Source organism: Dasypus novemcinctus, chromosome 5 (genome assembly GCF_030445035.2).
Source record: "Dasypus novemcinctus isolate mDasNov1 chromosome 5, mDasNov1.1.hap2, whole genome shotgun sequence".
Taxonomy (NCBI): Eukaryota; Metazoa; Chordata; class Mammalia; order Cingulata; family Dasypodidae; genus Dasypus; species Dasypus novemcinctus.
In genome coordinates, this window is record NC_080677.1 from 71,491,409 (window position 1) to 72,644,841 (window position 1,153,433).

Below are 1,153,433 nucleotides of genomic sequence, written 5' to 3' on the forward strand. Positions count from 1 at the left end.
GATTTGTTTGTCTCCTTATGAGTAATGAAACTGCATCTAAATTTAGCTGTGTCTTGAAATTGAATCCCACATAATAAATAAGAACTGATGCCTATTGGCAAGTTTAGCAAAAAGTATGTTAATATACTCCATCTCTGTTTATCTGCAAAATGAAAATTTATTCTGTGTATTTTAAAAAGATCAGCTGTTTATACAAATCAGAATGAATCTACGCATATATTGGTTTCAACAAGAAAATTTTTCTGTTTGCTGATGGTTCTTAACTACATGAATTCAAGTACATTTAAAAGTATAATAACCTTAGGAAACACTGTAGTTGTTTCAATCAGCTATAGGACATAACACTAATGATAATGCTAATTTTAAAAAAAAAGGTCTCTGTCATAATAGCTGTTTACTGCCTTGCTCAGATTCTCCATGCTATTGAGTTTCATTTAAACATAGAAATGACTGATGTCAGTAAAAATAATTCTCACTGTTAGGATGGCAGTGTATAAACTTGCCAGTTAGGCAACAAATATTAAAACCTGCTAGAGAATATTATTTCTGTGGCTGATTAGGCAGTATCACTTAAAGTCTTAAGTAAGAGTAAAGTCAGACTCTCACTAGAGTTGATTTTTTTAAAATCTCAAGGTTGGTTGGAGATAGGAATTACTCATTCTTTAAGTGAAGCTGACTCAAGAAACATGGGGTCCTAAACAATTACTCATACAAGGAAAGAATTATATTGAGGTTTCTTTGCACACTTTTTATTGGACTTAAGGAAGGAAACATAATCAACTTTAGAGCAAAAGATTGTGATTGTGTTTAAAAGAGAAATATAAATTTCCAATTTGTAACTTCTCTGCAGGGATCATGACATGTAGACAAATTAGAACCAATTTAAAATGATTTATAAACTGTTAGAAAGTCTTGTTGTATCTCCAGTTGCAGAAGGATTCTTATTCTTATATAATGCCTAAAAACCAGTTGTAAAGAAAATATATATAAATATAATCAAGTACATGAATTTTATCCTACATAACACAAATGAGTGAGTCATTTGATTATTTCTTCTCTCAATTGACCAGACCATGAAACTAAGGGAATAAAGGAATGCTATGATAGTGGCAAAGGTGCTCAACGCTCCTTACCTATTGATGACTTGCTCATAATGATTTCTGTGAATTCAAAGTCAATAGGATAAGTAAACAGAATTATGAAATTCCCTTTTTTTTTTTTTTAATAGACTTGGCTGGCAACAGCAGGCCAGAGGAGACTGGGGAGCCTTTACTACACATTTGATCCTAATTCTCTCACTTGTCTGCTATGTTATTCCCCTGTCCACTACGTGTTGTGGGTCACAACAACCCCTCTTCTTGGCAATAACAGTTTAACGGAGAGATGAAAGAAGAAGTACTGGGAAACTGGGGATAAGTATATAAGCACTGTGGAAGGAAAAATTACTTGATAATCAGAAGTCTAAATTCAGTTTTGGTGTTATACCTAACAAAAACAAGTTCTTTAGCATGCCTGGGTTTTAGTTTCTGCATATGTAAAAGCAGGAATTAGAAATAAAGTTCTGAGGTTCTCCTAGCTCTATAATATAGTATTCTGAGTGTGTGAAAGAGAAAAAGGTCATTACATATTATTGAAGCAATATTTATTTACAACAGAATGGCAGCACTTTTTTTTCCACAGACACCAATGTGTCAATTTCAAAAGATCATAATTTACTTATCATCCTATATTCCAAGACGAAAGTAGAATATAGAATCCAAAGTTTGGTAGAATCTGTGGAGTTCTTTATAAATACTATATTATATATACTCTATGTGTGTGCAAGAAACTTCATTCTATCAAATGTTTGCAAGTAACAGCTCATTTTCTAGTTACTATAGCAAAGTATTTTAGTAAGGCCTGAAAGAGTACAGTTTTGTAAGTTGTCACAGAGCAAAAATGTAATGATCTGGCGGAGTTATGAGGGGTTGTCTCAGCTTGCCAGGGCTGCTATAATAAAGTAGAACAAACAATTGGCTTAAATAGCAGGAAGTGACTGTCTGACAGTTTGGGAGGTAGGGTTCAGCAGGGCCATGGTTCCTCTGAAGGCTATAGGGTTCTATGGTGGCTTGCCAGCAATCAATCTGTGTCTCTGTCACATGATCTCCTCTCTTTCTTTCTTTGCATCAGAAATCAGTCTCTCTTTCTAAGTTTCCCCTTCTCGTCAGGACACTAGTTCTACTGGTTTATGGTCCAACCTGATCCAGTTTGCCCTTATCTTGATTATTAACATTTTCAAAGATCCTCTTTATAAATGAGTTCACATTGAAAGGACCAGAAGTTAGGACTTGAACATATCTTTTTGGGGAACACAACTCAATGCATTAAAGGGGTTAAATATGAAAAGCTGCAAAGAAATCATTATTTCAGTTACCTTCAGCTTAGCTCACTGAGGTAGATAAATGTTTCAAGAACTGTGAAGAGTTTGAAATTTTACCCTACTTGCAAGCTAACAAGTTCTCCTGCCACAGTTTCATGATTGCTGGCAGAAGACATGAGACTCTTGGGGCTGACACAACAGGCATTTTACTCATGGTAATAGAAGCAATTGAAACATAAGATTTTGGGCTGGCTCCCTGAGTCCCACAGGGAGTCTTAAAGGGGGACAGGTAGGGAAGTGGATGTGGCTCTGGCAATTGAGCTCCTGTCTATGACATGAGAGGTCTCTGATTCAGTTTCTGGTGCCTCCTAAAGAAGACAGCAAGCTGGCATGACAAGAGTCCTGGCAAGCTGATGCAAAAAGATGATGCAACAAAAGACACAAGAAGAAAACCATAATGAGAGAGAAAAGAAAGCAGGCAATGTAGGTGACTCAAGGGGTTAGGTGCCTCCTTTCCACATCGGAGGTCCTGGGTTCGGTTTTTTGGTGCCTCCTAAAGAAACAAGGAAGACAAACAGTCACAGCAAGTGCAAAAAAATAAGGGGTGAGGAGAAATAAATACATCTTAAAAAAATATAAAAAGAGGGATAGTTATCATTCATACATGCAATGGGTTACATTACAGGAAAGGAACTCTTGAGTTTAGGGAACCAAATCTTTAATAATGGGCAGTAAGCCTGACTGATGTTTACCCCAGAAGGAGATATTATTTTTATTTATATACAAGTAAACAGACCTACCCTTTGCTCCAGAGGCTGTTCCCTATATGAACATTCTTGGTGAGATAGTTTAGAACAAAGTCTGTCAGTTACTCTATTTAAAGCATACATAGAAATCAAAGAGACTTTGGAGAATTCCAAATGTTAACAATAATTTTACTCAAGCTGTTTAAGATTGGCCAATCCTTAAAGCCATATATTAGAGCAGAAATATATATTAGCCCATATTAAAACTGTTTACATGATGCATTACATAATTGGGATTTGGGAGACAGAAAATAATGCAGAACATAAAATCATTTTGATTCAACAGCTATTTCTATTGAGTATGTTAAAGGCTCTTATCACTCATCAACAACCTCCATTTTTCCAAGCCCATAGTCAAGCTTATTTTCTCTACTTCTTTTACTTCAGCAGCATCAACAAAGTGAAAAGTGACCATGCCTCAATCCTGATACCCTTTCTTCTCTTGATTTCTCAGATGCCACAGTATCTTGGTTTTTCTCTTACCTTATTGGCAGTAAACCTGACTGGCTTTTGCCCCAGGAGACATTATCTTTATGTATACAAAATATTGGCAGCTCCTCTCTAGGCTACTTTGCTAAACTTTACTCATACATCACAACACTTTGTTGTGTCCTGGGATAAAGTTTTTAGTCCTTTTCTCCATCCAGTACTATGAACATAAATCTAATCCATATTATAACTGCCCAAGATAAATCTCTAGCCAAAAAGACTTTCCAGATCTCTGGGCTCATTTATACAATTTTCTATTCATATTTCTACTATGATGTCTACCAGGACATCAACATGTCAAACTTAACATGTCCAAAAGAGAACACAATATCCCCAATCATCAAAATCAGTTTCTGCCCAAGAAATCCATATCTTAGTTAATGTCACAAGCAGCAATTCATTTGCTCAGGCCCTATGATAGAGTTATATATCCTAGAAAAAATATATTCTTAATCTTAATCTTATTCCTGTGCCTGCAAACCCATTGTAAATAGGACCTTCTGAAGTTGCTATTTTAGTTAAGGTGTGGCCAACTGAGTCAGGTTGGGTTTTAATTCTATTACTGGAGGGCTCATAAAAAGAAATCCATTGGAGAAGCTGGCAGTCAGTGGAAACTGGAAGAGAAAGAAAAGGAGATTACCATGTGACTTGAGGCAGGGATTTAAACCAGGAAACCTCAAGGACTGTAGCAAGCCAGCACTTGAAGACTGTTGACCCCAGGATGACACAAGCCATCTGGCCGCAAACCTGTGAGCCAATAAATTCCCATTGTTTAAATCAACTAATTGTTTGGTATTTATCATAGCAGCTGGGAAAGTAAGACAGGCCTACAATGTAGAAGCCATGTTTGATTTATCTCTTTTCACATCCTTAAAAAATAATTCATTAGTAGGTTCTGTCATCTTAACCCCAACATATATCTGGCATCTGATCCCTTCTTACTATCTTTAATACATTACCATTATCCTAGGTATTGCCATTACCTATTCTACTACATTAACTTTCTAAATGTGTCTACTCTTCACTGTAGTTCATTCTTATATGGCCACCAGAGAGATCATTTTAAAATGGCTTAAAAACTTCCAAGCCTCAGAAATCTTCCCATACTTTTAATTTTCAAGAGAATAAAATATAATTCCTAGATTTAGATTTAGCTAGTATTTCTTTCTGGGCCCTCTTCTTGTATCACTCTTCCAGATTATTTTAGTCTGCTTGGCTGCAGAAGGCAATATATCAGAAATGGATTGGCTTTTTATGGAGATTTATTGTCTTGAAAACTTACCTTTCTGAGCCTGAGAAAAATGTCCAAATCAAGGCATCATAAGACAATGCTTTCTTCCTGAAGAACAGCTGTCAGTGATCCTAGATTTCTCTGTCACATGGCAAGACACATTGTGACATCTGCTGGACTGTCCTTCCTCCTTCAGGCTTCTTTGCATTCAGCTTGCTGCTTTCATGGTTCTCTCTGGCTTTTTCTCTCAGCTTCTTTGGTGTTCCCTCCCTGTCTTTCTCTCTCTGTATTCATCTCATTTATATAGAACTCCAGTAGAAAGATTAAGATCCACCCTGGGCCACACCTCCACTGACATAACCTGATCAAATGGTCACACCCACAATAGATTCACACTCACAGAAATGGATTAACTTTAAGAACATAAACTTCTGGGGTGCATCTAGCTTCAAATTGTCATACTCCACTCTCTGGATCCCAGAAAGATACATTCTTTCCATGTGTAAATACTTTCATTCCATCATAATCTCCCACAAAACCTGAAATCATTTCGTTAACAATATTAAGTACAAATTCTCATCAAAATCAGTCATAGGTATGATCTGTCCTGGGGCTTCTTTGGCTGTGGAACTTGCAACACATAATCTGCTTCTAATATACAAAAGAGGGGCCATCATAGGGCAACGATTTCTATTGCCATAGTGAGAAATTGGAAGGAAAAGAGAGTCACAGGTCCCAGTGAATTCCAAAAACCTGCAGGTCATACTCCATTAGATGTCAAGTTCTGAGAGAATTATCAATGGAACAATGATTCAGACTTGATTGAGTGGCAGCCCCACCCTTTCCAAGTGCTTTCACAGTGACCATTCTCTTGGTTCCACCCTCCCAGAACACTGGAATGAAAGCCAGACTTTCCTCAATCCACAGGGAATAGGTTCCACCCTCTGAGAAAACTGGGGTGGAGGCCAGACTCTCCACAATACCCAGGGCACAGGCTTAAGCCCCTCAGAACAACATGGTAGAAGCCAGTCTCTCCCCAATCTCTGGGAAATGTGCTCCATGGTCTCTGAAGACTGGAGCAGCAGCACTCTTCCTAAACAACAGTGGGGAAGGCCTGCCTTCTTCAAGTGCCAGGGCATACTCATTTTTTCCACATACTTGTGTGGGTCCACTCTCACATCCTGAGATGATGTCTTCAGTTCAGATCTCCATTTCCATTGTTCTGTCTCTGAAGTCATTTTTCTTTCAATCTGTCCCTTTTCTATGCCTGTAGTCCAGGTTGGCAGTGGTTCCATTCATACAGATCTTGTAAAAAAAAAACTTGTTAGTTTTGCAGTTTTGCATGTAGCACAAAAGACTCCCAAACATTAGAGTGTAGAGCTTCCACAGATACTTCCCAGCTAACTGCATTTCTAATCCTGACTTGTACTGAAATAGCTGACTAGTTTCATGTTTGGTTGAATCCTTACACAGGGTACTATTATTTGGGAACTTGCTTTCCAGAAGCTCAGAATTTTCCAAATTATCAATTTCAGGTATCTTTGTGCCCTGGAGTTCCGTCCTCAGCTTATCCCTTCCCTCTCGAATTTTGCTATAAGCTGTAAGGAGAAGCTAGGCCACATTTTTCACATTTAGTTTGGAAATCTCCTCAGCTAAATATCCAAGCTCATCACTCTCAAATTCTGCCTTCCAGATGACATCAGAACATGACTTTGCCAAGTTCTCTGCCACTTTAAAACAAAGATTGCTTTTCTTCCAGTTTGCAATGACACATTCATCATTTCTGTCTAAGTCCTCATTGAAAGTACCTTTAGTGTCTAAATTTCTACCAACAGTCTCTTCATAGCAATCTAGGCCTTTTCTATCTCACAATTCTTCCATATATCCACTCAATAAGTCAATTTTTTATCTGAAGGAAATATTTATTGCATATTAATAATGATAATATTTTATAGCAAAATTACATGCATTTTCTTCTCACAAATAAACAATGGAAATCAAGGCATATATCAAATTTACATACTGATCAGAGTCCTGTTTTTCAGAATTCAGTAGTCAGTCATGATTCTGGACCAGGGCCACAAGTCCATGACTTCAAATAGTCGAGGATCTTGACAGTGATTAGAACAAAATCTTCTCTACAGGTAACAATTGTTTCCACATAAAACTGTTTCAGTGGCTCATGCATTTCAACTCTTGAGATATCCTTCTGCTCTACTTCATCACCTTCAAATAGCAGCATGCTCTTTTTCCCGCCATTGAAAAACATGATGTCAGCAGAGTCCAGGCACTGATCACATAGAGCACAGATATCTACCAGTACCAGGTATTTGCGATAATAGCAGCACCCACCTTTACTGGTACTAAAATTTGCTTTAATCTGCTAGGCTGCCAAAAAATATATACCAGAAATGGGTTGGTGTTTATAATGGGAATTTACTAGTTTCAAGCTTTCAGTTCCAAGGCTGAGAAATATATCCATATCAAGACATAGGCTTGAGCCAATAAATGTCATTATTAAAGTATTTTTTTACTGTAACTTGAGACAGAAGGCATTTTCACTGCTGTATTATACATTTTGTTGCCCTGTTTTTCCTTCTTAGGATTTTCCTCAGTAATGCCAGGGATCTTATTTGTTTGTTCACCACTCTAAACATCACCCAAGATTGTGTCCTGGGCATACCAGGTACTCTGTAAATATTTTTAAATTCATGAATAAATTAGAAAATGAGCAAAAACAAAATTAATGTGCAAAAGAGCTTATTGTAAATTAAAAGGAATTTTAAAAAGCACATACACTCATATATGCAATAATCATAATAATCCTTTACAATGTATTAATGTGTTTTTCTTTTCCACCTTTCTATGCAGTGTAATCTTTCTCCAATCAACTATTTTTCTTGTGGAGAATTAGATCTGTTAAAGAAAGAGAAAGAATTAACTATTCAGCCTTTAAGAACAAAAGGAGAATTTATAGAGTCTTGCCAAACATTTGCCTAAAAGTAAGGTGGTTTTGAAAAAGAAAAGGATTTACTAAATTCTTTAAACTATCATTATCATACCAAGATCATATCATCCCAAGTGGTGTGCTTAGGTCTTCAGAAGTCATAGCCAAAGAAGCATCAAGCAAGTGAGTTGTCTCATCTGCTGAAGAAGATGGAACAGAGAGGTTTCTAGAAGCAAGGACAGATTTGGAGGTAGAAAAAGACAAATTTTTTCACTTTTTAAATGAGATTGTGTGATCTTAAAAATCATTGTAGAAATATCCAGATAAGTAAGGAGAAACTAAAAATATTTAGAGTGAGCAGCTCACTTTTCTGGGCAGAGCCTGAAATAGGCTGAAAGATTCTTGGAGAAGCCCTGCATGTGGCCTCCCTAGCACTGAAGGACGGAGGGGTCTAGATGGAGGACACCCTGGGATGGAGTAATGGAAGACTGGTACAAAGATAGGGAGTTAGAAATCTGTCCCAATGGGAGACAATGCCTGGAATTACAAGCTTTAGAGGGTGTCAGCAGAATATCACAATGGTCAGAGCCTATTTCAGTGTGGTGATGAGACAAGCCACAGCGCAGTGGGAGCCAGCAAGGATCCAGTGGAGAGCATATAAATCCTACCTCTTGGACACAAATTTGTGTGGTCCTCTCGAATATCAATTGGCCATATACAGCATCAGTCTTGGTTCTTCTTGTATGCTAATAATCAGTTTCAAATCTACTAACAAGTTCTACAGATTCTGCATTCGAAATACATTCAGCCGGAACAACCAGGTAGATGGCAGCTGAGTAAGGAACTCCTATGGTCAGCTCATACTACAGGGCAGTAAGTAATCATACAGAGCTATCTAAAGCACGTGTTTTGGGACTCCAGGAGACTAGACAAGCCATCCTCCAACATCATTGAAAGAATTAAAGGAGGAGACTGCCCATCTGCAGAGAAGATTCGTAAATAGAGCACTCCATGCCCTGGAGGCCAGTGTACATCCTCCACTGGCAGCACAAGCTGCCTCCAGAGCTATTCCGTGGCTGGAATTGGAAGCTCCACTTCCTAAAAATGGGAGAGGAAGAGACAGTAGGGTACCGACTTCAGCTACTGATTAGTAAATTTGATGGGCTAAAGTATAATCCTAAGAAGAGCTAAAGTTTGAACCTGTCCAAATCAGAAAAAGGCTGGTCGCTGTCATTTTTACTTCAGTCCCAGCATGAGAGGACGACGGGCTGACTGAAAATTACAGCAATGGTAGGGAGCCACTTCTGTCACCCAGATCAGCCTGAAGCCCTAAGCTAGGCTTCAGCCCCACCTCTAGCAGGAAGGAAGCTGGAGGGCCCAGCACCAGCCTCTCTGGGTAACAGTAGGTACATTTAGCAGGCAAAGACTGAATAGTTGGTCACTGAATAGTTGGGCAACTGCAGTCATTTTGGACCTGTGTGGCACAGACTGCAACACACGCCTGCAGCTCCATCCCCATCCTAGGCAGGGGAGAAAGGGGCTTGAAGCTTCATCAGTCTCTTTGGGCAACTACAGTCTAGGCATGCATGACTTGGATTATTGCACATGGCTATGACTCTGTTCCTACCCAAGCAAAGGAAAAAGTTGGGAGAAGCTTCATTGGTCCCTGGGGAAATGAGGGCAGCATGAGCCTCCACAGCTTACAGCACAAACTACATCCTTGGCTCTTACTACATAACTAGCAAGAGAGAAAGGGCAAGAAAGACCTAAATTAAAGAAAGAAACTACACCCAGAATAAAGACATCTAGTAAGCTGATGCCAAGACAACAACAAAAAATTACAATCCACACCAAGAAACAAGAAGATATGACCCAGTTAAAGGAAAAAGATAAGCCTCCAGATGACATAAAGGAGTTGAGACAACTGATCATAGATGTTCAAACAAATCTCCTTAATAAATTTAATAAGATGGCTAAAGAGATTAAGGCTATTAAGAAGACACTGGATGAGCACAAAGAAGAATTTGAAAGCATACATAGAAAAATAATAAATCTTATGGGAATGAAAGTGCAATAAATGAAATTAAAAATACACTTGAATCATGTAATAGCCGATTTAAGGAGGGAGATGAAAGGATTGGTGAGCTTGAAGAAATGACCTCTGAAAGCAAACCTATAAAAGAACAGATGGAGGGAAGAACGAAAATACTGAACAAGGTTTTAGGGAACTAATAGACAGCAAGGGATGTGCAAACATATGTGCACGGATGACCTAGAAGGAGAAGAGAATGGAAAAGGGGCAGAAGGAATATTTGAAGAAATAGTGGTAGAAAATTTCCCAACGCTTTTGAAGGACATGGATATCCATGTCCAAGAAGCACAATGTACTCACATTCACATAAATCCAAATAGACCAACTCCAAGACACATACTAATCAAAATGTCAAATGCCAAAGATAAGAGAGAATTCTGAGAGCAGAAAGAGAGAAGCAATACATAACATATAAGGAACACCCAATAAGATTAATTGCCAATTTCTCATCAGAAGCCATAGAGACAAGATGACAATGGTATGGTATATTTAAGATACTGCAAGAGAAAAACTTCCAGCAAAGAAACTTATATCTGGCAAGATTGTCTTTCAAAAATGGGGGAGATTTTAGAATATTCACAGATAAACAGAAACTGAAAGAGTTTGTAACAAAGAGACTGACTTTGCAGGAAATACTAAAGGGTGTGCTACAGCCTGAAAAGAAAACACGGGAGAGAGTGACTTGGAAGAGAGTCTAGAAATGAAGATTATATCAGTAAAAGTAAATAAAAATGACAGAAGAGTGGTGAAATATAAATATGACAAATAAAACCCAAATATTTAGGAATAAACTTAACCAATGACATAAAGCACTTGTATTCAGAAAACTACAACTCATTGTTAAAAGAAATTTTAAAAAGACCTAAATAATTGGAAGAACATTCCATGCTCACAGGATAGAAGACTAAATATCATTAAGATGTTAAGTCTACTCAAATTGATATACAGATTCAAAGCAATCCTGATAAAAATTCCACCAGCATTTTTTAACAAGTGGAAAGTATGATTATCAAATTTATTTGGAAGGATAAGGGGTCCTGAATAACCAGAAACACCTTAAAAAGGAAATGCGAAATTGAAGGACTCATAATTCCGGAGTTTAAATCATATTACCTAGCCACAGTGGTAAAAAACAGCATGGTAATGACATAAAAACAGACATACAGACCAATAGAACTGAATTGATGGTTCAGAAACAGACCCTCACATCTAAGATCAAATGATTTTGGACAAGCCTGTCAAACCCACCCAGCTCAGGCAGAACAGTCCATTCAACAAATGGTGCTGGGAAAACTGGATATCCATAGCCAAAAGAAGGAAAGAGTGCCCCTATCTCACACCTTAAACAAAAATTAACTCAAAATGGATCAAAAACCTAAATACAACAGCAAGAACAATAAATCTTCTAGAAGAAAATATATTAATATGAAAATATCTTCAAGACCTGGTGTAGGTGGTAGATTCTTAAAGGAGATAAGAGGAGGACTGAGATGGACTACTGATGTTTAACATATGTAGAAGTTTTAATTAACTTTACTGTAAAAGTGTGGAAATGTATAAAGTTGATGATAACACATTATAGTGAGTAACAGCTGGTTTATAAATGGGAATGTTGCCTGAAAGGGTAGTCTAGGGATATGAATGCCAATTGACAGAAAGCTAGAGAATAATCTAGGGACTGAATAACACAGTAAACCCATGGATGGATGAGAACTATGGTTGATGGTAGAGGCACAAGAGTGTCCTTTGTGAGCTAGAGCAAATGTATGTCACTTATTGCAGGGTGAATGGGAATGTGGAGAAGAGTGGAAAATACAACTGGAGTGACCTATGGACTGTGGTTAACAGTAATAATGTAATATTCATGCATCTATGCCAAAGATGTACTGTGTTGATAGTGGAGGAGTATGGAAAAAATGTGCCAAATGTAGGCTATGGACCTGGTAATAATCTGATTATATTATCTCACAATCTGTAACAAATGTTCCACACAGTGTGGTGTGTTGATAGAGGGGTTTTATATGGGAGTTCTGCATATGTGCATGATTGTTTTGTAAGTTTACAACTTCTGTCAAAAAATATATTTTAAAAATAATAATAAGGTAGGTTGGGGGGAAAATACACCAGATGTAAGATAAGGAATATGGTTAGTGGTAAGATTTTGACAATATTCTTTCATAATTTGTAACAAATGTCTCACAACAATGCAAGGTGTTGGTGGTGGGTTGATGTATGGGACCCCTGAATGAAGTTATGCATGGTAGCTTTGTAAGTTGACAGTTTTTACTATACATTTATTATTTATGTATGATCATATATAAATGAAATAATAATAAGATTGGGGGAAAATACACCAAATGTAAGATACTTTGGTTAGTAGTAATATTTTGAGAATGCTCTTTAATCATTAGTTAAAAATGTTTCACAACAATGCAATGTGTTGGTGGTAGGGTGAGATATGAGAGCCCTATATGATGTTATGTATGTTTGTTTTGTAAGTTCACAACATTACTATATACTAATTGTTTATGTATGAGTGATATATTCAATAAATGAAAAAACTGAAAAAAATAATTCAACATCTGGTTGCCTTACCCAACTTCACTACTATTAAAATCTAAGTCATTATTACCTCTCGTTTGTGGAATTGTAACCTCTTAACTCTCTCCCTAGTTCCAGCATTTCCCCCTTTAAGTCTATTCTAAACAAATACATGCACGCACGCACATACCTTTTGGTATGATACTTTTGATATAATATCTGAACTTCTCATTATCATCTAGAAGGTTCTGCTTCATCTGGTTCCCTAGGTAGCCCACTGATACACTTTCCAACTCCTCTCTGCCTTGCTCACACTTCTGTAGCCACACTGGCCCCCTGATTCCTCCTCTGCCATGGCAAGCAGTGCCTGCATCATGGCCTTACCACCCTTTCCCTGAACCCTCTTCCCTTTCCCTTCATTCTGGTCTTTGCTCAAATGTTACTTCATCAGCAATCTCCTTTATGACCACTATAAAAGGAAGATCAACACATACCCTTACTATCTGTTTTAGTTTACCAAAGGCTGCCAACTCATATGCCAGAAATGAGTTGGCTTTTACAATGGGAATTTATTAACTTGTAAGTTACAGTTCTAGGGCTGTGAAAAAAGTCCAAATCAAGGTATCAGGCAAAGTTCTCTCCCTGAAAATCAGCTGCCAGCGATCCTGTCACATGGCAGGGGTAAATGATGGCATCTGCTGGTCTCTGCCTTATCCTCTGGGCTCCACTGCTTTGAGCTTCTGGCTGCTCCATTAGTGGCTGTCTTGCTCAGTTTCTGTGGGTTCCTCTCTCAGTGCCTCTGCGCTCCACACATTCCAGCCCCAGGCCTTCCAGAACCTCTTACAGTCTCTGGAAGTTTCTCCATGCACCTGAGGCTTTTTTCTCTGACATTTCCCTCTTTCCTCAATTCAGTTTTGTGGAGCCCTTCTCCAGTCTCTACCGTCTGCCATTTATAAAGGATGCCAGGCCAGTAAGATGATTAAGACCCAGCCTGGATCATGCCCTCCTGAAGTGATCTAATCAAAAGGAAGTTTCCTTAACTGAACCTAATCAAAAGGTCCAATCTTCAATACGTTTACATGCACAGGAAAGGATTAGCTCTAAGAACAGGGTTTTCTGGAGTCCATGAAAGCTTCAAACTACCTCACAATCCTAATGCCAAATCTTATTTTTCTTTATGTTCACTATCATTGCCAAAATCAGACTGTAGCATGTTCATTGCAAATTTCAAATACCGTTTCAGAAAATATAAGACAAAATCTGGAAAATAGAAACATATTATGTTAAAAATGCCAATACATCATACTGTAGTTCAGAGAAATAGGAGATCAATTCCAATACAGAAAATCAGAGAAAGCTTTATTAAGAAGGTGACATGTAAGATAGTTCTTGAAGAATACAAAAAAGTTTAACAGAACCTAGTAAGAAACCAATGAAATTCAAGCTGTGGGTCTCAAATGTGAAGGGAATGTATCACCCCTGTACAGTTTCCAGAATTCTCTTAATAGTAATCAGGTGTCCATAGGAAATGAAAGGTGAGACAAATAAGGTAACTGTCCTAGAAGTACCAGGATACCAAGGCAGGAATATGGGGATCAAGGAAAAAGGCAAGATACTAAGAGCTGGGTAAGTAAGAAAAATGTAAGAACCCAGCTCAGACATTTATGCAGGAAAAAACATATATTTATGCAAGAAAAACAACAATGTTAATTTGAGGCTGACATGCTCACCTTTGGACTCTTCCAACACTACTCCTGCCGAGGGACAGGTTGGTTTCTAGGGTCTAATGTGATTAGAAACCTAGAGACAGAGACTACAAAGTAACCCAAAGTTAAAAGTATACAGTAAGGAAAATGAGCAGAACTCTGCAATTTCCAGATTATCCATATACCAAAATAATAGACAAAAGTCAAGTATAATCCTATTATTACATAAAATTCCCCCAGATAACAGATTAAGTCAGTTTCTGAGAGATTGCTGGCCTGCTAAATGGTATCTCTGCCTGCAGTCTCCCTCCCCTTTGATAGTGACTCCTCACTGAAGAGGGTTGGCTCTATCATGCCAATCCTGTCTTGGCCTTGGCTTGTTATTCGACGTCAGCATATCAGTTATGGCACATCATCACAATGTTCATAGCAAATATTTTACTTTGCTAAAGCTGCTGGGAGCAAAGTACCAGAAACAGGGTGGCTTTTATAATAAGAATGTATTTATTAGGATTTTGAACGTAACATTTTTCATGTTCTGTGTATCTTCAAAAAAATACAATTAAAAAAATTGATGGGGGTAGGAGGGTGGGGAGTAGGGTATATGGGAACCTCTTATGTTTTTTAATGTAACATTTTGTGTGATAATTAACTTTTTAAAAAGACAATTAAAAAATAAAATAAAAAATAACAGAAGTAAAAAATAAATAAATAATAAAAAACAGAAAACAATAAGTGCTGGAAAGGATGTGGAGAGACAAGAACACTCTCTCACTGTTGGTGGGAATGTAAAATGGTGCAGCCTCTGTGGAAGACAGTTGGTGGTTCCTGAGTAAGCTAAATATATAACTGCCATATGATCCAGTAATTCCTCTAGCAGGAATATATCCAGAAGAACTGAAATGTGTGATGTAGACATTTGCACACCGATGTTCACAGTGGTGTTATTCACAACTGCCAAAGGATGGAAGCAACCCATGTGAAGCATCCAATGAATGGATAAACAAAATGTATTGTGCATACAAATGATGGGATACTATGCTGCTGTAAGAAGTAGTTAAATTAGGACACATATGATAACAGTGGTGAATCATGAAGACATATTGAGTATAATACATCAGTCACTAAAGGACAAATATTGCATGGTGTCACTAATATGAACAAATACAATGAATAAACACATGGAGTTAAAACCTAGAGTATAATTTATTTGGAGATAAGAGGAGGGTTGATAAGTGATACTGATGTTTAATGTATATAGAAGTTTTAATTAACTTGACTAAAATTAACTTGATTAAAAGTGTGGAAATGAACAGAGTTGATGGTAACAGATTAAAATGAGTAGAACTAATGCAGGTGATTTATAAATGGGATTGTGACTGAAAAGGGTAGTCTAGGGATGTAAATGTCAATTGAAAGAAAGTTTGATAATAACCTAGGGACTGAATAACAGTGCATGCAGAGGTGGATGAGAATTGTGGTTAATAGTACAAATACAAGAATGTCTTTCTATGAACTAGAACAAATGTACATTGCTATTTGCAAATTGGCATGGGAAAAATACAATTAATGTAAGCCATGTACTATAGTTAACAGCAATACTGTTATTTTCTTGCATCAATGCCAAAGATACTCTGTGTTAATAATAGGGGCTATGGAAAAAATATACCAAATGTACACTGACACTATACACCATAGTTAGTGGTAATAGTTTGAAGATATTATCTCATAATCAGTGGCAAATTTTCCATAACAATGTAGTGTGTTGGTGTAGGGGTGTTGTATGGGAATTCCACACATGTACATGATTGTTTTGTAAGTTCACAACTTCTCTAATAAAAAATCTATTTTTTTTTTTTTAAAGTATGTATTAGGGTAAAAGCTTACAGTTCTGAGGCTGTTGAAAATGTCCACGTCAAAGCCTCATCAGAGATGCCATTTCACAAAGGTCAGCTGCTGGCAGATCCTGAGCTCCTGCCACATGGCGAGGCAAAATGGTGACTGTCTGTGTCTCTACCTTCTCCAGGACACTTTCTCCCTGAGCTCAGCTCTGGTGCTCCACTGATTCCAGCCTCTAGCCTCCAGGACCTCTCTCTTAGCCTCTCTTGGTTTCTTTGTCTTTCTATGACTGCAGGTGACGCTGGATTCCTTTCTCACATGGCAGGGTAAAATGGTGGCTTTCTTTCTCTGTGTGGTTCTGCTTTCAGTTCTCAATTTACATAAGACTTTGGCAAGAAGGCGGAGACTTAACCTAGGTCAAGCCTCACTGACTCACTGGAGTCCAATCAAAGGCCCTAAAGTGATTTAATCAAAAGTGATCTAATCAAAGCATTCCTTAACTGACTGTTAAATAATCAAAGGGTTCCACACCCTCAGGAATGGATTAAAGAACATGATCTTCTCTGGGATTCACTAAACTTCAAACTGTTATAGCTAACAAGGTTCTTCATGGTCTGGTCCATGTATTATTCACTTGCTTCATTTTCTGCCACTCAAACCAATATCTTAATCTTCAACCAAACAGAACTATCTCAAGTTTCTCATGTTGCCATGCTCTTTCACAATTTTAAGCTTTATACTCTGCCTGGGGAATTGTATATCCTTCCCCATCCTCCTCATCCATTTCGCAAACTCTTACTTGTGTTAATAATTCAAGTACAGACTAAAATCTTATCTTCTCTCCTAACCCCAGAAATATTTTCTTCATACTCTTATTGCATCTTGAATATAATCCATTATATATAATCAATTGTCATATTATTGGATATGCATCCTTATACCAAACCTACTTAAGTGTCTCAAAGTGTCATGTTACTCATTTGGCCTGGAAAACTGTCTTCCCCTCTCCTGTGCTTCTCTCTTTTGCAAGTATAATTCCTATTCATTAGTCTGTGGTCTAAAAGTCTTCTGGAAAACTTGCCCAGTCTCCTAAGCTTGGCTGGTCTTCCTGCAATCCCTGCCCCCCAATCACTCTAAAAATAATTTGATTGCACTGTTTGTAGATATGTATGTATGCATTTTCTGTTTTCCTCATTGGGGAATAATGAATAAATATCTTCTTTCCGACTAGACCTGTAGAAGAAGCCACTAGCCACTTAGGTTTTTTGAGCCCTTGAAATGTGGCTAGTCTAAATTAAGATGTTCTATAACTATAAAATATACACCAGATATTGAAAGCTTAGTACAAAAAAAGAGTGTAAGTTACCCAGTAATAACTTTTTATTGATAACATGTTGAAATGATAATTTTGGATATATTAGAATAAACTATATTATTAAAATAAAAAATTTTTAATGTAAAAATCAATTTTGCTTGTTTCTTTTTACTTTTTAAAACATGTCATTAGAAAATCTAGAATTCTGTATGTGCCATGCATTGTTTTTGTATTAGCTCTGCACCGGACGTTGGTCTTCATGAGCAAAAAGACCGTATTTAATTGATTCTATACCTATCACTATATGGATTCAAAAACATTGATCGAATGAACAAATTACTAAAAAATCAAGTAATCAGTGGAAAAATCTCTCAATCACTTAATTAACAATAAGTAAAGGAATTTGCCAGTTTCCATGTTACTTAACTAAACCATTGAAATGATTTAGATCCATCATGAAAATAAATGTCCTCTGTTTTGTGTTGCTAATAAAGTGGAAGAAATCAGAGATAAAGAAACCAGCTTGAAAACCTTATGATGGTAAAATTGGACTCTAAAAGAATATATACCCTGACTCTTCTTTAATAGTTTTCCTTGATTTTTATTTGAATCTGTGTTTGTGGGGCAATTCTGAATGTGCCTGTTATAGGCAGATGCTTCTGTTCTCAAAGACTAGTGACATAGGAATCAGTAGGTGGTGGTGCAGATGGCAAAGAGAGGGTGGGGTGACATTTCAAACTGTGGGTGGGACTAATGCAAATTTGGCAGCCCAAGTGGAATTTTCGTGGGCCTGATAATTTTTGCAAGACTTCTTTCTTCCCAAGCAATCATCACCCTCCACCCTCCACCTTTATATATATATATAAACTTTAATTCTCAGCTATTGGAAATCTTTCATATTGCAATTATCAAAAACCAATGAAATACTTCACAAAATTTTGCTTATGGGATGAAATTTTATACTTCTAACATTGGAAAGAGCAAGATTTTCTGTAAAAAGTTATCTTAAATATAGAGAAATGTATTTGTTTTTCATTATGCATTTCAGTATTAGAAATTCCTATTCTATGCATATGCATATGGTTTTAATGGAAAGAGGTGTAATTTATTTAAACTGATTTTTTCCCAGCCATTTTCATTGGGATTGCTTGACCATAAACTGTTGGAAACATGTTATTCTCCACATAAGCTCTTCCAGCACGGCTCAGTATCATTTCCAAGAGATCGAGGTGGGGAATTTAATTTCTATATTCTTTTTTTTAAGCAGATTTATTTTTTATTTCTCTCCCCTTTCCCCCACCCACCCTTTTGTCTGCTCTCTGTGTCCATTTTCTGTGTGTTCTTCTGTGTCCGCTTACATTATCCGGCAGCACTGGGGAAACTATGTCTCCTTTTTGTCGTGTCATCTTGCTGTGTCAGCTCTCTGTGTGTGCGGTGCCATTCCTGGGCAGGCTGCACTTTTTTCTCACAGGCAGCTCTCCTTGCAGGGTGCATTCCTTGTGCATGGGGTACCCCTATGTGGAGACGCCCCTGTATGGCATGGCAATCTTTGCGCGTGGCAGCACGGAGTGTGGACCAGCTTACCACATGCGTCAGGAAGCCCTGGGGATTGAACCCTGGAACCTCCGTATGGTAGATGGTTGCTCTATCAGTTGAGTCATGTCTGCTTCCCTAATTTGTGTATTCTTGATCCCTAACCTTTCTGTAGAAAATGACCCTCCTCTTGTCAATGTCTCCAAGAGTAATCAGGTCAACAGCAATGATATTTCCAACCTTCTGCTATAATAGCCAACTGCGTTATTTCTATTTCTTTTCCTTATTGTGTTCTTGACCATAGGAGGGTCATTAGGTTACTGAAAAATTTAATTTTTTCCAAAATGTTACTTGTAATGTTCTGATCTACCAAAGTTATGAAAGGATTAGAAGTTTCGAGGATGAAACTGTTAACTGATGTTAATTAATGATGATGAAACAGATCATGTCTTTAGGCCAAGCAAAATGCTACAAACCCTCATGTCCTGAATTCCGGTAAATTTAATGTTAACTTTTGCTGTGGCAGAAAAAAATATAAGATACTATGAAGAGTAAGTGAGGCTCTGTAGTAACTTAAGTTCTTGTATACTACTTATTTGGTTACATGGTAGCTACTGTGGAAAACAATTTGACAGTGCTAATAAAATTGTGCCTACCCAACTAACCAAACATCCATCTGTAGGACTGTACATTAGGAAATTCTCAAACCTGTTAACTATGAGATAGGTGAAAGAATGTTCACACAAACACTGTTGGTGAAAGCAAAGAATTAGGAATTACCCAAAACTTTATCAACAATACAACGGATAAAAGACTCGTGGTGTATCTATACAATGGAGTAGTAGACAGCAATAAAACAAATAATCTACAGCTAAATCACCATGAATCGATGTTAGAGTTGTAAGGTTGAGGGGAAAGATAAGTCATGGAAAGCTGACTAGTAAAATTCCATTTATATCAAGTTTTAAAAATGCAACATTAAACAATACATTGATTAATAATATAGACATAGGAGATAAAATATTTATAAATTAAATAAAAGGAATGATAAACAGAAAATTCAGGAATGTAGTTAATTCATGGTAAATGAGAGCAGAAGGTGATAGCATCAGGACAGGGCCTTCCAAGGTGTTCTGGTCATATTCTACTTCCCTTCCTAGGGATGGGCATAGGGTCTTTATGATTAATCATGATGTTTTAAAAAATGTAATAGATATTGTTTTGTCTGTATTAAATTTAAAAGAATTAAAAACATAGAGTTGAAAGGAAGAAAAGAAGGAAAGAAAGAAAGGGCAGGAAGAAGGAAGGAAGGGAGGGAGAGAGGGAGGGGAAAGAGAAGGAGGAAGGAAAGAAGGAGAAGAAGAGAGGGAGGGTGAGAGAGAGTGAAAGAGATAGAGAGAAAGGGGGAAAAAAGGAAAAATACAGGGGAAAAATAAAGGTTAAAGGAAAATAATATAGCCAAGCAATCTGAGCAGGATGGAATCCTAAAATAAAAGTTGCAGAGAGCAAAGAAATGTTGGTTAATATGACATATTAATAGCATCAGAATAATGATGTTGTTGATATAGTATCTAATGTTTATAGAATGCTTGCTCTTTCCCAGTGTTCTCTGTGCCTTATGGCTGTTAACTCATTTGACCATCACAATAATTCTGTGGGATAAATTCCAGTACTATTTCCATTTTCACATTACTAAACCAAAGCAAATAAAGTTTCAGTACACTTGTTGAAGTTCATGCATTTGATTGTGGTAGAGTGGGGCTATTAATTCCATTCCAGATGGACTGATTTTAGAGCCTACAATCTTAACTCCAGGCTATCTAAAATTCCAAGTAGCATGGCCCCCAGTAATGAATAATTTGTACTAGCTTACCAGGTAAAGCTTTCATAAACCCTCTCAGTCTTTCCTAGAGTACAGTTACAGTGTCATGGAAATCAATTAAACTGCTTCATGGGCTATAAGATTAGAAGTCTCTCCTTGTCTCTACTTTCACATTTTAAGATATTCTACATTTTCTTGCCTCTTTGCAAACCTAGTCAACCATTAAGAGGTTCTGAGTTTGGAATCTGTAGCAGAGGTATACTTTAGGTTACTTTAATTAAATACATTCCTATGTATCACTGTATCTTCTCTACTGTATTTTCTACATTTGCATCCCAAAGAAACATTTCCTCTTATATAGTTCATAGGATTTTCCATGTATCACACACTCTTTCACTAAAGAATAAAATTTGGATAATTCTGTCCTCCATATTTCCAGTTCAGTCTTAAATGAAAACCCAGTGAGGTCGGTGACAAGTTTAGAAATTAGTACACAGAAACCCTCAAGATTTGTTATAAGCAAGTAAGGAAAAATGATAAGATTCTATATATTTCTCAAAAATGTCACTATATATATAACCATCTATTATTTTATGACATATCATTGTGATTACCTCATTCTACAGAACTGTAAATGCTTATGAATATTTTATTATTCTAGTTAGTAGAAGTCATCAAAAACAAAATTATGTATGAGTCACCAGATTGGAAGTGATCATAATAATCATTGATTCTGAGTCACCATCCCTTTATTTTCCTGCCCCTTGTTTCCACAAAGTAGGATAATAGTCATTATGTCCTTCCCAGCCTAACTTTTCTGTTGAACCTAAATCCTCCCTCTTCCCGAGTCCTTAATTCACTACTGAAAATGTAAAAAGTTTTAAAAAGTCTTCCAGAGCAGAATACAGTAGAAATACCACAGTCTTCCAAATCTGTGACCTCAGTTCATTTCCATTGCTGTCATTTGGTAGCTGAGTTTTCTTAAACAAATTTCTTAATCTCTGTTTTACTTTCAAAAATTACTTAATATTAGCTTCTGTTTTCTCAAGGGGTATAAGATTCCCTTCACATGCTTGTTAATTAAATGAGATGATGCATAGAAAACATACAATAAACTGCTTAAGAATTCTTAGTTTCTCTAACTTCTAAATCAATTAGATGTTTTCAATCCCATTATGCCTATATACATCCTCAATAGTTCTAAAATTAATAGATTAAAAAAATAAGATATTGGACAAAATATCTTTTTAGTGCCTGTTTTAGTTTGCTTTAGCATCCTTGGGCTGGCTTAAACAATGGGCATTTACCAGCCTTCCGTTTTCAGGCTGGAAAACAGTCCAAATCAAAGTGTCATCAAGGCAAAGCTTTCTCCCCAAATACTGTGAATTTCTGTGACTGGCTGCTGGTGATCATTGGTCCTTAGTTTGTTACATGACAAGGCACACAGTGGAGTCTCCTGGTCTCTCCCTTCTCTTCTGGGTTCTGTTGATGTTCAGTTTCTGGCTTCCCTCTGTGGCTTTCTCTCTTTCTGTCTGAGTTTCATTCTGCTTACAAAGGATTCCACTAATAGAATTAAGATTCATCTTGACTGAGGTGGGCCACACCTTAACTGAAGTAACCTTATCATAAGGTCCTATGAGAACCCAATGGGTTCACACACACAGGAATGGATTTGGTTTAAGAGCATGTTTTTTTCTGGGGTATATACAGTTCTAAACCACCACACTCCATCCTCTGGACCCCAAAAAGATGTGCTCTTTCTATATGCAATATGCATTCACTCCATCACAGCATCCCCAAAATTGCAGAAACAATGCTAAGTATACAATCTCAACAAAATTGGTTATGGGTGTGGTCTAATCTGGAGCATAATCCCCCTCTGTCTGTGGATCTGTGAAAACTTGAGAACGAATGATCTCCTTCCAATAAACAAGGGAGAGATGGGCATAGGGTAGACATTCCTATTCCAATAGGGAGATATTGAAAGGAAAATAGGGGACATAGGTCTCAAACAATTTTGAAACACAGCAAGGCAAACTCCAATAGATTTCAAGGTCTGAGAGTCATCTATAGATGAAGGTTTTGTCCTCCAGTTCTGATGGAGTAGCAGCCCCACCTCTTCCAATGGCTTGTGCATGTTTTCCCCTAACACTGGGGTGAAGGCTCCACACTGTCTAAGCATCAAGATGGTGGTGAAGCTCTAGACAAACCACGGGGCATTGACTTTACCCTCTCCAAGCACTGAGGTGGTGGCCAGACTTTGAATGAAGGCCAGAGTATAGGCTCTGCCATCTCTGAGCATTGAAGTGGCAACACTTTTCCTGAACAATGAGGCAGAATGCCTTCCCCCTCCAAGTGCTGGGGTAGACCCATCCTTTCCACACTCATGGGTGGGCCGAATTTCTTGACTTAAGGAGATGTCTTTGGCCCAGACCTCAGCTTCCATGGTTCTACTTTTGAAGCCATTCTTCCTTCATTGTCCCTTCTCTGTCCCATTAGTCCAGGCTGGCAGTGGTTCCACTCATACCAATTGTGCAAAAGCTTGTCAACTTTGCATGTAGCTCACAGGGGTCCAAACCACCAGATAGAAGGACTTTCCATAACATCCTTCTTGCCTTACTGCATTTCCAATCCTGACTTCCTCTGAAATGGCTGACCAGTTTCTTGTTCAATTAAACTCTCATATGGAGCCCTATTCTCCAGGGACTCACTTTCGGGAAGCTCAGGGAGGTCTCTGATAGAGTCACTTCTGTCTCTGGTCTCAGAGCACACTATCTGGATAGTCTCAGAATTTTCTAAATCAATTTCTGGTTTCTTTATGCCCAGGAAGTCAATTCTCAACTTATCTCTTTTCTCTCTCATTTTATTGTGAGCTGCAAGGAGAAACCACTTTGCCCTTTTCATATTTTGTTTGGAAATCTCTTCAGCTAAATATTCAAATTCATCACTTTCAAATTCTGCCTTCCATCTGACAAGAGAACTCAATTTCACCAAGGTCTCTGCCACTTTAAAACAAGGACCACTGTTCCTCCAGTTTCCAATAATACATTCATCATTTCTGTCTGAGGTCTCAACTGAAGTACCTTAACATCCATATTTCTACCAACTGTCTCTTTAAAGCAATCCAGGCTTTTTCTATCAAGTATCTCACAATTTTTGCAGCTTCTATCCATTCCCAATTCCAAAACCATTTCCACATCTTGGATATTTGCAATAGAAGCACCACACTCTCCTGGTACCAAAATCTGTTTTAGTTTTCTTGACTGCTCAAGCAAATGCCAAATAATGGTCTGGCTCAAGCAATGGGAATTCATTAGCACATAGTTTTGAGGCTGGAAAACAGTCCAAAGTAAGACATCATCAAGGCAATGTTTTCTCCCCAAAGACTATGGTTTTCTGGGGCTGGCTCCTGGTGCTCCTTGGTCCTTAGCTTATCACATGGCAAGGCACATGGTGGCACTGCTGGTATCTCTCTTCTCTTCTAGGTTCCACTGAAGTCAGCTTCTGGCTGTTCTCTCTGTGGCTTTCTCTTTTTCTGTATGAGTTTCATTCTGCGTATAAAAGACTCCAAGGAGTAGAATTAAGACTCATCCTGACTGAGATGGCTACACCTTAATTGAATTACCTCAACAAAAGTTCCCACTTTCAATGGATTCACACTCACAGGAATGGCTTAGGTTTAAAAACATGTTTTTCTAGGGTATATACAGCTCCAAACCACCACAGTACCTAGGAGTAGCTTCAAATTCTCTACATCCTCACCTTGGCAGCCTTCCATTCACAGCGATTTGATCATTGAACCCTGACCAGTAATTTTAGTCTTGGCGTTTTCCCCACAACTGCTGGCCTGTCAGACGTCTCTTTACAAGATCTCACTTATCACATAAGTCCTAGGATCAGGTCATCCCTACTGGTAGTTGTTCTCTGACCTTGGGCCTCAGTTATGTCAAATGTGGCTCAGTTTCCTTCCCTTATATGTTGTACTCATTTCTGGTAACCAGATTTATCTCTTCTTGCCCATACCCACCCCATCCATTCTTCTGCAAGCTGCAAAAGTAAACTTAGTTGTTCATAATCATGTTATTCTATTAAATCCTCCAATGACTTTTCATTACCCTGAAATAAAATCTAAATCCTTAACAAGCTCCCCAAACGCTGCATATCCTGGATTATTTGTTCCTTTTGAAGCTTCATATTCAACCATTCTTCCTCTTTTACGGAAGTCCAACAGTTTTTTCTTGAATGCTGTAAACTCTTTCCTACCTCCAGTCTTTTTGTTTCATCATGCATTAAAATTTTCTCATTGTCTTTGGTTTTCAACAGTTTAATTATCAAAATTGGTTTTATTTTTATTTATGCTGTTTACGTTTCTCAATTCTTGCTCTGCTTCTGCTCCTCTTTCCTGTCTTCATGGAATTTCAATTACATTTATGCTAGACCTATTACAAACTTTTCTGTATTTTTCTACTTTTTTCTCTAGGAATATTTTCTGTAAATCTGTATTCTAATTCTCTAATCTTGTCTGTGTGTGTGTGACCAAAACTTTTGTAAATACAGCTGTTTTTCAGTTCTAGAGTTTCCATTCAATCCTCTGGCAAAATTTCTATCTTTACATGTACAGTATTTCTCCATCGTTTTCTCTCTTTTCTTGAACACCTTAATCATAATCATTTTAACATTCTTGTCTGCCCTCTTAACTATTTGGATAATTGTAAGCCTGGAATATCTGAGTGAATGCTGGACCTTTGACATACATAAACCCAAATGATATTATCCTCCGCATTCTTCTGCAAGGCAGATATACTGAGTTTAATCTCTTTAAAACAACCAGAATCTGATAAGCATCTGTCTACCCTTTGATCTTTCTTGTCCCTGGGCCATAGCCTTCTTTTTTTTTTTTTTTTTTAAGGTTTTACTTTTTATTTTTTTTTCCCTTTTTTTATTAAAGTTATTAGATCACAATGAACATTACATTAAAAAACATAAAAAACATGAGGTTCCCATATACCCCACTCCCCATCCCCCCAACCCATCATTTTTGTAAATTGTAATTTTTTGAAGATATATACATCACAAAAAAATTTACATTAAAAAATATAAGAAGTTCCTGTATAACTCCCACCCCACTACTCCCACACCAACAACCTCCCTCATCATTGTGGCACACTCATCACACTTGGTGAACACATTTTGGAGCACTGCTGTACCACATAGATGATAGTTAACCCTGTAGAGCTTCCAAATTTATGTCTGAGCCTTTTTCCAAGAAAGTCCAGAACTTTAATCCGCAATTTTTCAGCACCATGAAATTACTGAAATCCCTGCTATGCTTTTTAGAAATTTTATTCTTAGTTTATTAAACTAATCATATATCAAGCATAATTCTCCAAACCTCCTTTTCATCAGAATCTTGGCCCCACATTTCCTTTTCTCCTTTTTCTTTTGTCTTGCAAGACCACCAAAATCTCTCCTGCTTTCTCTGCCTTTCAATAGTGACCTTTTGTCCAGGTAAAGGCCATATTTTCAGGCATTTGTTGAGGAATGTGAGCTCACCTCTCTGCAGTTCCCTTTTCTGCAGATTTCTCGTCCTCTTTATCCAGGTTGATTCAGCAAATTTTCAATGCTTTTTAATGTATGTGGTTCTTCTAGTTGTTCTTCAAAGAAACATTGGTTTCTGAAAGCTGTCTAAAGAAAACTGCCTCAGCTTCTTCATGTGTTTTCATCTCTTTGGAAAGTTTTTTACTCCACTTTTTTCTATCATTTTCTTCTAAGTATGTTCTTCCAGGAAACTATTTACAATTCTTCAATTTAAATTAATTGTTCCTGTTGAATTCTCTTATAGCACCTAATACTTTTTATCCATAACACTTGTGAGATTTGTGTTTAAAAGTGCTATTTGCTTGATGTTTTTTCCTTATCAGATGTTAAGGTTCAAGAAAGTATGAGCCATGTGTGCTTTCTTTTGTTTTTAACTGTACTTTCCCGGGGCTTAGTACAGTCATTGCACAGTAGTTGTGTGTCCTTGACCTTTATCTGGTCTTCCACCAAGCATTCAGTTCTCTAATTAACCAACATTTTTGTGCTCGATACTTTGCCTCCCAGGATGTAGTATCGTATATGAAAGCAATGGTATACCATTTCCCTATCTGGGTCAGGCAAGCCTTTATAAATAACATAAATTAAAATAGATTCTTTTCCATGCCTGATAAATCTGTATTAGTGGCTGTGTCAGGGGTCCCCAGGTCCACCATCAGGCCCGGTGGTTTGCTACCAGGACTCAGAGGACTCAGAAATCTGTTATACTCATAGTTAGAGTTCATGACAGTGAAAGTTAACAGCTTAGAATCAGTAATGGCAAAAGACGCATAGGGCAAAATCCAGGAGATACCAGGTGCAAATTCTGGGTGTCCTCCACCTGCGGAGTTGATAAGGATGTGGTTAATTCATCCAACATGACATGTATGACAGCACATGTGAAGTATTGTCAGCCAGGGAAGCTCACCCGAGACTTGGCGTCCAGTGCTTATATTTAGGTTCAGTCAGGCAGGCTTGCAGCACCTGAATGACTGACTTCAGATACTCAGACCCCAGCAATGCTCCTACCACCTCTGTGGCTGCCCAGAGCAAACAAAGGAGTTCACCATAAATCCTATTGTTATGATAAACTGTTAGGATCACACTGGTGCAGCTGGGCCGAGGACCTCACACATACAAAAACACTCCTGTAAGGGCTCAGAGGGTGTCTCTTAAGAGTAGGGCTAGGGCCAATCTTGAAGGCAGGTCTTTCTTTTGAACATGCAGGATTTGAGTAATCTAGACCTGCTGTGTTAAACCTACCCTGCACAGTGGTAGAAATTGCTAACTGTCCAACAAAATGTGTACTGTTCCTCCCACATTATAGAGGTGACTTTGAGAATCCCCTGACCAGTAAAAGACTACATTTCCCAGCCCCATTGCATTTGGACAGGGACCATGGGATTAGTTCACCTCTTTGAAATGAGAGCAGAAATTTTGTGAGTCACTGTATTGATTTCCCAGGAATACTGTAGCAAAGTACCACAATCAGGGGGGCTTAAAACAACAAAAATATATTGTCTCACAAATCTGGAAGTCAGAAGTCTGGTATCAGGTTGTCACCAGGGTCATGTGCCTTCTGGCACCTGTAGGGGAGAATCCTTACTTGCTTCTCCCTAATTTCTCATGGTTTCCCAACAGTCTCTGACTCCACCGTCACATGGCATTGTCTTGTGCCTGTCCTCTCCTCATCTTATAAGACACCAGTCACATTGCTTTAATGACTTCATCTAAACTTGATTGCATCTGCAAGGACCCTATTTCCACATATGATCACATTCTGAGGTACTGAGATTTAGGACTTCAAAAAATCATTTTGGAAAACACAATTCTGGAGGTAACAGTTCAGGAGATTGAACCCAGGAACTTGTATGTGGGAAGATGGCCCTTAACCACTTAGCTACACTGGCTCCCCCATAATAGTCACTTTTGTGCCAAGTTACTTAAAAAGTAGATGTGCATTTTCTCCTCTCTCCTGTTCTGCCTATATGCAAATCACTCTGATGTTTAGGGAAGTAGGTACTACAAGACTGATGGAGTCTGTTTTTCTGTTACCATCAGGGTGAGCCCACACATTGTCCTGTTACTAGAGTCGGAAATAAATGTCCATTTTTGGAGCCTCTGAAATATACAAGTTTATTTGTAAGAACAGTGAATATTCTTAGAAATTGGTTCCTTGAACTGACTGCTGCCTGAACAAAAACCTAAAGTATATAGCATTGACTTAATGGGTATGAGGCATTGAACAAGGAAATCAATATAACAGGCTGAAAAGATAGAGATACATGTATGCCAATTGTCACTGGTAGAACTTAATAAGCAAATTGTTACACATGCCTACCACACCGAAAGGTCTGTCTGAGAAAGAGATAGGAAAAATCCAGACAAGAATAGTGTGTACTGGATGTTTCTTTCTTGATCCAATGACATTTTACATGAAAAAGTAAGACTCAGATATGAAAAGGACGAAAAGTTCAGTACTACGGCAAAGATTAGTTCAAGAGTGTTTGACCCCAAATAAATCTATAAATTCAGATGGTCCTAAGGTAACTGATATTAAGAAATAAGAGAAAGGGAGAAAGGGAGAGGAAAAAGCATGGCAATAAAAAATAAAAGAACTAAAGCAGACTTGAAATTTATGTTTAGGAAAGAAAAAACTTTTAGGGAAGTTATTGTCACTTGCTACTCACAGAAGTAATTACATCGGAAGTCTCTAAATTTTGAGAAAAGTTATACTGGTTAAAAAAAAACAAACCCACAAAAATCCAAAACACAAATCATATCCCTCCTTAAAAAAAACGTGTTTTTGTAAAAATAAGCCTCTGTCCCCAAAACTTTCAACAACAAGAATTGTGGTCCACAATCTATATAGCTCCCAAGAAGAGTATACTATCCAATGCTCACTTCAGAAACAGTCATGGAGGATAATACACAAGGACAAATCTCCTAACCACTGGAATCAGTAGCCATAAAAAAGAATAGTCAAGGAAATACCTTTCAGTGACAGAAATCAGGGCATTATCATGGAAATTACTCAAGAATAACCGTTCTTCACCAAGTTTGCCTAGCAGGATTTTGTCATTTTTGAGGAACAGTAACTATTCTGTTTGTTCCATCTTCCTTTTCTAAATGCGAATTTTTGTTGCAGTAATCCTTATACTGCCCCACTTCTGTATTGTAGGTGTTTTGAGAAGGACAAGAAACTTCTTCTTTAGAGGTCCCTGGATAAGGAAGAGAGAACTGTGCATTACCCAATTATCCTAGAAGTGAATCTGGAGAAAGGGATGGGACAGGAACTTAGGTTAAAGTGTAATATATATATAAAAAAGGAAGCACAGACATTTGATGGTCAGAGGAGAGTCTGTTGTAGAGATAGCTAACTCACCACCAAAATTTGTGGGGCCAGCTTCCATAATATTTAAGGTTCATTACTGGGACTTTGGTTCTCAAATTGACTTGCATCTCGGTGGGAGTTTATGACTAGTTTATCCTGAAAGAATGCGAGTAGAAGTGGTATGTTTATAGTTGTGAAGAAGTGGGTATTCCTTGTCCAATCTCCCTTTCCTCTTCTCTCTGGGTACAAAGGACTAGTCAAGGGAAGAGAAGACCTACAGGAAGGAAAGAGCCTGGTTCTTTGAAGTACCACTAGGAAAAATCTGCTTAATGACAAGATAACCTGTGTTGGACTACTAAGTGAGAAAAAAATAATTTTCTTCTGTATTAAGCCACTAAAATTTAAGTGTTTATTTTGTCACATGAACTACAGTTAACTTAGAAATACAAAAAAAATCAGAAAAAGTATATAATCAGAAAAAAACCTAAACGTTATAAAAGTTAACTTTAGAGTGGGTTTATCTTTCTGCTATTAAAATACCAAAAATTATACAACCTATAGCTTGAATATATAAATAATTAGTTCTGAGAATATCGTAATCAGTGCCAAAATTGGTAATAATTTAGGTACAGAAATGCTTATTTTGTTGACTATTCCTTTAAAAGAAGGAATACAGTACAAACACATATGATAACATGGATAAATCTTGAGGACCTTATGTTGAGTGAAGCAAGCCAGGCACTGAAGGACAAATACTTACATGACCTCTCTGATATGAAACAAGCAAACTGAACTGTCTCAGGGAGCTAAAGACTGGAAAATAGGCTTAAAGGAATTTGCGGGGTAGAGGAAGGTTGCGAGTTGATGCCTACATTGGTGAAGTCTATGACAAGCTGGAGGTAAGTATTTGTACAGGGAAGGGCTAAGATGGGTGCATAGGGACCTTTGGGTGGGGCTTTGTGGGCTTGAGGGGGGCTAGGATTTGGAGGATGGTTCAGATGACCCAAGGAATTTGGGGGAGCGCTGGGGGAAACCGTTGAATATGGGAGAATGTCAGGTATATGGCTGAAACTATACTGTTGAGAAAACTCTTTAGAAAATATAATAAGGAAGGATCTCATGTTTAAAGTGCTTGGGAGGGGGGGCATCTGGTATAGGGGCAAGCTTCTAGGGAGTATATGAGTGCTTATTTTGTCATAGTGTGTTATATTATTTGGTAGAGACCCATACAATGAGTGTGAAGGTGTACCCACATCCTGGGGAGACCTGATGTTCCCAAAGAGAGGGAATTGTGTCTCTTAAGAGGATCGCTGGCTCCAATTAGTTAGGGCAGTCTAGTATGTCAAGCCCTCAGCATTGTTGCAGTATCTGTAAATCTGGTTCCTTAAGCAGCGAAGATTGAGTGTCATGGTGTGCCCTGAGGGTAGGTGGAGAGAGGTATAGCATGGATGGAGGCAGGGGGGCAATGGAAGTGCTCCACAAGATCATGCAATGATGGACATGTCAACTTACATCTAAAGTGTATAAAAGTCTATAAACTAAAATGTAAACTATAATATAAAACATAAGAAAACTATAAATTTAGAAGTTTGTACAGTCTAAAATATAAACAATAATGTAAACCAAAATGGAACCATGTTTGATAGCTTTGTTTCAAAATTTGTACATCAGCTGCAGCAAATATAACAGGAACATGAAAGATATCATTGTTGGGGAAAGGGAAAAGGGCTTGATGTTGGACATCTGGGAACCCCCTATATTGTATATATCAATTACTCTGATCTAAAACTTTTTAAAAGACAAAATTAAAAATTAGGAAAAAAAAAAAAGGATGTAGACACTGAGGAAGAAGTGAAAGTGCCTTGCCACTGTACATACAGGGCAACACCTATTACAGTGATGAAAGGCAAAATGTTAGAAACAAAGCTTTATAATATTTTTCATTTTATTAATACACCAATTTATTTTCACTTTATTTTACTATTTCTAAATTATTATGTATTTTGTTTCTAAACTTTAAACCCATCACTGTATTTCTATTTTCTAGTAATTGAATTTGGCAATATATTAGGATTCATTGTTGAAGAAGTTTTGAACCACAGAGAGGTTCAACTATGGCAGGGGAGGAACTCTGGTGTGGGGTGCTATTGATGGGGGGCACATAGGTGGGAGGGAGTTCTCCAGGACATGTATTTAGGGAACATAAATATGTTAGGATATATGTTGGGTATTTTTATAGTAGTTACAGTTACAAACATCAACTGAAGGAGTGCTGAGTTCCCACTCAGGGGAGCTCTGTCGCATTCCCCAATGGAACAACAGTAATCCCCAAGTGCAAAGGCAAAGATTAACAGGGAAGGATGGCCCAGTAATGAGCCCTTGATACTGATAACTATGCTTAGGAGCCTGTGTGCCTGAAATATGAACTAGGCATAGAGCTGCAGGGTGCCTAAGAGTTAACTCCTGAGAGCCTCTGTGTTGCTCAAAGGTGGCTGCTCTCTAAGCAAACTCAGTATGTAAATGCATTACCTTCCCCCTAAAGACTCCAGAGGATGAGCCTCCCTGGTGCCAAGGGATTACTACCAATCACTAGCTGGAGAAGCAACTAGAAAGAGACCTCAAATAAAAGGGTCAACTCAGACCAGCAGAATATCTCAGTCTACATGTTGGATCATGTGTTAAAAACTGCTTTTTGACCTTGACCTTGAATAAAAGGGGGAAATGACAAATGGCAAAGACAAATGAGCTGATATGGCTAAGAGTCTTCCAAAAAGTTCAGGACATTATCAGAGGGGTTGCACTTACTCACACCTCAGCAGGACCGAAGAAAAAGCCAAAGTAGATACAACTCTAGGTACTGGTTCTCCTGAAGGCTACAGAGATCCACAGGGTATGTAGTCATGGCAGATGAATTTGGAGCTACACATCAGAGGGCCCTACTTTGAAATTTGTACTCCTGAGTGTGATAGAGCTGGACTCAGACGTGACTTTTCTACACATGCCTCTTCTGTCACTTTTACTGAACATGTGGTTGGTGCTAGGGATGGTCCATACTCAGGAGACTTGAATCTCTGGACTGCCCATGTGCCAGCTGGGCCCTGAGCCTCAGCAGAGTGGTGACTCCTACTCTCTGGTTCATTCATCAGCCACCACACCAGGGAATCAAGAGTGCCTACAACTGTAAGCAGAGGAATTGCATCAATCATCCATGTGGAATCTAAGCTCCCTCTTGATCTAGAGATGGAGAGGACATCACCATCCCAGGATCCACAGAATGGAGGAATAAAATATGGACTAGAGTGGACTTACTGATATTTGACTATAAAACTATTGTGATGAGTAATAGAAGAAATTTTAGCATTGAGGTGGAGAAAGTGGCCACAGTAGTTGCTGAGGGCAGGGAGAGGGTAGAAGAAATGTGATGTGGGGCATTTTTGGGATTTTGAGTTGTACTTAATGATATTGCAGGGTCAGATGCTAGACTTTATATATCCTGCCATAACCCACTGAATATACTGGTGGAGAGTGCGAACTACAGGGTAAACTATTATCTGTGTAGTGCAGCAGTGGCCCAAAATGTGTTCACCAAGTGTGATGAGTGTGCCACAATGATGAGGGAGGTTGTTGGTGTGGGAGAAGTGGGGTGGGGGTATGGGGGATATACAGGAACCTCTTGTATTTTTAATGTAACATTTTTTGTGTGATGTATATATCTTAAAAAAAAACAATTTACAAAGATGATGTGGTAGGGGGTGGGGAGTGGGTTATATGGGAACCTCTTGTGTTTTTTGTTTTTTTTAAATGTTTTTTAATATAACATTCCTTGTGATCTATTAACTTTAATTTTAAAAATGTCAAAAAAATAAAAAATAAAAGTTAAAATCATATAAAATATATTGTTTGACATATTTTGGCATGATCCTCAATCAATTTTTATTTTTAAAGATCTTGGATAGTAAGCTATGAATGAATATAAACGGGTTTTATAATTTGTCAAGCCAACTACAAGGACTGGAATTTTTTTTGTTAAATAGAAAAATAAAAAGCATCTGTCTATCTGTCTAGATATGTAAAATCACTACTTAAAAAAGCATTATTAAGTTTTATAAAAAAGTGATATAAATATTACCAAATTGTTTGGGTGATAAGGCTGGGTATCAGGACAAGAAGTAACCCAGTCAGTATTATAAATTATTGCTAAAATAGTCATAACATTTCTGGTGCTTGGTTTCCTTGATAGTATCAAGATAGTTTATTAACATTACTTGTGCTTTAATTTAAATCCAAGAACTAGTTTGTCCAATCACAAAATATGATCCTGAATGTAACATTGACTTGCTATTTACAACTGCAACACAATATTCTTTATAAAGTAAAATATTTTATTTATGATAAGCTTAACAAATTCTAATTTAAGATTAACAAACTTTATATTAACCCAATCCTTTGCCAGTCTCTGTGTGCTTTTTTGTATTAATTGACATACTTGGGGTAAAATGCACAAGGATCTTTTTTCCAGATGACGAAGATTTCCTTTGAAAACTCATAGACTTTAAAGAAGAGAAAGGCTGAATTACAATTCTATATATTATCTATTGAATTATTTTTACTTTCATAAACACATTTTCTTTGTTGATCACTTTTTTTTGACCAGATTACTTTTCTACCCAAAAAACTAGCTCTCACTAATTTAATCGAAATAAAGAATTTTGATTAATTTTTGCTTTTGCTCTCTAAAAGTAGTCTGTGAACCATACAAGGCTAAGGTCTATTAGAAATAGTGAAAAAGGAATGAAATTGTCCTTCAATGATACATAAAATGGATTTGAGAAACACCGCAGAAACTATAAAATATTCTTTTTAATTATACTTTTTCTTATTGATTATTGTTCTTGCTAATTTTATTTTCATGGTAAATTTCCATCCTGACCATTTAATTTCAGAGTGAAATATTTGCACTGAATGAATTTCATTTTGCCTTTTCTTACCAAAATGAAAATAAGCTTTCATAGAACACAGAAATCTCCCTTCAAGGTAATAACTCATCTAATGCACTGATTCTTGATAATGACGTAAAGATATTTATGTGTTAATGGGAGAGTTGCTTCTGCCAGGGATGGCTTGTGCATTTGAATGCACTGTTTACGGCTTAATGTAATGACTTTGATAGGAAAGTTCTAAAGTCAAGTACACACCTCAGCTCCCACTGAAGATTCAACTTCCAGCTTGACCTCTTATGCTGCTGAAGCTTTTTAGTGCATGTTAGTATCAGTGACCTGGAGACATGAAATGGAGCAGCAGATCTGACAGGCAATTTAACTCAGGAATTGGTGTTAACTGTAACATCTGATACTAAAACTTAGCTTACTGAATCACCATTCTCACCATGTACCAAGATGATCCTCCAGTGTTAAGACTTCACTTCAAATTAGTTGATTGACTTACAAAAGTAGTATTTAGTGTGTCATTTCTGTACATGTCTTCCTTATTTTCCTAACTAACCTTACATTGTCTTCTTCCACTAATAAAATTTTTCTTTATAAATAATGCATATATATACACACAGTTCTTAAAGTGTGGTCTTCTGACCAGTAGAATCAGCATCAGTTGCAACATTTTTAGACATGCAAATTCTCAGACACTACCCAGACACACTGAATAAGAAAAATGGGGCCCAGTAATTTGTATTTTTACAGGTCTTCTAGGTACTTCTGACGCCCAGGTACTTCTGACGCATGCTCAAGTTTGAATGGCATTGTAGCTTGTAGCCTCTCCGGTCATTCTGATTGCCTGCCAGAAGCACCTCAGTTCAGGCTCTATCCCATCTTCCTAGTGCTGCACATGTCTACACTTTCATCTCTCCCAATCTTGGCCTATAGGGAGATAATAAGGTGCAATTTCAGTTTAACCAGGTTAACTTTGTGCAGATACAATACCAAATTTTGATGAATTGTTTGTGTTTTGGCTTGTTTGCATACTTGCCTTCTTTCTTTCCTATTTATTGAGGACTACTGTGGCCCAGGTACTTGAATAAAGACAGAATTGTCTATAATATTTGCAGTCTAGTAGCTGCCATTTTCACATCTTCGTACCTAAATGTTTTCCTTATTTGATGAGATTTTCTAAACTAATTACTAGGGCTCTTTCTTTTTCTTTTATACACACACACAGACATAAATCAATACATATATTAGCTTTTCTGAGAATTCAATGGTTTTTAGTATATTCACAAAGTTGGGCAAACATCAGCACAGTCAATTTTATGTTATCACCTCAATAAGAAACCCCATCCCAAGAGAGTACTCACCTTTCCCCACAACACCCCAATCTAGCCCTAGCTACTGCTAATCTACTTCCTGTCTCTATGAACTTGCTTGTCCTGGATTTCATATAAATTGAATCACACAATATGTGGTCTTTTGTGATTGTATTAGCAAGTTTTCAAGGTTCATCCATGTTGTAGCATGTATCAGTACTCCATTTCTTTTTATAGCCAAATAATATTCCATTGTATTTTAGTCTGTTAGGCTGCCAAAATTCAATATACCAGAAATGGGTTGGCTTTTACAATGGGGATTTATTAGGTTACAAGCTTAGAGTTTCAAGGCTGAGAAAAATGTCCAAATCAAGGCATCATCAAGCTGTGTTTCCTCCCTGAAGACCAGATGCTGGAGGTGCCAGACTCCTCTGTTACATGAAAGGGCACATGGTAGTATCTGCTGGTCTCTCCCTTCTCCTCTAGGTCTCATTGCTTTTAGCTTCCTGGTTTCCATGGTTTCCTCTCTGTTCCTGTGGGTTTCTCTCTGTGTCTCTTTCCATATTCATTCCATTTATAAAGGATTTTAGTAAGAGGATCAAGCTCCACCTTGGGTCATGCCCTACTGAAGTAATCAAATCAAAAGGTCCCACCTAGGATAGGTTCATACCTACACAAATGGATTAGCCCTAAGGACATGATTTTTTGGGGTCCATAAATGCCTCAACCTACCACACATTGTAAGGAGAGACCACATTTTATTTATCCATTCGTTGAGAGACTTTAGGTTTCCAGTATACACGTGCACATATGTTCCATTATATATGTGCACACATTATACATGCACATATCAATTATTTAGGTTTCCATTATATATGTGCACATATATGCTACATATGTAAAACTAAGAATTTGGCATTTGTTTTCTTAATGAAATGTAATAAATCACTCTTGATATTAATGAAATTAAATGATGCTCATCAACCTACATTAATAAAATGATATTTTCAAAGTTATTAATTAAAACACAGTTTGAAGTCTGTTAGCCTTTATTAGAGGTAGTGGTTTTAGACCCCGCAATTGATATTAAGTAGGAGTGTGAATATGTGCTCAGGTTCTTCATTATAATCCACATGTTCTTTCTATGAGAAAATGTAGCCTGTAGTTCAAAATATTGATATAAAAATAATAGTTTAGAGCACATGTTTTTAATTGGGGATAACCTGTAATTTTGGATTAATACCATAGTGTTTAGAAAGTATTTTTACTTAAATTAAAACACACACACTCCTTCCTAAAAGAAAGCACTAATGTCAGTTAATTGTCTTAATATTCCATTGAGAAACAAAATGACAAACCCTTCGTATACTGTATACTTGAGGATTTAACAGAAGATACTAAAATGATATGCATTTAGTTATAGACTTTATTGATCTTTTTCTTTCATTATATTCATTTTTAAAAATTTCTTATTTACTCGGTCAAGGAGAGACTGTTTCATTTGTATAAAATATTTCTTTTTCTTCTCTGTATAAAGGGGGAAAATCAGTAGTATGAAGATGTCCTACTGAGGTATTGCTGCTTATGGAAGAACAGTACATGAAGCAATAAATAGTTCTAGCCAGTGATTAAGTGTACAGGCAGAGTTGATGTATCTGATGAATGCAAATGCCATTTACAGCCTCACATATTTCAACAGCATAAATACTGTTCTCACTAAACAAGTAAAAAGATGACAACACACAATAAACTCTGTAACATATACATAAATGATACAAATAAAGAAATAGCTGCATGTGCCATCTATATGAATCTATCCTACTGGGTCAAAATGATATATCCTTTTCATATAAATTTAAAAATAAGTTTTGGGAAGCGGACTTGGCCCAGTGGTTAGGGCGTCCGTCTACCACATGGGAGGGCCGCGGTTCAAACCCCGGGCCTCCTTGACCCGTGTGGAGCTGGCCCACGCGCAGTGCTGATGCACGCAAGGAGTGTCCTGCCACGCAGGGTTGTCCCCCGCGTAGGGGAGCCCCACTCACAAGGAGTGTGCCCCGTAAGGAGAACGAACCATCCAGTGTGAAAGAAAGAGCAGCCTGCCCAGGAATGGTGCTGCACACACGGAGAGCTAACACAGCAAGATGACGCAACAAAAAGAAACACAGATTCTTGTGCCGCTGACAATGGAAGCGGACAAAGAACATGCAGTGAATAGACACAGAGAACAGACAACTGGGGTGGGGAAGGGGGGAAAGGGGAGAGAAATAAATATTTGCAGGTCTCATCAAATGTCATCCACGTTTAATTGCATAATGGTGGCTCTTTTTAAATAAAATAGTAAAAAATTTCTATAAAACCTTACCAAAATTAAAATCCACTGAAATGTACAGTATAAATGTATGAATTGTAGAGTATTTGAATTATATCTCAATAAAGCTGTTTCAAGAAGACAAAAACAAAAGTCTAGCTATTTCCAATAACTTTTTTGCACTTAAACTAATCTACATAAACTGAGGCTCAAAAAATGATTTCTTCATTCTCAGACAATATTTTCTTCATCACAAGTTTTTTGTTCTAAATCAATAGTCTTCACTTTTGTTGATCATTGGTGTAATAGTATATTATGTATTCTTTAAAGCATATGCACACATATAACTTCAAAAGGGATGAAAAAGAATGTTACTTCCTTAAAGAATGTGAATGATGGAAGTCATTAAATGTATATTATATTCCAACTGCTTACTATTACAAGTGCTTAGTCTTGTTTCCAATGACTTTTTTTATGTTTTTAAAGATTTATTTCTCCCCCCTCGCCCCTGTTGTCTGTTCTCTATGTCTATTTGCTGTGTGTTTTTCTGTGTCTGCTTGTATTTTCATTAGGCAGCTCTGGGAACTGATACGTGGGACCTTCTGGAGTGGGAGATAGGCAATTACTCTTTTGTGCCACCTCAACTCCCTGTTCTGCTATGTCTTCTTATTTTCTCTCCTCTGTGTTTCTTATTGTGTCACCCTGCTGTGCCAGCTTTCATGGTCGGCACTCCTGCGTGGGGCGGCTTCCCATGCAGGGTGGCTCTCTTGTGAGGGCTGCATTCCCACATGGGCCAGTGCTCGCATGGGCCAGCTCGTCGTGTGGGCCAGCTCGCCCTCACCAGGAAGCCCTGGGCATCAAACCCTGGACCTCCTATATGGTAGATGGGAGACCAATTGGTTGAGCTATATCTGTTTCCCTCCAATGACTTTTAACAAATACATTTCTTTCAAATTCTTAAATCCATTGAGATGAAGCAATCGTAACATTTATAACCTACTGAATATTGAAATAAATGAACATGTCCCCACTCTTTAGCCTCATTTATGCTATTAGTAACATTCCCAAATTAGGCCTTCACATTTTTTGCTCTTTCTGTTTCATCTTTTTTCTTTGTATTGTTTTTTTATCTTTGTTATATGAACAAACTCATGCTTTCCTTCATATCGTTCCTCCTTCACAAATTCCATTTTTCTCTTATCTGGATAATTTTTCTTTGACTTCTTTAATTTTCTACTTGATTTTCTCCTTATTAAAAAAATCTCTTTTAGTAATGTATTAAAGGCACTCAGCATGTTTCTGTTGGGGTAGGAAAAGATCAAAAGGAGGGGTGGAGAAGGAGCAGAGTGGGGCTGGCTGGTTAACTCGGGGAAGAAAAAGATAAACAGTAGAACTGGGTTCTGTTCCTAAACACTGATGAACCATGGGTATTTGTTAAGACTTGAAGTGCAGTCAAAAGGGATGTAATTGTTTATGATGATAGCCCATCTTTGATAATTATCTTTGATAAGTATTTTTTGAAAGGGAATGGCTTTACATATTTTAAGAAATAAAAAATGAAATTTAAAGGATATGTACAGCGTAATACATAGGAAATCCAAAAGGACTCTGATAATCTTGGAAAAACATCAGATCTTAAACATAAGGAATTTTCAGGTATTCACAGAAAGAAACAGAGATGATTGATTTTGGGAATATACATAGCCTCCCCAACAAAAAACAATATTGATCTTGTTACAAATAATTATTACTAACCTATGTAAAATATAACATAATTAAATTAAGATCATTACTATTGGCAGCTATATTACTAAATATTGTTAGTATATAACAAAAACAGATTAATCTCTATGTAACAGAAAGATTTGCAGCTATATCCAAGGATTAAATACATTCTCCTTAAAGATGAAGATTGAGTTTACTGTTTTACTTGGGACAATCTTCACCAGGTTGGTAAATTTATTAAATTATTCCTTTTTTTCTAGGTAGCTATGGGCACCCTGAGATAAACATATTCTAAAGGAATGGATCACCTAGAATAAAATTTAAAGACTTGTGAATAAGAGCAATAACAAAAAAACTAGTGTATACCAATTCTAATTTTAGACAACAAAAGCTATTCTTAGGACAGAATTGTTTAAATTCTTACTCTAAGCTCTAAAAGTATGAAATTTTGAAAAATTGATTCAATTATAAAAACACAATAGAACATTACATGATATTCAACAATATTTGTCATTTGAAATATTGGCAGCAGAATATATTTTTTTTCTCTAGATTATCAGGGACTCTTTAGAATAATCCCTTACTACATGGTTATGGTTTGAAGAAAATAGTAGTGCTGTATGATATTTACTCTATATTGATTTTCAAAGATTTCTAAATGCCAGCCTTATTTACACCTCTAATGAGTGATAGCTGACAATACATGATCTCTACTTTAATTCAACTATCAACTGAATATGAGATTTTAAATGTAAGTTCACTGGTATGTCCAGATAGTCATGTTTTCTTTGTCACAGTGGCAGGAATTTTAATCATATAAATCTAAAGTATTTGGCTACAAAGGTAAATTGATAGCTGTCTAATTTTCCCTTACATGCTCATCCCTAGCAACACTATTTTGTGGTGCTTCTACTGACACCCATCTCTAGCTTACTATGAGGATTGTATTATTCAGGACCTATAACATTTCCAAAATCTTATAGAAATATGCTAGGTTAAAAGGCATTTTACTGTGTGTAAGGAAAAGTAAAAACGTAATATTAGAAGAAATAATAGTAATACATGATCTCTTTCTCATAGAAGGCGACATTCAGAAAATTAAAAACACTGGCAAAAGTAACAGCAGTTAGTTTTGACCATTTTATTTCATTTTTAAATTATCTACCTCTTATTAACTTCTTCTTTTTCTTTTTTGGAGGTACCATGGGCCAAGGATTGAACTTGGAACCTGGTATGTGGTGGGAAGCTGGTGCTCAATAATTGAGACACATCTCCTTCCCTGAGTTGGTTTTATTGTTTTGCTTGTTGTTTTTGTTTTTTCAGAAGGCAGGGGAAACAACCAGGACCTCCCATGTGGGAGGCAGGTGCTCAACTGCTTGACACACATCCCTCCCCTAATTAACTACTTTTCACTGAAGTTTTGTTGCTAGTGAATATTTGGAGAAACACCTATTTCCCTTTGTCTATGAAGGCCTAAATAAATGAATTCCATATACTTTTGTGATATATTTACAGTCCAAAAAAATCCTGAAGTTCTACTTATAGAGTGAAGAGGATCTTTCTTTGAAATCTAGTTTTCATCAGAAATCATGCTGTTGGTCCTAATTTTTTCTGAGATGTGCTTGCATTTAACATGGGGGCAGGGGGAGAAGGAGAACAAAAACAGAACCAGAGAAAGGAATTGAATGGAAAGTTCTTTGATTAGCAGTGATTGAAAAAAACAGAAGAGCATATAAGCTATTCCTTGGTTGAAGATATGGTGGTATTTTTAAATATAACAGCTAATTTTCCTAAATACTTAAATTAGCAAAAATTTACAAAAAGAGGACTCTGGCAAATAGGCAAATAATAAAACTTCCAATAATTTTTTTAAAAGCCACTTTGTGTTCCTTTAGAAAAGGTATTTCTTTCCTCGAAAGTTTAACATGGTGTCTGTCAATAGCCGTATTACTCTTGCCAAAGAAAAATTCTTCAAAATATTTTTGCTTGTAGGAAATACTTGACCATATTTCTTAACCTAGGGTAGTTTCATTATCACGTTGCTTTCTATGAAGGTCTTTATGTGCCATTTTACTTTTAAAATACTGAAGGTGATTTCTGACTTAAAAATCACTACATACTCCTTTAGCCACTCTCCTGAGAACTGATACGTTTGAGTTACTTCCTTGTATTTCCATCTCCTGAAAGTACTCCCCAAGGAGATAGAGAGATAGTCGAAGCTTTCTATTTGTCTTTAACTTTGACTCTCTCTGGCACACATCTGTGTGTTCCTAAAAGCATGATATTGTCTCAAATCACAAATATTTCTGATTATGGCTATTACAGTATATCTTCATCTCAGAGACACATCATATACTCCTCTTTGCATATAAAGCAAATAAGGCCTATTGTCAAGGTTTTCACCTTTGTTTCCTTAAGATAATCACACAAACCTAGAAAATTAATGACTTTTTTATTTGCCATAAGGAATTATTTTGCTTTGCAATGTCTGTTCACAAGAATGAGAGATTAAAACCATTTTGATTAGGTTATTTTATCTGATTATTTAATCAAAAGTTTTGAAGAAATTAGATCCAATTAACTAAGAAGGAAAACCATAGAAAAATTTCCTCATAGATATATAACAAAATAGAATTTGATGCTGCAGTTATTCATACTATGACGTAATGCAAAAAGGGAGTAAGAGTGAATGCTTCATGACTATCAGGTTTGTGTTGTTCTTTGTTCCATTTTTAAAGAATAAAAATGAAAAATGTTAAGAATTAAACATTTACATATAATTAACAGTTGAGTGTAAGTGAAGTTATGAACCAAAATTTTGTCTCAAGTAAATGTCAGTGCTTTGCATTAAAGAATTTTTTTTAAACTTAGTTCTATAAATTATAATTGCAAAAATCTTCAGTAACACCTAACCTTTACTTTCTTAGTAAAATATTTCCTCTTAAAAGAATAATGGATATTGATTTATGCCTTTTTGCTCACTTACAGTCCATAATATAAGACTTTTAACAATCATCATTATGATTTGTAAATGTTTTATCTAGAATGGCAACTTTTTTTTTTTTCTCTAGATGGCAACTTTTCACATAGCAGAACATTATTAGAACTGATGGATATGATCTGACTTGTATACTACTTTCCAAAATAGCAGAAGTGAGCTGACACAAAGCATTGTTGAAGGTTATGGTTTAGCCAATAGAAACACAGTGCTATATTGTGAAAATGACTTTGTTTTAGCTATCGTATGCAAGAGATAAAAAACACATTTTTGAATAGCCTTGTTAAAAAGGTTTAGGTTGCTAAAAAGCAATTCCTTCAAACCTCGCAACAGAATATTACACTATGATTTAAGTTCAGAGTTGAGAACCAATCCTTTCACTAAGAATTGTACAGGCAATATCTTTCTTCAATTGCTTCAGGTATTGGCGAACAGAATGCTTCACCAGTGATCTAAAGATATTGAGATTTGGTTCAAAGGCCAGCAAAGTTAAAATTAAATGTGACTTACCTTGTCTAGAAGTTTATTTCCTTCTTTTATTCTTCAAGTCCTTATTCCTAAAGATATAAAATTGGAAATGGTCTACCATCATAGGAAATCTGAATTCATTATTGAAATAACTGACAGAATATATAATATTTTTATGTAGTGAGGCTATTATGATACCAACATATCAGGCAGACAGTAATGGACATCTAATTCTCCTATTTTTTAATTCCCATGCGAGGAAGGAAAAATTGCTTTTGAATCATTAAAAAAAGATAGACGTCTATTTGAGTACCTAATTTTGGAGTGGAAAACTATCTTCAGTTTACATAAACTATCCTTCCAAGCTCCAGTTTTCAATCCCTTCATACCCCACTTCATCCCTCATTTGCATTGCTCTTGCTGCATCACTCTCTAGGCCTAGCAAAAAACAAACAAAGTTAAGTCACCACCGCAGGGTGCCTTTTGTGAGATCTCTCAGGGTAGGAAGAAAGAAACAAAGAGCCAGATAGAGACGCAGAAACCTGAAGAAAACAAATTAGGCATACAAAATGAGAAAAGAGGGAAGGAAAACTACTGGGCCAAGAATCATGAAATCAGATAGAGTTAAACATTGGGCTACTTAGTATTATTGTTATTATTATTATCAGTTTTCTCTCTTTTGGGAGGTTACCGTCAGAGAGCAAGACAATCAGTACATAATTCATAAGGTATTCTTTCCTAAACTCTTCTTAGAACAAAGGAAGTGCTAAATCAAAATCTGATAGCTGTCCCAATATTTACAACTTTTTTTTTTTTTCTTCACATGCAAGTGGTCATTTGTCTGGTGTTTTCTACGCACACTACGAGAGGGAGCTTAAGAATTTTAGACGTTCAGGGAAGTCTTTCTACTCTGGTTCACCAGTGCCCTCCTGGAGAACTGTACTGCCCAGGGTATGCCTAAGAGAAGACCCCTGTGTTTTTTCTACAAGAGGCCTGCGCCCACCCTGTCACGCCTACAGCTGGAGGTGAAGTCCTTCCGGCATTGCTGCTTCTTACCTCTCCCCACTCTCTCAATTATTTTTTCACATTTCTGGCGCATTTCGCAGTGCCACCTGTTTCTGCTCTTTACCCCTGTCATGCCTTCACACTGAGTAAATGAACTCAACCTGAGGCAACCTCGTTAGGGTAGCCCAGTGGCCAAATCTGGGCGTTTGGAACATTTTTGAGGCAATCTCACTAGAATTTTATAAAACCCTTGACGCCGCACTGTCCTCCCTGGTTGGAGAATTGGTTCCTCCACCCTTCTTGCCCTACTGAAAGGCCAGAATCTGGAGATTTTACAGCATCGGGTCCTTCCCTGTCCGTCCCTGGTACCGTCCCCGAGTCTCTGTCCTCTCCAGGTGAGCCGTACCCGGCGTGGGGCCGCTGGCCCACGTGGTACCCCGCGACCCCAGGGGAGCTAACCTCTGGCACCCCGGGCAAATAGTGCCACCCGGTCGAGAGTCAAGAGTGGTGCTTTAAAATGTAATACAAACCCCTCCTACTTGTTGTCAAATCACTTCTCTACGATTCCCAGGCAGGCGGCGGATTCTGCGCCTAGAAGGCTAGAGGAACGCCGCTTCCCTGTACAAAAATAACCCCGAGGATCACAAGCCAAGTGCTCGGGGAACCTCGGGAGCCTGGATGCGGGCTGGGCCGCCGCCCGTCCCCGGGGGCTCGGCGGGCCGGGCTCGCTCCCCTGCGCGCGCCGGGCGGCCGGAGCGAGCCGACGCCGACTTCGGGAGTTGCTTTCTGCCTTGTATGGAGGGCTGCTCCCGGCCGGCCTCCGCCCGACTGCCCTGAAGCCCGGCCCCCCGGCTGCGCACCCCCAGCCACCTCCCTCCGACTCGCCCCGAGAAGCCAGACGGAGCCTCTTCGCGCCACAAGTCTCTGCGTGCCAACCCCCATCCCCGCATCCACCCCGCCCCGTCCCCAGCGCCGTCCCCCCTCCTCCGCCCCCGCCCCCTTCTCCTCGGCGATCAGGGGAATAAATCAGGGAGGAAACCGAGAGGGGGAGAGAGTGCCGGAGCGCGGGCGCCGGCGGGCGGGCTGCGCTGTTTCCAAAGTCGCCCTTGATGGCGGCCGAGGCGAGGCGGCCGCGACGCGGAGCCGCCGCGCGCTAGAGGGGCCGCCCGCGCCGCCCCGGCCCCCGCCCCGGCCCCCGCCGCGGCCCCCGCCGCCGTTCCGCGCTCGTCGCCCTCAGCCCCAGCCCGCGCCCCGGCCCCGGACGCGCCGGCGCCCCCGACGTCCGCGGGGCGGGCGGCGTGAGCCCCTTTCCTGCGCCCGCGGCCGCTGCGCCGCGGCTTCCCCGAGTTGGGGCGGGAGGGGGCTGATCTTCGATCGCGAAGATGGCTGCTGGCTGCCTGCTGGCCTTGGCGCTGACACTTTTCCAGTCGTGGCTGATCTGCCCCTCGTCGGAGGAGCCGTTCCCTTCGGCCGTCACGTAAGTCCCGGGGCCCGGCGGGGCACGGCGGGGGGCGCGGGGGCCGTCCCGAGTGGCGGGGCTGTTCTGCCCGTGGGGGCGGGGAGCCGCGGCGGGCGAGCGGGGTTCGGGGCCCGGGAGGCCGAGCGGGGCTGCGCGCGGCTCGTCGCCGGCGTGCGCTCCCGGCCGGCGCGTCGGGCGCCTCGGCGGGCCCGGGCACCCGCGACCCCGCTGTCCCGGGAAATGCCCGCCGAGGACTCGCGGGCCAGCACCTCTCGGAAAGGGTCCTTTAGACTTGAGAGTTTGGCCATACCTGGGGGAAAGTTTCCTGCCAGATACACACTCATCAAACCCAGTCCGGTAAAAAGTTGTGTTTTGGGTGGGTATTTTACAAATAGGCAATTGCAGGTTTGCCTGGGTAGCGTGGACTTCTCCCGCCCTTGGCCTCGGGGATGCTCTGTGGTTGCTATGGTGTCCAGATCGTTTGGATTCCAAATTGCTGGGCTCCCTTAACAGCTTCTCTGATCGCAGGCGAGCTGTCAGCTGTGCCGGAGGCTCGCAGGTAGAGACCACGCCATCCTACCCCGCCTAACCCTTGATTCGAAACGTTCTAGTGCCAGCAGACGCACGGTTCCTGTTCTTAGAATAAATAGAACCTATTTTTTGAGGGAGGGATTGAGCGTTTTAAGAGTCTCCTGCAATTTTCTCTTATTTTTAGTATTTCTAAAATAACTTTTAAATAAAAAAAGCTGTGCTATTCTGGAAATAGGGAGTTTAAAGGTAGCTGTAGTCACACGGCAGGAAGGGGCTGAAAAATAGTAATTCTCTCCTCTTAGGTTGAGAAATAGAATCAAAGCCAGCGGCACATATAAATATATACGTACTTTAAAATGCACTGAACAGCCTATCTGGCATTCTGGGAAAGCATTTATTTCGGTTCTTGAAGCTACTTTAAAGCTTCTAAGAGTAGGTAATCTTAAGTGGATGAGTCATTTTAATGCATTTTACATAACAAAAACAAAGCCCAAGGTATTCTTCCCGGTATTTAGGCTGCTGGGAATTATTTGCTCTCCTTTGTGGGCTGAGGCTGAACACTGGAGATTTTGGTGGATTCTAACAGTGAATCTTTACCAGTTGAACCTTGCAGCTATTCCTTAAGATCCAACCTAATGTATTTATGATGTTAGGTGTCAGTTCACGAATCTGCGGGACGCACATCATCATAACCCGGAGAAAGGGAGTGCCCAGTATATTTTTGTCATTGATTTACAGTAATGTTCCTCTTTAGATACTCTTACATAAAAATGATTGCAGATCCTTTTTGTTATGAAGCAAAAGGGTAAATGCCATCTGTACATTTTTGTATAATTGGCAGAATGTTCCAAGTGGATATTTTGAAACTTGAAAAGATAGTAAGGATTACCTTAAAAATGCTTTAAAATTATTCATTTTTATTTTAAAATGTCACACTTTTATTTAATGTTTTACAGTCTTTTTGTAGCTTGGCCTATGAAGTGAGAAGTCAAGTGACTCCCTTGAATTTTATATCACATAAAGAAGTGGTTCTTTTAAAAGGAGTCAGGTTTTAAATGCCGTTTATCAATATTTCTATCATTTTGGAGGATTGCTATCCATTGGGGATAATTATAGCCTTTCAAAATACAAGAGAATTCAGCCTTATATTCCTGAACATACTATCGGAAAATATTAATGTAAAAATTTATATTGTGAGGTGGGTACCTGCAATAAATTCTTCCACAAAATTCAAATAACTCTATTTTCATGATCAGAAATCTTCTAGAGACAAGACAATAAAAGAAATAGTGAGCTAAAATTGAAATTTGAAAGGATTTAAGTTTCATTCTAAAACAATAAAAATTTAAGATATTTTAAAATTATCTAAACATTAGTCATGTCACTAAGGAAGATTTTGTAGAGATAACTTAGTCTCCTGTAGGTGGTATCAATAATATTTTTGGAAGGCTTCTGCATCTTCAGTTATTAATCTGAAAAGTTAGTAATACTGGCCTTTGGGGAGAGGAGAAATGTGAGTTGTTATTTGTATTTCATGTAATATTTCTGAATAAACTTATTGAAATAAAAAGTGCAGCATTAATTTCATTGAGATTTGGTGCCATTTACTTTTTTTTTTTCAAGAAAAGAATTTATAGGGAGTGTTTATGAGAATAAATCTCAGACCTCTAAGCAAAAATTTAAGTTTGTAAAAACAGGACAACAGTTGTATTCACTAAAGGCAAATCATGTTTCAATTTCTCTAGAAATCATTAGTAAATTTTTAACAATTTTAGTTTTCAGGGAAAAAGTAATATAAGAAGTTTTTTTTAACTTTATAAGAGGAACAACATGTCATCAACACAGTATAAAATTAATTATAGTAATTAATTGTAGTGGGACTAATTGTAGGATTTGAATTAGAATGAGTTAATTTAACGTTTAAAAAATTATAAATAGGGTGTTTACAATAATATGAAAGGTTTAAATTCCATTTTAATTAAACAAAATCATATCTCATTCTGAATACCTTCTTTAATTTTCTGCTCTCTGGCTCTAATATCCTTCTGGATTAAAATAGTAGTGAATTGGTTCTGAGAATTAACAGTAAAATTGCTGTTTTTTAAATTCAGACAAAAGGAATTTTGATACAGTTCTTTCAGAGGATTGGTGTTTCTTTTGGAGATGTTTGCCTCAGTAAGATGTGAAACATAAATATACCTTATAGTAGCATCTACAGAATGTGTATTGCTTTATACATAAATGGGAGATGTATCATTTGCATGTTACAGTATGCATACGCTATACTGGTTACTTTTGCAATGTAATTTTCAAAAAGGGACCCTCTCCCTTACTTGAGAAAAAATTTGAGCACATATATTAAAACACTTTGATTTTAAAATTCAGGATAACACATATGGTAACTAGTATTATGACTTTAATTTAAATCCGTCCTCCTTCATTTTAGAGTCTGTTTAAAATTCCAATTTTTTTAAAGCATTGTAATTATAATGACAATTCACATTACACCTTTATCTCTGTCATAAAAATGCCAGTCAGTCAAGAATTGGCTGAAAGCCTACTGGTATATAGGGATTTTCATATAAAATACGTATTGGTATAAATATGTAACTAACAATGATAGGTAGCTACAGAAAATAACAATGCTAAAATCTCATAGAAGGTTACTTTTGGAGCTTTAAATACTTATGATATAAAATTTTTTTCTCTTGATATACAAATTTATATTTAAAGACTATAGAAAAGAAAATATCTGTATGTCACAACATTGGAAAGGGTAACTGACATAATAACTATCATGTGGACTAAGCAATTTCTATTTATGTATCACATGTTCAGAAAATGTACCTTTTGTTAAATGTAAAATGTAAATGTAAAAATATGAAACGTAAAATAAAACCTAAAAACAATTAACATTAATATATCCCTTTTTCATGTCTTTTCTTTGTTCTAATCAGTTTTACAACAGGACATTTATTATTCCACAGGTGTATATTAAAGTATGCAACAGTAGATATATTTTCCTTATAAATGGTAACATAATGTTAAAATCATTAATGTTTCTATAAAGCTATATGTGTAGGTATTTGAATTTGCATTTGTATGAGCGTTAGGCAGATAAAATGGATATAATCCAAAAAAAAGAAAAAAAAGAAAGACAGAAGAAGCTAACCTTATTATGGCTTATTAGAAATAAATAAAAATGTGCCTTATCATGAGCTTTTCTTTCTTAGTTTTCACTCATTGTATTTTATTTTAATAAAACAATATTAAATTTTAATAAATAAACATAACACCAGAAACTAAAGCAAGTAGTTCATTTTGAAAATAGGGAAATTTTTCCTATTTTTCTTCAAAGAAATGTGGCTGCTTAGATACTTTTCTACTATTTCTTTCCAATACTGGTAAAAAGAACATGATTAATAATCTCCCATCTATTTTAAGATTTTGCAACACCATAAACGATGTATACAAATTATGTATTTTCATATTTAATTATTACTTTTAGAAGTGTATATTTATGAGAAACAACAATACTTTTAGAAAGTTTTAAAATAACCTTTAAAACTGTGCCCAGCACAAACCCTATTATTTATGTATTTTTTGAAGTATCATTATATGAAACATATAGAGAAGTTTCTTTTTTTTTCCTGGTTTTTCAGTACAGATAAAAATTTCCAAGAGTAAATAGTTATTCTGAATTCACATCTTATTACCTAGTATTAGTCCTTAAACCATTTGGGACCTTAAGCTGGAGTTTTAAATGGGTAAAATGAAATCTCTTTTAGGCAAAGGGTCCAATTTATTGGTCTCCTTTAATATTTTTCATACACGGACATAAACAGTTGTAGTGTAAACCTAGACAGAATTTTGAAAAAAAACAACAAAAACGCGTTTTTTGGTATTTTTGAAAAGTAACATTTGTTGTTATTAAAGTGATGACCTTCCACCATTTGTAATAAAAGAGCTACCTGTGGTCATATTTCTAAAAACGTATAAGCTGCTTACCATAGGGTACTAATTCTGTTCTGTTATATTTACTCCATATTTACTTGGGGCTTGCAATGTACATTACGCACTGTGTCACTAAGTGTGTTATGTGGGTCCCCTTTTGTGGGCTAACTCTGGGCCGTACTGCTACTTCTCCCAAGTCTTTCATATGGTACCTTTCTAGTAAATTCAGAACTACGGCATGATGGCCAAACATGATAGCTTACACATGATTCATATTTTCTTTTTGTGCACTCTGACATGAAAATGGCTGTGTCATATTGTTCATGGAGCTGAAGGAAAAAGGCTATTGACTTAAATGTCAATTGAGATAAAACACCAAAACAAAACTAGGAGCATTTTGTGAAGAATATTGTATTTGCCAGCTTTTCCCCGAGGGTCCAAAATACTAACAATGGTTTTTACTACTACAGTATTCTATTTAATAGATAGTATTTTGTGTGTGTGCAAATAAACGTGTGTATGTGTCAAGCACTCATATACACGTATTTTTTTAACTTCTTTCAAGTGGTTTACTAGTGTAGAAAAACTTCAGTTAATAAGATGGGCTTATTAACGTATTTATACTGCATGAACGCAACAGTTTTTAGGTATTATATCACATTCAAAATATTTTTATAAAGCAATCATTTAAGAACAGTTTGTCAAGAGGTTCAAATGAGATATTGTATACAAAAGCAGCTTGAAAATGCTCAGATTCCTATAGTCATATTATTAGCATACTTGCCGAGTAACAAAAGAAGTGTGATTCTAAAGAGAGTTTTGTTTTCTTTTAAATAAAATGAGTTTGAGAAAGAAACTATTGAGTTTTGAATGTTAAATATCTCTTACAAGGTCTTTGCATACCAAATGATTTATTTTCATAATATAGATCTGGAATTTTTACTTTGGTAGGAGTTATTTATTTTTGCCAGTGTCTCATATTTTCAGAATAAGGACAAATATGCACATGTTCTAAAATTTTTTTTTGTGAAATATATAGTTTTGGGTATCTCTTCTTTGTATGCTTTAGATATTTTATAGTAATCCACTACATAGGAATATATTACTATTAGCAGTTTTTTTCCATAAAAATGGAGTCAGATAAGTGGCTTTTGCCTTTTTACTTACTGTTGTTTATTTAGACAGATTCTAATAAGGCCATGGACAAGGAAAATATTCACATCATGGTTCTAACAAACCTTCATACTTGTTAATTTCAATAATTCAGAACCAGGCTGTTATATATGAAACAGTATTTGAAGTTTTCTTGAGTATGAATGAAATATTTCTGGCTAAATTTTATTTTAACATTGTTTCTGCTGATTTTTTTAAATCATACGGTTCTGCTAGATTAAAAAGAGATAGGAAACATTTTAATGTCTATATCATAAATGTAAGAACCCCTTAAACTAGAAATGATGAGAATGGAAAATAATGTTGTTGGCCATTTTAAATGCTTCAGATTTGGGGAGAATCTTACTATTTGAAGTTCTTTTTGCAATTAATTAAACATTTTTCTCTGATGGTTTCTTGGCAAACTATGAAAAATTACTCCTGTTTTCTTTTATTCAAATAATTCACTCAGTTTCTGTCTCTTTTTCTCTCTCATACTCCCCACACCCCAGAATTACTACTAATCATAATTTCTTAGTATTTGCATATAACATCAAAGAAATTGGTGACCTGTAGCCACTCAATTTCAGGCCACTCACAAATGAATCTTCACTCATGGTGTCTGGGGACTGTAGGGAAATTGTTGAGGGGATATTGGTACGCAGATAAATCTGTAATACATAATCAACACTTCGCCAGTAATGTCTAACAGTTAAGACGATTGTTTCTTTTGCGATTCGTCCACATACTGTGGGCATAGATTGGAAAAAGAAGGAAAAGAAGTAGTGATTTTTTTTCTCTGTCTAAAGTATATACTGTCTGGCTATATAAAGGGATTGATAAACATTAATGATGTCTTATTTTGAGGGTTAAAGGAGGAATGGTTCAATAAAATAAATAGGTTGAGGCACACAGGGAAAACCTCCCATTTTAAATTGAGAGGCATTGTGGTGAAAAAGTTATGAGGAATTATGTGTGTGTAAGTGAGACAGAAAAAGGAGACCTTAGATTATAGAGGTGGGAAATTGCATTAAGGTGCTAAAGGTTGCAGTTGGCTATATTTCTTTTCTTTTTTTTTTTTTTCCCCATGAGCTTGGTTATCCTGGAAATTCTGTTTACGGAACATAATACTCATTTTTATTATCCAGTGTATGCAGATGTGAAATTCACTTTAGAGAACAAAGACAATAGAAGTGTCCAGATCTCAGAAAATGGAAACACTTAAATATTCTTGTTTTCTGTGAAGCCCTGGGGAAATGGTTCATTGGGTAAGAAATTTTAGAATAATATTTTGTTAAAACTGATAATCAAGAAAAAAATTCTGTTAGCAAAACTCCTAAGTTAAAAGCACCTTTTTTTTTAAGCTTTAATATACATTGTCCCTTTTAAGTTTTCCTATTTCAAATATTCTAAACATGAAATGTAATTTAACTCAGCAATGACTACAATTACTATGTGTTCTGAACTGCATGCTGTGAATACAGATTGAGAAAGGGAGTCCCCAAGGAAGACATTCATAACTCCAAATTCACTATGAAGCAGTGGATATGCCATAGCATAACCAAGGAAAAGCACACAGCATTTTAAAGAAACATGGACTGCTCCATGTTAGGTTTGTGAGTGTGCAGAAATATTGGTGGGTCTGGACCATTGAGTCCAGATTGTAAATTTTTACATCAATGCAAGGCGGGGGTGGAGGGGTTGGGCAGGGTGGACATTTGCAGTTGTCCTGCTCTGCATACCAAAACAAATTTGGCTTTCCTCCTATGTTGCTGCTGAGATTTTGAAGTAAAAAAAAAAGTAATAGGTTTTGAATTATAGAAGATGGATAATAGAGGACCAAGATTCGAGGCAGAGACAAAGAGCATGTGACATTTTGCTGTGAGAGATGCCTAAGATCTAAAAAAGATAGTGGCAGTGGGGAATCAAAGCAGGTACTAAATATACTGTAGAAGTAAAATTGACAGGACTTAGTGGTTATGGGATTTAGAGGATCAGGAAAAGAGGAGAGTTGGAGGTGACTCTGAGATTTCTAACAGGTAGATTGTCATATTACATTAAAACGCATAGACTAGAGAACTCAGGAAGGATACCAGGCCAGTGGTGGTGGTGGAAGTGGTAAAAAGTATACTGTTGGACATTTTGAGTTTGCAATGTCTCTGTAGATGTCTGTTAGGACATTAGAAATATGTATCTATATGAGGTTTGGAGGCAAATTCATATAGAAGTATCTTTGAAGCCAAGGATTTATTCATTTATTTAACAGATATTTATGAAGTACCTATAATGACAGGCAATGTGTCAGAAGAAGAGTCTCAATCTGTGGTTTAATTTTGTAAGAGGATCCGTTTAAGGACTCCTTAAGGAATCATTAGGCCACTAAGGTGATATAAGAGAGCAGTTCTAGTACGAGATGGGGACAGACACTCAGTTTCAGTGGCTAAAGAAGTTAGTGGAAGGTGAGAATCTGGAGACAAGTGCTAATTATTCTTTCAGTGCATTTGGCAATAGAAGGAAAGGGAAAGATAGAGAGTTAATTCAGAGGAAGATAATTTGAGGGGTTTGGGATTTATCTTGTTTTGTTTTAAGAATAGGTGTTGAATCAGGCCATTTGAGACACAAATAGTAGAAAACCCTAGGGCTATCTGAAATCAAACAGGGAAATATTTAATGGTAGGGGAGCTGAACTCAATCACTGAAGGGAAGTCAAGGTTGCCAGAAAGCGGTGGCACAAGTATCGTGACCATCTCTCACTCCAGGCTCTGCTTTTCTTTGTGCGACCTCATTCTTCTCTTTCCCTGCTGACTGGCTTTATCTGCTTTCCAGGGCTCTTGGTGCTGAATGGCTGCCAGGGGTTTCTCCACTGAAGCTATGAACCAGTTTGAGACTAGAATCCTGGTCCAAAACCACAGCCTCTCAAAGAAGATATGTTAATAGTCTGAACATGGGCAAGGTGCCATCTACATAGAGCCCATTCGATCCATTCATTTGTGATCAAGAGATGGGATCTGGAGAAGGGACTCTGGTTACCTGAGCTTGGGTCTTTTCTCCACACCTGGTCCAATCTCATTTGCAGGTGTTACACTGCAAGCAGCCAGGTGTTATTACTATAAATAGGTGAAGAGCCCATTCTCAGTAAAAGACTTGTTGGGTTTGGGAAGGTTGCACAGATAACCAAGTATGCTTTTACCAGAGGGGAGATTTGAGCATATCAGAGGGTGAAAACCAAATGGAGAAGAGATGAAAGAGATGAGAGAGGCCATGATTGACAGATGAGTGTTCTGACAGAGGCAGGTGAGAAAGGGATCAAGACTAAAAACAGTGTCTTACAAAATAACTTTTGAAATATGAAACAGCCTTGAGAATTAAAGCAGGTGGTTGGAATATAGGATATATACACTTTCAGTTTACTGGAGATGTTTTTAGAGCAATGTTATAAATTACATATTTCATTCTCAAGAAGGAATGACACGATTCAGAACTGTAATACATAGGCATTAGTAATATTCAAATTTTGAGATCTACAAACTAGAGCTTTTCTTTACTTGCTAATGACAAAAACCCAGTTCACCACTATATTGCCTTTGGACACAACAACATTTGGTTCTGTCTTTTTTTAAATTTTACTTCTTTCCTAGAAAAGATTATAATCTTAAAGATACATGTAGTTTCTGGAAAATTATTAGACTTCATCGGTGTATGTGCTTTTGGATGTTATAATTAAATTGTTAATTTAGTTACTTATCAACTTACAGTTAATTATTAATTAAATTAATATAGGTAGTTATTAATGGAAAGGAAACAACAAAAGAATAGTTCGTGCCTTCGACAATTTAGTGTTAGTTATTAATTTTTTGACATTGGTGGTTTACTACTCCACTATATCAGTGCTTTCTCTTTCCCACTCCCATACCCAGTCTTCAGTAGAGGGCAGAAGATTGAATTAAAGCAGACCCTTTTAAAGACAATAGAATAATATACTTGATAAGATAAATCACTGACAATATCTCTGAAACATGTTCCTGGGCAACTCTTACTGAAGCATCTCAGGTCTCCTGAAAGTCTGGAAATGACTGGCAGCTGCCGTTGCACAGCAGTTCCCTGAGGTACTAAGATGACTGAATGAATGGTTAAGATCACAAATGCCAGCGGATCTAAAAATCATTCTTGACCTCATTGGTACCAGTGCAGCATGGAAGAACAAACCTTGTAGTTTGTAGCAGGAGATGAGAAGAACCAGGGTGGGGGATTTATCTCCCTTTTCTGGTTTTGCTCTTTTTTTCTCTTCTACAGCTATTCACAATTTACTTCAGCTAATTTTCATCTCTGTTTTTGCATAGTATCTGAACACTAATAATCGCTGATAACTGCCATTCAATTGTTGTATAATATTTCTTTCTGTTATTTTTCTCCTTTTCCATGCAAGGCACTGTCAATTAATGCACCTTTTATGAGTTAATCCATCTAACCTTCAGATCAGTCCTCTAAGATAAGTATTACCATACCTGTTTTATAGATGGGGAAACTTAAGGTTAGACTATAAAATAGATTTTCTGAATTTCCTTAGAAGCTAAAATACGGTCCATTGCAGCTTAATCTTAAAGTCCTATACTTGCTGTATTTTGCTGCCTTATTCTGGCAGGAGCTTTGAGGCATTAGTGGTCATTATCTCATCTGTTCTAGTTGTGACTGTCAGTATGGGTGGGTAAAAAGAAGTCAATCTAAAGTAGAGCAGAACTACCTCTAAGTCTTAATTTGTCCGTCTTAGAACAAGGATATTAGTAAGTTAATCCTACATCACAGTGTTATTTGTGAGGATCAAATGAAATAATGTCTGGAGAACTTTGAAGGACTGTTTAATGGTCAGGCTTTATTATTTGTACCGTATGTGATTTTTTCCAAATGGCGAACTGAAGACCAAGATTTAGTGAGCTAGATATTATGTAATTATATTATTTGGACCATGACAAAAACTTGAAATGAGTAGTAAATTGAATGTTTAGCAGACCTTAATAGTGTGTCTTCCTAAAACTAGTGTAAACTTTAATAATGAAAAGGAAGTGAAATTAGATGCAGTAGTAGAGTACAGGTAGACTAGAGTGAATGAAGGTTTCCATCTCTAGGTTAAGGACAAACCTACAGCCTAAAAGAGACCCTGAAGAAAGCAGAACTACCAAGGACTTGCCATTTCAGCCAGGTATCTGTTGTATTAGAACTGTGCCACAGGATGTTGAATTGACTTTTAAAAGTCGTAACATTACTACTGATAACCTTTATTGACAAAGATGTAAGTCTTCAGTTTCAGACAGAATATGTGAAAATTAATAAAGCAATCCATCTCTGATGTTTATAGAAATGATTCCAGACAACCGTACAAATTGGGTGAGCAAGGAATAGTAAATCAAGACAAGTTGCATTTTTAGCAACCAAGACAGAAGTCCGCAAAAGTCTGCCAGTAGCATACTGGAAAAGGCCAATTTTCATTTCAGTCATGCCAGCAGATGATTAGTTACATTTATTTATCCCTACCCCTTCACTTTGCAATATAAATGATGTTCAGCCTTTCACAAACACTATTCTGTGGTTGGGAGAAATAAAATAAATAAAATGTCTGCCTCACATTTTGAATTCATTGGGTGGGGGATGGGGCTACTTTTTAGACTAAACTGTACATTATTACCTTGACTAAAGAGTACAACATGATGATAACGTTTAAAGCAGCAAACTTTTCAAGTACCAGAAATCCACTTCTTTATGACAGTCATGTTGACATTTGCCACAGAAAGGAATGTGTAAAATTCTTATGATATCTGTCACTCTAAAAATACCAGTGCTTCTTTTCCATGACATTATATTAGAATTGACTTAAATTTGCATCTGCAGAAATGTTAGGCAACTCAAACAAAGGGGCCACATTAAACTTTGGGAGAATGAGCAAAATGGAGGATGTGCAGATTGCTCTAAATTAAACATATTGAATGCTTGATTGTCCTTGAAACACTTGATTTTCCTGTTGATATGAATGTAGAAATCAGAATCCGTTTTCATGAGGCAAATTTTTATTGTGCGTGTGAAGCTTAGTTCCCAGGGGCTTGGTCCATGGGTGTCAAGGTCTCCCTGGTGAGTAATTGTTTAAAATTTATATTACTACTCGATGGTAATCAATAAATAGAAGGGAATGGTAACTCATCACAGAGCAAACCATGCATGATAATTAGATGAGGTTATTCATCTCTTTAAATTATCAGATGTGACACAACCTGTCTGTGTGGTGTCTAAAAGCCAGCTGAGTCCCTGGGTGTAAGTGACCGTGACAAAGTGGCAATCTGAGGGTTGCAAGCCCTGGATTTGGTCCTCCCCCTTCTGGGCTTTTCCACAAGTGAAGCAGATTGGCACCTGGACAATATGCACAGGGATTTAAAATTTGTGGTCAACAAACTGCTCAGAATCCATTTTTTCCCCTCTTCTTCCTGATTCCACCACACTTCTACTTGCAGGGAAACGTAAGCACAGACATATAATCATAATGAAATAGTAATAAAATATGCTCATAGATTGAAAATGCATTATTTGTATGGAAATTCTACATTTAGAAGATATTATAACACCTGAAAATGTTCTCTAGTATCCAGAAGTGCTGTCATATAAAGGTTTGCAAATTTACTTAGGAGTGACTGAAACATCAAAGTGGATGCAATGGATTCTTTTTGATTATAGATTTTAACTTTGTCCACTCTGAGTCCTGTTGTCCTTCTATTTCACATCTTTCAAACCTCACAGTGATTCCATAATGTTCCACTTGCCTCCAAAAGTTGCTAGGAAGCATATTGATAGATATTTGAATAAAGCCAAAACCACCCAGATCTATCTTTTGGAAGTTCAGAGAACTCAAGGTAGGTTTTGAGTCAGAGAATCCCAATATTAAGTCCTGCCTCTGATACTATATGTATGATCTTGGATGGTTCATTTTTCTGAGCTTCAGTTTCATTCTTTGCAAAAGAAAGATCACGGCAGCGGTTCTATGTCAGCAGATGAGCTCCTGCTTTGCATGTAGGAGGCCCCAGGTTCAATCAGTGATACCTCCTAAAAAAAAAGCAAACCGAAGAACTAAAAACAAACAAAAAACCGCTATTCCTTTGGGGAGAGGGTGTAACTCAGTGGTTTGAGTGCCTGCTTCCCATGTACAAGTCCTGGGTTCAATCCTGGTACCTCCTAAAAATAAATAAATTAAAAAAATGAAAATAAAAAAAAGAATCACACTCCCTATGTTTCAGGGGAAATTGTGAGGCTTAAATGAGATGTATATTAAAGATGTATATGTTTGTCTTCCTCTGTGTTTATTGAGCAAAGTTGGATGATTCTGCTAATTTCTTTCATCTTTTCTTATTCTTCTATTGGAGCCATTCAAACTAGAGGTTTATCTTGAGCATCTAATTAATTACTGGAGGGGTTTATAGAGAGGATAAGGATTACTTTATTTTCTTCAAATAATCTTTTGTGCTCTTCATATTAAGCAGATTACAGCAAAGAGAAAAAGTCTTCCTTGGAATGGACATGGGAAGGGAAAGCTGAAATCATAAATAAAATGCACCAAACCGTTTTTTGTTCAAAGTTTGAAGTTGTGCTTATGGATCTTCATGCTGTGTGTCATTACTTTTGTTCAAAGTTGGGTTGTATATTGCTGGAAGAAGTGGCATGTTGTATCAGGTGCTGGTCAGATCTGTGACCTCTGCATGCCGAGTTGGGACAGATTCCAGGCCAAGGGGCATAGGTGTCCTGTATTTTAAGTGAACCTAGATGTTGGAGCCATGCTGAGCATCATCAAAGCCTCATTGCAGTTCTAAAAAAGTGGTTAGCTGTCCTATGGTTGTAGCCTTTCATGACCAGGTTTCCTGATCTGAACCACAGATGACTATTTTGTTCTTAGTTCTTTTTAACTAACACCATTCTGGAGGCTTAAAAGAGAAACTAATTAAAACAACAACAACAACAGATTAGAGCATTAGTGTGGAATTTGCCTCTTCTTTCAAGCTTAGTGGCTTTTCAAAATTCCTTGTGGTTGAAGGACTGAGTATCCTGGTTTCTTGTTACCTGGGACTATGCTTAGCTACTTGAGGCTTCTAACATTTCCTTGCCATGTGGTTGTCTCACAGGTCCTCTCACAACATGACAGCTTACCTTTTCAAGAACAGCAAGAGGCTCAGTCCCTCTTTTAAAAGTTTTCAACTGATTAAGACAGGCCCACCAGCAATAATTTCACTTTGATTAACTCAAAGTCAAGTGATTTTTAGATTTTAATTATATCTAGGGAAACTTTTCTCCTTTGTCATGTAACCTAACCTAGCCATGGATCCTCTTGTAGTCACAGATCTCTCCCACACTCAAGGGGTGGGATTATGCAAAGGGTGGAAATCATGGCACCATCTTAGAATTTTGCCTACCACAAGTTTTATTATTAGACAACCATCATGCATATATTAAGACAGCAAAAACTACAGAATGGGCACACTCATTACTTTTCCGTCCTTTAGTGCTCCCAAATTCTGGAAATGCTTTGAAGCAGCCAGATGACCTATCATCCTTTTGCCTCCAGGCGAAACTGCTTTTCCACAATGGTTCTGATGCGTCCTATAAGGCAACTAAATTATAGTAACCCATTAACTACTCATAAGGATGTTGTCATAATTAGTTAGAAAGCTGGATTTTCACATTCTCCATAGAAAATAATTCTCTGTGCTGTGGTTTAAGCCAATTTACGTAAGTTTTTTCAATAAATGTGTAGAACATTTTAAAAATAATTATTCAGAAATTAAAGGACTAAGAAACTTGTAAATTAAGGTTAATACTTCATAAAATCTTGAGTGTCTCCCAAAATTATCTTCATTTCTCTGCCTATATAAATTAGGTAATTTTCTAAAATCCTAATCTTCATCTATATTTTATATATTAATATATTCATACAAGATGAATATGTTCTCTAACTGGTGCCTTAGTTTTAAAGTATCAGGGCCAAAATGTTCATGTGTTACTAAAAGCATAGATGATTTCTCTTCTTCAGGGAATAGATTAAGTTGATAGTTATGCCTTCTGCTTTTCAAACAAAAAAAAATCTTATGAAATGCTTCTTCATAGTACCTAAGTACTGGTTGCTCAGCAGTTCACCTTAAAAAGAGGGCCCCTAATAAACTGTGTAGAGGTACTTACCTGCTCTATGCTGAGCATACCTAGTCATTGGGCTTTCAAAATACTGCTGGGGATTTTACTTGTTCAGGATTTGGCTTGTTATATCTCTAGCACTAATTAATTTGATAACACTAGGGGATTCTGGCAAGAGTAATTGTCTAATTCAGTGCTTTTCACACTAACTGGTAAAGGAGCAGGGTTTTTTTCCCTTTAAATTTCAAATCCATTGCTAACTTATGCTTTTGTGAAATAGAATGAAAATTAATTAATAGAAAAATGAAATTTAAACAATTACAAAATATAAACCTCATTTTTAAACAATTAAATTCAACAGCCATAGAATTACCTTTTTGATTGCTATCAAAAATGTCTCAACACTGAATTTCTGTACTGTTCTTTATGTGACCTGGTAGAAGTAGTTCACAGACTGGAAAAATCTGCAGACCACTCTCTGAGGAGCTGTAGTCTAATTATTGATTTGGTCACTGAAATACTGTTTTTCATTTGGAAAGATAATGTTTATCTTCTATTTGGCTATTGGATAGCTGTGGTCTTTTTTTCTCAAAGTAATCATAATATTTTGGTTTGAAGGGAACTATTTCAGATTGTCCATGCTGAAATTCCTTATCACATTTTATGTTATTTATGAGCAAATTTGGCTTTCAGTATATTCTCTTCAGAATTTTATTCATCATGGGTTTACACACTTGGTATTTTCAGAGCAATTATTTTGGTACTGCAGTGAAGCAAAGACTGCACACTCTTTGTATGACAGCTTCAGTGAATCTGAGCTTATATGAATGCAGCGATTCCCTTTTGATGAATCCTGAGATTACTTGGATATAATCAAGAAACAGATGAATACGAATTTGTTACTCCACAAAGATCTTATATCCAAGAATGAAGATTAAAACCATCTTAACACATAACCTTAGCACAGACTGAGTTCCCTTGACACTTTTTTTTTTTATGTTAACCTATATAAGATACACTTGGTATATGGGATGAGGTTATATTAAAATCTCCATCTATATCTCAGATCTCACAGTGTCTGCCAAGGTATAAAAGTATAAAGATACTTTCTGTAATCAAACACATCCAAAATCAAATCAAATGATTCTTACAAAAGCAATGAAATATTTTCAAAGAATGGAATGTGCCTTTTATCTGTGGTTCAAATGCCCACTTAATAAATAGCGAGAATTGTGGCTCTTCTTCATTTGTATATTTCAGTTTTCCCCAGGCTTCTGTGCATAATGAAATTGAAATGAAGTTTTTATATATCTCTTATTTTCTACTAGTTAATTGTGGAATTTCTGGACTGCCCTCTATTCTGTGCTGTCAAATATGATACTATTATGTTGCATGCAAGATTTTACCCAATGAAGCTGAGGAATATTAAATTGTATCAGTAGACTGGTACAGCAAGATCATCTGCTCTTTATTTTATGCCTTCCCGTGCAGTCCCTTGTAAGTTATATCTGTGATGGTATACTTATTCCTGAACAGTTGTTTCAAGGACATTTATAGAGTTTTTCCAGATTGTTGAGATAAACTAGTTTCCAAGAAAATCAGAATTATGTGTTTTAAGACTCTTGTGAAGGATTCTTGTTCTGTTCTTTAGTGGGTCACTTAAAACTAATTGAATTAAACTAGATTTTTTTGGAGACAGATTGTCTAATAAGAGTTAGGATGTCAGATCAAGAACAATACCAATATTAAAAGTACTAGACTTCCTCTTGCTCAACTTCCCACTTCTAAGTGATTTTCAGAGTAAGCCTACAGTCACAAAAAATCTTATTGATAAATTCTCTTATAAGTTCATGAATCCCACATAGTAAAAATAACAGCTTTTTCTATGTAGTTTTAAAATCCCTGGGAAGCAGACTTGGCCCAGTGGTTAGGGCCAAACTGCGGTTCAAACCCCGGGCCTCCTTGACCCGTGTGGAGATGGCCCATGCGCAGCGCTGATACGCCCAGAGAGAGCCCTGCCACGCAGGGGTGTCCCCTGCTGCGTGGGGGAGCCCCACGCGCAAGGAGTGCGCCCCACAGGGAGAGTGGCCCAGGGCGAAAGAAAGTGTAGCTTGCCTGCCTAAGAATGGCGCCGCCCACACCGAGAACTGATACAAGATGACGCAACAAAAAGAAACACAGATTCCCATGCTGCTGACAACGACAGAAGCAGACAAAGAAGACGGCACAGCAAATAGACACAGAGAACAGACTACCGGGGCGGGGGGTTGGGGGTAAGAGGGGAGAAATAAATAAATAAATAAATCTTAAAAAAAAATCCCCTTCAAGAAAGGAATTGTACAACTTAGAATATTACCAAGGCCATGATTCTAAGAGAAATTCTGCTTAAACCTTACCAATGGAAGTGGCCAATACCTTAGTAGCCATTATAGGTAATTATGGCAATAAAATATTAATTTCTCTGACATTTTATATACATCATTTAAAGTATCTTGGCAAGATGACCATTATATGTGAATATTTTAATTTAATGTAACATATTTGCAATTTGGCTGAAAAATATGAGGTAAGAAATTAGTGCCAGATGTCATTGATTTATCAAACATCAGATTTAAAAATTAAGTATTATCTTCTTTGTGAACAGCCTTGATTAGGAATTGGGTAGGCCTTTTCCTTATGGCCGTATAAAGCAACAGGAAGGGAGAGTATATTGAAAGAATACGTATGAATGAAGCAACCTAAACGTTTGTTGCCTCATGGAAATTTTATGGATTCAGGAGTTTGGTCCCCACATTATGTAAAAGATTATTCTAATAAATTGAGTTTGTTTTGAAATGAAATTCTCTTCCCACACCATCCTCACTTATCAGATTGTGAATTAAGGCCCATCTATGTCTATATAACCTGGTTAGTTCTAAGCAAGCACTACATCAGGGTAAATGTCCTTTGGTAGCATGGGCATTATTTTCAATAGTGTAGGAGACAATCACTAACCATGCTGAAATTTGACTTTGTGTGCATCTGCCTCTCTTTCCATAGCCTTCCACCACCGTATTTGCTCCTTTCCTGAGGTATCAAGGGCCCATGAGTTCTTGGTTGATTGCATCTTACTTTGATGCTTCAGCTATGATTTGAGTCCCCCAGTTTGAAGAAATCCCTCTTTTCCAAACCACTGGATAAGCAGAATCTTCTAGAGGAGGCATTTTAAAGAGAGTTTTTTAGCACAGACAAATCTCTTATGTATAGACCACATGTGAGTAGACCATATATTAAAGAGGGGTTTTTCTCTGCAGTTCTGTTCCTAGTTGTGGTTCCAACTGCCAAACACTGCATTACAAGAAAAACATCTGGGCTTTCTGCTTCTGAAAATTTGCTCACCAATGTCTTGGCATAGAGTCATGGAACAAGTTCTGAAACAATGATTTATAACACAGAATCTGATAATATATTAAAAAAAGGCAATGTTTTAGATAGCTAATCAGTGGATATAATTAAGGTGTTGTAAGAAATTGAGCATGGCCAGTAAAGGGCCACTCTGGACACAGGTAGTATTTTATCGTAATAAAAAAGTACTATTTTATAAGATTATAGAAAGAATAACCAGTGTGGTAGATTAAGAGAGATAGACTTTTAAGAGGACAAAGGTGTTTTGAAGCACATGCTCTTGAAGTGTGAATGGCTACTTGAGTGATATACTTAAAGTACTAAATGATACAATCTGCATTAGAGGAAAATATAGCCTGAATGTTTTTCTGCTCTCTATGATTTTTTTCTATTTTATGTCATTCTGAATTGAAGGTCAACATTTTGCTCCACATAATATATAAGACTAATTTATCAAAGTCAAGTACAATTTAAGACTATTGTTGTTTATAAATAATGAGACAATGATCTTAAAACATGTAAAGCAATCATTCCTTAAAGTGTATCACGGAGAAGTTATTTCAGCACTTTTTAGGAGACAGAACTGGATTTCCTATTCATATCTAATTAAATACATTTCTAAATACTTTTCACCTGACAAAGAGTGGTACTGATTCTGGTCTTGATGTAGTAAGCTAAAAGCAGTGCAAAGTTTATTTTATAAAGAAAACAAAATCATGACTTGCTAATGGGGTAAAAACTGTTAAGTTAAGATGTTTTTGGAATCTTCAATTAATATTACATTCAATTCCATTATCACTCATTCATATTTCATACTAATCTTTAGTCTCTCCTCAATTTAAGGACTGCATGATGAATGCTAGACTATTATATTTTAATATTATTTATTTGCATTTCATAATAATTTTAACATATTTGTGAAATTCATAACTGTAATTTTGAAAAATCATTTCAGAGAAAGTTTACTGAAAGCTATAAAGGTCTATTAAAATGCACCTTTGAGAGAGAGCGCTATTACTACATGTATGTATAATCATTAATTTTCTCATACAATCTGAGGCAGGGTTTCTCAGGTTTGGCACTGTTGACATTTTGGACTAGATAATTTTTTGTACAGAGGGACTGTTGGATGTTTAACAGCATCCATGGACTTTACTCACCAGAGGCCAATGGCAACCACCTCCACCCCCAATAGCAACCACCTCCCACCCCACCCTTGTCCCCAAGTCATGAGAGTCAAGAATGTCCTTGGACATTGCCAAATTTACCCTTGGAGTGAAAATCACTCCTGGTTGAGAACCACTGATTTAAGATATTACCTGGACATTGCTAAATGTCCCCTCAGGGTCAAAATCACCTCTGGCAGAGAACCACTGATTTTAGATATTACTTTAACTCATATCTCCTTTGAAATTGGAATGAGAAATTGACCCATGATATATGTTCCTGTTGCTAGTGGTGTCTATTTCTGGCTCATCCCCATAATACTGAGGTGATGTTTGCATTTTGCTAACGTTTTCTCATCAGTGAGTTTTATTCATCAGTCCCTAATAATAAGTGTGCTACTAAAACAAGTAAATTGGTTCGTTCAACATATTGCCTAAATTAAGCTGTTAAATTGAGTGCTTGGTGAAGCAGAAAGTATAATTATTTAACATATAGTCAAATGTACAAAGGTAAAATTCCCCTGTTCTTGGAGATCTCTGAATTTCCTGAAGGAAAATTTTGCAATCAAACTTGTCTTTAACAGAAGGGTACTGATGTCTGTCCCTTCCCGCTGGGTCTGGAGCGGAAATGAGACACTCTATCCTGTCTTTGTGCACACTGCATAAAATGCTTTGTAGATACCAGAGAGCTGGCCAGTTGCCAGCATGGCCTGTGGGCAAACTGTAATTAACATGGACACACACTCTTGCTGGGGACATTTGTTTCACCTGGGAAAGCTGCGCAGAAAACTAATGAAGATTTTCTTGGCTGAAAGTGCTTCATTTTTTCAGAGGGGAACAATGAACAGAGACCACAAAACAATAAGAGCACTATTGGGTACATTGAGTGTAGTGTTCAGTCTTATATGTGGCTTTGAAATTTTATAGGGTTGGACTTAACTTATACACATGCCAAAAATGTCTTGATGATATGAAGAGAATACCTGGTGTTTCTGCCCATCCACTTCTTTTTTTTTTATAAGTGGAGAGCAGCTACATGCTGATTTGTTCTCTTTTAGGACAGTATGCTTACAAGAATGACAACACAAAGTGCTGTAGTATAGAAACAGAATGATCTCATTGAGAACTGTCTACATTGGTTAGGAGGGAATGCTGTTATTACATGAGGGAAAATGGAAACCCAGAATCTCTGTTCCAGGATAGTCTTTTTCTGTCTCTGCTTCTTCTGTCTGCAAAGAAATAATATACTACTTTATCTCTTACATTGATTGGACTTAAGTGGACATGAAGTATTTAAAATCCATTCTATTCTGAACACCTTAGAAGAGGCTAGAAAGATCCATATTTACCTGTTTAGTATCTCCTTTTAATATTGTCCTCTCCTTGATACTTTGTCCATATATATCATTTTATTTACAAAATGTAAATATATTGCATTCTCACTGTGTTAGTTTCCTAGCTTAAGACAACAGAAATTTAGTCTCTCACAGTTCTGGAGACTTGGGGAGAATCCTTAAACTCTTCCTAGTTTCCGTGGTTGCTGGCAATCCTTGATGTTCCTTGGCTTGTAGTTGAATAACCCCATTCTCTGCCCCTGTTTCACATGACCTTCTCCCTTGTGTGTCATTATGTCTCTTTTCAAATTTCAAATTCTCTCCTCTTCCTCCTCCTTGAGGATCCCTCTTGTAAGGACACCAACCATATTGGATTTAGGGTACACCCTAATCCAGTAGACTTCATCTTAACTTGATTACATCTGCAACAACCCTATTTCCAAATAAGGTCACATTCACAGAGTCCATGTGAACATGAATTTTCTGGGTACACTGTTCAGCCTAATCCACTATATGCAAAGTCTAGTGAATTTCCACATATTTTACCCCTTTATTTTAGTTACTTGTTCTTTATACATGAGCAAAATAATCATTGCCTTTCTCTTTTTCCATTACAAAGAAATATTGTAAAATCTATCCTATATCTACCAGCATTTTATTTAAGCCCCAACCTTCCCTTTGCTTACCCTCATGTTGGGTTTAACTAGGACAGTCTTGGCTTCTGCCTGTTGTCCCAGACTAATTGATCATAATGCCCTATTACTCTCAGACATATTCCAGGTTCAGATGATGCATTATATGTTCATCCTATGCTGAGGCCATCTCATGGGTATGTGATACTGTGCAGTCTACCTTATAGTGTCGTCTGTAGGAAATTTAGATTATATATTATTAAAGTATACATGCAATATATAGTATAAATATATGTGCATTCAGAAACTTCTATACATATGTCTGGCTTGAGGATATATTAACTCTTAGAAGAATACAGTGATTGAGAAACACTTGTTCTAGCTTCTTCATATCCTGGATGATATTTTTGGGGTTTTCTTTCCTATAATATGCCTTAAGAAATGGCTAAATTACTATATATTGAATGATAGCCATTTAAAATATTTAAACAGTTGCAAAATGCCAAGTTCTGTTAAGTCCCTCTGTGGAAAATACCATCATCTTGTCTGAACTGCTCTGCTGGGATGGTTCTGACATCATCATTCAGTCATGGAAGGTCTGGAGGATCCTGCCATCATCATATGTCACAGTTATTACAATGGTTTCATTTAAAACCAGATGCCATTTAAAATAATTCTTTTAGAATGTTTAATTATGAATGTTGCTTGTGTTTTGACTCCTACATAAATGATCTTTTATTGAGTATATGTGTACTCTTCAGACTCTACACACACTGAACCATCTACCTTGCTTTTCTCCTGGGCATTTTTTTTCAGTCACAATATAGATTCACTTTGTAAGCTGGATTGTTCCAAAGGTAAAGTGTAGTGAATGAACTATGACAAAATACAAAGTCTTATGTGGCATAGTATAATTTACCTGTTAGAGTGAAGATTCAGGCAATGTAACTTGTCTTGGAGATCCTATGGGGCCACATTCCAGGTAATTTCATGCAACTCCCAGCTTCATGGCTAGGGTGTTTTTTAGCATTCTGTGAGACTTATGTCCAATTTGTCTTCCTATATGCCTCTCTGGCATAGTACCGATGAATCTTCTCCAGGTTTGGAAAATCTGTGATGGATGTATAGGCTAATTCTTGCCAGAGAGACTTCCCAAGAAATAAAGATAAAACCCTTAGGCATTTAAAGATTTGTTTAATGGAAAAAGGGAGGCTAATTTGAAAAGTAATTTTTTCCCCAGCTAAAAGAAAAAAATCTGATAATAAAACTTTCTATTTGGGACATTTTAGGTTAGAATAGTATGAATTTATTGACGTGTAAGTTTTTAGAATACTAATGATGCGATTATAAATACAAACTGGTAGCTCTAACCAGTGCATGAAACAGTTCCACTGTGGCATACATAGCTAGTGTGTACCATAATGTAGAGGTCAGGCTTATGTTAATCTATTGGTGCTAGTACTTATATTCATCTTCTTGAAGAAAACATTTTAAAGTAGACATTCTAGGCACAAACACTGCCCTAGAACAGATCAAATTACTTGTAGGCTGAATCAATATGTTGTGTCTTCCAGAACTTGCCAGTTTTCCCCTGGTCTCCCTGGATGGAATGCTTGATACATACTTTTAACGTTCATTGTTGTTCTCACTTCCCATTTCATTGTCCATAGTTCTGTTTAGTAGGTCTTCTCACTATTTATTTTGCCTGTTTAGTTTGAAGTTTCCTTTAACTAGCTCTATAGTATGTGTGTAGGGTCAGAGGTAAGTTTGGCTTTCTGTACTAACCCTGTGTCCTTCGGTACTGCACCTAATGTCTTTAAGTCCCCATTTCCTAATCAGTAAAATGCATTCAAATGTTCTATCTTACTTAGCTTATGGGATCATTGTACATTCAAATGAGGCAATTATACAAGAATATTTTGAATACGTTGAGCACAATATTTCTATGCAATATTAGGCTCTTCATCATTCTCACTAAGCCAGTTTGTTAGTTCTTATATCTTTAAACTTGCCTTTGAAGCTAGTGGCTTCACTTATTTCAAAACTTTGCTTTTTCTGAGCTCATCTCAGTATTTGAAATTTGTAGCATCTAGTTTAGATACTGTATTTATATGCTATTATTTTGCTCTGTAAGTTACGGCTAGGTTTCTTGGTTGGTCAACCAAATAAAATTTTGACTGTATGGTTATTACATCTTGGTTTATTATTCTGGTATTTCATTGGTTAAAATTATGGTGGATAACAGAAAGAAAAAAAAATTATGGTGGACAGGTTAGAGTGAAATAGGTAATAAGTTAATCAAGATAATATATACTCATTAATAAAATAATTCAGTAAACATTGTCAACCATGGGCCAGTCAGGATATTAGGCCCTGAAGAAACAAATTCAATAGAGCAAGATCCTACTTTAAGTGTTATGCAGGATAGTTATAATAATAACAATTATTAAACATTTACAGCTACATCTGAAAAGCTTTATTTTTTCTAAATTATTTTGGTTTTACTTTTTACTAAATTATTTTGGTTTTGCAAATGTTTTGGCTTTAATGAAGACTTTTTTAAAAAATGGAGCCATTTGAGAAAGAATGGTAATATCTCAAAAAATGTTTTTTCATAAGTTGTGAATAATAGAACAAATGGTATTTATTTTTCTAAGGAATAACAGAGCTTGAGAGCCAAACCCAATGTCAGCCATTGTCCTGGTGCTCCTTAGGGAAATGTTGGTCATAGGGGAGGCACATGCAACCAGGCAGAAATGGGAAGACACTGAAAAGGCAGTGTTCAGCCCAGGCCTGGAAATGCAGACACATTGCTTCTTTGACTGAGAAATCAGGCCATGAGTAGAAATAAACTTGCTGATGACCCATTTTCCTTTGGGTAAATGTTATATATTAGAGAGGAAAAACTGATAAGTTAATACAACGTACCTTTTGCACATATTTGAAAATGATTCTTGTCTCAAAATATAAAAGCTAAAAAGTGATTAAGAAATGTCAAATTAAGAACTGCTTAGCTATCCAAGGAATAATATTGTAATCTATGAAAATCAGTTTCTTTGTACAACTGGTGAAAATGACAGGTAGGCATGGAGGCTAATTCAAGTAATAATATTTAAAAATTTTTAAGATTAATGGTTTATTACAGTTAAAAGTAAGAATTTACCAAAATAAATACCTCACTTTTAACAAACTATTAATGCTTATTTAAATGGTTCATCAATATTTTAGAGCTTAAAAATTTTGAAACAACTCATGAAAGTTTTAGTTAATTCTGAATTTAACAAATTATTTTTGATAATCTCATAAGAGATATATAAGGTCAATTCTCGATAGGCCTTTGGAATTCCAAGTATTATTTTTGAACATATATCCTGAAAATTTTCCTTATTTATACTAAGTACTGATGATTTCTCGCTAAAGAATAAGAAGAGAAGCAATTTAGTATATATTTCCAAAATAAAATGAGGACTTACAAGGAGATTAACAACTGATTTCTATACTCTTTGAGAACCAAATCTTAGGAAACAGTTTAAACAGAAGAACCAACAACTTCAAACATAAATACAAACATGTAAAGGAAATCCTGAATAGTTTCTGGGGAAGACTGATCAAGAGCTGAGAGGCATTGCCTATGAGATGAGGCACAGATTTTTTAAATCAAAGTTTATTTTAAATTTTACCTCTCATGCATTCAGTGACAGCTAAATGGGTGGCAACTCAACTGTGTTTGAAATTTAGGCGAGGTGGTAGCGACTATCCATGAAGAAAGGGAGAGAGAGAGAATGTGTGTAAATTTTAGTTTTGGTTTTGGCTTGAGGTAAAGGTTTTAACATCTTGAGGGTCTTTCAATTTCTGTGAAATAATTTTCAACTTTTTATCAAGTTTAGACATCTCCTTTGCATGGACATTGTGAGAGATGTACCAAAATGCAAAAGTTCCTCCAGTGAAATCTACTACACAGAAAGATGTCTCCAGATATTTCCTACCCACCTAGCTCCTTTGCTCCATATGCCAGAAAAACAGAAGAAACAAGGTATCTACAGGCCTGTATAGAAAAAAGACTGAGGTTTTGGATTCTTGGATGTAAATCTTTGTGCTTATTTTAAACCATTAATTGCATATTTAAAATAATATTGGTTCTTGATCTTTTGAGTCATCATCTGTTTGGATAATAATTTGTTGTTATCAATGGTAATAATAATAATTGGTAGCATTTATTGAGTCCCCGGTGCTGGGCAGAACATTAGGGTTTTCCTTCTATTAATTAATTCTGAACTCAACCATATAAAAGTGGGTTAGACATTGTTCTGCTCCTCCTTTTAGTGGTTAAATGACCTGTTCTGCAATGCATAGATAATCATAGTGGGATAGGGATACAACCCAGGTCTGTCTGATTCAAACTTGCTCTTAATGATATATGAGCATCATATGCTCATCATATAGTAAGATCATGTAAGCATCTCTTATTATACTGACTTCTAAGGCAGAACTGTTCAGGTGCCAAAAAGTCTAACATTAAAATATGTTATTAGGAAGTCTATAGTTTCTCTTTTTCTAAGCCAGTGCTTTTTTTTTTTTTTAAGGAGGTACTAGGTATTGAACCCGGGACCTCGTACATGCAATGCAGGCATTCAAGCACTGATCTACACCTACTCCCTTACACCAGTGCTTTTTAAGTGAAGAATATTAGACTGATGTCTTTCAAGCTAAATGAGTGAACTGAAAGTAGAATGATTCTCAAGGCCTATTCCAAACAATGTTTCATATACATAGTTTAACTAAAAGGTGCCCTGTTAACTGTTGCTTCTTACAAGTGAGTCCCAGAATAAATAAAGTGCCCTGTAAGAATAAATAAAGTGTTACTGGGATAAACATTTCTTTTTCACAATAATAGATGTGAAAGAGATCTTCAAAGTAAATCTTCATTGGCAAATGAGAATCTAAGAAGCTTGTTTTAGAATATAATCCTATGAGAGAGCAGTCTTGAAAGATTAAAAAGATTCTCTTTTTTCGCATTTGAAACAGCCAGAATGAATTCAGTTATGGTCAGCATAACTGAGGATCATTTTTGAAAGAGAGGGATATGGAAAGTTAAAAGACTGATTGCGTGGTACTGAGGTCACCTGCCTGGTAACAGACTAAAATAGAAGAGAGCAAGTGTTAAGAATCCATTCTGCCTTCCCAGGGCTTTTGGAATTTTATTTTTAGAGCTTTGCTAACAGCAGTTGGGAGCATTTGGGAGCATTGTTTGCCCTTTTATGCCTGCTCCGTCAGACTTGCCCTGTGTCGCTGTCCCTGCCTCGCTCAACAGGTGCGAGGGGCTTCCTAAGTGTAGCAAGCCAGTCACCTGGCATCAGGGAGGTCTGATGTAGCTTGCTCCTTTAGCCCACTGAACTCATAAGAGAGGTGATTTTTCTACTGCCTATTACGTGCATCAGTTTTCCCTTACGGCTAAGCCAAACGGAATGAAAGGGTGTTGGATAGATGGTGGTACAAAAATGATAAAAATTGTAATAAAAATGGATTACCTAAACTACTATGATGGATTGATTCACAAAGAAAAGGTAAAAAAGGTGTACTTCAAGGGTTCCCTTGCAAAATCTAAGCTAACACTATAAAAATTACATACCACATCATTGCCATTTTTTTGGTAATAAAAACAGCATATTTATTTTTATTAAACTATGGGTGTGTACTTATGTTTCTGAAGAATTAAAGGAACTATTGCTTTGAGATTTATCCACAGTATGCTATTTACTCAGGCAACAAATAAGTATAGTAATTTAAAAGGTAGTATTAAGAGTCACAACTTCCAATACTTAAAAAAAACAAAACAACTTAAAACCAAGGAAACAATAGTGAACAGAAGATACCTTAGACAATGACGCTCTCAGTAACTGTCAGCACTTCACACTGTTCACTGTAATTGTGAGCGTTACAGTGGTTTAACACCACAATTGCACATTTGACTCAGTTGGGGAGTTTTCAAAAATATACAGGGACTACGCCCTACCCCAGAGATTACGATAATTGGCCTGTTTTTTTTTTTTTTTTTTTAATCTCCCCAGATGATTTTATTTTGTAGTCAGGGTGAGAACCACTGAATTGAAGAACCTAACAGTACTTAGTTCTGTTTCTGGGTGCCACATTTACTTTCTTCATATTTCAGTTTCCTGAATTAAGAGGCTATTAGAGAAAATAGCATCTTTTAAAAACCAGGGAACTCTGTAAAGTACATTCAGAATTATCTAAATCCAATTATATTGGCTTGGATGCTTATAGAAAATGAAATATCTTAATAGGTACTAGCATTAATTTTGCAAAAATAAGTCATGAGACTTGGATTATCAGATAATATGCACATGCTGAATGATAAATATTTTTTCATTACCTACTATGTAGAAGGCACTGGTGGAGAAACTAAGGGACCTGACATTTTATGTGTTCTCAAGGAATTATGATCTGGGCAAATAATAGATAAAACTACAGAAATAATTAGCAGTCCAACGTTGTACATGCTTCACAGCAGTGTACAGTAATGAATGCAGCAAGGTGAACAGCTCTGGGCTCATGTGGTCATGAGGACTTCATGGAGAATATGCCGTTTGTAACATTCTCTAGATTGTTGGTTTGCAGTCCTCCTCATCTCACAGCTTTGCTATTAATATTAAAGCTTTAGTTTCTTTGAAGCTATGTTGGCGGCTTATAATTGTTGAGATCAGGTCACTAACTCAGACCTATTTTTCTTCTCTCTGAAGATCCATTTTCCTCATTGAATCATGGTATTTTGGAATGACCTTTACTTAACTTGTAAGTTTTGATTTAGGTGATGTTTTCTATTTCCCATCTACTGTCATAAAGCTGCTTATGTGGGTAAGGAATGTTTCTCTATTGTCTACTTTGCATCTGTGTTTATGTTTTATTTCACACAAATTTCTTAAAAATAGTTCTGTTGTCATTAGAAGTTAAGATGTAGCATGCTGTGACATTCTAGTATTCCAAATACTAATTTTTACTTTACGTGTGGAGATAAACCCATCTAATAGCACAGAGTCATTCTCTTTATGGAATTTTTTTTATTTTGGCCGTGAAAAATAGCACTTTTGCCATGTCTCTTTATAGCTTTAAAGAGAATACACATTATATGAGGGTATTATGAAGGATCATAGAAAGTAAGAAAATAAATTATGTGCTAAACTATATAATACCCTTCTTTGTGTCAAAGAGTATACTAATTGATCCATTAGATTTGACTGACATGTGTTTTGAACTATCTCTTGATTGCTGACACTCCTTGAGGAAAAACTGTAATTAACTGTCAGTATTATGGACACAACACAGAATAAAACTGACCTTGTCGACCATTAAACTTCCTTCCTGGGCTTTATTAGAACCATTCTCTGTCCCAATCTGTGTGCCCTGGAACAGCTGAACAGAAGAGACGACTATGGAGTTGTTTCCAAGAAATCCTCAAAACTGTATGGGCAGCAAATGCCAAACATTATCCATAGAATGGAGATATATAATCCATCTTATTCACAATAACCATTACTATTTTTCAACTGCATGTACATTTTTTTTATTAATAAAATATATTTTGAACTCTTATTGCAATTATAGCTGTATGTTAATATAAACTTCAAAAATTTTTAAAAAAGTAAAATATCACATGCATTTTGTTTTTTTAGAACAAAAGAGGGTTCCTCATTCAAAAACTTCAGAGGCATTGCTCTTATTAGTCATTTTTGTGGCTATAATATGTATTAAAACTGTAGTAATCATCAAATATTTTGGAGATACAAGAAATAAGCAATTTTTTGAGGCATAGCAATATTATGAGACAATTTGTGCACTTTGATGTGGCAAAACCCTAATTTGAGTAAAGGTATTCAAACATGGATGTCAAAAAAATTCCATTTCCCCTTGCCTCTTTGAATTTTAAATATATTTTCATAGATCTAGCAAAGTGAGCTCATACACCCAGCATGTGTACTCTCTGTAGTAATACAGCTCAGGGTGCTGAGCAAATCTCTCAGAAACCATTTGAGCAAAATGTTGAAGACAGCTGTCAGGCAGCTGTTAGGTTAAGCTGTGCTGGAATTTGCTGTCTATGCCAATCATTCTTCAGTTGGACAGAAGAATATTATCACTGACAAATCTACCTTATTGGCCCCTTTATAATATTTGCAAAGGGCGGTAGTAAATAGAACATTGATTCTTGTGATTTTTAAAAATATGTTGTCCTCTCATTGGAAATTACTAAAAACATAGGGTAAGTCGATTAATTCTTTATAGATTTTGTTTTTTGTTTTTTTTTTTTCGTAGGAATTACCTGCACTGGAAAGAAAGTGTAAAGTCCAAACTAAGTAATGAGTTCCTCTTGTCCCTCCCCCACCAAATATTACAGGAAAAATAAAAAATTACCAACAAGAGCATTTAACTGAACACCAAATCTATGATGTCAGAACCAGGGATTCTTCAAAATGAGAAATGCTTTTCTTTTTATATATAGCACAAGCATCCAAACCGTAGATCCAAAGGTGGAAAGTGTGAAGAATGTGATGCTCTTTGATGATGGGATTGGAGAATGTCTTCCAACACAACCCTATTCAAACTATAAGCCCAAATTAGAAAAGTATTTCCAATTGTATAGACATGATAACTTGCAGGATATCATATGAGTGTACATTAAACCAGTTCCTTGGAATATCCCTCTGAATTCCACAGACAACATTGTTATTTACTGCATAGCCAGAGTATGAATTCCTGGACTTTGTCTTTCATTTTCCTAGCATATGACTCCTATGGTTTTATCTGATGACAAACATAATTTTTTAAAACCAGGGCTGCTGAAGTGCTTTTACATATAGTTAAGTAACTTTTCCCCAGTTCCAGAAATACTTCTTTCATATAAATTTAACATTTTCGTATATTGAAATTTAGATGTCGACTGTTTTTATTTAAACTTTTATTTTTAAATACTTCCAAACTTAAAGGGTACATTTTGGGTGTTTGCTGAATATCTTAGATGTCTTCTGTTAAATTTGGGACGTTTTCAGCCATTTCTTTGAATATGCTCTCAGGACCTTTCTCTCTTTCTCTTGCTTCTGGGACTCCCACAATGCATATATTGGTGTTCTTGATGGTTTCGCACAATTCTCTCAAGCTCTGCTCACTTGTCTTCATTCTTCTCCCCAGACTAGATGGTATCAGTTGTCTTATCTCCAAGTTCACTGATTTTTTTCTTATGCCAGCTCCAATCTGTTGTTGAATCCCTCTAGGTAATTTTATCTTTCTGTTTCTATGGTCTTCGGCTGTGTTTGTTTGTTTTTTTCATAATTTCTTCTCACAATTTATAGTCTCTGTGTTTATCATTTTCCTGATTTCATTTAGGTCTGTGTCCATGTTTTCCTTTAGATCAATGAGTATATTTAGAACTATTTTTAAAAAGTCTTTGTGTGATATGTTCCAGGTTTTGTCCTCCTTGTTTATGGTTTCTAATGCTGCACTTTTTTCTTTGCCTGGGCTTTCACTTCCTGTTTGTATGTTTTGTATTCTTTTGTCAAAACCTGGACTTTTTAATGTTTTAATGTGTTATTGCTGGCATTTAGATTCTGAGGAGTTGTCTGTTCCTTAAGATTATATACAGCTAGTGTTATGATATAGCTTTCCTTGAATGCTAGGGGCTACAATAAAAATAAAAATTAAAAAAAGAAGGAGCAAAATAAAACACCTTTCTCAGGCTTTGAAGACTGACCTGTCCAAGTACTCTCCTTGAGGACTTATCCATACAAAGAGTTTAGAGACTCTCCAGGATAATGCAGAGGGCCGCCCTGGTCTTTCCTGTGCATATATCTTGTCTTGGGCATGTGCATGTGACCCTGGGAATTCCCTCTTTAAATGGTTATAAATATCCCCTCTTCCCTAGGAAACAGTTTCTTCATGGCCTGGGTACTTCACTGTATTTCACACAGCCAGCAATTCTATGCTGCAGGCAGCCAATTAACTGTTGTGTAGGAGAACTGATGAACTGTCTTCCACAGGCAGGGCTAGTTCTGGGAAGGTGAGTCCCTCAGCCACCATTTCAGAGATTGGATCGGACATAAATTCTTCCAGTATGTGGACGATGGTTACTCTGCTCCCTCTGAAACTGGGACCAGGGACCTGCACTGGGAGTGGGCACCAGTTCTGGCTGAGGTGGTGAGGGGTGGGGGAAGGGCCAGTCAGGGATGAGAAAGTCACTTTTATTCATTGCTCACCCAGTTACTCTAGTGCTTTAATTTTTTTCTGGAGCTTTGAGAAAGATGTTTCTGTTATTTTTTTGCTTGTTGTTCAAAGCCATGAAGCATCTCGTTCTGGCATCTTAACCTGAGATGTTGATTTAAAAGCCTACGTTACATTGTCCTTTTTAGATCATTCTGCTAAACTTTAAAAATAAAATGTATTAATCGTTTAGTATTTTCGTATTTCTACCATTATCTTAATTAGGCAGGGTATCTTTAATTTTCAACTGGGATCACTTGTCTTTGAACATCAACCACATTTTATGTTCAAAACCTCCACGATAGCTGACTTTTAATGGCCAATTGGCTAATGGAAGAATGGTAAAGTGAATATTAATGCTATTTGCAAACTCTCCCATTTTACCCCAACAAAATTTATCATAATACAAATGGAATTTATCTAACCAGTTTTGGTGAAACATTGTGTTTCCATGAGATTAACTTGCAAAATCAGCAAAGTCAGCAAAGGAAAACAACTTGGAGACTTTGGATTCTTCTATTTAAATCTCTACTCACTGCCTCCAAGTAAATATAGTACATGAGTGACAGCAACAAATGTTGAAACTTAATCTTCAATTCTCAGTGCTCTGATGGGCCATATTTGGCAAATCACTGTTCTCTCTGGACTTCACTGGCTCAGTAAATATCTTTTATGATGACTACGGACTGACACTATGAAATGAAGGGCACAGTCTCTCAGTTTTCTGCTGTGTAAAATTGGTAGTATTGACTGAGGGTGTGAGATAAGGAGTTAGTTTTAAAAGTTGTTAAATGGCTCTAGGTGTAGAATTAGAGTTAGACTTTAGGTAAATATTTTGAAGTGCATACAAAATTAAGTATTTAAAATGTAACTAAATTTAGTCCGCTAATATTGAACTTTATTTCCATCTTGAGCCCTCACTAACAGTGCTAGTAGAAAACTTAAGCTCATTACTTATAATTAATCTTAACTAATTTAAGGATTCTTTCCTAACCTCTTTGAAGATCTGGGGAGGGCCTAAGGGTTTGGAAGGAAGTTCTGCTAGTATCCTTTGAAAGGAAGCTCTTCTGCTCTGACTTTTGTCCCTACTGCAGATCCTTAGATATCCACATTCCTGCCATGATATCTTGGCTACACAAGTCACTCTGTGTCCTCCTTATTGCAACTATGAGGTTCCTTCAGGTCACTGGCATCTCTCAGCTACTTCCATGTTCCTCTTTTGGGCAGAGTTTCAAAAACTTATTTAGAAGTCCAATCCAAGAATTTGGCTAGTTGGTCTGTGTTCTTTGGTGTCCTCCTTTGGCTGCTGACTTAATATAAGGAATGGACTGGAGGTGTCAGGGAAAGGTAGGAGAGTGAATCCTCAGTAAACAGCACCAGATTTTATCCCTTCACGCTTAATAAAACTTTGCAGCACTTACGTTATTATTATTAATATGTTTTCTCACATAGCTAAAATATTTGCATTGTCACTATATAAGGCAAGGGAAGTATGTTGGATTTGGGGGACATTGGAAGGTTAAACAATATTAAAAAAACATTTTTATTTTGTTTTTAAACAAAATACCTTTGAAAAAAAGTTACGATTTTTAAAAAAATCCTGCAAGGTAATGCTGTAATACAACACTTTCAGGTGTGGAAGGGGATTGAGGAAGAAGGGATTGCTTCCCTAGCATTCATTCTAATCTTCCTCCACTATATATGTAGTCTGAGTGTGTCCTGATTCCAGGCTAATCAATACAGTGTCATCCCTACTTGACAGTGGTGGGAATGACTACTAAGTAAATCTAGAATGATGTCTAGGATGCTTGTTCAAAGAGTAGGGAAGAGACTGTTTCCCTTTTGAGTATTGTAGGATACAGATGTAAAGTTAGGATTGCTTCAAGATTTTTCTACCATAAGTAAATCATGATGACAAAGTTGATAGATGGAAGAAGGCTGTGTGAAAAAATTGCAGAGAAAGAGCTGGAGTCCTAATTAAACCACACTTGCAATCCACATTGCTTTTAGAGATTTTTAGCAAGTGACCCAAAAACGACCATTCATCATTTGAGCCAACTTGGGTTGGATTTTCTGTATGTTTCTATCAAAAGCATTATAACTAATACAAGGATACATTTTGTTGATGGTTCTCAAATATATTAACTACAGGATCTTTAACCAAAATCTGGACATCGTTTAAAGTGTGCTGACTTTATCTTGACCTCAATATTACCAGGATAGCTTATACTTAACAAGTTGAGAACTATAACCTTTTCTATCCCAATTCTTCTATATCACAAACAAATCTTCCTTCTCTTGGCTAATGGTGGTACCCTTTAAGTGTTCTAAGTTAGAAAATTTAGTATCACCTCAATGCCTCTTTTTTTTTTTTTAATTTTGCCATTCTTCCTCTCCCCAGATTTAATCTTCTCCTTTTCTGCTTTCTGTCTCCACTGTTATTGCCTCAGTTCTAGCCTTTGTCACTTATTATTTGAATGATCACATTTTATCATAAGTTATAATCTATTAGTATTCTGCCCTCAAGCATCAGTAGTCTGTCCAATAGTCCAGCATCTTAAAACAAAACAAAACAAGTGAAACAATAACTTTGTGATCATGTTCCTTCTCTACTTAAAAATTTAAAATGCATTCCATTGCTTACAGGATAATTTTCATGCTCTGTAGCTTCAATCTGTTTTTTTAAATTTTCCTATCCTATTACTTCTTTCCTTTCATTGGTAGAGTAGTTTTGTGATTTGGGTTCCGAATCTGGCCTTTGTGATCCTTGGGCAAGTCATTTACTTTTTCTGAATGTGTGCCTTCACTTTAAACATAGGGATAGTATTAATAATACATTTGTTGTGAGGATTAATCAGTTTATTGTGAGGGTGATTAAAAATACGTGTAAGTATGTAGAACATACTGTACTGTGGATTAAGTAATAATTGCCGTTTTATTGATTGCACTGAGCAATTTCAGTCATTGCCCCAATATATAGTGTTCTTTCCTACTTCGATGACTTTATATATGCTGTTCCCTCTGCCTTTCCTGCCCCTGCCTATGTAAATATCACCTTATCTTTAATGATCCAACTTTCTCTGTGATTCCTTCCTGCAATCATACCTCCCTCTGTTATGTATTCTTTGCATTTTGTTGATACTTTTGTTAATAGCATTTATCTCATTGTAATGCCATGAAAAAAAAATTAACCTGTCTTTCTCTACTGAGTTATTTTGAAACCTGTCTGCCTATCTAAAATTAAAACTACACCTTGATACTTGCTGTTGCACTTCCCAACAAAATTTTCTCTAGCATTTATACATATCTGTTACCGTATATAGTTTACATATTTCTCACATTATCCATCTCTTCCATTATAATGTATGTTCTGTGAAGATGGAAATTTTTGCTTTTGGATTTACTCTGTATCCCCAGTCCTCAGAGAGGTCAGCATATTGAGGGAATGAGTGAGTGAATGAATGTTGTAGTTGTCTTTTTATTTCTAACATTTTGACAATAGCTGATATATAGTGTGCGCTAAAAAAAAAAGTTGCACAAATTAATGAATGGTGATACAAACCTGGAAATATGGAAGAATTGGGGAGGAGTTAAGACAACCCTGTTAAGGTTTAGTGGTGTTTATTTTAGAGAGGGCCACGGTCAATTGTAGTGATATCTCTCAAGTGCTGAATTTTGGATTTTTGTTTTTTTAGGGATGGAAGGTATGCAGTTTGAGATTGTTTTTGTGAATCCCCCAAAAAGAGAAAGATCATGTTTGTAAACTGGTCTGTTCCTCTGGGTGTGATACCCTTTGACTGTATTAAATTCACAGGTTTTACAGTTTACTTGATAAAATCAATTTAGGGCTTTTGATTCAACAAGGACAATAAGGCATGACTCGGGTTAAATACCCTCCCCCTTAGTGGACCAGTATAAACAGACATTCACTCAAGAACACAACAGGAAGAGAGAGAGCTCCATAGACTGCAGAGGAGAGAACTTTGTCATGTGACAGAAAGGAGAAAGCTCAACTCGCTAAAGCCCAGAGAGAAATGAGCCATTTGTGTGATGGTTTGCAACGGAAGAGAACAGAACAGCCGAGAAGGCCTGGAAAGAAACAAGCCCTATGCCAGAGACTGATATAGGAAGCCCTGAGAGACCAGACAGAGTTTGCCCGCCATCTTGCTTCAACATGTGGCAACTGACTTTGGTGAGAAAGCTACCTTGAGCTGGACTCTTTAGAGCCTTGTGACTGTAAGCTTTTACCACACATAAATACCCTTTGTAAAAGCCAATAGATTTCTGGTACTTCGCATCAGCACCCTTTGACTGACTAATACAGAAAATATAAATTTGAAAGAGAGAAAGTGGGAGGGGAAAAGGAGCCCCTTAAAAAGTTTTTGCCCATTTACAAATAGGAGGTGATTAAAGCTGTGAAATTCAAGTTTTGCCTCCCTCCCTGTTATGTCAGTTTAAAAAGGGGAAATATAAACCTAAAGGTGTTTTTTCATTGTTAGGATTATTTTTTTCTGAATTCTTTTACTATCTTTAACTGAGAATAGTTCAGTGCCTACATAGCTATTAAAACACAAAGTTTTTGTTAAATCACAACAGAGATAAATAGAATTGAGTGAAAACAAGAGTACCTATCAGTGTTACTTGGACTTTCATGAGACTCAAAACTTTGATTACGAACTAGTCAGATATTGGAAACTGGGGTGGTCAAATCTGAAATGGTGACTTAAATGTAGAAATTTCTCTATCCCATTGTCAAAACAAAGCTTATAATTAAAAGAAAGACAGAACAAAAGGAAGATAAAAGGAAGGGAAAAAGAAGGATAGAAGAATAAAAGGATGGGAAAAAGGAAGGAAAGAAAGAAGGGAAGGAGGAAAAAAGAGAAACTGCAGGTATTTTGTAGTAAGACCTTACTCAGAAATGAGTACAGTGTCTTTATAATGGCATTTATTTTATTTATTTTATTTTATAATGGCATTTATTTATTTATTTGTTGGGGTAACAGCAGCATTTGGCTTCTCTTGATGTATTAACGTAATACACACAAATACACGCATACATATATACACACATATATATATATACTCAACTCTTAAACAGTAAAAAAATAAAAACTCATCTTTTCTCTGACTTGGAAGCTATATTGTTGTAATAAACTTCTCTAAATGGAATGTTATTTGTCTTTACTGTGGCAAAGACAGTTAAATGATAGGAGTAGTAAATTGGCCACTTTGCTGCAATAAAAATCATGAAGAGATAGTGATCCTTCTTTCTCAGCTATGTGTTCCTTCTTACTCTATAAATCTGTTAGGACTGGTACTCTAAGGAAATCAAGTCCTTCCTTGTACTTCAGTAGTTGTTTACTTCAGTCTCCTGCAGACATGACATTTAAGGAGCTACTTCATCCCTAGGTATTTAGGTAAAGAAATAGTTGGGCACAGCATCCCTATAACGCTTCATGCTTGCCCACTCTTTCCAACCGTTTAAGCCTATCCCACTGGTATCTTTTACTAGTCCTTTAATAAACTCATGACTGTTTGCTGTTGGTCATTTTATTTTCCCCACCTGGCTTGTCCTCTTCTGTTTTCATCATCTAGTAAAAGCCATTTCATCTTTCAAGACCCAGTTGGAAGTCTTATCTAGTAAGAAGTGTGATCTTATCTCCATTACTGTGTTATTTTGGTAAGTTGTTTAACTTTGCTGTGCCTCGTCTATATAACCTATCTATCTGAAAACATGGCCATGCTGATTAAGTAAGGTCATATGTGCTTAGCGTAATGTCTGATAGATGGTAATATGTGTTCAATAAAGATGGTTGTCAGGAAAATTATTTGCCACCTTCTATACTACTACTGCTCTTTGTACAAATACCTCATTGAAAACTTTATTGTATTATATTGCTATCATTGATTTGCCTTTCTGTTTCCCTACTAGTTTGCGAGCTAAATAAGCACAGAATTTTGCATTTCCAAATGCTTAATTCTGGACAAAAATATTATAGTTAAGAACAATTGGGAAGCAGATTTGGCTCAATGGATAGCGCATCCGCTTACCACATGGGAGGACCTGTGTGGTGAAGCTGGCCCATGCACAGTGCTGATGCACGCAAGGAGTGCCGTGCCATACAGGGGTGTCCCCCGCATAGGGGAGCCCCATGCGTAAGGAGTGTGCCCCATAGGGAGAGCCACCCTGGGCGAAAAAAGTGCAGCCTGCCCAAGAGTGAGACTGCACACATGGAGAGCTAGTGCAGCAAGATGACGCTAACAAAAAGAGACACAGATTCCCGGTGCTGCTGACAAGAATACAAGGGACACAGAAGAATGTGCAGGGAATGGACACACAGAGCAGACAACTGGGAATGGGGAAGGGGAGAGAAAAAAAAAAAAAGGACAATCACTTGAAATCAAAATATTTTCAAAGACACAAACGAACAATCACTTGAAATCAAAATATTTTCAAAGACACAAACATACATTATCAAAAGAATTCCAAAGAAATAGTTACAAGAAGACTAAAATTAAAATGCAAATGTTTTCAATAAAAGAAGAAAATTCAAAGAATAAGATAATATTCTTTTATTGTAAATCCTTTTTTTGTTGTTATTTCAAAATATAATTTTAATGAGAAAGTAAATCCATTTAGGGGCATGGATTTTGTTAGTTGGAGGGGACAAGTACTGATGCTTAATAGAAACAAACAAACAAAACTTTGGGAGAAAACAGTGCTTTAGTTTCCTAGGCTGCTCAAGCAAATACTGTGAAATAGGTTGGGTTAAACAATGGGAATTTATTTGCTCATGGTTTGAAAAAGTCCAGATCAAGGTGTAATCAAAGTGATACTTTCTTCCTGAAGACTGCTGTGTCTTGGGCCAGGCTGCTGGCAATTCTTGGTTCTTAGCTTATCACATGGCAAGGCACATGACAGTCTTTCCTGGTCTTTCTGTTTCCAGGTTCCATTGATATTCAACTTCTTGTTTCTTGTGGCTTTCTCTTTGTCTGTCTAAATTTTCATTTAGCTTGTAAAAGAGTCCAGTAATTGGAATAAGACCCATCCTGATTGGGCTGGGCCATACCTTAACTGAAATAACCTCATCAAAAGGTTCTGCTTACAGTGGATTCACACCCACAGGAATGGATTAGATTTTAAAACATGTTTTTCTGGGGTATATACTGCTTGAAACCACCACAAAAGAGTTAGTGAATGAAAACCTCTTCTATCTGGATTCTGGTTCTGAGACCAAATGACTTTGCTGGTCACTGGCATGGAAAAGGGGGGCAGAGGGAGTTGGGTACAAAGGGAGCATTCAACTTTTATGAAAGCTCTGGAAATAGATGAAAGACATAAAGAACTCAGTGCAACCTTTTAAAAAGAATAACATTTAGGTTCATAAGGTCAAAAATAGAAAGATGCCAGTAAAATTTAAATCTCTGATTTGGAATTTTGTTAGATTTGTTTTCAGTTAAGTAATATAAATTAAAAGGTGTCATATTTTGCAATATAAGTTAGAGAGTATCAAACATCTATTTCCTAGGTGTATTTTTCTTTTCTACTCTATGTGGTTGGTAGTTTAATATTTTGAGTACTAGTTTAGACCTTGTTTTCACCATACTTAGATTTCCTTTATTATTTGGATACAGAAAGTAGCAGTACCACCACCTGCAGAACCAGAAATAGCACCACATAAAAGGGTTTAGATAGTGAATAGAAACGAAGGGCAATATTGCAAATTGAGGAATAATTATTTGAAAGTATAAAAAAAATAGCGAGCGCAAGGAGTACTCAGAACAGACATATGTTGTATAACCACTAATTGAACTCAATGAATTCAAAACAATGAAAAAATAGTAATATTAGGAAGTATTTCCTGTTTATCTTTAAAGACTCAGATTACAGAACCTATATGATTATACCTGGAACTCCTAAAAAAGATACAAAACTTAAAAGACGTTAAAAAAAAAAAGCTTGGAGAAGAAAGGACCAATATAGTAGTTAAGAAGGTAATTTAAGCTCAGAAAAATGGTTATTAAACCTTGATGTTGGGTACTTATGATTAGGAGTTAGAGTATTTTTATCTTGAGTTATATACTTAGAAAAAATTAACTAATAATTATCAGAAGAAATAAAATATATTAGAAAGTCCAAACAATTTTGTAACACTGAAAAGAGGAAATGATAAAGCTTTCAGTAGTTTGCATTGCATTTTTACATATATTATCTTAGTTAACCCTATGAAGCAAATTCAGGAATGTGTCTTATATCCATTTTTTTGCATAAACCAACTGAGGCTCAGAGTAGTTAAATGAGTTGTCTGCTTGACTCAAATTACCAAGTTATTTCTGCTACAAAATATATCTGTAGGCTGAGAAAATATGCATTTTCTATTACATATTGACCAAAATCTGAAATATTGACAGTACAGATAGACATGCAATATTCTAACTTTCTTTAGACTATAATTGTACCCAAATAGATAATTGTACCCAAATATGTACCCATATGAAGAAACAACATAATATTCAGCTTAGTTCCTCAAATATTTTAGAATTTACATTTTATCAATAAGTTCAAATGCAACAGTCACAGTAATTGAGATGCCTTTCACGTTCAGATGCTTAGAGGTTTTATTAAGAAGTTATATTTAAAAGCTCCTTATTAAAAGATATTTAAAGAAACAATGTTTACATTGAATCACTACTAATAATATATTAAGGGACAAAGTCTAAATTTGAAAAGCCGAATGCCATAGATAATTTCTGGTAAGTATGCTTTCAATTCCACAGAAGCAAAGCACATAGTGGAATGGATTCTGGAATCAGACAGCTTGACACTGGCTTCGTCACTTCCTTGGTATGTGATGCCAGGCAAGTCTCTTTTAACTTCTCTCTAACCCAGTTTAATCCACCAGATCATACAGTTCGTCAAAGTTGGAGTTTTTGTCTTTTTTGCTCAGGGCTGTATTTCTAATATCTAGAACAATGCCCAACATGTAATAGGCATTCAATAAATATTTTTTAATAAATCTGCAAAGTGGAATGACTTATTCATCCCATAGGGTGCTTTGAAAGCAGACCACTTACCATAATTCTTGGCGTATAGAAAATGCTGGTTGTTGTTATCACTTGTTATTATCATTATCATTATTAGTTTTCCTGATTATGGCTAAGGGTGAAAGAGGCATAAAAAGATATAATGAGGGCAAATGGATGTGGCACAAACAACTGAGCTCCTGCCTACTACATGGGAGGTCCTGGTTTCAGTTCCTGGTATCTTCTAAAAAGGAAGACAAGCAGAACAGACACAGCAGGAAGTGGATTTAGCTCAATTGATAGAGCGTCTGTCTGCCTACCATATGTGAGGTCCAGAGTTCAAACCCAGGGCCTCCTTACTCGTGTGGTGAGCTGGCCGACGCACAGTGCTGATGCGAACAAGGAGTACCATGCCACGCAGGGTGTTCCCTGTGTAGGGGAGCCCCTTGTGCAAGGAGTGCACCCCACATGGAAAACTGTCCCACATGAAAAAAGCGCAGACTGCCCAGGAATGGCTCCTGCCCACACACAGAGCTGACGCAGCAAGACGACGCAACAAAAAAGAGAGACAGATTTCCGGTGCTGCTCACAAGAATGCAAGCAGGCACAGAAGAACACACAGCGAATGGACACAGAGAGCAGACAGTGGGGGGAGGGGGAGAAGGGGAGAGAAATAAATAAAAAAATAAGTCTTTAAAAAAGAAAAAAAAAGAACAGACACAGCAAGCTCAAACAATGGGGGTGGGGGTGGGGGTAAATAAATAAAATAAATCTTAAAAAAAAAAACGATTTAGGGGAATGTTGGTTGTTACAAATGAGAAACTTGATCCAAGTTTCAAGCAGGGATTGCCATTCTGGAATAGTATGTTAGTATCAAAGTTTTCGTTCAGTTTAGTCAGACACGGAGAGGAGAGCTATGACTTTAAATACTTACTAATAAAGGTGTGACGTAGCCTTGAGCCTCTTACTTCTCCTGTTCTTCTTATTCTCTCATTGTTTTCTTTAACAGGGTATCTACCTTTAATTCTTTACTTTGCATGGTTTGGTTCATCCTGAATTTGAGGCTAACAACTTAATTCTTTGGTGTTATGGCTCAGTTTTTCTCTATTATTTTCCTTCCTCTTCATATTTTTATATGTGTTAACTCTAGCTAATTAAGTGTAGTTTTTCTACCCCATATGTAAAACTAATTATTGGAATGTTATAGGTCTAATACATTATAATTTTATAAAGATTTAAGTTCTTTTGTAATATACTCAATATTAACATTAACCTGAAATGTTTCTTTGTGTGTATGTGAGAAATCTTGCAGAAACAGAAGGGATTCTAGGAAAACAAATTAGCAAACAATAAAAACAAAAGCTCTTAAAACCCCTCCTCTCCAAAGAAATCTTTTACATACTGCTGCTTTGTGAATGGTGCCGGATTCTGTGTTCTGTATGTATGCAAAGTATATTACTCTCAAAAAGTATCTGGCAAGTAAAATTGGCTCTTGATAAGCTGGCTATCCATCCATCCATCCAACCATCCACCCATCCATCTATCTCTCTATGCATCTATCCATCATCCCTATTCTCTCTATAATCTATTCTCTGTCAGATAGATTTCATTTAATATTAAATTTTTGTTTGTGGTACCAGGGCTGGGGATTGAACCCAGAACCTTGTTTGTGGGAAGCCGGCACTTAATTGCTGAGCCACATCGGCTCCCCTGAGGTTTTTTTTTCACTTTTTGTCTGTTTTTCACTCTTTAGAAGGCACAGGGCACTGAACCCAGGACCTCCTATGAGGGAAGCAGGCATTCAACTGCTTGAGCCACATCTCCGTTCAAGATAATTTGGTTTTATTTTTCCTTCCTTCTTCCTTTTTATCTTTATTTTCTTCCCATTTTCTTCTTTATTTTCTTCTTTCTTTCTGTCATTTTTTTGTATGCCATTTAAGATTTATAGGAAGGAGTGAAAGCATGAAGATGAAATATTTGAATTCTGATTTAAAATTCAGATAGACGTATCCAGAAATGTGTTCTCCTGGAGCCCTCTTGAGCATGTCTCCTTCCCCACTTTTACCCCAGAATTAACTAGGCTCTTTCTGGCTTCCATTCTATCTTGTACTTGACCTATTGTGGTACTTAATATACTTTATTTTAATTTATTTGATTAAATTTGCCTACTTTATTTGATCTATCTGAGAATAGGAACTGAATCTCACTTGTCTTGATTCATTGTATTGTATTCTTCCTGGTACAAAGGAAAGGCTTCATTAAAAAAGTGTTGTTTAATGAATGGCAAATTTTGCTTCTAACTCCACCTTGCTGTTTTTTTCTAATTCTTATTTCTATACAATTGATGTTATATGAGGTATCTATAAGGCATCTATTTATAAATAAAGAAGAAACTATATAAATTATATATATATAAAACTTAAATGTTTGGATATTTAACAAGTTTATTTGGTAGTTTGATCAATAATACGTTTTTCTTACTCTTCTCCTTTGTAAGATTAAGATGCAAATGAAAACTTTAGTTTAAATACAGTGCATCATTTAGTAGCTAAGCCCAAGAGAGCTCAATCACTGGTTCCTACAAAATGGATTCTACTTATTAGATATTTTTTTCCAGGTCTTATTTTCTTTCATTAGAATTATTGGAAGAACATAGGTAAAGCATGTCTTTCATGTTTGCTATCACATTGAAGTAAAATAGTCAAGGGCTTAAATTTTATCTTTAATTCCGTTTTCTAGTTTAAATGTATATTTTATTAGCTCCCTTAAAAAATTTGTGTGTTTATTAACATGGATTCAGTGCTATTATTTGGGCCATTGCATTACTTGCATACAACTGTGTGCAGCATTCAGCATGGAATATTCATTCTTAATATTCAAGAACACACTTGGCATTGTACTTTGAGTAAGCATTCAGCATTTCTCTTATTGAAGATAACCTTCATTTTTATCACTTCATTCAAATATTGCACACAGGTGCTGTTTCAAGGTCATTCAAGTGTATATTGTCCTATTCTTTTTTGTTTGTTTGTTTCCATAATCTGTCATCTAATTGTGTTTGCTTCTTTCAGAACTCAGCTGGAAGACTGGTTACTTGAAACCTCATGTTTGGAAATTCATGAAAATTATTGGTGATAATACAATCAAATTGACATTGCTCCTAGAATGTTTCTAGAAACGGGAGAACTTTAGTTTTGAAGGTGAAGGCTAATATACTTATTTATCTTTGATGTTTCCTAATGACTTATAGGGGCACCTGAATGTTCAAAACCAAGGGGAAACATTTTTAATCAGAATTGTTGCATTTCACTTGGAAGAGAACCCGAAAATTTTCTTCTTTTTTTCTTCAAGGCACCTAGTGCTCACATACTATTTTTATTTTATTTATTTATTTATTTATTTATTTATCAATTTATTTATATTTATTTCTCTCCCCATCCCCCCCCACCCCGCCCCAGTTGTCTGCTCTCTGTGTCCATTCTCTGTGTGGTGTTCTGTGTCTGCTTGTTTCCTTGTCAGTGGCACCAGGAATCTGTGTCTCTTTTTTTTGTTGTTGTTGTTGCATCATCTTGCTGCATCAGCTCTCGTGTGTGCAGCGCCACTCCTGTGCAGGCTGAACTTTCTTTCGCTCTGGGCGGCTCTCCTTACAGGGCGCACTCCTTGCGCGTGGGGCTCCCCTACGTGGGGCACACCCCTGTGTGGCACAGCACTCCTAATGTGCATGAGCACTGAGTGTGGGCCAGCTCCACTCGGGTCAGGAGGCCGTTGGTTTGAACTGTGGATCTCCCACGTGGTAGGCGGATGCTCTATCCGTTGAGCCAAGTCCACTTCCCACATGCTATTTTATCTGTTCTTTAAAGCATACCAATAAATTCATGCAGTCTGTGCTGTATATTGATTTAACATGTAATTCTTCACAGGGAATAAAAGAATATTTCAGGAAATAAAGTTTGTTTATATAAAACAAAGAGTGACTATAAGTGGGAAGGAAGTTAGTCTTTCCAGCCTTCACAGTTTGGGGACACCAACTGTACTCTTCAGATAACTCCTGCTTTCTATTTGAATCTGTGCAAAGAAACAAAACAAACTGGAAAAAAAATTGATTGTGGGAAAAAGTTTTAGGCATTTGTAGGCCCTATATCCTATTTTTGTACTCAGTCTTGCCTTGGTTTGCTGCAATATTTGCAATATTGTGTTTTGGATTTAAGCAGATTAATCTGGATAATCCAAGTCTTCCGAGTTAGATAAGTGGGCAGAAAGTCAGAGTGAGTCAGAGGGAGAAGTGGAGACTGTCCTACCTAATTTGCCAGTCTTATTCCATCTACCAATAGAAATTATAAGGGGATTCCTCTGACATATAAAGCATAAAGAGTACATAACTGGTTTCAATCCAATTATATACTTGCGTGGTGAATGTGTTTTCATATTCTAAAACCATATTTGAATTAGCTTTTTTTTCCCCACCTTGGTACTCTGTTTTCTGAGATTTTGTATGGTCGTATGAACTGTAAGTGATGCTCAATATTGACAAGTACAATGCAAACAGCAGATGGTAAGATATTGATGAAGACATTTGTTAATGGGCCAGTTGTCTCGCTTAGAAGTACAGCTTTTTGGCAGTGTTTTGGGACTTTTCTTCTGCCTTTCCACTGTATATACCTTGGAAGGAGGAAAGAACCCAAAGATTTTCTTATGTTTTTTTCATGAGAAAAAAAAAGATGAATGTCAGGATGACAGCAACCTTAAATGAAACTAGTCTTTGTTAATGTAGTTACTACATCATGAAAAATAACTCTTCTTCTAAAACAATATAATTTGTATGATAAAGATATTAAAAAACATTTCACTTTGATAATTCTCTTAATGTCTTCAGTAATTAATGTTTTATACATTGGGTATATAGCATTGCATATGTTTTTGTGTGTGGATAGTTCTCTCCCATAATCACCTGTAAACACCTCAGCATAAAAAGATTTGATCTCTGAATGGTTTATATAGAGGAGATTGAGGCTGGGCTTCCCTAGGATCTCTGGGGCTTTACACATTCACAGTAATTGCTCAATAAACTCCTTTTCCTGGTATATTATTTTGTGTATATATGCTTATATATGTTTATGTTCTAGCTTGTTTGCTAGTTGGTCATTTCTTGTTGATGATATAATCCTTAAGAGCTGTTTTAAGAAATCCCCAAAGTGTCTCTGAAGCCTCAGTCCTATTTCAGTGCCAGTTCTGCACAATTACCTGAGAGCAGGGAAAATACTCAGCTTTCCCAAGAGGCTTTTATTTTACTCCAAGAGAATGCAAAGCTTCATACACAAGGAAGGCTTTCTGTTAGAGGAAGGTTAAGACCTAAGAGAGGAATTGCTCCAGTGCCTTCTTTACTCTACATTTTCCATGGATTCATGATCCTTTCCCATTCTCTCCCATCTTATTCCTACAGATGCTTTCACTGACTTTGAATAAATCATCCTGCCTTACTGACTGCACTCAGATATTCCATGCCCACATTGCCCTTTCTCTAAATCCCTGAAGATTTCTGGAATGGCCATTTTTTTTTCTTTTCTTTTTTTTTTTGAGTTAAGTGGGAAGCTGGCGCTCAAACCCCTGAGCCACAGGAGTTAGTCTTTTCATTTGTTTGCTTGTTTTTTGTCTTCGTTTTTAGGGAACACTGGGAACTGAACCTGGGACCTCCCATTTGGAAAGCAGGTGCTCAAACACTTGATCCACATCCGCTCCCTGGAATGCTCTTTTATCTTAATTTTGCTTGTTCTTTCTTTGTCCCAGAGAAAGTCCTGCCAACTCTTGACTGTTTCTCCCCCAAACTCCTGTTGAATGCATATTTTAAAACTTAAATAATAAAATAATTTGTGTAATGTATTTTACATATTAAGTTATAAAATTGGAAACTTTAAACCAACACTCGGAAGTTTTATCTTCAGTAAATTAGCTATTTCTACCTGTATTTTAAAGATGGGGAAACTAAATGAGGCCGAGAGTGTCCATGGTCATACATCAAGTAAGAATGAGGCATCTAATTCATTTAGCAGCTAAGTGGACCACCTTCATGATGAGAAAGCTACTGGGGCAGGGAGACTAGGAGATTAGAAATAACATCTGATATTATTTTGCATCCTGTGCATCTATCTAAATGCTATTTTATTAATGGAATACATATTCAGGAATGGAGATGAAGAACCCAGGAAACATTTAAAAAGTCACAGCATATTTAATATATAAATGGAAATTTAAAGTAGTGTTTGTGAAGTGCCACCAACGTGAACATTCAGGGTCTTTTAATCAGTGTGCATTAAAATGTTTGTGCATTAAAATGATTGGGAGTAGAAATGACAGCCAAAATGTAAGCATTTGTAATAAAAAATGGTCTCTTGAGAAACATATATGAGTAATGAAAAGGGTTTAAAAAATAATAATCTCCCATCCTTATCATCTAGTTTACTTAAAAGAGCTCTTTCAATTGTAGTTAGTTTTCTTTTTGTTCTGGAAAACAAAGTTTAGAGGATTAAATCTTGAGAAGAGATCCTGAACTTTCTGCCTTTAGAATAACTTTACCTCCTTCCTTGTCTGCAAAAGGTAAACATTTCAAACAAGATTTGTTTTTCTGTGAGCAAAATACCACTGCAGGGAGCAAGGAGAGTTTTTAGTGTGGTGCTCTTTGATGCATGTGCCTTTTGCTTGACTGTTTTCTGCTATCTTGACTTCATCCTGCTGCTGCTTTCTCATGTACTCTAGAGGTGCTAAAACAGTAGAGATGCTGTGACCTTTGGGGATTTATATAAAGTAAAAAATACTGTGAAAAATAAAAAAATCCATCCTGAATTTGTTTGCAAAATTTTGCGTGTAATACTCTCAGATTAGAGTACTAGTGGTCAGAACTCTATATTTTATTTTCAAATCTGTCTTTTCTCTAGTCACACCTCCATTTAGTCACTAGAAAAGAAGCCAAACATCACCAAACCGTGGGTTCCTTCTTTGTGAAGTATAAGGAAATATCTAGAATATTTATTAATTTTTAGCGTAAAAGTGTGTTTATAAGTAGTGTAAAAGTGTGTTTATAAGTAGAAATTTAGTATTTTTTCCCTGTTTTCGTATAAAAAGAACAGCCTTGCCAGTAGTAAGTCAGATCTTGATGAAGAGATTAGCTCTGATTTCAATGTGAACTGAGGAAGCCTTATTATGAACCAGAACTATTTATACTTTTCTAATTTTTTTAAAATTTAATTTTCATTTGCATCTAGCTAAGAAAACAGAAAAACTGTCACTATTGTGTGGTAAGGTATTTTAGAATATAAAATGTGTGAATTCCCAAAAGAGAACCAGTTTTTTTAAATCAGAATTATGCCTCCTGATTCTTCAGAGCCCCTCAGGGAATTAAAGACTCCTTTAGGATTGTGAAGCCTGATATTTTCACAATACTTTTCATTGTTGGTTAGCCATATCTATATATTATGATTCAGAAGCAAAATTTACCACATGTGGAACTTCCCACTATGATATACAATTGTGAATCAGAAGAAACATGGTTAAGTTTGGCAGTGCAAAACAAACTGTAACAATATTACAAAAAAGTTATGTTTAGAATGACTCAGATCTGATCTTCCTTATTCCAATATTGACCTTAAATTTCACATATGGAATAATATTCTTTCAAGAAAATGCCAGTTTTCTGTTTTGTTTTCCTTTAAAGGGTATTGAAATCACAGCAGTGTGCCTAAATTTTTAAAGAGTAAGAAAGCTATACTTATTTCCATTAGATACATCTGGAAAGACAAATATTTCTGTCCTTCATTAGTATTATTTCTTATGGTTGTTAATTTAAAAAACAAACCTGGGAAAGGGCTAACTATGTATCACATAATTTGCATTATAGTAAGTATATTTAATGATTTATAAAAACCAGATGGTCATTGGAAAGAATAAATTTTTTTCAAAGAAACATCTTAAGTGCTATAGTTAAAAATTAACTGTCCTGACTAATCTTAACTAAATGATATATACTATGTTTAATTTGCCTCTACTTTGTACTATGTACATTAAATGTGTGTGTGTGTAGAGGATACTAGTCTAATTGCCTTAGGTAGATTTTTACTTCATTGTTAAAAGCCAAAATACCACCATATGTTTTTACAATGAAAGCTATTTACAATATATCTGATTCTTCTACATATAAAGCCTTTAAATGAGTATGGTACTATAGTTTATGTCACTCTTCAAACCTGCACACTGCACATTTTTGTTACATGCTGGTTCAAAATGGCACTCCTTTGGTTTCAGAAGATTATGATTAGTAATTTGATGTAATTTGTCAAGATGTAATTTGACAACTCAAAGTCCCGAAGATGCCCCATAACGCACCTCGTCCTCCCTCTCCCTGTCCTCAGCAACTCCCATTGGAGTTGTCCTGAATGATATTGCAGGGACAGATGCAGGACATTTGTATATCCTACCATAACCCACTGGATGGATTGGTGGAGAGTGTGAACTGCCATGTAAACTATGGTCCATGCAGTGTGGCAGTGCTTCAGGATGTATTCACCAAATGCAGTGAATGTGCCTTACTGATGGAAGGGGATGTTGATGTGGGGGTGTGTGGAGTGGGGTATATGGGAAACTTTTATGTTGTTTTTTTTTTTAAAGATTTATTTTATTCAGTTCTCTCCCCTGACTCCCCGTTGTCTGCTCTCTGTGTCCATTGTCTGTGTATTCTTCTGTGTCTGCTTGCATTGTCAGGCAGCACCAGGAAACTGTATCTCTTTTTTGTTGCATCATCTTGCTGCATCAGCTTTCTGTGTGTGCAGTGCCACTCCTGGGCAGGCTGCACTTTTTTCATGTGGGGCAGCTCTCCTTGTGGGGCGCATTCCTTGCGCATGCGGCACCCCTACGCGGGGGCACCCTGCGTGGCATGGCACTCCTTGTGCGCATCAACACTGCACGTGGGCCAGCTCACCACACGGGTCAGGAGGCCCTGGGTATCGAACCTTGGACCCTCTATATGATAGGCGGACTCTCTATTACCTGAAATTACCTGGAAAAATTCTAGTTCCGGCTAAAACTCTATAACTCAAATATTAATGCTAGGATTAGTTAATGAGCCACATCTGCTTCCCCTCTTGTTTTTTAATGTAATATTTTATGTGATCTATTTAACTTTAAAAAATAAAAATAAATTAAAAAAAGATGTAATTTAAAACAAGAGCTAATTTTCTGCCTCAGTCTCATGCAAATCTGTCTCTAATGTGTTGCGTAGTTTGCACTTCCTAATGATGTACAATTGCACCTAATATAAAAGTTTCTACAGGAGAATGCAGCACAGAATAGGAACTGGGAATCTGGTTGATTAAATGGGAGGTGTATGCAATTCTACAGTGGACTTTTTTCTTGCTGTATGTACTTACTGCAGGGGTTAATGCCTAATTGAACAGGCAAAAACTGATTTGTTGCTTTCTTAATGGTTGCTGGTGTTCTTCAGAGAACTTTGCCAGAATCCAAGAATGCATGGTAATCCCATGAACCAAAAATATTTAGAAATTACCTGAAAAAATTCTAGTTCCAGCTTAAACTCTATAACTCAAATATTAATGCCAGGATGTAGTTAATGTTATGTAATTAAAAAGCAAAACAACCTAAATGCAATCAATGCTGGACAGTGTATCCAGTATAAGTGGTATTTTGCTGTAGTATTCCAAAGGTAGGTGAATTCTTTGGCAAATAAAAAATATATTTTAGCATAAAAACAATAGGCTCCCAGACTAGTTTGCAAAGCCCTTTTTATCCATACTGTACCATATTTAACCATGTTTCTTATTTACTCAACAAACACGTACTAAGCATTAGTGGCAGGTATTTATTTTAGGGGTGAAGAATGGAGGTGTAGGATCAGAGGTATGAAAAAGTTCCTTTCCTAATATGGTCAAAATTCCAGTTTGAGAGTTTTACAATAACTTTCTTATTACAGCAATGGAAGTGAAGTCTCTCCAGCCTTTCTTGGTTTCCAGTAGCAGGGGTGGGAAGAAAAGGAAGAGCAAAACACAAAGCTGGGAAGTGGATTTGGCCCAATGGATAGTGCATCTGCCTACCACATGGGAGATCCAGGTTTCAAACCCAGGGCCTCCTGATACGTGTGATGAGCTGGCCCATGGGCAGTGCTGATGCATACAAGGAGTGCCATGCCACGCAGTGGTGTCCCCTGCGTAGTGGAGCCCCATGTGCAAGGAGTGCACCCCCTAAAGAGAGCTGCCCAGTGGAAAGAAAAAAAGCTCAGGCTGGCCAGGAATGGCACCATGCACACAGAGAGCTGATGCAGCAAGATGACGCATCAAAAAGAGACGCAGATTCCCCGTGCTGCTGACAAAAAACAAGCAGACACAGAACACACAGCGAATGGACACAGAGAGCAGACAACTGGGGGCAGGGTGCGGAGAAGAGGAGAGAAAAAAACAAAAAGCAAAGCCCACAAAGCTGAACAAGATGTGATTATGCTCCTCAGGGAGCTTGCAATCCAGAGGGAAGGCAGAGTGCTTAGATACATTTTCTTGTGATATAGAGACTTTTTTTTAAGACATTGGAATGAGGAAAAAGGAACGATTAATATAGACTGAGAAGAAAGACTTAACTATGGGCCCAGTATTTCAGTAGTGGATAAAGGGTGCAGGAGCATTTTGATACATTAATATGATTTATGTTCTACCTACATGCAGTAATTGATTCTTAAATCATTCCCCCAAAGTTATCCTCACATCTTGCATCAACATTCAGTTAAAAAGAACTCCATCGCTGCTATTTTCAGCAGTGAAATATACTTTCTATTGATTTCTGCCCTAACTTCTACCAATTTCAAATATGTGAAAAGTATTTGTTCCTCAACTAGCCAGTTATGTTTTTATCATTATATACAAGGTACACAAATACATTTTCATTTCCTATCTTTAGTATTTTAATGCAATGTTTATCTCATATTGTAAAACTAATTCTTTCTTGGGCAGAGTATGTTTTTCTTTTTTTTCTCTTTGTCATTTAACTATTTCAGTGATTTATTCTTATTTCAAAATATTTTATATCTCTTTCAAAAGCAGAATATCCCTGGAAACTTTTTCAGTTGTGGCATTAACTGATCATTGTTTCAGTCAAATGAAACTTTAAAAATGAGACATTTAAGTATATTCTTTAACCTAGAAGGGCCTAGTTTTCCTGTAGATTTAACCATGTCATATTTTCAACCCTCACTTGGTAAAATATACATTTCATATCAACTTGCATGATTTCCTAGCAGCTGTTTTTTAGCTTGCTTAGTTAAAAAAAAGTAGGTGGTGTTTCAAATTGTAAAATTTTGGTCACCTACATGCCTTAGTGTAAACAGGTGCTTAATAAATAATTACTAATGGCAGTGTTGGAAATTATAATTTGTATGAAAAAACTTTGAATAAATAAGAACCTAGCATATGTATATTAGTAAAAATCATTAAATATTGAATGTGCTTAATTCAAAATAGGGGAATTTAGGCAAAGTGGTAAAAGTTCTTGTAGAGATGAATGCAAGGGAGAGTAGATATACTAAGAGCTATAAAAATACTGTTCTTTCTTCTCTGAAACCCTCAGCTTGCTCAGCCTTTCTTTGAACTGTGTATCTTTTCATACATAAATTTGCTACTAATTTATTTCATATGTATGAAGATCAAAGATGCTATCCATCTTTATCAGAACTCCTCAGTACGTTTTTTTCTATCCCTTGTTTCAAATATACTTCAGTAGTGGCCCTTTCTCTTCTAACCATTAGAATCCTCTTCTTTCCATTTCCATCCACTTCTTTGCTACTCTCTTTTTCCTTAGTGCTTTCTCCTCCAAACATGGTCTGACTATGAATAATTGAATGGCAAGGAGTTTTTAGTTTAGAGTGGCAATAGTATAGCCTGGCAGTCTTACCCACAAGCATCCTTGGGATGGGGATGCTTGCCAGTTTTTCTCTTTTGGAATAGATCAGAAGCACACACACCAAATTCTTAATACAAGAAGCTGAAGCACAAGTTCTGTAGACTCCTTTAATGGAGAAAAATAACCAAAATGAATTATGATCTATTTTCTGATCAAGACTGTATTTCAAATGGCAAGTGTGTAATTCTAAGTGGCTCATTTTATAACTTTTACTGCATTTAGGTTAATAGATAAAAACACCACTGTGAGTCTTTCTTTTACTACTCGGAAGAATGACTTTTTCTCTTGAGGCAGTGGGGCCCAGGGATTGAACCTGGGACCTCATGTGTGGGAAGCCAGCACTCAACCACTGAGCCACATTGGGTTCCCTGAGTTGGTTTTTTCATTTGTTTTGCTTGTTGTTTGCTTTTGTTTTTTCAGGAGGCACCAGGAACCAAACCCAGGACCTCCCATGTGGGTGGTGGGAGATCAACTGTTTGAATCACACTCATTTCCCTGAATAATGACATTTTGATAGATGCACTTGAGTGGTTGAATCCCAGACTTCAGAAAGTGAGAGCTTTAAGTTGTTTGCAGATCCCTGTTACCATTATTTGTTTTCATGCAAAATTATCTCTGAATATATTTATTGTCTTGTTTTTAGACAAACATAGTATATGTTTATGGATATCAGCCATGTAATAGATTTTATACTCATTCTGGATATCTAAACATGTCACTTAATTAGTCTTAAATAGTAATAATTCATCTGATCTTTTCAGAAGCACCATTTTAGGCCATGTAACATTTACGGTACACAAAGCATATTATGGAGGAGGTGGTCCCCTTACACTTACTTAGACAACCAGCGACAAACGGAAGGTCATTTTCTGATTTAAGGGGTCACTTTCCTTTCTTCTCTGGAGGGCCACCATCCCGCCCACTGCCCCTCCCCTCACAGTTCTTTGAATAGTGTCTGTGAATGGGCCAGCACGCCTCTGTTTAGGCCTCTGCCACTCTTGGTGTGACACTTGAAAAGAGCAGGTGCAGGTCAGAAGTGAATGGGACAGCCCAGGATCACTGCTGGGAAGCATGTTTAAGCAAGTCACAAACTAATCTGGAAACGACTTCAGACAAAGAAAACAAAAGAACACTTTAGGGTCTAAATCATCCACTTGACAGTGGAAGGCGCCATGATGAGAAGGGATGGGAAGGAGTAGTTGCTTCCCTTTTCCTTCAATTCTAGTGAATTTTAGAAGTAAAGGACAAAACTCCTGCCTTTGGGAAATTTCCTTAAATTTAAAAGAATTCCTATATGCAGCTATTCATCATGTATATATCACACTAATACTCTGTATATTTTATATTCTGCAATTAAACCAAGCTTCAATTCAAACTTTGTTTCTATTACTTTAAAGTGCAATATCACTTTGAAGATGCATTCTTCAAATTAGGAAGCTCTTTCTTTTTTGCGATGTATGGTTTACTAGAATGGTTTCATATGTGATGTAGGTAAAATGAGTCCACTGCAAAAAAATGGTTTCTATCAATATTTCTGTATTCATTTATATCTGTATACAAATACAAAACAATGCAATAGGAATTAAAAATTAAGAATGTTACAATGTAAAGAGAGGAATAAACCAAATGCAAATAAGATGCCATGGTAAAGTTTGACTTTTTAAGTATATAAACATAGGATATTACATAGTTACTAAAACTTGATCTGAAAAATCCATTCTTGAGTTTCCTAGATGCCAAAGTAAGAAAGGAAACAAATCTATTTTTTAATTTATGCATGGAAGTAGTGTTCTAATTCCATAAGGAAGCTAAAATATATTTCCCAGTACTTAGATCTGAAATGAAGAATTTCCATGGGTTTCCAATACATGAAATGTTGACGGATTATAACTGTAGCACTTGTTTTGTAAACTTCTTTCCAGAACAGCTGATGGTATATATAAAAGCAAAGACCAACTTAGTAAGAGAAATTTTATGTGGTTTTTAAGATAATATGGTCCAAGAACATAGTTTTGATGTACAAATAAAATTTAGACTCCAGAGGAATGTCTTTCAAACTGTCTACCATAAATATTTCTTTTTCACTAGGCTTAAGGTATAAGTAGTCACAAATAATTTTTTTTAAAAGATTTTATTTTTATTTATTTCTCTTCCCCTCCCCCACCCTCCCCCTGTTGTCTGTTCTCTTGTGTCCATTCACTGTGTGTTCTTCTATGTCTGCTTGCATTCTCAACGGAACTAATAATCTGTGTCTCTTTTTGTTGCACATCTTGCTGCATTAGCTCCCCGTGTGTGTGGTGCCACTACTGGGCAGAATGTGTTTTTTCGCATGGAGTGGCTCTCTTTGTGGGGAGCACTCCTTGTGCGTGGGGCTCCCCTACCAGGGGACACCCCTCCATGGCAGGGCACTCCTTGCACGTTTCAGCATTGTGCGTGGGCCAGCTCTCCTTGCGGGCCAGGAGGCCCTCAGTTGGAACCCTGGACCTCCTATATGGTAGGCGTACACTCTTATCAGTTGAGCCACACCTGCTTCCCCACAAATAATTTGAGAGTATATTCTCTACAGGCATCTGGAGTTCAGATAGTTTTTATTGACAATTTAAGGGCATCCTTATTTACATTGAGTAAATGAATATGTGAGAGGTTATGAGATTTTGTGAAAATTGAATGATCTGATCAATACTTATCAATTGATGACCTTCCCTCCCACCTGACAGTCCCTTCGCAAAAATCGTATTCTACGAGTGGCTAAAGTTAGAGCCAGACTTACTTTATATATTAGTTCTGGATCACTCCAACACATGAAAAATTGAATGACCAATTCTCCAAACATACAAAACAACCAGTAATCATGGGCTATTTTAATAAAAGCGTGGACTCTGGCCTAAAGGACAGTATTAACTCAAAGTCAATAGTATGAATTATATAAAAATGCAAGTTGGGATTATTAAAGAATTCATTTTTTAAAAAAAGATTTATTTATTTATTTAATTTTTCTCCCTTCCGCCCCCCCACCCCAGTTGTCTGTTCTATGTGTCTATCTGCTACATATTCTTTATCCGCTTCTGTTGTTGTCAGCAGCACAGGAATCTGTGTTTCTTCTTGTTGTGTCATCTTGTGTCAGCTCTCCTTATGTGCGGTGCCATTTCTGGGCAGGCTGCACTTTCATGCTGGGCGGCTCTCCTTACTGGGCACACTCCTTGCGTGTGGGGCTCCCCTACGCGGGGGGCGCGTGGCACGGCACTCCTTGCGCGCACGCATTAGCGCTGTGCATGGGCCTGTTGCGTATGGGTCAAGGAGGCCTGGCGTTTGAACCGCGGTCCTCCCATGTGGTAGATGGGCGCCCTAACCACTGGGCCAAGTTTGCTTCCCAAGAATTCATTTTTGTAAACCTTTTCAATTGGTTAAAAACTAATTTTCCTATTTTAATTTTATCATCTTCTTCGGAAGTGAGAAATTTTGATATTTGAAATGAACTAAGCTTCATTGCAAAATACTGACTTTCCCCTTTATGGATAAAGTGTTAGAAGACAATGATAAAGAACACAATGTAAATATAATAAAATGTTGACAATTGGAAGGAAGCTGTGCTTTGGGGGTGGGGAGGGTGAAAGAATGTGGCAAGGTGTTGATTCTGTTTTATTCTTTCATAGTCAGGAAATACTGTCTTGAGTCTATGATAGTTCAACAGATGCTTAGGAAATTAATCATTAAAAAGGGAAATAATGGAAAATTAAACATAAAATAATAAAAATTTGAAGAAGTAAGAGAGAAAATGGAAGGAAGAAAGGAAAATCAGACGTATGAGGTATTTTCCATATATTTCAACTGATGAATTAAGAAATGGATGTATAAACAGATGATTTCAAATTCTGAACATAGTTAAAACAAGAACTATAATTACAAATGGGGAAAAATAGTTATACCTCCATGGAATAGAACTGGGTATGGGATGAGAGAAAACTTTTCATTTTGTAACTTTCTATACTATGTATTACTTTTATGTTTTTAAAGAAGTAATAAGTGATTCAGTGAATATATTAAGTTTGAAAATTTAGGCAATTTTCTGAGCAGTCAATAATATTTGAATGTGTCTGAGGAGCTGCTTTGTACTCATTGTTTGGATAAGCCCTGAAGGAGAACACTTGCACAACCTTCAAAGGCTAGGAAAGGTGTTTTCTTCTTTATCCTTCTTTTTCTTTTGCTCCTCCTCCTCTTCCTCCTTTTTCTTCTTTTTTTTAGCTTCTGGCATTCAATGAAAGCTTTGTCAAAATACTAGCTAGGTACAAACTTACAGAATAGTTGCCTGAAAGTCAAAATTCTAGCAGCAGCCTATTAAAATATCAAAATGTCCAGATTTCAACTAAAGATTTCAAAACGTACATAGAAACAGAAAGTGATAGCCCAGGCAAAGGAGAAGATAAAAGCATTAGAAACCATCAGTGATGAAGATCAGATCTGGGACATTCCAGACAAAGACTTTAAAAAAATGATCTGAAATATGTGAAAAGATCTAAAGAAAACATGGACAAAGGACTAATGGAAATCAGGAAAATGATAGATCAACACAAAGGGAATAGTAATAAAGAGATGAATGTTATAAAAAGAAACAGAAGTGAAAACCACTGTAATAGAAATTTAAAAATTCCCCAGAAGGATTCAGTAGCAGACTGGAGCTAGCAGAAGAAAGGATCAGTGAACTTTAAGATAAAATAATTGAAATCATCCAGTCTGAGGAGCAGAAAGAGGAAAGAATGAAGAAAAATGAACAGAACCTGAGGAACCTTGGAAAAGCATCAAGCATACCAGTATGCATATTGTGGGTGTCACAGAAGGAGAAGAAGAAAAATGGGCAGAGAGAATATTCAAAGAAATCATGGCTGAAAACTTCCCAAATTGAACCGAAGACATGAATATACACATCCAAGGTGCTCAATGAATTCCAGTCTGGATAAACATAAATAAACCCTCACCATCACCATGCCATGTTATAATCAACCTGTCAGATGTCAAAGATTAAGAGAGGATTCTGAAAACTGCACAGGAGAAGCGATGTGTCACATACAAAGAAGCCTTAATAAGATTAAGTGCCATTTTCTCCTCGGAAACCATGATGGCAATAAAGAAGTAGAAAGAGGTTTGAAATGCTGAAAGCAAAAAATTGCCAACCAAGAATTCTGTATCTGGCAAAACTGTCTTTAGGAAATGAGGACAGGATTAAGACATTCCCTGATAAGCACAAGGATTTAGTCACCCCCAGACCTGCCCTAAAAGAAATGTTAAGGGAGTTTTGCAGGTTGAAAAGAAAGGATATGAGACGATTGACAGAAGCCATATGAATTAGTAAGGATCTCTAGTGAAAACAACACCAGTAAATATAAACATGAGTACTATTGTATTTTTGATTTGTAACTCCATGTTTTACTTTCCATAGGATGCAATAGGCAGATGCATAAATTGTAATGATAAATCCATGGTTTTGGACTCATAGTATAAATATGTAATTTGTGACAAGGACTACATAAAGGTGGTGCGATGGAGGAGTATAAGAACATAATTATGAATGTTATTGAAACTGTTAAGTTGGTATGAAAGATTATTATAGATTTAGCATGTTAAATTTAATCGCCATGGTAAGCATACACACATACAAAATTAGAGAATATGTAAACTCATAGAGACAGAAGTAGAGTACAGGTTCCCAGGGGTGGGGGAAGTGGGAATGGGAAGTCAAATGAGTATTGGGTTTCTTTTAGGGTGAAGGGAAATGATATTAATGAATGGTGGGGAGGGTACTGTCCTATCAGTAAGTGGTTAATCCCACTGAATGGTATGCTTGGGAGGGGTTGGGATGGGAAGATTTATGTTGTGTAAAAAAGAAAGAGAAACTAAAGAGATAATGACAGTTAAATATATTTCGTGATATTGGATGAGATCCAAGAATGGAGGATAAAAGGCACAAAAGGACATTCCTGGGGCATAAGGAAAAATTGAAGTGTAGAATGTAATATTTATGTATGTTAAATTTCTTGAACTTGATAACGGCACTTTGGGTGATTACATATTGAATATCCTTGCTTATAGGAGATACACATGGAAGTATTATGTGTTCAAGTAGTATGATATGTGCAACCTACCCGCAAATGCTCAGAAATTGGATGAATGGATGCATAAATAGATGATAGAATATATGCAAATGTGGCAGATTGTTAAAATAGGTAGAACTGGGTGTCTGGGGTGTGGTAGGGGTGTGTTGGCTTTTTCTTCATATGGTTTATATTATTTTTGACCATCCTGAAAGCTTGAAATTATTTGAAAATAAAAAGTTAAAAAAATACATGGGCATATTTTCCTAAATACTGCATTCAGAGAAGTTCTGATAAATGTTAACTAATTAGATAAATATGATAATTTTTAATAAAAGTGCATAAAAGTATTATAAAGTTAATAATGAAAGAATATGTAATTGTGAAAATGCTTTTCATATTTTAAATGGTAAAACATGTTAGCTGCTTCTATTATTTATTAGAGTTTTTTTATTCAAATGTATTTTCTAGGGAGAAGTAAATATGTAATAACTTTATGAGACAAAAATCTCATAATTATATTTGCATGGATTCTCATGACCCATGCCTTGAAATTCATTATTTGGCAAACCTGGACAGGAATAGGGAATACGTAATTTAAAAAAGCATCCAAGTTAATTATGTTGCAAATGGTTGGGGAAAGATATTTTAAAAATTGGCACAGATCACTAAAAAAGGTACCACCTGCTTTCGCAGGCCCCTCACTCACTTCCATTTAAAAAACACTAGTTTAGCATGGGCAGTCTTAACTTTAAGTTTAAAATTTGTAGTACTAAGTTGAAAGCTGGCTTAGATACAGTTCTTGAGTTTACTACACATATACACACACTCACAAGCAACAGCAGCAGGTGCACCAGCAGAGAAGACAACACAAAATAACCCTATACCTAGGAAGTTAAGTTGAAGATGAACAAAACATGCCATCCCACCTGAGACTCAAAACTGCACAGTGATCAGATGACATCTTGAATGTTGGCTTTAGTTTTCAAAGACAGATTTTATTTAATGTCTATTGAAAAATTAGTTCATTTTCAAGGATGCTAACTAGGATGCTAAAATATTAAGGAATCATGTTCTAGGAAAAATAATAATTGGTGATTTGATATTTTTAGGGAGCCTGGAAAAATCATGGTAGAATTAGACCATTTCTGAAAATTCTAGAAATCTAGGTTTAATGGGTTAAAATCATAGGGAGGCAAAGTTTAGTTTAACATAAAGAAGTACTTTCTAACAATAAAAAATATATCTTAAAATAGAATGAATTTTCAAGAAACTTTTATTTCATCACTCAATGTTTAATACAATGTTTATTTGCAATAACTGCTATTATTGAACACTTATATACTAAATATTGTTGCTCTTTTTTGTTTTGTTTAATTCACATAGCATCCCTAGGAGAAAGATACTACTAAATAGCTCCATTTTTTACAAGTGAGAAAATAAAGACTCAGGAAGAAACTACAGTCTTTATGTGATAAAGAATACCAATTCTTCTGGCTCTGAATCCTGAACTCTTAAGTAAAAAGATCAAACTAAAGTTTAATATGTTTGGACTACCAGCATTGGATAAAGATTTGCATTACATGGCATTTAAGTGTCTGTTTAGTTTTGTTTTTAATGTCAACTATATATCTTAATGATGTTCTTTAATCTTACCTGGGAACATATAGTCACGACCTCTTAAAGGTTAGGTACAATATTTAATGGTTCAGTATATGAAGGCTGATCCTATTTCCCATCAAATGAACTGCAGTTTTTATCTTGTTAGGGATTAGAAGGAAGCATTTTGGCAATATTAGATGGTATTACAAAGGAGGATCTGGATATGCCCCACTAGTGCTCTGCCAAACACTTCTTCTGTTTTTGGAGTTTTTAAAGAATTTTTGTGTGCAGTGATACAGATCATGAATAAAATACTACTTTCATAGATGTTCCGTAAGTGCCCAATATCCCAGTTTAGCATTTGGAGCTAATGGCTTAACTGCAAGCAGTCTCTTGTCAATCTGAAATTTGGGCCCACCATGCTCAGGTATTTGTGGGAAAAGTGATAGCTAAAGCAAACTAGAGAAAGGAAAAGCAAGGACTTAAGAGAGGTCTTGTATTTTCTTCTTTGTCTGAATTCTTAGAACCAGAAATAGAAAGAGAACATGATTGATGTAGTTTGAGTTCCAGTGATGAAGTATTAGGAAGGAGAAAGTGCCAAGTTCAAAACAATAGATCTCATAAGGTATTCTCATTAAGTCACAGTTGACTCCTGATTATTAGTATTCATGGACCAATCTGTATTTCAAATATGAGCCAATTAGATGATCAAATCCTTCCTTTAGGTGGGGGAAGGTGAGTGGTAACCTTTGACCCAGAAGGAAGGAGACAAATATTTCAAGTTATGGGAGAATGCAAAAATATTTTCTCTTTTAAAATTTTTTTATTGGGTTTTTCTGTTCCCATCCTTGCCAATTTCTCCGATATTACTAACAGCCCTACTGCTGGCCATACTGTTTCTGTAGATCACATAGGGACCAAGACAAGCCAACATGGAGAACTGAATCTGACAGGTGGCCATGATTGTGTTGATCCAATATAGCAATACTGATCTAAATAGAAAAGCAACTCTGAAGCTTTAATCAATAACTGGAACATTGGTTTTGGCGAAAGAAGAAGTGTTAGATTTTTAAAGCTGACTATATAACCCCACTAAAAAGAATTGATTTTTATTAGGCATGAATCCTGGCAGTTTAGCACAATCTATCCAGAATTTCAATGACAAAATTCAAGTAATGGATTAGCTCCAGTGGAAATTAGGTAATTTTTGTATGACTTTAACATGATGCACAAGAAGCTAAAATCAATAATGCTTGCATTAGAAAACAGTTTTGAAGTAGGCAAACAGCATGTATAATACAGTGTCATGTGTATATAATTATCTCAGCATGTCAAAGGGTAGAAAACAATCTTCAAGTGGCAGGGAATTAATAACCCTCCTCTTTTCATTGTTCAGCATTTTATTCTAAATTTGTGTTAGTTTTGTTACTGTTTTCATCATCTCCTAAGAGACTTTCTTAAAAGTAAAAAAAAAATCTGACGTTGTTCAATATTACTTTCATTTATGGTGAGCTGCAGTGCTATTGAATGCCAAATATTTTACTTGGCAGTATCTGAGAAAGCTATTAGCAGGGAAAACTTGAATGGAGCAAGGTACTGTATGGAAATTCCATGTATATATAGATTTAAGGGCCTAACCCACATGAATTCTTACATTAGATACAGAGGTATATTTGGAAAAGAGGTGTGGAGCTCTTCTTTTCATATGAGAAGAATTTAACGATTGCCGACTCTAGTGAATTGATAAGATACCTGCTGTTTCAGAATATCTATTGTTTACTTACTAGGAAAAGAATATACAGTTCAAAATCAAAGGTTATATCTCACCCCTTGTTTGTTCTTCTGTGACAAGTTCATTAGCCTCTACTAGGGATAGCAAAGTAGGGACAATATCTACTGAACATCATGAATGTTGTGCTGGCATTGCCAGGTTTCCAGCTGTTTTGTATTTGTGATAATAGAGTGAACTATAAGAGTGGTGCTGTGTGCACTAAACCTTGTCTCCTTTTTCTGTTGTACTGGTAACAAGTACTTATCGCACTGCTTAAGGCATATAGCAAGATGGAAAAATATCTATGGAAATCTCCTAGTTATTAAAACATATTTTAAAGAATTTAAAACTGCATTTGGTAATGTTGGGATCCAATTGCATTTCTTGCCAGCTTCCCAAGGTACTGAATCAGACAAAACGAAGCACACTTTTTTTTTTTTTTTTGAGAAAGGAAGCACAGATATCTCATATTTCATATAGAGGTAGGATACCCCATACCCCGAAGATTTCCCTTGTGACACCATTGTTTCTGTATGCCCAGCTCTGTGGTTACAGGGGAATTAATGACACGTGGTCTTGTTCCACTGACAGGCAGCCAATGTGTTTTCATTTTTAAGCTTCCTCTGGGAAACTAGAGAGCTTGAGGTAATCACCAGTCACTGGTTTCAACCCTAGTGACCTCACAGACAAGCTGTTTGGGGCTTTAGGCAATTAAGACAGTCTACAATGAAATCAATAATATTTAGGGGGCATAGAGTTTATTTATTAAGCATTGTGTTAAATACAAAAATACAGCTCATGTCCTGCCTACCAAAATCTGTACCTTTGTTGGGGAGAAAACACACATGGAAAGCTTGTTAACTCTACATTAAAAAATAATAAACACAGAATTGTAGGAACTGTTGAAAAGAGTGCCAGATTTAGTGGTGTAATGAGTGGTGCAGATAATATATGCTCTAAATAGAAAGAGGGGTGGAGATGCCATGGAGTTGGGGCAAAGGGGAACATTGTCTAATTAGACAGACAATTCCCACACCCCCTTTCCCATGATAGGGATGGCTGGAAATTTGATTTGGGCACTTCCTGTTCCAATAGAGGAAATTTTATGATGTGGCTGGGAAATCTGTATGAAACTGCAAATGCCCAGAAACCAGTCCCTGACAATGCCATCTCTAGAGACCTGAATCACAACCTGCCACTACTGTCTTCCTATTCTCTAGTGGTCTGAAATATGCTTTAGAGTGATTGGTACCAGGCAGAGGCTTTTCTGTATCACTGCAGCTCTCTGTGGGGGATGGCGTGGGGCAGATAGAATAGTGGTAAACCTAAATGTTCCGAATGTGTGTGTTTGTTGTACATGTGAACATCCAGTGTGAAGATTGTGTTCCCGTGTTTTCTGCTCCTCTTTACTTCTATATTACTGACCCGATTAGAGAAATGCCAGTTTCTCGAGTTATCCTCAGTAATTCAGATCCAATATAATATTCTTGGGAGTAAATCTCTTATATCCGTGCACTTAATGCCTTTAATTTTTGAGGGTTAGAAAATTGGAATATGTTTCTAAACCTTAAAATCCAGCCATGTCCTTAATTCTTTACAGAAATCCCTTATTTTCTGCTTTCCAAATGATTTTGTTGAGATAGGTTTTCCTAAGGGTAAAATGAGCATTCCCTTACCACATCAGCCAGCAGATGCTATATACATATCCAAGAGGATTTTTAATCAAAGGGACAAGAAGACATTACATCGTGTTAATTTTATGGATTCTTTGCCTTGCATAATGATGTGAGGAGAATTGGTTGGCACAGTTCAGAATTTCTGAGCTCCTACTAATGACAGTTATAGGCTGATTTAATCAACAAACCATGCAGCTGCGGTAATTGTGAATCAGATCCTTGTGACAAAACAAATGTTTCACAGTAAATTGCCAGAAGATACCAATTCTTCTATACTGTGTTTTTTCTGTTTTGTTTGTTTATTGTGCTCTATTTTTTCCTAAAAAAAAATTAAACAGGTACCTTATGGAAATAACTGCTATTTAGTAAACTGAAGGCATTGCTAAATCTGAATTCTGGTACCTTTTATTTAGCTTTATTCACTTTTCCATCTATTTATTTGATCTTCTAGTGCTGATTTCGGCCACCATAAATTCTCATTTACAAAGATGGATGTAACAATGACAAAAGCATGGATCAAAGCTTAGAAGGAGTGCCTGTGTTTGTTGTGTGTGTGTATGCGCGCACGCTTGAGATGTCTTGATCCATTTGTACATTTCCCCTGGGAATTCTCAGGCAATTAAGTCGACCTATTACAAATAGAGCCCTCTCTGTGCACTCTCATTTGATAGGAGAATGGGTAATTCCTGTTAATGACTACTACATCTGTTCAATTATATTGCTTTGTATTGATGCTTAATTAGGTGTCAAGTTGCAGGAGGGGAGACCAGGAAAGCATGATTCTCTTTTAAATGTCAGAGACTTTTCGTAAATTACCTGTCTTTTTAACACATACGGGACACTTTGACAGGCACTGTGTTCTTCTGACCTTAAAAGATTTGCCCTGTCTTGGAGAGGAAGTGTAATATTCCCTGGAAGAGAGCTTTATTGGAACTGGTTTGCCTTGAATGTCATTCATGCCCAGTTTGATTGTGGAGTGACCCTTGTCAACCTTTGCTGGCAACAGAAGGGGGGTTTCCCATGGGTAATACAATTTTTGTTAAATGATCTTCTTTACTCTGGGGGGATTTTCTTTAGAAAATATTGCTCAGATTAAAATTGAGCCTGTATTGTTTAAAACTGCAACTTGTTATTATTGTAGGGTGTCCAGATACCAGCAAATGAAACACTAATTTCATTTTTTAATTTTTAAGTGTATACTCAGACTGAACATACTTGTAGATTACAGATCAACTAATGAGTAGATACATTCAGTGAAAACCAATGAATTTTATAAATACAATTGACGACAGAATAGGAAAAATATATAATAGAATGGAGTGTGTTAAAAGAGGTGAGTATTCTTTATGTTAGCTAGGGAAGCCAGTGGTGCCACAGCATAAAAGCCCTTTTAGCCAGTTTGTAGGGGGTAATTTTCATTTTTTATTGCTGTCAATATTTGGGTTGAGGCCAAAGATGGTTACACGTTACTTGACAACTCATGCTATGGCAACAAGGCAATAGTGTGTGTTCTAATAAAATCATGCATTGTGTATGAGATCTTGTAGCAATTGAAAAAGGGGAATTCACAGCACAGGAAATTCTTAAAAATGACTCATAATTGTCAAGGCTTACTTGGATAACTGTTAAAAGAATAAAAGACTGATCTTGCTTAATCACCTGGTCTACAAGCATGTGTAGTGTTTTTGTGGACTGTGGTTTTCCTAGACAAAAGGTAAGTGTGTTGATATGCTATTCACAAAATAAAAAGTAGTTGATTGTAGTAACCTCTTTCCAATATAAAAGAAGCTATATGGGTTAAGGCCACTTAGTAAGAATCTGACATTTCTGAAATCTCTGCAATTCTAAATTCTTGATTTGGTGTTTTTAGTTTCTAGTACTGTCTTTACTTTTTTTCCAGGTATATCTTATTTTTTTAAAGATTTATTTTATTTATTTCTCGCCCCTTCCCCCCATTGTCTGCTCTCTGTGTCCATTCGCTGTATTCTTCTGCATCTGCTTGCATTGTCAGGCGACACTGGGAAACTGCATCTCTTTTTTGTTGCATCATCTTGCTGCGTCAGCTCTGTGTGTGTGTAGCACCTCTCCTGGGTGGGCTGTGCTTTTCTCACGTGGGTGGCTCTCCTTGTGGGGCACACTCCGTGCACATAGGGCACCCCTACGTGGAGGCGCCTCTGTGTGGCACGGCACTCCTTGTGTGTGACAACACTGCGTGTGGGTCAGCTCACCACACAGGTCAGGAGGCCCTGGGTATCAAACCCTGCACCCTCCATATGGTAGGCGGACACTCTATCAGTTGAGCCACGTCTACTTCCTGTCCAGGTATATCTTAATATAGTAGAATTTAAGAACATTTAAAGGAAACTATAAGCCAGTCTCTTCATTCTCTAGGGTAATGCTTAATCATTCATTGTTGTAGGTCCTTTGCAAAATTTCCAGAAGAAAAAAAGGAATTTTATCAAATACTTAAAATATTTGTGAACAGTTCTCAAGAGTCTTCTCTGCAAGTCAGATTCTAAATTTGAATAAATATTTTTAAGTGTTTTAGGTAAGATTAGAAAATAAAAATTTGCTTCCTTACATAGAGTATCTTGTCATAAATTGATACAGAATGGCATTTTGCCTCATTGAATTTATTTCTGTTTTTCTACTAATCAAATTTATAAGGTATTTATTAGGGAACTGATTCATGCATATCTTAAATACAGGGAGGTAATTGCACTAATTTCCAAAGACTGGACAGATTTTTGGAGGAATATTTGTGTTAAAATTGCTCTAATTTTGTAAATACTGTGGTGAAGTTCGCAGTATCTTGTATCTTGAGGATGATAGTTTATTTTGTATTTATTTATTCACTATGGTTTTTAAATTTTTGAATATTACTTTAGAAGTTATGTATTAATATGAGTTAATGCTGTATTTAAGCATGCATTTTGTATTATGCAAAAATATATTAAAGATAATATATAAATCGAATAATGTAGTTTTTAAATTTCTTATTTTTTCAAGTATGAAAATGAAGATCTGTTAACTTTCTTTTTCTTTTTCTAATAATAGAATGCTTATTAAATATAGAAAAAATACTAAGGGGAATTTTAATAAAAGCCTGAAAGTGACAAACAGTTCTACAGTATTCAAGGCCCATAGTCTTTAATGAAATTGCACATTAAATATTTCATAGGATTTCATTATAGTGGATGTTATTTTTTTAAATCTCATTTAGAACAAGTGATTTTTTAGTGGAGTTCGATATCAAGGATACAGTTATTCAAATCTAAGTAATTGTTCCTTCTTTAAAAAATAAAGACTATAGATTAACCATACATTTATTTATCAACTTCAAGCTTTACCTATTAACACTTTAGACTTTGTAGAGTGAACCTTCGTGTATTGGTTTCCTGCGGCTGCTATAACCAAATTAACAATACTTGGTTACTTGAACAACAGAAAGTTACTCTTTCATGATTCTGGAACTCATGAGTCTCAAATCAGTGTTGGCAGGGCTATGTACCCTGTGGAGTCTGCTGTAGGGGAGAGTTCTTTCTTGCCTCTTCTAGCTTCTCCTGGCTACAGGTCTTCCTTGGCTTGTGGCTGCATCTCCTCTGATCTCTGCCCCTGTATTCACATCATCTTCTCTTCAGTCTGTCTCATTTCCTTCTGCCTTTCTTTTTTAAAGAAACTTGTGATGGCTCATCTGGATAATCCACGATTAGTGCCTCACCTCAAAATCCTTAACTTAATCATATTGGCAGGTACTCTTTTCCCAAGTAAGTTAACATTCACTGGTTCCAGGAATTTGGCATGGATATCTTTTGTGGGGAGCATTTTTTTAATAAAGAGTTATTATGTACCTGGCAGTGTTCTGAGCACTTCATATGTAAAATTTATTTAATCCTCAAAGGAACCCTATGAATTATGTAACATTACTAGCCTAGTTTTTAAATAACATAATCTAATCAATAGCTAAATCAGGATTAAAGCCCAGGCCGTCTAGCCCAGAACCCAAAAACTTAACCAACCCTACTGCTTACTGCTACCTAGAAGGGAGATTCTCCAAATCATGCTAATTGGTAGACCATTTATGTCTCTGCACTGGTGTGAATTATCCTTTTAAATCCTTACTTTTAGGGAAGTGGATTTGGTTCAACAGATAGAGCGGCTGCCTACCATATGGATGTCCAGGGTTCAAACCCAGGGCTTCCTGACCTGTGTGATGAGCTGGCCCACACGCAGTGTTGATGGGTGCAAGGAGTGCTGTGCCACGCAGGGGTGTCCCTGAATAGGGGAGACCCCACGGGCAAGGAGTACACCCCCTGCAAGGAGAGCCGCACCGTGCCAAAAGAGCGCAGCCTGCCCAGAAATGGCACCGCACATATGGAGAGCTGACACAGCAAGAAGACCCAACCAAAAGAGACACAGATTCCTGGTGCTGCTTGATCAGAACACACAGCGAATGGACAAAGAGAGCAGACAACAGGGTGGGCGGACACAGAAGAACACACAGCAAATGGACAAAGAGCAGACAACGGGGGCGAGGGGAAGGGGAAAGAAATAAATATAAAATAAATCTTAAAAAAAAAGATCCTTACTTTTAGTACATTATATCTTATGTTGCAAAAAATCCAAGCAGCTCATAAATTATAAACAAAGTAACATATACTATCTCCCTCTTATGACCCTTCCTCCCATGCCCACTACCTGCTACATTGTTAGTTAACCGTTTGTTGTGTATCTTTCCAATAATGCTCACTACTTATATACTTGGTGTGAATGCAAATAGAGTGCATTATTTACTTGAGTCTATCTCAGTAGAATAGTACCATAAGTTTTTTGTTTTGTTTTATTTTCTTCTTTTTAATTTAGAGACTTTGTAATTTACTGTGCTGTGCCTGGAAATTTCTGAACAGGGAGTAAATTGGTAGACTCTAGCTATAGGCTAACAAATATTGGGGTCTTCAATTTTTTTTTAATGTTTAAAAATAGAGAGAATGCCAGTCTCATGGCAACTATCTAAAAATTTGAGGTTAGATTGAAGCATATGTAATATGTAAAATAACACATTCCTTGGAATTAATAGTCTAAAAATTTAATATAAAATAAAATAGTAAATTGACTTGCCTGAAGTCTAAAAATGCAGAAAGAGAGAAATCTATTTCCAGTTTAATTTGAAATTCTGCTTATCTTGTAAGAGAAGTCAGCTATGGTGTCATTACTTTCTTGCTTTACAGAACTTAATGATCTTCTAAAAGTAAGTTTAGCAATTAGCGAAGCCATACAATATTAAATAGTAAGCTCTGTAATATTGCCACACAATTTGTTTTGCTGCTGTTCTGTGAAGACTCTAAACATTTATCCTAATTCATCAATACTTCAGTTTCATAGGGAAATACCTATATATCCCCTTGGGTTGAAGTTTCTGCAAATGACAAGGAGCATTCCCATAATCAGAGCAGGTGCTGTCGAAGCCATAGATAGCTGAGTAAATTAACAGTGGTGTGCAACACCTCCTTGAAGTAGGCCACTTGATCAAAGCTTGTGGAAGTTGAGAGTACCCCAAAGTCATTACTCTATGATTATATTGAAGTTGCTGATGTAATGGATTTATCCCTGTTGGGTTTTCTCAGTTTTGCTATAGAGGAACAATGATTCTTTTTATTTTTCTCACTCCATAATGATCTGAAATAATTTTAAGGACACATGAAAATTCAGACATTTGAAATATTAATTTTTGCATATGAATTTTAGTGGAAAATTTACTATCACTGATAGTCAAGGTTATATTTACCCATTTTTCACTATTCCATTAATTGAAAGAGAAAAAAAAAGAAGTTACTGGATTTAAGACCATGCTTTTCCAACTGAAGCCTTGTCTGTCTTGCCTTGCATGTGAATGCTTTTATCTCCCAATTTGACTACTCTCTCTTCTTACCTCCAAAGAATCATTATTTAGTTATTCAATTACTATTTTATTGAACAACTATTTTTCCCAGTGCAAAGCTAAGTGTGTTTGATTTCAGGTTAAAAAGACCTTTTGGGGGGGGGGCAGTTTACACATTGGGGAAGACAGACTGAAATAAGATAATAGACAAGTACAGTAATAACAAGGTGTGTGAATGTTCTGAAGAAATAGTAAAAGTCTGATGTGGAAGACAGAAGTAAGGACAAAGTGATTATTTTAGCTAATATGGTCAGAATGCTTCTCTGGACAGTGACATTGAACCCAGTAATTAAAGGAATGAGAAGGAATGAAAAAACGAGAGTGTAAGCATGGAAGGCAGGAGGATCAGCAAGGCACTTATAGGAACATGCTATTTAATATGGTGTCAAATTCTACAAAAGAGCGACTAGTTTTTTTTACGTAAATTGCCTCTCTGTCCCCAAAACACTTGTAGTATGTAAAGGTCTGTCTATTTGTCCAGTGGTCTAGGAGTAGGGTTGGCTAAGTATTTATTTGCCATTTGGATTTATTTTGCCTTTTGAGGGTCTGGGTGCTAAAGTTTCCTTAATTCACTGGTTAAGATATTAGGAAATGAAAAGCTCCAATTCAGAGTATAAAGAGCAACTAGGGCCTCTTCTCCATAGTAGCTTTACTATCCAACTCTCTTGTCTTTCATCAATTTTGTTCAAGAAAAATAACTTGTAGGTCATGCAAATCAAGCCATGTAACCTTAGCCATCCTTTAAACCTCTCCATAGCAGCCATATAGAACTCCTCAGCAGAGTATGAAAGTGTCTCCTGATGATTTAGAAGTAGCAAATGCTATGGTACTATAATATTTAGAGCAATGAAATCATTAAAATTTTGTCTTTCATGAAAATTTTCATAAGTGTATCTAAAATGTAGAGATGCACAAATATGAACTCCATTGTTCTACAGAAAGCCAACTTCATGAGTGTTATAAAAAAATCACCACTCATTTATTGATCTGTCATTGAGCTACATTGCAACAAATCAATACTGTTCAGATCCCTTGTCCACACTGAAAAGATTATAAGTAAAAATAATCTTACAGGAGAATTGCTTTCACAATTCCTTTCAAAATAGATAAAAGCAACTATATTTTCCAGCATAATTGGATTAAAGGCTATGTCATTTTAGTCTGTAGGGCAGTTAATCTCATACCATAGAGATAGACATGATTGTTGGAGCAATATTAAATAGTTCATTGTTTAAAATTTTGGTGTAAAGCACAATTTTTCAAATGTGCAAAGTAAATTCTCACCTTTTTAATTATTTCCAATTCTCTTTCTAGTCTTCTCTACTTCCACATGGCACTTTTCTTCATTCTCTCCTTCTCATGATTTCTTTTCTTTTCTTTGGGTCCTTTGAATCTCTTTGAATTCTTTCAGTTTTCTTTTTTACAGGGTTGGCTATATTATAAGTTCAGGGAGAACTGGTTAATCAGGAATTCTGTTATTTCCTCTGAGCCTTCTCTCTCTGTGCTCCCCCTTGGATGTCTCTAATGAAGAGGAAAGACACTGTGATGGGCACAATGGAGTATGCTTCCATTTGTCCTATTATCTACCCATCCATTCCACAGACTTCTCATTCTATCAAACCGGAAGGTTGACCGTAGAGAACAACATCTGCTGGGTTAGAGGGGAAGGGGCTAGGACTACTTTACCACATCCTGGCAGAGATGATTACTTGAAAGTCTATACACTGCTCTTGAATTATCCAAACTGATTTCCTTGTGCTTTCTGAAAAATCTAGCAGGAAGATCTTGATTGTGAAAGTCAGGAATAAGATTCTTTTTTTTTTTTTTTTAAGAGATTTCTGTCTCCTTCCCCTCCCACCCCCTTGTGTGGTCTCTTGTGTCCATTCGCTGTTGTGTTCTTCTGTGTCTACTTGCATTCTTGGTAGTTCCAGGGATTTGTCTCTTTTTTTGTTGCATCATCTTGCTGCATCACCATGTGTGCAGTGCCACTCCTGGGCAGGCTGTGCTTTTTTCACACAGGGTGGCTCTCCTTGCAGGGCACACTCCTTGTATGTGGGGCTCCCCTACATGGAGGACACCCTTGTATGGCAAGACACTCCTTGCATGTGGCAGCACTGTGCATGGGCCAGCTTACCCCATGGGCCTGGAGGCCCTAGGTTCGAACTCTGAAACTCCTATCAGTTGAGTTCTAACAGTTGAGTCACATCTGCTTCCCAGGAATAAGATTCTGATTTGAGGCCTGGCTGAACATAAATGAAGTGCATTATTTGTTTCTTAAGTTGTTTTAAAGAAATAAAAAAACAAATTAACTTCCTATTTTAGTGTCTATAGCTTGATGCACCTTGGGATCTCAGCACAAGGCATTCTATACAGAGATGGAGTTCTTCAGATAAAATATTTTGACCATTTCTCTTCAGCAATCACGACTTTGGACAGCTTCTTTTGTGTCCATGGATGGACAAGAACACAGGGACTCTATAAATAGGTCTTTATGAATAAATTCCAGCACTTTAGGAAATTCTTTGGGGGTACTTCTTTAATCCACAGTCCTACAATTGCTCCGTTTTGACATTTTCTATATTCTTGCCTATAGTTGTTGTTATCTTGCCTGAACCCTACATTCTTCTTTCTGCCCAGCCTCTTTGGATGATTATTCCTGTGGGCTTTGTTTGGTTCTTGTTTCCAGCTTTGCTTTTGGACACTGGCTTTTGGGTCCTCCTTAGAGCTGTAGGCTGAAGAAACTGGCTGGAAAGCCAGACTCAAGTCTACCTCTAAACCTCAACCCTAGGTCCAAGAACTTAGTAGTATCTGACTGCCTCACTCCCTCTTGGTTAGATAATATTTTTATTAAACTTGCATAGGACTTTTATTATCCATTATCTCCTATTCTGCCCTTGCTTGTTGAATTTTGCTTTTAATAGTTGGGTGAAGATATAAATTCTCACCTAGCCCTTTACATAGATAGATATGTTTTTATTCACTCCTTTCATCCTGTGGCCATCTGACTCTCTCTTTTCATTGGTCTTATTCTTAAATTCAACCAATGTATTCTTGTCCTGGCTATTAGGAATTGGACTTGTGCAGACACTTGATTTTTTATGAAGTTTTTATGACTTTATTTGTAAAATTTAAAGTGATAATATTTTTTATAAAAATTAAATAAGATAAAATATACATAAAATATAGGCAAATGATTGCTTAGCAACTTATAATATAAATATACCATAATTTCTTTCACACCCATAAAAATTTTCTAAAAACTTTGCCAACAAGTAAAAAGATTGATAAAAAGGTAATAAATGACTTTCATAGGAAATATTGGGGAGAATTGGCATGATAATTTTTTATGGGTATTTTAGAAAGGAAATGTCCATTTAAATAGGAAACTGGAATAGAAGACCAAAATTTTTTCTTCTCCTGAAGTTTTATCTGAAAATAGTGTTTATTACTTGCATTAACTGGAGAAATAAACTCAGTTATGGATTTCAGTTGCAAGATGTTTAAAAGAGATGTAAATGCCTATGAGGCTACTTTTTCCCTCATAAGATCAACGTATCTCAGAGGATGGCCCAAAGCTTTAAAAAAATACACCATAGGTATAGCTGAAAGGACATTTCTGCAGACAGCAAGTATGCAGCAATGGCTTTTTTTCTATTATTACTAAAATAGGTAGCATGAATTCTAATGGATTAAACACACTCAAGTTCTTTTGTATTTTCTTGAGAGCGATAAGGGAGTCCATTAAGCCTCTCTTCTACAGTAGGAACATTTTAAGAGAGAATATATGGATGTCAGACCTGTGGGAGGCTGCTGAGTCACATATGATTCATAGACCTAGCCTTAGAAACCTTTCGACTTTAATGTTACAATACAAGGTGGTCAATTTTGAAACTGCTTATTGCAATCCTCACTGTCTAAGTGGACATGAGTATTAGTATGACTAATAATGGAAAAAAAATTCCTGCAACAATTCATTTGGAATGTTGGTATTTAATGCATGTTACTGGCTGCCTCATGATTCTTCCATACTTCATACTAATGATGATTTACATTGGCGTGCCATCTTATAGCAGGGACCTTCAGCTATATCATCATCTTTTCTCTAGGACTTGTTAAGTGCTTTCTACAAGGATCTAAAATGGCTGAATGTGAGAAGCAGACTTGGCCCAATGGATAGGCACCTGCCTACCATATGGGAGATCTGCGGTTCAGGCCCTGAGCCTCCTTGACCCGTGTGGAGCTGGCCCATGCACAGTGCTAATGCACGCAGGGGTGTCCCCCACATGGGGAGAGCTGCCCGGCGCGTAAGAAGTTGCAGCCTGCCCGGGAGTGGTGCCACACACGGGGGGCTGACACAGCAAGGTGGCGCAGCAGGAGGAGACACGGATTCCCAGTGCCGCTGATAGGGATGGGAGTGGTCACAGAGGAACAAAGTGAATGGACACAGAGAGGGGACAACCGGGTGGCGGGAAATAAATAAATAAATCTTAAAAAAATAAATAAAAATGACTGAATGTGATCCAGTTTCTAAGCCTTTCCTTCCATGCAATTGCAGAATAATTATTTCAAATGTGGGGGATAGAAACATCAACACAAATGAGACTTTCTAAGAGAAGACCAACAATTTTGTTTTAAAGTGCTTATTTCATATTTTGTATAAAGAATTTAATCTCCAAGTAATCATTTTTTCATTTACTTCCTCATAAGGCAAAATTTATCTGAGATTTTATTGTAATTGTAAAGTTAATTTTGCTTATATTTGTTATTGGTAATAGTGAATCATCTGATATTAAAGACTTATTTTAACTAGAAAAATGATGTTTTTTTGTTCAGATTAAGAAATGCCTTCTTTGCCACTGTACATACATGAATTTTGCCTTATGGTATTTAAAGAAAATTTACGAGTACGTAACACAGAAGCTCCAATTGAAATTAGCTACATAAAGTGCTAACATTTTTTCCCTAGTATGTTTTCCTATTAAATTGCCTTTTGACCTACTTTTGCACATATAATGCATAAAAAGTCATAATTTGGGAGTCGATGTGACTGAAGCAGTTGAGGATCTGCCTCCCACGTAGGAGGTCCTGGATTCAGTTTCCGGTACCTCCTAAAGAAAAAAACCAAGCTAACATGCATTATATATATGGCCATAACCTACGGAATTGAGTGGGAGAGAGTGTAAACTACAATGTAAGCCATAATCCATGATTTATGGCAATGTTCCAAAATAAGTTCATCAATTGCAATGAATGTACCACCCGAATGAAAGAAGTTGTTCAAATAGGGATGGGTGGGAGGTGTGGGAAGTGGGCGTATGGTAATCCCTTATATTTTTTTATATAACATTTTATGTAATCTAAGTATCTTTTAAAAATAAAAATATATTTTAAAAAAACAACTAACAGACAATGGGCAGACAAGGGAGCCATCTGGGGGGCAGGGGAAGGTTATAGTTTTAAAATACTGTTTTCTAGACATTAGTAAATGTTTTATAATTGGAAAAAATAAAGATTGTAAATATTTTTCCTTTGAAATTATAAAACCAAGAAATTTTAAGTAATTTCTTTTTCCTGTGTAACTTTGTCATTTATATAAAACATCCCCCAGTGGGTCACATTCATTGAAAAGGGTTATTTAATATTTGCTAATTAGTTTTGCTGTTTGATAAATGCAAACTCATTTTAAACAGTTTTCATTGTTAGTTTCACTGGGTTAAAAGCAATTTTTTAAAAAATTAGTTTTTTTTTTTAATTGAGCAGGTCAGGGAATGGAGCTGTCTGTAATTCCTACCCAAGAAGAAATCTTCTGTGTAGGATATTTGGCCTGCTCAGTCCATCAGAGGGGAACACAATGACAATGAATGCACTGCTCAGGCAACAAGGGTCAAAGAGAACCGTGTATCCATGGGGCAGAAAGATTGAAGACAATTAAATTATAGTGTGTTTTCTGAACTAGAAAGATATTTACCATTTCAAATTCGTAGGCTTCCTTCTTATTTCTCTGGAATCCTGTACTTAATGATAAAGAGAGATAAATGATGTTGGTAGGCTACAACATTTCAGTGCTTCTCTTCTGATGGCCTTTAGTGAGAGTGATTGGCTTTCTAACTTGGGTTAACAGTTTTTCATTGACAGCTTTTTGATTATTAAACTCTGTCCTGGAACAACTGATAGACGTATACAATGACTTTATTTAAAAGAAGTACCACAGGAATCAATTTAGGCCCTGGCTTTTATATTCAGACATTTTTTTGCCTGTATAGCCGAACTTGCATTATGAAAACAATGAAGGTTGGCTAAACAGAAACCTTTAAGTCTTATTTTCTATTCATATTTGAAGGATTTAGTGTTTCTTTTAGAATATTTTATATTTAGAAACATATCAGGGCTGAGTCTACATCTAACCTGCTATGTTATGTCAAATCTGTGCACACGTTGTGAATAAAATACAACTCAATTGCTGTGTACCTAGATGAATAATACTGAGTTTGTCATGTTATGTTAATGAAAGCAGTGAAATTTACGGTTGTGAGTAAAATTAATAGTGTTTGTTTAATTTGATAATCTTGATGAACATTTAAAAATTGCAATTGAGGACAAATTTGTAAGCAGTTAAGTAATCATGTACACATTTTCACTAAGATTAATTTTTTAAGGAAGAAAGATACCTGGGTTTTAAAAAAATATTTAAATCCTTATTTTCTAATTATAAATAACTTACTAATTTTCATGTAAAATTAAGATGTCTGTAAATGTCATTTTTATGTCAGTGAAGCAGACTTAGAACACAAGTCTGTGGCATTCTATAAAATCGAAAACAGGAAACATTTGTAAATTAAGATGAGAGGAGAATTGACAGCTATAGCAAGGCATGTTTCAGGTCACTGCATCAATTGGCATTTATTAAGGCAATATATTCTATTGGATTGTGAGGCCTAACAGCTCAGCTCTGCCACTTACTCTGTGACCTTGGGCAAGTGACTTAACCCCTCTATGCCTCAGTTTCCTTATCTGTAAAATTGGACTAATAATATCTAAGTAGATTTCTGTGAAAATTACAAAATTTGTTCACTAACTTTAGAATGCCTTCCAGCATATAGGTGCTTAATAGTTGTTACTATTGTTTATTGAGCATCTACTATATGTTCAGAACTTTGTTAGATACACTCAGAATTCTCAGAACTACTAACTATGATCCATCCACCCAAGGAAATTAAATATTGCTGAGGAAATAAAATTAACATAATACAGTATATAAATATGTCCAGTGTTTTGTAGGACAGACTATATATATCTTAAAAACTTAGAGAAAAGAAAGACTTATGAGAATTTGAGGACTAAGATTCCCAGAAGAAGAGGGGCCTGGATGATTTTTAAGAGCTGAAGAGACTTGCAGAGGTAATTTCAGCCAAGTAGAAAATATGATTAAAGAATGTGACAAAACTGGCATGTTTGTGAAACATTTTAAACTGGCTTGATTGGAGATACTGATTTGTGTGGGTAAGTGGCTGGGTCATTTAGGTCAGAATACAAATATAATAAGTATTTGAGTATTTTGCAGTATGGAAATATGATGAATGCTCAGCTAATAATTTATAGAAGAAAAGAAATGAGGAAATTTTTATCATGACATTAAATCGTGTTTATGCGCTTGAATTAGGCTAAAATAAATTTTGTGAACAATCTGCAATGGCTGAGGAAAAATAGATAAACAATGAAAGAGAAGATTTTCAATAAAATAAATGGGGATTTTGTAATGAGCAATTCAAAATTCAGCTCATTTGGTTCATAGAAACACCAGCAGCAGATTGTGCGGCCATGTGGGACACCTCAGTTGGCACCAGGCTACATAAAGACTTGCTGGAGGTTGTAACTAGCTGTGATGTGGAAGGATAAAAAACAAAGCTCTCAAGGCCACAGGGGAGCAAATCTCATATATAAGAACTCTCCTCTTTCTAGCTAAGCCATGGAACTGCATTAATATCAACCCTAAAATGTATTGCTCATTTGTTGTCTTGGAAGCTGGAAGTAAATTGCTGCAGCTAAGGCTGGAAATATTAACTAAAGAAACAATGAAAGAATGCTTAGATCAAACAGAAATCAATCCAAGATAGTGTAAAAAGTAGATCTCATGAAGAATCATTGGCTTTTAGAGCAATAAGGATATTTATGAATATGTGTAAAATGGACTAACTGCAACAGACACACAATTACAAGTGAGCAAAAGGCCAATAGAAAATGAAGGCAGTGATAAATGAATAGCTTAAGAATCAGATTTTAGTGATGAAACCTTTTGTCTGCTCTCTTCAAATACTTTACCTTTTCACTCTGATTAGCATGACTGCAACACTTGCATTTCTTACAGTACTCCTCTAGAAAAAAGGAATCATAAAACATTTCACAAGTTGAAACAGCTTTCTAAAAACAGAGCAGCAGTGTTATCGAAATGGTTTAAATTGAGAATAATTTCAGGAACTAACATTCCTGGCATGCCACCCATCTCACAAACCATCATAAGATCTAATGTGGATACCAAGCACTCCCTTTACACTTAAAAAATTGCATTTCTTTATATAATTATCCATGTTATAAGAAATGCATGTTTAGCAAAATAGCATGTCTTGATATCTAAATCTTTGGCTTACTTATTTTATTTTTACCCAGCTACAGGAACCCTGTAGGTGGTTTATTATGTAACAAAAATAGGAGCAGCTTAACGTTGGTAGGATATTTAAAGCAAATAGAGCACTTGACTTTTGAAATCTGTGATCTTATTACTTCAAATTTATGAATAAGCTTTTTATATATAGTTGAAATGATCAGTTTGCTAGATCTTTTGATATTTTAATTTTTTCCTAGGTCCACAGGGCATAACTATATCTTTTATTCACTGGTTAAAAATAAGAATATCTCTTAAAAATAGTCGCATAGGCAGAGAATTGCCTTAGATTAAGGACTCCAAAGATTAGCGATTTACCTTCTTGCTCTCCCTCTCTCTGTCCTTTAATTCCCTTCCTGTAATAAACACTCTTCCCTTCCCTTTACTCTTAGGTGTAACTCCCATTCCTTTTCTGCTCTCTTCTCCCTGATAAATTGCAAGTAATTCAAGAAGGGCAAGGAAGAAAAGTGACGTATTAATTCACTCCTTAACAACAGCAGTAGGTCCACACAAATTATTCTTTTTTCTGAAAGATTTACCCACATCAAATATAGGAAGGAACGACAGTTAGTCCTGGGTAGGACCTCTTGCAGGTATGACAATTTTTAGCTACCCTTTGCCTCCATTATTCCAGTCAATAAAGAGGCAAATTCTCTCCTTAGCATTTCAAATAAGCAGGTAGCTATGCAGATTTGACACTGTGTCAACAGTGACACTTCATAATAGATTTCAGATGTGTCATTTGTGCTGATCTCAATTTGATTGTTCCTCAGATGCAGGCAAAAGGAAATGGATTACAATCTTTTTTTTTTTTTTCTGGAATATAAGATTTAATTCTGAACTATGCAGTACTCTTTTGAAGCCATATTACAGGCAAATCCATCCTCAAAAGGAGCAAAATTTATTGAGTGGCATGTTCTTTTTTCCTGAAGTTACTGACAATTTGAACATTTTTTTTTTACCTTTTCACTTTTTAAAAAAAATTTTTTAATTCATTTTTTTAATATTATATTCAAAAAATATGAGGTTCCAATATACCCCACACCCCCCTCACCCCACTCCTCCCCCATAACAACAACCTCCTCCATCATCATGACACATTCACTGCATTTGGTGAATACATCTCTGAGCACCGCTGCACCTCATGGTCAGTGGTCCACATCATAGCCCACACTCTCCCACATTCCATCCAGTGGGCCATGGGAGGACCTACAATGTCTGGTAATTGTCCCTGCAGCACCACCCAGGACAACTCCAAGTCCCGAAAACGCCTCCAAATTTGAACATTTTATACTAGTTTGCTTTTAGAGTGTGGTCTATTTCTGTGTAATAAAAAATAAATAGAGAATATAAAACATTATATCAATTATTCAATAAAATATTTGCTTTGGTTTTTAGAGTTTTCTTAGGGAATGCTCCAAATTACACTGAATCTGCAGAAATCATTGAACAGTTGGAAACATGCACTGCTTGTTGATTCTGTGAGGAGTTTTTTATAGGGATAAGGATCAATTACAAGACTTACTCTTTCCCTATGATATTCGGTATCCACTTAAAAGATTTGGAATTGCAAGGCATGCACTCTAGGGATTTAATAATTCCTTCAAAATACTAATTCCATATTTTTAACATCTGCTACTTGTTGAAAGTTGAGTGTGCTTTAAAGATGGATTGGTCCAGTAGTTAAGTTTTTTCCTGATGTGGAGTATGTGAAGAAGAGGGGATTAGTAAATAAATATTCTATATGTGTTAATTAAATAAAGATGCTATTTGTGCTTTTAAAAAACAATGCAATTGCTTATTTACTTAATTTTTCTATTCATTCAGTACTTATGTGCCAACTATTATAAGGTGCAGTAATAGACATGAGAATTGAGTGTTAAATGAGAATAAAAGTATATTAATCTGATCATGAAAATGTACAGAAAAATAAGCACAAAGCACCCAATTTCTCTTTTTCCCCTCATAGGTGAGGTGAATAAATTTCTTTCTTCTTATTTGATGACTCTGCAGTTAACTTTCTCACTCTGGACAGTTTTCTTTTCTTTGGCCTTTGTGATACCATTTGCTCTTGGATTCTTTTTTCTTTCACCACTACTCAGACTCCTCTGCCAGTCTTTAATTGTTGTTTTCTGGAGTTTTCACCACTGTTCATTTCTTTCCTCCTCTATACACTTTCCTTTGGGGATAGTATCTTGATTTATCTATATCTTTTATATACATGGAACTACCAAATCTTTAAATTCGATTGAGAATTTCCTTCTGAGCACTCCAAACCCAAGTGTATCTACGTTTGAATCTCCCAGAAGTATCTCTTATCAACTTATCAATGAACTTATCAACATCCCTCTAAACTTATTCCTGGACTTTCAATATCAAAGTGCTGTTTCTAACTGAGAAACTTCTGGAATCATCTGCAAATCCTTTCTCCCATTCACTTCTCTATATCCAATGAGACATGAGATACTGTCACATACTTAAGACTTTCTCTTGAGACAGCTGCTTCTGCTTGAGTCTCCTTTTCCCTCCTCCTTGAGGACCCATGACAGTTTGAGTCCTCCTCATTTCTTACCTGGATCAATATAGTCAAGTCTTAACTGATACCTCCATTCACACTTTCTGTCTTCCCTCGAAGACACCAGCCTTTCACCTGTCACAGCAAATATTTCAGGATGTTTATATACCTAACTTCATCTTGGACTGTGTCCAGCTATTCCAATATCCACCCATAATTTTGAGACAATAATCTTAATGCTGTAAAGTGTTATTTAAGACCCTTCATGATCTGGCCCATCTACCTGCCTAAACATTTTTCTTACTATTTCTGCCTTACCACATACCTTTCCTCTGCCTTCATTGTTACTTCCCTTCTTGTCACTTTTGTCAAATTCTACTTGTGTTTCAAATCTCACCTCAGGTAACTACTCTTCGGGAAAGCCTTCTCCATATACCTTCCTTACCACTCAATAAACATTAAGTGACTGTTTCCTCTTGTTAAAATGTATCCTACCATATCTTGTTTTCCTCTACCTCTCTCCCTGCTGACCCACTTCTAATCCCCACAAGATTTAAGTTCTTTATCTTTTACTTCTGCATTTCCAGCACTTAGCATCTTCTCAAGCCAATACTGGTACTTGTTGAATGGATTAAAATATAGGAAAATAAATGAATAAATAAATAAATAAAAACCACAAATTTTTCTTTGTTTACTGCTGTAGTAGATTTTTTTTTGTTATATAAAAGTTTGTATGTCGTATACCTTTCCCCCAAATCCTATAGTACCTTCTGGACACAATTAAAATAGTGCTTAGTGATTATGTATATATGTGCTTGACAATTTACCAAGAAAGATGTTTGAAATATTTATATTTACATTATAAGTATTTTTCCTTGTGTAATTTTTCACTTTTGTGATGTATGGGATCTTTGCTTATTTTCTCCACTGTCACCTAATTCCAGGTTTTAAAGGCAGAATACCTATGTGTTTTAGGAAAACTAGATAGCACTATGTATCTGCTTCTATAAAGTGTTCTTGACAGCTTGTCAGTAGGGCAGAGAAGACTAGACAGGTTCTGAATTGCTTTTCAGTCAAAATAGGTTCACCAAAATAGGTTCATTGGTAGTGGCAGTGAACCAAAATGTCAAGGTAGAATACACCCTTTGGATCATTTAGGCCCAAATCAGAATTCAGGCAGGAGTTAAGTTCATTTCTTTACATATCTATTATATATCTCTTCGTTCCCCAGCTAAAAGGACATATAACACTTTTATTTCTTTTCACTGTTGGGAATTATATTTGAGAAGAGCTGATTCATTTTCTCTGGTTCGAGGACTTGTTCAGTAACTGCTTGGAGAAATGAGATAGTTTGATGCACATTAGAATGTGGGGTCAATGGTCATTTTTCCTACCCGTACCCTACTGTAATTTGTTGTTTTTAGTGTAAAACATGGAGCAAAATTATACTTATCTAATAGTGGTACTAAAGCTATTATTTATTTTTTAAATGTATGCACCAACTCAAAAACAGTGCAACTATATAATATTGGAATGACATTGCATGCATAGTTCATTTTAATGGTTTTATAAAATTTTCTCTTCTAAGACTTTCTGATTAGTCATAAAGTCTCCATATATACTCTTTGTTTCATTTCTTGATATTCATTTATCTTTTTCTTTCATATTTTCATACGTCATGTTTCAATAAATATTCTTCCTTATTATTTATTTGTATAAAAGTATGCCAAACTTGTATACATTTTATTAAATATCTAGTTTTTTTCACATGTAAATCAAGTCTCTATATTGTTTTTAATGTATTTTGTTTTTTCCTTTTTCAGTTTTTTCTTCTTTAGTTTATCAGTTCATTATTTTTATATGATCCCCTGTGCCTCATTTAAATCTTTCCCATGTTATAATTTTTCACATTTAATTTTTTTATTGTTACATTAAAATTTGTGTGCATCATGTATCTTGATATTCTCCCATAATTCTTATTTGTCTAAGACAAGAAAGATTTTATGATCTAAGTACATATGAATCAAAAGTTCATTTTCCTTTGTTAGCTGTCACTTTACTATACCACTCTTGGTGGTGCTCAATTTAATGAGGGAAAACATTTAGTACTAATAAATTCTAAGGAAATAGGGTAAATAAGCAACAGATAGATACATATTATGGTAGATTGAATTATATACACCAGTTTAGACATGCCCTTAATCTACATTCCTCTAGATGTGAACCCAATGTAAATAGGATCTCTTGAATATATTATCTTTAAAAAAAATTTATCGAAGTATATCACTCATACATAAACATACATAAACAATAAGCGTATAATAATAGCTGTGAACTTACAAAACAAACATATATAACATCATACAGGACTCTCATAAGTCACCCTAACACCAATAACTTGCTTTGTTTTTAAACCTTTTTAACTAATGATTAAAGAACATTGTCAAAATATTACTACTAAACAAAGTATTTTTCCCCAACCCAATCCTATTATTATTATCTTTATATCATTTATATATGAACATATATAAACAGTTAAGTGTATAGTAAAAGTTGTGACCTTATAAAGCAAACATGCATAACATCATACAGGGGTGGCATATATCAACCTTCCACCAACACCTTGCATTGTCATGAGATGTTTGTTACAAATTATGAAAGAATACTGTAAAAATCTTACTAATCTTAGTCCTTTTCTTACATTTGGTGTGTTTTTCCCCCAACCCACCCTATTAACTATTTTTTAAATATATTTTTTATGGCAGAAATTGTAAACTTATGAAACAATCAAGCACGTGTGTAGAATTCCCAAACAACACCCCTCCATCAACACTCCACAATGTGGTGTGTCATTTGCTACAGATAAAATAATATCATCTGATGATTAACATGTCCATAGTGTACATTTGGCTCACATTTTCCGTACTGTCTCAGTATCAATACAGTACATCTTTTGCATAGATGCAAAAATACTATATTATTATTACTAACCACAGTCCCTAGGTCACTCCAGCTGTATTTTTCCCATGCTTCTCCACATTCCCAACACCCTGAAGTAGGGATATACATTTGCTCTAGCTAACAAAGGACACTCTTGCATCTGTACCATCAATCACAATTCTCATCCACCTCTTGGTTTACTGTGCTATCCTGTTCCTACATTATTCTCTAGCATTCTGTCATTTGGCATTTACATAACTAGACTACCATTTTCAGTCACATCCCCATTTATAAACTAGCTGTTACTCACTGTGTGTTTCCATCCACTCTATACATTTCCACACTTTTACAGTAAAGCTAATTAAAACTTCTATATACATTAAACATCAGTAGTCCACTCAGTCCTTCTTTTATCTCCTTTAGGAATCCACCACCTACCACCAGGTCTTGAAGATATTTTCCAATAATTTCTTCTAGAAGTTTTATGGTTCTCACTTTTATTTTTAGTTTTTTGATCCATTTTGAGTTAAATTTTGGATAAGGTGTGAGATAGGGGTCCTCTTTCCTTCTTTCACCTATGCATATCCAATTCTTTCAGCATCATTTGTTGAATGGATTGTTCTGCCCGAGCTCTGTGAATTTGACAGGCTAGTCAAAAATCACTTGACCATACCTGTGAGGGTCTGTTTCCGAACCATAAATTTGGTTCCATTGGTCTATTGTGTCTGTCTTTAGCCTAGTACCCTGTTGTTTTTACCATCATAGGTAGGTATTATGATTTAAGTCTGGAGATGAGGGTTTACTTTTCCTTTTTATGATGTTTCTGGCTATTTAGGACTCCTTCCGCTTCCAAATAAATTTCATGATCATATTTTCAATTTTTTCTTTAATGCTGGTGGAATTTTTATCAGGATTGCATTAAATCTGTGTGTCAATTTGAGTAGAATTGATATCTTAATGATACTTAGTCTTCCAACCCATGAGCATGGAATGTCCTTCTAGTTATTTAGGGCTTTTTTGATTTGTTTTAACATTGAGTTGCAGTTTTCTGAATAGAAGTGCTTCACATCATTGGTTAAATTTATTCCTGACTATTTGAGTTTTATCTGTCATATTTTATTTTCACCACTCTTTTGACACTTTTAGTTACTTTTATTGACATAATCTTCCTTTCTAGACTCTCTTCCAGGCCTCTCTCCTGTCTTTTCTTTTCAGGCTCTAGCACATCCTTTATTATTTCCTGAAAATCTGGTCTCTTGCTTAGAAACTCTCTCAGTTTCTGTTTATCTGTGAATATTCTAATCTCACCCTCATTTCTGAAAGACAGTCTTCTGGATATAAGATTCTTGGCTGGAAGTTTTTCTCTTGTAGTATCTTAAATATATCAGACCACTGTCTTCTTGCCTCCATGGTTTCTGGTGAGAAATCAGCATTTAATCTTATTGCATATTCCTTATATGTTTTGCATTGCTTTTTTCTTGCTCTCAAAATTCTCTTTTTGTCTTCGGCATTTGACATTCTGATGAATATGTGTCTTGGAGTTGGTTATTCGGATTTTTTCTGAGGGGAGTATATTGTCCTTCTTGGACATGAATATCTATGCACTTCAGTATGGTTGGGAAATTTTCTACTATTATTTCTTCAAATATTCCTTCTGTCACTTTTCCCTTCTCTTCTCCTTCTGGGACACCCATGACATGTATGTTTGCACGCCTTTTGTTGTCATTTATTTCCCTGAGACCTTGTTCATTATTTTCCATTCTTCATCTGTTCTTTTGTATGTTCACTTTCAGAGGCCATTTCTTCAAGCTCACTAGTCCTTTCTTCTGTCTCCTCAAATCTGCTATTATATGATTCCAATGTTTTTTAAATTTCATTTATTGCACCTTTCATTCCTGTAAGACCTGCTGTTTTTCTATGTATGCTTTCAGATTCTTCTTTGTGCTCATCCAATGTCTTCTTAATATCCTTAACCTCTAGCCATCTCATTGAATTTATTAAGGAGATTTGTTCGAGCATCTATGATTAGTTGTCTTAACTCCTTTATGTCACCTGAAGGCTTATTTTGTTCCTTTAACTGGGCTATAGCTTCCTGTTTTTTGGTGTGGATTGTAATTTTTTTTTGGTGTCTTCACATCTGGCTTCCTAGAGTATTTTTTCTGGGTACAGTTTTTCTTTTTAGTTTATGGCTTCCTGTCCTTTCTTCCTTGCTGGTTGTGCAGTAAGAGCCAAGCATGTAGTTCATGCTGTAAGCTAAGCTGTGGGGGCTCAAGCTGCCCTCCTTTTGCCAGGGGCCAATGAGGCTTCTTGCAACTTTCTCCTTTGCCAGGGGTAGGGACAGAGTCACAGCTGTGTGGAATAATCCAAGTGCAGGCCTGGCATGTAGTTACCTAGAGAGACTGATGAAGCTTCACATCCCTTTCTCCCCTGCCTGAGGCAGGGATGTAGCTGCAGGTGTGGGCAGCAATCTATGAAGTGTGTTTCTAATGTGGACTGCAGTTGCCCTGGTAGACTTATGATTTTCAGACTATGCCAGCCAAAGTTCCCTGCAGTTACCTGTATAGGCTGATATAGGGCTTCTCAACTTCCTCCCTGCCAGAGGCGGGGCTGAAGCCTAGGCTAGGTCTGCAGGCTGATCTGTGTGCGACACTGAGAATTTCGTCAGCCTGGCTTCCCCTCAGACTGGGGGCAGAGTAAAAGTGGCAGCTACTGGCCTCTTTCTGACTTGGGCTGGTTCACACCCCAGCTGTTCCCAGGGTTATATCTCAGCCAGCCAAGTCTACCAAATCAGTAGCCGAAATTGGCAGCCAACTGTCTCTTCTTCCCCTGTTTCTGGGAAATGGAGTTTCCAGTTCCAGCCACAGAATAGCTCCTTGGGCGGCTCATGCCACCAGAGTAGGACAATCACCGGCCTCGGTGGCATGGCTGGTAATTTCCTGGAGAGGCTGGCGCAGGTCTCCGTTGCTTCCTCCCTGCTGGAGGTGGAACTGGGGCCTAGGCTAGAGCTGCAATATGATGTGGGTTGAAAAAAGCTGGTCTTCACCAGCACTGGGATTCTCAGTCTGCCCTGCTTCCCCTTGTTCCAGATGCGGAGTTAAGATGGTGGCTCCCAGCCTCTTTCAGACTTGAACAGGCTCAAACTTTAGCTGTTCTTAGGATTATACTTTAGCCCGCTGAATTTATTCATCAGTAGCTGAAATTGGTGCACAACTGTCTCTTCCTCCCCTGTTTTTAGGAAGTGGAGCTTTCAATTCCAGCCGTGGAACAGCTCCCAAGGCGGCTTGTGCCTCCAGTGGAGAATGGGCACTGACTTCCAGAGCATGGAGTGCTCTACTTATGAGTCTTCTCTGCAGATGGAGAGTCTCTTCCTTCCACTCCTTCAAGGATGTTGCAGGATGCTCTTCTGGTCTCCTGGAGCCCCCAGTCAGGTGCTTCAGCTAGCTCCAGAGAGCTGTGGGTGTTTGCTAACTGTCCTGTAGCAGGAGCTGATTCTAGGAGCTCCTTACTCTGCCTTCATCTTGCTAGTTCTTCTAGTTTTCAACCATAGTTTTAATGTCCCAAACCTTTGCTTTAAAATTGAGTTTGAAAAAAAAATAAGTAAATAAAATTGAGTTTGATCTAGTATTCCAAATCTCAAAGTCTTGCTAAGGAAATAAAACACTGTTAAGCTTTATATTGCAAGATATTTGTTGCAGAATAATTTGTCGTGGTTAAAAACTTCACATCCTAAATATTTATTAAAACAGGAGGATGGTCAAGTATATTATAGGATATGGGGATGATGGAATACTACAGGATTATTAAAAATAAAATGCTTATAAAATATTTCTAATGGTATAGAAAATTATATTGTGATAAAAGAAAAAATGATATTTGAATTTTATAAAATATAGTGTCAACTATGTTAAAGAAAATTAAAATAATAGAAGGAAATGCACCAGATGTTAAGAATAGTTATCCATGGGTAGTGGAATTATGGCTGTCTAGTGTCCTAGGGCTGCTGAAACAAAGTACTGCAAAGTGGGTGGCTTAAAGCAAAAGAAATTTATTGTCTTACTCTTCTGGAGCCCAGAAAGTCTGAAATCAAGGTGTCTGCAGGGCTGTGCTCCCTCTTATACTGATAGGGGAGATTCTGTCCCATGCATCTCTCCTGGCTTCTGGCATTACATTCTCTGCCTCAGTTGTCACATGGCATTATCCAGGTTATCTCCCTGTGTGCAAATTTCCTTTTCTTGTAAGGACGCTAGTTATACTGGACCAAGGACCTACCCTATTCCAGTATGACCTCATTTTAACTTGCCTCATTCTATCTTTAGCAAAACTATATCCAAATAAAATTAAGCCTCTGAGGTACTGGAAAATAGGACTTCACATATCTTTTTTTGGGAATACATTTCAAACCATAACAATGAGTACTTTAAAAAAATACTCATTGTTTCTTGCATTTTGTATATGTTCTATTTTTGGTATACTCTTGCTATTATATCCAGAGGGCCTGTGATCTAAAGGTTAAAATTTGTGGTTTAGAATGTTCTACAGAGTAAATATTTGTGGAATTTTAATAAAAAGTAAGCAAACTTTTATCCTCATATATGACAAGATATCAATGGCAATTTTCTGTTTTTGATTTGGAGATATTTCAACATCCTAAGAAGTTGTACACTATAGATTCAATGATGCTTTTATTTGGAAGTGGGTTGGGAAGGTGGACATGGTGGGATTTGGGAGGAAGGAGGATTAAAAAGACAATTTAATGATTTAACCACAGCATGAACTATAAAATGTCAATGTGTATTAGTACCTGTGGCCTTTATTTTCCAAAACTCTGGGAGAACATTTTTCTTTTCTGATTCCTTCAGTATCAAGTCATGGGTGGATAAGATGCAAGAAGACCTCGTTACGCTGGCAAAAACAGCAAGTGGAGTCAATCAACTCGTTGATGTGAGTAAAAACTAAAAATAAGACTTGTTAACCCTTTCTTTTTTTATTAAAAAAATTTATTGAACCAAACCATGAACATACATAAACAATATAAATATAGTAAAATATGTGAATTTACTAAACAAAGATGCATATTAGCATAAAAGTCTCCCACACATCTCCTCACCAATACCTTACATTGTTGTGAAGCTGTTGTTACAAACTGTGGATGAATATCATCAAAATATTTATACTTACAGTAATATTTAACCAATATTTTACATTTACTATATTCCCCCCCAACTGACCCAATTATTATCAACCTATTTTAGTATTATATATTTGCTACCATTCAGGAGAAAACATTCTCATATTCTGTTAACCACAGTACATCACCCACCTCTGGATTTCCTGTGTTGTACAGTACCATGCTTTGTACAATCCATCCAGAGTATACACTCAGTGGCTTTCATATTTATCACAGAGTTGTGCTGTCATCGCTTCAGTCAATTTTAGAATCCTTTTATAACTCCGAATGAAAAATCCCATTACCGATTATAAACCTCTATTTTTCCTTAATATTGGAAAAAAAATTTCTTCTTGCCATTGTTGCAAGATATTACAATATTACTCTTAACTGCTCTGCCCTCTTGGATCTCCTCAGTATGTAATTTTTTTAACATGCTTTTGGATTTGGTTTGAAAGTATTTTGTTAAGGATTTTTCCATCATATTCATTAAAATATCGGTCTCTAATTTTCTTCCTTTGTAGTTTCTTTATCTGGTTTGCTATTAGGGAGATGTTGGCTTCATGGAATGAGTTTGGTGGTGGTCTTCCTGTTCAATTTTTCAGAAGAGCTTAAGAGAGAGTGGTAGTAGATAAGTTGTGAACTTAGGAAACAATCATGCAAATGTGCAGAACTCCCATGCAACACCCTCCACCAGCACTTTACATTATTGTGGGACATGTTATAGATAATGAGATAACATCATCAGACTATTACCACTGATTATGGTCTAGAGCATACATGTGGTATATTTTCTCCATACCCTCCTATTTTTAACACAGTACTTGTTTGACATTGATGCAGGAATATTACAATATTGCTGTTAATTATAGTCCATAGTTTCATTAATTGTATTTTTCCATGCAGCTCCTTAGTACCGCCTTTTAATAGTGATGTACATTTGTTCTAGTTCATAGAAGAACATTCTTGCATTTGTACTATTAACCACAATACTCATCCAACTCTGTTTTTACTATGTTATCCAGTCCCAAGATTATTCTCTAGTTGTCTTTCAATTGACATTTACATCTCTAGACTACCGTTTGAGACACAATCCCATTTATAAACAAGCTGTGTTAGTTATACTCAGTATAAGTGTTACCATCAACTTTATCCATTTCCATACTTTTACATTCAAGCTATTTAAAACTTCTACAGACATTAAATACTGGTGCCCCTTCTCAGCCCTCATCCTATCTCCTATTATCTAAAGATTATTTTTTTTCAATTTCATTGATACATATTAATAAAGCATAAGTCCATCCAAAGAGTATTATCAGTGGTATTCTGTATAATTACATTTGTGCATTTATCATCCCAGTCACTCCCAGAGCACTTTCATTATTACAATAAAAGTAACAAACAAAACTCATCATCTCTCAATCTCTATGCCTTGCCTGCCATACATAGCTTCTATTCTTTTCCCTTCTCTCTAGTGTATTTGTATTTACATTTTGTAAAAAGTCATATATGCATTATCAACCATATTTGTGTTTTAGATGAGGTTTTACTGTCTTATAGAGTCCCATCTTACAGTTTTTAGCTTTCTTTCTAGTAATATACATTGCCTTAGACTTTTCTTTTCAACCAATCGTACATATATTATAGGACTCCTAGTTACAAACACCATGATATGCTTTACTCATTACTATTCATTTCCAAAGATATACAAACAACATTTTTAACAATCTGCACTTATTAACCCTCTACTTTCCATTCACCCTCCTTCTATTTTCTGGTGACCTATATTCTAATTATTAACTCCATAAGTTTACACAGTATATTTAGTTCAAAGAGCATAATCATACAGTATTTGTCCTTTTGTGTCTGGCTTGCTTCACTCAACATAATGTCCTCTAGGTTCATCCATGTTGTCATATGCTTCATGACTTCATTTCTTCTTATTGCTGCATAATATTCTGTCATGTGTATACATCACAATTTGTTTATCCTTTCGGCAGCTGATGGACACCTGAGTTGTTTCCAACTTTTGGCAAAGGTGAATAATGCCACTGTGAACATCGGCGTGCAGATGTCTGTTTGTGTCTCAGTTCTTCTGGGTATATGCCTAGTAATGGTATTGCTAGGTCACTTGGCAAGCCTATATTCAACTTCCTTAGGAACTTCTGAACAATTCTCTACAGTGGCTGTACCATTCTACATTCCCACTAACAGTGACTAAACGTTGCTATCTTTCTACCTCCTCTCCAACATTTACAGTTTTCTGACTTTTTAATAGCAGCCAGCCTAATAGGTGTGAAATGATATCTCATTGCAGTTTTTTTCTCTACTTTTTTATTTTTTAAAAGATAATTTGATTACATACATGTTACAGAATATATAGGGGATTCCCATATGCCCCACTCCCTATACCTCCCACATTTTCCCACATTAGCAACATCTTTCATCAGTGTGATACATTCATTGCAATTGCTAAACACATTTTGGAGTACTGTCACTAGGCATGGATTATAGTTTACATTGTAGTTTACACTCTCTTCCATTTGACTCTGTAGTTTATGGCCAGATATATAATGGCCTGTATCTGTCATTGTAATGTCTTTCAGATGATTTCCAAGTCTTGAAAATGCCCCCTTTCCCATTACAACTGTTTTTCCCTCTTCCAAACCCCAAAACATCCATGGGTCATTGCCTCCACAATAATGGTATTTCTTCTATTGCTAGATTCATAAGTGATCTATAGTAAAATGCTAGTAAGTTTATTTTAGTCTGTAGTTTGTTTCCCAATCCTGAGGACTCTAGGATGTTGATGCCCACTCCACCATTAATTGAGGGTGGCTTTGATCCCATATATCTGATAGATGGAACTCTCTTGTTTGCACTCTTAGTTCCTTGGTATGTTATTTTTCCATCATCTCCTCCCATTGTCCTGGGTGAGTCCATTGAACTGGAGAGTAGGTGTTGCAGGGATTCAGGGCCTAGCTGGCACCTAGACAACCCAAAGATTTAAGTCTCTTGGATGTACACCTACCAATTCTAGTACTAATTATAGGTTTCGAGTAGAAGGACAGAAGAGTTATCCATAGGAAAACCACTGCTGAGTCTAACTCAGACACACTGGGGAGCATGCATACCAGGTTAGGGCTCACTGGCAAGGGGCCAAATTCCTCAACTGTCTGCCCTGACTATAGTGTCTGGATGACTCCATATCCCTGAGGAGCTTGGCTATTTGGGGTTGAATCTACTTTGGCTGTCAATGAAATCCTGTTGCTATGTGCGTAAGTGCTACCTCTGGAATGTCCTCCTGACTCACTTTGAATTCTCTTAGCCATACAAACTCATTTGTCTTTAGCTTTTCCCCCTTTTCAAGGTGGCTTTTTTGTTTGTTTGTTTTCCCCCATATGTATTGCTTGTTGGTACTTGTTAGCAATCTCTTGGTGCCAGGGAGGCTCATCCCTAAGAGTCATGTCCCATGCTGGGGGAAGTTACTGCTTTTATATACTGAGTTTGGCTTAGAGAGGGGCCACATTTGTGCAACAAGAAGGCCCCCTTTCTGTAACTCTTAGGCACCCTGTGTCACTAGGTTAAGTTTAAATTTTAAGAGCAAAGGCTCATAAGCATAGTCATCAAGTTTCCTTCAATGGGCCATCCTCCTTCACAAGTCATTGTTCATTGTAGTTTTGATTAGCCTTTCCCTATTTGCTAGTGATGTTGAACATTTTTTCATGTGTCTCTTCACCATTTGTATTTCTTCTTTGGACAAACGTCTTTTCAAATCTTTTGCCTGTTTTTTAATTGGGTAGTTTGTCTTTTTATTGTTGCATGATCTCTTTATATATCACAGATATTAAATCCTTATTAGATATGTGATTGCCAAATATTTTCTTGCATTGAGTTGCCTGCCTTTTCACCCTTTTGACAATGCTCACTGAGATGCAAAAATGTTTAATTTTAAGAAGGTCCCATTTATCTGTTTTTTTCTTTTGTTGCTTCTGTTTTTGGTGTAGGTTTAAGAAACTACCACCTACCGAAGATATTGAAGATGTTTTCCTACGTTTTCTTCTAGGAATTATATGGTTGTCGCTTTTATATTTAAGTCGTTGATCCATTGTGAGTTAATTTTTGTTAAGGTGTGAGATAGGAGTCTTCTTTCTTTCTTTTGCATATGGTTTTACAGTTCTCATAGCACCAACTGTTGAATAGTCTCTCCCAGCCCAACTGGGAATTCTTGACTACCTTGTCAAAAATCAGTTGACTGTAGATATAAGGGTATATTTCTGAGTTCTCAATTCAGTTCCATTGGTCTATGTGTCTGTCTTTATGCCAGTACCAAGCTGTTTTGGTAGTGGAAGTTACAGTCTTCCAATTTCATCTTCTTAAGGTATTTTTGGCTATTGGGGGTTCCTTAGCCTTCTAAATAAATTTGATAATTGGTTTTTCCACTTCTTCACAAAAGACTGTTGGGATTTTTGTTGGGATTACATTGAATCTGTAAATCAATTTTAGTAGAATTGACATCTTAACAGTATCTAGTTATACAATACATGAACATGGAATGTTCTTCCATTTACTTAAGTCCTTTTGTTTCTTTTAGCAATGTTTTTTAGTTTTCTGAATACAGGTCCTGCATGTCCTTGGTTAAGTTTATTCCTAAATATTTGCTATTGTAATGGATTTTTTTTTCTGATTTCCTCCTCAGATTGCGCATCAGTAGTGCATAGAAATGCTATTGATTCTTGCATATTTTTCTTGTATCCATCACTTTGCTGATTATTTAATTCTATTAATTCTAATAGCTTTGTCGTGGATTTTTCAGGAAATTCTGTAGAATCATATCATCAGTGAATAGTGAAAGTTTACTTCTTTCTTTCCTTTTTGGGTATCTTTTATTTCTTTAGCCTAATTCTCAAGCTAGAACCTGTATAGCACGATATTGAATAACAGTGGTGACAGTGGGCATCCTTGTCTTGTTCCTGATCTCACCTGGAAAGCTTTCAGTCTTTCACTATTAAGTATTATGCTAGCTGTAGGTTTTTCATATGTGCACTTTACCATATTGAGAAAACTTTCTTCTATTCCTCTTATTTGGAGTGTATTTATCAAGAAAGGTGTTATATTTTCTCAAATGCCTTTTCTGCATCAATTGAAAAGATCATTTGATTTTTTTGTTTCAATGTGGTTTATTAAACTACTTGGTTTTCTTGTGTTGAACCATCCTGCATATCTGGGATAAAATTCACTTGATCTTGGTGCATAATTCTTTTAATGTGCATTTACATTTTCTTTGCAAGTATTTTGTTGAATATTTTTGCATAAAGATACATTAGATACATTAGATACATTGGTCTGTAATTTTCTTTTTTTGTAGTATCTCTATCTGCTTTTAGTATTAGGGTGATGTTGACTCAATAGATTGAGTTTGTTAGCATTCTTTCCTGTTTTTTGGAAGAGCTCGACAGAGATTGGTATTAGAATATCTTTGAATGATTGGTGAAATTCAGCTGTGAAGGCATCTGGTCCCTGGCTTTTCATCTTTGGGAGGTTTTTGATGACTGTTTCAGTCTCTTCACTTGTGTTTGGTTTGTTGAGGTATTCTATTTCTACTTGGGTCAGTGTAGGTGGTTTGTGTATTTCTAGGAATTTGTCCATCTCCTCTACATTTTCTAGTTTTTTGCATGTAGTTCTTCAGAGTATCCTCTTACGATTTCTCTTATTTGTGCAGCATCAGTGGTAACGTCTCCCTCTCATTTCTGAGTTTGTTTATTTGTATCTTCTCTCTTTTCGTCTTTGTCTGTCTAGCTAGGGGTTTGTTGGTTTTGTTGATCTCAGAGAACCAACATTTGGTTTTGTTGATTCTCTCTATTGCTTTTTTTGTTCTTGATTTCATTTATTTCTGCTCTGATCTCTACTATTTCTTTCCTTTGGCTTGGTTTGGAATTAGTTAGCTGTTCTTTTCCTATTTCTTTCAGATGTGCATTTCGATCTTTAACTTTAGCTCTTTTTTCTTTTTTAATGTAAGCATTAAGGACTGTAAATTTCCCTCTTAGCACTGCCTTTGCAGTGTCCCATAGGTTTTGAATATATTGTGTTCTCATTTTCATTCATCTCAAGGTATTTGCTAATTCTCTTGCAATTTCTTCTTTGACCTACTGACTATTTAAGAGTGTGTTGTTTAATCTCCATATTATTTATGAATTTTCCCTTTTTCTCCATTATTGATTTGGAGCTTCATTCTATTATGATCAGAGAAAGTGTTTTGTATCATTTCAGTCTTTTAAAATTTATTGAGGGAAGTGGACTTGGCCCAATGAATAGGGCATCCGCCTACCAAAGGGGAGGTCTGTGGTTCAAACCCCAGGCCTCCTTGACCCGTGTGGAGCTGGCCCATGTGCATTGCTGATGCACACAAGGAGTGCTGTGCCACGCAGGGGTGTCCCCTGTGTAGGGGAACCCCATGCGCAAGGAGTGAGCCCCTTAAGGAGAGCTGCCCAGCATGAAAGAAAGTGCAGCCTGCCCAAGAATGGCGCCACACACACAGAGAGCTCACACAGCATGATTACGCAACAAAAAGAAACGCAGATTCCCGATGCCGCCGATAAGGGTAGAAGCGGTCACAGAAGAACACACAGCAAATGGACATAGAGAGCAGACAATGGGGGGAGGGGAGGAAGGGGAGAGAAATAAATAAAAATAATAAATCTTTAAAAAAAATAAATTTATTGAGACTTGTCTGTGACCCTACATATGTTCTATCTTGGAGAAGGTTCAAGAGCACTTGGAAAGAAAGTATATCCTGCAGTTTTGGGGTACAGTGCTCTGTAGATGTCTTGTTAGGTCTAGTTCATTTATCTTATTATTCAGGCTCTCTGTTTCTTTATTACTCCTCTGTCCAGATGTTCTCTCCAATACCATGATTGGTATATTGAAGTCTCCAACTATCATTGTAGAGACATCTGTTTCTCCATTAAGTGTTGCCAGTATGTGCCTCATGTATCTTGGGGCACTCAGGTTAGATGCATAAATATTTAGTATAGTTATTTCTTCTTGGTAAATTTCCCCTTTTGTTAATATATAATGACCTTCTTTATCCCTTATAACAGTTTTGAATTTGAAATCTATTTTGTCTGATACTATTATCACTACTTCAGCTTTTTTTTGGTTACTATTTGGATGGATACCTTTTTCTAACCTTTCACTTTTAACCTGATTGGATCCTTATGTCTGATGGGGGGGTCTCTTGTAGACAGCATATAGATGGCTTATATTTTCTCATCCGTTCTATCAGCCTTTGTCTTTTGATTGGGGAGTTCGAGCCATTAACATTCAGTGTTAGTACTCTAAAGGCATTACTTACTTTATCCAATTTGTTCTTTGGCTCTCTGTTGTCGTATCTATTATCTGTCTTCTTATCCTTTAGTTTACCCTTCCTAATAATCTTCATTTCTAAACTCTTCTCCAAATCTCTTGCCATTGTTTTTTCCTTTCATGCTGCAGCACTCCCTTTAGTATCTCTTATAATTTTGGTCTTTTTGTTACGTCTTCTATCAGTTTTTGTTTGTCTGTGAAGACTTTGAACTCACCCTCATTTTTGAAGGACAGTTTTGCCAGGTACAGAATTCTTGGCTGGTGGTTTTTCTTCTTCAGTACCTTAAATACATCATACCACTTTCTTCTCTCTTCCATTGTTTCTGATGAGAAGTCAGCACTTAATCTTATCGAGTTTCCCTTGTATGTGATGCTTTGCTTTTCTATTACTCCTTTCAGAATCATGTCTTGATCTCTGATATTTGTCATTCTGAATAGTAGGTGTCTTGTGATAAGTCTATTTGGATTTATTCTTTTTGGGGTGCTTGTCCTTCTTTGATATTGATGTCTTTCTTAAGGGTTGGAAAGTTTTCAGTCATTATTTTCTCAGATATTCTTTCTTCTCCTTTTCCATTCTCTTCTTCTTGGACACCAATACGAATGTTTCATTTTGCGTTGTCATTCAATTCTCAGAGACTCCCTGTTCCATTTTTTCTATTCTCTTCTCTTTCTATTCTCTAATCTTTTCCAGTTCAGATATTCCGTCTTCAAAATCACTAATTTTGTCTTCAGGCAATTCAGATCTGCTCTTAAGTGCCTCTAATGTGTTTTTAATCTCATCCATTTTGTCTTTCATCCCCATAAGGTCTGTTACTTTTCTTTGCAGGCTTCTAAATTGCCCTTTATGCTTTCCCAGTGTCTTCTTAATATCCTTTATTTCTTTGGTTAGAAATTCTTTAAATTCTTTGAAGTGATTTAGGAGAATTGTGTGATTATCACTGATTGTCTTAATTCTGTATCTCTTCAGGATTTTTGGTTAGTTCTTTTGGGTGCACCATCTCTTCCTATTTCCTAGTATGACTTGTCATTTCTTGCTGATGTCTAGGCATCTGAATATGTTAGTGAATTTACTCTGATGGCCAATCTCTCCCTCTTACCTATTGTTTTTTTTTGTCTTTTTTTCCCCCACAGCACTTCTTTGATATTTGGTTCAACTTGTTCTAAGTCTTTGTAATTGCTGGGCTTAAGTTAACAAAATTGGGCCAGGGAGTCACTAGTGGGGTGCAGATTTTCTTCCAGGGGTATGATACAGAGAGCACTGAGAATAGTTTTTGTCCATGCAATCTCCAGACCGGTCAGCAGATGATGCTCTTAGGCCCATCTTTCCAAGGAGGTGTTTCAGTCTTGGCTTTCCTGTTTTCCTGTATTGAATCCCCTATCCGAGATCCAAGGCATACTCTGATTGCCAAATTCATTGAATAAATGTCCTCCGACCTTCCCTGGCTTTTGTCTTGAAACATCTGAAAGGCAGGAAAATATCTGTTCCCCTCTCAGTTGGCTGCAGTCGTCCAGGGATTTATTCCCAGCTTAATGTCTTGCAGGTGGGGAAACGGGGCCCTTCCTGGCTGCCGCAGGGACTTGATAACTCATGCTTGTTGTTTCACATTCTTTGTCTCTCTGTCTCTCACCCTCATTGGTGTTGTGTAGCACCGTCCTAGTCTTCTGACCCTCCAAAGCAGGTCCCTCGGACAGCTTTTGGCTTTCTTCATTGCTTTTGTGAGAGTATTCAGCTCTGCTGTTGGTCTGTCTCCATCTTCCCATCAGATCCAATCTTTTCTTTAATTGGAATGCAAGTCTATCTTAAAGGAAACTGTTTTTATATTACAAAAATGATAAAATTTATTGGTAGCTCTGATAGTGAAGTTCTGAAAGAGACTCTAGGCATGATTAGTTATTGTGAAGAGGAAATGCCATCCCTAACAATCAGTGAAATTTCTCACATTTTATATTTCACCTACAGGTCTCACGTAGGTAATTCCATTTGCCTTGCAACCTCCCCAGAAATTCAAATTGGGATGTCATGTACTTGTTATCACAATATTTATAATATTCAGAATAAATTTTAAAATCTCTCATATAGTGGTGGCTTCAAATTATGAGAAAAATTCTGAGACAAATTCTTTGAATATCCTCAGTGGGGACAGATATTCATTCTTTGAGGGTAGATTTTATTTTAAAAAAATATTTGAAAACTGTTTACAGCCATGTCTGGAGACCAGAGTAAGTGAATGAAATGGATAAAATTTTGGTGGAAGAAATGGTGTCATTATAAGAGATGGGTTCTTGTTATTTATAAATTGTCCATGAAAGTAACTCTAAAATGAAATCTGAAATTGACAGCAGTATATAAATATTTGTGTAGTATCTTAAAGAGATAATTTAACTTGGTTTAGAGCAAATACATGTATAGCTTGTACACTTTATTACAAATTAAATGTCATTTCTTTATAGTCTAGAGTCTCAATAGTCTCATTTCAATGTAAATGATGCAACAATTTGAAAACTCGTTTTATGTTCTTAGTGATACAATGAGGTTTTTATTTGCCAAAAATGTGATGAGCCAATGAGGTAAATGGCATAAAAGTGGTTTTATGTATGATGTATTAATCTTTGTGATATGAATATGTATGATTATTTCTCTCTGGGAGAAACTGAAATATATGTATCTAAATAAATAAATAAACTTTATTAAGGAACTACTTCAAAAATTTTTCCAGGATCACTTTATAAAACAATTGTAGGTTTCAAACCAAGGGTTTATTCATTTGTCAACATTAACCATCTTTTTTGCAATCAATACTTCAATTATATATTGAACATTGAACCAAAAAACCTAAATATCCATGAAATAAGGGATATATATGGAAATTAGTGTTCCTAGTGAACAAAAATGATCGAATTTAATTCTACTCAACATTTATAGAATGTCTTATGTCCCAGGCACTGTATAGATTGTGAAGGTTAGTCAAAGAGATTATGTTCCTTTCCTCAGAAAACTCACATTTGGATGATCAAAAGCCTACACCACTGGGAGTGCAAACATGCCTGAAAGCTATTATAAACAGTGGTTGGGATCTGCAGTCATTTATTATGGAAAAATATATTAGAATATGAAAGGAGGTAACATAAGTGAACTTTTATAAAAGTGAGGGAGATTGTGGAAGTTCCAGAAAAAAACATCATTTCCCCATTTTCATTTAAATATTCTCTAAATTGACTGAAGAAGCAGCTTTTACTTAATCATAACAAGAACAAAGAATTGGGAAATTCCAGTTTCTGATTGAATCTATATGACTATTTTACTCATGGATTGTGATTAAAAATGAGATGCTCTTGGGAGCTTCTTCCTTCATGCCTGTACTTTTTCAGCCTCAAAAAGTACTTGCACTGAGGACTTCTTTGTTAGTTTTGGTGCTAAATATGTGAATCTTTTCTCACTGAATCTGCATTTTATAATGAATTGTAAGCAAAAAAGGTCTCATCTAGCTTCCACTATTCTTTATAAACTATGAAATATAGATTACTAAAAAGAGCACAAATATTGATGAATGAATAAATGACCTTTGCTGAATTAGGGTAACAAAATAGAATACAAAGGATTGAAGAAAATTCCCACACTTTTCTGTTTATGAGACACATACCTTATTACAGTGATAGAAAAAAATACAAATACAGATTTATGAGTTATATAAGAGAGAAAGAGGATGAGCAAATAAAATTCATTATTTAAAAAAGAATTCAAGTGTTAGGCTACATGCAAATGCCATTTTATATAGATAATTATTCCATATGCCTCATTCTTTTTAACTAGGGAGAACGTCTATAATGGGGCAAAAAAGGTGCATTTTATTTGCCCATGGGAAATCACAGCAAAGATTGGCTGAAGGATGCCTGAGTTGAGAGTGAACTTTGATCTGAGACCAGCTGGGGTTTTTGGATGCATAGCGAGGCTAAGAAGGTGAATAAATGGAGGAATTTAGGAGGTTCCTGGATTAAAATTCAATATTGTGGAAATAATGATTCTTCCAAAATTAATTAATCTCATCGTTTCTACTGATTTTACAGGGTACAACTGGTCTTTTACCTGAAAGTCCAGAAACTACTACAATGAGGCAACATAGCTAAAATAACACATATATGCCATTTTATGGAAATTGCTTTTATGTAAAATAGTATCCCAGGGAACGTTGATAAATATTAACTGTGTTGGTTAATTTTTATGTTCAAATAGGCTAGGCAATGGTGTCTAGTTGTTTGATCAAACACTAGGCTAGATGTTACTGTGATGTTATTTTATAGATGGGTTTAACATATAAAATCAGTTGACTTTAAGGAAATTACCCTCCATAATGTGGGTGGACCTCATCCAATCGGTTGAAGGTCTTAAAGCCAACACTGAGGTTCCCCAAGAAGAAGAAACTCTGTTTCAAGTCTTCATTATCAAATCTTGCTGAGTTTCCAACCTGTTGGCCTAACCTACAGATTTCAGAATTGCCTTACCAGTCCCTTGTATTGCATGAGGCAAATCCTTAAAATAAATATGTATAAATACATCTACATATTTCCTATTGGCTCTGTTTCTCTGGAGAACCCTGACTGATACATTATCTAAAAAATTCAATATTTCAGTTGAGAAATTTAGCCAAAGCTACATGCCTGTCTTCTTTTAAAGGTCAAAAGCAAATAGGTATAAGTAGTACAGTTATCCCTGATACATAGACGTTTTAAGATGTCTTTTATTAAATTATACCATTATCTAATCATAGACTCAGAAACTGTAGAGACTATATATAGCTATCAATTGTATATATTCATCAACAATGTAGATAAATTAATTGAAAGAATAAATAACGTTATTGGAAAGAAATAATTTTTCTAATTGTATTTAATAAACCTTTTAAATAAAACGACTTCATTTTTAAATTTTTTCCTTTTATTAGCATAAGCATGTACTGAGTTCTTTACATGCATTTTGTCACTGGTCCTCAGGACAGCCTTGTGAAGTAAGCATCATCATCTCTGATATGTATAAAGAAATTGTTTGCAAGGCTAACGTTTTGGTCTAGGTTACACAAATACTAAATATTTCTATTTTACAAGAATAAAATTTTTTACAAAATTCTCTATGCTTTAGAATATATGTTAATATTTTATATTTTTATATTCCTACTTGTATTTTTAGAAGGTAAGCAGATCCCCATTAGGTACAAAGTTAATATTGGTTTTGCTGCTCTTCTTTCTATAAAAGATATAAAATAGAAGAGGCCAAAGCTCTGTCACCAACATTCATGAATATTTTCATTTGATTTTTTTGATAAAAGAAAACTGGAAGGAAATTTTAAGACGACTTAAATGCGTAATTTAAACCTTTCTTTCTTGTTGGTATGCACATAACTGGTTTTGTGGTCTTCCAACAGAAGAAAATATATTATTTTTTAATGTATTATTATAAGATATCCTTTTAAAAGGTCTTTAGGACTGTTATAATTTAGTTTTGCCAGTTTGCTAGCATTGTGAACTGGTGAAAATATTTAGCCTCACAGGGTTGTTGGGATTAATGATATAACCCATGTAAAATATTTCTTGACATGATCAGTCCTCAAGAAATGTCATCCATTGTATTAATCTGAGTACAGGCTGAGTCACTGTAGCAAAGAGAGGAGGTGAATGTGTATTTCTCTTTCACGTAATAGTCTAGAGGTGAGCAGTCTAGGGGCTGGCTGGGTGGCCTGCCATTCTTAGCAAGAGATTCCTGGGCCCAGGATAATTTTTCCTTGTCATTATTTCTTAGCCAGCTGGTAAGGGGAAAGATGAGGGGAACAAGCACCCAGTCATTTTAAGAATAAGATGTTTTGCTCACATTGTTTTGGTCAGAACTTAATCACATGGTCGAATCTAACTAGAGAGGGGTTGGAAAACTGGGGTGTTTCCTTGAGCGGTCATGTACCCAGCTAAAACTATCACAGTGGAAGTTGGCAGAACACGTAGTGGAAGACAACAGTAGTTTTCCACTTATATACATTATTATTTAAATATTATGCTTATGATTATATCCAACTCTGTGTATTTACATATCTTTATATATCAAAGAAATCTTAATCTTATATGGAAACTACTTTTAAATATTATTGATCAAGAAAAAATTTGGAAAAATAGAAAAAATGCCCCAGATTTTGAAAACCTTAAGTATAACAAGATCTGTATGATTTTTTTTCTTTTTTTCTTTTTTCAAAATTTTTTCCCTCTGAGATGGCTCCCTCGTCTTTCTGCTCATTGTTTTGCTCACTGTGACTGCTTGTGTCTGTGAATTGTCTCTGCTTATTGTCTGCTCATCTTCTTTAGGGGGGCACTGGTAATTGAACCTGTGGGAGGTGGGTGCCCAACTGTTTGAGCCATATCCGCTTGCTGAATTTTTTTATCAGTCTGACTTATAGAATATTTTAAAGACATAATATTGCTTTTATATATGTATGTGCAAATAAATTTATATGTATGTGTGTGTCTATGTCTATGTTTATATCTGTGTCTCTATCTAATCATCTATATCTATATATTTCTTTAGCCACCATGTTGGCAAATAGAGGTTGATCATCATCCATTAATAAATAGATGTCATTTTAAAAATTAAAGTGGTGTTATCATCCTTGAAAACAGCATTTTCAGTGTTTTTAAGTTCATGAAACTTTCTGCTAGCAATTATTATTTTCATTTAATTTGTTTATTAAATATTTCATCATAAAAATGTATTTGTAAATTTTGAGTAATATTCAAATTACCAAATATTCTGAATTAATGCATTGTATAGTAATGACTATTTCATGAAAAATTTTTCTAAACAAAGTAAATTGATGCATAAAAACTGTTTGTCTTTTCTATTAAATGCATTTCTGAATCTTCAAGAAGTTATATTAAAAGAAAACCTCCCAAATAGGTCAGAAATCCTCAGCCACTGCGTTTGATTGACTCTGACTTAAAGATAACAGCAAAAATATAGAAAAATTACAATCATTTGGGAGTTTTATTTTCTACTTTGAACACTATTTTCTTCAAGTCTTTCCCCTTTTAGAAATTCAAAACTTCTTCATGACCTCTTTATTACAAAAAGAAGGCTGTGAAAATGAAATATGAAAATAGTAATAGATGCTATGAAAAAGTGAAATGCTACAAATACAGCTATTATTATTTCACTTGTTTGATTTTATTCAGATTTGTCTTCCCTCACAATGAAATGTTTTCCTAAACCAGTTACCATAATTATGTAGGAGAATTGGAATTATCTCACCTCTTCCATCTCCTTTTCTTTCTAACTAGAAAGAAATTTCTGTCCACAGTAGAATTCAGTGACAATAGGGATTGTGTACTTCTCCCAACCAAACCTAGAGATTTTAAAGTAGGAATCACTTTTATAACAAAACAAAACAGAACATAATAAACAAACCAGTGGTCAGTTACATTCACTTTCAAAGAGACAAAGTAAACTCAAAGGGAATTTCTAATCGTAAGATGACATTCAGTATTTCATTAACAGCTTTTTAACTGAAGTATTATTGTTTCACAAACATTAATATTGGAAAGCTGTTAAACTCTTTTTCTTTTTGCCTTACCGTTCTGTTCCAGTGCTCTTCAGTAATGACCGTTTTCTTAAATTATGATAGTAGTTTGGGTAAATTATTATTTATGCTTTATCCAAATAGCAATCTAGTGGTTTGGTAATACTAATTATAGGCATCCTTGGAGATATTATTGTAGGTTTAGTTCCAGACCACCACAATAAAGCAAATAGTGCACATGGATATTTTGGTTTCCCAGTGCATGTAAAAGTTATGTTTACACTCTGTGTGCAGTAGCATTATGTCAAAAAAATGTACATACCTCAATTACAAATACTTTATTGCTAAAAAATGCTATCCATCCTCCGAGCCTTCAGTGAGTTGTAATCCTTTTCTGGTGGAGGGTCTTGATCCGATGTCGATTGCTGCTGACTGGTCAGGGTTGTGGTTGCTGAAGTTTGGGGTAGCTGTAGCAATTTCCTAAAATGAGACAACATTGAAGTTTCCACATTGATTGACTCTTCCAGTCATGAAAGTTTTCACTGCAACAAGTGATGCTGTTTGATAGTATTTAACCCACCGTAGAACTTCTTTTAAAATTGGAGTTAATCTTCTCAAACCTTGCTTCTGCTTTATCAACTAAGTTGAGGGGATATTCTAAATCCTTTGTTGACATTTTAACAAAGTTGACAGCATCTTTAGGGGGAGTAAATAACATCTTAAGGAACCACTTTCTTTGCTCCTTCCATAAGGATGCAACTCCTGATTTATTGAAGTTTTGTTACGAGATTGTAATAATTCAGTCACATCTTCAGGCTCCTCTTCTAATTCTAGTTCTCTTGCTATATCCATCCCATATGTAATTATTTCCTCCAGTGAAGCCTTGAATCCCTCAAAGTCATCAATGAGGGTTGGAATGAACTTCTAAGCTCATGTTAATGTTGATAGTTTGATCTCCTCCCATCAATGATGAATGTTCTTAATGGCATGTAGAATGGTCAATCCTTTCCAGAAGGTTTTGACTTAGCCCAGATCCATCAGAAGAATCTATGGTGGCTATAGCCTTATAGCCTCACAAAATTTATTTCTTCAGTGGTAAGACTTGAAAGTTGAGATGCCTCCTTGACTGATGGGCTGCAGAATGGTTGTTGTGTTAGGAGGCATGAAAAGGACATTAAGCTCATTGTATATCTCTATCAGAGCTCTTTGGTGACCAGGTGAATTGCCAGTGGGCAATGATATCTTGAAAGGAGTCTTTTTTTCTGAGCAATAGGTCTCAACAGTGACCTTAAAATATTCGCTAAAGCATGAATAGCTGTCATCTAAACTTCATTGTTCTATTTCTAGAGCACTGGCAGAGTAAATTTAGCATAATTGTTATGACCCCTAGGACTCTTGGAATGATAAATGTGCATTGGCTTCAACTTAAAGTCAACAGCTGTATTAGCCCCTTCCAAAATAGCCTTTTTTGGTAAGCTTTGAAGGCTGTTTGGCCCATATTGACAATCTGTTGTTTAGTAAAGCCACTTTAACCAATTATCTTAGCTAGATGTTCTGGATAACTTGCTGCAGCTTCTATATAAATACTTGCTACTTCACCTTGTACTTTTATGTTATATAGACAATTTCATTCCTTCAGCCTCAGGACAAACCTATGCTAGCTTCAAATTTTTCTTCTGTAGTTCCTCACCCCTCTCAGCCTTCATAGAATTGAAAAGAGTTAGGGACTTGCTCTGGATTAGGCTTTGGTTAAGGGAATATTGTGGTTTCTTTGATCTTCATCCAGACCATATCCGTATCAGCAATTAGGCTGTTTCATTTATCATGCATGTATTCACTGGAGTAACACTTTCAATTTCCTTCAAGAACTTTTTCTTTGCATTCACTACTTGGCTAACTCTGGTGCATGAGATTTAGCTTTCTGCTCTTCTTGGCTTCTGGCATGCCTTCTTTCCTAAGCTAATCATTTTTTGCTTTTGATTAAAAGTGAGAGACTTGAAACTCTTCCTTTAACTTAAACACTTAGAGGCATTTTAGGGTAATTAATTGCTCTAATTTCAATATTGTTGCATATAAGGGAATAGGGAGGTCCAAAGAGAGGGAGAGAGACGGGAGAACAGCTGGTTGGTGGTGCAGTGAGAAACACACATTTATCAATTATATTCACCATCTTGTATGGGTGCAGTTCATGGTGCCTCCAAATTTGCAATAGTAACATTAATGATCATTGATCACAAATCACCATAACAGATATAATAATAATGAAAAAGCTTGAAGAAGTGTTGAAATTACTAAAATGTGGCATCAAGATATGTGGTGAGCACATGGTGTTCGAAAAATGGTGCCAATAAAGTTGCTCAATGCAGGTTGCTACAAACTTTCAATCTTTACAAAACACAGTATCTGCAAAGTGCAATAAAGTGAAACACGATTAAACGAGGTATTCCTATAGTGTTAAAGTGTAATATAGTGCCTCTGTCTTGTGTTCAAGCTGCATGAAGTAGAGGAAAGCTGAAAACCCATTAGTGATGTTGCCAATGTTAGATTCTTCTCTAGGAGAAAGATCAATATCATATAAGAACACTCTTTGCTACAGCACCTTCTCAATATGCAACATACACCTTTTTTCCTCCTGTTTTTCTAGACAGAATATTTAATGTCTGTATATCTAGGTATATCTAGAGCAGTGATTTTCAATCAGGGATGATTCCTTCCCCCATCCTCCCCACCTGGAAAATGTTTGGAAACATTTTTGATTGCCACGTTGGGGGAAGGGGTGTTATGACGTTTAGTGCATTTAGTGTGTAGAGGCAAAGGATGTTTTGCTCAGCATCTTACAATGCACAGAATAGCCCCCCAATAACAAAGAATTATCTGGCGTAAAGTGTATATAGCTCTGAGGCAAGAATAAATATATGAAATTCTTCAAATGTATATAAATTGGTAAGAGTTATCAGAATTGGTACTTAACAATTTTGCTTTAGAAAAGCCATTTCTTGATTAGGTGTGGCAGTTGGGCATAAATTAAATGGTGTGGCTTTTAAAAAGTCATTTGTTGGCAGTGAAATTAATTTAGTGATTTTGGGTTAAGGACATTAAATAGGCTGCTCACTCAGCTTATGGATAACTATTTTTTAATTTAGTTTTAATAGAACCTAGTATTTTTCTTCCACTTTTAATTGCATGTGCATTATCTGGTCAAAATAATATACTTAATTCACAATATATATCACACTAGATATGGAAAAGGAGAGAGTCTAGCTTAATTTTAAATTATCTTTAGAATTAAGAAACAACCTAAATTGTTTTTTATTTTACATATTACCATACATATAAAATGTTTTCAGTCTAAAAATGGAATAATTCTTCCTGTGAATGTTTTCATAATGAGTTTAGTCTTTGTTATAATTAATTTTTCTAGTCTAATAGCAAACCCAGTATTTCAGTTGTATTTTTACTTAAATAGAAGCTCCTGTTGCTCTGTGTACTATGGATCTAATTAGAGTGTGTATTTACAGTTTTCACTTGTTCTGCTCTTTATTATATCTTTTATATGTGTCCTTGTCTCACATTCTTGCTAATAGAAATTTAACCAGAGCACATAGCAGTATGTGCTGTGGATGGTTTACCAGTTCTGACTTCATTCTTAAATATTCTGCCTAAATATACACCTTGAATACATATTTGAATACACTCAAACATATGCATTTATAGTAGGTGTTTATACACGCATGCATATATAATTGCGCAAGTGTGTGTGTATTCAGGGTGTGTTTATAGTAAAAAAAAAATAACCTATAGTATATATTGAATTCTTCCTATTTGTTAAATGCTGTGCTAGGTACTATTGATTGAAGTTATAAGTTAAGCTTGAATAGCTTCGGTTTAACTACAGAATAAGTTACAGATAGATATCCTGACTTTTTTAACCCTTCAAAATTGAATACCAACTTTCCTTAAGAGCTTTATTTTCCAATAATTCCTTATACCATACATTCTGATCTCTTTCCTCCCTCCTTGAAACACGTTTCCCCAAGAGTGTGTCTAAAAACCCCATCTTTTGTACTACTATATCCCATGTGATTTTACTTTCCTCTGTATTCTGACAGCATACATTTCTGTATATCTTCATTGGAACACTGATATTCTTCCTCATATTGCTCATTACTTTATTATGTGTATTTACTCTTTTTATTAGAGCTTAATCTAATTACAGATAGGTGTTGTATTTGTATTCCATCACATAGCTGTATAGCAACTTATATAAAGTCATCTTATTTTGGTAGAATCAAAATTAATATTGATTTTAAAATATAAGGAAGAGGGAAGTGGATGTGGCTCAAGTGATTGGGCTCCTGTCTACCATACTGGAAGTCCTGGGTTCAGTTCCTGGGGCTTCCTGGTAAAGGCAAGCTGGCCCATGTGGAGAGCTGGCCCACATGGAGAGCTGATGCCACAAGATGACAAAACAAAACAAAACAAAAGACACAGAGGAAAAGACAGTAAGAAACACAGCAAACCAGGGAGCTGAGGTGGCTCAAGTGACTGAGTGTTACCGGAAGGTCCTGGGATCAGTTCCTGATGCCTCCTAAAGAGAAGACAAGAAGATAAGCAGATATAGAATGTGCAGTGAATGGACACAGAGAGCAGACAGTGAGCGCAAGCAGCAAAGGGGGTGGGGAATAAATAAAAAATAAAAATCTTAAAAAAAAATGTGTGTGTGTGTGTATATATATGTATGTAAGGAAGAACTTGTTAATGGGTCAGCATTCACATTCCCAGCAAAACCTGGAAAAATTAACCAGTTAAAATGTCCATTAGTTAATTCATGCAACCACTATTTATTGCATGACAAGCAGTGTACTATGTGCTCGGCATGTACCAGTGAACAAAGCAAATAAACATCTCTGTCCTCTTAGAGCTTAATTTCTGGCAAATAGAAATAGAAAATATATAATGAACATAATATTTAAGTAATATATATGTTACATGATGTTTACATATGCTTTAAAATAGCAAAATAGAAGTTTCAAACCATAAAAATTTCAAAGGTAGTGCTTTAGTTTCTAAAGGCTGTCAATGCAAAATACCAGAAATGGGATTGGTGTTTATAATGGGGATGTACTAAGTTAAAAGCTTACAGTTCTGAGACTGTGAAAATATCCAAATCAAGGCATTATCAGAGATGCTGTCTCACTGAAAGTTGGCTGGTGGTCCTAGAGTCCTGCCATGTGGTAAGTCACAATCGCAGTTCTGCTCTGGGTCTCTGCCTCCTCCTCCAGGCTTACTTATTCTCTGAGCTCAGCTGTGGGCCATCAGGCATATGGCTTATCTCTCCCCTCTCCTCCAGGCCTCATCTCTTCTAGCTTTTGGGGTTTCTCTGTCTTGCTGCTTTTTCTCTGTATGTCTCTGCTTTCAGTCCTCTGTTTATAAAGGACTCCAGCAAGAGGACCAAGACCTATTCTGACTCACACCTCACTGAAGTAATCCAATCAAAAGCCCCCCAGCTGAATCCAGTAAAATCAAAGTGTTCTATACCCACAGGAATGGTTTAGCTTCAAGAACATGATCTTTTCTAGAATCCACAAAAATCTTCAAATTGTCACATGTAGTATCCTATCTCTAAAGTTAGGTTACAGGAGAAGGAAAATAAATTTAAGGATTATCGTTTACTTAAAATGGAAATGCAAAGAATCAAATGTAATTCTTTATTAGCATTAATACAATGGCATGCATCATGCAAAATGAGTGCTTGTATATTCATGAATTGTGCAAACTGCATTGGGTTAATAGGATTCAACAGTTGGTATTTGCATTAGTTTTTACGTAACTTTTGTTAAGTATAGCTGGCAATATATTAAAGAGTATCTACTAAGACATTTTGAAAGCTTGACTTTTGTTTAAGAGATGGTATCATTTACTATTTTAATCAAAGGACAAAAGGGGAGAATTTATTTTGAAGAGATTGGAAGTTAATTAGAAAAATATTGCATACTGTTTTTGTAAGATTCATTTTTTAAAAACTCTAAGTTTTCAAAGGAAAGAAGGGTTTTAAAAATTTCTCTTTATTTTTGGTAAAATGCATTCAAACATCAATTCAGATCTAGAGTCACTATTCTTAGATGAAAGCATTTTCACATTTCTCAATATCTCTCTATATTTGCTAGCTTAGATGATGATTAGACTTATGATAAATAAAAAGAAAGGTTTTACTAAACTTATAAATTGCTAAAATTTCTTTAGTTAAGGCAACTTCGGTCCTTGTAAATGACCACGAAAGAATATCATTCTTTTGTGTTAATACACCTTTATAGAAACAAGACAGTCTTAGTTGCTAGGGAACAGTAGTTGAAAAGTCCGAGGAACACTTAATGGAGAGAAAAAAAAATCCACAGACAAACCATCCCACATTACTAACTTCATCTAAAATTAAGTGGAATTGATTTTGTGGATTTGTAATATATAGTTGAGATAACAAAGAATATCTTTTCCTGCTAACATTAATATTGAACATATGTGAATTAACTTGTGTTAACCGATAAAGACAATGAAATCTGAATGATGGTGGAGAGATCTAACCTTACATTTTCTTTTAATTCCATCTGTCTTTATTATGAGATAAAATGAGATTCGTTCATCTAATTTCATCTATGTTGGTATATAATATATGCACATCTGTTTTTATATTTTTAGCTTTTCTGTCTAGATGTTCTTCCAGAACCCCACAAACTGTAAATGTAATAAAATGTGATAATGAGTTAATTTCATTGTTTCCTAAGGCCTAGTAGAAATGATCTACTTTTCATAATACAGCTCACCTTTCCTATTCATCAGAATCTAGTGACTAATGAAATGAAAGGGCAAAACAGTGATAAATACTGTTTATTTTATCACAACTTTCAAAGCTTAGAGTCTTTGTTAGTATTTTTATTTTTAGGAATAGTGAATTACTCAAGTGATGGGAGTTTATTGTAGAACTGCTTATTCAAGGTAACTCTGAAAAACCTGGATTCCAGCAACAGCTCAAGGTATTTAGTACATAGTGGGGTAGAGAAGGGCTGCTCAGGGCCAAGGCAGTCCAGGGACTGATAAATGTTGTTGGCCCTCAGTAGCTGGGGGCCCTCAGTACCCATTTTATTGTTCACCACTGACGTGACTTAAGTCATCTCAATTTCTGCCTTTCTTTCATGCAACCATCGATAAACTCTCCATTCTTCTGTCTTATAATTTCTCCCTACCTTTGACTGTTACTTCTAAATTATACAAAATCATTGTATTAGTTTTCTTTGCTCTTGTGATAAATTACCATAACCTTAACCTTATTGCCTTCAAACAGCACAGATTTAGTATCTTATATTCTGAAGATCTATCTTTAAAGCCAACAAGTTGAGGCAATTCTTTTTCATGCTGCCATTTCTCTACATCTCTCTTTAATAGTCATATCTTCTACTTTGACTTTTAAAGGACTTTTGTGATTACATTGGACCTTTCTGGACAATCCAGGATAATCTTTATTTTAAGGTTAGCTGATTAGTAACCTTAATTCCATCTACAAACCAATTCCACTTTGCCCTGTAACATAACATATTCATAGGTTCCTTGAATTCAGATGTGGATATCCTTGGGAGAGAGGGAGGATATTCTGCTTAACACCATCAGTTGTATCTGAAAACAGTTGCCATCTAATGGTGAGAATTTGATTGGCTCATCTTATTGTCATTGTCTATACAGATCTTTTGCTATCTGGCTACCTCATACCACATTGAGTCAAGAGTTAGCTGCTTTATGTCTGATTTAAGTTCTAATAGAATTAACTAGGACCAAAGGCAAATCATACACTGTCACCCATGTGTAAGAAACCTCTAGCGCTCTTCTTCCATTAGTCACTGTAAAAGGAGGAAATTTCCTTGAGAAAGATAGCTATGAGCATGGCAGGGATGCTGATTACTTGCTCAGAACTCATTCCATGGTAGGAGAGTAAATGTGTAAATGATTGGAGGGGGAAGCTTGTCAGAATTGATATACTTACAATTTAATATGCAGAAATTTAACTGTATTTCTCTTTAGGGAACTTAATTTGCTTATGATTTGCAATTCTTTCCCCAGGAGGGGAAAAAAATCTCAACTTCAAGGTTAGTCTCTTTCTGTTCTGAACACCCTTTTGGGGTCATTTATGGAATTTGTCAGTTCCAGGTTTGAAATCTTTCACAATATTCTCTATTGTTCATGGCTTTGCTCTTTGGTACCTGGGTGCAAGGGGAGACTTAGGTGAGAAGGTGTCTGGTGTGCTTTTTTCCACCTTTTTGGGCAATGATTTGCTCCTTTATGATGTAAAATGGGACTCAAATTACCTCTACACTGAAACTCCAAAATCTGAATCCCAGTGTTCTCATTAGGGTAATGGTTAATTAACTTTTTAATTAATGGTTAATTAAATCTAAAATTTAAGAAATTCTAGATTTCTTAAAGTGAGTAAATGATATATGTATGTGGAACAACGAGCAGAGTATTATAGAGTATCTAAAACTGATTGGTAATAATAATCTTCTAGTCATCCAAAACTTGGAAGTGTATGTAGTTTTCAAAAGTACCTTTGGGGTATCTGTGCTGTCCATGACATGTTGTAAGCATTATAATTTCCAAAAATCTTTTTAAGAATGATTTTTAAGAAATTATATCAATGAATGATGTCACTTTTTAGCTGTTACATTTGAGGTTACTTTAAAATGTATTTTGAAAATTATCTTGAAATCACAGATTTTAATTAAAGCAAAACAGTTTAGAAAGAAGTTTACAATGAGAAAGTAAAATCATAGCCTATGCTGTCATCACAGCACAATTTGTTCTGTGACTGTAACAGGGAAAGAACATTAAAGCCAGTTAGTTGTTAAGATTGTAAGAAATAAAGAATGTATAGTCTAAGGCTATTCTTTTTGTTAAGACCTGTGTCAAGGAGGGAGGCTTGAACTACAGAATAAAGTATAGCAGTATACTCAAGAGGAAAAACATTCTGTCTTGAATTTTATATATATGCTACATTTTTTTTTTTTAAAGATACTTAGATTATATAAATGTTACAGAGAATGTATAGGGGATTCCCATATGTCCCATTCCCCACATCTCTCACATTTTCCCACATTACCAACATCTTTTATTAGTGTGGTACATTTGTAGCAATTGATAAACACAATTTGGAGCATTGCCACTAAGCATGGATTATAGTTTACATTTGTAGTTTACTCTCTCTTTCACTCAATTCTGTAGGTTACGGCAGGATAAAAATGGCCTGTATCTGTTGTAGTGTCATTCAGGATGATTCCCAAGTCCCGAAAATGCCCCCGTATTACACCTGTTTTTCCCTCTTTCTACCCTCAGAACCTCCAGTGCCCACTGCCTCCACATCAATAGTATAAGTTCTTCCATTGCTAGAATCACAATAAGTCTATAGTAGAATACCAGTAAGTCTACTTTAGTTCATACTTCATTCCCCAATCCTGAGCCTTCTGGGATGGTGGTGCCCACTTATGCTACATTTTATAGTAGAAGAAATGAAAGTCAATGTCACACAATATAAGGGAACTTGATATGTGATTGGAATGGAGCTCTGGCTGGGGCCTAAATCTCATATTATTCCTCAGGGAAGGAAAGAAACTGAATAAAATGGTAAAGAAGATAATTATTTTTTAAAAAGGAAAGAAGAAAATGCTAGGAAATGGAAAAGTAACTTGTTTGTATTTAAAATATATTCATCATTAATTATTGCAGAAAAATGGTTTATTTTAGTGGTAGAATTATAAATATGTACATTATGAAAATATATTGTGTAATTTAAAAATTTCAAGTGCAAACTTCTATTCTGGAAATTATTTACTAAACATATATTAGGAGACTTTTCTGGGAGACTTCAAAATACCTCTTCCAACAATAAAGAATGTTCTACTCTTTGAAACCAGAAGCAAAAGCTAATTCTTTTGTGGGTTAGTTATATACCAAAGAAAACATTTCAGATGTTATTTTTTATATTAAAAAGTGTAACAGGATATTTATATTGGAAATCCAGATTTATGCTTCCTTGACTTCATTTACTTAAAGCTTATTTGTGAGTTAGGTTTATTTCTTATTTTTTGAGTATTTAAAATTACTGTAGAAACAGAATTTGAGAGAATATTCTGTTTATATTTGAGAAGATATGCATATCTTTGAATTAAATTGTTTGTTTTAATTTACAATTCATTCATTTATTTTGAATGTCTAGTAAATTATCTGGGGCATGTAGATAGATACACAATAAATAACATTACCTGTATACACAATGCAAAGTACAGATTGCACATCCTGAACTAGTCTCCACTAACTGTGAAGTATATTATCTTCCCTGTACAACAGAGAGGAGGTTAGACTTCATAAAGAAATGAACACAATATTAATAGTACAAAGCACAACTGCTTTTCCCACCCATATTGATTTTACTGCAATGAACTAAATATCCTGCATCAATTAAAGTGATATTTAGGTATATGTATCTGTACCCCAAATGAATCTGTTTGGGATTTCATGTTCCTAGATCCCATTTAAGGCTGAAATAAAACAGATCTTTGGTTTGGATCTAGTTTTTCATGGATAACCTGGGTCTTTAAAATAGGATTTGGTAATCTGCTCTCAGCAGGAAGCAAAAGCAATTGATAATATCTGGGAATTTTATATGACTAAATTAATGTGCCTTGAATCAAATAGTTGCAATGAAAGTCTACATGGGTAAAGTTCAAATGAGTATGAGGACCTTCATAGTTTGAATGTCAGTCTTTTACATCTTTTTACAATATTGATTTTTTTCTACTTTTTTTAAAATTAGATAATTCGTGGGTTTACAGAACAATCATGCGTAAAACACAGCATTCCCATTATCCACCCTATTATTAATACCTTGCATTTTGATAACACAGTTTTATAATGATACTATTAACTATAGTCCTTCGTTTACCTTAAGGTTCACAGTTTGCTTTGTGCTGTTCCATGAATTAAAAAAAAAAAAAATTTATTTTAGTACCAGATATACAACCTAAATTTCCTGTTTTGTATTGATTTTTAATAAATTAAATAAAAAATTATAGTTCATTTAGGTAACAAGCTCTTTTTTAAGTAAATGTTAGCATATATATATCTGTGTCCATTTAAAGCGCAGCATTCACCAGTAACATCCACGTTCAGCCAGGACCAGACTTTAAAACCTGTTGGTTAGTAAAGCAGAAGGCTAGCGTTCTGCCAGAAAAAAAGCAGGGTTGAACTGGTTCCTGTCTGTGTCTGGATTCACTTCTCAGAAGACAGTAGAACCCTGCCAGGCCCTGGCTTTCAAAAATGGTTTAGTCATGCATGTGTAACCCATCTGGTGCATGCAGAAGGGATTTCCTTCTCAGCTCAGCACTTCAGCCACAAACAGGACCACTGTTCCCCTCCTCCTCCCTTCCTTTAATTCTTCCTCTCCTGCGGGGTGTTTAGTACAGGCTCTGTAAACTCAGGTGCAACTTATGTCACTCTAGGGCGATCCTTCCACAGACTATAAGGTGAGCCAAAATATAATGAGTTTTGCCTTAGCTACCTAGCTTATGTTCAATATAGTTTGATACATTCGTTTTTTTAAATTCAATTTATGTTTGGAAAAAAAACAGTATTACAATTTTAACCAAAGCTTTAGTGAAGATCTCAATCCTGTGTTTGTGAACTAACTCTGAAGCACCCTGTGTTACCTAGGTGAGCTTTAGCAGTGATTTAATTCTCTCTCTCTCTTTCTCACATACCTGCACATATAATACACATCCTTGCTTCATAAGTTTAAGTAGCACATATTTAAGAATCTGTTTTTACATGGACGTTAGGGCAGTAGGAGTCTCCCTGAATATATTCTTTATTGCATTTCCTTTCCTTCTGTCTTTGTTTGCCCTATAGAGACCCTCCTGGTTTGACCTCCCATATTCCAACTATCTTTTTTGAAACTCTGATATTGGGAGTAGAGCTTCAGCCCATAAAACTGTATGCACAAATTTTACAATCTGTTTACATGATCTACTCTTATTTTGGTGAGCTGGTGGTTTTATAATGAATTTATATTTATTTTTTCTTGACACGCCTAAACTCCAACAAGTTCAAAATGAGAAAAAAGGTGTGGTAGTGGTGATTGTAGTTTTAAATACATTCTAGTGTGACCTTGTGAACTAAATAAGCAGTTACTGTTCTCATTAATTTTATTTTCCCTTCACACAGATTTATGAGAAATACCAAGATTTGTATACTGTGGAACCAAATAATGCACGCCAGCTGGTGGAAATTGCAGCCAGGGATATCGAGAAACTTCTAAGCAACAGGTCTAAAGCCCTGGTGGTGAGTATGGATTGGATCTACTCATTTTATAATTTTCCACTACTTATCATTATTTTTTCCCCAGGCTTCAACTAGCACTATATAAAACTCCCTGTTGTGTCATATCCTGGTCAATGTCAGACATCTTAATCTTAATAATAGATAATCAAATGTATCTAAAATGGTACCTCTACTAACTACTAAGGCATCTTGTTATATTTATTCACTATTGTTGTTTCCTCTTCAGTGAATATGTTTTTATTTTTGTGCACTTTTACTTTTTAAATTGATTTGTAGTTTATAGATTCTTGATGATAATTCCTTTTAGTTATGTTTGATGGAAATATCTTTTTTTCAATTTGTGGCTTATCTTTTTACTAATTTTATGATGAATTTTGATGAAATGACATCCTAGTTTTAATGTAGTAAAAGTCATCCTTTCTTTTAATTATTAGTAATTTGCGTATCTACTTGTTTAAAAAAATCTTTCTCTACCCTGAACCTAAAACAAATTTTTAAATAATTTATTCTTAAAGAATCCAAGTTTTGCCTTTCACATTTAGGAATTTAACCCATCTAGAACTAATATTAATATGTAGTTTCAGACTGCCATCCCTAGGGAGCTCTTATTAGTAAACTAGATATCTGATAGGCAAGTCCCCTACAATATCCTTCTTCAGGGGGATCTTGAGTATTCTTGAACCTTCACCTTTTATTTAAATTTTTGATTCATCATGCAATTACCCAGGAAAATCCTTATGGGAGTTTTGATTGATATTGTATTAAATCAGATCAAACTGAGAAGAACTGATTTATTTCTGATATTTTGTTTATTTATAAACATGATATTCTCTCCATTTAGCAATTTTTATGCCATTATATATAGTTTTAAAAAATTTCTTCATAAAGTTCTTATATACCTTTTGTTAGCCATAATTCTGTCATTTACATTTAACTTCCCTTATTCTATGGATCTCTACACATTTATGGGCATTTGTCCCAGGGTGACTCTGAATTTCCCATTTACTTAACACTCACAGTTCTTATTTTTAGTTTATCATATTTTATATATATATTGGCTTTAAGGCTTTCTTGGCCTCAAAATCTTTATGAAACTTCACTTCTTATTGTAATATAGTACAAGAATCCTGTGGTGGTTTGAAGCTGTATGTACTCCAGAAAAGGATTTTATAATTCATATAAATATAATTCATTTCTGTACATGTAAACCCATTGAAGGTAGGATCTTTTGATGAGGCTACTTCATTTAAGGTGAGATCCCCCATCTCATTCAGGTTGGGACTTCCTGTTACTGGAGTTCTTTATAAGTGGAATGAATACAGAAAGAAAGCGAGAGGAAGAAAGCCACATAAGCAAAGAGCTGAAATCAGCTAAATGTGTGAGAGAGGGGAGAGAACAGCCAATGCCTCCATGTGCTTTGCCATATGGCAGAAGAGCTGGGGATCTCCAATAGCCAGTCTTTGGGAAGGAAGCTTTGCCTTGATAACGTTTTAATTTCGACGTTTTCTTGGCCTTGAAACTGTAAGCAAGTAAGATTCCATTGTTTAAGCCAAGCCATTTCATTGTATTTGCTTTAAGGTTCTAGGAAACTAAAACAGGTTCTTTGGAATATTTGATATGTCATATTGCTAGAAGAAAAACTTTACAATCTTAAGGAATCCAAGGTAAGACAAACTTTTATGACTGGAATATGCAAAGTATTATCACTTCAATTTTGGGGATGTGAATACAATTTTAAGTGTTATTTAGAGTTGTAAAGTGTATTTACAGTGGAAATTTATCTAACAAAAATAAGGTACTTTCTACTCAAGTACACTAAGTGATTAGTATTCTGTGACAGTTGACAATGTTTCCATTTATATTGATTTTATCAGCTTATATTTTTCCTCCAGATGTAGGAGGCAGGTAATCTGGGCATCAAAGTCTTATAGAAAAGGTTGTAATAGTAAGATATGATGTATCATAATTTAATTGGAAATCTATTGATTTAAAATGGGAATCTATTGAGATTCCTTTCTTTTTTGTCATTTCAAATTGAAACCTAGATTGTATGTCAGGGAGAAAGATTCATGTTTGTTTTCAAACTAAGTTCTTTACTTCTCTGATTCTACAAAAGTAGAAAACACATTGTTTGGAAGAGAATGTTTTGAGGCTAATGGAAAAAAGAGGTGCTGCATAGAACTCTAAAGGAATGTAAGATGTCATCATTAATTTACTGCTATTTTTGTTGTAAATTTATACTCAGGTTAACACCTGGATTAAGTTTAAAAGTAGGACCTTCTAAGATTTTATTCTTTTGCTTATATCATAGTTTATCTGGCATGTGCTTTTTAAGAAACAGCATTTGTAAAACCAGTCTTTGAAGTAAGAGCTGTGAGTGGTAACAAAGGCATATTGAACAAAGGGGTGCTATAGTAGAAAAGGGAGAAAATAGTATTACTGTCATGAAAATAGGAGTGAAGGTAATAACCCAGCCTTCATAGTGACACTATTAACTGCTTCATGATTTTTTGTTAAAGGCCAGGATTTTGATTTACTAGTTTATAATCTTATTCTATAATAATCTATAAATTAAAGGAACTTTAATTTAACTGAGTGTTGCAGTAATGTATTCTATAAGTAAACATAATGGATGAAACCATAAGTATATATATATATATCCGAAGTAGATGATAAAATTGAATGCCAGTTAGACTTTATTGAGTGCTGAACAAGTAGCAGTATATAATTGAACTCTCACAATAATACTATGCTTTATATGCCATTATTTCTTTCATTTTTCAATGAGGAAACTTGGTGTTCAAGAGTCCCTATAATTTGCTCACAGTTATGAATGTAATAAGCAATTATGCCTGTGCTTCTCGAACTTTATTGTGAATATAAATCACCTGTGGCTCTTGTTAAAATGCTGATTTTTTTTTCATTAGATCTGTTTTGAGATGCTTTATTTCTAAAAAACTCCCAGGTAATGTTGATGCTCTTGGTACTAGGACCACACTTTGTGTAGTCAGGATGTGATAAAACTCAACTTCATATGTGTCTCATCTCAAGATTTACATCATAACAAGGAAGAAATGATGGGAAATCCTATTATGGTTCATACAGACTAATGAAGAATTGGATGTTACAGTTAATAGACTATTCTGGAAGGCTACGGAATTTTCAATTAACCATTGAAATTAACCAAAAATTCAATAAAATCTGATATTAAAGAAAATTTTATTTTTATTTGAGTTAAAAATTTTTTAAAAACTTTATTTTTTAGTATTATTTTAAGTATATTGGCTGCTCAAACAAATATCATGAAATGGGTTGGCTAAACTGTGACAATTCATTTGCTCACACTTTTGAGCAAATCAGGTCTTTGTCAAAGTAATGCTTTCTCCCTGAGGACTGGGATCCTGTGGCTAGCTGCTGGCTATCCTTGGTCTGAGCTTGTTACATGGCAAGGCACATGGTAGACTCTTCTTCTCTTTCTCTTCTCTTCCAGGTTCTTGCTTCCATTGGCTTTCTCTCTCTATATCTGAATTTCATGCCACTTAAAAAGGACTCTAGTAATAGGATTAACATCCATCCTGATTATGGTGGGTGACACCTTAATTGAAGTAACCACATCAAAAGGTCCTACTTAAAATAGGTTCATTGTAATTCAAGCCAGTTCAAATAGATTAAGTTTAAGAACATGTCTTTCTGGAGTACATACAGCTCCAAACTATCACAAGTATCAAGATTGTTAACATAAATTACCTTTGAAAATATATTACAGGTATAAAATACATGAACGGGATGTAAATTGAACTAGTTGTTTTCTTACATGTCTGTTAAAGAAATTATCTAGCAGTTTATATTTGATAACTCAGATTTTTAAAAATAAATGAACAATTGGAGTCATTTTTTAAACAGAATGATTACTTTTCAATTATGCAATAAATTTTATATTGTATACATGTGCAAAGATTTAAAGTATTTGAACATTAAATTTTTAATTCTTTTATAGCCTGTTCATAAAAATTCAAACCTAACTTATTTTACTGATTTTTCATTCTTTTTTTTCGATTTCAGCATTTAATTTTGACTATTTTAAGACTCATTTTGAGGTGTAGTGTTTTGATCTGTTCCATCAAGAAGCTTTTTTAAAATTTCTTGTGACTATAAAATCATGTTATGGGGGAGCAGATGTAGCTCAAGTTTTTGAGCACTTGCTTCCCATGTATGAGATCCTGGGTTCAGTCCCCGGTACCTCCTTAAAAAAAAAGTTTAGAAGAAAAATGAAATCATGTTATGATTTTAATGATTCATATACATTAGACCTTTATAGAAAATCCTAAGAAGTTGATACATTTATTATTGTTTTATAAATGAGGAAACTCAGATAGCACCAAGGTTCTTGTCTGAGGCCAAATAGACTGCATGAGTTAGTGGTAGAATTTTAGACTTACATCTACAAATCCAGTTGTTTTTTTTTCCTCTAAGCCTACACTGATAAAATTTCAGCCATTTTATTTCCAGACATTTCTGCTAAAATGAGTATTTTTTCTGGTCACTTGTTCTCTGTCTGAAAAATTGGCTTCATATGATAATTGTCTTATTACTACTGTTGGATCCCTCTTTATTGATAGCAATCTTAAACAATATTTAGATGCAAAAAAAATCACTCATTTCACATCATTAGTAACATTCATATCAACTTGAACTAGGTAAAAATATCTGCAAGTGTTAATGAGCAATTGATGGGAGAAAGCTTTTCAAAAATACCATCCAGTTTTCTTTGGTGCCTCCTTAGAGATGGAGGTGAATACCATCAGTCATCTCATTGTTTGCCAATCAGCCCAGTCCAGGGTATCTGCTAAATAAATGTATGTCTCTGGGCATTTTGCTCAAAGAATATAAGCTCAAAGTTATAATAAACAAAATTTTCTAGTGGCACTTTTCTAATTATTGCATATCCCATTTCCCTCTGGTTGTCCTAGTAACTTTAGTTAAAACTGCTCCAATTTATTATGAAGCTTTAAATACCTTAATATTCTAATATTCCCTGGATTTGTCAGGGTTTTCCAGCGAAAAAGAACTGATAGAAGATATATATATATACACACACACAGGATATATATATATCATTGGGGAGTGGATATAGCTCAGTGGTTGAGCTCCTGCTTCCCATGTATGAGATCCTGGGTTCAATTTCTGGTACCTCCTTAAAAAAATCCTCAGTTCTCTCTTTAAGGCCTTCAACTGACTGGATAAAACTTCTCTCATTGTTGAAGGCAGTCTCCTCAGTTAATTGTAGAATGTAATCGCCATAGATGTGGCCATACTGCTGATTGAAATCTATGGAATATTTTCACAGTAACAATCAGACGAGTGTTTGCTTGACCAAACAACAGAATACCATAACCTAGCCAAGTTGACACATAAACCTAACTAACACAGTCCAACCTTGCCAACTTGATATGCACATACATCTCCTTAAACCATACTTAATCTCTAAATAAAAGCAATAATAGTCCTATTTTCTCCTCACATATTTCAGCTGTCCTGTTTATATCTGGAAACACTATTTCCCCAGGAGAAATAGTGCTAATAATTATTCTTTAATGGTAATTAGTGATTAGTGGTAATAATCATTCCTAAATGTGTTATCCTGTAACCTAAATACTATGACATAAACTTAACACAACTTAGGGTACATGACAAGGGGATAAGAAGAAAACAGAAGAAAACAAAGATAAATAAATATAAACATTTATACAAAACAAGGAAGAAATAATCATAACCATTGCAGTCCTTGTTTCTGTAACTGGTCACATGGCTGTAGCTTGTATTAAAACTGCCTTCTTCCACTGCCTGGATTGGGTTCTTGCAGTTTTCCATTGAATTTAATCACAAGGCTTGGTAGTATTGTGAGATGCCCTAAGGAATCTCCTGTATTCCAGGTAAATTATTCTTTACCCTCATTGGGTAGTAGCAGTCTGCTTTCCCCTTGATAATCAGGATCAGTCACCCCAGCCAGTACAGCTATTCCCTTTTTTGCCTATTGATTCAAACATGAGGATGCCAGATAGCCAGGTGATAGTTTTAACTTCCAGGTCAATGGCATCATTGTTGTGTCTCCTGTGGAAGCAACCCTCCTTTTAGAACTAAGACCTTTAGAACAGCAGAGCTTCAGATTGCAGGGACAGGAAGCAAATGTTTTCCTAGTGGATCACTAGGGGTAATAGTAAGTGATGCCACTCCCATTTCTACCCCTTGATACCTGTACCTATGAATCCTGGCTATGGGAGAAATAGCACATAGTGTGGATACTGATTTAGAGCACATAGAGCCTCCTGGAAAACAGTGCTCCAGCCCTGCAAGGTATTGCCATCCACTTGGCACTGTAATTGATTACACTTCACCATTTTGTGCCTTTGGAGAACATAGTAAGACCAATAAATTCCATGAATATGTGTCTATTCCTGCATTTCACTTGTGTAGTGCATTCCTTGGTCAGAAGCAATGCTGTGTGGAATACCATGATAGAGAAGATTAGGCTTTGGTAAGTCCATAGATGGAAAGTTCAGCAGAAGCATTGTGTGCAGGAAAGGCAAACCTGAATCTGGACCACGTACATTCCAGTTAAAACAAATCACTGCCCCTTCCATGATAGAAGTGGTCCAATATAATCAACTTGCTACCAGGTAATTGGCTGATCACCTTGGGGAGTGGTGCTATAGTGGTCTTTGTTGCTGGCAGATTGGGTACTCACCAGTGGCTGTAACCAGGTTGGCCCAAGTAAATGGTGGTTCATGTTACTAAGCTCATGCATAGCCTTCATCCGTACCACCATGGCCACTTAGTTCATGAGCTCATTGGGCAATGATGTGAGTGTCTGGGGAAAGAGGCCAATTGGTATCCATAGAATGGTCATCCAATCCTCTTGATTATTAAAGTCCTTTTCTTTTGATGAGCAGTCACATGAGATGTAAATATCTTCATGTTTTTTTGCCCATTCAGAAAGGTCTGTCCACATATTTCTTCCACATACCTCTTTGTCACCAATTTTCCAATCATGTTCCTTCCAAATCCCTGACCATTCAGCCTAATCGTTGGCGGTAGCCTATGAATCAGTGTACAAATGCACCACTTAACCATTTCTTTTTTCAAGCAAAATGAACAACCAGATGAACGCTCTAAGGTCTCCCGACTGGGAGTGTTTCCTCTCACCTCTGTACATTGGGGGTGTACTAGAAAGGAGCTGTGACTGTCCACTTTCTGGAGGTACCTGTACATAATGTTGAACCATCTGTAAACCAGACTGGATTTTCTCTTCCTCAGTCATCTTATCATAGGGAACTCCCCTTGAGGTCATAACTGTAGGCTGGGAAGGAGAAAATAATGTAGCAAGATTGGAGGTTATGAGCATTCAGGTCACTTCTTAGTATAACTGACTTGTGTCTTCAGGGCCTTCTTGAGCCCTATCTTGAATATACCACTTGGGGTTGATTATGGAGAGCTGCTGTGCATGCTCACCTTTATGGTTTGGTGGGTCAGACAACATGTAGTTCATGATAGACAGCTCAAGTCTCATGGAAACTTTGTGGCCCATGGTTAAGTGTTTTATTTCTACCAAGGCCCAGTGGCAGGCCAAAACTTGTTTCTCAAAAGGAGAGTTGTACTCTGCAGATTATAGCAGGGTTTTGCTCCAAAGCCTAAGAGTCTGCTCTGTGATTCTCCTAAAGAGGACTGCCAAAGGCTCCAGACAGCATCTGTATTTTCTATTGACACTTCTGGCATTACTGGATCTGCTGGATCATAGGTCCAAAGTGGCAGAACACCTGGTATACAAGCCTGAACCTTTTACGGAGCTTCCTTTTGCACTGGTCCCCACTAAAAACTAGCAGCTTTTTTAGTCACTTGGTAAGTTTGCCAGGGTAGGACACACAAATGTGTAATATGTTATTTCCAAATTCCAAAGAATCCAACTAGGCATTGTGTTTCTTTTTATAGTGTAGGAGGGGCCAGATACAACACCTTAGCCTTGAATTTAGAAGGGATATCTTGACATGTTCCACACCTTGGTACACTTAGAAATTTCACTGAGCTCAAAGTCCTTAAATTTTTGCTCGATTTTTCTCCCACCTCCTAACATGCAGATGTTTTACCAGTAAGTCTGGAGTAATTGCTACTTCTTGCTCACTTGGTCCAGTCAACATGATGCCTTCAGTATAATGGATAAGTGTGATGTGTTTTGGAAGGAAAAGGTGATTAAGGTCCTTGCAGACTAGATCTTGACATAGGTCTGGAGAGCTGATATACCCCTGAGGCAGGATAATGAAGGTGATTTCTGGCCTTGCCTGCTTAAAGAAAACCGTTTCTGGTGGTCTTTATTAACAACTATCAAAAACACAGTGTTTTCTAAATCAATAGCTGCATATTGGGTACCAGGGGGATGTATTGATATGTTTAAGCAATGATACGACATCTGAAAGAGTCTGCAATTAAGATTACCACCTGTTTAAGTATATGATAATTCACTGTCATTCTCTAAGAACCATGTTTTCTGCAGAGGCTAACAGGAGAATTGAACTAAGATGTGATAGAAATCATCATTTATGCATCTTTGAAGTCCTTGATGGTAGCAGTAACCTCTGTGACCCCTCCAGAAATGTGATATTACTTTTGATTTACTATTAGCTAGGTTGAGGCAACCAGCTCCAGTGGCTTCTGCTTGACCTTTATTACCATAATAGCCCTCACTCCCAAAGTCAGGGAACCAATGTGGACATTCTGCCTGTTGCTGAGTATATCTATTTCAATTATGCATTCTGAAACGGAGGAAATAAGCACAGAATGTGTCTAGGGCCCCAATGGACTCACTTTGAGATGGACCTGAAATAAAACTCTGTTAGTCACCTGACCTCCATAAGTCCCTACTCTGATTGATGAACCACAGTGATGTTTTGGGTCTCTTGAAATTAATTTCACTTCCAAACCAGTAACTAAAAATTCCTGAAATATATGATCATTTCCTTTTTCCCAGTACAAAGTCACACTGGTAAAAGGCTGTAGGACCCTTTTGGGAACGCTGGGAGAAAGATTAACAGTAAAAATTTTTGTCAGTGTAGCAGTGTCTTTCCCCAAGGGACCCGGCCTTCCCTTCATTGAAGTGTCTCTGGGTCTGTAAACTGTCTCTAATCTGGGAATTGTATAGGGGGTCATGACTTGCTGTTTTTGAATTCAAATTAGACTTTTGTTCATTTGAACTAGAACTGTTAGTTTATACAGATAAAGTAAGAATGTAGTAGACTGCCCATCTATTTACTTCTAGGTACCCCATGATCTGCTAGCCAATACCATAAGTCTCTGTAAATCAAATTATTTTTATTTCTTTTTTTAGGCTGCTGTCCCTTATGGTAACCATGACCACTTTTTCTTTGGTGATTAAGAGCTCCCACTTGGCTTCTACCAACCTGGGGCCAGTCATTCCCGTTGTGTTTAAGAATCTGAGTTCATTGACAGCAGTTCCCACCATAGTATTTGACTTTCAGAGAAGAGCAACCACACAGCTCTTCTGAGATTATGGAGTTAGTCTCACAAATTTATTCCTCACAGTCCTGGTGAAAGGTCTATCCTCTGGACTTTCTTGTGTTGGATGAGCAAATCTAACATGATAAATCCACTCTAACATTCCAATCTCTCTAAGCTTTTGGCTCCCTTTATCTACGTTATTTTAGGGCAGTTCTAGCATTTCAACCTCAGGCAAGGTGGGCAACCTTTTTGTTCCATGCTTCAATTAACCACCCTAACAAACTATTAGAGCCCTTCCTAATCCTTTGAGCTATAACTCAATCCAGAATCTCTGCTTGGTTTGCCCATATCAATAAATTCAGCCCAATTTAACTTTATGTTCCTTCTACCATTATCTCACACTCTTAATATCCATTCCCACACATATTCCCTTGATTTCTGTCCATATAAATTGGAAAAATCACTTAGTTCTTTTGAAATGTAGTGTACCTCCTCATGGGTAAAATTTTGTACCTCAACTTTGGGGCCTTTGGGAACTTCAGTATAATTATAGGTCTGGAAGAAAAGATGGGCGGTAGGCAGGTCATGAGTAGAACTATTATCTAACAAGACAACTACCTCAGCACATTCAATTGGAGTTTCATTTGGTGAAATAAGATTGATCTCTTCAGACAGGTGTGTGGGCTGTTTCCTCAGGGGAAGAAGTTACTGGTTTATCAGGGTAAATCTCTTCAGGGTAGAGACTTGATGGCAGATACCTCAATAATGGCTGGAGGTCTGAGTCTCCTTCCGCTGGGCAAACTGGATGTGGGGTGGGTGTTTCCTCAGGGCAGACCATTACCCTTTTATTTGGCAAAGAAACTCAGCAGAATGTGGGGTCTTTGTCCTTACCTTCATATGTCCCCATTCCAATTTTCAGGATCCTTTTCCTTTCTAATGCACATTGTCACTTTCATAGCAGACACCCTACTCAGCAATATAGGAAGAAACCCAAGAAAAATTTGGTCTATGAAAGTGAGAAAAAGTTAAAAGGAAGAATTCAGATCCTCAAAGACAAATTTAAAGACCACTGTATTGGCTATTAGGAGTTACTGGTTTATTTTTGTGAACAGCTTTGGTAGAGTGTATTGGAATAGAATAAAAACTGTCATGTTAAATAGTGATTGGGGAGTGAGAAATTGGCAAGGCATTTGATTAAGTTTGATGAAGTTTAGACAGTGAAGGAGAAATGTGTTGTACTACTAAAGATTTCTCGTTTTTGTTTGTTTTAAAAAATGGAGGACATATGAACAGGCTTTTAGACAGCAGGGTAGGGATCTACAGAATTTCAAAATAGGAAAAAAGTATAAATGTTGAAAGATAATTCGAGAAAAGTAGAAAGAGAGAAGATCATGGTGTATATATTTTACCTTTGCAAGAATGGTGGGATAATTTGCATGAGAAAAAAGGGTAAATAGTTACCTAAAAGTGTATCTCATATTTTATGTGTTAGGGGAATGCTAGAGTTGGTGTGAGCCATCATCAGCTCATCATTTCTTATTGTTCTTGGGAAATAATGATGACCATTAGTTGTTGAGCAATCATATTGCCAGATATTGTGTTAAGTGCTTTGTATGCATTATCAAATTTAATCTTCAGAACAGCCTTATGAGATAGGTGTGTCATTGTGTGTGAAGATTAGAAGTATTTCTTACCAAGCCCAAAGCCACCCAGTTCTAAGTAGGTAGGAGGGTTTAAGCCCAGAAATGCCTGACCTCTAAAGCCTAAAATTGGTATGTATTACAGCAAGTTAATCCTTTTTCAAAGGCATATCATCCAGTTACTGCCAGAACTTCTTTATTTTCTTGTGGGTTTTGTCTTAGATGATACTGAATATATGTTAAATGATTATGATATACTTTATAAAGCTACAGATGTCGTTTTGTTGTAAATAATTTAAATATTACAAAAATGTAGTATTAAGACAAAAATAAAGTTATCTAAAATTCTACCATCCAGAATAAAACTTCCTTTTGATGTTTGGTGACTACCCTCTAGGACCACCCTGTGTGTATGTGTGTAATTTACCAGTATTTTCTGAAGGATTTTCTGTGAATGGATATTAATCTATACCATCCTTTTCAATGGCTGTGTTTTATTCCATCAAATGAATATATTATTTATTTAGGCACTCTCCTATTGATAGGCATTTAGTTTGTCTTTATATTTTGATATTACAAACAATACTAGTGTTGTTTATGAGAGACTTTTACTTGCTTGTGGGAAACTTTGGATTATTTTATTAGAATTATGTAATTGAAGTGGCTGGGTCAAAAAGCATATGGAACATTTTTTGTACTTTTCTTTTTAGGAAATAGAAAGGATCTTTAATCCTGCCATTAATTCCTTCTCTCCCTATTCTTCACTTGTTTTTAAATTACAGGGTTTCTAAGAGACTTAGGTAGGAGCAACCAGGTTATATTTGGTCCTGTGTAGTAAGCTAAATAAAGTTCTGTTAGTAGGATTTAATTTTAAAAGATAGATTTTAATTATCATAATGTCAAAAATTCATATTATTCTCTAGGGAATAGTGCCTTTGTTCTTGGCACCATAATCAGCTCAAAATTAACAGACTGGCTGGGGCAAACATCTGTCTTCCAGATTTATTAAAAAAAAAAAGGATTCATTCTGAGAGTTGTAGTTGTTGATTACAGATACTCCCTCATATGCTTCACCTTGCATGTATTATCCCAGGGATGGACAGCATGCTGACATGCTGCATGTAGATGAGTGATCCTGTGCCGGCAGACCACTGTGTATTCCAGGGCAACTGCCACAGTCAAGGCCCAGTTAAGAACAAAAACCAAGTTGTGTCTTGACAGCCGAGGTGTTAGTTACAAAAGGCTCTCCACTCCTTAGGGTAAATTATTCATTTAGCCCCATACTCCTTGATTAAAACAGCTATGGAAGTTGGTTGATTGTTGCCTCTTGAACCTGTCACCTCTGGTTGTTGACACTGTCTTTTCTCAGAAATTCTAGGTCTACTGACTTAAATGGCTAATAATAAATAATAATGACTCATTTTCTGCAGGAGGGTTTATAGAGAATTTATTGCCCTATATATTACTGCCTATGTCCGTTTTTCCCCAGCAGAACCACATAATGTGAGCTGTTAAATAGGAAAAGAATTAAATAAATCACCCCATATGTTATTTATGTGCTCAGAACATTTCTTTTAATGTGAATGTTGCAGCTCAAAGTGACACGTTTGGTTCTTGCAGAAATGTTCATTTTCATGTACTGACTTTGCATACATGGACCTTTCCCCTCCCAAATGGACATTTTTAGACTTAAGAGGTCAAAATAGATTAATACAATATATAATTTCTGACACCTTTATTAGTAACTGTATTTTGACTAATTTTGTCCCTTGAAATGAAATTATTTTTTACAGCTTTTCAGTAAAGAGTGATTTAAGTTTTTTCCGATTGTTTTATTTTTAGACTTTTTATTGTTATAATACGTACAGCTCAAGATTTCCCACTTTAACCACTTTCAAGTGTACAATTCAGTGGTATTAATTACACTGCCAATATTATGTTACATACCATCACTAACAACCATTAATCCAACTTTTTTTGTCACCTCAAACAAACTCTGTACATGTTAGGAAATAACTTTCTCTTCCCCTCACTATCCGACCCCTGGTACCCAGTAATCTGCTATCCATCTTGATGAATTTGCTTACTGTAGGTATTTCATGTAATCAAGATCATAAAGTATCTGTCTTTTTGTGTCTTGTTTATTTCACTCAATGTGATATCTTTAGGGTTCATCCATGTTGTACATGTATCTGAACTTCATTCTTTTTCTATGTCTGAATACTATTCCATGGAATGAACACATTTTGTTTATTCATTGAATAAACACATTCTGTTTATTCATTTGTTGATGAACACTTTAGTTGCTTCTTTTTTTTTTTAAAGATTTATTTTTTATTTATTTCTCTCCCCTTTCCCCCGTTGTCTGCTCTCTGTGTCCATTCACTGTGTTTTCTTCTGTGTCCGCTTGCATTCTTGTCACATGGCACTGGGAAACTGTGTGGCTCTTTTGTTGTTGTCGCATCATCTGCTGTGTCAGCTCTCCGTGTGTGCAGTGCCACTCCTGGGTGGGCTGTGCTTTTTTTTGCACGGGGCGGCTCTTCTTGCGGGGTGCAATCCTTGTGCGTGGGGCGCCCATAACGCGGGGGACACCCCTGCATGGCACGGCACTTCTTGAGCACAGGCAGCACTGCACATGGGCCAGCTCACCACACGGGTCAGGAGGCCCTGGGTTTCGAACCCTGGACCCTCCATGTGGTAGGCAGATGCTCAATCAGTTGAGCCACAACTGCTTCCCAATCATTTGGTTGTTGTGAATAGAGCTGCTGTGAACATTTATGTACAATTGCTAGAGTTGCTATTTTCATTTCTTCTGGGTATATACCAAGAAGTGGTTTTGCTGGATCATTTGGTAATTCTCTGTTCGACTTTCTAAGGAACCACTAAATTGATTTGCACAGTCGCTGCACCATTTTGCAATTCCACCAAGAATGTATTATAAAGGTTCCAATTTTTCCACATTTGGCAACACTTGTTATTTTTTGTTGTTACTATTTTTTTAAATAATAGTCATCCTAATGGATGTGAAGTAGTACCTCACTGTGGTTTTGATTTGCATTTCTGAGAGTAATGAGGTTTTAAAATGTGTTTTTAAAAATAAAATATAAACAAAAATAAAATATAAGACCTTATAATAGGATGACAATAGCAATAACAATAATTTATTAAATGTTTTCAATATACTAGGACTTAATTTTAGTTGCAGTGTTTCCAAATGGAGAGAAGGACTGAAAGAAACGAAAGGAGAGGAAGGAGGATATAACCTTTCTATCCTTTAGGCTTATAATTACTGGAAATGCATTTTGTATTATGTTTTAATAAGGGCTTTATTTGTAGAGCAGTTTTAGGTTTACAGAAACTACATGGTTTCCTCTATTATTAACTATTATGTATTTATATAAAACCGTGTGCTGGATTTGACTGGATATGGAGACAGATCATATAATCCAAAAGATTTCGTTAGGTTCTGTGTAATTCAGCTTATCTATGAAAACCAACAATTACTGAATATCTGTAAGTCGCACACAAAGATGCAGAGCAAACTGGATCCTTTGCAGTTCTAAGCCTAAAATAAGCTTAATTTATCCAACATTTAATTACAAATGATGAGAAATGCAGGACCTGGATGTAGTGAAAAGACTTTCTTACTACATGAAAAGAAAAACGAGAGAGGGAATCATTATGGGATTGGAAGAAGTAAAGTGCAAAGAATATGGCCAAACTCTTTTAGAATTTTAATTCTTGATAAAGTTTATAGATGTATGATGCATTCACTATCATTCTTTTGCCCCAAATAATTGTTCGCTGAAGCTTTATAGTTTTGAAAATGAAGTTATCCTTTGGGAATTTGGAAAGGGATTGTTTTCTTTAATTTCGGTGATGTGGAGTGTCTGCCAGCAATCTAGTTAGGAAAATCAGGGCTATTTAACGTTGCTGTGCTTCTATGATCAAATTTCTCTTCACCAAATGGTAGTCTCTAGTCCTTAGCTGAAATTTCACACCAATTGCCCCATCACTGTTGGAAACTAAATCAGCATATTTAGAAGCAGCAAGTGGCACTTACTGCCTCTCTGTAAAAAGTTACTAAGTTTTAGTTATCACAAAGATTCTCAGCTGCACTCCCCTAAGTATTTTAGACATGCTCACTGATTTGAAACAACATTTCTCAGCTGCATAGAATGCAACTGAATAAATACTGGAAGGAGGACAGTTTAAAGACTTAAAAGCAGTTCCTGTCAAGGCAGACCATACTTTTCCTCTCAGCCGCTCACACACAGGGGAATTATCCCTATGATCTGCCAGTGTTTTATTGCCACATAAGTAGGAGTCCGGTTCAGAGGGAGCTGGCAGTGTACATTTTTGTTGTGTTTGTGTGACAATAGTAATTTCCCACTTCTCCATTTAGTGACAGGGTTTAAAAAAGAAAATAATGTACACATTTTAAGAAGATGTGAGTCCCGAAAGACTTCTAGGTATTCTTAGTGGCTTATTTAAACAAAGAATCCTGTGGAATAGCTTGTGTTTCAAAATTGGATAATATTCAACAAAAATTAATCAGTGGAGAGACTGGGTTCTGTGTAATGTGCTCTCAATTATATTGGTACCGCCCTTACTGATTCACTTTGTAGTAAGTGCTCAAGTATTACTGGGTCAGATATTTTCATTTATATATTAAAGACTGATTCAACTGCTTTAGTTTTCTGTTCAAATAGAAAACAATTATATCATAGAAGGAATAAACTTCTGGGCTTGTCTCCTTTTAAGGAACTGTATTATTCACTTTTATGAAAAGTAGAGTGTGGTAAGAGAAAGGAGAATAGGAGTTACAACAGCAAGAGTAAGAATATTTGATATTTTTTGTTTTATTCAGAGAAGAAATAGTTCCATTAATGTTTATAAAATTAATTGGTAATGAAAGAAATAACTGAGATGTCAAGGACCTATACCCAAATACAAATAAGCAGTTTTCAGTAAAGGATATAATTGAAAAAACATTTCTGCCCAATCAGTGATTGAAACAGTCTGTTAAATATGCTTAAAGCAGTTATTTTAATTTGCTAGATTAAGTAGTTATTGTATCAAATAATTAAAACTACCTTATTCATTATCTACTTTCTTTAGCCATTCTTAGTAATTCTATTTAAAAGTTATATAGATCTTATAAATGTAAAAAAATTTATCAGTAAAAATATATTTTTTATTTTTGAGAGTTTTTTTGGTTCAATATAACTACACCTGAAATTCCCATACCAGAAAGAAAAGAATATCCAAAAAATGCCTCCCAGTTAATCTAAGGAATTAATTAAAATTATTCCCAATAGTTGCAAAGTGTAACCAGTCATTAATTACAACTTAAAAGAAGTGAGAGGATCAAGTTTCATTTTGATTGATTCTAATATTTGTGGAAAGTAGTTGGTTTATATATGGGATTAGCTACGTGGTGAAATAAAATGTATTATCTTTTATTCAAGATTTAATTATCCAGAATCTTAATATTGTTATTTACTTCATGTTATCAATAGGTGATCATATTTTATTGTGAATAAAGCAGGTGAATTTTTAAAAATTTGCTGTCAATATTGGTATTGTCTCATCTCATTTTTTTGTTCTTGTTCATGTGTGATAGCTTTATCTTTTCTTTTATTCTGACCATTTTTTTTTTTTAAAGATTTATTTTTATTTATTTAATTCCCCTCCCCTCCCCCGGTTGTCTGTTCTCTGTGTCTTTTTGCTGCGTCTTGTTTCTTTGTCCGCTTCTGTTGTCGTCAGTGGCACGGGAAGTGTGGGCGGCGCCATTCCTTGGCAGGCTGCTCCCTCCTTCTCGCTGGGCGGCTCTCCTAATGGGTGCACTCCTTGTGCGTGGGGCTCCCCTACGCGGGGGACACCCCTGTGTAGCACGGCACTCCTTGCGCGCATCAGCACTGCGCATGGGCCAGCTCCACACGGGTCAAGGAGGCCCAGGGCTTGAACCGCGGACCTCCCATGTGGTAGACAGATGCCCTAACCACTGGGCCAAAGTCCGTTTCCCTATTCTGACCATTTTTAACCTTACTTTTAGTGGTGCTTATTCTAAACAATGTAGAATTCACTTTTAATTTTTGATACAATTAAAAGATGGAGAATTTAAGCCATTCACATTTTGCTTGATGTCTGAAATACTCAATTTTATTCCTTCCATCTTATCGTTGATTGTTTTATAAAGCTGCTTAATCTCTCTCTCTCTCTCTCTCTCTCTTTCTTTCTTTCATTCATCAAATTGTTTTTCTTTCTATTTTCTCCTTTGACAATTAGGAAGTTCATTTGTACTTTTCCAGCCCATTAATTTGTTCCTTTCCCTTCCCCTTCTGTTTTCCCAAATAAGATATGCAGTTTTTCTAGACTGATGCTCTATTTGTTCCTGATTCCCCTACACTTGTCAATCTATTGATTAAACTTTAAGAGAGAGAGTCTCTATTATGAGAATTTCTTTCATAGTATGTCTCTTTTGTATGTGTTTCAAGAGTACTTTTAAAGCATTTATGTTTTACATTCCCCCACAGTTTTTCTTTTCCCTTGGTCTGCAGTCTGGCCTCTCAGTATAGTCTCTCCTTTTTCAGTATTTTACTCTTTTTCATAGTAGATTGTTTGCCGAGACCTCCTCTCCATAGTTATCCCTTTCCTTTATTATTTCCATCCGTTTAAGTTTTGGTAAGTTTGAATTTCTTGCCTTTGAACTTTCTGGCCACTGGTGCAAGCCTCCACAATGATTACTCTCTCTTTTAATTCCTCTGCTTCACTTTTTATTTTTATTTTATTTTCCCCAACTATTTGTTTATATGTTTGTTTGTTTCATGGGTTTATCTGTCTCCCTCATATGTTCTGTTTCACCAAGAGTATATTATCTCTGGACTTAGAATTTTTATCTGTACCACCTGGAGCTATAGTCTGGTTCTGGAAGTATGCCTAATGTGGGAATCCTACAAAGGGCAAAGGGCAAACTCAAACTCCTAGCCTCAAGAGCAAGGAAGACTCAATCGCTTTAGTTCCTTTGTGTTTGCTTTTTTTCTCTCTCTCCCTATTTTGGCCATATTTAAAATATAAATAACTTCTAAATAAATGCAAATGTATGGAAAAGTTGCAAGATAAGTAAAAAATACTGCCATATCGAATTTACCAGATTCTCCCAAAGTTAGCACTTGACCACATTTGACTACCACCCCGCTATTATTCTTTATATGAGTCCTTTAAGAGAAGCTCCAGAAATCATCCTTCTTTGCTTTTTGAAATCACGCAAAACTTCACAGGGACACTCACAGGGTAAGCATCCATCTTGGGGTGAAAATGAGGCAACATGGAAACTAGATGTTAACTCTAGTTGGTAAACACTAGATGATAACTCTTCTTTTATCTTCTGCTTTTCAGTCCTCACACTGGGTTTTTGTATAAGTTCCAGCATATGTTATGCACCACTGGAGAAAGAAGCCCTAAACCAATTCTCTCCCCTTATATCTCAATAGACCCATTGCTCAGAGGTTTTATCTGGGGACTGATTCAGGGAGACAAATAGTTTTGATTCATTGATTCAGGAGAAGCAAGGAGATGAGAGCAGATGGAAAGGAACCATAATCAGGTCAGAGAATTTCCTCTCACCAAATCAAATTCTATTCACTAAATGTCAAAATATAACACTTTTATGTCTGACCATGTGAAAAATACTAAGATATAAAAAGTTGGATCCTTTTAAACAAAGCATAAATCTATCTTGCTTTCCAATTATAAATATGTATTTTAGGTTATATGATCTAGTAAATTATATAAGGTTCCAACCATGCCATTAATCATTAGAAATACATTGTGTAAAGGTTCATATGGAGGAAATCCAAATCTAACAGTTTCTGATACTTTTGTTATCTTGACAAAATTTCTTATAGGAAGATATTAGTTTCTATTCAGATTTATTTTTGGACTCCTTTTAACTATCTTTTCTTCCCCATTGACTTTCCAGCCTTGGCTACATTACTTAGGGAGGTAATATGCTTAAAAATATAGAGTAGGAGAGGCAAAGCTATTTGCCCTTTATTCCAGATTGAGAACTATCAGAGGGGGTGGTGAAACACTGGGTGCTAAAGTCATATTTGCTTTGAATCATCACATTATCATTGGTGCAGTATGATAGATTAGGTGATGCACTTACTGCTATGGTAAAATGTCATTATTTCTGCTGGGAAAGTGATTGAACATTTTTTAAGTAAGGAGAGAAAGGGTTATGTTTAAAAATCACAAATTAAAATTTTTGAATCTTTATTTCTTTCCCAAATATGAACCAAGTACGTTAACTAAGGTTCTAATTTTTTTTTTAAGGAACAGATAACATGCCAAGGTTTGATCTGTCAGGTTGCCAATAGTTCACAAACCTTACTACTATATTTTCTTATAATTCTTCAAATACACTGAAGAATTTGGTATGCTGAGTGTATGAATAAGTGAAAATATGGTTTTATTTGTGTGTTTGTGTGTGTGTGTGTGTGTTTTGAACTGAATGAAAAAATATTCTCTTGCTTACTAATGTTCTTTATTTATTTTGTTAAAGATTTATTATTTATTTCTCTCCCTTTCCCCCCAGCCCCAGTTGTCTGTTCTCTGTGTCTGTTTGCTGCGTGTACTTCTTTGTCCGCTTCTGTTGTTGTCAGAGGCACAGGAATCTGTTTCTTTTTGTTGCGTCATCTTGCTGTGTCAGCTCTCTGTGTGTGCGGTGCCATTCCTGGGCAGGCTGCACTTTCTTTCGCGCTGGGCAGCTCTCCTTATGGGGTGCACTCCTTGCACGTGGGGCTCCCCTATGCGGAGACTTCCCTGCATGTCAGGGCACTCCTTGCGCGCATCAGCACTGTGAGTGGGCCAGCTACACAAGGGTCAAGGAGGTCTGGGGTTTGAACCACGGACCTCCCATGTGGTAGACGGATGCCCTAACCACTGGGCCAAGTTCGCTTCCCTAATATTCTTTAATAACCAATATATACAGCTGCCTGGAAGAGTAAATGCTTTCTGCATTCTTCACACAAGCACAGTTCCTTTAGTGTCTGTGAAAAATTAATGAAGACTAATATAACCTTTATTTTTTTCTTCTATTTTCAACTGAGCTAAGAAGGAAAATACCACAAATACAGGAAAAAATAAAACAAAGCAAAGTAAAGTATTTACCTGTCTGCCCTGGCAACCTTTATTCTTTGAGTCGCAGAGATCGAAGAAACCTAATCATTAAGATCAAAGCAGTAAGTGAATTAAACATTATTTATTCATTTGATTCTCTTAGAAAAATGTATTCTTCCATAGAAGCATTTGTTGTAAATAAAAATAGGCAAACAAAATGTATACTAGTTTACTTAAGAGTATAATGATTAAACAATTTTTGAAATCATTGACATAACACAATATAGTTTTATATTTTATTCAGAACTTACTATTTTAAAGTAATACATTTTCTAATTGTGGAAGTTACACGTGTTTAATATAAGAAATAGAAGAATGAGAATTACTTTTAATTCAACTATCAGAGATAACCAGGATTTATATTTTTGGTGTATCTTATTCTATTAATTATGCCAGTGCATTTTATGTGGATGAACATACTAGTCTCTTGAAAAGTACTTTAAATGCATTATCTCAGTTAATCTTCAGAATTAACATATTATAATACTCATTTTAGAGAGGAGCTATGTGAAATTCACATAAATAAAGTTTGCTAAGATCATAAGATTAATTAGTAGCAAAGTCAGGATCATTTGAAAATGATAATAAGGCCTCTGGTCATAAAAATTATGTTGTATCATTTCAGTAGCATACCACCATGCCTCTTAAATTTTCCCGTAGTATTAACTCCTTTACAACATGACTTTTAATAACTGTCCAAACTATCTTTGGATAAAACAGCAGTCACTTAAAAATCCTCCTGTGATGGACAATTAAAGTTCTCTTATATCTGTCTACTTATAAGTAATGGTAGGATGCATATCCTTGTAGGTAGTTTTTTAGTTTGCTGAAGGTGCCAAAGCAATATACCAGAAATGGATTGGCTTTTACAGTGCAGATTTAACTTAACTTAAAAAAACCTTAGAAAGTTGTCCAAATCAAGGCTTTCTGTCTGAGCTTCAGCTGTGGGCAATCAGGCATATGGCCGGCATCTACTCATCTCTCCCTTCTCAGGGTCTCTTTGCTTATGTCTTCTGGCTAAATTGACCTCCTCTCAGCTTCTGTTTTCTGTGATTTCAGCTTCTGCTCTCTAGGACTTCTCTCTCAGCTTCTGGGCATCCTCTCTTCCTATTACTTCAGTTTATAAAGGACTCCAATAAGAGTATTAAAACCTACCCTGAGTCATGCCCTACTGACGTGATCTAATCAAAACTAAGGCCCCTTAACTGAATCTATTAAAAAAGTCCCAAGTACAATAGGTTTTAGATCCTTAGAAATGGAATAGCTTAAGAACATAATTTTCTGGGGTCCACAAAAGCTTTAAATAGCTACAGTAGTCATTTCACAGATTCTGGGTTATGGAGCTGAAGATGTGTACATTTCAGGTCTTTTTATTATATGTCCTCAAATTGTTCTCTGAAGATTTTTGCTGTGTTTGAGTGTACCCATTCTCCCACACTTTGCACACATTGGGAATTACCATTTAAAAATATGTGTCAAGTAGATAAGCGAAAATTGTATCATTACAAAAAATATTCTTTATAATGTAACAGAATAAACCTAGAACTCTAAAAATGAGCACAGTTATATTTAGATTTTGTTTTTCTACAGTGGATACATTCATAAAACATTCTTTGTTCAAGAAAGTATTTTTACATTTATTTTTCTTATGACATAAAAAGCCTATTATTTACAAAATACAGTACATAATTTAGTGCAGACATTCCTAATTTTAATTAAATACTTTATTAAAATAGATTTAGGACATAGGAAAATGGAGCCTCCATATTAATCCTGCCATGTGAGAGAAATGAATCCAGTTTCACCCACGCTGCAAGAAGAGAAGCCCCCAAAAGGCTCAAAGAACTGAGGGCCAGAGATGAGCCATATGCCTGATGGTTTGCACCTGAACTCAGGAAGAAAGAGGAGCCCCTGAGACTGATAGAGGAGGCCCAGAAAGAGACACACTCTATGCCTGGTTGCTCACAGCTGAGCTTCGGGAGCTGTGCTCTGACGGGGTGATCTGGAGGGGATGGCGGAGACCTTGGCAGAGATTGGCAGCCATCTTGATTTGCCCTGTGCCTAGATGACAGGATCCACAGTAGATGACTTTAGTGAGAAAGCACCTCAGATGTTGCATTGATATGAATATTTCGTGGCCTAGGAACTGTAAGCTTCTACCCTAAATAAGTCTCCTTTGTAACCTCCCCTCTCCCCTCAAAAAGAAATAGAATTAGCATTTAAAATATTTGAGAATTATATCAAATTTTTACTGTATAATAATTTGAAGGAACTAGAAATGAACATTATCAGGCAATAGCCTGATATTTTCTATTGTTTCATTATGTACAACTAAAGCAACAAGTAGCCATTTGTACTAAATATAAAATACTTCCATATTTGGATTCATCAAATTTGTAAGAGAAAAATATTCAACAGAATAATCGTCTGAGATATTGGGTCATTATTAGATTGGCAAACCTTCCTTTAGCCAATCATCTTTCTTTCATCTTGACTTTTATGCAATTGTAATAAAATTGTAATATATAAATGAATTTCCAATGTTTGTTGGATGTTATCAATTCATTCATCTTTTGTAAAATGTAAATTTTGAAGTTACCATCAAATGCTTCGCTATAATCATCACTACCAGTAATTAAGATACTAGTTTTCTTAACACTGTATTGGAATATTTTGGATGTGCACTGAAAGACTAGATTATATGAATATAATGTAAACCTTATTTTTAGGAAGTATATTATTGTGTTGGTTTGAGTCTTTGCAGAACCCAGAAAATTATGTTCTTAAATTGAACCTATTTTGAACCTAGATTAGATGGGTTAAGGGCCATTTGATTAGATTGCTTCAGGGGTGGGTCTTAATCCTCTTAATGAAGTGTTTTATAAATGGAGGGATAAAGCTACAGACATAGGAAAAAATCTGTAGTGACAGCAAGAAGCCTCCAGAAGTTGAAGTTAAGGAACCCAGGAGAGAGAAAAGCCACATAGCGGCCCAAAGCAGAACTAGCACCAAGGCCTGGAGGAAAGGAGAGAGATGAGCCAACTTTGCCATGTGTCCTGCTATGTGCCTGATTGCCCACAGCTGAATTCAGGGACAAAGTGAGCCTGGAGGAGAAGGCAGAGATCAGCAGGACCATCATTGTGCCTTGCCACTGGAGGAGTCCAGAATCGCCAGCATCTGACCTTAAGGGAGAAAGTTTTGCCTGATACCATGATTTGTACATTTTTCCCAGGCTCCAAACTGTAAATTTTTTTTTTTCCAACTAATAAATTCCTATTGTGGGAAATGGATGTGTCTCAACCAATTGGGCACCCGTCTACCATATAGGAGGTCCTGGGTTTGATGCCCAGGCCATCCTGGTGAGGGAAAGCTGGCCCACACAGGAATGCAGCCCTGCACAGGAGCGCTGACTGATGCAGAGAGCTGGCGCAGCAAGATGACGCAGCAAGAGACACAGAGGAGAGAAAATAAGAAGACAGCAGAACAGGTAGATGAGGTGGCACAAGAGAGTAATCACCTGTCCCCCACTCTGGAAGGTCTCAGGATTGGTTCCCAGAGCTGCCTAATGAAAATACAAGCAGACACAGAAGAAAACACAGTGAATGGACACAGCAGACAATGGGGGGAAGGGGGTGAGAAATAAATAAAAATAAATCTTTAAAAATACTTTAATTGTAAAAGCGAACCCATTTCCATTATATTGCTCCCAGCAGCATTTAGCAAACTAAAACAATTATATATATTATTTTATATTTATATTTTATAGAATATATATTCATATTATATATTTAGAAAATTTAGTACAAATTTAGATTTATGTTTATTAGATGAAGAAAGGACACAGATTATATATGAAATTTACCAAACACAAAATTAAAATAATTTTTCATAAAGATGTCTTTTTTTTTTTTTTCTAAAAGATTTATTTATTTATTTAATTTCCCCCCCTCCCCTGGTTGTCTGTTCTTGGTGTTTATTTGCTGTGTCTTGTTTCTTTGTCCGCTTCTGTTGTCGTCAGCGGCTTGGGAAGTGTGGGCGGTGCCATTCCTGGGCAGGCTGCTCTCTCTTTTCACGCTGGGCGGCTTTCCTCACGGGCGCCCTCCTTGCGCGTGGGGCTCCCCCACGCGGGGGACACCCTTGCGTGGCACGGCACTCCTTGCGCGCATCAGCACTGCACATGGCCAGCTCCACACGGGTCAAGGAGGCCCGGGATTTGAACCGCGGACCTCCCATATGGTAGACGGACGCCCTAACCACTGGGCCAAAGTCCGTTTCCCAAGATGTCTTGACTTAATAGTTTCTTATTTTGAAAAATTTATTTAATTTTACTTTACTACTTGCCGAGTAATAAGAACAGTTTGTAAGTGTATTAGTAATCAAAGTTTCTTAAATGATATATGCAAATGTAGAACTTGGGAAATGCAAGCAATTTTTTCTCTATCTGTTCTTTCCCTTTCCTTCCTCCCTTATCTCTCTTTCTCTGTGTCTTTCTAAAACCTACTTTGTCTGTATGCAGCACTGTCTGAAAACATGAATTTAAAGTATGTGGGTAATAACAGAATGATTCCTTATTTAGAAACAACCAGGTTGAAAGAAATTGCAACTGTCTTGTTATAAAGTCTATGATTTCATCCTATAATTTTTCTTTCATTTATTTGTTTTTACTTATTCTTACTACTGTCATTTAAGAAGGTTTCCTTTGGTTGATAATCTTATGATAAATGGCTCTCACTTGACAACCATAGTTTTTAGTGTTCAAACTTGAGATAGAAATAACTACTACTAGAAATAGTCTTTTCTGCATACCTGTGATATCAAAATATAGACAGAACATTGAACTGTTTTTTGTATATATTTTGGATTCAACTTTAGTTGCATATGAATTGCTCATATGGTGTTATTTTATGTGGATATCGTAATCTGTATGTGAAATCATTGAGGAGCTTCTCAAATTCCCACTCACTTCTATATAAAATATTATGGAATAATATTCACTTAGAAGAAAATCTGTATTCCCATCAATACCTCCAAAGACCCCTATTTGATCTGGCTTGCCCTTTACTCTCTGACCTTGTCTCATTGCACTTGATCCCTCCCTGTCTGCAGTCCTGACCTTCTTCTAGTATGCCAAGATCATTCCCACCTAGAGTGTTGGCTCCAAACTGTTCCTTTAAAATAAACTTCCCCGATTCTGTGCTTTATCTGCTTTATCTTCATCTGTTAGGTCCTAGCCTAAAAATCACTTGAATAAAACAGCATTTCCTGATTATTTTGTCTAAATCAGACACCCATGTCTGTTATCATGAATTGCAGATACTTATACTACTTTCATAGCAATTATCAGAAATTGGTAATTATTAAAATTTTTGTTCATTTTTTTCTTGCTCTACTGCAAGTGTACAGGGGCTCACTTTAGTTTTCTTATTCATCTTTAAACGTGCAGTGCCTTGCGTAGTGCCTGGTAGTAAGTGTTCAGTAAGTATTACTGAATAAGTTGGTTTATGATTAGAATATAGTCTTATTCCTTAATGGTCTTTCAAATATTTTGTTTTCCTAGAATCTTTATTCATTTAGTGCTACAGAAATGAATTTAAATCATGTTTAACTGGTTCCTACTCAAGTAATAGTAAGACTGAAAGGTTGAATGAAATAATAATGAGGATACTTTGAAATTATAGAGGCATATTCTCTCTTTTTTACATGCAGCACCATTTACTCTTGTTTCGGAGAACACTACAAGTGGTGAAAAGAACAAGAAAAAAGGAAAAGTTCTCACTTAAACCCATCTGCTTAAAAACAAAACAAAGGAAACTCCTGATAATGGTTTAGTGTAAGCTCATCTCTTTAATTTTAACATGTTCATGTGATAATCAGAGAAATTAGTTTTTCTAATTCACCAGGTCAGACAAAAATGATTTGACATTTACCATTGTTTTTACATATTTACTTAATTGTGTACATTTTAACCTGCATATTTAAAATAACTTATTAGTCCCTTCATTTAAAATAAATTCCATAATGCAAATGACTGAATATGAAATTTAAAATCAAGATAGAACACTAATTCATGAATTCAAGCCTCCAATTTTAGGTAAAGACAGAACATGCTATCATTCAGATGTCAGTAGTATTGTAGAAAAGAATGGGAATTTTGTATTACTAATAAACCTGAAATTAATAAGCATAGAAGTGAGAAAGACAATGGAATCTCAGTGGTATTCATAATGCGATTGTGTAATATTATCTGTTCTTTAGTGCCAATTATATTTCTTTTTCTCTAAAATATATATTAGTAAATATAGAAGTCCAAAGATAGGTAGTCTATAGGAATGCTAACATTTGTCTTTGGACTCCTAGTTTATAGAAAATATTTATATAGCACTGGACTTTAGAGCTAATAGCTACTACCTGAGTACTGTAAAAATTAAAACTAAATATTATTTAGTCATTATAATATTTATGGGTCTTTAATGACTGCAGATATTTTGAATTGAAGGGCATTTTTGAATAACATTTTCAAATTATTCATTCATTTCATAATTTGCTTTTAATGTATTTTAAGTGAAAAGTTTCTTATTAAAACCTCAACTGTACTCTGCATGATTCTAATTAAAAGTACCCCTTGGCAGTAAATTCTCTTTCTGATATATCTATACCACAAAAGTAATTGTGAAAAATTATCTTTGGTTCTTATTTGGTGATAAGATTATTTATGAGGGTGAAGGAATACATAATTATTTCTTAAGATTGTTTATTACTCCTTTGATATATAGTACAGCTCTTTATTGCTGGCCTCCAGCACTTTAAACATAATACATTCCTGATAGGGTATGCTACATTGAATGAACTGAACAATGTGATCTTGAGAATAAATGTAGTTGCAGTGTCCTAAAAACCTTTGTTATTTTTTATAGGAAATCTCCTTATTTTTGTAATTACAGTGGAATTTCTCTTTATTTTAATTCCTTTTTAAAATTAGTGTTAATCCTGCTTGAGGTTTGGTAGCTTAACAAGTTTGTACATTCTTACCATTACATAATACATCTCTACTTTTTATAATAAGGTTAGAAAAATACACTTCTAGTTTACCAGATAAAGTTTACTGTGGAAAACAAGTGAAAGATTGTCTTTCAACCTCTTCCCGAACAAAAAAAATATTAAGGAGGCAAACATCTTTATTCATCTTTAGCTCTCAGGAGGCATTTATATCATATATCAATGATCAAGATTATTGTGATAATGAGTTCAAATAATATATTTTAATATACTGTTTTGTTTTGTTTTTTAAGTAAAAAAGCATAGCTTCCTAGACTGTGAAATTTAGGAGGATCTTTGCATATTTGCTGGCAGTTTTCAACTACATGCATAAATCCTTTTGATGCAAGTGACCTATATTAGGATCTTATATACTGAATACAAACTATAAGCCTGATACTTAAATGGTGGAGATGAAAGAATTCATATTCTGACACATAAATGAAAAATTAGAATACTATAGAATAACTGAACCCATAAGGAACTTACAAGGTACATTGGTAATATATAAGGGGGGTAATTAACTCTCCCTTAGTTTGGGTTGGGTGGAGGCAGGATTCTATAGCTATACTGTGAATCTATAAATACTGAAGGTAAGTTTGTTCAATGCCTGAAAGAAAAACAGTATACTTATAAAAATAAATTGACAAATAGGTCACTTAGGTCTAAGTTTCTCTAAATTATAAAACTCCTCACTGCCCCTCCAATAGGGCTTCTACTTATATGTCTCTACTAATGGTGGTAGCAGAAAGCTCAGTTACTCTCAAAGCTGCATGATTTTTAGCTTGACACATTAAGGGGACTGTTTTAGATATCAGAAATCCCCTGTGATGATAACCTCATTTAAAAAGGATCACTTACAAAAACAGCTTTCTACTCAATATCCAATTATTGATACTCTCACATTTTTCTGACTTTTTTTGTCCTTTCTGTGGTCACAAATTTGTCCTTTTATAGCAGTAGTGACTCATTTATGGTCATACACTGTAAAACACTAAGCCATCTGCACTACTCATTTATGACACTATCCCTCAAGCACAATGTCAAAGTAAGAGCACAGTTGATGGATGCTTAGGAGTAGATGGCCCAAGTGCTTTTGTTAATAAAATTTTATTGAATCTTTTTCCCCTGATATTTGTAGCATGGAACATTTACACTAGCTTTTTTTTTTTTTTTTTTAAGATTTTATTTATTTATTTATTTATTTCTCCCCACTCTCTCATTGTTTGCTGCTCTTCTTTTGTTTGTTGTGTGCTGGTCTTCTTTCCAAGAGGCACCGAGAACCAAACCTGGTGTGAGAGTGAGGCAACTAATAGCCTGAGCCACCTCCACTTCCTGCTTTGTTGTGTCTCTCATTATATTTTCCTTGTGTCTCTTGTTGTATCATTTTGTTGCATCAGCTCACTGTACCTGCCCAATGCGTCAGCTCTCTGTCTTGCTTATCTTCTTTAGGAGGCACTGGGAACTGAACCTGAGACCTCCCATGTGTCTCCTTTTCAATTTAGCATATAAAATATTGGTATATTAGAGTGTGATGATTAAGCTCATGTCACCCTGGCCAGGTTCTGGTGTCCAATTGTTTGGTCAAGCAAGCACTAGACTGATTGTCACTGTGAGAATATTTCATGGAATTAAATCATCAGTAAGTCGATTTCTTCTATGACTGATTATATCTACAATAAACCAAGGAGATTGCCTTCAACTATGAGAGAAGTTTCATCTGATCAGTTGATGACCTTAAAAGGAAAAGTGATGATTTCAGCAGTCAGAAGGGAGAATTTCTGTCTCTGCTTCAGCCAGCCAACTTCTCGTGGGGAACTCATAGATAACAGTCATTGGAGTTCCCAATTTATAGCTTCCCCTATGGAATTTGGTCTTGCCCATCCCCACAGTCACTTGAACCAATTCCTGTAAAATATCTCATAATATTTACAAGCCACACAGACACAGACACATACGCACACACACACACATCCTTTTGGTTCTGTTTCCCTAGAAAACCCTGGTATAGAGCTATAGTTCTTTGTTTTCTAGAAATCAGCCCTCAAATTTATTAGTCTAATCTTCTTATGAAGTTATAGAAATAGGATTGATATTTACCTTCTGGGTAGCTTAACTTTTGTTTTTCATGGTTGGGCTTCAGTGATACAACTAATCGAAATCTGAACAATCATCTGTTTTTTTAAATAAGGATTCCTTGGTAATTATTTTAAGCGTATTACATTCCATGACTTCTGAAATATGTTTTAAAATTAGGAGCTAATTAATAATATGATTTATTATTAACTGTTAGTCATTCTACTTTTTAAATATATTTCTCTCCTGAGAATTAAATTGCACCATCTTACAGTCCACTAGTCATATTTCTGTGCAATGGGAAACCCAAATATAGTGAAAATAAATGGTGAGTCATGCCACCATATGGAAATTTCTTAGATTCAAAAGAAGAAGGCCTGTGATAAAGGGACTTGATATCAAGTTAAATCCTTGAACATGTTTCTGTGATATATCTGAGTTTCTTAACAAATAAAGAGAAAATAAAATTTTAAATTTTGTTTATAATAAAAGCATTTTTTCTATTTTCATTTTAAATATTTTTTAAAAGTATTAAGCAGTCAATTTTCTAGCATGTTTAATCATATCAAAGTATAGCTGATCAAATTCATGTCATTGCTAAATAGTTTAAAATTTTACTAGAGTTGTGTTTAAACATGGTGAATTGAACAGGTTTATTTATCTCTGTTTCCAGTACCCCATTAAACCAAAATGAAAGAATAAAAAGATATAAATCTATAAGAATAAGGATTATAAAAGAGATGTTGGATAAGAGATTCTAACAATTTTAGAGCTGGAAGACTGATCATTTTCTTAGAAAATCATTAAGAGCAAAAAACTTAGCAACTGCATTGAGATAATGAAATGAGAAATAAATCAATTTGGTCCTTGAAACTTTGGTAGAATTTAGAAATTGGAGCCACAAGTTGCTTTTGATATGTGGAGTGCAAGGTAGGGCTTCATACCTGAAGATTGGTTGAGAGTGTTTAATAATTTACTTTCCTAGAGTCCTTCTATGATGAATTCAGCCTTGCAGAAGATTGGAGGTATATCCTCTTCAAGGGTTAAACTGAAGGTGCTCTGGATTTGCACATACAAGGAACTGATGCATCATACCAAAAGAGGCAATTATTGAATGAATTCTGTACCTTGAGATATGAGCTCCTCAGGCTCCTGCCTTGAATACCAGAATTTAAAGGCATTTGGAGACTGACTTTCTTGAGATATTGGCCCAAACTGTAGACTGTGACTGACATTTTAGGATTCACCAAAAACAAAACAAAACAAAACAAAAAACCAGACCAGGTCTCCACTTCATCACCTACAGCGAAACCGACAACTTAGCAAGGCCCATCCATGAATAAAAAACTTTCAATCCCCTTTTTAATGACTTCCTGTTAAATATGGATATCCAAAGATTACATATATTTGAGGAAAACCTCAAACATAATGAACTACACAAAAAGCAAATATAAGTAAAAAGAAGAAAAGGTAAAGCCAACATAGAGGCAACAGAGACAATGCAGGCAACAGATGAAAATTTATTTAAAAAACTATAATAAATATCCCTAGATACGAAGAGATCTTTTGGTTATGAAATAAGAATAGAGTGCTATTTAAAAAGGAGCATATAAAATTGATAGCAGGACCAACATCATTGAGTAGCAGGGAAGGAAGATAGAGTTGAGGACACCACTAGAAAGTAGGAAAATAAAGAAATAAAAAATAGAAGACAAATCTTAGAAAATTAGATCAGTCTGTTATATCCAAAATAAAACTATAAGAGTTCTAAAAAGAAAGAAAAGGAAATGGAAGGAGGAAATAATTTATGTTGACATTTTATATATATATATGTGTATAATTTCCATTATATAATAATATAAATATTTTTATTTTTGTAAGTAGGGATATATTCATATATTTCAATTATACTCATGCATATGCATACACATATATGTAGTTTCCTATAACTGAAGGCCATGAAATTTAGATTGAGAGGAATCAGTGAATTATGATGTACAATGAAAGGAAAGGACACTGGTAAGAAGTTTAAGATCATTAAAATAAAGAGATAATATTAAAGTGTCTAGAGAGAAAAAAAATAAGAATTTTACATTGGATTAATAGTCAAACGGCAATAAACTTTTCAAGAATAAAACTGGAAGCTAAAGACTATGGGAGATATCTTCAAAATTCTGATGGATAATAATATAGAAACCAGAATTAGATATTCCTCCAAACTTTCAGTCAAGTGTAAGGTTGGCAAGCAAATTCTCAGAAAAGCATCCTCCCATGCACTCTTTCTTAGGTAGATATTGGAGGAAGTACTTTGCCAAAAGGAGAAAGCAAACACTAAAAGAAAGGCATGGGTTTTATGAAATAGGGAATGCAAAGCATGAAGAGGCAAGGAAAAATTACCTGGAAATTAGCAGGACAGCAGGCCAGGAAGGTAATCAGTCCAAATGGAGCAGGATGATGGAAGTTTCAGGAGTGATACCTCCAAGAAAGCCATGAACCTGATAGATTACCTGATGTGTTTGAGCATATTGAAGGAATTGACCCCACCTTTAGTGAACCTGGGGATCTACTTCTGTGGTAGTTATATATAAATAAAGAAATTTTTTTAGAGTTCAGAAAATATTTACTAGAGGTTAAAATAAGGGTTGTAACAGAAGGAAAATGTTACCAGAGTACACTACTTGGCTTCATTGTAAGTAGTAGTTACATTATCATAGATATGGTATTGTCTGTTCCTCCTGGTGTGAATAAATTATGAGTAGGGCTTTGATTCGGCCACGTCAGTAAGACGTTGAGTCCCTGCCCACTTACAGAGAAAACCACAGGTCAGAAAAGAGAGTTCACATTTTGAATAGAGCCCGGAAAGTAAGCACAATGCAGAGAGCAGGGCAGCTGAACCCAGAGAGAAAGGAGCCCCGGGAGGAGAGGAACCCAGGAAGCCTGAACCCTTGTAGACGTTGGCAGCCATCTTGCTCCACCATGTGGCAACAGACTTTGGTGAGAGAAGTAACTTATGTGTTATGGCCTGGTAACTGTAAGCATCTACCCCAAATAAATACCTTTTATAAAAGCCGATTGATTTCTGGTATTTTGCATCAGCATCCCTTTGGCTGACTAATACAGAATTATGACTCTTTTTTTTTCCCTCCCAATTTCTCCTTATTGTAATGAACATGTTTGTCCTTTGTCCGACCATTTGTGTATTGGAAGCAGATAAATTGTTTTGTAAGTATCAGAGATCTATAGCCAGACAGGACTTTGCCCCAAGACAAACTGTATTTCTTTAAATTGATTGTGATGCAATTTTGTATTTGCATTTTTACTGATTTAAGGTTTTTGAATATTGTAATTTTTTTTGGAATTCAGAGGGTAGAGTGTAGCAGTTTGACATTATTTATGGATTCCAAAAAATATTGCATTGTTTATAAACTGGTCTGCTCCTCTGGGCATATTAAATTATATTGGATTCAGTGGTTTCATTGTTACTTGATTAAATAATGATTGGGGCTTTGATTGGTCCACATCAGTAGGACATTGAGTCCCTGCCCGCTTGGCGTATGTGCAGGGACTCACAGAGAGACTGCACCACAGAGATGGGAAGTTGGAGTTTTGATATTAGAACACCAGGAAATAAACACACAGAGAAGCAGATGAGGAAGGAGAGAAGGCTCCATTAGAGGCAGACATCAGCAACCATCTTGCTCCAAAACATGGCAACAGACTTTGGTGAGGGAAGTAATTTATACTTTATGACTGGGTGACTGTAAGCTTCTACCCTAAAAAAATACTCTTTATGAAAGCCAACAGATTTTTGGTATTTTGCATCAGCACCCCTTTTGGCTGATTTATACATACAACCATATGTTTTATCTTTTAATTTTTATTCTAGTAACATAGATTACCTAAGATTTCCCCTTTTAACTACTTTTACCTATATAATTCAGTGCTGTTAATTACACTTAAAAGAATGTGCAATCACCCATTTCCAAAACTTCACTATCAAACAAAATAGAAATCCTCTACAAATTAAGCATCAAACCTCAATTTTCAAACTGCATTCTATCCCTAATAACCTAGATAGTGACCTAAATTCTGGATTCTAACTACACTAGGTTATAAAGGGCATGTCTTAGTTTGCATAGGGCTGCCAATGCAAAGTATCAGAAATGGGTTGGCTTTTATAATGGGAAATTTATTAGGGGTAAAAGTTTACAATTCTGAGGCTGTGAAATGTTCAAATAAAGAAATCAGCAGAGATGCTTTTGTTCCAAAGTCAGCTACTGGTGATTCTGGGTCCTGCCATGTCATGAAGATGGCAGCCCATCTCTGCTGGGGTTTCCTGGAGCTCAGCTGTGGGTAATAAAATCAAAAAATGGTAACTTCCTTTCTCTTGTGTCCCTCGCTCTTTTGTCTCCATTTATATAAGACCAAGCAAGAGGGCAGAGACTCAACCTGAGTCATGCTTCACTGATAATAGTTCAGTCAAAAGGTTCTCATGCCCATAGAAATGTATTAGTTCAAAAACATAATGTTTTTGTTTTGAGAATTCACCAACTTCAAACTGTCACATATCTCATTGTGCTTTGATTTGCATTTCCCTGATAGCTAGTGTTTTTGAGCAGCTTTTTATGTACTGTTTAGGTATTGTATATCCTCTTTGGGGAAATATCTTTCAAATTCTCTTCCTTACTCTGTGCTCCTTTTTCCTTATACTTTTCAGTTCTTGGACTCTCCTATCTTACAGCAGTTCAGTTTACCCTCCCACTTTTTTTTTCTCTTTCCCATTATTGTATCCCACCCTAGGGAGCTAGATAGGGGTCAAACCAAAAAAATGGGTCACCCAAAAATGTCCGTTTTGTGTTTAAGTAGTCCAGTCAACAGATACTGGATTGAATGAGCACAGTACTTTCCAGCTGCAGTTTTATCACAGTCTTTCTCTTTAATTTTTTTTCCTTTCTCCTAAAGGGCCCTTTTGTATGCTGCATTTCTGAGAGCCTTGAGTTCCTCTTTGGGTTTCTGTTGACTTGGGTCCCTGTACCTGGATATGTGTGGGGTTCTATTACTGCTGTCTCTGGTGGAAGGTGGAAGGGATCCAAGACACTGCCTCTTGTCTCTGATCAGCTCTCCAAACCGCACAGGACGGCGTTAAGGGAAAGGGAGTGGACTGGCGGTTTCGGGGGGGTGGAAGTTTACTACATGTGTTTTTCTCTTTCTTCAATTCAGTGGTTGTGGAATCCTTGTCCAGTTTATACCATCCTCCAGCATTCTAAGTCTTTTTTTTTTTTTTTAAGATTTATTTATTTATTTCTCTCCCCTTCTCCTCCCTCCTCCCCCTCCCCCCACCCCAGTTGTCTGTTCTCTGTGTCTATTTGCTGCATCTTCTTCTTTGTCCGCTTCTGTTGTTGTCAGCGGCACGGGAATCTGTGTTTCTTTTTGTTGCATCATCTTGTGTCAGCTCACCCTGTGGGTGGCATCATTCCTGGGCAGGCTGCACTTTCTTTCGCGTTGGGCGGCTCTCCTTACGTGGCACACTCTTTGCGCGGGGGGCTCCCCTACGCAGGGGACACCCCTGCGTGTCAGGGCACTCCTTGCATGCATCAGCACTGCGCATGGGCCAGCTGCACATGGGTCAAGGAGGCCCGGGGTTTGAACGGCAGACCTCCCATGTGGTAGACGGATGCCCTAACCACTGGGCCAAGTCCACTTCCAGTGATTGTCTTTTATTTGCTGATTCTTGGGGAGATTCTTTGAGGGGATGTCTTAAGTCACCATTTTTATGATGACACTTGATTGACACTTAATTTAAGGACCTCTATTATTTGGGAAAATACAGTTTAAAAAAGAAATGAAATATATAGTAGGCAGTGACTAATTGGAAATAAATATGTCACATTTGTATTGTTTTTATAGAATGATGGATTATCCTCAAAATTTAGCTTTGGGCTTGTATATCTTTAGATCTGTGCCCATATTACCTAGTACAATATTGCTGAAAGGTGTGTCTGTTTTCTTCCTTGAATTCTGTCTTTCTGCAGTTAGCTAAGATAGAAATAACATGATTTATTATTCTTTCTTCTGTGCTTTGGCATGTCAACATTTGAGGCATACTTTAGATTTGTCCTGTGTCACGCTTGCCTCTGTCTTTCATCTTCCTTTCCACAACACTACCTTAGCCTAGAACTTCATTAACTCTCACCTGGAATATGACAGCAACTTCTGAAATGGATATTCCAACATCTAGTCTCTTTCTGTTCTAATCTATTCTAAAGTGCTTTCATATTAAATTTCAGAAATCAAAACACTCATGTAAGTGAAAAAAATAGATAATGGGTAGGTAAGCAAAATCTTTTCATCAGAAAATAATTGTCTTGGGGAAGGCAGAACAATATTCATGTCCCTATTGCTGGAACCATTTATAAGGTTATTTACTCCATAAATACTTACTGATCACTGATGTACCAGACACTCCTCTTGCAACTAGGAATATAAAGATTGGGAAAATAAGACCCTCCCTTTTATGTCCCATTACTAGAAAATATGTAAATGTTAAGGTTTTCTGAGAGGTGGCTGAGGTTTCATAGTTACCAGCAGTTACAAGTTTTTATAGAGGGAAATTCAGGATAAATGAAATCTATTTCATTTATGTTGGGTTAAATAGTGAGTGTTTTTCTTCTGTCCTTTCTCAGTGAAAATAATATTTAGTTCTTTAACTGAAACCCTTTTATTTATCATACTTCAAAGTTGTGAATTAATTATGTAGCTGGCTGGTTGCATTCTTTGAAATTGTGAGTCCTACATAGACCAATGGAATCGAATTGAAAGCTCTGATATAGAACCTCACATATACAGCCACATAATATTCGATAAAGCCACCAAACCCTCTCAACTGGGAGAGAGTGGCCTATTCAACAAATGGTGTCTGGAGAACTGGATAGCCATATGTAGAAGAATGAAAGAGGATTACCATCTCACACCTTATACAAAGATCAACTCAAGATGGATCAAAGACCTAAATATAAGAGCCAAGACCATAAAAACCTTAGAAAGCAGTGTAGGGAAACATCTACAGGACCTTGTAATAGGAAATGGATTTATGAATATCTCACCAAAAGCACGAGCAGCAAAAGAACTAATAGATAAATGGGACTTCCTCAAAATTAAAGCCTTCTGCACCTCAAAGGAGTTTGTCAAGAAAGTAAAAAGGGAGCCCACACAGTGGGAGAAAATATTTGGCAATCATATATCTGATAAGAAACTTATAACTTGCATATATAAAGAACTCCTATATCTTGAAAATAAAAAGATAAACAACCCATTTAAAAAATGGGAAAAAGACTTAAACAGACACTTCTCCGAAGAAGAAATACAAATGGCAAGAAAGCACATGAAAAAATGTTCCAAATCTCTAGCTATCAGGGAAATGCAAATCAAAACTACAATGAGATACCATCTTACACCCATAAGATTGGCAGCTATGAAAAAAACAGAAGAATACAAGTGCTGGAGAGGATGTGAAGGAAGGGGAACACTCATCCACTGCTGGTGGGAATGCAGAAGGATCCAACCATTCTGGAGGACAGTATGGCGGTTTCTCAAAAAACTAGCCATAGATTTGCCATATGACCCAGCAATACCACTGCTGGGTATATACCCAGCAGAACTGAAAACAAGGACACAAACCGATATATGTACACCAATGTTCATAGCAGCATTGTTCACTATTGCCAAAAGTTGGAATCAACCCAAATGCCCATCAACAGATGAGTGGATCAATAAAATGTGGTATATACACACAATGGAATACTACTCGGCTGTAAGAACAAACACACTACAAACACATGTGATAACATGGATGAATCTTGAGAACCTTATGTTGAGTGAAGCAACCCAGACATTGAAGGACAAATACTACATGACCTCAATGATATGAAATAACCAAGCTGCCCTAGATAGCAAGAGACTGAACGATAGGCTTACAGGAAATCGGAGGGTGGAGGAAGGATATGAGCTGATGTCTGCAGGGGTGGAATTTAAGACGAGATGGTGGTAAGTATGAACACAAAGAAGAGATAAAAGGGGGGCAAGGGGTTGCCTTTAGTTGGGGCTTTGCGGGTTTGAGGGTGGCTGGGGAGGGACGGATGGGTAACGTTGCCCAAAAGAGGGGGGAGGGAGGGGTAGCATACGAACACAGGAGAGGGTCAGGTGTTGGTGGAGAGTAAAATGCCGAGAAAATCATATCAAAATATAATAAAGAGGGTTACCTGTTTAGAATGCTCGGAGGGGAGGGTCTGATGCAGGACGGGCTCCTGGGGAATGTCTAAATGCTCATTCTGCCAGAGTGGGTGACACCATGGGGTAGAAACCCAAGTAGTGAGAGTGGGGGTGGACCCACATCCTGGGGAGGACTAATGCCATCAAATAGAGGGAACTGTATCCCTCGAGAGAAAGGGTGGCTCCCAGGGCTTTGGGGCAGTTGAGCAAGTTAGGCCCTGAACACTATTCCATCTATCTCTGGAAGTGGCTCCTCAGGAAACGGAGGTTGGCTGCCACTGTGGGCACCAAGGTGGAAGGGAAAATGGACGTTAAATGTGTGGAACCAAAGTAAATGGGGGGTAAGAGAGGAGTTTCTTGAGAGTACACAAGGATGGATATAAAATATGTAATATTACACCATAACATATAGGAGATGACAGACTGATAATGTAAACCATAATGTAAAACATAGGATAACTAAAAATGTAAAGAACTGTGTATCCTAAAGTATGCACCATAATGTAAGCACAGATGTCACCTTGTTAGAAAGCTAATGTCTCAGACTCTGTACATCACTTTAAGTAAATATGATATGAATAGGGCGTAAGAGTATCACTGTGGAAGGGAAAAGGTTTTCTGGTGGATGTGTGGGAGTGCTGTATATTATATATATGCATTGCTGTGGTCTAGGACTCCTGTGAAGAAAAGCTGAATAATTAGGGGGGGAAAAAAAAAAAAAAAAGAAAAAGATAGGATGTGGAATTTTTTCAAGTCAACATTCTTTATCTAAGTTCTTTATCTAACTTTATCCAAGTTCTTTATCTATCCTTTAAACCCATCGCTATATGCCATTCCCTAGTAAGGGTCCATGACATTATATTGGGCTTCAAATTTCGGGGAGTTCTGGATCACAGAGTGTTTCAACAATGGCAATGGAGGGATACTGGTATGGGATACCAATGACAGGTGATATGTGGCTGACAGGGAGCTGTACAGAATATATGTCCAGGGTGCATGGTAATGTTTGGATATACTCATAGTGGCAACAATTAAAAACCACAGCAGGGGGGTACTGGGTTCCTGGCCAGTGGTGCTCTGTCGTGGTCCCTAGGGGAGCAGGGACAGTCTCCCAGGTACAGCGGCGGGGACCGGGAGGGAGTGAGGGTTCAACAGTGAGCCCCTGATGCTAATGACTATGCTTGTGAGCTGATAAACCTAAAATAAGAACAAGGCCTAGAGCAACATTGTGCCTGGGAATTTCCTCCCGTCAGCCTTCATGTTACTCAAATGTGGCCAGTCTCGAAGCCAAACTCAGCATGTAAATGCAATGGCTTCCCCCCAGCGTGGGACATGACACCCGGGGATGAGCCTCCCTGGCACCGAGGGACCACTATCAACTACCAGCTGATGATGCAACTGGAAAATGACCTTATACGGAAGGTTCAATGCGGATCAGCAGAATATCCATGTCTACATAAAATAACATGACTTTAAAATGCTGTTTGACCTAAAGTAAGGGGGAAATGGAAAGGAGAAATTAGTTTATATGGCTACGAGTTTCTAAAAAAGAGTCTGGAGGCTGGCAGAAGGATTGCCCTCATGCACAACTGAGCAGAGTCAGAGAGACAGATAAAGCAGATACAACCCCCAGATATTGGTTCCTTTGAGGGCTAAAGAGACCCATGGGAGTTATGGTCATGGCCGATGGGGTTAACTACCAGGTCAGATGGCCCCTCTTTGGAAATGGTGTTTATGTGTGATGAATCTGGACTCAGATGGGATCTTCCTTCATAAGACTTTCATGCTAATGTGCTGGAGGTGCAGTTAATGTTGGGGTTTAAGATATATTTAGGGGATTTGAATCTCTGGACTGACAATGTGATAGCCAGGTCCTGAGCCTCAGCAGACTCCAGCACCTACAATCTGATCTATTGGACTTACCACACTCAGCTAAGATGGAGTTGAAGAAGGACAACCACCACACCATGGAGCCTAGAGTGATTACAACTGAAAATGGGAGGATTGCATCCAGCATCCATGTGGAATCTGAGCCTCCTCTTGACATAGAGGTGCAATGGACACAACCAATCCAATGTCCACATAGAAGAGGTGGCATTGGATTGGGAAAAGTGGACATGGTGGACGATGGGTATGGGGAAAGGCAGGAAGAGATGAGAGGTGGAGGCGTCTTTGGGACATGGAGCTGCCCTGGATGGTGCTTCAGAGGTAATCACCGGACATTGTAAATCCTCACAGGGCCCACTGGATGGAATGGAGGAGAGTATGGGCCATGATGTGGACCATTGTCTATGAGGTGCAGAGGTGCCCAAAGATGTACTTACCAAATCCAATGGATGTGTCATGATGATGGGAACGAGTGTTGTTGGGGGGGGGAGAGGGGGAGTGGGGGGGTGGGGTTGAATGGGACCTCACATATATATTTTTAATGTAATATTATTACAAAGTCAATAAAAAAAAAGATATTAAAAAAAAAAAAAAAAAGAAATTGTGAGTCCTGTGTTATGCATCCGGCTTTTAGTCCTGTATTTACCTACTGTCTTATTCTGTCTCTCTACAAACTTCTATCCACAAACAATTGCAACTTCTAAATGAATAATTCATTAGATTCATTTTGTTAACAGGCATTTCTGAGAGCAAATATAATACTGTGTGTTCATATAGGAAGCCTTTTGTTCTTTTGTGAAAGAAAAAAATATGTAAGGTGTCAAAAGATGTTTGTGCTAAATTATGTATGTTAGACACTTGATTCTTATAGTCATGCTAGGAGGTATGTGTAAATGAGGGGATCCTGTATAAATGGGGAGAGGATGTTTCATTGTACTTATTGCAATTGTTAAGTTCAAACGGTATCACTTCAACTCTCAATTTATCCAATATAAATAATATCCATCTCCCTTAGAAAGGACAAATAGCTAACTACTTCATTTGGATCCCATCAAGATATACTAACTGTGTTGGAACTAAATATTTGCACTCTGTGGGTATGGTGACTTTCTGATAGGCAGTGACTATTGCAAGCTGGCTACATGACTGTGATTTATTATTTAACTATGGGCTATGTTCATTACAGCAGGAAGCCTCTCTTCCTGCAGCTCCTTTGAGATCTGTGACTGTTGTAATACTTAGCACACTGGCTTGGACATCATTCTCAGTTGCAGATTCTCTCTGAACTCCTCCAAGAGGGTTCATTTTCATAACCTCGATGGAACACACAGAGAATTCATGCTTAAGCTTATTGACTCTCTGATTTCCAGTATGTTCATGGGAGCATAAAATCATAGGCAGCTGTTCTTCTGGGTCTCATTTGTCAGGTGGGAAATTATGAAGAGGTTCTTGCTGCTCTAAATAATTAAAATTAATACTGGGAGAAAACCTCCTCAATTAGCATTAGATTCCTCACAGAATGGAATATTAACTAATGTCTATAAGAGACATTTTTGAGGAACAAATATTTAAGTAGGAATAAGTTTTAATCTGCCTGGACTATGCAACAAAATGTATCAATTCAGGGAGTCTAAATAAAGAAACTAAGCACTCTTTTTTTTTTTTTTAAGTTTTAAATTTATTCTTAGCTAGAGAAGCAAGGCTTTTACTGTGAAGGCTAGTTCCATCTTTCCAGACCCCTTCCCTTGTATCCCATCCCCTCCTCTAGCCCCCAAAGCAATCTTCTCTGCATTCAATTTCTTTAAAATTATTCTTAGACTAACTTTGTTGGACATGGGTGGAACTAAAAAGGAACCAGAAAAAATATCCATTTAGGAATATTAGAATCTAATACAGGAATGAACGTCAAGTGGCATTTGAAGAACTATATGTAAAATACTTGGGACTATTGTACCTCAAGCATTCATAACATTTCACACAGCAGACAAGTAGCATTAGCGGGCACCCAACATCCAATGCTCTGCTTCAAAATGATGCTGAGAAAAGCATAACAGTGTGAAAGGCTGTAACCAAGAAAAGTAAGAATATAAACACATCCTATTCTTAGTCCTTTGGACTCTCAGAGCATTACATTTATGTCGTTAGGTAGTTGGTTTTGTTTTCTTATCACTGTAATTTTCTTCATCATTTTTAAAAAGTCTGTCAAAGATAGTTTGCCAAAATATATGACATTTGAATCATTAAAGAGTTGTATTATGATATCTCAGATCTGAAAGTAGAAAGTGCATTTTAATAGTATCATTTGAGAATTTGGGTCAGCTCTCCTAGGAGCTCTGAATTTGATATTCATTTCCTTTCTCACCTGCATTTCTTCACTGAAAAGACAGTGCAGTGAAGCACGAAAGTCAGATGCTATATATGAGAAAAGAAAACTGAAAACAAATACAACTGTGCAATGTGGTGCAAGTGGGAGAAGATAAGATGGAATCAGCATGGGTATATCTCCAGTACATGCCATCAAATGTAGCATCCATCCTTGAGGCCAGTGATCTTACTGCTAAACCTGCCTGCCTAAGTGTAATTTAAATTATTTTTAGAAACAAGCATGGGACTGTAGTGTGCAGAAGGGAAAGTAAAAAGACCAGACTAGATTTATCACTTGCTAATTGGTTTGTATGTCAGCAGCTGGGCAATTGGTCTTGAAGTAACTTTATGGAAATCTACAAAAAAGGAAAAAGTATATTGGTGCTAATTATCATAGCCCTGGCTTTAAGACATATGTTATTCAAAAGGAGTATTCAAAGGACAGTGATAATAAATAGTAAATGAACTGTAAATTAGATAAGCTGATGATTAGAAAAAAAAGAAGAAATTACTCCTTTATTGTGTAAGTACTTGTTAAATGGTTCAGGATGCATACCGCACCTGCCTTCCTTTTCCATGCCCTGGACCTGCTGTGCTTTTGTAACCTATAGATAATTGAAATGTGTTCCAAGCAGCCCATGGAGTCCATTTCATCTTTATAAATGGGGGAAATACCCACATGTAAGTAGGCAAGGGGACAAAGTAGCTTGGCTAAGGAAGGAAAAACTGATTGGGGAAAATTTGTTTTAAAAAGATTTGTTTTACTAAGAAAATTTTCTTTTCATTTCTTTCTTCCTTTTTATCAAAACAAACCAAAGTTTTTAAAGCCTAGATGAGATTTCTAGACATGATCTAATCTGCCTTCCCCCACCAGGCTTTGCTACATCAATAATCGGAGTCAGTGATGCAGAATATGAAAGCAGGGAACCTTAGGGGAAAAGAGCAAAACTAGAAAATTAAAGACCTTGAGAAAATCACTTTGGTATGTTTTCTAAGTTTGTATTTTGTTATCTTAGATGATAACAGACTGTAAAATAGTTGCATATCTTTTTACCCAGGTATTACCTTGTATATATAGTGTGTGTGTTAGTGAAAAATTGAGAATCAAGTTTTCTGTGAGTGGCTATAAATTCATTTCTTCTTCAGAGATTTAAGAAGACAAGGAATACAAGGAGTGGCACAGGGTAAGAGAGGGAGAAGAACAGCACAAATAGGGGTCGGGATAAGACAGGAAGAACAGCCACTTTCGGAAGATGCCATCTGACCTGCTCCACAAAAGGGTGTTTCTCAATAGCTTGGGACCCTTCCTCCATAAACGCTTTCACGTTGCTGTCTGGTGGATAATTAGGGCTGCTGGATAGCAAGTAATACTTGTGGATGCTATCAGCAGACATATGAATGACATATAGGTAAACACAGGGAAGAAAGAAGAAAAGGAGAAAAAGGGAGTCATGGTGTGGTATAAGGGATATGGGAGAGAAAGGAGAGAGAGAGTGAGAGAGAAGAGGGGAAAGTAGAGATACAAACATTGCTATTCAGTAGCCTGGAAAATGCTCTCATTTCTTAAAAGAATAATTCAGTGGAATCCACATGTGACTTTTTCATCTTTGTTCTTTAAATAATAGAACTAATTAGTCAAATATATACTCCTAACATTCAAATGAATACTCCTATTCATTCAAATGGATGCTCCTATTTTATTAACTGTGCCTAAATTCTGTACCTAATAACCCAATCGGTCCCCAAGTGGGGGAGATTCTTCATTGTCCATATTCTTCATAGATTGTCCTCTGGTCTCCAGATCCCAACTCTTTAATATGTTATTGCCAAAATAATTAGGGTAACCTATGTTGTTGTTTACCCCAGAGAGTTCTGGTTTTTGCCTGTCATCCCATTTACTTACCTATATGTAAGTATATATGCATGGTTATATATTATATATTCACACACATGTATATATAATATGTATTTCAAATACTTATCTATCATATGTGATCATATATTTCACACATATATCACATGGATTTATATATATGTGAAAAGTGTTTATTATATATAATATATAAGTATATATAATCACTCAGTTTTACTCTCCAAAGGGTTCCATTTGGACAATGATTGTTGTTTATTAATCATAATGAATCCAGTCATTGTACTGCACATCAAAGCTCTCATTTATTTATCTGTCATGCTATCTCTGAAACCTTCTTATCACACCCTATCCAGTCAGTTATTTGTCTCATCAAGGAGGTGAGGAGCTAATAAATATTCAAAGCCCCTTAGATTTTAAAAGTAAATACAGAAATAACTATTTCAAGAATACCTGCTATATAGCATGGCATTGTGCAATCTGTGAAAGGTACCCTGGACTGCAAGATTACCCAGGGTTGGGCTGATGCATATTAGCTTCCCAGATTCACTTGAAGGCTAGACCACTCTGGGTATTGGTATGTATTCCAACAGCAACCCAAGCAACTTGTATAATAATCCCCCCATGGAGAGGGAAGATAGTGAATATAAACAGCTTTTCCAAATATGTAGAACTTATGTCAGCACTGCTCCCTTTAAGACTCATTACCATCATCATAATCAATTTTGTACTTTTTCCCCACTGAGCTGAACTCTGCCTCAAGGCAGACACCACCAGTGCATCAACATGGTAACCAAGATGAAATCTACTGGCATTAAATTAATTTGAAGTCATGCGTGATACTGATGTTGTTACTATTATGTCTACCCTATGCTTGGACACTGAGCTAGCTCAATAGGTTCATAAAATACTAGAGCTGTCTCCAAGGACTCTCACCAAGATAAATGCTCTGGTATAAATAAGTTGGCAGATACCAACTTTTCTCCATTAAATGGGTGATATCTTCTTTTTACTATTTCTAAGGATATAGATTAGAAATTAATCTGAAATTGTAAACTCTGCACCATCAATGATGAGGCAGAATCCACAAGACTGGGAAAATTTTGGCTTCGTTCAGTAAATTTAGGTTCTCTCAGAGTTTACCTAAGTGTCTATTTTAGTAAAATACCCTGAGCTTTTTCCAAAATGAGCAAGTTCCCCGGAGAGCTTACGGTCTCAGAGTGATTGTAGCTGGCCAAGACTACTGGTAACTTTAGCAGTAAAAGCCCTTTATGTATGTTTAATGTTTTACACTTACAATTACATTTACAATTTATCATTACATTTATAATGACAAAATAATCTGTAACAGTAATTTCCTTCCCTGGGCCCTTTCCCTATCTCCCTTTGCCCTCTTGAGCTAACTCATTCCCATAGTCTTATAATATGCTCAAATCTAGACATTTTGCCTTAACTCTTGCGTGATTCAAGCTACTGTCTCAATTTCTCTATTCTTTAGTATCAGACATCATCATTTTTACTTAACTCACTTAAAACAATGCAAATCTTAAACCTACAACTCCTCTAATTAAAAAAAGTAAATCTTTGTTTTTGTAAAAGTGTGGAAAATACAAAAGCAGTACAAAGAAGAGAATAAAATCTCTAATTTCCCACTTTAAATATAATAACCATTATTAGTGTTTTGGTAGAGTCCTTCTAAGTAATTCATTATGAATATTATCTGAAGAAGTGGAGAAAGAATATAATTGTGGGAAAGAGAGAGAGACTGAGAGATAATATACTCATATATTTGTTTGAATTTTATTTCATACAATTTATACTGCTTTGCAATTTGCTTTATTCGGTTATTGATAATTATGAGAATTTAATATTCTGCTAGAATATTTTAAATGGCTATAATGCCAAATTGATGTAATGTGATTTATTACATCTCAACACATTTTATATTTTATTATTATAAATAACTAGTGAATATGTTTGAAGGTAAATCTTTATCTGTATCAATAAATATTTCCTTAGGATTTTGTTTTCCTAGGCTTACCATAGTTATAGTGTGGAAATTTCGTACTCTTCTAGAGTATTTTAAAATGCTACATACTATAAATGAATTTACTTGTCCAAGGTGAGTATTTTAATGCTTTATGCATATTTGTAAATTAGATTAGATTCCTTATTTTACTCCTACTTTCCTGAAATTTAGCTTATATTGTATTTGTTTAATTTGATAAATTTTTTTTTAGTAAAAATATCATTTTAGTATGCATTTCTTGGTTATTAGTGTGGTTGAATAATTATGTTTTTTCATTTGCCACTTTTCATTTTGTTGTATTTTATTAAATTTCCTAAATTATATCTTTTGTCAATTTTTATTTTGTGGATTTTATTTATTGTTTCTGAGTTATATGAGCCATGTATATTGTGATTTTGTCCCTGCCTTGGAGAAATATGGACTATCATACATGATCTACCATATGCCTGTTAGTTTGAAATACCTTTTTTCCTAAGCTTTCACTTCTATTGCATTGCTCTTTTTGTCAGTTGTTGTACTATTAATATATCTTGAAATTATTTTTACTTTATTGTGCAATTTAATATCTGAAAGTCATGTATAACCTTGTTTTTAATTAAAAATGGATTTTCTTCAAGATGGTTGCTAATTTAGTTTGATCAAAACATTCCCATTATCTGACTCCCCCAAAAACATATCATTTTAATTCTTAATTCATTATAATCTTGCTTTCCATATTCAGTGATATTATTCTTATGAAATTCTCCATTAAAGTTTTAATCACCAGATCCAATTGCTTGTTAGCAACACTATCAACTTTTATGACATAGTATCCTGTATTATAATACTTGAATAAACATCTCTCCAAGTAAATTTTAAACTTCTATAAAACTTGAAGTTATTTAGATGCCTGACCCTTCCTGGTTTATCTTTTCATTCACCCTGCCCTAGCCTTTCATATAGTAAAGCATTAAATTCTCCTCTCCTGCTATCGGGAGGAACCTTTTGGGAAGTTACCATTGAAAATGTATCATAAAATATAATTTAAAGGTCAGGTTGAATTCTGGAACACAGACTGGAAAGAATGATACTAGGCCTTCATTTTCTAAAATGAAAATTATTTTTCTCCATTTTTTTATAGCAGCAGGTAACTTGGTACTCTTCAGGGAAGGTGTACTATGGTCTAAACACAATTTTAGGATCAAACTCCCCATAATACTTTGTACTGTGGGAGAGACAATCTGCCTTTTGATTCAGATGTTTAAATCGTGGTGCTGATTTTGAAGTTAAAGATATTGAAAAATTCTGAAAGCATAGTCACCATTGCCATGATATTGACAATTTCCCTCAAGTTGATTGTTATATTGGGTAAATTGCAACATTTATATTTATAATGTACTGCAGAAATGTGGGTGGTATACCTGAAATGCTGACTCCCACCACACACATACAAAGGCTTTGAACTAAAGGGGAAAAATTGGAAATAACTTAAAATTTATGCTCTTATTGTGAAGTCCATTTTATTGTATTGGATATTTTTATACCCTTATAAATAGCCCTCTATACATTTTCCCCTGTTTTGCAATTTTATTTACAGTGAATTTTCTTTAAGAAAATGAAAATACAAAAATATTTATTTTATTTGTTGGCTATATAGGAATTTGTTATAAATGTAAGAAAACAGGATTATTACTTGGGCTAAATATTTTGAGAGACTCAGACTCGCCCTTCGCCTGCTAAGAATTTACACGAAGCTCTAAAGATGCCTATGAAGGCTATCTGTGATATATGTAGAATGAATTATGAAAGACTGCCAGTACAGTATTTATATTTGATATAAGGATTGAGGTTCTACAGCCTTTCTCATAAGGGATAGTTGTTTTTCTCTGTCCAGCTTGCAGCTTCTACCCTGTCTCTTCTTCTAGCAACAGATTCTATACTTCTGTCTTCCTCACATATTCTGCTACGTGCTTACTTCCCCGCTTCTCACCTCCCTCATAAAGGTGATCCCCTGTGTTGTAATGTGTAAGTCTGAACTCTTTCACAGCTATTTCAGTTTAGAACTTGGGGGAACACTCTCTTTCTTTTTGGTTCAGCTATTTCCCAATTTCAGGAGACGCTGAAATTTTCACTAATGCTTAAAGTGCGGTAGAGATAAGGGAAGAATTAGATAAGAGGCATTGTTGAATTCCCTTGTGTCCTGAGGGCTGTTTTGTGTTCTGTTATTATAAAATTTGGTATGATTCCAGAGTATCCATTTAATAAAACTTTTCTCCTTTAGTGTTCAAATCAGTTTCCATTGCTTGCAATCAATGAATCTTTTTTTTTTAAGGTTTTAAAATGTTTATTGCACCAAATGCCACAAAGAAATGGATCAAAATAATGTGAACAAGTTTTTAAGAAAAAATTCCCACAAACTGACATTGGTATCTATTCAACTGATCAAAACTATAGTGCCCTATCTATTTATATTAATGAAGCCTCAATAATAACAAATTCAGAATTTACACCTTTTTTCACACCACTTAAGTTTAAGCATATTGCACTCTTACTTCCAAGGTAAATGTTCACCAAATTTTGATATTTTAAAAATGACATTCAGAGGGGCTGTGTGATTTAGGCAAAACATTATATTAAAGTATCCCCTTTCCTCAAAGCACAACAAAAACCAAGGGGTTCATGTTGACCAAAAGAATAGACTTTTAAAATTAATGGTGGTATTATGCATGAACAAAATGCTCTCAAACATACATATTAGGGGAAAAATCCAGGCATTTAAAAGAATTTCAGGATCTCTTTGTGTTCTTTATTTTTCTGTACAATCAACTCTAGTGAAGAACCTGAAAATTATAGACTAAATTTTTATAAATCTCAGGATCTGGTTATAAGGGCCCAAACAAGAGTTTAGCATCATTTATCAAGTGGAGATTTTCCTCCCTCCAAAAAGTTAATTTTGAAAAATATGGTAAGTTTAAAAACTTGTAGTGTGTAAACGGCAGTTCCATGGGATGTGAAAAGTTTATAATTACTTTAAGTAAAAACAGCATACTTTAGAAAAATGGATTGAAGCCTGTACAAAAGCTGTTTAACACTGATAAAAATAGCATACTTTGGAATTAGGCACAGATATGGAAGCTACATTTAAGTTTTCATTGTCATTTTAAATGTACTCAATTACCCTTACATTCATATCACTAGTTAGTTTATTCACAAAAAAAACTGCAACGTTCTAGGAAGAGGTCCATTGCAATAACATTTACACATGTCTTCTGCTCTCATGCTTCATGATCTTGCTTAAAAAAGCAAAATGATACAGAAGTTACACTCAGCAGGTAAGACTTAAGAGTTGCAGAAACCCTAAAGGTGGAATCCTGTCAACTGAGGTAATTTTATTTATTTTTATTTTTTTTCTTGAGGTGGGCATGAGAGAGGGTGGGATCCCTTTCTTGCAACTTCAGCTAAAACAGAATGAGGCCAATCACTTTTGGGAAGAGGTTGGCTTTAAGACAAAGGATTATGAAAGAGCAGCAACGTTCTCAGTAAGTTTTGTAGGCAAAAGATATCAGATTATGTCCTGACTGGAATCCTGAATGTGACTGAGACAATCCCCACATGTGACCCACCTGTAGTTTTCCAACAGACAGTTTTTCCAAGAGAGAGTTTCGGAATATTAAATTATAAGGGGAATTAAAATTTCTCTGATTTTGGGGGGTGAGGAACCTGGGCTACATCTAGTATGTATGGAGTCTAGAATCAGTCATTTAAAGCTCAATTTCTGCTGTATGGGTTGAATTTTCAACATGCCATTATGTACACATTAGAACTGATTTTATATCTAGTTATTTTCAGTGAAAACCTTTAAGATGGTGAATGAGGGAAAGTGCCCAAAATGTGTAAACAAGGGCAAGAGATCTAGAGATAGATGAGGGCAAAGCTTTAAACCAGTACTGATGGAAAAGATGTGGCATTGGCTATTACAAAGTTACATCATGAATAGCAAATGATGAGTCAGGTGAGCCACAGTTGAGGTTCATTCTTTTTCTGCAGTGTAACAGCAAACAATGATGTCATGGGAATGGAGAATTTAAAAGAGCAAACAAACTCAAATTTTAGGCTAATGGAAATAAAAAAATATAAAAAGGATGGAAAGCTTCAATTTTATGAAAGAAAGATACAAAATGGAAGTTAAAGACACAAAATGGAAGTTAAGAGTCTTCATGCACCCATCTTCCTTTCACAGTGTGAAAAAATAAGAGTGTAAGATGCAACCAATGAATCTTTTTTTAAATTTATTTTTTTAAATTCATTTTTAAAAAATATTTCATTAAAAAACTATGAGGTCCCCATGTACCCCCTATCCCCCTCACCCCACTACTCCCCCTATAGCAACATTCTCCTCCATCATCATGACACATTCATTGCATTTGGTGAATACATCTCTGAACATTGCTGCACCTCATGGTCAATGGTCCACATCATAGCCTACACTCTCCCATGTTCCATCCAGTGGGCCATGGGAGGACCTACAGTGTCCAGTAATTGTCCCTGCAGCACCACCCAGGACAACTCCAAGTCCTGAAAATGCCTCCACATCTCATCTCTTCCTCCCATTCCCCGCACCCAGCAGCCACCATGGCCACTTTTTCCACACCAATGCCACATTTTCTTCAATTTCTAACCACAATAGTTCATGAATAGAATATCAGTAAGTCCACTCTAATCCATATTCTATTCCTCCATCCTGTGGACCTTGGATTGGTTGTGTCCATTCCACATCTATTTCAAGAGGGGGCTTAGATTCCACATGAATGCTGTATGCAATCCTCCTGCTTTCAGTTGTAGGCACTCTTGGCTCCATGGTGTGGTGGTTGACATTCTTCACCTCCATGTTAGCTGAGTGGGATAAGTCCAATAAACCAGAGTGTAGGAGCTGAAGTCTGTTGAGGCTCAGGGCCTGGCTATCATATGGTCAATCCAGAGATTCAGATCCCCTGGGTATATCTTAAACCCCAGCACCAACTACAATTCTGGTAAAGTAACAGGAAAGGCTTGTGAAAAGAGATCACATCTGAGTTCAGCTCCATCACACAGAAACACCAACTCCAAAGAAGGGCCAAGTGACATGGCAGTGAACTCCATCTGCTATGACCATAAAACCTGTGGGTCTCTGTAGCCTTCAGAAGAACCAGTACCTGGGGTTGTATCAACTTTATCTTTCTCTGGGACTCTGCTCAGGTGTGCATAAGGGCAACCCCTATGATAACCTCCCGGCTCTTTTTTAGAGACTCATAGCCATATAAACTCATTTGTCCTTTCCATTTCCCCTTTGATTTAGGTCAAATAGCATTTTTAACTCTTGTTATTATATGTAGACAGAGATATTCTGCTGGTCCGAGTTGAACCTTTTATTCAAGGTCATTTTCTAATTACGTCATCAGCTGGTACTTGGTAGTGATCCCTTGGCGCCAGGGAGGCTTATCCCCGGGAGTCATGTCCCATGCTGGGGGGAAGGCAACGAATTTACAACCAATGAATCTTAAGTGAAATAACTTTTGAACCTAATGGATATATGGAATACAGAAAATTTCTACTATTTGAGTCAATGTGGATAATTGCTTGAACTGAGAAAAAATTTAAAAATCTACAAATTATCATTCAATGTATCTGAGCATGTTTGTGACAGTAGATTGGAATTAGCATTCATATATGCAGTTTATGTGTTTGATTTTCTTGATAATTATTTACATTGTGAAAGGCTACAAAGGTCTGACTCCACATTTAAAGGGGAAATTGCCATTTTAAAATGAAATTATGGTGTTTAAAAGTTATAAATTATTTTAGCCATCTAATTCATAATGATATAAATTTATATGTGTTTAATATTTATATTCATATTGATTTTTACTATATTGATATAAAAAAGATATAATAATAGCACATCTCTTTATAATATATCCATTATATATTTGGAGTCTTTTAAAATGCTTCTTCCTTTTGAGGAATATTTGTGGAAATAAAATGAAAGGCAGAACACATTTCAAATTTTGTATATGGCATATATATATTAGATTAGAGAAGGCTTTTGGGGATACTATTAGTTTGTACTCTATTTAAACTGGACTTTATAGAATTGAGAGAATTCGATGTCTGTGGGAAGATAATTAGTATGCAAGTATTTTTGTGAAAAATTCAATCCCCACAGTGTTTTCTGTAGTGGGCACTGTGGCTATCTTTTCAATACCCAGCCCACCTCTCTCCTTTGTGCAGCAAATTCAGACTGTCCTGTTTCTGTAATGCGCACAATCTCTCTTGACCCAGTGACTGATTGAAGACTGGTTCTTGTAACAACCAAGAACTCTGGCAATTAAAACATGGCCTTTTTATTGGTCAGAAGTACTGGTCAGGGGCAATGCCATTAGTACAGAACTCAAATTCTTCTTCAGCAGTTGAGGGTGGAAGAGAAAACTCTCTCTCCCACTGACCTTGAATAAGGATCTCCTGAGAACAAGAGCCTTTGGATCAGACAGCAACTTGGTTCTTTTTTTTTTTCCCCTTTTATTTCTAAAGCAGTCTTAGATTACATAAAAGTTACATTGAAAATATAGGGGATCCCTTTATACCATCTTCATTAGTGAGGTACACTTTTTACAATTGATGAACAAAATTGAAGCATTACTACTAACCAATGGTCTATATTTTACATTATGTAACACACAATTTTGTAGGTTTTGACAAAATGTTTAATAGCTTGTATCCATCATTGCAATATCATGCAGAACAAGTCCAGTGTTCACAAAATGCCCCATGTTACATCTGTTCTTCTCTGTCTCTCTTCTCAGAACCTTTGGTGACCAATGTCTTTATATCACTATTACAAGTTCTTCCATTACTAGAATAATAAGTCTTCTTTGGTCCATACTGCATTCCCTGTTACGTTTCTTCATTCCTCAGTCTTGAGGATTTGGGGATGGTGATGCCCACTTTGTTTCTGATTGAGAAGGGGCTTAGATCCCATGGGGCAGATGGACAGGACTGTCTTGCTTGCAGTTATATATACTGTCTGATTTTTGGGCTGGGCATTGTGCATCATCATTCTTTTGTTAGTTGTCTTGGGTGAGTCTGATGAACTGGAAAGTAGATGTTGGCTGCAACTCTACTGAGATTCAAGGCTCATCCAGCATATGAACAAACCAAAGATTTAAGTCTCTGGGACCTATATTTAATTGGTATTGAACTTATAAGTTCAAATAAAAGGCGCAGAAGAACCATGTGTAGGAAAATTTATAAATGAGTCTAATTTTGATACCTTAGAGAACTAAGTTATGTATTTCAAGGTAAGGCCCACTGAGGGAGCAGAAATAAATGCCACAACATGGATGAATTGCAACAACATGGATGAATCTTGAAGACCTTATGTTGAGTGAAGAAAGCCAGTCACTAAAGAGTAAATATTGCATGATCTCAGTGATATGACCTGAGCATGTTGAGCAGAATCACAGAGATAGAGTCTGGAAGATAGGTTAACAGGAGACAGAAAGGGAGAAGAACCAGTGTTCGACACTTGATTCTTTTTTTTTTTTTAAGGTACTGGGGGCAGGGAATTGAACCTGGTACCTCACATGCGGGAAGCTGGCAGCCAGCACTCAACCACTGAGCCATATTGGCTTACCTTAGTATTTTTTTTGCCCCTGTTTGCTTTGCTTGTTGTTTATTTTTTTGTTTTTTCAGGAGGCACCAGGAACTGAACCTGGGACTCCAGTGCTCAACCGCTTGAGCCACATCCACTTCCCAACACTTGGCTCTGGATGCTGCTTCTGAGATGCTCAGTCAGCCAAAACTTAATTATACCCTATATGGACTTGGACTTCCCTGTTCTGCAACCCAATAAATTATTTATTGATTAAATATTTTATTATTTATCTTAAATAATATCATATTTAGATGATATATAAATATCATAAATATTTATTATTATTAAGTCAATTTGAGTTTTCAGTTACTTTCAGCTGGAAGAAAGCCAGATGATGTACCTGGTACCATCAAAATAACACTGAATATTCCAAATTGGACCTTCGTTCTAGTTTCTGGGAGAGACCAAATTACAGTTTAATCTGAGACAAATAAGTTGTTTTCTTTCTCTTTTTTTTTTCTTTTTAAAAGATTTTTTAAAAATTTACTTTATTTCTCTCCCCCCTTTCCCCAGATGGTTCTGTCATCTCATTGTTTGCTCTCCTTCTCCAGGAGGCACTGGGAAATGAACCTGGGACCTCCCACATGAGAAGGGAGTGCCCACTGAACTGAGCCACATCTGTTCCCCTTGGCCTCTGCATCTGCTGGCTTGTGACCTCTGCTTGTTGCGGCAGGGGCAGCATCTAGCTCTGTTTTGGCAGAGACAGCATCTGTTCGTCTTCTTTTAGGAGGCACATCTTTTAGGAGGCATCAAGGCCGAATCTGGGACCTCCCATGTGGTAGGCGGGCTCCCAAATGATTGAACCACATCTGATTCCCTAAGCTGTTTCTAAAAGGGGTAGAACTAGATGATTAACGATAAACCAAGGCTCCTTTCAACCCTAAATTACTAGAATCCTGTGATCCTAAATTCTAAATTGATTTCTAAATTAAAAAAAAAGAAACAGTTTCTGAATTTCACTTAATATTGAAGACTATAAACTTCTTCCAGAGCTGTACTAGTTCCTTTAGCACTTGTGAGAAAAATTAAAACCTTGAGAATAGGATAATAGGCTAGTACATTCTTTTGGATAAGTTAATAATGCACATATCAAAAGTTTTATTTGGAAAGATATTGAAATGAGCAAAAAAAGTGCCACAGAATTCCCTTATTGAATATTGAGTTCTGTCTCTCTCAGATCTTTTGTCACTACGAGTATGGAAGTTATGATTTCTCCTTACTTTTCTTACTTAAACTCTTCTTTCCTATTTGTGTTATATGGGTACATGTACACTTACACACATACACAATTTTTACATTTTGAATAATGGCATGAAATATATTTAAAAATATATTTAAAACTGATTTACTGTTAATAACTGCATTTCTCTGGCTCTTAGGATTTATTTTTGCTATAATAGGTGAATACCAGGCTTTGTTATATTTTATTTTTTAAATCACTACAACTTTTTTCTCATATTGGTTAAAAGTGAAGACATGGAAAATGACATGGCTATTACAAGTTTTGTTTTAAAGATATACTATTCCAATTTACTTTTGATCATTTAAGTTGTGAAAAGACGACCAGGTTGCATGACAATTGCGTGGACCAAATTTAGTCTTGTCATAAAATTCCATCTAATAACATTTTAGTTTTTATATCACTGTAAACCTACAAGGTATGAATAGTAAACATTTTATATAGTAATTAGTGTTTTATATAAGGAAACCTAATTTTTGCAGGTCTTACCACAGATTAATTTTGAACAGGAACCTATTAAATTAATTATCAGCAATGGATACCTTGAGCTGCTATTGCTGCCCTTAAAACTGGATGTTGCTGCTATGACCAGGATAGATATGCTACTGACTCTGATTTTGACTTAACGTCAATGGCAAGTCCATCTGGAGTCAAGGTGGTAGACTGGGTCCCAACTTCAAAGACAGTAGGCAAAGCAAGACTTTATATTTGGATGTAGGCACTGTCTCCCAAAATAATCCAGATCTTAAGAAATTTTTCAAATTTGAAAGATGGTTCAATGGTGAAAAAAAAAAGTACCATTACTGAGGTCTACTTTAAAGTTTGGCTAACTACAACTAAATACTTTTTGTTGTAGTATTCTCAAAATACTTCTGTTGAAATAACTTGATATTTTAAGTTTACTTGAGTCTAATTAGGCAAAGTTAAATAAACTGAACTGAGTTAAAGAATATGATAGAGTAAAACCACTTGCTTGATTGGTTTTACCTGTCAAGAAAAGTAGGAAGGTTAAACAATTACTTAATATGTATAGATGTAAATGAGATGATGTGGGTGGAGTCCCTGGGGTGACAAATTCCTTGTCGTAGAATATTTTAATAAATGACAGTTGAAAAGTCCACTGTGTTTTGCTGAATTTTCTCTTTGAAAATCTATGCTCTTTCACCAGAAAAATCCTTAACCATACTCCCTATCAAAGGGCAAATATAACATTATGTAAAAGTAATTATTTAGTGCTTACTGTGTGCTTACCTCTCTGCTATTGCTTCCAAGACACTCCTTTTGATTTCTGAGCACTGTTGCTCTTTGCCTTCCAGTGTATATTGCCTTTAATCAGTTTGACAGGATGAAGTGTTGCTTGTGGGAAGTAATTACAGGTTCAGAATGGAAATGACAGTGTAAAGCCAGCTAGATGGTATTTGTCACACTGGAGAGTGTACAGAAAGCAAACACAAACCATGGGCTCTCTGCAGAAAGACCCCTTCTGGAGATAATGATAGAGCTGCTTTGGGGACTGATGGAATCAGAGAGCAACCTGATAGGGGCTGCTCTATTCACCTTGGGTGAACAGCTGTTATCTATTCAAGAGGATCAGAAAGATTAAAAAGGGAGTGCTAAATAATGGTGAAACACTGTTGAGTACATGCTCTGAGAGATTTGGATTTAAGGATGAAGTTCTAAAAGGAAGAGTAGTGTTGAAATTTTAATTACTTGGGGAAACAGTTCAATACTTATTGTGTCCAGTTCTTTTTAGGGAACTTCATGGCAAAGCTAAGGATCTTGCTGTAGGTTCTAAGATTTTAATGTTTAGCTGAAGTAGTAAGATTTATACTGCATTTTAACTAGTAGTACCAGAGAATTAGCTGCTTGATGACAAAACTGAATTGTGCATCTGTGTATATTTCATATCAAACTTACTTAATGCTTGCTTTTAAGATTGGCTTATTAGCAAGTGATTTTCATTCAATATACTTTTATTTTTACATGCTTTAGATGACACTGTGTGTCGTTGCATAAAATTATACTTGGGTTTTTTTCCCTACTCCCTTAAGTTATGTCATTTTTATGGATGCATGTAACAAAACATATTAAGTACTCTTCAATCATTCATGCATACATGCATTCAACAATTATTTATTAAGTGCTTAATATACGCCAGGCACTGATCTAGGGGCTAGAAATAAGAAACAAAAAGTAATTGCTTCCTGCATGGAGCTTGTGTTCTCTCTTTGAGTGTGAAGATATATTGCATTCATATGAACTTCCACATGTTGTTGAGGCCATAGATATGGTGTTCCCTACTTTGTTTGACACTTTGCGAGGCTTAATAAGGATAACCTATCAGTGACAGACTTAAGTGAACAAGGGAACTGCCCTCAGTAAACCCTAAGGCTAAAGGAGCTTTTTTTGTGTTCCAGGGTCAGAAGCAACAGTACAGCTAGAGCTTAATGAGCCAGTGTGAGCATGACTAAGGAGATTTCAGAGGGACAGCTCTGGGTCAGATCACACATGGTTTTCTAGAAGATATTCATGATGCTCTACACTAGCAGGGATTACTTTCTTCACTAGAAAAATAGCCCTCTCAGTGTTAAAAAAAAATTAATAGAATAGCTAAGTATAAAGAGGAAAATAAAAATGCTAGTTCTATACCCAGGTATGAATATTCTTAACATTGTGGTGCTTTTATTTTCATTCCTTTTTCTATCCTAAACACACCTGCACGTGTATGCAGGCACCAATACATGAGTACACACTTGCACGCATGTGCACAATATTTATTAAACTGGAATTATACTTTTCACATTTTTATAACCATTTCTTTAAATATATTGAGAATGCTTTTCTATGTCATCAAATATAATGGATATTAAAAAATAAAATTATATATTAAATAATGCAATATATCATTTGTAACAAAAGTACTAATACTAACATGATTTTAACGGCAACATCATATAGATATGGTTAATTTAGGAGAGTTCCAATTTTCTAGTACCACAAATATTAATGCCATAAACATTTTAATGTATAAATATATGTACAATCTCTTACTTTTCTTAGCATAAATTCCTAAGGCAGAACCATATCAAAAGATGTATTATTATTTAAAATGTGGATGCAGCTTGACAAATTCCCTATCTTAAATTATAAGCAATATATGAGAATGTCTGTATCTGTACCTCCTCCTTTACACTGGCTGTTATTATCTTTTTGAACAGATAACTAATGGTGACTCACTTTTTTTTTAATCCCCCCCTTGCTGTCTGCTTTCTGTGTCGATTCGCTATGCATTCTTCTGTGTCTGTATTTATTTATCCTCCCCCCCCCATGGCTTACTTGTTCTTTGAGACCATTCCCTGCGCATTCTTCTATGGTTTTGCTTTGCCTCCTTTTTTGTTGCATCACCTTGCTGAGTCGGCTCCCTGCAGTGCTTGCGGGCCAGCGGTGCTTGTGGGCCAGCGGCTCTCCGCAGTGTGTGGGTGAGCCTGCCTTCACAAGGAGGCTCTGGGATGCGAATCCAGGGCCTCCCATATGGTAGACGGGAGCCCAACTGATTGAGCCACAGCCGCTTTCCAGTAACTCACTTTTATCTATTTCTTATGTGGTTTTATTTAGGACATAATGTCAAATTTGTTTATTATGTAGTTGTATTACATATCTATTGTGGTATAAAAAAAAATACCTCCTTAGGACAGTGGCATAAGCAGCAAGCAATTATTATTATCTCACAATTTCCATGGATCAGGAATTCAGGAGTGGCTTAGCTAGGTGATTCAGACTCAGGGTATCTTATGTAGTCAGAAGGTTTGACTAGGCCTTGCAGATCCAATTTGAGGGTGACTTGCTCCCATGATTATTTGCATCACACCTCAGTTCCTTACCACATGGGTCTCTGTACATGCTGCTTGACTATAGCGGCTAACTTTCCCAGAGTGAGCAATCCAAGCGAACAGAAGGAGGAATTCACAGTACCTTTTATAGCCTAGTCTCCTAAGTTGCACACTGTCACTTCTACTTTATTATTTGTTAGAAGCAAGCTGCTAAGTCCGGCCCACCTATTGAAGCGAGGTGTATCAAACAATTGGCAGACATATTTTAAAACTACAACAATAATAGTTGTTGACAGTTTGTCATTGGCATGTTAAAAGGACACTTTGACTAGATTAATACAGCTAAGATTGCCAATTGCTGCTAGACAATGACCAGTACAGTTCCTCCACCAGCACCTATTCTACAAAAGTTCTCCCCTAGAGGCTGTTTTACATGCTTGTTATATGTTCCGATTCCTTTGCTGTCATTTTTTTTAAAATTTGGAATGCTATAAATAAGATACTGTTCATATTTTATAGAATATCTTTTAGAGATTATTTTGAGAGAAATAAAGCCATATATTGTCTCATAACTTAATCATTTTGTCTTTCTGCTTAAATGAGTTTTTACTTCTGTAAATAAATTTGTAAATTTTTTGAGTACTATTTGCTAGTAGTCATCTAACATCTAAGATTATAAATATTATTTAGTTTGTATAAGTTAAGAATAAATTCAGGAAAGAGAAAAATGAGCATTGAAGTTTTACATTGATATTATTAGCTGCTTTCGTAGCTCTGGCCATGTTCCAGATTCTTGAAGTCTTTTTATTTCCTTGGCCTAATTAATAACTGTGTATGGAAAGCTCAGTTTTCTTAGCTTTCAGATAGGGCTACTAAGATAACATATTCATAGAGTAGTTGTAAGGCTTCAAAAAGAGAATGATCAATTCAAAGCTATGAAATGTTAGTTATTGCTTTGTTAGTAGTGGTGGCAGCACTAAATCAGTGAATTGGAAATTAACAAAGTGTGTGTGGAATTTGGCCAACTGGAATATATTCATTTACATATAATAGAAGATGTATGGTTATAATCACAGTTTTCCATTTTGGTAGAATAAGAGTATTTTATGGGATAAAAGAATGGAAATGAAATTTGAGTAAGAATGAATAGGATTAGTTGATTTACTTCATATAAGGGAGAAACAAGAGTGAAAAATGACTCAAGATTTTAAGATTGAACATTGGGCAAGTAATGGTATTTTGACTAGTAAGAGAAAGACTAGAGTGGAACTGGGTTCTACAGAAAGCAGTGGCCTTAATTTTCTGCCTGAAGAATTTGAAGTGACAGTCAGCTCTGCTGTAGCTGTCTCACAGTCAGTGGAGATAGATGATTGACATTGCTGAGAGAGAGTGTGGTAGTGGATATGTAGCTTCATTGGAGTAACAGTTGGAATAAAGAAGCATGAGTAGAGTGCTGAATCTGGTTAAGGCACCATATTTATAGGGTGGAAAGAGGGAAGTTGGCCCAGAAGCTTAAGGGAATTATGGCATTAACATGTCATTCCAGTGCAGCAAGAGGAGTTTGGATAAGGAAGTAATCTATACTTAAATAATGAATACTGTTCAAGAAAGATGATTATGAGAAAAATTCATTTGGGTTTGAAGTGGTGGGTACTAGAATTCTCAGGACAGAGGCCATAATTGAATGGGTGAAATAATAATGAGAGGGACCAAAAGAAGTAGAGAAAAGGAGTTTAGTAATGAAGAAAGAAAGTTTGTGTTCACATTCACCAAAATTGCTACTATGTTAAAAGACTGATAATGCTGAGTTTTGGCAAAGCTATAGAGAAACTGGAACTTAAATTCATTTTTATAACAACCACTTTGTTACATTTTTTGGCAGTATCTACCTCATGACCCAGTAACTCCTAGAACATACCTAAAAGGAATGGTTGCGTATGTCTACCAAAGACATGATAGCCCTAAGCTGGAAACAACCCAGGTGTCCTTCAATAAAGGTTTGCATCAATAAACTGTGGTAGATTCATACACTGACATACTACTACTACTACTACACAACAACAAAGAACAAACTGCTGCTACACCCAAAAACGATTATAAATTTCACAGCTATAGTGATAAGCTCAAGAAAGAAAAGACTATACTACTGTATGATTTGATATTTATGAAGCACAAGAACATGTGAACTAGTCAGTGGTAGTAGAAGTTAGAATAGTAGTTACCTATGGGAGACGGGGTAGCTATTGACTCAAAAGAGGCATGAAGATATGTGGATAAATATTCAATAAGTGAAAAATAATAAGGAGAGTCAAAAATAGCTGAGGAGAGGAGTTTTGGTAATGGATGTTAGTGTTAGTAGCACAACATTGTGAACATAACAGCGCTGAGTTACATATTTTAATGTGGGTAAAGAGAAAGTCTAGGTTGTATGTATGTTATTAGAATAAAAATGAAAACAACAACAGCATAGGGCTATACAACACAAACTATGAGCCCTATTGTAAATGATGAAGTATAGTTAATAGTATAATTATAAAAATGTTCTTTCAGGAATTTTAACAAATGTACCATGCTATTGCAAGGTATTATTAATAGGGTCATATATGGGAATTCTATTGTATGCATTTTTCTGTAAACCTGAAGCTTCTCTAATAATAATAAAAAAAGAAATTAATTAGATGGGAAGATAAATCATGGACCTATAAAACTAGAATCCATGATATGAAAACCAGAAAGATAGAGGAACGATATAGAAGTAGATAGCTCCACTTTTGACTGCTGTTTGTGTCCTAGAAGTCTCAGTTTAGTGCTATGACTTAGAAGAGGAGAATATAAAGAAGGGATTAAATCCTTTCTGCTACTTTCTTTATAGTATCTGTTATACTTCAGTCATTCATGCAGAAAGTGTTTACTGAGTACTTTCTTGTTCCACACACTGAGCTAGAAACGAAGGATATAGAGTTGAAAGATGTGTCCTTGTGTTAAGGGACTTACAGTTCAGTAGGGAAGATAGTCAAGTAAGAAAACAATTATAATGAATGCGTAAGTACCATATACAAAGTTCCTCAAACTCCCTAAGGTAAAGGAAGTACCTAAGAGAATTTCAGATTTTGCAATATGCAACCTTAGAGGTAGGAAGGAAATGTTAAGACATGAAGCTAGAGATGTAGGTAGAGGCCAGATAATGAAGGGTCTTGTATATCTTGTGTACTGAGAAATCTCCTTGAAAGTGGAGACAGCTGTGTTTGAATTCTACAACTTGCCAGTGAAATGGGGAAAATAGTGTCTATTTTGCAGGATTGTGAGAAATAAAAGCATGGGGGCCTGATTGTTATTACTGTGAAAGTGACTCTATCAAGGGCTTAAAGAAGGAAGGTAAGAATTGGTATTTTTGTAACTTCACATGGGCAGCTCTAGGAGGCTGTGCCTTTGAGGAGTTCAAAATTCTAGACAAGATGACCAGCTAGGAGGCTATGGCAGAAATCCAATGAAGTGATGACAGTTTGAAGGGAAACTGTACAAATGGAAGAGGAGAGAGAGATAAAAGAGATAATACATAGGTCATGCTGAGTTGCTGAATGTGAACATTGAGGGAAATGAGGCTTTGTGGGTTTCTGGTTGAGATAACCAAGTTGACTGTACTCCTCTTCACCAAGATAGAGTGTACAGGAGGGGCATCTACTTTGTTTTTCAAACTGCTTGGACTTACTGGTAATTTCCACACCATTTCATTTTGTGCTACGACTCTGGCCGGAGGAATCACTGTCTTCAATCCTCTTGTCAGCCTTTTTTATAGATCAGGGTCTCTGGATCAGAGCTTCCCTTTTTGCTTGTTTTCTTGTCTTAAACTATTTTGCAGGGTCCTCAGATTTACTGTCTGGGAAAGGCTTGTCATCATGTTCTATTCACCATCTTAATTTGATCCTCTTATTTTTTTTTGTCACAGATGTCTTTCCAGTTCTTTTTCCATTCCCATTTTAGCTTTTTATGCCTTTAACAATTATACAAGACACCTTGCACTACTTGGTGCAATTAAAGTTTCTCAACTTTTTGTTCTTTACTTTTTGGGTATTTCTGGGTATGGTTGAATGATAGGAGGGGAAGAGGAAAAAGAGTAGACTGTGTGGTTGGAGAGAGAGTCAATAACTTTTTTCCAATAAATTTTGAAATTAAGTAACCACCAAATACTATGTCTCAGGTTCTCTATATTTAGATTCACTAGCTGTTTCATCTATTTTTATAAAAGAATGTCTAGAAGTTACTTTCATATTTGTGATATTTTATGTTTCAGTTAAATTACTTACTGAATATTTATAGGAGCTCATAATCTGAAACATCAAATCTTTGCCATTTTTCATGGTACTTTCTTTAAAAAAGACAAAATTTAACTTCAGTAGAATTTTAACACCATATTTACTTTGATCAATTCTAATCTTCCCAAAATCCATTTATATTTCACTAAAACTTTTTGTAAAAAATATATAAGAACAAAACTTTATGCTAAAAATTTGCCTACCTAAAATATTTAAGTGACTTAGTTCATCAAAACTATAAAAGTAATTCTTATTAATTTGAAGATTTAAAAAAAATAGGTAGTTTGTGGGGTTTTTAGACTTGAGATAAACTTTAAAAGCTTGAGTTTCTTCAATTCAGTAAGATAATCCTGTATTGACATTATATATGTGGAAAAGTGCATGGTGGTCATTTATGCAAAGAAGATTATTATTTAGTACTAATGAGAAAAACAGATAGGTACTCAATAAACATTACACAGTAAAGCCATTGTATACATTTAGGTATTACAATTAAATGTCATAAGATGAATTGTTAGCAAGCAAATTATTCTAAGCTAATTTTTCTGATTTGAATTTAATATCAGTTGCTACTGGGCCTAAATAATTGTGATACTTAACTGTGTCAGGAGTGTCTGTATTAAAAATCTGACCTTCTACACATGAATAAAAAAAGATTAACCAACAAGAAAAATGGACAAAGCATAAGAGGAGACATTTCACACACACCAAACACAAATGCCAATAAACATACAAAAAGCGCTTATCCTCTTTTCTAGAAATTTGCAAATCAAAACATTGGCATAGCCTTTTTCACAGATATATTTTTTCATTGAAATCATTGAAAAATAAATGCTTGTTAAAATAAGTGATATTTTTGGGCTTTTGATATTTGTCTTGAATCAACTTGAATCTAATCTGTCACTTTTAGACAGGCTAAATTCTATATACATTGCTTGGGAATTTCTAGCTAATGACTCTGGTGGATGAAAGTAATTTTGAAAGTTCTGTCACGGAAATGTAGCTATAGAACAAATCAAATACTTTCTGGATTCAGTCTTCTTTAGGGTAATATAGTTCTGCATACAATTTATCTGGCACAAAAGAAGGTCAATGCATTCTTGTTAAGAATTAATTGAAGACCTTTTCCATCTGTACACTTTGGATGGGAAGCTTCCAGGCCTGATCTGCTGGACTTGGGTTTCATGAAATATTTCTTTTAAGTTGCTCTACAACTACTATGATTTATTTTGCATGTAATTGAGAGTAAAAGCCATAGTAATTTTTGCAAAATATTCTTTCACCTTATTAAGAGTATTTGGAGAGAGGCATATATTTATTTAATCTGTTAGAGCACACGCCTGTTATATCTGTAGTGACCTATGAAGACGCCTGTCACTGATAACTAGCAGCACCCTGCACTTGTAAATCTGAAATGAAAACCTCCGTTTCAAACAGAGAAAAGAGATGTGCCTCATTATTAGCTAAAGGCCAGCCAGTTTCTCTTTCATTTTCTAAATTGGTTTATTGAATAGAAGTGCTTTTGTGGCTTTTTTCAAGGTAATTGAATGACTCCTCTAAGACTGGCTCTATGTAATTTTATCAGAAATGGTACATTAGGTGCTTATACACAAATAAACATGCCATCTTGTAGGTCAAAGAGGTGATTTAATGAGCTACAATATAGTTCCATCTAACTTTTATCGTCATATAGAGTTAGAGTCATTAAAATAGGCTATTAAAAATAAAAGAGTCTGTATTGCTTCTCACTTCTTGAACCAAATCTTGGATAAGCGAGGAGTATAAAGAGGACAATGATTGAGAAATCAAAGCTCTAATATCTAAGAAAATGGAAAATGGGCTGCAAATAATAGAAGATGGTTGGAGAATAAGATATAGTTTTAAGATACATTTACCTCTGAGACACATATATAATACCTTTGTGTAGAGATCAGTAGATTCTCCAAATATGTCATAAGAGTTTGTTGAAACAAGCTGATATTCAGAAAATAAAAAAGGAATCTAGAGCAGATTAAATCGACTTCTGGATATATATCTGTGAGTCCTCAAAAATAAGCCTAGAAGACCTATCACAAATGGAATTTGAGGATTTCTTGAATGAAATCCAAATGTGTTCTTTGTTAAAAGTAGGGACAAATAGCCCACAGACACCAGCAAATGAAGGAATAAACCATTAATATGCATGAGTTAGTTTTGGCCCCAGAGATCTTAGATCAAATATGACTGAGTTTGCATTGCTTTAGGAAAATTGTAAGGCAATATTTAGAAAAAAAATTATACAGTGAGATTTAGCATTTCAATTTGAGAAATAGTGCTTTGGTGCTAATGAGCAGATGCTCAACTGTGTATTGAGAGACCTGATGCAATTAAAAGATGTTTTTAGGTGGGAGGAGATCATTCAGCCATGTATCGCCTGTCAGATCTACCTTGGCCAGCTTTCTGTGTGACAGATGCAGTTAGATTTTCCTAAGTCTATTCAGCCATCCATTAATTTGGCAGCAGTCCCTCCAACAATAACTTATAAGACCTGGGTTTGGAAGAAAACTTATGTGTCCCTTTTTAAATATAACAAATCACTTGTGTCAGTGCAGTGATATGAATTTGCCTCCACTAAATTTTCAGGAGAGAAGATAGAGACTCAAACTGGAAACCAGAGGGAAATATCCATTTGGGGGAGTCTGCTGTGGTTGAGGTATATATTTTTATCTGAGAATCGGTATATATATATATATATATATATATAGATGGATGGATAGATAGAGGTAAAGTCTTTTAAAATAAGAACAAGAATGTCTCTTTTTAGAGTAAATGGCTCCATCATCAATGGTACATCTTGGGTGATACTAATTTTATTTTTTTGAAAATCATAGATGATGAAGCAGGTGCATCTTGAATAGGAAAGCAGAGCTTTGAGCCACCAATTCATTTACTGGGGGCAAAATTTGATTCAATTCATGTGCTTTCCCTGACCCATTCTTTTCCTTTTCTTTCATTTCTCTTCAGGTCAGAGGCTGGCAGTATAATTAAAATTTGAATTATTTATGAAGAGCCATTAAAGCGGGTGGCTTGCAGATTAGTCAAAGACAGCAGAGCTGACACTAAGCTGCATTTATTTTGAATCTCTCACAATAAATATCTCAAATATATGCACTAAAAGTAAGCAAATGAAGTCAAAACTTTAAAAAAATATTAAAACATATAAAACATTGTGACCCTTTACATAAGAGTAAACATAAGTGTGTATCAGTAATGATTATAATGCACGAAAACCAGTCTTTTCTGTGCACATATATATATCAGAAGCTTCTCTGTCAATGATTCATTAATATTTAATGGAATATAATTACCATGGGGAACAACTTTTTGGAGATATATGAAGATATGACTAGAGCTATGAATATACACACATGGGTATCATTAGGTGTGCATTTTCTATTTGGGCAGGGACATTGAAATAGTTCAGAAACATCTGTCACCATCATGATGTTTTGAGAAGCAAAGCAAATGGAAATGGGCGTCTGTTTTCTCAAAAGCGTTAGGGTCTGTAAACATAAACATTTTTTAGTCTGCCAATTAGAAAGAGTTTATGGGCCTAATGCAATTTTTTAAGACAGTGAGAGCAAAGCTAACATAATAAAGTTAAACTAGAATATTTTCCAGATTATTGAAGGAGAAAAAATAATATATAATATAGTTATATATAGCCTTATCCTAGTCTTAGTGGGAAAAAAGATATACTGTGATTCCTTACATTTTTCACAGAGATTCTAGTTAGCCTTTTTATATTTTGCTTTCCATACTCATGTAGATTTTGTTTATATAATCTGGAAGAAAATAAACCATGCTCATGCTTTCTCCTGCCTTTTTTCTTCTTCACTATGAGAAATGGCCAATAAGAATGGATACTTGCCTTAATGGCACGAAATATAAAAAAAAAAAATCCATACCTTTATTCTCATTTTTAGTATGTAACTTTAAGATATCTCTAAGAATATATTATTGTTACATTGGAATAATAACTTTTTTACTAATAATTTTTCAATCGTATTCATATTCGTTTCTAATTTCAGAACAGATCTGTAGATAGGGTCACATATAGTTTTATTTTTCAAGGAAAAGTAACTGGGTAATTTTTTTTTTTTTTTTTTTTAGTTGGTGGCAATTTTTAAAATAGCATCTTTCTTGTATAAACACTTAAGCTTAGGCTAAGGTTCTCTCTGTTCATCTGGAGCCCAATGACCAAAGCATTTTTTTCCAGCATGGATATATATATATATATAACCATTTATGTATTTCTCCCCTTTCTTGGGTTTGCATTCTACTTTTATATGAAACTTTGAAGCATGGAACCACCATGTATTTTGTTGGTTTCAGAATAAAGGACAGGTTGGTTAGCTTCCAATTAACATTTGAAATAAAGATTACCTCCAAATAAGTCATTCAAAAGGGAAAGATCAACCTCTCTTAATACTTGCGATATTAAAGTCACTGGAAGAAAAGTACAGTAAGTCATACCATGCTTCACCAACATTAAAAAAAGCATTGAGGGAGCTGATGTGGCTCAAACATTTGAGCACCCACCTCGCACATGGGCGGTCCTGGGTTTGGTTCCCAGTGTCTCCTGAAAAAAACAAACAAGTACAAAAAGTGAAAAAAAACAAATCAGGGAAGCCAGTGTGGCTCAGTGGTTGAGTACCTTCTTCCCACATATAAGGTCCCAGGTTCAATCCCCGAACCCTGGTACCTAAAAAAAGAAAAGGGAAAAAAAGCTTCAACATTTACCCGAACTCCACTTTGAATGAAGATTTTGTTATCTATTTTGACATCCCCATATCTCTGTACTGCTTATGATCTGTGTCATATGTCCTCTTGTATTTAATTGGAAATGATTGATTAAAATGCCATACTTAGTAGGTGGTAAGTGCCATCCTTAGTAGGTGGAGTGACCGACCACCTTATGATATGATTTCAGAAGTGCTAAGAAAACACTATTCCTCCTCACCAAAATTTATGCCCTCATTGTTTAAAGCCTCAAAGGAGACTTCATCAGCTTAAGGAAGACTTACCAAAATGGCAATGTCATGGCAAAAGGCTGCAGTTTAGGTTGGCCTTAGTCATGCTGCCATTTGAGAGAAAAAAAGGAAAAGAGAGTAGGATGAAAAGTTTGGACATGAGTAGATTCTTAGGGGTGCATTTATATGCTGCTGAGGATAGAAAAGGTACAATGCAATGAAAGGTCTACCACAGTGTTTTACACAGGGTGTAGGTCCTGCAAGATGCTCCATAGAAAGTGTGCCATGGTCATATATTTTGATATACTTTATAGTATGTTTCTTTCCTCATAGACTTGGTTATGTAAACCCTCGAATATGTAAAAGGTGTAGTGAAGTCCTACCTTTAAGAAACATATTGTTTGTTTCATCCAGTGCTTCCTTTCATTTCATCTATTTATCTGTCTATCTGTCTATCTGTCTGTCTCTCTCTCTCTCTCTCTCTCTCTCTCTCTCTCTCTCTATCTATCTAATCATTTGGAACTATGTTCCTTGAACACACTTTGAGGAAACCTATGTAGGTGGTTAATCCAAGCTTGGCGATTGAAGAGCCCAGGACAAAATTTGATTCTGTCCAGCTGAGCATTGCTGGACAAATTACTTAACTTTTTTGAAGTTTTGTTCTTCAACTGTAAAGTGCAAATAATTTCTACTAACATTGTTATATTGATGATAGAATGTCATAACATACGTAAAACAGTGAAATTCTATCACATAGTGATTCCATAAAAATAAACCTGAGATTCTGATGCCTTTAAAGTTTTATTTTACCTATTTAAAAAGTCCCCCTAGGATCAATGTTACATAATTAGATCTTGCATAAATTCTTTGATTATTATTCTGTGGAGTTGACATTAATCCTCAGGAAAATTTTTAATTCTCTATAGTAAATAGCTATTTTTTTTGACTACTCAGTGTCTCCTTTCACTTCTTAGTGGAAAAAGTACCCATATTACATATGATCATGCTGTTGATGGTGATTTTGATGATGATATTAATAATGATCATACATGGAACTTGCTTAGGGCCAGGCACTGTTTAAGTGCTTTACATATAGTTACTCATTTAATCCATATATCAACCCTATGTAAACGTACTAGATTATCTCTATTCTACAGATGAGCAAGATGAAATGACTTGCTCACAGTCACACAGTAGTAAGTTGTAGAGTCAATCATAAAACCCATGCAATAGGGCTCCAGAATCTGAGTTCTTAAGCACTCAAGTGTATGGTCATGTGAAGAGTCCTGTTCTTTTCTTCTTACCTGAATGAGCGTGACACCAGCCAGGCCTAATTTTTCAGTTCTTTAACGTTGCAATATCCATGATCCTAACTGGCTGTGATGATTGCTTTCTATCTATTTTAATGTCTGTAGCATTTAGGACTGGAAAAGTAGTATATACTTCATAAATATTTGATTGAAGAATTCTAATAGATATTTCGCCCTTAAAATGACAATCAAACCAAACACTGTGTCTCTAGAAATTATGCTGTGTTGAACCGAAGTTATTGGCCAAATGGTTCTCAGAGCTGTTCTGCTACTGTCTGTCTTCCAATAGGTCTTTATGGGAAAGGGATAATTTCATTTCTTAAGCTGTGCAAAGTCCCCAAAATGATCTAAATATGTATTAATATTTATTAGCCTCTTGACAGTCAAAATGTGTATGTATCCAGAGATCCTAGGAATCCCTACATTTGTAAATGATGCTCTGCCATATCAGTCCCTGATTGTCTCCACTCATGAAGGAGCGACAATGTTACCTAACTTAAAACATCAGGAGACAATAGTAGCAAGTTGCAAAAGAGGTCTTCACATTCACATTCAGGCTCAAAGCCTTAGAAATTTAAGTGTGTTCCTCAGAAATATTCAAATACTTTACATTAAAGCTCCAGATTACTCACTAATAGTCCACGCAACATATGTAACATGGAACAAAAGGGTGAAACTGAGATATCTATAATTGAAAATAAAACTTAAAAATGAAATACTAATTTTATGGTTTAACCTTATTCCCACCTAAACTATTTGGGTTGGGATCATATATCTGGAAGAGAAGATGATACTTGTTCCCAAGGAGGCCTATCATGCTCCTAGGATCAGTATCTATCGATCTTGCTGATCTTTCTTTAATTATCTATCCATCTATCTACGTATCATCCATCTCCATCTCCTTATAACCAAGCTTCTACATGGACTGGGCTTTTCCACAGCTTCCTAGATTTTCAGATTTCATGGATCAGTATATATATTTTTTAAATGTGGAGGCCAGGTAGATTATTAACAATTACTGTATCTCAACAAATTAATTCCGTAAAAGAGAAGATAATGTAACACCATAAAAGGAGGAAGAACATACTTATGCTTATTATTTTCTGACATCCTATTTTGGGTTTATATAGAGCTGGACCTTAGAATTTTTACCCTTATTAACTCTGTCAGTTCTGTATTTTGATCTCATTATTTGCAACCCTGTACCTGTTCATGTTTTAGGCATTCCCACATTGCCTTTAATCCAAAACAGGGAGTGTGATTCAATTCAAAGTATTGAGCTTGCCAGTTGTAAATGGAAATGATCCTAAGATGCATATGCATTTTCCCTGAAAATTGATGACTAGCACTGACTGTATGTTTGCAGTGTCAAGACGGGGTAATATATATGATTGGTGGTAAAATATAGACTGCTGTGGGCTTTGGGCCAGAATCCTGCCTAACATTCTGTACCAGTCCCTTCTAGGAGCAGAGTAGACTAGAGCAGATTTGCTCTGCTGAAATACCTTATGTAAACTTCCATAGTGAGTAGCACAAAAGGAGGGAAAAAATGAACTATTTCCTTGACTCAAACTCATGGAAATATTTTTCTTTTTAATTAAAAAAGTATTATTGCTTGATACAGATACAAATAGTAAAGACTGCACATATAATCTGAGTAAATATGTGCAGAACAAAATGCTTTCAAATGATAATAATTCAGGTTGAATTTATTGCTACCACTTTCATTATTGATACCATTCCTAATGAATTCTCAGCACAGATTGCAAGTAAGGTATTTAATTTTTGAAACTTGTGACAAGATTATGATTTTTCCAGTGCCGGTAGTGTAGTCAGAGCAAGTACTAAGTAAATTCAACATTTGTTTATGTGATATGTCTTGTTTAATTTTTTTTCTTCAAATTTTAAATGCCTTAGTGTTGAAACATCCCATAGTAACTTAAAAAAGAAGTTCAAACTGTAACAGTCAAACTGTAATTTTTGACATCCACGTGCTTAACTGGAAATCTGGAGTATGATTCGAAGCAATCCCGATGACTGCTTCTATAACTTGACTGAATGTATTAACTTACTTAAAAGTGCCATACTGAAGGGCAGTTGGTCTATAGATAAAGAAAAGAAAAAAGGGAGATCATAGAGAAACCTTTGGCAGTGACTAATCACGCATTACACACTCTACCTTTGGACTTTCACATTAGGTACCATGGGAGAGAATGTCCCTAGATGAAACAGTCTATTCTAATCTGTTCTCTTTAACCATTTGATTGATCTAAGGCCTCTTTTTCTGATTACATGCTCAAAACCAATTTTCTATTTATCATTTGTCTTTTCAAGAAGTCCTGTCTGCAAGTTGATAATGTATAGGCCACTCCAACTATGGTATTCCAGGAAATGATATTTCTTGTAACAAATGAACAGTTTTGTAGCATTACAAAGTCTTGTGAGTTGGATTAACTTTTTCTCTTGTGAAATATTTATTAAGAGCTCACTATTAGGCCAAATGAGTTTATTCTGTACTCTGGAGATATGTCAATGAACAAACAGGCAAGGTGCTTGTCCTCAAAACTTATATCCTATTGAGACAGACAAGATATATTCACACTGAGAAAAGCACAGGGAAGGACAGGAATATGGAGTAACTAGGGGAGGAAGAGGGAATAGTTTCAAATAGGGGAGTTAGGGATTGAGCTAGAAACTAAAGACTGGGAACTAAAGCTAATCATGTATTTAGCAAGTGATAGAGGAGAAGAAATTTTCAAGCAGAGAAAACTAAAAATGCAAGAGTTCTGATTAGGCTAGCGAAAAGAGGCTACTAGAGTTAGGGAAATATCAGACTGTTGTAGAATTTGAGAGAGGTTCAATTATTTGCGTATAGAAAGGCCAGGACTCAGGAATGATTTTGAGAAGGAAAAATGGTTTATTGATGGCCGGCTGGATTCGGGAGCTTTCTGTTTCAATCCTGAGCCCTGAACAAGATTTTTGAGTCCCTTTTATACAGAGAGGAAAGGCCAAATGGTCCTTTTGTTTCAGTTCTCAGTAGGCTTGAATTAGCATATATCTTCCACATCCTAGGTAAGCTTTTAGCATGGACTTCATACATTCTAGATAAGCTTTTAGCACATTTGGTTTACATTTTCCCTGAATATTTAAAGTTTATAGAGTTTGCATTGATAAACTGTTTCCTGGGACTGGAGTCGTTGCCATGGTTACCAAGGGCAGGGCTGCAGCCTCTCACCATCCCACACCCACAGGTCAGGACAGACAGCTTAGGTTAAGGTTATCTCTGAAGAGACAAAGAGCCTCCCACCCATAGCCCACATCAAGACTATGTGGGACCTTGTATATCAGGAGTTAGGAAGTTTTCAAATGCAATAGATTGGTAAATTTTACGTCCACACTAAGAGATAGATTCACTGCAAGGATATTTGTTGAAACCAGCATTCTGAATCTACAAAGCAGAAAGACTGTCCCTGAAAGGTGGTAAATTAAACACGGTAATGAACTCTATCCTATGAGGTCTTGTGAGGCCATTTTTCTTTTCTCACATCCTGTGCCTGCATACTTTTCCTATATATGCTAGCAGAGATGAATAATGATATTACATTATATATATGTTAAGGATGTTATGTAAAATGATATAATTCAGATAATTTTTGTTTCAAAATATAACTCAAGAAATTGTATGCTTATGTGAACAAGAGAGACCGTACAACCTAAAGGGATATAAACGTTGTTTTAAAGATAGGTCTTAAACATATTTCTTACTTCTATACCAGGAATCTCCACCTAAAAGTCACTTGAAGAATTAAGAAGAGGAATAGTAGGGAAAAACAAATGAAAATTTAAAGAAAAGTGTATCAGTAAATGATATATGAAAACAAGATTACCTTTTATTACTCTGTTTCCAAACTTTAATACAGAGGTTACCACGTTTTTTAATGATAAGCACATCTCTGGAAAACACTGGATATCCAAGGGATGTATCCTGAATGTGAAGTTTTTTGTTTGTTAGGTTTATATTCACTTCTGAAAGGAAAGAATACAAAGAAACCAGATTAAATTGCTGAGGTCAGATGACATGGGGTGAGAGGAGGGACTATGTAACCTTTTAAGCCCTTAATGAGGTGTAATTCACTTCTTAATGGCCCCCTATTCAGTATACAGCAAAGCAAAAATATGATTTATTTCCTTCCTGGTAAATAAGAATAAAGATTAGCTGAATAATCTGCTGGTGTTATCATTTTTTTATGTTGTTTTGTTTTCAGGTCAGACTAAAAACTCTCCCCAAGCATGGAGTCAGGGGGAGCGTGAATCTACTCATCTGATTGAGTTGTCAAGGAAGAAAAGCAAGCGTTCCTTTGCAAAAAATCTGCCACTAAAAAACATACTTGACCTCATGTTTCTCAGCCATATGGGACTATACTAAATTCATGGTTCAGTAGCTTCAGGGAATCTGCTCTAAAACCTTACAAGTTCCTGGAGAAAAAATGTTGAGAATATTTTATTTGTTATAAGAATCATGTGATTAGATTATATTATATGGTGCCATGAAATTTATTTTAAAAATATCAAATTAGAATTTAGCACGAAACCCTGAGTGTACTTAAACTTTATAAGCTGATATTTTGTCTTGCCAGATTCTTTTTGGTTGTCTTAGTTTTGCATATTAATATTTATTAATATCTTAGATTTCCTTGTAAAGTGAAACTGTTTTTCAGATTATCAGTTTTTATCATTATACTTTTGACTAAATTTCTTGATCATTTTACTAAATACAGAAAATTTGGATTTCCCTTAAAGGCAAATTTTAGAAGTCTCACCATTGCCATCATCTCATCCCCAGTTCCTGCCCTTATCATTTCTGACCTCTGTTTCTCTTCTTTTAGACTCTCACTGCCCATTGATTTGATTCATTTTCCACACTACCATCCACCATCTTTTTCAAATTCAAAACTTATTTTATTTCTCTGACAAAGATTCCTTGACCGACCATTTCTCATTCCCTTTATGATGAAATCCAAATTATTACAGAACCTACTTTCCAACCTGAACCATTCTACTCCAGCCATTCTTTCCCTTCCACTCTTATTCCACACACACTTCCATTTCCCTAAATGCCCACATCCTATGTGTGCTCTTAATTTTTTTGAATTAATTAATTCATAGTTATCAGTTGTAGGGACATGCAAAATTTTTTTCTTTGAATACCGTTAATTTTTTTCTTCAACTGGTTAACTTCTAACCCTTTAAAATTGGGCTTTCTCCACAAAACCATCTAGATTTTAGTCTCTCTTATCTGTCTTCGAATGCACTCTGTCTAGCCGGTTTCTTCTTTTGCTTAAAGAGCTTTCTTATGATACTGTAATAACATTTTCTGTTGCCATAATAACTAATATTTTATAACTCATGAGATCAGGAGCTCTGTGTCTCCATCTGTGAGTACAGTAGACATCAAAAGATTATGCTTAAAGATGTGGGTTTATGGATGAAGGAATAAGAACAGTATAGTTTTGATGAGGCTGGGTAGCTTTGTCAAGTGTTCAAATCCAGGCTCCATTACTTACTACCTATTGCTAACAGACAAGTGACTTAACCACTCTGTGTATTGCTTTCCTTATTGGAAAAATAAGTAATAAAACATTTCCTACTTCAGAGTATTATATTTGCTAACTGCTAATAACAATGTAAGCAGTTAGCAAAATGTTTGGCCTATTATCAATACTCAAATGCATGTTAGTTATTATTATTATTATTACTACTATTACAGCTACTAAAAGGGAAGAAGCTTATCAAAATTCAGAATACCTTTATTTAATTTGCCTCCTCTATAATATACTAACAAACTTTCTCATTTTATAGTAAAATAAGTAGTGTAGGCGTGAACGTATTTGGAAAACAGTAATGATTGCCCTGCCTAGTAAGTAAAATGTGGTAACTGACCAATCAAGAGTTTGATATTCCTGTATTTTGAAGAGCACAGAAATTCAGGAAATGGAAGTAATAAATCATATAGGAATAAAGCGATAATTTGCTAGATTTTTATTTTGCGTGTCCCTACAACTGATAACTGTCAATTGGCAGAAAATGTTAGAGGTGGTCCTTGGGAAGCTGGGATCTGGCATCAGGTGTGTCTACATTTGAATTCCATTTCCCACCCTTCCAAGCTGTATACTGCTGAGAGACTACTTGACATTTCATAATTAATTTGAAAATAATTTTAATGAATCTAATATATGACACACAATAATCTGGAAAAATGTTTTCTGTGTATTGTTCTGAAAAATAAAAACACACATGCAGAGGTCATAGCAGCACCAAATCTCTTCCTACATTCATAGAAAGGCTATGAAAAGATATTTACTACAGCTCAGTCCCTTCATACCTATCCTGTCCTTGATGGGAATGAATGATGGAGTAATTGCTTTGAAAGAATCTAATTGTATATCACCATGAATATGCATTGGACTTTTTTTGGATTACTTTATATATGTGTGTGTATTTTTTATTTATTTTGAAGTAAAGTTTATATAAAATGAAATGCAGTAATCTTAAGTGTGAAATTCAATATTTTGACAGATATATACAGTGACTTAATCCAGACTCCTATCAAGAAAACTTCCAATTCTTCCAAAGGTTCTTTTGTGCTCTTTTTTATAATTCCTCTTAAAATCTCTGTTTTCTGATATCTCTGGAGAAACCTTTGATGTTTAGCTACTAGTTATACAATCACTTAAAAATGTAGAAATAATGCAGGTGGTAGAAGCAGGTGGTGTTTCTGGCTTTATTTAATATTGCTCAGTAACTTCTCATTATATCATGGCATTGAGAGATGGTAGATAAAGGAGAGTACAAGAGGCTAACATTCATTATTATGTCCCCTACTTTAATGAAGAAATTTGAAATCAGATACAGATATCTGGTTTGTTGTGCTTCTTATGATGGCTTCTTATTGTTCCTGGTTTCATTTTTTTAGATAGATAGATAAATGTGTACAACTTCCTTAACATTTGAAAATATCTGGAAAAAGATTATTAAAATATTATACAAATTAATTCCTGTAAAGTATAAGTGATTTTTGATTGCTGATAGTCTTTGGAAAAAATAATGTGATGGAAAGCAATATTTGAAATGATGAGTATTTGAAATTGCCAGTAACCAGAGCAGTGATAAATTATTTTCAAGATAGAGAACACACAAAAGAGCCAATATTTAATTTCTTTGAAGAATACTGTGTACTGAAAACAAAATGCTAAAAATGTTAAATTAAAATAAAATATCCTACTATATTATGGTGAGTTAGAAATTGATTTTTGCTCAAATTTGAGATCTGTAACAAAAGGTCATTGTTTAAACAATAACAGTTGAATCTTAGTCTTCTTTATAATAGTGATACCGTCAGAGAGAGGATAGTTAGTGTCTCTCTAGCTTTGGATCTCTAGGAACTGCCTGCATTTACTCAGTTACATGATGAAGTAATAATGAGAATACTCTTCAGAATATAACAATAGGAAAAATGTACATTTTATATAAATATGGTATTTAAGAGAACAAAATATATTCCCACTATGAAAACATATTTTTATAGGTTGAGCTTTGTATTTGATTCTATTCACATAATATTATCCACCTTCTTTAAAATGGAGAAGAATTGCAGGGAAGGTATAGAGGCTGTTTTGCTGGTTGCCTATTCACCATTTCCCATTTTTCTTTGTGTTAAAGCACTCAAATTCTAACAATAGATTTAGGTAGGATTGATCTCGGTTCCATGCCCAGATTAGTCATCCTAGGTTCAGGGATGGGAATAAAATCTACCTAAGCCAATCAGCAGCAGATGTGTACCTGATTACAGACATTGCTTCAAGGGTGTTCTGATAGTTAGGTTCAGGAACGTTGTTTGGTGACTGTGAGAAAATGACCTGTTCTTCCCCTGAATGGAAACAGTGGGATCTCAGCTCTGGTTGTGTTCCCAGCCCTTTTGTGATCATGAAGTTAGCACTGCTGAAGATGATATCCATCCCTGGAGGAGGTCAGAGCCCAGGGACTGCCTGTCTTTTGTTTCTTTCACATGGCAAGTTAGTCTTTCATGTGTGGCTCTTACACACCTTTCCACCTTAACTCAAGTGTGTTCCCTGCATTTACTCTTTAACCTAGCCATGTCACTCTGCTAAGAATTTCCAGACTGTCCTGTACACTTTTATTCCCCCACCCCCATTTTTTCCCTCTAAGTCCCTCTACCTGTACTCCCTTCCCTAAAGGAGTTCCTTGACTACCTAACTACCATTTATTCTTTAAGACTTGACTCTAGGGTGACTCTCCCTTTGAGGTATTTCGTAGTATTACCCTGTTGCTTCTGCTGACTAGATGTTTCTTCTCTGTGCTCTCAGGACACCCTGGAAAGATATTTATATTGAATGTTAAGTGAAAATTTTGCCCTTTCTCCCACTAGAATGCTTTTAGGATAGGAATTTCTTCATTACTGTGACCAAAGAACCACCCCATTCATCCTCAAGAGTACTATAGCAGGATTTTGATATACTGCATCAGTGCTATTTTTATAATTGAGAAGTAGCTGCATTTCTGATACTGTGCACATTTATAAAACTGATAATTCATGCTTCCTCTGGCATCAAGATACAAGAAAAATATTACTAACTTCGGTTTGCAATCTCACATCAAATTATTTGAAAATAAATAATTTGTTTATTTGAAGTGTTAACCTATGAATAAGGAAATGTGGATTCTAATTGTTCCTATCACATTTTCATAATGATCAAAATCCTTTTTTAAATGACTGTGTAAAACAAAGCTCTTGGGAAAATAAGTAGCACAATTCAAATATGGTCACCCTTGGGTTTAGTTTCCCTGTGGGCCAGAGGGTTTCCACTCTTCTTAGGTCACCAGCAGTCTTCATCCCCAATTATCAGTCTTCCAGAAGGAGGCCCATTAGGAAAGAAAACTCTCATGGGAGACATGTATGGATATGTAGAAATCTGCCAAAAATGTATTTAAAAAGAAAGCAAAGTATTTGCCTGAATTCTGTGTGGGTAGCATTAGCTTTATGCATGAAGTATTTTATCATTGTCACAGTTGTAACTACTAGCAACTTAGAATCTAAAATAAGAGTTTTCACTGGAGTCTGCAAGCCTGAGGAAAACCTAATGACATGATTTGTCTGGCCTCCACAGTGTTTTAAAGGTGTTAGATTGGTTGCAATATAAGCTGCTTAGTGCCTACTGCTTATACCTTGGCCTTTTCACACATTTGTGTTCTTTAGTTTCATGTCTCTCATTGGGCTGCTGCTTCTTGTCACATATTGAAGTTTGTAATTGAAGAGCTGAGGGCTTTCTCTGTCTCCCTCCCTCTGTGTATGTGTGTATATTTCATAGAGCTCAAGTTTGTTCATGGTGCAGTGTTCATCTCTTTCCAAATTTCTGGCTTGCTGAATAAAGAATTTATAATGTTAAAACATCAAGTTAGTTTGTCCTAAGAAAAGCTTGCTAACTGAATGAATATGATCATGGTGGCTCTCTCCTTACAGTTAATATATTAAAAATTATTTTGTCAACCTGATGCCATCAAGTAAGTAAAACCTGTGTTTCTATGTCAGAGCATTAGCAAATCCAGCAATATGTGATTGGAATTTGTCTCAGAACAGAATTCAGGGGGCAGTATGAGAAAGTTAGGGCCTCTTGCTTTCAATCACAGATCCACAGATCCAAATACAGTTTGAAAAATGATTGGGAAAGTTTAATTCAAATTACTTAGTTATGGTTATGCATTTTTCCCCCTCCAAAATCTCCATGTAAAAGTCCTCAAGGACATAAAGGAGGAGGAAGGAAGGAAATATGGCTGTCAGTGTTAAAACATCTACTCGTGCTTTGTCTGAAGAATCTTGACTTTCCTTCTCAATGCTGGTGACTGGTGGATAAGCAATGAACTGAGAGAAGGGGAAGAAGACCTTAGGTGAAGAAGGCCTTGTCCATACCTTCTCTGTTCTAAGTGTGTTTGTGTGTATCTGAGGTGATGCTGGGAAGGGCATGAGTGAAGACTCCACTGATATGCAAAACTGACTGACTGGATTAAGCCCAAAGGGCATCATCATCCCATCTCATTCTCTCCTGGGCCTGCTCTGTATTAGCAACCAACGATGGCTTTCCCTTTTCATAAAACTAAAAATTGTTGGAATATTCTCCCAAACAACGTAAAAAAGACTTCCACACAACAACTGACCGTTGTATGAGTTTATACAAGTATCTCAATTGTTATGCCAGCTGATCAAAGAAGGATCATTTTTCTTTTGCTTACATCTGTATTTTGTATATATTAAAAATGAAGGCAACGGCATTTCATTACAGCACACTGTAGAAAGCAAGATCTGTGTCTTAGCCTTTCCCATCTTGCCATAGTGAGTGAATGTCTGGTGATTGAAGCCATTTGCACAAATGTTTATAATCACTTCTTAACTCAGTCATTTTATTTTGTTATCTTAGCTCTCATTTTGGTTTATGAAAAAAAATCAAGTGAAATTCAGTGTCAGTCTGTGGACTCAGTAAAATCAAAGAGTGAGAGTATGCTGTTGAACTTCCTCAAATGCTTTTCTTTATAACACTAGTTTCTGCAAAGAAACTCAGTCCTTCCTTTTAGATGTGAGGATCTTATTGTGTGGTTATTATTTCATCGGGTACTTTCATAGGACTCAAAACATGTGCAAGAGAGCATGAGTCCCTCCTCTCAGCTCCCTCCTCAGTATTGTCCCTGTCCTGCTAACACACACACATGCATGCACACACACATGCATACACTAGCACCTATTTAGATGAGACTGGGTCAAAAGAAGAGACTGTCCCAACTACGTTCATTAGGTAGTTTTAAAATGAAATGCTTCTCATGAAGTGATTGAAAGTTCTAAGATGTTTCTTACCTGTTTCCATTGTCAAATAATAGGAGATTGGTTAATTAAATATTGTGTGGTTATGATACTGGGTATTTCATGGTCAAGGAAAGACATTCATGTTCTACTATCATGTGAATAAAAACAAGTGGTACATTTATGATGTGATAAAATTTTATAAATTAAATGTATATATTAATACCTATACATGTATATAAAATATGGAAGGACAGCTATACTTAAAGTGAGTGGACTGTAGGTTTTTAATTTTCCTTAATGATATTTTCTGCTCTTTTACAATAAACATGAGGTTTTTATAAAATAAGTGATTTTCTAGTGTCTTTTTAACATCTAGTGATTGATAAGGGTTCTTGGATGCAGAGGTTTAGGACTCTGAGGGATATTACTGTGACAGTCTGAAAAAAGTTTACATCTAATGCAAAGGATCTGATATTTGTAAACATTGTAATAGCTGACCTTTAATGAGGTGATGCCACGAATGCGTACACATGTATATAGAATAAAATTAAGTAAAGTAAAATCCTTATAATAAACTACAAACTAATATGGAACAGACAGTTAAAGATAAACCTATAGCTATGCTATACCAGAAAGCAGAGGTCTCTCAGTTCTTACAAACTTTTGCAAGATATTGTCGGCACAGTCTTCTTATGCTATAATGTTAGTATTTTCTCATGGGTAAGAAAAAGAATTATTTAGTTCTCTTTTACTCTAATTTCTCTCTCTCTCTCTCACTTTGTATTTTAGCTGGACAATGAATTTGCAATCTTTTGAATTATTAAATCTTTAATAATATTTGTCTTTTATCGAAATGTGGGGATACATTTTTATTTATAAAACAAGTCACCTCACCAATCTTACTATATATAGTCTTCAGGTATTCATTTACTAGAATTTTCTTGCATCCTGGAAAATACCAAACCAAGGGCTTTATACCATTTGGAAGCTGCTGAAGGTGAATTTCAGTTGTGTAGTGGAGAATTCTGCAAGACTAGAGAATTATATGGGGCTTATTCAAGATAAAAATAAATTAAACATCAGTGAAGGGCTAAACAAGTTGCAAGCACAAGGGGTCAGAAAATTTTGCTTCATCTGTGATGATGATTTGAGTAAGTTAGCATTGGCACTATGAAACTATGGCATAAAGTTTGCCATAGAATTGCATAGGGTTATATTATGCTTCCTGTTTGGCATCTGTGCTGCTGTGTATATTTCTGTGGACATGCTTTTGGATTCTTTATGCTTTGTTCAAAAATCAACTCTGAGCTATTGCTGTGTTTTCTATTTTATTGGACTTTTTCCCAAGTATGAGATGCAGAGATGATCAAAGATTTCCCCCCCATGTATAATTCATAGGATCTTGATGAAAAGCATATTGCAGTTGTCTATAGAAGTGAAATATGGTTAACATTATATATTTGAATATTATACTAGTAATTTTGTTTATTTAAGTATGTTAAAGTTGGGACCTTTAGGAAAGGATTTTGTAAACACAGATTTCTTAAGTCTGAATGTATTCCTCCTTGATACTTTAACACAGAAATTTAGGGCAGGGATTCTCAACAAGGATCCTTGAGCTTGAATTGAAATTCAAAAAATACCATTCTTGTAGGGACATATGATGTGGGTGTTATGTATTTATTAAATAATACACAGTATAGTGAGAACTCAGTAAGGGGTCTATGGTTTTCATCTGACTGGTAGAGGGGTTTGTGGAACGAAAAATGTTAAGAACCCCTGCTCTTGGGTATACTTTATCAAGCTGTCAATAGAAGGACCTCACTGAAGATGAAATCCCTGGGACACTTGTGGTCTGTACTTATGACCCAGGCAGTCACACCTGCACAACTTTTAAACCACTCCTGAAATGCTGTTTTGATCCTTTTAATTCAACAATTTAACTAATTTAAGAAATATATAAGCTATCTATACCCAGGTAAAAATCATGTTTGTAAATACATATTTCTATTGTCTAGCATTGCATTTTCTTATCTTTATTTCTTTATTTCCGGTTATTTATGTTTCTCTGGCACTTAAATTTTTATATATAACTTTACCCCCAGATTCTGTATCAGATTTTACCGATCCAATAATAAGCCTTAAGAGAGAAGATCCAGAGAACTCTTACATTGTATAATGACAATAATCAGACCTCTATTCTCTCTGTCTCTGTCACTCTCTCTCTCACTTACACACATGCACACACACACACACACACACACTTTTTAACCTAAGGGTACTTGAAAAACATTAAATTAATAATGCGGCTGCTCACTGGTCCTAATCTTGCCATTCACCTGTACATATGACATGTTATAAAAGTTAATTCCTGTTTTATGACATTTGAAAGCTGCTTACAAGGTACTTCTGAAGATAATGGACTTGGTGATACTTTAAGAACATTTTAAGCATTAATATCCACTTGAAGAAAATATCAAAGAGAACAGTACATCAAGGATTCCAAAGTAATAAAGTACTTTATTATTACTGAAATGATTTTCCTTCATGTGACTTTGTTTTTCTCTATCAATTAACTACCTCTAATAATAACAGTTCTGACTTTCTTTTTTAGATGTATCTTCCTTTTATTTCCACTGATGTTAAAACATTTAATAATGCTATTGTTTCACATCCACTTAGAACTGATGGCTTGATTCATATTAGTACAGGTTAGGGCTGCTTGGTATTTGGTAGAAAACAAAAACCACCCCTAACCTTCTAATTTGTCCATAAGAAAATGTCTATAAAAATGCTTAAAAAACATTTTAAAATGCAGTTATGAATAATAGCTATTTTAGATATCCTTCTTCCTTGAGCTCACTTTCTTCCTTTTGTCTTATGGGACTATGGAAACCTCATTGATAAATAAAGGGATTTGTGGGTAGGTCTGGATAACTCATCCTTTAGTGTCATGCAGGATTTGAATTTAAGCTGATTAAAATCCTAATGAATGAATATACATACAATGTATCATTTATCCATTGAGATAAAATAGGCAGTTTTAATAATAAGAACATGCTTTGTTCCTATGAAACATATCTCCCCGAGAGGCTCCATGCTTTTGAAAAAATAATAAAACCCATGAATTATCTCATTACTGTGCACCTTAATTAAGGAATGAAAACTCTATTCCCTCTCATTTAAAGATATAAATCAAGGTGAAATATGAAAGTGTTTCTGCCTCTAAATTAGTTTGTTGAAGAAACAGCTCAGCACAGAAATTTCTCAAGTATTTGTTCCCTGTTCCCTTTCTGAAGCCTGTATGGGATTCCTGGTTTCCTTTGAAAATGGAAATCTTGACTTTAAATGCAAAAACTGCTAGCCATTATTTAAAAAAATTCAAAAGCTAGCGCTAAAAGTAAATTTCGTAATTTTGCTTTTGAGGCTGTATAGATGAGAGGTTAAGAGCTTTGGATTTGAAGTCCGACGATGTGTTGGTTTTTCTGCCTATACCCCTGTAGTGCGGTTTGAGATTGCCTGTGCTTTGTGGTCTCCCTGTGCCTCACTTTCTCATCTCTGAAGGGTCTGTTTGTGGGCTTGTTGTATATTAAAAGAAATAATGTGTGCAAAGCACTTAGAATAGAGTTTGGCAATTAGAAAGTATTCAGCAATTTTTGGCTATTTTTATGATTATTGACAATTACACGTAAATATTTGGATAGTCATTCTGTTCTTCTAATTGGGAGTTTTGTAACCCTATTGTACGAAAAGATATGAAAAAAATATTATGAGACATAACCTTAAAAATGCTTGCAAGGTGTGAACTTTATTGCAGAACTGCATTTTAAATTATCTACAGATAAAATAGGCATGATAATACTCTTCTTTGGAAAAGTATATTATAAATAAAAGTTGTTTTTTAATATTACCTTTGGAGTTTGGGATGTGGAAGGTGGCATAGAGAGGATAAGAAGATTTGAAGCAAAAAAGAAGTAAAGATTTAAAGAAAAATTTGCTTTTATATACCGTTTTTAAAGATTTGACTTATAAAACAAATGATCAGAACAGCACAGTTTAAAATGTTTTGATACAGAATTTAAATGGACATTTATATTAATATTAGGCTATGCATATTTTGAAACATTTTGGTATCATAACTCTACAGAGTTAAATGCATAACTGTAAATAGTTCCTTGATGAATCTGATTTGTTTTAAAACAATGTGGACTTCCTTAATAAAATGAATTATTTCCTAACATACTTATTCATGCTAAATATGATTTCAGTGTACACTTTTGATTTTAATAAACTGTTAATAATATATATCTTTTCACGCTTTTACAAAATATTTTTATGCAATTAAATTCAGTATGAGTCTGACGTACAAGTAATTTTGAGTGTGTGAATGAGTATAATACAAAAACAAACAAAAAATCAGTGTGGTGAATCTCTTTCAAGAAGGAAAATTTTCTATTTTAAAAAATATAGTATATTAAACTTGCTGAATAGGACCTTTTGTGTTTGACTGAGACATGTTCCTTCTGTGCTTGTTTGCTATAAGAAACTTAAAGCCAGTTAGTATATGAGCATAAAGAAGTAGACTTTATTTGAAAAGGTGCAACACAAAAATCTTAGAGGAGAAATGAGTATAAATAATTAAAAAGCCACAAAAACATTCTTTGTCTAACAGAGAAGTGAAATATTTGTCATGTATTTGAATGTAAGACTTAAAACAGGTTTATTCTACATTTTGAGCATTGGTCCTGGTTACCATGGCCACTGAATATAGTTTGCTTCAGTTTAAATTTTTTTAGTTTCATATCTTAGAATATTGTTTGCTGATAATAATAGTATGTCAGATTAGATAACTGACTAAAACATTTTTAAACTATTTAATTTTGGTCTAGTTTATTTTATAACGCACTATATTATTATTTTTCACTCTTGCCAATAAAATTAATTTATTCTTCCTGCAATGGCATTTAGATTCACACAATGTTAATTAATCCCTAATGAAAGTCATGTACTATACAAGGCATTTCCACTTTTTCTTTCTTTTTAAGCCTCATAGTAAAATTTTTTTGAAAAAATACCTTTTTTTTTTTTTTAAGATTTATTTTTCTTTATTTCTCCCCCTCTCTCCCTCCCACCCCCCTCCCCATCGTTGTATGCTCTCTGTGTCCATTCACTGTGTGTTCTTTCTGTGTCTGCTTGTGTTCTCATTAGGTGGCTCCAGGAACTGATCCTGGGACTTTCCGGTGTGGGAGAGAGGCGATTACTCTTTTGCATCACCTCTGCTCCCTGTTCTCTCATAACAACCTTTTTTAAATTTCTCTCTCCTTTCTCCCCCATCCCCATTGTCTGCTCTCAGTGTCCATTCTTATAGCAAACTTTTGAGACACATTTTAGCCTCGTTTTAAAGAGGGAAAATTTGAGGAAGATTTTTGCCAAATGATTTTAGATGCGTAATATTTGAATGATTAAACATATTTGAGGCAGTGCCAACATAATCTTATTTTCACAGCCCAGGAAATAATACTTTTCACCTGTACTAAGTCTTTCAAAGGAGAATATCGTGAATAGTGAGACAGTTTTGCTCCCGTGGTATTAAAGATAGTAGCACATACTTCTACTATTAGCTTGCCATTATATTAAATCCATAGTGTTGGCACTAAACATAGAAAGAATTCCACTTATATATGCTTGGGGTCAACATTAACCCTTATAATATAATCTCCTCCTCTCCCTTCCCAGTCATCCTTAAACATGCACACACACTTCATCAAGCATTCTAGAATGATTGTGAGACTAGAATCTGAAAGGTGATATGCTCTAAGTAGATCTCTTGGGACCCCTTTTGTCATGAATCCCCGAATTGATCCTATATTTGAAGTGAGTATTCCCAGGACGCTTGAAATTTCGTTGTGTGGTATTGGCTTTTTCTCAGCTGTGTGACCTTAAGCAAGTCTGAAAAGCAGTTCCCTAGAGCACCAGAATTCCCTGCATTAATGCAAAATACACTCCAGATCAGATTCTCTCTGCAACTATTTCATGGTGTAGAGAGTAACACATAACAAAGTATTCAGGGTCAAATGTAGAAATATGAAGATTTGGTTTTATTTTTAATAACAACCTATTAATCTAAAGTATTAATAACTATTTTAAAAGTGTAAAATTCATGATCAGGGTCGTAACTACTGAGAAAGTCTGGGAAATTATTTTCAAGATGCATCTGAGTTACATCAGTCCTAATATACAACTGGTGACATTGTAACACCAATAGCTGAGACCAAATTAAAGGACATTTTAAGGATTGGCTTGTATCTCTAGATCTGCTTACTCTTAATTCACCTGTAATTTAAAAATATTTCCATAACTATGCTTTAAAAATACCTTTTAAGTAAAATGTTAAAGGTGGCTTTTAACTAAAGTGAAGAATGTTTTAAGAATTTAATAGGATAAATTAATAAAAGGTTATATCAGAATTAAAATTATATTGGTAAAGGAGATATATAAAAGAACATAAAAGATGCTTTTCTTGAAAATTCTTTAGTGATTTTACAGTCTCGAGGTCAATAATACACTTGTACTTACTTCTAAACTTTGAGATTTTAAAACTCATTTTATGTTCCATATTCTCATGAAAAGAAGCTTATAGCTTATAGTTTTCTGAACCCAGATAGATCCAAAAGACAAAATGGGGTTTTTAGATCAGGGGTGAAATTTGAAATCTGTATTCCTCTGAAGATTATCTACAGTAAATTAGGGGAATGGGAATGGGAAGGGGAAAAATATATTGAAGGTATATTGCTTTAGCGGTATCACTTGGCTTAATAATCACAATAAACTTATGAGATCAGGTGTTATTCTAGTTTTAGAGCGGAGGAAACTAAAGCTCAAAGATATTAACTAACTTCCCTGAGTGATACTACTGGTGGTATCAATACCAGTAATGGTATTTTAACCCCCTTGTACTTATGACTCCAAAGTCCAGGACTTTTATTCCACACAGTCTCGAGAGAGTCTGGAATTTTTGTGTGAGCCCATTCTTCAGCACGATCAGCTCAATGCCATTTTCATTTTTAATATACCAATTCGTAGTTCAGCAGGTAATATCTACATTTGTTCCTTATTTATACTTCATGTCTTTATTTTTAAACCATTGACCATAGAAAAAGCAAACATGCAGTCTCATAAAAGTATTCTTTGTGATTTTATTTTTGCATAAGGTAGCCTTCCCTTCATCACAAGGCTGAAGAATTGATTGAAATTATGCTTTGTACAGTAAGAATGAGTTGAAATCATTTGCCAGTGCCCAAATAATATTTTAACAGATATAAACAGAAGAAACCAAAAGAGCATGATGACCTCTTGAATTACTAATGAATAATTACTGTCATTTTCACATTTTAAATAAATATAGAACCCTAAATCTCTGTATTGAGTGACTTTCAGTGAACAGAAGAGTCACAATATTTAGTTCTAGAATTGTTGTAAAGCCTTCTTATATCAAAACTTGTTCATTCCATGTAATGGATTACTGATCACCTCCACTCCTACCCTACAAGAAACATGCACCCTAATGATACATCTGTTTACTTGTCAACATCAATGAGCTGAAGTTATTTATATATGCCTTTTTTGCTGGCCAAGTATAAGGATTGATTTTAATTGTTAGATAAAGCTCAAGCTAGATGGCTATGTAAAGAGGTGGAAAGCTGGTCCCATGGTGGTAGTGGTGGTTGTGGTATGTGAATGTTGTGTGTGTTTGTGCTTACAAGAACTCATAGGCAAATTTTAGTAAACACTAGAAATAGGTTAAATTCTACCAGTTGGGTCTCCTGCCTTCTTCTAAGTAATTTACTAGGCAGGAAAATGCAGTTTTTAATATATTATAATTTAAAAAAAAAGACTAATAATTTAGGATTGAAAGACTTGAGTTTATTTCTACTCTGTGGAAAACTTTGGCACTGACTTTAATGATATAGACTCTGATATCTTTATAATGTGTATTAGGAATTAACATTTTATCTCTTTTTAGTGAAAATATTTGAGGCTACAAATCAATGTGTCTTAAGGAAAACAAAAAATTTATTAGAAGAACTGTATCAGATAGCATGATTTTTAAAAGCTACTGCTGCTATTATTACTAATGTGGAAAAGTTTGGAGGAAAAAGGGGAGCTATTTCTAGAATGCTGTTGGTTTTTTTGTGGTGTTTTGTGTATCTATTGTTTATGTAAAAAATTATTAGTCCTTTGAATCTTGCTGGGATCGAGCTAAAATTTTAGTTCCGTGATGGTGCATCTGTAAACCCTTGATCATTTCTTAGTTCAGTACTTGAAATATATGACTTTGGACCCACTTTTAGCTTCATTTGACTTAAGTTATTGGCATTTAGGGGCAGTAAGATCTAGTTGTTTACTAGCAGCATACCCTTCATTATCCTTTATTTTCCTGACACAGTGGTATTTCTAAATTAATATTTGGATGTTCTTCAGTAGATAAGAGAAAAGGGAAAAAAAGAGATAGATTTAACTAAAATACTTCTTTAAAAATAAACACAGGGAAGTGGTTGTGGCTCAACTGATAGAGCAATCACCTACCATATAGGAGGTCCCGGGTTTGGTGTCCAGGGTTTGGTACCCAGGGCCTCCTGACCTGTGTGGGGAGCTGGCGTATGCTTAGTGCTGCCACGCACAAGGAGTGCTGTGCCACGCAGGGTGTCCTCTGCATAGGGGTGCGCCCCACAAGGAGAGCTGTCCCATGCGAAAAAAGCACAGCCTGCCCAGGGTGGTGCTGCATACACGGAGAGGTGACGCAGCAAGATGACACAACCAAAAAAGCGACACAGTTTTCCTGGGCCGCATGACAAGAGTGCAGGCAGACACAGAAGAACACACTGCGAGTGGATACAGAAAGCAGACAACAGGGGGAAGGGGAGAGAAATAAATAAAATAAATCTTTAGAAAACACAAACTAAGCACAGTCATCATTCGAGTTTCTATTGTGTTGCTATTTGCTTTCTACATTATCAGTCGGATATATTGTTTAATAATCTTTTATTTAGCTCAAAATGTCCGTATCTCAGAAAATAATTTATCTATTCATTGGTTCTTTTCATTCAAAAAAGATTTGTTGTGCATCTACCATGTATCAGGTAGCATTATGAGCTTTGAGAATACTGAGGTGAATGAACCCGTTGGCCTGTTTGTCCTCAAGCAGATTCATCTCAGCCAACTACATGTGTGGCATTATATATGCCATACTTCAACAAACACATAATAAATTGTGTGTCAGGCACACTTATAGCGGTGATACAAAAATGTCCTTCTCTTGGAGAACTCATCATCGACTCCTCTGGCAAAAAGGGCTACATTAATTTAATGTAATGGTTAGATTTACATTTAAAGTTCTGGGTCACACAGAGGAAGGAGTAATTACCTGTGCTGGGCTAAGAGTAAGAATAGTACTGCTAACCAACTGACCTAGGGGATGCAAAATTTAAAAAGAACAGAAAAAAAAAAAGCATGTTTAGAAACAAAAAGAAGAGGCAATAAATGATCTTTTTTTCTTATGTCCATATTGTATCAACAGAGAATGCTATGTAAAATAATTTGGAATTTATCTTGAAAATGACGGCTAGAAGGAATTTAAATGGATCACTTGGGTTTTTGTTTTTGTTTTTTTTCCCTGTCTGGCTACATCACTGTCTTTGGTGCACAGCTTTGCCTTGCTGGGGTCTGCACCTCACCATGCAGGTCTGGGTAGCCTTTTTTCTTTTTTTACCAGGAGGTCCCAGGGATGGAATTTGGGTCCTCCATATGGTAAATGGGAGCTCAATTGCTTGAGCCACAGTCACTTCCCTAAATGGGTTTTTAAAAAGATTTACTCTGAGAAAATAAACTAGAAAAGGCTAAGGCAAGAGGCAAAAAGACATCTCACTCGTGAGAACTTTCACCCTAAGGAACTCATGACCACTGGTCCTTTGTTGACAGTAGGAAGGTTATTTTTTTGATTGAATTCTTCAAGGTTGTTAGAGATGGCCTTTAGCTATATTTAGATGGACTTATTTAACCTTTCCTCAAGTTTTCATCAATATATTTGTTCAGCTAAATTAAATTTATTGTAGAGTCCATTGGTTTGTGTCTAATGAGTGCCTAAAATTTGCATGTGATATTCTCAGTGACAATGGATTATAAAAGATAGTCTATTAAAAAATAAAATACATTCTAAAGAGTAGTGTGCCTATGAGCCTTGGACCTGTGGTGATACCTCATGTACAGCATAGAAGAGCTATAGAAAGAATAGATGAACACACTTACATGTGCCACTGTGTTTCAAATGTGTGTGCAATTTTTCTGATAAATAAAATAGAAAGTTGTATCAAAGAGTTACCGATTTTGTAGTTGATTATTTATTTTCCCAAGCTACAAATATTAATAGCTCTCTTTTGGGGCAGACTCAAAGTGTTAAATAAGGTTTCCAAAGGACTAGGAAATCACCCTGCAGGATGCACTAATGGGTAATGTAGTTGTGCCTCACTGAAGTTATAAGTTCATAGACTCATGATGGTCCTAGTGAGTCCTGGCCTGAGGTCCATGCTAGTTTCACAGTCTTGAGACTCTTGGGTGTTTTCAAGTCCAGTGACTTAGCTCTCTCTGGAGACCTGAACTGCTAAGGGTCATCCCTGATATGACAAATTAGTAGCTCCATTAAGCATTTGGAAATACTTAACCATGTGATAATTTTGCTGCTCTTTTATGTAATGGATATTAGGTTCACTTTAAAATTGTGCATATGTGAATTGAGGTGTGAAAAATAAAAGCATGATCAGAACAGAAAAAGTCCAGTTGCTAGTGACAAGCATCAGAAAGTATGTGTTCTGTCACATGTTAGATAGTTTTGAATCCTAGACTAGAAGATAGACAATCCAGATCCTACTCCTTTCTCCAACATGAATTTGTTATGTGATTTAATGTGTGGCAAACTTTCAGGACCTCTGCCTTTCAATTTCCTCATCCACAAAAGAAGATAACACTTTCTCATATCTAATATATAGGATGGTTGTGAGGACTATTATGTTTGAGAAGCATGTGACAAATTATTATTGTTTCACTATAAACAAATACCAGGAACTGTGATGATAAGGAATGCTTACACCATCCTAAGTGTGCTTCCGATTTCCTTTTTTCTCTTTCTCCCCCCCTCACCCCCACTCCCCACCCGTTGTCTGCTCTCTCTGTCCATTCGCTGTGTGTTCTGTGTCGCTGTGTGTTCTTCTGTGTCCACTTGGATTCTTGTCAGCGGCACTGGAAATCTGTGTCTTTTTTTGTTGCGTCATCTTGCTGTATCAGCTCTCTGTGTGTGCGGCACCACATCGGGCAGGCTGCACTTTTTTCGCATAGGTCGGCTCTCTTTACAGGGCGCACTTCTTCCGCATGGGGTTCCCCTACACGGGGGACACCGCTGCGTGGCACGGCACTCCTTGCCCGCAACAGCACTGTGCATGGGCGAGTTCCACACGGGTCAGGAGGCCCTGGGTTTGAACCCTGGACCTCCTATGTGTAGAAGTACACTCTATCCATTAGTTGCCATTTTTAACTCTGGGTAAGCCACCAATTGCACACAGGTAACTGCTAATGTGTTTATTGTTCAATGCTTTTTTTTTTCTAATTCACCTTAATATATGACAAAGCAACTAGCATAGTGTCCAATGCATAGTAAAGCATTATATATTTGAATACATTGTTTAGGTATACTTGTAGAGTATAGTGTGTCAGGATTAAGCTCTTTAAGGCTAATCTGCCATATGTTTTGTTTTTAGTGTATGTTTTAGTCTGCATTATGCAATTTAAAAAATTCCACTTGGAGATCAGAATGTTAATGTGAAGTTATAACTTGTTCATGATTTGGTTGTAAAATAAAAAGCACTTAAAGGAGTAATATCTGAGGTAACCTAGCCATTACCTGAAAATCCTGTAGAACAAAATAACAGCAGATAAGAAAGGAAAAAAACACCCCTGAAAGACAAGATTTATGTATATATCTGTGTGTTTGTGTGTGTATGCATGTGTATTTTGCCAGTACATATAAAACTCTTATATTTTGTGTTTCACAAAAATTAAGACTGGAAAAGCTTGTTTTTTAGATTTAGGACATATTTATTCTGTTTCTGAGTTTTTACATAATTTATATGTGTTGGATATATATGCACCCAGATGTTGGAAAGACATTTTAAAAATATTTTCATTATAATTTTAATAATCTTTCATCAGGTATAACAAAGGTGGCTACTGTTAAAAATAGTGTGTTTATTAAAAAGTGCTATCATCAATGGTAACAAATATTCTACACCAGTGTAGATTGTTGGTAGGGTGGTGTATGGGAGTCCTGTATTTTATGCATGCTTGTTCTGTAAAACCACAGTTTCTCTAATTTAAAAAAAAGTTCATTTTAAGCACAGGGTCATAGTTATTCATGCAATAATTTTCGTTTTTACAGGTGTAAGTATATAATTTGTTTACCCATTAAAATAAATAGCATTTTTAGTTACAATTGGATTAAAATATTGATTTTGAAATATAACTGCGTTCAACTATTACTAAGGAAACAGAAGTTTTAAAACAGCTTTTGCTAATTTGATTTTATTATTTAACTCTTCTTCAATATAAATTTTTATAAAGAATTCAAAATGAAAGTCATCTACAGTAGATGACAAATTAGTTTTATGACAAAAAACTGCCATAAGCAAGGAGATGTCATAATTAAGGACATATAGGTCAATTATAGCATAAAATAGTAGATTGGTTTTCTCCTGTCTTTTTTGTTATATCAGGTTCAAACACTAGTAAAAAGAAAGGGAGAAGAGTCTCTAATTTTATCATAAATTAGTAAAGAAAATGCTTACTCTAAGTGCGTTAATTTTTTTGGATATACAATTAGTAGTGTAATGATTAAATTATGAATGTCACATTTAATTTAAAACTAGAGAGAGAAATAGCATTATCACAGAGAGTGTGCTCTTTTGTTAATGTCAAGTGCAACTTGTTGAAAGTCTTTTGAAAAGCATGTAGGAAAGATTTTGTACATTAGTTTACGCATGCCCATAGCACCTGCTGGTTTGGAATACACGTGACAACTGTAGCTATTGATTACTACCAAATTAATGGTAGTAATGTTGGCTCCTGGAATCACCCTGACTTTATTTTCCATTCTAGAGGAATGAGCAAGCCTACACCGATTTAGAATAGAATGAATCCCAACCCCTTAAAACGGCATAACATCCTCTCCCAGGTAGCTGAGTTTCAAATTCCATCATTTATGATTTCCTTGTAACATGTTGCGAGTTTCCAGAGAGGCCTTTTTTCTCATCTTTGTTGCTTTTTTAATCTAAAATATTGGTTTCCCTTTAGAACCAAGTGTTTTTTGTTAACATGTGGTCACATGATCGAGAATGTTGCCAAGTGTTATTTGCCTGCTCATTTCTATTTGCTTCTTAACCTTTCCCATAGGGTTTCTGGAAGGATTAATAGAGTTCACTTATGTTCTTATGTAATTCCTGGCACATAGTCATCAGTATAGAGGGTAGTTGATATTTCTATTAGATAGCTGAGGGGAATGAACCTGAGGACACCAGTAAATCCCATACATTTTAGGAATACATCAGGGCTATTCTTGTCTGCTCATCTATGGCACAATGGCTTGTTGTGACACTGTCTCCACAAGCCTAAAAATACAACCACCAGAACAGTTAAACAGTCTTCTTTTGCATTTCAGGCAAAATCTAGAAAAATAAGGAAAATTCAGACATAATGAAATCATGAGAATGAATGTAAAAGATGTGGTATGAAATTTTAAAACTAAAAGAGACACCATTAGAATTGTTATCAGTATTCTGAAAAAGGTTAATCCTTCAGTTATTCCGGGTATTTATTATTGTTGTCATTATCATTATTTTCATCAACACTTCACTTTTCTAGTACAGTAAAATTTAAAGTAATAATGTGAAATGTGAGCATGATTGACAATTAAAAGTATCATTGAATGTAATGAATTTATAATGTTTTCATTCCTTTAGAGTAGCTTTCCCCTTCCTCTCAGTAAAATCTACTTGCCTTTGGTGAGTGTGTTGGATAATAATTTCTAAGATGCTAAATAAAGGCAATACTGCCACAGGGCCACGGATGGGAAAATTGTTTTAGTTCCACTTGGCTCTAACTCTGGAGTGGAGTGTTTTTTGAAAGAGACAAACATCACAATGTTTTTATCTGCAGAGAAAGTAGTCAGTGTTATCGAATGCCCCATACAGGATACTTGAACAAAATGTTTAGTTACCTTATGCTATATAAACTATATAAGCATACCATTCCACATCATTCCATCTGTTACATGAGTAATTTTAATTAAAAATAAAAAGGAAAGGAACAGAAGTAAGCATTCATTATTAGACAGTCTTTTCTTCTTTTAGTTTGCTTCTTTACTTGGTAAGCATTTCTGAGAATTTTACTCATTCTTAAGCTTCACCTGAGGTCACTGAGTTAGAGAGAAGCTGGTGATGAGCTTATCATTTTTCTAGTGATAAGTTATAGTACTTAAATAATAACAGCTTTATTAGTAATTACAACAATATTTAATGCTAATGCCATTGAAGAAAATTCCAAGTCTGTTATAGGTTCAGAAAGTACAGGAATATGGCTGTTTTGGAGGCAGATATAGGGAAAAAAAACCAAATTAGGTATTTAAAAAATATTTTCTCTCTTCAAATTCATAATATACATGGACAAACCAATCTGATATGTATTCATTTGACTTTCAAGAATCATCTTTCATATTACTAAATATTTCCTTGTATTGAGTATTTAATTTTGGTGAATTGATTTATTCCATTTTCATTTTTTTTCTACAAGCTGACTTGCCTAAAAATATTCAAAGAAGATAATTATGGCCCCCTTGTGGTCAAACAATGTGAAATGCTGCCCAAGTTTGAAGAAGAGTTGTCTTTCTATTACAGTAGTCTTAAAAGTTTTGAAGATATGGATTCAAAATCATAACTATCTGATAGCTAGTAAGTACATAAGTTTATTGACTATATATTTAATCAGCATAAAGTTCAACATTAGAATTTTTACATATCTTTCATGAAAATTTAGATGTATTAATAAAGTAGTGAAGAAAAAGTATACTTTGTTAATTAGATATCATCTAATACTTAAATCCTATTACACTAGAAAGATGTGAAATGGCATATTTTGTATGTGTTTTCAGTAATTAAATGCTAACATTTTATTAAATGATTTATGTAGTTCCTCACATAATTCAATTTTCCTTTCTATTAGGGGAGGTATCTTAGATCATTTCAGAGGAAATAAACATTAATGAAAGTGCATTTTTGAAGTCTTTCTTCCCATCCATATGTTGAAAGTAAGAAACTTTTTAAGGAAATTGATGTCAGGGGTATATAATTAATGTATATTTCAATTAATAAGTTATTCTAAATGGAACAAGCAATTGTTCATATCACAGTTGTATTCATCTTTAAATTATAGTGAAAAAATAAATGTTCAAGTCAAGGGTTTGTACCATTTTACCTTATGGAAATAATTTTATATACATAGAAAAATCATAATTTGGACCAATTGCTATCCTTAAAATAGCATGTGAAAAGTTATAGATGATTGTTTTATGTATAAATCTTTCTACTTAAAATATGAAAACAGATGGTAGTGAACTAAGCAGGAATAAATCCTGTTAGGTAAATATAACCACTATCTGTGAAGTGCTAGCAAAATGTAATATTTTGGGTTCTGATGAAGACTGGAAAGGAAAAGATCTTGTAATGTATAGTACACACCAATGATAGGTATTCAAAGGCTGTCCCAGACAGTGCCAATTTGATATTACTATTTTCATCAGGTCCGCCTTACTTGATCTCATGGGATAAACATATACCTCTAGGGAAGAAATGCAAGAGCTAGCAGAAATTAAATGAACACTTCAATAAAGGTCACAAAGAATTTATCAGAGCTTTGCTAGATTAAAAAATATCTGTGAAGGCAAAACATCTCTGATGTTAGAAGTTAGAGCGTGAGGGACATTTCTGTGATGTTGGTAATTTGTGTTCTTTGATCTAGATGCATTTCATTATTGTGTTGACTTTATAAATTATTATTGTGTTGTGAAAATGCATTATGATTTGTATATGTTTCTGTATGTAAGTTATTTGTCAACAGTTAATTAACTTTTAAAAGGAGGAATATACTTGTAAACACATGTAGAAAATTATAGAAATGGTCATGTTATGAAAATATAGATATCAAGGATAAAATAGCATTCTGTGAACATAGGTTTATACAGAAACTAATTCAAAATGCTTTAGTAGTCATTTTTCATAGAGTCAGTTCTATGAAATGTTTCTTCTCTTTAATTTGCCCATACTCAGGAAACATAAGTTGTCCTCTCAATCAATTAATTGCTCTTCCATGTCATAAGAAATTAGCTAACCGATTTTAAGTATTTGGGCACTTTTGTTAGAAATCAATACTAAAGTATCTGAATAATTATTAAAATCTATATAAAATGATTATTTTTTTCATGTGCATATATGAATTATTGTAGAGTGGGAACAACATGGACTTTGGAAGCCAGGTGACCCAATGGAGTATTTTACCCTGAATTTGGTGGCCTTGAACAACTTTCTTTACCTTAGAGCAATTTGTAAAAGTAGACACTACATATTCTGCATCATTAAATTAGATTACATATCATAAAATACATACCATAGGGTATAGGGCATGATATTTTTTCAATAAAAATTAGTTTTCCTCTTTTTCTCCATGAGATCGTACCTCAATCTATTGTCCAAGATGGATGGATTTTCTGTTTGCTGGCAATACAGACATGACCATTTGTTACTTTAAAATATGCATCATTTTCTGAAAGTATTATCCACGTGATCCTTTACTTTATAGATGTACTATGTGGAATAGACCAAATGAGGATGGTATCCTATTTTGGGGTGCTATTTAGTTTTTTTTTTTTTCTTTTTTTTTTTCTTTTTTTAAATTTTTTTATTTTTAAGGAAGCTTTAGATTACATAAATTGTATATAAAAAATATAAGGGATTCCCATATGCCCCACTCCCTCTCCTTTCCACACTTTCCCACATTAACAATGTCCTTCATTAGTGTGGTACATTTGTTAAAATTGATGAACCCATAATGAAACATTGTTATTAACTATGGACTACAGTTTACATTATAGTTTATACTCTGTCCCAAGCAATGTTATAGTTTATAATAAAATACACAATGACCTCTACCTGTCACTGCAGTGTCATGCAGGACAATTCCAATGTCCTGAAAATGCCCCCATATTATACCTATTCTTCCCTTTCCCATCACTCAGAACCTCTGATCGCCACTGCCTTTATATCAATGATAAGAGTTCTTCCATTGTTAGAATAAAAGTCTGGTAGAATAATAATAAGCCGCTATTTAGTTTTAAATTTAATATTGTGGCTATTGAAATTTGTAATATTGCCAAAATCATTTCAAAAGTAATTTGTTTTTTAGTAAAATAATTTATTGGGGTGAAATTTACATAGAATAAAATGAACAATTTCAAAACGAACAAGTCAGTGTCATTTAGTATCTTTACAATGTTGTATGATGGCCTGCTCTATTTAGTTCTACCATTTCTGTCACTCCAAAGTAAAACACCTTTTCCCATTAAGCAGTTTCTCCCCCTTCTTTCCCTCTTACCAGCCCTTGGCAACCACCAATCTGCCTTCTGTCTCCATGGCTTCCTGTATTTAAAAACAGCAAATATATTCATATTCTTTGTCTTCATAGTCCTACTGTATATTCTGGGAAAATAATTCAAAGAGGTGGAAAAAATTACAAAGCCACAAACATGGAAGAGTAAAAAAATTATCAGTGATCTATGTGTCACGCAGTAAAAGTAGTTAGAATTATTATTGATGCTGTGGATAAAATATTATGTAATTTTAAAACATATTACAAAGACTGTTATAATATGAAAAATCTTTCATGGGGAAAAAGTAAAATAAAAAGTCTATATACACCATGATTAACATTATTTATTATGATTATATAACTGATCAAAGACTATAGGAGATTTTGGAAAAAACTAAATACCTCTTGAGCTAAAATACTGGAAATTCGTGTGATAAAAAAATGTTTCTTTTATGTTATGATTGTGTTCTTTCAAATTGGGATGGGGTGAGGGTGTGGGAGGATTGGGTGCCTGATAAATGCTAAGGATATTGCTTTCTGATCGGACTTAGGACATTTTTACTCTCAGACTGATTTCTACTTATCACGCAATCTGAATTTTTGGTGGCAGTAAATTAAAGTCTTCCAAAAGTGAGGTGCTTTGTCATGGACTTTTGTTTGGGTTTGGCAGTCTCCAAAACATATAAATGAATTTTGACCTAAGCTTTCCTTAGAAAAGTTAAAAGATGAATGTATATTTTTTAGCAAGCACAATTAATGTAGCAGCCAGTATGAATGATCTTAGGTCCCCGGAAACCGTTGGGTTTGGCAACTTACCTTTGTTTCCTATCCCTTCTTCTGTGCTCTACTCTGTCTGCATTCACACTGCAGCAGAATTTGTTTTCATCCTGCCTTGAGGTTGGAGGGCATTTATGCAAATGCATAGATTGGTGAGCCATCTCTGTGTTATCAGAGAGGGCAAAATATAAACATTTGTTTTCCTTCTGTTTTTAGTTGGAGCCCTTTCCAGCTACCCACAGAAGGGCAGGGCCTGTAGGCAGTTTTCATTGCTGTGAATTCTGGCCTGAAGCATCACCAACAAAAGAGGGCTGGGAAGGCAGATCTGATGAATTTTATCAAGTGTCCTACTACCTCCTTAAAAGAATTTTTCCAGAGGAACATTTGCTGACATGGCGTTTTGAGGAATTAATGATTCCACAAGCATTTAGTCAGAGCCTTCTGTGTACCAGAGAGGATGCCAGATGTAGGAATATAAAGATGAATTTGACCTGGTCCCTGCCTCCAGCAGCTTATATAAGGGAGAACTTTCTCATGCTTAATTTAAATGCAGTCTACTTGTTTCTCTTTTTTTACTGCAGAAAAAGAAAACCAGGGATGCTTTTATTATACTGGTATTCTCAGATATATTTATTTCCAGTAGGTCTAAATTACATTTCACATAAGATAGTCTGCATATTTCTAGAAGTAAAACTGGCATAATATCTGCATTGTGGTTTTTTTTTAAGAAAAAAATAATAATTTAATCTTTAAAAATAGCATTTACATGAAAAAGAATCCAAGATTGGGGTTGTACCTATTTGGCCAATAAATTTCATCTTTAGTGTTAGTTGGGTACAAATACTTGGAATACAGGGGTTCCTATGATCTTTTTTCTTGAGTAATAGTTTTCTATGTATCATGGTTCGAAGCTTTTTGTACCTCAGAAAAATATGTTCTTAAACGTAATCCTTTCCTGTGGGTATAAACCTATTGTAAGTAGGACCATTTGATGAGGTTAACGTGTGACCCATCTCAATCAGAATGTCTTAGTACTATTCACTGGAGTCCTTTATAAGTGGAATGAAATTCAGACACAAGAGAGTAATTCAGACAGAGAGGGTACAGCTAGGAGGTGCTCATCAACAGAATCCAGAAGAGAAGGGAGAAACTAGGAGATGCTGGCATGTGCCTTGCCATGTGACAAACTAAGGACCAAGAATCACAAGAATATCCCAGAATGCTACAGTCTTAGGAGAAAAACATCACTTTAATGATGCCTTGATTTGGACTTTCCTTTAGCCTCAAAACCAAGAGGTAATAAATTACCATTGTTTAAACCAACCTCTTGCATGATATATCCTATGAGCAGTCAAGGAAACTAAAACTATGTATTAAAGTGAACCATCCATACACTATATCCTGCATTTCTGCTCTTAGATAGTCTCAGAAGAAAGTTGTAAATCTCAAAAAGACATGTACCAGAATGTTCATAGCACCACCATTTTCAACCAAACTATAAAAAACCTAAATGTTCATTAACAATGAAATTAACCCATAAATTGTCTTATATTCTTTGACAACACCATGACATAGTGATGCAAATGTGCAGCAAGGATGAAACTGAAACATAACCTTGAGTGAAAGAAGCTAGGCATAGAATGTCAATAGTTGGTGCAGATACAATTTCAATAACATATAAAACAGGACAAACCAATCTATGCTGTTAGAAGTCAGCATGGTGTTTACACTTGTGGGGGAAGCTATAGTGACAGAAAGGGGCCAGAAGGAAGGAGGATCAGTATTGCAAATTCCAAATTCTATTTGATCACAAGGATTCAAATAAAGGATTGTGGACTTGGAATAAGTTGCTGAAGAGAGAAGGGTTAAAATCCCTGCCAGGGAGTGGATGTGGCTCAAGAAGTTGAGCGCCCACCTTCCACATGGGAGGTTCCGGATTCCATTCTGGGTGCCTCCTAAAGAAGACAAAGAAACAATGAGCAGACAATGAGTAGATGTTAAGCAAAAACAATGAGGGAGCCATTTGGGGTGGGGGAACAATCCATGTCTAATCAAGTTCAGAGGAATATCTCCTAATCATTAGACTATATTGTTACAAGTGATATTTTTATTAAGTTATGTTAGTCTAATGAATTTCCCACTTGCATTTTGGGGACATGTTTATCCAAAGATGCTGAACTAGTCATCATTGATCGGTCTTAAATTTTAGGAGTGGAAGGGGTCCTCATAGCTTGTTAACTCAAAATCTGATACTTGACTGCTTCATTTTCTTAGGGACCAAAACCAATTCTAGAGCCTTGCCCAGGGGCTATGCCAAACCCTCAAGGGGTTTACTTTCTTTTACTCTCAGGAGGTCAGTTGCACTTACGGATCTCTGCTCTGAAAGCCCTTTTGCTACTCTGTCATCTCCTTAAGAACATGACAGCCATTTCAGCTGACTAGTTTTAAACTTCTTCCAGCTTGAGTCTTGTTATTTCAGGCCAAGACTCTTAAGCTCATTTAGAATGAACAAATTTGCTCTCACTTACAGAATGGATACTGTTTTTTTATTTTTCAACTTTTTACATGCTAGACTCTCTATATTGACTTTTATAGTGACATCTCTCCATTTTACTCTCCTTAACTAAGATTTTTAGAGAATGTATTTTAAATTATTTATGTGACATTGGGAAAGTATTGACTAACAAGACTGTGTAAAATTATTTGTAATCTTTGTACAAATGGGAGCTCTAAGATTTGCATGTATTTTATATAATGAAAGGGAAAGTCATTTACATATATACGTACATATAATACATGTACCATGTATTACAAGTTGTATATTGTGAATCACTGTATCTAACCCAACCAATTCTTTTAGAAGGAAATGATGAAAATATCTCATGCATAATAAAATACAAAAACATGCAATTTGGGTTTTATTTGAGGGGTATAAATAGCCAGCTAAGATATTATTCCTAGTTCTAACATTATAGGACCAAGCTCCTCTGTAACCCATAGTACTTATTTTTTCTTCCTTTAGGGTATTAATTGTGTTTTTTGTCTGTGAATCTGTTCTAATTCTAATACAATGGACTACTGAATGAACTCCTTCCTCTTCTGTACTATTCCTTTGGTGAATTGCTTTTTAATCCATCTCTCTGAATTGCCAAAATACTAGTGGATAACATAATATCTCTGAGCCTGCACACAGATCTGAGAAGTTAAACCAGTTTCTCCCTTTCTCTGAAAAGCACAGTTATTGGGAAAAAACTTTCATCCAAGGACGTCCTAGATTATAATTGCTCATCTCATCTAGAATGCAGCTTCAGTTCCATCTCCTTCTGAAAGTTTGTTGTGAGGTCCAAATGAGGAAAGATGTGGGAAATGCCTAATAGAGTGTGACTCAGCACTCAAAGAATGGTAGATTTAGAGCAGGAGAGGTGACTACAGGATGGTAGAATTTTAAAATGTTAGCACCCTGTGAATCAATAAAAATCAGTGAGTCTTTTGTTTAAGAAATTTACTGTGCCACAAATGAGATTGTTATTCATCTGTGCTTTGCAAAAGAAATCTAAGAAGGGATGTCAAACAAATAAGCTAACTAAACAGTTATCTAGGACCAAACTTGTAGAAAATAGTTTCATATAGATATATAAACTATCTTAAATAGCATTAAAGTAGAACTTTCTTGGGTTTCCAAATATATACTTTACATTTCAGAATTACTTTAAATGATGAAAAGACTACTATAATCTTCAAAACCTTTATTTTTCTCTACAGTCTTTAATCATGCCTTGTCTACATTTGAATGGAAAGCTATGCTTAATATGCATTGGTACTCAGTTAAATGGGTGATTGATACATTTTATTTTATTTTTTTATTTTTTTAATTTTTATTCTAGTAATAGACATATGACCTAAAGTTTCCCCCTTTTAACATTCACATATATAATTAAGTGCTGTTAATTACATTCACAATGCTGTGCTACCATCACTACCAGAAATTTCCAAAACTTTACAAATAACCCAAATAGAAATTCTGTACAAATTAAGCATTAACTCACCATTCCCTACCCACAACCCTGCCCCTGGTATCCTATTATCTAGCTTCTTATTCTATGAATTTGCTTACACTAATTATTTCATATCAGTGAAATCATACAGTATTTACCCTTTTGTGTCTGGCTTATTTCATTCAACATATGTCTTTAAGATTTATCCATGTTGTGTCATGATTCAGAACTTCATTCGTTTTTAAGGCTGAAAAAGTTTTGCTTATATGTATATGCTACATTATGATTATCCATTCATTGGTTGATGGACACTTGTATTGCTTCTACCTTTTGGCTATTGTAAATATTGCCTCTATGAACACTGGTGTGCAAATATTTGTTCCAGTCCCTTCTTTCTGTTGTCTTGGGCAAATACCAAGTAGATGGATTCCAAATAATGTGGTAATTCTATACTTAGCTTTCTGAAGAACTGTCAAACTATCATCTACAGTGGCTACACCATGTTACATTCCTACCAGAAGTGAATGAATGTTCTTATTTTTCCTCATCCTTTCCAAATCTTATAATATTCTTTTTTTTTTTTTTAATAACCATTTTAGTGGGTGTGAAGTGGTATCTCATGGTAGTTTTTTTTTTAAGATTTATTTTTTATTTCTCTCGCCCCTCCCCCCCAGTTGTCTGCTCTCTCTGTCCATTCACTGTGTGTTCTTCTGTGACCACTTCTGTCCTTATCAGCGGCACGGGGAATCTGTGTCTCTTTTTGTTGTGTCATCTTGCTGCATCAGCTCTCCGTGTGTGCGGCGCCATTCTTGGACTGAACTTTCTTTCCCTCTGGGCAGCTCTCCTTACAGGGCGCAGTCCTTGCATTTGGGGCTCCCCTACGCGGGGGACACCCCTGCGTGGCAGGGCACTCTTTGCACGCATCAGCACTGTGCATGGGCCAAGTCCACACAGGTCAAGAGGCCCAGGGTTTTGAACCGTGGACCTCCCATGTGGTAGGCGGACGCCCTATCCATTGGGTCAAGTCTGCTTCCCTCATGGTAGTTTTGATTTGCATTCCCTAATAATAGCTAATTATGTTGAGCATCTTTTCATGTGTGTTTTAGCCATTTGTATATCCTCTTTGTCTATTCAAGTCTTTTGTCCATGTTTAAATTGATTTGTTCAAATTTTTAATGTTGAGTTGTGTTATTTCTTTATATATTCTGGGTATTAAACTCTTATTGGAGATGTGGTTTCCAAATATTTTCTCCCATTCTGTAGGGCATCTTTTCACTTTTATGATGAAGTGCCAAATTGTACAAAATTTTTAGTTTGCATGAGGTCTCAATTATCTTTTTTTTTCTTTTGTGGCTTATGCTTTGGGTATAACATTTAAGAAAATGTTGCCTAACACAAATTCCTGAAGAATGCTTCCCTATATTTTCTTCTAGGAGTTTTATAGTCCTGGTTCTTATATTTAGGTTTTTATCCATTTTGAGTTAATTTTTGTTTATGGTGTGAGATAGGGGCCCTCCTTCCATCTTTTGCATATGGATATCCAGTTCTCTCAGCACCATTTATTGAAGAGACTATTCTTTCCAATTGAGTGGATTTGGTGGACTAGTCAAAAATCAATTGGCTATAGATGTGATGGTCTATTTCTGAACTCTCAATTTGATTCCGTTGGTCTACATATCTATCTTTGTGGCAGTTCTATGTCATTTTGACCATTGTAGCTTTGAAATAAGCTTTTTTTTTTATTATTATTATTTTTATTGACTTTGTAATAATATTACATTAAAAATATATATGTGAGGTCCCATTCAACCCGACCCCCCCACCCCACCTCTCCCCGCCCCCCAGCAACACTCGTTCCCATCATCATGACACATCCATTGGATTTGGTAAGTACATCTTTGGGCACCTCTGCAGCTCATAGTCAATGGTCCACATCATGGCCCATACTCTCCTCCATTCCATCCAGTGGGCCCTGTGAGGATTTACAATGTCCGGTGATTACCTCTGAAGCACCATCCAGGGCAGCTCCATGTCCCAAAGACGCCTCCACCTCTCATCTCTTCCTGCCTTTCCCTATACCCATCAGCCACCATGTCCACTTTTCCCAATCCAATGCCACCTCTTCTATGTGGACATTGGACTGGTTGTGTCCATTGCACCTCTATGTCAAGAGGAGGCTCAGATTCCACATGGATGCTGGATGCAATCCTCCCGCTTTCAGTTGTAATCACTCTAGGCTCCATGGTGTGGTGGTTGTCCTTCTTCAACTCCATCTTAGCTGAGTGTGGTAAGTCCAATAAATCAGATTGTAGGTGCTTGAGTCTGTTGAGGCTCAGGACCTGGCTATCACATTGTCAGTCCAGAGATTCAAATCCCCTAAATATATCTTAAACCCCAACATTAACTGCACCTCCAGCACATTAGCATGAAAGTCTTATGAAGGAAGATCCCATCTGAGTCCAGATTCATCACACATAAACACCATTTCCAAAGAGGGGCCATCTGACCTGGTAGTTAACCCCATCGGCCATGACCATAACTCCCATGGGTCTCTTTAGCCCTCAAAGGAACCAATATCTGGGGGTTGTATCTGCTTTATCTGTCTCTCTGACTCTGCTCAGTTGTGCATGAGGGCAATCCTTCTGCCAGCCTCCAGACTCTTTTTTAGAAACTCGTAGCCATATAAACTCATTTCTCCTTTCCATTTCCCCCTTACTTTAGGTCAAACAGCATTTTAAAGTCATGTTATTTTATATAGACAGGGATATTCTGCTGATCCGCATTGAACCTTCCATATAAGGTCATTTTCCAATTGCATCATCAGTTGGTAGTTGATAGTGGTCCCTCGGTGCCAGGGAGGCTCATCCCTGGGTGTCATGTCCCACGCTGGGGGGAAGGCATTGCATTTACATACTGAGTTTGGCTTCGAGACTGGCCACATTTGAGTAACATGAAGGCTGACAGGAGGAAATTCCCAGGCACAATGTTGCTCTAGGCCTTGTTCTTATTTTAGGCTTATCAGCTCACAAGCATAGTCATTAGCATCAGGGGCTCACTGTTGAACCCTCACTCCCTCCCGGTCCCCGCCGCTGCACCTGGGAGACTGTCGCTGCTCCCCTAGGGACCACGACAGAGCACCACTGGTCAGGAACCCAGTACCCCCCCTGCTGTGGTTTTTAATTGTTGCCACTATGAGTATATCCAAACATTACCATGCACCCTGGACATATGTTCTGTACAGCTCCCTGTCAGCCATATATCACCTGTCATTGGTATCCCATACCAGTATCCCTCCATTGCCATTGTTGAAACACTCTGTGATCCAGAACTCCCCGAAATTTGAAGCCCAATATAATGTCATGGTCCCTTACTAGGGAATGGCATATAGCGATGGGTTTAAAGGTTAGATAAAGAACTTGGATAACGTTAGATAAAGAACTTAGATAAAGAATGTTGACTTGAAAAAATTCTACATCCTATCTTTTTTTTTTTCCCCCCCTAATTATTCAGCTTCTCTTCACAGAAGTCCTAGACCACAGCAATGCATATATATAGTATACAGCACTCCCATACATCCACCACAAAACCTTTTTCCTTCCACAGCGATACTCGTACACCCTATTCACATCATATTTACTTAACGTGATGTACAGAGTCTGAGACATTAGCTTTCTAACAAGGTGACATCTGTGCTTACATTATGGTGCATACTTTAGGATACACAGTTCTTTACATTCTTAGTTATCCTATGTTTTACATTATGGTTTACATTATCAGTCTGTCATCTCCTGTATGTTATGGTGTAATATTACATGTTTTATATCCATCCTTGTGTACTCTCAAGAAACTCCTCTCTTACCCCCCATTTACCTTGGTTCCACACATTTAACGTCCATTTTCCCTTCCACCTTGGTGCCCACAGTGACAGCCAACCTCCGTTTCCTGAGGAGCCGCTTCCAGAGATAGATGGAATAGTGTTCAGGGCCTAATTTGCTCAACTGCCCCAATGCCCTGGGAGCCACCCTTTCTCTCGAGGGATACAGTTCCCTCTATTTGATGGCATTAGTCCTCCCCAGGATGTGGGTCCACCCCCACTCTCACTACTTGGGTTTCTACCCCATGGTGTCACCCACTCTGGCAGAATGAGCATTTAGACATTCCCCAGGAGCCCGTCCTGCATCAGACCCTCCCCTCCGAGCATTCTAAACAGGTAACCCTCTTTATTATATTTTGATATGATTTTCTCGGCATTTTACTTTCTACCAACACCTGACCCTCTCCTGTGTTCGTATGCTACCCCTCCCTCCCCCCGCTTTTGGGCAATGTTACCCATCCGTCCCTCCCCAGCCACCCTCAAACCCGCAAAGCCCCAACCAAAGGCAACCCCTTGCCCCCATTTTATCTCTTCTTTGTGTTCATACTTACCACCATCTCGTCTTAAATTCCACCCCTGCAGACATCAGCTTATATCCTTCCTCCACCCTCCGATTTCCTGTAAGCCTGTCGTTCAGTCTCTTGCTATCTAGGGCAGCTTGTTTATTTCATATCATTGAGGTCATGTAGTATTTGTCCTTCAATGTCTGGGTTGCTTCACTCAACATAAGGTTCTCAAGATTCATCCATGTTATCACATGTGTTTGTAGTGTGTTTGTTCTTACTTGAAATAAGCTTTAAAGTCAGAACGTATGAGTCCCCCAACATCATTCTTTTTCAGGATATTTTTGGCTATTTGGGGCCCCTTTCCTTTCCAAATAGATTTGATAATTGGCTTTTCTATTTCTGTAAAGAAGGCTATTGGAATTATGATTCAGGCTGAGTTGAATCTGTAAATAATTTTCATTAAAATTGACATCTGTATTAGGGTTCTGTAGGGAAACAGAATCAACAGGAGATATCTGTAAATAGTATGCAATTTATAAGAGTCCCACCTGACTGTGGGGACGCTCAAGTCCAGGTTCCGCGGGCAGGCTGCAAACCAGGGCCCCAATGAAAATCCAGTGAAGGTCCTTCATAAGTTTCTGGGAGATGACAGCTTTCCAAAGAAAAGTTGGGAAATTCTCTCTGAGTGCTGAAATCACTTCTCCTTTTAAGGCATTCATCTGATTGGATAAAGCATCTCTCATTGCCGAGGGCGATCTCTATGATTGATGTAGATGTAATCAGCTATCTATTCAGTAAAGTCACTGGTGACCAAAGTCCGTAAATGTCCTTGTATTATAATTAACCCAGTGCTTGCTTGACCAAACAACCGGGCACAATTACCTGGGTTAATTGACACATTAGGCAACATCTTAATGATATTAAGTTTTCTAATCCATGAACGCAGAATTTCCTTCCATTTATTTGGGTCTTCTTCATTTCTTTTAGCAATGTTTTATAATTTTCTGTGTACAAGTTCTTTACATTCTTGGTTAAATTTATTCCGAGGTATTGATTTTTTATTTGCTACTGCAAATGGATTCCCCCCCGCCTTGATTTTCTCTTCAGATTGCTCATAGTAACATATAGAAACATTACTACTGCTTTTTGAGTGTTGATCATGTAACCATTACTTTGCTGAATTCACTTAATAGCTCTCATAGCTTTATTGTAGATTTTTTTGTATTTTCTGCATAGAGCAACATGTCCTCTGCAAATAGTGAGGGTTTTACTTCTTCCTTTCCAATTTGGATGCTTTGTATTTATTTTTCTTGCCTAACCGCTCTGGCTAGAACTTCTAGTTCAATGTTCAATAACAGTGGTGACAGTGGGCATCCTTGTCCTGTTCCTGGAGTCTGAGGAATAGCTTTCAGTCTTTCACCATTGAGTAAGATGCTAACTGTAGGGTTCTCATATGTTGAACCACCCTTGCATACCTGGGATAGAACCTACTTATGGTGTGTAATTCTTTTAATGTGTTGCTGGATTTTATTTATAAGTATTTTATTGAGGAAATTGGTCTCTAGTTTTGTTTTCTTGTAGTACTTTCATCTGGTTTTGGTTTTAGGATGATATTGACCTCACAGAATGAGTTAGCTAGTGTTCATTCCTGTTCAATTTAATTTTTTTAGCAGTATTGGTATTAATTCTTCTTGGCATGTTTCATAGAATTTACTTAGGGTTCTGTCTGGTCCTAGCTTTTTCTTGTTGGAAGGTTTTTGATGACTGATTCATACTCTTTACTAGTAATGGGTCTCTTGAGGTCTTCTATTTCTTCTAGAGTCAATGTGGATTATTTGTGTGTTTCTAGGAAATTGTCCATTTCATCTAGGCTGTCTAATTTGTTGGCATACAGTTCATAGTATCCTTTTATTCATTTTATTTCTGTGTGGTCTGCAGTAATGTTCCCCACCCCCCATTTCTGATTTCGTTTATTTGCTTCTCCCTTTTTTTTCTTTGTTAGTCTAGCTAAGTGTTTGCCAATTTTAATGATCTTCTCAAAGAACCAACTTTTGGTTTTGTCAATTTTCTCTACTGTTTTTCTAATCGTTGTTATGTTTTTCTTTCTGCTTCCTTCAGGTTTAGTTTCTTGTTCTTTTTGTAGTTATTCCAGGTGTGCAGTTAGTTCTTTGATTTTAGTTCTTTTTTCTTCTTCTTCCTTTTTTTTTTTTTTTTTTTTGTCTTTAGGGCTCTAAATTTTACTCTCAGTACTGCCTTTGCTGTATCCTATAGGTTTTGGTATGTTGCATTCTCATTTTCATTCTTCTTGAAATATTTACTGATTTCTCTTGCAATTTCTTTTTTGACCCACTTATTGCTTAAGAATGTTTTGTTAACCTCCATATATTTGTGAATTTCTCAGTTCTCCACCTGTTATTGATTTCCAGTTTCATTCCATTATGGTCAGAGAATGTGCTTTGTGTAATTTAATCTTATTAAATTTATTGAGACCCATTTTGTTAGCCAACATTTGGTCTTTCAAGGAGGATAATCCAGAATACTTGAGAAGAAAGAATATCCTATTGTTTTGGAGTTCAACGTTCTGTTCAGTCTAGTTTATTTATCATGATTTAAGTTCTCTGTTTCCTTATTGATCTTCTGTCTAGATTCTCTATCTATTGATAAGAGTGCTGTATTGAAGTCTCCAAATATTTTTCTGGAGGTGTCTATTTCTCCCTTCAGTTTGCCATGATTGCCTCATGTACTTTGGAGCACAGTGGTTAGGTGCATTAATATTTATGATTGTTATTTTCTCTTGGTGAATTGCTTCTTTTATTAATATATAGTGTCCTTCTTTGTCTCTTGTAATAGCTTTTGGACTTATATGACTATTTTGTATGATATTAGTGTAGCTACCCTAGCTCTTTTTGGTTCTTATTTGTATGCTTCCATCTTTTCACTTTCAACCTGTTTGTGTTGGTGAGACTCATTTAAACAACATACACTTGGATCATGCTATTTTTTAAATCCATTCTTCTAATCTGCATCTTCTGATTTTGGACTTTAATCCATTAAATTTTCAGTGTTATTACTATAAAGGCAGTATCTGTTTTATCCATTTTGTTCTTTGGTTTTTATGTTTTTTTTTTTTTTTTCATCTCTTTTCCCTTATTGCAACCTTCTTTTCTTTATAGTTGATCTTTTGTGATGTATCTGACTTATTCCTTTCTCATTATGTTTCTGTATATTTTAAAAATTCTTTCTTTGTGGTTAGTCTGAGATTTGTGTTATATAAGATACAACTATAACCTACTAATTTGAAAAGATACCAACTTAGCTTCAATAGCATACTTGCTCTGTACTCCCATTTACCTTTGTTTTCCCTTTTATGTTGCTGTTGTTCCCCATTACTGCTTTATATTTTTCTTATCCATTATAAGGAAATATGCATTTTTTTTCTCATTAAGCTGTGTTCTTATTTTTATAGGAATTAACAAGTAGAGTTGTACATTGAGGATACAGCACTACTAGGTTGTGCTTTTACCTTTTTAGTTACATTTACTAAAGATCTTCATTTCTTCACACTACTCCAAGTCACTCTCTCCTATCTTTTCCTTTCAACCTGCAGAAATCCTTTTAGAAATTCTCATAGGGTAGGCCTATTGTTAACAAAATGTCTCAGTTTCTGTCTATCTGTGACTATTTCAAACTCTCCCTCATTTTGAAGAACAGTTTTGCTGGATAAAGTATTTTTGGTTGGTGGTTTTTTCTTTCAGTATCTTAAATATATCATACCACTGCCTTCTTGCCTCCCTGGTTTCTGACAAGAAATTGGTGCTTAGTCTTATTGAGTGCCTCGTATGTGATGAATTGCTTTTCTCTTGCTGCTTTCAGAATTCTTTCTGTCTCTGGCATTTGACAATTTGATCAGTATGTGTTTTGGAGTAGGTCTTATTCTTTTAGGAGTATGTTATGCTCTTTTTTTTTTTTAAGATTTATTTTTTATTTATTTCTCTCCCCTTCCCTGCGGTCACCCCCCCCCCCCCCAGTTGTCTGCTCTCTGTGTCTATTCGCTGTGTATTCTTCTGTGTCTGCTTGTATTCTTGTCAGCGGCACCTGGAATCTTTGTCTCTTTTTTTTTTTTTTTTTTTTTTTTTTATTTAATTCCCCCCCCCCCCCTCCCCTGGTTGTCTGTTCTTGGTGTCTGTTTGCTGCGTCTTGTTTCTTTGTCCGCTTCTGTTGTCGTCAGCGGCACGGGAAGTGTGGGCGGCGCCATTCCTGGGCAGGCTGCTCTTTCTTTTCACGCTGGGCGGCTTTTCCTCATGGGCGCACTCCTTGCGCGTGGGGCTCCCCCACGCGGGGGACACCCTTGCGTGGCCCGGCACTCCTTGCGCGCATCAGCACTGCGCATGGCCAGCTCCACACGGGTCAAGGAGGCCCGGGGTTTGAACCGCGGACCTCCCATATGGTAGACGGACGCCCTAACCACTGGGCCAAAGTCCGTTTCCCTCTTTGTCTCTTTTTGTTGCATCATTTTGCTGTGTCAGCTCTCCATGTGTACGGTGCCATTCCTGGGCAGGCTGCATTTTTTTTTTGTGCTGGGCGGCTCTCCTTATGGGGCCCACTCCTTGCACATGGGGCTCCTCTATGTGGGACGGCACTTCTTGTGTGCATCAGCACTGCGTGTGGGCCAGCTCATCACATGGGTCAGGAGGCCCTGGGTTTGAACCTTGGACCTCCCATGTGGTAGGCAGATGCCCTAGCTGTTGGGTCATATCTGCTTCCCTGTTACACTTCTTAAACATGTATATTTAGGTCTTTCATAAGAGTTCAGAAGTTTTTGACCATTATTTTCTCAAATATTCTTTCTGCGTCCTTTTTCTTCTCTTCTTCTGAAACACTCATGATGCAATTGTTTGTGTGCTTCAGATTGTCACTGAAATCCCTGAGACACTGCTTAATTTTAAATTATTTTCTCTATCTGTTCTTCTAATGGTATGAATTTGTCTTGTTTTCTAGTTCACTAATTCTTCTGCCTATTCAAATCTGTTATTGTATGCCTCTGCTGCAGGGGCTCTTAACCGTTTTTGTTTCACGGACCTGTTTTCCAATCAGGTGAAAACTACAGACCCTTTATTAAGTCCACACTATATTGTGCATTATTTAATAAATATATCACAACTGTATCAAACATGCACCCACAAAAATAATGTTTCTTTGAATTTCAGTTCAAGTTTATGGACCCCTTGTTAAGAACCCCTGCTGTAGTATATTTTTAATCCCCATTGTTATGCCTTTCATCCCTTAATTTCTGTTATGTATCTTTTTATACTTAAAAATTTTTTTTTTCATTTCTACATTTTTTTCTTAATGTCTTTAGCTCAGTTTCCATATTTTCCTTTATCTTCTTGAAGCAGTTTAGGAGATTTGTTTGAACTTCTTTAGTTAGTTGTTCCAAATTCTGAATCCCCTCTGAAGTTTCAATTTGTTCCCTTGTCCGAGCAATATATTCTTGTTTCTTAGTATGGCTTGTAATTTTTGCTGAAGCTTGGGCATCTGATTGTTTTGACCAGAAGGGTCAGTTTCTCCTTTTCAGGGGTTTTTATTGCTGATTGGCTTTGTATCTTTGATCCTTGTTCCAGCTTATTCTGTGCTTTTTAACAGTTCATATTTTCTCAGCTCTTCTTCATCTGATTTTTGCCCTGGATATGTGGTACAATTTTTAAGACTGGCCTTTTTGTGCAATTGTTTCATCTCCTGGAGCAGGCTTCTTTTCTGCTTGCTCCTTCTCTGAGAATCTTGATCTGTTTCATTTGTTTTTGTGCAGATTTTTTCCCTCAGCTCCTATGCTTAGTTCAAATTCTCTCTTTCTCTCTGTGCCCCCTTTTCCTTATACTTTTCAGGTCTGAGACCCCTCCTGTCTTCAGCTGCTATACTTAGAAGGAGTTAAGAGAAAAAGAGAACAATTATTTGTATAATTCTGAGTATTGACTGTCATTTTAATGATATACTTGATGCATTTTACATTACAGTCTTATCGAGCATAAAATTTGTGTCCCATTAATGGCTTAATTTTGTTTTCCAACAGTGTGACATTCCAACTTAGGTTTCAATTTCCCATCCAAATAGAATCAGGGAATTCATCTGTCATTGCACATTTTAGCTTTGCCAAGGGAAACTCAGATGCCATGTGGAAAGAAATATGACCTGGGGACGTGTACTTGATTGATGAACCAAAGCAGTTCACACAGTTTCTTTTAAGACAGGGAGCTACATCTTCTCAGACCTATGTGAACTATCATGTGTGGAGCTGGCAGAGAAATAGGTCCTTCTTATTTCTTGTCCTTTCTAACATGACAGTAAAAAATGCTCTTTGAATCATAACAAATCATTTGACACATAGCAACTGTAAATCAAAATGATTTTATGAGCCCTACTGGAAAATGAATGTTGTGAGGTGACCAGAGTATTTTTGTTGTGAGATTTTTTTTTGGAAATTAGCATGTCTATTATGATCGACTTTGGGTGCCAAATGCCTGAGTTCACAACTCTACTTTATCATTTAATTTGTTACCTAGGGTTAGTTACTTCCCTTTTGCTGAACTTCAACTTTTTCAAATGCCAAATGGGGCTATTAATTATACTTATTAAAGATTTTTTGTGAGGATCTAATAAGTTACATAACCAATAAATACTATTTTTATTTTTTAATTTAAGGTAATGCAGAATTTTCCCTGTGATTTTATCATTCTTTTACATGCTACCAAGGATTTCAAAAATGATTATCAATAATTTATTTATTCATGCAACAAATATTATCAAGTGTCCACTGTCAGGCACTGCTTTTGATCCTGGCAAAACAGCACTGAACCAAACAGAGAATGACAGGAGTGGGGCTGATAGAGATTAATAAGAGAGTTTTAAGCAGAGACTTGAAATAAGGCAAGTGAAGGGAGCGGTTTTCCAGGCAGTGGGTCTTTAGGTGCAGCAGGGTACTGAAGCCAGAGTGTGCATCAGGAACCAGAGGAGGCCAGTGAGGTATTGGGAGGACCTGCAGGCAATGAGTTCTGAGGTAGGGGGGTAGTGGAGTGTAACATGCTGATAGAAGCAGGTGAATGCAAGGAAATGGGATATTATTCTCTGTGCTCTGGGAAACAGATTTTTTGAGCAGGAGAGATACATTTGATTTATATATTTTTAGAAGCATCACTATAGAACACTGTTGTGGATGATGACTATGGTTAATAGTAGAAATATAAGAATGTTTTCTCGTCAGCTATAACAAGTGTATGTCACTATTACAAGGTATTAATAATAGGGTGTTATATGGGAAAAATACAATTAATGCAAATTATCAACTATATTTAATAGTAGTATGGTAATTTTTTTTCATCAGTTTTAACAAAGATACTATACCAATGCTAAAGGTCAATTATGGGGCATTAGGGGGAAGGATTTTGTTTTGGTTTTGTTTATTTTTTTGTTTAGAGCAATGAAAATGTTCTAAAATTGATTGTGGTGATGAATGCAAAACTCTGATTATATGGTGAGTCACCTATTGATTGCACACTTTGAGTGAATTGTGTGGTGTATGAATAAAAATGCTTTAAAAAAAAAGTACCACCGTAGCTACTAAGTGGGAACAAACATGGAATAGGAAGGCAAATTAGAGGCTATACAGTTGTTTAAGTTAGACATCATGTGTCTTGGACTTGCCTAATAGTGGTGAAGGTGAGAAAAAAAAGGCAAGATAATATATTGAATGCCATCATGAGCTAGATGCTTCTCATGAATATTCTTTTTTTTTTTTTTAATTTTAAAAATTATTTTAGGAGATACCAGGGATCAAGCCTAGGATCTGGTACATGGGAAGCAGAAGCTCAACCACTGAGCTACATCCATTCACCAATGAGAGTTGGTTTTTGTTTGTTTGTTCGTTTTTAAGAGGAATAGGTGATGGAACCTGGGACCTCGTACATGGGAAGCAGGCTCTCAACCACTTGAGCTACATCTGCTCCCCTCATGAATATTCTTTAATCCACACTAAAGCTCTAAAAGGGAAGTATTATTACTGTTCAGAAATGTGATGTTTCCAAGATCATGGCACTGAAATGTAATTATTAGCATGGTGTCCTCTGTCCTTTCTATAGCCAAAAGTGGAAAAGAGAAGAAAAGCTAAAAATACTATACATTAATTGCTTAGCAAGGCTCAGTAACTTTTTTTTTTTTCACATGCTATTGATAATTTCAACCTTAGAGCATGCCTTGGGGGTAAAGATTGTAAGGCTGGCTGACTGAGAGAATGGAAGAGACTACAGCAGGTTTTAGACTTTTATCTTCGGAGGATCCAATATATTGAAAGTACAAAACTTCTTATTTATAATGAACTTACCAGCAATTTAACAATTTAAGATAAAGCACTAGGAAAGGCTATGGCTCAAGTGATAATTCTTCTGCCTACGGTATGGGAGGACCTAGGTTCGATCCCTGGGAACTCCTGGTGAAAAAGAAGAGAAAGCATGTCTGCATGGGTAGCGAGTGCTCGCGTGGTGAATCAAGTGTCCACATGAGTGTCCTTGGGGTGAGCCAGTTCCTGCGCAGTGATTCAGTGCCTACTCAGTTGAATCATGCAGCAAGATGATGACACAACAAAAGAGAGATGAAACGGAGAGTCAAGGTGAAGCACAGCAGAAACCATAAACTGAAGAGGCTCACTTGACAGGGAATTCCTCTCCACATCAGGGATCCCCAGAATCGAATCCCTCTGAATACTAGAGGAGAGAAATTACAAGAGAAGACAAAAAAGAGAAATAGATACAGATGACACAGCGAATGGACACAGACAGCAAAAAAAAAAAAAAACCCCAGCAGGGCGGATGTGGAAGAGGGGAAAATAAATAATCTTTTTTGAAAAAAATATAAAGCACTAGAAGCAAATACAAAAACAAAACTGGCGACACTGATAATCAAAAATCCTGTAAAAACCATCTTCAATTTTAGTTGTACATTCATTCATTTTTTTCAATAAATTTCAATAAATTTCACAATGATTTTGTGCATGATGTATGTGGCAGGCATTGTATTAGATGCACTGTATTAGAGGAGCTGCATCTCTGGGCTGCCTCTTTTGATTCTGTAGGCAGTGGGTCTATAACCATTCCCCTCCTTATTTCCCACAGAGTCCCTATTTTGCTTATTTATTAATGATACTCAGATAGCACCCAAAGGAATAGGCTTAACTTTTGAATAGAAACCAGGGGTCCTTATTTTACTGGTGAAGATCTTTGACATTTTAGGTAGATTAAAGGAGCCTCTTATTTCAATTTTCACTGGAGCTGACAAGTCTTTGGTTACTCTAAACTGCTCAACTTTTCTAATTACAATTTTTTAAAATGTCAAATTCATGGATATTTATTTAAAAAACACCATTATAGAAAATCTCCTTTAACTTAAAGCGATTTTAATGTGCTATCAGAATTTCTAGTAAACTAATACTTTTTTTTAACAGTGAACAGCTAACAAAAACTAGTTACTTCTGTCTGTGGTTGGAAATTCAATGCCTTGTCATTGCTCTAATAAGGAATCCTGAGACTCTGTTGTAGAATAAGTTTCGAGGTGGAACAAAGTCCTATGTATGTATTCTTCCATCCTGTTTGTGTAGTTATTCTGTCCTAAAACAAAATATTTATTTGATATGTGTATAATGTAATTGTGTTTTAGAAGTTATCTATTCGAAAACATTCCAACACAGTGGTACTCAAAAGTGTGGTTCATAGATACCTGGGAGTAACCACAATCCTTTCAGGGGGTCTACAAGGTAAAAATTATGCATGAATAAAAGATGAACGTCACTGCAAGATAGACCGATAGGCTTTAATATAATAGAGAATGTAACATTCATCGATAGGGCTACAGATTCCACATTGAACTAACCTGTAAGAAACTTCTGGAAACTTTTATTTGTTGAGTTTTGTGTAATATTGCAAAAGATTATCCATAATTTTTTATAAAGCATATCAAAATATTCCTATATTTTCAAACTTCCTATCTCTGTAAGAAGGAATTTCTTTATAAAATTCAAACAAACAATATTTGATAGCAAATTGAATGCAGAAGCAGATATGAGAATCCAGGTGTTTTCTATTAAGGCAGGCATTAATAAGATTTGCAAAATTATAAAATAATGACACTGTCCTTGTTTTTTTTTTTAACTATCTTTCCTAAAAATATGTAATTTTATGATGTAATGGGATTATTATTAAATGAATTAATAAATAATGATTTAAAAATTTCTATTCGATTTCCAATACAGTAAATATTAATAGACATTAACTGCATAAACAAAACCTTCTTGAGGTCCATATAATTTTTAAGACTGTAAATGGACCTTGAGACTAAAATAGTTGAGAATTACAGGTTGAACACATTCATTCAAATCATTCTCTGAGACATAAAGATGTGCACTGACTTCAACAAAACACAAGAAAGATCTATCTAAACCTAGACAGCTAATTTGTGGAAGTAGATTTACATTGATATCTGAATACAAAACCTACATCTTGAGGATTTTTAAAATAATACCTGTCATCCTTTTGATTTCTATCAGACCTGAATAATGAAGTTTCCCTATTAGACTCTCCTATGTATTGATCAGACAGTAAATGCCTGGAAGTTTTCCCAGGTGTTAACAAGTATTGACAAGCTTAAAAGTATGCTGTGTATTCTCTGTTGTGAAGTATTGCCACTCTTAATCTAATGCAAGATTTTCATTAATGAATGTGACTTCTGCCGTTCTCAAAAGCATGCCTTTTTATTCTTAAAGAACACAGCAATAGGCAAAACTATGGTAATCTTTATATCATGAAAAAAGGAAAATAGCAATAATTTGATAAATATTCTACATATGAAAATCCCTTGACTACACTAGACATTTTTCAATGACTGAAATGTTTCACATGGATAGTCCACCCTTTTGTAGGAATTAATATTTAAATAAGAGAATAAGAGAAAATTAAACCATACGTCATAGATGAGAAAGTCAGCTACTATATTTTTGTGACTAAAATATAAGACCCAAGCTTGCATAGATTTAAAATTATTGTGTTAACTTTTCTGAAAGTTTTCTAATTTAGAAAAGTTTTCAGTGTGATAACTATGAAAATAGATTTATTTATTTCATTTCATTTATTTATTTTTGAGATACTGGGGCCAAGGATTGAACCTGGGACCTTATATATAGGAAGCTGGCGCTCAATCACTGAATCACATCAGCTTCCCTGAGTTAGTTGTTTTGTTTGTTTGCTTGTTGTTTCTTTTTGTTTTAGGAGGCACTGGGACCAAAACCAGGACCTCCCATGTAAGAAGCAGGCATTTAACCGCTTGAGTCACATCCACTCCTGAAAATAGATATATTTTTATTTCAAGGAAAATGATTTTCCTTTAAAAAAGATTTCTAAAATGATTAAACATGAATTAATGTCACCTAAATTCTTTTTAGTTTAAGAATAAATACAATATTTATTGTATTTGGATAAATTGTATTTGGATTGGATGTGGCTCAAGAGGTTCAGCTCCTGCTTCCCACATGGAAGGTCCTGGGTTCGGTTTCTGGTGCCTCCTGAAAAAAACAAGAGTGAACAACAAGCAAAGCAAATGAAGAACAAAAACAAGGCAGGGGAGCTGATGTGACTCAGTGGTTGAGCTCCAGCTTCTCACATATGAGTTCCGGGTTTAATCTCCAGTCCCTGGTACCTCAAAAAAAAAAAAAAAAAATACATTGGATAGATGATATTCTTTTGATTTTTATATATTAATAGTCACACATAAACAACAAAAAACTCACAAATAAATAATATTGGACAGCTCAAATCTTATAATTCTTTGTTAATATTGGAAATAAAATTGTAGATGTGAAAAGGATCATGATGTCTCTAAGAAATATGGAAATTGAAAAAAATAGCTACATATATGAAATCAATTTTGCTGGTTTATAAGTTAAAAAGCAAATCTTAAAAAATATTTTTTATTGATGTATGCTATATTATGATTGTCAAAATGCAAACCATTAAATTTCTTCTTGCTAAATCACAAAGATTTTAACTGTACTATTTTTTATCCATATGAATAAAGACTTTATAAGTCTGGTATAAGACTTTGCAATTCCAAAATACATTTAATATTTTTACATAAGTATTTATTAAGTAATTACTACTTCAGGCAAATGTACTTTCCTTGGGCTACACCATTGTCATTTTAAACCAAATAATTTTTTAAACACTTTTTGATGATGATATTAATTTATATAAACATCAGATTAGGGAAAAGAAGCTCCTCTGAAATGAAAGATACTATGAAAACCATTTATGCAAAACTTGCCTATCCATCCTCCTTTCTCTTAACTATAGGCTAATTACCTTATTTTGATGTAATAGAAATATTAAAATAAACCAAGTCATACAATATATCCAACTATTCAAAATTTTCTTTGGCTCTTGGCATAGTAGAAACCAATTGGACTGTCTGAAATTTCTTGAGAAAACATCAAATTCTACCAAAAGCTAACATACGTATGAGACTGAGATGGATGTGTGTCATGGTTGGAAAGGAAATTTTGCATCAATAGTAGAAGGTAGATCACTGTTCTTTGGTGTATTCTTCTTTTCTGATAATAAAATCATAAATGAAAAGATCTTTAAATGTATGGTATAGAAAAATATTACACTCCTCTATTTTATAGTAGGACATCAATTTTTACTAGGAAATATTATCAAGTAGAAAACAATCTGGAATAATTCTGCAAATTACTTTGCTGTTTACTAGAAAAGCAGCATATTATAGCCTTAGTAATTCCAGGTCTGGAGGAACACAGTCTGCACTTATTCTAGGATCACCTCATACTAGTTGTGTGAGTTTAAATAACTCTTCTGACTTATTCCTTAAGTATTATTTTTTTCTCATCTCTTAAACAGAGAAAAATAATACATATCTGAAAGGGTATTGTGAAAATTTAATCATCTAGTCTTGGTGAAACCTTAGTAGAGTGCCTCCCATATAAAATGATCACAGTACATGTTAGGTGTATTGATGGTGGTGATAACAATGACAACAGGGATGTACAAAAAATGGAAAGATAAGTGCTAATTTTGACCATGAAACTATTCAAAATGTCAATGGCTTTAAATCCAGGTTTGCTATTATTCTATTAATATTTTAAACTAATTAGATGGATCTGTGCTCATAAGGATGATAAAAAGTATCATTTTATATTGAGAAACTTCACCATGATTGTTGGTAAATTCATGTTATTTTGGCAACAATGTATTAGTTATAGTAGAACTATTGGAATTCTAGTTTTACCTGAGATGTTCGAGTTTCCTGCCTCTGTTTCACTTTTTATTTTTTAGTTGACTTTGGAAATGTATCTAATTTATTTGAACCAGTTACAAAATTTCTTTATGTCAAAGCCATACTCAGTCTTTTCCTTGACATATATAAAAATAAATATATAAATCACAGGTTGTAGTGGATTTGTGTAGCAGGAAGGGAAATTTTGATTCCTGCTTGTCCTGATTAGCTTCCTTTTTAGATCTTACAGCTTTGGAATGCTGTCAACTTGTAAGTGTAACTTGAATTTAGCCCAGGTCTATTGTTTAAAAGGTTTAGAGAAAAGGTGGCGGAGCGTAAAAATTAAAAATCAGCTAAAATCTAGACCAGTCAGGTGGGCAATATGAATAAAAAGATCCTGAACTTCTGTTTATAATAGACATGGTCAAACACATTGTGATAAGAAAGGAAATAACAACTTTAAAATAAGTGAAAATAACATAATTATTTGCTGATGTAGCAAAATAAAGACCACCATATAGTACAATAAAAAATGTCTTCAACACCATCTTTGTAGAAAATACAATGGTTTGTTTTTTTTCCTTTTTCCCTTTTTTCACCCTTTTAATGATATTCATTTAGAAACAAATCAAGAGGTTTTGGAAAATAAAGAGGTTTGGAGTTTATTGCTATTTTTTTCTTCATCAAAATATTTATTAGATTTTTAGTTGCTTATTTATGGTGGTTTCTTTGCTACCCAGGATGTATTCTCCATTTCTCCTTTCCTTTTGTATTTGTGGTTGTGCTACTTGATTTTTCCATAAGTCTGGTTGCTGGATAGTTGAAATACTTGACAAAATGATAGTAAACTGTCTTTTTATTGTGATGTTTTAAGTTCCAGACTGTTTCACAGAAGGAAGCATTTTTGAGAAGGAAAGTTTAGAATATTTACAATGAAATGTCTCATGAATATGTGGCAAACAGAATTGATTTTGATAAACTGCTTTATATTCTGTTATTATTCTGCCTAGAAAAAATTGCTTTGTGTGGCAAGACTATGGGGCAAAAAAGAGTAGTAAATTTTAGGGTAATGGAAAGAAGAAAGAAAAACAACTCATTACTTAAAAAACAAATATGCTGTAATACAAATTCAACATGGCAGTGCTTTGCAAAGATATCCTGATGTTCAAGACAAGAAAATATAACATTTTGTTGATCGTTATTTTGGTGGACTCTCACTTCTGGTTTCCTTATGAACGCTTTATTGGGTTATTCTGGAATTGGGAAGTGCTTATCTCCTCAAACTGATCCTGGAATCCTATGAAAAGTCATTTCAAATACAATGGTCATTTGAGTGATAAATTTCACATGTTTTTATTTCCAGTATTCAATATATGATATAAGTCAGTATAATTGAAACTATATAACTATAGGATAAAAAGTTCTGTTTATTTGAAGGCCACAACATATTGCCTTTTCAATATATTGAAGATAGTAAAGTATGAAGAGCTAGTATTATCCCTTGGGGGGGGGGGGGATTCCTTGTGTGTGGGGCACCCCCACGCGGGGGCACCCCTCATGGCAGGGCACTCCTTGCCCATGGCTGCTCTGTGCATGGACCAGCTCACCACACAGGTCAGGAGACCCTTGGTATCTAATCTGGACCCTCCCATATGGTAGGCTGATGCTTTATCAGTTAGTTGAGCCATGTCTGCTTCCTAGGACATTGGATTTTAGCAGAGAAGTGTTAATCAACTGAAACTATTAAAGAAGAATATTAATATATCAGGATACAAAGAAATAAAAATGTTTAAAAGGAGAAATTTTAAAAATAATTATAAAAGTGATCATACATGGACTACATTAGAGAATAATATTATGTAGTAGAAAATATTACATATTGCTAAATCATGTTATAAGCTTCTGAGAAATTTAGTATTTCTTTCATGTACTATGGTATATAAGTGCTGAGCCTCTGGTTCTTGATGCATTTAGAGTTAAATTATGAGATCCCTTGCTTGCTACTAAAAGGTTCTGATATATGGCTAATTGCTTTTTTAAAAGCTTCTTTTTAAATTAATTGTTCTTTGGAATGCAACTTAAGTGATATTTCTTTTTGATAATTTTTCTGTGAAAGGAAGAGGCTATTGATAAAGCTGAAATGATATATTCTATTGTTTAAATTGCTTCAGAATAATTAAATGCTTTAGTAGTTTATAAATGCTTTTAGGTCATCAGGATGTTATGAAAATATTGAAGAGTCAAGTGATTTTCTTGATACTTGCTACAAGGAGCAATTTTGATGTATTGTAAACAGAAACCACTGCATGTACAAGAAACATGTTAATGGATTTGCCAAATATGCCCATTTTTTGTTGTTGTTGTTGTTAAAATATTTTTGGTCTGATCGCTGATGATCACTGATGATATGATTTCATGCCAGACTCCCATAACTTCTAAGGTAGGGACTGTGTGCTGTGTTGCACCAGAGCCCAACCACGACTGAGGTCCTTATTCTCCCAGCTGCTGGAAGTTTTGGCCTTGATGGCACTCAGCTGAAGGGAGCAGTCTTACCAAGGCTTTGCCACCGCCCAGGAGGCGGTCTGCATTCAGTGGTTGGTTAATGAGGAGTGTAATACAAGAGGAAAGAGATACCATATCCGTTGATTTCTGTGATAAATAGAAGAGCATCATCTTACCAAGAGAGTGTGGGACAAAATCAAGGAAGGCTTCCTCAGAGAAGATAAGTAAGTTTACTTTTCAAAAGTGAGTGGAGATTTTCAGGTGGAGATGGTGTGAGCAGGGCATTCCAGGTCCACAGGCTATGTGGAGGTAAAAGAAAGCATGCGTCATGTGCAGAAATGCCGTAAGTTCAGCATAAGTCAGCAGATGCAAATAGAGAGTGACACATGAGGACATGAAAGGAGACAATAGACAAATAACCAAAAATCTTATGTTAACATAGGGGAAAGTACAGTTTGCCAGTATGCAGCAGAGTAACATGATCAAATTTGTATTGTGGATTTTGCATTCTTCTATAATTTAAATGTCAAGCAGGCTTTGCTTTGTTTTTGTTTTTTGTCTTTTAATGGGCTTGGATTTCAAATTCAAGGTGGTTTGGAGTGAGAGAGTATACAGCTTTATGTAAGTCCAACCAAATGAGGAGGGGAGGAGCTGAGTTTCCCCTTTATTACTTGGGAAGTTTAAGTACTAGTACTGTCCTGAGATAGCTGAGTCTTTTTCATCTACCCAAGAGATCCCTCTTCCGCTCTGCCAGTCCACAATGGACTCACTCCCAAAGAAGTTGTCTCTGAGTTTTCATGTATAAGTACTTTTTAAAATAACCATTTGCAATTTATTGTTATATATTTGTGTTTTAGAAAGTCAGTTTAAAATATTATTTAAGAAGGAGGGCATCATACTCAGATTTCCTTGTTTTAAATCCCAAATATTGTCACATGCTTGCTTTGAGGCCTTCAGCCTATCAAAATAATGCTTGTATCCTCCTTTGTGAAGATAATAATGACGTATGAGATCAGAATACTTCAGGTCCATGTGACATTTGATTTCCATGTGAAATGCAGATTAACATTGTGAAAAAAACACACAACAGAATTTACTGGTACAGTAGCTTGTAAGGCCAGAAGTTCAACGGCTTCAGTCCTGACTATATCCAGTGGATCAAATGATGTCGTCAGAAACCTGCTCTGTTCTTCAATCCCAGGCTGACTTTTCCCATATTGAAAAAAGATGGCAACCAGCAACTCCAGGCTTATATTCCACATATTAAGTAACTGCAGGAAAAAAAATGAAGTGACTTTTTCTCAATATTCAGTCCAAGTCCTGGATTGAGTCTTATGCATTACTCCTTAATAAAGGACAGCAGTTATCTTTGAATTTCAGATAAAGAACAAATCATTTTTTAAAAAGTTAAGTGTGACCTAAACATTGCATGGAACATATTTTTTAATGAATAGGCTTCATTATTGTTTACATTTACAGAAAAATTGAGCAGTTTCCATATACTTAGGGGGCTCCCCCCATTATCCCTATTACTAACATCTTCCATTAGTGTGATATATTTGTTACAAATGGTGAACCAATATAGATACATTATTAGTAACTGAAATCCATACTTTATGCAGACATCCTTAATTTTTACCTAATGTTCTTTTTTAAAAACATTTTTTTAAATCTTTTTTTTTTCCAGGAGTTACTGGGGATTGAACCCGAGAACTTGTACATGCAAAGCAGTAGCTCAACCACTGAGCTACACTCACTCCCCCCCTTTTTTTTAACAAATCAACTTTATTGATACATATTAATAAAGCAGAAATCCATCCAAAGTGTACAAGCAATGGTATTTGGTATAATCACATAGTTGTTCATTCACCATTTCAGTCATTTTTAGAGCATTTTCATTATTCCAATAATAATAATTTAAGAAGTCATCATCTCTCAATCTCTCTAGGCTTCTCCTACTGTACATAGTTACTATTCTGTTTCCATCTCTCTAGTTTATTTCTGTTTTGTAAAAAGTCTTATAGATGCAATATCAACGATATTCATATTTCCCATGAGGTTTCACTATGCTATACAGCCCCATGTTACAGTTTTTAACTTTTCTTCTAGTAATCAACTTGACCTTAGACTTACCCTTTCAACCACTGTCATATTCATAGAATAACTCTGTTAGTTACAAACACTGTGATGTGCTTTCACCGTTTCTATTCATTTCCAAAGATTTACAAACAACATTTTTACCAGCCCTTCACAGATTAACCCTCAGCTTTCCATATTCTACTCTTATTCTATCTTCTAGTGACCTATATTCTATTTATTACCTTACATAGAATATATTTATAATAAAAATTGTTTTGTTTTATATTTGAAATACAGATTTACCTGGTGTTTTAGTTTCCTAGCTGCTAAAACAAATACTGCACAATAGGTTAGGTTAACAAGAATTTATTGACTCACAGTTTTAAGACTAGAAGTCCAAAATCAAGGCTTCCGCAAATGAATGCTTTTATCAGAGGCCAAGAAATGTAGTAATGAGAAATACTTCAAATAAAAGAACTATTTTGAACTAATCTAAAAAACAAAATGAAACATTGAAGACATTAGTAGTAATCCCAGAAATTCTTTCATTCAATGAGTATTTGTATAGTGTCTGCTATTGCCTAGTCATTGTTCTTGGAGATCATAATTTGATTCATATCAGCATCTATAAAAATTAATTTTGTATTTAAGTTGAGAAATTTTAGCTAACTGCTGAATTAATCAGGTAATTTTAGACTGCTGATCTTCACAAAGGACTCTGCTACCTAAGGCCATTTGCTTTATTGTTAGCAGCTTTTCTTTTTTTAAAATTTAAGTTTAGCACGATGATTTAAAATTCACACTTACATTGGAGATATTTTTAGGTAGTGCTGTAAATGTTGGCCTAAAAGTACTAAAAATACAAATTCATGTTAATTTTTTGAAATGAAGAGTCAAGATTTATGTGATTCACTCAGTGAAACATGTGGCACTGGCTAGATAGAGAGCAGTTTGGCTACAGCAAAACATTTCACAACCTCCATTATTTCAGAAATAATACCTTTTTGTTTATTTAACTATAGGAAAGAATTCGAGGTAGAACTTCCCTGGCATATATACAGAAATGAGCTCATTAATGTTAGAATCAATCGTCTTATAATTGTTAGGAACAAGGAAGGAAAAAACAATTTGTTCCTTATATCGTATTCCTAACACTGCTTCTTTAGACAGCTTGATTGACAGCCTTAGGATATGTTGTCTGCTTTCTTTAGATCAGGCTGGGGGTGCTGATTCACCTATCACTCACTTCTACTTTGCTACCAAATTCTACTGTGGTTCTCTTTTCACTCTTTAAATTGTGTTGTGATGAATTGGTCACCTGGGAATTTTTAGGACATCTTAATCCCAGTCTGACAGAAATCCCTTCAATAAATAATCTACAAACCCTTATGCCAAATGCAAGTGGATACGGGGACATTAGATTTATGACAGCTTTCAGAAAATGAAATGTAGCAGCAGGGGTATTTGTTAGTGCACTGACAATCAGTGAATGGTCTCTATTTCCCAGTTTAATTTTACCCAGATATATTTGGTTAAATGTGCAGGACTTTAAAAAAAATGTGTATATGTGTGTGTGCATTAGTTTACATGTGCTTCACTGACAAAAATATGGAAAATTACTTTTGTAAAGCAATTTCTGGAAATAACTTTTCTTTGTAAGTTGGACTTCTCTTGAATAAATGTAAACTGATAGAATTGCATAATGATAATGATAATTCTCATAATACTTGAAAATAGCTTCAAACTCATTTTCACTAGGGTGTTTAAAAATACAGTTAAAAAGAAAATTTTAGAGGTGTTATATACCTAATAGATTTAGAATAATTCACTCATTTTAAGTGATTTAATTTTTGGTCAAATATTCTTTGCTGAGAAATAAATGGAAAATTACTTATGAAAGTGTTAATCTGATTTTAAATTTATATTTGAATCTAAATTATTTGGATATATAACCTGTGACACAGAGATAGTAAAATATTTTTATGTGTATTTTATTGCTTTGTGAAAAATTACAAATATAAGTTAGTTCTATGAAGAACTTATGCCAGTGACTATAATTTAAGTACTATCCATTATATATATATATATATGATGCATGTTTACTTATTTTATGTGTATTTACTTTTATTTCAAAAAGTAAAAAGGAATTTTAGGGAATATATCTGAAATTGAGTCATTTTCAGTAAATCTTGCATGTGTCACATTTAGCCTGTGCATTCTGCCACTCAATTAGAGAAGTTCCATTCTATCTATAAAGCAGCAGCAGCTTTTTTCTTACCCTAAAGGTATACACAGCAAGTCAGAATGTGACATGTTGCTATTTGCCATTAAAAGTTAAACAGCTTTATAAGCTTCTGAGGAGAATATGGGATAATCTCAGGTAATGGAAAAAAAAAAGTTATAGAGAAAAGGTTGTATCTTTTTGCATATGCTTGTTTCCCTCTCTAGCAATTTACTGTTTGTTTTTGTATACATTTGTGAAAACATTGGAAAAAAATCTATGGAATGGAAAATCTGTAATTTCATAAATCAATAGAAGTAAATTATAATGGCCATATTGTTGTTGTCACTTAAATGAGACTGTCTTTCTCAGAGCAAACCTTAAAGATGTTATTAAATTTCTGCCAAGTACCTGTTTCTTTTCCTTCACCTCTAGTGCTACAAGCAAGTGACTGTGTGGCCTCATTAAGGCTGTCATCCTTGACAGGGTCAAAGATTAGAATTGCTTCTAGCATGGATAACTGAAAAAATCAGAGCCTCCAAATTAGTACACTGGTGTCCAAATTAGATCCTAATGCATACTTTTTTTCAAAAAACACCTCCTGTCTCTCCTAATTAATCATGAAAAGTACAGTACAGGAAAAAAGTTTAATGAAACAAAATGTTATAATTTTGAATGGCATTTGACATTATACAATGCTTTCCACAGTTATTATCTTATTTGACCTGTACAATAATTCTGAGAAGCATGAGGAAAACTATTAGACTGACACCATGGAAGGACAAACGGAGGAGCAGAGAGAGAGCAGTACATTGACCAGGGTCATGGAGCTGCCCAGGGTAGGGTCAGATTTACTGAATTCTGCCTGTGCCATTACTAGACCTTTCATCTTTTTCTCAACTAGTAGGGCCTAATGTCACTTCTTCTGCCCAAGAGAGTTTTGAAAATGTGCGATGGTCCTTTTTTTTATCACAATGAAGACAACTGTCATTTAGTAAGTGGGATCAGGGCTGTTCATATGCAGCCAAGACTTTTTCTTCCTAAAAGTCCTGAAATGCCTCTGTTGAAAAATATTTATGATCACCAGGTCTGACAGGAAAAGAGTTTATTGGAATTCTATAAGAATGTTTAAATTCTACCTAATACGTTTATTCATTGATTTCGTTTGTTTTTTAAAATAAGTCTAGGGTTCCATGGTTTGAAAAAAAGATGTTTATTTTCAAAAGAATATTATAAATAGAACTATCTAAATAATGAATGAATAATTATAATTACTCATTCCTGTTTTGGCTTTTTGCTCTAATATGTACATATAAATACATATATATTTTTAAAAATACGCCCTACTTATCTATTATTCTTCCAAGGTATTGTTATCAATGTTGGAATAGTTTTTAATATCTTTTAAATTTAGTATCCTGTTATTATTCTGTATCACCAGACCCGCTGGCTACCTCCTACTGTTCTGAACCCAAAGGGAGATGTAATCAGCTTCAGAGTTTGCCTGAGGAAACATTCCAAATTTTTCTGTTCTTTTTGCAATGAAATTTGCATCTTTTTATTGCAGATATCTAATGTTTGATTTGAAGGACACTAATTATTTCCTAAATATCAAGTTTGGTTTATTGAATTTTTAAAAAGTTGTGGTATTATTGTTATTAGAGAAATAAGGAAATGAAAAATCACATGGCTGTTACTTGTTGAGTTATTGCAAAGAAAACTAAATGCTACCTTTCATGGTTATTGTATATTTACTTAACTCTTCTATCTTTTTCATGTATGAAAGTTAGTAAAAATTTTGTGTCCATTTTTTGATAGTTTTCCTATATAAAATTCTTTGAATAAAAGGATTTTTTTTTTTTAAATTCTAGAGAGAGACTTACAGGCCTAACTACAGTTATTTGACTTTACTTTGAGCTTCAACATATCCTAGAAATATTAAATCAGTGTTTAGCTTCCTAAATTGAAAAAAATGAACCCAGAAATTTCACATTCATTAAGAACATATCTTAAAGTCATGATTAATAGAAGTACCATATACTTCAGAAAAAAATTCTCTTTAACATTAATGGGAAACCTCCAGATAGAAGTAAACTTGTGTGCTTAGATTAACATTTAACTAGCTGATCTTTTCTTTGTATTTTTTCTGGAATTTTAAAAGTTGTCTAATCAAAATGAAAAATAATAGGAAAGGCATATGTAATAAGGTTGATATTAATTGGAGAGAATCAATTAAACTTGGTTCAGTCTTTTGTGGGAATTATTTCAGGAATGTATCGTAGCTCTGTGGTTAAGTTTTTTAATACTTCAAAGGGTCACTAATAATACATTGTATAGGTTGAATTTATATTCGAAAGATCTTTTTAAAAAGGTTTTTATGGTTTTAAATGGCATATACTGGAGAAATATCAGTGACTGTTTACATTCTTCTAGTAACTTAGATATTTGCCTTGCAACTATTTTTGACCTAAAAATTAATTCACATTTTGTAAAAAATTTATATATGTATTAATAAATTTACTTATGTATGTATTCTCCTTGCTTTAAAGAAATGTCATTCCCTTATTTTACTTAGAGCTCTGCCCACATTGGAAAGACATGTTCTGTCTAGTATTGTTGAAACCTGAAAGATAAGGAAGAGATATCACTTAGTTGGGAAAAATACTTAGCTGGAAGAGGATCAAGATTCTGTAGGTACTCTTTCCCCTTTCCACTCTGATAGGAGAAGTCTTGAGTTAAAGATTTCAATAAGCCTTAGAAGAAAGTGTTTATTATACACATGGTTATAATTATAGAGATGGTACATTTGTGTGTATGTGTTTATTTGTATCATTGTCATACGTTAGGCCCCATAGAAGCAGAGCCTGAGATGGAAATTCTTGTCATTTATTTAGGGGATGCGCTCAAGAGAAATCCAAGGGAAGCAAAATATATTAGGAAAAATAGTTAAGCAAGGACATGGTTTCATTTGGAAGGTTCGCTTCTGCTTGAGCTTCAACACAACCTAATCCCTTTACATGAATAGTTCCACAGAGTTGGTCTCACATCAAGGGATGGGGTTGACCTTTTGCATCCTCATGTGAATCAGTCATTGGCTGCATGGAGGAAGAGTGGGGGACAGTGGTTAGTAAAACCTCCGGGGTGAATCTGGTCAGCTGAGAGTTATTCTCCAGAGAAGGGGTTTGCAGCCAGCATTCACTGCAGCTGGGGGATGGGTGCATCTTGCCAAGAAAGGGGAACTGGGAGGGACATCAACACTGTCTAATCACTTAATGTCATTTTTGTCTTTCTTGTACTTCAGGAAATGATGTCATGTCATGCAGTATGTGTTCTTTTAGTATCTGACTTCTTTCATTGAACATAATACTTTTGGGATTCATTTATATTGTCATCTATATCAGTAATCTCTTTTTTCTTGATGATATGTTATGATAAATATGTTTATCCATTCTTTTATTGATGTATATCTATAGTGTTTCTGATTTTTTTTCATTAATGAATAAGGCTGCAGTGAAATGCCTATAATTTTTTTTTGACATGTTTTTATTGGAGGTGTATGGTTATATATCTAGGCATGGAATTGCTTGATCATAAGGTGGGAATATATGTAACTTTATAAGAAACTGCCAAAAAGGACAACTTAATTTGAAGTTATTTTCTGGCTGGAAAAGCTTAATCAATTTCTAATTTCTCTCTTATGTGTAAATAGGGTTAATGGTAAAGCTTTCAAAGGCATTTAGAATCTTTGCCCCTGTTTATTGGAGTATTTCATATCAAATATCAAATAAGCATAATACATCATTAAGTAAAAGCTTTTAAGATGAATTATTTCATAGCATTTTTTACATGCTCTGGAATCTCCATATTCATGCTTAGGGATGATAAAACCATGTAGTTACTTCAGTAGTTAACATTATCATAACATATACTTATCATCATATACCCTAGTAAGGCATTTTCTTTTCATTAATTTATTGAAAATATGTCTGTTTCCTGCTTCCATTATGCTCCTTTGTAACAAACTGTATGTTAAGGCCTTATTCACAGGGAAATGGATGTGGCTCAACCAATTGGGCTCCTGTCTACCATATAGGAGGTCCATTGCTTGATGCCCAGGCCCTCCTGGTGAGGGCAAGCTGGCCCATGTGGTGAGCTGAGTGGGTCCCACGTGGAAATGCCACCCTGTGCCGGAGTACCACCCTGAGTGGGAATGTCGTCCAGCATGGGAAAGTCGCCCCACGCAGGAGAGCTGGCATAGTAAGATGATACAACGAGACACAGAGGAGAGAAAATAAGAAAACGTAACAGAACAAGGAGGTGAGGTGGTGCAACAGAGTAATCTTTTTCCCACACTGGAAGTTCCCAGGATCAGTTCCCAGAGCCGCCTAATGAAAATACAAGCAGACACAGAAGGACACACAGTGAACAGACACAGAAATCAGACAACGGGGAAGAACGGGGGTGGAGGAGAAAGAAATAAAATAAATCTTAAAAAAAAAAAAAAGCCTTATTCACAAACAAAACACGTATATGATAATCAATATATTTTTTTAAGATTTTTATTTATTTCTCTCCCCTCCCCCCCACCCTGGTTGTCTGTTCTCTGTGTCTCTTTGCTGCTGTCTTCTTCTTTGTCTGCTTCTGTTGTTGTCAGCAGCATGGGAATCTGTGTTTCTTTTTGTTGTGTCATCTTATGTCAGCTCTCTGTGTGTGCGGTGCCATTCTTGGGCAGGCTGAACTTTCTTTCATGCTAGGCGGCTCTCCTTACGGGGCGCATTCCTTGCACGTGGGGCTCCCCTACGCGGGGGACACCCCTGCGTGGCACGGCACTCCTTGTGCACATCAGTGCTGTGCATGGGCCAGCTCCACACGGGTCAAGGAGGCCCGGGGTTTGAACCATGAACCTCCCATGTGGTAGACGGACGCCCTAACCACTGGGCCAAGTCTGCCGCCCTGATAATCAATATTTAGATACTTGATTCATTAATGCAAATAAATGCAGGCCACTGCAAGCAACATAAATCAATGAAAAGAATAAAAGCACAAATAAACTTTACTCTCTGAGCAAGTTGACATTACAGGTTACACAATGCCTGTGATTATCTCTGCTATAAACTAGCCACTAACAAGTCTTTAGGAGGGACGATGTCTGCATAAGGATCTCCTCTCAAGGTGACCAGCTTCCCCAGAGCCAAAGGAAAGAAATTCAAATGTGAAGAAATGAGAAGAAATGATTATAATCACGATTTGAGACTAAGTGAAACTCCTCACCAAGTCAAAGTTTCGTAATCTGAATGGAACTATATATCTACGGATAATTTGAACCTACAAAAGTTGTGATTTTTTAGTTTTCAATTAAAGGGATGGCACACTAGAGCAGCATAATATTTATGGAATAAAGGATTAGTGTTTTATTAGATTTTCTTTGTAATCCATTTGCATTCTTTGATGGAGATATGGGAGCAAGGGTGTGCACTTTATTTTCAGTCCCATGTATCTTTTTGATTACATTTGAATGTAAACAGAAGGGACCAACTTGTATTCCATTCTTACACTGAACTAGATAGGAACCTTGGTGCATTAAAGCTGCTGCTATCCTTTCCCTCTATTCCAACCATTTTATATATTTACAAATATATACCCGTGAATTCTTCAATAATGTCAATGACATTAGGATAACAAGTTAAAGTGTAGTTGGAACCCTATTGTAGCAACTCTGTATAAATATATAGATGGTTTTTGAAGGATAAAAGATGTAGGTAGCTTAATTTTCTTCTTGGAAGTCCTATTTTCATGCATATTGTGATAAAAGCAATTGTAGTTGATAGTCTAATTCTCCTAAAAAATGGTTTCTAATTTATTATATGTCATGCCTAGGGTGTATCTCACATGAAAACAGAATTTGGGAAGAATGACCAGGTTTGGCAAAGCCTTTAGGTTTCTTAAGTGCTTATAAAATATCACAGGGCGTAAAAATAATTTCTACCACAAAATAAAAAGACCAGTGATAGTTCATTATCTATCTCAGGTATTAGAAAATTGTGTGCATGCCAATTATCTTGTTGCAAGATAAAGGCTTATATCTTGATTTATGATTTACAAATTAGTAGCACATACATGGCTAATAGTAGCACATATATTTACTGATACTTTTGAATTGGAAAATTAGTTTATTTTTGAAATATATTCCCATATACCTAAAATATCAAATATGTTATTCAGAGAATCATTGATAGAGTAAAATTAAACATATCTTATTCCTTTTCATACTACGTATTACCTAAATCTTAGATTTTTGTTATTGAATATTCCCAAATACTATTTCCTGTCATATTAACATTTTTAACTGAATGATCTCTGATAAAGATTAATCTCAGAAAGCAGATGTGGCTCAAGTGATTGGGCTCCCACCCGTGGTTTGGTTCCCTGTGCCTCCTAGAGAAGACTAAGAGTTGGCGCGATGGGTAGGTGCAGCAAGCTGACACAACAAGATGAAGCAATAAGAGACATAAGAAGAAAAACATAATGAGAGACTCAATAAAGTAGGGAGCAGAGGTTCCTGGTGCCTCCTAAAGAAGACGAGCAGGATGGCGATCTGGTGTAACGGGCAGGCACGGTGAGCTAATGCAACAAAGTGATGCAACAAGAGACATAAGAGGAAAAACATAATGAGAGACAGAACAAAGCAGGAAGCAAAGAGGTGGCTTAGGCAATTAGGTGCCTCCCTTTCACATTGGAGGTCTCAGTTCAGTTCCTGGTGCCTCCTAAAGAAACAAAGAAAACAAACACAGCAAGTGCAAATGAGGGGGGTGGGAAGGGATAAAATAAATCTTAAAAAAAAAGATTACTCTCAATATAAATTTTAATTTATGATAAGACCACCTGTTTTCTGCTCTCTTAAGATAATCAAGTAATGGATGTGATAGTTATATGCTTAAACAAGCCACTATGTTTCACTGAATTGTTATTACAACCAATATGTTAATATTCTTCAAATCCCATAAAAAAGGATTTTTTCCTCATATAAATTCTTGAGAATTATACAGTCCATTTACATATTCTTAGATAGTGTCCTCATTCAGTTCTCCAAAGGATTATTTCAAACCTATAGTCTCCTCCAAGTTCAAGTTCCTATATCCTCCTTCATTTTACTATAACTGACATAGACTCATTCAGAGATAAAATAGAGGCTACCAGGTGGGAACCTTCTCATTTTCTTTGCCCAACCTATTCTCATCTAGAACTGTCTTAATTTATCTTCTTCATTTCTCACTCAGGTAATTTGGACTCTGTTTTGTTTAAGTCTAACAAACTTCTCTTGTTTTGGTGTCTCTTTCCTCATGGTTTAATTCCTTTCTTCCCCATTCATCAAGTAGTCTCTTATTTTTTCTTTAAAGTAAACAACCTACAAACAGACCAACTAATGGACCATAAAATGAAACAACAATAGCAACAAAAAACAGTGGTAAGAACAAAAAATATCTTTAGGTCTCATGTCTTCTTTAGCTACATTTTTATTTGTCCTTTCCTTTATAGTAAAGTTCCTAACTTCTCATCTCCCTCGTGAATATCAATCCTTACTTCTTATTGTCTAGATAGAACTAAATAGTATTGTGCTTTTATTTTACTTAGACACTCTGCCCCGTTTTTCAAAATTCTGTCTTACCCAGATTAGCTCCATCCTCTGTTTCTTTTCTCACTAATGTATATGCATATATAGCAAGGTGGCATAACAGGAGATGCAAGATATGCATCAATTACTCAGCTTTCCAGTCTCAAAAAATTCCTCGCATTTTAACATCAACATCTGGTTTGGCTACCAAATCCTCTCAATCTACCTCCTTATTATTTCTTGAATTTTCTCCCACATCACCATTCCTCGTGCCACTAGTTTAATTCAGTATCTCATCATTTTTTCCCTACTGTAATAGTGTGGTGGCTGTCCAGCAGAAATTCCTACATGAGGTAGGGCCCTCTCCCATCCTTCTCTCTAAGCATCCTTCATAGAATTCTTCCGTGGCATTGCCTTCATGTTCAAATCCAAACCTCATAGCATAGTAAACAGGTTTGTTAACTGGGACTCTTCCTGTTTGGGAACTTCAGCTAGACCTCAAAGCTAAAGATTGTGCCAAGTATCACTACTCTGAAGAGAGTTGCTAAACTATGTATTTAGGTTTTGCAAAATGGTGTCCAAATATGGTTTTGCCAGCTTTAGCAAATCTCCTATCTTGAATCTTGAACCGATAGAAAGTTGATTGGACGTTGAGAGGAATACTCACAGGCTAACTAGAGGAGAAATCACCGTTGCAATTGATCCCCAGTGAGGGAATTCCTGTAGAACTGCTAAAGCTTCCCAGGACTCTTCAATGCTGGAATTCTTCCACACCCACTCACAGCAAATTACAGTTCTCAGCAGTCAAGTAAGACCTTTTCTGCCATTATCCCCCCTCCCTCCCCTGTCTAACCATTATGGGTTGCAGGGAATGTGGGAGAGTAGTCATAAAGCCTGGTATGAAAATAGTTCAAGTTGTTCTGGTTCTACAGCCTGAGTCAGGCCAAGCTACAAAAAGGTAAAAATGTTGAATTTCATAGATATTTCGTTAGGCCTTCTTGATACCTAAAAATGATTAGAAAATTTTAGAATCTGGAGGAGATAATATCCTGAGGCAGAGAAAAGAGATTTGAGGTTACAAGGAAGAAAATGGTTTCTTGTATCCTACAAAGTCTTACTGACTTATTAGAAAATATCCTCCCCTCCCACACCAGAAAAACAAACCAGTTGCAATAACAAGTTCTTTAAAAATTTATCCCTATTTCTCTAGCCTCATCTTTAATCACCAATCCTACCAACCCCAAATACTATCTATGCCTTATCAAAATACTTTGAATACCCTCATCTCTATCCTCACTGATTAACTCCCATTTCATATAAAACACAGTTCAGGAATCAACTTCTCAGTGGAGCCTCCCAGATGTCACACCCTGTCCCATTTTATGTTTGGAGTATATGTCCGTTATATGTTCCTGTGGCACACCACTCACATCTATCCCAGCGCTCTTTAACCTAGATTGTGGTGGTTTCTTTGGTCTCCCTTAGAAGACTGTCTAATTCTTGATGCAGGTACTGTCTTTTTTATCTGCATCCCTGATAACAATTGCAGTGTCTTTAATATACTGCAGGTGTAAATAATTTTGAAAATGAAAATTAATTCATAATGCATTCATTGAATTGAAGTATATTATAAATCTGAAAAATATTTTGATTATAATTTACTAATTCACTAATTAATATACAACAAATTGCAGACTTGTTCTGGAAAGACATGGGAATGAAATTTATACTGTGTACTACTATCATTACCTTCATGTGTCTACTTGGAATTTCTCTCTTTCTCTTATGCTGGAATACCCTTCATCCTCCATCTATCGAGATGTATTTTCCTAAATATGTATGAACTTGTGGACATTTATTTGTTATTTGATATTTTTGGCAAAAGGATCATGAGGTTTCTCATCTTGAAGGGCACAGTTGGTACAATTGCAGGGGTTTCTGTGCCAAGACTGAACTACCAAAACCACTCCAGACCTTTGATGGAGGTTGCTTATCAGATTAACTGATACCCAAGTCTACTGAGTGGCTCATGGAAGAACAAAGCAGATTCTTCCACACATCCAGTGACTTCTGCTAACTCCTGTGGAGATATATGGGAGCTTTTAGCAGCTACTTTGATATCATACTCTAATCAGGTGAGCTAGTTTTAGAAATTTAAATTCAATAAAAACTACCTCACATGAGGGGTTTTGTTATCAGAAGACCACCATAACCTTGTAAGTTTGATGCCAAAATGATTACAGTGAAATTCTATTGCATTATGAAAACATATACAGATAGGATACTTTTAAAATTAAAAAAAAATAATAATTATATAAAGTTGCTAATACTTAGGATAAAATAGATAAATGGAATAGTTTGAAACTATTATATATATTATTTCTTGGATTTCATTTGATATACCATAGAAGTTTTTTGTTGTTGTTGTTGCTTAAAGGTTTTAAGGAGGTACCAGGGATTGAACCTAGCACTTCCTACATGGGAAGCAGGCACTCAACCACTGAGCTACATCCACTCCCATAAGTTTAAATGAATTTTCAAGTTATAAAGCAAATAATCAAAGATAAAGTTAAAGTATATCAAATATCCTAACTGATGAGCATGTTAGAAAAATGTGTCATTTGTTCTTAATAATGTACATTCTTCAAATATGGGATCTGGGCTAGAAGAACTTAACCATTCCACAGTTTTACAAAGCAGTGCAAAAACAATTTAGAATACTCAACTATGAAATTCAGTACACTAAATTTTTTATATTCACTTCAATATAGTTTGCATTTCTGTAGATTTTGGCATGCTCAAATGTAACATGTTTTGCTTAGATTCTTCTTTTTTCTTTTAAAAAGTACTAGATAAATGAGATCTTTCATTTTGGTATATACTAAGTTTTTTTGGACTTAAAAATACCCCCACAAATTCACACATCTCAAAAGATTTGGCAGACTACAATGAGAGCAATTATGGTTAATTCCAAAGACTGCTAAAGTATCCCAGATATTTGTCAGTTTGCCCAGGACTATTTTTGACACACATGGTAGAAGAGATTAATTTTCTATTGTCATATAGCCATTAGTCATCATGAAGATAACGTGTAAATGTGTATTGTGTGAAGTTACTTTGGAAAAATGTCAAGTGGCATAAAACAGTAGTGTTTAAATGTTCCTCGCACCTGTTTGGCTTTGTTTACTGTTTTGGACATTGACGGGTTAAAGCCCAGGTAAAATGCAGTTCTGTCTCCAAGTCTAACTATAAATCTTCAGGTTAAATTCTCGTACAACCCCACTGCTAACGTCTTGAGATTGGGACATTATCTATTGGTGGATAGTTTGTCAGAGAAAGCATCTGAACAAGGCGATTAGGAATTAGAACAGATGGGATACAGTTCCAGAGTAATGATGATTTGAAAGTGACTTTGGTAAAATAACTTTTCATTTATTTCAAAGAAGTTATGATTAAAAGATCTTTAGTAGACTAATATTTCCTATGTAGGTCAGGGTAGATGCCATTGTACAAGAGAATAATACTTTCATGAGCCAAAGATACATAGACCAAATGTGTGTGTATATTTGTGCATGACTGTTTGTATGTGTATGGTATTTTGCAGTGGATACAAATACCAAAAAGGAGAGCTGCTCATATTATTAGTAACTAAAAATCTATATTAAAACAATTGAGTGTAATTAATAGAGGGCATAGGAAAATGTACTAGGCAATTGGCCCACAGGAGTCTTAATACCTAAACCTCCATCTTTTCATTTCTGCACTCGACTTGTACATTTTGGAACCATGTCTGAAGCATCTTTGGGTGTTTACTTTGTTTTCTTTACTAGTTCCATTGGTCCTTTTACCTCAAAAAGAGATGTTTCTCAAGGTGTGGCCCTTGACCTTCTTTGCCATTCTCTTTTTATTCTCTTTCTATGATTGGATTTAAAATTTTCAAATGCAAAAAGATGACTTTTAATATTAAGTTTCTACCTTTGCATTTTAAAGCTTGGTTTCACATCTCAAACTGTTGAGATCTATATACAGGTTCCCAGATTCCATATGCATCCCCAAATCCCAAGCAGAACATTTAAAATTTTCCTCAGAAAGTCCTTCCCTAAGGCTGTCTGCCTTCAAAAAATAACAGTGCCACTTAAAATATATATATATAATAAACTTTAGTTTTAAAGAGATTTTTACAGAAAATCTATATCGAAAGTGTAAGGAATTCCCATGTACTCAAGCTTCAACATCTTCTCTTGTTAATAATCTTGTTAATAATCTCTTATAGTTGTGTGAAACATTTGTTTCAATTGATGACTAAATATTGAAGCATTGCTACTAATGGAGGTCTAGTGTTTACATTGTGTTTCACACTTAATTCCAATCAGTGCCACTTTAGTATCAAAACTTACAGGAGAATCAACTCAGAAGAAATTAGTTATCAGTAGGGACAGCAATTCCTATTTGGCTTTTTCCCTGTACAGTCTCCATATTCTAGTTAGATTTAGAAATAACAACCAACCATTTTTCAGTTGCTCTTTTCTCTAAGGCATACATCAGCCAGACTTTCAATTCTTAAATTCCTCTCCATTTTAGAGATGCATTTCATTTGCCATCAAATAAAAAAATAAATAATATAAATAAATATGTCCTAGTTTCCCTTACCTAGGTGATGAGTCTTGAAACAATTTTTCTACCTTTAACATGGTAATAATAATACCTATTGATAGAATTATTGTGAAGTTACCTAGTGCCATGCTTAGCATTGTTAGTAAGTGATTAAATGTCAGTCATTTTCTTCTTTGGAATCCCATGGATCTCCTGTAGAGGAATGAGAGTTGGTTTTTCTGTTTTTTTTTTTAATCTTTTTTTAGGAGGTACCAGGGGTCAAACCCAGGACCTGGGACATGGGAAGCAGGCACTCAACCACTTGCACTACATCTGCTCCCCTTGAATCTTGAATATTAGAATACAACAATAGTCATTTTAAAAATTTATTTATTTATTTTCTTCCCTTTTCTTTTGCATTAAATCATAAATTTCTTGATGGCAAGAACTATATCTTGGTGCTTGTATATCCTTCATCATAGAGGAAAGTTGATTATTGTTAAAAATGCATGGATTTCTGAAAATAAGACTGTAAGAAGTTTCCTGCAGTATGTGGTGAGACTTTTAATTTTTTGAGTAAGGGTCTTAAGCTCTCAGAATAATGATAATCTTTTGTGTTTCTAAAATGAACAAGTCCTAACTAAGAGTAAATCCCATCTAACTAAGCCTTTATACTATAGCCTGTTCCTTTGAAATATATCTGTTAATATTAAGAGAATACAGTTTTCCCCTTTTCTTTACTTTGCTCAAGGCTTTTGATTTCCTGCCTCCAAATAATCATTTGTGTTTGAGATTTATCATATATGCACATGCATGCACACATAAATACATACATATGAATACACAAGACATGTCCATGTATGTTTATCTATAAATACAAAGGCTTGCATGCACATATTGTCTGCCTTGTTAACAAGAGGAGAAGGAATTTAGTTGGGTTTTTTCTTTCTGTGACTTTTTTTTCCCCCAGGTTTTTCTTTGATGTTAATAAATACAAAACACTTGTAAAGACAAAGTTTTCTGTGCTAGAAGGTGGAAATGAATGGAAGGAAAAACCAAAGGTTTTGCAGAGGATAATAGCCAAAGCAACTTGTTCATGTTCTTTGAGTTAGAAGGTGGTGATTAGGTTTTCAGATTTAGAGAAGTGTGAGACAACCTAATTAAACACCTTTTTTTTTTTCTTTTTTGCTGAAAAGCTTGATAAATCCAGATTGCTTTGGGAAGCTCACAAAGCTTTTATCAGAAAGCTAAAACTGCAAAAAGTCTTTCAAACTAATATCTTTTGAAAAATTATTTCCGAGACTGGAAATGAATTATAAATATTTAAAAATAAATATGCATGTTAGAATCCTTACATTGAACAGATATGATAATGTATCTTTATAAAACATATGGTCGATGAAATGTGTAGCAAGTACATGCTTTTTAAGAATATTTAAGGCAAATTAGTTCAGCAATAACTTTTAACGCCCCCCCCCCCAGCTCTTAAATTTCTCTTTACAAATCTTTTGTAAATAATTATATAATAAGGCAATTATGTGGAGGGGAGATGAAGAAAGAAAAGCAAATCTTTTAATGATTATAGATTTATTGAAGTTGTACTTAAAACTTTTATCTTTATGAGCGTAGTGTTTGCTATTGCCTTCATTAACAATATGCTTCTTTAATCTGAAATATTTATCTGTAAATACAGTGAAATGTGACTATGCAATTTTCTACTATCATTTATTCCTTCCTTCCTTCCTTCCTTTTTTTTTTTTCATGTCTTCCTTTCTAACAAAAATATTTTTGGATTGTCCTTACTGACTTTTTGTTGTCCCAACAGACAGATTCTTTATATGATCTAGTTTGTCATTGTTTTGCTAAGGAAGAGGCAGAAACCCAGAATACTAACCAAAGAGAGCTTTATTTAGTTAAATGGATAATACTTGTAGGAATTTAGATCAAGCAATAAGAGTAGCTAATAACAATATATCAACTAGAAATGGATCAATTAGATAACATCGAGGAAAAATGGAAGTTTATATATCAAATCTAGGAAAACCCAACATCTGGTCTTTCACAAGGCGGGCAAGTCCCATTCGACAGCTGACCAGAATCCCGAACGGAATTTCGGTCCTCGGCAGAGCGTCCTCCACTGGATGAGCTTTCAACCATTAGCTGCTGGGGCCTCCCCTTTTAAGGGGTTCCGAAACCTTAGAGCTCTTGCCAAACATGCAATTCGGTACTGTTCACATTCCAAACTACCAGTGCCCATCCCTGGGGAAATGACCACGTCCCCGCAGAGGAGCATGGTATCCAGAAGGCACCTTGCTCTATCTACGGACCATTAACCAGGAACACACAGATGCGACATAAATCAGGTAGGGAACTAAAGTATATTGTGATTATAGAACTGAATTTTACCGTTAACTATTCTTAGCAAAACAGGAAGAAAGAACGCAGGCCTATTGTCTGGTTTAAGATACAGATTAACTGAGCTCTGGGGTCTGCTCTGAAAACAGCACAATGTTTGGTGTTGGTTTATAAGCCCCAAAAGTTTGGGTTCTATGATCAACGTTAGATTAATGGAGATTCACAATTCTTCATAATTCAGATATAGGCATTCTTATATCAGTCATTCAGTAAAGTAAGAAGAGGCATGGACCCAAAGACCTTTAAGATCCTTTCCATCTCTAACTAGTCTAACTATACATGATTCTATGAATTGTTTTTGTTACATAATGTCAAGAGAAAATGGTGATGGATTTAAGGGTATCAAGAGAATTCCCTTATGTTCTTGAAAATAGTCCAAATCACTGTCAGAGAATATTTTAATATGATGCTATTAAAGTTTGAAGAGAGCATGAGATTGCAGTTAGATAAGGAGTAAGTGCGGTATAAACAAATCTATACACTACTGGGTTGATGAAATTATCTTTCCGGGAACTGAATATACGGTGGTGTTTTCTATTACAAATGAGATTTGAAGACAGTTAATGAAGCTGAATCCTCATTAACTGACTTCACTTTTTTGCATGTTTGATTGATTGCGAAGGATTGCTATTGTCTTTTAGTAATTAATCTCCTTTGTGCCGCAGATCAACCTTTTTTTTTTTTGCTAAAACAATTTATTCATAGTTAATACAATTATGGATATGAAGCAATTAAACATTGGCTCACATTCAGGGTAAAGGAAAACTAATTGATAAACTGAATTCTTCATGCATGGAACAAGAGCAATACCATCTTGCAGTGGAAATATTCTTTCTGTACAGGTGAAGAGCAATATCATTTTAGTCTCTAAGATTACTTCTCTGAGTCTTAAAAATTCTTCACTAACAAATTCAGAAATGGCATTTTCTCATAATTGGACCCTACCCTGTCTGATTTCAAATTGCAACAGCAAATTTTTGTAAGGTAAAGCAGGCTTAGCTAGTTCTTTAAAATTATAAACTTTATAAATCACTTATCTTTCAAATAGTCCTGTAGTAAAGTTGGTGACTCCTATTATTCCATATATGTAGCATAGCCCTTTAATTCATCTTTGCTTTTGAAAATAGTTTAAACTTTTCCTAGAGCAAAATCATATCTGTTCCTGTAACTAGTCTTAACATATTCTTTTCTTAATCTATGTGTCAGCAGCTAGCCTAGTAGAAGCTATATAATAACTCAATGAAAGTAAAATTTTTCCTTCACTTACATTTTCTTGTTCAAGTTTTTCACTACCCTGTATCCTTTTCTCTAAGAATCAAATTATTCTGTATTCTTTTATTACTCCCCAGGATCCACTGCTCTGCAGCTTTACCCCATTCTTTCTGTAATCAGTTGTTGCCTCTTATTCTAAACTAATCCCTTTGTTTTCCTTTGCTCTTAAACCATTTTGAAATTTCCCATTTTCTAGTATCTTCTTTGTCCCCCATTTAATAGCAATATAATGAGCTAACTCATGGTAATTTGTTGCTAAGAAGTCTCCTCATGGTTATTATTTCCAGGGATATCTCAATTTAAAAATATTTTCAGAGCAGTTAGTCTTTTTCAGGCCAAATGAATGAATTTTAGATGGAGAAAATATTATAGCAATATTGGGCATGTAGGGAAAATTTAGGTCTAAATGCAGACTGCTAAATCTTCTTGCAATCCCACCCATGAGTCCCCTAACCCATTAAATAATCCCACTGTTGGGGATTGAACCCTGTCTCCCACAAAAGGTACGCTCTGGACTTAACCCCTGATCCTGTGGGTGTGGATCCATTGTAAATAGGATCTTTGAAGATGCTATTAGTTAAGGTGTGCCCAAACAGGACAGTGAACCTTGAGCCAATGTGCCTGAAGTCCTTATAAGCAAAGGAAATTGGGCATGGTAAGAAGGCATGAGAAACAGCCCAGAAGCTGGAAATCTGTGGAACCTGGAAGAGAAATGAGATGGTGCCATAGGCATTGCCATGTGACAGAAAAGCCAAGGAACCCCAAAGATTTCTGCTGGCCAGCCAGAATCAAATAATCAAGCCTTCTACCTTCTGAAACTGAGAGTCAATACGTTCCTGTTAAGCCAGTCCATTGAATGGAGTTTGCTTTGCCAACTGAAATATGAAACACCCTTTACTACTCTGCTTACCCATTAAACAAGACCTGAGCACTGTAGCTCAGACAATTTTTTCATAGTGTTGAGAAATTGTTTAATTTTTAAAAATGTAATTTCCTTTATTCATTACTTGGAATAAGATAAGCATTGTACCAAGTTCATAGGATGATACTTTTAACATCATATTCCCTAGACAAATTTATGCTTCATTAATTTCCTTGAATTCAGTCAGCCAAAGAAATCAAATATGCCTTAAATATGACTGCTGTATTACTTTGTTTTCATTGTCCCTCCTACCAGATTTTTATTTTAAAGTTCAACTTTTTACTGAACATGTTACAAAGGGATTAGTCAAAAGGACCAAAGCCCATGTTGTTGCCAGACTCTTCAGAATCTTCTTTCTTTGCTTCCACTTTCTTCTCAACTGCGGCAGTGATGGTAGAGGGGACAGGGCTTCCCGCTGGTGCAGCATCTGCTGCTGGGGCAGGGCCACCAGCGCCTACATGGCAGATGAGGCTTCCGTTGTTAGCGTTGGCCAGCGTCTTGGCAAACAAGCCAGATTAGGAAGGTTCAGCATTTTAACCAGCTGCGTTCAGGAGAGCATTGATCCTACTTTCATAATGCTTATCTTATTGATATGGACTGTGAGAGCCAAGTAGAGGCAGGAAAGCTCTGAGACAGAGGTGGTGGCCAGGGCCAGTGTTGGGAGAGGGAGTGCTGGGCACATGGCTGCTAGGTTCAGTGCTAGTCATCTGGCGAAATTTAGGGCCTTGCCCCAAGCGGCTTTAGTGTCCTTGAAGGACCAAGGGCTTTAGCAGTAACTGAGGAAAGGGGACCTCCTGCCAGATCTCACTTCCTCCCTTTTTGTCTACTGAATTCCTATTTTGTTTCCTATCTTCTTCATGAATCCATGTAATCAAAGCTAACCTTAGTATATTTTGGTCTATTTTATATTTCTTTCTCTTTGTGATATTTTCTCCTAGTAGATCACATCATGATGCAGCTAAGTTTAGATCTTAGGTATCATAGTCATCTTCACAGCTTCTAAAACCAAGTTCTACATATAGAAAGTCGGTGATTAATAAATTAAATCAATTTTAATTGGCTAATGGCTAGTTTCCTCAGAAATCTTGACAACTGAAATATTTTCTGGTTATATTTACTCATTTATGTGTTATATCATCTTTTGACCCTTTATGATATTGTACTTAACAATGCTAACAAATGATTCTTATCTATAGATGTTGCTAAGGTAATAAATACTATTGTGCATTGCCCTTGTTTCCATTACTAATTTAATACCCGATGACTTTAAATCAGTCCCTATCTTTTCCATGCCTACTCTATATGCTGGATCATCTCTAAGTTTGTGATTCTGTAATACTTGAAGGGATTCCAATTTAATAAGTTTTCTATACTTAAGTGTACTTATTTTATTGATTATTATGGTACTTAACTTCAACCTTTGAGATTGATGATAGAACATAGTTTTTATACACATTCAGTTAAACATGGGCTTATTTTTTTCCAATATTTGGTTTGACTAATTTTTCACTATATCATATTTTATATTAATGATATTTATTAAAAGTCAGGTATTTATGAGGTTTAGATTTATTGAGATTCTTCATCACTTAGGGCCTTAAAAAAATGCATCAAGGGTTATGCAAAGAAAGATGAGAGATTTAGGATTTATTGAATACTAATTAACTCTTTGACAGTTTATATTTATTGTCACATTAAATCTTCACCATTAGCTTGTAAGGATATTTGACATCACTGACTCCTTTTTATAGGAGTTGAGACTGACTTAGAGATTGCCCATAATTAGAAGAGCAAAGATTAGAATTCACAGTTGTGTCTAAACCTACCATGCCTCTTTCTTAGGATTGCTGTAAGATTGCCTTTCTAGAAATCTTTCATTCTATTCCTTTTGCCCTCACATGTTCTAGCTATTTTACCTAGACTGACAATAAAAATAGGGCATAGTAAACTTTTCAAAGCATATTTAGCAAGCCTTTTTTTTTTTTTGAGAGTGTCTCTGTACATGATAATAATCCTCTACCTATATCAGGTCTGAGCAATTGCCAAGTCTATCTTAAATTTCATGTTTTACAAGTTTATCGCAAATTGCATATTTTACAAATTTGATTGACTGATTTACACATCAATGTGATTTCGAACAAAAGATTGCAAAAATGAAAGGGGCTACAGTACATACTTTTACCTAATACAGAATGTGAAACATTCACCCCAATGTATTAACAAAAAAAAAAAGGAAAAAAAGGAAGACTGTTTCCATAGCAACACTGGTGAAATAAAATTTGCTTACTGTCTAAAATCACACTTTTTTAAAAAACAAGCCCCCTCACCAAATTGGCAGCCTAGGTGAATAATTAAACTCAAAGGTAAATTATTGAAAATTAAAAACAAATTAAGATAACCAAGCAGAAATGATAATTTACAACCAAAGAGTAGCCTGAGGGAAAGGGAACAAATCCCTTTTGATATAAGAAGAATCAAAAGCTGGGTGGTGGGAGGAAGAGAGCTAAGATTGCAAGTCATTATTCTAAAATGAAAAAGATGGAAGTGGCTGAATCAGATATAATATGACAGGATCTTTCAAGCATCACAATGGATTTGAGCTCTGGACAACAAACAAATCTGTCTTCTGTCCTGGGGGGAGATACTATCTTTATCTTTCAAAATGCTATGCAGATATTCTAGAAAAGATAGTATAGAACAAAGGCTTTCAGTGCTTGTGTTCAAATGACTGCAGAAGATGAGGGACTCATGAAGTATTATCTCCCACCTGGGTGATTGAGTGGAAATGGGGACTGATTCAGAGCGTACAGTCAAAATAATCTGAAGTTTCTAACCTCAGCAAAGTTATGACATGATTAATAGCCTTCTTTATTCTGGAGAAAAAAAGATGGCGCTTTATTTTTCCCTTAAGAAATTTATTTAATATTTGTTGGTGATAATAATTTCAAGATTTCAGTTTATTAACTTTATAAGAGTTACTGACCTTCTCTGCAGCTGATTTTAATGTGTGAAAGCTTACATTTTTTTTAAGGACTCTATAAGAATTATCCTACTTAACCCTTACAATCAACCATGATACAAGCTCTATTATGATTTCTTGTTTTCTCGTTGAGAAGATCGAGTTAAAAATGTGGGAGGGTTGGGGGGGTGGGATGTGGGTATATGGGGACCTCATATTTTTTGAGTGTAACATTTAAAAGAAAATAAAGAAGAAAAAAAAAGAGTTATTGGGGAAGCAGATGTGGTTCAAGTGATAAGGCCTCTGCGTACACCATATGGGAGGACCCAGGTTGGATCCCTGGGGTCTCCTGGTGAAAAGAAGAAGAGAAAGTGTGCTTGCATGGTGTGCCAGTGCCCACACGGTAAGCTGAGTCCCTGCATGAGTGCCCACATGGTGAGCCAAGTACCCACGTGAGTGCCCGTGTGGTGAGACAGTGCCTGCGCAGTGAGCCAGTGCCCGTGCAAGTAAATCGCACAGCAAGATAATAATGCAACAAGAGAGACAAAGGGGAGAGTCAAAGTGAAGTGCAGCAGAGACTAGGAACTGAGGTGGCTCCATTGACAGGGATCCTTTTTTCACAACAAAGTTCCCCAGGATGGAATCCCTCTGAATCCTAGAGGATAAAGATAAGAAGACAAAAAAGAGAAATGGATACAGAAGATCACACAGTGAATGGACACAGACAGCAAAAACAGCAGGGCAAGGGTGGGGGCCAGGGCAGTGGCAGGGTAAAAATCTTAAAAAAAAATAAAAATAAAAATAAAAAGGAGTTATTTAACTTACTAATTGCCACATAGCTGGTAAGTGGTAGAATAGTTTTCATTCTATTATGTTCTTTCATTTTTTTCACAGTAGTAAAAAGTAATGTGTTAGATACTAAGTCGGGTCTTCATGAATGTAGATTGTAGAGTTTTGTTTTTTTTTCAATTTTTAATCCCCCACCCTCCCATGACTCCCTCATCTGCTCATTTTCCTGAGGAGGCACAGAGAACTGAACTTCCATGTGAGAGGTGAGTGCCCAACCACTAGTTCGAGCCATTTCCACTCCTGGCTTGTTGTGGCTTGTTTAGGCTTATCTTTTTTAGGAGGCACCAGGAACCGAACTCAGGAACTCCCGTGTGGGAGGCAGGTACTCCCACATATGCTTGACCCATATTCTCTCTCAACAAATGTAGAATTTGGTATCTAGACTTTGTGTATAGGCATTTCATTGGTAGGTAAAGTGGTTGAAGGCCTTTGAAAGTAGCATGGCATACTCAAAACAATTCAATTCTTTTTTTTGAAGGATTTATTTTATTTATCCCCCCTCCCCCCCGTTCCCGCTGTCTGCTCTCTCTGTCCATTCACCGTGTATTCTTTAATGTCTGCTTGTATTCTCACCAGGTGCCTTTGGGAACCAATCCTGGGACTGTCTGGAGTGGGACAGAGGTGATCATTCTCTTCAGCCACCTCAGCTCCCTGTTCTGCTATGTCTCTTATTGTCTCTCCTCTGTGTCTCTTGTTGTGTCATCTTTTGTTGGCCGGCAGTCCTCCGCAGGGCAGCACTCCTGCATGGGGCGGCACTCCCAGTGGGGCAGCATTCCCGTGTGCGGTGGCACTCCTGCGTGGGCCAGCTCGCTGTGCGGGCCAGCTTGCCTTCACCAGGAGGCCCTGGACATCGAACCCTGAACATCTTTTATGGTAAATGGGAGCCCAGCTACTTCAGTCACATCCATTTCCCCAAAATAATTAACTTCTTAGCTGAAAAGATGTTATGTTCATTCCTTGAGCAGATATTATTCCCCTAATGTACATGATATAATGTTATAGCTTTAACTATATGGAACCCTAAGGAGGACTTGAGCTAGACTAGTTTTAGGAATTGTTCTTTTTGCTTTTGTTTCCTTTCCCTTTCTACCATCCCAGTTATCTCCCTTTCCCAGACTGTGGTCACTTCTGTGTTTCTGAATCTGCATTAGCATTCAACAATTAGAGAATAAGGTAATTAATTATAGATTAATTCTAGAATCCCAGAGTGAAATTATGTGGACTGACATAGATCACTGCTACATCTCCGCCAAATTCTCCTAACTTTTAAGGATCAAGTGATGATAAATTAAAATAGCAATTTTCAAAGATTAGAAGATGGTGAGTTAATCTAGAAAAAAATTAAGGATTATGTAGTGATAAATTAATCTAGCAATATGCTTGTCACAAAGCCAAAAAGTCATAGTGTCTTTCTCAAAATGTCATGATAATGAGTGAAGATACTTTAGTGAACCTTGATCCTTCATACAAGTGAGATTTAACCTTAAAAATGTTTGGAAATGATTATTTCCACATTTCCATATTAGTGAGTACCTGCTCTGTACCACACATTGTGTAAAATATTGTAGGGGTAAAGAAATGAAAGAACTGCTTCCTGCACCCAATGAATACAAATTAAGTGAATGAAAGAGAAAGAGGGAGAGAGGGAGACAGCAGGGGAGAGAGAAAGGGAGGGGAGGGAGAGAGGGAAAGAAGCAAACAATTGAGAACTGCAGTTCGGTATGGGTGTCATGATGGTGTAAGGATATGACACTAATGAAGGGAAGTGTGCTATTTTTGTTGACTTCCATCAAATTTGTTACAACAGTGTTTGTCAAAGAATAAGTAAATTCGTTTGTCTAAAATGTCTAAAATATTACCCTCTGGAAGACTGTTTTGAGGATTTAGTCCAAGGAAAATGCATACCATGTTAAACATGTAGATTTCCGAGAATAACACTAGGTACAAATCAGAATCTTTGGATGGTGGTGGTGTAGGGAGGATTTGGATGAGGCCCTGATATGTTAAACAAGCTCATCCAGTGTGTCTTTGGAGGTAGGAAAGTGTAGAGCTGATGTGGAAATTACTTCCAGCTGAACAATCTTTTATTTCATTGTTTTGAGCTACAGAGCCAAAACGCAGTAATTATCATTTGTGTTTTATTTACTTTCACTACTGTTAAAAGGATTTTTGCTCTTCTTACTGGATGGCACCTCCTTTACCCTGGCTTCTGTAGTCCAAGAACCTGCCAATTTATTTAGAACTAATTATATCTCTGAAGATTAGACTTAAAGCTCTGTGGTTAATTTCAAAAACATTTCCTGAATATGGCAGATTCAGGCTGAAATCTATAGAACGTGATCCAGAAGCCACATTCCAAGAGATTTATATTTTGCTTGGTCACAAATAGAAGAATAATGGTAACTGGCTTGATTTCAGTAACTTTCATTACATGTTTGGCATATATTATACTCCCTTAACATTTATACTAGAAAGAAAAATAGTATTTGCATTATGACTTTTGTTTTTTCACATAAGCTAGAATTATATTGACAGAAAATACTAGGCTATCGAAAAGAATTAGTCTATTTTCTTACATTACATTCTGTTTCTCTATAGAAACAACAGTCAAGAAGACAAACTCCTTTTTTTATCTTCCATAAACTTTAAGGGGATGGACTAGTGCTAAGCTATTTTATGATAATTATCAGGATTTGGTAAAATTTCTAGTATCATTGGAACATATTTTGATAAATTCAAATTGGATTTTATTAAAAAATCTTTTGATTTCAGAATAAATGTGAATAAAAGTGAATTTGGAAAAAAAACCCTGTGATTATAATTATTTGCCCATGCTCTGTGTCACTAAGCAAAAATAGAAAGTCTGTAAAAGCATATTTTAGGAGAGTGTAAGTAAAACATAAAAACAGCATTTACTCATCTTTGTAGGAATGGGCTTACTAACTCAATAGCACTATAGTGAGTGCGGATCAACATGCCTTTGCTAAAGATGCCTTGCCTAAGTGATGACTTAGAATCTTTCAAATTGCATGAGTAATGTCTAAGAAGAAAAAAATAATCTCTTAATGGAGCGAAGGAATAGGCAGGACTGTTTTTACAAATAAGGCTTTTCCTGTGTTCTGATGATAAATATTTAATAGATAAATAGAGTTTGGTGTTTCCCTGAGGACTCTGCTCTACTCTAGGCATTATTTTTAATTCTCAAATGGCATCGAAATAGCTGCAGCAGTTTCAGGCATCAGGTCCACACACGAAAATGTCTAGAGGAAGAGGGAGGTGGTTGTTTCTGGAAGCACATTCAGAAGAGCAAGGAAGCACTTTTCCCAAATGCGCCAAGCAACCTTTCCTTACAGCTCATTGGCCTTCATTATTCTCTTGCCCTATCTAAACCATTGCTTGCTAGAATGGTGAGATTATCCTTAGACATCATTCCCACCATGAAACTGGTGGAATTTCTCTTTGATATTTGATCTGCATGCAACCTCTTAGAAGGATCAATAAAATATATATCAGATAACCTCCCTATATATGTATTTAAATGTATGCAAAACAATGCCAGAGGATACAGGTCAACTCATTGAAGTGATTACTCTAGGTAGAGAACTTGGTCAAGGTTGGTGAATAAGGTAAACTTCAAAGTTATTTGTAGTATTTTATTTCTTATATGAAAAGTTACAAAACAAATAGAGAAAAAAAAGGTAAAGTAAATTCTGAGTGGTGGGTTCATCACTATTTTTTCCCATGCTTTTCAGTGTTTTTAGTTTTTTTCCCAAAAAACTAAACAAATAAAGAAGGATGTGGCTAAAACTTGTCATTTGCTAGCAGCAACACTCACTCCTTTTAGAATTGTTGCTTTTCATTAATTTTGAAGTATTTTTCATTCTCCCTCTGAGCCATACTGTGTGCTATGTATTTTGTTACCTAAACCCTTGTGCATTTTAAGTGATTAGTAAATACTTATTGAATAAAAGCGAACTGGGAAGCAAATGTAGCTCAAGTCATTGGGCTCCCATCTACCATACGTGAAGTCCCTGGTTGGTTTCTGGGGCCTCCTAGTAAAGGTGAGCTGGCCTGCGCAGCGAGCTGGCACACCAAAGACAAAAAGAGGAGAGACCATGAGAGACACAACAAATCAGGGAGCTGAGGTGGCTCAAGCAATTGAGCCCCTCTCTTCCACATTGGAGGTCCCAGGATCAGTTCCCGGCACGTCCTAAAGAGAAGACAAGAAGACAAGCAGACACAGAGCACACAGTGAATGGACACAGAGAGCAGATAGTGAGCACAAACAACAAGGGGAGAGGGGAATAAATAAATAAAATAAATCTTAAAAAATAAAATAAAAGTGAACAGACACTATACTTCTTTTTTTAGAGCTACTTTTCCTCCCAGGCAGTAAGGATTAGTTAGTTACCATGATTGTCAAAGTTAATATATCCTGGTTAGGCTCTTCAAATTTTATAACGTTTTCACCTAAAATCCCTGTTTCCAGGCTGGCTTCTTTAACCAATAGGGTTTTTTCAAAGGACCTATAATGTTTCCTTATAAAAAAATTTTAAAAAAGATGTAAGTATAACATTTGTGATTAAAAAGTATAGATCAATTTCTCTACATATTGAACTTTTATAGTAAAATTATTGTTTGCTGGATATAACAAGTTGCTAGAAGGCTTGTGAGAATTCTGCTCTGCAAATGCATTTAAATTAACTTAAATATTTTTTTATTGCTTTGTTAAGCTCATTGGAAAGAGAAGAACCTTTTTACCTTTTGATGGTATATTATACTAAATATTCAAGGAGGTGTTTGTGTTGTGTTGCCCTGTCTATTGAGATTTCAGGACTTCTCAGCAGCGTAAGAAATGTCCCGCATGTCCAAACACCTCTCTCTCTCTATATATATATATAATTATATATATTATTTATATAAATATATATATATTTTATATATATATTATTTTCAAGAAATAGATAAATATATGTTATTTATATTTAATTTCAGGAAATAAGGCGAGAAAGCAGAAAGTAACGATCTATTCTCTTTTCTCATTCCACTCATGGTAAAAATAAATAAATAATAAAACTGAAGTCATTTTATAGAATTCTATTAAATGGGTGTACTTCCTGACTTGCATATGCTTTTGGCCCACCTTGTGGTTCTATACCTTGTGGTATATATACCACAGGGCAAAATACAATGAAAATTTAGGGCCACTAAGGTGTCTTTATTATTTTACTCATATATTTACATGTGGAAATGGTCATCAGTGCTCATATTTATAACACTATTCTAAGAAGTTATGCTTGTATCTCATATTTGACATCTAAGAGTGAAAAGGGGTGGAAACAGAACTTTATTGAGTCTATAATGGACTAAATATTTGGCATATCAAACATAAAATAGAATTTCATTGTCTAAAGTCCCGTGGTTAGTGAATAGCAGAGCCAGAATTGGCAATCAGACCTGTCTGATTTGAAAGTCCATGCTCATTACATTATAGATCCAAATTAGTTGTTATATCTGTATACTTTTTTCTCACCATAGAAATGTGTTCATTCACCTAAGTTGGCTATTTTCAATAGGCATTGTTAAATCATACAAATGACTATACGGATTCTTTTGATATGTTAAGACACTTTGATGAAGATAGGCAAAACTCATTAGAGTGGTAATAAATTTGTTAACATAGGCATAATACAATAAATTGCTAATCCTTATTGCATATTAGCTATTTGAGCATTAGTCACATTTCACATGCATGTTTACTTGGCTAAGTCTGTTTTGGATATCTATTACTCCTTATTTTTAAAAAATTCAGCGATGTTTATTTAATTATCATCTCTAAGTCAATTCTTGATATTTGAAGTGAGTATGAACATTATTGGAAGCTAACTGAACTGTCATATGATCCCTGAAGGTTTCTTTTCAACCTGACCAAAAGAAAATTCCTTATAATTAAATATTTCAGAAAACTTCTTTTATGTTTCATCTACAATGAATTTATAGTTTAAGAAGTAAAATATTTACAGGTTTAGAAAGTAGTCTATTTTCAAGATAAACTATATTAAGAAGAATGGTAGAATTATTTCTTTATACTCTATATAATTGTACTGTTTTTCTTATACTTTCATATCACCTAACAAAATTCAATGCTAGTGGAAGAGATAAAGATATGACAAAAAGTGAAGGTTGAGAATGAATAGGCCATCAAGGGAGCTGATCTTTCTCTGATCTGATAAAGCCCCTCTCTTTCTCTTTCTTGCTCTCTGTTTTTTTTCCCCCTATAGACCACTGCATATCAGAGGCTTTTAGCAGTACTCTTTAAGAATCTGAGGGCAAGAACTTTGTAAAGAAAATCTCCAAACTGACATATTAAAAGGCTTTTTGGTAGTTTTTGTCTTTAGTCCTTAGCAATTACTAAAAATTTTCTGGGAAATTTCTAATTAACCTGAAATATATTTCTACTAGTGCTTTGGTTATGATACTACTTATCTTCATATACTCTCTGAATGCCTCATGATGTTAATAATTTTAGTGGGTTTTGTGGGAGTCCTAAAGGAATGGTCTTGTGGAATGAACATGAGCTTTGGAATCAGAAGACATAGGTTCAAGTCCATTTTGTTAAAGTTGAACTGCCAATGAGTTCCCATTTTAAATACTCATATCAATAGGTAGATAGTGCTTTATTGTTGTCCATCAATGGCATTGCATATACACTTACCATACCTAAAGAATCTCATACGTACATGTGCTATCTTATTTATATTCATATGAACAGAACTAAACTTCAAATTTCTTTCATAGGTGTTTATGCTAAACTGGGTTCCTTGTTTCTGTCTGGAGCCCAGTCTGGTTTTAATGTTTCATATTGTATTGTATTGAGCAAAAAATTAAATGAGAGAAAATAATTTTTCCCCTGAAATAAGTTATTGTTACAGGATATTCTTATACAGAAAACTATGGACACAGGGATGCTCTATTAAATGAATATTCACATTTTGTTAGGTAAGACTGTTTCCAGTTTTAACAAAATTTTCCTGTAGAATTTGATGTCAGATTATTGGCTTAAAACACACGCACACACACATGTTCATGTGCATGTGTCACTTGACCAGTGTAGAAGTTAGTTAGGAGCTTGAGGTGTCCAAAAGACATGTTGATTTTCTGTAAGAAATGAACCTTCTCATGTCTTGACACAGAAAAAGTGTCTGTTGGTATTAGTCCCAAGATAGACTAAGTATATGAAGTGTAATATTTTCCTTTAACATGAAACCTAGTAGGGAGAAAAAATATTTCCTTAATTTCTTTATGAACAAAGAAGATGACTGCAGTGTATTTCCTGAACTTATATATTTCTAGATTTCTAAGCTGGGTATATAAAATTTAGTAACTTTGAGTTTCAAACCACCATTTTAGAATACAAGTTTCTTACACGTAATGTCATATCTTTAGGTTTCTAAAATTATTTCTGAATCTTGACAAACATGGTATTTGCTTCATAAAACCAGTGTTTAAACATATATATTAGAAATGAAACTGTTCTGGACTCTCCTCCCTCCTGGAGTATTGTCTTTTACTTTGTTGCCATTGTCCATCCCTCTTTGGTTTTTCTCTAGAAATCGTAAATTGTAATTATTATCCTCATTGTATTATTAAACATGAGTTATGTTCTTATCATAAGCTGTGTGATAACGGGTTAGATTAGTTAAGCCTATTTAATCCTACTTTACCATGCTTGGGCTAAGAAAGAGCCTGGTATGGTTAATACCTGGTGTCCTGAAAACTGTGCATGTCACTGGGAGAGAATGTCCAACAGTGTGCTTTGTGTGAGCAGCATTCTCCACATGAGTTGGCCAATGAAAAGTCTAATATCCATCTCCAAGATGTGTTGACATTTTAGAATTCCAGTATTTTTTCATCTACAAAGTTCTTTAATTTATTTACATTTATCTAGTGTATTGCATGAAGTCTTGAGATTAAGTTTACAGGCCATGTCATAAATGTGAATATTTACTAGTTTACTACTGCCCCATTAAAAACGAGGCAAGACTTATATTCTGAATTTTGTCAACAATATACATCACATTTATTTTCTCACCCTGTCTTCTTTTTCTTCATCCTATCATAGTAAAACTTTCTGATAAAGGAACTGCTTTAATTCATTTGCCATTTCACTTTTTTTTGGCTGTGTTTTTATACTGAATTTTGAGTTTTGAGAAGTATTATGGTGTAGTATTTCTCAAATATATACAGTTTTTGTTTCGCTCTGCCTATTTACCAGTTTTTCTTTTGATTACTGATTCCTGGTACAATATTTTTACATTTATAAGTTCTGCCTAGAGTTCTCCACCAAACTATTTTATAATACAAGAGTGACAGTGAAATAAATCCATTTTTATATGTTCAAAATCCTGAGATAGTTTACTACTCACAGACTATCTCTGAAGGAACTACTAAGAATGTACTTCAGCAAGGAAGATGTAGTTTCCTGGTTGATAAACCAAATACCATGCAATGATATGGCTTAAACAATGGGAATTTATTGACTCATGATAAAAGGCGAGGAGAGGTCCAAAACTGAAGCCTCAGTAAGATGATCCTTGGTCCTTTGCTCCTCTATTACATGGCAGTGCACATGGCAGCCTCTCCTGGCTTCTCTGGGTACTATTAGCTTCCAGCCTTTTCCTGTGTCTTTCTCTCTCCCTATGGCTGAATTTATTCTGCTTATAAAGAACTTCAGTAATAAGATTAAGATCAATCCTCATTCAGTTGGGCCACACCTGAACTGAAGTAAGCTCATTGGAAGAGCTGATTTAGATGTCCAAATGTCCAAGTCAGGGCAGTGTTTTCTTCCCAAAGATCAGCTGCTGGCTATCTTTGGCTCCTTTGCCACATGGGAAAGCACATGGTAGCATCTGTTGTTCTCTCCTTTCTTTTCTGGGTTTCGTTGCTTTCAGTGTCTTGCTTCGGTGGCTTTCTCTTTCACTCTCTCTCTCTATTCATTCCATTTTTAAAGGGCTCCAGTAATAGGACTAGTCCCATCCTGAATAAGGTGGTTACACCTTACCGGAAGTAACCTTGTCAAAAGATCTTTATTTACAATTGCTCCACACCCAAAGAAATGGATTAAGTTTAAGAACATGTCTTTCTGGGGTACATATGCCTTCAAACCACCATACTCCACCCCCTGGACCTCCAAAAGATATTCTTTCCTTGTGCAAACACATTTGTTCCATCACCATATCCCAATAGCCTTGCCATATTTCAGTAACAATATTAAGTACAAAGTCTCATCAAAATCAGTTATAGTTGTTGTGTGTCCTGTGGCACAATTTACCTCAGTTTATGGACCTATGGAACCTAGAGAACAAGTTATCTGCTTCCAATATACAATGGGCAGATAGGCATAAAATAAACATTCCCAGTGCTGTAGGGAGAAATAGGAAGGAAAATAGTAGTCACCAGTCCCAAACAATTCCAATACCCTGCATAGCATGGTCATTAGATTTCAAGGTCTGTGAATTATCTATAGAATAATGCTTTGTCCTCTATGCCTGATAGAGCGGCAAACCCAATCCCTCCAAGTGCTTGTGCAGTGGTCATGCTCTCCCCAAACAATGGCGTGAAGGCACCACCCTCTTCAAGCATCAGGATGGTGGACCAGCTTTCCTGGAAAACTGGGGCACAGGTTCCACCCTCGTCAAGCATTGGGGTGGCAGCCAGACTCAGCCTAATCTCTGGGGAATAGGCTCTACCATCTGAGAAAACTGGGATGGCAGCCAGTCTCTGCAATTCCTAGGGACTAGGCTCCAAAATCTGAGAACATTGACCTCAGTAGTACTCTTCCTGAACAGTGGGGTGTAAAGCCCACCCTCTGCAAGTGCTGGAACAGACTCAACTTTTCAACACATGTGGGTGGGATTGCACTTTTTCTCTTAGAAGATGCTTTCAGTCCAGACCTTAGATTCCATGGTCCTGCCTTTTTAGTATTTTTGTTTTCCAGTCTGTCCCTTTTGCATTCCTTTTAGTCCAGGCTAGCAGTGGTTCCTTTCATACAAATCTCACACACAAAAAAACATGTTGAATTTTGCATGTAGTACACTAGCATGGGTCCAGGCCATCACACAGTAGGACTTTCCACAGATCCTTCCTGAATAACTGCATCTCTAATCCTGACTTGCACTGAAATGACTGACTGGTTTTATGTTCAGTTAAACCCTCACATGGAGCACTGTTCTCTGGGGCTTGTTTTCCAGAAACTCAGAATTTTCTAAACCATCAATTTCTGGTTTCTTTGTGGCCAGGATTTCAGTTCTCGGCTTTATCCCTTTACTCTCACATTTTACTATAAGCTGCAAGGATAACCCAGGCTGCACTTTCTACATGTGACTTGGAAATTTCTTCAGCTAAATATCCAAACTCATTGCTCTCAAATTCTGCCTTCTCTCTGACATCAGAGCTCTATTATGCCAAGTTCTCTGCAACTTTTAACGAGAATCACCTTTCAGTTTTTAGTGACACCTGTTCATTTTTTCTAGGCCTCATTGGAAGTACGAGGCCTTTCCCATCAATTACCTCACAATTCTTCCAGTCTCTACCCATTACCCAATTCCCACTTTTGATATTTGGAATAGCAGTACCCCACTCTCCAGGTACCAAAATCTGTTTTAGTTTCCTAGGCTACTTAAAGCATATACCATGAAATGGTATGGCACAAACAATCAGAATTTATTAGCTTACAGTTTAGACATGAAAAAATTTCCCAAATCAAGACATCACCAAGATGATGCTTTCTTTCCAAAGACTGATTGCCACTGATAACTTGGCTCCTCTGCCATTTGGCAAGGCAGCATGTCTGCTGCTCTATCCTTTCTCTTCTGTGTTTCAGCTTGCTTTCAATTTCTTGCTTCTGTGGCTTTCACTCCTTCTGTTTATAAACTTCTCCAATAATAGGACTAAGTCCCACCCTGAATGAAGTGGGTCACACCTTTACTGAAGTAGCCTCATCAAGAGTTCCTACCTAATTGGTTTTCAGCCAGATGAATGTATTAAATTTAATAACATGTCATACTCATCAACTACCATACATCATCAACCACCACAAATTGTATGCTTTTATATTACTGAATACAGATACAGCACATTTAGTAAGTTAGATTACTAAATGATTCAGAATTTATGAATCATAAATAATCTCTTTTGTTTTTTATGTCCCCATAATTGATTAGACAAACTAAGCCCTTTATTTAACAATTACATATACATGCGGCCATTTGAATTCTAAGATTTATTGTTTTCTTTTTCAGCGCCTGGCTGCGGAAGCGGAGAAAGTTCAAGCAGCCCACCAGTGGAGGGAGGATTTTGCAGTAAGGACATTGTTTAACCACTTGATTTAAGTAGATTGGCCTTTTATATTTGCATAATTATGTTTACATTAAAATATTTTTAATGACAATTTTTTGGTGTTATGGTCCCCTAAATAACTCTACTTAGCTGCTTTTTTAGAAAATTGCTTTTGGGTTATCAGAACCACTTAAGTTGCTCAAAATGTTCCTGCTTATGTTCTATATTAAAAAAATGATGTCCATTGAAATATGCTTCCATATTTATATGTAGTTGCAAATTAATTACATTAAAATAGTATTTAATTACAATAGCTATGTACTTTTGTATGTATTTTAATTTACCTGTTGAAAACCTAGGTACATTTAACTACTTGAGTTTTTAAGAAATTGTATATGGATTATAATCACCTTAAAGATGGACAGTGTAATTAAAGTGAGAATGAAGATATTAAGCCCTTAAAATATTAATTTGCTCCCATTTAGCTAGAAGTAATCTTTCTTCTTCTCTAGCCTAGTTTTAGAGCATGTTAGTTTATAATAGCTTTGTATGTATCTTTTTTATAACCTTGTTTTGTACTCCAAGAGTCATTCTTTTTGTGATTAATTACACAAATAGGAGAAATTTTCCTGTGCTGGGTTTGCGTATGTATCTTTTTCTATATATACACACACTTACATATTCTTATAGTTAAGGGCACAGTGAAGAAATCTATCCTTAGTAGTCAGTGAAAATGCTTCTGTTACATATTTGAATACTTTAGTTCACAGTGAAAACCTCTTTAGTTTCTGATCACAGAAAAATTACAAACAGCTCATTTTAGGGCAGTTAAAATATAATTAGATATATATCTGACAGCTTGACTGTAATATTCAATTGCCTTTGAATGTTTTGCAAAACAAAAGTTTCAAGTTTGCAAGTAAGAAAGTTCTTCAATAGAACACTAAGCAGAAAAACAGGAATTAGCACTGTTCCTTTGAGTTTACATGATTATATATCAAAGGAAAATCCACTACATTGTATTTCATCCATTCTTAATATATAATAATGGCTTGATGGTCTTCAGTTTCTGACAGTTCTGATATTATTTATTTTTGCTCTTTTTCTTTTTTGTATTTCTTAAACAAACACAACCTAGTCTATTAAGTAGAGACTCTACCTGATTGCTATCAATTTTTCTAATTCTCTCACTTAAACTGAACAAATTACCTAAATTTTTGTGTCATGTAGGTAATGACTTTGTCCACAATTGTTTATCATAGGTAGATTAATAAATTTTGTTTTTCATTCATAATATGATAAAGTTAAAACCTGAATGTGAGAAGATATAGTAAGTTTTTCCAATAAAGGGGTTTACAAAGTACAGTTATTTGCCTCCAGATGAAAGGAAAGTAAACTTGGAATTCTGTTTCTCAAATAGACAAAACAAACAAAACAGGCAAATCAATCAATCCAAATAGATATCCTTTGGTTAACTATCTTAAATGGAAATTACTCATTTTTTTCTTTCTGTTTAGAGGTGGCATAGTAAAAGCAGTGTAAAGCAATAATCGATGGCAAATTAGACTACATATTACTGCCTTGTTGTGATGTGGAGCAAATTGTTGTATGGTATGTCATAGGAACACAGGCTCAGGCACAACTGAGATTCTCAACAAATGACCATTTTATTACTTATCCAGGACAAAGGATTCAAAAAGTCAGGGAAAGAGGTCTCATCATGGCTGATCCTGCAGGGAGGCCAACTCCTCAGGTCTGGGTCAGTGCATGACAGCTTCTTATAGATTGGGGGACTCTGTACTACCCTAGGATTGGGTTTTTATACACTCCAAGGGGAGTGGGCCCTGCCACTGAGCAAAAAACTTGTATCAAGCACACTTTGTAGAGAGTTCCCATTCTGGCAAGCAGCTAAGTAGGGCTGCTTGGCCTTGCAGTGTGTCTGTTATTTCCCCAGGAACTGATATTTTACAATGTCATTTTAGTTTGAACCTTCAGTAATTCTGAGATTAATTTTGTTCGTGCGAAGTAAGTTTTTGTAATATATAGTTTTTACTGCTCTGCGAAGAGATGTCTTTCTTTGCATTAAAGTAGCCTGGCAACATTTCAACAAGTCATTTATGGATTGTCTGTCTCATTCACTTTTCCAAGAATATAATACTCTCGGAAAAAATAACTTGTCCCATAGATGTGATAATGCCCTTTACATCATTGGTTTTGATTTCTTTAACTATTATATTATTTATTTCTGAGTATAGGGTTTCTTTTACTAGATTATTTTAGCCAGATAAACAGATAAACAGAACAAGCAAGATTTAAATATATATATAAATATATACACACACACATATAGGTAAATATTATGAGGTTTATATAGGAATTGGCTCATGTGACCACGGGGATTGGAAAGATCAAATTCTGTAGGGCAGGCTACAAGTTGAGAACTATGATGACTGTGATGAATGAAGGTTTTGATGAATTCCCCATGAGAAGTTGGCCAGTTGAAGTATAAATAGAAATTCTTCCTGCTGGCTGTTGAAATCATCAATTATCTTCTTAAGGCCTTCAAATGATTGGCTGTTACTTCTCTGATTGCTAAAGGCAATCTCCTCAGTGGATTGCAGATGTAATCAGCCATAGATGCAACCAACTGACTAATGATTTCAATCCCTGAAATATCCTCACAGTGCTTACTTGATGAAACAACTGGACACCATAACCTAGCCAAGTTGACACATGAGCTTAACCATCACACAGAGAAAATTGATATCAGACCTAGTAACACTAAATTAATATTTTTGAAATTGTCTTTATTTCTCTTTATAGATGTAATGGATGACCATTGTAGATATAAAACAAATATTCAATACATGTTAGCTATTACCATAGTTCATTGAATCTAAGCCATCATCGTTTGAAGGCACCATATCATTTTATGTAGGGCTAACTAAAAAAAGTCAATCAAATTATTATATACCAAAAATTTTAAGCTACATTCTTATTTATGAAATGAAAAATGTTGAAAAAATAACAGTACCTTGAAATATAACCCTTACTATCTATTTTCTCAGTGCCTGTATCTGAGCAGAAACACAAGCCATGCAGGAAACAAATTGGTCCCACAATGACACAAAGCCATTACTAAATCTTAAAATTAATGATTTAACCAATAATTGTTAGTAGTTCTTAGCAAATAGTGGTCACCATGTGGGAGAATTTTTCAAGAAATGCAATTTTTAATTTGCTTCTAGAATAACTCACAATTTATTTAGAACCTTTGAGCTGATTGAATAACATCAAGAGACTCCTTAGAGAATGTAAATTAAGTCATTTTAGAGCCCTGTCAACTCATTTCCTGGGTACCCTTCTTGAAGAAGTGTGAAAGACATTCACAATACACATAACTGTCACAGTTTTCCCACTGAGAATTAACAATTTTTATATCTTACCATGTCAGCAATGCATAAAGTCTTTACAATAGCCCTTCCCTTTAAAATACCATCAGGCGATAGAACATTAAGATAGTGGTCAGAATATCCTTGGAGAATAGAACCTGGTTTAAGATTTCCTAATTCTCAGACTCATATAAGCAAAAAGTGCAAAAATAAAGCTCATACACCCCTCTCTTTCTCTCTTTCTTTCTCTCTCTCTTTTTTAAAAAAAGCAACAAATGCTGTTCCAGTTCATAAATATAGCAAGGTCAGACAAATCCTTCAAGGGCAGATTACCAATCTGATTCATGTTGGAAACTAGAAATCATTAAATTACATCTCCATTTATTTTTGAGACCACACAAAACAGTTGTAAATTTTATCGGTATTTTAACCAAACATATAAAGGTGTTTAATTTAAATTTGAGTGCTACCATTTTCAAATGATTCTCCTTTTCCACTTTATAATCCTTTTATCTCTTAAGGTATTTATTTGCATCCGTGCTATAGTTCTTTAATGCCATCCTTTAATAATTTAACACTAAGTTGATTTAGAAGGCAGAAATAATTTCCTAAAAGGTACATTAACATTTCAAAAAAATATAATATTCTAGTTCCTCCATCAAGTATAAGAAGGCAAGTTTCATTAATACTACTTAAGCAAAATGTTGATTAACATTTCCCGCTGTGCAATGTAGAGAAATCTCATAAACAACAAGAACAAAAGGCAAACCACTAAAATGCTGATAACAAGAAAGGGTCCATGTAATTCACACACTCCCTTGGCATGATTCAATTCCCAAGTGAATGTACAATTGAGAGAACAAAGGGCATACACTCTAAATTGGTTAAAATTTATGTGGTCATGAATTTACAAGTTCAAATTAATATTCGTAAATAGGCTTTATCTAGCAGCTGCCTTTCAGATCTTCGTGTAACTTGCTAGTGTTAGAGATGACATTTTATGTCAGTTATGATGGACAAATTATTTTATATAGGGCAGGTGGTAGAAGGAAAAAAGAGCTTGGAAACTAATTGTTTTGCCCAAAATAATTGCTATTACTTCTACTGAACAGACCTTTCCGATTGCATTTGAAATCTTATATGACTGCGTTGCAATGGTTGGTTAACTAAAGCAATTTTGTTTTCAACTAAGCCTGCAAAATTAATTGTACTTACACATGTATAAACATAAAAGATGCCTAATTTGTATTTTAATAAGTAGGATCTTTATGTGTGGCTTATTAGCACCAGCTTGTTACTGTGCAGGGTGAGTACAGACATCTAGAAATTGGCTGGTAAATAAAACATTTGAAGAGCCCTTTTTAGCTGCAGCTTCACAGAGAAAGTAAATTAGAAGTTGAAAATTTTTCTAGTGAGGGTGAATATTATTGAGTGTAAATCAGCCTATTTCAGTTCTCCAATATTAAGCTTTAATGTCATAATTTTAAAAACTGCTTGCTCAAATTCTATTTTGATATGTAGCTTTAAAATTTGTAATATTTTAAAATCTAATGTCTCTGTGAGTAAAATATTGGCTTTATGCACATTTATTCATTTCATCTGTTCTTATTCATTTCATGAAATTGCATTAGTCCTATTGATTGCAGGATAAACAATTTTCAATATGTGAATTATGAAAAAATATTATATTTATTTTAGTTAAAAACATAAAGACAGATACTATTCTAAGTTATAACTTGATATATAGCTCCTGGATATGAAAGAGCTGATTTCTAGAGGCAAAAGGCAGTGGGTAGCATTCTAACTTAATAAATAAATGAATTTAATAGGTCACCACGATGATTTTAGGCTCTGACCGAATTTGGTGTTTCTTAGTATCCACATTTGGTTGAACTGCCCTTTCAGAATTAGGACCTTGTGTATTTTAAAATGTTTTCTCAGTATTTCCAAAATGCAAGGGAACAATTTTTTTTCTACCACTTTAAGAGTCATGACAGTCTGTCTTCATCATTATGATAGATTAAAAGAAACCACAATACAAAATTGATCTACACGAAATGTTGGACCAATTAATAGAAGTCAGTCAGGCAAATTTATGGTGCCTTGCTCTTTTTGTTAATATATACATATAAATGCCTAAATTAATGTCATTATAATACAACAGAGTAGAAAATAATATTCATGAACTTTAAATTGTTATCCTGTGTAGTAACTCCTCACTTTGTTTCTTATAATGAAAGGAAGAAGCAGAAAGTTTATTAATACTAGCCAAAACCATTGGTTTCACTTCTAATAAATTTTTTAACAAATCAGTTTTTTTAATCTTTTTTTATCTTTTTTTAAAAGATACATTGATCACACAAAATGTTACATTAAAAATATAAGAGGTTCTCATATATCCCCACTTCCCACCACCACCCCCACTCCTCCCACATCAATAACCTCTTTCATCACTGTGGCACATTCATTACATTTGATGAAAACATTTTGGAGCACTGCTACACAGCATGGATTATAGTTTACATTGTAGTTTGCACTCTCTCCAGTACAGTGAGTTATGGCAGGATATGTAATGGCCTGCATCTGTACCTGCAATATCATTCAGGACAACTCCAGGTTCTGAAAATGCCCCCATATCATACCTCTTCTTCCCTCTCCCTGCCCTCAGCAACTCCCATGGCCATTGTCTCCATATCAGTGATAGTGATTTCTTCCATTGCTAGAGTCACAATAATTCTATAGTAGAATACCAGTTAGTCCACTCTAGTCCATATTTTATTCCGCCATCTTGAGGACCCTGGGATGGTGATGTCCACTCCACCTGTAAATTGAGAGGGGGCTTAGATCCCATATGGATGATGGATGGGATTCTCCTGCTTGCAGTTGTAGACTCTCTCAGTTCCCTGGTGTGGTGGTTGACGATCCTCACCTCCCTATTAGCTGACCTGGGTAAGTCCAACGAATCAGAGTGTAGGTGTTGCAACTCTGCTGAGGCTCAGGGCTCAGGTGGCACATGGACAGTCCAGAGATTCAAGTCTCCTGACCATACACCAACCCCAGCTCCAACCACAGGCTCAGTAAAAGTGACAAAAGAGGCATGTGTGGAGAGGTCATATCAGTCCAACTCCATCACACTCAGGAGCACAAGTTCCAACGTAGGGCCCACTGGCAAGGCACCGAACTCCAGAGCCATCTGTCATGATCATAGGACCTCGGTGTCTCCGTAGCCCTCAGGAGCACCACTACCTGAGGTTGTATCTACTTTGGCTGTCTCTGAGATCCTGCTAAGATGTGTGTTAAGTGTGACCCTTATGATGACCTCCCTACTCATTTTGAAGTCCCTTAGCTAACAAATCAAACACAGCATAAATCTATCCAAAGTGTACAATCAATGGTATTCAGTATAATTGCATAGTTGTGTATTCAGTTATTTCAAAGCATTTTAAATTATTCCAATAATAATAAAACAAAAAACAATTGAACAAATAAAAACCTCATTACCTCTCAGTCTTTCAAATAAAAACCTCATCACTTCTCAATCTTTCTCTGCTTCACCTGCCATACATAGCTGCTATTCTTCTAATAACTTTTAATCTTTTAAAAATTATCTTCTTGACCACTTTTAAAAAATTTTATTAAAGGGAAAGCCACTTAATTATACCTCACAGTACATTTTAGCCCTTTATAGTGAGATAGTATGATATGTCCTTTCCCTCCTTATCTATCCCTTCCCTTTACTCTTTTCTTCTCTTCCCTATTCCCTCCCTTCCCCTCTTCTCTCCCCCCTCCCTTTCTTCCTCCTCTTCTCCTTTTCCCTCCCCTCCTCTTCCCCCTTCTCCCTCTCCCTCTTTCTTTCTCTCTTTACCTCCCCTTTCCCTTCCTCAGGATTAGAAGGAGAGTTTGGAGAGTTTAGGTAGGAGACAAATAGCAGATTTCCTTAATTTGGGACATGGGGAAGTGAATGGCAGGTCTCAGTATTTTTCGGGACCAGTCCGAGGATGACCTAATGAAAGGAGTGCCAAATTATTGGGAGATTCCTGGAATTGCTGCCAGTGTTCTAAAAATTCCATGGGGGAAATTTCAAAATAATCTCAACTGATATGTAAACCGAAGTGGTTTACTGCCACTAATGGGTGCCAGATTGCAATTTAAAAAAATGTTTTTATTAGAATAACCATAGGTTTACAGAAAAATAATTCAGAAAATATAGAGTACTTTTATACCCTCCTCACATATGCAGTTTTCCCTATTATTAATACTTTTCATTAGTGTAATACTCTTGTTACAATTGATGAAACAGTCTTCTCGTAATTATACTATTAATTTAAGCCATAGGACATATTAGCGTTCCCTGCTTATGTTGTACAGTTCTAATTTAAAAAAAATTTTTAGATTAATAATAATATTTACATCCAAGTAGTTCCCCTTTTAACCACTTTCAAATATATAATTAAGTAGTGTTAAATGCATTCACAATGTTGTACTACCATCATCACCATTCATTACAAAATCTTTTCCATCACCTCAAACAGAAACTCTACCAGTTAAGCATTTAACTCCCTTTTCCCTACCCTCACCCTGCCCCCCAAAAACTTTATTCTGTATTTTGGCTCTATGCATTTACTTATTTTAATCATTTCATATTAGTGATGTCATACAATATCTGCCCTTTTGTTTCTGGTTGATTTCACTCAACATGAAGTTTTCAATGTTTATCATTGTCACATGTATCAGAACCTCATTCCTTCTTACTGCTGAATAATAGTCCACTGTATATATATATACCACATCATGTTTTTCTATTCATCTTTTGATGGACACTTGGGCTTTTCCATCTTTTAATAATTGTGAATAATGCTTCTATGAACATCAGTGTGCAGATACCTGTTTTATGAGTCCCTGCTTTCAGTTCTTTCTGGTATGTACCTCGAAGAGGTTTGCTGGGTCATTTCATAATTCTATACTTAACCACCAAACTATCTTCCCCAGGGGTTATACCATTTTACATTCCCACCAAAAATGAACAAGTGTTCCTGTTTCTCCATAGCTTCTCCAACACTTGTTATTTTCCCTTTTGTTCTTAGTAGCCATTCTAGTGGGTGTGAAATGGCATTTCATTGTGGTGTTGATTTTCGTTTCCTTAATGTCTAATGATGTTGAGCATCTTTTCACAAACTTTAATTATTGCTCCAGTAGAAGATTACTGCTCTGCTCAGGTTGCTGTCACCCAATGCATCCTGTGTTCAAGGGCTGGTGTTGTAACATGTCCTATGTGGTAATCGGGTAGAAGACCCTCTCTCCAACCCTAGAAGTATTTGATTACTTGAACCCTGAAGCTAGTACTTAAAATCCCTGTGTCACAAAACTCCCCAAGAAAATAGGTCATTCATCATTTATTTAACACTTTTCTCTATGAGGACAGAAACAATTTCTTTGGGAGTCTTCAAGGAGACTTATTTCCTACCTGTCCTCATTTCGTCAATGTCTTCATAAACTACTGTTCATATAATTCTCCTTCTTTAGGAAACATCAGTTGACCTCCATCAAAAGAAAAACAAACACAAACAACAAAAAAATGAAAGTGATTCCTGAGAATCCAAACGAATATTGTCTTAGGTCAGGTCCAGCCTTTTATCTACCCTAATGCTGTATACATTTATAATTCCAAATAGCTGTTGTGAAATTAAATGAGGTAATTTATATAAATATTCCTATCATTTTGGTAGATCCTTAAGGATGATAACTTTGATATAGGAGGCACTGTCTCTAGATTTATTTCTTCCAAGAAGCTGGCAAATTGCTTTTTATTTATAAAGTGTAACAAGTTATACCTTCTTGAAATGGAAGTATGCATTGCACATAATAAGCATTCAAAGACTTGTTGAAATGATTACAATACTATTTAACTTACATTTTATTTGTGTATTAAGCCTGCATTCGTTTTGAATGACTACATTTGAAAATGACCAGTGCTTAGCATGAGAGTAACAAGTCTTTTGTTTTATTGAGATTTGTTTTATATTTATGTGATGTTCTGGTTCACTTAGTATTCAAAACAGCTCTGGTTTGCCCTTTTAGAATAAATCATAGTTGCATCTGAAGGGATCTTTAGATGTGCACAGATACTAGTAAATTTCCCATTTCCTATATATATTAATAGATCCTTGAGTACTGAACTCTGGGCAATAACTCTATTCCCAGAGATAATTTTTGGTTTCAGAGTAATATCAGCTGCTGGAGTAATTTCAATTTATTGGAGTTATATATATGTTGTTGACTTTGCTAATATTGTTATGGGAAAGATAAAACGTTCTAGGAGTTGAAGAATTGACCATGGCAGTTTTCTTCCTAAGGGGGTGACACTGGGGTCGAACTTTGAGCATTAAAATAGGTTATGGGGGTTTATCATTAGTTGAATACATTTTGACATCAGGAGCTGCCCAAGAGAGCTGATTTCAGGGACCCAGGGCTCAGTAGGAGGCTGATATCAATGCAGGGATATCATGAGGCCAGAAAACCGACAGCTGCTCAGAAAGGGGAAAATGGGTCTGGATGATGTAGACCATGCAATGTAACTAGAAACATAGCCAAGATATATATTACTTTTTCAAGTAGATGGAATGAATTTTTGAGATTCTTTGGTTTAAACTTGGAGGCAAAAAAAGATATTCATCTGCAAATTTAAAAATTATGTCTCTGGACTTTGATTTATTAATAATTACATATCAGATAAATGCTAGGGGAATTTAAGGAGCATCATCACATTTAATTTATCTATGTATCTTTTATTTTTCATATAATTTTAATGAGATACACAGAATAATTGATGGATACATAGTTATATATGTATTGAACTGAATGTACAAACTTGTGACTACAGAGAGCATTCTATTTGAAATAATCAACCTATTTGCATTTCTTCTCACCTTCCCTATCCTATTAAATAATTCCTTTTGTGTTAAGATTTGGTTTGTGTTCTGTAACCATAATTCCCAGTGTTTAATGCTGGATTTCTATTTGATTGATTTTTACTATCAACAGTAATTTTAACATAGCATATCATTACTAATTTTATTTTTTTGTTAATTTTTTTTTGTTTTAATTCATAATTTGAATGGATTTTGTTGCTATGCATTTTAATCAGGAAGATCTGTTGAATAATCCTTGAGTTCTTTATAATTGGGATTGTCTGGACATTTATTTTTGGACTTGAAGGGAAACTTGGCTAACTGTGCAGTTTTATTCACAGAATTTAAGAAATTGCTTCACTGTCTTTCATTGACAGTGGCTATCAAGAAGTCTGAAACCAGTCTAATTCCAGCTGCTTGACACTGATTGTATTAGTCAGCCAAAGGTGTGCTGATACAAAATACCAGAAATTGGTTGTTTTTTATAATGGGTATTTATTTGGGGTTGGAACTTACAGATACCAGGCCATACAGCATAGGTTACTTTCCTCACCAAAGTCTATTTCCATGTGTTGGAGCAGGATGGCTGCCAAAGTCTGTGAGGGGTCACGCTTCCTTGGTTCCTCCCTTCTCAGGACTTTCTTCTTTCCAGGCTTAGGGTTCCTTTCTTCCTTGGGGCTCCAGCTTAAGGCTTCAGTATCAAACTCCAACATCAAAACTCCAATACCAAAAACCCTCAACCCTGTTCTTGGCCATGCCTTTTATCTGTGAGTCCCCACCCACTAAGGGGCAGGGCCAAACACCCTACTGATATGGCCCAATCAAAGCCCTAATCATGTCTTAATCATGCTCAGGTACAGACCAGTTTACAAATATAATCCAATATCTATTTTTGGAATTCATAATTATATCAAGCTGCTATACTGACCCTGAATTGACTGGGTCTTTAGCTCCTTCCCTAATGTTACTTCCTTCATTCCTGAGGTTGAACCAAGAATGTTATTTTTTACTGTTGATTGTCATGTCTATATTAAAGTCATAATTTACTTCAGAGATGTTATCTTTCAGGATATTTTTGAATGGCTTCATATTTTACTTGCCATGTTCTATTCTTCGGGATCATTACTTAACTGGAAATTGGACCTTGCACTCTAGTTTTTGACTTTATGAATATGCTTATTTCATGTAAGTGCTCATACAGTATTTGTCCTTGTATATCAGGCTGATATCACGCAGCATGATATCATCAAGGTTCATCTGTGTTATTGCATGCATCAGAACTTAATTCCTTTTTATACCAATAATATTCCATTGTATACCATGTTTTGTTTATCTGTTCATTTGTTGATGGACACTTAGCTTGCTCCCACCTTTTGGCAATTGTGAATAATGCTGCTGTGAACATCTGTGTGCAAATGACTGTTCAAGTCCCTGCTTTTAATTCTTTAGGGCACATACCTAGAAGATTGACTTGATGGATCATTTGGTGATTCGATACATAACTTTCTTAGGAATCTCTGTACTGTTTTCCACAGTGGTTGCATGATTTTACATTCTTACCAACAATGAAAAATTGTGACAGTTTCTCCAAATCCTCTCCAGCACTTGTCATTTTCCCTTTTCAAAAATAGTAGCCATGTTAGTGGGTGTAAAATGGTATCTCATTGTTTTGATTTGCATTTCCCTGATGGGTAGTAACATTGAGCATCTTTTCATTTGCTTATTGGCCATTTGTGTATTTTCTCTGGAGAAATGTCTATTCAAGTCTTTTTCCCATTTTTAAATTGGGTCATGTGTCTGAACTCTCAAATCTATTCCATTGGTCTACATGTTTGTCTTTGTGCCAGTGCGAAGCTGTTTTGATTACTGTAGCTTTGTAATTAATTTTAAAATTTTAACTTTAAATTTAAATTTTAAATTTTAAAATCAAGAAGTGTGAGTCATCCAACAGTATTCTTTTTCTTCAAGATGGTTTTGGGGGAAGTGGATTTGGCTCAACTGATGGAGCATCCACCTACCACATAGGAAGTCCAGGGTTCAAACCCATGGCCTTCTGACCCATGTACTGAGCTGGCCCACGTGCAGTGCTAATGCACACAAGGAGTACTGTGCCATGCAGGGATGTCCCCCATATAGGGGAGCCCCACACGCAAGGAGTGTACCCCACAAGGAGAGCCTCCCCGTGTGAAAAAAGCGCAGCCTGCCCTGGAGTGGTGCCGCACACATGGAGAGCTGATGCAGCAAGATGATGCAACAAAAAAGAGACACAGATTCCTGGTGCCACTGACAAGAATGCAAGCGGACACAGAAGAACACACAGCGAATGGACACAGAGAGCAGACAGTGGGGGAAGAGGGGAAGGGGAGAGAAATAAAGTTTTTTAAAAATCTTAAAAAAAAGATGGTTTTGGTAATTTGGAGTCACTTGCATATAAATTTGGTGCTTGTTTTTTCCAATTCTGAAAAGACGTCTGTTGGAAATTTTATTGGAATTGTGTTGAATCTGTTTATTACTTTAGGTAGAATTGACATCTTGATAATATTTAGTCTTCTAATCCATGAACATGGAATGTCCTTTCATACATTTAGGTCTTCTTTAACTTCTTTCAGCAATTTTGTAGATTTCCATGTACAAATCCTTTATATTCTTGATTAAATTTATTCCTAGATAAAAAGATTCTTTTATTATAGTTGCTATTCTTTGTGGAGTTTTTTCTTGATTTCCTCTTCAGATTATTCATTGTGCATAGAAACACCACTAATTTTTGCATTTTGATCTTGTACTCTGCCACTTCAATGAATTCATTTATTAGCTCTAGGATATTTTTTGTGGATTTTTCAAGGTTCTCTATATATCAGATCCCATTATCTGCAAAAAGGAGGAGTTTTACTTTTCCTGTTCCTATTTAGATGCCTTTTATTCCTTTTTCTTGCCTGTTTGTTCTGGCTAGAACTTCTAGTACATTGTTGAATAACACTGGTGATGTAGGTATCTTGTCTTGTTCCTGATCTTAGAGAGGGAAAGCTTCCAGTCTTTCATCATTGAATATTATGTCAGCTGTGGGTTTTTCATATATTATGCATAGGTTCTTGAATTTCTGAATAAACTAATGATTTAGTAGATGATGAGTGAAAGTTAAAAGGAGAGAAGTCCAAGTAGCTTAGAAATTCCTCTTGAGTAAGCGGTCTCAAATACCATATAGAATATGCTCCTGCACACTTTCAAGTAGTTTTTAATGTTTAAGAAGTCTGTTAAGACTTCTAGTAAAAACAATTAAGCCATGATATTTCTTGTTACCATATGATTGACACTTACCCTTTTTTACTGGGATTAATTTCTTTCTATGCGTTTTGGCTAGAATTTATTAGGAAAAAAATTTTTAAAACTTCAGGTAGTAATAGAATTAACTGCATTTTTAAAAGCAGGGAATGTCCACTGTAAGTCATCCTGAAAATATATATCTAATTACCATTTAGATCGAGCTAGATATTATAAATTCCACATCTAAATAAATTTTGAGATTTGTGAGGAAGAAATGAAATACAAATTTATTTTAATTAAAAACATTTTTTATAAAAATGTAACATAAAACATAAACCAGCACAAAGATATAGAGCTAAAAATAAATACTTTGCTTTTAAAACAGACATCCTATAATTACCATTTTCACATGAAAGGTATTGATTATACTAGCCAGAGTTTAGTCTGTTCAATACACATTTTATCTAATAATAAGTCTAAAATTATTATTTTATTTTGAGATATGAAGTTAATTGAAAAAGCGTTATTTTTAGAAGTGACATACTCTAATAAGCAGGAGTCTCAGCCAAAGTTCCAAAAAATGAAGCCGGTTACTTAATCTGTAAATCACAGTTTCCTCATCAATAAAATGGGAATAATATTGGTACCAAGAGCACACAGTTGATTTTATACTTACTTGAAAATTTCCACAGTAGCCTTTCCACAGGTCTTTGAAAACTAGAATCAAGATTTAAATAAAGGCAATGTGAATAATGCCACATTTGTTAGATATTGATAATAGTCAGTACAGGCTAACCAAATATAAGTGAAATTTATTAGCAATCCAAATCAGATTTTCTTTAAATTACTTGGCTTATATTTCTCTTGTTTGTTTTCTAGTGAAATATCCAAGACACACTGTAACCTGCCATCATCAAACACCTTACACACAAACACACACACACACACACATACACTCTCACATCAATACCATCAATACATGATTGAGCTCAACTGTTTATCTTTTTGAAATATATTTTTAAATATTTCTAAATCAGATACTTTAAAACATTAAATTGAGGAAAGTTCAGGATCAAAATATCCATTTTTAAATTATATTCTAACTTTGTGCAGAATAGTATTTTCATCATGGCTATGTTAAGCTCTTGAAATGTCCTGCAAACATTTCAGTGCTCTTAGTACTTGTATAAATGCTGGAATCCAATTACCTAAGCCCTCGCAATCTGTAAAATTGAATAAATTTTATATTTTTACTCTTTTTTTTTGAAAATCAAACGTTTTTATGTTCTGAGGGTTTTTGTGTTGAAATAAAAGATATTGATTACATCCAGAAGAGATTAGATTACAGAATCCAAGTTTTAATAAAACTAAAATATGTTTCTTGTTTATATTGCTGAATTCTTTCTTCATAATCCTCGTGCTGACAAAAATGACCAAATCTTATATTCAAGATGACTTAAGTCTATTTCCTTGGCAAGAAGGAAAAACTACCTGAGAGAATGTCTGTTTCTGTTATTTTAAGAAATAATTGCTAATTCTATTTTAAGAAACAACTGTTAATCCTGAAGATACCTAGAAGTTTCTTTTTTTTAATAGGATTTTTCCCTCCTTGAAATTCTGTTCCATAATCAGTTACCTTATTCATTTAATAACCTAGGTTTTAATCTCAAAGTTTCTTTTATCTTGAAGGCCTTTATTGTAAATTCTGATTTGTAGTTAGTTGTACTTGTTTGTGCTGACAAAGGGAGATAACGAAGACGTGAATAATTTTAATCCGTAATTGAGCAAAATCACATTACATCATATGCCGTTTCTGTCAAACTTTGTTTTCATTTTGAATGCACACAAAATTAGCATTAAGAGAATGTTGTGGAACTTTAAACACTGGGTTCTCTGACTAGTTAGAAATGGGAATGCAAATTTTGTATGGCTTCCTTGCTGTTTCTTTTCCTTGTACTCTCAGAATGTCAAGGATGCTTCAGAGATTATTATAAATTGTCTTGAAACATGCTATGTGAAATCATAGAAAAACACAGCAATTATAAGAAAAAACAAGGTCTATCTACAAAAGCACTGCTGGGCCATGTTGAAAGCTTTGTGAATTTAGAATTAAGAAGGGCAGTTGTATTATAATTCATAACTATGCCTTGGAAATGCCAAGGAGCAATATTTTTCAGCAGCCTTGCAATTCTATGGGAAATACAAAATTCAGTGCTGCTGTTTGAGCAAATTAAAGTCACCAAAATAATTTTAAAAGGAATCAAACATCTATTCTGTGGCTTGTTAGGAAGTTTATTTAATTATGTTAATGTCAGTGGATTTGGTAAGGGAAATTAAACAGTTTTCATCTTGTCTTCTAAGTTTACAAGTAGAGTTTTTGAGAAATAATGCAAGTGCATTTAAATCGCACAATAAAAGAAATTTTTGAGGATGATATCATTTTTCCATTTCCCATCTTATCCCACTCCAAAAGGCAAAAGTAAGAAAAATTTTTTTAAGTATTTACTATTTTGGTTAGTATCTGTTACTTGATATTGTGCATATTACTGTGCTACTTTTTTTGGGAAAATGAGAGTTTATTTACTATTATACTAATGTATTTCTCAAGCATTTATATACTTTTTTCAGAGGCACAGTAAATCCAAATGGAGAGGATATAATTTTAAAAAATAAAACTAAAAAAGATGATAGCAATATATTACGTGAGAAAGTAGTGACAATAGTTGATTACACACAAAAATAGAACTTGATTTCTGAGTTTCTTTAAGATTGATTCACCAGCTTCTCCTTTGGAAAAGTCTGGTCTATAACAGTAGTTTAACTTTAATTGCTCTCTGGCTTCCCTGGAGCTTTATTTGTGGCTAGACAGTTTGGCTACAAAGAGTTTCCTGCTGAGATACCTGATACCAAAAGTAAATAGAAGCCAAAAGTAAAGAGAAGTCAACAAAACAAGTAATTAAACAGACAACAATGGCTCAAAATTGGCAGAGCTTTCTGAATGAAAGTAAAAATGTAGACAATTAAATTGACTGCATAGTGTATCAACATATTTTGTATAAAATTATTTTAAAAATTTCATGTCACTAGGTTTTATGTGATCACTTTATGGTATGGAATTAATATTTTAAATCTTACATGTTAGCACAAAGTCTTTACTGATATTAAAAATCATAGGTCCAAACCTTTTTCGGTAAAATCATTATTATAAGAATTATCCTGGGGGGGGGGGGAAGCGGTGAGTGGTAAATAAAATATCCAGTGCTATTGTATGTATATTGACAATATTCATAAGACTGTAAACATGCTGAGTTGATTTCTATTCAGACATTCTATTCAAACAGCATATTGCTGACTGTACTTCTCTCCAACTTTTTGGCTGTCTGTTTAGACTGCCCTCTAGTGAAATATACAGAAATGAAGACACTGAATTTGCTACACTTGTATTCATATTGCCCTTTTCATCCTTTGATTGTCATTTTTCTCTTAATGTTATCTGTATTATAATTGGGCTTACTGGCAGTAATCATGCAAGGAGATTTGAAGAAACACAGAGATCAATTCAGAGAAAGTTCTAGCTTTGATTAGTCAATTTTCTTCTACTAATGGCAAAAAAAATACTACCTCAGAAACTTACTGTGAGGTCACAGTTTGATACATAGTTCGAGAGTTAAGATTTAGGAGATTTAGTACTGCCATATTAAGGATTCTTTGAATCAATATATTTATTTAGCACCCACATTTAAAAATATGCCTTGTAATAAATTTATGTTAGTAATTTTAAAAGAATTGCTGTTTGTTGCAGAGGAAACTGTGAGCCTTCATATTAGATAGACCTAGATTCAAATTTCCATTTTGCTTCTTACTATGTAACTTTGAGAAATTGACATACCTCCCTGAACAGCAGTCTTTTCATCTGTAAATTGGAAGAATATATATTTCCTTAATATATTTAAGGTGAGCAGTGCATGAAATGATACATGTTTCCATACTAAATATCAATAAATGGAGACCACGCTATTATCATTATAATTATAGTTTATACCTTGTTTTATGTAGAGATAACTTCCCAAAGATCAATTGGCAATTGTTTTTGAATCATGATTTTTATCTTAAGTTCTGTGAACTTATTTTCTTTTCAATATCTATGAGGGCATATATATGTTTTATTCAGTACTATATTGTTCTTTCATCCACTTGGAAGAAATTGCAGGTTTTCTGTTTTCTTTATCTGTATAAAACTTACACATTTCTTAAATTTCTAATAAATACTTGTGCTGGCAGATATAAAAAAGCTTAAAAGAAAGAGTGGTGATAGACCATTATCTATTGAGTATATAGAAATATATGTATTTATTGTACATGTACACACGCACATATAAAATACCTGTTTTAAAACAACCAATTCATCTTTAAAATGATGATTGCTATATCTTCTGCCCAATGTTTGATGGAAATAATTGAGACTTGTGTCTGTACAGCTAAGAGACCCTTTTGTTTTCTAATTATAACACCAGAAAACCATGATAAAAGAGCAAGTTGTGGGAATTTGGTTTGCTTAGTTTCCTCTCAATAGCTGCTTTTTCTTAGAATTATGATGTGATTATAAGAGAGTAGGACAGTGAGAGTGAGAGCTAGCAAGCTAGTGAGTGAAATTGAAGTTGTTTTTTGTGTTTAGCGCATAACTAAACTTAAAACTTAATTACAGGTTTTATCTGTGTTATATTTTTCCTACTGACATGTTTTTTAATTGCCAGAATATTAATTTTTACTGTCTTATTGGATGGAGAGACAAACCATATGCCTGATAGTTCACTTCTGAACTGAGGAAGAAAGTGGAGTAGCTGAGACTGAGATAGGAAGCCCAGTAAGAGACCAGCCCTATGCCTGATTGCTCACAGTTGAGGGCCAACAGATGGTAGATTCTGGAGGGGAAGTCAGAGCCCTCAGCAGAGGCAACTTTCTTACCATGTGGCAAGACCCTAGAATCAACTGTACCTGACTATGGTGAGAAAGTATTTCATGGCCTTGTAACTGTAAGCTTTTGTCCCAAATAAAATTCCTGTTATAAAAACCAACCCCATTTCTGGTGCTTTGCATCCACAGTCGTGTGGCAAACTCAGATAGATGTTTTCCTAGTTTACTCTGAGTAGAATCATGTTTCTTAGAATATGATGCTTAATGGAAGTTGGTGAATGGAGAAAGGCTTTAGAAAAATCCTTATGACAACTTTTCACATACAGGTTTCTTGATATTACTATACACAGTCCAGTTAAAAATAAAAAAACTAGTCAAATATCCATAAATGGTCATAGAAACATCAATGAAAGCTGTAGTTAAAAATTTACAACAAACAGAGGACTAAAGGAAGGTGGTAGAGTGGGAAGCTCCAGAAATCAGTCCATTCACCAAAACAACTATTGAAATGGCAGGAACTATCAAATAAAACACTTTGAAACTCTGGAGTCTAGGGGAACACTGTCCTGCATCCAAGGAAGTGTAGGAGGAAGAGCCTGGTAAATTTTCAGTAAATACCAATAAGTATCACTCAGCAACTACTCCCTTCCCCCAGCCTTATTGTTACCAGATTTTGTCTAGGTTCTTGACTGTGCTGCAGAAATGAATTTCAAGAGCACATTGGGTGAGTTAGGCCAGTAGTTTATTCAGACAGGAGGGACAAGAAATGGGAGAAAATAACAGACCTTGGGTCCCAGGTAGAGAGGAGGGAGTTGAAAAGTGATAAAGAGGGTTGACTTACAGATTACAATTTCCCGTTATAGGTTATAAATGCCCAGGTTTTACTTGCATGGCCACATGGCAGAGGATAAACCGAGCAGTACGCAGAAGGCAGAAATGGGTCCACAGGCAAGAGAACACACCAGAGAGCTAAGATCTGGCTGCCTGCCTTTTTGAACTGTTGATAATCTCACCTCTTTGCTTATGGCAGGGGAGGAGTTCCAGCTGTTTACCATTTTGATTGCTTATTTCTCCCATCAATCTTCCATGAATGCCCAATGATAAAGTCCTTGGAGAATATCCGGGGCTTCTCCTGGCTTCTAGAGGAAGTCTTCTGAGTTGCAGAATCTTGGGGACGGTCTTCCCCAGCCATCTTTGGGTTGTTGATATCCACATGGACTCGCTGCCAGATTTCAGATCTGTACTGATTTCCCTGTCTTACTAGCCTGCTTCATCATGACTGGCAGCAGTGGGGCCTGGATCTCTAGTTTTTGACTCACTTTGTTCATGTGAGGGTGAGACATAAAAAACTAGTCCTCTAAACTTTGAGGATGTGTGGTCTGATCCCAGATTTTTAGCTTTCATCAGATCTCTGGTGACATTCTCTGAGGTTGGTCATTGCTCCTGGGCACATGCAGTAGAGGAATCTTAAAGATAGTAACCTTCCTTAAAACTAGGGAAAACAATGAAAGGACTGCATTAACTAGGCAGGCAAGTGCTGAGTTAAGGAATAAAGCTTCAAAAGCCACAAGTGAAACTCCTGGCACCCTTGTAAGCTCCTCCCCCACTCCCTTCCACAACACATGATTGTGCCAGCTTGCAATTCCATTGTGGGTCCCTAGCTCTGTTTAAGAGAAAGAAGAGTGTCCCATGTGTGCATACTAGGATGTTTGTATGTCAGTGCCAATTTATCTGGTAGAAGTCTGAGAAACTGAGCAAGGAAACTTGTCTTGAGGCTCACCTCCCCCAGAGTTTGTCTTGAGAGCAGAGAAGTCCCTTTTAGGCAGCCGGGACATTGTGAGAAACAATTAAGTTGAAATGGCCTGGGATATAGTACTACTTTCATTAAGTCACTCAAAAGAGCACCCAGGAAAGTGAGGAGGTTTGTTCCAAAGTGAATAGAGGAGGCTGTGTTACTCAAACTCCTGTGTACTATAAGTGGGAAATTCCTGGGGCCTCTAGTAAGCACAGGCCCAGCTTCATGCAGGGTTAGATAAGGAAGAGAGGACTTTGCCCTTCCCATTTGCCTTGAGCAATGTTTGATAGGATGGCTAATCTCTAAAGTAGACCACCAGCCAAAGCAGAGCTAATTTGCAAAGAGAAGTGAAAGGTACTTTCTGCTTTGATTTCTTTGGTTTGATTAGCTCCTTCCTGGCATTCAGAAAACTCTGTTATATCATTAGCCAGATACAAACTTAAGGGGCAGTCCAAGACTGAAATCCCAGAGATAACACTTTAAAGTATTTAAATATGTAGTACACACAACAAAAGATAACAAGAAAACAAAGAAAAATGATGGCCCATTCAAAGGAACAAGATAAAAATCCAGAAACAGCAATGAAGAAGACTAGACTTTAGTTTACTGGAAAGAGATGTTAAAATAATGATCCTCAACATGCCTAAGAAGATAAAGGATAACATGGAGGAAGAACTAAAAGATAGGTAAACAACAAATGAACAATTTGGGAATCTTTCCAGAGAAATACTGGAGTTGAAGTACACAATAACTGAAATGAAAAATTCCCTAGGTGGTTTCAACAGCAGATTGGAAATGGCAGAAGAAAGTATCAGTGAACTTGAAGACAAGACAACTGAAATGATTCAGGCTGAAAAACAGAAAGATAACAGAATAAAAAGAATGAACAGACCCTAAAAGACCTGTGTGACAATATGAAGTTTAGCAACATGTGTGTTATGGGAGTTCCAGAAGGAGAAGAAAAAGAAAAAGTGACAAAAGGAATATTCAAAGAAATAATGGCAGACAGCTCTCCAAATTTAATGAAAGACATGAATATGCACATTCAAGGAAACAAGTGGACCTCAAACAGGATGAATTCCAAGAGAACCACACCCAGACACATATTAATCAAATTGTCCAATGCTAAAGACAAGAAAAGAGTGCTGAAAGTTGCAAGGGAAAAACAGTGGATTATATACATTGGAATCCCAGTAAGATTAAGTGCCAGTTTCTCATCAGAAACCATGGAGAAAAGAAGAAAGTGGTACAAACTATTTAAAGTAATGAAATAAAACAGCTCTCTGAGGAGCAGATGTGGCTCAAGCAGTTGGGCGCCCACACATGGGAGGTCCTGGATTTGGTTTCTGGTGCCTCTAAAAGAAGGCAAGCCACAATGAGCCATGAGTGGAAATGGCTCAAATGGTGGGCCACTCACCTTTCACATGGGTCGTGTGTTCTATTCCCAGTGCCATCTGAGGAAGGTGAACAGACAGATGAGGGACTCATCTTGTGGGGCGGGGAGGGGGTAGGGAGGAGGGTGGTAACAAAAAAGAAAAGAGAAAAAGAAAATAGCATTCCAACATAAGTTTTGTATCCAGAAAGACTTTCTTTAATAAATGACAGTGAGATTAAAATATTCCCTTATAAATAAAAGCAGAGGGAATTTGTCATCACTAGACTTGCCCTATAAGCAGTGCTAAAAGGTTTTTCAGACTGAAAGGAAATGCCACTACACAGTAGATCAAAGCAGCATTAAGAAATAAAGACTGCCAGTAAAGATAGCCATATGGTAATTATAAATGACAATACTATTTGATTATATTTCTTTTTAATGTAATACCGCTTCTTGCTTCACACAGGTATTAAAATTCAAATATATAAAAGTATGGCAAATTAATGATTTTGGAATACATTGCACAAAGACATAATTTGTACCAACTACAAAAAATGGTGGGGGGTGGAGGAATATAGGAACAGTGTTTGTGTATGTTATTGAAGATAAGTTGGTATTAAATCAAATATGACTATTACTGATTTAGGTCAACAAATTTTAAGGCCATGGTAACCACAATGATAATATATGAAAAAGTGTCTAGAATTCTTTTGTGAGATAGTTAATGTGTCCTATTCAAATATTCCAGTGGAACCTAGACTCCTTAGTCATCACAACTAAATAACTGATGGCAAGAAAACTTCAAAATAGAAGAAAATTACTTGGGTAGTGTGATGGTTAGGCTATTGTGTAAACTCAGCCAGGTAATTGTGCCCATTTGTTTGGTCAAGCAAGCACTGGGCTAACTGTAATACAAAGGCATTTATGGACTTTAGTCATCATTGACTTTACTGCAGTGGTAAATTATAGATAGCTGGTTATAATTACATGGATCAGGGAGATTGCCATCAGCAGTGAGTGATGCTTAACCCAATCAGTTGAATCCCCTAAAAGGGGAAGTGATTCCAGCATTGAGAATTTCCCAGCTTGTCTTTGGACAGCTAACATCTCCCAGAACTTGTCAAGAATCTTCACTGGACTTTCATTGGAGCTTGTGGTTGCAGCCTGCCTGCGGAACCTGAACTTGTACATCCCACGGCTGCATGAGATACTCTGATAAATCTCTTACTATTGACAGATATCCCTTGTTGATACTGTTTCCCTTGAGAACCCTGACTAATACAGGTAGCATTTAAAATATTTAGTTTGCAGGTTCTACTAGGGTATTAGCCTTGTGCTCCTTTGACATCAGGAATGCTTCTGTCTGGCACATTTGTTACATTTGACCTAGTGTGCCTGTTTGGAAGGACTAAAGGATTGTACAGTCTACAGTTTGAATGAAAACATGTAACTAGCTCTCTGGTCAATTTATGCAAATCAGACTAGTGATCAGTGGAATGGCAGATATAACTGCCATCTTTTCCTCTTATGGGTTTTCTCAAACAATAAAAAAATATATACTTTCTACTAAGATGCTGAAACAACTGTTTTGATGATGACTTAGCATATTTCAAAATGAGAATTAAATGAATGAAGACTTAAAATAGTTTTATATGTAAAATTGAAAGTACTGGGAAGTGGATTTGCCTCAATTGGTAGAACATCCACCTAACACATAGGAGGTCCAGGGTTCAAACCCAGGACTTCCTGACCTGTGTGGTGAGCTGGCCCATGTGTAGTGCTGATGGGCGCAAAGAGTGTCGTGCCACGCAGGGGTGTCCCCCATGTAGGGGAGCCCTGTGCACGAGGAGTACACCCCTCAAGGAGAACTGCCCCATACGAAAAACGTAGCCTGCCCAGAAGTGGCGCCACACATGTGGATAGCTGATGTAGCAAGATGATGCACCAAAAAAAGACACAGATTCCCAGTGCCGCTGACAAGAACACAAGTGGACAAAAGAACCCACAGCGAATGGAAACAGAAAGCAGATAATGGGGGCAGGGGCAGGGAAGGGGAGAGAAATAAATAAAAAAAATAAATCTTTGAAAAAAAAGAAAGTGCTAGTAAAGCATACAGTGCATTTGCTGAAAATAATTCTGACTTTGCAACATGAACAAATATTCCTTGGCTTTTCTAGGTGGTTAAGTTTTTTAAAGTCTAGTGTATTTTTAAATTCCAGATTTAATTTCATAGCCAGTGTTCAATAATTCAACACTACCCTCACTGCAAAATATCCTTGTTATAATATTTACTTTCAGAAATTGTCAGAAATGATATAAAATATGTGTAATTATATGAGTCTAGGGTTACTAGATTTAGTACATAAAAATACAGGATACCCTATTGAATTAAAATTTAAGATAGTATATAAGTTTCAGAAATACACTAAAAAAATCATATATCTGAAATTAAAATTTAGTTGGACGTCCTTTATTTTATCCAGTAATCTCATTACAAACACTAACGTTTTCTAAAACTGTTATAAGAAAATTCTTAACCTGAGCTTTTAACAACTTTTTATATTTACCAAGTTCTGCATTCTTTTTGGAGTAATCTGTATTTAATTTCTGCATGATACTAAGCGAGTTACATAACTGTAGTTTTTGTATCATTTTTTTGATGGTGAATGGAAGGAACATTATTTATGTTCATATTTATCAGCTTTGATATATCCTTTTTAGGTTTTTTTTGGTACTGTTTATGTAATTTGAAAATTTGACTGTAATAAATTTTTATGACAATTACATATAATTTGCTTTCAGTTTCTGTTTCTTCTTAGGCATTTCTATATATGGTACATTTTTACTAAACATATAAACCATGGGAGTGACCAAAATATGCAATATATTCAAGGTTATGCACAACCTTTTTTTAATGTGTAAAAATATGTTTTATTAAATCCTTTCCTTCTCTGAACTCTTCAAGCATTGATTAGTTTTATTATCCATGTAATCCTTTTTTTTTTTTTTTTTTTTTTTTGAGATACATGGCTGGGGATTGAACCCAGGACCTCATATGTGGGAAGCCAGCTCTGAACCACTGAGCCACTTTGGCTCCCCTGTATTGTTTTTCTGTTGTTGTTGTTTGCTTGTTGTTTGTTTTGTTTTTAGGAAGCACCTAGAACTGACCTGGGACCTGCCATGTGGGAAGTAGGCATTTACTTGCTTAAGCCACATCCACTCCTCTACCCATGTAATCTTAACTCATACTTTGCCTTTTTATTCTTTCATTGATTCATGATTTAATTCTTTCTTTCCAGTTGGATTTTTAAAAAAAGACATTTTAAATTATATTGAAAATATGGAGGATTCCAATACCCCATCCTCTCTGCCTCTCACACTTTCCCCCATTAACAACATCTTTCATTACTGCAGTACATTTGTTAAAATTGATGAACACATATTGAAGCATTTCTACAACCACGGTCTGTAGTTTTCTTTATGGTTTACGCTTTGCACTATACAATTTGATAGGTTTGACAAAATGTATAATGGCCTATATCTGTCACTGCACTGTCATGCAGAAAATTCCAATGACTCCAAAATGCCCCATTTGACACCTATTCTTCCCTCTCCCTTCCCTCAGAACCACTGGTGACCATTGCCTTTCCTCTATGTACATGTTACAGGTTCTTCCATTACCAGAATAATAGTAAGTCTATGATAGTCCATAGTTGCATTCCCCCCTTATGTTTGTTCATTCCTCAATCTTGAGGATTTTGAGAATGTGATGCCCACTCTGCTGCCAACTGAGAATGGGGCTTAGATCCCATGGGACAGATGGATTGAACTGTCAGGTTGCAGTTGTAGATACTCTCTGTTTTTTGGGATGGGTATTGTTCATCATCATCCATTTGTTAGTTGTCTGGCGAGTCTGATGAACTGGAGAGTAGATAAAGTAACATTTTATTTTGGTAGAGAGGAAATTGTGTCTATAAAGGTTAATCAAGTGCTAGTACATTCTCTTCACTCTTCCCACTTGGATGTTGACTTTGATATTGCTTGGTTCTTAAAGTGTAAATTTTTTCTTACTGAATTTTTTATGGGTTAGGAAATAAGTCAACATGATCAAAAGGTGAGTTCATGTGTTCCTTTGCTCAGCAGCACATCTGGAAGCATAACTTAAAACGTAGGCAAGCCTATATTTGGATCTGTTCTTCTGCAATATTTCTGCTCTCCACTGGAGTTACATCACCCTCTTATGATTACAGTAACTTCATTTAGGCAAGTCCTTTAGCTGATCAGTTATCCATTTTTTATACTTAGCTAGTATAAATGCCTTTATTAATTTTAGGAAATTTTTATTTGATGATTCAACCTTTTCTTATTCTATTCTAGTGGTATAATTATATCCCTCTCAGAAATATATTCTGGTTACTTATGTAATATGCTTTTTTACTATTTTACAAAATGGTCTTAATATAATAAGAATATTAGGCATTAATATTAATGCCAATATGTAATTATTAATATATTATAGCAATATAGCTTATTAATATATTACTAATATATATTGCTATGATACATAAAATACATGCCATTAAAATTTGCAGTTCTTTCAGTTAAATTAGAGCATTAACTTATCGCTGCCTCCCTTTGAAAAAATTCTTTGTACAACTGAGAAAAGAGAGGACAGAACTTTAAAGATTAAATTATTTATTTGCTTCCACAGGCCAAGAATTGGGCTAAGATATGAAATTCATATTTTTTGGCTTTTTATTCAATGTGCTGCACTCCTATTGCATCATGCTACCTCTCCTTGGTACAACTTTGTTTATAAAATTTTGAAAACCCTAAAGGCATTGATTTAATACCCTTAATGGAAAAAAAAGAATAAATTTTTTAAAAAGTTGTGAATGATGAAAAGTAAAATAAATCATTAATAAAAATATTCCTGAAGAATGAGGCATGGTACATAGAATCCTTACCCCCCAACCTTGCCTTGGTTTTTAATTTGGACAGCAGATGAAATAAAGTATACAACTTAACTTGGACTGTGTGCAGTTTCTTTTGGATTATGGCTTTAATAAATTAGCATTTTAATAATTATGGATATTTTAATTAGAGACAAGTTAAATCTGAATCAGTAAACAATTTGAATTTTTAAAAAATCTCTTTCAAATATAACATTTCAAATGAAGTATAGGCTACAGTTACTAAACTAAGCTAATAATGTATAGGCTACTAGGTATTTTTATTTCCAAAGCAATTCTATAATATTATTCAGATGGAATGGAGTGCTTCCAGAATTTTTCCATTTATTTCTTCTGTTGTAGCATACCCTTCCTTTATACTGTTAGGGAAATTATTTTTACAAAGAGATATTACCTACAGAACACATTGTACTTCCAAATTAGTTAAATACCAATTATATTACTCAGGGATCTCTAGGAAAACAAAATTGACAGAAGATATCTTTAAATATGAAATTTTATAAATATTGTCTCATACAACTATGAGGATGCAAAAATTCAAATTACATTGGGCAGGGCCACAAGTAGGGAACTCCAGAGAAGGTTTTCTCTTAACTTTGTTTATTTATTTTCGAGGTACTGGGGTTGGGGATTGAAACCTGGACCTTGTATATGGGAAGCCAGTGTTCAATCTCTGAGCTACATTGGCTCTCCCGAGTTGGTTTTTCCATTTGTTCTGCTTTTTGTTTGTTTGTTTGTTTGTTTGTTTTCAGAAGGCACTGGGAACCAAACTCAGTCCTCCTTTGTGGGAAGCAGGTGCTCACCAACTTGAACCATATCTGCTCCCCAACTTTATTTTTAAAGAAGCTTAATATTACAAAAAGTTACATAAAAAATATAGTGGATTCCCATATACCCCATACTCTTCCCCTCTCACATTTTCCCCTATTAATAACAACTTTCGTTAGTATGGTACATTTGTTAAAATTGATGAACAAATGTTGAAGAATTGCTATTAGCTATGGTCTGTAGTTTACAATCATGGTTTACATGCTGCACCCTTAGGATTGACATTTGGTCAAGTCAAATGAAGGCATTTGGTTAATTACCTAGGAGAAGCTGGTTGGCTAAGTAGAAATGGAAATTCTCTCTTCTGACTGTCAATAGCATCACTTCTCCTATTAAAGCCTTCAACTTGGATTAGAGATCTCTCGTTGTTGAAGGCAGTCTCTTCAGTTGATTGCAGATGTAATCAGCCATAAATGCAATCAACTTACTGATGATTTAAGTGCAAGAAATGACCTCATAGTAACAATCAGGCCAATGCTTGTTTGACCAACTGGGTATCATTATTTAGAAAGTTAACACATAAACTTGTCATCATCACAGTCCACCTCTTATCAACTTGGCAACCATACATATCACCTTAAACTGTACTTAACCTCTAAGTAAAAAATAATAATGGACATATTTTTCACCTAACAATACTTAACCATCCTGTATACAACTGGAAACACTAAATCTTTCCAGAATAGGGTTCAAGTCCTTGGATAATATTTACCCTTACACTTGATATCCTATAACTTAATTACTATGAAATGTAACTAATGCAATTTATGTCATGTGGTAAGGGGATAAAATAGGGAAGAAAACAAAGATATTTCCTTTATTTACATATACAATCAAAATAAAACAAGGAAGAAATATTCATAACCATTATAGTTCATCTTTGTAACTGATAACATGGTTGTAGTCATATTTATCATACCTTCTTCCATTGCCCATTCCATGTTCCCTTTACCCTCCAGCAAGCACTTCAGCTGGCTTTGCTCCAGACCTTTGTTCCTGAAGATTCTAGGCCATTGGTAATACTGCCTGGATTAGGTTGTTCAGTTTTCTGTTGCCTTAAATCACAGGGAATTAACCTAGCCCTATAAGGGCTTCTAAGATATGTAGACTAGCAGAGCGTAAGGTTTCAGGAAGAGGAAGCAAACAATTTCCTAGTGGATCACTGTGGGTAAGAGTAAGTGGTTCTGCTTCCTTTTCCATTCCTTGATTCCTAGACCTGTGAATCCTGGCTATGGGAGAAATAGCATCATAGAATGGATGCTCATTGAGAGCATATGCAACCTCCTGGAGAACATTGCCCAGTTCTGCAAAGTATTGCCTCCTAGCTGGTACTGTAATTGTGTATTCCAAAGGCCATTCAATCATTCTATCAATCCAGCTGCTTCAGGATGATGGGGAACATGGTAAGACCGATGAATTTCATGATGTGTGCCCATTCCCATGGATCATTTGCTGTGAAATGGATTCCTTGATAAGAAGCAATGACAGGGGATAAGGTATTCTATATGTTCATAGATGGTAATTTTGGCAGAAGCATCACAGGCAAGGGAGCACTTAGCCGCATTGAGTGTAGCCAGGTCAGCCTTGGTGAGTTAAAATCCATGTTGCTGAGCCCATGCATATCCTCCATCTCTACCAATATGACCACTTTGTTCATGAACCCATTAGGCAATGACAGGAGTGGCTGGGGAAAGATGCTGACTCATATCCAAAGAACAGGTCATCTTATGCACTTGATTACTAAATCTTCCTCTGCTGAAGTTACCCTTGGGTAAGCATTCATGTGAGATACTAATACCTTTATGATTTTTGCCCACTCAGAAAGGTCTATACACATACCTCTTTCCCAGACCTCTTTGTCACCAATTTTCCATCATGTTCCTTCTAAGTCCCTGACCATCCAGCCAAACCATTGGCAAAAGCCCATGAATCAGTGTACAAAAGCACTGCTAGCCATTTTTCCTTCCAAGCAAAATGAAAAACTAGGTGCACTGCTTGAAGTTTCGCCCAGTTGAAGGATTTCTTATCATCACTGACTTTCAAGGACATCTATAAGGCTGTATTGAAAGCAGCTTTCCACTTCTAGGTGGTACCCTCATATCATGCAGAACCATCTATAAACCAGGCCCAAGGTTCTTCTTTGTCTTTCAGCTGATTATAAGGAACTCCCCAAAAAGCCATAACTATGGGCTGAAAAATAGAAGGTAATATGGCAAAGTGGGGTGATGGACATTTTGGCCATTTTGTCATGTAATTTGTGCCTTCATTTCCCACTCAAGCCCTATCTCATATACACCACTTCCATTTTATGATGGAGTGCTGCTTTGCATGCCTAACTTTACAGCTTGGCAGGTCAGACAACACCCAACTCATATCTTATGGTAACTTGGTGGCCCATGTTTAAGCACCTGTTCTCTAAAAGAGGTAAGTACTGGAAGTGGATGTGGCTCAACTGATAGAGCATCTGCCTACTCTATGGGAGGTCCAGGGTTTGAACCGAGGGCCTTCTGGCCCCTGTGGTGAGCTGGCCTATGTGCAGTGCTCCTGCAGCCAAAGAGTGCTGTGCCATGCAGGGCTGTCCCCTGCATGGGGAAGCCCCATGTGCAAGTAGTGCACCCCGCAAGGAGAGCTGCCCCTTCGCGATAAAAGCACAGCCTGTCCAGGAGTCTTGCCGCACACACAGAGAGCTGATGCAGCAAGATGACACAACAAAAAGAGACACAGATTCCTGGTACCGCTGAGAATGCCAGCAGACACAGAAGAACACACAGTGAATGGACACGCAGAGAACAGACAATGGGGGAAGGGGAGAGAAATAAATAAAATAAATCTTTAAAAATAAATAAATAAATGAGGTTAGTCCACTACAGAAGATGGCAAGGTCTTGCTCCAAAATCCTAAGGGTCTGCATTGTGATTCTCCGATAGGGCCCTGCCAAAGGCTCCAGGCAGCGTTGCTATTTGCCACTGACAGTTACAGCATCATTGGGTCTGCTGGATCATATGACCCAAGTGATAGTGCAGCTTGCACAACAGCCTGGACCTATGGCAGAGCCTCCTCTTGTTCCAGTCCTCACTCAAAACTAGCCACTTTTCTGGTCACACACCGTAAATGTGCTGGAGTAGCACACCCAAATGAGGAATATGTTGTCTCCAAAATCCAAGGAGGTCAGCTATGTGTTTTGCTTCTTTTTTGGTAATGGGAGGGACCAGATAGAACAGCTTATCCTTCACTTTAGAAGCGATATCTCAACATGCTTCATACTACTGGACACCTAGAAATTTTACTGTGGTGTAAGGCCCCTGCATTTTTGTTGGATTTACATTCTCTGACGTTCAAATGACTTGCAAATACCTTACCAACAAGTCTAGAGAAGTTGCTACTTCTTGCTCACTAGGTCCAACCAACATGATGCCATCAATATAATGGACCAGTGTGATGTCTTGGAGAAGGGAAGGTGATTCAGGTCCCTTCAAACTACATTTTGACATAGGTGTGGAGAGTTGATATTCCCTGGATGGAGGTCAGTGAAGGTATATTGCTGGCCTTGCCAGCTGAAAGAAAACTGTTTCTTGTGGTCTTTACTAACAAAAATTGAGAAAAAAACATTTGCCAGATCAATATACTGGATACCAGTTATCAGGGGATGTGTTGATTTGCTCAAGCAGTGATACCACGTCTGGAAAAGCAGCTCCAATTGGAGTCACTACCTAGTTAAGGTTACGATAATCCACTCTCATCATCCAAGATCCATCTGTTTTTTTGCATAGATCACATAAGAGAACAGGCGGGAACCATGTTCTTTAAAACACTCTATTGAATTCCGTGTCCTCCATGTCTCATTTCCCCATTTCCCTATTGGTGTTTCTTGCTATCATTCACAAATAAATTACTTTTCTTGAATTGCTAGTTTCAGTCTACTTGTAAGGAACCAAAATAAATACAGTGCCAGAAACCTGTCATCAAAGAGTTTGACTATAGAAAATAAAGATAACAGATGATTTAACAATATTGTGAAGAAGGCAGTCTTGTTCGTATAGTAAATATTGGCACCTAAACTGGGATGGACGTAGGCTAGGCATTGAAAACAAAGATCCACTAAGACAATGACTCTCCACTCATAGGACTCAGAGAAGGAAATGGACAAAGTATAGTGCAAGAACTGCATGGACACAAAAAAGGATGTATTTGCTCTTTGGACCAAGCTTTAGCTTATTTATTCCATACAACAAACCACAGATATGGATATTGTTATTCTCCCTATTTATAGAGGAGAAAATATAAGGTCTGTGAGGGTTCTTAAGAAGGGTATCTAACTTTGATTTGATGTGGGCTAGCTGGGTAACAATAGCAAAGAGAATTCCTTGGATGTGCTTGAATAGTGGAAAGATCTTGTTCCAGATTTCCAATCAAAAGTGTGGCACATTCACTTCTGCACTGGAATTTACTCCAAACACATCTCCTGCTTTCTCTCCCACTGTGTTCTACTATAAGTGGGAGCCAGGCGATGTATAGTTCACTCCCAGTTCTCTCCTTTAGCTTTTCTTTAGCTTTTTCCACCCAAATTTGATTTCTTAATCAATAGGAAGTACCCATATTCCATATCCCGAGTAATTTTAAACCATGGATTGTGGTTGAGAACTCCTAGCTTTGTCTTTGCTATACAAAGTTTTCCATTGTGGGAACTTAGAAATCCCTTTTCCCTGTTAAATAAATATGGCTTTTAAGGCTGTTGGATAGAAACTTAGACATAATAAAATATCCAAGCTAAACAATGATATATTTGTTTTAGCTGGTTTCCATTTTCGTCTAGTGTTGAAACCCATTCTTCTCAATAGTGGGGAAATTGGGTGAAGAAAGAAAGGGATGGGAAATCCAAGGAGTAACATGATACAAGGTGACTGAAATTTTTATCATTTCATTATTTTCAAAATAAATCATGCTTGACTTTGATATGGAGTGTGTGAAAATAAAATTAAATAAAATCCCTGTTGTATAATGAAGAAATTGTTGTATGTAATGTATGAAATGATAATATTAAATATAAGATTTAAATGATATAATGTAGACACACATAAATGTCTTTCCTTCTCTCCCTTCTTTTCCATCCTACATAACCTCTCGAGCCCAATTAAAGATGAATTAAATTGCTGTAGTGATTACCAACTTTATGTACTTGGAGGCTGTGATTTTACCCTGATTATTTTACACTCAATAATTCATTGACCATGGTGTAAGTCTTTATATTTTGTTTCAGTATGATAATTTTCTGAAGTTGATAGTGATTAATTTGGAAAGGCAGTACCAGTATTATCATTGGAAAAATTAACACAGTTTTATTGCTAGGACATCACATAGTGCAAGTGATGTTAACTTTGATCATGAGTCAAGAAGATCTGTGAGTTGTCTAAGTCAATAGGAAGAAGCATAGAAAATGAAGCATTTTGGTAAAATATATTTTAATGTTTTAGATGATTATATTCACAGCTTCACTGGAGATAAAGATTAAGGACATGAAAGCAGGTGTCTCAGTATTATGGATGTACTTATTTAATTCTAGATTGAGATTTCTGGGAGATTTGGTCCCTGAAGAAAATAGTATATTTATCTCCTTGTACTCTATTTTGTCTCTATCCTTCACTTTAAATCATATATTTATTGATATCATTTGGGAGTCCCAAGAAAAGCTTGCAGACAACTCTCTATTAAAGTTTATCAAATAAAGAAATAAATTGATATAGCTCTTAATATTTAACAAGAAATGATCTCCTTTGAAGTTTAAGAGCCAAGGAGCTTTGAAATCACAATCAACTTGAAATTCCCATTTGATTACCTTTAAGAGTGAAAATGGTCTGCTTTAACTAATCTAAAGCTTTTTAAATCTGTAAACTTTTCCTCTAGTATGATGCATTTTGTATGTGCATGTGTGCAGGAGCACATTTCTGTGTATTTTGTTTAGTCTAGAATTTTCAAGAGTTCTTATAGGCCTATTTGTTCATATAGCCATTTAAAGCAGTTCGTACAACATTCTAGGCACTGTGCCAACATTGAATATATGCATAATAGAACACAATCTCTACTCAAATTGGAACAATTTAACCCTCTTACCAGAGAGGGTTTTTAAAAAATTTAGTTTATTTTATCTAGAAGTAATGATCATTTCCTTTCAATGAATATTAAGAATTTTTTTTAATTTTTTTATCTAGGATGATATTTCCAATTGCGTGATCAGCTTCATACTACCCTTTGGGGTGGAGTCCTTGAGCATCTTTGCAGTTAGTTAATTAAACATAACAAAGACCTACTTATCTATTACCTTTTGGTGTGACTGCTTATCTTGGAGACTTTGGCTTGTTGATAAATGTTCTGAGCCAGTTATTAAGTAAAACTTCATTTATAAGCACCATAATGGCAACTTAAAAAAAACACTCTATAATACTGCAAATATGGGTAAATTTGAAAAGATGTACTAGATGTAATAGGAGAAAGCTTACAAAAGGCCAAAATTATGTTCCCATTTTGTTCTCCTTCCAGTAAGCTAAAGAAATTAGTATTAAATAAACATTTTAACACAAATTGTAAAAAACAGTTAAAGAACACATAAACTAATTTATCTCAAAGATCATTAAGTATTATCTTTAATCTTAGGTGAGCTATGTAGAGTATATAAGGAATTCGTTGTCTCCAAGAAGTTGATCCTTCTTAAATTCATAATAGTAGTATAATGAGTACTTGATTAGGAAAAAGAAGATCTGTATTAGACTCAGTTTAATTGTTGTTAGTATTAGCTTTCTAATACACATATTAAGATAGGTAATATCTACTCCCTGGTTTATTTTTAATTGTCAGGTTCGCCAATAAAACATATATTTAGGAATGTAAAAATGTCCAGCACAGTGCTTGGTGAGTGTACAAAGTTTATTCACATTTATTCTTATGAGTGAATTCTGAAAGTTCAGAAGGGATAGGTTTTTTTTTTTGTATTTTCACACTATAATCCATAGATCATTGAATGGCACCCTAGCAATAGAATCATATTCTCACCTACTTTAATAGAAACTGTAGTGCTCAAGTCTATAATCAATCTTTCTATATTCCATTCTTTATTATGCAACTAGTGTCTAACTGCTATTGTGACAGTTTGAAGTTATTTTATAAATCCCAAAAAGAAAAAGATTATGCTCTTAAACTAATGTATTCCTGTGGAAATGGCACCCTTTGATTGCATGAAATTCAGTTGAAGGACCTTTAGGACTTTTTATTGGACCACGTCAGGGAGGCATGACTCAGGTTGAGTCTCCGCCCTCTTGCTGGGTCTGATATAAATGGAGACTGAGAGAGAGACCACACACACAGGAAAAAGGAGCTCTGCCATATTTGATCCTGCAATGTGAGAAAGGACTCCAGTTTTGCCTACAGTTGAGCTATAAGGAGAGAAGCCCTCAAGAGGCTCGAAGAGCTGAGGCCCAGGGAGAGATGAGCCATACCTGAGAACTTGTAGCTGAACTCAGTAAGAAAGCAGAGCTGCCAAAACTGAGAGAGGAAGTCTGGAAAAAGATAAACCCTATTCCTAGTTGTCTATAGCTGAGCTCCAGCAGGTGGTAGACCCCAGAGGGGAAGGCGGAGAACTTAGCAGAGATCAGCAGCTATCTTGCTAAACCAGGCCAGACAACAGGATCAACAGTAGCTGACACTGGTGAGAAAACATCTCTTACAGTGCTTGGATTTGGACATTTCATGGCCTTGGAACTGTAAGCTTTTATCTCAAATAAATCTCCATTATAAAAGCCAACACATCTCTGGTACTTTGCATCAGCAGCCCTTTGGCAAACAGCTATCAAATAGTTGATGAAAATAAATTGATAGAAATCTTTTTGAAAATGATACTTTCTTTGATGATAAGAAATATTAAGTTGGCATTACATATATATTTTTTTACCTTTCATTCATTACAGAATTGTTAGGAAACTATTAAGATTCTCTGTTTCAGCTAAGCAAAGTGTGAACTCTTGGCTTTTTAAAAAATTATGTTTAAATATTAGGAAAAACAGTTTTTATGTGAGTACACATAGGAATTTCTATTCAACAGATATTCTTTATCATGTTATGCTTGTGAGTAAAGAGAAGATGGATACACAGTGAAGGAAAGAAATGAAGGAATGAAATCTTTTAAGGAAGCTGTAAGAACTAAAATCCAGGACATAGATCAGGGAATTAGTTTTGAAACAGTTTTGTTCCTGTAATGCCACCAACAGAAAGAGTAGCAATTTAAGCAAATATTATTGACTGGACGTAACATGAATTTAGAATTGAAAGAACACAGTATGGAGTATGCTATTTGTATTAGTATTTTCAATTGTAGGAGTTAGAATCCAAATTTTAGCTAGCTTAAAAAAGTCAGTTATTAGTCCTATAATCAAGAAGCCGACAGATGGAGACATCTAGCCATTGCTATATTTGTTTCTCTGTATTTTGGTTTTAATCTTTGTTGGAGATTTGGGCCAGAAGGGTATCGGGAATGAAACAAAGAAAGAAAGAAACAAAGAGAAAGTAAGAGAGAGAGCTGAGATCAGGGGTTCTGCGAGTAGAGACTTCTCAGACAACTTTATTGTCCTCTAGGGCTCTCTGTATACTCAAGTCCATGTGAGAACAAGCATGCAGTTAACTATTAGCATTACTCATGATCTAAGGAACTCAAAACATCTTATCTCAAGGTATAAGGTCTAAGTGTTCTATCTAACTATAAAATGTATCTGCTCATCTTTTCTTTTCAGCATTTAACAGCTTCGTCCTGTTTGCTGGGAACTCTTAATTACCGTATTCTTTAGGTTGCAAGCATAGCCATGGAAACAGCGCATCTCTCTTTGCTAGACACTAATGCCTCAGTTTCCAACGAATCTTATTTTTATCCATGTGTCAGGGAAGATAGCCTATGATAACCTCCAATTCACATTTGTGTTTTCCATTTTGTAAACCAAAGAGACTTCTTACGTTTTGGCTCTATCATATGGTTAGAGGATAGTGCTTTCACTGGCTCAAGTTTCCTGGCTTAACTACCCTTGGACCTACTTTACAGCCAGAGAAATATGGGAATGGGATATGATTATTGATAGATTTATGCAGTTATTAATTTTTGTGGCTAAAATAAGTGGGGTGATAAGATTTCTCAGTCAAAGAGAATCACAAGATTGGATTGGGGAGAGAAGAGTTCCAAAGGCTCAACCAGCATATGAACAGTCCAAAGATTTAAGTCCCTGAGACAAAAATCTAATAGGTATCGTGATAATTATCGGTTCAAATAAAAGGGATAGAAGAATCACAAGTAGGGAATTTATAAATGAGTCTATCTTGAATATAATGGGGAAATAAATTATCATATATTCCCAAATAGGGTCCACTGAATGGACATTGGTTTCATTCAGTTGTGTGCCTTGCATATAGTGTCCAGATGTCCCCGGTGTCCTCAGAGGCACTTCTGTGTACTGTGGCAATTAGTGAAATCTGCCTAAGATCGAGTTGTGGCCAAAACCTACTCTCTAGTTCTTTAGACCTGCCCAGGGTAAATAAAATGCTGATGATAGACAAGCCCCTCCAAAAAACAGGGACAATCTACAACTGCAAGCAAAGCAGTTCCTTCTATCTGCCTCATCATATCTAGCCCTCTCAATCTGAAGCAGAGCAAACGTCATCCAAAATTCCTCAACACTGGGTAATGAAAAAACTCAAGGGGGTGGGAGGGTAACCATGGACCAATGTAGATTTATTGTTATTGTAGGTATTATCATGTGGTAATGGAAGAACTTGTAGCATTGATATAAAGTTAGTGCATACCAGAGGTTCAGAGGGGAGAAAAAAGGGTGTATAGGTGGAACAGAGGACATTTTTAGGGCACTGGAATTGTTCTGTATGATACTGCAATGATGGGTACATGACAAAATACATTTGCCCAAGCCTATAAAACTGTGCAACACAGAGTGAAACCATAAACTATACATCTTGATTAGAGCAATGCTTCAATTTGGTTCATCAGTTGTGACAAATGTACCTCACTAATATAAGTGTGTATGTGGGTGGGTAGAGGTAATATGGGAATCCCCTATACATTTTTCACAAATATTTTTTCTTTTATTAATATTTATTTCTAAAAATAGGCATACATTCAAATAGGCATACAGTTCAAGGCACAGAATTCAAATACATTATATGGCACACTGTGACAAGGCTCTCTCCCTGCCTCCTTTCTAAAAATTTATCTACAGAGGGAGTGGAGGTGGCTCAAGTGTTTAGGCAACTCTCCCATATGGGAGGCCCTGGGTTTGATTTCTGGTGCTTCTTAAAAAAGAAAACAACCAGACAGCAAGTCCAAGCATGAGGAGGGAGAAATAAAGAAAAATAAATCTTTTAAAAAAAAAATTACCTGAAGAGAAAAGCATACATTTTAAGAGTATAATTTGGTGAGTTCTGGTAAATGTCTACCCAGGTGAAACCACCCTCTGATTCCTCTTTTTTTTTCCTTATTTTCTCCATTTTTTAAATTAGAGAAGTATGAGCTTACAGAAAAATAATGCATAATGTGCAAGAATTCCAGTATATCACCCCTCCACCAAAACCTTATTTTGTTGTGGAACTTTTGTTACAGATTATGAAAGTACATGATCAGACTGTTACTACTAGCTACATACTTGGTGTATTTTTTATCCACCCCCTCTTATTAACACTATTGTACCTTTATTATAGTTCATGAGATAGCACTCTCATATTTGTACTGTTAACCATAGTCCATCTTTCTACCACATGGTTCCCCCTATCACTTTTTTTTTTTTTTTCAGGAGGTTCTGGGGATTGAACCCTGGACCTTGTACAAGGGAAGCAGGCACTCAACCACTGAGCTACATCCACTCCCCTCCCATATAGATATATGTATATATATTTTTTGAGGTACTGGGGGGCCAGGAATTGAACCTAGGACCCCTATGTTGGAAGCCAGCGTTCAACCACTGAGCCACAGCAGCTCCCCTGAGTTGTATTTTTGTTTTGCTTGTTTGATTTGTTTTTTTCAGGAGGCACCGGAAACTGAACCTGGGACCACAGGCACTCAGCCACTTTGAGCTACATCTGCTCCCCACACCCTATACTTTTGATGTAGCTTTTCTGTATCTAAAATGTCTCTAAAAATAAAGTTTATAATGAATTTTTTTTAAAGTTTTCCAAAGACAGTAGAATTTCTGAAGAGAGAGAGAGAAAAAAAGCCAAACAAAGCAAATCCACATTTATTAACAGTTTTTAAAAGGTTGAGAACCACCAACTCAATCTGTGTGAGGGTTACTTGTGAAATTTTCTCCAGCAAGTTTCTAAAGTTTGGGTGATAGATGGTGTATTAGTCAGTCAAAGGGGTACGGATGCAAAATACCAGAAATTGGTTGGTTTTAATAAAGGATATTTATTTGTGGTAGGAGCTTACAGTTACCAGGCCATAAACCATAAGGTACTTCCCTCACCGAAGTCTATTTTCACATGTTGGAGCAGGATAACCCTGATATCTGTGAGGGTTCAGGCTTCCTGGATTGCCCTGGGCTCAGCAACTGTTTCCTTCACAAGGTCAGCTGTAGACTATCAGGTGAATGGCTCTGTCTCTTTTCCTTCAATTCCAGCTTAAGACTTCAGCATCAAACTCCAACATCAAAACTCTAACCTTAGAAACCTGCAACTCTGTCCTTTGCCATGCCTTTTATCTGTGAATCCCCACCCACCAAGGGGTGGGGACTCAATGCCCTAATGATGTGGCCCAGTTAAAGCCCTAATCATAACTCAATCAGGCTGAGATACAGATCAGATTACAAACATAATCCAATATCTATTTTTGGAATTCATAATCATACCAAGCTGATACAGATGGACAAGCAAACTTTTGGTTTAATACAAGATTGGAGATTTTCTAGAAGGAGTGCTTAGAATCATAGGTAAATTTGAAGCACAGCAACATGCTTAATTACTATTTACATTGGGCTTTCTTATAAATTATCTCATTTGGTTTATCAGATTAAAACAACAACAACAACTAGTACCTCCATTTTGTCCACTTGCTGTATGGAATCGTGAGAAGACTTAAGGTGAATTAAAATAGACTCACAGCACACTGATATAAGAAAATAAAATAATAATTTAATTAATGTATAATTAGAGATGGAACTATTAGATACAATCTGTGGATATGTATTCCCAATTTTTATTATTTTTCCATCTATAAAATAAGACTTGCTAAGATTCATGGGACAGATATCTTGTTCCAGGCTGGAACAATTATTTCATTTTCTTGTTTTTGTCATAATGCAAGTGCAGTTTTATTATGTTTCTTCAGTCTAGTAATCTGGGAATTTCACCTCTAGATGGACTCATTCTTATCATTTCTTCCCTTTTATTTTTATGAAGTCCATACTTTTTCAACATGCTTACCTGTTCCATATTTTAACAAACATAAATACATTTTACAAGGACCATTGCCAAGGACCTAGTTTATTCTTTTAGCTGTTTTTAGCTGTCTTTAGAAATATCCACTCATGTTAATATCCAGCTCTCCCTACCACCACATCCATGGATTCACAGCCACATACACACCACTGCATACCCACATTCCTAAATTCATTTATTCATATATTATTGCAGTGCTGCTGGTGGACTCATTTCATCCACCACAGGTGAGTTTGGACACCATCCCTAAAAGTGGTTTGTGTGGCTGGTCGAATTGCTGCAAAGACACATCAATCAGAAAATTCGAGTTATACATTATTTGAGCTAAATAGCATGAATCTTGGCAGGCCAGGAACATTAACATAATATATTTTTAATGAAGAATATCTTTAATATTCAATGGATTGACTTCATATTTGGAGCTGAGGAGTGCTGAAAATGACAATAAGAAGGAGATTTTTCAAAAGTGACTTTAGCAGACAATACAGTTTCCCAAAATTTGTCAGGCTTTGGATCATCTGCAGAGCCAAAGGTATAGCCAAGAAAATAGAATTAGTATATAGGACAGGAAACTCATTTCTATTTCAATTTTGAATGTTTTATATATTTCAGTTGCTGGCTATAAAATCTTAATTTTAAGTTACAATATTTAAGTCCTAGCCCTGGCAACATTTTACTTCCATGTGGAAGCTTTGTACTTATACTCCAGATTTTTCACAAACCATTCATCAAAGCCAGGTTTTATAAGAAAAGTGGCATGCAAGGGACTGTCACTCACAATATATATATTTAAGATGGAAAGATCTCTTTTGGTTATATTTAATTCTTGACTCCCTGAAGACACTGGGAGACTAAAGTAATTTATCTCTCAACTTGCTAAGGGATGTTTTAAATTTCAAAAAGCAGCAGTATTATATTAGCATGAACCATTTGGGTAATTTGTTTCAAGGAGATAATAAATAACTAGAATACTTGGTTAAAAACCAGAATCAAAACAATTTGTTCTTATCATCTCGTGGTGCTTAAATTATGAAAAATAACTCTCTAAAGGCTTGACTAATCCATGAATCTAGTTTGAGGCTGTTTCAGGCTTTATCCTACCCTACTATGCATAATACATGAAATCCACTGAAACATTTATGTTTGAGAGTGGAATACCTTTGAATATGATGTTTTACAGTTATTTGCATAAAAACATTTGGCCAGAAGGATAATAAAGAAACAAGATGACTCCATTCTATAATTTGATAATTAATTTATATGCCATAGCTTTAATCAAAGTACTATTTGAGACTGACTTTAAATAACCATGTACTTTCTGGAGGAGGAAATGGGGGAATTTCAAGTGATAGCGTGTAAGATCACCAAAAACGTATGGGATCTGGCTTCCTTTGGTGGTCCTGAGACCCAAAAAACTCCCTGTATCATTTCTAAGCAGGGAGGAAGCAGGGAGCAGTATAAAGGGAGGAGCAACTCAACTGATAGATACTGTTGCTTTTCCTCTTTTAATTCTTCTTTTTACAGCCAGGTTCCTCATTTTGTAAAATGCCCCTTTTCTATTTTCCTTTTAGAACTAGGTTCATTTTAACTAGATCTCATTTCTATAAAAGCTTTTGAACTTAGAAATTGGGCTGATTGGGTGAGAATTGTCCTTTATTTCCAATCCTTTTAGGTTAGTTCAAGTAATAATTTTGGTAATTCAATGATTTGAGGATGTGTGCTATTGCAACTTGATTTTGTTTAACATCACTGCTTACATCTTAGTATATATATTTTATACAGCAGAAAAGATAATTGTAGGTGAATGAAGAATACTGCTTCACTGAATTACGATTTTTCTCAAACTTATATATTTTTAAAATCTTCTTGAACCAAATAATTCTGAAACTGTGAAAACAGAAGTCACAATTAAACATATCATTAAAATTTTCCATAAGAATATATGAGATACTGAGACTGGAAATTTTGTTTTTATATGGTTATGTAAATTAAATACTCTATTGTAGGGAGCCACCCGCTGTGAGACCTATCTACAACCTCTCACAACATGGCGGATCTCACAACATGGCGGAGTTCACAAATCTGCCCTGTCATTTCCTTATTCTTCTCCTCCCTGCTTCTTTGTTCTCCCCCTCCCGCCACTACTCAGGTGCACAGCAATACGCATGCGCAAGGCACAAAACTCCACAGACCTGGCACAAACTTTCAGCCAATCCCCTCCTTGGACGTCTGCCACCCACAAGACCAGCCTATCACCTATGTACACGTTCCCTTCCCTCTCTATATATCCCCGTGTTTTATCCCCAATAAACGAGACTTGATCAGAATCCTGTCTTGTCTCCATTCTTCTCGTCCCCTGCCCCACCCTGCTTCTTCCCACAGGTCCCTGGACTCGCCCCCGTGGGACCGGAGCACTCTATGAATATTTGTCATTTATTTTAGTGCCAATGCAGTTATATTGCTTGATTGGGTTGACTTATAAAATGGAAAGTGACAGTTCCCTCAAATTCTGATATAGTATATAGATTTATCCTTACTAAAATTGATTAACTGAACTTCTCTGTTAGGTAAAATAAGGGACTAACTAAATATGAATATTATCAATACAAAGTTCAGTGTCTGAGAAAGTACAGTGTATTTTTAAAAAGAAAGGTAGTAAAAAATATACTCTTAAGCCAAAAACAAATGTCACATTTAATAGTGGGGAAGAAATTTAGATGAAAGGTAGTGTATATAATTAGTTACACATTCTGCTAAGGTTTGTGTTCTGTTATTAAAACATGACAACCTGTCTAAGCACACATGTTTAATTAGGTACTTCGTAGTTTTGTTGTTTTTCTAAAACAAGTCATATTTTTGCATTTATATTTTGACCATGTAAGAAATGAATATAGTAGTAACAAAAAAAGGCTCTTTGAAAATTAGGAATATAAAATACCCAGGTACAAGGAGTTCGTTTGCCATGTATTAGTCTGCCAGAGGGGTGCTGACGCAAAGTACCAGAAATCTGCTGACTTTTATAAAGGATATTTTTTGGGGTAAAAGCTTACATTTACATGACCTTAAAGAGTCCAACTCAAGGCTGCTTTCTCACCACGTCTGTTGCCGTGTGCTGAAGCAAGATGATCACTGATCTCTGCCTGGTCTTTCTTTCCTGGGCTTCGTCCTCCTCTTGGGGCTCCCTGGGCTCAGCTTCTTCCCTATCTCAGCTGTAGGCTGGCATAGGCTTGTCTCTCAGGGCGTTCATATCAATCTCAACTTTTTCCCAAGGTCAGCTGTAAACTCTCAGGTGAATGGCTCGTATCTCTTCCCAGGGCTCCAGGATCAAACATGACGGAGCTCTTTCTCTTCCCGTGTGTCTTCCTGAGTGAGTGTCCACTTATTATATGGGCCCATCAAGGGGGTGGGGAACTCCACCTGAGTCGCACATTACTGACATGGTCAAATCAAAGCCATAATCTTAACAGGTAATTAATCAAGGGATCCTCAACTGAATCCAGTATAATCAAAAGGTTGTCATACCCAGAAGAATAGATTAGCTTACAATCTTTCTCTTTTTGAGATTAATAAAATAATCTCAAACTGCCACAACATGCAATATAAATGTATGCCTCATATGTTTTTTCCCAGTATGCTTAAAAGAAAAAAAAATCAGTGTTTGGAATTTTGCATCATCCAAAATATAGAATCTTGTGCAAATTCATAAAATTTAAATAAAGTTTGGAATACATATTCCCAATAACAGTTGAGAAGCAATATATAGTTTCTAAAAGAAAACTAGTTAAAGGATTTTTGTGTAAAGTATAATATAGTAAAAAGGTGAAAATGTGAACGGTCTCCAATAAACTGAACTTTTCTTCAATTTTATTTTCTGTCTGTTTTTATTACAAGCATGGTTTATCTTAACAGAATTAAAATATTTGGCTTGAGTTCAGACTGGCATTTCTTTATCATATGTATATCCCTTCTGATACTGAATGTGATACCCTTAATAATAAATAAATTTGCTTTTTTTCTTATCTGTAACTGTTTTACACTTGGGTATAAAATTGACTAATCAATTAATTCCATTAGCTCTATCTAATACTATGAAACATGTTTTTTTTAATAATTGATTTTTTTCCCATTATTTTGTCTGAAGGGTATGGATGGGAAAGTTTAATTTATATGGTGGTTCTCTTGACAAAATAGTATGTGCATATAAGTATTTAATAAATGTCTTTTGAAAGTGGTCCCTTGAAATTTAATGCAGTTTCACTTTTTTCTCTGTGTTCCTATTCTATAAATGGTAGAAATTAAGTCTACAAAGAAAATAAACTTAGTGTTTCAGCTGTTACTCCAATATACTCTACAAAGTGAAAATTGTCACCTACATACAAATTATAGAATTGCAAGACTGACCAATAAACTAATAATTAGGTTTCAGTCTCAAGTGGATTCAGAATATTTAATTATTTTGTGTATGCTATGAGTTCTGATTTTGTATGTTAAGTCTGTTACAAAACTAATGCTGTAAGAAACATTTCCTGAATTAGAACTTTCATGCCTAATGCTATACGAAATAATTCATGAGTTAGAACATTCATGCCCATTGAAATTCTTTAGTGACTTTTATTAATTCTCTTTTTAAAAATCAATTAAATGGTAGTTTTGAAAGTTCTATTGATAATAAGTAAAATAAATTCAAACTTATGTTTTTTATGCAGTGTTCTGGTTTTATTTTTTATTGGTTTGTCTGTTAACGGCCTTCATAGAGGCTTATATTCTACGGCTCTTTAGTCCTATGGCACATTTCTTACACTAAAAAAGGAAGGGAGTGGGCAGGTCTGTGGCAAAGAAGTTTGGAAAACAAAACAAGATGTCTTTTCCTCTTGGAAATTTGTAATGTATATTCATATACTGCAGACCCTGTAAATTCCTGCCAACGGGACAATTTTAACTTTAACCCTCTTTCTTTCAAAAACCTTACTACCATGCACCACTCTTGCCAATGTGACATCTATTAATATATTGAAGAACTAGTGATTTTTATTTTGAAACATACATTGAGAAGTAATCATTTAGTGATTTTTTTTCCAGAGTAGTTTTCTTTATATCTGATTTCATGTAGTGTAAGTTTGCTTTTATTGAGCATTAAGAGTATCTGTGTTTGGAGATGTTTAAGAGGCACAGAAAAATACATCTTTGCATAGTGCTCAAGTTACTACTGAAGACATACTGAAAAGGGCTTTATCTCCAGTGAATTCATAAGGAAAAGAAAGGAAAGGGAAATCTATATAGATGGCCTTGGAGGCACAAATAAGAATTTTAAATTCCTTAGCAGTCACTTTTTTCACCCTTTCTTTTCCATTCCTCCTCTGTAGTACGAATTTTACATAATTTATATTTATGGCATATTTCAGCAACATTGATGGTTAGCAGAGCTGTCCATGTGTATTTATTCTTGCTATAGAACAAATGATAATTCACCACTTGGATAGAGTACGAGTTAGATAATCTGATAGTTTTTACACTCTAAATCCAGTTACTCCTGCTCCCTTATCTGAATCTCGTGAGGAAATTTCTGCCAATTTTGCATAAATACACATTTCTTCAAGAATACTTTCAAAACTGAGATATCTTTTTAAAAATCATTTTCAACAGTCTTACCGTGCTGCTTTTCCTACGTGCTTCTTGATAATCCTGCATATCATTTAATGGTTTAGGCACATATATCACTTATTTGCATTATGAATCCTTCACTGTATTTTTTCTTGAACAAATGGTTCTCAGACGTACACTGAGCTCTTCTTCTCCAATGTGTTTTTTTATATCACTGGCATACTGTTTTAATATGTTAGAAAATATTGGTTAAGTATATATGGCTCTTTGTGTAATATATTGTGAAAGGGCTATTATGAGGAGTTGATTATATAAAAGTAGTCATAAAATGTATTTAATGTTTGAGCTAGTATTTTTTTTTCCTTTTTTTACTCAAATCAATAAGGCACTCCTTTTATTTTCTTACAGAGCAATGAAGTTGTCTACTACAATGCAAAAGATGATCTCGATGTAAGTATTAAAAGCTTTAAATTAAAGTCTAAGTAAATGTCGTTATAATAGGAGGGTTGCTTTTATTGTATGAATTGAACCAGAAGGTTTAGTTTTTCAGAAAATATTAAATAGTGTAAGTACAATACTAGTTAAACATACCATGAGACTCTCAAAACAAACAAACAAATGCAAATTCTCATATATTTGACTTTTTTTTTACCAGAGAAAATGATACCTAGATACACTTAACCTATTCACTTGAAACTATTTGTTGAGTACTCCCTTTATTCTAGGTATTCTGAAGATGTTGAGATAAATCAGTGAATGAAGCAAATATAATAAAATTATAATTTGTCACCCATAAGTTTTTTAGAGGAACCTGATAAACGTTATGTTCCTATACTATTCTATGGAATTTCCTTCAAGCTATTTTTTTTTTAATTTAAAGAGTTATTTATTTATTTTTCTCCCCTTCCCCCCAACCCACCCCGGTTGTCTGTTCTGTGTCTATTTGCTGCGTCTTCGTTGTCTGCTTCTGTTGTTGTCAGTGGCACGGGAATCTGTGTTTCTTTTTTTGTTGCATCATCTTGTTGTATCAGCTCTCCGTGTCTGCGGCGCCATTCCTGGGCAGGCTGTATTTTCTTTTGTGCTGGGCGGCTCTCCTTACTGGGCGCACTCCTTAAACATGGGGCTGCCCTACGCAGGGGACACCCCTGCGTGGCACGGCACTCCTTGTGCACATCAGCACTGCGCATGGGCCAGCTCCACACGGGTCAAGGAGGCTGGAGTTTGAACCGCGGATCTCCCATGTGGTAGATGGACGCCCTAACCACTGGGCCAAGCTGTTTAAAAGAAAATTTCAAAAATATGCAGCATGAATAGAGCATAAGAGAAAAAAAAGATTATAAATATAATGTTTACTTTTCATGTCACAGTTTCCCAAACTACTACTGCTAGTATTTCTGAAGACCATGGATTTTTGAGCACTAACTTTACCTGTGCACTGCTATTTCATTTAACTCCTAAATTAACACTATCAAGTAGGTTTTCTTTTCTCCATTTCATAGATGAAGAACTTAGATTTTTTAAAAATTATTTTCATTCTTCAACACATAGCTGCTATGCCAGTGCTAGTTTTCCTCTTAAAATGAATGTATATGTCATTTAATGATGTAGGAAATGTTTATCAAGGACAAACTCAGTTAACATAAAATGTTTTTACAGTTTATTGAGTGGCATCAGAATGTATATCACTTTTGAAAAGACGCTATTCATTCAGACCACTGGGGATTAATAGTTAGTATTTAAAAGTTCCGTAGTAATTTAAAAATATTTACAAAATATTTGTCAACTTTCCTAGTATTACACCAATAATTTAAATTTTTATTAAACATTTAAATTGTAAAACTAGGACAAGTTTTCTCATGAATTAAGTGGATGAATAACATATTCTAGTCAATTTTCTAATCAAGTGTTGTCTAAATATGTCATCAATACTGCAAATACATATTTTCTCTAAACTAATTAAATAAGGTACTTTTTTATAAAGCAGTTTGAGTTATTTAAGTCCAGTTTGCTTATTAAATTATGAAAGTTATTTTTTGTTTTATACAGAAAATGTCTAAGTTTCTTGGCTCAATTTTGTGTGCAAATGTAAATATGACTTCAAACACTATATTCAAAATTAGCATTTACACAAATAAAAAAGTGCACACAGATAATGTGCTTGTAACATATGAGTGTTTCTCAATATCTATGGTTGCATAATTTGCCTACACAGATGTTCATTCACATATTCAAATAAAACTGTGTAAGAGTAAAGGAATTGGTATAAGTGAAACTACTGAAATTGCTTTGTCTTTTGCCTTATCTAATACAAAAAAATCTATAATACTTGCTCGAACACTATTTGAAAGTTCCATTGTTTTTTTGTTTTCTGTTTCATAGCTTGTCTTAGAACACCACAATAAAAATTATTTAGCAACTTTTAATCTATATTATTCACTGTAGATAATAAAAGCATTTTTATTAGAAGCAGGTGTAACACATACATTTTTTCTCGTGACTACTTGATTATCAATAGGACTATAAAAGGATGCATTCTTTATTTATAGACATGAAATGACCATTAGCAAATTAAATTAAAATCTAATAAATAACAAAATATCTCTTTTAAATTTAAAACATGCAAATTGTAGTCAGCATATGATCAAGTAATTTCCATTTTTTATATAATAACAATGGTGTTAGAATAAATAGAAAAGAATGTTGTGTAGTGGAAGGAGCACTAGAATAGGAATTTGAGACTTCGATTCATCTCCAGTCGGACCTAAAATTGTAGTTACCCCTAAGGCATTAAAACCCTAGACATTTTAAAAAAATTCTTTTCCTGTAAGGCATGATACAACTGATAGGTGCTTCATAAAGTTCGTTCTAGTTTTGAGTATTCTTGGATGAAAAAAATATACTTATATGTATAAAGACTATAACCACATTGTGGAATTTAATAAATAGTCAGAAGGAGAAAAATAAATATGCCCATTACCCTTTACCCTAATATAAACATACTATTTTTTGTTGCATTTTTCGAGGTTTATTTCCATCACATATGTTCACTTATTTCCATGATGTATGTTAAGTGAACAAATTATTAACTGCCATAATCATTTCCTGTGTTGTAAAAAAATAGTTGGCCTGTTTCAGAGTTGATATAACACCATCCAATTATGTCTTCCTTTATTTGGAAATTTTAATTTTTCTTGGTAAGTATTCATACAGATAACAATGCAGTAAACATCTTTGTGTATAGACAGTTTCCTTCAAAATTTTAAATTTATATTTAGGATTCCTAGATATGGAAACATTGGATTAAAGATTTTGGAAATTTCAATTAATTTTGATCCATATCATAAAATCCTTTACAAAAAGGAATAATACTAAGTTCCACTACCATCCCACAATGTTCAACATAACTGTTTCCTCAAGGGCTATTCAGACTATATTGAAAAGTAATTTAGCACATATATAGTTTTACACTGTTTTGATTAGTTGCATTGGTCAATTTTCTGATTCCATCTTCTTCCTGGGAAAACCATATTTGTTTAGGCTCTTTTACTTTCTAGCTGTTTGGCCTTGTGAAAGTTCCTTTATCTAATTGATTCAGTTTATTTATTGGAAGAATCTGTATGCTGTTAATACATCTTCCTGCTGGAAATAACACGCTACATACATAAATGTGAGCATATATTGCCTGACACATGTAAGCATTAAATAAATGTTATTTACCCTCGGTCATATTAAGGAATCTTAGTACTTTTCATTATATTTATATTTATAACAAAAATAAAATTATTTTATTTGTAGCTAAGATATTTTAAGGAATATTTCTTGCATTAACTTGTAATCCATATTTCTCAATGGAATTTGATCTGATTTATTATCAAAAGCTAAGCCTAATGTTTCAGAAAGAGACATCAGAAGCATAAGGAAAAAGTGTGAAATATTTTGTTGTGAATTTGGGAAAATGTTTTTATTGCATGGATGAATTTAATTATTTTCACATTTCCTGTTATCCATGTAAATTGCAGAATCAAAAATGATATGGCAGTCATTGGTTATGAAAAGCAAGAATGTAATTTATCAAGAGAAAAAAAATGTTTGGGAACAATTATACAAAAGAGCATAATTCTACTTATAGAAGGTTTTGGAAAATGACAAGACCAAACAATTCTTATTTCATTCTCAAACTAAGCGTTAAATGACTTGCAGGTGAATTTAACTAATACAGTCCAGTTTACTGCATTTGAATATTTTTATGAAAATTTTCAGAATTTGTAAGAACTGTGAGATAAAATATTTTATACTTCTTTAAATTTTTTAATTGTAGAAGCTCAAGTTACCTTAGATATGATAATACAGTTGTGCTTTAAAACCTTAGATATGTGTAAAATGAACCATGTTGTATTGATTAGTGCATTGGTTGGCTGTTGTTGTAGAGAGACCCAAAGTAAATGAGTAAAACAAGTTGATTCCGCTCTCATGTAACATTCGGGTAGCTCCCAAGTCGCCTTAAGACCCAAGCTCCTTCTCTCATGTTCTCTTAGTTATTCTAAGTTGCAGTCCAAGATTTATGCTCCAACATCCACCATGTTGTTTGCATTGCACACAACAGGAAGGAAATAAAAGGCACTGATAGCGTTTTCCAAAAGTTTCACACTTACTTCTATTTGTACCACTTGTCCAGACCAGACTGGCCTAGTTGGGAGAGGATGTGGACTATAGTTTAGTTTTGTTTTGTCCTTCCTGTTGTGTGCAATGCAAACAACATGGTGGATGTTGGAGCATAAATCTTGGACTGCAACTTAGAATAACTAAGAGAACATGAGAGAAGGAGCTTGGGTCTTAAGGCGACTTGGGAGCTACCCGAATGTTACATGAGAGCGGAATCAACTTGTTTTACTCATTTACTTTGGGTCTCTCTACAACAACAGCCAACCAATGCACTAATCCCAACTAAAATGTAGAGTTTATTACTAAAGAGAGAAGAGGGAGAATAGTAATTGGGAGATAATTAGCAGTTTCTGCACATTTCTTCAATTTATTCTTCTTGACATATTAAAGTTAACACTAACACTCCTCCCCTCTTCTGACTCACTGCTGTCATTTAAATATAGTCAAAACCAGCAACCTGGAACTGAAGGAAAAGTTCTCTTTAATAGGAAATTAATATAAAATTATGTTTTATACTGTTATTTAGTTCATCCTAATGTGTTTTAATTGCTACAATCATACTGTTTTTATCAATAGAAATATTTACTGTTTTACAATGAATGAAAGTTAAAATCTGTAAGTAAATGCTGCACTTTGATATTCTATTTTAGGATGCTCAGTGGTTATACATTTTTTTTGCCCTAAAAGTGTTGCTCATCTGATGAAGATGGAATTCTATTAATGATGAAATATACTCATACTAACCCAAAATTTTGCACTGTAGATGGTTTCAACTAACTTCTATACTCACAACTGTGTAATGTACTTGACATTTTTTTGTTTTATTATTTTTAAAGAAGTTTTAGATTACATAAATATTACATCAAAAATAGAGGGGATTCCCATATACCACACCCCCCCACCACCATTAACAACATCTTTGATTAGTGTGGTACATTTGTTACAATTAATAAACACTTGCTGAAGCATTGTTACTAAACTTGGGTTGTAGTTTACATTACAGTTTACACTTTGCCCTGCAGAATTTCATAGGTTTCTGCCTGTATCCATCTACAATGTCATGCAGGACAATTCCAATGTCCCCATAGTACTCCATATTCCCTCTCCCTCCCATCAGAACCTCTTGTGGCCACTGCCTTTATATCAGTGATACAAGTTCTTTCATTGCTAGAATAATTGTCTGTTTAAATCCATAATTGCATTCCCCCTTATGTTTGTTCATTCCTCATTTTTGAGGATTTTGGTATAGTGATGCCCTCTGTTTCTGATTGAGAGGGGCCTTAGATCCCATGGGGCAACTGGATGGAACTGTCTTGCTTACATTTATAGATACGCTCTGATTTTGGGGGGATGGGCATTGTCCATCATTATCCTGTTGTTAGTTGTCCTGGGTGAGTTCAGTGAACTGCAGAAAGTAGGTTTTGCAACTCTTGATATGCTTGGTATTTTTTCAGAGGTTCACAATTCATAATTGTGCCATCCGATACCTGATTGTTTTGTTTTGAAATCACTCATCATCCGTGTTCTTTGCCCTTGCTTTTCTAAATATCAGTGTCTTAGTTTGCTAGTTCTACTGTAACAAATGCCACAGACTGGGCCATGCTTTCTTTGAAGTCTGTAGCGTTCAAGAGGTGGCTTGCAGTCAATCCATAACTAAATCTCTGCCTCTGTTACATGACTGTCTGTCTTCCCCCGTTTCCTCCTGTCTCCTAATTTCCTCTGCTTATAGACAGAGTTCAGAACTATTATATTAAGGACCACCCTGATTTATTTTGGCCTCATCTTAGCTACTAGAATTTTCAAAGATCCTATTTACAAATGAGTCCACATTCATCCTACAGAACTAGGGGTTAGGACTTAAACATGTCTTTGTTAGGGATTTGCTTAAATCCATAACAACTAGGTTAGTTGTGTATTTTCATTGTTTAATTTTCCACAAAGCCATATCTATTATTAAAAGTCAGTGACTTTGAGATTATATAATATAAGTTTACTAACTTTACATCAACATACAATACTTAATGAAGTAATGAAAATAACTGAAACACTAAATATTAAGATAGATTTTTGATTGATAAATTTCTCCTCAATATGTTTGAATATAAATATCAAAGAGCTATTAAAAAATAAAGTTTCTATTTTAAGTGTTTTGTTCCTTAGAGGATATTAAAAGATTAGAAATACTGAGACTTTAGATATTATTTGCAATATTATTTAGATGTCATTTTTCCCTAGTTCTGCATTACCAGGAGATGATATAGTTTTTGATATCTATGCTTAGTGGAATAGTTGTATTCTCTATTTTCTCAGCACTCTTAGAACTATTATTTCCTTTCTGTCTCCAAGGCAGTCATCTGAGTTTAACCATTGGTCTCAAATATTTATTTATTGAAATGGTCTCATTCTGTTGATGCTTCTAAATAATCTAGACTTTAATTATATCATACATTTTAATATACAAATATTCCTAAACATTGTTTACCAATCTTTTTTCCGTTATCAAGACTTTCAAATAAGTTATCTTTGCCCTTGTTTGTACAAATTTTACCAGAAACTTTCCTAAGCAGACATAACTTTGGTTGTGAAATGATAGTTTCTCCTTTTGGAAGGCACAACCAGTCTAGATAAATGATTCTCTTGGGGGTCGCTCCCTAGAATGTAAGTTTCCTTAAAGGCAATTAGTATGTACTCACAGCAGCTAACCTAACTTCTGTAGTAAGTAGCACATTGTAATCACTCAGTAATTTTTTTCAATAAGTCAACGTACCTAAGTTTAAAAAAAGCATGGGCTCATTTTACACAGATATGAAATGGCTTAAGAATATAATCAATTGTCTAAGCCAAGATATTATATTGCAGGTATAGTTACCCCCCACGCCTCCATTTCTGTCTTTCATACTTTGTCTCATTTGTTAAGCTCCTCCTTTACCACCACCCACATCTCAGCCCAGACCAGCTCTCTGTTATCCTGAGGATTGGAATCAACTTATAACTGTGAGGGAAACATTAGTCCTAGTGAATGCCTGCTATTGACTAGAAGCTACCAATATTTTATCATTTTGTGCCCTCCAATTACAAATCTGACAGCATCAGGGACAAATGCTCAGAGGGAAATCTGTACCATCTGATCATTTTCCAACCTGGGGACTAGATCAGACTTTTTTCATTTAAGACTAATAAAGTAGAAACTAGTCAATTAGAAAGCAACAATAAATACATCAACGATAGAGTAGAAGTTCATAGTATTAGACTCAGAGGAAATTTTTCCTCTATATAATGTTGTTTCAAGTAAAAAGAAAAACTATTAAACAAACATATGCTTAGTGTTCCCTATAAGTCAGTGACTTACAAAAAATGAGTTAAAATAATATAAAAGCATCAAAACCAAAAATGCTAAAACAAGTAAACTTTCTATTGGAAGAATGAACAGTTTTGATAATGCAAATTATTCATCAAAAAGTTTGCACAGAAAAGACTTGAAAAGACAACTGTCCAAAGAAGAAATACAAATGGTGAAGAAACACATGGAAAAATGTTCAACATCACTAGCAATTAGGGAAATGCAAATCAAAACTATAGTGAGATATCATTTGACACCTCTGAAACTGCTGTTAACCAGAAAACTGTAAATGTTGGAGAGGATTTGGAGAAATTGTAGTGCTTATTCACTGTTGGTGGGAATGTAGAATAGTACAGCCACTGTGGAGGACTGTTTGGCAGTTCCTAAAGAAGTTGACTATAGGTTTGCCTTGGGACCTGGCAATACCATTGCTAGGTATATACCCAGAAGAACTGAGAGCAGTTATGTGAAGATATTTGCACACCAATGTTCATAGCAGTGTTATTCACAATAGCCAAAAGTTGGAAATAACCCAGGTGTCTATCAACTGATGAATGGATAAAGAAATTGTGGAGTATACACACAATGGAATACTGTACAGTGGTAAGAAGAAATGAAGTCTTTGAAAAAATGACAACATCGATGAACCTGGAGGACTTTATGTGGAGTGAAGCAAGCCAGACACAAAAGGAAAACTACTGTATGATTGCCCTATTATGAACTAATATATTATGTAAAATATAAATATATATGAAATATGCATATGGGTAGAATTACATATATAAGACCATTTTTCTTTGAAACCGAACAAACATAAATTAATACTACACAATGTTAAAATTGGACCAAAAAAAAAAAACCCACATATACTAAGTGAAGGAGAGGAGACACAGAATACTACATATTATATAATTCCATTTATATAAAATGTATGTATTAATGTATATAGGTGAAAGGAGATTAGTTGTTATGTAGGTCTGAGGAAGGAACACTAGTCTTTCTTTTTTGAAGTAATGAAATTGTTTTAAATTTTTTGAGATGATAAATGTACAACATTGTAATTATACTAAAAGCTATTGTTTATACACTTTGAATAGCCAGAAACAGTAGCTATGTACAGTGGGGAAGCATAGAAAGATTGAGTGGTGAGGAATTTTCTTGTTTGTCTGTTTATTATTATTATTGAAATAATAAAAATGCTCTAATAGTGATTGAAGTAATGAATTTACAACTATGTGATTATAGCACATACCATTGATTGTACACTTTGGATGTAGTGTATGCTTTATTAATATGTATCAATAAAATTGATTTGTTTAAAAAATGTTTACACAGAGCTACCTTATGGGAGAACAGCTAAAAAATATGGAGGACAAAACACAGAGATGTACACTGTAAGTCATATGTCTTTGAAAGATAAAGGCAAAGCATATGGGTTAGAGCTAATAAAGATTTATAGGAGGAGAGCATTCAGATCCACAAATAAATCTCTATATACTGATGACTTGGAAGGCCTGCAGTCTAGCACTGAACATTCCATGGCTTCCACGGATGCAGACTGACAGGAGGACTGAGACTTAACAGCTGTGCCACTGCTCTACCTGAGGCGAGGGGAGAAGGTATACCACCAGAGGAAGAAAATGTTGTCAAGAAAAGCCTTTTATGGGAAACAAGAGAAAGCTGTAAATCATAATTGTTATAAAGCACTCAAAATGTACGTCATTCTATGCACTTTACATTAGTTAACTAATGCTCCAGCCGCTGGGGGCAATCCAGGGACCTGTGGAAAGAAGCAGGGTGGGGCAAGAGTCGAGAGAAGAATGGAGGCAAGACAGGATTCTGATCAAGTCTCGTTTATTGGGGGTAAAACATGGGAATTTATAGGGAGGGAAGGGAACGTGTACATAGGTGAGAGGCTGGTATTGTGGGTGGCAGATGTCCAAGGAGGGGATTGGCCGACAGTTCACGTCGGGTCTGCAGAGTCTCGCGCCTTGCGCATGCGTATTGCTGTGGTCGCCTGAGTTGCGGGAAGGGGAGAACAAGGAAGCAGGGAGGAAGAAGAATAAGGAAATGACAGGGCAGATTTGTGAACTCCGCCATGTTGTGAGATCCGCCATGTTGTGGCAGGCTGTAAATAGGTCTCACAGCGGGTGGCTCCCCACAAACTAATTTAATGCTCACAGGGCTCTCTGAGGGTACCAGCATTACTGAATTTTCTGGATGACCAAACCAAAGCTTAAAATGGATAAATGATTTTTTAAAAAGATATTAGGCAAGTAAAGAACATTTTTCAAGGAAAAAAAAAATACAGTGTTCAGAAAAGATGTTTAAAAGTGAAGAATGTTTACACCAAAAACTTGCTCAAGGATATTCAAGATCTTTCTAGTAGGCAGCTAACTATTCAGTTCTCTTGCTTAGGAGAATAGTTTAGAAGTTTGGCTTATAAGTGGATTTTAAAAATAAGTGGCTGAAATTACCCCAACAAGTGTGAAGCTACATATATAGAAGGCCAGATTCAAATACCGAATATATTTTTGTGTGATTGCAGAATGCTAAAAACAAAATGAATTTGAATGCCTTTGTATGTGACACATGCCCCAGCTTGCCACAAACCCACTACTACCTATTCTCTTACTCCCAGGCTGCCTCACACATCTACACAATATAAATATAAAAATGCTTCAGATAGTAAAGGGCAGAATTCTCAGAACACTGGCATTTAAGAGAAGGTAGGGTAGGGATGGGGAGTTTAGAGTATAGTAGCTGGAGATGAAGAAGGAGTAGCTTTTTAAATGGAAGTATATCACATAATGCTATAGTAAATGCAGGAATGAGGACTAAATTTGGAATCTCCGGATTTCTATCATTTTTTCATGTGTATTTTGCTGGCATATTAACAAGTTCAGATTTGTGTATAAAGAATGATGTATTCAAGTGCAATCTTCTGCTTTTGTTAATTATAATGATGGTACATGTCCTCATTTAAAGATAAAACAAGTATTTATGTAGCCAGATTCCTCTAGTTTCTTGGCTCTGTTACATAAAAGATTTTAAGAATATGCCAATTTAGTTCCCAGTACTTTTTTAAGGAAATGAGAGAAGAGAATAGAACTGGGAGAAAATAATAGATTACAGATCCCTAGGTGTACTTGCAGGCTGGTCCAGGCAGAGCAAGTGATATAGTTCATGCAGTTACTTTTCAAACCATCAATTATCCCTTTGCTAATGTTCACGGTGGGGAGCGGGGAAGGCGGGGAGTCCCAGCTGTTCCCTGTTATGATTGATTACCCCACTCAGCAATTCCCCTGGGGATCCCAATGATAAGGTCCCTTGAGAATATTGGTGGCTTTTCCTTGACCCCAGATGAAATCTCATTCCAAATGGAGGATTCTCATGGGGTTCTTACAGCAGCTTTCTGGTGGGGTCTTTTCTTCAGGGGGTTTCCCTGAGGGGTTCCATGGCCATGTGTTTCATGGCCATGATTTTCTGCCATGTTTTTCTTCCAAGTTTTAGATTTGTTTTCCCATTCCCTAAACTAGCCAGCCTCATTTAAAGGTGAGAAAATTTTCCTTTGGAATATAAATTTTATATTAGCTACATGTGAATTAGTTGCTTTGTGGGGTACAATCAAGTTTTAAATTCTTTAAGAACACTAATATAATTCCTCAGGGGCATTTTATAATATGTATGCTTTTCTACTTAGATCAGTGTTATTTATATCCACCTTGTGGGTACAAAATAAATATTGACAACAGTTTTAACTAAAGCAGTGACTGAAATAAGGGCTAGAATTAGTATCTCTTTAGGATTGTGTAATATGATCAATTATGGCTGTAGTCATTTAACCAATTTCCTTCTTGAAACTTAAAATATAACTGGGTTAAATTATTTGGTAATTCTCATAGAAGGGCATAAGACATGTTGCCTTACTGCAAATTAAGATTATCTTTCCTGTTTCCACTGTGCTAGAAAATGTTGACATACCCACTGCCTTGATTGCCTATCAGGCAGTCATACATAATTTTCCCACTCAAATCCTCAGTATTCTTTAAAATTCAATTCAAATATGACCTCCCCTTGAGGACTTCCTTGTTTTTTGTAGGTGGCAAATGGAATTCCCTTCCTATGGGTGGTCTAGGCAATTTGTAACACCATTCTGGCTTTATTGGCATAATACTTTACATCATACCCCCATTTCCAATAGAAAAGCCCACCCAATCTGGCGCTACAGAGACAAAAGTTTTTTTTCAGTGAGAAGGTGATTCATTGCCAGTGCACAAGCAAGGAACTGGGGGAATCCTCCCAAAAACCATTTCAGAGTGAGAAGAGGTTATAGAGTTTTACAGGGAAAATAAAAGTTGAAGATCAAGTGATGACTGAGTGATGCTTTCCTGCCATGTGGGTGATGACTCTGGAATGGTTTTACAGGTTCTCCTGTGTTATCTCTTGTATGCAAAACTCCTGTTTGACGTCTTGGTTCAAAGCCTTTTATCTCAGGGAAGTTGTGGATTTCCTGTGATTTTGCTGAAATGTTATCTTATTTCTGACTTTCTTGGGAGTGGAACTGGGAAGTTCTGGTTATTGTCCTTCTAGGAACTAAGAACAAAGAATACAGTACTAAGATTTGGTTACAGAAAACAAGTTCTACTAGATCTGGGGAAGGTATTTGAATTTTTCAGAGTAGCTTAACAAAAGAACTTTTTAATAAGCACATGTTCCAGCTCTCATATACAGAGAAGATCTCTATTAAATGTTTAGCAACTTGAGGTAGGGTTTATGGAACAAGTTGCTACAATGGTGCTTTGTGGGAACACAGGTTCAGGGCACAACAGAAACTTCATCAATTGATCCCTTTATTGTACAGAATGAAGGGACCATAAAAGGCAGATCTCCTTGTCACTTACATAGTACAAAAGATTATTGTAGTAGTTTGATATTATTGATGAAATCCAAAAAGAAATATTGGATTATGTTTGTAACTGATCTTTTTCTCTGGGCATATTAGATTATATTGTATTCAGAGGTTTACTTGATTAAGGAATTATGTAAACCTCTTGTGCTAGTAGGGCGTTGAGGTTCCACCCTTTGATGGTTGGGGTCTCACAGATAAAATACATGGCAAAGGACAGAGTTAGGGGTTTTTAATGTTGGAGTTTGATGCTGAAGCCTTAAGCTGGAACCCCAGGAAGAGAGGAACCCTGAACCCAGAGAGAAGCAAGACCTTGGAAGGGAGGAACCCAGGAAACTTGAACCCTCATAGATGTTGGTAGCCATCTTGCTCCAACATGTGAAAGTAGACATTAGTGAGGGAAATAGCTAATGCTTTATGGCCTGGTATCTGTAAGCTCCTACCCCAAATAAACACCCTTTATAAAAACCAACCAATTTCTGATATTTTGCATCAGCACCCCTTTGGCTGACTAATACAACTATGTAAGTGACAAGAAGAAAAATTCCCATCACTACAGAAAACTGCTCCTGGTCGGGTCCATAGATGGGAGTTCCGCAGGCCCTACTTTGGGGTTCAAGTGTGGTTTTTATTCACCTCTAAGAGGCAGAGGGCCCTGCCTCTGAGAATTCCTGTTCTGATATGCCCTGCCTCTGAGAATTCCTGGTTTCCAGTTTCAGGATTGAAGATGGACAGGGACTTTTCATTAGACTTAACATCTGCCACAGGTTGTGGAATGGCAATAAAAAGAAAAGGAGGTGGGGAGAGAAAAGGCCTAGACGATGACCACTTAACAGGTGTCTGTGACTTCCCTAACAGATGTCTTACTCAGTTTGTCTCTTTTTTAGTATAGTGTATTGTTGAGGTAATGCTTGTTAAATTGGGCAGGCATTTTCATGTATCAATCTCTATATCACTTAGTATTTGCGAACAAGTGTTTACTTTTTAAAGTGGTACTCTATTTGCAAAGTAACCAGAAAGTTCCTGACAAGTATAGTGCTTGCTTTATTTCACGGTTGGGTGTGAGCAGAGTTAAAGGAGGAAAGGATTTGAATCCCAGCTCCATCATTTTCTAGTTGGGTGATATTGACAAATTCACATAATCTCTCTGAATTTCATTCTTTTAGTCTGTAAAATGGAGCCAACAGTAATACCTACTCATAGAGTTACTGGGAGTATTAAGTTAGTTAATAATGCATGTAACATTCAGAGCATTTCCTGGCATATAATAGGCAATCCAGAAATTATAGCAACTATAATAAAAATTATTATTAATATTGTTACAATACATTTAGGATCAATATGAAGTGGTAGAAGACAATATGCATACAAAATAATAGAGTTTAATCTTTAAAAAATGAAAAACACCTGTGAACAATACAGAAATTTGTCTTGATAGCCAGATTTTAAAGAAAACTTAGATGTGAAAGAAAAATGGGGGAAAAGAAAAGGCTAATGCAACAATTATCTATGAGATTACGCATCCAGGTATCTGTGTTTATAATGTAGGAATTTAGTCACATCTGTCTCAATAAGTTCCTAAATTCCCCGAAGATTAGCAAAGCAAATACTCCCAGAAGGCTTGCATTGTGCCAGCAAGCCACACTGTTTTCTTAGTTCTTAAAGCAGGCAAAAAAGAAAGCAGCTCCTTACAAATCCTTATTAACCTAGTTCTAAGATCTATGTTTCTGACTAAAATCCAAATGAAATAAATTCAACCTAGAATTCCTCTGTCATTAAATCGAGTTGATTTATTTGCTACACTTTATTTTATTGATCATGTTAAATATCTGACTTGTCTGGGATATTTGGCTAGGCTGCTGAATTCCCTTGCATATTTATGCTGCTATTTATTTTCTTCATAGCAAAGTCTTACCTACATTAAAATTAATTCAAACATAATGTCTTTTGAATGCCTTTTTAAAAGCCTAATCTTTCATGATTTTACTTTATTTTATTTAAATTAGTATTCCTGATTTTAGAATGAGCTAGTAGGGATATTCATTTAATTTATTCAAACAACGATTGAGTCTATTGTAATTGTTAAAGAAAGACTTCGTTTAGTTTTCTTTTCTAGCATTTAAAGAAAAATCTTGTCCTATATAGACTTTATTTGCAGGCATCTCAAATGATGAATGTTTACTCCTCAAATAGATGATGACGTAGAAATAAAAATATTAATTGCTTCTATGTAATAACTTTTATTAATAGTTGCCTTATTTGTGCATCTAAAATAAGTGGTTTAAATATTTTGGATGTAATATATTTGAATTGAATTATAATATTAGTTAACATATATACTTAATCTATATTAGGCGGTAAATGCTTTATATGTAGTATGCCATGTAAAATTTACAATATTCCGTTGAATATCTTATTTTCATATTTTGCAGATAAGAGAAATAAAATTTAGTGAGCTTAAATTACTTGTCTAATGGCACACATCTGACCTGTGACAGAGTAGGGGATTGAATGCAGTTGGCATAATCCACAGCTGTCCCGCCCTGCAGTAGACAATGGTGGGGGAACAGGAGAGAACTCTGTGAAGGAGCAGTTATCAAGCAAGACTCACGGTTAATGTTTTTGGAGACAGTTTTGATTTGACAGTTTAATTTATTATACCTATCTATTATTCTGTGTTTAATTCTGATGTATTTGGCATGTGTTTTATCTAACCAGCATCGTCATGACAGTTGATAGGTTATAGTGATCTTGCAGTAGGTAAAATAAAATCTATATGATTAAAAAGATTGTTAGAGCTCAAGTCATAATTAAGTTCAACTGATCTGAACTACTATTCCCAATATTGCTTACCACGGAAACCTTAAAATTAATGCTTGCTTCTCTATCTGGAATATAGCCATTTTACAATTCATTGGGAAAAAATATATAAAATTAATAAAAGTTAGAATATCCTAATTTTTTCTAAAATTTATGCCTTATGATTTTTGGGGGCTTCTTTAAATATTTTCTGAGTCTATCCTGATTTTTTTAATGCTTTGTGCACTTGGGCATTTCTTCTTTTCCCAAGGTTGGTTTAAGCGTGGTTCTCAGTCATTCTGAAGTATAATTCTCTTTTAACTTCTACAACCAGTTATTTCTTTCCCAAATTAATATGGCATACTTAATATTCAATAAATATTCATTTCATTTGGAAACTTTGGTGTCATGATTATGAGTTTACTATGTGACAACATAGGGTAAACAATGATGGGCATTCAGTTCTTTGAATAGTGTCTTCAACCATTTTTGCTTGCACTCTTGTGTCAGTGCATTTAAAAAAAATCCCCAATATAGGAATTCTTTATAAATTCTGTGTGTATGCTACTGACCTAATATGTTCAGAAATCTCAAAAGAAATTTCTAAATCTTTAAGTTTTATGACAGTATTGGATTAAGTAGCATATGACACTCAGTATCACTGGAAGAAAAGATGTTAGGTTTTTCTTCACTTCTGGATGCTTTGTTATTAAATGCCTTGTTAACTACATGAGCTCTTGTTGGGCCATATTGGCATCATTATTAATAGTAAATCTACACTTAAATTAGTATTCTTGATAATTTGAACTTTTTGACCAACTTGCCTGAATTAATTGAATACCCACTATTTTCACCCCATAAAGTGGCTGAAGAATAGCCAGTTCTGGCTATAGAAGGGTCACCTCTGTGATTTCTTTTTGTTCAGTGGAACTTCTATTATTAGCCTTTCATCTTCAATCATGATTAATTTGCAGAAATCTTTTAAAGCTACTAGCCCACCTGAAATGGATTAAACAAGAAAATGTAATATAAAAATCTATTTAGAAAATATAAAATGGTACATTGAAAGTGACTGTATAAGTAAAAGGGTAGGTCTCAGACCTTCATGTAGTAGAATATCCACTTTCCCTTTATGTACCTGGAATGTAATAGGTGACTTGAGACCAGCTCACACACAGTTCAGGGGATGGCATTCGGAGAGGGTGTAGTGCCAACCCATAGTAAATATTTAGTATTGTTTTTTTATTTTGTTTGCTAAAAATGTTTGTAACTATAAGTTCTAATATTTTCTTCCCATACTCAAATCAGACATCTTGGAGACCACTGGTGTAAGACATGGTATATTCATTTTCATTTAAGTTATCATCAAAAGATGGCCTAGGCTATCACTTGAGAGAAGTAAATGAAAGAATGCTTGTGGAATTGAGGAGACTAGTCCAACTGTTGTTTAAATTCCTGTCCATTTATATTGTTGTAGAATTTGAGAGAAGTTCAATTACTTGAGTATAGAGAGGCCAGGACTCAGGAATGATTTTGAGAAGGAAAAATGGTTTATTGACGGCTGGCTGGACTCGGGAACTTTCTGTTTGAATCCCGAGCCCCGAACAAGATTTTTTTAGTCCCTTTTATACAGAGAGGAAAGGCCAAATGGTCCTTTTGTTTCAGTTCTCAATAGGCTTGAATTAGCATATATTTCCACATCTTAGTAAGCTTTTAGCATGGACCTCAGGCATTCGATAAGCTTTTAGCATATTTGCTTTGCATTTCCCCTGAATACTTAAAAGTTTATAGACCTTGCATTGTTAAACTGTCTCCTGCTCACCAAGAGCAGGACTGCAACCTTTCATCATCCCACACCCACAAGTAACAGATAGTTTAGGTTATCTCTGAAGAGACAAAGAGTCTCCCACCCATAGCCCACATCATTTTCCCCCTTTGCCAAAGTTTAACTTGCTAAGCTTTGGCATAATTATTGTTGGAGCTATGAGGTGGGTGGCTGTTTGTTGTTTTGATTGATTATTTATCAATCTTTAGTGTACCATCCAGGACTGTTTTTAAGAGGTTAGAAGTTTTCATTCTGGACAGCAGAATCCTGGGGCGGGGGCCTCCTGCAGTCACCCTGCAGCCACTGGCACTCACATGGATTTCCAGTCAGGTTCCAGATCCATCTATTAATTTTATTTTACCCTTGAAGAGTTTACACCTTTAATTTAAAAGGGGTGCTGAAGGGAGACAGATCTCTTTTCTGTAACTGCTTCCTGCTGGCCATGGGCTGTAGTCATTGCCTAATAAGGTGTAAAACTCTTAATTTATTCTAACTGGAGGAAGATGGATCTGGCATTCTGTACGAAGTTGGATGAAGTTTTCATATGGTTAATAAGATGTTCACTCTGAAAGAAACAAACTTAATTAAAAATTTGGAATACCCGTTTTTAAAAGAGGACACATTGGATTACAGAGGTAGACAAGGTTAGGTGCCTATAAAGATGGCACTCCTTAAAAGCTGGTGGGAACAGCATATACATTCTTTTTTTAAGTTATTCATCTTTAGAGAGAAATTGCAACAGACACTTAGCTTTGTCTGAAGACACATTCCAAGCTGTTCAATGATTAGCATTCATTCGCTCTGTCAGATGCTCCTGGTGAACTGGCACTCCTTGGGCAACTGGCTTCACTCAGGATTAGAACACTAAGTTGGAAATTCTCTTCATTTTCACCTGTGGGAGTGATCAGAACTACAGAATAAAGGTTTTTTTTACACCTTGGTTTTCATTGTACAATTTCTAGCAATTTTGACTTGTTCAATAGGTGACTCACCATCAGCAAGCAAGCCTCACCTTTGCTACAAAGCGGAGTACAGTAGAATATAGAAGTTGACTGAGACTGGCTGAGACTGCCACCTTATTCTATAGACATGTTTTTAACTGTTTAGAAAATGATTTTACCAGGAATTTAACATGTCTAATATACTTCTGCACTTGATCCAAAATAGAAAAGATAACGTTATAATTATTAGGCATATATTTAGTACAGGATAAAAGTACAGCACTTAATATTAACTAATGTATTACTTAATGCATAAGGATTCAGAGTTGCAATTGTTAGTTTTGAGTTTCAGGTTTGTAATACTTTACATGTTATCTCTCCATGAGAGTAGGCCATAATGCCAATTGTGTTTAAGTTTCATTTACTGTATCCTGGTATCATGGCTCCACTTAGCATGTTCTTCAACGCAGTGAGCAAGTCGCAGCATCCTTCATCTTAGAGAGAATTTCCAGTATTCTACTAGCCTGGTGCATAGTGCTCTCTGGCACTATGGAACAGTGCCAGTCTGGAGGCGATATCCATTGTACACTTGGCTGTACCGAGTCATTATTGGCTGCTGCAGGAGCTTGAAACTGCAACGTAGTTTCCTTCGACTTCAGGAGCAGAACCAGAGGCTTATATAGCAAATATTTTTAATTGAGGGGTCAGTGACCAGCCTCGCCAATAACTCACATGGAGAGGCCACCTGTAATGTATTTAAGGCCTGGTTTGAATGCACAAGAGTTTGACAATGTTAAAGTTTATTCCTTGTTTTTATATATAAATTAAACAACTTAATGCAACACATATATCAAATGACTGTTCACTTACACAATTTTACTATGAAGATAACAGTAGGTACTTTAGTAATAGAAGAAAAATATTATTTTTCATTGTTAAAATGAAAACAGAAGATTTCCAATAGAATCAAGATAACTTTTTATTACCATTTACTTAAATGTGTACTTTGCAGTGGCCTTCAGACAGGTTTTATTATCATTAAGTTATTTCTGCTACCAATACCAATCTAAGTTTTAGTTAACAATGACTTCTAGAACTAGAACTATGTAAACATTTTCAGTTTGGCAGATGTTTTACAACCTCCTTATAATTGACTATAACCACATTGACTAGACACCTCATGTTTAAATAACTTATTAAATTACAATGACCAAAGAAATTTACTCTATTTATTTAAGAAAGCATATCTACAGTCTTTTTCCTTTAGCCTAATTTCACCAATGTGAACTTACAATTTTCATTACTCTAAAGATTTTGTATATATAATGTTAATTTAGTTTATAAATTAAGTATGGGAGATTACACTCAAGTTAAATACAATTGAAACCATAATAGTTTATGCAAGGTATGTTCTCTTTTTTCCTTACAGGAAGCTAAAAACTTCTTTTCTTTAAGTTATGAAAATTAATAATTTAAAAGCATACTGACTACCAGGTTTTAAAACACATTACACAATTACTTAATTTTTAAAATCATAACCCAGGAAAGATTTTTCCATAGTTTTTATGGACTTTCCTTTACTTACTGAAATTTGTTAATAGAGCCACTAATTACCTTTATTTTGTTAGAAAGAAATCTTCTGGAAGAAAATAAGGCTCACCAGAATGAGGAGAAGAAAAGCATTTATTCTCAATCTTGCAAGAAGGGGCGCAGAGCCAGATATGGCTGGTGCCACGAACAAAGAAAAATGACACAATTTATACCCCTAAGCCTAGCATGCAAGCTTTTCCTGTTTTTTTCATAGATTGGATACTTCAGAAGTTACATCTTATCTGAGATTTAACTTTCTCAGGCAAAAGTTTGTGATTTAACTGCTTCCTCTATCACATTCCAACTATTTTAGTTTTTACCTGCTCCCCTTTGTCAAATAAGGAATAGAATTTAGTGCTGAAATGGCACCGACTTAGCTCCTTCTTGGGCATCCTTTCACTGCCCGTAGGACTGGCCTGAGCTGGTCTCCTCCACTGCTGTCCAACCTGGGAGTGGGAGACTGAGGCAGCAGGCCACCAGGTTACACCAATCAACATTTTTTTTCTTTATGTGAAAACTAACCTAATCTTTGTTTTTTTTTACATTTTATGGTTGACAAAAGGTTTAAACTGGGAAATTACCGGGCAAACTGATTCTTAATTTCCTAGCCTAGTAGATAGGTTTAATCTGCCACACCTAATCTTGCCTTTAAAGCTCTTGCAAAGAGGAGGCCTTTTCCCAATTGTTTTTATAATTAGATTTCTATATGACTTTTTTATCCTGCTTAGTTTAATTTGGGCTTTAAGAATATTTACAAATATAACTGCGTATTTAATTTTTAACAATTTGAATAGAGTTCTTTTAAGAATTTTTATTTGTTCATTTGATATTATCCTGATGTATGAAGACATACACTGAGCAAATGGGCAGACACAAAGAGTTAGACACAGAAACAAAACTCATTGATATTATTTATAATTTGCATTATTTTATATACTGTTTAGCTTAATTCGGGGTCCCGAAATATATATTACTTATAACTGCCTATTTAATCTCAACAATTTGAGCAAATAGGTAGACATGAATAGTTTGACACAACAACGTAACTTTAGTTACTTTAAACTTCTAATTCTTACAAAACAAGTGTGACTGCAAAACATTTCAAAGACTCCTGAAACTCTTCTTAATTTGCACTATGACTGTGCAGTTTTATACTTTGACTATGCAGTTTTACACAAGAATTTTCTTTCTTACTTAATGGATTGTAATAACCAAAATGTTTTCAATGCTTTAGCACCGTTTTGTTTTAGAACTTTATATTTTACTTTGAAATTAGCAGAATTTTGGATAAACAACAAGATTAATCTTATATATATTTACTGAGGCTATTTGACGCTTCAGGGAGACAAGACTGGTTTCTCTCATGAATTGCCACTCTTAGGAACACTGACCATTAAGGCAGGAGACTTTTCCTCCTCCACCCCCCTTTTTGATTTTGGAGATAATAAAACTCTAGTGGTCATTTAACTTTATTCCATCAGGCAGCAATTTATTTAGTTTACACTTGAATTCATGAGAGAAAGGGTTACTAATACCAGGAGAGGAGACAGTGATGTCCCAGCTCTTCTCAATTATGAAATAACCATAGGCAAAGGCAAAGGGTGAGGTTAGGCTTAAAGTAACCATAAACAAAGGAAAGGTTAGTTTAGAATTTACACTTAAATAATAGTTTTAGGCTAAATTCACCCAGCTATAATTTCAGTTATTGTCTTTCCACTGTTTTATAATATAAATGCATTTATAAATGATTTTAACTCTTACAGTTTTTATTAATTTTTTTAAAAACCTATTAATTTTATAACACCTTTAAATACCTTTCGTTCGACTTATAACATATTAAATGAACTTAACCGTTACTTTAATTTTTCCTTTAAAGTAAAAGAATAAATCTTTTACTTTAAAGTTAGTTTGAAATAAAAAGCTACTTTTCAGGATTTGATTTCTAGAACATAAAATGTTCTTTTAAAAGAGGTAAGACTCTTCTTCAAACACTGAGGAAATGATGAGGTTAAAGCACAAAAAGCTATTTTGATAAAAGATTTTCTTTGTATATTGATCTTACTCAATTTTAATCATAAAAATTTTCCTTCCACAAACGTACTTTCAGTATTCATTTAGGTTTTGTCCCACACTCTACTCTTTCCAATAATCAATCGTTTTATCTTAGGACAAAATCATCTTCTGTTTCCTTAACAATAAAAACACACTCCATATATCCCACATACTAAGTTACCAGGCAAGCTTCTTACAACATATAATTGCCATTAATACTAAACAAGCTTGTTAAAATAATGAACTTTTCTTCACTTTAAATACTTAGTAGCATGTAATGCCAGAAACAGTTTTTTTGGAAGCAAGTTGGCAGGGGAGACTGGCTGCTGAATAAGTTTGTTATAAAATTACCTTTTATTATTATTATTATCAATTCAGTTTTTGTTTAATAATGACTTTCTGCAATTAGCCATTTAAATACCTTAATTTAAACAATGCTTTGTAAAACCTTTATAATTATTTATACCTTTAAGACAAATTTTACCTTCACAGAACACATTCTCTTACTTAAAGTTACTACAATACCTTCTAAGAACCTGGGCAGAATGCAAATATAGTTTGGCTTTGACACCCTAGGGAGGGAACTTTACTGCATTTATTCTGATTCTGCTTTTTACCCCCTTCACGGCAGTCGGCAGTCAGGTGCACAACAATCAAACAGGAATGCAGCTTATGAATAGAAGGTGTGGACTCACTGGAAAGGGGCAAGCCGCTCCCCCATTTCCAGCTTTCAGGCCAAAATGGGCAGACAGAACCTACTCAAATTCAGCAACTCTCCAGGGGACCCAGCCACCCTGACTGGGGCAGCCCCAACAAACTTGGGTGTGTGGCGCGGACACAGATGGCCTCCAAGCCCTGGCAAAGGGCCAGACCAGAGACAAGACAGCAGAGCATGCACAAACATCTAGACTCCGCAAACATCCAGACTCCTCAGTTTTGCCCCATAGTCATTTCACCCCCTTGCCAATGGCAAGGGAGGGCTCCAGCTCAGCTGTAATTCTACTTTACATAAGGATACAACTCCAACACTAGCACTGAGCTGACACAGACAGAAGCACAAAGGTCACTAATCTGACCCACAAGTTTATATATATTTTCACCATGGCTGCCCCCACAGCCATCACAAACCTCAGAACACTTAACATTTGGTATAAAGTGAATTCATTCACAATTTAGCACCATAACAAAAGATTTCAGCTAAACTTTTCCCACTGTTTAAACTTTACACCCAGACCAAGCTCCACCAGAAAAGCCGATCCATTTTCCTGTAACCAAGTTTTGTTTTTTTTAATCTAGACCAATTTCCAGGACATTAGGACTTGAACCTATAAATAGCCCTTTTTACTAAAATCAAGACTCCACTCCTTTAGTGGATATAAGACTAGTACCAGATTCTAACATGCAGTTAGACAAACCCAAAACACCAGGGCTTTTTCCCGGTTTTTCTCCTTTTCCCAAGCCTAGAGAGAACCGCTTCCCCCCAGCCTTCTGGGGCTACTAGGGTTCTCTCGGGAGGTGATCAGCCTCCCCTTCCTAGCAATTAAAGCTAGGGCCTTCCAGACTGTGCTCACCCGGGGAGTCTTACTTCTTCCATGTTCGGAGTTCTTTTTCGTTCGCAGAATCTTTCTCTCGAGACCTTCCATTGCCCTCGATTTTTGTCGGGAAGATTCTGGTGGAGCCCACATCTTTTCTGGATTAAATTTAATCCAGGGGCGCCCAGATTTGGGGTTCATCCGAGTCCTTCTGGCTTCCTCGGGGATTTGGAAGGGGCAGCAAAATGCTACCGTCTCTGGCCTTCGTTTGTTGTCCTGCTGCGGTCGCCAAAAATGTTGTAGAATTTGAGAGAAGTTCAATTACTTGAGTATAGAGAGGCCAGGACTCAAGAATGAATTTGAGAAGGAAAAATGGTTTATTGACGGCCGGCTGGACTCGGGAACTTTCTGTTTGAATCCCGAGCCCGAACAAGATTTTTTAGTCCCTTTTATACAGAGAGGAAAGGCCAAATGGTCCTTTTGTTTCAGTTCTCAATAGGCTTGAATTAGCATATATTCCCACATCTTAGTAAGCTTTTAGCATGGACCTCAGGCATTCGATAAGCTTTTAGCATATTTGCTTTGCATTTCCCCTGAATACTTAAAGTTTATAGACCTTGCATTATTAAACTGTCTCCTACTCACCAAGGGCAGGACTGCAACCTTTCATCATCCCACACCCACAAGTAACAGATAGTTTAGGTTATCTCTGAAGAGACAAAGAGTCTCCCACCCATAGCCCACATCAATATAAATTGTTCATTTGACCACTCTATCTCTATAATTCTATGCTATGAATGTATTGCCTCAAATTAAAATATAAATTCTCGGGAAAGTGTTTGGATCCCAGAGGACTAATTTGATAAATGCTTCTCAATCCCAGCAGTTCACCATTTACATGTTCTTGCTGCTACTTGTTTGTTTGTTTTTTTAAGCTTTGTATACTATTTGCTTTAGATTGAAGTTCATATCTTTCAAGTTAGAAATTTCAGAGTTAGTGGGAACCTTACAGAATTTGTTTCATTCTGTCTCTAAAAAATGGGTTGTGAGGAGTTATAGCAATGATTAATAGAGCTGGAATGAAAATGTAGATTCTTGTCTAAGTCACTGTTCTGTCCAGTTTATTGCAGTTTATCTTGTCCAGTTTATCTTCCAGTGTGTTTGTCCTCACTTGGTAATGTAATAAAAAATTCTCAAGTATGGGAACTGGGAAACATGTATTCAAGTTCATTTATTCATTCTACAAACGTTATAAATATGGCAGCTCCTTTCTCAATTTGTTCATCTACTGAATAATTCTGAGAGGTATCCTTAAGGAGAAAATAGCGACTTAATCCAATTAAGTCAGAAAGCTCAGCAATGTTCTTATTGCCATTGTACTAGATTCATTATTTAATATTTAACTTAGCCTTACAACCTGACCTTATTCTCTCAGTTCATCCCTTCTTAATTGTGGTTGGTCAGCTCTAGCCCCTTTCACAAGTCTCCATTTCTAATTAACACAAGTGATTTATTATAAAAGAAACTTTTCTGTGTAGGGGAGACAACTGGTAACCAGCCTTAACTAGCAGAGTAGCACAGGATGCTTATATACCAAAGGTGAACTAGTGGTTATAGAGGTGACATCACTTTTAATTGGCAGTGTTAATACCAATGCACCAACATAATAGAAAATTTAATTAAATTAAAAGTCTGTATAAAGTCTATTGTAAATCAATATAATACAGCCATAATATTTACTTATATTGGAGAATAATGGGACACCTATATGCAGATTATATATCTAAATTTTATTTGCTATTGGGTATACTGTTGGGACTTTAAAGAACTCTGAAATCAGTCATATTTACATTATGAAAGTTGCAAGGCCCTGTGGTAAATAATATCTGTGAATTGAAACACACACACACGAGAATTGTATACAAGTCTATAGCCTCTGGATTTGGAAGAATTTGGTTCATTTCACAAGAGTCTGTTTTTTTAAGTCCTTCACCAGTGAGTTATAAAAAAACAATTGTGATACTTTATAGTCAGCCTCAGTGGACCATTCTTATTCAGGATCAACTAATTTTCTCAAGGTTGTGTGGCACACTGCAAAGCTATAGAGAGCGGGAGGAGACAAATAGGAATAGTATGATTGGAAGCAGTCTCTTAGTGAGCATGTTCAATCTGAATTAGGCAAAATAATTAAGCTAGTTTCCTTTGCAACTTAGGTAAAATATATAAATGGTTAACTTCTGAACATTTTGATATGAGTAGTAATAGTTTTTAGTTAATAACATGAAAAAACGATATTAAAAATCAAATGACATTATAAATGTCAATTATAAAAGGAGATAAATATACTAAATATGCAGGATCCTTTTGTGTCTGTCATAGAATTGTCATCCAGACTTTGAAATTCTAATTGCTAACAAGTGCTGCTTATAAAATTGAATGACCTACCCATCCAACATTAGCTATCCCTCTCTTAAAGTGATCTAATCTATTATTTAATAGCTGAAATTATATTACGATGAATAGTCTGAGAAAAATATTTCTCATGTTAATCTTATATGTTTTATCAAATATATTTTAAAGGCATTTTAGGATTTTCCTTTACATATTTTTATATAACGGGTGCTCTAGAGGTATGAGAAGAGATATCTTGAAGAGGAAAGGATATAGTTACTAATCAACTCTTATTTTTTTCATCAGGAAGAGTTCTACTAAATAATAATGCATGTCTAGTTTAATCAATTGATACTTTAAAGCAGTGGACCTATAATTTAACATGCATCTAAAATCACCAAGAGAGCTTATTAAAATACGGGTTGCTGAGTCTGTCCCCTGGTGTTTCTGATTCACTAGGTCTCAGATAGGACCCAAGAGCTTGAATTTCTAAAACGTTTCAGGTTGATGCCGATGCTGCTTCTCCAAGGACCACACTTTTTGAATCACTGCTTTAAAATAAAAGTTGAGACCTTTCACTAATGCAGAATATTTGCAGTTGAGAGGAATAATTTTACATCATTCATTATTTGGGGTCCTTTTTACATTCATATTGTTAATGCAGCTAATTTGCTTTAATTTGACTTATTCAAGTCAATAGTGCTCAGGAATACACAATATATGTGCAAATTTTAAAGTGTGTAAATTTCATGGTTTAATATAAATTTAAGACCTGTTATTTTCATTCTTTCATTTATTGACAATTGCAATCAAGACATATGTGCTGTATAAGTTACGTTAAAGGCTTTATTGTTCTACTGTTTTGTCTCTTTTGTCTAGTTTCTTCTATCTCTCTTTTCTTCTCATGCTGCACACATTTTCTGTTGTATAAAAAACTGTTACTAGTGATTTCTGCATGTTGATATTTTGCAAAATTTTTAGACTTTCAACACAGGACTTCTGTTATTTTCATATGTTCAATTTGGTAATGGAAAACAATTAGATATTTGTGGATTTCTCATGAATAAAAAATAAGGACCTGTTTTCAAACATCTTTATCAATGATAAATACATTTTACAATCCAAATCACACCTACCAACATGCAGATACCCACATGTGGAAAATATAATTTGGTCATGACTTACTAAATTGATATCATTACTTAATTATGGGGTCAGATCTTCAGATTTAGAAGAAAATTGTTAAAAACCAAAAAGAACCATATTGTTCATTTTTATGTCTAGTCTTTCCTGAGTTGCAATTTTCCTAGAAAAAAATAAAAATATACATTTATATGCATATCTATTTATACACACATATGTATAAAATATCTCAGGATACTAATGTCCTGGTCATTTAAATTTTCAGAGCAATATGAAAAGTTTGGCACCATTGCTTCTTTGTAGAAGATTTACTTTGGGATCTGATTTTATATTGTTGCCTCATTCTACCCCATTTCTTAGGAATTTTCTGGTTGTTCTATTTATTCTCCTATATTGTTTATCATGTGCTGCCAAAATAGTCAAATATTGTGATTTTGTTTTCCTTTTTGTTTTGAAGCAATAACCTTTGGATTATAGAGAATATTGATCCCTCTGATGAAGGAGTTGAAAATATAGGTCTTAATTTGATCAAAATATTTTTAGTCAGTAAAAAGTTAACCATATTTCAACTAAAAAAGTAAAAAGATTTAAACCAAATAGCAGAAAACTTGGTATAGAGGTGTATTTTTTATTTAAAAAAATGAGTAAGATTCTTAATTTCCTGCCAGGGGAAGAAAACAAGATAATTCAGTGTCAAAAAAGCAGAGTTCAGATAGATAGAAAATTAATCTTTGACTATATACTCCTGTGGGGTTTTCTTGAATTATTATTGATTGGATCTCAGCTCCGACCTTAAGAGAGAAATTGGTTGAAGTTAGAATTTAATTGTGCCTAGAGTTATAATGGATCTTTTCTTTCCTAGTATAATTTCTTTTTAAAAACAGAAATCAATACAGGTAGAAAATATGCGTAGACTGAAAGTAGAATATTATAATGTTATTGTGGTCATGTATATCATTAGTTGTCAAATGAAGAATTATCCTCGATGGCAAAATACAAATTTAGTAAAATAAATTGTGAAATTTATTTCAAGAGGATGCTTTTAATTTTTGTATTTAAATACAATTATCCTGTTCTTTCAATGTATATATTAATAAGTACTATATGTGTGGAAGCCCTGTGTTCTCTGGGTGATCCTTTATGACTCATGTTTCTTTTTATAACTTTAATCCTTTGTGATTGAAGTTAAGAGAGGAATTAGATTATAATGTATATAATATCATGAATGCTAATACCTGAATGGAAATTTGTGTATTCAGTGTTGATCATAGTACCATATATTTGATTATTCTTATAGATTTTTGTTTTGAAGAATATGCATTTGACAAATGAAAAAAATGAAAGTAAGAATATTTGTGTTAGCATGAGTTATGATATTCTGTGTCTTGTCTATCTTTTTCTCTATAGCCTGAAAAAAATGACAGTGAGTCAGGCAGCCAGAGGATAAAGCCTGTTTTTATTGATGATGCTATTTTTGGACGACAAATATCCTATCAGCATGCAGCAGTCCATATTCCCACTGACATCTATGAGGGCTGTAAGTAAAAGGAGATGAACACCTGTTGGAAATCCATGCTCACATATCTTATGTCACCTATATTTGGGAAAAAATAGGTACAATATGATTTTATTTTATTTGCATGTTATGTAAGAATCTGTGGTAAGCTCTGATTTACATAAAAAAGAAATCTGATTTTAATAAGTGGTTTATGTTCATCTGATCTTAGTACATGAATATTTGTAAGAGAGTTCTGTATCCATGGAGATATCTTCTAATCTATTATTGAGTAAATAATTCTGTCTTTCCAATTGACATCAATAACTTAAAAGGTAAAGAGATACATCCTTTAAAAACCAAAACTATGCAGTTATATATTTTATATATATTCACACATATATTATTATACCAACATGAACTGGTGAAGGAGAGAGTTGTGCATTTTAGACTCCAAGTTATTCCCACTTATTATCATGCCTGTTGGTGTCTCTCTCCCTTTCTGTCTTGTTCTCTTGCTCAGTCTCTCTATCTCTGTGCCTTTCCCTATGATATAGGTAAAAGGCATCTCCCTAAGTATATCGTGGTCCTCAAACAAACAAACAAATAAAAAGGGCTGGGGACAAGAACAAACAAACAATAGAACTAAAGAAGTAGAAAAGCACTGATTGGAAGGTGGCATTTAAGAAGGCGTTGTTGTGGCAGACTGCGGGATTCAGCGATCATGGTACTGAAAACCAGGACATGTGAGACTCTTCTGGGAAGGCAGTTTTATTTACAGCTGGCTGGGCCTGGCAGACTTGAGTCCAAAAGCCAAACCCTGAGCAGGGTTTTCAGGTTCCTTTTATAAAGAGGATTTGGGGGCAGAGTCAGAAGGCATTTTGGCGTAAAAGGACTTTCCTTATAGGGTTAGGTTTTGGTTTCTTGGGGCCTGGGGGCTTTCTAAGAAGTAGGTAAACTTGAAGGGCCATGTCATTACCCCCTTTGATGCCTGCTTAACTTGTTAAGCTTCAGCATCACTATCACCGGGATGTTCTTGGATTGGCCTGTAAGTGACAAGGCCATGAGGTGGGTGGCTGTTTGTGTTCTTACTGCACTATTTATTAGGACACGTACCCTGTTTAAGATGAGGGGAAGGAGGCAAAGGAGTATAGTGCATCCTCCTACGAGGAAGGCAACTATTCCTACTAGAAGTGTGAAATTTTCGGTATTGATCTCCATCCCCTGAAGAGATTACCTGGGTTCCAACCATTCCAGGTTTGCACCAGAACATGGGCAACCTTTATCATTTTGTTTGTAATCTCTTCGATAACCTTTCCACTGCTGTCTAGTTCAGGACAGCAGTTAGAGAGATTGAATTTTCCCCAGACCCCACTTTCAGTTGCTAAAAGAAAGTCTAGGACGAGGCGGTTCTGGTAGATGGCTTTTCTGAATTTGTTTTGTTGTTGGGCTAGCAAGGTTAGAGCATGGGCAGTTTCATTAGTTATTATTTCTACCACTGCTTGCAAGTGGATGATAAGGTTTAGCATATAGATGGCGGTTCGGTAACCCCATGAGCTGTCCTCTGCCCAAGCTGCTGGCCCATAGTATTGGATAATGTGCTTAGGGGGCCACTCATTATCTGCCCAGGTAGTGACAGCTTTTTTTTCCCTTTTTATGTTTTGGTGTATCGGTTGACTCAGGTTTTCCCCTTCTGCTAGGGGAATGAGGAAGAAGGAGGGTTTTATTATACTGAGCATACAAGTGCCACACCAATTATGGGGCAGAATGCGACTTCCCCACAAATCCAGTACAGACCATTTGGGGCGCTAAAGGGACTTCTTGCAGTTAAGTTTCACACTGCAATTAATTTGGGGAAAGTACAATTTATGAGAATGAGGTGAGATTCATTCCATTTCCCTCAGGGCTCTGTTGTATTGGTGGTATGATTTTGGAACCTTCCCCCTGTACATGTTAGGTTTCTGACAGATATAGAGGACTTTAGGCATACCCTTGAAGTGCAATATCTCCCAGTGACAGAAGTTTGCAAGGGCCACCTACCATCTCAGAGGCCAGTCTCATTATGAGGTTGGCTGTAGTTGTATCCTCTAGTTCCCCAAGGACATTGGTCTCCCATATTAGTGCCTCCACACACATAGCATTAGGAGACATTTAGAGCTGTACCTACTACTTCAGCTGAATTTATGAAAAGATTCTTTGGGATGGGAAAGGGCTTTTCTATCTCTCCACTGAAAGAGTGGAACACAGGGTGGGTTTTACTCATGAGGGAGGATTCCTGATCCCCAACCCAGAAGAGGACTCCAGGGTCTGTTCCTCTGCCATAGATGAGGAGGCTCATTTGGACTCCTTTTTCTACTTGTTGGGTTGTAGAATAGTGAGGTTCAAGGGATTACACTGTGTGAGGGCACAATTGGTTGTGGGTTTACCTTTGGTGAGGGTAGTGGTTTGCCCATGTTTTTGCCAGGTGGCCAGTGAGACACAGCCCCATATGGGACAGATGTACCAATCTCGGGTGTGACAATTCGTTGCACTATTTTGCCCTTCAGGATAGCATATATACTTGTCATTATGTGTGTATTCTCGCTCCCAGCTGAGGCTCCACAAGAGCCCCATGTGTTGGAATTTATAGCTGTGCAGGCATTGAACAGGAAGGAGACCTTCTAGGATTGGACGTAACTGGGGTGGAATTGAACAGTTTTCCTTCTTGATTAGTTACCCTTATTTCCCTCGGCAAGATTGCTGGGTGCTTGGGATCAAAGCAGGTTATTCGGCCAGATATGTTGCAGACACTATAGGTGACTCCCTGAAACTAGCAGGTGGTTGTATGGCCCTTACAGCAGTAATGACTATGATATAATGTATTATTGGCATGGACGCCTGTCCTTACCTGTTAGTACTTGGCCCACACTCTGAGGTGGAGGAGGGTCAGGGCCAGAATTACGGGGAGTAGGCGATGGGACATTTCTAACTGAGGTTGGATTGGACTCCTGATTTTTGGCTGTGCATAGACCAATCAGCTTCTGGGGTGTGATTGGAGCAGAGCTCAATATTTTGTCCTTTTGCAAGATGAGCTTGGTTGGGTTGTAGACATCTGAAATACAGGTCCAGCACTCTGGGGCAGCTCATTTGACCCAGCTGTGGTGTATCCATGGGGTGATTTCAGCTACTTTAAACTGCAGTGGGGGTAGAAAGAAAGACAAGATAGGGTCCTCACCATCGAGGAGTTAGTGGGGTGGCTTTCCAACCTTTGACCCAGACTGCATCTCCCAGTTGGTATGGGCGTATGAAGCTGTTTAGGCTAATGGGGGCCCTTTCTTGGACCCAGTGATGCAGGTTTTGTAGGGTTTTTCCAAAGCTGATCATTTGCTGAGCTATTGATAACTTACCTCTTTCTCTGAGGTCCCCTAGTATACTTTGGATTAAAGGGGGGCAGGGGGGCTTCCCAAAGAGGATTTCATAAGGGGTTAGGCCTAGCTTTCAGCTTGAGCTGGCTTGAACTTGGAGGAGGGCACTGGGAAGCACTTGCACCCATGCTGGTCAAGTTTCTTGCCATATTTTGGCAATGTAAGTCTTTATTGTGTGGTTCATTCGTTCTGCTTTTCCTGAGCTTTGAGGTTGGTAAGTGGTGTGCAGTGTCCATTGGATGTGCAGTGCTTTGGCAACCTTTTGAGTGACCTTGAAGACGAAGGCAGGTCCATTGTCAGAGCTGACTGAGAGTGGTAACCCATAGCGAGGGAAGATTTCCCTGAGTAGAACTTTGGCTACCTCCTCAGCCTTCTCGGTTCGAGTGGGGAAGGCTTCCACCCAGCCAGAAAAGGTGCAAATGAGTACTAAGAGGTACTTGTAGCCTCTGGATCATGGCATTTCAGTCAAATCAACTACTAGATCTTGTAGAGGCATGTTGCTGATTTGTTGGATTCCTGGGGCTCCCCTGGGTCTTCGGTGGGGTTATTTTTACACATGTCCTGCATTGCTGGCATATGGCATAGGCTATAGCGGCCAGAGTTGGAATATAGAAAAATCTTTCCAATACTTCCTAAGGTGAGTTTTTCCTAAGTGTGAGCCTTCATGGTAGTCTGTACTATGGTTGTGGCTAGTATCTGGGATACACTATTCTGTGACCGGGTAGTGTCCACCATCCATCCATTCCCTCAGTTCTGTTTTCAGTGAGTATCCATTCCTTCTCTGCCTGTGTATACTACAGTGTTTGATAAGTTAGAGGCTGAGGAACGAGGGCGGCAATCAAGCTTTTGGACGGCTGTCCTCCATGTGCCGCCCTTTTCACTTCTGCATCTTTTTTCTGGTTTCCTTGGCTACAGGGCTATGGCCCATTTGGTGTCCTCTGAAGTGGATTATGGCCACCTTGGCAGGCTTCCAAACTGCTTCTAGTAGTTGAAGAATTTGTGTGCCATGTTTAGTGTCTCTTCTTCCTGAGTTGATGAGTCCTTTCTGCTTGTACAAGGCTCCATGAGTGTGCAAGGTTAGAAAGGCATACTTGGAGTCTGTGTAGATGTTGACCTTGGCTCCAGCTGCAAGATGTAGGTCCCTGGTGAGTGCAATGAGTTTAGCCTTTTGCCCGAGGTGTTTTCTGGGAGATGTTGTACTTCTACTGTGGATTCAGAGGTTACTATGGCATACCCCACCCATCGGTCATTGCCTTGGAAAAAACTACTCCCATCTGTGAAAAATTCCATGTCAGGGTTAGGTAATGGCTGGTCTTGAAGGTCTGGCCTGCTGGAATAAACTTCTTGTAATGTTTTGATACAGCTGTGGATAGGAGCTCCTGGCTCAACAGGTACGAGAGTAGTAGGATTCAGCATCCTCACAAGTTCCAGTTGAACGGATGGGTTTTCACATTGTAGGGTTTGGTACTTGACCAGGCAGCTGTTGGTGAGCCAGTGTGTTCCTTTGGCATCTAAGATCGTGACCACTGCATGCGGAACTCAAACAATCATGGTTTGCCCAAGAGTTAATTTTATGGCTTCCATTGTCAGCATTGCCACAACAGCTACAGCTTGCAGGCATGAGGGCCATCCTTGGGCTACAGTGTCCAACTGTTTGGAGAGGTAGGCTACAGGTCTTTGCCAGGAACCCAGGTACTGAGTGAGTACTCCTACTGCAATGTCCTAGTGATTATGGACGTAGAAGTAGAATGGTTTATTGAGATCTGGAAGTCCGGGGCTTGGCGCTTCCATTAGGGCCTGCTTGAGTGGTGAAAGCATCTTTCTGTGGGCTCTCACAGAGCAGGGGTTCACGATCTCCCCATTTGTGGCCCCATACAAAGGGAGTGTGAGGACTCCAAAATTAGGGGTCCAAATGTGGCAGAATCTGGCTGCTCTGTGGAATTCTTGTAGCTTTCTGCAGGTGCTGGGCTCGAGGAGGCTGCAGATTGCTTCTTTTCTTTCAGACCCCAATTTGCAAAGCCCCTGTGCTATTGTGTAAGCCCAGCTATTTGACTTGAGGCAGGCAAATTTGGGCTTTCCTTTTGGACACCCAGTAACCCTTCTGTCATAGATGCTTTAAGAGGGCAGGGGTTCCACTGGCATAGCCACCCTCTCCGAGGGTGAGATCATCTACATATTGGTAGAGGAAACAATTATGGTCTTCTGATTCAAAGGACTTAAGATCAGTGGCCAGGGCTTGTCTGAAAACAGTAGGTGCATTTTTGAATCCTTAAGGGAGCCGTGTCCAGGTGAGTCATTGCTTTTCTCCAGAGCTTGGGTTATCCCATGTAAAGGCGAAGATCATTTGACTTTGGGGTGCTACTTGAGTACAGAAGAAAGCATCTTTGAGTGAAAAGTAGGTGCTGATGGGGGTATTAAGCTGAGGAGATTGTAAGGCCTGGGGACCCCTGGGTGCAGTGTCATTACAGCTGAGTTGACCACTCACAGACCCTGGACCAGACGGTAATCCCCTTCGGCCTTTTTCACTGGGAAGAGCAGGGTATTCCATGGGGACTGGTGCAGGTTCAGTATGCCTTCATTCAGCAAACTTTGAATATGTAACTGGATTTTTTCTTGTGCCTCCCATGGAACGGGATATTGTTTTATGCTTATTGGGTCAGCAGTGGGCTTTATTTCAACAATAATTGGGGAAATGGCATGTGCCATCTCCGTCAGATTGCCTTCTGCCCATACTTCAGGCACATCTTCAAAGGGGAGCGATACAGGTGTGGATTTTCCGGCTTCGGTGAGGCAGAACAGTCTCCGTTCTTCCTGTAGTGGGAGGGTTAGCACCACTGTTGGAGACCTTGGTAGTCTAAGTGTTAGTGTGGATTGGCCTGTGGCTTCAAAGGAAATCTGAGCTTGTAGTTTATAATAGCAGGTCCCAACCCAGGAATGGGACTGGACATTCTGGGAGATACAGGAATTCATATGTGACTTCTTTACCCCCAACGTTACAGGTTCTAGCTTGGGGGAAGGGTCGCTGGGTGCTTTTTGCTTTTACCAGTTGCTCCTGTGATAGTGACCTGCCTTTTTGATAATGACCTGAGTGGCCTGGTTGTTACAGAGTATTGGGTTCCAGTGTCGACCACCATATGTATGGTGTGGCCTCCAATTCGGACTCCGACCAAGGCTCTGTGGGGCCGAGAGAGTAGAAACCTGGTCTGTCCTAATAGTCTTCATCAGAACCCTGTATTCCAACAAGTCAGATGAATTGATTCATAGGTTTCTGTCCAAATTCCTGAGAGCCCAGGGTTTAGTTTGCGGTGCCTCTTTTGCTTTCCTCGCCAATGTTTTGGCTGCCTTCTTGGAAGCAATGGGGTGGAGCAGTATATTGGGGCACTCCCATTTTCAGTGTCCTTCCTCCTTGCAATACACACATTGATTTCATGCTAGGGCATGGGCGGCTCCTCCTTGGGGCATGGGCATCCTGGTGCACGCTCCTTGGCAAAGGATTGCTCCTTTTGACTATTGATGCTGCAAGAAGGTCAACTTTCTTTTTCATTTTCCATTTTCCTCCCTCTTGGTCTCTGTGTTGCGGTTAACATAGACCTTAGTGGCAACCTCCATGAGTTGGGAGATGTTCATGCCGGCGGACTCATCCAACTTTTGTAGTTCCTTCAGATGTCAGCCTGTGATTGGGCAGCAAATGCCGCATTGACCATTGTTTGGCTCTCAGGAGCATCTGGGTTGAAGGGGTGTATACACGAAACACCTCACTGAGCAGAACTTTCAAGGAGACTTGGGTAGTCTTAGCCATGTTTACTGCCTTTTGTCTCCCAGCTTTGAACCCTTTGACTAAAGCCCTGTGGAAGGTTTCTAGTTGGTCAAGATCAATCGCTTCACTGGGATCCCATCAGGGGTCCTCATCTGGGAACTGTGTGCAGGCATATTGGTCACTGTCCAGGGTTCCCACAGGTGGGTGCTCTTTGAGCCAAGTTAGGGCTCTTTGTGTGACCCACGTTCTCTCCTTGAAGTTGAGTAAGGTCATGAGGAGTTGTTTGTAGTCAGCTCAGGTGGGTTTGTGGATGATGGACTAGATGGACTAGAAAAGATCTGCTATGGCCTGAGGCGTCTCCAGGTATGATGGGATGTGACTTTTCCAGTTAAAGAGGTTAGTGATAGTGAAGGGTTGGTACATGAATATTCAGCGTCCTCCTTGGACCTGGCCATCGGCATCATAAGAAATTGGAGCTCAGGTTTCATGGAGAGGTAGCTGTAGGGCAGCCTCCCTGCTGCTCCTGTTTCCTGGGCTTTCTGTGGTCTGAGTTTTCATCTTTCAGGGGCTCTTTCTTGACTGACTGTTGGCGCTTGGGCCTGGGCAGATGACACTGTGCCGCTGGACAAGATTGATGGAGACTGTCTGTGGGGGTGATGAGGCCACGCTACTTGGAGAAGGCCCCTCATCCTCATTCCTTGACACTGGTGTGATAGGAGTAACTGCATAAGGTGGCAAGAAGTCATCTTTGTCTGGCCCCTTCAGAATGGGTGCGTCGGGACTATATTTCAAGCTCACTTTTTCTAGACCCTTCACAAGGTACTTGCTTGGCCTGGGCCCCTGGACAGTACCCCTGGGCATCTGTATCAGGCAAATCCTGGCCTCTTCAGTCATATATTTCTTCAACCATGGCAGAGTTTGGCCCACAACGTCATGCCAGGTGTCAATGTATGGGAACTGGTCAGGGTGCCCTGGTTTTCCAGTTATTATGTCATAGACTCTATGGATAATTAAGAGGTTAAAGTACCCTCTGATGACCAACCCATGCTGAAAGTTGGCCACTCTAATTCACAAAGGGTTCTGAGTTTCCCTAGGTGGAACCTTATACCACAGATATCACCGCGGAAGGCCTTGGAGAAATTTCTGAGTATGCAATCTAGTGGAGTCTTACTTCGCATGCCTCCCATGTTTCTACCCTGTGTTGGGGCTGTACAACTTTCATCCAGTCTTTGGCTTCATCCATTTCCAGCCACTCCCCTTGTGGGAACTAAGAGTACCTCTTAGTATGGTAGGTTGGTACAAACCTCCAACTTGGATGGAAGGTCCCTTGCAGGACCTTTCCACTACCTCTCATGGTATGAGGTCACTACAGATCCATGGATTGGGACTCCTCACTTGCCCTGCAAGGCTTTTTTGCATTTCAACCATTTCTAATTTTCAATCACTCACATACAACCACCCCCCTTCCTTCCTGGATCTGGGAAGACAGTTTCCTCCCTTTCTGGGAGTGCTCAGGCCTTCCTGGGAGGTGATCAGGCTCCGCTTCTGACTGTTAACATCAGGTCTTCCCTTCCACTATGCCCCTTGGGGACTTTTCTGTCTGGCACCTCAGTTCCTATGCTGCTTTCCCAGGGTCTCTATTGGACCTCTTGGCGCCCCAACTCCTTCCAGGAGGTCTCCAATGTGGTCCACTACACTTTTGCTGAATCAAAGGAGCCCAGAGGTGCCCCAGGCAGGGAGGTCATCTGGGGCCCTCCTGATCTCCTTGGGAACCCAAGAGGGGCAACCAAGCATTACCGTCTCTGGCTTTCGCAGAGATCCTGGACGAGCCCCCGAGAGATTTTGTGGCAGACTGTGGATTCAGCAATCACAGTATTGAAAGCCAGGACATGACGCTTCTTGGAAGGGAGTTTTATTTACAGTCAGTTGGGCCCAGTGGACTTGAGTCCAAAAGTTAAGCCCTGAACAGGGTTTTCAGGTTCCTTTTATACAGAGGATTTGGCGGTGGAGTCAGGAGACATTTTGGCACAAAGGGACTTTCCTTATAGGGTTAGGTTTCAGTTTCTTGGGGCCTGGGGGCTTTCTAGGAACTAGGTAAGCTTGAAGAGCCATGTCAGCATCAATGTAAGAACAGGAGAAACAAACTCCTCTGGGCAGATGAAAGGGAGAAAGCCGTGCTAGTGTTCCCCAGAGACACCCTATATGTTAATAAATACAGAGACTGAGAACTCTAATTAGGAATTCTCTTCTGGATAGCTGAACCATCTGTGAAGACCAGCTACATCCCAGGAAACAAGGTCTTTGTTCAATCATAACCCTGGTCTTTGATGTTATCCATTCTCTACTCCCACCCTCACTCCCTCCCTTCCCACTTATGCAAAAGTAAGGAGGAAAGAGCCACTTAAGATTTTAAAAATATGGTAAAGGAAATTTATTCTGGAGCTAAGTTGCCTGGAATCATGTCCAGACCTTAGCAGTATTTTCTCCTTGGGCAAGTCCTTCAATTGCCTGGGCAAGCATTTCCTCATCTTTAAAATGGGGTAAGATTACTATTTACCCAAAAGATCACTATGAGGATAAAATTAATTAATTCATTACTTCTCCTAATTACTTCAGTGTCTGTTTCATGCTCATGGTTCTATAAGAGTTTGCTATTATGATAAATTATAATTACAATTTATTTAGATACAAAGGCTTAAGTATAGTGCCTAACATTGTAAATTAGCTTTTACATTTGGATTCACTATGAGTTTTTTTGTTTTTGTTTTTTGAAAGGGAAGTTTTAAATGCATTTATGATGCTTTTCATAACATTTTTCATTTTATGTCAAATTGTTTTATGCATTATTATGTTTCTCCATGTTCAAAACACATGTTGTCTTCATTCTATCAATTCTTTTAAGATTTTAAGTGTAAGATTTTTCTCAAATTATCTATATTAGAAAACTGATTGGTATGTATAGGTAATTTCTGATGTTATATGAGAATTAAACACAATATAACTTCTTTACAATCCAATTCATCCCATTTATTCCCAGTACTTTTGGAATTATCTTGGACTGATATTCAGATTTTTTTTTTTTTTTTTTTGCCATTAAGTATGCTCTTTAATCAAGAATTTTTTTTGATATTTGCAATTATTCTTATAACCATTATAATTATTTAGACCATACTAAGTTATATGGTTGCAGTTTATATATATTTTAAAATATTATATCTTCTACCTTATTTAGTTCTAAATTCTCTATTACTTATTGTTGGTTGGGTATAAAATATGTAAAAGCAATTTTTTATTATGTTAAGATCATATCTGTATTTATTTTGCAAGAACAAACTGGCTGGATATGTAAGTTTTGAGTCAAAATATTTTTCTGTCATTTCTTCTATGGATATCATGGCACTGTTTCCAAACTGTATTACTATGTTGAAGAAAGCTGAGGCTAACTTGAGTGATACTAAGTTGCTAGAAACTTTTTATGACTGGGTTTTGTTTGGTTGCCTGATATTTGGGAGGTTTTTATTTGTTCGTGAAATCCAGTAATACATAAACATCAATAATATATTCTAAGTTACTAATTTTTTTCTAATGGCTTTATTCTTTGAAACATTTTGTTAAAAATATGTGTTTATGTGGAAGACCTATATGTAAAAGAAATAAAAACAAAATCTGCTGTGACTGAAATAATACTGAAGTGCCCAAATTGCTGCCAGCATACTCCTTACATTCATAAAAAAGAAGCACTCTGCCTTTCCAGTAATGGTAGTCAAAGTAGATTCTCTGAATAAATTCAGGCATATTATTTGACTGTTTTACCCCACTGAAAGAAAAATAACAAGGGTTACTGTACTGTGGATCTAACAGGTGGAAAAAGGGAGGTGGTTGTTTCAGGAGTTTTGCATTTTTTCCCTATGTTTGATGTGATAGCAAGATCTGGAGAGCACAGCCTCATTCGTTGAAGGACGTATGTGCTCTTGTGTAACTTAGGAAAAATGGCTGCTTGTGCTTACTTCTTACGTGGCCTCTAAATGGCAGTGAGCCACCATTTCAGAGCTCTTGTGTTATACTCTGCTCCCAGCTTCAGGCCCAGTCTCACTCATCTTCTTCTCTTTAGAGCTACAGAATATTTAATTGGACTCTCCAGACTCTCTTCCACTTATTTTCATGTAGCATATTCTGGTTTTTTTGCAGGCTCTAGCAGCATTTTCTTGAAGTATTGGCATGCAGATGCCACCCACCCTTTTTTTTCACATTAAGTTCTGAATGAAACATATCAGTATTTTGCCTATTTTTAAAACAGGGCTTTTTCCTTCTAAAATCCATATACCATGGAGAACATTTTAATATTTCATACATATTTACCATAGAAAATAAAAGTTACCAGAAATAGCAGCTCCTGGAGCTTATCATAATTAGCAGTTTGGGGCATAAAGGATACTTTTTAAAATGGAGATATTAATAAATGAAATATCCCAGATGGTATTTTTCTTACTTCTCTGTTGGGGGTGTGCCCACCATTTTGCGGACCGCCCCACACCAGCAGAAAAAATGGCGGGCGGCATGATTCAGCACTGTTTCCCCCTGCTTCCTGCCCTCTCCCTGCCCCTTTTTCCCCCCCGGAGCCCTTTCCAAGCCATATAAGGTCTTGTTCCAGCCCTGACCAATCCCCTTGCAACACAAATGCTTAAGACGCTATATAAGCTTGCTCTGTACAAAAAGAAGAAATGGAAGAAGACGACACACCATGGTGCGGCTCTGAGTGGTTCTTCCCCGCCATCTGCCCACTCCCTCTCTTGGGTACCCTGTTGTCCTCGTGGTCTCCGTACACCCGCTGGCGGGGCAGGAGAGCACACTTCTCTGCAACCCCTCCCCCCCCCAATAAAGTAAAAGAGCTGTTTTTATTAAAACTACTTAAAAAGGCTGAACATTGAGTGGAGAAAGATTTCTCTTCAGGTTTAGGTTAACTTCAAAATAACAAAAAATAAATAGTATTTGTTTATCTTTTCAATAAAATTGATACAGAGCAAAATGTGGGTTCTTCTGCCTGAATTCCTTTATTTAATGGATTCCTGAGACACAGGGGTTTTAAAGAAACAGTTTATGCGAATGAGTAATTGGGGTGTGGCTCAGGTTCCTCATTAATAAACATGAAGAGCTGAATAAGATAGGGGTGGGTACAAAATGGGGATGAGTCACAAGGTTATTACAATCACAGGATAATCATTACCAGAGATCAAGGCATCTGGGGTAGAAGGGTACAGAATGAGGGAGAGTTGCAAGGTTTTTGTTTGTTTTTTTTTAATGGATTTCAAACAAGGGAGGGTGGAGTATTTACTATTTCAGTAGAAATGTTCATATACAAGGGTAAGTTCACTCTGTAATCATCATCACAATGGCAGGTCTTTAGTTGGAAATATACAAATGGTGAGTTCAGTCTAGCCAGTTTCAGTAATTTCAGATATTAACCTTTGGCTGTTTTATAATATACTAGGAGCTGGATCTTTATAATGATTCAGTAATAATAGTTATTTGTTAATTCTTAACCCTCTGTTATAAAATGATATTTAAGAGATAAGAGTAAGTAAAACAAATTTCTTATTTTTTTCCTGTAAAAAAGACTGGTAAATTTTGTTCCACAAAATTAACCTGGTACATACATTTGACAAACACCAAAGGTCTCTAGCTTCCACACTCTTACTGATCTGATAATAATGGTAATATAATATAATAATAATAATAATGATAACGAAAAATAACCATTTATTGAGTTTACTATGTACCTGGCTCCATGCTAAGCTTTCATAATATAGCATTTCATTCATCTTAAGTGTGTTCAAATAATTCATTTTTTAAACAGTTTTTTTTCCTTCCCCGCCTCTTGAGATGGCTCTCCCTTTCCTATTTTCTCATTGTTTTTGCACATTGTTTGTGGTTCTTTTTTTGCTCATTGTTTGCACTCCTCTCCATTTTTGCTTGTTGCCTGCTCATTTTCTGTTTGTTTGTTTGTTTGTTTGTTTTTCTTTAGGAGGCACCAGGAACTGAACTGGGACCTCCCATGTTGCAGGTAGACACTCAACTTCTTGAGCCACATCTACTCCCTGCTCATTTGTTTTTCCTTGTTGTGTGCTCATTGTTTTTTATTTTTTCACGTCCGCTCTTTGTTTTTTCTCATTGTCTGCTTGCTGTTTTTTCTCATTGTTTTTGGCTTGATGTCTGCTCATTGTCTGCTTGTTATTTGTCTTCTTTAGGAGACCCGGGGGAACCAAACCCAGGACCTCCCATGTGGGCAGCCAGCTCTCAACTGCTTGAGCTACATCAGCTCCTTAAATAATTAATTTTTAAAGAAGAGGAAACTGAGACAAGGAGTGTTTAATAAGAAGTTTGTATCATTAGTAAGAAGAGGGATCAGGATTAAAATAAATTCTAACTCCAAACTTTATACTTTTAATAACTATATTACCTTTAGGTTACTATTACCTCAGTTTTCTTACTAGGGAGCCAGACCTGTCCCTAAGAGGGAGTAGAAGACTTAATTTGCATGAGAATTTTCCCTTTTTTATTCATTTGCACTCTTTATTTTGTTATTGATTGAAATCATGTTCATGATTAAAGTCTTCGTTTATTTTGTTTTGGACCATTATGAAATTCAACACAAAAGTAAGCTAAAGCATACATATAGGGAAACGGACTTGGCCCAGTGGTTAGGGCGTCCGTCTACCACATGGGAGGTCCGCGGTTCAAACCCTGGGCCTCCTTGACCCGCGTGGAGCTGGCCCATGCGCAGTGCTGATGCGCGCAAGGAGTGCCCTGCCACGCAGGGGTGTCCCCCGCGTAGGGGAGCCCCATGCGCAAGGAATGCGCCCCGTAAGGAGAGCCGCCCAGCGCGAAAGAAAGTGCAGCCTGCCCAGGAGTGGCACCGCTCACACTTCCCATGTCGCTGATGACAACAGAAGTGGACAAAGAAACAAGACGCAGCAAATAGACACAGAGAACACACAACCGGGGAGGGGGGGATTAAATAAATAAATAATTATTTAAAAAACAAACAAACATGCATATATATTTATATGTGTATAGTTTTTATATAATTTTATGATATTAATTGCCACAAAGCATATATGTGGTTTTTTTTTCAGTATCCTACAAAAGGAATTTGACTTTCTCTAAGTAATGTTTTTCTTTCCAATGTAGAGTACATTATTTATAATCATCATCAGAGGATGATTTTAATTGTCTCAGAATTTAAAAAATTACTTTGAAAATCAATAAATTAGAAATATTTAGATATATCTGTTCAGAAGACATAGACATACGTTTGAATATGGCACAATTTTAAAAAGGAAAAGAAGCTCTGTATCTGGATAATTTATTTAGTCCCATTTATCTTAATATTGGCTTCTCTGTCTTTTGCTGAAATCTCATCAGTAAGATTCTGACCTTGCCTGGCCTTTAGTCTTTTCAAATTCATATCCAGTGTTATGGGGTGCATGAGTAAATGACAAAGGAGTAAAATCAGAAGTGTTAACAAAGTCTGGAAAATTTAATAATTACTGGTTTTCTTCAAACTGTTCACTGGAACAAATAAGATTTAGAGAATTGTTCTAGTTTCTGAGTTTAATAAATGTGAAAGAGTACTTTAATTGAAGCCTCAACTGAAAGAAACAACCTCTTCCTGTGCTTAAAGAGAGTTGCATACCTGAATTCTCAAAAGAAATCTCATGTTCTAATTTCCCAAAGATAATTACTTTTGAAAATCCCTTGAATTGAAATGTGATTTATTTTGCTTACTGATATATTTAAAGTTTTAGGAACAGTATATTTAATTAGGACTCCTTTTAACAGTTTTCATTTCTGAGAATTTCATTGGTTGGCACTAAATTTTAGAGAACACCCAAAACATATTTGATTTTCAGATCTAATTTATTTGCCTAAAGGGACAGAAAACAGAGAACTTGGAAAAGAATGATTGAATATTCTGAATTGATTTGTTCTTAATCACAAAACTTAATTAATCTTTGATTCACTTTAGGTTTGATTGTGGGAAATGTTCAGGTAACTTCAATATAAAATATTCTATAGTCATTCTTAATTGAAATTTGTTATTTGTTTGTAGAATTATTATAATTACATAAACATGTGAATTAATAAGGGAAAATAATAATAAAGAAACATACCTTGTATAACATTTTCAGGTACTAGATACTTTTGTTCTTACACTTACCCTGTAATTCAAGGAAGGAAATTATTATTTCCTATTTAGAAATTTAAATCCAAGCATAGCCTACTTTTATCACAAGGATACATTCATTTTTTATAAAAGAAGACAGGAGAATTTTCAGGAGCTGCACCCTATTTTGAAGTCTCATGATTGATTAAGAGTACTCTCTTTTTATAAATTAAACTACTAATAATTGCTAATACTGTCCTTGAAATTTATCATGATTTTCATTTGTCTTGTCTTAAAATGTACAGCTACTCTATTACAAGTGATATCAGTACAAAATTACAGGGAAAAAGTTGCCCTGCCTCTCCTGATGATTGCTTAGGAAGCCCTTCATAACTCCTACCCATTTTGGCAATTGATGTACTTCAAGATTTGGTTGGAGAGTGAGGTCACCATTTAATTACAGAGAAGTAACTAATGGTTTTTATTTAACACATTTAAGCCACTCATTTTACTTCGTTATTCCAGTAAGTAACAATGTGAGTAATATTCCTTTTACAAATTTAAATAACCAATATTCAAATCGATTGACGTGTCCAAAGCTGTCTAACTCCATAACTCTGATTGGTTAGGAAGACAGATGGAAAATTCCCGATTTAAGACATTTGGTGCTCTTGGCAAAAGACTATTCACAGCAGTGTCTGTCCAGAAATCTATCATTTGTAGTTCTTCAGTAAATCATATTCCCAATGAAAAGATTTCAATGGACTGATGTTTGTTTATAGTTCTGCTTCACTAATTATATTTTATAAAGGAAACTTCTCCTGTTGATAAGATATTCACTCCCAGTATATGATTTTAGTATTTGAATTTTAATTAACTTTAAAATAAAGAAAAGAACTATAGGAAGAACTTCAAAAGACTGAAATTGAAAAGTGATATTGTGAATTCTTTGGATAATAGGCGATTTGAAGGAAATGGAGGTCATGGGAAGCTTATGATTTTCTGAGGTTACCAATAATTTTTTTTAAAGATTTATTTTTATTTACTACCTCCCCCCCCCACCGCCACTTGCACTCTCTGTCTGCGCTCTGTGTCTATTTGTTGCATCCTCTTCTGTGTCTGCTTGTCTTCTCATCTTGTCTTCTCTTTATGAGGCACTAGGAACTGATCCTGGGACCTTCCAATGTGGGAGAGAGGCTTTCAATCACTTGAACCACCTCAGCTCCCTGCTTTGTTTTGTCTCTCATCTCCCTTGTGTCTCTCTTTTATTGCATCATCTTGTTGCATCAGCTCTCTGCATGGGCCAGCTCTCTGTGAAGGCCAGCTCGCCTTCACCAGGAGGTCCAGGGAATCAAACCCTGGACCTACCATATGTTAGACAGGAACCCAATCGCTTGAACCACATCTGCATCCCACCAATAATTATTAATACCCATAAGGTGGTACTTAGGATGTAATGGTTTTGATTTTTAACAACAGTAGATATCTAAAAATATTAACAAACCGGTTTATTAGGCTGAGATTATACAATTAACATTCTCTTTTCTCATAATTTTGTCCTGAAAATAAGTATTTTCTTCTTTGAACTCTAATAACTATATAAGCTGTTGATATATTTTACTTTCAGTTATTCTATTTGTGCGCTGTATTTTTTAATCTGTATTTGGAATATTGTGTTACTTAACAAATATTTTGAATTATTGGTGGAATGTTTTAGAAAAAAACCTTTATGGAGAAAAAAATTGAAATCAAAGTTTCACTCTGTTTTTATACTACTGAAATAATATGAATTCTATTTCTATATATGCTATTTTTAGTAAAATAGCATTATAGGATTGATGTAATTTGTTGTTAACTGCAATGGAAATCTAGAAAAGTACATTGTAAGAGCCTGGACCATGTCTGTTTTATTATACATGGTGTTATCATATAATTACCTCAGAAGCAGCCAATAATCATGTGAACTTTTATTAATTTAGAAAGGTTAGTTTCAGATGTATTTTATATGTTTAAAATAGGTATCATGGGGGAGAAAAAATCTCAGATCATCTGTTTATCTTACCTCTTACCTGTTACTAGTTCATCCATTGACAAATGTTTATTGAGCACCTACTATATGCCATATTCTATTCAGATACTGGGAATAGAGCAGTGAACAATGAAGGGAAAAAAAACAACCCTACAATCATAGAGCTTGTATTCTGGAGGAGGGGAGTGAGGCATAAAATAAACAAGTAAACAAACAAGTCAAAAATGTGACATAATACAGTATAATAAATGGTTTGGATAAAAATAAAATAGGTAAGGTTTATAGATGTTACCTATAAACTAATATAGTTTATATATTAGCTATACTAATATAGTTAGTACTAGTACTAACATATTACAAAATATGTGAGTGTACATAAAGTTTAGACCTGATATTTTCACTTACAAGGTAAGTTTATCACCTTTATTTAGCAATATTATTTTTAAAATAACATTTTAGTATTATATGTCCATAAGTAATTTATCTCTTTCCTATTGCCTAATCTTCAATATTCAGATTTAACCAACAACAAAAACTCTCAGCAAAGTAGGAATAGGAGGTCACATTCATAATTTTCTAAAACTTATTAACCAGAAATTCTTATTAGGTTAGTATTAGGCATTTTTTAGAGAAGAATGTGAGCTGCCCTGTCTACTATCCAACATCATAGTGGAGACTCTGTACAATGTAGTATAACAAGTAAAGCATATATTACAAATACTGGGTGTAAAGAGTCAAAATTGGCAGACTAAAAAGACACGGGACTCTCTTCCAGAAAAATAGCTAGAGGACAGGCTGAAATGACCTGGAAAAAGATCTTCTAGGCATTAGAACACCAGGCTAAGGCTTGACCCTGCCCAGAAGAGAGAGGGTCAAAGGAGGCGAATCACAACCACAAAACTTTGAGTTGAAACCAGTGGCAGCTACTGCCAGGACTGTCCCCCACACTAAAGACACTTTAGAATTCTCAGGCATCTGAGCTGGCTACAGACAAAGTGGACTTCAGGGATCCACCACCCCGGCAGAAGGACACAGCCTAAGGCTGACTCAGCTTTTGACTCACAGATTTGGTCTGCTTTGTCCCAGGAGCCCTTCCAGGTAGGGTGGGGCCTGCCATTGTTTGCCCTGGGAGCCACTTTGGTACTAAGGAGGTAGGAGACCAAAGAGATCCAACCCTGCTAGTCTCCTCTACTAACCAGGACTGATTGTTGAGGACACAGAGGGCAGTGGATTTTTCCACCCCTGGGAAAAGGGAGTGGGCTGCCAGAGAAGACAGGAGAACTGTCTCTGAGAAAGTGTGAATTACAAGGCTCTAAGCCTCCAGGCAGGAACCTCTGTTACATTGATCTGATCTGTGGAAGCAAACACCGACCAGGATTGAACTGAGGGGACTGCCAAAGGTCATCTTCTGCTAGCTGACCAAGGACGTGCATGTGAGAAAATTAAAAATGAATAAGAGGCTTATTCCATCTTTTATATCCTCCCTTCCCAAAGTCCTAAGAAGTGGGTCTGCAAACCATTACTAGGACCAGATCCCAGGTTTGAGAAACTTAACAGGGATAAGACAATCCTAATGATCCAGGTCGAACTAAAGAATCAAAGAACAGCAATAACACAGAGCCTCCTGCCACTAAATTCCTATAAAAGAGAAAGAAATTGAGCGTCAGAGTGAACTACAGTCCTAATCAGATGCCTCAACATAAGCAGAAAATTATGCACCATACTAAGAAAATGGAAGACATGGACAAGAAAAGGAATATATCAAAGCCCCAGAAGAGATGCTGGATTTGAGACAACTGATTAATGAAATGCACACAAATTTTCAAAATCAAGTTAATGAAAGACAATATGGCTAAAGATATAAATGACATCAAGAAGTTATTGAGCAAGCACAAAGAAGAATTTGAAATCCTTAATGGAAAAGTAACAAAGCTCATGGGAATGAAAGACACAATAGGTGAGATCAAAAACACATTAGAAGGAAGCGGACTTGGCCCAGTCGTTAGGGCGTCCATCTACCACATGGGAGGTCCATGGTTCAAACCCTGGGCCTCCTTGACCCATGTGGAGCTGGCCCATTTGCAGTGCTGATGTGCGCAAGGAGTGCCATGCCACGCAGGGGTGTCCCCTGCGCAGGGGAGCCCCACACGCAAGGAGTGCGCCCCGTAAGGAGAGCCGCCCAGCACGAAAGAAAGTGCAGCCTGCCCAGGAATGGCGCCACACACACGGAGAGCTGACATAACAAGGTGATGCAACAAAAAAAGAAACACAGATTCCCATGCCGCTAACAACAACAGAAGTGGACAAAGAAGAAGACGCAGCAAATAGACACAGAGAACAGACAACCGGGGTGGGTGAGGAAGGGGAGAGAAATAAATAAATAAATAAATAAATAAATCTTAAAAAAAAAAATACATTAGAAGCATACAATAGCAGAGTTGAAATGATAAAAGAAAGTATAAGTTATACCCAAGGTTGGACAGCCAAAATTGAAGAGAAAAAAGAATGGAAAAAATTTGGCAGAGACTCAGGGAATTGAAAGACAACACAAAATGCAATAACATACATGTCATGAAAGTTCCAGAAGGAGAAGAGAAGGGAAAAGGGACAGAAAGAGTATTTGAGGAAATAATAGCTGAAAATTTCCCAGCTCTCATGAAAGTAATTAACTACATGTCCAAGAAGCACACTGTACTCCAAATCAGAATAAATCCAAATATGTTGTTAATGTGGGAAAGTGTGGGAGGGGGAGAGAGTGGGGCATATTGGAATCCCTTATGTATCATGTAACATTTATATAATTGAAGACTTCTTTAAAAATAAAAATCATTGAAAAAAAAAGAATAAATCTGAAGAGACCTACTCCAAGACACATACTACTCAAAATGTTAAATGTCAAGATAAAGAGAAAATTCTGAGAGCAGCAAGGGAGAAGGAAACCACCACATACAAGAGACGCCCAGTAAGACTTAGCATGGATTTCTCATCAGATATCATGGAGGTGAGAAGACAGGAATGATATTTTTAGGATACTGGTAGAGAAAAACTGCCAGCCAAGAAACAAACAAAGAGAGTTTGTAAAAAAGAATACACATTTGCAGGAAATATTAAAGGAAGCCGTAGACTCTGAAAGAAGACAGGAAGGAGAGGCTTGGAGGAGAGTATAGAAGAATAGCAGAAAAGATAACCAAAAGAGTAAAAAGACAAAAATATGATATGACTTATGAAAATCAAAGAATAAAATGGTGTAAGTAAAGCATTTACAGTAATATAATTGAATGTGAATGGATTAAACTCCCCAATCAAAAAATGTAGGCTGATAAAATAGATTTTAAAAATGAGCCACTCATATGCTGCTTACAAGAGACTCAACTTAGATTCAGGGATACAAACTGGCTGAAAATGAAAGGTTGGAACAAAGATATTCCATGCAAATAGTAACCAAATAAGGGCAGGGGTAGCTATACTTATATTGGACAAAACAGACTTTAAATGCAAAAAAGTTATGAATGATACAGAAGGAAATTATATAATAATAAAAGGGGCAATCCGCCAGGGAGATATAAGTCTTAAGTATCTATGCATCTAACCTGAGTACCCCAAAATACAAGAGACAAACACTGACAAAACTGAAGGGAGAATAGACATCTCTACAATAATTGGTGGAGACTTCAGCACACCACTCGTATCATTTGATAGAACAACTAGACAGAAGATTAACAAGGAAACAGAGAACTTGGACAATATAATAAATAAGTTTGGCCTAACAGAAATATACAGAACATTGATTCCAAACTCAGCAGATTATACATTCTTCTCAAGTGCCCATAGATCTTTCTCCAGGATAGACCACATGGTAGGGCACAATGCAATAAATATAAAAAGACTGAAATTATACCAAGCACCTTCTCAGATTGTAATGGGATGAAACTGGAAATCAATAATAGACAGGAAAAAGGTAAATTCGCAAATGTGTAGAGGCTGAACAACACACTCCTAAAGAATCAGTGGGTCAAAGAATGATTCACAAGTGAAATCAGTAAATATATTGAGACAAATGAAAATAAGAACACAACTTATCAAAACTTATGGGATACAGTGAAGGAGATCTTGAGAGGGAAATCTATAGCCCTGAACCATCTATGTTAAAAAAGAAGAAAGAACTAAACTCAAAGGTTTAACTGAATAACTAGAGAAACTAGGAAAAGAACAACAAACCAATCCCAAAGCAAGCAGAAGGAAAGAAATAATAAATATTAGAGTAGAAATAAATGAAATGGAGAACAAAACAAACAAAAAATACAAAAAAATCAACAAAACCAAAAGCTGGTTCTTTGAGAAGGTCAATAAAATTGACAAACCCATAGCTAGACTAACAAGAATAAAACAGAGAAGATTCAAATAAATGCAATCAGAAATGAAAGGGGAGAAGTTACAGTGGACCTCACAGGAAGAAAAAGGATCATAAGAGGATATTATGAGAAACTCTGTGCCAAAAAACTAACAATCTACACTGATGCTACAAAAAATACAAGAACTTAACAAACCAATCACATTTAAAGAGTTTGAATTCGTCATCAGAAATCACCCAACAAAGAAAAATCCAGGACCAGATGGCTTCACAGGTGAATTCTACCAAATGTTTAAAAAGGAATTAACAGCAATCATGCTTAAATTCTTCCAAAAAATTGCAGAGGAGGGAAAATTACCAAACACATTTCATGATACCAACATCACCGTGATATCAAAGCCTGATAAAGACAGTACAGGAAAAGAAAATTACAGAACAAATCTCTCTAGTGAACATAGATGCAAAAATTCTCAACAAAATACTTGCAAACTGAATCCAACAATATATCAAAAGACTTACACATCACAACCATGTGGGATTCATTCCTGGCTGATTCAACATAGGAAAATCAACCAATGTAATAACTAATTGAAGGGGAAAAAAAACATATGATCATTTCAATAGATGCAGAAAAGGCATTTCACAAAATCCAACATACTTTCTTGATAAAAACACTTCCAAAGATTGGAATAGAAGGAAAATTCCTCAATATGATAAAAGGCATATATGGGGAAGTGGATGTGGCTCAACTGACAGAGCAACCCTCTGTATGGAGGGTCCAAGGTTTGATACCCAGGGCCTCCTGACCCATGTGGTGAGCTGGTCCACACACAGTGCTGCCATGAGCAAGGAGTACCATGTCACAAAGCGGTGTCCCCGCATTGGGTGCCCCATGCCCAAGGAGTGTGCCCCACAAGGAGAGCTGCCCCACATGTAAAAAGCACAGCCCACCCAGGAGTGGCACCACACACATGGAGAGCTGACGCAGCAAGATGACACAAAAAAAAGAGACGCAGTTTCCTGGTGCTGCCTGACAATGCAAGTGGACGCAGAAGAACACACAGCAAATGGACATGGAGAATAGACAATAGGGGGTGGGGTGGGGGAAGAGAAATAAATAAAATAAATCTTTAAAAAAAAAGGCATATATGAAAACCCTGCAGCCAACATCATACTTAATGGAGAAAAATTGAAAGCTTTCCTTCAAGATCAGGAAAAAGACAAGGATGCCCACTGTCGCCATTGTTATTCAACATTGTGATAGAAGTTCTAGCTAGAGCAATTACACAAGAAAAAAAAATTAAAGGCAACCAAAAAGGAAAATAAGAGGTAAAACTCTCACTATTTGCAGATGACATGATCCTATATTGCGAGAATTCTGAAATGTCTACCACAAAGCTACTTGAGCTAATAAATGAGTTCAGCAAAATGGCAAGATACAAGATCAATACACAAAAAATCAGTAAAGTGGCAAGATACAAGATCAGTACGTGAAAATCAGTAATGTTTTTATAGTCTCGCACTGAACAATCTGTGGAGGAAATCAGGGGGAACAAATTCCTTTCATAATAGCAACAAAAAGACTCAGATACCTAGGAATCAATTTAACCAAAGAAGTACAGAACCTATATGCAAAAAACTACAAAATAATTCTAAAAGAAATCAATGAAGACCTAAACAAATGGAAAGACATTCCATGATCATGGATTGGAAGACTAAATATTGTGAAGATGCCAATCCTATCCAAATTGAGTTATAGGTTCAATGCAATACCAGTCAAAATACCAACAGCCTACTTTACAGAAATAGAAAAGGCTGTATAAAATTCATTTGAAAGGGAAAGTGCACCCAAATACCCAAAAGCATTCTAAAAAGAAGAGCGACATGGGAGGAATTTCACTGCCTGATCCTGAAACATATTACACAGCTACTGTAGTCATAATAGCATGGTATTTGTATAACGATATACACATCAGTCAGTGGAATAGCTTGGGAATCCAGAAATAAACCTTCACCTCTACAGCCAAATAGTTTGTGACAAACCTACCAAGTTCATGTTAATGGGACAAAATAGTCTCTTTAACAAATGGTACTGTGAGATCTGGATATCTAGAACCAAAAGAATGTAAGAGGAACCTTATGTCACTCCCTATATAAGAATCAACTCAAAATGAATCAAAGATATAAATATAAAAGCCAGGACCATAAAACTACTTGAAGAAAATATAGGGAAACTTCATAAAGACCTTGTGGCAGGTAGCGTTTCTTGGATCTTACACCCAAAGCACGTGCAACAAGAGGAAAAAGTAGATAAATTGGACCGCCTCAAAATTAAACATTTTTGCTCCTCAGTCCTCAGGACTTTGTCAAAAGGGTGAAAAGACAGCTGACTCAATAGGAGAAAATATTTAGAAATCACATGTCTAATGAAGATTTACTATCTATGATATATATAAAGAGATGTTACAATTCAACAATAAAAAGGCAACTCTATTTAAAAATGGATAAAATATTTGAAAGGACGTTTGTCCCAAGAAGATTTACAAATGAAAAAGAAAAAATCCTGAAAAAATGTTGAACATCATTAATGAGTAGGGAAATGCAAGTCAAAACTACAATGAGATATTATTTCACACTATCAGAATGGACACTATTAAAAAGACAGAGAACTACAAGTGTTGGAGAGGATGTGGAAAGATTAGAACGCTTATTCAGTGTTGGTGGGAATGCAAAATGGTAACAACCACTGGGGAAGACTGTTTGACAGTTTCTGAAGAAGTTGAATATAGATTTGCATGTGACCCTGCTATACCACTACTGGGTATACACCCAGAAAAACTGAGAGCAGTGACACAAATAGACTTCTGCACACTGACGTTCATAGTGGCATTAGTCACGATTGCCAAAAGTTGGAAAAAACCCAGGTGTCCATTAACCAATGAATGGATAAACAAACTGTCATGTATTCCTAAGATTGAAATATCAAGCAGCTGTAAAAAGAAGTCATGAAGCATATGACAACGTGGATGAATCTGTAGGACATTATGTTAAATGAAGCAAGCCAGACAAGAAAAGGACAAATATTGTTTGATTGCATTATTATCAACTAAGTTTATTGTGTAAAATATTACATGATTCCATTTATATAAAATGTAAATATAAATCAATTTTTAAAGATAAAAAAGTCAAAACTGTGTACCTAGAACATCTGAATAAATTTAAAAACTATTGTAAGAATTAAGAGATTTTAGTGAGAAGGTTAGATGCAAGACTGACATTTATATTCATTTCTATATATTAACAGTAATCAATTACAAAATGCAATAGAAAAAAAAACTCATTCACAGTAGCCACAAGAACTATTGAAAATATTAGATTACATTCGAAATCTAAATCCTGCATACAAAAAATGTTTCTGCATACTTTTCAAAATAAACACAGTCTTAATTTCATATTAATATTTATCCCAAACTCATGAATTTCTCCAAAGCTTAATATAATTATTAACTAATAAGTTGGACTCTTTTTCGATAATTCGTGATTTTGAAGGCATTACTTACATCTAATAAAGCTAATCATTCTATTTTAATTTAAAAATAGTCTGAATCTTCAAATACTAGAATCCAAATACAATATACATTTCTGGGGTGAAAAGCAAACAAGCATTCACTTCATCAAGGTTCAGTCATCATGCACAGGCAAGAACACAGAGCCTAAAAGAAGAGATGGAAATCCTGGCTCTTCAGTATATATGTATCTTCTGCTCCTTTACCTGTAAAAGAGGGGGATAGATCTGAGTTGTGGTTAAGATTACATGTGATAACTAACATAAAGAATCTGTCAAATAGAAAATGCTTCCATCGGCCTATTTTTAAATCTCTGTAAAGCAAAGGTAAGATGAATATAAAGTAATATTTTTTCAGTATTTTAAAATCTTATCATATATTACTTAAATCTAAATCATACCTCTTTTAAGTTTTATGCCCAGCAGTCCTATAATTATAAGAACATACTATGTTTTGATAGGTTCACCATTAAAATTTTGGAACTGAAAAAAAGTTTTCAGACAATTATATAAGTTTTGCAGGAAGGGAAGTTGGTTTTATTAAAATTGCTGGTTATAATCAAACATGACTTGATTTACACTAGCTGCCTTGAGAGCTCTCAATATGAATGTGTCCTCCAAGATGAAATTGCCCCAGTGATCTGATGATTAAAGTGAGCTGAAAAATTCCCGCTTCCAACCTGCTGATAATTTTCAGTGTTTGTTTGCAGTGCTGATATTGACCATAAATGGAAATTTGGATAAAGATGCAGTAATACAAAATGTGCTCAGCAGAAGTACATTCTTAAGTTTCATGTTAATTGATTTTTTCAAAGAGAAAAATAAAAAAAAAACACAAAAAAGCAAAAAGATCCTTTCTGCAGTTCTGGAGGGTGCATCATTCTGTATTTCAGAATTGTCTATTGAACAAGTAAATGGTTTTAAAGAACTGCCTCTAAAATGTTATCATGATCTAATATTAACAAAGTAGCCTTTTTTTCTTCTTTTCCTATTTAAATTATAAAGTCTTGTTTTCTTATCATGCAGCCAGAAATTTGGCTAGTGCTGGCAAGACATGTAATAATAGGTTGGTGCAAAAGTAATTGCGGTTTTACATTGTTGAAAGATGCTGTTTGATATGGCATACGTTCCTAAATAAATGTGTTTTATGTTATACTTCATTTTAATGTGCATTTTTAGCTTGATGTTTTTTTGCTAATGATATTACTTTGCTGTTTATTTTATATTTATTTTAAACTATGAAAATGATGTTAGACAAAAAGCAACTTTGAGCTATTTTCTTCTTTTTTATTTTGGATTTATTTATTAATTTCTGCCCTTAACTTCCCCCTCTCCATTGCCTACTCTGTGTGTCCATTTGCTGTGCATTCTTCTGTGTCTACCTGTTTTCTCTTTAGACAGCACCAGGAACAGATCCTGGGACCTTCCAGAGTGGGAGAGAGGTGCTCAGTCTCTTGCACCACCTCATCTCCCTGGTCTGCTGTGTCTCTTTTTGTTGCATCATCTTGCTGCACCATCTCATCAGCTTGGGGCAGCTTGCTGCCCAGGCCAGTACTCCTGCACAGGCTAGCACTCCTCTTGGGCCAGCTCATTGTGCAGGCCAGAACTTTCCGTGGGCCAGCTCACTGTGCAGGCTAGCTTGCCCTTACCGGGAGGACCTGGAAATCAAACCCTGGACCCCCCATATGGTAGGAGCCCAATCACTTGAGACACATCTGCTTCCCTGATTTTCTTATTTGAGTTCAAGAAGCAGAGACAACTCACAACATCAACAATGCATTTGACCTAGGAGCTGCTAATGAATTTACAATGCAACGGTGGTTCAAGAAGTTTTGCAAAGTAGGTGAGAGCCTTGCTTTCAGATTTCTAACCTCCAGAACTGTGAGGGAATAAATTTCTATGTTTTAATCCACCCAGTTTGTGGAACTTTGTCATGAAAGTCCTACTAAGCCATCGTCTAACAATGATAACACCCATATGTATATCACTTAATTCAATAAGGAATATCACAAAGCTTTCTATAACTTCTAGGATAGGAGCTGATTTTTATTGTTTGGTGTCCCTTCTTAAGAGGAACTCAAATTTTTATAACATGTTTATTATATTTCCTTAATTTATTTTTGGTTTGCATTTTTTATTGGGATCTATGTTATAAAGAAAATACCAGTGAATTTTTCTGGACTATTACTGAGCAGTTTTATTCAAAAATTTGTAAAAAGATCATTACTGCTATAAGTTTGCTGGCTGTTTAGTGGAGAATACAAATAATTCACAATTTCTCTGCTTCTAAAGAGAAATTAAAAAGGATTGCAGAGGGAAGGCATGAGAAATGATGTGTGCACAATTTGGTGCCTCTAAAAATTGATAGCTGGAAATCAGAAGTGTACTTGGCTAGCTTTCTATGGTGGGTATAACAAGTGACAGGCCATTCAAAGGTTGAAGGAAGAGAGATAATGAAATCTTAAATTAGAATAGCTTCCAGAACAGACTGACAGACTCTTCACAGCAAATTAAAAAGGGATTGACAATTGGAAAGAAAACGGAGCTTTGGAATTCAAAATGAGAATTTTTTTAATCATCTGGCGTTTTACTTCATGGATAAAATCTTACTCAGATTTCTCCCTAGGAAACAGAGGCACTTAAAAGATATTTGTAGAATCCTATTAAAAAGGAGAAAAAAATAATAAATGGACTAAAGATTCAAGGCTATTTTCTTTTAAGATACAAAGATCAGACTTTAAAAATACAGGACAATGAACTATACAAATATCTAGTTTGGAATTAGTCAACATTTATTGCCATTAGATCAATTCAAGTCATACACAATTTTTAATTTGAAGAATAATACATACCTGACCACACTACTGGTTGGCCATGAGGTAGTTGGTGGATAGCTTATATTTGGAGGGATCTCATTTTGTATGGGGATGGTATTCTTTATCATTAAATAGATTCTGTATTTATTCTCTCTTTTATAAATCTACATGGCTTCTTTGGTCCAGAAAAAAGTATACTCATCCTAGAATAATTTCATTCTTTGATCCCTTTCAGTTAACAGCTTCAACTCCAGACCAGACAAATGACATAAAAAACTGGCTTTAGTCATTTTTCTGTATATGTACCTAACATTTCCCCACATTTCTAATGGAAGAATTAGTAAATAAAATCAATCATCTCCTGTGTCTTAATCTGTCCTTTCCTTGTTAAAGTTTTTCTATTCTCAAATTAAATATAAGTTCTTTACTATAGAGATTGTTTTCTCTTACCTAGCCCCACCCCCCACCCTTTTCTTTTAGGAGGTACCAGGGACTGAACCCAGAACCTCATATTGTACATGGGAAGCAGGCACTCAACCACTGAGCTACATCCACTCCCCTCTTTCTGTTTTTTAAATAAAATTGTATTAAATTATATCACTCATACAGGTACACACATACATAATAAGTGTATAGTAAAAGTGGTGAACTTACAAATAAACATGCATATCATCATACAGGACTTCTGTTGCATTTTGCCACAGGCTGTCTATGCAACATACCAGAAATGGGTTGGCTTTTATAATGGGGATTTATTTGGGATAAAAGCTTACATTTCTGAGGCCATGAAATGTCTAAACAAGGCATCAGCAGAGATGCTTTCTTACCAGAATCAGCTACTGTTGATGCTGTTTTCTGGCCACTTGGCAAAGCAAGATGGCCACCAATTTCTGCCTAGATCCCTGCTTTCCGCTCTAGAATCTACTGTTTCCCAGAGTTCAGCTAAGGGCAGCCAGGCATAGGGCTTGTCTCAGAGTCAGCTGCTTTTCTTTTCTTCTCAAGTGCAGCTACAAGCCATCAGGCAAATGACTTCTCTCTTCTTGGGCCTCAGCACTTTGAGCCTCTTGGGGGCTTCTCTCCTTGCAGCTCAGCTGTAGGGAAAACTGGAGTCCTTCCTCTCACATGGCAGGATCAAACATTGCAGCCCCCTTTTTCTGTGTCTCCATTTTTACCAGACCCAGCAAGAGGGCAGAGACTCAACCTGAGCCATGCCTCACTGACGTAGTCCCGTTGAAATTGTCTCATACCCACAGGAATGGATTAGTCCACAAACATAATCTCTCTCTTTTGGGGGATGCATAAAATACTTTCAGACTGCCACAGCTACCATAAAATACCCCATCACCAACACTTTACATTGTTGTGAAACATTTGTTGCAAACAATGAAAGAGCACTGTCAAAATATTACTACTAACTATAGCCCATAAATTACATTTGGTGTATTTACCCACAGCACACCCGATTATTAACACACTGTACTAGTATTATATATTTCTTACAGTTCATGAGAGAACGTTCTCATATTCTGTTAACCACAGTTCATCTTCCACCACCGTATAACAGGAAATCTGTGTTATACAGAATTTATACATGTTTTGTACAGTGCATTCAAAGTGCATACTCAGTGGCTCTCATTTTCATCATGGATTTGTGCTTTCATCACCTCAGTCAATTTTAGAATGTTTTCATTACTCCACAAGGAAAAATCCTATACCCCCATATGTGGCCCTATTGTTGTCCATTAGAAGTGATGTATCTTCTATTGCTGCAAAAGTATTATATTACTGTTAACTATTGTCCATAAGTTACATTAGTTGTAATCTTATGTTATCACCATATTCTTAACACTTTGTAACAAAAGAACGTTTTTATATTTTTACTATAACCACACTCTCCATCCACCACCAAAATCACTATAGTATAAAATCCCTACTGTAATGTCTCTTATTCTTTTAAAAGTGAACAAGTTCTAGGCAATAAATTTGCATATATATTTTAGTTATTTCTGGTAATTTAACCATGCACCTCTTTTGGAATTATTTTCAAAGCCAGTTTTCTAGTTTAGGGTTAAAAAGGCCATTAAAAAATGATGGGAGTCCCCTACATTTTTAATGTAACATTTATGTAACCTAAGTATCTTTAAAAAAATTAAGTGTAATATGGCAGCATTTTCGGGACATTGGAATTGTTCTGAGTGATGTTGCAGTGATGGATACAGGCCACTATATATCATGTCATAACTTACAAAAATGTGTGAGAGAGAGTTTAAACTATAATATAAACTATAATCCACACTTAGTGGCAGTCTCCAATATGTGTTCATCAAGTGAAAGAAATGTACCGCACTAATGAAGGATGTTGTTAATATGGGAAAGTGCGGGAGGGGTAAGGAATGGGGCATATAGGAATCCCCTACATTTTTAATGTAACATTTATGTAATCTAAGTATCTTTTTAAAAATAATAAACAGAAATGATCATATTAAAGAAAGAAAAAAACAAAAACAGCCAGACTTGTCTATCAGACTTAATTCTAAAAGGGCTGTTTGAAAATAAAATAATTCCTAAAGGGCTAAAATATTTGTCATCAATTTAAAATTTAATTCCAAATAAGGATTTCCAAAAGTGTTTTAAAAAATAAAAGCTTCTTTCAAGTGTCTAATAATATAATGGATATGATAGTAGTCTGTAATTTTAAAAGTGTGCAAGTGTTATGTGTAATCATTTTAATGCAGGTTACTGTTTATATATGTTAGTTTCAATCAAATCAGTGATTATATTATAGTTCTCTTCCATCATCTCTTTGCTCATGTCTTCCTTTTTTCCTTTGTTCTTACCCTTTATATATCCTCAAATATCCATGGTGTGTGTTTGATGTTTCCTTTGCATTGTACCTTAAGGTTCTGTCTTTTCTGTATTCACTTCAAGCATCCTATTCCAAAACCCCAGTAAGATATTTCTCTTGGATATATTTTCCTAACTCATCCTCTTGCCTCTCATCTTTCTCCAGCCTGCTAAATCTTCCACATACTACTTCCTCATAATACTTCTAAAGCACCACCCTAACATTTTGTGTTTCTTTTTGAAATGCATCACTAACTCCTGAATAGTATTGTTAAAGAATATCCATAGTATAATGATATACACTACAAAGAACTAGATGATGTAAATTAATTTTAAAATGCATAAACTTTTGTGTGACCTATGATTGTAACTATCTCATCCCAGGAATAAAGAATAAAGAATACAGGGAAATAAGCAAAGTGTAATGAAGGCTCCTCAAGTGGTTATGTTATGACTGATTTAGAAGCACTTATATTTTTCAATCTTCTATAATGTAATTTTAGTATTTTTTTAAATAAGCAAAGATTTCAATGATGTCCCCTTTGGTTATAAATTTAATTCATATTTCTTAGTCTAGCACCTACACTTCTTTAATAGTCTCTTCTAACATATTTCTGTAATTTACCCAAATTTTCATAGTAGCCCAACTGATCTTTGTGTAAGCTTTCTTCCAAGCAATTCAGAATGTCCTCCTTCTTTAGATGTCTATTTAAATCCTCTGATTCCTTCAAGGGTCAACTGAAATCTTACCTCCTCAAAGTCACCTCTCCTTAAACTTTATATGTTATTTTGATAGTTATATATCCATCCATTTGCCCTGTGCTTTTAGACTTTAATTAGACCAATTAGACCTTAATGTGCTTTAATTTAGGAATTGCCTCTGTATATTCTCAATATATAATGCAGTTTCTTATCCTGGGTTGGCAGTAATTTAAATATCCCTTCACTTTACTTTTGGCTGGTAGATTTTGCCAGAGCCTTTGGTAAGTTGTAGAAAGCAAGCCACTGAATGACAAGAAACACTCCCTTGCTTAAAATTCTTTAGTAGCTTTCTATAACCCAAGAATAAAGTCCAGTGTACTAAATATAAAGACCAATGCCTTATCCTATGTAGAAGCTATCACAACCTCTTTATCTACCATTATTTTCTTCTAATTTCTTTTGCTTTCCTATGCTACATTAATTCTATACTTACTTTAATTTTTCAGTTACAGTACATTTTATCATAGCTTCATGCCTTTGACAATATTATTGATTTTATCTGGACTATTCCCTCCCTTCACCCCTATACCATCTTCCACTCTCCACCCTTCCCCATCAATTCCCTAATTTATCTAGCTATTTTTTACTCATTGTTTCTTCTGGGCTTAATTTTTACATCCTCATTAAAGGCTTCGTGACCACCACAGTTGATGTAGGTCCCACTGCGTTTGCTACCAAAGAACCAGCCACTTCACCACGCCTGTTACTTATTAATATGGTTTTTATTCATTTACTGTTTATTTCCTATTAGGTTTTACATTACATAAAGTAAGGAATACATGTGACCTGTTCACAGCTCTACCAAATAAATTCATCAGTGTAAATTCCTAAATTAAGGATTAGTAAAGCTTAAAAAATATTTCTTATTTTTAAGATTTGTATAGAAATGATAATATTCACCCTAAAGGATTATTTTTTCACCTCCTGGGATATACTCCCTCACTTTGATGTTCAATGTTCCAGATGTCCAAAAGTATTGCTGAAGGTTAATATGGTCAAATTACTGAAAGTATCAAATATATTTGTTAGAGAGTGAGTGAGGTCTATATATTACACAACTTTTTCTCTGTCCTAGTGTGGAGCCATTTGAGAGATTGATGTACAACTGTGCATGTAGAGATTAAAATATCACTGACCACAAAAAACAAAAAAATGAAAAAAATCAATATATCATTGAACTTATGATCATGTGCACCCAGTGAATTGGTATCCCAACCACCCTCCCTTGCCCATGAGTGTACTGGAAGAAAACAAGTGCTTTGGGTCATCTTGGAAGGAATATTGACTGCTGATAGCCATCACCCTTAGGGCATGTATAATACTTTGCACTCATGCTTTCTCTTGGTTTGTAGTCTTTGGCAATTATGCCTACATCCTTGACAACTTTGCTCTGTATAAAGTAGAATTTTAAATAAAGTATTAGCATTTTATTTTCCTTTCAGAAAAGGAAGTACCCTGGGAATCTCATAACCATATTACTCAAATTTTATTTCATTTGTGTGAAAAAACACATTTTGTAATAGAAAGTCATAAAGTTACAGTTTTTTGATACTCTAATATCTTCAAAGGGGAATAGCAAAATCTATAGTAGAAGATTGGAGGCACAACAGTGATGTCATGATTATACTTTAAGAAAACATTGAAAAATAAGAATTAATTTTCTACTAGTTATTTCATACCACATAAGTTTTAAATCCTCATATATATAAATTATATATTATATATTATATATGTTATATTTATATATAGTTCTAGAAGCAGAAGACTCTGATTCTGGGAAAAGACATGTTTACTTTTAAACTAATAAGCATGAAGTTGCTCTTTAAAAACTACCTTGATTTTCATTTTAGGAATATGTATGTATATATATCTGTACTAAATAAGAAGCTAGGCTTTTGCAATATTTGTTTCCCTTGCACACTTATAATATTGTGAATGTATGTATATTTATAGCTCTGTCTGTCAACAAAAATAGATACAATTCTGTATTGTTTTGGCTGTCAGTTTCCTCATAATTCTTTCTCGAGTATCCAGGGCAAAAACTAAAATATTCCACCTAAATTATAATTCCCTGGAGAGACAGTGTATTTTGTCATACTTTGGACTAAGTCTTTGGTGACGATGAATATGTTTTCTGTGGGAGTTCTAGAGTTTAATATCTGATGCTGAATTTTATAGTAACCTCAAAGAAAAAGACTACGTTTTTTTTTTCTACCTAACATTCCATTCTGAGTGTTCAAAAATAGTTTTCCTTATTCTTCCTTATTTTCCCACTTTTTCAACCCAAAAATTAATTGATAAAATGCTAATACTTTGACAATAAATGTTAGTGAAGAAGTTTGAATCATTGGATGGATCTTTGAATGGATCTTATTACTAATCTGTTGCCAACAGAGGAACAACAGTTCTACTGAATATAATGCTAGAAAACAGCACCTGGAATTTTTTTAGACATTATCATAATTAAAAATAAGGTTAAAACTGACTGCTTTTTAAGATGTACTTTTAATTTTCCATCTCCAAAATAATCTGAATGAATATCGTTACATGTAGGAAAATATTCTAAAGAATCTCATATGATATACTTTTTGAATTTCTAAGCTTTATTTATCACTTTGAAAGTATTTCTACATTTGTTTTCTGAGAAATTAGTATTTTCTTTATTATCAGGTAAAATGAAAAATTTGCTTTTCCCTTAGAGAAAAATATTTATTTTTAGTCAGAAAATGGCATATTTTCACTAATATGCAATTTTCTTCAAATCTAAAACACCATGATTTCCTTAGATTTAATGTGAAGGTAAACAAAACAAAAGAAAAAACAAAGAAACACTACCATAACAACAAAAACCTGGAACACAAATTTTGAGAAAGCATATTCTCAAAAACATACTGAAATATGAATGGATTCTTGAGAATGGTGGATCTAGAAACACCAATTCAATAAAACAATATCTCTATATTATGTATTTAGAAATAATTATTGCTTGAATACAATTTTACTATAGAAGTACAGTTATAAATTATGCCTGGTTTAAATTAGAAAGTTTTATACAATGATTCATTTAAAATGTACCCTCATTCATTAGAGTAGATCACAAAATATTTTCTGTCTAAACCAAGAAATGATAAACAAAACATCTTTTTAAGTTGACATGTTATGATTGATTTATTATTCCAGGGGTAATCACAGATCTTTAAGTTTTATCCATTTTTACAATATAGTTTACATTTGAGTCTGTTGCCTTATGACATTTTATTATTTCAAAAGCAACTTTGTGCAAAAAAGTTTTAACTGAAGACCCAAAACATTATTGTCATGAACCAACCTTTGAAATCCAAATGAAAATACAAATATAAAGCACGATATGAGCATTCTAAGTCTCTTCAGTGAGCTGGTTGTTCAGGGATGGTTAGGACCTAGTGCCCTCATGCAATAGGAAGCTTCTAGGAGCTACCTGAAAAGTATATATTATGATGTGGCCTAATCTTAAAAAAAGAAATAATAAACTTGATAAAGGAAGAAATGGTGAACACATAAGATGAATATCTTGTGAGGCAGTTTTAGGAAAATGACAGGCCATTTGAAAAATTTATGGCAGTTTGGTGGTGGTACATTTGGGATTTCTTAAAAATTCACATTCATAATCTGGCTGAAAAATATTACAAATGTCACTATTAAATCAAGGACAAAATAGTCACTGATTGGGACATCATACTATAGAGGTAAATTATGACCTTTGTTTTTATTTGTATATGTAGAGACTATAATTTGGAGTATTTATTTTAATTTTGAAATGCATGACAAGGTATAGTTTTCAGTAAAAAAAACACTCACAAAGTACTGGTATAAAATAAGAGAACATTGTTCTTCATGATCTAGGCCAAAATATTAAAGTGAAATAAAAATAATACACAAAATACCTGAGTATGTTCCTATGTGCACATATATATCTGTGTGTATGTATGTGTCGCTATGCTTGCATGTGTGTGTGCAATATATATTCATACACATACATTTGAGTATATATTGATATTTCCTTTGGTAATTGTTAAAGAGCTACAGGAGGGGAGAAAATTCAGTTATGAAAAACTAAAATCTCTTAAATTATTTCAGGCAAGACTTTTTTCTGTGTATTCCAAGGACTACAAATCAATGATAGTAATATTATGTTAGTAGCATTTCTCAATTTGGGAAGGACATTTGATATTTTTTTATCACATCTAAGTTTGTAAACAATCTGGAAAGATAAAAGTTGTTTTATTTCGTGGTGAAGAAGCTAAGCTTCAGAAAAGTGAATACTTTATAATCACAAAGTTTTTAATTTAAGTATAGATGTGTGGAATATGTTTGGGGCTTATGCGGACTCCAGTTCAGACCTTGGCTTTGTTACTAACTGCAGGAACTTGGGCAAACTACTTCACATATCTGAACTTCAGTTTCCTCATTTGTAAACTGAGGTAATAATAATACCACAAAGGACTCTTAAAAGGATTAAAAGAAAACATTTATAAGTAAGTATGTCACTCTTAGATGAAAATCTAATCATTTATCTCTCTCCTTTAAAAGACTTTATTGACTTCCCATTGACTCTACTTGATAAAACTGTTGCTGTCTCCCCAGCTTCACTTCCACTAATGTTCCCTGTGAAATGACCTCCAGCCTTATGGAACTTTTTGGGCCCACTTCCCACTATCATTTTTCCCTCACTTACGCTTCTTTCCCTCATTATTGCCCATCCAGTAAAATTCAAAACCTTTAAGATTCAACCCAGATATCCTAGTTACAAGTTTCCTTTTCAGTGATTTCATCGTTTCTTATTCCTCTTTCTAAAATAACTGATATTACAGGGATAGTTTACTGACCCTTTCTCTTCTCCCATTATGTCGGGAGTCTGTGTCTGTGTCTTTGTAAACTCCTGGAAAGATACTTACCTATTTCTTACTAGTTCACATTGCTTCCCGGAAATGCCTTCACTGAACTACACTTTCCTGCTAGGGTCATGGTAAATTTAAAAAGATTCAGAATCAGAATATTACCACATCTTCAGAGACCAGCTTTCCTTTTCAATTTAAATTCCTAATAAAAGTTTTATTTTTAATAAATAATCACATTTAATTTTATGAAGTAATAATTATGAAATTCGCCTTGTTTTCCTTCATGCCTTTATTGCTTGAAGCTTATTTATCAAATATAATGCTTATTAGATTTAACTTTCTTGTATATTAGTTCCCCATTTCTCTCTATTGTTGATTTTTCAATGTCTTTTCTTACTGAATATGTATCTTTTATAATAAGGTACAGCAAATTTTTATGAGTAGAAAGATATAATTCCATAGATGATAAATTTTAAATTTCTATATTTTAGAATAAGTCAATTGCTATAATTGCTAAGCAATGACATAAAGGTCAAATTTCCACTGGGAGAAAAAAGGTGGAGGAATGCAATCCAAGAAGAGAGATAGCAGGGTAAAGATATAGGGTTGGGAAAACATGGGATCTGTATGTCTAGCAATTGTGTTCAGTGCATCTTAGGAGTCATATAAACTAATGTCAGGGAGTAGTGATTGATAAATCAGGCCAAATGTGGACATAAGTTAATGCTGGAAAATGCAAATATACCATGAAGCAAATAAAGCTAAAATTTAAAGCTCCTCCCTTGCTTATGAGTTCTCATGGCCATATATGTATTTTTAAGATTTGCAAAAGATATTTTTAACAAATATCAGTTAACTTTGCCATACATATTCATATCTAATTTTGCATTATTTGTGTCCTTTGTCTTAAGGAAGGCCCCAATTTTATCAGCTTGAGGCCATAAAACCAGAAACCTACTCCAGGTTTAAGAGTTTATATTTCGTTACATAGACAGGGTGTAGGAGAATAAATTTTTCTGGAAAAAAAAAAAGGTAAAATTACCCACCCATGCTTTTTTTAGAGCATATATTCTTACTTGAACTTGAATTCTCCCTTGCCTTTTACTTCCTTCTCTAAGTGCCTACCAAACACCATTCTTTAACACTTGATTGATTTGGTTACCCTGGGTTGCCAACTTTTATTGGCCCAGTAGAGTTTGCTGTCCTTCTTCAGCCCTGGTAATACATTGTCCTTATCCCAACATTGGCACTCATTACCTTGTTTTTAATTATTAGTTTATGCTTGGCTTGTCTCCTTTGCTGGACTTTACATCTGTCCAGAATGGGCATAGTGTCCAATTTATCTTTGCTTTTACACAAAAGATATTCAGCAAGTAAATACTTGTAGTCATGAAAAGTAGTTGGTAAACCTACTACAACTGTGTGAACAAGCAGAAACAAGGATCTGACATAGACTTAACCTGAATACACAGATTTAACAAAACATCATTTTATAAACAACAAAAATTTAGGCATTTTTAATGGAGACAATATGTTGCTCAAATAGCATAGAAAAATCTCCCTTGTCAGAATTCATCTTTATCATTTGCTGTGATTGTACACCTATGTTAAGGAGATTTGTTCAAAATATCTATCAATGTCCATTTAAGCTTATACAAATTGAATGTATGAAAATAATCAATGTTTCCTTTCCTTTTATTTTAGAAAGATCAAAGTCAGTGTTTATTATCCTGTGTTCTTTTACTGTCTATGTACATGAGAGATTATCATTTGACTAACTAGTTAATACTGCTGAATGAAACAAAATAAATCTCTTCAGTAACAAAATTATTTTTAAATCTTTTAAATCAGATATAGCTCATACCATTTCCACAGAGAGGCATAAAAATCAATAAATATTGATGAACCATTATATAAATAAAATATTGATTGCTGTCTGGAAGCAACTGGCTGGAATAACTCTGTCAGTGTAAATCAGCAATTGCTTTCTAAGACTAGCTTCAATTAAAATTGTCTTGCGATGTGAAGAACTGCCTGCCTTATTTACCATCACAAGAATACATACTATAAACAAAAAAAAAATTTTTTTCAAAGAAACTACTGGGTTTTTAAAGGACCAAACAACATTTAGAGAAAGAAAAGTGCTTCTAAAGAGCCTGACAAAGAAGTTTTAGCACTTGTAACTGGTTGAGATACACGTACACATACGATATATGTATATATGTGTACACATATACATATTTACAATTATCCCAATTACATGGGACACAATTGTTGCTGTAGTAGATAAATTTATAATCTTTTGCTACAGAAAACTGCATAAATCTGAATCTATATCTTAATTTGTTATTATATTAAATATTATATAATTTATATAATAACTACATTGAGCTCTACAAGTTATGGTTTAGAAAAGCCTATAGTTCACTATTGGAAAACCCCAAAAGTTATTCATGAAAATATAAATGGAAAATTTTATTAGGAAAACAAATTAAATCTAGGGATAATAATAGGAGAATCTGCCAAAGCAGGCTTGGGTTCCCTGTTATCACCCCTACAACTTTATTGTGTCTGTTCTCTCCTTTATAATTCTTCCTGATTCTTTTTTTTTAATATGCTACTCTGCACCCCATTTTATTCCACTGCACAGCACGTAAGTTGTGTTCACAGTGTCAAACTGCTTTTTTTAAACCATTAAAATCTTCACAGAGAGATTTAAAATCTCATGTGAGTCCAAGTTTCCTCAATTTATTGTCTAATATTTATTATTTTGAAAAGGATATTATGGATTGATTTTGAACATTTGAAATACTTTTCTAAGAAAAAAAAACTGAGAAAGAAGTCATACAGTATGAAGTATGTAATGTGTAGGGTAGCCTTTGATATAAATGGAAAATGGTACCCTACCACAAATAAAATATTAAACAGTAGGAAATGAGAATCCGTGAAATCAAATTATAAGAAGAAAATAGTGGTATTCCAATGAAGATTTAGATAAATGGTCATTCAGCAAATTAATATTATAATACTCATAATAATACCTCAAAAGACTGTTATGAAGATTAAAATAAAATCTCCATAATGTAACTAGGTCAGATAACTGTTAGGGTTCTCCAGAGAAACAGAACTGACAAGATGGATATGTATAGATAGAGATTTAGGAATTTATTATAGGAATTGGCTCAAGAGACTGTGGGTATTGGCATGTTTGAATTCCATTGGGCGGGTTGCAAGTTGGAAATTTTCAAGAAGGTTTTGAAATCTGGCACATCTGAACTCTGTAGGGCAGGCTGCAAGCCTTAAACGCCGATGAAGATGAAGTTGTATTCCCCAGAAAAAGCTGATTGGCAGAAGAAGAGGCAGAAAATCTTTCTGATTCTGAAATTCACATTTCTGGCTTTAAGATCTCCCTCTAGTGGATGATTGTAGATGCAACCAATTGATTCATGAGTAAATCTGTCTAGGAAATATCCCCATGGTAACAGTCAGGCCAGTGCTTGCTTAACCAAACAACCGGATACCCTAACCTAGCCAAGGTGACCCATGAAATTAACCATCACAACTGTTAAACCAAATCATTCTTATTTTACCTTTTATCTGATTTATTTTCCATGAGAAAAGTTAGCTTTAAATTATTTTTATAAGTCTAATGTGAATATTGTCATGTGCTGTAAGTACTTAATCTGGAATTGAACACACATACATACCCTCTTTCTCATTCATTAATTGAATAATCAAGCTGATTCATTAATATGAAATGAACAATATAATAAATATGAAACAAAATGAAAATAGTGAATTATAAAATTACTTATTTTATAATAACATAATATATTATATTGCAAAATAATTTAGGATTATTTTATAATGATTAGATTCTTTTGATAGTTCTTTGAGCAGGGTTATTAGCGTATCCTAAGTAGCTGTAAACATGAATTATAGTAGCTGATTTTGAGATAGGTTTTAATATTTTATAGAACCTGAATGCTGAAATATGTAATCATATTTACTTTGATGGCTTTAAATGAACTAATATGCAGTATTCCTTTGTGTAATAAATTGTATATCTTAAAGCTCATAAAGATCTCAACCATTTGAAATTCAGTTAAATTACCTAAAAATATAACAATGAAAGCAAAACATCATTTTGTTACCACAAAGCCAATTAACTATATATATCCAGCTGATTTAAGTATATTTTATTCATAGGCCATTATGTCGTGTGTGTGTGTATATATATATATTTATTTATTTATATTTATCAAAAAGTACATACTGAGGGATGTGGATGTGTCTTAAGCAGGTGGGTGGCTGTCTACCACATGAGAGGTCCCGGCTTTAGTTCCCTGTGCCTCCTAAAGAAGACAAGCAAGACAAATTTATTAATTTATTTTATAAAATTCAAAATGAATCCATTATCAACTATATGCCTTGTTAACTTACAACACACAACTACACTGCTAGTTAACTTTTGACAAAATATACTTGAGTAACATATACTCTGTAATCACTAATCTAGTGGCCAAATTTATGAAGAGGATAGATTCTTTTTTTTTAGCAAATGAACTTTATTGATGCATATTAATAAAGCATACATCCATTAAAAGTGTATAATCAATGGTATTTTGTATAATCACATAGTTGTGTAATTCATCACTTCAATCATTATTAGAGCATTTTAATTATTCCAATTATAATAATAAAAAACAAGATACAGACAAACAAATTAACAAATAAAAAGCTTCATCACCTCTCAAACTCTCTTTGCCTCCCCTGCTGTACATAGCTGCTATTCTGTTTCCGTCTCTCATGTTCATGTGTATTTATATTTTGTATAAGAAGTCTTATATAGGCAGTATTACCGTATTTGTATTTCACATGAGGTAACACTATGTTCCATGTTTTAGCTCCTTCTAGTAATATACATGTCCTTAGACTTTCCCTTTTACCCACTGTAATACCCACATAATAGCTCTGCTAGTTAAAAACACCATGATATGCTTTCACCATTTCTATTAATTTCTAAAGATTTACAAACAACCTTTTACCAATTCTGGACAGATTATCCTCAGCTTTCCAATCTCAACCCTCATTCTATTTTCTGGTGACCTTTATTTCAGTTATTAACTCCATGAGTTCACACAATATATTTAGTTCTTAATAACGCAGTCATAAAGTATTTGTCCTTTTGTGTCTGGCTTGCTTCACTCAACATAATGTCCTCCAGGTTCATTCATGAGAGGATAGATTCTTAAACTTAGTTTAGTAGGGTGTAAAAAAAATTAAATATATTTGATTGTCCATAAAATATGACATTTTTGCCTTACAGTGGACCATATCAGATATTATAATACCATTACTGTAACTATAGCATCACTATAATTGGAATATTTTTCATTAATATTTTAATGAAGGATCAGAACTCATGGAAATTGAAAAAAATACAGGATCATTAGGGTTATTATGTGCTTTGATGATTTTTAATTAGCAATAAAGTGTATTTGAAAAAAATTAAAGAAATTTTAGATTTCGTTTGTTTTATGAATTTAAACTGCCACTTGGCATTTTATTGGCACACAATTGTTAAATTTCTGGGTAGATAATTCAAAAGTTGGATGTGACTCATCATCACCTGTCTTCCTGAGACTTTGGCCATGCCATGATTGATCAGACCTTCCCATACCTTTATTAGTACACTAATATTTTATTGCTATAAACTAATAAAGGTATGGGAGATTTTGGTACAGTAAAAGTTGAGAAATATGTTCCACAAGGCTAGAATATTTATTAAATTAAAAAAACCAGTTTCTTTTGGTAGACTAGAATTGATACATATACGTAGTTGTTTTGTTCTGTGGGATTTCATTTTATGTTAATGTATGTAGTTAGCATACAGTTTTATGCATATATATATATATATATATAAATATATATATATATATATATTTTTTTTAATCCCCAATATAGGACAGTATATATTCTGTCTCTACTATTGTGTTTGGAGATGGGGAGTTCTAGATTTAATGTAAAATATTTCCAAAAACATTAATTCCCTTTTATTTCAAAGCATTTATCTAAAAACACATGATAGACTATGATTTTTATATTGTGAAATTATAATTAGAAGCTCTACCTAGAAAATGACACTGAAACATTTGCCAAAAAAAATAAAACAATTAAAGATAGCATCCTGGTCCAAAATAAGAACATTAGTGTAAAACACCTTTTTTGAAACATTCTGGAAATTGAAATTTTTAGAATACCATTTGAAATCTCCTACTTAATCCCAATATACTTCACCTAAAAACACATATGTAGGGAAGCAGATGTGGCTCAAGTGATTGAGCTCCCACCTACCACATGGGAGGTCCTGGGTTCGGTTCCTGATTCCCCCTGAAGAAGATGAGCAAGACAGTGAGCTGATGTGATGGGCTGGCACAGTAAGCTGAGACAAGATGGTGCAATAAGATACACAAGGAGGAAAATATATTGATAGACTCAACAAAGCAGAGAGCAGAGGTGGCTCAAGTGATTAGGTGCCTCCCTCCAACATGGGAAGTCCCAGTTTAGTTCTTGGTGCCTCCTAAAAAACAAAAAAGATGAACAGACACAGCAAATGCAAACAACAAGGAGGTGGGGAGAAATAAATAAAAGAAATCTTAAAAAACACACATATGGAGACATTGAATAAATATATTTCATTCCTGTGTAATATTTATGAAAGATTTATTAACTAAAAGATGATAATTCTAGGTAAAAATTAGGTTTTTGGATTTGGTTTTAAAAATTACAAATTTCCTATAAGTTAATTAGTAAGTTGGTTTCCATGTGATAAAAAAGATCACTGGGCATACCTTGAAGCAAAACAATAAAATTTCATTCAGGAGAAGCTTCCTCTCAATACTACCTAGTTCAATCTCATTACATTTGGAATTATCAAGGGTGAAAAAAAAAAAAAAAAACCCAAAAACTCAACTTTTCTGTCCTTACACACACAAAAAAAGAACTTTGTGAAGTTTTGTTAGTGTCTAGAAGGATATTGTAACTAAAATGATTTAGCATGAACTAATTAAATATTATTGACAGTATATATAATAAGTACAGAATAGTTTAAAAAGACAGAATTATATGATCAAGTGCCCATGGAGATTAACACACACACACTTCTAAAGAAGGAATTGTTACCTTGTGAATAGCATGATGAAGGCTTTAATCTTAATAAAAATGTTGACAATTCACATTTAACAATAGCAGATAAAAGGGCAAGAAAAATTTTGTGGTATTTTAGTAGAATAAATATAAAAGAATTTCAGCTGACTCAAAGAAAGAAATGACAAGGCTTTGCTTGAAATTTATTTATGAAGTTCAGAGAAACTGACAAATATTGTGAAAGATTCTGGCCTTCATTGGTTTGATAAGAAGCGCAAACTTACGAGAAAATAAAGGCTTCTTTGAAAAGCATGAATGAGATTAATATGAAAGCAAATGCAATTTTAATAGAATGATAAAACTCATTTCAATTAAACATCAATGTCTATACCAGAGAATGATAGCTATTTGTTTAAAATTAAACAGATTTTGGTTCTGCCACTCCCTCCCTATTGTGACTAGTAATGGAAGTAACTGTGGCATTGATGTGGAGAAAATGGCCATGGTAGTTGCTGAGGGCAGGGAGAACGAAGAAGAGATGTGATGTGGGGGCATTTTCGGGACTTGGAGTTGCAGGGACAGATGCTGGACATTATATATCCTGCCATAACACACTGAACAGACTGGGGTAGAGTGTAAAACAATGTAAACTATAATCCATGCAGTGCAGCAGTGCTCCAAAATGTATTCACCAAGTGCAATGAATGTACCACAATGATGAAAGAGGTTGTTGATGTGGGAGGAGTGGGGGTGTGTGTGGGGTATGTGGGAACCTCTGATATTTTTTAATGTAACATTTTTCTGATCTATGTATCTTCAAAAAATACAATAAAAAATAAATGCTCATAAAAAAGAAAGGCAAAATTGTAATAAAAAATTAAGAGATTGGTAAAAGAAAAAAAGTAAATAGATTTTATTATTTCTTAACATGTGCCTAATTTTCTGTTTTATGAAATTTAAGATTTTAGAAGTCTGGATCTGTATGTTGCCTTCCATTATTAATTTTACTGAAAGGTCAATTGAAGTCTCCTGTTTAGGAATAAAAATCTGTTATCTTTCTAAGTAATTAAACCGTTTCAGTTTTGCCTTCTGATGAGTGAGGGTGGTTAGCATTAGTGTATTCAGAGCTTCTGATTCAGGTTTAAATCATTTCAGAAAGTCAGAGGTGCAAGTGAATTGTAGCAGGAAACCACACAATGATGAAGATATGTTCAGTAATTTGAAGAGTCTTTATAAAATACATATACTACTCCTGTGGTAGAACTTTATACTCTTATAAGAATGTGTAATCATTGAGCCTTCTCCTCTTGAGGGTCTCTGTAAGTGTAAAGGCACAATAGATTAACTCATCATTCTAATGGAGACAGAAGGGAAATTGCTTATTTTCTAACTGTACATCAAGCATTAGCCAAAGTGCCCTACATACAAGAGACACAGGCATTGTATCACTGGGTACTTGATTTAAGTCAATAAGTATTTTGATAAAGGCAAAATTTAAAAAAATCCATTATAAGATCATGGTTTTTATTGGTTTCAGTGTCACCTCTTCTTTTTTTTTTCTTCCCCTCTCCCCCTGCTTTTTTTGCTGTCTCTGTCCATTCGCTGTGTCATCTTCTGTATCTATTTCTCTTTTTGTCTTTTCTTCTGGTCTTTTTCCTCTAGGATTCACCGTAATTCAATCCTGGGGACCTCTGATATGGAGAGGTCAATTGCGCCACCTCAGTTCCTGATCTCTGCTGTGCTTTACCTTGACTCTCCCCTTCATCTCTCTTTTGTTGTGTCATCATCTTGATGGGTGACTCATTTGTGTGGGCACTGGCTCACCATGTAGGCACTTGGTTCGCCATGCGGGCACTTGGCTTACCGCACAGGCACTTGCACAGGCACTCAGCTCACTGTGTGGGCACTGGCTTACCATGAAGGCACTCACATAGGCACTCAGTTCGCCATGCAGGCACCCACATGGGCACTTAGCTCGCTGCACAGGCACTAAGCTCACCATGCAGGTACTGGTTCGCCACGCAGACATGCTTTCTCTTCTTTTTCACCAGGAGGCCCTAGGATCAAACCCAGGTCCCTCCATATGGTAAGCAGAGGCCTTATCACTTGAACCGCACCTGCTTCCCTGCCATCTCTTCTTGATGGACCACAAGTTATGCATAGATATACAGACTTTATAATCAGTAAATTTATTTTAATGCAGATATGAAAATCAGATCTGAATGCACACTTTTTTTGTTAAAGTAATACTGGAGTGTACTACTTGCTGATTACTTTTTATAGGAAAATATGTTTTTGTTGTTTACAATAAAAAGTTATTATTTTTTCACATTATTTCCTTTTAGCAATTTCTCTCCGATATTAAAATATCCATAGTACTTCAGGGTCCATAGAGCTTATGGGTACCTTTTATTGCTAAATTCATTCAAACTGATAATTCTGTCGCTGAAATAATGACACCCATATCTGATTCTTCAGTACAGATTGATATCTCACAAGCATCTCATGTCCTATTCAAAATTCGTATCATTATGAACACTTCTACCCAGGGACCCAAGCCAGAAAACTAGGGTTGCTGTTTTCCCTTTCTCACCATCCATCACCAGAGCCTGCAAATGATTCCTCTTCAAAATCTTTTTCATCTCCTTCCATTCTCCATGTCCATCACAACTCTTTTAGTTCAGACCATTATCATTCTTCACCAGACTGACTGCACTAGCTTCCTATTTTGTCTTCCCCACTCACATCTGGCTCACTTCCATTCCACATCCAATCATGCTCACTTCTGGGTGAAGCTGAAGTACAAATGTGATTATTTTGCTCTTCGGCTTATATGACTCTATAATTCTTAGAACGAAATTATTTTACGTTTGCTACTTTGGGATCATAAGGCCAGTCTCTAGTCCTTTACCTAGTTTTGCGTCTGTGTTCTGTACAAGGTGTTCAATATGCAAGGTATTCACCATGCGTCAGTGTGCCACATAGCCTCCTACCACTTTTCTATCCTTTCTTTAAACCTGTGCGTCAGCGGCGGACTTGGCCCAGTGGTTAGGGCTTCCATCTACCACATGGGAGGTCCGTGGTTCAAACCCCAGGCCTCCTTGACCCGTATAGAGCTGGCCCATGTGCAGTGCTGATGTGCGCAAGGAGTTCCCTGCCATGCAGGGGTGTCCCCCGTGTAGGGGAGCCCCATGCGCAAGGAGAGCCGCCCAGCATGAAAGAAAGTGCAGCCTGCCCAGGAATGGTGCCACCCACATGGAGAGCTGACACAACAATAACAAGATGACGCAACAAAAAGAGACACAGATTCCTGTGCCGCTGACAACAGAAGCGGACAAAGAAGACGACGCAGCAAATAGACACAGAGAACAGACAACCAGAGTGGGGGGGGGAGGGGAGAGAAATAAATAAATAAATCTTAAAAAAAAAAAAAAGCTGTGTGTATTATCTCCTCCAGGGAGCCTTTTATTACCACCATATCCCTTAGAACTTTTGCTTAGGCCCTAATAAGGAGATATTGTTAATAGAGTCTGTGGTACACAAAAAGGAAAATTGGCTTTAGATTCCTCTACTTTGTACTCTAGCACCCCATGCATACTTCCAAGCTAACTTGAATCATATTGTAGTCTAAGAATTGATTTTTCTTTCCTCTCTTTACCATTAGACTCAGAGAAATGTGGGAATAGTGATCACAATTCATTTGATTTTGACCTACAAAGGTCAAGTCAAGGATTATTAATAAGTGTGATTTGAATAATGGCCTACAATACTGGAGTATGACCTTCACCTCTATAAGATTCCATTTATTAATGTAAAAATACCCAAACCATTTAAAAATATTTCACAGCACTTCTTTGTGTCATGTTTCTGTTTGGATATTTGCTGTTGTCCATAAAATTGCAAAACTCTATCCTTTGTCTGAAAGCCATCATGTTGATATCTAGGCATTTCCTATTTTTAAGTATCGTGAGTATCTAGTATTTTATTAAAATGGTTTATATCAGTAGTCCCCTGGCTAGCTCTTTGTCTTTCAGATCTCAACTTAAATACATCTTATCAAAGAAAATTCTGGATAACCCAATCTAAAGTAGCCACCTAATCATTCTCCATGGTATCCCTGATTTTAATTCTTTAAAGAGCATGCATATGACTCACTGATATACTCTTGTTTATTCATTTATTTATTGTGTGTCTTCTCTGCTAATATCAGAAGGCCTTACCTGTCTCAATGGACCCTTTAGCTTTAGAGCAAGAGTCTGCAAACTATGGCCTATGGGTCTGCTTCTTACTTTCATAAAATTTTATTGGAACACCGTCACACTCATTGACTTACTTGTTTTTGTGGTTTAACAGCAAAGTGAAAAAAAAAAACTGTGGACTATAAATCTTAAATATTTACTCTCTGGCCCTTTAAGAAAAATTTGTCAACTTCTATCATGTAGTCAGTGCTCAGCAAATATTTGTTGGATGAGTGTATGATGTAACGAGGTCATTAGGATATGATACACACAGATTGGGAGATTCTTAATAGAAAGCTTATGAGACCTAAGCAATGATTTAGAGGACTTCCCCATGATTTGGGGCACAATATTTATGCCAGGCTCTTTGAAACTTCTGTATTAAAAGGGTTGATCTATCACAGAGCTTAAAAGAAACCAGAATGATTCAACTCCTCTAATTCAGATAATACCCAAAACTCACCTCTCGTTGTGGTTGAGCAGAGCAATAAGAAAGACTGGAGCCATTTGTATCTGCTCAGATATGATGTGGCACAATGAAAACTGTTTAAAGAAATGGAACATTTTTACCCTTTACTAAAAATCAGCTCTAACTTAAAGCATACCCCAATACCTGAGAGTCACAATTCATGTATTCATTCATTCAGTCATTAAACAGATATGTATTACGTATGCAAGCATATTAGTTATTTTACTGTTCATTGAATGTAAATTATGTATTACGTAGGATAGTATATTTTAATTTTCATAATAATTCAGATATCATAGATATAATTTTCTCTACCCCTATAGCTGAAAACTAAGATTTGATTTTTATAAAGATCTTGATTTTTATAAAGTGTATTTATTTGGGGGTAGAAATTTACAGTTACCAGGCCATAAAGTGCAAGTTACCTCCCTCACCAAGTCTATTTTCACATGTTGGAGCAAGATGGCTGCCGACATCTGCCAGGAGTTCAAGCTTCTTGGGATCCTCTCTTCCTGGGGCTTGCATCTCTCCAGTCTCAGCAGCTTTGGTCTCTCCACAAGGTCAGCTATAGATTATCAGGTGAATGTCTTGTCTCTTCCTGGGGCTTCTGCCGTATCTGCTTCTCTTTGTAAATATCCTTCTCTGTGTGTTTACTTCCTGGGCTCCAGCTCAAAATTCCAACTGATTCCTGTGTTTTGTCATTTTCTCTGTGAGTCCGCACCACCAAGGCAGTGGGGATGCAATGTCCTACTGACATGGCCCAATCAAAACCTTATTCATTATATAGTCAAGTAAAAGTGAAACTTCTGAATCCAATATAATCTAATATGCCCTCAAAGGACAAACCAGTTTACAAACATAATCCAGTATCTATTTTTGGAATTCATAAACAATGTCAAAGTGCCACACCAGGAGACATTACAAAGTGGATATTGTAGGAGAATCATCTAGGCAGAGAAAGCAGTATATGCAATGACATAGAGTCAAGACATACATCGCCTCTTTGAAGAATGGTAAAAGTCTTCCATTATGGCTTGAGTTTATATGGGAGAAGAGGTAGGAAGATTGAATGGAAGTCAGTCATAAAGACTAGCTTTTATCAAGAAGGACTAGAGCTTTTTAATTAGAGAAGACATTTGCCAAGTAGAACACTCATGGGGAGACAGTCGTGGGGAGAAAGGATGCAAGTGAGTTGAACTGGAGGCAGAGACTAGTCAAAGGTTATATTGCAAAACACCAAAGCAAGCATGGCCATAAAGCAAGAGGAGAAAAGAGATGTGTTAATAGGAGCTAGAACTGATATGACCTGGGCATTTTCCACCTGTTACTATATTGCATTAGGTGAAAAAAACTTTAAAAAAATAAAATGCATCCAAAACTTTAAAAAACAGAAAACAAAAAACAAAACTTTAAATCATTTCTAAAAATGTTAAGATCTTATGGTAGTAGTACTTGTTTTTATTAGATGTTGAATAATTTATATTTAAACTATGTCAGAATAATTTGAGCTTCTTCAGTTTGACTTTAATAAATTTAAAATTTTATGAGATATTAAACCCTTCAATGAAAGTAAAATGTCAATGGTTTATTAGAAGATAAAGGAATTTATGTCTATATTATTAAGGTATTTGCTGAATAATGCAATAGCTAGAACATACAAATATAAATTTAATGTTCCAATAACTATAATGAGCTCTTTAAAATCTGAACAAATCTTGTGATTTTGTAAGCATCCTGAAACCTGATGAATTTGTTTTTCTTTCTTTTTGTATAAAAGTATCCATCTCTCTATGTACATAACATAATATGTAATGAGTGCTCTGCATATATGTATGTATGTATATATGCATATGGGCAATTCTCTGTGCGTATACAACTAGAAAAATCATAATGATTTTAACCTCCTATTGTTTTAGAAATGGTGGTAGGATTCATTCCTACCTTTATCTAATCTGAGTATGTAAGTACTAATCTGTAGTTGAATTTCTTAGATTTCATTTTCTCTCTCTGTCTTTCTGAAGCATTACATGGTGTTTAAACCAAAGAAATACTGTTCTTGCTTATAGCTGATGGCTATGTGCTTGAATGTATCTGAAACCCTCAGATACAAACCCTCAAGTACCAAGCAAGTGTGTCTCACTGACAATGTCACTCATGTCCCCAGGAGCCTTGTTATCCTTCTTCTTCAACCGTATCTCATTAATCAGTTCCAATACTTTTTGATACTTCTTCGTGAATTTGGCAGTCCAGATTTATATGTAGACACTAAATTCCCTGTGTATTAAGGAAGTCTCAGAGCAAAGGCAAGAGATTTCCTGTATCTAATTTGGTCTGCATTTCCCATATCTGATTTGTTTAAGTTTCTTCTCAGCTTTAACTGAAGCTTGTATGTGCATAACTCTGTGTGTATGTTATGTCTGATATATATATTAGATTTTCCATATTTTTTACCAGAATTTTAGCATGTCAGTGCTATACTCAGTGCAGTATCAATGTAGTTTGATTCAGGCACAACTGGTAATATCTTCCCACCAAAATTATAAATGTATTAAATGCCATCATTAGAGATTTTCTTTCAGTGTAACATACTCTTTAACAATGGAAACACTATTTATTTCATGGGATTCATAGCAAGAAATTTAAGTAGTGTTGTTGCTTATTAATTTAGGGCTGGGCAAGAAAGGGGAGGATTCCTTGGGAAAAGGAAAGAGCTGTTTTTTATATCATTCATGCTAGCATTCTCAGCAGGTAGAACAAAATTTGCTCCATCAAAAAATTTTTAAAAATCTCTTAATAAAAATAAATACATTTTAAAAATCTCTTAAATGCTGCATATTTAAAGGTGGAGAAAATAATGCTAATGATAAGGGCAGGTAACACTTATTGTGCACTTCCTAAGTGACAAGCAGCCACAGAGCTTCACAACAGCACTGAGGTATGTTCTCTTAATTTCCGCACTGTGCAAGTGAAAAATTGATATTTAAAGAGGGTAAAAGACTTGTCTAAGGTTAAATGGCTATTGCTGGCAGAACTTCGCACAGCCTGGGAGTGTTTGGGCAGTAGGTGAGAACAGTTTTTGCTCACATTTTACACATTCACATACTGGAATTTTAAATGCCAATTATTTAAAGGAAAAGGCCTCACTAGTAAGAGAATCTTTTATGCATGGACATTTGTTTTTTAAACCTCAGTTTGGAGTCTTTTAAATTTGTTCTTCTTATATGACTTCAAAGTTTTCAAAGTGAATTTCTATGTCCTCCTACCTTTTTTTTTTTAACCCATGTATTTTATTTCCCTATTTAAATTTTAAATAAAATATATTTAGGGTATTTTCAGCTCTTTTCCTTTGTTCAGATTTCAGGAGGTTCTTTGTTTTACTGAAATTCTACAATATAGAGATATCTACTATATAGATAGGGATTCAACAAATGTAACATTTAGATATAAACAGCCCAATATCTGATGAAAATGGCCTTATGCCATATTATCAATGAAAGACATTCTTTTGTCTTTGTTAGGAAATTTCTTTAGCTTATATTTATAAATTATGTAGTACTCTTAAATTTAAATTATAATATTTCAATTATTGGACCCCAATGAAGAGTATTTTGTGATGTGAGAGCTTTTAATTAAGTTGAAGGTAGAAAAGCAGGTGCTGTGTATAAAAGAGATGTATTATTGTTCAAGGAAAATAACTGACAGGACTAAAATAAGATGCTGTGCTGTTAAAAGAAGCTGTTGTCTATGCAAGACATCTAAAGAAGATGTGCACTTTACAGTTTTGTAACCCAGCTGAAAGTACTGTAATAAAACTATGTTCACTGATTCCATTTTAGTTTATAAATGTATTGGAACTTAATACATATCCTGTAAGTATATGGGAATATTAATATGCTTTGGTTTACATTTTAGATTAAAAAAACAATGGAAGCACAAGAGTTAAATGATTTATTTTAAATAGTAAGTTGTGTCAATAAGTGTGTCAGTGTTTGAGACCCTTGACTACAGCAGTTACTAATCATGTAATATTAGTAACAGAAAAACTTAGAATGCTTGAAGGATTAAACAAAACTTTTGCCTAGCCTACTTTTCTTATGAGATTTCTTAAATAATCATATAATTATGATTGTATTAAAAGTGACAGTAAAACCCTTCAAATAGTAGTATATAGTAATTTATTAATAACTTTTCATCAATGGTGAAAAAAAGAATGTATGCTAAGTGAAAGACACTAGACAAAAAATACTATATATTGTTAACCTCCATCTATATGAAATGTCACAAATAAATTATAGGGACAGAAATAGATTAACAGTTACATATGGCAGGAGAAGGATAGAGATTTTGAGAGGTGACTATTAAGGAAAACTAGTGTTTTTTGGTTTGCTTGTTAGCTGTTGTAAGAAAAATGCTCTAATATTGATTGAAGTGATGAATGCACAACCCTGTGATTATACCAAATGCCATTGATTGTACACTTTAGATAGTTGGATGGTTAATAAATACATTTCAATAAAATTGATTAAAGTTTTTTAAAATCCTTCAATTAATAGATATGCTGTTAGATACCAGTGCATTCTATTCTGCTTGCATTATTATTTTCTTTCATAAAAAGAATTTCTTCTGAGCTTCTCCTTTGTGCTCCACAATTTGCAGATTTCATCAAGACAGGACAGGTGTGTTGTGGGCTTTAGCCAAGTAATCTACAGGAAACTAAACATAGAGGGAGCAAGGACAGAAATCTCAGTAATGCAGAGGTTAGAGAATTGACAAGGACAAGAGCCTGTTAATATTTGTACCACATTAACTGTAGGTGTAAGGTCTATCCCCTCATCTAATGTCTCGTGTGCCTTTGAGACTTCTGCCCTCCTCTCCTCAGTGGGAGGTGGATTTTGGAGCTTGAGACATGATTTAACAGATTAGATTTTTGTCTCCCATCTCTCTGTGCCTTATTAATCTTTCATTTACACTGGGATTAGATGAGATTCCATTAGCCAAATCCACTAAAAGTGTTCATTCATTTTAATATTTATGCACACTGTCTAGTCCGTAAAGTAGATTCTTTTGTCTGTGCCTTTAATCGGATCAGTGGGTTCCTTCTTATTAACATTTTTCTTCTTAGAATTTAGGATTGATGAATAAAATTAATGACATCAACTCATCTGCTAAGCTCATCTGCTAAATGCAACAAACTCTTTTTAATGACTGCCTTATTTACAGTACTATGAAATGTCTGCTGAAAAGATAAAAGAAATAAGTAGTTTTGATTCAGTTACTTTTTATTAAGTTATTACTTAATCTAAAAATGCAACCTTAATATTCTGTGAATTTTCAAAAGAAAGGGGCAACAATTAATGGGACTAAAAAGTAGCTTGACAGTCAGGCCAGACCCAGATGTTAGCATAAGGTACTCTGGGGTATCTTTCCGTGACAGACTTGGAAAAACCAGCAAAAACTGGCAGAGCAATCTTCCTGAGACCTCTGGAAAACAGTTAAAGGGTTTCTTCCTGAAACAGGGTGGTTGCTGCTTCAAGAAAGTGCAGCTTTATAAAACAATGGGAGAAACTCCTGGCACTCCCTCTGGCCCCTTCCCCATCCCCTCCCTGGTACACTGTGCAGCCAGCTGTGTTATTCGTGAACACCGAGATGAAGGCCCCCCTTATCAGCTTTGAAGTGCTGTTCATTGTCTGCATCGGTTCAAAATCATAGATAAAATCAATCGACTGATGATTTAAATCCACAAAATATCCTCACAGTAGTAATCAAGCTAGGACTTGTCTGACCAAACAAATAGACACTATAACCTTCCTAGGCATGATAAAGGGCATATGTGAAAGAAAAAAAATAACAAAAAAAACACAGGTAATTTCATGTTCAATAGTGAAAGACCGAAAGCTTTCTCAATTAATGATGCTAGGAAAACTGGGTATCCATACGCAACGGATGAATGTGGATCCCTAACTCACATGATATATAAAAATTAACTAAAAAAGGATCAAAGACCTAAATATAAGAATCAGAACTATAAAACACCTGAAAGAAAACATATGTAAGTGTCTTAGGACCTAGTCTTAGTTTCTTTGACTTTACTTCTAAGCACAAGGAACGAAAGAAAAAAAAAAAGGTAAATGAGACTTTATCAAAAACTTTGGTGCATTAATGGAGATATCATGAAAGATAAAGCACAACCTATAGAAGGGGAGAAGATGTTTGGAAATAATGTACCCAATAAGTGTTTCATATCCAGAATATATAAAGAAAGCCTACAATTCAACAAGCAAATGACAATCAGTTTTTTAAATGGGCCAATACTTGAGTAGACACATGCAAAGATGATATACAAATCACTAATAAACACATAAAAAGATGTAAAATATAATGATCCATTAGTGAATACAAATCAAAATAACAATGAGATACCATTATTACACCTACTAGAATGGCTACTATTCCAAAAATGGAAAATAACAAGTATTAGAGAGTATGTGGAAAAATAGGAACACTTGTTCAGTTTTGGGAATGTAAAATGTAATCTGCTATGAAAAATAGTTTGGCCATTCCTAAAAGTTATATTTAGAATTACCATACGATCTGGCAATCCCATTTCTAGATATATACTCAAAAGAATTGAAGGCAGGAACTCGAATAGGTATTTGCTCTCTGATATACATATGGCATTATTCACAATTGCCAAAAGATGAAAGCAACCAAATGTCCCTCAACAGAAAAATGAATAAACAAAATGTGGTATACACATATGATAGAATATTATCCCCGTAAAAAGGAATGAAGTTCTGATACTTGTGTTAACATGGATGAAAACTTAAAGACATCCTATTGAGTGAAATCAGCCATATACAAAAGGATAAGTATTGTATGATCACACTGATATGAAATAATTAGAATAAGTATATTCATAAGTCAGAAATGAGAATACAATTTACCAGGGTTTGGATGGTGGCAGGGAATGGGGGATTAATGCTTAATTGGCACAGATTTTCTATTTGGGGTGATAGGAGGACTTTGTTAATTGATGGTGGTGATGGTCACACAACATTGTGAATGTAATTGAAACCACTGAATTCTATTTTGAATGTGGCTGAAAGGGGAAACTTCAAATTGTATATATGTTACCAGAATGAAAAATTAAAACCAAAAAAAAAAAATAGGACTGGACAAATAGTGAATCCTAATGTAAACTATGGACTATAGCTAACAATATAACTTAAATAGCATTACTTCATCAGTTGTAATGAAAGTGTCACACTAATGCAAAGTTAATATTAGCAAAAACTGTGTGTGTGACGTGAGGTTTTATAAGAACTCTGTATTTTCTACAGGATATTTCTGTAAATATATAGCTTCTCTTATTTTAAAAAAAAGTAGCTTTGAAAACCCTACATATTTATTTAGTAATGGAATTTGTTTGGGTTTATGGGACTAAAACAAAAATTTCCCCAAAAGGTGCCAATATGTAACCTGAAATATTGACATACTTTAACATCATGCAACAATATTATTTTTAAAAATACATTAACTTTCACTATAAGTTTTGCTATGACGTTTTATTGACACTACTCATTGAAAATATTGCTTTTTTTCTAATGGATTGTCTTATGTCTATAGTTGTGCCTGTGCAGGGTTTATCAACCTGAATACTTTTGATGCTTTGGAATAGATAATTCTTTGTTGTGGGGCCTGCCTTGTGCATTTGTGAGAGGTTTAGTAGCATCCCTGGCCTCTGCCAACTAGATGCCAATTGTACCCTCCTAGAAATGACAACATCTGGAAATATTGCCAAATGTCCCCTCAAAGGGTTGAAAACCACTGTGCTAGAAAGTATTGGAGATTTTGGTTTCTTTTTTCAGTGGTGAAGTTCTAGATGATCAGACCTGTACATAAAATAAAAAATTTTGTGACTCATAAAGAGTAGGAATTTGGGCATCTAACAGACACTTCTTTGAGTACTGTCTCTCCAACTCTCACTGTGTGATTTTGGGCAAGTTGTATAATTTCTCAGTTTTATTTTTGCCACCTAAAAATGGAGATAATGCTGGTGCCACTCAAAGTGTAATTTTAAAGTTAGATTACATAATGCATGGAAAATGGTTAACATATAGCTGATGCATGATAAGCCCCTAATATTAGTGACTTACTTTATTATTGCTATTGGCAGTAGTCTAAATAATATATACCAATTTTTATCTGAATACAATCTGTTATAATAGAATGGTAGTACTGTAAACATTGTGGCAAGCTGTCTTATTTTTTAATTTAGCTATAGGATATTTAACTTTGTTTAAAAAAATAATATCTAGTCCCTTCATAGTTTTAATATTTACAGCATTTTAAAATCTTATCAAAGTTGTCTTGTGTTTTAATTAAATTATATAGTAAAGTGTTTTCTCTCTTCTAGCATTTATCGACTTCATTAGAAAGTATAGTTGACATTTTTGGAGACTATAAATCACTAGAGGTTTTTCAAATAAAGTCATATAGTACTTTCAATGCATGGTGAAGCCCTGAACTCTCAATAAATCAACAAAATGTATTCAAACTCAACTTAAAAGGGAAGAGTAGCACAACATTTTATTGATTGCAGTTTGCAGAAGAAAATTGGATTCGGAGCTTGTCAAGGATTCTGTATTCCATGTCATAAACAAAGATATAGAAATAAGAGTCATGCATTTTAGAAGAATTAGCAGCAAATGTAAGGTGCTTCTTTTGTGCTATTACAAATTAGATTTTCCTTTCTTTGAGAAGCTAGACTGAAAAATAGAATATTCTAAAAGAGAAAATTGCCGCTAACCAAGGCCATGTTCTTGAAAACTAAATATAAAAAGAATAGAGATGTACAGTTGGTGTTGTGAATCAATTACCAGTGAAATCCTGTTATGCCATTCAGAATAGAGGCCCCAAAGTCAAGGCTTGCTTTCCCAGAATTCACTCCTTTTAGTAGGCTTGGCCTTGGGCATCTATAAAAGATTTCTTTTTTTAAAATCTATTTTTGTCTAATAGATACAAAGATCTTCATTTCTTAAAAGTTAACAGAAAATGGAGACTAATTTTCCACCTATCTAAGTTCACTAGTACTTGGAATTAGGCTCAAAGTTAGATCAGCCCTGACCAGTTTTCTATAGTGAAAAAATACTGGCCACCCATATACTTCTAACCTCAGCTCAGGTGGGAAAGTAGGAGTTTGTGTGGATATAAAACAATACTATTTAGGGTTGAGAGAGAGGGGAACACAATTATAAGAGAGTTCTTTTGGCAACAATGGCAGGGGAGGGTCACTGGTGCAGGATGGCAGTGGCAGGGGGATGTGTGGGGAAGGGTACACCTAGGGCATGCCTCTATGGAATATGAATGTGTTCATGTGGTCATAGGGTGTTATCTCAGTGGGTGGAGACCCACACAATAACCAACAAAATTTTGAATTCAAATCCTGAGGAGTCCTGTTACATTCTCTAATAGAGAGGCAAGAATCTCTAGAGTACATAGTGCCTCATAAAAGAAAACAGACCAATACACAAAGCCCTCAATAGTAATGCTTGCTTATGAACCTCATTCTTGTAAAATTGAAACTTAGCCTAATAATAACTATTGCCTAAGAGTTATCTCCTGAAAACCTCTTAGTTACTCAAATGTGGCCTCTCTCTAAGCCAAACTCAGCAAATAAACTCACCACCTTCCCCCAGCATGGGACATGACTTCCAGGTAAACCTACCTGACACCAATGGATTATTACCAAGTGCCAACCAGTGATGTATTTGGAAAAAGACCTTGACCAAGAGGGAAAAGTAAATGCAAAAGAGTTTTTACAGTTGTGAAGTTTCAAAGTGAGTTGGGAGGTCATTCCAAAGGTTATGCTAATGCACATCTCAGGCAGATCTCACTAACTGCCACAGTAAACAAAGCCTCAAACAAGGGTTATCCCAATGGCTCTCGAGACATATGGACACTATAGGCAAGGCCCACATAAGCCCATGAAATCACCAACACATTGGTGGTCCTTACCTTGGAATATATTGTAACCCATTTCTCCATTGTGATAGAATTAGGCTCATTTATAATTCCCCCACACATGATTCTTTTACCTCTTTTATTTGCACCTATAATTAGCACTGTACACATTATGTGTCCCAGGGACTTAAATCTTTGATCTGTTCATATGTGGTTAAGCCCTGAATCTCAGCAGAGTTGCTATGAACACCTACTCTCAAGTTCATTGGACTTGCTCAGGACAACTAATAAATGATGATGATGGGCAACCTCCATTCCAAAAAGCAAAAAGTATCTACAACTTTAAGTATCTGCCCCCAAAAATCTAAGCCCCTCTTAATCGGAAGTAGTGCAGGCATCACCATCCCCAAATCCTCAAGTTCGAGGAATGAACAAACATAAGGGGGAAATGCAACCATGGACCAAAGTAGACTTATTCTGAATGTAGTAATGGAAGAACTTGTAACATTAATATTATATAAAGATGTCACCAGAGATTCTGAGGGGAGGAGGAGAGAAGAATATGTGAAACATAGAATTTTTTTAAAGGAAATTGGGGTTGTTCTGTGTGATTTTGCAATGATAGATAGAGGCCATTATACATTTTGTCAAAATCTATAAAATTTCATGGTGCAAATGTAAACTATAATGTATACCTTAGACCATAGTTAGTAGCAGTGCTTAAATATTTCTTCATCAATATTGTAACAAATGTGCCACACTTACGTAAGATGTTGTTAATAGGTAAAAATGTGAGAGGGAGAGGGGATGAAGATATGGGAATCCCCTGTATTTTCAATGTAACTTTTCTGTAAAAAATTTCTTTAAAGTTAAAAAGAATGACTATAATATACAATAATCTATTGAGAATACTAATTACCATATTGAGTACTGCTAAATGATTTACAGTAAAACAAATAGATCTATTATCCATGTATTTAGATTTGTACAAATAAAAGGTAGAAATATTTTTAATTTAAAGACACCTTTTTTTGTAATTCTTATATGAAACATTATTTTCCTATCAACTTATATCAGTGTTTCTGCAATTAAATAAAATCCTTTGAATTTGGATTTCTTCCTTCGGAAATTCAAATAAAGATTATGATATGTAGAATAATGATTGCACTTAAAAAGTCTTTATAAATATATATTTATAAATGGAAACTTATTTACAATCTATTGAACATTTTAGTGAGTCAGCGTGCCACAATGTATTTTGGGTGTAGAGTCTTGACACTAGTGAAGGCACTACAATTTCATAGTACCCTAGTAATATTTGCTGAATGTAAGTAATTTCCCAAGGAATTTGAGTTAGTTTTACTTATTTTTTTCTCGCATGGAAAAGTTACATTTTATACCTTTTATTTTAAGAACTATGGTGTCAGGAAAATAAAGGAATCTAAAAATACTCACTGAGTATAAAGAAAAGCACCAGTGTAACCACATAAACTCTTTGTAATATGAAACAAAAGAATCTTCTGATAACTTTTCATTTTGCTAGTGCACCTGCCTTTTGCCCATTTGTAGCCGGAATAGTTACTTAAAGAATCTTCACTAAATAAACTCTTCTTACACAATTAAATGGGAGAAATACAGAAAAAAGAGATTGTTTGTGTTTGTAAATATAATGAAATAACATCAACTTGCTTCAACATGGTGGGATTCTGCATTACTTTTATTATTCCACCATCTGCTGATTACCCAGTTCAGCATTATGTATCCTAATTTATGTTAGTAACTTAGAAATAGAAGAATATTAGGCATTTTACTAATTCTTGATAAGCTATTTCATTTTACAGGTTTAAAAAAGTTCATTTCAGGAGGCCAAAATAATAAGTACATGTTTACTAAGCAAATATAATATAAATTCAATATAGCATATGTATATAAATAAAAAGAATTTTCAAAAATAAAAACTGGAAATTTTAAAACCTATCGCCATAATAATATTTTAGAGTTCAGCTTGCTTCTCCAGCATGTAAAAGGTAATATTCACAATCAGCGTATCAGAGCCTAATATATAGTAGCAAAAATGTTAAATAAAACCAAGAAAATAATTAGCAACCTCAAAAACAACCGAGTTTTATTAAATTAATTAGAAATCAGTTGCTCAATGTGAATCAAAGACTCAAGGAAACTGAAGAGATGGAATAGATTTGGGATTAATGAAGTCTATCTGAATCATATATAAACGTCATTGTTTGTTCAGTAGAATATTACTGTAAAATTCATGAATGTTTTAAGAAAAGTATAATGTCCCTCTTTTTCTTTGATATTTTGTATATTAATATAAATATTCATGAATAGTATCAGTTCAGATTATCTCTGTGAATATAAATTTTCATATAACTGGCCACTTAATGTTCATTGGATCATGCTTTTGAATATGAATTCACTAGTATCTCAGATGTACTACGGGTCTGATGCAGCTCATGAATATTCACACACACACACTGAGCTTTCTGAAAGTAACCACATCCATAAAGATGAAAATCTTGCTAGTTTTCCATAATGAGAACTGCATTAGGATGCGGGTCCCAGACCAGTTTCACAATCTCCTTGTTTTCATTGTTACCTTTTTTTGGTAGATGATATCCTTTGAAATATAAACACATATACTGTGCATCTTTTATGATAGAGGCTCTTTTTTCTTTTACATTTAAAAGGATCTTATGCATGATGTAACCATGATTACTTTTGTTTCCTTTATTTGCTGTGGTCACAGAAAAGAATAAAAGAGAGTTAACCAGTATCTCCAATCCTTATCCCTAGCCATGTTTCCACAGATCAGACTTGGCTATAGATTCTCAAATGCAGAATGCCCCAATCTGCTAATCGGCTTGGGGCATGGTATGTATTTTATATAGAAAGAGAAAAAATAAAAGATATGAGATTATCTCTGTCATCTTTTTAGTAAAGGAGAGATGATATTCTAAGCCTATTATAATTTTAGTAATTTGGACTTAGGATGTTACAAGCATAGAGGCCCATAATTTAAAATTCTGCACTATTTTAATCATGTTATAGCTCAAATTATAATTGCTTCTCTTTCGTTATAATGAATGACATCTGTTTCCAATACCTAGTCAGAACCAGTTGTTAGTTATAAATAGGTATCAAATCAATGATCTGGCCTTTCTTAGCACAATGCTTTAATTATTAATTCAACTATTCAGAATAAAAGCTCTTGTTCATAAAGGAAGTGATAAAGTATGAGCTAGTTCCTATTTCTGATGCTAATATTGTCAAGCCTCTGTATGAATTTTTCCCTTGTCAAAATGTACATATTTTTCCTTGTGTAAACACGATTAATGTGCTGTGTGCAGTGGTAGACATCACTTTTTTAAACTCAGGTAACAGACCAAATTATGCTAGTGTATTGCAGAGAATCATCAAGAGTAGTTGAGGGGTATGATTGTTGGACTGTGCTCTGAGGTGTCTGATAGATTTCCTCATAGCTGCTTTCCTAGATAGGAGGAATGCCTCTCTCACTCCCGAACCAGGAGAGAGCTGCTATCGTCTGATTTATATATAACAGCGGTTCTGAACCAGGAGCAATTTTGCTCCCCACCAACATCTGGCAAGGTCTCGAAACATTGTTCTAGTCACAATTGGAAGACTGGTACTGTATTTAGTGAGTAGAGACCACGGATGCTGTTAAACATCACACATGCACAGGATAGCTGCCACAACAAGGAATTACCCAGCCCAAAACGTCAATAGAGGCCCCAATCATATAGAAATCTTGGTTGAAGAAGTAATTCCACATCTAAAATTTTTTGATAACTACTGGTTTAAAGTACTTTTAGAGGTAAAACAATGAAAAATGTGTAAAATGATTTGTAAATAAAAGATTCAGTTACTAGTTACAAATTTGAATTGAGTTTTCCTTTTTTTTCCCCTTGCCTAGCAACAATTGTGTTAAATGAATTGAACTGGACAAGTGCCTTAGATGAAGTGTTCAAAAAAAATCGAGAGGAAGACCCTTCATTGTTGTGGCAGGTGTTTGGCAGTGCCACAGGCCTGGCCAGGTATTATCCAGGTAAGTGCCCATTGATTCAATAGATATAAAATGAAATTGTATGTACTGGCTTCAGTGTTTCTTGACAACACTTGATTAGCATCTCCTATTTTGTAAGAAGAGGGTTATATATCACATTATTTTAATAAAGAAAGAGTATTTCTACTTACATGGCTGTACAGTGAACAAAATCACTTTAAAACAAAATACCTGAGAAGTAGCTAGAGAAATTGGCATCTAGAATCAGGCCATGCTGAAATGAGACCATAAGCAGATATCTTTAGGTATTTACTAGAATAGAAGGTTACCTAAAACAATGCAGAGCAAAGGGTCCAAATGCTTTGCATGGACTAAACTGTGAGTCACATTAGAGAATTGAAGAGAATTTTTGTATTATGTGAATTATTTCCCTTCAGTTTTCAAGTGTGTGCTTTAAGTTTATATTTTAAAAATGTGAATGCTTTTCTTTAATTGCAGAATGTAGATTTGTTAAAATGATTTTGACAAAAAAATAAATTGAAATCTCAAGGAAAACAGCTTTCTTGTGGTCTGGTTGGATTAATTCTGAAGGCAAATTGGATAATTTATAACAGATCTGATGCATACTTTTAATCTCAGTGATCATATATATTCAATTAAGATGAATATATTTGAGAAATCAAAATGATTAATCCCTTTTGTAATGTCTTTCATTCTTATAAAAGAGATAAGGAAAATTGAATAGCAATTTCTATAACAAAAATGAATAAAATAATCAGAGAGCATTCCAAGAGCCTATTGAAGACATTTTAAGTGCACTGTCTGTGGATAATTTCTAACTAACTTCTCCACCTTTTAGAACAAGCTGACAAGCACAAAATGCAATTTCTTTCTTTAAGACATGGCATGTGTTATGTGATACATGCTAGCCACAAACAAAATTCTTGAGACTTGGGATTTCTAAATATGTTTTAAAAGTAGAGTTATTCACAATAAAAAGTCACAGCAGGGAAAAGGGGTAAAATAGAAATCAGATTTTATCTAACTTTGTGTTGCAATAGCAATGAATAAAAGCATGTAGGTATTGTCAGACAATATTTTACTCAAGTTAATGTAAAGCTCACATAACTTCTGTGTAATTGCAAATATCAGATGTTAAGATCTAATTATTGTTCACAGAAATCCAGTGGGCTAGGAAAGACACGGTACAGTACTGTAAAAAATCATGAGTTATAATGAAATATTAATGCTAGCCTCTGATGTGGGGAAAATGTTATCACATAGGCTAGAATCATAATAATGGAATTTTTCCCTTAAAGAAATATTGTTTAATATAACACAACCATTCTAAAGAAATACTCCCAAGTCACTTTTATTAATACATTAACTATTATGTATCAGACAATAGAAAAGTTAAAAAATAAAAAGATATAAAGGAAAAAATGAAACTGTCATGTACATAGTAAACCTGATATAATAAACCTTAAAATTATATATCAAGTCCTTTAATTTTCTGTGGTTTTTTTTTGTCTCTTTGTTTTTGTGTTTTAATTTTTTAATAGTAGCTAATCTAGTGGGTAAGAATGGTATTTCATTGTGTTTTTTTGTTTTTGTTATTTCCCTCCCCCCACCATTGTTTTGCGCTTGCTGTCTGTTTTTTGTGTCCATTTGGTTTTTTTTTGTTTTTTTTGTTTTTTAAAGATTTATTTATTTTATTTTAATTTCCCCTCCTCCCCTGGTTGTCTGTTCTTGGTGTCTATTTGCGCGTCTTGTTTCTTTGTCCGCTTCTGTTGTCGTCAGCTGCTCGGGAAGTGTGGGCGGTGCCATTCCTGGGCAGGCTGCTCTTTCTTTTCACGCTGGTCAGCTTTCCTCATGGGCGCACTCCTTGCGCGTGGGGCTCCCCCACGCGGGGGACACCCTTGCATGGCACGGCACTCCCTGCACGCATCAGCGCTGCGCATGGGCCAGCTCCACACGGGTCAAGGAGGCCCGGGGTTTGAACCGCGGACCTCCCGTATGGTAGACGGACGCCCTAACCACTGGGCCAAAGTCCGTTTCCCTCCATTTGTTATGTGTTCTTCTGTGTCTGCTTTTCTTCTCTTTAGGTAGCACCAGGAACTGATCCTAGGACCTTCTGGTGCTCAGTCTCTTGTGCTACCTCAGCTTTCTTATCTGCTGCATCTCTCATCGTCTCTCCTCTGTGTCTCTTTTTTTTTTTTTTTTGGTGTTATGTGATCTTGCTGTGCCAGCTCTTTGCATGGGCCAGCACTCTTGCGTGGGCCAGCACTTCTGTGCAGGCCAGCACACTGCATAGGTCAGCACTCCATGTGGGCCAGTTCTCTGCTCAAGTCAGTTTGCTGTGTGGGCCAACTTGCTTTCACCAGGAGGCCCCAGGAATCAAACCCTTGACCTTGCATATGGTAGACAGGAGCCCAATCATTTGAGCAACATTTGCTTCCTCACTGTGGTTTTGAGTTGTAATTCCCCAATGGCTGATGATGTTGAGCATCTTTTCATATGTTTTTTGGTCACTTGTGTATCTTCTCTGGAAAAATGCCTCTTCAAGTCTTTTTCAAGTCCATTTTTGAAATTTGGATGTTTGTCTTTTTGTTGTTGAGTTGAAAATTTTCATGATATATTCTGAATAATAAATCCTTATCAGGTATGTGGTTCCCAAATGTTTTCTTCCATTGTGTAGGCTGTCACTTTAATTTCATGATAACATCCTTTGAGGAACGAACGTTTTTAATTTTGTTCAGGTTCCATTTATTTTTTTTCTTTTGTCGCTTGTGCTTTCAATGCAAAGTCTAAGAAACCATTGCTAAATACAAAGTCCTTCCCTACATTTTATTCCAGGAGTTTTATGGTTCTGGCTCTTATATTTAGGACTTCCATCAATTTTGATTTGATTTTTGTATATGGTGTGAGGCAGATTATTAGATTACTTAAAATACATGGAGATACTTCCTGGCTCCTAAATAAAGAGATCTCTAGAGTTGACATAATATAAAGGCATGTCAGAAAAGCTGATTCTGAAAAGTATTTTGTTTGATAATTAGTGGAGATTTGAACTCTAACATCTGTCCTTGGGGTAAGCATTAAGGAATTGCCTATTTTCTAATTTAGTTGATATATATGGAAATAAGGTATAAAATGATAGCTACATGTCCTTTTTTCCCCTTCTCCTCCTCTTTTCCTCTTCCTCCTCATTTTCTTTCACTCTTCCCCTCTCCCTCTGCCTTCTCCTCTTCTACCTTCTCTATCACCTTTCCAAAATGGAAGATAGGTAGGTAGACTGTGTTATAATAAAAAAAGCATTTTGATTCAGATTATAACTTCCATCAGCATGATTGTGTTCTGCAGCGAAATCATGCTGCACCTCTGAACCTATTTCCTCACCAGCAACTGGCGTGATTAAACAAGATGATTTCCAGTGTAGACTCTAACTTTATGTGCTCATGCTTCTAGGCCTTTAGCATTTGCTAAGACCACAGTCATTGTTTTGCAGGATCACTAGTCCCAGTCCAACAGCTAATTCATGGCATAGCTGAAGCTGAAATCCATGTATAGTGTGACATTTTCAATTGTAAGTGCTTATTCAAAAATCAGGTTAATTAATGAGGGTTTTCCTTAAAGAAGCCCTTTACTGAGTTGTATAGATTTATTTTAAAGGTATTAAACTTGCTTTCCAGAGCTATCAACTTTGAGAATTTTTATGCTTCATAAAAATTTTAGGTACTAACTACTCATTTCACCTATTAATGTATCCTGAAATTGTACCAATTATTGCGGTAATTGGGATTATAAGTAGGATTCAGTGGAGCTCATTGCCCACTGTAGACAGCATTTATTCTTTTTAGATTATTAGTTAAATTAAGAAAAACTGAAAATCTGTTTTATCTCTATAGAACATTTACTTACTTAATAGCTTATTAATCATTTGTTCTTTCTCTGCCACTCATTTGTTCATTTTAAAACTGTGGAATTAAAATAAAGGAACCCACTGTATGTTAGTGTTAAGGGGACCTCTGGGAGACATTTTCTTGTTGTTAAATCTCCAGAATTTTGCTGGAATAAAACTAACATTTTAGGGAATATTTACAATGTATATACTGGGACATTTTTCCATATGAATATCCAGTTGTTGTTAAGTTGTATAATGTATTTTTAAAAATATCTTACCAATATTTCAACATCAAATAGCAGATGATAATGTAGCTCAAATATTAACTTTTTTAGTTTATTCATGAAGAAAACATTTGATAGTTTTATTGCCAGTTGAAGAAAAAAGGATAGCAACTGATTCTCAACTCTATGGTATTTATAGAAGTACTGTTTTCAGTGATCAATTTTCTTTAAAAAATAGCTGATTATTTTCAACTTAATTTTCATGAATGGACACATGATGTTTTAACTATAAATGAATTAAAGATATTTTTGATCACTATAAATCAATTTAAATTGAAGTGACTATTTTTAAATTTAGTAATTATTAAAATTCTAGGTTTTCATTTAAGACTAACATTCAATTAAACATTTAACTTTAAGACTATGGGAGTTTGTTCCTCACTCAAGTGAAAAAAAAACTACCAGAGTTAATACAGACTGGGGCTGGTAAGGAGACTTCTCAGAGTAATCAGGCTCCACCACTCTATCTTGTGTCTTTGCCATCCTCTGTGTGGACCCTGCCTCAGGATCCATCATTGTTACTTGTGCTCCTTAAGGGGCCAAGAACTTCATTCCCTATCCTTGTAAGGGCACTTCCTGGAAGTCATACAAGACAGTTGCGACATACAAGTCATACAAGACTCTTTTGCGACATTGGCCAGAATTTAGTCTTCTGGTCAGAGTTATCTTCAAGGTGACTTTGAACCCAGCTGAAAAGCAGGGGCTTTATTACTAAGTAAGGAATGAAGAAGAGCCAATAGAGGGCAAAAAAGCATTTCTCGCTGCTTAATATGTGTAATCTGAGTTGCAAAATGTTATTTCTGCCTTCCAGAGAATTTTAATATACTTTAGGGGTCAAAACTGATATATCTTTAAATTTAGATTAAAACACAAAATGATTAAATGATTAAATGCCGCATTAATTATACAGAATGTAACAATAGGCTTGCTACAGGAGTTTGGAAAAAGAAGAAATTATAGACTTAATTTACAGAAGAATTTATGAACTATCAATTGTAAACCAAGCCAATGAAGAAAAAAGGCAAAAATTTCTAGAGGGATGAAAGGCTCAAAGTAAAAAGCAAGTAGATGAATAAGTACTGCTGGAGGCTAGTGAACCCAGCTAATCTGCTATGCTGTTATATAAGAAGGGTGATAACAAATAGGAATGGTTATTAATGACATTATATAGTCTTGTATATCAGGATAATTTGACTGGGATTTATTGTGTCAGAAAAATACCAGTAACATTTTAGGCAGTTGACTACAATATTTAAAGCAGTGTTTATTCTAATTGGAAATACTTTTCTAACTCTCTAGATGTGAAATTTTAAAGGTCTTAACAAGGAACCAAATAGGAATTCAAAAGAAGACTCCTTAGCTAGAAAAGATGAGGATGTCATACTTTGAGGGGGAAAATTAATTTAATCACATTGAATATAAGTTAACATGACTATACCTTGAATAATTTGAATGTCCGAGGTAATTTTATTTTGGGAGTAAAGTGATAAGTTTGATTTAGGCCAGTAAAGTTTGAGGTGTTGGCAGAGGGTTTACAACTAGTTGCTGGGTTGGTTTTTTGTTTTTTTTTTTTATTCTGAATTATATAATTTGCTTTGTTGTGTATTATCCATTGGTTGTATTTTGTTAGGGACACATCGTATACATTAAGCAGAATAATGACATAACTGTTTTGAAGTTCTTAGTGATCCTGATATATAGAGGTGATTTTAAAACCTCATTTTTGTTGCCTTACTTTATAACCTCATCTCTTACCTGAACCTATTTTATTTTACATATGTAAGGATTGCAATACTTGTTAGTTTTGGAATCAACTACGAATCCAGAAATGCTTAAGTTGATTAAATGGCTGCTTTTATTGCTCACAGGTTAGACTAGTTAAGTGGGACCCTAATGTGAAAAATGGGTGTTGCTTGTGGATTATACTTTATATTTTAAAAAATGTGAATAAAGTTTGCTAAAAATACTTCAGCTCTTTTTAACTTCTAAGATATCTCTCATTCTATTCCTTTTTACTTAGTATATTCCTAAATTTCCATATCTTATCCCATTCATATTTAGATACATAGAATTTTCTTTGTGGTATAATTCATTATATGTTTAGTATATGTGATTAATGAAAACCTAATAACATACTTGCCAAAACTTCAGGCAACTTTTCCAACATTTCTCTCGGGTACTCCAAATAATACTTTTAAAAGAAATATATTGTTAGGGAGTAGATGTGGCTCAGGCAATTGGGCACCCACCTCTCACATGGGAAGTACTGGGTTTGGTTCCCAGTAATTCCTAGAGAAGAGAAACAACTAGCAGACAATGAGCAAAAACAAGTGAACATGAGGTGGATGTGGCTCAAGCAGTTGGACACCCACCTCCCACATAGAAGGTCCCAGGTTTTGTTCCCAGTGCCTCCTAAAGAAGAAACAAATGGACAATGAGCAGACAACGAGCAGACAATGAGCAAGAATGGTGAGCAAACAGACAAGGGAGCCATCTAGGAGGGAAGGGTGGGGATAAATAAATAAATACAGAAATTTATTTTTTTTTAAAAAAGTGTATTATTATTACCATCATCCAAGTGAATTTCTTGACTTACCTACATAGGAAACTTGTTTCTGTAGAATACAAAACTTGTTTATTGTTTTTGGGAATACATCCTTATTTTCATCTAACAGGCTTCATTTCCTTACAAAAATAATGACTGGTTTCTCCATCAGAATATACATTTTTTTCTATGTAGCACATATCTGACATTTTTTCCCAGTAAACCTTCCATTTCTTACTTCATGACCCATGCTGTGCCCCGACTTATTTCTGAACTTCACCTAATGACTACATATGGGCCTTCAAACTGATTACATATTTGTGTACCCTTTACATTATTGAATATTCCACTTAACCATACAACTTGTCCTTGTTATCTCATACTCCTGCTGACAAACATCACTTTACGTTAAATAAAAATGTTTTACCTGGGTTATCTGGCATCTGCAGTATTACCAGCAAATCAGTTTGTACTAAGGGCTTTTATTTTTTAAATTATAGCTATTTATCTCTGGCAATAATACTGTGTATTTATTTGTAACTGAATTTCTGCCACTTGCTATCTATAGAAAGTTAAAATTTCTGCCATGGCACATCATTAAATATCATGTGATATAGAATTATAATCCAGAAGATTTTTGAAAAGACACAACCATAACCATAGTTCATTTTCACCAGAGGAAAAATGTCTTCCTAAGTGATCATTATAACTTTAGTGATAGTTTTCAGAAATGAGATGTCTACTGTGTTAGGTTGAATTATGTGCCTTGATTCAGACATAATCTTTTTTTTTTTAAGATTTATTTTTATTTATTTCTCTTCCCTTCCCCCAGCCCCAGTTGTCTGCTCTCTGTGTCCATTTGCTGCATGTTCTTCTTTGTTCGCTTCTCTTGTTGTCAGCGGCATGGGAATCTGTGTTTCTTTTTGTTACGTCATCTTGTGTCAGGTCTCCATGTGTGCGGTGCCATTCCTGGGCAGGCTGCACTTTTTTTTCATGCTGGGCAGCTCTCCTCACTGGGCACACTCCTTGTGCATGGGGTTCCCCTATGCGGGGGACAACCCTGCGTAGCATGGCACTCCTTGCACGCATCAGCAGTGTGCGTGGGCCAGCTCTCCATGCGTCAAGGAGGCCCGGAGTTTGAACTGTGGACCTCCCATGTGGTAGACGGATGCCCTATCCATTGGGCCAAATCTGCTTCCCCAGATGTAATCTTAATCCACGTTCTCTGTGGGTGTGAATTCATTGTAACTAGGACCACATGAAGATCTTATTTAATTAAGGTGTAGCCAAACTAAATGAGGGTGGACCTTAATCCAGATTGCTGGAGTCCTTTATAAGAAGAAATTCAGACATGTAGAAAGCCACAGGGAGGACAGGAAGTCAACGGAACTCAGAAGAGAAAGGTGAGGACATTGTTGTGTGAAGCAATGCAGGGATTCAAGCCAAGGAACCCCAAAGACTTTGGCAAGGCAGCATTGTAATGCTGAGGACCTGAGGAGGAAGAAAGACTTCTAGCCTCCAAAACCATGCGATAATAAGTTTCCATTGTTTAAGCCAACCTGTTGTATGGTATTTCTCATAGTGGCTGGGAAAATTACGGTACCCACTTTTGGGGCTGTCATTTCCACACCTATCTCCTGCATCCTAAAATCTACTTGGATACAAAAGGACATCTAAATGAGCAACATTTCACATATGTTTGGCAGATTTTAGAAGCTCTGATTTCCACTTAAAGCATGTGGCTTTCACTATGCATCATTATGGAACAATTTCAGAGAATTACAGTATATATTATGGGTATTATCCTTTTTATAGTTGAACTTTCATAATTCCTATCCTATATAAATAATGTACTGCTTAAAACCACAATAGGATTTTACAACAAATTAATTGGTAATATTGCAGAAGAAATTATATTGTTTTATATTCCCATATTATAAAGCTCTTGACTTAGTATAAACAGGGTATGCTACCTAACAGTATCTCAGAAGACTTCTGAAATAACTATTAAATTTTTAAATATAAGTCATCTATGATTATAAAATATTAAAGTTTAATGTTCTTATATTATAAATTATAGCTCTTTAAGTTTTTTCAGTCTTTAAAAGGAGACATAAATTTTATGGAGCATATTAGCACATATCCCAGTTAATTTCAATTAGTAATTATACTGAAAGCAAAAGTTTTAGGTGGATATGATCGTCAAAGAATCCAGAAATCTAATTTAAACATGACTTCCAAACTCTGGTTTCATGAAATCATTTCTCAGATTCACTGGCTGACTCCTTTCAACTCATGGTGTTATGGTGCTATCAGTGGTAACTAATTTGATCTCTCTCATCACTCACACATTTGTATCAGCCTGGGTTCTACAGGATAGAGAAAACATGCAGTATTTTGAACAGGAAGGGTTTAATATATATAATTATTAACTATAATTTAAGGAATATGGGAATAGCAAATGTAGTATTATGTACTTTAATATATAATAACCACTACCCAGAGCTGAGGTAGAATGTCCACAGAAAAGCCCAATCCCCCAGTATCCTTCTGCTGGGATCCAGAATTCTTAAAGAGGACACAGCCATAGCCCATTGACTGAAAGAAATCAGTGCAGTACCACACTGACAGAACTTGCTGGAAATCTTCCTTCTATGGTTCCAGTTGCCTCAGAGGTACTCTGCTACACAGATGCCCTCTTGTGAGGGAGTGCTGTCCACTAGGTCCTGCTGGAGTCCATGCACTGCAGGTTCCAGGAGCCCCATGCTGGAATAGCTATCCATACTGCAGGATGTGAGCTCTGGAGAAACTGCAAGCACTGTAGGAGCTGAGAGCTTAGCAGCACATGAGCATTGCAGGAACTGGACACAAAAGAAGCTACAAATATTTCAGGACTTCTAAGCCAGCAAACCAAAGCCAGGAAGCAAAAAATCTTTTCTCATTCAGTTTCTCTCCTGCATCATCAATGTTTAAAATTGTGCCTGCTGGTGAAGAAAAAAACATTTAAACGCCCAGATTCATTTTCATAGAACAAGTTAAAAGGATGAATTTTATGCTGAGAGGGAAAAAAATCTACAACTAGCACAACATTTTATGAAAGTAAAATGCAATTTACTTAAAATTTTGGTTATCCCTAAATCTCTAACTTGGAGAGTCTGATATTATAGATAATATTTGAAAGTAAACTGGCATATCTGCCAGCTTGTTTGTTCTCTAATTACCATGATAAGCAGTGGTACCATAAAAAGGAAAAAAAGTGATTATTTCCTCTCACTGGCTCTCGATTTATGAACATGTAAATTGAAAGAATTAATATAAAATAAATTTATTATTTAAATTGCATGGACTGTATCAGTAAATGGCCATTGTGGGAGTACTTACTGTTTGATCTAAATGTAATTAGTCATTGAGAATAAATAAATCATTTTTATAATGTAATCACTAATAAGGAAAAAAATCTAACAGTCATGTAGTCACTTATAAGGAAAAAAATCTCACAGTCAAGGGGAGATTTAGTAGTATATATTTTATATAAAATATATGTCCTAATTGTCCAAATTATCATAGTTGCCTAATAAACCTGAACTCTCAGTAAAGTTCTCCATAATTGTCATTATTTTCAATAAATAAAAGGGAAAATTGGACTGTTGGGCATAAGTCATATGAATTATTATTAGAAATTTCCCCAAGAGTTATTTTTTTAAACATGTTCCAGGATAGGGACTTCTTCAACATAGAGTTATCAGCCAAGATATCAGCATTTATTTTTCAACATCAGGTTGTCTGTGTGTGTCTGTGTGTGTGTGTGTAGGTATGTAAAGCATTTTAAATATAGATTTACTTAGAAAAAGAGTAAAGTAGTCCATTGTAAAAATTAAACAATGAAGTAGTTTTTTTCTGATTACTGCAAAATGATACACATTGTGAAACTAACACAATTCTTGTGTCTGTACTTGAATTATTTCACATCATTCAAATAAATTTTAGGAAAACATTTTTTTTGGAGTTTTAAAAATTATAATTTAACTTGATATAAAATTAAAAATTCAACCTGGATTGCCCAATATAAAATATGTGAATATTAAAGTTAAAAATTTAGTAGTATATGATAGCAATAGAAAAAAACAACAACAGTCTTCTTATAGACTGAGATAGTATAGCATGGAATAAAAGTATAGTGATAAATAATTGACGGTATAATTTTCATTATTGGCAAATGAAATTTCTGTTAATGAATCTCTTGGTAGAGAAAAGAAAATATATAAACCCTGGCCACCTAGTAAAACAATGTGAGGTGATCCCCAGAAAACCCCTATTTTAAAAGTTACATCTGGAATAATATGAGAGAATTGAATTACATTGACATTATTTTGTAGTTATGTGTTGTTTTCCAATCTAAAAAAAAAAGTAAAGACATAAAATAGTATCTCTCATTTGAACATCGTGTGGATAATAAAAGTGATGTTTTGAGATGTTTTTCAGTATTATTTTTGTAGAGCATATCTAATATTTTTATTAAATTTCTCTCTCTTTTTAGCTTCTCCATGGGTTGATAATAGCAGAACTCCAAACAAGATTGACCTTTATGATGTACGCAGAAGACCATGGTAAGAATTTTTAGGTAGTCATTAAAAGAAGAATAAGTCAAAGAGGTTGAATTTTTCTGCTAGAAAGTTTGAGGCAGTCTTTTTATTATTCATATAAATATTGTCTTCTGATTTTAAGAGTTTTGATGTTTGCTTTTTAAATGCATAAATTTAATTAAGGGTGAATGAGGATGATGAGTTCACATTGGGAATGATAATAAATAACTTGATTTATTAAATTCATTTCAAATGGACTATTCTCACTTTTATATTCAATGTCAGCTCTCAATATTTTTTACCTGGTGGGGATTTCTACTGAAAAGTTCCCAGTTTCCTTGACGTAGAGCTCTATCAGAGTAAGGAGATAGAATAGGAAGTAGTTTGCCACTGGCAGTGAATTGATAAGAATTTGCCCTGAGATAAGATCTGCCCCTAGTTATATTCATATAATGTACATTTTATTTTTCCAAAAAAAGTTTTATTTGTTCCTCACAACAAAAGTAATTCATTCTCCTAATATCAAACTCAAAAAATACAGTTAACTTATAATTTCACTCACTGCAAAACCATTAAAACATTACATTTTATTTGAGTTTTTAAAAATATGTTTAATGTGTGGATATATGTTTTTAATGAATTTACATTATACACAACATAGTGCTTTGTAACCTCTTTTCATATCGGTATCTTTGAGTGCATTTTCGTGAGACAAGACACATAATATCATTTTAAAATAATGATTATATCGTAACTTATTTAAGCAGTAAATAACTGGCAAGTATCTAGCAGGCTCCCTAGAAGTTAAATTTATAAAACTCTTCAAGAGTCTCTTTACAATACAGAGATTCTGACTTGTGAATTTGGGAATCAACATTTTGAACAGGTTGTTCAGGGTGCTATACAGTTTGAGAGCCACCACTTAAAACTTTTGCTAATAACATTTCATGTTGCTCTACTTTAAATTATGTTATTGGCCATTTGTATATTTTTGTTATTGCTTTTTATCTTTCCTAGACCACTTATCTATTTTTGTTTTTATTATTTGCATTTAAAAATATGATAATCTATTACTCATTAAAGTAATTTTTAAAATATGTGGTCAACAAATTGGAATTCAAGATGTTTTCCCAGAAAAATGTTCTTCCATAAGTTAATTATTTTCTGCTAATATTAAAATATATCCCTTTATCTTTTGTTGTGAATGTATGAAAAACATACTTAGATATTATACCTATGACATCTTGCATGTTAAATATAGTTTTTTCAGATTGACATTGAGGAATGTTTGCTTGGAAAAACCTTTATATAAAAAATCTAAATATCAATTTAATCACTCTCTATATTTAACATTTAGAAATAGAAACAATATTAATCTGGTATTTTGGTTCAGGTATATTCAAGGAGCTGCATCACCTAAAGACATGCTGATTCTGGTTGATGTGTAAGTAGTTAAATAAATTGAAGAATATATGGAGAATTTATGGATAATAGTAATAGTTTGAGACTGAGAAATGTATGATAGCTTAGGGAAAAAAAAATAATTATGATTATTTTTCTACCCAGATAAAGATGCCTATGAAGACAGAAACCAAACCAAAATCTTTCTATTGAAAATAAGAAGAATTTCATTAAAATTGAAGCTTGTGGCATGGCTCTTAAGTCTGAAGTTTTGGAAAGACATTTAAAGAGTAATAGCAAATAATTAAAATAAAAAGCATAAAATGCTTAGATACTTTGAGAGAAAATATCCTCAAATATTCTTTGCCTTATTGGAAGAAATGATCACAATGTTTTGTAGGAAAATAAATCCATATTGCAGACAAGTTTCAATCTATGAAATTTTCCCCATTTTAAGGTTTGATCTATAGGGAAACAAGTTCAATTTAATTCTTCAAAATCTTATAACTAAGCCTGAGGAAAAAGAAGATATATGAATTGGACGGACGAATATATCTTAAATGTTAATTCTCCTTTGTTAAAATGAATTTAATGCTGTTTTAATTCAATTGTTATGGTGGTTTTATCACATGCTAATCCTTATTCTTTTACGTATACATCTGAATGAAAATGGAGTATGTTATATTCCTGCTGAATATATGTTAATTCTCAAGAATAATTTTGCACATTAAAATCTGTGGAAGGCAAACATATATCCCAAGATTGGAAATGTATATGAAATTGAAATCCTATAAAATTTTCTTTCAACAGAAATTTATTGTTTCTCCCATTTCAATGTGATAGCATAGAGGGAAAGATGATTAAGACATATTCCCTAATCTCAAAGATAATTCACATGTATTAGTGAAAATAAACTGTTCATAAATAGCTAAAGAATTGTGCAAAGTGGCATGGGTGAGAATACCTGGGATAACTGAGTAGAGGAGATGGGGGAAGGTAAAGGGTAAATCAGAGGCAGATCAAGAAACTATTTGAATACAAGGTTACTATGATTGTTTGATATTTAGTAAGTAACTATGAGCTATTGAAAGTATTGTATTATGTTATATCCAGAATTTTACTGGATAGTAGAGAATAAGAGCTGGGTGGAGGGTCTTTTAGTATAGCTCAGGATATTCAGGTAATGATTCCTGAGAGTGGAGAAAGAAGTAAAGAGGAGGTCACTAGCCTGCACTGGCAAGTGGAAGGAGTAAGAGAGTGAATGGGTAGAAAGGTTGAGAAGGAAGCAGATATTGGACGACAGATAGCTAATCTAGTTTGTATCAAGAACAGAAATAGAAAAGAATATGTTTAGAGCTCCTCCAATTGTCATTTTGGACACTGAACTTATACTTGTAGATCAAGCTGCCAAAAATTTAAGAGCTGGGAAAACTTTAGGAACTACAGGTGTAGATGTGGGAATTATCCTCACAGAGATGAGATTGTAATCCTGCAAATAAGTCAGATCATAAAGGATCATAAAATATGTGAAAACAAGAAGGATGAAGACCTAATCCTAGAGAAAATCTACAAAGTATAGAACAAAACATTTGGCCATAACTCTATTATAATTTTTATGCTGCTTTTAATTGTTGATTTAATGCAGTCCAAAAACAGACTCTCCCCCAGGCAGTGATAATGTTTAGTAACCTGAAGCCCTCATTCCTAGCTCGGTTAACAGAGTTGGTTTCATTAAATATTTCCTGAATGAATGAACAGGCCACAAGAGTCCATATTTTCTTGAAATAGTTGCCTGCCATGTAATTTTTATTATTTTAGTCAGAAATAGCTACATACTATTGCTGTTAGGAAAGAAAGGCAAGATTTCTTATAATGTCCACCCTATCAAAGCTCTGACTTTTTCAGCTACTGACTTTTGAAAATCCAGATTATTATTTGAATATCATATAAACGATCTGGAGTCAGTGCATAAATTACTTTTGTTTATGGTGTCTGATGTTGCTGATTAAATACATGGTGAGTAACCTGCATGGACCTCTCCGTCTGTTGGTAGGAGTGGAAGTGTTAGTGGACTGACCCTCAAACTGATCCGAACCTCTGTCTCTGAAATGCTGGAAACCCTCTCGGATGACGATTTCGTGAATGTAGCTTCAGTAAGTACAAGATGACTACATTTTTCCCTAAATTAAATCTTTAATTTCTATCCCCCCCTGACTTTTAATACTCTATAGCATTTAATCATAGATAGGCTGAGGTATTTCTGATCTACTGTACAGCTGTCTTATGAGCTGTCCTCTCCTAGTTTCCAATTCTCTTGTACTTCCAGACCCATCTCCTTTTTGAGTTTCTAAGAGTTTTCTCCTGGGTGAGGTAATGGAAGCAATGAATATGAAGAAAAAGTATTCCACATACTCTTCACTCAGGGGAGCGTCAGTAGGTAACATGAGCCCTGCCCTTGGTACCATTTATAACTCCTAGTCAGTAACAACTTGGTAGTATGATTAAGGGACAATTTTCTGTTCTTTATAATATTATGCATATTTTCATATACATATCAATAGTGTTTTATGATTTTGAAATCTGTTTTTCTTTTTAGCACAGAAAGTAAAAGACATTTGAATATTCATTTTGAAGTTTTATTTCCACAGAAACATCTTTGACCTTCCTACTCTTAGCTAGTTAAGTACTGAGGCTAGAAAGTCACTGAGCACTGAAGCAAATGAAACAAGAAAAAATAAATTTACTACTTTCATTTCAATTCATAAAATTTAGGCAAAAATTTGTTTGGGCAGTTTTCTTGTGGTAATAGTTTTACATTTGAAGTGCATATATTCTTAAAGATGTAGGATATATTCTTAAAGAGGAGGAGAAATTTGTGATGAAGTTGTTTTATATTGAACATATGAGAGTGGATCTGTCTCTGAAACCTCTGGGGTAAAGAAGTTAAAGCAGCTGGTCTGTTTACTCCCTTCATCCCCGGGAGGGAAAAACATTGCAGCAGAACTGGTATGATCTCCTTGTCAACTAGAGCTCCTGGTAACAAGTAATGATATTTACTAGGAGGAAGAGAATCTATCCCTAAAATACTTTTGGTAGGATATCCCTGTCTAAGGGTTAATGTAGTAAATAGAACCCAGGATCAATGAGACATGACTTCCTAAAAATGTCTTGATTATACAACTCTCTGAGGAAAAAATTGAGCTATTTCGTAATTTAAATAACTCATGTTGTACATGAAACTTTATGAGCCTCCCCTAGAGACCCATTCTTTTCTGTAACAAAGGGACATTCCCAACGTGGGAAGGAAGGACTTGGGGAGCCACTTTCAAGTCCTAACCTTTCTCTGCTTCATCTGCTCCCTTAGCTTTTCTTTGTCATTAATTTTATTTAGTAAAACTTGATACTGCGTAAGATCTCTGATTCATGTCAATTTGACTTTACAATATGACCCTGTATGTTACCTGACCACTTACTCAACAAAATGCAAATAAATAATATGTAATGGTTGATCTCTCAAATAAGATGACCAGAAAATACAGTTATTTAGCTTCATTTGTAGATATATTGTTTATTACAGAGGCTTGGGAAATGGTTAACTGAGAAAAAACTACTGTCTTTGGCATAGCAAAATAGAAAGTCTTAAAATCATTAAGTGAAGAGTTAGCATCTCTAATAAAAGTTTTATAAAGCCAGCAGATGTTACATAGAGCTAATGTCTTCATTTAGCTTCGTTCAAGAACATTTAGCTTCTTGAACGAAGCTAAATGATCCTTCCCATGGATTCAAATTAAGTTGTATAGTTGAGAGCTGAGTCTTAGAAACACCACCAGTAAAGGAGTGGGGAAGTGAAGTACAGGAAGCCAGGAAGCCAACTGAAGGATCTTCATTTAATTTAAAGGAAATTAATCCTGTTGAGGAATACCGGAAGCTGTGTAGAATATGGACTCCAAGTTATCCTTCCCAAGGCCAAAAGGAGCTGTAGTTTCAGTTGCCAGTCTGCCGCATGTGTGGGCAGAGCAGACTCTGACCACCAGAGGGAGCATGGAAACAAAGACCTGCAGGTGGTAGTTTTAGGAAGTCTGGCCAGTGTCCTTTTTATCCAATCTAGTGATTATAAAAGATGTTGATTGGTCACAATTAAAAAAAAAAAAAGAAACTTAGTACAACATTAAGGTGGACTGCTACAGTTGGAACCAAGGCCATAACTGATATTCATCTTCTCTTTCCTTTGTGAACCTTCCTGATTTCTCTGCACCTTGGTCAGCCTTCTGCTGATAGCTTGCCCAGAGTAATGGCTCATGCTTTTATCCCATATGCCTATCAATCTCAATGTCTGTGTCCATTCAAACAGTGGCTTCTGCAATTGTTCATTTACAGTTTTATTCAAGCATGGACGGGCTTAAATGCATACTATTCCCTACTCACATCATGTTGCAGCAACCCTCATGATAATCAGGGTCTTGGTGGCATGGTAACCCTGCAAGTAGAGTACCTTTTACCATTTTTTTGCACTTTGGTATGCTATTATAAGAAGCCTAAAATGTCATGCAGTAGCTATAGATTTAGGTTTACTAAATTACAGAATATATTACTAGCAGCGATTTTCTCCTTCTACCTTCTAAGCATGCACCCTTGGAAAGTGTAAAATTTAGTTCAGCAGAACCTAAAGTTGCAGAGATAGAAAGTACAAATTTCCCAGTACAAATTTCCCATCTCAGTTATGGTAGAGAGACAATTCCTACTTCTTCCTCTTGGTTCCGACTCATGCATTTTACCTATTTGGGGCAGAGTCTGTGGGGAGAGGGGGAAACTGATTTGTAGCATTTGCCAGCTTTCATGGTGCACCACAGCCAATTTCAAATTACCAACGTGAGGTCAATTGGCTTTAAAATTTTTTGAAAATTTTGCCATCAGTTTTCATGAGCAAGTACAAGCTGACACCAATACACCACTGACTATCCCACCATGATTCAAACATCTGTTGCATCTTAAAGGACAATATTCATATCCAGAGGTTGTCATCCCTGAGCTGGAGCCTTAGTTGCACATTTAAGAGACTGTTCCAATGTTCTATCAGGTTGCGACCTTCTAATGATGGTAGGTCCAGTTGATTCCATGGTCTTGGGTCCATTATGGCTCTTCTATAGCATAATATGGGTTGCTTGGTTTAATGAGATGTTATATAGGGTCTCATGAAGTTAAATCCGGCAGTATGTGAACCCTGGGGATTAGTGATACTGGATGAAACACAGTTAAATATGTTTTCAATAATAAGAAAAACAAATTATAATACACACATACCCTCCAGGGTGGAAGGTATCTGATATAATTCACCATCAAATAGCTGGTTGTTCTCCTAAAAAGATGGTACCATACTGAGGGCTCAGTATTGGACTATTCTGATGACTTGGGCATTTACCAGAGCAGTAGCTGTATCATACTTGGTGGGAAAGAGCCCATGCATATTGTCTGTCCCTGCCAACAAGGTGTTCCATTCATGGACTCATTATGCAAGTATTATGGTAGCCATAGACAAAGGCTGGATAACCTTGAATGGGCAAATGATCTTATCCACCCAAATGTTCAGAACCCATCTGTTGTGGATGCTCTCTAGTGGTTGTTGATGTGAGACAAAGAGATCTGAACCTTCTACTCCCAGAGGTCCATTAACATGCTTCTCCAGAACTCTTTGTCTGGGGAAGATCTTTCAAGTCCCTGACAACCAGTCAAGCTACTCACCATTGCAGAGGAGTCCATGTATTTTCTTACTGCCGGACACTTGTCCCTCCACACCAAGTATATTTTGCCTCAAGATCCCTCAAGAGCCATTCCCTGGTATGTTCTCTTAGTATCTGTTGGTTCATATTTGGCAAATACTGCAGCTCTTTTGTTGAATATTCTCTTTTTTTTTTTCCCATCAGAGTAGGGACTGTATTTTTCCAGGAGGGTCATGTTGAGGCCTGACTTATTTGTTCCCTGGAAGCCATAAGAGGAGATGGGATTGATCTGGAGGGGATCAAGCAGAATCTTTCATGGTCTTTAGGCAAGAAGAAGCTGCTACCCTTTAACTAAGGGTGCACAGGTTACTTCTGCCTGCCCAGTGGTTGTCGGGAAATCTGGAGGTTCAATGTTCTCAAGTGCATCCACCCAGATGTTCTCATACCAGTCTAAGGGTCCTACTCCTTGTCTCTCTGTGCCCTAAGGTTGGCATAGAAAACTTGCTAGGGTTGTGAATTCAGCCTTCTTTATACTCTGTGACTCTTAAATCAAATTTGGAATCTAATTTTTACAAAATATTGTCCTTCCCACTATGGGAGATGTAATTTTCTCCATAAGCTGCCATTGAAGCTTTCTGGCTTTCATATTATGCCATTTGTTGATAGTTGGCTGACCTGAACTTTTTAATTTCTTCAGCGAAACTTAGCAACTCACTAACTCCTAGCATTATGATTACTGTTACCACCACATCTCTCAAAAGTTAAGTATATTGCACAAGCCAGTGCATCCCCTTCAACCCATATCCTGTCCCAATTATCACAGCTGAAATTTTTAGTAATTGTGATGCTACAGCACATGAGGGGTTTTCTTGACCCCAGTTACTGCTGGTCCATCCAGTTACCAATGGGGTTTTTGTTGCCTTCTGGATAGTAAGTGGTCCAATTACAGAATTCCATCCTGAGAATCTGCTGCCTAAGAACACTGCTGGTACCAACTAACTTAAACTGGGTGTCCTCTGAAATAGAACCTGAGACAAGGGCTCAAGTACAAATGGTTTATTTGGAACATAATTCCAAGAAAGACTGTTAGAGGAATGGGGGATATAAAACAAAGAGAAGAGAACTAGGGAAGCAGACTTGGTCCAGTGGTTAGGGCATCCGTCTACCATGGTTCAAACCCTGGGCCTCCTTGACCCGTGTGGAGCTGGCCCACCCGCAGTGCTGGTCCACTCAAGGAGTGCCCTGCCACGCAGGGGTGTCCCCATATAGGAGAACCCCACACGCAAGGAGTGCGCTCTGGAAGGAGAGCCGCCCAGTGCGAAAGAAAGTGCAGCCTGCCCAGGAATGGTGCCGCACACACGGAGAGCTGACACAGTTCTTTTGTTGATGACGCAACAAAAAGAAACACAGATTCCCGTGCCGCTGACAACAACAGAAGCAGACAAAGAGGAACGCAAAGCAAATAGACAGAGAACAGACAACTGGGGGGAAGGGGAGAGAAATAAATAAAATCATAAATTTAAAAATTAAAAAAAAAAGAGAGAAGAACTAGTTAGAGATGCGTTATCAAAGGAGTTACTACTCGTAGGAACTGGTGCTTGATTCTGCTGGATAACCCTGGGAACCAGTGTAGATCATATGAATCAAAGTTATCTCTTCCAAGGGAAGAATGAGCTGGGGTATTTAAAATTGATGACTGCTCCCTACCATTTCCAGACCACTATGTGCACAGGCAGGTGAATATTGGGCTGGCTTAGGGATAGGTCACCAACATCTGCCTCAATTAGAAACTGAACAATACTATTAATATATGTATTTTAAATGAATTTCTGCTTAAACATTACAAATGGCTTTGAATGGATTTTATGCTTCTGTAATTTAACTAGCAATTAATGTTTATTTCCTAGTTAATGTGAAGACCTTAGGAAGGGTGGGCATTGGGATTTTCAATATCCGATGAGTTTTAAAGACCATTCATTGCTTTGCCTTAAAACATGATTTTTAACTGTGAAATGTCTTAAAGAAAATTAATAGAATTATTAAGAAACACACTTGTTAAGAAATATTAATAAATATTATACTTAATTTAACAGATGAGAAACAGAGGTAGGGAAAGTTCTAGTAACTTTACCAGTGCAGAAGACAAGATGGGAAAATAGCAGGGTTGTTTAAGAGTCTAGATTTAACCAAAAAGTTAGGATGCAGAGTCTTCAAAAAATATATGGAATTAGTTCACTAATTTCATAGTCATATCTGAAAGACTTTCTAAAATAAGATAAAATGACTAGATTATAAAAGCAGAGAGAAACACTTCTTTGTATATCTAAATTTATTGTTTATTTTTAAAGAAGAATGCTATTTGTTTTGGTGGAGGGAAATTTTAAGGAAATTTGCTTTATTTAGACTTGAAGAAGCAAATTTAAATTAGACTACTGTTATAATTGCAAATAAACACTTAAGACAATATACTTGGAATATACATTGTTCCTAGGTACTTTATCTTATATATATTCAGTTCCTTTAGCATATATTTTTGCACCAGTCGTGCTTTATATATTCTTGATTATATTTATATATTATTTAATGTCAACTATATTTAACTATGATTTTTTAAAAAAATTCTCAAGTTTTGTTCATTGTCATTGTTTAATTTGGAAACAAATTGCCTAAACTTGATAAATTTAAAGAGAATTAATACTTATGCAATATTTTGGTAGTAGCACACCAAAGTTACATATTTGTCTTTAACAAGTATGTACTTATCATTAAATACAAATTTAGCAATTTAATGGTTTGGAAATACTCAGAAAAAAATCCTTCAAGTTATGTTTATAGTATCAGATTGTGTGTATGTATATTTTTCTCTCTTCTCTCTGAAACTGTAAGGTTAGTAAAGCAACAATATAACTTGACACTTTTGTAACTGCAGGGATGCATAGTAAGAAGGCACTGAGGAAACCAGGGACTGCTTCTATAGGTAAATTTGATAGTGATTTTCCCACAAAGGCCACGTGCTTTACTCTTCATTCTCATAACTAAGGTCATGCCAGTCATCCCAAGAGTACTGGTACAATGTATACCAGCACTTTTCCAAAGCTGCCTAGAACTGCTAGACAGAAAAACCAAGCAGCCTCTCATTTTTAGGTTTATATAGTAGGTTTCTTTTATTATCAGATTTTTAAAAAAAATATTTTAAAGATTTTAAAGATTTTATATAGTAGGTTTCTTTTATTATCAGATTTTTTTTTAAAAAGATGTATTTTTATGCTTAAATGTCAGATGACAGAACTAATGCTGTATCACTTCCTGGTGTTTCTAGTATCTCCAGGGCTGTTCTTTGTTGCAGAAAGGAAGCCTGCTGTTAGGGAAAGCTTCAGTGCAAGCATACTATAGCTGTTTTCCCACTAATCCAGTTATATGCTTTGATAGAAGTAAGTGCCAGATGATAGGAGCAGCAATTGAATCACAGCATGTTCTGATTTATAGGCAAAATTTCAAATGTTGACACAGGGAGAAGAATTTGTTTATGAATGTGAGTGAGCTTGGCATTTTAGGAATAAAGTACTCTAAGCCAGTGGAAGCTGAAAGGAAAATATCTTTGGTTACTGACAGTATGTTAAAAGTTAACAACTGAAAATCCTCATGTCGTTCAATAAAACCACACATTCCTTCCCTAGGAATTAGATGCAAATATATGTCTATATTAAGGAAAAGATCTTTGAACCGTTTTTTCTTTCAGGAAGATTTTCTAATTCATGGTTATTATAAAATGTTGTCTTTGATAATTCACCAGGAAAAAAAAAACAAATGCCCTTTCTTCTATTAAAACTGCTATCAGTTGTAAGAAATAACTGTTTGGTTTTTTTTTTTCTTTTTAATAAGCTCCACCTTTTGCCCAGGTCAATTAAATAACAACTCTGGAAGTGAGAGTCTATAAATGTAGGTGCGAAACGAGAAGAAAGGGAAATAGCCAAGCAAGGGGCTGTGAGCTGAACTCTGCCCCAGCCTGGATTCTTTCCCCTGAATGCAACTTTTAAAAATGCCTGCAGATTTCCTGGGAAACATATCTCAGTATGACTGGTCTGAGCTCATGTGTGTCCAAAAAACAAACAACATTGAATATGATATTCTAAAGATTGCAAAAGTCTTTGTTTTCCACAGAATATGAATAAAGGAATCAATACTTGTTGCTTTGTTTTGTAAGCGCAAAACATGATGTAATGATTGAGCCAATACATTTTACCTACGTTAACATGACTAAGCTTGTCTCCAATTAAGTGACCTAAAAACATGAAGGAGTGAAATTATGGTCATTAAAAGAATTAAAGTGCTCTCCTTTTTATATTCTTGGGAATTTTTATTTTAAATTGGTAAAGATGGATGCTTTAAAAAAAAATTACCTAAAGAAATTACATACCTGAACTATGAAGAGAAGACTGAAGAAGAGGACAGATCTAGGGGTTATAATAACCGGTCAAAGTAAGCAAGGTTATTCAGTTTTTTATAAAAAGAGATTGCTGGAAGATAACTTAATTGCTTTTTAAGTATAAGGAAAATTTATAAAAGGTGTTGACAAGCATGATAAGTATTTTTTCCATTAATTACCTGGGCACTAAAGATAGTTTTTGGTACTTAGAAATTAATTTTATATGCAATTTTAAGAATAGCAAAGTAATACTAAGGTGAGGCAAAGGGAATATTTTTATTCTGCTAGATTACCTTTTTTTAAAATGTAAGGTATCAACCTATTTGCTTAGGCATAAGGAACTTGGAAAAGACTCCATACTCAATAAGCACAGATGGGTGTCATTGCTTATTGGGTGAGATTTTTCCAAGTACATTTATTCATTTAAATCTTGAGTTTAAGTATAGGAAATGACTTGGGCTGACCTACGCTATAGCCTTAGCAGATCTGCTCAGGTATTTAAGTAATATTAAGATATTATATTTGCTCTTACATATTTAGTAGACTTAAAGTAAAATTGAAAAAAGAAACTGGTACTATGCTGATGCAGTTATTAGTAAAATGTACACATTATAAGCTTCATTGTTGAAAAAGCAAAAACCGTTTCTACAAATTCTTCATGAACTAAAAAGTTACTCGAGGATTTTGATGTGTAAAACAAAGTTGAAAAACATGTGCTAAGACATAAAAATCTTTTCATTATATGTATGTTCCATTGGCAGGGGCTTTGACATAAAGTGACAATTTGCATCTTAAGTTCTCTTATATATTTCATATGCAAATATTGGCACTTGCCTTTCCCCACAACTAATCCACCCTTCTAATGTTTTGTTCAGTACCTCTTGTCTTTTATGCCCTTTAAATTATATTTCAAAATATTTTTCACTCCTTCTTTATATTTTCCCGGCCTAATTATGCTTTATTGATATTGTAAAGACAAATCATTTTTTCATTAATTTATACCATAATCATGTTCTAGATTTTTCAAATGTGTATGTGGTGTCAGTAGAACTGAGTAAGAGTGAATATAATTCAACCTTGGCTGATAACTTTCATCCACTGTTGCTTATTCCAAATGCCATTTCTTGTTTAAAAGAACTATTGTTCATGGTGAATACAATTAACAACACTGAAATATATATCTGAATATGATTTAAAAATAAAAGTTAGATTGTATATATGGTGACAGAGTAATTATTTTTTAATCTGTGGAACTACACTATATAAACATGCATTCTAAATTAAACCATGGACTTTAATAAGTAGTAAAATTTTAAAAATGTGCTATTATCAATTGTAGCTAATGATCCACACCACTGCAAGGTATCGGTAGCAGGGTGGAGCATGGGAATCCTGTGTTCTATGCATAGTTGTTCCGTAATCACAACTGCTCTACAACAAGAAACAAACAAAAAAAGCATTGACCATTGATGATATTAATAATCTAGATTAAGAATTAGATCCGTCCTTCCTGTTAAACGCATATATTATAAAAATATGCAGATTAGAAATCACTTGTGTTTACTGTGAGATGAGTCTTGGTGTTTCTGAGACTAGAGAGCAGCATGCTTATTCCTTCACTTTGTTCAGGTCTTTGCCCAAACACTACCTTAGCAAAGAGGTCACCCTTGGCTACCATGTCTCAGATTGCAGTCCACTTTTAGTTATTTTCTACCAAATTACCCCAATTTATTTAATTTATTTTTTATAGCATTTCTCTCCACCTCACATTTTATATATGTATTTGCTCTTTTGTTTAGTGTCTCTATCCCTGTTCTTCTCCCCTCCCAAAGGATATATGCTCCTTTGAGAACACAGGCCTATCTTGCTCAAATGTCACTGCACATAGAACATTTCATGGCACATAGTAAACAATCAATAAGCATTAGTTTACTGAATAGGGATGAATATCTTTGAAAAAGGAATATGGCCCTTCTTGAATTGACTCATAACAGTGCTAAAAAAGAGAACATGCCACATAGATGTTAGAATTTTATAGCAGAGATCAATCAGGGGTAAGTATCTTTATATTTTTATATCACTCATCATTTCTGCATAGTCATTAGATATGTGTATCATTTTTTGTGTGTGTTATTTAAGCAAGCTGAGTGATCACCATGCTGTAACTACTGCTTGTTCAGCTAGGAAAATTTTCCCCAGATGATTTGCCTCAGGTCGAAAATATTGAACATATTGGTCAGCTCTGCATCAGAGTTGGTAAAGAGGAATAGATCAAAGAAAATGTGATTTGGTGTTTTCTTTAAAGTTTAGTCTTTGGGAACTGGCTTTCAAATTTCCAGAGGGCTATGAAAAAATGTTTGTAGATAAAAATAATACTAATTTAGTTATTTTATCTTGAGAATGATGGAGTGGGGAAGAAAACTGCCCATCTTTTTGGTTGCACACATGCTGTGCAATCAGGTTTGCCGAAAAGATGTTGAGCAAACATAAAAGGCAAGTAGAGATGATCAATGAAACTATGTACAAACTGCACGTTAGGCAAAAAAAAAAAATGGCACACAATAATTGACTGAGATTTTTCCAAACATATTAAAGAGGCTTAAATGTTTTGTGTCAAAAATAGAGTCAATGTATTTCAAATGATACTTGGAACTTAATAAGAAATGTACTGAGCATTTCAACAGAGGTGAACAGACTGAATTTTCAGAATGTTAAGATTTAGGTTGATTGGAATATTTGTTTAAAAAATGAAAACATTTCTTAAAAGTTTTCATATGTTATTACATTTATAGGGAAAATAGACTTTTCCTTTATAATGCTACAAATATTATTATTACTTTATTGATGTCATTTTCTTTTGACATATACAGAATTTATTATTCCTCCTCATTTGTGGATTTTTTTGTGATAGTCAAATCTGTAAGATCAAAATCATATGGTTTTAAAAATTGAGGGCTTTCCCAGTGATCTGATAGAGCCCTTTATTTAAGAAAGAAGAAACCTAACATTCAGAGGAGATAATTGAATCAGTTGTGGTTATGGCCTGGACTGTATAGCTTGGTTTCCCTGAATTGAATTAAAGAATGGAAAATGATATATTAATTTATTTCTGTCTTTAAGCAATGAAGCCACACACCAGCAGCCAGTGTTGGGCAATAATGCAATGAATTTGATGATGGAGTAATCAAATCCAGTGGTGCTGTTATTGGAGAGTGGCAACACCTTCATGTTTCCCTGGACAGGAATTAATAAAAGAAATTTATGTCACATTTATAGCATTATCAAAAATATGAATTACCCAGCAATATTTTAATAATATATTTAGGATCTGTATTTAAAGAAAAAAAGAGAAAAGAAAATTTGAGTTATATTTAGAAGACATGAAATAGAGAGTCAGGTAATAAAAGAGGAATTAATAAATAATTATTTCTCCCTAAAATGAAAAGCTGAATAACGTAAAGGTGTAAGGTTTTCTCAGTTTATTGGTAAATGCAGTTTTAATATTGCAAAAATAATTCAAAAAATCAATAGGAAAAAAATTTTTGAAAAAATATCATGACACCGTGTTTAGTTTTCTTGGCTGCTCAAGCATATACCTTGCACTGAGTCAGTTTAAACAATGGAAATTTAATGGCTCATGGTTTTGAGGTTAGGAAAAAGTCCAAATCAAAGCATCGAGACAGTGTTTTTTCCCCAAAGACTGTGGCATTCTGGGGCTGGCTGCTTGCGATCCTTGATCCTTAGCTTGTCACATGGCAAGGCAGATGGCAGCATCCCCTGATCTCTCCCGTTTTTCCAGGTCTGTTGATGTTCAGCTTCTGGCTGCTACCTCCAGGTCTTCCCTATGTCTGAATTTCATTCTGCCTATAAAGGACCCCAGTAATGGGATTAAGACCCATCCTGATTGAGGTGGACCACTCCTCAACTGAAATACCCTCATCAAAAAGTCCTGCTTACATTGGGTTCACACCCACAGGAATGGATTCAAGTTTAAGAACATGTTTTTCTGTGGTGGTTACAGCTCCAAACCACCATACAGGATGTGGTGGCTTACTCTTCTAGTATTAAAATATAAAGCTAAACTGATGAAAACTCATAGAGAAAATTTTGTCCTAGTTTGTGTTCAAGGTTGAACTCTGACTCTTGATTGTTTGATTCTGGGCTCTTTATTTAACACTGTATAAACCTCATTTCCTCAACTATACAATAGGAGTCATGTTAAAATTAAACCAAGCTAGGTAACTCCAAAAACTTGTTTATGTTAAAGGAAATAATACATATAAACTGCTTAGCCTGACACATATATGATTATGATACCTGTTAGCTAATATTTTATTTTTAAAAGTAAGAAATTAAAATAATGGAAAAAGTAAAATAGCTTCTAGAAATGTATCAAAAATTCTAGAACTACATCTAAAATCTTACCTTATTATAAAGAGATGATCATGACTGAATGATTATTCAATAAAACCTTCTTGAAGAATTACCTGGCCACTTGAAAAGACAAGTAGAGTATTAATATAATTGTCACATCATACTGTTGGGGAAAATAAATACCGCCATGACTAAACATCAAAATGTAAGATAAACTAGTAAACAAACCATGAAACTTAGTAGAGAAGAGAGATAAATATTGACCTGATGGATGGAAAAAGATTTTCAAAGCATAAACTTATTTTAAGCACTCATAAACGAATAGGTTGATAGATTAAAATTAAAAGGTAAGCACAAACTGGAAACTATTTTCACAAGTATGACATGCAGTGGGTGAGCATCTATGATGAATATAAATTGTTCTGAATAACTTTTTAAAAATCACTACCTAACCTGATTAGACAACTAGAGGGACTGATGCTCACAATAGTATATAAAACAATACGTAAGAAAAAGTTTTACTTCACTAGCCATCCAAGAAATTCAAATAATTCAAATATTGAAATACCCTTGTTCCTTACAATTAGCAAATAAAAAATGTTCATATGAGGGTGCTGGGAGACTAGCAAGCAGGTATGTTAAATTGGCTCAGAATTTCTGGAAAACAATTTGACAGTATATTAAGAGTGCCAAACTGATTTTTAACTGGAAATATGTCCTTATTTGTACGGGTAAGTGTTATCAGCTATTTTCTCTGGATTTTAGGAGAATTGACTGTTAATTTGTTTACCATAATTGTCTAGTTTCCAAATTTCCTATGAAAAATAAGGTAATCAAAATAAATTAAAAATTAGTTTTGATAGAAAATGTGCATAAAAACATAATCAAGATTTTAAGGATCACAACCATTGCTTGATTCACTTTCCTTTTATTTTCCTGCATCACCATCTGGTGGCTAAAGTGTGGGATAGCTTCTGATACCATAATTGCAATTGTGTTGCCTTAATATCAAAATATTATTATTTTAGTTCTTATAATTCAAGTATTAAGTTAATTACACTTATATAATTTACATGTTATTTATTATACTTAAATTATGTAAAGAAGTTTACTAATATTCTGTAATTTAAAATCCTTTCATATTCTAAAGCAGGGCTGAATTTGAGTTCTTGTTTTTGCTAATCATCTCCACATCTTGAGCCTATTGTTTTGCACTGGATTTTTTCAATATGCAAAAAAGGGGAGAAAGTGGAAAATTAAGGCATACTCTAAGATAATATTCAGATACTGAATGATTTTTTTAAAAGCCAAGGAATTATAAATTTTGTCTATTTTGCCCATTAAAAATGTTTTATGAATAAACAGTATAGAAAGTATCAAGTCAGGTCTGCCTTTATACCAGTTTAGAATCCATGGATGAGGGGAACAGCCTTTGTGAGGTGTCAGGGTGAAAATCAAAAGGCCTGCTGAATGGGAAAAAATTAAATGGGCTACCTCCCTCCCTGCAGTTCCACGTGGAATAATAACTCCCAGGTTTTCTTTTATCCTTAATTCCTAATGTTTCCAGTGGGAAACTACTTGGCCCCGCTAACAATCTAAAAGGCAGACTTTATGTTTCCATGAAGGAGCATTACAAATGCCATTCCTGTACAAGGGGTTCTCTCCAGGAATTTAGGCTTCCTTGACTTGATGTGTATCAAAGCAATGCTAGCATTTTACCATTTGTATCCTGGGATAATGTAATGAACAAGAGTCCCCTGTCAGAAATATTTTTTAAAATAATTTCTTATTCAACAAGGTATCAGAACAAAAATAGATGCTGCATTTTCAAAACCAAGAATTCAAGTTATTTCATTTGAAAAATTAGCAATTTGGGCCCTAAATTGTCTTTGAATTTGATGTGTGTTCTTGACTATGAAATTTAGTAGGAAGGTGCTTTGAAGCATTGAAATTGACTGATCCTGGTTATCCCAGAGACTTTTCTACCACTAATGTTGAGAGACACTTGGATAGTCCCATTAGTTTACTATATTTTAAGCTCACTAAAACTGACATCATTTATCTGATTTCTTAGTCCTTTCTGATTTCAGTACTGCATATACTAATATTTTACTAGAATAATTTGTAAAAGGATAATTACATTGCAGTCATTTAACATCTACTGTGTGCCTGACACTATGCTGGATGTTCTACATAAATTTCATTTGACTATTTTAACTGTATCTATTTGGACAGAATATTTATATTTGTGAATGTGCAAATTTAATACTAAATCATAGAGTTAAAAGACAAATCCAATTCCTGTACTTATAAATCTATGGCTTGATTGTTGGTCACCATTTTGCACTGGCTGCTAATTTTCTTAAACTCCATATCCCAGGAATTAAATTGAAAATTCATATATTCATTCAGCAGATATTCAGCATTCCTATTATACATCAAGCACTAAAGGTGCAACGGTGAAACGGACATTTTCTTTGACCACTCTTCTGATGGAAGTTTCCATTTTTCAAGACATCATTGTGCAAAGAAATATACAATTATAACTGAGGTATTTCTGTAAAAGATACATAGGCTTAAGATAGCTTATAATAGGATTCTTTTTCTTACTCAAGGAAGTTCATGAAATACTACTATGGAGAACTCACATAGAGCTAAGTAGGAACAATCTAAAAGATAGGAGGGGAAACATTATAGGCCAAAGGAATAGGATCTATGGGAGTAGAAAATAAAAAAACATCAGTGTGCTGGGATAGAGGCACAAAGTCCCCAGTGATTTTTACACCAGATGCTGATGTTAACACCCACTCCCTTATATGAATATGCCAGCCAAGATTTTTCAGTGCAGTTTCTAATCACGGACTGCCCTGCTGAATTTTCTGGAATCAGGAATGGAATCAATGTGATGTTAGTTAGGTTTCTGACTGCAGAGTTAGTTAAATGTATACTTTTAAATGAAGTATTTTTTTAATAAATGCCAAAAGCAAGGTTCATCAGATCAATCTTTTGAATCACCACACGAAATTTCAAAGCTTTGTAATGCTATATTATTACACTTTTGTCCTGAGATTTTTAATATGTGGTTTATAAATTAAAATCTGGGCACATGTTACCAAAGACTACGTTTTCAGTTCCTGGAAACAAACTCCATGATTTTTTTCTATTCTAAAGGCAAATGAGTCTAAGATATCTATAAAATATATTCACATCTACTTTAGAATTTTAAATATTTCTCATCATTCTCCTAGGAGAACTAGCTTTGCAATAGAGACCTACACTTCTATATTATTCCTTTTCTCTGCATTATTTATGAGTTTTGCTCTAAGTGTAATTGCAGTATTTCTGTTAACACACCACTGAATTTGTATTTAATCCTTTTGTGTTAAAGTGACAATGAGATGCTTCACTTTTTTGTTTTAAAAGCAGGTCAAGGCCAACAGAAAGACTTAGGGCAATCCATTATTCAGTGCTCATTATCTGTGTCACTAGGAACTTTATGATGATTCATGGTTTAACTAAATCAGTTAACAATATCTCCTGTAACCATTTCTAGTCATTCTCTAAGGACAGATATTTTATCATTAATGTGTTGGCAATTCACTTATTAATAAAAGGAGGCTCTCACATTCTTTTGTTTTCAAAATGGAACATAGAATAAGAATGAGTCAAATTATCAAGGAATGAAGGAATGTTGAAAGGGGCAATAGGACTGGTCATTTAAATATGAATATATTGTTTCTAACATTGAAATTTATAGTAAACAGTAAATAAATAGATTAGAAATTTTTTTGTTTTTCCTATGTACCTGAAAGTAATTTTCAAAATAAAAATAGAAAAAGGCCTTAGGTTATTTGTCTGTGCAGGACATTTTCCTTCCTGTTTTATTTCCAATATCTTCAAATCTTCCATCTCCTTCCTTGCTTTTACCTGATGTTCATTGGAGGAGGCAAAAACCACAGAATAAGTCTCAGCTCTCTACCAAATTCCACCTGCATCTGTACCCAGATCCACTCCTCTATCCCCCCAACAAAGAAGTAGATATGCATGTTCCTAAGGGACTGTTCTGTATGCCATCTGGATCCCATCCTTCCCCATCTTTGAAAGAACTTTGTTTTTTCACTAATCCCCTATTTCCTACATCTTTATTCTGTTCCTCTTCAGTATCCATCCCCTCATGCTCTACCAATCCCTAGTTTTGAAAAATCCTTTTATGACCCTGGTCCACCCTTCCAGTTATCCCCTGTTGTGCTCTACTTCACATCCAAAGCACTTTGGAGATTTGCCTCTTCATACACTCCTACCTCCCCTTAATTCTTCAGTGCTTACATACCATTTGAGTTCTGTCCCCACAGAAACTGCCTTCACAAAATCAGCAATGGCATTCATATTGCTAAGTCCAATGGTCTGCTTTCTGTCTTCATTTTCCCTCATTTACTCTTTTCCAATGCCCTATAATGTACCTACTATTATCCAAATTTTATTCAAGAGAAAACTGAAGCACAGAGAGGTTAAATAATTTGCACTTATCAGATAGCTAAATTGTGATACAGAGCCAAATTCAAACCAACAATGTATCTTGCTCTCCTGCTCATCCATATACTCAATCCCCTACCATGTCCTCTTGATTCTGTTTTCTAAGTGTATCTTGAATCCTTCCTTTTCTGAGCATCTCCACTAAAAAAAAAAGCCTCTATGTACTTTCTTCTAATCATTCTCCTTCTTTTAAATTTTGCTCATAGTCACACAGCTAATAAGTGATAAAGAGCCAGGATTCAAACCAGCATCAGAGCAGAAGAGTCTGTGCCATTTCTCAAATCCATTTCCCACGTAGCAGCCAGAGTGATCTGTTAATACTTTAAATTATTTTGCATGTGGCCTAAAATTTTTCAATGACTCCCCATTTCATAGAGAAGAAAATCCCACTTCCTCAGCATATATGTTAGACTCCATATAGCCTAGTGCCTACCTCCCCAAACTCATTTTATACCACTTGTTCTCACATCAGGACTTTTACACACACAGTTCTATTTGCCTGGAATGTTCTTCCTCCATCTTCATTGGAACAATTTTGTGGAATCAGGGAATTTCTCAGGGAAATTTTCTCCCAAGGGTTCATAGCTCAAATTAGGACACTGTCTCCTGATATTGTCTCCTTGAGCATACTATTTTGCTTTCTAGAACTAATCATAATATATAGTAATATATCAGGAGGCAGTGTGGTAGAGTTGATAGAAGCACATATGCTTTTTTTTTTTTTAAGATTTATTTTGTTTATTTCTCTTTCCTTCCCCCCCTCCCAGTTGTCTGTTCTCTGTGTCCATTTGCTTCGTGTTCTTGTCCACTTCTGTTGTCAGCAGCATGGGAATCTGTCTCTTTATGTTGTGTCATCTTGTTGTGTCAGCTCTCCATGTGGACAGCTCCATTCCTGGGCAGGCTGCACTTCCTTTCCCGCTGGGCGGCTCTCCTTACGGGGTGCACTCCTTGTGCGTGGGGCTCCCCTACGCAGGGGACATCCCTGTGTGGCACAGCACTCCTTGCATGCATCAGCACTGCACATGGGCCAGCTCCACACAGATCAAGGAGGCCCGGGGTTTGAACCGCAGACCTCCCATGTGGTAGACAGACGCGCTAACCACTGGGCCAAGTCCACTTCCCAAAAGCACATATTCTTGTGTCCTAGTGGGTTGAATCCTGGCTCTCTATCACTTATCAGCTGTGTGATTATGAGCAAGTTATCTAACTTTTCTGTGCTTCAGTTTCCTTGTGGATAAAATGAGGATAATAATAATAACTACCTCACAGGGTCTTTGAAAAAGTAAATGATTAATATTTGTAGAGTACGTAGTCAACATAACACAAGTAAATACCATATGTGTGTGTGTTGTGGTATGTGTGTATGTGTGTAATTTGTCAGTGTCTGAAGGCACAGAAACCATCATCTGTCATTATACTTGGCATATAACAGGTTGCTAATAATTATTTGCTTAAAAGATTTTCATGTGCAGTGCACCTTATAGTTAAGCTTCAGTGACCTTCAGAGAATAAAAGTGCATTCTATTTATAAGAATATATAATCACCTATAAAATTCGTATTTTGGCTTGTGACCCACCTATTAAATAATCATTTAATTATATGGTTTTGATCTGAAAATATCTTCAACATGTTATCTGACCCAGCACCTGCCTTCTATCAATTTTGTTAGTATTATATTCCTATTTTGCAGATGTAACAGCCTAGGCCCAGAGAGCCTGAGTGACTTACAGAGATGAGAGAGTTAATATATGATGGAATGATCCCACTCAGCTCAGTATCTTGGATGTTATTGAAGTACTCCTTTCATTTTTTTCTTTTTGGAACTATCTATCCAGTGAACTATGTGAATGCTTTTCCTAGGGCTGGTGAAATTATGTTGGTGGTCATTCTTCCTTCCCCCCCTCTCCTATATTCATTCTATTCATTAAAGACCCCAATAATAGGATTAATTCCCATCCTGAATGCAGTGAGTCACATCTTTACTGAAGTAGCCTCATCAAAATATCCTACTTTCAATGGGTTTATACCCACAAGAATGGATTAGATTTAAAAACATATTTTTCTGGGAACATATAATTTGAAACCATCATACAAAGAAACCAAGTTTCAGGCATGTAAGTGACAGGCTCGAGGTTGCAGTTGTGAAGTTGGTGACTTAGATGAAAATTACCACTGGACCTTTAGTGTACTTTTTGTTACCAATCTATTTGTCTTTCCTTTTGGAAAAGGAAGCTATGCATTGTACTACAAAATTTAAAACACAGTGTAATGGAAGTTATATGATTGGTTTTAATGATCATTTACATATTTACTTTTTATCTTTTGTAGTTTAACAGCAATGCTCAAGACGTAAGCTGTTTTCAACACCTTGTACAGGCAAATGTGAGAAATAAGAAAGTGCTGAAAGATGCAGTGAACAATATCACAGCAAAGGGAATCACAGATTATAAGAAGGGCTTTAGTTTTGCTTTTGAACAGCTGCTTAATGTAAGTATCAATGCTTCCCCCTTTCACTTTTAATATTGAACTATAGTATCTGAATTTGAATATCTTGATAATTACTACTATTCAGGTTTAGATAATGGTACTGTTTTTCAATTAATGACAAAGCATATGTGTCCAGGCCATAAAAATCTTCTATTTTTATTTTCAAATCCAAAAATAAAAAAGTATACAATTTGTAAATTTTCTTTTTCTTTCAGACCTTTTTTGCCATCATATTTCAAACTATGTTTATAAACATATTTATAGTGTAATTATTCAGTTCTGAATAATTACTTGAAATTTACCTGGCATATTAAGAGTACTATTTATTTTATCATTTCCCAATGCTATAGTCTGTATCTATAAATTTGCACTGTTAATTATCTTATGGTTGCTGGAACTAGTTTAGTTTTCAACATTTAGCTTGGGTATTTATGTTTATATTGTTCTTAAATCTACAAAACGTTTCAAATGGCAGCTATTAAGGTGAACAAATAAACAAGTGCCAAAGCAGGATTCCTTTCCCAGTGAAGATTCCACTGAACCACCTATTTCTGTCTATAGTTAAACATAGACATCGGGATGCCTACTACCCAATGTTATAGTATATATCTCATACTGATCTGGTTGTTTTCAAATGGTCATGTCCTCTAGTTCTTTCTGAAGCAGGAGCCATCATTCATTTTTTTAAATCTCTGATGAGGCAGTATTATCACCATGGTTACAGTATGGCCTCAGAAGGTTAACTATGTGATGGGTGCAAGTCACCTAATCTTTCTGTACCTTGGTTTTCTCACGTATACAAGGGTGGTCATCACAGCATGTACTTCAGAAGGTTGTGGATAGGATTTTCCACAGAGCCTAGCACATAGCAAACTACATGTGAGTGCTGGTTGTTGGGCTGGTATTGGGGACATGGTCATTATTATTACTACAATTAATAACTAGTACATGCCTGATTCAGAGTCACCCCATAATTACCATCAAATTTGCTGAACAAATGAACAACTCTTGCATTTTTTTTCCCTGAGAATCTCACTTTGAGATTTTGAGATATCTGTTTGGTTGATCCATTCTTTTGTTCATTGAGATATATCAAATGAGTGTCTCACAAATTCCTGCCACAATGCTAATGCTGGGATAATCGAAGTAAACAAGATGGTCTGCTCCCAAGGAGGTCCAGCATAACACACTAAATCGTTATTCATAGTATAAAGTGAAAGTGCTGCTAAAGGGTATTCAGATAGTGTTTGCTGGGCAGCGGAGAGATGAGGCTCAGCTCATCCAAAAGAGGTCAGAACAGTGTGGTATTGTCTTGAAAATGGGATATTGAAGAATGGGTACATCCTATCTATATAGATGAGAAAGGGAAAGTTGTTTCAAATAAAAAGAGCAGCCTTGTCAAAGGTAGAGAAGTATGAGAAAACAAAGCACATTTAAAGAATTGCAGTGGTTTGGCATGGCTGGGGCACAAACAATGTAGGAGCATTGATGGGAATGGGAAAGCCATGAGAGTATCAGTTCATGAAGTATTTAGGAGCAAACTAAAAGTGTATAGTATGAAAATGACATGATCTAAAGAGTGTTCTAATTTAGGAAGCTATTATAGCATTCCCGGTATGGGAATAGAAATGTAGATATAGTAAGCAGAGTGGCGTGGTAGTTGATTGCATGGGGTAAAAGGGGTATTAAGAGGAGTAATAACTTGGTTCAGAGTTCTCTGAACTGGAATATTAGGTGGATGGTTGCAGTAGCAACCTAGATGGAGGGAGTATGAGGTATGGATAACTCAGCTTTGGACATGGTGCATTTGAGGTGGTGATGTTTAGTAGACACAGTTAGATGTGTGAGTAAGGTGTCAGAATTTCAGCACTCCAGTTTTCAGGGAAAATTATCTTTGGTAAAATGTGCATGTTTGTTAAATGTTCTATGTTTTTTAAGGAAAAAAAAATGAAAGCTCAAAACTGTGAAATTCAGATGTAATTGACCCATTAGGTTGAGATATATTCTTCTTCCTGTAAAGGAATATGTGTTTTTAAATTACAATTTCTTTATTCTCCAGTCAATACTTAAGTTTTCTCCATCTTGAGATTTCCATTGTTATTTTTTAGTATTGTAAATTTGCTCTGCTGCATTCCATCCTATGTAGCTTTTAATTGTGAAATGATAAGGAGTCTCCAGCATAATATGCTATCAGAGAAGCAGTCTAACTAGAGAAGTGCGTTAACCCCCAGCTTGGTTACTAGTTGCTGATAAAACATGATTTAATGCCATTGACTTCTCGTACTGCCTTTGCCACAGTTGTAAATGATTTTTTAATATGATTTCAATTATTCCTTAAGTAAGTCTCACATGTTCTGCCTTCCACACTTCACTTGTATTCTGAAATTCTTCTATTTTAAGTTATTTTACCAAATGTTATGGCTATCTTATTCAAAATTGAAACTTTTTTTCCTTTAAATCCTCTTCTAGTCTTCTTACATCATGTAGTGTCATTCTCTAGTTTTTATTTGTCCTCTCATGGTTTTTCTTTTGCAAGTGTTAAATTATTTAGTCTCATAGTAAACCTTAGATTTATATTTGAATTAGTTCATCAGTTAACATTCATGAAATATTACCTAACATATCAAATACAATTTTCAAAAAAATTATAAAGTTCATATTTATAGATAGATGCTATGCTATGTCCTAGCCATACAGGGATAAACAGACAAAGCATGTTTAAAATGAAATACCATATTAAAGTGTATTACCAACTCTACTAATTATATTTTTATTGAAGTAATCAAGTTTTTCTCTTTGCTTAATTTGTTATAAACCAGCTGTGTATAACTGTTGTGACTGTTTTATTCCTCAGATAATTGCAAATCCACTGAATATTTGATTTGATACACTTTGCTCTACCACAAGTCCTAAGAAGGCTACTCCTAGGAGAAATCATAATGAAAGCAAAGCATTTCTTTATTTCTCCCAAATCCCTCCTAGCCTTTGTGCCTTAACATCCAGCTCTCTTGGCAGGGTTATTATGATTTTATTTACACTAATGTTTCAATTATTAATATATTAACCTCTCAAAGGGGTGCTGTCGCAAAGTACCAGTAATCTGTTGGCTTTTATAAAGGGTATTTATTTGGGGTAGAAGCTTACAGTTACCAGGCCGTCCAGTGTAAATTATTTTCCCTCACCAAAGTCTATGGCCACGTATTGGAGCAAGATGACTGCTGATGTCTGCAAGGGTTCAGGCTCCTTCTTCCTCTCTTGGCTCCATGGTCCCAGCTTTTTCCAATATCAGCTTTCTCTCTGAATCTCTGCTCCCTTGGTCCTACTGACTTGGCCCAATCAAAGCCTTAATCATTATTTAATCAAGTGAAAGTGAAATCTCTGAACCTAATCCAATCTAATATGCCCAGAGGATCAGACCAGTTCACAAACATAATCCAATATCTATCTTTGGAATTCATCAACGGTATAAAACTGCTACAATTAGTAAAGCCTAGTATGTAACTTACATTTATATTTGCATTCAATAATGAAGATAATATCCATATTTCAAAAAGTACAACCATGTCCTGTTGTAAAAAGTTTACTTACTTTATCACTTTTACAAAACAACCCTTTAGGTATATATTATTTTGCCTATTTTACACATGAAGATTAAAAAACATAAATCATCAGAGAAATTTAAAGAGATTTCAGACAATTTTCACAAAAGTATTTTGAGATGAAATATTTATAGTTAACTTTTCAGGTAGGTAATAGTCCAATACAAAAACAGAGCTTTAATGTGACAAACTGAATTTAAAATGAATATTTATGTTTTTACAGAGCTTGATTAAAGGTTTTTTTGTTTGTTTGTTTGTTTTGCCAGTGCTCTAATGGCCTAGTCAATCAGGTGATAGTATATGAAACAGGATCTTTTCATCAATAAAGCAAAATGTTGTCTTCATTAATTTTTATAGCAGGAGATGGACTTATCTTTTTTTCTGAAAAACAGGATAGAGTGCAGATCGTCAATAATCTTGAATATGACTGAAGAATTATAGATCTTTAGAAAGATTAGTAGTCATTTAAAGCCTAGGGCTGTGCTCATGGGCACTTGAAATATGAATTATGTGTCTACTCTGAATTTGAAATGTATTTTAACTATAAAATACACACTAAACATTAAAGACATACTAAGGAAGAAACAAATAAAAGTAATCTCAAAAATTTTTATGTTGACTCCATATTGAACTGATTGTAGTTTGGATTACTGATTAAATAAAATTTATTAGAGTAAATTTCCAATATTTCTTTTTTCTTTCTTTAACGTGGCTATTGAAAATGTAAAATTACATATTGGGCTTGCATTATATTTCTATTGGATAGTGCTGACCTAGAGAGTTGATATTTTCAAAAAAGCTGAGCATATATTAGTGTCATCTTTCATTATTAGCACTTTTGCAAACAAATTTTCACATTTGTGAAAGAGCAAAGATTATAATTTCAGGCCTGAACATTCACAAACTAGTTGTTCAATTTAGTAGCCCTCTGGTGCTAATCCATTGTTCTCCTGTATCAGACTCCTTAGGGGAACTTGAAGAAAGTTTATAAAAGGAGTTGTCATTGGAATTGGAATTGGAGTTGAAATTGGAATTAAAATACGTGTGTCAGGTTCAGGGAGGGTAGGAGGATATTCTGTGGATAGGTATCAGCATTTGCAAAAGTAAGTGTGAAAGAGCATTGTGTGGTAGCAGATCAGCTAGGAGTTAGCAATTTCTGAAAGTCAAGCTGAATAAAGTAGGATGAAGATGGAGGGAGAAAAAATATTTGTAAACAGTGAAAATATGTGTGAAAAGATATAAAATTATAAGGGCATGAAATTGATAAAATCATTTATTAATTGAAAAACCATTTATTAATTAGCTTTTGAGTGATTATTGTCTGCTAGGCAGTTTTCTAGATAGGGAAACAGCACTAGATAAAATTTCCTGGCCTCATGGAGCTTAAATTCTACAGGACAGTGTCAAAAGTAAACTCACAAATAAAATATACTCTCTAACATAGAGTGAAATATGCTATGAAGGAAACTGAAGCCAAGGAAGGGGGTTGCATTCTATTTGGAATCTAAAGCCTACTTGTCAGAAAAGGACTTACTGACAAGCGATATTGAATGTGGGGTATATTAGTCAGCCAAAGGGGTGCTGCTGCAAAATACCAGAAATTGGTTGGTTTTTATAAAGGGTATTTATTTGGGGTAGGAGCTTACAGACACCAGGCCATAAACCATAAGTTAGTTCCTCACCAAAGTCTATTTTCACGTGTTGGAGTAAGATGGCTGCCAACATCTGTGAGGGTTCAGGCTTCCTGGGTTCCTCCCTTCCTGGGGCTTGCTTCTCTTTCTTCTGTGTGCTTACTTCCTGGGGCTCCAGCTTAAGTCTTCAGCATCAAACTCCAACATCAAAACTCCAACATCAAAAAACCCCCAACTCTGTCCTTTGCCATGCCTTTTATCTGTGAGTCCCTACCCACCAAGAGGTGGGGTCTCAGTGCCTTACTGGCACAAGAAGTTTACCTGATTACTTACTCAAGTAAACCTCTGAATCTGATATAATCTAATATGCCCAGAGGAAAGATCAGTTTACAAACATAATCTAATATTTCATTTTGGATTCATCAATAATATCAAACTGCTACATGGGGGTTGAGGGCCATTACTGGCAGAAGGAATAAAGGCCCTGAGTGGGCACAGGCCTGGCCTTTTCCAGGAACCAGTCTTAGAAGGCACTGACCGAGTAGGTATTTCACTCATTACTTGTAACTGTTCAGACTCTTTTCATATTGCTGTATATCTCCACTCTTTTACTCCAAAAAGTGTGCATATTGTTGTCTTTTTAACAGTTCAATGTTTCCAGAGCCAACTGCAATAAGATTATTATGTTGTTCACGGATGGTGGAGAAGAGAGAGCTCAGGAGATATTTGCCAAATATAACAAAGACAAAAAAGTAAGTTTAATTTTATACTATTTTATTTTTAATTTTATACTATTTTATTTTTAATTTTGATCTAGGTGGTTTTTAAGGAGATAGTGATGGGCAGGTTGGTGAGAGGATACTCTTCAAAATGTTAGTGTGCCAATTATAAAGTCATAGGAATTACAGATTCTTAAATGGTGGTTGAAATAGAGAATTATTAAATATAATATCTCAATGAGATTCCGAGTATCTTGTGACTAATATATTTAATATGGTAACTCAAAATGTAGATCCTATTATATATTGAATAGGACCTACATTGAATAGATTCTAACTAAGAAAATATTATAGGAAGAGGGAAATCAGAAGAAAATAGAAAAAGAGGAGCATTTTCAACTTTTCTGAGACAAAGTCATTATATTATTTAATTATTGAATATTCTTAAAATATTGAAGAAACATATTCCATTTAGACATTAATTTTTAGAGTTACAAATAAGGCAATTTACAACAGCAAATCCACATCCTCATTTGAAAACCAATTCATTTCAAAAAAAGGTTGAAGGCAAATCCTTTTTTAGGAAAACATTTTAAAAATATGTTCTTTCAATAAGCAGAGAAGTTTGTGAAGATCAGTGTTTTCTACTGGAACATATTTGTTTCAATGTTTGTTTTGCTGTAATAGAAAAGTATGGGAGAGTGATGTAACTATTTTGAAAGTTCATCCATGTAGCCCATGTAGCTGACCTTGCTGACAGTGTGGAGAGTATCAGCTAGGATCAAAACTGTGATTTTTCCAAGCAGGACTACCATTAGTTTATGTTAACTTTCTGACTGACTCTGCATTTTTTAAGGGGGTGATGTGATTCCAGAGTTGGGTTTTTTAGAATGCTAAGGATGCACACAAAAAAGTAATTATAAGCAATTTCTTATATTTCAAAAATTCCAACAGAAATTGTACGTTATTCACAAGAGTACGCTGGAGGGCAAAATGCCAATTTCCTTTGCCTTTGATTGGAATTTTCACCGTGTAGAGAGGTATGGCTCATCACTAAGCTCTGATGGATTACTTGCTGTATCCTTAAGGAATTAAAAAAGAGAGAGAAATTATGAATTGATTTATGCAGATGACTTGGGAAATAAAATATTATGAATAAATAATGGGGGAAACTATTGATGAAAATTTTTGGAACATTGAAACCCTCTTAGGTACTCTTTAGCCTATACGTGATCTGAAAATCATCAAAGAATTGAAAACATATAAATTCATATAACTTCAAAATAATCACAATTATAATACTCAACAATTAGTTATTCATATGACAAAAGTTTAATGTCATATGGCATAATTTTGACGCAAGGTGCAAGTTTTTTGTTTTTGTTTTTGAACAAAGGTTGATTTTTAAATTTTTTCTGAGGTAATGGGAATGGGGATTGAACCCATGACCTCGTAAGTGGCAAGCTGGCCCTCAACCACTGAGCCACATCAGCAACCTGAATTGGTTTTTGTTTTGTTTTTTTTAATTAAAAAAATTATTGAAGTATATCACTCACACATAAACATTTGTAAACAGTAAGTGTATAGTAATAGTTGTGAACTTACAAAACAAGCATACATAACATCATAGAGGACTCTTATAACTCAACCTACTATCAACTGAATTAGTTTTTTTGTTTGTTCTGCTTGTTATTTTATCTTGTTTTTAGGAGGCACCGGGAACCAAACCCAGGACCTCCCATGTTGGAAGCAGGCACTCAATAACTTGAGCCACACCAGCTCCCTATAACTGGTGATTTTAATGGTATAGAATAGCCACTTCTTTTTTAAAAGTTGATAAAGGGACTGAGCTATAAGTAGACTGTGAATACTTTCAAGTGATGATAACTTGATTCTATGAATATTTTTTTCAAAGAAATCACAAGAATCAAAAGTAATGGGAAGATACATTAATCAAACATATAAGGTTATTACTTGCCTTATTCAATAACTGCTATGCATCGTTCAAACTTCGGGATAAGCATCACCACCTGGAGGTTGTCCCTGATCCCAGGCTTGGTTAGAGCTTGGCTTTGGATCCCGGAGCACGCTGAGCAGATCCCACATGACACTCACACTGGACATTACCCACAGACTCTCTCATCTGTCCTCTTCCTACATTACAGTCTCCTTTCATTTTGCACTCTAAGCATCTGGCAGAAAGCATAGGTTCATAAACAGTTCTCAGTCCATGGCAACAAAAAAATTAAAGATATCTAAAAAGAAAATTAGAAACAAGAATTTTACTTAAGGACAAATTCATAATTACAAAATATAACTCAGATGAGAAATGTTTTTGTTATTCAAATATTCTAAATAATCTAAGGTTACCACATTTTAAAGAACTCAAAAGTAATAAAATAATAGAAAATTCTGTATGAATGTATTGAAATACTGAAAATTCTACCTAAATATTCTAGCTCAGATCATTTGGAAGAGATTTTTTTTAGCATCTTATACTTAATATAACTTTAAATGTATTTTATTATTTTATGATAAATGCATACAATTGCAAGTCCCTATTTGTATTACTTCTTAATAGATATAAGTTTAGATAAACCATCTTTTCTTTTATTATTCTATCATCCAAACCAGCCATCAGGAATTTTGTTCACCTCTGTATACTTTTCTTCAAAAAAGAAGTTTCTAAAACAAATATGGCAATGATCTTTACAATTTTATGTAAAAATTTACAGCTAAAATTTTTATCTTGATTTTGTAAGGAATAACTCTCCAATTTTAAACAAATTTAAATAAAAGACTATAATTGTATAATAGCAGGAATAGTTTTCATCTAAATTTGTCATTTTTCCTTTTTTTCTCCTCTTCCAAAACATTGTCTTCATCCAGAATTAACACAAGTAACGTCATGGAAACATACCCTTAGTTTTATTTTGTTTAGTATTGTATTTGTATGTGTGTGTTTCTGTCAGCAATATAAGAGGTGGTTATATGTCATAAGGGAAGCAATTGTATTCCACCCTCTATTTTGTACAATCAGTTCAATTGTTGAAAAATTTACTTGTTTAAGGCTTTTTTTATAAATGCATGCTAAAATTGTCCAATATAAATATTATTTGAAACACTGCTTCTCATCCCAGTCCTCCTTCACAGGAACTCGATTTTTTCAACAAAGTTTACATTTTTGTGACATGATTAGCCACTTAATAAATGATTCCTATCACATTCATTTTCGTAAAACTGATGAATCAAGTCTTACTCAACTTCAACAATCCTGCAGTTTCTCTGTTTACGTTTCGACTGCTGTTCTTTAAGGACATAAACTTTTCTAAAGGAAACACATCCTGTATTAATGTCTAGGCAACATCCAAAATTAAGTAGTTAGTATGTAGTTTCCATGACATTTTAGTAAATATTGTTTTTCTAAGAAAAATACTAATATGATCATGAAACTAGATTCTATATTCTTAATACATATCTATACACACACACATACATATGTGTATATACGTATTTGTTTTGTTTTAAAAAGTAAGAGCTTAACCATTTTTATTTGTGAGTGAAAGGATACATGGATAGAGAAAACTGATAGTTTTAAACACAGAAAAGACTAAATGATGGATGTCCCTGAATGAGTGGAATTGAGATAGGTAGAGAGCACAGGTTTCTGGATTGGACAAGTAGGAATTTTATTTCTGTAAGCATTGTTACCCCTCATTTCATATGTGTCCTACTTTCAAGCTCAGTTGCTTGCCACATCTCATTTGGGAATATCTTGTTAAAACAAAAACATATTTATTGCTATTTGCATGTTTTGTGTCTACTGATAGTCAAAATTGGTGATGCCAGACAACCCCTATTAATTCTGTTATACTTTTGAGTGCATTAGTATTTCATTAAGACAACAATTCCACAATACGTGGTTCATGCCAAACATATATGTGTGCACATATAGTGTATATACGTATACACTATAAAATAGAGTGTATATGTACAAAAGTTATTTTCCACTGTCTTCAAATATGGCTTCAAATGCAGGGATGGATTAAGGAATGCATCTAACTTCTCCCTCCATTCCAGACCCTTACACTGTCTGAGAGGTGTGTGGTCCATAGACACCAATATGAACAAGAGTTGTCTATCTTTGTCACCTAATGCTTCTTCAGAATATGTATGACAGACCAATTCCATACCTGCAAAATTATTAGCTACATAGAAAACTTATCAACTCATAAGTTTACTATCCACACAAAACATTATCCTTAATATGGTGAAAGTGTAAAAATGAAATTTTTAGTAAATTATAGTAAATTATAAACTTTCTATAATGAAATTTTTAGTAAATTATATTGAAATTTTAGTAAATTATAAACATTCTAAAATGAAATCTTTAGTAAATTTTAATAAATTATAAACGTTCTATGTTCTTTAGAATTCTACATTTGTATGTAACTTTATTAAACATGCTTTAAAAGAAATGTTCACTTGTAATTAAAAATATAATTGCAAAGTCAGAAAGAAAGCTTGGTGAACTTTCTTAAGAAAAACAAAAACAAAAAAACCTCTTAAAGCTACATTTTGAATACTACATTTTCCTCAGGCCTTTTGTTGGTATTAATATGGCTGTTGAATACTTCTTTTCCACTCATTTTTCATCTGAATGACATAAGAAATCATTCAGAGCAACTCAGGTAGGTGTGATGAGGTACATCAGAGAGCTGATGAATGAGGCTGCAGATATATAGCCCAATTTAATGAAGCCAAAATGTTTGAGAATTAGAACAAAATGTTTGGGTTCTTTTGTGAAAGCTATTACTTTGGGGGAATTAATCTACCTGATTATAGATAGGTACGGCTTTAAAACTGAATCCATGTTAATCTCCTCACACAGCTGTTCCAAATTAAAACACATTTGCTTTCTAATCTTTACCTGCCGCAATGCCTTTCCTCAGGGTTCACCCATGTGTACAAGGCCTACTTAAAAACGGTGCCAGAACTAAAACGAAGTCTATCACAGAATGCAAACAAATGAATAAAGGAAAGTGAAACCAGACACATAGTTGAAAGATAATTCACAGGGCTAGCAAACTTAAAGATGTTTGATTTTCTGTAGAATAGCAAAGAAACTGGTTAGCAATACACACTTAAGATTGTCTATCTTGCTTGTAAATAGTTCTCTGATTCTTAGCTTAATTCTCAGAAACAATAAAAAATGCAAAGGCATTCAAAATTAGTAAAATGGAAATTTCAAACTAACATGTAATTTGAATGAGAAGAATAGTCAAAAAAGCACATGATAGATGTAGAATATTTTTCAGTAACAAAAATGCGCAGCAAATGTTATAGTCATCTTACAATAAATATATACTAATTTAAAATTTAAAAAATGATTGACAAGTTCTCTTTCATTTTGCTATCAGATTCAAAGTAGAGGGAAATAATCTACAGCCTGTAAAAGTCCAGAGCAAGTCACAAATGGGTGAATCTGTGTAAATGTTTTATATAGAGTGAAAATTGTCGATTAATTTTTCAACAGATGGTAGGGAAAATAATTCATGGAGAAATAATTCATCACCTTCTCTACTGCTTCTTTTGCAGTAGAAACCTTTGGGATGAATGTTCAAACATACAATAATGGAGGGCTATATTTATATTCAGCCTTGTAAAATATTCAATACAATTTCTAATGCACAGCTCCTCAGATTTAACTTCAGATATTTTGGTACTTTCAAGAGTTTTTAAAGGATTGCCACCTTCAGAATAGGAGCTATATCTTTGTTCATAAAACCCAAGTATATTAATTATGCTGGAGGTATTGTATAGCTGGAAACAATGACTGATGATGACACGGTAACATTGGCCTTGTTAGTAAAGATACCATCATTTTAAAATGCAATCTGTGTGTGTCTGTGTGTGTCTATGTCTCTAACAGTATCTATTTCATTTACTGCTCTTAGAATAAAAATAATGCTGACAGTTCACTCTCTAAAGTAAAGAAAATCTCAGATAAATTTTCTTCAGGTTTGAGTAGTATTATTTTCATTAGTTTTACAGAGTCCTTAATTTAGTATGTAAAACAAACCAAATGAGAAATAAAATTACCTATTACAGCAACCAAGCACAAAGTATCTAACATGACATCAACCTTTGAGTGCAGAAAATACACTTGAAACAATTTCTAGGTGGAATTCTACCACCTAGAATCTGGATGGCACATTCTGTGTGTTAAAAAATTATTGCAGAAAAGACACTAATTTGCTTTTTTTGTAGATTAAGGACCCTGCCAAGAGTGTATCTCCGCAGAGGGGTCTTCCCCACTCAGCCTTCCTAAAGGGATTCCCCTTCTCCACATACCTCTTTCATCTTTCTCTATTTCAGCACCCTCTTTCATCTTTGCTTTCTTTCTCCTGAATTACCCTTTTTGATTATTATAATTATGTATTCATACACTTTTTATCTTGAATTCCCCTCTCTATTTTAAGCCTCATGCAGTAGGCTTTGCATTATTTTGTAAACTTACCATTGAGCCGAACACAGCACTCAGTGCACAAAAGGTGCACAATAGTTTTGAAAATAGTAAATATGTAATAAATGTAAATATTAGGCAAAACTCAATAATGCATTCTTCTTTTAGAAGGCACTGATTAAAAACAGTAATGTTCTTGTGTTTGGAATCTGGAGTAATATTAATATAGATGTTTAGATGTTCAATGACTTTTTTTATTTTTTATGTACTGGGGCAGGGATTGAACCCGGGACCTCATATGTGGGAAGCTGGCCCTCAAACTCTGAGCCACCTCTTCCAGTTGGTTTTTCTGTTTGTTGTTTTGTTGTTGTTGTTGTTTTGTTTTAGGAGGCACCGGGATCTGAACCCAGGACCTCCCATGTGGGAAGCAGGCGTTCAACAGCTTGAGGCACACCCACTCCCTCAATGACTCTTGTATATGTCATTTTAATCATTTATTAAGTAAAAGTGGGGTGAACTTAAATTTATATAACAAACAATTGTATTGATGTCACCTTTTCCTTCACTCGAATCAGTTCAACACATAGATTTTCATGAGTAGTCTCATTATTAGTGGCAGTGAGATATTTGGACTTATCAAAGAACATCTGAAAAAAAAAGGTTGTATGACTTATTTTCTGACTTCTCAACTGACAATATTCTTAGCTTGTTTCCAGAGCTACACATTGCTTTGAAACACAGTGTGCCTGTAGCTTATTCCTGCTTTATTAAATTCTGTCAATATATGTAGAGAGAAGGGGGACCCAAAATCACTTCCTTATAATCTGGTAATATGAGAGGGTGATTTTTTATGGTTATTGTTAATATTTTAAAATGCCAGTAACTATGATATGCATCCACTATAAGACAAGTGGCAGAAATATCACTTTGGTTCTTTAAAATCATATATGCGAAATCTATATGAATACTGCATTTTGTTTTCATTTTTAAAGAGCTGTTTTGTGTTATTTACTTAAATTAAACAAACATTAATTAAACTCTTGCCTCTGTCAGAACCTGGGAAATCTCATATGGATACCTCATACGGCATTTAGACAGTATTAGCCCCTTTTCTTTAGAATTTATTGCCAAGTATAATAAAGTGAGACAAAATTGCCACTCTAGAAGGATGTCGTTGGAGTTTTTCTTTAGACATGAACAGTTAATGCTCCACTAATGGAAAATATTACCTCAATGAATTCTGGCAGTTTGTCCATAGGAGACAACATTGTAGTTATTATCATCATCATTTTCTTCATTACCATAGGTAATATTTACCAGGTTTATAATCTTCCAAAGTGCTTTACATTTAGTATTTCATTCATTACCGGAATAATCATATGGTAAAATTATTGTTATTATCGTCATCACCATCAGCACCGCCATCATCATCATCATCCCCATTTGGACATAAGAAAATCAAGAGTAGAGAAGTTAAGTCACTTACTGGAAGTCATGGCAGCTAATAAGTGACAGAGTTAAGTATTTAAATGATCAACAGTCCAAATTTCATAACCTCATGTTATGCGCCGGGCGGGTCTGCTTTTCTCTTAACCTTGGATAGTCTTGTGGCTATGCCAGTCATCATGTGCCCACCCAGGAGCCTTCCTTCTTGTCAGTCAGGCAAGACTTCACCCTGCAGGTACAGGCTCCTTTGAAAGCACCATCAACTCAAGATGGATTAAACCAAGTCATCAAAACTGCCAGCTTCAATTACCTTTCAGATTGTTGGACTTTATAAAATAAATCAAGTATTAAAGGTGAATTTGGACGCTTTATTTTATAATGCTATAAAACTAGAGATGTAGGTTGTTCAACCCCTGGATTTTGGTATATTTGTGAATTATGGAAACCACTGTAGAATTTTCTCCTAAAATATCCAGTCCAATCTACTATTTTTATAGGCTTAGTGCCATAAAATATAGTACATGGAATAAATTAATAAAACCCATCTCTGACATCATTTTTGCTAACATGTTTCAATAGCTGAAGTTTTTACTTTAGTTTTATTGGCTCACTTTCTTCATAGTCTCATTTCCATTATTCCTTGGAGATCTGCCTATTGTAAATTAAACTTGAACCCTGGGTAACTGATAATTGTTGAGGTGACAGTTTCCAGTAACTGGATTCTGCTGGGAAACAAGAAATTCCTCTGGCTTTTTAAAATAGAATGACCCTGTGGCTTCAAAAAATTCTTAATTGAAGACAAGCATTTTAGGTTTCAACAAGCAAAACAAAACAAAATAAAAAACAGATTAGTAGGAGTCAAGAACTGTAGGGTAAAGTCATAAATCAGTGGCATATGTTAAACAAACCAGTAGCATAATTTTAAGTAACTAAATTTGCTGTTAATTTTTTCTCTGATCAAGTAGGTCAGTATCAGAATTATATTATTCTGTTGAGAGAAAAAATAGTTATTTGAAATAACTGAAAGCAAAATCATATGCATTTATAATTGACATTGAAATGCAAATTTTTAGTGTTTAAAGTTTAATTTTATTAAAACTGCTCCCAGATTACTCTTGTTTCTAGGAAATGGTTGTATTACTGAGCGTGACTGAAGAAAAGGAGAGGGTTGTGGTTTTTTTTTCATTTTCTAGGATTAAAGCAGTACACAAATGATATATGTATATACTTTATTTTGCCTGAGACAGTTCATTCAGCTCCACTTAGCAAGTCTGTATAATATGAAATAAAGAGATTAAGAATTTACTCTGATATAGGTATAATGAAACTGCCAAAACTACAAAAGTCAAGCAGGATTCTAGCCTGATCTTGGCTCTGCTCTTCTCATATATTATCAGCTGCTTTATATGTTGAACAACACAGAAGCTTATTTAGGTCCCTCTGGTATAAAGTAGAAGCCATGCATTTGACCAATCACTTGTCTTCGTTAATATTTATTTCTATTTATTTGAAAGGCACTGCAATAGATACTAAACTCTGGGACGTTTGCAGTCTTGGAGCTGTTGTAAACCAACCCCACCTTTATTCAACCCCAGCTTCACCCTTTATTCTTTTTTTTTTTTTAAGATCTGGGTTTCAGCATTATGAAAAATACTTGCCAAAACCATATGTGATTGTATATGTGTCCTATATGACCCTCAATGAAAATTACATAGAAGCAAACAGTTGAAATGTCAGTTTAAAACTACACAGATTAGTTGGGGAGCAGTATCACATTTTCTAGGGACATTTTGCTCAGATTGGGAAGTTTCCAGTGTGAACTTGTTACATAAATTTAGTGCTGTGATCATAAAAGTACTACAAGGAGTAGGCAAGGGAATTTTTACTCCACAAAAGTTCACTTTAGCTTGTCTACTAGTAGACAATGGACTAAAGTAAGTAATTTGCTTAATTGAGACTTCAGAAGATATATTTAGCTTGTGAGGCTACACATTAAGTATTTTGAGTTATTCTGTGTGTCATTTTATTTGCTTTTATATAGAACCATGTATGTAACACCAATTGGAAAAGAACAACTCTAAATGTAACATACACAACTTGATTGTGCAATTTACCTTAAATTTAAAATTGTGCATATTTCAAGGAATCATTTTTTCCCACAATTATAGCTAAACAAGAACAGTAAATATGAAGAACTGGAAAACATCAGGTTGGAGTGGGTGGTTAGGAACAGCAATTCCCTAGGTATTCCATCATCTTTGAATTTTGGCATCTAGAGTTTTAGAGTTAATTCATTATTCCACAGGGTGGCAGTAATGTAGTATAGAGTAAGAGGAGTGAGGCACGAACCCACAGACAACGCTAAATGGGAAGTTAGTGTGCACAAAGAATGTTTTCAGTTTCACCATTTCATTATGTCTGCACACTATAAAATGTGTAATGCAAAATGATTATGAAATCAGTAATGTTGAAATTATTAAACAGTTGACTAAAATATTTAAAGTGAAACCAAATAATCATGTTATATGGCATATAGGCTTGGAATTTATATATCAATTTTCATTGTAATATAAAGAATTCAAAATTTTAAGTTGTTCATAGTAAACTTTTTCTCAGCCAATAAATGTATTTATAAAATAATTTTGGACAAGTTCTAAGATAATCTAAGAATCTGTTAATTATTAAATATATGTGGTGTGTGTATATATATATATCAAGAGAAAAATAAGCTTCTTAGATATTTGCAAAGATTTTGTAAATATTGTAATGGCAAAACAGTTGCAGAAGTTATCAAAAGAAGGATGCATTTGTAATTCTTAAGATTTTAGTAACAATAATAAGAAAAAGGCAGACAAATAGTGTCCTTTAAAATGTCTACATTAAAGAACATGGAATCTGAGGAAAGGAGTAGAAGTTATACATTTGTAATATGAAAATGATTCAGTCAGATAATGTAGTTTATGCTCAAATGGTAAAGGACCTGTGTGGAAAAATAAACATCGTGGCAAACAAACAAAAAATTTATTTAGCGTGTTTAAAACTTGTATAAAATTTTAATTAAATGTGATAGAATGTAAACTTCCTCACCTATCCCTGATCCCAACTCCATAATTTTGACATCCTCTGTGGGCTCCACCTAGGCAAATACATGGCAGTTAGGCAAATAAAGCAACAAGCTGTTTTAGATGTTATTTTTTTTGGCTGAGTTATGTGTTTATTTCGACTATTTGATGAGTAACACCAGTAAAAATAAACACACAGTGTGTCTCTAAGTGTAACCTTATGTTATTGGAAATACTAGTGTTCCAGCAATATATGCTTAGTAATTCATATAGTCTTATTCATCTATTTCTTCATATTGAAAAATCACCAAAAAATATCTTACTAAAACAATATAGTGGTAACAGGAACAAGTAGACAAAGCAGTGCTTTAAATTGAAATTTTAGGCATGTTTTGAATTATTAGTTATGAAGGAGATTCCCAAGTGTTTTTCAGAGCATCTGGATTTTTCCCCTGCTCTGAATTTCATATGATGATTGTTTAAGGTATTGCATTTAAATTGAATTATCAGTAAGGGTGGCTAACCTGCTTATAAAAATATTTCCATTTTGCAATAAACCCAACTATGTAAGTGTTAACACTACATTAAAATATATAACTAGTCCCCTAAAATAAGCCACCTAAGAATTAAAGAAAATAAAAACATTTCCACTGAGGGGATTTCCTGGAGAGAGAGAGAACAGATATGAAGAGCCATCAACTGTGTACTCTTAACTTAGAACCAGTCATTTATCCTTACAATTTGGGTGATTAAAACTGAGCTGTGATTTTCAAATGGCTTCTTAAATAGCTAGTTAAGGCAAACTGGGACAACTTCAGAGTGGGCCGCTTAAAACCTTCTTCCAAGGGAAACAGCAACATCCCAGTCTTCGTTTTGGGCAGGGTTTGTTCTGATGTCATCTGCACGGCCAAGAACAGTCAAAGAACAGAGAACAGATGTGAAGTGTCTTTTGAGATTTGTTCTCTGGGATCATGGACAAAAGATAAACCAGATGAAACAATTAGAAAATGTCATTTCAAATAGCCAATCAATATGAATTAGGGATAAAGCTCTTAACATAGTTCATGTTTTACTAATGTCACAAACCAGAATTTGAAATCATGGAAAAGTGATCTTCTGCATGTTTATCTTTAGTGAAAAGTCAAATTTTGAACTTTGCTTTAGTTAGATTACTAAATTAGTAAAAATTAAGATGTTAAAAAGCTGTTTTATTTGTTGGCTGCAATTGAATTTATCCTCTATATTTTTATGCTATCTAAATGTAATTACTTCCATAAATAATTAAATTACTACAATTTAAAAACAATTTTATTTAAATTTTTAAAATACATGTGTACTTTTTAGCACATTAGAAGAAACAATGGATGTATTTAGTTTTTGTTTAAAATTCTTGGAGCTTAAAATATTTATTTTATAACATACTAACGTCCTAATAATAGGTGTCCATCCTAAATATTTCCATAGTGTGAAAGTAGAAAAACCATCCCTAAATTTAATAGACTCAGGCAACTAGAATAGTAATAACTTTTCTGTATAATTTTTCATAACCATGTACCACTGAAACAGGGAAATATATCCTTGCAGGGACTGCTTGTGTTAATCATATGTGTTTAACTGGGTGAGCCAAATGCAGTTGGACTGACCTTTTCTACTAATGGAGCCCTAGTCATGGTTTCTGTTTGAAGATTGGAATGGTGTGGGACCCTAAAGGCTAAATTAACAACTGGAGTCGTCTTATATTTAGAGTTGATCACAGGTTTCCCTCTTTTTTGCCTTCCTGAATTCTTTACTGGCCTCAATTTTTTCTTGATTTGTTAATTAACTGTTTTGTTTTGTTTTTTGCTTCAGCTGTTTTGTTTTGCCATTCAATTGATTTTTATTCAGACTAACAGGTACCTATTTTTCCAATCATCCAGGTACGTGTATTCACATTTTCAGTTGGTCAACATAATTATGACAGAGGACCTATTCAGTGGATGGCCTGTGAAAATAAAGGTAACAGATCTGTTTTCTTGACCATATGTTATTTAAATGAAAAAACATTTTGATGACTATTCTTAGGTCTGCATATTATAGTTGTAGTTAACATTGAAAGGAAGTGAGACAAAAATTGTATTCTGAACATGTTCCTATAAAGTAAACATACACATAGCACACTTTGACATTAGTGTTTTATTATATAAAAATCCAGACCTCTGTTCATACTATTGTACATTTCTAAAATAATATATTAAATAATACTCAGTGGTATTTATAATATGAAATATAGTCACATGTAAAATTAGAAATGAAGGAATTTTTTAAAACCAGATATAAGAGAATGTGACATATGTATTTTCTTCTCTGAGTGGTTACATTATTGTTTGTTGTTTTTATTTCTTATAAATTCCTGGGTGATTCAAATTTTATGCAATAATCCAGTTTTCTTTCATACTCAAAAAAAATAAAGATGTTATTTGAAAAATAAAGCGTGATCACCTAGCAACAAAAACAAACTTTTTTTCTGAAGTTTAGTTATATTTAGGCAAATATTTTTATATAAAAATAATAATTATCAAATACCTAAGCACTATGCATCTTTAATAACTTCTCAAATGAAAAATTAATTTAATGACTTCAGGTTCCATACTACTTTGTAGAAGAATAATGTTTATTGTGTACTGTTCTAAGAATGTAGTGAAATTTCACGTAAAGTCTTTGCATTGGTTGTGAATATAAATTAATCAAACTTTTGCTAATTTCATCAATGGTCTTAATATTTTAGGGTTTGGCTCAATTAGAAGTGAAAAATACTCTTTTCCCCTCAAAGACATAATTTTCTGTCCCTTTTTTATAATGCAATATTTATGTATATATTTCAGGTTATTATTATGAAATTCCATCCATTGGAGCTATAAGAATCAATACTCAGGTATGATTATTTAAAACTTGTTTATATTATTTTTTCAAAGAATAAGATATTTCTTTCTGCATTAAATGTCAAAATGTATGCTCAATGTGGGTATAATAGGTGAGAACTGAAAAGGGTTTGTAATACTAAAATTGTATTAAAATACTTTAGTATTATGGTAATATATTGCCTTTTATTTCATTAAGATTCCAAGTGTTTTCAAGCATTCAAAACTCAGGGAGAAAATGAGCATATGTTTATTATTGGGTGTTATAATTTGATGTTGACTGTATTGAAAATCACTTAAATGAGATTACTCAAGTTATAATAACCACATAGAAAATTAAACAATTATTATTTTAGATAAATTAAACATGACCCTAATCAAAACTTATACATCTCCCCATATAACCTGTAGATTCATTTACCTGTTTAAAATAGTTACAAGGAGATGAATTTTCTATAGCTATTCATTTGAAAACATGACTGATAAATAACTTTTTGTTGAATGAAATGATCAAGTTAGTTTAAATATATATTATTTTAAAATATTCATAAATTACTATTTAAAATAATTACTCAATTTAAACATAGCTTATGATCTACAAAATAGACTATGTTAAAATTTAGCATAAATAACCCTGCATTTGTGGAAATGAATGCTGAATACATTGAATGCTGAAATGAAACAGCAGCTGCATTTTAGTCTGATGTCTAGATTTGGCACAGTATTTCATTTATTTTTTGATATGTTTAAATGTAATTTTGAATTTCAGCCAATCTGTGATATGAAAGCAAGCATGTGGCTGCTTTATTATTTCAAATTTGTTCAATTCCACCCAGTAAATCACAGAGCCTCAAATAGTTTAGATTAACATAAAACAAGGCACAAGGAATGTTTTTCACTTATCATTGGCTGTACCTCAAAGAGAGAATGTTCTGATTGTTACCAGAAAACACGGGAGTAGATAGATTGTACAAATAAATTAAAAATTGTTACTCAAAGCATGTAGACACACCACTTATGGAGTACCCAAAGTGGGAATGATTATATAATCTCTTAATAATTTTCATTCCTTATTCATATTAACTCTAGATTTTTCCCTTGTCCTGGAGATTTTCTTTTTTTATCATAGCATTCCTAGTTTGTAATGATGTGACTTTTTTTAATATATTTAAATAGGAATATTTGGATGTTCTGGGAAGACCAATGGTTTTAGCAGGAGATAGAGCTAAGCAAGTGCAATGGACAAATGTGTATCTGGACGCACTGGTAAGATGGTGGGTTCTTCTATCAAAGACTAACAACATAATAAAGGCACACAACTGATTTCTATTTCTTTCTAAGTTATTTCTCTTCCTCCACCCCCACCCCACAACCTACAATAAACCCTTTCTAAGATTCCCTCTATCATAGACTTCTTTTTTTTTTTTTTTAAGATTTATTTATTTTTATTTAATTCCTCCTCCTCTCCCGGTTGTCTGTTCTCTGTGTCTATTTGCTGCGTCTTGTTTCTTTGTCTGCTTCTGTTGTCAGCAGCACGGGAAGTGAGGGCGGTGCCATTCCTGGGCAGGCTGTACTTTTCTTTCGCACTGGGTGGCTCTCCTTACGGGTGCACTCCTTGTGCGTGGGGCTCCCCTACGCGGGGGACACCCCTGCGTGACACAACACTCCTCGTTCCCATCAGCACTGCGCATGGGCCAGCTACACACGGGTCAAGGAGGCCCCGGGTTTGAACCGCGGACCTCCCATGTGGTAGACGGACGCCCTACCACTGGGCCAAGTCTGTTTCCCTATCATAGATTTCTTTGGCAGAATTCAGATAATTTATATAAAAACCTAGATTTGTGTGAAGCAGAGAATCACAAACATTAAATGTCATTTTATTTTCTGGTTGATACATTAAGAATGTAGAATTACAACCTAGAGTTCCCAACCTAGAATATTGAAATTATGAGTGTTTCAATGCTTTTTTGAGTTTCTAATGCAAAAAAATATATAATGCTAAAAACCATGTGACCAATTTAGAATCTTGTTGCACAATTTGTGAATGAATTTTGAAGAGAGTATTTTCAAAGTAGACCTCAGCTAGCAGAGGCATTTATAACCTCCACAACTATGGCCATACCTACCAAAACTGAAAAGTATGTGTAATTTAGATAGGTAAAGTTCTTACCCTGTGCTAAAATCATAGCAACCCCAAATTACTCTTTACATATAGATTCAAACTTTAGATTGAAGCCCAGACATTTTATGGAAATATGCCTTTGAGATGGTCAAGTCTGTTGTGAAATAACAAATACCTATTAAATTGTCCGTTACACAATTGACATTTTAAGGTATTCCATCATATTCTAAAGCACTGGTTCTCAGTTGGGGATGATTTTTCCCCCAGGGTGTATTTGGTAAAGTCTGGCGATGTTTTTGCTTGCCATGGCTCTTGACAGAGGAGCTCCTGGCATCAGGTGGGTAGAGGCAGGGATGCTGGTACACATGCTCCAGGGCATAGGTCACCCCCCTCCCCTCCACCACAACGGAGGCCTCTCTGCCAAAAATACCAATACATTGTTGTAATGTAATTTTTAGTTTTATGACATGAAAGTTATAAATAGTAATTATCATACATGTGCTTAATCTTAATAAGAGGACTTCATTAATGATTTTCTATCATACTTTATTGGAGAATCTCAAAATGCCAAGTTCTGAAAAATGAATGCTGATTCAAGAAACCCTTTCCCTACTTGGAGTTCAATTATATGCTGATATTAGTTTTCTAAGTGCAGTGATGAGCACAAAGGACAAAATGCAACCCATTTACAATTGCTTATCAGTTGATTCTAGTAAAATAAACATATACAGGAAGTTAGAAGAAAAATAGGCACTATTAGCAGCAGTCTTGCATGCTAAGAAAGATAAAATGAAGCTTGCTTGCCTCAAGCCCTAGCTAAAATTACTCTCCAGTGTTCCCTCTTGACATCCCATATTTACTTAAGGTCACATGGTCATCAGAAGCTATGGTCAAATGTTTCACTTTTTCAAATCTATCCCAGGACAGTGTATGACATGAGGAGTCAATTATTATGCCCTCTTGTATTTCCTGTGACCAGAAGTTCATTAACCAGCATGTCTGCATTGCTGGTAAGGTTCTTACTGATAGCACAAATGACACTGGAAAGAAATGTTGGTTCTAAATGTCCTGTTCTATAAGCTGAAACTAAATTTTGTAAAAAAGATATAAGGGACAAACAAATTGTCTATTCAATGGATACAGCATTCTTTGTATTGACTTGAGAATCAGTGGCCCATCAGGTAGTTAATCATTTGTTTACAGTCTATACAGCAGATTCATAATTTATGTTTGTCAAATCAATACTTAATAAGGAAAAATTAACACAGCCCATGATATGATAAATATCATGAGAAAAATGCAGAAAGCCTGGGAAACTCAAAAGAAAGAAGTTGTCTATTGCGCGGGTGGGGAGTGGGGAGGGAGTGTGGTTAATAAGATGGCGACATGTTATATGAACCTCTACTTCCAGGTAAGGTTTTTACAACTGGTAGTGAAGAGTGAAATGCTGCACACAAAGAGGGCAGAGGACAAAAGTGGGGAAAGTTCTGGGTATGTTTAAGGAGTGATAGAGCTAAATCACTTTTGGAGATAATGAGAGATAAGTACAGAAATAGGACCTGGACAATATTATAGAGGGCTCAGACAAGTAGGCTGTTTTCACTTAATTTGGGAGCTAAAGTGAATCTCTTTATATGAAAAGAAAGATGAGAAAAGAGCTGGATTCTAGAAAATTAACATCAAATCTAGGAGGGAAAAATTCTTGATTTATATCTCATTTTATTCTTTAATTACTTGTGCAGTGCCTAGGAAGAGAGTGCAATTTTATTGTCCTTAATAAATGAGGGATAAAATGGAAATTGAACACCAATGAGTTCATCCATGGATGCCTTAAGACTAATATGTCATTATTCTAGTATCCTGTTTTAGGATATATATTACCATTTTTAGAAACAAATAATGGTATTGTATACAAAAGTGATACAAAGAAAATAGTGTATCTGTATATACCTTATTTTATACTATGGTGACATTTTTACAACTGTTTTAGTTATACATGCATACATACATGTACACATATATACGTACATACACAGAGGGAAAGAGAATAAAGACATAGATATGAGTATATATTTAAAGTTGTAACTGTAATTCAAATACAAAGTTCAACAAGAGGAAGCCATTTTGATAAATTAATCTGTAATCTGGCTTTATTGGAGCACAAGGTTGTGTCAATATTCATTTGCCTAAATGATCAAAGTTGTTTTCATTGTGAGATGTTCTTGCATAGGAGAAATAAAGGCCAAGGTGTATATCATTATCCAAGCACAAGTAGTTGTTTCCTTAATTTTCAGTTGTTCCAATTTGGTATCTTTTGTTTTGCTGAAAGCCTCTCTGTGATTACCCTTCATTGCTAATTCAGTTCCCATTGCTTTGGGGTTTCCCACAGGTATGCTTCAAAATTATAGCCCTAACATTTTTTCCATTAGATCATGCTAATTCTTGAATCAGAATAGGATTTGTGAGATTTGGATTTAGGGTTCTTATTCACAAGGAGATTACTGATATCTTCTAGTCTTAGCAAATGCAAAATTTCCAAAAATAATTACAAAATTATTTTGGAGTGGTTTTGTTTCAAATATAGCTTTGATGTGAAATAACGATTTAAAAAAATGCCTCCAATGTTAGTAATAAAAAATATATCTCTGACTTGAAAGTCAGTTTATTTAAATTAATCTCCATAGATTCATTTTATGTATGAAATTATCTACATGATGATCAATAGTGTATCATTATTTATGTTATACTGTTTTATGGCAAATTCATATTTTATGCTTACAGTTATCTTTTCTACATCATTTATCTGTTACTAAAAGCAGTATTTATTTTGGGGTTGTGTAGAAGCAATAGTTCTTGTAAACAGCTATATATCTACCTAGACTAGTCCATAAATGCAGTAGCAATAGCATGTTTCTTCTAATTATATTATTCTTCTGCACATTTGTGATTTAGCATAAAGCTATTAGTGTAGGAAATGAAACTGTTAAAAATGAGTCTACAACAGGGAAGGTGAATAAAGCTTTTAAAATAATTACTTAGTATCACTCTCTTATAGAGGCCCCTGATATTAATATAGGTATACTATCACTATGATTGAAAAAAAAAATGGACAGTGTTGCTGAAATATTTAAAGGCTGTTAATCATTTGTGGATATTGATAGTTTTTAAGTTATTTGCAAAACTCTCATTGAGTATTATTTTAGATGTTGCAGGCATTGGCTATCTAATAGACCAGATTCTTTCTAAGACATTTTAATTGAAATTTTTGGAAAATAAGTTGCAATACCTATTCAAAAATTAGTTACTGGTTTTTCATGGATTTTATGCAGTTACTATAAAGTGCAGTCGCAGAAAAACCCATGGCTAATACAGTATGACAAAGTCTAAATTGAAATTTTAATTTGCCTTTCTCTCTGAATTTATTTTTAGGAGCTGGGACTTGTCATTACTGGAACTCTTCCTGTCTTCAACATAACCAGCCATGATGAAAATAGGGCAAACTCAAAGGTTAAAAGTTAATTGATAAAATTAATAATAATAAATGTTAAACTGTGACATTGAAACAAAATTCGATAAGATATTTTCAGAAAGAATTATGCACAATGTGACTGTCTTGTGAGGTCAGAAGAAAAGGCAACAGCTGCCTATGTGATAACCACCTGGGAAAAAGGAAACACAGGTCAAGCTCTCTGGGGCCCTATGAGTTACCATTCAGCTTAGCTCTCTTATGTCCTGATGGGAACACAAATCCAGACCCCAGGAGTAATTACCTGATAAGTGAACAATAATATTGAGTGCACATTTTCAAAATGAGGTTAAGATATCCACAGAGTTCAAAAAGAAAAATCCAAATAATAAAATCACGGTGTTTGTGTCAGGTCTACGTAGGTGAATTTATTGAGTTGTTCCTCCCTCACTCCCATTCAAACAATTTATTTTTTCAAGCACCATGTAAATTAAGAAACTGATTTAAATTAATAGTTCTCTTCATTTTCTCTATTTTTTAAGTTTCAGCAAAAAAAAAATAAGTTTCTTACAAATGCTTAATTTCTAAGCACTTGTATTTTCACTGCAATAAAATGCTATTTACTCAAAAGTTCTGAAATAATGTTTATCTTGCATTTATGAAAGACCTTTTTCTTATTTGGTAAATACTTTTGGATGTAAAGATTAAGGTTACATTCCTATTTCTTAGTCTGATTCAGAAGGAATTTAAGAAGCAGAAGTTAAGTCTTTTTTGATACTATGTATGCATTATATTATATAGGTGACATTCCCATATTGATATTTATTTCCAGGTTATAGTATAATTCAGTCAATTGCAGTTAAGTATTATTTGTTAAGTTATCATATATTTCAGTTGAGCACCTTATTTTAATGTGGGCCTAAAAAACACTAGTTATTTCTCTTGGATGCCCACTACCATTCTTAAATGTATATGGATTTTAAATATTGTAACCCACAAAAGAGCAATCCTTTATTCTTTCTCATGTATATTTACAGACTACATGAGTTTTCTCACTATGGACTGTTTAGGGATTGCTTTAATGTGGGCTTTTTGCACAGACTAGGATCAGTTCATGGGAAAAAAGAGCATGGTTGTTTACTTAACTTTCTTACTTTCTCCGTACCTACACAAACTTTTATCATAAATATTGACTGGATTCTATCATTTTGTTGGTCAACACATTTCAGTTCATTTTTTAAATAAACTCATATAATTCTACTTTAAAGAAAAATCCCAGATTGTAAATTTTAGCACCATTTCCATCTCTGTGTTCCAATGGAATATTTTGATAGCAATTTGCCACATAACCTCATTACTTAAAACTTAAAAAAATTATTCCATTTTTCTGTATTCAAAAGTAATATTGGCAACAAGAAACAATGTTTTAAGGATTTCTGCTATTTTTATTACCAATAAGGTCACATGCTATTCTGTTAGTTACATGTTCACAAATACAATCAACAACAAAAATCTAATGTGTGGTCTTCCCTTATTGCCCAATATCTTCAAGCTGGACATTTTTGTGGTTTCTTAATCATAATATACCACAAAGTCAGTCTGTACTCTTATACATAGACACACATACACTCATACCCACAATTATAGCTGCTGTCTCTGCAGTAGTTGTTAAAACATATTTTAGGGATAAAGGGTACAAGAAATGTCAAATACAATTTTCATATTTCTTTTCTGTTTTTGCCTTAACCGTCAAACTTATATTTGTTAGGCAATGATGATAAAGCTGTGGGAAAACAATCAAAACTGAGAAAACTTTTATAAATTGACACCTCAAGTGCTTCACCCAAATGTGTAAACTAGTATGTAACACAACCTTTTCCAAAGCAAAAGGATGAAATTTGACAATAATTCTATAGAAATATATAAATTTTGGGTATAAAATAAACTTACTTTTCCCATCTTATTCTAGAACCAGCTAATTCTTGGGGTGATGGGAATCGATGTGTCTTTGGAAGACATTAAAAGATTGACACCACGTTTTACAGTAAGTTTCAATTTTATACCTTTCACATTTTAGAACTCTACAAATTTATCTTGTCCATAAATCACTTAAATGATTCTCTAAAATTGTGTACAGACATCTTAATAGAGGAACTAAATGTTAGAAAACATTCTTAAAATAAAACATAGGGATATCATGGTATCTTTCTTCATGCTATTAAAGGCATATTTAAGAAAATTTTAAAAAAAGGAAGGGGACTTCTGAGTGTGCTTCATGGAACTGTATCTAAGCTTTCTTGATTATTTTTCAGCTGTGTCCCAATGGCTATTATTTTGCAATTGATCCTAATGGTTATGTTTTATTACATCCAAATCTTCAGCCAAAGGTATGTATATAAATTGTTTATAGTGATTAGTGTTCTGTGAAATTAATGATTACTGTTCTGTAATATGTTTGCCATTTTAAAATTCACTGTATAGCAATATTATAAAACAAGTTTGTAACGTGCCTCCCTTCTCCAGATGACAAGACCACAGTTTATAATATATAAAAGTGTGAAAGCAATTTTTGTTTTCTCTCACAAATTTGCCTGAGCCACTATTCCTACCTTGGAGAAAGCCATTATTGAATCATTGGACTCAATTTCATACTTATGATTTCTGACTTTGATTAAGGCAGTAAATTAATGAGAAATATTACCTCAAATGTGGTGTAAACTTGATTAACATTTAGTAATCTTCTTCTCTACCCAAACCATATTTCCTTGGCCCTTCTCTTATAATTATCTCGGCTTTCCATATCCCAGTGTGTTTTCCTTTCTACTTAGCAAAAAGGCTTGTAAAGATTTGTATGAAATTCAACAGTAGAATTCCATGGGATGGACTCCAGAAATGGGAAGTATTTTTTAATCAGTTAATTGGAAATTGAAAATTTTCAGTAAATGAACAAATTCATCCTAATTCTTAGGCCTGTGTTCCCAAGATATAAAATATTTTCATTCAACTCTAACATGTCATGAATGTTTCCAAGGTAGGGTAAAACTTTTTTATCTAGAAGTGAAAATTGGCAAAATCTTTTTTTAAAATGTAATTGTAGTTTTATAAGCATCTTCAAGTTATTGTTTAATTACATGAAAATTCTGAGGATGTTGTAAAATCATGGCTGAAAGGATATATTTGCAGACTATATATTTGCATACTAACTCCCTCTCCTTACCTCATGGGTGTTTAATATTCTTGACATTTTAAGAAACACACAATTGAATGCATGCTTACACACACATTTATATGTAAAGATATGTGATTGAAGTAATGCAATCAGTAATAATTAATACTCATGGGTATTTAAGTAATGCAATCAATAATAATTAATACCCATGGGTATTTAATGCATAAATATGTTAAAAGAGTTATATATTTATATATTTAATTCTTCTCACTTTGGAATTTATTTCCATATAAAATTCATCATGATCTAAATATTTGCTAAGCAAATGTAGCTGCTAATCACTCTACATTATTTTTAAATGTATTTTATTATAAATTGCAGCAGAAGCATTTTTTTACATTATCACAGCTCTTTAAAAACATATTAAACTCCTCTTAATAGAATTTTTATAATTAGCTAAATCACCTATGATTTGTCATAGCTGATATCTTCTTAAATATTAAGATTTTTAAAAAATTTTGCAGTATTATTACTTTTGGTCTTCGGATACCCAGTACATTTTATTTATTTATTTATTTATTTATTTATTTATTTATTTATTTATTTATTTAAGAAATTCCCACATCATCTTTTTTTTTAAAGAGAAATTCTGTGTTTACAGAAAAACCATGCATAAAATACAGAGTTCCCTGATCTGTTATTAATATCTCTTATCAGTATGGTACATTTGTTAAAGTTGATGAAAGAACATTTTTATAATTGTACTATTAGCTGCAGTCCATGGATTACATTAGGGTTCACTGTATTGTACAGTTCTATGCCTTTGAAAAAATCGTATTCTAGTTACATACATACAACCTAAAATATCCAGTGCATTTTCAATTGTATTTCCATAATTTAAGTGATTTAACAGCAATAAAATTGTACTGGGTTGAATGTTGTGAGAGACCCCTACTTTTATGAATGGGGGCCTTAACCCCTCCCACAGAAATAAATGAAAATATATCAGAGACCCCAAAAATTAAAATAATGCATATTTGCATGTACACATGTACAAACATATACCCATCTCTCTAGTGGTACTAATAATTTAGATTATCATAGAGAAAGAGAGGTAATACTTTGAAAAGTTTTTCCCATACTACTAACTAGTGTTTATGTGGAAAGTGTTTTATTACTCTTTGAATGCTAGCAAAAAAATGTATTTGGCTCACATTTAGAACATTCTATTCACAAAAATTTATGAAATGACAAAGAAAATATAAAATCTGTAGAAATCCCCATTAAAGCCCTGGTGATATTTTTCTTTCGAATTATAAATTAACTTATCATATTTTTATGTAGGGTTTTATTAAAAGCAAGTATGTAATAGAAAGTCATGCAAAAATAATAATTCAGAAAACCATTAAAAAGAAATATGGCTAAACATTGTATTCTGTTTTTCCTGAAATTCATCCTTGTGAATTAAATATGCTGTGAATTTTCATCATTAACAGGTTAAACATGATTTTTCTTTTGTGGGTGATATTGCATGCTATACAGATCAATACAAGATCCTCATAAAAAGATGATAGTGTGTAAGAAAACTGTTTTAGGTATTGACAAATACAAAGGACCAATGTGGTAACGGCTAGTATACCAACAAAATTAATCTTAATCTTTTTTACCAGAAATTCACCAATAGAAATAAACCAAAATGAAATTCTCTTTCATAGTATCCTACATTATTTAACAAGGTGATAGTCCGGTATTTTGCAAGAATTCCTATCCAAATACCTTGTGTTTTCTTCCTGATACTGTAATCTTAATTCAAAATGCTTCAGTAAAATGTTGTAGTTTGTAGAAGGCAGGATAAGTGTCTTTTAAAAAATCCTAGAATATTAACAAATAATAAAAGCTATGAATCTTTTGCAGGTTTAATTTTCTAAGAAAACATTACTTAATGTGTATTGTTATCACCAAAACCATATCTTGATAAAATGAATTGTGTATCCTGCCTTATTCCAAAATGCATTTTAGATTTCCTCCATTTGTTTCATTGAAATACCAGATCAAGTATTCTTGTTATATATATGTCATTTTGGTCAGTTCTAAAATATTTATTCTACAGGAAAATATCCATAATATGCACTTTAAAAGTCAACATTTAAAATAAATCTACAATATTATGGTTAAATTCTTCATTAGTTCCACAGATAAAATATTTGGTATCATTTTAGAAATACAAATAAAGGCACAATTTTCAAGAGTTTATGATTAAAACTTCTCAATACTCCAAAATATTTGTACTTTAACACATTTAGATCATGTGTATTCTAACAATTCCTATTTATCTTTTTTCCTCTTTGAATCAGCAGAAAGGTTGAGAAAACCATCTTTCTCACTTTGCATATATATGCTTTCCAAGGGAAAAAAAGAAAATTGTTACTAACAATTGTGCTCAGGGAAAGAATTTTGAATATTTTACCTGTCCAAAATGTGTTCTTCTTGAAAGAAACTTGTCTTTTATTTTTTTACTCACCATGAATCCTATGAAACCTTGCAAGTATTGTGAATTTTAAGTAGATTAGCTAGACTTTTTCCAATCAAGAAACATCTGGTCAAACTGAATGTAAGATAGAACCTTTTCCTCTGTTGCTTTGGAGAATGTTGAATTACCATTTTTCTGTTGCTTCAGCCTATTGGTGTAGGTATACCAACAATTAATTTAAGAAAAAGGAGACCCAATGTTCAGGTAACATTGTGAATGAAGTTAGACTTAGCAGCGCTTTCAAATTTGCTAAATCAGACTTGAGATTAAGCTTCTGTTTTTAAAAGCTTATGATTACGCTATTATAAAGCTGCCTTTCTGATATCAAGCTTTCAGAGCATGGGATGGATATGAGCATCATTTCTCAATTGACTGGATGAAAAATGTTATTAATGATGGCAAAGGTTATACAATAACTAATCAAAGATTGCTAGCAAATTATGATAAAATAATTTTAACAGAGTATTCATAATGAGATGGCTTTCTGTAAAGAAAATGAGTTGTTAAATACTGTGAAAGTTAATGTCAAATACATATAATCCAAAAAATTTGCTTATAAAATTAACTTCTAAATGTAAATAAAAATACAGTTCTGATAAGTTTCTGTAAATCGCAAATTTTAAGCCAAAATATATTTTTATTTCTAAAACTTTATTATTGGATTAGATGTTAGAGAAATTTCCCTTCAGCTTGTTAAAAATATCCAAATTGCAAATAGTAGTTTGAATTTTTATTGCCTGATAAACTCATGATAAAGTCTTTTCTCTGTTGGCAACAAAATTTAAAAGTTATTATATTTATGCTTATTCCCATAAGCATACCAAAAATAATAGTCATAAGTGGATACTTTCTATAGTTTATTGCATACAGCTCAATAAAAAAATTTCAGCATTTCAAGGACATTCACCATGATTTGAGATTTCATATGTACCTCTCATTTCGTTACAAAAGTTGATGAAATTAAAATGGAGAGGTGTCATGATGTTAAGAAGAGATCATTAAATTACGAATTAGAAAAACTGAGATCTAGCTTTCATTCTATTAATATCCAGCTCTTTATCATTGACTGAGTCACTCAACCCTGCAGTTTTTCAGTTTCTTCATCTGAAAATTAGGAAGATTGAACTAATCATTGTTTTTTTCCCCCCACACACAGGATATTCACCTGAGAAAAGAAAAACAGATAGAAAGTGGATAGATAGATATAGATTATACACACACACACCCACATTTATACCCAGCTCCTATCTTCTGAAAATTCTGATTTAATTTGACTTGGGATGGGATTCAGGTGTCTGAATATTTTGTAAAGCTTCCCAGGTGGTTCTAAAGTTCAGAGCCGCTGGACATTTGAAGCTTTATTCGCCTTCTAGCTTTAGAATCCTATGGCAATCTGCATTTTATGCTGTTAGATCAGTTCTTATGTCTTTCATGATTTCTGTAGTAATTAAAATTGTTTATACTTCATATTGATATATCAAATTGTTTTGTGTTACTCTTTCTGCATGTTTATTTTTGTGTATTATCTTAAATTATACTTTTTGTGGTCATACATATTTCAGTGAATTTTTACTTTTGTGGCAACCCTAAATAATGCATGTAAATATTGTGATATACTTAAAAAATAAACAACCTGAAAAATGGTTTGTTTATTTTTGTTTTCCTACTACAAAAACCACAAATGGCAAACTCGCAACCACATAAGAATTCTCAATTTGGGGAATATTTTCAAAATACTTGGTATTTCTAATAATACTATTAATTATTTCAATTTCAAATTCATTAATAATATTGAAATCTCCTTTTAATTTTATTTACACAAATAGTGTGATAGTTATATCAACTGATATTCAAATTTTACAAATGAGAAATGTTAGCTATTAAGAATATCAGACAAAAGTAATGGGAGTACATGGACTGGTTTCTAGTTCTTAAGGCTCTTGATGCTTTGTTAGAAGATTTCTGCTCTTTAATTTTTCAGTAACTGTAACTGTCATGAATGGTCAGCCAGATTGCCATTTAAAAAATACAAGTTATATATTGACATTTTCCCTTTTACAATTTCATATTCTTCTCTATGTCTTTATATGTTGGATTGGGACATGATCTGCATATTGCCAATTCTTCCTGACAATGCCTCCATGCATGCTGTTTGGGTCTGGTCATGATATGCATTATCCATTGCATGTAAGATAATGTTCTATTTTGTTTACATTTTATTATTTTTATTATTTTGAATTTTTTTGTAGTATGTTCATTAAAATTTTAATGCTGATGTGGTAATGTTTGTGTGAAAATGGCAGTTCAGGGAACTTTAAATAAGCAATTGTGAATAATATTAAAAAACTTTTAGAGTATCCTTTTGCTAGGTGCTTTTTAAGTTATTTTTTTAAAACAAAGGAAAGGAAAAATTTGCAATATTGACTATTATTTTCTTCTGATAAAATACATTATATTTCCAGTGAGGATTTGTTACTTAGGTGATAACTAAGATGCTGTCCAAACATTGGTCAGTATTTTACCTATTTAAAAATCTAATACTTATTTTCAGTATTATAGAACTTTCTTATTATAGAAATAGAGTTCATAAATTCTAAATATTTTTGCAATAGAAGTGCCAAACACAATTGTTGTTGTTCTTCAATTTGCCCTTAGGTATCCTCCTTCATCAAAATCTATGGGAATCATATATTTTCATTATTTAAATGGAGCTACTATTTGAAAGAAGGCATTTTATCATAAATTAAAATACATAGCATCTATGTTCTTTCATCATCTTAGAGAGAAATAAGATATGCTTACTTTTAATATATTTTTAATTAGCATTATTGTTTTGGAGTATCTATACTCCTCAAACAGTGTTTAAAAGAGTGAAGATCAGGATAAATTTTGGAAAGGCCTGTGAGGCGGAAATTATTAAAATACTAGTGAATGTTGAGTTAATCCAGCATAGTTTATAATTATTACTGCTATTTCATTATCAGATTTTGGTAATATTTTTAGTAAATATTAAAATTCCAGTTCCTAAAATTTTGCAATTATAAAATGAAAGACACTTTAGATTTTAATGTTTTAGTGAACCTTGAAATTCTATCGTTTATTAAATTATTCAGCAAGTGTTATAAGGGAATCAGTATATTTTTGTTGGTTTACCAAATAACTCAATGAATTTTCATTTTTAGAATGAAAAATTAAAATACTGTCGTGAGGTAAATTTGTCAAGCTAACAGTTTCATTTGGTATATAAAGATACTGCATATCAGCAAGAAGTTTAATATTCTAAGCAATAGGAGATGTTGAAGCAGGAAATAGTATTTAATGAACCCAGGGGTTATTTTCTAATTAGACTGTAATTATGATCCTAATCCTATTAAAGTCTTTATGACTTGACCACAAATTTTGTCATGTAAATTCATGACTTAATTTGAATTACTGAAATATAATGTAAAGTTTCTGAGATTCAAATCTATGAAGCAATCTTGCATATTTAGCTTAAGTACTTTGAAAAGGTCTAGAAGAGGTTGTTTTACTTAGAAAATTAGTTTCTAAAACATTTTACCTCACAAAATCTCCTGTTTCTTTATAGTGTACCAATTAAAACTTTCATTGCTTACACATTGCATTTGTTTCATTGCCAAATAAATGATCCAAATGGCTATATTTTGCCCCTTGTCCATTTTAATTAAGGAAAAATAAGTTATGAATGGATCTTCAAAAGTTATATTCTGACAGAACTTGTGATTATAAATATAGTATCTAATACATCATTCACAAGTGTCCATTTTCTCTCTGATTAATGAGAATTAGTCTGCTGCATTTAAAGCTCAGATCCCTACCTCACAATAAATTAAATTTAGTTTAATTTTTTTATATATGACAGAAGATATCTTTAAACAGTGATTATGTTGGTTATTTAATGTACCTTAGAAAAGTAATTTTACTGAATTTCCTACTTAAATTCCCATTGAATTATTCTATGCACAGTATCATTTTACAGTATCATATATTCTTATTATTGTTTTCTATGCAGAACCCCAAATCTCAGGAACCCGTAACATTGGATTTCCTTGATGCAGAATTAGAGAATGATATAAAAGTGGAGGTGAGTATAAGTGGTAGGCCTGAACAATATTTTCAGGTCAGATGCTGGGATTTATCCATTCTACAAGTTAAGCAGCTTCATTTTGTTAGGCTTGTTCCTGAATTCTGTATAAACAAAGATGAAAGTACCTTGTCTTAAAAAAGTCCTAGGTCCTGAGCAATCTCATCTAAAAGACCATATGAAAAAAAAGATTTTATAAATTGGGTATGACCTTTTTTTTTTCTCCTTCCAAGGGTAAAGATATTATCATCATTTTAATACAAGTATAACCTATAAATTTCATTATAAACTATAGAGGGAGATGTTGCTGTAGAGTTGAAAGAAAAGTTGGAGTTGATCCAGCCAGGCAATGAGAATGAGTGGCTTAAGGAGAGAAGCTCTCATGTTTGCCTTATTACACTTTACTCAGAAAATTCCTATTTTATTTCAAAACAAAAGTCCTATGTCACTTCCTCTGAGATGTCTTCCATAATAATAGAAATAAGAACACAAAAATAACACCTCTTAATTACAAAATATAGCAGGCATGACATGTATATTTAATACCTCTTTAGATCCAAAAGGCATTAAAGTAGATATTATTATTGATAAAATATCAATTATACTGTAGAGATTTTGAGATACAAAAAGGTTAACAACTTGCCTATGGTTACTAAGCTAATAAGGAGCAGAAACAGGATCTGAACCAGGCTCTCATTCTTCCAGAACACAATGTTTTTTAAGAGTCCTCCAATTAGATTAGCTCTAAGTATGCAAACATCATGATACTTTTATAAGTTGTCACAGCATATTTTAATTTTTGCTTTTTTTACACATATGCCTTCCTCATTTTAAAACAGTAGAATTTTGTTTATTATAATTACTCTAGAATGTATACTGTTGGGATATTTTAGGTGCTTAATGAATGTTTGTTGTAAAGTATTTTGACATAATAAAGTAGGGTAGTATAATGGTGAAGAGCTTAATCTCTTGCCTCTGTGACACTATGACTTTATTTAACCTGAATTTAAATAATAGCCTCATATGAAACTCCTATTTAAATAATGACCTTATTTAACTTCTCTAAGCCTTGGTTTCCCCTCAGTCAATCAGTACAATGATTGAATCAAGTGATACATGGTAAGAACATAGCAAAGGACCTAGCTCATAGAAGATTCTCTATGATTTTCAGGCTCCTTAAAACTTACATTACTTGCATTAGGAGCTGTAACACTCCCTGCAGACCCAATATATTTTAGTTAAGTAAGACTACTAATCTGTTCTTCAAATCTGAATTATTTTATCAACATGAAGTTTCATCACTCATTATCTCCAATTACCAAAAGCTAAGTGTAAATCACTGAATGAAAACATAAAATAAAAAAAAAGCTAAAGAAAATTCTGAGAATGTCCAATAGTGCCATATATTTGAATTTATGTGATCTTGCTCATTTTTCAAAGTTAGGGAAATCCTTACTTAGTAGACTATTATAGTAATCCAAGTAGGTCTTTAAATTTTTCTCTAACCTTTATTTCAATTTCTTTGTACTTCCAGATATGATGGATAAAAACTAAAAAATTTTACTCTTAAAAATTTACTTCAGAAAATAGCCTACTGGGAAGCAGATGTGGCTCAAGCAGTTGAGCACCTGCTTTGCACATGGGAGGTCCCGGATTCATCACCAGTGCCTTCTATAAAAAAACAAACAAGCAAAGAAAAACTCAACTCAGGGGAGCCAAAGTGTTGGATTCCCATACATAAGGTCCCAGTTCCATCCCCACCTCTAGTACCTAGAAGGAAAAAACATCCTTTACCAAATGTACTGGGCTATTTGTTAATGCAGAAATTTGAGGCTTCCATATTCTATGCTAATTTTTTACTTGCATATACTCATTTCATAAATTGATTATTCTTTCATTAATTACTTTTTATACCTAATGGCTAGGTGAAAGATTTCATTAAGGCTGTCTTCATCTTTTTCTGTATACAATGTTTTTACATAGTGTTAGACTAAAATTAATCAATCAAGAAATATGTATTAAGTACTCAGAGGGAGAAATACAAGGTAGGAAACATGCAAAGAAGTACAGTGTCTCCTCAAGGATCTTACAGTCCAGGTCAGGGATCAGCAAATTATAGCCCACAGGGTAAATCTGCCCCCCTACCTGTTTTTCCTAAATGTATTTTTTTTATTGAAGTTTATCGTTCATACTTGAACATGCATAAACAATAAGTGTATAGTAAAGGTTGTGAACTTACAAAATAAGCATGCATAACATTATACAGGGGCCCCATACATCTCTTCTCCACCACCTTGCATTGTTGTGAAACAATTGTTACAAACTATGCAAAAGCATCAACAAAATATTACTACTAACTATAGCCCCTTTCTTACACTTGGTGTATTTTCCCCCCAATCTACCCTATTTTTAAAAATTATATTCTTTTTACAGAGGTTGTGAACTTACAATCATGCACATGTGTAGAATTCCCATACAGTACCCCTTCATCAACATACCACACCATGGTGGGATATTTGTTACAGATTATGAGATAATATCATCAGACTATCACCACCAACCATGGTCCATAGCATACATTTGGCACACTTTTTCCATACCCTCCCCAATTATCAACACAGTACGTCTTTGGCATTGATGCAAGAATATTATGGTATTGCTGTTATTCACAGACTATAGGTCATACCAGTTGTATTTTTCCCACGCTTCTCCACATTCCCATCCCCCTGCAACAGTGATAAACAACCACTCTAGGTCATAGGACACTCTTGCATCTGTACCATCAACCACCATTCTCATCCACCTCTGGGTTTAGTGTGTTATTCAGTCCCTAGATTATTCTCTAGCTTTCTTTCAACTGACATTTACTTCTCCAGACTACCCTTTTCAATGACAATCCCATTTATAAACCAACTGCTACTCACTATAATGTGTTACCATTAACTCTATCCATTTCTACACTTTTACAATCAAGCTAATTAAAACTTCTACATACTTTAAGCATCAGTAGTCCTTCCCAACCTTCCTCTTATATCCTAGTAATCTATACTCTAGGTTTTAATTACATGTGTTTATTCTTCATATTTAATTCATATTAATGAGACCATATGATGTTTGTCCTTTTGTGTCTGGCTTACTTTGCTTAACATACTGTCTTCTAGATTCATCCATGTTTTCAGATGTGTCACAATTTCATTTCTTCTTACTGCAGCATAATATTCCATTGTATGTATTTACCACATTTTTTTATCCATTCATTGGTTGATGGACGCTTGGGTGGTTTCCATCTTGTGGCAATTGTGAATAATGCCCCTATGAACATCAGTGTGCAGATGTCTGTTCATGTCACAGCTTTTAGTTCTTCTGGATATATTTCTAGTAGAGGAACTACTGTAACATATGGCACTTCTATAGTTAACTTCCTGAGGAACCGCCAAACTGTCCTCCACAGAGGCTGCACCATTTTACAATCCCATCAACAGCGAAGAAGTGTTCCTATTTCTCCACATTCTCTCTAGCACTTATTGTTGTCTGTTTTTCCCTTAGGGCCATTCTATGTGGTATTAGATGATTCTCACTTTTTTTTTTTGATTTGCATTTCCCTAATAGCTACTGATACAGAACATTTTTTCATGTGCTTTTTGGTCATTAGTATTTCCTGTTTGGAAAAAATATGTTTTTTAAATCTTTTACCCACTTTTTAATTGGATTACTTGCTCTTTTATTGTTGACTTGTATGATCTCTTTATATAGAATGGAAATCAAACCCTTATCGGATATGTGGTTTCCAAATATTTTCTCCCATTGAGTGGGCTGCCTTTTCACCTTATTGATGAAGTTCTTTGAATCACAAAAGTGTTTAAGTTTGAGGAGATCCCATTTGTGCATGTTTCTTTCATTGCTCATGCTTTCAGTGTAAAGTTTAAGAATCCACCACTACCCCCAGGTCTTGAGGATGTTTCCCTACATTTTCTTCTAAGAGCTTTATGCTTCTTGCTTTTATCAATTTTTTGCTTTGATCAATTTTTGAGTTAGTTTTTATATAAGGTATGAGATAGGGGTCATCTTTCTTTCTTTTGGGTATGGATATCCAATTTGCCCAGCACCTTTTGTTGAATAGACTGTTCTGCTCAAGCTGAATGGGTTTGACAGGCTTGTCAAAAATCACTTGGCCATGCATGTGCGGTTCTGTTTCTGAACCATGATTTTGGTTCCTTTGGTCTTTGTGTCTGTCTTTATGTCAACACCATGCTGTTTTTACCACTGTAACTAGGTAATATGATTTAAAGTATGGAAGTGAGAGTCCTCCAACTTCACTTTTCCTTTTTAAGATGTTTCTGACTATTCAGGGCCTCTTACCCTTCCAGATAAATTTGGTAATTGTGTTTTCCATTTGTTTAAAAAATGCTGATGGAATTTTTATTGGGATTGCATTGAATCTGTATATCAGTTTGTGTAGAAATGACATCGTAATGGTATTTAGTCTTCCAGTCCATGAGGATGGAATGTTCTTCCAGTTATTTAGGTCTTTTGTTATTTCTTTTAGCGATGTATTGCAGTTTTCTGAATAAGTGTTTTACATCATTGGTTAAATTTATTCCTAAATATTTGATTCTTTTAGTTGATATTGTAAATGGAATTTTTTTCCTGACTTTCTCCTCAGATTGCATATTGTAATCATATACAAACACCACAGATTTTTGCATATCGATCTTGTGTCCAGACACTACTGAACTCATTTATTAGTTCTAGCAGCTTTGTTGTAGATTTTTCAGGACTTTCTAGATATAGGACCTTATCATCTGCAAATACTGAAAGTTTTACCCCTTCCTTTCCAATTTGGATTCCTTTTATATTTTTTTCTTGCCTGATTGTTCAGCTAGACCTCTAGTACTGTATTGAACAACATGGTGACAGGGAATCCTTGTCTTGTCCCTCATCTCAATGGGAAAGCTTTCAGTTTTTTTCACCATTGAGTACAGTGCTAGCTGTGGGTTGTTCATATATGGCTCTTATCATGGTGAGAAAGTTTCCTTCAATTTCAATCTTTTGTAGTATTTTTAACAAGAAAGGATGCTGTATTTTGTCAAATGCCTTTTCTGTATCAATCAATAAGACCATGTTATTTTTCTTCTTTGATTTGTTAATGTGGTGTATTATGCTGATTGATTTTCTTGGGTTGAACCATACTTACATAACTGGTATAAAACCCACTTGATTATGATGAATAATCCTTTTAATGTGCTGTTGGATTCTATGAGCAAGTATTTTATTGAGTAATTCTGCATTCATATTCATTAGAAAAATGAGTCTGTGGTTTTCTTTTTTCATAATATCTTTATCTGACTTTAGTATAAGGTGGTTTATGGCTTCATAAAATGACTTTGGTAGCATTCCTTCTTTCCTTCTTGTTCAGTTTTTGGAAGATCTTGAATAAGATGGTAATAAATCTTTGAATGCTTGATAGAACTCACCTGTGAAACTGTCTGGTCCTAAGCTTTTCATTTTGTGAAGCTGTTTGATGACTGTTTCAATCTCTTTACTTGTGATTGGTTTGTTAAGGTCTTCTGTTTCTTCTAGGGTCAGTATAGGTTGTTTGTACATTCCTAGGAATTTTTCCATTTCATCTACATTGTCTAGTTTTTTGGCATAAAGTTGTTCATAGTATCCTCTTATAATCTTTTATTTCTGTGGGGTCAGTAGTAATATTCCCTTTTTTTCATTTTTTATTTCATTTATTTGCATCTTCTCTCTTTTTTTTTTTCTTAGTCAGTCTAGCTAAGGGTTTGTGGACTTTGCTAATCTTCTCAAAGAACCAACTTTTAGTTTTGTTAATTCTCTCTATTGTTTGTTTGTTGTTGTTGTTGTTCTCAATTCATTTTTTTGATGTTGTGCTCTGTCTTTGTTATTTCAATCCTTCTACTTGGTTTAGGATTAGTTTGCTCTTCTTTTTCTGCTCCAGCTGTGTAGTTAGGTCATTGATTTTAACTTTTTCTTCTTTTTTTAATGTAAGCATTGAGGGCTATAAATTTTTCTCTCAGTACTGCCTTCTTGCATCCCATAGTTTCTGATATGCTATGTTCTCATTTTCATTTGTCTAGAGATTTTTACTGATTTGTTTGAAATTTCTTCTTTCATCTACTGATTATTTAAGAAAGTGTTGCTATATATACATGTTTTCTCTTTTTCTACCTTTTGTTGATTTCCAACTTTATTCCATTATGATCAGAGAAAGTGATTTGTATAATTTCGATCTTGTTGAATTTATTGAGATCTGCTTTGCGACCCAACATATGGTCTATCCTGGAGAAAGATCCATGAGCACTTGAAAAGAATGCAAATCCTACTGTTTTGGAGTGAAATGTTCTGTATATGTCTATTAGATTTAGTTCATTTATCATATTATTCAAGCTCACTTTCTTTGTTGATCTTCTGCCCAGATGTTCTATCCAATACTGAGAGTGGTATATTGAAGTCTCCAATTATTATTGTAGAGATCTCTGTCTCCCTTCAGTTTTGACAGTGTTTGACTTATGTATATTGGGGCATCTGGTTAGGTGCATATGCATTTATGATTTTTATATCTTCCTGGTGAATCATTCCTTTTATTAATATGCAGTGCCCTTCCTTATCTGTAATAACAGTTTTGCTTTTAAAATCTATTTTATCTGATATAAGTATAGCTATACCAGCTTCTTTTTGATTACTGCATGTGTGGAATATCTTTTCCAACCTTTCACTTTTAGTCTATTGGTATCCTTTGGTCTAAGGTGATTCTCTTGCAGACAGAATATAGATAGGTCTGTGTGTTTTGATTGGAGCGTTTAATCCATTAAAATCCAATGTTATTACTGTAAAGGCAGTTCTTATTTCATCCATTTGACCTTTGGGTTTTATCTGTCATTTTATTTTCACCACTCTTTTGATACTTTTAGTTACTGTTACTGGTCAGTCATCATTTCTAGTCTCTTTTCCAAGCCTCCCTCTCCTGTCTTTTCTTTTTAGGTTGTAACACTCCCTTTAGTATTGCCTAAAAAACTGGTCTTTTGTTATAAACTCTCTCACTTACTGTTTATCTGTAAATATTCTAAACTCACCTCATTTCTGAAAGATAATCTTGCCAGATATAAAATCCTTGGCTGGAAGTTTTTCTCCTGCAGTATCATAAATATATCTTGCCTCCATGGTTTCTGATGAGAAATTGGTACTTAATCTTATTGGATTACCCTTATATGTTATGCATTACTTTTCTCTTGCTGCTCTCAGAATTCTCTTTGTCTTTGGCATTTGACATTCTGATTAGTATGTGTCTTGGAGTTGGTCTATTTAGATTTATTCAGATGGGAGAATGATGTGCTTCTTGGACATGGATATCTATGTCCTTCAATAGGATTGGGAAATTTTCTACCACTATTTCTTCACATATTCCTTCTGCCCCTTTTCCTGTCTCTTCTTTTTCTGGGACACTCGTGACATGTATATTTGCATGTCTCTTGCTGTCATTTTGTTCCCCAAGACTCTTCAATTTTTTCCATTCTTTTCTTCATCTATTCTTTTGTATGTTTACTTTCAGAGGCCATGTCTTCAGGTTCACCAATCCTTTCTTCTGCCTCCTCAAATCTGCTGTTATATGCCTCCAGTGTATTTCATTTAATTTCATATATTGCATCTTTCATTCCCATAAGATCTGCTATTTTTCTATGAATGCTTTCAAATCATTCTTTTTGCTCACCTAGTGTCTTCTTAATATCCTTAATCTCTTTAGCCATCTCATTGATTTATTAAGGAGATTTGTTTGAACATCTGTGATTAGGTGTCGGAACTCAGTTGTCGGAACTCCTTTATGTCATCTGGAGGCTTACCTTGTTCCTTTAACTGGGCTATATCTTCCAGTTTCTTAGTATGAATTGTAATTTTTATTGGTGTTTTCGCATCTGGCTTACTAGATGCATTTATTCTGGATGCAATCTCTCCCTTTAGGGTTTTCTTGCCTTTTCTCCCTTGCTGGTTGTATAGTAGGAGCTGAGATGTAGGTGGTACTGTAAGCTATGGAAGCTGAAGCTGCCCACATTGCCCCAGAAACTGTTGAAGCAACTCCCACCTTTCTTCTTGTGAGGAACAGGGACAGAACTGCAGCCGTATGTAATAATCCAAGTTGTGCAGAACAGGACTGTTGATAGTTGCCCAGAGAGACTGATGAAGCTTCTTACCCCTTCTTCCCCTACCTGGGGCAGGTAAACTGATGTAGCATGCACCCCCCCTCCCTGCCAGGGGTGGGAATGAACCCTCTGGAGTGCCAAACAATCTAACCCATGTGAGCTGAATACACCTGCAGTTGCCCTGAGAGGCTGAAGGGGTACTGTCCCTTCTGTCCTTCAGGGGCTGGGAATGGAACAACTAACTCCCAACAGTTCAGTCCCTGTAGGGTGAAAGTACCCACTGTTGCTTGGAGAGGCTAAGGAAGCAACAGCCCCCTCCTATCCTATTGAGTGGTAGGATTGGATCCACGGGTGCCAGACAGTTCAGTCCCTTTATGCTGAGAGTACTTGCCATTGCTTGGAGAGGCTGAGGAAACAGCAGTCCCCTCCTATCCTATTAGGGCATGGGATTGGAGCCACAGACACCCAACAGTTCATCCCTATAGGCTGAAAGTACCTGCCATTGCTCGGAGAGATTGTGGAGACACCAGACCCCCTCTGTCCTATTGGGGATGGGAGTGGATCCATAGGCATCCAGCAGTCCAGTCCATGTAGGCCAAAAGTGCCTGCTGTTGCCCAGAAAGGCTGTGGAAACACCAACCCCCTCCTTTCCTATTGGAGGGTGGGAGTGGATCCACAAGTATCCACCAGGCCAGGCTGTGTGGGCCAAAAACACCTGCAGTTACCCAGAGAGGCTGGGCAAACACAGTCCCCCTCTCATCCTATTGGAGTTGGGGTTGGAGCCACAATTTCCCAACAGTCAACTTTGTGCAGGCCAAAAGTGCCTACAATTGCCCTGAGAGGCTGAGGGAACACCAGCCCTCTCTTACCCTATGGGAGTAAAATGGTGTAGATGGACCCGAAGGTGCTCAACAAACCAGTTTGTGTGGGCTGAAAACGCCTGCAGTTTCCCCAGAGAGACTAGTATACCCAGCTCCTCTCCTATCCTATTGGTGTGTGGGGATGTAGCCCCACATATCCAACTAGTCAGTCTGTGCTGGCGGAAAGCACCTGCAGTTGCCTGGAGAGCCTGCTGCAGATCCTGCCATCTTCCTCCCTGCCAGAGGTGGGGTGGAGCCTAGGTTAGAGCTGCAGTCTGATCTTGGTGGAAAGAAGCCAGTCCCTAACTTCACTGTGATTTTTCAGTCAGCCAGACTTTCCCTCTTGTGGGGACAGGGGTATAGTCAAAATGGCAGCTACCGGCTTCCTTCCAACTCGGGTTCAAACCCTAGCTGTTTCCAGGATTATTCTTCAGCCAGCTGAGTCCACCAATCAGTAGCTGCAGTCACCGGACAATTGTCTCTTCCTCCCCTGTTTATGGGAAATGGAGCTTCTAACTTCAGCCACAGAACAGCTCCTGAGGTGGCTTGTGCCAGTAGAGTAGGAGGGGCACCAGCTGCAGCTCGCAGTTTCCCAGAGAGGTGGTGCAGGTCCCCCCAGCTTCCTCCCTGCCAGAGGTAGGGCTGCGGTTTAGGCTAGAGCTACAGTCTGATCTGGGTCGACAGAAGCCAGGCCCTGCCATCACTTGAATTTCAATTAGCCCCACTTCCCCTCGTGCCAGGGGTGTAGTCAAAATGGCAGCTACTGGTGCTTTCTGGCTTGCACAGGTTTAAACTTTAATCTTAGGATTATACTTTAGCCTGACGAATTTACTAATCAGTAGCTGAAGTTGGTGTCACACCATGTCTTCCTCCCCCATTTTTGGGAAATGGATTTCCCATCTCAAGCCATAGAATAGCTCCCAACCAACTTGTAGTGCTTACTTAGAAATCTTTGCAGATGGGCAGTCTCCTCCTTCCAAACTTTCGAGGATTTTGCAGGATGCTCTTCTGGTCTCCTGGAGCCCCCAAACAGATGCTTAACTAGCTCTGGGTGATTACTAACTGCCCTGCAGTTTGAGCTGGCTCTTGGAGCTTCTTACTCTACTATCCCCTCGTCATTTTAAAATAAAGTAAAATAATTATAATGCGACAATTACTTTTGAAAGAAGATTCACAGAGAGTAACTGCAATTCCTTGGAAAACCAATTTGCCATTTTTATTTGATCTGTTCTAAATAAGGTAAAAACTTTGAAAACCTATTTTAATAATCATACATTTTTTGATCAGTTAGGTTCCTGAAATGAAATAGCTATTTCTTTTTCCATTAGATTCGAAATAAAATGATAGATGGAGAAAGTGGAGAAAAAACATTCAGAACCCTGGTTAAATCTCAAGATGAGGTAAGAAATAACTTGGTTTTTTTTTTAATTAAGATATATTGTAATAACGATATTGTAGGTTTTTTCCCTGTTCTTTTAATCCAATATTTAGTGATAAAGCAGGAATGATGCTATGTCTCTAGTTAACAAATTTTCTTCTTTTAAATTTTTTTGGCATTCTTAGCTAGAGAGATATTTTAATATCTTTTAGCTCATTTTTTGTTTTTATAAAATGATGTTGCTTTAGGTTACTTGATGAATTCTTATGTTGTTAACAATATATTCCTGAAAATCAGATATTTGTCTATATATTTTACCATTATGAGAAGTAGAACACACAATATAATATTGTACCATGTTCTCTCACCATGCCATTAATGCAAAATTTAGTATTTAACAATTATAAGTTTTTTATCACTGATATATAGGGGATTCTAATGTTCTAATCACTCAATCCCATAAATTGATTGTTTTTTCCTTTTTTTCTTTTTGTATTGTCTTTTTAATTTGTATTTGTTCCCTGTTCCTAGTTTGAGTTACCTTCTTTTATATTTATATACTTATGTTATAATCTTGCTGTATTTAAATATGAACTTAAATCATGTGATCACACAAGTACCCCTACAAATCACTGGTACAAGTATATAATAAACTTAAAATTGTTGTATTAACCTGTAAAACTCTTTGTGTGTGTCTGTCCATTATCAGCATATTGGAAAATTTACAGTCACATATTTTGACGTGTCTACTTGAAAAACATACAATGCAGAAGTTTATGAACCTGGAAATTTAATTAAACCTTTTATAAATAACATAGCCTTTTCCTCACAATTCATTCTTTTTAGAAGCGTACATTTTTACCCAGTTCCTCAGCAGATCTCCTGAGATGGAACTAGCCAACTTTTTAATAAGATCCTTCATTAGCATGTGGTTTTTCTCTTTTTAATGTCAACAGGATCCTCTCTACCAGAACACAAAGGGAGGTATATATTTATCTCAGCCTTTGTTGAAACTTTGACACTCCTTAGACTTCAGCTACACTATTTTTCTCCTCATCATAAAGGAAAATGAATACCATTCAGCAGCTCTGCTGCTGACTTCTCCATTTTGTTCTCCAACAAGGACTCTTCAACCTGCACATTCTTTGCTCAGTTTATGAATTAATTTTATTTCTATTAATTCACTGATATTTTTCCTTCATCAATGTAAATTCATTTTTGATCCATACCTACCTACAAACTAAATTGTTCTACCTTAGAATTTTTAGATTTTTCTCTTGATCATGTTATTGTAAATATAGCTGCTGATCTGAATTGCTACATTGCTTCCCACTGATTTCTGTGATTGTTTGTGCTTTCATTTTAAGGAAAGCTGAATTTTTTCATCAGTACCCACTGCTTCTTTTATATGAAACCAAAACAATTAGAATTCATGCATACATATTATTCTTATTTACTGTTATATCTTGTAGAAAAGGTATCTCTAGAGTTTAGCCAGGGTATTTAAGTTGTGGCACAAACATGCAAATTATAATATTACTTGGTTTACTTTCATCCCAAGTAGCTGAATTCTTTAGACTGAAGTCCGAGATTGACTGTGAATTTCATTATTATTTCTTGTAAGAAATCATGTAACCTTTTTTATACCACTTTCCACACCTATGAGATAGGAAACTCCAGTGTCTGCACATCATAATGTTTGACATAATGAGCAGCATGTAATTTTAAACTTCTCACATATGAAATGTTTCCCACATAACCTCTCTGTAGTCAAATATTTTTTTACCAAAATCTGTAATTAATTTGTAAACATTTTTTTTCACGGTCATGTTCTTTAGGAATCCAACTGTTCTGTCAAAGGTGAATGTATGTAAATAAAGAAATTGCAGGGATAAACAGTCAAATATTTACTGCACATATACAAACCCTCATCTATTATATTGTTATTTTTATGGATTTTTACTATTAACACTGAGATAAGTTTAAAATAGAATTTAAGCGTTTCTGCTTCATTCTATCCTCTCTGTTCCTGATTTGTAAGAACCTGCAAATAGCTTATCTTTATTATATATACTTTATCAATAGTCCTTTATCTATCACAATACCCTTGGGCTAAAACCAGAGTGCATTTGTAGCATTTCATCAGGAATTTATTGAAAATAATGGTGTATTAGTCAGGGTTCTCCAGAAACACAGAACCAACATAATATTTACATATAAATATGTAAATAAAAATTTATATATTTATATAAGTATATATAAATATATAAATACATAAATAGTATGAGATCTATTATAGGAATTGGTTCGTGTGACCATGAGGTCCACCAAGTCAAAATTCTACAGGGCAGGCCACAACTCAGATGAAGGTTTTGATGAATTCCCCAGGAGGAAGCAGAGTTGGAAATGCTTCTCTCTGACTGCCGAAATCATCAGGTCTCCCTTTAAGACCTTCAGTTGATTGGATGAGACATCTCTCATTGCTAAAGGAAATCTCCTTTTTTGTTTGTAGATGTAATCAGCCTGTGGTGAATCACCTAACTAATGATTTAAATCTACAAAATACCCTCACAGTAACAATCAGGCCAGTGCTTGCCTGGCCAAACACCTGGACACCATAACCCAGCTGAGTACATGTGAACTTAACTGTCACAAATGGAATTGAGTATACTTGTTTCTATATCAGTTTCTTCAAAAAGTTTGAGGATGTCTCCAAACTTTTCAAGCAGTTGTAAAACTTATATTCCTTGATTAAGAAAATAAATACTGGGGAGCAGACATGGCTCAAGAAGTTGAACACCTGCTTCCCACATGAGAGATCCCAAGTTTGGGTCCTGGTGCCTCCTAAAAACAAAAACAAACAACAAGCAAACAAATGAAAAACCAATTCAGGGGAGCCAATGGGGCTCAGGAGTTGAGTGCCAGCTTCCCACTTAAGAGGTCCTAGGTTTAATCCCTGGCCCTGGTTCCTCAAAGTAACAGGAAAAAAAAGAAAGAAAGAAAGAAAATAGATACTAACAGTGTTTGAAATGGTATATTTGATGGTTTTAGTACAAATTGAATACTGAACATGTTTATGACAATTTTTCCCATTAAAATATAAAGAAAACTATCTTATACATTTCTTTCTCTAAACTACTCTTGGTAGTATTTTTCTATAACTTGCAGAACAACGAGTTTGTCATGATTTCTTAGGGCTAGTAACAACTATGTAAACATTGGTTCTTTTAAGAATTTTATTAGTCCAAATGCCTCCTCTTCATTCTCCTTCCCCTGCTGCCCCACATACATATAGTCTAAGCAATATTCAATGTATGGAGGCAACATGCACAGCTGTTATGAAAATGAATTTGACATCATATATAATCCTTCTTTTTGCCGGTAATATGTAGATAATAATAGTAGTTACTCCAGGGGTTTGATTAAATGAGACAATGACTGTAAAATATTAAGTATAATGCCTAACACCAAGTAACACTTCAATAATTTTTATTATTCTGATGAAGATGATAAACATGGGGATAACTGAAAAAACAAAAAGTAGATATGTACCATCACTGTACCTGGTAGAAAAAAGAATGAGAATTTCTTTACACTTGTTCAATAATTACATATAAAATATTTCTATATCCATGAAGCTATTTAATGCTGTACTTCCTTTCTACAAAATTTAGGTATTTTCTTAACTCTTAATGATACTGAGTAATTAATCTTTTATGATAGATAAATACAGTAATAATGGTTTAATAAGAACAGTAACCTACTAATCATACATTTGAATCTAGACACACTGCATCAACTTTCTGATACTAATCATTACTCTTAAACATACACTTTTATGGAAATATCTGACCTTGTCTATTTCATCATCCTATTTTATTATTAAAGTTTAATTTTTAGGAAATATTGTTTTCAATGTTTTGAATTTTAAAAGTTGGCAAAAATTAAGATTTTTCAGTTTTAAGTCTTTAAACTTTATCATTTGACTGTTTATTTTTGCACTGACATTTTGCTTTACATGCACACACACGCCCACGGAATTGGAAAATGCATACTAGATTAGGTCATAACTTTTGTGAAGAAGGATATTGTGTGACCATATAATTTGTAAATGTATCTTATGCTTCACTTTCCATATAAATCCATGCAGAATATAAGGTGATAATAATTACGTTAAACTTTTTTCCTAGAGGTATATTGACAAAGGAAACAGAACATATACATGGACTCCTGTCAATGGCACAGATTACAGGTAATTAACTATATTTTATGTGTATTGTATAAAAGAGTGTTTCAGATCAGGGTTTTTGTCCTATTTTTAGTAGCCATTTTTCCTAGTGGACTAATATTGTCTTTGCATTTTCATAAGATATTTCATATATAATTAAAATAGAATTATAGTTTCCAACATACAAATATGTTAAAGTTGTACATTCTGATTTTCAAAATGCTTGGACTATTGATGGAAAGAAACACATTATGAAAGTTATAAATGAAAACATGTGATATGATTCTATATGATATATGTGTGTTTATTTTAGAATTATTAAATGTTGAAAAAAATCCTGGCAATAATTTGTAGTGATCACTTCCACTTACCTCCTCTTTCAAATTGTCATTCAGTCTACATTAATTGCATTTAGGTTGCCTTGAACCTAAAAATAAAACTTAAAAATTATAGTATTATCTGATAAAAAAGGTTCAGTTCATACGATTTGCCTCCAGGGAGTATCAGTTCTGTAATATTCTAATGCTTCTCAGTGACTGGGCATTGTTGAACAGAATAATTCCCTATAATACCTAAAAATCCTCCATTTTTCAATATTTGCTGAGTATCGCCTCCACTTCCTTGCTCTAAATCACCTCTGAGGTCACTGCTTTTCCTATAAGTTTGCCTCTCACATCCTCATAACACTAAGCCTGATATTTTGAGGGTACCTTCTTGTTCCTCATTCTTTCTTCCTTCCCTCCAAAAATCCCATCTCTGAATCTCATTTTACCACACCACTCCACCCATCATTTCTGCTTTAGCAGTCATCTCCTCCTTATGCTATTAGATTTCAGCTCCACTGTCACTCTCTTCTAAATTCGCATATCACTGTCTCTCAAACTACTTATGACAGACCCGTACTTGCATAAAATAAAACAAGCATTCTTCTTTAAATTACATTTAAAAGAGATACACAGGGAAGTGGATGTGTCTTAAGCAACTGGGCTCCCGACTGCCATATAGGAGGTCCAGAGTTTGATGCCCAGTGCCTCCTGGTGAAGGCAAGCTGGACCATGTAGTGAGCTAGCTCTCACTGAGTGCTGGCCTGTGCAGAGTGCTGGCGCAGCAAGATGGTGCAACAAAAAGAGAGACACAGAGGAAAAATAATAAAAGATGTGGCAGACCAGGGAGCTTAGGTGGCTCAAGAGAATGATTGCCTCTCTCCCACTCTGGAAGGTCCCAGGATCGGTTCCTGGAGCTGCCTGATGAGAATTATAAGCAGACACAGAATACACAGGGAATGGACACAGAAAGCAGACAATGGAGGGAGGGGGATAGAAATAAATAAATAAATCTTAAAAAAAAAAAGGGATACATAATACAAGCTCAGAATTTTTTTTTAGGTCCCACAGACTAAAATTAGTCTGACAAATTGCTGTGAATTTTTCTAAATGCTTACTCTCAATTTCTTTGTTTACTGGTCACAGGTTGGTAACAGTTTGCAGATGGGCAGGTTCCATGGACTACATTTAAGTAGCACTACTACAGATGTTTATTCTAGTGCCTAAACTCTCAGTTTTTTAACCTTCTCTTATCTAATGATGTTTTCCTCCCCCTACGTAGGCATCTACTACAATTTCATGTACTGCAATTCTTGCACTGTCAAGACTGCAGTTCTTTCATTATCTTAAATTAAGATTTATTCATCCAACTCTCAGTCTACCACACATTAGCTTTCCAGCCCCTGCTTCTTGTAGCCCAACTCCAACAATCCTTTGACCCAAATGAGACCTGAAACCCATCAATCCCTCTGCCTTTTCACTGCTCCTGCCCTCTTCTTGTCCTTTCACCCCTCCTTATTCAGCACATCTTATTTTATTGCACACATGATCAACTCCCTTTGTAGTACTCAGGTTTGGCAAACAGCAGTTTGGCTAAATTCCAACCCTGATTAAAACCAATTTACTACCAATACTGCATTGTACCCACCAAAATACTCAATGACTGATTTAGCACCAAAAATTCGTGACCACAAACCTCAAGTCAATCTTAGGGGTGTCTGTAGATCTTGTAAGTCCAGTAAATTGAGGATGCCCTTAGATGCTTTTAATAGTTTTTTTGCTTTCCTCAAACTCTTAAAATCTTTCTTTCCATTTTCTCTCAGGTGATGTCTTTACTTTCCATTTCACTAGGAAAATTAGATGTGATCAGAAGAGAACTCCCATCACCACAGTACATACCTACTAGCAACTCTATCTTCTCTCATATATGTATTTCTATTCTCAACATATTAACAAGAGTGATCCTGTTATCACTTGAATCAGATTGTTTCATTCCTCTGTTCAAACCCTCTCATGGCTTTCTGTCTCCTTCAGTATAAAAACCAAAGTTCTTCAAGGCCATCAGTGGCCTATACCATCTGGCCTCACTCACTATCATCTTTCTGAATTCCTTTCCTAGATTCTCACCTGCATGACCTCAACACAGCTACACACTTCTTCTTTCTATTCCTCATAAATGCTCCTGTTTCTGCTACTTAAAATGACTTTCCCCTGGATATCCCACATACTCACTCCCTCATCTTCTTTACATCTTTGCTTACTTACATCTCCTCGGTAAGGCCTTCCCCCACAACTTTATTTACAATGTACAGTGACTTCATGGCACTCCTTGTCTCCCTCCCTGGCTTTGTTTTCTCCATAAACTTTATCACCATTTGCCATTACATAGATACAGATATATCTACATATCATATTAAATATATATGAAACATGCAGAGAGAGAAAGAGAAATTTATTTCTACTCTTTATTGTTTGTCTCCCCTCACTAGAGCATGAGTTCCAAGAAGGCAGGCATTGTTGTCTTCTTCCTTCGCTTCTGTTAGGGCCTAGAAGAGAACATGGCACAAACTAGGCACTCTACAAATATATAGAGAATTGAAGAATACAAATTTTCAATTCTCATCCTGTCAAATACAAATAATGGTGTCTCAGATTTCCTGTGGCATATTCAAGTACGTGGGCTCTTTGATTACATATTAATATGCAATGTGTAGACTGTGGTGGCCTCAACTACTTCTTCTCTAATAAAACCAAACCAACCCTTCAAGCATGAACATAACCTGTTAGAGGAATGTAGGTTGCTGGGAATTACCCTCAGAACTGCATTGTTGTTATTAATAGGAAATCATCTCTCTTTGATATAGAAGAGGAGAAAATAAAGAGTACCATTATGATACACTACATAATAGTCCCTCACTTTTTTAGTTTTTTTATTTACTTTTGGACTTATTGAGAAACACCAAAATGATTGTTTTAATTATTTTACTTATTTCTAACTTCTGATTCCTAGCTCTGTTTACTGATTACTGTCATCTTTCAATTTTTGAATAAACTTGTCAAAATAGGTAAAAGGAAAGGAGATCTGAGACTTCTGTCTCATTAGAGATGATTTCATGATAAAATAATGTTGGGTGGACAGCATGGGAATGCGCTCTATACCTTTGTTTCTTAGATAAGCAAATTCTAAGTTGGAAAAACTGGCTACTTGTTATACTGAAAATAATTCAACCATGATGGTGGGTCCTACTCTAGTTATATTGATACTTTCTGGGTATTTTAAACTCTCCTTATACCTTGCTTAAATAGTGTTACAAATATTCCCCACACTCAACTCCTTTCCATCACCACCCCTGGATAAAATATACTATGTTGCCAGCTCAGTGTACATGCCCCATGTTCTGAGCATGTCACTCTCTGTTCACAAAACTTCAGCCTCTTCTCATTTTCATCCAAATTAAATTCAGGCTTCCAATCTGATCATCACATTGCACATTTTCTAGCTCAACCAGTCTTCCCTGTCTCCACTCCTCTTGCCATACAAATTGCTGTTCTCTAAATATACTCCATATTTCCCCACTTTTGTATTTTTTTCCCCATGCATTTTCCTTTACAAAATGTCCAACTTTGGGCCAGATAAACTATTCCATTATAAATACCTCCCTGAATCTCCTTATAAATAAATTTACAAATTAAATTTTAGAACAAACTATTACATCTAAAATTAAGGGGAAAATAGTATGTTTTGGTGCAATGAAGAAGGTACGAACTTTTAGTGAATTCTGTCTCCATAAGTTTTGATCTAACTTAGGTACCATATGTTAAAATGGGGTAATTATTTAAATAGAGTGGTATGCTTTTTTTCAATGAAGTGTTTAGTTTACTTTTATTGAGATAAATGATTGAATTGGAAAGTGTGTTATATTCCATTTAACTCGGTTAACCATGTGTATATGAGTCACAAAAACAGTACATAGGCTCTACCATTCATCTGGCAGCTATTCCCTTTATTAGAATTTAATCTCTAAGCGGCAATAAAACAGTCTTGGTGTATTGGTTTTATACAGAGAGAGAGAGCAAACAGCATATGACAGTACCATTGACACGGATTTTTAACAAAGATCTCATCTGCTATATGTTGAAGAAATAACTGCTTCCTTGAGATGAAAATAACTAAATTAAGTATTGTATTTTTCTATAGATGGATTAGAGCAACATGAGAGTTGCAGGACAACAAAATATACATTTGATATGTCAATTTCAAAACTATTATTATGAAATGCATGGGTTTCCACACTATTTGTCATGCTACATGAGATGTAACCCAAGCTTACAATGTGACACTGTAGCAGCCACATGATATAACATTATCAGTTTTAATTAGAAGTTTCTCTTAGCAATAAATGCTGATGGAGCAATAAAAATGTCCTAATTTCCCCTGAGAGGAGTTCATAGGAAACAATTTTCAAGTGCTTATTCTGCTCTACATTTTATAAATGGCAAGTGAATCATGAAAGGTCATCTTGCTTTCAGACTAATTGCAGTGCTTATTTTAATTTTAATCTCTCCCTCTATTTATAGGAAGTTATATCTAAAATGTATTTAGAGCTTTTCATTAAATCTACATAACATTTTATTTCTCTGACCTTTTCCCATAAGGAAAGTTTATGAATTACTTAATGATGGAGAAAGATTTGGAAATTAGAGGGTAACAAGCTGCACTCATTTTACTATCTTGTCTGAATAATTAGAGGCAAATAAACCCTTGTTTTTGTTCTCTTTATAGAATGAGCTTTTAATATTTATATTGGTATGAAGAAAAATCTGAAATTTTATATTTTATCCTTTTCTGCATTGACCACAAACAATATATAATGAGATTAGATTTGGAGTATCTTTCCCAAAAGCCTGGAAAATATGAGGTAGAGGGATTGTAATAAGATTATCTTCAAAAGCTTGGAAATGCTTAGAGACCTATAAATGCACAACACCCTTTCCCATGTATTACCACACTTTGTACTAAAAACGAATCCTGAAAGATTCAACCAGTCACATTAATCAACTATTTCTTTTTGAAAATAGTTGCAATGAGAATGTTAGAGATACCAGAGATACCTTCATTTTTTGCACTCATTACCTCACAAGTTTCTTTCCATATCCAAACCACAGCAAAACTCATTTGCAACTTTGACTGTGAGTATTGAATTAGTTCTATCCTGCACGTGTACTTTAGCCAATGTGAACAGTAGAATTGCACATATGCAGTTGTGTTATTGGAAACTACATATTATTCTTAAATCGCTGAACATTCATAATATCATGTATCTTACTAACTTTCAACCTCAAAATGAGTGAGAATAACTCCCTGACAGCTTTTGATTTTGAACAGTCATTATGACAAGGTTGATGACAGGCTGTCTGACAATCTCTGGCTAAACATTTCTGAATTTTGCTTAAGACTTGAATTAGAACTCTTCTCCGGTTTGAACATCAACCATAAGTCTATAGTAGCTCCACAACTCTTGTCAACTACCAAGCTGAGATATATTTCCTGTTGTGCCTAGTAAGAGTCCACAAAAAATGTGGAATATCCACAGTAAATGAATTTGAAATGGATGCTCTCGTCAGTTAAACTATTGGGTAAAAACCAGTAGGGTTGACCAGGTGTTCTGTGTTAGTGACATGGGAGAATCTGGGCTTGCCCACCAAGAGACATTGTGAAACCTGCCTAAGGGTTAGAGTTTTAAAACAATGAGTATTTAGCCCCAGAAAAGAGCATATTTTAGATGATTTTAAGCATTCTGTAATAGTAATTATAATAATAATTCTTCCATTTGAAGTCTTTAGTACTGCTTTACCTTATAAAACAACTTTAACACAATATATAATACATTAATGTAATACATATCCAATTAGTATGATATATGTATTTTGTTTAAACATACCCTTAATGCATTTCTACTTTTGTCAGCATTAAGAGAACTTTGATATAATTTTCTGGAAATATAAGTCGGGGCCCATGATATTTCCTCCCTTCATTAATTTATGGGTGCATTTATTCGCTTATTTTCCATGTCTCTTCTGATTCCCTACAATGTAGGGAGTTGGATGACAATGGATGGCAAGACTGAATTAAATACCCTATTTGCTGAATGCCTTTTCTTGTCAAAGTAACATGTCTTTTTCTTCTCATGAGGAAGATCTTTGGATTTTCCATGAATTTGATGTGTCTTTTTTTTTTTAAGTTATGTTTCATTTTTGTTTGTTTGTGTTTATGCTTCTCTTGTTTCTATTGCAGTTTGGCCTTGGTATTACCAACCTACAGTTTTTACTATATAAAAGCCAAAATAGAAGAGACAATAACTCAGGCCAGATGTAAGTACTGTGAAAGCAACTTCAGGGTCTATTTGTTATCTCCTAGTATCAGATGTTAAAATACGTCTAGATTTTGGAATACCCAAGGCTTATACATTTTAGTAGGTGTTCTTACCAAATCTACAGCAATGATTCTAACCCATTCCAAACATGCAAGGAACAAGAAATATTCTACATGGATAGAATATGAGCAGGTACTCCAGTCTCACTGGAAGTCCCCACCACCCTTCCCTGCCTTGCTATGTGCTCACAGAATCATTGCCATCCTGTGTCCTCTGTTACTGTCGTTTTAAGGGTCTGCTAGCTGGTGCATTTCATGTGCTAATTATTAATGTAATCTCTACCCATGGCACTGTGCTAGTCAGGCTTTATATTTTTCTTCTTTTTTTTTTTTTTTTTTGGCATTTGGCAAGAATAATATCATGCTTCACATCTTTTATTTTGAATAAATTAAATTGCACTGGTCTTTGACTGGTCTGGCAATGAATTTCTTCTCATGTTTTTAAAACTACAATGTCTTCAGTAACTCGGATTAGTTTTTGTTTTGTTTTTGTTATGGAATGTGGAGTGATTCTTACACTTGTGCATATTTCAAGTCATTGTTAGTTTTTCTTTGTTTTGGGTGACTAGATTTTGAAAAGTAAAATGACCATCATATCCTTTGTGCATTGCTCAACCTAAAATGTTTGTTAGAATGAAGTAAAAGTCATGCATAACTTTTACATCTAATCTTAAAGTCAACTACAATTTCTTCCATTTCTCTGTTGTTTCCTTTTTTACTTTCCCAGTCCTGGCTTTTACATAGTACATTCTGTACTTTAAACATTTGTATTTCCACTTGCACTTGATAGATAGATATGATGGTCTTTTAACAATCAGCAATTTTGCATGATCTAGTATTTGATAATGAGGGGAGAACTAGTGAGCCTTTGATGATTGGTAAATGCTTCTGTTTGTAGGTTACCATCATTGGTATTGCATCTGCATCAACCACTTTGCAAAACAGACCCTTGAAATAATTGTGGTCCTTGGAGGGTACTCTAGTGAAAACGGACAGGACATACTTTCTAGTTTTCATAAATACATGTCTTTTTTCCAGACTACAGCTGTACATAAATGAACCTATGATCTATGCACAATATTTTTATTCAAGAAAGTCATTGAATAAAATATTGTTTGTGACCCCTTTTACTTTACCCTCTTTTTTTTTTTGTTTCCCTGCTTTCTCTTTCTGATGGATTTTCACAGCAAAAAAGGGAAAAATGAAGGGCAAGTATTTTATTGTTGCTCAATTTCTTTCTGTTTAGTACACTTGACATTTCCACTGATATTTCCATTCCTACTGGATATGTTCCTCTGTGCTTCTCATTTGCTGGATTTCTCCTTGATCACTCAAACCTCAGCAGCAAAAAAGGAGGGGCAAAGAATGTGCTTATGTTTTCATATGCAACCTATTTCACATGCAAGTTCTTTCTTTGATTTAAATATTTGCATTTTTTAGCCTTCCACTTAATAATTCATACAAAATATGAGGAATGTTACTAATTCACTACAGGCATCAATGGATTTAAGCAAATCATTTTATTTACCATAATATTAGTAAACTTTAAAAATTGGCTTTTAAATAAAGTACTCCTGAAACATGTGGATGTAACATTATATAAATCTGCTTTTTTAAAAAATATCTTGATTATGTTAGGGTTAGTAACATAATCCTAAAATTTCTAGACAGCAAATGTCTATGTTTTAACAGTTGTGATTCATGTTAGGAAAATAAAACTGATTTTATTATTATATTGGAAGCATTGAGGACCTTTACATTCATTGATTTGTTTCAATTTTAGGGTGTAAGTAGTTTAGTTTTTTGTTTTTTTTTTTTATTAAGTACTCTTTCTAAAGTCTTTTTATTGTTATAGAATCTTGGGGGACACACTCTGGATTGCTTATCTAATCCTGACATATTATCTTTACAGATTCAGAAACGTTGAAGCCAGATAATTTTGAAGAAACTGGCTATACATTCATAGCACCAAGGTTGGTTTTTTCTTTATTTCTTTTTGTATACTTTATATGCATGGGTAGGCCTTCGTAAAACAGTTCTGACTGCTTCCTGTTAATTTTATACCAAATTATGGAACCAAAGAGAACAATAATATAAAAACTGAAACTGAATTTTCTTCATTTATTCATTTATTTATTCAGATTTACTAAGTAACTACTATATGCTAGGCAATGTGCTGACAATGGTGAATAACAGATATAGGCTTTGCTCTTATGGAACTAACACTACATCTTACAACAATGGAGAGGATTATTTGCATTTGTGACTATGCATGCACACACATACACATGGCTGGAATGTTTTACTTCATAATTGATTTTTTTCCCAACTTTTAACTTAACTTCCAGAGAAAACAGAATTTCTTTTTTTTTTTTTTTTTGAGTTACCAGGACCAGGGATTGAACCTGGGACCTTGTATGTAAGAAGCCAGCACTCAACCACTGAGCCACTTTGAATCCCGGAAACCAGATTTTTAAAGTGACATTTGCCCACATAATTTTCATGACATGCATTCCCTTCTTCCCACTCACTTTTATGTCTGTCTCATCAAATTCCCCTTCTTTATCTTCAATAGATATTTTTTATCCCTACTTTTATTTTCTTGTAATTATTTGAAATTATTCAATGATTCAAGAGCAATTTTTGTTTTCATTTCTATACTCAGTTTTTGATTCCTCTTCTGCAGACATACATAGTATTCAAATTAATATAATTTCTGTAATCTAGGCCAAACTGTTGGAAAAAATAGATTCAGAATCCTATTCATTTTTTACACTTTATACCTCTTAAGAAATCACTTTAATATAGGAATCCAATAAAAGGTCATAAAAATTGGTCTGATGTATTCTTTCATTTTATTTTTGCATAAAAATTCTGAATTTCTAATTCTACATGAAAATAGGGAATATAGATATACCTTAGAGAAATCTCGGTTAAATAAGTCTATTTAGGCTTTTTGAGTGGCCCTACCCTTGGGAAGCTTCTCTTTGAATTTTCTTCAGTGTTTGACACTGCCACTCTGCATCCTCTTGCTTGATGACACACTATTCTGATTTTCTCCCTCCCTTGCTCGTTGCTTATTTATAGTCTCCTGTGTGAGCGTTGTTTCTTCTGCTAATCACTTACTTGGAGTAGTACAAAGGTACTAACCTAGGCTCGCTTCTCTTCTTACTCTGAATTTACACACATACCACGAACCACACATCTATCTACTTCCTGCCTACCAGTTATGGTGATCACTCAGATGTTAGGGATGGCCCTAACATCTGAAAATGAACAAATAGACATAATAGGTGATTTATTGACATTATATTACAATATAGTCTCAAGTAATATATCTAATTCCCAACTTTATGTCTACCCTACACATTTCAACATGAGACCTTTGTGTCTTATGGAAACTTAGCAGGAATATCTTTTCAGTGTGCTTCAAATTCAGTATCTCTTAAATATTTGTTCTCTTTGGAAAACTCTTCTTCCTATGTTACTTCAATAAAGATAGTACCATCCTCCCAACTCCCCAACTTGAAACTATAAGTTGTCCTTGGTTGCCCTCTTTCCTTTATCGCTAACTTGTAATCGATCACTAAGTCCTATCAGTTTCATCTCGTAAGTATTAGGCATATCGTCTGTCTCAGCTGCCTTTGCCCTAATAAAGCTCACTGCCTTCTTTCTCCTATACTACAGCTGCCACCTAATTGATTTCTCTACCTCCACTAGTTCCCCCTTATTTCACAATCCTTTCTCCATTCCATCCCTAGAGAGACTTTCTAAACTGTAAATAATATCAAGTCTCTCATCTGCTAAACACTAACCAGTAAATGGTCCTCTGTTGCCTCCACAATAATTTGTACTTCATATCATAGCTTCCACATGCTCTGTCACCTGGTCCAGTTCGCCATTTTGATCCCCCATGCTTTAAATCAGGGGCCATCGAACTATAGCCCACAGAGTGGCTGCCTTTTTGTACATAAAGTTTTATTGGAACACAGCCATGTTCATTTGTTCAGGTATTTTCTATGGCTACTTGCACACGAAAATGCCAAACTTGTTAAAGAGACCTTAAATATCACAAAGCCTAAATCATTTACTATCTGGCCCTTTAACAAAAAGTTTGCTCACCCCTATTCTAAATTCAAGTCATAGGGAACTTTTTTAAGTTTCCAAATGCACCATCTTTTTTTATTTTAATTTTACCTTACCTCTTTTCTTTACTAATTCTCTTTTCTATTTTGAACTGTACACACTTGCATCCTCATCCCCTCCCAAACACCAACTTATCAATTCCTTGATCAGGGACTTTCCTTCCAAGTCTTCACTGAATTGGGCAACCTTCCACCTGCTTTCATAGAACCCTATATTTTCCATCCCAGCGCTCTAGCCACATTTTGTTTTATGTATATTCCCCAATAGAGCTAGGACTACATCTATTTGATTCACTGATAACAAAACCATCACTTTCGTTGAATAAATATTTGAACACTGGAAAATGTATATGAAGAATATTTTAACATGATATTATCAAGAAAGGTATCTGTGATCATTAGCACTTTTTCAACACAACTAAATTTGAGCAATTTGAATCTACTAAAACCTCTTATAGTTTTTAATGTAACATTTTGTGTGGTCCATGTATCTTTAAAAAAAGATAATAAATTTTTTTTTTTTTAAACCAAACAAGCCCAGTTTAGCTAGGAGAGAGAATTTTAAGGACACAGTAGTGTCCCACAGATCCCCAAAGCAGGAATACTGACATAGCAAAAATCTGAGACTGGAACCAGGCCTGCTATATTGTCAGCATCTCCCAGCATCTCTGATCTGTTTTTCCCTCCAGGCAGCTTTTTCACTCATGTCTTCAGTTATTAAATAAACAATCATGTAGAGTGGCTTGCTCAGCTTTTCTATGAGACAAGATGGGAAATATGGCAAAAGACCAGGCATCCACAGAGAGGACAAATCTACCTTTCACTTCCAATTCCCATTTCTTAGGCATCAGACCCTGTTGAGCCTAGGAGGATGTTTTAATTTGCTAAGCTGCCCAAAGCATATTCCATAAAATGTGTTGGCTTCATGGAAATGTATTAGCTTAAAAGCTTACAGTTTTGAAGCTGTGAAAATGTCCAATTCAAGGCATCATAAAGATGATGCTTTCTTCTTGAAGAATGGCTATCAGTGATCCTGCGCTCCTCTGTCACATGGTAAGGCAACTGGCAGCATCTGTTTGTCTGTCCCTTCTTTTCCTGGTTTCTGTTGCTTTTAGCTTCTGGATTCCTTAGATTCCTCTCTCTCTTTTCTGAATTCGTTCTCTTATAAAGAACTCCAATAAGAGTCTGCTCACCAAAAGATCCCACTTACAATGGGTCCACACCCACAGGGATGGGTTAACTTTAAGAACGTACTCTTTGGGGTACATATAGCTTTAAACCACACAGAGGAATTAGCATATAGACTATTTCTGAGGACTGAGTCACATTTATCATCAATATGACTGCCTAGAATACTGGAATGCCTCTGTATATTTAGGAAAAGAGCAACTATCAGAAAAGGGAGGAAACAGTGGTAGCTTAGGAGGCAAACAATGAGTGTCCACCTCAATTCACATCTCTAAGCCTTCCATATGTATGTTTATATTTACTGCTTGAAGCAACTCTATAATAATTATTATCCCTATTTCAAAGATAAGGAAATAGTTTTAGAGATGTTAAAAAGGTAGAATATGAACCAATTTCTTTTCAATTCTCAGGTATAAGTGCGCACATTGAATATATAAATACTAAGGGCTCTTAAAAGAACACTCAGTGAATCTCAGTAAAATTTTTTGTGGGGAAGACTTCTTTGGAAAGTGAGTAAATATGTATTCAAAAGAGTTGTAGAAAATATTGTGATAGAAAATTGAGATAAAGAAAAAACCAGAAAGAAAAGATATATAGAGATACCTATGTGGCATAAGACAACAGTCAACGTTTGTGTGTGTGTGGAGAGAGAGAGGGAAAGAGAGAGAGGAAAGGAGGGAGAGAATCACTGTCATTAATGAGAAACAGTGTAGCAAGCTCTGGAGCAAGACTACCTGCATTAGTTTCCCAGACCTTTCATTTCATGGGAACGTTACTCAAATTCTCTGACTTAGTTTCTTTATTTGTAAAATAATAATCCCTTTTTAAATAAAGTTTTTATAAGTTTTAAAAATTAAATTAAAAAAAAAGTTTTAAAAATTGATAATCTATCCAAAGTATTTAGCACAGTTCTTGGTATAAATTCTAAATTAACATTAGTTATTATTATCATTAACAGTTGTAGTAGTAGATAATATGATAAGGAGAGAGAAGTATTACTTCAAAAATGGAGTTTAAAAAAAGTTAGGGGGAAGGAGGAGAATCGCATCCATCAGCCATGTGGGATCTAAGCCCCCTCTCGATTTAGAAATTGAGTGGACATCACCATCCCAGGGTCCACCGATTGGAGGAATAAAATATGAATTAGAGTGGATTTACTGGTGTTCTACTATAGAACTATTGGAGCTAATAATGGAAGAAATTGTATCATTGATGTGGAGAAAGTAGCCATGGTAGTTGCTGAGGGCAGTTAGAGGGAAGAAGAGATGTGATATGGGACATTTTTAAGTCTTGGAGTTGTCCTGAATGATATTGCAGGGACAGATGCTGGGCATTATATATCCTGCCATAACCCACTGACTGGACTGGGGGAGAGTGTAAACTACAATGTAAACTATAATCCGTGCGGTGCAGCAGTGCTCCAAAATGTATTCAAAAAATGCGATGAATGTGCCACAGTGATGAAAGAGATTGTTGATGTGAGAGGAGAGGGATTAGGTGGGGTGTCGGGTATGTGGGAACCTCTTATACTTTTTTTTAAAGATTTATTTTTATTTATTTTTCTCCCCTTCCCTCCCACCTCCCCCAGTTGTCTGTTCTCTGTGTCCATTTGCTGCATGTTCTTTATCCACTTCTGTTGTTGTCAGTGGCACGGGAATCTGTTTCTTTTTGTTGTGTCATCTTGCTGCGTAGCTCTGTGTGTATGTGGTGCCATTCTTGGTCAGGCTGAACTTTGTTTTGCGCTGGGCGACTCTCCTTCCGGGACGCACTCCTTGTGTGTGGGGTTCCCCTACATGGGGCTCCCCTATGTGGGGGACACCCCTGTGTGGCAGGGCACTCCTTGCGTGCATCAGCACTGTGCATGGGCCAGCTCCACACAGGTCATGGAGGCCCGGGGTTTGAACCGCGGACCGCCCATGTGGTAGACGGATGCCCTAACCACTGGGCCAAGTCCACTTCCCTCTTATACTTTTTAATGTAACATTTTTTGTGTGATCTATGTATCTTTTAAAAAAAAAAGACAATAAAAAAAAATAAAATAAGGTGAAAAAAAAAAGTTAGGAGAAGCAGGTGTCGCTAAAACCATTAAGCTCCCACCTACCACACAGGAGGTCCCAGGTTTGGTTCCCAGTGTCTCCTGGAAAAGATGAGCAAAACTGAGCTGGTGCAACAGGCTGGCATGGCAAGCTGACACAACAAGATGATACAACAAGGAGACACAAAAGAGGAAACACAGAGAGAGACAACAAAGCAGGGAGTAGAGGTGGCTCAGGTGATTGAGTGCCACTCTCCCACATGGGAGGTCCCAGGTTTGATTCCTGGTGCCTCCTAAAGAGAAGACAAGCACACAGCAAATGGACACAGAGTAGACAGCAAGCACAAACAATAGGGGGTAGGGGGTAACAAATAAATAAAGAATACATCTTTTGGAACCTCATATTTTTTTCATGTAACATTCTATGTGATCTATTAACTTTAATTTTAAAAAAGCATTATTTAAAAAAAAAGAATTTAAAAAAGAAAGCTTTCAGATTTTAGAAAGAGAATCATTTTTGCTAATTCATAAATAAATTAAGCCATTTGATACTAATTCATAGTCAGTGTTTCTAGTGAGTTTTCTTAAATTTTAAAATGATTACAAAGAGAAAATACTAAGATTCCTGCCATTAACAAAGTATACAGTAATAGGGATGAAGTCTTATCACATGGGTTAATTTTTACACCTTTGAATCATATGAAATATATTAAACATATTAAAAAGATGAGCTAGAATGAAAAAGAAGTAACAATATGTGACAGACTGTAGGAAAATGCTAATTTGTGGAGTATGACCTATGTAAGTTTGTCAAGTAGAATGAGCACAAACTCGCTTTCAGTATTCTGTAAAGAAACATTTTGCCAAAATTTTTCCCCCAAGGTGTTTTATTTTCAAACCTGTTAAACTACAAAGCCCTTTTGGTCAGAAACCCAAAAGAGATTTTAGATTTCAGGATTTGGACAGATTTTCAACAAATTGAAATTTGATTTGCTTTTTCAAGACTTTTAAACCTGCCAAAGATTTCTCCACCTTGTTGCTCTGCTTTCTTTGAGGCATTCTATTCCTAAAAATGGTTAACTAAAAATGGAACCTAAAAATGGTTCAGTGTTAATACAATTGATCTCTTTTAAAGAAACAATGCCTCATAGAAAGTGTATCAAGGTCTCCCGCATGACCTGAGAGAACTTCTTGGTAGTTCTGGTAACCGCTTGTCGTTGTCTGTCCACCCACTGTAATGTGATGGTACTTTTGAGACATGAAGATAGAAACAGTATTATCTTGAGTTTCAACTGCCAGCAATGTTGTGAACAATCATTATTTGCCTCACAGGTAACCAGCATCAGTGCTGATGCCATCTCTGTGGACACACATCAAATATGTCAGTCAGGGTCTTGCTCTTGTTACTTATTGCCTACAGTACAGGCACAGCACTCTACATGCTGCATGATTTTCTGTTGTCCTTCTGAATCATTCTTTTTACCAGAGAATTCATTCAACTGACATGGACAGCATTTAGAGTTTTCTCATATTATCATTGTTTATATTCTTTCTACTTTTGTTTCCATTCTAATCTAACAACTCTCCTGACTGGTAGTTTCAACATTTTCACTGCTTTCATCATAGGTAAACAATAGTAGGTAAGTAATAGCTTTAGACCACTTCAAAATTGAGCTCAAACCCATCCTTCAAGGATAAAAAGCAACATGATAACATCATCTAAATTGATTCCTCAAAACATTAACAAAGGGGGTCAAAGTTGCTTGACCTGGAGCTTGTAGGCAGTAAAATTTCAGAGAGTGGAAAATTCATAGAACAGTGAGTGGTTGAAACACACTAAATTAGGGGTATGAAGACCTGGCCTCTCCTCTGAGCTTGGCAATTTGCTAGTCAGGTGCATTTAGGTAAATCGTTTTACATCTTTGAAACTCAATTTCCTCACCTTTAAAATGTTTAACATTTTCTGATAGCTATTTTTGCATTAAATGAACAAAGAAAATTTTATACGTGCTTTTCAAATAATAAAATAGTATTCCAAAAATGGTCATATTAGTAATTATTTGCAATGATTTATTTAGTCCTTCTAAAATCTTGCCATTGACTTCTAATTCTGTGAGATCATAAAATTTTCAGGGAACTAAGAAGTTTTATTTTTTAAGTTCTAACATTCTTTTCCTCTCTACTCTGAGATTTTGTGTTTAGGTAAATGACATTGGGTCTGAAAGTAATTACTCCATAATTAAATTTTGTCTTGAATTTTCGATTGTTCAATCTGTTGTTGTATTAACTTAGTTATTATAATTGTGAGCTCTTATATTTATATTGTCTTATGTTTATTCAGCATTTTCAAAATACCTTAGACAGCAGTTCACAAAGTGTGGTTCCTTTCAAAGAATCCACAGGGTTGAAGCTGCTTTCCTAACAATATTAGGTGCTACTTGTCTTTTTCACTGTGTTGACATGTTCACTGACAGTACAAAAACAATGGTAGGTTACTTTAACCCAAATCAAGGTAGTGACTCCAGACTTTAGAGGTAGCCATTGTGTTTTGCACTGCCAGGCACCTCCATAGTAGGAATCCAGTTTCACTTAAAATAACCCTGATTGAAACAATGACAAGTAACAATTGTATTGAAACTCTACCCTTGAGAACTTGTCTTTTTAATATTCTGTGTAGTGAAAGTGGAAGTATGCATAAAGCACTCCTACTTCAAAACAGAATAACATAGCATTCTCAAAGAATTGGCATGGATGTGATTGAGTCTAGACATACTAATTGCTTTGTGTTTTTTAAAATTAAAGATCATTTTATTTAAAATAATGAATAACGAATGAACTATGGTTATTCACACGGGTATTTGGCAAACATTCTCTCAAAAATAAATTGAGTATTTTAAAGAAAACAACTAAGAGTTCTTGTAGCAAATGACAAAATCTGAGCTTTCGAACAAAAATTAGAACTTTAGGACACTTGTATCCACCACTGTGAGCATGACAGCTTCCCAGTAGCTGAAGACTTATCTGATGAAATCAAGGATAATATTAATGAATGTGGGATTTTTGATATTGTATAATGAAACACATTATCATTTGGAAGATCCCCATATTCATATTTTCACACGACCAATGCATGATGTTATAAAACTATGGAAACATATCCATTCAAAGTACAAGATGGAGTGTTAAATTTTAATGTAACAGAGTACAGAAGTCCAATAATATTCTTTCAGATTCCATGTTACAACTAATCATTAGAAAGCTACAAGCAATTAAGTTTTGGTGTATCAAAAAATAATAACCACAGTTATTTCAAATATACCTCTATTTTCAAACTGTGTGTCTGTGTGTGAGCACATATTTGCTTCCCATACCAAAACAATTTCTTAAAACTGGATGCAGAGGCACACCTGTCTTCTATTAAGTTGGGCATTAAAGAGATTAGCAAATCTTTAAAATAATGCCACTCTTCTCACTAAATGGTTTTGGTTTTTTGGAAAATAGTTATTTTTCATTAAATTATGTTATTTTTCTTAACATGTAATGACTATATTATTGATATGTAAGATGAATAAATAAATAAATAATTTTAATTTCCCAGCTTACTTCTATTTTATATTCTAGTAAATACTGCTAGATATAATGCACTTAAATTAAAGCTCTTTGGGGGTCCTCAATATTCTGAGGAGTGTAAAGGAGTCCTAAAAAAAAAAGTTTGAGAACCACTAACTTAGGATATGCAATGATAATTGTGTCATATGAATAGCAAAAGCTAATGTTTATTGAGCACCTACTGCCCAGAGCTTAAGTACTTAATATATATTATCTATACACATTACCATTTACTGGCAAAGTATTTCATTTCAGAAATGAGGAAATGGAGGTAACAAGAATTTAAAAGCTTAAAAAGTCACAGATAGTAAAGCAACAATCAATGTTTTCATTACCCTGACTACACTGTCGATTTTTAAAGTGTTTATTTTAATACCTAATATCTTAAAATATATTTTTCCAGAGATTACTGCAATGATCTTAAGATATCGGATAATAACACTGAATTTCTTTTAAATTTCAATGAGTTTATTGATAGAAAAACTCCAAACAACCCATCATGTAAGTATGCAATAATATTTTCTGTGTGGTTATATCCAAAGCAGTCTAATCTTCGTTCAAAAATGTTTGTTGGTGTGCTGGTTTATTTTTACTTTTTATTTTATAAACTTCTACTGATAAAGTGTAACAATTAGATGCAGAGTGTTATTTATTATAGAAGTTTCATTTGCTCTCTAATTTCCCATTTCATGAAGTCAATCTAGTTGGAATCAATCAAGTTGGAATAGAAAACCAGAATTTCAGTAATTGCTTTTTAACCAATATTTTTGCCTTTCAGGGAAAGTTGTGTCATTCATAATTTGAGACTTCATGATGATCTATAACTTCTTAGCTTTTAAAACATTTAAAATCTTCCCTAAAAGATAAGAACGTAGTGTGAATGAGTAGTAATAGAGGAAAACCAACTGCTTGGCAAAAATTAACATAGTAAATATAAACTGAACTTTTTTTTTCCCTCTTTCCCTTCCTATTTTCTTCTTGTTTCTCTCTCCCTTTTCTCCTTCTTCTTTTGCCTTCTTTTTTTTTTTCTTAATTATTTACATTTCTATCAGGAAGGGTTAAACAAAGCACTGTATCAGTTATAATTTTTTTTAACTCTTCTTCCTAAAGCGGTCTCTCACACTTGACATTATCTCTTACTAGAGAAGAATTTCACAGGGCATGGATTAGCTAGTGGCTTCAAGTGCCACTCTGAAAACTTGAGTATTCCTTCAATTTGATGAAAGATTGTATGACACTGTCATACACCTTGTAAAGGAGATGAGTTTGTCATAAATATTTATCTTAATATTCATAATAAATCTTTAGAATACCATGAACATCAGAATAATTTTTTCTTTCACCACCTCTAGTTCCTAGGGAAGTATAAATATGTTTAAGCAAAATACTTTTAATATAATCATGCAAGTATATATACTGTGATTATTTGTGTCATTTTACCTCACCTTTAATCTGCCATCTGCCTTCCCTATAATCTGATAGGAGATGTTTGAGGTGATTCTACAATCATGTTATATTGATTTAAAGCAAAGAACCAAAAAATTTATTTAGATTTTGTTCTATGTAATATATTATAGATTTTTCTCAATTTTTACCTTATGTTATTAAATAAGATATAAAATTAAATTTAGAAGTAGATATCTGTGATTAAAATCTGCCTGTGATCCAAACAGATTTTCAAAAGAGTGCAATGAAGTTTTATTTTTCTTTATAAAATTCCTTAATCCATTAGTGAAATTAGAATTCTCACCTAATGTTTAAGTTGAATTAACCTACCTAAGTGTTTATGGTATAGAGAGATTATCTTCTTCATACCTTCTTTTATTCTTGAAACAATATAAAAATGAATTTGTGTCTGTGTGTATATAAAATGATAAACCTTAATACTAAAACTAATAGTCCCTTATATATTATATGTAATCAGCAGCAAGGAACATACTGAAGATACATTTTAGTCTTGAAACATGATGAAAACAGGAACAAAAATATAAAATTTCTTGCAACATTGATTTATTTTACAAATTAGAATAATGATCTCATTTATTTTTAGTTGTTTTATCTAAAAGGACTTGAGAGAGTTAAAATATATCACATTTCCAAGTGGACTATTTAAAAAGTGATTCCATTTCTAAAATAACATCCAGAAAAGATAGACTTCTTATAATTAATTGAAAAGTAGTCTAAGATATGGATTAAATTAATCCTCTAATCCTGGGTGAGATATATATTAAAATAATTAAAACCAACAAAATGTTTCCTAGCATACCCTGCCCCTACTGAATATATAATGTAAGACCATACTTTCCTTAACTGAATATAATGAGATTTTATAATAAACGTGACATTTCAGACAGTTCTTACAGATTATTTCAGAGCTTCAAGAGTTGAGAGGAGAAGAGCCAGGAGAAAAGGAAAAAGAAAGCAAAATTCTTTGTCTAAGAATGTATATTAATGAACCCTTATTCCTCATTATCTATTTCCTCCATCACCTTTGAACTTGGACTAAGTTATTCCAGAAATGACAGCCTAAAGCCTGTGCTCCTTCCCCTATGGACTGGTGCTGAACTTTGATAAGGTCTACTGGTCCTTGACTAAAATTGTAATGTTTTTCCTAAAGTCAAATTTATTTCAATACTGTACAAAATCTGATATTTCGGGATGGAGAATTTAAATGCCTTTTCTTATAAGAAATGAAGGTGAAAATAGACAGTAACTGTCTTTAATGTTTTTATTTGACAAATTTAGTTAATCCTGTATGTATCATACACACATATCTTTTAATCATCATAAAGTTATATGGTTGGTAATCACCATACCAGTTTTCAAAACCAAAAATCGAAAAGAAGAATGCTATTTCCTCATTGTTTCCTGACATGGCCTATTTCGTATATCACTTTGATTAAGTTTAAAAAGTAATTTGCCTCATTTAGAAATGGCTTTTCTACTACTAATTCTTCCTATATCCTGAAAAATACGTGAAGCAAGGTAAATATTTATAATATAGGAGATGTGCAGAAAATGAATATTGGCTATATTTTATTCATAGAAATATCATCCAATCTGAATTGTTTGAAATAAAAAATATATTTGTTTAATTATTATCCTGATTAAAAGCTATGTGGTTGTAAATGAAGATATCCTTTTTCTGCATTAGGTAACACAGACCTGATTAATAGAGTCTTGCTGGATGCAGGCTTTACAAGTGAACTTGTCCAAAATTACTGGAGTAAGCAGAAAAACATGTAAGAATTTTTTCATTACTAGTAAAAAATATATATATTCCATATTTCAGTTTAGCTTCTCTCTGGAAATATTTTGGAAAATAGGTGTCATAAATTTAAAGTTTATTATTTATTTTTAGCAATAATTCCTTAAAAATCATTTTACATTTGTTGACAACTTGCACTTGCAGTTGCTTGTGTGTCAATACTAAACATTACTCAGTTTTATATGCCCATACGCTTCATTGTGAATAAACCCAATTAAATAGGCATGTTTGCATGTGTTTCTGTGTTAATGGTAAAATAGGATGTGTAGTGAACTATAGAACTTCCTTACAACCAGACAATTTCTTTTCCACCCCCATTTTCAGTGTATCACAAAATCTTAAGTATTTCTCTTAACAGTGTAACAATGTGTCCTCCTCTTTATACTCATGTTCCTAAGAGTACATTTCTGAGAAATTATGTTGGCTGTTTTCTGTGTTTAGTACTTTCCATTCCTCTACCAATAACCCCATCTGTTTTCCACACAGTCCATACTTGCCAGAGTCTTATTTCCAAAATGCAGTTCTAATTTCAGAATAAAGGTGAAACTCTTTAGTATGGATTCCAAGATCTTTCATGAGCTGACCATTCTTTAGAAGCTTGTACTTGAAAGCCTTACCTCCTATTGCTTCCTACCTTGTACCTTATGCTTTTATTACACCAAATATCATCACTCTTCTCCACTAACTTTCCCTTCCACATACTCCTCACTCTAGAGGTGATGTCTTCCTGCTTCCTTCGACATCCCTGTTAACTTCTATCCCACCTTCTAAATGCAGCTCCACCATTTCTTTTGGGATGCCTTCCTTCATAGACATTTCGACTCTTAAAACATACTTATTTGCATATATTTATATATTTACTTTGGCCTCCCTTATTTTAAGCACTCATTTTATTTCTCTTTGTATCACCAACACCCAACTTAATGTTTTTCACAGAGTAAGTTAAATAAAAGTTTTCCTTTTGTCTTCTGTTCTAGCAAGGGAGTGAAAGCACGGTTTGTTGTGACTGATGGTGGGATTACCAGAGTTTATCCCAAAGAGTAAGTTCAAACAATACCTATAAACATAAGAACATTAGGAAAGGCATCTCTAAGGATCCCATTCTTCAGAGAAACTGGTCATAATTAGTAAATTGAATTTGATTTTGAAATTATTTAAAGTAAGTGCTTTATTTAAAATACTCAATTTCTCTGAAGAATATTATAGGATTCTTCAATGATATCTCTGCTTGTCATAGGTATTAATTACAAAATTTAAGAGATTTTTCTCTAGATGCAAACTAAACTAGTTAAGTGAACATAATGATCATAGCCTATTATCAGTATTTTTGTAGAACTTCATTGTTTTCGCTGGGTTTTTTAATTCATATTCTCTGTCTTCAAAACAGCTTTGTGAAGTGGACTGTCTAGGCACCAAGGTTATTATTATTAATTGATTTATAAATTGACTTGACCATGACTACCTGACTAGTAAAAAAAAAGAGTTAAGCTAGGATTCAGCTTTTCTTGATCCTTAATATTTATATTACTATGCTGATATATTGCTTAGTAATGACTACCATCTATACCACCAATTGCCACTAATTTCTTTAGACATACTTGCGATATAGACATCTCTATAAAGCTCAGTAATATCCACAAAGGGAAAAAGAGGATATAAGGTAAATGAATGAATACAAATGACAAGCAATTTTCCTCCTTAGGGCTGGAGAAAATTGGCAAGAAAACCCAGAGACATATGAGGACAGCTTCTACAAACGGAGCCTAGATAATGATAACTATGTTTTCACTGCTCCCCACTTTAACAGTAAGTATTGCTTTGGGATTCAGCCATCTCCCTCCTCTTTGTGTTCTTTCACAAATTATATCTCATTTTATTCTCCAACATTTCCAAGAGTAGATATTATTTATTCCCATTTTGACAAATGGAGAAACTGAAATTCAGAGAATTTCAAAGTTTTGTCCAGGGGCATACATCTTTAAAAAGGCAGTCATTTTTATGAATCCCAAATCAGAATCCTTTCTACTTCAGTACAGCAATGTCCTCAACATTTTTGCAAAGGTTGTAAAACAGAAATTCCATGTGCATCCATTATATTGTGTAAGTAGAGGCAACCAAGCAGAGTAATTCACATCCCAAAGTCAATTAATACAAACTGATTCATGGAATTCTAATAGGCCTGGTGTACAGAAGAAGGGAAGAAGAGACCACACACTTCTTAGTAGTAAATCTAGAATAGAATGTTTAAGCAAAATACTCTTGGTCTATATGTCTTAAAAATTCAACATTATAGTACGGTTTATCTGTACAGGTGTCTTTTCCTTTTTTTCTTTCTTTTTTTTTAGAAAGTGGACCTGGTGCCTATGAATCAGGCATTATGGTAAGCAAAGCTGTAGAAATATATATCCAAGGAAAACTTCTTAAGCCTGCAGGTAAGCATACATGTTACACACAAACACAATTCACCAGTTGAATGACCTCATAGTTTTAAGGCTATCCCTAACACTGTCACCTTCCTTAGTTTACTACATTAGTTAATTGGCCAAGTAGTGGCAAATTATTAAATTGTTTTGTGAATTTGAATTAAAATTTATATAATAACTTAAAAGATATTAGCTATATACTTCAAGAAGACTCAAAGAAGTGTATCTCTGTAATACACATTATATTAAGTTTATTCACTTATTTGCTATTATATAAATTGGCTACATTGTCATGTAGCAAAGATTGTATTGCAGTTAAGTCTTTTAAATCATCTCATAACAATTTTTCAATGTATACCAGAAGTTAAATAAATATTCATATTTTTTTCATCTCAAGAAACTTAGATTTGCATACTCAGGAAGTTTTTAATGTTAGAGAAAAAAATAGATAAGTGAGAATCACAGTTTCTGTAAATACCTGTATCCATTTCATTTTTTTTTTTACATAATTTTTCAGTTGTTGGAATAAAAATTGATGTAAATTCCTGGATAGAGAATTTTACCAAAACTTCAATTAGGGATCCGGTAAGATATATGTGTATATATATATATATATATTACTTTTTTATGTTCTTATGCTATATTTAGTATCTCAAAGGGGGAATAGTAATTGTCTTATACAGAGAAAAAATTAATTTTCAGTAATACAAAATTGAGACAGAACTATTAATTCCTTTTTTTCCCAAAGATTTTCTTTGTTTTAATTAGCCAATTAAAGCAATTTAATTTAAAGGAAAAACCTGGGAGCCCATGTATTTCAATGGTTGAGCACCAGCTTCCCAGGGTCAATCCTCAGCCCTGGTACTGCCACAAAAAAAAAGATGAAAAAAGAAAGAATCTTTCACTTTATAACTTGAAATACTTGGTGTCTATTTCCTAATTTTAAAGGTAAAACTATTAATTTTTGTGCTTAGGAACTGGAATGTCATTTAATATTATTATACTCAGTAAATTATTCCAATATTTTAAATTACACATGTTAATAATTTATATGAAGTAATTTATTTAAAAAATTTTTTAATGTGAGTTGATAATGGAAGTTCTGTTTTTCAGTGTGCTGGTCCAGTTTGTGACTGCAAAAGAAACAGTGAAGTAAGAAAACTCTTTACAATTAACTTATTTTAACTACAACTGTTTTCCTGTTAGCTTTGTTAAGGCTTTAATAAATGAGAAGACGCAGTAATTTTTAATCAAGTACTAAAAACTAATCTATAGAAATGGGAACTAATCAGTACATAAGAATTGGCATCAAGTTTTTAATTCCTAAATTCCTATCCTTAATTGCCTTTATTTTTAAAAAACTCAAATATGATTGGAAAATAAAAGAAAGCCATAGCAATATAGACTGTATTGTTTTCAATCTCAAATGGGGTAGATTCTTTTTTACATATTTATCTTTAGCTTTACTTCTTGATGGGGAAGTTTCTAACCATATTATCCTTATCTCCTCATCATTTATCAATGCATAGGTTTGCTGTCCTCATCTTTAGCACTCTCTCTAAATATATATATATTCAGACTTCATTTAGAATGACAGGAAAATATTTTCAGCTAAACCCTGAAGTTGTGTAGTTTATTAATGCCTTTGGTTTTACATGGTCTTCTATTATTTCCATTTAGGTTTAAAAAATTGAAAAAGGCAAATGTGACTTTATTGCTCAAAAGTTGAAGATGCCCTAAGAATGTTAAATCCCACTAGTTTCTCCTAGTGCCCTGTGTATTTCTATATATTTCCAAAGGAAACAAGGGGGTCCATATCATCTCTCTCCCCCCTAGTCCTGTGAAATCCAAAATAATTTTATTTTTAAAGATTTTACATAATCTATATCATAGTAATTTTATATGTAAAGATTTTTACAAACTGAGGAGCAAATGTAGCTCTAGTGGTTGAGCTTCCCATAGATGAGGTCCTGGGTTCATTCCCGGTACCTCAAAAAAAAAAAAAAATTGTATAAAACTACTTCCATATTAGGAAAATGGAGTTTATTATGTCTTTAAATATGATAAAAATAATTCATTAATTGTAATTTTATTCAGTAAAATCATTAAATCATTTCATGCACATAAACATAAATTAAATTATAATATATGGGAATTTATTATATATTTCTGGGGAAGTAAATACTTTTTTGTCAGTCACAGGCATGTTTTCTTTTTTCTTTTTTCTACCTGTTTTTAAATCTCTGACTATCTAACCAAGCATTTTTAACATAAAAATATAAAATAGTTTAAAATAATCTCATGCTGCTATTTGGGTTGTTATTTTTTGTTTTTGTTTTGTTTTTGTTTTTTGTGTTGTTGTTGTTTTTGTCCAGAAGGCATGATGACTAAAATTTAGTTTTTTGAATGTATTGTCAACATCTTAAATATGTGCTTAAAACAATAAAAAGAATTGCGCATTATTTAATAATTTGGTCTATGCAATTCCTCGAATCATTTAAATGATCCTAGAGTAATAAATATATTTTTTCTGATTTGTTCTGGTTATTTTTTCAGACTAAATTGACTCTTAACCAGGACAGATGATGGTAGATTATCAATCCATGTGGGTTTTGCATAAAGCAATGAATCAATGCCAGCCTTTAATTTCTTTTATCCAGATTCCTGATCATATATGTTCAAGAGAAAATATAGTCATTTGAATTTTTCTCCAATTTTGTTGTTCTGTCTACACATAAAAGAGTAATGGTAATGCAACCTCTCAATCTTCCTAAAAATGTACTGATTTTTATTTTTATTTTGTTAGGTAATGGATTGTGTGATTCTAGACGATGGTGGATTTCTTCTGATGGCAAATCATGATGATTATACTAACCAGGTATATACCTAAAATGAAAGAGAACTAGGGCCTCCAAATAGTGTTTCGCTGATTAACGCCACAGAAACTCTTTCAAACCATTATAAATATGGGGTGCTTTATTTCTCTCATAAAATAAGTTTGAAATTGCTTAATTCACTATATACAATTAAGAAATATAGGCTAAATATAGTTTTTCTTTATATTGATTAGTTGATTTTTCTTCCTGGTTCTAACAGTTCCGTTTACTACATACAGTTAGGGATTTTAACATGACATGAACTTTTTGTTTTCTATCTGACAGAAATTTAGAAAATTTTCATATAATTAGTATTATCATTAGATGAGTTTGAAAGTGATGAAATTTCTTAACCCGAATTTACAAATTGGCAGCACATACACTTTTGCCTCACAAAGAATTTTAAGCAAATTTCAGTGATTGCCACTTAATTTCACTTCTGAATCTACATTTCTTGCTTCTTTTTTAAAAAAGAAAAGAAAAAGACCTCTCAACATTGTGACCATTTTCTTGAATTCCAGTTTATGTGTTGAAGCAGATTAGAGTTTGGCCCATTATACATGAATTAATTGAGTTTATCACAATCTTCACAAGTTCCTCTTCTCTTTCTAGTTCAACCTACTTCTTCTAATTATGCTACTTTTCTCTTCTTTTATGGACATTTGGTTTGTGTCCTTAATGTTTAATAATCTGTGTTCCTTCCACAAATAATATATTACACAGAGCCGTTGAGAAATATAATCTCACTTCATTCGTTCATGGTGTCATGTGGGTTTAATTATTTGCTTTTATTTTTAAGCTCCTGAGTAATTTTAATTCAATTTTATTTTCATAGTATTTCTTTTCATTGTACTGGTTCAGATGCTATTGTTTAGTTTAAATTTAAGACTTTATTTTTTTGTTGTTGTTTTTTCTGTACCAGATTGGAAGATTTTTTGGAGAGATTGACCCGAGCTTGATGAGACACCTTGTTAACATATCTGTTTATGCTTTTAACAAATCATACGATTATCAGTCAGTATGTGAGCCTGGTGCTGCACCAAAACAAGGAGCAGGACATCGCTCAGCATATGTGGTCAGTAATATTCACTGTCACAACATCAGTTCTTCTCAAGGGGATACCCATGTGTAGACTTAGATAGTGACTTTTTAATTCTATTTTATAGCCATCAATAGCAGACATATTACACATTGGCTGGTGGGCTACTGCTGCGGCCTGGTAAGTCAAAATTTTAGTTTTATTAGTACTTAAAAAAAAACTGCTGTGAAATTGTAAATTTGATGAATATATGGGCTTCTAACATATAAATTGTTCTTATGGAAATTATTTTTTCCATATAATGTAACATATATTTGTAATATTTATAAATATTTTTCTGAAAATGTCCATTGTAACACTTGTTAAAATTATTCAGTTTTTGATCTGAAAACAATGTAATAATACTCATGTAAACATCAGTCTTTTCAGAGGCTTCTTTTTTCTATGAAACTCTTTGAGTTTTTCTTTATATTATACTCAATTTTTTAACTTTTCAGTGTATCGATCTATATAATATCATTATTTATTGCTTTTAGTATCCAAGTTAGATATCTAGGCTGATCAAATTCATGACATGAATAATAAAAATACATTTTTATTATTAATACAAAGGCTGACATATTTTCAAGGCAGCTTGTTGCTGAAATGGATCTAATTCTTTCCACCTCCCTCACTGCCATCTGTGCCCTACCATCTATGAAAATAAGAAATTCAAACTATTTATTGAGGCTCTGTGGAAAGTCTGGAAGATAACATTCTTCATTGTTAGTTCTAGTCAATCAAATTACTAAACCTTTTGTGTTTGGGATTAATTGTCTTCCTTTCTTCTTCCCTTTCTCTCTCCCTTTATTTCATCCCTCATCCCTTCCTTCCTTCTTTACTCTAATTCTCCCTTCTTTCTCATCATTATACTATATTGTCCAAGTCTTATTCCATGTAGATTAATCTATAATGTTCTTTTTATGTTCAGTTTTCACAACTAATTTTATTAACAAGGAAGATTGTTCCTTTTAGTTTAAACATCTAATTTTTTCTAAAATAAAGGTGTGACAAATGGTGTTTTCTGGTGTGACAAGGATATTTATATATTAATTTAATAGGATTGTAAATCTTATAATGATCCTGGAAATCCTTGATTGGTTTGTGTTATTTTCTGTTCCTAATCCTTTCCCTTTTTTTCAAAATTCAGATTCAGTTGATTCTGTAATAATGTTTGGCTCAGTTATTTGTTATAACACTGAAAGTGCCTTATCCCTTATATATAATGTATATATTTTAATTCATGAATGTTGCATTATGTATTCACAACTATATTCTATAATATAAAGTTTGTTTATTACAAACTGGTATGACAGAAAAGGTGGGTTTTATTTGTTTGCTTTTTTATTTTGTTTTTGTTTGTTTTACTATGACATTTTTAAAAATTAAAATCAGGAGAAAATAATGAATGCAAAAATCATTGCACTCAGATGTTAACAACTCTCCCTCTTAGCCTTATCACTTTAACACAATCTCTTATTGCCTTATACTAGGCCTCTTCACACATATATGCAGCTCTCTTGGTCCTGTATATTCATGACTTCTTATACAGATAGAAAAGTTATAATTTTTATATCATTTAATAATTATTTATATAAAAATAATGCTAAACGTTCTATTAAAAAATCCTCAAAATTTCCCCCATAAGTTAAAAAAGAAATCTGCTTGTATATGTACATATACATAAATCAGAACAATATTATGCAAGAATACTCAGATTTTTATTATAAGTTTTATAATGGAAAATATCTAGATTTTTATAAACATTCCTTTTTAAAATTTAGGTCTATTCTACAGCAGTTTCTCTTGAGTTTGACTTTCCCACGACTTCTTGAGGCAGGTAAGTCAATGCCCAATACTGTCATAATAAAAATTCTTAAAAATTTGCTATTTTGGATGTGCTGAGTTTAACAAATTCAGAGAGAAAGTGTGCATAAATTTGGTGTGTGCATATGTCTGAGAGGGAGGGAAATATCATCCATCCATCAGATACTTTTGTAGGTTGCAATCATTTGTCCCACCTATCTTAATGCTTTAAAATTTTTGTTAGTTCACTGTGGCCTCATTCATTATATCACTCTTAGGGATTTGAATTAGTTCATTCTGTGATATTTATTGGGTACCCATTGGTGACTGCCACTGTACTACACAGCAGTAAACAAGCCAGTTGTAAACCCTGCCCTTGTGCATTTATTTTGCTGCATGAAAAGTGTAGACTCTGGGCACTGACCACAGTGTTGCCTTCATGAGGTGGTCTTTGTTTTAACTCCCCTACAGTCGAGATGGAGGATGAAGACTTTACAGCCTCCCTGTCAAAGCAGAGCTGCATTACTGAACAAACGCAGTATTTCTTCGATAATGATAGTAAATCATTCAGTGGTGTACTAGACTGTGGAAACTGTTCCAGGTAATTTGTTTCTTCATTATCTGGAGTAGTCTTATTTCACTAAGAAGTTGTATTAACTTTTATAATCACTACAGATAATAATGGAGATTGTGATTGGAGTCTAAGAGATATACTTATCTGTAAAGATTTTCAGTACCTATGTAGACTTTTATAATTTAAAATTTTTTAAAAATCAGTTATTTGATAAGTTGTAATTCCTTCAACTGTAAAAATAGTTAAAAGATCAAGATCATTTGTTTCCACTTTTAGGTAGAACATGAAGAAATTTGATTATATTTCAGTATATTTTTTGTCTAAAAGAAACCATGTTTAAAACTTTCTAACAGAGAAAGTTGCAGAATTTTATTAAGTATTTCTAAATCAAATATATTTCTTCTTATAATGGTCACTAAAGGTTTACAAGAAGATATTCTGGGTATTTTTTGTTTGTTTGTTCTTCTAATCTCTAACATGAAGAATTGGATATATCTTTGACTTAAAACTGAAGGAACTAGGTGACAATATTGTTTCCTAGCTCAAGCTTGATATTAGGAAGACAGTAGCCAATAAAACATCTTAAAATGGGAATCAAATGTGTATTCACTGAATGCTTCTATAATGAACCAGTAGCCAGGATATGTATGGCTTTTATAGCTTTAGTTGCCTTTAAAAGAATTGTGTAATTAGAGCAATTTATTCGGGACTTAGAGTTTAGAAGGATAGATACATAGAGTACTTTTTAACTAGGATAATGAGTAGAAAGTGGGATTGCAGCCTGAGAGAGTAAACTGGATTTGTTAAACTTTTTATTTTTGGAAATATAGATATATTTCCAAAAATATGGAAAATTTCATTTGGTTACAGTAGGAAACAAGAAAAAGGTCAGATGGGGAATAGTGAAGGTTTGAGAAGAAAATGATAGCCAATGCCATAGGATCTGAGAAAGGAGTAGAAAGCCACAGGTTACAGAGCCCAGAATTTGATCGCATTGCTTTTAGAGACTGGTGCAAAGGAGAAGTGGGCCGGAGAAGAGGCAATATGTGAAGGTGAGGTAATTTGAGACTGTAAACGGGCTAAATAGGCCATTGGTGGGGGATCCGAAAAGAAGTTTATAACAGAATATTTCCAAGAAGGGATTAACTGAAACCTGCATGATGAATTTGTAGTCGTCATCGTCAGTATGATTTATGACTTACTTCAGTATACTTTGAGGAGGGAGACGGTGTGAGAAGGGAGAGGAAGGGGGAGGAGTCAGGCATGAGCTCAGAAAAAAAAACAGACTTTCTCCTTTAACATCAGGCTATCAACTTTAGGAAACAAAATTCTAGCATGTTTGGTAGAAATAGTTTCAAAGTCTGGGGGCCTTTCATTAATGGATGTCCAGTAATAGCAATGTGGGCTTAACAAATGATTAAGTTAATTGTGATGTAAAGACCAATATACTCAAATAAGTTGAATCATGATTTCCTCTTATATGCTTTATGTTTCTGTCCCAAGTTCAGTGGAGTGAGGGGCCTAAGATCTGCTTCTTTGAAAAATGTATAAGCATAAAGAAATTATTTTAACTGACATTTACATTTTTGTATTGGTTTCTAAAGAAGGCAGATATAGCTTATGGTGTGGGCAAATGGCAGATAGAATCTAAAGCCGTTGGTTCTATTTACATCTGTGCTGGTAGTAACTACCAGCCACAAGTGGCTATTTCAATTCCAATTAAAATTAAATAAAATTTTAAAAATGTATGCTTCCATCTCTCTTGTCACATTTCAAGGATAGGCATACCAAGGATATTGTGGATTCGGTTCCAGACTACGACAATAAAGCAAATATCACAATAAAGTGAATCATGCAATTTTTTTAGTTTCCCAGTACCTGTAAAAGTTATATTTATACTATACTATGGTATACAATAGCTTTATGTCCAAAAATCAATGTACAATGTTCATATCTTAATTAAAATGTGACACCGAGACACAAAATGAGCCAATGTTTTTGGAAAAATGGTGCTAATAGACTTGCTTGACCCAAGGTTGCCAGAATCCTTCAATTTGTAAAAAATATCTGATAAGTATAACAAAGGAAAGTGTAATAAAACTATTTATGCTTGTACCCAATAGCCACATGTAGCTAGAGGCTACCATTTTGGACAGAGTAGAAAAATATTTCCCACTTCATAGAAAGTTTAGCTTGCCAGAAGCTCAGCAAGATATGTGGCCATTTTTGTGCTCTTAGATTCTTTATATGTAAATAAAGCAACTTTGGCATATTTTCAGTGCTCAGTATTATGATTCTTTAAATGTGTTAGTGAACTCATTTTTCTATGAGTTTTAACATAACTAAATACTGCTTATTTTATTAGGAATAACACAAATCAAAGCCCACACAAAATATCTTCTGTTGGCACTTTTTTATTATTCACTTGAGAGAGGTAATATACATTGCTAATAAATAAAAATGGTAATCTTTCTCTTTTAAAACTGTGTTCATTCTGATGTACTATTTGTTGTTGGTGACGCTTTGTTTCAGTATGTCATATTTTGTCTTTCATTTTAATATCTGAGAATCCTTGAAATATTTTTATTTTCTCCAACATTAAAATAATTTTCTGTGATGTTTTCAATATTTATTTTACAGAATCTTTCATGTAGAAAAGCTTATGAACACCAACTTAATATTCATAATGGTTGAGAGCAAAGGGACATGTCCCTGTGACACGCGACTGCTTATACAGGCAGAGCAGACTTGTATCCTTTGACATCAGAGATGCTAAGAACGGGAAGCCATCTGAAAGTAATGCATTTCTTAACCTTGTTACATTGTTTATGCTCATAAAGAGAAATGTATTCTAGAATGTTAGCATCATCTACAGAGGCAGGATGAGCCCCTCACCAAAAATTTGGTTTGTATGTCAAGACTGATAATGCCACACGTGCACTAATTGAGAATGGAAAGGTTTATTATGCACATAATGAATCTCTGGAGAAAGCAGGGCAGGCTCTCAAGCAGATCCAAAAAGGGCTTGAGAGAACAGGGAAGAGTGACTGGCTCTAGGTTTTATGGTGGGTAGGCAGTGGTGCTGGGTTTCTGCCTGTGTGGAATGGAACTTGTGTGGCTTCTACTTCATGGTGGTGTCAAAAGAAGGAGCACCTGGATTTTCATATCAGTTGGCCCAGATAAGAGGCAGAAAGGGAAGGGGAATGGTGGAGCTTGAAAGCAGTCAACAGCCAAACATCACAAATGGAGCCACACTCTACTACATCAAGTCAACTATATATAATCATTTTAGGCTTCAATACTGTTGGGTTGGGTCTATCCCTGTCTATCTTGAGAATTTCTTTTGAATCTTCAGTGAACCCTTCACACTTTGTGGAAAATCAGTAAATGTTAATTTAACAAAGGAACAGAGGTTAAGCTTTCTTTCATCATCATTTAAAAAAAACAAAAACCCAACAACTTTTACCAGTAGGGTTAGTATGGAGGGGAAAACCAAAAGATTATTTTTTTCTAGAGTTGAGTCTGACAAGGGAAAATAGGAATGTTGCTTGGTCCACAAACCAATATTCAGTGGGTCCACAGGAAGCTCTCTAATTAAGTATTCTTTGCTGCTATATTACACTGATCAGATAGGAATATTACTTTATAACTTATATATGTACCTATATTTGAAATAATGTTCAGGGAAATGTAATTGAACTGATACTATTTTTTAGTTCATGTAGGAATTTGATGTTTTATCCCATGTACAGTTTTATGAAAGAACTTGATAATTTATAGACAAAATTGTTCAAATCAGTTATTATTATTGGCAATTGAAACTTCATTTTCTCTCTTTGTTATAGACATTTATTGAATGCAAGGCACTGTGATAAATATTCTCAAAATACAAAATGTAATAAACTTGATCCTTGTCCAATGGCTAATTGTTCTCTATCAGAGCAAAGAGAAATGTAGGCAATCAACTATGTCTTCCATAAGGGCTTATGTTAATTGTTTTTATTTTTTAAATAGTATCTGTTTTCATTTCCTAGATGCTGAAATAAATGCCGTACAATGGATTGGCTTAACAACTTGAATTGATTGGCTTTTCCAACACATGGCAGTCAGTACATGGTGGCATCTTTGCCTTTCTCTTTCAGAATCCATTGACTTTAACTTTTGGCTGCTCTCTGTGGCTTCTCTTTTATCTGCCCAATTTCCTTTGCTTATAGGACTTCAGCCATATTGGGTCAAGCCTACCTGCGTTCAGTTTGGGAACATTGTAACTAATAACATCTTCAAAGGTCCTATTTACCAAGGGGTTTACACCCATTGGGCCAGAGGTTGGGACCTAAATGTGCCTTTTGTGGGAGGCATGATTCAATCCTCAACAGTATCTAAAACAGGAGCTCTTTAAAACACTTGAAAATAGTTACATAAAAAAATCTTTGACTCTAAAAATTAATGTGAAAATGGTCTTTAAAGTTATTCCCTATAAATGGAATGAATTTTTAAAATGATAGAAAATGAGTTTTCTTAATTTCTATTTACTTGTTACTTATTGAGCATTATCCTCACCATTGCCAAAAACTTTGATTTGTATCATCACTATTAATTTCCATGGCAGTAAAGCTAAAACTATACCTCCGGTGGTAAGCCTGCTAAATGTGAATGCAATGCCTGTTAAAGCATTGTAGGCAGAACTGTAAAGTGCCTGTTTTGTTTTTTTTTGTGTGTTTTTGCATTTAATCATGTTCTTTATGAAAAAAATAGTCCTCACCTATATTTGAGATTGATGGTCATTACTGGGTCGTTTCTATTTCTGTCTTGCTAGATGCCATGTACTCAGGTCTTCCATTGGACCATGTTTTATATGTATGTCCTGTCCACTACTCTGCATCATTGTCTGTTTTATCCATTTATAATCTACAAACATTTATTGAGTACCTGCTTATGTATTATAAGATTAAAAGGAGATGATCTCTATGTGTATCCTCTAACCTGACAAGGGAATATTTGAGGCAATTTGATTTCCTGAACCAGTTGTGTTGGACTAGAGTAATGACATAAAGTCTCTTGCTTACTTTGGAAAATAAATATATTGCATTTTTTATATTTTTAAACATTTTAGTAAAAAAGTCACTTCATATTCCTTAACAAGTCTTTTTAGCTGATGGTCCAGATCCTTGTGATATGGTTAAACAACCCAGATACCGAAAAGGACCTGATGTTTGTTTTGATAACAATAAAGAAGTAAGATGAAACTTTTCCTGTATTAAAATACTATAAGGGGAGTGGGTGTAGCTCAGTGGCTGAGTGCCTGAGTGCCTGCACAAAACCTGTAAAATAATGGTCATTGTCCATAAGAATTTAAGGAGACAAATTGCAATTTTAATTCAAACATAAGGTCTTAACCACAGTGTCCCTCATTAACATGATGTACTTGCTGGTGGATAGATTTTCATTTCAATAGTTTTCATGGTTAGCATAAACTTAACAGTTGCTTCTTTTATCTGTCTTTCCCAAAGAAATTGTACTTTCAAACACAATTCTAATCAATCTATTAATAATCAAAGGTCATGTATCTGATGATTTCAAAGACTCTCTAACAAATAATAACATGTATAAATGTTATTCATAGTATGTATATATATATTACCTTAACTTATATTTTCAATCCTAAAGATGTAAATGGTATAGTTTTTTAATTATAATCTATTAGTTTGTGTTTAGTCTTCAATTCACTTAAAAACTTAATAGCTATTTATTATTTTATAATTCTTTTATATGGTTCTGTTTTCATCACAGATCAGATTTATATTATTTCTTTTAATTTTTTAATCTTTTCTAATGCTTGCTATTAGACCAGGTCATTTACACAATTAATTTAATAAAATATTACAAAGCCTGATTAATGCCTATTATCTAAATATGACCACTACTTTCTTTCAAGGCAGCAGTCTTCCCCTAATAAACAATCTTCTGTCTTACTGTGTATGAAACCAACTTTATGCTTTTAAATTTATTTAAAAACTTAAATTTATTCTCAAAGAAAAGGGCCACATAAAAATTACTGTCCACTTTTTTTTGCAGATTTTAAATGTAATATTCCCCAGTTCTCCAGTTCATCAAGGTGCATCTTTGCTTTAAATGGCTTGCACACATCAATGAGTATCCAAAGAGCATGATCATATCATGAATTGCTTATTCTAAAATCATCTTAAAACATCTATTGATTAATAATGCGCACTTAATAAAGGGGGTTTTTAATATTTACTTAGATTAAATTTACCTACTTCTATACTTATTCACTCAAATATAGATATTTGTTCCAGAAAGGATAAAGCACTTTCACAGATAGATATTATATAATCAGTTAATATAAATTAGAAGTGGAAAAAAGAAAAGTAAAATCAGTGCTGGAGAATAGAACTAAAAATGCTACGTGTTTTAGCCAGTACATCACAGTTATCTCTGTGAAGACTATTGGTCATTCATTTATCTTCAGTAGAAAAAGTGATCCAAAATTGAAGCTAAATCTTTTTTTTTTTCAATTTCACCCAGTAAGACTTGAGAATATGCATGTATGAGAAATTGTGTTGTTCTGTCTACTACACTTTCAAAAGCTTTTCTCATGACAAATCATTCCACAAAGAATGTTGGATGTGGGCCTCAGGGCAGTGTAGCTCATTAGGGAAACTTCGCTCATTAACTATCACTTACTTTTGACAGTACAAAGACTGAGATTAAAATCATTCAGATGGACTTTAAAGATGATATAAGAACCTTAGTACCCAAAAATATTCTCATCCTAGGAAATTTTATCTTTTAATCAAGGCAGCAAAAAAGACTTGGGTGCAGATTAGAATTTTCCAACAATTCAACTTCCTATAAATTTGGTGGGGAATTGTGTGTGAAAGCACAACTCTTGCTCAGTAGCTTGATGTGCTAGATGTGCTAGTAATGTGTTGTGTTTCTTTAGCAGTGGGATATTTTGATAATGCTTATTTGCAATAGTCACTGTGAATCTGCTCTGGATGGAGGCACACAATAACTGCTAACTGCCAGCAAATTGCATGAAATCTCATCTAGTATGTCTTCTTTTCTGTGTTTTCTTTCTTTTTCCTGTACTTGCTACTTTGCCTGTTATTAATAGGATCAACTTAAATGTACAACAAGTCGTGCCTGTACCATGATGTCAGCTCCTATCTTCATTTTACTGCAACTTTTCATGTGCTGTGGATGGTCAGTCACTTTCTATAATTTTTCTTTGTTTTTATTTGTGCATTGAAGTTTTACAAAGTAATCCAAAACCCCAAATACAAAATATTAAATATTCTAAAGCCCAGTGCAAATATTGTTTTGTACTTGGCTGATTTCAAATGGTGCATAAATTTCTAATCCTAAACAGAAAATGCCATTTTCCAATATTAATTTAAAAACCATTATTTTGCCATAAAGTTTTGTATGAAGATTAAGTGAATGCCTAGAATATACATATACAAATCTCATGATGTCTTTCACTAAATAGAAATACTAGAAGGACAATTATTAGAGCTGATCATTTCCATTTATTTTCAAACTTTAGTAATGTAAAATTAATGAATCATTTCCATTTTTTCAAGTATTACTAAGGACTACTATGTCAACCATTCTGATTTTTCTTCTAGTTTTTTTTTTTTCGGTAACAAATTTGGATAAACCAACTTTATAGATTTTTACTCTCAGAATACTAATTCATGCTGAATTATTTTAGCATAAGTATTTCAAATTTCTTAGTTCATTTTCTTTAATATTATTTGCATTATATAACCAAAAGTTATTGTTAACCTTTTTGACAAATTTCTTGTTTATATAATCAACAATACTGAAGAGCTGTTTTGAAGTGTGCTTTGTGTATGTTCTGTGTTCCATTTACTGTTTTGCAACTTCTTTTCTGATGCTTTGGAATCATCATGATTGTGTTGCTAGAGCACCTTTTGTTGTACAAGTCCTTCATTGCTGTTCAGGTATTCATTTTGATTGGGAAACCACTAGATGGAGATGTGACCATTACTATAAAGACATGAGGTCATCAGAGCAGAAAAAGTGGAGTAGGAGAGGGAGCCTCAGAAAATAACCAAATTTGTTCTGAGACAACAAAATGTGGTTTTCATATCAAAAGATTCCCAGTGAGATAGGCCTAGCTGATTTTAATAATTGAAATAAAAGACCAAAATCAAATAACTCCTCTTGGGACACATTATGTAAATCAATAAATAAGCAGCATTTCAAAATATAATTTTATATATTAAATATAATAAAATATCTTTTAAAAGTACATGACTTCCAGGGATGAGCCTCCTTGGCACCAAGGGATTATTACCAAGCATTAATTAGCAGTGCATGTGGTAAAAGACTTTGATCAAAGGGGGGAATATTAAATAAGAGTTTTTATAGCTAAGAGGTTTCAGAGTGAGTCGGGAGGTCATCCCACAGGTAATATTTATGCACATCTCAGGTAACTTTCACAAACTTCCACAGCAAACAAAGCCTCAAACAAAGGTGCACCCAAGGGCTCTAGGGACATCCAGACAGCATAGGCAAGGCACACAGCCTCACGAAATCAGCATCCCCTCGGCCAGCCCTAGTTGGGAATTGAAAATCTGTTTCCCCAATACAGCATAGTTACACTTGTTTGTAATTCCCCTAGTCATGATTCTTCTATTTCTTTTATTTGAACCTATAATTTTCAATATACCTGTTAAATGTATTTCTCAGAGAAAATCTTTGGGATGTTTACAGCACAAAGTGTAAACCAGGATATAGACTTTTGTTAGTAGCAATGCTTCAGTATTGGTTCATCAATTGTAACAAATGTACCATGCTAATGTAAAATGTTAACAGTAAGGGAAACTATGTGTCTGGGTGGGAGTGTGGGGTGTTATATGGGAACTCTGTGTACTTTCTGTGTAATTTTTCTCTAAATCTAAAATTTCTCTAAAAATAAATATTTCAAAAAGAAGTACATAATCATACCACTTTCATATGAAAAGTAGTAAATCATATGCTTTTATAATTGTAGCTAATTTTGGTCATAACTGAGAAGAGTAAACTAAAGCAGAATAACAATCAATTTTTATGTTTACTGTTTAAGTAAGAAATAGTGTAAAAAATTTACTAGATTTTCAGCTTTGATTGAAAAGTTTCTATCTCAGTCATGGATTACTTAGATAAGATTTATAAACTATTAATTATAAACAAATATTGGCCTAAGTGCTGCTTTTGAATTGGTCAGCTCCTATTTTACCACTATCTTAAAAATCTTTAGGTAATGATGAAATTTTTAAAATTTTTCTCTAACACCCCCTAAAAATACAATTTTGAATTTTCCCATATAGATATTTTTCTGTCTCACCATAATTATAAATGTATCATGAGAATAAATAAATATTACTATAAACAACTGGATTGGATCAATACATTTTAAGGAAATAATTTTTGGAAGATAAAAACATGGTTGAAATCATTTGATATTTTTGCGTCCTTGAGAAATACATAAGTCTGGAGAAGATGATGTAGATGGCTTTTAATTTACATGAACTAGACTTGGCTTAGGTCTTTCAAAACACAGTTATTCGTATGGAACAGTGACTCCAGTCTGTACAATTTAAGTGTCAATAGGATGACATAAAAGGAAGTGATATTTTCTCTGAAAAAATAAGAGGTTGAGAAAGTAACACAAATATTACAAGAAAATATGGAGAGATTAGCTGGCGGTTTTTCTGCACAGAGAGGACAGATAAATGTCTTAGTCTAAGTTTCAGTGATAGTCTGGCTATATCAGAATTTGCTGTGGATTAGGTTCTCCTCAAAGGAAAGCTGGAATGGTGGTGTAATCTCTAAAGTCTTCTAAAACCAATACTCTACACTGTTTACAGAAGGAAAGTAATTCATTTAAAGAATGGCTCAGACTAAAGCTATGGCTCTTGTACCTGTGGCGTTCAAAAGTTTACAGATTATAGGCATATGATTGTGACATCCCATACCATGAGGACTTCCTTAAAATACAACTTTTAAATGATGCCTTTCCCAAGGGCTTTTTGAAGGCTAAAGAGGTAAAGAAGAACAAAAGGAATATAAGCAAACAAGAAGCTAAAGTTCATAAACCAAAGAAGACAGTAAAGCAAGCCAAATAATAGTTTATAGCGAAATGATTGTACTAGTGCTGAACAATTTCAGAGAAAAAATAATTTCCTTGCCCTGCCATTGAGAAACTTCATTACTTTATACATACCAAATTTATAAAAATACATTATTGGATACATTGTGGAGCATTTGTAATACCTGCCAAAATAACTTTAGATAGATTGTTGTTGATGCAGATGGGGGTGACTTAAGTACAGACCAACCTAAATTCAAAAGTAGCCATTATTTGGTGGATGTTTTCACCTATGATTTGCGTTTTGAAGGAAACTTAACGATGACTATAATTCAGAAAATAAAGAGCAAAAACTTTTTGGCCAAATGACTAGAAAACTTAATTTTGGGAAAATTTATATCTAAATTTATTTAAATAAATTAAAATTTATTGAACTCTAACTATGTCCAATTAATTGTCCCAGGTTCTGATTGGGGTAAGCAAGTCAGCGTAAGGTTTTGCAGGATAGTTTGACAGCAGAAAATTGAGGAGATTGTAGCAACTAACATTCATGATCTTATGATGAAATAAACCCTAGGGCAAAATCATATCAATCTAACTATAGTCTATATATATTTTTCTTTTAATGAGATTGGAGGAGGAAAATAGAATAAGGAATTCTCAAATGATACCTTGAATGATATAATATTTTAAAAGAGGTCCGTTATGAGGAAATCTAACAAAATTAGTCTATTTATCTTATTTTTAAGATACATATACATACATTGTTGGCATTGTATCCTTTTTCTATTTTAATGTCTTAAACTGAAAAAAGGTACCAATCTTCTGTTTTCTACTACAATAATCTGAATATCAGACTGATTTGTCTGGTCATAGTGTCAGTAGGATTTCTGTCTCTGCAAGAGGGAGAAAATGCTGAGATTCCTCCTACATCTTATGCATTTGTGATTTAGAATGTTTTTGGAATGTATATCATAATTCTCTTTCATAGAAGAATTTCAAATCTTAGTATAATGATTGCACAATGCAAAACACATGAGAAAACATGATCAGGAAACAAGAGGCAGATTTTTCAATGTGAGTCAACATGCAGACTACAGGGACACCAAATAACTTATCTGAACTACCAATTCCCAAATAGAAACAGACATATCTCATCATCACACAAAAGAAATAGAGCTAAAACAACTAAAATATAAAAATTAAAACAATGTAGTAGGAGCCAGAGAGAATATTTTTCTTTCCATGATACATTTCTAGCATATCAAGATATATTTTGCATTATGAAGAATTTCTTTAACAAACTATATTCTAAATGCAAAAATAAGTCTCATTTGTGTGCTAGCTTTGTGTTCCATCAAATTAACACCTAACCAGAACTGGGGAGTAAACCCAGTTAAGTGACATTGGATTTGAATGTAGTATTTTACAATCATGGCATTTCTAACTGACCAATATATCCACTCCTTACTGAGTACCTACTAGTCATATATCAAGTACTTAGTGCACACCCACTGCATATCAAGCCACTTATCTATATGTCAGATATAGTCTGGGAGAGTTGCAATTTATGCCTTTCTTCTCAGCAGAAGTATAATTAGCACCTCCATTCATTCTCAGAACTGACTGTTGGACAAAAAGTAATATGGTCACCCTAGATAGAGCAATAAAAACGACCATGATCTCAATGTATCTTGTTCTAGTGGGAAAGATAGGCAATATATACATATTTTATAAATATCAGAATTGTGAAAAGTGAAGATACAGGGAAAGGCTAGAAAATGAATGTTGATAAGTGGGGGTTGGGAGGTTAGAGGGAGCTATTTTAGATTGAGTGGTCTCTATAAAGAGGGAACATTTGAACTAACACCCCAAAAGAAAATACCTGGGAGATGGTTGCCAGACTTAGAAGAAAACAGGATGCCTGGTTAGTTAAATGTGAATTTCAGAGAAGCAATTAATAATTTTTTAGTTTAAGTACATCCTATGCAATATTTGGGACTCGTAGTAAAGAAGTATTTGTTCTTTATCTAAAATTCAGATATAACTGGGTGCCCTCTATTTTACTTGGCACCCCTACCTGGGGGAAAAGATTTAAAGCAAAGAGAAGAGCAAGTTCAAAGGCCCTGAAATAGTAAATACTTTGGCCTGTTGCTGGGAAAGCCAGTGTTACTAGAACGGAGTGAATGAAAGTGGGAGAGGGGAAGGAAGAGTATAGGAGGAGGAGGATGGAGAGGAGCCCGGCACCAGACTATATAAGGCTTTGTAGATCTTGATAAGGAATTCACATTCTATTCTGATGGGAAATTTCAAGCTTGGAGTGACAGGATGGAATTTATGGCTTCATGAAGATCCCCGGACCGTTTTTTGGAGAAGAGATTGTATTAGTAAAAGGGCAAGAATAGAAGCAATGAGGCAAGTAAGGCAGCCTTTTCAGGAGTGTAGGTTCAAGGAGATGGTGACTTGGGCCTGAGAGAGTAAGAAGTAGTAGGTTTGGGGATATATTTTGAAGCTAAGCATAAGAGAACATGCTGATAGGTTAGATTGTTTTTTAAAATAGAGGGATCATAGATGACTTGAAGTCTTTGGTCTGAGGCACTGCTCTTAAACATGTATATACTGAGGTGCAGAAAATATTTGTGAAAAGTTTGAGGTCTCGTGAGCCATGCAGAAGGAGAGGTAGTAGAGATCAGTGAATATATGAATCTGGAGGCCAAGGCTTAAGATATGAAAGTGAGAGAGTTATTAGCAAATAGATGACATTTAAAGCTGTAGAAATGGATCAGATCACCTAGGAAAAAAGTATAAATAAAGAAGAAAAGAGTTCGTTGGACTTACCCAGGTCAGCTAACAGGGAGGTGAAGATGGTCAACCACCACACCAGGGAATCAAGAGTGCCTACAACTGCAAGCAGAAGAATTGCATCCATCATCCATATGGAATCTAAGCCCCTTCTTGATCTAGAGGTGGAGTGGACATCACCATCCCAGGGCCCACAGAATGGAGGAATAAAATATGGATTAGAGTGGATTTATTGATATTCTACTATAAAACTCTTGTGAATAGTAATAGAAGAAATTGTAGCATTGAGGTGGAGAAAGTGGCCACAGTAGTTGCTTAGGGTAGGGAGAGGGAAGAAGAGATGTGATGTGGGGGCATTTTTGGGACTTTGAATTGTCCTAAATGATATTGCAGGGTCAGATGCTGGACTTTATATACCCTGCCATAACCCACTGAATGTACTCGAGGAGAGTGTGAACTACAGAATAAACTATTATCCATGTAGTGCAGCTGTGCTCCAAAATGTGTGCCACAATGATGGGGGAGGTTGTTGGTGTGGGAGGAGTGGGGTGGGGATGTGGGGGATATGCAGGAACCTCTTATGTTTTTTAATGTAACATTTTTTGAGATGTTTATATCTTTAAAAAAAATACAATTTACAAAAATGATGGGGGTGGGGGGTGGGGAGTGAGTTATATGGGAACCTCTTATGTTTTTTAATGTTATGTACTTTGTGATCTATTAACTTTAATAAAAATAAATAAAGCTGTAATTTCTCTATTAAAAAAAAAAAGAAGAAGAAAAGAAAACAGAAAACTAACCCCTGGAAATTTCTAACATTTAGAGGGCAGAAAGAGAAGCAGGTCAAGCCAAGGAATATAATATGAAACACAAATGAGTTTGGAAAGAAAACAGGAGACAGTATGTGAAAGGACACATGGGGGGGGGGGGGAAGGAAGAAGGAAGAGGAGGGAATGTTCTACAATGTCAAATGCTCCTGAAAGGTCAATTAGGATGAGAGCTAAGAACTGATTATGATTTTATAATTCAGTTTAGATTTGGGAAAGAGCTTTTGAAAAATAAAAATTTCCTTTATATGTTCTTTTCTCTAACGGAATTCTGCTGCCTTAAAATATCACCCAGGATTGAAAATTTATATTATCTGGCAGGTATTGAATTAAAACCCATTGAGCAAAGAGTCAAAGTTTTTATTCTCTGTGAGCTTAGATTCTTTGTAAAATTATTCTGAAGAACAAAAAACACTTTCTTTTTTTATTTAACATATAGCTTATTATTTTGATTTTTGCAAGATGAACCTTCAATTCTTGGATCCTTAAAAAAGGTGTTTCTGAGATAGGGTTTTTGTTTTTTTTTTTAATGAAACTCAAACTCTTGAAGGAAATTAAAGGACATGAAAAATGTTACAGAATATAGAACCGAGTAATAAAATATGAAGAACAATTTCGTTTGAGAAGGGAAACTAATGAGTTGCTACTTACTGGGCTACTCATTGGGGACACAATGAGTATAATCATTGTTCATATGGGAGGGTTCTCTAAACAAAATAGACCTCCGTCTCTACCCTACCTCTTAATTTTGGATATGTTTTCAGAATGTCTTTTCATTGTGGTTCGGGTACATTCCTCTTTTTTATTTTAATTTAATTTAATTCTAATTTTAATTTTTGATGAAGATCCAAATGCTGTGCATGGTATGTTCTCCTCAGAAACTGAATATAGGACATATGGGAAATGGATGCTTGTTTCTTAAGTTTATTTACTTTACAAGTCCCCAATTTTTCCTTACTGTGCATTGTTCCTAAAATCATAATTCTTAGAAATTAGAAAACTACTATTGTTTTATTTTTATTTCTTGGTTACATTATCCAAAACAGCATTTATTATTAAAGTATTTGCTTTCTTCATCATCAGAATCTATAAATTTTTAAAACATTCATCAAATGATGCTGAAAGATTGCTTTATCTAAAACTCCTGAGCAATAAAATCTAAGAGAACTTAATTTATTTGAATCTAAGTTAGAGCAGTTTTATAAGGTGAGTTCAGAAGTTGACAAAATATGGAGTATTGTGAATGGTGTCTTGCTAGATATTTTTTAAGATTTTAATTTTTTTTTCTTTTCTTTCCATCAGGAGGATTATACCGACTGTGGTGGTGTCTCTGGATTAAATCCCTCTCTGTGGTCCCTCATCGGAATCCAGTTTATCCTGCTCTGGCTGGTATCTGGCAGCAGACACTGCCCATTATGACCTTCTAAAAACAAAATCTGCATAATTAAACTCCAGACCCTGCCAAAACATGAGCCCTCAGTTATATTAAAATGAAGTCGGCCTTCAATCAGCAGAACATTAGCTGGGCCCATACTATGGCATAACTTTAAGTCACAGACTCGAAAGGCACCCACTGGCTGCATGTCAGGGTGTTAGATCCTTAAACTTGTGTGAATGCTGCATCATCTATGTATAACATCCAAACAAGATTCTATATGTGCTCTATTGGGAAATTTGAGAATTTGTTGTTGCATCATTGGTGATTTAATGTAAAAGGGCTCCCCATAAAATTGTTTACGAGTTAGAAGAATTGTCTTGATTTTGACTTGGATCTGACCGAAGGAATCTCTAGGAAGTTATTTTTTCCTCCACATGTTCTTCTGTTCAAAAATTCCTGCTTTGAGTAATGATTGAAAAATACATAGATTAAAAAGAATTAACCATTGTCCAAACTGTTGAAATATAAATAATGGCTAATTTTCTGCAAAAATTTGCCATGAATGAAATGCCTTATGAAGAATGGCTTCTCTACCAAAAAAAAGGTAACACAATTGATGACCAATTAAGTTTTGATAGGGTAATGAATTGATGTTTTGAAAATAATTAAGAAGTTATTAAACTAAAGGTGCTTGAGGGTGAAATTTGAATATGTGACACGTTTCCTCATACATGTAAGCCCTTAATAAATGCTTCACTGTCATTTTCCCTTTGTTCACAGTACAGTTATGTAGTGCTAGCCAGTATTTCAAAATGCTCTAAGAAAAGCTTGTTGGGGGTGGGGGGAATGGTTTTTCTTGTGATAAGTGAACTTTGGTTACCAAGGGTATTTTGCATGATGCTGCTGCTCTTTTAACTTTTTGGTTTGTTTTTCTCTTAATGTAGAGTGTAGTCCATGAGAAAAGCTAAGTGACATTATTGTTATGTAAGAATCTGAACCTTGCAGTGTAATGCACTTAAGTCATCTTTATAAAATCCTTAAACTACTCTGAATATACTGTGCAATGTAAATGCTGAATGATTGGGTTAGTTACATGGTGAAATGGGAATTAATGGATTTTATACAGATCCGTGCTTTTGCCTGGAAACCTATGTACAGATATTTTAAGTACATAAATCAGATTTGACACATTTATTTTTTGAAAAGTACATATATGTTCTCAATGAAAATTCATCCTAGGTTTCCTCTTTGTTCTTTCAAATAGTAGCATGTACAATCCAAAATTTTCTGCTGCTCCTGCTTTGGTCCCTCCATTTAAAATGGTATGGTCACTTGATCCAATTTTCATCGAGTTTGTTGAATTTTTTTTACAATAATCTGAACAAATAGGAAACCTTGAATCCATATGTATGCACATGAATACTTGATTGTGAATAATAAAAATTGTTTTTATACAGCCTCATTGGTGAAAATGGTTAGTGTAGCAAATCAAATGTTTCATTATAGAATCAGATGTTTCATTATAGAATATTTCTGCTAATATGGTAGCAGAATATTATGCTTTTAAAACTTATTTTCAGGAGTAAATACTATTTGAAAAAAGGACAAAGACAATGAACTTGCAATTCTTATGATAGTGAATAGTTTTGCTAAAGGCTGGAAGTATGCTGATACTTTCTATGGTAAAATGCATTTGTTCTTCTTTTGAACATGCCAGAAATGGTGTGTTATATGCTGGAAAATTTCTTAAATATCATTTTTAAGTCAAAATATTACTAACACTATCCAGCATGCTTTAATACAATCCACATATCAAAGATATAAACAATTCTTTGGCTAGTTTAAAAGATTTGTTTTGTTTTTAGTTTGTCTGTACTTGTAATTCTCTCCCACCACCAATATACCCTAGGTACTATTTGTGTAGATTTTCCTTATTTAAAGTATGTTTTTTTAATTTAAAAAGGGGAGGGAGGGGAAATGGAATCACTTTGCCAACTATTGTTCTCAGAGTTGACATCAGTTACCATTTCTAATGCATTGTAATTTTGTAGTCTCATTTATACCTGTTATTAACGTTTTAGAAAACACCAAAGTGATAAAAAAAATATATGGAACTTCTCACTCTAGTAACACTATGTTTAAATCATGTTGTTTGTCAATTAAATATTTACAACTTACTGCTAACTTTTGCTAGACTATTTTAAATCATGAAAGTGTTGAGAATGAGGTATCAAAATATAAAATTATGTTAGATGGTATATATAAGTGACACATTAAAATAATGAAATTGCTTCCAGCATACAACAAACTACCTTAAAATTATGTTTGAAATCTATTAAATATATTTTCTTGGCTTATGCCATTGATATAATATATTTTCATCAATTATATTATTGTTTTCTCAATCACAGTTAAACACAGCATCTTTTAGTGTGGTCCTATTTGATTTCTATTGCCATCAATAATATATTTATATGCATGAGTCTTGCTAGGATCCTTTATTTTCTGTTATAAAATAAAGTTATATAGTATAGCAATCACATCCGTGGTAATAAATCAGGTAAGATTATGGTCTCTGACTAAAAATCGTTTTCCTGACTGATACTAGTCTTTATGACTCTGGCATTCCTTTTTTAAAAACAGTAACACTCATCCCATCAAATTGTTACATTCAATTTAGGATTTTTATGGAAGTTTTAACTGTTGACAAGAACTTTAATTATAGCTTGTTATAACACTGTTTTCCAAGACATGTAAAAGAGATCAAGGAAAAGCTTTTAAACTGTTTTCACTTATTTAATTTTTTTAGTACTCATGCAGCTTAACATAGTTCATCACTAAAGCAAAAGCAAAGTAAGTTTTGTATTGGTGTTGAGTAATAGAAAAGAGTTTCACATTATTGGTTTCTTTATGTTGTCTTCATTTGAACAACCAGCATTACTGCCAAACACCAATCGTGGTCCATATTTGTAACAGGTTTTTAACATGACATAGTTAGCAAGTTTAAGTGAAGAGATTTTTAGGTCCTGGGCCTATAAGATTTTAGTATGATCTTTTTTCATGTTTCTAATGCTTAAGGCGTTATTGCGTAACTTGGAAAAAACAAAACAGTGTTGCTGCCATTTGTAAGCTTTCCTATAATATTCCTTTTATTAATCTTAAAAACTGGCCTTACTGGGTTCAAATAGGCAGTATCCCGTTTAAGTGACCTTTGCAACCCAAGTGTTACTTGCTTATTTGATGCTCTCTTGTATTTTACATCTCATTAAAATCTTTCTCTGTCTCCACCAAAGCTTAAATCCTATGTCTTAATTTTAAAACTCTTAAATTATTCCATTGAGCATATTAGTTGACATTACAATTTCTAGAGGTACAGAGTCTAACCTAGTGAAACAAAATGGAATGTTGTGACTTTTTAAAGTGTAGAATAGAATGACTATTGCACTTGCCCCAAATTTCAAATATTTTCTAACTATCTGGAACCTTTGTTGACTTCCCATAGCATAATGTTAATATTGTTAATATTCAGTGTACATTTCTGTAAAGGGTAAATCAATAAAACAAAAGTATCTAGTGTTGAAAAAATTCCAGAGTTTCAAAGAATTAGACCACCCTTATCATTAGTTTCGTAGACCTTATTTCTAATACAAATAATTATCTCAAAGAAATTTCATTTTGAATGATGGGATACTGTCTCGTGTAGATGCCAATCGAGTTTATAATGTGACCTGACAAAGTTGTCTTTTTGTTGTGTTGTATGATTGTTGGATCATGCTTTGGGGATATTTTTATTGACATGTTCAGTGTGCATCCATGCAAAAACCAAGAGGCTTTTGTGAACAATAGATCTTTACTCCCCTTTATTATGTTCTCTTGACACTTTTGTGGAAATTAGCCTAATAAAACCATTTTGTAAAAATTTGTATAATACTGTTATAAAAATATTTATAATCCCAGAAAATGTTGTGTTAATTCTTGTGCAAAAACAGTATATTCAGAATAAAAGTTTATCATTTAAAGTCACCACCCAGATTGGATTATTCATTTAAAGAGCCAGCAGAAAGAGAGAAAAGGCTCTGTCTCAAGTATATTTTAAAGAAAGCAAGTCTTCCTGTGGGAAGAATTCTGGATTTGGGCGGGAGGTGGCAAACTTTGGATTATATTATATAAGTGCTTTTCAATTACAAACCCCAACCACAAATACATACATTTTCACCTGCTTTACTAACTCTAACCCTTCTCCTGTGTGCTTTTGCTGTTAAGGCATTGAAGAAACTTACTAAAAGCAGATTTCGGACTTATATTGTGAAACAATTTCTTGGGCAAATAATCTCCAAGTTCCTTTAAAGACCTTGGGAAAATAGTTTGAAAGAAACAAAGTGTAATAATAAAATCTGCATATCTTTTACACATCTTATCTTTAAATAGTACTACTAGCTATTTAATACTTCTGCTAGCTATTTAATAGCAAACAGTAGTTGAGGCAGTGAGGTATATTTTAAGGAATTTCATGAAAACTGTACTAAGTTCCTTTTACCTTTATACCAGTTTACTGCCTGCCTTCCTGTGCTTTCTTAATGATCCTGGTATTACGTGATATCTAGTATGCTATAGACCTGCTTTTCTTCTGGAAATACCAAAAGAGAACAAAACTGCCAACACATAGGTGGAATGTTGTATGTAGGTGCTGATGATGGTGATTACTAGAAAATCTTTCCTCCAGTGTCTGATCAAGGCATTCTAACAGGAAAAACTCTACTTAAAAGTGTAAAGTAGATGACATTTGTGTAACATCTGGCTTCATTCTATACCAGTTTATCCCCTCAATCAATCCTCTTACTCCCCAGAGACCCACATTTCCTCTATCAATCATCTTGATCCCATCTCCACCTCTTCCCTTGGGATCCTTTTCACCAGTTCTCTTTTCTCAAGTACATTCAGTCTCCCCTCTGCACAGGCTTCTTTCTTTCAGAGTTCGAACACGTTCAGAGCACCTCTATTCAAAACAAAAACAACAAACATCCTTTGCTGTCTTTTAACCCTATTTCTTCCTAGAGTTATAAACTCAGGCTCTTTATAAACACTTTAGGCTCTAGTGTTTTAGCACTGAAAGACACGTTCTCTCTGAACTACCGTTGAAAATTTTTTCATTCCTGTTATGAGGTCCTAATAAATTCAAGGCTTGGGACATTTTTTTGAATCCCAAGTGTTTTGTATCTTAATGGAGTTACAGAGTACCTTCACAATTTTCTCTCAATAGGTGTAAAACTACACAATGCTGTTAATGTTCTTTTTATTATTCAAAAACACTCACTATTATCTTTAAATAAATGTGTTGAAAAAAAGAAATCTAACATTCCTGCCCATTATAGTTTTTGTTGCTAAAGCAGATACTATTCAATGGGTTGGCTTAAACAGTGGGAATTTATTAACTCACAGTTTTGAGGCTATGAGAAGTTCAAATCAAGCTGTCATCAAGCTGATGCTTTCTTCCGAAAGATTGGCATGCTGGCATTCTGGGGCTGGCTGCCAGTGATCCTTGGTCCTTGACTCCCTGTTTTATGGCAATGCAATTGGCAGCCCCTTGTTTCCATTGACTCTCAGTTTCTTGCCACTCTTTTTGTCCTCCTTTCCCTGTGGCCTTCCCTATCCATTATGCTTCAGTCGGCCACCTTAACTGAAGTAGCCACATCAAAAGGTTGCATTTATGATGGGTTCACATCCACAGGAATGGATTAAGTGTAAGAACGTATTTTTCTGGGATATGTATCTCTAAGACACCGCACTATCATAATGGGAAAACCAGTGTCATGGCCATATTAAAGTAAGTTCACAGCTATGAAAATGAAACCAAATCAGTAAAAGCATTCATTTCTGTTATTCAGCATATAACTAGTGTTAAATATATCATTTTAAAACATTTTCAATTCATTTATTGTAATAATATATTAATATTAGAGTTTTTTAGAGTATAGTCAAAATCTAGCTATAAATTATCATTAAATAGGTAAATAAAATTTACCAAAATATATACACATCATACAAGCTTTTAAAAAGTTTGATATTTTAGGTGTGTGCATTTTTTTCAAAAATGCTTAATCACAATAATAGTTTTCCATATCTCAGGACCCCAATATGTCTGGAAGTTACTTTCCATGTTTTCAGTTTCTTTAAAAATACATCTTCTAAAAAATAAATATGTTCATCATTAACTTTATATGGTAGAGATGAATAATTTAAAACTACTTTCTCCTTATTATATTTTTCTATGGAAAAAATGCTTAAGATAAAATCCACATTTAACAGATTCTAAAATGTAGTGCCAATGCAGTTCAATTTAGTGTTCACTTTTCCAGTGAAGCAGTCCAGAGAAATTAAGTCTTGTCCAAGGCCACCACCTCCATTTGTCCTAACTGGACTAGAAGCCTGAGGTGGTTGACTCTCAGTCACTTCTGTGAGGCAGTGGTTCCAGGAGCCAGCTTCCCAGCACAGCAGGATAGTAAGGACAAGGTATAACATACCGAAGTTGGAATAAAGCTGGCAATTTACCGTATTTGGAAGAGCTGCTCTTCTCCAGATAGTCTCTTAGTTTAGTTTAAAATGATCTTTTTTTGTGTGGTGAAATTATGGAATAGCTGATGATAACTTTTGTAAATATCATTTTTTAGCAAAATACAGTTGACAAACTTATGTCAGTGTTCATGACTAGTGCTCCTCTCCCCACTTTTTATTTTAAAATTATACATGTCTTTGAACTTCCTATATCCAGAAACTGATGTCTTGGTCCTCATTGTAAGTTGTAACTTTAGGATCCATTGCTTAGGTTTGATCACTGACTTCACTACTTATTAATCTTATAACCATAGACAAGTTGTATATCTGCAAGCCTCAGTTTCCTCATCCGTAAAATGGGAAAAGCAGTAACTACCTTGCAAAGTGGCTAAAAACATTAAGTGATATAATTAACGTAAAACATTTAGAATAGGGCTCAGCATGACTAAGCATTCAACAAAGGCTATTAACATTATGAAATTGTTATCACAGTCGACTTCCTGGTCATCATAATTGTCATTTTGGACTGGAGCTCTTATGACCCTAATTATCTGCAGAATTTGCTTGTCATTTAAAACATTCATTCTTTTTTTGTTAAACTGAAGTTTTAGAAGTAGAAGCTAAACAAGATAAAAGCAGTTCTTGAAAGAAGCCAGACATAAACGGTCATATATTGTATGACTCCTTTCCTATGAAATATCCAGAATAAGCAAATCTATAGAGACAGAAAGCAGATTAGAGACTGCAAGGGGATGGTGGAATGAGGAATGAGGCAATGAGGAGTGACTGCTTAATGGCTGCAGGGTTTTCTTCCGGGTGAGGGAGTTTTGAAACTAGAGTGATGTGGTGGTTGCACCAACTTGTGAATGCACTAGACGCCACTGAGCTGCACACTTGAAAATTATTATTAAATTGTTTGTCCTGAGAGCTTCACTTCAATTAAAAAAAAAGAATGAGTACAAAAATTTGCAGCTGGAAGAAGAGTAGCCAGTTACAGAATAAATAAATAAACAGAACAATAATAAAAGAGTTTCTGTCCTTACAGAACTACTGTCTGGGGATTTGGAAATTTTAATAAGTATTTACAATAGTTTGCGGTAAGTGCTATAATATATGAAATACATAGTAAGAAGGGAGCAGATAGTAGGGAAACATAACTGGACTAAGCAGCTAGAGAAAGCTGCAGTGAATTTGAGGTGGAAAGAAAGAGGTAAAAGACTGTTTCAAAGAGAGGAGAATTTGTGAAGGCCAAGAGGTGATTAAAGGAACTGGAAGTAGCTGAATATAAATTCATTATGCCTTGAGGGGAAGGATATGAGCAGCCAGAGAAGGAAGATGCGGCTAGAGAGACGAAGGGGCCAGAGCCCGGGGTATTCTCTGGATCACACGGGGAATTTAGACAATTGGAAGCCACTGAAGATTTTTAAGCCCAGAAAAGTATGATCAGGTTTGCTTTTAGGACAACCACTCTGGGCAAAATGTGGATTACTGTTAGAAGACCACCGAAAGGAAAAGAGGCCAATTAAGGGACTATTGTCAAGATGAGAAATTTTTCTTTCTTGATATAAGGAAGTGAGAAGTGGATCACTTGTAGAAATGTTTAGAAGTGAGAAAGGAGAGAACTTCCTGATTCACTGGTTCTTGAAATGAAGGGAAGGGAATTATTCTCAGAGTTCTGAAGTTTAACATTGTGGCTAGTGGTTCCATTCTCCAAGAGAGGGGACATTCCTGGGTACCTGAGGGAGTGGGGAAGAGAAAAGAGATTGTATTTCTAAAAAGGAGAGTACAAAGTGTACTTTGGATACAAAGATGAGAAGGTATGGTCTCTGCTGCCCTAGAATATATTGGCCAGGATAATGATTCTCAATACTGACTACACATTAGAAACACTTTGTTGGTTTGTTTTGTTTTGCTTTGCATTAAATATTGATCCCAGATCCCACTCTTATTAAATCAGTATGTCAAATGTTTTTAATGTTCAGTCAGATTTATACTATCTGGGGACTTGAACTATAGATCCAATAATTCTGATGCAGGCTATTTATACGTTATACTTTATAAAACCATATTTAGATGCAAATTTTTGGTTCAATTTAAATGAACACAGTTTTTGAACGAACATGCTTTAAAAAAAAATGTAGAATGCAGGATTCCCTTACACCACCCCATCACCAACACCTTGCATTGTTGTGGAACATTTGTGTATGATAGTTCTATAAACCCACAACTTCTCCAATAAAGTAAACAGAAAACAAAACAAAAATACAGCCAGTGATCCTGTGATCCCAACTTGACTGCAAACCTTTTGAGGACTGTATTTTGTGTATGTGTATTGTTGCATGTTCCTCTTTGGATCCTGATTATATGTAGCTATACATAGCTGATGTTCAGTATAGTTCTCATTTATTGTGGTTGATAATCAGAATCACTTCTAGGGTAATTCCTATTACAGAAGAAGGTATTCTTATTTAAGTCATATTAACGATGTCAAATACCTGTTGAACCACAGCATTATAGAAATATCTTGGAAAGCTTTATCATTCAGGTTCATTCTTTTGGCCAATCATACTGAAAGCTGAGAATAAAGTCAGAAAATTATATTACTTGACTTAATTTGCTTTCTTTGCATATGCTTTAATTAAATCATTGAATATGCTAAATTAAATGTTTATTACTGAAATAAAAACCCATCTAAACTTGAAAAACTCAAAAGGTGAATATTTCTGATTGATTTCAGATTGTTTGTCCATCTTAGTCCACAGAACCAAAGCCTCAGAGAAATCTGACCAGAGCAAGAGAGAATGTGTGAAACATGGAGCAGATTCCAAACCATCCAATCAGACTGTCTAGGTCACACACAGCTTCCCAACCTGGGCATGCTTGGGCATTTATATAAATCTCAGTTTCTCTCCATCATCTGTCTGATGCATGTTATTCACTCATTTTATTATAATAGCCACTAATGGTTGCTATCTTCACGCCTCTATCTCTTACTTCATTCTGAGGCTGATCATTTCAGGAGTGCCTAGGAATATTTGGCATCAAGAGGATTCCTATTGCCAGAACTTCTCATTTTACTCTGCTTAGTACTAAAGATACAATGACATGACATACATTGCACAAGCTGTGGAACAGCATGGGGAGAAAATTGATTTTTAAAAGTCTCAGAAATAACTATATTATTGCCAACTATGCAACGACATGCAAGAAAAGATTTTGGTAATTAGAAGCGATGTCACTGGGGAGGAACAGGCCTGATGGAAATTGACGCAGCTTTAGTCACTGACTCGGAGAAGAGGTAGACAGGAGATCCAAACTGTCCAAGGTTGTTTTTATCCACATTTCAGAAATAATTAGACTTCTGGGGTACAGCAGCTGAAATTCAGATGTGGATTAAAGATGACAATGAAGTAGGGATGATATTAGCTCTGGAAAGTATGTTTAAGTTAGCAATTTGGGTTGTGAAAACAAGAACCCCATCTCCTGTATGGGCCTATGTTTTAGTTTCTCTCAGCAAAATACATTCCATTATCCATTATCTTTTTTCCTTTCCTTGCATACCTTCTTAAAATTGTTCTGTACTCAATTTCAACCTACTCCCTTACCATTTTTTCTGAATCTTCTGAAATTTCATCTCTATCTTTCCTTTAAAACTGCTTTTGATGGCCTCTTAAATTGCCCATTTCGATCTCAGTGTGATCCACTTGTCTCCATCTTCATAGAACTTGAACTTTCTTGTTCCCCATTCTCCACTGTCTTCTGGCTCACTCTCTTCCTCTCTTACTACTCCTGCTGTGGATCCTCCAACACTCCTACCCCTTAAATATCTATGCTGGTAGAGTTTTATCCTTTGTTCTCTTTTATCTCACTCTATATTCTTTCTCTCTCTGATCATATTAGTTTCATCACTTTTTGTCTGCTATCCAGTCCAAGTTTCTAATTGCCATATTGACAGCAGTTTTAACTGACGGTATACCTGGGTGTCTTAAATATGTGTCAAATTTAAAAGGCCAAGAAAATAACTATTATCCATTCCTCATTATATGTTCCCTTTTTTTGTATTCAGTATCTCAGAACTTTGTCAGAGAGGCCTAGTCACCTAGGCTAGAAACTGCTTTAGCATCTTTTAGTTACCAAATACTGACAAATCTACCTCTTAAATACCTTTTGATTCCCCACGACTTTCAATGTCCTGTGCTACTTTCTTGCTTCAGACTTTTGTCAACTCTTGCCCAAGCTATTTTAACAGATCTCAAATGATTTAATGACTTGCCTACTTTGAATTTCTTTCCATTTCAATCCATTCCCCATGCTATTTTAATTTTTGAAAATTTACATCTGAGCACACCCCTCCCCATTTTAAAAACACTCAGTGACTCTCATTTACCTATAAAATAAAATATAGGTGCCTTAGGAGGACATATGTACCAAACAGGAGCCAGCCTCTGTCTAACTTTAACCTCAAATTCCCACCCTCTTCCCAATGCCAAATATAATCAAATTTACCTCATCTTACCAAATCACTTACAGTTCTTCAAATACAACATGTTAGTCCATATTTCAGTGTGTGAATACATGATTCCAACAGTAACTTTTTCTAACATCCTCTATCAACTTTTACTTACACTTCAACATCCAGTTCAAATGCTACCCCCTAACTAGAGCTATCTCTCATGTTCTAAAGCAAAATTTTACCTTCTTCTACAACCTGCCCTAATACTTGGAACATACCTTTGTTACAATCTTTGAAAATGTGATGCATTTTTTAAAAATGTGGATTTTAGAATTAGAAAAATGTGGTTTCAAACACAGTTTTGGTTTTTACTAGTGTGACCATAGAGAATTTACTTAACATATCAGGCATCTCAGTATCCTCATCTGTAAATTGTCACAATAATATTTCCTTTGCAGGATATTTATAACAATTATTAATGATATAGGACACATAGCATATAGGGGTTTAATAAATTATAGCAATTTTTTGTAAAACAAAATCCATATTTTCCTAATAGCCATAGACTCTTTTTTATTTCCAGCATAACAAAAATGCCTCTAGTGTTGAAATATTTAGTTAATTCTTAATTAACATTTTCATCTCAGCTTATCTAATGATTAAGATGTAATGTTTTCCACTGCTCTCTCTAATTTAGCATCAATTCCACCTGAGAATTCCCCATGCCAGCTCAGGGAAACCTAATAGGACTTGTCTTCCTACATCTCACCTACTGTCTCATCTACAACTCAAGAATCCACTCAAAATTTTTTAATAACCTTGGAATACTGGAGTTAGGATACTATGTAGAAGGGATCTGGCCACAGAGATTGGGACAAAATTAAAAATCAGAATTCTGGGTTTAGCAAAAGTGAATCAGACCAGAGTTATGGAGAAAGTAACAGGTCAGGCAGCAGATCGTACCCTTAAATAGAAGGATATAAAGACTCAAAAAATTAAAACTGGAATGCAAAACCAGCATTCAGGGGTAAGTTCAATTTATTGCTGAACCATACTGATGGAGGACTCCTTATATGCCCCTAAATTCTAGGGTCAGCAGAGCCTCAAATAAGACATTTAGTGGCTTTCAGCTGATGGGAAGAAAGACAGCTTAACCTCTAGGTACAACAGAGAGGAAAATTAGTGGAAAGGAGCAACATACTTTGATTTTTAAAAGAATTATGATAAGCAATACAGACATGGGAGGGAAACTCAAATCCAGTTATTGTTATTTTACCTGTCTCTAACACAGTGTGGCCTCTAGGCAAGATTGTTGTAGGAAATGGTCTTTTTTAAGTTGTTTTCATTCTTTGCTGCCTTGAAAATTTGGCCTCTTTTTTCTGTATTAAAATGTGTTACACCCAAACTACATTAAAATGAAGAAAATGATAAAATTGTAGAGCAATCTCAGCAAATTTGTATCATTGATTACAGATAAAGACACATTTGAATCTCTCTATATTACAGATCTGTAGATGTATATGTCTATATCTATATATTTATGTATCTATATATACACAATATAATAATGGCCAAACTATAGCCTTCAAATGACTAATTACTATGTAATTTAGCAAAAAGTTTCTGCACACATTTTTATTGCATACCTTGCCCACTCATAGGAATAAGGATGTTGTGAAAGAAGAAGAACAAGGAAAACTATGAATCAAAAATCCAAAAGAATTATTAAATTAAACCTTAAAACATTTGGTTTCAAGCTCACCCAAACGCTAAAACTGGTTTTCAAAACACTAGAATATGCTTCTCCATACCTGAGTGCATGTGTTAATAGCCTCTGGGTAACAATTAAATTTCAGAACCACTCCCCCCTGAGGAATATGCTTAAGGTACAACGTGTACTCGTTTCATAATTTAGAATTTGGCTCCATCGGCTAATTTGCTGGTACTTTGAACATGTCTGAGTTACTCCCTCTAATCCAGAATGAATGTAATCCTAAACTGCCTCAAGCCCTGCTGTCTTTGTCTCTTGGGATATTGAAACCTTGAGGCAGTACTGAACCTGGGAATCTGTAGCCGTTTGAGCAATGCCGTTGTCCTGCCGATGGTAAGATTGTGGATGCCTCATTTCTAGAGTACATTTACCACTGTCCCTTATTCATGCAAGTACTCAGTTCTACCTCCTACTTAATTTCTCCTTTCTTTGCCATTGGTTGCAGTGGAAGCACGTGTCATCATAAAACAAATGCCATCAGTTCTCTGAACCCTGTTCTTCTTCCAGCATATCAAGAGTTACTCCCAGTGTTCCAACAGCAGATTCAGGTTGTCACTTATTTTATGTATTTTTCTTCTAGGTCATTCTTAATATGCATTATGAAATTTATTAGAGTGTCCCTGACATATAGTAGGCTATATATATATTCTTATATATATATATGAAATCATGCATTGAAAAGTTTTCAATAAAGCTTTGGCCTTAGTATTTTCTAAATTAAATAGAATTGAAATACAGAATGTTACTTCATCTGATCAAAATATCTTATGAATAACAACAAAATTTCCTCCTATATTTTCCTTAGCAATGTCTAGGTCTTATCCTCAAAGGTTATTATCTTCATAGGACATTAGTCTCTTAATAGTGGTTTATCCTTAGGCACAGAGAATTGATTACACATTGTCTTTGACACCATGTATAGTATGTAAATGAAGAATGCTCGTTACATGCTTTCAAATTTAAATCTCCAATTTTGAATTTTCTGTTATCCAGATTCTTATATCCAATTCAACATATAAGATAGCCAACTTGTTACCTCCAAATGAGTGTTTAAAAGATGTAGGAGATGATTTGGTGCACCATCCAGATCCCTACCTCGAAGACTGAGGCACTCAGATCTCCCTGGCTCCAAGTTATGCCCTCTACCAGCGGGATACATGGGAAGTTATGAAGCCTTGGAACACTTGCCTCAATTTAAGCCGGCTCCGAAGGGCCATCTCGGCTCCAAAGTTCACATGAGATTGATTGAGGCCTGTGTTGCTACTGTACTATAATACAACTTCTCTCACTGCCCAATCCTGCTTTCTTCCCTCCTTCATAAGTATCTTTCATGAGAGTATTTTCCAATAAACTACCTGTATGCATGACTCCATTTCAGAATCTGTTTCCCATAGAACACTGCCTTGGATAATAGACAACTCTAATTTTAAGTGGCTCTATATAATTCTTTATTGTATTCTCTTTTTTTAAATTAATTTTTAAGTTTATTTCTCATGTAAAGTAATGATATACAACCATATCTTTTACACATTGCCTAAAAATATGCATTGCTTTTGGTTTGGGAATGCATTAAATTTATTTACATTATTACTTATGGGAAAAATTTTTGGTATTCATCGCAACTCCATGAACCAATTAAAGATGTGTACTGAGGTACCACTGTAGGTGACATTGGCAACTGGGAAATGACAGTGGTAGAGAGGCCACCTGGCATGTGCCAATCCCCAGTGTCCTTTCTACTCTGTGGAAAACAGTGTTTAGTATATTGCTATTGCTTGTTTGTATGCTCAAATCACTTCATGGGAGTTATGCATTTGTTACAACGAGTGGAGAAAGACAAAATCATGTAGCGATTAGGTCGAGCACATTAACTTCTGATCACATGGCAGTCAAATTTAGATGGCAATGGTCTTCTATGCTTTTGTTTTCACCTTGAAAATATTCATCAAATGCCTCCACCCCTTACACATGCATATATTATTTGAAATAAATTATTAGGAAAGACAGGTAATTTAGCATGTGGATAGAAGTTGCATTCATTCTTTTCTAAATATTTTATACAAATAAATCCTTTGTGTTTAGTAAAATAAAATCTATTTCCCCCTTTACAAATGTAATACATATTCATTGCAGAAATATTAGAAATTAGAGATAAACAAAATAGGAAAAATTAATTTCACCTATAAAAATTAAAAGTTGTCTCTAATTCTACAACAGAAAAAACACTTAATATTCAGGGCTATAACTCATTTCATTGTTTATATGCCTATTCCTTTTTTTCCCTCTCTTTACTTTTTTTTAAATGCTACATTTAAAAAATATGAGGTCCCATAATTCCCCCCACTCCCCCTTTACCCCACTCCTCCCACATCAGCAATCTCTTTCATCATCGTAGGACATTCATATTTGGTGAATACATTTTGGAGCACTGTTGCACCACATGGATAATGGTTTACATTGTAGTTTACACTCTTCCCCAGGCCACCCATTGGGCCATGGCAGAACATACATTGTCTAGTATCTGTCCCTACAAGACCACCCGGGACAACTCCAAGTCCTGAAAATGCCCCCACGTCATATCTCTTCTTCTCTTTCCCTACCCTCAGCAGCTACCATGGCCACTTTCTCCACATCAATGCTACAATTTCTTCCATTACTAATCACAATAGTTCCATAGTAGAATATCAGTAAGTCCACTCTCATCCATACACTACTCCTCCATCCTGTGGACCCTGGGATGGTTATGTCCACTCCACCTCTATATTGAGAAGGGGCTTGGATTCCACATGGATGATGGATGCAATTCTCCTGCTTGCAGTTGTAGGCTCTCTTAGCTCCCTGGTGTGGTGGTTGATATTCACCTCCCTGTTAGCTGGCCAGGGTAAGTCCAATAAATCAGAGGGTAGGAGTTGCAAGTCTGCTGAGGCTCAGGGCCTGGTTGTCACATGGACAGTCCAGAGATTCAGGTCTCCTGAGTATACACCAACCCCAGTGCCATATCTCTTCCTCATATCCCATTCCTTAGGCAGGTCTAACAATTTTATTTCTAAGTTATATTAGACATACTTTTCTCCATTTTCATTACCACACTCCTAGAATAATCATATCTCCCCTGAACTACTTGCATTTACTAACTCTGTGATCCTGAGCTATTTGCTTAACTTTTCTAAGTCTCAGTTTCCTTATTCATAAAATGGTAAGCACATAGAATTTGTACTACAGTTGTAGTTAAAATGGTTAGTAAGTGTCGAAGTGTTAGAATAATACTTGTCATAAGATAAGGACAATAGTAAGTGCCAGTTATTATTAATATCCAGAGATTTAATTATGTTACCTCTTATGGCAAATGGAAAGTAGATGGAATTACATGAAAAGAATCATCTGTGAACTTCTCATAGGTGGTGTTTTCCTCCTCGTCAAACAATATACATCTTCATTACATATCATTGCACCACATCATTCCACGTGGTAGAATTCCAGGACCCATTGTATTTGAAAGTAAACACTTAATATGCAAGTGTAATAAGGAGGTAAATGTTACACAAAATAGTATTTGTCTAAATATTATAATTTTGTTAATATTTGTATATGAATCTAATTCAAGAACAAGGGGTTCAGATGCTCCCAGGAGTGTGGGCTTGCAGTGCATTCCAGGAACATATCATGGTTATTTCCAGTAAATAACCTTACCCCTGCCATGAATAATTTGCTGTTTAATTTCTTTAAAATTTTCCATATGTGCAAAAAATACATATTTGACTTTTAGATTCTTTTTTACTCTTGGTGGTGACAAATGGGAAAATGATTTCTTGAGTTTCTCTGATATTGTGTTTAAAATGTGGTGTTCAAATCTATGAGACAGTGTGTGATCCAGCACCAGGGAATTTCCCTAGATAAGATAGATATTAATTGCATGAATTAGATTACCATACATCATTTTATGTGATAATGGGAGATTAGCAAGTATCATAAGATATAAACTCACTAATTTAAAATCCAGAACCACGGATAATTAGATCACTTTACAAAAATCATTCTATTATCCTATAGCAACTAAGAGGTAATATGATATGTGAGCAACTAAAATTATATACTTTAAATATAGCCATCAGAAGACATGTGTTAAAGTGTAGTAGAACTGAGCCATGTCTATTTCAAAAACATATTCCTTTTGCTGTCTTATCTTTATTCGTATCTCTGGTAAGTTTTGAATGAATCTGTGCTGAATTCTAGAGAAAAAAAATTTAATGAAATATGGTCTCTACCTTCATGGAAAAATACAATCTAGCTGGAGAAACATAGTACATAACTGGTTCCAATACAATAAATGTGATTAAATAGATCTTGAGCTACGTCTAAACCAGAGTATGGGTTGGGGAGAGTAAAACCAATTTTCCATAGGAGATGACACCAAATTTGTGTTAAATGTTGCAAGGCCAAAAATAATTAAGAGTGATTGGCTTTGGCCCCCTGTTACCAATAGCCAACTGAAGATGAAATTCTAAGAAACCTGATAGTTGCTGCCATCTACTATTTTAAGGAAGCTGAGAAAATCAGAGGATATAGAGTGGTATATCTAAAGAAATTAAACACTTCAAGTTTAAAACAAAAATTTGGCAGAACAATTCTCAAAATTACCAGGTTGGACTATAGAAAAAATATTAAAGAATTTATTTGATCATTCTGGGGAAAAAATCATCTTACTGGTTATGCTTATGAGATCCTTAAAAATGGAAATAAAAAATTGATGTTAATTGTTGAAGACTTAAAATGCCATACTTTTTATATGTTCCTTGATCAGGAAGATGTGGATACTGACATTTAGAATGAGAATATACCAAGAATATTTGGGAGAGTACAAAGAACTTTCAGAACTTTGGACCATCTAACAATTCTGAAATGACATGCCACCGGGAATACTTTTGCCTAAGCAATAAAATGTTGATAATTTACCTCATGTCCTATCAGCATTTGGGGAATAAAAAAATGTAAGCATCATGGAAGTAAGTATGACAAAGTTACAACACATTTCAAACAAGCACACAGAACTTCCATGTCAGTGAAGTTCCTACTGATATAAACTCTGCAGCACAACAATAACAACAACAAAGTACACTATGCAGCTTAAAACACAAAATGTTTGAATAACATCTTTGGAGACGGGAAGCTAAAGTTTTAGAAATGCTGTCTGTGGCAGTTTTGAGATTGTTTATGAATTTTAAAAAGAAAGATTATGTTTGTAAACTAGTCTATTCCTCTGGGAGTGACACCGTTTGAATGCTTTAGATTCAGCTGACATGTCTTGATTAAATTACCTGTTAAGATTAGGGCTTTGATTCTACCACTTCAGTAGGGCATGACTCAGATTGAGTCCCCACTCTCATGGTGGGCTGATATAAACAGACACTCACTTAAGAAGACACAGGGAAGAGAAGAGAACTTGGTCATTTCAGTCCTGGCATATAACAGAAAGAGAAGGCTCAAACAGCTAAAGCCCCAGAAAGACAGCTGAGCCCTTTGCCTTACAGTTTGCAGCTGAGCAGCTGAGTAGCTGACAATGTCTGGAAAGAAGCTTTATGCCAGACTGACAAAGAAAGCCCTGAGAGTTGAGCCCTATACCAGTCTACATCTGAGATAGGAATAAGCTGGGACCATGGAGCCTTACCAGGAAGAAGGAAAAAGAGACCCGGCAAAAATCACTTGCCATCTTGCTTCAACATGTGGTAGGGGACTTTGTTGAGAAAGCACTCTTGAATTGGTCTCTTAGAGCCTTGTAGTTGTAAACTTTTACTCCCAAATAAATACCCTGTGTAAAAGCCAACAGATTTCTGGTCCTTTGAATCACCACCCCTTTGGCTTACTAACACACCATCCCAAAATACTTATGGAGTAGTCTGAATAACTATCAGCTTTGAATGGTGCTCTGAGCAAGAGAATGTTCCGTGTGGTCCAGCATGCAATCAGTGGAAGTACCTTTGCTATTCAAATTTAAAAATCTGCAGATCCATTGAAACAAACTATTGGCATCAAATCTAGATTCCTTGTTTAAGTAAGAGCATTTTGCTTTCAGCAAGTAAATTCTTTCCTATTGGTGGAAAAAAACAAGAAACGAATAAACAGCTTAGATTTGAAAAATATCTATGGAGGAAATGGAATTTTCAAACTTGCAGACCAAATATATGTCCAGAGAAATGAATTGATCTTGTATCCTAAATTACCCATCTGTTTCAACAAGCAAAGGCGCCAAGCATACCTAGTAGCATTCCATCCTTAAGGCAGAAATAGGGCATGCAGGACCAGATCTGAGAACGCTCTGAAGGCACAAACAAGTTGCAAATTTGTACCGGATGCTAGCATACGGAGTTTCCATGCTACTCCTATTCATCCCAATTATGGCCTCATGGGTTGTTCCTGTGTCTGGTTGAAAGAGGTGGAATTGCCACAACTATTATAATAGCTCTGTGTAATGTATTAGCAGCAGTTTACTGAAGACTTCTGCAGTAAAGTTTCCTCTCTAGACTGACAATGAAATAAAATGTGTGAAAGAAATTCCTCCCATAGGCAGATCAATTAGCACTATGCTTTATTTTCCATTTTATCCAGAAAATAATGACTTGAGATCAAGATCTACAGAGGGGAAGTGGCTAATTGTGTACCCAAATGACCAGAACCTTGGAAAGGGTAATATTGAAAGATCGGTAATATGAAGATTTTGGGACACTCATGTGGATGGAGCTACGAAAATGGGGTCAAAGCCTATAGATATACTTGTCCTTTAGAAAGAACCACCTAATAGGACACTATTTTTATAAACTCCAATGTTTCCTTGCCTCCTGACATCATGTTCCCAAATTGCTGCCACATTTTTAAAGGTTTTGTTATGGTGCCACCCAAATTCTAGGACCAATTTCTGTTTCTGTCAGCATTTTCTATAAAAATACCACCTGAAACTCAGTGACTTATACCAATAAATATTTATTCTCATGCTCATGGGTTTTCAAGTTGAATGTGTACCAATCTGGCTCAATTGGGCTACTCTGTATCAGGTTGCAAATCGAGCAAGGCTTGGTTCCTCACCCTAAATTGGGCTCAAATCTGGACCCAGGCCGAAGAGGCAGTATCTAACCAGATAAAGCCCTTCTTGTGGTGACGATAGAAGAGTGTGCCTATAAGAGGAGTTATATCTCTAAAGGCTTCAGCTTAGGACTGGTATAATGTCATATATCGATTCATTCCATTGGTCAATTCAAATCACAAGTCTAACTAAAGTGGACCATAAAACTAATATCTGCTCGTAGATGGAGAGGAAACAACAAAGTAAAATAGTGAAGGGCATAGCGGCAGGTAGGGCTGAAGAAGATGGAGAAATAATACCATCTACTAAAAGCCAATAACATGAGTTGGTGAAACAGGAAATGAAGGAAGAAACATAGTGTTATAATTACAAATAGGGTCTGTGAAAATGTTTCCTTCTCTTCACTGAGTTGCTCATCTAGAAGGTTTCAATACCCAGGAGAAATTGTCCCCAATAGAGAACATAAACATTTTTCTAATATATTGGAAAATATGACTGCTGCCTGGTCAGTTCAGACTTCTTATGTTAATAGCCAAAAAATGGTGACTGGGTGCTAAGGTGATTCATCTCAAAAATCAAGTAGGAATAAGTTAGATGCTTCACATGGGGGCATGAAGAAATAAAATTGACATATGTTTTTTTTTCTAAGATTTATTTATTTCTCTCCCCTTCCCTTCCCCCCCCCCCAAGTTGTCTGTTCTCTGTGTCCATTCGCTGTGTGTTTCTCTGTAACCGCTTCTATCCTTATCAGCGGCACAGGAATCTGTGTTTCTATTTGTTGCGTCATCTTGCTGTGTTGGCTCTCCATGAGTGCGGTGCCATTCCTGGGCAGACTGCACTTTCTTCCGTACTGGGCGGCTCTCCTTACGGGGTGCACTCCTTGCACGTGGGGTTCCCCTAAGCGGGGCCACCCCTGCACTCCTTGCACACATCAGTACTGCACATGGGCCAGCTCCACATGGGTCAAGGAGCCCCGGGGTTTGAACCGTGGACCTCCCATGTGGTAGGCGGATGCCCTAATCACTGGGCCAAGTCCGCTTCCCATGACATAGGTATTTTTGGGAGGTATGCTGTTTGACTACTATGCCTAGTTTCAAAGGGCAGATACAAGAAGAGAGAACCTGACTCATGGAAATTCTAGAATTTGTTCTGGTATTATCAGGTGTTAAGGAATAACAGCAATATGACATGATAGAAATTTGACTCCTATCATATTATACCAGTTCATTGTTTTTAGTTGAAGGCAGCCAAAGTCCTTCCCCTAATTTGATCAGAAATCTACCCAGTTTGAAAACTCAATACAAAGCAACAGTAATCAAGACAGTGTACTACTGGCAAAAGGATGGACATCTAGAAAAGAATGGAAATAGCTTCAAACAAGTGTAAGGTATCTCTGTCCTCTGCTATCTCAAATATTTAAAAAGTACATAGCTCAGAAGAAAGTCATTTTTTTTAAAGAGTTGGTATAAGTGGGCTCCATGGATGCAAGATAATTAAAATAGTGATTCGGCAGACTATCCTAAAATTCAAAGCAACCTTAAAGATCAAAAGAGGAAAAAGAATCCTGGGTAGTAATTCTAGTGTCTAAAATAGTATATTATCCTTTTAGGCTTCTATTAAGTCTAATTTTATATGAAGGTTTAAGAAGAAAAAAAGACCACAATAAAGAAGTATATCTATGGTTTATTGATCTTTTACTTTTTTTAATTAAAAAAAAAACTGGGGGGAGTGGGTATAGCTCAGTGTTTGAGCACCTCACTTCATATGTATGAGATCCCAGGGTCAATCTCTGGTACTTCCTAAAAAAAAATTATTAAAGCAGTTTTAAAAATAATCCATCCATGGGAAGTGGATTTGGCCCAATGGATAGGGTGTCTGCCTACCACATGGGAGGTCCAAGGTTCAAACCCAGGCCTCCTGACCCGTATGATGAGCTGGCCCACACGCAGTGCTGATGCGCGCAAGGAGTGCCATGCCATGCAGGGGAGTCCCCTGCACAGGGCAGCCCTATGCGCAAGGAGTGTGCCCATAAGGAGAGCTGCCCAGCGCAAAAAGAAGTGCACCCTGCCCAGGAATGGAGCCACACACTCGGAGAGCTGACACAGCAAGAGGACTCAAGAGATTCCAGGTGTCACTGGCAAGAATACAAGCGAACACAGAAGAACATACAGTGAATGGACACAGAGAGCAGACAACTGGGGGGTGGGGCAGGGAAGGGGAGAGAAATAAATAAAAAATAAATCTTAAAAAAAATAATGTACTTCAAAAAAACAATCCATCCAAACTGTATAATCAATGCGTCTCGGTATGATCACAGAGTTGTGCTTTCATCAGTCCAATCAATTTTAGATCTATTGGTTTTTAAAATTTAATAATTTCATTGAAATTATTTAAATGAACCAGACAGTTCATTTAAAGTGTACAATAAATGGCATTTGGTGTAATTACAGAGTTGTTCATTCATCACTTCAATATATATTAGAGCATTTTCATTACAGAAAAGAAAAGAAGAGAAAACAACAAAAAACAAAGACAAATAAAAATAGGCAAGAAAACCTCCTACCCCTTAGCAGTCACCTCTCCATCTCTCTGTCCTTTCCGTGCCAGACCTAACTACTAATCTATTTCTGTTTCTGTAATTTGTTTGTATTTATATTTTATATAGATGGAGTCAAACAATACGTAGTATTTTTTGTCTAGTTTCTTTCACTCAGCATGCTTCCTTTTTTTTTTATCACTGATGGAAGATTATTAATATATTGCTATACACTGCAGCCATAGTTTGTTTTGGTTGTAATTTTGCCCAAATATAACCCTGATAATAACCTCTTGTAACATTAATGTACATTTGTTCTGTTTCAGAGAAAAACATTCTTATATATGCACTATTAACCATGCTCATTTTTCACAAAAAGGATTTGCTGTGCTATACAGTCCCATGTTTCATTTTTTAGCTTTCCTTCTAGTAACATACACATCCTTAGACTTTCCCTTTCAACCACCATCTTATCCATATAATAGCTCTGCTAGTTACAGACCCTGTAATGTGCTTTCACCATTTCTATTTATTTCCAGACATTTAAAAAATAAACTTTTTACCAATTCTGCTCATAATAAATCTCAGCTTTCCATTCTCTAACCACATTCTATTTTCTGGTGTCTTATATTACAGCTATTAACTCCATGAATTTACTCATTATATTTAGTTAATAATAACTAAATCATACAATATTTGTCCTTTAGAGTCACTTCATTCAACATAATGTCCTCCAGGTTCATCCACATTGTCATATACTTCACAACTTCATTTCTTCTTACAGCTGAATAATGTTTCATCATTTTGTATATGCAACAGTTTGTTTCTCCATTTGTCCATTGACAGACCAACAAGGTAATCTTCTGGCATTTGTGAATAATGCTGCTATGAACATCAATGCATAGATGTCTGTTTAGTCCCTGCTCTCAGTTCTTCTGGGTATACACCTAGTAGTAGTATTGCTGGGTCACATGGCAGATCTATGTCTAACTTCCTTAGGAACCATCAAACAGATTTCCACAGCAACTGTACCATTCTACATTCCCACCAACAGTGAATGAGCATTCCCATCTCTACATCCTCTCCAACATTAGTTTTCTGTTATTTTTTTAAGTGGCCATTCTGTTAGTCGGTGTGAAATGTCTCATGATAGCTTTGATTTGCATTTTCCTAATCACCTAGTGATATTGAACATTGTTTCATGTGTTTTTTCACCATTAAATTTTTCTTCAGGAAAATGTCTATTCAGGCCTTTTGCTCATTTTTTAATCAGGTCATTTATCTTTTTATTGTTGAGTTATAGGATCTCTTTATATATCATGGAAATTAAACTCTTTGTCAGATATGTGATTTCTAAATATTTTCTCCCATTGAGTAGCTTACCTTATTACCTTCCTCACAAAGTCTTTTGAGGTGCAAAAGTATAGTTTTGAGGAGGCCCATTTATCTATTTTTTTCTTTCATTGCTTTAGGAATAAGATTTGAGACCCCACTTCTCACAATATCTTGAAAATGTTTCCCTGTATTTTGCTCTAGGAATTTGATGGTCCTGGTTTTTATATTAGGTTTTTGACCCATTGAGTTGATTCTTATGTAGGTAAGCAAGATAGAGGTCCTCTTTCATTCATTTGGTTATGGATATCCAGTTGTCCCAGCACCATTTGTTGAATGACTTTTCTGTCCCAGAAAAGTGGAATTGGTAGGCTTATCAAAAATCAGTTGATCATAGATGTGTGGGTCTCTTTGTGAACTCTCAATTCAATTCCATTGATCAATGTGTCTATCTTTATGCCAATTCCATGCTATTTTGACCACTGTAGCTTTATAATATGCTTCAAGATCAGGAAGCACGAGTCCTCCAAATTTACTCCTCTTTTTTTTGGCATATTTTTGGCTATTCACGACCCCATTCCCTTCCATATAAATGTGGCTATTGGCTTTTATTTCTGTAAAGTAGGCTTTTGGAATTTTTAAAATGCAGTTCTCCCCCTCCCCCAAGGTGTCTCCCTCATCTGTCTGCTCTTTGTCTGCTCACTGTGTCTGCTCGCTGTGTCTACTCATTGTCTGCTCATTGTGTCTGGTCATTGTATCCTCGTCTTCTTTAGGAGGCACTGGAACCCAACCTAGAATTTCCTATGTGGGAGTTGGGCGCCCAGCTCCTTGAACCACATCCACTCCCTTGGCTGCTGGAATTTTGATTGGGAATGCATTGAATCTATAAATTAGTTTGGGTAGAAGTGACATCATCACACTATTTAGCCTTCAAATCCTTGGACACAAAATGTCCTTCCATATATTTAGGCTGTCTTTGAAATCTTTTTGTAATGTTTTGTAGTTTTATCAATACAGATCCTTTACATTCCTGGTTAAATTAATTCCCAGATATCTGAGTTCATTTGTTGCTACTGCAAATGGAATTTTTTTCTTGATTTCCTCAGATTGTTCATTTCCAGTGTTTAGAAATACTACTCATTTTTGTGTGCCAATCATGCATACCACTTTGCTGAACTCATTTATTAGCTCTAATAGCCTTGTCATAGATCTTTTGAAATTTTCTAAATATATGATGTAATCCATGAATAGTGAGAGTTTTACTTCCTCTTTTCCAACTTGAATGCTTTTTATTTCTCTTTCTTGCCTAATTTCTCTATCTAGAAACTTATAGCATAATACTGAATAACAGTGGTGATATTGGGCATCTTTGTCTTGTTCTTGATCTTAGAGGGAAAGTTGTTCAGTTCTTCCAGGTATTCAGTTAGGTCTTTGATTTTAACTCTTCTTTTTTATTTATTATAGGCATTTTGGGCAATAAATTTCCCTCTCAGCATTGTCTTCACATTATCCCATAAATTTTAGTAAGTTGTGTTCTCGTTTTCATTCACCTTGAGATATTTACTAATTATCTTACAAATTCTTCTTTGACTCACTGATTATTTAGAAGTGTGTTTTTTAACCCCCACACATTTGCAAAATTTCCCATTTCCCACCTATTATTGATTTCCAGCTTCATTGCATTATGAACAGAGAAGGTGCTTGTATAATTTCAATGTTTTATATTTATTGAGACCTGTTTTGTGACCCAATATGTGGTCTATTCCTGGAGAAAAATCCATGAGCACTTGAGAAAAATGTATAATCTAGCTGATTTAGGGTACAATGTTTTGTATGTGTATATCAGGCCCAGCTTGTTTTTCATATTGTTCAAATTCTCTGTTTCCTTATTCATCTTTGTCCAGTTGTTCTACCTATTGATGTGAATGGTATCTTGAAGTCTCCAGCTATTATTGTAGAGATGTCTATTTCTCCATTCGGTTTTGCCAGAGTTTTCCTTAAGTATTTTGGGGCACCCTGGTTAGTTGCACAGATATTTATGAATTTGCATGTTATCATTGCATAAGGGCCATGTTACTCTTCTCTATATGGTTCCAATTTTAGTATACGTGCTGCCAAAGTGAGCACTAGATCTATTGATTTTTGACAAAGGTGCCAAGACAAGTTAATGAAACAGAAAAAAAAGTTCTTTCAACAAATTGTGCTGGAATAACTGAATATCCACATTCAAAAGAATTGAGTTTGAACCCTGCCTCACAACATATACAAGAGATAACCCCAAATTGATCTTAAATATAAATTCAAGTACTAAAACAATAAAATTTTAGGAGGAAATATAGGAATAAATTTGTGACATTGGATTAAGCAATGGTTTGCTAGAACATAAAAGGTACAAGTGACAAAAGAAAAAATGGATATATTGGAACATGTCAAAATGTAAAACTTGTTTTTCAAAGAACACTGTCAAAGAAGTGGAAAGACAACCCAAAGAATGGGAGAAAATACTTGTAAATCATATCTGATAAGAGGCTTATTTCCAGAATCTATAAAGAACTTTTTAAAACCAACAATAAAAAAACAAAATAACAATTTTTAGAATGAGCAAAGGACCTGTATTAATTTCCCCTTCACTGCTATAACAAATTCCCAAAACTTAGCAGCTCAAAATGATTCAAATTTATTATTTTAAAGTTCTTGAGTTAAAAAATCCAAAATGACTTTCAATATGCTAAAACCAAGGTGGTGGCAGGATTCGACTCTTTTCTGGAGACTCTAGAGGATGATCTATTTCCTCACCTTTTCCATTAAATAATATAACATTGTATAACACTGCATTTGCTATTATTTATTATAGGCTAAATATATGATATACCTTTAATCTTTCTTGTGATGGAAGTATCATACTATAAAACATGAAGTACATGTTCAGTGTGGTAACATACTTCATAGAAATATGATATTTAGGAATGACATTTTTAGCCCCTGTATTTAAACTCCTTATCATGTTTTCCTAGCTAAGGGCATTTTTATTAACATAGGAAATCCTTATTATCAAACACTATTTTTTTAAATAAAAGGCCCCTTGTTTCTTCCTTGATGATTTAAGACAAAGTGAGAAGACATGAGAAAGCTATGACTTCTTATGAAAAATATCAGGAAGCAAAATTTATGTCATATTTTAAAACACATTTTTATTTAGTTTCAAAATCTTTTCTGTCTTGGAATATGAAAATAATTTTTATTTTGTCATTCATTTTAAAGCATAATTGTGAGGGGCCTAGCTGAAAGAAAAGTTATTTCTTTGAAGAAAATGAAGACATTGTGATGTTTTATCCTCTGATCATCTCTTCTCACAGCACATAAGTCTAAAAGACATGTGGAATGAAATGTGATCAAGAGTCTTTATACATTAAATATTGTATTACAATGCCTAGCTTTAATAAAATCTTCATCTAGCTTCTGTACCATATGGTATATGAGTTAGACTTACTTTAATTGACTCCAGCTGCAGTTACTACATGGAATAATATGTCATGATCTTTTCAGCATTGTCTAAAATGAGATATGTATACAAAGGGAGAAAATGTGTAAAAAGTAAATAATCACCAATCTATGTTTATTGAAAGGACTAGCTCCAAATTTTGGGAGAGTGGGAGAATCTAGAACATAGCAAAGCAAGAATGTGCTAAGTTAAAGGCATTCAGGCATAATGTAAAGAACATATGTCTAAAAATCAGTGCACCTGGTTTCTGGTCCTGGCTTCGTCACTAATTATCCATGTGAGTGACTAAAGCATGAATTATGCTTACTACTTAAAGACCAGGTGAGATAAAGAGAGAAACACCAGTTTGCCTAAACTGATAGGTGAGCCAGAATGACAATGGAACATCTACCAGGTGGACAAAACAAACGGTGGCCAAAGAATTGATTAATCTCAGCTAATCTAGGTTATGGTCACCCATAGTTGTCCTACCAGTGGAAGAAAGTCATCCAAAATGGTAAAGAGGTATTGTAGAGTCAAGGTAAGATCAGTGGTTCTCAAACTGAAGATACAATTGCTTCAGATGTGGGCTCTCACCTCAGGCTAATTAAATTAGACATCAAGGTTTGAAACCCAAAAGGGGGTGATTGTTTAGTGCATCCCAGATAAGTGTAATATATAGTCAAGGTTGGGAATTAGTGCATTAGATTATCATCTGCAAATTTTGCCCTTGAAATGGCCCATCACAATACATTGGACTGGGGACCTAGGGCACCTATAAGTGCAGAGTACCAGTACTGAGAATGAAGTACATAAGGTGAGGAGAGCTATCATTTCAGAACCAAAATGAGTGACCTGTGGAAACAAGTGGGCAGTAGATCCCGAATCTAAGTGATAGCACATTTTAGATGACCATATTTGACCCTTAGTGACAAAACCAAGACCTTAAGAGTAGTGAGAGGTGATGGTTGAAATAGTTTAGGTACCTCAATTGGCACCAGAAAGTGGTTAGGAGAAAATTAGCAAATTGAACAATGTTTGATAAAACAAGGGGAAAAAATGAAAAGGCTGATGCTACTTCTGCCTTGGTTACTTCATTAATCAAATGAAGCTAACAAATCATTTCATGGAATACTTAGTGCCAACATCAGAGCTATCTGCTCCACTGAAGGTAATATATTCAGAAACTTCTCACAAGCCAGTCCCCTCAGAAGTAGGTATACCTCCATTCATTCTGTTCAGCAGTAGTTCAAAGCTTTCCAAAACATACCACTTTTACAATAATTTACAAAATGACCTAACAAACTTATTATGAGTCTTCAGCTCAAGAGTGTTTTTGAACAGCATTATATAGAAACACCTACAGCAAAAAAAAAAAAAGATTTGATTGCAGTAGTTGGAAAAAAAAAAGTAAAATCAGTATTATAAATAATATATATCAAAAGTGGTAGATGCAAAACTGGTATAATATACTAAGTATTTTCATACATATAAGCAACATATTAGAAAGGAGGGCTAAAAATATTAAATGCCTAGAAACAATCTTAACAGAAAATGCATAAAATTAAGAAACCTTTAAATGTTACTAAGGAATTCAAATAAATAAATGGAAAGGTATTCTTCAAGCTTCGTATTTTAGTTTCTTGGCTGCTGAAACAAATATGAGGCAATGGATTGGCTTAACAACAGGAATTTTTTGGTTCACGGTTTAAGAGCCTAGGAAGCTTTCTTCTTCTTGGGGTCAGTTTCTTCTGGCTAGCCTGCAACCTTTGGGGTTCCTTGGTTTTTCTTTCACACGGGAATGCACATGGTGGAATTTTTCTCCTTTTCCTTCTGTGTTCGGTTGACTTCCAGCCTCTACCTGCTCCCTGAATCTTCTCTCTTTGTGTTCAATATCTTTTATTTATAAGGTTTTCAGCCTTATTGCATTAAGGCCCACCCTCATTCAGTTTAGGCACACCTTAACAAATAATATCTTCAAAGGTCCTATTTACAAATAGGCTCGCACACAGCCCAGCATTTGGGAACTGAACATACCTTTTGTGGGGGACATGATTCAGGGCCCCAACACTTGGAGAATCTATTATAAAGATGTCAGTTACCACTAAATTAATTTAGAGTGAATCACAAGGAATCACTATATTTTAACATTAAAGCTTATAAGGAAAGTATATATGTAACAATATTTCTTTCATAAAGCAAAGAAATGAAAATAATTTCAGCAATAATGTTTTGGTTATATAGGGAACATCTGAAAGTATGGGGAGACCATGGGAAAATATGGGCTTGTCATCCAGGCAGGAACTATTTTCCAGTTGAAGGTTTGACTAATAGTAATCCAGTGATAGATACGGTATGTGCTATGTTATTTGGTTCTTGACTTCTCCACCTCTTTTAAATAAATCCATATATAAAAACTAATCTTTTGGGAGTGGGTGTAGCTCAGTGGTTGGGAGCCTGCTTCAAGTGTACAAGGTCCCAGTTTCAATTCCTGGTATCTACTAAAAACAAACAAACAAACAAAAAACTAGTCTTTTAATCAAATATTTAGAAATAAACTTAACCAAGGACATAAAGGACCTGTATTCAGAAAACTACAAAACATGCTAAAAGAAACCAAAGAAGACATAAATAAAGGAAGGATATTCCAGGTCCATGGATTGAAAGACTAAATATCGTTAAGATGTCAATTCCACCCAAATTGATTTACAGATTCAATGCAATCCCAATAAAATTTTCAATAACTTTTTTTTTTGGCAAAAGTAGAAAAGCCAATTATCAAATTTATTTGGAAGGATAAGGTACCCCAAATAGCCAAAAACACCTTAAAAAAGAGAACAAAGTTGGAGAACTCTTGCCTCCTAACTTTAAAGCATATTACTTACCTACAGTGGTAAAAATAGTATGAAACTGGCATAAAGATAGACATATTGACGAATGGAATTGAACTAAGTTAAGGAATAGACCCTCACATCTATAGTCAAGTGATTTTTGACAAGGCTGTGAAACTCACCCAATTGGGTCAGGACAGTCTATTCAACAAATGGTGCTGAGAGAACCAGATATCCATAGTCTAAAAGAAAGAAAGAGGATCCCTATCTCATACTGTATACAAAATTTAACTCAAAATGGATCAAAGACCTTAAAATAAAAGCTAGAGCCTTAAAACTCCTAGAAAAAAAATGAGGGAAACATCTTTAAGATATCTGTGGTAAGCGGTGGTTTCATAAACCTAATACTCAAAGCACATTAAATGAAAGAAGAAAAAGAGAAATGGGACTTCCTCAAATGTGAACACTTTGGTGCTTCAAATGACTTTGTCAAGAAGGTGAAAAGGCAATCTACTCAGTGGGAAAATATTTGGAAACCATGTATCTGAATAGGGTTTGATTTCCATGTTACATAAAGAGATCATGCAACTCAATGATAGAAAGACAAGCAACCTAAAGAAAAAAAGGGACAAAAGACCTGAATAGACATCTTTCCAAAGAGGAAATACAAATGGCCAAAAAGCACATGGAAAGATGTTCAACATTGCTAGCTATTAGGGAAATACAAATAAAACTACAGTGAGAAAGCATTTCACACCTTATAGAATGGTCATTATTTTTTTTTTAAAGGCAGTGGCTGTGGTTAAAGAAGTTGAGTGCCCAATTCCCACATGGGAAGTCCCCAGTTTGGTTCCAGGTACCTTCTGAATAAACAAAACAAACAACAAGCAAAACCAATGACAAAACCAACTCAGGGAAGCTGATGTGGCTAAGTGACTGTGCACTGGTTTCCAACATTCAAGATCCCAGGTTCAATCCCCAGTCCCTGGTACCTCAAAAAACAAACAAACAAAAAAAACTACAAGCGTTGGAGAGGACGTGGAATAATAGGAACACTCCTTCACTGTTGATGGGAATGTAGAATGACATAACCTCTGTGAAAGATAGTTTGGCAGTTTGCCAGGAAGCTAAATATAGCTCTGTAATTTGACCCAGTAATCCCCCTACTAGGAATATACTCAGAAGAACTGAGAGCAGAGATATGGACAGATATTTGCACACTGATGTTTATAGAGGCATTATTCACAATTGCTAAAAGATGGAAACTACCTAAGTGTCCATCAATCAATGAATGGATAAACAAAATGTGGTATAAAGATGGAATACTATTCTGCTGTAAGAAGAAATGAAATCAGGATGCATATGACATCATGGATGAACTTTGAGGACATTATGTTAAGTGAAATAAGTCAGTCACAAAAGGTAAAATAGTGTATGATCTCACTAATATGAATTAAATACAGTGAGCATGGGAAATAGACTTGGCTCAATGGATAGAGCGTCCGCCTACCACAAGGGAGGTCCAGAGTTCACACCCAGGGTCTCCTACCCATGTGGTAAGCTGGCCCATGCGCAGTGCTGATGCGCGCAAGGAGTGCTGTGCCACACAGGGGTGTCCCCTGCGTAGGGGAGCCCCATGTGCAAGGAGCGTGCCCCTCAAAGAGAGCTGCCCTGCCCGAAAGAGAGTGCAGCCTGCCCAAGAGTTGCCGCACACACAGAGAGCTGACGCAGCAAGATGACGCAGCAAAAAGAGACACAGATTCCCAGTGCTGCTGACCAGAATACAAGAGGACACAGAAGAACACACAGCGAATGGACACAGAGAGCAGGTAACTGTAAAATCATACTTTAGAAATGAATAGCCTGTGAAGAGTTAATAGTGTGCTGTTTACCGTGTGGACATATTCCATATTTTGAGATCCACTATTAATTTATTCAAACACTGAATAGTTTACAGATTCATAATTCACTAATATTATTTTAGATGTATGGTAAATTCATGGCTTTTGGAGAAAAAACATTTAGAACAGCAATATTTTAAGCCAGAAAATGAAAACACATACTTTTTTCCTTTCAGTGAAAACATATATCTAGTTGACAATTTTTTTTTGATGTTCATCCATATGGTTGAGACATAAGTAAGCCTTGTAAGACTAATGTGACATGGTACTACATTTAGTTTAAATTTTTGTTTTTCTGTGAGTAAAAATTGCATTTATCTTAACAGAGGATGAAATAAAACTTATTCTTCACAAAGAGTTTTTTATATTTTGTAGTTTAACTATATCATTATTGATAGTTACAGCAAAGAAAATATATTAAACATTTCTCTCTTCTTAGTAAACTATAAGTTCATACTATTCATTTAGAAAGGATAGATTTTTGTTCACCTGAAGCATAGAATTTGGCTCTAGGCCACTGAAACAGTTTGAAAAATTACTTCTAAAATGTTTAAATTGACAAAGCAACTGCATTGTTAAGTATTCATTTTTGTTTCACATGAAGTTGTTCATTTTACACTCTTTAAGCAACATGGTTAATTTATCAATAAAGTTCATTTTATAACATGTTTTAGGAAAGACATATTGTTCCAACTAAAATACAGAAGTGGCATTCAAAGCATATGAAAAAGTTCATTTTATTATTTCTTTTGCACACTGGAATTTTTTGCCACAGTGTGCATACAGTTTGCCTGGAGATTTAGTAATCTTTTTAATCAAATTTATTTCATACCCAGTATTGAGAAGGTACGGAGAAAGGGGGGGAATCTCAGTCAAGGGAAAGAAGAAAACTAAAATGGTGATCTATTTGGCTAATGGTGTTGATGAGATTAAACAAAGTAGATACAAGGCAGCAAGCCACTGACATTACGACTGTGATTGCAATGAAGTGTTAGGAACAGAAACCATTCTTCATAAATTAAGCAGGAATTGAGATATGACATTAAATGGATATTAATATTGCTAGTTAAGTCACCACATTTAGCTGTGAATAGCAATAGAAAGAAAGAGGGGCAAGTGGAGTTCTATTATTTCTTCTTTTGGAAACAAATATGCTTTTTGACATTTGCATTTGCATTTGAAAGTTGCAAGATTAAAATAAGTCAGTGGAATATTAAAGGAGGGAATTGTCACTAGTCTGTTTATGCAATTGACATGAATCCTCTAGTTTTCTATATTGCCAGATTATCATTTTATTCAGTCTTAACTTTTATAATAAAATTGGTAAATGTCCAAGTTATTTGTTGTAACCACACATATTTAATCACTCCTACTTTCAAAAGATTTTCTTGATAGAGCTACAGATCTATTATTTATACTCCCTGTTACCTTTCAAAATAATCCACTGATTCCAACAGAAAAAAATGCATATAATTAGAATAGAAATTCACTAGAAGCATAGTTAACGATAAATTAGTTTACCATCATGAACTCTGTTCAGACATATGAAAGTCTGGCAAGCCTGAGATATCGACTTTCCCTTTGGTACCATCTTCCATACAATACAAAGCCTTAGTGTGGAAAATAGCTTTTTGATTGAAAATTCTTATTTGAAAGTTTGCTTTCTTCAGGCTGTGGGATATGCACTATCACATCTTAAATAAATTGTTTGACCTCAAATTAGTAAATGGATAGCCATTGCCCATAAACAAATAATAATTATATAAACTGAAAATTCTCCTTTCTAATATTAATAAGAACATAGAAACATTACAAGATAAGCTGTGAAATATAGACTGTATGATCACTTTTTTCCTAATAATTCCAGAAATACCACAAGGCGTATAAAAATTATTTGGCAAACCAGAAATACCCTCAGATTACACGCAGGGCAGCAACCCAGAACCACGAAGCATCCGCAATTCTCTGGCTTCAGCCTCCCGGGACCTGGAATTACAGGCATGAGCCACTGGCTCGGCCCGTGCTGTTTTGATTACTTTATCTTCATAATAAGTTTTGAAAGTGGGAAGTATGTATCCCTCAACTTTGTGTTTTTCTTTCCAGATGGCTTTGACTATTCAGGGTCCCTAACCCTTCCATATAAATTTGAGGATTGGCTTTTCTATTTCTGTAAAATAAAAGGGGGGTGGATGGTGGGTGGGGAGGCTGTTGGACTTTTGACTGGAATTGCAATGAGTCTGTAAATTGCTTTGGGTAGAACTGACATCTTAACAATATTTAGTTTTCCAAGACATGACCACAGAATATCCTTCCATTTATTTATACCTTCTTTGATATCTTTCAGCAATGTTTTGTCATTTTCCCTATATAAGTCTTTACATACTTGGTTAGCTTTATTCCTAGATATTTGGTTATTCATTACTCATGTATAAAAACACTATTTCTTTCATTTAAGATTTTATTTTGTCCTCTCTTTTTCTTTGTCAATCTTGTTAAAAGTTGTGGATTTTATTGATTTTTTCAAAGGATCTACTTTTGGTTTTCTTGATTCTATTGTTTTTTAATTCTGTATTTCATTTATCTACTTTAATCTTTGTTACTTCTTTCTGTTTGTTTGCTTTGGGTTTAGTTTGCTCTTCTTTTTCTAGTATCCTTCAATTTTGAGGTTAGGTCTCTGATTTGACATCTTTCTTCCTTATTAATGTAAGATTTAGAGCTATAAGTGTCCCTCTCTGCACTGCTTTTGCTGCATCCCATAAGTTTTGATATGTTGTGTTTCCATTTTCACTTGTCTCAAGAAAATCCCTAATTTCCCTTGTGATTTCTTCTTTGACCTTTGGTTGTTTAAGAGTGTGTTGTTCGCTGTTTAATTTCCACATATTGGTGATGTTTTTAGTTCTCCCTGTTTTCTGTTTGTTTGTTTGTTTGTTTGATTGTTCTTGGGTACTGGGGGCCAGGGATTGAACTCAGAACATTGTATGTGGGAAGCCAGCGCTCAACCACTGAGCCACATTGGCTTCTCTGAGTTGGCTTTTTCCTTTGTTTTTGCTTGTTGTTCTTTTTTCTTTTTTTTCAGGAGGCACTGGACACTGAATCCAGGACCTCTCATGTGGTAAGCAGCAGCTCTATCACTTAAGCCATATCCACTCTCTGTTACCAATTTTCAGGTTCATTCCATTGTGGTTGGTGAAGATGTATTATATGATATCAATATTTTTGGATTTATTGAGACTTATTTTGTGACCTAATGCATAGTCTATCCTGGAGCATGACTCATGAGCACTAGAGAAGATGGTTTATTTTGCTGTTGTGTAAAGTGTTCCACATATGTCTGGTGAGTCTAAGCTAGTTTATTGTATCATTCACGTTGGCTGTTTCCATTTTTGATATTTTGTCTACATGTTCTAACCATTATTGAATGTGATGAGTGACGCCTCCTACTATTATTTTTTTTTAAGATTTATTTATTTATTTATCTCCACTCCCCCCACCCCATTGTCTGTTCTCTGTGTCTATTGGCTGCGTCTTCTTTTTCCGCTTCTGTTGTTGTCAGTGGCACAAGAATCTGTGTTTCTTTTTGCTGCATCATCTTGTTGTGTCATTTTTCCGTGTAGGCAGCGCCATTCTTGGGCAGGCTGCACTTTCTTTGGAGCCGGGAGGCTCTCCTTACGGGGCGCACTCCTTGCGCGTGGGGCTCCCCTACGTGGGGACACCCTTGTGTGGCAAGGCAGTACTTGTGCACATCAGCACTGTGCATGGGCCAGCTGCACATGGGTCAAGGAGGCCCGGGGTTTGAACCGCGGACCTCCCATGTGGTAGACCGACACCCTAACCACTGGGCCAAGTTTGCCGTCTCTTACTATTATTGTAGAACTATTTACTTCTCCCTTCAGATATGTCAATATTTGCTACACATATTTAGGCCTCTGCCTTTAGGTGAATATATATTTATAATTAGTATGTCTTCTTGTTGAATTTACCACTTTGTCAGTATACAGTGACCTTTTTTGGCCCTGACAACAGTTTTTGACTTAAAGTCTATTTTACCAGACATTAGTATAGCTATCCCAGCTATCTTTTGGTTACTATTTGAATGGCATAAATACATATATGTAAACAATTTTTTTCCATACGTTCACTTTCAACCTTCTTATGTCTTTGAATTAAAGTTGAGTCTCTTGGAAGCAGATGTGGCTCTAGTAGTTCAGCTCCCACCTCCCACATGGGAAGTCCCAGGTCAGTTCTCGGTGCCTCCTGAAAAAAGCTAAAACAAACAACAAGCAAAAACAAATAAAAACCCACAAACAAAAAAACAACTCAAAGAAGTCATTGTGGCTCAGTGGTTAAGTGCTGACTTCCCACATACGAGGTCTGGGATTCAATCCTTGGCACTTGGTACCTCAAAAACAAAAACAAAAACAAAAACAAAAAAAAACTGAGTCTCTTGTTAACAGCATATAGTTGTGTCAGACCTTTTATCCATTCTGCCAATCTCTACCTTTTGACTGGGGAGTTTAATCCATTTACATTTAAAGAGCTACTGAAATACAAGACTTTCTTCTGCTATTAATATTTTGCTATTTTGTTTTTCTAATTCTTATACCTTTTATGAACATACTAATTTTACCACAGTTGGTTCTATGCACAGTGGTTATTTTGATTGAATTAATATTTCAGACGAAAAGGAATATATCTCAGATGTTTGATTTGGTAACATTTTGTCTCACTTTACATAACAGGAAGTTACAACTTCTTCAACTTGCTTAATATTCATGAAGACTAGGATTACAAAGGTTTAGAGTCATTTATTTATCATTAATTAATTATTTAATGTTTCATTTTTGTGCAATGTAATCAACCAGACCATGTCATACACACTTGAACTACTTGTTTGGATTTTTTTAAAGTTTTCTTTGTGGAGCAATATATGGTCATGTTTATGAATAGTCTATGAACCCTAGAAAAGAAGGCATATTTTTGTTTTCAGAGTGCAGAGTTTGACATATCAGGATATACCTATTAATACCGTCTATAATATATTATATTGGTCTCCCATATTATTTTTTAATTGTTTTTGCTTTATTTAAAAGTTAGAAATAGAAATATGAATATGGGTTAAATTGTATATATAAGACCATTTTTCTTTGAAGCTAAACAAATGTATGTTATACTACAAGATATTACTATTAGACAAACAAAACAAAACAAAAAACACAAAAAACATTGTGCTGGGTGAGGAAAACCAGACACAGTGCTGCATATTGTATGATTCCTTTTATATAGAGTGTAAGTATGGATCAATTTATAAAGATGAAATTGGATTTGTGATTGTGTGGGGTTGGAGAAGGACTGCTTGGAGGGTGCAGTTTTTCTTTTTGGAGTGATTAATTGTTCTAAATTTTTTGTGGTGATGAATGCACAACACTTTGGATGGATTGTGTGATGTGTGACTATCTCAAAAAAACTGCTAAACAAACAAACAAACAAACAAACAAATAAATAAATATACGAACGAGAATGGCCCAGGGTAGCAATTGTGTACAGAGGGTAGGTGTGGGGAGATTGGGGGGTGAAGAATTTTCTTGTTAGATTATCTGTTTTTTGTTTATTATTATTATTGCTGTTGAAATGATGAAAATAGTCTGGTAATGATTGGAGTGATGAATGCACAACTATGTGATTATAATAAACGTCATTGATTGTATACTTTAGATGATTATATGCCTTATTAATATGTATCAATGAAATTGATTTGTTTAAAAAAAGTGAAAAACAAAGGATAGAAATGTAAATTAGAATTCCTTGTTCCAAACATGCTGCTCACATTTCTCATTATATTTCTCATAAATTTCATGGCTTTATTAGCTGATGTCGACACTCTAGCCAGGCTAATGAATTAAAAAGAGATGATACGCAATTTACCAATATCAGGATTCAAAGAGCAAATATCACTTCTGATACCAGCAACATTAAAGGATAATAAGGAAATATTATGAAAAAATATGTGCCCATATAGGCAATAACTTACATGTAATGAAGAAATTCCCTGAAATACACAAACTACCAAAACTCATTAAAGAAGAAATAAATGATTACTCATATATGTATTAAAAAATTGATTTTTACTTTAATAGAAAAAACCTTGTGAAAATCAAAACAACAACAGGAAAAAATTTTCATTGGTTAATGCTAATAAATATTTAAAAAGAAATCACACCAGTTTTACATAATTCAATATTGGAAAGCAATCAATGAAAGTTACCACTTTAACAAATTAAATAAGAAAACCATATGATCATCTCAATAGTTCCAGGAAAAGCATTTGACCAAATGTAATATCCATGCATGATAAAAACTCTTAGCAAACTATCAATAAACAGAAAAGTTTACCTTTGTTCAGGGTATGAAAAAAATTTAAAGATAAAATTATAGTTAATGGTGACAGACAGAATGTTTTTCTCCTTAAAATCTGAAACAAGGAAAGGATGTCCTCTCACGCAAGTCCTTTTCAATATCATACTAGAAATCCTACCTAATTTATTTATTAAGAAAAATAAATAAATAAAAAACAAACACTGGGAAATAAAATTTTCTTTATTTGGATGACATAATTTTCTATGTAGAAAATTCCAACGATTCCACATAAAACCAAAAACCAAACAGAAAGCAAAAACTCCTAATATTAATAGTGACTTTAGCAAGATTGAGAGCTACAATATCAATTTTAAAAAGTCAACTGTATTCTGATGATATACCAGGAATTAACAAATGGAATGTAAAATAAAAATAAACATTCACAAAGGCCTAAAAATGAAGTACTTAGGTAAAAATCTAACAAAAATATTTTCAGGATATATATGTAGAAAAACTAAAAATCACTAGTGAAAGAAATAAAAGATCTAAATGAATGGAGAAAGTAATTGTGTCAAGGGATTGGAAACCTCAATATTTTTAAGATTTCAATTCTTTCCAGTTTGATATAGCTATTCAACACAATATCAAGCACATCGAGCTTTTTATAGATATTGACAAGTTGTTTCCAAAATTATTGCACAGGCAAAGGAATTGGAATAGCCAAAACAATTTTGAAAAGAAATAATAAAGTTGGAGAGCTCATATTATCTGATTTCAAGACTGCTATAATGATGCAGTAATCAAGAGTGTGGTATTGGAGAGAGGATAGATACAGACCAATGGATCAAATAGAAAGCCCAGAAATATAACCACACAAACATATTTAACAGATCCCTTTGACAAAAAGGATCAATAGCAATTCAATGGAGATACAGTTCTTTCAACAAATGATGCTGGAATAATTGAACAATTCATACCCAAAAAAGTATGACCCAACACACAGCTCACACTTAATACAAAAATTGGTCCATAGTTCTACTTATAAATATATAAAAACTTCTGGAAGAATATATAGAGGAAAATCTAAATGATGTTGGGTTTGACAGTAAGTTTTCAGATTCAACACCAAAAACAATACCCATGAAAGGAAAATCAGTAAACTGAACATTATAAAAATCTTAAATTTTGTTCTGCAAAAAGATACTATTAAGAATATAAAAATATAAACCTGACTGGGAGGAAATATTTGCAAATCACATATCTGATATCAACTTGGTTGTAATCATGGTATACAAAGAATCCTTAAAACTCAATCATAAGTAAACAACTCAATTAAAAATGAACAAAAGATCTGAACAGGAAATATGTAGATAGAAAATAAACATACATAAATATGCTCAACATCATTTGTCATTAGGGAAGCTCAAAACAACGAGATATCACTATGCACCTATTAGAATGACTTAAATCCACAAAAAGAAAAAAACCAAATGCTGAAAAGGATGTGCAACAGATATTGCTAATTGGAATACAAAATGTTAAGCCATTCTGGAACACAGCTGGGCAGTTTTTTAATAAAGTTAAATATAGACTTATATGATCCAGCAATCACTCTCCTAGGTAGTCATTTCTATGTAGCATATTTCTTCATAATTACCAAAATTAGAGGCAACCAAGAGATCATCTAAAACAGGAATGGAGAAACAAACTATTGTATATCCATACAATTCAATAATACTCAACAGTAAAAAGGAAGGAGCTATTGATTCATGCAACATGTATAAATCTTAATGTATTTTGCTGAGTGAGAGAAGCCAGACAGAAAAGGCTACATATTGTATGAATCCATTAACATGACCTTCTAGAAAAGGCAATTCAATACAGATGGAAAACGTACCAGGAGCTCCGTCCTGGGTGAGTAAGGTGTGTGTGTGTGGGGGAGTTTGACTATAAAGATGGTGCACAGGGGCACTGTTCTATATAAAACTAGAGTGGTGAATACATGACTCTGTGCATTTGTCAAAACCCTAAGACCTGTACATAACAGAATGCATTTTTAATGTATGCAAATTTTAAAAAAAAGGAGGAATGAATGAAGGAACAAAGGACATCAATCAGGATGCTGGGGAATTCCATGGTGGAATGCAGATTGTGACAAATAAGTCTAATACGTTACAAATATACACCATAACCACAATAAAGAGGTGGAGAGAGGAATAACTGATCTAATTTAACCTTTGAAAATGTTTTAACTGGAATCTGTAAAGCTGAAGACATAAAGGAACTTTTCATAAACTATTTGATATGTCTGTTTATCAAGGATGTATGTGAAAACAATTCTGAAACTTTTTATGCATACATGGTGTTGAACAAATAAATAAAGGAATACTATATGGTGGAAACCAGATTACTCACTATTGGAGCAGGAAGTTATAGATAATCAAGAAGAAAAGTCTAGAATAAATGCTATCGTACTGGGATAGAGTCAGAAACATGAATGCAAACTCGTGTTTAGCCATCTATGTACCATGTTTAGTCATGTGTGTGTATATATATATATATATATATATATATATATGAAAAGAATGTTACAAATCAATATCCTTCATTATAATAGAAACTTTGGAAAACTAGAAATATCCTTCATTAATATAGATGCAACATTTCTTTAAAAAATTTCACACACTGAATTCAACAATATATAAAAAGTATAACATATCACGACCAAGATGGGTTTATCCCAGGAATCCAAGGTTGTTTTATACATAGAGATCAATGTAATTCACCACATTAACAAATAAAGGAAACAAATAAACAAAACCTCATATAATTACCTCAACAATTGAAGACAAAAACATTTGACAAAACGCAACATCCGTTCATAATAGCAACACTGGAAAACTAGGAATAGAAGATTTCCTCAGTATGCTAAAAGGCAATGACTATCTCAACAGTTGCAGGCAAAAAATTTGACAAAATGCAACAACCATTCATAATAGAAACTTTGGAAAACTAGAAATAGAAGGGGATTTCCTCAATATGCTAAAAGGCATCTTTGAAATGCCTAAAACTAACAATATAATTACTATTGAAAGGCTAAATAATATCCCCCGTAGATAAGGAAAAAGGCAAGTATCGCCTCTCTCACCAATTTTATTCAACATTGTGCTGGAGTTTTCAGACGGTGCAATGAGGCAATTAAAAGAAAGAAAAGCAGGGGGAGCTAATGTGGCTCAAACAATTGGGTACCTACCTCCTACATGTGAGGTCCTGTTTTCCATTCCTGGTGCCTCCTGAGTTAGATGAGCAGACAGACCAGGAAGCCATCTCAGGGTGTGTGGCAGGTGTGGGGGATAATAAAAAAAAAGAAATACAAGCTATTCAGATTGGTCAGGAAGAAGAAAAGCTATCTTTATTTACTAATGAGATTTTGAGAGATTTCAAAAAACTAAAATTTTAGTAGAAGAGTTAAAATTCATAGTTTAGATATTAAATAGACAAAGATACTATATAAATTGAATCATTTAAGGAGAGAACAAAACTAAGAAATCATTTCTTTGTACTGGTATAGTGAAGTGTACATGGACAAATGGATGAGTAGCTTAAAATTAGGAAAACAAAGAGAATATAAGGAGACAATTAAAATAAAAAAATATTTGAAAAGTAGAAATTCTTGATAAAGAAATAAAAATAACTCAAAAGTAACCAAGAATGCATTAATAAATAAAACAAACTCTGGAGACTGTTGGACTCCATAAAATGCAGAAAACTAAAGGGCTTGTAATATACTGTGAAAAATTAATGAAAATTATGCATAAACACTTTTTATTAAATAAGCAAGAAAACATTTGCAATATAAATTGTAAAGGAAGGAAAAGTTTATTTCAAAGGGAACAATAATCAGGCTGGTGGTTGAAATGGTTTTCTAGGCCTAGAACACAAAATCATAGATCCAATGGGTTTTTATAGTGAAATGTTTTAAAATAGGAATTTCATCTATAGCCAGATTTCATTAGATTTTATTTGTGTTTGAAGATTGTAGTAAGGTCTTCTCAGCTATGGGAAATGGCTCAAAGATATCTGATTCACCCTCTTAATATATAAAAATATTTATGAACAAGAAAGTAAAAAGGAATAATAGTTGGATCTTGAAACATTTAAACATAGGTTTCTTTGAATAATTTTAATAAATATTGTAGAAAGTAGAGGCTATATTTTAAAAATAATTCTTCAAAGAGTATATGGCTATTCAAAAATGTAATGCTTAAAAGTAAACACAGGGGGAATGGGTATACCTCAGTGGTTGTGTACCTGCTTCCCATATATGAGGTCCTGGGTTCAATCCCAGGTACCTCCTAAAAAACAAACAAAACAAAAGAAAACAAACAAACAAAAAAACAGAGTCCAAAAATCAAAAACATATTCAGTAGAGGAAAAATCTATCGAACTGAAATTTTAAGAGGACAGAAAATATATTATTTTGTTAAATCACTCTTTTCACACTAGAGAAGTCAGAAGACTTTTTAATCCTCAAAAAAACAAACCAACAAACAAAAAACAAAAATTACTTTAAAGAGAAGCTTTAAAGTGTTTGCATATAGGGAAAATATTTTGCCAAGCACTGAAAAATTAAACAAAACAGCATACCAAGTGTAAACGATATAAAAATGATTCAAACTTTTGGAGTCATGGACCTCTGTAAGTATCTGAAGACATCTACCAAAGTTTTGAACCTCTGCCTCTTCCAATATACGTAAACGTTTGTCCTCAGGTACCTAACCGTCTTTGAATTGCACTAGATATTTATTTCCTTCACACATGAATATTCCAAAATTAGCCTAAAAAAAGTTCTCTTTCATTAATTATTTTGTTGTAAAATAAGATCGACCTGTACAAACTAAAGTTTAACGCTGCTTCCAGTAACCTTCAATATGTGAATATGAAAATAATTTGGATTGGTTGAGTGGCCTTTCATATCACAGTATGCAGGATATTATTGACAAGCAATTAATTTTGAATATTTTCTACTTGGCATCAGTGTGCAGAAAATCCAGACTCATAAAGGTATGCATTAACAAACAGAAACAGAATGAATTCTCATGGCTACTTTTCCAGATAAGGGTGGCTTATATCGAGGAAACCCAGAATTCTTTGACATTTGTTTGAAATCATGTCAAATCTTTTCTTTTATCTTCAAAGCTGACATCATCTTTGGCAAGGTATGCCTTACTGATGATGTGTATATTAGCAAGAGATGAATAACACATCCACATTTCAATTCTGAGTTTGCCTGAGCAGAAGTAATCTTCAAATGAGGACTGCAGTGTCCGCAGTTGTCTTCAGATTCCTGACTGTAGTAAAACTGTTGAGATGTTCTCTCCACTCCCTTCTGCAAATGTATTCCTAGCGTTGGAAAGTTCACATATTGTCCACCTCCCATCTCCTCTTTCAGAGTGGTGGCTTATATAAAAAAAACTTCTTAATTTTTCAGGAGACTTCACAATATTGCTTATAGGTCATGTCAAAAATATCCGCCAAAAAAGCTATGATGAGCGAACTTTGATGTACATCTGTTCATAAAAGGGTTTTTATTTTTAACTCTATAATATTTAGAATTTCTTACTATGAAAAAAAAACTGACTCTAGATAACTTAATGGGGGGAAAAATATATTCATTATTTGTCTGGAAAGGATACTGGGATAGCTGATAGATGGAAAATCAAAATAACCAGGGATTCAGAGTTTCACTGCTTCCATGACCCTTTATAAGGAATTACATGCCCATATTTACCAGTCTTGTTGTATTCTGGCTATACTTAACTGTACTAGTCAGTCAATGGGGTGTTGATGCAAAATACTAGAAATCAGTTGGTTTATAAAGGGTGTTTATTTGGGGTAGAAGCCCACAGCTACCAGGCCATAAAGAGTAAGTTACTTACCTCACTAAAGTCTTTTGCCACATGTTGGAGCAAGATGGCTGCTGATGTGTGCTAGGGTTAAGGCTTCCTGGGTTCCTCTCTTCCCAGAGTTCTTTTGTTTTTCCTCAAGACCAATCTCCTCTGTGTGCTTACTTCCCCAGGCTCCAGCTCAAGACTCCAGCATCAAAAAACTCCAACATCAAAACTTCAACTCTGTGCTTTGCTCTGTCTTTTATCTGTGAGTCCCCATCCACCAAGGGGCAGGGACTCAATACCCTACTTACAAGGCCCAATTAAAGCCCTAATTACAATTTAATCCCTCCCAGGTACAGACCAATTTACAAACATAATCCAATATCTATTTTTGGAATTCATGAACCATATCAAACTGCTATACTAACCCTTAGTAACTTAGGCTTTGGCAGCAATTCCTCTGAGCAAAAACCTTGCCCTCAGCTTAAAGCTGCAGCCTTGGTCTTTACCTCTGCTCTATTGTGAGGCAAATTTAATGAGCCCACTACCTCCAGGCTGCATTCAGGAAATCCGTTTTATATTTGAGGGTGGGTGGGGATGGGTGGTGGTGGGGGGGATATTAGCACCCTGAGGCAGAGAGTACTGCACAGGAGTAGTCCTATCTTGAGGTACCAAAGTTCTGGGATTTTCCCATTTCTCTTCCTCATCACAACCCAATTTTAACTCATGTTTGCCCTCATGAATTGGCCCTTTAAAGTTCCTCAGGACAAAGTATTTTTGTATTTAGTCATTTTAGAATCCTATCCACAAGAAGAAAGGTGTTTTTTTTTTAAATTTTAAAACATAGTTCCCTTTTGGCCTTCACACAATCTTTTACATCTCCTTTTTCCTTAAGACTTTCATGAAGGCCATAATAATAGCTAAAAATATTACCCTGTTTTCTACAAAGCACCCTAGATCACCCAAAACTGGTAGACTTTGTTCTTGATTTCCAGTTACAACATGAAACATTTTAATTAAGTGCTTCGATAATAAACGAGGATTTTTAACTCGCTAATCTTGCTTAGAGAAAGCATTACTGAGAAAATGTTCTGCCTTGATTTTTTCTCTCAACAGTAATTGTATTATTATTTTTGATTAATTCCTAAAACTTAAGAAACATTTAATTTACTCAACTGAAAATCAACATGGAGATTTTCTCAAAGGAGTTTCCATTTCCTTTGAACTCAGGGTGGGAAGTGGTAAAAGGAAACAGAAGTAGTTAGGGTTGGGGAATAAAATTGTAATTGAAACTTTCTTACCAAATCTGCTTTTCTCTATTTTTTACCTAGAAACTGGAATAACCCAATACCACTGTGTCCCTAAAAACACTTTCCTAAAACATTTTGGGAGGGATAATAATATAAGCTGTTTTTGTACTTTTATAATCATCTGGAGATTGGAGATTGCTCAATAGCAGGAGACAAGAGCCTCATGAAATCCCTGCTCAAGGCAGAGGCCTCATGTTCAGGATGTAGCTGGAGACAAATCAGAGTGAAATGAGCCTAAGAGCCTAAGTAAAGAACTTTATTTTATTTCATTCAAATACCCTATAAAATGTGTTGTCTTCCTCCCTTCCCTCCCTCCTTTCTCTCTCTCTCCCTTCCTCTGTACCCTCTCTTCCTCCCTTCCCCACTTCCTCTTTCCTTTCCTCCCTTTCCTCCCTCCCTCCCTTCCTTCTTTTGCCTTTGAAAAAATAAGAAGCTGCGTTGGAAGGGATTATGTTCTCATCTCCAGCTACCTTTTGCATCTCCAAATTGGTGTACTAAGACATAGAGAACAAACTTCAAGCATTCTTTTTGTAGCTGTTTTAGGAGGTACCACGAATTGAACCAGGACCTCTGTAGAGGCGATGCACATGTTCAACAACTGAGCTCCACCGCTCCACTCAAGCATTCATTTTGAATTGAGATATTTTCATATAGGGATTGATGAATTCTTGATATGAGGAAAAGCCCATCTCTGGTTGTTCTCCTGAGCTATCTTTGGGTCTGAATGATGGTTCCCTTGGTAAACCTATGACTTTCAAAGTGTAACATATTTCTAGAAACTATGGCAATAATTCAGAGCTGACAGAAGGATCACTGGTTCTTCTTAGAGAGTCATCTTCCTTTTGGGAGAGACTGAGATTTCCTTAAAAAGTTGGCATATGGTTGCAGATTTCTACACTTATAGGTACAACTTAAGTCCAGAGATTCAACCTATAGCTGTTTTTGACACATCCTAGCTGCTACCCTCCCCCTTTCTCTGTTGCTGCAGACCAACCTCATTATTAGATAAATTGCCTGTCCACAAATCTCCTGAGGTATTGGGGGAGGGAGGGGAGGGAAATATGCCAGTGTTTCTAATTCTGCCTTTCTAACCAAATATTAATCTTGTTTTTGTTTTTGTTTTTTGGCCTTCTTGCCTGATCAATCTACATTTGATTATTTTCCATCTGTTTACAGAAGCAAGCTGATGGACCACAAACCTTCACAGGTAGACTGCTGGATTTTAAACTATATATAAAACATAAAATTATTTACACTGAGGATATATATGATTACGCTGAGATGTGTCAATTTGACTTTTTAGCTGAGCAGGTTGCAAAAAATGATTAATGATAGATTACAATTTAAGGAGTGAGGTACATAGTGCCATAATAATTCAGTGACATAGTTACATTGTGTTTACTGGGGATTTTCAAGAATTTTGTCTGGTGCACAGGTATAGTAAAGCTAGGACTGAGAACAGTTCTCTGAAGCAACTACATAGCTCTGAAGAGTGACTAAATAAATAATAACATAATGGTGGATCACTTTTATGATGAATTTTCTGTAATTTGCTATTTCATGTCAATATTTGCCTCAGCTCTTTCAAATTGGGTAGCAAAATTTCTAGACTATTTATTTCAATTCTCTCATTTTAGAAAGGAATATATTCACACCTAGGGAGAATGGTAAAGCAATTGCCAAAATCCATTGTGTCTTGGTCAACTAAGACCAATTGTCAGTTATAAAACCATCACAATGTTAAAAAAAGAAAAAGAAGAAAAGTTCTATGTACTCAGTCCTACAGCTGAAATTGTTAGCATATCTGAAGCATCTGTCTTGGTGGTAACTGCCCAGGTTTTGCATTGCGAAATTCAAGTCCAAAACTTGAGTGGGATATTAAATACAAGGATTCTGATTTCAAATACTGTAAAAAGTAAAAAAGAAAGAATTTAAAAGCCCTAAGGCAAATGTATTGTGCTGACACTTGAAACTCTTACAATAGACTTTTATTTATTATGCTTTTAAAAAATAAAGAACTAGAAATACGCATTCCATTTTGCAAGGTGAGATATATTCTCTCTATGACAATAAAAATGTAAAAATAAGACATTTTATGTATTGAAATCCCAATGAATTTGAAATTTGCAAATGATCTCTTTCAGAGGACCACAGGACAATAGTTTTAAAACCTCTGGCGACCATATAATGATGCATATCCAGAAAGTGCTTGAAAATTGTTAAACACTGATGGTTTGTAATACAAGTTGAAATAGTCCATATTGAAATGACCTCTGGTGAATTGGACTGGCTTGAAAAAACTGTCTTGCCAGAGATCATGTTAAGTGAGTGCTAGCACGCAGGGAGACAGGTGTTTCCTGTTCCCAACCACATGGCATAACCATATAGATTAGCCGCAGGGAATCTAGCCAGAGAGATTTTTTGTTTTTTTGTTTTTTGTTTTTAAATCTAATTCAATTTACCACTAGTCATAGGGAAATTATTTTAGGTTTGAATAAAATGTAAGCCCCATAATAGTATTTACACTTTCTGTTATTCCTAATATACTAATGCCTCACAAAATCTTAGAATCATGAATATTAATAACAGGATGGGCTCTCAAGATACCTCATTCAAACATCCTGCTAATGTAGATATTCTCTCTACCACTGCCCTGGCTGTTGGGCCAGCAACCTCTGCTTGCACTTCAGCATCAGGAAGGCAGGGGGTGAATTTAAAGATTCAAATCTAGTTTTAGACACCTCTGAAGCTACTGCTTCTTGGTAATTATTTAGACTTTTAAACGAAAATTAAAAACTTAAATGCTGAACTTGCAAAATGGGAAAACATTCTATTTGTACATCTTGCCTCTTTAGTTGGTCATAGAATAATGCCAACTTGGATCACCAAAAAATATATATATATTGCTTTTACATTCCTCAGAGTATTTTTGTTATGTCTAGCAGAATACAAAACAGGAGGGAATGTTTTCTGGGGCTAACACTAATAATGGCCTCTGCATGAATGTAGCTCTCACTTTTCTAAATCATGGTCATACACATATACCAGATACTGTAGGACCCTTAGGGAATAGAAATTCCAGATTCTGTATCACTGTGCTGCCACACACAAGAGTAAATTATCTGATTAGGTGTAAGATAGTGATAGAATGCTAGAGCCAGATTTCGCCATGTGGCACCGAATTGGGATTTAACTGGGGTAGTCTTGGGCTGTTGCAGTGAAGAAAATGGTAGGAAATTCCTGAAATATTATTTCCTTAGGGCTAAAGACTGTAGCTGATGAGCCCACAAAAAGGCAGACTTGGGAGCAGATGGGACTCAAGTCCTGATTCCTACATAGGAGGTCCCAGGTTCAGTTCCCAAGGCCTCCTGAAAAAAACAAAAACAAAAAAACAACAAGGAAACAAATGGAAAAACCAACTCAGGGGAGCCCACGTGGCTCAGTGATTGAGTACCGGCTTCCCACACATGAGGTCCCGGATTCAATTGCCATGTTGCTATGAGGGATCTCAAAAGAATGCATGCCATGCATAAATTTTCCCATCTATCTACTGCAATGCAGAGTGTGGACAGTGGCTAAGTTTGTGGGTCAGAGCAGGAGACCCATGAGTCAAATCTCAGTACCACCACTTATTCCGTGTAACTTCAGACAATTTTATTAACCTCTCTGGCCCTCATTTCTTCATCTACAAAGTAGAAACACTAATCTGCACTATACAGGTTTGAGGTGATGTTTACATGAGTAAATTCTGGCACAGAATTGGTGAATATATTTTTTATTATATTAAAATATTCTTAACTGTCATTACAGGTGTTCTATGCTTATATACATATATACATATATATATATATATATATTTTTTTTTCTTTTCTCTCTCCCATGTATAAGGAAATATACCTACCCAACTTTCCTTTGCTTTGTGTATAAACCTGACTATGAAACCTCTAAGAAGGTGGACATTTTCTTGGAAGAAGCAGCACCTTTGTCTTTTTTGTTGAGGCCTTAGTTTTGTTGGACTCAACAGTTATGCACTGAGGATATGCCCACACAGGTAGCTAATTCCTGGGCTGCAGGCGGAAAGCACAAAGGCTGCACATGCAGTCTGGGACTTCCTCTGCTCTGGACAGATGTTAGCATAGTTTTGGCTAAAAGAAAAAGAGGTGGAAAAGGGAGATATTTCTCAGAGCAGGAATTTGCTGGTGTCTTTCAAAAGGGAAAACGAAGGTTACACCTTAAGGTTAAAAAGAAAGGCTAAACCACAGTTATGTAATTTTTAAAGATTCCTAAATCTGTATTGGCATTATTTGTAAAACATTAGACTTCAAAGAAATAACCAAAGAATTTTTCTGACCTCATACTACATATATTCCATTAAAAATGCAATTTGTAAACCATATTTCAAATGTCTATTCTCAGGAGAATATGCCTTAGTAAAGACCAGACACATGGAATATTTCAGCTCTGTGTGGTTCTTCTTCTTCTTATTTTTTCTTTTTCTTCACATTTAAGACAAGACTTCTAGATGAATAAAGATATAGTGTGTGTATTTTCCAGAGCCAAATTATCTCTGAGCTGTGATCAAGCATGAAAAATTTCCACCCTGGAGAAAATTATTTGAGGGTTACAAAATGAATGTAAGTTCATGGGCAACACCACTTTAATATTGTAAAACCATTGTAATTCAAATTTATTTCCTGTGAAAAATACTTAGCTATTCCTAAAAGATGTATTCTCTGGTAATATAGAAAATAGTGTCTTCATAAAAAAAATTTTTGTGATGTCAAGTTATTTATATTGTCAGTAGATAACTTAGAGACATACAATAAAATTTTACCAAGAATAGGACAGACAAGAATGTGTCTTAAAATTATTATTTTTTGTCTGATGAGATGGGGAGTTTGCTGGGAAACACACTGACACATATAACCTAGCACTTATTTGGGGCATGAAAAGGGCATAGAAAACAATGGGAGGAAACAACTCGTCCAATGCACCCACTCTGCAGATAAGTCAACATAGGCTCAAATTATTTTAAGGAGGGAGTACATTCTAATTTTTCGAAAGAAAATAGTTTTCTATTTGAGTGCCAAATTTAGCCTATTGCTTGTTTCTGTGTGCAACTTTCTTTTGAGAAAGATTGAGAGATTGAGCTCAGATTGAGCTGGAAAATGTGCTCTGATAATTAGCATCTCCACAGACTCGGTTTGTGTGTAAGAAAGTAAGCGTGCCCTGTAGATGCTGGCGGTAACTGATGACTGGGAAGCGCAGAGCTATGGATCGAGCACTCCTGCTTCCTTTATGAGTAAGTTTGGACTCATTTCTTATTATTTTGTACCAAGTTCCCTCATCAGCAAATCAGGAATAAATTCTTTATTTGGAAATTATTTATTGATGAAAGCAGATCTTGCTCTATAGTCCTAGATTTACTTTTCAGCAGCAGTGATGCTGTGTTTCAAATTGACTGACTTCTCTGGGCTGGTTTTAGTAATACCTGACTATGACAGTGGCAGGGCATTCATGGAAGCTGGGGGAAATTGGATATGACCCAACATTTCAAGAAAATGAAGTTAAGCAGAAACCACGTGGAAGGAAAACCTGAGAAAAACTTGAGGAAGATCATTATACAAGACTCTGAATACTGCATGGGCAAGCACACATAAACTCTGTCATGAACCACCCTGGTGATATGTCATACCAATACATATCACCATACCAATACAATCAAACAAGAAATCTAAAGAGCCAGATGAGAAAGCCAATTCCATTGAAATTTCCCCAAGAGTGGGTTTGAGAGAGCAATGTTATATCCCTGTCAGAGGCCAGGGTGGAAAAACAGCACTTTCACAAGACCAGCAAGTTAATGTCTCTGAGTGAGCAAAACTTGGAAGACTGTGAGTCATCCAGGACTTGGACAATGGGAGCTATAGTGTGGGCTTTCTGTCAACAACTTTGACCATGTGAAACTGAATGGTGCCGTCAAACTTGAGAACCTTTTCCTATAAACCTCTAGAAAAAATATGAAAATGCAAGCTGGCATTTTCTGCTTTGACCAGACATATGAGAAAATCTGCAGAACTAAAGAAAAATCTTTCAAAATGCTGTGGCTAGTGTGAGTATCATCTTTGTGAATATCTTTGGTAATGTTGATGACTTTCGTTTCAATAAATCTGGGGTTTTCAATAATGAACATTGTATCGGTGATCAGTGTTTACTTGATCATCTTTCCTCTACCTAAACTGTGGTATTAGAATTACATCATCAAAAATAGCTATTGTGAGACTAGGAGAGATGGAGAATTCATAAAAATGACCAAAGGTAAAGGAAATATCTATTGAGGAGTAGCAATTTCCTTTCAATCTGGAGAGAAAGTGAAATAAGAAGAGGCCATAATAATGTTATGAGAACTGTTAAAGGCCTAAAAATTCCACAAGACATGTCCTAGAGCTAAAGAGAACACTTAAAACATTACTGCTTATTTTGATCATACTTTATTAAAACATGTTTGTTCATTTTGACTTGGCACATATATTAGTCAGCCACAGGGGTGCAGATGCAAAATACCAGAAATCTGTTGGCTTTTATAAAGGGTATTTATTTGGGGTAGACACTTGCAGTCACAAGGCTGGAAGGAGTCCAGCTCAAGGTACCGTAAAAGGTTCTTTCTCACCCAAAGTCCGTTGCCATGTGTTAATTCAAGATGGCTGGCAGTGTCTGCGAGAGTGTAGCCTTCCTCCTTCCTTGGAAGGCTCTGTGGTCCCAGCATCTTCTGATCTCAGTTGTAGGCTGGCATAAGTCTCATCACTCTCCCAAGGCTACTTTTTTTCAGGCTCAGCTGCTCTGGTCACTCCACAGAGTCAGATATAGACTATCAGGCTCATCTCTCTTCCCATGGCACATCTATGGAGCACTCTCTCTTCCTGTGTATCTGTTTCTGTGTTCTCCTTCTCCGTGTATTTACTTCCATGTCTTGGACTGAGCATTCCTTTATATAGCCCACAAAGAAGGTGAGGTGGGGATTCAAACTGAGTTGCCCTAATGACGTGGTCAAATAAAAGCCCGAATCTTGATTCAATAAAGTAAAAGTGAAACCTCTGAATCTAATACAATCTCATATGCCCAGAGGAACAAACCAGTTTACAAAGACAACCCAGTATCTACTTTTGGAATTCATAAATAATAACAAACTGCCACAGCAGGTAAAATTGATATCATTAGGTAACACATGAAACTTTCTATTCTACCCTACATAAATAGTTACAAGGAATAGTAATAATAATAACTTAAGAACAAATTATTATTAGGTACCTACTATATGCCAGAAACTAACAATTCTTACCTACTGTTTTTGAGTATTAGAAATAATATATATTTAAGGCACCAAAAAGGTAATACCCTCAATGAAGGGTTGCAATTATTTTGCCCACAACCACCCTGTTAGAAAGGGGTAGAGTAACAACTAGAACCAAATCTAGGTTCTTTTACCTATTATGTTATGTTTGAATTTCTGAGAGTCAGCTGATTTATCTTAATATTCCCCTGTTTGTCCAGCTCACTTTTTACCCCTTTCATTCTATTCCCATCTCTGATTCTATTTCACTTCTCTCAGTTTTCCATATCATCACAGCTCCCTGACCCATGGTATATTGGCACATGTACCTCACAAAAGTATATCCAAGTCCTAACCCTTGAACTGAAAGTAAAAGACAAAAATGTAGAATCTTCCTCAGATATTTGGAAGGTAGCAAAATCACATTCCTCTATAATATGTCATAATGTTTATTTTGAACTAAATCTGAAATTAGTAAATGACCTTTTAATAAATGAAAATATAGAAAATATACAGAGAATAGCAATCACCCTAATCCCATCACTCTTAAATAATAATTATGACATTTTATCTTATTTTCCAATAGACTTGCACTATATGTATGTCATATTTTTATATTTTCACAAAGCAGTATTCATTTAAAAATATACTTTTTAAGTAAGATATAAATACATTCTGGCTTTAAAATACTGGAATATCAGATAGTCTTTATTCTCTAAGTGTATTTTTTTCTGATATCTAGTATTTAAAAAAACTCTTCTATAAATCTTTCTCTCAATTTATTAAAGGCAGCAAAGGAGCAAGTTCATTTATGAAAATCTACCTAGGGATGCCAAGGCCTAGTATAGCATGGAATAGTATTTGTTGAAGTTTTAATTAATAGGACTATTGAATGCTATATAAAACTTCTGGATCCAAAACTCCCTTAGTACATTTTACAGATTACCATTGGTTTCCTTCCCAATACTTATAAAAATGAGAGGGCAACATTTACAGAGATTTTTGAATTCAGATAGTCAGAAATTGAATGAGGTCTTCATCCAATGGAAGGATAGTCTCTCTGTGGGCTATTTTATTTTCCCATTTTTAGCCTTCAGTAATCCCTCCTGTCTCTTACTCTCCGAATATCACTATCAAAACTGTGGCTTTTTAGTTAGTGCAAATGCAGAAGCTTTCAAAAAAAATCACATAACCCATATAATTAGGATTAAATTGTAGCAAATACAAAAAAGAGATTTGGGTTACAATTTCCTGATTTTTCAAGAAACCATTTATTTTATTATATTGCTGTTTAACCAATTAAGTCATCTTCTTTTTAAAAACCATATTCTCAAAAGAATAGGTAAACGGTGGAAATTCTTGAAGGTTAATTACTGCTCTGGGGGAAATTATGCATTAGAATTAACTTTTAATAAATTTTTACATGCAAATCTTGTTAGTTCATTTAAGATCCATCCCATAAAGTGTGGGGAGCCACCCGCTGTGAGGTCTGTTTACAGCCTCCAACTACATGGCGGTGTTCACAAATCTGCCCTGTCATTTCCTTATTCTTCTCCTCCCTGCTTCTTTGTTCTCCCCCTCCCACCACTACTCAGGTGACCACAGCAATACGCATGCGCAAGGCGCGAAACTCCGCAGACCCGGTGCGAACTGTCGGCCAATCCCCTCCTTGGACGTCTGCCACCCACTAGACCAGCCTATCACCTATGTACACGTTCCCTTCCCTCTCTATATATCCCCATGTTTTACCCCCAGTAAACGAGGCTTGATCAGAACCTTGTCTTGCCTCCATTCTTCTCTCGACTCCTGCCCCACCCTGCTTCTTCCCACACGTTCCTGGACTCGCCCCCGCTGGCTCGGGCAATAAAGCATGAAATATTACTGATAATTTCACTATAGACAGCATCTCTGAGAGTTGAGAACTTAGGCTAAGTTTTTTTGTGTGTAGTAGTAATAATTAATTATTATTGAACCTAGAATCGACAGGGTGCTTTAGCAATATGAGGAAAACATATTCTTAAAATAACAATAATAATAATACTTTTGCATATTCTTTGCAAGTTAAGCTAATTGCTCATGGAAAAATATTTTAAAAGGCCTTCACCTAAATCTGTCACTCTTTATTATGAAGTTTTTATTTAATAAGGCTCTTTCAACATGACTGAACTTGATGTTGAGTAGAATAATGATAATAATGACTACAATTTATTAAGGAACTAACATGTACCAAAACTTCACAATTCAAATTAGAAGGAAAAAAAAAATCTCTGTGTTCCACATTAGCAACCCATTTTTTCATATTAGGACAGCAAGTATAAAATAAATAATGTACCCTATCAAAGCTTTAGGAAGCAGAATCAGAATTTCAAATCCAGATTTTAATAACTCAAAAAACCCAGCTCTTCCAATATGATACACCACCTTGATAGAAAAGAATCCAGGCAATGTGGAATGAGGAGTTGGCTCAAGTAATATTTATGTGCCTTCAGTGCCGGGGAGAAGTACCACACATTTTTTTTGCGTGAAGTTAACCCATTGCAACAGCCAGGATGTCACAGCATAACATTTCTATGAGACTCCAAACTCAGGGTGCCCACATATTCGTGCATGTGTCAGTTGTTATGGAACCACAGAACAGGTGGACCACAGGGTGAGCAGTATTTAATTATTAATTAAATTAATAAATAGATATTTAATAAATAATGTGATAGCTCAAAGGAGTGAAGGAAGAGCTGAAATTCCAGCCCTCAGAAGGCACAGCTCCAAAGTCTGCGTACTTCAAACCACAACTGAATGTCTATAGGAGTTTGTCTATTCTCAGTTTCAATTTCTGTGAGTCATCTTTCTTTCCTTTCTTTCCTTTGGCCACAAATGGACTTCTCCACATGGTAGGAGAAATGGCCATCTGGAGCTCTGTGCTTGAAAACACCCACCTCAAGAGAAAATAAATTCTTTTTCCATTTTAAGAAATCCTTTAGAAAGAGTCTGACCTGGCCAATTTGGGTCACATGGCAACACTTCAACCACTATTGTTGGGGGAATGAAATTCCATTATTGACCCAGTTTGGGTCAATATTATGTCCCTAGTGCCTTGCAATGGTAAATTATCAACAAATATTAATGGAATAAATAACTCAAAGACAAACTTTTTCAAAATATAAGTATTGAAAAAATGTCCAAGTTCTTAATAAGCATTCTGTCTGTAGTCTATAACTATTATTCTTATAATTTTATAATTATATAATATAAAAATCTATACTCTGGTTTCTCTTCAGATCACATAAATCTAAAAATCTTCAGTGCATTCACAAAACATTAAAATGGCTATCCAGATAAGATTATTTATATAAATTCACCAAATCCACTGTTTAATCCATCAGTTATTTGAGGCTAGTTAAAAAAAAATGATGACTGCCTACCTAATTCTATTGGGTATGAAAAATGGAAATCAACTAATCAGTTGGTTTAAAGCATTGAATATACTGCTGTTAAAAATTAGCAGTTTAAGGTCTTTATTACTTCCTCTCTCCTTCCCTCCCCCCTCCTTCCTTCTTTAGACATATTTATTTTATATCCACTAAGTATGAAACCTGGACCAAGTACTTGGAATACAAATGTTTATAAGATAAATCACTGTTGCCATTGAGCTGTATTGAAAGTGCTATTAAGAAAACACAAATATCAAAGTAAGGAAAAAGAGTCATGACATGTACAAAGGGCTGATATTTTAGATAGGGTACCCGGAGCAGCAATCTTTGAGTTTGAGTAAGACCTAAGTAAGAAAAGGAGTCAAGCAAATAACTTGAGAAGAATACGTATATGGTCCCCTAGGAATCAAGCATCAGAAAACGGCAAGAAAGGCTTGAGCAGAACAGAGAGTGGTAGGGTAATGAATTTGAAGGGGGAGATGGAAGTTGGATCACGTAAAGCTTTACAGACAATGTAACAAGTGATACGATCTGATTTCTGTTTTAAATCATCTTTCTTGCTGTTAAATAGGTAACAGTGAAGAGTGAACAAGTCTGCAGAGGGAAGCAGAGAGACTTCCACCACTGGCATTGCTAATATTAATTTTTGCCTGTGCTTCACTGTGCTACAAATTTCAAATAAAATAAAAACCCTGTGAGATTTTAAATGAATATAATTCCACTGTCATTGAATCAAATCTGATTTTTTCTTTTTTTTAGAGGACCTCACTAAGTGCTGAGAATAAAATGGTAAATATGTCATTTAAGAAACTTCCAATTAGATGGAGAATATTGACAAATAAGTGATAAATATAGCAGGGGATGACATAGAAGGAGCACTTGAGCCAGTCCTTAAGAAGGGGGAACCTTAGATCAGCAGGTTTATTATTAATAGTTTCCTGGAGCTGCTATAACGACTTACCACAAACTTGGTAGCAAAACAAAAATTTATTCCCTCACAATCTGGGGGTCAGAGAAGCAAAACCAAGAGTCTGCAGGGCCAAGTTCCCTTCACACACTTCCTTACCTCCGCAGCTTTTGTTAACTACTGGCAGTTTAGGGAATGAAAAGAGACAGATCTGGGAACTGGCAGAAAACCATGGCTGTGAAACATGTGACTGAAACATGTGACCATCACAACCGTCCCCAAGGATAAGACCCCACAACATGGATGCTGGAAGAACCTCAGGAGAACTCCCCATTTGGAATGGGATTTCATTCAGAATCAAGGCAAAGTCCTGGATATTCTCAAGGGGACTTGCCACTGGGCCCCAATAGGGAAATTGACCAGTCAGGTACCCAATCAGAAGAGCAAACAGCTGGGACTCCACCCCTGAACATTTACAGGGGGCGGGGTAATAATGCTTTTAGAAAGCAAGCACAGAGACTAAATTGGTCCTGTTTTTGCCCTTTCAGTTCTGCCTGGACCAGCAGGCAAGTACACCTGGGAATTGGTAATCTGTAATGGGGATTTGTAGTCTGTAATTTAGACTTAAAATCTGTTCTGCCCTTTCTCACTCTGCCTGGACCAGCCTGCAAGTATACTTGGGACCCATAATCTGTTATTTTCTCCCATTTCTCTTCTCTCATTTTCTTAATAAACTAGTGGTCTAACTAAACTGGCATGTACTCAAGTTCTTTTTTGTAACATAACCAAGAACCTAGAGAAAATCCGGCAACACTTTGATTTGTAGAGGCATCTCTTCAATCTCTACATCACTCCAGTCCCTCCATCTTAACCTCATCTCCTCTCTGTCTCTGCTTCCCTTCTTTCATAAGAGCTTTTGCCATTGGATTCAGGACCCAAACTCATTTAGGATGATTTCATCAAGAGATCCATAAGTTAATTATACCCTTAAAGACCCTTTTTCCAAATAAGGCCCCATTCAAAGGTTCTGGGTGGACGTGTGTTGGGGGCACGGTGGGGTCCATTCAATGCCCTACAGGCCTACTAAAGGATGTGACTTTTGGGTACTGGTGAAGAGAGCAGCTGATGTAAAGACTGGAGTTAAGGGAGTGTATGGTAAACTCAGAACTGTCCAATGAAGTCAGTATGGCTGGAACAAAAAGCAGAAAGGTTTTTATTTTGTTGTTGTTTTGTTTGTTTGTTTTTGGTTTTAGTTTGTTGGGATTTGGAGTCTGAAAGGCAGATTTAGGAAGGGTGGGGGAGACAGGGAGTGAAGATAAGCAGAGGCCAGTAGATAATGGGCCTTTTAAGTCTTTTTTTTTTTTTAGATTTATTTTTTATTTATTTCTCCCCCCCACCCCAGTTGTCTGCTCTCTGTGTCCATTTGCTGTGTGTTCTTCTGTGACCGTTTCTATCCTTATCAGCAGCACTGGGAATCTGTGTTTCTTTTTGTTGCCTCATCTTGTTGTGTCAGTACTCCTTGTGTGCGGCACCATTCTTGGGCAGGCTGCACTTTTTTTCGTGCTGGGCAGCTCTCCTTAGGGGGCACACTCCTTGAGCGTGGGGCTCCCCTATGCGGGGGACACCTCCGGGTGGCACAGCACTCCTTGCACGCATCAGCACTGAGTAAGGGCCAGCTCCATACGGATCAAGGAGGTCCTGGGTTTGAACCTTGGACCTCTCATGTGGTAGGTGGATGACGCCCTATCCATTGGGCCAAGCCCGCTTCCCTTTAAGTCCTTTTAAGGTAGATGGATATTATCTTTAGAGCAATGAAAAGCCCTGAGGAGCTTCAAAGAAAGAGAATGGGTCAGAATTTTATTTCACAGGCATCCTTGCTATCTTTGTCATTGCAGTATTAAGAGTGACTCAGCATTCAAGACTGAATGTAAAAAGACTTGGGTAATGGCTGCTCTAATACAAATGTTAATAAGGATAGTAAGAAATGTTTGTATTAGAGAGATACTTAAAGGTTATAATGAATAGGACTTGATGGTTAGGCGTGAAGCTATAGGAAAGGAAGAACTTGAGGGCAGTAGTCAGTTTTCCACCAATTTAGACTGAAAATTTGATCAGTAGCTAGACTTAAGTAGACCATTGACAGGTTTTTATTCTTCTCCTAATTCCTTAGTGCAAACCCATAGTATCGTCAAAATCGGGCAGAAAATTTTTTAAAAAACAAAAACAAGAAGTTCTATTTACATGCAAAAAAAATTGTTATAAGTACATTTTTTAATAATATCTGATCAAAGAACCCATTAATGCTAATGGTCCTTATTGAGAGTAATACAATTACATTTAAAAGGTGCAGTTTAAATTGCTTATTTTTTCATACCCACCTTTTCTGAGCTAGCAAGAGATCTCATTGTATGTTCTACTCTTATACCATTATAAGAAGTTTTAGTGGGAAGCAGATGTGGCTCAACAGATAGAGCGTCCGTCTACCATGTAGGAGGCCCAAGGGTTCCATACCCAGGGCTTCCTGGCTCGTGTGGTAAGCTGGCCCACGCGCAGTGCTGCTATGCAGTGAGTGCCAGCACATGCAGGGATGCCCCCACGTAAGGGTGTCCCCCGCTCCGTGCATAAGGAGTGGGTCCTGCACAAGGAGAGCCGCCCTGCGCAAAACTGCAGTGCACCCAGGAGTGGTGCCACACACGGAGAGCTGACGCAGCAAGATGATGCAACAATAACAACAAAAAAAGAGACACAGATCCCCAGTGCTGCCTGATGTGAATATAAGTGGACACAGAGGAACACACAGAGAACGGATGGAGAGAGCAGACAAGAGCAGAGGGGGGGAGAGAAATAAATAAATCTTAAAAAAAAAAAAAAAGAAGTATTGGTAAGTGCAGATTGGGTAGATTTTGTTTTTAAATAGGTGTTGGTTAAAGAGCAAAAAGCAGTTACCATCAGTTAATTATACACCAGTTCTTAGGTGTGATAGCAAAACTAATCTATTGGCTTTATATCTAGACAGACATGAATTTATAGCAAAAGTGTACAATTAATTTTAATAGATGAAATATAATCCAAGTCATGATGTACCATGTGTACAAATAGGTGAACAACCCCTAGGGAGTCATTGTCAGAATTACATAAATTATTAGATTTTCACAGAAAATGCATTAAAACTCTAAATCCCTAAGAAAATACTGCACTATCATGATCTTTACAATGATGATTTTTACTCTTGTTACTTCAGGCACTCAGATATGAGCTTCTTCCTACATCATCTGCCCTTCTCTGAATTACATTTGAAATTTAGAAGATTATAAAGAAAGTTAGTCTTCCATTTGCCTATCATTAGATATTTCTCTAAAGGAGTAATATAGGGTCGTGGATGAAAAAAAGAGACACAGCCACTATTGAGCAGTGTGCAACATCAGAGAAGAGATAGGGGCAGACAGAACTGATGCAGAGTGTGTGTTTGTGTGTGTGTATTGTGCATATCTGTGTGTGTTGGAGGACATAGAGGTCAGATTGTGGAGGTGTGACAGGGACCGTTCTGTGTGTGTGTGGGGGGGCAATTTTATCAATAGCAGTGAAATAAAAACATCTCTTACCTCATGATTTTGCCTTGATGAACCTATCTGTGGAGAATGAGAATTTTGTGTGATCTCGCCTCTGCATAAATATTTAATAAAGCTGTGTAAATTAACTTTATAAAGAAAACTTATAGCCTTAAACAGTAGTTTAGCAATTCATCAATATTGTTCCTTTTATCTTATATAAATTGTAGGGCCTTACATAGTACTATTTTCAGATTTTTAAAAATAGACATCAGATTCTAATTACTGTAAACCAAAACACTTCTAAGAAAACAGTATATTTAAATTATGAAATATCTGCAAACTTCTATCTGTTCACATCTGTTCCTGTGAGACACATCATTGCTTTGACGTCAGTGACCTAACCACACATACTTTATTTACTTGAAAAATTTTTTAAAGTATCCTTGATGCGTGCTTTATGATTTCAGAGTTCTAACCTTCTTGGTAAATGCTTCTATCATTTTCTTTACTAATGCAAGTGTAAAATTTACATGAAAAATAATAAATGATTTTAAAGACTTAACTGCTTATGCAAGTCTCAGCAGGATCTCATTGACTGCCACAGCAAACAGTGCCTCAAATAACGGGGGCTTCTTTTTTTTTTTAAAGATTTATTTATTTTATTTATTTCTCTCCCTTCCCCCTGTCCCGGATATCTGTTCTCTGTGTCTTTTTGCTGTGTCTTCTTCTTTGTCCGCTTCTGTTGTTGTCAGCAACACAGGAATCTGTGTTTCTTTTGTTGCGTCATCTTGTGTCAGCTCTCTGTGCATGCGGCACCATTCCTGGGCAGGCTGCACTTTCTTTTGCGCTGGGTGGCTCTCCTTACGGGGTGCAGTCCTTGCGCATGGGGCTCCCCTACATGCGGGACACCCCTGTGTGGCACGGCACTCCTTGCACGTATCAGGACTGCGCATGGGCCAGCTCTACACGGGTCAAGGAGGCCCAGGGTTTGAACTGGGGACCTCCCATGTGGTAGATGGACACCCTAACCACTGGGCCAAGTCCGCTTCCCAATGGGGGCTTCTGAGGGCTCTAAAGACATCCAGAAACTATAAGTGGGGCAGACAGCTTAGGAATCCAGCACCCTGTCAGTGGGCCTTTCTTTGGAATTTATGTTCCCCAGTGTAACAGAGTTAGACTCATTTATAGGTTCCCTACACCTGGTTCTTCTGCCCCTTTTAATTGAACCTATAATTAACTCTATACTTGGTAAATATAAATCCCAGAAACTTAAGTCTTTGATCCATCCATGTGCCATTTGAGCCCTGAATTTCAGCAGAGTTGCAACACCTACTCTCCAGTTCATTGGACTCACCCAGGACAAATAACAAGAAGATGATGATGGACAATGCCCATCCCAAGGAACTGAGAGTATCTCCACCTGAACTGGTGCAAGATAGCTCCATCCATCGGCCTCATGGGATTTAAGCTCCCTCTTAATTAGAAGTAGAGTGGGTATCACCATCCCAAAATCCTCAAGATTGGGAAATAAACAATGGAGTAAAGTAGATTTATTTTTATTCTACTCTAGGCTTATTATTATTATTCTCGCAATGGAAGAACTCTTATCATTGATATAAAGACAGTGGCCACAAGAGGTTCTGAGGAATGGGAGAGGGAAGAATGAGTGTAATATGGTGGCATTTTCGGGACATTGGAGTGGTCCTGCATGTCATTGCAGGGATGGATACAGGCCACTGTATACTTTGTTATAACCTACAAAATTGTGCAGTTCAGAGTGTACACTTGAATGTAAACTGAATCCATGGTTAGTAGCAATGCTTCAATATGTGTGCATCAATTGTAACAAATGTACCACACTAGTAAGGGATGTTGTTGATGTGGGAAAGCGTGGGAGGGGGAGGGAGTGGGGTATATGGGAATCCCTTTTATTTTTTTATGTAACATTTATGTAATCTAAAGTTTCTTTAAAAATAAAAATGATTTAAAAAATAAAAAAAAGAACAACGACAACAAAAAAGACTTAATTGGCAGCCATTGTCAAATAAGTATTTGTGGTTATACAAATTCTGACACTATGTTATGAAAATAAAGCATAAATATCCCTGTGCAACTTTAAAAATTAGTAATTTAAGTCATGAGAATTTCAACTTGCTTATTTTTAGAGAACCTTCAGAAAAACATAACAATAGAGTAGTACATACTTCTACATCTCGAAAAAAAAAAGAAGATAGATGATATATGGTTTTTCTTCAGAAGAATTAGTGTGTATTGATGGTAAAAATAATTTTCTGTTTTCCTTGCAACAATTCAAAGATCTTCTCTGTTAGTGGTGACTATTCTTCCCATTGCTCAGGCCGAAAGTATCTGTAGGCATTCTGGACACTTATTTCTGTCACACTCTTTAATCAATCAGTAAGCAAATACTGTTTACCTTGAAAATGTATTGAAACTATGACTACTTTTCATCACCTGCCTGGATATCACTTTGAACCAAGACAGCATAGACTTCTAGCCTGAATTATTGCAACCAGCTCTGCCACACTTTGCTCTGTAGTCTAAACACAGCAGTCAGGTGATCCTTTCCTTTGTGTGTAAATCTCCTGATGGTTTTCCCCTTTAAAGAGTAAAAACCAAATCCCTTGCAATGACCTATAGGTCCCTCCATGATCTCAGGTAACCCATACTCTTTCCAACCTCATTTCCTACAACGCTTCCTCTTGCTTTTTCCATGTTGCCCAAATTAGACTCCTTGCTATTTTTTCAAGCAAGGTATTGATTTCACTCTTACCTCCTGGCCTTAGTATTGGCCCTTAATTCTGTAGGGAAAACACTTTCCCAATATATCCATAGGATTGTTCCCTTTCCTCACTGAAAGGAAATTTGCAAATTTTACTCTCTCAATTCCCACTGTGACCTTTTATGTCAGCTGGGGTCCTGGAAGAAAATAGTTCAAGTGGGTAATTTAAGAGATAATTAGGGATTATTTACAATGTATGGAGAGGGTTAAGGGAATTACCAAAGAATTGTAAAATACCCAAGAGAGTAAAAGTAGTTGTAAGCCATTACCATTCCTAAACTGAGGGCACAAGGTAGAGAAGCTGTTCCCTGAATACCTTCTGAGAAGGAAGGTGACTGTCAGGAGCTAGTGGTTGTAGATAGAGAAAGTGTTACTGGGTGTGGCTTCCAGGTCGTAGCAGTTTGATATTACTTATGAATTCCCAAAACAGATATTGGATTATGGAGATTTAGAAGATTTTCTTGAATAAATGTTTCTTCATTTACTGTCCCTAGGATATTTTCCAGAGAGACTGTTTTTTCTCCCTAATATTTTTTTGCTAATTGCTTTAGTTTGCTAAGCTCCTCAAACAGATACAGAAAATGAGTTTTACGTCTTTAACAATGGGAATTTATTAGCTTGTAAACTTACAGTTTTGAGACTAAGAAAAATGTTCATATCAAGGCATCATCAGGTAATACTTTCTTCTGGAAGACTGGCTACTGGTCATCCTGGACTCTTCGGCCACAGAGCAAGGCACTTGGGAAGGCACTTGGCAGCACCTTCTGGTTTCTCTCTTCTCTTCAAAGATTTTTTGCTTTCAGCTTCTTGCTGACATGATTTTTTTTCTCCCTTTCACGTCTCTGTATTCATGCCATCTGTAAAGGACCCCAGTAAGAGGATTAAGACCCACCCTGGGCCATGCCTTGCTGATGTACCCTCATCAAAAGGTCTTATTTACCATAGGGGGATGCACAAAGGAATGAATTAACTTTAAGAACATGATTTTCTGGGATAAATCAGTTCCAATTGACCACATTAATTATGGTTACTTGGCTGGAAAGTGGGTTCATGGAGCTCATTGCCCTGCCATTCTGGAAGTGGGAGCCTCCCATCATCCATTCCTTCATATGGAAAAAATGAAAAATTGAGGAAACATAAATGTTGTCACCAGCCATTAATTTGCTACAGGGTGATGGTAATTCAACTGTATCCCTAGCTGAAATCTAAACTGCAATATAAGCCACTAACACACTTTGAAAAAAATAGTAGAAAAAAGAGAGAAAAATTAATATGAAATATCTGATCTTTCCTAGGAAATGCTATATTGAGACTCAGCAATTGATTTTGTATTGGGCAGATTGTTTACTTAGTAATACTGATGATCATATCAGTCCTTGTGAATACAAGTTCATGTGTGTTGAGCCTGTTCTTCTTAGTCTCCATTCTTACACATGACAACTTTGTACATGGGTCAGTTGAGCAAGCACTTAAAGAGTCTGAGAAACAGATTGAAAAATATGTATACCTATTAATAATTTTTGAGAATGATCCCCATAATGAATGTCCTTTGATGGATACTTATGTGTCTGGAAAATCTTCAAATTCTTTTCTCAGTTTGGGAGGTTTTTCCACATACTTTCCCCCTAGTCCTCTTTATTACCAAACTCCCAATCTTTCTCTAAACTTTCTGAGTCATTTCTCCTTTCAGACTAGGTAAGAGATAATACTGAGCAAAGTTCTGCCCATTAGAGGGTTTTCTTTTCACCACTGTTTTTCAGAGCCACCTCTGATTGTGGCTATATGCTCAGGTAGTCTTTCCTGGCTGGTATATAAGCAACCTGGCCTGTAATTTTTCTTTCTTTATTAAGTGGTCTTAAGGAAATTTCTAAGTCATAGATTTATAGTTCTTTATGTCGAAAGTCTGACATAGGTCTCACTGGTTTAAAATTAAGGTGTCAGCAGGGCTGCCTTCCTTTCTAGAAGCGCTAGACTCTATCTCTATTTTCCTTTTCCTTTTTCTAGAGGCTGCCCAGTTGCCTAATGGCCACTTTGCTCCATCCTCCAAGCCACCGAGGTAGAGTCTTCTTCATATTGCCTCTTTGATCCTGCCAGGTAAATCCTCTGCTTTTAAGGACCCGTGAGATTAGGTTATGCCCACCAGATAATACAGGATAATTTCTTCATCTGAAGGTCTGTACCCTTAATCGCATATGCAAAGTCCTCTTTGCCATATAAGATAACATATTTACAGAATCCAAGGATTATGGCATGGACATTTCTGGGAGGTTGTATTCTGCATACCACAGCATTGAAGTAGTAGGAACGGTATATGAATTTGAGCCCTGCGCATGCAGTTTGCCTATAACTTCCAGCCTTGTCCAGGAACAGTACTGTAAAGCAGAAACAAAAAACTTTATTTAGTAATGCTGCATGTCTTACTTTATGATTCAAGAATTAGAAACAATGGGAAGTTTAGTTCACTTAGTTAACTATTTTCTTAAAGTCTGGTGTTTAGTCTCTACTAGGGTTCAGTAGCAAGAAAGAGGTTGTTCTGTAAAGTGGAATAAATTTCAACAGGAAAGATCATGTCTTTCCTCTGAAATCTTGGGAGTCTAAAGTTTGTGATAGAGTTGTGTTCCTCCTGTTTGGATTTATACTGCCAAAGACACTTCCTGTGTTGTTGAGTCAGCTTGGTATGAAGTCCAAAGAGCAGGTCCACTTATATCACAAGTTAGATCTGCTATAAATCCTGTTCATACTATGTCTCCAATTAAGACTGGCATCCCTATGGGTTATTTGGTAATCAGGTGAAAGAATAGTGACCAAATATTCATATGGAGTGTTATGTTCCAAAAAGTCTCAACAAGATTTTGCTTTTTCCTTGTAGTCTGCTGTGCAAGGTACAGTAACTTGTTTATTACTTTAGAGAGTGGGTCTTGGACTGGACTCCACTGGAAAAAGAAAATTCACCCATGTGCATCACCTTAAAATTACATGGGTTTAGTTTCCTTTCTCTACATACATTTGTCTTACAAATTATCTAGTGTGCTAGCTTACTTCTTTATGCCACAGCCAATTAAGAAAACTCATTGTAATGGTCTGTCATGATGTCCTTCTAATGGACCAAAAAGATTATCAAGATTTCTCTGGACTCCTATATAGTAAATGGGAGCCCAATTGATTGAGCCACATCCATTTCCCTCTCTGGACTCTTAATATGACCAAGATGAGTGCTGATATAGCTCTGCGGTATACACATTGTTGGCTTTCCAGGCACAGTTCAACTAACGCTCCTTATCTTTATTGTTGGGAATTGAAAAGAAAATGGTTTCTTATTAAATGGTTATGTATCATGTACCAAAGATTGCTCTGCTCCAGTCATATCAAGAAGGAGAGGTGGGATTAGCTTCAGCTCTTGATGACATTTAAGGAAATACAATCATTATTCAAGACCTGTCTGGTTTTCTGTCAGCCAAAGAGACAAGCTAAACAGGCATGTGAAAGGAATCACAAATCTGTATTTCTCAAGACTTTTATGAGAATGATAATCTCTGCAGTTCTCCTAGAGATGCAATATTGCCATAAATTGCCTAATTTGGATGGTTAGAAGCATTTACAGGGGCTTCCACTAGAACTTTTCTGCATTAATAAATGTTAATCCATGGGTCAGAGACTCAATATGGAGAATTTGCCAGTTACTAAGTATTTCCATTTCTACTGTTCATTCTTAGACTAGGAAAGAGCCAAAGAATGGTTTCCTTGACTCCAATGTGAGACAGACTCGGTCCAAGATTACATTTATCATCATACCTCCATAAACTCTGTTTTAATTAGTGGATCATCACAGCATTCTGATTTTCCAGGGATTAACCTCAGTGGAAATCAGTGTGTAATTAACTGCCATAATGTCTGTATCTTTTTTATTCCCTGGTATATAGTCCTTCCTTTCTCCCTTACTTGGGGGAAGACTTAGAGAAAAATTCACAGTATAATTCATGGCCACAGTGTAGACTTAATATTCAAGTATTTGTGACCACACCTTGTTTCTGGTGATAAGGCTTCCTTCTTCTGACATCTATAATCCAGGAATTTATCATTAACATTGAAATCAAAGATCCTGGTTCCCTTGTAGCATCTTCCACCATCATCTCCATCCCACAAAGTAGAATCACTCCAGAACTTTTATTAATGTCTTAGTGAAGAGAGTATCCTCTTGTATTCTGAGAAAGATGGTAGGAAGTGGCTGAGCAAGTTGTAGATCCATCCCAACTTCCCATCTTTCTTTGCATTCCCTCCACTTGCATTCCAGATGTTTTAGTTTCCTAGACTGCTCAAAGTTGATACCATGAAACGGGTTGGTTTTAAACAATGCTATAACTGGATATTGTCTAGGTTCTTGACTATGCTGCAGAAATGAATTTCAAGAGCATGTCAGGTGAATTAGACCAATAATTTATTTAGGTAGGGAGGGAAGAGAAGTGAAAGAGAATAACAGGTCGTGGGTCCCAGGTAGAGAGGAAGGGGCTGAAGATTGATAAAGCAGGCTGATTTAAAGACTACAATTCCCTGTTATAGATTATAAATGCCCAGGTTTTACTTGTGTGGCCATCATGGCAGGGGAAAAACATCGAGAACAGTGTGCAGAGGGCAGGAACAGGCACACGGACCAGCACCAGGACAGACACCGGGACAGATCAAAGGCAAGAGAGCAAAAGAGCTTGGCACTTACTTTTTAAACCATTAATTATTCCACTGCTTTGCTAATGCCAGGGGAGGAGTTCCAGTTGTTTGTTGTTTTGATTGATTACCGCACCCATCAATTCCCAAGGAGGGCCCAATTATAAAGTACTTGGGGAATATCCACGGCTTCTCTTAGCTTCCGGAGGACATCTTGTTTTGAATGGCAGAATCTTGTGTGTTTCGGGGGGAGGTCTTCCAGCAGCTGTCTTGGGGATATTGATGTCCACATGGACTCTGTCAGGTTCCAGATCCATCTATTGATTCCCTATCTTTTTTTCCCCTTCCCGTCTACCTCCCCCACCCTGCTGTTTTTGCTGTGTCCAGTCACTGTGTGATCTTCTTTACCTGTTATTCTTTTTGTATTCTCTTCTCTTCTATTTCCTCTAGGATTCACCAGAATTTGATCCTGAGGATCTCTGATGTGGAGAGAGGTTCCCTGTCAATTGTGCCACCTCAGTTCCTGGGTTTTGCTGTGCTTCACCTTGACTCTCCCCTTTGTCTCTCTTTTGTTGCATCATCATCTTGCTGTGTGACTCACTGGTTCAGGCACTGGTTCACTGTGCAGGCGTTTGGCTTGCTGTAGGCACTCAGCTCACCACACAGGCACTGGCTCACTGTGCGGGCACTGGCTTACCATGTGGGCACTCACGCAGGCACTCAGCTCACTGCCCAGGCATTGGCTCACACATGGGCACTGGCTTACCGCGTGGTCACCCATGTGGGCACTCAACTCACCACACCAGCACTGTCTCATCGCACAGGCATGCTTTCTCTTCTTTTTCACCAGGGGGCCCTAGGGATCAAACCCGGTTCCTCCCATGTGGTAGGCAGAGGCTTTATCACTTGAGCAACATCTGCTTCCCTTGATTCCCTATCTCACTAGCTGGCTTAATGGGGGTTATTAGCTTACAGTTTGAGGTTGTGAGAATGTCCAAGTCAAGTCAAGGCATCCTCAAGGTGATGTTTTCTTCCTGAAGACCAGCTGCTAGAGATCCTTGACTTCTTTGCCACATGTCAAGCAACATGGTGGCATCTGCTGGTCTCTCCCTTCTTTTCCAGGCTTGGTGGCTTTCAGTTTCTTGCTTCATGATTTTCTCTTTCTCTTTATTCATTCCATTTATTAAGGACTTAATAAAAGGATTAAGACCCATCTTGAATGAGGTGGGTCACACCTTAACTGAAGTAGCACCACCAAAAGATTCTACTTACAATGGGTTTACACCCACAGGAAAGGGCTGACTTTAAGAACATGATTTGTTGGGGTACATACAGTTCCAAACCACAGCACCAAGGGGAATATTGTAATTCAGCTTCGTCACAGTGAGCTTCCATTCCGTTAATTAACCCAACAGAATAACTCTATTCCTAGGTGATTGAGCTAATTTATCAAAAAACCCAGGTGAGTTTACTCTTCTCCTAAATTCAGCAAAGTTCATTTGTATATTTTATACTCTTTGGTCTAACACTGTTGTAATCAATTTCCATACAAGTTGTCTAGATTTCTGACTATGCAAATAGACAAGATCCTGTGTTTTAAACTCTCTCATTCTTGGAGAAGGCTTTAAATTTTTTTTGTCTGGGCCATGGAGAAGTATAAATCTCCTGCCTGGAGGCATGGGGAGTTGGTGTGTTAGAGCATCTGCATCTCCTTGTTAGGCAATTTCCTCAGGTGAAGTTTCTCAAAGATTTTTAGATAGAGAAAAACTTGTCCCTGGGGACATATTATGGGAAACAGTGCTGCTATCTTCCAGTGAGAGTTGAAAAGGATTGGGTTATTTTATGGTTTCAGTCATCTGTATCTGCTCAAATATCCTTCTCCCCCTTCTCAGGGTATTGTTACTGTCATATATGTGCTCTTCTCTTAGCAGAAGAGATTGGATGTGTTGTGTATTTCATTAAAATTGCAATTCTTTAGCCCTAACAATAAGGGCTGAATCCTCAGCCATGTCTGCCTGTATTGTCTTCTTTTACAACTGCCTGGAGGCTAGTGATTCTTCACCCATACTTGGAATTTTGAACTCAGGGCTTTCAGTCTGTTTATTTTCATGTTTTTTTCGGTTAATAAGACAAAAGCTAGTTCACTGCACAGTTTTAGTATAATCATCCTTCTCACTATAGTTAGGAAAGGCAGCACGACCACAAGTTCTGTAAATGTCGTACCATTCACCAGCATTCTATCCCATGCCACCACAGTGATAATTTGAGTAACCCTAAAACCAATGCAAGCCACAGATTAGCAGTGTCCCATTTACCCCCCACTCCCAGAAGGAAATTCTTCGCATGTACCCATTAAATATGTGCGAAGTTGTAAAAAAAAAAAAAAAAAAAAAAAAAATATTAAACGTTTCATGTAAAAAATAAAAAATAAAATAAATATGTGTGAAGTGGTTCTAGAATCCAATTTAGAGTTGTCTGTGTTCTGGGTCAATTTTGGTACCAAGTAAAGGATCAAAAAATTTCCCAGGAGGAAACAGTACACTCAAAGGGGTAATTCAAGAGAGTTTAACATGGGAAATATTTAAATAGGTGTTAGTAGTAGAGAGATGCAATAAGGGATGGCAAAGCACTCCGGGAAAATCATTGATGGGAAGCCCTTTAAATTCCCATAGGCATGAGGTGCAAGAGTAGGGAACTATTAACATAAACTGGCAAGAGCTGTGTCCACAGCATGGAAGCTGCCCACAGTATGGCTAGGGTGGTGATCTCTAGCCACTGCCAAACCTTGACTCATGGTGAGGGGCGAGAGGTGGTCGATGAGACCTCTCTCACTTCTGATCTCCAGCTGGTACCTGCCATTGTGCATCCTCAATTAGAATCCAGAAGACACGAGAGCTCGGATGATGCAGTGCGTAAGGATCAGTTATCTGGGGCATAGATCAAGACAGAGAAGTGTGGAGAATACAACTGAATAGGCAAATGGGGTAGAATTAGCACTTTTCTGGCCACTTATTAAAAACTGCAACATTCTCTCCCTTGGCACTGCCTCTTTAAGTTACTCTGCTTCATTTTTCTCCATAACACATATCATCTTTAATATATTATATAATTTACTTATTTATTTTGTTTATTATCTGACTATTCTACTAGGATCAGAGATTCATGAAGCAGGAATTTCTGTGTTTTGCTCATTTCTATTTCTCTTGTGTCCAGAGTAGTGCCTGGCATATAATAGGCCCTCCATAATTATTTGTTGAATAAAACTCTATTTCAGGCACAACTTAAATTGTTCAGGTCTAAGTACTCAAAATTTGCCCAAGAACTTAAGGAAGACACTGCACATATACTATGCTACTATTGTAACTACCATTTAACCTAATATTAAATGTAAACTATTTTCATGATATGTTAAAACAGTTTACAACAATTCTGAGTCTACTATTTTAATTCTTTGGTGCTTTAAAACTACTAAAAGCCTAGTGCTTTAAGATTTTTTAAAAGACTGACGACCAAATTTGGTGATTGAAATCAGCAGTTCAGATTGTTGAAAGAACTGAATATACTGCCCTTCTCCCTTTTATTTTGCTATTACTCACTGTTACATGGCTATTGTTTAACCTGAGAAAATGTAAGGGAACAAAAGTAAAAAATACTCATGTATTTGATTGCTCACACATGATGACCAAAAGGTCATCATACCCGTACCTGAAAGTGGGGCCATACCATGCATATTCTTAATAAACTACTTTTTAGTTTTGTTTGGTAAATAATGAAGCAGAGACACCTCCCCAAATCAATAAACTTATAAATACATTTTTTTCTATTAATGACTGCAAAGTAAGAATGAATTCCCAGAAGCAAAAATTATCAATCAAGATGGTCTAGTTCACAGAGATAGCTGTATCCCTTAAGAAATTGTGTACCAGCTACATGTTCTACAAAAGCATGTGAGGATGCATATTTCTCCATAGACCAGAGGACTCTTGACACAGAGATTTTTGTTAAAATTTGGCAACCTGATATAAGAAAGATAGGATGCCACTTTTCTTTAAATAAATTTCTTTTTCATAATTGCTTGTGGTGAATAAAAAAATATCTAATGTTGGAATGAGTATGTTGACAGATTTAGCAGTAGCTCTTCCTGCTCCTCAAATGCAATGGCATATATGTATAAAAATTATACATAACTTTAAATCATTAAATTATGATAAGTACACATCTGAAAGCTTTTTATCATTGTGAATTTCCTAGAGCATAGAATGAAACTCAAATGGAATAAAAAGTGTTTTCATTATACTATTAATAATGTGTCAGGCTCACCAACAACTATCATCTTCATGGAAGCAATCAAAGTGCATATTCACAAAAATATATTATTGCAGTGAGTGTATTCTCCATAGCTCATTCTTCCCTCTAAGTTGGTCTAACTTTCCCATCTCCTGAGTTTTTTCTTGGGTCTCTTTTTTCCCCCAATATTTTATTTAAATGTTTTGCTCTCATATATCTTTTCAACTAATCATTCTATTTTAGTTTAATAGTTTGATAACTTATTTTCTAAGTTGATCTAATTTATTTTTTAATTGTTCTAAATGCCAGGTTGTTGTTCTCAATTAAATTATAAATCCCTATATTATGGGCCAATAGGATGGATTTCCTTATATGTCATTATCATAGTAAACACACATTGAGAATTTAAAATATTATCAGCATGTGCTCATTTGCGAATTCTATAGATTGTCTGCAAGTATACCATTTACTGAAACAAGATTATAAAACTAGTTTGGAAAACCTCTGTTATATTGAAATAATCCAAAAATTATGGCTGTTATCTTAGCTATTCGTTTCCTCAGTGCCCAATTTGTGGATTATTTATTAAGCTTTCCCTTGCTATTTTTCCTTTTACTATGCCTGCTTGCTACCATTTCATCCAATGGTTCTTTGCTACATTTGTGAAATAGCATAACTTCTTAGCACATTTTTGGAGAATGTTTTTGTGACTTACCAAGTGAAATGGCTAAGTGATTTTTGCAGTATTCTGAAATTTTTTAAGCATCTGTTTTTCAGAATCATTTTCTATTTATCTCAGCAGGTCAGTAATCACAGGCAGAACATTATTATTTCAGTACTACATGAAAAACAATAACAGTGCTGATAAAAAGAGCCTGGGGAAAGACATGATTACAATTCAGGAAAACAAAAGATAGAAAAGCAGATGAACAGATATACTCTATTATAACTGGAGACTGAGAGGTCATTGCAGCTGGAATGACCACAAGATCAGGTGGGTTTTCAAATAACATTACTTGTTTTATTTTTTATGATTTATAAAACTAACATGTGTTTATGTCCATTGGAGGAAATTTGAAAAAAATACCAATAGATTAAAAAGAAAACAAAAAAATTATGCCACCTGGAGAAACTTCTTTTAGCATATGAATATCACATCTAAAAAACCTGTAGTACATAATTATTTTTTATTTCAAAGCATTTCATGAGCATTTCATGTATATATTATAATTTCATGATATGTAATTTAAATGGTTTTAATATTATGTAAGTAATATGTATTTTTAAATTTTTCTTTTATTGTAAATGAAGCTATATTAAATAGCTTTGTTCATAATAATTTATACCAATTTAGGATTATTTCTTGAGGATAAATCTGTTGAAGAGAAATCACCTTGCCACAGAATATGAACATTTTAAGTCTCTTGATAATCATTACTAAATTTCGTCCAGAAAAGTTGCCAAACTTTTGACGGTAAATTATGAGAATGTCTGTTTTCTTTGAATTATCACAAACATTGATATATTCTTTTCCAAATAGAAATTCATCATTATTTACACATTTTAAGATGTGTATATCTTGCAATACTAGTGAGGAGATACATTTTCTGTTATGCTTGTGGCAGAATGAATGCTGCTTGCAGTTCTGTTCCGACAGTTTGGTCTGAAGTGCTTATTGAGACCATGTAAAAAGATCCCGTGTCTGCCAGTTCTTCCTCATGGTAGATATTTTATTACTGTTTCTAACTTTTATTTGTGAGATTTTTTCCCCTCTGAGATTTCCTGCTTGGGTTTTTTACTTGAAAAGATGTAGGAAAAAAGACACATTCAATTAAATTAATATTAACCTGGAGGCTAAAAAGGAAAGTAAAAAACAAAACAAAAACTAATTTGTATCTGGAATACCTCTAAGAATCTGGCATATTCAAATTTTAAAAATAAACTTATTTTACATAACTTATTTTGTTGTTAACAGTCAGATAAATAGTAGTTGGACAGGAAGGAAAAATTAAAGAGAATAGACTATAAAGATGGAGAAAGCAAGGGATTTCCTTAGAAAAAAGGCTGAGGACTTAGAGACCTGACTAGACATGCATGAAATTAAAAAGGGATATACAAAAACATAATGGTCCTAAAGATGGTATTTTGAAAGAGAATTGTGTTTTAGTTTTTTCTATATCAAGAATATTTGACCCCTGAATCTTCGTTTCAATCATTGTAAACCTACAGGGGAGAATAATGATTAATCAGAATTCCTTAAATTCAACATTAGTAGGATATTTGTTTGGCTTTTATGATAGTTCTGCTTTCCGTACAAAAATGGCAAAACCATAATTGCGGCCAAGCATCATAGAGATACCATTAGCAAACGGAATAAAAAAAAACTTCTGGATGTTTCTATCACATTTTGTTGTATAACAAACCTCCCTAAATCTTAGTGGGCTCAAAATGGTGACTTTCTTTTTCTCTTCCTTCCATTCTTTTCCTTCCTTCCTCCCTTTCTCCCTTCCCCCTTCCTCCCTTACTTCCTTCCCTTTCTTTCCCTTCTTTCTCTCTCTTTCCTTCTTTCCTTCCTCCCTTCCTCCCTTACTTCCTTCCCTTTCTTTCCCTTCTTTCTCTCTCTTTCCTTCTTTCCTTCCTCCCTTCCTCCCTCCCTCCCTTCCTTCTTTCTTTCTTCTCATGATTTTATCAGTGAACTATTATGTTTGACTCAACTGGATATTTCTTGGCTAAACTCACTCGTGTGTTAGGTCAGTTAGGGGTGGGCTAAAATAACCTCAGCTGGGACCACCTGCTTAAACTCCATGTGATCTCTCAGCCTTTCACAGACTAGGCCGGTCTTGTTCACATGGCAACAGGTTAGGATTTCAAGAGAGGAAGTGAAGATGCACAAAGGCATTTAAGGTCTCAGCTTATAAGGATCTGTATGCTTATTAATTTCTTTATTCACTATTTTTTTTTTTGCATGTCAGAGTTTCCTTTGGGAATTATATTCTTTCTTCCTACAACAAGGGCTTCAATGCAGATCTACCAGATACAAACTTTTTTATTACTGTTTATCAAAATTTTCTTAATTTTTCTCATATCTTTGAAAGATAGTTTTGCTAGAATCACAATCCAACTTTGGCATATTTTTCTGCACATTATGGCATTATTATTTCAGTGTCTTCTGGCTTACACTGCTTGCACTGAGAGATCTGTCCTGAAAATGATCATTGGTAATTGGTGGGTAACTTGTCTTTCTTTCTGAATGATATTAAGTTCTCTTCTTTGTCGTTAGCATTCTGCAATTTCTCTCAGTATATGGCGTACGCATTTCCTCTTTTGATCCTTCCTTTTATATGTTGTGCTTATTGTTTCTTTTATTCATTCCTTCTATCAGTTTTAAGAATATTGCATCCATTATCTACGTCTTTAAATAGTCCTTAAAAAATAATAATTTGAATACTGGTAAAAATTTATATTAAAATGCCAGAATAATCATGCAAATTGGGAGGAGAAGAACAGAATTATAGTGTTCTAAATTTCTGTATTGTCTAAGAGGAGGCCTAATGTATTGATGAAATTAAGGTTTGGTTGAATAAAATAGGCAAACTGAAATTTTCTAAATTAATTGTTTAGACCAAATTAGCCAGAATAGAGTTGATTACTTCCATACTAGTAGCAGGGGAAATGGAAAAAAGTAAACAAACAAAAATGATTTATCAAAAAACTATGTAATTAAGGCCAGTATGATTTTGACTCATGTATAGACACACTGACCAATGGACAGGCTAGAAAGTCCAGAATTTGATCAACAGTTTTATAAATAATATAGACAGAACTAATATGGCAGTCCCTTAAATAAAAAGGGGTCTCTTTAAAAATGGTGCTGTAATAATTGGGGCTATATAAGAGAAAAAGCAATTTGTGCCCCCACCTCACATCATACAGAAAACAATTTTCAGGTGGGTTAAAGTTCAGTGTGAAAGATTACACATTGAACAGTTAGGAGAAAATGCAGAATAATCTTATCATGACTTAAGAAAAAGAAAGTTTTTCTTAAAACAAGAGTTAAAAAACATTGTCAATATCTATATCTATAAATTAGATATAGACTATATCTAAATATCTATATCATTATATAAAAATATATATCTGTGATTGATATTTATCTATAACAATAGACTAGATTAGGCTATATTTATATGTATAAAATTATCTACTTTTTACATATACATAAAATATATACATTTGTATATATGTCTATATTATATAAACATTATGTATATTATCATTTTATGTATACATATATGTTTTGTCTATATTACTTATAAATATATAAACATGGCTACATTAATATAAAGGATATGTCTTATAACAAAGAAAATGAAAATGCATACCAAAAATGAGAAAACATCATATAGAATCAAAGGTTTTATAATCCAGAATCCTAAAGTGCAATTAAAAATGACTTCACAAAATAAAAATAACTGCCAACATAGTGAAATGAGAAAAGATGTAAATAAATACATAAATTATACCCCAGTTCATTAATAATCAGGAAACTTCAAATTAAGTTAGAAAAGTGATTCCCTTTACATCTGGGAGAGTGGCCAGAAAAAAAATTCTGACATTATGAGGAATTGATGAAGAGGTTGTGCAGGTTTATTCATTGCTGCTGAACACATAAATTGGTAAAATCTCACTGTAAACAATCTCAGCGTCAACACTCTCTCTACCGAGGAATTCTGCCTTGCAAATAATAGATGCTAGGTAAATTTCTGCACCCAAAGATGTGAGATATTCAGAACAGCATTGTTTATAATAGCTAGAAGCTGGAAACTCTCAAATATCCATCACCAGGAAAAGATTTAGACAATGAACATACATGCATATTCATACCTTAAAAATACATACAATAAGGGAAAATGAATTATAGCTACAACAGATAACATGGATAATTCTCAGAAATAAAGTTTGTAGAAAACCATTTGTATTAGTCAGCCAAAGGGACACTGATGCAAAATACCAGAAATCTGCTGGGTGTTATAAAGGGTATTTATTTGGGGTAGGAACTTACAGATACCAGGCCGTAAGGCATAAGTTACTTCCCTCATCAAAGTCTATTTGGAGCAAGATAGCTGTTGATGTCCGTAAGGGTTCAGACTTCCTGGGTTCCTACATTCCTGGGGCTTGCTTTTCTCTGGGTTCAAGGTTCCTTCCTTCCTGGGGCTGGTTTCTCTTTCCTTTGCGAGCTTACTTCCCAGGGCTCCAGTGTAAGTCTTTAGCATCAAACTCCAACATCAAAACTTCAACATCAGAACCCTCAGCTCTTTTCTTTGCCATGCCTTTTATCTGTGAGTCCCCACCTACCAAGGGGTGAGGACTGGGTGGGGACTCAATGCCTTAATCATAACTCAGTCATGCCCAGGTACAGATCAGATTACAAACATAATCCAGTACTTCTTTTTGGAATTCATCTATTATATCAAACTGCTACACTCCACCCTCTGAATTTCAAAAAGTTGTTACAATATTCACAAAAGCCTTAAATCAGTTACAACAAAAGTACTAAATCATATCATAATCAATTTAAAGAAATACAGTTTGTCTTCAGGCAAAGCCCTGTCTGCTATAGAACTCTGAAACTTAAAAAACAATTCATCTGCTTCCAATACACAAATGGACAGACAAAGGCTAAACATTTTCATTACAATAAGGAGAAATTGGGAGGGAAACATGAGTCACCGGTCCTCTACAGTTACATAAACTTGCAGAGCATCCTCCATTCAATTTCAAAGTTGAGAGTCATTCTAAAGAAGATCGTTTCTTCTGCTTGGAGCCAAACGGGGATCCATACTTTCCACATTCTTGCCCAATGGCCATTTTCTTAGTTCCACCCTCATTAAGCATCTGGGTGTCCACCAAGCTCCAGACCTCTCCCTCCCAGAGTGTTGGGGTGATTGCCACACCTCATACAATCTTTGGGTTAAAGTCTTAACCCCCCTAGTACAGTGATGTGAAGACAACATTCCCCCTAACATTTGGCATACAGGCTCAACCCTCTCAGAGCAACGGGTTGACCACATGGCCTTCCTTAACCTTTGGGGGATAGGTCCACCCCTCTCAGACCTGAGGGGCGTTGACCTTAACTGCCCTAATAATTGGGGAATGTGCTCCACCCTCTCTGTACCCTGGCGAGGCAAAACTCTCCCAGAACATTGAGTGGGAACATCCACCCTCTTCAACTGCTGGAGCAAAACTCACCCTCTCTGCACACATGTTCATGATTCTGATTTTCACATAATTCAAAACTATATGATCTAAATAAATATGCTTAGGGATATATATGCATGAAAATGTTTTGTTCTGTTTTTTTCTTGCAAAGGTAAAAGACTACTATGAACAAAATCAGGATAATGGTTCTGTCTGGCTTGGTGTGATGGGCAAGATATTCCACCGAAGATGTCTACATCCTAGGCCCTGGACCCTGTAAATATGTTATCTTACAAGGCAATTTGTTTTGGTAGCCAGTGACACTAATAGAGGTGGGGTGGGTGGCAGAGGAAGGAACATGAAACCAAAGAAGCAGCATTCATATCAAATCTTCTAGATATTAAGCTGAATGAGGGAGAGGGGTCCATGATTGCTCTTGACTGTGCTTTATGATATATATAAAACACATATATTTTTCTTTTATGTGTGTCTCATATTAAATGAAAACAGTTTAAAACTGTTGTGCTGTTTCATTTGTGGTTTTGTTTGTGGCAAGACCAAATTACAGTAAATTGCTAAACTTTTCAAATGAAACTTTCTCTTCATGAAAATGATACATATTGCACAATATATTTCCACAATGGACAGGAAAAAGATTTCTCTTTTAGCCCTGTTGATTCCTACTTATTCTCACACCTGTAAGAATTTTGCAACATTAGAAACACTGGAGACTTTCTCCCCCATTATATTTGAGAAAGAAAAAAAAAACCACATGATATGAAATTTTTGCTTTACTTTCTGTACTTTACATTTCATTCTTTATATTTTCACATGAGATGTCATTTATCAACACAAATTTATTGAGCACCTAGTATGTATCCAGAACTCTGCTTGGTGATGACAGGACAAATTAAGTACCTAGTCTCATTTCTTGTGCCTATGTAAGGGTCCACAATTTAAAATAAAGGTTGTATTTTTTTCTTTAATTTATACATCAGATTCTACATTAGTTTCCTATAGCTGCAGTGACAGTCTGAATTTTGTGAATCTCACAAAAAGATTATATTCTTAAACTAATCCATTCCTGGGGGTGTGGGACCCTTTGATTACATTAAATTCAGTTAAGGGGACTTTGATTAGATTACTTGATAAACTGGATTTTGGGCTTTTGATTAGGCATGAGGTGTGAGCCAGCCTTGGTCTTCACCCGCTTGCTGGGTCTAATATAAACAGAGAAACACACACAGGAAAAGGGAGCTCTGCAATTTTTGATACCGCTCTGTGAGAAAAGACTGGCTGATTGGTAGCAGCTAAAGTTTAAGCCTACAACTCCAAAGAGGTTGGGCCCACAGAGAAGCTCAAGGCTGAAGAGAGGAACCATATGACTGATAACCCATAGCTGAACTCAGGAAGAAAGCAAAGTAGCTGAGACAGAGCAAGGAGGACTGGAAAGAGACAAAACTTATACCTGGTTGCCCAGACTGAACTCTGAGAGATGCATATTCTGAAGGGGAAAGCAGGTTCCTAGGCAGAGATCTGCTGCCATCTTGTTTCACCATGTGGCAGGACCCAAGATACCCTATAGCTGACTTTGGTGAGAAAGTATCTCTGCTTATGCCTTGATTTTGGATATTTCATGGTGTTGGAACTGTAAGGTTTTACCCTATATACAATTCCCATTACAAAAGCCAACCCTTTTCTTGTATTTGCATCAACAGCCTTTGGCAAACTAAGCTGACCTAACAAATTGCTACAGAGTTGGTGTTTATAACAACAACAAAATTTTCTCTCATAGTTTTTTGTGGGTTTTTTTTTTTGTTAATTAATTTTTTTTTTTAATTTTTAAAGAAGCTTTAGATTACATAAATGTTACGTAAAAAATATAAGGGATTCCCATATGCCCCACTCCCTTCCCCTTCCACACTTTCCCACATCAAGAATATCCCTCACTAGTGTGGTATATTTGTTACAATTGATGAACACATATTGAAGCACTGCTACTAACTGTGGATTTCAATTTACATTAGAGTTTAAAGTCCAAAATAAAGGTGTTGGCAGGACTATACTCCCTCCGAAGGCTCCAGGGGGTATCATCCAGCTTCTGGTGGCCCCAGTTGTTGCTTGACTTGTGACTGCATAACTCCAGTCTCAGACTCTGCCTTCACATGACTTCCTCCTCTTCTCTTCTGTGTGTCTTCTTCTCTTTGTCTCTAATAAGGTCACTTGTCATTGAATTTCCAAATAGATTTCCATTCACAGTTTCTGGGGTCAGGATATGAATATCTTTTGGGGGGCTACCATTCAACCCATTACAAATACTAATCTAGAAGTAACAACACAGAAATGACAATGCTAATGTATTATCCATAAATATATAATATATAATCCTTTATACCCCTTTTTGTTCAAAACAAAACAAAACGAAACACAACAAAACAACCTAAGTAACAAATGGTAATTTTTCCCCTAATACAATTTTAAATGTTTAAAGCAAGGAAATTTTAAGTGTTATTTTTTATTTGTTTCAGATCGTTTCAGGTTTTTCCCTGGGATCATGATTATTTGACCCTTCATGAAAAATTCCTAATCTCGAGAGTTATTCTTACCAGTAATTGGACTAGAAAATATATCCTCTTGGGAAGGTGCTTACCAAAAAAATTTATTTTGTAGAAGGGCAAAGAATTCTGAAGTTTGAAATCTTTTTTATATACCTCTTGCTTTTATAATCTGTACTAGTTATCAAAACTAAAAAATTATGCATAGCTTGCAGGTTGGGGATAATGAGAAAGAATTGTAGGATTAAAATGTAAAAAAATCTCTGAGAAGTAATAATATGAAAAAATAGTAGCCACATATTTTTAAGATCTATTAAATATATTCCCCTGTCGCACTGATTTAGAATCTGATATTAAAATATTATGCTAATTATTTTGCAAAACTCTGCAAAAGTCCTTTAGGCTACAATGGATGACAGTTGGTTAACTCAACACGAGTCTTAAAACTCCTTTCTTTTTTTAATAATTAATTATTTTATTTTTAAAGAAACTTTAGATTACATAAATGTTACATTAAAAAGGTAAGGGATTCCCATATTCCCCCTCTCTCATCCTCCCACACTTTCTCACATTAACAGCATCCTCATTAGCTTAAAATTTCTTTCTGTTCATGAAATCTGGTAATCATAGGTTTAAATAGTTCTTTTGGTATCATTGTTCAATTTCTTTGTAATATTTTTTCTAACTTTGAGTGAAAAATGAAAATTCCCAAGAATATATTACATTTTTTTCTTTATTGACCTCTACATAAAATTTAAGAAACATACAATACCCATCCTAAAAGAAAAAACAAAGCATCATAATATTTTGTGTCACATCAGTGACCATATTTTCTTTACAATACATGTGGTGTAAAAGGTACAGAAAAGCTAAAACACTGTTTTAGTTTACAAGCTGCTGAGAGCAATATGCCAGAAATGTGTTGGCTTTTACAATGGGGATTCTTTAGGTTGTAAGCAGTTTCAAGGCTGAGAAAAATGTCCAAATCAGGGCATCATAAGGCAATGCTTTTCTGCCCAAAGACTAGCTTCTGGCAATCCTGGACTCCTCTATCACATGACAAGGCGCATGGTGGTGTCTGCTGGTCTCTCCCTTCTCTTCTATGTTTCCTTGCTTTCAGCTTCTGGCTTCTGTGACTTCCTCTCTGTGCTTCTGTGTGTTTCTGTCTGTATGTCTCCCTCTCAGTATTCATTCCATTTAAGAAGGACTCTAGTAAGAGGATTAAGACTTATCCTGGGTCATACCCTACTGAAATAAACTAATCTAAAGAAGGTCCTGCATATAATAGGTTTATAGCCAAAGGAATGGATTAGCCCTAAGGACATGATTTTCTGGGAGTCCATAAGAGCCTTAGACTGCTACACACACTCTTTTAGTTTCCTAGGCTGCTTATGCAAATACCATGAAATAGTTTGGCTTAAACAATGGGAATGTATTCACTCACAGTTTGAAGCTGGAAAAAGTTCAAATCAAAGCATCATCAAGGCGAAGCTTTCTTCCCAAAGACTGTGACTGCTGGCAGTCCTTGGTTCCTTTGTCACATGGTAAGGCACATGGCTGAATCTTCTGATCTCTCTTTGCTCTTCCAGGTTTCCTTGATTTCAGGCTCTTATTTCTTGTAGCTTTCTTTCTCTCTCTGTCTGAATTCCATTCCCCTTATATAGGACTCCAGTAATAGGATTAAGACCCCCTCCTGATTGAGGTGGCTCACACCTTAACTCAAGTAGTCTCATCAAAAGTTTCTATTTAAAATGAGTTCACATCCTCAAGAATGGATTAAATTTAAGAACTTATTTTTCTGGGGCATATATAGCTTCAAATCATCACACACTCTGAGACTGTATGTGCGTGTGTATATGTGTGTGATTTGAGGGTTATTTAGGAATATGAGTGAGAAAATGTGTTCTTTTAACTCTTTAAGAGTTCATAAATAGAATATCTGGCTTTTGGATAAGACATGTCTTCTTCCACTGTCTTGGGCTAACTCTTTAAAACTTTAATGGTTTATTTGTAGTAGGGGAAAGGCATTTAGATTCCATTTCCTTTAAAATATGCATATGACAATTACAGGTAACTTTTCTTTTTTTGCCAGTTCCTCCCTCATTAAAGGGGCAAATTACAGAAGCAACTCCGAAGAACAATGCTTGTCAGCAGATCTGAGCATACAAACATTGCTTTAATAATGTGGAATTTAATAAATGTCAAAAGTTTGGAGTGTAGTTTGAAACATCTGATAGATTTACAGCATATTCAAATTTTTTCAGCCTATCAGCCAAACTGAAAGCATTGTTCTGTCATTTGGAGAACAGATAAAGAAGCATGCATGTGATGGAGAATGACTCTGAGTTCAGAAGTTTGGATCAGTTGTCTCTTCCTATACTGAATCATTCATATTCATGTCATCATGATGAGTGCAATGTATATTAACACTAACTCTTTCTAAATTCAGCCAAAAAGAGTATGTGATCATATTGCAATGCAAATAACGCTACTTTTTTTTTCAGTCTACTACTTGACAGCACTATAAAAGTCAAGGGTTATCACTGATGGTGAGTAACATCCTATAATAATTCCATATGAGCTGAGCAGAAATTTTGTCTTCCAAGTTTGAAAGAAAGATAACATATCTCAAACCATAAAACGTCAAGCATTTTCATTTTCTGCAGACAAAATCTAGACATATTTCATAACCTTTCCTAAACCAGTATTAGCATTAATTTAATCTTAGAGGAAAATACCTGTGGGTGCTACACTTTTCACCATACACTAACAATGTAAAGATTTTAAAAAATAATAACCTTCTGTAGTTTCTTGATGTATTCTTTGCAAATAAATCAAGTTGTAGGCAAGTAATCATTTAAGCAGGAACAATGCCATGAATTCTATCCATAAGTATGAATAAATGCAGCTTAAAGGATATGCTGAATAATATTATTTATAAAATAATATTGTCCCATTTAACATTTTCCTTTTTGAAAGCAGATGATGGTATTCTATAGTCTGATTATTAGGATCAGATGACAGACCAGGATAAGTTCTTCTGAGATTAAACAAAGGGGATTTTATTTATATTTTAACTTCAGCTTTCATGAATTAGAAATTTGCCTCTGTTGATTTTCTTAGTCACTAAATTAAACAACCACAGAAACAACAATAAGAAGAAGATGCCTCAAGTCCAGGGGAGGAGATTTTTTTTCTCTTTGTTTCAAGCAGGTTTAACATGCTTCCAATTTTTTGAAATACATACATAGTTCACTGTTGGTTTATGAAAGATACTATGATCGTGGCTTCTCAGGTTTACACTGGATCCATAGTTAATTACCAGCATCTTGTCAGAAAGTCATGTATTTGTAAAAGACAGAATCAAAAGCTTTAGGCTCCTTTTAGGAAATTTGTAAGAGTAGGTCAAATTAAAACACATCAGTTACCAGAGTCACTTTTAAAAGTGACTTTGAAGTGTAATACCCCCTTATCATAAGCATTCTTCCAGAGTCAAATATTCCCCTTCTCCATAATGACTTAATAAGGAATTACATGAAAAGTTTATTAAGATCAAGAACAATCATTTTAAGATAAATATAATGGAAACGTACCAATAATGGTAATCGTATTTACATCTGAAATGGACTTAATGTTTTATTTTTTATCTTGGGATACGTGTTCTTATTTTGAGAAGATTTGAAAGCATCCTTCTATCTAATATGCAGGATTTGGTTAGGGTAAATGAACTTCAACATTATACATACATTTTCCCTTTGATTCCTAAAGAGCTTATCTGTTACTTAGAAAACTTTCCACAAGGGTAGATCTGTGAAAGTTTAGAAAAGTATTCATTTTCTAAATAGCCATGGTAGCTTGTTAAAGAGCCCCCGTCATGTAGCATATTGTCATTATGCTAATATAACTTTAGTTGATACTGATATTGCCTTATTTCTGCTATCTGATCAATGATAATTATGTCTCACTCAAACTATACAGTTTTCTGAATCTGTCAGGTTTCCAGATCTGCTAGCCACACAAAAAAGTATTGTTTTCACTCATATTTATTGAAAAATGTCTTCATTCATATATAATAAATTTTATTTCCATAAAACTCTGCTTTTTTTTGAGGGGGACGGGGGATATACCTGTTTGCAACTCTGCTGCAGCTACAGAAACAGCATTTACTGCCCTATCAGTGAACTTTGTACATTTTGGCAGTTGCTGAAGTCATGAGCATACCATTAGGCAGCTGCACACTTGAGAGTCAAGCTTCTGAAGGTCTAGCAAAAAGAAAGCACAGCAAAATGTACTTCATTCATTTATTCTTTTTTAAAATAAACAATTGTGTTACCATAGTAAAGCAGTGATTAACATTCACATCTATTATGTCACATCATACAAATAAAATGCAAAATTACTACCTACAATATATATTTTCTGCATGATCCAAAATATTTGGTGGTCCCAAAAACCTCTCTTTAAAATTCAGCAGCTTATCAAAAATTAAAACTGTATTCTCCTTAAAATGAAGATCTGTAAGCACAGACTGAAACTTCAAGAAATATCAATTTAGTAGAGTTTGAGAATTTGCAGGAGAATGTGTTTGAAGGACACATTTTAACATAATGTAGCACGTATAGGAAATATCAGATAAAGCTTTTAGTATAACTCATACAACCTAAGTTGTCAGCAGCAAGATCTAGTTATTTATAACTAAGGCTAAAACTACCAAATTATTGTACCCAATGTTAAAATGAATATTAAGTATAAAACTTTTTTCATATTATGAAGTGAAGACATCTACAATGTCTAAACATCTCTTTTTACAAGATGATAACCTATTCATTATACAGTATTGTCTAATTATTATCTCCAAAATCTTAATTTGGTTATATATTGACTGAGGAAAACAAGGAAGTAGTATGGGAAAAGCACAGCTGAACTCATCTATGAGACTGTCATTAGGAGAGAACCATCATTGCATTATGGGCTAACCTTGTGATATTAGGCTTTTAGGAAGATAGTCTTGTGAAACAGCTAATTCTGCACAATACCAAGCCATAGCATAAGGGGATTTTGTGGTAGCTGAACAAAAACTGTAATAAAAGGGAAACTACTGGTTTTCTAATTTGTGATATACTGCTTGACTAAGTTTTAAAATGTACAAAGCATAAAAAATCATTTTAACTTCCCTCAATATCATGCATACATTCAACTATGAAACGAAGCGTCTTTATAAAAAAAAAATCCACTACATGATACATTCTGGGATACAAACCACAATAAACAGTTGCTGTAGTTTATGTGTATATCTTCAAATTAATATGAATAATAAGAAGGAATAAAGATAAAGCATCTTCTACATAAAAGTCATACCAATGGAGTAAAGATCTACATCAGATTGAAAAAATTAGTCACAAGTCACCGTGAAAAATATACAAGTGAATGAAATGTACATTAAATTTAATTTTTAAGAGCACTAGAGGAGAGTGGATGTGGCTCAAGCAGATAAGTGCCTGCTTCATGGGATGTCCCAGGTTTGCTTCCTGGTGCCTTCTGAAGAAGACCAGCATGACAACGAGCTAATGTGATGAGCTGGTTCCATGAGCTGATGCGACAGGCTGTGATGAGCTGATGCAATGAGATGTTGCAACAAGGAGACACAACAAGAGGTACAACAAGCAGGGAATGGATGTGGCTCAAGTGATTAGGCACCTGCTCACCACACGGGAGGTCCCGGATTTGGTTCCTGGTGCTTCCTAAAAGAAGATGAGCAGACACAGAGAGCAGACAATGAATGGGGGGAGAAATAAATAAATTTTTTTTAAAAAAAGGCATTAGAAGTTATCTCCATATTTAATAGAATATGAAATGTACTAAGGTGGTTTACAATATTGCATTATATTAGTACATAATATTGTTTAAAAAAACACAGCTCTTTACTAATCTCATTTTTTCATCTAGACCACCCAGGCACTTAAAAATCTAAAGAACACCGTTTTCATAAAGATTTCAATGCCTACACTTCAATAACAGTTCTTGTAGCAAATTAATGTCCTTCCCTTTGTATTATTTGCAAAAAAGAAAAACAACACAAAACAAAACACAATAAGCGAAGTTGTGTACATGTTTTAAAGTACTACCAAAGGAAGGACTTAAATTGCAGTTATGCATGATACATGCTTGTCCTGAGAAGAATGAATTTGTGCACCATCATCTGTTAATACATTAAATATTAACATTTATTCTTATTAGTCACTTTTTATTATGAATTTTTTCCCCAAATATATGCAAAAGTGGAGAGGATAGTAAATGAAACCCATGTGTGTATACGTATTCTAGGCTGGCTGATTTTGTTTCATCTATTGCTTTCCCCAGATAATTTGGATACAAATGTAAAACAGCATATTATTTCATCTATAGATATTCAGCATATCTCTAAAATGAACACAGACTCTTAAAACAAAAACATAATCCCAATATGATTATGACAACTATGAATAATTCCTCCATTTGATTAATTTTCAAATAATTTATTTCTTCTCCCTTATAAAGTTCTTATCTAGGTTTTAAACGCTTAGCTGTTATTGCTGCTGGAAAAAAATTAACTCCTCCAACAATAATAGCAGCCAATATTAAATTAATAAATGTTGAAAATGGCACTATGAGTCAGGTTCTATGCTATGTCTTTATTTTGATCAAAATTTTCATTTTCCGAACAACACTTTGAAGCAGGTATTATTATTATCCTCATTTTTCTAGATTGAGACCTACATGAATGAAATTTTCCAACATCATGACTAAAGTGGCAGGACTGGGATTCCAATTCTAGTTACCTTCTTCCACTACCTAAACTCTTCTCATCCACCTCCATATAGTGTAATCTGTGTGAGTCTAAATATTTAAAATGGCAAAAAAATATAAGGAATGGGCTTATATCTAAACAAATATAGTACTTTTTCCAAACATTGCTCATGTATTTGAGTATGCAAAATTCTTTTCTTTCTTTACCTCCCTTCCTTCCATTAGAAGTACACTCAAATTTTACCCATCAATTCAGGAATGACTTTTCATTTAATAAATTTAATATGAGTTTCTATTTCATTTTCTGCAAAATATTTTGAACATACGCTGGCACAAAATTGTGAAGATAAATTTTTCTTTTCCATCTAGCAAAAAGTATTTCAGAAAGCAAGAAACTTAGAGATTTATTTTTTAAATATATTTTATTATTTAATCCTATAGTTTAAATTTTAAAATGGTTTCATAAGTGAAGTTGACTTCTATGTGAATATAAAATGAAAATTTTATCAATGTCTAAAGAAGCTAGAAACACATCAGGAAAGGCTCTAAAATCAATGATTTGGCATATATGCATTATATGCTGGCTGAAGCAAAGGAAACTCGTTTAAAGCTGTGTTTAAACCAAACTGTGAAAGAGACTTGTTTATGGATTTATAGTGATTGTGAGCATTCCTGAAAAGATGACTTCAACTATATGTTTTCACCTACTGTTCCCAATTGTCCTTAAGTGTCAAAGTATCGAGCAAATGTCTTAACTTTCTGAAGTTGTTCCTATATGTGGATTACTTTTTTCAGTTTTTGTGGTTGCCTACTATGTGGAAGTCATTCTACCAAGCTTTGCAAGGGATATAAAGATAAAGCCCTGAATTCTCAAGTGGAAAGATTGACAAAAAAATGCTATTAAGGAGAGTATTATAAGAGATGTATTTATGAATTGCTGAGTGTTTTCAAAAGAAGCAAATCTATAGCCACAATCAGTGGAAAACCAGGGCAAGTTTGTGGACAGGATTTATATATTAATTTTTTTTGGTAAGTTCTTTGTTCCTCCAGCTAAGTTGAAAGACTGGGAGGCATTTTAAATTTCTGTCTGTGTATTAACCTTCACTTCCAATAAGATATCACTGCTACAGGTTCAGGTCCCTTTCTTGCTGCATTCACAGTCAGCACTATGAGTCAGAACCTTAACTCATTTCTAATTTAATTTTTTTCTTTGTTGAATCTAACAAAGCTAAAAGATTGATTTTTCTAAAGAGCAACTTTACATGTGTTATTAGAATTAGGGTTCATGGGAAACACGGATGAGAGGATAATAACTCTGAAAAAAGAAGTACTTCAAAAATCAAGAATCAGAGAAACTAGCAAGATGGCAGTGGAGTAAGGAGCTCCTAGAGTCAGCTCCTGCTGCAGGGCAGTTAGCAAATACCCAGAGCTCTCTGGAGCTAGCTGAAGCACCTGTTTGGGGGCTCCAGTAGGTCAGAAGAGCATGCTGCAATGTCCTTGGGGGAGTGGAAGGAGGAGACTGCCCATCTGCAGAGAAGACTTGTAAGCATAGCACTGCATGCCATGGAGGCCAGTACCCATCCTCCACTGGAGGCACGAGCTCCCTCGGGAGCTGTTCCGTGGCTGGAAAGCTCCACTTCCCCAAAACTGGAAAGGAAGAGACAGCTGGGCACCAATTTCAACTATGATGTGGAAATTCAGTGGGCTACAATAGGATCCTGAGAACAGCTAAGGTTTGAGGCTGTCCAGGTCAGAAAGAGGCTGGGAACCGCCATCTTAACTCTGCATGAGGGGAAGTGGGATGGACTGAGAATCCCAGTGCTGGTGGGGACTGCCTTCTTCCCATCCAGATCATATTTCAGGTCTAGCCTCTAGCAGGGAGGAAGTTGCAGGGACCTGCTCCAGCCTCTGGGAAATTACCAGCCAAGCCACGGAGCCCGGTGATTGTCCTCCTCTGGTGGCACAAATCACCCCAGGAGCTGTTCTGTGATGTGAATTGGAAGTCCATTTCCAAAAACAGGGGAGGAAGAGACGGTTAGCTACTGATCGGTAGATTTGGCTGGCTAAGATATAACCCTGGGAACAGCTGGGGTGAGAACCAGCCCAATTCAGAAAGAGGCCTGTAGCCACCATTCTGACTCCACCCCCAGCCTGGGTGGAAGCCAGGCTGACAGTTTCTTTCACGCAGCTCTAGCCTAGGCTTCAGCCCTGCCTCTGGCAGGGAGGAGGCTGAGGAGCCCTGCACCAGCCTATACAGGTAACTGCAGGGAACTTTGACTGCAATAGACTGAAAATCAGAAGTCTACCAGGGCAACTGCAGTCATCTTAGGACCCGCCCTGCATAGATTGCTGCCCACACCTGCAGCTCCTTCTCTGCCCCAGGCAGGGGAGAAAGGAATGTGAAGCTTCATTAGGCTCTCTGGGTAACTACAGTCTAGGCCTGCATGTAGATTTTTCCACATAGCTGTGACTCTGTCCCTACCCCTGGCAAAGGAGAAAGTTGGAAGACGCTTCACTGGTCCCTGGTACAATGAGGGCAGCTTGAACCTCCACAGTTTACAGCACCAACAACAACCTTGGCTCCTACTGCATAACCAGCAAGGGAGAAATGATAGGAAGCCCTAAACTAGAGAGAAAAACTGCACCCAGAAAACATACTCTAGTAAGCCAGATGCAAAGACACCAAGAAAAATTAGAATCCACACCAAGATACACGAAGATATGGCCCAGTTAAAGGAACAAGATAAGCCTCCAGATGAGCACAAAGAAGAATTTGAAAGCATACAAAGAAAAATAGCAGATCTTATGGGAATGAAAGGTGCAATCAATGAAATTAAAAAACATTGGAACTATATAATAGCAGATTTGAGGAGGCAGAAGAAAGGATTGGTGAGCTGGAAGACATGGCCTCTAAAAGTGAACATACAAAAGAACAGATGAAGAGAAGAATGGAAAAAATTGAACAAGGTCTCAGGGAAATAAATGACAGCAAAAGGCATGCAAACATACATGCCATGGGTGTCCCAGAAGGAGAAGAGAAGGGAAACGGGCAGAAGGAATATTTAAAGAAATAATAGTAGAAAATTTCCCAACCCTATTGAAAGACATAGATATTCCTGTCCAAGAAGCACAATGTACTCCCATCCAAAAAAATCCAAATAGACCAACTCCAAGACAATACTCATCAGAATGTCAAAGGCCAAAGGCAAAGAGAGAATTCTGAGAGCTTCAAAAGAAAAGCAATGCATTACATATAAGGGATATTCAATAAGATTAAGTGCTGTTTTCTCATCAGAAACCACGGAAGGAAGAAGACAGTGGTCTGATATATTTAAGATACTACAAGAGAAAAACTTCCGGCCAAGAATCCTATATCCAGCAAGACTGTCTTTCAGAAATGAAGGTGAGATTAGAATATTCACAGATAAACAGAAACTGAGAGAATTTCTAAGCAAGAGATCAGATTTTCAGGAAATACTATAGGGTGTGCTAGAGCCTGAAAAGAAAAGACAGGAGAGAGGGGTCTGGAAGGGAGTCTATAAATGAAGATTATATCAGTAAAAGTAACTAAAAATGTCAAAAGAGTAGTGAAAATAAAATATGACAGATAAAACTCAAATAGGAATAAACTTAACCAATGATGTAAAGCACTTGTATTCAGAAAACTGCAACTCAATGTTAAAACAAATTTAAAAAGCCCTAAATAACTAGAAGAACATTTCATACTCATGGATTGGAAGACTAAATATTATTAAGATGTCAGTTCTACTCAAATTGATATACAGATTTAATGCAATCCTGATAAAAATTCCACCAGCATTAAAGAAAAAATTGACAATACAATCATTAAATTTATTTGGAAGGGTAAGGAGTCCTAAATAGCCAGAAACATCATAAAAAGGAACAGTGAACCCTCATCTCCAGACTTTAAATCATAATACCTACCTAGAGTGGTAAAAACAACATGGTATGGCCTAAAGACAGACACAATAGACCTATGGAACCAAATTTGTGGTTCAGAAACAGACCCTCACAGGTATGGTCAAGTGATTTTTGACTAGCCTGTCAAACTCAAACAGCTCGGGCAGAACAATCCATTCAATAAATGGTACTGAAAGAATTGGACATCCATAGCTGAAAGAAGAGAAGAGGACCCCTATCTCACACCTTATCCAAAATTTAACTCAAAATGGATCAAAAAACTAAAAATAAAAGTGAGAACCATAAAACTTCTAGAAGAAATTATTGGAAAGTATCTTCAAGACCTGATGGTAGGTGGTGGATTTCTAAAGGAGATAAGAGGAGGATTGAGTGGACTACTGATGTTTAATGTATGTAGAAGTTTTAATTAGCTTTACTGTAAAAGTGTGGAAATGTATAGAATGGATGGAAACACACGGTGAGTAATAGCTAGTTTATAAATGGGGATGTGACTGAAAACGGTAGTCTAGTTATGTAAATACCAATCGACAGAATGCTTGAGAATAATCTAGGAACTGGATAGCACAGTAAACCAAGAGATGGGTAAACCAAGAATTGTGGTTGATGGTACACATGCAAGAGTGTCCTTTGTTAACTAGAACAAATGTATATCACTACTGCATGGTGTTTGGAATATGGAAAAGCATGGGAAAACTACAGCTAGAGTTACCTATGAACTGTGGTTAGTAGTAATAATATAATATTCTTGCATCTATGCAAAAGATATACTGTGTTGATACTGAGGCAGTACGGAAAATGTGAGCCAAATGTACACTATGGACATGGTAATAATCAGATGATATTATTTTATCTGTAGCAAATAACATACCACATTGTGGTGTGTTGATGGAGGGGTGTTGTTTGGGAATTCTGCACATGTGCATGATTGTTATATAAGATTACAACTTCTGTCATAAAAAAGTATATTTAAAAAATAATAATAGGGTGGGTTGGATGAAAAATACACCAAATGTAAGAAAAGAACTATGATTAGTAGTAAGATTTTGACAATGTTCTCTCATAGTTTGTAACAAACGTCTCATGACAATGCAAGGTGTTGGTGGAGGGTTGATGTATGGGACCCCTCTATGATGTTATGCATGTTTTTTTTGTAAGTTCACAAATTTACTATAGACTTAATTGTTTATGTATGTTCATATATAAATGATATAAAGATAATAATAATTGGATTGGTTAGGGGAAAAATACTTTGTTTAGTATAATATTTTGACAATGTTCTTTAATTATTAGTTAAAAAGGTTTAAAAACAATGCAAGTTATTGGTGATATATATGTTTGTTTGTTTTTTTTTTTGTTTGTTTTTTTAAAGATTTATTTATTTATTTTATTCCCCCCCCCCCACCCCGGTTGTCTGTTCTCTGTGTCTATTTGCTGCGTCTTGTTTCTTTGTCCGCTTCTGTTGTCGTCAGTGGCACGGGAAGTGTGGGCGGCGCCATTCCAGGGCAGGCTGCACTTTCTTTCGCTCTGGGCGGCTCTCCTTACGGGGGCGCACTCCTTGCGCGTGGGGCTCCCCTACGTGAGGGACACCCCTGCGTGGCGCGACACCACTTGCGCGCATCAGCACTGCGCATGGGCCAGCTCCACACGGGTCAAGGAGGCCCGGGGTTTGAACCGCCGACCTCCCATGTGGTAGACGGACGCCCTAACCACTGGGCCAAGTCCGTTTCCCTATATGTTTGTTTTGTAAGTTCACAACTATTATACATATTGTCTATGTATGTTTATGTATGGGTGATATATTTCAATAAATGAAAAAAAAAGTGTAAAAAAAAAAATCAAGAATCATCCAGAGGACTGTTTAAACACAAATTGCTGAGTCCTGCCCTCAGATTTCTCAGTTCAGTAGGTCTGGGGAGGACCCTGACAGTTTCCATTTCTAAGGACTTCATAGATGCTTCTACTGCTGATTTCTAGACCACACACTGAGAACCTCTGATCTATAGCATTGTTATTAGCATGGCAGGTAGAAAAAGCACTAGAGCAATGAGAAATGCTGGGGCCATTTTCAGATGTTCTATTTGCTGAAAGTATGAGCTTATGGAAGTTGCTTCATCTTTTGGGATTTTAGTTTTCATCTGTTATGCATTAGATCTAGTTGTGTGCTGGAACTGGCTCGAACTGGCTCTCAAGAGCCAATTATGTCAATCTCTCCTGGATTCGGTGACATCTCATTGCAGCTTGGTATTGGCCATGGTGAAAGTATTTACATCAAAAAAAAATGGACAAACACTACAAATCAGAGGAGAATTTTGTTTTGCTTTTTGTTTTTATTTTCATTTTGGAAATAATTAGATAGTAAGTTGCTTACAACTTTGGATGCTATATTTCTGAAAGCTCTCACTCACTTTTGAATCAAAATTGTTTTTGCTTAGAAGTGGATTAATTTTTCTCTGTCTTTATTATTAAAGCTATTCTGAATGTAAGACTTTGAGAAGGCCATTGAATGGAGAAAAGACATTACTGATCATGTTTTAGTTTAAACTACATCTGACTTAATGGAAACTTCTATCTCATGATGCACAAATGAGGAAAATAAAAGGGGGACAGTTTGAAGTAAATGTACACTATGCCTTTTTCTTGGTTTTCTATTGGCCAAATATGCTAGAATTGCTTTTTAAGATTCAGCCCTAGACTTTCTTTTCTTCAAACTTTATACTCCAAAGAAATTTCACTGGTGGCTAATGCTTTCATTAACCCATTTCATTTGAAAATGGCTCCCAAATTTAAACTCCCTGTTTAAAAACTATGTTGAACTCTAGGCACATGAAACCCACAACTTGCTTGATAATTCCATTTGGAATGCATAAAAGTAACTTAAGTTGAGTATGTATAAGAAAAATCATTCATGATCTTTTCCCTACACCTGGTCCTCTTTCTCAATATTTTTACCTCATCATTACATTCTATATTTAAAACACTCTTTGAAAGCCTTTCACTTTTTTTTCCATTTGAACTGCCTTCTCCTTCATCCAAAGTTTCTCTCTCCCTTACATGGACTAGTTTCCTAGTCCCCCCCATACCTCACACATTCTCCTCACTAAGATGATCATTAGAAATATGAGTCTGATAAAATTCCACCTCTTCTTAAAATCCTTCACTGACTTCCTCTACTTTAATCATAATGGTAAAAAGCCTCTAAGCAAACCAGTGTTACATGGTCAATAGGCTTGAAATGACTCCTGCCTACTTCATCAGGCATATAACAAACTAAGCTTTCCTTGATCTCTATATGACAACATTGCTGTTTTTCTCTTAATAACTCGTCCCTGAAAGTGCAGGGCTTTTGCACGTACAGTTTCCTCCATCTTACATCTCTTCACTACCTCCTCTTCACTTGTAATTAGGATCTCAATTTAAATGTCATTTTATTGGGAAACCTATCTCTCCCAAGATACAGAAGGACTCCTTTCCCAAAGTACTATTTTTTTTAAGGAGGCACCAGGAAACAAACCCAGGACCTTGCACATGGGAAACAGGCGCTCAACCACTTGAGCTATATCTGCTCCTGTGTTTTTTTATTTCTTATGACATTTGTCAGAGTTACAAGTTCATAGGCATTTCTGTTTTGATTAATGTCTGATTTTTCTCGATAGATTGTATGCTACATAATAGTCTGTTTATGCTCACTATTACAGCATCAATACTTGACATAGCATGTGGCACCCAATGAAAATTTAATACATATTTACCAATGGTTGAATAAAGGCGTTGTAATGAAGAATAATCAGCTCATATGTCTTCCTCCCTCTCTTTCTTTCTTTTTTCTTTCTTTCTCCTTTTCTTTTTCTTTCTCTCCTTCTCTCTCTCCCTTCTTCCCTCCCTCACTCCCTTCTTTCTTTCCAACTTTTTGCCTTTTGTAGTTCCCTTCCCTAATAGAAAAGCAAGAGAAATTTATTCCTATAATCTGCAAGTCATTCTAAGAACCTACCTACAAGGTTGTAATGGAGTGACCCTGACTGAGTATTAGGATCACTTGGGGAGCTTCTAATAAATACCCATGCCTAGGCCCTCCACAGACCAATTAAATCAGCATTTCTGGAGGTGGGGCTCAGGCAGCAATTTTTTTAAAGTTCCCTAGGTGGTTTTAATGTGTAGGCAGGGTTGTGAAACATGCTCTAATGGATGAAATCTGAATATCCATCTGTTCATGAACCATACAAGCCATTAGGGTCTCGGCCTAGAAAATTTCTAATTCTAATTATACAGTCCTTATATTCATTCATTTGTTCAATCATTCATTCATGCATTCATCAAAAATTTTAATAACTTAAAATCATATATTATTAAATCTTCTATTTGTTATACTAATATTAAATAGTATATTTATGACTAGAAACAAAACTTCCTTCTAGAAATTGTGAAAAACTGTAAAATGTGACCAGATACTTTCCAGATTCTGATTTGAACTCCTTCCACACCTCGCTGATATCATGGGTTTAATTAGAAATTTGAGTCTAGAATTTTTTTTTCTTACCCTCTCATGGTACCTTTTACTTTACATGTGATGGCCTTTCACACTGATTGTGCTAAAGTAATAAAGCAGTCATACTTTATGCCAGAAAACCCATGAACCTCTTCTGTAAAATAGGCACATACACCCAAAAATATTTCCCCTAAATCAGTAACAGTGAATTGTAGCCTTTCTCACTGCTATAACATCAAGGGAGCAGTGGTTAGAGATGTCACAAAAAGAGAAGCTGCGGGTGGGCAGGAAGAGTAAAAATATTTAAAAGGGGACATGGTGAAATCAGGAAGCTTTTTTTCTCAAAGGGCAGTTGCTGCAGGAGCAACTGAGTCATCCTCTCAGTATTGTCTCCTAGATACAGTGAACAGGAAGTGAAAGTTCAGCGTTGCTTACTGTCAATTACCATCCACATAAACAGACTCAGGAAGATCAAGTCATGTTACTTAGCCTTATTGCCCTTGCATGTTTTGATAAATATGTTAGCTGTTTACTCCGTATAAATATTAAACTACATACCCCCAAGGCCAAATTTTACAGTTTTCCATTTGAATTCCTCTTGTTTTAAACTCTCTCTCTCTCCCCACACAGTTTCTTTTTGAATTCACCGCTGCCGTTGTGCCTCGCCTCTCCTCTCGGCCTTCTTACGGGAGGGGACGTCTCATCACCCAGGCCCCTCATAAAGGTAAACTTGGTGCCAGTGAGTAATCCCCATGGGTCACTAATGGATATTCACACATCTGAGAATGCTGTTAAGAAGCTTCTGAAGTGGAATGCGATTCCAGCTGTAGCAATTACATACTGCTCATATTTCCCCGTTTAGACTCAAGGGAGTTCAACAACTGCCTATTAGCAAGCTGACGATGGAAGGAAGTGCTGTAAATCTCCCAAGCAATGATAAAGCCGATGCTCCCGGAAGAAGTAGCAAAGAGTGAATTGCAACTGAAAAACAGAACCGTGAACCTTGGCCTTTTAAAAGAACAACACCCACGGAAAGTTAATGAAGAACACAAGAGGATAAACTAAAGTGTAAACATTTCTTATATCTCTTTTCAGTTATTATCTTGGTTGCAAGCAGTTAGAAAGAGAAAATTAAACATCAAGAATCCAAATTAGTCTGTAAGATACTTCTAATTGCCAAACAAATTACATATCATATTGAACTTTTTAGAGCATTTGGTTTACATGTAGTTTGGTCACTCCTGTTAAGACGGAGAGACAGAGCGTCATTAAAGATTATTTAGCATCTTTAAAAACAGCGGCCTAAAGAGGAGTTGATTTTAATTGTTATAGAAAGAAGAAAATACAGGAGATATCACACATAGAGAGTTTACTAAATGCCATATATTGTGTATTAAGCTTCATAACAATTTAAGAGGTTTTACTGCCATGCCCACTTGAAAGATATGGAAACTGAGGTTTAGAGAAGTTAGATAATTCAATGTAAACCCACAACAAAGAAATAGCAAAATAAAGATTTGTGACCCAGTTTTGTCTGACTCTAAAGTTCATGTGTTTTATATTCTGTTTCCTATTGTGGATCTACTTGGCTCTAATTTTATAGGGGGGAAAGTTAAGGTACCAAAAATGGAAACATGGAACCACACATGCTTTGACTAAATTTGTTGAGTTTCTAAGTGACAATGTGGTGAATAGACAACTCATCATCCTCCATTGTTTAAACATAAACTGATTGAAATTTCTGCATGTGACTTAAGTTGTCTGAGTTTACCCCCAAGTAAATGAAATGGCTACATTGATTAAAGACTAGTGGGATATCTATCCCAAGTGGGACAAAGGAAGCGAAGCTTGTTGTCTTAGTCTGAAGGTAAGGGAGCATCTAAGAATGATGAAGGATATTACCTTGCTTAATTTATACTTTCCCCAAAGTGATTTTATATGTATTGTCTTGTTTTATACTTACAATCTTTCTGAGGAGTAAGATTCACTTCCTGTAGAAGACATTGGGCATTTCGAAATAAGAAAACAAAAACTGCCATATATCATGAAACAGTAGAGCCCTATTGTCCTTTTATTTGACAAAAAGTGACCATTAAAGTATGAATATTTTGCCTTTATAGATTGTTGATATCTCATAGTACCAACACTAAGTCTGTTGAAAAGATATGTATATTCCTAATTGCCCTATGTACCCAGAGATACAATAGCATCAGACAAGGTAGGACCATCCTAACTATAGCTATTCAATGCCCCCAAATAATTTTGAAAGGAAAAAAAAAAAATTGTACTTAAAATATTATGATTAGCTGTGCAAGACCCTCCCTTAATAGTTAAGTCCTATGTACTTCATAAAACCCATGAACACAGTTAAACTCCCAATAGAGTCTAAATTCCATGTTAGATAGTCACAGTTTTGTTTCTTATAAATACTAAATGATCTTTAATCAGAGAGAATTCTTTATTAATTAGAACTAAACTACAGGTAAGGTAGATTATAATGGGCGTTTTAGTTTCCCAGCTACCAAAGCAAATATCAATCAATGGGTTGCCTTAAACAGTTTTGAGCCTGGAGAAGTCCAAAATCAAAGTGTCAATGAGGCTCTGCTTTCTCCCAGAAGACTGTGAAGTTCTGGGGCTGGCTACCATAGTCCTGAGTCCTTGGCTCCTCTGTCCCATGATGCCGCATTTGGTGCCTCTGGGCTTCTCCTTTCCACTGACTTGCAGTTTCTGGCTCCCTTGACTTTCTTTATCTGAATTTTGTTATTCTTGAAAGGACTTCAGTGATAAGATTAAGACCAATCCTCATTCATTTGGGCCACACCTAACTGAAGTAACCTCAACAAAATGTCCTATTAACAATGGGTTAATACCCATAGGAATAGATTAAGGTTAAAAGCACGTTTTTCTGATGTGCATAGTTTTTTTTTTTTAAAGATTTATTTATTTATTTATTTCTCTCCCCTTCCCCCACCCCCACCCCGGTTGTCTGTTCTCTGTGTCTATTTGCTGCGTCTTCTTCTTTGTCTGCTTCTGTTGTTGTCAGTGGCACCGGAATCTGTGCTTCTTTTTGTTGCGTCATCTTGTGGTGTCAGCTCTCCGTGTGTGCAGCACCATTCCTGGGCAGGCTGCATTTTCTTTCCCACTGGGCACCTCTCCTTACGGGGCGCACTCCTTGCGTGTGGGGCTCCCCTATGTGGGGGACACCCCTGCGTGGCAGGGCACTCCTTGCGCGCATCAGCACTGCACGTGGGACAGCTCCACATGGGTCAAGGAGGCCCAGGTTTTGAACCACGGACCTCCCATGTGGTAGACAGACGCCCTAACCACTGGGCCAAGTCTGTCACCTGATGTACATAGTTTCAAGATACCATAGTATGTTTCCCAAGACCAACTACTTTTATATATTTATGAAATCATCACAAAATATTAAATTATAACTAGTAAATCTTAACACTATGTGTCACATATATGCACATATGACAGTTTTCTTAACATGAATTATTCAATGTTTATATCACATAATATTAACTGAAATGTTTAATAACATTGCCAATGACCACAGTAGTAAAGAATGCTTTCCAGACTCTGGAACCAGACATCCTGGGTTCCTTCTACCTTGTCCTTAACCTCTTGTGCTTCAATTTATTCATTGGTAAAATCCAGTTTATCAACAGTACCTTCCTTATAGGGTTGTTATGAGGACAAAATGAAATAATATGTATATAGTGCTTATGATAGTGCCTGGTATATAATAAAAGAAGGCGTAAATGTTTTTTTTTTCCTTTACTGTATCCCTATGCCTTTTCATAAATATATTTCCCCTGGCTGGGCCATAGTTTTGTTTGGCTTTGTTCTTGAGAGATTACTATTCTTTAGGTATAAGTGTAGAAATACTGTAGTAACTTTACTAGAATTTAAGATCATTTTAATATATTTTAATAACTTTTAATTAGTAGTAAAATGAGAAAAATAGAACTTATGAATGTGTGATTAAGTTTGTAAACACTTTAAGCCAATAAAAGTAAAAAATACACAAATAACCATAAGCTATGCTTCGTTATATGGAATGGGAGTGAGGAATCATTGGTAAAACTAACTGAGTGCCTCCCAGGAGTTCACAGGTGAGACAAGGAGACTTACTGGGAAGAAACAAAACATGCCTCAATTTAAAAAAAAAAGTTTTCATTAAGTAAAAGTAAACATTATTACAAAAAGCTTAAAAATTAAAACATACACTAACAAAAATCCTACCAATCTTAAAAGCTTAATGTTTCCTGTTTAAATTTATCATCCATAAAAGCACACAGAACTGTAATAATTTTACACATACAATTTGTATCTTGTTTTTTTGCTGCTATTTTTGTCAAAAATATTTTGCAACATTTCAATAAAACCTTTCTAATTACATTTTAATGCTATTACAGTAGAACATTCTCATTATTGGACATATATGCTAGTTTTACTATTTTACAATTATAAATTTACTTCAAAAAATAGGTCTGTGCATAAAGATTTTTCTTACTTTTGAATTTTTTCCTTGGATCCATTACAATATGCTATATTATTAGGTACAGATGTCTGTTTTTTTCCTGACCTAACTTTTCTTTCACAATTGAAATAATGTATGTTAGAATTACAGAAATAGTACACCATCTGTATGACAAATTCAAGACAATTCAACAATCTGTAAAGTAATTTTTAAAAATAAAATTCTAATTACCTATCCTACAGTAATCATTCTAATAGTTTAATATTTGTGCTTCCAGACTTTGTTTTAATAATTTGGGACTATTCCATGTAAAGTCTACTTACTGAATATAGAAACCTGCTTTATTTTACTTAATGAATTATGAACATGTACTCGCATCATTATCTCTAGTCATAATTTAACATTTGACAACCATATAATATTCTACTGCATGGTTGTGCCATGCTCTTGTTATACAATACACTACTGATGGTCATTCGGATTGTTTCCAAATTGCTACTATTATGCACAATGAGTTATGCAGATACATGTTTTGTATTTGTCAAATGATTTCCCCTCAATAAATTAATAGAAATAAAATTGCTGAGTAGAAATTACTGTGCACCTCGAATTTAAATATCTTTTGACAAATTGCTATTCATAAATATACTAATCTCTATCAAAAGATTAGTTCCTTTCTCAGTAGGCATTAGTCTTTCCAATTGTTCTCAATTTGATTGGTTACTTTAAATTGCAATCATAGGATTATTAATGAAGTAAAACATCTTTTTATTTGTCAAATATATATATTTTTAGTTTTGTTCATGGTGACTTTTGCTAAGAAGTAACTTTTATTTCTTTATTTTTATGTAAACAAATCTATCGGTCCTTTCCTTTATGATGGTTGGGTTTCTGTTTTTCCAAACAAAGACCTTCCCCACACTGGGTGGTAAAAATAGTCTCCTAAATTTCTCTTTGATTTTTATGGTTTAATACTTAAAATTGAAATATTTAATCAACTTGGAATTTATGCGCACGTGTGGGTATGTGTGTGATATGGAAGGAGGGAGAATAACTGAATAATTTTTTACTCATTTTCAATTAAGCATATAATTTTATTATGCATGAAGTTGTTACCATAATTTCTTGTCTGTTCTGTCTACCTATGTATTTATTCATGTTCCTTTATGTTTTTTATTACCCAATGAGAAGCTCCTTTGCTTCTAAACTTCTAAAAGTTGTCCTGTTTCTTTGCATTTGCTTTGTCAAATGAACTTGAGTATAATATTAGTTAAGGATCACAACCTTGAAGTAGAATTGTGATTGCATAGAATTTTTATGGATAATTTGGGAGGAAATTTACATCTTTACTGATTAGGTCTCCCATCCATGAATAATAGATACCAAATTATTTATGCTTTTTTTCCCCATCTTTGTGGTAGAACTTTTCTTTCTTTGGATCCTCCATATAGCAGTGTTTTAGTTCACTGCTTGAAAGCAATAAAACTACTCTAGCCATTTCAAATCAACTGAAGCTTTACAGGGTATCTCATATAAACAAAGGAAAATAATGGATTCAGATAGAACAGATGACCAGAATAGCTCTGGGATCTAGATAGCCACATGTAATGGCCAACTCTAGTTCCCCACCATAGAACTGGCTGTTGCTATCAAAAGGGGTGAAAGGATACAGGGCAGCCAAAGACAAAAAGGCTTCTTCTACTTTAGACTTTTACTGTGAATAGACTCATAATATTAACTCAGAGTGATTAGTTGATTATTCCAGGTATTAAAGAATTTAACTATTTTTTTAATATCTTGCTTAAATGAAACTTTCTGTATCCTTATTCACACACCTTTCTAATTGTTTTCTTGAATTTCATAAGCAATCAATCATATTATGTATAGGTAATGATTGTTTTGTTTCTTCTACTCTAAAACTTTTATTAGATCTTTTCTTGTCTTATTGCATTATAGAGCATAATTTAGTACAATGATGACTGACACATTTTCTTGTTCCTAAGTTTAATAGAAATGCCTCAAGTAGACTCACCATTTAGTATGATTTTTGATTTGGGGCTCTAATATATACTTTTTATCAGGTTAAGGAAGACTTTCAATCACTAGACTGGAATTATTACTATTTTCAATAGCAATGTGTATCAAATTTTATGAAACACCATTTTACATATGTTAAGGTGTGGTTTTCCTCCTTTATTTACAAAAATAATTACAGTATCAGATGATATTATCAAATTTGCTTTTGCTGAATAATAAATGTACTCTTTTTAAAAATTAAATGTACTCTTCCAATAAAGCCTTCTTTGTTATAGTATATTCCTTTTATAAGAACATTGCACATGCATGTATTTTATTGGTGTCTTTGAGTAGTAGACGGAATTGTTTAGACATGTTCACCTTAGTCCACATTCCTGTAGGTGTGAACACTTTGTTAATAGGATCTCTTGAAGATATGACCCTACTGAATGAGGGTGGGTCTTAATATGGATTATTGGAGACCTTTATAATAACAAAGAAACTCAAATATATTTAGAAAGTTACAGGAAGAAGCCAGAAGCTGGAAGAAGTCGATAGAACCCTGAGAGAAAGGAGAGGACTTCGCCACAAGTGAGGCAAGGATGTGAGCAAGGAAGACTAAGGATCACCTGCAGTCAGGGCAGGAATGTTAGTTACAGACTTTGAGGAGAAAGTATTGCTTTGCCAACAACTTGGGTTTAAACTTCTGGCTGCAAAACTGTGAGCCCATTGCTTAAGCCAATATGTTGTGTGATATTTGTGATTGCAGCTCAGGCAAAACTAAGACAACTGTCATCGACAATTATAAGAAGCTTTATCCTCTGTATTTTTATAGCAATCTTTCATAGTTTTTAGTTTTGGAATTTCATTTGTCTTTGAATGTAAACAAAGGGTACATGTTCTATTTATGTTTTCTCTAAGCCAGGCTCTCTCAATATTGATGTTTTGGGCTGATAATTTTTGGGGGGGACACTCTCTGGTGCACTGTGGGATGCTCAGCAGCATCCTTGGCCTCTACCTACCAGAAGCCAGTGGCAGCCCTTGTCTCCCCGCTTTCCCAGTTGTGTTAACTGTAAATGTCTCCAGACATTGGGAAATGTCCCCTGGGTAAAAAATGTCAGCCCTGGTTGAAAACCGCTGGTGTGGTGTATTGGAGGAGTGTAATATTTCCAAAAATGTCCCTATGGATCCATTTGAACATGGCACCTTTTATGAAGTGGCATGGGGTTGTTGGCAAGCTTTCCAATTTCTTTTTTTTTTTTTAAGATTTATTTGTTTATTTATTTATTTATCTCCCCTTCCCCCTCCCGCCCCACCCCACCCCACCCCAGTTGTCTGTTCTCTGTGTCTATTTGCTGCATCTTCTTCTTCTTTGTCCACTTCTGTTGTTGTCAGCGGCACAGGAATCTGTGTTTCTTTTTGTTGCGTCATCTTGCTGAGTCAGCTCTCAGTGTATGCGACACCATACTTGGGCAGGCTGCGCTTTCTTTTGCACTGGGTGGCTCTCCTTATGGGGCGCACTCCTTGAGCGTGGGGCTCCCCTACGTGGGGAACACCCCTGTGTGACACGGCACTCCTTGTGTGCATCAGCATTGCACGTGGTCCAGCTCCACACAGGTCAAGGAGGCCCGGGGTTTGAACCGTGGACCTCCCATGTGGTAGATGGATGCCCTAACCACTGGGCCAAGTCCGCTTCCCCCAATTTCTTTTTTATTTTTTTTAAAGATTTATTTATTTATTTAATTCCCCCCCCCCTCCTCTGGTTGTCTGTTTCTCTGTGTCTATTTGCTGCGTCTTGTTTCTTTGTCCACTTCTGTTGTCGTCAGCGGCATGGGAAGTGTGGGCAGTGCCATTCCTGGGCAGGCTGCACTTTCTTTCACGCTGGGCGGCTCTCCTTATGGGGCGCACTCCTTGCACGTGGGGCTCCCCTATGCGGGGGACACCCCTGTGTGGCATGGTACTCCTTGCGCGCATCAGCACTGCTCATGGGCCAGCTCCACATGGGTCAAGGAGGCCCAGGGTTTGTACTGTGGCCCTCCCATGTGGTAAACGGACGCCCTAACCACTGGGCCAAGTCTGATTCCCCCAATTTCTTTTTTAATATTATTTATCCAGTGGAGTACATAGGGATATAATTTAAACAAGTCTTGTAAAGTTTCTCAGTGTTCAGTTTTCTGCACATTTCCCCATCCGTTTTGCACATTCTTCTTGGGCAAGTTCATCATTCCCTATGGCTTCACATCATACCTGCTCACTACTGAATTCCAGACCTATTTCTCCTTCATAGCTGGACCTCCAGAGTTCCAAATAATACATACATATATGTATATATATGCATTTTACATATATATACCTCAATGTGCCACTGTACCTTGACACACTACATGTCCAAAATATAATTTATTTTCTTACCCCTTCAAAGCTAATGTTTCTACAGTATTAGCTGTAGATGCCACCACCACATATCACAGACTTAAGAGTCACAATAGGTTCTTCTCTTCCTTTACCTTGCTTTGAATCAGTTTGCAAGTTCTATAAATTCCAAAGTCAAGTATTTGAATATATCTCTTATAGCCGATTCTTAGACTTTTCATCTGGACTATTTGTATTTTATTAAGAATTCATGACTCAGTTTTTAAATGCCAGAACTCTTACTTGTTTATTGAATATTCTTCAACTACTAAACACATCAATGTTACAATAAGAAGAGGGGGAAAGGGCTAAAACTCAAGTCCTAAAGACATAATAAATAAATAAAAAATACTATGTCAGAGAATTTTCTTTAGAAGGGAGCTGCAAATCTCTATACTGTGCCCTGTGCAAAGTCTGCTTTAGTTACTTTGTAGATAATAAAGGGATTATCAATTTCTCAGAAGCTTTAAAACTAGAATGTGTATGTAATATGTTGAGTCACTGAATTAGGCTGAAAAGAGAGTTTGTAAAATAAAGTAAATGTTAAATCTGACCAGGTAAATGTGGCAGGGACATTTATAAAATCAAACACCTAGGTTTAAAAGCTCAGCTGTAGACTGCAGCTCAGTGCTAAAGAGAGGAACATGGAGGCTGGTGGTAACTGCAAGGAAAGAACAATTTGGAAAATATGAACACTGTGATTATTTTGGAAATGAAAATCTATGCTAGGATAAAATAGGTAAATATTTATATTATTAATTAATAATAATAAATATCTAGAATAAATTCAAACTGTTACAGCACAAAGAATCACTTAGCTTAATTACCATTTCCAAAAAAACAACAACTAGGTATGATTCACTTAGGAGTGCAGAGCATAGCAGTGTCTGGGTTCAGATCTGACCCTACCTGCTAGACACAGAACAGACACTGAGGAGACCAGAGTCCTATTATGAAAGGGCTGGCAGATCCAACACCACAGGTAGGTCAGGAGAAATGGCCAAAGGCAATGTTGGGGGGTAATGGGAAAATCCAACAGCGGGATCTATTCTGAGATGAAAGGAAGCTGGCCAGTGGTAACATCAGTTACCATGCTGGGGTTTAGGGACCAAGCACATATTCTGGAATGGGAGGATACCAAGCAAGAGTTTAAGCCCAGGTAAATAGGCAGGGTTCAGTTATCAGAATAAAGATTCAAGTGAGAATAAGGTAAAAGCTAAATTATTAGAATATAACCCTGGGTCATTCCAGGGGTGACTTAATGTTTAATTTTAGTTGGCTCCATGTATCCTGCTAGGATCTGGGGAAGTGATTAGCCTGTAAGGGATTTTCAAGGAATTTCAGCAGTGTAGAAATCAGGGTTTCAACCTTGAGAATTTTTAGTTGACTATGAATTCAAGATGAGCTTATCTAGAAGCCAAAAAACATAATACAATTGTTATCTGCCTATGGAAATAGAGCATCAAGATCAAAGAGGGTGGTCTGCAAAATGCTGTGCTGTGTGTAGCTCTGGATATAAAGTTTTAGAAGTGATAATGACATATTTAGGTACAAACAGGCATGCAATATAAAGGAGGGAAGGAAAGGAAGGAGGGAGGAAGGAAGGGAGGGAGGGAGGGAGGAAAAGATAGCATAATGTTAAGTGGCAACTGCCACTTGGCCTGCCTCAGTGGTTGGAAGGCAATAAAGTTGGTGAAGGGTATGGTGTATTACATTCCCTGCTCAAGGAGCAACTACTCCAATACACATGAGGCCTGTGTTCTCAGGAACTTCATATTTTTCCAAAAATATGGGAAGTAAATCTTTTATGAAGTATCCCTTGAATTTTAATCTTGCCATTTTTTTTTTTAACTCTGTGTAGGCCAAAAGAAATATTCTGAAACATGAGCCATAAATCTCAACAACTCCTCATGGTAGCAGCTAGAAGAGAGCAAGTCATGGCTATTTCTCAGAAAGGAAAAGCATATGATTATTTAGCTCAGATAAGTCGTGAGACATATTTCAAATATTTCCAGTGCAATCATGGCAAAATTTCTGTTTTTTATTCAAAGGTTAGAATTAAGACTTAAGAAGCCTGCTTTTAATTCAATAAAGGGATGAACTTTCTAACAATTAGGATTGTTTAAAATTGAAGAGAACTGTCACATGACACATAGAAGACACAGCAATGTCAGAGTCTTATTCGGGGCAGAGAAGTTCCTGATGGGTAAACATGAATTGAAGGAATAAATGAATCTTTGCTCTGAGCTGGAAGGTAAGATAGGAATCCTTCTCTAGGACACTGGAAGATATGAATTTTCCAAGCTTTGAGGTTTTATACTTTCAAGTAGGTTGGAAACAATAACGTCCTACTAAAGTATGAGATTTTGGAAGGACATGTATTCTCCATCACTTGCTCATACTTAATGTAGTTGTGACAACTAGATTTGCTGCTTATAACCATAAAGACATTTCTTATGCTAACCCTGTTTTTAAAGAAAAATAATCTAATATCTATTTTTTTCCTTTGATTTTCTTTGGCCATTCAATTATGTGTTTGCTCTGTGATTCATTTTTATAAGATAGATTACAAATGGGAAGCATAATGAAACTGTGGTAAAAATAACAGGATTTGGAAATGGATGGAGATGAGTTAATCACCTTGCTAATTATGTGAATTAATTGATTTCATTGAGCCTTAGTTTTCTAATAAACAAACTAAATATTTTTTAATAAACAAACTATAAAATTGAATACAAGTACCTACTACATAGAGTTGAAAGGAAGATGTGAGTTAACATATGTAAAATGACTGGCCCATATTAAACACCCAATAAATATAATGTCTTTTCTCTATTTTAGTTATATTTATTCATGTCAGCATTGTTGATAGTCTGGACATTTTGCTGTTCTCCAGAATATTCTTATATTGGGCATTTATATTAGTCAGCCAAAGCGGTGCTGATGCAAAGTTCCAGAAGCCTGTTGGCTTTTATAAAGGGTATTTAGTTAGGGTAAAAGCTTACAGTTACAAGGCCCTAAAGAGTCCAACTCAAGGTACCATCAGAGGCACTTCCTCACTAAACGTCTTTTGCCACGTGTTGAAGCAAGACAGCTATTGATATCTGCAAGGGTTCAGCCTCCCTCTTTTCTCTTCAGGCTCCATGGGCCCAGCTTCTTCTGATGTCAGCTGTGTGCTGGAGGGCTCCTTTCTTCCGGGGCCTGCTCAGCTACTCAGGGCTCTGGGCTCTCCAGCAGCCAAGTACCAGGCGAATGTCTCATCTCTCTTTCTAGGCCTCTGCCGTGTCTATGGAGCTGTCTCTCTTCCTCTGTTTTCTTCTGTGTATCTACTTCTGTGTGTCTACTTAATCGAGTGTTTATATTGCCCACAAAGCCCTAATCTTTACAGAATTTAATCAAAGGCATCTCAGCTGAATCTAATACAATCAAAGGGGATCATGCCCAGAGGAACAGACCGGTTTATAAACATAATCTCTTTTTTTAGAATTCATAAATAATCTCAAACTGCCCCAGCATACCTTTACAAAAGGAAAAATGTAGATATACTTAATGGGTCATAATTAAACACATTTTTGCTTCCCATGTATTAAAATTTATATTTTGTTATTAAAATAATGACATGAAAATGCATGTGTAGGTTATTTATAGGGCACTTCCTGCTCTTCATTGGGTAGGAACATGTCTTGTTATTTCAGTGACACAATTAGCACAACTGGTTCTACATAAACAATGTACGTCACAAGCTGGAATCCAGTATACAAAATTATTGTTACATGATAAACAATTGTGTTGTCCAAATAGGAAGACCTTGATCACCCAAAACAAGTTTATATCCAGACACATTTCCCCCCTCACACAATTAGAGGAGCGCAGTAAATAGTTTTTTTAAAATTTTGCTTCTTGTTTTAGTTTCCTTGGTTGCTCAGCAAATACCATGAAATATGTTAAACAATGGCAATTTATAAGCTCATAGTTTTGAGGCAATGAAAATGTCCAAATCAAGGCATCATCAAGGCATCTTCAAGATGACGCTGGCCTCCTGGCACTGGGCTGCCGTGATCCTTGGTCCTCAGCTCCTCTGTCACATGGCAAAGCACATGGTGGCCTCACCGGACCCCTCCCTTCTCTTCTAAGTTCCATTAAATTTCAGTTTCTGGCTGATCCTTGTGGCTCTCTCTCTGTCCATCTGAATTTTATTCTACTTATAAAAGATTCCATTAATAGGATTAAGACCCATCCTGTCCGAGGTGGGACACATCTTAACAGAATAACAGCATCAAAAGGTCCTAGTTACGATGGGTTCACCCCCGCAGGAAGGGATAAGTTTAAGGACATGCTTTTCTGGGGCCACACACAACTCTAAAACACGTTTGTTTACTATTTATTTTCATCTGTTATTCTTAGGGCTCTTTCCTGTGTGACATAGCTTTACCCCTCATCTTAGAGTTGTGTTTTCCAATTCTGAGGAATTATCCACAGATTAAATCCCTGTCAGTTCAGAGTTAAAAGAAAAAATACATTACTAAATCTCACTTGGTAAAAAACAGCAGGTGCTGCATTCTTCTCTAAATCTACTCTTCTCTCAAGAGGAGTTGCAGATTCTGTCTCAGATCTCACGGTGCCTCGCTGTTCTCTGGTCAATGAACATGGTTTTGATTGATATTTGTGTTCTGATAAGAACAGACCAGAGGGTGTGATTCAAGATTGCTGTCATTTACTGAGAATTCTTACCTTAGAATTACTCCTGGATTGATAGTTCTTTTAAGCTGGAACACTAATATCCTTCAGCCTTAAATGTTTCTTCTCATTTTGCAAGCATTTGATAAACACCTGCCATGTTTACATATTTCATTTGCCCTCCTTCACTGGAATGGTATGGAATTGCTTCTTAGATAACCTATTTTGGTCCTCTGTATACTGGCAAGGTGAATATATGTGTCTCTTTAAATTCCATACACGTTCTAACAAATAAATTGTCGTCCTTATTTTGGGGCTGTCAGTTCTGTTTAAAGAATGCAGTAAGAAAACAGGCTGTGCTAATCCAATGTACCTCTCTGGTGGGAAGTCTCCTGAGGCATCTGTTCTAAGACCAAGGAAACATTTGAAGGCTTTAAATCTGATCTTTCAGACAGCTGTACTAATTTAACTAAAAGGGTTACAGGAGCAGATGGTGGAAAAAATCTATAAAGTATTTTGTAGACAGTTGAAAAAGAAATTGGATGTTTTTTCATTAGCTTTGTAGCAGCATGTTACATGAATTGTGACAATGTTCCTAGAATCAAGAGGATAGGTGCAGACACTGGAAAGCTTATTTCTTGGTTTATAAGAACATATGAATACAAGTAAAAATAATCTAAATATTGATGTTCAGACATGTGGACAAAAGAAACTTACACATGTGTGTTACACATACACACCCCCCCAAACATAACCATTTCATATATCTCAATTGAGAAATGGCCTTGAAAAATAAAGTTTATATATAAACAAATAAATAACAAAAAAGTTTTTTAGCGTTTAAATAAGACCAAAAACTAATTCAGTTTGAAAATATGAAAACATCTTCATAAAAAATTAGTAGTGTAGTCAATTATTATATAAATGCTTATAAAATTTGGCTTTTTAGAATCATTAATGAGTATCAATATGAATAACTCCCTTTTTCTTTCTCTTCATATAAATTCATCTTACCATGTGTATAGATCATGTGGAATAGGTTATTATTATTATTAATTTTTGGAGCAGAGGAAATCTTAAATTATAGAAAAAGAGAGAGAAGAAAAGCAGCAGTAGGGAGAGGAAGAAAGAGAAGATAACACAGTTCATAGAGAGATGAAGGTTTCTGAGGCTGTTTGGGTATTTAGTTAATGGATCTCCCACTTTTTAGTTGAACTGGGTGACCCATTGTTTTCCCACCCCTTTCTTTGAGTTGAACAATTATTTTCACATGGATTGTTGTCACCTAGCTCTTTGTGACAAATAGAGAAGGGCCTCAAAGGTCTGGGGAAGAAAGCTTGGATTCTAACATGACCAGACTTAGGGTTCTGGAGCAATGGAATAGAGCAAAAATAATCAGCATTCAGAGGGGTCACAACTGCCACTGTGACTCTATAAAAAATATTTCTTAATAAACTGAACTGATAATCTAAAGATATCAGATTTTCTTTTGTATTTACTTTTTTCGATTTGGAATTTTTATTTTGAAGATAGAGTTTAAGTGGCTTACTAATAGTAATAAGAATTATTAATAAAATAAGACTGCTTTGACGGGAAAAAAACAGTCGCTGTTAGGGAGTCAAGGTGATATTTAGTCTACGAAAAAAATTAGAATTTCCATAAAAGAGTTAGATGTAAAATACCAAGTACACTACATAATGTTAAAATACCTCATGAATTAGGCAAAGGAGCTAAATTGGTTACTTCTTTGCATTTTGTAGCCAATAATCTCCTTTGATTGGGTAAATTTTTTTTTTGAGGTATTGGGGGATGGGGAATGAACCTGGGACCTTTTATGTGGGAAGCTGGTGCTCAACCACTGAACCACATGGGCACCCCTGAGTTGGTTTTTCATTTGTTTGCTTTTTTGTTTTTAGGAGGCATGGGGAACCAAACCCAGGACCTCCCATGTGGGAAGCAGGCACTCAACACTTAAGTCACATTGATTGGCAAACATTTGTGTCAGAATTTTGACAATATCTATGTAAATGATAAAAACATAATTAGGGAGCTGATGTGGCTGAAGTGGTTGAGCTCCTGCCTCCCACATGGGAGGTCCAGGGTTCAGTTCCTGGTGCCTCCTGAAAAACAAAAACAAGCAACAAGCAAAACAAATGAAAAATAAAATTAGCGATAATTAAAGGTCTGTGTAATCTCATGAAATCCAAACAACAACTCTACATGATTAGTAGTAGTATCCCTAATTTATTAAGGAGGAAACCATGCCTCAAAGATGTCTTAGAGATTGCTTCTAATGAAACTAGATCCCAAGGCCTTGTCTACATTTACGGTTGCCGGTTTTTATTTCTATTACACCATGAGAAATGCTACATGAGAGAGAAAGATTTTAGGATATTTATTTTTCATTCTATAAAATACATACCAAATACATAAGAAAGATGAGCACACAAAATATTTTGAAATAATACTTTTTATTGTTTGGGGGAGTACAGATCAGCCCAATATGTCCAATAAATTCTGTTAAATAGGCTAATCTATAGTCACAGACGTAGGGCACTTTATCAATTACCTGACTGTCCAACATAACCACCTTCTTAAACATTCCAATATGTTGTTAAGAAAAAAGATATGAAGTGTGATGTAAAGTACTAAAATACTTAAAAGCACGCCTGCACTTCTTTAGTGAATGGACGTGCCATTAATGAAAGTATATAAACTTCAGAAAATAAGAGAGTGTGTGTGAGGAGAGATTTACTTCAAGCCAAATCCTCTGCCCTCAAAGGGTTAAATGTTAACAAAGTTAAAAAGCAGAAATCAGGCCCCTATTAGTCTTGAACACTAATCTTGTTGACGGCTGAAGTGTTTCCTTATTTTATCCATATTTATTATATCGAAGGTGGGTTATATGGTGGTGACTAATGACCAAACATCTGGACCTAGTGACCCTTGAAATCCTCCAGCCATTGCTGTTCACAATTAAATGCCACATGAACTAAAATGATATTTTGGCTTGACCAGGACAAATTAGTGTGGCAAAAGCTAAAGAAATAGCCTTACCTTTAACTTTGTAGACCTTACAGCCTATAGACATTTTAAAATAACAAGTTGAAATTTTTATAAGACTTGAGTGTCTTACCATCATGATGGAGCTAATAAAAGTAAAATGGACATTTTTAGAAGACAATGAGTATTTAAGTGACTTGATCATCGTGGATAGAGAGAACATTTATTTCAGAGTTTTACCTCCCAGAATTCTGATTGAGCTGTGGAAAATGGGATTACTTCAGGTTAAATAATCGGTAAACCTTGTTTCCAGAGTAATTAATGCTATCTGCAGACATATAGCCAAAGGGAAAAGAAGGCAAATATCATCATCATCAGAACTATTGATCAAAGTTGAATGACTTTGTCTTCTGGCAGGTAGAAAGGCAGGGGAGGCAACATAAAATAATAATTGTCATCAATAACAATGGTGAAATTAGATAGAAACACAAGAGAGAAAATGAATTATACAAGAGTCTCTTGGGTTCAAGGCAAGGGCCTCGAAGCTCTTTTGAACTTTATGGAGTTTGTCTAATTTTATTCCCTCTGACTACGACAGGAGCTGGAGCGCTGCTGGCAAAAGTGTGGGATTCAATCCTTGTGATTAAATCTCTGAGAGATGAAGCCTTCATGATTTATCTTTTTTGTTAAGCTCAAATATATCTCCTATTGAGTTAAGAGAGACTTCTAATTAGAAGGTATAAAACCTTTAATAAAAAATATCAGATACCAAATCCATCAATTATGTCAACACACAGACCCAGCTGAGGAATCTATGCCTCCAACCTCATATCAGACCACAGAAGTACAGACAGAACCCAGACCAGCAATAGTCAGCCCTCAGACCTCATGATTCTCTGAGGCAGACTCCAAATCCCAGATGATGAAGTAAAAGAGACACAGGAACGCCATATAAACTACATCTGGGGGAAAATGCTCATACATAATGCTCGACATTAAATATGCATAAAGATGAAAACCCTAGACAACATGAAAACATGAATGTTACAAAAAAGTTTAAAAGGAACACAAAATGCAATATAAAACTTAAAAATCCCTTCTTAGAGAATTTCAACAAGATACTGAAAAAGATTTATTTAAAAATACTTTCACATCTAGAAGAAATACAAAAGAACATGAAATCATACAAAAAATAAACCAAGGATGAGGAAAAACAGCAGTGATATAAATGAGAAATTATGGACCCAAGGAAAAAAGTTGAGAACAAAAAAATTATCATCATAGAACTAACAAATAAATGACTAATAGGAAGGAATGAAATATGCATATCTAAGAACAAAAATAATGACATAGAAAACATAGTTAGCAAAAAGATGATTTATATTAGATATAGGATTAATATTAAACATACAGAAAACTAATGTCTTTGAATTAGAAAATGAATCATTATGTAGCAAATAGCAAACAATGAAATATATAAAGCAAAACCTGAAATCTATAGAAACTCAGTTAAACAGGAGAGTAACTCACATAGTATATCAAGAAAATCATATAGATAAAAAAAATAAATATATATACTAATTAATAAAGTTGATATATATATATATATATAAAGTCCTGGCATTAGAGTAAACAATGTTTTCAAGTTATTTCAGGCCATTTACCAAAAAATAGCATCATTCCAACTTGTGTTCTATAATAGAACAAACCATATCTTCTTACTACCACAATGAAATAAAAAAGCATCCAGCCACTTCATATGTGTATGTGCATGCATATAAATGTGAATATGTGAATATATTTAATATTCAGACGATACATAAATATTCATAATAAACCACTTATAGATATATATAAATTTTGGGGGATCGTGTTAAACTTTTGCTCTAGTGAAGAAGACATAGCCTTATATACTAGATTACTAAATTAGATACAAAATAAATATGAAAAAAATTAATTTAGCATTTAATGAAAGAAGATAGACATAGACCAATATAAACCTGAGGAAAGAAGAATGAAGGGCCACATAAAATTAAAAGTAGAAATAAATGAATAAATAGATAGAAAAAGTAACATTGATAAAGTTAAGAGCCAATTTACTTTAGATAAAATAATTAAAAATTAAAAACAAAAGTGATGAAACAGTAATACGCACAATTATAAAAGACAGTTATAAGTACAGATGCAGGGAATTTAAACAAGTTTTTAGTCTACTTGCAAAGGTACAAGTAGATAAATATAAAAACCTAGAAAATGTGTGATATTCTATAACAATAAACAAAATAAACCAAAAAAGAAAAAAGAAAAGAAATAACCACAACTGATTCTAGAAGAGATCAAAATACTGAGCAAACCATTAATTAAGGAAACAATTGTCCCCTGAATTGTTGAGCTAATGCCCTTCCCCAAATGCAAGAATGAGACAATTTCCCAGGTAACTTTTTTTCAGTCCTTAAAAGAACAGACCATTCTGATATTGTTTGATCTTGTCCATAGCACTGAGATAAGTGAGTCAGCATAATTCTGACAACAAATCCATATCCAATAGGTAGATTTAAAAAAATGAACAGGAAAGAGGAGACTTATGGGTCACATTGCTTGATAGAATTTCTACACTATCAAATAGTTTCAAATAATGGAATCACTTCTAAAGTATGTTGAGGATGTATGTAAAGGATGTTGAGATCATCTTGAATGTAAGGTGCAGCAATAATTCAGTAGCTCTAACTGTTTTGTGGAGCTATGCCAGTTCTTCCAAATGTAAGCTGGTTCAAATTTTATAGCATCAAAACAAAAATGAATCCCAAATCAGTACTTCCTTTTTCTTCTAGCAGTTTGTATTTGTATTTGCATATATGTGTTCATGTGTATGTGTATATGTGTATTAATATACAGGCACTCTATATGAATATGTGAAACTGATGATTAGTATATCAAATTAAAATGCATTATGTTAAATCAACAAATCTTTTCAGTATTCAATCTCTCTCCCTGTCTGAGTAGCTAACAATCTGTAGGAAACTAAGTAGAGAATGTTTAAAAATAATGCATCATCAAAAGTTACTTTTATGGAAGAGATAATGAAAGACATAGGAATTGAGATTAGAGAATTATCAAAATTTTAGAATGAGGTCAATATGTACATTAAAGGGAAAAATCGAATTTCCAAAATTTTAAATAACTGTCCCAAAGTAACTATTTATTTTTACCAGCTAATATATCATACATGCAGAACTGTATGGTGGTAAGAAAAGCAAAAATTGTTCATGGGAAATAATTTTAAATTTCTGAAATGCATTTACATTTTCCCATTAAATGAGTTAAGCAGACACCGTTTGTTGATAAGCATCATATGGAAGAATGGAGTAGCTTGCCATAGTCAGAAAGTAAATCAATCATAGGTTTGGAAATAGAATCCACATGTGCCGACTTGCAGCACTGCTTGAGTCACCAGCCAACACTCTCTCATCACACTATATTAGTTCTGTTCCTGTCCAGGGGAAGATTGTTAACGGTGAGTCAGATTAGACCATGAAATCTGATCCCAAAGGAACAGAGAGAGACTCGCCATATCATGTGCCATAGAAAATAACTTTAGGACCTGGAGGGTATCATTTTGTGTTAAGTTGTAAATAAAGGGCTGATTATCCTGAGATATTTACTAATGCCACCCAAACTGAGTAAGCCACCTTTAGCATTATCTAAGGAATCATGGCCCACTATTGGCCCACTATAACCCCATATCAGGTAGCAAAATAAATTGAAAATAATTAGATATTTTTTACTTGGGGGGTTTCTTGTTTGTTTTGGAAAAGGGATACCAAATTTTTGTTATACTGGTACTATGGCCAGAAACAACATTGATTTTTTCCCCAAGCATTTCTAAGCTTTATTTAATCCCTCCCTCCCTCCCTCCCTCCCTCCCTCCCTCCCTCCCTCCCTCCCTCCCTCCCTTCCTTCCTTCCTTCCTTCCTTCCTTCCTTCCTTCCTTCCTTCCTTCCTTCCTTCTTTTTCTTTCTCTCTCTTTCCTTCTTCAAACAAACTAAGTACCCATTGTGTTCCAAACCCTGTCCTAGAATAAAAGATGCAGTTCCTGTCATGGCATAAGGACAAAGAAAGACATGATATCTTAATGCAGACACTTTTGTTTATAAATGATGAAAACTCATCCTAAAATAGTTTTATCAGAAAAATGCACATTTGAAAGAGTAGCTGAATTGTCTAGGGGGTATATATTGCTTCAGCCACAGCTAAATCCAGGGGCTCAAATAATGTTTTAGGTGTTATTCTCCTTCTCTTGAAGTCTTGGTTACTTTTTCCTCTTTAATGGCTTTACTCTCAGCCATGCTTCCAATAAATGGTGGCAAATATGACCCACAGATTTATATGATGCAAAGCAATTGATATCTCGGGAAAGTTTTACTTTATTTTCAAATATCTACTTCAATCTCAGAAACAAATCTGTTATTTACAACTTGTGTCGCTTGTCCCTCCCAAGTTATTCATTTTGGCCAGAAGAATCTAGCATTATGATTGACTTGATCTGTTTTGTGTGTCCCTCCTGTAAGCAGGGGTGGAAAGTCAGCTCAAATGAACTACAGGGACTAAAATGGGGAGAAGTATCTTTTTCCAAAGAGTATCTGTATATTTCCAAGAAATGTAATATCTTCTACACTTACTTTGAAATGGTATATTTATGTAATATCAGTATTATATAGAAATACAGATGAATTTTATTAGAGCAAAAAGTTAGAAGTTGCCAATATTCTAGAAGGATGGGAAGGGTTAAGAGAGTAGGTAATCTTTGGCTTGAGTATTATAAAGTATATGTTTATTTTTTGGACCAAAATAGTAAGTTATGCCAATAAGAAGAGGAACCTTGAGTATATATACACAGGCATTAAATAGCCTGGCAAGTACAAATAATTTGTTGTGAACTCAAGTGGGAAAGCTTAACCAGCCAGTAGATTGATCACTATGTAACAGTGTCTGAGTCATAGAAGTGACTCAATAAAATTTTTGTTGAATAGGTAAATGTTGAGCAATTTTCAAATCAAATTGGGAAGAAGAATCAAATGTAGAATTAGGGAGTTTAGAATGAACATATTCCCCTTTGGGTCTTTACATGGATGCTTTTTGTGAAATTAAAAGGTGAGTACTTGACAGAACTTGAGGTTTATTGGTATTATTTTCTTCTCTGGGCTAGTTGCTAGAAGAAAACTTGAATAATGTCCATTGACTTCTTAGTTATCTCTTCAATATCTGGCAGGATATTTAGGTATAGTCTTCTATTGGAAAAAACAATCATGCTAGATGACAAAGAATGCTAGTGAAGTTTAGAATCTGTTGATTCTACACTTATTTCCTTTTCCTACTGAGTTAATTTTTAATCCAGTTAGAACCCCTTTCCTATGGATGTTCACAGTCTTTTGACCATAGTTTACTACTCTCTTCTCCCTTCTTACCATTATGCCCTTAACTTTTTCCAGTTCTCTAGTTTGTGACTTGATCCTTAGGAGCAATGCCCTTGTAATAATGGAGAATTTAAGCAACGGTCCTTACAGTCAGGTAGCATTTCCTTACTTTTCATTGCTGGAAGGGATTTTAAATCTTTCATGTGTTTTCAACTGGCACATAACAAAAGCTACGCAAACTTTGTCTTTGCTAAAATTACTCTTCTCTTGCTAACCCTTGTTAGTCATTTCCTAGCCCACCATATGTGCATGTATATGTACTCTCCCAATAAAAGATACCACGTGGTACTATTCAATATCCATTTTAATAAAACTTACTTAAAAGCTTTTCTGATGTTTAGGCATTTTCAATATTTGAGTAAAATTAAAATTAAAGTACACTTTGGTACATAACTGAAATGTTTTCTCATTGAACCTCTGAGTAGAATGTGGGAATGAACAACAACAACAAAAAAAAAACAAAAACAAATTCTGAATCTTTCTTTGGGCTAGGGTGATACACTGTTAGATATTCAGGTATTTCAACTCTCTAGGCAAGCAACAGAGAAAGAGAAAGAAAGAGTGAGAGGCCACACAAGCATTTGGAATTAATCATGTCCTTTGTGAATTAAAGTATAAAATCAATATGCTTAGTGACTATGGCACTAGGATTTAAATTAACCCACTCTAAATTTGATTTTTTTTTTCTTACAAGTTTTACTTTGAGCAAATCTATTAACTTCTCTGAAATCTAGTTTGTTTATAAATAAAATATGGATAAATTTGCAGGGTAATTTATCATCACCTAAGATGATGTATTATAATATCACCTGAGAAATTTGCCTTTGAGGAAGCAGAATACATCACAGGTTATACGAAATCAAAGGAGGTAAGGATGCATTTAAAGAAAGAAGTTGTGTCAAAGAAGTAGTTGAGCACCTGCTTCCCTTATACAAGGTCCCAGTTTGATTCCCAATACCTCCTAGAAACAAACAAATAAAAAAAAAATCTCATTGAGGAGCAGATGTAGCTCAGTGGTTGAGTGCCTGCTTCCCATGTACAGGGGATTGAACAAGGTCCTGGGTTCAATCCCTGGTTACTCCTAAAACAAAAAAAAAAAGAGCTGTGGCTTATCAATGCAGTTGATCAGCCATAGACGCTTCAAAAAGGGTCTTCACTGGCAGCACTCATCCATCTAGGATCAGGAAATAAGGATGTGAACTATTTAGTCAGAGAATTGGTATACAACTAAGGTAGTGATGAACACCTTCTTTTGTCCTAAAGTGATGCCCGTACACATTGTTTGATCTCTCAGCCATTGCAAATGCAAACTTGTGTCAACACAATTGTCCAAGTTGCTTTTAAAAAGTTCAATTCCTACACCTCAATTTACAGGGACTAGGTCATTCATATTTTTTAGCAAGCTTCATAGCTGATACAGATATCCGACCTTCTTTAGATGACCTGTATAATTCTCTCTGTTCTTATTTTGTGCTTATCATTATAGCTTATGATTCATATCTGAATGCCAGTCCCCTAAGGAAAGAAAATCACCTGTTCACAAGGGAAAATTATTTCATTCTCCAATACAACTGCATTTCTTGTAGTAAATTGATGATTGCCATTCTGGCTTATCCAAACTATACTGTGAGCTGGATTAATATATCTGCTACAAACCATTTGTGGGGTGTTGACCAAATAAAGTTTGGTCAACATAAAGTTCTGTATTCCTTAATTCTGAAGCTCAGATAACTCCATAAGGGAACTGTCAAATTGCTAATCATCTTAGAAATTACATAGCCTATAGTACCTTCATTTCAAAGAGCAAAGATAATATTATACTATTAGCAATATAATAAAAATGTCTTGTCCTGTGTTTATATATACACATCATGATTTTAGCTAGTGTTAGTATTCACTGGATATTAGATGACATACAGACTAACCCACTCATTGAGTGACTGACTTCCTTCAAAAGGTATCATCAGGAAAATTTCAGGAATGCAGGCTCTCAGGTAAGTGTTACAGGATTTGATGTTTTCTCTTTGTACCTAAGGTGGTATTTGTTTGGTGTCACAGCAGTCAGCTGAGAAGTGGAACTTTATTCCAGAGGGTTAGCTTTCCTGGATCAGGTCTTTATGATCTGATCAGAGCCTGCAGAGACGGCTCTCCCTACTTAAGATTAGAAAGAGGAATTCTAGGTGTAGCATGGGGGCATTTTCGGGACATTGGACTTGCCCTGCATGACATTACAATGACAGATACAGGCCATTATACATTTTGTCATAACCTATAAAATTGTGCAGGGCAGAGTGTAAACTATAATGTAAACTATAGACCATGGTTAGTAGCAATGCTTCAAAACGTGTTCATCAATTGTAACAAATGTACCCACTAATGAAAGATGTTGCTAACGGGGGCAAGTGTGGGTGGGGGAGGGTGTGGGGCATATGGGAAGTCCCTATATTTGTTATATAACATTTATGTAATATAAATCTTCTTTTAAAAAAATAAAAGAAAGTTATCCTCATTTATAAATCCCCTAATCATGATTCTTCTACTTCTTTTATTTTCAATTTACTTGTTAAGTGTATTTCTCAGAGATTTGAAGTCTTTGGAGTAGTCCCTATGTCGGTTGAGCCCTGAAATCCAGCAGATATGCAGCCAACTCCACCTCTCCAGTTCTTCCGGCCTGCCCTGAACAACCAACAAAGTGATGATGAGGGACCAACCTCAGCCAAAAAGCAAGGAGTATCTTCGACCGCAAGCAAAACAATTCCATTCCTCTGCCACATAATAGCTACATCTCTGCTCAGCCTCAAGCAGTCAGAGTGGACATCAAGACTGCAGAATGAACAAAAATAAGTGGGACTGTAACTGCTGACTAAGGCAGATTTATTGCTATTGTAGTTTTTATCTTGTGTTAACTGAGTAATTTGTCACATTGTTATAAAAAGAACAGTTATAGAGAAGTGCTTCCATCAATTGTAACAAATGTTCCACACAAATGCAATGTGATGGTGGTGGGGTGGTATAAGGTAATCCTGTATTTTATGCATGATTGTTCTGTAAACCCACAACCACGCTACTAAAACAAAAACAGAAAACAAACCTTTGTGAGAACTGGTAAGAAAAACACAAGAAAAAAAAGAGGAATTCTCTCTTAAACGTTCTTTTTTTCCCCCAACAAAAGACGCAAGATGATTAAATAATACTTAAAAATAATCCTGCTGCATCAGCAAGCAATCCCTGTGTCTACTCAAGGATTTCAGTGAACCACATGATCGACGAACTGGTGGGGTTAGTTCAGTGTCTTGCATTGACACTGTAAGCAAATCTCAGAGAACATTCCCATTCTCTGAAAGATTTTCTTATTTTGAGGACAGTATCACTGACCTTTCTTTTCATCTGGAAAGGACTATGTCTATGGTGTTGAATTAAAACTAGACCCTTTGAGCATGACAAAAGCAACTCCAGGAAATAACAAAATGTAAAGATTATGCCACTGTAAATATATATATATATTCATAAACTCTTCTAAGTTCCCTAAATTAATTTCAGTATTTCTGGTGTGACAACATGCAAAACTACACTTCCCCACCCACTGCCTATTTCTGAGTGAGTCAAGTCTCAATGCTGTATTGTCTCATTGCATTTATAGATGAAACGTTTTTTTCCAAAAATCTAAGAAGTCTTCTCATAGGAGCACATAAGGTACCTAAGCGCAATCTGCCAATAAACCCAAAGCAGTACAGGGAAGGTGCATTCAAGGTTCATTTCTGTAATTGCTTTTTTCTTTAGAACTTGCTCTGGGGCTTCCCAAACAGGACAAGTTTCCCTGGGATCTGTGCTCTTCTAACTGCTTCCTGAGTGGAAATTGTTATAAACCAGACTGATTTGAAAGTGAGGCAGTGCTTTCTCCTCACTTGCAGTCAAATGTAGAAAGTAGAACTTGTCCTTGGTTCACCCCCTTGGGGGGTCTTCAAATTGAGTTGTGACTGGTAGAATACAGTATGAGAAGTTGTATTAGTCAGCCAAAGGGGTGCTGATGCAAAATACCAGAAATCTGCTGGGCATTATAAAGGGAATTTGTTTGGGGTAGGAGCTTACAGTTACCAGGCCATAAAGCCTAAGTTACTTCCCTCACCAAAGTCTATTTCCACACTTTGAAGTAAGATGTCTGCCGATGTCTGTGAGGGTTCAGGCTTCCTGGGTTCCTCTGGGCTCAGCGCCTCTGTTTCCTCCACAAGGTCAGCTGTAGACTATCAGGAGAATGGCTCTTTCTCTTTCCCCGGGGCTCCAGCTTAAGACTTCAGTATCAAACTCCAACATCAGAAACCCGCAACTCTGTCCTTTGCCATGCCTTTTATCTGTGAACCCCCACCCACCAAGGGGCGGGGACTCAATGCCCTAATGAGCCCTAATCATACCTCAATCAGGCCCAGGTACAGAGCAGATTACAAACATAATCCAATATCTATTTTTGGAATTCATAACCATGTCAAACAGCTAAAGATGTCCAAAGAGAAAGTCATTCTCTTTGTATGTGAACTGCTCCTCAGTTTATATATATAAATAAAGTACATTTATTTATAAATGGTTTCATTACAAGAAATTAGGGGCTTTTCTGAATCATATCATTGCATCTTCCAGCACTGAAAAGGAAAAGGTGATTGTGTGTGTGTGTGTGTGTGTGGTGTGTGTATGTTCACATGCACACATGTTTGTGCCCAAAATTGCCAATTCCCCAGGCAGGTGCTGAGCATAATGGGGTGTTTAACACTATTTCACTAGACCTTATGTAACTTTTCACATATGCTGCCCCATTGCACTTAAAAGCCTTGTTGGAAGGCGTTACTAGCGCCATTTCACAGATAACAGAGGCAAAGGGAAACTAAGTGACGTGCCGTAAAAACTGAGCTGATAGTGACTAATTCTGCCTTGTTCTGGTGTTCATAAACTTTCTATGTTATCACTAAGCACCATACAAGTCAAGTTGCTGGTATCAATACATACTTGATAATTTTTGATAATAAATTGATAAAGAGAATTCTATATGCAAAACTCTGGACTATAAGATATCTGAGCTTGTCCTTTCAAGGTCATTGGTAGCCAGAGAATGAAGTAGGTCATTTGTGAACTTATTTGTATAATAAGTTGTATGACAAATATCACAACACAGTGTGTGATTTTGTTTCGCTCAGAAAGTGGATAACTAGAGGAACATTATATTACTAATTTTTGGATGAATAGACACAATTATTCATTGTGTTCATTGAATAAGGAAATGCTGGTAAGAAGGACAAACATTTTGCAAAACTGAGAAAAGATATTTTAAAATGGAAAATGTACATATATCCATTAGTAAAACATTTTTTAAAACTTTAATAAAATACAAATGTGATTTATTTTTCTATGCAGAAAATAAATTCAATACCCAAATGCATTCATATGTAGTGAAAGAAATGAGAAATATATGTAACATCTAAGAAGTAAAGCTTTAGAACTAGTCCTAATATTGAATTTTTTTGTTATAAATAGAATTTTTAAACTTGTACTTTTAATTTTCTTGTTTCTAAAATCAACAAAAATTAAAGGTAAATTCATTGAAAGTATTTACAAGTTTATTTGCAGCACATTAAAACTACCTAGTGGTTTTCTGTTATATTCACAAAAGCAGGCCCCTGGGGTTTTCCTTATGCCTCTATTCCCCCAGTGCTGCCTTACTGATGGAACTAAAATGCTACTTAAACACAGAACAGGCAGCAAATAGGAAAAGAAAACTGCCCCAGTGGTAAACTGACAACAATGTTTCTGCCATCTTATCTTCGAAGAGCCCAGAGGTATCTTTCCACTTATATGAGGTTCTAGACATCTGTTTACTGTATTATTGTCTAACAAAAGTTTGCCTTAAAGTATAATCTTTTGGGGAATGGATGTAGCTCAGTGGTTGTGTGCCTGCTTCCCATGTATAAGGTCCTGGGTTGAATCCCTGGTACCTCATTAAAAATATATATATATATATATATATATATAATATATATATATGCCTTTCTTTCTATTTAAAAATTTTAAAAATATATAAAATCAAAAGTTCCTGAATTCAACAATGTATAATTCATAATGTGGCTTGATTTCCTAATTTCATTGTATCATCTACAATTGACATCATCCCTTATCCCAAAAATTTGTGATTTTGTCATTAAAAGTTCCATAAAGTGGAATTTCAAACTTATCATTTAATATCAATAGTACCACATGCTGTAAACACATTACCCTAATTTAAGGTTACAGCAGCTTGGTGAGATAAATATCTCCAGTTTACATTGAGGGAACTGAACTTCAGAGAGAATATACACTAAAAAAGACCAAAATAAATGTGATTTGTCCAAGGCCTCTGTGGCAGATTTGGGACAAGAATAAAATTTTTTCATTTTGGTTCAGTTCTTTCTTTTAAACAGAATGGCAGAGAAGATTAAAAGTTCAAGAAACAGAAAATATCAATGACTGAATCTAGCCTAGAGATTAAAAAATATTATAAACAAATTATGAATAGAACAGTGTAAAACAGAATTACCAAAGTTAAGTGCTGAGAAATCTTTTAAAAATTCACTGTATACAGTGAAAGAAGAGGAAATGGACAGTCAAATCCACATTTCAGTGACATCAATTTATTTTTAAAAATGACCTTTACATTAATCATCACAAACTCAGAGAAGACCTCATAACAGTGTGTGGGGCAGAAAACCATTTCTCCTTTTTCTCGATGTTTCATCTATGTGTCCATCTGGATGGTGATAATGATAAAAAAGGACTGTCCCCAACTCTATACTGGTGGAACTGCCTTCAGTAACCTTGATCTGACAATTACATGAAGCAAGGATTCCAGGATAGAGAAGACAAAGCTGAGTTCCAGTATCAGAGATTAGGGGCTGAGAAATAGGAATCAAAATAGCAAAGTGACAAACTGGTAAAGGGAATCTATAGTTCTTTTTGAAGTTTAAAAAGAGCTTTCTCTTTTCTGTATGATTTATTTTCCTTCTCACCTTCCCTCTATGCTTCCTTCTCTTTTCATTCTACTTCCTCTCTATCTGCTGCAAGAGAACTGGTGGATAGTGTGGTTGTTAATGGACTGATGGTGTCTGGCTAACAACACCCACTCCTCATTGACTGACTTCCCTTCACGAAAGATTTCTCTGTAGCATGTGACGCTGTTTGCTAGCACTTTACCCACAACAGAACTTGTTTCAAAATTGAAGTCAGTCCTTTCAAGCTCTACTGCTGCTTTATCAATTAAGTTCTTCTAATATTTGAAATCCTTTGTTGTCATTTCAAAAATGTTCTCAGCATCTTCAGGAATAGATTCTATCTCAAGAAACCACTTCCTTTGCTCATCTTTAAGAAGCAAATCCTCATTTGTTCAAGTTTTATTTTGAGATTGTAGCAATTCAGTCACATCTTTAGGATCCACTTCTCATTCTCAAGTGCTCTTGATATTTCTACCACAGTAGAAAATGAAGTCTCGAATCTCTTAAAGTCATCCACAAAGGTAGGGATCACTTTCTTCCAGACTCCTGTGGATGTGGATGTTTTGACCTCCTCTCTTGAATCATGAATACTCTTAATGGCAACTAGAATGATGGATCCTTTCCAGAAGGCTTTCAACTGACTCTGTCCAGATCCACCAGAAGAATCACTATCTATGGCAGCAATAGCCCTGTGAAATGCTTTTCTTAATAGTAAGACTTGAAAGTTAAAATGGATCCTTGACCCATGGGCTGCAGAATGGATATTGTGTTATTAGCAGGCATGAAAACAATATTAATCTTGGTGTTTATCTCCATCAGGGCTCTCGAGTGACCAGGTCTGAGGAGATGGAGAGAGACCAGGAAACGGCTAGTCTGTGGAGCAGCCAGAACACAAGCAACATTTATCGATTAAGTCTGCTGTCATACATGGGCACAGCTCACGGCACTCCTCAAAAGTGCTGTAATAACACCAAAGGACACAGATCACAGATAATGATAATGGATATGATAATGATGAGAAAGTTTGGAATGTGAGAATTACCAAAATATAATGAAGAGACACGAAGTGAGCACATGCTGTTGGAAAAAATGGCACCAAAAGACTCATTTGATGCAGGGTCACCACAGACCTTCAATTTGTAAAAAACAACATCTGTAAAGCACAGTAAAGCAAAGGAAAATAAAATGAAGTATAACTCCATATCTTTATGTCACTAAGAGATGGCATAGAGTGCAAATATGAAAATATATTTTTAAAATTTATTGACTGGTTAATTAACCTGACATTATTTTTTAAATATAAAACATAATTAGGATGAAAAAATATTGATGCTTCTCCTTTGACTAAGTGAAGGCCAAGAGTAACTATCTCCAGCTTACAGATGAGGAGATTGATGTACAAAGTGATGGGCTGAGTCACTTATCTGGAATGATTGAGAATTTTCAAAATGACATTTTAATTTTACTTGTATCAAAATTAAAATTAATCTAGCCCTTCAAGCCTTCTTGTTTGTTAATTTCTATTATACTTGTCTGCGAATAACAATTAACAATACAGAATATATACATATGTATATTTAGATTAGATCTTTCAGCTGCTCTCCTGAGTCATATTTCCAACTGCATATAGGATGTTGTCACTTAGATATCTTACCACTACATTCAATTTATCAAGTCCTAACTGCATCATATCTCTCATAGATACTATTATTCATCTAGTCATTTGGATAAGACTAGAAATTTTGGAGTCATCTTTTATCGTTTCCTTTCCTTCCTTGTTTAATTATAATTTGTCATTCCTTCATCTTTGCCTCCTCTGTTTGATTCCCATAGCTACCTTGCTACCCCAGGCTTTCATCAGCTCAGACTTGAACTGCTGAAAGAGCCTTCTAGATGACTCCCCTGCCTACACTCCATCAACTACCACTCTTGCATTACATCAGTGGCCCATCAATATTTGCAGCCGCTAGATAGTCCAAACACCGTTGGGATGTCTGGGTCTTTCTAACCTAAATCTCTTTTCTAAGATAGTCCAACATTTACTTCCTGTTCTAGGTAGGCCATTTTCCATCTGATATCTTCTATAAGTCACCTTTTTCCTGCTTCAAAATTTTGTCTTATATTATTTTCTGCTCCTTTCATTCCACCTCTTCTCTTTTTATTCAAATTGTAACAATAATGAAAGACTTGGCTCAAAATAATTGTCCCCTATATTCTATGCTTAAGCAAGTTTATCATGATTTCTCCATTTTTCTGAATTCCTCTGATTATCGTTAGATCATATGCTCTGGTCCTTCATTGTGCTCTAATGGATATAATGATTTTATCTTGCCAGAAACTATGAAAAAGTTATTAATTTTTAATAAGTATACTGGAAAAGCTGACAACTTATTCCTCACTACCAAATACCTCAAGGAAGTTAGTGACATCTTTAGGCTTTAAAAGTCTAATGATATTTTGCTTCATTTATATTCTATTCTGAGCCAAATATTCTGAAGATTCTATGGACAATAAAGGGAAATATACTTTAATTTAAGAACTAGAGATTTACATGGAAAAGTATATTATATACTGAAACCTTTCACTGTTTGAAAATATAACTCTGAGGCCTGTGCTGCATCTTCTTTCTAATTTCTTACTCCATCAAAGTAAATGAGCATCTTAGTAAATTCACACTCTTGACTTTCTTCATTTATTTTTTTCATGTCAGCAGCATAATTTTACCAAACCTGGAAGATGCATGGCTCCCAGATAGGAATCTTTGCATTTAAAAAGAAAAACATCTAGTTCAAGTTTGTTCCATTTCTGCCATTTACTCAGTTTTTTTTTTCCAAGCAAAGACAAAAAGAAACAAGTTGTTTCTAGTAAAATGAAACTGTGCATAAAATCTCCAGCAGTTCAAAACTGGGCATTCTGGACTTTTTCACAAATTACAACTGCAAGTTTAACAGCCAACCTTTGGGACTTCAATCCACCAGGTAGGGGATAGGGTTCCGTAGAATAATTGCTCTCCAGGGAAAAGGTATTTCGGAGACTTTCATGTTATAAGGCAGCACGAGCCGGTGGGTCATTAATCATCAGTGAGTGTCACTGAAGAGTTTAAATATAAAGAAAAGCATTCAATAACATTAAATATCAGAGGGAAAAAAAGGACTGTACAAAGTTTCATGGTAATCTGACTTATTGACACTAACATTTCATACTTATACATATATGCAAATAGGTTTAAAAGAAATCTGATGGCCAAAACCTTAAAGACTAAGTTTATGTTTTCACAGCTAATTCTTTTGGGCTGGGTTGAGATTAGCAAGGCAGATGGAAATGGGATAAAATCTGAAATCTCTCTCTGATTTGGTTATTTTTTAAATGTTCTGCGTTTTTTAATTCATTTATTAAAGTATAAAGAAAGCAACTAATAATAATAGGCAAACATATAATCAAACATTAAAATAAAGATAAGGAAGTACCTAACAGAACAAATAGGGTGTTACTTTTTTTCTCTTTCTAAAATCCTGACTTAAATATAACAAAGATATTGTAGTTTATTTTACAATAAACTATCTTGTAGGAAGCAAAATAAAATGCCATAAAAACAAACTTTTCCTAGCACTAATTTTCAGAAGTTTATTTAGCAAGTGACATTACGTAGCACTGATTCAGTTACTTTTCTGTTTCAAACAACAGAAACCACCTCTGGGTAACTTGAGGGCATTTATTGGATGGATATGAAGGAGCTCACAGAACAAAGGGAAGGTTGAAGGTTGGCATGGACCCAAGAGGAACCAGGCCATGTTAGTGCCTCTGTAGCTGTAACAGTCTGACAGCCTTTCTCAGGCAATAGCATTTCATTGAAGTCCCATTTTTCTGCTGTCCCTGTGTCTAAAACTATAACAAGGTGACTTGTGTCTCAGTAGCAGGAAAAGTTTGACAGTTTCTTTCAGGCATTACCACACTAATGAATAAGTCCAACTTTTCTGTCACCCTTGCTTCTACAGCAAGTGTTTTCTTGAGGCAGTCACTTGAGATACCTAACTACTTTCTAGCACTTGCCATCATTTTCTCCCCCACCCCTCCCCACCTAGACAATGGCTATATCCATGTAGACTTTGACAAGTCAAGATGAATGTGGTTAAGCAAATTAATTGTACTGAGGGGAGAGGAAATAGTGAACCTGCAATGAGAGTGAAATTTAATAATCTGTTACAACTCCATGTCATTGCACCAGACAGAATTTCTCAGAAGAGAATGAAACACTTTGACTGGGAATCTTAGTTTTCCCTTCTCCTCATCCCCACTGCCAGACCAGAGTGCAGGATAGAGAAGGAGGAGCGAGAGAACCCATCACTTTCAGGCAGGGAGAGATATAAAGGCCTACCACCTCTCTACCTCCTCACCCCGCCCCCCACTCCCTAAAAGCATAACATATATCAGATATTTTTAAATGGCTCCATAGCTGTACAGTGCTCAGGTTTTAATGTCACATGAGAGAGTCTGATTGGCTGAACACAGGTGACACGCCAACCTCTTAGCTATACTAGGTAGTGAGAGGAAGGCTCTGATGGAGGAAATCTCAACTGGGAAAAGGGGTATCTGAATTTATAATCCCACCAAGGCTGTACAAAGTGGGGAGTGGTAATTGTCCAAAAGGAGTAGTGTGCTGCTAAAAGGAGAGAAATGGATGGCTGGGTATTTGATCCAAACAGGGTCAGTGTCCAGTAGGGGTGTCAACAGCAACGATAACAGAGGCAGTGTCTTCTCTGACATTGACTGAGTACTTAGTGTGTGCCTGACACTGTCTTAGGTGCTTTGCATTACTAATCCTTACAACCACCCTATGAAGATGATTCACTAATTTATAATTATAATTTCAATAAATAAGTTGCTCAAGGTCATCCAGGGGTTAGTAATGGAACCAGGATTATAATATGACTTCAGGACTCATTTTCTTTTTTTTTTTTTTTTCCTATTTATTTATTTTTTATTTTTTATTTTTATTTTTTTACATTTTTTTAAATTGATTTTGTAATAATATTACATTAAAAATATATATGTGAGGTCCCATTCAATCCCACCCCCCCACCCCACCTCTCCCCCCGCCCCAGCAACACTCATTCCCATCATCATGACACATCCATTGGATTTGGTAAGTACATCTTTGGTCACCTCTGCACCTCATAGTCAATGGTCCACATCATGGCCCATACTCTCCTCCGTTCCATCCAGTGGGCCCTGTGAGGATTTACAATGTCCGGTGATTGCCTCTGAAGCACCATCCAGGGCAGCTCCATGTCCCAAAGATGCCTCCATCTCTCATCTCTTCCTGCCTTTCCCCATACCCATCAGCCACCATGTCCACTTTTCCCAATCCAATGCCACCTCTTCTATGTGGACATTGGATTGGTTGTGTCCATTGCACCTCTATGTCAAGAGGAGGCTCAGATTCCACATGGATGTTGGATGCAATCCTCCCACTTTCAGTTGTAATCACTCTAGGCTCCATGGTGTGGTGGTTGTCCTTCTTCAACTCCATCTTAGCTGAGTGTGATAAGTCCAATAAATCATATTGTAGGTGCTGGAGTCTGTTGAGGCTCAGGACCTGGCTATCACATTGTCAGTCCAGAGATTCAAATCCGCTAAATATATCTTAAACCCCAACATTAACTGCACCTCCATCACCTTAGCATGAAAGTCTTATGAAGGAAGATCCCATCTGAGTCCAGATTCATCACACATAAACACCAGTTCCAAAAAGGGGCCATCTGACCTGGTAGTTAACCCCATCGGCCATGACCATAACTCCCATGGGTCCCTACAGACACCTTCAATAGCTGTTAAAAAGAGATGTAAATTATGACGTAATATCAGACTACTACCAGTAATCATGGTCCACAGCATGTTATATATGTTTATTTTGTAAGTTTGCAATCTTTACTATACACTTATTGTTTATGTGTGTTCATGTATGAATGATATACTTCAATAAAAATTTTTAAAAAGATACTTGCAAAATACAAAAAAAAAAGAGATGCAAAAACTCTCTTCGTATCTGCTTCTCATAAAAACAAATGCATAATTAGAGCTCCATGAATGCATTGGGTATGTAATCGAATATATTTTGAAAATATGGTAACATATTATTTAAAAAAAGAAATCTAGTGTCAAGTTCATACCCTCCAACCCCCCGCCCCCAAAACAAAAACAAAAACAGAAGACAAAGGCTAAAGGAATAAGGCTGTATCATTTTAGGAAAAACAAGAAAGTTTACTGTTTATGTTAGACAGTTGGAAGTTACTTTCTCTGAAAGTTTTCATATTTTTTAAATGAATACCTGTATTTCAAAATTTACAAAATTGACAAAAACTCTATACCCATGAAATAACAATTCCCCTTTCCCCTTCCCTCCATTTTTGCAACCTCTAAGCTACTTTCTGTCTCTATGAATTTACTCTTTCTAGATATTAATATTAAATATAAATGAAGTCATAGAGTATTTTTCCTCAGGTGCCTAGATTATTTAGCTTAACATAATATTTTCAAGGTTTATCCATGTTGCAGGTCATCTCACAACTTCATTCTTTCTTACAGCCAAATAATATTCCATTGTATATGGAACATATTTTTTTTTGTTCATCATCTGTTGAAGGAATCTCTGTAGTAGAATTACTGTATCCTACTGGTTTAGATAGGTTAATTTAATTTATTACTAGTTTTACTATGTGTATATCAAAAAACAAAAGAAATATGAAATCTATTGGTACTAATTTTATAAAAAGTCCATTTATATGCAATTTAAAAGCAAAACTTTCTTACCATTGATGCCCAAATCATTCTGCCAGTTCTATTCCCTAGATATAAGTAGGATGGAGTGGGTATAGTTGCTAAAAATAATCTTTAAAAGAGATGGCAGACTCTTCAACTTCTATGGGATACTTCTCCCCAGGGTTATAGCGAAATAATAGTGGTAGCTATTAATTGATTTAACTTTCATATCGTCAGATCTTAGATGTCTTTTATATTTTTCTCCAAGACAATGATAATCAAATCATTTGAGTAGTGAGAATAAGAAATCGAAAAAACTAATCCCTCTACCATATCCCAATTTCTTTCATTGCTCTTTATTCTCAGTTTCATAAAAGCAGCAATTAATTTTCTTTAACTTTGATGACATTCAGATCTCTGCAAGTATTTGATAACTCTGAGTCTTTTTTTCTCTTCCTTAAAAAAAATAAAAAAGCCTGTACATGTACCTCGTACAAGTTTATGTGTGAGTTTAGGGGGCTTGTCAACCATTGATGCCATTGAAGTCAGGATGGTCCTCTGTTAAGACACCTCATTTTATCTATTTTTTCTATTAGAGAATTTAATTATGGAAATATGTATTGAAGGGCTAACTAGATAATATAGTCTTTATGTACCCTAGTATCCGTAGTAGCATTTGCATTATTTTACTAACACCTTAAATTATATCTCTGTCACATAGATTGAGGAATTAAGTGACTTTTAATATTTCAAGCACTTTTTAAAAAAGATTTATTTATTTATTTCTCCCCCCACCCCAGTTGTCTGCTCTCCGTGTCTATTTGCTATGTGTTCTTTTTTTGTCTGCTTCTCTTGTCAGTGGCACAGGAATCTGTGTCTCTTTTTGTTGCATCATCTTGCTGTGTCAGCTCTCTGTGTGTGCAGTGCCATTCCTGGGCAGGCTGCACTTTCTTTCGCGCTGGGCAGCTCTCCTTACGGGGCACACTCCTTGCGCATGGGGCTCCCCTATGCGGGGGCACCCCCGCATGGCAGGGTACTCCTTGCGCACTGCGCATGGGCCAGCTCCACATGGGTCAAGGAGGCTCGGGGTTTGAACCACGGACCTCCCATGTGGTAGACGGATGCCCTAACCACTGGGCCAAGTCTGCTTCCCATGAACCACTTTTTAAGTACGAAAATACTGACTATTGAAACTATTATACTTGTGGGATTTTTTCAAATGTTCAAATTTGAAAACAAAATGGGTAAGAGCAAAACAGATAAAGCAAGACTTGATTTTACCAACCTTTAACAGCAAGCCCAGCCTCCTCTCCAGGTCATCAACCCCCCTCAATTCATCTGCTCTTTCTGCCATTAAAATATGCAGGCAGAGAATGCACACAAGAGTGCATGCCCACATATAGGGGCAACGTTTCTCGTGTCCACACCGAAGGCTCATACAGCTCATCTTGGAGCCCGGTCAGTTTTTTCTATGCCGGATCCAACTTACTTACAAAGTGGTTTTCCTTCAGCTACTCAAAACAGCCTTTTCTCTCACTGAATCTATCTTAATATTACTTGAAACAAATAATTTGTTAGTTGTTTGATAATGAACAATGAACAGATCTTCGAAATTGGATTTCCTTGAAAACTATTTTTATAGAGATATATTCTGCAACCTTGTGGGGAGGATGAAGAGAGGTCTGTTTTCATTTGCACCTTGGAAAGACCCTATTGAAAGGTAATTGTATCAGAATAGCACTTAATTAGAAATTTGTTCTGTAAGAGAATTTAGCAAAACAATTTTTAAGAAGTCCCTGCAAGGGGGCAGACTCTCTTCCCAAGCTGTTTAAGGCAAAACCCTGCCTGTATACACAGAGATACCAGGAGCATTTTTATTGCCTCACTTTTAAAATAGACTATCAGAGATTACTAGAGAATTTTGTAAAAGAAACAGATCAAAATTAGAGACCAAAGCAAACAACAAGAAAAATAAAACAAACTTGATCAAAGAAGAAAGAGTGCATATATGACCAGGATAAGCCACATAATTTATGGGGCCCCATGCAAAATGAAAATGTGGGACTCCCCATTTAAAAATGATTAATAATTTCAATATGGTGACAGCAATGCATTAAACCAAGAGTGGGAGCCCTCTGAGCACAGGGCACTGTGCAAATGCATAGGCTGTACACCCAGAAATCTGGCCCTGCTAAGAGTATGAAGCAAGTTCAAATAAACCTTTATTGGATGCCCTCAAAAAGATTTGAAAAGATAATCATGCATACAAAATAAGGTAAGACAAAATTTTAGAAAGAACAAATAGAAAGCAAAGAGCTTGTGAAAACAAAATATCTTAAAGGATGCACCAAAGTTCTCCTTCAGCCTTTGTATTTGGTCAAAATCTGTCTTTGGCTTCAACCTTGGACTTTAGAAGACTAAAATGGTGAATGTCTGCTTCAGTGTCACTTTAGACACTCCTGAACACATATATGAAAAGATATTGGGGTCCCATGAAAATTTATCACCCTTTGATGCTAGTAAAAAGAATAGGTCCCACATGATCATCTCAGTAGATGCAGAAAAGGCATTTGACAAAATCCGGCATCATTTCTTCATAAAAATACTTGAAAAAATAAGAATAGAAGGAAAATGCCTCAATATGATAAAGGGCATATAAGGAAAACCCACAGCCAATATCATACCCTAGATTGAAAGCTGTCCCTGTAAAGTCAGGACCAAGACAAGGATCCCCACTGTTACCACTGTTATTCAGCATTGTGCTAGGAAGTCCTAGCTAGAGAATTTAGACAAGAAAAAACAAAACAAAACAAAACAAAACACAAAACAACAAGACATCCAAATAGGAAACGAGGAAGTAGAACTCTCATTATTCACAGAGGACATGATTCTATATTCAGAAAATTCCAAAAAGTCTAATGACAAAACTACTTGAGCCAATAATCAAGTTCAGCAAAATGATAGGATACAACATGCAAAAATCAGTTATGTTTCTGGTCACTAGTATTGAACAATTTGAGGAGGAAATCAAGAAAAAAATTCCATTTACAATACAACAAAAAGACCCAAATACCTAGGAATCAATTTCACCCAAGATGTACAGGATCTATATTCAGAAACTACAAAACAGTGCTAAAAGACACAATGAAGACCTAAATAATAGAAAGACATTCCGTGTTCATGGATTCGAAGACTAAATATCATGAAGATGTCAATCCTACCCAAACTGATTTATAGATTCAATGCAATACCAATCAAAATCTGAACAGCCTGCTTTACAGAAATAGAAAAGGAAATTACCAAATTCATTTGGAAGGGAAAGTACACCTGAATACCCAAAAGAATTCTAAAAAAGAAGAGCAACTTTGGAGGAATTTCACTGCCTGACCTTGAAACATATTACAAAGCCATAGTGGTCAAACAACATACCTTTGCTGACATAAAGATAGACACATTGATCAAGGGAATAGAATCTAGAGTCTAGAAATAAACCCTCACCTCTACAGTCAAATGGTTTGTGACAAACCTACTAAGTTCATTTTAATAGGACAAAATAGTCTCTTCAGCAATCAAAATTCCAACAGCTTACTGTATAGAAATGAAAATTTATTTGGAAGGGAAAGTGCACCTGAATAGCCAAAAGCATGCTAAAAAAGAAGAGTGATGTGGGAGGACTTTCACTGCTTGACCTTGAAACATATTACAAAGATACAGGGTTCAAAACAGCATGTTATTGGCATAAAGATAGATACATCAATCAGTTGATGGAATTGAGAGTCCAGAACTAGACCTTAACCTCTAAGGCCAACTAGTTTTTGACAAATCTACCAAGTCCATGTTACTGGGACAAAGCAGTTTCTTCAACAAATGGTAGTGGAAGAACTGGATATCCATAACCAAAAGAATGAAAGAGAACCCCTATCTCACTCCCTATACAAGAATCAACTCAAAATGTAACAAAGCCTAAATATAAAAGCCATAACCATAAAATTACTAGAAGAAAAGGTAGGGAAACAACATCAAGATCTTGTGGTAGGTGGTGGTTTCGTGGATCTTATATCCAAAGCACAAGCAAGAAAATAAAAACTGGATAAATGGGACCTCCTCAAAATTATACACTTTTGCACCACAAAGGATTTTATCAAAAGGGTGAAATGGCAGCCAACTCCATGGAGAAACTATTTGGAAGTCACATATCCAATAAGGGTGTAATATTCATGATATATAAAGAGATGCTACAACTCTGTAATAAAAAGTCAAATGACCTGTAAAATGGTACAGTCACTGTGGAGGACTGTCTGGCATTTCCTAAGGAATTTGAATATAGACTTGCCACATGACCTGGCAATACCACTGCTAAGTTTATACCCAGAAGAACTAAGAAAAGTGACACAAATAGACATCTGCACTCTGATGTTCATCACAGTGTTTCCTTCACAATTGCCAAGAGATGGAAAGAACCTAGGTGTCCATCAACAGACAAATGGATAAACAAATTGTCATGTATAATCACAATGTAATATTATTCAGCTGTAAGAAAAAATGAAGTTGTGAAAAATATGACAATATGGATGAACCTGGAGGACCTTACGTTGAGTGAAGCAAGCCAGACACAAAAGGACAAATACTATATAATTGAGTTATTTTGAACTAAATATATTGTATAAACTCATGGAATTAATAACTAGAATATAGGTCACCATAAAATAGAATGAGATTAAAGAATGGAAAGCAGAGGGTTAATCCATGCAAAATTGGTTAAAAGGTTGCTTGTTAATCTCTAGAAACGAATAGAAAAACGGAAAGCACATCATAGTGTTTGTAACTAGCAGTGCTATTATATCAGTATGACAGCAGGTAAAAGGGAAAGTATAAGGTCATGTACATTACTAGAAGGAAAGCTAAAAATATAACATGTTACCATATAGTGAAGTGAAACCTCATGTGAAATATAAATACGGGTAATATTGCATATATAAGACTGTTTTTCTTTGAAATTGAATAAAATGTGTTAATGTTACAAGACGTTAATATCAGATAAAGATACAACCAGAGCAACCTATGGACAGGAATATATAGTAATATATTAATAACCTTCCAGTAAGCATTTAAAAATTTTGAAAATATACAAAGGGAAAGAAACTAGACATAAGGTACTACATATTGCTTGACTCCATCTATACAAAAGATAAATTAAAAAAAACTAGAAGGATAGAAACAGAATAGCAGCTATGTATGGCAGGGAAAGTATAGAGATTGAGAGGTGAGGTTTGTGTTTGTCTGTTTTCTGTATTTTATTATTGTAATTATTGGAATAATAAAAATGCTCTAATAAATGGATTGATGAATGCACAACTATATGATTATACCAAATATCATTGATTGTACACTTTGGATGGATTGTATGCTTTATTAATATGTATCAATAAAATTGTTTTGTTTAAAAAAAAATAGGCCATGTCATTCAGATTTATTTTTCATACCTGAATATTTACTCCCCTTGAAGTGAAAGATTCTTGTGTGACATATATGTTGAACTTGTATTAATAAGTTGAAGCAAAAATGTATATATTTATCATTGCCAATACAAAATTCTGCAGTAACTAATAGTAACTATAAGCTGGTATTTTTATGAAAAAATATTGTTTTCAGAGTTAAGGTGAGAAGTAAATCAGTAATTAATCTGAATATTAAACAAAGATGCATAACCAGAATTTATTTATGAAGAAATATAAGAAAATCCCAAATTAGGAGACATTCTATAAAATAGTTTGCCTGTTCTCTTCAAATATATCAATGGCATGTGAAACAAAGAAAGGCTGAAGAACTGTCTCATATTAAAGGAGCCTAAAGATACATGACAAGTGAATTTAATTCATGAGCCAGGATTTTCTTTTGTATTGACACAATAGCTGAAATCTGAATAAGGTCTATAGATTTGAAAATAGTATTATATCAGTATCAATTTCCCATGTGTATAGTTGTACACTGGTTATGGCAAGAAAATGTCCTTGCTTTTTAGAAAATAGACCCTGAATTATTTAGAGACAATGGAACAAAATATCTGCAACTTACATACAATGATTCTGGAAAAAATATTTCTATATAGAGAAAGAGTATGATAAAGAAAGTGTGATAAAATGCTAACATTTGTTGAATCTAGAGGAAGAGTTTACAGTAACACCTTGTATTGTTTTTTCAACTTTATCATAAATAACTCTAAATGCATGTCAAAAATATTAAAATATATAAAATAAGCATGTAAAGTTATCTAAAGAAGAAAACACAGCAGATTCAGCTAAAATATAATATTAGCATAATGTTAACATCATTTCATAGTTAGCATTTTAACACACACACACAAAACACTAACTGATAATGATTGTATATAATTTTTAGTTATTCAATTCCATTTAGGTATGAGGATTCAAGAAAACAATTACAATACTTTTTCATCTTGTGAGGATGAAATAGAAAGAAAATGACAACTTTGCATCAAAATTTCATATAGAGCATAAACTCCAAAATCATGTTTAACAATTATCAATGCAAAGTTGTTTTCCACACAGATGTAATAAACAAAATAAGCAATATGTTAAAGTTAAAGGGTTAATGAAAATTGAGGGACCTGAAACACGTTTCGTTCTCACTAGTAAAACTTCAAAACAGTCAACTTTAAACTAACGCACTGAGAATACAAATCCTTATAGTTGTGTTTAAGGCCAAAACCTTAAACAAAAGCCTTGTCAAAATGATTTTTCAAAAAGGATTTATTTCTTTATTTATTCTCCCCTCTCCCCTTGCGGCTTGCTTGCTGTCTGCTCTCTGTGTCCATTTGCTGTGCATTCTTCTGTGTCTGCTTTTCTCCCTTTTGTTGTGTCGTCCTGCTGTGCAACTCTCCGTGGGTGCGCGCCATCAGCTCTCTGCGGGCGCGGGCCAGCTTGCCTTCACAAGGCCCTGGGTTCGCATCCCAGGGCCTCCCATATGGAAGGCTGGAGCCAAATCGATTGAGCCACAGTCATTTCACTTTCAAAACGATTTTGACAGATAATTACTAATTTTAAAAGATTGAGAGTAAAGTATTTGAATTTTCCCAAACAATGACATTAGAATACAAAATTTCCTATTGAAAGTATGTTATTGTAAATGTATGTCCCCAATTATATTCAATTCCCTACAAGTAGAGGGGCATACTATACAATTTTTAAAAAAATGTTTTTAGGAAGTACAGGGGATTAAACCCGGGACCCCAAACATACGAAGCAGGCACTCTAATACTGAACTAAACCCACTCCCCTACCAATACTTTTTTTTTTTTAATAGAAATTTGAAAGTGAGCTTTTATTCAGTATTTCAAATATATAGTATAAATATTGCAGGCACAAAATAGGAATGGGCACCGACAAAAATTTGTAATTAAAACTTTCTTATGATGAACCTTTAAAATTTGACTACTGATATTTTAAATGACCACATGGAGGGAAACAGACTTTGGTCCAGTGGTTAGGGCATCCGTCTACCATATGGGAGGTCCTCGGTTCAAACCCCGGGCTTCCTTGACCCGTGTGGAGCTGGCCATGCGCAGTGCTGATGCGTGCAAGGAGTGCCGGGCCACGCAAGGGTGTCCCCCGCGTGGACCCCACGTGCAAGGAGTGCACCCCTGAGGAAAGCCACCCAGCGTGAAAAGAAAGAGCAGCCTGCCCAGGAATGGCGCCACCCACACTTCCCGTGCCGCTGACAACAACAAGACGCAGCAAATAGACACCAAGAACAGACAACGGGGGAGGGGGGGGGGAATTAAATAAATAAATAAATCTTTAAAAAAAAAAAAATGACCACATGGTAGAAATATAAATTTTAGAGGATATAACTTTGGACTTTTTCCTGGATAGCAGAAGTTCATTTGATGGGAGCAACATTCATCTTTAACATCAAGTATGATTGAATATTGATTTTGGTAATGTCATTTGGTAGTCAAAAAATGTACTTTATATACCTCTATAATATATAATTTTAAGGTAATAAGGTTAAACTGAGTTAATTTTCTCATGAAGTAAAACAAATGGAGACAAAAAGAGATGCAAGAAAAAGTAAGAGACACAGAGAATCAATATAGTGAGTCTAACATCAACAACTATAAGGCCCAGTATAGCAGAAAAGAGCAAATGAAGGGGAGGAAATTACCAAATAAGCAACAAAATTTCCACTTCTAAAGGACTAGTTCCCAATTTCTAATTGGCAATGCAAGATGCCAGAAGCCAAGGGAGTAATATCCTTGACATTCTAAGGGGAAATTTATATTTGACCTAGGTATCTGTACTTAGTTGAACTATTGATCAAGTATGAGGGTAGAATGAAGACATTTTTGGTTAGATAATGGCTCAGCAAACCTACTACCTGCATCTCCTGTCTTACGATTTTAATAGATGCTCCTGCAGTGGAATCAAACCTGGAAAAAAATAAAGGAATAATTTAAGATGGCAGTTTTCAGGGGACCTACAGGGCAATCAGAGTCCTGAATAAAACAAAAAGATAAAGGTTGAAGGAGTTAGGAATCTGGGGGAAAAGGGGAGATGGGAGAAATTTTATATTCCCCTTAAGAATCTGTAATAAATTAAGGAGGTGAAAAATACCATCAATGCAAGGGAGTAAAGAAAGAAGGAGAGAGAGAACAAAAATAACTAAGGGAATATAACATTTATGGGCCCCTCTAAAAGGAGCTAATTGAAGATTAAATTTAAGCAAATTAGAAATTAATCAAAATGAAGAATTCAGTAATGGGGAAATTTGATCTAAAACTAGTGGTGAGAATTGAATCCCTTTAAATAGAGAACTAAAATTAAACTATGGGAATTAGGATTACAGTACAGAAAGTGAATGTTATAAATCTCACAAACACTTCCATGTATTTATCTTGTTGGAAACTCACAATACTCTTTTGAGGGAAATAGAAATCATTGGGTACATTAGATATTTGAGGAATTGAGGCTGATGGAAATTAAATCAGTTGAATAAGGTCACCCAGGTTGGACATGGAGGCAAATGAAATCAAATCAAATTTTGTTGCTTTGAATTTTTTGGTATTTATTTTATGCCATTCTGTTTATTCAGGAGAACTATAGGATGACTCATGTCAAATACATTCTTTTATCAATAAACTAGAGGGGATAATTATTCTTTTTTGGATAACCTTAACAACAGAACCCTTGCTCTAAATGAACTATTGAAGAAGAACATTCTTCTATTCAAAGACTTCTGAAAAGATAGTTCAGACTGGGTTCCACGATACACCCTGGTCCAGAGGGAAGATTGTTGGGAAGAAGGTGTTTGGGCCAATCTGGAGGCTGGAAGAATGTCAGATCACCATCTCTGCTTCAGCCAGAAAAGGTGGAGCTTCACCTGTAGTAAATGGTGGGCATGTGAGTAAGCTATGATTTGAAAAGGATTTTGTGGCCAAACAATGAAAACATGAAATAAAATAAAAACATAAAATTTAAAAAATTAAACCAAATAAAAAATTATACAGTTCTTCAGTGGCCTTATCTGGGAATATATGTAAAACTATTTTCCTAATGTAATGTAGGAATCCTCATTTATAAATTCCCTAATCATGATTCTTCTACCTCTTTAATCTGAACCTATAATTTTCAATTTACCTGTTAAGTATAATTCTCATCGACTAAAAGGCTTTGGATTGTTCATATGCTGGTTGAGTTCTGAAACCTAGCAGATAATACAGTCAACTCCCACACTCCAGTTCTTGGGATCTGTCCTAGATAACTAAGTAACTGACGAGGATGGTCCAGCCCCACCCCAAAAACAAAGAGTCACTTCAACTGCAAGCAAAATAATTCCGTTCTGCTGCCCCATGATATCTCCGTCCCTTCTCAGCCGAAACAATCAGAACAGACACTGTGTCAAACCCCTCAAGACTGAGGACTGAACGAAAATGGGGGTTGGAGGGAAGTGTAACCACTGACCAAAGCATATTTATTGTTACTCCAGTTGTTAATTGAGTAACTTGCAATATTGATACAAATAATTTTTTAAAATAAAAAAATCATAGAACACCAGTGACATACTGACTAGGATTACTATTACTAAATCTAACTTCCAGTGTTTATTGTCTCACTGATGGCAAGTGAATAACTGAAATTCACTGCAGTTTTAATGATCACCAGCTTATAGATTTTTATGTGATAAAACATCACCTACAATTTTAGTTTTAAACTGTTTTTCAGTCATCCAGTTTTTTGAAGAATACTATTTCTTGCACAGTGTTTCTGACTAGTGTAGGAGAAACCAGTAATATTTTAAAAATAGTAAACAATAACTTTGAATTCAGAGGTAAAATCTAAATTTTGAGATTTTATTTTCCAACATTTTAAACTTTTGCTGACATCATCATTTACACAATTCCCATTGTTACTGGTTCTCAACATTTTTACTCTCCTAAATATACAGACGGCATTATCACAAACTGCCTTCTGGGGGGTGGGGAGACCCATTTTATGGTCCGTCATGTGTAAACCCAGATTTATTTATTTTTAATGCGTACATTATGTATTTGCATCTGCATATAAGAAATGCTGCATTGTACAAAATTATTTGCTCTTGCCAAGCTGATATTTAATAAAGCCAAACCTAGCAAAATTGTGGCATATTCTATTTCCAACCTCCTTCTGAAGTTTTTCCCACACTAGGCTGAGCCTATGTCCTCCAGTCATATCCATTTGTAAACCACAGTTATCATTTATTAAACTTCTCTTCTGCACCAGGCATTTTGCATATTTGTGAAAATCACCATAATTCTGAAAGATATTTATTAGTTTGAATATTTGTCAGATGGGGAGAGTGAGGTTTAAGAAATTGAAGCAGTGGGTCACATCCATATTCTGTATGATTTCATAGCTACCTTATCACTTCACCTTCTAGGAGAACTTTTCTCCACAGCTTGAAAGGAAACTAGATATGAAACTTGATATGTCGCCTTTAGGGTGACTGGGACAGTCAGACTATCTCAAAAATAAAAGTAGTCTAGACCTATTTTGGAACTTATTTTTATCATTTATAAGGCACTGCTGAATATTATTTTAATTCATATTTATCTTTCCTGATTTTTGATACTTTTCAATACCAATTCTCCAGTAGTAAAGTTTCATAGCGTCTGTCAAATTTCATGATCAGAAAGCATCATTTTCTAATTTTTTACTTTGTACAAATATTAATTACATTTACTGCTGAGCTTATATGGGCTATTAACTTCATTATTAATGACAAATTTCTAAGCTCTTAAATGCTTCTTCCCCTCCTTATTTGAGGACCTACTTTTTGGCTTAATTGTTGATATTTCTCATGTCAACTCTGTTGCTCGATTTTGTTTATTTTGAATATATTATAAAAAACTCAAGAATGATTTCAGTGCAATATTATCCACTGTTTTAGGAGTTAGTGTTATTATTAGTTGTGCTTCAATATTTAATGCTCACATGGAGGAAATAAACAAGTGCTCCACTTTTTAAAGATATATAATTTTTCTATCTTTAAGAGCTAAGGAAAAAAGCAGAATTGGAAAGAATGCAAGAGATGATGGTCATTAGGGAGAGGGGCCATCCTCCACTAAAAGGCAAGTGCAAATGTAACTAAAATTAGTATTATTTATTTTTAGAATAAATAATTTTGTTTTCTTTAAGAGGTATTGGGAATTGAACCTGGGACTTCATACAAATGAAGCACGCACTCAACCACTGAGCTACATCTACTCCACTGGATAAATAAATTTTGATCTCTACTATTTTATAAATATATTTTCTATTTTTATCATCATTTCAATGAATATTCTAAGTCAGGTTCAATTTTTATTTTATTTTTATTCTGCTTTTTTAGTTTGGTCTGTTGCTCTGTAATGGGCTCTCTGGAATCATAGAATTATCAAAGAAATTAAACAAGAATTTCTGTTGATTCCATCATGCAAGGATGGAAAGGACCATAATTTATAGGAGTCTGGATTAACATGCATGTTGTTACAAAGAGCCAACATGAAATTAAAACAATTCTTTAAGCTCTAGATAAGTGTTAAATACTTCATGATCAGGTTCCATTATTTTTTTGTTAATGCAAATAAGTATGTGTCCTTTTTTAATAAAAAAAAATGAGCTCTCTTTGCTTACCTATCCCACTTTTTTCATATTCTAAAACTGATCTTTCTCTAGACAAGAATTTATTTAAATTTGGCACCAAGTTTTATATTCCTCATTTTAACGTTCTGGTTAAGTATGTCCACCTTTTATCAATTACAGAGATACATGCAGAATATTTTATGAGAGACACTATGGTATTGTAAAAAAGTGTACTGGATTTCAAATTAGGAAAATAGATTTCTAGTTTGTGTTTTGCCAGTAACTGGCTATGTACTCTGTGGCAAGTCATTTCAATGATCTGAGTTTTAGTTTCCTGGTTTATGAAGTACAGTAGTTAATTTAGATAATGTCTACCTCTTCATGTTCTAATATTCTGACAAGTCTATCACTTTTTGTTCCTACTAGGAAATCACAACGGTGGAGAATGATGGTAAAGACCTTAACATATAACGTCTTATTTCTCTTAAGCATATTTAAATGAAAATAAAACAGACATTGGGGTCTTCCAAATGAATGTATATTTCCCATCTATCTATTTATACATCTATAAATTGTAGGCATTAAATAAATTCACTGTGTGTATTCTTCAGTAGTCTGGTAATTGTTAATATAATGTGACATTTTGTTCTTATTTTTCTTCGGAGAAATGAGATCGACTTTAAAATTAAACATTATAACCTTTATGATTTCATTTCTGTATCTGAATAAAATGGTTTACAAATAAGATTAGTATGTATTTGAGAGAGAAATGTGCAGGTTAACCTTCTTGATATTAGCTAATTACAACCTTCTGTTAATCTATGGTAACCTTATTTCCAGGGTTAGAGCCAGTTTTTTGCATTAGTTCTTCCAAAGGGACCACATGTCAAACATCCTTGGAACAGGGTACAATTTAAATTACTGGTGGTCTACTAGTTATTTTCACTCTAGGAGAACAAACACCAGATGTATTATAGACAGGCTTTAAAGGGCATTAAAAAGAGAAGGAGAGGGGGATGGTCTATTTCTCAAATTTGTAGGATTCACCCAATGTTGCTCTGTGTAATAATCTCATTCTGGAAGAATCCAAGTCACATTTATCACCAAGTTCATTGAAATGATTCCATGAATGGAGATTGTGCATAAACCAACCTCATATATGCAAGACATGATTCATTCTTGATTCCTAGCAATTGTCTTGGAATTTGCATGCCTGATTTAAACAGAGATATTGATGATGTATCATGTGCCAAAATCTTATTTAAGATAATTTGATAATATCCTGTAGTTTTACTTGAAAAATTAAAATGCTTAGTAATTCAAGCAAAAGTTTAGAACAGTTGTGTGCAAAAAGAATTTGCTTATTGGGGAATGAAAAACCTTTTAAGGTCAAAATCATTTTTCTTCTTTGTTGGGCAAAATCAGGAGATTGCTGGTCTTTTTGGCTTCTCTTCTATTTAATCCCTTCTCCATTTTCCTTCCCTGAAATCCAAACCAACACTGCTTTCAGGGTGACACTGACACTCAACAAAACTATTAAACATGGTTTTGCTAACTGCTCAGTGAGACTGGTGTGAATTGAACTGCCACCGTGGCCAGCTGTGTAAAGTCTTTGATCTTTTATTTACATTTTGATTTTGTCTTTTGGTGCTGGTGGAGATTATTCAACTTATACTGGATATAAAAATCTGTACAAAGATTCTATCTAAATAGTCCAAGTTTATTATTAACCTTTTCAACATAGGGCTATAACATAAGGAAGTAATTAACTACCATTTTTGTTCCCAACCATAAAAATCATAAACATTATCTAGGTAAGCATATTTTCTATTGAGTCTTGACTATTTTCTAACCTACATCAACATTTACACTGAGAAAAATTAAAATGAAAATTTTATTGTTTGCACCACCTTATAAACAGCACCAATCTACCCTAAACATGCCACCTGAAAATTTTTGCATTTTTATGTACCAAAGAAGTTTCTTTATAAAAAGAAACATATCTATCTCACCATCTCTCTACATATTTTTTAATTCTTCGAAATTAGAAGTAAGGTTTGCAGAAAGAAACTCAAAGCCATGGCTAAATATGTTAAAATTTAAATCTAGAAATTTTAAATGTTTTGATGGGTTTGAATTTTAAAAGCATATATAAATATGTACACTTGCAGACAATATTTATAGAGCAGTCTGTACATTTATCTCTAGCTTATAGTGGCTCTTAAAAGTATATTAAGACAAAAAATATTTAAAAATAAGAGATATTCTCTTATAAATAAATTCTGAAACACAGAATATACAATGTTTAATATATTTCTTAATGAAGAGGGTATCTATTTAGAAGATGAGATATTACAACAAATCTAGAGATGGAATTACAACAAATCTAGAAATAGTCAAAACTATAGTAACGTGTTTGTCATCTAATGAATGGTTTTGAATGGTAGAAGTCTGAGTTAATTATTAACCATTGAAGGTTCAGGAGAATTGAGTTTCTCTTTTTATATTTTTCAATATCAATATAGGGCATCTTCATTACCATTTTAAGTGAATGAGCACTGCTTACTGAAATGTGTATTTAGAACTTCCCCAAAATACAATGGATTTGTTCAGCTATAATTGACAACTTTGCCTTCCTTTCTTCCCCTTCCAATGGGCACTCTGTCAAAGAGTTTTGCTTCTCTTGTTACTGATCCTCAGTGCAAAAGGTAATACCTGCATAAATAAAAGCTAATTAGTACCCTAAATTCTTTATCTTTCAGCAATTTTTAGGGCAACACTGTGAGGAAGGTCATAATTATCCCCATTTGCAAAAGAGGAAATAAAACTCAGAATATTGTATTCAAGCTAATTCCGGTGAACCATATTAGGGATATTGGTGAGTGCTTCCTGGAATTGAAATGGAGGTTGAACAATCTTCTTGAATTCAAGAAAGCAACTTAGCATATTTCTATAAATATAAGTCTCAGAATTAGATCATTTTCAAATATATGGTTTTCTTTATTTACAAAATATTTATCATTTGATTTTTCAGGAAGCATATTCTCTTCATCTAGTAGATGCCCCAAACTGAATATCCACGGCTGATTAATAAAGTCTGTCCTCAAGGAACTAAGAGTCTAAAATGAGAGAGGAGGACATCTAGGATTAGATAAAAACTACATGAAAAATATTCTAACCAGCTTGTTGTGCAAACTGCAGTACCACAGAAGGGTGAAGAGCTATTTTTGTTTGGGGAAGTCAGAGAAGAAAATTCACTGGAGGTGTTGGTTTATAAAGTTGGATGATAAAGAACGAGCAGGAGTCAGATATACTGGGAGAGGTGGTTCCCAGGTAAAGGGGACACTGCACAGCCAGTGAGATGTAAAGTGCAAGGTACCGTCATTAGCTGCCAGGAATTCTGAGTAGCTTGGGTCTTGCCTTGAGTTGAGGAATTTGTCTTGAGATGAGATGGGATGAGTTGATTAGAACTAGTTTGATAAACAACTGCCCAGATTCTGGAAAATCATCGGAGTTCCTCAGGCAAAGAAACAACAAGGTCATATCCAAGACCATTCTAGTATAGCATGACTTTGAGGATATATAATGGTGACAGTAGAGAAATGTCAAATATTATTAGAGTAATACAGAAAGAGTTGACAAGAATATAGAAGAGAGTAGTAATGAAAAGAATAATACAAATTACATTTTAAAAATGTATGGTTTTAGTAACTTGAGAATGTAAAATAGTAAAAAGGAAGAAAAAGGTAAAGTAACTGATAGTTCTTGCTTAAAAATTGCCACCCAACACAGATAAGAAGGAGAGGCAATATGGGCTTGTGGAGAAGATAAATCATCTTCTATTAGACAATAGAGGAACTTTCAAAACAGCCAAGTGGATTATGCTTAGTAGTTGCTGATCCAAATCCAGATCTCAGGAGCAGGAAGGGATTTGACATTGGAAGAGCAGTTGTCAATGAGACTGTACAGAAAGTGATGATTTAATTACTGAGACAAACATAACAACATTAATAAAAACAATATTAATAATAAGTAAACATCATCTGCCACAGAAGCTGACTCTGAGATAAGGATTCAGATATGAGTTATTTATTAAGAAAGCTCTCCATTGATGTGGAGGCAGTGGCCACTGGAGGTTCTGAGGGCAGGGAGAGGGAAAACAGGTATAAGACAGAGGCATTTTGGGGACTTGGGAATTGTCCTGAATGACATTGCAATGACAGATACAGGTCATTGTAAATCTTTCCATAACCTACAGAATTGAATGGGAGAGAATGTAAACTACAATGTAAACTTTAATCCATGCTTAGCGGCAATGCTTCAAAATGTGTTCATCAATTACAATGAATGCACCTCACTAATGAAGGATGTTGTTAATGTGGGAAAATGTGGGAGGTGTGGGGAGTGGGACATATGGTAATCGCCTATATTTTTTAATCTGACATTTGAGGAAGGAAGGAAGGAAGGAGGGAGGGAGGGAGGGAGGAAGGAAGGAAGGAAGGAAGGAAGGAAGGAAGGAAGGAAGGAAGGAAGGAAGGAAGGAAGGAAGGAAGGAAGGAAGGAAGGAAGGAAGGAAGGAAGGAAGGAAGGAAGGCTCCAAGGAGAAAAAGGCAGAGGAGGGGAGAAACCAGGGAGATTAGGGGTAAGCCATACAGTGGAGCAATGATCTCAGGCAAAGACCTCCAGAAGGTAGATTCAACCTGATCCTGCAGAGAGGGGCAGCAGTGTTAAGTTGTGTCTCAGAATTGTTCCCCCAGGCAAGGGAGTTAGTGTCCCCTCAGTATTGCTTCAGGCTCATCCCAGAATAGAAATGTCCAGGCTCTTCCAGCTCACTCCAGAGTCAGGTATGTTGGCTCTTGGAAGTGAAACCACCCAGGAGGTGTGTGAATGGGGTTGACACATACTGAGAATGGCAACATTATTTACTGCCATCTAAACCCAGTGGTTATATTATGATTTTTATCTAGAATACTAGGCACTATATCATATGAGAAAGTAGCATGATGTGGCTTAAAGAACTCTGGCCTACAAATGAAGACATCTGACTTTTAGTTCCATCTCTGTCCAATGTACTGGAATGCAATATGCTTTCTGAATTTATTATACAGCTTCCTAATCTGTTAAATGGACTAAATGGCACTTGCCTTGCCGCCTGGAAAGTAATTTGGTATAATGAGAAATCAAGATAAAATTCAAATCTGAGCTTAAGAATCTCTTTTTGAAGTTTTGTTCTTTCCTGGAGTGTTGTGACTATTAAAAGAAATAATAATCTTTAATGAACCATATGTAAATAACTAGTGTTATTATGATCAGGACTTCTCCCTAATATATTACCAATATATGAAGTCATTTAAGGACTAGAGAGAAAACAGCTTCATCAATAAGGTTTAACATTTTCTCTTTTAAACATAAACACCTAATTATAAAACTCAGAAGAAAGGAAACTTTTTCTCACCTCCACGCAGCTAAGAACTGCATAAAGACAACTGTGGTGTTCTATTTCTTTTCACAGGGATACAGATTACTCGAGTTTGTAGCCAGTTCTGTCACTTAATAGGAAAATCATTTAACATCTCTTTGCCTCAGTTTGCTCATCTGTAAAATGGGGGATAACTTTCTTTGAGTTGTTCAGATTATCAAGTGGGTAAGGTATTTTGAGAAATTTCTGGCACATAAAAAGAGCTCAGGAATTGCATATCATTAGATTATAATGTTCCAGGTCATAAGAGGAGATCAATAAATATATGAATGTATAAATGGACCCTGAATCCTATCCTATGATTCTTTGGCTTCTAAAAATATGAAGAATACAGGAGAATTAGAATATTCTTTGTTACATTCTGCCCTGAGTAGTGTCCATGATGTACTGAACCTGGGAAAAGGCACTAATTCTTGTGATCATAAATGTCTCCAAATGGGTTAAACAATTTATACAGCTTATTTACTTTTTTATTTTTTATATAGTTATTATTTTATGAGGTACTGGAACCAGGAATTGAATGAGGACCTTACATGCATGCAGAGGCTGGCACTCAACCACTGAGCCATTTTGGCTACCTAGAGTTGGCTCCCTCATCCATTTGCTTGCTGTTTTGCTCATTGTTTTCTCATTATCTGCTCATTGTTTTTTGCTCATTGTCCGCTCAGTTTTTTGCTCATTGTCTGCTCATTGTTCTCTTTAGGAGACATTGGGAACAGAACCCGGGACCTCCCATGTGGGAGACAGACAGTCAACTGCTTGAGCCTCACCCTCTCCCTGTACAGCTTTTATTATTATTATTTTAATAATTCCACTTTAATGTAAAAGAAAGATTTATTAATTTCAAACATATTTCCAAAAATGTAGCAATGTAACATAGTAGACAATCATAGTTTCTTGTTGGCTTAACAGAATAAGGAAGAATTTGAAAGATTATGCTCCACCTTCCCTGCTTTTACCCCATGGGGCTTGGGTCCCTGGAATTTCCCTTCCATGCAAAACACACAGTCAGAACTCTGCCGCTGCTGCTGCTGCTGATTTTTCTCTTCCCTTTCCTCCTTCTTGTTCTCCTTCACCACCGCCTTCTTTAAAATCCAGGTTATGGAGGCCAAAAAACCAACTGGCCAAGAAAAGATATTATTAGGGTCATTATAACGCAAAACAAAATGAATGATAATTCCTTGACATCACGGAATACCCAGTTCTTATTCAATTTTCCCTAGTTATCACAAAAATGTCTCTATTTTTTTAAACACTTTATTTTGAGATACTTTCAAACTTATCAGAGAGTTACAACAATAATACAAACCACATACAGAGAACTCCAAATAGCCCTATCCACCTAGATACATAATGCATCAATTATAACATTTTGTCACATTTCCTATATTATTCCACCTAACTATCTATATTTTAACCAATTCATCTGTCTACCTATCCATCTATCTCTCTATCGAATTCATTTTCTGAATACTTGAGTATAGGTTGTATACATCATGCTATTTTTTTATTTTTTATTTTTTAAAGATATTCAGATTACATAAGAGTTACATAAAAAATTTAGGGGATTTTCATATGCCCTGCTCCCTACACTGCCTACATTTGCCCTCATTAACAACATCCATCATTAGTGTGGTACATTCATTGCAATTGATGGACACATTTTGGAGCATTGCCACTAAGCATGGATTATAGCTGACATTTTAGTTTAAACTCTCTCCCACCCGATTCTGTAGATTATGGCAAGATTTATAATGACCTGTATCTGTTGTTGCAGTGTCATTCAGGACAGTTCCCAAGTCCTGAAAAGGCCCCTGTATTGCACCTGTTTTTCCCTCTCCCTGCCCTCAGAACCTCCAGTGACCCCTGCTTCCACATTAATGATATAAGTTCTTCCATTGCTAGAATCACAATAAGTCTAGGGGAGAATATCAATAAGTCCACTCTAGTCCACAGTTCATTCCCCAATCATGATGATTCTGGGATGGTGATGCCCGCTCCACCTCTAACTGAGAGAAGACTTCAGTACCATATGGCTGATGGATGGGACTCTTGCTTGCAGTTGTGGACTCTCTTGGTTCCTTGGTATGGTGGTTGTCCATCATCATCTCCTTGTTAGTTGTCCTGGATAAGTCCGATGAACTGGAGAGTAGGTATTACAACTCCGTTGAGGGTCAGCATAGAGCTGGCACATGGGCAGTCCAAAAATTCAAGTCTCTTGGATGTACATCTAACCAACTCCAGCACCACCGACTAAAGGTTCAAATAGAAGTGACCAAAGAGTCATGTGTAGGGAAACCAAAACTGAGTCCAATTTTGTCACACTGGGTAGTACAAACACCAAAGTAGGGCCCACTGGCGAGGCACCAAACTCATGATCTATCTATCCTGACCACAGTGCCTGGGTGTCTCCAGAGCCTTCAGGAGCCCTGCTATTTGGGGTAGTGTCTAATTTGGCAGTCAATGGAATCCTGCTGAGACGTGCATAAGTGTATAAGCATAACCTCTGGAATGACCATCCGACTAGTCTGTTAGCCATATAAACTCATTTGTCTTTACCTTTTCCCCTTTGATCAGGGTCGTTTTCCAGTTGCATTTCTAGTTGGTTCTTGGAAATAATCCCTTGGTGCCAGAGATCCTCTTCCCTGGGAGTCATATCCCATGCTGGGATGAAGGTAATGCATTTTATGCTGAGTTTGGCTTAGAGAAAGGCCACATTTGAGCAACAAGAAGGCTCTCCTGAGGTAGTGCTTAGGCACTCTTTGATACGATGCTAAATTTCAATTTCAAGAGTAAAGGTTCATAAGCACAGTCATCAATATCAAGGGTCCATCAATGGGCTAATCTCCTTCACTAGCCATTCCATCTGTACTTGTGGGATTCTTGCTGCTTCATCAGAGAATGTGGCAGAGCTCGCAGGAAGGGAATTCGGTACTCTTAAGATTATTGTGTAAATCTCCACTGACTGTGGCAATGCCCCATGAACATTTGAACACATTTATATGCCTTATATGCATCCCAGGTGAACCTCCTCCCGTGTGTCCCCCTTCACTGATACCCCACACAAATGGTCCTCCTTGCCACAGTTGTAACCCTTCTGTGACCCAAAATTTCTTCAAAAATGAAGCCAATAAAATGGCCAAATACAATTAATAAGAAAATGAATAATAATGATGGTTTTTAAAATAGGAAATTAAATACAAAAATTTTTTAAAACAAATTAAAATTTGGGGATAATAAAAAATAATGAAAAAATATAATTTTTTTGATAGTTTGCCTTACCATTGAAAGATCTGTTGTTCAGTATGTACAGTGTCATTTTCTTCCATTTATTCCCCCAATATCTTACTTTTTTCATTTTGTCTTCAAAGAAGTTTCAGGCCACAGCAAAGTCACATACAGAATATAGAGGAGAGTCCCATGTATTCAACATCCTCCCACTTTTCCTCCTTCCCTATTAATAATATTTTATATGTGGATGGTATAATTGTCACAACTGATGTGCAAGTATTGAAACATAGATACCAGCAATGGTCAGTGATTTACATTATAGTTTACATTTTGGACCATACACTTTTATAAATGTTGATGAAACTAAACATGGCCTGTATCCATTATTGCAAGATCATGTAGAATACTTCCATCTCCCTCCAAATGCCTCCCGTTCCATCCATTCTGTTTCCCCTCCCCCTCCTCTCGGGACCTAGGCAACCAACAGGCTTCACGCTGTGCAAGACCAGATTCACAAGTTACTTGCTACAATACTGAGTGCTTGAAAAAGGATTTGATATTTTGTTTTTATCTTTTATAATTGTGATTGTTAGTTTCATGTGTCAACTTGGCTGAGTGATGGTGTCCAGTTTTTTGTTAAGAAAACCCTGGCCTGCCTGTTGCTCTGAGGGCATTAACTCATCAGTTAGCTGATTACCCCTACAATGGACTGAGGAGATTGACTTCAACAATGAGAGACATCTCATCCCATCAGTTGAAGGCTTTAAAAGGAAAAGTGATGATTTCAGCAGTCATACCAGAGAATTTCCATCTCCACTTCAGCCAGAGCAGCTTTTCCTGGGAAATTCATTGAAATCCTTCATCAGAATTCCCAGCTTGTAGCCTGCCCTATGGAATTTGGACTTATATATCCCTGCAGTCTCATGAGACAATCTTTATAAAAATAATATTTACAGATATTATTTCTGTATCCCTAGAGAATCCTTACACACGTGCACACACACACACACACACACGGGATGAAATATTTATTCAGTTATTTATAAAGAAATTTTTTAACACACAAGTTGGGGTCAGAACAATGACCAATACTTTTAGTTAACCAGATTGCTGAGAGAATGTTGACTGAACTAGAAAAAATAAAGTGAGATTAAAACATTCGCTCACACATGGTTAAAAGGAAGAATTTATTTAAGAAGTTTCCTTGTGTATAAGATCTCAAAGATTTCATTTTGTAAATGTCACTGTTTTCTGTTTGGTAGCAATTTAAAGTTTTGGGCAGCAATCACAGTTTACTACTCTGTTACCATAATAAACTTATTGCGAAGCAAATGGTAGAGTCTCTATTCTGTGAGTGTTTGGGCATCTATGTCTCTAAAAATATCCTTGATATGCAATTTTTTCTAGACCAATTAAATTTTGCCACCTATAATTGATTTTAAAAATCCACTAAAGAACTTAGAAATGATTTAATCGTGAAATGGAAAAGAATAGCTAAAGATTGCATTAAACACTGCTGACATTAACCTATCATAAGAAAACACGTGCAACATGGAAAGAGTGTTGGAAAGGAAGGCAGCTGGACCACATCACTTTCTGCTCATCCAACTTGACCAGGAATGACCAGGGATTTTGAAACCAATGCTTTCATGTTAATGCCTTATTCTCCTACATCAGTCAGCTTGTTGTTTAGTCTGATATACTTTCTGCTTAGCCAGTTCTATTCAGGATTTTCTGGTTCCTTTTCATTTGGCTTTGGTAATGCATTCTTGTGAATGGGTGACATTCTGAAAAGTTTCCATTTTTCAGCTTGGGAAAGAATTTGGAACTTAGAATGATTCTAACTTTTATTCAACAGAATTCCATTCAGTAAGACTTTTCTGGGAAAATAATTATATTACTGATAATTATTTAAAAAGCTGAAATTTTTATGTACTAATATGACCCAAACACTGTGCTAAATGCTTTACACTCATTATTTAATTCTTAAAATGACAATTTAAGGTGTATACTGATATTATCCTCTTTTATAGATGAAGAAAATGAGGCTTAGAGATGGTTAAGTAACTTTTTCATGTCATGGCTACAAAGCAGTAGAGCCAGGATGCAAACCTTCTAAAGCTGATTCCAGAAGCTGGGCACTTATAATAAGCATTTCAAAAGATGTAGATAATTATTTCATGGGCTTCTTGGGATTTATGAGAAATTTATACACTGAACAAGTAATAAAGAAGATGGTCCAGGATTGAATACTATACTTTCAGTAGATGGTATGGGTTTTGGGGAAGAAATCAAAAGATCACTGTAAATCTTCAGGGAAGCAGGATAAGCTTAGGCTTGTTTTGAAGGGAAAAAAAAAAAGATAAAGAATTCAAGGTAGGAGCACTGGTGTGGAAGTGTGAGTTGGAAGGAAAAAAGGAAGAAAGCATTTGAAAGAGCAAGAAAATAGCCTGGCTCTTTTCAAAGTGCCAAAGTATCAACAACAGACAAAAATGTACAAATACTTTGTCTTCATTGACTTTCCAACTCTTTCCTGGGGCTCCAAAGTTCTTTGAATTGAGTGTCCCATGACTGCTCAACTCAAAAAGTTCTGTTTCTATCTGGCCCATATGTATATAAAGATGAACATTCCAGCACACAGACAACAAGTTTGGTCTGGCATCATAACTTGTTGCTTTGCCCTAATTACTATTGTTGAAAAGATAATATCTACAATGACAGCTTGTATCTGTTTATAGGTTTACAGTTCATATGAATGGCTTTCATCGAAAATGCACTCTTATCTTTACCACAATCTGGAGCACAGTAAGTGTTCAGTAAATGAATAAATGGAAAAGAATAAAATATCTTATGGTAGGTAATAGCAGGGATTCTTGCTTTCTTATTCCCCAAGAACAAGATTTTTAAACTAACTTTCTTTTCTATTATAGTTTTTCTTCTCTCAGATTAGAACTGAAAATAAAAGAAATGTAGAGTCCTGGGCTTCTTTCTCCCTACTTGTAATTATTTCCTCCAATCAGGATGTAGTTTCAAGGGTGGCCAACACTGTCAATCACCCTCTACCCTCTTTTGAAACTCATGATTATGGGAAAGTGCTTTGCATGTAATCACCTCAATTACTCAGTAAAACTTCCTGTGTTCCTTCTGCTGTGTTTTGAACTTGGGTTTTTAAAGAGGCTTTTCTGCTTTCTCCTCAAATTCTTTTTTTTTTACATATTTTTAAAAAAATGAAACAGAACAAAATATCTTTCAAGTATGACCACCCAGCTAGTTGTCCAAATTAGCTTACCCAGCCTGTTTCTAGGATTGGGGCAGACAACAGAGATGGCAGACACATCAGAATGAGGGGCTTTTATGCTGAGGGTTAATCAGACACTGCAGATTCCAATGAGACGCAAGCCTGAATCTTGGTCTGCAGGCAGGCTGTTGCATTTGCAACCATTCATTTTGTCAGAAATTCTGCTGGCAGAAGAAAAAAAAAAGAAAAGACAAAACAAAACAAATAAAGCAACCACAGCAAAAGCCCTTCTTTGCTGAAACTCTCAGGGCAGGGAACAATAATTTCAAAATAAGATCCTCTCTTGATCTTTGAGGGCGATGACCTGCTCTATGATATTATAGTTGGTTTGTTGGCAAAGTCTGCTGGGGAGGCTGCCAGTCTCCTGATCATGGATGTTGTGGGGTTCACAGAGCCAAGCTGAGGACTCCCTTCCCAGTTGGCTCAGTGGGTGCAGTCCTTTCTCAACAACTGGCTACTCAAGCAACAGGGCACCAGGGGTCAGAGCTTTCTGCATGTGAACTTCTGTAGCCTTAGAAACTCAATCATGGACAGTGAAATTAACTTTTGGTGGTTTAGCCACATTCCTGAGGCCACAACTAATTAGTGGTGGACCAGATTATAAATCTGTTGGTCTCTTTTCAAAACCCATGTTGTTTCCACTAGAAGCGTGTATAATTATTATCTCCATATTACAGTTGAGAAACTACGTTTTAAAGAAACCGCATAATTAGAACAAGAAGAACACTTAGTGAAGTATGATGAAAGAGAAAGGAGAATATCTAGAAAGAATATTGGCAGATTATTCCTGAAAAGGAAGAATATAGACGTTAGCTAATTCAAGATTCTGAACCTGTAGATATAATAATTGGTGGCATCACTGAAAACATTTTAAAGTTAAAAGAGACACAAGTATGGTGGCTTGGAGTTATGTACCCCCAGGAAAAACATGTTCTTAAAGTTAATCCCTGCCTATGGACCTGAACCCATTGTAAATAGAACCTTTTGAAAGTGTTATTTTAATTTAAGGTGTGGCCAACTCAATCAGTCTGGGTTTTAATCTGAATTACTGGAGTCCTTTAGAAGCAGAATGGAATTCAGACACAGGAGGGGATAAGGTCATGGAAAGCTAGAAGCTGGAAGTCAGTGCAACCAGGAAAAGAGAAGCCAGTCATGTGCACTGCCATGTGACAGAAGAAAAGGACCAAGGATAATTGGAACCAGCTCCAGAACGCCAGTCTTCTGCGACAAAGCATCCCTTTCTGATGCCTGGAGTTTGGATTTCTCCTAGCCTCAAAACAGTGAGCCAATAAATTCTCTTTGTATAAGCCAATCCATTGTATGGTACTTGTTTTAACAGTTATAGAATTAATACAGCAAATGTAAAAAGGAAGTTAATATCATGGTTTGTTATATTGACTTTGAGCCAACCTACAAAAATTTATTGAGAAGCCCAGAAGGTAACTGAAGATAATTGAGATGGTAAGTCAGATAAAGGGCTCATTTTGGAGAAAATCAAATCATACCCGCTATTTTCTCTGCCTGGAATTCCTTTACCCAGATTTGACATTCTGGTCTTAATGCACTTGTCACCTCTTCCTCTTAGTCTTACCGAGTAGTCTAAATATCCATTCTTACCTGTCCCATCACTCTAACATATCACCCCATTTTATACTCTTCATATCATTTATTATTATCTGAAATGATCTTAGTCATTATCTCTTTACTTGTCTACTGTATTCTACTACAGTTATCTCCAGAACCATGAACCTTAGCCTATCTTGTTCAACAGTATATCTGCATACTAATGTATTAACTCTTTTGGTCTTATTCAAAGATAAGTAACAAGTTAAAATATTAGAGTAAACAATTCTTATTTCTGGTCCCAAACATTCTTGAAATAATTCTATGGTGATGTTTTAAATACAAATTTGCATGTATCTTTTTATATCATATTTATATAGTAGTATACTAAATATGTAATAATAGAAAAAAGTATAATAATACATGCTATATCTGAACAGTTAAATAGAACTATCCTTCTTTTAAATGAGATTACAAAATTTGACCTGTTTATATGATCAGTTTTCTTTGAAATCAGTGGTCCTGTTTGGAGATAATTGTAATATTAAAGTAGTTCAATAGCTGGAAAAGATTAGTAAGAATGAAAACAATATTTCTCTTTGCAGAAAATTTAAACTGCATTTTAATTATTGCCATTTAAATTTTATTTCACTGGAACATGCACTCAAGCTCTATCTCATGGGAAAATTATATATTTAATAGCTAGTTTAGTCTCAAAATTTGTTTGAGTTGACTATTGTATCTTGACTGTCTTTGTTGTTATGGTATATTCAATGGCAAGCAAAAAGCCGACCTCTCTGTTTTTGTTGCAAGAATTAAAGCAAAATAAAGTTTATAAAACTCTTTTTTTCAGAAGCTGTTTTCCTTTGGTTTATTAACAACAATGAGTTTAAATTATAAATACACTTGGATAATTTAGATCCTTTAGTCTCAGAACTAGAACCTGTAGAAATATGTGCATAGTAGCAGAAAATTAGGTTGATTCTGAACATGGTTTGTGCATCATATTAGTAGGCCATCAGGGTAATTTGTGTCCTATTGAAAACATTTTTCATTCTTAAATCAAATATATCTGGTCATTACATTTTTGAGGGGTTTGTTTTTGAAAAATGTTATACTGTCAAAAACTCTTAATGACTAATTATTAATATCATTGTAAAAAAAGCAAATACTGATTTGGAGAAATGATCCTTTAAGAGTAAAGACATTAAACTATTATCATCATTTTATGTAATACTTGTGAACATACTATTTCTTATTTCTCAATACACATGTTGAATATGTGGATGTACATTTATTTATGTGCAATCATTTTTGCACATTAATATATTTTCATTTATTAATATTTTATATAGCAGTATAATGTTATTTACAAATTTCTTAAGGACAAATAAAATGCAAATGACAGCATACAAATAAAGAAATTAAAGAATAGTGATTGAGATGCATGTTATTTCTGTAAATATTATGAAAGACTTCTTATCTGACATTTTATTACTTAATTTGAAGTAGCCATGTCTTATGCTTTATGACTAAACTCTGCTAAGCTAATATAGGTAATGTACCAAGTACTATATAAATTCAAGAATCAGGTGAAAATGAATATAAGGCATTAGTGTATGTGATGGTATTATCTAGGGAATGTGCTTATTTCATGACACAGATTTAACTCAGTGAGATTTTGAATTACATCTGCCTGAATGAACAGAGTGCAGGCTGCAGTAAATCTGCATTAGAATCTTGTTGAATAAAAATGGAATGGGAAGTATATGATAAATAAATACCAAAAGAATTCATTATTTTGCTAGTTACCTGCAACCTGCTTTGCTTAAGAGCTTATTTTTCTTTCTTATTTTAAATTCATTCTGAAACACGACTTTTTTGTGTGGGCATTCTGCCAAATCTTAATAAATTTAGTGTGATCTGACAAGTGTGTTTATATTTTTGTGAACTATGAAGATCAGGGGTTCCTGGAGTAAATGTGAAAAGAGTGTAAGGTGTCATTTAGTTAATTTAAAACATATTATCTGGGAGTTATTCTTGATCCTAGTGGTATTGTAATTAAATTTTATTCCAGTTGAAAAACAGGGATCTCTGCTTTTAAATGTAGGTAAATTGTTCAAAGGTTTATGGATGCTTTTGTTATAGTTGTCTTTATTTTCACATTCCAAACAGTTTTCTCTTAAGAAGATATGGGTTTTGTCCTTAATTACACTGGATTTCAATTTTAAAAACCAGCAAATACTTCTATATCAAATGCTTATGTGTTAATATTACATAAGCAAATCATATATGAATATATGAGCTGACATAACCTTAGCAGTATGAGTTAAAGAAAGAATTACATGGGAAAATAACACTTCAAAATTACTACATTTATGAGAATTTATTATGTGGGAATGGTTTTACTACATCGTTTTAATACTGCTATAAAATATATTTATGTACATTTTATATTTTATTGTTCCTAAATATCCACAAAGTCTGTAAGAATAGTTTCACAAGGCTGCCTGGAGGGGTGATACTGAGTGGGCACTGAGATCTCAGGGAATAAAATGTGGAGAAAGAAAATTTGCATCAGGACAGAGATAGTACACTTTGCTTCCCCCAGGATCCAACCTATTAAAAGGCTCAAATGTACCTGGTGTCATTTATATGTCTTTCCCAGTTCTGGACATTTAATAGCTTGTCAAGAGGCGGCAGGTTCTGCAGTATAAGAATTGAACCCTATGGACATCTCTTCGGTTTTTAATTCATGAATAGTTAAGCAGAGTTCCCCGGTGGGTGGATCAGATGGTGTTTATAGGCTTTCACTGTCCCCTGGTTTAAGAGGGCATTTGAGCATGAGTGAGAGTTGAGAATAAGTAGTTTAAAGGACTGAAGTGGAGTGTGTCACTTGAAGCAGTGCCCCTCTTTATGTATTTGAAAGGGAATCGTTTTATTTTCTTTGACCCTGGGTGGCAGAAAGAATCAGGACCAAATGCATGAAAGTTATAATGTGATATATTTCAGATCAACATGAAAGACAGTTTCCTACAAACATCTCAAAACCAGAACTACTTAAAATGATGGTAGAATTTTTATCTTTAAAGAAATAAGAAGGTGGTGATCAATGACTACTAATGGGAGGTATTATTAACAGCAAGGGGTAAATTAGGATTCTAAAATCAGTGTTTGATTTCAATATTCAATAAACTTGTAGACACTAATAGGGTTCAAAAAACATGGAAAGTGATATTGACCTAAGGGCAGTGGATAATGATTAAGTGACAAATGCATGCTGCCACCTATCAGATGAAGAGTAAATCCATTTTATTAATAAGGAATAGATTTCTCCTCATTTCCACCTTTAACTCAAGGTTTGAATGAAGGAAAAACCCTTACCTTTTGTCCCTAGACTGCTATGCAAAATTTTAATATGTTTTTGCTGGAGGTTAATAGCATAGGCTTTGGAAGTAGAATGCTAGGTTTCCATTTTTAGCTTTCATATGTGCTACCTGTCTATAATTCGACTCAGTTTCTCATCTATAAAATGGAGATAATAACAATACCTATTTGATTTGTTTGTTGTGAAGATAATTTTTAACATTTATTTAAAGAGCATAAAATATGGAATATGCTTGGACTAGAGCTCAATATAAGGTCTGGAGTTGCATTTTGTAGTGTGCTGTTTCATTTAAATTGATGAAAGCAAAATAAATATGGGAGATATCTTGGTTGTTTCACAAGCATATTTCTTAAATTAATAAATATGTTAGTTCTGGTTATTTTTAAGCCATAAAATATAGTGACAATTATAGGTTTGCAGAGACTGGAAACAGATGGATATTACCTACTAGCCATGATGATCACCAAAAACTAGGATAAATGAGGAAAAAAGGAAGAAATAAACTCTGATGTGGTCATTCACTTAGCAGCTTCATAAGAAATATAATACAAAGAACGGAAGCACAAAATTAAATATAAAAATACATGAAGTAAGATGTTTGGATAAATGTATAAACATTTGTAGTAGACCTGCACAAGTTAATATTTTTATGTAGATTGATGGAAGATAATTCCTCCTTTGGATGGGAATATGTCTCCTATTTCTTTGTATTACCTCATTATCTGTTAGTACAGTGGGCATTCACAGTTATTAATGTTATTTTCTAGCAAGTGCAAGAATTGGAATAGATTTTAACATATGATTTATGTTTGTAATAAGATGTGCAAATACAAAGCCATCCAAGGTATAGTAAATGGGCCAGTGAGGTAAGAGGGAAACAAAAATACTTTCAATTACCCATTTTACACGCACAGGTCCAAGAGGATGTGGCTAGGATTTTCAGCAAAACCCATCTGTGTTTGACAGGCTTTGTGCAATTTCTGTAACTATTTTCCTATTCCTTTTAAATAAATTATTTGACAGTTTTTTTTTTTTGCACTGCTACATCAATATTTTTTAGCTACATTTTGCACAGAAATATTGGATCTGCATCCCAGAGTCTTAGGGTATCAGGTAAACTTGGACTGGAGGACAGCCAGATGTGTAAAAGAATCTCCAACAAGGATAATACTAGTTGTAAAATACCCTTTCCTGAAGAATCTGAATAGATAAAGGAAAAGACAGTTTTGCAACTTCCCCTTTCAAAGACACAGATCTCTGTCTTTCAAAACAGCCCTATTGTTTGCTAATCTTCCTGCAATGTCAAGTGTAATTTTGGTGCTTTCTCCTGATTACTTGAATAAACAACACATTGCAAAATATTTCTCTCAGAAAATCTTGGTGCATCATTGCACAGCCTGAAACCACGATGAGATTAGGGTCCCCATCTCAAACTAAATCAGTAAAAGCAGTACTTTTAAAGCTTTCTTTGTTGTATCAATCATTCAACCAAGATTTCTTGCATATCTACTAAGTGCAAAAAACATAGAAATAGGCATTTTGGAAAGATACAGTGATATATAAGACTTGACTCCTACCTTTAAAGTATTCGTAAACTACTCAGGAAATAAGAAATAAACATGTATATTTAGTTTATGTCCGCCATTGTTACAAATTACCACAAACTTGGTGGTTTAAAACAAGACAGATTTATTTTCTTTGTGTAGTATAGATAGAAGTCTGACATGGGTCTGACTTGCCTAAATCAAGATGTTTGTAGGGTGGTGTTACTCTCTAGAAGCCCTAGGGGAGAATTTCTTTCCTTGATATTTGCAGTTTCGAGAGGCCATCCACATTCTAGCTGGTAGTTTCCTTCTTCCATTTTCAAAGCCAGCAAGTTTATTCCTCGGATTCTCCTCAGTCATCACATGGCTCTCTCTGAATACAGCTGGGGAAGATTCTTTGGCTTTAAGGACTCATGTGATTAGAGCAGACCCACCTGAATAATCGAAGGTGTTCTCCCATCTCAAGGTCCTTAACTTTAATCCCATCTGCAAAGTCCCTTTTTGCCACGTAAGACATCCTCACTAGTTTCGGGGATTTGGATGTGGACAGCTTTGGGAGCCATTATTCTGCCTACAGCAAAATATAAAATCACTGAGGTATTTTTAACACCTAGCATAGTGTTCCATAAATGTTTTGAATTGATGAATGACTAGAAAGACATATAAAGTAATATATTAAAGATATAAGTGTATTTAGGTTTACAGAAATACACTTCATTTATATATAAACATGCAGGACTTGCTATGGCCACAGAAATATCAAATTATTTCAAGGTAAGTATTTCAAGTCAAATTTAGAAATTATTTTAAGTATGGTTATAAATATATTATTGAAGGTGTGTATAATTATCAGAAATCAGTTTTAATGAAAATGCATGTTAATTACTGATGGTGCTACTGTTAAAAATTATATACTATTAGGAGTATTTATTAGCATCTAAATCAATGCCAAAAATAGCATCAACGTACAAGTTTCTTGGGTTTAGTCTTAAATTTTTGTATAAAGATAGATATCAGAGCTCAGTATCTTTGAATTCTAGAAAAGTAGAACTCTGCTTTCACTTTCAGCTTCTCACTTTGTAAATTGAATAATCTTGGGTCATTTACAACTCCAGCGGTGTACTAAATGGTTAGCTAACTTAGTAGTTCATGGTGGTTTGACCAACCGATTTTATTTGTGTAATCGTAAATATACATGTTGTATATACATATACATATGTGTGTATGTGTCCATGTGCATGTGTGGATGTATATAAATTAAATGGTAAATTACTACTATCATCTCATGTTGTTTGAAGATAAACACCTTTTTGGATATGTTAGATAGAAATTATAAATCCTACTCAGATTCTGAATAGCTTTTGATAGTCACTAAGCTATGCCAAACACTTCTATTGGCTGAAATACATACACAAGGTGGACAAAATCTATTCAGTCACATATTGCATGGGCTCGAATATAATTAATGTTTAGTTTGGATTGTTCTGAAGAACAAAATTCAGTCAATATTTTATTATTGAACAAATGAGTTCTGTCAGTCAATGTTCTCTAGAGAAACAGAACCAAGAGAAATTATATATGAATTGGCTCAAATGACCGTGGAGGCTGGACATTCAGATAGGACTTTTTGCACAGTCTTGAGGCAGAATTTCTTCTTTTCTGGAAAACCTCAGTTTTTGCACTTAAAACCATGAACTGATTATATGAGGCCCATCCATACATGGAGGGTAATCTTCTTCACATATAAGTCAGCTGATTTAGATGTTACTCACATCTACAAAATACCTTCACAGCAACACCTAGATTCTTATTTTGGTTAAATTAACTGGGTCCCAAAGCCTAACCAATGCGACAAACAAACTTAACCATCACGTACATTGATAAGGACCCCTTGGACAAAGCATGTCGATATTTAATTTCTTTTTAACTGATTTAATAGAACAAAATAAAAATGCTGTTAGGTTTCTGGACTCTATATCTTATACCTTCAAGAAGATTACTTTAATGGCTTTTAGTCAAGCAAGATACCGATGAAAAGTTGTTCATGCTCAAAACTGTTTATTTTTTTAAATTAAATTATTTTACTTAAATATAATTTTTCACTAATAATATTTTATAACATGGAATTCTGTGGCTTTCTCTGCCTCACTACATAAGTTACTAAATGCATACGTATGGAAAAATTTAATTCATATTTAGTTTCATTTAAAATTTATTGTAAAATATTAACAGATGCTTTGGATTAAATACCTGTTAAGCATTAAGGGGCTTCTTAACTTCATTATGCCAGACGTATGTCTTCATCCTACATTTTAATTTAGATATTTTCTGTTTGAAATATTGAATGATCAAAAGGATACCTTAAACTTCTCAGTAGCAAGAGTGATACTAACCAAAATTGTCTTGTACTTCTAAATAAGTCCTACATGTTGTATAATTTTCTAATCATTACCATAATTAATAATTATACAATAAATATAATTTTAAATAACTGTATTATAAACATTTTTCACACAAGTAAAGTGAATTAATTTTTCCAAGGCTTGTTAGTTAGTAACTGGTATAATTAGGACTTGGCTGGTCTTGACTTTGGGTGCCCTAGGAAAGAATTAGTCAAATCCATAACAAGAAAAGGGCATTAAAGCTACATATTTTACAGAAATCCTGAATTGAAAATTAAACAATATGCAAAGTTTTCTTCTGATATGTAGTAATATTTGGGAGGATGCTGAATAACCATAAAGCATAACAACACTTTGGAGAGGAAAGTGTTTCTGGAGAAAAAGGCACCAAAAACAAAAACCAAAAAAACCTGTAAAGTATTAGTATATGGGGAGTGGATGTAGCTCAAGTGGTTGAGTGCCTGCTTCCCATGTACAAGGTCCTGGGCTCAATCCCTGGTACCTCCTAATGTGTGTGTGTGTGTATGTGTGTGTATTAATATATATTTAAACATAAACAGGGTAAATTCACTGTTTTCAGAGTGGTAAGAAATAGCTGAAAGATATTTTATTAATTTTACTCTTAAAAGAAAATGTTATATCCTCTCTTGTTCACAAACATGCAAAAGAGAGTCAGAAAACTATGCAAATATCTTTCTATCATGGCAAAAATGTAAAGATAGCTATAAACTGGTGTTTTTCGTAGTGGGTGTTCTGCTAAATGTCATCACCTAATCAATAAGTGAGGCATAATTCTGTTTTAGAGTTGCAGGGTGAAAACATTTGACTCACTCCAGAGTTATTTTTCTTGCTCCATTTGGGATTAAATTAAAATGTTGAGCAAGATACTTAGTCTGTAACTTCCTCTTGGCATTTTCTATAATTTTAATTTTTCCCTAGTATTATTGTGAATTTTTAAAAACATACAAATGAAGCAAGGTTAAATAATTAAAGAATATTTTAGACATTCTCAAGAACCATAAATTTTCCTCCTCATTCACAACTAGATCATCTAGCTGGAGAGAAGTCATGTTTCTGGTGGATATGATAATGCCTTCACTGGACAAAGTCTCCAGGAGGCCAGTAAATGCAAATAATCCCAAATAAGAAAGACTTAAGATACATATCAAAGACCCTACCATTATTAGGGATTAATTTATAATGATGAGTCCTAGCCTTATAAATTATGAATTTAAGTGTAGGCTTCTTCAAAATCCAAACTTGACTGCCTTATTAAGTATAAAACAGATATAAATTTAACTCTTTTAATTGACCAGGATTAATAAATTATATGGGACAAAACTATTTTAGCATTAATTAAAAACCTGTTATGTGATATATAATTAAGGCCAATACATCAAACGAGCTGTTTAGAGTATAGTATATTTAGTATAGTATAGTATAAACAGGCACACAAACAAAAAACACAAGTTTTCTTCCTACCCCCAACTTACACAAAAAAGTGCTGTTCCATCAGGTGAAGTTTTTTTAACCCAAGTTTAAAATGTAATTTCTGGTATTGAGTGCCAGCTGGTAAATAAAGTTGCCCCAGATATTCCCAAGACCACAATAAACACACAACATGTACATACGGTAAAAGAGAAACTTCAATTTTACTATGAGGCTTTTAAGGTGCAATAGAAATGGATTAAATAATTGCTGTGAAAAAGTACCCTGCCACAAACATTTCAGTCTTCTTACATTAATAATTTCACAATTGTTGAATTCCAATCCCAAGGAAAAACAAATTCATGCATTTTACTAATATGCCCGTGTCCGAAGTACCAGGTGTGGAATGCTTGGGCTTTATAAGTTTGGGGGCACTCCAGATTTAACAAAGCAGCCAACACCTGGAAATACATAAAAGCTGGCCTCTAAGGGCAAGGTGATGAGTGTTAGTTAACTAGGCCCCCTGGATTCAGTGAATGGCCTCTCGTGACTCAGAAAAGAAAACTGAAAATGCAGTATCAGAGAGCTTAGTTTTAGCTCACATTTCCTGATCTTCTCTTATTCCAGCAAGGCAAGGCACATCTCAAGTCATGACTATCTTTGGATTCTAGAACAATTTATTTAATATGTACCATGCTCTTGCTTTATGGCCATTAGCGAACTGCATGAAGAAAAATGATCATTTCTGTTTAAGTATATATGACATATTGCTAGAGAAAAAATAACCCCGCTATTGTTTATGCTTATGGCAATTCCTATCCTGTGATGTTGTACTCTGTTACTGTCCTTTTCCTGGATGTTGCCTTGTGGTCTCACCACAAATTCTGCAACAGATTTCCTGGGAGTGTGACAAAAGTCATGGGTGAGTAGCTGAGACTATGATTTGATTGAGTAACCGTTAAAATTCATTCAGTGGTTAATTAATGTTGAATTAATTTTTTAACAAAACTTGGTTAAGTCTATAAAGTGACCTCAACTTCTGTCAGTTGTTTTCAATCAGGACATTTTTCATGTATATACACAAAGGTTTGTCTCATTTCCAGAGACCCTGGGCTTAGCAGCATGGATTTCATCACATTCCTTAAGTAACAGGTGCTTCGTTAGCAATACCTGTTCAAAACAATTTTTTTTTCATGACCTATTTCGCTGGGCTTGTGTCTGTCATATGTGCTAGACATTTCTCCAATTAGCTTGTGTTCAAAAGACAAAGCAATCCAAGTCTTGTTATCATTGTTCAAACTATGTAAACTATGGATAGAAAGAAAGTGGGGGCGAATTTCAGACTAAAATGTCACCCAACATACAGATTATTATTTAATATTCTCTTTTTAATACATCTTTAACATCATTGTCTTGCTCTATCCCTCTGGTATGTCCATTATCACATTTGGATGACATTTACACCAATCACCTTAGACTGGATAAATATTACTTAGTAGAATTTTCTGTGATGACTCCATGATGGTAGCCACTAACCACGAACATGGGACTATTGAGCCTTTGAAGCACAACTAGTGTCACTGAGGAAGGATACTTTTAATATTATTTAATGTTAAAATTTTATGTAATGTTAAAATTTTATGTAATGTTAAAATTACACAGCTGCATATGACTTGGGGCTACCTTATTGGACAGCATTGGTCTAGGTCTAAGTGTGTCCATTTTACCCACTTGTGAACAATTTTGCAAATTGCCATCATGTCTGCTGTAACATATTATGTTTTCTGAGTCTGATTATGTATTTATAAATGGTATCTACATGATACAATATTTTTGTTGAACTGCTACTCAACTTTAAACATTAAATACAATTTAAATTTTGTTTTCTGAAAAGTATATGTAGCATTCACCCAATGACCATATATCACTGTTACATGTGTATATTTTTTCTTTCTTTCTTTCTTCATTAGGAGCTCCACAATGTAAGATGAGGCAAATTAATGTATTTGACCAACATTTTATGCACATGCTCTGAAATGAGCTAAATCTTTAGAGGAAATTAGTACAAACTGTAATTAACTTGGCAATATTTCCTACATTAAGGATAGTCAACATAAATTATTCAGTGGTGGGACTCTAGAAGAAAAATGACTATTTAGAGGATGAAACCAGCAATGAGGGAAAGAATAAGAAGATGTATGATTGATTGCATGGGGAAAATAAGATATACCCAAAGGTGCTGCTTTCTTAGATGTGGAAGTTAAGAATACTACAGAAATATGGCGACCAGTAAAGAATTTAGGTAATTAGAATAACCACATCTTAAATCTGAATGGAAAGAGGGTTAACTCAATCTGGATCTCTCTCAATGTGACATAGTATTTGAGGGCAGTGACTTGAGATTTGGAGAGCTGTGATTTAGAATCACACTTTATTAGCAGTTTAACCAAAACAGGTTGCTTACAATCTCTAAACCTTGTCTGTAACTCAGAAACAATAATAACACGTACTTATTAGATACACACACTTCTTTTTTTGGGGGGGGGCAGGTATTGTACTGTTTAGACACAGTGTCTCATTTTAATGGTAGGGAGACTGAGGTCTTGGTAAACTAATTAACTTTCTCAGTAACAAAGCAAGTGACACAGCTAGGATTTGAAACCAGGCTTTCTAACTAATCTGAGTCTATAGGAGTGCCAACAGCAAACAGAATGGCACCTAGCATGTAACGGGCACTTAAAAAAATGAAATGAATATTCCAAGAGCCCAAAACTCGTTAGTGGTCTGCAGAGCACAGGGTTGAATGAGCTTCTTTCCAATGTATGTTGCTACAAACATCACTCGTTCTTTAGAAACATGGGGCTTTTGAAGCCAAAGGTTTATTGTTATTGTTTTGAAACCAAGTTCAACCTTTTAAAAAAGGAACAATCATGTACATTTTTGCATTAAATCTGCCCAGTTTACATAGGATAATAGAGACCTCAAATTTAGGACAGATTTAAAATATTATGTGGGACAATGAGTATTCATTCTGTATTTATGTAATTACAGAAATTGTAGCATTTATAGTATTTTCTTTAGAGGATTTTCTATTTCATTGAAACATTTTCAGGCACATTTCTGGAGGTTTATACCAACAGCTTGAATAACATCTAAGGAAAATAAAAGTACTGAGCAAGGAATGGGTGAAATATACTTGTTATGACTTAGAAAAAACAAAGAATGTGCTATCAGGACAAGATAAAATAATAACATAATTGGCTTCATTTGTGTATTCTGTTCTATTCAGGGGAGACTTTATCATATTTGTTTATTGGTTTAGTTTGTAAATCGTTATTTAACATCTTCTGTATGTTCAGACTTAGGCTAACTTTGGCAGTTATAGTTCTGAACAAAAGAAACATGATTCCTTTTCCTCAGGGGCTTACATAAAGTCACACCATCCTATGGGGTGTGACCAACTTGGGTTTGAATCTCACATCAGCAACTTGGTTTCTGTGGGATCCTGGACAAGTTACTTAAGAATAAAAATAATTTAGCCAATCTTACTTGACTAAAAGTGGCAATTCTAATGTCTTCTTTTATAAATTTATTGTTAGGATTAAATGAGACAGTCTTTTTAAAAGAGTACTTAGTATGATGTTTAGCATGCACTAAAGCTCTGTGCATACTAGCTATTATTTCAGTATAGAGAAACTATTTCAAAAAAATGTATAAATATACAGTGGTTAAATAGGTTTCAGATAAGTGTTTGTTGTGTTTAATGTGACAATAACATATTGTGAAAATGTGTGACCTATTAAATAAATTTACTCAATCTCCTTGTGTTGCCTTGAATCCTTATCCTGAATAGATTTAGCCTCAAGTGTGTAACAATATTCGAAATTATACTTACAGCCTGACTTTTTTTCCAGGAGAGCAGGAGATGAGGATAGGCTGATCTCTTTCATTTTTCACCTACAAAAATTTATCTACCAAAAAAAAAAAATCTAGTTTCTTTAAAAGCAATTGTAGTCCCTAATAAAGTACAAAAGATGCCATGAGGAAATGCAGGGTCATGGCCAGGAAAACACTGAAATTGAGATTTTCCAAAAAAGTTTAATGGAAGTAAAAAAGGAAATTAAAATGGATACTTGGGACTCCAGGATGAGGCTGACAAATTATTTTGAATTCTGCATAGAATTTTTTTTATGAGGAGAAAGTAAAAAAGAGAAGGATTAACAATAGAAAAGGGTAATCTGAAATGTTTTGAGCTGCTCTAAATATCCCACAACCTTGGAGGACGGTCAGGCAGGTTTTCTGGGGAGGTGGGTGTGAGGAGTGCTGGGAAGGAGGAATAATGGTCCTGTGTGGAGGGAAAGGTGCTCTTCCGGTGACCTTAGTTTTGCTACCACTTTGGCATAGCCACACACTGTCCTGGCGTCATTCCCATGCTTGGCCCGCCTTCCCTTCCTCTGTCCCCAGATGCTGGTCCTCACACCCACCTCAGGGACACACAAACAAGCCTTCACCTAAAGCAATCAGAGCATCCACATCAAGGTACAAAGACAAATCTTGTGAACAGAGAGAGAGGGAAAAAGGGAGAGAGGAGACAGAGGGAGAGAAAGGGAAAGCGAGCTTGGGAAATTATCTCACAAAGATTTGGTAGATAGGAACCTGCCGCTGTCCCGCCCCATGTCCAGCCAGTGCAAGCCCCTCATCCCTCCATTTAGACGCTGAGGCTCCTGAAGTGGGTGCCTGTGGGGGGACGGAGCTGGGAAAGAGACGCATACTCATTATTCCTGAATTAAAAACAGCTTGAGGGTTTCTAGTGAAAGTCTTAGAAGATACATACGAGTGTGTATGTTCCAGATACATTGTCTGTGCTATATTTACCTGCCAGGGACAGGCAGTGGATAATATCAATCTGTTAGACATTTTAAAAGAGAGAATTGCCAGATTTTATTACAGACTCCAAATCGGAAAATTTTTTTTCATGTACCTTGGGCAAATTTGTGGTGATTTGGGAGTTTAGCACAGCTCTGAATAAAGGTTCTGAGTCCATGAGGCAGGGACAATTTTCCCACCTCACAATGTTGGGTGCTTTTGTGTTTTTTTGTTTGTTTATTTTTACTCCACATTACTGCACCCTTTTCTTATTTAACCACTTTCTACCTGTGCTGGACCTGCCTGAGCTCTGCTGTCTCACCTTCTCTTTTCCTTCCCTGTCTCTTAAAACCCTAGAGAAAGTGCATCTGTATTTTAAATCCTTAGAAGGCTTTCACAGGGAAACTAGACAGATTAAGAGCTAGGGCATGTTTGGCTGAGAGACAGCTCTTTGCTTTCTTATTATGCTGCTTCCCCTTCCTCTTTTCCCAAATAGATATGTAAACACATGTATTTTTGTGTTTAAATTTAGTGAATTGGTCCTCTGCCTGTGCCTTGATTTAGCTATTGGGCTGAGCCTTTCTCCTCCCTTTCCTACTCGGATAGGAGGCTCGGGGATCTGGAGCTTGAGCTTCCAAATTGAAGCTGGCCTCAGGCCAGGTGACCTTTTCTTTGTAAGTTTTTTTTTTTTCCTAAGGGGGGGAGGCGGCTGGGATCTGTTTGGTATTGTTGAGGGGGGGAGTGAGAGTGAGGAAAGGACGGGGGTGGAAGAGAGTGAAGGGCTGCTGTTAAACAGTTTCTTACCGTAAGAGGGAGTTCAGACCTAGATCTTTCCAGTTAATCACACAACAAACTTAGCTCATCGCAATAAAAAGCAGCTCAGAGTCGACTGGCTCTTTTAGACACTGACTCGGAACAGGATTTTCTTTCACCCGGGCATCTCCTCCAGTGGGATCTGCCAGCACGTCCAGCAGCACCATGTGGGTGACCAAACTTCTGCCACTCCTGCTGCTGCAGCATGTTCTCCTACATCTCCTTTTGCTTCCCATCGCCATTCCCTATGCAGGTTAGTTTTCTCTTCTTTCATTATTATTATTATATTATTATTTTAATTCTTTCTTGCTAAACTCACCTTTTCCCTCTAACACTCTCTCTTTACCCTATTCCCAGCCTCCTTAATTTAGTATGTGACAAAGGTTTTTTAAAAGCTTTCATTATGCTTTCTTTGACATCTTTTCTCTATTTGAAAAGCATTTAAAATGATCAATGGTAACTCCTCAGTCTCTCTGTCCCTTCTCAACAGACCCTGCCCCATCTCACTTAGTCAGTATTTGCAGGTTGTAGGATAAGATTGAAGTATTGCCACTTGTTGGAACTTTTTGGATAAGTTTAAAGCTGAAGAGAGGGTCAGTCTGAAGAGGGGAGAGTGATGGCCAGTACAACTGGATTTCATCCTTTTCCATGGGACAGTTTTCCAAAGGACGTGGCTCTCCTTTTCCCACGTCCCCAAGCCAACATTCAGGGCCAAATTTTGACCCTATGCCGGTTTTCTTTTGGACAAGGCAGATTAAACTCTGAGTATAGGCATGTTATGAAAATGAAAGAGAAGCCTTTCTTGTAAGAGCTCATTCTTTCTGGATATGGATGCCTGCCCTTTCAAAACTGTAGTGCAAGAAGGCATCAACTGCGTGACTTTGCTTAAAGCTTCAGACCTACTCCACTCAGTCTCACACTTTCCCCCCTGAACTTACAGGTTGGGGAGGAGTTGCTTGGGAGTGTATATTGCCTGGTAGTTTAGAGATTTCATTTGCTGCTTTTGGAAGTTTTCTGTTGTTATCAGGATAAGAGGAAACATCTGTATTTGGATGTATTATCATTATAGTGGCTGGGATACCAATGAGAGAAGACAGTGAGCATCAACCATGGGAACAGGGGAATAAAAGAATGAAACAAATGCCCAGATGGTAGACATGTCCTTTTAGAAATACAAAAGAGAGGATTGGTTATATCTTTTGTGATAAATTATAAATGAAATTTGTTAGGTCTCTCATCTAATTTCCGAAGTTATCCAAGGGTTGAAAACTTCAAGACTGAAATAAAGGACAAGTCATTGAACCCACCTGGCTTTCTTCTATTTTGTGAAGTGGCTCTTCAGGGAAACAACCTGTTTTATTTAGGTGATTTCTGAAAAAGAGTAAAGAAATTAGTCCAAATCTAGAAGGTTAACTTGCTTGAGATGTATCAGGTTAAAATAGACTGTTTTAAGACATTTCTGACCTAGGGGATTTTAAGCAGAAATAAATTGAAATCACGGCTAATGTTTTGAGGGTTTTCATTTTCAAAGACAAAAATATTGATGTTCTGAAATAGAACATGGTTACCTGAAGTCAGCTATGTGGAAAACCCAAACAGCAGATCAACCATAGACAACTTCTATTTGTTTTTGGCATGCGTTATGAGGTTTTGGCAGGAGATATACATTTGTAATTATCTTTCACTTTGGCCAATGTTGAAATGACTGAGTTTCCTGAGTATGGGGAGAATACAGCCCAAGAGTGTGTTGGCAGGCAAGGAGAGGCCAATTGGGAATCACAGCTATGCTGTGAATAATTCCTGAAGTGGATAATGCTAAAATAGATCATCAAAGAAAGTCTGCCTTTAGTTGGGTAGCAGGTTTATTTTATTTTATTTTATTTTTACTTTATTTTTTTTAAGGTGGTACCAGGGAATGAACACTGGACCTCGTACATATGAAGCAGGCACACAAACACTGAACTACACCTGCTCCCCATGGATAGGAGGTTTATTTTGATTTTTTTAAAAAAATAATATTCTCCAGGATGCAAAATCTAGATAGTCCTCTTAGAACATACAGATAAAGTTTGTTCTTTATGTGTCACCTAAAATTGAACATTTTAGAGCTTATTTTGTTACTTGCTTTGGTTAAGCTTTTTGGTTTATTCTGTGAATCTATATTTGTACATGTTATAAAATAACAGCATTTTAGAGAAGAAATGAATACCCTGATAAGTTGCCAAGCAGTTATGAAGAGGATGCACTATGGAGATAAAACTTTTATTTTAAAAATTTCTTAAGAAATATTCCATATTGTGAGCCCAAGCCACCCTGCAGGTTTTGGCCTACATAGAATTACCCTCTGCCATTCTCACTTATACTGGAAACAAATATATTATCCCCTGTAACAAAAGAAACATCAGATGAACACCTCTTGTCCAAGAGCCCATGGGAGATACAAGGATGAAGAAAAAAAAAGAGACTTACTTTTTTTTGAGAACTGCTAAGGACTAAGTTCTAAAAAAAAAAAAAAGCTTATGTAATTCTTATATTGTTGGCATTATTATTATTGGGGTCCCTTTACCTGAGGAAACAAGATTAAAGACCTTAATTTTCTTATTGTGTTAGCTACCTGCACGACAGAGCTGAGATTGCTAACTAAATCTATGTGAATGAAATATGTGGTGGTGTTTTTTTCTTGTATTCATGTTGAAGACAGCAGCAATGAACTCAAGTGAAACTTATTTTGAAAAAATCCATTTTGCTAAATAATATAAGAAAAGCCCTGCATTAGAAATACTAATCTACCGTAGTTGAGGGTTCATTTAGTTTAGAAGATCAAAGCAGGCTTGGGAGTATATGACACGAAAAGATGGGTAGCATGGCTGAAACCAAAGTCAGGAGAACACATAGTGGTCAAAAGCACGGAGGCAAGAAGGTGTAAGGTATGTCCAGGAAGGACAGGTGATCCTGTGCCCCGAGTACTGGGCTCGTGAAGGTGAGTAGCATGTACTGTGATTGGAAAAGCTAAATCAGGATAACATGGACAAGCTTGAATTTTATGCTAAACCGTGTGGTCTCTATTCTGCACATCATGGGAACAGCTGAAAGTTTTTGAGTTGGTGAGATACTTGATTGGATTTGTACTTTAGCTGCACAGTGAAAAGCAAGTTTTAGTCACAAAAGGACAATGAAGGCAGAGACCAGGAGGCTCCTGAAGCATGAAAACCTGAACAAGGAGGTAGAAAGAAGGGTAGGGAGGGAAATGTCTAGGGAGGATCTTAGTCTCACATTGGATATCACTGCATTTTATAAAGCTCTTTGCAAGAGATTATTATTGCTATAAACATTTCAGTTAAACCTGATGTGATCCTTCAAACCCTTTCTTCTTGACATCAACATTTGTGAATTAGTTGCCTTCTTTGAAGAATGGGAGATGATTGTCAGTTTGTGAAACGTAATAAGTCCTTTGAATATAACAATGACAATTTGGACTTCTATTTATGATTCTTGTCTTAGAGAGTTTAAATCTCCAGTCACAACCATTCTCTTCTATTAATTATTTGTATACTTTCATCTTGCCACCTTGCCACTTTAAGCTCTTAATCACTAATCATCTGGGTAGGTTTCTCAGAATGTGTGGAACCAGATTCCTGCCTCTTTCCACACTCTACAAATCCTTTCCTTGCACTGATTTTCCTTTGAAGTCAATGGTTAGTCCACACAGAGAAGAAAATATATGAGGTATTGAGAGAAATGAATGTGAGGCCCAGGGACCAGGGGGAGAAATGTGTCTTTCTTCAAGTACCTTGATACATTTGACCCTACTCTCTGTTTGTAGATTTTCATTAGGATCCTAATGATATTAGTTCTAAAATAGAGATGCAGGTTCTTCAGGAAATATAGCTTCTAGAATGTTTTCCCATACTAGAAGAAGGGAGAAAAGAACTTATGCAAGTACAGGAAAGTATGACAAAGTGCAGTGATCTCTCACCCTTTGATTTCATTTCAATACTTTGTTTATAAACTTTGACTAACAGTCACGCACAAAAAATAGTAGGAAAAATCTGATCCAAAGATTTTTTTGAGTTTCTTCCCAAATTAAGCTTGGCTTTGAACTGTTTTCAGTAAAATAAGCATCAGTTGTTAATACATATGGAAGAGAAAGTTGAAACTATTTTCAGCAAAGGAATTTTATTTTCAGATGCTGTTTTTGAATGACTTCTGCTTTGAGTTTTTCTTTTATTGAAGAAGAAATTAGTCATAGATGTGTGGATTACATGATGTACAATGATCTAGGACTTCATATTATTAACTAATTACTGAAGTAGGAGAAATAACTGAATTATAAGGAAACATATCTAAATCATTAGAAATAAATAATGAAAAAGGTATCCTAGTATCTTGTTTCTATTGCCCCTGATTAGATTTGTAGTCCCAGGCAAGCTTTTCACTCCTATTTATTATCTAGTGAAGGGAAACCATAGATTTATTGGTTTTCCAGAATGTTTTTTGATCTTTAGATGAAGGTAGTGATGTAAAAAATTATCCACAATAAGGGTGAACTATTTTTATGAGGTACAACCATACATTAACACATTTCAATAGGACAACTGAGGATCTGTAGAAATAAACACATTGACAGTTCCATGGAGACCTCTTTCCTCTACAGTAGTCCCCAGTGCTTACTTTCATATTGTGTACTGCTGAGAGAGGAAATCAGAGCATGGAGCAGGGTCCAATTATATTTGATAATTGATAAAAAGCACTTATATAAAACAAACAGTGAACCCTAAGTTAAACCATGGATTACAGTTAATAGTACAATTATAAAAATGGACTTCTATCAATTGTAACAAATATTCCACACAGTTGTAAGCTGTTAAAATTAGGATGGTATATGGAAACACTATGATTTTTCTGTAACCCACAAATTCGGTAATGAAAATAAATAAATAAATAAATAAAATTTAAAATGCACTTATGAATTTAATGTTTGCCTTAGAATTTTTGAATTTATTTGTATGCAAAATTTTCCTACCCTTAGACATATGTAATAAACAAATTCCATTCTGCCAGCAATAAGATAATCAGGCCAAATTTAAGTCTCTATTTTTAGTTGGGGGTAATTTGAAAAATAATATCAATTTCTTCCACTTTGGTGGATAGTTATAATTTTTAAATGATTTTATGCATCCATTTACTACTATTTATTTCTAATAAATATTCAAATTTATAAGGAAAATCAGATAATTTATTATGCTTTGAAACATTTCACAATACTTAGGAACTGGTAATGAAGGTCAAATGAAGGAGAAATTAGTTAATGGAAAAAGTTGTCTCCCATTTACATGGTCCTGGAACAGAAACCAAAATTTGAAAAGAATTGTACCTTCTTTACTTTCAAGAATGACTATTTCATCTGTCTCTTATGCTAGAAATTAAAGCAGGAAACTTCAAAAACAAAATTAAACATTGCATATTCATAACATTTTTTATTCACATTGATTTCCAAATATTTACTTACTAAGTAAAGTTTAAAGAACTGCTTTCACTTCAAAGCTAATATAACTTTCAATTTGTAGATTGAGAAACTGGGGTATTAGCATTTCAGATAATTTAAAAGGGTTCATTTGAGAAACCAATAAGATTGTTAGCACTATTACGTCAACCAACATTACGGAAGATCCACACTTTATAAATAACATATTGGTAGATTCCTTGATTGATTGAATTTCTAGAATAAAATGTCTTTTAAACTGTATGGCTCATATGATTGCCATTCCATCTTTTAGGGCAAAGAAAAGTTGAAGATGTAACCATCATTCAAGTATTGATGATTAATGTAATGGGTATTGGCCTTGTGGAGATTGTGTTCTGGAGTTTTACAAAGAACCAGAGATTCACAGGACCACACATTTTCCTCTTATTATTTTGGACTTTAGTTTAGATGGACATTAATGAGTAGCAGCAACATGTTTAATAAACCAACTGGAGCCTGTGGTGGTTGTCAGACTTAGAGGATGATGCTCTTCTGCTAGCCATATTTCCCAATTTTCCACACAAAAATTTTTACCTCTTTAAAGATTTAACCACACATAAAGTTCAAGATTGTATTTCCTGCTCTGCCATCCAATTTCTTTTCTTTTGGTAGCTCCATTCCAAATCTTCAGAAAATGCTTACAAACTGTAGTTTCATAATCATTCTTAGAAATTCTTACAGAAAGATGGCATCACAAGTACTTCAGAGTGGGGGTTCTGAAGCCAGGAAGCCATATTTCAAATCTGAGCTCTTCTAAGTGGTCAATTAACTTTTTCCTGTCTTGCTTTCTTCATCTTTAAAATGGATGAAATAAACTTGCTGTCATCATAAAGGTGTTCAAAAGAGTTGACAGGCCAAGGATGGGCACATTCCTTTCTTCCTTGGTATAACTGAATTCTCTGAGGCATTTTGATCTGCATGGTAAAGGTGGGGATCATCACTGGAAACTGGGTTACTCTGGGCAAGTTGAGAATAAAGAAACAAGTTCTTCATACCCTAAAAGTATACCTAAGATTAAGTCCTTTAGGATGTTTCAGTTCTGTTTTTCAGGTTTTTAGTAGGAGTCTTCCTGCTATCTAGGGACCTTTTAGTATACTTTCATGAAGAAAAATGATATTGCTACATTAAAGGATGAAGTTTTACATACATTTGATTTACAGCTCTTGGCTTGATCTCAAGACAAACAGTTCAATGATACTAAGAAATAGTATCACTGAAAACATTATGTAACAAATGAGAAAGGAAGGGCTGAACTATGAATAGTACTTTAGAAAGTCAGGCAGAAAAATGTACTCAATGCACAGTTTGTAATGGGAAGTTGCTTGCCTGTCTTTGAAACAGGTTTATCTAATTAATACTATAGTTATATATTATGTAATGATTGTGAAAGGAAATGAATAGTTTAATTTCAAGCATGAAATGATATGCTTCTGGTATTTATGCTTGCTTTCATGCTGTTTGGAGAATATGGTATTATGTATTTCTTTAGTGTGACCGCTGTCCTAATTTTTTTTTTTTTTTTATTAATTTTTTTATGTCCTAATTTTTAAAAGCATGCTTCACTTGAAAGAATGTAGATCAGAAACACGTAGACATGTCATGTAGATCTACATGACAGGTTTTTTTTCCCCCTAATTTCCCCTCTTGCTTTTCACTATCTGAAAATATCATTCTCTTCTCCATCCCCCCATACCCAGAGGTCAAATATATTGTCAGCTAAAATCATTAGCATATAGGTGGTCCTTAAGGACATTTTTTTTTCCTGTGTGAGTCTTAAAATCATTCCTTCCATTTTTTTTTTTAATAGAGGGACAGAGGAAAAGAAGAAACACACTTCACGAATTCAAAAAGTCAGCAAAAACTACCCTAATTAAAGAAGACCCATTACTGAAGATAAAAACCAAAAAAATGAACACTGCCGACCAATGTGCCAAAAGATGTGTGAGGAATAAAGGACTACCATTCACTTGCAAGTAAGTGACTTTATTTTGTTCTTAGGATAATTTTCCAACTGTAGCATATAGTCATTATGATCATGTTTTGTTGAATTCAATGTAATTTGTCCTTAAAATTATAGACTTGCCTAGTTTTAACTTATTACAACAGAATCCTCAGCTCTCAGTTGATGGAAATAAGGCTTGAATAAAAAAGACTACATAAACTAATATTTTGTAGCATCTGCAGTGGCTGTGGTTGCTAAATTTGTGTTTTCTTATCTTATGTACTGTTCAACTGTAGGAACTAAAACTTGATTGGATTGACTTTTATCTCCCTAACAACTTTAAATATGCTATTCAGAGTAAACTTTTTTTCCTTGCCAAAAGAAGGATAAATTTTCAGAATATTAACTGAGCCTAAGCCAAGATTTATACCAACTTATATCATTGTCTTTAGGGATTTAAATAAAAGGTGTTGAAAAACTTAGATAAAAACTAGAGGGTTTGCTGTCAGCAGCAGAGACTGTTTAAAAGGGGTTACAGGATAGTGATGATGAGGATGATGAAGTTTTAGGTGGAGAGTGACAGGACAATTAGAAAAGGCAAAGACTCAAATGGAGAGATTCTTATCTTGTGACAGTCCCAGTATGACCTCAAAGGGAAGAATTCCACACTGCTTTGCCAAAGATTGCAGAGAACAACACTTGTAGTTTTGCATGGTGAAGGTGACAATTCATCGGAATAGAACCTAAAACTACAAGAGGAAGATGCATTCCTAGTTCTTTCTCATGAACATTCCCTCCCCCTCACCTACTTGCTACCCTTTCATTCCCTATTCCACCCCCACCTTTTTTTTCCTTTTTACAGGGTTATACATGGAACCCTGTAAGTTGTGATTTCTAATGTATATTTGGATGGTGATGCATGATGTGAACATGGGGTTCAGTAATGCCATGGAGGTTCTAATTTCATCTTGCTTTTCTCAGCAGAATGGGTGTTGTAGGCCTAAGGGAAAGGACGTGGTCAGAGAAGCTCCTCAGCGGCTTTTGGCGGGGAGGAGGAGTGGAGAGACTATCTCCTTTCTGTTCATTTGTGGCTCCTCTGGAAGCATTTTTATTGCCAAACTGCCACTTTGAAGGAGATATTTCCTGGCAAGGAGAGTGGGGAATTGACTTTACAAGTATATTTCTTTGATAATTCTGTTACATTCCCTGATTTTTCTATGAAAACCTTGAGATAATTTAAAAATAAATTAGGGAAAATTACTCTCAATCAACAGGTCAGCTGCTTAGATTTATGGAGATGTTCTTCTGGCAATTATGGAGGTTGAATTTGCTGTATTTTCCTATCTCAGGGTTGGAAGGTTGGGGTAAAGGGTATCAGAGAACCACATCAATCTTTGTTGATTTTTAACTTTGAATCTGACAATGCACACTCCTGGATTAAAGAGAAAAATATTGCTACCCTTCAATTCTCACATTAGTCAGCTGTATGCCTCAAAAAAAATATTTTTTAAAGCTTTCTACTGTTGTATTTAGCAGAAATTAAAATAATTTTGCTGCTTCAGTGAACACATGTTACCTGATTAACAAATCTTCACATAACCCGTGTGTATGAGGTTTCATGTGTTCTTATCATAATTTGGGGAGTTACACTTAGTCCTGAGATTTATGTCAACCTGCCCAGGAAACAGCATGTAATATTAACTTCGGACAGCCAAAGTCCTTTTGCCTGCAAATGGTATCATTCTCCTCCCTCAATCTATCCCAAATAAGTATACATATATATTTGAAATTACTTAATACCCTAGTCATTCAGAATTGAGAGGACAGACAATAATGAATTAAAGGATCCTGTTTGAAGACTTTTTTCAAGGATTTGAATCATTGGAAGACAATGGCAAATATACTAAAATGCTTAAAAATACCTGGAAAGCTGTTTGAAATTATCTGTGAATTGAGGGGGTTGGGGGCAGTGGGGACGTGGGGGAGTGGTGTAGAACATTCCCAAACATTGTTCCCTCTTGAGAAGGTATCAACCTATTGATTTTACAGACATTCAAGTTCCTCTTTGCTAGGTAGGAAAGATGACAGAATGCCTGATTCCAAGCTCTTCAGAAAATTTGCTAATTCACAAACTGACTTAAGGGGGAAAAAATAGGGGGCTTTCCTTTCCCAGCCCTGACTGAGAAACTGGTACTGGAATTGCCTTCCTGCCATAAACAAGTAGAACACTAGATAAAACAAATTCTTGAAAGGAAGATATCATTAAAATAAGGCTACGTGGTCTAAAAATTAAACTGTAGAGAAGATGAAATTCATGGAATTTAATGGCTTGGGGCTCTTCCCTTTGGGAGGAAAAATATTATATGGAAACAGTTTTCCGAGAGCATACGTTACCATAATGGAATGAGAGAAAAAGAATGAAATTAGCAAACTGGAAACCTTGTTACCTACTTCCCAGATGGCACCACCTTTGCATTTACAAAGACCAATCTTACATGTTGCTGATGACACTCATAAATCACCTTAAAAGGGAGAAGAAGAAAACTATCCTCATCTGCAAGGGAATCTGCATCATTGCCACATAATTAGGAAAAAAGTATTTTCTATATATGTGACACACTTTTTACCTAAATGTGAAGTTAACTAACAGGTTATTGATTTCTGTAAATTTTAAATTTCTCCTTTGATGTTTGTTTAATTTTTATTTTTATATAATTACTATATCTTCAAGGCTATTTACAACTTCCCACAACTGCCCTAAAATAGGGAATAAAAAAATGTTTTGCATAAGCTTACAGTCTATCTGATCAAAATTCAAGCATACTTTTAGCTGATTCTTTATTATCGTCATTTTGCCAGAGTTGCAAAAAATACTTTAATAATTCCTTTTTAGTTATCACTTAAATTATGAAATATTCTTGAAGGCGAGTATTTTTAAATATCTGTATATAAGCCAGAGCATAAATTTATGAATATATTTTTGAAGTTATTTGCATATAGAATGAAATATAAGTGAGAAATATAACAGGTAAATATTTTAAACTATTTTCTAATGTCTTTAATATTTGTTCAGTAAAAGTTATTTCTCCTTATTTAAAATTCATTTAAAAGTTGTCAAAATTCTATGAAATGAATTACTGATTTGAAATATCTAAAATTACCAGAAAATTATGTTATCAACAATACATTATATGAAATGGAAGAGAAAATTCTTATTCTTAAAAAAGAAAAATCCATGCATATCTTTCAATTGGACTCTTGCACACAATGGCATTCTAATTGAGCATAAATGTGGTATAAAGGAAAGGTGGAAAGGTTTTTTTTTTTTTTTTTTTTTGTTCTGTCTGTTATGTCATGACCCTAACTGTCCAATTCATTAGAATTTTTTAAAGCAGTTTTATTGAGATATATTTACCTACCATGCAGTCCATCCAAAGAGTATAATCAATCTGTGGCTTTTAGTGTAATCACAAAGCTGTGCATTAATCACCACAATCAATTTTAGAATATTTTAATTACTCCAAAAAGAAAAGCTCCATTCCCTTAACAGTAATCTCTCAATCTCTCTATCTATCCCCAGCCCTATATAACCACTAGTTGATTTTTGTCTCTTTAGATTTATATATATATATTTGCATTTTATATAAATCGAAAAATACAATCTGTAATTCTTTGTGCCTCGTTTCTATCACTTAGCATGTTTTTTAAATTGTTGTTATTATCATTTTTCAATTAGAAAATTTGTAAGCTTACCAATCAATCATGCATAACATACAGGACTCCTTTACATCACCCCACCATCAGCAACTTTCATTGTTGTGGCACATTTGTTACAAATGAAGAAAGAATATCATAAAAATATTACTGCTCCCTATAATCTATAGCATATATTTTGGCTTATTTTTTCCATAAACCATCCTATTAACACCAGATATTAGTAGTGTACATTTGTTATGGTTCATGAGAAAATGTTCTCATATTGGTACTGTTAACCACAGTGCATCATCCATCACAGGATTCTCTGTGTTAGATAGTCCCATTCCTTGCACAGTCCATCCACAGTGTATACTCAGAGGCTCTGTTTCATCACAGAGTTGGCTGTCATTTCTAGAATGCTTTCATCACTCCAAAAGGAAAAAATCTATGCCTTCCCATACCCTCCTATTGTTGACCCTTAGCATTGATGTAGCACCTTCTTGGCCATTGATGCAAGAATATTACAATATCACCATTAACTATAGACTATAAGTTACATTTGTTATATTTTTCCCATGTATCACCATATTCTTAACACCTTGTAATAGTGACATACATTTGTTCTAGTTCATAGAAGAACATCCTTGTACTTGTACTATTAACACAATCCTTACCATTCAGTGAACAATGACAACAGATACGATACTAAGCCTTAGGGATAATAATTGCAGGGGTAACATATATTAGTAATTTTCTTCCAGGAAATCTAGAACCATATTCTCAATGATCGTAATAGTTTTTTTTTTTTTAAATTAAAAATGCTTGTGCAAGCAAACCTATTTATGAAACATTGAGTTACATAACAAATAGTTGTCTTTGTTATCCCTACCTTCCTAGTCTTTAATATGCCTTGTAACTCACCAAGAAGGGATAGTATATTAAAATTTTACAAACTTGTTTGACTGGAGAGCTCATTCCTAGGAGGACATCCTAGGGTATGGTGATTTGTCTAATCCACTTTAGGAAATATCCATTTAGAATGTACCTTTTACTTTTTCAAATTTTGGAACTTAATCATGATATTCCAAATATAATTGCCCATGTATAGCTGCCAATAAAATACTGCAACCTGCTATGTACTTACAAAAAAAAGTCTCCAGAAATAATCCAAGCAGTTTTGTTATATATTGCTTTTCCTGCTTGAAACTGTCATTTTCTAAAAGTAGTTTAGAATAAATGAGAATATTCCAAATATTATTCAATCAGATAATTAAATCTGTGTCTATGAAAACTTAATTTTGTTCTTCCTTATTTGTCCATCAAATGGCAGGGTCAAGTATAACTCATATTTTCATTATGTATGTATAATAATGCATCTGTTTTCATATTGCCCTCCTTGGTAAACCATGTGTCCATCTTTTAAAAACTGTATAAATAGTAGTATTCCTTCTTTTCATTTAGATATTTTTTTCAGGGCCTTTGTTTTTGACAAAGCTAGAAAACGGTGCCTCTGGTTCCCTTTCAATAGCATGTCAAGTGGAGTGAAAAAAGAGTTTGACCATGAATTTGACCTCTATGAAAACAAAGGTAACTTCTCCCTAAATAATTCAAATGGAAATAAAGTATTAAATATATGTTTGTAATTTCCTACCACAGTGCCCCTTCCTGCTGATTTTTCTATGCTGGATCTGTTGTAGAGTCAGTTTGGACATTAAAGAACGTGAAACCGGTGCCTCGACTGTTTTTGCTATGGTCCTTAGGTTAAAGGGAGCATTCCCAAACTTCCTATGACGTAGATGTCACCTCCCTCTTCTGTTGTCCCCTTAGGAGAACATCTCCAAAACTGGTGTTCTGCATGTTCATTTTAGAAAATGCCACCTTAAGTTAGTAGTTTGAGACCTTACGTAAAAGCAAAATTGAAGCTTACTATAGTATTTTAAATCTTAGGAACTCTGGATAACTGATTTAAGTTATAGAGACTATTGTGGACACGAATGAAATGAGGAGATTTTGGGAAAAGGGGAATATTTGTTCATGGTGGAATCTATTTTTTATAACATAACTTTTTAAAAATCTTAAAAAAAGAAATTGAGATCATGTGATTTGAAAATTTGTCTATTTTGGTGGTCTGATACTGTATTTACCAGTTACTTATTTTGTTCAAAGGAAAACTCAAATTATATAATAGAAAAATGTTAAGTGAATATAACTTTTAAAACTTAAACTGTTACATAAAATAATAATTAACAAATTACACTTAAAATAATTAAATTTACTCCAATTTCAATGTTTTCTTAAATGTTACCATATTCTGTTAAATTTAGATATTTGTTATTATACACAGATATTTTCATTTTAGAAAATGATTTTAAAATAAGTAGATGGTAGAGAATAAGATAATATCTACATGTTTTAATATTTCTACAAATCCTAACATAATTCATGGCCTAGTTTAAGACCTTTCTTACCTAAGGCTGCTTGAGACTACATGTACTATTATTTGGTAGGAATATAAAGCTTATTGTATCTTGGGTTCTCCTGTGATATAGCAGCTGGAATTTTAGCAAAAATTATAGAAAATATTAATCAACTTAATACATAATAGTTATCTCACACACACTCAAGGCATCCTCACAATTTTACCAAGATAAAGACAAATTAGTTTTATTATTTTAAAACAACTTCTGATTCCAATATAGGTTTAAAAATTCACTTAGGTTTTGCCTTTAATATTTCTTTAAAATGGTTTATATATTTGAACAAATCACTTCTGACAAACCAAATCTGTGTGGCCAGTTGAGTGTGTAGACTAATTTATGTTGAGTACATAGACTCATCTCTACAGTTATCCCTGGTTATTCACACAGTATTAAAATCTCTTAAAAGTCTTTGTTCTGGTTGTTTTGGATTATTCTGATGCTGTATTATTATTGTTATTATTTTACTTATTTTTAATAAAAATTTTTTTTTCATGCTGTATTATTTTGAAAATACTAATAGCACCTTTAGGAAAGAAATTTAGTGTTATATGAAACAGTTTACAAGAGCTACTTCATCTACAAATTTGAAAGGAATTTTACTTTTCTTTTTCTCTTTAATAAGTAAAGCATGTTTCTCATAGTTACAACATTTTTTTCTGCTTTCTTTCAACAGACTACATTAGAAACTGTATCATTGGTAAAGGAGGCAGCTACAAGGGAACAGTATCTATCACTAAGAGTGGCATCAAATGCCAGCCTTGGAATTCCATGATTCCACACGAACACAGGTAAGAATAGCATGAAGAAACGAGCATGGAGCCTTTCTTTTTCCTGTGCTAACAATCTCACATTAGATCTTCAGGATAATCCTACAAATGTGTAATAAGTTAGCCAATTTAGCTGAATTATATTAGGCCAAGATAATCCAATTCATGATGGCTGTTTAGCAAAAATAAATACATTTATCTAGATGTGATATAACATAACCAAGTTAATGCTCAATTCGTAGGTCTTGCTGTTTGTGAAGAATAATGAAAACTTCATTAAAAAAAAAAGATTTTTTTCTTACTCTGACTCCAAGAAGGTATAACAATGCAGCTGAGCAGACTGACTATAAACTCTCCTGAGGCAGATCCCACTCGGCCCTGAGCGTTCCTTCACCTTGGTGGTTCTTATCCTGGACTGCATATTAAATTCACCTGCTGGGGAGCTCTTACAGTACCCCATTGCTCAGGCTGCGACATACAGAAAAATAGCATCGGATCTTCTAGGGGGATAACTCAAGCACCAGTGTTTTTTAAAAGGTCCCCAAGTGATTTGGAAGTGCAGTAAATGCCAAGAAATATAGCTAAAACTTTTGCCTTGGATTACCCAACCTTTCCATTCAAACTATTGCCTGATACCTGGGGGAAACTTCTCAGTCCTTAGAAGTTGAATGTCTCCACTTAAAAAAGGAATCATGTTCATTTTAAGATGAAATCTATTTAAAGACAAATAAACATGACATTCAGAGGCTCGGTAGATTGAAAGTTTTAACCATTATGGAAGAGAAACATAGATAACCAAAACTCACTAGAGAGCTAAACACAATCACAGATTTTCAAGACTGACTTCAAAAATAAATTTAACAGGAATTAAATTAGATTCAAACAGGTCTTTCCTGGTTATTAAGTATGTTGGAAGACTTAAAGGTTGTGGAATTTAGGCATAATCCGCCCCCCCCCCCCCCAATTTGTAAAGATCGTAATATCCAACCTCTTTGAGAGAGTTTCCCATGTGTCAAGAACCTTCTCCATCTCATTTAATCCTCACAAGCACCACATAATGTGGGTGAACATATTAAGTTCAATTATGTTTAATGAAACTGTAGCACAAAGAGGCTTGGCAACTTACTCAAGGTCATATACAGCTAGTAATTATGGCCAGAATCTAAGCCCAGCCAGTGTGCCAGTTCTATAATGTGTACTCTTTACACAGGATGTGAAAGACTTGGCCTACCAGCAGAGTCCAGGCTGTGAATGTTTTTGTAATAGTTCTTATAACTTTGCCTTGATGAATCCATGTTTTTTTCCATTTCACTTTTTATGGCATAAATTTACAAGATAACCTAATTCAGTAAACAGAGAGGAGTTAATTGGTCCACACTAGGATGAAATGTGTGATCGTGGCCTATTTAACCCAAGACAGTGAATGTCCAAGCAGATCAGCTCTACAGTGTTTTGCTAATAGAAAACAACATTTTTCCAGATTAGTTTCTTATATTTATATAGGAATATCTCCAAATCAAGGTATTATCTTTATATTAAAAAATAATATATATATATAAAAAATAGAATATAATCTCTATGGATGTCCATGGTATCACTCCCTTCATCGTGAAGAAAATGTTTTATTGAAATAGTTATATTTACCTTTAAATTTTCATGAACAAAGAAATAGTACTTGAAATTAATCCTACCTCAGTCCAGGAGAATGCCAAGACTGACCTGGTAGAGGTCTTATTTTGACCCAAATTCTCTATGATTGTGATTCTCTGCTAGAGGAGTAAATGTGTAATAGATCTCCCTGGGAACTAGCTTTCCAGTCCAATCAGCTATTTTACCAACAAACATTTCCTTGTGATATAGAGTTTTGTAGCTAGAAGATGTTGCATATTAATCAAAGCCTTTTTTGTATACAATGGGAGCAGCATTTAATTTTCATCAATTAGCAGCTTATTGGAATATTGCATGATAGCATAACACTTTTAAGTCAAGTGTTAACTAAAGATTAATTTTACGAGAAATGGTAAAAGGAATATTTTCTGGCTGGAGGAGTGATTTATTGTTGACTCCCTAAATTAAAATATTTTACAAGTGGCTTAATGGGAAGATGATGAAAGATGATGAAATTAGTATAGAAGCTTGACCAGAAAATCAGGTGACCTGATATCTACATCTGTATCCTTCACTGGCCACCCAGCATTCATTAATGAAGCAGATGATGGAATAGATCAAGTTTCTTATGAACACAGTTCATATTAAAGGAAAAGACAGGGAGACTAGCACCTAGAAGATCTAATTTATATTTCAAAGTCTATTTGGATATAACCCAATTTTAAACATTTCTTCACTTATACCTCTTCAAGCCTTGCTAACAGTAAGGACAGAGAGCTGAAAATACTATTTAAATGAAAATAAAACTTATTGCAGAGCCCTCTGACTACCACAAGACTTCCAAGTACTAGGTTCTCATAAAAATGCATTGAATGAACACATAGAAGTGAAAAGAGCAGGGCTGGTTTCATCCCTTGGCCAGGTATAGAATGCTTAAAAAAAAAAAAAGAAAAGAAAAGCAGGCCTAACACCACAGGAAGCAAAAGAAAACCAGTTAACTTAGGTCCAAGGTCATATACCCCAGAGAATGAAGAAGAGAAATGACTCAGATTGCTCTTTACCCTCCAGGTCCTAAAAAGGAACTGGACATGGATTAAAACTGAATTGTAAAAATAAGCCCATCTTTGCTCTTCATTTTTCATTTTATTAACTCCAGTGGGAAAACTCAATTCATCTCTCAGTCGTACTTAGTTTTCATTTCTACTTTCTCTCTGTTCCTTCTCACCCATATTTTTCCTACAAAACCTTTGATTTACTTACACTACTTCTTCACTGCTCCTTTATGGCTTTTAAAAACCACTGGAAAAGTATGTGTGTGTATTTCTATGTGAATGTGTCTGTGTGTATGGAAAATAATTCTTCTCTAAAACTATAACTATTTAATATGCTGTGAACTTAACAAGGACTAAAACCACTATATAGTTTCTTAAGTATACTTAATACATAAAGTGATACAGGAAAAAAGGGCTTATAGTAATCTAGTCTGCCCTATTCATCTCATAGTGAAGAAATTTAAAACCAGAAAGTAAATAAATTGTCTAAGGCTAATGTCATGTAGCAGGATAGTGATGTATGTGAGGAAACAATGTAGCTTTTGTGAATAACAATAACTTTTCTACCATTCTCTACTAAACCATTTTTTACATAAAATAGAGTTGGAGCAGAATTTCTTTAAGCAAAATTGGTAAATCCACTATTTTATGAAAAGATATAAAGCAAGAGTCACAATTACCTTTATTTTGGAAAAATGAGTATTTTCATGATAAACTTACCATGAAAAGTTGGAGAAGTGGAAAAAATGAAAGAAAATAAACTTCAAACAATGGCACAAAGAAAAGATATCTTAAAATATTCTGGAATGAAAAGATTAAAATTAAGACAAAACAAATATTATTTTTCCTTTGAAAATGAATTACTATTACAATCTGTGAATCATGTGGCACTTGAGGTATATTATAGTTTTTTGACCTAAAGTTATTTTTGTTTTCCCATATTTAAAATGCTATTGAAGGATATAAACTCAATTTAAAGGCACTCTGAGTTGCATAATGTTAATATTTGATAGATTGCTTGAAAAAGTTTAGTTATTAGCAAGTCTCTTCAAATAGACTGTTTCTTTTTTTGACCATTAATTTATGTTTCTGAGGACTTACTCTTTAATTAAGTCCAAATAAAGAATTTCATTGCAAAATATTGCTTGGTGCCTGATATCTGTGTTCATTTTCTGTCACGGGTTAAGGAAAAAAGATTATTTCTTCAGTAGAAGTTTCAGTGGGTAGGGAACACCTGAGAGTCCTATTTACTGAGACTAAAACCTATGTATGGATGTGCCCCTAATTCAAATATCATCTAGAACTCAGAGAGCATGATATATAGAAATAAAGTTTTATATAAAAAACTATTGAATATTGAAAATATTACTGGATTTTTTAAAAAAGTGTTTATTAGTCTAGGTTATTACACATGTCTATACTTTATTATGATTTCCTAAGTGCAGTTTAACAGTGTCATTGAATCCAATTCCACAAAAGAATAAAAATGGCTTTGGATTTCTCTTTAATTCCATGTTAAAATATGCTATGCTGATAACACAACTATCAGGCATTAGAAGTTTTAAGTGCAAACAACATATTATAGTCTCTGGTCCCAGTATGAACTAAAACTGGAACTACCAAGCCTTAATCACAATCAAAATTATCCAAAGTTTAAGAAAATAAGAATTCGTTCTTTACTATGCCTAAATAGGTAGCATTTATGAAGTGTCGAATATGCTATCATCTTTTTTAACTGCTCAAAACAACCATATAAGATGTAAGATGTTATGGAATATCATTATACTCAAAGTATAGGTAAACTAACCTAGGCTGAGAGAGGCTAAATTACTTGCCAGTTAGTAAGAGAAAGAGATGAAGTTTAAATCCAGGTTTAATCTGATTCTGGACCTTTGATCTTGTTATTTTGTCAGCTGGTTTCTCAATTGTACAGAAAAAAAGGACTCTTTTTTTTTTTTAAATAAAAAAGCAATAAACAAACAAGTAATTATCTTGGACAAGCAGTGCAACAGAGAGATTTCAAGGTCAATTGCAGTGTCTCCTCACTTCTCTCTTAAGTGGCCTTGCTCAGTCACTTGCCTTTTAGTAGAGCTTTTGACCTTGCGGTTCAAACAACATCAGTTAAGTTTGAGACTGTTTTGGCTCTTAGGAGAACCAGAGACTAGTCATTCTTCACTCAGTGGTGAATATGGAAATCCAGTAGGTTTAAGGTTTAAAACATTAAAGAATGCATGGAAATGACAGAATTCAAGTTAAAATATATGGAGGTCTGGAAGAAAAGAAGGATTTCTGTAATTTCAGTAAAAGCATATCCACTAATTAGTTAAATTAAGAGAACAAAAATAAAGTTGCATGCTCTTATACTGTAATGATTATCATTTTAAAACTAGCTTTTTGCCTTCGAGCTATCGGGGTAAAGACCTACAGGAAAACTACTGTCGAAATCCTCGAGGGGAAGAAGGGGGACCGTGGTGTTTCACAAGCAATCCAGAGGTACGCTACGAAGTCTGTGACATTCCTCAGTGTTCAGAAGGTAAATGACCCTGAATGCCGTGTGGGGCACTCTGTTCCCCCTGTGTGTGGAACTGTATCACGCATTAAAGGTCAACAGGACAACCAAATCTCAATAAAAGTGCTGTTAATTCAAATGCAATTATACATAATCGTTTGAGCATTTTTATGCGATGTTTTTAAAGCCTTCTCAAAATAATGGAGCAAGTTATCATTTTGAATTTCAACCGAGCCTGAGGCACCCTCTGGGGAGAGTGAAAGAGTACACTTACTCAAATACTGCCTTGAGCTCACATACCTCAAAATCTGCTCCCAAACATCACCTGAAAGGTACAGATTGGAAATTAGCCCCTAATTAGTAATGCTTATTTTGTTCATTTGACCCCAGCTTGTGCAGAAATTTTTTCAAACCTACTCTGAAGCAGTGTGGCTAGGGTACATGAACCCAGAAGAGGATATGAGAGGGGTTCACTGGAAGCTTGAAATCCCCATGAATGTTTTGGTGAAAATGTGGCTAGAACCAAATTTGACACACACACTGGAACTGGGTACCATTCACAATAGTGTCTGAAGGGCAGGGGAGGATCCCAAACTGTCTTGAAGGCAGGCACCCTAAATCCATGTGTCTTTTTTACCTCCTCTAGCAGCATAGACAGCCATGCTTTTGAGAAGATGGAACAGGGACTGTTTCAGCATTGTATGTGGTTTCATGTTATTAGTTATCTGGCTAATGAATAACTGGGTTTTTTAGTTCAGTTAAAAACTCTGAAGTTCTAAAACTCCAAGTGAAACATGGATTAAACTCTGTTAGAAATTTAGGAAGATCTTGAAGTACTTGGGGGTGGGGGTTTTCTGGAATGCTGTCCAATTTTTATAGTAAGATAACTGTTTGTTGTTAAAAAAGCTTTTTCTTTTTTTCATTTCTCTTCCAAAAGCATTTAATAATAGGCTGATATTTATCACAAAAAGTAAAGGCTATTGTTAGGTAATTGTCACAGAAAAAGTGCATTTTGGTTTTTTGTTATTAAAGTCATTAATTTCTTGTGCTAGAGCCATTTCCACCTCTGTTTGTAAATTCTCACTTTCTATTCCATATCATATTCTGTTCACTAGAACCTTCATCATTGTTTTCTTTTCTTTAAAAATAATAAACTTCTATGTGATAACGTTATGAACAAGTCTGTTTTGTATGAATAAGTGTAATTATTTTTTGTCTTAAATTTACACATGGAAGAAAAAAGCCTTATTTTGGGGGGAATCTCTAGTATCACATTTTTCTGAGGTTGAAATCATTGGCAAGTTATTTTGTTTATTGGTTTTGCTTGGACTGCCAAAGTGTTTTCAAAGGCAAGTAACTTGGTCAAATTATAAACAACTTAGCAGTTATTCTACCCCCTTAATCCTTGTGGGAAAGTGATTTTTTAATCTATGGCTTATAAGAAAAAATATCATCAAAATCCACTGACATAGATTTGGATTGATTGGTAGACTAAAATAAAAAAGTTCTAGGGTAAAAATAATTGGGAAAATCATATTTCCAGTTAGTTTCCTCTCATCAGACTGTAACTCCCCATAATGTCCCTTAATAAGGTAAGGTCATATTGCTTCCTTTAGTAAAGGGCGCTACTCATTAATATTGGCACACGATGCTGTGGTCACGGTGGCACTAAGGGTTGCCGATATATGCTTTCTGGAAATGGTTAAAGGTATGAAAGTAATAGAATAATCCTCTTGAAAGAAAAATTAACCAACACCTGCCCTGTAGGCTAAACACATTTTAGGGAACGTGAGCTGAGCTGATATTTAAATTCAAGTTAAAATGCACAACGTTTCAGCAGGATTTTAATTAAGAGGATCCAAAATATGAAGCATTTCCAATACATTAATAGAGAATTACCGAGGTATTTATTAAACAGATGATGCAAAATGTGCAAAATAATGTAGTGTGATATGTTTCTCTTTTAAAAAAATAAATATATGAAAAACCTCCAACTCCAGAGTGCTTAAACAATATATGGATGAGCCATTTCTATCAATGGATATTAATTTATTGAATGGCAGTTTCCAAACATCTCTTATCATTATAGATGAGATAGTGATTATCAAATCATTGTTTATGTTTAAAATTAAACAAGAAAAATACCTTTGGTCAAACTTGGACTGTCAGAGAAGACATATAGAATAGTAAATATATTTTGAAATTTTTGCGGTTATATTAAATTATTAGCTAAATAATCATCTGAAATTGGTCTGAAATTCAGGTTCATGAAAGAAATATATCTGATATCTGATAATTAATGTTGTTTATTTTCTTAAATTTTAAACCTTTGAAATATTTCAAACATTCTAAGGGAAAACGAATTCTTTGACCACAGTTAGAACCTTATAAAATGACATAAGGAAAATACTACCATTAACACTTAATTGAAAAATTATAGAAAGTTGAGGTCTATAAAATCTAGTTTTTTGATTTAGCATTTACTTGGGATTTAAAATAAAACCATCATTAGTCATTGGGATAAATGCCTTTTTGGGTGATTGTCAAATATTCAAGTAAATATGTTTTGATGTAACTATAATAATTATTTTTAATACCTTACACATAAAATCTCCAAATGATAACTGCCATATTTCATATGCATAATTCCATACTCTGTGTTGAGAAATATGTTTAAAAGCAAAGATTTATATAAAACCATCAATTGTAAATGTGGATTTGTGAAACTCTTTACATTTTAAAGATTATTTTGCTGAAGTAATCTCTAGCATTGATGTTTCTGGAAAATATCCTTAGCCATGGTGAAATAACCATTGATTAAAAATAGATTCAGATACTTGCAAAATAATTGTTTTAGTCTGTAAACTCATATCACTTGGGGTTTTATGATTGAGAAAAGTGGAACAGAGGAATTTTTTAATTTAAGTAGCTCATATATGATGAGATATAGTTAAATTAATCCTACTTGTATTACATTTTATGAAGATTTTATAGTTTTCTATCATTACTTAGGGTGGGGTTATATTTAGAAAAAAGTATTCTACTTATGCCTAGCAACTTTTGTTTGGTTTGAGTATATGTTATCTGGGACAATATTTTTCTTTTTTCTTTTTTTTAAGGGAGAATTTGTTCAAACTCTTTTAATGTGCAGGTGTCAATAGAGATAGCCAAAAGGATGTAGTGCTAATTTTTATGACTAATCTGATGCTTTGATACAATAGTATGGCAACAGATTTTTCAGTCGTTCACCTCAGATAAGATGGCCAGTCTAGTTGTTTTGCACAGGCACTTTTTCCCTAGGTGAGTATCCCACGGAAGACCAAACTACTATTATAAACAAGAAGGCATAGGATAATGAGGACAGTTTTTAGCTTCCTAAATTTATTGCTGTCAATCTAAGAGTATGACCAGTTCGATTATATAGGAAACAAGTTCAAATTTGTAGGACAAAAAGGCAATTAGGGATTACTATGGGTCAGCAGACCTGTATTCCGGACCCAGGTTTGACAATTTCTGTTTTGGGTAAGTCCTTAAAACTTTTGTGAGCTTTTTTTTTTCTCTAAAAGGATCAAATGAGATCTGGTATGTCAAAGTACTGTATAAATAATCAAGTAACATGCAAATATAATGTATTTACTATCTTAGCTCTATCACAGGATGTGTGTGTTTGAATACTACCCCAACAATAACTTGTGTTGTTTTCTAAAACCTATCATTATTTCTGCTAACTTTTTTTTTCTCTTTAGTCCTGCCGTTATAACTCTCTCATCACTTTACCACAAACATACCATAGTAATTTATGTTTCCATACTATTTTATGTTATTTTTCCCCTTTGTAGCTTATCCCACTGTCATTGATCCTTTAAGGTCCAACCAAAGTCCTGTCTCTTCTAAAAAGCCATCACTGCCAAATACTTAGAAATTATGGAATAGGACAAAATATCTGTGAATTTGCTACTTGAAGTGTGGTCCATGGGCCAGCAGCACCAGCAATCACTGGGTGCTTGTTATTAATTCCTGAGCTCCACTGACTCAGAATTTGCCCTTACCAGAATCTCAAGGTAATTTGTATGCACATTAAGGTTTAGAGAAGCATTGACATACCATACTCATTCTGGATAGTAGTCATCTTATTGAATCATAGCCTGTTTCATTTGTTTAACTATTTTTCCTTAAGAAAACTTAAAAATCCTTAAATCAAGGAAAAGTTTACCTATTATATAGCTTCTCAGAAAATTAATCTAGTCACTTTCATTAGAAATGAATATATTATTACAGACTGCATTTGACAAAGGAAAAATAAATATATTCTGGCTTCTGAGTACTATAAGACGTTAAAAATGTACATGTGGATGCTGATCTCTTATGTGAGCTTGTAGTACTATATTATAGTTTGTCATTCTATTCAAAAGAGCAAACAACAATGGTTAATGCCATGTAATTTTCTATGAAAATACTCAACCTTGCTTTCTCTTAAAATTAGAAACTGAATAAATCTGTGCCTGGTTCAAATGGAAAGCTGCAATGTGAGGATGCATAACCTATATAAACGTTGCAATATGAAAATGATCTTGGCCAACCTGCAGCTTTATCTATATGCTCTTGGACCCTTCTCATTAACAGTTCAGGTGCTTACTGACCACAGTCCTGGGAAGCTCAGTATCAAATGAGAGGAACACTGAATCAGCCCCTTGTCTTAGTTCGTGGATTAAGCTACATGAAAGAAGTAGGAGACTCGAGACAATTTGTCTCATGTTTCAGAAAGTTAATGCTTAATGCCTTATTATTAGATTATAAAAATGAAAGTTTCATACAGTGATGATTCTAATATTATATCCCAAATTGCTACAAATACTCATCAGGCTAGATCTTGGTGAATAAAACTTAACATTGATATCTTTCTCCACTGTAGTTAAAGTTAGATGATCAGTAATTACAAGATATAAATGATGTGTTTGGAAAAGTTTGCTGGATTCATAGGAAAGCCACACAATGATTTATTCCACAGGTGCCTGCTGTGCTACAAATCAACCTGTCCAGTTAAGAAGTCTCATTTTCAGTTAGTTGATGTGATTCAGAGTTTTTAGTGACACTTGGGGCTAACCAGAAGAGAACTGTTAATTAACCTCACAGAATCATCAGTAAGATCCTGCATAATTAGATCATCTTATACCTTTTTAAAAGAGTGGGTATAAGGAGTTCAGTAGCAGGCCACCGTCTATCCTAAGCTAGATAACAATGTTAACCAGTTTAGCTTGCTCAAAATGGATATTTACTAACATACAGGAGCTATGATTTATCCTCTTAAAATATCTATGTTCTTTGAATGATACCAGATTTCAAACCAAGGTCAGTTTCTCAAGTTTACTTGGCGCTGATTATGACCTTAACCACAAGAGTGTGGCGTATACTCAGTTTAAATTGTTTAATCCTCATGGAAGTGTTTGGAAGGGAAACAGGCAAGTTGAAAGAGGAGAACTCATCTGACATTATAGATACCGAGATCCCTGCATTTTAGACAAAGAAAGAAAAGTTCCCCAAGGATTGATCTTCTGTTTCCAGTTTCTATGTACTTGTTGTACAGTTATTAAAAAATAGACAGACAGCATTCACATTCAGGGTAACCTCACCCTATGCAGCATTCACATTCAGGGTAACCTCACCCTATGGTAAGTGTGGATACTCCTAATTACAAAAATCCTATTTAAATTATCTGAAGAGTTCTCTAGGGAATATTTTATGCCATTATTATGGACATTAGTACCTAATTTAAAATTCGGCAGCTGTGTGTAGTTTTCTAAAAAGTTGTTTGCTAAACACTTGATTTACTGTTCTTAAATAGAACAGTGGTATTCTTGATTTTGCCGTCAGAAGCAATTAACATGCCGTACTTTAATTTTATTAGTTGAATGCATGACCTGCAATGGGGAAAGCTATCGAGGTCCAATGGATCATACAGAATCAGGCAAGATTTGTCAGCGCTGGGATCATCAGGCACCACACCGGCACAAATTCTTGCCAGAAAGGTAATATACCACTGTATCAATTCTTCTAACAATTCTTAGAAATTGGTTGTTATTTGCTCCATGACAAATTGCCATGGAATTATTCTTTGTATGATGTTTCCCTGATAGAGCATGAAGATAAAATTTGCAATGTTAAGGTGTCTTCTGATGGAGTTGCCCTTACATTTGGAGGAGGTACTCTTGGGGTAAAAGGGATTCCTAAGGAGCCATATGAGATGCTGGCTCCCTGCCCAACTGGTCATGCTGCCAAGGCTAAATTCCTGCAGTCAGGGTGTTCCTGGATATCAGTGGAGTGCAGAGGCGGAGCACTGACAGACACCTCCTCCAGCTCTTCCATAGCACAGAAATGACAAGGACCTATTCGGTAATGATTACTTTGACAGGCCTGAGCTGTGGAGGAGGCATTATAGCTAAATGCAAGCCAGTTTCCTTCTAGAGCAATGTCTTCATAACAGTTACTGTGATCACATGTATAACACCACAAATTAAGTTATGCTGGTAGAAAGGGAAATGAAAGGTAGAGCAAACAATTATCTGGTTGCTTCATCTTGGTATGTTTTGAAATTTCCAAGATGGACTGCCAATTTGGAGGAGTCAGGCAACCAATTCCATTTTTTAAAAAAAATCCCAAGTAGGCTTTGAGCTTACAAAGTTAAATATACATATATTCATTTCACTTGAAACTTTTTAGTTGAAAAAAGAGCTTTTATTTTTATTATACAGACTAAAATATAATTACATAAATCCATCCCCACCTTTCTTTGGCAATTGCCAGAAAGTGTTTTCTTTCTTCTTTTTCTCTATGTTTTTCATTCTTTTAAGTAAAATTAAAACTATGTGTGTGTGTTTCTTAAATGCATCTCTTCTCTTTTAAGTGAGAGCAGAAGGGATATGGTAGCAATTAAAATCAGGTCACCAATTCAAGACTGTTAATTTAAAGGGGGAGAGGGGTTGGAGAAAGTAGTGTGATGGAGCTTGTCTCTGCTCTGGTGGAGGTGAGGGCATGACCTAGAAAAGCTCTATTTCTAAAATTGAGCTATCATTAGTACAGAGCTGTTGAAATCTAACTTTCAGCCTAAACTTAAAGCCTGCCCTATAGGAGGATCTGTTTTCTTAATGAGCATTCTATCTGAGGTCATGTTTTTGTAATATGCCTTTTATTGGGATCTATGAGTAAAGGATTCTGCTTGGGACCTCAACTGGTGGTCATGCATCAAATATGCCTAATTCAGTACTGTATACTTTGTGGAAAATGTAAGCGAAGAGATTTCATTCCCAGTAATCAGTCATCCTTATAAGGTGAGACACAGAAAAACTCCACTTTCCCAGCTAGTAGTATCCAGCCTAAGAGAAAAGTTATTTTGTGAGGCGACGGCTGGGTGGTGTTTCCAGGCAGATTTACATGACACTTTTCTTGGTGTGGTTTGCAGATATCCCGACAAGGGCTTTGATGATAATTATTGCCGCAATCCTGATGGCAAGCCGAGGCCATGGTGCTATACTCTTGACCCTGACACCCCCTGGGAATACTGTGCAATTAAAATGTGCGGTAAGTTAGGGTCAAATTTATTGCTTCCTTTTCCTCTCACAGACTGGATCTAAGTAGGCGATTATTAGTGAGACAGGTTAACAACTATTTTACTTTAACAGCTTTAATGCATGCAGGTTTTAATATTTTAAGAATGTGTTACATAATCCCACCCACATTTTTGAATTTACAGAAAGTCATTATTTTGAAGGAGGTAAATAAGCACATGTACACATATGTACAATATATTTATATTAATGGTAAAGTCCTAAACTATCTAAAGTTATCAAGAAAAGGCACCATCCAGAGGGAAAAAGGGATGAGGGGATAAGTGCATTGCCACAGAGCGATTATTCCAGTAAAACTGGGACCTGATTTCTTCCAATCCTTTATTTTTTTCTGTTACCTACATTTCCACCTCAGACATATAGCAAGAGCTATACCTGACTTTGAACCTTTTCTGGTGAATAGCAGAGGCTGCCATGAAGAATAATGTCTAGTAGAACCTTCTCAAAGATGGTTTCATTTCTACCAGCTGATCCTACCTCACTGGCTGTTCTTACATGCAGGCTGCACACAGGGTCAGCCTGCCTTTTGGCAGTCTTACAGCCATTTTCTGTATACTAGCTGCAAACCTTTGCCAACTCCTCTGAATTTATGAAAAAAGCTCCCTTTCTTACTTGCTTTGTGGTATCCCTTTAAATCTGAAAACTTGATCCTCTCTTCCATGACTAACTCACCCACTTTTTTTCTCTTCTCTGAAATAATGCTGATAACCATTAGATATAGAAATGTGCTTTTCCATGACCACTGGCTGTATTTCTTCTGTTGGATTCTAAAATGCTTTATGAGCAGTAGAATTGCATAAATTTAGTTAGGTGTAATAATGTTATAAGTTGGCTTGATAATATAAAGCTATGCATATGTAGATATATAAAGATAAATAATCTACATAAGATTAGGTACCAATAGCCCAGAATGATAGAATATATAATTATTAGGGCATGAATTAGTATGTCCTTATTTTCCCATAGCAGCATGATGGGGATATTTCTCTGAACAAACCTAATGCAATATGTCCACATGGTGATACTGCTAAGGTAAAGCTCTTTCCACTTAGATTTGCTAAAAACAATAACAAAAGGGAAATGTTTTGGATAATTCATAGAAAGTCCATAGGAAGGGGATATTTCTGGCATATGTGTATGTTAAATAACAGCAGAATCAGGAAGCTTCTCAGATTCACGCCTCTCAGAGTAGAACATAATGTTGAAGGGAAATTGAATCATCTGTTTTGTCCTTTAAAATGAAAGGTGAATCCTCTGATGGTGTTTCTCTGCATGGATTGGTTGGTTCCACACTTTGACTTTTATCTTTTTAATCTTTTCATCATTCTATACCATTTATGTACTATAAACCAACTTTTTCTCTTCACTATTAATGTGTTTTTTGATATATTAAAAATCTTCTCTGGAATAAGACCACTAAAAATGTACACACACATATACACACACACTGCACACTGACCCTTCAACTGGCATGCACACATCAAAAAATCGAACATTGTCCTCATCTTCAGTTCCAAATAAATTTTTAGGCCACTTTTAAAAGAGACAGGGAGAGGACAGAAATAGGACAAGTAAATCTGACATCCTCCTAACTAGTAGACAGGATTTTTTTCCTCCTCTTTCCAGAGAGGAATTGGCTAGTTCTACAAGTAGCATGCAGTTACTATGATAGCTTTATTAAAGTGAGGTGGTATTTATAGGGTATTAATTTTAAGAAAATTGTGGTAGAATTTATTGGCCAAACCTATATCGTTCAGATAATATCTTCTGAGCCTTAGGAATATTTTAGAAATATCTTACAGGACAGCATTTTGTTTTGAAAATATGAAATGTGAAATAAGGAGAGCTACCACACCTCTATTAAAATTAATGAAATGAAAGTTGACATTATGGAAAGCAGAAGAAATTATGTTTTATTAATATTCTTACAAATGGCTTTACATCCTATAACATGTCAAGAAATTTAGCAGTGGTTTCAAATGTGTATTGGTTTTCTATTGCTGCATAATAACTTACCAAAAATGTATTTGTTTAAACAACACGTTTATTATCTCATAGTTTCTATTGATCAAGCGCTCAGATGTAACTCAAGCGGGTCCTCTCCTCAGGGTCTCATAAGGTCTGCAGTCTCATGCAAAACTCCGAGTCTCCTTACACGCTTAAAGGGTGTTGGTAGAATCAGTTCCTTGTAGTGTGGAATGAGGTTGTCTCCTCCTAGAAACTGTGTAATGATCTCTGCCACATGGCTCTCCACACAAGATGGTAGTTTGCTTCTTCAAGGCCAACAGAAAAGTAGATCTGTTGCTCCGAGTCTCTGACCTTTAGACCTCTTTTTTTTAAAAATCAATTTTAAGGATACATATTAATAAAGCATATTTCCAGCCAAAGAGTATAATCAATGATATTTGGTGTAATCACATATTTTTGCATTCATCACTTCAATCATTCTTAGAGCAGTTTCATAATAATAATAATAATAATTATAATAATAAACAAAAATCAACCAAACAAAACTCATCACATCTCAATCTATGCTTCCCCTGCCGTACATAACTGCTATTCTTTTTTCTTCTCTCTAGCATATTTGTATTTATATTTTGTAAACACAGTTTTATATATACAACATCACCCATATTCTCGTTTTACATGAGATTTTACATCTTACACAGTCCCATGTTACAGTTTTTAGCTTTCCTTCTAGTAAGATGCATGGCCTTAGACTTTTCCTTTCAACCTCTGCCATACCCATATAATGACTCTGCTAGTTACAACTTCCCTGATATGCTTTCACTATTTCTATTCATTTCCAAAGATTTACTAACTTTTTACCTGTTCGGCACAAATTAACCCTCAATTTCTGTTCTCTAACTTCATTCTGTTTTCTGGTGACCTCTATTCTAGTTACTAACTCCATGAGTTTACACAATGTATTTAGTTCATAATAGCACAATCATACAGTATTTGTCCTTTTGTGTCTGGCTTGCTTCCCTCAACGTAATGCTTTACAGGTTCATCCATGTTGTCATGCTTCATGACTTCATTTCTTATTACTGCTGCATAATATTCCATCATGTGTATATATTACAATTTGTTTATTCATTCATTGGTTGAGGGACACCTGAGTTGTTTCCAACCTTTGGCTATCGTGAATATCACTGCTATGAATATCGGTGTGCAGATGTCTGTGTCTCTGCTCTCAGTTCTTCTGGGTGTATACCTAGAAAGGGTATTGTTGGGTCCCATGAAAAGTCTATATTCAACTTCCTTGGGAATTGCCAAACAGTCCTCCACAGTAGCTGTACCATTCTATAATCCCACCAACAGTGAATAAGCATTCCTAATCCACATCCCCTCCAACATTTACACTTTTCTGACTGGCCAGTCTAATAGTTGTGAAATGATATCTCACTGTAGTTTCTATTTGTATTTCCCTAATTGCTAGTGATGTTGAACATTTGTTCATTTGTTTCTTTGCTACTTGTACTCCTTCTTTGGTCAATTGTCTTTTCAAGTCTTTTGCCCATTTTTAAAATTGGATAGTTTGTCTTTATTGTTGAGTTGTATGATCTCTTTGTATATCATGGATATTAAACTCCTTATTGGATATGTGATTGCCAAATATTTTCTCCAATTGAGTCAGCTTCCTTTCCACCCTTTTGACAAAGTCCTTTGAGGTATAAAGGTGTTTAATTTTGAGGAAGTCCCATTTATTTATTTTTTCTTTTGTTACTCATGCTTTGGGTGTGAATTTTAAGAAACTACTGCCTACCATGAGATCTTGAAGATATTTTCCTGTGTTTTCTTCTAGGAGTTTCATGGTTGATGCTTTTATATTTAGGTCCTTGACCCATTTTCAGTTAATTTTTGTTTAAGGTATGATATATAGGTCCCCTTTCTTTCTTTTGCATGTGAACATCCAAATCTCCCAGCACCATTTGTTGAATAGACTCTCTGGCCCAGCTGATAGGACTTGACCGCCTTGTCAAAAATCACTTGAGTAGGGGGAAGCGGCTGTGGCTCATCAACTGGGCTCCCATTTATCATACGGGAAGCCCTGGGTTTGCATCCCAGAGTCTCCTTGTGAAGGCAGGCTCGCCTGCACGCCGTGGAGAGCCACCGACCTGGAAGCACCATGGAGAGCTGCCCCGCCCACAAGCACTGTGGAGAGCTGACTCAACAAGGTGATGCAGCAAAAAGGGAGACAAGTGAAAACACAGAAGAGCACACAGCGAATGGACACAAAGGGCAGACAACAAGCAAGCCACAAAGGGGATGAAAAAAACCACTTGAGTAGACTTGAGGGTATATTTCTGAGTTCTCCATTTAGTTCCATTGGTCAGTGTATCTGTCTTTAGGCTAGTACCAAGCTGTTTTATCACAGTAGCTAAGTTATATGCTTTAAGGTCTGGAAGTGAGAGTCCTCCAACTTTACTCTTTTTAAAGATATTTTTGGATATTTAGGACCCTTACCCTTCCAAATAAATTTGATAATTGGTTTTTCCATTTCAGCAAACTAGGCTATTGGGATTTTTATTGGGATAGCATTGAATCTATAAATCAGTTTTGGTAGAATTGACATCTTAATGATATTTAGTCTTCCAATCCATAAACATGGAATGTCCTTCTATTTATTTAAGTCTTCTTCAGTTTCTTTTAGCAACATTTTGTATATTTTTGATTAGAAGTACTGCATGTCCTTATTTAAATTTATTTCTAAATATTTGATTGTTTTAGTCAATATTATAAATGGAATTTTTTTCTGATTTCCTCCTCAGATTGCACATCAGAAGCATATAGGAAGTTATTGATTTTTGCATACTAATCTTGTATCCTGCCACTTTGTTGAACTCAGTCTATTAGTTCTAATATTTTTCAGGAGATTCTATATATAGGTTCATATAATCAGTGAATAGTGAAATCTTAACTTCTTCTTTTCCTATTTGGATACCTTTTAATTTTTTATCTAGCCTAATTGCTCAGCTAGAACCTCTAGCACAATTCTGAATAACAATGGTGACAATGGGCATCCTTGTCTTGTTCCTGATCTCAGAGGGAAAGTTTTCAGTCTGTCACCATTGGGTACAATGCTATCTGTAGGTTTTGCATATATGCACTTTAGCATATTGAGAAAGCTTCCTTTTATTTCTACCTTTTTGAATGTTTCTATCAAGAAAGGGTGCTGTAATATGTCAAATGACTTTTCTGCATCAATCAAGAGGAGCATGTGATTTTTCTTCTTGAATTTATCAGTGCAGCTTATTACAATAATTGATTTTGTTATGTTGAACCACCCTTCCACACCTGGGATAAAACCAACTTGATCGTGGTGTATAATTCCTTTATTGTGCCTTTGGATTCTGCTTGCAAGTATTTTGTTGAGGATTTTTTCATCTCCATTTATTAGAGATATTGATCTGTATTTTCTTTTTTTTTCCTATCATTATCTGTTTTTTTTTAAAGACTTATTTATTTATTTCTCTCCCCTTCTGCTACCACCCCCACCCCAGTTGTCTGTTTTCTGTGTCCATTTGCTGAGTGTTTTTCTTTGTACGCTTCTGTTGTCACCGGCACAGGAATCTGTGTTTCTTTTTGTTGCATCATCTTGTTGTGTGCATGGCACACATTCCTGGGCAGGCTGAACTTTCTTTCATGCTGGGCAGCTCTCCTTACAGGGCGCAATTCTTGCACGTGGGGCTCCCCTATGTGGGGGACACCCCTCTGTGGCAGGGCACTCCTTGCGCATATCAGCACTGCACGTGAGCCAGCTCCACACGGGTCAAGGAGGCCCGGGGCTTGAACCGCGGGCCTCCCATGTGGTAGACGGACGCCCTAACCACTGGGCCAAGTCTGCTTCATTCATTATCTGGTTTAATATTAGATGGAAGTTGGCTTCATAGAATGAGTTTGGTAGCATTCTCTCCTGTTCAAGTTTTTGGAAGAGTTTGAGCAAGATTGGTATTAGATTGTCTTTGAATGATAGGTAAAATTTACCAGTGAAGCCACCTGGCCTTGGGCTTTTAATTTTTGGGAGGCTTTTGATGACTGCTTCAATCTCTTCCCTTGTGATTTGTTTGTTGAGGTCTTCTCTGTCTCTTGGTTCATATGTTCCTAGGAATTTGTCCAACCTGTTTACATTGTCTAGATTTTTGACATACAGTTGTGCATAGTATCCTCTTATCTCTTCTTATTTTTGTGGGGTCAGTGTCTAGACTCTTTTTAAAGGGTGTGTTTGATTAAGCCAATTCCATCCAGTAACATCTTCCTTTAATCAACTTAAAATAACAGATTGGGGAGCTTACATCTGCAAAATTTCTTTATCTTGCACATATCAGGAGTGCTATCTTATCGTATTTACAAGTTCTGCCCACACTCAAAAGCAGAGTGTGTACTTTAGCAGGTAGGAATCTTGGTAGCACTCAGAGAATTATGTCTACCATGCAAATGTTTACCTGCTCTCCTTCTAGCAGATAATTGATCACTCTTTATTTGTATCATTAGAGTTCTGGGCCTGGTTTTTGGTTATTTCTCAGTCCCAAAGGTTTGATATCATTCTGGGTTTTCAACATAGTTGAAGGAAAGAATAGAATTGAGGAATGTATCACTTATCTCTAAGCATGAAAAGGGATTTTGAAACCCTTGCTTTATTACTTAACAGTTAAATTAGAAAAGTAATCATTTCCATTCTTTATTTAATAACTATAGTGTGTCAAATAGGTACTTGCCATGGATTATCAATAATCCCTATATCAGCTCTACAAGATGTCTGTAAGTAGGCCAGTCAGGAGGGGTACAGAGGCATGGATTGGAAGAGCAACATTGGAGTATTCAGGAAATGGTAAGTAGGTTGATATATGTAGGACATGGGGTGAAAAGAGACAAAGGGAAGAAGATCCAAAAAATGAGATTGAGCTGAGGCAGATCAAGTTGGATTCAAGAGTAATCAATCCAGTTGCCATGAGCAACACTTAAAATTTAAGCAAGGAATGTGGTTTTATTTGATGTGTGATCTAGAATAGTGGTCATCAAGCTGATGTCCATGAAACCCAAGGAAAAACAAAGACTCCTAGGTTTCTGTGGGCATGGATGATTTAAGGGGCCCAAGTTCCAGCTCCTTAAGAATACATGAATTCTTTCTCAAGGACCTCTGTGTGAGGTTTACTTGTTCCTAAGGAGTCAAGCAAACTCAACATTCTTCCTTCTCTATTCACACATTCACAACCACCCTTCTTCTATTTTACTTAAAAAGGGCAGACTTCTCATCCCTCCTGAATTTTATTGTGATGCATTGTCTGAAGGGTTTAAATCCTTGGAAGTTAAAAAAGAGACTTTGAATACATATATTCATAGATGTATGAATATATTAAATGAGTATATATAAATATATAAATCTTAGAATCCTATGGTCACAGTGAATTAAAAATAATGTCAATGTATTAAAATCTTTTTGTTTCAGAGAAGTATGGAGTGAGGAATAAAAAGACACTCAAGCATAAAGTACAGTATATTAGAATAAAGTGGATGGAAAAATCAATTCAGGAGCCAGTGGGAAGATAGCATTGGATTAGGCAGGGGAAGCTCAGTTCTCTCACATAAACAATGGAGAAAGAGCCAAAATCTGCCTGAGGGACTTGCTTTGGGGATCAGCAGAATAAGACAGTACTTCACAACTACCAGGAGGTTAAGGGACAGAGAGAGGGAGAACCCAAAACAACAAATTCTGAGTTACTAAACCCCATGGCTGCTGGGAATGGCCCTCACCCCAAGAGACTAAGCTAGGGTCAAACTCCTGGCTTAATGAAGCTGACTGAGAAGGGAACAGATGTTTTCCTCCCTGTCAGCTGTTACAGGGGGAAAGGGAGAAGGAGTTGGGGCTTTTCTTTGGCAAATTCAGAAAGTGGAGCCCACTTTGAATCTTGAGTCTGGCCAGACCAAAACAAAGGAAAACAGAGATAGATACAATTCTGTGGAAAGGTGTGCCAAACAGCATGATCTGCTGGCTGACTGGAAATTGCATGGACAAAAATTGCACTAGGATCTCTCTCTTCTCTAACTTCTTGGAGAAAATCTGCACCCCAATAGTGAGTCCCTGAGCTAGGAAATTTTTAAAGACTTTGGATAAGTTGAACCAAATATCAAAGAAGAGTTGTGAAAAAATAATAACAATAGGCAAGAGAGAGAAATTGGCCATTAGAGTAAATTCACCAACATATTCAGATGCCTAGATATCAGCAAATATTGCAACCCATACTAGGAAACAGGATGAGATGGCCTAGCCAAAGAACGAACCAAATATCCTAAAGAGATATAAGATTTAAGACAGCTAATCAACAGTAATCACACAACTTTCCTAAATCAATTTAAAGAATTAAAGAAAAATATGACTAAAGAGATAAAGGATATTAAGAAGACATAGGTGAGCATAATAAAGAATAATTTGAAAGTCTGCAAAGCAAAGTAACAGACTTTATGGGAATGAAAGTCATGTTGGATGAGATTAAAAATACATTAGAGATACATAAGAGCAGATATGAATTGCTCAAAAACATAATTAGTGATTTCAAAGACAGAATATCTGAACTGGAAATGACAGGAGAACAGAAAAAGAAGAGAATGGAAAAAAGGAACAAGGTCTTAAGGAATTGAGTGACAACATGAAATGCAAAAACATACACATTATTGGTGTTCCTGAAGTAGAAGAGAATGGAAAAAGGGCAGAAAGAATAAATGAGGAAATAATGACTGAAAACTTCCCCAATTCTTATGAAAGACATAAATGTCCATATACAAGAAGGACAACATACACCAAACAGAATAAATTCAAATAGACCTACCCTGAGACACCTACTATTCAGAATGACAAATATCAGAGATAAAGAGAAGATTCAAAAGCAGCAAGAGAAGAACAAACATCACATACAAGTGAACCTCACTACGATTAAGTGCCAACCTCTCATCAGAAACCATGGAGAAAAGAAAAAGTGGTATGATGTATTTAAGGTACTGAAAGAGAAAAACTGCTAGCCAAGAATTCTGTATCTGAACCCCCAGATATTGGTTCCTTTGAGGGCTAAAGAGACCCATGGGAGTTATGGTCATGGCCGATGGGGTTAACTACCAGGGCAGATGGCCCCTCTTTGGAAATGGTGTTTATGTGTGATGAATCTGGACTCAGATGGGATCTCCCTTCATAAGACTTTCATGCTAATGTGCTGGAGGTGCAGTTAATGTTGGGGTTTAAGATATATTTAGGGGATTTGAATCTCTGGACTGACAATGTGATAGCCAGATCCTGAGCCTCAACAGACTCCAGCACCTACAATCTGATTTATTGGACTTACCACACTCAGCTAAGATGGAGGTGAAGAAGGACAACTGAAAATGGGAGGATTGCATCCAGCATCCAGGTGGAATCTGAGCCTCCTCTTGACATAAAGGTGCAATGGACACAACCAATCCAGTGTCCACATAGAAGAGGTGGCATTGGATTGGGAAAAGTGGACATAATGGACAAAGGGTATGGGGAAAGGCAGGAAGAGATGAGAGGTGGAGGCGTCTTCGGGACATGGAGCTGCCCTGGATGGTGCTTCGGAGGTAATCACCGGACATTGTAAATCCTCACAGGGCCTACTTGATGGAATAGAGGAGAGTATGGGCCATGATGTGAACCAATGTATATGAGGTGCAGAGGTGCCCAAAGATGTACTTACCAAATCCAATGGATGTGTCATGATGATGGGAACGAGTGTTGTTGGGGGGGGGGAGAAGGGGGGTGGGGGGGTGGGGTTGAATGGGACCTCACATATATATTTTTAATGTAATATTATTACAAAGTCAATAAAAAATAAAAAAATTAAAAAAAAAAAAAAAGAATTCTGTATCTGATAAAGCTGTCCTTCAAAAATAAGAGTGAGTTCAAAGTCTTCACAGACAAACAAAAACTGATAGACTATGTTGCCAAAAGACCAGAATTTCAAGAGATATTAAAGGGAGTGCTGAAGCCTGAAAGGAAAAAAAAACAAGGGTGAGAGACCTGGAGAAGAGTTTAGAAATGAAGAGTATTAGAAAAGGTAAATGAAAGGGAAAAAGATAGACAATAGTACAATATGACAGAAAGTCAAAGGTCAAAATGAGTGAGCTATTGCCTTTATAATAGTAACATTAGATGTTAATAACTTGAATTCCCCCATTAAAAGATATAGACTGTTAGAATGGATTAAAAAATATGAACTATCTCTATGTTGTCTACAAGGTACTCACTTCAGACATAAGGACACAACCAGGTTAAAAATGAAAGGTTGGAAAAAGACATTCCACTCAAATAGTAACCAAAAAAGAGCTGGAGTAACAAATTCCTAGAAACGCATGAACCACCTACAATGACCCTAAGAGACAGAGAAGACCTCAACAAACAAATCACAAGGGAAGAGATTGAAGCAGTCATTAAAAGCCTCCCAAAAATGAAAAGCCCAGGACCAGATGGCTTCGCTGGTAAATTTTACCTATCATTCAAAGACAATCTCATACCAATCTTGCTCAAACTCTTCCAAAAAATTGAACAAGAGAGAATGCTACCAAACTCATTCTAGGAAGCCAACATCAATCTAACATTAACTATTTTACAGAAATAGGTACCAAATTGCTATGGTATTTAGAGTTCATTAGACATATTTAAAAGATTGGTATAAAAATTTTTAATAGTTAATATAGTTAATATAGGCTAGTTAATAGTTAATATAGGCTAGAAATCACATCCTTTGCAACTATTTAAGTTACCATAAAAAATTAAGATGTCAACTTTTAAAATGTAAAGTAATATGAATAATTTTCCAAAATTTTTTGGGTTATAGGAGGAAAAAACTATTGAGGACCATTGATCTAGAAAATTAATGTATGTTGAGAGTCACTACCATGGAAGGGACTGAGGAAGGAGGCAAGGGATATAAGAGCTGATTGCAACAGGCCAGTAAGAAATAGTGTGAACTAAGGCAGAAAGCAATGAGAATGGCAAGGTGAGCAAGCATGTGAACAATAGTAAAGATGTGGAATGGGCTCTATATAATGACAAATGGGCTATAGGATAGGGAAAGAGAAAATTCCAAAACGTCTCCCAAGTTATTGGGTGGATAATACATATACAAGAGAGGTATGGATTTGAAGAGAAAGAGACTGAATTCAATTTTGGTTATGTTGAGATGCAGGTGCTTAGTATCTGGGCTTTTTAACACATCCAAGTTCAGTCTTCTTTAGGATGTTATGGAAAATTATAAGTAAATGAAAGTCTTGAGAATAGAGGTCATCTCAGCAAGCATATAGAGAACACAGAGGATTGTTTCCCCCTCTCTAAGTTGGATTCATTAAAAAAATAATAACTGGGTCGTTATTATAAGTCAAACACTTTTCTAGATGTTGGGGATATAGAAGAGAACAAAACAGACCAAGGCACAGGATAAAATTTAAATTTCAGAGCTTTAGCATCAAATAGTAAAGAAAAAGTTGACACTGCTTTGATACATTGGGATATTCTCACCTTTCAGAAGCTGGTTTTGAATACTGCTATCAGTTTCTTTTAATTGTTCAAAAGCTGAATGAACCACAAATTTGTTCTTATAACTTTGCTCCCCAATCTTTCCTCTTAAAATCACTCTATCACTGACTGTGAAGAATGAATATTCATTGCCTTATAAGTGTGTGCCAGGAAGTTTGGGGACAAATCTTTTCAGTCTTTCTCCATACCATAGCCCTCAGAAGGTGAACTCTAAATGGCAAATGGCAGGAACTTATAGATATCTTAGCTATATACCTTAACAGAATTTCATGTAAGTGGAACTTTTAAGATATTGCAAACATATAACAAGACTGGAAGTCCTGTACAGTGCCTGAATGAAATAATTATTTTCATATGATTTTCCTCTCTAATAACTTTTCCTAATCTGAATAATATTTTGGTCTATATACTACTCTTTAGGAGAGAAATGAAAATATGTCTTGGGACTAATTGTATATTTCTGGAGTGAACCTCAAAAGCTCTCTTGCAATAGAAAATGTTTATTTTGATTGATGTCTCTTAAAAGATCTCACTGAGTATGTAGGTCATTTAAGAACACCTCTACACTCTCTAACATTATTGAAGATCCTAAATAGCTTTTGTGTATGTGTGTTATATTAATTAATATTTAATTTTAACTGATAAAATATAATTATTAATTTATTTAAAAATAATGATAAAATGATGGGATGATGAATATAACATTTTCATGAATAATAACTGTATTTTCCAGAAAACTTAAGTGGCATTGTTTTATACTTTTTTTTCCCAACTATCTTCAATGAGTGTCTTAGTGGAAGACAGCTGCATTCTCACCTTTACTTCTGCTTTCTTCATTCAATCTTTTGTGATTGCACATCTCACATGGCCTCTGGATACTCCACTGTACACTTGTGAAAGAATGAGAATATGAAAGGTAAATGATGTCTTACCATTGTTATGGAAATAGTTTTGATTTCCTGGTCCCCAAAACTTACTCTGGATCACACTTTGAGAATAGCTTTTTGCTTCATGTCAGAACATGTGAGACTGATGTGGTCCCTTTAGAATACGTTAACTAGGAGGTACCAGTTTGCCATTTGGATCGGTTCTCACCTCAGCCTCAGTAAATCACCCAGGTGAAAACATTTCTATCATTGATTGTCTTTTTTAAAAAATTCATTACTTTTATAGGATAGCCTATACTGCTTCCTAAACACACTTTCTCATGATTGGAAAAACCATTTATCCAGTTTAGAAGCTAAGAGCCTAGACTCAACTTGGATATGGCCCTCTCCTCCATCCATCACATTTGATCCATCACTAAGACCTGTCAACTTTATTTTCTTTTTACTTCTCAAGGGTGACCATTTCACCCTATCTCTGCCATTGACTCCCTTATCCAAGAGAGGATCATTTTTTTTAATCTGGAATATTTGAACGGCCTTCTGAATAGTATTGTATCCATGTCCACTATCGTTCACCTCCAATCCCTTTACCACACCACAGAGTTATGTTTTTAAAAAATCTAATTTTAGCATTTCCTGTTGCCAGGAAGTGCATACACACACACACACACACACAATAATCAAAACCCCTTGATGGTTTCCTTTGATCTTCTGATAAAGACAAAACAAAGCCACGTGTACTACCACATTTCCACTTTGTTCCAGCCACAGTGGCTTTCTTCCTGTACCTTTTATTTCCCATTCTTTCTGTGATTTCAGGTACTTTGCCCATCTATTCCTTTGTCTTTCAAATGTTTTTACTTCTTTCATCACTTAGTTAATAGCTACTCATTGTTCAAATTTCAACTAAATTATCATTTCCTCAGGAAAGGCTTCCTTCCCTGACTTTTTAAAACCTTTATTATATGTTCATGGCACCACCTGCCTCTCTATGAGTTTCTCCGAGTCTAATTTTTTTTTACTTATTATTTGAAATTATTTGGTTAATAGTTCTCTCTACCAAAATTTATAAGGTCCATGAGAACAAAGACTGTATTCGCTTTTTTGTCTCCTATTGTGTTGGACATTGCTTGGCACATGGAAGGTGTTCAACAAATATTTGTTGAATGAATGAATGTTTTAAGAAAGTGGTTTTTTTTCATTTTCTTTTTATGTCTTCTAGTATTTTATCTAAGTTTCTTTATTTTCATTTGAAAATTTGGCTTTTTTCAGATATTACCCACCAGGCGGAATTGCTCATCTCTCCTTCCTATCACATCAACTCAGGTGTGGCCCTCAGGTTTTGTGCTCCTTAGTGCAGGTTGTTGTGATGGCTTTTTTTTGTTAACCAGCAAAATAGGCAAGTCTTGTCACAGTTTACCTTCTTTTCTCCTCTTCTTCCTTTTCCTTCTTATTTTTAAATTTTTAGTGTCTTACGTGTCCAGAGTCATTTTAGAAGTGTTATCTAGACAGATCATTGATAACTGAGGTTTCTATAAAAGACATGTTGCCTTTGGTAACAATTACACAGAATTCTCCCTTTTAGTAGCCAATGAATGTAGGTAATATTTAAGAAAATATCTAAGAGTTTAAAATTCAGTCTGTTTGTATGTTGGGAAAATAATTTTAGCAAATTATTTTCTTTCTTAAAGAAAGCTGATTGTCTCTAAATTTTATTATTCATCCAAGTCTAGAACAGATATTCATAGAAATAAAGTCTTATTATATCTTGAGTCATGAAAATACAATGCTATCAATGCTCCTCTCAAGGGAACATCTCACACTTGGAAGTTTTTTCCAATTCATCTAAGGATTAAGACTACGGAATTGAAAACCTTTCATAAAAGTCTTGTCTCCCAAGCATTTTGTACCAGAAAAAGCTTGTATAAAGTCCAGGGGAAAGGTTCAGATATGAATCCTGGCTTCACATGGAAAGCAAGAGTGCAAGCTGTTAAGAGGTTTGTACTTTGGAGGTCTTTACTACTTTTCCATGTCAATTTTAAAACAAGAAGCTCTTTAAATTTATGTGGCCCACAGAGCACAAGTACTGTTGATAGGAGAATAGCTTTATCACTGTTCTCAATCTCTGGGGACCATCATAAAGTAAATCCTAAGTTTCAGTTGCTCTTCAGTAGCTGCTAATAAGAAGTGGGTTGGGTTGAACTACTCCAAAGGCTAATCAGATATTTGTCAACTGGCCTATAAAGTAACTTGTTCTTATCTAGAGGAACAACACCACCAACAGGTTGTCACTACTGGGAAATCTGGATTTATTTATTTATTTTTGGATTGTTTACTTATCAACTATGTAAAGCTTCCAGACCCCCACTTTTGGCACACAGTAATACAGGCCTATACTCTGGCTTTCCAGCTGCCATTCACTGACTCCATTAGTGCTATGCAGCTTCTCTGCAGGGCTTTGGCCAGCCCATCCTGGAGAAAATGGATTAGATTTGTTACTAGTGATCTGATTCTACTGCTTCTGTGTCTGGGGGCAAGAAGTCTGTCCCAATAATTAGATAACAGTTGATGCCATTTCCCTCAAAACGCAATTCAAACCTTTACACTCCCTACTAGATATTGTAGGAATCAGGTTGCATCATGTTCACACCAGCAAAGTGAGGAGTGTTCCAAGAGCCACCCTTTGTAATTGGTCATGCTCTAGCAGGACAGTGCAAAATTTCTGTTGCAAATGTTGTTTTCCTTAAAGCATTTCCAAACAGAAATGTTTTGTCAGTCATCATAGGAAAACATTCCTTCATTGTTAGGCCTTTAAAGATCATATAAATATCTTCACATCTGCTTCCAAAGAGTGGCAGTCACTGACACCTCTAGCAAAATGTTTTATTTGTGGAGAATTCTCTGAAGAGTTTCTGGTATTTCAATATGAGCCTGATAGACACACTTGTAAAAATATTTGTGTATGTGGAGATGTAGTATATTAAGAACATGTTGCTTTGGCCAAACTTGCTGAACTTCAACTGATATTTGGAGATGTTTCTGTCCTTCTGTAAGACTTCACTTGACTGCTGGAGACAATAAAAAAAGAACCCAACCAACCAAACAAAAACCCTTTCCTTATTCCCGTCCCAGATTAAAACATTAAGTCCAATGGAATTACTTTTCCAACTTTTACTAGCTCTTTCCAAATAAATTGCTGTAGAACATTTGCTTTGTTTTTGCATCAGGTTTTGTCATTTATGCAGGAGGGCACAGAGGTGTCTATTTTATTACAGTTTGGGAAAAATTTATTTTATTTGGATAATAAGTATGTGCAGCAAAGATCAAATATTTGTATCAGTTAAATAGTCTATGGGTAAATCATTCATCATGGTCCTCATCAGATAATATTTATTAAACAGCTTCATGAAGGTCTCATCATAACTCTTATTTACTGATGAAAACTGTTTAGTTAACTTGTACTAATATATCTTTATCAGCCTATATTATTTATTCCCAACATTGCCTTCAAAAATATATAATTTTGTGAGAAGTAGTTTATGGGGGTCACTTCTAGCATTTGAATGCTAAGTGGGATACATACAGATATACTGATTTTAGAGAGTACTTTATTTTTATTTTTATTTTTATTTTTTTATTTATTTTTCTCCCCTTCCTCCCTCCACCTCCTGTTGTCTGCTCTCTGTGTCCATTTGCTGTGTTCTTCTGTGTCTGCTTGCATTCTTGCCAGTGGCCCTGAGAATCTGTGTCTCTTTTTTTTTTTTGTGGCATCCTCTTGCTGCATCAGCTCTCCGTGTCTGTGGCACCACTTCTGGGCCAGCTGTGCTTTTTTCAGGCAGGGAGGCTCTCCTTGCAAGGTACACTCCGTGCGTGTGGGGCTCCCCTACATGGGGGACACTCCTGTGTGACATGGCACTCCTTGCATGCATCAGCACTGCGCGTGGGCCAGCTCACCATACAGAGGGTACTTTACTTAAAGAGAAACACTAGCTGAATACTGCTTATCTGTGGATAAAATGAAAGAAATATTTCGACTGAGTTAAAACACAAACAACTGTTAAGTTGTTTGAGGTTATATATTTTAAAGTTACAGATGCTCATTAAGATATAAAACAACAAACAATAAGATTCTACTATTTAGATTTCTTGTATCTTGATGAAGCCAAATAAAAAGTTATATTGACTGTGGAATATTATGTTTTTATTACTTTGCTGTAGTTCTTTGTACACTGTGATTTTGGAAATCCCAAAAAGTTTTATTTTTTCATATCCAATTTTGAATCTGTTATTAATTTTTTAAAAACCACTTTAACTTACTTTATTTTTAGTGAATATTTACTGACTCTTGAAGATAAGTTCATATTGATGATTTTTAACTTACTAATGAAAGTTTAGAAAAAATTGTTCAATGTAATATTTCAAATTTTATATTATAATCTTATTTATAGGTTTTATAATTTCTGTTTTAAAAAGTGAATGATTCTTTAATTAAATATTAAACTACTTGTAATGAAGAGCATCAATATTTCAAGTGTCTGAGCTTGACAGTGAAATTATATGTGGATAAAATGGCAATGAAATATTTTCCTGAATACTTTTATCAAATGGATGTTTTTACTTAGAAAATACATAGTATGGCTCTTCCTTTTCACAGATGCTCTCAAAATTTGGAAACTCCATCCTCGATTTTGCAAAATATTTATCACCATTAGCTTTAAAATTTTATCATTCCCCTTAATACTACTTGAGATCATGTGTTTAAGGTTCTCATTGCATTTTCCAGATATTAATTTCCTAGAGAAATATGATAAACTTAGTTGACTTTAATAATCCTCCTCTTTATACTGAGAAATGTATTTAAACTTGATTTTGAATTTACGACTCTGTGTATTGTTACATAGTTTGACTATGTGCATCATTTTTGCAAGAGCTTCACTTTCAAAACGCATTTATGAAAAATTACTTTGAAATTCCAATCACCCTTGTCTAAAAACACACTTGAGAAATGATCCCTGATTCTTAATCTTCCATTGATATTAGAGGCAGAATGATTTACTCTTTTAAAGCCAGACAGGCATATCTTTACAATGTGAATCTACATTCATATAGTAGAGGAAACCATTTGAACCTCTCTTTATATTGAGAAATTCCATTAAATCATGACTGAACAAATTCCCTAACCATGTGTAAATACACTATTCCTTTTCTTTTTTCTTTTCAGGGTGTCAGTTGATATTTAGCAAATCATGCTAGTATCCAAGGGACAGAATGTATTCCCCTCTGACGAGCTCAACTTTTAGCTGAGTTCTCAGTTGAGAAGCTATGGGCTCATAAGAAGCCAATGGGGTCCTGATTGACACAGGGATGTTTTCTTTTCCAGAGTATTCCAGAGTAGTGCTTGAAAAGAATGGTTCAGGAATAAATGAATGAAAAACATACACACATTGGTAGGAAAGGGAAAAAACTTGAGATACCCAAGGCAGACAACAAGCTTCTGCTATTAGCGGAAGTTTGCTTGATTGGCTACCCTTAATCTGACCTTCCTCCCACCATCAGACTTGGAGCCCTCATCGAGATCACAAGTTTGGGAACTTTTGCCCAAAAGCGGGGAATCAAACCTTTTCTTTTGAAACTGTTAAGCTAATATTCACTGATTCTTGGGACTTCTGTTTTTCTCTTCCCCATCATAGTTTTATAGCTAGATAGGAAATACATCAGTATGAGCTTAGCTGTGGTTTTTTACCTGTTTTAGAGTTACCGCTCTTTCAAGACTCCCCCACATACAGTCTCCTCAAATCAATTAACAGAACTCCATAAAAAATATAATAGTTTAATGGCATTTGATTTGATGGAATGTAGTTCCTCAGGACCTATTAAATTCATATCATTTTATATTTCATCAAAGACAATTAGGTAATAGCATTAAAATCATATAAGATTTGGATAAACAGCACCAAGTTTTACTTATACAAGTCATTTTTCCCACTTCAATAATTTTCGCTCTTCCTGAATCAATATATTGTAGGATTGAATTCTCTAGGCTTTCTGGCAATTACCACTTCACGGTTCAGTCTCTGGACTTTTTTCATTTGAATGTCTTTTTAATTTAGAACATTTTTTAGCTCCTTTCTATTCACTAAAGTAGATTAATAACATTGAAAGCCATTCTTAAATGAGCTGAAGCAGGTGGTGGACTTGGCCCAGTGGTTAGGGTGTCCGTCTACCACATGGGAGGTCCACGGTTCAAACCCCGGGCCTCCTTGACCTGTGTGGAGCTGGCCCATGAGCAGTGCTGATGCACGCAAGGCGTGCCGTGCCACGTAGGGGAACCCCACGCACAAGGAGTGCACCCCATAAGGAGAGCCGCCCAGCGCCAAAGAAAGTGCAGCCTGCCTAGGAAGGAATGGTGCTGCACACACGGAGAGCTGACACAACAAGATGACACAGCAAAAAGAAACACAGATTCCCGTGCTGCTGACAACAACAGAAGAGGACAAAGAAGACACAGCAAATAGACACAGAGAACAGACAACCAGGGTGGGGGGGGGTAATAAAAAATGAGCTGAAGCAAATTTATCCAAAGTGCAATTTGTGTGTATCTGTATGTCCAACATATCACAGCAGTTGGAGTAGTCCTTCCCCCTTTTCACCAAGCTGAAACTGAGGTTGTACTTACTTTGCATGAAGCCCAGTTAAATAAAGCATACAGCTACCTAAAGTGTTTGCTATTTGTAATCCAAAAAATTTATACTAACCTCTTAAGGCATGTTTGAGTCTCACCTTTCCTTTGGAGAAACTCATTCAAATCTTAAACTTTTATAGAGGGTGTTAACTTAAATTTTATCCAGAGGGATCTTGAAAGACCTTTTTGATTGTAGTGGTAACTGGAGAATTTACATTAACTTTACTCTACTGATCCATAAACAGTATCAGGTGTGCTTTGAGAAGATATATGCATTCTAGCTACTCCAGAATGTTCTGAGTTATATTTGAATTAAATGAGTAGATATATTAAAAACTAAAGGAGAAAGTCAAAGTTGTGGTAAAAGCTGAATTTTATATTGTTTTAGCTTGGTTATTGACGGTTTCATAATCTTCATGAGGTGAGGTAAACATTGAAGTTGAGCCAACAGAAAAAAAAGGCAGGAAATAACTCTTCTGGGAACAACTGATTTTTTTAAATGCCAAGGAGATGATTAAAGAGATAAATACATACCTTAAAACAGATTTATCATATTAGAGGAAAATCATGGATAATACTATTACCAACTTTCTATGTATTTTAGTAAAACATTTTAGGGATGATTATATAGTCATTTAAAAAATAATGTGTATCTAGCATATATTATATAAGTTATAGTGATATATGGAGATAAAATGTCTCTAAGGATTTTCCAAATTAATACTTTAAAGTTTGAATGGGAAGAAAATTGGAATGCAGATAGTAATAATGATAAATTGAATTTCTTATTCCATACAAGTATTATTAAAACTTACAAGAGTAGAAAAACCTTGCTGATACAAATGAAAATAAATGCTATGAGGTAGATGATGTGCATGTTGACAGGTTTTATTTAAGTTTATATTTCTTTTTACCAACAGCTCACAGTACTTTGAATGACACTGATGTCCCTGTGGAAACAACTGAGTGCATTCAAGGTCAAGGAGAAGGTTACCGGGGTACCATCAACATGATTTGGAACGGAATTCTTTGTCAGCGCTGGGATTCCCAGTATCCTCACCAGCATGACATAACTCCTGAAAATTTCAAATGCAAGTGAGTAAATTAGACAGATGTTATGAATCTCAGTAGACTTTGAGAGAAATGAGACAGAGTGGTTACTTTCTACCATTTTCTATATTAATGGTTCTCAAACTTCAGAGCATCTAAGATAAGCAGGCATTAAAAGGCAGATTCCTAAACTCCACCCTGGGATTTGGTTCTAAATATATATTTAACAAATATTCTAGGTGTTTGTGATACAGATGGTTGATGTACCATGCATTTGGAAACACATCCTTCTTGCAACTTTGCTCTTGCAAGTGTATTTAATAAACCAATTAACAATAATGTTAAGTATATATGTTTCAAACCAGTGCCTCCTTAGATTTTATATTCCTTTGGGGAGATTAGATGTTTTCTTTTTCCTACGACAAGAGACAGACCTTGATTTCAGCCAGCATTTTAAACTGACGTTTCAGCCTTGAAGAACTATAACAAAATGATTTCTTTATAAAAGCATGAGTATTAATTATATATATTAATTTTACAATTGTTATGTGCAGTCCATATGACTTTTTTTCACCATTTGACTTTTGTTGGACAGACACAGCCACAATGCCATGTGGTTTTTAATTGTCCACCTTGTTATGAGGAACATAAAACGATTGCTTTTGAAATTTATAACACACATGTCATTCATAGTGGCTTTGCTGAATAGCACCAATAAATAACATATAGTGGCTTTGAAGTAAGTGGCTTTTAATAAGAGAACCTATTGCAGCATGGAGAACTATGAGTACTAGTCAGTCCATTCACAGTAGAAGATATAGATATATTTATACACACAAACACATATATTTAGCCAATTAAGCTATTTATTTGCTTAGAGAATAAATATTCATGTTATGATTTTTTTCATTATTTTATAATTTCAAAATTTATAGTTGTCACTCTGGGCTTATTTCCCTCATTTCCTCTTCAGCAATTCACTGACCCTGGATCCTCAACTCAGAAATAAATATGAAAGTATAAAAAGCAAAGAAAATGAGAAAAGATTAGTTAAAAGGGACAAGAGGAGCCTGTGTCAGAGTGTCATTCATACTTTTGTTAACTTTTAATGACTGGTAATACTCAAATAGGGAATTGTGTGTGTTCAAATGCCAAATGAAATTAGTTTATAAGAGAACAAGAATGATTATAGAATTTCATTCATATACTCCATAATTTTAACTCATCAAATGTTTAACAGGTATTTGTTATCAGAATTTTTTTAAATGGAAGCTTTAGATTACATAAATGTTACATCAAAAGTATAGGGGATTCCTATGTACCCCACCCTCTCCCCCTCCCACACTTTCCCCCATTAACAACATCTTTCATTAGTGTGGTACATTTGTTACAATTAATGAATATATTGAAGCATTGCTACTAACCATGGTCTATAGTTTATGTTATAGTTTACACTTTGCACCGTATAATTTTATAGGTTTTGACGAAGTATATAATGGCTGGTATCCGTCATTGGAATGTCATGCAGAACAATTCCAGTGTCCCTGAAGTGCCCTAGGTTACACCTATTCCTCCCTTGTTATCAGAAATTTAAGTCATCCTTTCTTAATTTAGTTCCTTGGTCAAATATTGAAACATTTTGAATTAAAAAAAAAAAAAGCTGTGTTAGAGAACTGATAAAATGACACAACATTTTGCTTGGAATATTCCTGTGTTTACCATTTGTGTTCCAGCAGAAAATGATATGTTGGTCAGGTGCCTATTTTTGTATGATTTCCCATACTACTGATATTCTTTATAAAAAACAATTTTAAAAACTCTAATTGAACAATACTGCTTATGATGAAACTGCATGTCATGTAATTATTCCCTTTAGTAATTATAAATAATTCCTTCTTCAATTAAAGCAAAAGTACTTAGTAAAACATTTGGGCAAACCTAGCCTTTCATTCTTACTTAATCTAGACTAATGAGATGCTTTTGGATTAAGAATTTAAAAGTGGGCCTAAACCCTAAACTTTGTATAGCCTTACACCAAATACATTCATGTAAATGTTTGACTTAAATTAGCAACCAAAATAATTTAAGTGGTCAATCATTCATTTAAAATTGCAAATTTGTGTAAATTTTAGGTTATATTTAATATACATTTTATACCGATATTAAGTTTTCAAAACGTAAGTATAATTTGGTTTAAAAGAAATAACAGGCTTTCTTCATCTTTTCTAATTTAATAATTTTATTACAAGAGTAGAGGATGGGATATGGGTTATAACTATGAACACTTTCTACTCAATGGCTTTAACTAATGACAATATTTATATTTTCTTGAATGACACATTTTGTATCAGGACCTAAGGCAGTAAAACAAATGAATTTGTATGTGCAGTTGATGTGGTTGGTAATCTAAAGTTATTTTGACTAGATAGAATAAATATGTTCAATTTTCTAACCATACCTGATCTTTTTCCTTTAAACATTTCTTAGTTTCTGAAAGCCCATATTGGTATTAATAAAACTGCAGTACTTTTAACTGGACCTAAGTGATATACATTTTGTATTTTCCAATAGATTTAATACTAATTTAATTAAATTATTAACGAGGGATCCATGGAAATAAAATATATACTTGCTTAGAAATAGAGAACAATATTCAGGAAAGAAAAATCATATATTCCATATTTTATTTAATTTGAACCCTGTATTAAGGTAGAAAACCTCTAAAGTGCCTTTACATGCAGAGAATATTGAAACTGATTTTTTTCCTTGTGTGGAACTAAATTTCTCATTAAATCATGGCTAAATAAAGGATGTACATATACTACATTGACCATCTTGTCCTATGGTTAGGTTTCCTATTCTCTGATTACGCTTTAATTTAACAGAAATATTTGTAAAGATTTCAGGTAACACTTGTAAATCTAGAAATTCCTTTGTGAGAAAAAGAAATTTATATGGAAAATTAAATGAATCAAAGAAATGTAGAATTCAAGGAAGAAATAGCTTTTCTATTTTTGTGGAAAATGTCTGAATAGTTTGAACTTATATTTTAAATGAGAGTAGTTCATGATGAATGAAAGCTTAGTAATAGCTTTTCTCCAGCAAAGAGAATACATGGCTCTACTTTCTATATGAGCCATGAAAATATAACAAACTCCCCTATTTTTAAAAATTGTAACAACTCATAGTTGACATCATGAGGAAGGAGAAGAATGTAACGGTACCATTTTTCTCTTTCCTGATGCAGTAATGTTTGCATGGAACTCCAAACCTGTGCAAGAAAAGACTACTGACATCTGACAGCATTTATTTCAGTAATTTGGGCAGCGTTCGTTTTGTATACTGGATTTAAAATTTTATAACTATGATAAGTCCAAAAACCTAGAACTCTATTTATCGATATGCATACACTGGGGATTCTAGAAATGTAATAGCACTGACTTCACAAATGTGAGAATATAGGCAATTTGCATTAACATGCTTATTCTCAATAGGGACCTAAGAGAAAACTATTGCCGAAATCCAGATGGGGCTGAGTCACCCTGGTGTTTTACCACTGATCCAAACATCCGAGTTGGCTACTGCTCCCAAATTCCAAAATGTGACGTGTCAAGTGGACAAGGTAATAGCTGACATTTTGCAGTGTGGGCATGATTAAATTCAGGGGAAATGCCTAAAGGGAGGACACTTTTTACAGCAGTGTATCTATTTCTTGTTGACCTAATTTTGCTGGTTAGCAAACAATATCAAGACTGTAGTTGGATTTCTTTTATATATTAATTCACTCAGCATTTGTTTAGTGGTAGGGATATACCAGTAAACAAAATTAAATTCTCAGTCCTCATGGAGTTAATTAACAGTGGACAGAAAAAAAGCAATCTAAATGTGAGGGTAGGACAAGTATGTTAGTTTGTGGTGTAAGTGCTAGGGAGAAAAGTGTTCCAGAGTTAAAGAAGGGGGTGAATTGTTATATTTCAGTCATCTCGTAAGATCTTTCTTGTTAAGGTAACATTTAAGGAAAGAAAGAAATGAAGGAGCAGAAGAGACCTGTGACTATGTAAAAAGCACATAGATAAAGGAAACTGCAGATACAAATTTCATGAGATGGGAGACTATTTGAAAAGTCAAAGGAAAGGACCAAGGGCAGCACTGTGATTGGTAGAATGCAAACAAAATGGGGAGTGTAGTGGATGAAGTTAGGGAAGACATTTGGCCAAATTGTGTAGGCCTTGAATGACTGGTAAGAATTTGCCCTTTTACTGTATAAAAGGAAGGACTTCATTGTAGGGTTCGAGATTAAAAGTTATATGAGCTGGGGGGTGGATGTGGCTCAAGTGGTTGAGCACCTGCTTCCCACATGAGAGGTTCTAGGTTCAGTTCCCAGTGTCTCCTAAAAAATAAACAACAAACAGCAAGCAAATAAATGAAAGAAAAAAAAAAAACTTAGTGGAGTCGATGTGACTCAGGGGAGCCGATATAGCTCAGAGGTTAAGTGCTGGCTTCCCACATACAAGGTCCCAGTTTCATTAACCGACCTCAATACTTAAAAAAAAAAAAAAAGAAAAAGTTACATGATCTGACTTAAGTTTTAACTGGATCATCCGGGCTGCATTGTGGGAAACAGGATGAACTTCCTGCAAGGGCTAAAACAAAAGAACCAGTTAAGTAATTGTTTCAAAAATCCAGTTAAGAGATAAAAGTGATTTGGACCTGGATTTGGCTGTGAGATGATGAGTACTAATGATGTCTGGGATAAAGTGCCATTTTCCTTGGGAATACAGAGACCATTGAAGATAACTTGTTTGGGAACAGTAGTAGAACAAAGTTAGATTGCAGTAGTTTTAAGAAATAATTTATTTGTAAAATATTAATAATATGTTCGACCTAGGCATTTTGTTGGTGCATAATGAATTGAGAGCTATGATTTTAAATAATCATACTCTATTTCACATAAACTTCATTGTAATGGCCTGGTCCGTATAAAACCAAACTAAAGGTCCAAGCCTAAATCACAGCTCCATTTCAGAAGACTTATCCTCCTCTTCATGCTTTTCCCATCCTTTAACCTTTTCTTCAGTGCCACTGCCTATGAGTAATTCTGAAAATAGAATTGTTCCCTTCTCAGTCAATTTCACTGTCTACTAGAGGATATTTTAAAGGTCAGTTGTAAATAGAGTTGAAACCAATGATTGAGGAGGTTTATTACCAGCTGGGTCTACTGATCCCAATCCTGTTCACTTGGATAAGAACTGATGATTTGTTAATGTCAGGGGGAAATGAGCATAACTGTTTTATAAGTTTCTAGTGTATATTATAATGCTTTTATGTACAAACATATCACCAAAAGATAAGATAATGGAATACTAGAATTTTTGGATCTTGGAGGTCTTGGAGGTCTTATTGCTTCTCTAATAAACCTATTCATTAATAGATAAAGAAATTCATTTTATGGAATTTTAATAACTTGCCTAAATTCTTATGTTAGCACAGCTGGGGCTAGAATCTGACTCTCTTTTTAATTTTCACAAATTTTTATTATCATACTATATCATTATATTATATATATTTATATATTATACCATATTATTATTCTTTAGCAATAGACTATATCTAATACATGCAACAATGTCTAGGCTCTGTAGGGGAATTTAAAAATGAATGCAGTCTATTGAAGAAACAGTTTTAGTGAATTTAACATTAAAATTCTAGCTGACACAGTATGCCACTGTATATACTGCCAAGCTAATGGTCTAATGTTATGCATTTTTTTTTTGTTATATGTGATATATATGTGTATATATATATATGAAAAAGTACAGTGCATTTTCCTTCTCCATAAACCAAGAAATATAAATTCCACACTTCGTTGGAAGAGCTAGTAATATTTTCTCAAATCTTGCTGTGAATTAACATATATAAGTACTCTTCCAACTGGATATTAAATAACCCTTTATTAAAGAAAAGTGAAAACTAAAAATGTAGAATTTCTTTAAAATGCTTATAAATCACTATATGTTAAATTAGAAAAGATACATTTAAGGAAATAATCAGAAGAAACCTCATAGCCTTAAATATTTATATCAATATAATAAAATAATTAAAATATGTTAACTAAATTTCCAAGCCAAAATTCTGGGGGAAAAAGTAAATCAAAAGAAAATATGAGGAGATAAATCATCGAAATAAAAGCATGTATTGCTAAGGTAGAGAAAACAGTAGAACTAATGAATAGATTGAAATGAAGTGTCTTTGAAAAAATGAGCAAATTAGACAAATGACTAGCTAACTGATTCAGGAAATAAAGCATGCACAAATATAGAAAAGTAAAATTACCAAGGGAGTGATAACCACTAAAACTGAAAGATCTTCAGAAATAAGATGATTATATATAAGCTCATGCAAAATCTTTGAAAATGTAGAAAAATTGGGTAATTTCATGTTACCCAAATTGACCCCATTAGAGAAAAAAAACTTAAAAAGACCAATTCTTATAGAAGAAATATATCAATATATTGAAGAACTATACCACTAAAAATATACTAATCTGATACATTACAAACCAGGTAATCTCAATACAATAATACATTGCCCCATAGCTTACTTAATAAAGGAAAACTTTTACCTTTTTTATGCTGCAATTATGATACTGATACCTACAAATGACAAAGATAGAATGAAATAATATACACTTATCTCATTTGTGATTATTAATGCAAAATTCCTGAGTGAACAGAATCCAATTAATGGTGAAATTAAGAAAAGAATACATAACGACTAGATGGACTTTAGTCTCAGAGTGCAAAACTGATCCAATATTAATAAAACATTAATATAATTAATATAAAAATAAAATAAGAAAAGCAGTCATATAACAATCGCAGTAGATTCTGAAAAGTCCTTTGAACAAATTATCACCCATTCCTTATAAAAATACTCAACTAAAAATTTATGGACTTCTCCAAAACAGATTCCAAAATGATAAAATATCTGAATGTAAAAGTGGGAACAAGAAGTAAACTTGGGAGAATATCTTTGTAACTTTGGTGTTGAAAAAGCCTTCTAAATTAGGTTCAAAATTAGAGGCAACAAATGAACAAAAACAAAAATGATAAACTACATCGAAAACCCACCATGCCAAAAAAATTAATAAATGCAAAAAAACACTACAATAATTAAACTCAGAAGACAAATGACACACTTGGAAAATGTTTTGAAATGTATACCTTGGATAGAGCAAATATGCATGTAAATATTTTAATATATTAAAATCTCTGAAATTGAAGGATAAAGACTCCTAACATTAAATGAAATGCAAAATACATGAACAGAAAAATTACCAAAAAAAGATATACAAAATAGTCTTAAACACATTAAAATTATGCTTAAATTCACACAGTAGCAGAAAAGCAAAATGATAAGTACTTTGAGATACCTTTTCGCACATGTAAATTTGCAAAAATTAAAAAATTTGACAATATAAAGCTGTAGGGAAAAAGGAACTTTCACACATTGCTCTTAGGTGTGCAAAATGGTAACTCTCCTATGGAATTGAATTTGACAATAATCAGTAAATTTATATGTGCATTTACCCTTTGGACCAACCATACCAATACTTGAATATACACCTTCACCAATATGCAAGAACATATATGCAAAATATTCCACCACAGCATTATGATAGCACAATATCCAAATGTACTCTGATAGAGCCATACATTAGAGTGCTAAGAAGTTGCAATAAAGAAATATAAAGCTCCGGAAACTAATGTGGCATGGTCTTCAGGTATATTGTTTATTAAATAATTAAAAGCTAGACGCAAAATTATGTATGCTTCACTACTTGAGTAAAAAAGGAGGTATAAGTATATATAGCCTGATCAGTTTTGCCTAAATAGATGAGAAGAGAAAAAAAGACAAGACCAGTCAAAACAAGACACAGTAACCACAAAAATGAAACTAATAAAAATTGGCTACCTACAATAGTGGGTTTGAGTGGAGTGGAAACAATGGGAAAGATGAAACTTCTCTGAATACATCCTTTCATACAGTTTTGGCTATTACCCAATGTTAATGTTTTAAATATTCTAAAAGTAACATCAAGAAAGATGAAAAGAAAACACTGCAATTGCTTAGAAACAGAAAGAAATGTGTCTATCTGTATATCAAACAGATACCACTACTATGGAGAAGGAAAAAAGTCCAAATAATTTCTGAACACAATTCTCTGAATATATACCCTCATTGTGATATATTTTAAGGCTGAAATAACTATATATTTTTAACATTATAGGGTAGGTTTATTGTTAGTAGTATGAAAATGTAGCAGCTTTGAAATTATTTTTTTTGTATTGTAAAATTCAGAAAATGAACAAATGTCTTGCTCTTGTTGGCAACCAGGGCTGTGCTCTTATTGTGTGTGAAAGGAGACACGGAAATGAAATGGGGAAAGAGAGGAAGAACTGTGGTGTCAGACTGGAATTAGAAGAATCAGTATGAACTCATGATACACACTCACACACACACATAACTCAATTCTATAAAAGGAAAGAGTATTTGATATCAAATAACAATGAGCATATCAGGCACACACTTCTTGTGTTCTAACTAACAACAATTTGATCACTAAAATAAACTTGAACTTCTAGAGAAATTGGTGATTTCAAGCCTGGGGCAGGGAAAAGCCAAAATGAGCCAAGAATATCTTGTGCCTGCAAGTTACAAGGTACTAAAAAAATTCACGTCTTCTTTCTGAAAACCCATAACTCAAAAGGTCAGCCAAATCAAGGGACCTGTCAGGGCATAGAAGAGATTTAGGAGACATGATTATTAAGTGTAATGTGATATCACGGATGGGTCCTGGAATAGAAAAAGTACAATAGGTAAAAAAGAAAATATAAACAAAGTAAGGACTTTTGTCAATAATAATGTATCTGTATAAATCCAATAGGTGTGATACATTATCAAACTAATATGAAGTATTAAAAATTGGGGAAACTCAGTGTATGGTATTTGTACCATCTGTAACACCTTCACAATTTTTTTTGTAAATTAAAAACTGTTCTAAAATTTAAAATTTCATTAAAAAACTAGCTTATAACCCATATTCACATAAAAGGGTAGTGATGGGTAGTGATGGGGTAGGGGGATATCTCCCTCTAAGAGAAAACACAGAGGTCAGAAAATCAAAACGTAAAAGTTCATTTGATACACTGTGTTGTACAATTGTTTCCGTCAGAAAAAGCTCATACAAAGATTTCACTACTTAAGAGTGAAAAGTTTAAAATTTCTTAATATAGAACAAAATGCCAGAGGAGAATGTTTTAATTGGTGTATTCTGGGTATGTGCAGATATTATATTTACAAGTTTGTGCTCTCTGAAAACAGTTTTATTGTGTACTGTAATGATTGTTACAATATCTGTATCAAATCCAAATCCTATTGAGTTTTATATTTAAGCCCAAATTCTTTATAGTGCTATTACAAAATATGATCCAAGGAAATATACACATGACTATGGAATACAATTATTATACTTCCATTCCACTATGCTATTGCTGCACAAATAATTAAATTATTCATTTAATCAATTCTATCCAGATTTTTACAATATCAACTATCAAAATCATATAGTATATTTTAAACAAATAACAATATGCTATGAGTCATCAATTTTATAACATAGAATAATCTTAATGTTAATGTACATTGGTAGAGAACATTTTTAGTCAAATCTACAGTTTGAATTTATATAACGATAGCTATAAAGAAAAGCCACTTTTTAAGTGTTCAATTTTGTTTCAAAATATGGAATAGTGTTTCTTTTTAAATGTAGAACTGCAACTTATATTCTTAGAAGAATTTCATTTCTTTTTATGAGATTTATTTAGATTAAGAATATGGATATTCCTATTAATGGTTAATAGAACATAAATTGCTCTGTAAAAGCAAACTTACAAATATAATGCCATGGAACATGTTACAAAACACCAGCTTGAAGTGGCTCCTGTTGGCCAAATTTGGAACATTTTGGGAATCAAAATTAACAGGAAAGATTTTATAAATGACACTGATTTTTAAAAAGTATATACATATCTTCTTGAGACATCCAAAATATAACTTTCAGTGTCTCAGGTTGGAATCTTGTTCAGTCATCACTCTGCAGTGGTCTGATCTTTCCTTGACCCTCAAAATCAACCAGTTCCTGATATGACTCAACCACATACTCACTGAGCTGTCAGGTAAGGATGTGAAGTTGCTGTGTAAGACTCTGACCCACACAAAGTGCTCCATGAAGTTGTTGCTAGAAAACTGGCATCTCCCTGAAACCTGATGCAAGGGTCTCTTTTCTTCTTTGATCATCGCCTAGAGGCTGACACCTCTGTACTTGGCAAAGATGTCCTTGGGGATGATGGGGTGAAATTACTCTGGGAGGGCTTGTTACCCTGACTACAAGCTACAGACCTTGGAGTCTCTGCTGGCTACCTTAGCGTATTTGTGTACACAAACACACATGCATATATATGCACACACACCTGCACACATTCTGGATTCACGTAGGGCAGATAAAAGAGCACTTAATCATTCTTGTAAATCCCCCAAGTTATAAGGCTGATAAGTAGCACAATCTCAAGAGGCCGGGGGATAGGGATGATAGAAAAAGAATTAAAGGAAGCAATGTTAATACTTTATAAGAATTTTTTGGGGGGGAGGGTAGTTGGTTTCCAGATCTGATTTTCACCTGTGTTCTTGCCACTATCATGTGAGCTCTCTCTATAGAGACAGATAGATGGATGGATGGATAGATAGATAGATATAGATATAGGTATAGATGTATTACTACTTCTACTAATAGGACTAGTAATGTACTGGTGATAATAATAATAGTACTAAATAAATAGAAGAGAAAGAAAAACTCATGTTCACAGAGGAATGCCAATTAATAAAGAAATGTTAGAAATAGAAAAATAAATTCACAACAATCATAGTAATAACTGAGTCACATATAATTCATCAAATGTACTTAAAACCATTTTGTGAAAATTTGTTGGGAATAGAATATTCACAATAGAATAGAATATTCAAAGGTCAAAGTAGACTTTTTTTTCGATGCATAGAGAAAATTTTCCTTTACAAAACTTAACCAACAATCAAACTTATCACCAATAATGGAACAAATTGATGTCATGTGTCACTTATATATTGCTCTGAAAAGGACAAAACACCACCTATGTAATATTCCTGCCAAATATCTTTAACTTGATTTTATTTATGAAAAAATAACCAGACAAATACAAATTAAAGAGCCTTTGAAAAACAGCTGGCCTAGAAGACTCAAAATAGCAATGTCGTGAAAGATCAAAATCAAAACACAAAGAGTACAAAGGGTATATGAGTGTTCCTTAAATAATTCTTGTGACTTTTTTTGTAGATGTGAAATTTTTCAGAGGACTAAATTGGGCAATATATGTTAAAATTCTCATTTCTGTGGTATCTCAAATAGCCACTGATTTAATATTTTTCTTTTAAAAAAATGTATATAATATTTGCATTTGAATAAGCCCTCATTTTTATTGGAGATTTTTTAAAAAATTTTATTATTTATTTCTCTCCACTTCCCTCCCACCCCGGTTGTCTGTTCTCTGTGTCTATTTGCTGTGTCTTCTTTGTCTGCGGCATGGGAATCTGTGTTTCTTTTTGCTGTTTGTCATCTTGTGTCATTTCTCTGTGTGGGCGGCACCATTCTTAGGCTGCACTTTCTTTGGTGCTGGGGGGCTCTCCTCACAGGGTGCACTCCTACGCGGGGGACACCCCTGCGTGGCGCGGCACTCCTTGCGCGCATCAGCACTGCACATGGGCCAGCTCCACACGGGTCAAGGAGGCCCGGGGTTTGAACCGCGGACCTCCCATGTGGTAGACGGACGCCCTAACCACTGGGCCAAGTCTGCCGCCCTGGAGATTATTGAATTGAACGTAGACATATTTTAATCTGAGATATTTAAATTTTCTTTCCTGTATGTTTAGTAGTGCTTTTTTTTTCAATTTTTATGTTGTTATTCATCAATTCCTACTCTTGAAAAAATAATTTTTCTGTCCTCCTTCATATTGATTAGTCTTCTTTCCATGTATTTTATATTTAGATTGTTACCGTGGGAATGGCAAGAGTTACATGGGTAATTTATCAAGAACAAGATCTGGACTAACGTGTTCCATGTGGAACAAGAACATGGAAGACCTGCACCGGTGTGTAAATTTATTTCTTTCAATATATAGGATATAGTTGTAATAGCAGATATGTATATGAAAATAAGTATGTCTATTTATTTACATTCTTTTCTATACTATGGTAAGTTACTTAACATTTTATATGGATGATTCTGTGCAACTCACCTTAACATTAAACAAAAGGTTCAATACGCAATTCAGTCTAGAGCATAGAGCATATTCATTGAGCATTTACTATATGTTCTGCACTGTGAAAAGAACCTCAGGGAACATTAAATAAGTTGGGCACACGTTTTGGCCCAACATTCAAGAACAGTATGGGTAACACTGAGAAAACAATAACATAGTTTCATAAGACAGTATATAATGAAGTGGCAGATCTTCAAATAGTATATGTTGTAGGATTATTATGCTCTCATAATAGATAATGACAGCAGTTTATAAAAATCAACATGATTGTTTTCATAGACAAATATACCTTACATATCCAGTTGACTGCTACAAATTCAAGGAAATAGGTATTCTTATAGAATCTTTATTTTGGTGCATAAAATGTTGCTATAATTTAAAAGAATGAAAATTTAATTATATATTAAAAGAGTTACAGATTTTTATATTCGACATAGTCACAGTCAATTAAAGCAGCATCCAATCGGCCTTAGCACTAGTACCATGTGTTTAAAATTGCAAAAGAAGTTTGAGACATGGCTGGCTTGTAAAGCAGATGTTTAGTAAACATCCCAGAATATATGCAATAGAAAAAAAGAAAATGAAAGTCAGTGTCATTTAATCAAGTGCTTACACCCTAATTGTTTTACATGAGTTATCTTATTTGCTGTCACAACTCTATATGGAAGATATTTTTTACATATGTTGATGAGAAATTAAGAGCTCAGAGAGTTTGAGCCACTTTGTCTCAGGTCTATTTAGCTCTTATTCTCTTCTAAAATCCACTCACTAATAGATGCTATTGTTTCAATTCATTTACTCAACAAACATATTAATAGTTCTAAAAACAGTGCTGTTAATAGAAATATAATGTGATTCCCAAATTCAAGCCACATATGTAATTTTAAATTTTCTAGTAGCTACATTTAAAGAGATGAAAAAGAATAAGCAAAATTAATTCTAATAATATACCTTTATTTAACCCAATAACTAACAGGCTTATGAGAAATGATTATACCCATCTTCTCCCAGCTCCTCTTTCAGTGATATCACATTGGAAGCTTGAAATTTAATGGTAGAAGTATTTACATCACAGAATTCAGCAAGTGCTACAAATCAGACTCCCTCCCCCCATCCAGTACAACCAGAGAGGTATTTGTTAAACATTTACCAGCATACTGCTAGAAATATATGACATTTTTATTTAGTACCCTCAATGGTAATAACCCTGAGTTCACTGAGTTTAGATATGACTTTTGGAAACAGTTAAAAGTCATTTGGAAACAATTTGGAGGAATTTGGTGAATGATTGAGTTGCATGGTATAGTTTTTGATTTAAGAATAAAATGTAACTAAGTAAGGAGACTATAGAGCCTAGTCATTTTGAATGCTTTGACGCTGGAGGCAGATATGGGTCCACATCCCAGTTCTATGGCTCACAAGCCATGTGACCTTAGAGAAATTAATTGTCCTCTATAGGTTTTAATTTCCTTAAATGTAAAATAGCTGGTAAAGCCTGGCTCATAATGTTTGTATGAGGATTACATCTGTAAAGCACTAATAACAGAATCTGGCACCATGTAAGTATGATATGTCTTTGCCACAGTTGTTAATCCAGAAAAAGAACCTGAGTTTGGAAAGACATTCCAAGTTTCCATTTCTAAATATTTATAATTTTATTATAAAATGACACAATAATTGTATTCAAGCATGGTAATTATTATTAATAATGCAAAACAAATGCAGTTAGGTGAATAGTTTCCATTACTTGATCAAAATGGTCATGCAGATTTTGACTTCATTAATGTTGTTATAAATGTAAATATCGATATTATATGAATGACTATGGTCTTATAAAATAACATACAATATTTATTTTTTACTTTTGTTATAAGTTAAGATGTAAAATTATGCTGAAGTGTTACTCAGTGACCTCTCAGAAAGTCTTATTTTGTAAATATAGGACCAGTGAAATTTTAGAATTTAATTTTTTATTAGTGAATAAGTATTCTTTTCTCAGTATATTATCCTGTACTTTGCCATAGTAATGCTGCTGGTGATGCTTGAAATGTATCTGAAGCCTGAAAAAATACTTTTATAAGAGCTCATATTCTTTACATACTTCATAATTTTGATTTTCTTTGTTATCTGCTCTTATTGGGCAATGTTTCTCCATGTCTATGCTCCAGGATATTGCTTCCTTGCCACTGTAGTTTTTTAATAGAAGCAAAGTCACAAAATCTCTCATTTTTATCTATGCTTATTATGCAGCTTTATATGCATCTGTGTTCATATGTTTGCTTGTGATACTTTCCTTTGAATAGCTTCCACATCTCTTCATTTCCCATTTCCATCTCCTCCAAAAATTAGGATAGGAAGATAGTAAGAGGAAATAAAGGAGAAGAGATGAAACATAGACTATGCCTCTTTTTTTAATTGCTTGGGATTTTGCTTACATTTTGAATGAAAGATCCTGTCTTCTTTTGGACAATTAAAGTCAAGATAGATATTGTATCATTGAATATGTGAAACTTGATGTCCTGGAGTTAGAAAACAAGCTTTCAAACTCTAAAAACATAAAATCTAAATTCAGTCTTAAAAAAACATAGCTAAATTTTACACTAAATAGAAGTGTATGTTCTATCTACAATGAAAGTTATGCGCTAGGATTATATCTTCTGCGTAATATTTTGTTTTTCTTGGATGAAATAAGCATCTTGTGATGTGTGTAGCTTGTTGTTCATGCAGGCATACTTTCTGGGAGCCAGATGCTAGTAAGCTGAATAAGAATTACTGCCGGAATCCTGATGATGATGCTCATGGTCCCTGGTGTTACACAGGGAATGCTCTCATTCCTTGGGATTATTGCCCTATTTCTCGTTGTAAGTACATTTACTGATATTTTTCAGGTGAAATATTTTAAATGTACTTCATCTCCTCTAAGAAATGGTATCAGAGGCCTGGTACCATTTCTCAAGGTCAGGGTGTTTTCCAGACACCAACAAGCACATGCGCACCCACATGCAGGCATACACACACAATCCTTTCTTCATCTCTTCTCTAGACAAAAAAGAAATCCCATTTTTCTTTTAAGAGAAATAACTCCGATTTGGAAATTGGAGCAATAAATGGCCCTGGTCCTAATATGATAGGGCTGGAAAGACTCCTCCTCACCATCAGCACCAATACTGCCCGCTCAGCCTCTGAATTAGCAGGGTTCTAAGCAGAGTCTTGGGCTCCCTATCAGACCTGTGACCAGGTTAAGATGGTGGCAATCTGAGCGGTTTCTAAGTTTTTTAACCCAGGACTAGGAAGCCTGGGGCATTCCACCCTTTTCTCTGAATCCAAGATGACTTTGTCAAAAGAATATTGGTGCACAAAAATGTATGCATAAAATATATGTATATATAGAAATATATAATGTTTAAATATATGCATAAATATAAATATATAAAATATATTTTAAAAGTTTTATATACTTCATATAAAAGAAAAGTACATTAGAACACAGGAGAAAATTGAAGAAAAGAATAAATACAAGTAATTAATAAACAAAAGACATTAAAACTTATTAGTAAGGAAAAAATGAAGTAAAAAACATAAGAAATAATTTCCATCAATCAGGTTGTCAAATAAAATGATCGTTAACATCCAATGTAAGTAAGGGATTAGGTAATCAGACTCTCAGTACTAGAGTATTTTGAGTGTAAATTGAAAAAATCCTGTCTAGCAGTCAGTTTGGGAAAATGTATCAAAAGCATTAATGATGTAGATCAGGGTTTCTCAATCTCAACACTATTAACATTTTGGGTGGGATAATTTTTGTTGCAGTGCCATTCCCAGTGTACTGTGGAATGTTTAGCAGAATCTCTGATCTTTACCTATTAGATGCTGGTAGCAGTCCCCTCCCAGACATGACAATCAAAAGTGTCTTCAGACAATGTCCCCAGAGGGGACAAAACTGCCCCCAATTGAGAACCATTGATGTAAATTAATATTTATTGAGATGGAAATATATCCTTAATACGCTACGGAGTGAAAAAGCCATTTGATAAGGCTGTGTTGGTAGCAAGAGACCATTTTAATTTGCCACATATCAATACCTCTCTGTTTACTTAGAGCAAAAATTCTTTACCACTATGTTAAACTACCTTTGTGTCAGACTTACCTTTATGAGTTCAATTAAAACTTTGTTTTAAGAATGTTTTTCTTTCGAGATAAGCCAGTAGTAAGTACCTTAACAATTGCAGCAAAGATACACACTTAAAAAAAGACATTAAACTGAGGAAGTTATGTTCGCTTTAAAACATGAAATAAAATACCAGTTTATATTTTTCCATAAAAGAGGTAATTTATCACTGCAAGAGGAAATAATAGTCATGTTTCTCCCAGAAATTTTAGCATAAGAAGGCAAGCTTCTTAAATATGATATTAATAATAACATCATATAGTATAATCTATAATTAAGACTTGGACCTTTCCAATCTATTTTTCAATAAATAGAGAAATTATTTATAATAATAAATACTTAAGTATCTTATACATTTGCAAAGAGACAGGGTATTTCATATTATTATTTTTTAATTTCATTAACTGTGATCATAATCTTTCAAATTAACTAGTGTTTTCCTAATGTTCTACCATTTTCGCATATTAGCATTTTCATAGACCTGAAAATGTTCTTTTAGTGACAATGTCTTTCAAGTTCCAACACTAAAACAAACAAACAAACATCTTAGGAGAATATTACAGTAAAAAATATCTTTTACAAATTATTATAGAGTTGTTTTATCTAAATATTAGTTTACTTCACTATACCTCTGTTTAAAGACTCTGGTAAAATAGTGGAAGCTTCTAGAATATCCATGGATATAGGAAGAAGGAGAAAAGTCTGTGAATTGGCTTCTAAAACAGGTTATATTACCCTCCCTACAGAATTCCAGGATTTGTAAAAATCACAGAGTACCAATCTTAGCACATAGGTATCATTAAGAATAATGCTTTCTTAGAATCACAGGGCACTGTGATTTGATTTGTAAACCTTAGGGAGACAAGATTCTAATAATTTTAAGATCTGTAAAAATATTTTCAACTAACGTTTTAAACCAAAAGTAATGTGTGTAAAGTATTCAGGGTGTTGCTAGTATTTGATTAAATGTTATTACAGAGACTCATTTTTACTTAAATGTATTTCAAATGTACATTTCAATAAATATTTTTACACTGTCATTTTTCTACCTAATATTTATAAGCAGGATTTATTTACTTTTTTCTCCTGGTGAAAGGCTGTTAAAACTTATCCTTAGAAGTGTTAAGTTCTTATTATTTAACTCCAGAGATTGTAGAAATCATGTTCACACTGTAAATTGTCTTACAAAATATGTAAAAGTTTTGATTTCTTATAAAATGCTTACAAAATAGTATTTAACATAGATTTTAATCTTATCAAATATGCAAATATAAAAATATAGAATATGCCTATATGTTTGCTCATACGCATATACACTTAGCATATCTCAGAAAAAAAGTTTCTTACATTTTAACTACTGAGTTTGTAGTGGGTAAGAACTCCAACTCAGACTTCCTGGGTAAGAGTTTTACCTTTCTTTATATTTAAGTACCCTGGAAAATTTACTAACCTATTTATGACTTAATTTCTGCATTTCTCTAATTGTATAATAAGAGTATTCTATTGAGCCAATTTGAACAGGGCTTGATGCAGAGTTAGCACTCAATAAACTTAACTTCCTCCTCACTTACTAATTTTTTTATTCACTCATAATTTTTATTCTATTCTATTATGGGCAAAGCCCTATGTGATATCCTAGAGATACAACTCTCTAATGAATGTTTCTTACCCCTAAATAGTTTACAGGTTAGATCAGAGACATATATTTAAACAATTACAAAGTGATATAGTCAATAAATAAATATTAATATAAAAAATGCAAAGTGGTAACACAGATGTATGTCTGGAGAAACACGCAGCATTTGTAAAGTTTTGCACATGAGATGAGAGTTAAGAATATTGTAAAAGAAATTTTGTTTTCCCTAAGAGCCCACATTTGGTTCTGAGGTGATATAAACACGCACATGTGTACACACACACACTTGCATGTTTACCTACTCTTCCATAGGTAAAACTAACCGTTTATTTGTGTTCTTTTTCGAATTGAAGTTGCACCAATACAACAAAAGTTTTGTAGCATATATATTTTTCAGAGATAAATAACATGGTGTATATAGTGGAGAAAGTAAAAGTGAGAAGAGTATTTGGCAGTGAAATGGGAAAGGCCTAAATAGCAGAGGTTCTCAAACACAATGTGTAATAGAAGAAACTAAAAAGTTCTGTTTTTTTTTTAAATCGTACGTCTAATTGTGAAAACAGAAACTCCAGAAATCTAAGTTCTAAACTATGAGAAATATTAGCTTAGAAAAAGTTTTAAAAAGTCAAAATATTTAAAAGCTACAGTTTCAAAATATTTTAAATGTTTTAGTAATATTCTGTAACAAGCTAAGTACTTTGCAACCTATTAGTCTGGAATCTAGGATTAGGAGATTTATATGCAATTAAGGACTGAATGAGTAGTCTAGTCTATCTCATCACAGCATAAGAAATAAATATCTAGCTATTTATTGTAGCTAGATATTGTAGCTAGATTATTGACTTGAGTGGAAAACCAATAACCTTGATGTTTTAATTATGATAGTCTGCCTCAATCCTAATTTGTACTATGAACTAAAATACTGACCTCTATTGACTACAGGGAAAAACTCTCCCCCAGGATAAACTAAAGGGGTATGGGAATAATGAAATTTATAAGTTTGCCTTTACCCTCGCCATTTAAAATACATAGAATCTGGAAAATAAACATAAATCAAAACCCCTTAACTGTATTAATTCTCTTGAGAATCCTCATAAATAACAAACAAATTTGCATCTATTATAAAGCAATCCGTGTGTCATTGCTGTTTAGTGGCTAGTTTATTTGAGCTCAGGGCATTTCCAGGGATTAACAACCAGCTGGGTCTAAACAGTGCCTGACTGAACTCTAAGCCATCAATTCTGAACAGTCAGACATTAAGCTCCAGGAAATGTCTTATGCCTCATTCATTCTGCTTAAGTATTTCCAAATCTTGGCATCTTCCAAACCTTTCTCGTTACATCAATTAAGCCTCAGTAGGGAGTTTATGGGAAAAAAAAGAAAAAAAAGAAAAAAGAAAAAAAGGAGTACGTTGTGAAGTGTTCTTTAGAATTTATTTGCAGTTTCTAATGTTTCTTTTTTTATATATTTTTAAACTTATATCCTGAAAAAGCATACTTTGAAATAACCTAACATAAGTAAATTTTATTATCCCTCTTTTTTCCCCTTTAGTGATGCTTATGTCTACCCTCTAGAACTCTTGCAGAGATTTCTGAAGCATGTGCAGTTTCAATTGTCCTCAACCCCATGAAAAAATAAAAAAAGTTTTTAGAAAAAAAATGCTAATGGGTCAAATAACAGTTTAAAAGAGCATATTGTATGAAGAATTCAAGATTTATGCAAACTGCAAGTGTCATTAGTTCATTTAATTATCTGTCCACTATATAGTGTTGGACATCTTGATAGAATGTAGCAGCCTTTTGATACCAGTAGCGTAATTCAAGCTGCCAATGGCCATCAAACCACACACTAGAGAGTCTACAGTTATAAAATAAACCACTCCTCACATCACCCAGTGTCAGCAGTCACATACCTATAATACTACCTGATATTAATGACTTTTTTTTTAACCAAAAAATACTCTTCGTCTTCTCCCCTCCCCATTGCCTCTTCACTAGTTACTTCTGATCTACTTTCTATCTACAAATTTGCTGTTTCTAGTCATCTTTTAAAAATGATATCGTACAGTTTTTGTCCTTCTGTGTCTTGCTTGTTTAACTGCACACAATGTATTCAAAGTTCTTTCATGTTGCAATGTTTTCTAACAATGTCATTTTTTAATTATGACCAAATAATATTTCATTGTGTATATGTACCACATTCTGTTTATCCATTCATTTGTTCATAGACACTTGTGTTGTTTCCACCTTTTGTCTTTTGTGAATAATACTGCTACATTGATGTACAAGTATCTGCTTGCAACCCTATTTTTACTCTCTTTGGATGGGATTAGAGTGGGATTGCTGGGTCAAATGGTAATTCTATATTTAACTCTTTAAGGTATTGCCTTATTGTCTTCCACAGTGGCTGCATGGATTTTATATTCTCACCAACAGTGTACTAGGGGACCAATTTGTCTGCATCCCTCCTACACTTATTTTCCATTAAAATAACAATAATAGCATCTTTGTGGGTGTGAAATGTTATCTCATTTTGGTTTTAATTTGTATTTCCCTAATGATTAATGATGTTGAGAATCTTTCTGTATGCTTTTTATCATCCAGTTCTATATGTTCTTTGGAGAAATGCTGTTCAAGTAGTTTGTCCATTTTTTAATTGGATTGTTTGTCATTTTGTTGTTGAGTTGTAGGAGTTCTTTATATATTTTGGATATTAAACCCTTATCCAATATATGGTTTGAAACTATTTTCTCCCATTCTGTAGGTTGTCTTTTTACTCTTTTGATAATTTCCTTTGATGCATAAATATTTTAATGTTGATAAAATCAAATTTTCTATTTTATTTTTTGCCACTTGTGCTTTTGGTATTATATCAAAGAATCCATTGCCAAATCCCAGGTCATAAAGATTTGCCCCTATGTTATCTTCTAAGAGTTTTAGATCTTACATTTAAGTCCTTGATCCATTTTGAGTTGATTTTTGTATATGTTGTGAGGAGGTCTAACTTCATTCTTCTGAATGTGGATATCTAGTTTTCCTGATACCATTTGTTGAAGAGACTCTTCTTTCCCAACTGAATGTACTTAGTATCCTTTCAAAAATTCAGTTGGCCACAGAAGTGTGGTGTATTCCTGGGCTTTTAATTCTGTTCCGCAGATCTATTTGTCTATCTTTGTGCCAGTACCACACTTTTTTTTTTTTTTATCGCTGTTGCTTTATAATACAATTTGAAATCTGGAAGTGTAAGTCCTCCTCCAACCCTGTTTTTTTTCAAGATTATTTTGGCTATTTGGGGCCCCTTGCAGTTTCCTATAAATTTGAGGATCAGTTTTCCATTTCTGCAAAAATGAAGGCAGCTGGAACTTTAATAAGGATTTCACTGAATTTGTATATTGCTGTGGATAAAATTGACATATTCACAGTTGACTTTCCCAATCTATGGGCATGGGATTTCTTGCCATTTGTCTAGGCTGTCTTTAATTTCTTTCAGCAGTGTTAATGACACATAATTACTCATACTAGTACATTTTATTTTTTAAAAACTGTCCAGAAATTTAGTAACTATCAAATCCTTGGTAGTTTGTATTTCTTAATATAGCTTTGGTTATACCTAAAACATAATAAATATATGTATATGAATTATATATGTATATGTTTGTTTTTACAGGTGAAGGTGATACTACACCTACGATAGTCAATTTAGACCGTAAGTACTCTTTGAAGATATAAAGCATCTCTGAGTCTCTGTATATCTGAAATTATGTCATTACTTTCTTCATAGAAAAATACTTTATCACTATATTAAGTTCCATCATAAAACATAAGTTGAACCAACACGTTTTCTTCATTTTGGAAAAAGTATGGGTCTTTTTAAATGCATGTGTGAAGGTGTTTACAAAGACAATGCCATACAGATTATCAAAATTAAATTTTTTTTCATTTTATATTTGTTATATTTGATTTTGAAAGAGCATTTATATGCCTTTTTAATTCAGGGCACAAGTTATACAATGGCCTTTCATCATCCTTTAGATTAAATCAAGGATGCTTAAGTTTGAAAGGAAATCAGAAAGGTTGGAAAATTTTGCAGCATCTCTCTTCTGCTCTATCTTTAAAGCTCTTTGTGTGCCCTACAGTCTACTAGGTAAAACATGACACGATCTGAGAGGTTCAGTTAGTTCTCAATTTAAGAAGATATGCTGGAATCTGCTTGTGTGTTTAAAAAAAATTTTTTTTTTGTTTAGAGAGGTTCTATGTGTACAGAAAAACATGTAGAAAATACAGCATTCCTATACCTTCTCCCTCATTACTTACACTTTGCATTAGCACTGTACCTTCATTATAATTGACAAAAAGATTTTGTAATTGCACTTGAAGTCCATAGTTTACATTAGGGCAATTTTTCCCCCCACATATACCACCCTATTACTAACACTTATTAACATTTGGTATATTTTTTTATAATTCATGAAAGAAAATTTTTATAATTGTGTTATTAACTATAGTCCATCATTTGTAATAGGGTTTATTGTGTTGTACAGTCCTATGTTTTATCTTTTAATTTTTATTCTAGTAACATGTATACAACCTAAAAATTCCCCTTTAAACCACATTTATATATAAATAACTCAGTGCTGTTGATTACACTTACAATGTTGTGACACCATCACCACCCCCACTCCCAAAACTTTACAATATCAACCCAAATATAGATTATGTACAATGTAAGTATTAATTCTCCTTTTCCTGCCTCCAGTCTTGCCTTTAGTAACTCATATTCTAGATTTTAACTCTTTGAATTTCCTTATTCTAATTATTTCATGTCAGTGAGGCCAAATAGTATTTGTCCTTTTGCGCCTGGCTTATTTCACTGAAAAAAACATCTTCAAGGTTCATCTATGTTGTTGCATTAATAAGAATTGCATTCCTTTATACAACTGAATAATATTCCATTGTATGTATATACCACATTTTGGGAGCTGCTTGTTTTTATTTTCACATATTTATTCAAGTGAAGTAAGTCATTCAAGTGTTTTGATTTAAAAGATTACCTTTTGTGTCCCAGGCTAATGAAGCAAAAAGGTATCTATTCTAGACCAAGGATAAGAGTAGAAAAGATATGGCAAGGAACACAGAGGAAGGTCAGGAAAATGTTTACTCCAAAAAATGTTGTATTATACCAGTAAAGCATAATTATATGTATATAAAAATGATGTCATTTAGACATACTTTCAATGAAAATAATGTTGGTAGTATGTTTCATAATGATTCCAGCATTCTTATTGTGAAAATTCAGTAGTAATAATTAGAAATAGTTTGGTTTTGTCCTTTTTGCTCTCAGGTTATGATTTCCAGTGACATTTAGAAATAACCACTATAAATAACATGTTTAATTTTATGTTGAGTTTGTTGAGAGAAAGGTAATTAGTATTTGACCTGAAGAACTTGTAGTTAGTTTATGGTGCACAAAGTCACTTTTTCTATCCTGGTAATCCTTTTTGTCTTGAGCTGACTAGTTATTCTGTTTGACTCTGCTCCTTACATGGGAATGCCAAGTATTTTTGGCCTGATTTGGCACTGTAGTCACAATACTTATTCTTTCTCCAAATGTTCTGTCACAATTACAGTAGTTACATTTTTCTAGTTGTCATTACATTTAAGAAAGCTGAGAGGCACTGATTACCTTAAAATGTTGTGTCAAAATGTTGTTTGGTTCTGTTTTCAGATCCTGTAATAACTTGCGCCAAAACAAAGCAATTACGTGTTGTAAATGGGATTCCAACACGAACTAATGTAGGATGGATGGTTAGTTTGAAATACAGGTAGGTATTAATTGGCACAACCTATTTGCCATATGTATCCAACCTATTTGCAAAGTTGTATTCTGAGAAATATGACCACATGTGATCATGAAGGTTAGGCACCCAGCTGAGGGGGCACAAGAGGAGACTGATCATGTTCTGCTTGCCAAATTGTGAGTCCTGGGTTTTGCAATTTGTTCTTCTAAAGGAAGACTGTTCCCAACTTTAAATGTTCCCAGAGGCTCCATATGTGTTGGCCTTGTCCCTAATTCCAAGTGACACTTCAATTCTGATAAAGCAAAAGCTAACTACACTGAGGACCTACTTATATTCTACTCTTAAAATCGCCATTGTAGTTATATTAAATATGGTAATAATTTCCCAGTCTTGGATATTATAACAATATTTTCCAACATGCCTATGTGTATTCATACCAGAAATTAATATTTGTGTTTAATGCCTGCCTTTTTCTAGTAATCTAATGAAAAATAGCAATATTTCTAAATTCTAGAAGTTTCTATTATCAGGAAAGAGATTAACAACAAATAATTGAATAGCGTTGCTATTATAATGCACAGAGTGGATAAAAAATTCTCAACAATACCTCTTACTACTCTCAGAATCAATGAAGTTCTGAATAGAAGCACTTTGCAAATTATATTGTTACAGAAAAATTGTCTATTGCATAGTAATAAATATTGAAAATGGAGGTAACAAAATCTGATCTCATAACTTTCCATATATTACATAATTTATACTGTATGGTTATCAGAATGTTTATATATATATATATATATTTAGAGAGAGAATATATACAGTCTCTACAAATGTTTGACAATTTCTTAAATGATGTCCTCAAAATTGCTTGACTTATCTTCTACACTATACATATATACATAAAAAATCAAGCGCCACACTCCAAAATTTTCCTGTTTTTCAGATCATCCATGTTTCTCCTTCTATAGTAAATTCCCCCTGCTTATTGTGTGCCTGAAAATTCCTTCTCATTTTTCAGATTCCAGCTCAAATATTTCCTCTTTTTGGAAACCTCCCTGTTCTTTCAACCATAGCCTCCCTAACTAGAAGAAGAAATTGTATTTTATATCTTTTACTACCATTAAATCACAGTGACATTAAGGTCTATTAGAGACCCAAAGTTCTTTTATAAATAAGCCTCAAGGTGGCAAGCATGGAGCTTGCATCCTGTGACTATCTATATCTATATCTCTAATCTATCTAGCTAATCTATTTTGTGATTTAAAGTAGACTTTAGATCACCATAATGTGGGCTATGGGAAATGGGCTAAAGCAGTTTTATCATATGCCCCTCTCTCAAGGAGTAACTTGTCAAATTTTATGACTATAACAGTCCTATTCTATAGTACACTACTATATATACTAGTATACTATAGTATACTACTATAGAATAGAATGTGGAATTAGCCAGAAAATTAAAGCTGGTTGTGCAATATGATGATTTAATGAAGGCTGTGAATTTTTTTGCATGTTTAATTGTTTTTATTATAGAAAATATTCAAAGAATCTACATTCTCTGAATTGATTAGTGATTATTTACTAATCTCATAATCCCAGTAAAAAGAAACAGCTATATACTTTGAATTATTTTTACCAATAGAAGAATGTGCAAGGATACTCCTTTGGTAGTCTCCACAAAATCTTAGAAAAGCAGGTGAAACCAATTTTCTTCAGATCTGAGTACTATAAACTTAGAAAAAATATTTTTCTTTTAAATCCAAGTTCTTAGTAACAACAGCTGCTTAGTTATTCATCCAAAACACAAACTGAGAGGAAGAGAAATTAAAACTCAGTATTATATTCTTATCCTCCTGTGTGGTAAAGATCATAAATAACCATGGTCTTAGTCTGGGAATCTTTTTGCATTACCTCCAAAGCACTGAACATCTGTACTCTTTGGAAATGTGTATTGAAAGTTGTATTTTTTCCATATTTCTGCCAAAAGAATAATAGAGTTACAGATTTTGTATGTCAGTGAATAAATGTACAAGTATTTATTATTCTCTACAAATGCTTGACAATTTCCTAGACAACTTATCCTCAAAAGTTGTTTATAATTGGAATATTATATTGCTGCTTTTACACTGAACAAGTAATTTATTCAAACCCAGTTATATCTAAGTTTACATATCAAAACTAAAGAATGGTAGTAATAGAAGGGAACAGTGTACAAACATATATTGCTACCATCAGATGGTTTTCAAGGTTTAAAAAAGAACTCAAGTTTGCATTTTTCGCTACCAAACACTGAATTTAAAATAAGTTCACTTTGGGGTTCTTTTGGTTGCTGTCTCCTGTTTTACTTTCTAATTATCCTATACATATAGAACATACTTCCTCTCATAAGGGCAGAGAGATACACACATGAGAGCATATGTGTTGGGAATGGATATTGTTGCATAATGACAGCTCTTCAAGCTGTACAAAAAATAGGTTTCATCAAATTCTGATCATATAATGGGAAAACATGTGGCAGTTACAAACACCTTCATGTAAGAGCTCTTTTTTTTCTGGTTGGGTTATTTTCCACATTTTCTCCTCCACTGGGTTTATTTTTAGCGAATGGAGTCATAGATTTTGCATTAGTTGGTAAACATTCCTTTTGCACAGATGTTACTTGTTTCTCTTTTTTGTTTCTTATAGAAATAAACATATCTGCGGAGGATCATTGATAAAGGAAAGTTGGGTTCTTACTGCAAGACAATGTTTCCCTTCTCGGTAAAGTGTTTTTGAAACAAATATTAATTTTGAGCAATATTAGATATGTATTCTTCCACATCTTTTAATGATAAAAGTGCATACTCATTTTGCAGATAGTTACCAGCATGGAGTAAACAAATTATTTTTTGGAGATTTAGCTTACAAAATTTACTTCATTGGTATTTACTTACTAGTACTACTTCATTTCTTCTTTTTTTTTCTTTCTTTCTTTTTTTAATGTTACATTAAAAAAATATGAGGTCCCCATATACTCCCCACTAATTTATACCCCAACCTGTCTGTTTTCTTTATATCTAGACAGAAATTCTTTTTCTGAATTATCGACTAACTTCTCACAGCTCTCAATCTACTTAATGTATCATCCTGGAAACAATTTTCAATGAAAATTATCCTAAGGGTAAAATAATGAAGCAGTATTTGTAAACTTACTTACTGATTCTCATGAAGGTCACTTTGATCTTATTTGTATAAACCTTCTACCTCTATTAATAAAGCAAACATATGCAGCTGAGATAAATAAAGCAAAATTCATGGTAAAATTATATTTCATGTAATTAATGTGCCTTAACTGAGAATTTTTCATAACCTAATTTTTCTCTAGCAAGGGTAAGCAAAAGTTTTTTTAAAATAGCCATTTAGAATTTCAGCAATTTACAGTTGTCTGCTTAAATATACTTTTACCTTTCAAAATCTCTCAAATATGTTGCTGTTTTATATATTTGAACCAAATATTAAATTTAGGTATTTTAACTGCCTTTGTAAATTAAAATGACAATATATACAATTTAGAATTGTATTTTACATTTTAATTTTTTATTTAGAAACAAAGATTTGAAAGACTATGAAGCTTGGCTTGGAATTCATGATGTTCATGGAAGAGATGAAAAACGCAAGCAGGTTCTAAATGTTTCCCAGCTGGTATATGGGCCTGAAGGATCAGATCTGGTCTTACTGAAGCTTGCCCGGTTAGTTTCTTTAGAAGTTTTTATATTGTTGAAGACTAGAATGGTTGAAATGTTTTCTTTAGCTATGTGACTATTCTTTTTGCTCTCATGTAGATTTATTATAAAAGCGCCTATTTAATTATAAGTGCATGCATACACATACATGTAGCAGCAACATTTTATTCTTAAATGTAAGCAAATAAATGACTCATTTTTCTAATACCTACTTCAGATTTTTACATTTTATATTAGACTTTCCCCTTTTTTTTTTACTAAGAAGCAGGATTATTTACCCTTTTCTAAACATCCTATTAAACATAAACATTACTATGTTAATATGAAAATTTGTGTTGAATCTATTTGAGTACTAATCATTATATTTTTCTTTACAGGCCTGCAGTTCTGGATGACTTTGTTAGTACAATTGATTTACCTAATTACGGATGTACAATTCCTGAAAAGACTACTTGCAGTGTTTATGGTTGGGGCTACACTGGATGTAAGCTATTTTTTTTTTAAAAAGATGAGGCAATATCATGTAGCAAAATCATAGTTATTTTATAGAAATAACATTTATATTTGTTCCTTATTCTTCTTACATTTATCCTGTGCTCATTAGCTCTGTACTTATATTTTCTGCTCCATTCTAGTGATCAATTCGGATGGTCTATTACGAGTAGCACATCTCTATATTATGGGGAATGAGAAATGCAGCCAGTATCATCAAGGGAAGGTGACTCTGAATGAGTCTGAAATATGTGCTGGGGCTGAAAAGATTGGATCAGGACCATGCGAGGTAAAAAGGGAGTCCTTTTATAAGGAGCATGGGATTTATAGCATCGTTTCTAGTGTTTATTTTTTCTTTGTGCATTTTTCTCCAATCAAAATCATTGGATATAAACCTATTAGGAGAGAAAAATTGGGATAGAGAATCATGTAAGTTTCTTTTCACTAAACGGTAAGGCCACCTGGGCTTCATTAGTAGCAAACTATGATGACAGGTTTCTTTCAAAAGAACAATAAGTTAATTCAGCCACGACTCTAAGGAAAAGCTATTCAAAGAAGAACCAAATATGCAGTTTAGTACAATAGCTTGCATTTTTCTAATGTTTATCTAAATTTATCTGATGTTCCAAAATTCTCCCTAATTGAACCTCATGAATAATATTATCAAGTGATACATGCTTAGTAATACATTTTAAAATGTCTTTTTGGTTAGTTGTTTTTTCTTTTTTTGAGTGTGCGTGCGTGTGTCTGGAATAAAGAAATTCCAGTTTTAAAAAATGTGAAGGTCAAAGTTTGTGACTTTAAGAGCTTGTCAGGCAACTGTTATTTTAACTTGGCAGTGTTCCTATCCCTATTCTACACAGGCAAGCTCTTGAACTGGTATGTCAGATCTTGTATTTTGAATGGAGAGACGTGCTCTCTAAGCACTAGAACTGTGGAGTTATGGAATGCTCTGTGTAGCAAGGAATGGAGTAAGCTGAATGATAGTGAAATGTCCTTTAACATGTGGGAAAATGCTCCAGGTATGGAGGTTGAATAGGTATTGAAAGCAAGAGTTATGTACATTACTCTGAGCTTTTGTTCTTGAAAAGAAAACGTTGACTAAGTTAAAGAGTTTTTAGTACTGCTCCAAAATGATATTTTGAAACATACTAGAACCTGGTTATAACCCACTTCTGAAATGATATTTTTCCAGTAAATCAGTATTACTGTGTTCATTATAAAAAGGAAAAAAATCTACTAAGAGAAACAAAGAATTATGCTTTCTCTCTATATTTTTCATACAATCTAAGCACAGAGTTTAAACTGGACCTTACCTTAGCGATCATCTAGGAAATACACACTCAGTCTTACTGGGCTAAGACAATCCACAGGCTAGCCCACCGAGTATATGAACAGTCTTCCTTATTTTGATTTTGTACCTTTGAGATATAAACGTATATAGGATAATTTTACAGAATTATTATTTGGATTTCTAAAGCAGTACTCTGTTGTTGCATGTCTTCTTTCTAGGGGGATTATGGTGGCCCGCTTGTTTGTGAACAACATAAGATGCGGATGGTTCTCGGTGTCATTGTTCCTGGTCGCGGATGTGCCATTCCAAATCGTCCTGGTATTTTTGTCCGAGTAGCATATTATGCGAAATGGATACACAAAATTATATTAACTTATAAGGTACCGCAGTCATAGCTGAAGTCAGTGTGTTTGAAGCTTCCAACAATCTTATACATGAAGAGTTCAGAGAACGTGGAATTAAAATGTCACCTATAACAATCCTAAAGCAACTACTTGAGAGTCAAGTTTGTTAAGATACTCATTAATATTTATGGGTGTTTGTTGTTTTGTTTGTCAGTGTTATTTTGTAAATGTTGAAGTGAATTAAGGTACATGCAAGTGTAGTAACATATCTCCTGAAGATACTTGAATGGGTTAAAAATTCAAAGGTATAATTGCTGGATGATGAAAGATTTAATGGAAAAAAATCAATTAATCTCTCTATGCTGCTGCTTTCCAAGGTTAATTTCCTAATAATGAATAAACCATAAGTTAAACATTATTTTAACCTCACCACAACGATTTATTACCTTGTGTCCTTAAATTGTAGCTCTATATTAAATTATATTCCCTTTCATATGCCGTAGGCTATATTTAATTCATTTCTTCTCACCCTATATCCTATCATACTGCTAAACAAGCACACTTTACAAACACACCTATCTGTGCACCAACTCCTAAGTAAACATATACATTCACTAGAGTTCAAATTGTGGTGTATCTAATGTAACTCCTAAATATTTTGGAAGTGTGTACCTATGGTTTTTCCACAACAACAACAACAAAAATAGAGTTTTCTAGAGATGAATAGAAATAATAAGGAAAGTTGCAAGATGGAAGAAACGAGCTAATCATTCATCCATAATCTGCACTTGATCTCCACTGGTTGGCATTGAAGGTGTGGTCATGACCCATGGAGTTAAAGAACACCTAATCTAGGTGTTTTTATGTATTTAACATCCTAGATATTTTATGTAATTTCTAACTCTTAAAGGGAAGAAGAAATATGTGTATTTGTATTATTTCTTTCCTCCAATTGTAGGACTACTTATTTATGTAAGGTTTTTTAGATCTATTTTCCTAAAACATTTCTTAAATTCTTGAGTGTCCGAGTGAAGAAGCTTAACAGTGATTCAGTCAGTAAAAATACCTTTAGATTAATTCTAAAACTGTTGCTATGATTGGCTTCTAGTTCAACCACTTTACAGTTTTAAAATTATTTAAGAAAAAAATTTTCATATATCTCCAAAGTTTTAGAGATAGTCCTTCCTGAAATCATACACTAAAGTATTTATCAACAGAAAAAATTGGAACATACTTTTCTCAACCTGGAAATCTTTTAGCCTAATATAATAAAACTTTGCTCAAGTAAGAAAAAAAATTATAAAGGGAATGGTAAGGAATTAGTTTGTTTAAAATCAGTACTCAATTTTTAAAAAAGTAGAATTGCTTTCGCCAAATGAGATATTTCAAGGTATCGTCATTTTACCTTGTTTTATTTTACATAGGTTTTTCCTAGTACCATGGGAAATATTCATCTAAATTTTTATTCTGTTAGGATGATGGTCAAGTTATCTTATTTATTGTTGTATTAGTTATTGCTTAAAGATAATATTTTTATCAATAATTGGATAGCAAAAGTAATAGGATAGACTTTCTGAATTTTTACACTTACACTACAAAAGATCTGCAGAAATAATGATAAGAATCACAACCCCCATTTCTCTGGCTTGGTTCTCTTGAATGATCTTTATTTAAGGTCAAAGGTCTGAACATTGCTCAAAGGCTCTTATGACATATTGCTATCTTGTATAAAATGACTTTTAAATTTATTAGAGAGCTTAGTTCACATTGTATAGGGCAGCAAATTCAGAAATGCCTATCCTGATTATGCCATATTCTTTTGTAATAAGATAAGTGCTGTTATCAAGAAACTTAGAGTGGAAGCCGAGAAGGATCCAATAGGTTGCGAGTCCACACCATCTTACCAAATTGTATTTTACTTCTCTTATGCATTTTTATCTAGTAAAAAATATATAGGAATTTCAAAGGCATGTTGCCAAAGTACTAAAAAAATATTTTTCACATCGTTTCTTCCTGCCATCAAAGCCAAATTTTATTGTTTAGTTCACATACTAATGCATTTGTAAAAGGTTTACACACATTTAAATACTTTTAAATACTTTCATATCTTTTCCTCTAAATTTTCCTGGAAAGAGAAATCAGGACTACCCAAACACAGGACTCTTCTAACTCTTTAGACATTTTGAACTCAGTGATTTCCACTTTATTAAAAGATAAATACACCACCACCAAATAAATCATCAACCATCATGTGTAAAATATTTCTTCTCTTTTGGGGAGGTTTCCTCTGTGGTTGAAGGAGAGCAGTAGAACTGACAGTGAAAAGCAAGGTGAACAAAACTCATGTTATTTTGGGTGGTAGGACAAGGTATGATCTTGTCATTGTTTTGGGTGAAAGAGAACTGTGTACTGGGCATTCTTTTCCTTAATAAACTACAAAAAAGTGTAAATGACCAATTTATTTTAAAAAATTCCTTTCATTTTGAGTCATGGGAAAAATGGCCTTTTAAATTAGAAGTTTTCAGTGCTATTTTTGTTTTGGCTGTTTTAATAATGGTTATATGCTATTATCATTGTAGACATTTTCTTATGTCTACCAGGAATAGAAATGTAAAATTAAAATATTTGTCATAATGCCTCTGCCATGCAGAAGGGACGATAATCTTTTTGTATACTTCTTTAGTTTTATGGTAAAATGTGTAATGACTTTTACCTATTTGCTGTGGGCAGGTCCTCAGTAATTGGTTTATATTGAGTCAATCTCTAGTATTACCAGGCTCTTGCTTGCTATCTAAGTGTTTCAAACTATGGGAAATGTGAGACACTGGAAGGCAAGATAAAATAACAATAATGGCATGTGATAGCAAAATTGTATTTCACTTATTCCTGTGAATATTTCTTGTTGGTACCAATGGTACTGTACAGCGTGAATGTTATAGCCACAGTATTTTCATCAAAAGAACACTGTCAAGGAATGAAACATTGATATCAGGAAATTTTTTGTTATTTTGAAATAATATTTTTAAAAAGTGATGATCTTTATGCAATATGGGGATGATGAATAACAGATAATTTTAATGAACTCTTATACTAAAAAAAACTTAAATTGACTTATAGAGATTTAAAAAGTAACTACTTTCAGCCAATTATATCCCATATTTATAGGTAAGATTATTTGAAAATTAAATTAATTTGAGTAAAAAGAGATAACTTTTGTGTGAATAAATAATTTTTATGATTAAGCTCCAAAATGAGTTATCTTTCAACATTCAACTGAGTTTAGTACTAAGAATTTATTAAAGCAAAACAGAAACATATAAAGTTAATATTATTTGGGCCCTGTAAATCTTGACAGCATAACTTTTAAGTAGGTTCATTTCCATTTCTACAGAAAGTTTCTGTCTTTAGGAAACTGAAAATGGAATACTGTGTATGTTATGACTTTTTGTCTTGAGTGTAAATAGGAAATTGATAAGCTGCCTCTTGAGTGGTATAGCTGATGCTTACCAAAAAAAGGGAACACTGTGGTTATGACTTGTATTATGAAGTTTCTGTAGTTAATAAAGTTGTTATTTTTGTAACCTTGATTATATTATTATTGTTATTCTTAATAATAATAAAATATTTTATCAAAATGCTCCCCTTCTCTTATTACAATTATGTATGTGGGCGTATTTGAAGCCATCCTAGGTAGGGCTTTAAAAAACCCAGCATTCATATCATTGGTTGAACTTTTGTGTACCTTGTGGCAAGAAGTGTCAAATAGCCTGTTCATAGAGCTTAGGCAAAAAACAAAATAAAAAGCATTTCATTTCAACTTCCAGCCATAGCAATCTCAGTATCCTCTAATAATTCTCAGTTTCTCACACTGTAAAATTATTTAGTCATTCTTCCTATTTGCTAGAATAGTGCTATGATGTAATTTGCTAATCTGTAAGAACAATTGTCACAAATGATCGACATTCTTTACTACGTGATATATATTACAAAAGTAATTGCAAATGATTAAACTTCTCAATTTGTCTCTTCAAAATATGCATCCAATTCAGAATAGATATGAATCAAGTTAATTCATTTAATTTAAATTGGAATAAAGATTGGAGAATATATCATGGGTGATCTAACCAAAAAAGACACTGTAAACAGCTTTATTTCAAGTTATGTTATATTGCCTACCCCCAGAAAAGTTACTCTACTAATTTTCCTGGCATAGATACTAATTGCAAGTGATGACTAAGGTATCTAATTCCATAATCCAGAATAACATATCTGATTTAATTAATGATTATAGTTAAAGAATATATGCACTTATTCACTTATGGTGCTAGTAGGATTGTTTTAAATATATACTGTAGGTTTTTCTAAAACTATATGTAACTTTGAAATTTTGATCCTCAATTTTTATAGCTCCCTTCCCATCTAACCCTACATTCTGTTATTTAAAGTAGAGTGATCCAGGAAAGCCGCTTTAAGAAGATGCTGTTCGAAGAGGTTCTTAATGAAGTGAAGATGCAAGCATTGTATTTCTGGGGACTGATAATAAACCTTTGAAAAGAAATTTGTTTCTTAATACTAAAATCCATTCAGTTATTTAAGATTTCAATTAGTCACTAATTTTTTTTTTGTCAATATCCTGAAGAGAATTACCTTGGTCTGCATTTCCTCTATGTTTTAGGCTAGGAACTCTCTCACCATTTTATTTCATTGTTCTCTTACATAGGTACCATTGTTAAGTGATACAATCCTAAAAGAGCTTTCCATATAACTTTTACCAAATTATAACCCTGTCATGTAAAATGCATATTAGAAGTTTTCTTCTATATTTTGCTTTTGTTCTTAGCATTCTTTGGGGACATTGAAATTTAAAAGAAACTGAAAGATAAGAAAGAAATATTTGTAGTATTTTCAGCATTTTACACTACTGTGAATAATATGTCATTGCCTAAAGCACATCTAAACAGGACAGAAAATATTGTGGCAAGGAAAGAAACTTTCACTTTTACATCAATTAAAATCATGGGATTATAGATGATTTATGTGTGCATTTATGCTTTAAAAAATACCCCCCGTCTATCAATGTGACATAAAATCTAACAGCAGACTAACTTTGGACACTCATCACTCCCACTATTCTAAAATCCACCTCTTTATTTTCATTATTTTGAACATCTTCATGTTTAAACTTCATGCGCGTGTTCTAAACAGTCGCTGCAAACATCCAGCTCTTCTTCCACACCTCAAACCTTTCAAATGTTATTGAATTTCCTTTGTGAATTCATCCTCAACCTCCCTATTTAAAAGTCATAAGATTCCTTAGATACTATTAGGTTGGCTTGTGCTTCCTTTTCACAAGTTACAATAATCTGCCTATGACTGCAATAGATTTTTTTGCTTTGCTTTGCTTTATTTTATTTTTTAGGAGATGTCGGGGATAGAACCCAGGACCTCATACATGGGAAGAAGGAGCTCAACCACTGGGCTACATCTGCTCCCTGCTTTATTTTTAATGTGCAGTCATCTCGACTCAGGTGTGAGTTCTTTGGGGACAGCAAAGTTTTTGATTGATAGATGTGTATTTATTATACATTATATATATTTGTTATATACTGTATAACAGTATCCAATGTATAATTTATAATTATGAATATTCTATAGATTATTTCCTTTTGAAGGCTTACCAATGCTAGCTACAGATTTGAACTTTTTGCGAAAATTTTGCAACTCTCAGTGAGAGGTAAGAATTGTAGGACTTTATATTTAATTGTGTTATTTATATGAATTAGTAAATGGGCCATATTAATATGATTTACTGAATTGCACACAGTAGACCATGTGGCTAGAAAAGAGGGAAATTAGTAACTTTAAAGAGTTTATATATATTTTACTGGTATGTGTTTATTTAAAAATTAAAATGGAAAACTAGATGTTAATTTACTAATGGATATAAAGGGAGTTACTTTATATGATCGAATACAGTTTAGATTATGGTGGTAAACATTTTTCCCATCTGGATTTTTTTCATGAAGGGTTGATATTAAAAGATTGAGGAAGAAAAGATCGCATCAATTATTGCAAAAATACCCCTGTCAACAAGAGTCCACTGGTTACTTATGTGCAAATATGCCATCTGCTGTGCATTGAGGAATTTCACCTTGGTGTTCCTCAATTAGCAAAAGCTTTTCTCTATGAGTTGTTTTATTTTTTTAACTAAAAGAGAAATCAATATGCATAGCATGCTGCAATGAAGTGTGGAGGAGAAAAGTCAAATAGATTTTCATATTAATTTTCCACATATTTGGAGTACCATAAAAAGATATTGCCCCGTTTTCAGACCTCTGCTTTTTAGGTGACTTAAAATCCAAATGGAGTGAATGTTTAGAATATATAACTATACCCTTAAACAAAGAATTTACACATTATAAAAGAAAAATAACAAATTTCTTAATTATTGTTATGAAATTATAAAAGTAGTTAAGAATCTTTAGACTAAATAAGAGATGGTGAAAGAATAATTTAACATCATTCTTTGCTTTGAGTCATTCTGAGAAGGAATACTAAATCCTTCTAGTTCAAAAGTAAGAATTTAAGAAAAGGAAAATTAACTTTTCAGTCATACAGTTTGAGTATCAGGTACAACTTCCTAATTATGAAGCCTACTTAAATCCACATATGAACAAGGAAACTCATGGGTATTTCTTAAAATAGGAAATATAAATATATTTTTACAATGACTTAGATAAGCTTTTCCCAAACTTGTCTCTTGGGGAACATCATTCCTCATAACAGTTTAAAGTTATGCTGAGAAAGAAATGTTTGGGGCTTGAATATGTTTTGAAGATGCTGAGATACTTTATATGAGTTATTTTGCTGCAGAACTGTTAAAAGCCTTTTGTATGCTCATGTACATTTTGAAGTTCCATAAAGGAGTCTGGTAGAGCATCTTTAAATTTACTATACTACAGAACATCTTTAAAATTAAAGAGACAATATTTACCCCTTTCAGGACTAGATTTCTGCTAAATCTCATCCAGAAGGATTGATTTACTTATTTGCTTTCTGAATGGGAAAACAGTTATGGATATATGATTTGAGATTTCTATTGTATTTTATAATCTACAATAATTTTTTTCTTTTCTATGGAAACATCTTCCCTTAAATATTTCCATTTGCTAATTGTTTCCCAGATCAATCTTCTTTTCATATGATATGTCTTTTTCCTCTCAATTTGAGTGAAATGCTGATACTTAGGAGCAGGTGAAGCCTATTTTTTTAACCATCTGTATGCCATCTACTTTAATTCTCATATTAATGTAAAAATGAAATTGAAAAATATGAAAATATAAAAGTGGTTCCATTCCAACACCACCCAAGCTAAAATAAAATAAGATAAATTAGCCTAAAATTATTCTCTCTTACTAATCCTCACTATATCCCCTCATTTGAGAAGTTTCCAGCTTGTGAATTGAGAGATCTAAGCTTTTAGCAGCAGGGGAATCAAAGACAAGAAAGACAAATAAGAACTAGAAAATAAATGAGGACAAAAGAAAAGAAAAAGGAGAGAGGAAAAGTAAGAAAAGAGAAAAAAAATGGAAGGAAACATAAGAATTTCCTGGAGATTCTTACATGCCCTCAGATATAAGATCAGCTGAAGCATTACATCCATTTGTAAACATTAAATATAATGAGTCACCCTAAAATTAACAAGCATAGATTATGAATAGATATCTTCTATACCTAAGGTGTCCCAATTTTATTCATTCATCTTCTCCATTTCTTTTTTACCTGCTCCCTTTCTAAATTACATCTTACATGTAACCCAAAGTGTCAGCAAAAAGCAGAGCTTTTTCTTAATGTAACTCTCTAAGATATTACAGCTCTTTTCACCTTCAAGGTCTTCAGCATCTGTGACTGCTATATAGTTCAGGTGACATTGACTGGAACTTCATCAACCTAGTTCAAAGGGAAGGAACTGAAGTGACAGGTGGAGATGAAAGGCAAAACTTCAGGTGTCCACTTGATGGGCTTGTACATGCTTGTGCTGCTTGGATGTGCTCTATCAGCATCTAAACTGAATGTATCCAAAACTCAACTCCCAAACCCTCCTTCCTCTTCACACTTCTTAATAAACGGCAAATCTACCAGGTTTGCTCAAACCAGAACCCAGAATGTCATTTTCTTCTTATTTTATGTCTACCTTTCTATATCCACACACTCTCAAGACATCCATTTTACCTCCTGAATATATTTTGAATCACTTAATTCTTTCCCATCTTCAGTGACTCCACCTTAGCCCAAGTCACAGTTGTCTTTGAACATTACGACTACAATAATCTCAAAACTTGTTTATCCAAATACAGACCAAGCCAGCATCCATCCACCTTACAGAGTACACATGTAAAAATGTACATCTAATTGTGTCATCCCCATGCTCAAATCCTTGAGTGGAATTCCACTGGCTTCTTCTCATCTGTAGACCGTCCCTGACTTCTCGACTCACCAACTTCCTCTCTTCCTTTGCCCACTGTAATTCAGCTACGCTGGAATCTTTTCAGTTCTGGGAATAGGCTAAACTCTTTCCATTATCACAACCTTGCATCTGCTATTCTTTCTGTCTAGAATTATTTCCCCACCCACCAGTTTTGCCTGACTAATGCCTACTTCATCATGCAGCTTAAATGTCACTGGTTGTCCCTGCCATTTCCCATCCCCCCAGCACCTTCTTGACAGAGTTACACACACTATCCGGAATGTGGTATTTCTGTTTCAGAACATTACCCTGGTTAACTAAATTGTTATTTGTATACATATTTTTAATATTATCTTCCTATTACCTTGTAAATGCATGAGAACGTGGGCTAAGCCTAAATTTTTCACATTTATCATCAATGTTGATTAAGTACTACATGATAAATATTTGTTGAATAAATGCATCAGAAATTGTTTGCTATATTTTTTGTTCAATTTCAAAGAAAAAAATAAAAAGAAAACAACAACAACAAAAATTTTCAAAGAAAAAAATCATTCTGCAATCTCTAAACTTTATTTTTGAATGGTAACATCTTCAAATTCTATTGGTGATGGTGTTTCTGCCATCCATTTCTACTTTAAATCAACATAAATTTATTGAGCACTTATTATGATAGTGCTAGGTACTGGGAATATGATGATGAGTAAACGAGTATATTTACAGACAGTCTAGGGAGATAGGCATGGAAAAAGAAGCTGAAAGTATTAGCTGAGAAGGGCAAATTCTTTCTGGTACATATAGCAAGGAGACTTTACTGAGCCTTCACCTCATCTTCCTTTAATCTTTCAGTATAGTTATAATCTTAAAACCTGTCAATCTAAGTATCATTTCTTTTATTTATGAATACTTGAATCATTCCATTACTAATAACTAAGTTTAAAGCTACTTTTCTTGTTTTGCTTACCTTTGTTCAGTTTTTTCAGGGTCCTAACTTTTCAATCTTGTCCCTTTCTTCCTTACTTTTTCAAGGATCTTTTGACAGTTTTACTAGATTCCAAGAGGTTTATGCATTTATTATCCAGGGAATAATGTACTTTCTCAATGGTGAGACCACTAGCAATTTTTAAAGATGAAATCATGAAGGTTTCTTCTGCTAACTCTAGAATGACAAACATTTTATTTTCACAAATTTCAATTGTATTTGAAATTAGTAAATACAAAATAGTAAACACTATATATAGTAAACACTATATATAGTGTTTATTCAGTATTTACTATTTTCCAGGCTCTGTTTTACGTCATTTAATCATCATTACAACCTAACATTTAACCTATGGTTAAATAACCATATTCATTTTAGAGATAAGGAAGTGTGCAGGTAACTTGTATAAAGAATGCATTTAAGGGCTGGTTTTCAATATTAATTTTGCTTGTCCCCTTTGTTCTATCCTGTTTATAGAACACTAGATTTAATCTTTTCCCAGAAAAGTAGGATGAACAGAGTTCATATTTAAACCAGAAAATGCTGCTGTCATCCAAGTAGGATATGAGCAAGCTATTTAGTGGCAGAAATGCTTTTCAAGCAGGCCTTGCCTAAAGCTCCTTCAGGTAAAGGGGCATGCCCTCCTCACCTTCAAATATAAATTGCTAAAATATGAGCTGCTTGTAATGCTTATCACTATGAAGTTGAAGGTTATTGTGGTAAAGGACCAGTTCAGCTGGGAAGGGTTCTGTATCTTTGATGAGGGGATGATATCTATATATTCACACTCACACACACACATAAATGAAAGCAACAGACTTATGAGATAGGAGAATTAGAACTGTGAAGAAACATGTAGAGTTAAGAATTCTATGGAGTCTCAAGGTGAGGATATCTCAGAAGTTATACTGAAACAAGAAAAGCAGTAATGGTTTTTTTCCTTTATTACCAAAACCAGAGTGCATTTGATAAACAAGAGAAACACCTTCAAAGGAATTTATAATCTTTTACATAGGCCTCTTTGTACTGTATTTTATAGAATCATAGACTGACAGTATGTAGGCACATTAAAAATCACCTCTTCCTTTTACAGAAGGAAAAAGGAGAACAGAAAGGAATAATGACTTGCCCAGGGTTATATAGCTAGAATGAAAGACAGTCCTGGAAACAAGATCTATTCCTATTTTAATCTGAGACCTTGCTTGGTTTTATTATTTCCTTTTTTAAAACTTAAAAGTTAGATCATAGGGGAGCCGATGTGGCTCAAGAGGTTGAGCACCTGCTTCCTACATGAGAGGTCCCAGGTTCGATCCCCGTTGCCTCCTAAGAGCAAACGACAACAAAAAACAAAAAAATAAATGAAGGAAAAAACCAACTCAGGGGAACCAATGTGGCTCAGTGGTTGAGTGATGGCTTCCCATATCCCAGATCCTCAGTTCAATCCCTGACCTGGGCACCTAAAAAAAAAAGTTAGATCATGAACATAAATTATATAATATTGAAATGTAATCAAGACCTCAAAAGGACTGTATTACATAAAAATATTTTTAAGAGAATGAATAGTTAACAAAAAATTAAAACACTGCCTCAAACAAAGGAGAAACTCCATCTACCTTACAGTCTTAAGGGATCAAGGCAAAGGAGTTGAAATGTAGAGCCAAAAGAACAAGCAAGACACAAGCTAACAAGCAGTAGCATAAAATGGAATAGTGCAGGCCCATCCCTTCTAACCTCTGGGGGAATAAACCTGCTTGAGTTAGCCAACCCAGAAACTAATCAGAGCTCCTGACCATACCTTTCCATTCCACCCCATTCCACCTCCACCTTCCTCCACTCATCCCATGCATCCTACTCCTTTCCAGCAGGCATTCTCTTTCTCTGCTGCTGCTGCAGTCTCCTGAAAGCCTAATTCAGGTTGGTTCTCATTCCAGTCCAAATTCCTCCCTACTGTAGGTTAACCTATTTAAAAGGAACACACATCTCTCTTTTCTTGTGTCATCATCTTGCTGCCTGACTCTCTTGCACAGCAGAAAGCAGGAACCGAGGTGGCAAGGCTAACAGGGAACCTCTTCTCCACATCAGAGGTTCCCAGGATCAAATCCCAGTGAATCCTAGAGGAGAAAAAACAAGAAGAGAAGACCAAAAAGAGAAGTAGATATAGAAGATCACATAGCGAACGGATACAGACAGCAAAAACAGCAGAGCAGGGGGAGGGAGAGGGGAACATGAGGAAATAAAATTTAAAAAATAAATAAAAATAATAAAAAAACAAAAGGAACACATGTAAAAGCAGCCCCATGCCTACAGTCCTTCTAGAGCTCTCCATCCAGCCAGGATACAAATCCCAAGCTTCTTAAAGGCCCTTGAGTTCACCTTTCCCTCCTTCTTAGCTGTGCTTCAAGCAAAAAGATACCATAGCAATTCCTTGAAAGAACTAGGATTTATTTTATTTTGTTGTTTATTTGTTTAAGTTCACTTGTTTTTTGCCTCAATATCTTTGTCACAGTGTTCTGTCTTCTTGAAATAGTTCTGCCCACCATCCCCTTAATTCTTGCTAAATTCTACTTATGCTTGGAGCCTGAACCTAGGTGTAGCCTCTTCTTGGCCTTTATTCCAACCAGCTGGCTGGCTGGGTCCAGCTTTCTTGTTTGATTCCTGCCAGCCCCAATGTCTGGCAGCAAAATATTGCTCCAGATCTCTTCCACCTGTCCTTAGATGGATATCCTTAAAGAACCTGCTTTCCCTGAGGCAGCAGGATTTGAACTCTGCAGTTGTTAACGGGATCCAGCCCGCTTAGAGCTTGACCCACCACCCTATATAAAACACTTAGCCATTGTTCTCTCACTTGTTCCCTCTTTCTCTGAGCTTCAGCTTCAGCCAAAGCATTGCATACTGTGCTCGCTTACTGCTTGGTGACAGGTGTTTATCATTGAACCAGAGTCTGATAGTTTGCTTTTTCCTCCCATGAAAAGGAACTTAGAGCAATGTACATATAAATGCCTTTAAAAATATTTATGGTCTTGGATTTTTTTCATCTTAATTTTAGATGTGTAGTTGTGTGGTTAATTAACATTAGTTTGGATCACTCTAAACTGTGACATAAAGGGAATCTATCTATACTATTTTTTTTTACAATGTTGAATATTTTAATGTTAAGTATTTTGTTTATTGATATAAAAATACCATGGATGTGAGTTTATCAGTTAGAATTATGTTTGGCTGCAATGGCATAAAATTCAAAATAAATTCATTTGATCTCTCAAATAAAGCTATCTGGAGATAAGAGTTCAAGTTTGGCTTGGTACTTTCAGGAAATCATCAGAGACCTTGACTCCTTCCACCTTATGTAATATTATTCTTAACACACAGCTTCCGTTTAATGCCCAAAATGTTTGTGCAGAGCCCCCATATCAAGTCTGTATTCTAGATATCAGGAAAGAGGAAGGAAAGAAGGAAGATAACCTCCTTTTAAGAACATGTCTCAGGAGCTAGTCATCGTTCTTCTGCTTAGCTTCCTTGGCCATAGTTAAGTCACAAGGCTAAACATAGCTACAAGGGTGGCTGGGAAATTTAGTATCACAGGCCCCATGTGCCTGGCACAATACCAGGGATTCTATTACTAAGAAGTGGGGAAAGAATTTGGGAAACAACTAGCAAATTCTGAGATCCAGATGGGATTTCCCTTTCTAGAGAAAAACTTAAAGCTCTCTTTTTCCCTTCTTCCCCACGTTAAGAATTGCTCATGATTTTGAGGAGGAAATCTACCAAGCTTTGTGCATAGTTCTCTCCTCAACTTCTCATCCTTATCAATGCCCTAGTTCACAAGTTTTGTTCTCCTTGTTTTTTTTTTTTATAAAAATTCCTTCCCGTAAGGCAACAAACTAGTATTCAAATGCATCCACAGAAGGAGTATTGATATAAATAATTGCCTAAATCACCTAGTAACAATAACATAAATGACAGGGTCAGGCTACACTTAGGGGCAATTAGATATTCATAAGGGGCTTAAATATGTCTTCCCAGTGTTCTAGCATGTGTGTGGGAACATCTCTAAAAGGAAATTCAAATCCTGAAGATCTTCCTTGTCTTCACTTTCTATTATTTTTATATGATTATAATCCTAACATTTCATTTTAAAATATATTTTACTTTTGTATTTTGTATAGTTTTGTAGTAACCAACTCTATATGCTTCATGGGCTTAAAAAGCATTGTACAATCATTCAATGAGTTAAAGAAAAAACTAAATAAAACTAAATAGTGCCTTATTAAATTTAGAAGGACCAAACTGTACTTAGCATCTGGTCAAGAGTACTTCAGGTAACACTTAGGTGATTTGATGATATCCTGGAGAATTACATACGAATTGGATTTTATTTAGGAAAGAAAGGAAAGCACTACTTTTCATATACTTTATAGCAACCACTTCCATTTAAATTAAGCTTATTTATATTCCTGTGATAAGGAAGATAGTACATATAAAACACTCAAACCCCATGTTCTGTAGGGATTTTTAGCACAGATTCCATATACTTAAGAGGAAGGTGAGTTTTACTAACAACAGCTAATTCCAATGGCTGATTTTTTAAGTTTGTGGGTATAACTAATGTAATGCCTACATTACATTAAAGAGACTTAATTTGCATCTAGTACAAACTAGGTAATGTACTTCTAAATAATGCTGCTCTGCAAATCCCATCTTAAGTATATATAGTAAAGATAATATAAAACAGCTAGTATGTATTGAATATTTCCTGTGTAATAGATAAAAGCTAAATGCAGCACATAGATTTCTGATTTAATCTTCACTGTAATCTGTATATCCTCCTTTTACTGACAAGTTAACTGAGAGAGTTTAAGTAACTAGCCATGAGGATGCTATTAATCTATTCAGTGACCTGCATACAATCTCGGCTCTTTCCCACAGATTCTCTGTCCTTCTCCAGCATGTCATTCACCTTCTATTAATTCTTTTACAAAATCACAATGAAATAGCTAAAACATCTATTTTGACAGATAGGCTGGTGTTGTTGCTATATTTGTGTGTCCTGCCTGATTTTCAAGTATATTTTTCGGGGAGTTCATTAATTCCCTGTTTGTTGATCTTTATAGAAATTCCTTGCAGTAAGATAAATTATTCAAGAACGTGGAACTTGGCTTTGCTATGAGTAGTAACATTCATTAATTAATTTAACCAGAACATATTTATTGAATAGACTTCACATGTCAGGAGCTTTTCTAAGCATTTAAGATACAGCAGTGAATGATTTAGTTAATCAACAGGTAAAAATTTTTAAAAATATACTGTCATTTTAGAAGTGAGGAAATAAAAGGTGTGAGGCATTTCACCTATAATCAGGGAGAGCCTCTTTGTCCATGAAGTTAATATTTGATCTGAGGTGGGTTAGATGAGGTAGAGTAAGTCATGCATGATTCAATGGGAATGCCGAAAACGAAGGGCATGAGGTGGAGCACATTTGGAGAGTTCTCTATCAACAAGGCCCGTAAACCAGGGGAGATTGTGGCGAGTGGTGGAAGAAGTTTGGAGGTGGTTTTGAATAGATGGCAAATTTTATAGGCCATGGGTCAGAGTTTGAATTTGTTCTAAAGGTAGTGGGAGACTCTGCCTTACTCAGGCTGATGACAGAGCCTGAGTCTGGACTTCTTCCAGGCAGCAATGCAGTGGGGAATGAGTATGACTAACGTCATGCTGGCTCCAAGATGCTACCTAGAGGATACACACACCATTCCTAATTTAATCTTCACAATAATCTGTATATCCTCATTTTACTAACAAATTCACTGAGAGAGAACTTTATTGAGCTGAGCAAGTCATATTGCCAAGTCTGCCATCATGGGGCTGGGCAGTGTAACCCTCCCACTGGGAGCTGCAGGGAAAATTTGTGAACAATAACAGCCTAACACTATGATCTTCTGTTACTCTGAGGCCTCTGAATGAAATAATAAATTCCCTCTGTGACATTTAACATAATTTGTATCATACCATCTTATATACAATTCACAATTTTGCACACACACACACACACACAATTCAGCCATTTCATTGAAATTAACAGATCAGCCAGACAAACAGGTCAAAGCCTTATTTTATTTATCTAAAGCCCTAGAAAAAGAATCACTGGATTGAAAGAGATGATTATTTCTGAAACTTTTCACATATATAACCAAAGACTATATGGATTTAAACTGCCATCAACAATATATGAAAGTACATGATTTTGCAGCCCTTTTGGTTCTCATGCATATTGGGTTCTCACTATAAGACAAGAGGGATGTGGTCTCCTGAGCTGGCTTCCAAGAGGAGCTAGGATTTGAACAGGAGTCTATCCAGCTCAAAGCCTTCTTCACATCCTCTTACAAAGGGGAATAGCCTGCAATGGGCATGTGGTTTGAAAAGAAATAAACATTTGTTATTGAAAACCACAAGATGTCCTTGTTGTTTATTAACATGGCATCACCTACCCTATCTTAATTTTTAATCAGAGGATTGAGATTAAGATACACTGACACCCCTTCATGACCATCAATCAGTAGCAGAACACAAGGATTATGATTCTTCAGAATGACAAATAATTGTTTCGTATACGAGGCCAAAACCAAAATTCATACAAGGAGAAACTCCCAATGAACAGGAGTTGATTTAGAATTGAGCTGCCACTCACATAGGTAACTCTGGTTTGGGCCAGGATGAGTGGTATCAGGGACTCATTTATTACCATAATTATTATAGATTTTTTAAAAAATTTATTTATTTCTCTCCCCTTCCCCCTCATTGCCTGCTCTCTGTGTCCATTCACTGTGTGCTCTGTGCCCTCTTGCACCAGGAAACTGCATCTCTTTTTTTTGTTGTATCATCTTGTTGTGTCAGTTCTCCGTGCGTGTGGTGCCACCCCTGGGCAGGCTGTGCTTTTTCTGTGTGGGGCAGCTCCCTTGTAGCACATACTCCTTGTGTGGCACAGCACTCCTTGTGCGTACGGCAGCTCTGCACTGGGGCTGGCTCAGCACATGGGGCAGGAGGCCCTGGGTCTCAAACCCTGGACCCTCCCATATGGTAGGTAGAAGCTCTACCAATTGAGCCACATCTGCTTCCCATTATTGATTCTTGAGAATCAACTAAGTCATTTAGCCTAAGAAAACAGTTATATAAGAAGTGAAAACAGTACGCCAAATATATTTATCATAGCTTTTTTATACTTTTTAAACATTGCAACAGCCTAACTATTCAGCTTTAAAATAGTAAAAACTCATGCATATATGTGTATATATATACTGAAGTACCATGTGAGAATGCTGGCTATAAATATGTGTATATGACTATACATGTATATATAATATACAATGCGTAGTATGTAACATAATAGATAATATAGTAAAAACGTATAAAATGTAGTCAAAATAAAAGGGAAAAAGAAAACTACTGAGTGGCAAGACACCAAAATGTAACATCTATAGTGATATAATGATGGACAAAGAAGTAACTTTAAATTATTCTTGCTACATTTTACTAAATTTTATTTCTTTATAGAGTATGTGCACACACATTTAATAAAGGAAAGAATAGGGGCTATAGGATTTGGCAGGTAGGGTGTTAAATGATCTATCTTAGAAAGATCAGGTTTGATTGAGGGGGGAAAGAAATCAAGCAGAATATATTGGATCAGCAGGTGCTTTTTGTTTGTGTTTTTCTACACCTTCCCTCTTAGCCTTGGGATTAATTAAGCATAAAAAATAATATATATAAATCCAAAATGTTCATAATGTATTTAAAAGAGAAAATCAGAGTTTTCATCTACATGAAAAATAACATTTCCCCCCATTACCTTGCCAACATTTCATTGTGCAACTCAGAATAAGATTCCTTATGACTCCATACGAGTCCATCTCATAATGTTATACCTCCAATTTATCACTTAAAAATGATGCAAACTTTCTTTCTTAACACTTGCTGGAGACTCTGAAAATATGTCCTGGGTAGTTACAGTATAATATGCTGGGATTTATTTTTATGCTATTCATCATCTTTCTGTCTGACCCTTTTTGCTTCTAATTCTGTATGGAATAAAGGGAAGATACACCTTTATTTACTTATTTCTGAGTATCACAGATTATCTCTGCTGCCCATGCACACCAGCAGTGTTGGTAGCCAGTAACCATAAATGGGTGGAGGCATACTCAAGCACGTCTCTTCAATTATCCTGCTCTGGACTTTCTCAATGTCAGCTTTATCTTCATTAAGGCAAAGCCACCACTTCCCCCTTGCAATTTTGTGTGATGGATCCCTGTATAAAAGGAATTGGTATTTTGGTTTTTCTGTGTGTTTGTTTGATTTAAGGCTTGCTTTTGTGTAACTTAGTGTAAAATAAATAAATAGCTTCATGAGCTGTGTGTTTGTGTGTCTATATACTCAAGGTTTTATTTACAAGAAAAATGTAATGCATACATAAGTCTATGAAAAATGCAGAGTGCAGAACAATATAAGGTAAAATTAAAACTAACACATCATCACACAGATGATATTAATAGTTTGGCATTTATCTTTCGAATAGTTTTCTTTTTATATAATAATATATACTTTTTTCTAAAATGTGATCAGCCTAAATATATATTGCTCTGTAATTTGTATTCTTTATTCAACACTTTATCACGTACATCTTCTTTGATTACATTTATGGGCCATTTCTTTCCTCCATGTGTAAAGTCATTCTATAACTAGTTATATAGAGGTCAGCAATTCATTTGAAAACTATTATTTATGTGGATGAATATCACATAACTTTATCATTATCATTTGTGTGTGCAACCACGATGATTACATCCACAAGATTTCCTTAGGGCACTTACAAAATGAGTATTCTTTTTGCCTTTTCTCATAAAAATAACCATCAAAAACAATTCATTTCAGTTTAGAAACAAGGAGAAAGGAAAATGAAACATTGTGCCTAATGTGTGCTAGGATTTATACTAGGAATTTTAAGTTTAAATTATTTTTTATCCTCAGAATGACCCTGTGAGTAAAACTCATTTGTGGTAATCAAAATTATATTTGTTGAACACTTACAGTGTACCCAATCTGTGTTAGCTTTGCCCAGTGATGATGCAATTTAGATATATTATCACCTTTTTACAAAAGGGATGGAAAGTCAAGAAGTTAAAGATTAAGGTGATAAATGACACATAGTATTTGAATATGTCTGTCTAAATCCAAAGTCTTTATTTCTTCTATTAAACCAGCGGTTCTTTTTTTTTTAAAGATTTATTTATGTATTTCTCTTCCCTCCCCCCCCCAACATTGTCTGTTTTCTGTGTCCATTCACTGTGTGTTCTTCTGTGTCCACTTGTAGTCTTGTCACTGGCACCCAGAATCTGTCTCTTTTTGTTGTGTCATCTTGCTGCGTCAGCTCTCCATGTGTGCAGCACCATTCCTGGGCAGGCTGCACTTTCTTTCGCGCCAGACAGCTCTCCTTACTGGGCTCACTCCTTGCACGTGGAGCTCCCCTACGCGGGGACACCCCTGTGTGGCAGGGCACTCCTTGCGCGCATCAGCACTGTGCATGGGCCAGCTGCACACGGGTCAAGGAGGCCTGGGGTTTGAACCGTGGACCTCCCATGTGGTAGACGGATGCCCTAACCACTGGGCCAGGTCCGCTTCCCCAAACCAGAGGTTCTTAACCTTTTTTTGTTCCACAGACCCCTTTGCCAGTTAGGTGGAAACCATGGACCTCTTACTAAGTCCACACTATATTGTGTATTATTTAATAAATATACCACACCTGTACCAGCATGTCCCCACAAGAACAAAGTTTATTTGAATTTCAATTCAAGCTCATGGACCCCTTGTCAAGAACCCCCGCATTAAATCATTTAATTCTACTTATTTGTTTGTGAAGTAATATTTAACGTTGCTCCTCAAATTATCTTTTTAAAAATCAAATTTAATAATCCTAGTTATCAACCTCCAGTGGCTTCAAATTCTCCAAAGAATCTAGTCTTTAATTCTTTTTTTTTTTTTTTTTTTTGGTTTTCAATTTTCATTTTATTAAAGTACAGAGTTAGCAACTTTTGGAAATTCTATATAAGAAAACACTGGTCAACTTCAAGTACTTTATAGAAAAATCAGTATTCTAAAAACAAATATAAATGCACAGTTGGCTTTGTGACTAAGAGGAAAAAATAATTATTAAAAGTTACCAAAATCCTAACCACCTCCAGAGATCATAAAAAATTTCAAACAGTAGATTTACTACACATATTACATTTTGAAATTCTAATAAAGCAAAACATAACGACATAATTTGGCTACAGCTAATTGGTTTCAGAAAAGGTTTTAAAAATTTTTTGCAAAACTTACTAAGTTACCAGACTATAAACTTTAGACTTTTTTTGTGCTAAGTAAGAAAATCTTTAATAAAGGAAGACAAAACAATCTTCTTAATTTTTTTAAAATACCTCTCAAGACATATATATTATACATCTGCTGTAAGCTTTCTTTACCTGAGAGAACTTCCCAGGATCTTTTACCCCAAAGAGTTTACCTTAAAGAGTTCTTTCATCATCTTACACACATATATGATTAAACTTCTACAGAACTGGATTTAGCCATATGTATACTTACTCTGTTATTGTCTGCCCTTCTCCAATTAAGTTTTTTCTGAAAATATTTTTCTTTTCTTTTTCTTTTTTTTAAAGACAAATACCTCTTTGGTAAAAGCCAGTATTTCCCCTCCTCAAAATGACTGCCTCTCTAAAATCTGATTTACTGATTAAAAAGTAATAGAGATCCTTAGAATGGCTAGCAGTTCTAAAGATCTCTGTAAACAGCTCTCCAGTATTGTGAAGTAAAAGGTCCAAGATTAGTAGCTCATCTCTGACTGCAATGTAAAACTCAATTAAAATGTTTATGACACTTAAGGAATTTGTTCTATTTGCAAGTTAAGGAAACTATTCTACAGAGAATCCGATGAGCCAAGCACCCGATTGAGAAGGGCCCAGCGTTCTTCCAGGTATTCAGGGTCTTAGTCCAAGATCAGAGCCTTCTCAGTTGTGGGTTCAGTCTTCTTTCATTTCCAAAAGGTGTAGGATATAGATGCACACCATACTGAGATGCTACTCAGAAAGGCAGGAAAGAGAGGAGAGAAAAAGCCCAGGCAGCTTAGATAACAGGCTCTGGGATTCCCCTTTGCAGGGTAACACAAAGCACCAACGGTGGCAAAATTCTGGAAAAAATTAAATAAATATATCATCTTGAAAAGGCCAAGGGTGACAATTGGGGTGGGTGGATGGGGGGCATTAACACTATAGCAAGTCATTCAGATTCTTTTGTCCACTCTTCCCCAAACCATCACCATGCAGCATTAATTTTCATTCACCAAACTGAAAGAGTTTCACAACATTGCATATGCTTGATATGCTGCTCCATCTCCCTTCAATACATGGTGAACTCATATCCACATTTTTTATACATTTAAATTGTCACCACTTCAGGGAAGTCCTCCATTCTTTTTGTGAGCAGTTTGGACATGCATTCCCATCTTACATTTCATACATATCACTTATGTATTTATGTGTTTCTATTTCCATCAGAGCACAAACTTCTTGAAAGTAAGGATTGCGCTTGAGGGTTTTCTTTACCTTCCCCACAGTCTAGCACATTGGCTGATAAATAGGGTTCAAAAAATTGGAGTTGAATGGATACCATGAAATAGTTAGCTTGAAGTTATAGTCCCGCTCTGACCAAGGTATAAGGAAGTACTAAATTTACAGAAAGAATATTGAGCAGACTTAATCTAAATCTATATCTTTGGAAGGGTGGGGGATCATTTGGGACCTTGTGGATGATCTAATTATGGCTTAATTTGCTTCAGGGTTGCTATAAAAAAGCAAGAATGTGGAACAGACATTTCTTTCTGCTATAGGACAATTCAAAGTCACTCACAAATATCTCTAGAGTTTATTCATTTACATATAAATCCTGTATATTGTTTTATTTTAAGATTTATTTACTTTATTTATTTATCTTTATTTATCCCCCCTTCCCCCAGAAGGTTCTCTTCCCTGTCTGCTCATTGTCTATTCGCCTTCTCCAGGAGACAGGGGAATTGAACCCAGGACCTCCCACAGGAGAGGGAAGTGTCCAGCGGGCTGAGCCACATCCACTCCCCTCAGGCTGCAGCTCTGCTGGCTGGTGGCATCTGCCCCGTTTAGGCGGCTGCTCATTGCAGTGGGGGCGACATCTAGCTCCCTGCCCCTGGAACAGCATCTAGCTAGTTGCAGGCACCAGCGGTGGGGTCTGGGAGTGTAGTCTAGCTTGTTGGGGTGAGGTGCGGGGGGTTGCAGCAGGGTGTGGCTGGGTGCGGCAGGGTGTCTTCCAGCTTGTTTCAGTGTCTCTCTGCGGTGTCTAGCTCACTGCGGCAGGGTGCGGTAGGGTGCAGAGGTGTGGCGGTGTTTGCTCCTCTTCCTAGGAGGCACAGGATCCAACCTGGGATCTCCTATGTGGTAGGCGGGTGCCCATCTGGTGGAGGCACATCTGCTTCCCTGTATATTGTTTTGATGAGCACAAGAAGGAGACCTAGGAAAGACTCTCCTGGCCTCATTTTTTAATTGTTTAATTTTTAAACTTATTTTTTTATTTGAGAAATTTTAGGTTTGTAGAAATATCATGCGTGAAATACAGAGTTCCCATATACCTCCGCAATTACTGCATTAGTATGGTTCATTTGTTACAATTTATGAAAGAACATTTTTATAATTGTACTATTAAGTGTAGTCCATGGTTTACATTAGGGTTCACTGTTTAGTTGTACTGTTCTATGTTTGTTTGTTTTAAAATTTTTATCTAGTAACATATATATTTAAAATTGTTGGCCTCTTTTTAAAGACATCAGAACCTTGTGTAGTTTCATGATGGTTTTGCTTTCTACATTTATAATTTTCTATTTCTAGTAAAGGCAACATGGGAAAGTTATTCTAGCATCTCTTTTATTGAATTTTGCTGGCATTTGAGCTGCTTTGTGTTCATTTTTATAGCACTGTTTATACTCTAGAAAAACAGTCCTTCCAGTGAGACATATAAGAAATTAGTTTCATGAGTATCCAAGAATTTTGAGGTTGTTTAGCTCTTATGAGCAGTTATGCTGGTTGGATACATATTTATACTGCCATAAATTCTTTTCAAATGAGATATCTATTTCTATAAATTTATACTCAATATTTTTTAAAAATACAAAAATTACATTAGGTGAGATAATTCTCATAAAATCGTTATCAATTGTATTATTATGTTTAAACTTCCTACCTTCAACTGTTTGTAAGAAGCAGGGAAACAGCTGTTGTAGTTAAGCATAGCACTGCTTTATTTCAGCAGTGGATTAAGTGATGTAAATGCATACATGATGATAAGAGAAGGCAGCCATTTTGGGAAAGAAACCTTTGAACACTAGCTGGCAGGGAAAGAAGTTGTTTGCAGAAAAATCTTGTGTTCTCCTATCAATTAATCTAGAAATAGCATTGGAGAGAATATGCTTCCCCTTTCTCATGCCATGCAGACCATCCCACCTCTGTTGTTCGTGCTCTCGCTCAAGGAAGAACCACTTGCTAATCCCCCCCATCAGAGCTCTAGTATATATGAGCAGTGACAACCAGAAACAGAATCACGATGACTTAAAAGGACCTTTGTAATGGTATGGTTCTTTCTCTTCAACTTCTATTTAAGCATTTGGGTGGATAAAGCCCTAGCCTTTTGCTAGCTCTCCCTTTCTGCCTTATGCAGCAGAGCATGCTTTTCCCAAGCACTCCCAGCCTTAGGAGTTTTTCTGTTGCTATCCCCAGGCGTAGAATGATTACTCTCTGGGTATCTCCTGGCTTACTTCCTTCAGTCTTTGTCAAAGGAATGAAGTTCTCTTTTTTATATATGTATACCATATACAAAATCTAACATTTCCCCCTTTAATCACATTTATTTATTTAAAGATTTATTTTTTTATTATCTCTCTCCCCTTCCCCCCCTCCCCCCCAGTTGTCTGCTCTCTGAGTCCATTCGCTGTATTCTTCTGTGACGCATCTATTCTTATCAGCGGCACCGGGAATCTGTTACTCTTCTTGTTGCATCATCTTGTTGTGTCAGCTCTCCATGTGGGCGGTGCCATTTGGGCAGGCTGCACTTTCTTTCACGCTGGGCGGCTCTCCTTACGGGGCACACTCCTTGCCTGTGGGGCTCCCCTATGTGGGGACATCCCTGCGTGGCAGGGCACTCCTTGCGTGCCTCAGTGCTGCGCATGGGCCAGCTCCACACGGGTCAAGGAGGCCCGGGGTTTGAACCATGGACCACCCATGTGGTAGGCAGACGCCCTATCCATTGGGCCAAGTCTGCTTCCCTTAATCACATTTAGATATATATTTCGGTGCCTTTAATCACAATGTTGTGCAGCAAGTCCTTCTCTCAGTGACCTGTTACAAATTACATCCCTATATTTCTGGCTCTCCCTATCATTCATCCCTCTTTTCTTTATTTTCCCATGGCACATATGACCATCTTACCTACTGTCTAATTTACTCATTAATTGCCTCTCTTTCATCAATAGAATAGAAACTCCGAGAGGGTATAGAGTGGTGTGTTCAATCCTTATTACCCGACTAGAGTAGATGCACAATATGTATTTACAGAATGAATAAAAACAATAACAAAAAAAAGATGTGGGGAAGGTAGAATTCCCAAGTCATACATTCCCACTTCATTTCACCAGAGTATCCTTTGATATTATGGAATACTGGCTTAGCCTTTAATCAGTTGGTACTTAAATCTCCAATTTGCTGCCATTCTTTAAGAATTAAACAGGGAAATTCACATAGAGGTGGGTAACTAGGGCTTAGTTTTGGCTATTAGAGCAGAAATTGGTTATTTTTTGTCCCTGGACTTAATATCACCAAACACCGTCAAAATCCCACTATAATATCTAATAATAATATTCAAGTGCTCAAAAAATGTTAACTTATTCAAAATAATCTTGAATCTTTTGAGCAAACCAATAAGATGAGAAACTTGAGAGCAATCCTAGACTGTATGCTCCCTTTCCCATCTCTCAAATATGGATAAATCTATAAAAGAGAGGTAATAATAGTATTCTCATAGGGCCATGTTGTTAATAATAATATTCAGTACATATTAAGTGTCTTAGAAAGTTGGCTAGTATTTCTGCCATCACCTAATCAAATTAGCAGGCTTTCTTGAATCTCTCTTTTTAGCTCTCAACTCCTCTCTATTACCACTGATAATGACAAAGGGCACTGTTTTCCAAAGTCATTCAAAGTAATTTTAGATGTTATGGGTGGTGATATGAAACTGTATGAATTCAGAAAAGTATGTTCTTAAAGTTAATTCATCCCTGTGTGTGTGGACCCATTGTAAGTAGGATCTTTTGATGAGGCTGCTTCAGTTAAGGAGTGACCCATCTCATTCAGGGTAGATTTTAATCCTCTTACTGGAGTCCTTTATAAACAGGATGAATACAGAGAGGAAAAAGCCATGGAAGTGAGAAGCTGAAAGCAATAAACCCAGAAGAGAAGGGAGAGACAAGCAGATACCACCATATGTGCCTTGCAACGTGATAGGAGTCTAGGATCACAGGCAGCCAATCTTCAGGAATAAAGAATCACCTTGATAATGACTTTATTTGGATGTTTTCACAGATTTAAAACTGCAAACTTGAAAGCTAACAAATGCCCGTTGTTTAAGGCAAAACTATTTCATGGTTTCCACTATGAACAGCCTAGGAAACCAAAAGAGCATGTAAGAATAAACTACATAAAATAAAGTTATATATTTAGTTTATTTTAAAATGGTGATGTGTTTTCTTTCTAAATGAACTGTTTTAATTTTAAAGCAAAAAAATAAGTTAAAACATATATAGGTAGTATGTTGATATGCAAACAATCTTAAAGATTTTTATGGGAATGACTGATGTTTGGAAAATATGTTGCCTGTACGATCTTTACTACCCCAGCCTCATTCTATTCTACAGTCTACTTTATCTACTTCTTTCTATTTCCACACTGTCCTCTGAGTTAATCTTTAAAATGTAAATCTGATCATGTAGCCCCCTTCCCTTTAGTACCTCCTACTCTTAGGCTTCTCCATAGGATAAATCCCAATCTTGGGCATACACAAAGCACTTCATGTTCTGTCCCCTACCTGTCCCTAACATTGATTTCAACTTCCCCAGAACACTTTGTGTTTCAGCAAAATCAAATTTCTTTGATCACATACCATACAATTTTCCAACCCTGTGCATTCAGGCAAATCGTTTCTTTTGATTATCTGAATCAGGAGTTCTTAACAGGGAGTCCGTGAACTAGAGTTGAAATTCAAAAAAACATCATTCTTGTGGAGATGTGTTGATGTGGGTGTGATATATTTATTAAATACTACACAGTATAGTGTAGACTTAGTAAGGGGTCTGTGGTAAGCACCTGACTGGCAAAGGGGTTCATGGAGCAAAAAAGGTTAAGATCCCCTGAAATGGAGACTTTGTTTTCATGCTTCAAAACCTAATTCAGATGTCATTTATTTCAAGAAGGCTTCTGAAAGGTAGAATTAGTTATTTTGACCAGGTGAAGTTTTTTATATCTCTATGAAATCTGATATTTTACAACATTTAATCTTTCCCTTATCATCCTTTTTTATGTATTTCATGTATTTGTCCATGTTATCTACTTGACTAGAATGTATTCAGAGACTCTATCTGTATTCCTAGCAATAAACATGGCAAAGAGCAGGCAATAAAATGTTCAATGAGTGAAGAAGTAAATGCATGTGTATTTCTCTCTCTCTATATATATACATACATACATACATACATACATACATACATACATATCCTTTTAAATAGATATGTATCATATAATAATAGTTGCTAATGATTTAAGAAGACTGTACTTTTTCTTAGAGTTTCACTTTATTTACCGAAATTGCTTTTGGAAAATCCACCTGTGTCTTGCTATCAAATTTAATGTCTTCACTTTCACCTTCGTCTTATTTGACCTTTCTGCAACAACTTGAAACATTACATAGTAAGTCCTTTTGAAACCACTCTTCCCTGACTTCTATTTTATAGACCCTCAAATAAATATACCTAAACTATGTTTACTATCTTCCCAGTTAGCCTTATCTGCTGTACTTCTTTATTCTCTGTTTCAGGTACTAATCACCCACTTTTTTTAGATTCAATTCTTAGCATTATTTTAATAATGTAATATTTCTCCCAAAGCATTATCCATCTAATTTCATTCATATGAATGTCCTGTTCATCCTGCTGTATTATCTCATTACCTAGAGTTTAATTAACTCTTACTTAGTTATTAATAACTCTTACCTAGACTACTGATATGTCTTCTTAAAGCATTATATTAGGGTTCACTTAGTTGTGTCAGAATCCCAACTCCAGCTAACATAAGCCTGGTTTATTGTAACAATTATGTACTTCTACAATACTACTGCATCAGAAATAATCAAAATTCATCAGGGGTATATAACACCAAACACTTATTTTGCTCTGTGAATCTGTGGGTTAGTTGGGCAGGTCTACTGATCTGGACTGGATTTGGATAATCTTGGTTGAATTTGCATACTTGTCTGAGGAGGACTGGTAGGTCAGCTGTCAACTGAGTGGGATGACTCACCTCTTCTCCACACAGTTTCTTCTTTTTTTTTTCTTTTCTTCTTTATTTTCTTTTAAATGTTACATTAAAAAAATATGAGGTCCCCATATACTCCCCACTCCACCCATCCCACCCCTCCCACATCAACATCCTCTTCCATCATCGCAGCACATCCACTGCACCTAGTGAATACATTCTGGAGCACTGCTGCACCACATGGACAGTGGTTCACATTGTAGTCCACACTCTCCCCCAGTCCACCCAGTGGGCCACGACAGGACACACAACATCCAGCATCTGTCCCTGCAGCACCACCCAGGACAACTCCAAATCCTGAAAATGCCCCCATATCATATCTCTTCTTCCATCCCCCTACCATCAGCAGCCACCATGGCCACTCTCTCCACATCATTACTACAATTTTTTCCCTTACTAATCACAATAGTTCCCCAGCAGATTACCAGTAAGTCCACTCTAATCCATACTCTATTCCTCCAGCCTGTGGACCCTGGGATGGTTATGTCCAGTCCACACAGTTTCTTAACCTCCAGTAGGCTAGACTAGGCTTGCTTTTATTGCAAAGGCAGGGTTTCAAGAGCGTGAACTGCTCAAGGCCTCATGAGGCCTAGGCTTAGAAATGGCACATGGTACTTCCACCTCATTCTACTAGCCAAAACAAGTCACAAGGCCATTCAAGACTAAGGGGTGGAGAAATAGACTCTACCGTTTGATGGGAGATGCTGAAAATGCACACTACAAAAGGTACAGTTCAAGGGAAGAGAAGAATCAGAGCATTCTTCAAAGGGTAAATGTAAAGGGAAAGGAAGAATCAGGGCCCTTTTCACAACTTACTGTACTCACAAAAACAAAATTTAGAAAGAGGAAGTGCTGGTTATAGAGAAAATTGGATATGGGTTAGAATTCTATCAGGAATCTGCCTTTTTCTCTTATCCCCTCTTCAGCTCTAATCTATAATTTTCAGGCCAGCTGTTTCCACAAGGCCAGTTTTAAAGTTGCAAGTGCCTCTGTTCCTACATGTTTATAGCCTCATGGCTATCATTGAAAGTAACTCTTTCCTAGCAGTAACAATTAGAAAAATTTCCCAGAAAATACCCTAATTCTCTTGCTAGATGCACATACCCATCCCTGATCCATTCACTATAACCAAGAAGAAAGTATATTATAATTAATCCAACCAGGGTATATAATTAGATACCTCTTGATTCCAGCACCAGAAATTAAAAAAAAACGGTGTTTTCATTAGAATGGGGGTGGGAAGGACACAGAGAAAGTAAAACTTACATGATCCTGGTTGTGCACAATTTCTTTCCCACACTCATATTTCACAGCAGCAAAGCAGTATGCCTAAATGACAGATCACACCTTGCTATTCCACAGCTTACATACCTCCAGTGGTCCTTATTGACTGTTGTAAAACACAAACTTTTTAGCATGATATTCAAGACCCTTCTCAATTTGTTACACACATATCTCCCCTGTCATTTTTTAATTATTTTTTTTACTTTTAAAGAAGCTTTAGAGTACATAAATATTACATAAAAAATATAAGGGATTCCCATGTGCCCATTGCTTCCCTCTCCCACACTTTACCACATTAACAACATCCTTAATTAGTGTGGTATATTTGTTACAATTGATGAATCCATGTTGAAGCATTGCTACTAACCATAGACTACAGTTTTCACTATAGTTGACACTCTTTCCCACTTAAAGTTTTGTAAGTTATGACAAAATATACAATGGCTTGTATCCATCACTGTAATGACAGGACAAATCCTGAAAATGCTCCTATATTACATGTGTTCTTCCCTCTTCCATCCTACAGAACCTCTAGTTGCCACTGCCTTTACATCAATGATAAGAGTTAACAATAAGTCTATAATAGAATAATAATGTCTACTTTAGACCATTGTTCATTCCCCAATCTTGAGGATTTTGCATTGGTGATGCCCACTCTGCTTCTAACTGAGAGGGAGCTTAGATCCCAGGGGCCAGATGGATGGATCTATCTTGTTTGCAGTTGCAGAAACTCTCTGTTCCTTGGGATGGGCATTGTCCATCATCATCTCCTTGTTAGTTGTCCTGGGTGAGTCCAGTGAACTGGAGAGTAGGTGTTGCAGCTCTGCTGAAATTCAGAGCCCAACTGGCACATGGACAGACCAAAGATTTAAGACTCTGGGACATATATTTATTAACTCTAGTGCCAATTATAGGTTCAAGTAAAAGAAGCAGAAGAGCTACATATAAAGAACATATAAATGAGCCTAACTTTGTTACACTGGGGAGCATAAATTCCAAAGTAAGGCCCACTGACAGGGTGCCAAGTTCTGAGCTGTCTGCCCTGCTTATAGTTTCTGGATGTCTCTAGAGCCTTTGGGAGCCCTGCTATTGGATGCATTATTTATTGTGGCAGTCAATGAGATCCTGCTGAGCTTTCATAAGGGTAACCTCTGGAATGACATTCCAGCTCACTTGGAAATCTCTTAGTCAAAAAAACTAATTTGTGTTTATCATTTCCCCCTTTTAGACAAGGTCTTTTTCCAGATGCATTGCTAGTTGGTCCTTGGTAAAAATCCCTTGCTGCCAGGGACGCTTATCCCTGGGAGTCATGTCCCATGCCAGGCAGGGAAGGTAGTGTGGTTTTTATGCTGAGTTCAGCTTAGAGAGAAGCCACATTTGAGCAACAAGGAGGCGTTCAGAAGGTAACTCTTAAGCAGTATATAATACTAAGCTAAGTTTCAATTTCATAAGAAAATGTATATAATACAATCATTAGTATCAAGGGTCTGGCATAATGGTCTGTCTTCTTTCACTAGGCACTGCTCTTGCACTTGGGGGATTCTTGCTGTCCTATTAGAGAATGTAGCAGAACTCCCCAGGATGGGAATTCAATATTCTTTCATTTATTGTGTGGATCTCCACCCACCAAGACAGTGTTCTAGGAACACTTGAACATATTCATGTGTCTTAGAGACATGCTCCAGGTGAACCCTTTCTAATACATCCTCCCATCACTGACATCCCACATAAGTGATCCTCCCCCACAACAGCTGTGACCCTTCTGTGATACAAAACCTCTCATAAAATTAAGCCAACAAAATAACCAAATAAAATTAATAAGAAATGGAACAGAACTGGGAGTTCTGATATAGATCCTCACATGTATGGCCAACTGATATTCAATAAGGTCACTTAGCCCTCACCTATCATTTTATCCACTTGCTTTTCCTTGATCTGCTAATAATAATACACATTATAGCCACAGTGACCCTTTTGCCCTGACAGAAATGTACCATGCAATTTGCCAAAGATTCAATGAAAGATTCTTCATTATCTGACCAGGAGTGGTGTTTTAGTTTGCCAAAGGACTGTCAATGCAAAGTACCAGGAATGGGTTGGCTTTTATAAAGGGGATTGATATGGGGTAAAAGCTTTCAGTTCCAAGCCCTTGAAAGTCCAAATTGAGGCACCATCAGAAGTGCTTTCTCACCAGCATCAGCTACTGTTGTTTCTGTTATCTAGGCACATGGCAAAGCAAGATGGCCACCAATCTCTGCCGAGGTTTGAGTTCAGCTGAGGGCAACAAGACATAGGGCAGGAGTCCTTAACCAGGGGTCCACGGACTCCCAAGAGGTCCGTGGAAAGATTTCAGGGGGTCCATGAGCTTGAATTAATTTTGAATAATCCTAAAATTTAATTTAAAGACATGCAATTTTGAATGTCATAAAACTATCTGCTGCTATGTTCTGAGAAGGGGTTCATGGTTTCCACTTGGCTGGCAAAGGGGTCCATGGAAGAAAAAAGGTTAAGAACCCCTGGCATAGGGCTTGTCTCTTCCAGGGCCTCCTATATCAGTTCCAGCTGTTCCAGTTTCATCCCAAGATCTGTGCTCAGCTGAGGACAACCAGGCATATAGCAAGGCTCGTCTCCTCTTGAACTGCCTTGTGGGCCCAGTCTCTTGGGGCCTCTTGGGGGCTTCTGTTTTCCTGTAATCCTCTCTCTCACATTGTAGAATCAAGTATGCTGGCTCCCTTTTCATCTGTCTGTCTGTGTGTGTGTGTCTCTCTCTATGTCTCCATTTTTATCAGACCCAGGAAGAGGGTGGAGACTCAATATGAACCACACCCCACTGATGTAGCCCACTCAAAAGCTGGAAAGAAATTTTATCAAGTAATCTAATCAAAGTCCTGTCAAAACTTTTTAATGGATTAGATGAGATTAAAAACAATGCCTCTTTTGGGGATTCTCAAATGCCACATTATCGCCTACTTTGTTTCTTACAATGTCATTCTAACACCTGAAGATGTACAATCAAGTCAAGTCATACTGTATTTCTGCTCAAAACCTCCTAATATCCTTTTACAATTCAGTGCCTTTTCTTATGTCCTTATCTGGAGTGCTTTTTCCCTTTTTCATCCTCTGCCTGATAACAATCCTGATCAATCTTCAAGTCTCAGATCCAATTACTTCCTGAAAAGGAATCTTGCCTTAATCATAATTATCTCACTTATTGTTCTCCCATATGCCCTATCATATTGCATTCCTATTATTTGTATCTTTGTTTTTCTACCCCCCCTTTTCTTTCTTATTTGTGTTTTAATCTCCTGTGCTTAGCACCATGCCTCAACTGTACTAGCTACACAATAATTTCCCCCAAATTATTTTGTTCAGTATTTGTCGAAATGTATCTAAATGACAATGGCTCATTTTAAAAAGGTTATTATGTTAAGTCATGTTGGTAATATAATGCAGATATCAAAAATATTTAGAAATCCTCTTGAATAGAAAACTTACTATGTCTTAGTCCTAAGCATTAGATTAATGATGAATGATTATTTTAAAACATTCAGTCTTCTCCCAAAACCCTTGAGAACACCTGAGTCAAGTAAAGTTCAAAAGCAATTTATTGACTTTATCTTTAAAATTTCATAATTGTATTAATTATGAATTAGTCTCTCCTCTTGTACAAAATCTGTGCCACTATCTTTTGGGATTAAATATCTGGTTGCTCCTCCTTGGTAATTCAAATGTATCCTCTTTCTAAATGGAGAGAGATGCATATTTACTTTGTTCTGTAAAACCTTCCATGCTAATGATAAATGAGCAGAGTCTGTGGTTACATTTGTTCTTATCTCTTTTGAAGCAGAAAATCTGGCAGTCTCTTATCTAAACTTTAACAAGTGAAGATAAACCTTGATAGAAAAATGTCTCTGGACTGCCATCGCTTTTAGCAAGAGTAAACTATTTAAACTAAAAGCAGCTGTTTAATTTTTTCTAAAAAATAAATCTAAAAGTAAAATTCTCTCTAAAGAATGACATACAGTTCAATGTAGCTTTCATTCAACTGTAAAAGCAATTGTAGTGCACATTTTCCTGTTATGAATAAAGCTATTTTAAATTAAGTTGTTTGGCTCTAGAACTCAGGTGGTTATTGTAACAATGTCTAGTGTATGCCTTTAGTGTGGTCAAGGAAGTGGAGCTAATATTGTGGTGCAGGCTATTAAGTTTACAAATATCTCTCTTTTATTTTTGTGACATTTACTAGATTTATAAATACATTTATAAATACATTTACTAGATTTTAATTTATGTCCCATGAACTGAAAGTTCCTCAGAGAATTCTTAGGGGGGATTCTTGGCTTCTAATGGGACAAGGCAATTCAGGAGTAGAGTTCCTGCTGCTTTTCAGAAGAGACTGAGAAAGAAAAAAAGTCCAACAAAAAAGGAAAAAGATAAATCCTTTGAATGAAGAAGTCAGCCAACAAATAAGTGTTTGTATGTTAGAGGGTTTCTGTTTGGGATGAATATAAATTTGTATTTTAAACTTCAAAATGTCATCCCAAGGTAGCCATCCTTGCTCCAATTAGTTTGCTGCTCTGACTTCCCTTGTTCAACTGCAGGCTAAAAAATTGACTATCCCCCCTCTCTTCTCTAATGCTTAATTTTTGTGATATTTTAGTAACAATTTTTGCTCTTGCACAAATAATTGTATGACATTTAATACAATATAGTGAGTTATCAAATTGTTTCATTAACAGAAATTAAAATTTCTCTTCTTCCTTCCTTACTCCTTCCCTCCCTTCTACCATGCCTTCTTTTACTTGTTCCTCTTTCTTTTTCAGAACACTAAAGACAGTAGAGTTGGACAAAAATTAATTTCCTTTACAAATAAATTTGATTTTAAAAATATATATATAGGAAGCAGACTTGGCCCAGTGGTTAGGGTGTCCATCTACCACATGGGAAGTTCGCAGTTCAAACCCTGGGCCTCCTTGACCTGTAGGGAGCTGGCCCATGCTCAAGGAGTACCCTGTCATGCAGGGGTGTCCCCCATGTAGGGGAGCCCCATGCACAAGGAGTGCACCCCATAAAGAGAGCCGCCCAGCGCGAAAGAAAGTGCAGCCTGCCCAGGAATGGTGCCGCACACACGGAGAATTGACACAAGATGACGCAACAAAAAGAAACACAGATTCCTGTGCCACTGACAACAACAGAAGCGGGCAAAGAACATGCAGCAGATAGACACAAAAAACAAACAACTGGGGCGGGGAGACAAGGGGAGAGAAATAAACAAATCTTTTATATATATATGTATATAATTTTAACCAAAGCATATGATAAGCTTAAGTATTAAACTAAGCTAAACTATAGCATATATTTCTATGAACTTAAGTAAAAAGGAATCACTTTATTGTCTTTTCAGAGAATTCATGTCACCAAGTTTCACTTCCAAGTTTTTGCAGTACTTTCTCATTACATTGTTTTTAACTTTTTATTTTGAAATAATTTCAATCATACAGGACAGTGCAATAATAATACAAGCCTTATACAAAGAACTCTGACATTCCCCAGTCCTCCAGATATTCAGATTCACTAATTTGGTCATTTGGCCACCTTTTTCCTTCCTTCCTTCCTTCCTTCCTTCCTTCCTTCCTTCCTTCCTTCCTTCCTTCCTTCCTTCCTTCCTTCCTTCCTTCCTTCCTTCCTTCCTTCCTTCCTCCCTCCCTCCCTCCCTCTCTCCCTTCCTTCCTTCCTTCCTTCCTTCCTTCCTTCCTTCCTTCCTTCCTTCCTTCCTTCCTTCCTTCCTTCCTTTCTTCCTTCCTTCCTTCCTTCCTTCCTTCCTTCCCAATCAACTATCTCCTAATTATTGTCTGAACATTGGAGAACTGGTTGCACACATCATACTTTTTTAACATATAATACTTCCATGTATATTTCTACAAAGAATATTCACTTATGTAATCACTTTAAGTGCAGTTATCAGGTTCAAGAAATTTAACGTTATATAAAGCTTACATTCTATATTCTAATTTTTTCTTATGTTCCAATAATGTCCTTTGAGTCTTTTCTCATCCATTTTTAGATCCCATCCAGTATCACGTATTGCCTGTAATTGTCATTATCTCTGTATTAGGAAAAAATTTAGTGAGTATTTTTCAAATCTAAAAATGAAATATCATGCAGGAGGCTTTGTTAATCAGCACACCTATGTCTTACTGATCATCACTTTTCATATTTCAGGAGGAGTGATAAAAAAAACTAGAACAGTGGGTAAATTGGGGTTAAGAAAATATAAGAACAGATGGGGTGCATTCCGGGGAGTATTGTGGTCCTTCCTGGGAAGGCTTGCCACTTTCTCAGGAACTGACACATAAACCTTGGAATGTACTGTCCAGAGAGTGTTCTCTTCCTTCCTGAGGAAGCTAGCCACTTCCTCGGGAACTGACGCAGTACTTCCAAGTTGGCATCTATAGTATAGAGTTCATTGATTATGAGTGCAACAAAAGGGACAGTCACTGATCAAGCCAGTTGACGTCCCACCCTGGGAGAGGGTGCTCTGCACAGGTGTTGTTTTCAATCAAGGTCCTGATATTAGCTGTTGATTCAGGACTTCCCAGCTGTGAGCTAGATGTTGGGGAGTTTGTATGTAAGACTGTTCTATTTCTTTGTTATTTTGTGACTCTGATCAATATTGATTTAATCTTTTGACTGGTTATGTTATTCTAGTTTCTCACTCTAATTGTAAGGATAGACTTATTAAACTAGGTATGCTTATCTATAGTTATACGCATGCAATCGGGACTCTGACCAGGGTGAGTGGGCCCAGTATGTTAGTGTATCCCACGGTTTGGTGAGCTTGTGAATGTATGTATGCATATCGTAAGGGATTGGGATATAGCAGTTGGACCCCTGTTTATAGACAATCCTTCAGTTATTTTGTATTCTTTCAATTAACAAAGGTTCACTAACTGTATATATATATTTATTCATTTATTTATTAATTTATTATTTATTTATTTATTTACTTATAGTGCATCCAGTTGAGACTCTGGCTGGAGGTGGGCCAAGTATGTCGATGTGTCTCCCAGTTTGGTGAGCTTATATCTATAGTGTATATATATATATATAGTAAGAGATTATGATGCAGCAGTTGGACCCCTGTTAGTAGACAATCCTTTGCTTATTTTATATTCTCCAAATTATTAACCAAAGTTTAATAAAATAAATATATGTTTGTGTGTTACTTTCTTATGCTTGAGTTAATTCAGTTATTATATCAATCTCTCTCTATATATATATATATAGCAAAGCATTAGCAAAGCATTTTATCTAGCAGAACAATCTCTTTTTTTTTTTTTTTTAATTGTGGAAATATATGTATGACATAAATCGTCCCATACCAACCCCTCACGAGTATACCTCTGAGTAGGGTTTTCGCATTTGTAATCTTGCAGTACTTCCCCTTACTATCCATTACTAAAACTTTCCCATTACCTCAGACAGAAACCTTAAACTCATTTTGCATTAACTCCCCACTGACCCTTCCCCCCACCCTGGCAACCTGTACTCTAGTTCATGTCTTTATAAATTTACATATTCTCTGATATTTTCTTTATGGTAATTATGGGGCTTAAATTTAACATATTTAATCTATAAAAATCTCATTTGCTTTTTTATCAACTTAAATTCAACAGCATACATAAACTATGTTCCTATATATCTTCATCTACCCATTTTTATGAGGTTCTGGTCAAAAATTATATATTTATTTAAATGTAACATTTTTTGTGATCAATGTATCTTCCAAAAATATAATTTAAACTAATTAATTAATTAATATTAATTAATTAAAATTATATATTTACACATTGAGTCCAAAATCACTGATTTATCATTACATTTTATGCATTTGCTTTTTAGATCCTATAGGAAGTAAAAAGTGACTAAGAAACACATACTAGAATACTACTGACATTTATATTTACCCATGTTATTACCCTTACTGGGGATCTTTATTTCTTTGTGCAGCTTCAATCTATTGTCTATTGTTCTTTCCTCTCAAACAGCAGAACTCTCTTTACATCTCTTTTGTGGTCTAGTGGTGACCAACCCCTTGGCTTTTGTTTATCTGGGAATGTCTCAATCTCACCCTCACTTTTGAAAGACAGTTTTGCCATATATAGAATTCTAGGTTGGCCATTTTTTGCTTTCAGCACTTTAAATGTATCATCCCATTACCTTCTTGCTTCCATGGCTTCTGATGAGAAATCGTCACTTAGTCTTGTTGAGGCTCCCTTGTAGGTGACACATTGCTTTTCTCTTGTGGCTTTCAGAATTAGCTCTTTATCTTTGGCAATCAATAGTTTGATTAAAATATGCTATAGCATAGGTCGATTTGGGTTTACCATGTCTGAGTTTGTTGAACTTCTTGGATGTGTACATTCATATCTTTCATTAAATATGAGCAGTTTTCAGCCATTATTTCTTTGAATAGTCTCTCAGCTCCTTTATCTTTTTCTTCTCCTTCTAGAATTCTTGCAAGATGCATATTGGTACAATTGATATGCTTAGGTTCCTCAGGCTTTGTTCACTTTTCTTCATCCTTTCTTCTTTCTGCTTCTTAAAATGAATGATTTCAATTGTCTTATTTTCAAGTACTCAGATTCTTTTTCTGCCAGCTCCAATATGCTACTCCCTACAGAGAATTTTTGATTTCTGTTACTGTAGTGTTCAGCCTGTTTGGTTCCTTTTCATAATTTCTATCTCTCTATTGACATTTTATTTGTATTCGTCTATTGTTTTCTTGATTTCCTTTAGTTCTTTGTCCACGTTTTCCTTCAGTTCTTTGAGCATATTTAGGAGCATTTTTAAAAAGTTTTTGTCTGGTATGTCTGTGGCCTGGTCCTACTCACTAATGCTTTAATCTAATTCTTTGTCTGTGCCATCACTTCCTGTTTCTTTGTATTTTTGTAACCTTTTCTTGAAACCTGGATAATTTTATATTTCAATATGTTATCACTGAACTTTAGACTCTGGGGCCTGTGTCCCTTAAGATTGTATCCAAAAATGGAAAGGCAGCCTACTCAATGGGAGAAAGTATTTGATAATCATATATCTGATTGGAGACTGTTATCTGTCATATATAAAGAAATCTTACACCTTGAATTTAAAAAGACAAACAATCCATTTAAAGAATGGGCAAGTGATTTGAAAAGAAGAAATACAAATGGCTAAAAAGCATAATGAAAATCACTAGCTATTGTGGAAATGCAAATCAAAACTACAATGAGATACCATCTTACACCCATTAGACTGGTGGCTATTAAAAAAACAGGATTACAAGTGTTGAAGAGGATGTGGAGGAGCAGAAATCCTCATCCGCTCCTTGTGGGAATGTATAATGGTGCAGCTATTGTGGAGGAGAGTTTGGTGTCTTCCTCAAAAATCTGCCATATGACCCAGCATTTTCCCTGCTGGGTATATACCCAGAAGAACTGAAAGCAGGGACTTGAGCAGATATATGCACATCAATGTTCATAGTGGCATTATTCACTATTGCCAAAAGTTGCAGTCAACCAAACACCCATCAACTGATGAATGGATAAACAAAATGTGGTATATATATATGCAATGGAATATTACTCAGCTGTAAGAAGGAATTCAGTTATAAAACACAGGATAACATGGATGAAACTTGAGGACCTTATGTTGAGTGAAGCAAGCCAGGCATTGAAGGACAAATATTACATGACCTCACTGATATGAATTAAGTAAATCGAGCAGACTCACAGAGCTAGAGTCTGGAAGATAAGTTTACAAGGAAATAGAAAGGGAGAAGAAGGTTATGTGCCAACGCCACACGGGTGAAATCTATGACAAGGTGGAAGTGTGTAGTTGTGCAGTGAAGGAACATGACAGGCATATAGTGATAATATTGGGTTGGGTGGTACAGGTTTGCCTGTGGTAGGGTATGGAGGGTGGGTTGGAAGGTCCATGGAACTGGGGGAAGGTTTGGAGGAGGGAGCAGGTAAAAACTAAGGATTGGCAGGTACATGGTTGAAATTAAAATGTTGGGAATGCTTATTTGGCAATATGACAAGGAAGGATTACTAGTTTAGGGTATTGGATGGGGGGCATTTGGGCCAGGGCACATCTGGAACAGACTTCTAGGGAGCATGTGAGTGATCATCTGGGCATAGCGGGTAGAGACCCACATAATGAGCTGGAAGGTGTTGGACTCCCATCCTAGAGAGGTCTGCTATGTTCTCAGAGGGACGGGACTCACTTGAGAATATCAGTGGTGCTAATAGGGGAGGATAGATCGGTGTGTCAAGCCCTCAGTGAAGATGCAAGTAACTATGAATCTTGTCCTTCAAGGAGTGAAGCCTGGTGGTCGCCATTGGCCTGATGGGGTCGGGGAGGGAGGAATAAAATAGATGGAACAGGGGGCATTTTGAGGGTGATGGAAGTGTTCTGCATAATCTTGCAATGGTGGATACAGGTTGTGTTAAATTTAGCAGATTTTATAAAAGTATATGGTCCAAAATGTAAACCATAATTTGAACCATGACAATGATTAGTAGCTGTGTTTCAATATGTGTGCATCAACTGTATCAAATGTACCATCCACATATAAAATGTTATTGATGGGGGAAAGGGAATAGGGGGGAGGATATGTGGTATATGGGAATCCCCTGTATTCTGTACATGACTCTACTGTGACCCAAAACTTCTTTGACAAAAAAATGAAAAGAAAAAAAGTAAGTCTGGGGGAACAACTGGAAGAAAATGTCGCTGTACATACAGGACAACAGTCTCACAGTGATGAAAGGCAAATGTTAAAAAAAGTGTTTTCTTTCTTTTAATATTTTTTCATTATTTAAAAATTTTTTAAATATTCTTTTATTTTTACTTTTTATCAATTATTCCTGTATTGTACTTCTTATATATAAAAACTGTCATTATTATTTCGCTTATTAATTATATGTGGCTATTTTATTGGCTTCATTTTTGAAGAGGTTTTATATCACAGCAGGGTTACAACTGTGGCAGGGGAGGATCATTGGTATGGGGTGTCCATGAGGGGGATTATGTGGGCAGAAGTTCACCTGGGTATACATACAAGGCATATAAATGTGTTCAAATGTTCATGGGGCATTGTCATAGTGCGTGGAGATTCACACAATAATCAAAATGATGTGGGGGTGGGAGGTGGAATTTATGGGAATCTCATACTTTTTTCTTCTTTATTTTCTTTTAAATGTTACATTCAAAAAACATGAGGTCCCCATACACCCCCACACCCTTCACTCCACTCCTCCCACATCAACAACTTCTTCCATGATTGTGGCACATTCACTGCACCTGGTGAATACAATACATACTCTAATCCATACTCTATTCCTCCATCCTGGGATGGTTATGTCCAGTTCCCCTCTACATTAAGAGGGGGCTTAGATTCCACATGGATGATGGATGCAATTCTCCTGCTTGCAGTTATAGGCACTCTTGGCTCCCTGGTGTAGTGGTTGACCTTCTTCACCTCCCTGTTCACTGGCCAGGGTAAGTCCAATAAACCAGAGGGTAGGAGTTGCAAGTCTTCTGAGGTTCAGGGCCTAGCTGTCACATGGACAGTCCAGAGATTCAGGTCTCCTGGGTATACACCAACCCCAATGCCAATGTAGACACTGAGGAAGAAATGGAAGAAATTGCCTTGCCATTGTACATACAGGGCAACACCTATAGCAGTGATGAAAGGCAGAACGTCAAAAACAAAGTTTTTTCATTTTTTCATTTTTTGATGCCTCAATTCATTTTTTCATTTTTTCATATTTTTTAATGTAACATTTTTTTTGTGATCTATGTGTCTTTAAAAAAATGTGAAAAAAAAAATAAAAAGGATATCAAATCCTCATCGGGGAAGCTCTACCACTTTCTCTAATGAAACAAGAATGCCCCAAGTACAAGACAATGACTTGTGAAGGAGGAGGATCCATTGAAGCACCCTTGACATTGATGACTATGCTTATGAGTCTTTGTGCTTGAAATGGAAACTTAGCTTAGTCATGTAGGGTACCTAACAGTGACCGACTGGGAGCCTCCTTGTTTCTCAAATATAGCCACTCTCTAAGCCTAACTCAGCAAATAAAAGCAAAGCTTCCCCCTGACATGAGACATGACTCCGAAAGCATCTGAGAAGAAAAAAGAAAAAAAAAAAAAAGACATTGACCAAAAGACGGAAAAGCTAAAGACAAGTGAATTTGTATGGCTAAAAGACTTCAAAGTGAGCTGGGAGGCCATCCCAGAGGTAGCGCTTATGTACACTTCAGCAGGATCTTCTTGACAGCCAAAGTACATACTATTCCTGCCCGCCCTAAATAGTGGGACTCCTGAGGGCTATGGAGGCATCCAGATACTATAGTCAGAATAAATAGCTCAAGAATTTGGCCCCTTGCCAGTGGGCCCTAATTTGGTATTTACGCTCTCCAGTGTGACTAAATTAGACTTACCAGTGGTTTCCCTATGTATGACTCTTCTGTCCTTCTATTTAAACCTATATTAGTACTAGAGTTGGTAGGTGTTTATCCAAGAGACTTAAATCTTTGGGTTTTCCCTGTGCCAGCTGAGCCCTGAATCTCAACCCAGTTGTAACACCTACTCTCCAGTTCAATGGACTCAACTAGGACAACTAATGGGGAGGAGACGATGGACAAACAAAATACCAAAGAACCAAGAGTGCCTATAACTGCAAACAAGAAAGTCCCATCTATCAGATGTAAGGAATCAAAGCCCTCCTCCGTTAATGGTGGAGTGGGCATCACCATCATAAGAGTCCTCAGGATTGGGAAAAGAACTATGGACAAAAATAAACTTACTAGTATTCTACTATAGACTTAATGTGATTCAGGCAATGGAAGAAATACCATTGTTGTGGAGGCAGTGACACATGGATGTTCTGGAGTTAGGGAGAGGGAAAAACAGGTGTAATAGGGGGGCATCTTTGGGATATGGGAATCATACTGAATGACATTACAATGACAGATACAGGCCATTATATATCCGGCCATAACCTACAGAGTTGAATGAGAGAGAATGTAAACTACAATGTAAACTATAATCAAGATACAGGCCATTATATATCCGGCCATAACCTACAGAGTTGAATGAGAGAGAATGTAAACTACAATGTAAACTATAATCCATGCTTCGTGGCAATGCTCCAAAATGCATTGTTAATTGCAATGAATGTATCGCAATGATGAAAGATGTTACTAATGTGGGAAAATATGGGAGGTGTGGGGAGCTAGGCATCTGGGAATCCCCTATATATTCTCTGTAACATTTATATAATCGAAGCATCTTTTAAAAAATGAAAAAGTGAAAAAAAAAAAGAGACTGTATTTAGCTAGGGTTATACTGCCAGTAGCTACAAAAGAAAAGAAAAAGAAACATCTTTCCTACTTTTGCACTTTGACTTCAGAGATTACCTATACAATGAGTTTAGAGAATAGCTCCATGACAAAGCCTAGGGTCCTTCTGATCCTTTCTGTGCATGCATCTTGTTTTGAGTATACATGTGTAGCCCTGGGAATTCCCTATTTATGGTTCTGAATGTGTTTCTTTCCTTGGAAAGTTTTCTCATTGTCTTGGGCACTGCACTGTCTGACCTATAGCCAGCAATCCACTTGGCAAGGAAACACAATTGACTGCTCTCCCACAGTGTTCTATAGGAGAGCTGGGTGAAGCACCTTCTATAGAAAGAGCAAGTCTGGGATGGCCAATCCCTCAGATCATCACTAGGCAGACTGGCCAGATACACATGCTCTCTATATTGGTACAAGGGTTACTCAGCTCCCTTCAGAACTAACACTAGGGATCTGCACCAAAAGCACAGCCCCGCTCCATATCACACCAGTGATGGGGGAGGCAGGGGGAGTGAGAGGGAGGCGTAAAATACTATCATTCTTAAGTAGGTATTTCTTGATTTGATGCTTATCTTTTTACTACAACCTTTTAACAGTTTTCCAGAGCTTTGAGAAAGATGTTTCTGCCAGTTTGTGCTGGTTGTTCAAAATTGTGTAGGGGGTCAGAGCCCTAAAGCATTGTATTAGTCAGCCAAAGTAGTGCTGATGCAAAGTACCAGAAATCATCTGGGTTTTATGAAGGGAATTTATTTGGGGTAAAAGTTTACAGCTACCAGGCCCTAAAGAGTCCAACTCAAGGTACCATAGAGGTACTTTCTCACCCAAAGTCATTTGCCATGTTTTGAGCAAGATGGTGATGTCTGCGAGGGTTCAGCCTTCCTCTTCCTCTTAAGGCTCTGTGGTTCCAACTTCTTCTAATCCCAGCTGAAGGCTGGGATAAATTTCATCTCTCTTCTGGGACTCGTTTCTCTCCAGGCTTAACTGCAAGGCTATCAGGCTCATTCTCTTCCCAGGACCTCTGCTGTGTCTCCAGAGCTGTCTCTATTCCTTTGTGTTCTCCTCTGTATCCTGCAGCATCAAAAACTCACTGTCTCCTCTGCTGTGTTGTCCTACTGACGTGACCAATGAAAACCCCAGTCCTAATTTAATCAAGTAAAAGTGAAACCCCTGAATCAAATACAGTCTAATACACTTAGAGGAACAGACCAGTTTACAAACATAATCCAATATCTCTTTTTAGAATTCATAAATATTATCAAATTGCCTCAAGCATCTTATTCTGCCATCTTAATAGATGTGGGTCCTCAGTAATATTTTCTCACCATTTCACCTTTGGCTTAAAGACACTGATTTTATCTTGAACTTCAAGGTTTACTTTAGAACTAATGTTACATTTTGTTAAGAATTCAAAATGTGAAGATTCTGTATGATTCATGTGAACAACAAACTTCTAATGTAGAGGCTTTCTTAAGTAAATTCAGCTCTCTCTTATTACTTGCCAATCTCCTTCATATCTCAGTTGAAGTTATAGATTTGATTTATCTTTGTCTTTTGGGAGACAGCAATCTTAGAATAAGAATTGTATTTAGTATTATATTTCAGTTGTGGTCCTAGGTTACACAGAATAGAAATAAAAGCCAGAAGAATTTAAGTGATACTATTAGTCTACTACTTTAGAATTATAATAGATTTCTTTTGGGACAACCATGCATTACATAGCTATAATTTTCCCAACTAAAAGTACTTATGACAACAGACATAAGTAAAGGGGTAGGACACTTCTGAATCAGTTGGATTGGGTTGAAATAGTTGGAAGTTCACTGCAAGGCAATTAAATGCATGAAAAAAAATGTAAGCCAGAATCATTCCTTAAACAGAAGTTTTGAAGAGTTACTGTCACTATCACTGAAGCTGTTAAGGGAATTCTCTTTAAAGTGTGACAGAAAAAAAGGACTTATTTTTTCTTAACATGCTTCTACACTTTGAATAATCACACTCTCTGTAGGTGATAAGTATACAAAATCTCCTTCATTACAAATTAGAGACAGTGGAAAAACTAAATTTTGAGGGTATTAAAAATATATTATAGTTTCAGAAAGTACTTTTATTCCATTTAATGGATAAATCTTTGCTTTCTCTTAGTCCTTCAAGCCAGCTAGAAGTTTGGCTTTAACATAACTTTTTGGCAGTTATCTTATAAAGCCTTTGGTTTAGACAAAAGTCTTCGTGGAAACTTTGCATGATAGCTGTTTTCTGTCTACATCCAAAAATCTCATGAACTAGACTTCTGGCTTAGCCAACAGAGAAGGATTTATCAAGAGGATCCTTTAAACATTGATTCTGATGTCCTCAATTTTTTCTCTTTATGCACAGATTTTTATTGTTCTTTTAATCTCTTGGTATTTTGTACATGGTGTAGTCCTTTGTCACCTATACCCAGAAGTAATCCCAAACTTAAATAACTGTCAAATAGCTATTTCTTCAAGTCTTTTTCCATTTTAACCATTGAACAATTAGTAAACATTTTACTGAATTGACTAAATGTCTTTCCTCTATGAAAAAACAACAAACACCCTTTGTACCATTGCTCTTTGGTAGTGAATGTGTGTTGAGATTGAATTTGGTAACTAACAGATGCTTAGCAAGGCATTTGCATATCAATTCCACTTAAAGAAAAATGATTGTATTACCTATGTGCTCAAACTGATAAAGTGAATAACAGTATCAAAGCTTTCTTTTGACTTTATGGTTTAAATAATCATGGATATTTAAAATTCTTTATAAAAGTTATACGTTCTCTGAGTTATACAAATTAACTAACATTTCCCTATTTTTTTTTCCACAAAGTGTTGCACCTACTGTGGTTATATTTTAGTTCATACTTCAAGCAATTTCTCAAAGTATTTAAAAAGATCTAGAGCTGTCTTCTGAGTACAAATCTGGATCTAACTACTGTATTTTTAATGCCTGCATCAATTCTGAATTGCTTTGGTACTACAGAGCCAATTCTTAAAACTTTAAGGTATAATGATTATTTTGTCCCTAACTTCTGTTAGATAAGGCATATGAAATTTACTTTAATGTCATACATGAATGAAATAAATTCTATCATGTCTTACATGCAATCTGACAACTGCCAAAGGCTCTTTTAAGGCATCTGACATTTGAGGATAGCCTAATACATATTTTTACTATCCTCTTGAATATATTTCCAAGTTCTATCCCAGGATTAAGTAAGAGAAGAAGAAAACAAAGTACCTGGACCTAATGTCTCAGCCCTCCATATTGATTTAACATCATGCCCTCTGCTTCATAGAAGGATGTTTTAAGAATTAACCATATAAACAGTGGAAAATTTAAGTTAATGATATTACTAGAATAAAGAAAATTAAATTTTAGATAGCCATGTTGTAGTTGAGGATGTTGTCCACTCTAAAGCTAAATTCCATGGAGAGTAAATTCTCAGTTGAATTCTGGGAGAAAAACGCATCTTTACATGTGAAGTGACATGGTTTTGTTTGAGAGTGACGCAATATTTGTTTCCCTTCTTTTGGATTAATTTCAGGAGATACACCATCATATTCATCACTTAATATTTATGATTAGTTTGTCTAGGGCTTAGTAACCACTGAATCTGTGGTCTTAAATTTATTTGTTATTTTTGTAATGTTTTTCCTCTTTTGCTTTATACTTAATTTTTATCAGTATAAATTCTTGCTAGAAGACACTGTAGTGCACATAATAAATTAAAAAGCAAGAAATTGTAACTTGTGAAAAAATAAATAAATGTTGTAATATTCTCCATTAATAGTAATAATTACCGATTTGTGGAACCTTAGCCCTGCTTTTAAGGGAGCAGAAAGTCTATGTCTCAAAAATTTAAAATTACTATTAATAATTGCTTATTTTTGTGTTGATAATATTTGGAAAGTAGAGAGTAGCTATCTTTGTCAATATATTTATTGTATTAATATTTGTGTAAAGGAAAACTCAATCTTGCCTGTTGAGAATTTAGTTTGTGGTGTGAAAGTCACATAAATATTTAACAAAAGGAAACCTGAAGTCTCCTGTGAATGTATATCTGCTACTGAAGATCTATAACTCACATATCATGACTTATTCTTAACATATGGCATGTCAGAAAGGAATTTTTAAAAAAATAAAATGTAAACTCTCAACAAACACATTAAAATTGTGTGTATAATAATACAAATAAGGCCCATTAAATGATACTGAAAAAATATTTAGAACACTTATGGAATATGACAGCTGTTAGGTTGCCTTTTAGGTTAAATGGATTTATATCATTGCCATTATACTCCTTACATACTATTATCAGAGCCCTCTAAGAGTGATTAATATCAATGACAATAAAAAGAAAACAAGTATGTCTTTCTTTTTAAAAAATCAGATTTTGCACATAATTTTTGAATTGACTCAAAGTATAAGAGTATATAAATAAGAAATGTTATTTTAGGCAAGATTGAGGAATGCTTTAAATAAATCCAAATGAGAAATGTAAAATATTAAGATTGCAGCTATTTTCACAGTCAAGCAAAAACGAGCTGATTGTTTCTTTTCATAGATTAGATTCCTTTGCATACTCTCACAACAATCTTACAAAGAACAGAAAGAAAGCAAAAGTGAATTGAAAAACTTGATTGAAGTGCAAAAAGAGATAGTCTGGGTAACACAACTTTGAAAGCAATTATGACTTAGAAATCTATTTACAACCATTATAAATTTAGTATATTTACAGTTTCTCTTTCTACCTTACCACCTCACTACCACCCTCCTACTCCATTTTGTCTTCCTTTTCCTCTCCTTTTTTTTCCTTTTCTATCCAGAGTCCCTGTTATGTTCCAAAAGGATTTAAGATGCCTTACATGGGAATACATGAAATTCAGCAAGGTAACTGTCAGGGTCTAATCAGGAAAACAGAAACTGCTCTAAACATGTTGAATAAAGTGAATTTAATGGAAAGAATTGTTTATACAGCAGTAGGCTCAGGCAGAGGCCAAACAGGGGAGACAGTGAAACTACACAGAAATTAGCAACAGCAGGAAACAGCTGCCATGCCTCCTCTGACGCAACAAGAGGATGAGGCTGTATTAAGGGAATTAAGTACTGGAGTTTTCACATAGGAACAGAACTACTTCTAGCCTGTCTAGCAGGATCTGGGGCCACAGGGAAGATGTAGTCTTTGGCAGGGGTGAGGAGAAATATTCTGGTTTCTCTCTTCCTCCTGCACTCCAACCTTCCAGAGTGTCTCCCTTTGGCTGAATGCAGTGGAAGCCAGCTGAGGGGAGCTGGAAGGGGTAACCGGAGTGGTGAATCCCTCTATGAGCAGAGCATGGGAAGGAGATAACAGTTCTGTGTGAGAGGCCCACTGGCCCAATAACATAAATTAGAAGTGGATGGGAGTGAAAATTCCAAAAGAAAATATTGATAGCAACATAGCATTGAAAAACAAATGAGGCCAGTGTACAAAACTCAGTCTCAAAATCATACTAGCTTGATAAATGGAGATGGCAATTTTTGTATAAAGCTAGTTCCTAGCAAACAAATCAAAGAAGGAAATATACAGATTACAGTGTTCAAATTACTCAAGAAGAGGTGTAAATCTTCCTGAAGGCAAAGATAAGACATATATTTTCTCTAAGAAAGAAGACAACGCAGTACAATGCAATGAATGGTGTCTGTCTCAAAATCCTTAGAATGATAATTTTCACAGGAATATTTTTTATAGTATCTAAAAATCTAAACTAACCTCATTACATCAGAAACATTTTGGGAAAAGTTTTTCCAAAGGGAAAATATACCTAACAAGGTCCAGGTAAGCTATTGAATCATCTAGATTCTAGATTAATCCAGAGACAAACTTAAGATCCATCAGCTACTATTTAAAAAAGGCAAACATTTGATAAATATTAAGTGAATGAAACTCAAGATTAATCTTCCAAATATCTATATATAGCTAATCAGTTTTGCTGGTCAAGTCTGAAGACACTGCTTTGACAACCTCATATTATGGAATTATATTGTAGCAGGCCACAACAGCTCAAAGGAGGGAAATAGAGGCATATATTATATTGCCATGCGAAGAATGCAAAGGTGTTAAGAACCAACAACAATTTCATTCTATTTAGAATGGTAATATTCAGATTTTGCATGAAATGTAATTTATTCAATCAGCCTTGGCTTTTCATTTCTTTATTATTTAGCTGAGATACACCCTTTCATTTTTGTGAAATTTTTCTCTTTTCTTCTTTTCCAGAGTTTTCAATTAATTGGTGTGTAGACTAAGGGTACAAAGCTCTCTTGTGTCTAATATAAGCAGTTGGTCTTACGATGTTATTAGGGACAGTTAACATCATAGTTAAAATCTGCTAGGAAACTATGAGGAACCACACACAGAAAAAAAAACTTGAACTTTAAAGGCTAATCTCCAAATGTATGCAATCTTCTTTTGGATAAAACATTGGTGAAATAAATTATTTTGTTTACAATTGTAAACTATGCCAATCTCTAAGAGAATATTATTTGCCCAGTCTCACAAAATGTATTTTGTGTTTGGTGTTACATATGGAATTCTTATATCCTACCTTCACTGAGAAGGTACAAAAGTATGATAAAATATATTTGAGTATTCTAATTAGTGATGCTATATGTTTTGCTTCCCAGAAAATAACACCCCATTCCCCTTTTACAGTCATGTCAAATCCAGTAACTAAGTATAGCAAATGATAGTTATGGAAAATACAAAAATGATCTTAGGATACAATTATTTAGTCTTGAAAATAATGATGTTTAAAAGAGAATAGCAAAAGTTCAGGGATTTATATTATTAAACAAAACCAGTTTTGACTTATCTTTCACTGCCCTCAAGTGAGCCTGTCCACATGTTTTTCAAATATAAGACAGCAGAGGGCGATGCTAAGAGCCTTAAATCAGAAATCCATCCCTTGGTGCCACATCTGACCTGGCGGCTTACCAGCTAAGCAACTTGGACAAAATTTACTTCTCTTGCTTTGATTAACTCATCTGTAAAATAGGACTTTAATAGGCCCTTCCTCATTAAGTTCTTAGGATATATTAAGTGAATTAAAATTTGTAAATTGCTTAAAACAGTGCCTGGCAGTAAGTATCATAAAGCAATTGTTAAAGTAATAAATTAAAACCTTTAGCATATCTGTTTTTAGAGACATTCAACAAAATTATCTACCTACTTATTATTTATAAATTTACAGTACTTTGTATATTTCTGCCCGAAATCAAATATCCCAGATTATATCTTTCAATTCACTATGCTTTTATATTTATAAACAAGAAACTATTGACCTATAGGTAGGCCCCTTTGAACAACCTCACTTATCAGACCTGATTAAGGTAAAAAAAAAAATAGTTTTCTTTATCAAGTTTTAATTATGTACGCTCTTACTACTGAATTCTGTTTGAGCCAAAAAAGAAAAGGAGAAAGTGAGAAAATCAGTGTAGATGCTTGAAGTTTTCTCTACACATGGAGTTAGAAAAAAACACGTGCCATGAGACAAAAACACAGCTGAAGTATGGTTATGGTTAAATGCCTCAAATATAAACTCTTTGTTAAGTACTTAAATAAGTCATACATCTGGCTGGTCATTTATTATTCATTTTACTTCCTTGAGGGAATATTGCAAATGACAAAGCATATGTTGATCGAGGATCATTTCAATAAAGACTCTTTCTTACATAAATATTTGTCTTAATTTCCTTAAAGCTACTAATGAAGGCAAAGATTTGGGACCAACAATAGAATATTGCTAACCTTGGGAACACTGAAGCCCTAGATTTTCAAAGATAAATTGAGATTCTTATGGTATAAAACTTAGAAAGCATGTATATCCTTAAAATCCTGTTTAAGTATGCATGTGTTGCTTTGGAAGCGTAAAGAAACAATTACAGAGAGAGCTACAAACAACAGTAGAATGCTCATTTCTGTAGCAGTGATAGTAGAGCTGCAATTTTGACTGTACTGAATGTTTTCCATATATTATCTTTTTTAGTCTTGGCAACAGTCATGAAGAAGGTAGTATTTTTCTTAATTCATAGGAAAAAATTTAGACTAAGAAGTATTAAGTACCTAAAATTACCTTACTAGTATTATTATGTTTATTATATATCTCTCTTTCTAGAATGTAGTCTCCAGAAAGGAGTCTTGTTCCACCTTTTTATGATCAGACCTCAAGTGACTTAAATACCAAATTTACTGATTGAATGAATATCAAATTCATGAACTTGCTTAGATCACACAACTAGCAATTTGTTAGACTTGATGCAAATTCAGATCACCTTAGATGATTTTTCTTTATTGTGGCAATAGAAGTAAAGAGGCATAGAACAACATTGTCAGGAATGTCCAGCTGTGTTCTGAGAATGAAAATATTAATATATTCTAGATTCTGACTCTATGCTTATTCTTATTATTTCCTATCAGTGAGATCATACAGTATTTGTCCTTTTGTGTTTACTTATTTCAGTGAGTATGTATCAGACCTTCATTCCTTTTTGAAGATGAATATTTCATTGTGTGTATATATTATATTTTGTTTATCCACTCATTTAATGGAACCTTGGGTTGCTTCCATCTTTTGACAATTGTGAATAATGCTGCTAAGAAAATCAGTGTGAAAATACTTGCTTGAGTCCCTGCTTTCAATGCTTTTGGGTATATACCTAGAAGTGGGATTTTTGGGTCATATTGTAATTTCATATTTTCTGAGGAACTGCCAAACTGTCTTCAATAGCTTCTACACTATTTTACATTCCTGCCAACAATAAATGAGTGTTTTTATTCCCCCACATCCTCTCCAACACATTAATTTTAAAATTATATATTAACCATTCTAGTGGGTGTGAAATGGAATGTTATAGGAGTTTTGATTTTCTTTTTCCTAGTGGCTAAAGATTGATCATCTTTTCATGTGCCCTTTAGCCATTTGTGTGCCTTCTTTGTAGAAATTTCTATTCAAACATTTAGCCCATTTTAAAAAATTGGATTGTTTGTATTTTTGTTGTTGAGTTGTAAAATTTCTTTGTTTTGGTTATTAAACTCTTATTGGATATGTGGTTACCAAATATTTCTGCCCTTGTGTAGGCTGTCATTTTACTTTCATAATACTGACCTTTGATGTGCAAAGTTTCTCATTTTGATAAGGTCCCATTTATCTATTTTTCTTTTGTTGTTTGTGCTTACCTGCTGTAGAAAACCTTGGCTGGGGAGAGGTCTGATTCCTGGGGAGGAGTACATTCAAGTTCCTATAAACAAGGGAACTCCTAAAGCCACTAAGAAGCACAAGCTCAGGAAAGGACACAGGCCCAGAAAAGATAAGGAGAATCCTGTACTTTGTATTCATCTGGGGATGGCCTTCTTAATAGGAGGACTGAACTCTGAAGGAGAACAGCAGCCAATGCAAAACCAATTAGTGAAGGTTGTGAAAGGTGCAATGGTTTGCTTGATTTTGTTAATTCCTGACACTCAAGAAAATCTCTGTCATATCACTACCTGGATACAAACTCAAGAAACAGGTATCTCAAGGAATAAATTCCATATTTTAAAATATTAAAATGTACAGTGTGCAACAAAGATTACAAGACAAAGAAAAAGAAAATGATGGCCTATCCAAAGGAAAAAGATAAATCCAGAAAATATCAACAAAGAAGACCAGACTCTAGAAATACTGGGCAAAGACTTTAAAAACAGATCTCCAATATGCTCAAGGAAATAAAGGAAAATACAGAGAAAGAATTAAAGGATATCAGGAAAATAATGAATGAACAATATGAGAATCTCAATAAAGGGATAGAAATTTTTAAAAGAATCAAACAACTTCTGGAGTTAAAGAGCACACTAACTGAAATGAAAAATTCCCGGGAATATTTCAACAGCAGGTTGGAACCAGCAGAATAAGGAATGAGTAAACTCAAAGACAAGACTATTGAAATGAATCAGGCAGAGGATCAGAAGGAAAAGGAATGATAAAATGTGAAAATAGCCAAAGACCTATGGGACACCAAGAAGTGTACCAATATGCATTTTAAAGAAGTCCCAGAAAGTGAAGAAAGAAAGAAAGGGGTTGTTCCTGGGATGCCACTTGTGCTTTCTCATCACTGTGTTTCTTAATCCTTGCATCCGGAAACCAATGTTTCCTGGGCCATTCTCCCAGTTATTATGTCTATTACCACTATACATTCTCAGTAATTAATATTTCTGGGTAACATGATATTCATATGCAGAAGTATTGAAAATCTTGTATTGATATTATTTAAATGGTATCATTATTTTTAATATTATTAGTAGACTCTGTACTCCTTTTTCAAGGGGAACATCCATTGATCTTGGGGAACTATGTCTTTATATCCCACCCTGGCACCAGGACTCTGCAGCAGGGGCTTGGTTTGGGTATTTCACTGCTGCCAGCCATGAAACTAGTGGATGGGTGAGTGTAGAGTCTACACAGGGGGTGCAATTCATTAGTATTTATTAAAATTTACCAGCCTTTCCCACCCACTCTTCCTGGATGCCATACAATATTCTCCTGGAATCTGGAATATTGAAATAGTTGATTCAGACTGTTTCTGCCTATTTAATAGTTATTCGGGTAGAGGGACTGATTTTTGGAGCTTCCTGCTTCCCACAATCGTCTCTCCAGTTTCTGTGTTAACCAAGAAGATTGTATTTTCTCCTAATAATATAGGCCAACACCCTTTACATTTTTTCTTTAATAAATACTACCATGTTTCTTTGGGTGAAGTTGAAATTTAGGTCTCTGGTTTCTAAAATATTATCAGAATTTGTTATTAACAAATCCAAGGCCAATTTGAGACCATAAAGTGGAAGGTGAACCTTAAAAAGTCATATTAATCTAATAATTGAAATTAGAATTTATACATAGTTACTTATAGCTCACATGGGATCGGTACAGTCTAAAATCCTGTTATGCACAATCCAGAGATGTGGTATTGCTTTTATTTTAAGACTTGGTGTTGATTGAAATTAAATGGCTGCTGTTCCAGGGAATGCCACTTATACTTTCTCATCATCTTAGCCCTTAATCCTTGGGTCAGGAAACCAATGTGGCCCTTCTTACACTATACATTCTCAATAATTAATATTTCTCAGTAACACTGTATCCAACATAGAGTTACTACAAATCTTGTATTATTATATATTTAAATGGTATCTCTTTAAAATATGTGCTAAGTATTTAGTTTTAATATACAAGAATATATTTGGTTTTCATATTAACCTTGTGTCCAGCAACTTGCCTTAATAATTCTAACAGTAAAATTCTATTAATAGAATAAATAGAGTATTAGTAGAGTCTATAGATTCTTTCAGGTTTTCTACTTATACAATTGTGTTAATTATGAATAATGACCATTTTATTTTGCCCTTTACTAATTTATTGGCTAAGATATTCAGAACACTGTTGAATAGAAGTGATATTAATGGGCATATTTGTCTCATTTCTAAACTTAGGGAGTAAGGGATACTTTTACTATCTCAAAAGTAAATATGTTTTCTATAAGTTTTTGTAGATGCCTTATCTAAGATTAATAATATATTTTTCATTCCTTGATTTTTAATATAAATACATGAGATATATATGCTATGTATTTATATCTATATCTTTGGATTCAATTAGCTAGTATTTGTTTTGAATATTTGTGACAATTCCTATAAGAAACGTTAGCCTGTAATTTTTCTTTCTTATGATACCTTTGTCTGATTTGGGAATCATGGTTATGCTGACTTCACAAAGCTGTTGGAAACTTATCCCTCTTTCTTTCATTCTCTGAAAAAGCTTATGTAGTATTTGTACTATTTTTTTTTTTTTAAGTTTGCAAAAGTTCACCAGAGAAGACATCAGGGCCTGGATTTTCATTGTGGGAAAGAGTTTTTCTAATGGTACCAATTTCTTTATAAGATTTGGAGTTTATATTTCTTCTTATATCAATTTGGTGAATTTGTTTTTTTTTCTCCTAAGAATTTCTTTTTTGTATTTATATTTTCAAATATGTTGGCAAAGTATTTTTCCTTAGACCCTTTTATTATATTTTTAATATCATTAGAATTTATGGATGTCCACATCCATAAGGTATTAAAATGTACTTCTTTGGGTAAAGTATGGAAAGCTGAGTGTTATGTGCAGAATTGTTAAAAAGGTTGTTTGTAAATCTTTGGAAATGAATAGAAATGGCTAAAGCCTGTCATGGTGTTTGTAACTATCAGTCCTTTTGTACGGGTATGACAGTGGTTGAAAGGGAAAGTCTAAGGTCATATATATTCCTAGAAAGGTAGCTAAAAATGGTAACATGGGACTGTATAAGATAATAAAACCTCAAACAAAACATGAATATGGGTAATTTTGCTTCTGTAAGATTGTTTCTACAAAATATAGTCACAAATACACTGGAAAGAAGGAAAAAGAGTAACAGCTATGTACAGCAGGCAAGGCTTAGAGAGATTAAGAGGTGATGAATTTTGTTTGTTTTTTGATTATTATTACTGGAATAATGAAAGTGCTCTGGGAATGATTGGGATGATGATTGCACAAACATGTTATTATACCAAATACCATTGATTGTACTCTTTGGATAGATATATGCTTTATTAATACGTATCAATAAAATTGAAAAAAAAAGTTTAAAAAATGTGGCTCCTCTCTTTTTCTTTCATTCCAGAGTTTATCAAGTTTATTCATCTTTTCCAAAAAGTAAATTCTGGTTTCTTGAATGTTTCCCATTGGCAAATGTTCCATCTGCACTTGAAAATAATGATTTTGCTGCAATTGTTAGATGTGCTATTCTATAAATGTCAATGAGTTAGTATGTTAATGTTATGCAAGTCTCCTTTTTCTTTACTGATTAATTTTGTCTCCTTGTTTAACATTTATTTGAAATGTCTATAAGCTTCACTAATAATTGCAGATTTTTCTACTTGCTTTTGTAATGAGTTTGATTTTTGCTTTTTATATTTTGTGAGTTTGATATTAGCTGATAGAAAACAGAATTTTTTTAATCTTCTTGGTGGATTGACTCATTTATCATTGTTAAATAACCACTGGCATCTCTAGTAATGCTTCTTGTCATAAATCTACTTTTACACTCTATAGTAGTTCAAGCTTTTGTTGTTGTTTTTTTTCTAGTTTCTATGTGGCAATATTTATCATCTGTCCTAGTTTTCCAGGCTGCTATGACAAATGCCCTACTATGGGCTGGTTTAAACAAACATTTATTAGTTCACATTTTCAGAGGCTAGGCATCCAAAATCAAGGCAGCAGCAAGCCCATGCTTTCTCCCTGAAGTCTGTAGTGTTGTGGGCCCGACTTGCAGCAATCCTTGGGTTCCTTGGCTTGCATCTTCACCTCCCATCACACAAGCTTTCCCTCCTTTTGTCTGCACTTCCTGTTTCACCTAACCTCTGAATTCTGACTCATTGTTGTGGCTTTCCCTGACTTCTGGCTTCCTTTTTATTCTCTTTATAAGACTAATAATGTGGCTTAAATTAAGCCAATAAGACCCACCCTTATTCAGTTGGCTATAATTTATAAAAATACTGTCTTCAAAAGGTCCTATTTACATATGAGTTCACCTCCACAGGAACACAGATTAAGATTAAGAACATGTCTTAGTTGGAGTACGTAATTCAATCTACCGCATTATCTTTTTATTTAAATGTTTCTGTGCCCTTAGATTTATCTCTTACAAGTAGCATGTAATTGTTGTTCATCTATTAATACAACCTGATAATCTTGCTTTTACTTTTGATCTAGTAACTTGTAATGCAATTGTTGATACGTTTACTTTTACATCTACCATCTTACTATTTTTTTCTCTCTGCACTGTTTTTTTCTTTACTTTTTTTCCTTCTTTCTTCTTTCATATTGGATTAAGGTTTGCTTTTAATTATTTTGTGTCTTTTCCCTCTGTTATCTATTCATTATATACTCTTTCATTTTTCCCTTTTGACAGTTATATTGGCAACTGCAACATACGTACTTGATTTACTATGGAGTAGCATTTTCATGGCTTCCAACACAGACATCAGAATGTTTTATCTTTTTTATTCTCTCCTTGCCTTTTGGGATTTGTTTATAATTTATAAAAATATAATAACTTAAGAACTAAAGAGGAAAGTATACATATGTATACTCTTGCATTATTATTGCTTTCTGAAGTCAATATCAATTCAGATTTATCCATAAATTTGCCATTTCTGATGTTTCTTATTCTTTCTTGAATTTTAAGTTTCTGTAATACATTATTTTCCCTCTGTCTGAAAAGCTTCTTTAGAGGAGGTCTGCTTGAAACAAATTTTCTGTTCCTTTTTTTTGCCTGAAAACATCTTTATTTTTGCCATTGATTTTTTTTAAATCACAAGAGTAATCTTTAATAACAGAAGGTGTGGAACATATAACTCTTTTTAAACATATAAAAACATTGCAAAAAGTTTACATATGGGCTTTTAAAAAACTATAATTTTGTTTAAAGAAAATCTGCTCACTTAGAAAGGCACTATTCTTTTCTGAAATCTTTCCATTAACCTCAACTACTTAAATGCTAAAAAGAAAAAAATTAGTCCTAAGGCTAAAATATTTCCTATTTTCCCTTTTGAAGAAACTTTCATTCCTCTACTGAAATCAAAAGAGAAAATTTATATTCAGGCATGATCAACAAAATCGTTCTTTATGTTACGTATGGATATTTCATGTTCCTTAGGAATGGCACCACATAATATTAATGTAAACAAAAGTATAGATTCTGAAAAGAAAAGTTTTTAAATAGTGCTATGATACTTATTCAGGAAGGTCCAGTGAGAACTGCAGCCCACTTTGTGCATGAGATATTTAGTCTGAAATCTGCTTACCGTTTATTCATTCTGTTTACCACACAATGGAAAACTGCAGAATCGGAGTTGAAGCTGAAGGTTTCTGACTCAGTTTATACCATGGAACTGAACTATATTCTTCTAACAGAATCTACCAAAAATTGTGTGAGATTGAGAATTCCTACCAAGGAAAATCCCTGACCAGAGGGCATTTTTCACTTACCAGGTCTTACCTCAAAATAAAAAGAAAAGTAACTCTCACTATTTTTTTCTAGGTCTTAAATAACATTAAAAAAAAATCACTCTTACATGGTAATAAAACATATAGTTTCAGAAGTTCCCCCCCAGTCCTTAGTTTCCAATGAAATCAATGTAACAGGGGAAAAAATTAGACTGTTTTTAGTAAATGGTAGAAATGGCAATGGATAAAATACATTTTTCTTTTAAAACAGATCTCAGGTAGAGTCTTGTTCTCAAACCATTGTGGGTGCCATAGACTTTCCATCCTGATAACAGAGCCATTTATAGCTTCAATTTGAAGATCCAAAGCTGACCATTACCACAGGATTTTACCCTCTTGTCTATAGCCACAACACATGCCCAGCTTGTCCCTTTGTGGCCAGTCCATTAGGACTGGCTGTGGAGTGGACATCTGTGAGGACTGTGAGGGATGTGGCAACCTCCTTCAGACAACTCCAGTCTCTGCTGCCACCTGCCTGACATAGAAAGAACCTCAGTACTGGTTTCAAGAGCCCCTGGCTGCCCGCAGCTTCACTTCACTCCCCATGGAACTCCAACGAGATAAAATTCTAGGTTGCTAGCTATTTTCTCGTATCAGTTTTGTTCTGTCTTGTATTGTTTTTATTGAAATGTCAATAGTCAGTCTTATAATTGATCATTAAAGATAAAATTTATTTTTTTATGGCTGCTTTTGAGATTTTATCTTAGTCTTTGGTGTCTCACAGTTTTAATCTGATGTTTCTAGTACGGTTTTCTTGAATTTATATGGCTGGTCGTCTGTGGAACTTGATTTTGTGTCCTGATGACTTTATTTAGTTTTTGAAACATTCTTGGCCAGTATCTTTTCAAATATTGCTTCTTTCCCACTGTTTCTCTTCTCTTGGGATTGTATTTACCTATATACAAGATCTTTTCACCATGAACCAATGTCTCATAAACTATTATTCATTTTCCTCTTTTATCTCAGTTTTTTCAGTTTGAACTATTTTTACTGCCCAATCTTTCAGTTTATTATCCTCTTTCCAAAGTGTCTATTCAGTTGCTAACTTCTTCTATCAAGTTCTTAATTTATTATGTATTTTTAAAATTCTAGAATTTTCATTTGTTTCTCTTTGATAATCTCAAGTTCTCTGGTGAAATTCTCTCTTTTTTTTTTAACATACTTATTTTTCTAAAATTTACGTCTGATAAGTTCAATATACAGATCACCTTATCAATGACTTCTATTTTCTGTTATTTTTCTTGGTTTTTGGTTCATTGATCATCCTGAGATCTCTGTGTTTGTTGACTAATGGCTATTTTTATGAAAAATTATGTGTTCTGTAGGTGCTGTTATTTCGTTTCAGGGAAGCTCTGTTTTGTCTGGAATTCTGTTAGAGTAAGTGCAGATTAGCATCAAATGACGTGAAGCTGCATTTCGGGACTTGTGAAGATTGATCCTGTTTGCCTTTCCTCTGATGTTGAGGTCTTTCAGAAGTCTTAGCTGAAAGCCTGTGTTGTTTTCTAGGGGCCTTTCTCCTTGATAGGCTCCGAGCTCCAGTTTTTGTCTCCCTAGCACCATGATACTGCTGAAATCTGCCTCTTAGTTTTTTGGCCTCTGCTTAGTTATCCTTCTTGGCCAGTTACCATACACAGCACAGGGATTAGGAAATATCTCCAGAAAAAGGAGTGCAGGATGTTATGTTAATTTTTCTGTCGTCCTGTTTTCTCTCTGATCTTGGCCTTTCAGTTCCTCTTTACCTTGTAGACCTCAGCTCCATTTTTTGCCTGCCCAACTTCTTCAGGCTGCCAAATGCACTGAGCTGCTGTTCTTTGCTTGGCTTCTCAGTCCATGCTACTTAATATATATAAATAGCTTGAGTTGAAAGTCAGTGAAGAATTTTTAACTATCTTAAGTTGTTTTTTCTCTCTGAGTTGGCCTCTCAAGTTCTGTCTGCCTTAGTTGCTCTTCTAATGCCTCTTAAGAGCTATTATATTTCTATTTTATATAGATTAAATAGTTATTCTCAGCAAGAGGATTTACCTTTTACAACAAGGTACTCCTCCTCAGCTGGAATGAAAGGACCAAAGATACATTTATTCATGCTTTGTCCTCTGATCCCCTCCAGGATGTATAAGTAAGGTGAGACTGAGCATTATGTTACTTTATTAGTTTATATGAGAGGCAAAGAATGCAGAGAATTCATGAATCTTTTCTCAGCAAATATTTATCAAGTATCTACTATGAACTGAGCACTCTTTTAAATGCTAGAAAGAAAGAAGTGAGCGTTTTTAGGAAAGATTTTGTAAACTGATGAGAAATTTGTTTTAGACTCAATATATCTCAATTATTTGAACAATTAAGGAGAATTCATGAGCAGTCACAAAACTTCTATAATCATGGCATTTGATTTCTAAGTTTTCTTTCTAGCGCAAAGATGGAATTTGGTCTTTGCATTCTGGTTCTAAAGTTCACTTTGCTCACACTAGGTGTTTTCTGTATTGAATTAGATCCTGCCTTCACCTTGTCTTCAATTTTACTTTCACTATAGGGGTTAATTTCTTGTGACTTAACTATGTTCTTTAGGTTTTGAACTCAGCTACACTGTCACATCAATAATCTGTATCCTATGAGGATTGAAAGGGCAGCACTTAATTTGAGAAACAGGAATCCTTAAGGGTCTATTGGAGATGCTGTAAGTGGTCTTCAGCCTCAAGTAGTTTATGAAAAAAATCTGCATTTATATGTATATATTAGTATATTTGCATTTTGTAGGATAAAGACTGTATATTTTTCATAATCTAATAATTATAGTTGTTTATGCCAGAAACCTAAAGTCTTTCTTGATATCTCCCCCACCCAAATCTAACTAATCACCAACAATTTTCAATTCTAATTCCCAAGTAGCACTTGTATCTATCACTTCTCTATATCTGTCTTGCCATCATCCAAGTCTAAGTCACCATTTTTGTACCCCCATGAACCTAGAATAGACACATAACTGACCTCCTTGACACCACTCCCCAAGGAACCATCAGAATATTTTTAATACAAAATTAGCATGAAACTCACTTTTCTCCTTGAGAGTTTCAGTAGCTTCTCATTCCATGTTTTAAAGAGCAGTTTAAACTTAAATTAATGCTAAATCCTTAGAATTGCCCATCAGTTCAGCTAGTGAGACTGTAAAATTATTTGGCTAAGCAAAAGTCTCTGGATCCATTTCAAATTCTTTCTCTGCTGCTTACAAACTATGTAATTTTGGGCAAGTTAGTTAACTCACTGTGCCAAGTTTCTTTCTCTAGACAATGAAGATAAAAATGGTATCTATATTATGAGGTTATTGTGAAGATTAAATGAATGTAAGGAATAGCACATTTAGAACAGTGTTTGGAAACCTCTCAGGAAATATATTGATACTGAATTTTACGTGATATGCTCCCTGCCTTTATCTCCATATTTATCTCATGCTCTATTCCAAACCTGCTCCTCCTCTCCCTTGTGACTGTGCTTTAACTCCAGCCTTAACAGCCTTTTTACAGGTCCCTGAACACCTTAAGGTCATTATTCTTTAAAGATCTTCACACTTACTCTTTCTGTTTGTATTTCCAGAGTTTGCTTCCCTGTCTGATTTGAGACAAGTTTAAGTTGGCTTATGAATTCCTCCTGTAGTGCCCCATTAGAGGAATGTGGTTATTATTTTGAATAAATAAATATTTTGACTTGATTCCTCTACTAGATTGTATACCTAATATTGGGATCTTTGCACACATTTTCTTTGTGTCTCTGTAACCAGCACCTATAAATAATTTTTGTCATATATAAGCTGCCAAAATTTTTGTGTGATTTATTATGTTGAATCAATAAAAGTGTCCTGAATCCTCCCAAAATGCTTAAAAGCCACTAATATGGGAGGTGATGAAGAGGTAGAAGAGAGCCAATAACTGTGTTTTGGGGGGAGAGCTTGAAGTTCTGGCGGGACATCGCTCAGGAGAGATGAAACATTTTTTAAATGTAAAGACAACTCTAACAGTAAGTTCTCGAAATAGAAAACTGAATAGCTTGGATTAGTACCAAGGCAAATCGGGCTAAAATAAATATCAAGCACAATTTTGTCAAGTATGTACTGTACCTAATATGGATATTTTGTTTAACATGGTTAATGGAATGATTTTTTTTTTTTCTCCTGGGACATCTTTTGAGAATCTTTCATATAGTCAGTCTTTTCTTGTCTGTTTCCCTTTCTACCTGCCAGCACCCCACAGAGATACTTTTAACCATATTAAGCCACTCTGTCTCCCCCAAAGAGGTTCAAAATCATAAGAAACCACAAATAGGCATGGATGTCCTTGAAGCTGAAGGTTTGCCAAAATATATATATATATTCATGCCAAATCAAATTTGAAACTAATGCTTTCACACATAAAACATTGCAGTTTCATGGTAATGCAGCATCCAAAAAAACTAGAGCAATAAAAAGAAAAGTCAATAGTTCATGAAGTTAAGGGATAAATAAACATAATATTTTTGTTGCAATTGGAAATAAAATAAAATAAAATAAAGGTAACATTTATCATCTTATGTACTAATATTTTGAAGTTAAAAAATTAAGCCTAAGTAAAGCTAAGATGTGAAACACCATAAAATGTATAGAATGCATTTTAAAATGATATAAAAATTGAGCAAATATAAGAAATATTATAAAAGCTCTTTGAAGGGAACATGACTTCAAAGTTAAAAATAGGTATTAGATTTGTGAAATTGAAATATTTATAACATAATTAAACTTTCTGCAGTCTGTTTTTACTTAAAGGTAAACAAAGACTATTACAATTTTTAAAGAGATTTGTATAGAGTATGTACCTTCCTTTTTCTCCCCAAAATAGATTTAAAATAGCCAACAATATGTGCTTTTGATTATTGTGTTTTTAACAGTAAGTTTATTATAAATATATGGGTAGAATATATATTTTTTTATGTTCATTAGGTGCCTACTTTGTTTCAGGTAATTTTCTAATCAGTTTACAGGAACAATTTCTCCTACAAAACAGCTTTCTGTAATTTATGAACTATTATTGATAGTTAATCTTCCTCAAAATGACACTCTGTGGTATAAGAGCCTACTTCACAGATAAACAAACAAGAGTGTAGAGACAGAGTAAACTGCCAAAGGTTGTCACACGGCTTTCAAGTGCCAGAATTGAGATTTGAACCCTGGCAAGCCTGAATCCATGTGCTTAATCACAATGCTAGGCTGCTTAGACTTTCTTGCCATCTGTTTAAATCAATCTGGCTTTCATTACAGTAAAACACTCTTCGCTGGGGTCACCATGTCCTTCCTAATTGCCCAATCTCTTGGATGTCTCTCTAAACTTATCTTGTTTTACTTTTTTGCAATATTTGATGCTATTATCCACTTCTTCCTGTTGAAACTCTCTTGTTTAACTTCCACAAATACAGTCTCCATTTCCTTATCTCCTGACTTTATTTTTTAGTTTTTCTTTCATATATTCTTTTTCTCCTTTACTCTCTTAGTTTTGCTTTATTTCTGTTTTTGTTTTGCTTTGCTTTAATTCAGTCCTTAGCTCTCTACTCATTAACTGTGTTCTCCAATTTCATCTAAAAGCTGATTCATATGCCTAAATATTTATTGGAAATCTGTGCCTGGATATCCTGTAGACAATTTTAACTGGCTAAACTGACTTCACTATTTTTTCCCTCTAGAAACCAGTGGCTGCCTCCTTTCATCCCTGTCTTATCACATGGCAGCTCCATCGACCTCCTTTTCACTTTTCCTTCACACAGAAACAGTCACCATGTCCCATTTCCCCCACATCCTCTTTTTATCATGCTTATTGCCACTTCCTTAGTAAAGACTTCATAATGTCTTAATAGAGTTATTGTAATAGCCTCCTGATCAGTCTCCAATTTCTCACTTAACATTTCCATGTCCCTACACAAATAGTGACGATTATAAAACAGAAACATAATCTTTTCTTTAAAGATTTATTTATTAAAGATTTATCTTTTATTTATCTCCCCTTCCCTCCCCTGTTGTCTGCTCTCTGTGTCCATCCAATGTGTGTTCTTCAGTGTCTGCTTGTATTCTTGTCAGTGGCACCAGGAATCTGTGTCTCTTTTTGTTGTGTCATCTTGCTGTGTCAGCTCACCATGTGTGCTACCCCACTCCTGGGAAGGTTGCACTTTTTTTCACTAGGGGCAGCTCTCTTTACAGGGCACACTCCTTGCACATGGAGCTCCCCTACATGGGGGGCACCCCTGTATGACACAGCACTCCTTGCGTGAATCAGCATTGCGCATGGGCCAGCTTCACCACATGGGTCAGGAGGCCCTGGGTTTGAACCTTGGACTTCCCATGTGGTAGGCAGATGCTCTATTCATTGAACCAAATCTGTTTCCCTGTTTGTTTATTCCCCCCCCTTCCCCTCCTCCCACCCTGCTGTTTTTGCTGTCTGTGTTGTCTTCTATTCATTTTCTTTCCTCTAGAATTCACCAGGATTCAATCCCAGAGACCTTTGATGTGGAGAGATGTTCCCTGTCAATTGTGGCACCTCAGTTTCTGGTTTCTGCTGCACCTCACCTTGAGTCTCCCCTTGTCTTTCTTCTGATGTGTCATCATCACGCTACATGACTCACTTGGGCGGGCACTGACTTACCATGCAGGCACTTGTGCGGGCACTGGCTTGCCATGTGGGTATGATTTTTCTTCTTTTTTCATCAGGAGGCCGCAGAGATTGAACCCAGGTCCTCCCATATGGTAGGTGGTAGGTCTATTGCTTGAGCCACATCCGCTTCCCAGAAATATAATCTTATAACTCTTCAGCTGAAAATATTTTGATGCCACTCATCCATGCTCAAATTCCTCTAGGTTAAGTCTTTTTTTTTTTAAAAGATTTATTTATTTATTTATTTATTTCCCCTTCTCCCTCCCGCCCCAGCTGTCTGTTCTCTGTGTCCATTTGCTGCGTGTTCTTGTCCACTTCTATCCTTATCAGTGGCATGGGAATCTGTGTTTCTTTTTGTTGCGTCATCTTGTTATGTCAGCTCTCAGTGTGTGCAGCACCATTCCTGGGCAGGCTGAACTTTCTTTAGCGCTGGGCGGCTCTCCTTATGGGGCACATTCTTTGTGTGTGGGGCTCCCCTATGCGGGGGACACCCCTGCGTGGCAGGGCACTCCTTGCGCGCATCAGTACTGCGTGTGGGCCAGCTCCACACGGGTCAAGGAGACCCGGGGTTTGAACTGCAGACCACCCATGTGGTAGATGGACGCCCTAACCACTGGGCCAAGTCCACTTTCCTAGGTTAAGTCTTTAAAACTGAGAAAATGAAATGATCTTGCTCTTGGCCACTTTTCCAGTATATCTCTTCCCTCTCTATATGTTGTTACCTGTGAGTCTCTCATTTACATCAGTTTGCATTCCCAAGAATCTTCCTATGTCCTCTCTCATCTTCCTGTCTTTGTGCACAAAATTGTATCCAACAGGGATGCCCTTCTTTCCTCACTGGACTGCCTTATTCGCCATAGCGTTCATGACAGCTTTAACATCTTCACTTCCACAAAATCTTCTCTGAGCTCCTTTCTCTAGGTGAAATGTTCAGAGTACTGGTCATTACATTAGATTGAATCAAATGACTTTGCTGTTCTTTCTAATAGGTCTAAAACGGTCAAACAGTGACAAGTTTAAGTGGTTTATGAATTTAATAACACATTGCGGAACTGCTTGAGAGCTAAACTGCATCTTCCTTCCTTCTTCCCTCCCTTCCTTTTCTCTCCTTCCCTTCCTACTTTAATCCTAGACAAGTGTAAGTAGTCAAATTGAAGTTCACTGGTTAAACTGAGCAAGTTTTTGTCCAGTAGGTATAGCTGAAGTTGAAATCAGATTGCCCTAGATAAATTTCGGCCCATGTCATGTATCTAGTTGTGTAGCACTGAACAATTCACTTAAACTTCTTTCTGAGTAAAAAGGGTTTCACAAGAGTGAATTGACTGAGTTTTTGTGGCCATTGAACAAAGCAAATTCTAGATACCAAGATTTTCCACAATTTTAAGCAATGCTCCTAATATACTAGGCACTTTAAGGTACATAAAATTAATGAAAACAAAAATAAAAGCTGTAGGAATGTCTAAAATCCAAAACACCAACACCAAATGCAGGCAAGGATGTGGAGGAACTGAATCTCTCATTCATTGCTGGTGGGAATGCAAAATGGTATAACCACTGTGGAAGACAATTTGGAAATTTCTTGCAAAGCTAAACATAGGCTTACCTCCTGATTAGCGACTGCACTCCTACATATTTAAGGACTGGAGTTAAAAACTTATGTCCACACAAAAGTCTTCACATGAATATTTAAATCAGCTTTATTCACAATTGCCAAAATGGGAGGACACCAGATGCCTTCCTATAGATGAATAGTAAAACTGTGGCACATTGATACCATGGAATATTAGTCAGCAATAAAAAGAAATGAGTTTCTTTCCAAAATCTGTTGTATGACCGGAAGTCATGACTTTGTGTGTTGGTGCTGAACACAGAGGATGAAAGGTCTTAATTGTGGACTTTGAAAAAAAGTCACTTGAAAACTGTCATCTTAGGTTGAGTATATGGATGCTCATGATGAAATTTCTGTAAATGATGCAGCCTCATCTCTAAGGATGAAAGGATCCTCTAGAAGAGGGACCCAACTAGCAGCTTTGCCATCAACTGCCTGAGACCTGGACCAGAAACAGTATGGTTCTCATGTTCGTGTCTGCGCAAGACAGAACTGTGAACTGCTTTGCGTGAAGTTGCCTGCCAGTGATGGCAGATGTGACCAGCATGGCTTTGCCTCTGCTGCTAATTGCTAATAATTTATAAGCTAAAAAAAGGGAGAATCATTTAAGAGCTATGTTGAGCTTCATTTTCAGAAGTAGACAAGGAATTCAATAGTGAGATTATCCCAGAACACCTTCGGCAGTTCATGAATAAATGCATAACTAAGAACATTCCAAACTAGGTGATCTGCATGTAATCTCTGGGATAGGCAGGATGGCAATAATTGTAAATTGAGATTTATTAGCATGTGTATACTCTGTTGGGGGAATACTTAGGGGGAACAGATACTCAGCCTAGAAAAATATTTCTTATAGTGGATTAGCTATGAAGATGTCACTGTGTCTTGGACTTAAATTTTGAAGACCTAATAAAGTCTGGTTTTTTAACTTGAAAAAAAAAAGAATGAGCTATCAAACATTGTAAAAACATGGAGGAGCCTTAAATACATATTGTGAAGCCAATTTGAAAGGCTAAAACCATATGATTTGAAAGGCTAAAACCATATGTGACATTGTGGAGAAGGCAAAATTATAGAGGCAGTAAATATTCTGAGTCCATCAAAGATGATAGGAATGTACCTTGTCCCTTCCTGGTCTCTCCATCTCCCCCCCTTCCTCTCCCCTCCCCCCCCATAAATCGCTTCCTATCTTTAAGTGAAAAGACCTTCTGGGTCAAATGGATATTTTACCTAATTGGATCCAGAGCTCATTTAGCTAATAATCATTTCCCAACTCTACATGGGAAAATCACAGCTTCTGCAAATCACAAAGATATCCCATCTCTCTAAAACCATGAGAAATTTGTACACTCCCACTTATTTGGTTTCACAAATAGGTAGGGGTAGAGAGTGGGGATATGAGGCAAAATGTTTGTTTCAATTTATGCCCATCAGCTCAATCTCTGTAGTAGTAATAAGACTGGTAGTGTGTATAATGGACGGCAGAGTTTCTTAAATGCTTTTTATGTGTAAGGAGCTATTCTAAGCACTTCAGAGTCATTAAGTCACATTATCCTCAAAATAACTCTATGATACAGGTTCTGTTATTATCTTTATTATACACATGATAAAAAATGAGGCATAGAGAGGTTATAAATTTCCCAAGGTCACAGAGATAGTCAATTGTATGTAGATTCATCTAGATTTTGACCTAGGCAGTTGAATTCCACAGGCCACCCTCTTATAAACCACACACTATGCTACCTCTGCTAAGATTGTATCCGGGTAATACGGTGGCTGGCTGCGGCCTTTGCTTGGTTGAGGCCGAATTTCTAACCCCATTTCTGTAAATTTGAAAGCAAGTCCATGACTTTAAACTGTCAAGTCATTCCCACACCAAACCATTAATTTCCAGTTTGAAATAGGGCTTCCACTCAGTCTCCACTGCCCTGAAATTCTTTTTTAAGAGTTACTAATGCAACTGTTTACTTTTTATGCTCCTCACTTAACCTAAATAATAGTTAGAGTTTGAGAGACGTTAAGCTGTCCTATATAGTTGGATTATATTTGTTAGTTTTCAATTTTTCAATTAAAATTTCCCTACTCGTCATTTGTGCCCATTTATTCTGGATGACTAATCCTTTTTTTTTTCCATTTGTTTCTTTGTTTTGTTTTAGGAGGCAATGGGAATAAAACTGGGCCCTCATACTTGGGAAACAGGTGCTCAACTACTTGAGCTAATTCCACTCTAATCCCTTTTGTTGTTGTTGTTGTTGTTGTTTTTAAGATTTATTTATTTATTATCCCCCTTCCCCTCCTCCTGCCCTGCTGTTTTTGCTGTCTGTATTGTCTTCTCTTTTCATTTTTTCTCCTCTAGGATTCACCAGGATTCGATCCTGGAGACCTCTGTTGGGCAGAGAGGTTCCCTGTCAATTGCCCCACTTCGTTCCTGGTTTCCGCTGCACTTCACCTTGACTCTCCCCTTGTCTCTCTTCTGATGTATCATCATCTTGCTGCGTGACTCACTTGCACGGGGCACTGGTTCACCATGCGGGCACTCACACAGGCACTGGCTTGCCATGCAGGCACACTTCCTCTTCTTTTTCACCAGGAGGCCCCAGGAATTGAAACCACGTTCTCTTTTATGGTAGGCAGAAGCTCTATCACTTGAGCCATATCTGCTCCCCTCCCAATCCCTTTTGAATGTCTCTTTTCTCTATTGCCTTCTGTAATAGATTCTCTAATTTGAATATAGACATATGAAACCAAGGTCTTGATCAGATGTGCCAAAGTACATGTAAATTTTCTATTTAATCATTTAATTTACACTTTGAGCACCACCCCCAAGAAATTGGAATTGTGTTATTGTTCTGGTTATTTACAAGTATGAAGACATAATATGAGGGACTTTGAACACAGATGCTTTGTGCAAGATGCTTAGATGTTTCTGGCCCTTGCCTTCATGGTCCCTTCAAGACCCTCAGTGTTTGACGGCTTTCCTGTCATGCTTGCAGCTCAGGGGTTTCTGCAGTCTAGCATTCCTTTCTTAGGACTCTTGTATCACTGCCATTACTAACTGAGGTCATGCCATTTTCCCTAGAGCAATGCCAAGTGCTCATCCTCACTTTTTTGGGACCTAGAGTTACTTCTCTCCTCTTTCCAGCTTGGGTGCTGTGTGTATGGGTATGGAGGAAGGACATTTTTTTTTGTATTATTTTAACCCAGAAAACCTCTGCACAGGCCACCACCAAGTCTCCTAAACTATTTTGCTCCAACCCTGAAACTCCATTCTTTTACCTACAATCTCTCTGAGGGGAAAAAAAAAAAGTTTTTTTCTTTTTCCTTAAGGTTTTGGATTTAGAAAATTAAGGATAAAATTATTTCAGGCTATTTCAGCTATGCATCTTGCCTCACATTCCCCCACCCCCACCCCAAGATTGGAGGAAAGTAAAAGAGGGACATCAGAGAGTAATTAAAATTATATTACCATAAAATATTATCCAGTCATGTGTTTATTTTCTTTTAATTCTTCCCTCTGATTTGTGGAATAAGAAAAAAACAGCTAATTTTGTCCCTATTTTCCTCATTAACATGGCTTTCATTTGAGTGCTAGTAAAAGGAAGCCAAGGAAAGAGGCATTTGAAGGTTTCCAGGAGGCTATGCTTGTCATGGTTAATGACAAATAATAAGGACAACGAACACTTCTATAACCTTATACTCTTTCACCTCTGATAGAGTTGGGTATAACCTAGAGCAGTGCTTTTCAAATGTTGTAATAAACTTTCTCAATTGTCAAACAATAGCTAACTTCTTCATGGCCAACATCTCTAAAAAGCCCAATTATAATTTCTTGGAATTTCATAATTTATCTAAAAATTATGGAAAATTTAAAATTACTTCATCAAAATATAGCTATGTATATTTTAATATAAAATTGACATTTTGAATTTCACTAGTTAAAAAACAGATCCCTATATTGTTTATTTGTTACTTTCGGAATATTGCTTTCTGCATAGAGTTATTCAGACATTCAAAGAGAGATGATAACTTACAGCAGGTTCTATGACTGACTAAAATTTCTCTTTTCTAATTTGTTGGCACACTATTTTGAAAATCCGGACTTTCCTAAATATGTGAAAAATGTAAGACACTTTACCCATGATGTGATGGAGCTATCTCAGGGTAATAAAGATACCCAGAATGCTGCAAAAGATATGGAAATGCATTATGATTCTCTCATTAATGGGAATTTTGATAAATGTATGTTCTTCCTGAAAAGGAGGAGTCTTTTTAGATACTTGGAAATATTGTCCCAGTAAAGATAGGTGGCAACCTGTTGCTTTGTTTTCTATTAAAACTGTCCTTTTTAATATAATTAACTGAACCAAGAGTACTAGATTAGCTCATAGCCTCCATACTATGTTTTCTACTTGTAATACTTCTGTTTTTATTGCTGCAATCTCATCATGTACAGAAAATTTATTATATTAGTCAGGGTTCTCTAGGAAAATAGAACCAACAAGCAATATTTGTAAATAGTATGAGATTTAACAAAATTGTCTCACATGACCGTGGAGATGTACAAGTCCAAATTCCATAGGGCAGGCTGCAAGATTGGAGGTTCCAATGAAAGTCCTTGATGTGTTCCCCAGGAGACATTGGCTGTCTGAAGTAGAGATGGGAATTCTCACTCTGAATGCTGAAATCACTTCTCTTTTTAAGGCCTTCAACTGATTGGATGAGACATCACCACTTGCCAATGGAAATGTCCTCAGTTTGTAGATGTGACCAGTCATCTATGCAATCAATTCACTGATGATTGAAGTCCAGGAAATGCCCTTGTATTACAATTAGCCCAGTGCTTGCTTGACCAAACAAATGGGGACCCTTACCTGGCTGAGTTGACACATTAGCCTAACCATCATAATCACTCACTGATTTACTTTGCTTTTTGCTCACTGAGAAGGTTCATCCAGTTTTGAAAATATTTCTGAAATAAAATACATTTGCCATTTGGTCTTCATTAAGCAAAACAAGCATAATTTTATTTTGTTACCAAGATTTTGACCCTTTATTTTGCTTTCCTCCATAGAGTGTATTAAAAGTGTAGAGATAGAGTTTTTAAGGTGAAATGTGCTTATTGAAAGATTGTGGTGTTTGATTTTTTACAATGGACAGAGACTTTGGCTTGCTGTCATTTGAGATGTTTTACCTGATAAGAATTTGATTATAATTTTTCATATCTATACATTTTTTATCAATAAATAATCCTCCAATTATTTTAGCAGATGCCAGAAGTATACATTTCTCCCAGTCTTTTCTTATTTACTTACATATTTATTGAAATTATTTTCCCTACTTATATTACCATAAAACAAAGGAGCACTCAAATGCAAATATTTAAGTATTTGCTTATATAAAAACTTTAAAATGATAAAGTATAGGATATAGTAGAGGAAGTAGAGATAGAAGGAAAAAATTCTAACAATTACTTTAGTCTATTTTTGGTTTTGGAAACTAAAATCTGTTTTATATAATTATAAAACAAGATTAAGTAAAAAAGGATACAAAAGTAATTTATAAAATTGAACAAATAATGAAACATTTGTACCTAATTTTGTATCAAAATTTGGCAGAGCAAGAAGATGTATCTTAAAAACAAAAAAAGCAAAATAATTTTAAACTGCATACATTGATAGAATTATGTCATTATAAACTATAGTATATTATAAAACAAATAGGAAACTATTTAATGTTGTTAGGAATCAGGATCTCAGCAAGAGAAAAGAGATATATAAAATCAAATGAGTTAAGAAAAATTCTATAATCTTTAATATAATTTGGAAATGTTAGTAAGGGCTCATATTTAATTTACACATATCTAAAATAAATTTGTATTCCCTACGTTTAGAAGCAAAGACAACTTAGAAGCAATTAACACTTCTGACACTCAAATTTTGGTCTCTATATACCATTTTCCAATAAAAGGAAATAAGAATCTTTGCAGAAATGGCTGCTTTGAGGTCTGAGGCAAGAAAATGTAAGATGATCCTGGAACACCTTGCATCAAAAACAATGGAAATTATCAAATATCACTAGGCTCCTGTTATAAAACAAAACAAAAACAGGAAACCACTTGAAAGCATTGCCAATAGCCTAAAATATTGGAGAATGTTGGCATCAATAGAAAATAATAATTGTTTTGAGTGAAACTATAAATTTTGTTACAATCCTGAGTACAATTAAAAAAAAAAGATATTGCTTACCATTGCCTTAGGAGATTTCTTAGGACACAGAATCTTTATTCTAAACCAAACTATTTCTGTAAAAGGTCACACAGTGAAGATTTTAAGCTTTTGGTTCACATGTGGTCTCTGTTGCATATTTTTCTTTATTTGTTTGTTTCTCTTTTGCATGTTCTTTCTTTCTTGGTTTCCACCTACTGTCTCTTGCATATTCTTTGTTTTTACTGCAACCCTTTAAAAACTGTTACAAAAATTTCCAGCTTGTGGGCTGTACAAACAAAGACCTTGGAACATATATGGCCTGTGGGCTGCAGTTAGCTCACACTACTTATAAAATAAGTAAAGATAAAAAAATAAAATAAAAAAAAAATAAGTAAAGATAGTAATGACAAATTTATACTGAATTCCCTATACATGCTATACTTTAGAATAGTCAAAATAATTGATGAATGAAATTTCCTTAGAGAATTGCAGTTAATGAGCTCAGAAAACAATGGTAGAATTATAAATCACCATTTGCATTCTCTAATGAAATAAAGATCTATGCACGACCATTAATAGCTACTAATACCATTAACTGCGAGGTTAGTGTGGAATTGTAAGCATTACCCTCACCCCATGGTTCCCATATGTTGCTTCGCATTGGCATCACCTGGGGAGCTTTAAAAATTAGTATGCCTGGCTCCAAACAGACATACAGATTAAGTGGTACGGGTTGCAATCTGTGTGGCAATATTTTTCACAGCTTCCCATATCAATCATAACATCATTAAAAGAGAAGTGACTTGATATTATGTGCCTTTGATGAGATATAACAGAAAAAACACAGCATTGCTAAAAATAGACAGCAAAGCCACCTAGGTATTGAAAAAAGAAAAGGCACTCCAGGAAGTTATGCCATCTTTATATCAATAAAATCTTACATAATGCGATGCTCACTCATGCTACTCTTTCTTCTGTGGCTGTCACTAATTGTTCCCTGAATTTAAAAATGAACTTGCTTTAATTTTGGGGTAACTTGTATATTGGTAAGGAAGTTATTGCTTTGCTTCTTCGGCTTTTTCTATATGTTCAACGTAATCTTTTATTTAACTTAACAGGTAAATTAAATATGCTTAACAAAATGTTTGACTATTCACACTTAAAGTAATTACTTCATAGATAAATTGGATTTGGAAGGAAACCCAAAAGAAACAGTTCTGGGGAACAGGAGTGGAGATGTCAGAAGTCAGGACTGGGAAAGATACTTTTATAATTGTCTGGTGTGGGCTATTTTCCTTCATTTTACTAATTACACTGTGAATCCTCTTTTGCAGAGTGATTAGTAAATCAATCTCATAGGGAAAATTTCTTGGAGTACTTTTTGAATATTTTCTCCCCTACATTGGCTCTGAACTGCTGATATTTCTTGCTCTATTCTCTGGCCCTTACAAATTTTCGTGGATACATTCTGTGCTTTGTCTTTTAGATCCATGAAGGGCAGGATTACTAGAATGCATCTTATTTCTCACAACCTTGATTCACACTGTTATACAATTCACTATTGTTTCCTCTTATTTTAATTTTAGCAGTCATACTTTGAATTTCCAGTAATATTTCTGGTAATTTGACACATTTTTTTTCCCCACAGGAGCCTGTTTTTGTTTAAAGGATGCGATAAAAAATATAGGTTAAGTGCTTCAAATTATCAAATATCCTGTGTTTAAATCCAAAATGTAAAACACAATAAATGTTGGACATTGTGTAAAATGAGAGCTTCATTGGACCCAGGATAGGGGTCTAGTCCATAGAGCTAATTTAAGGTCTGCTTTGCAGATTCCTCAGTCTGCAACACCCATATTTGGATAGCTCTCCTGGCAGATGGCTCCTTTTCCTTCCCGAGCAGTTCTTGGATTATATCCTCAGGGCAAAACCCACTGGGCCCATCTGGTTCAGCTGTTCTGAATGAGTTCCCTTTAATTATCCTGATAATTAACCCAAGGCCTACTCTAGACTTTTTGTTTATCCCAAGCTTGACTCTTCATCAGGTCCCTATTGCTCTTAGTTTAGGCTTTAGCTGCAATATTCCTTCTTTCATTTCTCTCATAATTCAATTCCGTTTGTTTTATAGCCTCCAGGATTTTCTCATAATTTCCTGGCTTCCTTGGGTTCCTTTTTTTTTTCTCCCTAACACCACTATCTTTTCTTTCATTTGTTTACATATTTTTTCAGGCATTTCAAAATACCCTTCAGCTGGAGAGAATATTTATTAACATGTATGCTGATTTTGACATTGGAGTTAAAAATCCTAACTAATATTGTATAATAGAGAATTTAACATCCACTACAGCCTCTGTGTTCTTTTAATTTTCTTCTTTTCTGTTTGCTCCTTTGCTTTAGGTTTCATTGTTTTCTTTAAATCCCCTGCTCAAATCTATTCTCTTCAATCTCTACAGTCTCTGTTCCTGTTTTTCTTTAAGAAAATGAGATGCACAGTCATGAACAACAACAATTTTGCTCTTGTCCCACAGACCAATTTATGTAGGCTGACCTTTAGCAAGGCTTTCCCCTCCACCCACTGAAACTGAGAGCCCTGCCCCCAAAAGCCAAATTCTCCTTGTAATCTCTTGATTCTACCTGCTTATTCTTAGGGAATTTGCACTGTTGCTTATCTGCTCTTTACCCTCTCCAATAATTTCCCACTGTTCTAAATAACTTCTTTCTACTCTCCAGCTCTAAGTACTATTATATTTTTTCCTTTTTTTGTTAATTTTTAGATGAGTTTTCAAGAGACCCAACATTCATTCTGCTTGGTTCCTCCCCTCTTAACAAATCATCCACCAGTGGCTGTTTCCAAACCCATCAAAACTCTTTTGGCAAAGGAATGTTAACCAATGACCTCCATGAAGTCAAAGTCAATGGCAGAACTCTATCTACTTCCTCAGATTTTTAACACTCTCTTTCCTTATTCCTATTTATATTTCTTACCATATTTTCTTATTCTCTGTTGTGGTATGTCTTCTTAGGCCTGCCTCTTAAATAGTGAAGCTGTTTAAACAAAGTGTTTTCTTGCCCCTTGGGTCATCTTACACTGAGGATTTTATCTAACATTGCTATGTAGATTTTTCTGCCAGATATTTACTTCCTGACTTGGTTTCTATTCTGACTTTTACACTAATATATATATTTACCTGGTGAATAATCACCTGGATGACTCACAGATAACACAAATACAAATCAATCAGTTCTCTCTCCTTTTTGTCAATCACAAGTCCCATTATTCTTCCTGCATTCCCTACCTCAATTCGTGATATCTTCATCTGTAAAATACTCAAGATAGGGACTTGGGAAGCTGCCTAGGCTACACCCGACTCTTAAACACCCAATTAAATATTTTTCTCACCCTTTCATGACCTCAGTATTATTTAAAAAAGCTATTGCCTTTTCTCCAGTTGTATTTATATTGCCTCAGCTTGGATCCTTGCTATGTATCAACTGAGTAACTGCAACAGAGTGCCATGTGATTCCTGCATTACTTGCACCTCCCCAAATTTTGCAACACACTCAAAACAAAAGTGTATCATAAGTCTGATATTTTCACCTCTTAAAAAAAAATAAACATGAAGATCCATAATCACTTGTCAATTGTTTCCTCACACTTCAGTCACCACTTGGAGTTTCTCTCTGTCAGGCAGGCAGCAATGCACTATGCTGTTTCACCCTTCTGTGCTTTTGCCTAATTCATATAATGCATTTAGATTCAGCTTATGTATTATTTCCTCAGGGAGGAGTTTTCTGATGCCCTTACATTTAATTAAGTACATCTCCTCAGTGCAAATCTCTCTCATCTAAATTAATACATTAAATTTAAATTATTTTTACCTTTCCATTTCCCCATAAAGCTGTAAGATCCCCAAGGGCGAGGATGGTGTCTTATTCACTTTCTATTCCCAATAACTAGAAATGTCTAGTTCAGTAGTGAGGTACATAATGGGTCCTTAATAAGGTTTTACATTTTGAACAACGAACATGTATGAAATAAGCTGATCCAGGGAAGATATATAGCTGAAGTATTTTCAGGCTTAGATTTTGTTAAATAGTGTGATATATAGAATAATCTTTGCACTTACACAGGAAATTTTTTTGTATTGTGCTTCACATTCCTGTACTTCACAGATATTGTGTTTTTTACAAATTGAAGATTTGTGGCAACCATGTATTGAACAAGTCAATCGGCACAATTTATTTTTTCCCAGTAGCATGTGCTCATTTTGTGTCTATATCACATTCTGGTAATTCTTGCAGTACTTCAAACTTTTTCAGTATTATTCCATCTGTTCTGGTGATCTGTGGTCATTGATTTTCAATGTTACCATTATAATTGTGTTGGATGCCACACACTGCACCCAAATAAGATGGCAAAATTAATAGATAAATATTGTGTGTGTTCTTACTGCTCTACCAACCAGTTACTCCCACATCTCTCTCACTCTCCTTGGGGATTCTTATTCCCTAAGATACAACAATATTGAAATTAGGCCAATTAAAAACCTTACAATGGTCTTTAAGTGTTCAAGTGAAAGGAAGAGTCATATCTATCTCACTTTAAATCAAAAGCTAGAAATGATTACGCATACAGAGGAAGGCATATAAAAAGTTAGGTCTCCTGCGCAAAACAGTTAGCCAAGTTGTGAACGCAAAGAAAAAATTCTTGAAGGAAATTAAAAGTGCTACTCTAATTAAAAAAACACAAATGGTGGGAAAATGAAACAGTCTAATTGCTAATATGGAGAACTGTTTAGTGGTCTGTATAGGAGATCAAGCCAGCCACAATATTCCCTTCAACCAGGGGTTCTTAACCAGGGGTCTGTGAGCTTGAACTGAAATTCAAAAAATCATTATTATTATGTGGATGTGTTGGTGTGGGTGTGACATATTTATTAAATAATACGCAGTTTAGTGTGGACTTAGTAAGGTGCCCATGGTTTTCACCTGACAGGCAAAGGGGTCTAAGGAAAAAAAAAGTTAAGAACTCCTACCTTAAGCTGAAGCCTAATCCAGAGCAAGGCCCTAATGCCCTTCAATTCTATGAAGGCTGAGAGAGGTGAGCAAGCTACAGAAGAAAAGTTAGAAGCAGAAATAGCTGGTTCATGAAGTTCAAGGAAAGAAGCCGTCTCCACAGCATAGGGTTTATATCCAAGAGACTTAAACTTTTGGGCTTTCCATGTGCCAGTTTATCCTTGAATCTCAACAGAGTTGCAATACCTACTCTCCAGTTCATTGGACTCACCCAGGACTACTAACAAGAAGATGATGATGGCCAATGACTATTCCAAGGAACATAGAGAGTCTACAACTGCAAGCAAGATAGTCCCATACATCTTCCCTGTGGAATCTAAGCCCCCTCTCAATTAGAGTGGGCATCACCATTCCAGAATCCTCAGGATTGGGGAATGAACGATGGACTAGAGTAGACTTACTGTTATTCTACTATAGACTTATTGTTATTCTAGCAATGGAAGAACTTTTATCTTTGATGTGGAGGCAGTGACCACCAGAGGTTCTGAGGGAAGGGAGAGGGAAAAATAGGTGTAATATGGGGGCAGTTTTGGGACATTGGAGTCATCCTGAATAACACTGCAATGACAGATACAGGTCATTATATATCTTGTCATAACTTACAAAATTGTGCAGGAGAGAGTTTAAACTATTATGTAAAGCATAATCCACACTTAGTGGCAATGCTCCAATAGATATTCATCAACTGTTTTAACAAATGAACCACAATAATGAAGGATGTTGTTAATGTGTGGATGTGTTGGAGGAGTAGGAAGTGGGGCATATGGTAATCCCCTACATTTTTTATGTAAAATTTATGTAGTCTAAGTGTCTTTAAAAAATTTTTTAAGTATATTTAAAAAATTATAATAAATGTTTGTAAAAGGCAAAAAAAAAAAAGAGCGCAAGGTGAAGTAGCAAGTGCGGATGTAGAAACTGTAGAAACTGCAGTAAGTTATTCAGAAGGTGTAGACAAGATAATTGATGAAGGTGGCTACACTAAACATCAGATTTTCAATGTAGATGAAACAGATTTCTATTGGCAGAAGATGCCATCTAGGACTTTCCATAGTTAGAAAGGAGAAGTCAGTGCCTGGCTTCAAAGCTTCAAAGGACAGACTGACTCACAAATTAAGGACTAAAGCAAGTGGTGACTTTAAGTTGAAGCCAATGCTCATTAACATTCTGAAAATCCTAGGACCCTTTAGAATAATGCTAAACCTATTCTGCCTGTGCTCTGCAAATGGAACAACAAGCCTGCCTGACAGCACATCTGCCTTACAACATGATTTACTTAATATTTTAAGCCCACTTAAATGTTTGTGCAGTTGAGACCTACTGCTCAGGAAAAAAAAGACTCCTTTCAAAATATCACTGCACATTAACAATGCACGTGGTAAGAGCTCTGATGGAGATGTACAACAAAATTAATGTTGTTTTCATGCCTGCCAACAAAACATCCATTGTGCAGATCACGGATGGTTCAAGAAGTCATTTTGACTTTCAAGTCTAATTATTGAACAAATACATTTCGTTAAGTTGTAGCTGCCATAGATAATGATTCCTCTAATGGATCTAGGTAAATCAATTGAAAAGCTTCTGGAAAGAATTTACCATTCTAGATGCCATTAAGAACTTTCATGATTCATGGGAGGAAATTGAAATATCAACATTAACAGGAATTTGGAAGAATTTAGTTCCAATCCTCAAGGATGACTTTGAGATTTTCAAGACTTCAGTGGATGGCAGATGTGGTGGGAATTGCAAGAGAACTGGAATTAGAAGTAGAGCCTCAAGATGTCATTGAATTGTTGCAGGATCATGACAAAAACTTTATTGAACGAGGAGTTACTTCTTATGGTGAGCACAGAAAGTAGTTTCTCTCCTTCCTTCCTTCCTTCCTTCCTTCCTTCCTTCCTTCCTTCCTTCCTTCCTTCCTTCCTTCCTTCCTTCCTTCCTTCCTTCCTTCCTTCCTTCCTCCCTCCCTCCCTCCCTCTATTCCTGCCTCTCTCTCTTCCCCATTCACACTTTCTTTTTCTTCCTTCCTTCTCCCTCTCTCCCTCTCTCCTTCCCTCTCTCTCTTTCTCTCCTTTATCAAAAAACTAGGTATTTCATAAATAACTATTTCAACTGAGACACTATTTAAAATCTGGGAACTGTGACATCCCAGAAGGCTAAACATTATAATTCTTCATTTGAAACATTATCTCTTGAAATTCATAAAAGCATAAATCCCTCTATTTGTTTGCAGTGTTTCATTTGTTTCATTTATGTGTCTCTACATAATCTGCTCTTTATCCTCCCATGATGACCCCAGTGCCTGATAGGCACCAGAGGATTTTAGACCTTCTTCCTATTAGATGACATGTGTATCAGAAGATACTCTCTTTAATTTGTAACTCTATAGTGTATCACATTTCTATTTATGCTGTGCAGCACTATATTTTATTGATGCTTCCTGATGTGTAAAAATAAGTTATGCTTTCATGCCAAAAGTGATTGTACTCTCTGTGTTTTTGTTGCTTTGCCGTTTTCTCTAGGGAACTGACTAAGAGACATTATTTTGAGACTGTTGTTAACTGAAAGTTAATACTAGATCCTGAGAGAAAATTTTAAAAGTTAAGAGAAGTAAATTAAAGAAAAATAAAAGAGAAAAGCCTTTCTGTTTTAATTTTCTACCTCTAGTTCTTTAATCTGACCGTTCAACTTTCTATTAGCTAAAAATGAAATATGTTCTATGACCTTTATAAGTGTGTCCAAATCAGGAGACCCAAGTGAAGAGTCATTTACATCTAGAGGGAATTATTTCATCCAAAGGATAAATTTGCTAAAATGTGATTATATGGAAGTAGACAGGATTTTGGCTAAAGAAATGTCTCCTAGAATATTAGTTTTCATATGTTTTAGTCTATAGATCATTTTGGGTGCACAAAAGTTCTCAATTTTGAAGATTTTTGAAAACTTACTTATTAAAGATTTTTTTTTAGGCTGAGTCAACCTGGTTGCTACTTTTCTAAGCCTATTATACTAGTGACACCAGAATAATACTGGTGCTATAAATGGGGATTTTCCACCTTTAAAATCACTTCTGGTGACAGATGTATTTATAATGGACTGTAGAGTCACCAACTCTGGGTTTGAAGAAAATTGTGTCTTTATTCAATATCATCAAGAGTTATGTGAAAACTTCTTTGCTATTTAATTTTAGCAGGAAAAAAATCACCTATTTCATAGAATTATCGACAGCATTAAGTTAAATATGGACAGTTCCTAGTATATAATGGGAGATAAAAATGTTTATTCTACACTTCTCAGTAACAGTTCATCTTTTCTCTAGACTCATTCTTTGGATTAGGACCTGGACACCTGGAAGGCTATTCTCATGTATTTCACTAGTAATCTTTGTTCTGAAACAATATTTCCATTGCTGGTTATCATCTTGAGACCAATTTCATTCTGAAACAGAATTTGAAAAATAATACATTTGATTGCTTAACTTCATTAATTCAGAATGGTTAAAGGACAGAAAGAGAGCTTTAGTAGTACTTTTAAAACTCTGCCCTGATTCAAATGGAAAAGGGACGTAAAGAAGGGGGAATGTGGCTGATGTTTTTAATCCTAGAGGTAAAGCCTCTGTTCATTTCCTGAGAATGGTAATCAATAATGTAAAAAAAAAATTGCATTCTGAAAGTTGGTGATATTTTAATAGAGAATTCTCCCTTAAGATGAAAAATCCTTAAAAAGAAATCTTTTTATGTTTACAATATACTTTTAAAATTGAAGTATAATATACACATATAAAAGTATACATTTCATAAATGTACAGACTAATTATCACAAAATGGACATGTAAATATATTTGTAAATACTGAGTGTAGTAGACATTAAAACAATTTAAAATATTTATCAAATTAACGTTGTAATATTAAAACTATTACATATTAACATAAATAACATTCTTATGAAAAATATATTTTACAAAACAAAAATGTGAGAAGAGTGGCATCATTTTATATTTTTACAAATCTCTTTAATATCTGTAATAGATGGATTTTTATATCACCTTCTGCATTCAGTCTGTTCCCAAATGTACTTTGGTTGAATACCTTGAAGAAAATGCAGGCCTATAGTATACTATACTATACTATACTATACTATACTATACTATACTATACTATACTATACTATACATACTATAGATATGTAGTTGGAAAAGATTATTTTAAAATCTTTTTACAGATTATTTTGCATATTCCTCTTTGACATTACAAAATAAAAGCCCACAAAGTAGTAGTTTCTTAAAGGTGTTAGCATTTGGAATATGAAATTGTTTTATTAACTAAATTTTCTTAGTCTTAATACTCATGAGAGAATGAGAATGAGGCAAGTAACACCTGCAAGAGCCTTAGGGACCCCCAGGAATCCCCCAACCACCTTTCGAAAACCACTGTTGTCTAGTATTCTGTAACTACACCTGCATTATTTATCCATTCTATTGATAATGTACTTTCAGGTTTAATGAAAAGATCAGTCTTTTCCCCCACTGTTCTGCAACATTTGGTTTGTTTTTGTTTGAGGATTTACTGGGGATTGAAACTGGGACCTCCAACATGTGAAACAGGTGTGAAGGATGCACTCAGCCTCTGAGCCACATCCATTCCCCTGTGCCGTATTTTTGTCATGTATACATCTCTTTTTAAACTCTAAAATACTGCATTGTTTTAGCTGTCTAAACTTGCGTCAATTCAACAAAAACAAATTGGCAGAGCTTTATAATAATACTTGATATTCAGTAGACTAAATCCTCCAATGTTCTTATCCTTAAATATTTTTCTTCTATAGTATTTGCATTTCATTTGAAATTTTAGGATTATCTTGTGCATTTATAAATGTACTAACACATACAAACCAGCAGGGATTCTGATTAAAATTGCAGTTAGTCTATATATCATTTGGGGGAAAATTAATATATTTGCAAGGTTGAGTCCCTCAATTGATAAACATGGTTTATGTCTCCATTTATAGGGGTCTTTAAAAATATTTATAATAATTTATGATTTTCTCTGTGGAGTCTTGCAAAACCTTGGTTCAATTCATTCCTGGGTATCTTATGTTTATTGATGCAATGGTTAATAAGGTCCTTATAATTTAAATTTTCATTTTCTAATGGCATTTGTATATAGGAACACTATTAGTTTCTTTAAATTGTGTATTTGCTAACTTATTATTTTTAACAGTTTACTGCAGTTTTTTTTTTCTTCTGCAAACTCATGTCTTCTGGAATAATGAAATATATTGGTTATTTATTATTATTACTATTTCTTTTGTTGCTTTATTGTACTGCCTGGAATTTTCTTTGTTGGGCAAGTTTGTTTTATTGCTTATTCAATTTTGTTAATGACTAAACATACCAGTGTATATGTTTTTTCTTAATTAATTGAGGTATAATATATACACCATAAAATGTCTATTTCTTAAGCATTGAGTTCCTTGACTTATTTTTTAAGATTTTTTAATTAGAGAAGTTGTAGATTTATAGAAAAAAAATCATGAACAAATAGTGTTCCCATATACCTCCCCCACAATGTTAACACTTTGCCTTAGTGTGGTACCTTTGCTACAATTGATAAAAGATATTAGCTATAGGCCATCGTTTCCATGAGGGTGTATATATTTTTTCTCATACATCACCCTATTATTAACACCTTGTATTAGTGTGGTACATTTATTATAATTCATGAAATAACACTTATAATTGTACTATTAACTATAGTCCATTGTTTACAATTGGGTTCACTGAGTTGTACAATCTTATGTTTTATCTTTGAATTTTTATTCTAATAGCATATTCATGACCTAAGACTTCTCCTTTTAACCACCATTCACATATGTAATTCAGTGCTGTTAATTACACTAACAATGTTGTGCTATCATTATCACTATCCATCTCCAAAACTTTATAATCAACCTAAGTAAAATCTCTGGACAAATTAGTGTTAATGTTCCATTCCCTATATCCAATCCAGTTCCAGCAACTTATATTTTATATCCTGACTTTATGAGTTTGCTTATTGTAATTATTTCAAATCATTGAGATCATAAGCTATTGTCCTTTTGTGTCTGGCTTATTTCTCTCAACATGGATGTGTTCAAGGGCCATCCGTGTTGTCTCATATCAGGACTTCATTTCTTTTTATGGCTAAATAATATTCCATTATATGTACATACCACATTTTGTTTATCCATTCATCTGTTGATGGACACTTGGGTTGTTTCCATTTTTTGGCAGTTGTGAATAATGCTGCTGTGAATATCGGTGTGCAAATATTTGAGTCCCTGCTTTCAATTCCTTTGGGTATATACCTACTAGAGGGATTGCTGGGTCATATGGTAATTCTATAGGTAATTCTGAGGAACTGCCAAACTGTCTTCCCCTATGAAAGCACTGTTTTATATTCCCACCAGGACTGAATAGTGTTCCTATTTCACCACATCCTCTACACCATTTGTAATTTTCTGTTTTTTTTTTAGTGGTAGCCATTCTAATGGGTGCAAAAATTTCATCTAATTGTGATTTTAATTTGCAGTTCCCTAATGGCTAATGATGTCGAGCATCCTTTCATGTGAGTTTTAGCCATTTGTATATCATCTTTATGGAAACGTCTATTCAAATCTTTTGCCCATTTTTAAAGTGGGGTTTTTGTCCTTTTATTGTTGAGTTGAAAGTTTTCTTTATATATTCTGGATATGAAACCCTCATTGGATATGAGGTTTCCAAATTTTTCTTCATTTAGTAGATTGTCTTATCACTTTTGCAATAAAGCTCTTTGATGCACAAAAGTTTTTAATTTTGATGAGGTTCCATGTTACTATTTTTTTCTTTTCTTGCTTGTGCTTAGAGTGTAAAATCCAAGAAATTATTGCAGACCATATGCTTTCCTTCTTTTTCTGCTAGTTTTATAGTTATGGTTCTTAAATTTAGATCTTTGATACATTTTGAGTTAATTTTTGTATATAGTGTGAGATTGGGGTCCTCCTCCATTTTTTTTTTGAAATTTTTAAATTTAATTCCCTTTTTTAAAAAGATACATAGATCACAAAAAATGTTAAATTAAAAAATATAAGAGGTTTCCATATACCCCACACCCCACCCCACCCCACTCCACTTCTCCCACATCAACAACCTCTTATCATCATTGTGACACATTAAGCACTGCTGTACTACATGGATTATAGTTTACATTGTAGTTTACACTCTCCCCCAGAGTACTCAGTGGGTTATGGCAGGATATATAATGTCCAGCATCTGTCCCTGCAATATCATTCAGGACAACTCCAAGCCCCCAAAATGCCCCGACATCACACCTCTTTTTCTCTCTCCCTACCCTCAGCAACTACCATGGCCACTGTCTCCACATCAATGATACAATTTCTTCAATTGCACAATAGTTCTATAGTAGAATACCAGGAAGTCCACTCTAATCTAATATAGTCCACAATATATATATATATATATTGCATATGGATATCCAGTAAAATTTGTGACTATTCTTTCCCAATCGAGTAAACTTAAAAGTGTTGTCAAAATTAATTGGCCATAGATGTGAGGGCCTATTTCTGAACACCTTACTGCTTTGGTCTATATATCTATCCTTCTGCAAGTGCTGTGCTATTTTGTCAACTGCAGCTTTCTAATAAGCTTTAAAGTTAGGAAATGTGAGTCTTCCAACATCATTCCTTTTCAAGATGGTTTTAGTTATTTGAGCCCCTCACCCTTCCAAATAAATCTTATAATTGGCTTTTCCATCTCTGTAATGTAGGCTGTTGGAAATTTGATTGGGATTGCATTGAATCTTCAAATAATTTGGGATAAAATTGACATTTTAACAGTATTTAGTCTTCCAATCCATTAGCATGGAAAGTTCTTCATCTATTAAGATCTTATTTGATTTTTTTAAGGAAAGTTTTATAGTTTTTCCTGTAAGTTCTTTACATCCATGATTAAATTTATTCTTAGATATTTGATTCTTTTCGTTGCTATCTAAAGTGGTATTTTTCTCATATATTTCCTCCTCAAATTGCTCATTACTTGTGTATAGAAACTTTACTGATTTTTGTGTGTTGATCTTATACACCACCACATTGCTGAATTTGTTTATTAGCTGTAGTAGGTTATTGTAGATTTTTGGGGACTTTCTCTATATAGGATCATGTTACCTGCAAATAGTGAAATTTTACTTCTTCCTTTCCAATTTGGCTGCCTTTTTTTTCACTATTATTATTTTTTATTTTTATTGAAGTATATCATTCATACATGAACACACATAAATAATAAGTGTATAGTAAAGATTGAAAACTCACAAAAGAAACATACATAACATCACACAAGGGTCTCATATATCACCTCTCCACCAACTCTCTGCATTGGTGTGAAACATTTGTTACAAACTATGCAAGAGCATCATCGAAATATTACTACCAACTATATTCCTTATCTTACATTTGGTGTATTTTTCCCCCAACCCATACTATTTTTTTTTCATGTATTTTTGTTACAGATATTGTGAACTTGCAAAACAATCATACAGATGTGTAGATTTCCCATACAACTCCATACCATGGTGGAACATTTGTTACAGATTATGAGATAATGTCATCAGACTATTACCACCAATCATGCCTTTTATTTCTTTTTCCTGCCTATTGTTCTTGCTAGAACTTCCAGTAAAATGTTGAATAATAGGAGTGACAGTGGGCATCCTGATCTTGTTCCTGATCTTAAAAGGAAAGCTCTAAGTCTTTAATCTAGTATGATGTTTGCTGTGGGCTTTCATATATGCCTTTTATCATGTTGAGGAAGTTTCCTTCTATTACTATTTTTCTAAGTTTTTTTTAATTATTAAGAAAGGATGCTGGATTATGTCAAATGCCTTTTCTGCATCAATTGAGACAATAATTTGTTTTTTTCCCTTTGTTCTGCTAATATTGTGTATTACATTCATTGATTTTCTTATATTGAGCCTCCCTTGCATACCTGGGATAAAACCCACTTGATTGTGATGCCTAATTCTTTTAGTGTGCTGTTGAATTTGATTGGCAAGTATTTTGTTGAAGATTTTGCATTATATTCATATGATAATTTGGTCTATAATTTTATTTTCTTAGAGTATTTTTATCTGGCTTTTGTATCAGAGTAAAGTTGGCCTCTTTCTTATAATGCTTTTTATTTCTGTGTGGTCAGTAGTAATGAATCACCCCTCTCGTTTTTTTCATTTTATTTATTTGTGTCCTCTCTCTCTCTCTTTCTCTTCATCAGTCTAGCTAAGAGTTTGTCAATTTTATTGATCTTTTCAAAGCACCAACTTTTTGTTTATTGATGTTTTCTATTGATTATTTAATTCTCTACTTCACTATTTCTGCTCTAATATTCGAATTTCTTTCCTTCTGCTTGTTTTTGGTTTAGTTTGCTGTTCTTTTACTAGTTCCTCCAGTTGTTCACTTAGAGCTTTGATTTTAACTCATTCTTTTTTTTATAACACAAGTGTTTGGGGCTATAAATTTCCCTCTCAACACTGCTTTCACTGCATCCATAAGTTTTGAGATGTTGTATTCTCATTTTCATTCGTCTCAAGGTATTTATTGATTTATTTTGCAATTTCTCGTTTGACCCACTGACTGTTTAAGAATGTGTTATTAACTTCCATATATTTGTGAATTCTCACATTCCACCTGTTACTGATTTCCAGCCTCATTCCATTATGATCAGAGAAAGTTTTGTATAATTTCAATATTATTTTAATTTATTGAGACTTGTTTTTTGAATTATTATGTGATCTATTTGGAGAATGAACCATGTGCACTTGAGAAGAATGTATATACTGCTGTTTTGTTTGTGCAATGTTAGGTCTAGTTCATTTATCATATTATTTAAGTTCTCCATTTCCTTATTGATCATCTCTCTGGAAGTTCTATCTCTTGATGAGAGCGGTGTATTAAAGTTTTCAACTATTATTGTAGAATTGTCTGTTTCTTCCTTCAGTTTTGCCAGTGTTTGCCTTATGTTTTTAGGTACTGTAGTTAGCTGCACAAATATTTATGGTTGTTATTTCTTCCTGGTGGATTGGCCCTTTTATTAATATATAGTGTCCTTCTTTGTCTCTTGTAAAAGCTTTTGATTTAAAGTTTATTTTGTCTCATATTAGTGTAGCTACCCAAGCTCTATGTTGGTTACTATTTGCATGGAATATCTTTTTCCATCCTTTCACTTTCAAGTTATTTCTGTGTTTGAGTCTAAGGTAAACAACATATAATTCAATCACACTTTTTTTAAATATCCATACTGCCCATCTCTGTCTTTTGTTTGTGGAGTTTAATCCATTAACATTCAGTATTACTGTAGAGGAAGTACTTACTTAATCCATTTTGTCCTTTGGTTTTTATATGTCAAATCTTAATTTTTGGTCATTCTTTTCCTTCATGCAGGCTCCTTTTCTGTATTTTTGTGATGTATCTGAAAGACTCTTTTTCATTTCTGTTTCTGTATATATTTTAAATACCTTCTTTGTGGTTGCCTTGGAGTTTGTATAACACAACTTACATCTATAATTTGAAATAATATCAACTTAGCATCAATAACATGCATGTTCTCTGCCTCCATATCCCTTTGTTTCCCCTTTTTATGTCATTTTTCCCCCCATTACCTCTTAATGTTTTTCATGTCTATTATCAGGAGATATTTTTCTAATTCAATTTTATTCTGACTCTTATAGAAATTAAAAAGTAAAGTTTTACAATGTGAACTATTGTTCATGCTCAGTGGGAATGCCCCAGGATATGTTTACCAATTGCAATGAACGTGCCACTCCAAGGAAAGATATTGTTTATGTGGGTGGGCATGGGAGGTGTGCGGAGTGGGGCATATGGGAATCCCTATATTTTCTGTGTAACATTTATGTAATCTAAGTTTGTTTTAAAAAATAAAAAATATATATTATTTAAAAATAAAAAATAAAAAAATAAAAAAAACAAAATACAATTATTTTTCAGTCAATACAATACATAGACGCAATTGAACCACGTATTTCACTTAGTTTTTGATACTAAACATCATACTGTTTTCTTAACTCACTAGTTCAAACTTCTGTTCCAACATTCTATATAAGACAATACAAGTATATAAAGGTAAAAGAAGCATGCAATTCTCTTAGTTATGAAACTCAACAACAAGGTGTTTTAGCAGTTCACTAGGTGGAACCTGTGTTTTAACATTGTTTGTAAGTCAATGAAAGTACAAAAAAGTGTTTGAACTATGAAAAAAAAGTAGAGCTTTATATTGAGGGTATGGTGCTATTAGGTTTTGCAGTTACCCTTACTGAAGATCTTTCTTTCTTCACACTACTCTGAGCCACTCTATTTTGTATTTTCCTTTCAACCTGTAGAACTCCCTTTAGTAATTGTAGGGCAGGTGTTTTGTTGAAAAACTCTCTCAGTTTCTGCTTATCTGTGGATATTTTTTAAAATCTCTCATTTTGGAAGATCAGTGTTGCAGATAAATAATATTTGGCAGACAGCTTTTCTCTTTCATACCTTAAATATCTCTTACCACTGCCTTCTTGCCTCCATGACTTCTGGTAAGAAAGCAGCACTTAGTCATACTGATGATCCCTTGCATTTGACAAGTTGCTTTTCTCTTGCTGCTTTCAGAATTTGCTGTTTTTAGCATTTGACATTCTGATTAGTTGGTGTTTCAGAGTAGGACAATTAGGATTTATTTTGCTTAAAGTATGTTGCATTTCTTGGAAATGTATATTTATGTCTTTCATAAGAGTTGGGAAATTTTGAGCATTATTTTCTCAAATACATTTTGTTCCTTTTCTTTTCTCTTCCTCTTCTGGGAAGCTTATGTTTGTGTGCTTCATGCTGTCACTCAAGTCCCTGAGACACTGCTTAATTATTTTTGTGTTCTCCATCTGTTCTTCTGATTACGATTTTGATTGTCCTGCCTTCTAGTTTGTTGGTTAGTTTGGCTCCCTATTCAAATCTGCTGTTATATGCCTCTAGTGTATTTTTAATCTACATCATTGTGCATCCCCATAGTTTCTGTTACATTTCTTTTTAAACTTTCAAATTCTTCTTTATCACACATTGTCTTCTTAATATCTTTTAGCTCTATATAGATATTTTCCTTCATCTCCTTGAATTTAACTTGGGAGATTTGTTTGAAATTCTTTGATTAGTTGTTCCAAATTTTTTGTCTCCTCTGAAGTTTTAGTTTCTTGCCTTGACTGAACCATATCTTCCTGTTTCTTAATATGGCTTGCTTTTTTTCCCTAATATTTGGGCATCTGATTATCTTGATAAGTCTGAAGGTCCATTTCTCCCTCTTGTGTAGGGTTTTATTGTTGACTGCCTTTATACTAAGGCTTTTCTTTTGATGCATGGTCCAATGTATTCTGGACCTTTAGAGTAGGCCATATTTAACAATTCTGATTTTCTCAGCTCTTCTTCATCTGAGTCTTGCCCTGGATATAAGGTACAATTTTAAAGATCACACTCTTTGAGTAGTTATTTCACCCCCATGAGAAAATTTCCTTCCTTCTGTTACTTTCCTGGGAATCTTGATCTCTTTCTGTTTTTCTGTAGAATTTTCTCCCCAGCTCATAAGATTTGTTTAAATTCTCTTCCTTACTTGGTGCTCCCTTTATCTTACACTTTTCAGTTCTGGGACCCATTTTGTCTTACAGTAGTTCAGTTTCTACCTTTCCTTTTTTCTTTTTTTCTGTGAGGCTTTTCTACCTCTGGCTTCCTCCTTGTTTGTGGTCAATCCAGAAAGGTGGGTCAATTCAGAAAAATCTGTTTTGCATTTATGTGGTCCGGCCAAGAAAAACTGAATTGAGTGTGCACACTTCTTGCCAAAAGTTCTGCCATAGTCTGTCTGTCTGTCTCTCTCTCTCTCTCTTTTTCTCCCTGGCTATGACATTCCTCAGTGGTTTGCTTTCTCTTCTGGTTCTCTGTGGACTTGAATCTTTGTGCCTTAACATGCATGGGTTTCTAACTCTCTGCTGTGAGTGGCAGCAGGAAGGATCCAGGCTGAGCTGCTCCTGCATGACTACCAAGTTTTGTGAGACAAAGTGAGGGGAAGGGATCCAGACTGGCATATCCAGGGAGAATATCTCCTACTTGAATGTGGAAATTGCTTTTCTTTTTTTTTTTTAATTCAGCTTTGTGGAGTCCTTTAGTCTCTATCATTCTCCAGAGTTCCAGGCAAATGGAATTTGTCCTTTTATTAGCTGATTCTGAGGGAAGACTTTTCCAGGGGATGTCTTATGTTTCCATGTTGATAATTTCACTCTCCAGTTCCTTGACTTTAAAAAATTTTTATTCCCAACTTTATATTCCTTCACATCTTTTCCTAGCCAACACCTCACCAACCTTTCTCCCAACTGTATTAAACAAATTTCTGATTTTTATCACCTTAGATTAGTTTCACCTGTTTTTAGACTTCAAAAAAGTGGAATTGTACAATGTGTATATTTTCCTTTCCTTCTTTCTCTCAAAATATTTTTAAGATCATCCATGTTGTTTATTACTTTTTATTGCTTAATAATATTATATAGTATGAATATATCAAATGTATCCATTCTCCTGGTAATGCACATATGGTTTGTTTCCAAATTATGGCTATTATGAATAAGATGACTATGAACATTCTTGTGCAGGTCTTTTTCTGGACATTATGTTTTCCTTGGTAAATATCCAGGAATGGAATGTTGGGACATGAGGAAATGTATGCTTAACCTTATAAGAAACTGATAATCTTTTTCTCAAATTTGTTTTATTATGCTGTACTCCAACATAATATATGATAGTTCCAGCTGCTCCATGTCCTTGGCAAATTTGTATTATACTCTCATTCTTGTGCTACAGCCCATAAGAATCCCATCAGAAAACCAACTGGAATTATTAAGAACACTATTTCTTAGCAAACCCTTATTCTGATGAAATATTTTTTCAGTTCCTCAGTTTCTCAACTTTAGCTTTCAGAATTAAAATTTGCTTTAAGTGGAAAGGAAAATTCTGATCAACCTACACTTCTTTTGACTTCTTATATATTTGACCCTGAAAATTCTATTTTACTGATGCCTTCAATATGATGTTTCAATTTAAAAATTGTTAGAGAACAACCTAGTTTACTCTGGCTCAAAATTTCATTTTGAATTTTCTGATTTATTTTTCAATGATGGTTATAAAAAGATCTAGGATGGTTGAACACATTAGGGGATGTTAGGAGAGAAGACTGTTTTCTTTAATTGGAAAGACAAAAAGAAAATGCAATATATTTTGTAACCTTTTGAAATTTTTAAGCTAATTTGCTTTCTGATAAATTTGCTGTTCAAAAATAACATAGCCATTAATTGTATTTCAGTTGTTTTACTTCAGATATTCGCATTTTAATCAATTTATTTCTGGAGCATGTTTCATTAGCTCATTCAAACTAAGAATAAACAAAATAAAGTAATGAAACTTCTCATCCAGTATTTAACTTCTGAGGACAGATGTTCATATAAAAGATCTAGATCAGAGCCTTCAAGAATAAATATATGGATAGCATCCATGAGGAATAAATATATGGATACCTTAAAAACATTTATTTTACATTCTCAAACATAATACTAATTATTATTTGCATGTTATTTGCATGTTAAATCATCGTGGCAGCTTTAGAGCTTGGTTCCATATTCTGGGGCACTTCTCTTAAGGAGAGGTGGATTTTGGATCTGGCCAGCTTCATGTCTACTTCACCAAAAAACAATATAAGAGAAATTTCTCTTTGTGACTTTGAGTTTGATAACAAAAGAATACATAATTTTCACTCACTTTTAGAGACCTGGGTCATAATATAAGAAATCAGACTACCCTAAAATTCCCAGGGCATGGCGTAGTCCAAGCAAAAGATTTGTGAATCTGTTTTGTTCAACAATTTTAACTGAACCTCAGATTTGAGTCATCCCAGTCCAGGTGCTAGACATATGAATAAAAAGTCTCCAGATCATTCAAGCCTCCAACCATTTAAATCACCCCTAGCTATTTTAGTCTGTCCAGCTGAGATTCCAAATATCATTTAAAATCTTGACCAACAGAACTCGTAAACAAAATAAAATGATTGGATTTTTTGCCATTATGATTGAGTCATTTGTTATGCAGAAATAGAAAACCAAAGTATAATTTGGAAGTGCGACCAAAATCTTGAGAGATTCATAAGAGCCTAAAACATGCTGGTTTGTGACCAAGTGGTAAATGGAAGTCTGCCAGCCCTAGACCTGCCTGTGGTGAGTTGAAGGAAATTGAGAAAAATGTTATTTGAAGCTGGAGGAAAGGGGACTATTGTTATGTAGTAGCAGAAAATGTGGCATCACTGAACATGTAGTAACATTAAAAAATATATAGGAAATATACCAGATGAGTCAGTGGTATAGCTAAGGTTTCTAACCAGTGTTGAAGGTGCAATCTTAACCAACTCTAGCTGTTTATACGGGCAAACCTAGTTTTATTGTGCTTCACTTTCTTGTGCTTCATAGATATTGCATTTTTTTGGTAGCAAATCTGGCTTGAGTAAAGTCTGTAGGTACCACTGTGCCAACAGCATGTGCACAATTTGTGTCTCTGTGTCACATTTTGGTAATTCTCAAAATATTTCAAACTTTTTCATTATTATTATGCCTCTTATGGTGTTCTATGGACAGTGATCTTTGATGTAATTATTGTAATTGCTTTGAGATTCCACAAACCACGACCATTTAAGATAGTGAACTTAATAGACAAACGTCATGTGTTTTATGACTGCTTCACCAGCTGGCTGTTCCTACATCTCTATCCCTCTCCTTGGCCTTCTCTATTCCCTGTGACACAACAATATTGAAATTAGGCCAATAAATAACCCTACAATGGCCTCTAAGTATAGAAGTGAAAGGAAGAGTCACATTTCTCTTACTTTAAATAAAAAGCGAAAATGATAAAATTTAGTGAGGAAGGCATGTTGAAAGCCAAGATAGGCTGAAAGCTAGGCTTCTTGCACCAAACAGCCAAGTTGTGAATGCAAAGGAAATGTTCTTGAAGGAAATTAAAAGCACTACCCCAGTGCACACATAAACAATAAGAAAATGAAGCAGTCTTATTGGTGATATGGAGAAAAGTTTAGTGGTATGAATAGAAGAGCAAACCAGCCACAATACTCCTTTAACCAAAGTCTAATGTAGATCAAGGTCCTAAATCGCCTCAATTCTATGATGGCTGAGAAAGGCAAGGAAGCTGCAGTAGAAAAGTTAGAAACTTGTAATCTTCTATTAGAAGAAGATGCCATCTAGGACTTTCCATAGCTAGAGAGAAGTCAATGCTTGGCTTTAAAGCTTCAAAAGACAGATAACTCTTTTGTTATGGGCTAATGCAGCTGGTGACTTTAAATTGAAGCCAATGTTCATTTACCATTCCAAAAATCCTAAGGCCTTTAGAATTATGCTAAATCTATTCTGCTTATGCTCTAAAAATGGGACAACACAGCCTGGATGAGAGCACATCTGCTTACAATATGGTTTATTGAATATTTTAAGCCCACAGTTGAGGCCTAGCAAGTCAGAAAAAAATGATTCCTTTCAAAATGTTACTGCTCATTGACAATGCACATGGTCACCTACAAGATCTGATGGAGATGTATAATGAGATTGATGCTGTTTTCATGCCTGCTAACACTATATTCACTCTGAAGTCCATGGTTCAAGAAGTCATTTTGACATTCAAGTCTTACTATCGAATAAATACATTTGTAAGTCTATAGCTACCATAGATTAAAGAGCAAACTGTTCTGTTTTTAAAGTAGAATTCAGTGAATATATAGAGAACCCAGAAAAGTCTTCCTAGTTAGGAAAGGATTCTCAAAACAAGAAATACTTGAAGATGAATATCTAATCCAGTACAATATCAGGAAACATGGCCTCAGTATAAAGATGAAGACAATGTTGAAGAATAAGACCCTTTGTTAAGGGAGGACTGTAGTAAGATGGCAGAGTAGGAAGCTCCAGAACTCAGTCTTTATATTGAAACAACATAAACTGGTAGAAACTATCTGAAACAATTATTATGAACCTGCAGAGGCCAGAAGAACACTCAATAGCACCCAGGGAAGATTGGGAGGAAGAGGCTGATAAAATGTGGTCAAGACCACTAAATTTCTCTTTATATATGACAGCTACCAGCATCCATCCCACACTTTCATGGCAGACCTAAATATATAACAATTATATTTGGTTTGATACAAACTTTTCAATAGCATACACATATACTTTTCCTATTCCCTCTGATCCCCACCATTTTTTACTTGTTACCATTTATATCTTTGTACATTGTATTTCCAAAACTATACATTTATAATTGCTTTTTATGCTTTTGCATTTTAGCACCTGTATGAAGTAAAAAATGAAGTTATAAATGAAATAATATACTACAATAACACTGACATTTATAATTACAGAAATGGTTACCTTTACCTCAGATGTTTATTTCTTTATGCCTTTTTGAAACATTGTCTGCTGTCCTTTTATTTCAGTGTGAAAAATCCTTTAGTATTTCTTGTAGGGCAGGTCTAGTGGGTGATGAATTCCCTCACCTTTTCTTTATCTGGGAATGTCTTAATTTCTCTTTCATTTTTGAAAGAAAGTCTTGCTGGATATAAAATTCTTGTTTGGCAGAGGGCAGAGAGTGGTTTCTCTTCAGTAAGATTGACTAGCAAAGCCTGCTTTGAATCTCAGCTTTAGTCAAACCAGAATCATGGGCAAGTGGAGGTTGAAAGAGATACTGCAGTGGAAAGTTTCCCAGAAGAGCACTATCTGCTGGCAAGTTGGGAAACTGCAGTTGTGAAAAACGCTTTTTGTAGTCTCTTATGTCCCAGACTCCTTGGATCTGATCTGCGTCCCATTAGTGGGACATTAGACTGGGCAAATTTAAAGACTTAGAATGAGATGAGCCAAAACTCAAAGAAGAGTCATAAAACAAAACCACTAGGCAAGAATGAGAAACTGCCAGAGTAAATTCACCAACATAATCAGATGCTTAGACAAGAGCAAAAATTTACAAACCATACTAAGAAACAGGAAGAGATGGCCCAGCCAAAGAAACAAATCAAAAATCCTGGCAAGACACGGGATTTAAGACAACTAATCAATGACAATCATACAAATCTCCTAAATCAATGCAAGTAGTTGAAGGAAAATATGGTTAAAGAGATGAAGGATGTTAAGAAAACACTGGGTCTGCATAAAGAACAAATTTAAAGCCTACAAAGAAAAGTAATAGAACTTATGGGAAGGAAAGACATATTGGTTGATATTAAAAATACACTGGAGGTCTATAACAGCAGATTTGAAATGGCAGTAGAATGTAAGTGATATAAAGGACAGAACATGTGAACTTGAAAAGACAGAAGAACAGACAGAAAAAAGAATGGAAAAAATTGAACAGGGTCTCAGGAAATTAAAGGACAACATGAAATGCACAAACATATGCATTATAGGTGTCCTAGAAGAGAAGAGAACAAAAAAGGGACAGAAAGAATACTTGAGGAAATAATGAATGAAAATTTTCCAACCCTTATGAAAGACAATCATATCAATACCCAAGAAAGACAAAGGACCCTGAACAAAATATATCCAAATAGAACTACTCCAAGACACCTATATGCAGAACAACAAATACCAAAGATAATAAGGATTTTGGAAGCAACAAGAGAAAAGAAATGCATCACACATGAGTGAAGCTCAATAAGACTAAGTGCCCATCTCTTATCAGAAACCATGGAGGTAAGAAGCAGTGGTATGTATTTAAGGTAGAGAAAGAGAAAAACTGCCAGCCAAGAATTCTTTATCTGGCAAACTGTCTTTCCAAAATGAGGATGAGTTTAAAGTCTTCACAGACAAACAAAAACTGAGTGAATATGTTACCAAAAGACCAGATTTAAAAGAGATACTAAAGGGAGTACTGCAGCCTGAAAGGAAAAGATAAGGGCAAAAGACTTGGAGAAGAGGGTAGACATGAAGATTATTAATAAGGGTAACTTAAAGACAATAGTAACATATGACAACAGTAAGTCAAAGAATAAAATGGACAAAGTAAGAAGTAATAACATTGATTGTTAATAGATTGAACTCTCCAATCAAAAGACATAGACTGATAGAATGGATAAAAAAATGAGTCATCTATGCTGTCTACAGAAGACTCACCTTAGGCATAAGAAATAATCAGGATGAAAGCAAAAGGTTGGAAAAAGATATCCCACACAAAGTTTAACCAAAAAAAGATATGGAGTAACAATCCTAATATCAAACAAATTAGATTTTACATATATCAATGTCTTAAGAGATGTTGGACATCATGATATATTAATAAACAGGGCAATTCACCAAGAATAAATAACTATAATAAATATTTATACACCTAACCTGGGTGTACCAAGATTCCTGAGTACATACTGCCAAAACTGAAGGGAGAAATAGAAGTCTGTACAACAACATTTGGAAATTTTAATATACTACTATTAGCACTGCATAGAACAGCTGGTCAGTATTAGCACTGCATAGAACAGCTGGTCAGAGTACAGATAAATAAACAGAGAGCTTGAATAATATGATAAATGATCTAGACCTAACAGACAGTTATAGATTATTACACTCCAATACACCAGGATATATACTCTTCTCAAGTACTCATGGAACATTTTCCAGGATAATATCTTGATCATGAGACAAGTCTCAAATTTAAAAATATTGAAATTATCCAAAGCACTTTTCTGATTATAATGGAATGAAACTGGAAATTAATAATGCATGGAAAAAGGGAAAATTTACAAATTTATGAGGATTAAACAACACAGTCTTAAATAATCATTGAGTCGAAGAAGAAATTGAAAAAGAAATCAGTAATTGTCTCTATACAAATGAAAATTAAAATACAACTTCTCAAAATTAATGGAGTACAGTGAAGGCAATGCTGAGAGGGAAATTTATAACCCTAAATGTTTATGTTTAAAAAGAAGAAAGAGCTGAAATCAAAGACGTAACTGAACTCCTGGAGAAACTAGAAAAAGAACAGCCAACCAATCCCAAATCATTCAGAAAGAAAGAAAAAATCAAAGATTAGAGCAAAAATAAATGAAATTGAGAACAAAAGCGCAATAGGCAAAATCAGCAAAACCAAAAGCTTGTTCTTTAAGACGATCAACAAAATCTACAAACAATTAGCAAGACTATCAAAGAAAGAAGAAAAGAGGTCAAATAAATAAATAAAATCAGGAATGAAAGGGGAGACATTATGACTAACCTCATAGAAAGAAAAAGAGTTGAAGAGGATATTATAAGAAACTGTATGTCAACAAATTAGAAAACCTAGATGAAATGTACAAATCCTAGAAATGCATAAACAACTTACACTGAGTCTACAAGAAATATAGGAACTCAACAAAACAAACACAAACAAAAAAAATGAATCAGTTGCCAATAATTTCCAACAAAGAAAAATGCAAGACCAGATGTTTTCACAGGTTAATTCTACCGAATATTTCAGAAAGAATTAATACCAATCCTGTTTAAATTATTCCAAAACACTGAAAAGGAAGGAAGATTACCCAACACATTTTATGAAGCCAACATCACCCTAATACCAAAGCCACATGAAGACATTAGAAGAAAAGAAAATTACAGATCTATCTCTCAAATGAACATAGATGCAAAAATTCACAACAAAATACTTGCCAATCAAATCCAAAGAATTTTAAGAGTTATACATCATGACCAAGGGGGTTTTATTTATGACATGCAAGGGTAATCAACATAAGAAAATCAATTAATGTAATACACCACATTAACAAATCAAAGGGAAAAAACCCCACATGATCATCCTGATTGATGCAAAGAAAGCATTTGACAAAATCCAGCATCCTATCTTGATAAAATACTTCAAAAGTTAGCTATAGAAGGAAAGTTCCTCAACATAATAAAGGGCATATATGAGAATACCACAGGCAACATCATCCTCAATGCACTAAGGTTGAAAGCTTTCCTTCCAAGATCAGGAACAAGACTAAGATGCCCACTGTCACCGCTGTTATTCAACATAGTGCTAGAAGTTCTAGCTAGAGCAATCAGGCAAGAAAAAGAAATAAATGGCATCCAAATAAGAAAAGAGGAAGTAAATTGCTAACATTTCACAGATAACATGATAATATATTTAGAAAATTCTGAAATATATGCAACAAAGCACTAGAGCTAATAAAAGAGTTCAGTAAAGTGGCAATATACATGCTCAACATGCAAATATCAGTAGTGTTTCTATACATAGGAATGGACAAGCTGAGGGAAATTCAGAAAAAAATTCCAATTACAACAGTAGACTCAAATATCTAAGAATTAATTTATCCAGGAATGTAAAGGATCTGTACTCAGAAAACGACAAAATACTGCTAAATGAAATAAAAGAAGACTGAAACAAATGGAATTCCATTTTTAAGGACTAGAAAACTAACATTGTGAGGATTTCAATTCTACCCAAATTAATTTATAGATTCAATCAACACCAATCAAAATTCCAACAGCCTACTTTTCAGAAATAGTAAAGTCAATTAACAAATTTATTTGGAAGGATAAGGGGTCCTGAATAGCCAAAAACATACCAGAAAAGGAGAGAGAAGTTGGAGGACTCATGCTTCCTGAACTTGAAGTGCATTATAAAGCTACAGTGGTCAAAACAGCATGGTATTGACATAAAGATAGCCACATTGATCAATGGAACCAAACTGAGAGTCCAAAAATTGATCCTCGCTTCTATGGTCAACTGACTTTTTATCAGTCTTCAAAGTTCACCTCCTGGGACAGAACTGTCTCTTCAACAAACAGGGCTGTGACAACTGGATATCCATAATCAAAAGAATGAAAGAGGACCCCTATCTCCCTACCTATACAAACATCAACTCAAAATGGATCAAAGACCTAAATATAAAAGCCAGAACCATAAAACTCTTGTGGGATAATGTAGGGAAACATTTATAAGAACTTGTAGCAGGTGGGGCTCTCTTAAACCTTACATCCAAAACACGAACAACCAAAGAAAAAATAGATAAATGGGACCTCCTCAAAATTTATCACTTTTGCACCTGAAAGAACTTTGAGAAGAGGGTAAAAGGGTAGGCTGCTCAATGGGAGAAAATATTTTGAAATAATGCATCTGACAATTATTTAATATCCATGATCTTTAAAGATATCCTACAACTCAACAATAAAAAGACAAGTGACCAGAGTAAAAAATGGGCAAAAGACCTGAATAGATACTTTTCTAAAGAAGAAATTTAAATGGTGATGTAACACATGAAAAAATGTTCACCATCACTAGCTATTAGGACAATGCAAATCAAATCTACAATGAGATATCATTTCACATCTACTAGAATGGCCACTATTACAAAAACAGAAAACTACAAGTGTTAGAGAGGATGTGGAAAGATAGGAATGCTTATTCACTGTTGGTGGGAATATAGAATGGTATAGCCACTGTGGAATTCTGTTTGGTGGATCCTAAGGAAGTTAGATATAGATTTACCGTGTTACCTGGCAATACTACTACTAGGTATATACTCAGAAGAACAGAGAGCAGTCACATAAACAAATATCTGCACACTGATGTTCACAGTGACATTTTTCATAATTGCCAAATGATGGAAACAACCCAGGTGTCCATCAACTGACAAATGGAGAAACAAACTGTGGTATATACACAAGATGGAATATTATTCACCTGTAAGAAGAAATAAGGTCATGAAGCATATGGCCATATGGATGAACCTGGAGGATGTATAACTGTGATTGTGGGCCTGGCTGGTTTACAGAAATGTTACTAATAGCTGCTGCATACCTTCTATTTTCCTCCTTCTTTAGAAGAAGTGTCTGTTGAAGTAATCCTATGCCAATCTCACCATTGAATGTTGAACATGGTGGTGGTGGCAGGGGGTGTGGCAAATGAAGAAAGGTTGTAACCAAAAGACTGCAACTAATGAGCCTCACTAGCATCTGGACTTAATTTAGTTGATGAGTCCCCTGACCCTATGCAGTCACTGGATAAGACTTTTGGAAAGACTTAGATGGGGTAAGTGCATTATGCTTGTGAGGGATATATAAACAATCTGTGGTCAGAGAGCATACTGGCAAAGTTTTAAAATAGAAGCAAATTCTTTGATGCTTCTTCAGTCAAGAGGTGGGGGTCTATGCTCTCTTCCTGTGAATCTGCCTGCATTATTTACTGCTTTTGACTAAAAGAGTAAGGCAGAAGTAAAGTTCTGTGACTTTTAAGTATGAGAGTAAGGCAGAAGTAAGGTTCTGTGACTTTTAAGATCTGGCAACTTCTGCCTTGTTTGCCAGAAAACTTTCTTTTGTAGTCCTGAACCGTCATGTAAGAAGTCTGACTTCCTTGATGCCACCAAGTCTGAGGAAGGCCAAACCACAATGAGAGGTCACATATACGCACTTTACTTGAGAGTCCCAGCTGAGCCATTCTTAGTGTCATCCTAGCCCAGGTACTAGACATGTGTGTTAAGGAAGCCTCCAGATACTTCTAGCCATCATCCAACCAAGAGTCACCTCCAGCCATTTGTGTTTTCTCAGCTTAGACTCCAGATATTCTGGGACCAAACCTTCCCACCCATCCTGGTTTGTTTAAGGTCCTGATCTGCAGGGTCCATGAGAAAAATAAAATGTTAACTCACCTTTGCCACTAGGTTTGGAAAGTTTGTAACACAATCACTGTGTTTGGAATGCTTTATAACCCAAATAGAATAAACTTGCAATGTTTGCTGCTAGATATAATTATAAGCACAAAACATATTTACATACAAAAATTATAAAATTAAGGATATTCAAGTAAATATTGTTTGATAAATTATATTTTCTGAAAATAAATTGCTACTGAAAACATGAATTCAGCATATAATGTGATAAATACATTCTACCAACAGTTTTCTTTCATTTTGAAAGAAATCACAGAAATCACAAAACATTTTTTACTTCATTATACGTAGTACATTTTGTCTTCCTTTCTTATTTTTTCATTTAAAAAGTACATTATTTCTCCATGATGTCATTTTCATGAAACCAAATTAAAGCCCTTTAAACTATGAATAATCAGTTTTTTAAAAAAGTTTTGTTTTTTGTACTTAGAGAAATGTTAAATGTGACTTTAACAGCATATCTTAGTTGCTTTCTGTCAGATAAAAACATTCAATGTGATAATTTTCAATGATAATAAAGCATTAACAAGATAATAAACATAAATGAAAGCACAGGCACTGAAGTTGTTATGTTTCCTTATAATTGGTCATTCAAAAAAAATTCAGTCTGCCTATGTCTGCAGATTTCAGGTGATAAACACCAATCTGCATACTTAATCCATCATTTAATTATACCACATGAATCTGAAAACAAATATTATTATTGGATCAATGTGTTCTCTATATTCTTATGACATGTCTACATAACACGAAGTTATGTACTTAACCAAATTATTTAAACATCATCATCATCATTATTACTATTATAAAAAAGAATAATTCTAGCCATTGTTAAATGTTAATTATGTGCCCAATTCTGCAGTGAAAACTTCATGTAAATTTTCTCATTTAATCCATGCAATACTTTGAGGTAGGGATTTTTATTATTCCTGTTTTGTAGAAGAAACAAGGCTTAGAAAAATTAAGTAATTTACCAAAAACACAGAATTGGGATTGGAATCCAGGCTTCTGATTTTGGAACCACATCTCTGCGACTTGTTGATTAAATTTTTATTTCTACCTATGTGCTCTGATATTCAGTAGAAGCTATTTGCATATAGGGAAATTAGAGTAAGCTTCTCCATTACTACCTTCATTAACATCTAATGTCAGGTGAAATGTCAGGATTTCATGGATTTCATTATACATCACTCTGGAGTCATATATTATTACACAGCGGTAGCAGTTTGATATAGTTATGAATTCCAAAAATAAGTATCGGATTATATTTATAAACTGGTCTGTACCTAGGCATGATTAAATTATGATTAGGGCTTTGATTGGGTCATGTCAGTAAGGCATGGCAAAGGACAGAGTTGGAGTTTTGATGCTGGAGTACCAGGAAATGAACACAAGGGAGATGAACACAGAGGAATAGAGACAGCTCCTTACATATGGCAGAAGCACCCAGGGAGAGAGACAGAGCCATTTGCCTGATAGTCTGTGGAGTGAGCACAGCAGCTGAGCCTGGAGAGAAATGCAGCCTCAAGAAGACAGGAACACTCAGCCAAGAGAGAAGCAAGTCCTAGGAAGAGAGAAACGCAGGAAGCCTGAACCCTGGCAGATGTTGGCAGCCATCTTGCTCCAACACGTGGAAATAGACCTTGGCGAGGGGTAACTTATGTTTTATGGCCTAGTAACTGTAAGCTTCTACCCCAAATAAATACCCTTTATAAAAACCAACCCATTTCTGGTATTTAGCATCAGCACTCCTTTGGCTGACTAATACACCAGCACTCACTCTACTTGCCCTAAAATTATAGCATTACCATAATCACTATCAACTGATACAAATTTATGTTTGAAATAATTTTTACCAACATATAAACAAAACCCAAATAGAGTGTCATGTACATTAATTTGAGAATTTACTTTAGGAATGGTTATTATTCCTATTTCTGGAAGTAGGTTATAAGGCAAAGGATTGATAAAGGAGTAAAGAAGTATGATTCAATGGGAGTTAAAAGATGTTAGACAAAATCTGAGTTATCTTGGAGATGAGCTCCTGTGGCTTCTCTATAGGTAGAGAATATAAGAAAATGTAAATAAGGTGAATACTGAAGGTATTCATAATGTCTGTCTTACTAATTTATCCTTTTTTCCTCCAAAGTTTAATTTGCACAAATAAGCATATAAATTAATGACTAAGTCATAAAGTGTCTAAACTATTATTAAATTAATTATTATTATTGTCTACTCTTCAATTAAATTTTGTTCTTTATTCTGGCCTTATTTAATTTAAGGACTACCTTATATTTTTTAGTTCTTGGCTCTTATTGATATATACAATTTTAAGTAATTCTTCTGGTGAAAATAACAGAATTTTTAATTTTGCACAGATTCCAATGAATTATGTTAAAGATTTATTAAGGGATTTTCAAAGACAAGTGTCCTGATTTTATAGGACAATGCTTTTCATGGACTAACATTTAGTTGCTATAGGAAGTTTTAACTTCACTTAGGTTACTCAATTTTATGAATAAAGGCCTTCTAACTTGATTGCTCATTATTAGTCACCATATACCAGATGTAGAACCTAGTAATTCCCCATAGGTCCATGAGGTCATTTATGAAAGGAAACTATTGTTTACTACATTCATCATCTTAGTTTTTATTGCGACATATATTTCAACAACAGTTTTCTAAATTTAGTTTAAAAGAAGATGAAGTCACAAATTCATTCATTTGAAGTTTCTAAAATTAAGTTATTTTCATTTTCACAGAGCATGAAACATTGATTTTCAACATCTGTGCACTTTGGAGATCATTATACTGGAAATAATCATTAAAGTATCATTTACCTACATTTGTAACTATAAAGTATCAATTTTATACCGTTTAATTTCTGAAAAAAGGCACAAATACATTTATGAGAGTAAGTGGAAATAAATACATAGTTTCAGAAATCCTAAAGTCCATCCCAATTTATTCTAAAATGTGCATGAAATAGGCAAAACAAACCATTATAAGAAAAAATTTAATTTGCAAAAGAGTAACAATATATTCACAAGTTTCACCAATCTGGCAATTTTTCAAGACACTTTCATATAAATATGCTCTTTTTGAAGAACTTAAACTTGCAGATACAAAATTAATTTTCAGGATAAGGCTTTACTAATGGTAACAAAGCAGTGGTCATATGAGAAAATTCATGTTACTTGTCTTCCAGAAATTGATTTATAAATCATAACAGATAAGGAAATTCTATAGATTCAGTTTTTTACTTAATTCTTATGTTGTCTGAAAAATAATTAGTAGTTACGAAGCATTTAAATTTTCTATAGTTTTATGAATTTGATTTTATTTTCAAAAAATATTAAAATAATGGAATCTATGGTGATTATTTTGGTGTCATTTACATTCTCATATAAAAACTAAGTTTCAGACTGATTATGCTTAGGAGACAGAATCCTTCTTGTGTTAGAAAATGTTTCAAAGAACATTTAAAAACAAGCGAAAGTGTTAAGGAATTTTACTATACAAACAAATGAACAAACAAAAAACTGAAACCAAAAGAGATGTTCCAACAATTATCAACAGATTAAAAAAGAATTAAATTTTATGATAATTTTGTTTCTATTAAACGTGCTAATATTAAAATAGTAAATATTCTAGAAAATTTTAACCTACAGGATTTCTTAATTAAATGTAGCATAGAATCATATATTTACCCAGGGTGAAAGAAAAGAATGTTCTTCTCTTTTTGCCTCTCATTAGAAACTATTGTCATATATAGGAGGTCGGATTGAAGTAACACAGAGTGAAAATATTTGCTATTTATGACCATAATTTCCAAATAAACAGAATGTTGCTATTAAGAAATATATAAATGGACAAATGTTGCTTTTTCTTTTTCCTGACAACTCCAGATAATATCTCGAATATCTGTTTCACTCAGCTGCTAAACTGTGACTTTTAATTCATATATCCCCCAGTTAACCGCCATTCCAAAGGATCATTTAAACAATCTATGACTACTCCACTTTCTCACAGTCTCATCCAGCTCTGCGGTCTGGCAAAATAAGTTTTCCCCAGAGATATCAAACTGGGAGAGCCTCTAGAGAGGTTTGGGAGCAGGACCAAGTTGTCAACTGCGATCTTAACTTGGAACAAGGGGAAACTCAAATTTCGCCAATACGTTGCCATTTGTGAGACCCATATCCTTTAAATAAAACTAAAGTGACCATGTACTGGATGGCAAAATTTTAAGTAGTTAACAAAGGATGAAGAGTGGGTGAAGTCATTTTAAGACCATAATCTTTGTCTTTTTCTTTAAGAGTATGACCATGGATTTACTGAAAGATCACTGGAAAATCTTTTCCACAAGAGAGGAATCAAATGATCTCTAATTAATAAAGATTAATGCTTATCTGGAAGGAAAAATTGAATAACACAGATATGAATACTTTCCACAAAGAATGGCACCTTAAATGAAAACACTTGAAAGTGGGAAGACATAAGGATAAAAGCAGGCAAAGGTTCTTGTATAAATCTAATGACTAACAAAAATTAATATATATTTTAGCATTTTTACCTCCTTTTTAAAGGGTCTATATTTTTAAAATAATATTTGTACATCACTGCTTCAGTATATATTGTATTCTGGATGGCAGAGATTATACTCTTCCAGGAGAAAAATAATTATAATTTTATTGTTCAGAACAATATTTGTTTTTTTTTTAATTCATTGAAAGATCTAAAACTGGTTCTTAATTTTTAAAATGTATTTTTGCTTTCAAGAAGCTCCACACAAACTGGAGAATTATTCTAAAACTACTAATGTTAAAGATAATTTGGTTAAAGTAAATGTTTCATTTATAAGTTAATATATAACTGCTGTGTTCTTAAAACAGAAATTGGTATTCCTGCCAAGTTCATTTTATATACCATTATGTAGACATTAGTTTGTTCTTGAAAAAATAAGAAAACATTTTCTGTTTTTTTATAGTGGCTTTTAAAAAATTCCTGTTATTTTTCACCTACCCAACTGCAAGCGGATTTGAAAAGAGCTTCTACATAATACACACATTTTGATAAGAAAAACTTAAGTGTCTATGTATGGTAGCTATGGATGGGACACCCAGAAGCTATTGCTGTCATTCTGAATAGATCCCTCTGACTTATCACTTGAAAGTAAGGTAGTACCCTAGGATCAAACACATGCAGATGTTTAACACTTATGGTACATATTAGAGTTTAAAATGTGGTCTTAAAAGAGGCAAACTGTTTAAAATGCAAAATTTTCTTATAAAAATTCTCCTATGGAAACATGGCTTTCACTGAAGTTTTGTCTACACTGGTAATCATTCTCTACGAGATTTGCTAACGTTTACTGTCTATCCCCGCTGGAAAGAAAGAAAATGGATGTTTTCCATCTGCTGCAAAACAGAGTCAAAACAAATGTATTTAAATTAGAAACATTTGTGGCTAAAAGAGCTGTTCTCTATGAAAACATCTGGTTGCACTTTTAAGTCATTGCCAAATAAACGCATGCTGGAAAATCTATTTTATGCCACACATGGTCACCCATGTAGATGTAGCCTAAACCTGTTTTTGTTTGAGGTCAACACTTTATTTTAGGAGGAAAAGTACAGATTTGTGACTGAGTAGTGATTTTTTAACAATACTGTTGGAATAGCCATGAAAGTTTGAACATGTCTACTTTCTTCCAAATACATAATGGAATATGACAGCTTTTTTTGACAGTTGTCAGGTAGACAATGCAAAGCTTGAAATAATGATGGTTATGGGACAGATCAAATAGCTACTTGTGAACAAAAACTGCCTGTGGTTTCTGGTTTCAGCCAGTTCTGGTTGTAATTTTTTCTTATTTATATGGAGTGAGAGAGATAATCACATGAAAAGATGTGAGGAGATAGAATTTCTGAATATTGAGTTGACTAGGTTTATTTGTTAGGGTAAGTAACTCCACCTCCCACCCTTCTGCATATAAGTGGCTTAACACAATAGAAGCTCCTTTTCCTCTCAAGCCTAATGCAGACGTTTCTGGTTGGTGGACACTTTTCGACATTGTCATTCAGGGGTCCGTTTCTTTCAGTGGCGTGTTTCTCCCGTCTTGAGCAAGCTCAGAGGTCCTTGAAAGCTGTTCTGTATCTGGTCATGATAGAATCTGAATAATATATAAAATATTTTATATTTTATTATATATATAATAGAAATTTCAGATGGAGTAATGGTACATCATTTTATAATAAATGTCACTGGCTTTTATCTTACCTCTTCACAAAAGATATCAGCTACTTGCAAAGTAACCCTCAAAAAATATTCCGAAAATGTGTCCCACAGGCATTCATGAACAAACCTGCTAGTGCCACTCGTTTTGTCTGCTGGTATCACAATTTCCAGTCATCACCTATTGTTAATACCTCCTATTCCACCCATCACCATCTCCTGCTAGGTACTGTTGTATCCAAAACACACTATGCACATTTGAAGGCAAGACAGCGTAACTCTTTTGGATGTCAAATCTATTCAATGTTATGCTGCAAAAAGGGGAAAATGCTGTAAGAGTTATTATATCCAGGCATTGCTAATGGTATTCCCCTTTATTTCTCAGAGACCCTTGCAAGATACTTTCTTCACCTTCTGCCTGCAGCCAACTCTTCTCTCTGTAGGGCTCAGGTACTGGTCTTAGGCTATTATAAATATCTGCATATGTCTGGGCATGTGTAAATAATTTAGGCTTACCAAGTCTACATATAAATTTTCATAGTAAATTCTCAAATCTAAGAGGAAGGTTTGAACTATTATAGTTATTATTACCTCTAAGTCTCAGATGAGAAAAAGTAAACTCCGAGAAGTTAATAGTTTGTCCAATTTAGCAATATCTAGGCCAGCTCTCTTTGCACTATACTGTATTGCTTCTTTTAAGATTCAATCAAGACAAGGCCTTTCATATTCTTTCCATTTTATTTTACGTGCTTCATCTTAATATTTATTTATTTATTCCCTCCTCTTCTCTAAAATGTCCTTCTGTCCCTTTACATGGAGAATGGTAGTGTTATCTTAAAGCAATCACAGGGTAGTACTCTATTAAAACTCACTGAATCCCAGGGTTTTATTCATGTGCTGTTGATGAATGAGACATTCTATGTATAAGAATATAGAAATGGGAATTGTGTGTGCCAGTCTAAAGGGAGCACTACTAAGCTGAGCCAATAGTTGTCATAGAGGAATGCACAGGATGTGTTCCCAAATGTTGTGATAATCCAAGGGACACAAGAATTTTGGGTTCTTATGTGCACCTTCCAGACTTCTAGCATTGGCATTTTAGTCACTATTAGTAAAAACAAACAAAATAGGTTTCTAATGTGCATTGGTCAAATGAATGAGGTCCCTTTGACCCCCTTAGTTATATTTATGGATAAGAAGTACAAAAGATTGCATTCTTCATGGTTGGTTGTGTTCTAATTCCAGTGACTCACTCACTTATTCATTCATTCATTCATTCATGTAATTTATGCATTTATTGCTTATTTTATCCCTCACTGAATTGCCATACTGTGCCATACTGTGTACAAGGCACTGTACAAATGCTGGGAATACAAAATAAATCATTCCTCCTTCAAGGTGCTCAATTTTGATATAGGAAAGAGATACAACAAAACAATTACAAGGTTTTTTGATTAGTGCAATAGTAATCAAAGAAATATTTAACTATTTGGGGATGGATGATAACTGAGGAAAAAAATACAGAAAGCATAGTATATTTGAAGTTTAGGTGGCTTAAAACAGCACAGTACAGTTGGAAAAACTTAACTAGTTCCATATGCTTTAAGCAGAAAATGCTATTGGGAGTAGAGGAAACCAAAAGTTATAGATTTGTGAGAATAAACAAAACCTGATAGAGCACTTATACTTATCACAAAATTGATTATATTATCATATCTGTATTGATTAGCACATTATTTTATATGTGTATATTTGACTATTCTTCTCAAATACATATTGGATTCATAGACTATAATAATCATCCTTTTATACCATGGGAGCTGTCAAAGTGTCAGTGTACATACACACTCATTTTATATTTGTTGAATGAAGGTATTAGTGAATGAGTAGGATGGCTGCATATTTTAGAATGTTTATGCTAAAATTAATAAGTTGAAGTTACTCTTTTTTGAATCAGAATAGGCAATTCAAATAAAAATAAAATGTATGTTCCAAAGACAATACAGACAATTCATCCCCAAATTTTATATTTTCTTAGGGAGACTCTAACCTCACTGAAAATATCTCATTTGATTTTGTTTTCAATAGTATAAAAGATATCCAATATCACACAAATTTTTAAAAGCAGATTGATTCTCCCAATAAAAAGACTATATAATTTTTTCTCCAAAATGGTAGAATTTTGAGAGTGAAAGGGCATTGCTAATTATGGCAAGGCAGCAGGTGAAAACCCAGTGCCTTTCCAGGTCAACGAAGGTAGATAAACATTTTAGCAATAAATCACAGAGTAATTAACCAGAAACATGTGTATCTGTGAACAAATGTGTATCTGTGAACAAATATTTGAAAAGCAAGAAATCAGAAATTGCTAAAACTGGTTTTAGTGGGAACGTGCCTGTAATATTTTCTTTTAAAGGCAAACTTTTCTTAAAAAAATCAGATTTAATTATATTTTGTCTCAAGAAAATATCCACATGTATAAAAACCATAGAAGGATGGGGAAAACTCTTGGTAAAGATCTAAGAAGATGAAAGGAATATCCATTGGCTGCCAGGTATAAGGGCAAATGCATTGGTCATTTAAAACACAATGTAGTAATAGCTAGTTTATAAATGGGCATGTGGCTGAAAATGGTAGTCTAGGGATATAAATGCCAATTAACAGAATGCCAGAGAATAATCTAGGAACTGGATAGCACAGTAAACCAAGAGGTGGATCAGAATTGTGGTTGATGGTACAGATGCAAGAGTGTCCTTTGTGAACTAGAGCAAATGTTTATCACTACTGCAGGATGTTGGGAACCATGGGAAAAATACAACTGGAATGACCTATGGACTTTGGTTAGCAGTAATCATATAATATTCTTGCATCTATGACAAAGATGTACTGTGTTGATAATGGGGCCATATGGAAAATGTGAGCCAAATATATACTATGGACATGGTAACAATCAGATGATATTATCGTATCTGTAATAAATGTTCCACCACAGTGTGGTGTGTTGATAGAGAGGTGTTGCTTGGGAATTCTGCACATATGCATGGTTGTTTTATAAGTTTACGACTTCTGTCATAAAAAGTACATTAAAAAAATAATAATAGGGTGGTTGGGGGAAAAACACACAAAATGTAAGATAAGGATTATAATTAGTAGTAAGATTTTTGTATTTGTAGTCCTTTCATAATTTGTAACATACATCTCACGACAATGCAAGGTGTTGATGGAGAGTTGATGTATGGGACCCCTGTATGCATGTTTACTTTGTAAATTCACAATTTTTACTATATACCTAATTGTTTACGTATGTTCATATATAAATGACATAAAGATAATAATAATAAGGAGGGTTGGGGGAAAATACTTTTGTTAGTAGTAATATTTCAACAATGCTCTTTAATCATTAATTTAAAAGGTTTAACAACAATGTAAGGTGTTGGTGGTAGGGTGAGTTATGAGAGTCCTGTATGATGTTATATATGTTTGTTTTGTAAGTTCACGACTATTACTACACACTTATTGTTTATGTATGTTTGTGTGTGGGTGATATATTTCAATAAATTAATTTTAAAAAAAGCAAAAACACTCCCCCAAAAACCACAATGTAAGGCTGTGTTGAAGGGGAAGCTGAATGATGTATCAAAGATATGGATCACAAAATTGAGACACAGACAAGAAACATTTGTGTTGAGGGAATTTGATAATTCTGATAACAAAATATTAATTTTAACACTACAGAAGGGCATTTGTGTTTTAATTTGCTTGGAGGCTATTTCTTCTATTTCTGTTTCTTCTCTGAAGGAGATAAAAGAAGTGACTGTACCAACTGCTACTTTGGATTTAAACTTGAAATAACAAGGATTAAGTAGCATTAATATTATTAGGGGTAAAAGGACCATGTCATCTTAATGTACATGATGCCAAGGCAGAAAATACTAAATATGTTTACACGTCTCGTACATGAGAAGTATGGATTTCCCAAAGTTCAAGGAAAAATCTTCACAGTTTAAAATTATCATGACTGAAGAGGAGAGGGAGCATTTCAAAACTATAGTTCTGAAAATTAAACCATTTTAAGAAGGAAAAGGGCAAAGTAGCCTAACAACACATGGTTTATAGAGTAATCCGTATAATGATGATGATAAAAAGAGAATTACAACCTGATAATTTTCTGCTAACATCATTTCTAATTAATGAACACATACCATGTGCCAGGCACAATACTCAGCACAACCTCGGTGATAGATATTGCTATCCCTATTTTACCAAGAAGAACAATGATACTTAGACAATGTCATCATTTCCAAAAATAATATAATAGATATTATGGGACACATTGTAGTTTCTGTGGCTATGTGGCTAGGAAGCTAGAATACAAACCTAAGCCTCACTGAATCTGCTTATTAACAGTCATTTTGTTCTCAAATACAGAAGAATATAAACAAAAGTTACTAGAGAATAAATTGTCAGTGCAATCTTACCTTGTTATGATGCAAGTTTAACTCACACCTCAAAATAGTTTAATTCTATTCTGAGCCAATCTACCTTCACTTGCAGGTAGATATTCAGTCCAGTTCAGGACAGTGCATCTCAGAAATTTGTAGATATGCTTATGCAAAATGATTTTATTTAGGGGCATAGTTGAGATTATATCACTTATAAAATAATCAGGTTTGGTGTTGATCAGCCTAAAGAATAGGATAGTTGAATGATTTTAAGAATGTCTATGACAACTATGACATACCTTTTAAAATTAATGGCACAGTAAGGATTATAGTAGGGCTTATTCAATGCAACACTGGAGATGTGCAAAATAGAATGTTGCAAGTGACAACTACAGTTCTCTCCAGCACCACACAGCACCCCATTACCTCATATTCACCTTCTAGACTTTTCTCCTATTCATATGAAACCAAATTCACCAAGGCTGTATTCATGCATTCAGTTCAATATATGTAATTGAATTAATGAATTTTCATGTTATCAGTATCTCATGAAGTTGAGGGACTTGTGTAATTAACTTTGACTTTTTAGGATTACCTATATCAAATCCAGCAAAATATTTTTGAATTTTCATTGTGACAGATTAATTGGGTATGACCCATTTATTGGTTCATAATTTTAAAGAGTTCAAGCCCTAAATACTTCTTCAAGCTCCCTAAATAATGATATTTTTCAAAAGAACATTTTAAAAAGAAAAAAGAAAAAAAATTCACTTTTCCTTTGTTTTCTCCCCTTCATTCCTAGTTTGTCTATATAAGCTCTATATTCAGGAAATAAACAAACAGATTACCTTTCAACTGCATACCTTTTATATCAAAGGTAACTGCAGAAATTATTTTTAAAATTGGTCTCTTTGAAGGATTTTGGGAGATTTCAGAATAAAAGTAATTAAAAATCCATTGACCTACCCAATAACAAGCAAAAGACTGAAAGATCTTATAGTTTTTCCAAAATGAATTATGTGATATTAAATAAATATAGCCAAGTGGGGAGAGAAGATGCTAATTTTTATGTTTATACCCAAATCTGTTGGTTTGATGTTTAATATATGAGGGAATTAATTTATTAATCGTTTTTTCTAGTTATGAAGATTAAATAATAATTCAGACACTGATTCTTAATGCCTATTTCCTTCACAAGTTACTTAAGCTTTCGGTTCAAAGAGCTTAGGTTACTCACGAAAGATCTGTATTTTTTCAGACATGCAACCAGTGACTCACAGGAAGAGTAACAGAACCAGCCCTCTTCTCTCCGCGTTCCCCCACTCTTCTGCTCTTCCCTGCTGTGCCAGAACACAAATTAATTGGTTGTTTTCAGCATGCCCTTCTGTTGCTTATCTTAGCTCTGACTTTCAAAGATGCTCAAAAAAATCTATAGTTATTTCATACATTGAACTATTTTCTAGAAGGAGTTGACTAACAGATAATCAATGAGAAAAAAAAGACTTGCTCTAATGACCTAATATTTGACTTGGTAATCTCATTTACTTATAAATATTTCATTTTTCATATGTTAAATATAAATGTTAATATTTGCTCTACTTGGTTAAAATATACAAATATTTCAGAATATTTATATATATTTTATATTCACATATGTATTTGTGTGTATGTGTGTATATATAGAGAGTGACTAGAATGTCAATGCAATCTTACCCTGTTATATATATTATATATATTACATTGTGTGTGTGTATGTATACATATATATATTTCACAGACACAGCCATAGTATCTATATTTTGAGGCATTCTCAAGTCTATTTCAACAATATAAATCAAATCCTTGCACCTTCCTTTAAATAAGTTTTTATAGGCCCTGAATTCGGAAATAATGCAATGTGAAAATCTTTGCCATAGTTTGTCCCTTATAATCTCTTCAAATAGTCATTGAACCTGGCATTCTTCCAGTTACTAGAGGAGAAGCCTCATTAAGGAAAAGGAAAAAAAAAAAACTTGCCCTCATGTAGTTTATATTGTAGTGAGTGGAAATAGACAAAGGATAAAATAATTTCAAAAATTGCATAGTAGGTCAAAGGCTAATAAATACTACTGGAAGAAATAAGGCAGGGAAAAGTAGATGGGGATAATGAGGTATAGCTATTTAAATTGGAGAGTTTAGGTAATACTCAATGAATATGTGATATTTTGAGCAAAATTTGAGGGAAAAGATGATTTCAGACATGTAGAATCCAGTAGAATGTTCCCAGCAGAGAAAGCAGTCAGTTCAAAGGGCTTGCAGCAGCTATGTGTCAAGCAAAGTTTTGAATTTTCATACAAAATTCTATGAAAATAGGCATCCTTAAGATTCAAAGAAATTACATTCTAATAGTAGAATTTAATCCTTAATACCATGGCAGACAAAGAGTCTGCTATTCATTCATTCGTTTGAAGATAAAACAGATAAATAGTATAACTATCATTATCTTGAGCACTGGACACACAGACATGAGTTAGGCCATAGAAAAAGAAAAAAGAAATCATTGCACTCCATGTTTCGATTGCCATAATAGGGTGTATAGAACACGATGGGATGAGAGTAGAGGGGGTGACTAACTGTCCCAGGGAAGTCATGAATGACTCCTCTGAGGAAGTGATGTTTGATACAGTTGCTGAAGAATGAATTAGTTTTCACAAGAAGAGAAAGAGAGGGAGGCATTTCTGGACATAGGACCATGCCTGTAAAGGAATAGAGATATTGAAGAGTATAGTGAAAAACTTGATTTTATTGGATAGCTGACACATGAGGAAGAAGATGACAAATTAACTAAATGTGAAATACTGCATGCTAAGTAGTTTGTGCTGGATTCTGTAGGGAGAAATTTTAGTAGGAAAGTGACATAATCAGCTTGAATATAAGAGCTATTTGATGGTGGTATGGAAGATGGATTGCATCATGCAATCATCCACAGTTGCCAGCTGTTCTTAAGAGATCCTGGTAGTTACAGGTATAAAGATGCTTTAATTCTTCAGGGAAGGCTTGATAACATTACATAGGAATATTACTGCTAGTATTGATGCAGAACAGAACCTAAAATGAGATATTTCTGAAAATATTCAAATCACAATCCCATGGGCTATATAATATGAGATTCTACAAAATTCCATTCTAGACTTTGAGTTATTTAATGAGGTATCCTAAAGTAACTTTAAAAGCAATATAAAATGTTTGTTGAGTTCTTGATATATACCCTGTACTGTGCTTGTTCATTTTATGGATTACCTCATATATTCCTCACAACAACTCAGAAATAGTCACTATTAATTTCCACGTGTTATAAATGAGGAAAATCATGCATAGGGAAGTTAAAGAACATCCATAGAAGAAACAGTTTTATTGGAATCAGGTTTGGATTCAGGCAACTTTAATTGCAAGTGCTATAATATACTACTTCCCTTAGGATTTGGCACATATTGTTATTTTGCTACGAAGGCACAACACACATATGAAATGTCTTTTCCTTTGCAGATTTTGACCTTGTTCTGGTTTATGTACAGAGAAGATCTGTTTCTGTTTTAGTGACTGGAAGTTTCTCATGACAAGAACTGTGAAGAGTCTGAGATTTTACCTTACATGCACGCTGAGATGTTAGCTTCCTGCAGTTAAATGGAAGCTGGTAGAAGATATGAGAATCTTGGGTCAGAGACAAGGACATTATTACTGATAGGAATTGCTGAAGGCAGATTGTCATTCCTCACACTGGTTTCTTGAGTGTTATATCCCACAGTGATGTGAAGAGGGCCAGGTGATGCATGTATATGCAGTGGGTTGAGTTAGAGGAGAAGAACTTTGCATTAGGGGAACCTGAATCTTTTATAAGGAGCAGTAAGTATGCCCAATATTTACACTGGGGTGAGACATTATCTTTATTACACTAGACAGTAAACAATTCAGCTCCTTTTTCCAGAAGGATACACTATTTCTATCTTTCAAAACCGTTTGCAATACAAAATCTTTGAAACAACAGCCCACAACAAAGAAAGTCAGTCCTAAGTTCATAAGAACTGTAGAAAGGAAAGAGACCTATGGATAACTGTCTCCTAGCATATCACCCAAAGTGCACCTGTGATAGGGGATATGTTAGGAAATCTAACCAGCTATCATTGCTACCTTACATACCTGAAATTCCATGGCAGCCTTGGAAATGCAAACAAATCCTAGAAGTTGACTTGAGAAATCTAAGCCAAATTCTGTTTCACTGGCAGAGTCAGGTAGAAGCTTGAAGATTTCCTTAAATGTTTAATAAGTGTGTACAAAAGTGATTTTTAAAATCAAGTTACATAAAATCATCATGCCTTGGTATATTTAGAGGCTATAATTAAAGGCATTTAAAGTCAAAGTATTTTTCTGGTCAAATCATATATACCATTCACTGATCTTCTTAGTGGAAGAGATAATGTGGAAATATAATTGAATCTTTAAAGCACTACTACTACTTAAAATAATTTAACCTTTAAAGTCCCGCAGTTGTATAACTTAACCTTTAAAGCAAGTCAGCTTGATTCTCTTAGGGGTTGGGATGAAAACGTGAAAATTGTAGGTTTTTTTGTTTTTTTATTATTTTACTTTACCACTAATGTAACTGTATTAGTCAAAGCCAATTGACCTAGGAATTATTTAAGTTTTTAAAGCCTATAATCTTAAATGGATTTTAAGATTGACCATTGATTTTACAACTGGAGGTCATGTAATTTCTTTAGCTGAGTTTTAGATAAAATATGACATACAAAATTCACTGGAAACCATAAAAGCATCAAGGTCAGAAGTAACAAGTAGTATGTGTGAAATATGGTAGGAACTTTAATCTGCTGTGCAAATAACTTTGCAGGATTCCAATGGACTGTAAATGGAGCTATAGAGAAATAGCTGATTGTGGGAAAGTTGACACTGACACCACTGGAGAAACTCTAGACATGCTGCTGGAGAAATTAGTGAAGGCAACTCATCAACCTAAGAGAGTAGTTGTGACAGAAAGGATGAAGATGTCCCAGAGGAAGTGATCTCAGCAAAAATCTTCCCATTAAAAGGAATTTTGAAGATATTTCACATTATTGACAGTGCAAAGGATAAAATGTTGGAAGCTAATCCAAACTCTAAAAGAGGACAATTCACCTTGCCACAGAAAGGATTCTTGCTCTATATTATGTGTTATACAACTAAAAGAAGAAGGCAAGCACTGTTCAAACTACCCTTGATAAGCTTTTTTTACGAAGAAATAAACACTTAATTCTCAATATAATTTACAGTGTACAAAGTAAATATTAGTTTTGCTATTTTTTTTTCATTTCCCTATACATTTCCAACCTATAATAAAATATTTTTTAATGGTTTAGCAAGATTTTAAAAGTACTGGAACAATGGTCATTTTTTCCCATTGATTAAGATTGTATCTCATAATTTCTGCTAATAGTTATTTTTACATTCCTGCCTAATTGTGCAAAGCAAGGGCTGTCCTTATACATATATTGATTGTTTATAATATAAATATGTATTATACACACTAGAAATTCTCCCATAGATATGAATTAGCCTTGATATAATTTTCTCATAAAATCGAAAGGGAAAAGTTTCATCAGAAATAGCCTATCTTTCCATGTTCCTGACAATATCCTCTTTTGGGTACCTCTCACATAGAATATTATAAAAATCTCTTTATCCTTCTCCCCTCATTCATTTTCTCACTTGCTGATCATCCTTTCAAGTGAATTGTTCTGAAATGAATTTATGTTCACCTCTTAACCTCACTCAAAAGCAAATAATGGGGAACTGCTCTATATTTTATTAAACAAAAAATATTCTTTTCCTCCACCAATGTCCCCCTTTTCACTTTACTACCTAAATGGATAAGTTAATGAATAAATGAACTAAGATTTACTGGTGAAATATTTCACATACATTAAGGTAGCATCTCCAAAGTGCTATTCTCATGCATGAGTGAATGTAGAAAATGATCTACTGTAGTGATGGAAGGAAAAATTAGAACTTCTATTAACATTTATTTTTATCTGAAATATAAGAAGGAAGTTAAGCTTTCATATGCGACTTGGCAGTGTCCTTCTTACTAGATCCTCATGTCAAATGATCATGTGCCAGTGGAGGGCAGAGTTGGAGTCCTGATATACATACACAGGCTGTCTCTATGTTCACTTTCAGAACACTGCAATCATTTGAATGCAGCTGAAGTGAATTTATGTATTATATCATCTTGTTTAAACTAAATAGCTCTTATTAAATAAAGACATTTACTTTCAAAAAAAAATAACAATCAAAAATGGGAGAGGGGGTAAGTAGGGATGTATAAGGAAAAAAACATTTGTGGGAAGCTGCCTCTGGCACAGGTGTTGTATTGGCCATCTTGTTGCTAAGCCCTATTTTTAGATACTAACCCAGTTAAGTTTCTGTTTCCCCACCCTCGCTGAAGCAATTAAGTTTCTATTCTTATGCCACTCCCCCGGCCTCCAATTGGGCACTCCCTAAAGAGCATGAAAGTCTTCCCCCCCCCCCCCCCCACATTGCCAAATAACCATCTGCACGTGCGTGTGGCCCGAGAATGAAAATCTAGTTAACCAATCATTTACTGACACATGTGTTGTCAGTATGTACCACCTCATTCATCCCTGGCTATAAAAACCCCTGATTGACCCTCAGTAAACAAGACTTGATCAGAATTCTGTCTTGTCTCCATTCTTTGTGTCTCTTGTCCCTTTTTCATTCCCACTCCCTCTCTCAGGTCTCGGTTCGACTGATCCGCGGGTCGGGTCAAACGTTAAGTATACTTACCACTAGTATTAGGAGGAAAGATTTAGGTCTACAAAAAAGTTAACCAAAAAACAAAAACTGTATATGAGACTAGCTACAGAGTGAATTTACATGTACTATTATTAATAGTGAATTTAAGTGCATATTTTGCTTTAAAATATTAGCTCATGATAGCTTAAAGACATCACAGCAAAATGTTTAAACCCTCTAAAACAGGAAGTCAAAATTATGCTGTATTTTTTTTCTGAACTCTTACTTTTGCATGTTTTTTTTTGCTTTTATTTATTTTATTGTATTTGCTACATTTTTAGCAATGTTTTAGGTTAGGGGGACATTATGAACCTGCCAAAATATTACCAATTCAGCAATGAATATACAAGAGCAAAAAACAAAAGTCTGTATTTGTTTGAGGTAATAATTGTTCTATACACATTAGAGGAATGGCTTAAAGAATCCATGTGAAATAATAAGCAAACTAAAATGCATTGCTTTGTTATCAAATATTTTGGAAGATATTTAAAAAAATGTTTAAGATTTAAGGAAATATGATTAGAGCTAATCATTCAAAGTAAAAAGTTTGCTCTATAGTTGGATAAAAGTGCACATGCTTCTAAAATATCTGTTTATGAACTTGCTAGATTTTATTTCAAAAATGAAAAACCTGAGGCATGATTTTTTGAATTGTTAAAGGAAAATTACAGTGCAGAAAAAATGTTCCTATCATAAAATGACTACAAATAAAAAATGTATGGGGAAAAAGAAATCTAATTGTAACCTCTGATAGGGTGGCTGTTTTGACCAGAATTAAAACAAACATACAAAGGTGGAAGAATTAGCTTACAGAAATGCATTCACCTCATTATTTATAAGACATATTTTATATAAAATGTGTAAAAGTGGAAGCCAGAAGTGCAAATTAATTGATCATCAAAATGACTAAATTGGAGGTGAGATGAGGAAAGAGAGAGTTAAGAAATGTGCTATTTTGTAGAGATGGAAAATAAAAATGTGCATCTTTTGTACTAAGCATATTTACTTGTACATATACTAGAGACACACACTGAAATATTTTTTTACTAATAGGGTTGTATTATCAAAAGACCTGGAAATTTGCTCCTCTAAAACCCCTTTTTTGAAAGCCACCTTTTCCTTGAAGTTTTCTCTCTTTCTCCTCTTTGGAAGCAATTCTTCCCGTTCCTAAAGTTTCATGTCATTTCCTGAAACATGTCATCCCCTCTGCTGTAGCATAGTTATTTTTAATCCACCCACTATCTTTGCTGGGTTACAAACTACCAGGGTGGTTCCTGGTCACCTTTGGAAATCCTTCCAAAAGACTGGTGAGTATAACTGGTGGTACTCAGCAATATGTTGACTGAATTGTCTTAGGGTTTGCAAATATGTGTGGAGTCACAATATAAATAACCCTTTATCCCACTTACAGAACAGCTTCTGTTAGATAAACAAGGATTAAAGAACTAATCACTTTAACTATTTGCCAATAATTGTCCTTTGTACACTCCACATCAACTTAAATACTTATCATTTAAAGTGATGCTATTTAATATTCCTGGTTTTGCTGATAATCCCCCCATAGCTCTCTGTATAGATACAGATATAAAGATATAGCTATGAAAAAGACATAGAGGCTGAAATATGACCTATGCACCTAATCACTCAGTTAAACAGGATGGTGATTAGTTCACCGTTGAGTAACAATTTATTGACTTGTTGGCTTAAACTGAGTAAGACAGGACTATGTATAAATACCCAAGCATTTGTTGGTAGGTATTGCTATGCACCTTAGAGGAGCTGGTCTAAATATGAGCATCTTTATGATTTTCTTAAAATGTACAGGTTTGTTTAAATTTTGATATTGCCTTTACTTTTAAGATACTATTGTTTAAGTGTTCTTGTTAAGGAATTTGAATCTCTGCTCAAGCCTTTCAGTTCATTGAGTATCTCTCTTCCTCTCTTGCTCTTACTCTCACTCTCCTCATGATTGTGCTAATGTGTGCATACTTAAAAAAGGATACAAAACTCAACATTTGGATTATTTCAAACATGACTGTACTTTCTGTAATTTTTTTAACTTTAGGATCCACTGTTCATAAAGTAATTTGCTATATAAATTCTTATGTATAGAAGTCATGCAATATTCTATATTAATTTATAGTTCTTTTAACATTGGGCTATTTTCTCTGGATATTATTTATATTCCCTTTTGGTCATAGTACAGATCCTGGAAGAGAGTTTCAAGACGTGCATATTTCTGCTTTTAACCTTTTTTGTTCCACGGACCCCTTTGCCAATCAGGTGAAAACTACAGACCCCTTCTCAGGTAGTTTTCTGACAGTCAACATCGGCATGTTTTAAAATTAAATTTTAAGATGATTCAAATTACATTTTACATTTTTTAATGTAATTTCAATACCTGATGACAGATTCAACATCTATTCAAACAGTCATTTTGGCAAACATTTAGAAATTGGAGTTTTCCTGTTTTCCTACTGCATCATAAAACCATCTCCACCTTCCTTACCAACCTTTTTGCAGGCAGTTATCCACTGTACACTACAGCAAAATAAAAATCATATAAGTCCATACTATAATATGTATTATTTAATAAATATACCACACTCACATCAACATGTCCCCACAAGAATAAGAATTATCACTTCAAGGTCATAGACCCCTGAAATCTTAACCACGGACCTCTGGCTAAGAACCCTGCTCTAGAGGTTCACTATTCAGTTTACAATGCATCACAACTAAACCAAAAACATAGATTCTTTATCTCCTAATAAAAAGAAAAGCAGTGAAAATAAGAAAATTAAAGCAGAAAATATTGTTCCCTGAGTTTTTCAACTAGCATTTTAATTATAATGCAACGAACCTTTAATTTGAACAATATCCTACACTAATATACAAAATGATTTGATTGAAATGATGAATTAACTAAAGGAGGAAATCAGTCAAAGTCAAATAGCTATTTACATAGTAGTAGTTAAATATACTTGTTAAACAAAGGAATGAACTAAAGATGTAGTGAAGCTGAAAGTTTAACTTCTTCTTTCCCCAAGCCCATGTTCTGCACAGCACAATACAGAAAAACAATATTGAAATGTGACTTAAAGAAAAAAGCAAACATTGACTCAGTTGTTGATGAAATTTTCGCCTATAACAGCTTTAGCAATGGATCTAATTCACTGGGAACAAACTCCACTCAGAATGATTACTAATAAAGTTGTTTGTTTTTATTTTACTTTATTTTTTGTATTACTTAAGAAGTCTTTCTCTGGAATCTCTTCCAGTGTTTTCCCACATTGCAGCAGATGTTCAGATGTTAATTAACCCAGTGAATTTGCCTGAAAACATGTTTCCTGGGACACAATTAAGTCGGGCTTATGATAAAGACGTGGCTGGGAAAGCAGATGTCTACCACTTTCTGAATAAAACAAAGGATTTTATCATTGATGCAAGTAAATAGATTTTTAGCATTTATATTTGTATTTATTTTATTCCTATTACTATGTGAAGTTTAGACTTTAAAGAAAATTATTTAAACTTGAGAAGTATATTGGAGTTCTTTGTCAAAACCAGCTGCAGATATTTACAAAAAATTAAATACTTTTAAAGAAGCTTCCCATTCCTACCCTGACCCGCATTTGTGATATCCTAACTTTGCTACAACTTTTTGTTGTTCCCTGAGAAAATAAAGCACTTTGTCCATTTAATAGGGATGGGATTCACCTCATTCATCTCTGAAGGAAAAAAAAAATTTTTTTGAATAATAGAATAGATGATCCACAATATGTATTTTTATACTAATGTCAAGAACAATTGAAAAATTATTCTATCCAGTGGATTGATTTTTTTTTTATGAAAAGGAAGTATTAATAAATTAGTAAGTTAAGGCAGGGAGCTTGTGTCCTGCTTTGTGCTCCCTGCAGCACCACTACTCGACCAGGCAGTTTGCACAGTTATGTCCTCAGTAGATTCAATAGAAGGAAAAAAAAGAACAGATTCTCTCAGTTAAAATTAACGAACAAAAACCCTCTGTTTTGACAATCAACATTCAGTTACAAAAGCAAATGGTGTTTCCGAAGTCCTCTGCAATGGCAACCATCTATTTTCTTAAAGGGGATGCTTTACACTCTGTATGGGATTTCGAGAGATATAAAATTAACTAGATGTTAATTCTAAACTGGGAACTCAGCATAGCTGTCGTTCACATTTCAGATAGCTGTCCAAATGCATATGTTTTGTATCGTGTTCAGGAAATATTGCCTGACATGACTCTTAGAGTTTTAAGAAAATGTTGTGAAAACCCCGTGTCAGTTCACTTGAACGCTTCCCCTGTGGCTCAGCCCAGCTCCACACAGAGAACAAACCCAACTCCTTTCCCACAGAAGTGAATTCTGAGTCATTTCTCTCTAACCTTTATTGACTCACTTTCCTCTCAGTAACTAAGAGCATGCTTTAAGCCTCCAAATTCCAAATGAAATGTGAACGATGTTAGACCCTCTGCCATGCCATGATACTGGAAACATTTCCTTTATGGGAATTTCTGGTTTCTGCAGACCCATTGCCATCATGCCCACCTCCTCAGACTTCCTGAATGACTGCTATTTGGACATAAGATATTTATTTCTTTCCTGTTCGATCTCTGCCAGGAGTGACAGCACAAATCTCGACCTGAATCTCTCATCCTCCTTGCCCTCTAGTTACCTAATCCTATGGAAATAAATGAATCTAATTATATGAAAAACTTGTTGTATCCCTCCAAACTCTCTCATATCCCTCTTATCCTTGATTATTGCCTAAGAAGAAAATTCCTCCAAATAAGTATTTATCCTTTTCTTTATTCTCACCCCCATACTACTCCAAGCTTCCTCCCCCATAACCATAACCTAAGATTACCCTTTTCCTTGCATTCTCCCCATCGTATGGCAAATAAATAAATAAATAAATCCCCTCAGTGTCTCAACCTATTTCATGACCTCCTACCTTAACTGAAATTTGCTGTACCATGAGGACAACCACAGCGTGCCTCAAGCTAGTGTTACTCATTCTCCCACACATCTCATATCTCTGGTCAGGAAGTGGGGAGTCAGCATTCTTCTCCCTCCCCAAAGCTAGTAACTGACCATTCCTTGGATACTCTTTGGAAACTCCGTGCTTGTTTGGCTTCGCGATATTTGGCTCTTTATCAAATTTATTAATCACTTGCTTTCAGACCCTGGGGACTTGCATATATGGCTCACAGCTTTTTCTCCCTATCTCAAGTTCTGCTGCCATCACTTGAGTTACTTCAATATTCACATTATAGTCCATCCAGCCCCTCCCCCACCCAAAATACTCAATTCCTTTACCTTAATTCCAATGACTTTAAAATATACATAATTTCAAGGCCACAGGCAGGACTTCATCATCAACCTCTGTTGTCTTAATCTCAGACATCTCGCTCTAAGAGAAGATACTTCCTTTTCAGCTTTCTTATTCCATTATTCCTACATACTGTTTGTCAACATTGCCAAGGGTACCTATCCATGGATTTACTTTCTATCACTCACTGCTTCTCTTTACTTCCCTATCTGCGAAAATGATCCATCTTTCAACCTCTCCTTGACAATATTTTCAGATAATTTGCCTTGTATTTCTTCTGTAACTTCTCCCCAGGAAAATTCCAACATGAGATATATCTGACTGTTGAATGCCATGCTATGCCTTGGCTTATGAATATTGTTGGAAAAAAATCACATGAACCAGCATATAGCAAATTCAGTGTGTCTAAATTTTACTTGATCCAATATACTTCCTTGTGATTTTTCACATTTTCTGTAGTCGGAACTCTCCTCCATTCCTGACCTTGATTATTTTAAATTTTCTCTAGTATCATCTCAAGCCTCTAACTCATGTAAAGCCTTTCCTCTTATCAGATGACCTCAATTTACATGTCTCAGGAAAAACATAAGCAATCTATTGTCACATATAGACAGTTTGGTTTTTTGCAATCTATCCCTTCTTTCTGCTCTCCTTGCAAATGAAGATGTAATTTCTTTTGTCTACTTCAGTCCCCTTCAACTTGCTCTGAATTCCATTTCATTTTCCCTCCTTATCTAGCTGCGCTGATAATGTCCTTTTCCATGTATTTTCTCCCACTATGCTTGTTCTCTTCCATGAACTTGAAAATAGTCTTTTAAACCTCTTCCAACTTAATAAAATCCATTCTTGCTCCCACATCCCTCCCCGTTTACTCTTTCCTCCTCTATTTGCCAAACATGTTTAATGAGTTCTCTAAGCCACTTTTTCTACTCCTACATCTTCCATTTTTTTTCCTTAACAAAGTTCAGTATGACTTCTCATGGGTCACTCCACCAGGACTTGTCGTCATACATATCAATTTTATTTACTGAAAATATGATAACATATTTCAGACCTCATCTAATTCTCTCTACAGCATTTAGGAATGAGTACTTTTTGAAATAGAGTAGGGACACTCTACTCTGATCATTTCCTCCACCCTCCCTTTTCCTCTTCTTCCTCCTTTAATTCCTTCTTCTTTTTGGCAAGCAATCTTCCTCTATCTAGTCTCTACATGCTTTGTATTATTCAGGGCTATTTATGTTCCTTCTCTTCACACATTCTACCTGAACAATCTCATGTACTCCTTTGACTTCAACTACAACATATATTCTGAAGAATTCCAAATATATTAATATATACAAAGCTTAAACACGATAACTGAATTTCAGACTGATACATCTAATTCACCAATGTATTATCACCGCCATCTTAAATTCAAGTATTCAAATCTAGACTGATTATCTTCTCTCAAAACCTGTTCTTACTTTTACCTTTGTGTGAGTTGTAAAGAAATCTCAGATGCAGATGGAGTCAAACCTGTGGCATCTAGTCCTCAGTCCCCCTAATCATCGCTATGATTTTGTAGGACATCACAAACACAATTGTGTGGTAACTTTGCTGCCATCTGACCTTCAGAAGAGTGTGTGATATGAATGCCTTACTAACTTCTTCCTTCCACCTCTGTTCAGTTACCAAATCCAATGGATTCTAAATGCTTGGTATATTTATCATATTCCCTATCACTATCACAAGTTACTTCACCATCATCTCCCTTCTAGATTATTGTTGCTAACCTCCTAATTTGTTTTTACGCCTCCAGGCTTCCACAGTTATTTCTACTCTGATTTGCTAATTTTATTAAAACTAAGAAATGATCATGCCCCCCCACACACACACACACCTATACATTCTTTGGTAGCTCCCTATTATCTTCAAGGTAAAATCTAAACTCTCTAAAATGACATGTAAGTCTTTTAAAAATTTGGTTCTTTTTCTCTTTCCAGGAGCAAAAGATACCAGTTTTCACTCCATATTCTATACATCTGTCAAAATATACTATTCTAATAAAAAATTTTGCTTTGCCTCTGGGCATTTCTACACATATTGCCTTCTGCCAAAAATATATTTGCATTCACTATACCTTTCATGTGACAAATACCTTCACATCTTTCACAAGTGAGTTCAGAAATAATTTCCTCTAGGAAATAATATCAGCATCTACCCTGCTCCCAACATTAGGTAGAATGCTCCTGGTATGTAATTTAAATCTACCCTTTCTTACCAATTTTATTTTATTTTTTATTTTATGTTTTACCAATTGAATCTCTTGAGCACAAAGGCTAAGTCTGATTATATATTTTCCCTCTTGATTTTATATTCCCATATATGTCCCTATACTAATAGATCCTTAATGGTATTTCTTTTCTTTTACTTTCCTTTTCTTTTCTTTTCTTTTTTATATTTCTCACAATTCTCTAGGTTGGCTCAGTGCTTCTACCATTCTTACCTAGGCTCACTCATGAGGCTGCATTCCAAAACTTTAGTCTAGTCCACATTACCTTCTGAAACCTTACAATGTCCTTTAATTTAATCAAACCTAGTGTTTGTCTTCTCTGAAGTACCAAAGCCTTCTGATGCTATGCCTGGTGACTCACCTACAAAAACCTAGGGCTGCATGGACCTTGAAAAAACAGGTTCTGGTTAATATCAAATTATCAAAAATGCTTCTTTTGATAGCCAGTGCCTCTAGCTGCCAGATGAATCCATGCTATTTCTATTGATCCTGATGTTACTGGGTACATTTTCAATAGTAGTACTGGCACTCTTCCTATATTGTACTCTTGACACTGAAGATAAAGGGTAAAATATCTTGCCTAGACTAGTCTAGTCAAGAGACTCACATGAACATTCAGTCCAGTTTTAATTCAATTAATCTGGCTGTATGACACCCATTAGGAGACACCATAATCCACAACCTAATGTTTGAAGTTATTAATATTCCCAGGGACTTGACCTGACACCACACATTGAGATTGTTCTTTTGTTGTATTTAAAAGGGATATGTAAGTTCAACTTCTATTAGAAAGCAGTTCTGCATTGTGTTATTCTTGTTTTTGTTATAATGATTTTGCCTGACCTGTTATTATTCCATAAAGTTGAAAAAAGTAACTCTGCAAAAACTTGTAGACAATGTGTGTGACTTCCCCACCAACACTTCCTCATTTAGTCCAGAGAGACTCACTTTTTATCTTTTTAAAATCCAATAGCTAAGATTGGTTTGCATTTATTTTGAAAAGATGTATGTATTGATAACTGTGAATTTCCTGGAATAAAGAATAATCTTTTATCCCTTAATTCAATAGCATTTGTAACCCATGTTTTTCTACAGAGCATTGGAAATATTTCATTATTTTTAAAAGATTTTCTGTGCTAGAATTATGGTAACTTCTAAATATGTCCCATTTTAGTGGAAATAATCTTGCCAATAATGATAACAATGTAAAAAACATTGTTTTTATTGGAGTCTATTTTTCAGTTCCATTTGTCTGTACTATCTTTTTCTTGTCTTCCTTATAAAACAACTGATTATTTTACATTCAGGTCTTAGCTTAATCCAGCAGGGAATTAACTGCAATAAGGGGGATATATACGTGCTTTCCTGAGTCAGCATACTTCCATTGAACATAGGGAATCCTTGATGAAAAAGTCTAAAAAATAGGTCAATCTTCTTTTAAGATTTTAGGACAACATTATCATAATTGACATTGGATGTAAACAAACACACAACTGTTTTTTTCTCTGCTAACAAAAGGTAGAAAGTTATTGAAATGACAACATGATCTTTGCCACTGATAGTCCCCACAATCTTTCAAAAGTATTTTCAATGAAAATATGTTAGATCAAAGATGGCTTACCAAAAATAGAATTTCTGAAACATACTGAAAAGAAAATAAGTGAACTATTAACATTTACTATCATTTGCATATTTTGAGTGTTTTCCTTGCAAGGTGGCCAAAAAGTAAAAATTGGGACTAGTTTATTTCTTTTTATTTTTTCTCTTAACTAAAGATTCATTTGATAATTGTATGACTTTGGGTATATCACGTCATTTCCATGTTATATTCTATAAATTAAGAGATTAAAATATGTGATTCTAAATTCTTTCAAGACTCAAAAGGTATGTTTATATGCATTGATGTTAATTATAATTTATAGATTTTCCTCTTTACTAGGTTCTGGTGTAGTCACTTCTACCAAAATTTTCAATTATGAAACTGATCCGAAAAGGTTTTTGTTGATAGTTGATAGTGGAGGACTCTGGAGACATAGTTTGACCATAAATATCATTGATGTCCCTGAACCTCCAGACTGTACTGCTGATCCCCGGTTTTCTTCAGGCAGAGGTATGATACATCATTTTCCTATGGTTTACTTTTAAGAACAATCTATAATGAAGGAATCCAGGAATAATTCTTCAGTTAGAGATGCTCAATGAGTTTTATTATGTACATAATGTGTGCTCATATAAATATACAAAAACATGTTCAGACGTTTGTGTATAGAAGAAATCATACAACCCCTCTATGGAATAATCTGAAAACAAAGTTTGTCATGTAGAAATTTTCATTCCATGGTTAAGAGGTCAGAGAGAAAACTTTTAAATTCTAGCAATAGAGACTTATTGTAAGAGTAGTGATGCTGGCAAGAGGAAAAATAAATAAAATGCTTTGATAACTAATGCTTCAAAAAGTAATTTAGTTATTTTTTTAAAGATTTTATTTATTTTTCCCCTTCCCGTCCCCCCACTCTGCTGTTTTTGCTGTCCATTCACTGTGTAATCTTCTGTATTGATTTCTCTTTTTGTCTTCTCTTCTCATTTTTTCTCCTCTAGGATTCACCAGGATTTGATCCTGGGGACCTCTCATGTGAAGAGAGGTTCTCTGTCAGCTGTGCCACTCAGTCCCTGGTTTCTGCTGTGCTTCACCTTGACTCTCCCCTTTGTCTCTCTTGTTGCATTTTCCTCTTGCTGCATGACTCACTTGTGTGGGCACTGGCTCTCCATGCAGCGCTTATGCAGGCACTTAGCTTACTATGTGGACACTTGCGTGGGCACTTGGCTCACTGCGTAGGCACTTGGCTCACCACACTGGCACTGACTCACCATGCAGGAGTACTTCCTCTTCTTCTTTTTCACCAGGAGGCCCCAGCAATTGAACTCAGGTCCTCCTATATGGTAGGCAGAAGCCCTATCACTTGAGCCACTTTCACTTCCCAGTAATTTAGTTTTAACACCTGAAAAGGTCAAACAGTATTTTCATTTTATAAAGAATAAATTTCTGTTTTTCTCAAAGAAACCTTAGCAAAATAAAAAACTTCCAGAATATGGTTCCCATTGATATCAATATACAATCTTTAGTAATTTAGGTAATAAAATTGTTGCTCCCTGTTTCTTGCTATGAATTGTTTTATCAGAATGAAAACAAATTTCATCATACTCTATATTTGATATTTTCTGACAAGATACTAAATTTCACAATTTATATGTCATTTTAATGATGATATTCCACAAAATATTTATAGACCAAAATAAGTACCAGAAGCTGTGTTAAGTTCCAGGGATAAAAACGTGGAGAAGAGGGAAGCAGACTTGGCCCAATGGTTAGGGCTTCCGTCTACCACATGGGAGGTCCATGGTTCAAACCCTGGGCCTCCTTGACCTGTGTGGAGCTGGCCCATGCACAGTGCTGATGCGCACAAGGAATGCTGTGCCACACAGGGGTGTTCCCGCTTGGGGGAGCCTCATGCGCAAGGATTGCGCCCCGTAAGGAGAGCCACCCAGTGCGAAAGAAACAATAGAGCCCTATTCTCAAATAGTTTATAATCTAGTGGGGATATAACCACCAACCAAATAGTAGCAAAAAAAAAAAAAGAAAGAAATCTAAGATTGCAGTTGTTAAATAATGATGTAAATAATAGAAATACATATGAAAGCACATATTGTGTGTGTTTATATGTGGGCATTAGTCTAAACAGAGTCATAAAGGAAACTTTCACTAAAAATTGACCATTTACTTTAGACCTAACTCTAATATGAAGAAATAAATAAGAAGAGAGGTAACAGTGTTTGATCCAGAGGGAATTAAATGTACAAATGCCCTGAGGCAGGATGAAGCATGTGAGTAAAATAAATGAAGACTGGTGTGACTGAATTCCAAATTATGATTAGTAATATGGCACTACAACATGATTCTAGAAAGGTACTAAGGGACACTTTAAGAATGTTGGTTTTTGTCCTAACAGTAATGGGAATCCTTTGAGGTATTTTGATTAGATAATGCTTCAAATAGATCCATCTGGTTGAGTGTTGAGAAAGATTAGGAGACAAATGTAGAAGAGGTATCAGCAAATGTTATATAAAGTCAGACAGCAAATATTTTAGGCTTTTCAGACCATAGGTGATCCCTACCTCAACTACTCAACACTGCTATTGTAGTACAAACATAACCACAGACAATACATAAAGAAATGTGCATGCCTATGTTTCATTAACTCTTTATGAACACTGAAATTTAAATTTCTTATAAATTTCAATTGTCACAAAGTATTCTTCTTTTTCAGATCATTTTAACCGTTTAAACATGTAATAGATATTCACAATACCCCAAAACAGGTGGTGAGCCAGATTTGGCTCATGGGCTTGGGCTAGAGTTTGCTGATCCCTAGAACAGAGAGAGCAGGACAAGTTTTCAGGCTATTCCATTAATATAGACAAAAAATAGTATAGATTGACTTAGGGAGATGATGGAGATAAAGAGAAAAGGATAATCTTGAGTTACTTAAAAGGTAAATGAATCTGGTAATAGATTAAATATAAGGTGTAGAGACAAGGATTCTGAGGTTTCTGGTTTCCATAATTGAATCAGAGATCGTCAACTAAGATAGGAAAACTAGAAAACCTAGACCAAATAGAAAAATCAAGAGCTCAGTTTTGAATATGCTGTTTGACTCAACTTTGCTGTATCAAAGGAGAGATTTAAGTAAGCAGTTGAGCTCAGAGAACTCTTCCCTAGGGTCATAAATGTTTTGTAATTGAAACCATGGACATGGAGGAGATAATTCAGCCAGAGAGTAGAGAAATATAAGAAAGATGGGCATTGGGCCAAACTTTGAGGAACTCCTACACTTAATGACATGGGGGAACAAGCTCAGGCTGCCAAAGAGACTAAGAGGTAGCAGCTAAGGTGGTGGTAGGAAAAAAAAGGAGAGTGTTATACCATCAGGAGTAAATGAAGAGAGTGTTTCAGAGAGTGCCAGTGCTTAGTAAATTCCACAGTCAATGGAAATGAGGAATTTAAATAACCTCTCTAGTTAGTGATATGGGGATGATGATAACTAATGGCCATAAAATAAGAAATATTTTAGGGGAATTATAAGGGTGGAAGCCAGAATGGAGAAGATAGAGGTAAACAGAGATAGTGAAATTGGGAAACATGTTTGAGAAATTTGGGTATGAAACTGGAGAGAAGGTAGTAGAATTGTATGGGACTGGCAGAGTTTTCTTTAGTATATACATTTTTAAAAGGAGACACTTGAGTATTTTTACAAATGTGTGGAGAATCTACCTGACTGAGAGTGTGAAGGCACTTGAAAGAGAAGGTAGGAGACATAGGATCAAAGGACATGTGGGATCAATCAGTCTAATCTACTCTCTGTCTCTTAAACATTTATATGTCTAGATATGCATTTTTATTTGTATTTATGTTTCAATAAATTTAAAATGCCTGAAGCTTTACGTTTTCTCTATTCAAATTTTACCTGCAACTCCCATCTCTGAAAAAATTACTAGTAAATTGCAGATTACAGTTTATTTAAATTCAGGTGAAGGGAATTTTCTGTATTATTGTATGTATTGAAAACAGGTTTTACTACCTCTTGATTTGTAAAATATTGAATGAGAATTGTAAATTTCCTTTGAAAATTTAGAGGAAATAAAAATTTTTACTATTTTGAGGTTTGAGGAACATAAACCAAAATTAATTATTCATTTAATTAAATGAGTCAAATTAAATATACTTTGAGTTGATTATAAAACTAAACTAGGATTATAGTATAGACATCTCTATTATATTATGCTCACACATCAATTTCCTTTAAAATTGTAGAAGGAAAATCAGATGCATTCAGAAACATACTGTTACTCTAGTACGTTGACGCAAAAACATTAAGTTTCTAATTTTCACTGTTAAAGGCAGCATTTCTTGATAACCATGTATAGTTATTTTTCAAAGCACATGTACACAAACAAACTCCAAGACACACATGTTCAATGATGATATTTGCTATGGGATGTAAACAAGAAACAACTGGAATCTCATCATGGTTTTTCCCTTTCTCTATCCAGGATGAGACTCCAGGTCATTTTTCCACTCCCTGTGGCATTGAATGGTAGTAAAAGGTGTGCCTTCAAATATGACAGAATGATAGCTAGAGAGGACTACAGATTATAAAGAATATGTTTGTCAAGACATGGAAAGTTGTAATTAGGATTTTGCCTAATCTGAGAACTTAATACCTGTTCAAGGAATCTGCCACTTTGATATTTCCTGACAATTTTTTCCCACAGTTATTCAGAAGTTTCAGAGAGAATCTAAGCATATGCACTGCTCTTTTCCTGCCAAGAGGAGAAAAAAGTCAAATGTGTAAATGCTGAAGCAAAGATAGGCACTGAATGTCCTTGGGTCTGGCAGAATGGAGGCTTTTGATAACCTAGTGTGGCTGTTTCAATGTTTGCAGGGACAGAACTCTACCAAAGTAGTGTGGACTGAAGCTTGAGTGGGAACTGGAGAAATGCATGAAACTCTGGCTCTAAAGGGTAGGAGAGAGATAGGACTGTAGTTAAAGTATTTATAGGGTGAAGGGTGCTTGTTTTTTTGGTTTTTGGGTTTTTTTGGTGGTGTTTTTATAAAGTTTATTTTTAGAGAAGTTTTCAATTACAGAATAGGTGCAACACAGGGCAATTTCAGGGCATTGTAATTGTTCTGCATGATATTGCAAGGCTGATAGAGGCCATTGTATATTTTGGTAAAACCTTTAAAACTGTGCAGTGCTAAGTGTAAACCATAATGTAAACTATGGACCTGGGCTAGTAGAAATGTTTCAGTATTTGTTCAACAATTGTAACAAATGTACCACACTAATGTAAGGGTCTTTTTTCTGAGGGAAGAAACTTGAGCATGTTTAAATGATAATGAAAAGGAGCTGGTAGTGAGGAGTGATTGAAGACTGGAGATAAATTTAATCGAGTCTCTAAGAAAGCAGAAGTGATGAGAAGGACCATGCTTCCTGTGGTGGAGGCGAATGTGTGAACTCTGCCAGGTAATTGTGCCCCATTGTTTGGTCAAGCAAGCGGTGGGCTAATTGTAATACAAGGGCACTTATAGACTTGAGGCCCCAGTGACTTTACTGCATAGATAGCTGATTACATCTACATCAGTGAGGGAGATTGCCATGAGCAATGAGTAATGCTTTATCCAATCATCTGAATGCCTTAAAAGAGGAAATGATTTCAGCATTCAGAGAGAATTCCCCAGCTATTCTTCGGACAGCCAATGCTTCCTGAAAACTCATCAAGGACCTTTATTGGACTTTCATTGGAGCCCCTGGTTTGCAGCCTGCCTGTGGAACCTGGACTTCTGCATACCCATGGTTACGTGAGAGACTCTTATAACATTGTATACTATTAACAGATATCTCCTGTTGACTCTGTTTTCCTAGAAAAGTTTGGCTAATATACCTCCTATAAGAGAAGGAGCTAGGTGCCAATGTAAGTGGGTTGGTACATTTTATGTGAGAAAGATCATACATCACTAGTCTAATGGTTCCTATTTATGCCACATTGATGAGACAGAGGGAAGCGGTAACCAGTTTGAGGTAAGAGGCAAGATTTGAAATAATCATATGGTTTAAGGGCATTATAGGTAATAATCATAAAATTAGTTTAGTTTTGTCTTTTAGTGTCTCAAATAGTCAAATCCATAGAGACAGAAGGTAGATTCGTGGTTGCCAGGGGCTGAAGAGGTGGGAGATTGAGGGTCATGATTGGATTGGGAAGTGACAGTTTAAGGGCACAGGGTTTCTTTTTCTTTAATTAGAGAATTTGTGGGTTTACAGAACAATCATGCATAAAAATCAGGATTTCCAAATACCACCCTACTATTAACACCTTGCATTGGTGTAGTACATCTCTGACATTTGATGAAGCACATTTTTTATCTTCACTATTAACTGTAGTCCTTGGTTTAATTTAGGGTTTACTGCTTGTGTTGTGGAGTCCTTGGTTTAATTTAGGGTTTACTATTTGTGTTGTGCAGTTCCATGGATTTTACTTTTTATTCTAGAAACATATATACAACCAAAAATTTCCCCTTTTAACCAAAACCAAATATATAATTCAGTACTGTTCATTATATTTACAAGGTAGTGGTATCAGCACCAACATCCTTTATCAAAACTTTTCCATTGTCCCGATTAGATGCTCTGTACCATTTGAGCCTTAACTCCCTATTCCCTACCTACCCCTATTCCCTAGTAAACTATATTCTAGATTCTGACTCTATGAGTTTGCTTATTCTAATTATTTCATGTCATTGAGGTCATACAATACTTGTCCTTTTGTGTCAGGGTTATTTCATTCAACATAATGTCATCAAGGTTCATACATCTTGCCACATGTATTAGACCTTCACTCCTTTTTATGAATAATTAATATTCTATTATTTGCATATTACAAATTTTGTTTATTTCTTCACTGGTTGATGAACACTTCGGTGGCTTCCGTCTTTTTGCAATTATGAATAATATCCCTATAAAGATTGCTGTGGAAATATTGATCGAGTTCCTGCTTTCATTCTGTTGGGTATATATCTAGAAATGGGATTGTAAGCTGTTTCGTTTGCCAAAGGCCTGCTGATGCCAAGAACCAGAAAACTGTTGGCTTTTATAAAGGGGATTTATTTAGGGTAAAAGCTTACAGTTAAGGCCATGAAAAGTCCAAACTGAGGTACCATCAGAGATGCTTTCTCATCAGTCAACTACAGTTGATTCTGGCATGTTGCCATGTGGTAAAGCAAGCTCTCTGCCCAGGTTTCTCCTTCCCCTCTCAACTTTCTCTCTCAGGCTCAGGTGCTCCACTTTCTTCCTCATTTCAGCCGCAAGCTGGCATAGGACCTTTTTGCGCCTCCTATATCAATCTTGGCTGTTCCATTCTTTTCTCAAGCTCAGCTATAAGCTAGCAAGCAAATAGCTCATCTTTCCCTGGGGTCTCAGCTGTGGGAGTCCTCTATTTTCTGTCACATGGCCGGATCAAAAATGACAAAGCTCTCTCCCTGTGCCTGTCTGAGTGAGTGTCTGTTTATAGCAGACCCAGAAAAGGGGCAGGGACTCAACCTGAGTCCCACCTCACTGACTTAGTCCAATAAAAAGCCCTACAGCAATCTTAGCAGGTAATCTAATTAAAGGCCTTTCAACTGAATTTAATACAATCAAAGGATATCACACCCGAGGAATAGGTTAGTTTACAAACAAAATTTCTCTTTTTGGGATTCATAAAATAATATCAAACTGCCTCACAGGGTCATATAGTAATTCTATATTGAACTTTCTAATGAACTGCCAAATTGTTTTTGACAGCTTCTGAACCATTTTATATTCTCACCAGCCATGGATGAGTCTATTTCTTTATATCCTCCCCAACACTTGTAATTTTCTGGGTTTTTTTTTTTTTTTTTTTAGTAGCTGTCTTTCCAGGAGATAAGAAATGGTATCTCATTGTGGTTTTGATTTGTATTTCCCTAATGGCTAATGTGTTGAACATTTTTTCATGTGTTTTTTTGACCATTTGTGTATCTTTGGAGAAATGTCTATTCAAGTCTTTTGTCCATTTTTTATTTATTTTTATTTTTTAAAAGATACTCAGATTACATAAAAGATGTAGGGGATTCCCACATACCCTGCTCCCCACATCTCCCACACTTTCCGACATTAACAACATCCCTCCTTAGTGTGGCACATTCATTGCAATTGATGAACACATTTTGGAGCATGCCAGTAAGCATGGATTAAAGTTTACATTGTAGTGTACACACCTCCCACCCAATTCCTTAGATCATGGAAAGATATGTAATGCCCTATATCTGTCATTGTGATGTCATTCGGGACAATTCCCAGGTCCTGAAAATACCCCCATATTACACCTGTTTTTCCCTCTCCCTGCCCCCAGAACTGCCTCCACATCAATGATATAATTTCTTCCATTGCTAGAATCACAATGAATCTATAGTAGAATACCAGTAAGTCTGCTCTAATCCATAGTTCAATCCCCAATCCTGAGAATTCCAGGATGGTGAAGAGAGAGCTTCGATCCCCTAGGGCTGATGAGTGGAACTTTCTTGCTTGCAGTTGTAAGCTCTGTTTCTTGGTATGTTGTATGTATGGTGGTTGTCCATCATCACCTCCTTGTTAGTTGTTCTGGGTGACACTAATGAACTAGAGAGTAGGTATTACAACTCCGTTGAGATTCAGAGCCCAGCTGGCACAGGGACAGCCCAAACATTTAAGTCTCTTAGGTGTACCCCTGCCACTTCAATGATATAATTTCTTTCATTTCTAGAATCGTTTGTCTTTTTGTTGTTAAGTAGAAGGATTTCCTTATATATTCTGGATATTAAACCCTTATCAGATTTGTGGTTCTGAATGTTTTCCCCATTGTATAAATTGTCATTTTACTTTCATGATAAAGTCATTTGATACACATAATTTTCTATTTTTTTTCTTTTGTTGCCTGTGTTTGGAGATAAAGTCTAAGAAACCACTACTTCATACGAGGTCCCAAAGGTACTTCCTTATGTTTTCTTCTAGGAGTTTGATGGTTCTGGTTCTTATATTTAGGTCTTTGATCCATTTTGTGCTAAATTTTATATGTGTCATACAGTAGGCACCTACCTTCTTTCCTTTTCAAATGGAAATACAGTTGTTCCAGGACCAATTGTTTAAGAGACTATTCTTTCTCAATTAATTGGTATTTTGCCCCCTTGTCAAAAATCACTTGGCCACAAATGTAAGGGTTGATTTCTCAGTTCTTAATTAATTTCCATCAATTTATATGTCTGTCCTAGTGCTAGCACCATGCTGTTTTGATAACTAGGCCTTGTAATAAATTTTAGGATCAGGAAGTGTATGCCCTCCAACTTTGATCTTTCTTTTCATGATGGTTTTGGCAATTTGGAGCCCCTTACCCTTCCATGTAAGTTGATGATTGATCTTTCCATTTCTTCAAAGTAGGTTGCTGAAATTTTATTTAAAATTGCATTGAATCTGTAAATTGTTTGAGTTGAATTGGCCACAATATTTAGTCTTTGTGATGGTTTGAAGCTGTATGGACCCCAGAAAAGTATGTTCTTAAAGCTAATCCATTTCTGTGGGCATAAACCTATTATAAGTAGGGCCTTCCAATTAGGTTACTTCAGTTAAGGTATGACCCCAGGTGAGTCTTAATCCTCTTAGTGGAGTAAGGGAATGAAATAGAAGAGAAAGCCACAGAAGCTGAGAGAGAAAATCCATGAAAGCAAGGAGCTGAAAGAAAGTCATGGAATGAAGAATATATGAAGCCAGAAGCTGAAAGCAATGAAACCAGGAAGAGGAAGGAAGTACTAGCCGGTGCCGCCACATGTCTTGCCATGTGACAGAGGCGTCCAGGCTCTCCAGCAGCTGGTCTTTCAGAAGAAAGCACTGCATTGCTTTTGAACAACTTCATTTTTCCTTCTTGTTTTTCTATATTGTTTTTTGTTGTCATTTTTTTTTATTTTGTAAGGGAGTAAAGAATTTATAGAGAAATGAGATAAAGGAAAAAAGTACAGAACTCCAGACACAGATGTGGGTGTGCTGCAGACTAAGATATCTTTCTGCATTTCTTTTGTAGAAAATATTGGAACCTAGGATCCTAGACAGCTGTCATTACCCTCAATTACTTAAAAATCTCGTGTTCACCTACTTTAAATGTAACTACTTTAGAAAAACCAACAGAAAAAGAATATGGGGCTTGGCTTTGTGAGATATGAATTAAGCATTTTTTCTCTTATTTTTCATGAAAAAGGAGGCCTTGACTATGTCATTTAACTAATCTGTGTTTATCTTTGTATCTTTCTGAACACTAGAGGAACAACTGAGTTAGCACTTAGAATTAGATGAGATAAAAGTACCCCTGAAAAAGGATTTTTTAAGAGTAATGTTTCCATAACTTGTTAAGCTGCCTTTTTCTCTTATTTTTGTGAATTTGAAATAAATTTGTTACTAGAAAAAAAAAGAAAATCGAAGATTCATTAAATTTTGTTGGGCACCTTGTTAAAAATGAAATTTATTGTAATGTATTAATTTGGTCCATAAATTTGTATGTGTAAGAAAATAAAATTTGAGAATTTTTTATTAATCTTGACAAGCTCTATTACAAGTTCATATTCCAATGAGCCACACCCACACAAATTCATGAAACACCGGAAATCAATAAAACAATGAAGTTAACCTGACTCTTTCTGTTATCACTCTATCCATCTTGTATTGCAGTTTGGATGTCTTACTCCAGAATCAAGTGTGAGTGAGTTGGACCTCAATCTGTTGTCCACAATGTGCTCGTGAGACCCAGAGCTCATCCCTGCATTGTCCTGTCAAGTCTAAAATTCGAGGGATGGGAATCTTTTGTGAGACTACCCTGCTGGCTGCCCATGATACAATTGTCTGCATATATGTCATGCTCTTTCTCTTTAAGTTATAGTTGTCACGGACAGTGCTGGGAGCAGGGAATGGGCACTCTTTCCAATTAGAATTAGGGGCAAGGATGATGACAGGAAGCCAATGGGGAAAAATACAGAAGGGAGAAAAAATCAGTTTATCTTAGAATATTATCCCATTGGCACAACCCAATGTAATTTCTAAAAGTAAAACATTCAGTTTGAATTTTAAAATTTTATAAAGTGTACACAGTACACTTTAAATTTTGTTACAAAATGTTGATTTTTGTTTGTTTGTTTCATAGCTATCTTAGAAATTGATGAGGACTACCCAATATTTCAATCCATTTATCAAGTGATGGCCACAGATGAGGACTCTGCACATGGCGATAGGCTGATGGTAGGTGGGCATCATTGTATAAGGTGCCTATACTGCTTTGACAAATAGCATCATACTGCAGAGATATTTTTGAAGAGTAATTAATGTATTTCATTTGATTATTAAAGAGAGTGTAATGGAGTTGACAACTACTATAGCGGACTATTTATGTCAACATTGAAGATGACATTGTTAGAAGAAGATGTTTTCTTGATGTGTACAGGAAAAGAATTCAAGGACCTCAATGGAGGTGGGGTAGTACAAAGGAAAATTTCAATGTTGAGGCAAAACTATTAAATGTAGAAACATCTGGATTCTACTCAGAATGTTTCAATTTTCTTACTGATTCAATGATTCATATGAATTTGATTATATATATTTTTTGATACCCTGGTATCCTAATTACTAAGTATGTAACTGTAAGAGACTCGCTTTTCTCATAATTGACTCATGGTTGTAAAGTCTTTAGAGATTTGGCAAAAGAAAAGGAACATATAAAGTTCTATCTGGACATTTTAGTGGTGCATTGGACTACAAAACTCAGCATGTTTGCTCTGCAGCTGTTCATTTTAAACATGTATTGAAATAGTTTACTACTTCTAATTTAGTAACTTGCAGTATGAAGTAATGGAGCAGTGAATGGGGGTGGAATTGTCAGATGACCTGGGTTAAGTTAAGGCTTTACCTCTAACTAGCAATGTGATCCTGGGGAAGGTCACTTAATCCTTCTTACTTTTGACTTCCACAATTATAAGAAGAGGTTGCTCTTTTCTTTCTGTAACCTTCAAGTGATAAACTCACAGTCCTTGGGGAATGTTCTAAAATTGCTTTGTTGTAGATCAGCCAATGTGAAAATCGTTAAGAAATATGAGACTTTTCCCATTAGATGATATGTCTTTCCGATAGATTAAAAAATAACCTGAGATACAGCTGAAAATCATTATTAACAGTCCTCTTTTACAGAACATGATAGTGATCCAGCAGGTAACTGTTCTAAAATTTAGGGCTTTGGAAAAGAGCTATATTGTTCAAAACTAGAATTCACAACAGATTTTTAAAATACAGAGAACATTGAACCTTAATTTAATACAATTTTACTTCATTTCAAACCAAATTAGTTTCAGATACTTTTGAGAATAGATTTAACTACTCTCACATCTTCTTGGAGGTGGTGGCAAGTAAATAAAAAGTGGAACGAAGAATGTAAGATAAATCATCAACTGTACATTCAACTGTAGTAATATTTGAAATTGTTTTATACTGTTATCTTCTAAAACTTAAACTTAATGACCATTTATTTTGTACATTTTGAATGAAAGAGTCCATTCATTTGAAGAATCAGAAGTATTTTTTTGTAGATTCATTCAGGAAAATGTGTAGAGTTTGCAACTCTAAAAAAAAGTAGCAAATATTTTGCTTGGGTTAATTGGTTAAACAGTTATGTTGCTTTATCTGTGTTCTAAATCAGTATATGCCAGTGGTTTTAATAGTAATTTGCTATCCTAATAGAATAATAATAAAAGAAATCAGTATGAAAATAGAGAACACTTTACATATTTACTCCATTGTTTTATCTTAATTTTTTTTTCATGCCTTCTCATTTATTGTGGTTTGAGTAATATGCATTTTATTTTCCTAGTACACCATTGAAATACAGTTATCTGGACCAAAGAAAGGAGCAAACTCTTTTGGAGTGGATCCTATAAATGGTGTTGTTAGTTTGAGAGGAGAATCCTTGGACTTTGATGCTGGATATCATGTAATTAATATGTTTATTATTCTACATCAAGTGAAAAGGAGTTTCATAACTGAACTCTTCTTGAAAAATTAAACAATATTTATTTTAAAAGAACAATATTTTGTATGATTCATTTATAAGACTTAGTATAGTTAACCAAAAATGTCAATTCAGTCTTTGTGGTTATTCAAAGGATAAGGATCATGTCTTAACTTTAGATCTATTTAAAGAAATTTAAGAAAAAATGATTTAAAATATCTTTGTAATCAGGGAAAATCAAATAAATAAACCATTAAAATTTAAAACTCCCTGAACATCAACTTGAAACCATTTATCCCATATAGAGTGGCAAAACACTTAGCCAAAGCAGGATTGGTTATGAACCTTATTAGTGAATTTAAAACTGATATGGTAGGAAAGAACAATTTCTGGTATTTCTATGAGAAAGATAATAAGGAAAGCATTGTTAGGAAGACTTTTCTGAGAGGAAAATGAAGTATATGTATTTATACTTCATGAATGATGAATGAAAAGGTGATGGCTGGATGATTACTGATATTATTTGGCCACACAAAAATGAAATGTGAAACTTGAGAAATAACATATAAGGCTAAATTGTTGTTGTTGTCATTAGTGTAAAAACATTTTCATTTACAGAAATGTCATGACCTATTCTTTCAATAAGTGATTGAGAGAAGAGAGACAAAGAGGCAAATGCAAGAGACTACAGAAAAAAATATAAGATTTGTTTCTAATTAGATATTTAGGAGGAAGAAGATTATTTGCAGATAATCTCAAATTTTTAGCCTGGAAAAACATAAGGGGTTGAAGAAAGTCAGTAAATTCAGTTTAAATTTAAATTTGCACATGTAGAATGTTTGAAGAGAGTAAAGAGGCCAATGATAGCATATCTTTTAAGCAATTTGCATGCTGGACTACAAGGTGAGGTACAGTTAGATAGAAAATAAATGAAGATAAGGCTTATGAGACATTATTTAAACAGCTGGACTCTATAACTCTTACTGTCCCCCGATTCAGTTCCCCTACTGCCTTCACTCACACATTCAAACAAGTGTCTATAAAATCTTTTAAGACTTATTTTATATTTTCACCACCCTGCTATTCATCTCATTTTATGGCATTTGATATATTGATACCCAGCCAATAAACTGTCGTTTCTCACAACATCGTACTGTATCGTATTGTCTTGTATCGTATCATATATATCATATCAATGATTCACTCAACATGGAGTCTTTTACATGATAGGGGCTCATTGGACATTTCTTCAACAAAAGTGGATTTCTTACTGCTTCAGCAGTATATCTTTTTCATTAAAAAAAACTTATTGATCTGAAGAAATGGTATCTTAGTGGTAAATGTGTGACAAACTGATGAGAAAGATATTTGAGGTCTGATGAAATTCTCAACTCCCCGGAAATCATATCATATAGATCATCTTAGGTAACTTTGTCATTAGTTCTAGTGCATTACATATGGAGTTTATGTCTGAATATGAAATTCATTCATTTTCTTTTTCTTCAATTGATCTATCTTTTGGCATGCAGACAAGCTACACAGACCTTTGAGTAAAGTTTAATGTAATAGCACATTAAGCTTATTTGAATTTTACCACTAAACTAACTAAATAAGAAAGGACTTATATTTCTTTTTAACTCCTTAGAAGAAAACTTTTAAAGATATCTATGGTTTGAGAAATCAATGAACAAAAATTACTCCAATGGCAGGTACATTGTAATGATATAAATATATATATAGTAATCCTTACAAAATCGTATATTATAACGTTCTCTCAAATTCTTTTCCAGGTTTTCCAGCTTGCATTGAGAGCAACAGATACAACTGGTCTGTTCTGTCAAGGGACATTAATTATCAAAATTAGAAATATAAATGATGAGAAGCCTCAATTTGTGTAAGCATATATATTTCAAAATCTAACCATGGAAGAATAGCTAAGTAAATATTTCAAGTATATGATAAAGATTATGTAGTTACATAGAAAATATTTTATGATGTTATGTTAAAATATATATGATGATGTATCCATAATCATTGCATATGCTGATAGTAAGTGTAAAATAAGTGTTAGAAAACACTGGAAAGCATTTGCGTAAGGGTCCAAAATAGGATTGTGGTGAAAGGATTTGAGTGTGTCTTATTTTCCTTTAATTTCTCAAAATTTTATAAAGTTGTTGCATTGCCTTTTAATAAATAAATAAATGTTAAGCAATGAGAGAGTAGACCTTAAAATATAGTTTAAAACATTCAGTTTAAACAATTACATTATCTCTGAGGTATAACTGTAATATTAAAAAATGTCTGCAGATTTTGAAAGTCTACTAGATGTTTTCCTACTCTTCAAAATGTTGTAATCAAATAAAGTGAAGTTCTAGTAGATTGGTGAAGAAAAAAGTGGCGTTGAAATCACTGTCCTAATATTAATAAGTTACATCTCAGAAGATTACTAAGGGGAATAATTCAGTGTTTGGATCCCCAAATACACTTTAACTGAAATAATCTGAGAAAATATTTGAGGCATATATTGAAGTTTAGGCTCTCCCTTATTTCTGGTGATAGTAGCCCTACATGTCCACCCTAGTTTGCGGTGGGTGCTATCAACTTTAGGAACAATTTTCTTTTACATGTATGCCTTTGTAAAGTATGAATTTATTGCTTTCACTGATTTAGTAGAATTTAAACCAGATATTATAAGCAATACCAAAATGATTAAACCATTGCCTTAAAATATTTTTTAATGTTTTAAGAAACATAGCAGTTTAAATAACAAATAATTAAATAGAGAAGGAAATGATTTAAAGTGGCCCAGAATATAAATATTATGACTTAGATTGTATTATAGTATAGAGGATTATGGGGGTCAAAAAGGTTGCTCACAGGAATGGCATTGTCTACTTACCTCCCTTTTTCTTTGATTTTATATTCTCTGAGGACTTCCTTGAACCTCTTCTCTGTCTTCAGAGTTAGTCTTTCCTTCTCTTTAAGCCTGTAGAAATGTCTGGACATTATCGCATTGCATTGTACTTATTGATATCTGATTTCCTCAAGGTCAGGAACTAACAGTTTATGTGTATAAACTAGATTGACACACATTATGTTATCAGTAAAACATCTGATCCCTGAATAGAAGACCCAACAAGAAAAGAATTCAAGTTTCAGAAATGCTCTAGAAATTTATCAGGGACTTTTAAAAAAGTATGACTTAAGACAACCAGCAAGATGGTGGCAGAGTAAAGAGCAACTAGAGTCAGCTCCTGCTACAGGTCAGTTAGTAATCACCCAGAGCCATCTAAAGCACCTGTTTGGGGGCTGCAGAAGAGCATCTTACCAAACTGCAGAGAAGATTCATAAGTAGCGCTCCATGCCACCTTGGGAGCTATTTTGAAGCTGAATTGGAAGTTCCAATTCCCAAAAACAGGGGAGGGAGAGATAGCTGAGCACCAACTTCAGCTACTGTTGAGTAAATTTGACAGGTTAAAGTATAATCCTAAGAACAGCTAAAGTTTGAACCTGTCCATGTCAGAAACAGGTCATAGCCACCATCTTAACTCCACACCTGACATGAGGTAAAGTGGGACAGACTGAAAACTGGTGTTCTGGTAGAGACTGGCTTCTTTCCATCCAGGTCAGACTGCAGCTCTAGTATAAGGGCCAGCCCCACCTCCGGCAGGGAGGATTCTTTGGGGAACTGCATCCAACCTTTCTGGGAAAATACAGGCCATGCCGATGATGCCAGTGATTGTCCTACTATGGCGGTGCAAGGCACACCAGGAGCTATTATGAGACTGGAGTTGGAAACTCCATTTCCCAAAAGCAGGGGAGGAAGAGATGCTTGGCCTCTGACTTCAGCTACTGATTAGTAAACTTGGCTGGCTAAAGTATTGTTGAGAAATAAAAAGCATAACCTTGCAAACATATCTAACGAGCCACTCCTGCCCCTGCTTCTGTAAATCAGCCTGTGAGAACATGGCCTTGCAGGGTTCTAGCAAATGAATGACTCCTGCCTCCTGCTTCTGTGGTCCAACAAACCACTCCTGCCCCCCACTTCTGTAAATCAGCCCACAAAAGCACCAAAAAAACACACCAAAAAACAGGAAGCTATGTCCCAGTTAAAGGAACAAGATAAGCCTCCAGATGACATAAAGGAATTGAGGCAACTAATCATAGATATTCAAACAAATCTCCTTAATAAATTCAATGATATGGCTAAAGAGATTAAGGATATTCAGAAGACATTGGGGGAAGCAGATGTGGCTCAACTGATTGAGCATCTGCCTACCATATGGGAGGGTCCAGGGTTCGATACCCAGAACCTCCTGACCTGTGTGGTGAGCTGGCCCATATGCAGAACTGCTGTGCGCAAGGAGTGCTGTGCCACACAGAGGCGCCCCCACATGGGGGTGCCCCACATGCAAGGAGTGTGCCCTGCAAGGAGAGCTGTTCTGCATGAAAAAATCACAGCCTGCCCAGAAGTGGTGCCACACACGTGGAGAATTGACACAGCAAGATGACACACACAGTAAAAGAGACGCAGTTTCCTGGTACCACCAAGAGTGCAAATAGACACATAAGAACACACAACAAGTGGACACAGATAGCAGACAATGTGGGGAGTGGGAAGGGGAGAGAAATAAATAAAACTTCAAAAAAAATAAAAGAGGACATTGGATGAGCACAAAGAAGAATTTGAAAGCATCATAGAAAAATAGATCTTATGGGAATGAAAGGCACAATAAATGAAATTTAACAATACACTGGAATCATATAATAGCAGATTTAAGGAGGCATAAGAAAGGATTGGAGAGCTTGAAGAAATGGTCTCTGAAAGTGAACATACAAAAGAACAGATGAAATAAAGAATGGAAAAAATTGAACAAGTTTTCAGGGAACTAAATGACAGCAAGAGATGTACAATCATACATGTCATGGATGTCCCAGAAGAAGAAGAAAAGGGAAAAAAGGCAGATGGAATATTTGAAGAAATAATGGTAGAAAATTTCCCAACCCTATTGAAGGACATAGATATCCATGTTCAAGAAGCACAATGTACTTCCATCCAAAAAAATCTGAATAGACCAACTCTGAGACACATACTAATCAGAATGTCAAATGCCAAAGACAAAGAGAGAATTCTGAAGAGCAGCAAGAGAAAAGCAATTCATAACAGATAAGGGATACCCAACAAGATTATGTGCTGATTTCTCACCAGTAACCATGGATGCAAGAAGACAGTGTTATGATATATTTAAGATACTGTAAGAGAAAAACTTCCAGCTGAGAATCTTATATCCAGCAAGATTGTCTTTCAAAAATGAGGGTGTTTAGAATATTAACAGATCAACAGAAACTGAGAGAGTTTGTAACCAAGAGACTGGCCTTGCAGGAAATACTAAAGGGTGTACTGCAGCCCAAAAAGAAAAGACAGGAGAAAGAGGCCTGGAAGAGGGTCCAGAAAGAAGATTATATCAATAAAAGTAAGTAAAAGTATCAAAATAGTTGTGAAAATGAAATATGGCAGATAAAACCCAAATATTCTGGAATAAACTTAACCAATGATGTGAAGCACTGTATTCAGAAAACTATAAATCATTCTTTATAAACTTTTAAAAAGGCCTAAATAATTGGAAGAATATTTCATGCTTACAGATTGGAAGACTAAATATCCTTAGGATGTCAATTCTACTCAAATTGATATACAGATTCAATGAAATCCTGATAAAAATTCCTCCAGCATTTTTTAAATAAATGGAAAGCATGATTATCAATTTATTTGGAAGTGTAAGAGGTCCTGAATAGCCAGAAACACTTAAAAAGGAAAAGCAAAGTTGAAGAACTCTCATTTCCAGACTTTAAAACATATTACCTACCTACAGTGGTAAAAACAGCATGGCACTGGCATAAAGACAGAAATATAAACCAATGGAACTGAACTGATGGTTCGGAAACAGACCCTCAAGTGTAAGGTCAATTGCTTTTTGACTAGCCTGTCAAACCCACACAGCTTGGGCAGAACAGTCCATTCAACAAATGATGCTGGGAGAACTGGATATCCATAGCCAAAAGAAAGAGGACATCTATCTCACACTTTATACAAGAGTTAACTCAAAATGAATAAAAAACCTAAATATAAAAATAAGAACCACAAAGTTTCCGGAAGAAAATGTAGGAAAATATCTTCAAGACCTGGTGGTAGGTGGTGGATTCTTAAAGGAGATAAAGAGGAGAACTGAGATGGACTACTGCTGTTTAATGCATGTAGAAGTTTTAATTAGCTTTACTATCAAAGTGCAGAAATGTACAGAATTGATGGTAACACATTATAGTGAGTAACAGCTAGTTTATAAATGGTATGTGACTGAAAATGGAAATCTATGGACATAAATCCAATTAACAGAATGCTAGAGAATAATCTAGGGACTGAAAAGCACAGTTAACCCAGAGGTGGATGAGAACTGTGATTGATAGTACAGAAGCAAGAGTGTCCTTTGCGAGCTGGAGCAAATGTACATCACTATTGTAGGGTGGTGGGAATGTAGAGAAGCATGGGGAAAAAAACAACTGGAGCAACCTATGGACTGTGGTTAACAGAAAGAAAGTAATATTCTTGCATCTATGCGAAAGATGTACTATGTTGATAATGGGGGAGTATGGAAAATGTACGCCAAATGTATGCTACGGACTTGGTAAAAATCAGATGATATTATCTCATAATATGTAACAAATATTCTACCATGGTGTGGTGTTGATACAGGAGTGTTGTTGGGGAGTTCTGCACATATGCATGATTGTTATGTTTACAACTTGTCACAAAAATATATTTTAAAAATAATAATAGAGTGGGTTGGGGGAAAATACACCAAATATAATATAAGGACTATAATTAGTAGTAAGATCTTGACAATATTCTTTCATAATTTGTAACAAATATCTCATGATGATGCAAGGTGTTGTTGGAGGGTTGATATATGGGAACCCTCTATGATGTTATGCATGCTTGTTTTGTAAGTTCACAACTTTTACTATATACTTATTGTTTATGAATGTTTATATATAAGTGATACAAACATAATCATAATAGGGAGGGTTGGGGGAACATACTTTGTTTAGTAGTAATATTTTGAGGATGCTCTTTAATCATTAGTTAAAAATGTTTAGCAACAATGCAAAATATTGGTGGTGGGGTGAAGTATGAGAGCCCTGTATGATGTTATGTATGTTTGTTTTGTAAGGTCACAACTATTACTATACAATTATTGTTTATGTATGTTCATGTATGAGTGATATACTTTAATAAATTTTTAAAAAATGTATGCCTTAAAGAAGCAAGAATAGGAAGAGTATTCTAATTTATAAGAATTGCCTTGATAGCTTGCTCAAATAAGTTATGACTTTGGATATCATTTCACCATACCAGACAACAAGATGAAAATGAGTATATTAATTCCTTATGTTCAATTGCCAACTACTCCATACATTAGGTACATGGAAAAATATGTTTACTATTCCACTCTATTTTTCAGTTTTCATTTCTTTGATGTCATGATATCTCTGATGTCTGGCATGATGCCAGAGACTAAATGATTAAGAATTTATATTTCTATAAAATATTATATAAAATATATATATTTTATAATATATATTATATTATATATATATATCTTTTGAAGAACTCTTAAATTCTTGACAAATGATGGTGGTATAAAAAATCCCCCAAAAACTCTGCAGATTTTCATCACTTGACAAATATGTGCATATGAGTTTGCTGTTTAATTTTTTTCATCACTATATGCTTTTATTTTCTTTAGACCATTTCCTTTGGATTCTATCAATGTGACTGAAAAGAAACCTGTCGGAGAAATTATAGCTAAAGTAAAAGCAACAGATCGAGATGAAGATAACAGCATCACTTACTCCTTTAAAACTCAGCAGGAAATGTTTGATTTGGACCCTGGTAAGTCTTAAATACATACTTCTAGCCTACTTTGGTTAAGTGCTCACTATCTAATCTCTGCACTTCTTTAGAACTTTGAGTAGTAAAACTACCTTTTAAAAATTAAGTTAAATATGGAGAATTAAAATATGGCATTTAACACACCTGTCAAAATTACGTTCTTGTCAAATGATGAGTGACACAGATCTTGCTTTTATAACTGGCCATTACCTTTCAGAGGTAATTAATGCAAATGTGTGTGAAACCCTTGTAAACTACTGAACAAACAAGTCATATCTCTTTATTTTTGTGTAGAAATCGATATTTTTTGTAAGAATTTGATTCGTTTTATGGATAGATTTCTGCCTATATGGACAGAATTACTTCTCTGAAATATTCCTCTTTTATGGCCCAACATGGTATGTGATTTTATTAGTCAAGGTTCAGCCAGAGAAGGAGAGCCACTAGGAGTGTTATCAGATAGATGGATAGATGGATAAATGGATAGATGGAGAGAGTGTGTGTGAGTGTAGAACAGAATTTGTTGCAGGGAATTGGGCTTACACAATGGTGGGAGCTGTCAGACGGTTTTCTCAGTGTCTGAGTTGGAACTTTAAGTGTATGAGGCAGGCATCAAGGTAAAGTGGGGAAGATTAAGGGCAGACTGGAAGACACAGACCAAGATGGAATCCCAATAAGAACGACTGAAACCCACTTTAGGGTTTTTTTGTGGTGGTTGTTTTGTTTTTGTTTTTGCTTTGCTTCTGTTATTGGTGGTGTGGATATCAAGAAGTTGGGGCCGTTCATCACAGGACTGATGTTCATCACAGGACACACATGTTCCAGGACTCAAAGAAGCTGGAGAAGGATTCAGAAATATGTAGAGCAGCTGCAGGACCCACTGCTACTTTACTCCCAACATGTGAAACAGCTGACCAGCAGCAAGTGTATAAGAAACAAAGTAAGCTGCTGCTACCCTCCAACACCCACATTTACCAAGAATCCCTCTTATGGCCTGCTCTGACCATAAAGACACAAGAAAGAATTCTGGGAAATATAATCTTGCTTAGTCAAGTTGGGACATTGCAAAGCCATCATACTGAACATCTATATTAAAAGATAATTTATTTGAATAGTGAAAATTCTTCAAAACTTATTCATCTACCATCAAAATGCAAACATCAATGGAGAAGAAGCACATTAATAAAGAACAACCTAATAGGTAAAGATGATTTAGGAGAGGACAAGGTCTTGTAAGAATATTGTAGACATTTACAGTGGGATCAAAGTAAGTGATACTAGAACAAAAAGGAGAAATTCTTTGAGGGAAGGTAGGTGGTAGTACCAGGGATAGACAGTAATGTCCTTTTTCACAGATTTTTCTAAATTGGATCCTTAAACTCATTTTTCAACATTGTAGACAATGAGATTGAGTAAAAGCAATGAATGATTAGGATTTTAATACGATTTGACTAGTTCTCTATGCTCAAAAATATTAATAATATTTAGAAATTTGGAGGGAAACATGGTATAATTATGTTTAATATTTAAACATTAAAAAATATAAGTATAAAACAAACAGAAGCTTTTAAAGAAGAGTTTTCATTGAATGTAGAATTGCTAAATATTTTTCTTATGCACCACAAAAACTTATAAAATAAATTAAAGCTCCTCAATATAAATTAACATATGATTAATTATTCATGTTTGGTAATTTTTCTTCATTTTGATAATCTTTCTTTATTTTATTTCTTTTCATTAGTCACAGGCATAATCACTCTTCTTCAGTCTTTGAATCTTGATAATGCAAATAACTCCCAAACCTATTCTTTGGAAATTGAGGCCAGAGATAATGGAAATAATACAAGCAGCTATAGATTTACAGTTTTTGTGGAGAATTTAGATGATCCTGTTGTCTGTGATTCAAGTTTTTCAACAGGAGCAGGTATGCCACCAATTTTAGTGATCAAATTCATGAAACAATAATAAAAAAATTTGCAAAAGAAACCTGAATTTATATCTTATTTTTAAATTTTGAAACAAAGGAATAGATAATAGAACTGAATAAGGTGACTGTTATAACATGGTCAAGTAAAGAAAAAATAATGATTCGACTTAGTATAATACAAATGAAAAATTCTGATGATGGTGTTTCATTTCTTTGGGTTGCGGGTCAGTGATAGGAAAAATTTCAAAATTTTTCTAAGTTTACCTATAACATATGAAGTAAATACATGTGTTATATTCCATATGCCTCTCTAGTTATCAAAGATATGAAAATCAAAACAATGAAATATAACGTTCACTTACCAAATTGGCCTAGCTTTAAAAGTTATAGAGGGAAATAAGACAGTGTTGGCTAAGGTAGAATGAAATTATTAATAAACTTGCATAAAGTGAGATTTTGAATCACCATTCCATGGTAAACATGTATAAAGAGTCTTAAAATGCCCACTTCTTTACCCAAGTGTTTCTTAGAGTTCATCTTTATGACGTTATCGTAGATATGGCTGAGATTTATCTGCAAAGTTTGTAATAACACAATAAAGGAAATAACCAAAATGACTAACAATAGCATATCAGTTAAAGGATGGTATATCCATTTTAAGAAATACTATTCAGGCATTAAAAATCATTGTTTTTAAAGAAATAATAAGTGTGAGAGAATACATGATACAAAACTCTAAAAGCAGTATCCCTAAATTTGTTGGATATAATGGTATGTGTAAAAATAATTATTAACATGTGCAGCATTTGGTATATAATAAAGGTGATCTTTAGGATTACAAGAAATTATTATTCTTTATTTCCTGGTGTTTTTTGTTTTTGTTTTGAGGTACCAGGGATTGAACCCAGGCACTCATATGTGGATGCCAGCACTCAGCCACTTGAGCCACATGCACTCTCCCCCAATATTTTTAATAAAAATTCTCTACTGTTATTAATAAAAGTTTTTTTAAATTAAAAACTCTGGCTTTAGTTATAAAACTTCAGTATCCTGAATAAGAATCATCTTTACTCCTAATAGTACGTGCTCATTTTATCCAATATTCTTGCTCTTAAAAGATACTTGCTTATAAGGGATTTTCAGTTCTGTAACTTTGAGTACAGTAGGTATTTAAGGAAACATATGTAGTTATCCTTTAGTGTGACTAAAATAGATGCATTCCTGAAAATTTCAGTGTATTTTAAAATTAGATAAATTAAATTTTATTTTTTACTTCCATTGTAAAAGAAAACATTCATAAGATATTAATTGGAATGACTATATTGTTATCTGTGTATAAATGATGAAGTACGCTGTTCTCCTTGAGAACACTCCCAATCACAACCTCTCTCTTCCGGGTATGTGAATAGGAGGGGGGAGGCAAAAATATGAAAACACAAACTTTTTAACATTTGAATATACCTGAAGCTTTACACATAGGATCTCAGGAAATAAAGGTTGGCTTAATTTAATTTTTCATTGTGTCAACTAGATCTCAACAATGATATCTGTTTTTTCAGTCTCTCCATTCTTTCCCATCCTTTTATTTCTATCCTCTCCTGCTTATTTATGTCACATGAAAACTTTCTCTTTTACTTCCACCTTCTCTGACTCCTTTGTTTCCTGTTTTAGTTTCTTCATTGCTAAAGTAAATACAATGCAATTAAGCAATGGGAACTTTTGTCTCATGATTTTGAGACCAGGAGAATTCCAAAATCAATGTGTCATCAAGGCAATGCTTTCTCCCATAAGACTGTGACACTCTGGGACTGGCTGCTGGTAATCCTTGGTCCTCGGTTTTTCTGCAATGTGGCAATGCACTTGACAGCCTCTTCCAGCTTCTCCCTTCTCTTTTCAGGTTCTGTTGTGATTCAGCTTCAGGCTGCTTCCTCTGGCTCTCTCTTTCTGTTTGACTTTCCCTTTCAGGTCTTCAATAATAGTGTTAAGACCCACCCTGCCTCAGTTGGACTATTACCCTGAATGAACTGAAGTTACCGTATCAAAATGTTCTATTTTGAATGGGTTCACATGCATAGGAATAGATTAAGTTTAAGAACATGTTTTTCTGGGTTACTTATCTCCAAGCCACCACACTTCCTATTCCTGCTTCTATTCAGGGAAACTACCCAATTAACCAGGAAATAATGAGAGGAAAATAAGGATGAGGATGGATGGATTCTAAATGTAGCTATACCTGTCTCATTAATTTAGTTTTCTACAATTTTTTAAAAAGGCCCTGTTTACAAGAACTTTAGAATGCAGGCAATAAAGCAGTTCATTTGTAGGAAATAATCTATTTCCAATGTCCCCTTTACCTATTTTAAAAGCATTTTAAATAATATTCAGTTATACTCAAGTGTTTAATATCTTATCTATATCTCCATCTATTTGTCAACCTACCTAGCTCTAAAGTTTATCCATCTTCTACTACTTCTACTATTCATCTTTTAAAAGTTTTTTACTAAGGTGTAGCAGTTTAATATTACATATGCATTCCAAAAATAGACATTGGATTATGTTTGTAAACGGGTCTGTTCCTCTGGCATATTAGATTGTGTTAGATTCAGAGGTTTCACTTTTACTTGATTAAATTATGATCAAGGCTTTGATTCAGCCACGTCAGCAGGGCATTGAGTCCCTGTCCCCTTGGTGGGTGGAGACTCACAGAGAAAAGGACAAGACAGAAGAGGGAGTTGGAGTTTTTGAAGCTGGAACCCTGGGAAGTAAATGCATGGAGAAGGAGAACACAGAGGAAGAGAGACAGTTCATTAGACAGGATCCTGTGGCCCGAGAAGAGAGATGAGCCATTTGCCTGATAGTTTGCACCTGCAGGGACCAGAAACCTGAACAGTTGAGCTCAGAGAAGAATGCCCTCTGGGACAGACTTGAGACTTACCCCACCTACAGATGATATTGGAAGAAGCTGGGACCATGGAGCCTTAAGTGGAAGAAGGAAGGCTGAATGATTGCAGACATCACCTGCCATCTTTTTCCAACACGTGGCCAATGACTTTGGGTGAGAAAGTACCTTTTATGGACCTTGGGGCTTGTGACTTAAGCGTCTAACCCAAATAAATTTATAAAATTTATAAAAGCCAACCAAGTTCTGGTAGTTTGCATCAGCACCCCTTTGGCTGATTAGCACATAAGGTTTCCACAATCCATATATCCATCAGTGTCATAATCTTTACCTTCCATTTTTATGGACACCCACATGAGCTATCTTCAGAAATGCCCTCAGTATTTTTAAGCAAATCAGAAGGTATTCCATTAAATAACAGTATAAATATTTTTACTCGATTTTTTTCAATAAGAGTACTATGTTTTAAACAAAACAAGCATTTAAAATAAACAATAAGAAAAAAGCCAAGTTTCAATCAAATAATCCTTTTTTACCTACATGTGTGCCCCTTACTGCCCTCTGTCTACTTCTTACCATAATCATATTCTCTTCCTCATCTTTAAGAAACTTCTTTTTTGAAATTCAAAAGATCGAAACACACAAACACACATGCTTCTTACTCTGAGCCAAAACATATCTTCAGTATGCATAATATTAAATTATAAGAAGTAGGATTTCATTTACTTGTTTGTTGAAGCTGAGTTTAAGAAAGAATAGTTTTCTAGGTGAGCCTTGGCAATGAACCAGCTTACAGGCCTGGTTTTTGTGAAGACAATATATTTGGATCACTTTGGTCTTTATAATTTCCCTTCTGTTTCCCCCAAATTGTAGAAAGTTTTAAAAGATACACAGTGAATCACAAAGAGATCATTCTGACTTGCTTCCTACCACGTACTTGGCTGAACCAGCATAACCTGCTTAGGCAGCATGGAGAACATGTCCTTCTCTTCCAATGTGTCCCTGAGGCAGATGAGTAGTAGCAATGAGAAGAGCACTTTCAAGAACAGGGTAACTTTGTGGGTGTCTATGACCCCATGAGGTAACAGCCCCGGGCCCCACAAAAAACAATACTGATACAATTTTCAAGTGGCTGATATGACACACACATATTCAATTTCATACAATGTGTTTAATTATCCAGTTGCTTTAACTAACTTGAGCAAATCACTAAATCGGAGAATCTTTTAACACAGGTTCAAGGTGTGATAGTGGCTAGACATAAGCAAAATCATTCATACAAAAACTGTTCTTTAAAATTAGAAAGAGTCAAAAAATATAAGGCTTTTGCATGCAGGACTACTTACTCTGGATTATAATGTAATAGTCACTGGAATTGCTATCCAAGATACAAGTGCACAGAAAGCAAAAATGTTCTTCTTTTTTTAAAAGTAACATTCGTGGAATCACAGCAGGTAAAGGTGCTACTGATAGTCTAAATGTCTGTGCATTTGTGTTACTTCATTTTGAGGTTAACTGGTGACATTAAAAGGAAAATAAAGAACAGTGGTTGAAGAAAGAAAAGTAATGTTAATTGGGCACTTAATGTAATACTGACACAATGTGAGATGCTCTATATATGATATTTTATTTAATCCTCAGAACTGTTCTAATGTTGGAAATGTGCTTTATTCCCATTATACAAGATGAGAATACTGATGAAGCAGGAATTCAAACCCATTCCTTCCTGACTTCACAGCTTGTGCTTTTTGTACATTATTCAAGGAAAAGATAAAAAAATTCAAAGTAATAAAAGGGAATAAAAAGATGAAATTATAATCTTAGAGACCATAGACTTTGGACTGAACCCAGAGCAATTATAGCTCAGTCTACACACTAGCTTCAATTTTAATGTGGAAACATGACACTGACTCTTTAATATGAGTTTTAATGGAATAAATGTGCATTATTTTTTGGAGACAAGTATCATTAGGAAAACTGCTATTGAGAGAAATACAGTGTGGAAACTTGTGGCATCAATATGAAGTAAGAGATGGCAGAAGAATAATTAAATTTAGATCAGTAGTCACCGCTTATGTATTTGTATAGGTGTTTCAGTGTCTGTTCCTGAAAATGTGCCTGCACTGGCTTTTATATATATGATCCTTGCAAGAGATCCAGATGCAGGACAAGAAGTTGAAGTAAGTGTTTTATTGTCATCATTTATTTTATTCCAACTTTTGTTTAAAACAAAAAAAACAATAACCAGAATGATGAAATGTTCAATGAACAGTAAATTATTTCAGCTGGCTTTAAATTAAAGTACTCATATCTTATGGTAGTTTTTGAAGTGAGAGGAAGAGATTAAATATTTGAATATAGTACCATAGAATAAAAACGCTATGTTTTGAAAATGAAAGCAATACATCTTCTAAGGTGGTTTGAAAGCACTTGGGAAAACTACAGCTTACATTTATTTGCATTTATTTGTTGACATTTATACATGCTAATAGAATACATTTCATGTTTCATGGCTCCATGGTCTTTTATTAATCTTGGAGTAGGAATATTTTCTTTATTATACACATAATTCAGCCAAGGATATTCTAAATCTTTATATTGTTTCTGGTTTCAGCAACAATTAATAAAGAACCGAGAATTAATAAGTAATAAATGACAAAATGGTTATAGATTAAGAAAGGAGAAAGAAGAAATACATAATAATTCATTCCTCTGTATTTTCCAGGAACTTTTATGAGCTCTATATAATCTACATTCTAATTATATTTCTAAAGGAAAAAGGCATGACTATGTTGAAATTGAAGTTTGGGGAGCAGCTCTCTAGAGAATTTAGTCTCTATATAATTTTTCTAGTGACCTGAGTATAGTGAGGCATTGATCAGCCCTCCAGTTACATGTTTTGCTCATGTGAATTTTAGACCAAGGGTAGAAGACAACCCAGCAAAAAAATTAAATCCTGGTTTTCCAGAATCAGAGGCTCTACCATGCGTATGGGTGTGTGAGTGATTCTGAGCAAAAGTGGGTTCTTTATGCCCTATGTGTCTTTAAAGCCAATTCCTGAGTCACTGGGGTTTCAAAAAGAGAAAGAGTGAGTTTTATTGGTTGCACGTGCAATGGAACACAATGGCCTCCTGGCCTAAAACTGCCTCCCTGATCTGCAGAAATTCTTTGATTTTTATGACATGAGTGTGCTAGTGAATAATTGGGGTGAAACTGGAAACAGGTTCCTTCATTAATAAACATTAAGGAGTTGAACAAACGGGGTGGTCCCCAAACCAGGGGGAGTTACAAAATTACAATCATTTTCAGAAGTCAAGTTTCTGAGACTGGAAAGTACAGAGTAGAGGTCAGTCATATGGATATTAAATCGGAGGGTGGAGTGGTTACCATCCCAATAGTAAGCACACACAAGTCAAGCAGGCTAGTAAGAGAGGGAATCAATAGATGGATCTGGAACCTGGCAGAGAGTCCACGTGGACATCAATAACCCACAAGATGGCTGCTGGATGATCCTTCCCAAGATTCTGCTATCCAGAACAAAGACTTCTTCTGGAAGCAAGGAAAAGCCCTGTATATTCCCCAAGGACTTTATTATTGAGTCCTCACTGGGGGATTGATAGGTGGAGTGATCAGTCAAACCTGCAAACAGCTGGAACCCCTCCCCTGCCATTGGCAAAGGGGTGGAATAATTAATAGTTTATAAAGCAGACCACGAGGCCTGAGCAGGCTCAGCTCTCTTGCCTCTGGACGAGTTCCTTCCTTCTGCGTGCCACTCTCGCCATTTTTCCTCTGCCATGTGGTCATGCAAGTAAAACCTGGGGATTAAAACCTATAATGGGGAATCATAATCTGTAAATCAGCCCTCTTTATCACTTTTCAGCTCCTTCCTCTCTACCTGGGATCCCTGATCCCAGGTATTTTCTCCCATTTCTCTTCCTCCCTACCTGAATAAATTACTGACCAAACTCACCCAGCATGCTCTTGAAGTTCATATCTACAGATAGCCAAGCCCCTAAATATAATCCAGTAACACAGGGTGAGCTCAATCTAGAATGACCATCACAGTAGTAAGCATACACAAGGGTGAGGCTAAGTCTAGTGTGAGCTGCCTGAAGGGGTGAGACTACTCTAACCCACTTCAGTAATATCAGGTATTAACTTTTTGCTATTTTATAAAATACAACTATCCATGTAATGATCTAGCAATCACAATTATTTATAAAGTATTAAACCTCAGTTAAATGAGCATGGAGGTGTTAGGGTCAGGATATGGAGGTATGTGTGTATTTGGGTGCATGTGAGTATGTATATTTGGTTTGGGGCCAGGATGTGTGTGTGTGTAGAGTATGGGTGTCTATGCAAATATCAGTTATAATTATGAGTTTACATGTATATTCCCCATAACGAAAATTATTTTAATATCTGGATTGTCAAAGAAGTCAAAGAAGGAACAAAACAAAACCCAAACTTGGAAAATGATCCATTTTAGAAATCCAAAACCATAATAAAAAGAAAAGGAAAAAAGAAAATGTTTTTCCATGAGAACCTTTAACTGGATTTTAATCTGACATAAGCCAAATTTAGTTGTTCACTGACAGAAATAAAAGTAAGTTAATATTCCCATCAAAATGACTGTGATGTATTTTGAAAATGACATTGGATGTCATGCCTCCAGGTTTTGTCTTGCCTTGAGCCAGAATCTGGATGTAAATTTTTTTTATGATTTAATTTCTTTACTAAATCCTTTTCAAATTCTTTATTATTAATCTTGAAACTGGAATCAGTTCTAAGTATGCGTGATAACAAAGGAGAAGAGCATGCAGATGCCCATAAAACAATTATTTTGTCCAAAGAAATATTTTATTTTGCCCTATAGAAAATCAATACAGAGATGAGATCAAATGGCTTCTTCCAAATAATACATTGCACTTGCCTCCTTTAGATATACTTCCGGAGTACACAAGAAGGAATGACTTCTAAATTGGAAAAATCTGTAAAGGCAACACTAGAAAATAAATGAATTTTAAGACCAATGACTGTTATTTATCAAAAAAGCTCTTACTATTTAGTATACAAATCCTTGTAGAAAATACAGCTAAACAATTCAAAAGAAGTTTCCAATTGTTTTTGAAGAGTAGGACTGAAAGAAGGTTCAGGTTCCCTTTTATAAGTACTGTCTTCATAAAATTAATTTGGGTTTAGGTCTTGCCAAATAATTGCATCAAAACTCCTTCCCTCTGGTTTATTGGACTTAGCCTGGCCAGCTAACAGGAAGGTGAAGAAGGTCAACCACCACACTAGGGAGCCAAGAGTGCGTACAACTGCAAGCAGGAGAATTGCATCCATCATCCATGTGGAATCTAAGCTCCCTCTTGATGTAGAGGGGAATTGGACATAACCATCCCCAGGTCCACAGGATGGAGGAATGGAGTATGGATTAGAGTGAACTTTCTGGCATTCTGCTGGGGAACTATTGTAATTAGTAATGGAAGAAACTGTAGTACTGATGTGGAGAAAGTGGCCACAGCAGCTGCTGATGGTAGGGAAAGGGAAGAAGAGATATGATGTGGGGCATTTTCAAGATTTGGAGTTGTCTTGGGTGGTGCTACAGGGACAGATGCTGGACATTGCATGTCCTGCCATGGCCCACTGGGTGGAATGGGGGAGAGTGTAGACTACAATGTAGACCACTGTCCATGTAATGCAGCAGTGCTCCAAAATGTATTCACCAGGTGCAATGAATGTGCCTTGATGATGGAAAAGGTTGTTGATAAGGGAAGAGTGGGCTGAGGGGGAAGGGGGGTATATGGGGACCTCATATTTTTTTAATGGAATATTTAAAAGTAAATAAAGAAAAAAAAAAGAAAAATGAAACTGTTCAAAATCCATGCATTTTCAATTATGTATTAACCATTGTTATGTGTTTTTTTTTAAGTTTTTAATATTGAATTCTTCAATTAATGCCACCATATTCTTTGCTTTGGATTCACATAATGGTGTCCTTTCTAAAACCAATGAACCTCTTTTGGATTATGAAAGAAATCCTAAGGTGAGAACATAAAAGTTTATATTAAAATGATGAATAACTTTGAATACCCTTAGATAAAAAAAATTGTTTTAAACTGACCAAATTTGAAACAAAAATTTATCTAATTTAAATAAGTATCCTTTTACATTCATCTAGTTCAAAGAGCAATTCAGGTTAAGAAAATAAGTTTAGAAGTTATATAATTGATTTCATGAGGCTTTCTGTAGATATTATTTCAATTTTTGTGTGTGTGCTTCTTGCACTGCATATAAAAGTTGAAGAAGGGATTGTCTCTATATTCCAAACTATACAAATGAAGCAATAGTTTCAGTAATTAAATAAAATTAACACTTGTAATCTTGAATTATTTGGATATGTATCCTTAGGTTTGGCTTTACTTGACTATAGAGACCTGGCATTATTATATAATTATTGTTATTATTGTTATTGTTATTGTTATTATTATTATTATCCTGTTTCTTTTTTCCTCAATTTCCTGGTCAAATTTTATGTTTGGAAGGAAGAGAGGGGGTGAGGGATGGAAAGAGCAAATCACTTTTTCCTACCAAATTGTTCTGGGTAATGGGGCAATTTAAATTTAAAATTTTCCTCAGTTTCTTTATGCATTTCTTAATGTTTCCAGTTACAGCCTTGTAATATACATATCAGACATTTCTTTTTAACATCATCATAATTAGAACTTGCCTAAAAACTGTAAATATTTTGGTCAGAACTTCACTCACTCTATGAGAATTAAAAAGAAAAAAATATGAAACAATAACTATTTTTCCAGGAAATCTGGCTAGTGGCTTATGGTATTGCTATCGAGCAAAAGAAGGTTCTTTTCTCCCGCTGCATCTTTAAAGTCGATTCCTGAGACACCATTGTGCCAAAAAGAGAAAGAATTTTTTATTGGTTGTGCAAACAATGGAGCATAGTGGCCTTCTGGCCCAAAACTGCCTCCCTGATTTGCAGAAATTCTAGTATTTTATAACATCAGGGTGCTAATAAGTAATTGTGGTGGGGTTTGCACAGGTTCTTTCATTAATAAACATTAAGGGGCTGAACCAGGTTGGGGGTGGGTAATGACCACGGAGGAGTTAGGAAGTTACAACCATTATCAGAGATCAAGGCATCTGGGAGAGGAAGATAAAACAGAGAAAAGACAAAGGTCGGCTACAAGGTTTTTCATACGGATATCAAACAGAAGTAGGTGGAGTGGTCATCGCTTAGATAGAAATGTTCATATACAAAGGTATTCTCTGTCTGGAGTAACCATTACAATGGCAGTTCTTTAGTTGGAAATCGCCATGTACAAAGGATGAAGTCAGTCTAGCCAGTTTCAGGAATTTCAGATATTAACCCTTTGGGGTAATTTAAAATATATCTGCATGTTCTTTTAACCTTCGGTTTCAGTATTTACTTTTAATTATAGGATAACTAATCCTGTTATAGGATCACTTCTCAAATAATTCAACTTTGCTGTTTTCTATTCGCTCCTGAACAAATTTGTTTCTTTTCATTTCTTTATTCTTTCACATCACTTTCAAGATTAACTTGTAGGTTTTTAATTTTTAAAAGCCTCATTAACATATGATTTTTAAAATTTTATTTATTTATTTTTATCTCCCCCTTGAGATTGCTCCCTCACTCCCTCATCTGTCTGCTCATCTTCCTTTCAGGAGGCACTGGGAACCAAACCTGGGATCTCCCATGTGGGAAGTGAATGCCCACCTGCTTGAGCCATTTTTGCTCCCCTCTGGTTGTGTCATCTATTGGTTGTGTTGTCTTGCTAGTTGCGTCATCTTGCTGGTTGTGGCGTCTCAGCTGGTTGTGGTGTCTTAGCTGGTTGTGGTGTCTTTGCTGGTTGTTTTGTCTTTGATGGTTGCAGCATCTTGCTGGCTGTGGTGTCAGCACATCTTCTTTAGGAGGCACTGGGAACCCAACTCAGTACCTACCATGTGAGAGGCAGGTTCCCAATTGCTTGAGTCACATCTGCTCCCTGACATTTGACATTTGATTTTAATGGCATTGAATTTATATATTCTTTTGGGGAGAATTGCCATCTTTATCATCCATATATCTGGCAAGCTCATTTGTTAATTTAAATTTCATTTAAGCCCTTCAATTACATTTTGTATTTTTCCCATAAAGAGTGTATATATCATATGTAAGACATTCTTAGGCACCTTAAATATTATTGCTAATATGAAATTACTAATTGGTCTTTATGAGTATAGAAGAAACAATTTGTATATTTTGTTTTTGAAAGCAGCAACTTTGCCAAATTCTCATACTGATTCTAATAATTTCTTGGTGATCTTTAATTATCTGTGTTAGTATTAACAGTCATGACATATTTGTGAAATATAACAGTTGTTTCTTTCTCTCTAATCCTTGAAACTTGTAATTGATAAATTAAGCCTTATTTTTCTGATGAGGACTTCTAGAACAATGTTTACTAGAAATGAGAATAGTATCTTCATGACCTTCAAAGACATAGTATATAAAAGTTTCCAGTTTAAGAGTGGTGTTTGTTGTAGGGGGTTGGTAAACTATCTATCAAGAAATAAGGTTTCCTTTATTCTTAGTTTGTTGTGTTTTTATAAGAAATTTGGCATTGCATTTATAAAATTTTCCTCCATCTGTTGAAATGATTATATGTATAAATTTTTTGCTTTCCTTTAATCTCTTAATGTGCTGGGTAACTTTAAAACATTTTCTATTATTATTTTCTATTACTATTCCATTCTTGTGTTTCTGGCATAAAACCTGCCTAATAAGGGGAAGTTTTAAATATAGATTGCTGGTTTCAATTTGCCAATATTTTATTTAAAATTTTACAGGTTTAAATCCTGTTGTTTTTTTTTTTTTTCCCCTCTTCTGATATAAGCTCATGGCAGTTTGTTTACTCAAAATTTTTCCCCAAATATGAGCTCATTTTTAATAAGGGTGACCCATGTATGAATTCCCCATGGGTAGAGTTTAGGGATTGTCCCTCCAAAGGGACTTTACCTAACATTCCTAGGGTATCCACTGGTTTCAGGCAAGCTTATAGTTAATTTAATTTCATAGCTTAGGCATTCTTTCCAAATATGTAGTATAGTCTTAAATATTATGAGTTTTTTTCTTATTTCATTTCTTTCCATTTTTTTTCTTCGTATTTCTGTACTTCTAGTATTTCAAAAAATTTAAGTCCAATATCCAAACACCAATGTTTTCAAATATGGTCAAAGTTTCATAACACTTGGAAGGTAGTATTAATTGCAGAGATCTATATGAGAGTATAAAAGATATCTTTTTGCATCAAGTGACCTTAAGGTTGATTTCAGAACGGTGCTACATTCTTATGCCTTCAATTTTTCAAGTATCTTGCAATTTTATTTCTAAAACACTTTTTTTTTAAGTAGAGGAAGTTGCATATATTGAGCACTCACACACAAACCCAGATTCTGTCTGTTTTTATTTGTTTTAGCATTTCCAGATAGTGATTGCTGTGAGAAATAGAAAGAACCTGTCTCTGGAGTCATGCACTGGCACCATAACTATAAACATCCAGAATGTTAATGATGAGCATCCTATTTTTACGTAAGCAATGAGTAATCTAAATATTTAAATGCTAAGACAACCACTGAAACATTTATATAGCAGTGTAAATATCAGAGTCTTGTTTTATTTCCATTGTCAGTTTCTTTACAAATATTCAAAGTGATCTAAAAGGCAAAACATCTATGCACTTGATATTACTGCCATTTTTATCCAATAGTGTAAGTCAAACTCAAATTTTTTGCTTGAAACTGCAGAAGAATATATGCATTTTTGGAATAAAAATTAACATATTTCTATATTACAGTTATCAATAATAAACATAATATATTAAATGGACATTGATGTAGCAATACTGCAAAGTAAATGTAGCCATTAAAGAAAATTAAGCCAACACCTACTCACTGATATGTAAATATTTCCAAACATATATGAAATAAAAAGCTGAATGCAAAAGTGGTTGTATTATTTTGCTATCTGGAGCAAAGCATGATTTACCTGCCAGGAAAAGGACTAAAAAAATGTATGGATAATATTAAAATTTAACTTCATTTTATATTATATACACATACTTTATTATATGTAACAATCTATAATAAATGATTTTTTAAGGGCAGGGGCTTAAAACACTTACAAGATATGAATTGCATGAAATTTAAAATATTTGTTGTGTGACAGATGAAAAAAGATATCTGTTTACACTGAGTGATAAAAATCTCTTTTGTCCCACAGATATACACCAGATGCACCTATAAATATTTATGAAAATCTGCCTGTTGGAACACAGCTTGTCAAGTTGACGGCAACTGATAGAGACATAGGGGACTCAGTACACTATGAATTTATAGGTACACAAAAAGAATTTTCTATAAATGAAGGTAAAATAATATTTTTGTGGTTTATTTCTTTATAAAATGTAACAAAATTGTATTTTTCACTAGTTAAAAATAGCCTATCATTATATTAGTGTGAAATAATCTTTAAAATATTCAGCAACATGTCTAGTATGCTTTTGTGAAGCAAAAACTGATCATGCCTTCCTTTGCAGAAGGAATGTGCCCAGGGATTTCTATCCTATGGATTTTTGCTAACAAGTGAACTTTCCCATGAAAACCAGAATATCAGTAAACATAAATTGAATATTCATTATATATCATACATTCTCACAAGTATTTTCCATACCTTTTGGGCTTGTAATATCATTATCCCCATCTAATGGAGAGAAGAAATGTAATTTACCCAAGCTCACACTGTTAATTTCTGTACTTGAATCCAGACTTCCTGATTGTGACACTTGCAATTCTAAGTACATTCTTTATTACCAGCAGTTGAGTTCCTACATCTTGCATTAAGCAAGAGGAAGGGAAAAAGTATTTCTGCACTTTTTATGAGGTGATATACATTTCCACACCTTCTAGAGAGCAGGGTAAAATATTTACTAATTATCACATCAGTAGATAGAACCTGTCCCGGGAGTCAGGATTTGAGAGATGTGAGGAAGCTGACCCTTGAAGGGGAGACTTGGAATGGCAAGTGAGAGCTTAAGCAGGGAGAGGAGGGTACTGAATGCTAGTAGTAATGGAAGAAAGAAGGTCAAGCAGAAATAGATTAGTTACGTACAGGGGAATTGATATTAGTAACTATATTAAAAATAAATGAAGCCTGTTTTTTCCTGTCAGGGAAGTTACAAATACAGAAAATGAGAAAACTTGAATGAACCCTCGGGAGGTGGGATTTAAAGTGAAGTTATACAGTTATAAATATACATATGTACATATATGTACATACACATACATAGTGAAATAAATATTGATGTATTTATATGTATATATGCACTAAATACATCTATTCTGTACTTCTGTCTACTTAAAGAGTGAAGAGCTTAGGAGTAGTAATACCCCTATAGCAATGAGCACAATGACTACCCACATCTTGACTTCCAAATACCACTTTCCCTATAACACCTCTTGAAGAAAGGCTCTTTCTGAAGCAACAGCAGTTAAAGTACAAGTTGAGCCTGAAACATCCGGTTGTGATAGAAATCAAGAACACATTCAAAGAATGACAAGGATATGCAAAAAGACAGAGACATCTTGAATTGACTCTCCTTTGCCAATTCAAAGACAATTTGAACAACGAAATAAATAATAGTAGTTGTGGACTGTAATCCATTATAAAAAAAGGGCACCATGAGTCCATAGAGATATAAATATATCAATAAATATGATGGGGAATAGTATGTTTTCATAGTTTTAAAAGATCTTCCTACAAAATACTCATTAACTGCAAGGGGAAAAATAGCAAATTTGGGGTGAAGAAAATTACCAGACACCCTCTTAACTGATTAAAGTGGCACCATCAGTTAATGAGGCAAACAGATAGCATGTGATAAGAATACAGCCTAACTACTGTGATATTTAAGCCAAAGCTCCATAACCCGAATCTTACCACCAGCAAAAATGGAGGCAAAACTTTTGAGGAACATTCTACAAAATTACCAGCCTGGAATTTTCAAAAGGGTCAAGGTCAGAAACTCAAGGAAAAATTGAAGAACTGTTCTTAATTGAAGGAAACTAAAGAGACATGATAATGTGATTCCGAACTACAACTTTTTGTTATTGAGATAATTGGTGAAACTTCAATGGGATCTGAGTGTTAGATATAGTCATCAATTGTGAACTTTTAATGCTTGTTTTGTGGTTATGTTGGAAAATAACCTTGCTTTTAAGAAATCCATGCTAAAATATTTGGAGATGATGGAACATCAGGTCAGCAACTTACTCTCAGTAAGGAAATGGTTTAATAGAACAATCTTTTCTACAAGTTTGTGATTATTTTTAAAAATTATAATTACAGAAGTTAAAAAAAAAGAAATGAATAAAGGAAAAAAAGATGTTAATAGATATATAATAGCTCTATAATAGGCAGAAAAGAGCCAAAATTTTAAGTCATATAATAGAAATTCATGAAAAAAAAAAAATGTACTGGCACATAATAAGTACTAAAAGCTAGAATTCAAAAAAAAATTCCTAAATTTAAAGAAGATTTAAAGTTACATATCAAAAAAGCAGACCAGGTTCCTTGTAAAAGCAATTCTGAATAACCGAGTCTAAGACATGTTCCAATAAAATATTAAATGTTAAAGAAATTTTTTTAAAAAATCTTGAACCCTAGGCAAAAAGACCACATCACTTACGAGAGTGTGATAATCAAAGAGTAAACAGACTTATCTATCACAAAACTTTTTCCAGAGGTTACTGGAATAGCATAGTTAGGAAACTAAAGGACACAAAATGAGTCAGAAATTTGTATCTAGCTAAATGACCTCAGAGCTAATGATGGCAGATAAAATTTTAGGAACATGCAGGCACTCGGGAAATACTGTTCCACCCGTTCCTCTGCAAATCTAATAAATATGCACTCCAGACAACCGAAATAGCTAGATAGACATCTTCATAAGGAATGACGGTAAGCATCAAATATATATTTATGTATAGAACTAAAAATAAATAATGCTCACAAAGGAGAGAGCATATTACACATAATGGCTGCATTTCTCAAATATAGATGCCAATAAATTATTTAAAAAGCAACTCCCAATTAAATATCAGTTTTTGTTTCTGACTGTTGTTTTTCTCCCTCCCCTCTTCCTGTAGCCTGGAGTTGGAATGACAAAAATAATAACTGGTAGGAAAGAAATTTGACCAGGAGAGCAATGAAGGGAAACTAATGATAATTAATATTAAAATATAGCATAATGCTTCTGAATCTGAAAAAGTCATACTGACAAATGGTTATTCAGACAGAAAAATAGAGGTATATACAATTTCAAGGAGTTCTAAATGATGGAAATGTAGTGTTCAATAAAAATGAAGAAAAGAGTGACTTTCTAATAAATGGTATTTAATAACTGTTTAGCATTAGTAAAATTAAACATTTTTACTGTACACCAGAAAAAAAATACAAATAGATTAAATATTTAAATGAGCAAATTTAACCATATGGTTATAGAAGAAAAATATAAATCAATTACTCCATAACCTGGGAGGAGAGAAAAGTTTTATAATTGACTAAAAATCCAGAAGCTTTATACCAGTACTTTGAAAAGTTCGAGTACATAATCATCATAATAATAATCATCATAACAACATAAATATTATTATGGCAAATAAGTAAATATACAAAAAGCACCATAAGCAAAACAAAAATATAGATGAGAAACTGGGAAAATATTTGCAACTTACAAGATGAATAACTAATAACATTTTATGAAAATGGACTAAAGAGAAGAACCAACAGTTTGGAGGAGGAAAATCTCAAATGACTTTCAAGCATATGGAAAGATCCTCATTCTTGCTCATAATAAAATAGAAAATTAAAACAGCACTAAGTTATTGTTTCTAATTAATCAAAGCATCAGATATTCTTACGTTTGACATTCTCTTTTGGTGAGGCTGTGGGAAAATAGACCTCATACACTGCTGCGAGAACAAAAAATGCTGCAACTCACTGAGGGGATTTTGACAGAATCTAGAAAAATTGCATCTGCAATTAACCTTTTGACCTTACAATCCCACATATAGAAATCTATCTTAAAATATACTGGAAAAATTATAAAAAGACATATGCACAGGCTATTCACTACAGTGTTATTTGTAATAGTGAGCTTGGAAATAATCATAAGGGGCTGGTTTTGTCAATGTGGTACACCCACACAATGGAATATTATGGACCTAAAACAAGAAATTATAAACTTCTCTGTATATTATTACACAATGATCTCCAAGATACAGTAAAAAAAAAGGTGAAAAAAATATATATAGGGTCTTATTTACCTTTTTGAGGAAAGAACACACAATTACAGAGTAAACTTTTAAAAACGGTGGAGGAACACTGTAAATTAAAAGAAATTTAAGAGACAAACCAACTGTTTATAAAGTATAGACTTTACTTGGATGTTGATTTGGAAAACAGAAATTTTCATAATATATTCCAGAAAGTTTTATTGGATACTGGATATATGATGCTGCTGAGGAATTAACGTGATGTTTTTAGCTATGCTAAGAGCATCATAGTTTTATTTTAAAAGAAGAGTACATCTCTTTTACGGATAGATAAGAAAATATTTATGCAATGAAATGATGTGTGGTTTGGAATTTTTCTTCAAAATAATCCATGAAAGAGAGAAAGTTTGTGGGAGTATAGATGAAACCAAATTAGTCATGCACTGTAATTGTTGAAGCTAGTGATGTGTACATGAAATTTTATTATACTATGCTTTCTGATTTAGTATATGTGTGAAATGTTTTATAGTAAAATTTTTTACACAGGAAAATATACTGCCCATCATAAGAGAAGTATAATGGGTATTTTTAATTGCAGTGATAGGATATATTTTTAAAAAACATAATTCGAAAAGTAGCCAAAGCAAACTGAAGATATTAATAAGTTCTCTCACTGCCTACACCCCACTTCTGTTACCCGCACCCCCATTTCTATTATCTCCCACCAGATACACAGTCAAAATGTATGTTTATCAAGTTGACCTGCTAAACATAGCTTGAAATCCTTCTTTTCCATCACTATTGGAATTCAACATCTCTCATCCGTCTTCAGCAGTGGAAAGTTACTCTGTTCAAACATGCCTTGTTTGCACATGCATTTTTGCCTTTCAGTGTTCTTTTCCAACTGCCTGTCTGCTTATTTCTTTCTTTTTGGACTTCTCCTTCCCAAGAACTCTCTCCTCATTACAGCATGTCCCCCTATCTGCTCTGCTTGCATTCCCTGTGCTTATTTTTCACGAACTTCGACCACATGACCAGTTACAAAAATGAGGACTATAATGGTCATGAATCTTTCTTCCTTGTTTCATTATGATGATGACTGTATGTGTACACGAAACGAATTTCTTTGTCTTCTTCCCCAGACTTTTTCCTTATCATATTACAAGTTGTATCAGTTTCATGCCATGATATTTGAGGATGTCATGTTTGAGAGTGAATATTACCCAAGAACTTGCACCCTATTCTGTATGCACAGTGCATTGCCTCGCCACTTTCTGCCCACCAAAGTTTCTAATCTCTTCAGTTTAGGAGGCTTCCTTTCCCTTGTCCACTTTCCATTCCCCTCAGCTATACCAGGGTGACTAGTTTGTGAGCCTCATCAAGTCAGCAACTGTGATTTATCCTTTATCTTACTCCTAGCACTATTAAAACATGGCACTTTATCCAGCATCCATGTGGAATCTAAGCCCCCTCTTGATATAGATATGGAGTGGACACAACCATTCCAGGGTCTACAGGATGGAGGAATAGAGTATGGATTAGAGTGGACTTACTGATATTCTATTCATGAACTATTGTGATTAGTAATTGAAGAAAATGTGGCACTGGTGTGGAGAAAGTGACCATGGTGGCTGCTGGGGGTAGGGAGTGGGAGGAAGAGATGTGATGTGGGGGTGTTTTCGGGACTTGGAGTTGTCCTGGGTGGTGCTGCAGGGACAGTTACCAGACATTGTATGTCCTCCCATGGCCCACTGGGTGGACTGTGGGAGAGTGTGGGCTATGGTGTGGACCATTGACCATGAGGTGCCGCGTTGCTCAGAGATGTATTCACCAAGGGCAATGCATGTCTCATGATGATTGAGGTTGTTGTTATGAGGGAAAGGTGAGGTGAGGGGGGTGGGGGATATATTTAATATATTTAATGTTACATTAAAAAAATAAATAAAGACAAAAAATTAATTAATTTAAAAAACAAAAAAAACATAGCACTTTAAAAATTCATAATTTAATCATTTTATGAAGGCTGAACAAATTTGTATCTGTCTGCCTTTTAGATTCTGGAGACCTCACAATTGCCTACCCTTTGGATTATGAAGATGCAGCCACACCACATTCTTGGGTGTTGTACTTTAGAGCTTATGACAATGAACGAGTGCATTCCACAACTGGGACACTCACAGTGATTCTACAAGATGTAAATGATAATTCACCACAATGCACAAAGGATATTTATATGTAAGTTACTATAGCAATGGTTTGGTCTTCAGATCTTGGCATAGAGGGAAAAAAGGAAATAAATGGTTACATAATATTCCATCCCAGGAATGAAGCAGAGAGCTTTCATTTCTTCCTTACTATGTTTTCAGACCATATGCAACTTCTCCCTGGTATAAGCGGACTTGCTTTATTTGATTAATTAAAAACCATAAAAATTAAAACTAAAAGAGACTCCAAAGGATGATTTTGTCTAGTACCTTACCTTTAGGAAAGTAAAACAATAATCATATTTAAAAATTATAAATTTGTATGTATATATATCAAAGTCAAAATGGATTTTAAAATTTTACTGACATTCATTGAAAAATAGTTCTAAAGCCACATGCAAGCTTACCTTCCTTGATCTGGCTTTTTAAATACTAGAAACTTAAAATTCAAGTATGATATGTTGTTCCCATTATACAGATGGAGTATCTGAGTCTTTAAATATTCATTTACTCATAAAGTTTTCAAACTTAATAAGCAAAGGACTAAATTGTGAAACCCAGATTTCCTGATCCTTAGTATGTTGCTCTCTACAGAGCACCAGATTGCTCAGAAAATTATTAACCAAGCCTGGGAACATTCTGGGAACATATCTCATTCCAACCGGGTATGCAACCTCTGAGGAAGACCGTAGAAATGTTTGTCATATATCATATAGCAAAAGGAGACAAGCTAAATGGAACCAAAATAAACTATGTGATTTAGAACTTCTATAGCCCCGCAAATTGAGCAATAAATAGCTTATTTCTCACTTAAAACTGTATTTTATTCATATTGATGAAGGTATATATTTGATCATTTTGCAGTCATAAATTATAGTTCAAAATCTACATATAAAATCAGTACCATCACTACAATTTTTAGTTTGTAATTTTTGCTATAGATTTTTTTTGCTCAAAAACCAAAAGCTAGGAATAATAAAGGACAATTCTACATGAGAATTTGCTTTCACTGTCCCTTCCAGCTTGTAGTCCACAAATAATTGGAGTAATATTAGAAATTTTGTTTTCCAGGTCATTCTTTTTGTTAACAAAGTAGAAAACACACCTTTTATTACACTATTTTTTCAGACCTAATAAGGTATTTTAATTAATTAACATTAGCAATCCCTTTTAAAACTGAGAAAAAATACAATTATAAGTGATTGTATGGGTTGGGATATTTATTGCCAGTTACTGTAACAAAAAATAAATATATCAGTGCATAGAGCCAATAATGGTATGCAAAGAGTAATGCAGTCTGGGTGGTTCTACTGTGTACATTCTATACTATGACTCAGATCTTGGCTTTGCTTCCAGTCATATGGAGAAAGGAAAGAGAGAGCATGTGAAGGTTACCCCAGATATTTAAATAACTTTGCCTAGAACTGATACACAGGCTTTCCACTTATATTCCACTTACCAGTACACAGCACATGACTGACTAACTGGAGGAGTCGTAGGGAGATTGGGATCTTTGGAACAATATATGAATATCCAAGCTAATTGTTAAATAAATTGAGCAGACAGTTAATAAGTGGTAACACTACTCCATCTTGAACTATGCACGGAACTGATCAATGAATTAGTTCAAATTTCATATTAAAGAACTTCCTAAGAATAAGACAATTTTAAATAACAAGAAAACAAAGAAAATCATATACTGCACAAGGAGGCAGAAGGTCAAAGATTTATTCTTCTTTCAATTAATTACTAGTCCCTTTTAATTTCAATTTATCAGCTCTAGTTTTCAGTTTCCTTACTTATAAAATGGAGACAATGATAACTTATCTGCCTAAAGAAAAGAAACATAAGCCAAGCAATTTCAGGAGATCATTTTCAACTCTAAGATTTACAACTATAAAATTGTGAATTTGAGGTATAAATTTGCATTTTGTTCAACAATAATATATTTATTTGTCTTGTCTTGTCTATCAGGCACATGGGTCATCTCTCCCTGAGCCTCATCTCTTTGAGTCTCTCAGGGGCTTCTCTCCTTGCAGCTCAGCTGTGGGCAAAACTGGAGTCCTTTCTCTCATTTTGCAGGATCAACTAGGGTAGCTTCCTTTATCTGTTTCTCTGTGTATCTCCATTTATATCAGACCCAGCAGCAGGGCAGATACTCAACCTGAGCCACACCTCACTGATGTAGTCCAGTCGAAAGTGTTCCATACCCACAGGAATGGATTAGTTCACAAACGTAATCTTTCTTTTTTGGGGATTCATAAAATCATTGAAAGCTGCCATACTAATCCTGCACAATTTTCACCAACACCATGAATTCCTTATTGGCAGGAGTGGTTTTTTTCAAAATATAAGCACTTTTTAAAACATCTTTTCAGTTAAATATTATCATTATCTAAATCTAGAGTAACATGCTATAACACATTTTTTTCTCATATTTTACTCACTACAGAATTGAACTTCCTGAAACCATCCCAGCTGAAACTCTTTTAGTCTCTCTAACTTGTACAGATAAGGATGGAACTGCTCCCAATAACAATATTACTTATCATTTGATTATGGATACCTTTTCAAATGAAACATTTACCCTCACAAACAATGAACTGAAAGTAAGTATTTTAAAATTGCTCACTGATTGTGGCCCTGTGATTAACCTTAGATAGAAAAAAAATTATTTTTATTATTGTAAGATTCTTAATGAACTACAGTAGTTCAAATAGCTGATGGCAGAATTTGTTCCTGTATTTTCAGATGAACCTTAAATTGCCAACAAAATATCCTAGTATGAGATAAATGTTGGAATGCAGTTTTTTTCTTGGGAACTGAACTAGGAAGGTTAGAAATTTCCTAGAACAAATGGTTCTATGATAAAGTAAGGGCCACTGCTTGGGAATGTGTTGAAATTATCACAATTTCCATTAATAAATATATTAAACATTTAATAACTATTGAACATGGCATAAAAGAGTAAATATGCATACATTATTACTGTAGCCTAAAATATGAAATGGTTTCAGTATTTTTCCAATTCAGGAAGGCTACACTTTATCTCTAATCATTTTTGAGACCCAAGTAATGCTATCATGTTACTGTATTCACATAACTTCAAACAGGAAAGGCAGATTGGATTAGGTATGGTGTGAAACCAGGTATTGTAGGTAATGTCTGGACGTCGATATGATAAAAAGTTGTTCACGTGACCAACTGGTTGATAAGAAACCCCATAGGATCTGGTTGAATAAGGCATTAGTTGACAAGGATTTTCCCCTTTGTTCTAACACTCAATAAACTGCAATTGGACAACTGCCCTAGCCCTGGTAGTATTTTGTGCAAACTCTTTATACATTTATCATTCACTGAGTAACACTCTATGATTGAGTCAGCATAGACTCATTTACTTCTGCATCCTTAATCACACTATGATGTCAACAGCTTTACCCTTTAGTTTTGCTGTTCACACTGCTCATCTGCTAGAAAATGCTTCCCAACTCTCTTGTGCCTCCATTACCACATACTTTTGCGTGACTTTTCACAATTTATTTAGACATCATTTCCTTTAGGAAGCCCTCCCTTGCATTTGTCATCCCACTTGTCTAGGTCAGGAGCTTCCCCTTGTGTTCTTCCAGCACTTTGGGGACTCTCCCTCCATAGCACTCATCATAGATCGAACCTCTGTCCCCCTCACAAAAGAGTGAAAGAAAAATGTCTATTATTAAACCAGTGCCTGGAACATTTTCAGTGTTCATTAGATATAGGTTAACCAATGATCGAACAAATGTACGCTAAATAATGATTGAATTTTTCTTCAAAGGCGATTAAGTTCAGGAAGGGTTATTAAAATGGTGACATTCTTATCTTTGACACCCACCGGGAAAGAGAAGCCAGTTTGTAAAAAAAAAAGAAAAGAGAGAAACTGGCACAACTTTACTGTTTGGAAATTAAAATATTTATTAGGAGAGCATAGGAAGAACATGTATTTGGCTTTCGAACAATGTTTGAGCTATTCAACTAGCCAAAGGGCATAATTATGCTAATTTAAAAAAATAAAATCGATTTGTCCTTAGATGGTCATACATTTACATGTGTTTTCTACTATGGGAATTTAAAAGAAATTTTAGCAGCCACTTAAAACTAGGACTTAAGCATCAAGAGATTTATATTAAAATAATGAATAAATCTCTAGTAGACTAGTGGGTATTATGTCTAAATTTATCATAATTCTTTTAGGAGTGAGATTCACCTGTGTATTGTGCTAGCCATGTAATTTTAATATTTAACAATGAGTAACTATTTAATGAATCCAAAATAGTTACTGTGTAATATATTTAGTTTGTTAATAAAGTCATAAAATGAATATTTCTTTAAATCAGTATGACTAATCAGATATTTTATTAGATTAGCTCTTTTTAATGAGTACTGACCTGCAGAAGCACCCTAATATATTTTTATTAGTCAATTATATTTAAATTGTTATTTTAAATGTAATAATAACATTATGTTTACAGGGTAACATGACTAACATTCAAAATTATAACACGCAATAACAAAATCATCCCCCGGACCCATCACCCCATTTCAAAATTAGAACATGTCTTAACAGCTGTACTGCTTCCACATGTCATTCCCTTGTTTGTCCTCTAGAGGCAGTCAATATCCTGAATTTTTTGTTTATCATTCCCCTGGATTTTATCTTTTTATCTTCTATGTATTTATTACTAGACATTGCTACTGAGTTTCCTCAGCTTTTGAACTTTAAAAAAAGTGGTATCATAATATACGTGGTCTCCTTTGACTTGAGTTTTTAATATAAGGCATGTTTATTAAAGTCATCTATGTGTTGTATGTGTTCATTTTTTAAAAAATATTTATTTATTTTTCTTCCCCTCCTTCACCCTATCCTGCTGTTTTTGCTGTCTGTGTCCATTCACTGTGTGATCTTCTGTATCTATTTCTCTGTGTCTTCTCTTCTAGTCTTTCTCCTCTAGGATTCACAGGAATTCAATCCTGAGGACCTCTAATATGGAGAGAGATTCCCTGTCAGTTGCACCACCTCAGTTCCTGGTCTGCTATGCTTTACTTTGACTCCCCCCTTCATCTCTCTTTTGTTGCAAAATCATCTTGCTGTGTGATTCACTTGCATGGGCATCGGCTCACTGTATGGGCACTTGCCTTGCTGCATGGGTACTCAGCTCGCCACATGGGCGCTGACTTGCTGCATGGGCACTGGTTCACCATGTGGACACTCAGGTGGGCACTTGGCTCACCGTGTAGGCACTCATCATGCCGCAGGCACTCACACAGGCACTCGGCTCACCGCACAGGCACTTGGCTTGCCACATGGGCGCTGGCTTGCCACACAGGCATATTTTCTCTTCTTCTTTTTCACTAGGAGGCCTCAGAGATCAAACCTGGGTCTTCCTATATGGTAGGTGGAAGGAAGCCTTATCACTTGAACCACATCCACTTCCCCCATTTGTTTTTTTGTTACTATATAATGTTACATTATATTCTATAATAGTTCATTGTGTGACCATAATCATTCCTATTGACACATTTGTATTTCCTCCTGTTTTTTGCTTATTATGTATAATGGTGCAATGAATAATTTTGTGTTTCTGTTTTCTCTAAATGTGGGACCTTCTCTAGCATATATACATAGGAACAGAACTGCCATGTCATAATTTGTGCAAATGTTCAACTACATAAGGTAGTGCCAATTGTTTTCCAAAGTGGTTGCTTTAGATTAGACTTTCACCAGTAATGGTAACCGTTCTCTTGATCACATACCCCACTGTGAAATCTAGTACTATTTCTCAGTTTGACATGTATTTGCCAGATTAGTAATGAGATTGGATGTCGTTTTATGTATTTAATAATTATGAGAATAATAAACATGAAATATTTATGCTTCCTTTGTGTGAAAGTTTGAACATGTATTTTACCCATTTTTTCTTAATTATTTGTATGTTGTATACTCTCTTTTTTTGTAAATATTTTAACAAATAGCCTTTCACATTTATGTTTTCTAAACACAAAAAACTGGTTTTCTGGTTTGGAGAGAAGTAGGGATTCAATGAATTTTTTTCACCAGCTCTCTCAGCTAAATTTCTACAAGGACCTGCAATGCTACCTCTGAAATATATAGAATTTCTCTGTATGTATGTGTTTGCATCTGGTTATTTTCTTGTAGTTTTATTTCAAGGTTCCCTTTATTTCTACTTATTCTATCTAATACCACATTTTCTTAATTACTATAGCATAATAATTATTTTTTTCATATTATTTTTAATATAAGTAGGATGAGGAAGTATTTACTGTAAGTTGAAAGGGACACTCCCTGTGTGAATGATTAACCTGACTGACACACAGTTCACCATTGGTGTTCTTCCTGTCTCCCCTCTATCTAGTTATAACACAGACTACCAAAATGTAAGGTTTGAAAAGAACCTTAGAGATCTCCTAATAATCTACCCCATTCATGGAGAAACTGTTTTCCCTGATTTGGCTAATTCATTTACAGTCCCCGTTTTCTGTAATATTTGAAATTCTGTAGAATTTTGAGTAAATAATATTGTTCACTGTATTAGTCAGCCAAAGAGGTGCTGATGTAAAATACCAGAAATTGGATGTTTTTTATAAAAGGTATTTATTTGGGTAGAAGTTTACAGTTACCAGGCCATAAAGCACAAGTTACCTCCCTTACCAAAGTTTATTGCCACATGCTGGAGCAAGATGGTGCCTATGTCTGTAAGGGTTCAGGCTTCCTGTGTTTCTCTCTTCCCCTGGCTCACCTCTCTCCAGGTTCAGATGCTCTGTTATTTCCACAAGGCCAACTGTAGACTATTAGGCAACAGGCTTGTTTCTCTTCCCAGGGCCTTCTCTTTCCTCAGGACTAAGCTCCTTCATGTGCTTACTCTTCCATGTGCTTCAGCTCAAGACTCCAACCTCCCTTCTCTGTGGTGCAGTTTCACTGGGGCAGGGGCTCAACATTCTACTGATGCGGCCCATTTAAAGCCTTAAACATTATTTAATCTAGTAAAAGTAACACCTGTGAATCCAGTACACGCTAATACACCCAGAGGAAAAGACCAGTTTACAAACACAAGCCGTTATTTCTTTTTGGAATTCTTCAGTAATATCAAACCCCTACATTCATTCACCTATCCTTTTCTGCACAAACTCATCATCCAGTTGCTACACACAATTCCCTGTCTCTAATAGGTTTTTTTGGTTGGATGTCTGTTGAGGGCATCATTCCCAGGAGAGTAAGGTGAAAGAGCAAAAAATACAAGATGCTTTGATTTCTCTTAAGGAGTGAAACTAAAATTCTGCTTTTGAATGATTTTGAAGCTTGCTATTTAAAGTTTGTTTCTGAGAGATTAGCTTTGCTAATACTAACCCAAACAACTCATTTTGGGGGAAAAAAAGGCAAATAAATTTATGACAAGTATATTTTACAAAACTATAATACATATCAGAGCAGTTACTTACAAAGAAAATATATGGATTAGGAAAAAGGCAACTTATGACAATGAATCAATGTGATTGAATGTACATAAAATGTACAGCACATACTTTTGCTAGTAGTTTAATTTTACAATAGAATATACATTGATATTAGCCTAATTTTGCAGTAAATTTGTAGTTGATATAATATGAATGGTAGCCGCTAGCCACATGTGCCTATTAAGCACATGTGATTTGTCAGTATTAAGATGTGCTCTTATGAGCTTGTCAAGGATTTCAAATAATTAATATGAAAAAAAGAATGTAAAATATCAATGTTTCTTAATATGTAGATTACTTGTTGAAATGATAGGAATTTTGATATTTTGGTTAAATAAATGTTTTATTTAAATTAATCTCACCTGTTAATTTTTAGTTTTTTAAATATGGTTATTAGAAAATTTAAAATTATTTATGTAGCTCACATTTGTGGTTCATATGATATTTCTATTGAGCAATGCTATTATATAATTTTCATTTATTTTTCATCAGTATCAGTTCCACATGTCTTAGCTTTGGATTCATGTAAATGCTCAAATGGAAGTTTAACCTCAAAAGAAATAAACATCAATGTAATATTTTTCATATACAGGTTGGCCCTACACATCTAGATTATGATAATGCTGTTTTTGCAGGAATGCACTTCAAATATACATTATTTGTGAGAGTGTCTGATGAAGGAAGTCCTGTACTATCAAGTAAGAAGTTAATAATTTAAAATACTGAAGTATTTTGAATTATATAAGCACCCAGTAACTTAAAATAGTAGTACTTAAGAGATTATACTATTTATAGGTTCTGATGGCCTATTGTAATAAATTATATAAATTATTATTTATTTTAACATATATATCCTATATGTACTGCTATTTTTAAAATTGAGAGTCCAAATAAAATTATGAAATCAAGATGCTTATCATAATTTTCTATTTAAAAATTTTAAATAATTGACTACAAATTTCTTCAAATAATAAAGGAAGCCACAAAGAATATAAAGTCAATACTGGTACATACAATCATAGACACACACACATATACAGGTCTTCAGCACATAATCACTGAACTGGGAATAAATTAATGTGATTTTGTCACCTTGTATTGGCACTCAAACACCAATTTTTCAGGACATAGCTGAGGGGAAGAAAATCAAAATGTTAAATGGCAAACAGTACTATCCTAAATTAAGGACTGTAGACATCAACAACATTACATGTGATACTTTTCAATTATATCCTGGAGCAAACACAATACAATAACCCTTAGAAACAAGTTCTCATGCTACCGTGAAAAACCGGAATTGAGTGAGAGAATGATTTTCAATTGTTTAATACAGCACATTGAAGTTTTTTAAATGTACTATCAAAGAGGTACTTTGCTGACACTTTTGTGTATATAAAAGATTTTTCAGATAATCAATTTATTCTTCACTTGGGAAAATAATATTCAGATTTTTATAGAAAACTGCATTTCTTTCATTATTTCTTTATTATGCTGTCATACTGAGGTATTTTACTCATATTTCAACTTGAGAAATATATATCTTCTATTGGAAATTATGATCTTTAACAGAATAGTAGCATTTATGTATTAAAAAACAATATAAGGCAAATACTTTGACAACTGTTCAAAATCAGTTATTACAGTGTTTTTATCCTAAAGTTATTTGTTCAATGCTTTATAATTGAAATGGCAATTTAATAAAAATTTCAACTAGGTGTGATTGCATAATTTAATACACTTTATGATTTTATATATAATAGTAGGTATGATTAAAATGAAAAGGGAAATTATAAATTAATTTAAGAAGATATATGATCACTAGAGCTATATTTTATGTGCTTTTTCTCCATAGCTATTGTTACAGTCATCGTAAGGGTGAATCGCATGAATGAATTGAATCCAATTGGAACTACACTGCCATTTACCTTCAGTATATTTGAAAATAGTCCTGCCGATACCCTAGTTGGAAAAATTTCATTTACTGATGCAGACTGGCCATTTAATAATATAAAATATACTATTGTTGGAGGCAATTTGGGGACACCTCCCAAATTTTACATTGAACCAAACACAGGTACTGTAAAATTGCTGATACCAGTTAATAACATAAAAATTGCACTATAGGGAAGTGGCTGTGGCTAAATCAATTGGGCTCCCATCTACCATATGGGAAGTCCTGGGTTCGCATCCTGGGGCCTCCTTGTGAAGGCAGACTTGCCAGCATGCCACGGAGAGCCACTGGGCCAGGAGCACTGTGGAAAGCTGACTCAGCAAGGTGACTCAACAAAAAGGAAGACAAGTGAAAACACTGAAGAGCATGCAGCGAATGGACACAAAGAGCAGACCACAAGCAAACTGCAAGGGGTGGGGAATAAATAAAATAAATAAGTAAATACAGACACATGGAAGAATGCACAGCAAATGGATACAGAAAACAGCAGACAGCAAGCAAGCCGCAAGGGGGTGCCGAATAATAATAAGACGAAAAGCAAACAAACAAAACTATACCTATGTTCATTAGAAGTTTACTTTATTAGAAACTGTGAACATAGGAACATGTTGAAAAATAACATTCTCCATGAATTACACAATGTTCACTTTGCTTTATTGCTTGTATTCATAAATTGGTCTTTATTGTATTATTTTTCAGAAACACTGAATAACTAAGAATGTATAACACCTGACTAAAATAGTGTGTGATGTAATGTCTGCCTTGATAGTGTTGCTAATGAATACTTTGGGGATATGAGCATACAATCAAAATTGATTCATATTAATTGATTTGCATTTTTATTACAGTGATTTTTTTTTCCGTACAGTTTACAATTTAGCATAATTTGAAGACATTTGGTAATTCATGTGTTAACATGTGTCCCTTTATTTTTTGCATCAGGAATGATAAAGCTATTGGATTCATTAGACAGGGAAGTTGAGCCACAGTACAAGGTAACAGTGAGAATAACAGACTTGGACAACGATGCCATGCCTGACCCCGTCAGACAGAGAAGCAGTACTGCTCAGGTGACCATCAATGTTCTGGTAAGAGTGAATCACGGTTTGTCATGCCCTGATCCCTGGGGGGTCTGGGGATATATTCTTGGGAATTCACAAAGAGGGGAGGCAGTTGTGCGTGGCTGAAGTTGAGGGCCCTCGGCTTTGACCTTAGGACCCAAGATATTATAACTATATCTTACAAAGATAAAATTATTATGTGCAAACTAATCTGTGTGATTCTTGAAGTAATTCAAGAATTTGATTGTCTCACTATCCTAAATTTAGTTGACAGTACCTTTTCTCAGGATGTATCTAAGAAGTTATTGAAACAATCATTCTATGGTTATGATATTTCCATAAACAAACATGTTTTCTGTAGTCTCATGTGGTTGCTTTGTTAGATACTTTTTTGTCAGTTTCTCTGTCTGATTGTTCTCTCTTTCTTTCTGGTTTTGACTGAAAAATATTTTCATATTTTCACTCGTAAAGATTTCAAGAGATTAGGTACAAAGGTTCACAAATGTGGAAAGTAGAGGCAAGAACTTTGAATTATATAAAAATATTTTAATATCCAAGGCAATACTATATTTGTGTTGGCTTGTTCAAAACTTATGTCAATACAATTCTGTGCATTACTTACATTGGCAGAATATGCAAAAAGGAAAATTCTCCTTTATAGATAGCGCCAAATTTTCTTTATCTTATGGTTTTGTTTGCACTCTCTTGCTACTTGAGAGCAGCAAAGTTTCCAGCACTGATCCTATGAGGCAGGCAATGACTTCTAATAAAAGAGATTTAAAACCACAAATATTGTTTACAGCCTGTGCATACTCCTACATGGTGAACACTTTCATATGTGTTTTTGTTGAGCTAAAATCCTTAGCAGTGCCCATGACTCAGTGTTAAATCCCCAGTATAGCCTCGTTATGTCTGGAAAACACAATGAACCAGGCCAAAAATCTTTGTGGAGAGAAATTTAATGAAGTGACTTGAGTGGTTTCAACCATGACTCAGAGGATACCTTAAGCTAATGAACATGCTGGCCTTCTACAAGCTTTCAAAAACATGCCTCAAGTGCAGTCTAAGTTACATTCTAAGTACCAGTAGATGTCCTTTGCATTTGCACTTCTACACACTTATAATTTCCATTTCAATTCATGTGCTCATGTAAGTATTAGAACAAAAGTTCTCTTTGTTCTTCAGCCATAAAAGCATTTACATTTATTTGTCTTATGGGATTAGAAGGATTTATTCAGGAGTGAATATTTGATTTCTTGGGACTAGGCAAAAGGCCATCAGATCAGTGGGTGTAATTTTTGCCTAAGAAACTTACTGAATTTTAATAACTTTCCTCTGAAGATACTTCCAACCACCCTTTGGGTAGAAGATATCTTTATTAGTAAGGGTTCTCTAGGCAAACAGAACCAACGGGATGTATCTGCAAATAGTATGAGATTTTATAAAACTGTCTCACACTACAGTTGTCTCTACTGTGGCCCAGTATCAGGCCAAAAGCGCTTTTCCAAAAGGAGAGTAGTTATCCCCAGAGGCTGATAGGGCTTTGCTCCAAAATCCAAAGGTCTGTATTATGAATCTCCTATAGGGGCCTGCTAAAGGCTCCAGATGGCATCTCTATTTGTCACTGACACTTCCAGCATTATTGGACCTGCTGGATCATATGGCCCAAGCGGCAATGCAGTTTGAACAACAGCCTGGACCTGGCACAGAGCCTCCTTTTGTTCCCGTCCCCACTCAAAACTAGCAGTTTTTCTGGTCACCAGGGAAATGGGCTGGAGTAGCATACCCAAACAGGGAATATGTTGTCTTCAAAAATCCAAAGATCTTAGTAAGCATTGTGTTTCTTTTGTTTGGTTGGAGGTGAGGTCAGGTGCGACAGCTTACCTTCAGATTAGAAGGGCTAGCTCAGCATGACCCACACCAGGAAATTTCACCTAGGTGGAAGGCCTCTGTATTGTTGTTGGATTTATCTCCCATCCTTTCTCACACAAATGCCTTACCAATAAGTCTAGAGTAGTTGCCGCTTCTAGCTCACTAGGTCTAGTCAACATGATATCATCAACATAATGGACCAGTGATGTCTTGTGGGAGGGTGACACAATCAAGCTTCCTGCAGACAATATCATGACAAAGGGTTAGAGAATTGATGTACCCCTGAGGTAAGACTGAAGTTGAAAGCAAACTGTTTCTGGTAGTCTTTATTAACAGCAATTGAGAGAAAAGCATTTGCCAGATCATGATACCAGTGAATGTGCTGATTTGCTAAAGCAATTATACCGCATCTGGAATAGTAGCTGCAATTGGAGTCATCACTTGGCTAAAAATAAGTTTACGATAATCTGCTCTCATCCTCCAAGACCCAGCAGTCATCTTGCACAGGACAAATAGGAGAGTTGAAGGGGCATATGGTGGGAATCACCACCTTCATCCTTCAAATCCTTTGTGGTGGCACTGATCTCTGCAATCCCTCTAGAAATCTGGTATTACTTCTAATTTACTCTTTTGCTATGTAGAGGCAGTTCTAGTGGTTTCCACTTGGCCTATTCTATCACAAGGGCCCTCACTCCACAAGTCAGGGAACAATGTAGGGATTCTGCCAGTTGCTGAGTATGTCTACTCCAATTATACATTCTGGAACTAGGGAAATAACCACAGAATGGGCTCAGGGACACATTGGACCCACAATGAGATGGAACTGAGTTAAAATTCCCTTGATTACTTGACCTCCATAAGCCCCTACTATGACTGGTGTGGCTGTAGATCTCTTTGGGGAAGGCTAGGAGGAAGATTAAGTATAAATGTTTGGTAGTATAACAGGATCCTTTCTAAGGGAACCCAGCCTTCCCCAATTCAAGGGGCTCTGGTCAAGTCTGGGAATTCATTATGCGGCAGTGACTCTGTTTCTGCAATTCAAGTTAGGGTTTTGTGCACTTGACTTAAAACTCTCTGCTTATTGAGATCAAGTGGAATTCAGTAGACTGCCCATCTATTTTAATTCTAGGTACCCCATGATCTGTTAGCCAATGCCATGGATCTATGCAACTCAAGGTATTTTGATTGCTGCTTTGCATCTGCTTTTCATTGTGGTAGCCTTGCCCACTTTATCTCTGGCTATTAAGTGTTGCCAGTTGGTTTCTGCTGGCTATGGATCTGATCATCTCCATAGTGTTTAAAGATTGTGTTAGGACAAGATGGCTTCTGGTCTCTGCAAGGATTCATCCTTCCTCTTCTTCTTAAGATTCCATGGTCTCAGCTTCTGATCTCAGCTGTAGGCTGGCGTAAGGCTTATCTCTCTTCCCAGGGCTCATCTCTTTCTGAGTTCTGTTGCTCTCTCCTCAAGGACAGCTGTAATCTATCAGTTGAACAACTTGGCTATCTCCCCAGGGCTCCAAAGTCAAAAACTAAGTTCTCACCTCTGTAGTGTTGTTTTCTGTGTGTCGACACACCAAGTGGCAAGAACTCAACATTTTACTGACATGACCAAATCAAAGCCCTAAACTTAACAATTTAATCAAAGACATCTTAGATGAATCTAAATACAATCAAAGAGTATCATACCCAGAGGAACAGACCAGTTTATAAGTATAATCAATATTTCTTTTTGGAATTCATCAATAATATCAAACTGCCATACCATCCTAACATTCCAATCTCTCTAAGCCTTTGCATTCTCTCATTTACAGTAGACCAGGGCAATTCTGGTATCTCAACCTCAGGCAGTGTTGGCCATCTTTTGGTCCATGTTTCAGCCAGCCATCTGACCAAACTGTTAGAGCCCTTTCTAATCTCTCAAGCTACAAAAATCTCTGCTAATTGGGCCCATAATAATAAATTCAACCTGATCCAACTTTATATTCCTTCCACAGTTATCCCACACCCTTAATATCCATTTCCACATATATCCCCCTGATTTCTGACTATATAAATTGGAAAATGTATGCAGTTTGTTTGGACTCTAGCATACTTCCTCATGGGTCACACTTTGAACTTCACTTTTGAGGGCTTGTTGTGATGTCAGTCTTGTTATAAATTTGGAAGAAAAGAGAGGTGGTGGGGGTGGGTCACAAGAAGAATTGGGTGTGTCTTGAAAGCCAATTACCTCAGGGCATTCCATTGCAATTTCATCTGGTTAGACAGGATTAATCTCTTCAGGTGGGGGTTGGGTGGCTGACACTTTGGGGCAGGTTGGAGGTTAGGTGGTAGTCTCTTCAGGGTGGGGGAGGGAGAAGTGGGGTGGCTGTCTTCTCAGGGAAAGCCTTTACAAGATTATCTGGAAAAGTCTCAGTAGAATTTAGGGTTTCAATGATGCCATCAGCATCAACCTATATGTCTCCATCCCAGTTCTCAGTATTTGACTCCTTTCCAATCAATACCCTTGCTTTAAGAGTTGACACCTGGAAAGGTTAAGATTTTAGTTTCTGTTTTTACTCTGCTACTTATACAATGAGACTCCAGGACTGCTTCTCAAAGATCTCAAATATGCAGCTGCACAAAACAAGATTGTTTTTCAGGACCCACATATAAACTTTCACATCATTGGTAAGGTGCTTATTTTGCAAATTTGAAGCCTTCAGCTAATCTCTTTCTTTTGTAACTGTAACCAGTATATTTAGAAAGAGCCAGCCTACATCACTGTACCTTTTAACTTTACAAAACTCTCTTAAGGTGTTAAAAACACTGTCATGCAGAGCCTTGCCTCTCTTATACATGAAATAGTTCTATCCTGTGGTGATATTTTGCATATCTCTATTGCCAACTCATGCCATGGACTGTCAGTGGCCTCTTGATTATTGGAAACAGAGTCAATAGTGCCCTTGAATCTAATCAGAGGAGAGAGTCAATTACAAAAATCCCACAACCAATTCAGAAATCCCATTTTTAAGATTCCATTTCTCAAGAACTGCTCCCAGTACCAATAGTCAGGGTTCTCTAGGAAAACAGAATCAAAGGAGATATCTGTCCAGGTATGAGATTTTATAAAATTGTCTCATGTAACTGGGAATGCAGAAGTCCAAACCAAATTCCACAGGGCAGGTTTTAAGCCAGGGTCTCTGTAGCAGTTTGATATAAATGATGAATTCCAAAAGAAATATTGGATATGCTTATAATCTGATCTGTCCTTGGGCATGATTGAGTTATGATTAGGGCGTTGAGTCCCCTTGGTGGGTGGGGACTCACAAATAAAAGGCCTGGTGAAGAACAGAATTGAGGGCTTTTAATGTTGGAGTTTTGATGTTTAAGTTTGATGCTGAAGACTTAAGCTGAAGCCCCTGGGAAGTCAGCACACAGAGGAAAGAGAAGCCAGCCCCAGCAAGGAAGGAACCTTGAAGCCAGAGTAAAGCAGGCCCCAGCAACAAAGGAACCCAGGAAGCCTGAACCCTCCAGATGTCGGCAGCCATCTTGCTCCAGATAGACTTTGGTGAGGGAAGTAACTTTGCTTTATGGCCCAGTATCTGTAAGCTCCTACCCCAAATAAATACCCTTTATAAAAACCAACCAATTTCTGGTATTTTGCATCAGCACCCCTTTGGCTGACTAATATAGTCTCCAAAGAAGGTCCTACATGAGTTCCCCAGGAGATGCTAACCGTCTGAAATAGAGATGGAAATTCTCTTTCTAAGTGCTGAAATCACTTCACTCTTTAAGGCAGTCTGAGGGCAATCTGGGTTGATTGTAGATGTAATCAGCCATATATGCAATCAACTCACTGATGACTAGAGTGCACGAAATGCCCTTGTATTACAGTTAGCCCAGTGCTTGCTTGACCAGACAACTGCGGATCATTACCTGGTCACATTGACACATTAACTTAACCATCACAATATCAAAAAAGTTCTATTCGAAAAAACAAATTGAGAATAAATTCCCAAGCCCAACACAATGCCTTTTTTATACTTCACCTTGCCCCCAAAATGTTTGAAGCTGATATACAGAGATAAACACAAGACAGCAAATCTATTTAAATTGGAAGTAAATGAGTGAATCTAAGTTTAATTTTTAAGAACAATAAAATACATTTTTTTACAAAAATGCAAGATGCTATTGTTGTCACCTAACCCACTTATCTTTTGTCCTTGAACCATAAGGTAGGCTTTTAGACCTCAAAGTTTTGCTTGAGTTCATCCCTCTATTTAATGTGCCCGGCACTCTCTTCTACATCTCCTAGTGTTTCACTTATCTGTCAAGGCCTGATGTTTGCTTCTCCGTGAAGTCCTACTTTTTAAGTAAAATGTGAGTATTGAGGGCCAACTGTATGAAGGCACTGTGGTCACACTTGACCTAATTTCTCTGCTGTCTAGAAACTTACTACTATAAGTACTGGTGTCCTTATTCTTATCTAGCGTTACACAATCACTCAGGAACAGGGGTGAAAGATGTTCCACCTAGAGTGGTATGACCTACAAACTCGTTTACAATGAAAATCATAGAAAACAAAAATATCTTTTCTTCCCTGTGAAGAAGAAGTGATGGAGAGCAAAAGCTGGTTCTTTTCCACCCAAAACACTTTAAAGACCAATTCCTGAGACACCTGGATTTCAAAGAGAGTTTATTTGCTTATGTATAGCAAAGGAGGACAGTGGTCTAAGAGTCCAGTATCTGCCTCTGGGAATGCTAGTAATCCAGATGGTTTTATGATACAGGCTTAACAATTTATGTCATTGAGTGATTGGGGTGGGGCTGGTTCAGGTATCTTCATCAGTAAACATTAAGAGACTGAACAGGATGGAGGTGGCAGTGGATACAAAGCCAGAGTGAGTCACAATGTTATTACAGTCACAAGACAATCACTATCGGAGATGGGGGGTGGGGCACAAAATGAGAGTCAGTTACAAGGTTTTTCTTATGGATTTCAAACAGGAGAGGATGGAATGGTTATAAATTCAATAGAAATGTTCGTATACAAGGGTAAGATCAATATGTAAAAATTACCAAAATAGCAGGTCTTAGTCAGAAATGACCAAGGGTGAGGTCAATCTAGCCAATTTCAGTAATTTCAAATATTAATCTTTGGCTATTTTATAATATCCTGGAGAGTAAAAAGGCATCTATATAATGATTCCGTAATCATACTCATTTGTTAGTGTTTAACTCTCAGTTACAACTGGAAACAGGAAATGAGACATTAGGCACACAAAAAGCATGTAGTTGGAACCCCCATATAACAAGGAGACCTTTAAGATGGAAAGAACACTTCCACATACCAGCCCAGGAAGGTAAGAAGAAAGCTTGCCCTCTCTAGGTATGGGCTCTGAATTTAAGGGGAGTGGGAAGGGGAAAGCCCCTGAGATTCAAAGTTAATATGTGGAGTTTCAATTTACACACAGTGAAAGATATCAAAAAACACAAGGTGGAAAGCGGATGTGGCTCAAATGATAGAGAATCTGCCTACCGTATAGGAGGTCCAGGGTTCAAACCCAGGGCCTCCTGGCCGGTGTTATGAGCTGACCCACACACAGTGCTGATGTGCACAAGGAATGCAATACCACACAGGGGTGTGCCCGCATAGGGGAGCCCCACACTCAAAGGTGCACCCTGCAAGGAGAGCCGCCCATGTGAAAAGCATAGCCCACGGGAGTGGCATCACACATATGGAAAGCTGACGTAGCAAGATGACACAACAAAAAGAGACACAGATTCCTGTGCTGCCTGATGAGAATGCAGGCAGACACAGAAGAATATCCAGCAAATGGACACAAGAAAGCAGGCAATGGGGTGTGGGGAGGGGAGAGAAATAAAATTTAAAAATAAATTAATTAATTTAAAAAGAAAAGAAAAAACACAAGGCAAGACATTTTTAAAAAGTGGTCCTGCATTTTGTCTTGTTTTATTTTGAGGAGTTCCTATAACAAAACAAAAGCCAACTCCTCTAGAGAAGCCCAGCCAGTTGGCACTGAATGCTGCAGAAAATTCCCATAGATAAAACCAGCCGAATATGAGTACAAAACCTAAAATTCAAAGCAAAAAGGCCATAACTCCCAGAGCACCAAAATAATCAAAACACGGTTATTTCATGCCCCATTCACTTGACATAAACTGAAATGACTGAAGTAAGATGACTTTGTGCCTGGCTGCAATGCACAGGCTTTGTGAGGTTACTTGGTGCAGGAATGGTTTGCTTCCTTGTGTTGTGCGGCTTACTTCTGATTCAGGTAGAAATGATGATACGTCAAACAATGCCATGGCTTTGTTTTCCATTAGTTAACTACTAGCTGTTATATCATTTAGCTGCTGACTATTAACATATTATATACAGTTTACCTCAGAATAAATCTATACAAAAACTCTACATTGGTATATTTGACTGTTTTTTGTGGAAGAAACATACATGGAAAAATAACTATTTTTAGTATTAATACATTATTTCTATAACAGGAATGGTAGGTATTTATTGACTACAGGTGTGCATCACACCTAGTCTCAGATCATCAAGGCATTCTGAGCATTTTAACAAAGGGCACAGTAGTAAAATTAGATGTGGTCCTGATGTTTAGAAGAGCACTAATGTATTGTAAAAAAGAGAAGTCATTTAGGGTGGTGTTAAGTGAGAATTCACTATTACAACTATCCAATCGAGTTGCATTTTTTGTTGTTGTTGTTACCAAGAGCCTCATGTAGTATCTTAAACTATCATAAAAGCTAGTGAAATGCATGCTTTGAAAAACTGAAAAATAATGCTAAGACCAGATGCACCTAAGAAATTTCAACAGATTTTCTTGTCAAACCATTGTATCTGAAGCAAGTTTTGAAAAACTTAGGAAATGTATCTTTTTAAGTGATCTTGGTGGCTTCAGTCAACTATTATTGTTGTCCATTATGTAAATTAGAAAAAGGAGCGTCCTGTGAAAGAAGGCAACTAACTGAAAGGAAATGCAGTTTTACCTAATCAGAGACAACATTATTTCTATCTATAACATTCAAGGTAATAAATCAATATGCATCAATAATGCTCCTGCCTTCACCTGAAGAAAAACAATGAGGAATTTCTTTACTGATGTGAAAACAATAACAAAACCAATTTCCTAGCACGATCTTGCACTGTCTATTACACCACCGTGTACTTGCTGAAAAGAATTTGCATACTAAATTGAAAGATGTTTTGTCTCCTGCAAAGCGCATGATACATTTCCTCAGAGGATGGTTTCTAAATCATTGCTCTCCTCAGTGATTCTTTGAAGAAATTGTTTCCAAACAAGTGCCCTTTATTTCCAAACCAGCGTACAGAGGCTTCACGGCCAGATGCTTACTTCTTACTGGAACACGTAAAATTATGTCATTTTCCTTATCTCTAAAACAGTAATAATATTAATAATACTAATATAAAATTATAAATTAATGTTCATCCTTCCTTGAGTGTGTTTACGAGTAGTCAAACTCTTAGAACTCAGCTGTGTTCTAAAGAAACTAGAATGAAAGAGAATGGTAATGGCCATATTAAATTTATCCAGTGTTATAAGGAAACTGCCTATTTGGAAAAGAAAAACTTTATTAACTTTGCTTTCCAACAGAGTAGCATTTACAAAGTACAGAAATGACCATCTGGAATGATAAGACATTACCAAGAGCTGGTTGTCTCCCTGAGCTATTTTCCTCTTGGAGAACTTTTTGTACCAAAAAAATGGATATCAGACCTCTTTGTTCTGGGTGTCTATCAACCGAAAGAGCCAATAATGAAAGAGCCACATGTTATTTAAACATAATGATGTTATCAATTTTTTTTGTGTGTTATTACATGGTGTTTTAAGAGATAAGACTCTTTCTTATTCAGACTTCCTAGATATGAATCCTGGTTTTACTACTTACTATTTTTGTGATCTTGGGCAAGTTATTGACTATAATAATAATGTCTAGCCCAGAAGGAAGAGATGAGGTATAAATACGTAAATATTTGTAAAGAAACGACTGGCATATTGTCAGCACTATACAAGTGTTTGATAAATAAATATACTAGAACTGTTTCTACAACTGGAAAACAAATTGATGAAAAGGTTCTTCTTTTGGGTCTACATGCTTGAGTAAGATTGGATTTTCATCATTTACTCATCAAAACAAAGGCCAGAACCACTTAAATGTGACTGATAAGCATTTCAAAAAATATTTGCATTTTTTGCTCATTATGGAATAAAAGCTAAATCACAAAAGTCACTACGCTTAGAAAAGTTTAAAAGCATAATGTGTCTTGAATTGTTTGCGTTATTATGAAACTTGAAATGTAAATCTATTGTTTTCATGCACTAAATGTGGCATAGCTTAAGAATTTTAAAATATAGCATAAAGAATTAACCTATTGCAGACGTATTTATAAAATATGTGAAAACACACTTTGAGAAAAAATATAAAAGAATGCAGCTGAAAGAAATAAAAGAAAAACACCCTGTAATTTTAGTAGATCTCTGCATGGGAAATTAATGTTTCTTTCCTTGATGAGCCAATTTTTTCTTATATGTATATTTTGCAACTGAAATCTTTCTTACATTTGTAGCAAGCCTTTTAAAATTCCATTATATTGTTAAGTCCTTGAAAGCAAGATTCTTTATTAGGTCTCTTTTATCTCTACATACAGGTGTACTGTTTCTTTATTTACTGAATGAGCACAAATACACAAGATTATAATTCCATAGGGACCCTGAGTAAAAATATGTGTTAAGGCCTAAGATTTCACCAAGTATGAGGATTTTAGAGATGGAGAAAATCTAAGTGAAGGTATCTTTCCTCCCATTTTATGCAAAAATAACAGAATTGCCTTATTGAAGGTGAAAAGTAAACTGATTACTGATGATTCCCTATGTGAATAGCTTTGAAATTCAAGTCACAGCAGATACATCACATTGTATTTGCCAGTTCGTGTTTAACTTTCTGGGTTCATAGGAAGACTATATTTCCCAGGAACTCTTTTGTGAGATTGGGGCCATGTGAACTAGGATGTGGGCAGAAACCATTCCCAAGCCTGGCCAATTGTCCATGTGCTCACTTTTCCTTTGCAAAGTAATTTGGGAAGGCCATCTTTTAAAGACAGAAACTTTGCAAGACGGAAAGAATGTGGAACCCCAAATCACTGTTTGAAAAAGAGCCACCAAGGAGAGCTGCTTAACATGAGACTGATCGTGACATAAGCAAGAATCAAACTTAGACTGTGTTAGGTCAGTCAGAATTTGTGTTTTATTTGTTACTGTAACCGGGTCCTGACTATTTTGCCTGAAGCTATTTTCCTAGGTAATAGGTAAATACTCTCCAATAGTTAGTATTCTCACTAATAACTTTCCATCTTTATATTACATGCATATGTTGAGAGTAACAAACAAAAGTTTTCTAACATTTAGAGATACATATTTTTTATGTTCTTACTGTTTCATTCACATCAGAGAATTACACAATTATATGAAGCATGTGTTCTTGAGGAAAAAAAAATCTACATGGATTTTCTTTTTTTTTTAAGATTTATTTTTTATTTCTCTCCCCTTCCCCGCCCCTCCTACCCTCACCCCAGTTGTCTGCTCTCTGTGTCCATTCGCTGTGTGTTCTTCTGGATCCACTTGTATTCTTCTCAGCAGCACCGAGAATCTGTGTCTCTTTTTGTTGTGTCATCTTGCTGCGTCAGCTCTCCGTGTGTGGCGCCCCTCATGGGCAGGCTGCAGTTTTTTTGCGCTGGGCGGCTCTCCTTATGGCGTGCACTCCTTGCGTGTGGGGCTCCCCATGTGGGGGACACCCCTGCGTGGCAGGGCAATCTTTGTGCGCATAAGCACTGTGGGTGGGCCAGCTCATCACACGGTTTAGGAGACCCGGGGTTTGAACTTTGGACCTCCCATGTGGTAGGTGGATGCCCTATCCATTGGGCCAAATCCACTTCCCCATATGGATTTTTACTAGCTATTTTTTCTTCAAAATTATGTGCTATTTGAATCATTTGAAAAATTTACCAGTATCAGTGACTGATAAAATATAGGGTATCACAGATATTTGATAAAATTTAATAATTATTCATTAAGCAAAATTGTATTTCAGCTTTAATAAGCATAAAACATAATATACTTTAAAAAATCCCAAAAATTGGGACTGGAATATCTATGCATTTTAAAAAATGCATTATCTGCCTTGGCATTTTTATTCCAGTATTAAGTGATTTATGGTATCAACTTCTTGAGATTAATGCCATATCTGATTTGTCCTCATTTTTAATTTTTATTGGAATACAATTGTTCTGTGAGTAATGACTCAGTGTTACACAGAGTATTAAATACAATTGCAAGAAACAAGTATATTTATGGGAAAACAAGAATTTTTTACATATACATATATATGTATATAGGTAGGTATGATAGATAAATAGATAGATAAATAGATAAAGAATAGAACAGTTGATGATTGATTTCAACAAAAAAGATATAAAATAGCATTTTCTGCCTTGAAAATTTAAAATTCTTACCTAAATTATTCATTGAAAAATAGGGGGAAATAAATTTTAGAATTCATTCACTACTACATGCTGTTAACCAGAAATTAAAAATCCATTTTACTTAAAGTGATTTAGAATTTAAATTTAAGAAATATTGAGAACAAGTAAGCTTATATAACATTTTTAAATAGAGAAAGTTATTATGATTATTTCCTGAATGATAATCCACGTATTATTATTATTTTAGATATATAAACTTAAACATAATTTTAATTATTATAAATAACACTGCAATCTTGGAGGCTAAGATTTATATTCTATGTCAACCATTTCCTCATATTCAGTAAGCATTTCTGCAAATATGAGAATTCTGTATAACCCATTAACATTAAATAATGAATTTATTTGATTACTTGATTTCATCTTAGTTGATTTCTGTTTTGGAGAGGGAATTCAAAATAGTGATTAGAAGCATGGATTCTGGCAACTGATAAACCTGATATAAACTTCAACTCTGCCTTTATAGACTATGTAACTTAAGAAAGTTACTTAACTGTGTCTGTTTCCTCACAAGTGTTATGTGATAAATTTAGTACTCAGAGGGTTTGGAAGATGGATGATTAAATGAGAAAGTACATCCAACATAGTACCAGGGACATAGTAAATTATGAGTAAATTTCAGTTTGTATTATTGTTTTTGCTATAAATATAATTACTTGATTTTTACCAGACATGAATTGGATGGTTTTATATAGGGATTGAAATTTTCTCTAACTTATACAGTATATCATGTGCATCTACATATTTAATACAATTAGCATACTGTTTTTGAAGATTATTTGGAAAATTGGTTAGAATTTAGTAATGTTTGTCAATGTAGACCTGAACTCAAATGTAATGTAGGTAGCTCAATGCCAGTAGACAGATAGATGTGGATATATATAAGATAACATGGAATTTCAAAGATCAAATACTTTTTTTTCCCTCTGCTCAACTTCTCAGGGTATTTAATATGTTAGTATATATTATGAATCTGTCAGGGGATTTGAAATAATACTTTATAGCAGTTCTCAAGCTCATTGTCCATGGCACAATTTATTAATGGCGCATTTTAGGAAACTAATCTTTAGACCATACATTAAAAAATAATAAAGTAAATAAAAAAAAGAGATAAATTAGGCTTAATAAGGAAAACAAGTAGGTTATAAACAAAAATGTGGCTGACAATCTAATCTATTAGGCATACAGTTTTACTGCTAACACATTTTCAAAAATTTATCTATTTCAGTGTCTGGATGGCAATTTAAAGGATTATTTTTAGGGATTTTTCTGCTAAAATTATTTGAACTGTAGTAAGCCAATAAAATTTCTTGGTTGATGCTTCTAATTCAAAACTTTTTAAAATGTATTAAGACCATTTGAGTTTTCTAATTACTAGATATTTTTCACTTTGAATTTTTTTCAATGAATAATCAACAAATATTTAATTATTTTCATACAATAAATAAGTTTTTTATATTTCTCCTTTTTTTTCCCAGTAAATTAAAGAGCACAAGTAAAATGATTAGACTTAAATGGGCTGAACTTTTCCAAATGACATTAACACCTGCTTTGGAGTTCCTTACAAATTTAATAGAGGAGATAATACAAACATGCATATAACTATAGTACAAGGGAATAGGTCATAAAATAAATATAAATAAAATGTTACAGAGGAGATCTAAATCCTATTTATTTGAAAGTTCAAGAGCCTGGTTAAGAAGCTGGCATTTAAATAAGTCTAAAGAGGTAAGTAGAATTATTGCAGACTAGAATGAACATTCCTGAGTTAAACAGAACAAAGATTCAAATATGGAAAAATTGCTCTTTATGTGAAGCAGAAATTTCAACATATTATAGAGAGAAATGAAAAAGGAGAGTAGGGGGGAAATATAGTTTCTTTAATGTCAAGCTATTAGATTTGGAACTTAATTTATTACTCTAACCTGATATTGAAGGAAACCCCTTAGGGGTCCCTCTGGGTTCTTGCCCAGAACAGATGAATTGGAGTCCACACCAGAACAGTCATGAGAGAAAGCAGGTTTATTAATGCCCACGGAAGTTCAGGAGACCAGGGTGTCTCAGATTTGCTTTCACATTAAGGGTTTTTCTCACAGCTTTTATATAGGTTGAAACTAAAAAAGTTAATCATTAGGGTGACATTTCTAAGAAGGGCCTAGAAAATTTAGTTTTTCCTTTTCTCATTTAATCTTAAAATAGGCATGGTACCTGGGGTCAGGCAATCTTGGGGTGATAGTGATGGGGTGGGGGGTGGTAAGGATGTGGAGGTACAGATAATGGCTGATGAAGATATAGATAATAGACGGGTGCGAATAAAGATAACTAGTGAAGAAGTACATAGTTAACATTTTTGGCAGAACTAAATCTGGTTAATATTAAATCTGTAGTTCTGTGTGCTCATGAGCAAGAGTCATGTTGAATATTTCTAGCATTATAAGGTATAGTACAATGCCCTAATGAAGCAGGCTAGTAAGATAGGGAATAGATGGATCTGGAACTGGCAGAGTCCACGTGGACATCTGGAACCCCCAAGAGGAACCCCACCCCCAGGATTCTGCTACCTAGAACAAAGACGTCTTCCTGGGAACAAGGAAAAGTCCTGGATGTTCTCTAGAAACTTTATTATTGGAGCCTCACTGAGGAATTGACGGTGGGGTAATCAATCCAAACAGCAAACAGCTGGAGCCCTCTCCCCTTCCATTAGCAAGGGGGTGGAATCATTAGCAGTTTAAAAGCAAACCGTGAGGCTTGAGCTTTCTTTCACCTTACTCTCTTGCCTGGGGACCCGTCCTGCCCTCTGTGCGTGTTGCCATTTTTCCTCTGCCATGTGGCCAGGCAAGTAACCCTGGGGACTTATAATCTATACTGGGGAATTGTAGCTTGTAAATCAGCCCTCTTCATCCCTTTTCATCCCTTTCCTCACTACCTGGGACCCCTGCTCTATTATTTTCTCTTGTTTTCTCCCATTTCTCTTCCCCCTACCTGAATAAATTACTGGTTCAACTCACCCGATATGCTCTTGAAATTCATTTCTCTAGCATAGTCAAAGAACCTAATTAAATCCGGTAACACTAATATTCAAGCTATACTGGGTTTTCCTTGTACTGCAATATTTTACCTGAATCTGAAATGCTACTGAGTGTGGTGTGTGGCATTAAGTATCACCACCCTCCAGAGTCTTCTGTGGATGCTTTGCAGAGCAGTCTCCTAAATGAAGTTGGGAGACCTTCCTGACACTGAATATTACAGAATGCTGGGATGATACTCAGCCATGTTCCTTGATTTGCCTGGGGCTCATGATCTTGTAGGGAAGAACTTGAAACAGGTCCCAAATAGAGTTCAGAAGTATGCTGACTTTTCCTACCCTGAAAATTCCTGAGATGGGCTGAACTGTAAAGAGAAGCAAAGACTCCTGAAAGAAAATCACCATGTGAGTGAAATCTCAAAAATGAAAATGTCATCACAGAAGGAATAATAGCTCTAGGCAAAATTTGGGAGTATACCTAGGCTTTCTATAAAGTCCATACTATAAAGGAAATAAGACCATTGGCAGACAAAAAAAACGATAATGATGATTGTGATGGTGATAACCACGATGATAATGATGCTGATGATAACAAGAACATTAACCAGCATTTTATTGATGGCTTCTTATTTACTAACCTATATCCTCCAGATTTACACCTATTATCTCATTTAATCCTGACTTATATTCCAAGGTAAATGCTTTTTATCTCTACAGATGAGAAGGCAGAGGTTTAGTGAGGCTTAAGCAGTTTGCCTAGCTAGTAGGGTATCAGAGTTTCAAAGTCAGGAGTCTTACCTGGGGCTTGCTACTAAGTAAACACTGACATCTAAAGAAAAGGAGAGTTTAAATCAATAGGACCTTTTGAGTTTCAATACTTAAGTTTGGAAGAGGACCTAGGATGAGAGAAAACTTATATAGTTTTTGAAGTGAAGTATTTGAAGTGAAGCTGGGAAAGTATTGGATTCCTCTAGAATCTTAGCTATGTCTCATAAAAGAATTTAAGAACATGCCAGTTTAGTGAGGCCAGTAAAAAGAATTTATTGGGAAATGGGGGGAAAGAACAGAGATTAATGAGAAATGGGAGAGAAGGACAAAAATGCGCACCAAGATTTGACACGGGCTCCTCTAGACAAAGCGAGTGAGATTTGGCTTGTGTAGTCACCTTTTAAGCTATTAATTCTTCCTCCTCTTGCTAATGCGTGGGGGTGGAGCCCCAGCTGTTATTGGTTACCCCACCAATGGTGAGGCCTGTTTGGAATATCCGAGGCCTCCCCGTGGCCTCTGGAAAGAGTCCCAACTGGGACCTCGAGCTCAAGGTCAAGGTCTCGGCAGGGTCTTGTGGTCATGTTGTCTGTTGGCATGTTGTCTGGCGGACATGTTGTCTGTTAGCCATGTTGTGGCTTGTCTTCTCCTAGTTTCCCTGTACTAATCTGCCTCAGAAGTACTGGTAGCATACCCCTTTGAAGGGACCTGTATGGAAATAGAAATAGGTAAGCTCTTGCACAATTAGGTGCTTGCCCATATCAGAATGATTCCCTTCTATGGTGGATCCAGTTTTAAATTCTTATGATAGAAGAAACGTAGGAGGGAAGCAGTTGTGGCTCAACTGATAGAGTGTCCGTCTACCATATGGAGGGTGCAAGGGTTCGATACCCACAGCCTCCTGACCTATGTGGTGAACTAGCCCTCGTGCAGTGCTGCCGCATGCAAGAAGTGCCGTGCCGTGAGCAAGGAGTGCCGTGTCACACACAAGGAATGCTATGCCATGCAGGGGTGTCCCCCACATAGGGGTGCCCCTCGTGCAAGAAGTGCACCCTGAAAGGAGAGCCACCCCATGCGAAAAAAGTGCAGTCTGCCCTAAGAGTGACACTGCACACACGGAAAGCTGATGCAACAACAACAAAAAAAGTGACACAGTTTCCCAGTGCAGCATGACAAAAATGCAAGCGGACACAGAAAAACACACAGCAAATGGGCACAGAGAGCAAACAACAGGGGAGAAGGGGAGAGAAATAAATAAAATAAATCTAAAAAAAAAAAGAAAGAAAGAAACAGGAGAAATTTGAGGACAAAAAGAAAGATGACAACGGAGTCCAATTATTGCTTCTTTTTATTTCCTACCCCAAATAATATTTCAACACATTAAGAATCTACTCACTGGTTTTCAATGTCTTGTTGGTGATATGGATAATTTTTTACAAATATGAGAAGAACCTAATCCCCTTAATTTTGAAAGTATAGGCACAGAAAGTTATTTCTACAACCAGGCAACTTCTTCCAAATGGAAAAGGCTTTATGACTTAACATCACTTGGAGTAAAAATGATTTGCAATAATGCCACATAAGCATAAATACTTTGTTTTTTTGCAGTCAGGTTAATATGCAGATCCTAGTAAGCAAGAAGTAGGCCAGCTTTTAGACAAAGATAGCAAAAGTACTGAAACTGAGGGTTAAGAATTAACAATTAAGCTTTCTAAATCATTAGATAGATGCCTTTATATTATAAAATAACAAAAGTTTAATACTTGAAATTACTGAAGCTAGCTAGAGTAGTCTCACCCTAGTTTAAGGTTACTCTAGACTTAACCTCATGCTTGTGTATACTTACCTTTGTGATGGTATTTCTAGATTGACTTTACCACTGTCTATAGATTAGACTCACCCTTGAGTCTGCTTAACTACTGGGATGGTAACCACCCGACTCACCTCTGTTTAATTTCCGTCTGAAAGGCCTTGTAACTGACCCTTCGTTCTGTGTACTCCTATCCCAAATCCTTGTAAATGACGCCGGTTTGCTACCTTACCCACCCCTGACATGTTTAGCCCCTTAATGTTTACTAATGATGGAACCAGTGTCCAGCGCCACCCAAATTATTCGTTAGCGCCCCGTTGTTATTAAGTATTAGAATTTCTGCAGATCAGGGAGGCAGTTTTTGGGTCATGTAAGGTGACTTATTTCCTCTGCTTGAGCAACCAAATAAACTTTCTCTCTTTGAAACCTCAGTGTCTCAGGTATGGGCTTTAACAAGCATGAGAGAAAAGGAGCTGCTTTTGCTCCGTATCAGGACTTTGCAAAAAATGTGTTCTATTTGTAGAAAGGTAAAAATGATCTTTTTCAAAAAGATGCTCACAGATCAAAGGCTGATGTACTCCAGGATAACAGTTAATAGCATAACAATGTTTATTTACTTATTTTTCTTAAAAGAGGAAATAACAAATGTATAATGATTTTTGTGAAGTTATAGGGTTATAATGAAGAAATTAACCAATGTTCTTTGGGACCACTTGTGAGAAAATTCAGATGGACCTGGCATTTATGTAATTTGTGAGTATATGTTTATTTTGGATTTTCATGTTTAATATTTGTGAGCTCACTGATATGCAGGAGCCTGCCCATACCAGCTTACATGGGGTGAATTTTAGTGTCTCTTCCTAACTTCGCATTCTGTAATGTCATATTGGTAGCTTGAAATCAGCCATAGTGAGAGTAATTTCAAAGTACTTACACTAAGAAATTGGTGGTTCTTTGAAATAAGTTAGAGTAAGCAGGGAGAGAAAAAAAGCAATAGTTGACAGAGTAATAGTGATAATTTGTTCATGTAGAAGACTTTTGGTCATGTTGGTGGGCAGAAACATGAAGAGTGGATAGACTGAGATATAAAAGGACTAGACTATAATGGCAAAAGGAATAGGGGTATTGCATTACAATGGAATACTTGGCTGATCTTTGTCTACAGTTCCAGGGGAAGCAACTTCTGAATCTATGGAATTTCTTGTGATAGAAGTGTCTTTTGTTCTTCATGATAGGCCAGGACCACGACTAATAGTTACAAGTCAGGTCCAGTCACACCTGCAGCCTTAAAATGAGGGCTGGCTACATCAGAAAGACTAACTATGTGATTACGGGGTTGATGCCATGTCCTATCAGCCCAAGTCCCTAAACTCTGGGGGCAGAGGGTGGCTGCAGATTGGGTTCAATCACATCGACATTGATTCTGTCATCTTTATGTAACGGAACCCCATGTAAACTCATGGCACCCAAAGGTGAGATTAGCTTCTGTGATTGAGAAGATACCTTGCTGTGCTGGGAGAGGGTTAAGCATTCAGACTCCTATGTGAAGAGGACACAGAAACTTGCATTTGAGACCTTACTAGAGCTCGCCTTATGCATTTCTTCTTTTGGTTCCTTCTTATTTGTGTGTATGTGTGTGTGTGTGTGTGTGTGTATACACATATATACTTTAACAATTCTAAAACTGTAATAGTAACTATAGTGTTTTCAGCATGTTCTATGAACCATTCTAGCAAATTATCAAACATGAGGACATGGTGGTGTTAGTGGAACACTCTGGGGTCTGGGTTTCTAGGTTCTTGGCTTCCTCACAAGAAAGAATTCAGAGATATGCCAGTTTGAAGCCAGTAATGAAAGTTTATTAAGAAATGAGAAAAAGGAAAAGTACACCCAAAACGTGGGTGTGTGCATGCTACAGGGTGAAATGTACATGTGGGGCCCTGGGTAGGCCTTTTCTCCTCCCCTTTCTCCATATTAAGAATGGATCCCAGCTATTTGTTGTGCTGATTGGTTGCCTTTCTGTCTTCACCAATTAGCTTTCAGGGAACCAATGAGTAGGCCTTTCTGTTTGGAGTTAACTGGGACTCCTTTTGAGCCCGGGAGTTTCAAATGGGACTTTGCAACCAGAGTCTTGGTGGGCCTTTTGGTTGTAAAGCAGTGGCTTTCCTCAGGGCGTTTCTGGTCGGGGCCTTCTGGCTAGTTCTAACCAGCAAGGTCTCAGCTATTCTGGCTTTATGCTGACCAGCCACCTTCCCTAGTTCCCAATACTAACCTGGCTCAACTCTCCCCTGAGAGAAATTACACCCTTATTCTTAAGGGAGGGCTGATGGGCAAAATGGTCATTCTTCTGTAACTGCTTCCTGCTGGTTAAGGACAGTAGTCCCTCCCTGATGGGATGTGAAACTCTATTGAAATTGAGGGAAGGCAGGTCTAGCAATGTTGGTTGGAACTGGATGAAATCCCCACATGATTAATACCTTGTTCTGGAAGGCATTGATTTTGGAAGAAATAAACCTAGTTAAAATTTGAAGATACATGGTCCTATTAAAAGCCCCAAAATGGGATACAGCTATGACATACTGGACCATGGGAGTGAGACTATGGGACCAGGTGCCTCCAGCGGTTACATCATCTCAAAGTTAATAACTTTGAACTTGTGTGTTTCAAATGCTGTCTAGGACTGTTCCAGAGTGATTTATATAGAAACTGCATTTCTCCTTGAGGAACAGGCAGATTCTTCCCTGTGCCATTGTTAGCATGTTTAGGGCTCTGTGATATTGCAGCACCACAGTGACAAGGGAATCTTTTTGCTGTTTAAGGGCTTCTAAGGTGTGGCTAGTTTCTTCTATACTGTTGGTTAACTCTAGGGAGAGATTATGGTTGACCTGTTGGGTTTGGTACAAACTGCCAACCCCAGTTCCCATAGCAGTGGTTATGCCTCAGACAGCTAGGAGAAGGATGAGGAGAGGTACTGCCCTAGACATAAACTCACAAAGACAATATAGACCACAATACAAGTATATGCAAGTAAAATAGACAGTACTTAAGAAAGTCATTCTTTTAGCTTATAGGCATGAGCATTGATTACTTAGAAAATGAATTAAGTTTGCTAAGACATTTAACATGTTCAGTATCCCTTTGCATATGATCTAGGATAGAAGAGATATTATATTCATCAGGTATACAGGTATAGCACTTAATACTATTCAATGCACTAATCAATGCACAAGTTTCTCTTTGAGCTGTAGTTAATAGATCTAAGCTCCAGGTATGCAATACCATAAATGTTGTCTCTCCATGGGAGCAGGCCATAATGTCATTTGTGTTTGTTTAGGTTCTATTCACATTACTCTGGTAATTATTGCTCCACTTGGTATATTCTTCCCATAGCCAGTACGCTGCAGCACTGTTGGTCCTGGAGGGAAGTTCCAGTGTTTCATCAGACTGGGTACATAGCACCCTCCAGCACTATAACACAGAGTAAGTCTGGAGGCAATGTCCATTGTAAATCTGGCAATATCAAACCATCTCTGGCTACTGCAGGGGTCTGAAACAGCAGTGTACTTTCCATCCACTTCAGGTACATGTCCAGAGATGTGATGGATATTTTTATTATTTCATGGGTTGTAGTGACTAACCTAGCCAGTAACTCAAATGGAGAGATGCCATGCAGGGTACTGGGGGCCTGGTATGAATACACGAAAGAACTTGACAATACTGAAATCTATCTCTTTTAATTTTTATATATTTTCTAAATACTTCGAATGCAGTGTATAGTACATCAAAGGAGCTTAACTATTTTTAGTACTTCACTTTTTACATTTACATCTTTACCATGATTACATTAATTAACAGGTATTTTACTTTAGCAGTACAGGAAAAAACTATTTTCTCTTTTACTCTATGAAAACCTAAGATTCCCAATGGAATCAAGATTAACATCCCCCTACCATCACCTTAATATGCAGATTGAGATGGTCTCCGCTATGAAGTTACTTTTTGTTAGCAAAATCAATTTAAGTTTCTATTTAATAATGGCTTCCTAGAATTAGTCATTTAAATACTTCAGTTTAGAAAATACTTTAAAAAACTTCCTATAACTAACCATAACCACATAGACTACATACTTTTACATTTAAATAGGCTTAACAAATTAGTTAGGAACCAATGAAATTTACGTTATCCCATTTAAGTTTTGCCTTTCAGTCCTCATTCTGTTCTGTGAAAACCAGTCATTTCACTTTAGGACAGACCTATATTTCCCTCTTTAATAAGTACAAACTTATAATTTTTATCATTTTAAAGATTTAATACATAAAATGCTGTTTTATTAGTATCCTTTAAACCTAGGGAAATTAACCCAAGTCAAGTAAGATTGGAACAATTAAAGGTTATGCAAGAAAGCTTCTTTTTCCTTTCTCCACAGGAGGCTAAAACCTCTTTTTTAAAAATAATATTCTAAAATTGTGAATAACCTTAAAAGCATACTGACTGCCAGGTTCTAGAATATATTATAGTTGTTTAATTTGCTTTAATTATAATTTAGAAATGTTTTTTCCATTGCTTTCATGGGCTTTTTCTTTCCTTACTGAAATTTGGTAATTGGATTATTAATTACCTTCATTTTAAGGTTATTAAAAGGTTTACATTGGAGAATTACAGGACAAATTGTTGTTACTTGCCTCTATATCTACTGGCTTGGCTTGCTGCATATGTTAGCGGAACACTTGGATTCTAGGTTTCTAGGTTCTTGGCTTCATTGCAAGTGAAACCAGTGATAAGAATTTAATAAAAAATAAGAAAAAGGTAAAGTACACACCCAAGACATGGGTGTGGGCATGCTACAGGGTGCAATGTGCACGTGGGGCCCTGAGGTAGGACTTTTTAAGGCCTTTCCTTCTCCGCCTTCTCCATATTAAGGATGGACCCCAGCTATTTGCTGTCCAAATTGGTTGCCTTTCTGTCTTCACCTGTCAGATTTCAGGAAACCAATGGGAGGCCTTTCTGTTTGGAGTTATCCAGGGCTTCCTTTGGACCCAGGAGTTCCAACGGGACCACGTGGCCAGGGTCTTGGTGGGTTTTTTGGCTGTAAAGAAGAGGCCTTCCCTCAGGGGGTTCTTGTGGTTATGTTCTAATCGGTGGGGTCCCAGCTGTTACGGCTTTATTCTGACCAGCTGCCCTCCCTCATTTCCTATACTATCCTGCCTCAGTGGGAATCCCCATATTTGTAGCAAGTTGGTCAGAAATATGAGGGGCCCAAATCCTTGAAATTGCAGCTAATACTTGAAAGGCAATCCTGTAGAGGACTGTCCTTATTCTAGTGGTTAGAATAAGAATTGTTACCGAGTTACTGCAGTATTTGTAATTGGTGTTAGATGCTGTCATTGAAGTTGTAGAAATTTCTATAATCTTTATAGATATTAACTCTCTATGAAAGAGAGGGAAATTCATTGTTTCTCAGGAACTAGTTACAATAGTTAGAATTTATTAAGGATTTACCAGTCAGGGGCTGTTCTAATAGCTTTGCATATAAATTATCTTTTGATTCTCACACCGTAAGGAACTGGGAGATTTCTTCCCCAGGAACCCATCATGGAGACACAATTTGAGCCCAAAGTTCTGACTTCAGAATGTGTAGACTGGAATGTAGAAGCCTGTAGTTGGAAACCCCTTTGAAAACTTATCATATCAGTATGTTAACTTGGCCAGGTCATTTGCTATTTGGAATCTCAGTTTCCTTAGGTTTTCTTAGTTGTCAAAAAGCACAATGTTTTTTTTCCCATGTATCTCTTACAGCAATTTTCATGATTACCTGAGAAATTGTGCCTTTTAAAAGGTAAAGCATGATATCTATGTAGCACAATTGTATAAAAATAGATAATAGTATGTAAAATTTTTTTAATTCAGGGGAGAAGAATTAAGGGATTTAATTTTGCATGGCCTTGATTATTTCAGTGAAGTAGAAAAGGCAATATACATTACTGAAAATGAAGAGGCAAGTAGTATTGGAAGCTTAAATGGTATGGAGAAGATCCGGACAACTTAATATTGGATAAACTGTCCCGGCCCGCAGGACAATCAACGGAGACTCCAGGTCCTATGAGGGAAGAATGGTATGGGACAAGAGACACAAAGAACGACAGCAAGACAGTATTCTGATCAAGCTGCAAAATTTTATTGAGGAAACTGAGCATATATACTCTAGGGAGGAGAGGGGTGGCGGGTAGAGGATAGGTGACGGTCTGGGGTTGGCAGCTGCTGTTGCTAGGGCGGAAGGCAGATTTGAGGTAAGAACTTTTGGCGCGAACTGGTTCTGTAAAGAAGGGAGAGGGTGACCTAAGCTATTGTTGTATCAGCCCGGGCGGTCATGTTACCAGCACTGCTGAAAGGTAGATTCTATGCATGCTGCCTTAATCGCCCACAACAATAAACCCCACTAATACTGCAATTTTTGCGCCAGTTTGTTATTGGGAAATTTTCCAGACCATAACAAAAGAAATTCCAGATTATGATTCAGCAGACACTCTCATACTGGCATTTTGCTTTCTATACAGTTTTCAACATTTCATACCATCTTTTATTAGTGTAGTGTGTCCAACATGCATTGTCCTTGCTATGGAAACCAAGAATTCTCATGAGATTCTGAACATTAGTATGACAACAACATTGGATACATATACTTGTAGAAGAGCTTTCCTTACTGAGTTTTTTTTCTCTTTCTTTGTCTTTCTCTCTCTCTTTTCCTCTTTGGCCAAAACAAGAAAATGAGAAATAAAGTCTCTGAGGGGTTCTGTTATTTATTTATTTATTTATTTATTTATTTATTTATTTATTTATTTATTTATTTATTTATTTATTGAACCTGAATGTATAAGTTTGCTTCCATTTCCAATCCTGTTGTTTAAGCCAAAATATTTTACTTAAATTTTTTATAATGCAGCAAATTTTAACAGCCATACTGAAAGCAAGGGTGGGAAATATTATTGTTACTTTTTTGTTGTTTTGGCTCAAAGAAGAATCTGTATGGAAAAAAGACAAAGGGCGAATTATGTCTATGCCCACCCACAACTGGAAAGCCCTTGAAAGTTAAAGTAATTGAAGTCCAGCCTCTGGCTGTAGGCTGTGCGTGTATAAACCCCAGAGATAACATAAAAACGGCTTTCCGGCCATGCTTTGAGACAGATGATGTTCAATCCGTTTCTGAGAACACAAGACTATGTGTTTTACAAAGGAGAAAGCCAAAGTACAAACTTCCTGTAAGTATTATAAATACCATATGGAAAACTGATGCCATAAACCAAGAAAAACATAATAAAGGAATGATTTTTGAATCCTACTATGCCAGCTAAGGAACACATTCCAGTTTTTATCCTAATTTCCAAAAAAGTATAATCTAATTAAAGATTGCACTAGTAGTACAAGTACCTTTTCTGGTTCTCTAAGAAAACCTTGTACAGATGGCTAACTTAACTTCTAATAAAATAAACCAGTTTTTAATAGAAAGAGGAGACATCATTACTTTCATTGGTTTCTGATATTTATGTGATATTTGGGGTTAGTATTTATATGTGCTTTCACTTAAAGCTGTAGAATGATTGCATATTTATCCTGCTTTAAGTTGTAGGAAGCCTCCCGATATATAGGGAAAATAGAGATAGTCTCTGTATTTGGGAAATAATTTTTTGTATTTACCCTATTTATTATATTTGTTTAAAGTTGGTAAAGCAGAATAGAGTTCAGTGGTAAAGGCATAAACTACAATCAGCATAAATTCCATCCTTACATAAAAGTACATATTATTGATCAGTATTTTGAATTACAAAAAGGAGCAATGACATTTTACCAAATCCCATATTTTCCATATGGCATTATACTTTATATTGGTTCATAATATTTTTAAATTTTACTTAGTCAATTTAGGTACACTTACTTTTATTGTTCCTTTAAGACTAGTCTATTTTCTCCTGAAGGATTACTTATGTGTTTTGCAATTTTTCATTGTGAGCTTATCTTAGGCAGGACATTTTTTAAAAATGGAAAGCCCATGTGGCTGGCTCATAAAAATAACACTCTGGAGTAGATTTGTCTTTATTTCTGCTGTGTACTCTATGAATATCGTGTGCTCTGGATCAAATTTTATATTAATCATTTCAGGATTTCACAGTCTGAAAATAGGGTAAATTTGAACTTTATACCAGAACAGATACAGGTTGTGATTTTTACTTCTTACTGGTAACTCTTATTTCTCTTCCTAGAGTCCTGGGCAGAGAAAAAATTTCTTGCTCTGAATAGAACATATCTAGTGTGACTTCTACTGAAAGTACCACCATTAATGAGTCCTAACTCAGTTTCAATTCCTTACCTAATACAGTCTGAAGACCTATTCTTCTGTCATCCTTCTGCAGACACTAATGCCAAGTTTCTTACTGTTTGGGCCCAGTGCAAATCTGATATCCTCCAGGGTCAGAGAAGAGTGAGTTTGTGTGCTTTCTGCTCTGGCTTTCCATTTGCATTTGTTTCCTCTCCATTTGTGGCATCCATGGATTTCTCCCTTTTTCCTGTAAATTCGATTCAGTACATTCTAATCTAGCATTTTAGGTATTTTGTAGAAGAAGGAAATAGAAATCTGATAGGACCTCAGGTGCACAAAATCAGACTTTTTGGTCATCTTTAGTTCATAATCCTGCTCATCATTGCCCTACATAGCCTGCTTTATTTAATTATAATATAATTGGCACCTGCAAACTCACTCCCAAAATAATACCCAGGATCTTGAAAATAAGACAATGCAGTGGGGAAAGAGCAATATAATAGTGACATCCAGTCTTGTACATGGATCTTAGCAATTTGATATTAAGTGTTAATAAGTCCCAAAGATTACAAACACCATTTTACCTGCCTTATATATAAAAACAAACCAAACCAAAAGAATCTTGAGTAATGATTTCAGGATGACATTTGACTCTGGTGAGATTATTTTTAAAGTAAGTAAAAAATTAAAATGGTGGAAGTAGGAAAACAGTAGGATTAGATGTAGGCTATTTTCAGTACTCTTTATTTTCAACTCAAAACAACATTATGTAAAACCGAGATATTATCACATTGTGTTCAGCACTCTGCTTGTGAAATTTCTTTTTATTTGTATCCTCTAGCAGTTATAGAATGTCTACCATTTCTTGGATTACACACAAAAGGTTCTGTTTCAATGTAGGGAGGTATTCAGGTCTTTTTAACAACATTTTTATGACAGGAACAGTTGGCAATGGTGAGATAAATTCTTAACTATTATTTCATTTGAAACAGATACACTATGTAGGGAAAATATTTCACAGTATCATATAAGTGTAATCTAATGCAATCTGGAGGCAAGAAGGCTCTTAGAAATGGGATGCACAACATAGATCACTTATGGCAATAATGCAACATGAATCTTTTTGAAAATGGGGAACAAAAATCTTACTGATTATTGAGAAAAAAATAAATGACAGAGATGGTAGAGAGATTTTGCTATTCCCATCATTTTTTAAAACTATTTATTTAAAAATAATTTTTTTAATGTACTGGGGACAGGGATTGAACCTGGTACTGCATATGTGGGAAGCTGGGAAACTGGGACTTCATATGTGGGAATCCAGTCATCAACTATTGAGCTACACTGGCTCCCTTCCATCATTTTTAAGGAGAGAGGAAATAATTGTTGAATGTTGGTGAATGTTTGAGTAATACAAGACTGTAAAGTACAATTTGTCAAAAGGGTATCCTAGAACAGATTACAACTTAAGATACTCTTCCTTTTTCCCAGAAAGGTATTCTATGATCTCTGCCTTCTCTTTGGTCTAATTTGCAGGAATAGACCAATTATAAGATACATTTCCAAAAACTACAGTCCAAGTTCCTGTCAAGATGGCATAGTCCCATTTCTAAATGTTCCTCCCTGCAAAACACAATAAAACCCTGGAAATAATGTCACCAAAGTAGAACTCTTGAAAGGTGGTAAGAAGAAAGTTAACTCATTTGGGATCCTAGGACTGGAGGAACGGCACAGTGACAGGACATCTTCTCTTCCTCCATCCAACAGAAGATGGTGACTCAGACCCTCATTTCTGGAATCCAACTTAACAGGAGTAGGGAGCCCGGTTAGGTTTGTACCTCTAACTGAAAACATGGGAGCCCAACACACCAACAAGGAGGAGAATTGCCACCAATAAGTGGCTAGAAGAAGAGCTCTCCTTTCTTGCTTGCTTGAGATTCCCCTCCTCTAGTGAGAGATACTAAGGTGAGTGCAGCCAAGAAGAGGACTCCAGCTGAGATAAGCAGCCTGACCAGGGAAGTCTCCTTGACCTCACAGGCCTGAGACTCTCCTTCCTTATCCAGAGAGTGAGGCAAGAAGGGACACTGCTACAGACTTCCCATTACAACAAAAGGGTGGCTCAGGAACAAGTCTCTGGCCCCAGAGGCAGGAGGAATCCCTCCACCCACAAGTATCCAACCAAGGAAGCCCTTTTATCCATATATCCTCTCTCCCATCAGGAGCACCAAGGGAGGAAGGAATGATCAGCATGAGGGATCCAACCAGATAATGCATCTGTCCTGGGAAACCTCTTTTTCCCTGTGGGCCCCACTCAAGCAACAGCAAAAGGAGAAATGTGAGCCCCAGAAGCAGTAGACAAAACAAGCAAACCACAATAACACTGGAGAGACTCTAAAATTTAAACCGTCCTTGGAAACACATCTTGCAAAAGTAAGCCAGATGCTATGTGCTGCATGTAAACATGGTGAATGCCTGCTTAAAAAAAAAATTTACAAAGACCCAAAGACTTTTAACAAAAGAGACAAAATGTCCAGATACAATTTAAAAATCACCTATAGTACCAAAAACCAGGAAAATCACAACTTGAACAAGAAAAGAAAAACAACTGGTACTATCACTGAAATGAACAGGTCTTGAAATTTTTTGACAAGAATTTTCAAGCAGCTGCCATAAAAATGTTTTAATAACCAACCACAAATTCTCTTGAAACAAAAGAAAAGTTAGAAAATATCAACAAAGAAATAAAATTTATAAACAAAAATCCGAATAGAAATTATAGAACTATAAAATACAATAATAGAACTTTTAAAATGGCAATGGATGGACTCAGTAGTAGAGCAGAAGAGGAGGATAGAATTGGTGAACTTGAAGATACATCAGTAGAAGTCACACAATATCATCAACAGGAAATGGATTGCAAAAAAAAAAGAACCTCTAAGACTAGTAAGACATGACAGTAAGAAGAGTGAAAGAAGAATATTTGAAGAAATAATGGCTAAAAAATTCTCAAATTTGGTGAAAGAAAGAAAATATTATTTCCACAATTCACTGGAAGTATACAATGTTATATATCTAAGTTGTAATATGTGTATATTGTAATACCCAGGGAAATCAATACAAAAACTACACAAAGAAATGTATTCAAAAATAATTAAGTGAATGAAAATTAAATGCAAAAGTTCAAGTATCCCAGAGGAAGGAAAGAACAGAGAAACACATGAAGAAACACTAAAAGAAACAAACAAAAAACAAATAATAAATGGAAAGCATAAGCCATAAGATATCAATAATTACCTTAAATGAAAATGGTCTAAATACTTAAGTTGAAAGACAGAAAAAGGCAGGAAGATGGTAGAGGAGGAAGCCCCAGGAATCAGTTCCTCCATAAGAACAACTATTGAATATGCAGGAAATGCCTGAATCAACCATTTTTAAACACTGGAATCTATTATAACATTGTGCAGCATCCAGGGAAAAGCAGGAAGAAGAGGCTAGTAAATTGTGGAAAATGCCAGTTAATTGTACTCTATGTGCACAGAGTAGCTTGGCTACCTTAGCCCATCTCCCAGCCTCACAGCAGGCAGCAATGAAGTACTCAACCCCAGCTTTTGGTAGAGCTTGCTGGTACCAGGATGGAATAGAAAGACCTACTTCCCTAAGACTTGGAGGTGTGATCAATAGCTGATCACTGCTTTCAATCACCTACTTTAGATCACTGGGAACTTGGTTCTAAGGGCAGCCACTGTTCCATTCTTTCCTGGGTAAAAGTGGCAGAGGAGCCTTAAAGAACCTTCCTCAAAACCATGGAAAATAGTTAAAGGGCTATACTTACTGGGCAAGGGCCAAATCAAGAGCCAGAAGAGAAGTTCCTGACACCCTTATAGTTCCCACCCTCATCCCTTCCCCAGGGCCGTTTGAGGCCAGCCCATTCTCCCTTTGTGGGTCCCTGGCCTTGTTCTGACTGGCAAAGGCTTTCTTGGAAAATTGCTCTCCAGCAGATCCCATTCCCATAATTTGCCATCCAGGCAAAAAATAGCTTGAGAAAACAAAAGAAGTATAAAAATAATTGAGTTAGGTGGCCTGGGGCAAAGGCCTAGCTGCTTTAAATCCTGAGGTAAAGTATCCAGAGTAGAGGAAAGTCTATTTTTAGATGAGTAAAGGTGGTATTCAAATTCCTATAAACAGGGAACTGTTTATAGAGCACTAACAAGCACAAGTCTAGGAGAAAACACAGGCTCCAAAAAGACAGGGAGTAACCTGCACTTTGCATGCACCTTGGGCTGAAGTTCTTGATAGGAGGGCTGAACTCTGAAGAAAAGCAGCAGCCAAGGCAAAGCCAATTTGCAAACACTGTGAAGTGTGTTGTTTGTAATGGTTTGTTTTGGTTTTGTAGTTCCTAGCACTAAAGAAACTGTCTCTTATGCATTTAGCTATATACAACTCAAGAAACAGACATTTCTGAAACTAAATTCGAGTTAACATTTAAAATGTATAGTGTACAATAACAGATTATAAGATAAATAAAGAAACAAGAAATGATTGCCCATCCAAAAAAAGAGGATAAAAATCCAGAAATCATCAATGAAGACCAGACTGTGGACATACCAGGCAAAGACTTAAAAAAATGATCTTCAGTATGCTCTAGGAGATGACAGATTGAAGACCACAATAATTGAAATGAAAAATATGCAAGAATGTTATTAAAACAGATTGGAGATGGAACAAGATTCAGTGAACTTGAAGACAAGGCAATTGAAATAAGTCAGGCTAAGTAGCAGAAAGAAAAAAGAAGTGAAAATAGAGACCTATGTGACACCATCAAGAGTACAAATACACACACAGTATAGTCCCAGAAGGAGAGAAAGGAGTAGAAGAAATAATCAAAGAAATAATGACAGAAAATTTCCCAAACTTGACAAAAGACATAAATCTGCACATCCAAGAATCCCATCAAACACCAGAGAAGTTAAATATGACAGGGAATATACCCAAACATATTATAGTTATACTGTCAAATGAAAAGGTTTTGGAGAGTTATGAAATGTGCAAGAGAAAAGCAAGTGTTATGGATGTTTTGGATGTTATGTGAAAGTTCTTTGGGCAATGAGGTGCAAATTTAGATAGGAAGCCATCAGAGAATGCATGAAAAACAGCTTTGTTAAATCAAAGGACTTGGGGGGGTGGTCGGGGGAATGAGGAAGAAGACAGCAGGGAGACCCACTGGGATTACCTAACATAGGTTTTTGAGAGAGTCCATGAAGAAGGGGAGTAAGAAGCATATGTGGGTCCTGGGCTCTTACCATTGTGGCCCAGAAGGGAGTGGTAAGGCTTCTCCATAGTTATTGGGGATTGGAAGTTTCAAAGTATATAGTGTGAAAAGCAAGGGACGTTTCTAGCAGATAAAGGCAACTGCTTATCATCCCAGCCATATGGTGATAGAGGCCTTGCTAGGAAATTACATGGTACAAAAGGACAAGGGGCCAATCTTAGTTTGCCAAAGACCTGTTGATGCAAGTGCCAGAAATGTGTTGGCTTTTCTAATGGAAAATTTACTGGAGTAAAAGCTCACAGTTTTGAGGCTGAGAAATGTCACAGGGAGTCAATCAGACTGAAAGAAAAGGACATAGACAATGGTTCCTCAAAACTTGAGGACTGAAAAAAAGAATAGCAAACTTAAACCAAAGTGAGCCCTAGGAATTCCGGAAATAAAGATTAGAGTGTCAATAAATGAAATAGAGAATAATAAACACGAGAGAGAACCAATAAAATAAAAAGTTGGTTCTTTGAAAAGGCCAGTAAAATTTACAAAACTTTAGTCAGACTGACAAAGAAAATGAGAGGGCACAAATAGCTAAAATCAGAAATTGAAAGGGGAATATTAAGACTGACCCTACTGAAATAAAAAGAACCATAAGAGGATGTGGAGTGACTCATATGTGAATGATATCAATCTAAGGAATTCCTAAAGTGAAAATTGAGGATGCTTTCTTCCAGAGTATTTATGTTTATTTCTGCTTTTGTAAAATGACTTGCTCTCCATCAAAACAAACAAAAGAAAAATAACAACAAAATCCCCCACAAACTTTAATCTTCAAGCATACTGGCTTAATTCAAGGGTCTTAGGATCCAAAATCCCTTAATTTCCTGTTACCTCAAAACTTAACCTCAGGATTTCAGTACTGATATTGCTGCCAGCTTTTGCATTTACTTACAAGTCTATATTTGACTTCCAAGTTCTCTTTCCTTCTACTTTTTAAAATTTCCTATTCATTTAATTTTATATGGTTAAAAAAACACCAGCTACACTCAATTTAGATACCCCAATTTTGTTGGCAACATCCAAAGTATCATAGTCAGGAGCCAGTGGAACATATACTTTTTTCTTTTCATCAGGCAAGATGAGGGTGTTTACCTTGGCTATATTAGTGTTATAGAGCTTCTTCACAGTCTGTTTGATCTGGTGTTTGTTGACCTTGACATCCACAATGAACTCAGGTGTGTTGTTGCCCTCACTTTTCTTCATGGATGATTCAGTGGTCAGGAGGACCTTGATGGCACGGTAGTCAAGCTTGCTTCTCCTTGGGGTGTTCTTCTGAGGATATTTGTGTTGTATTCAGAGATGCAGGGTCTTGGGCCACAAAACGATGAGTGACGTGTGGATCTTCTTTTCTATGCAGCTGTGGATGCCCTTCAGTACTACCTCCTTAGCTTCAAAGCCTTTGCTTTGGCTTTAGTTTTGGGAGAGGCAGGGGCTTCCTTCCTCACTTTTGGCACCATCTTCCTGAAAAGTTTTTTCTAATTTTTTAAGGCATAAAATATTTCTCTTAATTCGATTGCATGCATTAAGCATCATAGTTTATGCTGGATCTATGTATTTGTAAAAGCACAGCATTTCAGAGTAACTTGTTTCCTTACTCCCAGAAGCAAAATCCTCCAAAAGACTTTTTGATCAATTAAACTCAATGGAAATATGCTGGTGACTCTGCTTGCTACAACCTTCTGATTGAGAATTATTGGTGTAAAAAGCCAAAGCAAACTAAAGAATATTTCACATTACAAAATTATGCACATTGATACAAACATTTTTAAGAGTTAACCACCAACATCCTTACCTTTAGCTGGATGAGCATCATCATTTTAAAACTTTTTGTGAATTTTAATTTGAGAATTTTAAAGGTGATTTTTAAATCATTTTTATATACAATTTGACACAATTTGAAGAAATCTTTCAAGCAATGTTTCAGATGGTTTGTATTGATATCTATGTAAACATTTCATAATGTGTTTCCTGCCCCTTAATGATAGTAAGATTTGGAGGCCAAAGTCAATTGAATGTATCTTTGTGGACAATAAATCATTCACTTTAGAGTTCTACTGAACCTTCTATTGTAAATGATACCTTTGTCATGAATGGTAGCATTGCTAACATGGCCTTTCTTGATTTAGATTATTAACATGCAAAATTCTATCATGTACTCATATAACTGTCATAAATCATCCATCATACTAATACTAGGAAAGAAGTCATGAAACACAAAATGTAGTTTATTTTGGAAATTTTGTCACTTTACAAAATAAAAAGTACACATAAACAATGAATTTAAAATGTCTTGAAACTAAAATCAAATCGGGCAGTGAAGAATTTCAGAAATCTGTACCTATCATTTAGTATCTAGCATCCTGCTGTAATCACTTAAAATTTTTCATTAGATATTCAATAATTTTTCTGGATTTGATTCAATAAGTCATTGAATGAGTGGTTTCATCAATAGTACACATCAAATCACATGAGTAGGCTGCTCCAAACAGAGATTCTTGGAACCCATCACAGACCCAGTAAATAAGAATCTCTGGGGAAGGGAATTGTGTATCTTTAATTTTTAAAAATTCTAGCTGATTCCAGAACCAACAAGTTAAGAGTCCTAGACTAGATTATATGTAACACACTTCTCACGCTCAAATTTTATAATATAATTTTGATCCCACATAGACTAATAATTGGGAATATGCTGTTCTTTTTAAAAAATCTATAATTAAACTATAATTATCTAGAGAATCTCTAATCTTATCATTAATAGTGGCAAATAATAATGGTCACAAACTTTTCTGAAATTTCTGTGCTGTATCTAGAACCTTCATCTTGTAAGAGTTGTGTTCTAACTCCTTTCGTCCTGTCTTCTGAAATACCACTGCAGTCCTACATGGTTTAGCATACTTATTCTCTAAAGATTTAATGTGTATATGTTTATCTTACAGCTAGAATGTTCAGTTCTGTGGGGGTTTAGCACTGATGTAACATATTATTATGTTTACTTTCCATTTCTAGAATATTTGAAGATGTTTGGATTGGTTATTTTTTATGGGTAGATCTATAGGATTGATTATATATATACAATTGCTTACAAACTTAATATAGCAATAATATTTAAAATTTTTATTTATAGTAAAGCATACTACATTAAACAAATAACCAGAAAATCAAACTCTTATTGTCCACTTTAGTATCTTGAAACTATTTAGTTTATCTACTTTATAGCACTATAGATTCCCTTTTGGAATCTCCTTCCTTCCCAAATCATGGTTATGATTTTTTCAGAGATCATCTTTAAGTGCAATAGGTGTAATGTTGCCCTTGGTATGTTTTGAGAAATAGGAGAAGAGCCCTATCCTGCCTTTATTCAATCGTCACCATGTCTTAAAAACACAGAAATAAAGTTTATTTTATTAGCATTTATGACCGGATATCTCCAGATATACTTTATTTATAGATATATAAATATGCTTTTGGGTACCTAACACCTTTACTTGAATTGCATTTCTATAAGAGGGATTTTTGAGTCCCACGTGCAAATTTAGAAGGGGAGAAGTAGTGATGGTTAAAATAGAAGAGGTTTGAGTAGCTATGTTTTAAAGGCCCACATTGAATTTTGCTGTGCAGACCAGTTGATGACTTCTGGTCTGGATAATCTCTAAGTTTCCTAAGACATTCAAATTCAGTAAAATTATTTAGATTTGCTTTAACAAATAATTTTGTGTATATTTATTTTTACATAACAAATAATAAAATAGTAATGTTTTCAAGGATTTACTCCCTGATTATTCAAAATGCTAAACAATTCACAAACATTTGTAAGAAGTTTTGGCGTGAATTTCTGAATTGCATATACTGGCTACCTCTTCTATAACTGTTTGTCAACAGCCATCACTTTGTATATGAATTACTTCAGTAACATATGGTTGAGTACCTAATTTTTCTCTAATAATTTCATGTTTTTCTAGTTCTATCTCATCAAAGAGAAACAAGCTTTTTGAGTTTAGGCACTATGTTATACACTAATTTTGCTTATTAAAAGTCTGGTTAAAACTAAAACACTGTATCACTGCTGATAATAGAAGTTGACCAGCAAAAATAATAATTTCAGTGGGAATGAAAGCAGAGTATTTTATATTATCCAAAAGTTTAAGTAATCATGTATCATAAGTAATGTAAAAATGTATGATTATGTGTATAACCTTTACTTCAAAAGTATTCTTCACTTTTGAAGATGGATTTGTTCCTGAAAGGTTTTGTGTAAAATAACATGAAATACATTGTGATTCTTCACTATAATTGATAACTCTGTGAACTGAAAAATTTGTAAATGGTTTTCAGAAAACCTTTTTTTTTATGCTGGGTAAATGCATAAGGATCAAAATAAAAACTCTAGAAACTTGTCAGAAACTTGTAAGTGATATCTTTTATAAAATATAATATCCAAAAGTCTTTGCCATTTCCTGAATATTATCATTATTTATTTTGTTAATCTGTAAGAGCCAAAATTTTTAAAACATTTTGGATAATAGATAACCCTATTTTGTCTCTCCATGAATCCCCTATAGGCACTCCATTTTCATGTAAATCGTTGGCTATTATTTTAAGATAGGTAATAAAGTTTTATAGAGCTACTCTAACCATTGTTGTGAAAGAACGTCTTACTCACAGACCCAAACTCTAATTTCCACTTTTTTAGAGTAAGTTTCACGTGTACTGCACTCCTTGAGATACTAGAAATTATGTAGTATCCATGATAGTGTAGTGTGGTACTATTAGAAATTTTTTTGCTTAACTTCATTAGGTTTCCATTTAAGAGTTTTCATTTAACTACAATTTGTATAATCAAATGGCCTATGATGTCCATATGCTCCAGAACTTTATCATATATGTATTTTAATAATTGATATCATTCTATACTAAAGAAAATTTATTTTGTCTCCAGAATTTAAAAAATGAAAATAATAAGACAATATAGATCGTTTTAGTTTCCTCACTAAATATCTTAACAAAGTATGTAACAAGACAGAAATTAAGAATGACTTTTCCTTATTATTTAAAGATAATCCTAACATAATTTATTTTAATTGGGAACAGGTTTGAAAGAACTTCCCAGATAAATTGGCTAAATTTGTTTTTTAGTTATTGAAATTTAGTTCATAGATATATGTAATATAATCCTAGAGTATAAGCAGTAGTGTTCTTAATTATGCAGCATGTCTTAACATTTATTTATTTTTTTATGTTGCAAGTTAAGGGAAAGGTGGATGTATTACCTACCCCTTTCTCTTAAAGAAAAATAGCTTCTTGTTTCTCTACAAGCATTTCAGAAGTTTAATAATTTTAATTTTTTGAAGTGCATAAACTTAGTTTTCCTCTTCCTCGTAGATTTTGTATTGAGCAAATGTCTATAAACAAATAAATACCATTCTAATATTTTTAATTAGGAACACTTAGAGAAGTAAATGTACGATAGTATACTGTAATTGGAGATTCAGCTATTCAGGGTAATAATGTTCATTTGCCAGAATTAATCCTGGTAAGAAGCACTGAACTATTATAGTAAATCTGAGCCTTAGATAAAGCTCCCCAGAAATAAGGAAGTCATAACTCACAGCTCAAGGTTGAGAAGTCCTCCTTGTGTTCAGTGTTAAGAACTCACTTACAGGCTAGTAATAACGATGTTGGAAAAGGATGCCTCCTTTCAACATGTTCAAAAGTTTCACAGCATCATAGACATGTCAAAAAGATCATTGAACTTCTGGAAAAAAAGGTCAAGAAAATAACTTAGAAGCCACCAGCAAATAAAAATAGTCATAGAAAGAATTTTTGAAAACTTTACACAATTTGTTTTTGAGTAATTCTTTTCAGTATTAATTTTATCCTAAGTTTGTTAAATCCTAATAAAGAGATCAAATAGTTTTTAAAAATTAACATGCTTTAAAGTAAAATTCATGAAGAATTTCAGCCCATTTAAGTAAGTTAACATATGCTCTCATATTTCATTCTTGTTCTTCTAACAAGTGTGCCTGTTCAAAAAACAGTTCTTAATTTTGATTGTCTCTTCATAAATTCATACTACCCTGCAGTGATATTATTATGCTATGACCTCCACAATGTCATCAGGGGTCTTGAATATTATTTTATGCTGATTTATAGTGAGACACTTTTAAGTTAGCAAATAAATTACCTGCATCATATTTACTAAAGAGTTATGCATATTGAAATCAGTATTATTTGTAGTCCAGTAGATCTGTTTTATTTCATATTTGAGTAACCTGAGACAGGAAAGGGAGAATGAAAAAATAAGTCCAACTGGCAAATAACTGGTGGGGCCAGAACTGACTGTGAAGAGAACATATAATACAGTCGTGGAGGCAAGGAACCCAAAAGAAGAGAGTTCTTCCTGAAATCATTTATTATACTCTAGGGAAAAAACAGACTATAAGAACACAGAATAATACAGATAATAATGAGAAGAAAATTATTTTCAGCATAATAAGTACCACCTTCATTTTGCAATAGCTATAAATTATTCATTTTTGTAATATTATTGTTTATTCTTCCAGTATTTTCCAAGTTTGGTATTTTACAGGCATTTTCTCCAAATATATCTATATATTTTTCTTTCTACCAACTAGAAAAAAAGAAACAATTAATGAGGGAAATTTTGTAATTAAGTTGAATACTGCGCAATGATTTTCTTTTCAGAGAGATCTAAACACTTATGTATGTATTCAGAATTTATTGTGACTTATAACCAACATTTTAGTTTAAAATATTTAAAATATCTTTGGATAACTAAAAAACAATATTTGATTAGCAAGGACAACTATCTGGGATTTTATTAAAATTTTGAGATCTAATATAATAATAATAAAATAATAAAATACACAAACCATAGTTTCTTAGAACTGAAAGTATTTGAAGAGTGCATATAATCTTAATCATAATTTTTAAAATGGAGAAATTGCCTCTTTCAGTGAATATCATAGTATCTTTTAAGGGGTGAAAGGGACTTTTACAGGGAACACATAACAGAAGTTGGCTAGCATGGTACAGATGTAAACTCTGATCATGTTTAAGTAGAAAGTAGTATTAAGTAGAGACAGTATGTACAGGGTGCTGAAGTAAAATTGTGTTTGAATTCTGGTTCCACCACTTAGTAATCATCTGTGCTTGAAAATTTTATTTAATCTCTTTGTGCTTTCCTTTTTAAATAAAAATATGACATTCCTCATAGGGTTGTGGCAATGTTGTGTATATCCATATATATGTATAATAAATTATATAATTTAATACATATAAATTAATATATATTAATGTAAGTAAAGCACTGTCTCCCACAGAGTAACATAATGTGCACTCAGTACACATTAGCTGTAGTTATTATTTGTTGTTATTACTAAATCAGCTATGAAAAATTGTGAAAGAACAGATACTTTTTTCATCTATATTTGGAGGGAGAGAGGGAGATTAATGATTAATTTTCATGGGAATATGATTATTAAGGCTCTAATTTTAAAGGAAAAAGTAATCAGTTAAACAGGACATAAAATCAGCAAGTACTCTTTTGAAGCTTCTCGTGTGCAGTCTAACAGAGCAAGCTGTACCTGCAACAGGGAGAATGAAGACAGTGGAGTTTGCTCTGCATTCTCATGTGGCTTTTCTGAGACCTATTTGTTTATAATGGAGGAGTCCAAACATGTTCAGGGAATTTTATTGAGAAATATAAGGAAGCATATGTTGAATTAGGCACTTTGTTTTCCTAAATAGGACATAAATTTGGATTCATTTTATATTCTATTTTGGTAAATTGGTAGTTTCTTCCTAAAGGGCCACTTTGAAATTAACTCAGACCATTTAAATATCCTTCAGGAGAGGAGACAGATTAGCAATGTCTGTCACAGGTATGAAGAAGAGAGCAAATGATGGTAGCTTGTTTATCAGATACTTTCTGTCATATATCAGATGGTCAAAGAATCTTAGAATTCAAATATTGCTAGAGATAAAATTCAACTTTCTAATCACTTGCTGGAATATTTCACAGTTTGAAATGTAAGTCTACATGCCCTATTAGATAATGAGCTTCTTCAAAACAAAAACTGGAAGAACTGAGTTGAATTTATAGGCACAAAAACATTTGATATCAGTAGAAATCAATATTTCTAAGAAATAAAGCTGTCCAATAGTGAATTGTGCTTTCTCTTAGGCAGTAAGTATCCCTCTGAGAACTGTCTAAGAGACGTGAGGGCATGTATCTTCTGTATTAAAGGGAAGATATCAGAATAAATAATATTTAGGTTCCAATCTAGTTTTAAAATTTAATGATTTTATGAATGTAGTGAATCCCTGTCCTAGCAATATTACATAGAAAATAGATACCTATTAAAATTGATTGCTGATTCACAAAATTCAAAATAAAATGTAGATTTTACTGCTGGATAACCCCCAAACAAGAATGTTTCTTTGATAAAAGCACTAAAATATATGCTCTAAAAGTAAAATAATCAAGATGAATTGTAAAAAATATACTTGAGAAATATTAAGGTGAAACTAAAGAGCAGTAACAATTAGACAAGTAATTGATTACATATGGCCAGATTTTTAAGACAAAACCTAAAAATAGGTAATGTTCTTGTGTTATAGAATATGAATGATGAGCCTCCCTCATGCAATCCCTCACATTTGGAAACCCGAATTTATTCCACTATTAAGGTTCCATTTGTTCAGCTCAACTGTTCAGACAAAGATTCTCCACAGGAAGAACTGAGCTATTCAATTGTAGGAGGTAAGATATATGATTCCAAATAAGTCACTTTATGATATTTTACAGTATACCTATTTGGGATATTTTGAAACAATTGGAAACATATTATTATGATACATAATTTTTAAGTAAAAGTTTAAAGAAAACAATAGCAGTGACATAATGGATAATGCAGCTTTATTTCTATTTTATTACCTCATCGTTCTCAGGAAATACAAATAATCAATTTACACTTCAGAGACTAGGTGTTGATCCTCCTTCTCTGGCCACCACTCAGAATTTCCAGTATGATGTGTTTCAAGGAATCCAGGACCCTATGACTTTCCAGCTACTTATTGAAGTCACTGATGAATTAGGTGGGAATAAAGCTAGTCAGCTCTCAGCCACTACAACAGTCATAATTCATGTGTTTCCCAGGACCACAGAGCAGCCAACTTTAGCCACAAAAACAACTACAACTACAGTAAGTACTTAGTGATGAAATATAATTCTAAAACTGTCTGAATTAGTCATAAACAGATAAAGTGTTTAGGGAGCTCTCACAGGAGTTATCCTTATGTTTTGGCAATGAAAGACATCAATGAAACAGTTACTTTAATACTTTAAGATTTCATCATCAAAAGAGGAGAAATTATTCAAGCTGTTAGCCATTAGTTTTGAATCATAGTAAATGTATCAATATTAACCAATTTATAGGGTTTTTACTATTATTTTGTTTAAGATTATTAGTATTAATCTGATCATAATACAATTTTCTCTATTGAAATTAATATGAAATTTCATTATACATATACCTCTATATTAGGTTTACAAAAGACAAGCTTGTTTCCTTGAAAAACATACAGTCTCATTGGAAGACAAGCTATACATGTAAAACATTTTAAATAAATACTAGACTGTCATGTGAAAGTGCAATAGCTATTTGACTTAATAGTTGAAAATAAGGGAAGCTTACTCCGGGTTGAAGTAGATGGTGAGTTCTCCATAAATAAAGGAGGAAAATGATTTGGTAGATCTTCAAAAACAGGTATTATTTGTTTATATAAGAAAAGAAGAAACACTTTGCTGGGATAAAACATAGAATTGCCCTGGAAAGAACAGAATGTATTCCGTGGAATGTTGAGAAGGTAGTGAAGCTGGAAGCTAGATTTGTGTTAAGAAGAGAAGGAAGCTCATGGTAGAAATGCAAATCTTAGAACACAGTAAATCTTGAAGGCAAAGATGAGAAGTTAGGATAATTACTGATTATAGGAAGTTATAGATAGTTTCACAGCAGTGAAGATAGACAATGACTGGTAAAACTATGCTGATATGGAAATAATAGAAATTCAGTGATATGAATGAATCCATTAGCATGGAATATGCTAATTTAGACTTCAGACAGGTAGACATTATACGACAAATGGGTACTCATATCCATGCCTCACTATCATTCGTATGGTTTTCTACATGTAACTGAGCTAACCCAGTGAAAGATATTTGAATTAAAATAGCCTTTTTTGTTGAAAAAGTTATGGAAAATTCCTTCCATTGCTTGGCTTTGTAGTCAAGAAGTTTTGTATTAGCCATAGAACTTATTTTAATTCAGATTTGAATATTCCTCCTAATCCAAAGAAGAACAAACAAAATCAGTTTAAAGTGGTGTAAGTGTGGTACTTATCCTAAGTACCTAGCAGAAGCAAATTAAAATTATCTCTGTGGAAAGGTAACAGCATCATAAGCATCACTTTATTTCTAACAATTTTTACACTATGATTACCAGATGATTAACTATAACCAGGGGCATGAGGAGATAAGAAACCATAATTGAGAAGTTACAGACACAGCAACTACAGGATTGGAATTATCAAATGAAACTGTAAGATAATTATGCTTATTGATTTCAAGAGCTATAAATCAAGTTTAAATTTGGCCAAGGTATTGGGACCTGTAAAAGTAACAAAAAATATTTGAAAATGTACCAATATAATAAATAGAATTAAAAGTACAATAACTGAAATTAAATTTGTTAGATAAATTTAATGACATATTAGAAACATCTGAAGACAGATTAAAGACTGAAAATGGGCCAGAAGAAACTCTCCAGAAATAAAATAATGGAGAAATGAAATAATGGAGAGTCAGAAAAGAATACAGAATATTAAACAGAGGGAGAGGTGTTTGAAAACAGAGAATAAGAAGAATGTATTTCTAAATTGAGAAAGACAGATAGAGATATAGAGACAGAACGGAAATATATCAAAATATAGATTGAGGAGGTCCCAAAATTCTGAACAGGGATAAACAGAAAGGAATCTATATTTAAGCACAACAGAAAAAACCTGCTTAAATCCAAATATAACAATAAATATTAAAAACAGTCAGAAAAAAAAAGGAGGCAAATTTCCTTTCAAGGAGTGTGGACTTAAGAGCTGACTTCACAGTGGAAATCATGGAAGCCAAAAAATTTGAAAGATTCATCTGTTGAAAGAAAGTCACTGCCAGTCTAGATTCTATACCCAGGAAAACATATTTAAAGAATAATTGCCAGCAGGGATAAGTGGAGGAAATATATAAGGACTTTATATTGTACTGGAGACAGGAAATGGCTTTAATTAACATTAGGGGTTGATCATCAAAGATGCATGTGTAACCTCATGAATAAATTCTAAAAGAATGTGAAAAGAGTATAACACCCAAACTTAAATAGAAAAAAACTGAATAAAAAACTCAATTAATTTTAAAAATGCAAGGAAAGAGAAAAAGAGGAAGGGAAATATATCACTTATTGCTTTAAATAAAAATGGAGCAAATATGCCTCTTAAAAGACAAGGATGGGCAACAGTTGTAGCTCAAGCAGTTGAGCCCCTGCTACCCACATGGGTGGTCCAGGGTTCAGTTCCTTGTGTCTCCTTAACATCAACAACAACAACAAAAAAAACAAAAAACCCACAAGCAAACAAACAAAAAAACCAGCTCAGGGGATCCTATGTGGCTCAATGATTGAGTGCCGGGATCAGGGTTTAATCCCTGATCCCAGTACATTAAAAAAAAAAAAGAGAGAAGTATGATGAAATTAAATTAAAAATAAAAACTATCCATTTTTCCTTTGAAACACATCATATGCAAAAGTTGCATAACAGTTGGCACTAAAAGAATGGAAAAAATATTCTATGCAGATATAAAATGAAGCTAATGTGCACATTTCTCAAGCACACATGGGATATTAAAAATATTTTATCATATATTAGTCTGTAAAGCAAGTTTCAACAGATATTAGTAGATTGAAGTCATGCAGAGCATTACCTCTGATCATAAATAATCATTGTAGTAATGAAAACAAAAATATAACTGGAAACATCTCTCATAGCTTTAGAAGTTAGAGAATAGAAAGTATTTTGAAATGGATGAATAAATACTACATATTTAAACTATGACATATAGTTTAAATGGAATTGAAGCCTATACATTTTCCCCTGAGTACTATTCTAACTGCATCTACAACTTTTAATATGTAGCCATTTTATTAGCATTTTGTTTCTCCATATTTCAAAATACTCTATAGTTCTTTGTAATTTTTTCAACCCACATGTTATTAAAACCTTATTTCTTTATCTTAGTTTATTAATATTTGCATTCCTCTAAAGTTAGAAAAATAACAGCAAAATAAATCTTTAAAAAAATGAGACAATAAAAATGCGTTTAAATTAATGAAATAGATAGCAAACATACAAAAGTAAAGACAATAAAGTGAACAGTTGGTTCTATGAAAAGACTAATAAAATCAACATTACTCTGACGAGGCTGATAAAAGAAGAGGAAAGTCACATTTACTAATGAAAAGGAACACAACAAGTTTTTGTAGCCCTTAAAAATTGCCCTAACGTAAAATTATGAGAAAACGTGAAAATAAATTTGTTGAAGAAAAATTAAATTGGGAGGACTTGATCTACCTCAGATAAAGACTTAATATAAAACTATAATAATCAAGACAGAGTGGTATGAGTACAAGAAAGACAAACAGACAACGGAACAGAAAGTCCAGATAATGACCTACAGCATTTGGAACTGTGATTTATGCCAAAAGTCGCACTGTACAGCAGTGGTAAAAGGATATTTTCAATAAATTATATTGGGCAATTGGTGTGCATATAGACAAAAATTAATAAAATTATAAAATGGGATTGATTACCTACCTGATTCCCTATGTAAAAACTCAAGTCCAAATAAATTGTAGAATTAAATAATAACAATAAATGAAAAACTAAATTTTAGAAGAAATACAAGAGACCATCAAAAATTTGGGGTAGGGAAAGAAATCTTAACTAAGACTCCCTCCCCAAACACCCTTAATAAAGCTAGCTATAAGGAAAATTTTGAGAAATTTGAGATATTAGGATTAAGAATCTCTTATTTATGGATGAAACGATGACATGTCTCAGATTTGTTTTAGACTGGGGTATGAAGAAGTAAGTATGAGTAATGATTAAAATGGGCATAAACTGACAATTATTGTGATTGTGTTACAGGTATCTGGGGAATTACTGTACAATTTCTCTACATTCGTTTAGATGTTATATATCACAAAAATAGTTGTAAAAAATTGTAAGGGAAATAATCCGAGATACCCATGTACTTTATTAACTTTTAGCATTTCTTATGGGAAACTGTTTCTCAAATACGTTTTGTAAATACACACTTTGGAGCTTCATAAATTTTTTTTTTTTTGTCTTCCTATAGAGTCTTTATCAGTCATATGTTTTGTATGGTCAGACCCTGCCATTTATTGTCTGAAGCACACATGTTTTCATAGTCACTTGTAAATTTGTTCTTAGGCACCCCTCTCTGATCCCCAGAGGGAATGTAGTCATGGAACCTTGTTTCACATTTGACACATCTGTATCCAAATCATTTTATAAGCCACATGAATATTACATAAGGCAGAAATATAAAATTGGTACTATTGTAAAATGTTATAGCAGCATTTCAATTAGTGAAGTTGTATTGTTTTTCATTTCTGGCTTAACATGAACTGCACCCCCCTCTTCAGAGACAACCTTCTGTGCCGGATCTTTCTCCCTTTGGTAGAGATCATTTCAGTCTGTACCATTACGGGGAACACAATCTTCTAACTTATATTAATACATGGATTTCCATCTGATTAATAAAGCAAATTCTTGCAAGCAAAAGGCATTTTAATAGAACATAATAGGCAAAATAAATTCTGTAACAAGGTGTAAAAAGATTTTTAAATATGAAATTGAGCTAAGCAGTATTATAATCCATGTATTTTCCTTGGCAAATTACATCAGGCTGGCTAAAAGAAAAACAGACCAATTAATGCTGTATAGGGATGACTGCCAACCTGACACTTAGGAATTTACTTCCAAGGACTGTCACAATTGTTCTTTGCTATTCTCCATAAGCCATATCAGCTTTTATGTTTGCATGTATACTTATGTAATACACACATCTCTAGAGGGAGGTAGATGCACCTAAGTATTATCAAATCAAAAGTGAACTTAGGTACTGTTCAAACTGGTGGAATGGGACACTTCAGGGCTCTAACTTAGCTTTGAACAAGCAGCTAGAACTGGCAGAAACATCTTTCTCAAAGCTCCAGAAAACAGTTAAAGGACTGCAGTAACAGGGCAAACACTAAATCAAGTAAAAGACTACATAAAAGTGGTAAGATTTTATAGGTAGGATCTTGTGGTCCCCAGGCTGGTCCTTGCCTCATGCCTCACCAGCCTGGCACAGAGCCAGCTCATGCTTCTGGTGTGGATCCCTGGTCACACCCAGTTCATAGGGAGCAGAGTAAACCCTTGTGCCTCATACTGGGAGCATGTATGTCTGGCCCAATCTGCCTGGTGTTGGCCTAAAGAACTCACCAACCTAGAATTTGTCCTGCATTTAGAAGACAGCTCACAGAACTCTCCTACAGAATGCTGTGGAAAAGCAGCCACATCACGCTGCCTGGAGCAGGAGTTTGCTGGCTGCAGGAAATGCAGTGCATGCCCAGGACCGTGAGGAAACTGTTTCTTAGGGAAGAAGGGACTTTGGGAACCATGTAAATGGGGGATTCCTAGGGTCACATGTACAACAAGATATATGAGCAGAAGGGACAAGGGGGCCCTTACACCCAGACCTATTCTGTAAGCTCATTATATAGATAAGCCCTGAAAAAGAACATTTGCGTAGGTCATCTGCCAGGGCATGAAAACGTGTTTTCTTTTTTTTCCTTCTTTTACTTTTTGTTATTCTTTCTTTTCTTTTTTTCCTTCAAAAATTACCTCCTAATGATCAAGGAGAATCTGATGCCTCAGTGTCTAAATGCCAGTGATATCATTAAAATATCAAAATGTCCAGATTTCAACAAAAGATTATGAACATATGAAGAAAAAGGATGCAATAGCTTAGATAAAAGAAAAAAAAATTAAAGCATTAGAAACTACCAGGAGGATCTGAACTGGGACATATCAGACAAAGACATTTAAAAAATGGTCCTAAGCATGCTCAAATGGCTAAAGGAAAACAGACTTAAGGGAAATCAGGAAAATAATAGGTGAACATAAAGAAAATATTAATAGGAGATGGAAATTATGAAAAGGAATCAAACCAAGCTGAAGACCACAGTAAGAGAAATTAAAAATTCCCTAGATGGGACTCAAGAGCATATGGGAGCTGGCAGAAAAAGAATCAGAAATAGATCAAAGCTGGATGAAAAATAATTATCCAGTATAACGACATGGGTAAATAAATGGCAGTACTATTTTAGTTTTGGTTTGTAACACCATATTTTACATCCAACAGTATCTAAAAGACAAATGCATAAAATGTAATGAGGAATCAGTGATTTTGGACTTATAACATATGAGCATGTAATTTATAAAAAGAAGTACATAAAAATGTGGGGATAGAAGGGAAAAGGAACATAGTTTGTGGATACTATTGAGGTTAAGCTGCTGTGGAAGCAAAGGAAATTGTTAAAGATTTAGAATGTTACATTTAAGCCCCTAGGTAACTACAAAGAAAATATCAGAGAACATGGAAGATAAAAGAGACAGAAATTATAGTATGGTGTATTAGTCAGCCAAAGGGGTGCTGATGCAAAGTACCAGATCTCTGTTGGCTTTTATAAAGGGTGTTTATTTGGGGTAGAAGCTTACTGTCACAAGATCCTAAAGAGTCCTAAACAAGGTACCATATGAGGTACTTTCTCACCCGAAGTCTGTTGCCACATGTTCATGCAAGATGGCAGATGACATTTGCAAGGGTTCAGCCTTCTTCTTCCCTCTTAAGGCTTTGTGGGTCCAGTGTCTTTCGATCTCAGCTGTAAACTGGCATAAGGTTCATGTTTCTTCTTGGGGCTTGTTTCTTCCAAGCTCAGCTGCTCTGCTGTCTTCACTGGGTCGGCTGTAACTATCAGGTGAATGACTCAATCTTCCCGGGGGCTCCAGCGTCGAAACCAAGTTTTCTCCTCTGCTGTGTCTTTTCCTATGTATCTACTTTCTTTTTCTCCCTGAGCGAGTGTCCAAATATAGATCCCACAAAGTGGGGGTGGGGACTCAAACGGAGTCACCCTATTAATGTGGTTGAATCAAAACCCCAATCTTAATACAATTTAATCGAAGTCATCTCAGCTGAATCTAATACAATCAAAGGATATCACACCCAGAGGACAGAGCAGTTTACAGACATTTTTATATCTTTTTGGAATTTGTAAATAATATCAAACTGCCATACACGGGTTGCCAGGGATGGGGTTAGAGGGAATGGGATGGTAATACATAAGGGGTATAGGGTTTCTGTTTGGGAAAGTGGAAAGATTTTAGTAATGGAAGGTGGTGAGGGGATTGCAGTACTGGATATGATTAATCCTATTGAATGGTATGCTTGTGAATGGTTGAGATGGGAAACTTTGTTGTATATATGTTTCTACAAATTAAAAAAAAAAAGTAACTGAAGAGATAATGACAATTAAATGTGATACATGATCCTGGATGGTATCTAGCAAGGGAGGAGAAAAGACTCAAAGGGATATTATTGGGACATATGAAAATATTGGAATATAGACTTTCAGCTTGGTATCAATGTTAAAATTTTTGAACTTGATAACTGCACTTAAGCTGATTAAATTTGAATATTCTTGTTCTTAGGAAATACACATAGCAGTATTAAGTATTTAAGGAGTATGATATATAAAACCTACACTCAAGTGTTCAGAAAATGGATTGATAAATAAATAGCTACACAAACAGAGTGATAGATGGATGGATGGGGGACTGGCTGGATGTATGGATGGATAGAATATCATGACATGTGGCAAGGTGTTAAAATTGGTAGATCTGGATATCTGGGGAGTAGAGTTCTGTTGGAATTTCTGTATGGGGTTTATGTAATTATATAACTGTCCTGTAAGTTTAAAGTATTTCAAAATAAAAGTTTAAAAAAAAGTAACTTAGAATTTCTGTAGTTCAATTTGTTCATTTTACAGAAAGGAGAAAATGATACCCAAACAATTTATAACTTCTACTTTGCTGAGTGAGAACATAAGCATGCCTGCATATTTAAGATAGCTTTCAGAAAGCTAATATTTCTAAAGATTTATGAAATGTATAAATAGCTGTCAGTTACATTTGAGTGTGTTATCATATTACCCAGTAAAACTACCTATTTCTCCAGCTATATCTATTTACTAACTATATGGGCAGGACTTGTGCTAGCTGTTTGAATAAAAAGTTTAATAAGGCAAAATCTTTCAGCTATAAATAACAGAATATTCAACTGAAAGTGGCATAAATAATAAAGACTGTTGATTCACTATGTGGTGCACTATTAAGCCACATAGGTGAAGATCTCTATACACCATTCTACAGAACATGGCCTTCATCTTTCTATTAGAATGGATTATAGAGCCCTTACAGAAAGGGATGACAGGATAAGATCTGGCTGATATGAATGAATGATATTAGAATGTAAGTGTGGAGAAAGTATGAGGGATATTGCTTGATGGAGAAACCAGTACCCATGAATTAGTTAGCAACCTATTGCAATAATTCAGTCAGAGTAAGGCCTAAATTAAGGGAGATGTAGAGATGTGGATATGAAGTGCTAGATTTGAAACATACATAAGCAATAGAATCTGCTATTTATTTTGTTTGAAATTGATGTGTTACAATAGGTACCTTTACAATATGTCAAGGGAAAGAGGATTTCTCTTAGGATTTAGCCATTATTATTATAGACTATAGATTTTTTTTAAAAAATTACAAGACATATCTTTCCATTTAGAATGTTGAGTGAGATATGAAAGCTTAAAAACACTTTTAAGTGGTTAGAGTATACTGCCAGAATTTTATCTACTTCTAAAGTATAAAAGCCCATTACAAAAATAGAACATTCCTTAAGCCAGATTTCTAACAATGTGTAGTAAAGGCCTGAGGATAAAAAGCTCGAAGTAATTCAGACTGAAGTCAGTTCATATTAAAATATTATAGAAGACATCTTCAGCATGAAATTCACTATAAATGCAGATTTTTAAACAAGAGTTTCTCCTAGGCTCTTGAAAAAAAATGAGCAGGCCTCTCTCAAATTGTAAACCAAAGAAGGCATTCTATAAAGACCTCTGCATCTTTTACAAAGCAAACTACAGCACCTGATAAAGGATTAATGCTATTCATTATAAGAAAGATATGTGATAATTCTTAATAGAGGGGGAGTGGCCATGAACTATTGCAGACCTGATAAAAGCTATGACCCCTATCCAGAATAATACAAACATGTATGTATGCGCACAATTTTATATGCAATTTCAGAGACTCATAAAACATCCATGGAACCCAGATTAAGAAAGCATGATTAAAAATAAAGATTTATAAGTAGTTTTAAATTTGTAAAAGTGTTTTAAAAGAAAAGTATATTTCTGTTACCATAAAGTAATAAAAGCAAGATAAGCCACTAACAATTAGCCATAGAGAAAACTTCATACAACCTATTTTTTTAAACATGTTTGCAATTGTCATGCTCTTAGAGACATTAGAATAAGTAAAATAATACTTAAAGCCTGGAAAGGAAAATAGGAAGAAATCCTATCTTAAGTGTAGAAAGACTTAGTCAAATAAGCTAATGATAAATAAAACCAACCCTAGACTAAGTAAAATAAACAAAACTGCTGTAAATTGTCTCCTGATTAACTTTGGTCTTTGAACCCATGCATACTTATGCAAAGGTCCTTCTCAGGGCAGGTAGAGAAAAAGAAAGAAACTCAGTCATGTTTCATGAACTGAAATAAACCTTTCCAATTTAAACCCAGATTGACTAAAGAGACAATGAGGTAACTGGCTAGACACTATTTCCTGAAAATATCATAAAATCCCCAAAGAATTATGAATCAAAATTCTTGCAACTATCTCTTAGTAGCAAATTGAGCCCATAATAAAAAGTTCAGAATTAATGTCCATTTTGACAATATGGATGATGGTAGAAATTTTAAATCATCCTAATTTACAACTATGTTTTTTATTCTGATTTCAGGATAAACACTACATGGGTGAAAGATTTGGAAGGAGAAAGTCTCTATCAATAATTCTATGCAATCCTATCAATTCATCCTGTTAATACATTCATATTTCATGATGTATTTCAGAATAATGAAAATGTCTTTAACCCATCAATAAAGAATTGAGAATAGGCATTAGATATATTAAGGGACAAAATTGAAAATATTCAGTGCCCTTTATTTAAACTGAATTTTGAAGAATAACCCTAAAGATATGTTGGTTGCTTAGAAACTCTGGGGTTTTATATTTGGCTATTTTCTTCATTATTGTGCTCCCTGCACAGACTCATTAATTTCTTAAGGCTAATTTTGACTTGTGGAAAATTAATGCTTGACTAGAATATACATCACAGATTAATTTTCAACAAAATAGTACTGGAACTTTGTTTTCAGCTGATAATTTGGAACAGCGGTATACTAGAGCAGGCTCACTCTGGTTAATGAGAGCCAATGTTAAATACTCAGGAATTTTCTAGGCTGGTGGTTAAGCTTTTGGTTGCTTGAAATCAATCATTTTAGGAATACTGACACCTCAGAAAATTGGCAAATGCTATCTCTCAGTTTTATTAGCTCTTGTTTTTTAAGAGCTAGATTACCAGCATATTACTGAACCTGTTCATCTTATTCTTTGTTAGATTTAGGAAGCACAAGAAATTCAAAGTGGGTAGGGAGAAGTTTTAAGAGATTAGCAACACTTAGGAATGGTAAGCAAAGTTAAACTGTGAAAAAAGAAAGGAGCATTTATATTACTCTCTAAATCTTCATTTCAAAGACTAATATAGAAGTATGACTTATAAATTTATAAGTCAGTCTACCTGTGGAAACCATTGGGTGCTTTCTGCTGACCTGAGTCTAATCTTGACTTTTTGAATCAATCTGAAATTACAGCAGAAATTAGAGAAATGTATTGTTTGCCTTGAACTATTCTTTAACACTCATCCTGCCTTATCTGTCTAGGAAATGGAGCTAATTGTGGCATTTCATCTCTAACCTGTGAACTAAATGCCTCTTGTTTTCTGTCCTAGCCTAATATGAAGACTGAAATAGTATTAGTGGTCATGGTGGTATTTAATTAGTTGTCTACTTAATTCTGTAAACTTGGATAAAGGATTTTTATTCCTCATTGCAACCCTAGTAACTAGGCAGTGCTATACCAAGCAGAAATTAACTTGTCCAAATTAAGTGACAGTCAAAATTTCAGCCATTCTTTTTCTAGAGGCCATGCTTGTTCCACTATTTCACTATTTCTATATTTCCGGCATGGAGCTAATTCATGTATTCTTTCAAAGGAAAACGAATTTGCCAGGTAACTAGCAAGAAGTTAAATTGTTTCTATAAGAGGAATAGAAGAAAACATGTTAAATTATAACTTTTTAAAGAGTTATAGCAGAATTACAACAAATCTGTCATATCAAATAATTTCTAAGAATAATTCAATAAAGAAGCATTGATGTAATGGGTTGAGAGTGATGTATATAATACTTTCATGGTAGGCCAGAAGGTGGAGAGGGTGTGAGGAAACACATAAAGGGAGGTTTGTCCATTTGTATCTGCTTTAGCAAAGCCAGAAGGACAGATGTTTTGAGGTATATAATGTATGGATTTACCTTTGGACCTTGGGTAGGAGGGTGGAAGGTGGTGGTGGTAGATATTTTGCTGCATATCATATTCTTCTGTTTGACCTTTCTCTAAAAACAATATCATTTTTCTTCTTAAGTTGCAGACATGCAACTTAAGACATGTAACTAAGTGGCTAAACCACTAATCTCGTCTTTCTTCAGGTGTGGCTTGGGAGTAAGGTATCTTGGTGACCCTTAAAACATTTCGCTTTCTGTCATGTCAAGAAGTGGCATAAATAATGCAACTTTCTGAGCTTTAATTTCCAAGTGCTTACATGTCACATTTATTCACTCTATAAAAGACTACACTAATAAATAGTAGAAATCACATTATTTATTTATTTATTTATTTATTTATTTATCTTTTTGTCCATCTTACTCTGAGCAGAAAACAAACACCAAGAAAGCAGCTGGGAAGAGATATGGAAGGTGTGGGCAGAGTTAAGGGAAAGTAGCATGATGTTTCACTGTCTTCCATTTTATATGGAAATTACATGCTGGACAATTTTACATAGTTTCCTTTTCTGTTTCTATTCTATTACTTGAAAGTACAAAATCAAGACTTTCTGGGCTACTCTACAGAAGACCTAGAGTATTTCTCAATAAAATACTGTCTTAATTAAAAAGAGAAGTTATTTACATTAGTCTCATGTTTGTGGGCAACATGTTTAGGAAATAAATCTTATAAATAAGCAACTCCCACTAAATGATAAAAGTGGTTTGGTCACATATTCTGTGTTTCCTATGTAGAAGTCCTCAAGGATGGGACCTTCTCCAGTTTAAAATGTTTGTAATCTTTCATATATGAATTTCCATATGCAAGAACATTGAATCAAACCTTTAAAAAAAGACTAGTTAAAAGTACAAATACAAAGCAAAGCCCATGTGTTAAATTTGTATCAAGTAATTTGTCTTATAATGCACAATGAAGTGCACTGATATTAAAATGGGTACTATTTAATTTTAAGATAGGATATAATTTTCTTTAGAATTTGTTATGAGTGTAATTGCTTTATTAAAAAGCTATGAACTAGACACTAATATTGTATTAAACATTAAACATTTTACAAAATACAAAGAAAGTCATAGGCTGTCTAGGTTAACAATTTAGATAATCAGATGGAAACATAAAACTGAGAAAAAAATTTTAAGGATTTAAGTTTTTTTGTTTTTTTTTTAGATCTTAAGTAATTTTGTTTTGCTTCCCTAAATCATGTTTTCTTGTAATGGCCCTCTCTTCCATTCTATGAAAATGATAATTGTGCAGTTATTTTAATATCTGTCTTTACATTTTTAAATAATTTGTCCTTTTTTTTCCACACAGTCATTTCTCATTTGTATAACATATATTTGAATTAGAACCTAGGATATGAGAATGAGTAAGAAGCTCTGGGAGGAAATATTCTAGTTTTTTTTTTTTTTTTAAGTTAACTTGTCTATAATAGAGGGCTCCAAAAACTCTTTGACAACATTAATTTTTGAAATTCTCACCATACTCATTCATATTAATGTTATCAGGCCTTCTAATCTAATGGAAGCAGAATTTTCAAATGAAAGTTGAAGGTGAAAGAAACGATATTAATGGACTTTCACACAGAATCTGTCAAAACAGTGTTTACATAGACTACAAGCAGCCTTAAGGCCCAGGTATCTTAACAGAAAGAGGGAGGCCTTGGGAATTAGCCAGGTGTTGGTTTAAACCCAGCACTCTCACTTAGTAACTGTGAACCTGAACCTGGGCTGAGTCATTCACTACCTCTGAGCCTCAGGTTCTGATCTCTCAGTGGGTTCATAAAAGTAACTTTAGAAGACTCTTCTAATGCTATGCCCAATATGGGAGCTGCTTACTAGGTTTTAGCTATTATTTTGTTGTTTCATAAATTGTTATTAATTGATTCAAAGCATATAAACAGACGGTTTGAAAATGCTATGCATAAGTTAAAGTTAATATGGTTACCTAACTTCTAAAACCTCTAGTTCTCAGTTGCTGTTCCCACTAAAGGGAAAAAAAAAATCATGCTTTTTTTTTAATAGTAATATTTTTAAAAATTTATTTCACAATACTCAATTTTTATGGTAATTTTATTGGCAAATGGATAAAAACAGCATTTCTGTTTGAAATAGCAGTGTTATAACACTAAAAATTATTTAGCGTTCTCTTTAGAAATCTGGCATATGTATTTGACTAGAAGTTATCTGAGACACAGCCTCATAAGTAGTAGCTATTATAAAAACTTGAATAAGAATTTCTTATTGGCAAAGTTTTATTTTTTAAGTCTTTTTCAATGAAAGTTTAAATGAAGTAATTTGAAAGTCAATAGAAATACTATAAATTGTATTCTGCCAGGTTATAACCTTGCACATCTGCCACGACTCTAATACCTACCGATGAAAGATTTCATGACAGGGAAGAATATTATTATTGTCTTTTCTGTAAAATATAACAGGTTAAGTAATTAAGGTCATGAATCTAACCAAATTAACTGCACACAGCTGTAAGAAGTTTAGTGCTTCACCAAATAACAGATGGGAAATTCTTTTGTTTTTATTGGTCATTTACCTAATGATGAGATAAATATCTGATGACATACAAAGTCCAGTGGTCTGTCAGTCCTTAGCCATTTATTTCATCACTCCTCATGTTTGTGACAGAGAGGAGTAACTGCTCAATTGTTCAACTAGGAAAGCTTCTTCATGTTTTATTTTTAAAAGTTTTTTTTGCTTAAGCAAACTTGTAACCACTAGGTAAAAATAGATTCAGCCTACATTTCAAAAGTAAATATAAAGGGAGAATATTTTGTACAATAATATATATATGTTCTAAAATAATTTCTCTAAGTTTAGTATGTAATAATTAAATCAAATTTTAATAATTTTCCTAAGGAATAAACAATTCAATTAATATCATAGTGTAACATCTTATCCATCAGCAATGAAATTTATGTTTATAAACCAATCTATAAATAAAATTTTTATATTAAATAAAACCATCATTTGATCTCATCAAATTCAAATATTGGCTTAGTAAGTACTAGAACCAGGAAAATTAGCATAGAGACAAATAATTGTGTTTGAGGAATCTTTTGACCAATATAGTAAGTAAGGTAGAAAAAGAGTGAAATGAGGTGAAGAGATTGGCAGGAGCCAGATTAAGTAAAGACTTGTTAGCCATAATAAGTATATAGACTTATTTCTAATTAATCAAATTATAAGTCTTAGTAATAAGAGTTATTAGTAAACAAAATTTGTGGTAGAACAGAATTCATGATAGATTGTGGCTTAGTGAATAGAAAAGATCCAATAAAAGATGTTTGAAATTTATGTAGGTTTTCTTTTTTAAGATTTTTATTTTATTTATTTCTTCTTCCCACTTGCCACTTGTACTTGCTGTCTGCTCTTTGTGTCCATTCGTTGTGCATTCTTCTGTGTCTGCTGGTCTTCTCATCCCGTCTTCTCTTTAGGAGACACTGATGACAATTGAGTGTTATAGAGGTGGGAGTTCATGGTCTCTAGAAAGGAGAGAAACCAAGGGGTTCTAAGCATGTAGGCTAGAGACAAGATCAGAAATGCAAACATTGGGTAGAACAATAAAATGCAGAGTCAATGCTACAGATTTTGTAATTTGTTTTATAGGCAATTTGAAGTCAGCTTAGATTCCTGGGATGTGTAAATGAATCATTACAGGGTTGAAACTAGATCAAAAGAGTGGAGGGCAGAATGGGGAAAGGGAGACTGTTGGTAGAAAAATCAGTTAGGCAGCCACTGCAAGAAGTGAGGCAAGAGTGAATGCCCTTCTTGCTCTCAGGGAGCTTATTGTCCACTGTGGATTCTAATAAGTTTAAAAAAATTAAAATGTAAAGTGGACGTAGAGCAAAGCTACCCAAAAGCTTGGAGTAGCTGACCCACAAATCTGGTCCTTTAAAATGTCTTTGAATCACCAAATGAGAAAGCCATACCTGCACATAACACATATTTAAATATTTACTCTGTGTATATGGATTACCAAAGAGATTAGAATAAATGACCATATTGAACAAAGGATGTCGTTAGGATCGATGTAACAAGAGACATAATAGCTCTTGTAATAATCATGTTATATAAATACAAATCATTATTATTTTAATCCCTATAGACATATTCTGCTCTTTATATACCATTTTTAAAATTATTAACTCAACCTGTTTTAGGCCTTTAAATAAAAAAAATAAAGATGCAGCGTTCTTTTTTTAAAATATAAGCTTTAGAAATTTTGGGCAAATGTGCCTGAGACGGAGAGGGATAAAATGCCACAGAGTAAAGAAACTGGAAAAATCTACCCTGTTTGTCAGGCAAGCAACACACAAGAAATGAGGATAATTCTTTCATCTAACCTATAGACAATTTGCAGGTGAGTTCAATTGGATCTGTACAACCAAATTTTCATGGACAACAATTTACTAATTTATTAATTGTTCTTACATGAAAACTATGTTGATGGCCGCTTAGTGCCTTGACCCATTAGGTTTTTCTCAAAAATGTCCAAATAGTCTCATTTTCTTGGGAGATGCCATAGTCTACAAGAAAGAACATGGTCTTTGGAGATACACAGATTATGTGAAATCAGTTCTGTCACTTCGTGGTTGTGAAACTTTAGGTAATGTACAGAACTCCCTGAGCCTTGGTTTTTCCTTTTTAAACTGGAGGTAATGAATAGCTCTCTCTTTTAGGATTGGCATTAGGGGAAAGTGAAATATCACAGCTAAAAAGCTTAGCATCAGTCATGCCACACAGTGACTTTTAAATAAATGCAAACCCTACCCTTTTCAATTTTAAGGTTCTAGACTTCTTTTCTTTGGCAATTCTGATGCACATGTCCAGGAATATGGTAGGTGTTCAATAAATATTTGTTAAATGAGAGAAAGGAAGGAAGGACAGAAGGGCGAGAGGGTGGAGAAAGCTTTAACAAGTTTAGTCTGGGGGCTCTTGTATTAGCAGTGGCATTCTCACAAAATATTTTTAATAGAGTTATTGTTTCTTAATGTGCCAAAAATAATGGTAAGGAATTCAATGACAAAATGAAACTGTCTTCATCATCCTTTTGCTGCATCTATCATTTGGAGAATGCAGTATATTATTTATCTAGGAAAACAATATCATGCTATTTTAACTGTCATGACTAGTAGAATCTAGCCTGATTATTCATCTTTCTTTGTCCAGACATGCCCAGACTGTTCTAGTGTAAAATGGAATGTTGAGTTGTATAATACTTAATCTCAATAACTATCAAAATTCAACAAAGTAATCAGGTTTCCTTTCACTGAATTATGTAAGTAGTGCTATTTCTGTTTCCACTATTGTTGACTGATCCTCCTTTTCTTCCTTTTCCATTTCTGTGAAACTAGCCTCCTGAACGGCACACCTAATTCAGTGTGTTCACAAAACTTTTCCTTTCCTATGCTGCCATCTGCTGGAAATGTAATGTTGCATAGTCATGGCCATTAAAATCTGCAAAGAGCTATTTTTAAAAGGGCACATTTTAGAAAGTAATGGAAATTTATCTGGAAAGCTAACTTAATATTTTTGTGCTTTCATGATTGGTAGCAGGAAATGGTAACAATGATCTGACACATCTTTAAAATAATACTTTGTCCTGCAAATAATTAACTGCCATTTAACTAATATTCATTAATATCTTCTCTGTCAAGAACTGTTTGGCTCTACAAAGATCAACAAGTAACAGTACCAGTTTAAAGAGAATTTTATGTACTAGTAGGAAGAATCACAATTAAAGTAAATAAATATGATAAAGTGTTGTAGATGTTGCAGTAGAAACATGAACATGAAGACATTGCTCTCCCAGTTCTCTCCAGAGGTTAGCTTCTTTCTCAAGTAATGCTTGTGCATAACCATAAGTGAACAAGTATTCACCAAGCAGAAAAGATAGGAAAGAAGATTCTGACAAGAGGCAATATTATAAACAAAGATGTCTGTTTCGAAAAACAAAACAAAACAAATGACAACAAAAACACAATTGTTTGTTCTATCTAGCAGCAGATATTAGTGTATTATGTTTGCAATTTGCTGTATTTGCACTTTTAAATTTTCAAATAAATATCAGGCGATGAAATCATTTTAAAAATAGAAAAAGGAAAGAATTTGAAATATGTAAGCAACTGTGTATATTATTCTTTATATTCTTTGCTAACTGTGCTGTTACTAATACTGTTAATACTGCACTGTTATTAATAAACATGTATTATATTTATCAGATTACTACTTCTGTCTTAATAAGGATTTCATATTATTGGAACCCTGATAACTGGATTCCTGCAGTACTAACCCTAACGGGAGTTTTTTTTGTGATTTGTCTCTATGCCGTTGCATGGTGCCTCTTCAAAGAGTAAGTTTTGAAATGATGCTTCTATCTGAATTTGTTCATTGTTCATAAAGCCCATGAATGCCATGAAAAGACCATGATAGAAATGGAGAAAGGAGACTGGAAAAATGTATTGAGCACCTATTATTTTTAGTGTTTTACAGATGGAGACTGGAAAAATGTATTGAGCACCTATTATTTTTAGTGTTTTACAGATGTTGCCTGTGCACAAAAAGCTGAGAGGTAGCTAACATCATTTTTTAGATTAAGATATAGAATGCTAACTAAGAGCTTTTTGTTCCAAAGTTAATGTTCTTTCCTAGGGATAAATCAAATTACTCAAGTTAAATCCATTTATCTAAAAAATATAGTTAATTAAGAAGGTGTAACCTAGTACATCATGAAAGGGGACCTGTGGATGCACTAAGAGGAACATGAGCTAATTACAGTACAACATAGTGTCTGGTAAATTAGAAATGTCGCCATAGGTATTCCAACATCATTTAGCATATTCATGCATTTTTCTGCATGCAGAAATTTCAGAATAATATGAAATATCTTTAACATCAAAAGAGCCAATATATTTTTATAGAAATTTCAGTAAAATGGCTTAATGATATTATTTTCACTTTTATATTCAAAAGAAATACTACTTGGCATTATGTCAAGATTAAGTGTATGTGTGTGTTTTAGGTGTTACCTGGAAAACTTAATGCAATTATTTAAGGTCAAAGCAGGGAATTTACTTTGATAATTTTGTCCAAAAATTATGCACTCTTTAAACATTCTCTTTGTTTTGTTGTTGTTTTCGCTGTCTCCAGTGTTCCTGCCTGTTCTAGAATCTTTCCCCATTGTCATAAACATCAGCAGAGTCAATCAAGTCTTACTACCAATGAGCCCAGGGAGATGCCAAGGTAGAAGCTGACTTTACAGTTTAAAAAAAAGAAATGTTAGACTTTAATATTTAGGCCCATAATACTCATTAAATTTCACATTTAGAGCCATAAAATGTTGACTGGTATTTAAAAATAGTTTATGGCGGTGAACTTGACCCAGTGGTTAGGGCGTCCGTCTACCACATGGGAGGTCCACAGTACAAACCCCAGGCATCCTTGACCCGTGTGGAGCTGGCCCATGTGCAGTGCTGATGAGTGCAAGGAGTGCCCTGCCACACAGGGGTGTCCCCCGCGTAGGGGAGCCCCAGGCGCAAGGAGTGCGCCCTGTAAGGAGAGCCGCCCAGAGCGAAAGAAAGTGCAGCCTGCCCAGGAATGGTGCCACCCACACGGAGAGCTGACACTACAAAATGACACAACAAAAAGAAACAGATTCCCGTGCCGCTGACAACAACAGAAGCGGACAAAGAAGACGATGCAGCGAATGGAAACAGAGAACAGACAACTGGGGTGGGGGGGAGGGGAGAGAAATAAATAAGTAAATAAATAAATCTTTTAAAAAAATAAAAAATAAAAATAGTTTACATTTACCAGCTAAATTCTGTTTTAAAGGAATTTTTTATGTAGCACATATTTGTTCAGTAATACTCCTTGAGCTCATATTACTAGTCTAGGCACAAGGACACAGCAGAGAGCAAAATGAGATTTACATGTGAGCATTATATTCTGCCACTGGTGTCTTGCCCACAACTGCATAACATTGTTATTATTTCCAAATGAATTTGGAGAGGGCATAAATGCCACAGAAATGAGAACAAACTTTTTTTTTTTAAATTACTAAGAGGAAAATATATTTTTCTTAGGGCATCATTAAGGCCATTATCTAGATCTAGAAAAGAAAGTTTTATTTGGAATTAGGAATTATTGATTAGTGATGATGATGACTTCTATTAATCTTCACGTAAGACCATAAAATGATTATGCTTGTGTTTTATTATATATGGGAGGCTATCAAAGGAAAACTTAAAGAATATTTAAATAGTATAATGTACTTCACCTACTTTTACAAAATTAACTTAATGAATTATTTATTAATATAAACTGTAATATGTATTTGATATTAAAACTAAAATTGTTTCCATTCTTTCTTTAATATACTTTTTTTGTAGGCATGGAAATTTATTGAAACAAAACATGAAGCCAAATGTATTGCCAGGAAGCCATCAGGTGAGGTTAAACAGAAAAAGTATGTCACAGTTGTTGCAACAATGATTCTTTCATTTACCATAGTATTCACACAATAAAACACATATGTAAATAAGGCAAAGTAAATGGTAACTCATAAAAAGAAGTGAAAAATCTTATATCTCTTGAAAATAGAAATAGAAATTGAGAGGAAAACCTAAATAAAAATTGAAGTGATTAACATTGGTGATATCAGTTATGAGTATAACAATCTACTGAATTTGATACATCTTTAGAATTATAAATTGATGGGACAAATGGTGGGTTGACATTCGTATTTCTGTTGCTCTTGCTCAGGTACTCAAAATTATTGTTTGTGAAATTTTCTTATTGTGGTTATTTTTTTCATTTAAAAATTCGTTGAAGTATATCATTCATACATGAACACACATAAACAATAAGTATATAGTAAAAGTTGTGAACTTACAAAGCAAACATGCATAACATTATACAGGGCTCCCATACATCACACCACCAATACTTTGCATGATTGTGAAAAGTTTGTAAAATATTATGAAAGCGCATTCTCAGAGTAATGCTGCTAGCTGTAGTCCATATTTTACATTTGGTATATTTTTCCTCCAGCCCATCCTATTAATTTTTTTGTTCATAGATCATACAATTTATCTCAAATGTACAGTAAATAGCATCTGGTATAATCACTGAGTTGTGTATTCATTATTTTAATCATTATTAGAGCATTTTCCTTACCACCCCTCCCCCCCAAAAAAAGAAAGAAAGAAAAAACCATAAACACCACTATATATCGGTGCTACTAACTGCAAAACCTATGGTGTGCTTTCACTGTTTCTATTATTTCCAAATGTTTAACAAACAACTTTTTGCGAATTTGGCACAAATTAAACCTAACCTTTCTATTCTCTAACCACATTGTATTTTCTGGTGGCTTATAGTCTAGCTATTAACTCAATGATTTTGCATATTACATTTAGTTCATAACAGTGAAATCATACAATATTTGTCATTTTTTGCTTGCCTTGCTTTACCCAATATAATGTCCTCCAGGTCCATCCATGTTGTCATATGCTTCACGACTTCATTTCTTCTTACAGTTGAATAATACTCCATTATTTATATGTACCACAGCTTTTGTTATCCATTTGTCAGTTGATGGATACCTGAGTTGTTTCCATCTTTTGGCAACTGTGAATAATTGGTGTGCAGATGTCTGTTCATGTCACTGCTCTCAGTTCTTCCGGTTATACATTTAGTACAGGAAGTACCAGGTCACATGACAGATCTATATCTGACTTCCTTAGGAACTGCCAAACAGACTTACACAGTAGCTGTATCATACTGCATACCCACCAACAGTGAATAAACATTCATTCCTATCTCTCCACATCCTCTCCAAAAGTTGTAATTTTCTGTTTCTTTAAAAATAATGGGCATTCTAGTAGATGTGAAATGATATCTCATTGCATTTTAATATGCATTTCCCTAATAGCCAGTGATGTTGAACATTTTTTCATGTGTTTTTTTTTTCCATTTGTTTTTCTTCTTTAGAGAAATGTTTATTCAGAAACATTTTTTTAATTGGGTCATTTGTCTTTTTATTGTTGAGTTGTAGGATCTGTTCATATAACATGAACATTAGACCCTTAACTGATGTATGATTTCCAAATATTTTTCTCACATTGAGTAGGCTGCCTTTTTATCCTCTTCACAAGTCCTTTGAGGTGAAAAAGTGCTTAACGTTGAGGAGGTTCCATTTATCTATTTTTTCTTTTGTTGCTCACGCTTTAGGAATAAGGTTTAAGAGACCCCCCCCCCCTTTTTTACAAGATCTTGTTGAAGTTTCTCTGTTTTATCTTCTAGGAGTTTTATGATCCTGGCTTTTATGGTTAGGTTTTTGATCCGTTTTTAGTTGATTCTTATATGGACACAGAGATAGGGTCCTCTTTCATCCTTTTGGTTATAGCTATCCAGTTCTCACAGCACCATTTGCTGAAAAGACTGTTCTGCCCCAGAAAAGTGGACTTTGTAGGCTGATCAAGAATCAGTTGACCATAGAGATGAGGGTCTATTTCAGAACTCCCTATTTGGTTCTATTGACCCATATATCTATCTTTATGGCAATACCATGCTGTTTAGACCACTGTAGCTTTGTAATACACTTCAAGTTCAGAAAACATGAGTCCTCCAACTTCACTCTCCTTTTTAGAGGATATTTTTGGTTATTTGGGACATCTTTCCCTTTCAAATAAATTTGGTAATTTACTTTCTATTTCTTTAAATTAGGCTGTTGGAATTTTGATTGGTATTGTATTGAATTTATAAATCAGGTCGGATAGAACTGACATCTTCACAATCTTTAGAACACTGAATGTCCTTCTATTTGTTTAGGTCTTCTTTGTTTTCTTTTAGCAATGTTCTGTCATTTTCTCAATACAGATCCTTTATATTCCTGGTTAAAGTAACTCCTAGACAGGTGAGTCCATTTGTTGCTATTGTAAATGGATTTTTAAAAAATTTCCTACTCAGCTTGCTCATTACAAGTGTATAGAAACACTACTGATTTTTGCATGTTGATCTTATATCCTGCCACTTTGCTGAATTCATGTATTAGCTCTAATAACTTTGTTGTAGATATTTCAGAATTTTCTAAATATATGATCATGTCATCTGCAAATAGTGAGAGATTTACTTCCTTTTTCCCAATTTGGGTGCCTTTTATTTCTTTTTCTTGCCTAACTGCTATAGCTAGAACTTCTAGCACAATGTTGAATAACAGTGTAACAGTGGGCATCCTTGTCTTGTTCTTGATATAGGAGGTAAAAATTTAACTCCTCCCCATTGAGTACAATGTTGGCTGTAGGATTTTCATATATGCCCTTTATTATGTTGAGGAACTTTCCTTCTATACCTATCTTTCAAAGTATTTTTATCAAGAAAGGATGCTGGAGTTTGTCAAATGCCGTTTCTGCACCAATTGAGATGATCACATGTTATTTTTTCCCTTTGATTTGTTAATGTGTTTTATTATGTTAATTAATTATTTTCTCATGTCCAACTATCCTTGCATAAAAGGAATAAAATCTATTTGATCATGGTGTATATTTCTTTTAATATGCTTTTGGATTCAATTTGCAGGTATTTTGTTGAGCATTTTTGCATCTATGTTCATTAGAGAGATTGGTCTTTAATTTTCCTTTCTTCTGGTATCTTTATCTGGCTTTGATATTAGGTTGATGTTGGCTTCATAAAATGTGTTGGGTAATTTTCCCTCCTTTTCAATGTTTCAGAAGCATTTAAACAGGATTGGTATTAATTCTTCTCAAATGTTTCGTAGAATTCACCTGTTAAACTGTCTGGTTATGGATTTTCCTTTGTTGGAGGATATTTGATGACTGACTCAATCTCTTTACTTGTGATTGGTTTATTGAATTTCTGAATTACTTGTAGAGTCAATGTAGATTGTGCATATCTAGGAATTTGTCCATTTCATTGAGGTTGTCTAATTTGTTGGCATACAGTTTCTTATAATATCCTCTTATGATGTTTTTATTTTCGTGGGGTCAGTCATAATATGCCCCTTTCATTCCTGATTTTAATTTCATCTTTTTTTTTTCTTTGTTAGTCTAGCAAGGGGTTTGTTGATTTCATTGATCTTCTCAGAGAGTGAGCTTTTGGTTATACTGGTTTTGTCTCTTGATTTGTTTGTTCTCAATTTCATTTATTATTTCTCTAATCTTTGTTATTTATTTTTGTTTGCTTGGGGATAGGTGTTTTGCTCAAAGTCTTATTTTTGTCTTTCTTTTTACCCTTTTCATTACACTTTTTTGATAGTCTTTACTTCCACGGTCTCCTGCAAACCTCTCTCTCTCTTCTTTTCTTTTCCTGCTACAGAACTCCCTTTAGTGTTTCCTGCAGAGTTGGATTCTTGTTTATGAATTCTCAGTTTCTGTTTATCAGTGAATATTTTAAACTCATTGTCTTGCTTCCCTGGTTTTTTAAGAGAAATCTGCACTGTCTTGTTGGATGTCCCTTATATGTGATGTTTCACTTCTCCCTTGCTGCTCTCAGAATTTTCTCTGCATCTTTGGCATTGGCATTCTGAATAGCATGTGTCTTGGTTTAGGTCTGTTTGGATTTATTCTAATTGGAGTAGGCTGTGCTTCCTGGACACATATATTCATATCTTTCATGACAGATGGGACATTTTTGGACATTATTGCCTCAAATACTCTTTCTGCCTCTTTTCCCTTCTCTTCTCTTTCTGGAACTCCATAATGTGTATGTTGCTATCACTCAACTCCCTGATCCCCTGCTCAATTTTTTCCGTTCTTTGCTCTTCTGTTTTTCTCTTTTCAATTTCAGCTGCTCTGTCCTCTATATCATTGATTCTTCTATGATTTAAAATCTGCTGTTTTATGCCTCTACTGTATTGTTAATCTCACTTATTTTGTCTTTCATTCCCATAAACTTTTTTTAACAGTTTTTTTAAAGATTTATTTATTTATTCCCCTCCCCCCAGTTGTCTGCTCTGTGTCCATTCACTATGTGTTCTTCTGTGACCACTTCTATCCTTATCAGTGGCACCGGGAAACTGTGTTTCTTTTTTTGTGTATCATCTTGTGTCAGCTCTCTGTGTGTGCAGCACCATTCTTGGGTAGCCTGCACTTTATTTTGCACTGGGTGGCTCACCTTATGCGGCGTACTCCTTGTGCGTGGGGCTCCCCTACGTGGGGGACACCCCAGCATGGCACAGCACTCCTTGTGCGCCATCAGCACTGCGCTTGGGCCAACTCAAGGGGCCCCGGGGTTTGAACCGTGGACCTCACATGTGGTAGGTGGACACCCTATCCATTGGGCCAAGTCCACTTTTTTATATGCAAGGTTTCAAATTTTTCTTTTTGCTCATCCAGTGTCTTCTCACTGTCTTTTATTTCTTTGAACTTGTCCTTCAATTCCATGATTTGATTTCAGAGATTTGTATGAACATTGTTGATTAGTTATTTCAAGTCCTGTGTCTCATTTGGAGCTTTGATTTGTTCCTTTGCCTGAGTCATGTCTTCCTTTTCTTAATATAGCTTGCAATTTTTTGCTGATATCGAGGCATTTGATTATGATGCTGAATTTCTGATGTTCAGTTTTCCTCTCTTGCCTAGAGATTTACTGTTAAATAGCTGTGTACTACCCCTGTTCTTTGAATATTGGTTCAACTCGATCTAGATATTTAGGATTGCCCCTGTTTAACTGCTCAAACCAGTCTAAGAACCCAGTAATGGGTTGCAGGCCAGTTTCCAAGGGCCTTGGGAAGGGAGGCACCTGATTGCCTCTTTTATTTATTTTTTATTATTTTTCCCTTCTTTTTGTGCAGTGTATGAAAATATCATAATGGCAATATTTGGCAGACCTCTTTAGCTTAGATCCCAGATGCTAGAGGGGAATGAATTCACTGTATCCCTGCCTGGTTGGTGATGGAGAAACAATGTCTTCAGGGTGGACCAAGACTCACGAAGTTTCTCAGAAGTTGTTCTCCTATCTTGGCCAGCCATACCCTCCCTCCCTCTGCCTCCTCAGTAACCAGGGAAGGCCGTAGGGAGGGAGTTTGAAAAGGCAATTTGTCTTTATTTCCCTGCCTGCTCTCAGGGCAAACAGTGCTGCAGCCCGACCTGGCCTGGAAGTGTGTGACCCCTCCAATGAAGCAGACGAAGTTTGCTAGGCAAAATCTGAATTTGCTGTAGGTTGTGTCCCTCCCTTTCCTCTCTCTTCAGGAAAAAGACCACTGCAAGCCCTACAGTCCACAGAATCTGCAGTCCACAGACTGCTGTTTGATCCAAGTGTGGGCAGATGGGCACCAGCAGCTGATGCTGTAGCTTTACTCACAGGGTTTTTCCAGCTAGCAGAGATCCCTTTCCTTCACTCCTCTCTCTTCTAGGTAATGTCTAACTTTCCCCTTGTGTCCTAAACTTGAGAACTGCCCTCCAGACAGTCTCTACCTCCTCTGGATATTTTTCTGGGAGAGAAGTGATGCCTCTACCTCTCCAATTCTCCATCTTCCTGTAAGTCTGTGGTTCTTTTATTTAGCATATCATTTCATTCAAGTTGGAGTTGAAACATTAAACCACAATATTTTGCAGAACTAATATTTCTGCAAAACTATGTTTAGCTCAAAATCTTTGGATAGGTAAAATATTTTCTAGTCAATACCAAAGCAATTAGTAGTACCTAAGCTAGTTTAATCAGTAAGGTTTATTCAACAAATATTTATGCAACGCTTTAATATAGAGTTCACACTGCAGATTCCTCTTGAGGAGAATAAAAATAGTATAAATCATGGCCTTTACTGTTCAAGAACTCATACTCTAGTTGAGAATAGATATATGTAAAATATTTTAGGGACTAATGCATGGTAGCATATTAATTCCAGCCAACATGCACAATATACAATAAGCTCCTCAGGAATTCATAGGAGAAGAGCATCAATGTGAGCTAGGCCAGTCATAGGAAACTTTGTAGGAGAATTAGCACTGGTGTTCACATGAAGAATGGCTGTCTTCTTATAGATGGAGAGCAGTGGTTAAGAGATTGCACAGTCTTGGTCATTGGTGTACGGATTCGAAGTCTTTTCACATACTTTTCCTCTACCTGGACCAGCTTTCTCTTCCTTGCCTTTCTAACACTTTGGAACTGGACTCAGATATCAATACTGTATCTTCTTTAATCCCACCACCTAATCTAAGTACCATGCACCTATAGGACCCTACATATACCTCACCATAGCATTTATCATACTGTGATACATCTGTATCACATGTATGACACATCCACCATACTGTTTCTTTCATGTTTTAGTACTAATGGGAATTTTTTTGACCTTGAAGAACCCTGTTGTGGAGGTTATATTTGCACACAATCTCAGTATCGCAGAGCCGAATTGGAAATAGGTAATTTACTTGATCCCCATTTTTTCTTCTTCCAGTGTACTTCTAATTTCTCTTTGCTGAGTGTATCATCATATTTTAATAGGCACTAATTCTTTTTTTTTCACTTTATCAGTTTTATTGATATATATTAATAAAACACACAAGTCATCAATTAAAAAAATTTGAATCCAAGCAAAAAAGAGTCAAAACAAACAAAAAAAAGTATTCAATCAATAGTATTTGATATAATCATATAGTTGTACATTCATCATTTCAATAATTATTAGAGCATTTCATTATTTCAATAATAATAAAACAGACAAGTAAAAACAGAAAATTCCTCACTTCTCCTCTTTCCATGTTTCCCCTGCTATACATAGCTGCATTTTCTGGCTATTCTTTCAGTTATTTATTTGCTTATTAAGCAGCTTTATTGTGATATATTTACATACCATATGACCTATACAAATTATATAATCAATGGTTTTATTTTTTTCTTACACATTTTTAAAATTAAAGTTAATAGATCGCACAGGACATTACATTAAAAACATAAGAGGTTCTCATATAACCCACTCCCCACCCTCCCACACCCATCATTTTTATAAATTGTATTTTTTTTTTTAAAGATTTATTTATTTATTTAATTCCCCCCTCCCCTGGTTGTCTGTTCTTGGTGTCTATTTGCTGCGTCTTATTTCTTTGTCCGCTTCTGTTGTCGTCAGCGGCACGGGAAGTGTGGGCGGCGCCATTCCTCGGCAAGCTGCTCTTTCTTTTCACGCTGGGCGGCTTTACTCATGGGCGCACTCCTTGCGCGTGGGGCTCCCCCACGCAGGGGACACCCTTGCGTGGCACGGCACTCCTTGTGCGCATCAGCACTGTGCATGGGCCAGCTCCACACGGGTCAAGGAGGCCCGGGGTTTGAACCGCGGACCTCCCATATGGTAGCGGACGCCCTAACCACTGGGCCAAAGTCCGTTTCCCATAAATTGTATTTTTTGAAGATATTAACATCACAAAAAAATGTTACGTTAAAAAACATAAGAGATCCCTGTATACCCCCACCCCCCCACCCCACTCCTCCCACACCAACCACCTCCTCATCATTGTGGCACACTCATCGCACTCGGTGAACACATTTTGGAGCACTGCTGCACCACATGGAAAATGGTTTACCCTGTAGTTCACACTCTCCCCCAGTACATTTAGTGGGTTATGGCAGGATATATAAAGTTCAGCATCTGACCTGCAAAATCATTTAGGACAACTCCAAGTCCCTACCCACACATCACATCTCTTCTTCCTTCTCCCTGCCCTCAGCAACTACTGTGGCTACTTTCTCCACATCAATGCTACAATTTCTTCTATTACTAGTGACAATAGTTTTATAGTAGAATATCAGTAAGTCCACTGTAATCCATATTTTATTCCTTCTTTCTGTGGACCCTGGAATGGTGATTCCCCTCCACCTCTATATCCAGAGGGGGCTTAGATTCCACGTGGATGATGGATTCAATTCTTCTGCTTGCAGTTGTAGGCACTCTTGATTTCCTGGTATGGTGGTTGATCATCTTCACCTCCTTGTTAGCTGACCTGGGTAAGTTCAATGAACCAGAGAGTAGGAGTTGAAACTCTGCTGAGGTTCAGGGCCCTGCTGGCACATGGGCAGTCTAGATATTCAAGTCCCCTGAGTATATATCATCCCTAGTGCCGACCAGAGGTTCAGTAAAAGTGAAAGAAGAGACATGCGTAGAAAGGTCACATCTGAGTCCAGCTCTATCACACTCAGGAGCACAAATTCCAAAGTAGGGCCCACTGACATGGCACAGAACTCCAAATCCATCTGCCATGACCATAAACCCTGTGGTTCTCTGTAGCCTTCAGGAGAACCAGTACCTGAGATTATATCTACTTTGGCTGTTTCTGGGGTCCTGCTGAGGTGTGCGTAAGCACGACCCCTCTGATGACCTCCCAACTCTTTTATTCAAGGTCAAAAAGCAGTTTTTAACACATGATCCTACATGTAGGCTGAGATATTCTGCTGGTCTGAGTTGATCCTTTTATGCAAGGTCTCTTTCTAGTTGCATCACCAGTTAGTGATTGATAGTAATCCCTTGGCACTAGGGAGGCTCATCCCTGGGAGTCATGTCCTATGCTGAGGAGTAGATAATGCATTTATGTACTGAGTTTGGCTTAGGGAGTGACCACATTTGAGCAACATGGAGGCTCTCAGGAGGTAACTCTTAAGCACCTGCAGCTCTAGGTCTAGTTCATATTTCAGGCACACAGGTTTATAAGCATAGTCATCAGTATCAAGGGCCCATCATTGGACTGTCCTTCCTTGTTGGTCTTTGCTGTTGCACTTGGTGGATTATTGCTGGGCACTAACTCATCTCAGTGGTATTCCCTCATTCATCAATGCCTTTAATTCCTGGCTTGCAGTGTTTCTTCCTTCACTTGTCCTGACATCTTTCTTAGCAAACTGAACCTCCACAAAAATGATCCATCATGGTTGGGCAATTTTGTTAGTTTCTCTATTCCTTTTCTTTTATGCCCTGAATTCCTACTTTAGATAATCCCGAAATGGTAACCCTCAGCTATTTGTCAGCATCAATAGTTGCAGCATTTTAGAAAATCTGGGTTTAGATATCTTATTCTGTGATAATTACATGACTTGATTCAAACATTCAAAAATTTTTCTTATATATTTATTTATTTATTTTTCCCAAATCCTCCAAGCTAAACTCCTTTTCCTTGTCCATTTATCTATTTATTTATTTATTGCAAAGTCAGAAATTTACAGAAATATCATACAGAAAATTCAGAATTCACATATATCCTTTCTTACATACACAGGTTTCCCTATTATTAACAATTTGAATTCATGTAGTATCTTTGTTAAATTTGGTGAAACAATATTATTATAATTATACTAATGGTAGTCCATAGTTACATTAGAGTTCACTCTTTGTGTATATACTCCCATGTTTTGTTTTTAATTTTGCTCTATTAACATATATAGCCTAAAATTTATCCTTTTAATCACATTGAAATATACAATTCAGTGGAGTTAATTACATTCACAATGTTGTGCTACTATCACTACCATCTATTACCAAAACCTTTCTATCACTGAAACAAGAAATTCTACAAATTAAGCAGTTACTCCCTATTCCCTACCTTCAACCTGGCCCTTGGTGACCTGTACTCTAGTTACTGACTCTCTGAAAATGCTAATTATAATTATTTCATATCACTGAGATCATACAATATTTGTCCTTTTGAGTCTGACTTATTTCATTCAAAATTTTGTCTTCAAGCTTCATCCATTTTATCATGTATCAGGAATTCATTTATTTTATGGCTAAATAATGCTCCATTGTATGTACATACCACATTCTGTTTATCTACTCATCTGTGGATGGATACATACAAATAACTGTTTGAATCTCTGTTTTCAATTCTTTTGGTATATACCTAGAAGTAGGATTGCCTGGTCATATGGTAATTCTATATTTTATGTGGAACCACCAAACAGTTTTCCATAGCATTTATATCATTGTACATTCCTAACAACAATAAATGAGTGCTCCTATTTCTTCATATCCTCTCCAACACATTATTTTTGTTGTTTTTTAGATAATAGATATTTTAGCAAGTGTGAAATCGTATCTCATTGTGATTTTGATTTGCATCTGTAATGGCTAATGATGATGGACATCTTTCCATGTGCTTATTGACTATTTGCATATCTTCATCAGGGAAATGACTATCCAAGTGTTTCATTGATTTTTAAATTGGGTTGTTTGACTTTTTGCTGTTGGGTTGCAGGATTTCTTTATATATTCTGGATTATAAACCCTTATTGTATATGTGGTTTTCAAATATTTTCTCATATTCTATAGGTTGTCTTTTTTTACTTTCGTGATGAAGTTCTATATGCAGAAAAGTTGTAATTTTGGTAAAATATTTATCTATTTCTTAATTTTGCTGCTCATGGTTTTGGTGCAAAGTCTAAGAAACCATTGCATAACACAAAGTCCAGAAGATACTGTCCTATATTTTCTTCCAGAAGTTTTGTAGTTTGGGTCCTACATTTAGGTCTATGATCCTTTTTTGAGTTAATTATTGTATATAATGTGAGGTCAGGGTTAGTCCATCTTCCTCCTTTTGCATATAGACATCCAGTTTTCCCAGCACCAACTGTTGAAAAGACTATACTTTCCCCATTGAATGGATTTGGCACACTTGTCAAAAATCAATTGGTCAAAGATGAGAGGGTGTATTTCTAAACTCTCAGTTAAATTCCATAGGTCTATATGTCAGCTCCTGTGTCAGCACTATGCTGTTTGATTACTGTAGTTTTGTAAAATGTTTTAAAGTTGGGAAGTGTGAGTCCTCCAAATTTGCTATTTTCCAAGATCGTTTTCTTTATTTGGGGCCCCTTACTCTATCACATAGATTTGATGATTAGCTTTTCCATTTCTGTAAAGAAAGTTGTTGGAATTTTGATTGGGAATTGGCTGAATCTATAAACTGCTTTGGGTTGAACTGAAATTTTAACAAAAGTTAGTCTTCCAAACCATGAACATGGAATGTCCTTTCATTTATTTAGGTTTTCTTTGATTTCTTTTAGCAATGTTTTGTGGCTTTCCATGTAAAATTACTTTATAGCCTTAGTTAAGTTTATTCCTAGATATGATTCTTTTGTTAATAGTTACTATTGTACATGGAATTTTTTTCTTGACTTTCTCTTCAGATTGTTGATTAGTGTTGTACAGAAACACTAATGATAATTAGCTGTTGATCTTGTACCCCACCATTTTGCTGAATTTATTTATTAGCTCTAGGAGCTTTGTTGTGGATGTTTCAGGGTTTCCTATCTATAAGATCATGTTATCTGCACACAGGGAAGGTTTCATTTTTTCCTTTTCAATTTAGATGCCCTTTATTTCTCTTTATTGCCTAGTTGCTCTGGCAAGAATTTCCAGTACAGTATTGAATACAGTGGTGACACTGGGCATCCTTGACTTGTTCCTGATCTTGGAGGAAAGTTTTCACTCTTTCACCATTGAGTATGATACTAGCTGTGTGGTTTTCACTTATTTCTTTTATCATGTTGAGGAAGTTTCCTTCTAATTCCAAGTTTTCTGAATGTTTTTTATCAATAAGGGGTGCTGGATTAAGTCAAATGCCTTTACCATGTCAATTGAGATCATGTTTTTTTGTTTGTTTTTTGTTTGGCCCCATTTGTTTTATTAATGTGTTATTTTAAATTAATTTATTTTCTTTTGTTAAATCACACTTGCATATGTGGGATAAATCCCACTTGATCATGGTGTATAATTTTTTTTGATATGCTGGTGGATTCTATTTGTTAGAAAATTGTTGAAGATTTTTGCATCTATATTCATAAGGAATATTAGCCTGTAATTTTCTTTTCTTGTGTTGGCTTTGGTATGAGGGTGATGTTGGTTTCATGGAATGCATTAAGTATTGTTCCCTTCTCTTCAATTTTTTGGAAAAAGTTTGAACCAGAGATGTGTTAATTCTCTTTGGAATGTTTGGTGCAATTCACTTGTAAAGCTATCTGGTCCTGGGCTTTGTTTTTTATTGGGATGTTTTTTACTTGGTATTGGTCTGTTGCGATCTTCTATTTCTCCTTGAGTCAGTGTAGGCTGTTCATGTGTTTCTAGGAACTTGTCCTTTTCATCTAGGTTGTCTAATTTATTGGCATACAGTTATTCATAGAATCCTCTTATAATCTTTTTTTATTTCTTGAGTATTGATAATATAGAAGTTTGACATTATTCATGAATTTCAAAAATAGATATTGAATTATATTTGTAAACTGGGTTGTACCTGGGCATGATTAAATTATAATTAAGGCTTTGTTTGGGCCACATCGTAGGGTGTTGAGTCCATGCCCCTTGGTGGGTAGGGACTCCCAGATAAAAGACATGGCAAAGGACAGAGTTGGAGTCTTAATGAGGAGTTTTGAGCTGGAGCCCTGGAAAGTAAGCACACAGAAGAGCTTGGTTGTGAGGAAACAGAGAAGGCCCTGGGAAGAGAGACTAGCTATTTGCCTGACAGTTTGCAGCTGCAAAGACCTGAGAATGAGCAGCTGAGCCCAGAGAGAAGCAATTCCTGGGAAAAGAGGAACTCAGGAAGCCTGAACCCTAACAGACGTCGACAGCCTCTTGCTCCAACATGTGACAATAGACTCTGGTGAGTGAAGAAACTTATGCTTTGTGACCTGGTAATTGTAAGCTCCTACCCCAAAAAATACCCTTTATAAAAACTGACAGATTTCTGATATTTTGCATCAGCACCTCTTTGCCTGACTAATACAGGTAGCAATGCCCTGCCCCTTCATTTCTTATTTTAGTTATTTGCATCCTGTTTTAGCCTATCAAAAGGGTGCTGATGCAAAGTACCTGAAAGCTGTTAACTTTCATAAACAGTATTTATTTGGGGTAAAATCTTAGTTACAGGGCCTTAAATAGTTCAAGGCTGCTTTCTCATCCAATTCAGTTGTCACATGTTGAAGTAAGATGGTTGATGACCTGTGAGGGTTCAGCCTTCCCCTATGGGCTTTCTCTCTCTCAGCTGCAGGCTGGCATAGTGGTTGGCTCTCAGTACCTCCTCTCTCTCCTATCATAGAACCTGATTCCCTCCAGACCTTCTCAGCTGTACTGCTCTCTTCCCAAGATCAGCTGTAAAATACCAGACAAATGGCTCATCTTACCCTGGGGCTCCAGAATCAAAAATGACAGACCCTGTCTCTTCTCTAGTGCCTTCTTGAGTGAGTGTCTATTTATCTCAACCCACCAAGGGAATGGGGACCCAATCTGAGTTACGCCTTACTGGTGTGGTTGAATCAAAGCCCTAATCTTTACAGGTAATTTAATTAAGGACCCCTCAACTGAATTCAATAAAATCAGAAGGTATCTTACTCAGAAGAATAAATTAGTTTACAAACATATTCTGTTTTTGAGTCACAAAAATAAATAGTCACACATCCTCTCTCTTTTTTCTTTGACATTTCTAGTTAAAGGTTTGACAATTTTATTGATCTTTTCAAGGTACCAACTTTTGGTTTTGTTAATATCCTCTGTTTTATTAAATTTTCAGTTTTAATTATCTCCACTCTAATCATTGTTATTTCCTTTCCTCTGCTCACTTTGGGTTTAGTTTCCTCTTCTTTCCCTGGATCCTTCAGGTGTGATGTTAGATCCCTTACTTGAGATCATACTTTTTAATGTAAACACTTATATCTATAAATTTCCCTCTCTTCACTGCTTTGCTATATTCCACAAGTTTTGGTTGTTATGTCATTATTTTCTTCCACTTAAAATATTTTTTAATTTCCTTTGTGATTTCTTCTTTAACCTTTGGTAGTTTAAGAACGTGTTGCTTAATTTACACATATTGTGAGTTTTCTTCTTCTCCCTCTGTTATTGATTTCTAGTTTCATTACATTGTGGCCAGAGAAAATACAATGTGTGGTTTCAATATTTTTAATTTTTTAAAATTTCGTAGCCTACCATATGGTCAATCCTGAAGCATGGCTCATTTGCTCTAGAAAGGAATGTGTGTTCTGATCCTGTTGGATGATATGTTCTAAATTGTATCTACATCTAGTTGGTTTATAATATTGTTCAAGTCTTCTATTTTCTTATTGATCTTCTGTCTAGATGTTCTATCCATTACTGAAAGTGGTGTGTTGATGTTTCCTACTATTATTATAGAGCCGCCTATTTCTTTCTTCAAATATGTCAGTATTTGCTTCATATATTTTGGGCCTCTGCCATTAGATGCCAGTTTTTCTTAGTTGATTAAAGATTCTATAGGGGGAAAACACACTGGAGTATCTTACATCATTACTTTTGCATCTGTTACTTTTTTCATGTGTCACTTTCTTTCTTCCTCAGATTCCATGGTCCAACATTATAGCTCCATTGGCAAACACTTTATTCCTTTATTCCATCACCCTCCTTAACATCTCGCTTAGATATAAATATCAGTACTGACCAAACCCAACTATCATCTACTCTGTGCCTGCACCTAAACAATAGTATGTTTTTGTTGAAGAAAACATAACCATACACTCTGGACTTACTTCTGAATTTTGACTGCATTTGCATATGATAGCTCAATACAGCTACATTTGTCTACATCCCTAATTTCCACATTCAGTAATGAAAATTTCATAGGTTTTCTGCTTTTTTTCTAATCTCCAACACTTCAATTGCTTCTGAGTCTGAACTGTGATATCTCATAAACAAAGCAGACATAATTAGATTAGAAAACTCTCATACTCATAAAACCAATACCACAATCCTGCCTGTATTGGTACCATGTAATCTCCCTTCTTCCCCAACCAAGAGAACTGTCCTATCTAAGGCTATCCCCTCTAGTTATGCTTTGGGTAACCATCTCTCCAGTCTTCTAATGCAAAATGTTCATTTTTCTCCCACATCAAACATTTCTCATCTCTGCTAGATTATTTGCATTGCTCCTAATGTAATACTCTTGAATGTGCCAACCTCCAGTAATCACACCATTTCTGTTACTTTTTTTAGCAATATTCTTTAATGAGTTATGTATCCTGGCTTTCTTTAGTTTCTCATGTCTAAATATCTACTCAATGTGTGCCAAAAGGGGGCTGATCCCTACCATTCCATGGAAATGGCTCTTATCAATGTCTCCAATAACCTACAATTTAGTTTACAGATATGCCCTTATTCTGATTTCTCCAAACCTCTTCTCATAGAGTCAATAAAAAAAGAAATAGTGCAAAATCTTTCTAGTTTCTCTGGAGGTATAGTACAAAAGTGACTAGTGTGTTGTAGAAAGCCCGAGTAAATCTTTACTATCAACAAGTAAAGTTCTGTGGCACTATAAGAAAGCCTACAATGTGTTATAAATACATACTTAATACATGAGTAATAGGAGTACACAAGACAATCATTTTAATTAGTGGTCATATATCTTGTTGTATAGAGACTAGAACTTTGGGTTTGTGAATTGCAAAGTAGCAGTTCTATCCATCATTATAAGATCTCCGATAATGTCAGTATCTATAAATAGGAATACAAATTCAGAATAGAATAATAATAACTCTGATTTTTTCCAGCCATCGATAATTTATGATGGACGTGCAATCGATACTGGTAAGAGACAACACAATATCGCTGTTCCTATATTGTAATAAATTGTACTAAAAGTATGGGAAAGGTTTCACATGACTGAGAAGAAGCATTATTGTATGATTAATTAATGGACAGTCAAGTTTTAATTATGCAAACAATACTTAAATTAAGGAAAGCATAAATGCTCATTATTACTTCAAGATTTAAGTGCATTATTATAAGTTGTTCTGCTATTCAAAGTTCCTTCTCTGCAATTTTCATGGTACCATCTGGAGGAAGGCAATATTATTATTATTACAATTTTACCTATTAGAGCATATTTGCCTATTGAGATTGGTGCCAACTTAAAAATTTCAAAAATTCCAGCTTTGTACCTATAGAAAAGAAGAATGTTCATGAGTCAAGCCCTTTGACTTCACTAGCTCTAAACATGTACCATCTCAAATATATACCATTATTCTGGTGATATCCCTCTCACAACTCCCCAAGTCTCTCATATCATATCATTTACTTCATTCTTTTGCATTAGGGTTTTATTGCATATTATTCTGTTTATAATATTCTTTCTGTTCATTACATTTACGATCTCCTAAATCATTCTCCCACTAGCTAACTCCTGCCTCCAAAACAAGATATCTCAGAGATTAAACTCCCTGAATAACCCACCGTGACTGGGCTTGCCTTCCCTATGCTCCTAAAACACTTATCGCCACATAAAAAATCATTGGCTTCTTTTTCTTTCTTACCATAAACATTTTAGAGGGCCTTAAGAAATGTTAACTTTATATTTCTAGTGACAAGTAAATATTAGACACTAAAATCATGTTTGCTTAACAGGAAGTTTAGTAATTAAGAGATGGCTGGAAACCTTCAGAAAGATAATATCAGATTAGAACTGCCTAATGATTTAGAGAAATGGGTAACCAGGTATAAACTGTTCTCTCCAGAGGTTTTCTAGCAGAAAGAAGGAAAATGAGATAGCAGCACAAGACAATTAACTTCAAGAGATTAATAGTACCACAGTATGTGTGTTCGAGAATGTAGTTGTCCTTCACTCTCTCTCCATGCCCACCAAACGTCTCACATACATATATACATTGTGTGTGTGTGCATGTGTATAATGGTAAGCTAAGGAGAAATTTTCTGGAATTACAGAAATTGAGTAAATAATACGTGAGATAAGCATTGGGGGGTTCAGGTTTTGAGAGGACAAACCTTGCATTTTGGAATCATAGAGATCTAAATTTGAGTCATCTCTTCATCATTTATCTTCTTTGTGATCTTGGGGAATCCATATAGACTGTTTGAATCTCAGTTTTCTTATCTGTAAATTACATGTGTCACAATTCTAAAGCAGTCTGATGCTTGGGCTTTATTCATAGAAATTCTCATTGACCAGGGCTGGGATGTATTAAAAGCTCTATTTGCCCAACAGGTGATTCTAATTTGCAGTCAGACTTGTGAAGCACTGATTACATAGAGTGATTCAAACTCCTAATTTCCTTCTTGTTCAGTGCTACTTAGCTTATGATTTGAGTAGGTAGGTGACATTCACAGATACAGGGGAACCAAATTCTACAAGGTGAAGGTAAAAATGTAAAGCAAGGTTGATAGATAAGGATGAAAGTAAAAGAGACAATAGCAAGGGTAATAGTAATTTAAGTGGGGTATCCAATATTTAGGCAGTATAATAAATTGTAGGTGGAGAGAAGCATTGTATTACTCAGTTTCAAATAAGACACATAAAGTATACGTATTCTTTCGATGCATGTTATATTTTGAACTTAACATTTAATTTAAAGTGTCATGTTAATTAAAATTTCCTGCCACCAAACAAATCTACATAGGCATTGTGCATGTCACAGAAAATTTGTTAAAATAATAGCTCCATGTCTCATTAATTGAGTATTCAATAGGACTATCTTCCAAGATTGCCTAAGCATAAGAATTATCTAGGACAATTATAAATCTAGGCTCTACCTCAAATCTGCTATATAAGAATTTTCAGGAGGAACACCTTGGAAATATGCATTTTAAACAGGTAGTTTGGATTACTGTAATGGCCAGAGTAGTTGGGAAATGCCTGAATTACTGGCTACTTCCTTGATTAATGTTCCACATGATTAATATACCACATGTTGTTACTACCAGAAGAAGCTAGATTTAAGCTTAATTTAAGGAAAATATAGTCTTTTTTGGAGTGGTAAGTAATATGTGAACCTGATAAAAATGAAATGGTACAGAAAGGTTTATCATAAAAAGCAACTGTCTTCTACCTTGCTCCACATCACCCTTCCCCCCCCCCCTTAGACTCAGTCTACAGAGGCAATGATGATTCGAATCTGTTTATTTGATTCTGAAAGTTAATAAACAATAAGACATATTATGATTATATAAATATCCTTACTGCAGAGATAAATAATATGCAAGGCTTCCATTTGATTTGATATATTATTGCTTTCCAAACCTTTTTCAATGCACAGCCCTAATAGAAAATAAATTCTCCCAAATGTTTTTTTTTTTAATACATTCAATATGTGCATCTGTGTGTCAAGTACTGGACTTATGCTATGCATATCAAAAACATCCAGATTATAGTTTCTCAAATTTGAAAATATAAAATAAATGAAACTCCTAACTTACTTTCCATGATCTTTGGATTTTATTGCATGCCCCCTGTGATGTTTGCCCCCATTCTTGAAGACCATCGTCTTTCAGACCCAATGTTTATGGGCCCTATGTCCCATGAAGGAGGACATTCTATCATCCAGGTTTACGCATTCTTTGTATTTTCTGTCCATTTGCTATTACTGTGGGATGTTTTAGTGTGCTCAATATTTGAAACATGAATTCCCATAACAGCATTTTTTTTAGTTTTCCAGTGTTCTAATTGCCTTTCTATTTTCTTATTGACAAAATTTAATTTGCTTTTATGAATTCTACCACATTTTGTCCCAGAGACTATCCTTCCAGAGCTTTCCATGTATCCCTCTGTGTAACCTGGGGCAACTATTTTCTAACCCAATTTCCATCCTGATACTTTCCTTGGCTGTACAGTTTGTCTTGAAATATTCTGTCCTATAAAGTACCATTATTTCTTTACACATAAAGTGTGTGTGTGTGTTTGGGTGTTATAATAGCAAATGGCAGTGGCAATGACGTTTTTTTCAAGTCAGTACACCAGAGTGAGTGCGCTCAGTCAATAAATGCCAATTCACCCTACTGAGCGTTCCATAGTTAGAAAATGACTGACTCATCTCTGTGCTTACTTGTGACATGTCTATTCCGTTATTTCATGTTTGGTGAATAGAAGTGTAAGTGAAAGGGGATGTACTGAAAATGTCAAATTTGCTGTTAAAATTTACTATAAATATGACACTTATGCCCACTTCAGGAGAAAAGAAGTAATTACTAATGTCAAATACTGGAAAATATCTACAGAGATATTGAACTACCACATCTCCAAAGAGTGCTCATTCAATGAGTGCCACCAACACCAGGAATGCCTCTCCCATATTAAATGACCTTCATTAAATTCACTGCTTTCTCAATCTCTGTCTTGCTTTTTCTCAAATCCCTCATTATTCTGCTGCTTTATTCATTTCTTCATTCTGGACATGTGAGAGTTATAAACACTACTAGTTTTTATGGGTCAGTAGCTGAACATGGCATACATAAGAAGAGAGAACTTTCCTTCTGTCAGTGGTTGGCAAAAATTGCTAAGCTACATATCTAAAACTCATTTAATACTCACATCAACAGGAAGTAGGTATTATTTTTGCTAGTCCCTTTGTGCATATAAGGAAATGAGATAAAGATCAAGTAATTGTATATGTTTACATGGCTAAGTGGTAGAGAAAGGATTTAAATCCCAGTGGCCTGACTTCAGAGCCTGCAGTCCTAACCTCTCTGAGATGATAACTAATAAGTATTTGTTGAATGAATGAGTGAATGGGAATTAGGTTTAGATTTTTCACAATAGTGTTTGTGTGTGACTATGTAGACCTTTTAATTGTATATTTTTTCCTATCTTGAAGATTTTACTTCTTTCCTGCTCTTCTAAGATATCTTAGCTCTAGGGTTCATTATTGCTTATCTCACCAATGAGAAATTTCTTAAAAGTTTTAGGGGAGGGAGTAAGCAGATTTTAGGGAAAGTTGAAAGATTTCCTTAAAAAGATAGGATACATATTCAAAAGCACAGAGTAAATTGTCAGGTTCATTAGGGGAGAGTAAGGGAAATTCATTAACAAAGTGGAGTGATAAAAAATATTGAGTATAAAAAAATAGATATTCAATATACATTTTTTTCAGTTACAGATTTTTTAAATTGATTTTGTAAAAATATTACATTAAAAAAAATATGAGGTCCCATTCATCCCCACCACCCCCACCCCACCACTCCCCCCCCAGCAACATTCACTCCCATCATCATGACACATCTATTAAGGGAGATAAACTTATTAATCCAAACCTATGCTACTCATATGTTAAATAAAATTTGAGATAGTTATTAATGAACCTTATGCTAAGAGATTGCTTCTGAATTTTACCATTATCAATCCATTTTTTTGAAACATATATACAGCTACTGAACCAATGATTAATCACAAATATTAACATTATACAAATGTTTCCATTTTCATTATCTTTTATTGGTCAAACTTATACTCCCAGTATTTAAAAATCATTCAAGTTCTTAGAAATATTTTTACAAAGTATTTTCTATTCTTTTTTTCTTTTCAGCTACAGGAATGCAATATTTGTTCAACAGTAAGACAGGTGAAGTCAAGATCTTGAACAATTAAGAAAAGAGACTGGTACCAGTGGAAAACATTTTACTTTAATTGGCATAAAGGTCACTATATCTTCATATCTCTTGCTATATTTGAAAAGGTCTTTTAAAAACACATCTTTTAAAAATAAAACAGTGTCTATTGTTTCAACAAAGCTGGACACTTTGTGTAAACTGTCTTATATTGTCATAGGTCTGATTTTCACTGTTGCAATTATGCTAATGTTTATATGATGTTTTTGTTGCTTTTAGTTAAACATTTACAATGCAAGACTAATCACCAATAGAAAATAAATTGATGAATGCAGTTGTGTGCAGAATTTGATTGCATTTCATAATAAAATTAAGGAACTTAGAAATAACTCATATAAAATAACTAAAATAAGATATCATGATATAAGACTAAATTCTTTATTAGACTATTCAAAATATGAATTTGATTTTTTTTTTCAAAAGACAAGGTCAAATATCTAAGGGTTAAACAATTTCTACATTTTAAATGATAACCTTGCCAAGTAAGTTTTGAGAATATTCCTTATGCTTAATACCCAAATTCTAACTCACCTCAAAAATGCTAGAGGTCTGCAAAACTGTGTTATTTTATGAGAGTAGTATACTGCCTAAATAAATAAATAAGCAAATGATCACTTGCTTACGAGTTTCCACATAGATGTTCTAAGTCAGATAGTGTTTTAGGATTAGATTCCTCATCCTAATGCTTGCAGAGATTTCCTTGCAGGAAGTATACTGCAGGCATAACCTCTTACAACTTTACAATTAAAATGGGTCCTTTTCATTGTGTATAAATTTATCTTAATAAAGCTGATAGTTTAAAAAACTGGGGCATTAGATCAAAAGATGCCCCAGTATACCACTTACGTGCTGAGCATTCTTTCTCTTACCTTCGTAATATAACACTAGTTCTTCTTTTTCCTTATGATCTGGGTCATTTAATCCTGCTAGTATGGTGAACATTTTTCCTTTTCTGCTGGTTACTTTATATGTCACCTTATATAAGATGCCTGAAGTGGCTAGGTGGCAGAAATGCCTTGTTTAATGGGCTCGTGCTGCATTTTCCCTGGTTTCCAGGATCTCCAGACGATATAGCTTAAATTTGCAGAGATGGGAGGTATAAATTTCCCATGTGGGTCACTGGAAGAAACAATAAGAGATATCACTCCTATTTCAGCCCCATTTCCCTAGACTCATATAGCCTATCTTCAGGACACAGAATAATATTATGATCATTGATTTAGAGTGAGGACCATATCCTGAAGTATGGAACCCTAACCTCACAATATATCATCTATAAACTGTTACACAGCTACATCTTCAAACAGCCATTTCATCATTCTATCAGTTTGGTAGGGTCTGGGGGATGCAATATATGGTAGGACTAGTAGGTTCAAGATCATATGCCCACTGCTGGAGTTCTTTCTCTGTAAAATGTGTCCTCTGGTCCATTAATTATTGGCTGTAGTTCATTCCCAGCGTGAAGGAAAAGCAAATCCATACCTGTAATGAATTTCCACTCCAGTCATGATTGAGAATGGAGAATGGTTGGTCTTCTTGAGGGATGTGCCATCTTGGGAACTCAGCATTAGTACTGATGGCAGATTGGATGTTCAACATTGGCAGCAGATAGATCAGCCTTGGACAATGGGAACGTATGCTATTAGTCCCATACAGAACCTCCATTCCTGCCACCAGGGTTATTTCCTTCATAAGTCCATTGTGTGTACACAGATAAAGCTGATAACAACAGGCTGAATCATTTTGTTTACTTGTTGGATCCTCTCTAGAGGGCAATTTGAGAAATAAAAATTTGCACACTTTTTGTCCACACCCATTAGTTCAACCACATGCTCTTTCCCAGTCTTTCTTGGCAACAATCTTCCAATCTTCTCTGCATCTAATCAACCAGTCAAGCCATTTACTACTGCTTAAGAGTCTATGTATATTCATATATTGGGCTACTTCTATTTACACACAAAGTAGGCAACAGGTGCACACTCAAAACTCTGCCCATTGTAAGCATTTCCCTTTCACTATTTCAAAGCCACCACTGAATGAGATGGTAATACAGCAGAAGTCCATTTATTGTGTGCATCTATATACTGAGCCAGTTCATGCATGAAACAAACAGTCTTTTTCTTCTTCTGACAGAATACCCCCTGTATCCATAGGTATGAGATGAGGAAGAGGTGTCAGTGCAACAGTGGTGGAAGGCATGGAGGTCTGGGCCACGAGCAAGCAGCTAATTTGTGCCCTCTGGCACTGCTCATGCTTCGTCCCAAATGTCCTTCTGTTTCGCTTTGACTAGGTTGCTGGCTTAATCCAACTTTTGATGTGGTTGGTCTGATAGAACTCAAGCTCATGATGGGCAACTGTGGCCACATGTTCACTTAGTATCCCATGATTAGATACTTTATTTCTATCAGGGGAAGTAGCACATCAGAGACTGTTTTTATTTGTTTGTTTTTGTTTTTATGGTGCAGGCCTCTCTGCTGCAGATGGAATGGCCTTGCTATTATATCCTAAAGGTTTAGATTGTGATTCTTTTATTGGAGTTTCCCATAAAGTCCATATGGTGCCTTTCTCACCACAGATTTCTCTAGTATCATATTAATAGACTCCTGCTGGGTCACATGGCCCCAGTAACAGGGTTGTTTATACTGTAGCCTAGACCTTCAGCACAGCTTTTTTTTGCTCTAGGCCTAGCTTAAATCTTCCAGTCATTCATGTCAGTAAACAGGTTAGTCAGTACTGTTAGGTGTTTTGTGTCCATTTTAGTGGGTGAGAAATATGTGATAAAACGGATTTTCCTTTGCTTTAGAAGGAATGGCCCCATATGCACCACACCACTGGACGTCTAAAAAATTTTATTAAGATGGCAAGTGCCTGAATCTTTGCAGGGTTAATCTCCCACCCTCCAGAGTGGGAGGGTCTTATCAAGTACTCCAACTTTCCTGCAACTTCTTGCTCATTTGTTCAGTTAATATTTTGCCATAAATATAATAGAATAATGTGATCTTACATGGAGCATCCAGACAGTTCTTGTGCTTTTGGACTATATTTTGTTGTTAGGTGGGAGAATTCACCAAAATCTGATAAAAAAATATAATTTTCAATTCTAAATATGTAAACCCATTTCTCATATGGATAAAATATAACATATTCACAATTCAATGATCTTTTACTACTTATCTGAGACTATGTTGATCGCTCTAGCAGAGCTACCATATCTAGCACAGCAGCTAGAACTGGTGCTACTATTTGAGTGAGTTTGAGGTAGTGCTCTGACATCTACTAGGAGCCATCTAATTTTTGTACAGGAAAGACTTGTGACTTAAATGGGGCTTGGATGGGGCTACCACCATCCTGCAGGTCCTTAGGAGTGTTACTCTCCCTACCAGACTGTGATACTGTTTTAGATTTGTCACCTTTGCCAAGAGGTGGCAATTACTAGAGGCTTACATTTACCCTTTCCCACAAGCCAAGAAACCAATGTTGCAGTTTTGCCAACAACCAAGTATGTTCTTTCTGTTGAAATTTCTGGGTATTAGGGAAAAACTCACCAGATGGGACTATGAGCTGAGTTGAACCTGGCCTGACATCCTTTTTATTTTTTTAACCTGGCCTTCATGAGCCCTAAATCTGATGTAAGGCCATGGTATTGCTTTAGACCCAAGGAATCAATTTCAATTCAAACTTTGTGCCAATAGCTTTCAAAATATCTGGGTATTCTCCTTTTTTATGGTTCCTTGCTTGTTACACAAGCAAATGGCCTAAGATTCCTTTGAAGGAAGGGCTAGGGAAATTACTACCATATATACAGGCTGAGGTGCTGAAGAGTGTTTTCTTCCTCACAAGGCTCAGCTGCTCCTTCAGTCAATGGGTTCTGAGTTGGAGAACTATCTCAGTTCTGGATACTGGGCATGGGATCATGACATTTTATTTGGCTGTTATCTCCAGATCGTGAATTTTTGAATTCTTTTAGTTGCATGAATTAGAAAGTATTCTAATTGGCTGGCCATCTATCTTTTACATGGAACAATGTATCCTATGAACCATGTCCATAACTCTGCGGATTAGGCACTTCCAGATGCTACTGCAATCTTGTTGCTCATTATGCTCATTGTGTGCATATCATTAATGACTCTTACATTCATGACTTCTAGTATTTCAAAATCCTATTATTCCCACTGCAAGCAGAGTCCATTTTTTAAACTTTACTTTTAAAGAAATTTAAGATTGCAGAAACGTTACATCGAAAATATAGGGGATTCCCATATACCCCCACCTCTTCCCTTTCACATTTTCCCCCATTAATAACATTTTACATGAGTGTGACATACTTGTTACAACTGATGAACAAATGTAACATTGCTACTAACCATGGTCTATAGTTTATATTATGGTTTACATTTTGCTCTATACAATTTTATAGGTTTTGACAAAATGTGTAATGGCCTGTATCTGTCATTGCAAAATCACGCAGAACAATTTCAATGCCCTAGAAATACCCTATGTTCTACCTATTTTTAACAGCAACTCTTCCTAATGGCTCTGACTTGCAGAAAACAACTACTCCTGAGGTTCTAAATCATGATGCCACTCTCACTAGTGAATTTCTTTGAATAAATGCAATGCTTTCTTGGCCCTCCCATGAAACATAACTAGGGGGTGGATATTTTGGCTTTATTTAGTGTTATCTACTCTAGAGTGCCATTTCTGTAAGCCTTTGCATCTTTTTCTGTACTATCTGCTATGAATATTCTAGAATTTCTACTTTGTTTAATGTGGCCTATTCAGCTTTCCAAGTTTCTAGGCGCATATTAGCACTGTTCTCTGTGGTCCTTGCCAGGGCATTAATCAGCACTGTTACATTGATAAATTCTCCTTTATTGTATGTTCCAGAACTCTGCGTCCATGAACCTCAGCACCCTCAGGATCCAGTCTCATATGTAGTCTATAGCTTCTGCTGGTAAATGTTGGCTAGTGTCTGCAACTTTGGTGTATAGTCCATTTACTTCTCTAGCAGAATCAGCCTGGGTTATAGTGTGACTTGACTCTAGTTATTTGTATGGTGGCTAGGAGAGGAGAAAGAGGTCTATCCTGAATGAGATGCATGTTAAGTTGCAGGTTATTGTATTTAAGCAACAGGGAAGCACTAGTTTTCAACAGGAAGAATGGGCCTCTTACATAGGTCCAGAAGTTTCCAAGGCAACTGAGTTTTGAGTTTACCAAGTGTATCCTAGATGTCTTGAAACCAAGTTTTACTTCTTTCCAATTAAGGTCCTGACCAAGGTGGAGCAGACAAGATAATTAAAGCAGACCTGAGGGTTGAGAATTGAAATTTCACTGGTGTGAAATTATGTACGGGGTTTATAATTATGTACGGGGCTTATAATTATGTACGGGGCTTATAATTATGTACGGGGCTTGAGTGTTTAAGTTTCTCAGCCCTCTGGTTGCAGGATAGGAGAATCAGCTGAATTTCTAAGCCCTCAATTCATGTTTCATCTGTTCTTTCAAGGTAAAGTCCCAAACTCTGGGAGTGATATTTCCTTTCCTCTGTCTTTCCTCTCAAATAGATAAGAATAACCTCAAATGATGTTTGCATATGTGCTAAGATGCATTATTAAGGGAGGCCCCTCTTAGATTATACTATTTTAAACTGTGATCTCTTAGAAATGATTACTTCATCCAAAGTAGATAATCATTGAAAAGACTCTTTTGCTGATTATTATATTACTCCAATGATGATCTTTTAAACTGATTATCCCCAGAGTAAAGGTCTCCTTTAATTTCTTGTATGTATCTGATCAAATTGGTGTTCTATTTTTCAGGTCTTCATCCAAATTTTCTAATTTGGCTAGTGTTTCATATTAAGAATACCCCAGATTTTTGTTTCCAGTAAAGGACCAAGAGAAATTGTCCTTTCCTCCTATGTACTCATAACTTTATAATATCTGTTTAAAATCTCTCTTTATTTTCACTTGATATAGAAATAATCATGTGATTGTATTTCAATTATTAAAATAATTACACCTGATTACAATATCTTTGAGAAAATATTTTAATGCACCTTAGTATTTAAAACAACACAAAATTGTGAAGGAGGAACTGTTCTTTTATGAAAATATTTAACCAGTCTTCAGTTAAATCTTTTCCTAAATGTTGTTCGATTAAATAGTGAGATTCACAGCTAACATGTGCCATCTAGTGGTATTAAAAGAAGCATCATTTAGGTTCTTGACATTACATTTTCATTCCTTAGTGCGTTCCATTTCTCAGTTTTTTTCTTGTGAATCTTTAGACATGTCAAACTGTATGGAAAATCTTATTAAATTGAAATTCCATTGTTTTCCTTTCCCTGAATCTCATATTTTATGCATAAAAAGAAAGCTACAACTATATTGTCTTTAAATTAGAATGTAATCTAGTTAAGCCTCCATTTCATTTTTTTCCAAAGAACTCTTAACTAAAAAATTATCAAACCAACTCCCTTTTCCTTCTTTGTCAAACTAATATAAATATATATGTTATTATGACACATTAAATAAATTGTCTTGGAAATGTTATGTTCGGGAAAAATCTAGAAACGTTCACTTTACAAACTATGGCATTAGTTTTAAAATTGGAGTGTAAGAAAGATTTCAAGTTTACCTTAAACCTCTTCCTTAAAAACGTCCTAGTCTGTGCTCTTCCTCTGACAAAAGAGAAGACTTAGGAACTCAGTCCTACGTTCCAACACAGGGCTTCATGCCAGGGAATGTGAGGATCCTGTTCCTCGCCTTGCTGTGACTAGGGTGGACTAAGACAGTGACTAACTCTACGGCAAGAACATCACCTCTACAGATAAACAGCAGAGGTAGAACAGGGAATTATACCATCTTAATAAAGCTGGAGGGAAAAATTAATTCTAAGTAAACTTTTAATGTCATAAATGTTATTTCTAAAGTCTGGACCCAAAGAGAGAGTGAAAAACTTTTTAGCAGGTAAGGAGAGGTATGCTTATTTTCTAACACTCACTTTATCATTGCAGTTGGAATTGGAATTCTGTTGATGTTCTTAACCCACATATATCACAGGTATCCACCATCAGAAAATGTACTGTTCAGATAGCGTGCAGTCAAGGATGCTTGCTAATTATAACCAGATCCAAACGACAGTGTCAGAAAAGACATTTGGGGAATTTTCCCCAATCTGAAACGGGCGTGTAAAAATGAGAGTTAAAAATAACAAAAAGAATAACAAGGAACACATCTTGATTTGTATGACTTTATTTCATTATAAATAAACTACTGTAAAAACATAGACTATAAAAAATTGGTGAGAATGTCCTACTTTACCATTTCAATATTTAAAAATCATAACTAATAGCATAAATGTTCTAGAGGATGTTAGTAAAAGATAAGTATATTCTAAAAGTTTATCCTCATTAGAAATTATGAATGATTATTCATATATCAGAGATTTGAATAACAGTTTATAATTTTGCCAAGTTTTAAGTAATACCCCATGTTGCATGGGCGCAATAATATGAATATTATAAAATCCTGTTAGTGAGAACTCAGATTGGCATTATATAAAAGCAATTTAGTCAAGAATTTGAAGATAGTCTATAATATTAAGTAACATACAATGTAATATTTAAAGCACAATGTCAACCATATAACATGAAAAAGAAAAGTAAAAGGGTTGAAAAGATATATTTAAATAGTTGTCATAACTAAAAGATAAGTTTATTGAAACTTATTTTTGTTTTTCTGTCTTTATTATCACAATTTTGTACAACGGGCATATGCTAATTAGATTGAGCCCTATGAAACTCTTCTTTTTGGAGATCAAAATTTGTCAGTTACCAGCAACTTTATAGGGTTCAAACTAATGTTTTATAAACTGAACTGAAAAATGTCACTTCAGTGGGAATTTTCTTTTATAAACAGGTGAAAAGAGTAATGATTTGACAGTAGTCAGAAACAAAAAATAAATTATGTGAAGGATATTTCATCCAGAACAGTGGGAGCAGTGTTTTAAATCGAAAACTCTAATTATAGATCTAAACATATAGTGGGTACAATTATTACTCACTATCCTACCATTGATTTTCAAAATTCCTGTGGATCTCTATTTTAATCCAAGTGAACTTTCAATTAAAAATAGATTTTCTCTTGACATCTAACCTTCACCTGGGTTATTTATCAATTATCTCCTCCCAACAACAGAACTCAGTTATTGTGAGTTCTGAGAATAGGAACTCATTTTCAAATGCTTATAATACAAGCTCTATAAGCAATTTATAAAGTCAAATTAAAATGAATCTGATTTACTCTCCTGACCTCCATTTTAAAGTGATTTTCACATATAGTCAATAAATGCATTTTTCTTTATTTTTAAAGAAGCTTTAGATTACATTAATATTACATCAAAAATATAGAGGATTCCAGTATACCCCCACCCCCTCCCTCACTTACTGCCCATTAACAGTGTCTTTTATTAGTGTAGTACATTGTTACAATTAATGAACACATATTGAAGCATTGCTACTAAGCCTGTTCTATAGTTTACAATATGGTTTATACTATGCACAGCACAATTTTACAGGTTTTGACAAAATATACAATGGCTTATTCTGTCATTGAAATATTAGCAGAACAGATTCAATGTCTAAAAATGTCCCATGTTACGCCTCTCTCTCTCCCCTTAGAACCTCTGGTGACCACTGTCTTTCAAGATCTTCCATTACTAGAATAATAATAAGTCTACTTTTGTCCATAGTTGCATTCCCATCTTATATTTGTTTGTTCCTCAATCTTGAGGATTTTGGAATGGTGATGCCTACTCTGCTTCTGATTGACTGGGCTTAGATAGATAGATAGATAGATAGATAGATAGATAGATAGATAGATAGATAGATAGATAGATAGAGCTTGCAGTTGTAGATACTCTGTTTTTTGGGATGGGCATTGTCAATCATCATCCTTTTGTTAGTTGTCTTGGGCAAGTCTGTTGAGTAGGTCTGGGCTGCAACTCTGCTGAGATTCAGGGCTCAACCAGCATAAGAACAGCCAGAAGATTTAAGTCTCTGCAACATATATTTAACAGGTATAGTGCTAATTATAAATTAAAATAAAAGGGCCAGAAGAACCATATGTAGAAAAATTATAAATGAGTCTAACTATGATACAATGGGGGTAGAGGTTATCATATATTCCAAGGTAGGGCCCACTGATGGGGTGTCGATTTCCTGGGGTTGTCTGCCCTGCCTATATTGTCCAGATGTCTCTAGAGCCCTCACAATCACCCCTGCTTGAGGCACTGGTTAGCGTGGCAGTTAGTGAGGTCCTACTGAGATGTGCATAAGCATAACCTCTGGAATGACCCCACACACACACACACACACATACTCACTTTGAAATCTCTTAGCCATAACAACTTTTTTTATTTAATATTTTCCCCTTTTGGACAAGGTCTTTTTCCAAATGCATCATTAATTGGAGCTTGGTTATAATTCCTTGATACCAAGGAGACACACCTCCAGGAGTCATGTTCCACACTGGGGGGAAGGTTATGAGTTTATATGCTGAGTTTGGCTTAGAGAGAGGCCACATTTGGGTGCAAGGAGGCTTCCAGGAGATAACTCTAAGGCAGTATATACTAAGCCAAATTTAATTTACGAGAACACGGTTCATAAGTACAAGCATCAATGTCAAGGGCCTGGTGTATTGATCTGTCCTTCACTAGGCACTGTCCATGCACTCAGGGGATTCTTTCTATTCTGTTAGAGAATGCAGCTGGACTCCCCAGGAAAAGAATTCAATTTTCCATCACCTATTGTGTGGGTCTCCAACCACTAATATGACACCCCATGACCACATGAACACATTCATATTCCATAGAGGCATGCAAAATCAATGTTTATGAAATAAATTGTCCTTCAATCCATGTCTCTTCCCCTAAAATATGACAATTTTAAAGAAATTAATACTTTTATTTAAATATTCTATAATACATTATATATGTAACAGATATTTTTTCCATAGCAGTTAGATTGTATGGAAAATCACTTTTTAGCTCTCATATTTTATTAGAATTAGCTCAAGTCCACACCCTAGAAAATTGATGCCAGTCAGTCATTTGGTAGAGCTGTGAGTGGAGATTTGAATCAATAAGAACCCTAAACTTTCATAGTCCTGAAAATAGATTAAACAGATCCCCCAAGTTCAAAGTGCTGAAGCGCCTGCTCTCTCCAACCATGGTTTCTGCTACCATGACCATGTTATGTGGGCACAGGATGCTGCGGGCAGGAGCCTGACCCCCTACCATTGACTGGTTGCTGCAGTTTCAGGCTCAAAGAAAGACCCCTCTTTCAGGCCTCTATCCAGATGGGAAGGGAACTTCCAGAAAAGACCAATCTCTATATTCCCACCTGAGCTCCCAGTTGCACTCAGGGTCAGTAGGCCAAGGCAAGATCTTAAACATCAGCAACTCTTCAGCTGACTTATTCTCTGAGGTCTTATAGCTACCAGTTCCAAAGGGCCAATTCTGTCCCCGTTTCCTTAAATAATAGTTGATGACTCATCAGGAAGGGGTCAATAGCCAAAATCAAAAGAAAATAACAGAGCAGAACAGAACAGAAAATAAAAGAATACATTTTAAAGGTCTTTATTTCCTGGGGTGACAGAACTCGAGAAGTTCTGGTTGGAATTCTACTAAGTTTAAGATGAATCCATAGCTGTGACAGAGTCTGGATCCGTGAGAAATCCCAATTAAAAATTCTCATAATCACAGCGTTTAGGAATATACAAAGAAACAAACCCCAAAACATATTTCCCAGGCTAGACAATAGGATTCTACTACTGAATTCTTGGGAGCATGTGCCAAAAAAAAAAAAAACAACAAACATTTTTGAAAGCAGTTTGAGGGCTAGCTAGCTAGCTAGATAAGGAGAGAACTAGAGATAGAGAAATAAAGATATAGATAGATATTATATCAAGAACTTTAACATGCCCTTAATTATTGACCCAGTAATTTTACTTCCAAAATTTCATTCCTTAAAAAAACAGGCATATAAAATGCAGCTAATGCCTTATGTACAATACTCTACTGTAGCATTTTTTCTTCATTAAAAATGGAATAATTTACAAATGTTGTTGATGGTTTATTATTTCTCAGGATAATATAATTATAGAGAAGAATGAGTTCTCTTCCTAGTAGTTTTACTAACCAGTGAATGAAAACAGAGAGGGCAAGAAAGAGGGAGGATTATACTGTACAACTGAAATTTCAGCTCAAAAGGAAGAACAGAACAGAGAAGCACATATACCTAGAGAGTTAAACTGCCTGAATAGCTTCCCCCACCATGGATGGTGGGGTGATGATCCTGATGGTAGTTTCCTGAGATTCACTTTTCTTCTGAAAAAACCCACGTATAACTTGGGCTTTTGAAGCTGTTGATACATGGGTGCATTTTAAATTGTACCAATTTTAATAGTTTCCATAATGTATTTTTGAGAAAAACAACACAAACATTTTTCCAATACTCCTCCTTTCATCTTTGTATTTTTCTAATACTGGGCTTCCCTCTGATTTCTAAATAAGAGAGAGATCATCATGCTGGGGAGAAGCAAAGGCCAGGCCGCTACTGTAGAGACTAGGACTGAGATATTGCCAAGCACTGCATGTCTCCTAGTCTAAAGCATACCAGGCTTGTGTTGTGAGGACTGTGCTAGTGCCTGAACTATTCATATGAATGAATGAATGCTCCATTTTAACCTGGAATCAGTCGGTATTTGTTTCCATAACTTTACATTCTTAAGTTTTCCAGCGAGTTTTGACCTTCATATAAAAATATTTGTTTCATTTCCCCTTAATTCTAGCTAATATATGATCTCTAGATGCCTTTCACACACTCTTATTTATGTTCTTTATATATGGTTGGAACACAGTACAAAAAATTTCATTAAAATATAAATGTATAATAAATTTTAAATATTAGATATTCAATGCCTTTGAAAATAAGAGTATAGAATAATTTAGGAGAGAAGGTTATATTCTTCTTATTGGTTATAAATAGTACATATGTCTGAAATTAAATAGAATTTTATGTTCGTGCGTAAGTTACCATTGTAGCAAATATTATTTATCCCCATTCCCTCACCCTTATAGTCTATTGACCTTAACACTTTGGTGTATTCTGCTCCATCTTTAACTGACAGCACCTACACTTGTTAGCTTAAGGCTTCTGCTGTTGCCAGAGCTCACTTTGCAATCATGTAGTAGACCAGAAGTGCCAGGTATTTAATATTCTTCAAGAGTATGTCTTGACCTGTGACTAAGGGAAGTTAGGTATAAATCCTCCATCTCCATCAAACCTGGCTGGGATAGCTCTGGGAGACATATTTTACACTACTACTGTTTTCCCGAAAGGATATGCTTCAGGTATCACTATAGTAACTTGCTGCGTCAGTTTCCTATCTCACTTCCCCAGTATTTATTGACAGTATCTCCTTGAATAATTGTCTCACTGTCTTCCTCTTGGGACTCCTACACCAAGAAACTATCCATGCTCATATATTAAAGAAAAGATTTGTATTTTAGCATCTGCAAATGAAAAAGTCATAAAGAAATTTGTCTTAGAATTCCAAAGAAATTTTGACTTATTTACACATTTTACAAAGCCTAAAAAGAATAACTTCCAAATCAACCTGCCAAGTATTTAAGAGCCATTATCTCACTGAATTCTTCAAAAATGCTGTGAAGTAGGTAACATTGTGATTTTATTTTACTAAGAAATAAAGCCATAAGAGGTCAAATAAATTTACAAATGCATATGACCTTGGATTGGAACCCAGAGAACTGGATTTTCATACTCCAAGATCTCAGCTGGTCTGCTTTGCTGGTTCTTTGGTTCAATTAATAAAATCGACTTTTTCAGTCTGCTCACGCTGAGTGGCAAAATATGTTTCTCAATCCTTCGTGCTGGAATTGTTCACCCTGAGAATCTTCTCCCATGCCTCACAGTGCTCTCCCTTCCTGCATCTTTCACTTCTGGTACCTCTGAGTCCCGCCCAAGACTCAGAATCTCCCTGGGAACTAGTGTTTGAACAACACTAGGATTCTCTTTTCATCTACATAGTTTTCCCCCATCTATGTAGTTGCTTGCTCATTAAATTTTCAGTCTGAATATTTCATTGAGGTCACAAATTCCTTAACATCAGGTGAGGCAGGATAAAATAGGGACTTAAGGAGGAGGAACAAAAAACCCAATTAGCTACACAAACACTACCTGGTAAGAGATGCTGAAACAACAGGTTGCTTGCATCAGCCTGCTGACTGGCACAAGCAAGGTGTCAGGGAGCAACTTGCAGCACATACTCAACAGTTGTGTTATCAGGAGGCAGCCTGCAGCATCATCACATAGAGGGAAAGAGGGAAGGGGCAGGAGGGGCACGACCATCTCCACCCACCCACTTTCCTATCACCTCATGCAGCAAATTCTGGCAGGGCTCGTGGATGGTTGCCAAAGGTCAATTACTGCCAGACAACATGCCCTGCAGAGCTTGTGAGCAGGAGTCAGAGGCCAATCACCACAGGACAGCAACCCCCAGAAATTGAACCCCCCAATGACTCTCCCCCACTTTGTCTCAAATCGCCAATCAGAGCAGACCCTAAACCCCTGGGGTGGCCCATAGAACAGAGAATTCCAAAATAGACAGTGTGCATCTCTATCTTGAGCATGCCCATACTCATGTCTGAGTGTGTAATATCCCTATATTAAACTCTTTTCTAACTTTCTCATAACTGTGGTGCATTTTTTAATTCTTATGACATAAACAAAAACCTGCAAATCAGCCCCAGCAAGATAAGGAATTCCCCATTTTCAGCTACTCTAGTCCACAAATTCATTAAGTATAATTGCTAACCAAAAATCACTGAAATCTTTGATATAACTAGACTACAATACATTTAAGACCAGATACAACATGAGACATAAAAACATTGCTCTTTCTCTACTCACCAAATCTGTTTGCAAAAAGTTTGAGGAGTAATGTAGATTTTTAGTGAGAGTGTGTATGTGTATGTGTGTATGAGAGGGAGGGACAGGGGGAAGAGAGAGAAAGAGAGAGACACCCCCCTACATCATACAAAACTCTTCAAATATCTCAATCATCCTCTAAAGGACACTGTATTAGGTGGTACTGTGTTTGCTCCTCCCTTTCTGTCTGCATAAAAGTTGTCTGCTTATCTCCCATTTTTCTCCTCTGGCCATGTTCTCTCCTTCCTCATAACTGGCATTTCCACTGTGATTTTTCCATTCTATTTTACTCAGAGAAATGCAGACTTATCTTGGTTTCTACAATTCATAGTCTCACCTATCATCCCACTGGGACAAAATTAAAAAGATGTTTTTTGTTTTGTTGACTTAAAAAAAAATCCATCTGGGGAAGTGGCTGTGGCTCAATCAGTTGGGCTCCCTTCTACCATAAGGGAGGTCCTGGGTTCATGTCCCAGGGCCTCCTCTGAAGGCAAGCTGGCCTGCACCTGGGAGAGTTGATGGCCCTTGCCTGCAGAGAGCTGACGGCCCGCGCCTGTGGAGAGCTGGCACAGCAAGATGACGCAACAAAGGGAGACAAGCAGACATGCAAGAATGTGCAGCAAATGGACACAGGGAGCAGACAGCAAGCAAGCAGCAAGTGGGGGGGATGAAAAAAAAGCATGTGGGAGCTGCTATAGTTCAAGTGGCTGCGCGCCTGCTTGAAAAAAATCCATCTACCTATGCCTTGTAAAGGTTATCTGAAAGTCTGGTTTATATATATATAAACCAGACTTTCAGATAACCTTATATATATATATATATGTGTGTGTATATAAATTATATATATATATATATATATAAATTTGTGTGTGTAGAGGATGTTAAAGTGGTAGTTTTCTTTAAGTGGTCGGCCTATAAGAAGATTTTTTTAAAGATTTATTTTACTTGTTTATCTCTCCCTGCCATTATTTGTACTTGCTGATTACTCTGTGTCTGTTCATTGTGTGCTCATCATCCTTTTTCTAGGAGGCACTGGGAACCAAACTCAGGGCCTCCCACATGGGAGGGAGGTACCCAATGGCCTGAGCCACCTCTGCTTTCTGTTTGTTGTGTCTCTCATTGTGTGTTTTCCTTGTTGTCTCTTTTCGTTGCATCAACTCATTGCGTCAACCTACCACACCAGTCCATCATGTCAGCTCATTGTTTTGCTTATCTTTTAAGGCACCAGGGACCAAACTCAGGACTTCCCATGTGGTTGGTGGGCACCCAACTGCTTAAGCCATGTCTGCTTCCCATATAGCAGATTTATATTTAAGCAATAAGGACATGGAGGATCCAGGTTTTAGAAAATTTGAAACTTACATAATTTAGGGACCTTTTTAGAAAGAAAAGGCACACAATTATTTCTTTAAAATCAGGTAAAAAACTGGAAGTTGTGCACGAAAGGCCTTGAGGCTTTAGGTGTCACTAACTTCATGGTTATTCTGATTCTGTGTACTCTACTGTTACAAATGCTTTCCTTGAAAGACTTGCCTAAATTTGAGACCCTGTTTTCTCATTATGAGATGTTTGGCCTTAACTATCTGAGAATAAATTGAGATACTTTAACGCAAAAATGTATATGAAAGTGCCTGAAATAGGAGGTGCTCAACTGATGTTAGTTGTGTCTGAAAAAAAATGCATTTATTGGGTACTGAATATGGCTCAAGTGGCTGAGTGGCCACCTCTCTCATGGGAGTTTCTGGGTTTGGTTCTTGGTGCCTCCTGAAAAAAAAACAAACAAAAAGCAAAACAGATGAGAAAACCAACTCAGGGTAGCCAATAGGGCTCAGCAGTTGAGTGATGGCTTCCCACATATAAGGTTTCAGGTTCAATCCCTGGCCCCCAGTATTAAAAAAAAATAAACTTATTACTTTTCGTATTTATGAACAAAATATGACTATATTTAAATTATGAATGCATGAATATTAAAGGGAAGTTATTGATACATAGAAACTTTTTGAGTTTTTACTTATTTTTCCTTATATTTCTAATACAACTCTATTTGAAATTTAGTATTATAAAAATGACAGCTATAAGAGTTATATAGCTCATGGACTAAAAGAATATAATCAGTTTGGATTATCTTCTTTTATTTGTTTACTTATCATTTATAAAAATTTTTTTAAATACAAACCTAATTGTTTTAACTATGTTTCCAATTACATCACGATTCACTTTCATTTTTAAAATGCAAATAATTAAAACAAAACTATTGTTATGGCCTTCAAATATAATCTTCCTTACTCAATGAATGGATAAATTTAAATGAATAAATGGTACTAAGTGGTATTCCAATTTTAGCACAATGTGAAAAGTAACCACTCACATCTACCATTACTGCTATTATGAAATAATGTGTCAAGGTATCATAGAAGCAGCTTTTACATGCAGTGAAACCATCATATGTAATTCAAAGAAAGAGTATTCTATTCAGTTATGCTTCAATATTTAAGAAATGAAATATTATAAAATTGATATTTCCTTTTTGACAATAGTTTTTTTTTTAGATTTATTTTATTTATTTCTCTCCCCTTCCTCCCCCCACCCCAGTTGTCTGTTCTCTGTGTCCATTTGCTGTGTGTTCTTTTTTGTCAGCTTCCGTTGTCAGCGGCATGGGAATCTGTGTTTCTTTTTGTTGCGTCATCTTGCTGCGTCAACTCTCCGTGTGTGTGGTGCCATTCCTGGGCAGGCTGCACTTTCTTTCGCACTGGGCGGCTCTCCTTCCGGGCACATTCCTTGCGCGTGGGGCTCCCCTACGCGGGGGACACCCCTACGTGGCACGGCACTCCTTGCGCGCATCAGCACTGCGCATGGGCCAGCTGCACACGGGTCAAGGAGGCCCAGGGTTTGAACCGCGGACCTCCCATGTGATAGACGGACGCCCTAACCACTGGGCCAAGTCCCCTTCCCTACAGTAGATTCTTATGTTAAATTAAATCATACAAAATAAGGTGAAATATATGTGAAATTGCTTAAAGGGTGGACCAGAGCCTCCTACATTTGGCCTTTACGGCCTCTTTAAAAAACTCTAAAGCTCACTGAGAACAGGGCTTGCCCCTCTCTGACCACTGCCGTTGTCTTCTTAGAGGTAATATGCTTTTCAACATGAAAACTTTTCCATTTGACTTATTTTAGAAGTTTAAATTCCCAAAATTGGTAGGTCACTTGAGTTAAGAGCTTGAAACCCCTCTTAGGATTCCCTTGGAAATCTAGGGATGTTGTATGAGTTTTGCCTGGGATGTCCCTTCATCCCTGCTCAGGTCTCAGCTAGAGTTGAGAATTGAATTAATCATACCACTTGGTTCACGACAAATGGTAGCCATTGGTGTATACCAGGACCCCTTCTTCTATAACGTCATTTCATTTCTCCCATATCCCATGCTTTCTTCCATTCTTCTTTCAGTAGAGACCTCTGAAATGTGCTTAACATAGGTACTTAAATTGAAAGGTATATGATGACATTTCAAGTATATATTTTAATTTCCACCTGCTAAATAATGCTATGAATCTAATTCTGTTGCTATTTTTATATTTACAATTAGTCTTTAAAGAACCATTCATGTAGTATTTATAGTTACATCAATGCTTTTGACACTGCTTTATAATATTCTTTCTTATGAATTCCCCAAATCATACAAATTATACAAGGTATATAAATGTACATTTTGCCTCATGATGTGCAGTTATGTTGCCAGCAACTATTTCATATACACCCAGTGATGAAATAAATGATTTAAACAGACATGAAAGAGTTTCTTGGTTTCCTATCTAGCAGAGAGAATACAGGATCTTGGCATTTATGCGACTTTATTTCAGTTAATCATTCAAGATTACACTCTAGAATGGCTTCTCCACTTTACACGTCATTCAACATCCTCACAAAGACTGGGTTTTACAAAACTGTATTCTTTGTCTATATGATGGGTATTAAGTGTTAATTATTATATTTTATTTGCATTTATCTGATTATTGATTTAAAGTTGAGTATCTCTAGACATACTTATTAGCAATTCTTATTTTCTCTTCCATAAAGTATAAATTGATATAATTTTTCTTTTTTTTTCCTTCTTGTTGATTTTCAGAATTTCTCCTTACATACTGGATACATATTAACTTTCTGTCATATTTACTCTAGATTCTGCCAACATCTTTCCCCCACCAGTTGCACATATGCAAAATGTTTTTAAAAAATAAAATATCAATCAAATCTACCAAATTCTAAACTTAGGGCTTGTGGATTTTGATATATGTTTAAGAAATACACCTTATTTTCTTTATTTTATTTTATAATTTACCTCACTCATTTAGATTTTAATCAATTGATTAAATTAACTATTTGATAGATTTTAATCAGTCTGGAAATTAATTTCACAAGGATAAGGGTACAACTTTATCTTTCTCCACATTGCAAAGGTGTTTTCTCAAAGCCATTTTACACCAATTATATACTCAACAGTGGAAGCCACAAGAGTTCATTGGATTGGCCGAAAGTTCACCAACAAGGTTGTTTTAATTTCCTTACTCCACTGTGAGCTTTGCCCAAATCTTATTAGTTGAATCCAGTGTGACTGGGCGATGGGTTTAGCACATGCATTTTAGGGACTATACCACTAGGAGATTATGCTATTTTCTAGCTGGGAGTGCTGACAGCACAGAATGTGCAAGGTCTGGGGATGCTGGCTCATGGGGTGGGTTTCAGTGGAGTGAAAATTTTTCTTCCTTTTTCCGTAACTCCTGGGTTAGCATTGCTTCTTTCTATACATATCTCCAGGCTCTGCCAATCACTTGAGTACACGGTTATTTTTCTGCCCCACCCACCAACCTCCCACCACTGCTATGGTTCCTCCCAGCAAACCTTGGCATTTTGGACCATGTGCTTAGCACTATCTCTTTGACAGACCCATGTAGAATGGTAACTGGGTGCTTGTATCCAGCAAAGATATAGAAGCTTGAGCCCCTTTTTTCCTCCAAATTCCTCAGTCTATTCATACTTTTTCTTAAAGTAGATGAGGTCAGGATAAATTCCCGTTGCTATATCCCAGTTATTGAGACTATCTGTTTCAGCTCTAAGGACTCCTTGTTTCTCTGTATCATGGCAACATCCTTCTCATGCCCAGTGAAGAGTGAGCCAGAAACAAGGCACCATTGGGCTACTTATTTCAATCCTACCTCTTGCTCCTCAGATTCAATAAGAGTAGAATAGAGGCATAAATCTTCTATTGCATTTCTCAGATACTCCATTTTTTTAAAAAATTGAAGGTTTGTAGCTACCCAGCATCAAGCAAGTATATTGGTGCCATTTTTCCAAGAGCTGTACCCACTTTGTGTCTCTGGATCATGTTTTGGTAATTCTTGCAATATTTCAAACTTTTTCATTATTATATCTATTATGGTGATCTATGATCAAAGATATTTGGTATTATCATTGTAATTGTTTTGAGGTGCCACAAACCTCATTCATATAAGATCATGAACATAATCAACAAGCATTGTGTGTGTTCTGACTGCTTCTCCAACTGGCCTTTCCCTTATCTCTCCTCCTCAGGCCTCCTTATTCCCTGTGATACAACAATATTGAAATTAGGTCAATTAATAACCCTACAATGGTGTCTATTTTTGAGGAAAGCATGTTGAAAGTCAAGATAGGCCAAAAGCTAGGCCTCTTGTACTCACAGTTAACCAATTAGTGACTGCAAAGGAAAAGTTCTTGAAGGAAATTAAAGTTCTACTCCAGGAAATATATAAATGATTAAAAAAAAAACAACAACAAGGAAAACAACCTTATAACTGAAATGGAGTGGTCTGGATAGAAGATTGAACTAGCCACGACATTCCCTTAAGCCGAAGCCTGACTCAGAGCAAGGCCCTAACTCTTTTCAATTCTAGGAAGGCTGAGCAAGGTGAGGAAGCTGCAGAAGAAAAGTTGGAAACTAACAGAGGTTCATTTATGATGTTTAAGGAAAGAACCTGTCTCCATAACACAAAAGTGCAAGGTGAATCAGCAAGTGCTGATGTAGAAGCTACAGCAAATGATCCAGAAGATCTAGCTAAGATGAATGATGAAGGTGGCTACAGATTTTCAATGTAAACAGCCTTTCATTGAAGAAGATGCCATCTAGGACTTTCACAGCTGGAGAGAAGTCAATCCTGGCTTCAAAGCTTCAAAGAACAGACTGACTCTTGTTAAGGGCTAATGAATCCAATGCCCATTAACTATTCCAAAAATCCTAGGGCACATAAGACTTATGTCATTGGAACCTAAAAGACAGGAGAGGCTACCATGTGCATTGCCATCTGCATTGTCATGTGACAGAAAATCTAAGGATCAAGAATCACCAGCAATTAGCTCCAGAATTTCACAGTCTTCCTGGCAAAAACACTGCCTTGCTGATAACTAGATTTTAGAATTCTTGAATTTTTTTCTTTCTCTTCTGGGTTTCACTGACTTCTTTTTTCTCTGTCTGAATTTCATTCTTTTTGTAAAGGACTCCAGTAATGCAGATTAAAACCTGTCCTGAGTCGGTTGTGCCATGACTTAATTCTAATAACATCTTCAAGAGATCTTACTTACAATGGGTCTGCACTCACCAGAATGTGGACCAAGACCAAGAACAAGGGGTACATAATTCAATCTACCACATAGTCTAAATATAAAAGTTTATTTTAAAAAATGCTTCAAAGGTATGTCTCAAATTTATAAGAAGTTTAAATTAACTTTTCCATTTGAAATAATGTTTTGCATGCATACAGTAAATAAATACAAAGGTATGAATAGTATATCTATAAATTTTAGCAAATCAATTTTAACGATATGTATTAATAAAGCATAAACCCATCCATAGTATATAATCAATGGTATTTGGTATAATCACATAGTTGTGTATTCATCACTTCAATCATTTTAGAGCATTTTCATTATTCCAGTAATAGTATTAATAATAATAATAAACAAAGCCAAGTCACCAACCAAACTAATGAAACTCATCACCTCTCAATCTCTCTATGCTTCTCCTGCCATACATAGCTGCTAATGTTTCCTTCTCTCTATTTGTATTTATGTTTTGTAAAAACAGTCATATATGCAATATCACCCATATTCACATTTTACATGAGGTTTCACTATGTTATAATTTGTAATTTTTATTTACAAATTATTATGTCACCAAGTAAATGCAAGACAACTTTCTATTGTTTTATATATAACTAGCTGACTTACTCAAAGTCTCTGTAAAATCATTAATCATCTGAAAAGTAATACAAAAATCCTTGTGTCTACCCACCTGAAAGCTTTCTGCACAAGGAGAAGGATACTGATTAAAAATCAAAGCCTAGATATAATCAGATTCATCTCAGATGGAATGTGGGACCATAAGCACCCCTTCTCCTAACCCATCCTCAGGAGACAAGAAAACAGAATTTAATCAGGACACTCTGGTGTTTTAAATATACTAAAAGTACAACCTGGCAAGCAGACCTTTGGCTGATTTCTCAGTTTGAAAGTGTTGCAGACTTAAAGGCACTTTACAGCTATATCCAATTGCTTAGGAATTTCATCTCTGCCTATGACTACTTACTTTCTACTGATGGTGTTAAGCCAATATGGAAAGATGAGAAAAAGAAATGATGATGATGATAGCTAATTACATTGAAGAAACAGCAAAGTCGAAGTTATCAAATCTCCTTTGACTAGAGATACTGCAGTTAGCATTTGATGACTACAGAGATGATACATATGGAAACTGCTAACGTTAGCCCTAAAGGGAATTTGGTAGCAAGGACTGTGGAAGATTGAACCTGAAAAGAGAGATGCTCTTACATATCTAGGGAGCAGGCACAAGAAAAGTTTAGGACTGATCAGTTATTAGGCCCATGCACAAATAATTCCTGAGGGCAACTCTACCAATTAAAAAGGTTTGTTGTTTTAAGCCTCTTCTCTAAGTATTCCTTCTTGAAAGACTGGGTCAAGGAATAATGATTTGGGAGTTTAATCAAAGCTTCTTCAAAGGCAATGTGGACTGCATTTAAACTTGAAGGTAGTATATTTTTGGTCGTTTGAAAGGGGATAATGCTCATGATTTTCTAGAATAATCTTACAGTATTATTTTTACTATATTTAATTCCTGATGGTTTCTAGAGATTTTCTTTTCTGTTTTTTTATTTAGCTTTGTTTTCCCTCATGTAACTTTGGTGAAGGATCCAGGAAAATAATAAAAAGCTGGAATAAACGTACCTTTTGATTTTTGATTAAAAATCAAATCCTGCTATTCTACCTGTCTGTCTTGGGACTTTGGATATTAAACTATGTTTGTCTCCTTTAACTGCCTCTCTTTAACAGATATGGCTACTAATCAGCACTTGCAATGGTTGCCCAATGTGCCTGAGATCCATTCAGTTTGGAGCACAAATGCTGCTGAGTATCCCTGGGGTTCCCTCAAAAATAATTTCAGACTATTGTAAACAGATCCTCCCTGTTGAACAAATATCTATCTAGCTATTTATCTGTGATAATTAATAGACCACCAGACAAATAAACAGTAACTTTATATTACTCATGTAGATTAGAAGCATTAAAATAAATGTGAAATATGCCACAAATGAATAATAAAGCACAATGAAGTTTCTGAGAGGGCACCAACACATCCTCAAAAAATAACCTATTTTGGAGAGGTTATTTTGAGTCTGTTGCATCATCTTAAATAGGATATTTTGATGTTTCACTTTTGCTTTTTTTTTTTAATCTCAAAGCCTTTATTTCTTTATAGTGAACATGAGATGGACTTTGGAGTCCTCCAATTATGAAATGGGATTGACCAAGGGCCCAGCTTCTCTGCCCTGCAGCCCACCCCTCTCTGTTGCTAAGACCATGCTTCCCACAGGCTGCTCCCTGCCAACACCTGAAAGCTGCAGTTGTCCCCGGGAGACAAGGAACTCCTTGGATCAGTGACATGTCTCATGGGCTCCTCTTCCATGTCCTTTCTGACCTTTCCTTACACTGCACAACATTTTACTATCTCATCCACTGAGAGATAATTTTGCCTTCAAGCTATGATTTTAGCCAATTTATATTTACTGATATGATAACCCTTTTTACTTTTACCTTTTGATCACATTTTATATTATGCTTTCCTTTTATTGTTCCCCCAATATTTAAATATATAATCCCAGTATATGTAATATCTTGATAATTGAATAACTTGTATTTTTATTTTTAGTTACTTTAATAGCTGCAAGTATAATATACTTAATTTTCTATTTATGTAGAAATAGATAATCTCATCATTGCTCTGCCATGAGCAATGATGAGACTGATATATTCTCCTTTCTTTCCTTCTCTCCATCTTCTCTACTATCCAACTTTAGTTAATTGTGTTGATTTATTGGTGTCTCCATCCTTTATAACCTCTATCTACTGTTTAATTGATGCTTACCTCTTGAAATAAAACATATAAGAAGCAGTCTTCTTACACCACCTGTATCTTCCCTTTCTTATTTTTGTTTATATCATTTGTACATAGTCTCTTTAATATTTACAGTCTGTTCTGTATGCATACTCTTCATTTTTTAAGGCTAATTACTATTGCTAAGTGATGTGAATCTTTGACTTGCACTTCCGGCCATGACAAGTAGCTGGGACTGGTTTTACCCACCTGACTTAAAAACAAAAACTTGAAAAATGAGACAAAATAAATATATGAAACAACTGCTGTTGGACATTGCACCACAGTCAGCACAAGCAGTGATGCCCAAGGAAAGGGGAGCTAATGTTTGCCATAGTCCATTGCTTGAGATTCCCAGTCCACAGCACTGAGAGGCAGAACCCCAACAAAGCTGTATGATAAGATTATGTTTAAAGGACTGATGAAAATTTGGTAAGGTCAACATGGCTAGAATTCACAGAACAGAGAACCAGAGAGGAAAGAGGAGCAAGAAAGGGCAGGGCTGCACACTCCATTCTGCACTTAATCTTAACCCAAAAGATGGAGAATGAAGCACACCCCTTTATGAGGATGCATGCAAAACAGAAAATTATGCTCAGGTAAGAGTCTTTCAACTTTATTAAGCTATTGTATGAGTTATTAGGATGTAAAATAACCGTATGTTTGAAAATGTCAGAGCATTTTAATTGGCTCAAAATTTAATTTCCTTCTTCTTCTCTATATAGTGTTTTACTAAAGAACTCTAATTAGTACAACTGCAACCATAGAAAGAGATTTTCTTTTCTATGATATTATAAAGGCATTAAGCCAGCAGTGTAGTACTGACAGGTAAGGATAGTAAGAGGAAGTAGAGCTAGAATGTGAGATGGCCAGATGTGGCTGAATTGTATTTATAATAAGTCATTTCATAGATTAACATACTTCTATAGCAGAAGATAGTTTGATGTTAGATCATGTAAGGAAGTTAGTTCAAAGGTATGAAGCTAATGAAAAGCTGCTTGCATATCATAACTTCACTGGCTGCATACAGTTGAACATCTTCATTTTGACAGAAGAAAGCACTTTAACAGAAACGAAGGTTCAGGGAGAAACAAAATATGCAGACCTGTTTTGAAAAATATGCACGAGATCATATTTTTAAATGAATGCTTGAGATTTTTGTCATATTTAGTTTCTTTTGTAAGTCTTTCAATTCCAAGAATCTTAAAATGTGATTGATTAAAGATGTGCTCAATGCAGTCAAAGCTATTCAGATAATAATAATAACAAATATCTTCTAAGATAAAAAATTAACATTCTTTATAACTGGTTGAAATACAGAAGATAATCAAATTAAGCTTAATGCATTTTCACATTCACACTTGGTATGGAATACTTTGCTTAATCTCTAAATCTCATTTGTGAGCAGATTAAAAAAAAAACAATTTAGAGTCTCCATTAATTGAGTATGCTCCTAGATACTTCATATACATTGCCACTTAATTTTCTAAATATCTGTGAGAAGTAAATATCATTATCTTCATACAGCATATGAGAAACTAAATTCTCAATGACTCAAGTAACTTACTTGACTAACAGCACAGTGTTAGAAAATGTGAGAAGCTGGATGTCACCTGGGGGTTGAAGTATATGGGATGAGAAACAAAAATGAGAGCAGCCAGATAAGTCAGAAGATGTGAGAGTTTTAAAGCGTGAGAGATCAGTTATTCCAAAAGAAACAAGAAGACCCAGAAAGGTAAGGACGGAAGAACTTCTATTGGATTACGTAATATGGAGGTCATGCCAGGAAGTTATTGTGGAGCATAAGAACAGAAGCAGGAGCAAAACTGCAAAGTGAGAAAGTGAAGACATTGAGAGGAGACAGCTTCTTTAAAAGTTACTAAGCTGAAAATGGGAGGGGAAAATAGGGCTGGCATTAAAGGCATGGTCGGCAGAGTTATTCTATGTTTGGATTTGGTTTTTTAAAAAAATTAAGATAGGAGAGATTTAAACATGTTGATATACCACTGGAAAGACCTAATTAATATGCAGAGTTTAAAGAATATCAAAGGAAAGCTTAGAGACAAGTATTTTCTTTAAAATCATTTGCAAGGGACTACAATTTTCAGATTAGCTGGGTCACTAGTAAAGAAAAAGGACATATTTCTGATCAAATTTTTTATATGGCAGTTGAAATTCTTATTAATGGTTAGGTCAGTTATGACAAAAATATATATATTCATGTTTGCTTAGTCATATACTTGGAAATATCTAGATAAGAACAAAACATATAAGAAAGAGTGTAAGAGAGGTAAATACAAGGCAGAGCAGAAATGACATCACATACATTCAATAACATGAATGAAGCTTGACTTTTTGTTGAGTGAAGTAAGCCAGTCACTAAAGGACAAATACTGCATGAACTCACTGATATTTAAAAGGATACTGAGGGAAGCAGACATGGCTCAACTGATAGAGCCGAGGGAAGCAAATGTGCTCAAATGATAGAGCGTCCACCTACCATATGGGAGGTCCAGGGTTCAAACCCAGGTCCTCCTGGCCCATGTGGTGAGCTGGCCCACATGCAGCGCTGAAGTGCGCAAGGAGTGCTGTGCCATGCAGTAGTGTCCCTTGTGTAGGGGAGCCCCACACGCAAGGAGTGCACCCTGCATCTAGCTGCCCAGCACGAGAAAAGTGCAGTCCTCCCAGGAGTGGTGACACACACATGGAGAGCTGACACAGCAGGATGACACAACAAAAAGAGACACAGATTCCCGGTGCTGCCGAGAATCCAAGTGGACACAGAAGAGCACACAACAACGATGGGGGTGGGGGGGTGCGGAGAGAAGTAAAAAAAATTAAATAAAAAAAAAGAAAAAGATACTGAGCAGATTCACAGAGACGGAGTCTGGAAAACAGGGTTAATAGAAGATAGAAGGGGAATAGAAAGTGGTGAGTAGATGCTTAATCTGGGCACAATCTATAGTGAGGTAGATGGGGGAGGCTTGGCAGTGGATGGGGGTAATGATGGTACAGCAATGTGAATGGAATTTACAATGCTGGAGTGTGAGCACGGTTGTGGGGGTGGGTTGGGCTATCCATAGAGCTGGGGGGAGGGCTGGAAGAAGGAACAGGTGAACTCTGGGGAGGTAGACGACTAGGGTTAAGAATACAATTGTGGGAGTTCTCTTATGGCACATATGACAAGGAAGGGTTACTGGTGCAGGGTGTTGGTGGTGAGGGGAGGTGTGGGGAAGGGTGTACCCGGGGCATGCCTTTACAGAATATGAATGTATTCATGTGGTCATAGGGTGTTATTTCAATGGGTGGAACCAACACAATAATCAACAAAATATTAAATTCCCTTCCTGGGGAGTCCTGCAAATTATTTAATAGAGTGGCAGGAATCTCTAGAGTACATAGGCAGCGCCTAATGGAAAAAAAACGACCAATACACCAAGTCCTCCATATTAATGTTCATACTTATAAACCTTATTCTTGTAAAATTGAACTTTAGCCTAATAATATCTATTGCCTAATAGTTACTCCTGAAAGCTTCTTGTTACTCAAATGTAGCCTCTCCTAAACCATACAGCAAATCAACTCACTACCTTCCCCTGGCATGAGACATGACTCCCAGGGATGAGTCTTCCTGGCACCAAGGGATTATTGCCAAGTGTGAACTAGCAATACATTTGGAAAAAGACCTTGATCAAAAGGGAGAAAGTTAAATACAAAGAGTTTTTATGGCTAAGGGATTTCAAAGTGGTCGGGAAGTCATTAACTGCCACAGTAAACAAAGCCTCAAATGGGTGCTTGCCAGGGCTCTAGAGATATCTGAGACATCTGGGCACCGTAGGCAAGGCCAACACAACCCCATGAAATCAGCACCCCATTGGTGGGCTTTACCTCGAAATATATGATAACCTATTTCCCCAATGTAACCAAGTTAGATTTATTTATAATTTCCTTGCACATGATTCTTATATCCCTTTTAACAAGGATGATAAGCCCACTATACTCATTAAATATATGTCCCAGAGACTTAAATCTTTGTCTGTTCATCTGCCATTTGAGCCCTGAATCTCAGCGGAGTTGTAGCCAACACCTATTCTCCAGTTCATCAGACTTGCCCAGGGCAACAAACACAATGATAATGATGGACAAAAAGCAAAAAGTATCAACAACTGCAAGTAAAACATTTCTTTCCATCTGCCCAATAAGGTTTAAGACCTCTCTTAATCTGAAATAGAGCACATCACCATCCTCAAATCCTCAAGATTGAAGAATAAAGAAACATAAGGGGGAAATGAAACCATGGATCAAAGTAGACATTATTATCATAGTAATGGAAGACCTTGAAACATTGATAAAAAGATAGTGGTTAAGTCTCGAAGCCAAACTCAGCATGTAAATGCAATGCCTTCCCCCCAGCGTGGGACATGACACCCGGGGATGAGCCTCCCTGGCACCGAGGGACCACTATCAACTACCAACTGATGACGCAACTGGAAAATGACCTCATACGGAAGGTTCAACGTGGATCAGCGGAATATCCCTGTCTACATAAAATAACATGACTTTAAAATGCTGTTTGACCTAATGTAAGGGGGAAATGGAAAGGAGAAATGAGTTTATATGGCTACGAGACTCTAAAAAAGAGTCTGGAGGCTGTCAGAAGGATTGCCCTTATGCACAACTGAGCAGAGTCAGAGAGACAGATAAAGCAGATACAACCCCCAGATATCAGTTCTTTCGAGGGCTAAAGAGACCCATGGGAGTTATGGTCATGGCCGATGGGGTTAACTACCAGGTCAGATGGCCCCTCTTTGGAACTGGTGTTTATGTGTGACGAATCTGGACTCAGATGGGATCTCTCTTCATAAGACTTTCATGCTAATGTGCTGGAGGTGCAGTTAGTGTCGGGGTTTAAGATATATTTAGGGGATTTGAATCTCTGGACTGACAATGTGATAGCCAGGTCCTGAGCCTCAACAGACTCCAGCACCTACAATCTGACTTATTGGGCTCACCACACTCAGCTAAGATGCAGTTGAAGAAGGACAACCACCACACCATGGAGCCTAGAGTGATTACAACTGAAAGTGGGAGGATTGCATCCAGCATCCAGGTGGAATCTGAACCTCCTCTTGACATAGAGGTGCAATGGACACAACCAATCCAATGTCCACATAGAAAAGGTGGCATTGGATTGAGAAAAGTGGACATGATGGCTGATGGGTATGGAGAAAGGCAGGAAGAGATGAGAGGTGGAGGCGTCTTTGGGACATGGAGCTGCCCTGGATGGTGCTTCAGGGGCAATCACCGGACATTGTAAATCCTCACAGGGCCCACTGGATGGAATGGGAGAGAGTGTGGGCCATGGTGTGAACCGTTGACCATGGGGTGCGGGGGTGCCCAAAGATATACTTGCCAAATGCAATGGCTGTGTCATGATGATGGGAGGGAGTGTTGCTGAGGGGGGGGAGAGGTGGGGTGGGGGAGGTAGGGTTAAATGGGACCTCATATATATATATTTTTAATGTAATATTATTTCAAAGTAAATAAAATAAAATTAAAAAAAAAAAGATAGTGGTTAACAGAGGTTCTGATGGGATATGGAGGAAAGAATAGGTAGAACATAGGGCATTTTTAAGGTATTGGAATTGCTGTACATTTTGTCATTGCAAAACATTGCAATGACAGATACCGGCCATTATAATTTTTGTCAAAACCTGTAAAACTGTATGGTGCAAAGTGTAAATCAATGTAAACTAGAGAGTATGGTTAGTAGCAATGCTTTAATATTTGTTCATCAATTGTAACAAATGTACCACACTAATGTAAGGTGCTATTAATAGGGGAAAATGTGAGAGGAGGAAAAAGGGAGGTATATGGTAATCCCCTATACTTATGACATAACTCTTCTGTAATCTAAAATAAAGTTTAGAGAAGGGTTTAGAAAAACTATACCCATTAAAAAAAGAGGAAGAAAAGAATGACACAAATTAAGGGAGAGAATGGAGAGCAGGGCTTATTCTGAGGATTTAACCGGCATTGGGAAGTACAGAGCCCATTCTGGTCCACAAACCTGAAAGCAGATCTCAGAAGCCCTGAGTTGGAGGGAGAAAGGGTGTACAGAGAGAGATGGTAGAAAGTTAAATATTTTGTGAACCAGTTCAAGGCAGGTTCAGATATGTGAGTAAATTCATGAAACAATTGCTGATACACATAGGAGAAAAAGATAAAGAAACTGAACCTCAGAAAATTCAAAGAACATGCCCAAATTATTTTCAGGATTGCAGTTCAGGTCTGCTTAGCTCCAATGTATTTGTTCTTTCTGTCACAGCAGTCTCTTGCCAGCAAGGAAAATGCAATGACTTACGTATATGTAATATATGATATATAACATGCATTATTTCATTTTCTTCACAACTACATGGTAAATCAAACTATGATAATACCTTTGGGGAGAGGGAAAATAACAAAGTTAGCTTGGGATGGAGGATTAAGTGACTTCCTAAAGTCACAAAGCTAAAAAATGGCAGAATCAGACCTTAAATTCTCAACATCTGATTACTTCTCCAAATATCCTTCCAAATATCATGCTCCTCTTCTACAGCATATTTATATAGGATTTGGCAGTTTCAAGAAGAAAAAGAAGGGAAGACCAAATGGAGCACTTGCTAAGCCACATATTTGCTTAACACTTTCACATAATATAATTCAAAGATTTCCTTCCTCCCTCTTGTCTTTTTCCCCCTCCTTTCCTCCTTCCTTCCTTTTGTCACATGCTATAGGTGCAAAAGAGGAAAATATTTCAAACTGCTTTACTCTAATTTTGCTACTATCTTCTCCATTCCATAATCACAATATTTATTACTGATGATGGTGTTATTACCATGGAGAGTGTCAGTTCTGTATTTCTGTCATAGTTCAGCTATTTCTTTGCAATTGCATATGGTCGTTCACTCTTCCCTCTCTACTGTTAAGGACTTAAATAACCTTCTGAGTCACTTATTTCATAGGGAAATTCTGAATAAATTTTGAACTCAACTGGTTTCCATTCAAGAATATCATCTATGTTTAATTTCTCTGCTATACATTTTTAAACCTCTTACTTGCTCCCAGCCCTTCTTTTATTTCTGGACCATTAACACCCACCAGATCATATAAGTTCATGCTTTGTCCCTTTAGTAGCCTAAAAATTGGACTTATGGCCTCCAGAAATCCTATTTCCATTAATATTTAAAATACATGCTATCATCCCCTGCTCCACCTGAAATTTTTAATGAATACTTATTTTTCACATAAAAATAAAACAAACTCCTCTCTTAGTCAGTTAAAACTGTCACTTTTTTTCTGCTTTTTTTGGTCTTCCACTTTCTAGTACAAACATCAGGATTTAGCTAGTCTGAATTCCTAGATGAAATCATGTTGTTTATATTCATTTCTCTGTATTTTACTTAATCATTTCTCTTTGTGTGGCATGCTTTTTCCTATCTTTGTGCCTGAGGCTATTGTTGACTCTCAAAAGAGGTATAAATCATTTAATACTAGAATTCTCCTTCATTCTTCAAGGTATTCCCTTATTTAAATTGCGTAACTGAAAACATAATGAAAAAAGAGCAAAGTAGTTGAATTTAATTAGGAAAAATATATTTCTGAAGATAACTTTATAAATTTGTATCACAACAAAATATACATTTTAAAAAAAGACTTATTTATTTATCACAACCCCCCTCCATTGTCTGCTCTCTGTGTCCAGTCACTGTGCATTCTTCTGTGTCTGCTTGTCTTCTCTGTAGGCAGCACCAGGAATTGATCTTGGGACTTTCCATAGTGGGAGAGAGGCACTCAGTCTCTTGCACCACCTCAGCTCCCTGGTCTGCTGCATCTCTTATTGTCTCTCCTCTGGGTCTCTTTTTGCTGTGCCAGCTATCTGCTTGGGCCAGCTTGCAGCGCAGGCCAGCTTGTTTCAAGGAGGTCCAGGGAATCGAATCCTGGACTTCCCATATCGTAGACAGGAGCCCAATCACTTGGGTCACATCCACTCCCCAAAATACACTTTTGATTTAAAAATCATATTTCCATGTGTGAGAATGTTCTGATGAGGATGTCAACTTTCTTGATATATCCTTTGACTTCTTATTTCTTTTATTAAGATTAAAAACATCTTGAAAAATATAGATTTAAGTTTATGTATATTTTTGAGAAAATTCATTAATTATAAATTATTACAATGCTATTAAAATTACCAGGAAATATTTTAGAAAAACTTTTACTTTCTTTTCCTTAATGATTATTTCATTATAAATTTAAGAGTTTTAAGAAGCAGTCTGCAATAATAAATTGAAACAGCAGATGGAGCAATATTACTCTTCTTTCTCCTGGCACTTTCAATAGCTGTATCTAAAGTAATTGGGGATTCCGGACACATACACAGACATAGTCATGTTTCTTATTTCCCGAGACTTCTATTTACATAATTACATTATCCATTCATTACAGGGTTCCACAATTTCCAAAATTAATGGATAGATTATATTTGTCCAATTAAAAAAATAATTACATGGTAATGGAGATGACTAGTACTTAATTTATATTTCAACAAATTTTATGTCTTATTTCTGTTAATATGTTATGCAGTATAATTTTTAAAATAAAATACTTTGAAAACACACCCAACGGTAATTTTGCCTTCAATTTGGTTTTTTCTCTAAATCAAACTGCACTTAATATTTTTCTGATTGGGTATCACTCAAGAGAAAGTCAATTCATATATTATGAAGTTATTATCTTCATCTTACATTCTACCTTATCTCAAATAATTCATTCCAGATGAATTGCATCTTATTAATTAAGTTCTTTTTGGGTTCCCATACTGTAGGCAAAATTAGACACTTTTCCTAAGTGATCCATTACTATCAATTGTATCAATTTGGTTGCAATTGATGATTTACTTTCCTATCCTTCTACTGCACAATGAAATTTTTGTATTCACAGTACCTAGCACAGAGCTTGGGATATAGTTTGTACTCAATAAACATTAACTCACTGAATGATAGAAGCACATTTAGACCACATGAAATTGGTAAGAGTAACAGAAAGTCCAAATAAAGCAAGGGCCATGCATGGAAAATAAAGTGGTAAAGAAGGAATGGTAGCAGGTTTTCAAGGGCCTCATTTAAACCAAAAAGTAACTTGTTTAAGTCTAGTTAATGTAAGATTGTTGGCATCTTGGAAGAACTCCAAACCAGTCTGGGAGCTGTCACAATACTTTCAAGAGGCACATATATGAGATATGTGTTGATATCAAAGGTTAGGTAATTTATGTAAATGAGTAGCACAGGGCTAGTGGGCTGCTAGGGGCCATGGAAAACTAAAGCCCATATACTTTATCCAAAGAAATGTCATCTACTCATTTTCTGAGGCTAATTGCTACATGGAAATTTGGACCAAATATTCTAGATCTTATAATCCTTTAGGAGAAGACAAAAATTAAAAATCATGATTTCATGAAATTGGTAACTAATTCCAAATTTTAAAAATAGTATATGGCTCAAACAAATTATGTCAGGGCACATGATCTGTCCCAAAGATAATCAAATTGGATTTTCTTGACTAAACTAAAGTAATAGCAGCAATGATAGAATGCAAGAGTGAATTCCATGGAAAACCAGGAAGCAGACTAGCAGATTGTGTGTGTGACACACACACACACAAATATGTCCATACATACAAACACTCACATATAGGCATATATCTATCCAGTTTCAGTTATTCAATATTTGAATTGTTATTTCTCTGAGAAATGGCATTTTTTCCTGTCTTGGAGCTTTAATTCATTTTCTTGTTCCTCCTTTCCCTATTTCCTAATTTGTTTATAGCCATATATTAAAAACAAATAAACACAGTACTAAAATGTAGTACATGCAGTGAAATCATATGATGCATGTGTTTACCTTACTGCAAGTAAAATATACAAAACCTGGAAGGAAAAAGGAAAGGAAAAATATATAAATTTTTATAGACATTTCCTCCTAATAAGCTCATTTCCCTGAATATGTGTAGACAAGAAGTGTGCTTCCATTTTCTTTGCTCCTCCAATTGCTCTCAGTTCCTAAGTTCACTCGATGCTTTTGTAGTGTCAGCTCTTCTGGCACTAATTTTGATCTAGTAGTTAAAGAATGTCTGTCTTGTAAAACATGATCCTTATATAGGTATCAACTTATCTACTTAACACAATTGTTTCTATAAGACATCTTCCTGAGGGATTTTTGAGGATAAGTTTGTTATAAGTAAATATAGCTCTACACACTGGCTTTAGAACCTAACTCTATTGTGTGGGTCTGTCTATTTTTATCAGTAAAATAATACTTTCATGGATGTACAATTATGTATAAGCTTATTCTCTATAATTATACATTTATTTGGGGATGAAAACTTTCCCTCATTTTCACCTTTTCCTCAGAAATATCTTACCTATTTATTATTTGTTCTTTCAGGTGAAGGTGAACTTTTCTAATAATTTTTTTTCATTGCCTTGTTAGAATTCTGAATGTAAAGTGGATGGAAAAGAATTTAAATTAATAGTAATTGCTATTTATCAAGAGACTGCTTTGTGCTGAGCATTTATGACTTAATTTAATTCTCACAACTTTCCAAAATAGACTGTATTATTAATGACATTTTCCAAAAAAGAACATTGAGACTCAGAACTGTTAAGTATTTTTCCCAGAGTTATACAGCAAGTAAGCATTAGAGCCAAGATTTGAACGCAGGCTTTAAGGACCCCAACCTAATCACAAGTTTATTATATTACCCCCTATTGAATTTATAATGTTATATGTTACATTTTGCTTTCAATTTGGGATGAATTAATATCATTGTAATATTGAATCTTCCCAATCAGAAATATGCTATATGTGTCTCACCTTGTATTAAAATAATGGTACTCATAATATTTATAATAATAATAATGTCTGTCATGATGGTATATTGTTGTTTTCCAAAGCATTTATTGACTATTTAGAGATATTTTTATGTATCACGACTTTCTATTCATTTCTTGATTATTTCCATCATTGTATGTATTTCCAACATTGTATGTACTAATTTTGAGTCCCAAATATAGTGTGGCTGCAGAAATAAAGCACTTCCTTTAAATATCACAAAATTTAGTCTGTGTAACAAAAATCTAAAATTCATTTTACAAAATCCTCAAAACAAAATTGTATTTAAAACATAACCAGGAAAAGAAGACAAAGAATAAAAAAATAAATAAAAAGCATAAGCAGGAAAATTAAACAGAGAAATGAGTACAATTTTAAAATGTTGCTAAATACCCATAATTAAATGGATTATGTTGACTTTTAAATATTCTCCAAATGAAGCTCAAGTAAACTGTTAGAGGCAATTCAATTTATAATTAGAAACCATTACTAGTTATCCTGGTGTTCTGCTGTCCATTCCCTTCCACCATCAAAAAGAGGAAAGTAAGATTCCTGTCCTGGAAGGTGATGCAATAAAGAACGTTAAAGTAATGTGGTGACCAGTAGGGGGCCATGTTCAGCTTTCCTATGAGAGAAATTGCACTTAGTTATCTCATTTTTATTTTAAAAGCACTTTGTTAACAGGTGAAGAATTTTGAAATCAGTAAAAATGATCAAAATAGGAAAATTGTTTATACTCTATGATTATAAAACTATCACATGCATTTTACAGACAATTTAATGTACTGGATAAGATAAATTTAAGTAAGACCCCAAACCAGTTTTTATTAATTCTTGGCAAATTTCATCAAAATTCCCAATAAAATTATGTTCAGAGTATATGCATAGTTTGGGGTTTACTTTCTCCCACTTAATTTTTTATCTTAAGCATTTTTCACGGCATTGATTAAATTCAATTTTATTCACTTTATTACATTCCATCATATATAAATGTCCCTTTGTTGTTGGAAGTTTAGGCCACCTCTAACTTTCCATTAATATAAACCATATCCTAAAAAGTGCACCAGTAAAAGCATAAGTGCAGGTAGAACTGGATTCATGTCTCAACTACATCATTTGCTATTTGAAGCATGGGTTTAGTTATTAACATCTTTAAACCTCAGGATTTTTGTTTTTTTTTTAAAGGGTGGATAAAATAGTATCTATAGAGTAATTGCTGTGAACATTAAATTATTTAAAACACACAGCAAATAACTAAGTATATGGAAAGTACTAAACTTGTGTTAGTTGGCATTAGGTAACTTGCACTATTGTTAATGATTTTTGTTAATGAATCTGCATTTCGGATTATTTTTCTAAAAACAGATTTCTTGAGGTAGAATTGCTCATTCAAAAGTCCTTGATCTTCACTTTCAAATTACTTTCAAAAGTGTTTGAACCACATTTTAGTCTTTAAAGTTATTTAAAAATGTTATGTCATCAACACAAAAACAGTGAACTCACTCTGAGAATAATATGATTTTGAGAGTTACTGATTCACACTAGAAATAAAAATGGGGCTTCTGCATCAGAAATCATTATTTGTATCTAATTCTGGTTTCATCTTTCTTCTAAACCGGATTATCTGGGTTTCACAAGGCCTATCAGGTGTTTTATGTGTATATGCATATGTCCCATTCTCTTGAGGGGGAGATCAATAGCCCTTGTAAATCTGAGAAGTTCTGTGTCTCAAGAATGGTAAAGAGCCCCAAGTCTAAACACTGCCTTCCTAAAAGATGGAGCCTATTGATCTGCTTGAAGCACTTAAAAATGTCTTGTTTATCTGGACCAGGTATATATATGAAAGTGCATATATGTGGTGTTAATTTTTAGCCTATTTCCTCTGACTAAAAAGTAAAGAGTTAGGCATCTATTAGCCATTTGTTGTATATTGACTCTAAAACTATTCTCAAGTTCTCTTCAAATATAACTAAGGGGAAGCTTTAAAAGTAGTTCCAGCTCCCTACTGTCATTGCACATGCATTTAATTAATAAATGTACTAAAAATGTTTATTCAGGTTGGAGACATGCCTGAAATTTTTTGTCATTTGCTTTTACATCTAAAAGACATTTAAATTTATAGCAAAACACAGTTTAAATTTATCATCCCCTTTTAAAGGAACTGCCAACGATGTATTTGCAAAGAGCTGATCAAGAACAATTTCTTTCAGATGCAAACATATTTACTATTCTGTTTCTCCATAAATCCATATGTCCAGAAAGCAGAAAGGCTTGAAAGCTGAATGTATTTGGGTACTTAGAAAACTAAACACAAGGTTGTTAATGAAAACAAACAACCAAATTAAGTTTCACTTTTGTGCCTTGAAAACAAGAATCTCAAATAGGTGAGCTGTTGATAGTATTTTATATAGAACTCCCAAGTTTAAATTTCTTTCAAGAGAAAGATGTAGTTTTCCTTAATATGGTTTTCCTTAACCTTTACTGTCCCAAGGGGTCTCTGGATTTTAGATAAGAATCACAGTGATGCTGTCATGAAAGCTGTTTAGGAAAGGATCAGATTAAAGCTCCGAAATTTAAATAACTATTGAAAAATAAATTGCTAGACACTTGGCCTACTTATGAGCTTCAAGTCTGAGTTGGGCACAGACGTCATTGGTATGAGAAACCTGACTCTATTCAATTTGAAGTTCTTGCTGAATTTGACCAAGTGTTTCTAATCCTCTTTAGTTGATATTATAAACTTATAGGAATAAAAATTGAGAGTAGAGCATGCAAATCACAACAGTTTCATGGTGAGCTAGATTGAAAGACCATACATACATCCAAATCCCTGTACTCTACCAATTTGAAAAAAGTGATGAACTAGTAGAATCTGAGGTATTTCCATAACAACAAGAAGTTTCACAAGTATTTGGATCTCCTCTACCAATCCAGGAATTTGGAGCAAGTACTGTGATTTACAGGGCACTGATTCAGCAGTGAACCTTTGAATAGAAATTTGGTACTTAAAATTTCACCCTAGTGGAGGCGAAAGAAGGCTTCTACTCAGGATTTCCCCATAACTTCTTCTATTTTAAAAGCACAATTTTTTTTTTCCCTAATGTTTCTTTACTAATGCAAATGGACAGAAGTTACCAGAGGACTTGGAAAAGAGTGCCCTAAATATAAGCAATAATTTGCCCAATATGATATTATTAACCTATCCCTATGGCAGCCCTAGACTATAAACTCTTTATGGGTAAGAAACCACAGCTGTCTTGTTTATTGTACTCTCAGTGGTAGGGGGCCCTCAACAAATATTTGTTAAATGAATGAATAAATATTCACAAATATAAAATATATAGACCCTCCCAAGTTAAGCAGTCACATTTGTCTCATTTTTAATTGGTTGAAATCTAGTGACCATATCCTCTTATTAAATATGTTTCCATAATTTCATATCTTCTTATTGTTCCTGGATTTTATTTAGGTTCTTGACTATGCTGCAGAAATGAATTTCAAGAGCACATTGGGTGAGTTAAGCCAATAATTTATTCAGGTAGGAAGGGACGAGAAATGGGAGAAAATAACATATCAGGGTCCCAGGTAGAGAGGAAGGGGCTGAAAAGTGGTCAAGCGGGCTGATATTACAGACAATTCCCCATTATAGGTTATAAATGCCCAGGTTTCCTTGTGTAGTGATCCAAACGGAGGAGAAGGCAGCCAGAGCTGGGGTCCAGAGGCAAGAGGGAGAGCACTAGTTTAGGCCTCATGCCTGGCTTTTTGAACTGTTAATTATTCCACACCTTTGCTGATGGCAGGGGAGGAGTTCCAGCTATTTGCTGTTTTGTTTGATTACCCCACGCATCAATTCCCCATGAGGGCTCAATGATAAAGTCCTTGGGGAATATCCAATATAAGGTCCTTGGGGCTTCTCCTGGCTTCCAGAGGAAATCTTTGTTCTGGATGGCAGGATCTATCTGGATGGGGTGAGGGGTTTTCCAGCAGCCATCTTGGGGTTATTGATGTCCATGTGGACTCCCTGTCAGATTCCAGATCCATCTATTGATTCCTTATCTTACTAGCCTGCTTCAATATCATCACAGTTGTGATGTAAATTTGCCCCACCCTTACTTTGTCCTAGAAAAATATTCCTTTAAATATAATGGATATTTTCAATTTTCACAGTTCTAGATAGCACTTAGAAAGAATATACATTTTCAAACATAATATAATAAGGAACTTTGTGTTTTTTTTCCCCTTCATTAGAAGGATGCCTTAAGTCCCCTACCCTAATACCACTGAAATAAATACACCCTTTACGTCTGAGGAAAGATTATGCCTAGCCTGCCCTTAAAGACATGGAAATCATGGAGTATGAACATTCGCATACACTCTAAACTAAGTCTTTACAAACAATAGGAACCAGTTTGCATTTAGGAGTTCTAATACTGGCTAAAGGGAGAACCAATGATGAGAAAAGCAGAAAGTGATCTCTCACGGGTAAATAGAAAGGATTGTAAATCCTACCTTGGGGGTCCCTGAGGAAGGGTCACCATTCATACCCAGACAATCCTTACCCTTTAATGGAATGTTGGAGCATACGGAAAGAGGATTACTGTACATTATGCACATAGTAAATGTTGTAATTACAGGGATGGAACTTGGAAGGCTTGGAACATAAAGACTCAGCCACATTTATTTACAGTCAAAGAATGTAAAATATGAAGATTGGCCATAACAGTAATTAGAATTTAAATGGTAGTCAGTCTTTCATTTTATAATGGAGAAAAACTAAATATAAAGTAGAACATTTCCAGTTGCTAGGTTTGGTTGATTGAATTATGTGCCCCACTTTAATCCTCATTCCTGTAAGTATGAACCAACTGTAAACAGGTTCTCTTGAAGAATGCTATTTTTAGTTTAAGTGTGGCTTAACTGACTGAGATGGAGTCTTAATCAGGTTACTGGAATTCTTCATAAACAGACTTTTTCAGACATGTAGCTCAAGTGGTTGAGTGCCTGCTTCTCATGTACAAGGTCGCAGGTTCAATCCTAGGTACCTCCTAAAAACAAAGCAGCTCTCATAGGGAAAAGGATGTAGCTCAGTGGTTGAGTGCCTGCTTCCCTTGTATGAGGTCCTGGATTCAACAACTGGTGCCTCCTAAAATGAAAAATCAAGGAGAGGAATGGAAAGCCAAAATTCAACAGAACCTGAAAGAGAAAGGAGAGGACATCACCATGTGACACAAGGCCGGTGTATAAACCAAGGAACCCCAAGGGTTGCCAGTGACCAGCACCAGAAAGTTACAAACTTTGGGGAGAAAGTTTGCCTTGCTGATGGCTTAGTTTTGGACTTTCAGCCTCAAAACCATAAGCCAATAAATTCCCATTATTTAAATACCATTGTGTGCTATTTGTGATAGCAGCTTTGGAAAGCTAAGACACTAAGAGCATTATATAGACATTCAGAATGATTCCTCGGGATTAGAATTGGAACAGAATAGAAGCATAGAACAGTAATAATATCCCCCCTCTTTTTTTCTACATCATTATTTTTATTGGGACCTTAGTGCTCCTATAGCTACTCTTTGGTGGAAATGTAGGCTATTTTCTATTCTATAAACAATGCTAAACTGCACATATCTGCCCAAGCATCACTGTGCACTAGCTTGATTATTTCCTTAGAACAACCTAGGCACTATTGACACTTTAGGCTGGTAATTCTTTGTTGGAGGGACTGTTCTGTGCAATGTAAGATGTTTAGCAGCATCTTTGGCCTCTACTCACTAGATGCCAGTAGTGTGTCCCCATTGTGACAACCAAACTATTTTCAAACATTTCAAATGTCTCCTGGGGAAAAAATTGCCTGGGTAGCAAACAATTGTTTTAGAGTCAATTCTGAGACATTGGAATACTGGATCCAAGTGGATACATAACTTTAAGGTTTTGCTTACATGTCCCAAATTATACTACTTTAAAATTGGCTGTGGCTAATTACACCTCTTGAAGGTCTCAAAACTTCATGAAGGTCTCGAAACATACCTCCACACATTCTAAGAAGAGCTAGTGCCATTGAAGAGCTTTCTTTTCTTGGACATTTAATTATTGTGTATGATGAAAAAATACGTGTCTTTGCAGATGGCATTCTAAGAGGCTTTGGATTCTGAACTTTTCCCAACATTCTATTGTTTTTTTCAGTCACTAAAGTAAAATCTAAAATGAAATTATTTTATGTTTAGGCAAAGAATACAGAATCTCTTCTCTGAAAGTTACTATGTTTTAATAGCAGGATTTTTAGTTATCTTTAAAAAGCTACCAAAATAATACATGGTAAAAAATTCTATCAATCCTAAAGTATAAAGAGTAAAATATGAGAGATTCCACTCTCGAGTCATCACCCTTCAATTAGGTTCCCAGCCCTAAAATTAACTACTGTTAACAATTGCATTATATATAGGTCAATGGTAAGTCTTTATATCTATATTTATAGATACAAATATCTATATCTCTCAATATATATTTTAAAGATAAAACTTTTGTTAAACAGTTGCTATATATGAATAATAATCTGAGAGAATGAACACGCTCTGAAAAGAGGTTGAATTCTTTCAAAACCTAAGGATCTCAGAACATTGCAAATTGAAGTTAGAGGCATTCCTGGCACAAATGCTCATGCATTATCCCAGCCTGTACGTTCTGAGCTCCTGGGGAGCTCAGCCTGGAGGTCAGCAGCACACAAGACAATCCTGCTCAGCCGTCTCAGAACCAGTGAGTTGGTGAGGGGAGCAGGCTGTTCAATAAGCGGTTTCAATGCAGGGAAATAAATACAACATTTGGGAAAGTATCTTGTGGTCAGATCAGCATTCTTGGTCTAGGTAAATTACAAACAAAACATCCTGAACACCACTCAAAATAGAAATGTCTTCTTTTTTTTTTTTTTTTTTTTTAAGTGTGCCTGTTTTCAGGTGGAGAAGGAGACAGCTTCACTAGACACTTATATGATGCAGAGGGGGAAAGATCAAGTATTTAGAACATGAACAGTTGAAGATGCTTTAACAAATGTTCCTCTTGGCAAAAGTTGAAGATGCGAGAAGAATATTTTCAGTTATCAGAAAACAAGTCTTTTCCAGATGAAGAGGAAAGTTAAGAACAAATGTCTGTACTGTATCCTTCCTAACTTCATTGTAGATAATCCCTCTCCAATCTCTCCAACATGGACTCGTGGGCATGCTTGTCCTTATAGACACTCTCTGCTAGGTCTTTTAAATAAGTAAATATAGAAATGTTTTATATTTTATCTCTTTTCCTACTCTGAAAAAGGTAACGGGCATCATTCCCACCATCTTCCTAATGGAATCTCTATCCACTTTAGTCAGGAAATGAGCCTGCCCAAGTGAGAGAAGAATGCAGTGCATTTGAGCCCTTTTGCTGGGGTTAAGAGTTGAGTCAATCAAGTCCCCCACCATGAATTCAGGGTCAAAAAAAATGTTATCTAGCAAGGGTTTGCTGCCCAACATGCTCAGAGGTTAACACTATGGCTCTGGGATTTTGAGAAAAGAAAGAGCTTTAATGCAATATCAACCAACATGGAGATAGGAATCATGGCTCAAATCTGTCTCCCTGAAAGAAGAGTTAAGGAAGATTTTATGGGAATGGGAGATGAGCGGTGGGAACAGAGCGGGGAGGTTTGACTAAGCATAATCCAATTGGTTAATTATAATGCTGTCTATATGTGGTAGAGTGGACTCTAGGCTGGATCTTCCTAATTGAAAGGCATCTCACATTTGATCTGATTCTCATGTCTCCCTTTCCTTGTTATCTTGGTTCTGAGGGAAGTGGCTTCTGTTCCTGACGTCTCAAAAGGTATCTAAAGGACAAGAGGCAGTGTTTTCTGTGCATGTTCAGGTTATATGCCTTGCAGTAAACCAAGCTCAGAAGAAAGGTTAGAGGAACAGAGGAAATCTCCACAAACTGTTTTTTCCTGCTGAGGTTTCTAAAAAGGCCACAGTAAATTTCCAGGAAAGCTAGGAAACACAAATCCTGGGCAATTAAAATTAATATTAAAATTAAAGCTTTGCCATTGCAATAAAGTAACCACAGAGGGCTCACCCCATTTGTTGGTCCACACAGAGCTCACCTTCATTCTGATGAGCAGGACTGTGAACTGAGCACCAAGCAGCAGTTTTAATGACTCTGTCCCAGAAAAAGCACACTCTAAAGAGAAACAGAACTTGAAGGTAACCACTGGGCCCAGGGGCCTTAGCAGCAATACCACCTGGAAAACAAAAATGTCAGTTTCATCGGTGCCTTGACCAGGGATATAAACACTGGGCACTTCTTGGAAGGAACCCCAGGCATCAAAGGTAATAGGCATCTTTGTTACCTTCTGAAATGTAGCTTGTGCCTAAAAGATGCCTTGCAGAAAACATCCGTTCATGCTCTGAGTCTGCAGTTGCCTCCAGAAACCAGGATAGTCCTGCCAAGGTAGGGTAACGTTCAGACCTTAGGTGGTCAGCTTATAGAGCAGAATGGTGCTGGGCCATAGAAGCTGGGCATGGGACACAGGCCTTCCTCAGAGTCTCTGTCTACAGCATTTACAAAGTTGTGCCGAGATAGTAACCACAGTCCCTTTGGTTCTGCAAATACCACTTGCTTCTTGTGTCTTTGAAGTTCAGAAAGTCGTGACAGGAAGGAGCAAAAGGACAAAGGGGGTGGCAAGTCCACTCAGCAAGAGAGCAGGAGCTGCTGGAGGGATATGCTGTGGCTGAGGCAGAGATGCATGGGGAGATCTGCAGCAGGCACTGCCAGCCAGCTCTGGGAACTCCACTCAGCTTTAGGCAGCAGTGCGTGGCAGATGTGTGGGCTCCTCTCTGAGACCAGTTTCCCCAGCAAGAATAATCTATATTGCTCAAGTCTATATATTTTTAAAGGAGTAGGATAATTTAAGAACAAATGAGGAGGCGGACTTGGCCCAGTGATTAGGGCATCCGCCTAACACATGGGAGGTCCGTGGTTCAAACCCCAGGCCTCCTTGACCCGTGTGGAGCTGGCCCATGTGCAGTGCTGATGAGGGCAAGGAATGCCCTGCAACACAGGGTTGTCCCTGCGTAGGGGAGCCCCACGCGCAAGGAGTGCGCCCCTTAAGGAGAGCCGCCCAGCGCAAAAGAAAGTGCAGCCTGCCCAGGAATGGTGCTGCACACACGGAGAGCTGTCACAACAAGAAGATGCAACAAAAAGAAACACAGATTCCTGTGCCGCTGACAACAACAGAAGTGAACAAACAAGTCCCAGCAAATAGACACAGAGAACAGACAACCGGGGTGGGGGGGAGGGGAGAGAAATAAATAAATAAATAAATCTTAAAAAAAAAAAAAAGAACAAATGAGAGAAGGCAGCCTTGAGCCTAAAAATTTCTTTTCAGTGCACTTAAACACATGAAGTTTAACATATACGTTGTCCAGATAGATTGTATAGATATATTAACTTTGTCTAGCTGGATTCTAGTCTGTATAGATGTATTCCAGACAAATATGAATTGTACAGATATATTGTTCAGTTATAGCTACTTTTCCTATTCTAGTTTTTCTAGATATTTTCTAAACAAATATTTTCATGAGAAAATAAGACTAGAAAACCTTTATAAATAGATATTTTTTTAGCAAAAATTGTATGGTGCCAACTTTATTAAAAGTGTTAAGTTAAAGATTGAACTTAGATAGACAATAATGCATTTTTAAAAAAATAGGTCTATTTCCTCCTTTACTTTTTAATAACATTTAAATATAAGCTGAAATAAGGCTTCTAGCAAATAAAGACCATACACAGAGACATACATTTATTTATCATGTGATCATCATACAAAATGTAATAATATTGAAGGTTAAAGCCAATTCAAGCACTAAATTTTAATACCCTTAATTTTGAGATATACTTTAATAGAACAAGATGTGAAAGAGTGTACACATTTCATATTTAATGGTTGAATAAATTCACAATTTTCATTTTCTCCTGGAATTTATTTATTTTACTTTGAATAATACATTCCCTCCTGAATTATCAGTTCATGGGTTCTTAACTCCAACATCTTTCCAGGCCAAAAGGGAAATCTTAATCCTTTTAGGTCTTTTCTGCAGTCTGCCTCATCATTTGCTGACCATATTTCAACAGGTTACTGTGTTTACTTTTCATCTCCTGCTTTAAAATTTTCTGTGGTTTCCTTGCCTTCTTTGTAGATGTTTTACAAATAAATCTTTGGGGTATAAGAGAATAATGTCTTCTTTCAAAACCTTAGAAATATAGTTATATCCAGGAAAGGATTGGCTTTCTTACTACATTTGAGCAGAAAATATCAAATAAGTTAACATTTTAGCTAGAAAAAAGTAAGCTTAGCTTAAAAAAATTTAAGTTGAGAGACTATTTCAGAAGTTAAAAGAACACATGTCCATTAAAAAGGGCTAGCAAGAAAACATTAATTAAACCTAAGCTTCATAAGGGCTCCGATTGTTTCATTAAACATATAGAGTTGTACAAATAAAGAGTTTTAAATGACCTTTTTTCCACAAATATAAAAAACTGTTATCCAAAAGGGGATACCTACAGTGATCCCCATGTCCCCAGCCACACCTACGTCCTTGACCAGCACCTTCACTCACACCCAGGCATTCTCATTACACCTCAAATTGGCAACCTTCTCTCAGGACCTTTGTGTACTTGCTGACCCTTTTTCCTGTGACTCTCTTCACCCAGCTGTTGGTACTGGTGACATGGCATCATTTAGAATTCACTTCCTGACTACATTATGTAATTAGGCTTTTTGCCATTGGTTTATTCTCTATCGTCTTACACTGTTTCATTATTTTCATAGTAATTATATCTCCCTGAAATTATAATGCTTATTTCATTGTTTATTGCCTGTCTTCCTCCCAGCACTTAATCTTCCTCTGATTAGGCTCTTTCTGTCATGTTCTCTTGCGATAGCTTAGTTCTAGAAGAATGACTGGTACATGATAGTTATTGAACAAACTCTTTTAGAATTTTTAAATTCTGTTAATGCTTTTAGCACCTTCACCAAATAAACTTTCCTTGATTGAGCATAGGGGAATCATACAATTTTACAAATTGAAAGAATTTTTACAGCCATAACCCCAATTATCTTTTCAATATTAACATTGCCAGTAAGTAATTATCCAATTTGAATAATGTATTCAGGTTGAATTCCCTATTATTGGAATTCAATGCTAAAGTATCTCTTTTCAATATTATTGGAATGTTATTTTACAGAATAAATATAAAATAATATATTTATTCAAAAATATTATTTATTTGAGATCTATTATGTGCCATGGGATGCTCTAAGAATTTAGGATATATTAGTGAACAGAAAATTCTTGTTCTCATAGACTTTGCATTCTAGAGGAAAGAGATCAATAATGAAATTAAACAATAAATGTATAAGTGGCATAGTATATAAGAAGGTGATAAGGAGAAAAGGATGAGGCGATCAGTAGTTACAGAGTTAGGACAGGTTGAAATTCTAAAGATGTTCAGAATAAGCCTTATTAGGGTGAGGTGGTTGGAAGTGGAGATATATGGGGATTATTCCAGGCAGCCTAAAGACCTTTAAGTGGGGACAAGGTCTGGTTCCATGGAGGTACATGAAGGAGGCCAGTGTGGCTGGAGTTATCAGCAGGGCAGTAGAAGAAGAGTAGGAGGCAATTTATGGGTGTGAAGGCAAGGAGTGTGATAGAGGATGTCATGGGATGTTAACTATTGTAAGAACTTAAGCTTTTATTGTGAGGGAAAACAGAGAAACTATGCACTGAGCAGAGGAAGGGCATTATCTTATAATTTTAAAAGATCTCTCTGGCTGTTGTGTTGAGAATAGTCTTTGGGGACCAAGGTTTAAAGCAGAGAGACCAAATTAGGAGCCCAATAATCTTAGAGGCTATCATGGCTTGGACCAGACTATGTAGTACATTTTGTGAGAGATAGCATATTTCTAGATATATTTTGGAGACAGAGCCATATATTTTGGTATATAGGATCTGGAATGGGAAAGAAAAAGAAAAGTCAAGGATGACAAGATCTTGACGTTGGATTCTATGTGGAGTATAGACTGAAAGCTGTCAAAATCAGGATTTTGACAAGACGCAGCAAATAAACACCAAGAACAGACAACCAGGGGAGGGGGGGAATTAAATAAATAAATAAATCTTTAAAAAATAATAATAATAATAGTAGTATGAAATGGGAAGGGGTTAGTATTGACTGATTCACAGGATACCCATGAAGGAAATTTAGGAAGAGGAACATGTTGAATGAAAAAAGAAGATAATCATTTTCTTGGTTATTCCATTCATATTACTCATTACTATCAGATATTTTTTCCTCAAGTGCCACTCTGGTCATGGCTACCCTTTCTTCAAGAAACCCTTACGACCTATCAAATACATAATGAAAGCCAACCTTGTTAAACTAGAATCCATTGCTTTGGACTTGAACAATCTTTCTAAATTCATTTCCTCTAGTATTTACTTCATATATTATGATTCAGTGAAAATTAGTCACTTCTTTCTTTTATTAAACCCATGACTTTCCTATTGCCGTGTATTTTTCCTCTAACTGGAAAGTTTTTTCATGGGACCTTTCTCCTCAGAGACAATCCTCCTTCCAGATCTAACTTATATGACACTTCCTTCTCAAAGCCCTCTCTGATAACTTTATGCATTTGAACAACCACAGTATTTTAGGTAAAATTGTCTTATGTCTCATTATTTTGCACCTTGTTTTGTCAATATTCATTCAAAATGTCTACTGGCATTATAAGTAAGAATTTTCAGCAAGCAGAAGGAGGCAAAGTGTAATCTACTCAGAGGAAACCCATGAATGTAAACAAACATAAGATGATAAAAATGAAATTGTATGAACTCAATAAAATGAGGCTTAATTTACATGCCCAAGTTCAGACAGCTGGTATGTATGGAACTGGGATTTTTATCATTATGCTACCATTTTACTATACTATATCATAGCATTCTTTAGTGATCTAAAAAGAATTCCTTATGATTAGGATTTTCTTCATATGTGTGAGAAGCAGGGGATGAGAATGTGGATGTAGGCAAAGACAACTTAAATGCCACAAGTTGTTTGGATTTTATCATGACTTGGATGTGGAGAAAAGGAGATGAATACAAAAGTCCTTTCTATGGGTTTTCAGATTATGCCCTTGTACCAGGGCATCACAGCTCTGTGGATGGGTGAATTCACACCATGGGCACATGATATCTTGCTTGAGATCTTAAAAGCAAGAATAGATGCTTCTGAGTTGTTGAGGGAGAATCCTATTCTACACAGTCACATATTGTATACATGGCCATGCACACAGCCAGGAGAGAGAGCATGGACACAGATTTATTAGCGACAATCAAGAGTGCTTAGCTATTCTCTGTCCAGACAATGCTCTGAACATCCTCATGGTTACTTTTCTCTCCTCCCTGTTGCATAAAGGATAGGATTGTTGAGCAAGTTGCTATAAGAGGCAATAGACTCAGCACAGACTCAGCCACAACAGAAAATTTCAGTGAATGGCTGTTTTATTACTTACATAGCACCTAGGATACAAAAGAGCAGGGGAAGAGATCCCATCATGGCCAGTCTCCTGGGGAGGCCAACTGCTCAGGTCAGAGGCAGTAGATGGCACTTCCGCACATCCCACTTTGTGTCAGAGAGGAGACACAAATCTGTGCTATTGGAGCATGGAGCATTTATCCATCCCAGGGGGAGGGGCCCTGCAACTGAGAATTCTACCCTGATAAGCATCTGGGGCTGGTTGTCCTTGATTTCTGGACTCAAGGTATTGTCAGGCCCTTCCATGAGACTGAACATGACCCCACTCCCCTGCCCACACTTTGGGGCTGTGGAATGGAAACAGACAATTCACAATAGAAAAGGAGACAAGAGGTAGATGAGGGCTGGGAGATGGTCGCTAAGTGTGTCTATGACTTCTCTAGAAAGGATTCCCTATTACAAGAGTGGGATGCAGAATGTGCTTACTGCTGATAGCATATATGCCCCTGCTTGGGCAAGAGGTTGCGAATGGGCATGTGGGCACATGTGTACCTAGGGGTTCTCCCAGTATTAAGGTATTAATGATGTATAAAAACATTCTAAATGTACTTGATTTTTTAAAAAATTGTTTTTATTTATTTATACTTGATGAAAAGCTTTTTTCCTAATATACATGAAAGCACCATTTAGACTAGAGGCTTTTCTAGCCATATATCAGAGGCTAACCTTATTCAGGTCTTTAAATTCTCCTACAAGTATTTATTTTGAGTGCCTACTGTGAGTTAGAATGATGAATTTGGAGGTGGTATGAAAAGTACAAGAGATGAAGCTCAGAATATAGGCAGGGAGGTGAGTTAAAATGTAAATGGAATCTAAATTGATAGGAAAAGAAAAACAGTGGGAATAAAGAGGGTCATATTCTCAGATGTTTCTGGGCTAGATTTGACAGACCTTGCTGATTGAATGAACATATGGTTGGAAAAGGGTATAGGGAAGGCAGGTGATGAAAAGAGTTGACTAAGTCAAGGATAACTCAGATTCCAATTTCCTGATTGTAGCATATGAGAGGATAATGGAGAAATAGGCAAAACCTGAGAAAAGTTAGGTTTGGTGGATAAAGAGATAGCAAAATGATACATATGTGAATATATACATATGTGTGTGGGTGTGTGAGTATGCATGCATATCTATAAATATATGTATTGTGTAAGTGTTGACTTATTCACATATTCAAGTATGAGTTTGTCTCCATTAAACTTTATTTTCTGTCTAAAAACTATTCAATATTTATTGAATATTATTCAATAATAATATTGTTGAATTAATAAAATATCATTGATTTATAAATTACATGTTGTAATGAGTATTTTCCAAATATCTGCTTAGACAAAGGACTATATTGAGCTCTCTGGGGATACAGAGAATCGTTAACTTTCATTTGTGAAGGAAGTGGAAAGTTAAATTCAGCACACTAATAATGATGAGAATTATAATATGCACCTCTAAATATCTTAAGCACTCATCATGTTCCATATGCTTAATAAGCACTTGATGTAAATTTTCTCCATTAATCTTCATAAGGATTCATTTTGCAGATGAAGAAATTGAAACACAAATGAATTTTAAAAATTTTACCAAAGTCACCAGTTTGAAACAGGGTTGAGTCAAGTTTTAAATTAAGGAAATTAACTTCTAAGCCCTGTCTCTTAAATTAAATTATATTAAATTAAAGAGATGAATAAATATAAGCATATAATAAAAAGAAAAGTTGCACTATTTGCCAAATCAATGGTAAAAAAAATAAACGCTAGGAATTCAGAGGAAGGGTATGGGTAGAAGTCAGTCTAGATGATTTTTGAGAGAATAAGACACTAGAAAGACAGGTCAGCATTTAATACTGAGTAACATGCTCAGTACATTCAGTACTGATGCTAAAGTCCAAGCTGAGGAAAAGTATGACAAAAGTACTAAAGTAAAGCACTCAAGTGAGATTTGACAGAATGAACAGATTTTGTTATTGAAACCACCAATCTGGTTGGCATTAGTTAGACATAAATTGTTACAAGTAGTTTGAGATCAATAATAAAGAGTTTTAAATTCACAGTAAGACATTGGAGTTTATCCTGTCAGCACAGGGGAAACAATAAAAGCTTCAGCAAAGGAATAACAAGTAGATGCAATGTTTGAGTAATCTGCCAACAGTGCAGGGGTTGATGGGAAAAAAAGGAGAGCTTCTAAGACCAGGTAGAAAGCTATTCCAAAGACCAAGGGATTTATTGATTATGGATATAATACCATTGTGGCACAAGGGAAATGAATAAAGACATAGAAGTCTTTGGGAAGGAAGAATCAAGAGACTGGTGACTTCTGGAATGGTGTTGGTGGTGAGGAGTAATAGATTTAAAAGACAGACAAAAGGAGAGAAAAAGACCTGAAAAATAAGAATAAAATATTTAGCTCATACTGGTGAGGCCATGGAATATTTGACCTTTTATGTCTAGCTTATTTCACTTAGCATAAGGTCTTCAAAGTTCATTTCTGCTTACAGCAGCATAGTATTTCAGATGGAATATTACATTGCTGTAATATATATACATATATATCAACCCCAGGGGAAGGGCCCCTGAATCTAAGAGTATATATGTACCACATTTTTTTATTCATTCATTGGTTGATGGACACTTGGGTTGTTTCCATCCTTTGGCAACTGTGGATAACACCTCTATGAATATCAGTGTACAAATGTCTATTCATGTTACAGTTTTCAGTTATTCTCGATATATTCCTAATAGAGGAATTGGTGGATCATATGACAGTTCTGTTTTTAGCTTCCTGAGGAATCACCAAACTCTCTTCCACAGAAGTTGCATCATTTCACATTCCAACCAACAGTGAAGGAGCGATCCTATTTTTCTACATCTTTTCCAGCAATTATTGCTTTCTGTTTTTTAAAATAATGACCATTATATGCAGTGTGAAATGATATCTCATTGTCATTTTGATTTGCATTTCCCTTATAGATAGTGATATCGAACATTTTTTTCATGTACTCTTTGGTCTTTTGTATTTTTTTTTTGGAGAAATGTCTATTAAGTCTTTTGCCCATTTTTAAATTGGATTCCTTGTTTTTGTATTGTTTATTTGTATGGCCTCTTTCTATATAATGGAAATAAACATTTGTCAGGTATGTGGTTTCCAAATATTTCCTCCCATAGAGTGGGCTGCCTTTTCACCTTCTTGATAAAGTCCTTTGAATCACAAAAGCGTTTAACTTTGAGAAGGTCCCGTTTTTCCATGTTTTTTTCATTGCCTTTTCTTTGGATGTAAAGTTTAAGAATCCATCGCCTATCACCAGGTCTTGAAGATGCTTCCCTAAATTTTCTTCTAGGAACTTTACGGTTCTAGCTTCTATATTTAGGTCTTTGTTCTATTTTGAGTTAATTTTGCATAAGGTGTGAGATAGGATTCCTCTTTCTTTCTTTTGGTATGGATATCCAGCCCCATTTGTTGAATAGATTTTTCTGCTTCAACTGGGTGGATTTGATATTCTTGTCAAAAATCACTTGACTGTAGATGTGAGGGTCTGTTTCTGAATCATCAGTCCAGTTCCATTGATCTATGTGTCTATTTTTATGCCAATACCATGCTGTTTTTTATCACTGCAGCTAGGTAATATGCTCCAACTTCTCTCTTCCTTTTAAAGATGTTTCTGGCTATTCAGGGTCTCTTACCCTTCCAATAAATTTGATAATTGTGTTTTCCATCTCTTTAAAAAATGCTGGTGGAATTTTTTATTGGGATTGCATCACATTTGCATATCACTTTGAGTAGAATTGACATCTTGATATTTAGTCTTCCAATTCATTAGAATGGAATTTTTTACATTTATTTAGATCTTTTTAATTTTTTTAGCAATGCATTGTAGTTTTCTGAATACAGGTGCTTTAGGTTTATGTCCTTGGTTAAGTTTGTTTATTCCCAAATATTTGATTTTTTTAGTCGCTACTGTAAATAAAATTTTTTCCTGACTTCCTGCTCAGACTGCATCTTACTATTGTAGTAATCAATGTTACACTACTGATTTTTGCATATTAATCTTGTGTCCTTCCACTCTCCTGACATCATTTATTAGCTCTAGCAACTTTGTTGTGAATTTTTTGGGACTTCCTAGGAATACGATCATATCATCTGTAAATAGTAAAAGTTTTACTTCTCCCTTTCCTATTTGGATCCGTTTTATTTCTTTTTCTTGCCAGATTGCTCTAGTTATAAACTGTAGCATTATATTGAACAACAGTGGTGACAGTGGACTTCTTTGTCTTGTTCCTGATTTAATGGGAAAGCTTTCAGTCTTTCACGTTTGAGTACAATGTTAGCTGTGGGGTTTTCATATATGGCCTTTACCATGCTGAGAAAGTCCTTTAATTCCTATCTTTTGTAGTATGTTTATCAAGAAAGGATGCTGCATTTTGTCAAATGTCTTTTCTGCAACAATCAATAGGATCATGTGATTTTTCTTCTTTGATTTATTAATATGGTGTATTATGCTGATTGATTTTCTTGTGTTCAAGCACTCTTGCAAGCCTGGTATAAAATAAGTATTAATTCTTGACTTAAAGTGTCTACATCTCCAGCTAACATGGAGCCTAGATAAATATTTTAAAACTTAAAAGTATAATTTAAAATTTACTAACAATACTTTAAAAGGTAAAAATGTACATTTTTAGAATATGTGTATGGGTAAATTTAATGTACTGAAAATTTAAAAAATGTAAATGTTGTTAACCAGTTCTTGTCATTAGAGGTTGATATAGCAATTAACTTTTGAAACAAATCAATTTATTTTGGGAAAATACCTAGACTTGTTCCTTACATTAACAAATGTAAAGCAATTTTTACCCATTATCTTTGGAGAAAACTATAAAGTTTCTATTAATTTAAGCCTTAAGTATTGATTAAAATTCAGACATTGAAATAGTGATTATTTTCTAGCATCATGTGCTTAATTAGCAGAAGGGCTTCCTTGCAGAGAAGGAGATATATTTATTATTTTGGGTTTATTAGGAGTTTTTTTTTAATCCTAATCATAATTTTGGTACTCTAGGAAAGTATTGTGCATGGAAAAAGTGAGCAGTATATGAAGATGTTTATATATACAGGAGTTAGTATGTATCCTAGTTAAGAATTTCCTAGAAGAGATCAGAAACAGACATGTAATGGCATCAGGAAGAAGGTGGAGAAATACCTTCACTCCATGTATTTTATGTAATCTTATATGGGGAATCCATATCTCCTCCTGGACTGAAGCATCTCATGTTTCCTTACTTGAGATGGAGTACAGTCAAAATTCTTTGCCTAAAAGGTTCCATATCCTTAGGTTTTTACCACTAAATACTTACCCCTACCATTTTTCATGATTTACTATAGTTGGGAAAATAAACTTTTATTAATCAAATCACCCACTTCCTAAATATTCTTACCACTGGTGAAGTTATATTGACATTTTCATTCAATGGGAAATTCAATCAGTGCATGTTGCAGTTATAAGTTTGAAAGCAGGTTCTGCCACTAAGTAGACATAAGCCACTGAATAAATTACTTACTTTTTTGATGTTTTAGTTCCTTCTTCTGCAACATGAGGCTATTTAGCTGGGTGTTTTATAAAGATCCCATATTTTTAAAGTTCTAAATCTATGAAACAAAATATAGAGTGCAATGCCAAATGAAAAGTACAATATTTATGCTTTATCAATATAGTTACTTTAAAGGTACACAGAAATAGTTTAGCAAAAAATGTGTTTTCTTTTTAACAGATTGCATTTCCGAGACAATGATATATTTAAAGGATTTTAAAAGTTCAGATATTGAAAATTAGAGGTAGAGATGTGAGGAATTTTCATTTGAACCAACTGCTCTTAAAAATATTGGAAACTCTTCTCTTGCCTAGAGCCAGGAGTCCTGCTGACTACTATGTTAATCTAGTCAGTGTTGTGAAATAATTCCAGTAAGAACAGCACTGATAAGAGGTTTTTATACCTCTTTGTGATGTACTTTGGATATATTACAGGACCCTAAATCTGACAAATAATTGCCTTTCAATGCCAGTGCCATCCTTGGCAGGAATGCCAAAGAAAGAAAACAGCACATGGCAAATTGATAAGGATGAATATCTTCTCAGACAGGGACATATGATCATTTGACCTTTCCTTACTCCTAAATAACTTCCAACCAAAGTATTAAAAGCTCTTCTAAATAGTACTGAATCATGTTAAGTAAATAATTCAGTTTTATACCAGAAATGCATGAAAATGGAATTAATAAAATTTTTTGTTTACCGTATATAACCTGAAACTACACATTTTTTCCCTAATTCAAAGGAAGGCCCTAAGTATGCACTTATAAAAACTTCACAACAAGCAAATCCAGATACTTTCTGCTCATAAGCCACTCCTGCCCCCAAGACACACTTCCCAAACCACACTTCATAAACATTTCACAATCAAAACTAATGAAGATATTAATGAACCTTATTGGCTTTGCTAAAGGCTTTCATATGAATAAAGATACCACACAAAAATCGAGTGAATCATAAGTTAACATTAATCTAAACTGTCTGCGTTGTCAGGAAATGTCTAATTTGCTTTGTGGCATGGTGGCGTGTAGTGGTTCATAAAAGACATGGAACACTTTTCAAAAAATTACAAACTGCATGTTTGAATATGCAAAATGGGAACATAAACAGTTATTATTCTTATTTTAAATTAAGAAGTCCTTTATGGAAACAAGCATTCAAGGTACACTTGGGAAAGGTGTGTTTAAAGTAAATACCCAGGTTGGAACTAGAGAGAAGCAAGAGAGGCATCACCATGGATGCAAATATAAGGAATTATAAAAATTCACTAATCAATATAGTAGTAATTAATGCAATATTTTTAAAAATCAAAGTTAATGCTAAAACATACATGATGAACAAAAGCCAATCATTTTAAAAAGACAGGAAAAGTATTAACAATTTTTCCTTTGGTCTCGGCCTCCAAAATGTGTGTGTTTGGCACTGTATTAAATAATTTGTAATCATTTTATATTTCAGAGCTTAGAAAAAATGAATAATTTAAGATATAGGGGAACAGTTTAAGTGTTATGTTCTAATACTGTTCTTTTTGGCACTAAATACATTTAGTAGATATAGATCATAGCTCATAAAATTTATGTTTGAGACATATTAATTTGTGTCTTTCCAAGTATATGGTAAACTCTTTA

At 35.2% G+C, this 1,153,433-nt stretch overlaps 2 protein-coding genes, 2 long non-coding RNA genes and 1 other non-coding gene across 11 annotated transcripts; 2 read left to right on the forward strand and 3 right to left on the reverse strand.

The window, feature by feature from the left end:
• Positions 1-33,949: 33,949 nt before the first annotated feature.
• LOC139439029 (uncharacterized) lies at positions 33,950-34,857 on the reverse strand. Its single transcript, XR_011648835.1, has 2 exons — positions 34,784-34,857; positions 33,950-34,138 (listed from the first exon to the last, which is right to left on the reverse strand). It is a non-coding gene; the product is annotated as an uncharacterized lncRNA (long non-coding RNA).
• Positions 34,858-35,360: 503 nt separating this feature from the next.
• On the reverse strand, positions 35,361-44,963 carry LOC131278509 (uncharacterized). Its single transcript, XR_009185841.2, has 3 exons — positions 44,879-44,963; positions 43,386-43,432; positions 35,361-35,461 (listed from the first exon to the last, which is right to left on the reverse strand). It is a non-coding gene; the product is annotated as an uncharacterized lncRNA (long non-coding RNA).
• A 597-nt stretch (positions 44,964-45,560) lies between these two features.
• On the forward strand, positions 45,561-590,695 carry CACNA2D1 (calcium voltage-gated channel auxiliary subunit alpha2delta 1). Of its 6 annotated transcripts, none has more exons than XM_058297102.2 (39): positions 45,561-45,825; positions 134,396-134,477; positions 161,877-161,993; positions 321,035-321,094; positions 366,995-367,036; positions 395,178-395,307; positions 457,606-457,737; positions 468,966-469,035; positions 470,405-470,455; positions 472,466-472,565; positions 491,792-491,950; positions 497,828-497,932; positions 510,790-510,868; positions 511,735-511,784; positions 512,947-513,036; positions 517,322-517,399; positions 519,328-519,402; positions 519,671-519,745; positions 523,205-523,261; positions 527,088-527,159; positions 537,507-537,578; positions 541,747-541,808; positions 548,403-548,479; positions 550,453-550,513; positions 559,921-560,018; positions 562,672-562,759; positions 563,763-563,825; positions 564,488-564,591; positions 565,131-565,217; positions 565,726-565,793; positions 566,322-566,360; positions 568,015-568,086; positions 569,007-569,159; positions 569,251-569,303; positions 570,947-571,002; positions 571,440-571,569; positions 574,183-574,292; positions 576,695-576,777; positions 586,597-590,695. In XM_058297102.2, the coding sequence occupies exons 1-39, from the start codon at positions 45,731-45,733 to the stop codon at positions 586,711-586,713; spliced, it is 3,312 nt and encodes a 1,103-aa protein (XP_058153085.1). In that variant the 5' UTR covers positions 45,561-45,730; the 3' UTR covers positions 586,714-590,695. The 6 variants fall into 6 exon arrangements, with proteins under 6 accessions (XP_058153085.1, XP_058153086.1, XP_071071291.1 ...); XM_058297103.2 differs by having other exon boundaries at positions 527,103-527,159; XM_071215190.1 differs by lacking the exon at positions 576,695-576,777 and having other exon boundaries at positions 574,183-574,338.
• A 21,716-nt stretch (positions 590,696-612,411) lies between these two features.
• Positions 612,412-612,518, reverse strand: LOC111759139 (U6 spliceosomal RNA). Its single transcript, XR_002793223.1, has one exon. It is a non-coding gene; the product is annotated as a U6 spliceosomal RNA (small nuclear RNA).
• Positions 612,519-758,813: 146,295 nt separating this feature from the next.
• On the forward strand, positions 758,814-839,912 carry HGF (hepatocyte growth factor). Of its 2 annotated transcripts, none has more exons than XM_004473380.5 (18): positions 758,814-759,303; positions 766,382-766,547; positions 771,687-771,799; positions 773,366-773,480; positions 778,510-778,652; positions 784,534-784,654; positions 786,085-786,203; positions 806,285-806,459; positions 809,909-810,036; positions 818,552-818,654; positions 821,553-821,686; positions 828,296-828,334; positions 830,354-830,450; positions 833,109-833,183; positions 834,008-834,151; positions 834,523-834,629; positions 834,781-834,926; positions 836,150-839,912. In XM_004473380.5, the coding sequence occupies exons 1-18, from the start codon at positions 759,216-759,218 to the stop codon at positions 836,324-836,326; spliced, it is 2,190 nt and encodes a 729-aa protein (XP_004473437.1). In that variant the 5' UTR covers positions 758,814-759,215; the 3' UTR covers positions 836,327-839,912. The 2 variants fall into 2 exon arrangements, with proteins under 2 accessions (XP_004473437.1, XP_004473439.1); XM_004473382.5 differs by having other exon boundaries at positions 778,525-778,652.
• The last annotated feature ends 313,521 nt before the right edge of the window (positions 839,913-1,153,433 follow it).

What these genes read in the sequence shown, in the direction of transcription:
- CACNA2D1 (XM_058297102.2), top strand. Translation starts at nt 45,731, where the DNA reads ATGGCTGCTGGCTGCCTGCTGGCCTTGGCGCTGACACTTTTCCAGTCG. An exon ending in AAAATAGGGCAAACTCAAAG is followed by an intron (nt 517,400 to 519,327) that starts GTTAAAAGTTAA and finishes ATCTTATTCTAG; the next exon opens with AACCAGCTAATTCTTGGGGT. An exon ending in AACTCCAAACAACCCATCAT is followed by an intron (nt 560,019 to 562,671) that starts GTAAGTATGCAA and finishes TTTCTGCATTAG; the next exon opens with GTAACACAGACCTGATTAAT.
- HGF (XM_004473380.5), top strand. Translation starts at nt 759,216, where the DNA reads ATGTGGGTGACCAAACTTCTGCCACTCCTGCTGCTGCAGCATGTTCTC. An exon ending in CCTGAAAATTTCAAATGCAA is followed by an intron (nt 806,460 to 809,908) that starts GTGAGTAAATTA and finishes TATTCTCAATAG; the next exon opens with GGACCTAAGAGAAAACTATT. An exon ending in GTCTTACTGAAGCTTGCCCG is followed by an intron (nt 834,152 to 834,522) that starts GTTAGTTTCTTT and finishes TTTTCTTTACAG; the next exon opens with GCCTGCAGTTCTGGATGACT.